At 49.7% G+C, this 1,111,044-nt stretch overlaps 48 protein-coding genes and 2 long non-coding RNA genes across 145 annotated transcripts in view; 30 read left to right on the forward strand and 20 right to left on the reverse strand.

Moving 5' to 3' along the window:
* Positions 1 to 2,336: 2,336 nt before the first annotated feature.
* On the reverse strand, positions 2,337 to 19,506 carry LOC146767063 (uncharacterized). Its single transcript, XR_014956150.1, has 3 exons — positions 18,497 to 19,506; positions 17,318 to 17,521; positions 2,337 to 17,168 (listed from the first exon to the last, which is right to left on the reverse strand). It is a non-coding gene; the product is annotated as an uncharacterized LOC146767063 (long non-coding RNA).
* An 11,350-nt stretch (positions 19,507 to 30,856) lies between these two features.
* LOC110473606 (gamma-aminobutyric acid receptor subunit pi) lies at positions 30,857 to 76,988 on the reverse strand. Of its 3 annotated transcripts, XM_021536258.4 has the most exons (10): positions 76,879 to 76,988; positions 68,766 to 68,854; positions 63,486 to 63,589; positions 54,368 to 54,435; positions 52,890 to 53,107; positions 52,188 to 52,270; positions 47,651 to 47,788; positions 38,085 to 38,237; positions 37,031 to 37,224; positions 30,857 to 31,508 (listed from the first exon to the last, which is right to left on the reverse strand). In XM_021536258.4, the coding sequence occupies exons 2-10, from the start codon at positions 68,825 to 68,827 to the stop codon at positions 31,194 to 31,196; spliced, it is 1,335 nt and encodes a 444-aa protein (XP_021391933.1). In that variant the 5' UTR covers positions 68,828 to 68,854; positions 76,879 to 76,988; the 3' UTR covers positions 30,857 to 31,193. The 3 variants fall into 3 exon arrangements, with proteins under 3 accessions (XP_021391933.1, XP_085438740.1, XP_085438741.1); XM_085582614.1 differs by lacking the exons at positions 68,766 to 68,854; positions 76,879 to 76,988 and adding an exon at positions 64,120 to 64,520; XM_085582615.1 differs by lacking the exons at positions 63,486 to 63,589; positions 68,766 to 68,854; positions 76,879 to 76,988 and adding an exon at positions 54,720 to 54,787.
* Positions 76,989 to 100,865: 23,877 nt separating this feature from the next.
* On the forward strand, positions 100,866 to 134,191 carry ENTPD1 (ectonucleoside triphosphate diphosphohydrolase 1). Of its 4 annotated transcripts, none has more exons than XM_021536445.3 (10): positions 100,866 to 101,024; positions 122,084 to 122,217; positions 122,606 to 122,723; positions 123,941 to 124,091; positions 124,922 to 125,081; positions 125,708 to 125,944; positions 126,469 to 126,729; positions 127,706 to 127,825; positions 128,007 to 128,144; positions 128,288 to 134,191. In XM_021536445.3, exons 1-10 carry the CDS (start codon positions 101,009 to 101,011, stop codon positions 128,492 to 128,494), a joined length of 1,542 nt encoding a protein of 513 aa, XP_021392120.3. In that variant the 5' UTR covers positions 100,866 to 101,008; the 3' UTR covers positions 128,495 to 134,191. The 4 variants fall into 4 exon arrangements, with proteins under 4 accessions (XP_021392120.3, XP_085438743.1, XP_085438744.1 ...); XM_085582616.1 differs by lacking the exon at positions 100,866 to 101,024 and adding an exon at positions 101,552 to 110,717; XM_085582617.1 differs by lacking the exon at positions 126,469 to 126,729.
* A 2,413-nt stretch (positions 134,192 to 136,604) lies between these two features.
* CPN1 (carboxypeptidase N subunit 1) lies at positions 136,605 to 147,740 on the forward strand. Its single transcript, XM_021536257.3, has 9 exons — positions 136,605 to 136,890; positions 139,688 to 139,884; positions 140,547 to 140,702; positions 141,144 to 141,326; positions 142,794 to 142,905; positions 143,582 to 143,721; positions 144,014 to 144,113; positions 145,509 to 145,627; positions 147,475 to 147,740. The coding sequence occupies exons 1-9, from the start codon at positions 136,668 to 136,670 to the stop codon at positions 147,604 to 147,606; spliced, it is 1,362 nt and encodes a 453-aa protein (XP_021391932.1). The 5' UTR covers positions 136,605 to 136,667; the 3' UTR covers positions 147,607 to 147,740.
* Positions 147,741 to 151,156: 3,416 nt separating this feature from the next.
* Positions 151,157 to 186,592, forward strand: DNMBP (dynamin binding protein). Of its 7 annotated transcripts, none has more exons than XM_085582607.1 (17): positions 151,157 to 151,294; positions 160,515 to 160,693; positions 162,929 to 163,051; positions 163,602 to 165,542; positions 177,358 to 177,545; positions 178,134 to 178,233; positions 178,739 to 178,886; positions 179,407 to 179,424; positions 180,091 to 180,290; positions 181,341 to 181,471; positions 181,704 to 181,808; positions 181,996 to 182,124; positions 182,561 to 182,893; positions 183,313 to 183,495; positions 183,571 to 183,769; positions 183,856 to 184,307; positions 184,597 to 186,592. In XM_085582607.1, exons 2-17 carry the CDS (start codon positions 160,549 to 160,551, stop codon positions 184,780 to 184,782), a joined length of 4,581 nt encoding a protein of 1,526 aa, XP_085438733.1. In that variant the 5' UTR covers positions 151,157 to 151,294; positions 160,515 to 160,548; the 3' UTR covers positions 184,783 to 186,592. The 7 variants fall into 7 exon arrangements, with proteins under 7 accessions (XP_085438733.1, XP_085438729.1, XP_085438734.1 ...); XM_085582603.1 differs by lacking the exon at positions 151,157 to 151,294 and adding an exon at positions 151,941 to 152,049; XM_085582604.1 differs by lacking the exon at positions 151,157 to 151,294 and adding an exon at positions 152,546 to 159,902.
* Positions 186,593 to 206,897, reverse strand: ABCC2 (ATP binding cassette subfamily C member 2). 6 transcript variants are annotated; one of them, XM_021536444.4, is made up of 33 exons: positions 206,076 to 206,897; positions 204,112 to 206,023; positions 203,413 to 203,586; positions 202,849 to 202,971; positions 201,682 to 201,816; positions 201,168 to 201,290; positions 200,784 to 200,839; positions 200,368 to 200,599; positions 199,576 to 199,763; positions 198,868 to 199,045; positions 198,131 to 198,385; positions 197,582 to 197,647; positions 196,983 to 197,120; positions 196,528 to 196,674; positions 196,178 to 196,266; positions 196,026 to 196,088; positions 195,696 to 195,822; positions 195,353 to 195,529; positions 195,080 to 195,247; positions 194,600 to 194,786; positions 193,609 to 193,741; positions 193,085 to 193,178; positions 192,622 to 192,841; positions 192,000 to 192,154; positions 190,620 to 190,775; positions 190,318 to 190,517; positions 189,556 to 189,682; positions 189,053 to 189,154; positions 188,811 to 188,954; positions 188,405 to 188,563; positions 188,000 to 188,166; positions 187,464 to 187,658; positions 186,593 to 187,070 (listed from the first exon to the last, which is right to left on the reverse strand). In XM_021536444.4, the coding sequence occupies exons 2-33, from the start codon at positions 204,151 to 204,153 to the stop codon at positions 186,941 to 186,943; spliced, it is 4,650 nt and encodes a 1,549-aa protein (XP_021392119.3). In that variant the 5' UTR covers positions 204,154 to 206,023; positions 206,076 to 206,897; the 3' UTR covers positions 186,593 to 186,940. The 6 variants fall into 6 exon arrangements, with proteins under 6 accessions (XP_021392119.3, XP_085438725.1, XP_085438726.1 ...); XM_085582599.1 differs by having other exon boundaries at positions 190,318 to 190,775; XM_085582600.1 differs by having other exon boundaries at positions 186,928 to 187,658.
* A 149-nt stretch (positions 206,898 to 207,046) lies between these two features.
* CUTC (cutC copper transporter) lies at positions 207,047 to 217,961 on the reverse strand. Of its 5 annotated transcripts, none has more exons than XM_085582621.1 (9): positions 217,892 to 217,961; positions 211,312 to 211,383; positions 211,182 to 211,241; positions 210,859 to 211,068; positions 209,671 to 209,706; positions 209,154 to 209,287; positions 208,529 to 208,556; positions 208,041 to 208,146; positions 207,047 to 207,476 (listed from the first exon to the last, which is right to left on the reverse strand). In XM_085582621.1, the coding sequence occupies exons 2-9, from the start codon at positions 211,379 to 211,381 to the stop codon at positions 207,365 to 207,367; spliced, it is 756 nt and encodes a 251-aa protein (XP_085438747.1). In that variant the 5' UTR covers positions 211,382 to 211,383; positions 217,892 to 217,961; the 3' UTR covers positions 207,047 to 207,364. The 5 variants fall into 5 exon arrangements, with proteins under 5 accessions (XP_085438747.1, XP_085438746.1, XP_021392117.1 ...); XM_085582620.1 differs by lacking the exon at positions 217,892 to 217,961 and adding an exon at positions 211,684 to 211,770 and having other exon boundaries at positions 210,859 to 211,057; XM_021536442.4 differs by lacking the exon at positions 217,892 to 217,961 and adding an exon at positions 211,684 to 211,766.
* Positions 211,803 to 216,327, forward strand: COX15 (cytochrome c oxidase assembly factor COX15). Of its 2 annotated transcripts, XM_021536438.3 has the most exons (8): positions 211,803 to 212,059; positions 212,532 to 212,654; positions 212,885 to 213,071; positions 213,492 to 213,659; positions 214,180 to 214,261; positions 214,579 to 214,733; positions 215,638 to 215,751; positions 216,011 to 216,327. In XM_021536438.3, exons 1-8 carry the CDS (start codon positions 211,818 to 211,820, stop codon positions 216,140 to 216,142), a joined length of 1,203 nt encoding a protein of 400 aa, XP_021392113.2. In that variant the 5' UTR covers positions 211,803 to 211,817; the 3' UTR covers positions 216,143 to 216,327. The 2 variants fall into 2 exon arrangements, with proteins under 2 accessions (XP_021392113.2, XP_085438745.1); XM_085582619.1 differs by lacking the exons at positions 215,638 to 215,751; positions 216,011 to 216,327 and adding an exon at positions 214,916 to 215,073.
* A 239-nt stretch (positions 217,962 to 218,200) lies between the features above and the next one.
* On the forward strand, positions 218,201 to 219,767 carry LOC110473689 (V-type proton ATPase subunit e 2). The gene is made up of 4 exons (XM_021536440.4): positions 218,201 to 218,323; positions 218,401 to 218,448; positions 218,643 to 218,786; positions 219,025 to 219,767. The coding sequence occupies exons 1-3, from the start codon at positions 218,220 to 218,222 to the stop codon at positions 218,734 to 218,736; spliced, it is 246 nt and encodes an 81-aa protein (XP_021392115.3). The 5' UTR covers positions 218,201 to 218,219; the 3' UTR covers positions 218,737 to 218,786; positions 219,025 to 219,767.
* Positions 219,768 to 220,414: 647 nt separating this feature from the next.
* ENTPD7 (ectonucleoside triphosphate diphosphohydrolase 7) lies at positions 220,415 to 225,397 on the reverse strand. 4 transcript variants are annotated; one of them, XM_077784653.2, is made up of 12 exons: positions 225,315 to 225,397; positions 225,077 to 225,244; positions 224,793 to 224,998; positions 224,560 to 224,710; positions 224,102 to 224,205; positions 223,976 to 224,032; positions 223,561 to 223,709; positions 223,318 to 223,484; positions 222,230 to 222,554; positions 222,049 to 222,134; positions 221,779 to 221,940; positions 220,415 to 221,627 (listed from the first exon to the last, which is right to left on the reverse strand). In XM_077784653.2, exons 1-12 carry the CDS (start codon positions 225,320 to 225,322, stop codon positions 221,399 to 221,401), a joined length of 1,812 nt encoding a protein of 603 aa, XP_077640779.2. In that variant the 5' UTR covers positions 225,323 to 225,397; the 3' UTR covers positions 220,415 to 221,398. The 4 variants fall into 4 exon arrangements, with proteins under 4 accessions (XP_077640779.2, XP_077640778.2, XP_085438739.1 ...); XM_077784652.2 differs by having other exon boundaries at positions 223,318 to 223,487; XM_085582613.1 differs by lacking the exon at positions 225,077 to 225,244.
* A 541-nt stretch (positions 225,398 to 225,938) lies between these two features.
* SLC25A28 (solute carrier family 25 member 28) lies at positions 225,939 to 229,998 on the forward strand. Its single transcript, XM_021536431.4, has 4 exons — positions 225,939 to 226,361; positions 226,457 to 226,685; positions 227,480 to 227,536; positions 228,906 to 229,998. The coding sequence occupies exons 1-4, from the start codon at positions 225,939 to 225,941 to the stop codon at positions 229,421 to 229,423; spliced, it is 1,227 nt and encodes a 408-aa protein (XP_021392106.2). The 3' UTR covers positions 229,424 to 229,998.
* Positions 229,999 to 238,613: 8,615 nt separating this feature from the next.
* NKX2-3 (NK2 homeobox 3) lies at positions 238,614 to 240,960 on the reverse strand. The gene is made up of 2 exons (XM_031505139.3): positions 240,196 to 240,960; positions 238,614 to 239,530 (listed from the first exon to the last, which is right to left on the reverse strand). Exons 1-2 carry the CDS (start codon positions 240,536 to 240,538, stop codon positions 238,890 to 238,892), a joined length of 984 nt encoding a protein of 327 aa, XP_031360999.1. The 5' UTR covers positions 240,539 to 240,960; the 3' UTR covers positions 238,614 to 238,889.
* Positions 240,961 to 241,964: 1,004 nt separating this feature from the next.
* LOC146767064 (uncharacterized) lies at positions 241,965 to 243,988 on the forward strand. Its single transcript, XM_085582624.1, has 2 exons — positions 241,965 to 243,187; positions 243,398 to 243,988. Exons 1-2 carry the CDS (start codon positions 243,002 to 243,004, stop codon positions 243,986 to 243,988), a joined length of 777 nt encoding a protein of 258 aa, XP_085438750.1. The 5' UTR covers positions 241,965 to 243,001.
* Positions 243,989 to 264,570: 20,582 nt separating this feature from the next.
* GOT1 (glutamic-oxaloacetic transaminase 1) lies at positions 264,571 to 268,757 on the forward strand. The gene is made up of 9 exons (XM_021536430.4): positions 264,571 to 264,769; positions 265,077 to 265,258; positions 265,810 to 265,933; positions 266,111 to 266,223; positions 266,414 to 266,518; positions 267,074 to 267,224; positions 267,360 to 267,525; positions 267,636 to 267,778; positions 268,059 to 268,757. The coding sequence occupies exons 1-9, from the start codon at positions 264,655 to 264,657 to the stop codon at positions 268,196 to 268,198; spliced, it is 1,239 nt and encodes a 412-aa protein (XP_021392105.2). The 5' UTR covers positions 264,571 to 264,654; the 3' UTR covers positions 268,199 to 268,757.
* An 867-nt stretch (positions 268,758 to 269,624) lies between these two features.
* Positions 269,625 to 289,845, reverse strand: CNNM1 (cyclin and CBS domain divalent metal cation transport mediator 1). 2 transcript variants are annotated; one of them, XM_077784506.2, is made up of 13 exons: positions 288,330 to 289,845; positions 278,601 to 278,744; positions 277,903 to 278,043; positions 277,460 to 277,629; positions 277,172 to 277,271; positions 276,957 to 277,004; positions 273,992 to 274,054; positions 272,884 to 273,041; positions 272,493 to 272,670; positions 272,080 to 272,193; positions 271,872 to 271,988; positions 271,491 to 271,618; positions 269,625 to 271,143 (listed from the first exon to the last, which is right to left on the reverse strand). In XM_077784506.2, the coding sequence occupies exons 1-12, from the start codon at positions 289,843 to 289,845 to the stop codon at positions 271,539 to 271,541; spliced, it is 2,829 nt and encodes a 942-aa protein (XP_077640632.2). In that variant the 3' UTR covers positions 269,625 to 271,143; positions 271,491 to 271,538. The 2 variants fall into 2 exon arrangements, with proteins under 2 accessions (XP_077640632.2, XP_085438751.1); XM_085582625.1 differs by lacking the exon at positions 269,625 to 271,143 and having other exon boundaries at positions 271,489 to 271,618; positions 271,872 to 271,984.
* A 10,808-nt stretch (positions 289,846 to 300,653) lies between these two features.
* HPSE2 (heparanase 2 (inactive)) lies at positions 300,654 to 406,301 on the forward strand. Of its 3 annotated transcripts, none has more exons than XM_021536427.4 (12): positions 300,654 to 301,108; positions 302,013 to 302,170; positions 313,394 to 313,555; positions 371,005 to 371,178; positions 371,752 to 371,923; positions 382,353 to 382,400; positions 390,149 to 390,242; positions 392,702 to 392,808; positions 393,656 to 393,770; positions 404,056 to 404,201; positions 405,172 to 405,318; positions 405,401 to 406,301. In XM_021536427.4, the coding sequence occupies exons 1-12, from the start codon at positions 300,849 to 300,851 to the stop codon at positions 405,564 to 405,566; spliced, it is 1,749 nt and encodes a 582-aa protein (XP_021392102.1). In that variant the 5' UTR covers positions 300,654 to 300,848; the 3' UTR covers positions 405,567 to 406,301. The 3 variants fall into 3 exon arrangements, with proteins under 3 accessions (XP_021392102.1, XP_085438752.1, XP_085438753.1); XM_085582626.1 differs by having other exon boundaries at positions 404,101 to 404,201; XM_085582627.1 differs by lacking the exon at positions 313,394 to 313,555.
* Positions 406,302 to 407,158: 857 nt separating this feature from the next.
* Positions 407,159 to 411,918, forward strand: HPS1 (HPS1 biogenesis of lysosomal organelles complex 3 subunit 1). 2 transcript variants are annotated; one of them, XM_085582631.1, is made up of 18 exons: positions 407,159 to 407,359; positions 407,435 to 407,572; positions 407,639 to 407,781; positions 408,020 to 408,128; positions 408,328 to 408,488; positions 408,565 to 408,667; positions 408,768 to 408,872; positions 408,965 to 409,034; positions 409,138 to 409,205; positions 409,737 to 409,904; positions 409,979 to 410,155; positions 410,225 to 410,292; positions 410,421 to 410,543; positions 410,645 to 410,710; positions 410,905 to 411,049; positions 411,135 to 411,248; positions 411,375 to 411,457; positions 411,700 to 411,918. In XM_085582631.1, the coding sequence occupies exons 1-18, from the start codon at positions 407,261 to 407,263 to the stop codon at positions 411,860 to 411,862; spliced, it is 2,103 nt and encodes a 700-aa protein (XP_085438757.1). In that variant the 5' UTR covers positions 407,159 to 407,260; the 3' UTR covers positions 411,863 to 411,918. The 2 variants fall into 2 exon arrangements, with proteins under 2 accessions (XP_085438757.1, XP_085438758.1); XM_085582632.1 differs by having other exon boundaries at positions 407,169 to 407,359; positions 408,795 to 408,872.
* A 1,070-nt stretch (positions 411,919 to 412,988) lies between these two features.
* Positions 412,989 to 417,633, forward strand: PYROXD2 (pyridine nucleotide-disulphide oxidoreductase domain 2). Its single transcript, XM_085582633.1, has 16 exons — positions 412,989 to 413,225; positions 413,644 to 413,663; positions 413,891 to 413,984; positions 414,064 to 414,137; positions 414,257 to 414,403; positions 414,547 to 414,700; positions 414,917 to 414,978; positions 415,089 to 415,186; positions 415,597 to 415,738; positions 415,831 to 415,965; positions 416,066 to 416,138; positions 416,249 to 416,405; positions 416,534 to 416,688; positions 416,805 to 416,911; positions 417,015 to 417,135; positions 417,239 to 417,633. Exons 1-16 carry the CDS (start codon positions 413,048 to 413,050, stop codon positions 417,307 to 417,309), a joined length of 1,788 nt encoding a protein of 595 aa, XP_085438759.1. The 5' UTR covers positions 412,989 to 413,047; the 3' UTR covers positions 417,310 to 417,633.
* Positions 417,634 to 419,829: 2,196 nt separating this feature from the next.
* On the forward strand, positions 419,830 to 426,311 carry LOXL4 (lysyl oxidase like 4). Its single transcript, XM_021536253.4, has 15 exons — positions 419,830 to 419,973; positions 420,484 to 420,778; positions 420,906 to 421,084; positions 421,234 to 421,445; positions 421,963 to 422,001; positions 422,123 to 422,333; positions 422,473 to 422,656; positions 422,922 to 423,076; positions 423,404 to 423,571; positions 423,781 to 423,943; positions 424,069 to 424,312; positions 424,583 to 424,698; positions 424,791 to 424,927; positions 425,110 to 425,221; positions 425,347 to 426,311. The coding sequence occupies exons 2-15, from the start codon at positions 420,502 to 420,504 to the stop codon at positions 425,415 to 425,417; spliced, it is 2,268 nt and encodes a 755-aa protein (XP_021391928.2). The 5' UTR covers positions 419,830 to 419,973; positions 420,484 to 420,501; the 3' UTR covers positions 425,418 to 426,311.
* A 1,039-nt stretch (positions 426,312 to 427,350) lies between these two features.
* Positions 427,351 to 439,570, reverse strand: R3HCC1L (R3H domain and coiled-coil containing 1 like). 6 transcript variants are annotated; one of them, XM_085582628.1, is made up of 7 exons: positions 439,420 to 439,570; positions 432,295 to 433,781; positions 428,610 to 428,785; positions 428,428 to 428,498; positions 428,219 to 428,314; positions 427,920 to 428,060; positions 427,351 to 427,773 (listed from the first exon to the last, which is right to left on the reverse strand). In XM_085582628.1, exons 1-7 carry the CDS (start codon positions 439,523 to 439,525, stop codon positions 427,718 to 427,720), a joined length of 2,133 nt encoding a protein of 710 aa, XP_085438754.1. In that variant the 5' UTR covers positions 439,526 to 439,570; the 3' UTR covers positions 427,351 to 427,717. The 6 variants fall into 6 exon arrangements, with proteins under 6 accessions (XP_085438754.1, XP_021392098.3, XP_021392099.3 ...); XM_021536423.3 differs by lacking the exon at positions 439,420 to 439,570 and adding an exon at positions 438,806 to 438,863; XM_021536424.3 differs by lacking the exon at positions 439,420 to 439,570 and adding an exon at positions 438,774 to 438,863.
* An 8,707-nt stretch (positions 439,571 to 448,277) lies between these two features.
* CRTAC1 (cartilage acidic protein 1) lies at positions 448,278 to 461,705 on the forward strand. 2 transcript variants are annotated; one of them, XM_021536415.3, is made up of 16 exons: positions 448,278 to 448,382; positions 452,106 to 452,302; positions 453,463 to 453,659; positions 454,581 to 454,711; positions 455,309 to 455,465; positions 456,040 to 456,174; positions 456,460 to 456,605; positions 456,785 to 456,921; positions 457,565 to 457,647; positions 458,137 to 458,237; positions 458,322 to 458,490; positions 458,991 to 459,136; positions 459,255 to 459,297; positions 459,733 to 459,876; positions 461,017 to 461,142; positions 461,448 to 461,705. In XM_021536415.3, exons 1-16 carry the CDS (start codon positions 448,338 to 448,340, stop codon positions 461,573 to 461,575), a joined length of 2,085 nt encoding a protein of 694 aa, XP_021392090.3. In that variant the 5' UTR covers positions 448,278 to 448,337; the 3' UTR covers positions 461,576 to 461,705. The 2 variants fall into 2 exon arrangements, with proteins under 2 accessions (XP_021392090.3, XP_021392091.3); XM_021536416.4 differs by lacking the exons at positions 461,017 to 461,142; positions 461,448 to 461,705 and adding an exon at positions 460,106 to 460,715.
* A 192-nt stretch (positions 461,706 to 461,897) lies between these two features.
* Positions 461,898 to 470,264, reverse strand: GOLGA7B (golgin A7 family member B). Of its 2 annotated transcripts, none has more exons than XM_021536418.4 (5): positions 470,145 to 470,264; positions 464,259 to 464,384; positions 463,729 to 463,881; positions 463,480 to 463,581; positions 461,898 to 463,367 (listed from the first exon to the last, which is right to left on the reverse strand). In XM_021536418.4, exons 1-5 carry the CDS (start codon positions 470,199 to 470,201, stop codon positions 463,263 to 463,265), a joined length of 543 nt encoding a protein of 180 aa, XP_021392093.2. In that variant the 5' UTR covers positions 470,202 to 470,264; the 3' UTR covers positions 461,898 to 463,262. The 2 variants fall into 2 exon arrangements, with proteins under 2 accessions (XP_021392093.2, XP_021392095.1); XM_021536420.4 differs by lacking the exon at positions 470,145 to 470,264 and adding an exon at positions 465,445 to 465,598.
* A 1,978-nt stretch (positions 470,265 to 472,242) lies between these two features.
* Positions 472,243 to 476,496, forward strand: SFRP5 (secreted frizzled related protein 5). The gene is made up of 3 exons (XM_021536417.3): positions 472,243 to 472,935; positions 473,606 to 473,683; positions 474,053 to 476,496. Exons 1-3 carry the CDS (start codon positions 472,404 to 472,406, stop codon positions 474,391 to 474,393), a joined length of 951 nt encoding a protein of 316 aa, XP_021392092.2. The 5' UTR covers positions 472,243 to 472,403; the 3' UTR covers positions 474,394 to 476,496.
* A 1,001-nt stretch (positions 476,497 to 477,497) lies between these two features.
* On the reverse strand, positions 477,498 to 482,406 carry ZFYVE27 (zinc finger FYVE-type containing 27). 2 transcript variants are annotated; one of them, XM_021536252.3, is made up of 12 exons: positions 482,154 to 482,406; positions 482,005 to 482,075; positions 481,750 to 481,936; positions 481,490 to 481,585; positions 481,207 to 481,319; positions 480,392 to 480,522; positions 479,958 to 480,029; positions 479,774 to 479,794; positions 479,440 to 479,584; positions 479,091 to 479,137; positions 478,532 to 478,613; positions 477,498 to 478,316 (listed from the first exon to the last, which is right to left on the reverse strand). In XM_021536252.3, the coding sequence occupies exons 1-12, from the start codon at positions 482,348 to 482,350 to the stop codon at positions 478,252 to 478,254; spliced, it is 1,227 nt and encodes a 408-aa protein (XP_021391927.1). In that variant the 5' UTR covers positions 482,351 to 482,406; the 3' UTR covers positions 477,498 to 478,251. The 2 variants fall into 2 exon arrangements, with proteins under 2 accessions (XP_021391927.1, XP_077640785.1); XM_077784659.2 differs by lacking the exon at positions 479,774 to 479,794 and having other exon boundaries at positions 482,154 to 482,405.
* A 1,346-nt stretch (positions 482,407 to 483,752) lies between these two features.
* MARVELD1 (MARVEL domain containing 1) lies at positions 483,753 to 486,326 on the reverse strand. Its single transcript, XM_085582644.1, has one exon. It carries the CDS (start codon positions 486,142 to 486,144, stop codon positions 485,617 to 485,619), a length of 528 nt encoding a protein of 175 aa, XP_085438770.1. The 5' UTR covers positions 486,145 to 486,326; the 3' UTR covers positions 483,753 to 485,616.
* A 238-nt stretch (positions 486,327 to 486,564) lies between these two features.
* On the forward strand, positions 486,565 to 487,603 carry AVPI1 (arginine vasopressin induced 1). Of its 2 annotated transcripts, none has more exons than XM_085582645.1 (3): positions 486,565 to 486,779; positions 487,074 to 487,372; positions 487,449 to 487,603. In XM_085582645.1, exons 1-2 carry the CDS (start codon positions 486,689 to 486,691, stop codon positions 487,370 to 487,372), a joined length of 390 nt encoding a protein of 129 aa, XP_085438771.1. In that variant the 5' UTR covers positions 486,565 to 486,688; the 3' UTR covers positions 487,449 to 487,603. The 2 variants fall into 2 exon arrangements, with proteins under 2 accessions (XP_085438771.1, XP_021392089.2); XM_021536414.3 differs by having other exon boundaries at positions 486,606 to 486,779; positions 487,074 to 487,368.
* Positions 487,604 to 488,481: 878 nt separating this feature from the next.
* PI4K2A (phosphatidylinositol 4-kinase type 2 alpha) lies at positions 488,482 to 496,027 on the reverse strand. Its single transcript, XM_021536411.4, has 9 exons — positions 495,446 to 496,027; positions 492,701 to 492,901; positions 492,322 to 492,453; positions 492,084 to 492,237; positions 491,436 to 491,497; positions 490,881 to 490,980; positions 490,490 to 490,623; positions 490,138 to 490,197; positions 488,482 to 490,001 (listed from the first exon to the last, which is right to left on the reverse strand). Exons 1-9 carry the CDS (start codon positions 496,010 to 496,012, stop codon positions 489,840 to 489,842), a joined length of 1,572 nt encoding a protein of 523 aa, XP_021392086.3. The 5' UTR covers positions 496,013 to 496,027; the 3' UTR covers positions 488,482 to 489,839.
* Positions 496,028 to 496,385: 358 nt separating this feature from the next.
* MORN4 (MORN repeat containing 4) lies at positions 496,386 to 499,963 on the forward strand. 8 transcript variants are annotated; one of them, XM_085582643.1, is made up of 5 exons: positions 496,386 to 497,597; positions 498,057 to 498,154; positions 498,282 to 498,396; positions 498,478 to 498,587; positions 498,721 to 499,963. In XM_085582643.1, exons 2-5 carry the CDS (start codon positions 498,088 to 498,090, stop codon positions 498,867 to 498,869), a joined length of 441 nt encoding a protein of 146 aa, XP_085438769.1. In that variant the 5' UTR covers positions 496,386 to 497,597; positions 498,057 to 498,087; the 3' UTR covers positions 498,870 to 499,963. The 8 variants fall into 8 exon arrangements, with proteins under 8 accessions (XP_085438769.1, XP_085438766.1, XP_085438764.1 ...); XM_085582640.1 differs by having other exon boundaries at positions 496,386 to 496,457; positions 497,945 to 498,154; XM_085582638.1 differs by having other exon boundaries at positions 496,386 to 496,457; positions 498,034 to 498,154.
* A 75-nt stretch (positions 499,964 to 500,038) lies between these two features.
* On the reverse strand, positions 500,039 to 503,067 carry HOGA1 (4-hydroxy-2-oxoglutarate aldolase 1). 4 transcript variants are annotated; one of them, XM_021536248.4, is made up of 8 exons: positions 502,691 to 503,067; positions 502,003 to 502,131; positions 501,788 to 501,915; positions 501,543 to 501,677; positions 501,274 to 501,370; positions 501,006 to 501,139; positions 500,264 to 500,448; positions 500,039 to 500,167 (listed from the first exon to the last, which is right to left on the reverse strand). In XM_021536248.4, the coding sequence occupies exons 1-7, from the start codon at positions 502,917 to 502,919 to the stop codon at positions 500,299 to 500,301; spliced, it is 1,002 nt and encodes a 333-aa protein (XP_021391923.2). In that variant the 5' UTR covers positions 502,920 to 503,067; the 3' UTR covers positions 500,039 to 500,167; positions 500,264 to 500,298. The 4 variants fall into 4 exon arrangements, with proteins under 4 accessions (XP_021391923.2, XP_085438761.1, XP_085438762.1 ...); XM_085582635.1 differs by having other exon boundaries at positions 501,788 to 502,131; XM_085582636.1 differs by lacking the exons at positions 500,039 to 500,167; positions 500,264 to 500,448 and having other exon boundaries at positions 500,676 to 501,139.
* A 655-nt stretch (positions 503,068 to 503,722) lies between these two features.
* Positions 503,723 to 506,442, reverse strand: ANKRD2 (ankyrin repeat domain 2). Its single transcript, XM_021536246.4, has 9 exons — positions 506,225 to 506,442; positions 505,723 to 505,836; positions 505,481 to 505,642; positions 505,188 to 505,295; positions 504,910 to 505,008; positions 504,600 to 504,698; positions 504,367 to 504,465; positions 504,009 to 504,107; positions 503,723 to 503,919 (listed from the first exon to the last, which is right to left on the reverse strand). The coding sequence occupies exons 1-9, from the start codon at positions 506,291 to 506,293 to the stop codon at positions 503,815 to 503,817; spliced, it is 954 nt and encodes a 317-aa protein (XP_021391921.2). The 5' UTR covers positions 506,294 to 506,442; the 3' UTR covers positions 503,723 to 503,814.
* A 1,173-nt stretch (positions 506,443 to 507,615) lies between these two features.
* Positions 507,616 to 512,771, reverse strand: UBTD1 (ubiquitin domain containing 1). The gene is made up of 3 exons (XM_021536244.3): positions 512,622 to 512,771; positions 508,671 to 508,898; positions 507,616 to 508,443 (listed from the first exon to the last, which is right to left on the reverse strand). The coding sequence occupies exons 1-3, from the start codon at positions 512,689 to 512,691 to the stop codon at positions 508,058 to 508,060; spliced, it is 684 nt and encodes a 227-aa protein (XP_021391919.1). The 5' UTR covers positions 512,692 to 512,771; the 3' UTR covers positions 507,616 to 508,057.
* A 74-nt stretch (positions 512,772 to 512,845) lies between these two features.
* On the forward strand, positions 512,846 to 528,000 carry MMS19 (MMS19 cytosolic iron-sulfur assembly component). 4 transcript variants are annotated; one of them, XM_085582657.1, is made up of 33 exons: positions 512,846 to 512,986; positions 514,353 to 514,444; positions 516,524 to 516,572; positions 517,307 to 517,407; positions 518,897 to 518,982; positions 519,400 to 519,474; positions 520,026 to 520,095; positions 520,306 to 520,434; positions 520,634 to 520,695; positions 520,983 to 521,069; positions 521,382 to 521,456; positions 521,711 to 521,788; positions 522,082 to 522,220; positions 522,304 to 522,348; positions 522,567 to 522,721; positions 522,886 to 522,964; positions 523,220 to 523,345; positions 523,656 to 523,737; positions 524,080 to 524,177; positions 524,542 to 524,679; positions 524,914 to 525,069; positions 525,318 to 525,417; positions 525,568 to 525,670; positions 525,779 to 525,853; positions 525,988 to 526,114; positions 526,197 to 526,297; positions 526,373 to 526,429; positions 526,541 to 526,727; positions 526,840 to 526,922; positions 527,022 to 527,186; positions 527,266 to 527,325; positions 527,443 to 527,543; positions 527,623 to 528,000. In XM_085582657.1, the coding sequence occupies exons 4-33, from the start codon at positions 517,335 to 517,337 to the stop codon at positions 527,648 to 527,650; spliced, it is 2,940 nt and encodes a 979-aa protein (XP_085438783.1). In that variant the 5' UTR covers positions 512,846 to 512,986; positions 514,353 to 514,444; positions 516,524 to 516,572; positions 517,307 to 517,334; the 3' UTR covers positions 527,651 to 528,000. The 4 variants fall into 4 exon arrangements, with proteins under 4 accessions (XP_085438783.1, XP_085438782.1, XP_021392075.2 ...); XM_085582656.1 differs by lacking the exon at positions 514,353 to 514,444; XM_077784661.2 differs by lacking the exons at positions 512,846 to 512,986; positions 514,353 to 514,444 and adding an exon at positions 515,480 to 515,497.
* Positions 528,001 to 528,167: 167 nt separating this feature from the next.
* On the reverse strand, positions 528,168 to 534,585 carry ZDHHC16 (zDHHC palmitoyltransferase 16). Of its 11 annotated transcripts, none has more exons than XM_021536407.4 (11): positions 534,347 to 534,585; positions 532,026 to 532,278; positions 531,327 to 531,521; positions 531,052 to 531,140; positions 530,818 to 530,846; positions 530,480 to 530,613; positions 530,211 to 530,258; positions 529,543 to 529,628; positions 529,144 to 529,267; positions 529,001 to 529,071; positions 528,168 to 528,673 (listed from the first exon to the last, which is right to left on the reverse strand). In XM_021536407.4, the coding sequence occupies exons 1-11, from the start codon at positions 534,568 to 534,570 to the stop codon at positions 528,559 to 528,561; spliced, it is 1,368 nt and encodes a 455-aa protein (XP_021392082.2). In that variant the 5' UTR covers positions 534,571 to 534,585; the 3' UTR covers positions 528,168 to 528,558. The 11 variants fall into 11 exon arrangements, with proteins under 11 accessions (XP_021392082.2, XP_085438788.1, XP_085438784.1 ...); XM_085582662.1 differs by having other exon boundaries at positions 532,026 to 532,571; positions 534,347 to 534,399; XM_085582658.1 differs by lacking the exon at positions 530,211 to 530,258.
* On the forward strand, positions 534,542 to 536,815 carry EXOSC1 (exosome component 1). 4 transcript variants are annotated; one of them, XM_031505264.3, is made up of 8 exons: positions 534,542 to 534,599; positions 534,803 to 534,918; positions 535,092 to 535,166; positions 535,745 to 535,833; positions 536,048 to 536,081; positions 536,207 to 536,257; positions 536,336 to 536,420; positions 536,524 to 536,815. In XM_031505264.3, the coding sequence occupies exons 1-8, from the start codon at positions 534,569 to 534,571 to the stop codon at positions 536,679 to 536,681; spliced, it is 639 nt and encodes a 212-aa protein (XP_031361124.1). In that variant the 5' UTR covers positions 534,542 to 534,568; the 3' UTR covers positions 536,682 to 536,815. The 4 variants fall into 4 exon arrangements, with proteins under 4 accessions (XP_031361124.1, XP_021391918.1, XP_085438793.1 ...); XM_021536243.3 differs by having other exon boundaries at positions 536,568 to 536,815; XM_085582667.1 differs by lacking the exon at positions 536,207 to 536,257 and having other exon boundaries at positions 536,275 to 536,420.
* A 564-nt stretch (positions 536,816 to 537,379) lies between these two features.
* PGAM1 (phosphoglycerate mutase 1) lies at positions 537,380 to 539,989 on the reverse strand. Its single transcript, XM_021536399.3, has 4 exons — positions 539,781 to 539,989; positions 539,143 to 539,417; positions 538,468 to 538,648; positions 537,380 to 538,379 (listed from the first exon to the last, which is right to left on the reverse strand). Exons 1-4 carry the CDS (start codon positions 539,920 to 539,922, stop codon positions 538,210 to 538,212), a joined length of 768 nt encoding a protein of 255 aa, XP_021392074.1. The 5' UTR covers positions 539,923 to 539,989; the 3' UTR covers positions 537,380 to 538,209.
* Positions 539,990 to 540,106: 117 nt separating this feature from the next.
* RRP12 (ribosomal RNA processing 12 homolog) lies at positions 540,107 to 552,087 on the forward strand. The gene is made up of 34 exons (XM_021536397.4): positions 540,107 to 540,562; positions 541,379 to 541,617; positions 541,718 to 541,801; positions 542,030 to 542,106; positions 542,275 to 542,380; positions 542,552 to 542,668; positions 542,771 to 542,909; positions 543,197 to 543,324; positions 543,611 to 543,709; positions 543,787 to 543,878; positions 543,956 to 544,067; positions 544,234 to 544,331; positions 544,474 to 544,588; positions 544,856 to 544,998; positions 545,185 to 545,306; positions 545,434 to 545,498; positions 545,608 to 545,770; positions 545,859 to 546,013; positions 546,391 to 546,458; positions 546,648 to 546,741; positions 546,944 to 547,102; positions 547,227 to 547,307; positions 547,388 to 547,493; positions 547,635 to 547,742; positions 547,837 to 547,994; positions 548,342 to 548,433; positions 548,525 to 548,683; positions 548,858 to 549,030; positions 549,167 to 549,280; positions 549,585 to 549,634; positions 549,913 to 549,991; positions 551,014 to 551,081; positions 551,475 to 551,557; positions 551,751 to 552,087. Exons 1-34 carry the CDS (start codon positions 540,358 to 540,360, stop codon positions 551,851 to 551,853), a joined length of 3,954 nt encoding a protein of 1,317 aa, XP_021392072.3. The 5' UTR covers positions 540,107 to 540,357; the 3' UTR covers positions 551,854 to 552,087.
* Positions 552,088 to 555,196: 3,109 nt separating this feature from the next.
* Positions 555,197 to 580,671, forward strand: ARHGAP19 (Rho GTPase activating protein 19). 3 transcript variants are annotated; one of them, XM_021536396.3, is made up of 12 exons: positions 555,197 to 555,248; positions 567,324 to 567,589; positions 571,550 to 571,630; positions 571,975 to 572,184; positions 572,741 to 572,967; positions 573,483 to 573,569; positions 574,509 to 574,574; positions 575,306 to 575,494; positions 576,173 to 576,271; positions 576,865 to 576,957; positions 577,426 to 577,494; positions 577,973 to 580,671. In XM_021536396.3, exons 1-12 carry the CDS (start codon positions 555,214 to 555,216, stop codon positions 578,027 to 578,029), a joined length of 1,479 nt encoding a protein of 492 aa, XP_021392071.3. In that variant the 5' UTR covers positions 555,197 to 555,213; the 3' UTR covers positions 578,030 to 580,671. The 3 variants fall into 3 exon arrangements, with proteins under 3 accessions (XP_021392071.3, XP_085438792.1, XP_077640788.1); XM_077784662.2 differs by lacking the exon at positions 555,197 to 555,248 and adding an exon at positions 564,363 to 564,520; XM_085582666.1 differs by lacking the exon at positions 576,173 to 576,271.
* An 8,045-nt stretch (positions 580,672 to 588,716) lies between these two features.
* SLIT1 (slit guidance ligand 1) lies at positions 588,717 to 646,760 on the forward strand. Of its 3 annotated transcripts, none has more exons than XM_085582653.1 (37): positions 588,717 to 588,964; positions 601,419 to 601,490; positions 601,774 to 601,845; positions 602,495 to 602,566; positions 631,665 to 631,736; positions 631,877 to 631,948; positions 632,357 to 632,428; positions 632,750 to 632,913; positions 633,309 to 633,456; positions 633,963 to 634,034; positions 634,280 to 634,351; positions 634,457 to 634,528; positions 634,651 to 634,794; positions 634,919 to 635,082; positions 635,198 to 635,221; positions 635,624 to 635,768; positions 635,907 to 635,981; positions 636,209 to 636,352; positions 636,611 to 636,754; positions 636,860 to 637,026; positions 638,097 to 638,229; positions 639,122 to 639,190; positions 639,495 to 639,566; positions 639,785 to 639,856; positions 640,144 to 640,215; positions 641,731 to 641,894; positions 642,222 to 642,346; positions 642,556 to 642,653; positions 643,310 to 643,449; positions 643,830 to 643,923; positions 644,102 to 644,239; positions 644,641 to 644,878; positions 644,966 to 645,096; positions 645,188 to 645,342; positions 645,414 to 645,702; positions 646,048 to 646,259; positions 646,345 to 646,760. In XM_085582653.1, the coding sequence occupies exons 1-37, from the start codon at positions 588,732 to 588,734 to the stop codon at positions 646,587 to 646,589; spliced, it is 4,647 nt and encodes a 1,548-aa protein (XP_085438779.1). In that variant the 5' UTR covers positions 588,717 to 588,731; the 3' UTR covers positions 646,590 to 646,760. The 3 variants fall into 3 exon arrangements, with proteins under 3 accessions (XP_085438779.1, XP_031361126.2, XP_085438780.1); XM_031505266.3 differs by lacking the exon at positions 588,717 to 588,964 and adding an exon at positions 589,056 to 589,417; XM_085582654.1 differs by lacking the exons at positions 588,717 to 588,964; positions 601,419 to 601,490; positions 601,774 to 601,845; positions 602,495 to 602,566 and adding an exon at positions 630,705 to 630,739.
* A 68-nt stretch (positions 646,761 to 646,828) lies between these two features.
* On the forward strand, positions 646,829 to 648,663 carry LOC146767065 (uncharacterized). Its single transcript, XR_014956156.1, has 2 exons — positions 646,829 to 646,967; positions 648,464 to 648,663. It is a non-coding gene; the product is annotated as an uncharacterized LOC146767065 (long non-coding RNA).
* A 7,007-nt stretch (positions 648,664 to 655,670) lies between these two features.
* LCOR (ligand dependent nuclear receptor corepressor) lies at positions 655,671 to 739,786 on the reverse strand. Of its 8 annotated transcripts, none has more exons than XM_085582648.1 (7): positions 739,674 to 739,786; positions 709,575 to 709,640; positions 709,079 to 709,158; positions 694,573 to 694,705; positions 689,716 to 690,003; positions 686,713 to 686,806; positions 655,671 to 660,181 (listed from the first exon to the last, which is right to left on the reverse strand). In XM_085582648.1, the coding sequence occupies exons 5-7, from the start codon at positions 689,951 to 689,953 to the stop codon at positions 655,699 to 655,701; spliced, it is 4,815 nt and encodes a 1,604-aa protein (XP_085438774.1). In that variant the 5' UTR covers positions 689,954 to 690,003; positions 694,573 to 694,705; positions 709,079 to 709,158; positions 709,575 to 709,640; positions 739,674 to 739,786; the 3' UTR covers positions 655,671 to 655,698. The 8 variants fall into 8 exon arrangements, with proteins under 8 accessions (XP_085438774.1, XP_085438772.1, XP_085438773.1 ...); XM_085582646.1 differs by having other exon boundaries at positions 739,670 to 739,786; XM_021536393.4 differs by lacking the exon at positions 655,671 to 660,181 and adding an exon at positions 681,939 to 683,950 and having other exon boundaries at positions 739,670 to 739,786.
* A 15,768-nt stretch (positions 739,787 to 755,554) lies between these two features.
* On the reverse strand, positions 755,555 to 769,663 carry PPRC1 (PPARG related coactivator 1). The gene is made up of 14 exons (XM_021536387.4): positions 769,490 to 769,663; positions 765,525 to 765,668; positions 765,235 to 765,390; positions 764,729 to 764,845; positions 761,664 to 764,355; positions 761,197 to 761,250; positions 760,759 to 760,819; positions 760,325 to 760,410; positions 759,367 to 760,159; positions 757,019 to 757,186; positions 756,791 to 756,854; positions 756,465 to 756,586; positions 756,181 to 756,332; positions 755,555 to 755,885 (listed from the first exon to the last, which is right to left on the reverse strand). Exons 1-14 carry the CDS (start codon positions 769,628 to 769,630, stop codon positions 755,782 to 755,784), a joined length of 4,854 nt encoding a protein of 1,617 aa, XP_021392062.2. The 5' UTR covers positions 769,631 to 769,663; the 3' UTR covers positions 755,555 to 755,781.
* Positions 769,664 to 773,174: 3,511 nt separating this feature from the next.
* LDB1 (LIM domain binding 1) lies at positions 773,175 to 797,913 on the forward strand. Of its 6 annotated transcripts, none has more exons than XM_021536384.3 (11): positions 773,175 to 773,333; positions 792,654 to 792,756; positions 793,337 to 793,381; positions 793,604 to 793,679; positions 793,896 to 793,998; positions 794,202 to 794,374; positions 794,615 to 794,737; positions 794,909 to 794,992; positions 795,294 to 795,417; positions 795,861 to 796,009; positions 796,366 to 797,913. In XM_021536384.3, exons 1-11 carry the CDS (start codon positions 773,309 to 773,311, stop codon positions 796,594 to 796,596), a joined length of 1,236 nt encoding a protein of 411 aa, XP_021392059.1. In that variant the 5' UTR covers positions 773,175 to 773,308; the 3' UTR covers positions 796,597 to 797,913. The 6 variants fall into 6 exon arrangements, with proteins under 6 accessions (XP_021392059.1, XP_021392060.1, XP_085438805.1 ...); XM_021536385.3 differs by having other exon boundaries at positions 795,861 to 796,003; XM_085582679.1 differs by lacking the exon at positions 773,175 to 773,333 and adding an exon at positions 775,160 to 775,289.
* A 2,083-nt stretch (positions 797,914 to 799,996) lies between these two features.
* Positions 799,997 to 811,517, forward strand: LOC110473617 (prominin-1-A). Of its 6 annotated transcripts, none has more exons than XM_085582673.1 (26): positions 800,714 to 800,822; positions 801,479 to 801,548; positions 801,700 to 801,964; positions 803,025 to 803,080; positions 803,310 to 803,515; positions 803,940 to 804,060; positions 804,207 to 804,270; positions 804,641 to 804,730; positions 804,982 to 805,172; positions 805,260 to 805,334; positions 805,623 to 805,686; positions 805,908 to 806,067; positions 806,327 to 806,479; positions 806,962 to 807,085; positions 807,238 to 807,329; positions 807,555 to 807,639; positions 807,747 to 807,890; positions 808,135 to 808,206; positions 808,395 to 808,484; positions 808,607 to 808,660; positions 808,996 to 809,076; positions 809,381 to 809,449; positions 809,538 to 809,627; positions 809,896 to 810,008; positions 810,917 to 810,934; positions 811,325 to 811,517. In XM_085582673.1, the coding sequence occupies exons 3-26, from the start codon at positions 801,835 to 801,837 to the stop codon at positions 811,374 to 811,376; spliced, it is 2,394 nt and encodes a 797-aa protein (XP_085438799.1). In that variant the 5' UTR covers positions 800,714 to 800,822; positions 801,479 to 801,548; positions 801,700 to 801,834; the 3' UTR covers positions 811,377 to 811,517. The 6 variants fall into 6 exon arrangements, with proteins under 6 accessions (XP_085438800.1, XP_085438799.1, XP_085438795.1 ...); XM_085582669.1 differs by having other exon boundaries at positions 800,719 to 800,822; positions 801,751 to 801,964; XM_085582674.1 differs by lacking the exons at positions 800,714 to 800,822; positions 801,479 to 801,548 and adding an exon at positions 799,997 to 800,182 and having other exon boundaries at positions 801,751 to 801,964.
* A 2,196-nt stretch (positions 811,518 to 813,713) lies between these two features.
* On the reverse strand, positions 813,714 to 817,685 carry HPS6 (HPS6 biogenesis of lysosomal organelles complex 2 subunit 3). Its single transcript, XM_021536241.3, has 2 exons — positions 817,547 to 817,685; positions 813,714 to 817,290 (listed from the first exon to the last, which is right to left on the reverse strand). Exon 2 carries the CDS (start codon positions 817,287 to 817,289, stop codon positions 814,842 to 814,844), a length of 2,448 nt encoding a protein of 815 aa, XP_021391916.2. The 5' UTR covers position 817,290; positions 817,547 to 817,685; the 3' UTR covers positions 813,714 to 814,841.
* Positions 817,686 to 817,887: 202 nt separating this feature from the next.
* ARMH3 (armadillo like helical domain containing 3) lies at positions 817,888 to 941,132 on the forward strand. Of its 2 annotated transcripts, none has more exons than XM_021536380.3 (26): positions 817,888 to 817,926; positions 824,754 to 824,865; positions 825,327 to 825,383; positions 825,508 to 825,654; positions 827,437 to 827,544; positions 828,384 to 828,476; positions 829,352 to 829,426; positions 830,075 to 830,161; positions 833,401 to 833,457; positions 834,471 to 834,514; positions 836,075 to 836,135; positions 837,076 to 837,122; positions 837,784 to 837,859; positions 840,425 to 840,518; positions 845,323 to 845,424; positions 849,850 to 849,908; positions 851,210 to 851,275; positions 852,360 to 852,429; positions 853,892 to 853,952; positions 856,537 to 856,625; positions 869,665 to 869,747; positions 870,253 to 870,379; positions 872,948 to 873,023; positions 907,276 to 907,354; positions 932,796 to 932,912; positions 938,753 to 941,132. In XM_021536380.3, the coding sequence occupies exons 2-26, from the start codon at positions 824,764 to 824,766 to the stop codon at positions 938,843 to 938,845; spliced, it is 2,070 nt and encodes a 689-aa protein (XP_021392055.1). In that variant the 5' UTR covers positions 817,888 to 817,926; positions 824,754 to 824,763; the 3' UTR covers positions 938,846 to 941,132. The 2 variants fall into 2 exon arrangements, with proteins under 2 accessions (XP_021392055.1, XP_021392056.1); XM_021536381.4 differs by lacking the exon at positions 817,888 to 817,926 and adding an exon at positions 818,405 to 818,543.
* An 8,011-nt stretch (positions 941,133 to 949,143) lies between these two features.
* On the forward strand, positions 949,144 to 992,191 carry KCNIP2 (potassium voltage-gated channel interacting protein 2). 8 transcript variants are annotated; one of them, XM_085582680.1, is made up of 9 exons: positions 949,150 to 949,316; positions 986,400 to 986,495; positions 987,600 to 987,724; positions 988,108 to 988,177; positions 988,274 to 988,344; positions 988,858 to 988,965; positions 989,329 to 989,433; positions 989,690 to 989,752; positions 990,082 to 992,191. In XM_085582680.1, exons 1-9 carry the CDS (start codon positions 949,244 to 949,246, stop codon positions 990,127 to 990,129), a joined length of 759 nt encoding a protein of 252 aa, XP_085438806.1. In that variant the 5' UTR covers positions 949,150 to 949,243; the 3' UTR covers positions 990,130 to 992,191. The 8 variants fall into 8 exon arrangements, with proteins under 8 accessions (XP_077640791.1, XP_085438806.1, XP_021392054.1 ...); XM_077784666.2 differs by having other exon boundaries at positions 949,152 to 949,316; positions 986,400 to 986,499; positions 987,604 to 987,724; XM_085582684.1 differs by lacking the exon at positions 949,150 to 949,316 and adding an exon at positions 975,454 to 976,711.
* A 2,722-nt stretch (positions 992,192 to 994,913) lies between these two features.
* OGA (O-GlcNAcase) lies at positions 994,914 to 1,016,571 on the forward strand. Its single transcript, XM_021536372.3, has 16 exons — positions 994,914 to 995,378; positions 998,873 to 998,924; positions 999,246 to 999,343; positions 1,000,536 to 1,000,666; positions 1,001,333 to 1,001,504; positions 1,002,355 to 1,002,453; positions 1,002,598 to 1,002,882; positions 1,003,263 to 1,003,421; positions 1,004,175 to 1,004,785; positions 1,005,163 to 1,005,337; positions 1,008,841 to 1,008,926; positions 1,009,784 to 1,009,888; positions 1,011,468 to 1,011,553; positions 1,012,480 to 1,012,672; positions 1,013,467 to 1,013,626; positions 1,014,297 to 1,016,571. Exons 1-16 carry the CDS (start codon positions 995,192 to 995,194, stop codon positions 1,014,431 to 1,014,433), a joined length of 2,736 nt encoding a protein of 911 aa, XP_021392047.1. The 5' UTR covers positions 994,914 to 995,191; the 3' UTR covers positions 1,014,434 to 1,016,571.
* Positions 1,016,572 to 1,017,974: 1,403 nt separating this feature from the next.
* NPM3 (nucleophosmin/nucleoplasmin 3) lies at positions 1,017,975 to 1,022,125 on the forward strand. Its single transcript, XM_077784507.2, has 6 exons — positions 1,017,975 to 1,018,113; positions 1,019,678 to 1,019,763; positions 1,020,446 to 1,020,565; positions 1,020,791 to 1,020,884; positions 1,021,302 to 1,021,425; positions 1,021,541 to 1,022,125. Exons 1-5 carry the CDS (start codon positions 1,018,071 to 1,018,073, stop codon positions 1,021,391 to 1,021,393), a joined length of 435 nt encoding a protein of 144 aa, XP_077640633.2. The 5' UTR covers positions 1,017,975 to 1,018,070; the 3' UTR covers positions 1,021,394 to 1,021,425; positions 1,021,541 to 1,022,125.
* A 10,786-nt stretch (positions 1,022,126 to 1,032,911) lies between these two features.
* Positions 1,032,912 to 1,043,167, forward strand: FGF8 (fibroblast growth factor 8). Of its 2 annotated transcripts, none has more exons than XM_021536239.3 (6): positions 1,032,912 to 1,033,051; positions 1,033,686 to 1,033,818; positions 1,033,903 to 1,033,939; positions 1,035,994 to 1,036,174; positions 1,040,375 to 1,040,481; positions 1,041,381 to 1,043,167. In XM_021536239.3, the coding sequence occupies exons 2-6, from the start codon at positions 1,033,787 to 1,033,789 to the stop codon at positions 1,041,666 to 1,041,668; spliced, it is 645 nt and encodes a 214-aa protein (XP_021391914.1). In that variant the 5' UTR covers positions 1,032,912 to 1,033,051; positions 1,033,686 to 1,033,786; the 3' UTR covers positions 1,041,669 to 1,043,167. The 2 variants fall into 2 exon arrangements, with proteins under 2 accessions (XP_021391914.1, XP_085438811.1); XM_085582685.1 differs by having other exon boundaries at positions 1,036,027 to 1,036,174.
* A 24,343-nt stretch (positions 1,043,168 to 1,067,510) lies between these two features.
* Positions 1,067,511 to 1,111,044, forward strand: part of FBXW4 (F-box and WD repeat domain containing 4) — a 60,244-nt gene continuing 16,710 nt past the window's right edge. For 2 of the 3 annotated variants that reach the window (XM_021536369.4, XM_085582689.1), the window contains exons 1-5: positions 1,067,882 to 1,068,226; positions 1,079,247 to 1,079,342; positions 1,082,037 to 1,082,222; positions 1,083,399 to 1,083,531; positions 1,086,009 to 1,086,103. In XM_021536369.4, coding sequence (XP_021392044.2) covers positions 1,067,976 to 1,068,226; positions 1,079,247 to 1,079,342; positions 1,082,037 to 1,082,222; positions 1,083,399 to 1,083,531; positions 1,086,009 to 1,086,103 — 761 coding nt within the window. In that variant the 5' untranslated portion in view covers positions 1,067,882 to 1,067,975. Of the gene's footprint in view, positions 1,067,659 to 1,067,881; positions 1,068,227 to 1,079,246; positions 1,079,343 to 1,082,036; positions 1,082,223 to 1,083,398; positions 1,083,532 to 1,086,008; positions 1,086,104 to 1,111,044 lie in introns of those variants that run through there. The other variant, XM_021536371.4, reaches the window with a different exon arrangement.

The raw sequence follows: 1,111,044 nt of genomic DNA on the forward strand, positions 1-1,111,044 counted from the left end.
AGATTGAAGTTTATTAAGTAAGACAGCAATTGCCTCAGATAGTAAATATTTACAACTAGACTGAGTGGCAACAAGCTGAAGGAGAAAGAATTCCAGCAGCCCTCTGTCCATTCCTTGCAGCAGAGATACACAGATAAGCAATCCTTTAGCACAAGTATTTTAGGGGTGTCACTGGGCATAAGAGTGACTGGACAAAGTCAAAGTCGTGGTTTTGTTTCACATCCACAGTGATCAGCAGAGTCAGGGCAGAGCTGAGGAGAAAAGTTTTTCTCCTCCTACAGCTTATTCCTGACTCTCTTGAAGGCACTATTAAGGCTTATTGCATGGACATTTCCTTCCTAAATGTTCATTGACTGGTCATTGTAAATTAAGACCACAGAATCCCTTTCAAAGAGTAGTATATCTGAGTTTCCACTAACAGATTTTAAATACCCATTTGGAAATAGTCTTCACTATTTATGTTAACTATTCCTGCTGAGAAGGAAAACACATATTATGGATGCAAAATACTTAAAATGCTATGGTTAGATCTATGTTTAAAACATCCTTTAAAGGATATGAAACTATACATTTTATATGGATGTATAAATAGAAATTTTCAAAAATCAAACGCAGTCCAAATTGCTATAGTTTTTATCTGCCTATACAACAAAACAATTTTTAATCATTAAAAAAAATTAATTTTTTTATTCTTGCAATCTTATCCATGAAGCAAAATCCAAACAACAACCAAAAAAATCTGAAATCTATGTGCTTCATTTCCCACTGGAGATCTGCTGCATGTCTTACTAAGTTTTAGTTATTTTGGAGTCAGAAGCAATCATTTAATCCTCCTCTTGTGATAACTGGCCAAGGGTCACCTCTGTAAGCCAAATTGATAACTTAAATCAGGACAATGGCAAAAAGGGCAAGGTGAACAGTGAAACTGCTACTGAAGCAAAAGGTAGATTTTCCATGCCAAGTGGTAATATGTAAGATTCTGTAGCAGATACAATGCCTTCAAAAATGGGCCACAAAAATGGGGTCACATTAACATCTTCTATGAGTGTTAAAAATAGGTCATGCATAAGTCATTGTATATGAAGTCTTGTTGCCAGATGTCAGAGGGGAGGAAGGTGGCAAAGCATCGTGTTTATGGGGGATTCAGCAACAAAGATCTTTCCAAAACACCTGCAAAGTCTCATACTTCCAAACAGCTCCTGAGGCGATATTTTTCTCTATTGCCTTTTAAAGTTGCTTGATGACATACGAATCTGAGCTTACCTTCTGATTAAGCATCAGAGGAGACTATGCACTAGGCAATTTGTGTAACTTATTTAATAATACAAACCCACTTAGAGTGCAAATGGAGAAGAAGATAAAACTACAGGATTCAAAAACTTCTGGCTAATATAAGATCTGAAAGCCAAATTTTAGGCATGCAGAATTTTAATAAATTGCTTTTCTGCCAGCCAGTGAAAACACAGTTTGCTCTTTTTTAATGCCCTGTAAATTGAATTTTCTAAACTACCGATAGTTATGTGAATTATACTGCCTAAGTGATTTAAGGACTTTTTGGTCTTAGCTAGTAGGATTAAAGGTGTTTAGTCTCTCTAACCTGCAAACACCAGAATGCAGCCCAGAAAATCTGACAATGAACGAGGACAAGTTCAGGAACTTGTATATTCACACAAGTGTCTTGATTTTACCAGGATTTTTTGTAAGCAGTAAACCTAGTGCACCTCATCTTCCTTAGGACTTTCTGTCCTTTAGTCTTACACTTCCTGACCTTTCCAATAATTCTAGCTTGCTTTCTCATTTCTGCTTCTGCATCACCCTCTCCAACACCCATCTCTCTGGGAGCACCCCAGCTCTCTGCACCTTCTTGACTCCTATCTCCCCAAGAAGCAATTTATGCTGCAGCTGTTTCTGAGACATCAGCCAGATTTTTGCTTTGCTGGTGTGTGCCAGAAAGAACAGAATGATGCTGAGCCTTGCACTATATGATTTTCCAATGTGGAGGTACTAACTCAAATGTCCTTTTAATGCAGGGACTATCTAGTTTTCACAAAACTCACTGAAACTTTATGTCTGAGCATTTTCTTTTTACTTTAGACATGTTTGAAATCAGACAACCCATTGCAAAGTTTTTTAGAAAAACAAACAGAAGGAATACATAAAATATCATCCCCTTCAGAAACAAAACTTAAAAAAAAATTAAAGAAAGGATATTGAGATTTCAATTCCTCCTCCCTGTAAAGGACTGTGGGGTGAGTTGCAAGTAGTCAAAACCAGGAATATTCTTTGGAAACTCATTGTCCCATACATCATTAGTGAATGAAGTTTCTGAACTTCATTCTGGACCTGAAGTAGAGAGGGAATTCTAAGCCAGGATTGTTTTCACCACCCACGAATATCTTCAAATTGAGAGCTCAACTCATTGGCACCAGGGTGATAAATAAGTATATATGGTTTGAGATGTTGTCAGTGAGATGGATAAGCAGTTCAATGAGACTAATAAACATTTCATATTGTCATTTAGAGTTAAGTGTGGCAGATGCAGATGGGACTAATACTAGTTTTCACTCTATGTTATGATTAATTAGATAGACAACCTATTGGTGTAGTGGTACTAATACATTCATAATCAATATTTGTTTTTCAAGGCTGTTCCTTAAGATTTTGGCTTAGAAAAACTACCAATAATTTCAGTAACAGTATAAAGGAAGAACTGAATAAAGTACAAAGAAGATGTAGGTTTCCTTTCTCCTACTCACTGTCTAAATCTGTAGGAAAGGGATACTCAAGAAATGAAATATGTTCTCCTGAATCTGTGAAAACCCTTCTCTGTGATGTCTGCATATTTTAAAAAAGAAGAGCAAGAGCCAGAAAGAAGCAGAAAGGTTTGCTGTAAATCCTGGGGAGGAAAAAAAGATGTTTAATAATGTATAAAGATCTGTTAGTTCCCATTGGTTTGGATCTCTGAATACAGGTTTCTCTGGAGGCTCCTTTTACAGTAGGTACCTCAGTCAGCTTTAACAATACAGTCCCATCCACCTTGATGCAAAATAAGGAGGGTGTAAGGAGCTGAAAAAAGGGCTTTCCTAAGTGAATTGGGAACCTTCATGTATCCCTGCTTTGTTTCTCATGTCTAGAGATAAAAGACTTTTTTGTCTCTCCATGTGTAAATTATTCTGATGTAGGAGAGATCAAAATTATTATTCTGTCGGTCACTATATTAACTAAGTTCAGAACTTTTTGTTAAGTTATAACTCAATTTAATAAAAGTTTTGAAAGTGCTTATTTCAGCAGAAGTATTGCGTATATTTTGATAGAATGGCAGCATTTAATGCCTCTACATGCTGAGCAGTAGTAAGTAGTCAGTGTTTAATCATGTACTAAGCCAGTAAATACTGTTAAATTCCCTTACATTTTGCTATTTTATATATGCTTGATTGAAATGTCCCATGTTCTAAAATAGAAATCATTAGTGAATCTGTTAGCTCCTCTGACCTTAATAGTGTGTAACCAGAATTAATTATCACATTGAAGTATTTGCTTTAACTTGCCATTAAGTGATTATTGCAGAGCAAGAATGCAGAATCTCAGTGAATTAATCAGTGACCTATATTTTCTGGTGCTTCTACTTAAATTTAGCCTTGGTCGGAATGACGGAAGATCTGTCCAATTGCATTCCTGTTAAATGTTCTCAACTGAACAAGTCTGGTTACTGCCACCCAGCAAATAAAGGAGTGCATTCTTCACAATGCTGTCACACATGGATTGTTATATTGATGGGAACTTTTAATTCATGTGGCTGTGTCCACACCAGAGCCTGCCCAAAGCCTGTGCAGGAAGCAGGACACTGCTCTGCAGCAATGAGAGGTTTGCCGCTGACTGTGCTGGAAGCAAGTTTGAAACATGAATTATTAATCCACTTTTACTTTAGAGCCCTCAGCAATGGGAAAGATGCTTTTCTTCAAACCCATTTGAATACTGTGATAGACACCAGGAATTCAGCAGTTTGGAATCAATGTGCTGCAGCAATTTATTTGTACCATGATGTATGCCCAGGAGGATGGAAAAAGTGATAACCTCGTGGCAAATGGCAGATTCTGACAATAAACAAAAGTATAATGGTTATTTTGAGAGAGAATTTATTCCTCACCCATATTTAAATATGCAACCTAAGTAATTTTAAAATAAAAAAAAGTGCACTAGTATGGCCTTAATTCTATATAAATATATTTCCCTCCAGCAAAAAATGAAAAAAATATCTTCAATAGCAAGATACATTTTGAATAGTGAAGTATAATGTTTAAGATTAAATAATCATTTATTTGGATCTGTGTTGTGTTTCAAAAGGAAAAAAGATGTGGAAAGAATTAAACAGGTTGTGAAAGTGTAGACTACATATCAAGGTGAGTAATTCTAAAACAAATATGTACTTGTTGTTTGACCAATATACTGCAGAGTTACTGATAAAGAGAGGACAAAAATATATATCTTTTTAATATAGATCATGGATGCAAAGAGCAGGAATAAAATGGACAGGCTGAGGCTGAAATTGAAAATTTGAAGGACAGGTTTAGAGGAGCAAGAAAAGTGATTTTTCTTCTTTTATTGCTGATCTTGAAACAAGAAAATATATTATTTGAGACCTGTCTGGCTAAGTGGGACAAGACCATTTTTTCAAGTAGGATTGCTAACCTAATGAGCAAGGATTTGAACTTTAGGGTTTGATTTCATTTTGAAATGCCAGTACACACATGCCCACAGTGTGGGAGACAAACAGGAGTCAGAATCTGTGTGGCTGCATAGCTCAGCCTTTCTGGGACTGGAGGGATACAGTACTGTGATGGAAAGACACAGGCCTTATATCTAAAACCTAAAGCACGATGAAATTAGGATTCAGTCAGGCATACAAGATCTCTCAGGAGGTACCTGAAGGACCATGGGCCCAGGAGATCTGACTGATCTTTAAGGATAACCTCTTAGAGCAGAACAGAGGATCCTGAAGGAAAGAAGCCAAGGTAAGGGAGATGAGGAGCCCTGAGTGGGTCCAGCACAGCAGGAACATACAGAGAGCAAACATGGAGACAGACTACCCAGAAGAAGCACAGAAATAATTACTGGGCATGCAGGGCCAGAACCAGCCGTGCCAAATATCCTCTGGGATCAAAACTGCTGAGGAATGTGGAGGGCAGCAAGGAACACTCATACAGAGCCACTGGAACAGGAGGAAGGCTAAGGAAAACCGGGCTGCTCTGTCCTAGTGACAGAGGGTACAGAAAAACCTGAAGTGCTCAGTGCCTTCTGTGTGTCAGCCTTCACTGCCAAGGTTTTCTCTTGGACCTTCCAGCCCTCACTGGCTTGCAGCAGAGCTCCTACAGAAAATAAAGTTTGAGCTGTGGATCACTTGAGCCAACTGAACAGAACACAAGCCTGTGAAGCTGGTAGGACACATCCAAGGTGCTGAGGGAGCTGGCTGCCATTGGCACAGAGTGGCTTTCTGTCATCTTTGGCAGCCTGTGGCAGTCAGGGAAATCCCTGGTGATGGCATAAAGGAAGAGCAAGAAGGGGAATCCTGGAAACTACAGATTTGCTGTTCTATACTTGTTCATTGCTACTGAGCAAAAAGTCAATTTAAAGTTTAATCAAACTATCTTTGTTTTTTAGGAGTTAAAATTAAATGAGTGTTCTCTTTCATAAACTACATGTGATAAAACCCTGTCACCAATTGAATTCTGTTTTCAAAGTCTCGGTTAGAAACATTTCAGTATTCTGAACATTAACACAAAATTAATTCCATCTCCTATATTCATATGCAACAGCCAAATATTTGTGCATTTGCATGGTGAAACGCATACTAATTTCACAAACCAGTCATCTTTTTCCTGCAGATACTGAAAAATGCCATTGAGTAAAGAGAGTGCAGAATGAAGAAAGAAGTTTGTCTCCTCAGAGCATACAGTTTACATACTATATATTTTTACCTTTCCCCCAGCAAGTCTGGTTTTATTTCACTACATACTTTTCTGGTTTGTTGGAACAGCTGTATCTTCCCAACACAGTATAAGTGAAGATCACAAATAATATTTGTATGGAAATTTTTAACTACTGTACAAAGAGAAATAATCTCCCACTTAATTGTCTTTTTCCTTCTATAGAGTACATTCTTTATTTTTAAAAGTGGTGATGACACTCTGAAAGCCCACCAGAGTGAAAATTTACATCTTCTATTATTAATTGCGTGAAGAGTGTTACTTGCAATGATTTTTCTTGCACTTGAAAGTATAAAAAGCTCTTCTTGCTTTATAACAAAGCACTTGGTACCATCATTTTTGCAAATCTGGGCATAACTTCCACTAACTGGAGTCCCTGGGACACAAGAGCAGCTGAGATGGGTCAAAACTCATAAGCACCGCCTAGGACTTGTCTTTAGTCGTGATTCACTACAGATACTTTGGAAATGGTATCACTTGAGAGTTATTATTCTTGCAATACATAATCCCAGTTTTCATGTGTTTATGGTTTAGAGACTTCCCGAGTTTGAGTTTGCATCACTATAATTGTGCTTTATAGCTTTGGTGTGTTTTCTTTCATCACTGCATTAATTACCTTATGAACCCATTAAGAAATTTACAATTACTAAGTGCAGTAACAATGAGTTCCAAATTTAAATTACGTGTTATGAGAAACAGAGTCTCTTTTGTCCATTTTGGGTCTTCTGACAGACAATTTTATCAGGCCTTCCTGAAGGTTAGTATTTATTACTACTCCTCTTGTCATTTTCTTTTCAAAGCAGTCCTATGGACACTGCAATCTGTTAGCTCCTCACACATAATACTCCTGTATTGAGAACTTCCTCAAGCTCCTTTTTAAATTAATAAGCACTGATGCAAAAAGATTAATTTAGCTCTTTTTCTCGCATATTTATTTATTTTCTGTCTACATGAGATGCCTGCTTTCATTAATCCTTGCCATCCTTCCTACATCTCCAGCAGATGTGCTGCCTTGTCACCATTCCCAGCTGGGTCATATAGTACTGTTATTATACTTTTTGTCTGTTGGTATGGAATTTCAGTCCACAGGGATTGTGCATAACTGATGGAGAAATTTTAAAGACATGCCACTTCTGTTACTTCATATAATATGTATGCACCACTGACACAATCCATTGCTATTATTGCAATAAGTCCGTGCATACAGTATTTCACACAGATGACAGAGGCCTACTAATCAAAATAACATCTATTCTAAGGACGAAAACCCACTGTAAATCTGCACATTTCCTGTTAACATCAGTAAATTATGCAAAGAAGTAATTATTTTATGGCCTTTGATATAAAAACAGACAGAATTGCTTTCTTAGAGTAATTTAAAGCTTCTCTCTACTACCAAAGTAATACAGGATCCCACTTGGTAGCGTGGGACAGTAGTTTGCTTTTTGCAGCCTCTGATGTAGAAGGAAACATTTTCTATGTGTTGAAAGGGACTGCACAAGTTAATGAAAGTGAAAACAGAGGAAAAAACTGTGAAGTCCACTGAGGATTACCAAACACATTGATCTGATGTCTGCTTCAGAAAGGCACTGAGCTGCAAGCAGCTAGACACCTTAAAGGGAAATATCCTGTATGCTTGCCTTGTCTGATACTGGGTTCTGGGCATCTGCCTTCCCTGGGCACTGTGAGACAGTGTGGAACTTGGATCTGACCTAATGCAGCTGCTCTCATGCCCATGGACTTAGTGACAACCTGAAAATAAGGCCAAGCAGTTTCTAAAACACATATAATTTTATAAAATATGACTTCAAAACCTACTAGCAGGTATAATCTAAAATGTGTTTTTGTGGGACTCTAAGTGGTGGTTTTAGTTAGTTCAAGTTTGCAAGTACATGAGATTTAGTTGCATATTTTTGCATCTCTCCATCCCAGGCTTGCTTCCACAGACTTCCATTGTCCTCTAACTTTTTCCAGGAACATGATGCTTTCACAGTTGTAAAAAAAGAATTTACTGTTGGGCTAATGCCAGATGGAGCTTGGAAAGTCCCAAGTCTTAAACATCTGCTCTTTTAAAGTAAAATTGGATATATTTTCAGCTTAATGAGCTGAAAGATAGATTTGTAGTATCTATCACAATATGGAAATCAAGAGTGTATCTGATGAGCAGGTGCTGGAAGTCAATCTTTTTTATTCCAAATCCCCATCAGAATAGAGGGAAAATATCTTAATAAGATGGAAAGATACCTGTGAGAGAGGATGAAGAAATGCAAACCTGTTACCTTACTCTAAATTTATAATTAAGACTATCGAAGGGTTACATAAATATAAATTTAATCTCACAAAAGCTAATGAACATGATTATAGCTGTTCTGCAGATGGGTGGAAGGATTGTGCTGTGAGTGGGATGTATGTTAAAAATCCCAGCTGTTGCTTCTGTATTTCACATGAGACTATAAAAGCTTATAAAAAACTAAATCTGTTTTAGCTTCAGTGTGAATGTGTATTTACTTTTCCTAACCCAGGGGTTATGTGACAGTTCAGTGCTCCTTTTGTGGAAACCTGTGACTGTAGCAGAAGGAAGAATTCAAAAATAAATTTCACAGAGGAAAGTAACTTATTACAGTTTAATTAATTTAGGTCCCCAGCTAATGGGTAAAGAAAAGGATTGGATTCAAGAAGGGATGTGTAATGTCTCTTAATGATATCAGATATGTCACTTGTGTATACGTCTGTTTATTTGTGTAAGCATTCATTCATTTGATTCAGAACTTCTTTAGACAAACATATGGCCCATCATATGTACTTACAGTTCTGTGCTTGACTTAATGAATTCACACAGATTTGATTCTCTCTTTGAGCAAATAACTTGTGATGTTTCTAAGGAATGGCACATCTGCACTGGAGTTCTGAAAATCACATAACAGGATACAATTTTGCACCAGGAGTGCAGCTGAGGGACTTGGTCCAAAACCTGACAAAAGTGCTAGCCATAGAAACACATCCTTATAAACTTTCTTTCATGGCTTCCTTTTTCCAAACTCATTTGACATTTTTGTTACCTGATGGAGAAAGGTACAGTCTTCCCCAAATACTTTAAGCAATGGCTGGGCAAACATAATATTCTTTGTAGCTGCTTGTCTGCAGCACACAGGTGCCAGCTACAAAATATGTTTAATTTAGCTGACAAGAATCCACTCCATACCACTATAACATATTAAAACAAAGCAGTTTTAAAACACAGAGGGAACAAAACATACCTCTGTTTAGTATCCCATACACACATTTTGAATTATTTTTATAGACGCTAAGAATTTTCTCAGTTGCGCTGGAAAATGTTACTTTAAATAAACACCAAAAAGCCCCAAACAGTGCTGCCCCAGAAATACTTCACTTGATATTTTAGACATGTATAAAAAAATTCGGAATTTCATGTGTTGCTGTACAAAATATTACTGTTCTGTTTGTGTTGTGCTGCCTGCTTTCAGAAGCTATAACCATACATAGTTCTCCAGTACCCATAGATGTCAGGGCATTAGGTGCTGCTCAACAGCAAAATGAAAAAGTGTCTGCACCTTAGCAATCTCCAGAAAGTGACATCAACTTTCTGCTAAATTGATGTTACATAATGTGTTAAAAAGGAGACAACTATAGATTCATTTAATAAATTATCTCTTTACAAAACTCTGAAGAGTTTTATCCTTTGTTTCAAAATGCATAATCCTGGTAACAGGCAGAAACTGAAGTGAAGCTCAATAAAAACTCAATGTGAGAAACTGCAGGAAAAAATGGTGCTGATTCTCAGGTGATTTACATTCTGAATTTTATTCACAATAAGTATATAAACTAAATTTCAAATAAAACATACCTTAGCAACGAAGAGACCTAACTTGAGCTACAGACAACATTGTTTGCTGATCTAAACAAATAAGGAGAAATTTTCCCTGAACATCTATACCATAGGCCCATTCCAATTATGCTCAGGAGCCAGGACGTCTATTTGAGTTTAGTTTGAGGAAGCTGATGAAAAATTTGCCTGTTTTTTTTTTGGTGAAGGAAAAATAAACGAGGATCCCTATAGGTGTGTGTAACCCGTCTGATCCCAGGGCATTTTCTTCCTCTGCATGTTGCTTTGTCTCTGCTGCAGTGCTGTGATGCTCCCACTGTGTGCTTTGCTCTCTGCATGTCCTGCTGGCCCTGTTTGCACTCCCTTGCTCTCCCAGGCAGGGATGTGAGTCCAGCCTTGAATTCTTCCAAGGGTGGAGCAACCACCTCTCTGGGCAACCTCTGCCAGTGTTTCACCACCCTTCTCATAAAAAAAATGTTTTCCTTTTATCTAGTCTGAATCTACTCACTTTTAGTTTAAAACCATTATCCTTGGTCCTATTTCAACAGGCCCTACTAAAAATTCTGTCCGTGTCTTTCTTACAAACCTCCTTTAGTTACTGGAAGGAATTATGTAGATATTATCTAGGAAGAAAGATTTAAGTAAAGCTTTACTCCTCTGTCTTTATGCAACTCAGTACATTGAAGCTCAGATTTTAGTCTTCTCCAAGGAGGACAGGCCAGAAAGGAGCTACTCTGGGCTGCAGGATAATTGCTCCCAGGAAGGAAGTAGAGAGCAGAGACAGGTTGGAACATTTCTTTTGCGTCTGCTTCTGTAGTACAAATAAACATAAACAGAAAAAATAACAACAAGAGGAAGTAAAACCAAAATGAAAACCTCTTAGAAACTTTTCTCCCCCTGGGGAGGCACTGAGTGTACAAACAACATAACACAGAAGTTGGCATGCTGGATTTTTCACACTCCCCACATTGTGGCTCAGAAAGGATCTTCTTAAGTTATGAGCCCAAGCATGGTATAGGAAACCATACAGAAAATAACAGAGGATAAACAGCTTCCTGCCTGTATAACTGCATTTCACTGCTAATTTTGGACTGGATAGTTATACACAGATGCTGCAAGAATTTGGCCCCAAAACCAGTTTTTTGCAACAACTGAAGAATTAGATCAACTTCTGTACTCTGCCATAAAATGAACAATGACAGTTGTAATGCTGTATCTTACAGATTCTTCCATGTGTTCATTATTTTTTGAGTGATGAATGTAAATATTAAAATGTTGTGATATTTTTAAACTTGGCTTTAGAATACTGGAGTGGCTCTGTGGGAAAATAATTTGTCCCTGGCTGTGTAACAATCACTTTCCACCAGTCAAAGCTCTGGCTACAATCTGTTTCTAATTAATCAGGAAGACAAGACAGGGCGAGTCTTGTACTGGGACAGTATCATACATAGTGGACTGACTGTAAAGCATGCCAGATGAAGATGTGTTCAGTGCACTAAAAGGAACAATCTAATTATCAGTTTAGTGCTTGAGTCTTAAATTCTTCTGAACTAGCAATGCACATTAAAACATTATCTGGATCCGGTTAAACCGTGTAATATAAAACAGCAATGCCTAGGCAAAACCTGAATATTTACAATTTTAACATAAAATTTCTAATTCTTCCAGAAGCCCTGCAGAGTATAGGAAATTCAAAAATGTTCACACCCTAGCACCTTGTTCAAAGCTAGATGTTTAACAATTCACTTTCAATAATTCTTAGAGCTGACAAGACTGAAAATATTTTTTACAATGTATGGAATATATAAGGTTCCAAAATATAATGAAAATAAAGAATTTTTTTAAAAAATAGCTTGTGAAAGCCACTTCTATTTTTTAGCCAGCAGTAGTTCTTAGTTGCTGAATAGAGCTCTCTCTTGCAAGCCTTACTGACACAGATGGTTCATCTAAAGTAAGGGAAAGCATTCATCAACCAGCTATGTGCAGGGGCAGATCATAAGAGAGAAAAATGGTTTACTTTAGAAAATGGGAGTAATGGAAAGTCTGTCCATGTTCACTTTCATTTTGCTCTTGTTCCTTTTATTTCTGATGTAAGGAGCATTGTAGTGAGTGCTGTGTGTCATTGCTCTTTGGGATGCTGGAAATAGAATAGGAATTGTTCCAGCAACAGAGCTTAGAAATTATAGTGAGTGTGTTTGTGAAAGAGGAGTTATGTCTGTTTATTATTCTGTCTTCTTTTGAAGAAGAACAGAACTATCCTATAATCTCTTAAAGTTAAACTATTTTCAAGCTCTTTCCAGAAACGTATTTCTGATTTTATTGTAAATATGAAGTCCAGGGTACTGTTTCTGTACTTAAAACAAAATAATGGTCTGTTATTTCTAGATGGAGAAAGCAGTGAAATAACCTGTAGGGTTGTTTAATTTCTGTCTGTGCTATAACTCAGCAGGGTCAGACAAAGCAATATTCTGAGTGCATGGGTTTTGCTGAATGGTTGATATTACATTGCAGATTAAAATCATAGATGACAGGAAGACTTATAGGTTGTTCTGTGTACCAGCAACAGTCAGAGACTTCAGCTGACTTTTACATATTAAGTAGTTCTTGTGAGTGGGTGGGCTTTGTGGTCAGAAACTCTCCCAGGGCTGAGATCTCACTTGATAATCTGGCTCCGGATATAAAAACGTTAGCCATTGAAAACTTAATCCAGCAAGGGACTTTTAATTTTCTTTCTAGCCTTCCATCTGTGAAGCACATACCCTTTTCCTCCCATCCCTCATGGTCTCACTTCTTATCAGCATAATTCACAAAACAGATTTGTTGCATATTTGTTTTGCAAGATTCCCATAATTGATGTGAGCACATGAACAATAAATATCTTAATTAGTCCACTCTGATCTGTTTAAGGTTTTAACTTCCCATTTTGCTGCACTCTGACCAGAAGTAGTCTATTTTCTTTTGGGAAAGGAATTTTTGTGGAAATCCTCATTGCATTGCAAGATAGTTTTATGCTGTGGGATTTTATTCCTTGTCCCTCAACCTCCAGTGCAAGGTGCCTCATTCACATTGGACCTATAAAAGTGTGAAGAACAGTAATAGTAATTCAGGGGGAAAAAGTACTTGTATCTGAACAAGGCAAATAAAACCATAATAAAGTCTGCTGAGCCTAAACTAAATAACATGAGTCATTTCTCAGCAGGGACTCTGTGATGTATGCTGAGCATGGGGATGCTCAGGCCAAGAAAGCTCGTTGAAAATACCTGGGCTCAGAACTGTTTCAGGACAAACCTTTACTGAATATACCATGAGTTTAAAAAATAGCAAGACAAAGCAGTATCATCAAGCAATGCAAACCAAGGAAGCAAAATTATGACTCATTAGGCATTCTCAGCTATGGTACCTGAAGTTCATGGAAATACTTTGGTCACCAGGGGCTGGATTTTTGGTTTTCATCTTCTAAACTCAATTAAAATAGAATAAAAATAGGAGGAAGTATGGCCCTGTTGTTCTGATTCTGGCAGCTGTAGCACAGCCAGCGAGGAGCAGACAGGTCACACCAGGCTGTGTCAGCCCTGTGCCATGGGGGGTGCAGGAGCTCTGGCTTTGGTCTGCAGCACTCTGGGACAGGGAGGGACATAGTTGAGTGTGTTTGCTACCTCTGAAGATCCTGTTTCAAAAATTAATGGTATCAAGTGTCAAGATCCAATCGCAAGACAAAATATTTCTGCCACTTACATTTTATACAAAATTCCTACAAATATTTTTATGGCTGTTGTAATTAAATTTAATAAATAGTTTCCTTGAATTTAGGAAAATTTTAGAATCAGAATTACATGTCCTTCTAATGTATGTGCAATAAAATTACTGTAAACTTGGTCTTGAAGATAAAGTTAAAAAAAAAAACAACTAGTGCAGGACAATTTATGTTTTTGTATTTGATAGTGCAGTAAAACAGGTGGCTATCTGAATAGTTAATGAGACCAATAACAAGGAAACAACAGCTCCACAGAATCCTGCCAAATAAAAATAACATGGAACTCTAATGCTGTGCAAGAAGTTTCACTGTGAAAAAAATTGCTGTGCTTTCTATAGGAATTGAACTGAGCATCTACAGCTTAAACTTTAGTTATGTGGACAACCAGTTCTCAAATAACACTAACAGTGCAGAAGGGGTGAGTGGTTTTTAGGTTGTCTTAGAGTGGGGCAATGACTTTTGATGGATTTATCACAAATATAACTTTGTCTTTTTTGTTAAGAGAAAAGAATTGAGGAAGAAAAACAACATATGAGGATAGACTGATCATGAAGAAATTTTGGGTTATTCTTATCTTTGTCATGCATTTTCTGTGGGCCTCAAGGCACAGAAACTTCAGCAGCTCTGCTCTTACTGCCCAGGTATATCCTTGCACTGTGACAAATACAAGGTGGTTTGGGATAGTGAGAAACCTTTTAAGGAGAGAAACTCTCAGAGATCTTCTTTCCACCCACATTAACCATACTCCTGTGTAAGCTAATTTGTGGAAAATTATAGTTACCAAGCGCTGGGTAAATTTCTCACCAGATTTATGTATTTAAAGTCACATCTCATCATTAAAACAAATTTATACAGGTCCTTGAAATTAACCTTATCTTTAAATTTTATCAGTGGTATACTTAAAATGGTTCTGTAAATTCATTAGGCTGTACTGGCATGAGTGCTCCTATGTATGATAATCTGTTGTTTATGTAAATAGAAAAGAGATTTCATGGCTTATTTTTACTCTGCCCTTTAAAGTAGAGATAAAAGTAATCATTTCAGGGATTCTGAATTTACTCATTGAAGCCCAAGGACATCCTGTGATGTGCTATCATTGCCTTTTTTGAAAGTGGTTAAACCTATAGAATATTCTGGTGTCTTCTCAATAAATTTTCTGACCAAACATGCTAGAGATTCACTAATGCAAAAAGAAAAGAACATGTCTGCAATTATTCTGTAATAAATTCATCATGGGCATTATAAACTAAAACCTCACTTTTCAACGTGAACCAATTGTACCTGCTCCTAAAGACCACACACACCCTGCAGGCTGATGCTTAAGCACACTGCAAATAGTACTTTTGGTCTATGTCTTGTTTCCATCTGAAATAGCCCAGCTAAAGGAGAAGTGACAGGATACCTCAAGTGCTTCTTACATGCACACAGCAGTGAATCACTTGAAGACTGAACTCTGAGCTAGATTCCTTCAAGCCTTTGTAAGCAGCGATCTCGTGTTGCTCACAGGGCACCCACTGTGGACTCCTTGGCAGGAAAGTTGAACAGTGATGCCATGTGAAAACCCCACAGACCTATGGGGTAATGTCCCATTAAACTTAATGACATTACAAACATGATTAATACCCACCCCACCTAAAGCCATAAAGATACTGGTCATTTAGGAAAACCAGAAGTCAGTCAATTCTGCTGAACTTTCAAGTTCTTATTTTTGATTATGGCAAGATACTAAAATATTTTGGGAGTGTCTGAATTATTTCATGAGGATCATATATCTATGAAACATGCTATAATTAGATGTTAATATCTAATTGCAGAAGAGAAAATGTGTTAAACCTATGAATGTGCAGACTCTGGAAGGGGTGCCTTAACTCCTATCTCTTCACCTTTTGATACAAGGCTACCTAATTCTAATCCATCAGCAAACATCACTGCATTGTTGCTCATCCTTTGCAAGCTCCAAGGGATAAATCCAAGGAATTAATGTGAAACTTTGCCTTAATGATATTTCTGCCAGCCTGAGCAGGTCCAAGAAATTGAAAGATTTGATGTGTTCCAAGCTCAAGCAGGCAGGAATATTCAGTTCCTCTAGATGCTCAGTTATAAAGCTTTTGCTTTATATTCAGTTATACATGCAGAGTTGCCCAAATGCTACTTCCTAGTATCTATCAAAGTTGAAAAAATGCCTCACAGGTTTGATTTCCTCAAATCAAGTTAATTAGCATTTGGAGACTAACAGACATTTAGCAGTGGAACACAGTGGATAAAAAACAGCTATTTCTTTTGGCACAGAGGTAAAGAATGACAGAACCTGAGTACATAAGAATGGTAAGTAGTATTGCAACCACTGCTAATAAAGTTGGGTGAAAGACAACAGAAGAGTTTCAGAACCAGTGGGTGTATAGCACTCACTCTCAATGTCAACAGATTCACATGACATAATTGAAAAGTGATAAACCAAGGTCTATGAAGCTTTCTTTTGAGAACATTTCACATTCAGTGGTGCATTTGGGAAATAAATTCAGAGCAAGCCATGCATGGAAGTCTTCAGGGCATGCAGAATGCTGTAGAGCTGTCCTCATGTCAGTCTCTGCACATGGACAAAAATGGTGCTAAGCCCATCTTCCTCAGTTGTCTTTAGATGCAATTAGTAAGTAATCCTCTCATGTCTAGTCTTGTTTTACAAACCTAGCTACTATGAAGATAGCTTTTAGCTCAGGAAAATGTTTTGCTACTCTCACTCCCAATTGCCATCATTTGTAACTCCATAAGCAAATTACATGTAGTGGAAAAGAATATCTCCTTCTATACTGAAGGATGTTCAAATTTATGTTCTCAAATCACTGTTGTCCATCTGGAAAACAATTAAAACCTGATCAGTCCATCAGACATACTCAGTAACATCTGTTTGTTGCAGACATTTCAGATCTTAAGAAGTTTAGGCAAGAGTTTGCTCATACACATTAACACACTTCTTTCCATTGGTTAATTTGCCTGGAGGCTTGAGAGTCTGACAAAACTTCAACTCAAGTCAAACAAAAATTTTTCATTACCTCTATTGGAAAATTAATCAGGTACTTGGTCTACAAATAACATGGATCTAGACACAATCAGTCATATTTTTCTTCAAATTGCTATTTACCATGTCCTGTGACTAACTTTCAAATCACTTGAGAAACAATATTTGAAAAGGTTGTGATATAATAAGGCAGACTATTGACATTTTTCTGGAATGTTATTGAGCTCATTGGTTTTCAATTAAGAGTATGAGCTACACCAGCTCAGTAAATACACTGAGTCACACACGTCAGGAGATTATTTAAGTAGCATGCAGTGAACTTAGAAAGGACCCTCTTAACACCAAAATGGAGAAGTATTTGCATGTAGGCAGAAAGTACATTTTAAACTTGCATTACTGTTCATCTTCAAATAAAGCATCTAAGCACAGGAAGGTGTGAAGCAGGACCTGAAACCTTCTAGCTAACTTCTGAGAAAAGGCATATGGAAAGATATTGCAGGGATACTTGTGGTCTGGGACTGAATTGCACACTCCATTTCTCTCCTTGAAGCTTTGCTGAGCTGGATAAAGCTAAGAAGCATGGGGATAACACAAAATGAAGATGATTAAGTATCGAGCCAAGATATATATATATATATATGTACATGAGTGTGGTTATATATAGGTATAGATATACACACACACATATGAGCAGTACTTTAGAAAGAAGAAAAACATACCTGAACTTTTAGGTGAAATTACTGTATTTTGTTTATTTGTATTGGAGCATTTTGTGTTACTTCTCTGGCAGACATCTCACAATTTAAGTCTTGGGGAAAGGCTGACAGAAAGATGATGCTGTGGAGATTTCAGTCTTACTGGTTTATAATTTTCGTTTTGCTGCTTGGTTAGTGGATCCTGTGCTATTTTTTCCAAATGACAAGCTGCAGAAGCAGGTGATATTTTTCTCAGAGTTTCAATATTGACATGGAATGCATGACAGTTTAATATTTTTTGTTGTTCATGATTTAATTAACAGTAATAAAACATAAATAAACCCCTACCAACAACAAAAAACTGTGGATTGCACGCAATTGATCCCATTTGGTAAGTTCCAGTTTGTAGATGGATGCACATCACACTGCAGCTAAATAATTGGCCAGGGAGAAGGCTGCACTAGACAACAAGCCCATCTTCCCATAAGCCTTTTCTCAGATGTTGGCTACAAGGTTTCAGGTCCTGCTTCACACCTAATTACAGAAATTATTTCACTTGATAAAAATAAAGTTGTGAAAAAATTATCCTTTACTCTAATGGTTCATTTTCCAAAGCATCCAGCTCACATGGAAGTTGTATATCAGGGTCAAAGAAAGGGAGAGGAAGGAACTGGAGATTGGTAACCAATACACAAATGTAAATGCCATTTGTGCAAAGATTAAATATAGCTCAATAATCTTGATTCTGTAGGGTCTCTAACAGTGATAACAGCTGAATGCCTTCTTTTCAAACTCTTTAAATTTTAACTCTGTACTTCCAGAGGCAATTTCAGTATTAGATACTGGTTTTACAAGCAAACTAAACCAGCAAAATAGCACTTTACTTCTTTCACCTGGCAGCAGATTCAGGCTAATTTCTCTCAGTGGCAGGATTTCAGGAGCAATATTTGCATGTGGGCAGAAAGTACATTTTAAACTCTCATTACTGCTCATCTTCAAATAAAACATCTAAGCACAGGAATCAGCCTTCAATCCTCCACTTAGAAAAAAATCCCCAAAGTGCATCATACAGAGTTTTTTAAGTCTTTGGAAAGTCAGTTTTAAAAACACACACCTTAAACAGATCTCGAATGTGAAAAAAGAAGGACATATGCATAGTTAAATACAGGACTGTTGGAAAGTTTTATAGACAAAATAACTTACTGATGAAGAGATCCCCAAAACAATCCCATGAATAGCTGAAATCTCTGCGTCAGTGTAGGGCAAGATTTTGCAAACCTTCATTCAGTCAATCATTTATTCCCTATCCTCCAGCTGTGATAATTCTGCAAAGGATTGAATTCACATGGTACTGAATAGTTCTCTGTCCTATAGAAATGTCTGTGGGTTATCTGAAGCAATACAATTACAGTCATTGCAATGAGGAAATAACTTTGTGGTTCTTTATACACAAAAGAACTTTAACTGTAAAACATTCATTGCATTTTTTGTTGTCATTGGAGAAAAGAAAATGAACTTTTACAAATGCTTGTTATAAATTGAGACCCAACTGCTGCAGGTTTTAGTTTGATTTTCCCTAATTTAAAAAACCTGAGATGAATCCCCACAGACTTCACCAACAAGGGGTAAAAGGTACATAATCAGTCATTTATCCTGTGCTTTAGTTTTATTGCAGAAATCCATCCTGATTTTTTTTTAACATATATGATAGTCTGAAATCTATTCAGGCCTTTCTTTATTTTTCTTGCTTATGTTTTCCTCAGAGGTCCAAAATTATCCTGGTAATCCCTGGTGCTGGCCATTCAAATAAGCAGGAGACATTCCAGCTGTTGTGTTGATACCCCACCTGCAGTTAAGTGGTAATCACTCAGAAGCAGGTGATTAAGAATTGGTCAAAAAGTAGAATTCAGGAAATAAATACACTAGTGATCCTTTTTTAAATGTCAAATCACTGAAAATCATTGCAGGCAAGTTGGCTTAGCAACAGATTTCAGAGACTGGCTCTTTATCAATAGTAAGAATATTTAGCAGTAAACAATAAAAGCTATTAAAAATTACAGGAGATTAAATAATTAGTTGAATTGCAATTGCCAACAAATAAAGATCTACATTCTACCTGTAATCAGGTCAGATTTTCAGGGACAGTCAAAATAAGAATACAAGTCAAAAAAAAAAAAAAAGAACATTCAAAAATATGTACATCCATAGCAATTGCTATGGATGCTTGTTGCTCCCTCAGATAGTGGAGCTAGAGGAGCAACTATTTACAGTTTGTTTGCTAGTGAATGTGCTGGTGAAGTTAAATACAAACCAAGACAAAAACACTGAATATAAATTTTTTGTTGTGACCCATAAAAACCAACCCATTGCTCTTTGATATTTTCAGTACTGGAATAATTCAGATCACCTTTTCTAGGCTGAGGCATCGAGCAGAGAAAATGGTATGATGACTTGTGAAAGGCAATCATCTCTTTCCACTGAAGTAGAAAAACTAGAGGGTTTTTTGGAACATTTTATTTCAATTTGCCTTAAAAACAAGGTAATTTTTCATTGCAAAATAGCTTTCATATAATTGTTTTATGTAGTCTATACTCATGTTTGTTACCCCTATGGATCCAAAAAACTGTGACTCAGTGCTCATAAGGATAAACTGTCTGCTTTTGATTAACACTGTTCTTTATAAATAAATATTTCAAATCCAGGCAGTTATCTTCACCATATGACTTATCACACGTCTTTGTGCCTGCCCTTGCCCTGACAATAAAGGTCATCATAGAGACAAAGAAATGAGGACAAGAACATATCCCAAAATTCAGTACTCCTCCTTTTTCTGTAATCCAGGGGAGTAGGATGCCTGAAGTCCTACTCAAAATCTGTTCTCTTAATTAAAGAGTAATATGTGAGTGCTGACAATAGTTGGTTTATTAGACAGAGCACTTGTATGTGAAATGTTAGCAAGAGAGGAGTTTCCAGCTGTAAAGGACACCAACAGAGCTGGGACAATCACTAAAGTCTCAGAAAATCTCAAGCCAGTGCCCTGTGATGCTACAGTGCCCTTATGCTGGTTTGTCAGTGGGAAGCAAAATCTACTGAAAATCAAACCTTCAGACTCCTCTTTTTGTTCAGCTTACACCTCAACAAATCCAAAGGCAATCAGACAAGGAAATTGTGGTGTTCTGGGATAGGATTGTCTATCCACTTTCTTACTGCAGTAGCCCCATTTTGAAAGTTTTCTTGAAAATAGGTGAAATAGATTGATACTTTTCAAAGTGTCACTTTATATGGCTCTCATTACATTTCTGCCAGTTTTCTTTCAGGCATTTTAGAAACTGAGAGATTGTTGCTAACATCATTTTTTTCCCTCACTAAACCTGACTGAATTTTCCAGGCAGCAAAGGAAGAAGCATGTAACCAGCTCTCAGGTCATGCTATACACACATTTGTATCTGTAATTCTTGCTAGATCTTAAGGACAAAACTCTGTTCTCCTGTCTGCAATGCAGCGTTTTAGCTGCAGTGCAGATCATTTATATCTATGCTCCCTGTCCAAGTCTCGGAGAGGTCAGCTGTGGTTTTGTGAACATCCCTCTGCAATGTCTTTCCACATTTTAGTGTCTCTTTCCCAATCAGTGTGATCAGAGGGGGTGTGTGGCCTTTCTGCCTGTGCTGGCTCCTTACTGACCCGGTGGCTCTGCTCCTGCTCTTTCCTGTGACTCCTTATGCAGAACCCACTGCTGCCCCTCCAGACACTCCCCCAGCCTAAGCAGCTGCAAGGGTGACCTGTGGTGTCTGACTTCACTTCTTCAGTATGTTGTGGATATCAAATAATTCATGTTTTATTCTCCAATATGCCTTTGGTTTCCACTTTATAACTAAACCACATGAGGCCAGAACTGAGCTTCTCTCCTGACGGCTGGGACAGTGCTGCCCAGGGTTCCTTCATCTTTTACCTGTCATGTAGAGGAGTGCAGGGACAGCAGGAGCCTGGATGGAAATCTTCAGAATAGCAGTGACACTTTACCTCCTTGTACTATGGTGCTTTCAGATAAACTTTACATGAGAAAATTGATCTTTTTTCTGCGTTTTCTAACTTTGATTTTATCCCTTCCTTCTGTAAGAAAATCAAAGTGTAAACCTATTTCTAAAATGGTAGAAGTCAGGTTTTCCTTAATCAGAGTCCTAGCAAACATCAGCTATTTTTCCCCAAATGTAAACAGACACGGTGAGGCAGGGATGCTGTTTTTTCCTCTGCTCACTTTCTTAACATTTTTCCAAAAGGCCACTCTGAGGAGGAGCCCCTCTCTGCACTGGACCTGCAGGAGCCCTGTTTATTACTTGGTTTGATGTTTGACCTGACCATTGATGCACATAATTGAAAAGCAGTCTCTAAAGTGCAGAAGGAATCCATTAATAAAATCGTGCCTTTTCAGGACACATTTGTACAACTCATATATAGACATATGTAAATATATGTACACAGGCACATTAGACATAGATAAATATATGTACACAGGCACAAAGAGTGAGAATCCTTTTGCAATCCATTCCAGTCACTGCTGTTCAATACAAGAAGCACAACTCTCCCCCTCCAGGCAGTTTTGGTATGTGCCTATAAAAGATGGCTACACAATACTTTATTTAAGTAATAGAAGAAGTGCAATAGTGGGGAATCAGAGTCAGAGAGATTTCTTCCATGAGCAGGCTGAACCAGAGCTAAATGCTGCATTGCACCAACTAAAAGGCAGTGCCTTCCTTCTACCTGAATTTGCCCTGTGCTTCACCACTCCAGACAAGGAAAGGGTCTGCAAGCACATAGGATTACAGCCATCACTTATTCCTGTGTTCCAGTGCTGCATGCACAGCACAGTTTCATCACCTTTAAAGACTGGTGATCTAAAAAATGGAGAAACCACTCCCATATATCAACTAACTTTTAAAAGACTTATTTTTATCCTTGACATCAGCATTGCTTTAATAAAACTTAACAAATGTCAGGTATTTTCTGATATATCATGCTCCCTGAAGTGAACTCAGAGATCAAATACTTTGCTAAAAATCTCATTGGCAGCACTAAGTTTTTAGTGAATTCTTCTCTAAAGATCAACTAATAAAATTTTTTGTGAATACTTAGATATGGGGGATTTTTCAATCATTGGAAATTGATCACTGAAGCTATATATTATTGTTTCTTTTCCATGCCTGGTTAAAAATGTAACTGCTATTGGAATGAATTGCTGTTCTTGCAAATTTTAAAGTTTTCTACAGCACTCAGTCATAGGTGCTAGGAAATCAGTTCCTGTAAATGCTAATTTCAGGGAGTATGACTGCATGAGAGCATATAAAATAGTGGGAGCCCAGACACAAACTTATTGTAAAATTACTTCAGCTTGTATTACAGAAAGCTGTCTACAACATAAAGAAAAATATAGAATCAAAAACTTGAGCCCATATTTTGCACATGGTGCAGTAAGAAGAGCAATTTATTTAGTGAAAAAATCACAGAAAATATATCACAAAGAAACCTTTTATTAGTGTCAACAAAGAGAAAAGAAAATTCTGCTGAATTCCACCAAAATGTTTAAAACAAAATCAAAAGAACATGAGCTGAGAGCACCCTCTTCTGATCATTATTTTGTTCTTCAAGTTCTAGGTAAAATAACTCTGAATATGTTGTAAAATTCCACTGACCTGCTCTTTATCAGAATCACGAGTACATCATCTGCTTGGGGGAGATGAACATAATGCATTTATTTCAGCTACCAACTGATATTTTTACTTTAGTTGTTTTTTGTTGTTGTTGTTGTTGTTTTTTGTTTGTTTGTTTTTTCTTTTTTGTGCAAATTGTAATCCAGTTCTTCCAGTAACTCTTCTCCCCTGTATGTCCCAGTTTGATTTCCATAAGGCCACCCAGAGCCAGAGGTGCAGGGACAGGTTGATCTTTGTCCAATTCATGCCACTGAGAGAGATTTAAATTCAGGTTAAAAAAATCTGATTCTAAAAGAGTGTGTTTACAAAAATTTATAAAGATGAAAAAAGGAGCAGAGGATGGGGGAAAGTAAGAACAAGAGGAATATTAGGAATATAAATATTTTTCTATAACTGTACCAGCATTGTTTTCATGGCATTCTCACAGGACCAAGCTGAAGAAGTAAATTCTAAATTCCACTGTAATTCAGAGGGAAAAAAAGGAAAGAGAGAAGTGCCTTTGACCTTGTACCTCACTTTCAGTCTCTGAGGACTGGAGGAGAGAAGTAACTCATGAATATTAGAGCTAATGAAGCTTGATTTTTCCCCAGGTTTTTGGTTGTGTTGATTGACTCTCATGTCTGGAAGATGTAAATTGTGACTGAAGCTTGTTCTGCATTTGAGACATCTCGATGTGCCCTCTTCAGTTTGCATTCTCTGGGATTTAAAAATACTCCAGCTCTTGCTGTAGTGTTTTTCCCAGTGTATACCTCTCAGATATCTCTCTGACCTGGACATCTATTTACAGAAATCTTGTGGGAATGACTTGTTTCTGAGATTTCTGTTCCTTCATCATATTTCATAAAAATAATACACTGGATTCAAAAAATTAGATAGCATGGACTAGCGGGCAGGTATATATTGAAACATCTACCTTCTAAGTAATTCTCTGAAGATTTTCACTAGAGAGCCCTTGGTAGGCAGAGGTGTGGAGAGTGGCTCCCCTTGGTGTAGGGAGTGATTCCAATCAGAAGTGAAGCCCAAAGAGGCAAAGGGAGAGATCAGCCATGGCAGGAGTTTCCTGCAGTGCAGACGAGGCATTTCAGGGTGATGAGTGATCCCATCTCAGCAGGAGAGGCTGGTGGACCAGCACACACTCCCAGCATCACACAGACTGGAAACCAATAGAAATTAAATTGGAAGATACAGGCACAATCCCATTATGTGATAAGGAAACCGGGGTGGATAGAGACAGCACAGAGATAAGAGGGTCATGCAAACTAACAGGGCAATTTGGATCTGAGAAAGTGGATGCACTATTAACCAGATGCACTCAGCCTCACTGCATTGCCAGATGAGGCTTGTCCTTGTCAAAATACAATAAATTGGCCTCTTCAGCTTCTCCACATTTAAGGTTCTGGCATGAACCACTTTAGACAAATATAGATTGATGGCTGAAGTATACACAGGAATGACACAGGACCAGGATGATGCTGAAATATCATTAAAATTGATGATTTTGGCTTGTTTGTCTGTCATCTTTAGTACAGCACGCCAGTGCATCTGGAGACCTGACATTATCACAGACAGTGTAGAGCCTCCAGGGAAGGGAAACACTAGAGCTGGAAGAAAGGCATGTGCAGACATGCAAAACATCCAGGAGCAGCTTTTGATCCTGCTGGTAAAGAGCTGTGCTGTAATTCCAGGTGTCTGACAGGAGCAAATTCTAGCTCAGGCTATTGTGTGCACCTGCTGACAGAAACAGCAACCTGCAGCTGGGCTGTGGAAACAAAGGGTCGGGCACTGTCCAAGTCTCCTTTCAAAGTAACATGTGGCAACCCAAGGCAAATGCAACTTTGAGTTATTGGCCCAGAACTGGTAATTTAGAAATTGGAAATTTAGGTTATTTGATTAGAATTAAAGGAACTGGCTCTTCTTCCTTTTGGCTTTTTACAGGCCTTAAAGATGACAGAAAATTCAGCTGGAGCTGCATAGCAGGAATGATCAACCAAAGAAAATACTGACCATTACCCAGCAGCTGGAATGTGCTGGTAAGGACAGTAACAGGATAAGGAATTTGCATTTTTGAGTCTGGCCATTTGTAACACGTGAAATAGGAACAGTAGCATATGTAAGAATATCTGGGTTTGAAATGGTGCAGGGTCAGCCATGTTGTTGGCATCTCTAAGGAGTCCTGTATGGAAATTATGGAAGTCTCCAGAGCTATCAGTTCTTATTATCAGGCTTCACAAAATGTGGACTAGCACTACATGAAAAGGTTGTTCAGTAGAATTAAAATTATCCTGGGGCATAGGAAGCCTCAGACTTCAAAGTTTCTAGTTATTTGCACATCATACTTTAGTTTTTTCTTTTTATGAAAAAAAATTACAAGGCTCTCAGAATCTTTCATTATGAAAGAACCTCAAAAAGTAATGGTAGTTGAGCCCAACACCTATACAAAGATGATAAAGGGGAAAGATAAAGCTATGCTCAATATCTTATCTTCCTGAAAAAGAAGCAGAGAGCAAGGTTTGATTTATATTTGCCTAGTTAAAAAAATTTCTTCAGACTTAATCTGCTATATTATTATTTTGAGGTCAACACTGTCAGTTCTGTTTTCCAAAATGCACTTAAAGGTTGTCAAGGTAAACAAGGATTGGATTGGATCCCTGCAGCCAACTCATATACTGAGCATAGGGTGGAAGCTTTTCCTATAGATATTTTCTTCAAAAGCATGGAAAATACCACCCAAAAAACCCAAAAAAAAAAAAAAAAACCAACAACAAAAAAACCTCCCACAAAAATGACAATTGTATTAATTAGATATCCAAAATATACTGCTGTGAATGGAAAGCACTTTGATTAGGACTGACTTAGCAAGATGCACAGCCTGCTCTGGTACATGAGTCTAATGGATCAGCATTCAAACACATGCAATGAACAGATGGCTCCTGTAGAGGAGATTAATACAGCATTTTTGGTCACCTTGTACTGGCACTCTTTCAAAGCAGGTGCTTGATAAACCAAGACTGGAAGTAGACCAAAATGAACTGGCTTCTAAAAAACCTGGGACATAGAAAAGGAGGAGACAATCCCTTCTTCTCTCTTTTCCAAGAGTATATGAGTGCATGCAATGCCAGTTTTGCCCATGGTGACCAATCCCACACCTTTGGTACCGTTTCTGAGATGCAACATCAATAACTTTAACATGAGGACCAGGGGCACTGACAAGCTGAGCATGTCAATATGTAATTCAGGTTTGAACTCCATTTTATATTCTTATGTTAACTGTTTTCTAATTTTGTCATCCTGTTCTGAGTCAAAAGTGGACAAGCCCCAACTAGAACCAGAACTGCTACTCTGAATCCATTCCTGATCTGATTTTAAAGCAGAAATATTAAATTTCTCAAGTTCAGGAGAAATCAAAAAAACCTGGCATCAAACCCTTTCACTATCTAGGTTCCAAAACTGCCTGCTACAGCAAGGAACACAACAGTAGTGGAGATATTTGTGTGTTTTTACAGATGAAGTTATCCAGTGGTTAAATCTGGATTAAACTTCAAAGCAGAATTTCAAAATTAATCAGGGTCATGGTTTATGCATACATGTGATGGTGCTAAAATCTTCTGGGGTTTCTTGTCTTCTGCACTTTTGTCTGTGTTTGATCTGGAATAGGAAAATAGGGTCCATTCCAATTTGGAAAGAAACCCAGGACCCAAATTATATGAGTAAACTCACATCATGAGACTGAAATGCCCCCGAATACCCCCTTATCCTTTCTGAGGATGGAAAGTTTGACAGTCAGATGGGACCAGGGAAGAAAGATTTCTCCAGATGGAAAATGATGAAAAGCTGAATTTGGCAATATTATTAAAGTAGACCCCTGGTTTTAATTATAAAGTTATAGAACAAGTGATGGCAAATCCATTACAGTGTTTGAAATTATGTCCAGCTTAGCTGCTTTAAGCACTGTCAAGCACCCACTACTCTACAAGAATTTACTTTGGTTTTCAGCTCTCAGGCTGAGATAGCTCATTCTTGCAGTGACTTATTAATCCACCCAGAAGACACTCACAGCTCATCTTCCCATCTTTGCAACCAGCCCTCTTTCAAGGGAAATTTTCTTGACTGAAACTGGCTTTTAAAATTATCTTGATTTTGTGAAACTGTTAGCAGTATGCCAGTGAACTACTTGAGAACACCTATTTAGGATTCAGAAATCTTTATAGGGAAACTGTTAATAGAGCCACTATCCTGCCTGCTTTGAAATATTGAAATGCTTTGATTTGAAACATTATAACCTGCAGGAGAAAACTGTCCCTGTGATATAAAAGCTTGACAGAAGGATAGAAAATTCAAGCTTTAAACACAAGGCATTGCAGTCATGAAGTTACTTTGTGGACTGGCAGAAAATGTTTGATTTCAGCGGCTTAAAATGATGGAAACAACAATCAGGTCTTGAGAAGCCTGAGCTTCATTGTGAGACAGTCCACCTGGCAGTGCTGTCCTGACTGACTTTAATTAATCTGTCACTACAAGCGTGACCTAGTTGCCACAGTACAAATGTCAGCTTGTAATGGTTTTCCCCAGAGCCCTCCTGAACGAGCATTTCCATTGCCGTTCGCACGGGGACCGAGCTCCATCTGCTGCTGCCGGAGCGAATTGTTCCGGCGGCTCCGCCTCCGCCGCGCCGAGCCGAGCGCCCCGAGCATCCACCTCCTTCTAGCTCCTGTTCTGTTCCTCTGCCATCAGCTTTACTGGACGTGGGTTCTCTTTAATCTATAGTCTGGTAAGAAGTTTCATTTTGAATTACAGGGTGACCACGTGGGGCACCTTTTTTTTTTCTTTTTTGTTCTTTGATGTATTTTCCCATGCGAAAAGGCATAACAATTTTCTTAAAATAATTAGTACAAAAAACCAAAGAGGCTTAAAAAGCAGGAAAATTTATTTAAGTTACTGCTGCAGTCTTAATAAACAAGGCCACTGTGCTGAAAATGTGTACTCAGATCAACTAATGGATGCCCTTCTCTTATGCTTCCCATATGTGTTGACTGCAGTATTCAGATGGGATATTTAGTTGTTCATGTCTTAAAAGAAATTTAATAGTGACTTAAAATGCCTTCTTTAGCTTATGAGAATGTTAATGAATACCTGTTCTAAAATATTACCTTCCTTAGTATTTCCCTCTTGATTTAGGTGAAATATTCCAAATACTCTCAAAGTATCACAATGGCACCACAGTAAGCAGGCTGCAGGAGATACTTGCCTAAAGCCTAGGTAAATCAGAAGAACACCAGAATTGATGAAGAGGAAATGTAGCAAGTATTAATACCTTCATATGTCTAAAATATATAAAAAAAAAAGAATAAATAGTATATCTGGATTTTATTTTCATAATAGGATAGGATTTTATTTTCATAATACTTTTCCATTTAGTAAGAAAACTATATCAAAGACCTTGCTAAGGTAACAGGTGGTTTTCTAGCCTGCACAATGCTTAAACAGCTATGTGATTGCTGCTGAATCAATTAAAAGATCAGGCTAGGAGACACTGCAGAAAGGAAGGAAAGTTCTTCCTCAGGCTGGCTGCTTTCAGGCCCAAGGAAAGCAGAGCACGTCCTGCTGGCAGCAAAGCAAACCCCGTGGGATGATCAGCAGCTCCCACTGTAACCCCCTTCACCTGCCTTGGCTCCCTCTGCACATCTGCCTCGAGTGGTCCCAAAATCCAACATTTCTGAATTACGAGTCTGATGGGAAAACATTAGAATCAAAGTAAGAAACTCAACTATCAACCAGAAAATGGTTACCAAAAGTCCAAGGTCTTTTCATCAGATATGGAACCAACATAATTTTCATTCCCTCAGCCTCAACTTTGGCCCCTGATCTTAGCACAGAAGGAGACTTCCCCTTCTCCAACTTTCCTCTGAGTTGTAGCATTTAGTGAATTGTTCATGAATGCTCCTTACTCAGGGGAGCCTTTATAACTAACTCCAAGGGATTTGGGAGTTTCTAGGGACAGAAACTATGTTTCAACAGGATAATTCAAATTATCTTCTTCATACACTCCACTGGAAATCCATTGGGAACATCTTTTACAATCTATTCACATTGAACCAGGTTTTATTTTTGAAATTAGCAGTTAATGCATAATTATGCAAAGCAAAATAATTAATTATCTGGCTGTGCAGTCAATTCTTTCATGAAAATATGGGGGACTTCATTGTATAACACTGCTTACAGTTAGTACATCAGTGGGAAAACAGACTCTGTTTTCAGCTAGTGCATTGTAAATAAAGATGCTCAAACTTTCAGATGCTTTTAAAAATAATATTTAAGGTGAATTGTCTCCAAATTAATTGGAAGCTAAAAAACTAAATGCTTACTTTATGCTTGCAGTAAATGTTAATCCCAAATTTAGTGTTAATGTGACAGGTAACTGCTTGAAAAGATTCAGAAACAATGTAAGCTGCAAATTTAAGAAAAATACAATGATTTAATATTTGTCCTCTGTGAATTTTTTGGGAGTAAGAATTGGAAAGAATCCAGTTTTGGAATTGGAAACTGAGAGTCCGATTTTACAGCTCCAAGAAAAAAAATATCATACAGCCTGTTCCTGAATAAAGGGTTTCAGGTTAAATATTCTGTAGCAGAATGTTAAATTAAATAATAGATTTTTTTTTTTTTTTTTTTTGGTTGCTCATTAACACAGGCAGCCTTAATTTTATTTCTTGAATGTATTTACTTTCATATGAAAGTCAGAATAGCCACAAGGTACCAAGACTATTCTTGAAAGGCCTTACTAATAACAGCAGAGAAACAAATTTTCAGTAGTCAACCCTTAGCAAATAAAAATACTGAGAGGATTTCAGTGACCTAATAGTTGTCTACCAGTGTGCAATGATTTTTATTCATTTAGATGGAAGCAAGGGCAAATCTGTCTCTCACACTGGTACTTTGCACTTCCTTCCTTCCTGTAATGATGTTCTTCACAGGCAGCACCCTGGTGATCAGCTGTGTCCAAGTCTGCTCATGCTAGGGGAGCTTTTTAATGTATTTGCATGTGTGCAGTGAGTCTGATGATCAAAAATACAGTGCATAAAACACATGCACACATTTATACCTACATATGCAACAGATACATACATAATTATGGTCAGTAAAAAGGTATAATAATGAGCACCTTTAAATTTCCATGCTTGCAGTGTAGGAGACAGGTTTGTAGTATCTGTCAGTGAAGCAACCACTTGGAAAGGCTGTTATGGTTTTTCATCACCTCTAACCATTCTCTCGTGTAGGTCATCATTTTATCTGTGTAAAACTTTCCCTATTTTATCAAAAGCTATCACACATACAGAGTTTTCTATTCAAGAAGTTTTCTGCTTTTATGTGAATTTTTTTTTAACTGCATGTAGTTCAAGAGGATTTACTAAGCTGAAAATCAAACATATCAGCTTTTTCCTCTACATAGTAGCTACCCAGGCAGTTGTGACTGGGCAGAGTACAGAGTATAAATGTCAGGATAAATTGCCATTTTCCATTAAGGATTGATGAACTAAATCCTCACTCAGGGAAATACATCTCTCTGGATTTAAACCTTTTGGCTCCAGTCCATTTCTGTAGTCTGCCCTGCACTTACTGAGAAAAGTCATTGATGACTATGGAAGTTCTGTCTAAAGATGTAGAGGGATCTTAAGACATATTTTTGACCTTACAAAGATGAATAGATTATTTGTTTCTGTTGGTAGCTCATGTCTTCAAAACTATTTCTTGCTACATAGCAAAACCACTTTGATCTGCAATTAAACATTTTCTTATATAATCTGGAAAATGTATGCATTATTGGCAAAACTAGAAGGAACTGAGTACAGAATGCAGAAAAGGAAAGTAACATTTCATTTTATTTTTACATTTATTCAATGGAGTTGAGAAACAAGTGTAACATAACACTTATTTTACAAACTTGAGCATTAAATATTAGAAAAAGGACTTACTGGCCTTTGATAAGTAGTTTGGGACATGCATGCTAATATGAAGCCAGTTTTGGATGACAGACAATTAAATGCAGAAAAGTGAGTTAACAAAATTTTCAGACACACTGGAAAAGGTGACATATCCTTTTATATCCCTTTATCCAAATGTAATTTCTCCATTTTTCCACAGCTTCCCATCCCATGTCCACTTTCTAAATTTTAAACTAATATTACAAAATAAAATATTTAGAAATACAAATAATACACCCAATAAAGTACATTAATTATGATGAATGATAAAGGGAAAGAGAATCTGGCATAGTTGTCTATGTGGTAAGGATTTTTAACATGGAAGCAGTCAAAGATACAGAAAAGTCTTTTCATTACTGACATTGCCGAACTACACACACTGTGTTGACTTCTCTCCCTTTTTCTGTCAGTGCTGGTTGTTTTGCTTTTGTTTGAGTCAGTCTTGTCCGTATTGTCAGGGGCACTGCAATTTTTTGTCACTGCTGCCAGGACTCCGTTCTTCTCTTCTTCATCATCATCATCATCAATAATCTGATAGGGAACAAAGCAGCAGGTACTTAAGTGCATGTTTCATCACCTGCTTACGTTAGAGCTGCAGCAAATGGGATTTTTCTTATAACTCCTCCTATGCCTCACTCCTTGCCTTCAAGGACAAGCACTTGCACACACCAGGCAGTTCCTTTCAGCTTCCAAAGCCTCCATTTATGGGAAAAACATTGACTTAAGCAACACCGTACAGCAAAAAGTTCTGAAACACAGTCAAGCAAATCTGGCTTTGTTCAAATATGGGCAAGGAACTTAAGATAGCAGCAAATCCCTGAAAGGCACAACAGTAAACTGTTTTCTGCTCAGGGCAAATAGCAGCAAAGGTTAGTGCCCAGATGTGAAGGCAAAGCCCCAGCTGGAGATGGAGGGAGTGGGGGAGCTGCCAGACCAGCCAAGTGAGCTGGCTGCACCCCAAATCAAGCACCCCAGGATACAAGACACTCTCCTTGTGTGCAACTGGCTACTTCATTCTGATGCTCTGTGATAAAAATCAAGTGACTTTAAAAATAAAGAGGGACAAGCTCCACCCACAGATGACTTAATACTAAATAGCTTGTGATACCTTCTGTCGAGCCCTGAAACACATGCTTTAAGTTCAAAGTTATGCTAGGGCTAAGAATACTTTTATGGGCTTGACTGCATGAAGACAGGTCTTTGGAGAATGTTGTGTAAGCCTTCTGGTGGGTTTTGTTTCACTGATTAGAAATGGCTCAGAGCCATATAGTCCATGTATGAAATTTTCACCCTTTGAAGTCACTGGGTTTTCTGTTACTGACTCAGAGGACACAGGATTAGACATCAGCTGCAGCTTCAGCTCTAAAATTTCCTTGGAATTTCTGGGCTATTCAGTTTGACTTGGGATATTGCAGAGACACCAGCAGAAACAAGCTACAAAGACTGGTTCCAATTTTGTATCTAAACTAAGCCTTATTACCTATACTTTGAGGAGGGGTCATTTTAACTCAGGTAGGCATACATATAATTTTTATTTTCTTCTGATAGCTTTATTACCTCCCAAATCAGTAGGTGGCATAAATGTAAGACAAGTCTAAAAATAATATTTGTGAAGTATAGAATGCAGAATCTCTTTCTTCTGATCAACTTGCTTTTTTCCATTTGCATCATGAGAACAGTTTACACAAGGACAAACTTTTGAAAGGTTAAGATGTACATCCCCATGTGCAGCCAGACAAAAAGCTCATTTAAATATATCCCAGCTATTAAAGTTAAAGAAAGCCAATTAAGCCACCTAAATGTCTCCATGCTGGTACAGAATTGCTCTTCTGCCCAGGGTGCATGTGTACAGCACAAGTCCTGTCTTCTTCATCTAAAATTACTGACACCCTTGAAAATTAAAGTGGAGTCTGGACAACGTCCTCAAATTGCTGTGAATCAGTGAAGCAGAACAAATGGCAGTAGAAAAGGGATTAATATAGCTTTCCACTTCCAGTTAAAAAAAGAAAAAACAATAAAACGGATATTTTATTTGAGAAAGAAACATAGCTCAACACAACGTATCATCCTAAAAATACACTGACAAAAAAGCCTTGGTCATCCTCCACCTGGCCGGAAGGTGGAGGATGCAAAAGACTGGGACAAAAATCTGCTTATAAAGCATTAAGAGGATCAATCCATAAAACTCCAGTCTAAACCTTAAATAATCCCCAGGGTAGTACTAAAATTCACACCACAAATTTTTACTTGAGGCCTGACTCTCTTATAAATATCTCTCTCTCCTGCTTCAAAAAGTTCAGGCAGCTGAGTCCCCTGAGTGCTGGCAATGGCAGAGGAGTCTTTGTCAGCAGTGCCTGGCACTTGAAATGAGGCATCGGAGCAACAGCCTAATGAATGTACTCAGCACTTCCAAAGTTAATAAAATAAAGGAACCTGACAGAAGAGTCCTGACTTTTTTCCCCTGCTTTCATTTTCCATTGTGACATCTGTACTTCAAAACCATCAGGATTTGGGGCATTGCTCAGTTTAAGAATCTATTTTTCTCTCAGGTAGGGCTGGCTATCAGTTGCTCAGAATCAGTTTTACTTCAGAGCATGAAAGGACATTGTGTACGTGCCACTTCTCCTTTCTCACAACTGTGTGTGAGCGATTCCCAGGAGGCTGATGTGTTATGAGGCTGTTCTTGACTCCTTTCAGCTCCCCAAGGGGCAGTTCTTACTTAAGCAGAAAATACCGTAAGCAGTGCATATGTACAGGATTCTATCTGCAGTGCAACAAGGCAGGGCTCTTATACAACAGAGGGGAGTTTACAGCAAAAGTGCTGTATCACATAGCCTGGAAAGGAGAGACCTAGTCTAGAAGAGAACCATACCTGCTAATTTATAAAAAACTGCAGTCTTATAGAGTGGGTTTATCTAGGGACTTTGTCCAGACTGTTATGAAGAACTGAGCATGATGAAAGACTGAGCCGGTTTACATTATATCAAAAAAAGAAATTGTGTTGTGAGTGTTCAGCTGTGGCTCCAGTTTTAAATGTCATACTAGGTTTTTTTCTGGATGCCAGCTGTCAATGAGGAAATGGCAGCTGGCACTAAGGAGGGTTCTGTTTAGATACCAAATCGGTACCATCCAGGAAATATGATGTACATCACCCAAAAAGCCTATGTCACCTGATACTGGGGCTGCTGTTTGCACTAAGTGGAGTGTTTGCTGACATTCAAGAGCCAACAGAATTGAGGAAAGTTGTCACTTTCACTAGATAAAGCTGCTCAAGTTTAAAAATATTTCAACCCAGTGTTACACACCTGGAGCTTATGTAGTGCTCATAAACACTGCATGAGGCTTCCACAGAAATACCACAGAGGCTGAACATCACATTTAAAAATAATTTTCAGTTTTCAAACTGTTCTCCATTCTGCCTTAACAGTGGAGGTTCAGGTAAAACACAGAGGAAACCCAAGGAATATTTCCGTGCTTTATAAGAGGGTACAATTAATCCCTTTGTACAAAAGAGAAGAAACTCAGGAGAGGCAACCTCTCCTTTGCAGCAGCCTGTTGCTCTGGAGCTGATGTGAATTCTGCCTGACCTCCCTTGCAGCAGGTGGTTCCTCTGCTTTTGCCATTAGCTTTGAAGGTGTCTCTGTGGGTCCTGGTTCACATCATGTGAAACATTGCAAGAGCATGGATATGATGAGCTCTTTTCACCAGTTGATGTTCTAAACTGGAGATCTCAGGGGCTTCAGAAGGGTTTGATATGCTGGTGCCCAACTTCTTCAAAGAGCAAAGTGGGAAGCAAGTGAGTACAACTAATTCCTATACAAGAGAGAAGGTGACATTTCCATTTCACCTCCTACATTTATTTACATAATTCTGAGTGCAAATTTTCCATCAGCTCGCATATGGGAATAACAAACTGGGACGTGAGATTTCCAATTAACCTGTGTCCACAAGAGAATACGATAATGAGGACAACACATTTACAGTGACGACACTCACACATAATTTGCTAAGTACCTGCTAGACACCGACAGAGATTTTAGCTGGTATTTTTGCCCTTGTGATGTTTTTGTTTTTACAACAAGAAATAAGAAATACAAGTCAGGTGTGCTCTCCATGACACCCTGATCAGTAAGCAGTGCGTGCCCTTGGCTACAGTAGGAAAAGGACATGACAAGCACGTCCCTTATTCTACAAAGCTGCAAGCTGATCTAGGACCAAACAACTGCTCCTTCTCTTATATCCCTATCTTTGTGTGAGCAAGAAGTGCATTTTGCTTGCTTGCTCACTCCTGATACCCAGCAGAAGGCAGGAAACAAGCCTGAACTGAAAGTCTATTTTTTATGGTCATTAAGTTCATCACAAAACTTTCCTTTCTGATTTTACAGCTGTACCTCCACGTACTTCCATGCACATTTTTTAAGTCTGCAAGTTCCCATGTCCACCCCATCTGCAAGCATGAGTACCTGCTCCAGATGAAAGGGAATGTGACAGAGGCAGCTGAAGGCAAGGGCAGTATAAGTGCCCTTCACAGAACCGAAGATGCTTAATCATCCAAGCACTGAAACACTTTACTTTCTTACCCAAACCTCCAAGCAGCTTTTTTTTTTTTTTCTGTACACTATGAGCAAAATGACAACCACTTACTTCACAAGATGGATATGCTCACAGGGAATTGTCACTGATGTTACCTTGCCAGTAAAAATTGCTTATAGGCTTTACACTCAAATCATCACTTGAAATGAGTGTTTGCCCATTTGCAGACAATCTCCTGATAGACATTATCTCATAAAGCCCACTGGGGTGGCTCAGCTTTGTGTCCATTTTGCAGTCTTTCTCCACACACCTAGACCCAACACCTTCTAAAATATTCTTGTGCATTTATAGGATCTTTCATCCAAACAGCCAAAATCTCATATTAATTGATGAACTATCTAGACATAACCACCCCCACTCACATATTGCCTGATCTTCAAAAGCTTTTGAAGCTCCTCCATTTGAGCTCAATATCCTGTTTCTTGAGTATATTGAGTAGCTTTGTTTAGGCATTTGTGATGCTCTGTTCTAATTTGGCTTAAACAGTTAACAATCTTTCTTCTTCTGGACATTTATCCCTGCAGCACTCAACCAAATTTCTTTCCACCATTTTTTTTTTCTTCCTGTTATTCCCATTTTCCATGTTTTACTTTTTTCTATTAATCCAAAATTTCATAAGCTGCTTAAAATTTTCTTTATCATGCATATTAGGTTCAGTTCCATAATTAAGAGCTGCAAGACAATCATCTTTCAGCTTCCTAGTGATTTATTTTTCTCTGCTTATGAAAGCACTGCTATACACTGAAGATGGAAGATGCGACAAAACCTCTTCATGAACCTGTCCTCATTATTTCAGCAACCATCAGACTCAAAAAATACCTATGTTGTTTTCATATATTTTTATTTTAAGTATATTTCACAGCATTTCAGAGTTGTGAGAAACTCTTTAGAGCCACAAAAGCACTGTTATAATAATGATTCAGAAGGGAAAATGGATCCCTGTCTGACTTCAGGTGCAGCTGCTGAAAAAGAAGGTGAGAGCAGAAAGCTACAGGGAGCTGATACACCCAGAACATGAAGACATCTGCCAGGAGATTGACTCAGGTTCCATGCATGTGCAGGTTTCATAAATGGAATGCTACAAACTCTTTTTTTTTTCCATATTGCTGAAGGATCAAGTCACCAAGCTCAGCCCAATGTTTGAACTGTGAGTAAATACTATTGCTGGGGAGACAAGAAGTGCCTGTGATTTTTGTGAGACATCCAAAACATTTTATAAATGGCCATAAAGCCCGTATCCAAAGAGAGAAGGAAGATTGCTTCAGTTTGTTTCATCTCTTCCAAAAAAGCTCCAGGTATACAAATATTTTTTTTTTCTTTTTCTCAAGATTATTATTTTTTCCCTGCCCTAATTCTAAAAGAGAAACTACCTTAAATACATTCACCATTAGTGCTAAGATAATTCATTCTTAGCAGATGCAATTTAAATCCAGTTTGTAGGACAACAGCAAATAATTTACCTTTGGAAGTTCCTTTGAGCTGAGTTGGTGCAGAGTGCAGAAATGAGTCACAGCATACTCTAACAGTGCTCCAAAGATGAAGCTGAAGCAGATACCAAGGTACACATCAATTGCCTTAATAAAGCAATTAGCATTTGGGAGTGAAGTCCTGGCTCCCATCATCAGTGTTGTCATTGTAAGGACTGTTGTGACACCTATGGAATGGAAAAATATATGTTCTAGTGTAACACAAATGGCACTGAGGGCCTCTACTGCAGGAGAGCTTTCCCTGGACCTGAAACTCCTAGGATGCCACAGCATTTAATGGGTCATGTTTTAGTAAGAAGACTTTAAAATTAACTTATGACTCCTAAGTTAAATGAGTAAAAACAGTAACAGAAAATGTTAGCAAAGCTAAGAAGACTAGAAATTAAAATGAGAGAGATTTTGGTGTCATAGAATGTATAATTATGATTAACACATTATTATTGCAAATCTATGCAAGAGGTCCCTTTAAAATATTCAGATATCATTTTGCTCAGGGTAGTTGCCCACTGGCCTCATTAAATGTGAAATCCTTCTTTATTCCCTGTTCTGTAGGAGTATTTTTTCCATCCCACCTGCAGACTGATCAAACCTGATTTGCATTCTTTCCCTTTCAGAATACCCTTTCTTTGAAATTAATTATATTTAATCTCTTATAATTCTCTTGTTATTCATGTGTTAATTATTATGTATCGTGAGACCTCACAAAAGCCTCACAATTGTCTGTGCATGCCATGTATTTGAATATGTTTAAATTACTTCCAAAATGACAGCTTTTTACTTTGCTTTCAGCAGCCTCCCCTGCCTATAAGTCTCCTTCCTGTATCTGCCAAAGGCATTTTTCTTAATTAAAGAACAGCGAGGCTTTAAGGGGAATCTACATGATGCACTGAGTATGGCAAACCCAGAAAGAAATTCCATAAAACTCAGAAGTGTTTGCAGCTTCAGGACATGGATGCCAAGTACATGTGATGGAGAAGGCATCTCAACCACCCAGCCCTTGGTGTGGGTTGGTTTATCAGCCTCTCACCTATGCAGATTCTGGCTGGAACTGACGACTGGCTTATCCAAAATGACACCCAGGAGAGCACAACCAGAAGGATTGATGGCACATATGTCTCTAATATGAAATACAAGATGTTTCTCTTGAGTTCAAAGTGAAACACGAGTTTTGGGTAACGTCCTGTGGAAGGAGCAGGGAAAAAAACATTGTGAAGGTGCAATTCATGAAAAGATCTGGGAAATACCAATCTGTATTACTTTGGTGCGCTATAATGTGGAAAAAGATTAACAAAAAAGCTTGTAAAAATTAAACGCAACACTGAAAAATTCACATTGAAGACTCTGAACTGAAGGAAACAATCAAATATGTAACATTCAGTCACCATATCCAATTTTATTAAAGACACCTTGAATTGGAAATTAAACCAGGATTAGTGAATGAAAAAAATAAATTCATCAATGCATGAAGATGATGTTTCATCATGTAACACAAGGCAAGGAAATTGGAAATCACATATGGATTTAGCTGCCACTATTCATAACGAGTGAGCTACTGTACAAACTAGAGGAGTAAGGATTATCATTTCATGAAGGTGCCATGAGTTCTTACCTTTAACTATCTCACATATCCAGTTTATTTTTCTTTTCATTTACTATTGCTCAGGATGCAGATTGAGTGTACCTGCTCTGAAATTGCTAACCTACCTCTTACACTCCACTTAAATCCAAGCAGTATCTTTGCATCCTTGTGATCTATTTGTCCTTTGTATTAGTGCATTAGAGTGTTTGTGTTGCCCTGAGCAGTGTCACTGATGTGGCTCAAATTATTTGCTTCTAAGTCAGTGATTTCCAGAAGATGAACTTTTGGGATCACAGAGTCAAATACAGAATTGTGTCTCATGAGAGGACAGCACACTCATAAGCAAAGCCTGAATTTCTTATCCAGCTCACTAACTGAGCAAAATTTGGCTATGTTGAAGCACACAGTCTGAAATTGTTATCAGTTCAGTGCATTACGGGAAAACAACAGCTTGCTTTTTAAATGGGCAGAAAAGATTTCTTGTTCTGAAGCTCCAGGTTACAAATTAAGTGTTATTAAGTTTTTACAAAATAATTTTAACACCATTTGCATGCCAGTGAAATATCAATGAGAGACTAATGCTCTGTAGCCCAACAGCTTTGGCTTCCACTATTTTAATATGAAACCTCTCCTCTGGCACCAATATCTGCTTCCAATGCTGCCTGCTGTGAGTCAGGACAGAGCTACAGAACACTGAATTCATTTCAGCAACAGCAATATAGGCACAGACAGGCTATTTTTGCATCCCTCAGGTGCACTGTGAGATACAAAAAAGAGCACTTTTTAAAGCCTGAAGTGCAAGCAGTGGATGCCAAGAAATGTCTTATTGCTCCCAGATGAGAAAATGGATGGCTAAATTTCAATTTTTAAAAGCACTGTATATATTGCAGCAAAAGAACAATAACAGGATTTTTAAAACAGAAGGAATTGCAAGATTATGTAGTCTGACTCTAATCACAAACCACCAAATTTCCTTAATCATCCCTTGCTTTGAACGAAATAATTTTGGTTGGAATAGAGCCCACCTTTCACACAGACATGAAGACTTAGTCTGAGGATATCTAGACCCACACCATTTCTCTTGGTAAATAATTCTGTTTGCTAAGAATCAGTGCCTAATTTCTAATATTAACTTGTTTTCAGTTTTCTGCCACACTGACCATCTCTTCCCTACTTAACTAAATAGTCCTCTGGTAATTCTTTCTCCTTCCAAAGGTAAAAAATACACTGTATTTAGGGTTTTTCTTTGTAAATTCAGTATATTGAAATCCTCAAGTGTCCAACTGAAAGAAAGGGCACAAACATTGCAGTTAAATTATCTCCATGAGGCAAGAGGTACAAACATGTTTTACACCATTATCACATTTTTATGTGAAAAGAGGGACATTACACCAGTGTACGTCTACCAAGGCTGTGACTTTTATCAATACAGTTGTTTCAATAGATGTCATTTTGCTCACCAAAACTGATTTTAAGTGTATGGAGACCAAAATAAAGCACTCAGAAGTCAGGGAGTGAAAAACTTCCAGCTGACTGTGCAGCCTTACTTTGTCTGCATCCAGCCACGCTCTGAAATGAGCACAGTGCAAAGGGAAAAGGGGAAAGCTCTGAGCCTGTACAACAAAAGGCTACAGCACAAAGCACTTGTAGGGAAAGAGAACTGGATACTCCACAGAAGCTGATTGTGTTGTGCTTCTGTGTGACCACAGGGAAGGACGTGCCCAGCAAAGGGGAGTGAAGAGACCTGACCTTCCTTCCTGCAGGAGCCACAGGCACCTGGGGATTTCCTGAGGTTCAGCCTTAGAAGAACTCGTTGTTAAGAAGGAAAACCCTGACACAGTCAGCACAGCCATACAATTACACCCTCTCCTTGTTACTGCCCTACAACTGTATCTCTGTTTACCTCAGCATAAAAGTTAAGTGTATACACGTAGAGTTAGTTCAAAATATCAAATTTAAAAGCCACAGTTTGCAATTTCCAAGTTTAGACAAGTCCTTTGAATATTCTGGTGTTATTATTTTTTCTGATGACAGAAATTTCTGAGGTTATATGAACAAAGAGAAATAGAGATGTAACCGATTATAGCTGAGTGGCTTTTTGGGGAATGAAAAAGAGACATTTCTCTAACCTTAAGGCTTTCTTCTTGCCAGAATCCAAAGACGTATCATGGACATGATAATAATAGTGTCAGCATTTCTCTAAAGGGTTCAGAAGAGCTTTTATAATGGAAATTTTGAAGCAACCTATATATAGAAATCATCAGAGCTCCTCCTGTAATAAACTGAAGGAATCAGTACTTGAGAAAAAGTATTCAGTGCACACTTATCATGCTAAAGAAATGAGCAATAGGCTAAAATGAAGATAGGGAAATATTGCAGTCCTTTTTTCATCTACACCACACATCTACCAAAAGTTATCATCTTTAAAAAGAACAGATTTGCTGCTCCTGTTGCGTGAGCTGCATATGAGAAAGTAATTGTGTATCTCATTGCCTTTGACTGGCACATCTGAGACCATGGTGCCATCAGCCAGAACAAAATGGAAACAGTTTCATGAAATCCTAGTCCTGACTTTACTAAAGTTAACTCAAGTACAGCTCAAATTAACTCCTCAAAACTGTCAAGTTTGCCACTTTCTTGACAACAAAATACTTGCATTAAAATGAAAATATGTTTTTGCTTTCTAGTGTCTGGCCCATGATGAATGACACCTCAGTGTGAGACTGCTCTAATTTAAATTTGTTAACATGATAGAAATAATTTCTGTGCAGATGCCTAACTGCAGCAAAGGCACAGCATTAGCACTTATCAAAGTATTGAATTACTCTGTGTAACAATTTCTCAGATGAACCGGAACTTAAATGACTGTCAGTATATACACTCTAAACACACCACAAGGTGAGGTATTCCACTCAGGTGACCCACAGTGGAAGAGCATTCAGCTGAGTAATGCAGGCTTTAGTGAATTTATGAGAGAGCAGGAGTACAGAAGTAGGCAGTAGCTCTAAACTGTAGATGAAGGACAAATCCAAACAGCAGATGACAGGCTCCATACCTACTCTCACCCTCTCTACTGCTGAGTACCCTAAAAAGGAGAAGGTCCAGCTGACCACTGTTGTTAAAGCATCATGAAATTTATACCTGCACAGGCTTTTCTCAGTAGCTGAGCAGGCCTAGGCCTACGTCTGAGTCAGATCTTTCTAAAGGCAATAAAAACTAGTTTATGTCATTTTATAACTTGCCATTGGAGTTTGGCTTTTGGCTTTTAACATTATAGTCTAATTTACAGTTCTGATTATCAGACACTTTGTATAGACTTGCCATTGATGATTCTGTCAGCTGCACTGCTTGAGAAACACATAAACCCTAAACAAGCCTCCTTTTCACCCTAGGTCATTCATTTTCTGATTATCCTATTTTTCTGTGGCATCTGTTCCCAGCTGATGGCAGAATGCTGCATCTTTGATCTTTCTGCACCATTTCTGACCAGTGAATGGTCCCAGCAGAGGTAACTAAGGAAGGATTGATTCTCCATAAATACTGTCAGCAGTTCTTAATTTCCCCTCTGGGTGTTTTGGGATGGGACCATCTTCCCCACAACCACTTCCTGTGGACTTTCTGCTGAACTCTACTCCAGTAAAAGACTGCTCCACATCACTCTTTATGTAAGAAGCACTTTGGTGTCCTGCACAGAGGTGTGCAGCCAGGCACAAAGAGCATCCTTTTCTCTCTCATGAATTATTTATACTAACCCCTTGGGTGTCTGCTAAAACGTGTGATGTACAACTCACACAAGTATGTCAGTGTAGTTCTACCGATGCATCATTTCCTTCTCATCTTGCATCTTTTAAGGGCAAAGGACAGGAGAGCTTAAAATAGATTTTACTGGTTTAAGTATACACTGAAAATGTAGTTTTCAGTATGCAATTTTGCTGTTGCTTGTTTACAATGAACATAGGTAATGAGTAATCAGAATGTCCCCACTTACAAGATAAATAAGTTGTGAAACTGAAATGAAATCCTCTGACTGCTGCAGAATGCTAAGGATGCCAATAATAAATTGCTAATATGCTATTACACCTCATTTGCCCCCCCCAAAGAAAAAACCTTCTTCTGTCCTTCACAGTTTAAATCTTACAAGCCACCCCTTTTCTTACTTGCTTTTCAGAGGTGAACTAAAGGAAATGAAAGTTCAGGCTGGGCTTCTCAACAAGTGTTTCAACTTCATGAAAATACTTTACAAAAAATAAGTTTGAAATTCAGATTTTCTAAGAATGAAACAAACCCTTTCATGTAGTGTATATGTATATTTATCCACTTAGCTTACCTTACAAAAAAAAAAATAAAAAACAAAAGCAGAAAAAAATTTATGCCACCAAAAGTTTTCCAAGTGTTGAGGTGTATTTATGTCTATGCCAAAAAGAAATGCAGAGGAGGTAAAAAAAAAAAAAAGCTTCCTAATATCCTTGATATTCTTTCAATTCATTGCATTTCTATGGGTTTATGTTACTGTAACTTTTTCAAAATTTCCAAAATTGTTTTCTTTCTAAACTGTTCTACATTACAGAAGTATCTCAGAAACAACTCATGATGGAAAACATCAACTCAAGTGGAAAAGCTTCTTTACAAAGAGGGATGCTATGAGCTCAGAGAAGTAAATTGAACATAACATGATAACAGATGTGCATAGGTAATTGTTTGAATCTTGGGTTGAGGCTGACTGAAGACTCACCAGGTAAGATTATTAGTGAAAAGCTCTGAGATTCTTTGTGAGCCCTGTATGGCAAAGAATATGTTCTCCAAAGTAACAAATGGAGAGAAATTACAGACAATAAAAGAACTGATAAAGGGAACAGGGGAAGTTATTCAGTGCCTCATACCGCAAAAGGAAAAGTACCGAAAAACCTAGAAAAACTTGATTATTAACTAAATAATCTTGGGAAATTGCAGATGAGCCTGTAGGACAAAGCAAGGGAGTGCTTCTATTTAGAAAGAGACTGTGACTGATGAACATACTCTCTTATACAAACTTTATATAAACTATATATAGTCTGTATACATTTTGATTTCAGATCACTAATTATAAATGAGAATAACTCCTCCCTGCCTTAGCTGTGACATCCCCCCAAGAGGCTGATAAGAGGCAGTGACCAGGGAACCACAGAGCTTTAGCAGTGCACAACCACACAAGGGCTGAGGGGCCTCTAGCCCAAGGAGGATAAAGCAGGATTTGAGACAAACATCAAAACCCTGGCAGCGACTGCAGGCAAGAACAGCAGCCAGCTCCTTTTGCAGCCTTTTTAACAGAGCAAATATCTTGTCTTTGTGCATCAAGGAGCAGAGATTTAATTTACGCTTCTGTCTCTTCTTTCCTTCTGTTCTGCCAAAATAATGCCATTTGAATATGCCAGTTTGTTGACTTGACATTTTCCAAGTGGGGATGTGCACCGAGCCCTGCCTGCCATGCCTCTCCTGCTTTCTGGGCTGGAGGCTCAGCATTAGACTGGACCTGAGCAAGCTGAGCCTCTTCCTTCCTGCTGCTGCCAAGGACTTGACAGGAGGGCTGAGCAGTGGGTGCAAGACTTGAGGAAAGATGCTGGGAAAAAGGCTATCAACAGCCAATTAGCATGAAGTCTTAAATTATGTTTTTGCTTCTTTCTCTGACTAAAAATGGAAATTGAGATTATTTATTTATCGCTTGCTGTGAAAATAGAAGCATTTATCAAGTGGGAATACATAGGGTATGTCCTGTGCCCAAAACTATTCCCTAACATGATGACATACCATGAGTGTGTTAGGAGTGGAGTTAGCACATTGGAGAATGGGACTGGAGTTCAAAACTATGTCACCAACTATTACAACCTAAGTAAAACAAGGGAATTCAACAACTATGAAGTCCTGCATTCAGATGGGAATCACCAGCTCCCAGAGATCAGAAATATGTGGTTACAGGGCAAAAAGGGAGTCAGAGAACTAAGAGGAATCACTAGCTGAACAAAATCAAAAATGCATGATAATTTTCAGCAAAAAAAGGCAAATATCAGCCTAGAATGCTTAAAGAGGAATAGATTTCATGAAGCACATGAAGTAAACCCTTCCATCCTCAGGGGATATCTAATGGGAACCCATTTTTGGGTGCTGCATACCAGCAAAGAGATGAAAATTCAATGGGTGAACAATAGCAAAAACAGTATATCTAGAAAATTTCTTACATGAATTAAAAAATAGGAAAATTGTTGGTCTGAGAAAAGATATATAAGTCTTGATACAGTGAAAAGGCTGCTGAAAAAAGAGCAGGACATTTGTCTTCAATATCCCATAATGGGTTTGAAATGCAGCAAGGGAGATCAAGATCAGACATGAGGAAAATATGCATGTAATAAACACCAGGAAAAAAATCATTGAGGGAGGCTGTGAAGCAGACACTTTGGAGGTTTGTCTGACTTACTCCTAGAAACATCTGTCAGGAAGTCGGCTGCAGATATAGATGACCTTGCCTTGTGACACAAGAATAGATTAAATTAATTTTTAAAATGTATTTCAGCCTTATTTCTATGATTATTTATACAAAAAGCTAGACTGTAACCATTCTTCATTGCTTTTATGTTTTTCCAATAAGAAAAGCAAGCTTTTCATATTAGTATTTATTACTTTGAGAATGCAGGTGGTGTTGGCTGGACAGCTAAAATAAAATCGTAGCACCCACTGATGTAGATAATATGGTTTGGGAGTCCAAGAGTTTATCAGTGTACAAAGAATGAGGACTATAGTTAAAGACATGTAGGAAATGGTCCTAGCAATTTAATTACCCATGTCCAAAATGAAATTGTTCTGTACCAAAACAAAATCAACACCAAATGCTAGCCAGAAATCTAGCTAACATCATTCAAAGTGACTTACTATTATGTGATTACAGTAATGTGATTACTATTATGTGATACATGCTGTTCTACAAACAAGATTAATCCTCAGTGTCCTTTTCTTAAATTTACTGAAGTTACTTATGCAGGAATTTTGCTGACTGCATTTTAAATTTGGCTCTGTGGCTGTACGTGAACTTGGGTTTTGCACTGCTGTACAATATTTCACTTGCACAGCAGCTGTACTGCCTGTTCAAGTTCACAGAGTATCAAACCCTGATTGCTTTTTTTGCTGTGCTAGGAAATACTGCACACAGCTCTTCCCTCATAACTTTAGCTATAGCCCTTTGAATTGTAGTGGTTATAAATAGCTGTTATTTATAATGTTATTGTTATTTATAAGCTACTCTCATATCTATTAATGGCCCTGAGGAAATGCAAAACATCATTTTTCATTTCAAAATTGATTACACAGCTCCATAATCTGGTTGCTTTTTTCTTTTAATATGGCCCGCAGTAAGCACTGCTTTCCAAAAAAACTGTAGAAAATAGCACCTAGTTAAGAATTACTCAATAGAAGATTAAGAGGATTTGGGGATTAAATTGTAAAAGCACTGCATAGCATTTGATAACATGGCTGTCTTGAACAGGAGATCTGGAACAAACAGGTGTGAGAAATTTTAACTGAATTAATTTGTGTGTCTTAAAATGTGTAATTAAAACAAAAAGTGCCTTTTGACCTATACATATGATTCCTGCCAACACAAAGGGAGGAAGACAGCATGATTCACCAGAAGAAGAGTACAGTTCATCTGATACCTCTTCAACTCTAATTGGAAATTTGTTTTAGTCAATTTAGTTAAACAACAAACAAAACCAAAAACCAACCAAAACAAACAAACAAAACAACCAAAGTTTTTGTCTTTAAACTACTGATTCTGTGATAGAATGTGATAGGAAATAAGCAGGTTTCCTCTTCCACTTTCGTGTATGGTGAACAGATCCTAATACCCTTCTGGGCAGAACAGTAGTTAAGGATTATTCTTTGACTAAACCTGATGCTGTTTACCCAGAAGCTGTAAAGAGGAAGACAAGCAGATGTCACTTACATAACTAGCAAGAAACTCTGTGATCCTCGAGCCTGCTGGTATGTATTTAATTTATACTTTTACATCCATTTAGAGAACTTCAATTTTTTAGCCTGAATTAATACCTGAAATTAGGTCACAACTTTCTCTGTGTAATTAAAGCAGAAATACCCAATAATGGACTAGAGAAACTATATTTCTCTGATTCAGAATTAGAAATGTCCTCTGGTGAAACTGCAGTTTTGAAGGATGTGTGTGTCTTGATTTAAAGATCACACCCTTGTGTGGGTGTGCTGACTTGCAGAAGAGAAACCAGGTACACAGTGAAGAGCAGCAATGAAGGACCTGAGAGTAACTTAAAGAACAAAAAGGTTTTACAGGTCTTGAACTCTCTGAAATCCCTTTCAAAATCTCTGGAAAGTAAACAAGAGCACACTGTTCCCTGAGGTTAATTCCTGCAGTTAGGGGAAACTTTCTACAGCAGTTTCCTAAGCTCAGCAGAGGAGCAGGTCTGTGGAAATACCCCTTGACCCTTCCTGGGCACAGGAACCTCAGGTCGAGCAATCTCCTTCCTGCTGCCACCAGCCTGGGCACTGAGCAACTCCTACAAGCAGTAGCCATGGAACTCAAATTCCTGCAGCTGTGAAAGCACACAGCATATTCTTGGAATTTCCACAGATGAATAGAGGCTTTTGACTTGCCTTGTAAAGCCAGAATGGCTGATCTGAGCTGGGTATCCCAAGCTCCCTGGTCTGTCTTTAATTTAAATGCCCAATTGCATGCTCCTCTTCCTTCACAAGAGCTCTCCCTGACATATGGAAGGAGCAGTAGATTCTTGTTTATAATTCTTTAGTTAATGTGTAGCCTCTAAGAAAATGCTCAGCCTTTATATTAGCTTGGTCCCTGCTTGTAACTTGAAAAGTATTTACAGCTTCAAGAATGTAATTATTAGAACATGAAAACCATAATCCTAACAGAAAGCAGTGTACTCAGGTCCTTAATGCTGCTCTCTTTCCAAAGCCATAGTTCAAACTGCACCCACAAAGTGTTTTTAGGGGTGTTTTACCTGTCTCATACACAGCTTCAGTTACAGAGGTAAAGTGGTCTTCTACTGTGTACTGGGCCAGCTGGAGAGTGTCCAAACCTCGAACTGAATCATTTCCTCTGGTCCAGTAAAACATGACATCATTGATGTTATAACCCCCTGTAGTGAGACACAGGCCAACAACAGTGTTTATTTTGCACAATAATTAATTTGTGTTGAGCACACTTATGGTTCAGCTGTTTCTTATTTCTGAGAGTGCAATTAGACATAAATAATGATGGGTTTTGGCAGCTTGTAATGCCTGTTCACAACAAAACTTCCAACACCATGCAAAGTCTCCCAAGTTAAAAGCTGAGGTTTTTGGAGGTGGTCTTTTTATATCTTCTATTTCAGGAAAAATGACAAACTAATAAAATAGATTAGTACCACCTGGTATTCGAAAGGCAAAGTCTACTAGGATCTAAGCAAATAGAGCTTTTATGAATTACTGCACTTGCCAGCATTTTGACTAGACATGAAACGTGCCATGTGTTGCATCCCACGATGCTGTTCCTCGGTGCAGTGCCCTGGTCCTCATTCCCATAGAGATGGAGGGATGAGGAGAGCAGCACAGCTGCTGCTCACTGGTGCTCTGCTCCAGCCTGAGCCTGAATCATCACTTGGGACAAGATTTTGGCTGAGGAGCTCAGATACTTGCCAAGGACACCAGCTTAGAAGCTGATGTTTCTGCAGGCTCAACAGCATGGCACGCTTCAGGGGCCCCAGGAGGCTCCCTCTTAACCTTCAAGCAGTAATTAGGAGCTGGATGAATTATCTATCAGAAGGCAACTGTGTTTTGCACACACTTGTCAATGTGCAGCACAATCATAGCTAAAATACCTCTGTAGCTTTTCACCATTATATAAAAGGCAGCCACATTACAGACTAGTGTATATGATTAATTCAAAATTATGTTAATGTAATTTACATGTTAACAGGGAGCATTTGAACATCTTTTTCCTTTAGCTTACTTAGATCAATCATTCTTGTATTTGACAGATTTATATTGTGCAAGTTAATAGCTCAGCTTAGGGAACAGAAATATGAGCTGATGATTATTTTTAGACTTCAGTCACCTGAAAATAAATTACAGTGAGACAATAATACAATACCTTGCACAAGGGTATATGCAGCAAAACTAACAAAGCTCTAGAGTCACAGAAAAAAAACAGATGCATTAAAACAAAAAAAAAAGTGCCTTTAAATATTTTTAAGCTATTGGGGATTTTTCTTGCAATGGCAAGACAGAACTGATTTCTCCAGCCATCTCATGCAGGAAAAAAAGGAGTTCATAAGTTTTATTGTAAGGAAACACTAGGCTAGTTTTCCATTAAATGACAATTTCACCTGAAAATGTGTTCTCTGTCATTCTTTAAATGAAATATTGTTTTCACTATCACTGGCAGTTATATGAAAAGGCATAATGGCCTGGAATCTCTGCTCCCATTATCACATTTATAGCAATCAAAGCCAAAACACTTTTGTGTCAAAAGACTAAGCCAAAAGCATATACATCCAAGCTAAGTTTTCAATTCCCTAAAACCACATTCTGGGAAATTTCCCAGATTTGTGAGATGTAAAATTGAAGTAACATTTTCTATAAACAAATGATTGCATTGTCCTTAGTCAAAACAAGGAGGCTCATATAACCAGTTTTTATGCATGATTCCGGCCATGGATTTGTTTCACTTCCTTTCAGTATAAATGAACTGCAGACATTTAAATAAAGCCCAAAGAACTAGAGAGTTCCACAGTAAATTCCTTTTTGTTTTTATAAGATATTCAGCCTTCCAAGAAGTTCTTGGTGCCCACATGAATGATTAGAAGCATATCTTGAAACAGAGGTTATTTGTCTTTTGTTCCAAAATATTCTCATTAGTGGAACAATTAGTAGGTTTGGGTGATCCTTCCTATGAAAATTCTTTTAGCATAATAATTCCAAAACTCTTAAGAAGAATTTTTACTGAGGGAGCCTTCCCAATAGTCAGTAAAGTTAAATAGTACAATGCTCCCTCTGTGCAAAGTTGCTCTTTATTCAAGGGATTAACATTTTACTAATTATAAAACATTTCAAAAGTTTATAGAGACAAAATCCTTAAACCCATGTTATTTGGCTTTTAGTGTCACATAAAGAGAATAGAGATTACTTCTGAGTTTCTATCCAGCTAATTCCTCAAGCCCAGAATGTCTCATTCCTGTCCATTGTTGATAGAGTATGAGCTGCTAACGTCAATATGGTTAACTACAGGAATAGTAAATTTGGGATTAAACATTCATAATGCCTAATACAAATTAGTTTCTTTACCTTTCTGTTGCTAATTTTAATTTTCACTGATTGTCAAGCACAAGTTAAGTGCCTTCACGTGGCTCTTCACTGAATAAATGGTAAAGGACAAGTTCAAAAGGAAGCAAAATTTCAGAGACGGGCCCAAGACATGAATATGTATTTGGACTGGGGGTCTATGTGAGGGAAATGTGAGGACAAACCCTACAGCCCAGCAAGGATGAATGGCAGTGTTCCCTGCCACATGGTAGAGAGCAGGAACCCCCTCTGGCAGCACCAACCAAGGTGGGAGCCCTCCACTTTCCCAAAGTCACAGCACCCACATCAACAGGGACTCAGAGTGCCAAGTCTTTGCTTTCCAACAAATGCTAGCATTACCTTCTAAAGTATTGCAATAAGGCTGGGAAAAACAATAACATGTTGGCCAAAATGTGTTTTGCTATGTAGAAAGTACAAGTCAATTAAAGTTACTAACTAGCAATAGCAGAAAAGTATGTTGGAAAGGTCACTGGGGATGCCTTATTCTGTAAAGCTATTACTTCATCATATCATGACATATTTATCTTTATATTAATAATCACTTAACAAAAGCCTAACTCTTGTTTCAGTTCAAATATTTGCTATAGATTTTACAGTTTATTTATAAGCATCAATATTTGTGCAGATGTGTGTGTATGTCTGCATTCGCAATTCTTAAACCCAGGTAATGGTCTTGGCAAACAGCATCCTAGCAGGATGATGACATTATTCATCTATATATTAGCATAGCTTATCACAGGGAAAACAAACCCCATTTCCAGCCTGCCCCAAAAAAAAATATATTGCAGTGCATTGATGAGAAAAGGCCACAGCCCAAGATACACTCTTTCCTTTTTGTATTTTTTACTTCTATCTGTTTTCCTCAAAACTAAACACCAAAGTAATGGGAGCATTTGTTGTGACATGACTGGGTTTTCCCCTTGGACAGGAGACACTTGTGTGCTGTTGAAAAAGCAGATGGAATCAATCTGAAAAAAGCCTGGGTTTAGTTATATGGGGAATTCTCCTTTTTATTTTTTTTTAATCCTGTCAAATAAATTGTAAATTCCTGTGGGACATATATTTCATTCTGGAACTAAAGAAAATACTAAATGACTCATTAGGCAGTGCTGTTGATTTAAATCTATATACATTGATTTACCAATATGCTCTTCCAAAAGAAAATAAAGACAAATCTCAATTCCAATTCAAATCACTCTTTGTTAAACAGATCTCATAAAACTGTTTATTCTAGAGGGATGCCTGTGTGAAGAAGGTTTTGGGTTCATTTCCTTTGTGTCTCTGTCTAAAATGAAAATTTGTGGCAATCTAATTGGTCATTAACAACAAGAAATGAACAACACACACTTCTGAAATGATACAGAATAAAACTTGACAACTACTGAAAAGCCTTCCAAAAGATTTTGAGCATATATTGACACATATTTTATATATATTTTTTTCATCTTACAGAACTGGTTATACTTCTATGTTATCCCATGCAAAAATTATTTTCTAGAGTCTTGTCATGTGAATAATAGCAAACATTTAACTAAAGAAGTGAGTATTTGTGTGTTTGCAAAGTAACCTTGCCTACAAAGTATTAGAGGACCTATTTCAAAAAAATATGAGGATATTGATGGATAAAATGAAAAAAAAATATATTTACACTTCTTCAATTGATCACATTTTTTACCAGGGCACTGATACAGAGACATAATGAAATAAGTCAGAGCGAGATCTGAAAACAGTAAATTATGAAATATGAACTATATGCCTCACAAATAAGCCTTATTCTGATTTCTTTCTTTCCTAAAGTAATTTTAATCTCAGCAGGAAAAAATTACATACTCTCTGAAGGGGAAGAAAAAAATCTCATCTGTGCTAGAAAATGCCTGCTCACAGAACTCCCTCTGAAGACCAAGACAGTAACTGCAGGATGAACTGCAAGACCAAACCTGTGAGAATCTCACAGGATTTTGCTCTCTCATTAACTAGGACTGCAGCAGTTCAGCACTGCCATGCTATTCCCAGTGATGCCATGTGCACATCTGTACACACATCTTTGCACACAGATACCACTGGAACTCAACAGGGAATGGCCACAGAACATCCCTTGCCCTCTATGGATATTCCAGCCACTCTGGCAATATCTAGCAGAAATAGATCACAGATATTTTTCTAATTGTATAAAACAATAAGAACTTCGTGTCTTACAGCTCTCCAGTTGCAAAGTACACGTCTGCTTATCCATTGGATATTTAGTCAGATCCATGCTGCATGAAACAGTTGTGGTGATCCTTGGAGGAAAAAAAGTTTTCTAAGTATTAATGCAACAAAATTGTTCATCAGTATAAATAAAAAAATGCCATGTATCCTTCTTGAAATAATACTTTCAGCCTAATATCTATTGTGAGGGAAAAAAAAAAAACAACTATTATTTACTGGTATCTAATGTACAAGAGTAATACAATCCCAAACAGAAACCATTGCAGAACAGCTGAATTCAGTGACAGTCAAAAAAGGCCACTCTTTGCTCCCTTCTTGCTTACAGTGCACATTTTCCTTTGTTATTTGCAATATATTCTAAGATTTTGTTATATTTATCAAAACCTTTTCCAAAGGGTAATTCGCAATAAATCACACAAGTCCATCAGCACAGCTTGTTTTCCCCTGGGATACAAACTGGAATGGCAACATGCAATTCCTGTGTTCAGCCTGCACAAAAGCAAAAAGGTCTACTTAGGGAAAATCTATTCCTAAATTTAAGGATTTATTTATATTAATCAAGAATATTGCATATTCTCAAAACTACAAGACCCTACTTTTACAAACAGACCCATTTTCTTAAGCAGAACCTGGGAAGTTTAAAACATACATAGACACAATCATAAAGGCTGATAGGTGGTATTTACATACCTTATAGCATACAAGACTGTTCCATTAGGGTATATCCTTATAAGACGATTCTCAACAGTGACATCATGAAGAAAAGACTTTTTTGAATCAACTATAAAGGTATCTGGTACCCAAAGCATTTCCACAAGTCGACCATCTAGGCTCAAACTCTTATTACCATCGAAGCAAAGCCTCTCATCAGTCCATCGCTGCCTTAGAAATATGGTGGCTGTGTAGTCCTGAAAGAGAAAATCAGAATTATCATAGAAAGGGAGCCTGTGCTGTATTCACTTTTACAGAAGTATGTGGAAAGAGCTGCTGGGCACAAACTGATTCTCCATGTCCCTGGCACTCCAAGAGCAGCTGTACTGAATTCTGCCAAATTTTCTAGCACTCCACGTGAGGTTGGTAGATTTTGTTCTAATGGTCATTTACAGTAAAAGCTGCTGGCCTTAGTCTGGGGCTATGAATCAGCTGAAGTCATCAGAGCTTTGTAAGCAGATAATCTGGCTCTGTAAAACTTGAGTTTCAGAATGATTTATGTAAGTGGTTCCAAATCTCATTTTATTCACATAAGATAATAAATAAAGCATCTTTAAAGAGCACATGGCAAAAAGTTGAATAAATTCATATAGACAAAAGAAGTTAGTGAAACAGGAAAGAAATCTTTTAGTACAATTTTTCCTTTTAGCATCACAAAGGAAACAGTGGTACCAAATTTTTCAAGACCTTGAACACAGCACTCAGTCCAATTCCCCTTCAATTTAAATATGCCTTGCAGTCCTACATTAAGACCACATTATTTCTTAACACTTTTAAAACAACTTTTTATTTTATGGCGTGTTTTTATTAATATTATAAATTCATCTGAAGTTCTGACCTTATTTTCCCTTTCTAAATAGTAACTAATAATTTCTAATTACTAATACACTCATATTTAGTATTTGAGTAATTATTTTTTATTTTTATTTTTGTGTACTAATGGAGGATCTTTAAGTAGAAAAGTACATTCCATTTCATAGTTTGTTCAAGAACAAATGATACAAATTAAATGAAACACAGCTGGAATAAATTAATGTGTGACAGCAACAATAGAAGAGAAAAACAGCCTGAGTTCAGCTGGATCTAATCATAGGGAGAGTGGCTTCAAAGGCACATGAATGCATCTTTATTTTTCTGAAATGCATAAAGATGGAGACATTTCAGCTGGAAAATAAAAATTGATCCACATGCTTCTCATTAAGATTAATACTCAGTAGCAGATTTCTGTTTGTATCTGTGAGAGGTGGGATTCACAGCTGCATTTCTATGCTTATTATAGTGTTATAAACACTGTGTGTTGTGGAAAAGAGAATTCAATCTCCTAACCCATACTGACTTCACAAGGAGGCAAAGTCTCTTCACAAGCCCAAAGTCACATTGCCAGCAGCTGTAAGCACAAGATATCAGCTTATCAACAAGCAAAAAAAAAAAAAAAAAGACTGCAAAAACTACTATACCATATTTATTTCTGATATTGTATCAATGCTTGCAATATCCAGACTCATTCCAACTGACACAGGACCATCTGCAAAAAAAAGAAAAAGTCAGAATGTAGCTTATAATTCTTTAATATTCAATATTCACAAGAACTGTCTACAAAATCTTTCCATTTTTTTCTAAATGCTTAGAAGCTATTTTAAATATTCCTTGAACACAGATTATGAAAGAATTTTCATAGTCTTAACCAAAATGTCATACTTCTGAGCTAAAACTATTTTAGTTTTCAGAAACAGGCTTTATTTCTTAAATACTTCCTGGTTTATATGATTTTTCCCCCCCAGGAAAAAAAAGTGCTGGATAAAATATTACACAATGAGGTGTGGAAGGCACAACCCCCACGGTACATCACACTCTTCTGCTGTGAGGAGCAGAGCAGTGGAAAGAATTCTTCCAGTTGCAACACCTGGTCCCTCAGATGTGGGTGAAATAAGAAGTTTCACCTGGCAATGTCACATGGTTAATATCCATGGCACAGCTGAGTGACTTTCTTGACTGCCCAATTAAGGATTTATGGTATATATTGTATCGCTGTGATTTAATATCTTGCCTTTGCCCACTAGCAGGAAATTTGTGATTTAAATACCTTTATTTATAAAGGAAAACTTGTCATAAGCTGAAGTACATTCAGTGTAGTTTAAGACCTTACTAAGTAGTTGTTGTTGTAATGTCAGTATGCTCTGATTCCCATTTCCTCCTGAATGTGCATTTCACACTGTTGGAAGGAAGATCACCAGCTGTGCATTTTAAAATGCAGATTTTTTTGCAGCGCTTTGATGGAAACAGGACATTATTACATTATTCTTGGTTGAATATGTGCAGAATAATTAACAGAGTTCTTGTACAAAGAAATTAATATTAAATCAGTGCATCTTTCCAAGAAATTGAGAAGAAAAGAACACAGCACTGAGAAATGCAGAAATACTTTAGGTAAAACCTCTGCAGCTGGAAGTGCCCCTATCTCACAGGCACATGGCTAAAAGCCCTTCTTGGCTCCTTGCAATACATTTTGTAGAAATCTCCTGTACGGCCCCAAATGGCATCCAGAGGAACATGGAATCCAACTCTACCCTCCTGAATAACACTAAAGAAAAAAATGTGTCATTCTAAGATGTGTAAGTTTCTTAGCATTTTTATTTTTTCCAAAGTATTTTCTATTCCTAATGCATGTGCTAAAATCATTACACATCTGCCACTCCTGAAAACAATCTTTAAATCCTTTGTTCTGGACTCAGTTGAACATTTAAATATAAAGCTCCAGCTTAAAATAGGACTGCAGGTTTGCAGCATGCCCTGATGCTAATATGCATGTTTATTATATACTATTAAATTATACGTTAGATTTAGAAACTATTGTTCATATACTGGAAAAATACTTTGGAGGTTAACTTTGAAACAAAATTGCCTGAAAAACTCTCAGATCATTGACAGGTTTTTCTTCTGTTTCTTTCCATTCTTTTCATGTTTTGATACTCCATGAATACATTTATTTGTTCTCCCTCCAGGATTAAAAGGTCAACTCCTAAGAAACTCTTCCCAGCTACCTGAGGTGCAAATATTAATACTTATACTATACTTATACGTACCATTGTACTATATCATAATTGCAGGTACAATATTGCCAGTCTCAAGAGATATCTCAGACCCTCAAAAACCATTGAATTTTAAAATAATGTGGTTTATCATGCATATTCTGGGGTTTTTTATGTCTTCCTAGAGATTCCCATGAGTGACAGTAACAGAGCATATTACTGTCAATTATCACACGATCATCTGGGGAGAACCCCATCCAGCAAGGCACACGCCTAATGATGGACCTCCCCAAGGAGAGGACAATGCACTGTTCAGACGATTATGCAGGAATCACGGCTGGGAATAATCAGACTCTTCCTATTATATCATAATTTATTAGTAGGAACAACACCTGATCCTTTCCCAGTAAGATGATACAAATTAGGGAAAATGTCCATTAGCAGCATTTCAATATCATCAGTGCTAGGTTGTTACACATATGAGAGGAAAAGCTGACTTTCCAGAAAGATTATTGAAATTAAGCAGGGGTTACTTTCTCTGGAATCAGACAGAGAAATCTACAGAACTGTGTAGATTCTTTTTTTCTTTCCTGCTGAAATATTTTTCAAAATATTTCTGAGTAACACAACAGCATTGCAGTGTTGGGTGAACTCTCAAACACCACAAGACGTCCAGCTCTGGTTAAGATGTACTTCAAGCTAACACGGACTGAACACAGACCTGCCTTGGGGTTCAAGTGCCAGGTGTGGCAGCACAGCCAGGAAAAACCACCCTGCTCCCCTCGCCCCAGCCTCCAGCTCTCACTGCCCAAGAGCACCCAGCCTGCCAGCCCAGCACCCACAAAAACTCAGCAGAAATTACATCCCCCTGGATACAGCGATGTGCTGGATGGGAGGAGCTGTGCAGGAAAACAAATTATGGAAAGGATCTTTAGTAACACAATACAAGATGCTGAGAACAGCTTTGCTCCAGCAGTTAATTAAATCAGAATAACATTAATAGTTAAATGCTGATTTCTTTTTCGCATGTAAGGATAAATGTTTATTTAGTAAGGTACCATAAATTGTAAAGTACTAATAACAGAATGAGACTCCTCATAATTATTCACCAGGGTTTCCTCTGAACTTCCTCTGAAAGGTCTCCTGTTGACAGTGTCAAGAACTGGACAGCAAACCAGATGAGGCAGTCAGTTCCTACATTTCCATATGTTTGGCAGAAGTTCTATGTATAATGACAACATCAGAAGAAATCTACCGATCTTCAGAAGAAAACTGAAGTCACTGTGTCCTGCATTATTGAAGGGAATCTTCAAAGCATGGCAGAGCATTGCCAAAGGGAGTGCCTTGTTACAGCCCTGGCTGTGCAGCCTAAGCAATGTGTTTTAATTTTACTGCAATTTATGTGAAGTGTTCCTCTATGCCCTTCATAGATATTCCTAGTGATCCCAAATGGGAAAGCAGACAGAAAAGTGGCAGATAGCATACCTAAAAATTAAGTTTGGATCACTCACTGCAATGACCCTGGTCTGTAGCAGCAAAATAAACCACCACGTGTGTACCTACTACTGCAATGGATCAGCATTATCAGTAAGTTCCAGTGCTGAGCCATTAGCGTGAGCTCTTTTTCATTTAGTTTAAGAAAACTCAAAACAATTCTGACATTCAGAAAGGCCTCAAAAGGCATTTTGAAAGAATGTCTCATCTTTTCAGCAATACTGGATAAAATACTGCCAGTAAACAAAGAATTAGAAAGAAAATTATCACTAGAATAATTCATTATAGCTTTCCAAAAACCTAATTTTGTCTCTCTGATTGCCAGCTTTGCTTTGCAGTACTACAGAATTCTTACAGAATGCTTAGATTTTTTTTTCAGGGCATTTAACTTCCCGCCACAAGACATCTTTCTTGACAAATAGTTACATGAAGAAAGTGGACAGGTTAAGACAGGCCTTCTGACAGATCTCAACTGTAATTCTTGATTTGAAGGAGCAGAAGACAGACCCATTTCTAGCATGAATCAGTTTCAATCCTATTTGTTTACATCAATAATTTTTAGACGTTGATGTTGCTTTGCTGGCACAGTTTGTGGACAAGACAAAAATTGCTGGGGACCATGTTAACAACAGCTTGTTAAATCATTTGTAAAACCCCATGTTTCCATACAGCCAAATGCAAGCAATTAATGTGGGGACAAATAAGACAGGCAGCACACACAGGATAAGAAACCATCTTGGCAAGCAGTGGCTTTGAGAAGGATTTAGAGGCTGTCACAGATAATCATTTCAACATGCTCTTTCCATCTTATGCTTTGGCAGCAGCATTATTGCAATGGGGAGTCATGTACAGAATTAAGTTATCTTGCAATCTATTCTGTATTGGCAAGACTGTTATGACTGTGACAAGATTTGTTTTCCACATTTAAATAAAATGTGCAAACAGCAGACACAGTTTGGTTGATAGAAAGAGATATATTCCAAAAGACAAAAATCTGGAAGCTTAATATCAAATCTTGTAACATAAAAACCAAGGAGCATTGTTTACTCAGCTCCTCAAAGAGAAGTCAGAAAGGTGACTTGTCCAGTGTCAGAAAATGCATGCAATAGTAAATTGTCTGGCAAAGCAAAGAGACAACAAGAAACTTCAAATAAATTTATCTTTTATGTTTTTGAACATAACCACCATTTAGAGTCTCTGATGGAGCCTTTGGAGGGGTTGGAGAGGCAGGGGAGAACCTAAAAACCAAAACCCAAAGTGTCCTGCTTGCAGGAAGCTGGGTTTGGTGGCAATCAGATGCTCTTAGCATGTCTTCTGGGAAAAGAAGGAAAATCTCCATTAACATGTGTATGCTTAAGTTTACATATTCTGGGCTTTTTGCTTTTCCCTAAAGGATTAGATATTGGCTAGATATTGGATGTGAAATAGTCTTTAGATGATGGTTATTTAGTATTTCTTTCTCATGTGCCCTGTGAGTTTGCCTCACTAAACCGAAGGGTGCTAGACACAGCTAACATTCTGATATCTCTTTCATACATTCCTGAAGACTAAAATGCCTTCCTCTAATTAAATTTATAGAACTTAATATAAATAACATTTGAGGGAAAAAAACCCATGGTGACAGGTCTTAGACAGAAGGCTAGACCCAAAAATTTTATTTGCTTTAATTTAAAACTTAAGTCTGTGAAATGTATTACTCATTATGAAGGAAAATAATCTTTTAAATGTGATTTAGAATAACTGATTTAAGCATGACACTTTTCTGTACCACTTGAAAGCAGCTTCCATATTCAAATATACTTAGCTGTGACCTTTTCCTAGTATCTCTCTTTTTAATTAGAACACTTAAATTATCACATTCAATCACAGAATAAAATCTATTTGTATAAAATTATTTACAAGATTTTATGCATCCCTTAACAACCATATGAACCTAATCCAAGGCTCCCTGAAGTCTGCAGGAATTTCTCATTAATTCAGGGAGTTTGGCACAGCACATAAAGTTATAAAATTGATCTACATGGTTCCAGCAGAAAACCTGAGCTGGAAATCAGCTTGTATTGCTGAGATAAAGTGTCAGGGTAATGTAGCACATTTAAGGGAAATAACAGTTGATTTTTAAATTCCTTATGCCAGATTTTCTGTAGAAGCATTCCATATATATCTGTAAGGGTAGGATAGATATAATTATATTGAGGAGTAATATCTACTAACATTAGTACAGGAGCATTTCATATTCCAGTCCAAAAAATGGCTACATTAATTCCAGATTAGGGGTTTGGGGTTTCTTTATTATTTATTGCACCTATCTGCTTAATCTGAAGACCTGCTTGATGAACCAGCTCAAAGAGGGACATTAAAGTGCTACAGATAAGGAAAGAGAATATTCTTAATAGCAACATTCAGATGAGGGCAGAGCTAAATAACCAGTCCAGCTGAGATTCTTCTGTGCTAACAGTGTCTGAAGTACCTTCACAATGTGGCAACCCACCATGGACAAACATAAAACACTCAGCCAGTTTTATTTGTCTGCAGGCCTCTGACACACTAAGGCTGGCTTCAACTAATCCAACTTTGGGCACCCCATTTAGGTGCTTGGAGGTGGGAAGGACAGTCTGTGTTACACAAAAATGGCAACGTTTGTGCAGCCAGGGTCTGGAGGGGTGACTATGAAGAAGAGGACCAAAATAAGGTGAGATAAATCCAGAATTAAAATCTAGATAAGCAGTAGATTCAATCCAGGCAAGGAAAGGAGAAATCAGGTTTTATGTTGTTATGCAGTCATTGGATTCAAATGAAAAAGATCTTCATAGTCCCCCTGTTAATGACACTACCCCAGTTGGGGTATGAGGTTGGGACATTTCCAGTCATCTGCCAGTCCTTGCACAATGACCAAAACAAATTAATAAGCAAATGGAGGGTTTGTTATACTAAAAATTTATGAGCTGCCATAAATTTTACTTAGCTAGTAAATATTTCTGGTTTTTCTGGCTTAAAGAGAAAGGAACTGTCATTTTATGAACATTTGTTTATACCTAACTTTCTTTTCAGGACTAAAACCCCATTTTGTCAAATATTAAGGAGCTCAGTGCCACTGATTTTGCAAGAGTATGATTCTATCTTGGCAGCAATCATCACTTCAAAAATTGCCCTTTCCAGCCTGAAGAAAATTTTCAAGGACAAGTAACTTTGAAATTATTTTAAATTAGGTTATTCTAAAATTTAAGCTCACCTCTGGCCCTCTCATACTTGATAAAAACCACATTTCAGAGTTTCATTATGACTCACTGACATTAAGCTTAAAGCACTGTAGATGCCCACAAATAATACCATCTAGCTGTATGACAAATTTCTTCATGTATGTTTATGAGTGTGTTTCTAACTGAGCTAATAAACAGAAATGCACATAATTTTGAAAGCAAAGGAATCTTGGCCAAACTAAAGGAAGCCAAGTGTCTTGAAAAGACTGGCTTTAGCAGCATATCAACATATACATACTAGGCTCCCATTTATAAAAATCCTTTCATTCAAGACAGCAAACATAGATTGTCAGGTGCATATCCATCCTTTTCTGTTCATATTTCTAGAAACACAAGTTTCTTTCTCAGAGTATATCATCACTGATAGGTTGTACAATCAAGATGGTGCAGGCTTTTACAGTAGCCAGTGATCTCTACCAGAATAGCCCAGTTTATGTTTTTAATGTGCATTTGTTCATTAGCCTACTCGAGTCTAATCTGCTGTTTGACCTTAAGATCCATCTCTAACTGCTCTCTCACAATTAACATAAAATCATCCCAAAGAAACTAAGAATTTGGGGGCAGTGTGACAGGGAAAAGTCACAGAAGAAGTATCAATGACAAATTGCTATTCTGACATCATCACCTCTTTGACAGCCATGCTGCAGATATTGATGTCATTCTTGAGTAAAGCCAGTTACCAGGAACAGACACAAGGTACACCAGCTGCAGGCAAAACCCCAACATATAAATCAGGAAAATATTATGTAGAACAAAGCTAGTATAGATGTGGTCACAGAGATAAATAAATTCCACTGGTTTGTTAAGCTGAGGATTTAGGTGGTTTGCTAGCTCTGCTTCTGAGAAGAGCAATCACTTCTTCTCAGTGTGACCCTCATGCAAATTGTAGCTGCCAGTAATAGAGAGGGGTCAGGACTAGGCTGATACCACTCCCCAGCCCAAGCACACCTTCCATTATGGCAGGGAAAGTGATCCCAAATGATCTCACAAAAAGCTACAGGTTCAAAAATCAGGAGAAGCATTGCCTGAGTCATCCTAACTCAAATTATTCCTACAAAGTAATTGCTCACAAAACCACCAACCCTGCATTTAGAAGTGGCATCAATAAAATGTATTTTTTTCAGAGTGTCATCTGTTCCTTCAGCACTCAAACTAATAAAGATCCATCAAAGTTTTCTGAGGCAGTTTGCATGCCTGAGCTGCAGGGAGCACATGCAGCGATGCTGTGAGCCTGGCTCTGTGTGTGACAGACCCGATCTGTGCCCCAGCTCCTCTGGGATTTCCACACCCAGAGAGGCCCTAGCACCCCTCTGAGCAAAACAGCCAGGTAAAAAAATAGCTATAGCATTGCTGTGACACAACAGCTGAGGAAAAAAGATAGAGAAAAGGGAGATTTGTAACTCAAATATGCTTTATGGTAGGTCTTAATTGCTATTACAGGATTTTGAAATGAGATTCTGTAGTCTATCCAAGCACACTCATCATGGCGGTGCCAACATATCTCTAGTACTAACATGGGGTAATGAATAAAATATATTAATAGCCACTGAACACAGTTATTTTACATTATGCATCATCTCCAATGAGGAAGGGTTAGTTTATTTATTAAAGTTACTTTTATTTTGCTGTCAGTCTCCTTAGAGCATTAAATATTTTATAGAAGTTTTATCATCAGCTAAGATAATTACAAAAAAAACAAGGAGATTAAATCATTTTCCCCTTTTTCTTCAACCCAAAAGGTTTATCTTAAAATTATTATAAATGGATTCAGAAACAGCACATGATGTGTAGCATCCAAACTGAACCAGGTAGTTGGATGGCAAGAGGTAACAGTATGGTCTTAGAAACCTACTAGTCAATCATTTGTTTAAGCAGGATATAAAGGGATATAAAATATTTCATTTGCATTCATACCTCTAACATTTCCAAACGTCTAGCTCAAGAACTATTGCCTAGCATTCATGCTGCAAGTTTGTTTTCTGACAGACACATGGGGCTGAGCTTCTTTTCAACATTCAGAGTATTTTCTTCTTCAGTGTTATGCACTTTCTCCAGGACAAGCTCTTCATGCCACTTTCTAACTCCTCAGTACTTCTGATACATCCAATAGCCTCATTCAAATAAGGAAGAAGATTTTCACTGAGATTTCAGGTGTCTGACTGCACTGCAGGGCAGTAAAATCAGCCTTGATACAGTAGACTGTGTGGCTCTTCCATTCTGGTAACCATTGGTTTCTGATGCAGGGAACTCACATTTTTGATTCATTTTCTCTTTTCAGTTCATTCCTCCCCCACAATTTTCAGTAAATCTGTTCAGTGACCTTTAAGACCCGAGGCAAGAATCATTTATTAAATAATTCTCTTGCAAACTTATAGCTGAGACACATAGTACTTTGCATAGTAACAAGATTTGTCTGTGCTGTTATGAACAGCTTGATAAATAAAGCTTTCAAATCTTTAATCAAAGCTTTTTATAGTTATTATTTAGGAAATTAGAGGAAATTACTCATTTAAATAGGTAAGATGTTACAGTTTATTTAATAAATTGATAGTCAAGTTTTCTAACAGTCTGGAAGTTTAGCTTGCAAATTCTTGGTATAGACAAGTTTCACCTTGGGCCACAAAAGCTATTGAACTCTATCTTATTATATCACAGAACATATATAATCAGATCAGTGGCTGTCAGATATCAGAGGAAAAAAAGTACAGAAAAAAACCATTTGCTCTCATGCTGAATTTTAGACACCACATTATGTTATGACTCAGTCTTACAGAAAGAGCTTTTCTACTTACTATCAAAAAATGGACGTAGATACTTGTTGTAGCCTTTTATTATTTTTTGTATTGTTGGAGGTAGAATGTCACCTTTTCCTTCAGCTTTAGGAATTTGCATTGACCTAAAAGGAATTGAAAATGAGGATGTTTTAAAGGACATAATAAAAAAACCCAATATTAAAAAAAAAATCAGATTTCATAATCTGTATTAGTCTTTTATTGGAAAAGAACTCTTTTATACCTTACAGTTTTTTATTTCTTTTTATACCTTAAATTCTATTTCTTTTTATACCTTAAAGTCTATTATTTCTTAACACTCCATCTGAGAAACAATCTTCTTTAATACTTTATCTGTAAACAGGGCATTACGGTTATAATCTAGGAATGTGGAAGGGATGCTAGTCGTTTATTAAGCTTCTTTTTACATAATGAAATACATTATATTTAGGTCTCAGAGACAGAAACCATCCTCAGACACTAATGCATAAAAACACTCTAAAAATCCTGCTTTCACAACACAATTTTTAAACAGGCTACAGAAATAATCCTGTTGACCAAAATCAGTGAAGCATAATGAGAATTCAAGTGCTTCCTCCGTTCAGAAACAGCTACAAACGCAATCCACAGAAGCTATATATAAATAATTACAAACCTTTCTGCCTAACCCCGGAGCTGAGCACCCCAAGGCCGTAAGCAGGGTGTGCTCTTCAGAAATTACAGCACCGATGGTAGCCATGACTCGTTCCCAAAGATTTGAGAAAGGGTGGGGGATGAATTCTGAAGGTGAGGAGCAAATAAAGAATTGCCTTAGTGAGCGCAGCAGCATTGTGTCTGCTGCTGGAGAGCAGGCATGGATAGGAACACCAGGAGAAGGAGAAGGGTGAGCAGCCCTCCTGCAGGAGGTGAGAGCTGCAGCTCTGCTGATTTGCTCCCAGAGAGGAGAATCCAAGCACAAACCATCCGGCAAGGGGCTACCAGTGTTTTGTGATCGTCCCTTACAGTGCTAAACCCTCCCTGAATTCCTTAGGCTCAGCTCTTTCTGGAGCTGCTCCTGAAAACTCTGCTTTCTCTTCTGCATTGTATTTCTGGGTCTCTTGTAGCTTTCCAAAGCTCGATGTTTTCATTTTAATTTTGCCGTTTCTGAGAAAGCTTGAGTTCTTTTGTCAGGACACTGAGACACTAGGAATAATCATGTATCTTAGACTGGAAAAGCTTAAATGCTGAGATGATCTCACTGCATGCACGTGGCCAAATCACACTGTGGTTTGAAATGTGGTGTCCCACTGTCTTGAAAAGCTGCTATTGCTGCATAATTTTTTATTCACCAGGCCCTATTGCCACAGAAGTAGCTGATTTTCATTATCTACCTTATAACACAAATATCTTAGCTATTTGAATGATCTTATTTCTCTCCTTTATTTTTTCCCTGTTTTTTGTTTCTGTATTGCCAAAGAATTATGTTGTTACTTAAGTGTACCCTTGAGTAATGCCAGCATCGAAATAAGGGAAGTTTCTCCTGTAAATTTTTCCCTAAAGAAACAAACAGTCACATTGAGTTGAGATGTGACTATAAATAAGAAGGCCAGTTTTATGTTGCATAGAAGTGTTAAAATTGGAAATGCATTTGAATGTAATTAATTTCTTAAGTACTGTACTTGGAATAGATATCTCTCCTTTCGTAATTTACATATAAATTTTAGCTAAGTCTTCAGTGACCTGCATGAGCTTAATTTCACAGTTTTACTGGATTGTTCTTGAGTAAGTTTTACACGTCGTGAAATGTTAAAAGAAGACTTGTTTCTTTTCTACTGCTAGGGAATATCATTATTCTGCCAATCAATATGCAACTGCAGAGTGGTCTGGTTCATTATCATCAACTCTATTTTCTAAGATATGTCTTTAAAATTTTTATGGAACTCCTTCCTTTAAACGACCTGTGGTAATTCATAATTTTCCTCATTAACACATGATGTATAGCCTCATATCGCTGGTCTTTTGAGATTTATGGTTAAGTAAGCCTGGGAAAGCTGTTAGGCTGTAATTAAGGCAGTGAGTTAATGAGGCACTGTCCCTCGTGTGCTGTTTGGCCACAAAACCTTAGAGAAGTCCCAGCACAGCAAGCCAACAAGTGGAAGGAGCCTGAGGCCTCCCAAATGTGGGTGTGGTGTGAGCAGAATGTCAGTGGTGAAAGATGAGAAACCTGCAGAGGTTCTGTGCCTTCAGCAGTTTGGGGGTTCTGTGTTTTAGGGGATGATGCCCTGGTACCTTTACAGCACTCTTTGATTCCCATGCTCCATTCCCAGCTCAGCCACAGGGAGCTCACAGCTGCAACATTCACAAAGGATAAAGCTGAAATTCATTCCACTCATGCATCTGCATCTTCTCTTCAATGCATCTAAGCTTCTCTTTTAACCAGTATTTGTGTTGTTACATTTGTGTTTCACAGTTAAGGGAAACTGTCTAAGTTTCTCCATTTTCCTAAGGTATGTGAAATACCCTGGCATGCATTTAAGTGTGGAATTTTCTTGCAACAGGTGTCCAAGCCACTGAGGAGGGAACAGGCTTTTACAGAAAAAAGCCCTGAGTATGTAATTATTTTTCAGCTGAGAATATCTATCTGTTCTGGGCTGTCAATGCTTAATAAATGCTCTAACTCATCGGGATCAGTGCCCTCTGGTTGCTTTTATAAAAGCTGAGTTATAATTATTTATTTTCCTAAGTCATTCTAACGCACAAAACCTGCAAATTTTGGCTGAACTTGAAAGGTTCAACAACTGTTTGTTATTTAAGGTACTTTCAAGTTTGTGTCTTAACAGAATGGAGTAACTGGAAGGAAAAAAGGAACATTTGCCCTAAACAGTAGTATATATAATTTATTTAGGCAAAAGTACAGTCTAGACACATGTATGAGAATATTTTTTCTGGCTATTTTTTGTCAGAAGATATGTATCATGAAAGCATGAAAGAAACAGAAACACCTTAGAACTGCAAGAAAATAAACAAAATGCCAGATACAGTTTGAACAAGCTTTTGAAACACTCCCCCCAGGAAAACAAGAATAAAAAAAGCTTTTTTTCAGGCAATTCACTGACAGGCGAAGGTCTTACAGATGCAAATAAAGTTGTTATTTCTGGTTTCGTACCTTTGCTCAATGATATGAGGGTGTATATGGTCTTTGCAGATAAACTGTAGCAAAATCTAAATCACTGATTAATTCTCTGCTTTGAGAGAATACTGTCACCATCTTTTTTATTATTAAATGGTGAGGTTGAAACTAACATCATGTTACCAGGCACAAGAACAAACAGTGAAATACCATAAATGCTCTTGAGCTCAGGCAAAAAAGAACATTTAATAGAATTCTGTTTCTGATTCCCTAAACCCAGGCTAGCATTCTTTATGTTAAAAACACCCTCCCTGAAACAAATGGGAACCCTTCTTCAGACCAAATAGCATGCATTTGTAAAACTGATTCCTCATAATGGATAAATTTGCCTCAATTTTTTCATTGCTACTTAAAAAAAATGCTGGGAAACAAATCATCCAGGCAACTCCCCAGATATAGATTTTAATAGTAAAAATGGGGCCATGTTATGATTGTAATGTAATTTAATGTTAAGTGAAGTGAAGAAGTGTCATTCAGGCAGGGAGAGATAGAAAGGAAAAAACAACACCATACCATTACTGACTGTAAATTATTCAGTAAAAGAAACTCTCTTCACATGTTAGGCAGAGATTTTCCAAGTGGAATACCTAAGAGACCACTTGGCAAAAAATCATGGTCCTTGCTTTGGGTGCACCTCAGCCCTTGGGTTTTAGTTAGAAATATTTCTCTGTTTCAGTGCCAAGCAGAAGAGTTTTTGTTTTAAACAGCACTTTCACAAACCCCTCCTGATTTGTGCACTGCAAAATGCATTTTTGTACCCAAGTATCATCTTGTCTGTGAGATAACCAAGGGCCAGAGCCCCTTCTCAGCCTGTGTCTGGATTTGGGTGTGACAGGCACATCAGCTCAGTGCCCTGCACTGTACCCAGGCACTCACAGGTGCTGGGTGTGCACTAAACCCCATGGATGACAGTCAGGAATGAACTCCTGTGCTGCTGGACACTCACAGCCAGATGAAGCTGTAAGAGGATTCACAAAGTCTGTCTGATATTCATGAGATGTGTACCACAGGCTCCTGGGGGAATTTTGCCTCCTTGTTCTTCAGGTGCTTCTGAAATTGTTGGTCTTTTAGCAGGGTTTTATTAAGCCATGAGTCACCCACTCATTGCAGCGGGGCAAGTCACAGCTGATGAGGAAAGGTGGAATTAGAGCAAGAGCATGCTCTGGACAAAGACCTCTCTATAGGAATGGAGAAGGTGGATACTTTAAATTTATTTTCAGGGGATTGTGCCGCCTGTTCCCACTACTCAGAGAAAGCTTTATCTAAATGAGTGTTTGCACACCCACTTGAGTTAAAGCTCAGATAGAATCTTATCTTGAGGAATCTACTGTGAGACGTAGTTTAAGCAATTCTAGATAAAGAATTGGCTCACAGACTTTAAATACTTCTGATGAAAGTAGTGATGAGAATGTTTAACCTGTCCGTTTTTGCATTTTCTTATGAGAATTACTTAAAGAATATTTTTGCCCATTTTTATAGAAGGAATATATTTTAAGTGCTCCATTTCTATATTTTTTTGTCATGGCAGCTGTACTGTTAGAAGGGTTATGTGCAGCCAGAGGGGATCATTTTCCCTTTCCAGCATAATGCATCTCAGATTTCCTAACAACTTCATTATTTCTTATCAGAGAATAAGAAAACAGTGTTTAAAATAGGTAATTCTTTTTAAGATACTCTCCTTTTAGTGCACAATGATGATTTTACTATCTCAAGCTTGTAGTAAATCTAGGTGCACTCTGTGTTTCTGTCCTAGGGCAAGGCACTATGCTCCGGGCAAGGACTGTGTGCCCATCTGAATTTGCTAAGCATCTGATACAATGCCTACTTTGTACTCAGTAATCCTTTATTTGAGGGTTCATATGCTTCACAAATTCCATTCTTTTTCACCCCCATCAATCTTTCCAATTAAAAAAAAATCTGTTTATCAAGGCAGCTGAGATTCATGAAGCTCAGTCCTGTATTTCTGTTAATACCCAGGTTCTTTAATTTTTGTAAGAGGCAAGATTCAAATGCCAAGATGATTTTACTTTGTTGCCCTGACAGATATGTCTTTAATTATAAGTAAGTTTATTATAAACCAATGGATATAATAACATATTAAAGAAATAATAATTTTAGCAAATACTTCTTACCTATAGAGCAGCAATAGAAAAAGGGCTTTGAGACTGCAGAACTTAAGACTGCACATTGTCATAAGTTCTTTCAGAAGTTCTTGTAGTTCCTAAAAAACCAAAAGTGCAGAGGTAATGTTTTACAGCACATATGCATTTCTCATACGTTAATTTCCAAAGGTTTTAAACACTAGAGATATTGTATCTTGAATAGCTTCTTCTAATGTATAAGTGTCTATATCCATTTTTTAAAATCTCAAAACCTGGATAAAAAAAAAAAAATGGTGGCATCAGAATAATTAATTTAACTAACCAACATTCCAGTATACTACAGTTCTTTCATTTTAGTCTCTGTCCTTTAAATATTAGGAAAAGTAATTGCTGTGAAAAATAATATCATCCTGTGCAGGAGAATTGCAAACACTGAGTTTTGTCTCTGCTATTCATATTTGTGAGTGCATCTCTGGCATATCAGTGTCCCTTCTAAAGGGACAATACATGGCCCCATGTTAGAGCACAGAGCTATTTAAGAGCAACCTCTGTGGTACATGCATAGCATCAATACCACTGGTACATAACTTTGGTAGTCTTTTTGTTAATGAGAAAAAATGAAATTTTAGGCTTCTATACCTAGCTATTAAAAAAAATCCTTTGTATATAAATCATATATAATCATCCATATTCATAATAATGGCTGAGGTAAGATGTCTTTTCTGAATGGGATTTCTTTGCTTTTGTCAGTATGATTCACATCCACAATGGTTATTTTAAGAAATCTGTCAGCTCTGTAATCCATTTCTGGATGAAAAGAGTATCAATCCAGAGTGTAATGCAGTCATGCAACAGATCTGAAATGCACAGACTGTGCACACTTTTCTGTATTTCAGCAGAGTACACAAACCTCATTTGTAAGACTTGCTTCAAAACACTGAAACAACCACACATATCAAGAATGCTACTTATGCAGAACCTGCAAGACAATTGTTAATTAATGCAACTGAAATATCTTTTTTAGGTTTCAGGAAGGGACAATCAAACCTCTTTTCAGTGCCCAGAGTGAGTTTTGCAGGAGTATCTTGCATTTTCATTTCCCAGAAAATTGCTAATAGTAAAGAACTTAAGTTTCACAGCCTAAAACTTTGTTTCACTGTTCTTTAGTGACCAATGTAAAAGGCCAGCAAATTTTTAAAAACCAAAGTGATTTTTCTTTCAGTCTACAGCTCTAGTAAGAGCAAAACTAGTGGTATTTACCTAAATTAATGCCATGTGAATGGGATATGGCTTTTATGTAACAGTGAAGTGACAAAATAACTTGTTCATGTCTCGAATGAAAAAGGAAAACTATTTCAATGGCTTTTTAAATGAGGAAACATTCTCAGCATCTTTGCTACTTTAAGCATACACCAGCCTGGTAAATATTAATGTCAAAATAAATCATAGACTCCTCCTGACTTCCACAGAAAATCATGCATGAGACATTAAGAGAGCTGGTAATAGGAAAAAACAGCACAAATGAGCAGATGGTGTTGTCAGAACACTGCTCTCTACATGCTGATTCTGTAACACCCCTGGTGCAGATCGTGGGATCTCTTTTGCATGTCTCATTTTGGGTTTGGATGCTTTCTACATTCATTATCTTTATCTCACAGGAAAATATGCTAAAAATAAAAAGCCTCTTACTGACTTTATAAGTACTTCATAAAGCTGCTTTTATATTTAGCTTTTGAATTGCTACTAGGAGCTCCTAATACGACTGAAGATCCTTTATGAACAGTTTAAGGAAACCTATTTCTGTGCTTGTTTGGGTTTCATTTTTACAGTACTGAAGATGAAAAGGAGTGGGCTTATTACTGATTTCTTTCTAAAGCAACTGGTTTACCTTCAGTTCTTAACCAACGTCAAAGGTAGCATTTTTAATGGAGGGTGGGGTGGAGAATTTTGGCCTTTTACACATCAAAGTCAAATCCATCTTATGGAACATGGATTATTTTTGTATGCTCAGGAAAAGAGAGCATGCAAGTAATAGAAGGGAGAAGATCCTCTTACTTCTGTGCAAGAAACAGGAATCAAGAGATCTGATTGCCACGTCAGCTGGCTTGCCCTCGCTGCAAAGGGACACTGCGTGCCAGCCAGGGAGCAGAACTGGGGAACTACTGGAGCCTTAAGTTGTTTCACAGATAATACCTAAGTTGGATATATAAACCTCTGCTGCATGTGTGGACATGCTTGCACGCACACACACGTTTTCCCTGCTGCCCCTTTCTTAGGGGCTTACTGAGCTGGTTTGTTCTGCTGAAAAGCCTGCTTTTGGCATGTTCGCACATCTGGATCTTTCCTGTCACACATTTCTTTATCAAATACTACACATTCACAGCAAGGCTCCTTTCTGCATGTGTGTATGAATGGAATTACTGGTATTTAAAACTAGTTTAGCAGAACCCATAATGTTTTCCTCCCACCCTAGAAAAATAAGCATAACCTGTTTTCTGCTTAGAATATTGAGCTATTTGGTTTAACTGGACAGACTGCATGCTGTCCAGATTATTGTGCAAATATTGACACATCTTGTTCTAAACATTTAATTGAGGTGAAGGTAACAAATCTTCCCCAGATTCTCATATGATAAGACATTTTCCTATTTTTATTCAGATCAGATTAAGACTGTAAAATGTCCTCCAATATTTTGACATTTCTCATGGGAATTCAGTTATTTATTATCTTCAGCATGACAGGAAAAGTGAATTATGCAAGTTTCACAAACCTTTGAGGCTGAAATGGGGTGAAGCAGACAGCTGGCAGAGGTAGTAGAAATATCGAAAGATTTTACTAGAAGTGAATTTTGTGTGAATGGATTAAAGGATACCTATTATGTTGAAATACCTTATGCACAAGTGGATGCATGAGAAAGACAAGAAATTATTAGATAATACACTTTGTCATATGGTAGTGGCCATATGCCTGATTTCCCATGGCTGCTACTGCAGGCATCTAAAACTGCATGTAGAATTATCTTAAAATAAAAAGCAGATGGTGGGTTTTAGAGTATAAATTGAATTGGCATTACAGTTGCATTTTACTTCCACATCCAAACTGTTGAATGACAGTGTCTTTAAGTGCTTGACTGAAAGGCAGAGAGAAATTCATGAGGGATTCACCCAGAGTGCCAGAGAAGTACAGCTGCCTCCCCTGCTCTGGATTCTCTGCTTGCATTGTCTGCTAGAACTGCAAAGTAACCTGTGAGCTTATCTGCTCTTGACTTCATCCTGTTTGTTAGATCAAAATGAACCAGTTGGAAGGGAAACAATGGAAAGCTGGAAACACTAAGGACTTTGTGGGAGAAAGGAAGAGGGTATATGGAAAGCAGTCACAAGATAAGATTTGGAAGTAGAGGGCATCTGCACCTTCAGTCAGTTGTCCCAGCTGTGTCCCCTCCCAGTTTCTTTTGCAACAAGCCTTCTCCCTGGTGGGCTGGTAGAAGCACGAAAGGCCTTGACCCTGTGCAAGCTCTGTTCAGCAGTAAAAACATCCCTGAAATACCAACACTTGTGTTCACAGCACAAATCCAAAACACAGCTCCATTCTAGCCACTGTGAAGGAAATTTACTCTACTTCAGCCAAAAGCACCACAGCTTGGAAAAGCCAACTGCATACGACAGACTGACAGTAGTCACTGACAAAGTACTTTGTGGAATAAAGTGCCATGATATGTCTTTGGGTTAATTTGGATGCCTGCCTATAATGGCTGTAGTTTCATGGTACTTCCTAATATTCCCTCAAAGAGAAAGGAATGCAAAATTTTCACACATTCAAATATTTATTTTCATATTAGGATTAATATTGCAGATACTGCAGCTTGAGTGAAAAGTATCAAGAAGGGGTTTTTTTTAATGTAGCAAATTAAAAAGAAGGGAAAAAACCCAGTGGCAGCAAAATTCCAGGTCTAACTGGGGAATTGACTGATGAAAGTGGACAAATGCATGTGTCTGCATCCTGTTATAAAGGGCACCCTCTTATGTGGCTGACAACTGGCTTTTGGCACACCAGCTAGCTTGTTTTTAAACCCTAGGCACATCTGATCCTGCCTACCATGGGCAAAACCATGCAAGTCTCCTTGGGCAAGTAATCAGAGTCAGATGTAGTTGGCCCATGGAAAGCAGCTGTCCTGTCGTGTTTGCTCTGCAGCCAGGCAGTTCAGGGGCCATCTGTATGGCAGGGTTATGTCAGCAACTGAAGGGCTCTTGGGCCTCTGCTGCTGCTCTATCTGCCAATAGTTCACAGTGAAACTCTGGGTTCCAGTTATGCTATGATCCTCTGATCAACAGTTGTCACGTGTGCCAGGCAAGAGAAGTGTCATTTTCTCAGTGAAAAATCTGAGAAGTTGCTCCAGTCTGAAAGCATCTTCTGAAGTTCTGTACCCTGAGATGTTTTTGTCAAAGATATTTTTCAGCAACAGAAGCTCACACTCTCAAATAAGTAGAATGAACTTAAGATGCACCAGAAATGAAAACTGTTTCTCTGGTATAGCAAAATGAGTTTTAATTGAAACTTTATAAATTGTTTATATAGGTATAGGCATTATATGAGAGTCTTTAAAATTATCCCAAACAAATCAGTATGACAAATTTATTTATTAGGAAAAGAAAAATACCATAGCATGATTTCAGACTATATAAGCAACAACTCAGTAATTTACTTCAATGTCCCAAATAATGTACAAGTTTATCTGTAAAATCACTGTCCTCAAAATACACTGGAAGGTCAGAATAGAAGTCAACCAAATCTATTGTTACAGCCTTACAATTTTTAGTGTCAGCACTTCTAGCCACCAAAGGAGTAGGGATTATCAATATGCTGCTAATACTTACATAATTAAGTGTATGAGAGACATTTGGTGCCCTGGATTGAGGTCTTTATTTCTCACCAAGTTCCCTGTATTATCAATTTCATGAACATCAAAGCCTTAGAGTAAGTTACATAACCTATGATAGGATTATTTTATATGTTTATCTGTTGTTGTTTTCACTCTCTGCATTTTAAATACACTACATATTGTGGATTAGCTGCAATATAACTGGTAAGGATGCTGTTAGCATTATAATGTTTTGCTGGAAATTTCATTTCAGATTTATAAAAAATGAGTGCTTGGGATGATAATACAATTCTAGGAGTTACCTTCATGGAGCAAGTGCCAGATGTCCTGTTCCCAACCAGCACAGCACTAAACTGAAAGGTTTCAGCAATGTACAGAAATGGATGTAGTAATAAACATTCACAAAATAGATTATAAGAAATGACCATGTTCATGTGACTGCTTAAATGTAATGCTCATTACAAGTTCTGCTTATATCTACTGAAAAATCTACAGAAAACGTCGCCCACAGGGTATTTTCTAGTTTTAAAAGGCAGAGAACTAAGTAGCTTCTCTCCACCTTGTTTCTAAACATGATTTTAGGTAACTGACACTCAAAAATCTGGCATATTAGTGGTGCTTGAGTCACGGCTGATGATTACTGCCATTTGTAATTACCCAAAGAAATCAGAGGTTTATGGGGTTATTAATGGTTGGGTTTATGTGCATACAGACTTCATAAAGTTTTTTGCTCTGTGCATCTCAGTTCTGCTATCTGGGCATCTGGACCTCTACATAAGTCTGCAAACGTTTGAGTCCTCCAGTACCAAAATCCAAATCTCAAGTCTGAGACCTTTACTGGCTTTTTAAGGTGTTTGTCAATACTCCAAGGTCCTCCCACCCCCAATCCCACAGACAAGCAGGATTACCTTCTGCCACACCAGTTTTACAGTCAGAACTCACAGCCCACCCATGTGGCTGCAATAGGCCCTCAGTTTCTGTGCAATTTAAAGAACGAATGTGTTTGAATTGGGTCAGAGAGGTAGGTAACCTTCAGAGGCTGCAACTGATGGATGAAACCTCAAAGGGACCTTCGGAAAGGTTTTGACTGTGCAGGAAGGTGCAAACGGCTGTAGGGTGGCAAACACTCATGCCTTGGGTGGTCTCCCATCGACCATCTGAGACCTGAGAGCTGCCTGGTCACCAGGCACTTTAGGTCACCAGGTTTTACAGGGCACCCACAAGTGTGGGCTGAAGGCAGACACAGCAGCACTGAAACCTTCACTGTTTACACAGACCAGGATAAATAACGTGGTTTTAGCAAATAATAATATAGCAAAATTGCAACAGTTTTGTTTGGGCACTATCAGCCTAGGTATGATTAAGATAAATAGTTGAAGACCCAAAATGTTGGACAGGATATGCTGGTTCAGATTAAGAAATAACTACTTGATTTGGAAAGACAAACTGAATCCTGTCTTTGCTGTGCCAGTTTAAATTACTGTTTCTTATGACAGTTAGCAGATCTAGAATCTTCTAGCCATTAACCTGGGGCCAAGCCTCCTCACACAGACCATGATGACTTGAGTTTTGCTCAACATTCTCACGTTGTAGAAACTACCCAGGATCCAGCTAATGTCCCTCAGCTTCCCTCCATGCAGCCTTGGGCTGGGAGGATGAGGGGCATCTCATCCTGTCCCTGAACACACTCTTGAGGCTGGGAGGGGGAAAGAAGGGCCCTGCAGGAGCAGATTAGGGTCAGTCACATCCATCTTCTCTCCTCAATGAATGTTGTGCAATGTGCCTTTGAATGTATGACAGAGAACAGCCCCTTGGTCTGCAATTCCTTTTGTTTTCAGTTGCAAATTCTTGTTAGTTCGGGAGCAAAGTGGAAGAAGGAAGGGAATATACCCCAGCTGAGCCTCTTCTTTTCCATCCAAGTTATGAATTTGAATCACAGACTTTTCTGGGTTTGATTATTGTTATGCATATCTGAAACCTTTCAAAGAAAACTTTATTTTTCTTAGCCACCAAATATCTACTTCTCAGTTTGGGTCCAAGGTCTTAGACTCAAATTCCTTAGTGAATTGTTAAATATCTGTAACCAGGTAATTTACAAACTAACCATTATGGGCAGTGATGAACAACTGGCTGGTATGACTGTCCCCATGCACAAACCTGCCCTGTCACCTCAAGAGCCAGCTCCTGGATGAAAGACTGGGAAGAAAAAAATCAGTTTTCAGAGCAGTTTCAGTTTGTTTGGTATTTTTTTTAATCTATTAAGCTTTTGTATTCAAAATTTACTGGTACAAATAAAATTAAAATGACTCAGTAGAATTACATATTTTTGTAAATAATAATCACAAGATTACAGCCATGCAAAAATGTGAATGTTGTCCAAGTTGAGTGTCCTGGGCTCAGCTGTAAGCTTTTGTACCTGCTAAGGTTGAGGTCAGAGGAGTTATTCCAACTGAGATGTGCAGCTGAGCTCAAAGTAGTGAGGAATTTGGTCTAAGAGGAAATCGCATGAGGGGCTTTGAAAGCAAGAGGCATTTTTCCAATAAAATATATATTTCCAAGTTTTTCCACAGCAACCACATGGGAAGATTAGTTAAATCTGTGAGTGCCTGTTGCAGGATCTTCCTTTTCCCTCAGCGCAAACTGCTTTAACTTTATTCTGTGACAGGTAATTAGAATTGCCTGGAGTGTTGAGGATGGAGCACAACCTTTAAGAGTCCTGTTTATAAAGTTTGAAATAAATATAGCCATTGAAACTGTGTATATAGGATTTTTTTTAATAACTAGAAAAAAGAGCCTTCTAGAGAACTAAAATGCTTTCATTAAATTCAAATATTCCCTTTCTTCATTACTCAGTCCTCAATAACAGGTTTAATCAATGTGATCTATTTTAAATTTTGTACACCTTTTTAAGTACTAGTGCATTGTTCACCTCTGTATTCATTTGAGGTGGGATGCAGATTTGATGAGGAATTGGGGTAGAAAATGGGAGCTGGCTCTTACATTATCTCTCTTGGAGAAGTTTCTCCACGTGCCACTCACTGTTTTTAAAAGCAAGGTTTTGCAGCCTTTTGGGGGACGCACATCTTCGATAAAACTTATTAATTGAAATTGGAATTATTCTGAGTTATTTTAATCCAGCAGCATAACGATACCTCAGAGAGGAGACACTAATATTTAAAAAAAACGGCAATTTAAAGGACAAGAGAGCGGAGGGGGAGGGATGAGGAGGGAGGCAGCCGCGGTCCTGGGGCGGGCGCGCCTTACCTGGAGCCGCGGCGGGCGGCGGCGGCAGCTCCGAGCAGCCGGGCGGCCGGCCGAGCTCTGCGCCGCCGCGCCGCGGGTTCGAGCCCGCCCCCGGCCGGGCGTGGGCGGCACACGGCAGGGATGCGCCCCCGCTGCTGCTCGCTCAAGCCCCCACAGGAGCCTCAAAGTGTTGCCCCTTCCCTGCTGCTCCTCCTCTGCTTGATCTCGCTTGCCCCGCTTTTCAGTTTCAAGTGTGTCAGGGCGAAAGGATGCTAGACGGAGAAGTGGCGAGGATCCCTGGCAGACAAAAGTCGGGGCAGCGCTTCCCATGGCTTCTTTTTCTGCCATACCTCCGTAACTGCTGATTGCCTGGGTTTTTCTTCTTGCGATTGACCCATCCCAGCTACCCCGGGTAGAAACTTCCACCCGTGTTCTCTATTTGATATTCTGGGTGCCTTTGAGCAGCATTGTTCAAGTCTTTCCAAAAGTGAAAGGTGTTCATTTTGCAGATGTTGCTTTCCTATCTGCCCTCTCACTGCACGACCTGTTGGCAGTTTTCAGAGAGATGAAGGTAGCACCTTCTCTGGGGAAACACTGTTCTACAAAATTTAGGATAAGGGGAGCCACTTAGGGAATGTGATTACCAACAAAGGTTGCGTTAACAATCACTTCAGACAGAATTTAACATCTGCCATCAGAAATCATTTCCTGTGGCTACAATATTGTGGATGAGAGGGATACACAGGAACACATCAAACCCTTCCTGATGCTGTTGCCAGTAGTAAAATATAGTGGTACTGGAGCAAGGTGTGAAGCAGGGGAGAGAAAATGATTTTGACTATTTCAGTTTCAAATCCTGATGCTATTTTTGGGGATTAAAGAGTTGATAACTTTTGAGGAAGGCAAAGGCTGAGAGGTCTCAGTCCTCTATCTCCTAGCAGTAAAAACCCTGTTTTTTCTTCCTAGAACATGCTAGTCTCAGTTCATGTCAGACGTAAGCATATGATTTTTACTTTTTCACAGAATTATAGAACTATTTTGGTTGGAAAAGACCTTAAAAGGTCATCAAGTCCACCCCCCTCCCCTGGACAAGGACATCATCTGCAGTATCAGGTTGCTTGGAGCTCCATCCAGCCTGACCTTGAACACCTCCAGGGATGGGGCATCCAAAGCTTCTCTGGGCAACCTGTGCCAATGTTTCACCAGTGCCATAAAAACGTCATTTTTATCTAGTCTGAAGCTACCTCCTTTTAGTATAAAACCTTTACCCCTTGTCCTTTTTCTTAACTCTGCCTTAAAGCTAGTTACAGACATGTTGCCCTAAGAGGCCATTTGATGTCACATATCTGCTGTGACTACACTGGAAGCTCCACTCAAGTTACAGAACACGGGAAGAACTGAGGCTCAGACTAGGAGAGGAGAACACATCTGTATGTGGCAAAAAATGGAGTAGATTTCTCTATTGTTGTTTTTCTTTCTATTGTTATTGCTAAAGTTCTTATTTGTTACTGCATCTGTAGGAGGGAGAAATCAAAGAAATGTAATAGCCATTCTTTCCTGCACATGTTGAATGTTGATCCAGTTATAAGTCAAGAATATGTGCTGAGTGTGCCTGCTCTGGGACAGTTCCCCCCACATCTCATTTGAACAGTCTGTCTGACTGCATAAAGTATGTAGTGTTTATCTTCCATTCATCGGTCAAGCAGAAAGAAGCTGGAAACCCAGTGGGAAAAAAAATCCCTGATTGTTTCTATTACAGAGCAGCTGTAAGTGGGAGAATAAGCAAGTTTGGTCTCATGTGGCCTATTGTAGCATTAGAACTGAGAAAACAGCTTTAAAGTCAATTCTGTAAGCAACTGGCACAGAAAGAGTGCTGATTGTTATTCCCAATAGGAATCCAAGCACAAGTTTAGTTAATGCACAATATCAGAAATGCTCAAATTTCTAGGGAGCTCTTCCTATTTACTTCTTAAAAGCCTTCTTCAAGTTCCCACTAATTGCAGGTCATAATTTAATCAGAATGCAAATATTCTGTTTGAATCATGCAAAGCATCAATGTGATGTTGCCTGTTTCAGTTCACAGTGCCCAGCTGGAGAACATGAAATTCCCACTTTAAGACCTTGGTTTTCAGCACTTGTCTGCATTTCATGGCTCTAAACCAGCTATGATACATTTGAAAGTCTGGGGCAGGGCATATTCTTCTCTTCTTACCAGAGCCCTTGAGTAGCAGTGGTCACTGGGATTTCAGATCACCTGAAGCAACACCTGGGCTGTGACTGCTGGAGACAAACAAGTAAATGACAACACTCAAAATCAATTGCTGTGGTCTATAATGTTAAGGCTGTCAGCAAAACCTGTTAACACAAAACTAAAATTCATGCTGGTTTATTGTAAAGCTTATACTTCAGAGTGCTCCTCTTATTAATTTTCTGCTGGGACTTTGTAGCTTCAGCACGGGGTGTGTTAGTTCAGGAACAACTGGCTGGTATGACTCTGTCCCCATGCACAAACCTGCCCTGTCACCTCCAGGATCAGCTCCTGGAAGGCCTTGACCTCTTTGTGCTCTCTGCAGCAGTGAGACCTCTGAGGCACCAAACCATGTCCTGCCCTTAAGCTACTCCCAGAAGGGAACAGCTCAGTTATTAACCCAAAGCTTGAGTCTTTCAATAGAGCCATTCATCAGCTGGGAAAATCAGCTGACTCCATCCTCAGGCTGGTAGAGAGTGATGAAATTGTTTTAGAGAACAGCTTGCAGAAAATACTCCTCGAACACAAAATCTGGATGCCCACAGTAAGAAATTGTTTAATTCCTCTGTGGACTTAGTCCTCTGCATCTGTATTGGAGCCCATGTTGGGTAAGTTGGGGTTTTTAGTAGATTTTCCTTACATTTTGTAACCTCAGAGGGTGGTTGCAACATTTGCAGCACTGATTAAACAACATTGTAATCTGTAATGACTTTCAGCATCTGTAATGCCAAGAGTAAAAAAAACCAACACATTAAGATTTTGGTATCCAGGGATTCCTGGAGGTATGCTAAATTCTGATCAGCAGTCTGGGTGTGAGATTTTTTTGATGCTTGAACTGCTTGTCCAATGACACGTGACCCTTACAAATAAGCCAATATTAGCATTACCACTTAAGTAATATATTGATATATGAAACTGGATGCAGCATGAATCAAAATGTCCCCACTTTTAACTTGATTACATTCACACTGACTGGATATTATTTTGGACATAGTAAAGTAATTGGAAATGCTTGGAATGCTAATCAAATGAGTACAGAATAAATACAGTATTGAGTGAGGACCTGAAAATTAGACCAAATAGCACAATACATATCTAAGCAAAAGGCAAAGAACGAGAAAACACCCACTAGTCTATTGTATTGATGTAATTATTCCCACTTTAATGAGGTAACAGGTGAGGCTAATGCTTAGGACTTTTAAAATCCACTACTAGTAAAGTATTGATTTGGAACTACTATAACAATTCTATGTCATTAATCTGTGTCCCAGAGGATTCATTTGAAAGAATGAAACTAACACCATAAAATGTGTCCCACCTTTAGAATTCTTCAGGAAATGAAGTTTTCTAATTATTATAAATTTTGTGAAGCAGGGGATGAATCAATTAGCATTCTAATACAAGGTCTACTTTCTAATAGAAATGTTTGTCCATGAAAGTCTACTTTCTTATACTGAATGAATAGTTGCATTTTAAATTATTGTAATAATTCTCAGTGACCTGGGGGCTACATACTCTGCAGCTCTTACAGATTATTTGAGTGGAAAATAATGAGCATATAAAACGGCTCAAATTCAAGGCTGCCTTTTCTTTTTGCTGCCTTTTCTTGTTGCCCAGTCACACACACACAAATAAAAAACAAACTTTAAACATTACCTGTTATCAAGAGTTACACATAAAACATAATCAATTTTTATTAAGTATTTCATGGTTTTACTTTGTTTTAGACCCATCCTGGACTGAAATCTTTTCACCTCTTGATAAATAAACCTTTATTTGTCAAGTGAACCTCCTTTCCTATTTCACTATTTGCTGCTTTTTTCACTGAAGCAACTGAAGATTAATGAATTATTTTAATGCTCATCTGATATCTGGTAGGATCACTCATGCCAAGAACAAAGCATATTCTTGTTGAAATTGGGGTCTCCTACCCTATGTCAGTCTGAGCACTCTGGCTCTGTTTCCTAGGGAATCACTGTTGCAGCAGCCAGGCTGCACCTTTAACCTGAACATCTTCAGCTCAGACTGCCCAAGGCTCTGCTCACCTTTACTCTTGCCATGGGGTGACAAAGCATTTCAGGATGAAAATGAAACCTCCCTGGGAGCGAGGCACCTTCACCTGAAGCCACCGTTCCTTTAGAGGTTGTTTTGAGAAGCACATATTTTTGGTTGTACCACTTGTCAGTTTATTTTTAACAGCACGGCTGCATTTGTCAGCGCTTTGTTAGCTCTTGCTACACTATTGAACGTGTCCAGGTGCTGCCTTTAATGAGGCACTTCTGTTCCCATTATGCCTGCAATAATGTCAATACTCGAGAATTAGATTAAATGGATGAGAGAGCTGAGAGGAAGACAGTGGATTTGATTATCTTGGGTAATTTATTTTCTTTGCATGATGCTGTCAGTGTCTGAAAGGCCAGGTGGATTAACTGTCAAGAACAGGCAGGCTTGTGCTAGTCCTGCACCATATACAAATTTGCAGTTTATTTTCAGTAGGACTGTGGAAATGTGAAAGCGTATGGCTGGGATGTCTCCTGGTGTTTAAAAAAAACTTGGTTTCATAGGATTTGGATTTGGGTTTTTTACTCACCTGTAATGTTTACTTTTCACCATGTTCAGCTATCAATAAAAAAAGCCTTCCAGAAGTGACCTACTGAGACACCAAGAAGAAGTTTGTACAATGTCCTTGCCACAGGGAGCTGTACAGACATTAATGATGAGTTGTGAGAGTATCACATCTGGGTATTACATGGAGTAAGAAAAATACATTGCGTAGAGTGGGCAAAATCCTATTTTAAGCAGGACCCAAAAAAGCTGTGAGACACCAAGCTCCCTCTAACTACCCAGCCAAAAAAATTTGAGTTGTTGTTGTGAAGTCCTAGAGATAAATCTGAAATGCTGGGAGAAGACTGACTTGTTTTCCTCAAAGAGAAGCTGGTGTGGTGGCTGCACCTTTCCCATATTTCCTCATGAAAGAGCAGTTCTTGGAAAAGTCCCATTTTCTCCTGTCCATGTTCAGGTTGCCTGAAGATGCCACCAGAGCTCATGAATATAACGGTTATCTTTTCATCATCAACTCTGTGACATATTAATTATTCTGCATACCAGAGTTTTGTTTCCTAAGCCCTACTTGGTGTGCGATCTGAGCAAGACTAAAATAATAAAATCTGCTTTGATTGAAAATATGATTTTTCCAGCCCAAACAGAGTCGTGTTGTGCTGGGAATGTGTACCACATGGCTACATCTGTTTATGGGTTAGTTTGTTCTGCTATTCTCTATATCAATATATTACATTACACTAGAGAGCTAAAGTTTAGAGATGTTGTAAAACAAATAAATCTATTTTGTTTGTAAAAGCAAATAATTTATTTTTCTTCTTCCTTGAATTTTAAACACTGCATTCTTTACACAAGAGGGTTTCTGCTATTAAGGTACTCTTAACCATTTTCAAATCTTGCTGAAGAAATTTTAAAAAAATCTTTCTCTGTAGCTGGCTATGTACTGCCCCACCATCTGATTCCTACTTGTACTGAATGTGGGCTTCACAGTAGCAGCAGTGATATTTGTTAAAGCTTACCAGCTAGTTATATTTTCTTTTTAAATGGCCAGTATTTATTTTACATTTTAAATTTAGATGCAAGCATGGAGAAAGTATTTCTAATAGGCACTTGCCAGACTTTCTGTAAAATTATACAAGGAGAATAATAGCAAGGGATAAGTCTCTTACATGCCACTTAAAGTAAGATGTCTTAAATTTAACCAATTAAAATGTAATATCCACTTCTGCCTTATAACTATACTGTGTATGAACATCATTATGTAGGAATATTAACCCATTAGTATTTACACCATAAACTGGTGTAGTTAAAATTTCTACAATCTTATCCTAAGTACATGATGATAACGTTAATTTCTGATTGAAAATACCTCTTTTAAACCTACCACATTTGGAGGAAACATTTACAGAAAAAAAGAATTTTTGCTCTGCATAACTATGCATTCACTGCAAGCTAAGCACATTTTTCTGGGAGTATTACAATGGGGAAATTGGAAGTGTCTGGGTGAAATTAGTGGTGTGCATTTTCTAACGGCTGTCTCAGTAGTTCTTTGGAGGACACAAGCAATCTACTCAGTATTAAATGCCTCCTATAGTTTGCAGAAAGCAGGAGGACAGGAGAAAGTCCAGGCACAGTTGGAGAAACACAGCAGTGGCAAAAATCTCAGATTCCCATAAAGAAATGGTATCCTGATGTTCTGGCCCTCCTCAGTTGACTTTTGTGTAATGGATGCAGGTCCTCTGTCTCAATGCCTGTGATTTTTGACTTTGGAATTGCAGATTACAGAGCTAACTGTCAAGAAAATAAAATAAATACTGAATCTTGAACTAGGTTTCCAGGCCTAAGCCTGAATAACCATGTCCTAAAAACTTCAAAAGAAGCCAAGAAAGAAATCATGTATTAACATATCTGCAATGTGGGCCATGAAAAAGATTTTTTCATGTTCCTATTGAAGTCAGAAGTAAAATCCTAATCTGTGAAAGAACAGACCTCAATTTACAGAAAAGCTGTTATCTACATTATTCCAGGAGCTAAAAAGTTTTAAATTGCAAAAAGACCATGTGATAAGTGTGTGGTAATGCTCAAATCATCTTTCATTTTCCTCAGGAGTGCATGGGGAGTTATTTTAATTTAAAAGATATAATACAATCTTTCTGATCTATTAAACTAGAAGAAAAAAAAAATCTGAGAAAGAGAATGCCATAGGCAGTTAAAGAAGTTATAGATACATATGACATGGAAATCTCCTAGCAAAAGTTAATGCAAGTCAACATCAACAGTGGTCTTAAACGCCACATTGATTCAAAATTACACAGTAATTAATGAAATGAGAATGAATTATCTTCAACGTCTCTTTTAATGAACTCAGCAAAGAGTTTTGTTCAAATGGTCCTTGGGATGTGAAGTTCTGAGGCTCAGAGCCTCATAAACCTACTGGTTTTTAAAATGTGTGTGTATGTTTAGAGTAGTCCAAATGTTAATTCTCCTTATTTTGTTTTTGCTGTTCATATTGTATTGATGCTGCCCTGCATTCTTCTCTTTTCTTCTCTTCTTCCAATGTATTACACTGAAGTCTTGATATTTAGGTTAGAAATTATCCTTTAATACTTGAAGTTATGCAATTATTGATCTGCTGGTCTGATTTGTGTTACTTTATGATCAAACAGAGTAGTAAAGATGTACACAGTGATTTTACAATTTAATTATCAGGCTAGAGGAATGCTATGACCCTGCATTGAAGGAAAAGCCTGGAAATCCAATGTAGTTGGGCAAAATGTTCTACCCTTGCCTCTGGTCTGACAGTAAACAGCTGGAAAATAAGAATTGTACTTAATATTTTACTTATGAGGAACAGGATTGTGAGAACACAGCTCCTTTATTTGGCCCATGGCTGTAACCTCTGGTGTCTAAAAAGATGTCTGGGTTGATGCTTTTTCCTGTGACTGAGGTATCATAAACTATCAACTATTTAAGGGCCAGAGAACGTTTGGGATTCTGCCTTTCTTCTGGAGCAAAGGGAGCTCATCTCATCTGGGCTTAAACATATGCTCTCTTTCTTTATGTTTGTTTATGTTTTATGTTTGTTCTTTATTCTCTCTAAGTTTGCTTAAAAATTTGATTCATTCAATATATTTGAGAATAATTTTCAAATCTGAGGCAAACTAAGGAATAGTCCTTGGCCAATTCCTTAAGAAAAAATAGGTGGGAGCTAATATATATCAGCAAATAGATAATTTTATTTCCTTAAGCAAGTAGATTGAAAACAAATTCAAAGCTGCAGAAATAGTAATTTCAATTTCAACAGTGAAATAGCAGTTAAGGTCAGCAGTCAGTTCTGTAATAGCAGTATGATTGCACTAGAATATCTAGAATTAAGTGTGGCAACTTTAATAGCAAAAGTGCTGACATTTTTGAAAAAAACATTAGGTTTATCTCTGAAGTAAAAAAACTTTCCAAGAATTTTAGTAAAAATGCAAAGAGAAAGTTATCACTTTTTGTGCAGCTAGAATTTAAGAGAAGGGTAACTTTTTGCATTTTAAGGGAACAGTTCTGCAATAGATGTTCTATAGTTTAGTTATTAAAATATATATCAACTTTAAAAAATGGGACAGCCGTGAGCCTAGAAAATTGAAATTTTAAGAAGTTGAATATAGAGCGCTGTCTACCTTCTGTAAATAAAAATGATTTAAACTGGTTCCTCTACTGCCATCACATAAAATAGCAAGCTTTAAGAAAAACGCCACTAAGAGTATATTAATATTTTAGGTTTGGAGTACAACACCGGCATGAAATTAGGGGGGGTTGGCCCAAGCGGCAACTCTAGTTCACTCTGCTCTGCCCGTTTTCTTTCTGGCTGGTTATTACTCACTAAAAGCAAATTAAGATTCCTGGGATCCTTCTCCTTTGGAAGAAGGGCGGTACTTGGTTCCTGCAGAGGGTGGCAGTGTGGTACCATCCTGGAGCTCCGGCAGCCTCCCGGCTTTTGGGGGCAAAGGAGCATCGTCCTGCCCGCCCCAGCACGGGCTCTCTGTCCTGACACACGCACGGGAACAGGCTGCTCCAGGTGAGCTGTATGCAGCAGTATCTGCAAATCACATAATAATAATAATAATAATAATAATAATAATAATAATAATAATAATAACAATAACAATAACAATAACAATAACAATAACATAATGATAATGATAATGATAATGATAATGATAATGATAATGATAATGATGATGATAATAATAATAATAATAATAATAATAATAACAATAACAATAACAATAACAATAACAATATCATAATAATAATGATAATAATAATAACATGATAACAATGATAACAATGATAACAATGATAACAATGATAACAATAATAACAATAATAACAATAATAACAATAATAACAATAACATAATAATAATAATAATTATTATTGTTATTATTATTATTATTATTATTATTATTATTATTATTATTATTATTATTATTATTATTATTATTATTATTATTATTATTATTATTGAACGATTGGCCAAGGCGGGTTCTGTGGGTATTTTCATTATCAGGGCGGTCATTGCAACCCCAGAAAACGATCAGCTGTGTTAGTTTCTAAAGAAAGTGCCTTTGCTGTGGAAGTGGTGGAAGGAAGGGTTTTCCAGCTCGGTAGCCCTCGGAGAGCAGCTGGAGGTCGGCGTGCTGGAACACGAAACCTGCCCAGGGATGTGACGGCTCCTGCAAACCAGCCCACCTCCGGTTAAAATGGTTCATTCACCTGCACGAGTGGCACAGGTGACAGGTTACTGAAGCAAAGTTGTTTAATACCTATGGACGGATGTTGAAAATATACAGAGCAAGGTAAAACTCGATTCTTTCCCCACAGTATTGGATGTTGAGGTGACAGTGTGATAGAAGTAATGGCTTGCTTCAGGCAGCAGCTTTATGTAACTACAACTATTTCCTTGTCTTTAGACATCTCTTATCTAATCAAATCTCTGCTTGTCTGAGTGTTCAGGTAGTTCAGAGTGAGATTTCTATCTTTCTAAACACTATAACACTGGCTTAGTTATGCTGTGCAAGTAGTTAACATGTTGCTAAAACAGGTTAATTTCATTTTTTTTTTCATTCCTTCTGTCTGTAATAATGAAAAGATTGCCTAAGCTACGTGGAAAATGAATACTATAATTTAGACTTTAGTATTCATGTGAAATGAAACTGCTCATTACAGAAACTCCACCACAAAATTGGCTTTATTTCAGAGTAAATTATTTCCATGCTAACATCTCTGTGATGTAATAAAATTTGGTTATTTTCTAATATATCCTTGTGAGACTTCATATGGAATGAAATAGTGCATTTGCACTGGTTTATTTTGAAAATAATTTGAGACAACTATTAATATTGGGAGCAGACAAATTAATATAATTAACATGAGAAGGGAAAATATGACAGTGAATATTCAGGGCTTTGTACAGGTCACTATCTTCAGTGATTTTCTAAGAGAAAATTCAAGGGATTTTATAAACCTCACATGGTTTAAACTAATGTAGTGGTGACATTTTTTTAACACAAATGTCACCTGGCTGGCAAGGTATAACCTACATCATGTGATGTACTTCAGAGCAGATTATTGGAGTGAGCTAGACTGAAGCAGCAGCAGACCCAGAGTGTTTCCAGAGCATCCACAGCACCAGCTTTAACTCAGAAAATGCATATTCAGGGCAAGAGACTCATGTCCTCCCTGATGTTGCTGTGCTGACCAGCATGGAGGAAAATCTGCAGCAAGAGCTCCTCAGAGAGTGTTTGCACATCAAAACACCTGGGGAACATTTACAAGGGGCAGCTGCGTTGGAAGCAGGCCATGGCACAAACTAAGCCAGGCGATGCCTGCACAGAGCTCTCCAAGGTTTCTGAGCCACAGCACAGCACGGCCCTTCCTCCTCCTCTGCCCCAGCTTCTCCCACAAGCCATTGAAATTCTAATGGGACATTGATTTCTGTCCAAGGAACTGCAAAAATGCTGCTCATATATCACAGTGTTCCACTGCACCAACAGACCAGGCCTTTTCTTGTATTTATTTCTCTTTTCTGCAGAGAAAATAAAAATGCAGCCCGAATTAGAGGACTAAAGAAATCAAAGAAACAGCTTAATCCTGGGTTGTTCGGGGCTTTTTGTTTTGGCTTTTTTTGTTGATTTGTTTTGGTTGGTTGGTTGGTTGGTTGGTTTTGGTGTTTTGTTTTGTTTTTTGGGGGGGTTTTATTTTGGGGTTTTTTGTTGTTGTTTTGTTGTTTTGTTTTTGTTTTTGTTTTTTACTACAGCTAAGGATCTTGACTACAGCAGGGATTTTTCATTTTGCTTTTATTTTATTTTATTTTCCACAAATGATGTCTTGATGAATCTCACACTTCTAAGTGCCCGTTTCAGCAGTGATCTGGGCACAGCTGCCTCGTCTCCCCAGTGGCCAAGTGGCAGCACAATTTTTTGGTGCATCAGTGACCTAACGTGGTGGCACTCTCAGAGGCGGCTGGGCTGCCATTTGTTTTGAGTTTCCTGCTCCAGCCTGAATGCCCAGCACTATTTTTTTTCTTATGCTAAACTTTGGCTGAAGTCCTAATGTGCCCTTGAAGTCAGTTATTTTTGAATTGCAGTCGAAGACACTAAGACCAGGACTCAGGGAGCAGTGCCTGAGGGATGACTTTGACCAGTTGGCTTCAGGATTTGGTGTTGCAGGACTTTTGTTCCTTACCTTGCCCTTGCCCTTTTTTTGTAGTCAGGTAACAGTTTCTCAGAGTGTAAGGTAGACCTATACATGTCCTAATTAAAAGAGTAATTGAGGGAAAGACTCAAGGAAATGGGTTTATTCCAGAGTAGCTTGGCTGATGGATTCATGAGGATGATGAAGGTACAGAAGATTACCTGGAAAGGGGTAATGAAATGAGATGAGATCAAGAAGGTAAAGGAAGAGTGAGCAGAACTGTGTGCACCTGTAGAGGTAATAATTACTGGTGAGGGTGCTTGTTCTTCCTCCTATAAATTAATGGTAAGGTTAAATTGCCTTTATTAAATCAAGCTTAAGGGATGGACTATAAGTATCCAAGTTCCACTAGAAATATGGAAACTACCTGGAAAAATCCTGGAGGAGTTATTATTTATTGGGAGACTTGTACAGATGTATGTTTAAATAAATAATTTCAATGTAACTACTGCATTCTTGTATTTTGCTATTCCTGTACCCCAGAGTGTAAGCTGGATATGGAATCAATCTTATCGAACTTTTGGATTCATACCTAGGAGTGGAAAAAAAAAAAAAAAAAAAAAAAAAGAGGAAAAAAATAGGGGGAAAATCAACAGCTTCAATTGTCTTCAAATAAAGAATTTATTAGCAATGATAATATAAACAATATTCTGTCGCTTAAATTAGTGCGGTTTTTTAAATGCTCCCAAATACTCTAAAAACTAAAGATTTTAAGTGTCATCTTTTTTGCATGTCACAAGTCAAAGTAACTACTATTTTTATTGTAAATCTTACTATATAAGAAATGCAGGCAAATAGCATTTTTATAAATGGGTGCATTATGCAGTAGATCTTCTACTTGTCATAGATGTCCATTTCTGTTACCATTATTATGTTCCAAAAATAAGTATATTAATATCTGCAGGATGTTTGTTAGGTCTCTTATTGACAGTCATTCAGCGCAGTGATGACAGACTACTACATAAATTCTGCAACCCTAGTACACAGTACATGCTGTCAAATTTAACATACTCTTAAAGACAACATCTGGAAATAATTTAAAGGAACGTTATTGCAGTTTTTTCTAAAGTAAAACAAGTCTTTGTGCTTTAAACTCAGTTTAGCAGCATTTCATTCAGAATTTATTAGGCATAAAAGCACACCAACAGTAAGAAATGGAAGAACGAAATCCTCTCCACAGAAAAGAAACAGATTAAAACCTAAGGTGAAAAAGCCTGATGTAAAAATATGAAAGAAGAAAAGGAGAAATGAGAGAAGAGAACACTTAAAAGAGAGAAATAAATAGATGGGATAAGGGTGCAAAGGAAAGTGAAATATTACAGAATCAAAGCAAAAATCTTGCTGAGGCAGAAGCTGAAAGATGGGAAAAAAATGTGCAAAAAATATGAACAGCCTGAGGTTGGCAGTGTTTGTGTTTGTGCGTGCTCCTGTAGCCCACCACCCAGTCCCCCACTCCCTCCTGAAATTTCAGGAGCTTGAATTTTAAGCAGAAGATTACTCTGGGAAAATGCATTTTCCTATTTCATACTGCTAGGCAGGCCTGTGTCACAGCAGTAGGTAATGCTTTTCCCTGAATTCTAGACTGTTATTTGAAACAGAATATATAAAAAATAGTAATAATGAATAGCACAACGAGCAACAGAGAAGCAGAATAGATCGAGGCTAATCTGCCAGCACTCAGAGAAAAAAAAAAATTCCCTACCACAAAGAACCCTATTGTTCCCATGTTGAGTATTTAATTTTGCCTGTATTTAAACCAAGCTGTCTTAAATTCTGTTTTCTTTCGATGGGAAAATATGTGCCAGTTACTGCAGCAGGCAGTGTTCAATGGCTCCAGGGAGGAATCGACCTCTGTGATTTCCAGGGCCATTCAATTTTTCTCAGCCTGCTTAAATTGATTTTTGGTAGAGGAAAGTGTGACCTGCCCTTTATGGCTGGGAAATCTCACCACCTGTTCAGCTTGTAAAAATTAGAGTTACATCAGGGAAGAAGCTTATGAGAAATCAGAGCACTTTGGGAAATATTGGATGCAATGACTGTTACCCACATATGTCCTTCTGGTAAATCTTATTCATGAATCTTCAGCACATACCCTTTCATATAGCCTTTGTCGCTATGTTGAAACTCAAATTTTCATTTGTTCTGAGCTAGAAGATTTTTGTGTGCATTCTTCACTTAACTAACAAAAGTCAAGCAAATATCACTATGCAGTGCACTTCCCTGGTAAGGTGTCAAGTCGGGGAGAATCTCTTTCAATATTAGAAGAAATTCCCCTTTTTTTAGCAGAAATGAATATGCTATTAATAAAAGCAAGCTGTTATTAACAGATATTTGAAAGTACTGTGTGAGTAACTATTCTATTTTCTCCTACAGTCACATTCACTCACACTTGTTACCCAGTGAGGGTATGGAGAGGGTTGGCATGCTGCTGTGTTTGTTCAAGCAATTTGCATGTTCCTAACAAATGGAGAGAGGAGCATGGGTGGGACTGTCACTACACAAACATTTTTAACAGGACTAAATAATGTGATTGTTGTTGCCATAGCACTCCTGCACAGCACTTTGGCCTGTGGCTGCAGCCTGAGCACTTTTCATTTATGAGTGGCATACAAAAAACCCACGGCACCCAGAGAAATGACTTCAGTTGTCTTCAAGTTTAGGTCACCACTTGAAACTTCTGCTCTCTATATTGCAAATTATTTAAAGCAGTGAATGTTGTCTTGAAAGCAAGTGAAAAACCCTGTTTTATTGAGCCAAGCTCAGTTTATAAGAACGGTGTGCTTAAAATTCTTGTACATCTTCATGTGTCTGTGTAATTTCTTTGGTCATATGGACTAAAAATTTGTGGGGAGAAAATTGATCCAGAGTAATATAGTTTAAATGTATTGTAGTTTAGACCATAAGAGGATAAAACATCTGAATTCTCCAAAGTGTACTGACCTCGTATATTTTTACACTGTGTTGCTTGGAGAAGTTCCTTGATGCTAAAAATAATAATTTCTAGCACTGTTTTCTATCTCCAAGGTTACTAAATCTTTTAAACCTGAATGTAATTAAGATTATACCTACAAAACATATTTTTAGCCTGTTAGATTTTTCTGTGATGTAATGTTCTAGTAGATGCAGCTGAGTTAGAGGAAGTCTGCTCAATAGGAGAGAGAACAGTAGAAGTGAAATCTGTAGTTTCTACAGACAGTTGTTCTTTCTGTGGCTTTTTGCATGGGGTACAAAAATTTTACTTAATGACTCACAGGTCTTCAAAGATCAGCAACAAATATAGAGAAATAAACTGCATGTACACCCTTAAGAAATTTGAAATACGTATAGGGTGTTTGAAATACGACATCTTCTAATGGATTTGAAACTAGAACTATTCACTGGGTTCACTTTTTTGGTGTTATTTTTTTGCTTTAGTATCTTCTAAGACTGAAGATGAAAAAGTTAATTGAACAGATGTGTCTGTTAGCTCAGATAATTTCAGAGGGCTAAAAACTTTTTTTTTTTCTCTTTTTTCTGCATGCTGTATTTTAATGTCTAAGTAAGTAATGGATTGGTGACATGAGCCCCTGCTGAAAGCCTGTGATCCACACAACAGAACCACTCTCCCAATATCCTGAGAGCCATCCTGCAGTACTATTTAAATTAATATCTGCTCACAAATGACAGCCTTTGATTATCCATTCCTCACGGGGCCTTCCTGGGCACAGCAGGGCTGGAGCTCCAAGGGCTGAGTCAGGAGCTCTGGCACAGAATCCTTTCCCAAGCCAGGCTGGTCCTGCTACAGCTCCACCATCCCTCCCCACCTGAATGTCACCCAAGGCTGCATATAATTTTTTGCTTCTCTAATGCATTTGCTGCCCTACAATGAAATCTCTGCTGGAAATATCACCAGGAGAATCTCAGCGGGTGGATACATCCTTATTCCAAGTGTGGTGAGCACACCTGGGAAAGGCTAGTACCTAATGAGTAGGGTTTTGTCTGCAAATGAGAATTATTTCAGAGCCGGCTAATTTGTAACTGAGATAGTTAAGGTATCTTATTTCTGATAGGAAAAATAAAAAAAAAAGAAAGCAAACCACTGTGCCAGAAAGTGTGTTGTGCAAAATGTTTGGAAATGTGACAGTTTCCTTGGAAAAGAAACTTCTGTGCAGGAATTCCTTAAAATGACAGTCAAGCATATTTGTCTAGTCTTTCCTAAATCTTTTCAGTTGGGAATATTTTTTCATACCTAAATCTTTCCTTTATAGGAAAAGTTATCATAGGTATTCCTGTGAATACCTATTCATATAATTTGGTTCCCTTTGTAACTTTCTTTTTGCCAAAGAATGCTTGGGAGAAATACTGACATAACTCTCACACATACGAAAATAATGATGAAAAATATTGAAATTTCCTACTGTAGGAAATAGCTTACTAAATGGAGATTTGAGTTAATAGAATTTATTTTATTGGTGCTGTCAGGTCAGAGGTTTGAAGAGTTAATGATTTAACGACAGAATGAGAGAAACAGGGATATTTAACTTAAAAAAAAATGTTTTCAACTTGAAAAGGCTCAACCATCTGATGTAGCTGAGAGATGTAGAAAGGCTATTTCTAGAACCAAGATTGTTGGACAAGAATATACTTACACATTTAAGTAGGTGAAGACACTGCTGAGTTTATATGGGGAAAATACTGACAATACAAATGACAGTTTAAACTGGATGCCAAGTTGGAGATGTGTTCAGGGAAAAGTGGATGAAGGATGCTTCCTGCATGCTGAATGATGAAAGCACACATTTTGGTACACAGAACAGCTCAAGGAGAAAATGTGCTTTGAAAGGATCTGCGTATATTTAGTAAGGAGGCAGATCTGTGAGTACGACACAGTGTTGTAGTTAATAACTTGTAGTCAGTGGTGAAAAAAGGGAAAACCACTAAGGGAAATAGAAGGATTGAAAAGCCATTTATATCATGTAGTCAGTAGGTATGAATTTATGGATCTCAAACCAATCCTCCTTTATAAATACATGCACAAACACTGCATTTCATAAATTTTCTCAATTTAGAATTGAGCATGAAGCATGAAGCTTGACACAACTGGAACTGACTGATCGTAACCATTTTCCCAAAATTTTTTAAACAATGTAAATTTTCCCAAAATTTTTAAATCAGAGCAAAGACTAAAAAATAAATATTTGCTTGCTTTAAACATATGGTTTCTTATTTTTTTCAGCTAGTTCAAAGAGAATTGAAATGGATTGAAGAAGACTATATATAAAGCAAAACTACTAAAACCTGTGGAAGTAATAAATATCAATCACCACTGTGCTGGATATATATTATTTCCTAAAATTTGGGACTTCTTTGAAGTCTCCTTTCTCAGTCTCTTGAAGTGCAAAATTAAAGAGCAGGAAACTTCTTGGAGACTAAATAAAGATGACCACACTGAAATGCATGTAAAAGAAGTCATGTAAAACGTACATAAACCCACAGGGAGAAAAATCTGGCAGCGAGAATCCAAAAGCAAGTGTGAAAATATCCAGGAGCTCTCATCTCTATAGATAGTTCTCCATGGTGCTCATGGACTTGCGTAAGCTCGGCACGGGCACATGGTGAAGTGAGGTGGGATGTAGAGAGGGCAGCAGGTTTTCACAGTTGTGGAGATTTTGATCAAGGGTGGTAAATAACCAATTTCATTATCTTCCAAAGCAAAGTTTGCATCTGAGTTTCTTAAGAGGGAGAACATTTTATGCTTCTAGAACACAGGAAAGCAGGTGGGTGATTTATCATGGGTTTATTTATGGCTGTGGTTAACAAATAAATGCAAACCAGAGATGGCTGGAGATTTAAAGATCTTTCCCTTTTTGCCGCTGTCTTCAGATTGTCCTTCTGGATGGACACAGCCAAATCTTCTTCTGCTATTAACTGAGTGACATCTGATGGACAATGCATCACCATGCTGCTGCTTGTTTCCTCTGTGGATGCTCACTTAATAAAGACCGAATCACTTAACAGAGGGTGAGTGGGTAGTCAAGCTGAATTCCGACATTTGAAAAGCATTTATTTTAAAGTTATTCTTTTTCATTTTACGTATGTTTTCCACGTGATGTCTACTTTTATTCTTCTGAAGAAACACTAAGATTGAGTGACAATCTGGTCTAAATATGTGCAGTTCATTTTTTAGGAAATATCTGCTTTGAGATGGTTTGTATATATATTTTTGCCTTAGCTACCAAGGTGCTGTGTGATAAATTCAGATTGGTCATAAAAACACTGAGGTAAGCTGGTAATAAAATGGTTTCCTTTCTTCAGTCTTAAGGCAGCAGTTATTCAAGGCCCATTTGCGTGCTACTACTTCACATTTTTTTATTTTCTGTCTTTAATTTACCAAGTTTGGGAGGTACCCTGCATGTTAAATGGGGCAACTGGCACTCACTATCTTCCCTTATCAATTCAGGATATAGTTATCACTTATTGTTCTGACACTCCCTAGTTTTTTTTCCTTGTTATATCCTCTTAGAGCTTTGAGGATATTTTTCTGTGTTTTCCTTCCCTTTTTCTTTCTTCTACTGGAGTACCTTTTCATAAAACTCAACTATTTCTTTTTATAGAGCTCCTTTGTCTTCTAGATATTGTGACCCCATAATACTGAACCTCACATTTAAGATGTTATTAGTTGCTCTGTGCTTCCTACCCTGGGAACACTGGAATGTTGGAAATTTTCACTCCAGTGAGCCATTATAGGGATTGTCTGCTGTTCCTGACAATATAAAATAGTTACAAGATACAAAGAGATGCAAATTATAAGAATAAAAGATAAAAAGTCTTGAAAATGCCACTAGCACTTGTGCATCTACTAAAAACCTATAATAATAGCTATTCCTAGCTCTGCCATTACTTGGAAGGAAAAGCAAGAGCTTTGTTGCCAGCAGGGAAGTACCATGTCCTGGATAAATACAATGACTAACAATCTGAGCAGCAGACTTGTGGGGCTGGGTGTTGCTTATGACTGGGACTGTGACAGTTTTGTTAAAATTATCAAACAAAATTAATACTCTGTAAATTTGGTTTATTGTATTTAGAGTGACATGGGTAAAGTACCAAGTATATGAAATAGCCTGAACAGAAAGAGCAACTGGTGTTTTGTTAACTAGCTTATGAGCAATAACACGTTCCTTTTCAGGACATACTTTTTTTTACACTAAGTCGTAGAGCATAAAAAGACTAATTGTTTTTACTTTTAGTATGTTAACGTGTGTTTGTAAGGTTAAATGCAGTTAGTAATATAATCTTTAATGATATTATGAGACTTGTATTGAAAGTATATTGAACCTATAGAATAAGGCACTGCAAGCATGTGAAAAAGTTTCACCTTAATTATTAGATAATTTGCTAATTAGAAATTAGATAGAAATTAGAAAATTTGCTAATGAATATGTAAACTAGGTGGGCAGTTTAAGGTGTTAGAGAGTGGGACTTTGGTACAGCTCCTTTCAAATCATGTGTCAGTGCCCATCATTCATACTGAGACTGACCATAGGAGTTGTCTACATGTTTTGATGACGTTTTGTGAATTTTTAACAATAAGAGTGTTAACGTATTTCATTTATTGTGTAAATATACACATTTTCTTCACTAGAAAAACAAACCTAGCGGAATAACTAGAGAATTGATTCACCTCTACAAAGGCACAGGAACCTTTTTTGCCAGTTTCAATGAACATCATTAATTCTGTGTTCTCAGTTTTGTAGAAATCATACAAACACAGTTGAACAGTTGCTCTGCAGATGTCATCTGAGCACTATTATCCCTGTATCACAAAAGTGATAAACAGAAAAAGACAAATCTCCATGCAGAGATCAAACCCACAACCTTGGTGATTTCAGTACTATGCTCTAACCAGCAGAGCCAATCTCAAGGTGATAAAGGTGATACACAGGTTTTGGGTGACAATACCTGTGAATAGTGGCATAAATACAGCATAGGGACCTTTTCTGAAAGGACAATTACAAATATTTAAACCAAGACAAGGAAGTAAGATGATGGAAAGAAACTTAAATGCTTTTAATAGACAGTGCATTTCATACATTTAAGGCTAAAGAGCAATACTTGTTTGTGGCAAGATGAAGCTGAACGTCATCTCATCTTTTTACCTAAATACCAAAAGTAGATTATTTTTCTTTTCCAAGAATTACATTCTTAAAAGGTAATGTTTAGTGCACACAGATACTGTATAGCTCATTGCTTGTTTGTCTGTTTCGTCAGGAGCCATCCAAGAAGTTTGCTTTACACAAAAGAAGTGTTTGGGGAATCTAAATTAAGCATTTGAACTTCAAGTATTTAGAGGAATCCGGAGATGTGGGGAGGACTTGGCCTACTGTGTTGTGAAAACTGTCAAGTCTGAGGTGATTGCAACGTGGGATGAGTGGGCCAAGGAGCTGGAAGCTGTAAAAAAAAAGAATCTGGCACTAGGGATGGTTTTGGCTTTGTGTCTTTTTTTAATGCCTGGCCCCTCTTCTCTGCCTTTCTTTCCAGAAGGAAGTTGTCCTAATCTCTTGGATTACTGTCCCTTTGCAGAGCATTCTGCTCCTTCTGGTCCCAGCAACTTAACATGTTCACTGCTTTTTTGGAGACCTTCATCTTTTATGGTGTTTCAGAGATGCTGGGGAAGGAGGCCTGTGTACCTTTGCTGTCTCTGCTCCCAAGGCTGATGGCTGCTCAGTGGTGACACGAGCCAGCACACTGGGACTGAATGCCTGGCAAAGCCCAAGGACTTGATAAATTGCAATCTAAACACATACCCTCGGACTCCTAAGCAAATACAGACTTCAATATTGTTGATCTTAGTGATGGGATGGCCTGTTTTCATTTAAAATATTTCAGATTCTTTCATACCAATTCTTTCTGTAGAAACAAGCTACTTGTGCATCTAATGTCTATAGGTTTGTTTTCATGCTCCCTAAATCTCTTTTCCTATGGATGTTTCTTTCACCCATCCCAAAGATAAGAAGTTCTGGCCCTGGATTCCAGCTTTATTATTTCAATTTCATCTCCTGTTTTCTGGAAATGCAGAAATGAAATGCAGAAATGAAGCTAGTCCTCAGTCACTCTTGCTCCCCTCCTTAGTCCCAAAATCAGCATAGCTCATCTGCAAAATAGCAAATTCTACAGATCTAGGAAGTTGCATAATTTTAGCCACAAACCAGCACACACACACAACTTGTGTAAACTTCGAGCAAAAATTATTGTAAATAAGTTCTTAGTATGGCTAGGAAGAATGTGGATATTTAAGATGTATTTTGTTCCTCCAGGTTCGTTCAGGATGCTCAGTTTTGCCCTGGGAGTAGAAAAGTGGCACTCTGGGTTTTTTGCTACTATTCTTACCCCCTGCTCAAGATGTGTGGAAACTACATCCTGAGTACTCTAGTTTCCTCTTTTTATTTGTGCTTCAAGCTTCCTCCTCAGCTGTCTGGAGCCTTATCTGAGTACAAATGCCGGCCTCTGGCCTCCCTCCGGGGCTGCTCTCTTTTTCCTCATTTTGTTTTCTTATGGAAATGACTTCGACAAAGAATCTGCTGTTGCCTTCTGCTGGTTCGTGTATTGCAGGCAGAGATTTGTCCGAAGGCAGGAGGATCAGCAGACAGAACCAAACTGCTCTAGCAAACGTGGATCTGACCCTCTGTGGAAGGGGAATTCTGCATCTCATGCCACGTGAGGCTAAAAAGTCCATTCTTCCCTTTGGGCTGTGACAGAGGATGGGGAAAGTGTTTCTTCACCGTCTCTTACACCTAAACTGAATGGCTGCAGAAGAGTGTCTAATGCCACTGCTCCCTGCTCTTGCAGCTGTGGAATAATACAAGTGCATCAGTCCATCAGTTAAAAGAGATCATCCTGCTACAGAACACAGAAATCTGTTCCCTGTGGCTCTGTGAATAACCGGGATATTTTTAGGTGTAGTAGACCTGTTCACGGCAATTCTTCCGCACGGGGCTTTGGTAACAGCTTCCTCTTGTGTGAAAACACTGCTGTGTGCTTCATGGTCACTGTCTGATCATCTATCATCCTTCCCCATAGAAGTTTCATGTGTCTCAGCTTGAAAGTGAACTTTCCTAAGGCAAAAAAATAAACAAAAATCTGTCACTGGCAGACCGCTATAAAAAAAGCTTATTGTGGTTTGTCAGGTGCATATAAAGGACTTGAAATACATGGCTCTGGGCATCCTAAGAGGTGTTCAACATGGTGTGAAATCATATCTATTTTGCTCTGAGGGGAGCTTGTACATATCTTCCACTTGTTAAACTTGGACTTTTCAGCTCATAGATGAGCTCAGCTGAGATTATTGAATTTCTGCCTGTAGAGAGAGTGAGTCTGACCCAGCATTTGAAAAATCAGTCCTGAATTCCAGCTATTTTTTAAAACTACTGTTCAGTTAAGTCAATTTATTCAATGTATGGCATTTTTGTATATATTTGGTTTATTTCCTGTGATGATATTCTGCCAGCAAGTATCCTTTGGGGAAGTCAGTGTGTAAGCTGGTATTACATAAGGATTCATACTTTTTCCAAGGTTTTGGGTTTTTTTAAAAAAAAACAAAAACATGTATTTCTTACTGATAAATCTGTGCAGTCGATACTTATTACAGTGAATAGTTTTAAATTTTCATTTATTAACTAAGCATTGCATCAACTACAATACTATTTTTTAAAAATACTGAAGTTCAAGGTGACCAACAAAATTACTTCTGCCATGCTAAACCATTTAATTATGTTGCTGTCTTATAACTTGAAGTAAGATCAGTTCTTTCTTGTACTTCCCAGGCCAATTTTTCTCATTAAGATGGCAAACACTCAGTGTCTACCTTCATCTCATGAAACACTCCTCTTTGAGCTTTTAAACCAACAGTAAAGTAATTCACAAAGAATCTAATCACTAAAACCTAAATTATCACAGAATCACTGTGTTGGAAGAGACCTTCAAGATCATTGAGTCCAACCCGTGCTCTAACACCTCAACTAAGCCATGGCAACGAGTGCCACATCCAGTCTTTTTAAAACACATCCAGGGATGGTGACTCCACCACCTCCCCAGGCAGGCCATTGCAGAACTTCATCACTCATCCTGTGAAAAGCTTTTCCCTAATATCCAATATATATTTCCCTTGATGCAGCTTAAGACTGTGTCCTCTGGTTCTGTCAGTTGCTGCCTGGTGAAAGAGACCAACCCCCACGTTACTACACCCACCTTTCAGGAGGTTGTAGAGAGTGATAAGGTCACGTATATTGTTTTCTTTCATTGATCCTCATTTTCTTATTTCCAGGAAGATTTTAAATGGGAGTGTTGCCTTACCAGCTGGAGTAATACAAGCCAGGTCAATATTTGTTTGTGAAGGAGAAGGAACCGATCATTGTTTGTGATGGCTAAAAGGGATTTGAAACCCCATGTCCAGAAGTCATTCTCCAGGTCCTAGCATAAGGATTCTGCTTTTCCTGTCTCTCCTAGGGGAAAGAACTCTGGAAACTGGTGGTAGGCACAGAGGTGGATGGTGCCTAGCCACACAGAGAAAGTAGAAGTGGCGGCTCTGAGAGGGGAGCAGGCTCTGGCACAGGCAGGGCAGCTGGCTGCACATTCTGGTGGCCTGTGCCCCAGGTGACTTCTCCCTGTGAGTGGCCAGTAGGGAAGATGCTGAGAAGCTGATGTCCACTTCTCTGAAAAGAAAGTGAAAGAGCCAGGTTGGTTCACAACTTCCTTTGCAGCGGGAGGCTGACAGCTCTGTAAGCAGTAGTGTGGAGACACTTCTGGTTCCTGGAACAGGACTGAATGTCATAAGCTATGGAGAAAATTTGCTGAGACCCCTCCAGCACTACCCTGTAGTTCTTATTTGTGGTGACTCAGGATTAAAAAGTGATGGAGGGTAGGATCCCTTCAGGCCTTTCAGGCAAGAAGTCTAAATTTGTGTCTTTCACGAAGTTTCCCAGGAGATACAGCCAGAGGTGTGAGTCCATTCTATGGGACAGGTAGGGGGCAGGAAATTATTTTTCAGCAGTTTTTGCCACTTTGTCTCCTTTCATGATTTGGTTGAGGTTTTTTCATGTGGGGGGGGCCTCAGATCCAGAAACAAGGAAGGTCACCTCTTCTCTGGACACTACCTTTTGTGTACCTCACTGGTGTGGAGGGTATCTTCTCAGTCTTGTGTGACTTCAGAAAAATCAAAAACCACAAAAAAAACCCTACTCTAACAAAGCACTTTCTCTCTCTAGCCACAATGCCCTTCTGCCCCCGAGCCGGGCATGCAGTCCTGCTCCAGCGCCCCGGTTCTCTCGGGTAGCCCCGGGCACGCACCGCTGCCCCCGGCCGTGCGGGACCCTCCGGCCCGGTGAAGAAGTCCGAGGCGCTGGTAACGTGGCAGCTCCGAGGCGATCCGTGCTCTGAGAAAAGCAGGAGGTCAGCCTGCAACTTATACGGATTGAGTCATGTAGACTTAACTAACCCCTCCCACCACTAAAGGACCACTAAAGCTCCCCCGTCTCGAGTACCTCTCACTAAGGCAGCTCGGAGCCGGCAGAGGCTGAGAGAGGAAGGAGGGGGGAGCGCGGGAGGAGGGAGCGAGCGCCGGCACTGATGGACGAGCCAAAGGGTAAGGACAGCAGCGAACGGCCGCTCTCCGAAGGCAGCCCTCATCCCCGGCCAGGGGCGCGGGGCTCGGCGGGGAGCCCCCAGGGTGGCGGCATCCCGCGGCCGGCGCTCGGGGGAGGCTGTGCATATTCATGAGGAGCTCCTTCGGGATGTGCCAGTCAGGCGAGAGCTGCGGCTGCGGCATCCCCGAGCGGCGCGTCCCTCCCTCCGCGCCCGCGGAGCGCTGCCGGCGGTGGGCGAGGGCTCCGCGGCGGGGGGCTCGCCGGGGTGGGCGCAGCCTTGCCGCAGTCCGCCCCCGGCTGACATCATCTTCCAGCCCCTGGACTCCTGGTCGCGCCTGGAGGGACAATGCCGAGTTGTGGCCGGGCAGCCCGGGCGGGGGGCCGCGGCCGCCCGGGGGGAGCCGGCGGTGGCCGGGCGGTCAGCGGCGGGAGCGGCGGCTCCGCGCCGGCGGCTGCGGGGTTCGCCCGCCGCGGTGCGGGGATCCCCCGGGCGGGCACAGCCCGCGGCCGGTCCCGGCTGTGCCCGCGCTCTGCCCGGGGCCGGCGCCGCGCTCCGAGGGCCAAGGGGACGGGGAGGGCAGAGCGAAAACTCGGTGGAAGTGTTGTTTCTTAGGAGACCTCGGTGGGAAACAATAGCTCTGGGGCTGGAAGCAATGCGGCGCTGGGTGCGAGGAGCTCTCGCTGCATAGGCTCGGAAGGGGAGGATTCCCCACCCGGCAGCCTGGCAGCCCTTTGCCCTTAACTGCGGTCCTGAGGAGCGGGGCAGGGACCCGGCAATAGCTGCGGATGCTTGTTCGACCGTGATTTTTCTACAAGATACATGTCTTGTACTTGGCTTTGCCTTTTAAAATCAGCTGAAACGGTGCACGTAGCAGCACTAGTCACAACGTTTGGCAGAAACATTTCCTAGTTTAGTATCAGCTTCTTTCTATCTGGGTGCTTTACCCTCTGTTTACAGCGCCTTCTGCGACACGGTCCGTCCTTCCGCGCTGCTGACAGCATTGCGCTGTGCGGGGCTTTCAAACACAAAGCAGGAACTCGGACAAATACGCAAGAGTCAGTAAACAGGGAAAATATTTGGGCAGATAGCTTCTTGTTCAGTACCAGGTGGAAGTCTCTCATTTATCATTGTTATGACAACGGGGAAACAAAATGTGATTTCTTTTTTCCCCCTAGAATAAACAAAATGGTAAACTGGACCTTTCCAACGTTTTATCTTCATAGAATGTAATAAATGACACTTGAGGAGAAGAAGCATTTTCTCAGTTTGACATACATCAAAATTTAAAGGAAAGACTGGCAGAAGGAGAAGGTTAGCTCATTAGTTTATGCAGTCATGAGTGAAGCTGGAAATATTTTGAGATAATTTGCCTTTGTTGAGGAGGAAGATAAGAATAGCTTTGAAATGAGCCTTTTAAAAGTTTCATTCCAAAAATGAAAAATAATGCTTGAGCAGAGATGTCTTTTCTAGTGGATGAGGAATCACAGGGAAGAAACTTGGATAATGAGAACTGATTTAGGAAAAACGACTACGTAAGCCTTCTTTTAGAAGGTGGAATTTTAAAGAGACAGAAGGAAACTAAAGGAAACTGACACTGCTCAAGCCAATTGCAGATGAGGCAATGATCGTTCTATAACAGGCTAACCCACGGAGTATGCAAGTCTTGCAAGACCCTATAGAAAATTAGTGCAATCAATAGCAAGGAATTGCCTTTCCATCTGTGTGGGAAAAGAAAACACCACACTGTTTCTGAGAATGCCTCTCGCAGTACCTTTCCCAGAGGCACATCAATGGGCTCACCACCTGGCAGTCTGGGACAGGTGGTATCCATCAGGTAGGAGGAAGGTTCCACCTTGAAATGAGACCCAAATGCACACCAAGGGTATGTCCTTTCATCAGAAAGGAATTACTAAGAAGTGTTTCAGTAAGACACCTGTTTCCTGTGAGCCATGTCCACAGGGACTGCAATAAGTGCCTTTGAGACACTACTCTTCAGTTTTAGGAAGCTTGTTTTTAAACACTGATACCATCAGCTCTGCTTTGAAATTGGCTACAATGGCCAAAAAATAAATTCTGTTTGGGATGTTACATAGCAACAGGTTATATCATTGATCACGGAATACTTTCTTGGCCAGAAATCATGACAACCTAAAAAATACATGTTACTGGAAGATGCATGGGTGTTCTTCAGTCTGGCAAGAATATGACACTGATCTCATGTAGACAGCAGTGAAAAGAAATAAACTTTTTGAAATTTTATCTATTTTAACATAAAAGGTACTCTGATTTGGAGGTCTCTATATCCACAGAGATTAATTAATCGCTGTCTGATGACTGCTCTCTATATATCATTTCAGCATGGAACAGTAATAAAGCAAAGTCTGACAGGGAAAAAAAAGTAAAGGAATGTGAATGGAAAAATCCACAAATTTAAAGAAGACATATTGAGCAGCATATCAAAACCAAGAATGAAGATGACTTTGATTTGTTCATTCAAGCAGTAAAGGCAGCAAATAGAAGTTAAAGCAAGTAAATGAAAAGGAAATGGAGAATGAGGAAGTGGAGAACACCTCATAGAAAATATAGACTCTGAATTGGGGAAGATTATTTAGAGAAAGTAAAGATGTCAGGGGAAAATCTAAATGTATCAGGGCCACGCACAATTCAAAGGAAGCATTTTAATATGCCTTAGGAACAAAATAATGCATATTATTATAAATTACAAGATCATTATTGGAAGTGGACAGGGCAAGATTTTAATGACAATGCAGGACAAAACCAGAAAAGTGTTGGCTAAATACTTTTCCAAAATTGGAGTTGGCGGGGAGGCAATGAATTCTTGTATGAAGGAATATTTCATGGATGTTCATGGAAGTAGTTTGTTTTGTCGATTAATGTTTTGGGATCAATAAAGTTTAACAACAATTTGAAATGAAACGTGGCTAATACTTACTGAGAAGATCTGTATGCAATGATGTTCATTTTCAGCAAGTTGGAGCACTATGGATGTCCCTGCCAATTGCAAGAACTCTATTGTTCACCCAATATCCCAGCAGTATGATGGTGGATATTCTGGAGAGCTACTACTAATACAGTTTGACATTAGTTTTATATAAATTATTGGATAGATCTCCACAGTAACCAAGTGTTAATGGCTAGTTTTATTACATTCTTTTGGTTTTGTAGAGAATAAAACTTATCAAAGTAACTTTCAGGATAATATTGTAGAAATGGGTGACATTGTCAAAATGGATAACAGAATGAATGCATCGAAAAGGAAATTACTCATCCCAGACAGAAGCAAACTTACGAATTCATGTGGCCCCCTCAAGTGAGCAGATTGGTCTGCATCCTAGGATGGAGATAGTCCCACTTACAAGAGTCTGCAGCAATAATTTCAAGGAATATATTTCTTTTGGTTTTGGAATCTGGCTGGAGAATGCACTTAAAAGAAGGAGTGGTGGGAAATATTTCAAGTACTGGTAGATCCTTTAATCTGTCTTTGCTTTCTTGAAGGCTCTTTTGTTTACACAGTAAGTCAGCTGACTTAAAAAAATAGATGTCACACAGCCTGGTGTGATTCTCATTTGGAAAAAAAAACAGGGTGCATTTTGTTTTCTGCATGTGAACACTCATTGAAGTTCTAGGAAAAAATAATTATTCTTAAAATCTGAGTGGCTGTTGAATAAATCTGGGCTGTAAGTTAAGGGACTTCCAAAGCCTGACTCTCCGGATAGTTATGAACCACTACAGAAAAGAGGAACTGGAAGAACTGAAATCCCTGGCTGGTATCTGACAGCTATGGTCTGGATTATAAGTGCAGGACTGGGAAGGAACTGGTCCTTTATTTTTCAACTAATTATTTGCACTTGTTTTATTTTCCAGAGGGGAAAAAAAATGTGGTTGAAAAGGGTAAATATGAATACCTTCCATGTTTAAACTTCTTTACTATAGATACACTTCCAATGTTGTTCTGATTGCAAAAGTCTCCCTATGACTCTCTTGCAAAGAATGAACTAATGGCTTAAGACCTGGGTAACAATAGACCTCAAAATAGTTATCAAAGGAAATAATCATGAAACAGCTGCATTTTCAGAGGTATTCTACAAGAGGCCTGATGGCATTAGACATTTCCAATAATGATCTAAAAAGAATAAAATCATTGCTGATTTGCAGATGGAGTTTGTCAATGCTGGGAGGACCAGTACAAATACCAATTAAGTCAGAGGAAAAAGTCTAAAGAAGCCAAGAATGGTTGGAAAGATGAGGAGCAAATAAAAGGCTTTAATCCAAGCTTGTAAAAGCACAGCTAATGTGACTTTGTGAGGAAAATTGGACATTCAAACACTGAATAGACCAGAAAGATTTCCAGACAATGTTGTTCAGAAAAACATATGTAGAGGTGTGTGCATGTATAAGTATGTCTATAAATATATGTATGTCTGGGACAGCCATAACTCTGAGGTTTTGAGTTCTTTACTACCAGGGAGGGAGAAGATTGTCCTCTAGTCAGCCTTATTGTGACCATTGCAATCTGTTTGCCCTTTGACTTGTAGTTACGAGAAACATATAGAATATCCTTGAGGAGTTTCTAAGGAGAAAGAATAAATTTAAGAGGCTGAACACCTGAAAAGCAAAGGGTTACAGAAGCTATAATAGTTTATAATCTTTTTGGTTTTACCTAAATGGCAAAACTGGCATAATGTGGTGCAAAAGTATCATGCTTAGTTACATTCCTTCTTTTCTTAAGACATCTTTCCACCTGTGGGTTTGAGAGCAGCTAGGAAATGAAACTTTTGGGTTAATACCCTCAGGGTAGGTATTTTATACCTTCTTACCAGCCCAATGCCCAATAACAGTGTTCCACAGAGCTGGATGTGGCTGGAAGTGTGTTGAGACAGGAGCTGAGTTCTCAGCTTAGAAATCATCTGTTCAAGGTGGTTAAGATTTGGTTAGAGATGGAAGTGTTTGGGCTGAATATGGGATGAAGCAGGTAATACTGAAATTATTTTGGAGATCCACCTCATAAGAGATTAGTATTGCTTGAGACTGATAAAATTTAAATTGTAAAATTTGAGATCATGTTCACAAGAGAAACACCTCAGTTGGTTTTCTGAAAGCCAAGTTAGATGGGGACTACTTATAAAACTCTGTTATTATTATTTTTTCATCTAGGTGTGATAACTGGCTTTAAGTTTCAAATCATTGGAAACCTCCCTTTCCTGAGCAAAGGTTTATGGCAGGCATTTCCATCAGAGTCTCTTAGTCACAGAGCTGTTGCCAGAATACTCACACAGAGAACAGCAAAGCCTAAGGGTGCACTTCCACTTTATATCATTTCATATAAGTCTTGCTGCTGAAAGAAAAGGCACCTGTCCTTATCTCTAACCTTGTTCTTTTCATTCTGTGATAACTTTCAGCTTGTCTAACTTGAAAGTCAACACTGGCCCAAGTGAGAGAACAGAAGGAGGGTAAGGGTAAAAGTCATTTTCATGAAAGTTATTGGGAGGTGCAGGAGGAAAATTTTCACTGCAACACAGAGAGAGACATGAAACAAGCCCTGTGCTCTGAAACACTGCATTAGCAGTACAAATTAAGGAATGAGTTAAGGGGGAAAGTGTGAGAGGCCAGATGGAAGAGAACAGAGTCAGATAAGTGCACACTGAACAAATTCATCTGCTCACACCATCTCGTGCATTTGCTGCCCATAAATGTGGAAAATGCTGCAAAAATCAGTTTCCCATCCTGCTTTTTGGGCTCCTTGTCCCTCTGTCCCCAGTGCTGCACTGGCTGTTCACACTCAAGGGTGATGCAGGCAGTGTAATGGTCAGTACTGGCACTCTCCTGTTGGTGCTTAGCAATGCCACAACTCTGCCTGTTGTGGTTCTTGCCTGAAACCTTTGAGGCCCATTTTTGTCCATTCCAGCTTGGGAAGAATTTTCAGTGAGAATCTGCAGAACAGCTTCACTGTCTTCCTTCACATTGCCTTTCAAATTTCCTTTGTGCTGTCAACACAGGGATTAAGTTTCTAGTATGAGGAGACATGCATCCTTCAGTCTGACTTATGCTGTTCTATGCTCTCTGGACCTTCACCCAGCTGAATACTACATCTCTTCTGAATAAAAAGTAACCTTTACAGGGTAACCGACTGATTTACAGGCTGGAACTTGCACCTTTAAGCAAAAGTTTTTATGTTGCTTAAGTTGAGGCTCTTAGCTTGATTTGTATTCTCCCCTTTGATTTGTATTCTCATCCTGAAGAATCTTGGCCCTGATCACTAATCATGGTGAATGCCAGAGCGTTCTTGATTGAGAGGATGCAAAAAAAAATGGACCTGTTTTTACAAAGGAATGAAATTCAGTTTGTTTTCTTATTAACTATATGCAACCTCTCCACCAAAGCTCAAACCATCCCTGGCCTTTGAGCTCTGTGTGCTGAGTGGAAAAGGTGAGTCAGCAGCTCAGACTCAGAAACCACTACAGCCTCTCAGCTGGTTCACAGCACTGCCACAATCTGCTTGTAGGGCTCGAGACACAGGAGAGACAGGAGAGGCTGGTCCAGCTGCTGTGGTTTCTAACCTTCTCCAGAAGTCCCTCTGCAGCTGGGGGCAGGGGAGGCAGCAGCATCTCCACCTTCCTCCCTGGGCTTAGCAAGAAGGGGCAGACTCCTCCAAAAGTGAGGGATGGAGGGAATCTGGAGTCCCTTCAGTAGAGCTGATGGATGGAAACATCCAGAGTGCATGGCAGAGCCCAGGGAGCAGGCATGCAGTGGGAGGAAAGGTGGAGCAGCTCTGTGGAGGGTGGGTTTGGTGGTGGGGACGGGTAATGGAATGGGATTTGTTCCTCTGCTGAAAACTGTCCCTCCCTGCTCTTTGCCAGAATGGGAGTGGGCAGCTCCTGCCAGGGAGAACATCTGCTCTTTGCCACAATCAGCCCTGGCTGCTGGCTCCAGATTCTTTTGGGAAATGCACTGGAAATCTGCAATTTTGTCTTGAATTGAATGTGGCAAATAAGTTGATCTAAAGCTTCTATATATTTAGTCTCACTTCACTGAAATAGTATAGGAAGCTTACTGTTTATCAGCTTTGCTTGAGACTGCAGTAAGCATGAACACAGTGGAAGCCAAAAAGAACTTTTTTTTCTGGTAAATCTAGTGGTCAGGCTCTTGTTTACAATACTTAGAAATACTGCTGTGACCAAAATCATGAAAGCCATACAGAAAAGAAGAAAAGAATGCTCCAGCACAGTTCTTTAGAATTTATTCTGTCATTAACTAAAAAGAATTAGGACCGTATTTGACAGGTGAAACTATGGCATAAGACAGAGATAGGATAGTCCTTTTTTGTGGCAGAGCAAACAGAGCTGTTAAGCAAACTGTGAAACTAAACCCCTGCACTTCATCCTAAAAATAGTGGTTTACAATAAAACCTGGCCCTGTGCTATGAACTCCTTGTTAAAGACAGTAATTTCACAGTTGCTTTTTAGGTTACAAAGCGTGTCGCAGCTACACAGACTAGTAATTTCTCTACCAATTTAAGAATCTTAAGTCTGTGGCCACTTGGCACCCAAGAGTGTTAACTGGATCCCATAGGCCTTGCTGGGAATAGATGTCCTTCTGTAAATAGAGATTTGGAGGACTTCTTTTGCCTCTCTGTTTCTCAGGAGGCTGTAACAATAAATTTACACATCTCAAGAATTTTTGGTGTGGTGTAGCAGTTAGTCTTTAGTTTGTTGGCATCTTTATAATGTAGCAATGAATTCTTTTAACTCTACTGGTTTCTCCTTCCTCCATCCCTGAAGTCTGCAGGAAGAATACATAGGGAATGCCATCATTCCTCCATGAGGCTCTGATGCCTTTGTTTCTCTGTTTCAGCCTGTTTCTTCTAAACTAAATGACATTTTAGATTTTTATTCCGTCTTTAAAGTTGTAGCAGAACTGCATAGAAATTGTAGCATGAGTCATGTGTGTACTTTACTGGACCATTAATCTCCAAATTGTTGTTAGTCTGGCAGAACATCTGAGAATATATCAAAATGATGGAAGATAAATTTAAGAGTAGCTGTAACCAAAGTGTGCTGCTCTTTCCCTGGACCTTGGTAATTCTGCCTCTCTGCAGGAGAGAATGTGCTGCAACCCCTGGTCCATGAGAACTACCCAGACAAGTGGATGAGGTGGTCCACAGGGCAGAGCATTGGGATGGCTGCTGCTCTCTTATGCTTTTTCATCAACCAGGGAAAAAAGGCTAATGGTGCTGACCTCTGTAAACTCCTTGGCAATGTAGGAGTGAAAAATACTGTGTCAAATTTAAGTATTATGAGTTGTTATGAGGGAAAGGCTGACAAAACTTGGATGGGGCCTCCAGAATTACCTGTTTAGTATTAGCTTCCCATATGATGTGGGCAGACAGCACTGCTGAGAGCTGGGGTCAGCTGTGAAAGCCACAGAGCCAAGGGGAGTCTGGCAAATTGGGAAAGTAGTGAGAGAGTCCTGGCCTTGCTTGGTGCCTATGTGCTGGGAGAAGGCTGGACTCATAAGAATGTGACATGAGAAAATGTGAGTGCAAAAAGCCTCCTTGTGGGTGCTGTGGTTCTGCTCTGGGATAACTGCAGCTGTCCTGTCTCACAGGAGCTTTATGGCAGAAGCTGAGGTTAATGCCAGCCTTGCCCTGCAAGCCTGGATATAAGAACAGTACAGGTCTCAGTGACAATGGTCTCACCCTGTAGTGTCACAGGCAGCTGCTTGGTGGTTGACAGGCTGAAAACAGCTCCAGCTCTAACATTGTTGGTGAGAGTTTAGTTGAAAACTGTTTTAAATCCTCTGTGGTGAGTCTGGTAGTGACACGCAGGGACAGGTTTCATTGTTGCTCTGCAGGATTTCAGCATCCTCTAACTTCCCAAAGACTGCCACTGCTGCTGTGCTCGTGCTGTGCTACAAGCTCTGAGCAGGAGACCTGGCTGCATCTGAGCAGCAGAACTGCATGGAAACCACAGCAGGCCTAAAACCTACTTCCTTTGCTGCTGTCGTAACCTAACCAAAGCAAGGAGACCCTTTCCCAGCTGCAGTGATGGCCTGTGAAAACACACCATGCATAAGGTAGGCATGCAGCTGGAGATGCAGGAACCCTACAGCTGGCCTGGCAGAAATGTGAATGGAAATATGTGTGTGGGAGAGAGGAGAAGCAACAGATCAAGGAGTAACAGAATGGTCTGTATTGATAACTGACTGCACTAAAATGTGTTTGCAACAAGCCTGGCTGCCTGTGCCCTGATAAGCCTCACATGGATGGCTTGTCAGGAAAAGGCCTGGGTGCTGATAAAGTGCAGACAAGTCCTTGGGCAGCAAAACTGCTCAAATAACAGAGGGATTACAGTAAACTCACAGCACATCCTCTGTGCAAGTTGTCCTTCTCCTTTCCCCACAAGCAGACAGACAGTGGGAGCTAAGATACCCAAAATGAGAGGGGAGAAAAGGGCACTGAGCAGCCTCCTCTTCTAGATAAAAGGGATTTCCAGGCAAAAGGATCACCCTGTGGTAACCATTAACTCCTGAAGAAGGCAAAAGACCTGCTCAAGAATTTGTAGCTTGTCACTGAAGAGGAATCCAAGAGGTGCAGTGAAGATTTGGCACTTGGCACTCTTAGGTCTCATCTCACAGAGGATCCTGCTGGAGCACCTTGGCGAGTTTCGTGCCTGTGAGTATAGGGGGAGTGAGAAAGAGTGGGTGAGAAAATGGGACCAAAACTATGTTTTTAAATGAACATTGTCTTCCTGTTTCATAAGGTCATGCGCTGTTGCTGCATTAATTTGCTGTATTATAGCTACATTAAACACTTCTCAATTCTTAAGCAAAACTTTCACATCTTTTTTCATTTATAACTACTAAGACCATCAGAGTTTAAGAAGCTTTTGTTTTGATGTGATCAGTGTAGCAAAAATATAATCAGGCCTAAGCTGAGTTGTAAGAGGCTCTAAGAGCTGAAAAATACTGGATAAAAATACCAGACAAAACAGGAGGGCAAGGAAAGTTCTCAGATGCTTTCAGGGATGGCAAGTGCAAAACTGAAACTACTCCCTAGCACTTTGACTTCACCATTCCCACCCAAAGTAAGTTGACTTCCCGCATGCCTGCATAAAGGATGAGCAGGTCACAGCCCAGGAAGAGACCGACTGCTGAGAGTCATCTGAGTAAGATGCTCTGGGAGCCCAGCCAGTTTATAAATGGATTTAAGGCTAGGGTTCCCACATCTTTTCTGAGGAGACAGCCCCAAAGAGCTACTGTACAGCTTCTATTTCTCCTTCAGCTGCTAGCCTTCATTTCTATATTTCATATCTCTCTAAGTGAGCCCCATCTCTTTGGGATCAGATCCTGCTTTCAGTTAGTGATGTTGGCTTTATGAGCATCTAAAGTTTGAGTTATTTTTCTCTTGTTTATCTTCTTCTGAGTTTAATTGTTTCTTGTAAAAGATGGTGGTTTCCATAGATACCTTGGACATCATTTATCTCTCCTTCCTGGACATACAGTTCCTCCCAATGAATTACACAACAATTTGCCATATCTGCTTGAGGCCTTGGTTTCTTTATCCACATCACTGCTATACTGAGCATTTTAACTGTTGTTTTAACATGTCATCTTGATAAGCTGCTTTCTTCTCTTTACAGAGCTTTCCATCCACATGATGGAACTCTTGTCCAGACAGTTTTAAATTCAAAAATGGTACATTGCATGTCTATTTTAGGATTTTGTACTGATAATTGTTGGAAACTTTAGCTCAGCTTTTCTCTGCTATGGGCAACTGTTAAACAGAACAGTGTTTTGTTATTTTTCTTCCCCTCCCTCCCGCCCCCTTGAGAAATGCTATCAAAGAACAAAGTCTGGCAAAGTATTCATGATTGGTATGCTCCTAAATGAGAGCTGAGATAGCAATGACGTTATTCTTTCAGACAGCTCTAGCGTGAGTTTTCTCCTCTTGTCCTGGCTCTACCTTGTCTGGGAGGAAAGCATTTGTCCTGGATTGCAGAGCTAGATGCTGATGTGAGTCACTGCTTGGTATTTAGTGGTGAGAAATTAGAGCACTATCAGTCTCCCCAAATCCTAACAGAAACAAATAAAAATCTGGACATGGTGTAAATTGTGCTTTCTTGGGTGTATTTTGCTCTTATCAGGCTATTCAATGCACAAGTGGGGCTGTACTGCTGATTCAGCATCACCAGAAATGATGCCAGGGCAGCTCCAGGCCACATTTAAGGAATTACAAAGGAGGCCATTAGAGTCACAAGTTTTCTCTTTAGCTGATTTATAAATGGATTTGTTTTCTTGCTTGCTCATTTGTCCCAGAGCTGTTAATAAATAACCTTTTCAATGTCCCTGCTCCTGCAGGAGATGTGAGGAAAATGTGTGCTCATGTGAAGCTGCTGCAAGCTCTGCAGCTGGGCTGGAGATCCTGTGGCTGGAAGGTCGGCTCTGGTTTGAGCTTGGTACCTCCCATCCCAAGCCAGAGGGAGAATGGTGCTGAAAGGGGCTGGGAAACAGAAGGCTGCAGGAAGCAGCAGACCTGTAGCTCCTTTTTGCACAGGCCCAGGGGATCTGGACAGAAGGGTGGGCTGCTCTGACTGTCCCCCCGTACCTATGCTGCATTATCCAAAATATTTCATGTTTGCATTTTGAAATATTTGAGGCAAGATTAGTGGGGAGAGGGAAGATTAATGGAGACACACAAACTGAAGGCCAAATTATGGCTTGATTATAAATGGGTTTCTTTCCCTGAGCCTAATTCTTCTTTCAGGAATCACTGCACATCCCAGTAATAAGTAATCTGAACTTTAGAGATTAATAGCATTCTCTGCCAGCCCATTCATCCAGCAAAACTCCTTTGCTGTTTTGTTACATGTCAGTATGAGGTTCCAGCCTTTTCAAAGTGCTCCTCTGACCATGAAAATTTAGATTCATATTTACCTTATTACCTTTGTAACTTCCAAGAAGTATTTCTTCTCTTATGCTCAGGAATTTTGTCAAGGCCTGTGCCCCACAATAGCCTTTGATCCCATGTTCCTTACCATTGGTTGTCACTGAAAATACCACAGGGTAATTTGTTTCCTGTTATTTGAAATGGAAATTGTAGGAGCATGAGGAACAGAGAATTATATTCATGCCAAATATCATGAGCTGAATTCTCCTCATGGTTTGTGGGAATCCTAATTACTAAAGCTGACCTCTGAGAAATCAGTATATTTTTCCACAAGGTCTAGAGAGTGGATGTGCTCCTCAGCAAGAAAAAGAAACTATTCCAGCTGTTTCTTGTCCTGTGTTCTGCAATGAGGAATGGAGATTGCAGTGCTGACAGCTGAAGGTAAAGGGGTGAGTTGGGAAGTGTTTAAGCAGAGTCCTGTCTTTCTTTATGCATGCAGCCCAGCCCTGCCTGCTGAAAGGAGGCAGCAGGCTGGGATTAGTTGCACAGGGAAGGTGCCTGCAGCGTTCTCTGCTGCAAATGGATGCTATGAATGTTAAGGGAGGAAAGACTTACTGGGTACCTTATAGGACTGAGAAATGCTCTTTTAAGACAGCAAATAGATATGCTGGAAATCACAATAGTAAGGGGTGGCACAAGCTGGGTACAGGCAAAATCCCAGGCACAGTGAGGAATTGCAGCTCATGCACTCGCATGTGGGACTGCTGTGGAATGGGCATCGCCCCAGGGCTTTGCCAGTGGCTCTGCTGATGCTGCACCAGCTTGGAACAGTGTTTGCGTGTTCGTGATCAGTCTCCAATGGTTTTTGCTCCTGAATGGGAAGTGAAACTTCAGGAGAAATGCTGGTTGCTTTTCTGCGCAGAAATCGCTGGGCAGCACGGGCAGCGGCTCGGCGGCGGACATGTGGCACTGCGGGCAGCTGTGCTGTTTCTGTGGGAAAGCAGGGAAGCCAGCCCCTGAGGGCAGTAGTGTTATTCAACACACAAGGTGATCCCAAGAGCCTACAGTTCAGAGAAAAACATCCTTGAGGCGTGGTGAGAGGCTTGGTGGCCTCAGCCCCTTCAGGGCAGGGACGGTTGCCTGTGGAGAGGGCACGCAGGAAAACTGGGGACTGCTGGGCTTGTGCTTTGCCACCACTTGCTGGGTGCAGAGCAAGCTGGGGATGGCAGGGTGTTTGGATCTCTTTCCTCTGCAGTCATTCCCCATCAGAACCTCCTGTGGGGCATTGCAGCATTTACAAACCTCAGGACTTTTTGTTCTCCAGGAAGTTCTGAAATTGCTGGCCCAATGTGGGTGTTGAAGGGGGGAGTGGTTGTTCTGGAGGCTGTTTCCTCTCTTTTTTTCATAATAACTTGTACATCCCCCTCATGTGTATATGGTTGATAGGACACAGGAAAGGGTGGGCCGTGCTGGGTTAGTGATGTGACTCACCCATCACCCATCTTCCAGGGTAAGCAGTGGTCCTGCTGTCTTCAGCAGCAACCACAATTGCATACAATAGCTGCCTGAGGCTGAACAGGGGGCAAGAGACCAAGGCAAGTGAAGATAGTGCCTGTCACCAACCAGGATGCTGGGGACAGAGACGGGAATGGCTTTCTATATAGGACAAGAAAAGCTGATATGATGGTGGATTTTAGTGAAAGACAAAGCAATTTCTCAGAACTGAAGGTGACCATCTCACAATTTGCAATGCATTACTTCTAGCTCAAGAGAAATGTATGTTGACCCCAGTCACAAGAGAAAAAGAGGAATGTCTCTGAGAGTTTCAAACTATTATAAAAGTAATGCACACTTATTCTGTGTCAACAATGTCTAGTAGCTCTTAAAAGAAGTAACATCACAAAGTAAAAAATACTTGAGCTGAATCAGCAGAGTATTTAAAATGTGAAAATAGGAATGCCGATAAGAAGCAACCCATTCTCTTTTTATTTCATTCCACAAAAGCCATAATCCAACTCTTGAAAGTTATGTTAATTTGAAAATAATAAAATCTCTTAAAGATGCATATTCGGAGGCAATAAAAGAAGATAAAACTAGTGCAAATTTAAAGTTGGAAAGTGAAAAAGATAGACAAAAGAATCATAAGGAAAAAATCATGGCCAGGGAGTTAAGAAAAGGAAAAGAATGTAAGGATCTTGAGCACAAGTGGAAGCCTGGCAGCACCGTTGGGCCATTGCAAGTCTGTGTATTCAGACTATCAATAATGACAAAGCTAAAATGTGTCAGTGCTTGATGCATCTTTTTTTTTCCAAAAAAGACAAACAAATGCCTCCACATCATGTGATAGTTAAGCATGTTCAAGCAATAATTTAGCTGGTAAGCTTGGGAGGAGGGGAAGCCCCCTTGAGCTCACTGGATATTTTCTGATGAAACTTCAAGCTTTGTGGATAATGGCAATAAATCTTCTGCAGTTAAAATATAGCTTTGATGGCTAGCAGGAAATTAATACCAGAGGTTTCCTTACAGGAAACTGATGCAACTGCTAACAGTTTTCTCTTCTGATTTGAAAAACCTCTTTGATGTGAGAATTGTAAAGAAATTAGTATAAGTATAAGGAGGATACCGGCTTAGAAGTCCAGTAACCATCATATAAATGTGAAAAAAAATGATCTAAAAGTTATTGTGTCAGCAGCATCCTGACACTTGCTGATTGTATTTAAAAATATTGAGTATCTGGGTCTGACTGCTGTGATGCAAGCCAGAAAAATATATTTTTGCTGAGGGGCAATTAATGAGCAGGCATTGGGAAGACTTATGGGGGCAGTATATAACACCAGGGAGATGGGCTGTGAGGCCAAGGTGGGAGGGGGTGTGAGCACCATCCCCAGCCCTGCTCCGTGGGAAGGTCTCTGACAGAGGGACCTGCTTTGTGCGTGGTGAATGGGGCACTTGTTGGTGTGGCAGTCTGGGCCACTGGGGCTCATGGCCAGAACCCCTGGACATCACCTCTCCAGCAGTTCCTGCACTGCAGGGCCACAGGGCTGCACAAAGCCCCTCTGTGCTGCGGGCAGCTGTGCTGGGAGAGAAATGTCTGCTGCCTGCTCCTTTGTACCCATATCTCTCTGCTCAGCTTTTGCTGCCTCCAGCACCCAGCAGCTCTCCAGGATTTCCACGTGCTTTTCTTTTTTCCAGGAAAAGAGGGCTCATTCAATGTGTCTTGTGCAATTTCCCAGGGCTGTATCCCAGCCACAACACTAAAAGCAGCAAAAGGATGAGGCACTCCCACACCAAGCAGGGCTGCACACATGGATAGCACCCAGCAGGGTGGCTGCCGTGGCTGAATTATGACTGAACAAAACCCAGAGCTTTGTTGGGCAAAGGAGGAGGACCTTTGTACAACTGCATCTGTATCCCACAGGGAGAGCATATGCACTCCATTGGCTTTGCTGACAGTGTAACTTATGAGTGCATTGTCCCCTTTTTGCTGACTCCCCTCCTTCTGAACCAAGGAAACGGAACTGGGAGAAAATCCAGGAGCCACCCTCATCCTGAGGCAGGACTGGCTACACCAGTGCTGGCAGACAGAAATGTCATTTGTCTGAAGACAACTAATGAGCCTTCTCTGCTCTTCTTTTTTGCAAACTTGACAATTCAATTCCTTCAATCTTTCCTCACAGGCCATGCTTTTAAGCTTGTGATCTTTCTTGTTGTCTTCTGTAGTTTCTCCAAGTGGTGTCCATCTTTCCTGAAAGGCAGTGTCCAAAACTGGTCACAGAACCTCACAGGAGGATTTACCAGCTTTAGATGGAGGGAAAGATTACTATAAACTGCTGTAGCTGCAATACCGTTTTCTCTGGAAAAGCCACTGAACAGATTGCTCACCACACTGTGTTTGGGTGATGGCTCTTATCTAAATGTCATATTTGCTTTTGTCCTTAAGTGAGTGAGATGTTCTCACCAGGCCCTCACCTATTTGTCAAATTCATTTTCAGTTCCAGCCCAATGTGTCAGTGCACTTTGCTCCCAGCCTGGTGTTATCCCAAAAACAGGCACGCTCTTTATCTTCCAGCTGACTAATGCACAGGTATGTGTGCACATGGGACAGTTCAAGCTGCCAAGCTGTCAGATAGCCCAAATTCATAGGACTCTGAGGGTTTTGAGGCATGTAGGGATGCATGATTTCAGTATCAAATGTCTCTTGAGAGACAGCATCCAAAAAACCCATTATACTGTTTGGATTATCAGTTTCACTGACACTTCAATGTTTGTACTTCAGCACTTAAAAGTATTTCATCTGGAAAAATATAACCCAGTAAATGTGTATTTATTATTCTACACATCACTACAAGGAAGGGCAGAGATCACACCAGTATTTAGGCCACAGTCTTTGCCATATGAATAATTAAAACTTGGAGCAGTCACCCACACTGTTCCATGTAACAGTTGTAAAAAGTGATGTAAAATCCTGATCTGGAGTTTGAATTCTAATTTCAGCATGCTGAATGTCTTGTTCTGATACTTTGAAATAAAGCCCCTTATACCAAAGCCATTGACTTTCTGCATATGTGCTTGTTTGTAAATTCTAAGACAAAGCTGAGCCTCTTGACAGCCTAAGAAAAGAATTTTCCAGTATGCTGGCCTGAAACAGGTGGTTTACATTACTTTGCAGCAAAGTCTTCCTAGGTAACTTGGATACAAGCATATTTACATGAAAAAGGCAGATGAAGAATGAGTAAGAAGTCAGCTAGGGACAGGGAAAATTTCATTAAAGGTTTGATAAATGAAACAGTGTGGCTTTTTTGAGTGTTTATGCACTCAGATTTTTGGTTGTGCTGAGTCTGAAGACAGGAGTGCCTTTTGGGTAATGTGCATCAAACCCTGAACCCTGCAAGTTCAGCAACCTCACAGAGTAATCAGTGAGGTAATTTAAGTCAATTCAGCCTGAAAAACTTCATGACTACTGAAATCTCGTTTTCATTCACCAGGAGGATGATGTGTGGGTCTCCTCTCCATGTTGAACAGCAGCACTGACTGCTCCCCTACCATCACTGCCAGCAGAACTCCACAGACACGAACTCCTGCAGTTAGAAAATGTGCCCAGACTGCATCACCAGAGCCCCTGTCTCCTGGGTGGGCTTGCTGAGTTTGCATGAGAGGTTCTGGGTTGACTTAGCACAGCCTGTGATGGTGGAGAACCATGTTGCTGAGGTGGTACAAGTCCCCACCTCCCTTCATTTAGGCTGGGACTGTATGATCTGTGTAATGGGTTCACTGCTGTGCCATGCCAGTCTCCTTGCAGCTCTGGTAAGAATGCTCAAGAAAAATATAAACATGTAATTCTATATGTAGAGAAGTGATGTTGGACTCTTTAGATAGACAGAAAAGACCAAGAAAAAAAAAAAAAAAGACAAAAAAAAGAAAGAAAAAAATCCAGAAAGGATAATTTCTTACAAATTGACTAAGAGAATAAATTCTCTCAGGAGTGGGCATTTCAGAAGTTGTGAGATAGAAGTGGAAGCCAGACAGAGAGAATAGACTGACAATAAATAAATTAGGGCTGAAAATGGGAATATTTGTGACCACAGAAAGAAGAGCTGAGAGGATAAAGGTGATGGTGGGAACTGTCTCTGTCAATGTGGCATTTATGCATGGAAGAGGGATTGCCTTGCAGTACAACCCCTTGTGATCCCTTCTGTAACAGACTGAGCATGAACATCCAAATGAAAGATCAAACATCAACTTTATCTGTTGTGCAAAGTCAGAGCTTACAAAAATATTTGTATTTATTAGACATGATGGGTTACAATTGTCTGAACCAAGCATGGCTTTGGTCTATGCACAGCATCTTTTCTCTTCTGCTTGACATTCCTAATATCATTCCTTAGACAAGCCTTAGTCTCTGCTTATTGCACATCTAAAAACAGCTGTTTGCCTGGCTCCTTTTAACTTTTGTTAGGAAGTCTTGTTTGGTGAGAAGGGAGTTGAGGGTGGGCAGTCTTGGCTGTGAGTGACATCTCCTGGCATCCAGAGGTGCTGTTGATTTAGTGTCGTTTGGCTGGAGGGGTCGTTTCCTACTCTGCGAGACACAGGAGTCAAATCTGCTTCCTTGCCTTCCCACAGAGCTGCCTCCCACGCTGGTGTGGTCCTGCCTGCTTATTCACTAATAGCAACAGGGTTTCCACAGCAAAATTGCTGCTGCCTGGAGTGACTGACAACATCCTCCCAGTTCTCTGTCTTGGAGACAGAAAGGATGTTAGATCTGTTCGTGTTTTGGGGCCATCACTGGATGGAACCAGTGGTAGCCCCCACAAAAAAGCAAGAGACCAAAATTGGAAACAGAGATGCAGCTGGGCTGTGCTCCAGCTTCTGGAGAGTGCTCAGTGCCTGTGCAGGCGGGCAGGGCTCCAGCATCAAGCAGCTCTGAGCTCTGAGAGGAGAAAAGCAGCATCATTTCTATGCCTACTTATGGCCCTACGGGATGTTTTAGTCACTGCACACAGTGGGCAGGGTGAGAGAAAGAGTAGAGATCTGTCTCTGCTTGGACTCTGACTGGGCACAGGGACAGAAGATCGTGTCTGCTTAATCTTTAGCTGAGGAAAACTGCTAGTGGAAGGAAAACCCTGGGGTCTGGAAATCAGTCAAGTACTGCTCCACTTGGTGGACACTGAGGAGTGTTTGCATGGCATTCAGCAGTGTGAATGTGAAACTCTAAGCAGCTGGAGGAAGCTGGAATTCTTTAGCCCCTGCAGAACCTGCAATTTCACCTAGAGCTGATGGAGATAACCAAGGGCACATAAAAGGGAACTTATTGAAATACCTCACCTTTCTGAACAAACAGCAAGTGAATTTTACCTGCATTGAATTCTTTAGATAGATTTGCAGTGTTGGTTTTTGTTTGAATTTTTAAAAAAATAAGTTTGTCTTTTTTAAACAAGTCTGTCAAGTATTCAAGTCTGTACACTTTGAGTGCTCTTTGGAAGGTTATTACTTTGTTACACTACCTTCTGGATTATGCTTATCACCTTGTACCTTTTCTTGTATGTAATATTTCAATACAAAACTTCTTGGTAGTATTAGAGTTCACAGAGATGGATGGTTTGGTATGGGATACAGAAATGAAGTCACCTATCTACAAACTTCAGAGTCCTGAAAAGTGCTCATGATATTGAACTAAAATTCAGGAAAAAGTCATATTCAGGGTTAAGAAAATAACGTGCCTTGGGAAAAAAAATTACTAATCTCAGGCTACAGGTAGGATGCAGACAATTATCATTATGCCTCTGCCTTCACACAAGAGATTTATACTTTATAATTGGGAAGGTCCATTATAGTGAGTACAATGTTCCTGCTATGCTGCCAATGCTGCCACTCTCAGAGTGTGGCTGCTGAAAAGATACAGCAGTCTGACAATACCCATCACAACAGGAAATCTGAGCATCTTAGAACTTGTGCAAAGTCACACATCCTTCATTCCTATGACTGCAAACACATAACAAATTTGTTCATGGTTGTGTCTAGGTAAGATCTCAGAGGAAGGGTGGCAATAATTATGTGGTTGTGCTGGGCAGCTGTCAGCAGCAGTTTCAATTTTCAGGCACGCTAACTTCATATCTATATTGTGCAGCTAATTTTACATTATAACATCTGCTTTAATTAATTTCTCTAGGGTTAAAATAATTTTGTTCAACAGACATGCTCAGTGCTATTATAACCTGAGCCAACCACTCTCTACAATGAGAGGGAAGGTCTCCTAGCTGCTATGCTCTGCTGTTTCTAATCACTTCAAGCCCTGAGTTCTGGGTGTTTTTGAATAGAGTTGGATAAAATACATTCTTACTTCCTACTGTCTGGTATGTGCACTAGGCTATTTTTTTAAAGCTGCATTCTTGGAGATATTGGCAAGCATGCTGACCCTCTAATAGGCACTCAAAAGTGCAAGCGTTACAAGCTTCCAGATTTCACAGTTAACCTCAGCAGATTTAACAGAGAGAACACAGATCTCCAGGTCAGTGTTACATCCCCAGTGGGCCTCTCTGTGGCATCTTCAAAGCGAGCTCTCCTGGCCCTTTTAGGTTCCATTTTCCCTAAGAAGGTAAGAAGATGTTATTTGCCTATAGTTAGAGATTTCCAGAGGTGTGTTGCTTCTTTTCACTTGGGTTAACTTCTAGACTAACTTGAGGATTTAGGGTCATTTGTAAGGTCAAGTAACACTGTATAGTTCTGGAACCTGGGACTGCTTCTCACATAAAACCAGAGCAATTAGAAACTGACCCTATTCAGAACATGAATGATTTTCATATTTGCCTACTTGATATGAAGTGCCAGGATGGATTTGGCACATTAATCTGAGTTTGGAGGTTGATGTGATTGTCTGCACTGAGGTATTGCCATCCTGAATGACTGTAATGTACTTCTAAACATCTCCTGGAGTATTTGTGTAAAAGGAAAAGAGAAACTATCTCCCATGCGAGTCAGATGATCAGTGCTTTTGAGCATGAAGCATCACTGTTGGTGGAAATGGATTTCATGTCATAGTGGGAGCACATATGTCCCCTGGAGCTATTGTTTCTTTTAAGTGTGGACTTTACATCAAATTTATAAATCTGGAAAATACACTGATACCCTTTCTAGAGCTTCATGTAGTAAGATGCTATTTTATTAAACAGTTGCATAACTGACCAAGTCTAAATTGTGAAATAAGGTTTTGGCTGTGGGATATATAAAGGATTATCCAAAACAGAAAAATGTGACAGACAGCATCATGCTAGCCACTAACAAGTGCAACTATATGTATATTGGCTCTGAAGGCTCAGATGACATATTGGCTGTGGATGATTTTCATCAGCTATAAGTGGCATTTTTTTACTGAATTCTATTGCTAAACATGTATATTAAACCACAAAAATCTTAATTTGTTAGATAGGTTATCCCAAATATGCCTGTAACATTTAAGGAATTAAAGTGGTACAAGTTCTGCAAAGTGTGTGATTTATCTACTGTGCCAATTCTGCAAACACAGGTCATTCATAACCTGGTGGGCAAAGGCAGATATTCACAGGGAAAAAGGACTACAGGAACATGCCAAAAGGCATGCCTTTGAAGTGTGAGAAAAGATGGACTACTGGGATAATAACATCCTTTTTCTGCTCTAGTCACAGGTACCAAACCAAAGATGTCCTCAACAAGAATGATTCTACTTATCCTGGGATTCCTCTCTACTTTGGCTGTAATTGCTTTAATTGCTGTAGCAGTGACCCAAAACCAGCCATTTCCGAAGAATATTAAGGTATTACGAGCTGGTACCCTTAGAGGAAAACAAGCTGGGGGGTTAGGTATCCATAGTGCTCACACACGTTGCTGCCCTTGCTGGCACTGGCTAACCTCTTTTTCTGGCTCCATGCACCTCAACACCTTGTTTTGCATCTTTGTGGTAAAACCAGTTACAGCTTCACGGGGAATCATCTCCTCAGTATCCAGTCCCAGCTTTGCGCTTTCTCTGCTCCCGTTTCCTTTGCCGGGAGCGTTGCACTGAAGCTCTGCTGAGAGGAGCAATGGCACACATTCCACAGCTGGCAGGCAGAGGGGCTGTGTGTGTCTGGTCCCCTGTGTGGAGCCAGCACACAGCACGTCTGGCTGGTACCTCAGGTGTGATATGGGCTCTGCTTTGCCCGCAGTATGGGATCGTGCTGGACGCGGGATCATCCCACACCAACCTCTACGTGTACGAGTGGCCAGCAGAGAAGGAGAACGACACCGGGGTGGTGAAGCAGGTGGAGGTGTGTAAAGTTGAAGGTAAGAAGAGAAGAAGGAGCTGGGGAAGGGGCGTGGGATGAAGAAGAGATAATGTAATAAAAGGGTGAGGGAGCAGAGATCTAAAGGAAGAAGCCAATAGTAGAAATAGTGTTCCACCTGTGAGATAATGCATCTCACTGGTTCCCATGGGGAGCTGTATATGCCTGACCTTCCTGGGGAGAAAAATGGGTCCATATTTTCCTCTGTTTTCAGGATGCTTGGAATTAATCACTTTTTGGAAAGAACTACACCAAAGAATGTACTTAAATAAATAAAATGTCGGCATGCACTCTTGCTGAAGTGCTGATGAAAGCAATGAGAAAGGACAGCATGGTTTGTTCTTTTTCAAGGCTTCTGTGCAAGCTATGCACAGGGATTGTGGCTTCAAGGTTGCTCAACTTATGCATATCATGGTGCTTTTTTAATTCTATTTAATTGCTGTGTAGATACAGGATGGTTTAGGAAGGCATAAATGAAGCCCAGGGGTGTGCACAACAAGGAACAGCAAAGACCATCATGGATCTCTGCATTCAGAGGTGTTGTCAGACCTGCCTGGGGTCTTTCCAGGCCTCTGCAGTGCAGGAGAGAGCCCTACTGTTATGAAGCTGCTGTGAGAGCTGCTCAGTGCTGCAGCACCCCATGTCACGAGCAGCACACTGAGCATGCAGCAAGCTGGAGCAAATGGGGCTTCACTGCTGCCATGCAGGCACTGGTCCTGGGCCAGTCCAGGGAACAAGTGGACACATGGCAGAAAAGGGACAATGATTTTTTCCTTGGGTTAGAACAAGACACAATAGCTGCAGAACACCCAGTGTTGTGGTGTTGAGTAGAAAGTGCACAAACAAATGACAGCATCTGCCCCCGGAGGAGGCAGCATGGAGGGTCAGGGATTTTCAGGCGCAGATCCAGGGTACACCCAGGGAGACTCAGAGGAGGGTCTGCAGATGTTCAGGGCATGTGAAAGCAATGGCTTGTCCCAGCCCTCATTGCTAGTGCATAGCCTGCTTTGTGGAGAAAGGGTGGCAGATGCTGGGCACTGTGACCACCCACTATGTGCATTGGGTTTAGCTGCTGCTGTAGGATTTCTAAAGCTCCTCAGAAATGGGGTGGTTGAATCCGATCCTGCTGCCTATGATATGGTTTAACACCCCCACTCATGACAGCATTCTGGGGTTTTGTTTGGAGTCTGAACTATAAAGTGTCTTTACTTCTTGCAGGCCCTGGGATCTCAGGTTACTCCCATGCCACAGAGAAGGCAGGTCCCTCTCTGGAACAGTGCCTACAACAAGCAAAAGAGGTGATTCCCTCAGCACAGCACAAAGAGACACCCGTCTACCTCGGAGCAACTGCTGGCATGCGGCTTCTCAGGTACTGCAGGGCTTGTCCCCCTCTCCTGTAGCACTGCACCTGGGATTGCCATGGATATGCAGTGGGGATTCCAGGCAACAGTCCTTGGACACACTACTGGCTCCCACTGTGCCCAGATATGCTCCTCTGCTGCTGACCCCTCAGAGCCCCAAGTCCCCTGGACTTTTCCATTGCTTCCCCATTCACCCCAACTCTCCATCATCTCCTGCATCCACATGCAGCACAGAGACACCAGGAGATAGCAGTGTCCCGACATCCCTATAATAAAAGGATGATCAAACATCCCCACAGTTTGGTATTAGGCCCAGATTTTTGAGCCCAAATATGTTGCAACTCCCCACAGAGGGGCATCAGAGGCTAAGGTGATTTTATAATCACATCCTTCTTTAATTACAATTTGTGATTTACATGAGGGTGACCCAGACTTCTCCTGGCTAGGGCAGGGAACTGATCTTTGTTACATATTGCCTGGGAAATCTTCCTGGAGATATCTTCTGGATTTCTTCTATAATGGCGACAGCAATGAGTGAGAGGAGTCTCCACAGTGCAACCAGCTCCTGTCAGAATACATGCTGCAGAACGAGAACTCTGGTCTGTGCTCCAAGTACCTACCATTCCCAGCTGCAGGGTCTGTAAGTGTCAGAGTTGGTGGCAGCTGTGCTGCCAAGGTGTGACAGAGAGCACCATGGCCAGCTAGAGCTGGATTATTCACACTAATGACTGACCTCTGATCACTGACTCTTGGTGGGGAGTTGCAGCCTTCATACTCAGATAAAGCACATAGCGAGCTGTCAGCCAGAGTTACTCCACCCTTTCTTCTGTTCATCCAGGTTGCAGAATGAAAGTGCAGCTGACAAAGTCTTGTCCTCAGTAGAAAACACACTACGCTCAGCTCCCTTCAACTTCCAGGGTGCCAGAATCATCACTGGTCAGGAAGAAGGAGCCTACGGATGGATCACCATTAACTACCTTCTGGGCAATTTCAAGCAGGTAGTATATCTATAGCAATTTGAATCACTGGCTTGCAGCACTTTGTAAATCCTGCCTTTCAAGAAGGTGTCACAGGCACTCTCTTCCCTTGTAAGCCATTTACCAGGGATCAGGAAGCTGCACATCTTGCCTCAGCAGTTGCTGTGAGTACATCCTGATACTAAGTGGTGTCGGGATGCACCACTATAATTAGGCTTCAAGCACTGAAATAAAACACCAGCATGTTAAATAATTTTGCTTGGGTACAGCATCCTTCTCACTTCCTGATCTAAAATATTTCTGTTTCTGAAAAGTTTGACTATGGTTCTTTCCTGTTGAGCTTATAAACCTTCTGAGAGCTGAAACAGTAAGTGGACTGCATTTGCTCATAACAATAGTATTAGATTTCATATTCTTTGCCCTCCTGCAAAGACTCAGATACGATCCATCTTCTGTATTTACAAGCTTGCATTTTTCTTATGTCTTGCTCCAGCTCTCATCTCATGCCCCCTCCAGGACTTCCCATGTTTCCCATGTTCTGTGCTTCTGCTTCTCTTCTCATAGCTCTTTCTCTTTTTTATTTATCCAAAATAAATCTTCTCCATGCCAAATATATCTGGTTTACTTTGATTTTTTTTTTCCCCAAGTCTGGCTGGAAAAAGCTTCTACACTCCCTGAAATCTTTAAGTGAGACATCAGGAGCTCTAGACCTTGGAGGAGCCTCCACACAGATTACCTTTGTATCAAAGGAGCTCACTTCTGAGTCCCCAGAGAACCAGCTCTACTTCCGTCTCTATGGCAAGGATTACCAAGTGTACACGCACAGCTTTCTCTGCTATGGGAAGGACCAGGCTCTGCAGCAGAAACTGGCCAGGGATCTACAGGCAAGTACATCTACACCTGTAATTGAACAATCCTGGGCTCTCCCAGCTTTGGGATACTGGTGCTGCAAAAGTTGCTGCGTCCCAGCTCACCTCTTAGTTTGGATTGAAAAAATGTCATTGTTCTCCATACAGACAGGGCATGAGGTGCCCAAAGAGGTGACAGTCAATACTTTCAAAAGTACTACCAATTTGAGATGCCTTAATTCTTGGGCATGGAATAGCAAGAGAACTGCATTTAACTGAAGTACTCAGGGGAGGTGACATTTTACCATCTCTGAGAAACCCAAATCAACAGCACAGCTTCACAAACTATGACTTAAAATAATTTGCCCAGGGTCCTACAGGGAGACTGGCAGTATCCACATCTTCCCCTGTACAGCCAGTGCCTTAAGCCATCCTTATCCTTTTGATCTGATGTGTGCATCTGGATGTGATGTACTGTGACAAGGGCCACCCTTCCTTGTGGTTCTTTCCCAGGTTGTTATTCTAGAGCAAAGTATAACAGCTTGGATTTTTATTTTCAGACTCTGGATAACAGCCTTCTCCCTGACCCATGCTTTCACAAGGGTTATGAGAGGACTATAAACATTAGTGACTTCTTCAAAAACCCTTGCACATCAGAAAAGAAAAAGCAATTACCTTTCAACCAGCTGTACATAAAGGGAGAGGGGGACTATCAAAAGTGCCGAGAAAATATCCAGAATCTCTTCGACAAAAGCAATTGTCCTTACTCCAGTTGCTCCTTCAATGGGATATACCTACCTCCATTACAAGGGGATTTTGGGGTGAGTCTTCACTCATTCTTCAACTGTCTGTGATCCAGAATGTCAGAAGAGCAGAAATTCAAAGTAATGCCAGAGCGCATTCTTATGACTGAGGCAGGAAATCATTTACAAGATGGCTTTCTGGACATGTAACTATGAAAGTAGTGCTGCACTCGCTGTGAAGACAGATGTGTTAAGAGCTACCCCAGTAAATACTGGCCCAGTAGTACTGCACTGCTCCCATTCTAACCCATCTCCTTGGGCTGCTGTGTTCACTCACTTTTTAAGCTGTCCAGCAGCAGAGGCAGGAGAGCCTGCTGCAGGAACACTGCTCCTGCAAACCTTGTTTCCTGAGGTCAGTGGTGGCACCAGACCTGAAGTTCACCCAGAAGTGTCTGAGTGCTACTGAAACCAGTCAGCTCACCTATCTGCTTGCCAGGCATGAGGAGACAGTGCACACTCTGAACACACATTATGTGTGACACCACGCTGACCATCAGTCCTAGAGCTGCAAGAGCTGCTCAGTGATTGTGAGGCTTTCCAGGGAACAGCTAATACAATCTTGCCCTGCTCCTAAGCTGCCTTCTACCTATCAGCTACTGGCCATGATCAGAGATGGAGTCTCTGGACCTCAGGGCTCTGTACAATCCATTCAGACCATCACCTCTGCTCTTTGTGGTGATATTGTTTGCATACTAATCTTACTCAGTTGCCAAAATGGGATCATGGTTGTGATGGCAATCAGTGTTCACTGTGTGGCACTGGCACAAGTAAAGGAGAGAGCTCCTTTAGAACAGAAGTTCTTCAGGATATCATAATTCCTACCTCCATCTCTCAGCAGCTCTGAGCCATATGTCTAAAAATAACATCACTCTTGAAAACATTCCTGCTCTTTTGTGTGTGCTGTTGCTTCTTATATTTCTTTATCTAGAAATAAACTCATTTTCTTCCGTGGGATTTGTGGCCTAGTCAGATTAAAAAAATCTTTCTCCTTTAGGCTTTTTCTGCTTTCTATTTTGTGATGAACTTTTTGAACCTGACCAGTGAACCAAAACCCCTTGCTCTGAACAAAGTGACCAGCACCATTGAGACCTTCTGTGCCCGGCCTTGGCAAGAGGTGAGCCATGCTTGTTGCAGTAGATTGGGGCTCCTGATATTTTTCTGTGGGATAAATGGCTGGGATTAATCTCCAGAGCAAGATGGGGAAGATCCCCCCAGCATCTGCAGCGGATGCTCAGGCACAAGCTGGAGCAGTGGGAAGGTGTGTTTAACAGTCTGGTGATTGCCTCCTTCCCTAGGTGAAGACAGCCTATCACAACATCAAAGAAAAGTACCTGAGTGAGTACTGCTTCTCTGGAGTCTACATCCTCTCTCTCCTGGAAAATGGCTATGAGTTCACTGAAAACAACTGGCAAATGGTCCACTTCCTTGGAAAGGTGTGTTTCGTGGAGGGGAGGGCTCTACCCCAGCAGTTCTCTGCAGCCTCTGCCACACAGCCTGGCCCTTTATCCCGAGGGTGCCACTGCTCAGGTAATGCCATAGGCAGCCTCTCAGCACTGATTCTGCTCTTCTGTTTCAGATTGACAGCAGTGATGCAGGTTGGACCCTGGGCTACATGCTGAACCTGACCAACATGATCCCTGCAGAGGAGCCAGCTGGGCCCCCCCTCTCCCACGGCAGCTACGTGGGGCTGATGGTGCTGTGCTCCCTTGTGCTGGTGTCTGTGCTCCTGTTTGCCTGGCTTCTCCTCCACAAGCCCAAGTGCCTGCAGAAGGGGATTGTTTAGGAAGAACCTGAAGGGGAGAGGAGCCGTGTCATCCTGGTTGCTCAGGGCTAGGAGACCCCAGCAGAGCAGGCTGTACTGCAGAGTCCCTCTCACTGAAGCCTCTGACTGTAAAACAAGGGCATTTATTTCTTCTGAATCACACTTGCACTGACAGACGTTGGGACATCAGGCTCGCCACCTTCTCTGCCAAGGACAAACAAGCTCCTGTCCCCTCCTTGAATGGGTCGTACTTTCATTCAAGGAAACTTTGCTGCTTGTTGGTTTCTGCCTTGTGCACAGCATTATAAAGAGAAAAGTGGCAGCAATCTTTGGGAGCCAGTGCTCCTGCAAGGGTTATCTCAGGGTCACACATCCCACTGAGCTCTTGGGAGCTATCACGTCCAGGGTGATCTGCTCCTTCTCTGCTGAAGCTGTTCCAAGAGCCCTTTCTGCACCAGCACACCCCTGCTCACCTCCCTGCGCCCTGAGCTCTAGCAGCCCTACAGCTGGGTACAGCTCCTGCACCTGGCTGGCCCTGAAGGTGGGTCAGGCTCTCAAATGCCACTCTGGGAAAAGAAGGGATGAGGAGGAAGAAGCTGAGTGTGCTTGTGGTCATCAGCCCTTAGCTGGGCTCTGTCGGCTGTCAGCTCCTTTTGCAGGTGGCAAAATGCCTTTTTCCCACGTCTTCCTGATGTTGTTGCTGGACCAAAGCTGGCTCACTGTTGCACTGAGCCATTCCCATGTCCCTAAGGTACATCAAGCCACAAGTTCCCAAATAGGAATTGCTGCTTTTTATAGGAAGAGCTTGTGTTGGCCCAGGTTCCTTGGCCAGTAGTGCTTGTCTATGCCTGCAGGGACTCTGGTGGGACCAGTGTGCCCTCAGGTATAACCCACTAAAGCAATCCAGGGTCACTGTGCTGGTAACACAGCAGCCTCCAGTCTAGGGAAAGTGTTTATTAGTTAATGTTGCTGTAGGCAGCTGGCAGCAGTTAAACAGCATGAGTATGCACAGATTGAACCACTCTTTCCACCAGCGAATTAGTGGAGATTTGCCTTTCCTTTCCTCCTAGCACAGACTTATCCTATGGCCACAAGACCCAGGGCTTGTGATGCACATACTGCAGCCCACACAAGTAGGACGATGCCACTGATTGAGTTTAAGATCACTTTCGTCCATGTTTCCATTTCTTTGTCCAAAAAAAGAGAGGTAAGTCAGAAATCCGTTTTTGTAAAAACACTCAGAAACCACTGGTGCCTGTCTACCTCCCACAAAATCTCAGAAATCTCTTCTCCTAATGACCTGTAAATGTGGAGGCAAAAAGAAAGCAGATATTGTAGAGGAGAAGGCACAGCAAAGACAGATCTCTTTCCCCAAGCAGAGGTGTAGGCAGTGTGGAAGGGGTCAGGATTTGCAACCCAAACAATGCTTTCTCCTTTAGGCAAGCACAGAAACAGAGCTCTCCCTGTCTGTCCCTCTGCATAGTCCAGGCTGGAAAATGTCACCCAGTTATTTCTACTTCATGCCTGAAAGTAGAAGCCCTAATATATTGAAGGACCTAAAAGTAAGGGGAAAATATACCCTGTCCTAAGATCTTTGGGCAGATCATTGTTCTTCCAAAAACCTGTGTCTTATTTTTGCTCTGAATTAGGTGGCTTCAGCTTCTGTTGGATCTTGTTCTGCCCATTTCCAAAAGACTGAGTAACTCTGCTATTAAAATCCCTTTTTCCTCAGTGGTGCTTGCAAGTTGTCATTATATCATATTAAAGAGATTGGTTTTCAATCTGTAAAGTGGTCTCTGCAGATATCACTAGCGGCTCTCAACTCCACTTCTTTTAAAAGTTTTACATCTTTCTGAAACCTGGACGCCAAAGTTTTCAGCAGGTAGTTGAGTCACTAATAGTGTATATATCTGGTTTTGATTTATGCTTTATGTAACCCATTCGTATATTTCTGGTCTAGGTCTGTTCACATAACAGAAAGTTTTTCAGCTTTTGAGTCTAGCAGGACTATTACAACTTTTTTCCCAGTCATGGCATTTCAGAACAGCCTCTGTCTCACATCCTACATCAGTCTCTCTCAATATGAGCTATTTTTCCTTCTGTGTGGCCCTACTGAAGCACATATTATTCAAAGAATATTGCCCCAAGCAGATTATCCAGTTCAATCTGCAAATGATGTTTCACCAGCTGTGAGTCTGCTGACCAGTTTTTGTTTATCTGCAAATACGCTGCAATGTCAGAATTCAGCTAGGGATGCAGCCTTCCTTCTGTTGTTTGCAGCAAAGACAGGTAGATGAGAGATGAGCAGCAGGCTTTGGCCATGGCTGGAAGGCATGCAGGAGAAACGTGTGATCAGAGCTGCTTGTGCTGCCCAGACACCTCATCTGCAGCACACCCCATCCATCACGTGCCACCTTCCTTGCATAGGAGCCTTTGTAGCAGAGCAGAGGCCCTGGAGAAGCTCCCAGGTGAGCTGGTGCATCCGTCCTTCCTATGAACAGCCTGGCAACCTGCAGAGTGGCAGCTCCTCTCCCGAGACCTCCTTGGGGATCTGGCAGCTGCTCAGTTGTGTCCATGATGAGAACTGGCAGATCCATTAAGACATGTCAGAAATTGATGTAAAAACTTCATGTGGAAGTTGGTGTAGAAAGGAAGCTTGTTTCAGTCTGCTCTTCTTGTCCCTGCTTAAGGATTTTTGTGAAAGGAAAATGTCAAATATCTGGGAGAAGAGCTTTTACAATATTTTGTATCTTCATTGCAAGTCCCATAGCATTAATACTGTTATCTCCTGATTTTGGAGCCAGGTGAGCAGCTGGCATCTTCACTTACTCCTCCTGTCTTAATTATCTCACTTTTTGGCTTGAGATTTGGGGGGGTTTAAGCTTTAAATATGATTTGAGTGCAACAAAAAGGCCTGAACTAAGATAGATGCAAAATATGTTACAATATTTTTAAACCTTATAACTTTTAGACCCTATTCATAAATCAATCTCTACAGGATAAGAACTTCTAAGGTGACAACATTCCAGTTGAGCAGCCTGAGGCTCCAGGAATTGGTTGACTGAAGGCATCCTGTCAGGGTCATGTCACTGCCTGGTAGTGAACATTCACAGAACGGCCTATGATTGTTTTCTCTACATTTCTCCTGATATTGCAGGACTTTATTCATGGAGGCTACTCAAAATCCTTGGTCAAAGAGCTCAAGTTTATGAACATTCATTTCTTTGCTTCTGTGTTGCATCTGATCCAGCTGTATTCAACTCAAATGTGTATTCCAGAGCCACCCAACATGTACATGAAGACCATTAATGATAGTGAAGAGAGTTTCCAAATATGCCAATAATAATGTATAATTTCTCTTGTTAATACAGTTGATCTGCCTCAGTGATAATTATCTATGCCTTATTTCTAATTTGATAGCTTCTGGCTTTCATTTCTAGACACTTCCTGCTTTACCAATTTGCTTTTCCTGGGTAAAAAGCATCTTTTGACATCACATGTTCCTGTATTACATATTTACTCACTATTCAGCTCTGCTGCACTGCCAAGACCCTAGACCTTGGTCTCTCCTGAAGAGAGAATTCTCCTGGGCTCCTAGGAAGCTCTCAGATGCGCTGCAGCAAGGTGGGACGAGCGTCTCTGCTTTGGGTTCAAATGTTGATTGGTCCCTTTTTGGGGAGATTCCTTGCAGAAGGAGTTGATAGCTTTTCAGGGTGCAAGAGCAGCCTGGTCTCGCTATGAGGGGACTGATAACCTCTGTGAGCTCTGCTATATTCAGCTGAGTGTCAAGTGCAGGGCAAAACGATTGGAACTTGTCAGAAGAGAGCCTGCAGCATCCTCACCTCTTGCAGGAAAACTGTTCCCCACCACAGGCTGTAAGTACCTTTCACTCTTCTCCCTGATAAAGCTGCCTCTCCTCTGTGCACAGGCTACAGCAGATTTCTCCAGCCCTACAGCAAAGCACAGTGGGGCCTCCACTTGGAAGAAAGCTCTCAGAAGTGAGGCCATCACCTCTGCACTGGAAGGTTGATTTGAAGTGTTGGCACTGGCCAGGGCTTCCCAGTTTCTCCCAGAGCAGTTCTGGGCCGGATGTGTGCCCCTTCCTTCTCCACCCCAATTCTTCCCATGCTCTGTGCCAGGCAGGATGTGCAGGCTCTGCAGGGCTGCCAGCTTTGTCACAGGCTCAACAGCCTGTTCAGGAGGGACTGGGGAGAGCACACTGAGGACAACAGCCCCTGCCACCCAGGCCATGTGTTTTCTTTCCGTGGCCCAACCCTGAAGAAATGGATCTTTCTTTTGATGCACACACAAGCCTCTGTATGCTTATCATAATAAAGACTTCTGAACTGATGCCAGAAAAGTTTTCATGCTCTATTCCAGAAGATGGGAGTTTGCCAGTAGTGGAATGGAGTTTCTGGCACTAAACATGGAAAAGTCCTGAGATGTGATTTCCTCTCTTGCCAGTTCCTTGATGCTCTCCTAGGTCAGCTCTGAAGTTGCCGGTGTATGGGTAGCATCCCCTCCTGGTAGAGAAATGCACTGTGGTTTTTCCCAGTCTCTGGGCACCTCACAAGGGTTGCCTCACTCCTGGGAAGGCTGCTAGTGCTGAAACCACATCTTTCTTTGCCTTAGCTTCATCTTGACCTGCTCAAAGCAGTTTGCTCTCCCAAGCTGTGAACTGGCCAGAAGCAGTCCTCTGTTCTCAGTTTCCCTCTCCCTCCCCCAGACAGCCCCATTGGCATGGTGCTGGCACTGCAGCCCACCTTCCCAGCCCTCCAGACAGGTGAAGGACAGTAGGCCTGTGCCCCTTGCTCACAGGGCTGCGTGTCTCCATGTGCAGCCACAGCCACAGTCTGCCAAAGCAAACAATGCTTGTCACAGTTGTTATTTTTCTTTCAGCATGAACTCCCCACAGTTCTCTCATTCTTATGGCTATTAGCTTGAACTTTCCTCAGATTTTCCAATCTTCCTCTGTTAACAATATGGCCAGAACTAAAGTGAGCCCATCAGATGCAGTATTTCCCTGGTCAGTTCCAGCAGAATCAGCTCCTTGCCGCCTGTGCCCATCAGCAATGCAAAGGTGGGGAGACAGGGCTTGTATTCACATTCCTCTCACTCTCACCACAGTGGCACAGAGCATTCCTTCTCCCCTTCTTTCTCCCACTGCCTCCAGGTCTCTCCATTTTTGAACATCTGGGTGGGGGGTGGGGGAGTGTATGATGCATCCCAGATGTATTTGCCATATTTTCCAAATGAAGTTTTTATTTACTTCCTTCACTGTTTCTAAGTCCTAATGTCTTCTATTGTTTGTTTCTGCTTTCATCAGTGTTTTCAAACATGTCCAAATTTATTATTGTCATTTTCCTAGAATGTATAAAGGCCATGCTAGGTCATATCAAGCAGACAGTTCATTGGCACTCATTTCCAGCTGAGGATTTAGAGGGACAGTTAGGGAAACAGCACAATCCTTTTCTTCTACCCATCAGGGGCTTAGGAAATTTGTGATCAAATTATTACTTCAAGATCTGATAACTGCAGGTGACCCTGTTCTCTATGAATTCATCTTATCCTCTTTTGCATTTAACTTTCAGGTTTGATGATGTAATTTCAGAGTGTCTTTTGTGCAAAACTATTCCCTTTTGTATGTTTTAAACCTGCTGCCTGATAAGAGGCTGCCTCCATCCCTGTGCTATGGATAACACTGACTAACTCTCCAGACCTAGTAGTGTGTGTGATGTGTTCTCCACTCACATGAGATTTTGCCCATGGCTCCTTTTTAGGTTCTAATGCTCTGGCATTTCTTTTTTTACTGTTGTTTCTCACATCCGTGTTGCTTGCCTCCATAGGAAAGTGAGAGCTTTCCTCATGTGTCCCTTGGCAGCACTGCAGTTCCAACTCTGCCACTACTGTCCCAGGCTACTGAAAGCAGCCTAGGAAGGGAAAGGGGAGGGTGAAACTGGCCAAACATGGGGTTTGCACTATTTTACTATAGCCCTGCCTAGCACTCTCTGGCTGCCAAGTAACACTGGGTAGTGCTGGAAACCTGCCAACAACTCTTTCACATGGCCTTCATTGCTGAAGCCTGGGGAAAGAGCAGCTCCACGGGAACCCAGCAGCCCTGGGAGCAGGGCTGTGAAGGAGGTGAAAGCATTTCCCACTGCTGTTGTGGGCTGCCAGTTTTGCAAAATACCACCAGACATGTCTTGCTGTAGAGACAAGAACTGTCCTACCATACCCATGCTCTCCTTGCCACGGCTTCAGCTACTTTGCCTTGGTTTCTGGCATGTGCTGGGAGAAGCTGTCCCCTCCAGCACTGACTCTTGTTAGCTAGCTACAGATGGGTGCAATGCCATTCCTGCTGCTGAACGTGTGCTGCTTTCACACTAGCTGGCAAGCAGGGATATGGGGGGATGACACTTACCTAGGAGAAGGTACCAATATGGTTACTACTATCTCTATGTATCATATTTTTCTTTTTATGTTCATGTCTTCAAAAGGATATTTTTGGGGTTAAGAGGAAACTGTGTAGGTGGGGCAGAAGACCAAGAAGGCAAAGGGTCAAGTAGAGAAATGACCACTATGATGGTGCTGGGAATATTGGATATGAGAAAGTCTGAATAAGCCAAGTCGTGAGCAGACAATCCATGTGCCTTGACCACCAGCCTGTACTGTTTGCATCAGAGGCTATCAACAGCAGCTAGAGGCTATAAACAGGGGAGTCCCTGGTTTTACCCCTGCTTTTCCTGGAAAATTGAGGTAGAAAGACAGCACCCCAAGAAGACATGAAAAACAGGTAGGAAAGCACTGGGAGAGAATGCTTTGCTGGGTGAAGCAACCCTTGACACAGAAATTAGAGCAATGCATCACAGATCCACCTCAAGGCTGGAGGGAAAGCAAATGTTTGGTATGGCACTGAGTATCCTGGGCAGCCCACTACTGATGGCCAGAGGAGCTTCTCTCTATCATGGCCCGGATAGAGCAGAATAGCATCTTCATGTTATCAAAGGGAGCCTTTTGCTTGGCCTGCCCCATGATGGTAAATTTTTCAGTCGTTGGTGTTCATGTTTGGTCTCTGTGTCAGGGTTGTCCTAGTAAATACCTCTGTCAGAGCCACTGGGCTGCTGGAGTTTAGCCTTGTGGGGCAAGGCTGCCTCTGGCAGTGGGCAGAGCGGAGACCATGAGGTGTCTGCTGCCCACTGGGATAAGCAGAGGCGTGGAGAGGAACCAGCTTCCTCTATATACACTAACATTTTTTGTTAGCAGACAGCGGGACATTTTAATTCGTCTTTGCGCAGTTATGCAATGTCCTCCTGCCCAGCGCCTGTCAGAACTCTTTCTCATGCCCCCTCCCAGAGCAGGGTGGAGTGATAGCAGATTTTCCCAGCGGAGCTCTCCGTGATGGTTGCTGCTCGGCAGACAACATCGCACGCTGCTCTGCCCTCTCCTGCACCGTCCCGGCTCGGCAGTTCGGGCAGCCAGCTGTGGCGAGGGCGATGCAGTGCCTGCCTCTGTTTGTCCCGGGAGCGATGGGATCGCCGGGCGCGCAGGGCCGGGCAGAGGGGCCGACTGGCCCGAGCAGCCCGCGGCGGTGCCTCCTCCGCTTCCCCAGGAGAGGGGGCAGGAGAGGAGGCGCGGTCCGGGACCGGGCTCCGGGCTCCGGGGAGGAGCGGCGGGAGCTGCCGCGCCGGGCAGGGCTGCGGGACGCGTGCGGGCAGCGAGGCCGCCCCGGCGCTGTCCCCATCCCCCCGGCTCCTGCCCCAGGAGGAGGCTCGGTGACGGGCAGCCCCCCGCCCGCCGGCCCCTCTCCTCTCCTCTCTTTTCCCCCGCCCGCCGCTCCCCGAGCGCTTGGCAGCCCCGACGCCCTCCGCAGCCAGTTTTCCAGCCCTGCGCTTCTTCTGCGGTGACAGCCAGTGGCTGCGGGGCCCTGTTTGCTGTCCAGTTAATAAGTGAGCTGGAGCGGGGGAAACTCCGCGGCCGGAGGAGCGCGGGCTCGCCGGGGGCCGGGCGGGCGGGCGGGGGGAGCATTCCTGCGCCGCGGGGCCCCGGCGCGCCCGCTCCCGCCGCCCCCCGCCCGCAGGTGCAGGGGGCTGGCACTCGGCAGCTGGAAAGAGCTGGTTGGAGTTTGCACTTTAAGCTCCCGGCGGGGAGGGAGCCGAGGCTGGGAGCTGGTCCGGGCGCCCAGCGCCGCGGGAGGATGGCGCGGTGGCTGCGGCCCCTGGTAGGAGCCCTGCTCCTGCTCGAGGGGGCGGCCGCTCTCAGCTTCCTCCACCATCGCTACGAGGAGCTGGTGCAGGCCCTGTTCCGCGTGCAGAGCCAGTGCCCCTACGTCACCCGCATCTACAGCATCGGCCGCAGCGTCGAGGGCCGGCACCTCTACGTGCTGGAGTTCAGCGACTACCCGGGCATCCACGAGCCCCGTGAGTACGGGGGACGGGGACAGCGGCTCGGAGCGGACGGGCTCCGCTGGCACACTGCCTGCCACGCGGCGTGCTGGGGCGCCGGGCGGGGGTGTCTGCCTTTCCCGGCAGGACTCCCGGCACTGCCCAGGGTCTCCGCCAGGGACCCCGCAGCCAGCCCAGGGACCCCGCAGCCAGCCCAGGGACGGCTCGCCCAGCCCGCACACATGCACCGTGCCATGCCCTGTGCTTGCGGGAGCTGCAGCGGGGCCCAGGCGCGTACTTTGGACGGAGCTCCGAGTTTTCAAATCAATCTAATGCGAGAACGCAGGCGAGGCCATCCCAGCACCCCTGCCCTACCACACTCCCTCCCAAAATAGTGTTGTTCAGGCGAGGAGAGCAGCAGCCACCCTATGCCCTGTGCTGCTGGGTGGTGACAGGACGGAAAGTGTTCGGCCCTTCCTCCTCCAGAAGGCAAAGCCAGGAGGACAGCAAGCGGGGACCCCGGCAGAGAGGGCGCTGGGCTTCTCCAGCCCCCCAGCCCCGTGGGCAGCGCAGCCCCATGACAGGCGGACTCGGGGATCTCCACCTGCTGCCACGTGGCCCTGCGGAACCTTGGCAGCAATGGCCCTTGAGCTGCTGCCTGTGCAGCTTGGAGATGCTGCCGAGCCAGACCTTGCTGGCAGCCAGGTGCCCTGGGCGGGCTGAGGAGAGCAGCTGCCTCTGCAGGCTGGGGGCTGCACACAGGGCTCCCTCGCATCCCTGCCTTGTGTCCCTGAGCTGCGGATAAGGACAGAGCTGTCTGCAGGATCTTTTCCCTTTCCAGGTCCGAGTTGATGTGGTTAAACGCAGGGGCTGGTAAGTGCAGGCAGCCTAGTCACACGGACAGCTGACTGCAAGGCTGCAGGGGTGTGCAGAACCTGTGCCCCCCTCAGTGGAGCAGCCCCCACAAATCCCACAGCACTCCATGTCTAGCAGCACTGCACTGAGGGCATACTGCTCCAGTCCTGTGGCTGTAGTATCATTTTCAGGAATGCCAGGAGGTGGAATGGGAGGCTTCCCACCTTGACTACCTCTGTGACAGCCCTGTTCAGTGCTGGGAAACCTGTGTGGCACTGAGGGCATCTGGGGTACCTCTACAGTACATCAAGGGCTGATTGAAAGCACGGAGTGAGCAAAGGGCACTGGCAATGCACCATTGGATTTTAGACTTGCAGAACCACATGAAAGCAAGGAAGGGCTGTAGGAGATGACTCAGATCTCCCCTGCCCCAGGCAGGCAGCATGGACCTGTGGCTCTGCTTGTAGCATGGGCCACTGTCAGGCTGGCACTTTCAGCTTGTAGCATGAGGAATTTAGGAAACTGTGGGTTTCCTTGAAGGACATGAAAAGTAACTCTGAAAAGCAAGATCAGAGTCAATGGGCTTACATGCAGTAATTAGAGTTTGTGTATCCATATGCATAAAGTTTAGGGGTGTGCATACTGAAAAAGGCTGACAAATCCTGTTGCAGACTCAAACAAAGCAGAGAATCCTTGCTGAAACCTTATTTTTTTAAAGGCTGCACATATGCCCGAGATTTTTCTGTATTTTTAATAACTGGATTATCTAACAAAGTCAGTTTTCATGTCCCTGAAATCTAGCAAGATCAAAATATGTTGCTCACCTCTGGTGTCTTGCACTGAAACACAGCAGTCAAAAAACATGGAAAAGCAAAATTTTTAGCTAATACAATAATTATTTTTTTTTTAAAGGCACTGGGGCTTTTGCAAGCAGCAGCTCACAATCTGGGGATGTGATGCCTTTTACCCCAGGGATCCTGATAGACTTTAAGGCTGCACATGGTGCCACTGCAAGTCTGATCCCTACTGGTGTCCAGAAAGCTCATGGTGCAAGGGGAGTCTCAAGATCTGGCAAGCCAGCATTTACAACAACACCCTTTTTTTTCCTGACTCTTTCATGTGACAGTCAGACTCCCTTTTTAACTTAATTCCCCTGTTGTCTTTCGTTCCACCAATGCTGGCTTCAGCCTGCAATGTGACATTTTATTTTCCCACAAGTAACTGCTTTAAAAGGCGTCTGGGAAAGCACAACCTGTCTCTCACATGTCCTGCCTCTCCTTCAGCAAAGCAGCAAGTCCTGTTCCAGGCACTGTCTGCCTGTGGTCTCCAAGTCTGTATTTTGAGACCTTATTTTAGAAAAGTCAGTGGCAAGAGACCTTTTTGGTCATACTGGAGCTGCCTGAAGGACAGTTTGATCCATATTCAGCTCAGCTGCTGAAGGTTTCTCCAAGGTCTTTTCCCTTGAGGGTGAGGAAGACCTTAACCTTGACCTTGGAGGCAAGTAAAGGGGAAGGAGACATGCAGACATGAGAATGAGCCATGCTGGTGAGAGGCACTGAGAGCAAATGTAGAAGAGCAGAGGTGGGAGAAATGGTCTGTCCCCTCCACTGCCACCTACCACAGAGCTGTGAGGCCCTGGCAGCCCAGTGCAATCCTGTCAGTGCTCCCTGCTCCTTTTGTGCTGCCTTTCACCAAACCAAGACCAAACCACCATCAAATACTCTTCCTGTGTGCTCCAAAGGCCCAAAGCAACCTGGAGGAGAGTCTGAGCTGCTCCCAAAGTGCTGTGGCAAAATGAAGCAGAGCCCATATGAGAAATGTGCCACTCTCCCTGAGGTTTGCATTTCCCAAGGGAAAGGTCATTTTAGACCAGTTCTTGAGTGTCCCTTGGGCTTCTCTGGGGCTCCCTGTGGTAGGCATTTGCTCTTCCCCCCTGTTCCAGCCCTGGCTGATGGCGTCACTCTCTTGCTCTCTCCAGTGGAGCCGGAGTTCAAGTATGTTGGGAACATGCATGGGAACGAGGTGCTGGGCCGTGAGCTGCTGCTGCAGCTCTCTGAGTTCCTGTGCGAGGAGTACCGCCGGGGCAACGAGCGGATCACGCGCCTCATCCACGACACGCGCATCCACATCATGCCCTCCATGAACCCCGACGGGTACGAAGTGGCTGCCAAACAGGTACCAGGCAGTGATCATCTCCTCCACATGGGTAGGGGCAGAAAGCCCTTCAAATCCCTTTGGGATCCTCTTCACTGCAGCTAGAAGGAGAGGGAATCCTTTCTTTTCATGCCCTGCCAAATTTGTCCCTGTCAACTGCTGTCACTGCTTCTCACCTCCCAACCAAGGGCTCATGCTGTGTGTCCTGTTACTGGTGTCCTTGACAGCTGATGGAGAAGACTTCCCATACCTGTCTTACCCTCCTTAGAACTTATTTGTCACAGAAGGGTCACTGCAAATGTACTGCCCTAGACTGGGAAAATGACAGCTGAATGCCACTGTCATAAGCAGGCAGAGACATGAGAGATGGGGGGTAGAAAGAAGCCCCTTATTCCTCCTGAAAAAAAATCACCCATTTCTTTGTGCTTCTAGACCTCAGGGAGGTTCCAGCTAAAGCAAATTGTTTATTTGTCTTGTGGCTTACTCTGTCTCCCTGAAAAATGAAGATATTGTTATTGATTTTCCCTGTCGGTACCAATACTCCGTATTGCCCTGCCAGCAATAACACGTGTTGTAACTCATAGGCACTGAAGTGCTTTTACAGTCTCTGCTTCTCTGATGCCCAACCTGACTGCACCCTGCCTGCACAGGACTCACCCTTGTGATGCACCTTTGCTCCACAGGGCCCAGACAGCAACGGGTACTTGACAGGGAGGAACAATGCCAATGGAGTGGACTTGAACCGCAACTTCCCTGACCTCAACACGCTCATGTACTACAGCAGGGAAATCAGCGGGCCAAATCACCACATCCCACTGCCTGACAACTGGAAAAGCCAGGTACCAGTCTGGGATACCATGAGGGCTAGAGCATGCTCTGAGAGTGTCTCAGCATGCAAGCAAATACTCTGTCCTTTGGCTTGCACTGTGCTTGTTTCCTTCTCTGAGACTTCTGCCTGCAGAGAAATGATGCAATCCTGGTCCCATATCACAGCTTTCCCCTCTGCCAGGAGAGGTTGACATCACAACCAGCTTGAGGGAGCAGGCTGCAGTGCACAGGGCAGAGGAGGTGACACATGCTGTGCCTCAGGTTTTGGGGTTGTTCTGGGGAGCTGCTTTGTGTATCAGGGCAGTTGGTGGAGAACAAAGGAAGCTGCAAGAGCTGCAGCAGACACATTGCAGGACAGAGTCTGACATGGTCAAACATACCACAGCCTGGCATGGAGCAGCAGCTGGCACAGAGGTCTCTTCTCCCTGTCTCCTTCTCTCTTCCCCTTACAGGTGGAGCCAGAGACATTGGCTGTGATCCAGTGGATCAGCAGCTACAACTTTGTGCTCTCGGCCAATCTGCACGGTGGAGCAGTGGTGGCAAATTACCCCTATGACAAGTCCCAGGATCAGCGGTTCAGGAGCCACCGGCGCACGGTCAACACGCCTACCCCCGATGACAAGTTGTTTCAGAAGGTGAGCACGGCCACGCTGGGCAAGGACATTCCCTGGCAGGGTGCAGAGTGAGAGCTGGATGGGAGCTCTGGTCACTGCATCATGCAGGAGTTGAGCCAAGAAACGTGTTGGAAATAATCATTAGCAGACTACAGCATTTCTGCCAGCCACTGGCTCAGGAGCCAGGTCAGGGCAGTCCCACCCTGTGAGCCAGTCCCACCACAGGGACAGGCCAGTCTTAACCCTCAGGGGCCCCCTCCTTGTCCATGCTGTGCTTGGTTTCCCCATAACCCAAAAACCATTGGTATGCTCAATAACAACCCGCTCTTCCAAATCTGGAAGCTGCACTCAGCTTTGCCATACTATCTTAGAATGCATAGGGATTTTTCCTAGAGAGGTAACTGGGGCCTGCTGATACCAGGATAAGGGAGGTGGGTGCCCAGCAGGGGCTTATAGATGGCGAAGAATAAAAACTACAAAAAATAGCAAGAGTTCCAGGAGTATAAGCAGACATCAGGGAATGCATCAGTCTGTGCTGTTGATCCTGTTAGTGCTAGCTGAAGCTCGTGGTATTTTCTTTATTATCCCAGAAAACAGTCATTCAGTTATTGCTTCCATTAGGAAATATCCAGCACAAGAAAGATGTAAGTCTGCCTCAGAACAGTTAATGAGAAAAATAAGTCCAAGCTGGAGTTCAGCCTTCTCTGGAAGCAGAATCTGCAGGGCCTTGTCAGGACCTCCTGGGATCACGGCTGTGCTTAGACCCAGATGTAAAGAGGCTGCAGTCTGGGGCGTAGGCTAATGATACCCACATGGCCTCAGGACTCAGAAATGTAGAGAAGTAACTGTTTTCCTGCTGACAGAATGACATTACACTGGAATCTGAACCATAATATAAGGGTATAGAGTTTGCCTTAGAAAAGGCAAATGCCAGTCTCTTAAACTGTGTCTTACGCAAAGGACTGGATTTGGATGCAGCAGCCCAGTTTTAGCCCTGCCTTCATGTCTAAAAATAAACAGTAATCTTAATAAGGGCAACAAAAAAGTCATTGCTAGAACCAGAAGTTGCCCAGACTCTTTCCTAATTGAAATTCCCCCAGTATGTATCTGGCATTTGCCAGGACTGATACTGGTTACTCTTCTTCAGATATCTTTTTCCTCTGTTAGTGCCATTTGCTGTGTGGGTCCAAGTGTCCCTGCGTAGGTCCAGCGCCCTCTGCTTGCCCTCTTCCCTTCTTTTCCATAGGAGCAGGGCAGAAGCCCTTTTGCTATCAACAAGCTTCCAGCTTGCTAGGTTACTGCTCTTCCTCCTTCACCTTTATCTGCATACATCTTGTAGAGGTCCTGGGCACCTCGTGTTGTATTTTGTGGCAGGAAAATGCAGGAACTCTGTCCTGTCTGACTTCCCTCCCGTGCTCCTCAGCATGTTTTGTCCAGAGCCAGTCAGGTTCTTCAGCCATGCGTGACCACTGGCTGCTCTCCCCCTAGCTGGCCAAGACCTACTCATATGCCCACAGCTGGATGCACCGGGGCTGGAACTGTGGGGACTACTTTGCTGATGGCATCACAAATGGGGCATCCTGGTACTCGCTCAGCAAAGGTAAGGGCTGGCCAGTGAGCACCCCCCACAGCAAAAAGAAGTGAAGGGATAGACAAGAAACCTCAGGACAGGATGGGTTGGGGAAGGACTGTGGCAATAGGATTGTGCCTATTACTAGACACCATTCTGGTGTTTGTATCTCAAATCAGGAAATGGCTTGGGAAGGAGCCACAGAAATAGCTAAGGTCTGCAGAGACCTTCATCCTATGTGCTTCTAGACAAAGGAAACATTAATCTGTTAGTGTATTTGAAAATCCTACAGTGTAATTCCATCAAAACCCAAAACTGTGACCAAAGGGAAGGCAGCTGCTAGTTCCTGAAAAATTTCATTTAAAAAGGCACAATGAGGAAACTAAAAAATTAACACAGAAGACTAGACAAAAGAATGAAGAGGAACTGGAATATATATATAGGCCCTCTGTGGTACCCAACTTCCCTGGGCTTCTGAAGGCAGGTTGATGAATGATCCAGCTGTCCAGCTGAGAGTTGGCAGCTACAAGGAGAGGGCTACATGGGTGGAGAAGGCTCTAGTTGCACTGTCATACAGGGAAGAGACTGCACCTGTGGTGCAGAGAAGGAGAGTGAGATGGTTCTGGTCAAAGAAAGACAGGTCAGAATGATGGGACATAAGAATAGGAAGGGAGCCATGCCCTGGCCATAGGCTATTCTTTTCCAGGCATGCAGGACTTCAATTACCTCTACACCAACTGCTTTGAAATCACCCTGGAGCTAAGCTGCAATAAGTTTCCCCCCGAGGAGGACCTGGAGAGGCAGTGGATGGCCAACCGGGAGGCCCTTGTGGCTTTCATTGAAGAGGTAAAGGGACAGTCCTGAGACCTACACCCTTCTGCAGATCCCCATGGGCCCTGGTGGTAGGTGCCTAGTAGGCACCAGGAGTGGAAGGGAGTTGGCTATGGAGATCATGGGGTGCTCTTGTTGGTGGCCTTTGGGGAAGCTGTTGTGTCCTAGACTGGCTCTGGTGGGGACAACCAGGATCACCAAGGGTACAGGAAAAGGAAGGGCTGTCCCCAAAGCTCTGCCCTGCTCGGCAATACCCTCTTGAGCAAAGGACGGGCCTTGACCCATCCGTCTGTCTCCCTCCCTGCAGGTTCACCAGGGCATCAAAGGAATGGTGTCAGATGAGAACAACAATGGCATTCCAGGAGCAGTGATTTCTGTCCAGGGAATCAGCCATGACATCACTTCTGGTGGGTTGTCGATCTGCTTACGCGTCTGAATATGTGAGTGAAGCTAGCAGGCAAGGCTATAATGTGGGAGGCCATCATGGTTTGCTTCCCAAAGACAGTAGAGAAATATGACATCACTTGAGAAATATGACATCCTTATCCTTGACTTGGGTGGGCTTAGGAAAGACAGAGGCGAGAAATGGAATGCAAACCTTCAGAAACTCAGCTCCTATTTTATCTGGGAGGGACAATTGACAATATACTCAAGCCTGTAAGTATCTGCAAAGAGTTGAAATAGATGATAGCAAAGAACAATGAAAAAGGAAAGAATTGAAAGACTGGAAGTTCATGCCAGACAAGTTTAGACTGAGAATTAAGTGCCACTTTCCCATTATCCAAGTTGTGGCTGTTTCTCCCCTGCTGGCCAATTTTAACCTTTCCATGAACACCCTCCTCGAAGCAGACCGAACGTTATGGACTGCCTGCAGAAAGTAGCTGACATTACAGCTCTTCAGAGGTCAGACTATGAAATCATTACAGCTCCTCCTGGCTATAGGTCTGTGAGTCAGTTACACTAATATTTGGCACTTATTATGCCAACCTGCATGGGAAAGGGGACTGTGGAAAAAATCACAGAATTGCAGAAGAGCTGGCTGTCAAGAGCCCTCTGAATTCATCTGTCCATCTTGGAGCAAGATTTTCCCCAGAATTGGCTCTCTCCAGCCAATTCTCACTGAGCCCAAGGATGGATATAACTGCTGCCCTGTGCCAGGGCTCTACCACATTCAGGTGAAGCTGTGCTCCTAGATCCACCCTGAAGAAATTTGCATTTCCCATCCAGTTACATAGATGGATTATACTCAGATTTCCAAACTAATCCATAATGTGGTGTTATTTCACTGTTGGTCATTCCCTGTCCCTAAGCACACCAGAGCACAGTCTGTCCAATTGCTTTTGGGGCTTTCTTATGCAGGGAATCGGGGAGCAGCTGAGCTTATGAGCAGCTAAAACCTGCTAACCCCAATGTGGCAAAATTGTGCATGGCAGGAATTAGATTGTGCTATGCATAAGGAGTCAGACTGGAGCTGTGATTGTCCTTAGGTCTGCTGTCATCTGACTGGTGAGTGCTCAGCTTTGCAGCCCCTCTACACAGGCACAGCCAATGCTGCTTTACAGTCCTCTTTCATTTGGCTTTTACTTGCAGACTGACCTCTCGTCCATGGCACTAATGAGGCACCACTTGCAGTGTACCAATGTGAATCCATCCTTGAGGTAGCCAGCAGATATGGGAAAAAAAATTCTAGGTTTTGAAGGCTGTACATCCTAGAGGAAGTAACTCGGCAAGAATTACTGGTATGACTTTTGCTTAGCTATGTGAGCATCCTGAATGCTTTCTTTTCCTACCTTGTGTTCCAGGTGATATGGGAGATTATTTCCGGCTGCTGCTGCCTGGCACTTACACTGTCACAGCCTCTGCAGAGGGCTACCAGCCCCTGACAGTCACAACAACAGTGGGCCCAGCTGCACCTTCATTGGTGAGTCAGGCTGCATAGTCACAAGGGTTTCTCAAAATATCTTCTCCCCAGGGAGAAAGAAATGTGGTGAGGGATGTCTAGTGAGCAGCAGAGAAAGGAGATAGGATGTAGAGCATTTCCCGTGGCTATAGGTTGTCTGTTTTGGCAGACAAGGTTCTAAACAACTCACAGCAGGAGCAGAGTGAAGACAATGCCATGTGCCTTTCAATTCCTTACTGAGGCCTTGCAGCTGCACTGGGCTCCCATACCAGCTCCTGTGTCCTTCTGCCTCTTGGCCATGGGAGAGCTCCTGGCTGGCTGGCATTGCTGCTCTTCAGCTCTCCCTCCATCCTCTTCACTTTCCAGGATGAGATGATGTGGAAACAGCATCTGTTCCCTGAGGTCCATTTATCCTCCTAACTTTGTGGGTTTCAGCATTCTGCTGTCATCTGCATTCTGCCTGGGACCAAACATGTTATCAAACTCACAGCAAGAGGCTGAAGTCTGCCTTTCTTTTTGCTGAGAGCACTGAAGACAAATGGGAACTGAGTGCCAACAAAGAACAGCCAAGCACCTTCAGGAAATGAAGTGTTCTTGACACTGGTGTGTCTCCTACAGTGCCTTTCTGAGGGCTGGCTGGACAACTAGAAATTGGTTGTAAAAAGAGTGGGTGGTGATCCCTGCCCCTGCTCTTGCCCTGTGAACATGGTGGAACCACATTTGCAGGCTCCTCAAAACACCAGCAGGACCTCTCGCCGCCCCCCCCCATGTCTGTGGGATCCTGACACATCATTTGCTTCACTGTACGTACACTGGTCAGGCTCTGCTGTAAATACACTGTGGTTGTTCTCCCACCTTCCATCGCTTCATCCCACTCTGCCCAGCCTCTGAAATTCCTCCAGAGCTGCCCTCTCCTCAGGATCAGAAACCTTCTAATTTTCATACTAAATTTATTTATGGTTAGTTTATGCCTATGTGTTCTTATGCCAATGTTGTGCTTTAAATAACTCCTTTCTTCCCTGGTATATTTATAGGGAGCTGTCAAGCCCAGTCTTTTGTTTTGCTAGGTTAAGCACCCAGCTCTTTGGGTTTCCTTTTTAAAACAGATTTTCTTTTTACGGTGTTACTGCGGAAGACTGATTTGTTCCATGATGGTCTGAGTTTTGCATATCTCCTCTCACAGCAGCCCTCCTGTTCCCATTTCTGCAACACCTCCCATACTCACTGTTCACCCCTTCCCTCCCCCAAGAAGCCCATGCAGCTCCATTCCAGTTTCACTTTTCTATATGGCCTCTCCATTCCCCATTTATCTAATGCTGTGCTTTGCACACTCCCTGTCCTCTTCTCCCACTTGTACCTGCTTGTGTGACTGTAGTGGATGGAGATTTCTTTCCCAGAATTGTTTTGCCTGGGTCCACTGGCAAAGGGCTGGTTGCTGAAAAACTGATGAAGCTGGCAAGATGCAATTGAAAAAGAACTGTCTGTCTTAAACCATCCTGCGGTATTAAATACTCACAGAGATGCAAAGCAATGCTGTGTCTCTACTCTCCGGTGAGAAAAGGAGAATAAAGAACAATAGCTCAGTCCCTTGCCATTTACAGCTCGTCTTCCAAACCATCCTAGGACATCACATTGCCACAGGAGTAACTCTGCATAAGAAATATAGTTCATTGTCAGTACATTTTCCACAGGAGGAAAAAATTTTACAGCTGCTTTAAGAACTGAGTTCCTTTAACAATGGCTGAGACCCCTTGTTGTTTGACTTGGTCCTAGAGTCAGCTTTGAAGGCAGAGGCAGCTCCTGCAGACCCCTGAGCCAGCAGGGCACACACACGGTGTTAAATGCAGTGATCTTTCTTCTTTCTCCAGGTGCATTTCCAGCTCAAACAAGAAGTAGTGAGGAAGCCTGTGGAGCGTAAAGCCTCAGGCACACGGATGAACAACAAAGCCCTTCAGAAGAAGGTGGTGCCAAGAGCCACCCGCCGGGGGACCCAAAGATGAGGACAGGTCATTTGGCTGAGAGCTGGGGAAGCCGTTTACATGAGGCCTGGCTGATGACTCCAGCCAGTGAACTTTCCAACAGTCCAGCATGAAACTCACCCAAATTATTAAATAAGGAAGTATTTAATCCCTGAGCAAATTGTGAAGTCATTCACAACAAAGTGTGCCTGGGCTACAGTTCCCTGGGCAATGTGTCTGTGTGTGCTGAGTTCTCCTGCACTTGCTCCATCTCAGAGAGCTCTGCTCCCTTTACTCCTGGACTGTTGCCACAGCCCATATTAAATGCCATTAGTGTATACCAGGGATAATGAATCCGAGCCTTGGTGTAAGCTGCACTCACAAACTGGGCACATGAACATTAGTCCTCTGGGTGCAAGTGTCATGCTTCTCCCTCAGATAAGGACACTTGCTGCCTGCAGATCCCAAAGCTAGGGGAAGGTCAGTTTTAGAGCAGGCAGTGATGTGAGCAGCTCTGAACACAGCTTGAACCATGTGCAGCACAGCTATTGCTGACTGGTAACTCTAGCAGGTGATGATTCAGTCATCTCTTGATCTTGATGTACAGATGAGACTTTCTAGTAGCTAGCTTGGATTATTTGTAGTCAGCTTGAAATTATACCTGCTGGCAAAAGCCAAGTATTATCCTGTCTCCTTGAGTCTTCAGACCCAAACAAGATGGCTTGCTGAGGGGTTTGCTCTATCCAACCCAAACTATTATTCTGTGCACAGGAGCAACTAGGTGAGATCTGACAACTGGTGATAAGTAGAAGTCCAACCCAGGTTATTTGGATGTTCCTTTGAGACAAATATACTGAACCTTGGTTCAATATGCACTTGGGGAAGTGTGGATACTTGATGCCAGCAGTGCGCTGTGCAGGTACAGCATAAGCTGTGCAAGTTTTAATTAGGGTAGGAGAGAAAGGATCCATAGTTCAGTGAGGCAGGCTCAAAATGCTGTTTAGGCTGTGTGGGCAGGTTTGAAATGGCAGCAAGAGTAGAAACAAAACTGGTTATTTCCATGGTAAAAATATCTTAAGCAAGCAAAACCTTTCTAGCATTCTTCATTGAAAACAAATAATTCCAGAGGGATAAACAGTATGCCCCAGTGATTTCTTTTTTCCTTGGGTGGTTATCCCAATAGACATCCCAATAGATCTCCACCATACAGCCATTGGTTACACCGTTTCTCTGTCTAAAGCCTGTAAAAAACGTCCCCCAAACATTTCTTTGCTTCCCCTCTTTTGTAAACATCATTTCTTGTGAGCAACCTGTACCACCCTACTGCAGAAGCAATGTTCTGCACTTCACCCCTCACAGTCACATCCTCCTCTGTCTCTGCTACAAGATGCTGGTGGCATTTCCAGCATTAGCAGGACACACACACTCTTGTAGCTCTGCCTGCTAACAGAAGCTCTTTCTCTGCCATGCCTTTTCTTGCAAAGGCAGAGGAAGCTGTCCCTTGCAGGTTAATTATACAGGCTGTTGCAAAAAAGTGCCCAGAATGGTAATGCTCTTAACAGTGCCTGTGAGTGATTTTTGGTCTGCAGAAACCAGTCAGAACTGGAGACACTGGCCAGTTCAGCAGTCACAGCCAAAGCTGAATTCCAATTCTTTTTTTTTTCCTTTTTTTTTTTTTCTTTTTTCTGAGGCAGAAAGAAATGAAAAAGCATGGCAAGGCTGAGATGCTCCAACTTCTGTGTGGTTTAACACCTCTTCCACTGGCCAAGCCCAGCAGCATCACTGCAGATGTTGGACCCTCCTGTTGGAAGCCACGCGTCAGTGCACATTCACCCAAGGGTTTTCATGGTGGACATGCAGGCAGGATGAGGGAGGGCACCCTGCATCCCACGGCCTGGCCACATGCAGCATTTAGAAGGGTCTGCTGTCACCAAGTGTCCAGCCCATGTGCAGGAAGATATTGCTGCCCACAACTACAGCACTCTGCTGGCTGAGCTGACTGCTGACTTCTGAGGATGTGTATGAAGCTGAGAGCAAGAAAAGAGCTCCCAGGGAGCAGCCTTCAGCTGGCTATTTCAGCTGGGTGGTCTCTGGACAGGGTGATGCTGAGACCTGCCCCTGCTACCTGCATCCCAGCAGTGTCACAGGTCCTCTTGCTGAGCCTGCTGGCTGCAGGGTGCTCTCATGTTGCCCTCTTGTGGTCCTAAAAAATGTGGGACCGTCTCAATTCCACTTTCCAGGGCAGAGTCAGAGGAGGGAAACTCCTTCCCTAGAACAGGACAAGCATTCCAGGAGGCCACATCACTCACTTTTGCAGGCTGCTGTGGGGTTGGCAGTGCAGCAGAAAAATTAAGAGTCTCAGTCACAAGTATTTTCCCCTACAAAAGTGTTCCTGCAAGATACAACCCTCTGGAGGTCTCTCTCTCTGTGCTGGGATTTGTCCAGCTAATTCTCCTCCCAGCCCTGAATATTTTTGTGTTGAACAATTTGGTGGAGTTCCACTTGGTCGTGACTGAGCTCCCCACGTGAAAACATGGTTACAAAATGTTTCTGAGGCAGCATTTTTAAGCACACCCCTCAAAGGCTTGCCATGAGCTTCACCCCCAGTGTTGCAAGAAGTGTGGGCTAAAAAGGGCACAACCTTTGGATGCAATATCTGCAGGACAGGGACTTTTTAGCTTTTGAGGCTTCAGTCAAGGCAAAAATAGTTGTAAGGTTTGTGTCTGAAGACACACCAAACAGTCAATCTTGCCCATCTTCTCTGGGCCACTCGTGATTTTGTAAACCTCTTCCCCACACTATGTCCCTCTTCCAAGCTGAAGAGGCCCAGCCTACAGTTTTTTACTGTACAGTCTGTTCCCATGTCTCTGAGCATCCTTACCACCTGCCTCCAAACCTTCTTCCATTCTCTATTACCCTGAGATGAAAGGACCAGAACTGTGTGCAGACACTGGAAAACATTTAAACAAAGTGAAGCCAGGCCCAGGAAAGTGAACCAAAATTCTTATAAGCAAAGCTGTGAGGATCTTGGGCGAACCAGGAGGGCAGACAGAACTTGGCATGCAATACCTTCTCACTTCTGTAATTGTCATAGAAAAGGCAGAAAAGGGGAAATACAAATAAGTGAACTCAAAGAAAAATTAAGCAGCTTGGATGGGGATGTCAGCAGAGGAGAGTTGGTCACGGTAGCGACCTGAAAGGCTGCAGGAGGGATTGGGATGATGAAAAAAGCTCAAAACTTTCTTTGGCAGGCAAGAACAATAGAAATTTTGGGCCAGAGGACATCTAGAGCCCTGTGGCAGGGGCTGGTGTTCATTCTTCAGCACCAGTAAAGGGTCTACAAGCATCCACACCTGTAGGGAATAGAGCACCTGTGCAGCTTCAGGCTCCCTGCCCACGGCCTCGTGCCAAGGCAGCAGTGTGGGTCCCCACCTCAGGAGAACAGACGGGAATCGGCACCCAGCCTGTGCACGCACTAACACGACTCAGAGCCAGCATGCGACGGGTTCCGCTCACCCGCTCCTGGCTGGTGGCAAGTCAAGCTGAGATCTGTGTGGTTGCTATGGAGAACTGTAGCTAAATGCACAAACAAGTGCCAAACACTGGTAACTGCTCAGGAGGACTTAGAGACTCCGGGCTTTACAACGTGTTGCTGAGGGATGGTATCCCTTGGGGCATGGAGGCTTTTTTTAGCCTGCCAGGAAATCCAGCGCGGGACCTACTATACTTGGTATGCCAGATCCTCTGTGATGCACAAACTGGCCCTCTCTGTCATGGATTTCTGCTGGGGAGCTATTTGTTTTTCTCCATCTTAATACTTTGGCATGATTTTACAATGTATCTAAGCAGCCAAGGAGGCTGCTAGCGGCAAAGCTGAGACTGCACCAGATGGACAGTGCAGACTCACGCGTTAGCTGCTGCCAAAGCCAAAGCCGAGAAGGCAGCGAGATTCCCACCGGCGGCAGCGGGGAAGGGGAGCCCCGGCAGTGTGTGCGAGGCGGCAGCGCGCTGTGGGGAAGCACGAGAGGGTTGGCACAGGCAGATCCCTGCCGTGCTCCGCGCCGGGCTCCGGGGTGCTCTGCCGGCAGCCTGGCCCGGCGCACGGCGCGCGAGTGCCGTGTCCAGCCCGGGGGTGGCTGCACCGCACGTCCCGGCTGGGCACCGGCTGGGCACCGTGTCCCGCGGCGGGCTGGCCCCGTGGGCCGCCGGGGAAACGCGCCGCAGCCGCGGCCGAGCGGTGCTGCACAGGGCGAAGTCCCCACGTCACCCGAGCCCCGGGCTCCCCGGGCTGCGGGCCAGCCCCGCGGAGCAGCTCCGCCTTCCCGGCGGCACCACGCCGGGCCGGGCCGGGCGGAGGCGGCCGGGCGGCGGGGCGGGCGCTGGGGGCCGGGCCGGCCGGGGCCCGGGCGGGGCTGGGCGGGCGGAGGCGGGAGCGGGACCCCCGGGGTCGGAGCGGCCGCAGCGCCCGGAGCGGGCCGGGAGAAGGTAGGGACCCGCCGGAGCGGCCGGGGGGAGCCGGGCGCTCCCCGCCCGCCGCTGCCCGGCTCGGCCGCTGCCCCGCCGGCCTCCCCCCGTGCCGCGGCCGCCCCCGGCCTGCGCCTCCGCCGGGCCCGGCCCGGCCCGCGCCCCGCCGGCGCCTCCCGCGCCCCGCTCCGGGCCCCGTGGCCGTGGGGGCTGCCTGTGCCCGGGGCTGCCTGTGCCCGGGGCTGCCCTATGCTGGGAGCTGCCTGTGCCCGGGGCTGCCCTGTGCCGGGGGCTGCCTGTGCCCGGGGCTGCCCTATGCTGGGAGCTGCCCTGTGCCCGGGGCTGCCCTGTGCTGGGAGCTGCCTGTGCCCGGGGCTGCCCTGTGCCGGGGGCTGTCCTGGGCCGCGCTGCCCGGCCGTGGGGTGCCCCGAGCTCGGGGGTGCGCTCCCCTCGGGCCAGCCGCGCCGCGGCAGCGTGTGGCCCTCCAGCCCTGCGTGCCCAGCTGGGCGCTCGCTGTGCCCGTCCCACAGCACACACGCTGCCCTGGCAGCACTTGGGGCACCTGGGCAGCGTGGAGCAGCTGTGCGGTACCGCGGGAGCCGCCCTTTTGCACTTTGGGATTGTGGTCTCCTAAGCCGTGTCTGTTGAGGCAGTGGTAACCCGGGTGGTCGTCACTATACCGGCAGGTAGGCAGCTGATGGTAGCTGGTGTTGCCTGGACAGCTTGTTGCAGGAGAGCACCTGGCCCTTTAGAAATTCTGTGACCGTCCCGTAGTGGTTTGGCACCGGGAGTCTGGAGTTGCACACCCGTGAGGGTGGCACAGGTGGTTTTACACAGAGAGCAGAAGCTCAAGGCTGCAGCATTGTGCCTTTCCCGAGTGCTTCTCTGAGGGCATTCACTCGGTTCATGCCTGAAAAGAGAAACTTAAAAGAATTCCCTGTTTGTTTTCACTCTTACAAACACAAAACCCTCTTGCAACACTGTCAGCCTGTCCCCATTGCCTTGTACTTATGAGAGGTGAACTGGGGGTGTCTTCTCCAGTGGCCCTGCCAGGGGATGTAGGCTTGGGTCACCCTCAGAATACTCTGAGAGACAACTGCTGCTCCTCTGCTGTCCTTTTGCTGACCTTAAGTGGTACCTCAGCCGATTCTATCCTTGATGTAATTTGGCCTTTGGGTTCAAACATCTCTGCTGCTGTTCCTGCTGTTTGAAATTGTCTCTCCACTTCTGGCCTTTCATATCTCATTCTCCTTGCCATAGTACCTAGGAAATCTCTAGTTGTGTCATAGGCATAAATGTCTGCTTTGACATTTGTCATGATTCCATAACTTTCAGTTTCTTCTGAAAAGGCTTTCTTTCCCCTTGCCTCTGCCATTCTCTCCTTTGCTTCCACTAAGATTTTATCGCTTCGTCTGAAAGAGTTCATAGATACAGAATTTGCAGTTTTGCAGATGCTTTGCCAAATACAGCCTCTGTACCACACTACAAGACGTCACCATCATCCCCCTCATCTTGACTCACTCTGGCTGTGAGTCGTGCTGGACAGTATCTAAATGCATCCTGCTTGTGTGTGAGGCCTCCACAGTGCTGAGAGTGCCCACGTTTCTGAGCTGGCCTCCACTTTCTGTGCGTGAGATCCTCTCTTCTATCAGGGCCAAAGGCTTCAGTTGTCTCTCCAGCTGCTCTGTTAGAATTTGCAGTTACATTAAAAACTAGCTTGAACATACAACAGTTTTAAAGCACTGTTGATAATGGGATGAGAGGAGCTGAGCAGTAGGGGCAAAGGAAAGGAGTGATTCTCAGAGCTTTACAGGGCACCACCTCTGCCAGCTGTCATGGGAACCATGGCTATGTGACCTCTTGGGGTTCTGGGTGCAGTTGAGGTGTCCCTGCAGTTGGTGACTTCAGATGGACTTTGTGACAGTGGTGATGTAAGATTAGGTGGGATAGCCTGACTTGTGCTTACCTTAGCACTTCATTGCCCTAACTGATAATTTCCCCTCTATCTCCAGCAAAAGTATATTTCTAATCACATTACTCAACCCCACTTCTGAGTGACACAGTCTTTACTTTGTCTTATTTTTAGACCCTTTCTGTGGGGGTTTAAAATTTATTGCTTCCTGCTCAGGAGCACCTAGGGACTCTGAAAGGAAGAGGTCCAGCTAGCAGCAGAGTCCCTGCTGAGGACTGAGGTTCTTTGGAGATACAGTACAGAATAGGAATGCTGGTGAGCAAAGAACAGAGTTTCCAAGTCAAACTCAGGTAATTTCCAGATTTCTGGACTCTCCACCCAGCAGCCAAAGCATTATAATGGGCTTCTGTCTAAAAGTTATCTTGAAGAATATTGCTCAGGGTGCAAAATCAAGTGCTACAGTGTTAAGGAATGTCCTTGTAGTCCCAGTTCAACTTGTTTTGGATATGTACTCAAGGTATAATGACTAATTTTGTAATTGTATGCTGCTTACCACCTGTAGCCCAGCCACAGGTACTGCACAGCAATGGTGATTCTGCTCTTGGGGTTTTGTCTGTTCCTTATTTTAAGTTGTATCATTTTAGCCTGTCTGCAAAACTGGGAAGAGACACAACCACATACCTTGGGGTGGCAGGAGACAGGACTTTTTAACAAAGTCTGTAAGTGCTGTGCTGCCACAGCATACAGAATTTGAGAACCTCTTCTCTTCCAAGCTGGTGTTCTGGCCTTTGCAAGCTTGGGACCCCATTGCCAGAGATTAAATATCCATCACAGTCATCTTGGTCACATGTTGTGGCAAGGTGTTCTGCTTTGCATTAAAAATTGACGCTGTGCTCTAGTTTCCAGATTACTTTTGTTTGCTTGCCATCTGGCTCAGCACGAGCTCCTCTTGCTTCCTTGCCACGCCACTCTTAACCCACACAAACACCACCAGCCTGCCCTCAGACACATCCTGCAACAGAGCAGGTGAGAACACTGTCAACCAGAGCCCAGCTGGAGAGAAGCAGTGGTTTGAATGACTCGTTTGGTACACTGCAGAGCTCCTGTGCCACACAGGTGTGGTGGGAGGCCAGAGCTTGCTTAAGCCGCCCTTTACTTGATAGTCCTGGTTCTTCAGGGGTTGATGATCCAACCAAAAATGTCTTCATATAAATGATTTTTGATCTATCAGGTCACAGATAAAGCAAAAGAAGCTATTTCTTTTTAGAATTAGAAGATTCCTCTTCCTCCTTAGGGCTGTGTGGCATTAGGAGGTGGAGTGCAGAACAGCTCTCATGTTTCCCACTATGTGAAGCTCAGCTGGAGGACTCTTTGGGATCTGCTGAGACAAACATCATGTCCTATCAAGAAGCTGCAGTGATCTGCATTCCCTGGTGGGAGAAGGCTCCTCTCTTCAGCACCATTAGTTGGGGGTTTGCCCTGCTTGCTGTGTTGTCCATTCTGTTTGGATTCACAGGATCAGCTCTGCATTTGCTGGCGCCACAGTCCCTGCATTGGCACCATCTCCAGCTGGGGCCCAGGCAGCCTGGCTCAACGGGGTATTGTTTATTCCACCCAGGAATGTGCAGGCAAGCAGGGACCTCGGGGTGCTTTACAGAGCAACATGTTCTGCTCTGAGCAGAGAGAGGGAGTGTGGGTGGCCACAGCTCTGAAGACTGATGGGAGCAGTCAGGGCATGCTGGTGTGCAGGTAATGTCCTATCCTAGAAGTATGAATGAGGACAGTGCAGGCTGTGCAGATGCATTGGGGTATGAAGGAGGAAAGGAGGGCTGTCTAGATTTGGAGAACACATGAAGGAACAGAGGAAAAAGGTAGAAATGTCTTAGTATGTAGTTAGTAAGCTTCTGTTCTTGACACAATGGTGTAAAAAGCCACGCATGACTGCTGGTTCCTCCCACTGTGTGCTGGGTACTAATCCTGCAGTCTAGAGCACATCAAGAGCTGCAGCAGCTCTCTTATCAAAGCCAATCTTTCAGCAGCTGAAGGGTACACTGAACTGAGGGGTATCTCTGTCACTGGGGGCGGATTCTGTTTTCAGTGGACACTGATCTATAATGAGTGGAAGGAGGCACAAAAAGACCTAGGTGAAATGCAGGGTGTTTTTCAATTTTTAAAAACATCACTGACAGCATTTGTTTAATAATTTTAATATTAATTTCTCTAATCATTTTGTGACAAGCTTGTCTTTGTACATTTCTGGGAATATGACCATTCCTGGTCTACTGCTCATGCAGATTCTAAAGTTATTATAGAGATTGAGACATCCACTGAACAAGAATCTACTTGTCCCTCTTGTACAAATCCTGCGTGCCTGTGGAAGCCTACATGGCATATTTTGGTCTGTTTGGTGAAATGTTAGTTCTTCAGTTACAGTGCAGTCATACTCTCCATGGTTCTAACAGTGCTGCTTCTTGAGTGACAAGATGGAATGTATTATTTAGTGGAGAGACGAGTGACAATAGCACCTGTTAAGTTTGGTTTCCTTGCTGCTTAATTTGTGGCATCTATCCATTACTGGTTTTTATCTCATGGTCTGAGCAGTGCTTTGGGATAGGAGTGAATTAGCTGCCCTCAAACCCTTTGGGTCTCCCTTTCTACTGGGGCTGTTAATACTTCTTGTAATCAGCCTAAATGGCCTCTTCACATTGCTGCCTTATCTCTTAAGTGCTTAAAATCCTTGCTTCAGCATCTTCAGTAGTCCTGCCTCCATCTAAGTGATTGTACTTCTAGCAAGTGCCTGACAATTACATTTGATGCTGGTGAGTCGGTTATTTTGGATTTCTTACCCTGCACAATTTCAGCTGCAAGAAGAGGAGGAATAGAAGAAGTTGCCAGACTCTATGTGCAAATGCCATTTCTTGGTGACCCAGTCTGTGCTGAAGATCTCAAAACAATATTGTAACAGAGTTAATAGCTATAATTTCATTCTGGTCCCTGCTTCTATCGGCCCGTGCTGGACCAGACACACTCCAGAGCTAATAGCAAAATTGGATAAGCAGTCTTCCATGAAGGTAATGTTAGTGTGTGCTGAGCATGCATGCACGCAGACTGAGGGAGTGATTAATGCCCTGGGAATCCACTCCCTGCCTTGCTGCACAATGCTGTTGTGTCAGGCCCAGAGCTTGGCACCAGGCAGGCTGTGGTCAGGCGCCAGGAACATGTTACCTGGTTTGTGCAGGATCAGGCAGTGAGACAGAGCCCGTGTGTTCTCAGCAGGGCGAGTTCCTGTGCCACAGCTTCATACTTGGACAGTGAGGCTCTCTTTGGATGCTGGGCGGGGGCAGGAGTCCTGCGATCCGCAGTCCTGACCTCCCCCAGCCTGAAGTCCCAGAGTTTGCTCAGCTGTGGCAGAGCTCTCCCTCCTTCCCTCTGGCAGGAAAGGATCACCCATCCTTGAGGTGAAAGGTGCTTGGCCAGCCGTCAGGAGCCGTGACTCACAGGGAATCACAGGCAGAGCCCTGCTCTCCCTGCAGTCTGCTTTTTCTTCTGGAGCCTCTGCGTGAGCTGTTGCTGAATGTTTGTTTTCACCAGATCTAGGGTGGATCTGGAAGAAGCTCAGGTCCACTATTAAGCCTGAAGGGTTGGACTCAGTAAGTTTCCAGTCTGGAATATGCTGGGAGGCTTCCTTCTCTAGGTGGGGGTTTGTAGAAAATGTTGGCAGGCAACACTGCAGGGAGTAAGACAAGGCCAAGGCCTTGGAAAACGTAATATTTTGTGCTTAATTCATGTAATTGAGCAAGCAAGCTCCACAAGACTGATTTACTACTTGCAAATACAAGGGTGTGCTGTCTATACTCCAATGGAGTCAGGGAGTGATCTTGCTCTTCTTGGTACTGCTGAGGGAACATGAGCCTGTTGCGATTCTTTTTTTGGCAGTTTCAGAAGTTGCTTCACGCTTTCTTACAAGTTGCCTCTCAGGGAATGCTTTGGACATGAATAGATTAGTGGTTTATTATAACTGTAATTAATATATAGATGCTGGAACTATCGCAGTCCTGCCTGTCCCTCTCTATCTCCATCTCATTGGAAAATCTTGCACATTTTAATGATGAGTCCCCAGAGTTGCAGGTGTGTTGAAGGAAGTGACACTCCTGTTTTCATGGGCAGGATCAGTGGCAGGGCTGTATTCTCAGGGCCAGTGACTGTAGCAAAGCCAGGACTGTGTCTGCAGCACACATATTGTAATCTTTGCATACCTCTGCCCATTCTTACATTACACCTTTGACAGAAGACATACAAGAAATCTCAGTGTACCATCATGTGCTCCTGGGGAAACTACCCTAAGGCAGCAATTGTGCCTGCAATGCTTTTCCCTCTTTGTCCAGTGCTGCTATGAAGTTTGAATATTCAGAGTATGAATATTCAGAGGATTCCTAGGAGCCTGAGCTCAGCTGGCAGCCTGTCTGGGGGTGGAGGGGAGCCTGGGTGTCTGCAAAGGGGTGCTGCTGCTGCGCCTGCTGCTGCTGCTCCTGTTCCCAAGAGAACATGCAGCGGCATACTCCAGGCACCCCACCTCTAACAGCAGAAGGATCCTTAATTGTCTGTAGTATTTTCAAGCTAATTGATGGCTCTTCTGTCTTTTTCCTCACTCCACATGGTCATGTTTTTAATACTGTTACTCCTTCTGCCTCAGTAGGTTTCTGCTATCCTGAACTGCAGCTCTTTGTGCTCCTGATTCACTCCAGTCCATTCATCTCTTTTTGGTGGCAGAGTGCTGTCTGCTGCTGGATATTGGGCTCTTTGTTTGTGCAGCCAGCACAAAGCTGGTGACAAAGGGACAGCCTGTGTCCCAGGAAGCCCACGTGCGGTGGGGAAGGCAGTGGAGAGCAATAGGAGTGACAGACAGACAGGATGGCAGAGGTGAGGGTGGCCAGAGGCACAGCATGCTGGCTGCAGCAGAGGAACGGCTGGGGGCGGGGAGAGACGTGATGAGGAAGCTGTTCCTGCAGAGTACAAACCCGCTTTGTTCCCAGGAGGTGAGTCGGACTGCATAAACAGAATGGTCCCGTCAGCAGAAAGCCTTTGCCTGCCTGGATCCCCCACTGGCATTCTCTCTGGAAGTTGCCTGCACCTCGTTAGCAGGGACATATCTCTCCTGCCTGTGTTAGCTTCCTCTCTTCCCGACTCTCCGGGGCGCAGGTGGGCTGTGTGGCTGTACGGGAAAGGCTGCCCTCGGGGTCCGTGTGTTCGCGCTCTGCTGTGCCGTCGCGGCGCCGTTCCTGCCCTGGGCTGGGCAGGGGTTGGAGCCGTGCCGACACGGGGCGGTGTCAGCGGCTGGGCGGCGCTCGGAGCGGCTCTGGGGCGGAGCGGAGCGGCCCCCGGCAGGGACGGTGTGTCCGAGCGGCCGGGACGGGGACTGCTCGTGATGTGGCACGAAAGCAGCCTGTGCCAAGGGGGCTGGTGGGGCGGACGCCGGTGTGCCAGCGGCGCAGAGCGCAGGGCTCTGAAAGCACCGGGAGAGGTGTTGGCAGTGCTGTCCTGTGCCTGTATTTGCAGTGGGTCAGGAAATGAAAGTAAACTCATTGGTCTGAGGTGAAGGTGAGGAGTAATCTTAAAGTTTCTGGTTGCTTTGGATGGATGAACCTTCCTGTTCCCATCCTGAGGAGTTTGGGGAGAGACAAAGGAGCAGCTTAAGCTGCAGGACTGCTGCTGCCTTGGTGCACTGTATTTCCTTGACGGTGAGGCTGAAAAGCAGAAATTATACAGAAGAGTATCCTCAACAGCCACTTCCAGAGTAAGGGGAAATCCAGGACACAACCCTTGACAAGGCCTGCTTTCAAGTCTCCTGCCAGGAGGAATTTCATCTTTGTCTCCCAGAGGCTTGGACAGGATCTGCGTCCTCATCTCAGTCTGACTTCTGCCAAGAACCATGGTGGGGCCACCCAGGGAATGTCTGAGCCAGGTACCTAGAAGGCAGAAAGGATCTCAGTCAGGATCTCAGAAAGGATTCTCAGGTCTGAGAATGAGGATGGTGGTATTGAGCTTGCCTGAGAGGACTTTGTGCCTCTTCTCTTGCTGGGCCAGAATTGTGGTGCTGGTTCAGCATGCAGTTCCTGTGGCCCTGGGTGGTGGCATGGAGAGGGGGATTCCTGTGCCCACCCTGCCAGAGAGTGTGTGGTGGGACATGTAGGTGGTTGGTGGTGGCTGCTCACCAGGCCCTGTCAGACTGAGCTGTGCCCCACATGTCAAGGAAATGCTGAGCTTCCTCCCCTCCTCTTGCTTCCTTCCTGATGGGAATTCACTTCCAAATTTTTTGCTGCTTGTCCCCCCTCTTGCAGCACAAACACATGATCCTACAGAGCTAGCCAGAGGAGTGGGACAAGGCAGGTTAGACCATGGAGGCTGCATTGCTGCAGCCCCTTGGCTCCTGCAGCATGTGGGAAGGGGTTGGCAGGGAGCTCAGGACAGGATCTCCCCACATCTGCCTCTGTGCTCAGGAAGGGTTTTACTTCTTGGGCTTATGTGTGATAATTTCAGGTGTTTCTGAGAGCTGACAAATTTCTTACTGTCTCAGCCTTAGGCACTGATTTGTCTTCAGACCCTGCACAATGGAGGCTGGCTCCGTGGTACGGGCAGTCTTTGATTTCTGCCCCAGCGTCTCTGAAGAGCTTCCCCTCTTCGTGGGAGATGTCATCGAGGTGCTGGCTGTGGTGGACGAGTTTTGGCTCCTTGGCAAGAAGGAAGGTGTCACAGGTAAGAGCTGGAAATGCCTGCACCTGGCTCCATACAAGTGCCAGCTAAGTTTGCACTCCATGAGCACATCTTCCCTTGGTGGGGAAGGACCTGATTTGATTTACTAAATCTTTCATGGGACTTTGGTTGGGACTAAGAGTGCACGTTGCCACTGGTCTTCTGCCAGCTTTGTGTCAACTATCCAGACAAGCTTTTGTGTTGTTTTTTGAGAGAGGTTAGTGGAGAGTCAATTCTTAAGGAGATAGGAGTTTCTGGTTGTTCCAGCCTCTGTGGAGAGACTGCCCATTTCCTGGCTAGTTTACGTACTGACCTGCTGTGGCAGTGGAAGGGGAGAAAGGAAACAGATGCACTGAGAGTGGAAATGCATCCACTCTGGAAACTAGTCCAAGTGACCTTGTCAGTGGAGATAGAACAACAGTGATCATGTGTCCCCCCCCCAAGCCCTCTGACTCAGCCCCACTTCCTCCTTTCTGCTTTAAAGCATCTTTGTGCACAAATTATCATCAATATCTAGGTGCCTGGAATGGTGTGCAAGTCTCTTAAACTTTTAGGAGGGTGTGGGAATCCTCTGAAGCAACAGAATGCTCTTAGTGAAACACTAAGAGTCTCATAGTCTCTGTTTAGGCAGCTCTTTCTCATCTTAATCCTGATGTTAAGAAGATGTGTGAGCTCTTGGGGAGATGAAAGCCAGGCCACTTCAAAGCAGAAGCCTGCCTCTGTCTTCAGCATGAGGGTGGGACTGATTTCATCCCTGGCTGTAGAGATGAGACTGCTATTGTAGCAGCAGTCTGGTCTCTCCTAACAGCCACAAGCTGTCTACTGTCTGAAACAAAGGTGCACGGGAGCACTTCCCTCCTGTGCTCCCTGTGACTGATAAGTGGCATTGAATGAGCCTGTGCCTGATCCTGTTGCTGCTGCTGAAGTCATTGGGCAAGGATTATGTGTGCAGTTTTCAACAGAGTTTTGTCTCCCAGCATAACTGGTGAGGTTGTTATATAGAAGATGAAGATATTAAGGAAGAACAAACAGATGTGTGTCATAGGTCATGTTCAGAAACATGCTGAAGTCAAACTGAATGTTTTTAGTGACCTTTAACTCAAAACCCAATTGCATTCCTGCTTTCCCTTAGAACAGCTGTTGTAGTTTTTTGCCCAGCTATCTAAATTATAGGGAATTGAAAAAGCACTTTAGAATAGAAGCTGTGGAGGTGTTGCAGCCTAGTTGCACTTATTACTCCGTGGAATAATTACTGTAACTCCATGTACAGTAATTTCTTTCTTACAGCATTATGTTGTTTCCATGTACAAAGCAGCAAACTAAGATAAGGAAAATGAGAGTTGGTTAAAACTGTGAAGGAAGCAGCAAGAGAATAGCAAGTGTCGAGTTGCCTAAACACTGTGTAAAGCTCTGGATGCCTAGGATATGGTGTTTCCACTTTTATTAGAAAATATTTGGTCACCCAGAGGCACTGCTGGGTGTGGTACTAGCCCATACTTCATCATATCCCCTTGACTCAAATTATATGAGAAAGACACTTTTAGTGGCCTTTGCAGTGGGCTCTGCCATGTCTCTCAGGACATGGCTCTCAGGACTGAAATTAGTATCTGATGGCCAACAAATGTGCCATGGTGAAACAGATACACAGAATGACAGTGAGGAAGGTCCTTGGAGTCCCAGCAGTGCTGAAGCTGTGACAGAGCCTGAGTCTCACAGGTGTGACCATCCCAAATGTGGTGTCTGAATTCTGTGCTGAGACTGCACAGGGGTCAAGCCCTATGGAGGAAGGAGCACCAAGTGAATATGCCCAGTCAGAAGACACTGCTCCCATGATCCAGCATTACTGGATCCCTTAGTCCTCACCATGGGTCTGAGTTGGGAAAGAAGCACTAAGGGGAAGGAAAACCCAGTATGTCTGTTCCTGGAAGCTCCATGCTGATGGAGTCCCAGATTACAGTCCCAGTAATGCACACAACCTGTTGTTACTTGGAGTGAGCCAAGGGCTCAAACTTTTTGTTCTCTTAAGTTCTTTTAACTCTTTTAGCTCTTAAGTACTTAAAACCCCAAGAATTTCTAGATCCCAAACTTGTTCTTCTTCCACCAGATTATTGAGGTACCCAGGGTAACTGGGTATTTTCCTTTAGCAAGAGGTGAATAGATCCCAAAATCTGGAAGGAGGGTGGAGATGGTGATAGATCACAGAAAAGACTCGTTGCTGACAACTCATTCTCCTTTTAGGGCAGTTTCCTAGCAGCTTTGTTGAACCTGTGGATATTCCCCCTTTGAAGCAGGGAGAAAAACTGTTTGTTTGTACCAATGACTTCACATCTCAAGAGCCAGGGAGCTTATCATTGCAGAGAGGTAATCTCCATTCCCTTCCTTTGCTTTGCACCTCAAAAGCCTCACCTGTCCTTCCAGATGGATGAACCTAGTCACAACATCCTGCCTAAAGTGTCAGAAGAAAGAGGTGAATCTCCTAATTCCTCATGACATGGGTCATGTCAAATCCACCATGGTCCTCTAGGCTTCTGCCACTTTGATACAAGTTTCTCATGATCTGTCATTACTCGTGAAACTTTAAAAATTGACATCACCTCATCATAGCAAATTTACAATTGCCTTTTAACTGACCTCTAATCTCCAAATCTTAGACTTGCTTTTGGGGGAGAATGAAAGCTTTGATGCGCCTGCACGGCTTTGCAGCCAAACTGTGTGTCTTAGATGTGCAAGAGGCTGCTGATACTTCCTGCCTTAATCCCATCCTGTGCTTGTGTGCATCCCCAGCACGCACTGTACTATAACAGAGTGCCAGTCCTCATCCACAGCCAGGAGGGAGCACAGGGAGGCAGGAATAGGAGGTGGGAAGCAATAATGGGAGCAGTTTTGAACTGTTGTGTCTTATTCTCTGCAGGAGACTTGGTGATCCTGGGGGGGTCCCTGGCCTCCAGCTGGCTCCAGGGCCGAAGCAGCTGGGGTTCCAAGGGCTTTTTCCCCTCATCATGTGTGAGGGAGCTGTGCCTTTCAGTTCGGAGACGTCAGCTGTCCCAGAGCCCTCTCCTGGAGATGCCTGCCTACTCCTTGGGCCAAGCCCAGGCCCTGATGGACCTGTCTGCTCAGCTGGAGGAGGAACTGGACTTCAGGGAAGGGGATGTGATCAACATTGTTGGTGTCCCAGAGCCTGGCTGGTTTGAGGGTGAGCTCAGAGGCTGCAGGGGCATCTTCCCAGAGGGTTTTGTGGAACTGCTTACTCCTCTGCGAGCACCAGGAGCCTCAGTGCATCCAGAGCCCACAGGGATTTGTGACACCAATGGGACAGTAGAGATACCCCACAAAGAAGACAATGAGCCAGGGAGTACTTATGGTGTTGCCCTCTACCAGTTCCAAGCCCTGGAGTCCAAGGAACTGGATTTTGATGTGGGTGACAGGATTCGGATTGTAGGCATTCTGGAGGATGGCTGGCTGGAGGGGGAGCTGAGAGGAAAACGTGGCATCTTTCCACACAGATTTGTGAGACTGGAAGCCTCTGAGGCTTGCATGGAAAAGATGAGTGCTGGGGATCTGCAAGGTGGAGGCAGTTGTGGATTGAGCATCCATCAAGATCCAGAAAGCACTTGCTCTGAAACTCCTCCTTTGCCAAAGAAGGATAGCAGGGAAAAGGAGGATGGCTTGGCCACATATCCTGAGCCTGCCACCATTTTGTCTCACAAGGCAGGGAGGTCAGAGGGTCCTCTTGGCACTGACTTGAGACAGCACCAGGCCTTTCCCAGCACAGGACACCAAGAGCCACATCCCGAAGGCACGGTGGGCTCGGTCCCCTCTCCCCACACAAAGTCAGTCAATGGCATTCTCCCCTCTGCTCAGCTGCCTCCCCCACAGGGCAGCAGGCCTGGTCAAGCAGGTGAGCCGGAGCCTGGGGGGACTATTTCAGCCGCCCCAGGAAACTCAGAAACTCACTCCCTCCCTAAGCATGATGGAGACAGCCCCACTGTGCCCTTGCAGGCTCCCCACTTCCCCCAGAATCCTTGCAGGAACCAAGTGATTTCATCTGCTAATAGCTGCGCAGCATCTGAGCCCCAGGAGAGCCAGAGCAGGACCCAGGACCTAGACAATTGGATGGACAGTAAACTGGAGAAGTCCAAGCCCTGTTCCAGCTTAGGAACTGCCCAGGTGAGCCTGGACACACGGGCTGGGAGCTGGGGGGAATGCTTCAATCTTGCAGTGCAGGGGGACAGCTGCATGGACCTGGACTCCAAACTGACAGAGCAGCTGGCCCAGTTTGAGAAGAGTCTGTCAAGTACTGGTGCGGAGCAGGACAAGGTCTCCCGTCACTTCTCCATCTTGGACTACAGCTCTGAGAAGGACATTGTCCGCGGGTCTCCTGAATCTGTGTCCCACTCCAGGCAGGCAGAGAGGAGAAGGGCGCTGAGGCCACCCCCTCCTCGGCCCAGCAGCCTCACGACAGCCGCTGTGCACGGGCAGGGCAGCCCAGTGCCCAAGGGCAGGTCCCTGTCCTTCTCCGTCAAACCCTCCCGGCCTGCGCCCCGGCCTCCATCCAGCAACCAGCGGAAAAATGTCAGCCCTGCGCAGCTTCAGCCCAGCACCCCAGAGCAGCAGGTGGAGGAGGGATGTGAGGACTTGACACAGGCAGGATCAGCCTCCTCCAGCTCCATCCTGCTGACTAGAATTGGAGAGGTGGAGAGAGATCTGGAGGCGTACAGCAAGACCCGTGCCGAACTAAGCCTGATGCTGGAGGAGCAGCAGGATGAGCTGGTGAGAGCAGAGACCATGGAAAACCTTGATTTCTGTGACTCCAACATTGAGAGCCTCAGCATGGAGCTGCAGGAGTTGAGAGGTGAGTCTATAACAGCGTGGGATGGGGAATGCTTCAGGAGCACAGGTGTCTCTGCTGTTCTACAGACACTGTTGAAGGCAGTCTTTTATACCCTTTAATTATTGATTTTGATCATTTTGTAAGTACTGTTGCAGTATATATCATCATGATTTTGCCTTGGAGAATCACAGTGTCTTTCTCTGGATATCTCTTTGCCCTGGTCTTCCCCACCCCCTTTTCTTTCCAACTCTCCCATCTCTTCCAGCCCCACCATACATCCAGAGCTTTCATCTCATCTACTCCCAGTATTTCCATGATGGAAAGGAAAAACACTGCTGCTGCAGTTCCAGCCTCCCTGCCTCATCCTCTCTTATCTCTAGGGGAGTGAGCAGCAACTTCAGGGTGGCTTTGCTGGTGGTCCTGCAGTTGAGATTTGAGTTGACTGCTGAGTTTGTGCTGTGACTGCTCTCAACCTGTCAGGGCACTGGGTTTCCTGTGGTTTCTGCTCTGTTGCTGATACAGACCTGTGAGGATTTGTTGTTCATATGAGAAGGGTACACCAAAAGGGACTGAACCTGACCTGGGAGTGGGATGGATTACTGGGCAAAAAGTAAAGTCTGTGCTCCTGCCATTCATGAAGTCCACAACAAGAAAACAGGACTATTCTGTTGGTAACAGCAGCAAAGAGCTTACAATTGTAGCATATCTATAGCTGAAAATGTGACTTTTGTTCTTGCACCCCGGAAAAAAATTACTCAGGAAAGAGGAATTTCCCATTATTATATCAGCACATTTGGTCTCTGAAACATGAAGATGCCATCTAAAGATCAGTGCTCTTGATGTTACAGTAGACGAATGGAAAGATGGAATCACATACATCCTCTCCCACAGTTCCTTCCCAGGCTTCTCCAAGGAGCTCTGACACTGCCGTGCTGGTACTGAAACCCATGACGTGCAGGAAATGTGGGCACTGCATGCGGGAGATGGAGTGAAATGCCAACTCCTGCCTGGGAGTTACTCACTCTGACTTCATTGCCTCCATCCTCCCACTGCTTAATCAGCACTGGGGAGCCCAGGCACCTTGCTGCACCATCATGTCAGAGGCAGAGCACATGGGAATGAAGGCTGATATGGGTGCACCAGGAAAACAGGGTGACAAACAGCTTTCACCACAGTGGTGTGCAAAAGGGATGCTTGGAAGGAGGCCTAGAGGATTTGAACCTAGATGAAATAACTTGAAGATAGGAAGAGGAAAGTCTAGGCTGAATCTCAAGGGAAATTTTCTGATGGGATGAGTCTTGTGGGAAAATGTCTCCTACTGCCCCAGTGCTTCCTGGCAGAGGACTGATCCTGTGGAACCTGTTGGTTCCTGGAATTAGAAGTTTTAGACAAGAACTAATGCACTATGCTGAGGAATCCTCGAGTTACTATCCTTTCAGTTGTCCTAGGGGATTTTTCTCACATTCAAGAGACCTCTTTAACCCTTTGATAAAGATGTGTCCTGCCCAAGCTCTGCCATGTCCCTTCTGACACATCTGAGTGTGGCCAGAGAGCATGTCTTGCTAGGCCAGCTCTAGTGCAGCAGGCAGAACAGTAATTTGGTGTTGCATCGGCTCAGGAAGACAGTATTTGTGCCATGCCTGAGGCATGACCTCTGCCTTACCACTGTTAGGAATGTGGAGACACTGGAGGCAGAAAAGCTGTCACTAAGCTTTGACCAGCAATGAAATTAGGGCATGCATAGTCTTATAGGGGGAATAGCTCACAGTGGGAAATCCAGCCCTTCAGTGTATCTTTTGGGAAGCCAGAGTAGAAGAGTAGAAAATATGTGGTTTTCTATAGTAAATGTTTAAAATCATCAGGTTGCTTTTTTGGTGTGTCTTATGAGCACCCTGGGGTTTCACTGATGACCAGACTGCAGCAGGTTTAACACTTGCCCTCCTGCAGTTGGAGTAGGAGAGTCCATTGGTTTATTTTTGTCTTCTACCAGCTGAGAGCGTGGTCTCTGCGTTCCTAACAAGTGTTGCAAGAACCTGAGACATGGATGACATCAACAGACTCTTGCACTCTTGGTCAAGGGCGTGCTGTGGTTGTCTCTTGGTTTCTTATAGGAGCTCTGTGTTTGGCATGGAAAATTGGGAATATGTTGTGCCCTGCAGTAAAAAACATTACTGGAGTCTGTATTTCTATAGCCTTCTGGAAACTTATTTTGTGTGTTGGCACCAGACTCCATAACCCAAGTAATCCCTTCAAGCCCGTTCCTGTCAGCGGGTGGACCAGCTGTTCCCCCTGGGGCAGGGAACCATGCAGCTGTGACTGCATGGCACTGTGGAGGCACCTGTCTGTCTTGCAGAGAGCAGCTCCTCTCCTGACCTTCATGTGACTGCGGGTGAGGGCTGGGAAGAGGATGGGTTCAGCATCAGGGTTGAGCCAGGGGCAGCCTGAAGGCCTCAGTTTGCCCCAGTGAAGTGTGCAGCAGAGCCCAGCCTCTTCTAGACCACGTTGTGTCCTCCATGCATCAGGGGTGGAAAGAAGAAGATCTAATAGAAGATCTGGTATCCCACCTCTGCTCTGTGGTTTCCTGTGGTCTCACACATGCTCTGTTTCCCTCCCCTGAGGACATTGGTCTCAGGGCAGGGCCTCTGCATGCTCCAGTGGCCTCCTCCTCCCTGCCTCAGCCTGCCTGGGGAGAGGTTTTGGCAAAGCGGCAGAGCCGGTTCGGGCGGTGCAGGCCAGCCCAGCCTGGCTCCCCTCCTCACTCCGGGCTGGTTACTGATTACTTTGGGCAGCAGGTGGAGGAGGCCGGGGCTGCCAGCGATTGGGCCCGTGCCTTTGCTGGCTGGTTTCAGGAAGCAGCACCTGCGTTTCACTCGGGACGGGAGTGCTGGAGCCGAGCGCAGGAGCGCCGTGCCTGGGGTTGGGCTCAGGGAGCAGAGGGTGAGGGGAGTCGGCCCCTGCGCCACACCCCACAGGACTATGTGCACCTGTCCTTAGAGGAAGCGCTGCATGGAGGATCCGAGACGGGAACCACGGCTCCTCAGCTGGGAATATGAGGACTGTTGTGCTCTGCAGAGACGGGACGTGGCTGGCTGCAGCGACAGACCCAGGGTGACAAGGAGGCCGTACCCGGGCAGCCCAGGAGCAGACAGTGGCTGGGACAGTTCCAGGAGACAGGAGGACATCTCCGTGGACCAACAGAGCAGGAATGGAGGTTTCTGGAAGGGACAGATGCAGTACATGGATTGCGGGAGAGCAGACAATGTTTGGGAAGGCAAAAGACAGGACACAGAGGACAGAAACTACAGGGTGTATGAGAGGGAGGGTGTTCAATACAGAAACTGCAGTTCTGAGATAAGAGGAGGGTGGAACAGAGAGGACGGAGTACCTGGGCCGTATAGGGAGAGGGGAAGGCAATATGGAGATGATAGAGGCTTTGCAGACTGTAGGGAGGGGGGAAGGTGGTATCAGGATGACAGAGATCCTAGGGCCTACAGTGAGCATGGAAGACATTATAGGAAAAAGGAACGGTGGCACAGGCAGGAGAGGGACTCTGGGGAGTATAGGGGGAGGCGAAGGCAGTATAGAGAGGATGGAGGTAATCAAATATATAGGGAAGGGGAAAAATGGTATAGAGATGATGGAAACCCTAGAGCATATAGAGAGCAGGAAAGGCCACGTGCAGGTACCAGGGACCAAGTAGATGAAGAAGACATTGAACAGCAGAGGAGGTCCGAAGGCCATGTCATGTACCACACCAGTCCAGACAGAGGTTGTGAAGTTCCTGCATTTGCGGTCAGGTCCTTGGGAGATGGTGGTGTGAACCTGGGGTCAGCTGCAGGCTGCACACGGTTGGAGACGTGTGTCGTTGACTCCGACGGCTGTGGGGAGCTGGAAGGAGAAGCCCCAGGGGCTGGGATGGCAGCCAAGAGCAGCAGTGGAGCAGAGCACTCAAGGGTACGCACAGGCCGGCCAGACTGGAGCCAGGTCTGGGAGCAGGAGGCCGAGGAAGCAAACAGAGTGGGCTCTGTGCTGCAGAGAAACAGCTTCTACAGACGGACGGCTCCCAGTGCCCTGCGGCACTCAGAGTTTGTGCAGACCAGGAAGAAAAACCCAGGTACACAGGGAAATTGTGGGCAATTCCCTTGGGTGTGCCTTCACCCTGCCCTAGCACTAGGGCAGCGCTGGTACACGTGGGTGGCCAGCACAGACAGCCTCTCACAGGAAGGCTGCTCCCTGGGACTGAGTGAAATAGCATCATGGTCGTCACTCCTTCGTGCAGCCTCTGCAAGGGGATTTTGCAGAGGCCCAGGTGGGAGGGAAGCACAGGTGGTGGCACAGACCCTGTTGCTCCTGCATGTTTTAGGTACACCCTAAAACTTAAGGCCCTGGTTTGTCTGCTCTCTCAGGGCTCTGAGGAGGTTCCTCATGAGGGAGAGGGTGAGATGCTGGGGTTATTCCCACTGCCTCTTTATAACCCATCATTAATAGATTCTGTATGTAGGAACCAATTCCTGACCCTGAGCATGAGTATGGCAGCTGTTCACAGGCAGCACAAAGCAGGAGATAGAGGAAGCTGTGGAAGTTCTCAGATATATGCAGAGAGCAAGTATTCAGAGTTCCATAATTCACCTGGGCAGGATAACCAGGCATCTGCGTGTTGGGAGCCTGTCACCAATGGGAATCTCTTGCACTGTCACCTCTCAGTACTGCAGTGGTCCCTTACCTGTGCTACAACAGTTGCATGCCCTGTGTCCTGGGACCCCAAGCCATCCCCAGGTCACCAGTCCCATCAAATAGCACCCTGGAGCTGCAGAATTACCAAAGCAGAAGGCGTGGGTGAAATCAGTCCATTGATGCTGTGGCTGCATCAGAGTCAGCTGCAGATTTGTGCAGCTTGGCTTCTGGTTGCAAGAATATTGGTGGGGGTTGAGGGGAAGTGGCAGCAGGGTGCTGGGGTCTGGGCAGAGGGACAGAAGGAGCCCTTCTTGATGGACAGGCCTCCATGTGTCTGAAAACTTGTTTGTTCCTGTGCCCTTTCTGCCAGCATGTGTTTCATGTAGCTGTGTGTGTGAATTCTCCGTGAAGTGGGATTGAAATGGAGAGGAAAACTGCAACAGCCAAAGTGATGGCAAAGCTGGAGGCAGTGCCTACCTTTGCCTTAGCAAGAAATCTGTCCTCTGGAGATACTTGATGAAGCAGGCTCCAATGGCTGCATTTCTGCACTCTCAGGCCACCCTGTAAGGGTGGGACTTTGCTCAGCTGTGTCCCCAGGCTGAGGAAAGGGAGAGGCTTTGCGGTGCCAAGATGTCCAAAGGGCAGCAGGGGAGCCAGGAGGAGGCAAGGAACATTGTGGGATGGGAAATGGTCCACAAAGCCTTAGGAGGGTGGAGCAGTGTTGGCTTCTCCAGCTTCTGCAAGAGTTGAAGGGACAGACTGTGATGCCAAGTGAAAGCCTATGCTATAAGGATTATAGGATTCTTCTCCACTGTGTCAGGCTCAGGGCCATGGGAATGGCTGTGAGAGGTGCAGGGCAGGATGCCCTCATCATCTGCACCAGTGTCTCAACAGAACAGGAGAGATGAAAGCTCCAGGTATTTCAAACACTGTCTGTCCATCCCATGGCATTTTTCTGGCTGCAATTGTCTGTAACTTTCCTCCTCTTGTCCTGCTGGGGCACAGTGTTGGATCAGCAACAGCCCTCCTTGGCATGTACTGCTTTGCTGCTGTAGCTGCCTCAGTGTAGGATCCCACCAGCACCTCCCCAAAAGAGCTCCCATTGTGCTTGGCAGCAGACACCTCCTGTGCGGCTGGCAGGGAAAAGTCAGCTCTGGTTCTCCCTCAGCGTGTGCTCCAGGCACATTTTCCAATGCTGTTTACTTCTCTTAACAGGTTCCTCCTCCATCCACTGAGTAACAGAATTGAGACTATAAAGCCCCAGTAAAGATCATAGAATTGTAGAATGGTTTGGGTTGGAAGAGAAATAGAGGGGCATCTAGTTCCTAGATCAGGTTGCCAAGGGCCCCATCTGGCCTGCCTTGAATACTTCCAAGCCAGTAGAGATCTTTTCTGTTTGCAGGGTTATCACACTTCGTACAGATTTCTGTAGGGTGTAACTGGGTGACAGCTGCTTGGTTAGAGCACCTCTTCTGGGAAAAGAATCAAATGTGACTGCCTGACACATCAACAGGAGAACCCACCTGTCATAGTTTTGCTGCTTAGTCACCATCATTCTTAAAGGTTTTGCATGTTAATGTGTTGCATTTCAGCTCTGAACCCCAACCTTTTTCTCCTCAAGTAGAGCTTTTTATTTGATGGCCATTCTTCTCAGGCAGGTACTATAATTAAGTATTTTTTCAGTCTTCAATTCTTTGTAGTGAATGGAGTCTTAAAATACCCACCTTTAAGTGTTTATTCTTCCTGATGCTCACTCATTTTTCAGTTCAGACTCTTTTAAAAAACAGTGGACTTCAGAGCTGGGTGAGGCATTCTGGGTGGGTGTCAGCACTAGTTTACCTTGCTATGCTCTTGTGCCCTTGTCCAAAACCCCAGTGGTCCTCTGCTACATTCAGGGAAGCCCTGTTGAATTTTGTCTGATCAAGCAAAAAAATTATTGCCCAGAATACAATGCTGCATGTGGCTGCATTTCTTGTTCCCATTAATACATTAATGCATTTGTCTGCATTAAACCTGCTTGGTTTGAATAATTCCATTTTATTCAGGGTACCCTGGATCACTCAGTGACTCATATGCCTCATCTTTTTTTGTGATCCTGTTGAATTGAAACTCACTTCTCTACATGACAGCAGTGATTTTCCATTTACTTTATTATGTGGGATTAACTAAATCCAGTCTCTGAAGAACCTGTTTAGAAATGCCTTCTTTTCTGGATAGTCTCCACTCCACTGGCAGTGGATTTTCAAGGTGTTTTTTTTGTTTGTTTGTTTGTTTTTTTCCTATTTTTGCTTATTATAAAGAAATAAGCAGAAAATTTATTATATAATTCTACCTTTTTGCCAGGTTTGCCAAAAATCATAATCTCTCTGCCTACTTGTGGGATTGTGTCACCTTAGGATTTCCTTTGTCCTAGATGGAAATAAAGGTCCACTATAAAGTAGCATTTTATTTCCTCATTTAAAATATGAAAACTTAATTCTACCATCCATGGATTTTTCTTGATGTCTTTCTTTTCTAATTTTTCTGTGGTGTATCTATTATCTGGCTTACTGTGTTCATTTATGTATTTATATTTGCTTTCTTTATTGAAAAAGAGATGCAGGACAGACTTTTCATCAGTACTGTTCTCTTCATGTTTTTTGGATTGTATATTTAAAACATCCTTTTAAAGAACTTTCAGCTTTCATTCTTTTGTTAATCAGTGGTTTTGCTCACACTTTTGTTGATGCCCTGCCTCAATTTTAGCAGCTTAGCTGTTTTACACCATCATATTACTTCACTTCTTTCTGTGTCAAGGGTTGGAATCATCCTCTGCCCACACTGAATCCACGGGGCTGTCTGGGCAACCAGAGGAGGTTTAGGACCATGGTTGTGGTCCTGTCTGGCATAGAGATATCCCAACCAAGCAGTCTCTGCCTTAGATGTGTTTGGGACACCAAGCTGCTCCAATGGCCCTGGAGAAGCATCCCTATTCTGCCCCAGTTCAGCTCACTGGTGTATTACCAACGTCTGGAGTAAGAGTTTGCACCCCAGCCAGATCCTGCTCCTGGCAGCGAGTTTAGCCTTTTGCTCAGATTAATTATTCCCTGCCCTAGTTTCATCGCCCCCCCTCTCACGGTCGGCAGTGGCTCCTCCCCTCCTGGCCTCCACATACTTCAAATATTTGCAGCTGGTTTGTTTTGTCCTGAGTCACTGCTGGACTGTGCTGAGCTGCGGGCCCGGGAGCGGCTCCGCCGGAGGTTCCCGGGCTTGTCCCTCCGCAGGTGGCGTCAGCGCCCGCCGCGCCGGCGGGATGCTGCCAGGTGAGCCCGGAGGAGCAGCGGGGGGCCATGCGCACCTTTGGGAGAGCCCTGCGGTGTGGTGGACATGCATCCCCTTGGATCTGGGATCTGTGGGTCGAGTCTGCTCGGAGTGGGGCAGGGAAAACCTCTAATTGCATGTGCGCTCCCACAAGGAGGTTGGGTAATGACTATTCAAAGTTTTCATTAATTGGAAGAAAGTCGATGGCAGTGGCATTTCTCAGACGAGCAGGATGAGCCGTGTGATTGCCATAGCAAAGCACAGCCTCCCCAGGAAGGGCAGAGGTGGGAGTGTGCTGTATCTTCACACCTCATCGCCAGGCCTGGGTTAGGAGCTGCTGCTGGGTCTCTCATGGGTCCAGCAGGGGTACTAGCAAAGCTCAAAGTAGGTGCTCCTGGGAGGCTGGCTCAGACAACCAAACCAAAGAGAAATGGGAGAACAGAATCTGAATCCCTGAAAACTGTGGTTGAGAACATTGTTTTTGGAAATGTATTTCTGAATGCCTATTTGGCAACTGTGTCATGGGTAAACATGAATTTGTCACTGGATTGGAATTTGCTGGCTTCATTAAAAGTACAAATCATATTCCTGCAGGCCAACATGGCTCATTCAAGCTGTGATGTGTCTTAGCATCTCCAAAGTTGATGAGCATGATGAATCAAATTGAAAGTAAGCATCTAAATAAAAAAATCTGTGGAGTAAAATGGAGATGTGTTTAAAAAATGTTTACTAGGTGACAAAAATCCACTGCTGTGAAATTGGTGGGTTAACTGCTTAATAAGCCTCATTTAGGGAAAGCTCTTATTAGACATACAAAAATGTGTGACAAACAAGAAAAATAAATTAATGACAATTAACAAAGTATGAAATATAAAAAGTGAGAGTTTTTAAAATATATCAGAAACAAACACTAAGTAATACATATTGGTCAGATATAAGACCTAAATATTACAAATAAATTCTGTATTTGAATATTTTGAGCTGTAAGTGTTTGGAAAGAAGTAGGACAACTTTTGAGTTCATTGCTGAAGGAGGATGCTGGAGTAGTGAGACTTGACTACAATGTAGCCTTGTTTCTGAAGGAGTCTAGAAATGTTGAGAAAAAGCAAGGAGGCCAGAGAAGAATTAATTTATATGAGTTCTCAAAATCATGCAAATACTGATGCAGTGGGGTAGAACTGATGCCCAGCATTGTGCGAAGTCATCCAGGCTGAGCTGATGACTACTGTGGGCTTAAAATCTGTGCAGGGAAGGTTTTAATTTCCCTTCCATAGGCAGGGACTTGAGGCTTGCCAAAGAAGGGTGTCACGGAGCTGGCAATCCCACAAGTGTGGGTTGAATCCTTGCCACAGGGTGCTTTCTGTAAGGGTCTGACCTAGATTTACTTGCCTGGGGTTTGCTTGGTGAAGCATGGGGAGCTGCTGCATTTGCCAGCAGCACTGGGCATCCCCGGCTCTGTTTTGGAGAGCTGGAGCCAAACACATGGTGTGAGTGCAGTTTAGCTATGGCTAAGGCTGGGAACACAGCAGGGTTGTTTCGTGGTGCAGTAAACTCTTGAGGTGTCCTGTACAAAGCTTAATGTGGTGGCATTTTGCCTGGGGCTAAATACAAAATTCTGTTATTTGACAAAAGCAATTGTAATCTTTTCCTTTTGTCTTCCCAAATGCTGCTACATGGGTAATTTCTGGCTGGGATTTTGGCTTGTCTTAATTCTCAAGATTCTTCCCAGCCCACCCCATGCAGTAGTATCATCTCACCACCCACCCCCTCTGGGTTTCACACACCTGTTTGCATTGCAAATTAACACCTTCCTGTTTCATCCAGGCTGCCTTCCCACTTGAGCTTGCTCTCCTTCAAAACAAATGCCATGCCTTCTTTAAAATAACTCATTTGTTGTTACTTCATTAACTCTCTGAGCCACAAGGAATGGCTGACCGTATTATCTTAGTGTTTAATTGTCCCTCCTGTATGTTTTTCTGCTCATATCCTGTTCAGGCTCCAAGTGCTGTGTCTAGGGATATCCCTGTGGGTGTTTGTGGAGGACTTTGCACAGCAGAGCCCAGTCTGCTCCTGAAACTTTGCAGATGCTGTGCAAATGCAAAGAGCAAAACCAGTTAAGCCCAGCATCTACTCTGAGGCCCTCCTTGTGGATTCCTGCTGCATTTGAGTTGATAAAATTCATCACTGGGGCCTGCTGGAAAGCCAAGACAGGGTCTGATGGGGTTAGGCTTAAGGATACTTGCCAGTAGGAATCAGTCACGCCTTTTCTTCCCAGTGATTGCCTACAAAATGTAGTGCTGGTTGTGTCACTGAAACCTCCTCCATGGAGGTGGTTGCTTTGCCTCTCCCCAGGCTAGATTTCAAGGCAGGCCAGCAGAGATGCCAGCTTAGAGAGATGGATATCTTCCCTCCTACATTGAGGGCATCTGTGTTTCAGCTGGGTTTCCCATTTGCCCGGCTGGCCACTGGGAATGATTTTGAAGTTGCTCTTTCTGCAGAGAGACACAGTGGTTTATCCTCAGCCTAGGTAGCTGTAAGAACTTGCTGTTTGGTGCTGATGCTCCTGGTTTCTGCCGAGGCTTCTCTCCAATGGGAAGGGCCAAAAAGGCTAGATGGTTTCTGAGTCAGTTTCTCAGCTTGGGTGTCTTCTTTCTCGAATTGTTTCGGTGTGAAGACCCCGGCCTGGGGGAGCAGTGGACAGGATGCTTAGGCTGAGGCAGCAATTTTCCCATCCCATGTTTCGTGCTGCAGTGCTGAGTACTGCCATCACCCCACGAGCACGGCTGGGGGCTGCTTGCAGCCTGCCCAGCACCTGGGCAGAAGCGGCTGGGAGCAAGAGGGTCTCTTAGGGCTGTGCACAGTCGGTCCTGTGGTACCAGGGTATGTCCTGAGCCCTTCTGGATGTCCCTGGGAGTAAGCAGGGCTGAGCCTCTGTTGTCTGACGCTGTCACTGGAAAGGTCAGGGACCTCTGAAAGTGCCTGTCCTGCAAAAACATTCCTAGAAACATCAGAGCTGGGGCATGTCTGCAACTCTAGAAAAAATTCTGCTGATGGAGGGCAGCCGGGGCTCCGTAGCAGACGGCGCATTTGTGGAATCAGCCACTGACATGAAATGGGGTACCCGAGGCAGGCTGGCGCTGCAAGGGGCTCCGTGCTGCCCTGAAATCGGGGAGACCCGGGTGTTGCCGGCCTCGGAGGGTGACCAGGGAGGGGTGGGGGAGGGCAGTGCGGCCGTGGTTTCGGTCGAGGGCGAAGCCTTGCAGAGCAGGCGGTGGGGCCGGGGAATCCGGGATGAGGTGTGTCAATGGAAGCGGAGGGGGCTGGGCCGGCCCGGCCGCAGGTGGCACCGAAAACCAGGAGGAGAGGCGGCCGCGGGGGGCCGGACGGGGCCGAGCAGGGCGGCCGCAGCCCCGGGCCCGCTGGCCGGGCTCCAGCTCCAGGCTTTGCCGGCGGCAGCGGGCTGCGGGGCCCTCCGCGGCCATTGAGATGGAAATGCCCCGGGCCCGGAGAACGGAGACCCCGTTCCAGCCTGAGGGAGGGGCGGCCGCCATTGCCTAGCGGGGCTGCCCCCGGCTCTGCAGCTCCCGGAGCCGCGGGGCGGGCGAGGAGCGCGGCCCCGGCCGCAGTCGGGGCGCAGCGCCTGGAGCGGGTGTGTTGCCGCCGCGCGGTGCCGGGGCTTTGCGGCGCCCCCGGTGCTGCGAGGGTGGGCTTGGGTCTCCCTGCAGCCCTGGGATGGCCCCTCTGGAAAGGCCCCTGGATTCCCAGCAGTGCTGTCCCTCCGTCTCATGGGTTACTTGTGCTGTTTGTCTCCTGTCCTTGTATCCTTGCTGGAGCACGCTGATCTCGATTATCTGTCTCGCAGAGATGACTCTCCTGTCCTCCCAGACACCGTCCCTGGAGCCGTCCTCGGCCGCCGCTGAGAGCGCAGAGCAGAGGATGCTGGAGAAGAGGGCCAAGGTTATTGAGGAGCTGCTCCAGACAGAGCGGGACTATGTCAGAGACCTGGAGATGTGTGTGGAGAGGATCATGGTGCCCCTGCAGCAGGCACAGGTAGGAGCTGGGAAAGGAGGGGGAACGGTGGTGCAGCACTGGTGGATTGGGGTGAGAATACTGAGTCCATTTAGCTCTCAGAGGTGACTATACAGGAACCCATGGAGAAAATTTAAGCTGTTCGGAGGGGAGGAGGGTGGTTCCCACAGTTCCCTGCACTTGTTGCAATAAGCCCATGTGCTTTGAGATTCCAGTGAGCCCTCATCCTTGCTGGGAATGAGAGACCTGCCAGTAACTATCACACGTTGATTTTTTTGGTGCAGGAAAAGTTTCTCTTTGGTTATAGGTTAAATTCATTGACAGGAGAAATAAGATATGAGGTCTTGCCATAGGGGCAGATTTAGTGGGAGGAAAAAGAGAAAACCAGGTGAGCAGAGGGAGGGGTGGAATTGCTGGGAAAGAAAAGGACACATAAGGAGTGAAAGTTTCAGTGCACTGGGGGACAAGGGAATGTGTGATGAGAGGAGGTCACACCAGGTGCCTGCTGTGAAGCTAAGGACCGATGGATTGCAGGAGGGCAATGGGGGGACTGTTGAGTCTAAATGGGACATGTTCCCCATCCAGGACATCTCTTTTCCCATTCACTAGATGCAGAACATAGACTTTGAGGGCCTTTTTGGAAACATCCACATGGTAATAAACTTCTCCAAGCAGCTGCTGTCCGCCTTGGAGGCTTCAGATGCCATCGGTATGAGTTCTGCTGTTACCTTTTCTCAGAAGGCTGGGATGGGCATTGCTAGTGCCAAAGCATAACAGTTTAAATGATGGGAGAGGATCACTGCGACTGGGCTTTCTCCCTGCTGGTCCCCATTGCCACTCATCAGTCCAAGTGAAACCAAGGAGATCTGTGTTGCCCCAGGGGTCACTGTGCTCAGACACTGTGTCCGTGCCAGTCCCTGGCCCTTTGCCCCAAAGTGCTGCCAGCTTGAGCCACTCACGCCTTGGGCTGCCTGCACCTTTGCTCTGTGGCCCTTGTGACCAGTGTCTCCACTACTCCCCCTGGGAGACCTGGATTGATTGAGCTCTCTGTGTTGGGTGATGAGGAAGGGTCCTGCATGCTGTAGTAGCACTGTTTTCTTGACCTGTGTGTGTGGAACAGGGACACTGGATGTCTTATCAAGAGACACACCAGTGTTTCTGGAGGCAGCTGGGGACCAGGAGACTCTGAAGTCCTGCTTTGCTGCTGTCTGCAGGACCAGTGTTCCTGACACATCGTGCAGAGCTGGAGAGCATCTACAGAGTGTATTGCCAGAATCATGATGAGGCCATCGCACTGCTGGAGACCTATGAGAAGGATGAGAAGTTGCAGAAACTACTTTTGGACCTGCTGGATAGCCTCAGGTTTGAGCCTTTGGCTGTGGCAGCCACCAGGCTGGGATAGGGGGATCAGTTACCAACATCCCTGGCTCTCTTCAGCAGTGTTTGGATAGTTCAGGTGGTGACTGGAGAGGGTCTGATGGTGGCACTGCATAGTTGTCTGGGCTCTGGGTTCAAATGGCCCCTGCCCCAATGCACAGGTGCTGGGAGACCTGTAGACCCCCTTAAAATCTGCATAGAAGCCACTAATGTGTAGAGAAGGTGGCATGTCCTGGACTGAGGGTTCCTGTTCCCCAAATCCCGAGCCACCACGGCTGCTGAGGAAGGAGCTGCTTTGCCTGGCTCAGTGGGTGCCAGGGCTCCAGCTTGTGGAGTTAACTGCCCCGGGAGCCAGCAGTGCAGATGGCAGCTCTGGGAGGACAGGGCTGCCCACTGCCTTGGCAGCCTCACTGTGCAGTCCATAGACACTGGCTGTGGGATTGCACACCTGCCACCCCATTAACCCTTGCTTTTCTTTGCTTTTTGGCACTCTGTGGGCCGGCAGGAGCCTGTACAGTGAATGGTGAGTACTTCCTCTTAGTCCCTGCTTGTCTGTCTGTGTTGGTCTGGCCATTTCCTTGTAGCTAACCTTCTGCCACAGGCTGGCTGCATGCTGGGGTGCCCTAACAGTGCCTTGTGGAGGCACGACGGGGAGGAGAGAGGTGTCTGTGGCATAATTGCAGCAGAGGCAGTGGGTGGGCTGCACAGGTCAGGTAGGCAGCACAAGTGATGAGGCATGGGGAAGTTAGGGCAGGAAACAGGATTTAGGAACCCTCAGCCTCAGGAGCCAGGAACGCCCTGCAATGACTGTGGTCCTGCAGTCAGTTTGTCCTGCACTGGGGGATAGATCTGGGCAGTTGGTTGGTGGAACAGCATCTGAAACAAGTGGCTTTGGCAAGTATGAGGCTGTGCCTATGTGGGATTTCATGGTGGGTCTGGTAATGAAGAGGATCCTGACTAGGAAGTATCACCTGCTGTGAGTGAGGAGCAGAAACCTGGGGTTGATCTGAGAGCACCAGGAGTTCAGAAGTGCAATGAATTTGGACACAAGGGTGGCTTGATGTAGGGAGTACAGTGGATGTAGAGGCACTGGAGTTCTGGGTCTGGTTGGCACTGGTTTGAGGGGGCAGAATGTGTGTAGCAGAGCCAGACTGGCACCTGATACATCTCCTTTGTCCTGACTTTCCAGGGGTTGCACAAACTACATTAACCTGGGCTCCTTCCTCATCAAGCCAGTGCAGAGGGTGATGCGGTACCCGCTGCTGCTGATGGAGCTGCTGAGTGCTACCCCTGAGGCTCACCCTGATAAGGCACCACTCACAGCTGCTGTCCTCGCAGTCAAAGAAATCAATGTCAACATCAACGAGTACAAGCGTCGGAAGGACCTGGGTGAGGAGCTGGGCAGTGCTGGGAACAGAGAGACAGGAGTGGGTGTGCTGAGGTCAGTGTCGGCCACTGGGCCTTAGCTGGCAACCATGGTCATGGAGGAGCTCTCACTGCTCAGGGGAGTTTGGCCCCATCACCTTTTTAACTGACCTTCAAGTAGCTGCTGGTTGTGAGCAGATCCCCCTCTGCTTCCTCACGTCCAGCCCACCTGGCTCTCCTCATGGATTACGAGGTGTGGTTCTCCCAGTCTTGGCCTTTGGGCACCAAAACTAGACACAGTACCCAAGTGTAGCCTCCCTGGGGCTGAACAGAGGGAGAAAATTACTCACTTTGATGCCTGTTGGCCACCCTCCCTGTTTTCCCTTGAAAGCCCCCAGTTTGTGCAAATCTTATGCTTTAGTCTTTCCTCATAGCCCCACTGAAGCTGAGGTGACAAAGGCTGCATGTAATGATTGCTTGTATTTGCTAAAGAAGCAATATAGACACTTTCTGTATGTCTGGGGACTATTGTACATCATCTCCTATGGCATCTTATGCTGGCACTGTGCATAATCCTGTGGAAGAGCTTGAATGGTTTGTCTACAAACTGTAGCGCATCTCAAGAACCTAACGGTGACACAGTGCTGGATTGGATGGGAGGTTATCATACAATATCTTACAAGGGCATGCAGTGATAGGGCTGGATAATTGTTTTAAACTGAGAGGATTTAGATTAGACATAAGGAAAAAGTCTTTACAGATAGAATGGTAAGGCGCTGGATCACGCTGCCTGCAGAAATTGCAGATGCCCCACCCTAGGCAGTGTTCAAGACCAGGCTGGATGGGGCTTTGAACAGCTTGGTCTAGTAGATGTCCCTGCCCATGGCAGAGGGCTTAGAACTAGATGATTTTTAGGTCACTTCAACCCAAGCCATTCTGTAATTATATGTGGAGTTATTTGGACTACAGAGGCTTGGGGAAGAGGAGAATTAACAAGGTGATTGTTGATGAGGCAGTGTAAGACATGCGTGTTTGTGCTTACAAGGGTTTTGATTTCTATATCAATCTCTTTAGTGCTAAAGTACAGAAAAGGGGATGAGGATAGCCTCATGGAGAAGATCTCCAAGCTCAACTTCCACTCTATCATCAAGAAATCCAACCGTGTGAGCAGCCACCTCAAGCATCTCACAGGCTTTGCACCCCAGGTACTGTGCATTGGGTGCACTTACACCCTGCAGTGCTTCTCCACAAGTATCTGCTGTCCTTCCACGCCCCTTCCCCCAATCCACCTCTGATCCAGGCCAGCGAGGCAGAGTGAGCTTAGGGTCTGAACCACCCATCTCTGCTGTCCAGCCTGTGGGCAGGAGGGCCCCACATCTTGTAGTCTGGGAGGTGCCGAGTCCTGCATCGCCTCCCTTGAAACACTTTCTCTCACAGCTAAAGGATGAAGCCTTTGAAGAGACAGAGAAAAACTTCCGGATGCAGGAGCGTCTGATCAAGTCCTTCATCCGGGACCTTTCCCTCTACCTGCAGCATGTCCGGGTGAGCCAGTCTGGGTATGATGCCAGGCCTGTGGGGCTCACCATGCACTGCCCCTCCTGTCTGCATGGTGTGTACCTGCCTCCGGCCACAGCTCCTGCCCCAGCTCTGTTGGGCCTGGGTGGTCTGGGCTGCCCTGGGAGCCCCTTCTGGGCAGCAAGAATGGCTCAGCTCTGTCTCCCTGGTGCAGGAGTCAGCGTGTATGAAGGCACTGGCAGCAGGGAGCATGTGGGATCTGTGCACAGAGAAGGGAAGTGGAGATTTGGACCAGTTCCAGAAAGTGAATCGTCTCATCAGCGACCAGCTCTTCTCCAGCTTTGTGAGTGAGGCTTGTGCCCCTTTGAGGCCCATCTGGGGGTCTGCTGCAGATGGGCAGGCCCTGGGAGGCTGCAGGGAGGGTAACCTGGGAGAGCTGTGAGCATTCCTGTTTAGCTCTGCCCTCCTGACAGCTTTGGTGCTTGGCAGCTTATGACTGTGCCTGTTAGATATTCATTTTTTCAGCCCTACCTGAAATGCTACAGCTCTTCATGCAAGTGGCTCAGGTACTTTGCATAGAGCTACCCATGCTGGCACAATTATGTAAGATTATAGGATAATTGCTGTTAGAAGGGACCTCTGGAGTTCCACTGGCTGCCACCAGGAGACAGTCACTGTATTGTCCTGGGGAGGTTGGGTGCTGGAAAGCGAGCTGTTGGCATTCACCTTGTGAGAGAGAGCACCTTGTCTCACCTTCTCTCTGCACCTCTGCCCACCAGAAAGAGCGGACGGAGCGGCTGGTGATGTCTCCCCTGGGCCAGCTGCTGAGCATGTTTGCAGGGCCTCACAAACTGGTGCAGAAACGCTTCGACAAACTACTTGACTTCCACAACTGCACCGAGCGAGCGGAGAAGCTGAAGGACAAGCGAACGCTGGAGGAGCTGCAGTCAGCCCGCAACAACTATGAGGCCCTCAATGCCCAGCTGCTGGATGAGCTGCCCAAGTTCCTGCGCTTCGCCAAAGAGCTCTTTGCCAGCTGTGTGCGGGGGTATGCCGAGGCACACTGCGACTTCGTGCGCCTGGCCCTGGAGGAGCTCAGACCCCTGCTCTCGGTGGGTTCCCACAGTGCAGTCAGTGCCCTGGGCTCAGAGCAGCACTAATCTGTGCAGGGTTTGTCCCTGAGCCTCACTGGGACCTGTCACATCCTGGGGGAAGCTGCTACTGCAGTTTCAGGCCACAGGTGACTTGTGGAGGGCTCCTGTGGGATGGTGTTGGGGCAGGGATTGCAGGGTTATGTTGCAGTTGTGTGTAGAAGGCTCTTGGAGCAGTGGCAGGAGAGCATTCACCTGGGAGAATCTTAAGTCACAAGTTTGAGGACCATTTAGAGCCGAGTCCAGACAGGACTGCAAACCTGGGCTTGATGCAAGTCACAGGCAGTACTCAGAGCCCTGCCATGGTCTGTGCTATAGCTCTTGGCCACTTCTCCCAGGACTTGTCACCTAACCGGATCCCAACTTTGCTCTGGTTCCAGTTGCTGAAGGTGTCTGGCAGGGAAGGGAACCTCATTGCCATCTTCCAGGATGAGCACAGTCGAGTCCTCCAGCAGCTCCAGGCCTTCACCTTCTTCCCAGAGTCCCAAGCAGCTCCCAAGAAGACTTTTGAAAGGAAAAGCATGGAACGGCAGTCTGCCCGACGGCAGCCCCTCGTTGGCTTGGTGAGTTCCCACTGCCCGGTGCCAGGGCTTGCAGAGCGCAGGACAGCCACTCACACCTGCCTTGTTCCTCTGCAGCCAGCCTACTTCCTGCAGTCGGATGACATCCGAGCTGCCCTCCTGGCCCGCTATCCCCCAGAGAGTCTCTTCCAGGCAGACCGCAATTTCAATGCTGCCCAGGACCTGGATGTCTCCCTGTTGGAAGGAGACATTGTGGGCGTCATCAAGAAGAAGGACCCCATGGGCAGCCAGAATCGCTGGCTCATAGACAATGGGGGTAGGTGGCTGTTCCCTGCCCTTGGTGCTTGCTCTCCTCTGGTGTCCCTGTGCCTGTCTGAGCTCACTTCCTCTCCCTCTCTGCAGTGACCAAAGGCTTTGTGTACAGCTCCTTTCTGAAGCCCTACAACCCCCGCCGCAGCCAGTCGGACGTCTCTGTGGGCAGCCACTCTTCCAACGAGTCTGAGCACAGCAGCTCCTCTCCCCAAAGCAACGCCACCCTGACCTTCAGCCCCAGTGGGGCGGCCGTCACCTTCACTCAGAAACCCCTGCAGGACTCTGTTTCCCCGGTGGATGTGTACCAGTCCCCACAGCCCCCACTGGAGGTGGACTCCCCCTCTGTGCCCCAGCTTGGCTCTGGTGACAGGACGGCCCCACTGGCTGGTACCGTGACATCTCAGCGCTGCTACAGCCGCCCCGAGCTGGGCTGCAGCCCCAGCTCTCGCAACGGGCACCCCACCAAAGCACGTCTCAGGCCCACGCCCTCGGTGGAGGACAGAGACTCAGGGCTGGAGAACAGCGAGTCAGAGGGCAACCAGGTGAGTCTTCAGCCACCCTCATGGGGCTGGGAGTGCCAAGGGCTAACTGTCTTGCTGGGGACTGAATCATCTTCCTCCCTTGGCAGTGACTAGGAATGTGTAGGAGGTGGGGTATGAGACCTTTTCTTCCAACAACAGAGAACCAGGCTTCAGATGAGGGTGGGCAGAGGCCAGGATGGGGCCATGGCTCTCACTGGGGTGAAGGACAAAAGCTCATACATCCTATGCAGTGTGAGATTAAGGCTGTGTGGTGTGACCATCTAACTGATGCTCTCCCCTTGTCTGGCAGGTCTACTACGCTCTCTACACCTTCAAAGGCCGGAACACCAATGAGCTGAGCGTGTCAGCTAACCAGAGACTCAGGATCCTGCAGTTTGAGGACATCACAGGCAATCAGGAGTGGTGGCTGGCCGAGGCCCACGGGAAGCAGGGCTATGTGCCCTCAAGTTACATCAGGAAGACAGAGTACACGTGAGGCAGCAGACAGAGCCTGCAGCCCATGCCTTGTTCCTGCTGGGACTGCTAGGGTCTGGGGGAGGCTGGCCAGCCCTGCAGCCCCCACTGCTCACCCTTAAGGCTATGCCTCTCACAGCTCCTGGGCCCCAAACACTGGCTGCCATCGCCCCTTTAGGGGAGAAAGAAGGGTGGGCTGGCCAGGTAGGCAGGAGCAGGCAGCTTGTGTGAGGGCAGGGGTGAGTTCACCTCTAAGGTGTGTTTGAGCCTCCTGTGTCCAGCCAGGAGCAGGGGAGCACAGCTTTGGGCTGTCACTTGCCCAGAAGGGTAGGGCTTGACTCAGACTGAGGAGCTGCTGTAGATTTAAATTGTGGAAGGCTAATGCTGAGTTTCTGGAGATTGTCTTTAGTCGAGTAGTATTAAAAGCACCCCAGACTCTGTGAATATGCTCCCTGTGCAGCAGGAGCCTGGTCTTGCCTGCCTCTGCAGGACTTGGGGTGGGACATTCACACACTGCCTAGGGAAGCAGCTCTGAGGTTTGCTGGGAGTAGTTGAGCTCCAGGCCTGGTATGGGTATGGCCTCTGAAACCCTGAAAAAAGCCCCGAGCAGGTGCCTTCTCCCTGTGCTTGATCTGCCAGGGGCTTGGCCTTTCCAAGGTCTGCTACCAGCAACCATCAGGTTCTCATCTTTCAGGTGAGCCAGAAGCCCAGAACACCATACCCTTGTCAGAGCAGTATTGGCTGTGCCCAGGACCCATCTTTGCACCTGGTTGCTCTGGGCTGGGGCAGGGGAGAAGCCAAAGCACAAGCTGTCCTCCAACCTGTTTTTTGGGGTCTGACCAGAATTGCCTCACCCATGCTTTCCTGCACGGCATTGGGGAGGGTGCTGACACTCTGGAGTGGCAGGACCATCATCCCTGGGAGGGCTGTGGTGCCTTTTTCTGGGTTGGTGTGTGATATGGCTGCTGCCGTGTCCTGAAGGGGAGAGGTTCCCTTCATGGGGCAGTGTTTGTATCCCCTGTACTGCTGCTCTGCAAATAAAGATTTGCCCTTGGGTATAGAAGGTGCCTTTGCAAGTATTGGGAGACCTGGGAGGAGTGGCTGGCAGGTGCTGCAGCCTTCATGCAGAGCCTACAGGGCCAGGAACAACATTTCCATTTTGATGGTCCAGCATTCTTGTGCCTTGGTGTTTGTGCCAGCTGAAACTCAGGCCTGAGGAAACACAGGAACCTTCTTTAAGATGAAGTGGTTGAACTGCACTCTTCCCCTAGCTGTGTGTTACGTGACTCTGAGGCTCCAGGGCAGTAGGGGCTGGTGGGGTGAATGATTGCCCTACTCTAAGTGGGCACCTGCTCCCTGCATGAGGAGATCTGGCCCAAGAACAAAGAGTCAAGGGTTTGTTAACAAGAATCATCATACTTTGTGTGTGCATGGCTGTACACAGATATGTGCCTGCTGTTCTCCAGCTTGTTGCTGCCACCATCAGGTTTGCAGTCTGGAACCACAGCCCAAAATCTGCTCCACAAGTGGTTGTGATAACCTCAGGGAGAGGGAGCAGTAGCCATAGGGAAGGCAGGCAGGCAGCCCTAGTTTTGCTACAGAGCAGTGTTCTTGCAGGAGTAGAGGTGCGGCCCCAAATTTAGACTGCCCAGCTCTGTGTAACCTCTGTTGGCAGCTCTCCCCACCCAAGCACTCACCAGGTTTAAAGCTAAACCAAGGCTTACTTATATGCCTTGACATCAGCTTTGTTGGTGGAAGACTACAAACTGTTACAAAAAGTAAATAAATTATAACATTCTTTCTTTGATTAAACTGTAAATTTCATTCCATAATGCTAAAACATCTCTAAGGTATATTCACCTTGCATGGTGAAGTACAAAAATTAAGATCACCCCCACTGGAGGTCATGATCTCCCTGCCTGGCAGCTAGCTTTTCCCTGCTGTCCTGGAATAAATGATGCAGCTCCACAGCCTTGTGTGCACAGCAGGCAGGATGTGGTAGTAAGGCTAACAGCTCGCTCAAGTCCAGATGCTCTGTCTCTGGGCAGCAAGAGAAGCCATGCTCTTGGCTGCAGAGAGGCCAATTGCCGGGCAGCCTGGCTGTGGGAGACAGCAGCGCCCGCTGGGTGAGTGGCAGCAGGAGGAGCTGTCCTACACGCCTGCCCCTGCAGCACTCCGCCTTACAGGGCGGTGCTTTCTGCAGCGGTGATGCCGGCGTCCTTTGCCATCGCGGAGAAGATTCCTTGCTTCATGAGCAGCTGCTCGGGGCTGTCGAATTCCACAATCTGCCCAGCATGCAGCACCATCACCCTGGCAGAAGGGAATGAGGCCTCAGCTCCCAGGATCTGACAGCCCACCAACCCTCACTCCTAAGCCACTTTGTGTTCTCCTCTCAGCAGTGGTGAGGGCACAGCCCTCCTCCCTGTGCTATGGGTCACATACATAAGGTGTCAACAGCAAATGTTTCTAGGGTGTGTTGCTGTAAAGAAGGATCCCAAAAAATGTTTCTCCAACAAAGGCAGCACTTCTGCATGGGCATTCCTACTATCCTTCTGTTCTCTTCACTGCATATTACTGCCCCAGGCTCTGCATCCACCCCTGCCCCTCTGGCCGCATTCTTGCTTCCACTGCTGTCCACCTCTCACCCCATGCCAGGAGTTCAGACCCCCATTCCATTTGCCCTGCAGTACTGTCCCATGGTACCTGTTGCTGTCCATGATTGTGTGGAGGCGATGGGCAATAGTGAGGACAGTGCAGTCAGCAAACGCACTCCGGATTGTTGTCTGGATTAAATGATCAGTTTCCAGATCTACGGCTGCTGTTGCTTCATCCAGGATGAGGATCTTGGCTTTGCGGAGAAGGGCCCGGGCCAGGCATACCAGCTGCCTCTGCCCAACACTGGGATGAAATGAAGAGCATGAGTTACTAGACCGACACTACTGGACCTTCTGCAAGCCTGCTGCCTCTCGCTGCTCTGACCCCAGCATTGTCCCTGGCCTTTCCCCGCTGACCATCTGCACCCTGAGCACCTCATCCCTCAGCATATAATGCTCTGGGCCACCACAGAAGGGTTGGCTCACGCTAGCTCCCTAAAAGCCCTGACTCCTCAGCCATTTTCTTCTGTCTTCACTTCCCAGAAGCTTCTGTGCATCATCCCTCCAGCCACTTTGCTGGAGGCTGCAATTCCAGGGATCTAGATAAGGGAGGGGAGCTGAGCCTGCATCTGCTCCTCTGCTCACCTCAAGTTCTCCCCTGCCTCGCTCACAAGGTGCAGCAGCCTCTCGGGAAGGCCTTGCACAAATGTCTTCAGGTGAGCCAGCTCCAAGGCCTTCCAGACCTCCTCATCTGAGTACTGATCAAAGGGGTCCAGGTTCATCCGCAAGGTTCCAGTGAAGAGCACAGGGTCCTGCCAGGGACAGCACCGTGTTCAGCCCCCCCACAGCCATGCAGCAGGGGAAATGGCTCCTGGCCTCCGAGTGCGGCCACATTCTGCTCACACCATTGCCTGCAGCTGGCAAGGGATGTGGTGACAGCCTGCTCACAGGCCTTTGGCACGTCCACAGCACCCAGGGACACACTGAGGCCATGCAGTGCCTGCAGGGGCCATGCAGCAGAGGGATGTGGAAAGGTGGGGATCAGCTCACCTGGGGGATGATGGTGAGGCTCTTGCGCAGGTCGTGGAGGCCAATTGTTGCTATGTCTACGTCATCGATGATGATCTTCCCTCCAGCCGCCTCCAGCACCCGGAACAGGCAGTTGGTGAGGGAGGATTTTCCAGCCCCAGTCCGGCCCACAACCCCAACCTGTGGAAGCGGCTTTTTAGACCAGACGACAGGGCTATAGAAAACAGGGCAGATGCTCTCCATCTTGGTCTGGTGGGCCTTCCTGCCCTGACCATCACCCAGACTGTCTGCTTTGTTTCCTTTTCTGCAGCTCAAGTCCCCAGGAGCCACATCCCATCACCTTCCCACCCCAGCACACGGACTGAAGCCAAGTAGAAGAACAACTTTAACAGAATCTCTGTAAAGAGCATAGTGAGGGCAGAGGCACCTTCTCAGTGCTCCCAATGTTACAGGTGATCCCCTGAAGAACCAGGTCCAGTTCAGGTCGGTAGCGAACTTTGTAGTCAACAAACTGGATCTCGCCTCTGCTGGGCCAGCCATGTGGTGGACGCTTTTTTGTCACCCATGGAGCCTGGGGGAGGACACAGGAGCATTAGTGGAGTTCACTCAGCAATGCTGACTAGCACCAAGCTGTGCAGCAGGTGTTTGCCCAGAGCCTGGATTCCTCACCTCGTTCTTCACTGTCATGTACTCATGAACCCGCTCCACAGCCACGATGTTGGTCTCCAGCTCCGAAGATGTCCGCACCAGCCAGTTCAATGTCTGGGTCACCTGCACAGCAGAATCAGAGGGTGCAGAGCTCAGTGGCACCCAGGAACAACCACCTCCCACCTCAGCCCAGGGAATCATCCTGAGCACAAGCATACCTGGCCTGGCCCCTAATGCTTCACTGCTGAGACACAGCCCACCTCCCCACAACCCTTCAAAAACTTTGCTGCAGTATCTCTGATCCACAGCAGGGCCATATTCCTCCCCACGGCAGCAAGTATCCCACTCACACTGGGATGAGTATGTGCTTCCCTCGTTCTATAACCACTCCCCAGGTGATGGGACACCCCAGATAATTCCATTTCCATGGATCAGAACTGGTGGCAGAGCAGCATCCTGCCACCAGCCCAGAGATCCCAGAGACAGCCCTGTCCCAGTATGAGAAAATGCTTCCAGTGACTCACATTGAGAGCAGAGGAGACAGAAAGACCCACGATGCCGCCCTCCAAAGTGCCCTTAGCAATCACTGCCAGAAGTGCAGAGAAGAAGACCACCAGGCTCCCAACGAACTCCAGGCGGATGGCCAGCCACCTGCACCAGGAGAGGACAGCTGAAGGGCAGTGAGAGAGGCAGGAAGGCATCTGCCTGTGCCCAGCACACAGCCCACCAGTTATAGCACAAACATCCCTCACACCTAGCCACGAGCCCAGTGCTGTGCACGTGGCACACATTGGTGCATGTACACAGCAGGTCATTTGTGGCCAATTCTGCAAGCAGGTTCATTTATGTCAGTCCATGTCTCACACATAACCTCCTGTGCCAGTAATGCCATGTATCAGAAGAGCCCCAGACATTTAACCCTCACACACCGAAATAATTTAGCAGTAAGATTCAAAACCAGAAAGTGCCCACATTGCCTCCTGCTGGGCCTGGAGGATCACCTGTTGGCAGAACTCACCAAAAGCATCTCAGCCCTTGACTGCACAGCTCACCCTGCCCATCCTCTGGACGCTTTGTAGGGGAGCATACTTTGGCTTTCAAAATCACCCTAAAGTGTCCCATTGCCACAGATGGTGCCCCTATCCTAAACTGCCCCAGTACCTATGCAGACCCTCAATGCTGAAATCAAGAGGGAGAAATGCAGGATCCAGGGACTTCCCTCAGGACCCAGCAGCCCTGGGCAGAAATGCTGCAAGCTATGCTGTGGTATAAGTGGTAAAACTCACCTATTTGATACTATCCAGGAATAAACACTTTTCTGATTTATGTCCATGGTGATCTCATTTTGCTTCAGGAACCGTTCTTGGTGTCCATATGCCCGGATCACAGAAAGGCCTGACACAGTCTCACCAAAGTGGGAGTAGATGGGAGACCTGGTGACAGAGTCCAGACGCCGTAGCTGGCGTGACGTGGAGACGTAGAAGCGCTGAAACAAGTGACACAGACTGGTTACCAACACAAAGCCCAGCAGCCACCAAGAGACTGCTCTCAGCAGGGCAAAAGCTTCACTCGGGGCCCAGTTACGCACCAGCACAAAATAGTAGAAGATGCTCAAGGGAATGATAACAACAGTGAAGAATGGAGTGGCCAGGCAGATCACAATCAGTGTGCTAATGATGGCCATAAAACAGGAGATCCAGCTGCGGAAGGACATGGGAATGGTCTCATCTACTGTGAAGATGTCCTGGAGCATATAAGAAAGTATAGAGAAGCAGTCAGTGGCCCCAGAGAGAAGGAGAAGCCCAAAGGCCTCATACATACAGGGTTCCTACACACTCCTGTGGTAACACAGTGCCAGACACTTGTAAAAATATCAGATCATCCTGAATTGGTGTTATGGTGAACAGCATTGAAGGTAATGAGACATGGAGTGCTGAAGTTCACTGACCAATCACAAAAGGGTAAAGAGGACACACAGGTGTAAAACATGTAAGATGAAGGGTATAAAAGGTTGGGCTAAAGAACAAGACCATCAGGTGCTTGCAGCCTTCTGAAGTGACATGATGTTACACTGTATGGGCAGACACCTGAAGCCTTCTGATATGGTATTACTCTGTTTGAGTGAATGCTTAAAGCTTTCTGAAATTGTATGGTGATGCTTTGTGTATTGTGGCCATCTCAACTGCGACGTATGCTGTGACAGAAACTTCCTATAATTATTCCCACTACACAGACCAGCTTTAAGAATTGCATTTTCATCAGGCCCTAGGATGCAGGACCAGTAATTGATGCAAAAAGAGGGACAGGGCAAACTCCAGTTCCATGCAGGTGCACCCATGTCTCCAGCTGGTCCTCATCCATCTCCTAGCTGGGCATCACATACTCCCTTAACTCAGAGTAAACCCAGGCCCATAGGCTTAATTTTAAGAAGAAATTTAATTTCAAAAAATCAAGAGATGGTACCAAAGGAAGAAGTGGAGAAGCATCACACTTGAGGTTACCTGTTTGTATTCTCCCTCCTTTCTCATTTTCTCTTTGTTCTTGACCTTCACTTAGATAGAAAAGATTGTAGATTTTACTAGAAGTCTATAACCAGAAGGACTTCTCATTGTGGGACATGAGCCCTAGGCTCTTACCTCTCTTAGTCATCTACTATGAACCCTCTTCTGTTTCTCCACATCCTTCTTACCCAGGTGACTCCCAACAGGACACAGTATCCAGGTGTAAGCTCCTCAGCACTGAGCAGAGGAGGTAACAACTTCCTGTGATTGCCACACTGTCTTTCTAATAGAGCCCAGGATGTGGTTTGGCTCACGGTCAGCCTTGCATCCATGTTCTCCTGGTCCCTTCCTGGCCCTTTCCTGGGCTCAGCTGTGCAGTGCTCAACAGAGCAGGGTTATGCCACTACCCAAAGCTCTGCAGACGTGGTGGATCAAACACCTTCTGCGTGTTGGGGCTGTTCTCGTACCTTGGCAAACCTATTGACGATGCGGCCGATGGGGGTGGTGTCGAAGAAGCTCATGGGCGCGCGCAGGATGTTGCTGAGCAGCTGCTGGTGCATGACACGGGAGGCTCGCACGGTGCCCTGGGCAGACAGCATGGTTGCAAAGAGCAGGAAGAGAGCTGCAAGGAGAGCACGGGGCTGTCACCAGCTCATGGGTGACACTGGCCCGAGGAACCCTTGGCTTGATGGACACACCAAGCAGCCCCAAGCCAGCAGCTCTGCAGCGAGACACTGGGATAATCCTGCATCCCACCTTCTTGGGAGGCCCCAGCAACTGCGCCCCAGCACAGGGGAGGAACACAAACCCTATTGGAAAGCCTTGGGCCCTAGCACTATGTCTAATCTGATTAAGGAAATTTATCTCAAACAGAGGGGGCAACACAGACATGGGACAATTTATGCTGCTTTCAGACTGGCGTGTGTCCACAATTCAGCCAGGAGCTGGAAGGAAGGCAGCAGCAGGCAAATTAACAAAATGCTGTGTCCCCTGCTCCTTAGCACACTGCTGGCTGCAGGCCTTGCAAGTCATATCCCTCCTGGACCACACAAATGAGGTGAGTGGGAACTGCTCTCCTCCCACACTCACCTTGTGACACCCCCAGTGCCCCAAAGACACCGATCCGCAGGTCCCGCTGCTGTGTGGGATAGGTCTGGTTCTGATAGCGCACCGAATCGTCAGTCCAGTCGCTGAGCCACAGGTTGCTCCCCACGTAGGCAGCGTATTGTCCAACGTAGCCCATGACAATCCAGAAGGTAAAGCACAAGCCAACAGCACGCAGGTACCGCAGGTACATGGAGAACTTCACCTGTGGACCAATTGAGCCCATCAGCCTGTGGGCAGTGACACCCAACACAGCTTTGGGACTCCACCTTGCAGCCCACAGTGCTCCCCTCCACCACCCCACCCACCAGTCCCAGGCAGCTCTGTCTCCTTCGTGTCTCTTGGCTGCGGAAGCCCACACCAGCTTCTCTGAGCCACAGTCAAGGTCTGGCAGCACTTAGCCAGGGCAGCACAGTGCTTCATCCCTCCACCCCTCCATCCTCCTCACCCTGCCGGTTTCCACAGCTTCTTTCTCGATCAGTTGCTGTCCTTTCAGCTTCTTTGGTGGCTCCTCCTGGAAACTGGTGCTCTTTTTACTAAGGCTGCAGGGAGGTGATGAGTACCATTAGTCACAGGCTGTTGGATTGGTCCTAATCTCCTGGGGGTCCATCCCCATGCTGCACTGGTGGTGGTGGATTCCTCTGGAAAATAATCTCCTAACTGGGGCAGCTTTGAGTGAGCCTTGTGGAAGCACTATGCATGTACAGCCATAAAATTAAAGTCTCATTCCCAAAAGCAGAACTAGCCATCAGCTCAAGTTTCAGGGAAGATTGCAGAGTAAGGCCGTGGCACACTAGTGTGAGTAAAGGCAAAATCAGATGTTCCTGACTCAGAGCAGCTCGTGGTAGGAGCAGGCAGGGAGGCTCCCAGCTGGAACTCCCTGGGAAGCCCCCCCCTCCCCCCAGATCCCTGTCTCTGAGGGAGCAGTGCATGTGGCAGAGGAAAGAGCTGGGAGCTCAGGTCATGGCCCACCTGCGACTCAATTTGCTCCGACGGATGCTGGCCTCTCGCTTCAGGGTCATAGTCACCACATCTTCAGTGTGCTCCTCCGTGCAAGGATCAACAGCTTCATCAGCCTCCTCTTCATCTCCAGCTAAAGCAACAGCTACAAGCACAGGGATGAGGGAAGGTAGGGTCAGGCACTGAGGAAGGAGCAGATCCCATACACCACACCTCTGCTGCACTCAGCTCTGTGCTGTACCCTAGGCCTAGGTTGTGTCCTACCACCACGTATTACACTCTCTCCAACCTTGCTGCAAGACCAGCACAGCAGGAGGAGGAAGAAATACATTGTGCTGGAGGGAGAACTGATAGGGGACATAGAGCTAAAGGCCTGCACGGAGGCAATCCCTCCTGCTGACTTATCCCAGCACCACTGGCCAGACTTAAAGCAGAGATTTGTGCTAGTTTAGTAGTGCAAGATCTGGTAGGTCATATCACTCCAGCTCAGAAGCATCTCCTTGAGCAGGTGGAGGTGGGCCCTGTGAAGACATACTGGGAATAGCCAGGCTGCAGCTGGACAACTGCGCTGAGCTCTGACAGGGTAAACACTCACCTGACCTGACACCACTCCTCCTCATAGCACTGCAGGACATGATAAAGATGAAATATAATCCAGTGGAATGTTTAGAACAAACCAAAGGATCTTTCTGACCCCAGCATCACAAAAACATGGAGCCTGTCGCCACATAAGATTTTGGGACCCATAATAAATAAACTAAAAAGGGAGTAAAAAAGTTAAACATATCCAGTGCTGAATGTTCAACATAATGCCTGAATGGAAATCTTACTCAGGAAGTTATTGTGCTGCTGATTGCCAGAAGCTGAGAAGGATTCACAGCAGCCACCACTGGATAGGGCTGGGCTGGATAGGGCCAGGTCAGGCTGACACATCAGGCCTTCATATCCCCAGGATATATGCACAGGCACTCTAACTGCCACAGCCCCACTGTGTTCCCAGTACCTGCAGTATTTTCCTCTGAAACATCCTCCTCCTGATTTCCATACAAGTTCAGGAACTGGGAAAAGGCCCCCTTGTTTGCAAGCAGGGTGCTGTAGGAGCCATGCTCAGACACTGCTCCTGCTGCCAGCACCACAATGTTATCGACCTGGGGCAGGAAACTGATACTGTGCGTCACCAAGATCCGTGTCTGCAACAAAGGGGTTGCAGGGTAGTGATCATCAGAGCACCCCTCATCCCCAGCCATGGGCCTGCAGGCTCTCCATCTCCCACTTGGGGACTTGTCTGCTTAGCAATGCCTGGCTATGAGGACACAGGGTACCCCTCTGGGGACTCTTGAGGCCTCTCCTGCGTGCTGCAGCCCCATGTGAAAGCTGCAGGATTCCTCCCTGTCCCAGGAGAGCATCCTTCCTTGGATGGTTAACACCATGCCAGTGCCACTCCTGCCTGGCTGGGTGGTGGGTGGAGGGTATGGGTGCTCACCTTCTTTTGCAGCAGCCCTTTTGGCCCCAGCACGTGCTCAAAGAGGTACTTGCCCACGTGGGCGTCCACGGCAGACAGCGGATCATCCAGGATGTAGATGTCTGCGTTGCTGTACACCGCCCGGGCCAGGCTGACCCGCTGCTTCTGGCCCCCGCTCAGGTTGATTCCCTGGAGGGAAGGGAAGGACCTCCCTGGACATGGGGCTGGCACAGGCAACAGCTCTGACCTCTGCTGCAGGTGCTATGGGAAACCCATAGTGCCCAGGGCTGATACCTTCTCTCCAATCTCTGTCTGGTCACCTGCAGGCAGCAATTCCAGGTCTGGAAGGAGAGCGCAGGCCTTGAGGACCTGCTGATACCTGGCTTCATCCAGTTCTGACCCAAAAATGATGTTGTCTTTCAGTGTGGCATTCTGGATCCAGGCCTGCTGGGGGACATAGGCCAGGGAGCCCTGGAAGGAGAGACAAGAACAGCTACCTGTCAGAGATCAGCCTGAGCACTGACACCTCCTGCAGCCTCCTGGTCCCTGAGCCACCACCCTGGGACAGTCCTGCTCTACTTCCCCGCTGAGCTCCCAGGCAGCCCCAAAGCCCTGTGCACCAGCTGGCTCCTCTCACCTGGATGTTGATGTGTCCCTTGATATTCTCCATCTCGCCGAGCATGGCTGACACCAACGAAGATTTGCCTGAGCCCACAGCCCCCACCACAGCCACCAGGCTCCCAGGCATGATGTCCAGGGTGACACTGCAAAGACATGAGGGCTGAGGAAGCAGCACTGCTTCCTCATCAGTCACCCATCAGTTCCTGTGTGGACAGGGCAGTGTCTCTGGGACACTCATGCCTGTGTAGCTGTGTAGCACTGTGGAGGTGATTGCCCTCCCCAGCTAATAACATAGAAAGCCTCCCCTTCCCCAGCCCTCTGCCCTGATGTGGAGCAGAGCACTCACTCTCTTATGGCAGCATTGCCGTCCTGCTCCCAGGCAAAGGTGGCCTCTGAGAAACGCACAGCACTGCCTGCCAGAGACACATGTCCCTCAGAGAGGGGAAAGCCCAGGGCTGGGCCAGCCTGAGGCCCACAGGGAGTAATCTGGAGGTTCACCTGCCTGCAATGGGGTTGTGGTGGATAGCTGAGGTATCCAGGTCTTCTCCACTCAGGTAGCGCTCCAGCCTTGCAGTCGACACATTGGCCTGCCATGGTAGAAAGAGGATGAGGATGGCACGGGGGCACAGCTGGGCAGGCTGGCAGGAGCCCCATAAACAGAGCATCACATCACAGTCTCCACCCAACCTCTGGGCCCCAAACCTGTGTTATGCATGTGAGTCCTGTCCTGCCCCACTGCCAGCAGAGTCCTGTGCACTGACCCCTGGGGATCCATCACACACCTGAGCCCCAGCTGCTGGTTTGGACAGAGGATGTCCCTACACCCCCTGCCCTGTGTGAGGCCTGACCTGCACCAGGAAGGAGATGACCATGGGCAGCGTGGCCATGGGGAAGCGCAGCACATTGAAAAGGGAGATGGCAGTAAAGGCCTTCTGTGCATCCAAGATGTTGTTCTCATCCACAAGCACGTAGACAGCAAAGCTTGCCAAGGAGACCTAGGACAGATGTAAGGGAAAGCCACCATCAGTGTGTTTGTGTGCAGCCCAGACCTCACACTGCCCCAGGGACCTGTTCCCTTCCTGCTTCTGTTCTCCTTTGGGATGCATTTCACCTCCCCCATGGGACCCCTTTCCACCACAGCTCTCCTGCCAGCAATCAGAGCCATAAACTATATCCGCCAGCCAGCCCCTTCCTGCTGCAGAAACACTCCAGCTGAGGTTCCAAAAATTTCCCATCCCCTTGGACACAGCCCAGCCCCAGCTCAGAGGAAGGTAGCCCCCTCCCCAGGGCTGTTGTCACTCACCAGGAAAGGAGCACATGTGAACACAAAGACAGAGACTGACTGCAGGTAACTGAAGTTCACCAAATTCTTGAGCTCATGTGCCCGGATCTCATTCACTCGCTTCTCAAAGGAGGGCTCCCAGGCAAAAAGCTTCAGGATCTGCAGGATGAGCAGGGTGAGCAGATGCTGGTCTCACAGGAATGCCCACCTCCACACTCAGCTCACCGGTGGCCAGCACCTCCATCACGTGTCTTGCTCAGAAGTCTTTTTGGCCACTGCATCTCCTCCTCTCCTGTCCTGCTTACAGCACTTCCCCACTGCACTTCCATTCCCTCAGTCTCAGCTTACAGGTCATTGCCAGCTCCTCTGCCACCATGCCACTACCACAGCCATCCAGAAAACCCTCTCTTGGCTCCCAAGTCTTAATCCAACTATCCAGAGCTCCTCCCCAGCCAAGTTTTCAAAAGATGAGGCAGCCAAGAGAATTGCTGAGGGCCAGACACAGGGCCCCCAAGCTAAACTAACACTGGTGCTGTAGGGTTATAGAGGTGTGCTGCCTCCAGGTACAGTGCACCAAGAAGAGGGGTGCAGCAGCTGCCTGGAGAGTCTCCACTGCCCACCTTGATTCCATTGAGGATTTCAGTCATTATTTTCATGCGCTCGTCCTTGTTCTTCATGTTCCTCTCCTACAAACAAAAGAGCCTGTCATCACCTGATACAGACAGCAGCTCACCCTTGGAAATGCATCTGGGCTGCCACAGGGAAGGGAAGGATGGGCTCCACAGCCCAGAGAAGTCATCCCACAAAGCTGAGCCTTCGCTCCCTGTGTCTCTGGACAAGTTGGGCAAAAACACCACCCTGCTGTCAGGTAGAAGCTAAAGCTTTATCTTACGGTTGGCAATATCTCATATTTAGCCCTCAAGGCTGTGCCCAGTCTGGTTCAAGTTCAGCTGTGATGGTAGAACAGATCTCACCTATCTCCTGCCCAGGGCAGCTGATCACCTCTGGCTCGGGCTAGAGGCACCCCCAGCCCAAGTGAGATCAACTTCCTAGGCTGGGAAAGATCCAGAGCATAAAAGCAAAGGGTAGGGAGTATGGAAGATGAGGGAGAGGAGCAACAGTGGGGTTGGATGTGGGAGACCAGGAAGGATATTGCACCCATCACTGACCTGAATGGTTTTGGCCTTGGCAACCAGGAACGCATTTATGGGGAGGAGCAGCACCAAGGTTGCAATGCCAGCCAAGACAGAGGGGCCCAGCTCTCCCCAGAGGAAGACAATGGACAGGATAATTTGCAGGGGGGATGACCACAGCTGGTGAATGAAGTTGGCCAAGTCCATGAACCTCTGGGCATCAGCTGACATTAGATTCACAGTCTCTCCCACCGTGGACTCCTTGCGGGTGGCTCCGGACATGGTGAGCGACTGGGAAGAGAAAGCACAGCCAGCACAAGCCAGTCAGGAGCAGCCCTGCTGCCAGCAGCATGGCTCGGAGCAGGGAATTAGCAGACCAGGCTGAAACCACTTCTGGGTTTGCTCCTGGTGCCTCTGTACTGGGCACCAGTGCTCTCCTCACTGCCTGCACACCTGGAGCCACTGGGTGCTGGGTGCAATGAAAAGCACCCCTGGGCAGGAAGCCTAGTGGTACCTGCCCTAGGTGTTGCACTGCTCTGAAGAGAAACCTCCTCAGCCCCTGGTAGCTGTCAAACACATGGCTGCAGCACCCAGATCCCAAGCAGAACTAGGGCTCACAGTGCCCTCAGTACTGGGTGGGTGTCCCCCAAGCTCTCCCTGTGCCTTCTGAGGAGCAAAGTGCACACACCTCAGGTTGATGGGGCAGGTGGATGATTTTCTCCACAGCCCAGCTTGGAGAAAGCCAACAGGGATGATGACAGGACCATACAGACCTTCTTGTAGATGGCAGCGATGAGACTGGCTCGCACATTTATGCCAAGCTGGAAGCACAAGCTGAAGTGCTGCTGCAGGCAGAGGGACTGGATCACTGCTGCCAGGAAGAGCAGGATGGCATACAAATAGCCTTGCCAGGCAAAGGAATCCTCATCTGACACAAAGGCAATCAGCAGCCTGGCAGGGAAACAAGCTCATGAGACACACACCCTACTGAGACAGACCCAAGCAGGATGCTCCAAGTGAATGCAGGGGGAGCCTCCTCACAAGAGCAGCAAGCAAAACCCTGCCCAGAGCTGGCTCGATGGCCAGCAAGCTGGGAACCCTGTTCTGCCACAGACACGGCAGAGGGTCACTAATGGAAGATCATCCACACCACAGAGACGTGCTGCTCTGCAAAACAGAGGCCCTGCTGGGCTGAGCTGCACTGACTCTTGGAGTGCCCCAAAGAAAAGCCAGGACTGTCTCCACAGAGGGAGCAGAGCTGCATAACAGGATGCAAGGGAGCTGGCAGCCAGCTCAGATCAGTGCTTTGTTAAACTGTACTCCAACACATTCTCCCATTTTTGGTGAGGGCACAAAAGGTCCCCAGGGTCTGTGGCTGGCAGAGACACACATGGAGATGGTGAGGCTGGATACAGTGCACACACTGGGAAGTGGTGGGGCTCGGTGCACAGTCAGGACAGAGACAGAGAGAAAGGACTCACTTCAGCAGCTGGGGGCTGACAAACACAAGGGCATCATGCACCACCTTGAATGCCACTGCTAACAGGAGATTCTGCTGGAAGGTCTTGACCAGGGTTTTCATCAACCAGCCCTTGGGGTAATCCTTGGGAGGGCCTGAGTCCTCATTGTCTCCCTTCTTCTTCTTCTTCTTCTTTGGCTGCCTCTCCTCCTAGAGGAAAGCCCACACAGAAGTGAGGGAGCTGGTTGTGCAGGCATCCAGCATCTGGAAGGATGCTTCAGGGCAGTTCCTCACTCATCCCAGATCAGGTATCCTGAACAAAGCCTTAGCTTCAGCTCCTGTCACATTCCCTTTCACTGATCTCTGCTTATGTCATACACACCCAGGACTACCACCTTCTCTTTTGTAAAGACAATTGTTAAAACCCAAACCAGCCCAAACCTCTCGGGCAAAAAATAAGGCAAAAATCGTGAAGAACCTGAGGCCAGGGGTGGTCACGGAATGATGCTCCCTCTGAACTCATTGCTGGAAAATACCCGAGCTGGATAGACATAAGGGAACTGCTTGTACTGGCAGATTTGCGGTGGTTCCTGTATTTATGTAAGGCAGAAATATGGAGACTTTCTTGGTCTCTCAAAATATGGGGATCTGCCAAGGACATGAAAGGAAGACCCATGACCCAGACCATGGTCCTGCAGGATCAAAGAAGGGAAAACCCAGAAGATGGCTGCAGGGAGGTGAGGTGACCCTACTCCCTGAGGCTGCACCTGGATGTCTCAGCCTCATACAAGGCCAAGAGTAGGAATGGATTTACCAGCACCAGGATGTCTTGGCTCTGGGCCTTGCTCATGCTGCTCCCATGGTCGGGGTCACCTTCCTGGCGTCTCTTCTTGCGTTTCCATTTCTCCAGTTCTGCTCTGGCCTTCTGCATCGCAGTCTTCATGTTCTTCTCAAAAGCAGTGTAAAGAGCCTTTGTCTTGTCTTCATCTTTCAATTCCCAGACATCCTCTATCTCCAAAGGCTTGCGATAGCCCTTGAAAACCATGCTGTGGGACAGAGAAATCCAAAGATACTTGTTGGAAACTCCTTGCTGCAAATGCAGAGCCTTCACACCATCCTGGCCCTGGGCTCAGGCTGCACCCAATGTGGTGCCTGTCCCAGCCTGTGCTGCAGTTCCCCTGAGGCACCCCTGCATTTTGCCAGCCCAACCTCCCTCAGAGCCCTGCTCACCTGCTGTACCACTGAAAGGTGACGGAGCTCAGGAAGGAGGCTGTCACCTCTGGGTTCTGTGGTACAAAGCAAAGGGGGTACTGAGACATTGTTTATGCTGGGGGATGGTTTTGACAAAAGCTGTTTTAGCACTCCCAGCCATTAAGGAGCCTCATAAGTTTCAAACCATGCCAGCTCCAGCACCAGAAACCTCAGCTCAGAGCCAGCAGCAGCCCCCCCGGACACACATGCAGATGCCCCATGCTGCAGGCTCCAGCTCTTGCTGAGCCCTGTGCTGAATCTTCAGATCTTCCTAAGGAGCCTGGAGCCTGCACAGAGCCTGCCCTGCCCCACACAATGCTCAGGATGTGGTGCCCCAAACCCAGTCCCACGTAGTTCTCACACCTTCTTCCCGATTTCCTTTGTTTCTGGGGCAATATCTGAGAAGCCTGAGACAAGGAAGAGCAGTAGCTGGAGCCCGTAGGAGATGAAGAAAAGGATAAACCGTGGCAGGTCAGAGATTGGTTCCTGCAGAAATGGAAAGCCCAGGGTTATTGCTGGGGATTGTGTCAAGGCCCCTGGTACTCAGAGACAAGATCCATCCCCTAGCTGAGCCCAATAGAGCAGTGTAAAACTCACTCTGAGTCATGGATCAGCTTCCCTTTGCCACCTCTCCCTGCTTCTCCCTGACCTCCTCCCATACGTATTTAGTCCCCAAGAAACAGGATGAATCCTAACAGCAGTTCCTTCTCAGGTCTTTTCTGGTTCCCTAAGGTCCCCAGGGCAGCTAGAACCCCAGGGATACCACAGATACACCCAGTGATACTCTTCTCTCTGGTCAAGAGAAGAGTATGAAGAAGCTTTCTTTGAGAACAGAGGAAGACCCTGGGGGAGTGCAGAGCTTCCTGTCAAACCCAACCTGCAGGGCTTTCCGGACGAGCGACTGGAAAGGCAGAATCCCACAGAGAAGGGTCAGTATCCAGAAGCAGAAGAGCACCCCCGAGTCTCTGCGCAAGCAGAAGCGCCGTGCATCCTGCACCAGCAGCACCATCATCTGGGGGAAGGAAAATCGGTCAGAGAGGCAGGCCTAGGTCTGGCTCTAAAAGTGCCCTTTGGAGCATGTGTCCTGGGATGCCAGCACACATGATCTGCTGGGATTCACTGCCTTAAATACCCTGAACACACCACCAACCCTTCATGAGCTTCAGAATTAATTATATAGGACAAAGGTTTATTTCAGGAGGACGTAAGATCAAGCTTGAATGTACTGTGACATTACAGCAGGGCACTACTACTCTTTCTAGCTGTTTTCACTCCAAATTCTCAGACATGTCAAGCCGTAAGGGGTCACACCCTGTCTCCAGCACCTTGCCTGCAGACCTGAAACTGAACCCAGATCACATTCCAGCAGTGCAGCCTCTCTGGGGACTCCGCTTGCCTTATCATTTCACATGGACTCTGCATGTGAAATTAAATGACATCGCAAAATAATAAGGAAAGCAAATGAAGGTCTTGTTTTGCTTATAACAAATTTAACAAATGCTCCTGAGCATTTGTTAGAATTTTAAAAGACTGTTAGAATACTCCATGTCTCACACAAGATGTCTGTAACACCCATGCACATATTCCACCAAGCTAATAGCCACTAGATCCTCTTTAGCCAGCTTTCTCCTCTGCCTAGGCACCCCATGGTACTTCCTGGCTCTCTGCCCAAAACTGAGCAGCAATGTAAAGGAAGCTGTGAGACATCAGAGCAGCAAGCCATGGTCTGGTGCTCACATTGCAAAATCAGTCCTGTGAAAAGCATACTTTTCCAAGTAAGGTTCTATCAGAGAGCTCAGCTACACTTGCAGGCATAGAATCATCCCAGTTTTAAGGAAAACAGCAGTGAGCACTGTACAGCCAGGTATCTGCCCTCAACATATCACCCTCGTGCACCACCCGCACGAGTTTGGGACTAGGCCTATCCAATTTCCAGGCTAGCCTTGCCCCTCTGACCTCTGTGCTAGGAAAGCCTCGTTGTGCTCGGTGCTGCAGTCTCACCCTGTCCCTGGTGACACACAGCACGCTCCTGGCTGAGCCTTACCCAGGTGGCGATGTACAGGCTGGGGTTTGTGTACTGCACAGCTGGCACAGCACCCTGCTCGGCGTCTACGAATGCCAGGGCCAGCTCCGCCACTGCCGTCAGCACCAGCAGAGCAGCCAGCACCTGTGGGGAGAGAGGGCCAGCCCATTGGGGACACTGGGAACCAAGAGAGACAACAGAGTTCAGCATAAAATACACCCTCTTCAAGCCAGACGTGGCCTGGGACAGCTTTCAACCCTGTGAATGTGCCACAGCTCCACAGGAGCACTGCCATTATTTTCAGTTTGGGAGACAGCAGGCCAGAAGATGAGAGGCCCCAATACACACTCTGCCCTCCCTCCCAGTGCATCCCTCCCTGTTATGCTCTCTGTCCCAGATATGCCTCCTGCTCGACTCCCCTTTACATTTCTGTCCCGGATAGTTCCCTATTCCATTGCTCCTTCCCTCCCGCATTTCTCATCTCTCCTTCCCACACCTGCCTGTTGCACAGAGTCTTTCCACTCATACTACCAACACCTCAGGCTGCTCCAGCCTGTCATCTGTGCCCCTTCAGCTCCACTCTACCTGTTTGATGATGTAGAGTTTGGTCACAGAGGATTTCTTGGCTCTGGATTTGCACATGGGCAGGAGCTGCCATGGGGCCAAAATCCAGAAGAAGCCAAGGGGGATCCAGACCAGCACAGTCTGCTGGAAGCACACAGGCAGGTCGGCATCCGGACGAGCGAGGTAGGAATCATTCTGGGGCAGCAAGGACAGAACACCAAGTCACTTGTGATGGCTTGACTGACTTGGCACACAGGACAGAAGCAAACACTCCTATAGGTTCTGCCCACCCAGCTCCACCACATTGCATCCACCCTTCAACACCCACCCTCCTGGCTGGGCATTTCAGCACTCAGCCAAGGTCCAAGCGATACTCCCATCCCCATCTCTCTGCCTGAATGTGAAATGACCAGCCCTTGGTGGAGCCAAGCCAGCAGAAGCAGCTGAAGCCAAATAATTCTCCAAAAGTCCATACAGGCTGTCCTGCGTTCCCAGGAAGGCTAAAACAGGACAGAGCTCAGTCAGAGAGGTGTCACTGGCTCACTGGTGAGCACTGTGCAGGCAGTGCACAGCACTCCTGGATAAACCCCAGAACCTCTGCCGACCACTGGCACTTGAGTCTCACTGGCAGGACAGGCTGTGAGCCCTGGAATCCGCTGCTCTCCCCACACAGGGGGTCCCACACTGAGAACAGGCAGTGGGGATGATGCAGTCACTCACCCAGAAGACGGAGCCGCAGAACTTCTCCAGGGCTGCTGACATCGCTCAGGGGAGAAGAAACGGCAGCACCTTCCTCTCGCTCTGCCCAACTGAGACACCTGGGCAGACGCTTGGGACAAAAGTCCCCCCACACCCTCAAGCGGTCTTGGGACAAAAAGCTCTGATGACCCACAGTTATTTATTAACTGTGTGCTATTGCACAACCCTACAAACCAAAGCAGTGATCAAAAGGGCTTGGGAAGCTGCACAGGCTCAGAAGGGAGGAGAGGAAGACCCAAGAAAGAGACCAAAGGAGAGATACAGGGAAGTCACAGTCACTGCAGGACACCACAGCCATTGCTCAGAAACCATAGCCTTGATCAGTGCACACCGACAGACACAAACTCGTCTGGACCTGCTAAAGACATTACTTGGATGCAACAGACCTCTCCGGTGAGAAGCCTGCTGAATTCCAACAAAACGTCCAGCAAAGGCTGGTCCCACAGTGGCTGGTGCTGCCTGGCAAGGGGGACTGTGACACCAGCAGTGCCCCAGGCTTGGGAATCTGCAGTGTCTGGCACCTGAACTGACCACATGCTGCACTGGTCTGAGTCCTCAGGATCCAGATTCCTTTTGCTGATTTCCAGCCTGCAGATCCCGAAGATTTTCCAAATTCATTCTTTTGCTTCTTTCTTTTTCACATTTCCATGTTGTATGTGTGTTACAGCAGTTGGCTGACCATAAAATCATAAAAGAGACTTTGGATCTTTATTCTAAGGTAACCCCAACATGTGAGACAGAAAGAGGATGATTCCCAAGGAGACTGATTGCCACTGAACCCTTGTTGCTTAGAAAGGCCTAGGTGTGACAGGGACATGTGGTGACAGTGCTACTAAGGCTGGAACTGAATTTGCTTTAACAGGTGTGCTCTTGAGGAACAGTAGGGTGACTGCAACAATTGTGTTGTCTCTTGTAACGGAGTTAGAAGATAACTCAGAAGTCAAGGGTGACACAATGAGTAATTCCTCAGGAATCATCAAAACCAAAGAAAGGCTCAATGTCCAACTCAGTGGTTAATTATTAGCAATTTGTCTGATTAAGTCCATATGGTTTTGTAAATAAAACTATCCCTAGTGCTACGTCCTCTGGGCCAGAACCAATACCCTGCTCATGAGAGCTGTAAACAGATGCAATGAGTAAGAAGTGAATGGAGCACTCACTCAGCCCTTCTCTATCTGGACTGCTGATGCGATTCTTCTTTCTGACAGTGGCATAGGTGTCCTCTGGCCTTGCTCAAAACCACTTGGAGCACTGCTCCTAAGGGGGCCACTTGTTTATGACACCTTCCTACATAATGCCCCATCCCATTGCTTGTCTCAGTTTTTAGTACAGGTCACAGCTCATCCTCACCCCTGGCTCTGGTCTCTCACTCAAACTTGAAGCGTTGCCCTCAGCACGGGATTCCACTCTTCGATGTTCAAAGCAATCATAACCCACCTTGTCTACCCTCACAGCTGGAGCATGCTGCTCCTAAAAACCACAAAGCTTTACTGTCCTTCAGCTCCTTCCATAACTCTTCCTCCCAGAATAATATACTAATATACCCAGAAAACATTCACTGGGACCACAGCAGGTCAAAGTAATCTATGTAGCACCTCTCTGGCCAGCAATGCCAGTTTCCCCGTGCTCCCCTGTCTTTATCCATCTGTTGTACAGCATGTTGCAGCTTTTCAAAACTAGGCACTGATTCAAGCCTGTCTCACACAGAGTCTGACCCAGAAGTCTCTGCCAGGCAATCAACCAAATTCCTCCAGCCTTCACTGCTCATATATTCTCTGAAGAGTTTCTCTGCCTTGTCATGTTCTTACCCCATGTTCGAAAACCTGAGGCAGCGGGGTCAGCAGAATATTCTCACCTTATCATGATTATGATACTGGTAGCCCCATGATAATTGAGCTACCAGTACCATAATCATGACCATGAACTTTTATGAACTCTCTATATTGACCATAATCATGAATTTAATCATTCTTTCCAAGTTTGGATTCTTCCTACAGCCTGCACATCTGTCAGTGCTGAAGCAGGCTCTGACACCAGCACTATGCAGTCACTCCCTTCCCAGCTCCTCTGTTAAGAACTTAAGTTCCCAAGGTGTTTTGGGAGACACCAACACCTCTGATGGATCCATGTGAAAAAGTGGATGTACCCTTTAAACTAAAAATACATCGTCTTGATGATAAGTTTTCAATAACATAACTCTATTTAATGTGACAAAGGTGCTGCCACCTTGTCAAGTATCACATTTTTTCCATACATCCTCACAAGCTGTAAGCTATTGCCAAGATGGGAAGTGAAATCTGTACCCTGCATTTGCCTCCTGAGATCCAACATCTTGTCTGTCAGAGGGATTCTCTTCAGCTTTGTGATCTTTTACAGAAGAGCAGGCAGCAAGGATGAAGGTGCTTTACTTCTAGGTCTCTACTCTTCTAATGCTCCCTCTGTCACCATTTAAATCTTTCACTGGGTATTTTACAGACTAACTGTATCTGAGGCTGACTAGGCAGCAATGACCCAAGAGTCTGGAAAACAAGCAGTTTATGCTTTATGGTGGGAAAAGGACCTGGAAACTCCTTTAGAAAAAGCAGACTGTCCTCCCAAGAAATCTCATATACCATCTCCACCTCAAGCACTGAGGACACAGAGCCCAGGATGGTTCACAGCTTCCTCATCTAATCAGTCAGGTGCTTCTCACTACTTACAGCTGCTGCAGTGCTAATCCCCACCTATGCTACTGGCTGACCACAGCAGGCCTTGTTTCCCAGCTGTGGCTATGGTGTTTCCCACCCTGGCATCTTGGATGTGATTGTATTCTCTGGCACAGCAGGGTCCTAATTCAGGCTATGCAACAGGGGTCATGGTCTTACCTGAAAACATAAACTCTGCAAAAGCACAGCAAGAGGGGGGCAGCTGCAGTGTTTATTTGACAATCACATGCAGTGCTATACAATTCAGTCCCCCTGCTTGCTCACCTCCCTTCCTCCCAGATGCTGCTCAACAGCTGCTGCTGCAACATCTGGAAATGAGTCCTTTTATTTAAAATGGCCAACGTAAGTTTCCAGGCCAGGGACTTCAGGGGAAGCCAAGGGAAAAGGTGTCAGGCTCCATCACCCAGTGCACATCCTCTGCAGCTCGAGGACGGAAGCAGTACCCATCTGTCCGTGTGCCAGGGCAGACCCTGCAGTCTCTGCGCTCTTGTCCCACACGGTGCCCACCACTACAGAATGTTCTTGGCAATCGCGTTCAGGGTCCTCACTTTGGCCACATCCGCCACCTTTATGGAGTACTCGGGCGCAGAGAAGGACGCTCCCATGGCAACGTTCGGATTTCTGTCAGGAAAACCAGTGATTAGTGGTGATCTGCTGCCGATACAGATGGGAAAGATCCACCAAGAAAAACACCCCCATATTTCCCCTAGCTTCAGCATTGGCCAAAGATGGTGCCACCCAAACCAAAGCTAGGACAGGAATAGAAAGAACAATAATCCTAAGCCTAAGAAGTGCAGACCTATGGACAAATATAGCCCATTCCTCACTCAATTTTCAGAAGCATATCCCACTGGCTTGCCAAATCCTACTTGCTTATGTTAAAATTCTAAGGCAACTACACCACAACCTGCCTTCCCAAGTGCCCTCAAAACTCCTAGGGCAGCAGTAGCAAGAGAAATGCCCCAAGGATCAGGTTCTGCATGGAACACATGTCCTCGTGAGGAGTACTGCTGGATTCATACACTGCAGAATACAGCAGCAGGCACCATGATCCCAAACATAAAAGCACAACTAGTACTCAGGAAGCTGTTTGAAATCTATGCCAGTTCTACAAACTAATGTTCACATTCATTAGCCTTTCCCTCACAGAGTTCTGCTAAAAAATAAGCATAAATAATCAGTTACCTGAACTTCATCCCTGAGTCCCGAGCTGAGCGAGCAGAGCAGTGAAACTCGGAAGCAGTGGAGCCTTCCAGAATCCTCTGCAGGTTGCGCTCCGTGATGCCACCTCCTGGTGGGAACAAGCCCGATGTCACACACAGATGTCACCATGCCAGACCTGACATCACCCCGGGACCTCACCACCAAGGGACAGGAGCCAAGTACACCAAAGGGAAAAAACAGCCCTTGGGACAACAGGCACGTCAAAAGAGACGGGAGAAGCCTTGGCTCATGTTCTCCCATAGATACAGAGCTGTCCCCAAATCCTGCAGGGAGCAATAGCCACAGGGCTCACCCTCCCCAACGGGCTGCATGGCCTTTAATCACACCAGGACAGGAGCTGCTCCTTCTGGCTCAGAAAGCCAGATCAGAAAGTGGATTCCAGGGCAAGGAGGCTAGCAAGGAAAGGCTAAGGATTGCAGGACCTGACACAGATGACAAAAAACCATTACCTGGCACCACCACAATTCTGCCCTTTGCCTGAAAGAAGAGTAACATACATGTCAGTGATATTAAATGACGACCATATCCACATGTGCATTTGTGAGGTAGCAAAGAAATCTCACATGCAGCACTTTCCATAAGGTCATGGATTTCACCGTGGTTTACAGTTTGTGTGCTATCACCCATCTCTTTTGTATTATTCACGTTTTAAAAAGGAAAAGTGGAAAAGAACTTGCAGTTACAGCTAAGGCAACCCTATTCCCTCCCACCTCTCCATCTCCCCCTTGCTACCTCTCAGGTACCATCCCACCTTGCTACCTCACCTCTTGCACTTTCCTAAAAGGAACTGTGAGACACTCAGCAGGACCTCACTCTACTGTTTGTGTGGGCTCATCACACCAGCTGTTTAAACCAACTCCCACCACCCTCCCCAAATCTGCAAGCAAGAACCCAACCAGTTTTTGTTGTGGAAGACTTCAGGACTTTGGGAAACAAAATTAAAGCCAAGCAAGAGAGGGAAGGCAAGCACTCCCTGACAGAAGTCCCTTGCAGAAATGAGGGATACCACAAAGCAGCTGCCTGCAGGTAGTGCCAGGGAGCAGCCACAGTAACCCATGAGAGCACAGCACTCACCTGTTCTGCAAGCCTCTTAATCAAGGACAATCCTTCCAGTGCCGAGCTGTCACAGCCGCTCGTCAGCACCCGCTCAAAGCCCAGGGAAATCAGGGTCTCCAGTGCCACCATCGGGTCATGCACCATGTCAAAGGCTGAGGGACCAGAACAACAGCTCAGAAATCGCTCAGTCCATTGTGCTCAAGCCCTGTCCCTCAGCCAGTTCCCCCAAAGGCAGCGACAGGAAGGGTCCTGCTCACACCCTGGATTCACAGCTCCTGACTGTAACACTCCCCTTGCAGCAGTGCCAGGGCCACCATACTCAGCTCCTCAGACACCTCCTCTCTCACAGGGCAATGAGACATCTCCCAAACCTGAGCCCCCTGGACCTTTTCTCTTGTGGGGAATAGCACAGCCTACAGAGCTTTCCCCCTCCAAAGAATGTCCCAAAAAGATGAAGCTCAGCTCCCCCAGCCCCACCTCCCCAGCAGTGGGACAGACTGGACCCTGCCAAGGGCCACTGTCCCTGGAAACTCACCGCGGTGAAATGTGACTGGCAAGGGACGGCACACGGCTGCAAAAAGAAGACATACGGTCAGTCAGAGCTGCTACAGAGTTCCTTGTGCTAGAACCAGAAACATACACAACATGGAAGAGGGCAAAGGCTTCTCAAGCCATTCCCGGGGAGCTCAGAGAATTCCCATTCTTGCTGGGAAGAATACTGTGCATCCAGGCTTTTTCGTGGGGAAGAGTTCTTCTGCCCTTTGAGAAAGCAACAAACCTTTGGTTTTATAGGTAACATCAAAATCCCCCATCCTCTCTGGAACATGCAGAACCCTCACTCCCACCACAGATGACTTTCTCAGCAGGAAGGAAGGAGGGAAGTTGTATCATCTACCTGGGGAAAGGCCAGGACCATTGCTCTTTCAGAGCAGGGGAGCTGATGTTTGTGATTTCTTTCACCACCTATAATATCTGATCTCAGACCACAGCAAACTTCACCAGAGGTCCTCTACTTACTGAGCAAAGCTTATTTATTTCTACAACAAGATACCCACCTGCTCCCTGCTAAATCCTAGCAAGACCCTTTTCTTTGCTCACTCCTTACAGCACATTCACCTTTGTATGAGACCCTCAGCACCACACCAGGGAAAAGTGCAGCCCTCTTTAGCTTTGGCTGTAGCACCAAATAAACATGCAGTGAGAAAGAGAATTTCCTTCTGCATGTTTGTGGTCTGGGCTAATAGTCTCCCACTGCAGTTTCAGCAGCTTTTCACACCTCTCTCTTGTAATCTTTTCTCCCTGTGTGTGTTAAGAGAGGAAAATGAAGATGAATTGCCAGCTACACTCAAGGTTAAAGTCCAGGAGATACATATCCTAGACACCTGTAGCAAGGTCATAAGGAAAAGAACAAAAGACAAAGAAAAAGAGAGAGAGAATTCAACAGGTCAAAGCAGCTCACCTAAGCCTTTTTACACTTTTGTGTATGTCCCAGGTGGCCTGAAACTGTGTGAATGGCTTGGGGCTGTGGCCTTCAGCCTGCAAAGTTTCTAAACTACTTAACGTCTTACAGGTATGGCAGGAAATGAATCCAAAAACGGTGGAAAGAGATGGCAAGACCACAGGAGAGGACGTGCAGACAGAAGCCCTCCGTACAGTTCTACGGCATGAGCCGGAGCAGCGCTACCGCCCCGGCAGCGCACCGAGCCGTGCCCGAGCCCCTCACCCAGCAGCGCCGTGCACAGCTCCGTGTCGATGCGCCCGTCCTCGGTGAGCGCCCCGAACACCAGCCCGTCAGCGCCGTGCAGCTTGGCCAGGCGGATGTCGGCCTTCATCACCTCCACCTCCCGGTCCGAGTAGAGGAAATCCCCGCCGCGGGGCCGGATCATGACGAACACCGGGACCCGCACGCACTGCTTCACCACCTGCAGCAGCCCTGCCGCGGGACAGCGGCGGCTCAGCGCCCGCCGGCACCGGCTGGCCCCGAGCGCACGGAGGCCAGCCGAGGGAGACCGACGGGAAGGCGGCCCGGCGGCGGGCGCGGCTCACCCATGCTCGGGGTGGTCCCTCCTTCCACGAGGCCCGCGCACAGCTCGATCCGCCCGGCACCTGCGGAGAGGCGCGTCAGGACCGGCGCCGCCGCGCCGCCGCCCCCTCCCGCCGGGCCGCCGGGCCTTACCTCCGCGCTCCGCGTTGACGGCGGACTCCACCGAGTCCACGCACACCTCCATGAGGAACCCATCGTCCATGCCTGCGGGACGGGAGCGCCGCGGTCACCCCGGCCCGCCCCATGCCGTCCGCCCGGGCCGCGCCGGCCCCGCCGCGGGCCCGCCCCGCTTCCGCCCGAGGCGCCGCCCCCGCCCGCGCTTCCGGGCCCGCCCCCCGCGGCCCGGGCCGCGCCGCCCGTCGGCGCGCGGGCGGGCGGAGGCGCGGGCCGCGGGCCGGGCGCGCCCACGCCGGCGCGCGCAAGCCCCGCCCCCCCGGGCGCCTCGGCCCCGCCCCCGCCGCCGCCGCGCGGGCCCCGCCCCCGCCCCGCGCGCGCCCTCAGCACCGGCGCTGGCGGCGCGCGGGGCTCGCTCTCCGCGCCGCCGGTCACGCGCCGCGCGATCGTCATGGCGACGCCCAGGCGGGCCCGGAAGTGCTCGTCCCGCGCTTCCGGCGGCGACACTTCCGGGGTGGCTCGGGATGCTGCGGGCGGCGCGCGGCGGGGCCCGGCGGCTGCTGCGGGGGGAGCTCGCACCGCCACCGGCACCGCCACCGGCACCGGCACCGGCGGCACACCGCCGCCTGCCCCCGCGCCTCTGCCTGCCGCGCCGCCTGCTGCACCAGGCGCCCCAGCCCGCCGCGCCGCCGCCCGCCGTGGGGCGATGGCTGCTGGCCTGCAGCGGTGCCGTGGCCGGTGCCGTGGTGCTGGGCGGCGTCACCAGGTGAGCGCGGCACCCCAGCCCCGCCGGGACGGGCGCACAGCGGCTCCATGGGGACAGCCGGCCGTGTGTGCCCTCCGGTCCGCCCCGCCGCTGACCCTCTGCGGCTGTCCTCACCCGAGAGAGCCTGAGAGCTCCGCCCGTGTCTTCCGCGCTTGGCTGCGAGGGGACGTGGGGCTGGGAGTACCGGGGGGTCTGTTCATAGGATGCCACCGCCGGGTAGCTCTTACACATTTATCGTCATTTTAGGTGTGGTCACTCACAGACTCTCTGATCTCCATCCTGTTCCTAGTTGTGAGCTTAAGGATTGTCCGAACAAGGGTTTTAAGACTTATCATAGAGTATCCTGACTCGGAAGGGTCCCACAAGGACCACCGAAGTCCCAGCTCCTGGGTTGTGCAGCCAGCAGCTCTTACTTCAGTAATTTGCTGCCTGCCAAGGAGTGAGTTGTGCCTGTTCGTGTCTCTGCTGCCAGGCTGACAGAATCAGGCCTTTCCATGGTCGACTGGCACCTGGTGAAGGAGATGAAACCCCCCCGAACGCAGCAGGAGTGGGAAGCCGAGTTCCAGAAGTACCAGCAGTTCCCCGAGTTTAAGATGTGAGTGTGCAAAACTGGAAGGAGGGTGGGCTGAGAGCATCCCTCCTGCGACTGAGCCACTCACAAAACTATTTTAAGAAGGAAAATGTTCTCAGAAGTCACTGGGAAGGCTCACAAAGCCTGCCTGGTGGTGGCTCCCGTGTTCCCTGCCGTTCTCTGAGGAAGGCGATCCCGTGTCGTGCAAAGTTCCATGGGGGCTGTGAAACAGTGGCTTTGTTGTCCTTTAACAGCCTGAACCACGACATGACGCTGCCGGAGTTCAAGTTCATCTGGTACATGGAGTACTCGCACCGCATGTGGGGCCGCGCCGTGGGCCTGGCCTACCTCCTGCCTGCCGCCTACTTCTGGCGCCGCGGCTGGCTCAGCCGGCCCCTCAAGGGCCGCGTGCTCGCGCTCTGCGGGCTGGTCTGCTTCCAGGTGAGAGCATCCCCGACAGCCTCTCGTGTCACAGAACGACCTGAAAAATCACTGGTTTTAACCCCTGAGCCAGAATGCCTTCCACTAGACCTCTTTGCTCAGAGCTCCATCCAACCTGACCACGGATGAGGCATCCACTGCTCCTCTGAGAAACCTGTCCACTGCCCACCACCCTCGCAGCACAGAATTTTTTCCCAGTATCTAATCTAAATCTGCCCTCTGTCAGTTTGATATCTTCTGATTCAGCAGAACTAAGACAGTGGGAGTCATGATAACTTGTGTCAGTGACGCCATGACAGTGTGTCAGTGCTGCTAGCTAGTTGAAAGTACAGGAAACAACTTGCTTTGCCCCTAATGTTTATCCCATTTTAGTAGTTGCCGCTGACCTGTCTGGCTCTGAGCCCTCTCCTGTTTTGTTAGGGGTTGCTGGGATGGTACATGGTGAAGAGTGGGCTGGAAGAGAAGCCAGACTCCTACGACATCCCTCGGGTCAGTCAGTACCGTCTGGCAGCACACCTGGGCTCTGCCCTGGTCCTGTACTCTGCCAGCCTGTGGACAGGGCTGTCTTTGCTGCTTCCACAACACAAGGTATGCAGTGGCGTGTCAGGGCAGTGTCAGGTCAGAGGGTTGGGGTGTGATGTGAAGGTAAGGAAAGATTGTGAAGGCTGATGGTGCTTCTCTTGTAGTCTCTGTTCCTGACTCTGATCTAATACTTACAGTGTTACAAAATACCCATTCTGTAAATTTCTTGGTTATGGGACACTTGCTTTAGCTCGTGCTGTTGTTATGGGACACTTGCTTTGGCTCGTGCTGATCAGGTCATAAGGGATGAGTCTCAGAATTTGTGGAAGTTCAGCCAGGGGTGTGCCTGGCTGGGCAAAATTATATGTGCCAGTAACTGTCCAGGGGCCACTTCAGTTTTTGCACAGAGCTGGACTTTATTAGCTGTGGTTTTGAGGGACCTCTGAAGTGTGGCTCTGTGTGGTGGTCTGTAAAATACAGGCCACCAAACCTTTGGCCTGTGTATGTTACAAAGGCTTTTCTTAGCTGCTGCCAACAGCTCTGCAAATGCCTTGATTATTTCTTTTCCTTTTTTGTTATTTTACAGTTGCCAGAAACAAAACAGCTCCTTCGCTTGAGACAATATGCTCATGGCACTACAGCTCTCATTTTTCTGACTGCTCTTTCAGGTAAAGCTCTTTCTGCTGCCCAGTTTGTGACTCATTCCTCTCTGCTGGTTGGGTTTATTTTCTTCTGTTCTGTGAGCAACTCCATCCATTCTCTGGGAAAACTGCTGCTGTCAGGGATCTTACAGTCCAGAACCTCCTCATTGGTCCTTCCCGGGCAGGTGGAATAAGCACCTTCCAGCCTTCCTGTGCTGTGTGATCTCTGTATATGTTGATAAAAGAAATTCAGGATCAGCCTGAGCTCTTGAGTGAGAGCTGTGCAACCTGGAGTGACACCTTTGTCTGCTCTGGTAGTCTCATTTTCTACTCTGGAATTGCAGGTGCCTTTGTGGCAGGGCTGGATGCTGGCCTTGTGTACAATTCCTTCCCCAAAATGGGGGAGCGCTGGATCCCAGATGATCTCCTTGCCTTCTCCCCCGTGCTGAGAAATATCTTTGAGAATCCTACAACTGTACAGTTTGATCACAGGATCTTGGTAAGTGCTGTCTTCCTGATATGTCTGGGCTGCTTCTTGCTTGCCTCCTGCAGCCAAGTTGTCTTCTTTGGGCTGTGGTTCTGTCAGCTTGAGTGATTTCTAGGGTGTCCAAAGGGCCTGAGAGCGTCTTACCAGTTTGCTTCTGCAGGAAGAGGAAGTTTAGCATTGCTTTTTATTTTCAGTGTGGCCTTCTTCCTTAAGGAGTTCTTCCTCCAGCGCAAGTAACACCCTTTGTTTCTCTGATTCTCCTTTTCCATAGCATGAGCTACAGTGTGGGAAGGGTCTCCTTGCTATTGAAATGTTTGGGAAAGCTGTGTGAAATAAAACTTGGAAATCCTGATATTGAATGCTTCCTCCAGCATTTCTGAACTTGTTTTGCACAGTAGTGCCCTGTGAATATATCACAGCTAGTTAGAGCAATCTGGATATTAAATACCACTGGCAGCACTGCTGTGAGCTAAGCTGTGGCTAAGACTAAAAAAAGAAAGATTAATCTGGATCACCTTGGGTGACCTGCACAGCAAGATTATGCTGGTGAACTATAGCTGAGTGGTGGAAATGAGATCAGTTTTCCAGATGACAGCTTCCACCTTCAAATGTCAAGGTAGCAGCTGGGGAGAGGGCAGACACAAATCTCTGATGACTTGAATCAATTAGAGGAAGCTGTTGAAAACTAAACATTCATTTGAAGCAAAATAAAATTCTCTGTAACTTCACTTAAATTTCAGGATTGTTAACCTGATGGTTAACTTCTAGGATTTTGTCGTGGCCATTAATACATTTCTTTAGTTAAATTTAGTTCTGACACAACTCTTTTACTGCATGGAAGGCACAGCCAAAGGCCACTGCACCCATTTCCCTTGAACTTTCATTGAAGGGTGGTTGTTTCCCTTCCCTTCTGTAGGGAATTGCCTCCATCACAGCTGTCACAGCACTGTACCTCTTCTCAAGGAAGATCCCACTCCCTCGAAGGACCAGGATGGCTGTGGCTTCCTTACTGGCCATAGCTTGCACGCAGGTACCGCCCTTATTTTTTTCCTACTCCTTTGTAGCACGTTCACAAGGCAGACTTGACCCCATTTGGATCTGTGTTGGCTCCAAGAGTGCAGAACTGAGAGGTGGAGCTGCCTAACCCCACACCTCACCATACTGCACGCACACTGAATTTGGAGTGGCTCATGGTGTGGCCGTGAGCCTTTCTAACAGCACGCTTTGTGCTGGGAATGGTGTCAGTGGCGCATCCACAACTGCTCTTACCTCTTCTCCCTTCTCGGCAGGTGGGCCTGGGCGTCAGCACCCTGCTGCTCTACGTCCCTACGCCTGTGGCAGCGACGCACCAGTCGGGCTCGCTGGCCCTGCTCAGCGCGGCGCTGTGGCTCGTGAGCGAGCTCCGCAGAGTTCCCAAGTGACGCAGAGACTGGGGCGGAGAGCCCCAGGGGAGCCGCGCAGCGGGCGGGGGCGGCCGAGCCCCGAGCCCCGGCTGCGCAGGGTGCTGTGTGACCGCCCGGGCTGGCGCGGGCGGCGGCGGGTGCGAGTGCGAGCGGTGTGCCATAAAGCCGTTGTGTGCCATAAAGCCGTTGTGTGCCGTAAAGCAGTTCTGTGCCATACAGCAAATGTGTGCCGTAAAGCAGGTGTGTGCCGTAAAGGAGGTGTGTGCCGTACAGCAGGTGTGTGCCGTAAAGCAGGTGTGTGCCGTACAGCAGGTGTGTGCCGTACAGCAGGTGTGTGCAGCGCCTGTGTCTGCCGCCGCTCCTTTGGCTGCCACATGCCGAGGGAGGCGGGGCCGGGCTGGGCCGAGCGGATCCGCCAATGGGAGGCGGCGGCGCCGCCGGCTCGGGCGCGGATTGGCGGGCGGGGCGGGGCGGCTCCAACCAGTACAGAACAGCTCAAACCGGTACAAACCAGCACAGAACGGTACAAACGGGTCCAAAGCGGTACAAACCGCTACAAACCCCTTCAATGCACTTCAAACCGGCTGAAACCGGTACAAACCAGTACCGGTTCAAACTGGCTCAAACCACCTGAAACTGGTTCAAACTGGTTCAAACCGGCTGAAATCGGCTCAAACCAACTAAAACCGGTTCCAACCGGTTCAAACCGGTTGCGACCGGTTCCGACCGGTTCAAACCGATTCAATCCGGTTCCGACCAGTTCCGACCGGTTCCGACCGGCTCCAACCGGTTCAAACCGGTTCCGACCGGTTCCGACCGGTTCAGACCGGTTCCGACCGGTTCCGACCGGTTAAATCCGGTTAAATCCGGTTCCGACCGGTTCAAACCGGTTCAATCCGGTTCCGACCGGTTCCATCCGGTTCCGACCGGTTCAAACCGGTTCCGACCGGTTCAATCCGGTTCCGACCGGTTGAAACCGGTTCCGACCGGTTCCGACCAGTTCCGACCGGTTCCGACCGGTTCAAACCGGTTCCGACCGGTTCCGACCGGTTCCGACCGGATCAAACCGGTTAAAACCGGTTCGGACCGGTTCAGACCGGTTCCGACCGGTTCAAACCAGTTCCGACCGGTTCAATCCGGTTCCGACCGGTTCCGACCGGTTCAAACCGGTTCCGACCGGATCAGACCAGTTCAATCCGGTTCAATCCGCCTCAAACCGGTTCCGACCGGTTGAAACCGGTTCCGACCAGTTCCGACCGGTTCAAACCGGTTCAATCCGGTTCAAACCGGTTCCGACCGGTTCCGACCGGTTCAATCCGGTTCAAACCGGTTCCGACCGGTTCAATCCGGTTCCGACCGGTTCAATCCGGTTCCGACCGGTTCAATCCGGTTCCGACCGGTTCAAACCGGTTCCGACCGGTTCGATCCGGTTCCGACCGGTTCCGACCGGTTCAAACCGGTTCCGACCGGTTCAAACCGGTTCAATCCGGTTCAAACCGGTTCAAACCGGTTCCGACCGGTTCAATCCGGTTCCGACCGGTTCAATCCGGTTCAAACCGGTTCCGACCGGTTCCGACCGGTTCCGACCGGTTCAAACCGGTTCCGACCGGTTCAATCCGGCTCAAACCGGTTCTGACCGGTTCCGACCGGTTCAGACCGGTTCCGACCGGTTCAATCCGGTTCCGACCGGTTCAAACCGGTTCAAAGTGGCTGAAAATGGGTCAAACCGGTTCAAACCGGTTCCAAGCTTTACAAACTGTTACAAACCGGTTGGGAGCGGCCTGGCGGGGGCCGCGGCGGGTGCGAGTGCGAGCGGTGTGCCATAAAGCACGTGTGTGCCGTAAAGCACGTGTGTGCCGTAAAGCAGTTGTGTGCTATACAGCAGGTGTGTGCCGTAAAGCAGGTGTGTGCCGTACAGCAGGTGTGTGCCGTAAAGCAGGTGTGTGCAGCGCCTGTGTCTGCCGCCGCTCCTTTGGCTGCCACGTGCCGAGGGAGGCGGGGCCGGGCCGGGCCGAGCGGATCCGCCAATGGGAGGCGGCGGCGCCGCCGGCTCGGGCGCGGATTGGCGGGCGGGGCGGGGCGGGGCGGGGCGGCCATGGCGGCGCACGGCTCGGCGCTGCCGCTCGTCCTCTTCTCCGCCTTCTGGGGCCTCGTGGGCATCGCCGCGCCCTGGCTGGTGCCCACGGGGCCGGACCGCGGGTGAGTGGGGGCTGGGGGGCGCCGGGCCGGGGCTCGTGCAGCCGGGCCTCCCCGTGCTGACGCCGCTGTCTCCGCAGGGTGATCATCACGATGCTGGTCACCACCGCCGTGTGCTGCTACCTCTTGTGAGTACGGCGGGCCGGGCCCGGTACCTTCCCCCCACCTCCGCTGGCTTCACCGAGACCGGTGGCAGCTGCCCGGCCTGCTCCACGGGTGGCCGGGACAGTCCCCGCGCCGCGGCCCGCCCCCTCCCGGGGCAGCGGCCGCTCCCGGCGCTGTTCCTGCCGCGGGGCTGACGGCGGGCTCCGTCCCTTTGCAGCTGGCTCATCGCCATCCTGGCCCAGGCCAACCCCCTGTTCGGGCCGCAGCTGAGGAACGAGACCATCTGGTACGTGCGCTTCCTCTGGGAGTGAGCGGTCCCTGGGAGCCGGCACCTCAGCAGAGAGCCCATCGAGCCATCCCCGTGAGTGGGCACACAGCCGGGCTGGCGGATGGCCCTGCTTGCCTGCCTGGACCTGGCTGGGGACGGAGCTGCAGCTCAGCCCTTGCTGGGCCGGGGGAAATGCTTTGCTGGTCCCAGTGTGGGGCTGCTGGCTCTGTGCTGGGCCTGAGCAAATCAAGCATTGTAATTCTTACATTTGTGGGAGCTGCCTCATGAATGCAGCTTAGTGCTAACTTCTCTTCCTTTCTCCCTCCCCCAGCTGTTGTAGCTGTTCCAGCCTCTACCCTCCTGTACCAAACAGCCCCCAGAGGTGCTGGGAGAGAGGGTAGACCCGCTCCCCAAGCACACCTGGAGCACTGCAGCCTGGACCAATGGATGGCTGGGCCCCCAAGCATGGCAGGCAAGATCCCTGGATGAGGGCCTACTCATCCAGCCCTAGGAGCAGCCACACTGCCAGGGAGAGATCCCTTCAGCTGGCCAGTGCTGCAGTGGCTGAGCACCATCCTGTGAGGAATCTGTGTGTGGTACAAGTGGGTCCTGTCCCAGCAGTGTTCTTCCTACCCTCTTGGTGTGTTCAGCCTTAGCCCCCATGTGAAACCCCTCCTCGTAGCTTAAGCTGCCCAACTAGTTGCCCTGTCCCTGATCATTGCATCCACTGACTACCATCTGCATGAGAACATAAGAGCCATTGCATCCTCTGTGGTCTGGCCAGTTCCCTGTGGTGGGAGAACCAGAGGGTTGATCCTAGAAAAGCATGCAAAGCCCCTTGGGTGTGATAAGGGAGGCGTTGGGGTCTGCTGGCAGGGATGAAAAGAGGGCTGTCTCCCACCTGAGCAGTAATGTTTAGGTATCTCCACCATAAGATGGGTCCAGGTTCTGAGGTGAGCCAAGTAGGGCATTGTGTTTCATGTTTCCCCTTATTTATCAGATAATTTATCTGTACTTATTTATTTGTCTGTGTCATTTAGCTTGTGTTGTGGAAATAAATCATTTTTCTAGTAAGTCATGCTGGACGCTGATTCACTTGCTGTTTTGAGGCTGAGCAGCAGTCTTGGCCTTATTCAGACACCTTTCCTTTCCCCAGCACTGTTCTTGCACCATGAGACCAAGGCTGGAATCCTCAGATGTGGAGGTCAGTAGCAGGCTGGTGTGTGGAAAGTTTCATCCTTGATGCCACCTGTGTGCTCATGCTGTGGGACCAGGGTCACAGGCAGGGAACTGTGTGTGCTAGAGAGAACTGGCTACTTGCCCAGCCTCTTGCAGCTGTGCAGGGACCATTTCCATGGTGGTAGAACAGCTCAGTGGCCTCTTTGCCAGGCAGCTAAGACTCAGGTGAGGAATAAAGGAAAAAAGCAGAGACCAAGATCTTGGAGGGGCTCTAAGTGGGCAGGCTTTTCCTCTTAGAAGAGGGCAGCAAAGAATTCTGTTTCCAAGAATTCCAGCAGTTTGGTTTGGATCAGAGCACCCCTTGCTGCTACCAGCTCAGTTAAGCTCAGTCCTGCTGGAATCAGAGAGTAATGCTGGCAGGAAAGGAGCTCCATCATCCCACTGTGGCAGCAGGAAGCAGCAGCAGAGCTGTGCAGACATGCAGCCACCCAGCCATGCCACCATCGCTGCTGGGAGCTGCTTGCTAGGAAATGAGACAGTGCTGGATGGCTCACGGGGTTTGTTTATTGCTACAGGAATGGGAACAGCTGAGTTCAGTAAAGTGACAAACTTCATTGGACCACTGGTGGGGCTGCAGCCCCAGGGAAGGTTTGTGCCTGTGTGCACAGCTCAGGCCTGGCCTGTCCTGGGGCCATGAGCTGGGCTGGACTGAGGTGGCTCTCCCAGGGGCAGGCCCAGCCCACCCCCTTGGAGGAAAGAACCACGGGTCCTGACACTGGTACCTGGGACAGCACAGGGCAGCTGTGCCCAGGAGGGAATGAATTAATGTGTGAAAGGAAAGACAGCCCACTTTGGTGGTGCCTCAAAAATCAATCGGTGAGCCCTCAGGGCTCAGTCTGGGATGTTGGGTAGGACTGTAGGATTGTCCTCAGAGGGAAGACATAGCAAAGAGCAGGACACCCCTTCAGGAATACTCCAAGAGGGGCCAGGCTGGGCAGAGCAGCCTGGTGGAGCTCATGGTTTACCTTGTTCTGCAGTAAATTAGCTGGTGCCTGCTACTCTCCCAGCCCCAGGCTTGTCAGGGCCTGCAGAAGGCCACCCCAGGTGATGAACCACAGTACCTCACCAGGTTGCTTTGCAAACTGGTGGCTGAGTCATGGGGTGGCTCAGTGCTTCAGGCCAGAGCCCTGGTTTGGCTGCCTCAGTGATAGTGTCCTGTTATCTGAGGGATCTGCCAGGGCTGCAGCCTTGAGCCTGCTGGTAGCAGAGGACTTTGCTCTCCACCATGTAGTGAGGCAAAGGCCAGAGGCCAAGGAATGCAAAGATTAGGACTGGGGCAAGGTGGAGAAAGAGAAGAAAGCTCCCATGTCCATAGCTGCCTCAGCACACGGACTCCGGTTCTGACGCACAGATGATGGAGCGCAGACTTTGAGATGCTCTTTAAGGAGGAGTCCAAGCTCTCAGAGCCCAGGCTGTCAGCCAGTCCTGGTTCTGCTGGTACAACTGGATGCTGGGTACCTCTGGCATCACGGCACGCTCCCCTGGCCCAGCGGCACCACCACCTTGTCCAGCCAGAGCAGGGTGTGCTGTGCCGAGCGCAGCTGCCGGCGGTGGATGCGGCGCAGCCGCAGGAGGTAGAGGACGATGGCCAGCGCCACGACCAGGATGCAGGCAAAAAAGAGATAGTGGTTGTAGACAAAAGAGAGGCGCAGCCAGGAGGCGTGTGCTTGCCGGATGCTCTCCTGACGGAGATCCCTACGGAGAGGAACATCAGGACTGGCCACGAGATGCAGCGGGGCACTGCCAGGGACCTGCCGTGCTCTGTGCAGAGCCCTCACCCGGTGCAGTTACTCCTGCCCCTCCCCAGCCACCCTTCTCTGTGACGCCACCCGCCAGCCGAGGGTACCTGAGTGGCAGAAACCGCGTCTTGTAGAGGATGGCCCCCAGCGTCCACTGCACCTCCCGGTCGTACACCAGCTGGGCTGTGCGCAGGCTGGGGTAGTCCAGTGGGAACTGGAAGCCCTCGTGAAGGACTTGGTACACCCAGGCCGATTTGAAGCACTGATACCTGCGGACACAGCACACAGGAGCATCAGCCAGACGCTAACAACTGCGCCGGTCCCTTTCCTGGCCCCCAGGAGCTCCAGCCATGGCACCTCCCAGCTCGTGCATTTACTTCAGCCGGTGCTGGTCAGCATGCGCCGAGTAGAGGCCGCCGCGGAAACGCTGAGTCAGCACCTCCCACCGCTGGCTGCAGTACTCCTGGGGGAAGGAGAAGTTGGGGTTCAGAACAGAGAAACCGCCCTCACTCCCAGCCCAGGAGCAGCCCAGCTCCCCCGGGCTGAGGCAGCACCCACCTGGGCAGCAGAGGTGAAGGTGGGGGCACTGTATTGGCCCCCCAGGCGCAGCACGTCCTCAGTGCAGTAGAAGAACTCCGAGAAGCCGTAAAACTCGCTGTTGCTGAAGTCGATGGGTGCTTTGTAGGTCTCCACCAGGGAGGCATGGCTGCCATTGGACCCTGCCAGGAGGGGCTGCAGCAGCTTTGTACAGGCCTGCCAGTCCCCTCGTCCCCTCATGTGCAGGGTTTGGCTACCCCTCACCACCGTGTCCTCCAGCCCCACAGGCAGGCAGGGGTCCAAGAAGGGCATCTTAGGGCTCAGCCCTGTCTGCTGGTTGTGCAGGCTGGAAAACAGTCCAGGAAAAATGGCAATTGCACAGGGAGTCCTATACCACATCCCAAAAGCCTAATCTAGCCCTGTTCCACATCCAGATGCCCTCTGCAGACCAGACTAGGCTGTGTCCTCTTGTGCCCTGCAGAGCCGGTGCCTTCCCTGCCACCTCCTGCTAAGGCTGAACTCCCCAGATCTGTCACGCTGGCCTGCAGCTACGTGCTCTGAGCACCTCTAGGGTGCAACAAGGCACAGCCCACCCCACCCAGGACATGGGGATCTGTGCCTCTGCACAGCCCCTGGGGATCTGGAGGCAGGGGCTGCTCCCGGCACAGGAGTACCTGGGCACCAAGCCTCCAACTGTGGCGACAGCTTCATGTAGTGCTCTTGGAAGGAAAGGAGAAACAGGAGACAGAAGAGCTCAAGGTGGGGATGCAATGGAAAGTTGTGTTGAGTGAATCGGTGCTGGAGGAGGGAAAGTCAGAGCAGGAAAAGCCAAAAGCCACTAGGAGGGGCCTCCCTGTAGCCTGTCACAAGGAGAGAAGGAGGAAGGCAGGGAGCTGTGGCACTGATAACGCCTGCCAGGCTTGGAGAACAGCAGCAGCCAAGCCCTCTGTGCCAGCCCAGGCACCAGCTGCTGCCAGCGTGGCTGTGGGAGCTGTTATCACCACAGGCAGCTCATGAGGCAAATCCAAGGGGGAGAGCACAGCATGAAGGAACCAGCACCCCATTTCACAATGCTCTAGTGGGGGCACCACTAGGTGAGGCAGCAATACCGGTTGTGCACATAGGTTTGGTTCAGCACATGTTCCTCATAGCGCTGCCGGGCAAAATTGCCCCCGAAGCCCAGGAAAGTGTTGACGTAGACACGGTACATGTGGCCAGTGTGCTGCACGTCACAGCCCAGGTTGAATTCTGCCAGCAAGCTCTTGGCAGCCTCGTCCTGCTGACACACATAGGTCCATGATCAGCAGCAATCCAGGGAAGGCAGGAGCTGCTCTCGGGGACCAGACACGCACCTGCTGTGGGGAGGAGATGGCTCCGGTGTCGGGCACTTCGTAGGCAATCTGCAGGGAGGCGCCTCCCATGTCAAGGATCCCAACTGTTCGTTTCCGAACCAGGGACTTCCCCTGATCCCCGAGTGCTACGGTGACCACTGCATCCTCCTCTGCAACCCACAGCAGCATGTCAGCAAGAGGCAAGGCCTGGGGCAGCATCTTCTCCCTTCCACCATCACCCCAGAGCTGCTTCATGGGGCCCCTCCCCCTCTGCTGGCAGACCCCAAGGGCCAGTTGCACCTGGTCACCTCCCAGGTCCAGGAAAGTTTCACACTTATAATGTGCTTCAGAGGTTGATCTTAGCTACAGCACTGGTACAAAGTCCATCATGCTCTGCTTAGACCCTCCCAGCTGTTCTACAAGCAGCCAGACTCACCATCCTCATGATCAAACCGTCCCAGGACAAAGTTGATGCCAATCCAGGCATAGACACCTGCACAGGAAGAGGTCATTACAACAATATACTAAAGAGGAACAAGCAGTGCTTTGTGGCAGCTCCTACCTTCCTGCTTCCCTGAGATTACTTCTGCGTGTGATTTGGAGAAGAGGAAATCAAACTCCAGGGGCACATTTGTCACCAAGTCTTCCAGGATTGCAGCTTGCTGCCTGCAATGGTGCAGGAGAGGGAAAGATGCTGGTGAAGAGACCAGGAATCACACCGCACTACAGCCCCTGTTCAACCCCACAAGTTTAGCTGCTGCAGCCAGCATGCTTTGGAGATGAAAAACGGATCTATTTGAGATCCTCAGTCAAAAGCATCTCCTCTCAGCTCCCTCCTAGCATGCTAAAACTGCATCCCTTACCACTCACCCCTACAACGCGCCCTTTCCTTTTTCATCCCCCCCCACAGGAATCTCGATTTTCCCGCAAGGTCCAAGAGCAGGCATCTGTATCGCCCCTCCTCGGGGCTGAGGGATCCCGGCGCACCCCAGGCTCGCCTGACAAGCGCGGCGGACTCACCGCTCGGGCAGCAGCCGCATGCCCGCCGTGCACAGGATGTACAGCGGCGTCTCCTTGTGCTTGCGCGGCGGGACGTGCGCGGCCGCGAAGCGCAGCAGCGGCCGCAGGTAGGGGGTGGCCTGCTCGGGGGCAGCCGCGGCCGCGGAGATGCCTGGCGAGAAGGGCGCCGTGAGCCAGCCCGCCCCGGCCGTGCGCGGGGGCTCGGGCTCGCACCGGAGAGGGGCAGCACGCACCGGGTTTAATTTTCTTCACGACGGGGCGGCTGCTCCGGTCCCTCATCTGCTTGATGTCCAGCAGGTCGTGGGGGTTGCCGTTGTGCGGGGGCCAGAAGTAGACGAAAACCCGGGACCCGCTGCTCCCGCAGTCCACCACCACCCCGTAATTAAGGGACGGGTCCTCGGTGTCCGTGGCCGTCAGCTCCTCCGCCCGCGCCAGGTACCTGCGGCACGGCGGCACGGCGGCTCAGCACCGGCGGCCGCCGGTGACCGCGCTCCCCGCCAGCCCAGTCTCCGCTCACCTCTCGTCCCGCCGGGAGGCGCGGGGCGGCGCGGCCCAGCGGCGGGGCACGGCGGCCGCCAGCAGCAGCAGCAGCCCCAAGAGGAGAGCGAGCCCCAGCACAGCCGGGCGCTGCCGCGGCCCCGGGCACGGTCCCACCGAGCGCCACGACGGGCAGAAAACGCCGACCCTGAGGGCACAGACCACCGCTGAGCACCGGCACCGCGCCGGCCTCGACCCCCCGGCCCGGCCCCGCTCACCTGGCCATGTGCGCCCGCTGCCGCCCGCCCGCGCATCGCCGCCGCCGGCACCGCCGCCGGCACCGGCGGACACGTCACCGCCCGCCGCCGCCGCCGCGCCCCGCCAGTGGAGCCCCGCCCCCGCGCCGCGGCGGCCAATCGGCGCCGCCCGCCCTGCTGGAGCCACGCCCATCCTGCCCCGCGACCAATCGTACCGGGCGGGGCGCGCCCCCTCGCGCGGACGGGGGCGGAGCCCGGCTTCGCCCTTGCTCCCGCGTCCGACCTTCGGCGGGAGGCGTCACGCGCAGCCTTCCGGCCAATCGCGGGCGCCCAAATACACAGCGCGCGCCCACGTCCGGAGTGGCGGGCTCGCCGGCCAATGGCGACTCTTCGGCCCCCCGGAGAGGCGGGGCGAGCGGGCCAAAGGTCGCGGGCGCGCCAGCCAATGCGCTGCGCGGTAGGGCGGGGCGCCAAGTTGAGACACCCAATGGGCTGCGAGGGCCGGCAGGGCGGGCAGTCCCGGCGGCCAACGGGCAGCGCGCCCGAACGCGCCGAGGAAGCGGCCGGCCAGTGGCGGCGCCCGAGCCGCGGCGCCGGCGGCCAATTAGCGCGGCGCGCGTGGGCGGCGCGCGGCCCGCCGAGCCAATGGGCGCGCCCCAGGGGCGGGCGCCGGCCCGCGGCGGCCAATGGGCGGCCGGGAGGGGCGGGGCGGCGCGGGGCGCGGCGGGCGCGGGCCGGGGCGGCGGCGGCGGCGGCGGCGCGATGGAGCTGGGGGCGGGAGCGGGGGCGGGCGCGGGCCCCGGCGCGCGGGGCGGCGCGGAGTCGGGCCGCGTGCTGCTGCTGCTGATGGGCGGCGGCGGCGGCGCGGGCCGGGCGCGGCGGGGCGGCGCGGAGACGGAGGTGGCGCCGGGTCCCGGTCCCGGCCCGGGGGGTCCCGAGCCGCGCTCCCCGCCCGCCCCCGACTACGAGGCGCTGCCCCAAGGCGCCGCCGTGTCCACGCACATGCTGGCGGGCGCCGTGGCCGGCGTCATGGAGCACTGCGTGATGTACCCCATCGACTGCGTCAAGGTGCGGCGGGCGCGGGGCGGGCGGGCCGGGGCGGCGGGCCGGAGCCCCGGGCTCGGTCTGACGGGCCGCGCGGCCGCGCCCGCCCCGTTTTGCAGACGCGGATGCAGAGCCTGCAGCCGGAGCCCGCCGCTCGCTACCGGAACGTGCTGGAGGCCCTGTGGCGCATCGCCCGCACCGAGGGCGTCTGGCGGCCCATGCGGGGCCTGAACATCACCGCCACCGGCGCCGGGCCGGCGCACGCCCTCTACTTCGCCTGCTACGAAAAGTTAAAAAAGACGCTGAGCGACGTTATCCACGCAGGGGGCAATAGCCATGTGGCCAACGGTACCGGCCCCGGCACGCAGGGTGGGAGCGGGGCGGGAGCGGCGGGCCTGGCGGTAGGGCGGTCCCGCCGCGGGTCGGGTGCCTGCATGTCCTAAAGCCCTGTGCTCTCTCCAGCCATGAGCCAGCCAAGCGGCGCCGGGCACGGGAAGCGGCGCCGGGCACGGGAAGCGCCGCTCCGCGCCTGCCAGAGCTGCTGCCAGGTATCTGGCCCGAAGCAGGTTAGTGGCCCTGGCTCGGGAGGATGCCGGTGGACAGCAGCTGCCTGCAGACAAGCTGGGACTGGCCGTGGCCCGTGCGTTGGCAGTGCCAGAGCTCGCCCCAGGAATGCCACATGGTTTCGGAGCCCGTCTCGCCATGGTGCCCGTTACTCGACTCAAGGACCCGCCACAGTAGGGGGAGCACGGGGCTGAGGGGAGAGCAGGGCGTGTTCCGCCCTTGGCAGGCACACAGAGGAGTGCCAGCAGGCTTCTCCGTGGGACGTGGGGACACCCGCCATCCTAAGGCCTCCCTGCCAGCTGGTGGCATTGGCCTGTCCCCCATGGAGCGGGCACAAATGAGTCCTCGTCACCCCGTGGGACATGGCAGCCTGTCACAATCTTCTCCCTCTCCATCTCACTCTGGGGGGGAACCCCTGAGGACCAGCCTGCCTTTTGGAAGGGAGATGGAGGCCACTTTCAGATCTCGCCTTTTTCAGGGGCCTCCTCCTGCGCCTTGGCCGGGGACCTGGGGCTGTGGTGGAGTCCCAGGGTCCCTCACCTTTCCCCCCCTCACATGTGGCAGTTCTTGTTTTGCAGGTGCAGCCGGGTGTGTAGCAACGTTGCTCCACGATGCAGCCATGAACCCTGCTGAAGGTAAAGATGGTCTTGGCCTGCCAGGAGGGGAGAATCAGGGTCTGCCCAAGCCTCTTGGGTCCCCTGTGTTCTTGTTCTTGCCTGACTGCAGGGGTTCTTTGGGGGCCCATGGCTCCTGGTAGCTGCCTGTTATGGATAGGGTGGGTAGAACAGATTAACTCAGGAGCACAGCAAACCACGGTTTAGGAGGAGCTGGGAGGGAAGGCATGGGCCTTTCATCCAGGAGTTTGGCTGGGGACTGTTACCTGGGACAGGAGAGAAGGCAACAGAGATGTGATTGGCACTGCCAAAATCATTCTAAGTGCATGGAAGCTGGGCACTGCTGTATTGAGATCTAGGGAAGAGGTGGTACGGTTGTGGGCCTGTGTTCAAGAGAAAATTAAAAGTGGGGGGGATTTAAAAACATGCTAGACAAGTTGGGAGAAGGGAGAGTTTGCAAAATGTCTGGAAGATGCTGGTTTCTATGAGCCTGGTACATATGAAAAAGACATAGGGAGTTAGTACTTTTACTAAGTCCATGGAAGTGGTGGAAGAAGGAGAAGCAATGAGGAAAAACCAGTCATTAAGGTATTTTTCTCTCTTAAAACTGGAGGGCTTGTGATAGTGCAGGCTCCAGCTGATCAGGGCACAGAGCCTGCCTCCCCACTGCACGACAGGGACCCCGAGGAGCAGGCAGCTGCCAGACCATTGTCATGGAGCTTCTCTTGTCATGAGTGTACTAGTTCAGCATGGCATCATTCTTAGCTCCTTATGGTGACATTGAGATAGGGGGAGGTGGAACAGTGGCAGGCTGTGCTCTGGACTCCCCATCCCACTCTTGGATGTGTTAGGGGGGTTTGGTGTCTGAACCTTGCCTGGAGTGGCTGCATTTTGGCAGTGGCTGCCAGCAGTTCCTGGTTAGTGGGCTCTGCAATGAGCTGTGGTTATTCTGGGCTGCAGTGGGAGTGGCAGGGGAGTCTTATCCACATCGAGAGCTGTCTGGGAAATAAGAGGCTGGATGCCAGGGGGTTCTTCTGCCCAAGTGATAGCTCTGCAGCAGTGGATGGGGAAACATCGGTTGCTTGGGAGCAAGGGTGGATCTGGACTGTAAGCAATGGGATATCAGGATATTCCCTGGGGCTGTGGCATGTGAGTGGCTTCGTAGTGGTGATGTCTGTGTGACAGTGATGCCTCAGCAGCTCTAAATAGCTGGTGTCCTGTCTGGAGACACATGAGCACTGGTGGTTTGAGTTGTATCTCTTCGGCTCTTAGGCCAGTGTGACCAAACTCCAAGCAGTTGGAGGAAGCCTGGCTTTGTGTTCACCCTTCTCTCTTCTCTCCTCCTCCGCCCCGTGCCTGGGTCCTGGCTGCTGCCACCGCCTGTGCCAAGTGGTGAAGCAGAGGATGCAGATGTACAACTCGCCTTACCAGCACGTGATGGACTGTGTGCGGGCCGTGTGGCGCAATGAAGGGGCCGGAGCGTTCTACCGCAGCTACACCACCCAGCTCACCATGAACATCCCCTTCCAAGCCATTCACTTCATGACCTACGAGTTCTTGCAGGAGCAGCTCAACCCCCACAGACAGTACAACCCAGGCTCCCACGTGGTCTCCGGAGCCTGCGCGGGGGCTGTGGCCGCTGCCGCCACTACGCCTTTGGACGTTTGCAAAACGCTGCTCAACACCCAGGAGTCGCTGGCCTTGAGCTCCAACATCAGCGGACACATCACAGGCATGGCGAATGCCTTCAGGACGGTGTACCAGGTGGGCGGTGTGACCGCCTACTTCAGAGGGGTCCAGGCCAGAGTCATTTTTCAGATGCCCTCGACAGCGATTGCCTGGTCCGTGTACGAGTTCTTCAAATACATCCTTACCAAGCGCCAGGAGGAGCGTCGGGCTGGCAAGTGATCCAGAGCCAAACGCCGTTCCAGACCTGTCTCACATCCCCTCCTGGTGTGTCTTCTGACCCCTCTCCCTTTTTGGTTTGGTTGTGTTGAAGAGAGGGGCAGTGAAGCCCTTTGGGGTTTAGCGATGCCATTTTTTGCCTGTGGCTGTTGCAGCGCTGCTCAGGCTGCACAGCTTGCTCTCTGCTGGGCTCCTCCGAGATGTCCTGCTGGCAGCTGCAGCCCAGGTCACACGCCCTGGCACTTTGGTGGAGCTGTGCTCCTGATTTCCTTAACCACAACATCTCACGCAAAACTCGGCCCTGCTCAGAGGGAAGGTGAATGTTCTGGCCTGCCCCAGCAGGGCCAAGCTGAGCTCGCAGTCACCAAGGAGGGGGTGACAGTGGGATGCTGGGGGCTTGGTCTGGCTTTTGGCTGAAGCAAAGTGCAAGTCTTGGCCGTTGTCTCGTAGCACGCACAGTGATGCTGACTGCCCTGGTGGTGGTGGTGGGCGAGGGGAGGATGGCACTTGAGGAGGGAGCCTGTAGGTTTGTTCTTGTTCCTGCTCTTGACACCTCCAATAAAAACAGTTCTGCTCAATCCTCATGTCCCATTCTTACTCCAGCATGGCCCAGCTCCCAGCACTGTGCCTTTGTGACTGTGCCTGTGCTGAGCTCTTTTGATGGATGCCAGAGCAGGGGGGGGAAGAGCAGCCTGGGAGTGGTGGTGGGAGAAGGGCGCCTGTCTGGCCCAGTCACCCTGGTGACATGCAGGGATGAGGGTGCCCCCATCCCCTCTGGGTCATGGTCCATCACCTGCTGCTGCTGTGAGTTGTGACCCTGGAGGAGAAGCTGAGGTTTATGTTCCTTGGCAAAGTGGTCCCACACCCTCCATCTGATTGGGGTCCTCAGGATGCTTCCAAATTGCTCCAAATGGAGATGTTGGCAGGAGGAGTTGTGTGTCAGGAACAGCGCAGGAATTCGGTGCTGAGTGAGGCTGGTTGGCTTTGTGCACCTCATACAGGAGATTTGGGGCTCGGCAGAGCCCTGTAAGTTTGAGTAATTAGACTAGTTTGATGCTTGATGAGCGTCTCAAGATTGCTCAAAGTGCTAATATTTTTTCCAATCTAGAGGTAATTAGTAGAATAACTTTTTTTTTAACTTGTTAATTGCCTCGATGCCAGTTTATTTCAGGGTCCCACCCAACTATGGAGCTGTGAGCTGAGCACTGAAGTATTGCCTCATTGTGCTGACCTGCCCAGAGCAGATCTCTGGGTTTCTTGAACGAGGTGCTTGTGGGTGATGCCTGACTCGCCCAGTGTTTTCAGGTGTGGCACGTGTCCCACAGAGTCATGCCCAAAATAATTCCCTGGAGGAAATGCATTCACAGCTGTGGTATGTGCTGCTGGTGGGTATCTGGGTCGGATTAGAGCTGCTCCAGAGGATCTGCTGGCCTGACCTGCCCAAAAGACTGCTGGAGTGGGCTGTGGTGAGGACAGAGGGGTTTTCCTGTGGCTGGCAAGGCTGCTGGGTAAGCAAGGGGGATGTGCTGCCCTCAGTGGCTTTGGGCTCCAGCATGGCAGGGGGGCAGGGACCCCTGCACTGCATGGCTGGGTGCTTAACACCCTGCCCAAACCCCAGCCCAGCCCTGCATTCACCTTTCCCTTACACATCTCTCTTGCCTGGTTCCTCAAGGTGGTGAGGGAAGCTGAATGACCACCTGTGGGATTTTTGATGGCTGCCTGGCAGGTCTGGATGTCCCTGGCACTGCTCTGCAGCCTGGGTCCTCCTGGTTGTGTGCTGCACCCATCCTCTGCTCCCTGGCATGGGCTGCAAGCTCCTGGTCCCTGCTTTATCTGCACAAGCAGAAGGGTGAGAAACTCCTTAAAGACACAAAAGCTGCAGGAGGTCAGGAAATTGAAGTTTTCCCACTATTTCAGGAGCTGTGACTTTAAGAAATAGTCTGAGTATTGCAAGATTTGGCAGCTCTGCAGCTCCTCCACCCAAGAGGGAGAAGCAGAGATGGCTGGGAGAGACCAGAGCAGGATTAGGTTGGAGGGCAGGGCATTAGACAGGAGTTTGCAGAAGATGGGTACATCTGGGCTTTGCCAGGACTGGTCTCTGCCCAGGAGCTGAAAGCTGTTGGCAGCAGAGCTGCAGCTTTGCCTTGAGCTCTCACCACACACTGGGGCAATGGCAAACCCCATGGAGGGAAAAGCATAAACAGACTTGGGCTGGGGCAAGATTCACACTATTAAGTCCATCAGCTGCTGGAAGAAGCTCTATAAATGTCAGTGGATGAAGGCATGATTGAAAGTGTCTCTAGGATGTTTTCCAGGAATAACAACCCACAGAAGTGCTGGGGGAGGGAGTGAGACCCCCAGGAACAGGGAGATGGTGAGTCAGCACAGCCCAGAAATGCTGCTATGTGAGCAATTGGCCTAAAGCACTCCCCTGGCAAGGGCACAGCCTTCCTGCTCTCCCGGCGCTTTGCCAGCCTCCCAGCAGCAGCTGGGGTTTCACAGTGCAGGAACAGCAGCCCTGTTCTGGGTTTGGCACTGCAGGGACAGTGGAGCTGCCATGGGGATTCCCAGATATCCCTTGGGACAGGCCACAATGGACAGGAAAAATGTCCTGCTGCCATCTCTTAGCTGAATGCCTGACACAAACTAAGGGCTGGTTGTGGCAGTTTGCTGCTGCTCCCCAGCTCTGCCAGGGTGGGGGTGTTCCCTTGCCAGACAGACTGGTTCCTCTGGCACCTTTGGCATCACGAGGTGCCTGGAGGCAACGGAGTTATTGGCTAGTTCAGCTCTGGCTGCTGCCTTTCCAAGGTCTGATAATGCCTCAGTGTGGCCACGCTGCTCTGGGTCTGTCCTATGGCCTCCTCGGTATTTGGCTGTGCTTCGAGTGAGATCTCTCCTCCTACAGCCTCTTCTGAGTGAAGAGACTATTTTTGGCTTTCCAGCAAGGAAGCAATGCTCAGCCCAGCAGAGTTTTGCAGACTATCCCTTCTCCCCTCACCTCCCTGCAGGATCCCCAGCCACATCCTGCACAGGCAGGGATTTGCTGCCTTGCCTTCCTGTGTCCAGCTGTCCTTGAGCCCCATCCCGGTGTGCTCTGGGTCGGGAGAGCCCTGCAGCCCCCGGCCAGGCAGAGCTGGGAGGCCCCACTGGCCTGGCCCTGCCCCAGTTGCAGGTCTGGGGCTGCACTGCTGTGCCGTGGCACAAGCCCAAACTATTGCAGGCAGCCCGAGGCTGCTGTGCCAGGAGCAGCTCAGAAGCCCCCAGCTCTGGCCTTCCTGGGGTAACTGGAGATGGCTGCACTCCTGCAGGATAAGGGCAGAGCTGGGGGCTGAGGGTTCGTCTTACTCAGAGAAAGAAGGGGGGGAGATCTCTCCAGTGTCTGTCCTGTACCTTCAGCTGGGGCCAGTGGGCTCCTGAGCTGCTCCTGCCTTCGTGACCCCACACAGGGCACTGGGGTCCCAGTGCTCAGAGGCTTTTGTCAGCCCAGCTTGGGGGCAGGCAGGGGGGCAAGAGCACTGCCCTGGAAAGCACATCCCTGGGCTGTGCCAGCACCCTGGGCTGTGCCAGCACCCTGGGCTGTGCCAGCACCCTGGGCTGCCCTGATTCCTGCTCCTCTGCAGAGGGTGCCTGACAGCCCTGCTGGGTGGCAGGAGGTGGCTGGAGCCCATGGGGAGCACAGAGATGGGCTCCCAGCCTCCCTCCAGCCCCAACCCACCCTGGCTCTGGGATTCCTCAGGGCTGTGTCAGGCTCCAATAAAGCTGTACAAGTTCTCATGACCTCCCGGCCTTCCAGCAGTGCTGAACACGAGCACTGGGGCTCCTGGACACAGAGCAGACATTGCCTCTGGTGGGCCTGGAAACCCCCTCCTCACCCACATCGCTGCCTGGCTTAGACTGAGAGGCAGCTCTGGGCTGGGCTGGTCCCAGCCTGCCTGGCTCTGTCCAAGCATGGCAGTGCAGGGAATAGCCTGAAAGGCTATTTCCCTTTCTAGGCAGGGAATATACCCTGAAAGGTAAAGCTGAGGCCAAAAACCTTCTTTCCTGTCTATAGAGAATCACTAGAAGAAGCAATCCCCTAGGCTGGGCTGGGACAGCTCTGGGCATGTTTGCTTTGATGGGGAGATGCTGGGTGAACACCCCTACTTAGTGCAGGCTCCTGTGTCAAATTCCCCCCAATAAGGAACTGCAAAGTGGCATCCTGACTGGAACTGGGGTTGCACTGGGGAGGTGACAGAGGTGGGGAAGGAGCTGCTCCTGGGCTGGATGGGAGTGGCAGAGGGGTGGCAGCAGGGGTCACTCTTGAAGTATCCTCACGTGGGTGAGGTCAGCTCGGGCATGCTGCGACACTAGAGCTTGGTCTGGGATCATCCTCAAAAGCAGATGAAGCAATGGCTGTTCCAGGGGACTGGTGGAGGCTTCAGCCCTAACCTGCCCGGCCCAGCATGTCTGCAGATACTGCACTGGCAGCCGGTGTCAGCCCCAAAGAAAGCCTGGAATGCTCCCCGGGGCAATACAGCTTTGGGACTGACATAGGAGACTGCTGGCAGGCACTGACCATGCCTGGCATGCCGAGGTGCCAGGAAATCCAAGCATCTTTAGCTGCCCGTTAGACCTGAGCAGTATGTCACCTGGAGCATTGCCAAAGGCTATAAAAAAGGTGGGGAACTGGGCCAAAACTGGGCTGTGCCTCAACTGGGACACAGCTCCCTCTGGTGAGGATGCAGCTGCGACGGGCACCAGGCGCTGCACACCAACAGCAATCCCATGTCCTTGGGAAAGACCCTGCAGGGAGGGATCGCCCTAGCTAGAAGCTGCAGGCAGCGTTAGGGCATCAGTTTTTACAGGAGCTCCTGGAATGAGGAGCGCTGCCTCCCGCGGGGGTCGGAGCCCGCAGGTGCCGTGGGGACATGGGGACACAGCCGCCTGCCCCGAGCCCACGAAACCAGCCCAGCCTTCCCCGTGTCCGGCCTGTCCCGCCGCCCCTCCCCGCGGGGACACCGCACCCTGCCCCGAGGCTCCGCAGCTCTCCAAGCCTGGGGGGATTCGGGCACCCCCGAAGCGCGGAACTCCGCGGGGTGGGGGGCAGGAGGGTGTCCGTCTGTCTGTCTGACACTCCCTGTCCCCGGGCGCCGGCCGATAGATGGCGGTGCCGTATCTCGCTTGGGGACAGCCCCGCGAGCAAGTGTCCCTGTCCCTGCTGGCAGCCCGGGGTACCCGAGCATCCCGGGCAGCACCCCGGGACCCCGCCGGCCCCGGCACCGCCCGCCTGCAGCAGCCCCGGGCGAGGAGGATCGTCCCCAGGGAAGTGTCTGTGGGTTTTATTTATTGCCTAGGTGGGAGACAGTGCCATGATGTCACCGGGAAGGGCTCTGGCAGGAGCAGGGGCAGCTTTGACCTTCAGCAGCACTGTGTTCTGGAGGGGATGAAGATTCAGTCTCCCTCTGTGGACAGGCCACCTGAATCCTTGGTTGAATCAGAGTGAATCCTTCGTGAGGCACCTGGATCCCTAGTGGCAGCCCTGTGCCTGATCTCACCACGGCAGGAAGAAGGAACAGCTCAAACATGCAGGTCCCGTCCCCCTGCTCAGTCAGGTGCAGTCTCTTGTGATGCAGTGACTCATCCACGCAAGGGAGGCAGGTCCCTGCGCCTTGTGCTGCAGGCAGGTAGTGGGAGAAAGCCTCGCTGGAGACTCCATAGCACAACCACCAATATTTTAATTACCTGATCCATGGCTGGAAAGAGTTTTCTTGGCACTGGAGAGTTCTTATGAGACAACTCCATATTGCCGTTGCCAGGAGGAGCTTCCAGATCTCCAACACCTGAGGGCTCCACAGGGTCCCAGTGGCCAAGCAGCCTTAGCAGCTCCCAGCTCAAGGGCTAGGGTAGCTGCAGTGGGAAGCTCTGCAGAGCATGAGCTGACACTCAAATAGAGGACCAAGAGCTGGGCTCCACACTAGCAAATAGCTGGGTCCCCAGGCTCCCAACCCAGGCAGCAGGAGTGGGTATGACCAGGTTGAAGTAGACGGGACCAGAACTCAGTGATGCCTTCCCAGATCCACAGGCAGCCTGACCAGCCTCACTGGGAGCAGGCATCTCCCTCTGCACCCAGTTGAGCTCCTTGCTGATCTCCTTGCCACAGGTGGAGACAGAAGGATGAAGGATAAGAGGGGGAAGGGATGACCTCAGCAGTAGAGAGGGAGAGAGAAAGGGAAAATAGATGTCAGGAAGGAGAGGAAACCAGAGCATATCTGTGGTGCTGCAGAAGGAATAGCACTGCTTCTGTGTGATCCTGGGCATGATGGGAAGGCTACAAAAAAACAGCAATAACTGGGCTTTGGATGGAGCCTCCCTAGGGGTCACTGGACCAGACAAGTTCTGCTCATGGGCTTCTCCTTGTACAGGGAACTTGAATTAAAAACACAGCTGGAGCCTGCACACAGAGTGGGTCTGAGGCCTGGGGGTTAAAACCTAGCTGCCCCAGAAGTCCCTCTTTTCTTTAAATCAGTACACATAGAGAATCTCAATCTCATTCTTGTTTGAAATCAATCAGCAGCTTTACAGCTTGATTCCCAAATAGCAGTAAATCCCTCAATTAACCAGGAAGAAACACACACCCTCCTCCCCTTGTCCATGGCCATCCTCGTCCCTCCCTCTGATGTCCCTCTGGCCATGGCACCACCACAGCAGCACCATGCCAAAGGAATTTCCACCGGAGATTTCCCTGTGCCTCTCACCCTGCTGGAGGCATCCTGCTCCAACCTGGGGTGTGGGGGACAGGGTGCATCATGGGCGGGTGCTGCCTCCAGCACAGCCACGCAGCAACTTCCCCCCATTGTGTCTCCCCTCCCTGGGCAGCTGGTCCAATCTGCAATCTCCCACCATCTCCCTCCCACTGGCCTCTGCCGGCTGTTCCTCCTCTTTGGAGCGCTCCACTTCCGCCACCCTGCTCTGGGCCCTCCAGTGCTGCCATCTCTTTGCGCTGTTTGTCCGCCCCATCAGCTCAGGAGCTTTGGGCGAGGCTCTGCAGATGGGTCCCTCCCACTAACCCCTTGCCCTTCCTCCAGTCTGAGCTGGTGGGACAGCTGGGATCTGTCCCAGCAATGGGGCTTGCTGTGGTGGACATCTAGAAACTTCCAGCGCCATGCGACATCAGCCTGCAGTCAGACCTCTTGGAATCCCCCGACTGGGCGCTGCTCCAGCTCCGTGGAGGGAGAGAGGGGTCAGGGCTGTGACCAGACGCAAGCAGAGAGTGCTCTGCTGGGGCTGGGTACTGCTGGTGCTGGATCGTGCTGGTACTGCCTGGCATCCCCTCCTGCAACACGGCTGTGAGGTCCCTGGGTGTCCTTTTGCTTTACAGAACTGCCTATGCTCCAGAGACCGTGACTACAGACCTGGGCAGCATGTCCCATGCCGGGGCTCTGGTCTGAGCCAGAGGCTCTGGGTGCTGCTGAGATGCAGTGGATTTCTCATCAACTGCCATGTACTTTGAGGGGATGTGTTAAGCTGAGAACTCCTCTCACACACCCTAATTTTGGAGGAGCTTCTATTGTGGTTACGGTTCCTGTGGCTTGCAGGCTGCAGTATTAACTCACATGAATCCCCTATTTTTGCAGACAAGTCTGGCAGAACATGGAGGAAAACGCAACTCCTTCCTATGGCAGAGACAAATCTCTCTAGCCTGACTGCTACTGTGAAGAAAGCGCATTACCTTTGTTCTTTGCTATCCTGTTTCTACCCACGAGACCACAGGGCCTTAACCGCTCATCTCTGAAAGCCAAGAGCAGGGCCTGGGCTTCCTCTCCTGCGACACCTTACTGCCATGCAGCAAACAATCAGCTGGGCGTGCCGCATCCTCTCCCAGCGCCGGCCCCGTGAAGCCCGCTGGTCTCTCGCGGGACAGCGGGGTGCCGTGCCGAGCCGGGCTGGGAGCCGGGGCCTGCGGGTTGCCCACTCTGTCCCCGCAGTGGGAAATTTCTCCGGCTCCTTTCAAACAGCAAACCCCGAAGGTGCACGTTCAGCTTGAGTGGTGGGAATGTGCAGCGTAAAACCCGGGGTTAGTAACGTCAGCGGTCGTTACCTGCTGCTTCTGCGAGGGCAGAGCCTGGTCCTCTGCTCGGGACACAAGGACTGCCACGCAACACACACGGGGAGGTCACGGTGGGCAGCTCTGGGCCAGGGGGGTGGCACAGCGAGCCCCCGGTCTGCGTCCGTCACGCAGGCTCCAAGACGACTGTGCTGCAAACACCTTCGGAGAGCCAGCGTCGCGGCCGGGCAGATGTGCGGGACGGCACGGGAGAGCTCCCGGCGCCTCTGGTCGCTCCCGGCGCCCGGGGTGCCCGGCCGGCCGCTGCTGCCGCGCCGCTCTGCGGGCGTCCGGCCCGCCCCGGCGCGGCCCCGGCCCCGGCCCCGGCGGCGCTGGGCAGGACCCGCACGGCAGAGGCACGGCCGCCACCGCCCCGAGAGCGCCTCGGTGGCGACAGCGGGACCGCGCGGCCGGGGACGGGGCAGGCGGCAAGCGACCCCGCGGCCGGTCCCGTGGGGCTCGGGGGCCTCGACCGCCCCCTCCCCCTGCAATCGAGCGAAATGGCTGAACATGTAGCAATAATGACCCGGCATTCAGGCTGCCCGGCCCGGCCGGCCCTAATCAGCGGCCCGCGGACCCCCCTCCTCTTCCCCTGCGCTCCCAGAATGGGGAACAAAACCCAGCACGTTTCTGCAGCCCCCGCGCATAAAGCGCCGGGCCTGGGCCTCAGTGGGGGGCAAAGCGGCCCGTCAATCTCGGCGCCGGGGCCCCTTTGTCCCTCGCCTCCCTGCCACACCTTTTGTTCCCGAATCCAATAAGCGCCTATTCCCGCTACCTTCCTCGGCGGCTCCTTTCAGCGCCGGCCCGTCGGCCACAATGGGCCCGGCTCTGAGCTACGCGGCCCCATTCAGCGCCCTTGGCACGCTCACAAGCCGGCCGGGCCGCCCTGCCCTGCGGGCACGACGCGGCGACCGCCCCGCCGCCGGGCACGGGCCGGTGGACGAAGGAGGACCGGGCGGCGAGTATTGCACCTGGTTTATTGACTGACTGGGCGAGCTGGCGCTGGCAGTGACCGATACAGAGTAGATAGAGGGGCCGCGGCACTTGCGGGCCCCGCAGTCGGCTTTTTACAAGCAAAGCTGCTCCGCTGGCGCGGCGCGATCGGCTCCGGCCCGCCCGGCCCGCCCGGCCGTCGCGGCGGCTCCGCGGGGCGGCGGCGCTTCGCTGCGGGATCGCGCGGCCGCGTCCTGCCGCGCTGCTCCGCTCCGTCCGTCGCCGGCCTCGCACCGATGCTCGCGGGAGCGCCGGGGTCCCGCCGCGCCGTCCCGCCGCCGCCTCCGGTCCAGGGCGCGTGGCGCGCAGCCGGGCTGCGGTGCGGGTGCTAACGGGGCCGCGGAGCCGCCGGGCCGTCCTGTCGGTCCGCTCCCGACCCTCAGTGCGTGCGGGCTACCAGGCCCGAATGCCCTGCAGTGCGCCCTGGCCACAGGAAGGCCCCGCCGCCGGCTGGTGCAGCGGCTGGCCGCCGCCGCTGAAACCCCCGAGGCCGCCCACGTTCACGAAGGGGCTGGCGGCCGCCGCCGGGCTGCAGGCGGCTTGCATGGACGCGCCGCCGGTGCCCGCCGGGTAGGTGCAGCCGTAGCCGGGGTTGTAGGAGGCAGCGTTGCCGTAGCCGTAGGCGGGGAAGCCATTGTAGGAGTAGGGCCCGTTGTACGCAGAGCTGTAGCCCTGCGACCCGCCGAGGCACGGCTTGCCGTCACGGACCAGCACGGGCACGGCCACCCTGCGCGGCGGCGGCGGGGCCGCGGGGCCGCCCAGCTCCAGCGACTTGTCCTGCCGCTGCCGCTTGCACTTGTAACGCCGGTTCTGGAACCAGATCTTCACCTGCGTGGAGGTGAGCTTGAGGCTGCTGGCCAGGTGCTCCCGCTCGGGCGCCGACAGGTAACGCTGCTGCTTGAACCGACGCTCCAGCTCGAAGACCTGCGCCTGGGAGAAGAGTACGCGCGGCTTCCTCCGGCTCCGCTGCTTCGGCCTCTCCGTCTCCTCCGCCTTCTCCGCTGCGTCCAGCGGCTTCTTCAAAACACAGCTCTCTGTACGGGGGAGCACAGGTCATGGGTGCGCCTGGCCGACGCCGGGCGCTCGCTGCTCCCGACGGGCCCCACCGGCGGACGAGAGCTCCGCGCCCGGCCGACCCCGCGCCGCTACGCGCCCGTCGGGGCATCGCGGTGCGGGCGGGAAGGCAGCGCTGGGACCGGCCGTCTCCGGCACTGCCGGTGTTTGCGAGGGCCCGATTCGGGCGGCGGGGCCGGGAACGTTCCCGAGCCTCCGGGCCGGCTGCGGCGTTACCGCTGCGGCACCGCGAGGAGAGCTCCGGGCCACGTCGCGCACAGCGCCGGGCACCTGCTCCGCCGCCGGGCCCCGCCGCAGCGCGTGCGGACTGGGCCTAACCCGACCCGTTTCTCCCCCACCGCTACCGAAACTGCAGAGCCCGGGCCTGATCCGGCACCTCCGGACTGGAGCCATGCGGAGGCATTCCCCAGGGAGGACGCGAGCGAGGCGCGGAGGAGGGCGGTGGCGGCCCCGCGACGTGCCTGTCCCGGCTCGACATGGCCAAGGGACGTGGAGCGGGCAAAGCGCCCGACCTGGGCTTCGCGGGGCGATGCCCGAGGGCTGGGAACGCACCACGGGAAGCCAGCGCGGGGCCCGTCCCGGCGGGGCGGTGCAGTGCGGGGAGCGCGGCGGAGCCGATACTCACTTGGATCTCGGACCGCCGGGTCCAGCTCTTCTCCCGGGCCGGGAGCCTCGCAGGAGCTACGCAGCACGGCATGAACGTAGCTGTCGGCGGAGATCCGCGCGTCCGCCTGGCTGCCGGGCGCTGCCATGGGGCTCAGGTAGGAGAGCTTTTCCTCCTCCTCTTCCTCCTCGCCGTCGGAGAAGCGGGCGCCGTCGGCGGCGGCCAGCAGGCAGGCAGCAGGGTGGAAGTGGTGCTCCAGGTGGTGCGGGAGCTGGGCCCCATAGTGCGGGTCCTGCTGTTGCTCCAGGTTGAGGATGTCTTTGACAGAGAAGGGTGTGGAGGTGACGGGACTCGGTAACATCATCGGGGCAGCGCAAGCGGCCAGCAGTCCCGCGGGCCCGGCGGCGCTCGGGCGGCTGCTCGGCGGGGAGCGCCGCGCCCGGTGCGGGGGGAGCAGGCAGCGCCGAGAGACGAGGGGCCGCGCCTGCTTCTGTCTAAGTTGCCTCCATTAGCTCGGCGCTGGGGGTCTGCGTTTTGTTACAGCTTCTGCAGGGACAGCCAAAGGCTCGGGAGCCTCCTCTGCCCCGGGCCGGCACGTCACGGCAAGGAGGGGCCGGGGGCGGCCTCGCCATTGGAGAGAGGGGGAGGCAGAGCCGGCCCCCTGCCCGGCTCCGGCCGCCCGGCCAGAAATAGCAATGTATTAAGGCTGCACTCGGGGAGGCTGCTTTCCCGCAGAGCGCCCGCCGGCCCGGCACCCGCCCGGCGGGCGCGGGAACGGTGCGCCGGGGTCGGGGTCCCCGCAGAGAGCCGCGGCAGCCGCCGCCGCGCCTCCCAGTGCTAAGCACGTGTAGGTAGGTAGGGACCCCCGCCCGGGCGCGCCCCGCTGGCCCCTGCCCGCACACGGCTCGGTCCGGCCCCGGTAGGGGCCGACATGTGCAGCCCCCCGGCCCGGCCTCCCCGCCCCAGCAGCACGGCCCCGCAAGTGCTTCCCGCGGCGGCCCAGGACGCGTAGCGGAGGGGAGGTCCGCCTCCGCCACCCCGCAGCCCTCTCGCCGCCGGAGGCCACCCCGCCGTCCCGGACGGGCCGTAGCCATGCGACGTACACGTAGGCAACCCACTCCGCATTCCCCTGCACCTCCGGTCCCTTCGCCGGTGCCCCCGCAAATACCCCCGCGATCAGCCAATCTGCAGGCCGGCCCAGCTCGCCGCAGCCGGTGCGACACTCGTTCGCACAGGGGAACGCACGCTTCGCCGCCGCCGGATCGGGCCCCGCAGCCTGCGACCGCCAGGCCCAGTCGGGGCGGACCGGGCCGGGCCGGGTGGGCAGCCTGAGACCGCAGTAACGCGAGGCTGGGTGGGGAGCGCGATACCGCGATTGTTGGTGTTTCCTTTCGTTGTTTTTCGTTTTCTTTCGTTTCGTTTCGTTTTCTTTCGTTTCTCCCGCCGGTGACGGGCGTCCAGCGGGTTTCGCGGAGCCACCTCGCCGCCGTGCCGGCGGGTGACGCACCGAATGAGCCTGCCGAGCTCTTCCGCACTGAGGGTCCCCCGGGCACAGAACTTCGCCGGGCAGCGGCCGAGCCCGGCGGTAATGCGGGGGGGCCGCGGCCCCTCGGCGCTCCCCGCGGCCCCTGGACTTTTGCAGGGGCTCCGGGCTGCCGCGGCGCGGGGAGCGGGCGCACCGAGGGAGGGGCAGGGGGTCTTTGGTGAGATTTTTCGTTGTGATTAAAATCCTGCTGCCCCGCAGGGCTTTCATCAGCGACGAGGGAAGGCCACCGGAGCCGGGCGCGTACGCCGGGCAGGTGAGTGTCCCGGCGCCGGGGCTTCGCGGGGCCTTCCCGGGAATTTCTCTCGTGTTGTTAACGTCCGGCGGCTCCACGGTTTAGCGGCTCTGTCGGTGCTCTCGTATCTTCGTTTTTTTGCACGCTCCAGAGACGTAATTACTGCGGGCGCAACCCGGGACAGGAGCCCGAGTCCCGCGCACTTCTCCGCAGCTCATGTGCTACCGGTCCCGCGGCGGGGCCGGTTCTCGTTCCTCCGGCGGACCCGACCGCTGCCAGCACGCAGCTTCAAACCCCTCGCCATGTAAATATGACGAGTCGGTCTCTTCTCGCCGTTCCCGTGGGAGACGCCTTCCTGCGGCCCGGACGGTGGACGGGGAAGGGCGCCCGCAGTAAGCAGGCCTGACCGGGCCCCGACTCTGCCCCGTGCTGCCGGTGCGCGAAGAAGCTCGGCGCTGCCTCGCTGCTGGGACCCCGAAAATAATTAGTAACAATTAGTTCCTTATCCGTGTTACACATCCGCCACCGTCCCGGGCCACTCCCGCCCGCCTCGGGGCCCCGGGCCCGGGAAGGTGCAGGCGCGGGGTCCGGCGGCAGTGCGGCGAGCGGCCGGGCTCTGCACAGCGCCGCGCTCCCCGGGAGCTCCAGTGCGGCCGAGCTTCCCGGCGGGGAGAACAGCGTCCAGGGCCGGCCGGTGCCCTTGGTGGTGGCGGCCATAAGAACTGCCGGGCCACTGCCGATGTCCGCCTGGGGCAGCAGCCGCCGTGCCGAGGGCCGGGGCCGCGCCCCGGTAGGGTCTGCTCGTTTGGCGCCGTGGCGCTCACAAGGATCCCGGACGGGCCGATCGCCGGGCGCGGCCTGCGGGCTCGGGGAACCTGGGTCGGGCATAAACGGTATATCGGGATGTCTCCCCCGGTGGTACGAGTGGTTCTCCCGCTGGGACACACTCATTTGTGCTGCTGCCGGCCACACGGACTGCTCGGGGAACCCATGCACGACGGAGGGAGCAAGCCGCGGCCAGCCCTCTTCTTGAGCGCCCTATTCTCCGCATGTCTCCCGGTGCGGTAACTGACCCGCGCTTTCCCCCGCGCCAGCATGCCCTCTGTAGTGGAGGCGGATCGGTGAGTTCAGGTTGGGAAGGCCGGAGAAGCGGGGAGATGGTCGGGCCCGACCGTGCCCGTACCGAGGCGGCTGGCGCCGAGGAGCACGACCGGACCGGGGCGAGCAGTGCGGAGGTACAGAGACCTGGGGGAGGAAGGAGCAGGGCAGCCCTGGTACCTGCCGGCGGGTCTCAGCCCGGGTTGCGGTTGCAGGGCTTTCCCAAGCCGGCTGGGCTGGGGTCACCGGGCTATTAATGGTTATTTTATTTATATCATTAGCGGCGTCCCCTGAGCTCTGTTTACAGCAGGGCCTTGTTGTCCCGGCCGCTCCTGCGCTCTGTTTAGACAGGGGATTATTGTAATGGATGGAGCTCGCCGTGCGGATGCTGCAGCGGAGCCAAGAGCGCCGAGAGCCTCCCCCCCGGCCCGGGGAGCGAGCAGCAGCCCCGCTGCGGCCGCGCACACCGCGGCGGGCGGGCGAGGGAGCGAGCAGCCCGCTCCCACCCGAGGGCGCCGGCCGCAGGCAGCCCGGTAGCAGCGGCCGCGGCCGGGGGTCTCGCTCGGGGCGATGCTATCAGCACCAGGGCTGCTAATTGCTCCATTAGTCCTGCGGGTGCGGAGGGCTGGAGCCGGCCCCGCGCTAATGGCCGTAAACAAACAAACACGCTAATCCGGCCCTGTCTCCAGCCGCCGTGCTCGGGGAGCCAACGGGGCACGGCGGCGGGAGGCGCTGGGCGGGCGGCACCCACCTGCCCGCCGCCCCGGGAGCCCGGCGGCCCGCGGGCTGGGGCCGCAGCCGGAGCGGACCGCGCCGCCGGGAGCTGCCCCCCGCGCCCGGCTCTATTTACACAGAGCCTGCCCTTGTGTAAACGCTGCGCGCCGTGGTTTATCTCAGGGCCCGTCTGGTTCTCGTTCTCTGTCAGCAGCGCCCGGTGAAGGATGGCCCTTTCCCAGGAGTTCGGTCCTGATTTATGTGAGAACCGCAGCGCGCCGGGGACGCCCCCGCACGGCGGGGCCGGCGACGCGACGCGGAGCGGCGGCGGGGCTCGGGACAGCGACCCGCCGCCGGGGCTCGGGACAGCGACCCGCCGCCGGGGCTCGGGACAGCGACCCGCCGCCGGGGCTCGGGCAGTCACCCGCCGCCGGGGCTCGGGACAGCCACCCGCCGCCGGGGCTCGGGACAGCCACCCGCCGCCGGGGCTGCCGCTGGGGCCGCGTCCCGTGCTGCCCGCAGCGGCTCCGCACGGCCCGGTCACCTGCCGGCAGCGGACCCCGCGGTCCTGTCGTGTCCAGGGGCACGGCAGGGCACGGCACGGCGCTCTGCCGTCTCCAGGGTGCGGCTCTCTCCGCACGCAGCCTCGGCGGCCCTCCCGGTGCCCGGCGGGCGCGCCCTGAGGGGCTCCGTGAGGAGGGCACACAGGGCGGCTCCGCCGCCGCTCCCAGCCCGGACTCACTCGCTGAGTGTGCCCACCCAGTCACGGCTCTCGGGGGAAACGATGGCGTTTATCCCTGCCCTGCCACTTGCACAGGAATGGCTCTTTTTTACAACTTTTTTACAACAATAAACATTATCTGTATTCCTCAGGAGAGAAGAGGGCAGGGGATGCAGCATGCTCACCCAGCAACAAGCTGGCTCCATCTCCCACTGCTGTGTCCCATCTGTGCCCAGGCAGTGCCTGCACCATCCTGTTCACTCGGGTCTACCACTTGACACCTGCCTGCATCTCTCCGAATTCTCAGAACAGCTGGCTTGGTTTGGCCGAGAACCACCCAACTAATGCCCATTTTCTTGAGAAATACAAATATCTTGAGAAAAGCAAATACCTGCTTTTCTTCAGTATTTTTTTGCTCCATTGACATTGGCTGATTTACTTTTGCTTCACAGTTCTTGTGGGGATGCATGACTTCGAAAGGCATCCCAAAACAAAGCCTCAGTGGAAAATAAATGTGTTTCTAATGGTCATAACCAGACTCTAGCATCCTACACATATATTTTTAAGGTGGGATGTTGGTTTGAGGGATACCAGTAGCTGTGTGAAACATTCAGTGTTCAGCATTTTGAGGGATAGGAACAGCAAATACAAGGGTGCTGCCCATTGCAGCAAGGGGAACTCGGAAGGCTTGGACACCAAAGGGGAGGTTGCCCTTGATTTCAGTGCCAGATGGGCTTCTGAAACAAAGGCTGACATGCTGACCTTGGTGAGAGCCATCTTGTAGGAGCAGGTAAAGGTCATCCTTCATCTAAAGCAATGCAGGATAGGAAATGCCAGTGCCAAGGACCCCCTCCTGCCTGCTTTTATTTGGCATCTCTTGTGCACAAAGGATGTCCAGGCTTCACAAAGCTACCCTGCAGCACAACGCAGCCCCATGACTGTGGACGTGCAGAGGGTAGCAAAACACCTCTTCCTCTGGATTAGAAGCTGTCATAAATCACAGTTACTGACCGTGCAATGAGAGGGTCCCCCGTGCAGCAGAAGGAGGACACTGCTGCAGGCACACGTACACCACTGTGTTGATGGAGCACATCCCACAGCCTTTCTGGGAGTACCTTTGCTCCATGTCTCAGAAGCCATTGCTGTGTGTTTGTGTCCGTGAGGTTGAGAAGCTGAGCCGAAATTCATCCTTCAGCAGAGGCCCAGCATGAGGCTTGCTCGCCGCTCGCATCCGCAGGCCTGCGCACCACTTGCATCCCATAGCGCTTAAGTGGAGCCTAAGTGGACCCTGGGCCTTGTGCTGGCGACCTGCCCAGTGCTGGATTTCAGCTCCGAGCCCAGGCCTGCCGCTCTGATTCATGCACGTAATCCCGCTGAGGTCAGCGGGTTTCATCCTGCTCCCACCACAGCCCGCGGGACAGTTCACACGAGAGTGGCAGGGTCAGGCTCTGTGTTTGCATGTGGCATAGAAAATGGAACGATTAAGATTAAACCAATTAAATTTTAACAGGTCTGGAAAGCGTTTTATTACATAATAAACTGGAGGGATTAACCGTGTCGGGCTTTGCTGTGTGTGTGCTGGCGGAGTGGTTCCTTGCTGTCCGCAGCACTCGGTGTTCCTCCGGGCTGGAGACGTCCCTGCGCTGCCGCTGGGGCCGGCTCTGGCAAACCCAGCGGGCTGGGAACGCAGCTGCACGCTGCCTCCTGCTCCTGCCCAGCACTGTCCCCCAAAGCATTGCGGCTGTACTGCTTTCCTTAGCCCAAGCAAAGCATTTTCTAGAAGAAAGTTTGCAAATTATATGGTGGCTATTTCTATGGCTTCCTTCTGGGAGAGGCAAGCCCCTCATGCTTCCGTACAGGCGTGCTGGTGAGGAGCAAGTGGCTGGACTGGCTCTGTGCAAGGTGGTGACAGATGTCTCATCTTGGGAACGGAGCTGATAAGTTACTCTTGTTTAGGGCATCTGCCTGGCAGCCAGTCCCCACTTCTCTCCCTGCTTAATCAAGATTCCTCCAACTGTTCCCATGCAGATGAAGCCATCCTGGCCATGGCTACCCCAGAGCTGGAAAAGCTGTGAAAGAAATGGTACACAGCTCTGGGTTTGCCAGAGTGGTTTCAGGGAAATTGAGCTGAAAAAGGATGCAGGAACCAGCTTTGGTAGAAGTTATTGTGCAACCTTGGCTGAGCGCGTACACAGGGAGGTGCGCAGGCCTCTGTGTGGTGGCATTCCTCAACTCTGCTGGCATTTGTCTAGGGGCTGACATTTCCTCCAAGAGGCATCCACGGCCAGTGGCTGTTGCACTTTCATCTTCCAAAATGTGATTTGAGGCTGACCAGCTCAGGAGGATTGGACACAAATATCCTCTGTCACGCAACAACCTGCACTTGGGGCTGGTGGGGGGAAGATGAGGCTGAGAAGCTCATAATTTCTGTATCTTCTGGGTAAATATGGGTCAAAAGCCTATCAGGCTCAGCCCAAAGACATTTTGCACTGTCCTTCCAGAGGCCACAGCAGCCCAGCTTCCAATGCTGTGGTGGGTTTTCTCTGGAAGTAGAATGGTTGCTGTGGCTGAAGACTGTGGCATGTTCATTGGCAGTGAAGACAAACTGCTCCCTGGCTGATTACCATGCCTGGAAAGGTTAATGGCAGAGCAAGTGATTGGTCTGCACACGTCTAATAAATACCCATTCTTTTGTTTTCCTTTGAAATACTTTTCATATTTAGCCTTGGCTGCTCATGTGGTTCCCTCCTGAACCCAGATCATCGCTGTATAAATAGGGCAGCCCCTGTGTCCTGCACATGGGAAGGCAGGTAGGAGATTTGAAAGCTTCTGTTAATAGTTTATCTCTGAGTCTGCCTAATGAATTATCCTGGCAATTACTGTGCAGAAATTGTTAGTGTATCCTGATGATTCAGAACTTTCTAACAACAACTCTGGACCAAACTATAAACTGTTTTTCTATCCTGGAGTGGAGACTTGAGAGAGGACTCCTAATTGTTCTCATCCCCTCCGGGGCCGTAGCTGGATTATCCCACACAGGCTTCTCTGCAAACTTGTTTTTAGTCTATCAGTAGGCCCTTTGCCAGACCCAAGAGATGGGGAACTGTTTTCCCTATTTAAATCCCTCCCATCTACCCTTCCACTCCACTTACACCTCTGAGGAAGAGCATGGATTAGAAAGGATTTGCCCTCATGGGGCTTTGGTTTGGGTTTGTGAAGATCTGTCCTTAAAAGCATTGCCTTTTTTGTTTTATCCCTATGTAAACCTGACTCCCAGCTTTACACAGGCAACAGGCAGAAGTGAAGTGCTGTGTTGTTCAGAGAGTTGTGATCTCCGATTTCTTCTGAAATACCTGCCTTTAAATGGCATTTCCTCTGGAGACAATGGCTTAACATGAAGGACAAACAGGTGGGGATGGACAAGGGTGGTGTTCCAGGAGCAGGACATGGCTGGACCTCTCCTGCTGTGGTTGCTGTGCTTCAGCCATGCATACAAGAGGCTGGATGGCTCAAAGATTCTGCCAAAATATGTCCCTGTGCCACTACTGACAGAGCAACCTGGATCTCTTGATATGGTGCCTTTCTTCTCCCTGTGCTATTGACGTCCCAGCACACTGGAGACCATGGGTATGCAAGCACATCTGGGATGCCCTTCCCAGGATCCATCCTGCACTGTGCAGCGATGCTGTGTCAGGCCAGCACTTTGCTGGCACTGGGGCCATAGCAAAGGTGGTGGGGAGTTCGCGTGGGGCCAAAGTAATTCTTCCCTTCCTCATCCCTCCCTCGCCAGGGTGGCAAGAGGCCACACCAGCGGCCATGCCCTGTCCCACTGGAAGCGCTGACGCCTGTCTGGCTGCCAGGACACCCCGCCAGCCCCGTCCCAGGCGCATTTCCTGCGCCCGCAGTGCCGAGTGGGCTCTGTGCCGCATCCCAGGGCCGCCCGGGCCCAGGCTCCCTTCTCCAAACATCCCTCCCACCGTGCACCCGTGGTACCCCCGCGGCTCACCCGCGTCCGCCCCGCGCACCCGCCCTTGCTGACGGTGGGGAAAGTAGGAGCCGTGTCCTTGCACTGACCTTCATCTGACCTTCCAGTAACGCTCGAGAAACCCTCGGAAAGGCTTTCTCATTGTGCAGCCCCAGGGTTTCCAGGGAATTAGTCAGCAGGCTGGAATTGTGCTCTGTGTATGTGACCCCCCCTTATCCCCCCCTCCTGCCTCTCCCATCCCTGGAGCCGGACCGGTCCAAGAGATATGTTGCCAGGGTGACAGCGAGGTGTGATGGATGGACAGAGAGTGGCTGTGGAGTGGCAGGGCCGCTGGTCAGTAACCCAGGGCTGTGTTTATAAGAAGGAAGAGGCTGTTTCCTGGAGCTAACATAATGCAGCTCTAAAAAAGGCAGGGGAAATACATCATGCGAGGGGAGCGCGGCCCAGGGAGGGGAGGGCCACGGGGAGCTCAGCACCACAGCGAGCCTCCAGGTCAAGGTGCCTTTGACAGGGGCTTTTTTATAGGCCATTTGCGTGAGAGTTCGCTGCTGTTTCTCTGCAGCCCTGACAGCGGCTCAAGGCCCAGCCGGGGTTTGGGGAGGGTCTAATCTAAACTCGCCGATTTCCAGCCCTTCTCCTGCAGGACTCGCTGATTTATTTGGAAAATAAATAATCGACACTGACTATTGTTTCATGGCTGTGGAGCGACAGTCCTCCGCCCTCGGTGTGGGGCTGTGCCCTACCCCACAGTGGACACCCGAGGAGCGGGGAGCTGTGGAAGGACCCTGTTGCTCAGAGAGAGGGGCTGAGTTCACGGCTTCCATCAGCCTCACCCTGCCGGGAAGGGCGACTCTTGGGGCCGTGGTCCCTGCGTGGGCAGGCACCTGGGGCATCACTCGCCGTGCACCGAGCCGGGGCAGCGGTGACCAACTGGAAAGGCAAGGGAATGTCCCACCCTCCTTCCCAAACGCCAGCTGTGGCAGTTTTGCCCCGTTTAGCCACACTGCAGGTGTGTGAGGCTCTTGTGCCCAGCACTGGCATCTCCCCCAGTGTGGAGCCAGGGTGTCTGCAGCCCCACACACCTGCTGCTGCCACAGCGGTGGGGTCATCCCCGTGGCTTGTGTCACCTCAGCCCTGCAACCACGGTCCCCCTAGCATCACCCCTTCTGCTGGACGGTCTGGTTGCAGGACAAGAGATTTCACTCCCAGGCGGCAGTGTGGGAGCTGAATCCCCAAGGCGGTTGGGACCCCAGAGCCGTAATTGTCATGACTAATCAGAAAGCAGCAGCTCAGAAAACAGACCCTGATTTTTCCCTACCAAACAGAAAAAAAAAAACAAAAAAAAACCCAAGAAAACCAAAAGCCAAACCAAACCAAAAAAACAAATTAAAAAATCCAAAACACAAATCCAAAAAACCCCAACTAAAGTATTTCATTAAAAAAATCTTCACACACAAAAAAAACCAAAACAAACAAACAAACAAACAAATATAATTTTGCTATAGGTCTCACCATTTTCTGAGTAGGCATAATTGTTTCTACTACAGCTGAAATATTATTTAAATGTTGACAATTTTTTTTTATTTCTTCTTTTACTTTTGTTGTTACAACTCTTCAGTGGCTGAGGAAGCAATATTGCATTTAGGGTTTGGTTTTTTTTTTCTTTTACAAGAATGCTAACATTTTGTAAAGCTTGGAGTAGGGAATAAAGGATCAGAAAAGAGGAGGAAATCCAGCATGAATGTCAGCCATCATAAAGCAGCTTCAGGGCAGCAGAGAAAAAAAGGACAAGGGAAACCTGGAAACACAATGCTTTCAAATTTCAAACAGCTTTCTGCTTTAGAAAACAGAAAGGAAAATTTGTTTCAAATTATCCCATTGAAAAGTTAAATGAAATTGGGCTCCATAGAATAGTTGTCAATCTAATTATTTTTGAACTAGAAAATCGTAAGCAATTATTTTACAGAATAAATGTAATTTTTAGAATTTATTTTCTACGTCATTAGTAATAATGCTGCCTCAACATGATAATAATAATAATCAATTTACATTTTTCAAGTGAATACATTGGTTTGGTCATGTCTTCACTAGTGTGAGAGTAATTTTTAAGTGGAGTCTTATTTTTGGCTGAGGTTTGTGCTTGTCCCTTTTCTCACTGGAGAAGTGTTCTGTCTTTGATGCTTTCATATTTCCCCTCCTCTAATTCCAGAAAATACTGCCACATGCCCAAATTCCTCAATTAGTTCTATATTTATCAGCAAATAATTTTTTTTTCAACCCAGCCTGTTCGCTGTCTAAAGCCACTCTCTAAATAAGTATTTGATGAGTATTTGTATATTTAGTGTTTGCATTGTTCTAAGTGACTTTCAACATCAGATTCTCTCACCCACTTCCCTTCAAATTAGCACATTCACAAGCACTTAGAGATGAATATGCATTCACCTCAGATTTTATAAGGCTGTGTTTGGACGATTTGCAAAAAACCACCCAATCCATATTTTGGAGCTTTTTGGTTTGGTCTGACATATCCATCACTGCCGGCAGTGCAGGAAAGGCAGTCCATACTTCTGGAATCCCTTCTGCTGTCTGTCCAGGGGCAGCTGGATCGCACTGGTCCCCGAGCAGCCCCATCCCCATCTCCCTAAGATCAGCCGTGAGCACGGGCTGGGTTTTTTTTTAAAACCACGCTTCACGATCCTTTTCATGCCCAGTTCTTGTTGGATTTGTGTCGGCCCTCTGTGGCACCCGGGACACACGCTGCCCAGGGGGGAAGCAGGGCTGGGGAGGGGCAGAGGGGGCTTGTATTTCCAGCACTGCCGATTAAGGCCGCCTGGCTCCTCTGCAAGCCTCCCCAGGTGGCCATGATATTTCTAAAGGACTTGTCCCTGTGCTGCAGTAAGCTCATTAGCTAATTCCCTTATTACGCAGCATCAACTGAAGCATGTGTGTTTAGGCTGCCAGGGAGCCCCTCTCACCTTTCACCCCAGCTCCTCTCCCTTCCTTCTTACGCCCTTCTCTTTGTTTTAGCTAGCAAGGTGGGCTTTTACGAGTGCCCTTGCCTGGTCATTTGGGCTGCAGGCTCCGTGTCAGGGCACCTGCAGGGACAGGGGTGGCCACGGGCAGGACCCGCTCGCCCAGCGGGTGAGTGCTCTCGCCTCTGCCCAAGCGGCTCTTTGGGCTCGTTCACATCCCCATGTCAACACCAGGCAAAGGCATTGAGGCATTGATTGAGGCAAAGCGAGGCACGGGCAGGTTCCTAGGGAGGTTGTGGCATGAAACAGCCGTGGTGGCACACTGCTCTTTGCATAGTCACACTGGGATTTGAGAGATCAGTGGGCTCTCGCCCCTTGCCACCTGACTCCAAACCTGTCCAATTCTCACCTGGGGGTGGGAGCCAGAGCTTGTGGGGCCAAGCCTTTTGGCCTCAAGTGTAGAGAGCCTGGGGACACTGTTCCCTCCCCGCCTGCCCCGGGAGAAGCCCGGTCACAACCCCTGCCTGGGGAAGAGGGATGGAGTGGCAGCCCACCCTCTTCCTTCTGGGGGGCCACGCACCGCAAAATCCACCTCGCGCCGGCGCTTTCCGGCCCTCTGTGAGAATGTACAGCTTGTGGCTCCTTCATTGACTTTGAAGAATGTCCCTTTATTCACAATGTTATTTCCTTTAATCACTGTGAGGTTGCAGGAAATCTTATTGGAAAATTGTCTCAGATTGGCTGGAATTACTTTGCTGTTGCAGAGATGGAAAAGTCACTTGAACTTGTTTTCATTTTACCCTAAAAAGTCACTGTCCCCAGAAGGTTCGGATGAATTTGGATAAACATGTGAGTTCTGAGGATGTAGTTGTTGAGTATTTCTTTTCCCTCCCTTTTTTTTTTTTTCTCCCCCAAATGAATCTTTGTGGCTTTCCAAGTTCCTGAGCTTTACTCAAGACCAGGGATGCAGAAGCAAAGAAAATGGGACCTTTGACATAAACAGATCATAAACAGACTGAAGACAGGCAAATACATCATTAAGTGACACAAGAGCAGGGATAATGAACCAGTAAGTGACAGCTTTGGCCATCAGCTAACAGCTGAGTCAACCAAATTTTCTACCTGAGGATTTTTCTGCTGGCTGACATATGAAAGACAAGATGTTCTAAATCTTGACTTTCACAGGAGTTTAGTCCCATTTCCACATGAAATTCTCAAATTCTTGTGAGTAATGGAGAAATGTGGTGTAGATGAGTGTGCATCTACATGAGGGCACAGCTGGCTGGGAAAAGGTATTGAAAGGGCAATTCCCATGCTCAGTTCTCAGCAGGGCCTGGTCTCGGTTTTAGGGGTAGTTGGTGCTTTCATCAGTGATTTTCACCTGCAGCACCAGTCTGCAAGAATGATTCTCTTGAGAACCTGAAGAAACCTGAAATAAACCTGCTGATAAGAACAAATATAAGGCTCTTCTGTGAGTTGGGAAAAATCAACATTGCAGGCACTGGCTGGGGAATGAGTAAGGTTGCTCTGTGGGAAAGTAGCTGGAGGTGAAAGTGGGTCCTGCAGGGAGCGTGAGACAGCAGCAGCCCAAGTGAGAAGAGCAAAATCAGACCAGGACATGTGAACAAGGTGTTTGTAAGACACCTGATGGGATCCTGCTGCATTTAAAGAGTGTCAGACTCAGCACTGAATCCCACTTGGGGCTCAGTGTTTCAAGTTGATGTTCTTGGAGAAAGCCCAGGGAAGAACAAGATCAGAAATTCAGAAAACATGACATACTGGAGAAGGCTGAAGGGTGGCTTAGTATCACAACACAAAGACTACAGGGAAATAAGATAAAAGTCTTTAAATGCATAAAGCCCTGCTACCAAGTATGAGATAATAGACTATTCCTTGTTTTCAGGTGGGTAGAAGAAGCTATAGACTCACCCTGCAATGATTGCGGTAAAAGGGATTAAAACTTGTTTTTCCTGGGAGCCGTCGTCACCACTAGAGGCTTCTTTTAGGAAGCGTTTAGACAAAAGCTCCACCAGGAAGGGTTTGATTTGTTTGGGGGCAGGCAGACAGGCTAGGTGACCTTTCAAGGGCCTTCCAGGCTTATTTTTTATAATTCTCCGAATACAGGTACTAAAAAGAGGGGAAAATCATTTTGCCTGTGGCCAGTCTATTCAGGACTGGTCCTTGCCAGGTGTGTTTGGCTTCAGCTGTGAAGGTTTCCATTAGGTTATTGTTGGTTTTTTGGGGTTTTTTTGGTTTGTTTGGTTTTTTTTTTTTTTTTTTTTGGTTTTGGTTTTGGTTTGGTTTGGTTTGGTTTGGGTTTTTTTTCTGTGGGTTTTTTTGGGGGGTTGGAGTTTTTGTTTGTTTGTTTGGGTTTTTGGGTTTTGGTTTTTTTGGTGTTTACTATCCAAATTTTCCCCTGTTTCTGTACATCACTCTGACCCTACTTTTCCTGGAATGGTGATATGCTTTGTGTGATCCCCCGAAGCTCTGTGCAGAGAGACCATTTCTTCCCACCCCAGTGTTCCACATGTCTGATGCACAGTGTCCAGGAGCATCCTGGGGCAGAGCCCATGTCTCTCATGAATTTGCCTGCTGACAGACTCCTGGTGTTCCAAGCTCGTGCCTCACTCCTGGCTCCAGTCCTGTCACAAGGCCCCTGCGGGTCGGCCGTGGGCTGGGTGTTTTTCTGTTTCTAAAACAGGAGCAACAACTGTTGTCCCCCTCCATCTGTGGGTTTGCAGATGTCAACTTGCAGTGTTTACACTGAGCTTGTGCAATGGGAATTTTTCTATGTGTATTAGTAACACGATGTATTTTTACTCACGATGTTTAAGATCAGAGTTAGTCATTAGATCACCTATGCTGATCTACCCGACTGCCTTGTCTTGTTACTCTTTCTGGATCCAAATAACCTGGGGTTTCACTAATGCACAAAAGCATCTGGTCTGGAGGAGCAAGGGAGTTCATGGTTTGGTCTTATTTAATCACTGACGGTTAATCCACCAGCTAATCAGCATTGCTCAGTAAATGTATGTCGTATTTTGTATGCAGGGTTGTCTGGCTTTTAATTTCCAACCATTGATTCTTGTTCTGCCTTTTTTGGCTAGAATAAAAAGACGTTAGCACATGGTATTTTCTTACTATGAGAGTACTTGTGCATAGCAGTCAAATTTCTTGAGCTTTTTTAAGAAGAAAACAGGTTGAGCTTGATTCTGTCACTGTGGGGTGCATTCTCCTGCAAGTGTGTCTTTTCTGTGCCTGTTTTCTGCACTCTCTCTCATTTCACAGAATAATTTTGGCCTCAGGAACTCTGGCAGTACAGCCCACTGGTTGGGCCTTGATCCATTGAATTTTGGAAATGTCTGAAGATGCAGATTCCATCACTTCACTCAGTTTTCAAGCCACCTTGTGTCTTTCCCCTTCCAGCCCATACCTCCCCACTCTGTCTGCAAGGATGCTATGGGAAATACGGAGGGGTGGGAATCACATTTACATCTCTCACTTCACCTGGATCTTTTTATAGTGGGGCACCAGGCTATTCACAGTATCTCAGGGTTAGTATCCCATCCTCTGCTGCTCAGAGCACTACCTCACAACTCCCATTTGCTGCACTCCAGATGCAGCTCTGATGCTCAGGACTGCATTTACCATGTGGTCCCAGCATTGAGCTCACATCCAGTTGCTCACCCTCAGGACCCCAAACAAGCAGAGTCTTCTGTTAGCTCCTCCACCCAGAGGGACAGCCCACTTTCTTTGCCAGCACACCCAGTTTGGCATTCAGCTCAGCCAAAACCCACAGCTAGGTACTCCATCTTTTCCATGACTTGTAGGGCTGCAGCCAAGGTTGGCAGCAGTGAACAGGCCACCTCTGAGCTGGCCTGTGCCTGCACTGGGTACCTGGATTCCAGTGCTGACACCTTTGCAGCAACATCTCCCTGTTGAGGACAACTTCTGGAGGCCAGTCAGGGTGGAGGTATTGGATGAGCAGTCAGTATTAATTAAGACAAGTACTTAACCAGAATATTGTTAAGCACCTCACAGATACCCAAGGGTCTGACACCTCACTGCTCCCTGTTTCTTTGAAGCCATTGCTTTTGGTCCTGTGGGCAGTTCAAGTCCCTGCTTGAGACATAGTCAAACCTCCTTGTTCCCTATTTTCAAGCAGGATTCTCTCAGAAGGTCCTAGGAAGAAGCCATGGACTAATAATACCTTCACCATATATGGTGCATTTCAGCTTGGCTTTGTGAGCATGCGTTGCCCTGCATGCGGCATGCAGCGCGCGCATTAAGCAGCCCGGCACCGCTGCTGCTGCAGAGACCCAAGGCTCCAGTACAAAATCAGGTACATTTTGGCCAGGCTTCTGTCTTTCCTTCTGTGCAATGTCTACACTGGACAAGTTTGTCCTGTGCAGTGCAGATGACTGGTGGTTGCTTACGTGTGCTTTTACAGTAGCATTTCAAAGGGCTGGTTGCAAGGAGGTGCATGCACATTTCCTGTATGTCTGGCCAAAAAGCTGGTACTTGAGAGAACCAGGGAACACTGCAGTCCTGCAGAACGTGCCATTTTGATGTTCACAAAAGACACAGTTTTGTCCAAAACTGGGGAACATCATGGAAGATGGCAGCATTATTTTCCTGCTCCTGGATTTGCTCAGTTTTGTTTCTCATTCTGCACTCCATAACTGTCCAGCTGGCTTATTCCTGCACTGCATGGGTCCCAGCCCTGTGACATGTGATGGTGAGATATGTCTCATTTGGGTTGGGGTCTCAGGTTTAGCTGTGCCCTCTCCTCTCATCTCTGAGGTGGCCAAAGTGTGAACAGCTGCTGGGGTAGTGCAGGTGTCCAGCTGCAGAGATCACGTATGTTCCCAGGTGCCAGCCATGCCATCAGGGGCACCTTTTGTACAGGTCAGCCTCCTTAAACCTGCCCAAACATGCCAGAGACTCTAATGGCCAGGCAGGAGGACAAGCCCTGTGCTCCCAGGTCTTCTCTCATGACATCCGCCAAGTCCCCTTCCCGCACTAATCTTGTCCTTCTATCCAAAACAATTATGGAGGGCTTGTTGTTTTTGGCACAGCCCTTTATTTACAAATCCCATCCTGCTTATAGCTCATGGTTTCATTATCCTCTAGATGTTTACAGAGCTCCTTTTCTTAATATTTGTGCCATTATTTTACTAGGGATCCGGGTGAGACTTTCCAGACAGTAATTGTCCAGCTCATTCTCTCCCCCACCAGCTCTTTCTGCAGAAGTGCACATCTCCCCGCTGTCCCTGCCAGCCCAGGGCACCCAGAGGGACAGGGATGGGCAGGACTGTGGGCAGTAGGAGAGGGTTGCCCTGTTCTGAGGTTGCAGGGAGGGATGTGCAGAGGGAACAGCTGCCCTGCTGCACCCCACTGGCACAGGCCCTTGCTGCTGCGCCTGGATCTCTGATGTCCTCTGGAAACTGTGCTACTAATGAGCACCTCGCAGCCCCTGCGCCCCCTGCACCCCTGCCCCTTTCTCAGGGCACAGGTGCACATCCCGGGCTGGGGCACTGTCCCCTCTGCAGGCGTGCAGCTGGCTGGGGACTGCGTCCTGGGAAGGCAGACAGTAGCAAACCTGTCGCTGAGATTTTGGGGTCATTAGCATGGTGCAGACGTGGGTCGGCTTGCATGGCTCTGATGCTGGTCCCTGCCCCTGGGCTGTCTGTCACAGGGGCTTGTTTAACCTTCTTTGCAACAATATCACAGTCTTTAATCTGTTTATCCTCATAACCCTGCTATGAGGTGAAGGATAGTTATCCTCATTTCAGAGGTAGGGAACCGAAGGGATTCTTTTCAAATGTAGATCAGTGTGTAATGATGCAGAGATAAAGATTTTAAAAACATGCCTGAGACAGCAGCCGTATGGTGTGTAACTGAGCTGTGTTCTGCAAATCCTATTAAGTGCCTCTGCCTTTTTCAGCTGGTGCTGTCTTGGGGCAGACCTGACATGGGGAAATGCCACGCAGGCTCCAGCCTCCCGGACCATGGGTGGGACCCAGGCAAGGCAGGGGGAGACAGAGCTGAGCTCCTGCCTGCTGTTCAGTACCCTGGGTGTGCTCTGGGTGTGTGGGGCTCCAGGCACTCACACCTGAATTGCATCAGTGAGTGCATAAGACCCTCGGCTGTGTTTGGGAATGAAACTGAAAGCCTGTTTGTACTGCAAAAGTGCGGATAGAAGTGTGAGGTTGGAAATACAAAGGGGTGCTTGTACAGCATCCGTCTGGCTGTGCAATGCAGCAGGGCCAAGATGCTGAATGAAGAGCAAGCAATGACAGCAAGCTCTTCGCTCTCACTGCTAAGAAAAATGGTTTGGACAGTAGATTTGGTTAAAAACCCCAAGCTGTGGTTTCTGTGCCGTGATCCTGACAAGAGGTGTTCCTGGCTGCTGCGGGGCCTTTCCCAGTGGCTGGCCAGTGGGGCTGGGTGCAGGTCTCAGGGCAGCTCCTGGGCAATTGTTGCTGTGCTTGTGGGAATGCAGCAGCTCCTGCAGTGAGGAGGTCAGTGCCTTTGTCTTGCTGCGGGGAGTTTATCTCTGCGGATCTTGCCTGCTTTCCTGGGTCAGGCTTTACCTCCGCTGTTATCAGCAAATGCAGGAACAGCCCGCTCCAGAGCTGGGCTGCATAGGAACCTCTCGACCCCCTTGCAGGGGGAGGCAGCACTTTCACATCTCTCCCACGCTAATGGACACCCAGGCGGCCGGCGATGGGATGAGATGTGCCATGCCCTGTGGTTGCTGCTCCTCCTTCACCACTTTGCCAGCGCCACTGCCGTGCACCCCTGCGCTGTGGGATGCAGGCAGCAGTGAAGGAGGAGGCAGCAGAGCTGGCAGGGCCCTCCCTGGTCTCACCTCCCGCTGGGCTCTTCACCACAAACACAGGGGACAAATCCCCAGGGGCAGCACTGATTCCCCCTTCTCTGCTGGCCTGCCCTGTCCCAGCGCACCCTCCCCTTCTCAGCAGCTCCGTCCGGACCCCTCCAGCTGTCTCCACAAACCCAAACCATTAGCATTTCCTGTTCAAACATTTCCAATAAATAAATGGAGACATCATGCCACAAGCCCGCAAGTGACCCAGAGGCGTGTCCAAGGCCGGGATGGACACGACCACCCAGCGCCCGACCCCCTGGCTGGGCGCCAGCCCTGCCTTTGTTTGAATTCCCGGGTGAGTAAGCGCTTGGCTGACGCCAGCTGAAACGCTGTAAGAAATTATTTTTGATATTAAATAAATTGTTTTCAGCAAATCTGCTCCTACACCAAGGTCCAGAAGCTACCCGCAGCGCTGGGCTCCCTGCAAGAGAGCTGGACTCCCTTTCCTTGGCCTTCTCCTGGCTGTGCCGGGGGACACACCCTGTCCCGAGGGGTCCAGCTGGGACCGGCTGTGCTGCAGTCTCCTCAGCCCCATGGGCACAGCTCCACAGCTGCCTGCCAGCCTGGGTACAGCATGGCAGAGCAGCTCTCTGCAACACCTCCAGTGTCTCCATCCCAACACTTGAGCCAGGCTCACTGCTGAGAGGGCAAAGGAGGTTTGCTGCCTTTGGGAATGGCAGCTATCTCTGCATGTCAGATGTCCCAAACCCATTTCCTTGGCTGTGCAGAAGTCCATGCCTTGACATAGAAGTGCCTGTCCTTTCCCCCACTGGTATTCCACACCCTTAGGAAACCACCTTCAATGCACCAGGTCACCAGGTGTCAGTGCCTGAGCAGGTTACAGGTCCCCTGACATCCATCAGCAGGTGCTGATGCTAAAGGAAAAATTAGGGGAAACTCCTGAGTGCCCATGGGAATGAGTAGACATAGAATAGGCAAGCATGGCCATGAGTGGTCCATAAGCCAAGCTAGGATTCCTGGGACCCCAAAACTAATGTGCAGAATGGTTTTAGAGAAATAGCAAACCTCTGGCTGTTCCCAAGAAGCTGCAGTGGCAGGAGAGGTTTGAGCCTGATTAGGTAGGTGGATATATTCCTTTTTGGGGTGCACAGACTTGCTGCCCTGGGTTGTCCTCTGGCTTTGAGCTGGAAGCAAATGTGGACTTGGAGCTAACCAAGTTCTCTCATGGTGGCAATTAGGAAAACTCACAAAATGACAGGAACATAGCTTTCACTATTTTTTTAAATGTATGTTTTGCTGAAGCCAAAACTTCCTGTAGGAATGTGATGTTTAAAGGAAAAATTTTACTGTTGAAATTGACTTACTCATTTTAAGGGATTGAAATATTCTTTGAAAGACAAGATGTAGATATTCTGCTCCAGAAGCATTCATTCAGTGGGGTGTTGTGCTCTGGCATTATAAAATTTCAGAAACTAAAGTGGAGTGAAGCCATATTTTAAATAAGTTGTTTTATGCAGAAATAATAAAATCTTTTCTGATTTTATTTTATTATAGAGCTTCTGCTTTGCTCAAGGGCATCTCCTGTTTCTCCTACCCACAGGTGAGAGAGGAGGTGGGATGATGGGGCAGGGGCTGCCACGGGACACGGTGCCCAAGCAGACGGGCTGTGAGCACCCAGGTGCTGATCTGCGGCTCAGCAGAGTGGGAGCCGATATTTTTTTTTTGTGCCGGCGTGTGCAAGCCCTGGCAGTGCTGTGCAGTATCTGTGTGTGCAGCCGGGCTGGCAGGGCAGGCAGACAGGAGGCCGGTGCTGCGAGGCAGCGTGGCCGGGGGCTCAGGGCACCTGCGGGGCTGTGCGAGGGCTCGTCCCGGGCGGCGCCGGGGCCGGGCTGCGGACACGGCTATGGCTGGGATGCTGGCCGGGCTGCTCTCCGGGCTGCTCTCCGGGATGCTGACATGGCTGCTGGCCGGGATGCTCTCCGGGATGCTCTCCGGGCTGCTCTCCGGGCTGCTCTCTGGAATGCTGGCCGGACTCTGGCCAGCCCTGGTGCAGCAGGAAGGCGGGGCAGGGCCCCCTCCAGCCCTGACGGTGCCCCTCGGCAGGACCTGCAGCCCCGGCTGCCACCAGGGCCGGTGCCATCAGCACTCTCAGGCGCTGACAGATGGACCCACGGACCCGGCAAGGGGCTGGCGGGGGCCGGAAACTCCTGATCCCTTTTTATCTGTTCCTCAGCCTGCTCTCTCATCTCCCTGTCATGCTCTGTGTCTCGCCTGGTATCTCACGTTCCTATTCCTGTGCCCTGCTGGCTGCTGGGGCTGCCCAGCCTCCCAGCACCCTGCAGCCAGGCACAAGCCCCAGGCTCCCACATGCCGGCACAGGCTGAGGCTCTGGACTACCCTCCCCTCGGACCTGCCGGGCTTGGTGCCTGCAAGCACCACCAGCTCTGAGCAAGGGAAGGCATCACAGATGGCTCCATCCCGTGTCTGCATGCTGAGCATCAGCCGCAGCAGGAGGCAGGTGCTTGGGACAGGGCTCCATGGCTGCTGTGCATTGCAGGTTGGAGTGGGAGGGAAGGATCAGGCCCAGCTCAGTATGCTGTGAGGTCAAGGAGCCTTGCTGCTGTCTTCTTCAAATGTACCCCCTGCTCCTGGGCGAGGATCCAGCTCAAAACTAATTGTGAGCATTTCACTTGGCTCTCGTGACATCCCCAATCCCCACTGCTCCATTGCAAACCCACTGTCCCAGCTGGGCAGGGTGGCAGTGGAGGGGTCAGAATCCCCAGTTAATGTAGCTGCCCCTAAATGCACTGCCAGAGATCAGCTAATCTGATAATTACAGCAACAAAAGCCATTTAGACAAACCATGACCTGACCTCTGGAGCTTGGAATGAAAACATTTTACCCTCCTCTGTCTGGATCCTGCACTGAGAAAACATCTGTATTTGGAGGATGCTGGGAAAACAGCCCCCGCACGGCACCCGCTGGGGACAGCCTCAGCTCTGCTCGGTGCCACACACTGCTTGCACCCAGCCTCGGACTGGCATGGGCAGGCTGCTAAACCCTTGCTGTGAGGCCAAGATCGACAGTGACCCAGTACTGGGCAGGGCACTCTGGAGAGGATGAGGCAGAGGCCAGAGGGGTGTAAAGGTGAATTTTGCAAGAAGGAGTGAATGGGATGGGGTCAGTGGAGCTCACCCTCAGAAAAAGGGCTTTTTTCCAAGACCACGTGAGGCTTGATGGTGTGGGGAGGCCATCGCCTGGTCCCCAGTGGTCCCTGTGTCCCTGCAGCAGGGTGAGCTCTGCAGGAGCCAGGCTGGCTGCTGAGCCCCCCTGCCTCTGGCTCCCAGGAGGAGCTGAGTGTGGGGGGCCCTGTCTGCATGCGGCACGGCCCTGCGTGCCCGGGGGCTTCTTCACTCTCTGTAAGGTGTGCAAGCTTTCCCACTGAGTGGCAGGTCATTGCTGGCTGTCAGTCCAAGGCAGGAGATGAAGGGAGGGATGCCTCAGGGCTGGCTCCCATGTTCCTCCTGCTTTTACATACATGTTGGTGGCACCCTTTGTGTAGGCTGAGGAGATGAAAGCTCAGGGCCAGAGGGATCTTGCTAACGCAAAGCCACCCAGCTCGGGGGCCCGACAGCCTGTTGCTTTGTCTCTTATTGTCTCATTCTTGCATCTCTTCCCAGCAGAGTTCCACTCCGTGCCGTCAAGGGCACGGGACACCGGCTGAGCCAGAGGCACCAAGCGCTCTGGCAGGTAACTCCTGCTGGGTCAGCGACCCCGGCCTCGCAGGCACAGGCAGCGGCACAGACGGTTTGCACCAGACTGGCAGCACTGAGCTCACACTGCCCAGGAGCTCCTGAGGAAGGGGAACAAAATGGTCCTGATTTGGGGAAACTGCATTTTTTCCTGCAATGAGCACTGCTCAGCCTGCTCTGGCAGTCCCACGCAGCAGCTTGGTGCAGCCAGCTTGGCAGGCAGCACCCCCGTGCCTTTGTGACTTCCCTGTTCTGCACTGGGAAAGCACTTGGCCATGTCCCCAAGTATCCCAGTGCTCTTTGGAAAGTGGTAGGATTAGAAACCAGTAAGTGCAGTGAGAGCCTGATAGTCTGGGGACTCCCTAGCACTTCTGTCTGCTCCAGAAATAGGATCTGTCTGTTTTTCCCATTGCAGCATTCCACTTGTGCAGTGCTTTACTCTTTGTGAGCAGAAAACATGATTCACCCTGCAGTGGGCTACCCCCAGATCCCTCTGATGCCCTTGTTTTCTTCAGCTGCCTCCTTGCCCAGCATATCTAATTTAGCAGAATCCACTGACCTTGAGAAACCCAAGAGTTCTTCATCCAGTTGAGATTAGAGTTAAGATTAGGGCTATAGTTAAGGGTATAGATTTAAGGGTAGGGCTAGGGTTTAGATGCCCTGACAGCAGCTTGGCCAGGTCAGGTGTTTACAGAGGTTCACAACTACTGCAGAGAGCAGACCTCAAGCCCTTTTGTGGTTTCCATGCAGCTTTTTTCTCAAGGTATAAATGAAATTTTGTCCTAGTTGGACTAAAAACATCACCAGGGCCAAAGCTTTGGTCTAGCACTCCTGTTTTTCTCCTCTGCCTTTCTCATTATTTTGTTTCCTCTGAAGGCAGAAGTGCTGGCACGCTACTGTGGCGACAGACAGCTCTGCCTCTTCCCCACTCTCATGCTAAGCAGAAAGTGCACTGCGCAGTTCTTCAGGTGCTGCCCAGAGCCGGGGGAGGCGAGGGCTGTGCCCCTGGGCTCCCTCCTGGGCAGCCGGGCTGTGGCGCCACCTTGGGCATGGAAGGGGCCAAGGATCCAAACTGGTTTTCAGAGGGATCTAGGCTGGGTTACCAAAGGGAGTGTATAGCACTGGTTGTCTGCAAAAGCATTTGGGAACAGCATGGCCTTTCCCGCCCCGTACCCCCGTGTTTTATGTCACAAAGTGAGGTGTTTGGGGTGTATGTCACGCTGACGGAGCTGTTATTCGAGACGTCCTTCCCGTCTCCCACAAATCCTTTCCTAGATATAACAGGGTTGCGGGAGGATTCTCACAAACTTTAAAAACTCCTCGAGATAGGTGGCAGGCACCGACCCCTACCCCCGGGAAGGTGTGGGGGCAGCCACGGGTGGGACGTTCGAGCAGCCCCAGGCCGGGCCGGAGCCGTGGGTGCCGCTCCCCGCGGGGGTTGCGGGATGGGCGGCGAGTCGGGCGCCGGGACGGGAGGCGGGATGGGCGGCGGGACGGGCGGCGGATTGCATCCCGGGATGGGCTCCGGGACGGGCGGCGGGATGCGCGGGCCGGCTCTGCCCCCTGCCGGCACCGCCCGGCACCGCCGCAGCCCCGACGGCGGCCGCGCCCAGGAGCCCCGGGGGTCCCCGCGGGGCTGGAGGGCGGCCCGCGGGAGCCGCGGAGCGCCGGGGGCATCGCGGGAAGCGCTGTGCCTGCGCGAAGGGCGTGCAGTTTGCAGAAGGGCGCTGCGAGGAAGACCCCATGGATCAGAGCCACATCCCGAGCTAAGCAGTGGCAGCGGAGACCCGCACAGGTGACCCTGGGATTTCCTCGGGGCTGGGCGGTTCTCGGGGGTAAGCCCACAGCCTATGGCCTGGCTGTGAATTAGCGAAGTGCCTTTGGAAACACCCACCGGCCTCACAGCGGTCCCCGTCCCGCACCCGCGTCACCGCAGCCCCGGGGTGCCCCGGGCGCTGCGCCCGGACCCGTCACAGCTGGGCACGGCGCCCCGACACCTTCCCGCACCCCCGAGCCTCGCAGCCGGCAGCATCCTGCACCCGGGGCACAGCACCCGGGGCTGCCTTCACCCCGGCTCTGCGCTCCAGGGTTGATCTGCGGCTCCGGGTGCCCAGAGGGGACTGTGCCGTGCCCCCGAGCACTGCGCCCCCGAGCGCTGCCGCAGCGCCGCCTTGGGCACGGCGTCCCCCGCAGCACCCCGTACTGCCCGAGGCATTGCCCTCCGGGACACCCCCATCTCTGCAGCTGCGGGAGCGCCCCGGCACCGGGCGCCGCACCGCCGGTGGCGGCTCTGCGCGGCCGCCCGCGGGCCCGGCCCCGCGCGGAGCGGAGCGGCGGGCAGGGGGCACGGCCGGCTGTGGGCGGGGCCTGCGTGCTCGCGTCCCCGCGTCACCGCCCGCGCTCCCCGCCGCCATTGGCCGCCCGCGCGGCGCCGGGGGCAAGGCGGGGCAGCCATTGGCCGGAGGCGGGGGCGGGGTCGATCGCGGCGCGGTGATTGGTCAGGGCCAGCGGCGGCCCCGCCCCGCCGGTGAAGGTGAGCGTCTCCTCCAGCGGCGCGCGCCGCCCGCGCGGAACCGGAGCGGACCGGTACGCAGTGCCCGCGCCGCCATGGCCGCCTCCATCTTCGCCGCCGTCCCCCTCTCCCCGCCTGTCGCCGTCTTCAAGCTCACGGCGGATTTCCGGGAAGACGGCGACTCGCGGAAGGTCAACCTCGGCGTGGGCGGTGAGTCCGTGGTTTCGTCCTGCTCGGCGGGGCCGTTCCGCGCGGCTCGGGCCGGTCGGTGCCCTTGCGGAGGTTTCCGCACCTGCCGCGGCGGCCGGGTGGCGGCGGCGGGCTCCGAGCCCCAAAGGTCACCGGGCCGCGGCGAGCGCCCGGCCGGGCGCGAGGCGGGGCGGGCGGCGAGGTCCAGCGGGCGTCAAGGTCGCGGGGCCGGCCGGGCCGCCGTGCTCGGTGTCCCGGGCAGGACCCGCGCGGAGCCGGGCGCGCAGCGGCCCCCGGTGCAGTAAGGACGGCTCTCCCTTTCCCGCAGCCTACCGCACGGACGAGGGGCAGCCATGGGTCCTGCCGGTGGTGAAGAAGGTGGAGCAGATGATCGCAAACAACAACAGCCTGAACCACGAGTATCTGCCCATCCTGGGCCTGCCCGAGTTCCGGGCAAACGCCTCCCGCATCGCCCTGGGTGATGACAGCCCTGCCATCAAGGAGAACCGGGTAAGTGGTGGACAGGGAGCACTGGGGTCCCTGCGGTGTCTCTACAGCAGACTGAGTAGAAGAGTGTAAATTTGTAAAGGTCCTGCATTTCTGCATTTTGGCAGGATTTGGGTGTTTCTCAGACGTGGACTTTCTTGATTGTAGCTTACTTGATGAACTCATGCGCTTGAAACTGTTTGTGCAAGTAGTTGTGGTTTTGGGGAAAAGCTGAATGTGGCCTATGATTGGAATCTGTGTTTTCCTTCATCTTTTAATAGCTTCCCCGCAGGAAACACAAGTCAGATAATACACCACCTTTCCTGAAATAAACTACTAGCTGAGAATCTGTTCTGTGCCAAAATGTAACAGGAATGGCTGGAGTCTATTTATAATGGTAGAAGTTGTCAGGATGGGCCTGAGCACTGAAGGAGGTTGAACACCACTGGAAGGGGATGGCATTCTGACTGAGCTGACCACAGGGGGATCCTCACTCTTGCAATCACCTCTGCTTTCCACGCACTGCTAGCAGTGCTCACCTGGGCGGGCAGTGCTGGCAGGTGTCTCTGTTGCAGGTGGGGAGTGTTCAGTCCCTGGGTGGGACGGGCGCTCTGCGGATCGGCGCAGAATTCCTGCGGCGCTGGTACAACGGCAACAACAACACGGCCACCCCTGTCTATGTCTCCGCTCCGTCCTGGGGTGAGTGCTGCTCTCAGGGAGCCCTGTGGGTCAGTGAGTGAGGGAGGCACAGCCCTGCCCCTTGCAGGGGCCTGGGCAGTGGGGGAGCAGCCTTCTCATGTGTGAGGTGCTGGGGCTGGAGAAGGCAGCTTGCTGGAGATAGGGTGTGTTTTTCTGAGAAATTACTTCTTTCCTCAGAGAACCACAATTCTGTGTTTATGGATGCTGGCTTCAAAGATATTAGAACCTACCACTACTGGGATGCTGCCAAGAGGGGTCTGGATCTCCAAGGGCTGCTGGGTGACATGGAGGTGAGTAAAACTGCCATGGGATGGGCTGAACTTGGTGCTGTACTGTCAGTATCTGCAGCTGGCTAGGCCTTGGTGTGCTGTGCTGGGAAGTGGATCACTGCAAAAGACGCTGTTGTTGCCCAGAGCAGCTCCAGGCCTCTCCTTAGTGTCATCTGTGTGTGTGTGTGACCAAGATGTGTTCTCTCCTCAGAATGCCCCAGAGTTCTCCATTTTCATCCTCCATGCCTGTGCGCACAACCCGACAGGCACAGACCCTACTCCCGAGCAGTGGAAGCAGATTGCTGCTGTCATGAAGGTATGGGCTGCTCCTGGGGCTAAAGCAATACTGAGGGGGGCAAATAGCTCTTGAGCTAGCCAGAACATTTGCATCTGAAATGGGCTTTGAGGGAATGGCATGAGATGTAGCAGAAGCTGAGAGTCCCACAATGCAGGTGTTGAAGGGAGAGGTGGACAACAGAATGTGGTTGTCTGTGCTCAGAGGAGAAATGCACTGCAGTTCTTGTTGTGCCTCCAAGTTCTTGTCTTCACACTCTAGGGAATGGGCTGTAGTGAGCTTTCTCCTGCTGGAAGAATTATGTGCAGGCAGGTGCTGGATAGTAGCATGTGAAGTGGTGCACTTTTTGTGTTCTTAAGTGCAGTTTTCTCCTGCATTGACTTTTATTGACCACTTTAGTCTTTCTATTCTTTCACCCCAGTAGAAAAAGTACTTAAGTCTGGTGTTGCTGGACCATGTTTGCTTTGAATTCACACAGGAACTCCATGGTCATTTTTCCCTCCTACGGGTACTGTGGGGGGTAAAAAGAGAGGTTGTGGGGAGGGTATTTCCCTCTAACACTGTTCCTCCTTGCAGCGCCGGAGCCTGTTTCCATTCTTCGACTCAGCGTACCAAGGGTTTGCCTCTGGCAGCCTGGAAAAGGATGCCTGGGCTGTGCGATACTTTGTCTCCGAGGGCTTTGAGCTCTTCTGTGCACAGTCGTTTTCCAAGAACTTTGGGCTCTACAGTGAGTGTCTGGCAGTAAGCTGGCCCAGTAGCATCATACCCAGACAGATGGGGCTGGCATGCTGAGGGGTGGGGAATTCTCTGCTTTGCCACGACGTGTGGAACCAGTGGCTTACATCTCTTGGCATGTCCACAGATGAACGGGTGGGGAACCTGACCGTGGTGGGGAAGGATGCAGACAACGTGCAGCGTGTGCTGTCCCAGATGGAGAAGATCGTGCGCACCACTTGGTCCAACCCTCCCTCCCAGGGAGCGCGCATCGTGGCAACCACACTTTCTTCCCCACAGCTCTTTGATGAGTGGTACGTGTTGCCAGGGCCAGTGGGAGAGAGGGAAGCTGCCTCCCTGAGGGTCCAATGGCTTCAAACCAAGTGGGTGCCCATCCTCATGCTCTGCTTCCTGCCTGCTGCAGGAAGGGCAATGTGAAGACAATGGCAGATCGGGTCCTGCTGATGCGGTCAGAGCTCCGGTCTCGGCTGGAGGCCCTTGGGACCCCAGGCACCTGGAACCACATCACAGAGCAGATCGGCATGTTCAGCTTCACAGGCCTGAACCGTAAGTATCAAAGGCCTGTTGAAGGGAGGTTTGGGTGGGGGCAGTTTTGCTGAAAACTGGGTGAACTGGGCTGAAGCAGTCCAAGCTGTTATCTCTCAGTCTCACTGGAGTTTTGGCATCACTGCGTCTGTGGCTGGGGAGGGATGAAGCATCACACAGTATTTTAGTGGCCAGTGCTTAAACTTTCCTGCTTGTTGTGAAAGATTCAAGCATTCCTGACTAGTTCTTTTTTCTGAGCTGTGGGTATCTGCTCTGACCTGATGTCCAATTTTTTCCCCAGCTAAGCAGGTGGAGTACATGGTCAAGGAAAAGCACATCTACCTGATGGCTAGTGGGCGCATCAACATGTGTGGTCTAACTACCAAGAACCTGGACTATGTGGCCAAGTCCATCCATGAAGCTGTCACAAAAATCCAATGAAGCACATGAACAACCAAACTTAAATGAAGTCACCAAAGCTATAGTGTGTAGTCCATGTCTTTCTCTGCTCATGGCTTGCCTTTTCCCACACCTCTTGGGGTTTAATAAAGATGGGAGGAGTAACTCAATCAGGCATAATGGTGTTCTAACATTTTTTAAGTAGTCCTTGCAGTATGGTAAGCCAGTGCCCCCAGGAGGTGGGGGTAGCATGAGCCACCTTGGCTCTTGTTTCACAACAGCAGCCTGGTCTCCAGGCCCTTAGAGCTGCCTCTTTAGCATGTCCTAATCAACTCCATGTAACTGATCATTTTGATCATGGCAAAGTCTGGTGCCAGTGCAATGCACTGTGTGATAACAGCACAGAAGTTGGGATCTCACATGACTTGTGAACTAATGTCACACAGTAGTATTTTAGGGAGAGGTAAAGCTGTTGCTAGCTTCTCTCCACCCATCCCACCCCTTCCCAATTTCTGAGCCTTATATGAGCAAATATTTGTAATTGTGATAATTGCTTCTTTGTGTTGCCGACATGAAATTAAACCTTTGTCTCTGAACACTACCCCCTGCCTTGTGTGACGTCGTGTGTTCAGACCATACTAACCTCTCCCCAGGCTCAGGTTAAAGCCTCAGCATCCTGGTTTGTCCACTTGGTTTGTTTCAAGGCTGTACCTTTCTCAGGGTGTGTTGCATCTCTGGTAATCACAGCTACTACTAAAAGGGGAGCCTGACTGGGAAAGTGTTGTTGAGAGGTCCCTGTGACTACATGAAGCCAACCAGTTCCTCCTGTATTTATCTTGTGTTCTTTCTGCCCCACTGCCCTGTGCTGCCCAGCTCATCCTGCCTGTCTGTCTGTGTTTGCTTTCTGGATGGTCAACTGTTTCCATTCCAGGAGCCCAGGGCTCCTGGCCTGCCCCTCAGGTCTGAAAAAGCTGATCTCTTCTATTCATCCTTTTCAGCAGGCTCCTGGTGAACCCCCATCTACTCCCAGATCCTTCAACGGGGCCTGCCAGCAACAGCCTGTGTTTCTGGCACTGAAAAAGAGCTGGGACCATCTGTTCCTGCTCTCTGCAGTCACTGCAGATCTATTTGTGAGCTGACAGAGCAGCCTCCTGACAGGATCTTGTGAAGAAAGGGGACAGCTCCTTTCCTTGTGTCAGGTAGCAGTAGTCACTTGTTACCCTGATGGATTTGCTTGTGCTGCAGCTTAGACAGAAAAGGCAAAAACGGTGCCTTATTGTCTCATGTTTGCACAGAGTGCATGGGGTCTCTTGTTTGTTCTTCTTCAGTTAGTATTCATATATATAAGAGAGTGAGACAGAGGTAGCCTTTACTCCTCTCTGCAGGTGAGGATCTTTTTTTCCTCTTGGTGTCTATTCACAACAGGGATGGTGAGGAAGTGGTTAAAAGATGACTTCTAGGGGTCATCTCAGGAGGAGTTAATTTTTTTATTTATGGTATTTGCTTACAATTCTGCCCTTTCAGACCTCCTGGTGTGAAGACTGGCCCACCCCATGTGATCTATACTGGTGTTTTGCTAGTCTTACCAACCTTGTTTTTCCTAGCAAGTGACCTAAATTTCTCCTTTTCTGTGGTGTAAGCTCATTACCAATTATCCCATTTACCATGGCAACAGAGAACAGATTATTCCTTTCCTCTGTATAACAGCTTTTTATGTATTTGAAAACTTCCTCTCACCCCTTTACATCCTTCACCAGTAAAGATTAAGTGGCTCTTTCCTTCAGCCTTTGCGGTAGATTGTTTTCCAGCCCTTGCCTTCCTCTGTCCCCTTTTCAATTGCTGTGTGTTTCCTTAGAAGGGCAGTGCCCAAACAGGGCTGCAGTTATTCCAGCTGAAGTTTTATCAGCATGGGTGGACTATGAGATTTCTGTCATTATCTGTCAGGCTGTACTCCAGCACGTGTATCCCACTATTGTGTTTGCAATGGCCTGATATTAACTCCTGGTTTTCCCCAGTCCTTGTCTGCACTGCTGAGGCTTACCTCCCTGCTTGCCAAGTGCTGTCCTGGCAGCAGGAGTGACAGAGAGCCCAGCTTCACGGCAGGAAATGAGGCAGCACTTGCTGACCCATTCTCAGTGATCTTAGTCCTGTTACTCCAGGCACCCCTGGCCCTGGGTAGCAGGGGTGAGGACAGCCTGGCCTGCTGGGAGGGTTAGCGTCTTTCCCTACACCCGTGGACACAGAGAGGGCATTGCTCAGGGAAAAATCACTTTTAATGTTGATATCCCTGTTGCGTTGAGCCTCTACAAAAACTACTGACTGGTCTGTTCCACCCCGAAGTCTCGGTGCGAGCCTCCCTCCCAGCGGCAGGAGGGGAGGATGGTCCAATGCAGCATGGAGAGGGGGCTGCACTCGGGGGCTCCTTGCCCTGTGCCTGGCAGGGCTCCGGGAGTGCTGGGCCGTGTCCATGGTCAGCGTGAGCGAGGCAAGCGGGTGTGTCACCAGGCACGGCACAAAGGTGTGCTGGGGCCCTGAGCTGCGCATGGCACCCCCCAAATAGCACATTCTCCTCGTGCTGGAGACCACATCTTGCAGCACCGGCACTGCGGGGCTCCGGGCCTCGCTGGGATGGGGATGGTAAATGATGTTAAAGGGCAGTTCTGGGTTGGGCTGCCCCTCCCTGCACTGCTTGCAGGGATGCCGTGACAGACACTTTTTCACCTTTCCTTTTTCCACCTCTTCCTTGAGACCAGATGCTACCAGGGAGCAGCTGGGTAAGGGCAAGGGCCCTCGATCTCCAGCTAGCTGGTCCAGGCTGCCTGGGTGGTTCAGCCCTGCCGGGGGTACATCCTTTCTCGCCTGGGGATGGGGCTCTGCACAAATCCTGCAGGGAGGGGCGGCACGAGCGGGCGGACAGGCAGCGGGCGAGTGCAGACCTCCTGCTGCTGGACGTGAGCCTCACGGCAGGAGACCCCCATGCTGCAGACCTGGAAGACACAAGCACAGCCTGGTGCAGGTGGCCAGAGCTTGCCCTCTCTGAGCTGCTGCTGCTCAAGCCTGCAGCACCCTTCCTAGCCAAGCTCAGGTGCACACTGGTGCAGACAGTGAAAACATGAGCCAAGGTTTCACTCGTCTCTGACATCCAGTCTGCTGTTGAGAGCAGATCCTGCTCCATATCTCTTGATCCTGCTCCAGCCCCACCAACATGCACACCTGCATGGGCTCCAAACCACCCCATTTGGCCTTGCTGCCTGAAACTTGTTTTGCCCTATTTAAAATGAGTGACCTCCCACCTTCTGGGGAAGGAATGTCTCACCAAGAGGCAGGTTCCTACCTCCAGTCTGCATGGGCCTCCAGCACTGTGCTCTGGCCACGCTGCTGCTCAGGTGATTAATGGGGTGAGATTGGAGCTTTCTTCAGGCGACTTCTCACCTTCTGATGATGTCCGCTGCTTGCGCCCACCTGCAGCAGCAAGGGTGCATGGGGCAGGGGTGCATGGGGCTGAGCCAGGACCTAGTGGCTGGCTCTGCCTGAGCTAGCCCTCGGTGCAGTTTTGCCTTCTGCTGAGGTACTGAGAGGAACTAGGTTGTCCCCCGTTCCAACCAGCCCCATGCAGGGTGTCCCCAGGACACGGCTGGGGAGCAGCTGGCATGGGCAGCGGGCTGCTGAGGCAGAGCTGTCCCCTGGGTGTGCCATCCCCGGGTCAGTCACTCACTGAGGGATCTCAGCAGCTTCTTGCCCAGCGCCTCCTCAGAGCTGCTCGGCGATGAGCCGGTGCCGGCCTCTCGACCTGTGGACTCTGCTTCCAGGACAGTCCCGCAGCACTCACTGTCTGCAAAAGCCCAGCATGGCTGCAGCACCTCAGGGCACCGTGGCCTCACCAGCCCCGGGGTGAGGTGTGTGTGCCCCCCGGCCAGACTCACTCTGCCGCTTGCTGTTCTCCTCGCTGTCGGCCAGCTCCTCCTGGATGAAGGGGATGGCCTCCATGCGCAGGAACACCGACTCGCTGGGACTGCGCGGCCCCTCAGAGCGGCTGCCTGCGGGGACACGGGGCAGGGAGGTGCTGTGCCCCGGGCCAGGACGTGGCAGGATGCCAGCCATGGCAGCAAGTCCAACTGCCAGGGGCGCCGGGGGACACGAGCACAAGGCAATGAGGAGCTACATGCCTGCACACTGTGCAGGCACTCACAGGTGTGTGTGTGTGCATGCAAACGCCTGCACTGCGTACGAGCCCCACTCCATGTGCAAATGCATGGCAGAGGTGTGTGCATCATGCCAGAGGGCCCCAGCACACACCCCTAGGGGACATGGGGAGGAATGCTGTTGGGTGACTCACACATGATGTTGTTCCTCTCATTCAGGAGGGTGGCAGGGTCCTCCTTGGGGGTCTGTGGGGTTCCCCGTGCAGTCGAGGCCTTGGTTGAATCCCTGTCGAAGGCCTCCATGTCAGGGGACTGAGGCGAGCTGTCCATGCGGCTGGCCACCAGCGCGTTGTGGTACTGCTGCCGGGTCACCTGGGCACACAGACGTGCACCCAGCTCAGCGGGCACCCAGCCCAGCGGTGCCCTCGGAGACTTGGTGGCTCCAAACTTCCAGGCAGCAGGAGTAAGTGCAAAACTCCTCAGCACCCGCTGGGCACCCACCAGGCTCCTGGGGCACAGTGGGGCAAGAGGGCACCTGGACAGGGGTGGCCAGGGTGGGACAGTCCCTGCCAGCCCTGCCCATACCTTGACGAACTGCACGTCGCAGAGGATGTGCACAGAGTAGTCGGGTGTGTAGATGTTGTTGCTGCTGCTGTGGAGCTGCGTGCTGCTGCCTCCATAGTCCTCCCGGTTGGGGGACTCGGAGCGGTTGAGGCCACTGCAGCGTGACGGTGACCTGTTCACTGCAGGGGGGGACAGCAGAGAGAGAGGCAAACACTCAACTCTCACTTGTGGTGTTGCTTGGGCTCCCAGTGCCAGTGCAGGGCCAATGTGGACCAGTCACCTCCAGTGGCTATTCCCCAGGACAAGGGGCTGGCCGGGGCCCTGAGGGGGTCCTGCAGCCTGTCCTCCTCAGTGCGGGCTGGTGTGGACGCTGTGCCATGCCAGCCCCACACAAAGCGAAGGGACTGGGCAGGACTCTGATGCCAGCAGCAGAGGTTAGGGCTGGCTGCCTGTCACTGACAGCACTCCTAATGCTGGCCTTCTGCACCACGTTTGGCACTTCTCCTGCTTGAGCCAGCAGCCTGTGAGTATTTGCTTAACCTGTCTCAAGGGCATGCTCCTGTTCACCCCAACTATGACAGATCAGGAGGAGAGGCTGCCATGGCAAGCTAGTCTGTCACTCACATTGACTGATGGCCTCTGACACACAGCGTGGCCTCTGACACACAGCATGATGGATTTTGTTTAGTCAGTGATTTATTAGTGAACAAAGGCAGCTTGTTCCTTGCATAGGTGACGTCATGCTGACTTTGCTCTGCTGCTAAAATGCCTTTTTATTACCCAGATCAGCAGAAAGCAAGGGGGGCAGGGCAGCAGGCATGCAGGGCTGCAGGTCACTGTCACCAAAAGCAGCAAGCCAAAACCCCAAGAGCTAAGTGCAGGAAATTACATGAAGTGCACACCAAAGAAAGCCCAAGCCCATGGCTTCCCCTTGTCCCCATCCCATTCTTCCAGGGATTTGCATCATACTGGGGAGGCTGTGGCAGGACTGCTGGCCCCAGTCTGCCACCAGTCTGCCAGTGAGGGGCTGCCCAGCATGCAGGGTGGAGGGGGTTGGGGCACCGTGGACAGGGTGCTGGAAAGAGCCTGTCACATGCAGAGGCCCCTGGCCAAAGCCATGCCCTGTTACCTGGAGAGCCAGCCAGGGAGTCCCCTCTGCTGAAGGCGAAAGTACGGGACACTGAGACAGGCACTGCAGAGAGAGGGAGGGAGAAGGAAGGAGGGGACCCGGGGAGAGGTGAGGGATGGAGGTGAGGGTGGGATACACACCAAGAGGAAGAATAAGAAAAAGAATCATGTGCCAGCAGTCCTGGGCTGAGCTCCAGCATCCCTTCCCACCCAGTTTATACTCTCCTGCTTGTGCTCTGGAGAGGTGCCTGCCAGTCCTGGGGACAGGGCCACAGGCAGGAACGGAGACTTGGAAGTTGTATATCAGCAGGTTGCTCTGTGACAGGGTTGGGGGAGGTGAGGCTGGCAAGGGGATCTGCTCCTGCCAGGCCTGTCTGCAGAGCCACACAACTTCCTGGAGCCCTCCATGGGTAGAAAGTATCTCTCCCCCATGAGTTAAGTGCTGGCATTTGGCTCTAACCCTTTACCAGCCATTGCCAGGATAGGAGACTTTGTGGTCAGCTTTTGCCACCAGTGAAATGGGTGGAAGCTGAATCACTGCACTTGGTATCTGGGATGCTTCTGTGTGTGCAGGCACATGGCAGAGAAGGAATATGTTCTGCAAAAGTCGCTGCCCCAGCCCCACAGCTGCAGGGAGGGGCTGACAGAAGCTCCTCATGGTGATGCAAAGCAAAGGGATTCATGTCAAGCTGCCTGCAGTTCCTCGCAAGGTCCAGGGTCTCAAAAGCCTTCGGGTGACTCTGAGAAGTGCAACCCACTGGGGGCTGATCCTTGCAGGAACTGCAAGAAGCCAGGACCCTGCATCTGGGCTGCCTGATTCATTGCCACAGAGAAGGTAAACCATAGACACTCACTTTCCATGTTTTATTGCCATGGGTTACAGCAGCAATGACAATTTCTAGGGCAGGCCATTCCCCCTCCTGGTGATTGCTGCCCTCAAAAGTGTTCCTGGGCCATGCCACAGGGGATGGGGGGCACAGAGAGACCAACACACAGGATGAGTGATGCGCTCCTTAACACTTGCCAGTCTCTGCTTTCACCCCTGCCATTGCCCACCTTGAAAGCAGTGGGAGATGTGAGCCTGCTGGCTGCCAGCCCCTTCTCCAGCCATTGCCATGATTCCCCCAGCTGCCAGCCCTCTTGCCCGAGGTGTCCTGCCCTACCTCCAGCCACTGTGTCCACAGCACAGCTGCAACACTCTAGGAACTATCTGCTGCCTATGTGATTAATGTTTTAAAATTGCTTCAAATGTAAAACCCCCAGGAAACTTGCCCTGCAGTCCCCTTTTCTAATCTCCCTGCTGCTCTCACAGGAATTCCTGTTACATATCCTCCCTTGAATCAAAATGATCTGCAAATAAAAAAAGACACCAGCATGAAGCACTGCTCGGAATGACCTTGTCCTGATGGGAGCAAAGGATAGTTGATAACTCATTGACTCCGTGCTCCCACTGCCTGACCCTCCCACAGCATTTGTCACCACACAGCACCAATGCCAAAGATCAGCTGGATATATTACAATTGCATAACAGTTAATTAATAACAACCTAAATGCTGTAGGTTGATGTCTGAATTCTCAGCTGTGATACTCTACTCACAGTCCCTTCTGCTGGACTTTTCTTCAAGGAGGAAAGAGGATGCCAGCCTCCACCACAAGGGTGATGCCCTGTCACTCCTGCCTCCTAGCCTGCTCCCTTGCTGGCCAGGGGTGTGACACAGGTCTGTCTCACTGGAGGCAGGAGTGGCTGCATGGCAGAAAACACCTCATAACAGTGTCACGTGTGAGCACTGGGAGCAAAGGAGCCCTGAGCAGCAGTGTCCCAGCAGGCGGCACTGCAGACATGCACGGCTGCTCTGACACAGCTCCCACTGCTTCTCTGCCCTGCCTGGCCCAAGGCCCGTGGGCAGCACTCACTGCCTGAGCCCCTGTGGGCCCATGAGGACGCTCACCTAGGATACAGGACCCTGGGCCACCCAGCAACACCCTGGCAGAAACTGGCCACTTCATTGATTTCCTCTCTCCAGACTGACTGCACTGTGGACACAGGGCAAAGCAGAAATGTGCACTGAGAGGTTAATCCATCAGTCCACGAGCCAGCCTTTTGCATGGAGGCAGAGCAAGCAGCAGGAAACTGGTGAACCCTAAAGCTGCAGAAAGACTAAGACCCACTGGAGTGAGCCACCTGCCCCAAAAGACTGCCCCTGTTCTCTTGATGACATTCCTCTTTACATTTCCCTAAAGATTGCATTTAGTAGGTCCCTGTTTTGATTAGGCAGGTAGAGCATCTCAGCTTACCATCAGCACTGCAGATGTGACTGCAGCATGTGGGGTTTGGATGATGATGGGCTGGGACTGGGCAGCACCTCAACCTGCTCCTGAGCCACACGGGACCAAACCTTTGTAGAGGTTATAGCAAAGAAGGGGGTACCTCTCTGTCTCCCCTAATCAGCACTCCCTCTTAACTCCTGCAAGCAGGGGATCTGCTTCTTAACCCATCAGCTCTGCAGGCAGGGATTTTATTGGCACTCAGCTAATTTCCCACCACATGCAAATAGGTCACAGGTAAATCAACCCATCTCTGCAATTCCCAAGCAGCGAATGTGGGGCCCATGCTCAGGTTGTGTCTGAGCCTCAGGAAGGCAAATAGTCCTAGAGGTGTTATGCTGAGACCCAGAATGAATTTAACACCCACCTGTGGGTACTGCCCCTTGCAGCACCAGCCATGCTGGGACCCACCAGCAGAGAGCCAGCATATGGTAGAAATTTCAAAAGGACATCAAAGGGAGCTCAAAGGGACCTCCAAGTTACTCTGTAGGCTCATTGCTGCATCAGCCCCTCAGCATGTTGTTTCTCTGTCTACCTCAGCACAGAGTCTGAGCTGTTTTACATGGGAGAAAAGCCATTGCTCCTCCAGCCAGCCAGTACTGGAGAGGTTTTAGGGCCTCAGCCTGTCCCAAAATACTTACGTAGGAAGGAGGATCCTGCCAGGCTTCCCATTTTTCGCACATCATTTTCTGAAACAACAATTGGAGGTGTGGGAATAGCAGAAGAAGGGCTCCTGCCCCATGCCCCAAAGCAGGGCCACCCTGCCCCATGGCCAGCCCCTTCTCCTGGCACCAGCTGGTTCAGCCTCCATGGATGCTGCCGAAGCAAAGGAAGAGGGAGCCCACAGAGGCCTCACCTGAGGAGACAACAGCCATGATGGCAGGGACCCCATAGTAGGTGAACGCCCCATTCTCAAACCGCAGTCCTTCCTTGCCGACCTCCACCTGCACTTTCCCCTGGAAGGAGGAGGAAAACCCTCTCAGAGAAGCACCCCATGCTCCTGACCCACCCCGGGCTGCAGGGACCCCTGCTGTCCCATACAAAAGGATGGGCATCTTTGCTGACAGAAACAGCTTAGAACAAGGTGGCAAGGAGTAAACAGGGCCACATCCTGCCACCCTCTGCTTGCTGCTTTCCCAGGCACCTGCAGGATGAGGACAAAGTAGTCGACAGGGCGGTTGCGCTGGTAGAGGTAATGCTCTGCTGCCTTCTTGTTCTTTCGGTCGTACTTGAGCTCCTGGATGACATTGGGGTGTTTCAAGAGCCGCAGCAGGATCTTCTCAGAGAGGTAGGGGGACTTGAAAGGCTCCACTTCTAGAAGGGAGGCAATGCACACATGCTGTGCTCAGCAGGCCAGGACTGCTGGGAACCCCTCATGCTCTGAGCTGCACAGCCCTGCTCCTGCAGCCTAAGCACCCACTGCCAGGAGGGGAGCCAAATGCAGACCCGCACTGGTAGGGCAGAGGAATGCCCAGGCTGTAGGTCCAGCAGGTGGAAATTGCTCAGTGGTGAGGAGGTCAACCCAGGAATGGCTTAGGGATGCCCTGTGGGGCTGGTGCTGCAGGGCTTGCACAAGGGCAAGTGTACCTGTTGCCATGAACCGATGGGTAGCCAGGAGGAGCTGCGGGGAGATCTTCACCTTCATCTCACTCTCTGAGAGCCTGAAGATGGAGAAATCCTGGGGCTTGCGTCCCCGGTGGGGAACTCGCTCCTTCTTCCGATTGTCAGCTGCAGGCAGAGCAGAGCGGTCACTCCCCTGCAGCAGCCACAGAGCTGCTGCAGCTGCAGGGCCCCACATCACATGCACACGTATGGACAGGCGTGTCTGGCTGCACCCTATGGCAGGGCTGCTGGGGAGCAGCAGATGGAGCAGTGGGGCACATACAACCTGCTGTGCATGCAGCCTTGGGAGCAGCTCCCAGGGCAGGGAGCAGGACTGTACACTTGTTCCTTAAAAACAAGCTGTGGGTTCTCCAGGCTGGATGCATCGCCCAGAGTTGTAAATGAGCTTGGGAACCACCCATTTCGTGCCCAGCATAGATGTTCCTAGGTCAGGCCCTGCCCAGCCACCCACTGCTGATGCTGGTACTTCTCTATCTTGAGCATCCAAGATAGGGACACTTGACCAGCATCTCTCCCTCATTCTTGTCTTTCCCATCACAACAGCAAATCACTCTGGGGAAGGACCACAATTTGCTCTGGCCTGTTTCCTACCCACATCTGTCTGTCTGTGCAGGCTCCCACCCTGGCTCCTGCAACTGCAGTAGCTGCTCTGGGACACTAACTGTACAGATCCGTCTCATCCAGAATCTCGGACTTGATGATCTCCTCAATGACATCTTCCAGGGTGACAATGCCCATCACCTCGTAGAACGGGTCTCCTTCCCCTTCATTGTTCACCCGCTGCACGATGGCCAGGTGGGACTTTCCTGCAGGGGAAAAGCAGAGTGCCAGTGAGACACCTGGCCCGGTGATCCTGAGAGCGGTTCCCAGCGTGGTGGGCAGGGTTTGGTGGGAGGCACTGTCATCCAAACCCACTCAAGTGTGCTAACCCAAGGAGAAGGGCTGGACATGCAGCCCAGCCTAACAGGGCAGCAGCTGTCCAGACTTGTACATGTAGGCTCTTTTTTGGGGCTACCTTCCCTCTTTATCGAGGCTATGAGTCACTCTGCTCAGCTCCTTGAAAGCCTCCTGTGCAGGAATAAAGTGTAAATTATACCATCTCCTTACCCTCAGCTTCACTGGCATGAAACAACTCTTAACAGAGCAATGAGACAATGTTCTCCAACACAGAAATGTGAATGTGTCCTTGGCTCTACTGATTTCCCATATCCTCCTGGTGTTTTCTTATCCTATTGCTAATTATCTTTCCTATTAAATTGCCAGGAACAGCTCCCCCTCATCTTTCTATCACTACATAGACCAGTACTAAGGTTTTTTGTAAAATACGGGCAAAATTTCCATCTCTTTGAAACAGCAGCTGGTTTTTATACAGAAATACAAATGTTTGTTTGCAGCTTTCAGCCTACCTCCTACAGAACTCTTGGGTGAACCAACTGGATGCAGACACTGAACACTTTTCAACCCATCAGCTTGCACCTGAAATTCTTCTCCAAGTCCTGCCCTTGACAGCATCTTCTCTATGTTACCTTAAACAAGCAGACTGAGTCCAGGACCTTCAGCTTCAATGATGTTGACTCCTGCTTGGAAGTTCCAGTGTTCCTGGATCACAGTTTCAGTTTCCTCACTTGTCCCTTGTAAGCTGGCAGTTCTGCTCACACATTCTCAAGTTTCTTGGTTTTGGCATACTTGAAACATTTCTATTTGTTTTTGCATGTCCAGCTCTCTGTAAGCTGTTTTGACTTCTTCAGCCTCTCCCTTCCTTTACTGGCTGCTCTGATTTATGGTCCTGCTCAGCATCTTGACCGGAACCCAGCTGCCAAACCACAAACAACTTCTGGGTTTCTAGCTCCAGCATGTCCTTGGACCTGCCACTCAACAGCACTGAGTCTGGCTCCCACACTGCCCAGCAGTGCACACAGATTCTGAACCTCTAGTTTTACTTACAAGCACCCTCACTGGCACCACAGCCAAAAACTTTGCCCCCTCTGCTTGCTCTGCATCCCTGGGGTCTCTTGTTGCAATGCCTGCATAAACCCAAAGTGCTGCAGCCACCTCTGGGAAGCTGCTAACACCTCATTTTCCCCATGGGCTCGGAGCTGAGCTCCTTGAGCAGCAATGGTCACCCAAAACAGGGGCAGGTCCTCTCTGCTGTGCAGCTGCCTCGCATCCACTCCTCCCATAAGCCCGTCCCAACAAGCTCTCCTGCTGCTCCCCACAAGGGATGTGAGCAGCATTCATGCATAAAGATGTGGCAGGGTGGGCTCCTGCCTGGTGCACAGCTCCTGCCTTACCCGCAGAGGCGCAGGGACAAGCACACCCAGAGCAGCCTGGCAGTGCCACAAACACGTCTTGCTGGGGATCAGGCGACCTTCAAATAACCCTGCCCTGGATCTGAGACGAGCAGATGACATTTCTCAGCTGAAGATCAGCACTATACATTTCTCATAGCACATCTTGGGCATTTTCCACAGTATAAATTCCCTCCTCCTCATACCAAGCTTTTATTGCAAGATTTCAGAGAGCAGCTCGCTGCCTCCCACGCCTACAGATTTAGAAATGAGAACATAATATTGCAGCAAGTAGCACTGAGATTTACTTTAAAAAAACCAAATCAATAGCCCTAGGGCACTGAAAATTCAGCATGTTCTTTAGACTGGGCTATTTCACTCCTCTCATGCATAGGTTTGTGCATCTTTTTTGTTCAGTGGGTAATAAAGCAACACAGCACTTAAGAAGAAAAAAGCAGAGGAGCTGGCTGCAAGACAGCAGCGACAGCTATGTTTCATCTTAGCAAAGTCCAGCTTTTGAAAAGGTCTCCTTTGCCAAACTCTGCTCCCAAACACTGGGGCCATCTGGTCTCCTACAAGTCCTTGTGTGAGCGAGGAGGGGGAAAAAGTTATTTCTTTTGGCCGAGAGCTTGTTGTTAATGACATTTACATGCAACCCAAAACCACCAAGCCCTTACAAAAAGCTTAGGTGCTACTTAAAGGCAGTCAGAGAGTGATGGAGGCAATTCTTTTTTTGGCCAAACACCTACCTCAACACTGCAATTTACACTAGAAATGTGATTCAAGCTCCATGTTCACATAGCTGCAAATGAGATTATTTAGAAATATCCCACCACCATTAGCCTGGAAGGAGACCCATGGTTTCACTGCACTGGGGGCAGAGCCAGTAGGGCTGTTAGAGCACTCCAGAGTTCTTTATTTTCACAGAAAATAAACACTTGTATTCACACTCCAAACCCCCAGGTTCGTGTTTCCAGGCTAATACCCACACTAAAGCAGGTATCAAACAACAGAAAATTGTTGCAGGTCAGTGTGGCTGCTGAGAGAGCTGATCCCAGCCCATGGCTGGCCAGCTGGTATCCATGTCACAAAAAGCCCTGAATGCCAGCCAGTCCCGGTCCTTTAAGTGCGTGCTGCTCGCAGCTGCTCCCCTCTGGGAGAGGGCTGACGTGCTCCTATTTCCCACCTGAGGGACATGAGATCATTCACAAGGTTGTGCCCCACCCCCCTGACCTGACTGGGTCCTGGATCTCCTCCCATCAGCTTTTTAACAGACCCCATACATTCTGGTGGAGGGTTTGCAGGTGCTTTGGCTGTGTGCTCATGGCTTGTTCCCTCCTGGGCAACGCTGCCAAGCTCAGCTAGGTCCCTCTGCCCAGCCCTGGGAGCTGCTGCACTTGCAGGGCAGGAAAAGCAGTGGCCTTTAGAGCATGTACAAGGGCAGAGGCTGGGCAATGAGATGGAATCAGTGTCTAAGGAGGGTGGCATAGGGACAGACTTGGGGACACGTGAGGGGTCACGTTTGCCTCTACAGCCATTATCCAGCAGGTCAGTCTCAGTGGGAGCACAACAAAGGGAGGTAAATCATTTAAACAAACCCCCAAACTTGATCTCAAACAGCTTTAAGATCTGTAAAACTGATTCCAAAACCCGTGCTATTGTAACCACTGCTTGATAGCTCAAATGAGATGAATTATAAGGGTGAGCTGCTTCCCCACTAGCAAGCTGTCACATGTAAACTTTACAGGGCTATTGCTGATCCAGGAAAGCACAGTGAAACACTTGAGAATCAAAGGCTTGGTTTGGCAAATGCTAGAACAAATGGGCAATTAACTTTCCTTGTGCGAGCAGCTCTGCCGGCCTCCACAGGACTGCTCTCACACAGGAAGTCTATAGGTGATTAAGTGTCTGCTCAGCATGGGATACAACTGCACTAAATTCTTTATGAGCTACATGAAATCTGCTCTTTTCAAACAACAGCTTCAGTGGAAAGTTAATGCCTCAAAATGCTAAATTACAGAGCTAATATAAACAGCTGAGAGCTTCCAGATGGAGCAAGCATCTGAACAGATATCCAAAGCTTTTATGCCCATTTTTAGGAGCTTTGTTTTTCATAGGCACCTAAATGACCTTGGGCTCATAGATCCACCTCAAAGCATCTTCCCCAACGAGGGAATGGGGTCTGAACATATGGAAATGCCTTGACTTCTGGGAAAGAAAGTGCTGTTGGGTTCAAATATAGCCCAGACTACTTCTTTATAATTTTTTTATACATGTACCCTGCCAGAGGAATGAGGAATGTCAAAGATGCTTTAGCCTCGTCTCTTGTTCCACAGGATGAACATTCTGAGCATGAAATTCATTTTCATAAATTTTTATGGTAAGATCTGAAGCTATTATTGGGAGATCAAAGGTACAGGCACAGACCTGTGTCTGAACCCTTTGCAGCTACAAAATGGAAGGGAAAAAAGAGAGTAATTTTAAAATAATGTTGATTTGTGAAACAACCATGATGTAACTGCAATCTATTTTATGTGTGCTTTTCTTCAGAGCTCTTCACAGGAGCTGTCAGCATCTCTGTGCCCTCTTGCTGACCTTCATCTGAAGAAAATGGGGACCCTGATTTGAACACCTTGAACTGGAAATGTGCGTGAGTGTGATCCTGTGTTACCACAGCTCTGCACCATGGGTGAAAGCACACATTGTGTCTAGAGGAAATGCCATCTAAGCAGGGGGGAAAAAAACAAGAGGGCTGCAGGGCCACGCAGCTCTACAGGAATAAGAGCTATGTAAAGGAAAAGCTGTAAATCCTAACCTAACTCAGACCTTTCTCAGAGACAGAAACTTCACCTGCTTACATCTGTTTGTAGCCCTTCCCATATTCTCTTTTTGTGCTTTTCCTAATCCTAAGGAAAACTGTAAAAAAGATGGAACATTTGGAATAGCTCACCTATTACCATTGGAGATCAGGAAGGTAAGGAGAAGATTAGAGTGGACACAGAACCTCATCTTCTATCTCTTGTGCAACAGGATCCTGACCTCCTGGGTACCCAACAGCTCAGGGAGAAGGTGCCTTTTACAGCTATGAAGAGGGAAGTGGATGGCAGGGTGCCCTCTCCCCCAAGGACTTGGCTCCCTTCTGGCTTTGCTGAATGCTTGCCCAGAGCAGGCCCAATCCTGGGATTATTGGGGTGGGGTAGAGCAGTCCAGGGTTTACACAGCAAGATTTACCACAGTTTAGTGGGGAAAGCACAGTAATGTTTCAGGCAGAACTGCAGCATGAGACATTGAGACCATTTTTTTGTCTATCAGCAGCTCACTTGATCTCAGCCTGGCAGTCACATTCCAGGGGACGTGTAGGTGATAGCTCCTGGGAAAAACTGGCTCCTTAACCCATACAACTGCCTTGGGAGGTCATTGCCTCAGCTCATCAAGATGCCCAACAGAGTGACTAAAAAACACTTGCAGAGATCTTTTGAAGGCTGAGTTAATTTTAAAGCAACACTGTGCTTACAATGCCTGTGGGATCAGAAAGATGGTACAAAAAGCATCTGAAATGGTACTGACCCCAATTCCTGGCAAATGTAAGCACCTTCTCCAGCTACATTCAATTTGCAGAAGTCTAATAGAGGCTGTGGAGCATTTTGAAATGTAAAGACAGACCCTAGGGCAGAGCTATCCTCCACAGGACAGGTTGTTTTCCCTGCAAAGCCTGAAATTTGGGGTTTGGAGAATTTATTTTTAGTAACTCTTAAAAGATGCCAAACCACAGAAGGCTAATTTGAGTTGCAGCTCAGGCTCTGCCCTGCTGCAGGAAAATGAACATTAAGAGAACATTTCTACTGTTCCTCTGACAAAGGAAAGTTACTTGCTGAAAGGTGCCAATGCTGTATACAGACCCTTCCAGGAAATCAGTCAACAAAACCCATAAACAACTTGAGGAAGGGACAAGACTGTGACTTCCAGAGGCACTACATAACAAGGAGGTGGACCTCACAGAGGTTTCCAGGAGGAGTTATATCACTGGTCTGGAGCTGCAACATGCATTGCTTGGTTATCTTTAAGAAAGGAGGAGAAACAGATTGTATCACCCACAACATTTCACGCTGAATAAATGCATAAAGACTTCCTCATAGCTCCACATTCCCTAGGTAAAGTTTATCCTACAGAAAGCTTATCTGCCTCCCGACATAGCTGTACCTTGCTATATATGGTGCAATTATTTTTTTGGCATATTAGGTACTTTCTCCTGGGAGCCCAGAATAAAGCCAGGTGCTCCAAGATGTACCGATACAAATTGCCAAGACATTGTCTCCAAATTTTTTCACTCCTTCAGTATTTTCATCTTCTTCCACCAGGCTGCAGGTGGTAAAATAACTGTACTGGTATATATTTTCTTACTTCTAGTGAAGATGGGACACATTTTGTGTAGGGTCCTTCACTTAGCACTTCTCAATTAATGCTGCACAACAATGTATGCCTTCTATAAAAGACTGTGTCTAGTTTCCCTGAAAAGATGGTAAATTGGGTGTCCAGCCCCCATTATTTCTGAGTTCTTTTTCCTGAGTTTTGCTGAGAAGATGAAGTCAAAACCATATTGTAACACAAGTATTTCCTTCCTTCAGCTGAACCCGTCTCACGCTGCTGTAATACTGTTTTTCTAGATGGTTTCTGCAGCTTCCCTCCTCATTTGGACTGTGGGTTGAAGTCTACACTATTCTCTTGCAGGCCAGACTGCCCCTCTGGTGTTTGGAGTCTTCTCTGGGTTTTTCCCAGTTCCCATCAGCCTGCCAGTTTAACCAGCTCTCTGCAGGAATCAGAACTGAAAGAGAAATCAAACAATGGCTGCAGCAGCAGGGCTGTGAAAAGGCAGGGGTGAAGAGCTTGACCAGTTCTGCTGAGATGGAGCAGGGGCCACTCTGGGCCAGTGGCTCCCTGCGTGCTACTGAGTGTGTGCTACTATTTAATACAATTTAAATGTTAAATTAAATGGAAAGCTGATGCTACAGGTCTGTGGAAGGTTATGCCTTCCACACAAGGTCCTGCTGGGGGAGAGGCAGTTTGTGACACATCTGTGGATTAAAATCAAGTTAAACACCAATGCATCTTAATGGAACTACACTCAAACGAAGTTACTGTGAGCACACCTAGAAACAAATGAAGGAAAGCTTCCCCTCAAACCCTGCTACAGAAGACCAAAGAGGAAAAAAGGCTGATTCTCTTCCTAGCTGGGACAGAACAGCAAGAGAAAAGAAATGCCTCAGGTAAACAAGGATAATAGCGAGATATTGGTGAGTAGGAGACAGAAAATGAAAGTGCTGTCAGAGGTGTGAGCAAGAGTCCCAAAGTGCTGTATTTAATAATCCCTTGACATTTTCAGTTAGAAAGAACAAATGTTTGTGTACTGTGGCAAGGAGCTCTGGCAGTGAAATTGTGTTACTTATACATTATGCAAAAAAATGACAGTATGGGTATAGTGGATGTGGCAGAACATTAATCATTAGTGAAACAGATCAGAAGTACACATTGCTATCCAAGAAAGAAGGATATAAAATGTTATAGGAATTTCGTATAAACATTGTAATAACAAAAAGAATCAAAAGATACAAAAATTGTTTGAGTTAATCATGAGAAAAGGAAAGAAAAGCTGGCTTTTCTAAAGGTTTGTGAGGGACAAAAGGACTTGGAGGTGGTTATTAATGCCCATCCTTCCCAGAGACTTTAATTTCCTAGAAAGAGGCTGGTCTTTATCAGTGGGAGTATTTGCTGTCCTGCAGGCACCTTGGAAGTGTGAAGTGATGAATTCCTTCATTAAACACTCACTGAGCCAACAAGCAATCAGCCTACTTTCTAATTAGTGAAGGTGTCTCAGAAGACCTGGCCATGGAAAGCAACCTTGATTGGATCAAACAAGATACTTCACCATAATTCAAATGGACACAGAAAAGGAGACAGTGATAAAGATTCTTAATTACAAACGGGAAATCTTTATTTTAAAAATTAAATAGTCAAGTGAACAGGGCTGAAGCAGCAGTGGATGGGGCTGAAGGCAGCTGGGAGCTAACATCTGCCACAGTGTGGGAGCCAGCATGAGAACGTGTATTTGGAACTGGAAAAATACAGTTTAGGTGGGCTCAGGGCTGGGCTGGGGGGCAACTGTTTGCAAATTCAGGGTGCTGGGGATGACCAAATGCTTTCAAACAGAGGAAAGATGAATCAGAATAAAACATCAATTCTTGGGAAGAAGAACATTTGGGGGAAGAGCTGGAATTGCCAAACCCTGTGCACAGTTAGATATAAAAGCCAAAAACAAGACTTTTCAGCAATGTAGTTTAGAAAAGACAAGGAGAAGTGAGGTGGGAGTAGATGAAGGGCTTAGGGAGAGCTCTAAATAGGGGCTATAGCAAAACACTCCAGAAGGCCACAATAGCAGACAGATAAAAAGGAGGAAGAACCTGAAGTGATGTCAAGAGTTTAACTGAGCAAAGTTAAAGAAGGATGGATAATCTTTATCTGAGATGAAGACCAGCTATGAAAGTGCAGGGTGGGTAGCAAGGTTTGTTACCATACCCATGAGCTCACAGAGCAGCACACACCAAACAACTCCGTTTAAGGAGGGCACAGAGGACAGCAAGCAAAGGGCAGGGAACTAAGCAACCACAAGTCAGTTTTTATAGGTCTATTGATCCATAGGGTACCATGCTGTAGAAGAAATTTGGAAGGGGAAGTGTATCAAAGTAAATCAGATAATTGCAGGGAAGCCTGACCAAGGGAGAGGGTGCCAAAATCATCTGACATCTCTAGGCAAGAGAGAGGTAGAAGAGACCTCAGGTGAACTTCAGTGCTATTGCAGGAAAACACAGGAAGGAACTGCGAAGCACATAAGGAATTAGGAACACAAGAGACAACTGGCATGGGAGGAAGGGGACAGGCATGGACTACTGCAGCTCACCAAGGCTGAACCCAGAGAACAATCTCAATGCTTTTGCTAACAGTCTTTTCTAAAACCCAGGAATTTTCTGTTTTTCTCGATTGGGAGTCTCTAGTCCTGCTGAGGGGCAGAGAGATGGCACACAGAACTCCTCTGCCTGTGATCCTGAGTGGTATGGGAACACAGCGGAACATCTCTGGAGAAGATGCTGACCTGCATGTATGTATCTGATGAGCACATTCCTGGCACACTGAGAAATGTCCTATCCTCTCCTCCCACCTCCAAAAACGAGCAGGAGATGACTCACAGAGTGGCTTTCTCTGTATCTGGAGTGGACCAGATTGGCCTTTCTCATATGATCAGCTCTGCCTGCGGCAGAGCGGCACCAGGCAGCCCGGGAGCCAAGTGCTGCCCTCATGCATTACATAATGCAGCATGTCACTGCTGCAGCCATTTCTTAGACTCACCACAGTATGACGTAGCGAGTAACACGCGGCAAAACACAGCTCCCAGTGGGAGAAAAAAACACATGCTGTGTGTATTCTCAAGGTATGGTTAATGAAATACAGCTCTCAGCATCTCCCGGGCTGCTGGCAGCTGCTGCATTATGAATGCTGTCACAGCTGCAAAAGAAGTACAGCTCTTTCTAAGGGCTTAATCTTCTCTTCTTTCTTTAAATCACTTGCATAGAAACACTTTGTAGACCTCCTTCTCACTGCTAGGCTGAAAATGTGAGAGCCAAGTCATGAGAAGTGATTTCCTGTCATAAACTCCTTTGCACGGAACAGAGCAGCAAATGCTGTATGGGCAATGGTGCAAGGCAGGTGCCATGCCCATGCTGCCAGGCCACTGCTGCCATCCTGGGGGACAGGCTCACCTGCTGAGCCAGCAACCTGTGAGGCCAAAGGCTCTTACGGTCTTCATAACATCACAGATACAAGGGCTGGACCTCAATCCACCCGGAGATGTTCCACCAGGTGACAACCAGGTGGAACATCAACACACCAGCACATGCAGGGACCGATTCCCCCCAGCATCCCTGGTACCTGCCACATCCTACCAAGAGGCCATGCAGGGCTGCCCGTGGAGGCTGCTGACCTGGAAATCGTTGGGGGTGCAGAGGGGTTCAGGGGAAGCCCGGGGGGGTGTGGAGGGTGGCCCGGCGACCTCACCCTTCTTGAACTCCTCAAGCAGCGTGTCGAGGCGCGTGTCATTGAAGACGCAGTGGAGCGGGCGGCGGTAGAAGCGGGTGACAGTCTGCAGGGGAGTGCAGTCATCAGGGTCGACAAAGGCCAGGTCTTTGACAAAGAGCAGGTCGACAATGTTGTCGCGTCGGTCACCCTCATAGACTGGAATGCGGGTGTAGCCAGATCGGAGGATCTCAGAGACGGTGGCGAAGTCCAGCACAGCATCGGCCCGGAGCATGAAGCAGTCGGCCAGCGGTGTCAGCACATCCTCCACCACCTTGGTGCGTAGCTCCAGCGCGCCCTGCACCATGGCCAGCTCCTCCCGGACCAGGTCGCCGTGGGGGCCAGCGGCGCGCAGCGTCTCCAGCAGCCGCTCCCGCGTAGAGAAGACGCTGAGCTCCTGCCGCAGCGCCCAGTCCAGCAACCGGCTGAGCGGGTAGCACAGGGGGAAGGCGGCCAGCATCAGCAGCCGGGTGAGGCAGAGCGTGCGGGAGGCGATGGCCAGCCCGTGCCGCGAGCACACCGAGTAGGGCAGCACCTCTCCGCCCAGGAAGACGGCGGCGGTGCACAGCAGCACCGGCAGCCAGGGCGCTCCCCGCGGCCCGCCGGCCGCCGCCGCCGGCCCGCCGCCGGGCAGCGAGGCGCAGAGCCAGCCGGCCAGCGCCGCGTTGGCCCCCGCCTGCCCCAGCAGAAGCGTGCACAGCAGGTAGGTGCCGCCGCCGCCGCGCACCGCCTGCACCCGCCGCGCCTGCTCCCGCTCGGCGGCCGAGCCGCTGTTGCGCAGGACGCGGAGCTCCAGCGGGTCCAGCGAGAGCAGCGAGAGGCGCAGCCCGCTGAACAGCGCCGACAGCCCCAGCAGCAGCAGGGCGCCCAGCGCCCGCAGCCAGCCCGCCTCGGGCAGCGGCAGCAGCCAGGTGCCCAGCGGCGGGGCGGCCGGCCGCACCCGCAGCAAGAAGCCGCCCGCCGCACCGTGGTGCGCCCAGGCCCGCCCGTCCCAAGCGCACAGCGAGAAGAGCCGCCCGCCCGGCGCCGCCGCCGCCTCGCCCTTGCGCGGCTCCCGCACCCGCACCTCGGCCAGCGCCGAGCCCGCCGCGCCGCCCGAGCGCAGCGGCCCCACCACCTCCACGTCCGAGGCCCAGGCGCTGCGCTCCCGGCACCGCTCCGCCGGGCCCCGCGTCGCCGTGCTCCCCGCCGCCGCCTCTTCGATAAAGACCAGCCGCGGCTCCCGCTCCCCCGCCGGCCCGCGGCTGCCGTTGCCCTCGGGCGGCGGCTGGAAGTAGAGGCGCAGGAGGAAGCGGCTGCCCTCCGCCGCCTGCACCGCGCCGCCCTCCAGAGACACCCGGCCCGGCGTCGTGTCCTCGGGCCGCAGCCCCAGCAGCCAGGCGGCCCCGGCCGGCGGCCGCGGCGACAGCGAGAAGAAGAGCAGCAGCACGGCGCCCCGGCTCCGGCCCCAGCCGCCGCCGCCGCCGCCGCCGCGCCCCGGGCCCGCCGCCGCCGCCATGCCGCTGTGCCGGCACCGCAGCGCCCGCCCGCCGCCCCGGGACTGCAGCGGGGAGCCGGCACGGCACGGCACCGCGCGGCACGGCACCGCGCGGCGGCACACGTGGGCCGGGGGGCGGGCGGCCGCCGCGCCACGTGCGACCGGGAGCCGGCCTGCGGCGCCCCGGCGGGAGGGGCCGGCGGAGCGGGGCCGCCAACCGGCACCGCCGGCCGGGACGGTACGCGGGGGACCGAGGAGTTCGCCCACCCGCCCCGTGCGGGAGCATCCCCGCGGCGGGCGGCACCGCGCGCTCTCCGCACCTGGTGAGATGCTGGCGGATCCACGCCGCAGCAGACTCGCGGTGATGCGGGGCAGCCCCCGCCCCTGGCAGCCAGAGAGGGCTGCGGGCCGAACAGCGAGCTCTGCCCGCAGAACAGCGAGCTCTGCCCGGCCAGCCGCGGCCGCGCTGGCTCCCGGTGTCATCCCAGGTACAGGTCTGTGGGGCGCGGGGCGGGGGCTGCGCCTCCCCTGCACTGTGGCTCGGGGTTTGCTGAGGGATTTCTGCCACCACTCTCTGGAGCTGGAATTTGCATTCAGCCTCCCTCTGTTATCTGTCGAGGCCCTACTCTTCAGCTTTGCAGTTAAAATTAATTTCCCTTCTTCCCGTGGGAGTGGTTTGATTTTTTTTGTTTGTTTGTTTGGGTTTTTTTTTTAATGGGGGGTGGCTAGTCATTAGATTTGCAGTCTTTCTAGGAAACAAATGTACCACACTGTAGCTACATTTATTCTCCTGTCTAGACCTGATGGGGAATGTTGCTAGGGTTTATCAGCTTCAGAAATATGTGTTCAAGAATGTACTTAGGGGACTCCTTAAACTTATGTGTCTTCCCTGGATCAACATTCACGACAAACTTGAAATGAGGCCGGAGAACTGGAAAGCAGTTGCTTACAACTGCAACAGGCTCAGCAGCGGCAAAGCAAGAATCTAGAAAATGTCATGGAGGCAAAGGAAGTGCCCGAAAAATTCTGATTATTCACTCATTATTGCTCCCATGAAAATAGGTCACTTTCTGTGTCGGTATGTCAGCAGGCAGACAGGCATGAAAGCTACCAGGGGGATCTGTGCTCCTTTTTGTGTTATGAGAGACTCCTCTCTCTCCCTCTGGGGGAGGCAGCTATTTTTTTTTTTTCCCAAATGAGATGAATTCACTGGGTGTTCACAGGGGCTGTGTGCTATTTTACAAGCCCTTCCTGATCATCCACTTTCTAACTACCCTTTAGTACCACTGGGGAGATATTACCTGGTGTTCTACGTGGGCATGATTGATGAAGGAGCCACCTGGTAAGCTACGTTTACAGACCCTGCCCCAAGTTGTGCTGCCTGAGGGACGGATCTCACAAGCTGCCCTAAGCAGTACCCAGAGTGACTCGGGACCAGCACAGCCTGCTCCTGCCTTCCTGTCTGCAAGGTGGGGGATGAGCACATGGCTGCTCCTTCTTTATTAGGACCTTGTGGGAACTGGGAACTACTGTTTGAGATCATCCCATATTTTAGCAGTGGCAGGCTGTCATCAGCCCTGAATTTCTTGCAGACTTCTTGGTGCTGAGAATATTGTAAAGACTGTCTGGTTTTGTGCCATTGCGTTTTGTATTGCTGTTTAGGAGCTGTGTACCCATGGCAGTAGTTACTAGTGTTTACTAACTTGCAGGTTAGATTCCTGAAAGGTTTTCTAGTGATAAGTTTCTCAGCATAGGAACTGAAGACTGAATTACAGACGTGCTTTTTTTTTTTTTTTTTTTAGTGAACTAAGTATTTGGAAGGTATTCTTGTCCATAGTACCCTTGTCACTAGAAATCCCTGGACCGCTAGCAGTTTGGAAACCACTGGTCTAGCCTGGAACATGTGGGAAAAAAAACATGGCACTGCAGGAGAAGAAACCACAAGGTGGCAATCTCTCGCTGCACTTTTACTGGCAAAATTAAGATCTGGCCAAAAAAAAAAAAAAAAAAAAAAAAAAAAAAAAAAAAGTATCACGGACACTAACTGTGTAAAGCTGCAGAAGCAGTTAGTCACATCTTGTGTCATCCAGAGTCACAGCCACCCGGTTTTGATGCTGGATTTTCTCTTCTGAAAGCTTTTCCCTTTAGCATGAAAATCTCAGTCTTGAGGAGCTGGATCTGTAGGCTACCCTTTGCTGGCTTTTCCATCCTTTGCCCCCAAATAGGCAGCAGATGTTGCTTGTTAGATTGCTAACTACCGGTGCTGCTTGTGTGCCTGCAGGCAGAGCTACTGTGCTTGGAGAGGAAATTTCCTCCTGCACTGGAGGCACTGTCTGGTTCAGGGCATTGCTAAGCTCATGTTATACTGAAGTACTATATAATGGTTGCATCAGCACCCTGCTTCATGCTCTGACATACCTCAATGGGAGCAAAATCACCTGGATGTTAGGACTAGGCAATGACCTGCAGGCTGAGAGTGTCTTTGTTCTTGAGGGGACTGCAAATCCATAGTGGCAGTGGCTCCACTCTGAAAAAGATGTGGCCAGAGGGTGCAAAAGCTCAGAAGAGAAATAATGCTCACTTTAAGGTAGAGCCTCTCTGGTCCTGCAGTATCAAACACCATCTGTTGCTATGAACTGCCTCTCCATCAGGACATAGCTGTGTTCTTGCCAGATGTTCACTTACATGTGCTACATGTAAAAGTAAACTGGTGTGAAAGCTGTGGTCAGATGTGCTTTCAGTAGGATTTGCCCTGCATAAGTGACGACATGCTAGCCAGCCTCTTGCTGAGAGGATGCACTCCAGAAGTTGCAGGTGTGTGGTTGGAGTGTGTTCAATAAGTCAAGATAGGAAATATCTTCCAAAGCTCCAAATAAGACAAAACAAACTCAGCTTTAGCACATGCTCAATTGATTGAGTCTTTGGCAAAGTATGACATGAATTTGCAATGTTCTCACTGAGGCCTGTCCTGGCTGTATCCTGCCTGGTGAGTCCTTCAGCAAGCACAGCATAGCTGTCCTTCTTCTCTTATGCTGAATCCTACTTCTTTTACCTGCTCTTCCCTAACTCTTAGGAATGACAGCCTGATTCCCACTCACCAGCACTGTTCAGGTTCTGCTTTACACTATGTCTGCCACCACTGAGATCCCTCTTGTGTCACAGCCTGCCAGTGGTGACTTCTCTAGTCACCTCTGTCCTCTTCCAGCTCTGGCTGTTCAGGTCCAGATGGGACCTGGAGGAGGTGGGAAGCATGGACATGGGGAGTTTCCTAATGTCTCTTTACATCACCTTAACTTTAAGGTCTGAAATCGGAGTCCAGGAGGCTGTGGGTTGCAATTCACTTCCTTCCTGGTTGATGGGAGCCCAGGGGCTCTGCTGTCCGCTGGTCCTCTAGAAAAGGGCCAGGAGCCACCAGGGACTCCTAGTGGGGATAGAAATGTTAGCAATCCAAATCATGATGGGAAACAGAAGGAGTAAAAAAAAAAACAAAAAAACAAAAAAAACACCTGATTTCTTTTTTCTCCCCAGAAAGCAGGAGGAAATCTAGCAAGGACAAGGCTGGCTTCTCCCGGAACATATGTGCAATCTGATTGTCACTAATTCTCTGTAGCCAGCTTAGAGAAGATACTTTCCTTAAGTAAGTGAAATAAGCACTGTGATGTGGGATATATGATAACTTCAGAAGCAGAAGGAATAAGACCCCAGGCAAGAGAGCTTCAAACAGTGTCTTTTTTTTCCTCTCCTTTTTCCATCTCTAAGTCTGTGGGTGTTCAATTAACCCTCTTTCTCTCTGCTGGCCATGATGGCTGCAGCTTTGCAAGGCTTTAGCCAGCCTTCTGGATGATGATGTGTTAAGCACTTGGTTTGTGATAACCAGTTTTCTCCTGAAATGATACCAAAAGTCTGCTGTTTTGATTTAAACTGTTTTCCAAGCATTTTGATTAGTAACAAAAGACAGTCCATTCCAAGAGAATCTAGCTTGAGGAAGCCATGAAATTTAATTCATTTTTGCAACTTAAATATATAATCAGTGACATATGGTAATAGTAAATACAGGGGGGAGTGTCATTGTTTCAGTCAAATTTCTGCATTCAGTCAAAACCTAATAGTTGTAACATCAAACTATATTTTCCATTGAACAGGAAATAAAGCATCATTTTTTCAAAGAAAATAGACATGCAATTGCATGCCTATTATATTGCTTATATAGCTTTATTTTTAGCTTTCTGAACTGTTTCTGTTCTAAAGGACCAACAGAAGGGAGACTGTGGAGGGAGAAGATATAAGGCAATACCCAGTTGCCCATGGTAGAAAGGACAAAGATGTTTGTGCTATGAATAAATGCACTTTCCCTACAGGGCAGTAAAGTTCTGTGCCTGGGTTAGGGACTCTGCACCTCACCCCTCACTTCTGCTGACATGCCAGCCCTTAAACAATGCTGAGGTGAGGATGAGTTCCTGTAAGGGCTCTGGAATTCATGCAGAAAGAACATTGCTTTTTCTGGGCAATGGAAGCAGAGTACTTGGTTTAAAGTCTATCTGGCATCATCAACCTGAGATTCCTCCCTCCAGGAGTTCAGGTCACTGATGTACTGCTGACCTTCCCCCTCATTCAGTGGTGCTCTCTTCTGAGCCTCCAAGTTTCGTGGTTCCTTATGGGCATTTAACTTTATTTCTGCTTCATCTATTTGTCTGGTTTTCAGGCATGTCCCATTGTTTTCTCCTCTTGCTCTCTAGCCTTGAGTTTCTTGTGTTGCTTCTGATTTCTCTAATGGACACCAACAGTTTGCAGTTTTGATGTAGCTGATTTGTCCTGTCTTGGTCTGTAGCAGGGCCATACTGTGATGTCTGGATAGAGCTGGTGACAGAGAGCTTATTTGCCCTATGCAAATAAATACAGCAGACAGGGGTTTACAATTTTATCTTTACCTGAAATATTCCTTTTCTTTTCTGTCTCTCTCACCCCAGCAGCCTCTCTGATTTGAGAGTATTTTGGCCGCTGTTTCTTCCCCTGAGCTCCATCTCCTCGTTGATTTCTGCACACAGTTCCTTCCTCTTTTTCATAATTGACTCGTTTGCTCCTCCAGTCTTGCACTTCATCCATCTTCTTACTTCCCCTCTCTGATCTAATTCTCATGTCCACTTCCTTCATTTTTGCTGCTGGAATGTAAAGCATCCCTCCAGAAAAATAGGTCTCTGTCAACTTTTACCATCCCCCTCATATTCCCTCTTCCTTCACCTCTATCATCTCCCCCAGATGGTGGGACAAATACTTGCTTGGATTCATTCTCAGGCTAGTAAAATTGGCATATTCACTTCTCTTTCTTTTTCATGTGATGATGTGAAACAGGAATAATTCTACACTCTCTGCTGCTCCAGGCTGGGCTCCATCTGAAGAAAAAGGTTTCCAAGGCTATTGTGGTCTTGAGGGCACTGCAGAGCTCCAGTCTCCAGTTGTGTTCTCACTCTGTATCTCTTTGACTGGGACAAATTGCTGCTGTATTTGCTGCTTCTCAAGATATGAAAGACCAAAGTGAAATCAGACCTGGGCATTGATGAGTACAGAGAAGTTAATGGAGCCAAAGAGCATTCTCTGTTCAAGGGCACTGTTATACACTGAAATGTTCTCAGTCATTATGTGGATTTTTTTCTGCTTGCTGAAGAGGCACTGGGCAAAGGGGATTTCTGTGTGCTGAAATGGCACCTAGTTTGAACCTCCAGAGCAATTCCTACAGCTTTATGGAAATGGTGCATCTCAGTCTTTCAAGGACTTCAGAAGTCCTCTTGGGACTTCAGCACTCTGGGATTTCACAAGTTCTCTCCATGGACAAATCTGCAGGACCAGGGCACCCTGGGCTTTTAAAAAAATTTTCAGACCATACATCAGAAGTCAGGTAAAGTAAAACAATAAGGCAGATAAGGGAAACAATAAATGCTGTTTATTCCAACAGAGTACATGGTATCTAACTTCTCACAGAACTAGAAATTAAACTACAAAAACTGAACAAAAAAAAAACCAAAAAAACCACATTGATTGGTAGCTGCCTAAAACTCTGTTTCATCCTCCCAGTTTCTGTGGTGTGCTACCCAGGGAGAGCCCACACTCACAACCTTTATGGCACCAGTGGGGTTTTTTTTTGCCCCTGTCCTCCCCACCTTTTTTTTTCAGGTTTCTTCATTTTGCAGCTAGTGAGTACAGAATGACTCTCAAAGAAACATTCTCTAGTTTCCTATGGCTAGATTTGGAAATACCAGTTTGTGCTCCTTTCACGCTGGCAAAAATGCAAAGACAACACTGCCAACTGTGATTTTCCTGACCAGGCCATTGGTTTTGATTGATGCCTTGCCTTTGGCATGTCTGGAGGGAGGAAGCTCTCTCAGTAGGTTTGCTTTCCTCCTGCTGTGGCTGAGTTCCCTAACCAGCCAGTCCTTCTAGCTCAGGCAGAGGTATTTGCTTTTTAGAGAACTTCCCAGATCACCTACATTAAAGAGCAATATGTGGATCCTGTATTAAATCAAGCAACTGTCCTCTGTCTGTTTGATCAGGTTAGGCATGATACATAAACATGCTAGAAAATGGTTTCAGCAGTGGAGTTCAGGCTGTGACACCCACCTTGAGGCACTGGCAGTTTTAGGAGGTTGCATTCCAGACGTTGAGGCTCTTGTGGTGAAAATGATGGACACTGCATTGTAGAAAGAGCAAAAAGCTCAGTAAAAAGAATCTGTCATGCGATTGCATGCTCTGATGATCACAGTTTGTCATACCACGCTACAGGGTAGAAGCTTAAGAGCTTGAAAAGAAAGTGTATTTTTGTGAAGTATGGATAACACTCTTAATTTTCACTTGCTGAATTTTCTCCTTGCTGGCTTCTTTTAGAACATCCATAACTCAGATTTACTTGACAGCACTACAGAAACAGACATGGTTGATATCTTGGGAATCAAAGACATGATGATTTTTTTTTTTTAAAGGGCTGTCTAGCCTGTTTTATCCTTCCCAGCCTAATGGAGGTTTGTTTGGTACAGGACATCCTCTGATGATAATAACTTTCATCATTTATGGGCAAAGTTTATTCTTTAGTGAACTAAAAATGTTCCTCCTAAGGAGATTTCCCCCATTTTCTTTTGGGCCAATTTGTATAGCCTGAGATCCGAGTTTAGATTTCCGTTGTGCTTTTTCTTCCCTCTTTTTTTTTTTTTTCTTTTTTTTCCATCTGAAGAGGTTTCCTCTGCTGCAAACCTTCAGCAACTGCTCAGACCATTTACAAGAAGCACTTTCACAGGCAGTAGCTCTACAAAAGAGAGGAAAAATCGAAGTGACTACCTATAATAATGAAGTTAAATGCAGTTTCAAGTGTTTGTGAACTGCAACTGACTGAAAGGGTGCCAAATATTTTACAAATATATACAAAAAGACAGGCCCCTGCTCTAATCAGCTTGTAAATTAAAAGAAAAGTACATTGGCAAGAGCAGAAGAGATGATATGGCATGCTTTAAATAGTTTATAGGGAGCTGGAGAATTGTTGTTTATTTGGTGATGTTGGGAAAATATTTAATGTGTTTTGGTTAAGCCCTTTATAGAAATGCTTCTCCTCCCCCAGTTTTCTTTTCCAATGACTGTTTCGGAGATTAAAACCAGCAAGTTTAGAGTAGATGGAAAACGGAGAAACCTATTTCGAAATTGACAAAACCGCGAGTAAATCTTTATAGATACTTTTTATGTGAGTCAGGCTCTCTAAAGTAATTATCGTAATATAAGAAAGGATCATCGCTTCGCCGGCCCTGCGGACGGCGAGCCAGGGTCGCAGCTGGTGTAAATTGAGATACCTCCTATCTGGCGTGCCTGGCTGGGGAGGAGGCGGCCGCGGCCGCTCTTGGCGGATTCCGGGGCCGTCCCGGAGCTGCGCCGGGCGGCAGCGGCGGCTCCCGGGACTCGCGGCTCTCGGGGCTCCCCGCGCCTCCGCTGCTGCCCCGGCGCTCGCGGAACCGAGTCATTCTTAGCGTTTAAATGTTTTCTACACCAAGCCTACAATTTATTGATAATTAGGCCAACAAACAAAAAAGCCCAAACCACTGTATTTTTAGATTTAACTTGCAGCTGCTGGGGTCAGATGCAAAGTGGGGTGCAACTGCATTTCCGAGGGCGCAGGACTGGGGCAAGCTCCCGGTGTTGCTTTGGAAAGCTCAGACAGGTAAATTAATATTTCCTTTAACGTCGTCTTCCCAGAATCTGGAAGGTGACGCTGGCATCTAGGAGGATTTTTGCCTATTTCCCTGCTGTTTCATGTTGTTGGTGATATCTCCGCAGATAAGTGACTTCAGTGCATCCGGAGTTTACGTTCAAAGCAGAGACTAATTGTGGGGAACTTTTCAGAATAAACACATTTCTCTTTCGAAGTAATGTGTTTGTAAGTAAAAAAATATATTAAAATGAGGTTAAAGTGGATAATTTGTTTAGTTTTGGTTTGTGGTTTTTTTTTTTTTTCCTTTTACTACAGAAAACTCTGGAATTTCGTTTGAAAATAAAACCATCCTTGGAGGGAGGCACGGTACAATATTTCGGCCTGCAATCATAACAAATATCCCCGAAGCCTTGCTCTTATCTTCTAAAAGCATAGAAAAAAAATATTGAAAAATAATGAGATAATTTTGAAACTCGTGTTCCTCATTTGGAGATGACCCAGAAAACCGCGTAGCTTCTGAAGCTGAGGCTTTAAAGTCCTGGGTCAGTTTTAAGGGCTACTGCAAACCTCGGCAGAAGTATTTGCAGCCGAACACAAATTTCCAGGCTTAAATTGCCTTCTTCCTGTCCCGGGATGCCAGGGCTTTGCACAGCTGAAATTGCACAGCGCTTTTCCCCGGATCCTCTTACTTATTCCAGCGCTCAGAGCTCGCTGCCCCGGGCACCCTTTTGCTGCTCTGGGTCAGCCTGCGCTGCGCTCGGCAGCCCCTTCCCAGGGGCGGCTTGAGCCCTGCTCCCGTCTCCGCTTTGGCGGGATGGTTTCACGGGAAATCCTAGTTCGTGGGTTCCCTGCTCACCCCGAGCAGAGCCAGAGGTACGTTTCATCCTTCCCCACGCGTTACCGCAGCGGCTCCGTACCGCTACAGCGGTGAGCCGGGACTGGCAGGGGTGGCTGCCCCTCTTGTCTTCAAGCGTTTCAAGGGCAGAGAGGCAGGGGGAGTGGAGAATTCCGCCTCAGCCAGCGCTGACCGCGGACTTCACCGGGGCCCAGGCCGAGTGCTTCCCCTCTGTGCGGGGCTCCGCCGAACACGAGCTCCGGGACTTGCCGCCGGGTCACCGGGGCCGCTCCCGCCGCCCCTCGGGCCCTGACTGGGGCGGTCGGGGAGTGCAAGTGGCTCCGCACGGACCCCGGGAGAAGCTGGAGAGGGTTCCCAAGGGCGGGCAGCTCTGCCGGCAGAGCGGGCTGCCCGTGCGCTCGGAGTGCCCCTGATCCGGCTGCCCGGGCCGCTCGTACCCGACCCGCCGGCATCCCCGAGGGCGGCCGGCGGGTCCCCGGCGCTCGGCCTCTCCTGCGGCGAGATTTATGCCTCGATCCCGAAGCCGCGCTGCTGCCCGCAGCCCCGGCACCTCCCGACCCCTCCCGATCCGGCGCCGAGGGTGTCCGCAGGTGGGTGCCGGCTCCCCCGCCGCGCCGGGCCCCTCACCAGCAGATGGTGCTGCGGCCGCCCCATCCCCGGGGCTGCGGGGCCCCGGCGGACCGCACCTGGCCCGGCTCAGCCCTCCCGCCGTCCTCCCTCCGTCGCCGGGCCGGCAACGGCACCGCGGCCCCGCGTCCCGCATGGCCTGGGCGACGCGGGACTAGTGCGGGCCACGGCGGCCGAGAGCCCAGGTTCGGGCGGTACGTGTCCCGGAGGGAGCGGACTGCTTGTGGGAGTTCGAGGCTCGCCCGGGAAGCGGCTGCTGACGGAGAGGATGTCCGATACGGATGGACATTCTTTGAGGCTCCCGGGATTGTCGGCTGCCGCCACCGATCCCCGGCCCGGTGCCACGACCTTGCCCAGAGCTGGCAACCGCAGCCGCCTGCACTTCTGCAGTGCGCCGAGCCCTGCAGTCCTGCCCGGTCCGTCCTGGAGGCAGCGACGGAGGGCTGGCCCCGGCACGGGGGTCCTCGTCGGGCCATCCAGCCGTGCTGTCCTTTCCCTCCCCGATGCGGACGTTTCCACACCAGGCACTGCCGCTACCGCCCTTCTTCTTTCCCTGCCGCTGGTGGGACACCGATGGGCCCGGAGGCAGGCGGGAAAAGGAGACCGGCGGCTCGATTCCCCCGTGCCCCGGTTCCCCGCGGTGCTGATGGCCGTCGTGCGAGGACCGGCCGAGCCCCAGCTTCGGGCAGGGCGCACCGAGCGCGCCGTGCCGGGGCTCCGGGGTGCCGGCGGCCCCCAGCCCCGCACGCCCGTCGGGTCCCGCGGAGCCTCCAGCGCTCAGCCCCGAGGGCCTCGCCCTGCGTCGCGGGTCCCGGCGCAGTTTGGGTTTTTTTCCGGGGTGATTACCACCCCCCACACCACCCCTCCCCAGCCAGAGCCGTCCTCGCTGTTTTACCGTCTCTGTCGTTCTGTACCGGCGACCATGTCGAACCGTGCTGGCCGGCCTCCGCGCGCCGGTCCCGTCCCGAGCTCTCCGGTGTCTCGGTGTCCCGACTCCGTCCCGGTTTTGCGTGCGGGAGCCGAAAACGTCCGCTGGAGCCGGCGCAAAGCGAAATCTCGGCGCTGGCGGGGCTGCGGCAGGGCGGCGGGCCCCGAGCCGAGGGGGTTAAACCAGGAGCCTCCCCTTACCTTCAAAAAGTTAAAAATGTCTGGAGCCTGCATCTCTTAAAGGGGCGGTGCTGGCTGCAAGGAGTCTTGGCACCGGCTGCGAGAAAGGCTGGTCAGGGGCGTGAGTTCCCCTCCACCAACACCAAAACATTGCAAAAAAAGGCAGAGCGCCCCACACTTTAGATAAGGACAATTAGCCACCAGCGAGCCCCTGCAGACACCGAGTTAATTAGGGGTTTCCTGCTCTCCGGCATGCCCTGTCCCAGCTCCTGCCCCCCAGGGCTCTTAGCCCTGATGGCACCTGGGCTGGCCCTCATGGCCACCTTCTCGCTGCCTTCCCAGGCTGGGGACAGGAGAGCACTGCCGGTGGAGAAACCTCCAGGTGTGAAGGGAAGAACTCTCATTCTCCTTGATGTCAACACCAAGAGCCCTGTCAGGATAATCAGTGAGAATTTCCTCTCCCTGCAGCTGGACCCCTCCATCATTCATGATGGCTGGCTCGATTTCTTAAGGTAAGGCAGGAGCTCCCCGGCGCCCTCCCCACGCCGCCCGCGGGGCGCCCCGGCGGCCCCGCCGCCCAGCCCTGCCGGGCTCCGCGCTGCTGGCGGCGCTTGTTGTGACGGAGGGAGCGAGGCCATGGTTTCCATTAAGATGCACATGTTTGCAATGGAGAAAACATTTCGGAGACTTATCAGTTATGACTGCAAAAATGTCGTGCTCCCCTCGCTCCAGCAACCGCTCCTCTGCAAAAAGCACAACACGGGGCCGAGGCAGCACGGGGCGGGGGGGGGGTGGGGGGGGGGAATCAAAATGGAACAAAAAACAGCAACAGGAACGGGGCCGCCTGCCGAGCCGAGCCTTCCCCGGGTCCCGACGGGCAGAGAGCGGGTGTCGGCCAGGTCTTCTGAGCCCTCCGCTCCCCGGACTTCCAGCCCTGCGCGGGGGGCAGAGCCGGGCTGCAGCTGCGCTGGGTCCCACCGGCGGTGCGGAGCGGCCGCGGCCTGGAGGCGCTGGGACGGCCAGAAAGCCTTCTCCCCGCTGGGTAAGTCGGCGGGGGAGAGCGGGTCTCCTCCGCACGCCCGCTCCGAGGGTCCTTTCGGCAGCCGGGGAAGGAGCAGGGCGAGGATGCGGGAAGGCGCGAGAGAAGCGGAGCCGGGACGGCTCCCGCTCCTCTCCCCTCCCGGCGGCTCGGCCCATGGCACGGTCCCGGGTGGGTTGAGCGCCTCTGCCTCCTGGACGCCGCTGCACTTGTCCGGAGGGCGCCGGCAGGACGGGGGGAGCGGGGCCCGCCGGCCTCCGGGCCGCCACCGGCGGGCGGGGCGGCTCCCCGAGCCCCGTGGTCCCCGGTCGCTGGCGGTCCTGGGGAAGCGAGGGCCCGGCCCGCGGCTTCCTCAGCCCTCTCTCTCCTCTCCCCAGCTCCCGGCGGCTGGTGACCCTGGCGCGGGGCCTGGCCCCCGCCTTCCTGCGCTTCGCGGGCAAGAGGACGGACTTTTTGCAGTTCCACAACGTGAAGAATCCGGCCAAGAGCCGCGGCGGGCCCGGCCCCGACTACTACCTCAAGAACTACGAGGACGGTGAGCCCCGGGGCCGGGGCGGGGGGCGGGCGCTGCAGCGGGGGCTGCGGGAGCCGGGCGGTCCCGCTCCGCCTGCCCCGCTCTCTGCCCGCGCCCGGCGGGGCCGTGTCGCGCCCGGGCACGGTGCCGCCGGGTACCGGGCAGGGGAGAATTCCCGTAGCCTTTCTTTCCCGAGAGAGGGGAGCCGAGGAGCTCGTTAGAGCTCGCTCCCCACATTGGCTGGTGCATTCGGCGGCTGCCGGCCCCCGGGAACAAAAGACCAGCACTGGGGAGCGGGACTTTTCGTATTCGCCCGCCCCACTGCGTCCTCCGTCTCCCTTTGCCCCCGAGCCCCGGGCGGGCAGCGCCGGCGGCCGAGGAGGCTTTGCCGCGGCTCCGGGCGGGGCCATGGGAGCCCCGGGATGCCGCGTCCCGCTTCTCCCGCGGCTCTCGGGAGCCCTGCCTTTCCTCACGGACCTCGCCTTGTGCGCGTTTCTGCGCCCGCCGCAGCCCTTTGGGCTCCCCGCTGTCCCTCCGGGCTTGGTGACCGTCGGTCCCGCGTGCCGGTGCCCGGCCGGGGCTGCTCGCCCTCCGAACCGCTCGGCCATCCGAGCTCTTTCCAGCCACCGCCTGGCCCCCGCCTTTCCGCTGTTCCCCTTTCGCCGTCTGCCCTTCTCCCCACCGGACCTCAGTACACAAAAGGCTTTCACCTTTCGCGGCCCATAATTCACACAAAGAAACTGAGTAGAAAATTTAGAGCCGTATCTCCGTCCTAAGGCATTTCTATTAAGAAGCAGAATACGATGTCCACATGCACGAATGTATTGATTTTTGTCTCTTGCTTAGTTTGTTTCTTTTTTTAAAGAAATGAGCTTATTTTTTTTTCCATACTCGACAACTTACAAAAATTAGCATAAGATTTTTCCATAAGTAATTTTGAAGGCCAATTAATGCCAGACAGATCCCACTGGGCAGGTCTGTGGAACAGAGGAAATTTTACAGAGATCTAGTCAGCAGCAGTCCAGAATGGAAAAAGCAGATGCATTTGCCAGTTTTTTAGTGGCTCTCACTCCTGCTGTTTCCCTACATAACCTCTCTGAGATGAATGTCTTTCTATTCCCACACGCAGGCAGGTGGGTAAGTTTTTGTGCTCTTTCACTTGCTCTCTTAGCTGGGGTAATCCCGATGTTATTCCTTGTTTTTCTTCTTGTAACAAATCTCAGTCGAAGGGTTTGTTGTAATCTTTGCCTGCTGAGATGCACTTCAGGAAAAAAATGCTGACAAAACTTGCCACATACACCTTGTACAGTGGAAATTAAGTGTGGGGCATAAAACTGTGGATGGGGCTCATACAAAACATTTGTAAGAATAAATTTCCCTACCTTTCATATTTCAACAACTTGCAGGAGAGAACTTACAGTTGCTTATTAAATGTCTTCACAACAGCTTTCATGTTAAGGAAGGACTGAAATATTTTGGCTTTTTTTTTCAGTTTTCCTCATGGCAATAAAATTGAAATGTAGCAGTCTTCAAAATGAAGCTTTTCATAGAAGTTGTAACCACAGGTCTTAACTTTTCATCACTTAAATATGGAACAGGACCATTGTGAATGTGGGTGAAGGAAGGGGAAGACACATGTGGTGTGTATCAAGCATTGGTGTAAATCAGAAAGGTGTGGTAAAAGGGATTTCCTGCCTGGAAGCAAAGCTCTCATATTTGTTCTTAAGATCTGTGTGCAAACTCCAGGGTCAGGGAGTTTCACCCTATTTGGATAAGGGCTGGAGTTGCTAGTAGCTCACATCCCTTTGTGCTGAGGCTGCACTAAGTACTTCACTAGAGGGATCCAGTTCTCCAAAATGAAATCCTGATGCCACCAAAGCTCTTTGCCCTGCTGTCCTGGGTATGAGCAGCCACCTTCTCCATTTGGAACCCTCGTTCCATTTTTGTTCCCTCATCTGTGGCTTGCCCAGGACCTGCTTGGAATCAGGATGGCAATCAGCACCTGAGTGTGGGGGAAGCCAACAAGCATCCTGCTAGGTACCCTTCCTTGTCCCCAAGCTATCTGGGGTGGTTGAAGTAATTTTCTATGTCCATGGGCTTTTATATGCCCAGTACCTATTTTCTGAGATTTCTTATAATGGCATGGGAGTGGGGAAGGTGTTGGGGGACCTGATAAGTTAAAATAGTCAGAAAACATTTAACAGAGAAATCAATGAATTTTAAAGTCTTATGCAGCACCCTAGTGATTTTTTAGTGACGTGACAAGTGACTGGTTGTTTTCTGCTTTGAGTGTTTGTTTTTTTCCCTTCTGCCTGTGGGTGCACACAGACTCAGATCTGTGCCCAAAGAGTCTGGGCTCTCTTTGCAGCATCCACAGGTGCCCCCATGCCTTGTGTTCTCCTGTAGCCTTGCACAGAGAGGGAGGAAAGGGCATTTCTTATGTTCCTCTAAGCTGCAGCAACTCACAGAGTGCAGGACTGAGAGGTGAAGGGCTCGTGTGCAAAATTGCTCAGAGAACTGCAGTTACAAGTGAGTGACTGTGAGTGGTGTTCACATCACAGGCAGCTGCACCCCACTGTGTGCTCACAGGCCACACCAGTGTGGCCCTCTCAGGCATTCAGATGGGAGGCAGCAACAGCAACAGGACTGCTTTGTGTCATCCTTCATGGGCCCTGTGACCATGCTTGCTAGAGTTGGGATGAATCTCTGTACAGGGATCTTCATCCTGTAAATCCCCCTCTGCCACCCTGCTGCTCTTCTGACCAAGTATTCCTCACTGTTCCCTTGGATGGATTTTTTTTTTTTTTTTTTTGTCCATGTGGTGCTCTGCCTTTCTGACTATCAGACCTCCTCAGAGATTAACCTCACTCTTCCCCTGCATTTAAAATTGTATTTTATTCCCTTTCAAATGGTCAAAACTATGCACACCTCCACCTTCTGGAAATTGCTTTTACCTAGGCCTGCCTTTGGGCTCACCAACCCGTTTTTTCTCCACTTCTTTCTTTCACTGAGAGTCTGGGTACTCTCTGAGGGTAGTAGTAGTTGTTTGCCACTTGTATCTAAAATGTACTTAGTTTTCCTGAAATAAGGTGACTTCTTTAGGTTTCAGGGTAACTCATTTCTTGTTCAGATTACTCCTGGGAACACAGACCTGGAAGTATTGTGTGTTACCAGGGGTGTATGATATCTTTCCTTTGTATGTGTGAACAGCCTCACCCCAGTCTAAACTGGCCATGTTTGGGCAGCAAAGGTAACAAAGTGCTGCTCTGTGGTTACTGCCTGGGATGCCCATGAAGCACATGTGGCACATGCAATTTCATCACTTGCTGGCAGATTTGTCAGCACCTGACAGGGCAACTCCTGAAAGTAGATGCCTGTGAGTCACAGGGTGTGCAGTCTCTGTTATGGTAGCATGGCTCTAGGTACTTCCTGGACTTTGCTAAATATGTGGTCATCCAATGTGTTATATTAGCACCCCACCTATGTTGCATGCCAGGTGGCTTCCATCCCAAGCAGCCCCGACTTTGGATGGTCAGTCCTGGAGCCCACCCTATTTGGATAAGGCATTGGCCAGCCTGAGGTGTGTTAGAAACCCAGTTTGATGTATGTCCTGTGGTACCAGGAGGTGGGGCTGTGCCAGAGACTTTTTGGCATTTTATGATCAAGAGGTGTAACATTTTTAGCCTGAGAAACTTTTCCCTCCCTTAAATGGCATTTCTCTGTATGTGCCCTGCTGAGTTCATTCTTCTTCCCCAGCTGTGCTCAGGGTTGTGTTTTGTTATCTGGAGATGTGTTTCTCTGTACATTTCTGATTCCAGGGCAGGTACCAAAATGTAAGGTTTCATGCTCAGTCTATGTAGTAGGCCTGCTTCTCCTTTTGCTGTTGGGTTTTTCCTAACAAGCAATCTGTTCAGCCTGTCCTTTCAACTGCCTCATATGTGCCGGGGACCAGTTGGGTCCGAGGAATGGGACAACAAGAAACACTGGTCTCCAGGAAAACAGGCTTGAGCAGCTCCTCTTTGGAGCAAAGGCTTGGGCTGTTGTTGGTACAAAACCTCTTTGGAAGCTGAGTTTGTTAAAACCTGACTTGCCTGCTGTCCAGGAGCCTGGTGTTGGAGTGTTACGTGTGTGTGGAGTCCTGGTCTTGTTTCAGCAAGAGATGCTGCAGGTGCTGTCTCAGTGCCTGAACCCAGAGCCCGTTTTGGAAGCTCCTTGCTGGTGCTCCAGCATGAGTTCAGTGAGCTAATGTGGAGCTCCTCATCTGCAGGGTGATCCTCAACTGCCTCATGTCCTAAAGCCACAGAGCCAGCTTTGGACAACCTGGGTGGCACAGACGTCGCTACAGCTCCCCCTGTGCAAATGTGCTGCCAAGGAAGAGTCCTTGCAAAATGAGGAGTTACAGCTGGAGTCCTCAAAGATGTGTTGGCCCAAGTGCACAGCTTCTCACTCCTGTTCCCAAGCTTTTGTAGACTTTTGTAGCCTTGCCATGGCTGAGAAGAGACCAAAGGACACTTCGTGTCTCCCTGTGTGGGCCATGGCAGAGAGCAGAGAGAGGGGAAGGGGACTACATTTGCACTATTTTATCACTTTTTTTTTTTTTTTTCTTAAGGGGATACCAGGCATCTGGAGAAATGTCCAATTACAACAAAGAAAATTACAAAGTCATGTTTCTTTGACCTTCCATACTAGTCAGGGGATTTTGCAGTATAGTGTGGGAAATTTCACATCATGCTGTGTAATGCTGGCATTCTGTGTGTTCTTTCAGTGTTGGATCCATTCCTTCAGGCATCCTCAGGTACCCAACACTGCATCTAAGCCTCAAAATATGTCTGGCAGTGGGAACACATTTTCACTCTTGCTCAGTCCATAGTGCACAAGTGTCTTCTAGGATGCCATGCTGTTAGAACATCCCTGAGTGGAAAGGAAGATAATAATGACCCGAGGATATGTTAAATGACCTGAGAATTAATTTATGTGGTTACACAGGGGCTGGAGCTGACCCCAGCTAGGGCTGCTGTTCTCACTCTTCAGCCCCTTCTGGCATATCCCTGCCCTCCTCCATGCCTGGAGCCCGAGTTTGCATGGTGAATTAGCTCAGGGATCTCAGCTGACCAAAACTTGATGGTGGAGATGTGACTGCACTTCAGCTTGCTCAGCTGCCAAGCTGACCAATGCTGTGTGACCAGGCAGAGGTGTAGAGGACAGTGCTGGCAAAGGAAAGCCTGCATTGAAGGCAGATGTGACTGCAGCAGTCTCAGTCTCGGTCAGATTAAATCCTTCAAATCTATGTCCTGAAGGCAGGAAGTATCACCTCGTGTTTCTTTCCCATCAGAAGGGTTGGTCCCTTGCTTTCTTTATGATCTGTGCACAGTTCTTCTGCTGCTTCCCTTGTGCTGGCTCTGGCACATTTCTGATCCTCTGCTGAGCAGCAGAAAATTATCTCAAGTTAAAAAAAAAAAAAAAAGTAATAGCTTTATTGTGAATTTAGTGAGCAGGATTATGAGGATGATCATGGGGTAGGAGGGTACCTGAGCCAGAGAAAGAGAATGCTGTTGCCACATGTCTGGGAGTGTCCCTTTGGCTATGCCAGCTCATAAAACTGCAGTAGATGTTTCTGAATGGAGAACCATCTTGTTGTCCTGGTAAAAACAAACGAATTTTCCTTTATTCAAGGAATCATCTTCTGTTTCTAGTCACCCAAGGCCCCTTTTCTGTCTGCTTTGTGTCTCTTGACAGCTTAGACATCTGTCCTTTCAGAGCTTGAAGAGGAAATAGTTGGTTTTTTTCACCCTCCAAGTGTTTCAAACACAGCCCTTAGAGAGGGCTGAAGCATTTCAGGCATAGCAAGAACTCTGTCCCCAGGATGGGAAGGTCCTCTGATGTCCTTTGGACTCCTGGGATTTGCCAGACCTGGGCTGCTCTGTGCCTCAGCAGAGCTCTGCCGAGTTCCCAGGCACCACAACTGTAGAGAAGGAGCTACAACCTGCTCTGCCTCTGTAAGGAGTCCCAGGGCTTAGTGGTTTCCTTAGAAATTATATACTTAAAAAAAAACCAAACAACCAGGTTGTAGAAATCCCTTACACAAGGTAAGGGAGATACAGCCTGAGCAGGAGATACTTCCAAAGATTTCCTGTTTATCTCCACTTTTCTTTTTAAAATAACAACTGTTCTGCTATAATCATGCATGAAAAGTGCTTTAATAACTGCAGGAAAAGGTGCAATTAAACAATTAATTTCTGATTTGTTAGCTATTTGTGTAGTGGTGAGATAAAAAGATTTCTGTGGTTATGCATTTAATTGTTTATAATAAGCATCCTAAATTATATTTTAAAATTGTGTATTTTTGTTAGCTTCACATTTCTTTCCATGCTACATCTTCTTTGTATGAATTAAAAGTGATTCATGCAAAATTACATGCACAGGGAAAGACGTGACTTTTTGTACACAACTATCCGTACTAAATTAGCAGTTGGCATTCAGGAAAAATGTCCTGAATTTATTATGGATTGGTCTCTGAATACATTTAGGTAAGTAAAAAGTGAATCTAATGATGGGTATATTAGAAAATAATTGGAAACAATCACTGAGAGCATTCTTATGCATTAAGTAGAATAGGTGCTGACACACTAATCAGTGTAAAGAATATATATTTAAGGAGTAGGATGATGGAAGTGATCAAAGTTCTATCTTTCAGTAATAGAGATTTTTCATCTTGGAAAAAGTGACAGAGATTATGACAAATGCTCAGTGTCACACAGAGAAGACAATTTGGGAATGATTATTTCCTTGTTTTCATGACACAAGAAATAGGGAGGATCCAGTGGAATTATTACATATAAAATGAACAAATATGACTTTTTAAAAATATGGTGGGAAATAACTTCTGGAACTCATTGTCAGGGAATTTTTCCCAGCTAAAAGAAAGGAATTCTACTAATGTGTCGAAAATCTGCCCTTTAAAGACAAATATGATGAGGACGCAGTTTGTGGATTGAGAAATCTTCTGTCTTTCTAAACAAAAGTTGTGTTCCCAATTTCACAATCACTGGGCATTTTATAACAATTCCAGCGTACAAGCCTGTTTTTAAAAGCATTTTAAATTTGTTGATTTAAAAAGTAGGTATTTTACAAGTTTGGCAATGTGAAAATCATAAGACTTTTGCCTGGTCACTCATTAAGCATCTATTTAATCTTGGTACTAACATAATTTTCTAATTAGAATATTTTGCTAACCAAAATTGTTAGCAAAAGTGTTCAAGTTTTGTTAGAATGAAATCGAGGAGTTTTCTCCCTTTGCAATTCAGTTTTCAAGACTGGAAATTTGAAGCAAATAGTCCCCTGAGGAGGATGGCTAACCTCAGCTTGTTCTGGTGCCATGGCAGTGGTGACTCTTGCTGGAGCAGCGATTGCTGTGGGCAGTGCTGGCTTGCACACACACAGACATACAAAGATGAGTTACTTCTCCTCTTGACCCTTCTGTCACACCTCCCTCTGGCAATAACCACATCCCTCTACCCTGACCTTCCTCCTCCCATCTTCCAGGTGCTCATCTGCTGTAGTCTGTGTCTGCTCCATGACTGCAGCAGCTCCTGGAATGGAATTGCCTATGGGCAGATGGTGGCATGAGCCATGGGAATGTCACCTGCACACAGGACACGCTGACCATGTGTAAACTCTCGGCTAGAGAAGCTCATTCTGGTCAAGGGAAGCCCGGCTCTGGCTGGGAGCTGTCTCTGCATGCTATGTACCATCCTCAAGGTCTCACGGCTTGGAACTTCTCTGCCCTGTGGGAAATGGTTACTGCAACCCCTTGGTGCGGGTGACTCACAGGAAGGCGCCGGCAGGGCTCAGCTAGTCCTGGGATGCCCGGGAGCGAGCATCGCTGCGATTGTGCCTCTCCTGAAGGGTGGTTTCTAACTTGCCCTTCAGCATTTCCTTGGTAGTTCGGTGGCCTCCGCGAAGTCCAGGAGATATCCCGAGGCGGGCCAGGGAGAGAGAGCAGCCCCCGCCAAGCAGCGTGCTCCGCCGCGGCCCCGCAGCCCGGCGGGGCAGCGCTGCTGCGGGCCGCGGCTCCTCCGCCGCTCCCGGCGGCTGCGGGCGGCGGGCCCGGGGCTGGCCCGGGGCCGGGACTGCCGGTCGGCGCGGCGGTGCCCGCGGCAGCCGCAGCTCACCTGGCCGCCACACGGGTGTGCTCCCGCCATGCCGCTGCCGCTGCCGGGCCCGCCCCGCGCCGCCCCGCGGCCCCGCGCCCGCCGCCCGGAGCGCCGCGCCCGCCGGTCCGGCGGGGCCGCCTGAGCTGGCCAGGGTACTGACCCGGCCGCCGGGGCACGGCTCCCGGCCGGCCCTTCGGAAAGCACTTGGCATCCTCTGGGGCTCTCACGTCTGGAGTTCTTCTCTCGCACTCCTGGCAGGAGCTGCTCGGTCCCGTGTTCTGCTGAGCAGTTTATCGCTTTTTCTTTTTTTTTAAACTCCAGGCTCAGGAAGGCAGTGAGTGCCCTTCTCCTGCCCACTCAGAGCAGCCCTGCCCGAAACCTCCTGGGTACCATCTTCCTTCTTGGCTTCCATGCATCTGTCTTTTTTCTGTCTCTTCCTTTTAAGATTTGAAAGCTGTGAACTCCTTGCTGTCTGTGTCCCTCGGGTTGCTCTTGCTGAGAATTCCCCATGGCCTTCACAAGCTGTGGTCTGCCACCCCTCTTCCCTCAGTGCTGTTGTGCACCAGAGTGGTGCAGAGGTGCCTTTGCCTCCTTCCCTGCAGTGAGCACAGCCCGGTGGAGTAGGAAGGAGCAGGCACCAAGTTCCTTGGTGAGCTCCATGTCCCAGACATCTGTCCAAAATTTAAGCTGGAGTTATAATGACTGTGGGGTCCACCTCTGTCTTTAGGTCTTGGACAAGTTTTTTGGGTCCCTCATCAATCTGAGAAGTCAGGACCTTGCATTCTTGCTTCTGCTTCCTGAGTGTTTGCAGGGGCAGCTGTCAGAGAGCCCCATGAAGATAATTGTCAGAGAGTGCTCTAACTTCTGTGCCCTGATTGCCTTCCCCACACTCTTCAAGAGATTTGTCTGCATGTGACTTGACATCCTGGTGGTAATCCCTGTCACAGCAGCTTTATCAAAACACTGCTCCTGCTCTTCATTCCAGGGCCTGCCCTCTGTCCCCAGGCCCTGCTGACAGTGCATGCAGAGCATCCTGTGCTCCCCAAAGATGGATGTCACATAGGACCCACTGCCATGGTCCCCTGCACCCTCCAAGGTGCTGGCCCCTGACCCTGGTCCTGGGCCCATGGTTCCTGTACATGGATCCACATTTGCCCTGGTTTAGGTTTTAGAAGTCATGAATTCCTTTTAGGAAACAAACTTGTTTTGATCCAGCCTGGACACCCTTACAGCAATTTAAAGAGAATTGCAGACAGCATATTGACCATCTAATTTCAAACCTGTCTGCCTCTCAGTGTTCTCCTCTTTCAGGGCCTCGTTGATGTGTTTGGCTTCACTTTTCCTTGGGGGTGGAGGGTGTTGCCTTCTGTTCTGTAGGAAGGGAAATCCATCACCCAGGAAGGTCATGGGCTCTAGGTGACTCCAGCAGCCCTTTCTTGTGTGGGACAGGTGTAGGGTTGTGTTTCTTAATCTTTAGTTTCCAAATATTTCCCACAACAGGGGTTCAGGATTTTATCATTCATTATTTGGGCAAAGGTTGGGTAGGCCCAAGTCTTACTCAGTGCCTATCCAAGAGAATGTGCACTAAAGCACACAGCTGAGGGGTCCATGCTCATTAGCTGCAGAGGAACATTAGTCCTTCCTCTTGCTCCATATCACTGATGTCCTTATGCTGGGTGTAGAAATATTGAACCATATTTTCATGGTATCTGGATGCTGCCCAGTATCCACTCCTGAGTATGCTAGCTGTGGGTAGAGGAGAAAGCTCTCATGGCTAACTACAGACCATGGGTACTTTAATGACATTGCTGTTCTGAGCAGACTGTTTAGACAGCCTTTAGAGAAGCTCTACTCATCCCAAACTACGCAGAAAAGAGGTAGAACACAGACTGGGCAAGAAAGTGTTGTGACTCTAGGATGTGGCTCAGAGACAGGAAGATAATGTGGCTTCCAGTCCTCCACCACATGTTTGGAGGCAGTTCTATGCTAGCCCAAGAAATAGCAGAGCTTTGAACCTCAGTTTGCTGAACCTGAGAAACAGGAGCATGAATTTCAGAAGCAACTTTGGTGTTTCTCAGTGTGCATAACAATAAAGGAGTTGGAGAGTGTGTGTGGAGCAAGGTGTGACTCTCTTCTGACAACAAGCTTCTTCAGCAGCTTCTAGCTAGATGAGAATTGAGCCAAGCAAAGATCAGCCTTGTGAGGCAAAATGTCCTTATGCAATGTGGTGGAAGAATTCCAACTTCAATCCTTGCTTATCAGAGCTGGCCGCCTGAAGTTTTGTAAGAAATAGACACAGCATCTGGTGCCTGTGGATCTGAACATGTTGCAGTTTATTAAACTCATAAGAGACCTAGCAAGGAGTAGTTTGCAACACTCACTTTCTAGTTAGACTGACAGATCTTACTTGATTTTTGTTTTGCCTTGCTACTCCATCATTCCCTTTCCTCAGCAGGTGAGTAGTTCTAGGGTAGGGAATATAATATTCTTGTCTCATAATATGGCTTAGAAAATGCTCATATGAAGAGAAAACAATTGTTAAATAATCCTTCTGCATCCTGAATGTCAGGCATTAGGATACAGACACTTGTTCAAAGAGTCATAAGCCATGATGACCTGTGATAGCTGCAGTGAGGATAAACAAGGTGAGAACAAGCCTTCTTCATCACCTCTTTGACAGGCAAGGTTAAGTGGAAGCCAGAGGTTACTGGAACGGGATTTAGTCTTTTCTCATTATTTAGTGTCAAATACACATGCAACAGGGTTGTAATATAAATGTTGGGAGACTTTTGCACTCTCCTGCAAGGGAGGGCTCAGCATTGTGAGAGAGCAACAGCTAGGCAGGTAGAGGATGGAAGGGTCTGTAGGTTCTGTGAGCACATAACTTGAGCTTTGTGTGGGAGAAAAAGAGACTTGGGCTGGGGAGGGTCATTTGATAGGTGGATCCAAGGGGTTTGGATCCTTTGGTTGGGTTGCTCTTGCCGAGTGATGCTTGTGTGACTGTCATATGGGCTGGAGCTGATCCAAGCACCTGGCGAAAATGAAAGCTGAGGTTTGGCCATCTCCCTCTTTTCTTTCCCTTTTGCTGTAGACATTGTTCGCAGCGACATTGCCCTGGATAAGCAGAAAGGCTGTAAGATCGCCCAGCATCCTGACATAATGTTGGAGCTACAGAGGGAAAAGGCAGCTCAGATGCACTTGGTTTTGTTAAAGGAGCAGTTTTCAAACACATACAGCAACCTCACACTAACAGGTAAGGCTGCAAGACCAGCTCTGGAGCCAGGAGCTGGGTCTAGTTCTTGCTAACTCACAGGTGTGTTAAAACCCTCGGGTTCCTCACCTCTGTATGAATCAGCATCTCTCTGGCTGCCTCTGTTTCCCACCAAGGTTACTGGGTATTGGGAGGGAAAGAACCAGCAGGAACTGGAGGTGTGGACTCATAAGGCCTCTGCAGTTGGCACCTATGCAAACACTCCAGATTTGGTGCCCCTGAACAGAACATTTTCTACAGTCTGACCTAAGCAGAATACCACGGCATGTGAAGTGCTGGAGAAATCTCCCTGCTAACTGTTCACGTAGATGGGGCTGCAGCAATTACTAAATTTGGAGTCCTTTAAGCTGCAGCTGATTTTTTTTCTTTCCAGAGCATGCACTTTGTGTGAACCCAGTAAATATTAAAGAGCAAATATAAAGGGATAATGGCCTAGACAGAGATGAGAGGATACTCTTTTTCTGGCAACTGTTTGTATTATCCTGGGAATAGAATCTCGATGGAGGAGACTGCCACATTTTGGATACACATTTAATGGTGCTTGTAAAGGACTGATGTCTTCAGGCAGTGAGTGGGCAGAAGGATGGTATCCCAGCAGCCAAGAGGGTCCTCTCATATCTCTTCTCATTATCACTACAGCTGGATGAGCCACAGACGATGGGAAGGAGGAAGAGACTAATAAATCAAACAAGACCCCCTTCTCCTCTTGACAGGTCCTTTTCCTGTGAAAGGCAGGCAGGCATCTTATTTTTACAGGAGAGAGGGCTCTGTGCTCTGTATGGCAGCCCTCCCCTGCTGCTGGCCTGGGAGAGGCAAACCAGTCCTGCACAACATCCCCCACTCTGCTGTCCCCCTGTTTCAGTGCCCAGCCCCTGCCTTGAAGCCAGCATGGGTCTGCATCCTCACCAGTGAGCTCTGCCTCTCCTGGGGACATCAGCTGTGTTGGAGCTCTCGGGGACCCCACAGAGGTCAGATGGTGACACCAGCACTGTGGAAAGGCTCAGCCCAGGGGGTCACTGGATATTGGGGCTCTGAGTGTAGCTGAATCACATCATTTCTGAAGGCCCAGCATTTAAATGGGATCCTCAGAGCCGTTTCTCATTCTCTGTAACGTAATCCACTTGGCTGTTTATTCCCAGTACAACTGCTGGAATCAACATTGTCAGCTTTTCCCCTGACAACTTGCTTACTTTCCACTAAACAAACTTCCCTCGAGAAGTGAAGCTGCTCTCCCCTATCCTCCTTCTCTTGCTGCTTCAAAAGCTCTCTGGCATTGCTCACATTTTTTACAGAACCTGCAGAGCAGAGGTGCTACCTGGTTATCAGACTAGCTCTTAGCCTTTCCAAGTGTGTTTGGAGGATAGTTCAGAAGGTTTTTGCTCTAACTCTCCAGGGTGGAGAGAGCAATTTCACCAGAATATTACCCAAAGAACTATTTTAATGTTCTTTAACTCCCTTTGAATGTGAGCAGAGCAACTTCATAATTGTTATGAAGTTTAATCTTTTATTTCATAGACATAGTCTGAGAACATGGTCTCTAGACAGCTAAGCATAATATTTAACTGGAACTCTACTAACTTGTGTAAATATTTCCCTTCTCTGTGATGGATCTGGTGTTTGGGGTGAGTAGAGGGGGTTGTACATCTGTTGCAGAAGGACATTTCTTACCTTCAAAATTCAATCAGACAGAGTTTGCTTGAGGACTTCTTTTTGTTCTGCACAGCGGGTTTGTACAGTTCTAAGGGAGTCCCCAGTCACGAGGCAAGGTGCAGGAGCAAGAATGTGGTTTAGGGAGTCCTTAGTGAAGGACTGAGTTTACAGGGGTGGAGTATCCATGGGATCCTTGAGAACAGGGTTTGCTCCTGGGGGTCTGTATCAGGAGTCACTTGGCCTCACGCAGTGCATGTACTGTGGATGACCTCCAGTGTCAACCCAGACTGGAGCAATGCTGAGCCCCACACCTCTGTGTGAGAGCTTCTACTACTGCTACTTCTTCAATTGTACCCAAAAAATGTAAATGGACTATCTTGCCCAAAGTCATATGAGAATAAAGGTGATGGAATCACTCCTCTAGGAGAGCTTGAGAGTAGAAATACTACAGTGTAGCATTTTTATTCCCTTATCACTACTACTACCAATGTAGTGATCTGGATAAAAAGCCCCATTCCCTTCTTCCTCCTCCTCCTCCTCCTCGCAGGTAATATAGTTACATGAACTATTTGAAAGTATTTCAGGACTCCCACTCTACTTGCAAGTGTGGGCAATGGATTCTGCCAGCAAACTTTCAAGTAGTACCCTCATGGGTTTAGGAATGAAAGGTCTTAGAGTGCAGGGTACGAATCTGCAGTCTCTGTGGCATCAGAGGGATTTGGAAAATCCAAATCTATTCACCAGTTGCACATAATTCCCAGTGTATTCCTTATTTCAGGCATCAGGCAGGGCTGTGTTATATTGGGATTTAAGCTGCTCACAGCAGCAGGTACTTCCAAGGTAAGAGGGTGTCTTAGAATGAAATGTGTGTTTTTGTGCTAAGACACAACTGAGACTGAGTGAAACCAGGCAGTCTTTCTGGCTCTCGCTCCTGCAGGAACACATGTGAGACTCTGGTTTAGACCACTTTGGTTTCTCTCGTCGAGCATTCCTCGGCTCCTGTCTGCAGGCTTTCTCTTGCATCTTGCCTCTGCTTTCTGCATGTGATCTTTCCAGGCTTACTGAGCCTGCCTCCCTGACATGAGCAATTGCCTTTGATCTGTGACCGTGCTATTTAAATGCTGTACAGTATTTTGAGGTTTATTAATCTTTGCTGTTTCCCCCGCGGTGCTCAGAGATGGGTATCTCGTTTCACAGAGCAGCATCTCTGTGCTCCCGGTCGGCCCCAGGCAGAGTGGGGCTGTGCACAGGGGGCTGCTCTCTCTGGGAACCAGCTCCCTGAGCTCAGCCCTGGGCCCTGCGACGAGGCAGGAGAGGGAATCTCCCCTTAGAAACACTTTGCTCCTCCAACCTTCACAGAGCAAGCAGGGATTCTTTTGATGTGTTGTACCAGCTGGGCATTAGAAGCTGCAATTGTCACAGCAGGCTCCCGTCCTTTGCAGCCCTCAGAAGAAATGTTCAGGAGACAGGAAGGGCGTTTTGGAGGCCTGGAACCGATGGAGGTGGGGGCCGGAAAGCACAACTTTGGGCTGGCAGAGGTGAGGTGTGAGGAACTGCCTCGGGCCGTGCAGACACGGCGGACGGGCGGATTGCAGAGCGGGCTTGTGGGGAGTGCGCAGCATCGGCCGTCGAGAGACTACATCCAAATTCTTCGGGATGGGACACTGTACTGCATTTGTGGTTTAAGAGACTGGACATCCACAGGCGTCTGCACCGTTCTCTAGTAAAGCCTGTCAAGCCTGTGGAAGAGGGATCAGGTCAATAGGCACATGGGAGAAACCGGCCCCTCCTGTATTTGCATTGTGTCAGGTGTAACTGAGGCTTCCCAAGAAACAAGTATGGACTATATTCCCTTTAGGATTCCCCATCCAGAGGAAACAAAGTAGTGCCCACTGCTCATTCTGAAACATGGAGGAACAACTTTCTGCTGTGCCTTCTGCCTGAAACTGTGGCACAGATTACTCCATTGCATGAAGAGACTAATGATGAGAGCTCCCTGGCCTGTCCTGCCACACCACATCTGCACTAGAAGCCAGCGAAGAGACTGGAAGGTGTGTGCTGGGAGCTCTCCATCCTGTAAGATCACAGAGCAAAGTGATTAAGGGGCAGACCCTCCTCACACAGCTTGTAAGGTTCCCAGGTGACCCTCTGTGGTCACACCCTGCTAAGGGTGTTGTCAATGTGTCTCCCCACTGCACTGAGAGAGACTTGAAGGGACTAAACTCAGATGGAGCTGATAGAAACAGAGCTGAGAGCTGCTGAAGAGTGCATTTCACTGTCTGTGTCCAGCACTGCAATCAGGTATTTTACACTGGCATCTCACTACCCCATCACTAATTAGATAGCTTAAACTCTGTCATAATAGCAGTTGTGATCTCTCTGTGAGTTTTTCCTTGAAAAAGTCTACTTTTGGAGATATTAGCAGCTATGCAGAGACCCTCTTTGCCCAAGGTAAGGGGTTTGGGGGTATGTGGTGGTGGTGATAGAGTGCACACCCACTTTTCACAAGGGGGTTGTGCAATGTGGCATGAGTGGAACAAAGCAGGGTAGGGCAGCAGAGTTTGTGTGGGGCTACTGCAGAACACACGTGTGGGAGGCACATGGGAGAGATGAGGGCAGTGTGTCTGTGTGAAGAGCTTGTAGTGAGATACTGTCCCACAGAAATAGGTTTTTTGCATCTCCCTGAAGACAGTGAGAACCCCAGTTGTACTTGTCCTTTGGCAGGGAATCACAGGGATCAGGTTGAGCACCTGTGACATGTGGGTTTCCTGCACTTGTGAACCTCCCCTGGTGGTTTTGTGGTTCCTGCTGAATGCTGTGGCTCTGGAGACAGTGGTCCTTGAGCAGGACATGTCTGTAGGGCCTGAGGCTCGTCCCATGGAGTGCTGGCTCTGAGAGAACCATGGCTCAGGGGCTGCCCTTGCAAGAGGGTGTGTGTAGGAAGCAGGGCATGGGGTTGGGTGGGCTTTTGGTGCCTGTGCTGCCAGGCAGTAAGGCCACTCTGGTTATTTTTGCTGGAATTTTCCTCAGATGGGTTTTATCCCCCAGCTACACTTAACTGCCTGGGACTGGAGGGTGGGCCACCTTGTGAGATGCTACCTGACAGTGTTGTTGCAAAGGTAAGCACAGATTCCTTGCCTTTTTGGCATATTTTTTTGGGATCAGAAACCTCAATATCCCATGGTCTGCACAGCAGTGATATGTATCATAGCTGTTTTACTGGGTGCTGCACGGGGTGGACTGCACTGCACTGGCTCTCCAGCATTTCTTCAAGGAGAGTGTGCCTGGGGCTGTGTGACAGGCCTGGAAGTGTCTTTTGGATCAAGGTCTCTGCCCTTCTGTCCATCACAGACCCTTACATCACACACATTATCCACAGCATTGTACAAAATAGATCTAGAAAGGACCTCAAGAGGGCATCTTCTAGCCTTTTCCATGGCAGATCTGTACCTGGTCTCTGCTTGGGGAGAGGTGTCTGGGAAGAGGCAATATCCTTTGTGTGACCAGCTGGTACACTTGGAAAGTCAGTCAAATTCTGGGAGGCTTGAACCCTTACAAGAAAAAAAAAAAAAAAAAAAAAAGCATTCAAAGCTAAAACCACAGTGAAAATAGTTACCCAGAAATTGTCACCTTGAATAGCACAGCTGGGAGTCCTGTCAGCAAAGGGAACACAATAATGCTGTCAAACCCCTGGGGGAAAGAGGGGGAGAGAGCTGCTGTGAAACACTGGGGGCTTTCCTGGGAGGAAGGAACCAGGAAAACTGTAATGTCATTAAATCACTATCTGCACTGAGCCCACAGCTGATGGCAGCAGAGGTGCCAGCCTTTTGAGGATAGTTTGCAGGTGTCTTCTGAGATCTTGGGATCAGATCCAATGGAATAGTGCTGGGAAAAATAAATCTTGGAAAACAGTCTCGGGTAACTGAGTGTTTTTGTGCCATTATCAGTTGTTTATATGAGCTCATTCTGAAACAAAGTGGCTGTTTGTTTTTACTACACAGCCTTCTGAGGGTGCTTGCTGTAGCTGAAATATATTGTGTTCCTGGGCATGTCCATGTAAAGCCTGCAGGCTGCTGGGGCTCAGCTGCCAGGCACCAGCATTGCCCAGGTTGTGGGGACATCACTGTTGACTGATTCAAATGATGTGGCTTTATCCTTGTTTTAAAACCTTCTGTGATGGCAGAGGTGCTCCCTCAGCAGTCAGCTCTTGAGTCTAATTAGCTATATCATCATGGAGTTGGTATTTTTAAAATCTCTTGCTTCAGTTTAAGCCCATGATGGCATGTCCTCTCCCTGTGGACATGCAGGACAGATTACAACACTACTTTTCTCTTTGCAGAAATCTTTTACATATTTGAGGCTTGTTATCATGTTTCCCTGAAGACTTTTGTTTTCTGCACTGAACAACTGCCTTTCATTTCTCATGTCCATTTTATTTTCAAGTTGAATGACATATGTGTAGCTGATTCTGCATCTTGAGATCCTTTTCAACCCTCTACAATTTCTTTGTGGCTCTGTGTTTTGTTGGGGTCCCTTGGGTTCTCTCCACTGGGTCTGGGATGTTTTTTAAGTGCATTGCCTTGAAATGAGACCAGTATTGTATCTGAGCCCTTTCTTGACTGAGAAAAGCAGCAGGGTTATTTCATGTACGTGGTGTGTGACACTTCTGTCTGTATAATCATGGATTTCTTTTATACAATATTGCTTGTTCATGCCTGCAATTTTGTGTACCATTTCCCAACCAGCTGTGCATTTCCCACATGGAATTTCATCTAGACTCTATTTTCCTAATTTTCTAATTAAAATGTTACACAAAACTGGAGGTAAAGCCTTGAGAAAGTAAAGGTACAGAACATCTGTTGCCTCTATCTCACTCACGAGACCTTGCTGCTCTGTCGAAGAGAAGTCAGGTTGCCTTCACATGGCAGGGCTATTAGTTCCAGCCCTTCCTTGCAGATGGATTGTTTGATGATTTCTTTCAGAATTTTTCCAGGAATTGAAGTTATGTTGGCTGGCCTGCGATTTCCTTGGTTTTTCAGCCTGTTGAACACAGCCACTATATTTGCCCTTTTCTGATCTTTTAGAACCTCATTCGTCTTCCAGGAATTCCTACAGATAGTTGCTGATGGACCTCCACCTATTTTAAAACATCAGACTTCTGTAGTTTTCATTCTGCTAAGGTGCTACTATACATTGCCCTTCTACTCTGATTCTCTTCATTGCATTAAATTTGTGTTCCTAATGTTATCCTTCTTTTCATGAAGTCTGAACGAAAAAAAGCATTAAGTATTCCTGCTTTAACTCTGTGAGTTGTTGACTATTGTGAAATTCTGTCCCAGTTTATACCTCTTTGCTTCCTGAGACAGCTGTGAGCCAAACCCCTGGGATCCCCTGCCTTCTCTTACCCTAATTAGTAGTTTCACAACTCGTTTTGTGCTGACAGCATGTGTGTGTGTGAGAGAGGTCATGAAGGTGAATCTCTTTTTCAGGTGACACCCTCTAGTCTGTTAAGCCACACTTTGGCTTTCTCATTATCTGATTTGGTTATTGTTTTTGTAACTGTGGGAAATATGGCATCTTGTGACATGTTCAGGATTTATTAAATTCAATTTACTGCCCAATTCAACTAGCTGCACAAGAGAAGATATTTTATAAATTGTGAATCTTAAAATTAGCAGTTGTACATACATTATAATATGTAATGCCATTACCAGAACCAGCCAGTTCTGGGTGCTGTGTGGAGAATAAAGAAAACACATAAACCTAACAGAAAACAGATTTTGGTGGAAGAGGGGGAGGGCTGACACGCACTAACAGCTTTGGAAGGGCTTGTGGCTTGTTCAGTGTCATAAAGCAATCTATTAACCTTTTCTCCCTCCTCAGGAGGTGCTGAACTCTTTGGTCTGTCTCTTCCCACCGATGTAGTTATCAAATGTCTCCTGGTTACCGCTGGCAGCCACTGCAGAGAGCAGTTTCTGTGGAGCACTCGGCTCTTTCGCTCTGTCCCTCTCTCCTGGTGCTGTTCCTTTGTGCTCATCCACATCAGCCTGATGGAGTTGCCATTGCTCCTCTGCAAGCCTCAAGCCACGGAGGAGTCTGTGAATTACCCTAATCGTACCCCTGTGTTAAGATAATTTACATCTGTTCCCTTATCTTGCTGTGTGTTTACAAAACACTGTCTTTCCCCAACTCTCTTTTCATTTGGAGCAAAATCTCACTTGCCAGCCCTGTCAGATTACTGAAGCCTCTGTCCTTACAATGCACTATTTTTATTCTGCCACTATTTCCCATTCTTTTTCAAACAAGTATGAACACTCATTTTGGGCTTCCCTGCCTGTGGTGTTTTCCACCTTCATGGCTTTCCCCAGTTTTTCTCTGTTGGTGAGAATCAAGCCTCAAGGAGACTCCTTCCTAATTTTGTTTCTGTCGCTTCTTTCTCAATTTTTTTTTGTCAGTGCATTCCAGGAAGTTGAAGCAAGGCAGGGTCTGATGTCTTCCTTTCCCAGCAAATATGTGGGCAGTTAAAGGTCCCTAATTACCAGCAGGTTCTGTGTTTCAGATGCTCCCAATAAGCCTATGCTTCCGATCTCCCTGATTTTGTAGCCTAAAGCAGACCCCCAGTGTGCCAGTGTCTGGGCTCCTTCCAGTCTTACGTTACACAGCGTCCTTTATACCTGACTTTTGTACTACTGCGTTTCACCCCCTGCTTTTATGCTGGGCCCCAAGATCATCCAGAGCTTCTGTGCAATATTTCTCATCCCCAGCTGGGTTAATGTTACTTTTTCTCTTTGCCAGCACCATGCTAAACTCTGACTTTCAACCCCTGGATCTTGCTTTGCCTCTAGCCACTGGGTTAGAAACCCCTTCTCCTCCCACACCAATGTAATGCCTACATGCAGCAGTCAAACCTTGTGGATTTTTCTTTCAAAAGCTGAGTAGATTTGGCTCCTCACGCTGTACTTTGCCGAAGTCCTGCCATATCTCCTCCTTGGTCCTGTGGCCATGCAGTCCACCCCAGAGGTACAAGCCCTGTATTGTTTTCCCGTACGTGTATTATCTTGTGCTTGGCTGAATTAAAGCACGCTTGATTGGATGGTGGCCATTTAGCCATACAAATTGGATCACAGGATAAATGAAGGCTGTTTTGCTCATTATTTACTAACCTTCATTTGTGCTATCTGCAAGCTGCCTCTAAGGATCTTGTATTTATCTGAATGATTGGTAAAAACTGCGTCCTGAGGCATGGGGAACAAACAATGGATATGTTTTTGTCTCGTTAGCCACTTCTGTCCATCTACTTATGCCAAATTACTTTTATTAATGTAAGTTCTTAAATCGAGCTGTAACACCAGTTAGACAGGATTTGATTCTGTACAACATATGCTGGCTGGTAATTAGCTGAGACATGAATATAATGAATTATTGGTAGATTCTCATATTATGTTTTAATTACTCTGTCAGGTTCTGCTGTCAGTCTGACTGGCTGTTGGTCCTTAGGTCAGCAAGTCCTGCCAAAGCACCAGCATGGGGTTCGGGCTCGCCTACCCTTCTAGAATTACTTAGCATTCCAAGATTTATTAAAAATTAGCATCAATGGGTCAGAGATCTCCTTAGTGCACTTGGAGGTGCAAATTATCCAGGGTGGGTGATTTAATAGTGTTTATCTAAAGCAGATGTTATCTAATTCATTTCTTGGTCATCACTAAATGGTGATATATATAATCCTCTTATGATTAATTCATCATCATATTTTTTTCATAAATACAGAGTGCCTTTATGTATATTTTTATAGTTACACTGATAATTTTACCATGTGCACAAAATAGCACAGCTATGTCTCTTCATTTCCTTTCTTTTCTCTGTATTTAAATTTTCACTCATAACTCAGCAAGGCATGAATTTTTTCATCATGCTTTTTAAATACTGTATTATTTTTCTATACTTTGTAATTTGCATTTGGTTGCTATTTCTTTGGCATTACAATCATGGGTTATATTATCTTCTGTTTTGCTATCTATACCACTGCATAAGGGTGGGTTTCCTGCCAAAATCCCCTTTCAGCATGGTGGTGGAATATGCTGACTTTAGCCATCACCTAAAAGCAAAACAAACAAACAAACAAACAAACAAAAAAAAACAACCAAATCCTCTTTAAATATTCCTTTGGTTTCTTTTGTCCAGTATTTTCTTCACATTAACTTAATTAGATTATTTTTCAGCCTGGAGATATTGAAGCACCTTGTGTATGTATTTTTGACTGGGATTATGCTCCCACTAGCTTTGCTCGAATACAGACTCGGAGAAGGTAGATGCCTGTGTGGACAGAGCAGGGGAATCTGTGCCTGGTGAGTTCTCAGCATTTTTAAAAACTTCTCTGGCAAACTGTGACATAGCAACTCATTTTGCTGCAGCTGTAGGAGTATGGTTCGTTTCAGCCCTCCAGCCACCACTCCTGTGTGTTTGCTCCCTGTGAAAATAAAATACCGGGTGGCGTTCGCATGCTGCTGCGAGCTCGCAGCGCGGGATGCGGGATGCGGGATGCGGGACCGCGGCGTGCAGACCCATCTGACAGCCAGGAGCTTTGTGGCTGGGATAGCTGCTGGAGAAAACGGAGGAGAGGGGAAGGCGCGGCTGGTGAGCCCGGCGGGATAATCCCTGCGGCTGGAGCCTGGCTCCTGCCCCACGCTGCTCGGAGCGGGCGCTGCCTGCTGCTGGGAACGCACTCTGCTTCCCGAGCTTCTTCTCCGGTTGCTCACTCTAACCCTTTTTCCATCTGTCCGTTCATTTATTATTTACCCCTTTCTCTTGCTCGTTTCTTCATTAGCTGGTTCCCAGTGCTCCTGGCTCTGGAGAGGGCTGTCTTATGGGGAACACAAGGACAGCAGCAAATATTGTTGCACTGCTTCTCTGCCAGCCCTCCTCGTTGCAAGGATGGGACTGTGTGGCATGCACAGTTAATTAAACTCTTCAACACTTTTTCCAAGTTAAGAAAGGGTCAAAATCCTCTAAGTAAGAGCCCCTTGAGTCCTGAAGTCCCCCGTGCAGTCCATGTTCTGCTTTTTCAGAGGCTCATGCTGGGGATGGATACACGGGGGTTGGAGAGTAACGTGAGAAGCTCTGGATGTGCATGCTTTGTGCAGCTAGAAGTGGTGGGGGAAAAGTGAGGTTACAAGGTGTTCAAAAGAAATTTTGGATCTCTCTTTACTTCATTAAGTTTTATATTGGATTGCTGTGCCAAGAGACACGATCATGGACTTTCTTAAAGAAATTAAAATCTCCATGAGTTTAAATTTTCTTTTTTTCCTCTGATGAAAAGGTGGCAAAAACAAGGGTTTTGTAGGAGAAACTGAAACCATTCAAATATAATTCTATTAACTAATTAGGGGAACTCTGGAAATGGGACTGAGACACACAGGCCTTTTTTTCTTCTCTTTGCTGGGGCACTCCAAGAATTGGATCACCTGGGGAAAGCATGTTTAAGAAATACCAGATGGTCTCTGCGATGCTCCAGCTGTGGACAATCACTCCCAGCCAGGCAATCTGCCTTGCTGTCGAAGCCCTCTAAAACTGTGCTGCCCATTTGTCATGCTTCTCCAATTGCAGCGCTCTGGATAGCTTCTTTTTTCCTTGTCTGGCTCTTCCTTTCCAGTTTTTATCACCCACCCCCTCCATGAGCTAATGTAGTAACATCCCTTCATTGGCTATAAATCCATTGAAGAGCCATATATAAAATATTACTTTGTTAGGGAAGATTGGGAAACATCTGTTTTTTACCCGTAAGAGTCAGTCTCTACTTGTCTCATATGACAATGTGACTATTTATATAATTTTAAAGAAAAAGAAATACAGAAAATGGGAATCCTAGGAAAAAACTTAGTGGAGCCTCTAAACAGAGGAAACTGATTCAGCTCTGGGATTTGTTTGGAGGCTTTTTGGGGAGGGGGGTGGGGCACAGGCCAAGAAATTGCTTAGATGTCTGACAAAGTAGCAGTCATACCAAATGCAGAGGGTCCTTATGGAAATATTTCGATGTTGTATAGCAGTTTCTATGTGCTTCCCAACACATACGTGCACAGGAAAACTGTGGGTCTAAACCATTATGTATTATCTACTACACTGAACAGGAACCTGGGAACAGTGACAGTCCTTGGATTAGTAGCAGACTGTAGCAGTAGGGTGTACACACAGAGCAGAAGAGTGTTTAGCTCTGGAGGCCTTGCATTTAGGTGCCTATGCCCCTGAGTGTATGCACCTAATTTAGGTGGGTATGCCACCAGGGCTTGCTGTCTGAGAGTGCATGTGTGGGGAGAACTGGCTCTGTCACCCCAAGGTGCCAGGGGTGCAAACGCAGGATGCTGGGGCTCTGTTGTGCCTGCCATGGGGCGTGACAGGAGAGTTTGGGTGGACATGGGGCCTCGTACTGGTGTGGAAAGGCTGTACAAGAAGCCAGGCAGGCTTGGGACACTCAGTCCTTGCTGCTGGGGTGAGCTGTGGAGTAAGATGCTGTCCTAGGGTAATGTTATGATGCTTGTATCCCCAGTCGTGTGACAGATGCTCTGCCAGCTGTGCTGAGGTGACAGGAACAAGGAGCAAGTGTGTAGGGAAGGCAATTGGGAGCATACAAGGGAGGACACTGCTTTGGGTGAGCTGGGTGGGAGGGAGGTTGCACCTCCAGAAGCTGCCTATGGTGCTGTGTACCTTGCCTACCTGGCAGGCACACTGCCAGTCTCTGAGCCCCTCAGCACATGAATATGGAAAAAGGAGGAGGAGACTTTGTTGTTTGCAGGTGGTGTCAGGATTTGCCACAGCTGCTTTCTGTGCCTTGCAAGGCTGGCATAATGGAATGAAGTTTTAGGATGGTTTGGGTTGGAAGGGGCCTTAGAGATGACCTAGTTCCAACCCCCTTGCCGTGGGCAGGGGCACCTTCCACTAGACCAGGTTACTCAAAGCCCTGTCACACAGGTCTCCCTCTTTCCTGGCTGGATTCGGTGCCTTCCCCTGCCCCTTTGCTGCTCAAATGTGAGACTCTCCTCTCCAGTCTCCTTTCCTCAGGGTCATGGATTGCTGTGTTAGTCTGGACCCAGCTCACCCATCTGAGGTGAGAAATGCCCCAGAAGGGACCTCTTTCCTCCCTCTGCCAGGCAGCCTTGCACATCCCACATAAGCTCCGCGGTGGATGGCTGCCGGCTTTTCTCAGGCTGGCCAAAACCAAACTCCATGTGTGTCTCCCCTGCTGATCCCTCTGATGCCTTTCTGCAGGGCTGTGGTTGACAGCTGTGTCTTCCCTGTGGCCTCATAACACGCTCAGGCTGCTCCTTCTCTCCCTCTCCCACACACTGGCTGCTGTGCTGCTGTCCCCTCCCGCCACGCTGGAGCTCAGCCTGTTCTGGTGGTTATCCACTCTCATGACAGCCTTGTGCCCTTCTGCTTGGCTCTTTCCTCTTCCAAAATCCTGCTCATTCTTCCTCCCATGGTGCTAACCTTGAACCCCCTTTTCTTCCCTCTGCTCAGTTCACCGACCAGCTGTTACTGAGCTGTGCTCCAGCCACCATGGGCACTGGTAAAAGCTCCCCAAAGCCCACACAAACCCACCTCCACCCAGTGCAGATCCCTTGTGACACTAGTGACAAGTAAAAGGTTATTTTTGAATGGTAAGATATTAAACAGACAAAGCTGCTCTCTCTAGCAGCTGCTGTATCTTTGCCCTCTCTGTGCCAAAGCCTTTGGTTTTCTCACATGCTGTGTCAGGGTCTCAAATCTGCCACTGCTCTAGTGACAGTGAGCTCTGTACAGCTCTGAGCTTGGGGCTGGCATCTGATTGTTTTACAGGTGAGATAAAGTTCTTGTGCTTTGATACTCGGTATAGATTTGGACTTCACAGGGCTAAAAAGAAAATGTTAAATTTGAGGTGGAAGCAGATGAAAAAGGAATTTGGGATGTTGCAAATAGCTTGAGCTTGGTTAGCATAAGCCACATGGGCAAAGCAGCAGCTGGGAGGACATGTGTACACAGAGCCCTCAAAGGGGCACTGGGATGCTTTGATATTGGAACTGGGATTGGGAAGCAGTGCTGGGCACCGTGTCTAATTTTCATGCTGATTTTAGCTAAAATGCTATATGTTTGGGAAAGATTCATAAAAGAGCAGTAAATGTGACCAAATACTGGAAATAGGGTGCTATAGATACGATTTCATTGATATTCATCTACTTAAGAAAAATTAAAAAGAAACTTAATCATAATGTGCAAGTACCAACAAGAGGAAGAAAAAGTTCAAAGGAAATACCTTGAAATATTAGAGAAGAAAGGCAAAAAGGGAAACTATGATTTAGAACCTAGTGCAGGATAACCTTGGAGAAATAATGTGCAGATTTATAATGCTAAGATTGGTCCTTTCTATCCTTATAACCTGTATGAATGTGCAACATGTGTGTTGTGCCTCCTAGAGAATAGGTGATGGCAGGGATTAAATAGTCCTGAAACCAAACTGAATTTGTTAGCCTTTGCTGATAATTTGGCCACCGGGACCTTTCACTCGGCTGTAAGCAAAACTGAGCTTGGACTATGGGCTCTGGTTCTCTTCCCATTAAAATGAGAGGTGAATTTAGCCACTGCCTATGCCAGAACCTGCCTGGCTTTGATGTGATGTGCTTTGGTATAAGAAGAAAGATCAAGGTTAGGTCAGGGTTTTTTGGACAGAGGTGACTGAATTTAGGAAACCTCAGCTACATCTCCTTGCTACAACCACCCCCAGGGAGGAGCTGATGTGCTGATCAGGGCAGCAGGGAATCTTTGCTCCCCACCACCAAATCCTTCCCTGAAACAAGATCCAGAGAGCAATTACCTGAAATGTGAGTGCTTCCCCAGGAGGAACCTGTGTTTGATACAGTAGTCTTCATTTTCCTGCTTTATTTTAAAGCTTGTTCATTCCACCTCCCAAAAATGATTTGGCTGGTATTTCATTGAATAACTTGACCTTGGGTGTCCAAAAGTTCATTTATGATCTTGCTGTATATAAATTTCCAGATAGAGGGTTTTGACACAGAAATAGTCTTCCTTTGATAGAATGTAACAAATTCAAGTTTCAGAAATTATCCTCTTGAGCCATCTCTGTGGTGTTTGGCATCATGACAAGTAATTAGTCAATCCTGAAATAGTCATCAAGCAGAGAAACAGCTTATTTTATATACTGTTTCTTAGAGAGTTAAATATTTCCACATATTCAGGCTCTGATTGGAGTCTTGGATCCTTTCCAAATGTTCAACCTGTAAAGATATTTGAGAACACCAGGACTTAGGCTCTTTCCAAAAAATGATAGATTTCACTTGAATTTTCACAAATGGAAAACCACAACTCCCCGTAGCTGCAAAGAAGCAGCTGTCATACCAGGTATGGAGTATGAGAAAACACTTTCTAAAAGCTTCAGGGACTTCCCATTATCTGGAAGTTTTTAGTGCTCTTAAAATGCACGAAGAAAACAGAGTTTCTTTTCCTGCACAGCGCTGCCTGAGATAATCGGCTGCACCTGTTTGGAAGCAGTGCTTCACGTTGTTCCCTTACACACACCCTTGCACGTGTTCCTGTTAATTTTTCCTAGAAACCCAAGTGTCAACAAATTGGAGGCCAGCATTGCAACTCTGTTCAAAATCCCAAATTGGTGTTTCTGAGCATTTTGCCATGCAAAGTGGTGTGATCTAAGTGACTGAATCAACTTTGAAGATTTGAAGTTGAAATCCTGGGGTGTTGGGATGCAGGCAAAAATCTGCTAAAGAAATCAAAAGCACCAAATCAACAGTTCCAAACCTAAAGTTCTGGGTTTTGTTGTTGTTTCTGCTCTATTCCTTTAAAAAAAGAGGCAATTTTCCAAATTCATAGTGGACTAATTTTGGGAAGGGTTAATTTTTGGTGTGATTCAGCACAGACATGCATAATGAGAATTTGGGAAATAAGGAGTTAAGTCACGATGATGTAAATCATTGTTTCGCATTTAAAATAATAGCACTTGGATAATTCTGAAGTTGTGGCTTCTGCTTTTATTGGCTGAGAGGTTGCCAAAACATGTGTGTGTTGCTCTGAATTGGTAAATGATTCCTATTTATAGGACAGGTGTCTTCTGATGTCCCGAGTCCACTGTGTTCTGTAATCCTAGATCCTGGTTTTGATCTATGTTTAATAATGTGTGACAGAAGCAGATAGGAACCTTGCAGACCAAATCAGGCTTGGAATGTTTTCAGTTTAGCTCTGCCCAGCTCTGTCCACTTGAAACACAGGGTATCTTTCCATCAGGATCCTGCCCATCTAAAATTAAGTTTTTGGACTTCTCTCTTCTTTGTGAAACATATTGTCTTCAGACTCATTTATATGCAACCTCTTGAGTGTGCCAGCCTCCTTCTTTTGTGTTGACTCAAGGAAAAAAATTGCTTTCTCACCTATTTTTAACACAGCTTTTCTAATGCAGAAACCACAGCGAGGCAGTGCTGCAGGGAGAGATGTAGTGGCAGGAACAGAGTCAAGGTGTTTGAGTCATGAAAATAAACCCTTATACTTGCACCAACATCTAATTTAAGCTGTGCTTCACAGCTGTTGGTTTGGGCTATGCAGTGTCACTGAAAAAGGGTTGGATTAGTTGCAATTAGTTATGTGACTGTCAAAACCACTCTTTTTCATGATCTTGCAAGCTGCTGGTTGAAATGAATCAAGAATCATGGAATCATGGAATGCTTTAGTTTGGAAGGGACCTTTTAAAGGTCATATTGTCCAATCCACCTGTCATGGGCAGAGACATCTTCCACTAAACCAGGTTGCTCAGAGTCCCATCCAGGCTAGCCATGATTACTTTCAGGAATGGGGCATCCAAAATTTCTCTGGGCAAACTGTGCCAGTGTCTCAGCACCTCATTGTAAATGCAGACAGATCTAGTTATTATATTGCTGATCCATCCATCTGCTCTGGTTATTATATTGCATTTAAAAAGAAATAAAATACTTTAAAATATTACCAAGCTCCTCTTCTACAGAGGAGTGCAGACCTTCCAGCTGGAGGTTCAAAAGAGACACAGGTTGCTGATAGAAGGGAGAGAAATGCAGGTTCATGGGCAAGGAATCTCTTGTGATGCCTAATTCGAGGGAAGAGGGGCAGCAGCAATGGCAGGGACCAGGATGAAGGGACAGATGGGGTTTCCTGCCATGTCCACCGGCCCCGGTCTGGCACCCCAGAGCCAGGGCCCGTTGCTCTGTCCAGGGTGGGAAAGGCGCGGAGGAGCCGCGCCCAGGAACACGCGGCAGGGTGGGTCGGCAGAGCGTTAGCGAGGAGCAGCTTGCTGTCAGCTGAGCACTGAGGAGACCATCATGCCAGAAAAGGAACTGGGTCTGGAGGGAGGTGGAGGGGGCCATGAGAACTGGATGGGAGGCTTGGCTCTCTTTCAAGCAGTTCTTGAAGCCAGATTAGTCCTCTTCGCCAGCTGGTGTGAGACGTTAGGTTTGTGTTATTTCTGGCAGCCCCACAGGGACTGGGAGTAGCTCCATGCCTTGTGTTTCTCTTTCTGAGGACAAGACAGTCCAGAAGCAGCACAAGTTTTGCATTCCTGTCCCCAAGAGATACAAGTGCCAGCTTGCCTTCAGGTAGAAGGGGTGAGGAAAAGAACCCAAGCTGCCATGCCTGTCTTTCACTTCTGATGCCACCAGCTTCCTCTGCTGGCTTCTCTGGGCTAGTCTGCTCTTCACATGACCAACTGTCCAGGTTTCCCCACATGTGTTCTCTTGTCTGTCACTATCTAGCCAGACTTGGGGGAATTCATGTGTCTCCTGGCCTTGCATGCTGCTGTGCGTGCACAGAAACTCCCTACTGCCCCATGTCTGGGAAGCCCAGATGTGTCCACAGATGCAGGAATCCTGAGGAGCTGCCAAATGTCTGGAAATGTAGGATATGCCCCCATGCATAGGAGCCATGAGTTGTTCCTTGCCTGGAAATCACTGATACTTTATGTGCAAGGGATTGGACACAGGGAATTTTGTATGGATAACTGTACAACTGCTGCAATTGCTTTTAGTGCACTTGAAGGAAATGCAGGATCTCAAGAAGGAGTTGGTGTGTGTGTCCTGGTATGTCCACAGAGGTTTAGGATTAGGTTTGTTGCACATGCACCGGCTGCTCTGTACAAGAATACATACTTTGGAAATCCCTGTCAGACTGTCCTAGTCCTTTACATTCCCTTCCTACATGGGACTATTTTCCATCAGGATCAGTAGGAAAGCCCTTTGTGTTGTGGTCTTGCTCTGAGGCAATTCCTTTTTTCTGCCTGATCTTTGTGCTTCCTTGCTGGGCTCCTCAATCCCCTTTCAGCACAGGTCTCCATGGGGATCTATACTTTCCCATCTCTCTTTGCCCAGAGAAGAGCAGAGGGTGGGACAGGGTCGTTTTGATGTTTGTCTGACATGCTGCTCATTTGCACTTGGGACATGGAAGGACTGTAACTGGTGTGGAAGCTGCTGTGTTGGCACTGTGGCATTTCTAGATCAGGATCCTAGATTTTTGTGACAAGCTGAAGAAGGAAAGGGAGGAAGGTTTAATAGTTTTCCCCAGGTAAAACACAAGCAAATTAACCAGATCTTACTCTGTGGCATTTTTATTGCTTCTCACTTACAGGGCCATGGTATTTGGTCCTGACTCTGGAAGTGAGTGAACCTGCTCTCCCAGAGCTGCTGCTGGGTGTGATGCAGGGTAGATGCCTCCCACCTTTCCTTCCCAGCTGCTGGGGACATGTCCTGGGTGTGGCTGGTGCAGAAGCTGCCCCATTCCCTGAGCCCATGTTCTGGGGTGACTGAACTCCCAATACAATCCCTTTTTCTTCTGGAAAACAGATTTATTCTGGCATTCACCCTTGACCACACACTCCCCCTAGTGAATTCCAGGGTTAAAAAATCACGTAGGCTTTTCGTAAGAGCTGCCTCACTTGTCGTTTAATGATTCCACCTCTGAACTGGGACCCTGCTGCTTCACTGGCTGCCTTGACAATATCTCATTTGTCTTTTCCTCTTTTATTTAGTTTTTCCTACATTTTTTGCACATTCTGTGGATTCTCCTGCATTCCAACTGTCTTATATTTTCATGCCTCCTTTTATCTCTCTATTCATCTATCCCAGTATAGACAACAGAAATGCTAAGTCCACATAATCTGTAGAAAGCATGAACTGGGTTGTTAGACATTTTCCAAACATTACACTTCATGGAAATATTTTTCTGTAAGAAGTAGAAATGAAACAGCTGTCTCCTGCTCTCTCCTGAGTTGTTCCTGTGCAGACTCTCCTGCCCTCTGAATTTACAGCACCATTGCTTGGATGAGTGTCCAACAGCAAGCTTCAAGCAGTTGTATTTATGATGTGCCAAGCAGTGGTGAAGATGATGGTGTTTATAAGCCACTCAGATCTATGTGGTGGGATTAATGTACCATGAGACCTGTGCTAAGGCTTCCAGAGTCAGGAGCGTTTCACCAGCAGAATTGTCACTAGGAAACCTGGCGCAAGTCATGACTGATGATTCACTGCAGGCTGTGGGACAAGCAGGGTTGTTCCTCACTCACACATCCTCCTGCTGCTCCTGTCCTTCTGGCTTTGTGCTTGGCCAAATGGTAAAATCCCTCCAGGCTCCTGCCAGGAGCTGAGAACTGGAGTGATGAGAGAAAGGCATAGGTGCCTCATGTAACCTTGCTTGCTGGATGACAGTGGGCACCTGGCTTTTTACCTTCACTCCCTGGCTCGTTGGGGGGCATCACGTCCCAGCTGACCTTCCATGACTGGTCAAAGCATAGAATGGAAGCCCAAAAACCATCCCAAAATCCTGCTGGGGTATGTTCTGGATGTGGGCATGGTTCTGCTCCTGCTCCCTAATGTGTTTATTCTGCAGGCCAGGTGTCTGACCTTAGCACACAGTTGAAGGTGTATTGGTTGCTAGAGGGTAACTGTTTCTTGAGTCCTTTGGAAATTGATGGGAAGCTTAATACATTAGTGGAGTTGTCTGAACTGGAAAGGTAAATCAGGAAAAACAGAAAAACACAGCAAAAAGTTTTGGGCTGAAACAATCAATCTTTCCTCCTCCACATGGAGATGTGAACACTAGGCTTTCTGGACAGAAGTGTGAACATCAGTGTTACTGTGAGCAAGCACGGAGTAGGCTCCTGAGCAGATGACGGAGGAGGAGAGAAATAGTGGAATTTGTATGTTACCATCTCCAAACTGAGCAACTGGAAAAAGAGTAGGAGAGACCAGAAATTATTTCAAGATTCACTTCCCTTCAGTGTTTTTCTGGAACTGAACAAGCAGATATTCACAGGCTGTATTCCAAACCGAGGTTATTTCTTCAGAGCATGTTCTGGCAAAGGATTTTTGGCCACATCCCATTCTCAACCTGAATGACTGGGTGATACGATGGGTAAGGAATCAGCTAACAGCAAACCATGGATCTCAGTTTCAGGCAGTCATTAACTGTGCATCCATTATGATATTCTATGCAATTCTCCATAGTGCAATGCACTGCTTTTAGCTTTGGCCTTGATAGGATAAAGCAGAACTACTCTTGCCCTTAGATTCTGCCCCATGAGAAATGTGGTGCCTTAGTGCATCAGCAGGAAGGATGCTCTGCTCCCTGCGAGGAGAGAATCACTCAATTGGTGCCTGAGAAATCCCTCAGCATGTGTCACCCAAGTGTGCCATGGGGATGTCACAGCTGGGGAGCCATCCTGGCATGTGAGCTTATGAGTCACAAGTGCAGCTGGGGAATACTAGAGAATTAACAGGAGCACATCTGGATACACACAGAGCACATCTGGTGGATCAGAGTTGCTGTACATTTGCAGCATCACTGTATCATGGAGTGCAATGAGCCACTTTCTACCCCTCCTGTACTCTCTGGGGAAACTTTCATCATATTTACATAAAATAACATTTGGAAAACACCTTCCCTTCTTTGCCTCCATGGCAAGGCTTCCCAGGTCCCTCCATGTGAGTAGCAGGGATTCTGCACAGAAGGATGAGCTGTGTCAGGACTCATTGTGAGCACTCCAAGCTTGAATAACTGTTTGTTATTCTGTGTGATGTCCAATGCTCAGGTGTCCAGTGGTGTCTCTGAGAAACAATTGTCAGTGTGTTTTGCTGGGTAGCCTAGAGGGCCTTTCATGTCTTTACCAAGAGCTGGTCTCTTGTATCATTTCTGCAGGCATGATACAGCACTTGGCACAGCAGCCCTCCAGGCTTTGCCCTTGTAAAGTCTCCAGTCATTCCCTGGGATGTGGTTGTCTCTAGAAGGGAGGTTTGAAGTTTGACTACTCTATCAATGTGTATCTACATAAAGCAATGGAAAAAAAATTAGGTTATGTACCAGCACCAAATTATTCAAAATGTGCTATCCATATGCACTTTGAGCATCTTCTATCCCTGTCTTCTAATTCCGAGTCTTTCAACTTCTTGGTAAGAAATGAGGGATGTGGGATACTCCCTTGTCATCTGGCAATCCAGGATGATGGCTATGGTTTCTTGTACACATGGTCACCTGTCTGGAACAGTTTGGGGGATTTATGCCATCCTGTGTGTACAGACTGACAGTACTCCTCAAAGTGCACTGGGTACGTGAGCATTCCCAGTTTAGATGGGAAGGGGACTTGTTTTTCCAGCAGTTGCCACTGGCAGCTGTGTTCTGCCCAGCCTGTGTTGCCCTGGGGGAGGCTGCAGTGGGAAGCAGCAGGGGGAGGCTGGACTGGGGGCTTGTGTCTGCCATCAGGCACCTGGATATACTCATCTCTAAGTCCCAAGTGCCTGAAACAAGATGGGGGGCACTTCCACTTGCACAATGTCTGAGCAAAGTGATCATGGATGTAAATATGCACAGTTTGGTTTCAAATAAATAGAGGGGAAGAAAAAATTCCAAGCTTACAGGTAGAGATAAGAAAACCCAGAAGAGTCAGGAGAGCTCTGAAAAGTCTCTGGAAGCAATGTCCTATGCCTTCAGCACAGCTTAGATACATGAATACCAGGGCTGGTTTGACTGGTGAGCCAACAAGTCCTTGCAGGGAAGTAACACAGATTTTTATATTGGGATTCAAATACATTACTGGGTTTGAACAAACCCACTCTCAAATGCTATTTAAGAAGATTTTCAAAACTTTCCTTGTCTTCTACTAACAATGTAAATGAAGTAAAAAAAAGTAAATGCAAGTATAGTACTAATTTAAAATAAATATTCCACCTTTACTGTTTCAGAGCATTTAGGAACAGTACTTTCAGTTGTTTCCTTCATAGATAACAAAAAAAAAAAAAAGCCTTTCTTTCTATAACTGTTTCATGATGGGAACGTTTGTAAGTCACCTTATCTCTGTAGGTATCAGAAACATCACACATGGCACTGCCTTAATGTCTTCTTTTCTTGTAATTTCCTGGCTTTCCTGCTATGTCTTTGTTGAAGCAAAGCATATTAAACCACTGGAGAAACTTGTAAAAGAGCCAAATTAATCTTTTCTCCTGAGCTTTACAAAATAGGTTAAACTAACACACAGTACTCATGGATGTTAAGTTCAGATATGCACATAAAATGTGAGGCTACTGAATTAAGAAATAACTGCTGTTCACTGTTTCTGCATCTTGCCACCATTATATTTTTATTTTGTCTGCTATTTTTTGCCAGGCAGAGATTATCAGAAAATTGAAAGTGAGTTTAATACTGAAATATCTGTGTTACTGTTTGTGCAAAGCTCAAAGTTCCTTCAACACTCAAATAATGCAAAATTCTCAAGCTGAACTTGAGAATACATAATGCAAAGCACATTAACTTACTGGAAACTTGGGCATGGGAGCTGTTCTTTGATATGCCCAGCCAACCCGTTTCCACAGCTCTCTGTGAACATTTCACAGAATCACAGAATATTCTGTTGGATGCTTCATCCGATATGACTAATGAATTTAGTCTTCTGAAAATGCTGGTTTAATTTCAATGCATGAAATGCTTGTGCCTTTAAAATTTGATACCAGTACTTTATCCCAGGTTTTTCACTTCCTTGCCACGCTCATGTGGGACTCCCACAAGTTGCCCTGTGTCACTGTCACAGTGGGTACATGAGCATTCCCAGTTTTGATGGGAAGGTGACTCTTGTTCTCAGCACACTGATGTACTGCCCTGTGTCTAGCTCCTGTTTCCCTGTGCTTCAGTTTATGACAAGGGCTGCTACCATGTCAGTTACTTTGTATGTAGGGGTATTCAGCCCATGTATCATAGAGTCAGAAAGGATGGGTGGGAAGGGACCTCAAAGATCATCTAGCTCCAGCTGCCCTGCCATGAAATCTTAGGGCACTCGTGTCCTGTGAAGAGTCAGCCAGATCTCTTCAGGTAAAGCCCTCATCTCTCCTGAGTCTCATCACTGTGGTCTGTAGCTGCAGGGCTGCTCTGGGAAGTGGCCTGTGACATGCAGTCTGAATGAAAAGCTCTTCTGTAAGAGTTGGATCAGAGGGGATTTGCATTTTTGCTTCAGCTCTCCCACTGCAGAGGAGTAGAGTTAAGTGGTCATGAGGATGAAAACTGTGGGGCAGGAGCCCAGGAGCAGATATCTGCACAAATACACCTCAGCCATCCTTCTAACCGGCTCCTTGCCCTTGGTCACACCAGGCAGTGCCTCACTGGTGCCTCTGGCTGAGTTGCTCTGATCTCAGGAAGGGGCCTCCAGGACTGGTGCAAGAAAAATCAGTCCCTCCTTTTCCTCCTGTCCCCTCAGAACTGCATGTATCCACGTGATTTATGTGGCTCTGGATTTTAGCTCATGTTTACCCTGCAGAGAGCCTTATGGCTTCTCTGTTTGCCTTGGTGCTTGCCTTAGCACATTGTTCTTGCTGCTGACAGTTGTGCTGGTGGAGGTTTTATCTGGAAAGAAGGGGGATGGCAGTGAGGAAGACAGCCCTGAGAAAAGCTGTCCTGCTGTGCGGAGCCAGTGCTGCCGGCCGGGCTTCCTGAGCCTGGGCAATCCCCACCGGCGCTGCGCTCCTCGATGGAAAATGCAGAGACACAGAAGTGTGTTAATGGGTCAGGAACCAAACAGGTTGAAAATGTTTGGAGCATTTCTGCAGGGGCTGGAGAGAGGTAAAAATCTGCCTCCCCCATCCCTAGCTGCTACCAGTGGTGAAAGGAAACTGATAATTCAAGTTGAAGAGAATGAAAGCTGCGGGAGGTGAAAGCAGCTCCTTGGATGATGTGGGATACAGTCACTGCTCTGCAAAAGCTTAACTGCTGTAGGTAACATGCAGAGTTCTGCAAATGGGAAAGAAAGAAGCACAGGGGTTTGCCAGAGGCCTGTTCCCATCAGTTTGGTTGCATTTTGTGGCACTTTAAGGAAAAATGGAGCAGGAAAAAGACAGATCTTCTGCAAGCCTGTGGAGACCAGCAACTTCCACCCAAGCTGGGAGGAATTCTCCAATTCCCAGTGGGCAGAAGAGATTTCTATGTTAGAGAGGCTCATGCAGGCTCTGCTGCTGGAAACACATCTTGAAGTAATATGTGACTCTTGATGACACCTCCTCAACACTTAGTAAATTTGACCTTTTCTTTCATGTGCCATTATACTGCCTCACATGGCTGCACAGGCAGCTAGCACATTGAATCCAAATTTTACATTTCCAGGCAAGGAACATGTGCTCTTTCAAATTGAACAGTGATGCTACCACTGGCTGGCTTGACTTCCTTTTGCCTGGGAGGTGGGAGGTCAGTTGACAGGAAATCTCATTCTTTGTCATCCAGAATTGCCATCTTTCACACGAAGGCAGATTTGGTTTGGTTTAAAGCCCTTGTGTGTGCTGAGCTGTGCAGGTGTTCAGTCCCTCCTAGAAGCATTTTAGCTGTAAGTGCGGTGTACTCATCCTTGGTGTTGTTAAATAGCTTTTATAAACACTGTCTGCAAGTGTTCTGATTATAGACGACCTTCCCCCTCTGCTTAGTGTCATCTCATTAATCTATCCATTAGGTGAATAATTCTGGTTTGGGGAACAGAGCAAATATAGAAGTTGCACAATGAAACACATTTAATATATTCAAACAACTTTTTCTTAATATAAAGGCAATCACTTGCTATTCATTTTTCATGTTGCATTGAGTATTTGCAGGCCAGAACTGGAAACAGGCTGGTAATTTGGTCCTTCCTAATTTTGGCACCTGTATCTATTTTAGAACTAGAGGCTGTTTTCTGTGGCTTTACTGCTCTGTAATTCAATACCCTTTTAGGACCTTAATGCTGCCATTACTAGTAAATTGGCCTCTATTCTGAATAAAACTCTTTATTACATTTGTTTGTTTAATTTTTATTAGAGAAGAGTTACCCAACAACCACAGGAAAGGAATTTCCTAGAAGGTACAGAGGCAGTCCCTGGAATCCCTTTCCCATTATTACTGGTGTGAGCAGGAAAGTCCAAGTCACTCTAGGGATCTGCAGGGTGCAGAGGGTTCACTCTGGGTATTCTGTAGCCAGGCTGATGGTGGTGGTAGCCCACCTTCCCACGAGTACCCCCTTTGGGTAATGAGCTTGGTTAACTAATCTGCACAACTGAGGGTTCAAAGCCCTGTATATACTTCTCTACTGACATGGGCTTCATTTTTCCTTTGAAATTTTTTTTTCTTGAAAAGATAATTATTGACACTTTAATTCCTTCCTCCATTTTTTGACCCTTTTCTTTACTCATGTATCTTGTCTATTTTCCTTTGTGTTCACCTTAGCAGGAGGAGGATGAGAGCTGGAACTGGGACTCCAAAGGGAGAAGGGGATGTCTGTGCCCCTTCCTTTGTCTTGGCAACTCAGGAAGATAGGATGAGATGGGAGCAAGTAAATCCAGAAAAGTGTTTCCCTCTGTCTCTGTGCAACATTTGCTCATGCTTTTGCTGGTCTCCAACACACAGAGAATTAGTTCTTGTTCAAGCAGCACGTGAGAATGAGCATGCAGTGCCTGCCAATGCCAGAGTGCTGCCGAATACTTCCAGCACAACAAAGAGCTGAGACTTTCTAATTTCCAGCATCCCTGGCTACTGGAAGGGAAAAAAGCACCTAAAGCCCATAGGTAGTGAAGTGCATGTTATGTAATTAATGCTCCAGCTGTCTGTTTTCAGAATTTGTTCTGTTTGCTAAAGACATGAAGGCCAACGTTGCTCCTCTAAGATTCTGAGTTATGGTTCTGCTGCAGACTTTTGCAAGTAGTCCTGTATGTTTGTATAATTTCATTTCTATTTCTCTTGTTACTATAATGAAAGCTAATCACAGACAACATATTCAAAACCTTCCCTGTAAAGCTGCAGAAATTAGTTGTACAAACGTTAGAAAATACCCAGGCCCGTGTACCCTTAATTCAGTTCCCTTGCATATATGCATTACAAGGGTATGTGATCATGTAATTAAAAACTATTGGCTTGGCAGGACCTTGGCTTACTCCTTGTGCAGAATAAGATATAGAACTGCAAAAGAGAGGGAATGTTTACTTGTAGTTAAGGCACTGGTGAGGGATGTGGGAGAACTGGATCCTAACCCTGGCGCTGTCACAGGATTCCTGTGTGATGCTGGGCAGAGCCAATCCCCCTGCAGCCACAGAGGGTGTTGAACTCCAGTATCAGCAGCTCGTCTACACTAGATTCTTGAACCTTCGACTTTCCAGCCTAAAAAAATCTGTTAGCACTGGTTATTTGTATAAGATACGAATCTGAATAAACAAACGTGCAGACAATTGTAGAGAAAGGATGAAAACCTCTTATCAGAGGTTTTATCCCAGATTATTTCCTTCTGTAGCCACTCCAGAGCCCATGACTGAGGCTGGCTGTTTTCATGTTAGAGCTCTCAAGCTTTAAGGGCTCTCTGTGTCCAATTAAACAGTAGCATATCTCTTGAATATTAACACATTAAAAGCAATATACATCCAGGAAAGAAATCTGATCTTAATTGGCCCTGGAATATTTTATTTCCCAAACTGAGCTGTGAGCTGTTAAGCTTCCTTTTTTAAGACTAAGCAAACATTACATTCTTAGGGGAAAGTCAGCCCAAGGAATGGGGGAAAATAGACTTTCAGACCATACCTGTCAATCTTCTATTTTCCAGTGTTTTGCCCAGAAACAGGCACAGAAACTAATTGACTTCTACCCCTTCTGTCTTTTTTTCCCCTTAACATAGTGACTCAAATTAAAACAAAGATAAAATTCCAGGGGAAGCTGGCATTAATCAGGATTTGGGTAAAATTAAATTAAGTGCTTTTTATTGAACTCAGCAGTATTAGTTATTAAAACCAGAAGGACTTTCCCAACTAGTGTAAAAAAGCAAACAATGACTCATACTGTGGCATAGATTTTATTGGGAAATTAAAATGCTCATTTTCTCTTGTTCTTTCCTTTTTCCTTCTTTTATTTTTTTTTTTTCCTAACTTCAGACAAACACATGTAAACAACTGCTGGTGAGCCCACACTTGCAGACCCTTAGCCTGAAGCCATGCTGTCATTGCTGGCACTGATCTGGCTCTGCTCTTGGTGGCATCTGATGGTGACAGTGAAATTGCTTATCCAGAAACTGCTTCCACAGGTCTCCTGTGCCCTTGATATCCAAGGGTCAGTTTTGAAGAGTGTGTAGATAATTAAGCCACCTTTAGCAGTCCACAGAGGACAGGTTGTGCCCTGGAAAAAGAGCACAACAAGCATAATCCTTCTTCTCTAAGATGGGAGACATGGGTGACTATAAACCAGTCATTTTCACTTTGATAATGAGGAAGATACTAGAACAAATTATGAACCAATTTAAAAACACTTCCAGGATGATAAGATGACAAGAAACATTGGTTTAACCTCGGCCAGTCAAGAACAAATTTGTTTTCCTTTTTTGACAGCCATTGATTTGGGAAGGTAATAATAGCTCTGATATATTTTGACTGTGAGGTAGTACTTGTCTCTAAAGCAAACCAAGGACATTGGTTTGGATGAAATAATTATAAAATAGGTGAAAAAATTATATTCAAAGAAATAAGTAAATCTATTACTCTGTCAAACTGGGAAGAGAAATCATGCAGAAAGCCTCAAGGGCCAAGTCCAGTGTTGTTCAATAGTTTCATTAACTTATTTCATTCCTTTCATTCCGATTTAATTTAGAAGGTTTGTAAACAAGCACATATCCATTTCTGATTCCCTCTGGCATGTAAGTGTTTGTTAATGAAGACAGCTGAGAAGAAGAGAAATCAGTGGGTGAGGATGTGCTGCCCTCCCCACCATTAGGGTGAGGGTGATCTGGTCTAGTCCAGGGTTTACTCCTCCTTTCTTGCCCAACACAGAAGCAAACTACTGAAAGGGCTTGGAAATGAAGAAAACAGCATAAGTTGATAGCTCGTCACCAGCCAGCTCTATTGCTTTACATATTCAAAGATAAAAAGCTTTGAATATAACACAGCTGGACTGAAGCACTGCAAAATTTAGCTGTAGATTGATTGGTTGAAAAAAAAGATGTATTTCTCTTGGATGCTGGGCAGTTCTATGTTACCAAAGCAGTGGCCGTGCATAGAGGTAGGTAAGGTGTTACAACATGGCTGGGGTAGAAGCACACCTGGGAGCATGAGAGTCCATTGGTTTCTATGAGAAATGCCTGATCTTTCCCTGTCCTTTTGGGCTGTTCATGGCAGTTCAAACAGCAGTACCTTTTAGCTGAGCAAGAACTAGGCAGAGTCTTTCTGCAGAGGAGCATGCCTGGCCAAAAGCCCCTTTGTGTATCTGCCTGCTTGGGGGTGATGCATACTCAGGTGTCCCAAGCGCGCACACGAAGAAGGAAAATATTTAAGAATCCACAAAGCCTAGGAACATGTGGCACCTTGCATCTGGATTTCGTTTAAAGGAATTAAGAGCTGATCCTAGCTGGAATATGAATCAGATCTGATTGTGTCTGTGTTGTCTAAAAGAGGTTGAGTGGTGTGCACAGGCTGGAGCTCAATCTAATGTGGAAAAGTTTGATCCGGAGCTCTGTTTAATTTAATATTTGACTATTCTACCTATTTTAGTTCTGACTCAAAGTTCAGTGTTCCTTCTTGTCAGTGGTTGTTTGTATTAGTGGAGGACATGTGTGGAGCAGAGAAGAAGGACCTTCATGCATCCAGACCTCAGCAAGTCCAGCAGAAATTCATTATTGTGCTCTAATATGTTGTCTCTGCTGCTAGAGGGACTGAAGGAGCTTTCCCTTCACCCTGCTGCTGTGATGGAGAGGGGGTGGAAATTAATATCCTGCAACATCCCATTAAATCCCCAAATGCATTCATAGCACTGGGTTAGTAATCCATAGTTTTACAAGGTTTTAAACTTCTAATATACTTCAGATATTTTACGTGCTTCAGTAAGTCTATTGTGCTATATTAAATATATGTTAACGGAAAGTCCCATGATTAGTTTTAGTACCTTTTGATATCTAAATAAACACTGACTGAATAAAAATATCTATGTCAAAGCAAAAATTCTCAGAGTGGTTCAAAGAAATACAATTTAATGCCCTTAATATAGTTTATTTTAATGGGAAACCTCTCTCATTACAATCCATCTTGACTGTTAAGGTCAGTGTGCACTAATACAATAATCTTGTCTGTTTTGCATAGTAACATTGGACAAAAAAAAACTTATTTAGAAATTTCTACTTTAAACTCACAGCTTCTGGTTGAACCAGAGCAGATTTTAATAAAATTTTCTATTCTTGCCTTAAAAAGATAACATTTGATGGAGAATCATCCACAATGCAGATAAATTGTTCCAATGATTAACTGCCTTCACTGTATGTATGTATAAAAGGGAGACTTATTTCTAGTGCATACATTTGTCTTGCTTCATTCTGTCTCTAAAAACTGCCCTGGCTTTGATAAATTAAAATGCAATGTATAATTTAAAAACAAAAGTATTTTTAATGTATTCTGGTGCTTAAGAGTTGATTGGAGTGCTATCTGCCACTAGAATAAATTGAATAGCTTGAAGTTCTTTGGTATCTCACTGCAGAGTCATTATGCCAGCATTTCTAGGAGCAAAGCCATCCTCCATTCATCTGCAAATTTCCTCTTGCTATAGCCAGATTGAAACCCAGCATTTCCTGTACCAAGGAAATCAAAGTGAATAAGAAAGTGAGACTTAATTATTTTTTCAAACTAAATATGTGAACATATACTCTGTAAGGTCTTTATTTTGGTGAAATGTTGAAATTTTCCAATACACTGTGTGTGGCAATTAGGCTCAAATATAGAAGATATCAACCTCCAGGTGTTTGACTTTCTGGGTTTTTGTCTAGAGTTTCCTTAGGTGCCAGGTGTCTTGCAGGTGTCAGGGGACCAGGGTGTCTCTGCAGATCCCTCTCATCCAGGAGGCTCCATATGACCTGGTAGGCTAAGTCCATTCTTGTAAGTTTGAGAAATGGATCAGGACTTGCCTCTGACCCATTGGGAAGGTACAATGGTGAAAAAATTGAGGCTGGAAAATGCAGCAGGGCAAGCAGGTGTGGAGAGGAAGGGGCTTGTGCTGTCTAGATATTAAAAAAAAAAAAAAAAAAAGTCTAGTTATAAAATTACACCTTTCCTTAGCCTATGCATTTCCACCTCTGACCCCCAGTTTTCCCACCACTCCATGAAAACAATATTAACCTCAATAATACAGCCCTGTCACAGCATTGCAGCAGGCTCTCCTGGGAGGCACCCTGTGGGACCAGGAACATGTTGCTCAGGATAAGCACCCTGGTCCTAATTTCATAATCTGGGGTACTGTGATTTGTCTTCACAGCCATGTGAGTGATGATGACAGAGTATGCTTGGTACCAAATCACATGAAATTTGGGCTGGAAGCAGCCAGGAACTTAAACTGATGTGTTGCCCAGCTGCTGCTGGTTCGGGTTTGAATATGACCAAGCATTTCCAGTGTGGCTGTAGGCACAGATCTTGACCTCTCTAGCAGCCACAAGCAAAATTTTTATGAACCCCCAAAAGACCAGCCTATTTTGCAGCACTGCTGTCTCTCTCCACTGCCATCCTTTACTTATAAGTTGCACTCTAAATCCTAATTACTGGGACATTTTCCCAAATAACAGCCTTAAAGCAGTAATGAGGACGATGGCAGGGTGTCCACTTTCAGGCTTCTCTTCTTCCAGGGACCACTTCTCTGTCCCTCAGACAGATGTCCTACATCTCTTGCCTTAAACGGAGAGCCTGAGCAGAATTGTGGAATTGCCAGAGTATCACCTAAAGCTGACGGTGCATTTCTTCCTACTCATTCATCTCAGAGTCCAGGGAACCCATCCAGCCTTCTACCATCCTCAGAACGCTTCTGGTAATGAGCTCTTCTGCCTAATTACAAATGGTGGGAGGGAAGCTGCCCTGTCTGCATGAGTTGATATTTCCACCTTGTGATTTCCTGGCACTGCTGTTCCCTTTGCTGAGAGGAGCAGTGACCAAAGCTCCCCTGTCACCCCTGCCTCTGCACCTCTGTGGCTGCTGCTGCTGCTGGAGACATTCCTCTGGCTCATCCCACACAAAGCAAGGCTCTGCTGTGGGAGCCTTCTCAGGCTGTTTCGTACACATGCCAAGAATTAATTTAACTTTTCTGCTGTCGTCTTATCTTTTTGCCTCAGCCATCTTCTGGCTCTACAGACTCTCTGGCAGTCTTCCTCCTTTTGATGTGTTTGAAAAAGCTTTTATTAGTTTTAAAGGCTTTAGTAAGTTGTTTCTTAAAATCTTTTTGATTTGCTTTATTATGGTCTTACATTTAATTTGCCAGAGTTTATGCTTTTTCTGGGGGTTACTTTTTGGGTCTTTCTCCCTGGCAATCTGTGGAGCTCAGAAGGAAAAAAGACTGTTCCTTACACTGCAATGAAATGGTTCCTGGGGACTTGTTTCCTGCATAAATGTCCCAACCTGCCCTTTCTTCCCTGTGATCAAAGTCTGCATCGGGAAATCTTTTCTGACAAGGGCTGTAGCATCTCTTCCACTCCCAGCCCAGGATCCCAAGGGGCCAGTGCAGTGCAGATAAACAAAAGGACCCCAGTGTCACCACATGGGGTGCAGAAATGCATCCTGACTGCAGTAACACACCCTGCCGTAGCCACATCCTTAGGCTGCTTTCTCCACACTGAGAACCGACCAGGAGGGTGATTTAGAGCAGCACCAGGATGAGAAGTTACTCCTCAAACAATCAGTCATTATTCCTGTTGAGCTGGGCAGATCAGTGCTGTGTTCCTCTGGTGGTGCTGGAGGCTCAGTAACCTTCCAGGAAAACTCTTCAGTAAAAGCCACGTGATGGGCATCGTGCACAGCAATCCATGTGGCCAGAAGCTGTGTGCTGGCTGTGTCTACAGATGCCTTGTCCCACAGCATCCTGCTGACCACAGCAGGACAGGGGCAGACAGGCTCCTGGCTGAGAGCAAGCAGCCACAGTCACAAGCAGCCACAAGCAAGACCCACCACAGTCACGGGGTGGCTGTGGCAGAAGATCAGCAGGAACTTCTTGTGAGCACAGCACAGCCAGCCTTCAGCAGCATCAGCTGTGTCTCCTCTCCACTCCTGGCCCCCAATCTCCTCCGTGATGTGGCTTTCTCTCCTCAGCCCAGGACTGTATAGCTGCAGAATTTACAGCCTGTGCTGTATCAATGCAGGAATGCCTCCATCACCAAGGTGGTGATGCCTGATTTAGGTCATATCCATCCCCTTTTGCATTTCTGACCTCTAATCTGGACACAGTTTATTTTAGTCCCAGCAGAAGCTTACCTCTGAGCTAGCTGTGCCCATCTCCCCAAGCACCAGCCCTTGTTTAATTTACTGATGTAAGGTTTCTTCATGTGTAAGTACTTCTTGCTAATTACTAATATTTAAGTTCATCTCCGCTTTTCTTCCAAAGATAATTATTTTGCCATATCCTCAGCCTTCTTTGAATGAACCACTAGTGGTTTCTTGATTCATGCATGACATTTGATTACCTTTTCATAGGCGTATTTTGCTTAACTCTAAGTGTTATTAGTGTCCATAAAATTACCCAGCCCTGAAATACAGTGAAAATACAATGAAAGCTTTAGCTTCAGTGAATTCTAAGAGTGTGAATCCCAGTGAGGGGCTGTGTGTCACACAGCCATATGTTCCCTAGGGGCAATCACATCCCAAACCCCAGAAATGGTCACAGCCACTGCTTTAAAAAGCTCATGTGTGAGTTACCTCATGCACTTGGGCTGCTCACATTGCCTTTGAAGCAGGAAAGTGCATGTGCTTTTCTCCTTGTTGAATTTGTTAGTGCCCTGAGCAGTTTACAGAAACAACCTAGATAGGTTTTGATGTTAGTGGTGGTCCTGCAGTCCCTCTGTCCTTGTTCAAGAGCACGGCGAGGCTGAGCTTCTGCTAAGTGAATTAGCCAGCTTCAAAGCCAGCTGTTTTGCAGCAGCAGAGCTGGTGGATGGTCTTTTTATTAGTGTTCGCATCACATTTAAGCTGCTTTAAAATGGCAGATTTAAGTTCCAGAAACATGAGGTTTAAGGAGTTTATGCTTTGCAGAAATGCTTACTGAGACCTTGGAGAGCAGATCCATGCTGGTGGCTTTTGTAGGCTTGGAGCAGCGCCACGTGCTTTGGCACACAGTGGCATTAGTGCTGCCTCCTGCCTGTCTGCGTGGCTGGGAAGCTTGGAGGTGCCTGGGGATGGGGGGCCCTCCATGGCACGTGTTTCCTGAGGTGACTTCTGAGGGAAGAGAGCCTCCAACACTGTAATTCAGTGCCAGCCACTCCAGAACCATTTGTTTTCAGGCTGTTTGGGTTATCGACTCCTGACATGGGAGCAGAGTTACCTGGCAGCCCCCTCCTCGGGCACTGAGGAGTCCTACTGCCCCAACACAACCTATGAACAGAGAGTTAAACTCAGCCTGTGCTAGGGCTGGGACTTGAGCTCCCACGGTTTCTGTCCTTGGGAGGGGTTTCTCTCCCTGAAGGAACAGGGTGGTGGAAGAGATGAGGAGGAGAATAGCACTAGGTGTTATGGCATGTCCTCACTTCAGCCTGCTGCAGGAAAAGACAAATGGACTGTGTGCGCCCTGGGGATTTAGCTGCCACAGTGCATCTCTCATCCCAGCAGATGTGCAGGCTTTGGCTTGCTCGGCGTCCAAGTGTCTCAGAGTGAAGCTAACTGGAGACAGACATGAAACTTCATATGCTCAGAAATAAGCTAGGCATCATATGCAAAAGAGTGTTCTTCCTGGAGCAGTTCAGGTGTGATGGTATTTGGGATAATAACGATAGGAAGAGAAGTCTTGGGGCTGGTGGTTGCAGTGATGGCTGGAGGCTGCTTGGGCACATGGAAGCTGCTCCAGATCCCCTGTATTATGATATACACATGGTGTGGGCATGGCTGGGTATCGTATTCTGAGGAGAAAAGGCAAGGTTTTACGTCAAGTAACTTAATGAGTGACAGACAGGTACAAGTCTTTGGCAGCATTATAGAGGGCAGAAAGATGACGGCTAGTTCAGCTATTCATACACCAGAAAGCCTGGGAGAAAATGAAGGGATATGGGAGGCTAGATGCAAATAGAAACCTCATGCTTAGGAAAAAGCTGTGCTTGCTCAGCTGGAGAAAGCTAATTCCTAGGTATCTGTTTGTGCACTGCGAGCATCACCCACCGTTCATCCCTGTCAGGATGCTGGTGCCTCCTGGTGTCTGAAGGAAGTTTCTGTTCAAACAGCGTGGAGGCAGACACCTTCCGTGCTTTGGCTGTATGTTTTCATTATAACATTAGTGCTTCCTTTAATTAAAAGTAATGATTGAAATTAAAATTGCTGTTCTTTCCCTGCTGACACTGATGCTTTTGAAATCACTTCTCTGTGTCCAAAGTGCCTCCCTATGCTGCTGAGGAAGAACTGTGCCAGGGACCCCAAGGTCTGCTCCATCCACGATCCTCACATCCACTCTGCATAAGAAATGCACATAAACCCAGTCCTGAATCTCTCTTTATTTCATGGTGCTTGCCCTCTGTTTCAAAATGAGGAAGACACCCAGCTCTGCTATTTTGTGACTTGCTGATTTCATGCCTGTTTCTTAAGTGGCCTCTTTAGGAGGTCCAAGAGAACCTGTAAAACCTTTTGTGATGGTAACGAGTGCCTGGTGACCCCTGAATCTTAAACACCCTCTCTGCTATCATGTTATTTATTAAGCAACTGAGGCTAGTCTTTTCCAGGAAAGATGTTTCTCATAATCTGCCAATTCATGTTACTTTCTAAATGACTTAGTCCTTGCAATTAAGTGGGGGGGGTTGGCCAGAGTTAAGTTGGAAAGGGCTGTCAGATAAAAGATGCACAGAAATGATAATTACACAGTTTTCACTGGGGTGTGCCCTTGGAGGGGACAGGCCCACCCAGTTTCTGTGCAGGATGGACAGAGCAGTGTGCTTGCAGCTCACCTGACATGACTTCTCTGGGATGTAGGGTGGGTGGGGTTTCTGGAGAAGAGCCTTGAGCTCAGATTTAGCACTAAGCAGGGCTTAAGGGACAAGTTATTTCACTGACCCGCCAAACCCTATGTGTTTACAATGGTAGGGTGATGGTATGAAATAACAAAATGCATCAACATTTTAAAAGCACATTTGCCCTGAAGTTTGCAGTACCTTGGGGATCTGAGCTTGACTTGTCAGTCACTGACACTCTCCCAGGACTGAAGTGCAGCATTGTGGCTTCTTCTGTTCTTCGAACTGCTACCCACAGCAGAAATATGGGACCTGGTCCTCTTCTACCTTCTTTGCCACATTTACCCAGCCCACATTCCCCTGGGTGGGCACTGGAATATCATGAGTGCCCTATCATATCATGGCTGTCTGTGTGGAAATCTGTCCATTTTTGTCTCCCCTTAGCTCTGGTTCCCTCATTAATGTTTCTGCTATACACCATCATGAGACAGGGATAATTGGGTGAGTCATAAATCACTGTCTGCTCTGGGAATTGTAAAGTGTGTAGTTAAATGCCCAAGAATCTCATCTCATAGTTGATATCTTTGTTCACATGTTGACAGCTCATGATAGTCCAGTTATTCCAGCTGCCCCATGTCTGAGGCTCCCAAAACCTTACATCATTGCTTTCACCCTATCCCAGGAAACATTTAATGCTTCACCGAGTGGACAGAAGAATATAAAAGTGGATAATTTGTTTTCCATTAAAAAAAATTAAAATCTGATTCTTTTTGTTATTGAGTAAATTCAAATTACTGAGTTCAGTGAAGGTGGCTCTAGGAGGTACATTTGGCTGTGTGGGACAACAGTCTCGATCATGTGATGACCTTTTCTGAGCTTTATATGGATTGAGGTTTTTTTCAAGGACCATTTTCTCTGCACTGATGTGTGACTCTCATGTGAACAGGAATGGCTCTCTGGGTGTGGCTGTAACTGGAAGTTTAGGCCCTCCACAGGACAGAATTTGGTGCAATCTCCAAGCTCCCCTGCTTTTCCCTTGTCACTGAGAGTTGTCTTTATTCTTTACTTCTTCTTCTTTGGGGTCTCCATGCACCATTTGAGACTGACATTGTGCTCATTCAATTTGCTGTTTCACCTGGATAAGTGAGGGTGGTGGAGTGGAGGGAGCTAGCTCCACTGGGTACCAAGAGGTATTGGGTCCTTTTTGTGAAGGAGCCTTTACCAACTTGGGCAGTTCAGTGTATCAAAAAAACAACTAAAGTGTGGATTGATTTGTGTGGTCTCACGAAAAAAAAACACATAATCTACTGCAAGGTCTCTTATCTAATGACTAGAGGTAAAACAAGAGTCATGGTCTGGAAGCCAAACCCAAAAATTCCAATTAGAACTGGGACACAAATATTTAGCCAGCTACATAAACTACCTAAGGGAAAAAAAAAAAAGTGGTTTCTCTTCATCATGTAATGCTTTATATTAAGTCTGGCTGCCTTTATATTAACTATGGTTCAGCCAAATCTGAGTTGTTTGGCTCAGCACATGTATGAGTAGGTGAAATACTATAGTGTGTGATGCACAGGAGGTCAGACAAGGTGATCTGATGGTTCCTTCTCCTTCAGAGCCTCTACAAAGTTTTAGTGTGGGCAGAAGGATGGGACTAGTTAAGGTGTGAAGCTGTGACTCCATCTATATTCTGGGATTAGCAGATAGTCTGTATGCGACCCTGCCTCCTGCTCCTCTGATCTTGGGGAGGATGCTCTGAAGAGAAGCTGAAGGTTTGCAAGCCATCTATAAAGCTGAATTCACATGTTTTTGTAATTTTTTTTTCAGCCAGCACTTAAGCCATGTATGTTCCAGCCCACATATGAGTTTGAGATGTTCCATCATGTTTTCATTATTTGTTTAAAATGGCAATTGTCAAGATCTCTTTTACTCTAATTACCTGATATTATAGGGCTTTAGAGCACCTCTTTACCTCTCCAGAATGAGCCCTTGGGATGTGACAAGTCTGAGTCATGCAGCAGATGCTTTCAGAAGAAAGTTGTTGGCATGAGTGGCTGAAAATAGAAGCTTGTTTACAAGGCTGGTTTTGCATTATCAGCTGTAGTGCTCCAATAATTAAGGCTGTGAACCTAATTAGCTCAACACTCCATAATTCTCTTCTGTCTCTCCAGGGGCTTGTCTGTCTACAGCTCTGTACTGCTTCAGTTTATGCCATGAACATCTTTATCCCAGGGCAGCTGCATTCACACAAGTACCACCTCAACTGTCATGGAGCCTATGCTCCTCTTTCAAGTGCACAAACCCTCCACAGGGCTTTCTAGAGAGCACATACTGGGATTGTTTGGCTGCTTTTATTAAAACCATGCAGGCAGAAGTACTGATCTCTCCTGAAGCATCCACAGAACTGAATGATGCCATTGTTACTACTGATTGAGAGGGTGCTTTTACACTGGCTTCAAACTTGTGTCTGTTCTTAAGTGGAAAATGTTTTTTAATGCTGAATAATGTAGTAACATTTCTGGCCAGCACAGCCTTTTTGACAATGAAACATTGCCACGCACTTGAGAACAGCTCATGGCTGCTGCTTTCACCTCTCCCATCTGGGTTAGGTGTCCTCTGAGCAGGTCTGAGCCTGTGCATGGGACGGTGTTCTCTCCACCCCTGACCCAAAGTGGCCCGTTCTGCAGTGACACCCCTGCAGCGTGCCCAAGCACGTCCCATGGCTGAGATCGCCCTGTCCCTGGCCATTGTCTTCTGTGTATTTCCTGATCCTCAGAGCCAACCCACGCACAACTGGGAGATGTTTTCCTTCTTAAGTGCGTGAGTTTCGGCTGTTCTGACTATCCCGTGTGTGCGTCCTTCCTGTTTGGACAGATACTTGATACATACACCTCAAATGGAAAGGGCTGGACATGATTAAAACACACCATCTAGCCACAGGCATCTTTTTTTCACTCTGTCTTCCCCATGAAGAAAACCTGAGGGGTTGTAGTGATATTTAGAGTTTATCGTGCAAAGTACTGAGTAATTCTTTAACTGTTTTAGATGCAGAGAGACAGATGTAAGGTGCTCCATGCTGACATGCTGTGCCTGCCTGGTTTACGGCTGAGACTTTCTATGCTTACACTGAGGTACTTTCTATTTCTGCAGAAATACCTTGGCATAAAACCATCAAACCTTCTTGATTTATTTGGAGTTAAAGTTGGTATGTTAACTGATGAGCTCTATCAAAATACTTATATTTTAAATTCGCTGAACTCCCAGGATAACTGATGTTCCAAGGATAACTGATGTTCCAAGTTATTAACATGCTACATTGACATCTCCCTTTAATTACAGGTCTGTGATGAAAGCCTGTCTCCCAGTGGGTGTGTAACTCTAGAACCTGCAATGGTTGCTGGGATGTGATTAACAGCTCTGAACCAAGGCAGGATTGCTCCCTTGGACATACTGGCTCTGCCTGGGGCAATGCCATTCCCACAATGTATTCCACCTCACTGGTGCTCAAATGCAAGTGCAAATCCATATTTGCTTCACTCTTAAAAACAGTGCCTGCATGGCACAAATGCCTTGAAAGTCAAGGTAAAAGCAGATGCTGATGTGCTGGGTTTCACGAGCCCTCTTGTTAAATGGTTACATGTGATGTGACTGGCAGAACATCAGCAGCCAAATCAAATGTGCTGCACTCCTTTCTTCCTTAACCTTGTCCATGCTCTGTGGGCTTCCTGCTGCATGCTGCCAGTTGACACAAGGCTGGGGAGAATGGCACTGTCCCCACCAGGACAGTGGGGAATGGGACTAACCTTTTATCTTCCATGTTGTCTTTTGTTCTGGTTCACAAATGCTCCATGAGTTTAATTGCTAGCAGAGGGAGAGGGTAGGGAAGAGCCATATGCAAAAGAGGAGAGGGATATTTTCATCTGGGACAGAGACAAGGACAGGAGCTGTGAAGAGAGGTAATACAGAGACTCTGGCCCGCAGAGGGGAATGCTTGTGATGGATCTGTGGAACTGCAGAGCTGGCTCGCCAAGCAGAGCCACAGGGCAGGTCCAGAGCTGTTATGCAGAGAGCATAAAGGCAAAATCTGCCTCACTTACAATGGATAATTTATGATGTAACCCGCACAGAAACAGAGCCCCTCCATTTTGTGAAACAGAATGTCCTCTAGAAAATATTTGCACTTAGCTATTACACGCAGATACAAGGAAATTCTTTCAGGAGGGTTTGAGTCTAATAAAATGGGAATGTGTGACCTGGCCTGCATCATTATTTGCCCAGTTTTATCCTTTTGTTATTATTTCCAAATGTGGAATTCTCATTCCTGACAATTCTGCAGGTGAAGCTAGGCCAACAAAAAACAACAATCTCCCACAGTTACAGGGAGCACCTATTAGGGCTGTGAGGAGCCTAGCAGTGCAGGCCAGCGTCCAGAATGGCACGTGTTCCCAGGAACAGAGCAAATGTCCCTGCCACCATCCAGGAACCCCATGCCCACGTGGGTGCAGAGGTTCTGACTGGCATGGTCTGACCCCAGAGGGCTGGGAAGGTTTTCTCTCAGCCCTTCTCTACTGGGGTGCCTGGGCCAAAAGGGTGCAGTGTCTGGCTCTGATGCTCTGGGATGCAGCAGCTTACACATGGCACCATCCCCTTCTCCTCCAGGACAGGAATCCCCTGGGATGGAGGCCGGGCTATCTCTACGTGCTTGTGTTGGAGTGTTGGTCCTTGCATGACGCAGAAGACGGAGCTATTGTAAGCACAACCACTGGCAAGATCCAGGAGTTTTTTTCTGCTCTAATGTTTATGATTTTACCTAGCAAAAGATCTCCTTTTATAAAATGTGAATGTTCCCACTTCTACGCCTGCCAGATATTACAACTGGGAGAGCTGGATCCTTCAAGTGTGTCCTTGTTTCTAGTTATAAAACCAAATTTGGACACCAGCATGCAATATTTGCGAAGGGGTTTCCGTTGGTTTTGTGGCACAGACGTGGCGGGCCCCTATGCCTGGAGTTAGCTGGTGGTCAGTGGGGTTGGGCTGCAGCAGAGCCACGGCTAGCACGGTGTGGGGACGCTGGGGCTGCAGGATGAGGAGCAATCAGGATGAATGCAATGACTATTTCCCAGAATGTAAACAGCCTTGCAGTTTAATGGCTCTATTTACGTTGATGGAGATCAGGAAACACACTTTGTTATTTTAGTCTGAATAAGCTCATGCAGATGGTAAGCAGAAGCAACGTGTTTGGAGTTCTGGTGTTCCCTGACAAGCCAGGTCGTACATGAGTGTGTTAACCTTGCCTTTGAAAAGCTCTTGATTTTTATCAGCTTGTTTACCAAACTGTCACAACAAGGCATAAAACCACAGAAGACTCACAAGCTGATATGAGAAATGTGCAAGTTCTTGGTAGTGGAAGAGGAATAGGAGCTTTCTGATCTTTGTTAAATGCAGCAACAAACCATTTTTCTTCTACAAACCATGGAGTGAGCTGTCGAGTGGAGAGACAGGACTATAGGAAGATGTTCCATGCGACAAATTGCTCCCTGCTCCCACCACCTCCAGCCCCCACAGATGTGTGGAGTGAGACCTCTCAAGTTGCTGAAAAAAAACCATTTTTATTCCATCATTTACAGGCACCAGTGAGTTCCCTCTTCCTCCTGGGCAGAGGCTTCTTGGGTCAGCTCCCCACGAGCTGGTGCTGCAACTGTGAGAGCCGAACGAGTTAAGCTGTGCTCGCCGTTCCAAGTGGGAGCAAAGAGCCATTGCAAAATGTTTTTTCCCCTGTTGGCTCTGCGTGTTGTTTTAAAATTAAATTGGTTCTGGTTAGCAAAAAAGAACAGGACAGCAAAATTAAATTTTCTGAGGAATGTTGTGAATCCTGTGTGAAAAATAAACCCCAAAATATTTTTCCCTCCCGCACTCTTTGGCTTGCCTTTGTCCCCTCTTTGCCTGCCATGCTTCCCTCTGCTCTCTCCACAGATTTGTTGGTGGGTGGCAAGGCTGGTGTCCTAATGCTGAGGTGCTGTGGAGAGCAGGACTGGGAGTTAATGGGAGATGGGATATCATGGCTTGGCCATGGAAAATTATTTCTTTTCCCCTTCTGCTTATTGTCCTACATCTTCCTTCCATGCTCTTGGTTCTCGCTGGACTCCCAAACCACTCTCTGCCTGAGGGACATTGTTGCTCCTTCTCTGGCAGATCAATGCTGTTCAGGTCTGGAGAGCACCTTGGATGTGTAGAGGACAGAGTATTCATTTCAGAGGCAGAGTTGGACCTATGAAGTGTAACTCAGCCCCACACAGATGACTACTGCTGGCCATCTGCAACGCTTCAGTCTCACTGGAGTTCAGTGCAGACTGCATTGGAGGAGCTACACCCACATAGGGCTCTGTGATGGACAACACAGATTTCTCCCTGTCTGCTTCCATCTTCCTTATTTATTTATTTGTGTGCAGATGGAAAATATTTGACACAAATTGGCACTCCTCATATTCTGTTCCTTTGGAAAGATTCTGCAGCTCTTAAAAGTTTCTCCTCCATTTGGTCAGCCCTGCAGGCATTTGCTGTGCACTTCATAAGTCATTTCTCTAGTCATTGCCTCAGTATTGTGTCAAGTCTTCTTGGATCTTTATTTATAATTTGGCATGAGTTTGTTCTGAGGATTCAGCAGACTCTCACTGTTTTATGTGAACTAGGACATCTTACTTTCAGACCTTTGGGTGGCACAGCAGGTTACTCTGAGTTGAACATCATCATATTCATGGTGCATGTGATGTCCCAGGCCTGTCATTGTATCCTGGCTCCTACTATTTCTTTTATTAGGGAAGTAAGGCTCCTAATTCCTTGTATCCTTGTTGCCCTGTGCCACTGATCCTTGGAGGCCAACCATGCTGTGGTTGCCCTTCCTTTGCTCTTCTCCAGGTATCTCCTTTTGGAATTCTCAGACAGTCCTCCAGTAAGACGTGGAGCAATCACACGAGCTCACCTGGCTGGCAAAGACACAGAATGTCAGACAATAGGTCTAAGAGAAGATTAAATGCCTCTTGGGAGGCAGCATGAGTGTGCTGAAACTTTGCTTCCAGGTAGCACATGAGGATGGGTGCCTTGTCCCTGTGAGCAGTGTTTTCTGGAGAAGGGCTGTGTGTTGGACCTCTTGCCTGGAACAGGGCTGGCCTGGGCAGCCAGGGAGCACTCCTCCCTCACCATCAGACCATTAGAATAAATAAAACAGCTCCTCTTATGCTGGATGAAATCAAGTCTTCTGGATCGCGGCCTAAACACGGTCAACAGCTCCTCTGGGCCCTTGAGCTGCCAATAGCTTGCACCTCCTAGTGAGTCTGTCCTTGGGAAGGAGCCATTAGAGGCTAAGGAAACTTTGCAGATCTCCATCCTTTGAGAAGTGGGAAATCATCACCAATAGGACTTGCAGCACCTCTTGTGTCAGGAAATGGAATACACAGCAAACCCAGTGGTTAAAACCCTGCTCTCATGCAATATCCCAGGCACTGCCTTCCTGGACCATGGTTATCAACACCACTTCCAAATCTCCTCCAGGGCACTGTGGAGGCTGGGTTGCCCTTCTGCTCTGTCTTTGTGGTGCTTAGCTTGTATTTGAGTAAAGAGCCGTCAGAAAGCTAATTAGGTTTTCCAGATTCTCTGATAGTTGTGGGCTCATGGTGTCTTTGCCATCCCAGGACTTGTCAGCACTGGAGTACCAGTAAAATTCACCTGAAAGAAATTATGACCAACTAGGGCCTGAAAGAGCAGCTCAATGAATTTCTCCCTGATGCTGCCACCTCTTCTAACACAAGTGTTACCTTTGTACCTTTCTTGATTGGATGGCCAAAAGTGCTCTAGAAAGACAGAGACTGTTTCTACACACATGTGCATAAAATATTTCACATTCCTGTCTTAATCACTAGAGATATCTGCTTCTTCATTGCCATCAGTCTTTGTGATCAAAGCTGTTGTGTTGTACAGCAGCACATCACCACCAGATCTGCTCAGTGCTGCTGGGAAGAGACTGAGGCTGCCTGAGTTTGCTGCTTTCATCCTGGGCACTCTGTTTTCTCTCCAGGAGGTGATTCTGGTGGCTGACTTGTCCTCCTGGTGTCCAGATGCTTGCCCTGTTTGTCCCCCCTGGTGCTGACATAGCACAAGATCATGTGGAACCCTTAGTCTGTGGTTTGAGTTTTTATAATTTTATCCTGTCACCTCTCTTTAAATAGGAATTCCTTATGCTAAAGTTTCAGACTGAGGTTTTGAAGAGATGACCTGATATCTGAGTGAGAATCTGTTGAGTCATTTCTGAGTGCTGTGAGCATATTTCTCAGTTCAGAATGCAGAGCATTTGTCAGCTGTACAATAATGCACAACAAGCCACATTTTGCAGGACGAGGCTTCCAACATCCACAGTCTCAGCAGTAAATGGAGCAAGGTCATTGCTAATCTGGAAAGTAAATGCTTTTGAAGCATTTCCTCTCAGGACAAGACTTAGTCTTTTCTTCCAGCTGCTAACACCTTCCTTCCTGCTCAGAGCAAGCATAACCTTCCTCAGACACAGAAAATTTCCTGTTCTCCACTGTTAGAAGCTTTCATCCCTCCTTTGGTGTCTCACTTTAATCTCCCCCAGAATGCCATGGTGTGTCCATCTGCCTTTCACTGGGCTCACCTTTTCTTGCACTTCCCTCTCCTAATGCTGCCCACATGGTTCCCATTTACCAAAGGTGGGAGCCAGTGGGCATATCCCATAAGTAATCTGAGTCGATGGGATTTTCAGGTAGAATTATTTAATTAGAGACTGCCAAGAAGTATGGGGGGGGGATTTATTTTAATAAGTTGATTTTAATATTTTCCACTAATTTATTTTCAGCAGAGATTATACCATATCCAGGAATAAAACCATTTACTTAACCAGTGAGATAGTCAGTTAAACCCTGAGAAATTATGCTTTTTTAGATTAACCTTTATCCCCAAGAATTGTCTCAGAAGGCTGTCTCCTCTGTCTGGGGCAGAATCCCTTTCAGAGGTTTAACGGTGGTTATTTGTTTAGCTGAGTAAGTTGAAAAGTCTGACAAGTATATTCAAAAATCCTCAGATCCCTCTCCCAGAAGGCAAGCCAATGAGACCATTAGCTTAAACCAGCACCTCATATACTCGATTTTAATATGACTCTTTAGCTCCAGAGTTTGATGTATTTTCAGTTGAAGGATTTGTGTTTCAGTAGTAAGAGGGGAGCAGGAGGGAGGGCAGTGCTGTAGGTCACTCAGTTGGGTACACATACGTATTAAAAGCCAGGCAGAGGATCTGCTCATGAAAAGAGCTGACATCTGACATCTAAATCCATTCCATGAGTGGAGCAACTCACAGCACAGCCTTTTGCTGTGTGTTTAGCTGAGTCCCACACACCACGAGTGAGTCGTGCTCTCCTCTGCCTTTTCTGCCTACGTGGCTCCTTCTGGTTTTGCCAGCCACTCTAGGCATGGTTCCATTAATGGGTGATATTTTGGAGCTGCTGTCCTGGCAGGTTGTGTAAGCATCCTCCCCATCACCACAGCGACCAAGGATGTGCCAACCAGTCAGAAGAGTTGTGTGGCAGCAGTGTCTGCAGGGGGATTGCTGTGAAATTTAACATCCATCCCATCCAAGTCCACACACCTGCAGTGTTAATCCACAGGACTGGGCTGGCTTTCGGTTATTTTCCAGGAATATAAAGAGGTATGGAGCTTAAAGGGAGTTCACCCAAGGCTCTTGGGATGCTTACATCACTGAGTCATACCTGTTCCTCCCAGCTCACCTTCAAAGAATGAACCTGCTCAGGTGATTCCTCCATTGCACAAGCTGAGAGTATTGGGGATGCATCTGTGCACAGGGGGGTAAAGCAATAAATATATTTCCAGTGTACCAGGGTTAAAACCACTTCAGTAAAATACAGAATTATTGTAAGAGGGCATGATGATACTGGCAAAATTCTGTGTGAAAAATGCAGAAAAGGTATTTATTGAATACATATGAATCTACTGTTTTTGGCAAAACAATTTGACACAGACTTCATAGCAATTATTAAGCACTTCTGTGGTTTAGGTTTCCTAAGTGGTCTTGCATTTGTTCTGTCCTTCTTCAGGTCTGCTACTCTCACAGTTCAGTTCAGATTAATATAACTAACAGCCATGTCATAGTTAATTCTCTTGATGAAAACTAAAGAAAAGAGCTGTTTCTATGTCAATATGTTGCTTACTCTTTTGCACTGAGTTACTAGTTGATATTTTCCTCTTTCTTCCTCTAATTTGTACATATTTGCAGGGTATTTTCCTGCTGTTCTTTCTGCTGCTCTCTCCCCTGACCCACAGCACAGCTGTTGCCTCTCCATGTCTCACTGGTTGGGAAATGATGTCTTAAACTCCCTTCCCCAGGGATCCTCTTGACCTGTGCCCTGAATTTGTTCAAATTTGCTTTTTTTTGAAATACATTATCTTTAATTCATTTGTCTTATTCCTTCACTGCCTTAAATTCCTGGGCTTTTTGGTTTTGTAACTACTTGCACTCAAATTTACTTCCATTTTTGGACTATTAATCAACTTTCTATATCAATAATATTCAAGTAATAAACATCCCCTCCCCTGTTACTTTCTCTTCTCCGGAGCAACTTTTCCTCATGCATTCCAACAGCTTGAAGTGTCTGGGACCTGCTCTGCTCTGCTCTGTCTTTAGCAGATAACATGGTAATTAAAATTACCAGTTCCTACCAACTCCAGTTATTTTAGCTGCTTTAGTCAGACGGTCAAATAGACGTCCTCTGTGTTCTGTTTGTTATTAATTAAGTTCTGCGGGACATTTTCTGTGCTCCTTTTATTTTTCTTGGTCCCTGGAGGCATGCACAGAGTGTGTTTCTCACCTCTCTTTGAACCCCAAAATATCCTTCATACAAAAATACCACAATCAACCCTCCTATTTCCTTCTTCTGTTTCCTAATCAGGTGACATCCATCCACATCAGCATTCCACTCCAACAATCTTTCCATGAAGCATGTGTGAGGCTAATTGCTGTAGTTGTTTAAATGTGTCTTGTTTGTTCTCCTAACACTTATGTGCAGACAAGGCAGCTGCTTTGGCCCTGCAGCTGGTGAGGAGAAGGAGTCTGAGCAGACCTGTCCTCTCAGAGCAAATCAATTGGTCCATGAGATCCTAAATGCCCCTCCACACATAGCAGTGGTTTGTTGACAGAGCTTGGTAAGGCTTGTAGGACAGCAAAGAGCCAAAGAATTGATGGCAGCTTGGAACATCTTGCATTATTGTGAATATGCTGAAGACCTGCAACAAATACAGCTTAATGAAAGTGTGCTTAGAGGAGGCTTGATCTTAATCTTGAGTCCACAAGAAATAGAAACAGGGCATGAGTATAGCAAGATCCAATCACTAGAAAGCCAATCCAGGTAAGTTTGGACTAAAAGCTAGGTGCCTATTTTGACAACAGATGCTAAATAACTGCAAAATCTCACACAGGGGTAGGCTGATTTCCATAACTGCAGCAGATCTGAAGCTCTCGGTAGGTACCTTTATAAAATAACTGATCTGTCGTGCTGAAGGACTGGGTTTGACTTGTGCACTCCACATGTGTGTCCCAGGCTGCCTGGTGCAGGACATCATGCTAACGATGCCGGTTTTTCCAGCCATTCATCTGTACCTTCAAAATCAGGTTCAGACTCCACCCTGTGTGCTTTGGTACAAGATTCCCCCAAAGATTAGCCGAGAGAGCTCCCGCCAAGCCGGGTCCCTCCAGCTGAGAGCCGGAGGAGCACGGAGCGCCAGGGCCAGTTCCATCAGATATTTTTCCGATTCAGGTGGGGGTCTGGGATCGGTGGGAATCAGCGGAGCTCTGACCCCGGCGGCTGCGGCGCTGCCGCGGCGCTCGCAGCCTGCCCCGGGAATTGCCGTGTGCCGCACCCGCCAGGCGCGGTCGGTCGCTGTTGTGTTCAAATGCAGCCACCCTCGGCACTGCGGACGAGCCCTCTGACATTATCCCAGTGCAGCTGGAGGCATCTATTTTGGCCTTGAAAATGCCTCTTTCTTGGCAGAGCTCTGTGTTTATTATAATGCTGTCTGTAATGTGCAAAAGTACATTTCTGTTTTAACTTCCTTCTTTATGTACTAAAGAGTGTGGTTTTAATTAAGGATTTCAGATTGAAACATTTCCGGTTTTATGTGTTGTTTTTTTGGTCGGGGTGTTTTTTTTTTTTTTTTTTTTAAGACAGTTTTCAGTTAAAATGTTTCAGAGTTTTGAAAAATACCAGATGCCCAGCTCACAAAGTGCGCGGAGAGCCGTAGTCACTCCCTCTTCCTCCAAGGAAAATCAGCTGCTGCCGAGTGGGAGCAGCCGGGGCCGGCCGATGGCGAGAATGGGGTCAGCAGGCAGAAAGGATGTGACCGTGCCTGCGGCTCCCTGCGCCACGGCAAACATCGACTCCTACCCGCAAAACACAGCACCTGGCTCCTGAGCATTCCGGGCTTGCTTCCCAACAGCCAGGGATGGTAAGAGATGGCCAGAGCCCGGCTCAGCAGCGCAGCGTTTCTGCTGCAGCGCCCGGCCCGGAGGACTTCAGGCGTGCCCCTGCCATCCCTGGCCACCAGCTGCGGTCCCGCCCATGGGAAACCAGTCAAAAAAACTGATTGTTCTGCGGCACATCAACTGCCTGAAAGGAATAATAAAAACAAGCCAGATTTTAACTCTCCTGGTAGTAGAAGAGCTCAAAAACATCTTATAAAGGCACCCCAAATTTTTGAAAACAACAGGCAATGAAAATTATGTTAAAACCAAGTTTTTGAGCCAGTTCCATGATTTTTGTGAGTTTGACTCATGATTTTTGAATGTTGGGGTTTGGCAACACTAAAGTGCTCAGTTTGAATTTGTTCCCGATGTGGTAGTTCAGCCCCCTCGCATGACTGATCAGTGTCACTCTGCTCTGGAGCAGCCAGAGATTCGGGGGTGGGAGGCGAAGGGCCTGGTACAAGGCTCTGCTCCTTCTGCGGCTCCAGGGATGCTGTGGGGTGGATCTGGCTTGCATGAGGCTCTTCTGAATCAAGCTGTGTGTCTGCCATATGACAGCAGTCTAGGCAGCAAAGAATGGAATATGGGAGCTGCTGAAGGGGATTGGTGAGCTAGATGCACAGCCTACCTGGGCTAAGCATTTTGCTGAGATTAAAGGAACATGTTAAGAGCATGCTTTGTACCTGTACATCTTTCATTCCTGTTTAGCCATGCAGCATCTTCACAAGGTGTTGCTCAGCCCGTGCTACCCAACTTGCTTTTTGCAGGGAAGGGCTGAAAACATCTACCCTCTTGCTGCAGTGTTGGTGCTTCAGGTGCTTCTAGAAAAAGTATTTCTAAAAAAAAACCCTTCCTTGCAACTGTGGCAGATTGAAAGAACAACACGGGTGCATTTTGTCTGAGCAGCAAGTGATGCATGGGGCTATGTGGGTTCCCATGCCATACAGCTGGCAGGAGGAGGTGAGTGTGGGGACAGGCATGGTACAGTACTTGCCTTCTCACTCTACCTTGTGTTACAACATCCAGCTGAACAGTGAGCCATGGCATTATCTTGCATGTACCTCTGTGGGTTTGGGCTGCACAGGGTTTCCCATGCCTGAGAGGTCAGACTCTGTCACAGGAGGTCCCCCTCAGTGTGGCTAAGGAGCAGCCCTGTGCAAGGACCAAGTCACCTCACCTGGCAGCACAGAAATGGCTCATGTTTGCACCTGAAGCCAGCTTTAAACTCAATAAATCACCATTCTCCCATCCGTGGGTAATGCTTTGCAGCTGCCCAGGTACCCCTGCCTCAACACTCCCCATCCCAAAGGGATTCACAGCCCTGTCCTCCCTGTGAGGTGGCCAGGGAAGGCTGTCCCTGTCCATCTCCAGCTGCCTGCCATTTGGGAGCTTGCTGAGAGCTTGAGGAGCTGACCACTTCTTACCTATTTGGGAATGCTTTTAAATTGTTCCAGAATCTGCAGTTTATTGATAAATGATGGCTATTGCAGGGAAGTGTTTTAACTAAACCGTGTAAAAGAAGGAATGAGCTGCAGCGCAGCACTGCCAGCTGTCATTGGGTTTAGAAACACACATCATAGATTTTGTTGCTTTTCAGACAGCTGCGCTTATAGCTGTTCTTATAGCCATATAAAACAGTCATTCTGTCAGCAAAGGTCTGGCAGTGGAGCTGGGTTATGTCTGCAGCTGTGTTCCTGAGCCTGGCAGGTTTGCTCCCTCCTCGTGCACAGGTAAAGCCCAGAGGGAGGCACCTCAGTGGCGATGGGGTAACCCGTCCCCAGAGTCACAGCTTTGCACGGGGCAAAGAGCAGAACACTGGGCTGTGCCCACCACCTCTGCAGGGGATGGTGCTGACAGGGCTTGTCTTCAGCACCCCTGGTCATTAGGAATGGGTAGTTCCCACACTGAGAAGGGGTTTTGGAGGGTTTTACCCCAAGTCTGCTGTTGCTGCTCATGAGTCTGGCTAACTGCAGGTCAGGTTCACAATCCAAAGCCTGTTCTGGCAGCATTCACAGAGCAGACCCTCTCTGCTGTGGTCCATCCTATTTGGACTTTGGAGCTAAAGCTGAGAGTCACAGAGACTGGAATTAGATTTTTAAAATTTCCTCAAGAGCAGAGAGATAGTGCTATCAAATTTGAAGCTTTTCACAGGATCAATATATAGCTTTTGATAAAACCTCATCTTCTGTTCCTTTTCCTATGTGAAAGACCAGCTTTAGATGCCTGGACAAAATAATATTTGAATACTTTCTGCTCATTTTATTTGCATTCCTTTATTCAAAATAGAATGACTCAAGCAAGCTGCTGACCTGACTCACTTCTGCACGCACTGTTTCCCACCAATCCCTTGTGCAAGCAGTGTCAGTGAGATGGAATTGCCACACAGGCTGTCACTCTCTTGACAGGACAAGCTGCCTCCCACAGAGGCCCCAAAGACACCCAGAAGTACACTGCTGAGCACTGAGGCTGAGGACCTGTACCCAGGTTTTCCCTGGAGCAATTTCCATGGCTCAAATCCACTGATCTGGAGTGGCCAAGAAGATGTGGAAGAGCAGGTGGTGCTCACAGTCTTATTTTTCCTTGCTCTGTTCTTGTGCTCTACTCAAACATGTAGCACTCTCCCTGCTCACCTCCATTTCCCTCTGAAACTTTAGAAGATGCTGGATTCATCCCAATCCAAAAGGGAAAATACCTTAAGTTATGCAGCAGGAGAAAACAGCTTTCTTAGCTGTAATATGATCCTGGTTTCTTCCCAGACACCAGACTGGAACAGAGGGTTTGGAAATTGCCCCTCTGGCCATTATCTGAGCTTTACAGCACTTGGAGATTGAACCCAGATCCCACATCTCTTCTGAAGCTCCATGTCAATTTACACTTGTTCCTAGAAACCATTACTGTCCTGTGAGCTCTTTACCATGCGAGGATTGAAAACAGAGCTATTCTGCTCATTTGAGCTTTCTTTTTTTGCACGAAGGCAGAGCTCAGGGCTCATTCCTTTTTCTCACCATCTGAGGATTAAGCTCAATCCTGACTGTTATCCAACCTCGATACCATTTACACACTGAACCCAATGCCTATGGCTTTTATCTGAGCCCTTAGAGCATTTGGAATCAGGCCATGCCCCTTGTCTGGTATCAAAAGAATTATATTAATTTGGGATTCATTCCACAAAATGAGGCTGTCAGCCAGACTCCTTAGCAATTGGATATTGAACCCAGACCTCGTGGTTGTCTTCCAAGTTATATGCCAGCTGGGAACTCAGCCCACAATCCATGGCTGCTGGCCAAGCTCCTTATTGGCGAGAGATTGACACCAAGCCCCCAGACTGCTATTTCTGTGCGGTGTGTTAAGGACTAAACCTTGCTCACGTGGTCAGCATAATCACCTCTGCGCTGGCAGTGAAATGAAAAATCTAGTTAAAGACTTGAATGAATATTGAGGGTCAGTGTTCAGCTGCCTTAAGACCAGGGATGATGACAATTCCCTTGGAAAAAGGCCCCCTTGATACTCCTAAGGGAATAGCCCCAGATCCCCCATCTGTCCTCCAGCTGGATATAAAATCCAGGTTCTCATTAACACAGTGCACAGCATTTCTTTGCTGGCTGGCAGTATTAAAGTCAGTTCCTCCAACTTTCAGGTATTCTTCAGATGGGATTAAACTAGATCCCTTTTCTATAGCACCATTAGGCTCCGCCAAAGCACTTCTTGTCATTCAGAACAGACCTCCAACATTGCGCCTTGCCTTGGAGCCATAGGAGAGCCTGGCAGGTCAAGGAGAGCAAGGGCCAGTTCTGAAAACCTCAGTCCTCTTTGGAGGGTGTCAGAAGCCTGACCAGGTAGAGAGATCATTTCAGGTGAAATGTGTATCTGAGGCAAGCAAATTTTTCCCTCCAGCCAGCAATTTTGCCCAGGAATTCTTCAGCATCTTTATACAGTGTGGTTTTACTGCACGGAAAAATGCTTCAGAAAATGGAATTAAAACCAAACAGCTTCCCAGCTGGGATGGTCATCATTAGAATGCATACTCCAGCAATTGTGTGGGCTTCTTGGTAGCCTTGAAATCTCTAAAATTCTCATTAAGCAACAACTTCAACAACTTTGAAGGAATGGCTTAGCATGCAGCTACAATAGGAAAATCTTCCCATGATCCAGGGGGATGTTACAGTGCATATGGACAGTGTGGGATGTTGCTTTGCCTCTGAACTTGCACTAATGGTGAAGGTTGATCTTTGGTGCTCTAACTGTGCAGATTGTGGATGTGAGGGTCTGGTTGCCTTGTCTGACACCCTGTTGTGACTGGGGATGCCATCCCTTGGAAGACTTCAAGCCAGTGTTGCAGACCTCTCCCATGTGTCTGGAGTTACTCTAATTGTTGTATATCTTCTGGTTCATATTTATTTGCTAAGAAAACATCGAGTCTTTGCCACACACAAGCGGTTTTATGAGGATTTTCAATACAAGATACAGAGACCATGGTGCAAATGTGTTTGTAAATAAATTTTCCATGTACCCACTTGTTTCTCTGTAAGTGGGAATATCTTTATTCTTCTGTTCATTGCTCTGACCAGCCATCTTACTCATCTCTAGTCTGAACAGCCTGCACTGGCCTTTCTGCCCCCTCCCTGTAAAGTTCTCTTCAGGCTTCTCTTTGCCAGGTTTTTCCCAATGCCATCGTCCTGCTGTCTCCTCTGGGGTGCTCAAGGAGCAGGGGATGCTGCTGGTTTCAGTGCTGGCACCAGGAGCTGTGTGCAGGGACACTCCAGGATTGCTCAGAATTTATGGAGAACACAGAGTTGAGCTATATGTGTGACTAGTTGAAATGGTTATTTCTAGAGCTACATTGCTTTGCTTTATCCACAGAAGAGTTCATCTGTTGTTCACTGGATTGGTCTCAGCTAACTTGTGGATTTGGGAATTGTGCTGTGTGCTGCCCAGCCCATGCTCAGCTCTTGTCTCACCCTCCTTGGTGCTTGCATACTCTGTACGTGCAAGAGGTGGATGTGATGAATGGTGGGGATGGAGGGGGAACAGACTCTTCTTTCCCATCCTTCTGGTTGCCTTCCCAGAGTTGCAAAAGCCCCTGGAACACCATGCCATGTTCGCCACCCCTCAGCCCACTGACTGACAGACCCCAGCTTCCATCTCAGTGTGCACATGAATTTCCACTCTTCATGCTAAACTCTGACAAAGCAAAATTCCTGAAGCAGAATAAAAAATGTAGAAGAGTTTCAAACCCAGAGATTCTTGATCTGTCCCTCTTACCAAACAGCAGTCAATACTATGCTCTTTATAAAGTCTCTAGAATAATGTTTAATTCAGTAACTACAACTGGAAAGTCTTTCCAATTATTTTAAACTGCCAGAGATATTTTAATGTGCCTCAGATTTTGTGTTGGTATGCTACAGAGTTAAGTGCCATCCATCTTTCAGAGAACATTAAAATTTAGCCTTGTATAAAAAGAAGAATAATGGGAAAGAATCCCAAATAACATACTTGTCCCTTGAACCCCACTGTCATTTGTGGTTCCACAGACACCTTCTGCATTTTGAAATTGTTTGTCTCTCTCTGTGCAGGGTATGAGATCAATAGAAGCAGCTAAAAGCTTTAATTTCTCTACAGAGCTTCATCTGAGGGCAGGACTGGGGACAGATCTTCACTGCTGGCCACCCAGACATGCATTGTTTGGCTGCATCCATTCCCTAGATGAGCTGAAGCCTCTGTAACCAATTATGTAAAAGTTTGAGAAATCACAAATATCTTCTGATTTAATTTTGGTGCCAGGGCTAAGTGGCCTCTGCCTCTGACTACAGGCTGCTGTTTGTCCCAAACCCACCAAGGCACCCACCCAGTGAGACCTCCCCACCAACACTGCTGCTGGGTGTGAGGGGATAGAGCTTGGGGCTGGCAGGAGCATTATAAAAGGAAGAAGCTGACTCTCAGCATCCTTGCACATTTCTTTTTCTTTTTTTTCACTATTCCTGAGCTGAAGTGGCACATGAGTGCTGAGCATGTGCATCTCTGCACTGGCAGAGGGGGGAAGGAGCAAGGAGAACATCTTATAAATCTAGTTCTGCTCTATTAAGATTCATTCTGGTACGACAATGGCTTTTTCTATTGAAGTGCTTTGTGAAAGCCTTGCCTAATGATCTGTTAGCTGGGGAAAGGTTAAATTCCTGTATGATTTTCTTTGTTTGATGAAGAAAAACAGTGCAATTATCCAGAATTCAGAGTGAGTTTTAGCCAGCTGTTAATAATACTGCAATTCCTCATGTTCTCATTACTCAAAAGTAATGTTGCCGTCCCTAGTCATGGCAGTAAAATATTTATAGCATTTTCTTATAGCCTTATTTGTACATATGGAGGACTGGGCATCACTCAAAGTCTTCTAAATAGGCTTCTTTTTGTGCTTTAGCCATCCATAGAATCATTTGGTTTGAAAAAGACCTCTAAGATCATCCAGTCCAACCATTATCCTAATAGTGCCAACTCCATCACTAAACTATGTCCCTAAGTGCCATACCTACACATTGTTTAAATATCCCCAGGGGTACTGATTCGGCCACTTCCCTGGACAGGCTGTTCCAATGCTTGAGAATACTTTCAGTGAAGAAATTTTTTCTTTTATCCAATCCAAATGTCCCCTGGCAAAACTTCAGGCTCTTTCCTCTTGTCCTATCCCTTGATGCTTGGAAGAAGAAACCAACTCCCACCTCACTACAGCCTCCTTTCATGTAGTTGGCAGAGAGTGAGAAGTCTCCCCTGAGCCTCCTTTTCTCCAGGCTGGATGCCCCCAGCTCCTTCATATGCTCCTTTCAAGACTTGTGCTCCAGATCTCTCACCAGCTTTTTTGTCTCTCTCTGGACTCACTCCAGCATCTCAACACCTTTATTATGGTGAGGGGCCCAAAACTGAACACAGCACTGAAGGTGAAGCATCACCAGTGCTGAGTACAGGGGGACAATCACTGCCCTTGTCCTGCTGGAACAAGCCAGGATGCCACTGGCCTCCTTGGCCACTTAAGCACACTGCTGCCATACACAGCATGACAGTATTCTTGCCATCTAACTGCAGCTGTCTGCAATGAAGATATCCACTTTGTAAGGCAATCATCTCAGAGGTGAGAGACATGCCCTTTAACCACTAATGCTTAGCTTTGTGCAAACTGATCATCAAGACTCTGCCAGGGCCACTGGGCTGGCGCTTCCAAGCTTGCACTATCCCAAGACAGTTGCCAAGAATGAAGGAGGAAAGTGGATTCAGTACTTGCTAGTCTTGGGATAGAGTGGCCATTTTAACAATCTGGTGTGTCGCAGAGATGGGTTTATTAGTACTTTTCTGCTCTTTGTAGCTTCAGTGCAGGCTGCAGGTTCATCTGTCCTGGGAGACCACTGGGAACGTGCAGGACCAAACCCCAGACATCTGTGTGTTTCTCCTAACTCACTCCCCTGATTGCTGACGTTTCCAGCTTGGAAAGTTGTGGCAGAACATGAAGTACACGTGGCATCTCTGCGTCCAGGCACACAGAAATAAAATAAGTGTCATGGGGAAAATATAATTTCACAGTGGCAGGCCCTGTGTTGGGATAAACAGGCATCTTGTTTCCTCTCATGGATGCATGGAAAATCAATTCCCAGTCTTCTGCAGTGGCTCCTAAACATGAACCAAATCCCCTTTTTAGTACAGTTGTTTTGTACCAGTGAAAAGGTTTCATTTCTAACAGGAGAACTGCAGGTAACACAATTTTTGCTATCCTGTTTTGTCATTTGGTGTCTATCGTCTCCTCTTTATAGGAGTCCCACTTCAAGTGCAGCTTTTTGCCTGGGGGTCTGAAGTAAATCAGTAATAAGTAACTGTATCTGTCTCTAATTCACTAAATGTCCAGGAAAACAGCTAATGTGCCTGAACCACTGGGATGAATACATTAGATTAATCTAATGCAGCTACTTCTCACTCAAACAACCAGTAGCATTTTGAAAAATGTTGTGGACGGAATGAGAATTTCTCTTCCACATTTTTACATTCTTCTTTCCTTAACTTTCCTGTGTTGCATTAAATGTTAGCTATTCAGTTAGCTTATTTCCTGGACCATTCTTAAAACTTTACTCTAAAAGGTAAGTTTATTTTTGTCAGACCTCAGACCTGGGTCTGTATTCACTGAGATTTTTAGTGACCAAGAAAGGCAACAGAATAAACACAGACATACAGTGAGCAGCTTATCCTACCTGGAGCGAGCAGCTCCCTCTTCCACTTGCACCTCAGGTGGGCAGCATGGCTACAGGAAATCTTGGAGCATCACTGCTGGGCTTAGAGCAATTCCCTGTGTGTGTGGTGGCCTTTCCTACATCACCTTCATCCTTCATCCCCCTTGGCAAAGGTGGTGCATGCTATCACCCTGGTGCCATGGCAAGTCTGATGTATCCTCTGCTCCTTTATGCCCCACTTGTTTTGGAAATGTGCAAATAGATCCAGAGCAGGCTGCCTAGACCCTTCACTGTGACAACAAATGACTGGAAGCTGACCTGGGTGTGAGTATTTCTCACTGCAGTTCAGTCTAGATTAGGCTTACCTCCATTTCTGGGGAGAACATCGTGTGCAATCCTTTGTGTACAAAGCCTCAGAGCCCATCAAGGTGTAAGAGCTAAATGGCTGCTTTGCTGCCTGCAAGTCCTGCTCTCCTGTCAGTAGATTGCTTCAGTGTGATTTGTTCTTGGCACTCTCCTGTGGCTGTTGATCATCTCCTTATATTTTGTAAGTGCTGACAAGCAACTTGGTTACTTGTCCAAGTGTTTTTCTGGGACCTGAAGCCAGTCTGCCTACTCTGTAATTTCCAAGCACCTCCTTCTCCTCTTCTGAAAGTGAAGCCTGCAGTCTGCCCTCCCTGGCCCCCTGGAACCTCCCTATCCCTGGTGGCTCTTCACAGTTAAGTGGTTGCATCTCCAAGGCTGCTTCAGGAAGCTTGCTGAGTGTCCTGGGATGCAGTTCAACAGGCAGGGATGATTGAAAACACCACAGTTATCTAATTGCTCTCTAACCAAATCTCCTCTTGCTGTCACATGAGTTTGTGTTGCTAACACTGGCATTAGTTTCATCAGCAATGTGATTGCTGTTGAGTTTTTAGGGAAATTTTCATTTAAAAATGGCATTAAGTGTTTTGTCTCTCTGCCCTGTGCTAATGTTGCACCTCCCTAAATAGTGGATCAGCTCTGTTTTTGGTCTCTTCTGTTGCTGCTGGCTGGTGCTGCCACTGGTCATCGAGGCCACAGTACAGGGAGATGCCATCCAGGCAGTTTTGGGGCCAGCAGATAGGACACAGATCCCACAAAGCCCCAGACCCTGGGCAGGCCTGTGGCAGCAGGCTTTGGCCAGGTCATAGGCAGGGAGCCTAGGGAGCAAAGACCAGGCTCCTCTGGGGTGCAGGAGAGGTGGCAGCTTTAGGGTGGTGACTTCCTTGTCCTCTCCCCAGACACTGCAGGGATCTGCTCTGAGAGAGATGCAGAATAAGCACAGGAAAGGACAAAGTTTCCCTGCCAAGATCAGATGAAAAGCGATGTTATAAAGTCACTTGTCTCTGGTAACAGGGCCCCATCTCTGACACAGAGGTGGAGGGCATCCAAGTTTCATGCTGGAAGGAGATGAACCCACACCTGGAATCCTATCTGGGTTTCAAAGGTCAGGTGCCTTTCTGTGGTTACAGATGTCGTGGGGATGGCATTTGACCCTGGCTCATCCTACACAGAAGGCAAGGTATGATGGACACCAGGATCATTTGAACCCCCCTGGAACTATCTTTCCTTTGAATTACAAACTGTTTTTTGTTTCTTCCCAGCCAGGTCTCTAGACAAACTCTATAACTTTGCTGACTGCTCTGGCCTTCACCTGATCTTTGCACTGAATGCTTTGCGCCGAAATCCCAACAACTCCTGGAACAGCTCCAATGCCCTCAGCCTGCTGAAGTACAGTGCCAGCAAGAAGTACAACATCTCCTGGGAGCTGGGCAATGGTGAGTGTGGGAACACCAGAGCCATGGGAATGGAGCTTGCTGTAGCAGAAAGCTACTCAGTTTGCTGTAGCAGAAAGATTCCTCAGGAAGAGGATACTCGTAGCTCCCAGGGTGCTTTACCAGTGTGTTTTCAGAGGGATTTAAAGGTCCCTGCTGTAAGGCAGTGCCACCTCTAAGACTTGGTGCGAGTGAGTCTCTTAGCTGGATATTTCTCTCAGTTGGTATTAAGTACATGAAATGTTTCTGCCCTGTCTGCTGGGCCCAGCTGGTCCTGGGGGACCAGGCCATCTGCTGTAAGGACTTGTATGGTGGCTACAGTGCCAGGGGAAGTGCCCAACCCTATGGGGACAGGAGCATGGCACCAGCTCCTTCACCCAGCACACAGCAAAAGGGGCACAGGAGAGCAGGCAGTGGCTGTCGTCCACTCTTCAAGGCTCCTTCTGTTGCTCTGCAGAGCTGCCTGCATCCTCTGCAGAGCTCAAGCTGTGTGACAGGGTGAGCTGTGTCTCTCTGGAAGCACAGAGGAGGAAGCAGAGCTGACAAAGTTTTGCTTGTCAATTTTTATATTCTCAGAGCCCAATAACTATCGGACACTGATCGGCCGCTCAGTGAATGGCAGCCAGCTGGGAAAGGACTACACTCAGCTGAGAAGCCTGCTACAGCTTATCCGCACTTATTCCAGAGCACACCTCTATGGGCCAAACATTGGAAGGCCCAGAAAGAATGTCGTTGCTTTCCTGGAAGGGTAAGTGGTGTTGGGTTGATCAAAAAGCTCAGAAAGCCCTCCTGAGACCAATGTCCTTGGCAGCAGGAAGCTTGCTCCTTGGCTTCCCAATGTCCAACAGCTTCCAGGATAGTGAGGCTTTATGTGGCTGAGCCACCACAGTACCAGAGGCTTTGGAACATGGTCAGGTGTACAGCTAAAGTTCTGCAGAAGTCCCTGGTGGGATTTTGGGATGGACTGATTCCCACTCTCCCAAGCATTTCCAGTGTTTCCCAGTTATAGGCAGACTGAGGTGTCCACCTTGTTGGGATGTTAAGACAATGCAGTGGTGTGGATCCAAGAGCTGCAGGGTGAGGATGTGGGTCCTGGCACCACTTACCAATGTGCACATTATTATTCCTGAGTCCTCCTGGACAAATTGCTTTGCTCTTCCCATTTGGTGATTTCTTCTCCCTGTGCTTTCTCCATCTGTGCAGAGGAAGAACCTGTAGCAACTTTCTTCACTGGCCAAGCTCTCTTCTCCCTCCTAGGGGGATTAGCATGTCTCTAGTTTGGGAAGGCCAGAGGTGGAGAGGGAATGGTGACAGAGAGGGACACAGACACCTGGAGGTGACATTGGACAGCTACAGGAATCTGGGAGGTGTGGGAGCCTGCTGGCAGCAGGAGTTGGGTCTGTGTGGCTCGAAGACCATGCAGCAGAAGGGAAATTCCCTGCAGGACTGTAAACAGAAACTCCAGTGCAGAAGGCTGGGCAGGGGGAGGTGTGGAAGGGACTCTGCTGGGAGCAAAGCTGGGTCTAGCATTCATTAACATCTGCAGGAATGATCTGGCAGAAACAATAAACAGCACACTGATGCAGTCCCCAGCGAGGCGGGGAGGGAGCCAGGGCCAGATTCTCAGCTCTGCTGCAGCAGCACAAAGAGACCATAAAGCTGGTTGGACCAGCTGCGACCCCAGCGTCCCTCCCACTGACAAAAGTGGGGGCACAGCCCCTGTGCCACACCACGGCTGCCACCGAGGCCACGTGCGCCCATCGCCCGGCGGAGCCCGCGCGTGGTGCCGCGCGTGGGAGCGGCGCAGGGGGAGTCACAGAATGCCGGAGTAGCCTTGATCAGCAGGAAATCTATTAGCGCCGGGAGGAGCAGGCTGAGTAAGGAAAACAGTGGGGATGAGAGCCAAGAAGCTATTAGAGAAAGGGAAGTCCTACTGCTGTGTTTGCCCTTCGTGCGCCGCAGCCGGGTCCCAGGGAAAAGGGGTCGGAAGAGCCAAGTCGCACGGCCAGGGTGGTCCAGCAGCTCAGTGTTGCTGGGCTGTATTTTGACTGACAGCAACCCTGGGAGCGAGGCTGGAGTGTGCAGTCTGGTGGAGATAGTGGCAGACACCCCATCTCAAATGAAAGGGAAGGTATGTAAGAGCTGCAGCCCTGGTAACGGGATAGTGGGGCTCTTCATAAACCCCTCAGCTGGTGTGGAAGAGCTCTGATGAGCATGCCTGCTCTCCAAGCTATGTGTTCTTTTCTCTGCTGCCATTCCTGCCTTCCAGGATAACTCTGTTCCATGGGTGCTCAAACAGTTTTGTCTCTCCCATGGAAAAACCTTGTGTCCTGCACTCCAGATCTGGGTGTCTGCAGCTCACAGCAAGCAGCACACGCCTGCATGGTGTTATAGCCTCTGGGGCCCTGTGGAAAAAGAGCTGCTGGTCTTTCCACATAAAGACCCCATTATTACCAGGCAGGGCGTAAAGAGGAGGGACATGTCTGATTACACAAAGGGCTAAAGGCTCATTTGCAGTATTTGGACATGGAGTTGCAAAAGGTTAAACATATAAACCCTAGTGCCTAAGCTCATTGACAGCGTGAGCTTTATTCCCAGTGGCTCCCCGAGGTCTCTTCAATATGCGGGTTGGTGCTACCGAGAGCTCTGTCTTCTGCAGCAGCATCCAGAGCTGGTCCACTGGATGTGGCTCAGCATGTGCCTGGTGCTGTCACAGCCAGGGCAGGCCTCTCAGGGTCCTGAACAAGCCAAACACAGTCAGCAAGCAAGAGCGAGGAGAGGGAATTTAGGAAAGTTCTCTCAAAGCCAAATCTTCCACCTGCCTTGCTAGACCACCATGAGTGATCTGTGTGGTGCTCACAGTAGGTTGAAGGCTCCTGACTGAAGTGTGTGCAGCTCATACTCCTGATGATGTGAAATTTGTAGTTTTTCTCTTCTTTTAAAAAACTTGTGATGAACAGCAGAAGTCAGCCATGTAGGAGATGATATGTCAGGTGGAAGATTATGCATCAAGAGTTAACCAAGGCTGGGGGGTTGAGATGACACCCGCAATGTGAAGATGGGATGGCTGGATTAGTCTGCCAGGCAAGCATTGTTGTGTTACATAAAGTGAGGAGGTGAATTTTGGTAGGAGAAATAATGGAAATTAGCTGAAATGGAACAGGAGACCGCAGACAAGCCCAGGGAATGTTCTCCAGCATTGGAAGCTGGCATTAGATGTTCTCCAGGGAAAGCCTCTGGAGATACCTGAGGTCCTGAAACACTCAGAAAAAAGTGTCACTGTGACGTATTAACTAGAATAACATTTTCCTGTTCCATGCTCTGTGTTCCAAAGGTTTTAGTCTATTTTTAGCTGTTATCTCAAGCAACCAAACTAAACTTATTTTTGTGCTTAAATTTTGTCTGGAAATAATGTCAGTGTCAACATGACTTGGGCATTTGCATCTGCTGAACACCTCCAGGGCTCTTCTGACTAAATCCTTATGCCTGTCCTCCAGAACAGGGTGGGACTGAACCCCTCCTGAGGTGCCACCTTTCTCTGGGGTCTGCTACAGTAATGGACAGTTCAGGCACCCAAAAGTTTGCAGCATACAGGAGGATGTGTATGCTGTCCACTGCAGAGGCTGTCCTTAGGCAGGTGACACTGAGCTGTGCTGGGTGGCAGCTATGCACTCCCCAGTGGTGTAAGGACAGACTCTGCCATGGGGAGCTGTTCCTACTATGCAGGAGGCTAGAAATGGTGTCTTGTGGATGCACAGGTGCAAGAGGGAATTTCTCCAGACACAACCAACAGTTGAGTTTGATGAGGTGTTAATTAGACCATTCATGCAGCCTGAGCTGTTGCAGAGCAGACCATGTTAGCTACCTACTGTGTCTGCGGGTACAGGAATCCCAGAACTGCTCAGAATTTGCTTGGGGAAAAAATTATGGGATTCTAAGGAATTAACATAGATTTTAACAGCAGATCAGGAATCAGACACAAAGGTTAATGCATGGCTGGATAGCCCATTTGGTGCTGGAAAAGAAGAAACATGAGGAAAAGCTATAAGGAAGGAGAGATGCTAAAGGAGAGTTGTTAAAGCGTGGAACATGTACAAAACTTAGGCTGGCATGTCTGGGTGGATTTGATTCTGGGCTGTCATGACCCAGTGCTCTTCAGCTGGTGTAGCCCAGTTTTTGCCACTGGTAACTCACAAGTTTCAATGTGTAACTCCACCATGGCAGGAGCTGCAGGAATGCCAGCAGGGTAAGGTCTGGCAGGCACTTTTTCCCATGCTAGACTGGCTGTTGATGCTCTGTGGCCATTTTAGGTCCTGAAACTGCTGAGTCACCAGAGAAGTCAAAATCCTTCTTGTCTGGAGCTGTACTCTTTCCCTATTCCTCATCTCACAGATCTCACAGTCGCCAGATCTTGTGGCTTCTTGGCTTTTCTCTGCCCTCTTTCCAGCCTCCTTGGCCCCTTTTTGCTACTGCAGTCACCACTGTGCATTTACCCTCTGGTCACAGGGACACAGCACCTCCAGCCCGGTGGCAGAAGTAGGTGACAAGGCTCTCAATTGTCAGTCTTCCCCTTGCAAGGCACAATAATATCTCATCTTTTGTGATTTTACTGCCTCCTAGCCCTGGTTTATATTGCCTGTGAAGACTTAACCACCCATCTGGTTCCCTGTGTCTCCTGGTGATTTCCTTCTGAAAGGAGCCCATAAAGCTGAAGCAGCACTTTTGTCCCTGGTGGTTAAGAAGAAGCCCTTCCTCCTTGCCATCTGTGGATATGCCAGGACTGGGAGAGGGCAAGTCTTAGTTATTTGTGGGCAGCCAAGCAGGGATCAAGTTAATACATGACTCAGTCCTCAGCCCTGCTCCTTTCACCCACAAATCAACCCCAAGCCAAGGTTTCTAACACTTACCTGGTAGAGAGAATTGTTAGCTTACAGTTCATGAAATGGCACAATGGGGTTCCACCAAAGCAAAAGCAAAAGCAAAGTGCTTAAAATGGGAGACTTTGGTAGTGTTTTGATGATACCTGCCCTTGCCTTATGTCTCTGCCATCATGAGGATGAAGAGGTCTGTGCCTGTCTGTGCAGGTCACCATGCCTCAGTTCAGGCATTAGTTTTTATCCAAATAGCAGCCACTGACAGTATGGACAGAGCTTGTTTGTTTAAATTCAAGTAAGAACGAGAAATAAGTAACTGGAGTAGGTGCTATCTGGCAAAGGAATCAATGGATGAATTTTAGGAATGAAAGTAGGCATTTTTCCCATCCTCTTGCTGAGAAGGACTTCTGCCATATTCAACACAAGGGACTTGTAAACACTGGATTTTTAGAAGTTGTTTCGGCTGTTTGCCTTTCTTTAAAAAAAGTATATCCTTGCTGTATTGTATTACAAAAGCTACCACAAGGCTGGTGGCACAGACTGTACCAAGACACTCAACGGATCCAGAGCAAGAATTTTGTGTAAAAATGTAATCCACAAGACAAGGAACTTTAAATTAATGCTACAAAGGGAGGAGGAGGTCACTGCAGCATGAACTCAAGCTCTGGTAGCATTGAACTTATGAGTGACTCAATTCATAAATACATTGAAATGAGGTGTGAAGGATGTGATGACTCATTTTGCACTTGGTTAATATAGCAGGGTCAAGGAGCTGAGATATAAGCAAAAGATTTAGCTACTGCTCTCGTAGGAGGAAAGAGTTAATATAGTTGTTGCTTCTGAAACTTAATTTGATTTCTGGAATGCCAGAATCACAGTCACCTGTATAGGAAAAACAAAATAGATAAGAAAACACATAGATGAGATTACAGCATTGTGTAAGTACACATTGTACCTTCATTCTGATTACTATCTGCAATCTTAGTCATTTCATCTCAGAAAAGATGTAAAAGAACCAGGAGGTTATAGAGAGAAGCTGAGGATGTGCATGGTGTGTGATTTCTTCACGTGGGAAGAGATTAAACAGGCCATGCCTCTACAGCTCAGAAGAGAGAACGCTCAGAGGGAGCGTTACCGAGGCCGAGAGCCTGTGAAGGGCTGGTTTGTTCACGGTGCAGAAAGTAGTTTGGAAGGAAGCTTTGTGAAGGAGGAGGAAGGTTATTCACACGGTACACAGTGGCACTGTGTAAGTAATGGTCACAGGGTGTGGTGGAGGCTAGAGGTAGGTGAGTCCCTAACTCCTTGAGCTCCCCCCAGGACAAAAAGCCCTCCTTGCTGGAAGGCTTGTGCAGCCCTACCACAGACCAGGTTGGCTGAAGAAAGGTGATACTGAGCAGACAGAGAATACAACATATCAGCAGATTTATGCCTAGTTCACACCAGCCTCTGCTCCCCAGAATGAAATTCATGATTACCCACTACAGGATAAAGGCTTTGCAGCATGTAGCATTAGGGGGGTCTAGTATCTCTTGCTGCTGCTGCAGGTATTCAGCTGTGCTGCTGGAACCTGAAGAAGTCAGTAAGTGCAGCCTGGGCCCTAGTGACCCTCACCAGCCTGCTGAGACACAAGATGAAGTTTTTTTTCTACCCATCACTGTTGGCTCAAAGGGCAGAGGTCTGCCACCATGCTCTAGGGATCCACCCAGCCACCACCACAACCACAGGCAGGCCAGTCTTGTTCCTACATTTAATGGGGCTTGTGCAGGGTAGGGACTCTGTTTTGTAGTTCTTCAGTGAGTAGCAGATGAAATAACCCATGTTTGTGAAGTCCAGCACTCGGGGTCATTCAGATGCTAAAACACTTGGGTGCCTCTGCAATAACAAATTTCTCCTTGTGCAGCTGCATTCTTTGTTACAGCATTGCTTTTAATTTTTTTTTAAATAATTTAAAGGATGAAGATCTGCAATTACCTGCATGGGAAAGAGATTTCCAAATGTGTATGTCTCTTTAATGTAGCAGGAACAAGCCTAGGAAGTTCCAGAGGCTGTCAGCTGACACATTCACATGAGAAATAATGTACTTGGAGGCTAATTAACCATGGGAGCAATTTACTTGAGGTTGCAGTAGGTGCTCCATGACTGACAAGCATTGAATCAGGACAGGAGACATGTTTCAGGTATCTGCCAACACAGAAATGAATGTTGTGGTCCTGGGAGATGTGGTTATAGGAGATGCTCTGGAAGAGGTCAGATTTGACCCATGGTGTCAAAATACAGAGTTTGGGTATCAGTAGCATCTTGAGATGTTGCAGCCCTCCTGCTCCTTGCCCCCACAGCTCATACATGCTCTGTGAGGTGAGCCCCACCTTATGCTAGTACTACCATTTGTGGGACAGAGCTGTGAACTGTTTGAGCCACTGAGCAATGCTGAATTACATTTTTCTCAGCTCTAGCTCAATGCAGGGCCCCACAGGTAGCAAGGGTGGCATGGGATGCTGGTACAGAGCCAGCTGCAAGGGTAAGAAAATGAACATATCACAGAGTAATGGGGTGGGTTGAATTGAAAAGGAAGTTAGAGATCATCTAGTTCCAACCCCCCTGTCATGGGCAGGGACACCTTTCAGTAGACCAGGTTGCCCAGGACCCCATCCAAACTGGCCTTGAACACTTCCAGTGATGGGACACCCACAGCTTCTTTGGTCAGCCTGCTCCTGTGCCTTATCACCCTCACAGTGAAGAGTTTCTTGCTAATCCCTGATCTAAACCTACCCCCTGTCACCTAGGTGTCCATATCAAGCTCAGTGACTTTGTCTCATCCTCAAATCAGAAACTCTCTACCCAAGATTCCTATTCCTCTACACATCTCTGATGTGTTCTGCTTTCCCAGCTAGAAAAGCTGTCCCAGAAGATTTCAAAGACTGCTTGAGGATTTTAACATGGGCCCAGGTTTCTGATACGTGGAAACCCAGCCAGGGGAATTACATGGGCAGGCACTGGGGCTGCCACCCTTCTGAATTACGGGGCAATGCTACAGCATTTACCCCTATAGCCTGCACAGCAAGGGCTGAGTTTGTCCCACTGCTCCTGGGAGGGATTCAGTGCACATGTGCTGCAGGGTCAGTTGGTGCTCACAGAGGGACCCCGGTGTGCAGGAAAATGGCAGATTTACTGTGCCAGCCCAGCCCATCTGTGCAGCACATGTGCAGGATCTGAGCTCTGCCGGAAGCATCTGCTTCACTGAGCCTGCGCCGTGCACATGGAAACCACACAGCCCAGGAAATCCCAAGTGAAATGTGCCACCACTGGTCATTCTGACCCTATGGATCTTCACTGGCCTCAAAACTTGTGGATGGAGCAGCACAGGTGCTATAGGAATAAAGGGATTAGTTAAATCCCTATTCCTAAAACAAGGCTATTTGGATACCTGTGCATTACTGCCTCTCCACCTCCCCTAGGCTTTCATCTCCTGTTCCTGCAGTAACCCTTGCTGGCTGCAGGCTGCTCTAGGTTCCCTCTGAAGAGTAAAGACCGCTGCCCAGAACATCTGGGGTGCTCCAGGAACAACTCCAGCTCTAAAGGCAGGACTTGAACAACTACCAGGAGCTTCATCTTGCAAAAATCTCAACAAAAGGAAAAAGGAAGAAAACAAAAAGAAAGGAAAACAAGACATGCAAAAGAAAATTTGAGCTAGATATGTATGTTTTATCATAAGATTTTGATATTAACAGATCTAACTGATTTATCTTGCTATTATAGAGGGAGAAGAGGAACACTAAGCAAACCAGGGCTGTTCTGTCCTGTTTTTGGTTTGCACTGTGCTGCCTGTGCTCCATAACAGTTTCTCAGGAACTTTTTATCAAGAGGCCGAGTAGCTTCCTAGAGATGTGGGTAATGAGGCATATGGCTGTCCTGCTTCTGCTGTTCCAGGAGGTCGTAATGAGGGTTTGCTTTGCTTTTCAGTCCCTGTTCAATGACCACTGTAGATGGTGTGTCTTCAACAGGGCTATAGGCCCTATGAAAATGGCAAGGAAAATCAGAGAGCTTCTTCCTTTAAGTGTGGTCTCCTCCTGGTTTTGGTCTGTGAGAGGAGAGCGCCAAGCTGAGCCTGAAGAGGTGATTCAATAAAGTCCAGGATGGTTTCCTTTCAGCCAGAATGTAAAGCATTTGAGGTTAGAAAACAAGTTGGGGTAATTTTAAAATCCAATTGCAACATATTGATCTTCAAATCCAATACAGATTGTGTTCATAATTTCAGTTTAGAGTTCATTAGTTTACTCTTATAGACTTTGTGTATTACATTTTATGCAGCAGCCCCTGTACAGGGAATTTAAAACCTGGCAGGTGGGTTTTTTTACTCTTTTGGTATATTTCTGCACACTTAGTTGTATACAACAGCAACACCTCCTCAGCAATATTTGCATAATTTTCTGTTTTCCAGGTGACCAGTGTGAGTTGTGGGGAGCTCACATCTCTCCCTGTGGCTGCACTAAGGCTGCCCAGCTGGTATCCTCCCCCTGCTCAGCTAGGGAGGAGCTGTCCCCAGCCATCACATTGCCACCAGTCTTCCAGGCCTGACCCTCAAGAGAGATGTAAAAGCATTTCAGAAAGGCTTTTGCATATTTTACAGAGCCTGGGAGCTGAGCTCTCAGCACTGCTGGGCAGCAGAATTGGGGATACATCAGTGCTACAGGAGTTTACAGCATGTTATTGTTTTTCCATTTCTAATTGTATCTCTTCCCTCTCTGTCTGCAGGGATTTATTATTGCTGCCTTTGCCAGCATCCTCTTATGCTCCACAGGGTCCAGCTGCCCCTTTGTCCCAGTCTATAATTGACCGTGGTCATTAATTTAAAGTCAGAATGATCATTTCCGAGCTATATTTAGCCTGAAGCTCGCTGCTCTTGTTTCAGACCTGATTAGAGGCTCATGTGCCAGAAAGCTGCTGCTCGTCCCTGCCATGACAAATAGTCTGATGGTCTCTCCTCACAAACCTTCCCCTTCCCTACCCTCGGTCGTGGGGCTCTCCCTGGGGCCACAGGACCCAGCACCACTCAGCCCTGCGTGGAGCTGGGGCAGCTGTGACATTGCTGCTGCGTTCCTGGAATCCTTGTGCATCAAAAGCAGCCCAAGAAAACACAGCACCGTTTCCTTTCTCAGCATATTCATGAGCTCAGGCAAATGTTTCCTGTCATGTGTGTGCACTGCCACTTCCAAAATGCATCAGCCAGGCAGTGCACGTGGCACTCCTGCACAGACAACGTGCCTGTCCCCCCAGAGTGTGCCTTTATGTGTTTCCATAGCCATGCCCTAAACATGAGAACGTAAGAGCTGCTTGGGCTTCCTGGTGGGAGCTGCAGTTTTCCAAGGTGCTGGTTGGATTGCTGGACTGGGGAACCAGGGAGAGACCCCTGCAGTTCCCAGCTCTTCCTGTGGTGGTTGCACATGGTGCCCAGGGTTAGGGATTGCTTTGGTTTTGGGACAGGCGGTGTGAGCAGGTGCACCTGTGTAGCCTCAAGTCTGACTCAAACAGGAGTCTGTCTGGAACAGGTATATTCTTAGTCAGGTCAGAAGCCACCAGGAGAATAATACCCATATATCACTGACTTTAACCTTGTCCATGGAAGTGCTGTGGTTAGGCACAGGAATGGAATAAACCAGAAGAGGTTTGACCCAGGTCAGAATCCCTCAGTTTGCTAATAGCCAATGCCAAAGAAAGTCAAAAAAAGGAAAGCACTTAGCAGGATTAGTCCAGCTTTTCCTCCCTTCCTCAGGAGCTTCCTGAGCAGGAGGTGGCATTTTTGTACCTAATAGCTTTGCTGGTTTTGTTTTTTTTTTTTCCATTTTCTTCCATTTTCTAGTCCTTGCTTGAATTCAGGCAAAGAGTTTCTTAGATTAAATACATATTGGGGGCTAAGAAGTGTCTCCTTTTAAGATGGACATTTAAAACATGTTCTTTAATTGCTACTGAGAGTTGTTAAAGCCACAGAATTGAATATATACCTAAAGACCTTGTTCCTGAAATGTTGTTGTGTTTCCAAAGCTCTTTCTACCTTCTCTAAAATTATTCCCAGAGCTCTTCTGCCAGTTGGGTTTCACTTCATTGTTCTCAGCTGTGCTTTCTATGAGCATTTGGATTAAGTATAAGTTATTCCTTCTATTTAAGGACACGGAGGCTTCATTAGAAAGTATTTGTGGGTACAGTGGCCACCTTTGTTATCTCAGAACGTAGGATGAGCATTGGTTGTTTAGGATTTCCCCTGTGACAACACTGGGCTTATCTGGTTTCTTCCTCTGTTTCCCATAGGTTCATGAAAGTGGCCGGCGGCACGGTGGATGCTGTTACCTGGCAACAGTAGGTATTCACCATTCCTTCTATTTTCCAACACTCAGTGCAGTGACCACAGATGCTGGGAACAGAGCTGATGTGCTCTCTGGGTGTCAAAGGGGCAGATGTGCTACAGCCACCTCCTCTGTCCTGCTGAATTTAAACAGGTGATGGAAGCTCTGCCCTCCTTTCTCAAGCCTCTCAAACAATTACAGGAGTGGATGTAATAACCTTTACCTCTGCAGCTGAGGCACAGGACAAAAATGCCACTGCCTGCATGCCTGGCCTGACAGACTGCTGGAAACAGAGCCCTGAGCGGGACTGCTGAGTGTCCAGAGGCAGCTGGGAGGACAGGCAGCTCTGGGGGTAGCCTGGTAGGGACAACAAGGAGGCAAAAGCCACAGATGTGGCACATGTATGGGACTATCTGAAAGCCCTTTCCCTTTCACTTCAATCACTGCCTCCTCATGCCCATTGGCCTGAATCCAAACTGGTTCATCCAGACAAGGGAGAGGCATCTTAGTCCAATGGTAAACACATAATGCCCCAGCTCCCACTCTGCTTTGTAAGGATGTCCACAGACACACTGCTGTGTCCTACATGCAGGTGGAGCCCCAGGAACAGATATCAGTTAAAAGGGGATGAACATCCAAAATCCTGGCCCAGCTGAGGCTGAGAGAGATGCTGTTACCTGTTTTTTCCCCTGGTCCTAAAAATGCTGCATTTCAGAAGAGAAAAGGAAGCTCTGAGCTGTAGCACTGAGTGTTACAAGCACCCTGTGGAGAGAGAGGTTTTCTTATTTGAGGGAAAATCCAAAAACATCTTTTCCTTCCTCCTACTTCCACCTGCCCCCTTTTGCATGCTGTGGCCACAGGTAGGCTCCCCAGCAGGCTGTGGCTCTCTGCACTGGGAGTACAAACACCAGTGCAAAGGTGAGGCATTGTATAAGCACAGCAGCAACCACCAAAATTGAGAGCAAGAGGGTTGGTGGGGCAGGCAGGACTCTCTCCTGCCACAGAAAGGACACATTCCAGAGACAAGTATTCACTGGAGGAAAAAAAACTATGGTGAGACCATTCTGTTCTCAGAAAAAGTGGATTTGCTGTCATGTCTGGTTGTACTTCCCATACAGGACATTGGCCTGAGCATGGGAGCCAGGGTCTCAGGTCCAAGGTGTGCCACAGGTCTTATTCCCAAGCTGATTCTTCACCATGACCCTTCATGAGGTGCTTGGGCTGCTTTGCTGCAGCGCAGCAGTGGGGCTTAAATCCATCACTTGTAAAGGCCCTTTGGACACCTGCTCTTAAGCAGAGCTCAGTGGGGTTTAACATACAAAGCTTTCCTGCAAGCACAGCCATGGTCTCTGTTAACTTTGGAGGCTTCTGCAGAAGCAGCTGTTGGCATCTTGGAGGGGTTTATAGCACCAGACATGACCAGCAACCCGGAAGTCCCATTCCTGGAGCTTGGCTGGTCTCAGTGTGCTTGCCTGGGTGTTTAGCTCCTTGGGTTTTCCTGCCAGGCAGCAGCAGCTTGCTGCAAGGGGGACAGTGGGGTAGCAGAGCAATTGGAGCAGGATTTGTGTTGCTTACAGGCTCATGCTGTGCAATGATGATCTATGTCTCATCTGGGAATTTGCTTTTCATGATTACACGATGTGCTGATCGCATTTATTTAGTCCAGGAATTTGCTTTCTGTAACAGGGCTTGATGGCTGGGCCAAGCCCTTGGATGAGTTGAAGGAACAATCTTCCAGGCTTCAGATGTGGAGTTTCATCTGGTGTGCAGGGAATCTGCCTGCATGTCTGCTTTGAAACCGTTTCTTATTCAGGGTCAGTCTGAAGTGTTTGTCAGGTCTGGTGCTGAAGCAGCAGCTTGTGGCTGGGAGGGCTCCCCAGAAGGGTCAGCAGAGCTGAGCTGCTGCCTGCTGACCCATTTTCACTGCCATGTTCCTGCTTCTCCCCCAGCCAGGGTTTGCAGCTCTGGAGATAGCACTCCTATGTGATTGTGAGGACTGGCAATGGCCACAGCTTTGAGCTGGGCTTCTGTACTGTTTATGAATAAATGTCAAAACAGTGTCTCATCCCTCTGCTCCAAACAGCAAAACAAAACAAAACAAGTTCCTTTGTATCCAAGAAGAAAATTATTAGCAGGAAACTAAACTGCTGTCTAATTTCAAGTATGAGTATTTTGGTTCCAAACCCTAACGTTCTCCTGGGATTTTGGTTATAAATTTGTCAAATCTGTTACTCCTTTGAAAAGTCTGTGCTCAATCCAGAAGGGGAATTGAGAAGGGAATATATCTCTGTGTGAAAACAGAATATATCTGAAATATAATTGATAGAAAAGTGACACTGGGTAGAAATAAACAGCTCACAAGTGAGCTTCACTTACTCAACTGAGTATGGTTTCACTAACATGCACAACATCACTCAGCATGTGTGTTCCTGGAGTGGGATGAATGGCTTCAAAGTGCTCAGGGAATTCCCTCTAAAGGAGGATATGACAAGTGGCTCCAAGAGATTTGGCATTTCCCTGGTGATTTTTATTATGTTTGGTTATGAGTGAACACAGACCCCATCAGCCTTTGGATGTGGGTTCCCACTGCTCAGAATCCTCCCCACAGCCATCTCTTTGCTCTGCACTGGTGTCCTCACATATGGGGAAGATTCATTGTCAGCTTAAACCTGCAGCTGTGCCCGGTTCCATCCCCCAGCACACTCTCAGTCTGCACAACTGCTTTTCCATTCGAAGTCTTTCACACTTCAGCTCAAAGTTTGTCATGTTTAATGGGCAAATCCTCATCCAATGCTGCCTCTGAAACACAAACCCCTATTACTTATGGAGAAAGTAAACGTTTACATCTTCAAAACCAGACAACATCTGTCCCTGTGGCTTCTTGGAGAATGCCACCTTCTCTTCCAAGGTACAAAGTCACTTGTCCGTGGCAAATCAGAGGTGCCAGACACACAGGCATGTGAGAGATGTTGCTTAAAATGCTTTTGCCTGGCTTGGTTTGGGTGACATCTCTTCTGGCCTAGTCATGTTGAGCATGCAGGGGGCAATGCTCACAGGCAGTGGCACAGGGCAGATTTTCCAAAGGTGCCAGGACAGAGTTGCCCAGCATAGGCACACCCACCAGTGTACATACCCATGGTGTATATTTGGGCTCACAACAGCTTCAGAGTGCTCAGAGTGCTGTGTCTTCATAGGCTGTGCCTGGAGGAAGGGGCTTGCAGTTCTCTTCACTGTCTGATGGAAGGAACAGCTCCTGGCACCACCATGGCCCTGGCCACCAGCACATTTCCAGGCAATGCCAGGGCAAGGCTGGGGACATGGCACAGGCCAGGGATGGCTCCCAGTGGTGAGATGGACAAATGCATCTTGTCTGGGGGTAGGGAAAGGCGTGGGTGTGAGCTGTGCCTTTGGGGCCAGAGAACAGCCCCCAGTCACTCTTCATCAAAGCATTTCTTAGTTGACTGGGGGTGGCAGCACCTCTTATCTGTGCCTGCAGGAGTTTGGAAGCAGCAGGTCGCACCCTGCCTCTCTTCTCCATGAGAAGCAGTGGGGCTGCCCCCCGTCCTGTGCTGCAGATCCCTCTCCTCGGGAAGATGCTCAGGGCTCAGGGCCACCTCTCAGCAGGGGTGACTCAGTTTCTCAGCTGCAGTGGCAGCAGGGTGTCATGCTGACCGTGAGGATCTGTCCTGCTCGCTGTCCCTGGCAGGCGGGTGCCCTAATTCCAAGCAGTCTCTCCCTGTAGCAGCAGGCAGCAAAGTAGATCCGGAAATTCCTGAGCTTTGGGAAGTGGGCTTTAATGTAATTAACTGCAACAGAAGAAGAGGTCAGATAATAGGGGCAAAGGTTTCTCTTTAAAATGAAGGAGGATGTAAGTGAAACCAGCTGCCCAGGAGTCAGTGCACTGCCTTCATTAAACATGGCACAATGCTTATGGTGCCATGCAGCAAATCATGGATCTTGCCAGAAAACAATTTTAAATGCAACACAAGACCTGGAGGTGAGAGGACAGAGATATGTGGCCAGCCCCTGAGTGCCCAAGTGCTCCGGTGCCTGGCACTGTCCCTCTCTGGGAGGCAGTGGGGAGCTGTGTGCAGCCTGGCCTTGCAGCCTGCTCGAGAACAAGGGCATTTCTGACTGGCAGCTGTGCTCAGCCCTGCCTCACTACTGTTCTCAGCTCATCTTTGTCCCATGCTACAGATCTATCAAAGGACGGAAGCCAGGAATTGGGGTGGTTCATTTCCTAGCACTGCCATAAATCCTTGCCCAGCCCTTGGCTGAGTCCTTCCCCTTCACCACACTCTGGTTTGGCCATCTCCAGAGCAGCCCAGCCACACCTCCCTTTGCAAAGTGTGCTGATCTCATCCTGGCTTTCTGTGGCACAGACACATGGTGGTTTTAGAAAAGGGGTAATGTAAGCAGAGGGGGGAAGAATTTGTCTCAGCTTTGTATAGTAGGCATTCAAATATAATAGGACACCCAAAAGTAGATGTACATGGCCTTTCCTTCGAGATGTATGTCTCATCTGGGGCGATCCCTCTTTTTCTTGGCTGATTCTTCTCACATTCTTGGAGACTGGCTGTTCATAGAGATAGTGGCATCAAATAGGAGGACACAATGGCCTAGCTCTGTATGTAATTGGCCATATCTATTTCCTGAATTATCAAAAACAGCCTGGTCAGTGTTCATGGTGTTCATGCTGATATCTCCTGGGCTTCAGGGCCACTGCTGTTGCTGTGCCATACTCAGAGCCCACTGAAAGAACTCTCAGCCTGTGTTGGAGACAAACAGCTTGTCCAGGAGCTAAGTGTGCTCTGCATCTGCAGAGTGGGGCTGACAGAGACCCCTGCCCAGCTGGGGAGGGTCTGTCCATTCAGACAGACCTTGCCAGACTTAGGAGAGCAGGATGTGAGTGCCACAGACCCTGGGGCTGGCCTGGAGAGGCATTTGTCAGTGCTGGATACCTCGGCAGCTGCTGCTGGCTTTTTTGGAGGTTGAAGAGTTGTGGCTGTTTTAGGTTGTTGGTTTTTTTTTAAGTCAAGTGCACTGAGTCATTGTAAATATCAGCAAAGCTGCAGCCTTTACTCCAAGGAATAATCCATGCCTAATGAGCTCTTCTCTTGCTTTAAAGGCCTGACAGTTGTTTGCATTTTGTGGATTTCTATACTGCCTATACTGGCAATTAAAGTTACCAAAAGGAAGTGCTCATAACTCAATGAGATAGAACTGGAAACCCATTTTTGAGTAGCCAGGTATCAGCACAGACCTCAGTTCCTCTCTTCCTCACCAGCCTTGTACAACTTGGTGCCATTTTCCCTTTTCCCTAGTCTGAGGAGGATGAAACTGCCTGTTGGCAACTTTGGACTTCCCAGGTAGATTTGCAAGAGATCCTTGCCCATTTTACTGGAGCCTGTAATTGTCTTCATGCTCTGTTTACACACCCAGAGTTCAAGTGTTCCCCTCTTCAACTGATACTTTATTTCTGCCCTTCATGACTCTTCCCTCTACCTGTCTCTATTTCTTTGGGTTGTTAATGAAGGCATCAAAAAATAAATGTTACCATGGCAGGTATTCCAGAGTATTTCTCTTCCCTGTCGGGTCTGGGCTGTGCTGAGCACAGCAGCACCTCCCCGGGTGATTTCTGGGGGGCAGACCCTCCTCTGGGTCTGCTGCTGGTCCTCTCCCCTTGGCAGTGGAACTACATGTCAGAGCACACCTTGTGCTTGAATGAGGTGATGAGGAGATGCAAGCTTGTCTTTGCTCTCCGAGGGGTTTATCCTAGGCTCTGGGACCATATTGGCCAAGGAGCTAAACCCTCCAGAAAACCTGATGCATTGGAGAGGTCATACATAGACTGAGGTCTGTCTAACTCCATCTTTTCCATGTGAATACAACCCTTTTTTATGTCTTTCAGCCAGTTTTCGGCCCAGGTGATGGGGTTTTTAGTCCACAGCAGTCTGAAAAAGTCATTTCTGCTCAGTTTTTAAGTGCAGTGCTAAACTCCAAACATCTGCCATCCCCAGAGAACACTGCTTTGTAATTTTGTCTTAAAAAGTAATCTGTGTAAGCCCCACCACTGCCTGCTGCTCCCAGATCTGCTCTCCTCCCAGCAGCCAGTGGTTCGATAGTGTGTAAGTGATCGGACTGATTTTGAACACTTCCTAAATTCTCCCTGGAGATTATCTCTGCCCTTAGCATCTTCCAGTCACTATGGACATACAGAAATGCCTCGTGCCTCCTTACCCAGTCACACAATGTCGGGGTGTGCCTGGCACGTTCCCATGCTTTGCTGGGGACACAGCTGGGACTGCACGCCTCCAGGAGGGTTCTTCTCCTTGAATGCATTTGCAAGTGGAGCCTGTAATAGAATTCTGCTCTGGGACAGTTAGGGACTTGGAGCGGTGAGACACAAAAATCCTCTCCAAGCACTCATGCATGTTGCACGTGTGCCAGGTGCTCTGTCTGAGGCTGAGTTAGCCCACGGTGTCCTTTGGGGATGCTCCTGCATTCCAGCACCCAAGTGAAACAGCCACTACAACTGCTACAGCTGCTCACTGCTGCAGATGAGATGCATGTCATGGAGAAAGCAGCCCTGGAAAGGTGAATCCACCTTTCTCAGAGCCCAGGTCTTTAGCTTGTTATGCATCCCAGCACCCACAGCTGCACCAAGGTCTGCAGGGAGAGAGAAGGGTCTGTGTAACTCTGGTGAAATCCAAGTGGATGTAGATCCACTGAGGGATGGGAGGTAATGACTGAGCTCCACCAGCTCCAGCCAGAGCTGCTGCTTTTCCTGGGAACCACCATCTCCCCAACATGGCTCTCACAACTCTGGGGCTTGCTGGGGTGAGTCGTTGATACACAATGCAGATTTGGGAGGAAAAGGTTCATAAAGTTTCTCTTGCAAAAGCTATTTATCAGAAAGAGAGTTGGCCCAGGGGTATGCCAGTGCATGCTGCAGCAAGCATCCTGTTCCCTGCAAGGCTGGCAGGAGCCTCTGGGAGATGTGCAAGGCCTGCCATTTCTGTTTGCAAGGAGGAGACATGACAGCCCAACATTCTTCCTCAGGAGGAGCAAGTTGGGATTACCTCTTGACACAGAGTATGTGCAGTCAGGACAGAATGCTTCACCTTATGTCCCAGAGCCAGGAGACAGCAGTGAGACATTTCAGAGCCTTCCTCTCACACTTAGAGACAGATGATTCACATCGTTATGGACAGCACTGTAGCTGTACTTCATAAAATCAAGCACATGGAGAGCAGGAATCAGCCTCCTGTATGGGAAACACTCCCTGGCATTTGTAGGCCAGAAGGTATTTCTGTGAGAGCAGGACTTCCTCTGCTGCTAACAGCCACAACATCTCTTGACAGGGGGATTCAGCTGTGGATTTTTCTGGAAGGGCAAGCAAGGAAGGTATAGGTTGTGCAAGAGTGCAGCAAAGCCTTTGCAGGTGGCATTTTGCTCCCAGCCTTTAAAATACTACCCCCAGAGTTTCACCAGCAAAAGTTAAGAAATTGCAAAACTTCCCATGGTTCCTGAAGTGCAGGATGCTCAGTGTTTAGTGTGTCCACCTTACATCCTGTTTTGGAGACTGAAGTATCTGCCAGACAGGTATGGCCAGAGGGCCAGGACAGGACAGGGTGCAAGCAGGGACACCCCCAGAGCAAAGAAAGCATCTTGGTATGGGAGAGCAGCAGAGAAGGAGGATGTGGTTTGGGGCAGAGATACTTCCAGCTGCCTGACCTTGTCTTCTTATTTTCCTTCCAGTTACTACATTGATGGTCGAGTGGCCAAAGTGACAGACTTCCTGAAAACACGCCTGTTAGACACACTGTCAGACCAGATCAGGAAAATCCAGAAGGTGAGCAAGAGCAAAGGGACACCATGGCAGCAGAGCCTGGCTGTGGCACAGCCGGTGGCCGGGGCTCAGCACCGGCAGCTCCGGGGAGCTGCTGTGGGGCAGGAGGGACAGGGCGGGCCCTGTGCTCCCCGTGCAGGTGCAGGCAGCCCTCATTCGGGGCAGGGGTGGAACACCAGGCAGCACGAAGCCTGGCCCCAGCGCGGGGTGTGTGCTGGCTTTTGAGGGACGTGGCCACAGGCCGCAGCACGGCATGGGCTGTGCAGTGTGCTGGGACACAGGGCAGGAGAAAACACCGTGCAAGGCCCTGCTGAGGCAGCTGGCTGCCTTGAGGCTCCCATCTGTCTGTTCTTGAAGGGAGCAGCATGTAGTGAGGGTGAAACTGAACTTGCACCCCAGAACGAGCAGGCAGGTGGTCCCGAACCTTCCTGAGCACAGCCAGTGCCATGGCTGCTCAGGAGGGGGCTCCTGCTGCCACACCTTGCCCCACTTGCTCACAGTGTGCTTGCTAATGTTGCTTGCAAAGTAGTGACAGTGGCGTTCCCAGAGTGATTCTCACAGGTGGAGAGTTGTGACCACTCTGAACTTTCCTTTCTCCCTGATTATCATGTTTTGACTGTGTCAGAAAACCCAGCTGTTGTTGGCCTGTGGTGTCAGAGTCCACGGCCTGGCTGGTGAGTGCTCCTTTCCTCAGTGTCCAGGGACCCAGCTCGCATCTCTAACAATGGGATACATGGCAGGGGCTTGCAGGGTCCCCCTGCTTTGGCTGAGAGAGGGGCCAGGGCTGAGACTGACACACTCAGCTGTCAGTCCTGGAAGAAATAAGGAACACCTAGTGAGTAAAAAAGGCCTTAGGGACTAGAGGAGATGTCCACTCATCTGTCTTGTCTAGGTTTTCAAATCTTACCACTTACCACAATGTCTCACTTGTAATTCCTGCAGGGAGAAACCATAGAATGAGTAAACAACTCAAAGAGGCCCTGGGAAAGGGGATGAGAGGGTCAGTACAGCAAAGCTGGGAGAGAGAAGCTCCTTGCTGAGCTCTCTGGCACAAGCTGGGAGTCATCCATGTGTGTGGATGATACTCCTGTGGGGGAGGCATGGCACAGTGGCCAGTGCAATCACTATGGGGCAAGCAAGAGACACCAGCTGGCCCAGCCCCCATGGCTGTAATGCCCTGCCAAAAGTGGTGATGTATCCCACCTCTGCTGTGGGTTGGAACCTGCTGGGAATGGAGTGGGACTCCATCCATTCCCAGACCAGAAGCAGCCAGGAGCTGCCCTTGGTGCAGTTTAGGGGAACCCTCACACCCATGGGCCAGAATTTGGTCTGCACAGGGGAGGGCTGGGGAAGGCTCTCCTGGGAATGCCAGTGTGGCTGAGCAAAAGCACAGCACTGGGTGCTAATAGCCTCCAGCTTGGCTCTGAGTCCGTGCATCCTGCCGGGGCTGATTAGAGCAGCTGGACTTGTCCACTTCCCTGTTTTATTGCTTCCTCTCCGACCGGGGAAGGTGGCGGGCTTAGATAATTACAGGCAGGATGCCAGCACCTCTGGGGCTTCAGTCAGGGTTGTCGACTCTCACAGCCTGTGAGTGGGAGGCAGCCCAGAGCTGGCGTATTTAACATCTTTGAGGGATCCCAGTCCATCCAGCACATTCCAGCGCTCCTCACTAATGGGGCAGGATCCATCAGGCTGCTCAGAGCATTCCTGGGGCCGCTGGGTTTGCAGACATCTGGTCCTGGGAGCTTGTCACCCAGCCTGGAGAAGTGGGATTGCAGGACAGAGAAGAGGGTGTGGTGCCAAAGGTTGCCGGGGCTGGGACAGGGCAGCTCAGGCCAGCTGAGCATCTCACAGGTGTCTGCACTGCTGGCTGAAGCCTGGTAAGGGGTGGGCTGGCATGCTCAGACCTGCACGTCCCACATGTGCCATGGACCCCTCAGGTGGCAAAGCAACCCCTGCTCAGCAGTGGGACTGACTGTCTGTGGCTGGAGGAATCCCACTGCTTTCTCCTTGAGTGCCTGCTCACCTTTAATCCATGTGGCCCAGTACTGCCACACTGCAGAGCCACTGGGGCTTGGGGGCTACCCATGGCTGGCAGCCACCGTGAAAGGGGGTATGGCAAGCTAAGGTGGCATGAGGGACAGTCTGTGGGACAGAGTGCATGGGGAGACCACAGCGGAAGAGCAGGATCTGGGACTGGGAACATGAGAGTACATTTGGGAGCAGCTCCAGAAGGTGCAAGTGGACATGCTGGCAGTGGAAGGAAAGAGTGAGGAATAGCGTGCCACCACCCAGCCAAGGTAAAGACACAGAGTGACATGCCATGGCCAGGCAGGCACTGACTGTCCAGCAGCACCATCACCAAAGCTCTCCACAAAGACTTGTGAGACAGGAGATGTATGCTTTGGCTTTAAATCACAGGTTCACCAGAGTAATTTTGGTTGCTTGTGTCTCTCACGCAGGTAGTGAACACGTACACACCAGGGAAGAAGATCTGGCTGGAAGGTGTTGGCATGACCTCAGCTGGAGGCATGAACAACCTCTCCGATTCGTACGCAGCCGGGTTCCTGTGAGTGACACTGGCTGGCCAGCCCAGGGCACTGCCACCCCCATGGGCTCTGCAGGCTGAGGTGCTGCAAAGGCACTGCAGCTGGAAGAGGGCAAGCTCCAGGCCCAGAGACCCCCTCAGTACACCCTGGCAGCCTGAGTATTGTTAATTTCTCCATTTCATACCTATTACCACTCAGCTCTGTTTTCCATTTTCTCTCCATTGAAGTTACAACCATTCCTGGCTCCTGGAGCTTGTCCACTGGCATAGCCCCATTGCCTGGACATCCGCTGCAAAGCCCCATTTTTAGATCTTCAGAGCTGGCTGTGATCATGAACGATGGAGGAAGATTAGCTAAGCTTTGCAGGGAAGCACAGGGACATGCCTGGGCTATCAGGGCTGTGGCAGGCTGTGAGGATTGAAGATCTTGCCCAGAGAGTGTGAGAAGACAGGCCAGTGCAAAGGTCTGGTCTGCCCTGCTCAGACAGTGGGTGCAGAGTGCTGGCAGGCTGGGGGAGCACCCCAGGCTCTGGGCAGACGCCTGAGATATTGGGGTGCCCTCACACCTCAATACACAGAGGCTCAATACACACACAGGGGCTCAGGCACAGGTTTGGGATGTGCAAGCTGGGCACAGCTGGGGCAGGGGAAGAGACGTGCAGACTTGCTGGGGCAGGGATAGTGGGAGCCAGTTAGTAACCAGCTCATAAAACCATCAGGAGGCTTCAGCTCAGGTGCTGGAGCAGGAATCAGGTCGTGTGCATGAGAGCAGCTGTGCCGCTGGCACCAGGCAGTCCCTCCATAGTGTTCCCCCCATGGTGCCTCCCTGCCTGTCCATGTGCCCTGGCTCTGTTCCCTCTGTCCCCAGGTGGCTGAACACGCTGGGCTTGCTGGCCAGCCAGGGCATCGACGTGGTGGTGCGCCATTCCTTCCTCGACCACGGCCACAACCACTTGGTGGACCAGAACTTCAACCCCTTGCCGGTAGGTCTGCCCAGGGATGTCATGCTGGTGCTGGCTTCTCCCTGCATGTCTTGGGGGATTCTCTCCTTGTGGCCTGTCTGAACTCTGCCGGAAAATGAACTTTCCAAATCTGTTCCTGACAGTGTTAATAGGAGATGTTGGTTTATGTCAAGTGAGACATGAAGGAGGCAGATGGGAGAGTGATATCTCTGTGGCTGAAATTTCAAATGATGCCCCAGGGCTGCAGCACAGGAGGGAGTCTGGTACCACTGAGGGGCACCAGGGCAGGCTGGCGAGTTGGAGGGATGAATGGAGCGGGCATCTGGATCACTCATGTTGAGCTGGCCCAAGGGAAGCCAGGCTGGAGCTTCAGCACCTGATTTCAGACTTCTAGAAACCAAGGTGAAAGCTTCACAGTGAGCAGTGGATCTCAGCAGTGCCCCGCAACATCCCTCATCTTCAGAAACACCTGAGCAGAGGGGGAACTCCCAGAACACATGGTGCTGATAAGGAAACCACATGAAAAATCCTGTTAAAAGTAGCAGGTTTCCTTTTCCTCTGGGGGTTAGTAAATGTACTGTCTTGCAGGCAGAGATCCTGGCGGAGAAGCTGGATGCTCTGCATTTCTTCTAGAAGGGATTTATTGGTCCATGACCCAGCAGACGCTGCCAGCAGGCTGGAGATCCCTCTTGGACATGTGCACAGCCCTGACACTGTGTGCTGGGATCTCAGGGGTGGCTGCAGGGGAGCAAAATCTGAGGGAACTGCAGCTCAGTCAGCTCTCCCTACTCGGGCAATGAAAACAGCATCCCTGAGCACCAGGCTGGCTTCAGAGAGTGAACCTATGAGCAGGAGAGCATGGTCTACTGCTTGTGCTGCTCTGGGTATCTCCTGGGGCACCTTGGTCTCTTCCCAGCCTTCCAGCAAGCATACCTGCCAGCTCTGGGGGCCTAGCCTGGGGGCTTTGAACTTTGTTTGAGAGGAACCTGAGCTCGCAGCTCGATGGATTTCTCCTGAAGAGCCAATTTCCCTGACTAAGCCACATCACCCCTTTCCCAGGGCTTCGGGGCCCCAGATTGCTCCTGGCTGGATGGGTGCAGGCCAGCTCCTGCCTGCTGGGTGCACAGGGGTAGCAGCTGGCTGTGGCCAGCTCTCCTGGCACAGCAGCTCAGAGGGTGGCCCATGGCCAGCTCTGCTGGCACAGCGGGGCAGCAGCCCCAGAGCGACTGGAGAAGGAGTGCAGTTCAGAACAGGATTAAAGCCAGGGAAGGAGTTAGGAGAATAAACCCCAGGCTGTTAAACACAATGGAAGTCTTTAACTTGGATTTTGCTGTTGTTTTAAAGATAAGCCTCCCAATAAGTGAGGTGCCAATTGCCGTCATGGTTGTTTCCTCACTCTCCCATGTTCTTCAGCACCGATCCCACATCCCATCACTGTGCTCCTGCACAAACTCTTCGCAGGTACTTCCACAACCCCTTTCCCTCCACTCCTGTGCTATAAAAGAGCCACAGACAGGTGAAAACCGACGAAGGGTTTAAAAAAGCTGCAAACACCGTGAAGCCCAGCAAGGCCGGGGGTGACCTGCTCCGCGGGGCGGCGGCTGCTCTTTTCCCGTGGGAGCTGTCAGAAGACAAAAGCCGCCGGCGGTACCTGCGCGGGGCCGCGGCGCTGTGAAACACAACCTGCTCATTAGCTGCCATGACAAAGAGGTCTCCGCACGCCTCTGGGCGTGAGGCAGCTCTCGGCTGCCTGCTGAGAGCAGGGCTGCACCGCCGCGGCATCGCTCACAGCTCCGGCTGGCAGCTCTCAGGGGGCCGGGAGCCAGCCCGGGGCTCCCCGCAGCAGTCTTTGCACCTCTTCTCCTCCCTGCCCCTGCTGATGCCTGCTTGTCCGATAAGAGGATGGTCTCGGGTGGCAGCAGTGTGACCAACAGGAACTGAAGCTTCGCAGTGAAATTAGGAAGGTGCTCACATCTCTGTTGGGCTTCCCATACACAGCTGGCTCATGAGTTAAGTGGCATCTTGTGACTTTTGGAACATCTTGCCGCAGACATGGTCCTTGTGTGCCCCTCCAGGTCCTTCACCCATGGAAGGGCAGCTTGAGTGCCCATCCTGGTTGCCAGAATTGCCTGTCCATTCTCCCTTTGAGCTCAAGTGTTTTACTGCCTTGTTATTTTTGAGATAACATTTTCATGTATGGTTGGAGTGCTTTTTCTTCCTGAGTGATTGGAGCAGTCAGCTGTATAATAGTCAGAGAAGCCCTTCAAATAAAGCCTTTTGCAGGTACATCAGTCTGCCTGCCTGCACTTAAACCTGTACATGTGTGGGAGTAAGGCATGGAGGGAAGGAGGGCAGGAGCAGCGCTAATATTTGCTCGTCACGGGGCAGTGCCTTTGAAATGCTGATCCAGCATATAGTACCTCTAGGATCATTTCAGGCATACTCTATCTCTCTTTCCTTAATATCTCTCTGAAACAATCCAGAGGGAAGCAATACATTTATTTCACCCCAGGCAGACGTGAGATTTCTCTTCAGATTCTTACAGAATGTTAAAGATGTTTTTCAGTGCTCTTCCACGTGGTAGTCATCTCTCTTTTATCCATACTTGGTATTGATTTCTGCTCCTTTAATGTGCAATGCCGTAAGGTTATATCTATGAAGAGAAAAAACTTGGGCATATTTCTAGGCAGGGCTTGAGGAGCACAAACCCCATGGAAAAGCCGAAGCTGAAAACCAGACTTCCATTTCCTGTGGCTCCTCATGTACCTTCCTCTAAGGACTATGGGCGGTGAGATACTCAGTTTAGTAGACACTTAAAGTTCATTTCTGCATATAAAATTCATATGCAGGGCAAGAAAGTCCCAGAGGGATCAAGGGTGAATCGACAGCAGGGGCTGCCTGCTCAGCTGTGGTGGTAGAAGACAATGTGATATTGCCTGTGAATTGATGGCGTCCTTGAGAAAGCATCACAGCAGTGCGAAGGTCTGTGCCCAGTGGTGCTGTGATCAGATGCTTGGATGCTGGGGGTGCTTTTTCACCTCCTTGGCTTTGCCCAAAGCCACCGGGGAGAACTCAATGGGAAAGAACATCACTGTCTGTCCTGGAGGAGGGAGGACGCCGGGCTCATATAAGGGCTGTGTGTCCCGAGCGGCATTAGGGAATGGGTCCAAGGGGGCAAGGGCCACTCCGGTGAGGTGCCAGCAGCTGAACGTCTCCGACCCTGCACCCGAGGGGATCCTCCCCTGGCCAGGGCAGCGGGGCTGGCTCCTCACCCCCCTGTGCCCATGCCCACGCTGGGGCCAGCGGAACTCGGCCCCACTGCTGCAGCCGCCCGTCGGCAATGCCGCTGCCACCGCGCTGGGCGCCAGCCGGCCCAGCACCGCGGCGGCTGCGGCTCCCCCCGGGAGTGACAAAGGCTGGGGAGAGGGAGCAGGTTCAATGGAGCATGCACACACATGGAAGCTGTTCCTGATGACCATAAATCTCCCGTGCGGGCGTCTGGCACCCCAGTCTGCCCTGCACGCTAGAGCACTGACTCTGGTGGGAGTGATGCCTGCAGACAGGGAAGGGCTGGGAGAGGCACGGATTGGCAGGAGCTGTTGTTAGAGGACGTTTGCTCTGGCCACAGATGGGAGGGATGAAATCCCAGGCAGTTCAGGTGTGCATGGGGGAAAAGCTTTCCCATGAGATGTCCAGCTAAAGCATGGTCTGCTGAAGGGCAGAGTGGAAATGGTGCCCTATGGAAGTCTTCCAGCGAGCCTTGGCACGACTGCCTGGAGCAGGTTTGAGCAGAGCATCTACTCCACCACCTTGTCCTTTCTATTATGTCTCAAGGACTGAAGCATTGTCTGCTTCCTGCACCCTCCCTCCTTCCAGGAGTTCCAGGTTTGCTCTGAGGATTGTTGTATCCATGAATGAGGAGACAGATTTAAAGCAGCTAAACTCTACTTGCTGTCAGTGGGTTAAAGGGCCTTTCCCTCTTGGCGCACGGGGAAAATGGTCTCTGAAGTGCATATGCACTTAAATGGATCAAAGCCAGGCTAGCAGCTCTGGCACCCACCCACTGGAGCTGCAAGACATGTGCAGAGCTGGAGCTGGACTGTTCCTCCTGCAGCAGAGTCTGGGGCAGAAACAAAAGCCATCTGGGACCGGCAGCAGCAGCTTGGTCTTGGAAGGATGGACACAGCCATGGCTCACATCTCCCAGAGGCACCATGCTAGTGCTAAACCTGCCTAGCTTGGTCACAGAGCCAACCCAGGGCTGTGAATGAGGTGGGACAGAAAGACCATTCCCAGAGTGGATTGGTGTTCTGGAAGAACAGGAAACAGAAAAATTGCATTTGGTTTCCAAGCCCTCTGATCTGGCAACTCTGCTCCCTTCCTGTAGCCTGCATCGCCTGGACCCTGTTAGGGAGAGGTGATGACAAAAGAGAGATTTGGCTGTTTCTCCATGTGCTCAGATCCCAAGAAGGTGGGGAGGCCACTGGCTGGAGGCAGGCTGTGATGGGCAGTAGGCAGGGGTCACATCCTACTCAGCACTTTCCTGTTTCCTGGGCAGGCTGTCCCCTCAGTGCCACTGATGCCTGGGAGCAATTCCTGTGGCTGCCACTCTCACAGTAGGAATTGTGCTGAAGACAGTTGCTTGAGGAGAAAGCTGCAGGAAGATGTAAAGGCATAAGGCAAGGCAGGAAAGAGCAGTGTGAGATGAAGCATTTGCAGCCGTTGGAGCAGGAAGGAAGAGGATCAGCACAGCAAAAGCAACAGATGCCCAGGCAGAGATGTCAGCAGCTTCAGAGGGCTGTGGTGGGGCACCTGCAGGGATGTGGCCTCAGCAAAAAAGGGATTGGTCAGCATCAGCCGTTCCTTTCATGGGCGGAGGTGTCTGGATCAAACCAAAGGTCTGTCCTGCCCAGCAGGGAAGAGGCAAGGGGCCCCTTCCTGCTGCATCTCTGCCTGCTGCCTCCTCCCTGCTGGTGCCTCTGGCAGGCCAGTCCACTTGAAGCCCCCTTGTTTGGGGCTAGAAGGAGCCTTGTTCCCCAGTCATAGACTGTCTCTGGAGTGTCCCCTGTGGTGCTCACTCACAGACTCCCCAATGCAGCAGCAAATGTTGTAGGAGATTGCTCAGTTCTCCACAACCTCCATATAAGAGGGGACACACACAAAACAGCAAACAGATCATGTCCCTGACGGTGGGGACATGAGAGCTCATGAAGGCAACATTAGTGTCTGAAGCTGATGATTTTGACTTCAGAAAATGTTGTTCCCTGCAGGATGAGGCTCTGCCCCACTCTACTTGTCACAGAACCTTGCAAAGGGCTTGGCTGAGAAAACCTTAAACTCCCACTTAAGAAGCACATAAAACTCAGGGATAATGTTAAAAGCAGCATTATCCAGCCTTGCTGGAGGAACAAGCAGCTATGGCTTGAACAGGATGTAAGGACCTCCACAGGGAGAAAGCTTTGGATGCTGAGAATCTCTTTAATCTAGTGGAAAAAGAAAGAACAAGAAGCAGTGGTTGGAAGCTGAAGCCAGACAAATTCAAGACAAAAATAAGGAGTGGAATTAACAGTGTGGATATGTAACTGCTGGAACAAGCTCTCTGGAAAGTGGCAGCTTCTCCATCCCTCCAAGACTTCACAACACAATCATTATTTTCCATAGGATGCTTTTGTCAAAAACAAGCCATCAGGCTCAACAAAGGGATGAAAGAGCAGAACTCTCTGTCCTGTGATATTCAGACCAGCCAGCCCTTATCTCCACACAGGTTGCTTGGACTGTGGAATAATGTAGATGAAAGTGCAGGACTGGAGCTCTCTGTAACTCTATTGAAACTCGAGTGTGCATAAGACACAGGGGAAGAACTTGGACAGCTTCAGAAGTAGGAAGAAGCAATAAAAAGTGGAATATGGTGAGTAGCAGCCCAGCTGATGCTGCTGGTGACTTGGGAACATAACGCCATGCCCTGGCAGCCCCAGCAAGAGGAGGCTGTGCACCACGGGCTCACAGCCTACTCATTTGAAATTCAGCTGCCTTTGCTGGTTACAGTTCCCAGGAGACTGAAGGGCTATGGCTCTTTTACTCTGGTTTTCTGATTACGGAAACATCTTCTGAAACATGGAGAGCACAGAGCTGAACAAATTCAGGTGGCAGCAGGGCTGCTTTGTTGTCTCTAGGAGAGAGCACGGGGATAACTCCTGCACTTTTCCTGATGGCTCTGCAGACAAGAGGGTCTGGCTAACAGGTTCTACCTCAGGTCTGCCTAATCAACCTTGTTTCCAAAAGCTGAAGTCTCTAAAACTTCTGCAATGAAGTAAATTGTGCAAAGAGATCAGGTAGGACCCTCTGGGCTTTCCCTCTCTAATGGAAAACTTGTACATCTTCACTGGCCCCACGGGGCTCAGAAGATGAGGGTCCCTGAGTTCTGCACATCAGCTCACTTAACACAAGCTCCCCTCCTGCCCACAAATCAGGGGTCCCAGACTTCAGAAGACCTCCTGAGGCACAGGAAGGCTCTGCCTTCAGGTGCTCCTCACCTGCAGTACTGCTTGATGGGTCTGCAGAGTAATCAAACCAAGAAAGATCCCTTGATTCCCTTGGGACTAATAACAAACCAGATTCTTCTCTGCTATCCCTCCTCTACTGCTACAGCCGTATTGCTGGCCCAGCCCTCACAACAGGAGTTTTCTGTGACTCCAAAAGACAAATCCTTTCTGCAGTTGCACTGGTTGGAGCACCCTGTCTCCCTGGACATTGCTGAGGCTGTCCCTGACAGGATGTCCAGCACCACACTGCACATCTTTACAAGGGGTATGTGGGCACTGCCAGCCTGAGGAACTTGCTTGCACAGAATGTGCCACATGGGAGCGGGTGCCAGCTGCTGCCAGGACTCAGGAAGAGGTCATTGGTCAGTGGAAAAGCCACCCTGGTTGCAGCTGGGTTTCCAGAGCATCTATTTCCCAAGCTGGTCCCCTTTGATCAGGAGCTGGTAGCTCTAGGAAGCCCAGCAGCCCTGGTGTGATTCTAGCTGGGGTTCACTCATGCCAGTGGATGGAGCAGCCCTGGAGCACCAGCCCAGCTAGGGAAAGTGTCTGCCCTCAGCAGGTTGGTTTCAGTCATGCTAGGTGTGTGTGTGTTTAATTCATCATCCAAGGGCTTGGTGTCACCAGGTCCTGGTAATTTATTGCAAATAACATGATTTTGGCCCCTCACACAAGTGGATTTGCGATGATGTGAAAAGCTGCAGCTGTCTTCAGTGCTTCCCTGCAGGGAGCTGAAGGGCTCAAGTGCCTTGAGGCCAGTGCTGATGACTCCTTTTTCAACCCCAGGTCAATTTTTTGGCCCTCCTTTGAACTCTCTTTGCTATTTTCACATCCTTCTTGAAACTGAGACTTTGGAGCTAGCTTTGCCAGCAAGGCGAGGTAAAAGCATTGTTCTCCCCTCACCTCCTGCAGATGTTGGAGGGACACAGTGGTCTCTGCACTGCCCTGGAGGCACTGACTGTGCTGAAACACTGCACACTCAGCTGTGATCACCTCATACTCTGCAGAGCAGCTCACCCTAAATCACTGCTGACTGTCCTACCCATCCCATGGCACCTGCATGGCTTTTCTCAGAAAAGCTGTGTACCCTTAGCTGGGCCAGAAGCTCACAAAACATAGTCAACACATAGGAGAGACATTCATCTGTCCTGTGCCCAGCTTAGGAGATGCTGAATGGCACAGCTCTGCCCATGAACCATCATGGCAGGAGCTTGGGGCTCAATGCCCCCAGCTCTGCAGGGCTGTTCAGAGAATCCTTGGGAAGAGCAAGTGCTGAGATATAAAATTTAGCAGCAGCTGGGGCAGCTCATGGGGCTGGTCAGTCTCTCAGGACCCCCACATTACAAACCTTGCTGCTGCCTTGAGAGTGGAGGGACACTGATGTCAAAGCAGCAAATCCCTGGGGAACACCCAGCCCAGAGGGGTGGGTGCTCAGCTGGAGGCTGGAGGTGCTGGTCCCAGCTCACCATGGAGGCAAGACCATTGACAGCCTCCTGCAGAGCAGCTCGTGAGATCCTCATGGAAATTCTGTGTCTGAGGGCAGACACTGAGGGTCTGGCCTCTATTACTCCTGTAACCTGTGGGTGAAAGCAGCATCTCATCAGTGAAAATACAGAGAGGAGATGAGAAATCCCCGAAGGGCTTCTAGAGACCTAAAAGCCTGAGCTGACAGGTAGCTCAGGACACAAAACTTAGTTTTAATGTGTGACAATGGGGCTAAACACTGAAGTCTGTGCTTTTCTTTGTCTTCACTGCAAACTCAAGAAGTTACTCATCTAATGACTGCTAATCAGGGTGGCTTGCCAGAGAGGCAGCAGTACCGTTTCTCCTGCCTCCTGTGAGCCTGAGCAGCACAGGCTGGCACTGCTTCCCACAGAAGCTTGGTGCAGGCAGGGACATCCCAAGCAGGGCAGCCCAAGCAGCCAGCAGGGTCAGGGACAGAGGCATGGCCTCACTGATAGCACACACCAGCTGCATTGAGCAACTGCAGCTCGTTCTCCTTGGGAACTTTGGCCTTGTGGCTGAGCTGCCTCAGGCTACACGAGCCTCTCCTTTCACACTCACATCTCCTTTGGGGCCCAGAGTTTCCAGAGGAAGCAGTTACCAGGCTGGTGTGGCGCAAAGCCCCGTGGTTTTGGCTGGGAGTATCAAGAGGAGAACAGAAGGTGGCTTTTCCTCCAGCATTATGCCAAAACCTTGCCCAGAAAGTGAGAAGTGTGTCTGGATCTATCTTTGCCAGACCAGCTAAGTGCTGATTAAACAGATCAGATTCTGCTGAGCTGGAAAGAGCATGGGGCTGGCAGTCCAGTCTGGCTGGTGGGTTTTCACCTTGTGCTGGTCACTGGTGCCCCACTGCTCGGCTTTATATGCTGACCTCTTTACCCAAAATGCATGTTAATCAGGGGCTGTGGGAGGGCTCCCCACGCACAGGATGGATTACTCAGTCTGTATATGATATCTGTACTTCCACCTGCCCATTCTGCTCTGCATCCTGGGGGCCTGGAGACCCCATTCCCAACCACATGCCCTTCTGGGATGCAGGACCCCTTCATCACACTATGCTGACCATGCAGGGCTTTCCTTGCCCTTCCCAGGCACTGTGCAGAGCCACGAGGTGCTTGTTCAGTACCCATTTCCTCCTCACTATACAGGTCAGCCCTGACAGGCAGAGCAGCCCCTGGTGCTAGTGTGACCATCACTGCTAAAGGTTAGACATTGCCATTGGGGAGGGGGGATCATCCCAATTGACCTGGGGCACATGGCCCTTCTAGGATATCCACTCTGGGCTGTTCAGAGAGTGTTTATGCAGAGTGCTCATGTGTGTGAAGGTGCCTCAGCACCCACAGGCAGCACTCAGAGAAGCAGGGTGAGAGGCTCCATCTCCCCAGCATCACCTGGTGTTCCTGGAGGAGCAGTGGGGCCAGAGCCTCATCCTGCAGAACAGCAGGCGAGGGCCTGAGCCTGCCCTTTCCCTTCCCACAACCCTGCTTCATTTACCACACACCTCCCAGCTCCTGCAGCGGATGAGGGGGGGCCCTGCCGGCCTCCGTCACCGCACAGCCTCACCTCCCTCCCCGGAGCTTGGGGCCCATCCTGCGTGCTGTGCGAGGCCCTGCCCTGCAGGAAAAAGTAGTGTGTGGTGACGTAATTAAGGCTGCATCACTTTTGCATGTGTGTAGGGTCTAAGCATTTCCTCTTTCTTGAGCTTGGCTTCCCCATGCTCCTCAGGAGGCTTTAAAACCAGAGAAATGGCTCTGGGAAGCTGAGCACCCTCAGCAGTCCCAAAAGCCAGTGTGCCATGAGTAGAGACAAAGAGCAGGTGAGAGTTCTGATGTGCTCCAGCTCTGTGTAGAGAGTGGGGCTAGAGCCTGCTCCAGAGACATCCCCACCCTGTGTGCATCAGCTGGAGCTGCTGTGCAGATCCACAGCATGGCTTAGTGTTGGTCCATGGGTGTGTGCAATGGTGCTCGTGCTGTTCCCCATGCTCCGCAACCCAGCCAAGATCTGAGCTCCTTTAGAGGGTACCCATGTCTCTCAGCATGGGCAATGTATTCCTCCCTGAATCCCTTTCCTGGAAACATCCATGCCATTATGGCTTGGACTGCACAAAAAAAACCTCATCCCCAAAGCAGACATCTGGCACACAACATTTTCTCCCCAACAGCCATAATTTTGCTGGGCTGCAAGCAGGGGGGCCAGCCTTTCCTGCCCACGCCCTCTGTGCGTAGGGGGGCTGTTGTGCTGCTGACTGTCCCCTCTGCCCCCCAGGACTACTGGCTGTCCCTGCTTTACAAGCGCCTCATTGGTCCCAAGGTGCTGGCGATCCACGTGGCCGGTCTCCAGAGGAAACCCCGGCCCGGCAGGGTCATTCGCGACAAGCTCCGGATTTATGCCCACTGCACCAGCTACCACAAGTAAGCGGAGCAAGGATGAGGGTTACAGGGTGGGGTAAGAGGTACCCCCAGGGGATGGGGGCCAACAAGGACGCGCTGGGGCGCGTTGGCTTCCCAGGATATCCACTCGGGTCCTGCTCTGGCCGCTGTCACAGTGAAGGGAGAGTGCAGGAACGGCGATGCCCCCGATGAAAGTCGCGGCCAGCCCGTGCCTGGGAACGGGACGGGCTGGGAGCGGCGCAGTGGCCGCCGGGCAGCCTGGGCAGCAGAGATCAAGGGAGTGGATTTCACACGAGGGGCCCCGCTCGGTCGGGTTACCCGCCGGGCCGCGCTGCCGTGGAGCCTGGCCTGGTTATTGTTTCGCTGATAAGGTCTTTGAAAGCACCTCAGCGAGCCGGGGGGGCCGCCACCTCCTCCGCGGACACAAGTTGCTATTGTGGAGGAGGAGAGACTGTTTCTTTACACAGTCCAGATGCTTTCAACATGCCTCCAGCTCGGTAGGAAACCTTGTCTAGTAACTGACAGGTGCAAAGTGCTTTATAGCCTTTGTTTGGGGCTGCCTGATTAGGCAGGGACAGAGGATCAGTGTCTGGACCTGTCTGTCAGGTGCCCGGGGTGGCAGGGGCAGACGCCACTCATGCACAGAGCTCCCCTCCGTTCTCAGCCTCCTCCTTGCAGGGCTGTGGGAGGGGGGGACGGGGGCCGTCGTGGGACTGACGCTCTGTCCTTGGCCACCTCCACACTGGACACCGTGGCAACGTCCTCTTGTGCCGTGTCCCTGCCGGCTGAAGAGGGTGGCTTGAAAGGTGTCACCTCAGAACCAGGCTCCATGATGGGAAGGTGGCATGTCCCTGTGGAGGGGCAGCAGGATAGTGAATCGGGATACCTGCACCAGGCCAGTTCTTACAGAGACTCCCAAGCCCCTTCTTGGAGGCAATGCTCCCTGAGGACATGGCAGTGCAGCCCTCATCTCCCACTCTCCCCTCTGTAGTCACAACTATGTCCGGGGATCCATCACCCTTTACATCATCAACCTGCATCGCTCCCGGAAGAAAATCAAGCTGGCAGGGACGCTGCGGGATAAGATTGTCCACCAGTACCTGCTGCAGCCCTATGGCAAGGACGGGCTCCACTCCAAGTAAGTTTCATGCTGGTGGCTGGGACTGCCACCACTGTCCCATGCTCAGTGCCACGGCGCTGACCCTCTCCTGGTCCCACAGGTCGGTCCAGCTCAACGGGCAGCCGCTGGCCATGGTGGATGATGGGACTCTCCCCGAGCTGAAGCCGCGCCCGCTGCGGGCCGGCCGCACCCTCGTCATCCCCCCGCTGACTATGAGCTTCTACGTGGTGAAGAATGTGAACGCGCTGGCCTGTCGGTACCGATAGCCTGTGGCCCACAATGGACTGGCCAGCCCCGCTCCTGCCCCTGTGCACTGCCCAGGTCACGCTGCCTCCTTGGCAGCCCACGCAGCCTCGCCGTGGGGCCGTGTTGGGCAGCTCCACGCCATGCCCTCATCCTCACCCCCAGGATGTCCTCCACCTTGGGACCACCCTGCCCTGTGACCGCAGAGCTCCACATGCCCTGGCCACCATCCCGCCAGAGCAGTGCCACAGCCAATTTGCAGGGCCTGCCATCCTCCGTCCTGTGAGCTGCGAGAAGGACCCAGGCCCTGGTGCCCACTGGCTGCAGGGAGGTTTGCGATGCTGAGCCCCAGGGAGCACCCTCCCCGACCCCCTGGTCCCGCTGCCGCTCGGGATGACCCCTGCAGGGGCCGGACCCCCTCCCCGGAGGCGGGCAGTGCTCCGGTGCAGCAAGCGCATGGAAGCAGCTCCCTCTACTGCCGCCGGGATGCCGCCAGCCGGCCGGGGCCGCCGGGGATGCACCGGGCGGGGCGGGGCAGGGGAGGGGAGGGCGCGCCGGGCCCGCCCCGGGCGGGCGAGCTCGGGCTCCGCGGCGGGAAGTGTTGATAATTAAATTATACATCCCGGGGCGGAGAGGGGCGGAGCGGCGGGCCGGGACCGTGTCCTGCCCGGGAGAGTGGCGGTGTCGCGGGCAGGAAGGAGCAGCTGCGACGCGCCCAGGCGCTACCGGAGGTGTAATAAAGTTGGGCTCTCAACCAAGCCGGCGTCTTCTGTCCGCCGCGGGCCGGGCCGGGCGGGCGGGCGCGGTGCGGTGCGGCTGTCACACGGTGCGGTGCCGCTGTCACACTTTGCGGTGTCGCTGTCACACGATGCGGTGCGGCTGTCACACGGTGCGGTGTCTCTGTCACACTTTGTGGTGCCGCTGCCACACGGTGCGGTGTCTCTGTCACACGGTGCGGTGCCGCTGTCACACGGTGCGGTGTCGCTGTCGCACTTTGCGGTGTCGCTGTCACTCGGTGCGGTGCCGCTGTCACACGGTGCGGGGTCTCTGTCACACGGTGCGGTGCGGCTGTCACACGTTGCGGTGCCGCGGTCACTCGGTGCGGTGTCGCTGTCACACGGTGCGGTGCGGCTGTCACACGGTGCGGTGCCGCTGTCACACTGTGCGGTGTCGCTGTCACACGGTGCGGTGCCGCTGTCACACGGTGCGGTGTCGCTGTCGCACTTCGCGGTGTCGCTGTCACTCGGTGCGGTGCCGCTGTCACACGGTGCGGGGTCTCTGTCACACGGTGTGGTGAGGCTGTCACACGGTGCGGTACGGCTGTCACACGGTGCGGTGCGGCTGTCACACGGTGCGGTGCCGCTGTCACACTTTGCGGTGTCGCTGTCACACGATGCGGTGTCGCTGTCACACGTTGCGGTGTCGCTGTCACACGGTGCGGTGCCGCTGTCACTCGGTGCGGAGCCGCGGTCACTCGGTGCGGTGCCGCTGTCACTCGGTGCGGTGTCTCTGTCACTCGGTGCGGTGTCTCTGTCACTCGGTGCGGAGCCGCGGTCACTCGGTGCGGAGCCGCGCCGGGCCGCCGGGGGCGCTGCGCGCGTGGGCGCGGCGGTCACGCGCGGCGGAGCAGGAAGCGGCGCGGGGCGGGTGGAGCCGCCCGGTCCCGGAGCCGCCCGGTCCCGGTGCCCCGGTCCCGGGGTCTCCCCGGCCGCGGGCCATGCGCTGCGTCCTGATCGCCAGCACTGCGGCCGAGCTGCTCTTCTACTGGGCCGATGCCGCCTTCCTCCGCCGGCTGCGGTCGTCCCACGCCGGGCAGGTGGGGCGGGACGGGCGGCGGGGGTACGGGGAAGGGAGCATGGGGTGCGCGGCTGACCGGGGGAATGTGGCGCAGGGCCCGGCGCTGGAGGACAGCCTCAACACCCTCTTCGCTCCCCTCATCATTTCCTGCGCCGCGCTGCTGGAGAAGCTCTCCGACACCTATACCTGCTTCGCCACCGAGGGCGGGCGGCACCTCCACGTCCTGCACATGGTAGGACCGGCACCGGGGACCAGGGACCCCTGGGCGGCCCCCGCTTGACCCCGCTGCCGGTTGCAGTTCGGGGACTGCCTGTACATCGCAGTGAACGGCGACGGGACGCAGAGCGAGGATGACCTGCGCCGGACGCTATTCGTGCTGCGGCGCTTGGTGGAGGCTCACTGTGGCCTCGTCACGCTCGACTCGCACCTCGTCCGCAAGGAGTGAGCAGGCACAGCCACCGGCACGGGGTGGCATGTCGGGTTGCTGGGGTGGCTGCTCTGAGCTGCCTTCATGCAGCACCGGGGGGTTGGAGTGGGTGTTTCTAGCTGGAACCCTCCCTTTGCTGGGCTGCAGCTGGGTTTTGGTGTCCGTCCCACGCGGGGAGCTGGGTTTTGGTGTGTCCGTCCCACGCGGGGAGGTGACAGCCACCTATGAGTTACACTCTTGTGATGGCTGCAGGCTGCGGCCGGCTGATTCAGAGCAGCGGGAGCGTGTGTGGAGCCTGCTGCGGGGCCTGCTGGAGACCTACAGCCACCTGCGGGAGGAGGACCAGAGCTTTGCAGTGGAGGTACCAACGCTCTGGGCTGTCCCTCACTTTTGGAGTGTTCCAGGAGTGGGAGGCTGCATGGAGTCCCAGGATGTGGGAAAAGGCAGTAGGTTGGGGACTTTCGGGCAGCTTCCTGGAGCAATGGAAGCTCAGACCCACCCCTGGGACTGTAAGGCTGTGCTGAGGGAGCTCAGCAGCCTGCCCTCCTCCTGCACCACAGGCCGTGGAGCGGCTGATCCATCCTCAGCTGTGTGAGCAGTGCATCGAGTTCCTGGAGCGTCAAGTGGTACAGTACATCAACACCAGCCCTGAGCGTGGCGGGGATGAAGTGGGCCATGCCTTCATCCTGGTACACACCAAGCTGCTGGCCTTCTACTCCAGGTGCGCCCAGCCCCACCATCCTCCCCAGGGCAGCCATTTGTCCTCCCAGCTGACCTGTCCCTCCTCTGGCCTGCAGCCGCAACGCCAGCTCCATCCGCCCTGCCGACCTGCTTGTCCTCATCCTCCTGGTTCAGGACCTGTACCCCAGTCAGAGTGCTGAGGAGGAGCTTGGCCCACAGGTGCTCCAGAGCAGGACTGGGGGTGCAGCAAGTCAGGGTGCTCCAATGGGGCGATGCCTTGACAGCTGGGGCTGAGGGGTTTTTTCTCTATTTTTGAAAGGCCACAGCAGGGAATGTTCTTCCTCAGGGACCCAAGAGAAGTGAGAGCATTCCTGTGAGTGGCCCTGGCTCCCATGGAGCTGCAGAGAAGGACTCGGATGACCAAGTGAGTCCTTGATATCAGAAGTTGTAGGGTGGGATTGCTGGGAGGGCTGCCTGTATTGCTGCTATCGCTGACCCATTTGTTTTTGCTGGCAGGACACAGATGATCTCTCTGTGCCTGAGGTGTACTACACACCTGAGCCCTCGCCAGGCCGGCACAGTACAGGTGAGTGCCCAGCTGGGCAGCAGTTGTGCCCACACCCCCAGGCCTGCCGAGGCCCCAGGGCTCTGAGGGGGGCTGGAAGGGTGCCCTGCCCTGTTCTCTGCAGGCAGTGAGAGCTGGTCAGAGGGTGCTGAGATGCTGAGCATCGGGGAGGTGGATGCTGCAGATGTCCAGGTGAGCACAGAGCCCTGCAACACCTCCCAGCTCCACACCTCACCAGCCTGCCCTTTGCAGATTCCAGTCCTCGTCACTCGTCTCTTGCTGTGCTACAGCTGTGGGTGTCCTGTGTCCCGCATGTTGTGCATAATTGTGACAGCTGTAATCTCCTTCTCGGAGGCATTGCTTACAACGAGCTGTCAGCAGGGAGGGAGCAGGGCTGCCTCAGAGCAGTGTCTCCCTCTGCTGCCATTGGGCTTTCTGCTTCCCTGATGGATGCTGCAACACCTCACACACTGCAGCAAACACTGGCCTCCATTTAAGGCATTTGCAAACTTTGTCTTTGCAACAGTCTTCTTCTCTGCTGCTCCTTTGGGGTCCCTGGGCACTTTCCTCACTGCTGATCTTTTCCTACCTGGCCCCTCCAGCTCTTTTGGTTCTGTCTTGCCTGGTTGCAGCTTTCAAGGCAATGCTACATCCCTACAGAGCATTCTTGGTGTGAGCTGTCTCATCCCTACAGGGGACTGAGTATCTCCCCTGTTTTCCCAGATGGCAGAGGACTTGCTCCAGACCTTGGGGCCTCTGGTCCCTGAAGCTTCAAACCCCAGAAGGATCTTTCTGGATGCCAGCCTGCGGGAAGGTTACTGCCCCTTGCTGCCACACACCATGCACTGCCTCCCACTCTGGCCAGGCATCTCCCTTGTGCTCCTGACCAAGGTGAGCTGCCTCTGAGGTGAGGGACGTTATATGGGACTGGGTCCTTCCTGACACACCTGTCCCTTCCTTGGCAGGGCCCCATGACCCAGGTGGCCATCACCTTGTACCAACTGCTGGATGGTTTCTTGGTGCTGGAGAAGAAGCTGGAAGAGGGACCAGAGGTGGGAGTCACACGCTCCTACCCATTCCTCGCTGAGCTGCGGCAGCGCATGGACAAATTTGTAAAGAAGTTGAGTGGACAGGACATCCAGGTAGGAGTGGGAACATGAGGACCCTGTCCTGTTTTCTCCACAGCCTGACACAGTCCTGTCTCGTTCTAGTTGCAGAACACCTGGTTGGACTTTAAGAACAAGATCTTTTCACGGAGTGAGCCTGGGAGCTCCCTAGAGTGAGTAGGGGGAAGCCAGGGAAAGTCTCTGGGACAGGCAGGGACCTTTCCCAGCCTGGGGACCAGCACAGCTGTCTCTGCAGTTCTGGGGACACAGTGTCCAAACTGGTCTGTGTCCCCTGGCTCAGGCTGCTGCAGTCAGTGGCCAATGTGAAGCGGCAGCTCTGCTCCGTGTACCGCCAGCTCTTCCTGACCTCTGCTGGCCACAGCCTGTCCCAAGGGCTGCGGGACCGTGCTCAGAAATTGATGAGGTGAGTGCATGGGGATGGTCAGCATTGCCAGGGGGCTGCCCCACACCCAGCTGTGCTGGGGCTGGTGGGTCCTGGCCTCTCACCGTGCCTCTTCTCGGCAGGGAGAAGCTGCTGGACTGGCGGGACTTCCTGCTGGTGAAGAGCAGGCGCAATATCACCATGGTGTCATACCCATCTCTGCAGTGGGGACCCAGCCTGGCAACGGGGTGGCCCTAAGGGGGTAGCAGATGTGGGAGTGGGACCCTGTCCCCTGGTACCGACATCAAGGGGAGGAGTGTAATGGGCAAAGGTGGTTTCCCTGAGGCTCAGGAGCTGTCCTGGAAGGGCACCAAATTTGTTGGACACCCTTAACCCATCCCACATACCTGGAGGACTTCCCTGGTCTCGTGCACTTCATCTATGTGGACCGCACAGCTGGACAAATGATGGCACCATCACTCAGTGTGACAGAGAAGTCCAGTTCAGAGCTGGGCAAGGGTCCCCTGGCTACCTTCATCAAGAAAAAGGTACTGCTCATGGGATGGGAACCGCAGAAGAGGGTGGAAATTGGAGGGGTTTCTGCTCAGGCTTCAGGTGCCCCTTGTCCCCCAGGTCTGGTCCCTGATCACACTGGCCCGGCGATACCTACAGAAGGGCTATACAACACTGGTGCTGCAGGATGGTGACTACTGCTGCTCCTATTTCCTCTGGTTTGAGAATGAGATGGTATGTGGGGCCAGGAAGGGGCTGAGCCCTCTTTCCCTGGGGCAGGGAGCAGGCTGTAGGCCTAGCCAGCTCTGACTGCTCGGTGGTCCCACCCCAGCTCCTGCCTCTGCTGTCATTTCTCCCCAGGGCTACAAGCTGGAGGTGGTGGAGGTACCAGTCCTTTCTGATGATTCTGCTCCCATTGGGATGCTTGCAGGGGACTACTACAGGTGAGCAGTTGCCAGCCCTATGGTTTGCCACCAGGGCTCAAAGCTGTGATGGCACACAGGTCCCTGTGAGTGATGCCGGGATGCCAGTGTTGTGGTGTCAGTGGAGTTACACCAGCCCATCTCCCAGCCTGGTGCCAATGGTTTTGCTGTGTCCTTGCAAAGTGCTTTATAGAGGGAAGGTCGTTAGAAAGGGGCTGCCTACGTGCACTGTACCTGACAAGCCCCTGTCTTCTCCTCCCCAGGAAGTTGCTGCGTTATTACAGCAAGAACCACCAGGCAGAGGTAGTGAAGTGCTATGAGCTGCTGACCGTGCACCTGGGCATCATCCCCTCCGAGCTCGTGGTCCAGCAGGCCTACGACTTGGCCCGGCGCCTCTGGGAGCCATCCCGCATCCCTCTGCTCTGAGCCGCCTCCAGCCACCTTGGGGCCGGGATTAAAGTGGGTGTGTGGGTGTTCCTAGAGCCTGGGTTGCTTTCTCAGTGTCTGTGTGCCATGCTATGGATTGTGCCTGTGGGCAGAGATAGGCAACCTTCCCATCCTTCAGCCTGGCCAGGGCTGGCACTCTCCCTTTTCCCATTCCCCATGGTTTTCACTGCCACCCAGCAGCCTCAGGGGACAGATGGAGAAGGAGGCCAAGAGGTTGTTGGCAAATCACTGTCTTGCTGAAAAGTGCATTTCCAGAGCAGGATTTATAATGTTAGCTTGGCATTGCTGCGAGGCTTTGGCCAGAGATCAAGATAGCCTAGCCAAACCTGACTGGAGCAATGGTCTAGGGTGCATCCCCCTTCCCCCTCACCCCCAAATGTGGGGTGCATGGCCCTCAGAGGTTTGCCAGGCTCTGGGGAGATGCAGCCCATCCTGCACCCCCTTCTCCACACCCAGGCATCTGTTAGCCACAGCTCTGAGTTTAGCTGGGAACAGTGAGTAAATCCTGAGGCAGCTTATGTGTTTCCCAAGCACGTCTGGGCTCAGTGCACTCCAAACCTCAAGTACAGCTGGGAATGGGGCCAGCCCCGAGGGACTCAGGTAGCCGCTGCCCCTTGTTGCTCCCATGCCACTCGCTGGAGCTGGGGACGGCAATTCAGAGAGCACTGGACCATGACAGGGCCTTTGCCCCATCCTGCTGAGCTGGAATTTGCCCTGCTGAGCAGTAGTTCTGGACTCAAAGCCGAGCACAGTCCCGAACTGCCCCTTTTCCTGCTGCTTTCAGGGCTGCGCTTGGGGTCCAAATTCCGTCTGTCCTGCCCAGCCACGTGCCTCTGGCTCATCCCCGGAGCACAACGGGAGCTGGGCGAGGGGGCTCTCGGGCCCCCGCCAGCCTGCTCAGCCCCTTCCTGGAGTGCAGCCTGGGGAGCTGCTGCTGAGCCCCAGGCAGGCTCTGACCCCTCCTCAGCGCTGCGGCTCCGCTCCGGCCCCGGCTGAGCTGCGCCAGGGTCCGGCAGCGCTCGGCGCCCGCCCCGCTCCGGACCGGCCTCTCCGCCTCCCCAGGGCGGTCCCTGCCCTGGCCCCCCGTCCCCTCCCCGTGCCCGGAAGCCCTGGGAAAAGTTCCGCCGGGACAGCAAAGTCGCGGCTGCCGGACGCGGGGCGGCCATGGCCGGAGGCTGCGGGGCGGTGGCAGCCGGGCTGCGGGGCAGGCTGAGTCGGCTCTGCTCGTCCCGCCGGCCGCAGCGCCGCCGTCTGTCCCTGGGGCCGCCAGCAGCGCGTCTGGCCCGTGCCGGGGCTGCAGCCCAGCTACAGCTCGAATACGACGCGGTGGTGATCGGCGCAGGTAACGGAGCCAGGGAGCAAGAGTCGAGCTGCGGGCAGCCGGTGGGGACCCACATCTGCCCTCCCCGCAGGGCAGGTAGCACAGGAGCAGCTGGGTGGGGACCACAGTAGTGCTGGACGCATTGCAAACCTCCAGACTGCTCATGCCTGGGACGACGCAGGGGTCTGGCGCAAATTGCAACCCCCCAGCATACCGAGTACTGTTGGAGCATCTGCCTTGAGCACTTTTGTCCTCCTCTGTTGCACCATTAGGACTAGGGCTGTAGGGCTGGGGGAGGATTCTCCTTGTCACCTGTATCTCTGTGTCTGGAGCCTGTTATTGGGGTGGCTGTGAGAGCCCCGTGCCCCAGGCACGGCAGGGTGCCCTATGCTGTGGGCCCATCACTAACACTGGGCTCTGCTCATCTCTCTTCTTGCAGGGCACAACGGGCTGGTGGCAGTGAGTACCTAGAGTGGCGTGCTGCCTGTCCTCCACCCACAGGGCACAGCAAGTGACTGGGAAGGGGCTGTGCTGTGAGCAAGGGAGGGCTTTGGTGGCAGTGTCCATGGGACTGGGGCTCCCACAGGCCCTCCCTAGTGAGGGGGGCACCATGTGCAAGAGGGTGCTCACACTGGCAGTGACATCCCGGCTGGAGGGATGGGCAGTGTGTGCCGTGCTCCCCACAGGCTGCCTACCTGCAGCAGGCAGGGCTGCGCACAGCTGTGCTGGAGAAGCGCCACGTGCTGGGCGGCGCGGCCGTCACCGAGGAGATTGTGCCAGGTACCCCGGCATGCCCCTTGTCCCCCTGGCCGTGGCCAGCCCTGGTGGTGGACATTCCCCACCACCCCACACGTTCCAGGGTTCAAGTTCTCCCGGGCATCATATCTGCTCAGCCTGCTGCGACCACAAATCTATGCTGATCTGGAGCTGCAGGTACTGGCACCCACCCTTTGCTGGGCTGCTGGCAATTCACAGCATGCAAGCAGGGGGACCCTGCTGCCAGGCTGTCCCTGCAGAGTGGGTCCTGCAGTGGGGACATCCCTGTCTTGCAGCGGCATGGTCTGAGGGTGTTCCCACGGGACCCCTACTCCTTCACTCCAATGCTGGAGGACAGGAGCCCCCCTCGCTCCCTTCTACTGGGACATGACATGGCCCAGACTCAGCAGCAGATTGCTCAGTTCTCCCAGAAGGATGCCCAGGTACCACCAGGGACATGCACCTGGCACAACAAAACCCACGAGGGGCTGCCCTACCCCTGGAGTGGCAGGGAGGCTCCTGGGTGGAATATCCATTGCACTCACCATGGTGCAGTCCTTGTTGTCCACCGTCTGTCTCCTTCCAGGTCTACCCTGAGTATGAGGCGTTCATGGGGCACATGGTGTTGGCCCTCGACCCACTGCTGGATGCCCCTCCAGTGGATACATATGCCCTGGGAAAGGGTTCCCTGCTCCAGCAGCTCAGGAACCTGCGAACCCTGAAGCCCTTGCTGCAGGCAGGTACATCTGGGATGCCAGGGAACTCCAACAGCAAAGGGGTGTTTGCCGGCACCTGGGATGGGCAATGCAGAGCCTCCTCAGGAGCCCAGTCTGGACTGGCAGGCTCTGGTGGGCTTGCTCACCTTGGTACCACTGACTGACCTCCAAACTGAGCTGGGAACCAGTAGCCAGCCCTGGCACAGCCACACAGGTCTCACACCACCTCTCCACCCCCAGGGCTGGCACTGGGGCGGCAGCTGCCCCACTATTACGAGGTGCTCACAGCTCCCATCTCCAAGGTGCGTGCTGGCAGTGCTGGTGTGCAAATACCCACTGCCTCTCCTGACTGCCAGGATGCTGTGGCAGCTCCCCACCCCAAGCCTGGCATGCTCTCTTTTTCCTGGGCTAGATCCTGGATCACTGGTTTGAGTCAGAACCCCTGAAGGCAACTCTGGCTACTGATGCTGTGATTGGAGCCATGACCAGCCCACATACCCCCGGCAGTGGGTGAGGGACCCTTCCCCCGGGGCACATGCCTGCACTGTCCCCTCCTGCCATAGTCTGTGCTTGGCTCTGCTGCACAACTGTACCCCATGCCCTGCCCCCCTGCCTCTCCCTCCCACTGCCTGCACAGGGAGGGTTCCTCAGGGGTTGGTGCTGGGCAAGGGGCTGCCCCCAGCCCTGCCATATGGCTCTGCTCAGCGGCCCCCACTTATTCCTTCACTGTCTGGGCACTTCTGGCCCCGGGCTGGGCTGAGTCCTGGCTGGTGTGTGCTCCCTGTAACTGAGTTGACATCCCATGAGGTGGCATGGTCCCATGGGGAGGATGTGGGGGCTGTGGCACCACCCTCACTACCCATGCAGGGGACAGATCCATCCCCTCAGCCAGCAGCTAATTCGAGGTCCTGCTACCGCAGGTATGTGCTGTTGCACCACGTCATGGGTGAGCTGGAGGGACGGCGGGGGGCCTGGGGCTACGTGGCAGGTGGCATGGGAGCCCTGTCCCAGGCCATCGCCCAGGCAGCCACTGCCCAGGGAGCCCACATCTTTGCTGAGAAGGTACGGGGTGTCTGGGACAGGGAAGCTGCTTGGCCATCCCCGCAGGCAGCAGGGATGCTCTCGGTAAAGTCTTGTCCCCTGTACGTGCCCAGGCAGTGTGCCACGTGCTGCTGGGCAGTGACGGGGAGGCGCAGGGTGTCGCGCTGCAGGATGGGACAGAGGTGAGGAGCAAACTGGTGCTGTCCAATGCCTCTCCGCAAATCACCTTTCTGGAACTTATTCCTCAGGTATGGAGTGCATGGGCCTGGTGGGGGCTTGGCATGTTGGAATAGCCCCATTCTCACTGCCTCTCACAGCCAGCCTCTGCACTGGTATATCCCACCCTAGGAGAAGCTGCCGAAGGATTTTGTCCAGCGGATCAGGCAGCTTGACACACGCTCACCTGTCACCAAGATCAACGGTAGGTACCAGCAAGGACACTTCCACTGCCATCCCTGCTGGAGGAACATTGGTGCCAGGCTCAGCAAGAGGCTGCACTCCACTTCCTCCATCTCCACATTCCATGCCCAGTGGCGGTGGATCGGCTGCCCAGCTTCCTGGCTGCCCCCAATGCCCGCGACGGCCGGCCCCTGCCCCACCACCAGTGCTCCATACACCTCAACTGCGAGGGCACCCAGCTCCTGCATCAGGCATTCACTGAGGCTGCCCACGGGCACCCCTCCAGCAGGTAGGAGCCTGTACTGGCACACCTTGGTGCGCTGGGGAAGGGACACGACACTCATAGCATGCTGGGGAAGGAGGTGTGCAATGGCTGGGTCCCCCTCTGCCTGCCCAGTTGGTGTACTGCTCCCCCAGGCCCATGATCGAGCTCTGCATTCCCTCAGCGCTGGACCCAGGGCTGGCCCCGCCAGGCTGCCACGTCGTGTCCCTCTTCACGCAGTACACCCCGTTCATGCTGGCAGGCGGTCGGTCCTGGGACGAGCAGGCCAGAAACACATATGCAGACAGGGGTACGAAATGCACACATAGACCCCAGGAGCACCCATGGGCAGAGCTGCCCTGGAGCTGCACAGGGGTTTGCTACCATGTCCCCCGGGCTGCCCACCACTAGTCTATCTTTCTCCAGTGTTTGACTGCATCGAAGACTATGCCCCAGGCTTCAAGGCATCCGTCATTGGCAGGGACATCCTGACGCCACCAGACCTGGAGAGGATCTTTGGGCTGCCTGGTGGAGTGGGTACCATGGGTGTCAAGTCTGAGCATCACTCTGGTGCCAGTGCTAGTGCGCACACGGGCCTGGGCCAGGCACAGCTAGCTCACAAAGCTCTCTTGGCAGAACATCTTCCATGGAGGGATGTCTCTGGACCAGCTGTACTTTGCCCGGCCAGCCCCATCCTACTCTAGCTACCGGTCCCCAATTCCTGGCCTGTACCTGTGTGGAAGTGGAGCCCACCCTGGTGAGTAGAGCTGGGAGCTAGGACCCTCATGGAGGCCTGCAGAAGGAAGAAAGGGGCATGTGGAAGAGGTACACCAGCATTCCCCATTTCTCCTTTCTTGCAGGAGGAGGAGTGATGGGAGCAGCAGGACGCAATGCTGCCCAGGTGGCTATCAAGGATTTCAGGCATCTCTGATGAGATTGGTGAAACTGACTTCTCCAACGCAGGGTTGCAACAGCAGCATGCCCTACTGATGCCATGCAGAGCCCTGCCCATCCCCAACTTGATTTTCCAGTACCTCAGGGCAGCAGCAGCATCTGAGAGCTGGGTGTAGGCTGGCAGGGTCCCTTGTGCTCACAGCTGCTACCATCACCTTGAACAGATGGCTGCTCCCAGCCTGCCACAACCCAGCCTTGCCCCAGTGGCTCCTGGACCCTGCATGACCACGGCAAGCCTCACTCAGCTCCTGCCTGTGCCCATGGAAATAAACCCTGGCCTGGGCTCTGTCATGAGCACTCATACTTTGTTTTTTTGAGCAACTCATGCAGCTCCTACTGTGTTATCCACACTTGCTGGTAAAGCAGCCTTGGGGGAGTTGCCAGAGAGCACAGGCACATTTCAGAGTAGTGAACAGGGACAAACAGCCCCTCATCCTCTCCTCTGCTCATTGATGCAGAGTCAGGTGCATGCAGGGCTGTTTGTATTGAGCTTCACAGCTTCGGGCAGGTCCAGACCATCCTGAGAACAAGCAGGGACCTGCCTGGGTACTGCTTTGGTACCTGAAGAACCCAGCTGTCCTCAGTCCCCGGCTCTTGGTGGCTGTGTGTACAGCAGACACGTGCCCAGCAGCTCAGAAACCACAGGAGCCAGGAGCAGCAGCCGTCCCCTCGTGCCTCACACACGCTCCTATTCCCGACGGAAGCTGCCTGCACGTGTTCTGGGCCCGTCCCCCGGGCAGATGTTCCGTGCTGGCCACTCCTCAGCCGCAGCAGGCTCGGGGTGTGCCCCTCGCCCGGGCTGCTGCCGGGAGCCGCTGGCTGCAGATTACAGAGCTCACATCCTCTCCCTGCCCTCTTCCTCCGCCAGACAATGCTCCCGATTCAGCCGCCCGCCTCGCCTCCTGCCGGGCCCTAAATACGGTGCTGACAGGGCGAGCTGCTGCACCTGAGCTGGCTGAATCAATATTGACCGGCCAGGAATAGTCCCGCAGCCCTCTGAGAATAGCCCCGCACGCCGCCCGCCGCCCACAGCTTCCCGCGCAGGGGTGCCCTGCTGCCGGCCGCGTATTTTTAGCTGCTGCCGACGCTGGCTGCCCGGGATTGCAGGTGCTGGCACCCAGTGAGCCCCGAGGGAGATGAGGGGCTCATTGGCTGTCACCTCAGGGCAAAAGGGGACACCTCCAGCCCGCCACGATCACATGAGCGACAGGACACAGTGCCCGTACTGCTGCGAGAAGAGGCTGGCAGGTCCCAGGGGCAGGAGAGCCCAGCAGCCCCCTCACTTCTCTCTTCTTGCTGTCCCCAGGAGCAGAGGCAGAGCTGGGAGCGGGACCCAGCACCCGCCTGCCCTGCGCCCCTGCCAGCATCTGCCGGGGGAGGAGTTCGGGGGAGGCTCCTGGCTTCACACTTAAGCAATTGATCTCCAAAACGTCGAGACGAATGAGTCACGGGCTCCGCTGCTGGCCCCAACCCTGCCCTTCCCCAGGGCTTTCCGTGGCCTCCGTTCTGGGGCTGGCCAATGACTCATCTCGCAGCAGAGGCTTCAGGACATTGCCCTGATCCCGGCCAAGGCAGAGGGCTGGGATGAGAGTCCCCTGCGAGGGGGACCCAGGGTTGTGCATCCCTGCACACCCAGAGGTGCTGTAGGTCCTTGCGAGACGTGGCGATGAGCTCACGGGCTATTCCCGGCCGTGTTGATCCTGGCTCCTCCCGGCAGGATCCGGCTGCTTTGACTCCAAACAAACAGTCCGGTGGCCACCGGCACATTCCTGGCCGGTCCCTGGGCACGGCCGGGGCACAGGGTTTCCTGTTTATCCCCATCCCCGGCGGGCACGGCGGGCGTGTGGGCAGCAGGGTGCCCCGGAGACTGGCGGCACCCCAAGCCGGAGGTTGCTCCCGGGGCAAGTCGGGGCGGGGGGGGGGGGGGGCTCGCATCACCAGTCTCCACGTCCCACGGAGCGGGGCTGAGCCTGAGGACCCCCACAGCCAGCCTGGTTTATGGATGGCATAGGTGATGCCCCAAGCCCTGGGAGAATTGTGCTCCGGGCTCATGGTACCGTCCCATACCCTGCCGTGGTCCTTGTGCCCCCGAATCCTGGCCCCACTGCAGCACCTCCAAGCATCCTATGCCTGTGCACCCTTGGACCACTGCGTGAGTGGGAAGCTGCAAGGAGTGTCCCCGGCATAGCAGTTCGTCATCTCCAGAAAGTCCATGCTGTGCCTGGCTGCGGGACAGCCCAGGGAGAGGAGCATCCCTGACCGAGGGGTTTGGACTCGGGGGAGGTCCAGCCTCGCAGCAGGTAGGGACTGTGCGGGACAGCTCAGATCCTCCCGGCTCGGGAAAGGATATGGTTTGGGACAGGAACGGGTTTGCCCCAGTGTGCGGTGAGGCAGAGTAGGGCCGGGGGTGGGCAGGGAGCAGGGCTGGGCTCCAGACCAGAGGCGGGGAGGCGGGGGGCCCCCTCGGGTCGGCCCATCCCGCCGCACCATAAAAGCGGCTGCAGGCGGTGCCCAGCGGGAGGCAGGAGCTGCGGGATCCACTGCCGCCAGCGCTGCCGCTGCGTCCACTCGCCACCACCGTGTCCCTCTCCACCGCCTGTCCCGCACCGCTGCCGGTCCGGCACCACCATCCCTTGCCTGGGTGAGTGCCAGAGGTGGCCCTGGGAGGGGGTTCTGGGTACCTGGAGGGGGGTCAGCAATCCCACCGATGCTCTGAATGAGGATGCAGGGGAAGAGGTGAGGTGACGGGGACCGGGCTGTGTACAAGATGGGGAGGAATCCTGGTTTTCAGTAGAGAATCCAGGTGAACGATGAAAGGGGGCTCTGTGGGGCTGTCACCTATGTCCCAAAACATGGGGCAGACAGGAAGCAACAAGAGGGCAATGTTCATGAGGCTGCCCATGGCTGTGAGTGCCCAGGAGGGCTGTGTCAGAGCTGGGTGACCTGGTGAAGGGTGTAGGGCTGTGGTGTGCTGTGAGTATGGCAGGGACCAGCCCATGCATCCCCCACAGCACAGGGACAGGGATGACACCGCCATGCAAGAGGGCACAAGATCCCTCCACCATTGCCCAGCTCCCGCAGCAGAGGGGGGCTGCAGCTGCACCCCCATTCTTCCTTGATCCCCAAGGACTCATTGTTGGTCTGTCCCCAGGTATCCACTCATAGAACCATGATGGTGATGCCAACTGGCACAAATCACATCTTGCTGGTGCTGGTGCTGTGCTGGGTGGCCTGCAGCAGGCAGGAGCTGGCCCCGGTGCAGCTGCGGCTGGGGGGACCGCGGGGCCCAGCTGGAGAAGGCCGACTGGAGGTGTTGTACCAGGGGCGCTGGGGCACCGTGTGCGATGACGGCTTCGACTTCCACGCGGCCACGGTCGCCTGCCGACAGCTGGGCTACACCGCAGCCATCACCTGGACCCACAGTGCCACCTACGGCCAAGGGGAAGGTAGGGGGCAGGTGGGGAATGGGGGCAGGGGGTCCTGATGAGGGCAGTGAGCTTCCCGCTGGCTGTGGGAGCCTCCCCGCAGGGCTGTCTGCACCACTGCATGGGGCCTATGCCGCTGTGTCCCCAGGCCCCATCTGGCTGGACAACGTGCGATGCGGGGGCAGCGAAGGCTCCCTGGCAGAGTGTGTCCACAATGGCTGGGGCATCAGTGACTGCCACCACGGCGAGGATGCTGGTGTGGTGTGCTCAGGACAGCGCCTGCCTGGCAACTCCCCCCAGGCTACCACCTCTGGTCACCTGGGAGAGGTGAGTGGGGACCCATGGCATTCGCCTGTGGCAGCAGGGTACACTGGGGTGCCTGGAGCAGGTCCCACTAATCCTTCCCCTGGCCCCTTTTCTGAACACTCTGCCCTCGATGCTGGAACCCCACACCCACCCCATGCCCGCTGTGGCAGGTGTTGGGACTAACCCTGGAGGAGGTGCGGCTCAAGCCCATCCTGGCACGGGCCAAGCTGAGCATGCCAGTGATGGAGGGTGCTGTGGAGGTGAAGCACAACGGGCGCTGGAGGCAGGTGTGTGATGCCAGCTGGACCAGGAACAACAGCCGCGTGGTCTGCGGGATGCTGGGCTTCCCCCGGGAGAAGCACATCAACACCAGCTTCTACCGGTAGGGACGCGGGAGACACGCGCTGCACCTGGGCATGAGGGGCAGGGGCCTGGCTGGACACACGGGGACGAGAGACTGGAGGAGTGGTCAGAGAAGGGCTGCACATATGGGTGGGTGTGCGAGGTGCTGGTATGGCCTGGCCGTGCCTGGATCCCCTTCTCGGGCCTTTGACAAGGGTCAGGGTTGGATTCAGCAGCATCCAGAGGTCTTTGGGGATGGTCACCATCATGACTGGCAAAGTGTGGGAGAAAGGAGAGGAAAGATGAGTGTTCCTTGGTTCCTCCCATCCCGTCTCAGCCTGGAACTATAAATACAGCCCATAATGAGCCCCTACCGGTGCCAGGAGTCACACAGTCCCGCTGGGACACATGGTATAGACGGGCTTGGCACAGTAATTGCCACTGGGGAGAGAGTATGACGTATCTCCCAACGAGGAGGGCAGAAATGATGGGGCAGGGGCTTCAGAGTTGGGTAGTGTCAGCATGCTCCCTTACCTCCTGGCTCTGTACACCCACAGAAAGCTCTGGAACAGGAAGCTGAAGGACCCCAACTCCAGGTAGGACTCAGCACTGTGCATGGGGGGCAGGGCACCTTGAATGGGCACACATCATGAGCACTGGGTGGGGGAGAGTCCCTGGCACCGAGCTGACCCTGGCCCTGCTCCTCTGCCTTGGCAGCCTGAAGACCCTCATCCAGAAGAACAGCTTCTGGGTGCACAAGGTGCGGTGTCAGGGCTCAGAGCCCCACCTGGCCCGCTGCCCTGTGCAGATGGCCCCACCAGCCCCCCGCCAGCACGCCTGTCCCCACGGCATGCACGCCATCGTCAGCTGTCTCCCTGGCCCTGCTGTCCAGAAGGGCAAGGGCAAGAACAAGACAGCCCCAGGAAAGGTGAGCCCTTGCAGAGTTCTACACCCTCTCCCACCAACAGAGAGTCCCAGGGCTGAGCAGCACTCAGCCACCCCACTTGCACTTGAGGAGGGGGCTGGCTGTGTCCTGGGGTTGCTGACTGGCTGCTCTCTGTACCCAGGTGCTCCCAGTGCGGCTGCGAGCGGGCACCCACGCTGGTGAGGGCCGGGTGGAGGTGCTACTCCACGGGCAGTGGGGCACCGTGTGTGACAAGCAGTGGGACCTGGCTGCAGCCAGTGTGGTGTGCCGGCAGCTGGGCTATGGGACAGCGAAGCAGGCCCTGGTGGGAGCCCGGATGGGACAAGGTGAGGCAGGCGTTACAGCATGGACTTGGGAAACGTCTGGGCTTGGAGGGGCATGATGGGGAAATCAACTGGTTTAATGTGTCCTGCTGGAGAATCCTCGGATGCTCACGCAGCTCCAGTCTGCTCTGGGATGAGGCTAACATGATTGCTCCTGCCATGGGTAGCCCCATTCTCATAGAGAATGCCCAGATCAGGGGAAGGAGGATGAGGGTCCTGCTCCAGGATGGTCATGGAGCAGGAAGCACTGACCTTTCCTGTGCTTTAGGTCTGGGGCCCATCCATATGAGCAACGTACAGTGCACTGGCCATGAGCGCTCCCTGGGCGAGTGTCGCTTCCAGGATGCTGAGCAGAGCGGGTGTCGGCACGAGGCCGACGCTGCCGTCCGCTGCCACATGCCCTACATGGACTTCAAGAGCCAGGTGAGCCCCTGCCTCCTCCCCAGGGTGTGGTGGCCTGTTGAACCCCAGCCCCATTGCACAGTCCCTGCTCCCCAAGCTCTATGCCCAGTGTGGATGATCAGAGCAGCCCTGGGGTGACCCAGGGGAGGGGGGGACACAGAGCAGCACCCTGATGGGGTTCTGCAGGATGATCTGGTGGCAAATTGGTCTTGCAGGGAGGAAAGGAGGAAGAGGAAAATGAGGGAGATGTTTCAGCTGGATGTGTGGGGCTGCTTGTCCCATTGCAGCATGGGGTGGGAGAGCTGACAGTCTGTGCCACATTCCAGTTCAGCGCCTCTCTGCCAACAGGTGCGGCTGGCTGGGGGCCGCAACCCCGAGGAAGGCGTGGTGGAGGTGCTGGTGCCAGTGCAGGGGCGGCTGCAGTGGGGTGCAGTGTGTGGTGCACAGTGGGGCCTGAACGAGGCCATGGTGGTCTGCAGGCAGCTGGGGCTGGGCTTTGCCAGCCATGCCCTCCAGGTGAGTGGGGTACCAGCCTGGGGCCAGAACTGCAGGGGTCCTGCAGGATGGGTAGCGTGGGCATGCTGTGGCCAGGGGCTCTGGGATGGGATGGTGGGGGGACAAATCCTGGTGGCAGTGTTCAGGCAGGAGAAGAGGGAGGGGAGGCAGGTGGGAGCTGGCAAGGGCTGCAAGGACTTGTCCAAGCACTGTGCTCCTCCTCTATTCAGGAGACGTGGTACTGGGCGGGCAGCCCCGATGCCACCCAGGTTGTGATGAGTGGGGTGCGCTGTGCCGGCACCGAGCTGGCCCTCCAGCAGTGCCAGCGCCATGGCCCTGTCCACTGCCCCAGCGGCGGGGGACGCTTCTCAGCAGGGGTCACCTGCACTGCCCGTGAGTAGCAGGAGCCCATGGGGTACTGCTGGGAGGGGGCACCCCCCTTCTCCTGTAGGAGAGTAGGGGGTGCTATGCAGGGTAGGGATCACCTTCTCAATCCCTGCTGATCCTCTCCGTGCCAGACGCCCCAGACCTGGTGATGAATGCCCAGCTGGTGCAGGAGACAGCCTACCTGGAGGACCGACCCCTGGGGCTGCTGTACTGTGCCCATGAGGAGCGCTGCCTCTCCCGCTCTGCTGACACGATGCAGTGGCCCTATGGCCACCGCCGCCTTCTTCGCTTCTCCTCCCAGATCCACAACCTGGGAAGAGCCGATTTCCGACCGAGGATGGGGCGTCATGCCTGGACTTGGCACCAGTGCCACCGGTGAGTGGCCCATAGGCAGGGGCTGGCAGGGAGCTGCCCTCTCCCTGGGCCAGGCAGGGCATGGTGGCACCCATCCCCAAGAGGCTGTCCCACCCGGGGTAATTAACAGCGTCTGAGCCAGCACTGTCATTACGGCTTTATTTGGCTTCAGAGTTGTAATTTACTGAGCCCCTGGGTGCTGCTCTGCCGGAAGCTCTGCCGGGGTTGCCTGGGCCAGCCACATGCTCCCTGGCCAGGCACTGGTCCTGTGCTCAGCCCCTGTCCCCACAGACACTTCCACAGCATCGAGGTCTTTACCCACTATGATCTGCTGACGCTCAATGGCTCCAAGGTGGCCGAGGGGCACAAGGCCAGCTTTTGCCTGGAAGACACCAATTGCCCTGAAGGTAGGTGCTAGCTGCAGAGCTGACAGTGGGCCCCATTCTGCTCCCCAGAGGGGCTCTGTCTGTGCCTCCCTCACCTCCCCTCCTTGCTGCAGGTCTTCAGCGACGCTTTGCCTGTGCCAACTTTGGTGAGCAGGGGGTGAGTGTGGGGTGCTGGGACACCTACCGCCATGACATCGACTGCCAGTGGATTGACATCACCGATGTGCCACCGGGCAGCTACACCTTCCAGGTACGGGGATTGAGGGCTGGGGGACACCAAGCTACCAGATCTCAGGGCTGGGGAGTCCCCTCCATGAGCATCCCTCACCCTGCACATCAGGGTGCTGCTCTGTACCCTGATGTGCATGCCACAGCCGTGCCTGGCCAGGGCATAGCAGAGGTGCTCCCAGCCCTGCCCCTTGCCCTCCCCAGGTGGTCGTGAACCCCAAGCATGAGGTGGCTGAGTCGGACTTCTCCAACAACGTGATGAGGTGCCAGTGCAAGTATGATGGGCAGCGTGTCTGGATGCACGGCTGCCACACAAGTAAGGAGGGATGGGAGCATAGGGGCTGTGGCAGGCAGGGTGAGGGAAGTGATGAGTCTGAGGGTGCCACAGGTTTCTTGTGCCCCCCACACGTGCACCTACCCCCACATCATCGCTCTCCCCAGGTGATGCCTACGGTGCTGACGTGGTGAGCGATCTGGAGAGACGAGAGCGCCTGGCCAACAACCTCGTGTGAACCTTTGGCATCAGCGTGGTCCCAGCAGCACCACGGCAGAGTCCAACTCCCACACCCCAGCCCCTGTGCCCCGGCAGCACCGGACTGAGCTCAGGGACTTGCAGACTTTTGTATTTATTGATGCTGCTGCAGAGGATGGAGATGAGCGCCAGGGCTGGCAGGGAGTGCCTGGGGGTGCCCAGTCCCGCGCTGCCAGCGGGATTTGAAAGAGTGGCCCAAGTACTGCAGCAGGCCTCACCTCCACAGCTCCAGGGCCCCCCAGGACAACTACCTCAGCCTGCCCAGTCCCCCATGCTCCAGCAGACTCAGGACAGTCCCCAGCCATCCATGCACCAGTCCTGTCTTCAATAAAGGTTCTGGGAGCTGGGAGCAGGGTGCTGCGCTGTGGAAGAGGGGCTACTCCTTTATCAATCCCACCATCACCTCCTCCTTTCCCTGCACTCTTTCCTATTAAGATCATGAAGCCAGTCCCCAGCTGGGAACAAAAGTCTAGGGAATGTGTCCCCACCCAGGGCCACCAACTCCCTTGCTGTCTACACGTGGCTGTCATCAAGCAGCTCTGGATTGCCATCAGTGGTCCCCATGGGCCAGGACACCCTGGCCCTGAACTGGCTAACCCTGTGCATGCAAAAAGACCCAGCCAGCTCTGTGGCAGCATGGGTTGGCAGCCAGCCCAGCAGCCACAGTGTATGCAGCTGACATGCTGGGCTTTCCCAGGCTGTCCTGGCAGCTTCCCAGACATGGGAGCTGTGGTAGGGCCACTCTGTCCCTCAAAGCCCTTGCTCCTGGGCAGAGTGGGGACACAGGGAACATGGTGCCCTTGCTCTCTGTTTCTTACCTCCCGTGGTTTCTATCTTTTTTCTTACAACAGGAAATAAAAGGGAATGTCACCAACACACTCTGTACTGTCTGTTCCCCAGATCACCAGCCACGGGGCAGTGCCACCCCTCTCCTGGCACACCTCTGTCCATTCCTGCCTCACTGGCAGGCACCAGCCCAGGGTGGGGGGCTGTCAGCACCCACCTCAGCCCAGGACAAGTCAGGCTGCACCCACACGTGATGGTCCCTGCACGTGGAGTTGCTGCTGACAATGGTGGTGATGCACTGGAGGGGCCCGAGGCCAGAGACCATGGCAAGGCACGTGCTGGTGGAGGCTCACTCGGCCAGGCTCGGGCTTTGAGGGATGCCGGATGGCGGGGAAGATGTTTTCCACATGAGAGCAGTTTTGCTCCCTGAAATTTCCACCAGCCAAGCCACGAGCATCCGGGAGCAGCAGCCGAGATGGCTCCCAGCTGGCAGGGACGGTGCAGGGGCAGGCAGCCACCACCACGGGGTCATGACCAGCTCCACTGCCGCCAAGCTGGGGGACAGCCAGGGGACACAGGGCAGCCACATGAGCTCTTCAGCGACCAAAAGCATGCAAACTGCTGGTAGTGGTGGCAGAAAAGCATCATCCCCATCCTCACCTCCTGTGAAAGGCCCCAAAAGCTCAGTCTGCAGAGCTATAGGGTGGGAGTGCTGGGGCACACAGGGCTGTTTGTCAGGTGCTGAGAGATGATGCAAAGCAGAGCCAAAGGCAGGTCCCAGGTACCAGCCTCCACCCCGGGGCAGGGCAGGAAGCCCCCAGCCTGCCATGGCTGGCAGCATGGCCACATCAGAGCCCCATGTGAGGCCGGGAACATGGCCCTGCCCATGCTCTGACAAGGGCCCCGCTGTTCAGGGCTGCAGCTGCTCCGCGGAAGTAAACAGGGTTCCTGCCAGCACATTCCTGCCTGCCGTCCTGCCCGATCCCTCCTGCCTGCACATCCCCCACACCCTCTGGGGACACCCAGCACCTGGGAGGGGTGGACATCCCCACAGCGGCTCTGGATCATGCGCAGCTGCCCCAGGCATGCACACCCTCCCCCGGTATGAAGGGAACGAGGAGCCACCACCCAGGCAAACAAAATAAATGGCATTTATTAGCAAAATAAAGGACAGAAACTCTCACTCACAAGGCCCTTCCAGGTGGCCAGGGCCACCCCACACAGCCCCCCATGCTCTCTGCTGAGCTCCCTGCATCCTGCTGTTGCTCCTGCTGTGACTGGCAGCCCTGGGGGTTCTGCCCTGGGCAGGGTGGGCAGTGCTGCCTGACAGCAACAGCATCCTCACAGCACCAACCAGCCCACGTGCTGCTCAGCCCTTTCGGTGAAGCAGCCCAGTGCTTCCGGATGCAGTGCAGAATCTGTCCCAGTTCTGAGACACAGAGTGCTCTGCCTGCCTGCAGAGAGGGACATGGGCTGAAAGTGCAGCCTCCCGGCTCAGTCCCGGCCCTCCCAGGCATCCTCCCGCTGCTTGTTCTCCAGGCGCTTCCTCTCTGCAGAGACAAGAGGGTCAATGCCACACCTACCACCCCACCTCCCTGTGGAAGTGGCTGGAGTCCACCCTGCTGCAGGCCCCTCTCACCCAGCACCCTGTGAGACAGCATGCATGAGGAAGGCCCTCCAGGCACCCAAAACTCACCTTGAGCTTCTTGCAGCTTCCTCCGCTCGGCATCTCGCTGGGCTGGTGTCTGCCTGCTCCGCACCCCCAGGGCACCGATCACCAGCCGCCTGGCCAGGACAGCTGACGTTTCAGGGCGCTCCTTGGCTGGCTGCAGGTACTCTGAGAAGAGGGGGGACATAAGTGGGGCACTCTGGGAGGGACAGGGTGACCGGCACAGCTGTGGTGCCATGCTGGCTGCCCCATCCCTCCCCAGTAATCAGGATGATGCTGCAGCACAAGCACGATGGCACAAGCTGGCACAGGGCAGCAGCACTCACCAGCATATGCCCTGGCTTTGGCTTTAGAGGCGCGGGTGCCCTGGGACAGAGGGCGTGTCTTCACCATCAGGTGCTTGGTGCTGAGGGCATCGCGTGCTGCAGGGAGAGAGCAGCACGTCCACGTGCAGGGTCAGCCCCGTGCCCAGGATCTGGCTGTGGGAGGGTGATGCCTCCTCTCTGCCCATCCCCAGCTGAACCAGGAGCAGTACCTGTTATGGGGCTGGAGAAGATGCCCAGGGCGTGCGTATCATCCACCCATTTAATATCAAAGCCTTTTTTCCTGCCAAAGAGAGGGAAGGTCAGCGAGGCAGGGATACCTGATGGGCAGCCATCTGGAACAGAGCCCAGGCAGGGAACCCCAGCACCAGGGCCAGCGTGCTGGCAGACTCACTGATAGCTGCAGAAGACACGCATCAGATCCTCGGTGCGGAAATCCGAGGGGAAGTCGTAGATCTCGATGACGTGGGGCAGCTCATCATCGCTGATGTCTGGAGCAGCAGGTTCAGCCCCATAGTAGTTGAAGCGGGGTGACTGCTGGATCTCCTGGTGCTTCTCACCCCCTGAGAGCTGCAGTAGTAGGAGAGGCACAGAAGTGAGCAACCCACGCCCACCAGCCTCACAGCAGTTCCCAAACCATCAAGTGCTCACCAGAAAGTTGTCCAGGCCCCTGCACCCCAGCACTGCAGATGGATTAATGGCATTGAGAATTAGGAGTTATCAACCACGGTTTTCACACTATGCACTTGTTTTTCCCATTACCAGCATCCCTTCAGTTGCCACACTCTGTGGCCAGGTCAGGGACATGGCAGGAATGGCAAGAGTGAAACAGCACATGCATCTCCAAGCAAACCCCTCCTTCCACAGTGATGTGATGACCTGAAATACCTTAGGGGAAGAACAAGGAGCAGGATAGTAATGCCAGAAGGAAAGATTGATGTCTCTCTGCCACATGGAAGCACCAGGCTCAGCACACCATGGATGCAGCACATGCACCAGAGCAGCCTATCAGCACCCCAGAGGCCAAAATGAAAAAGACACTGCTCCACTGAGGAGCAAGTTCTGCTGGTTAATCACCTGTGCACCTAGAAATGTATGGTTTATTTCTTATTTGAATTTGCCTGATTTCACTTTCCAGCCAGCAGTTCTTGTTCTGCCTCTCCGCTGTATTAAAGAACCTCCAATCCCATGTCTCCTCCCCATCACAGCACTTACTAATGTTAATCAAGACCCTTCTCAACCTTCTTATTGATAAAATGGATTGTGCACCTTTAATACCTCACAGCGGAGCACTTTCTCCAGCCCTAAAAGATGATGGCTGTAGAGCTTTTCTACCTTGAGCATTTTTCAGCCTTTATTTCAAAACACAAGGCAGCAGCCTCCTGCTGCCACAACACAAGGGTGCAGCCAGCCCCTATTTCCCTCTGTCCCACGGCATTGCCAGTGCCAGCTGGTCACCCTGCACCATGCTCTGCCCAGGGCTGCCCTGCATCGCTTGCTGAATCCGTGCTTTGCAAACCACGCCGTGCCAGTGGCCAAGGGGATTCACTGTCCTGCTTCAGCTGAGACACCAGGCCAGGTGCAGTCCAAAGCCACTGACAGCTCCCTGTTCCCCCTGGAGGGTGAGGCTGGCCTGATGACAAGAAATGGGTACATAACTCAGGCAGGTTCCCACCCCGATCCCCTAAGCGATCATAGCAGAGCACACCACCACTACAAGGTTAGAGTCCATAAATCCCAGCCAGCTCAGTCGATAAAAAGTGCTCATTCCGACAATTTTACGGGGAAGATGAATTCATGGCAGGTGAGGGGGTGCTGCCATAGAGGTTGGATGCTGGTGGAGGGTAGAGCTGAGTTATGGAGCTCACGGGACAAGCCAGCACTGCCAGCAGAGCCTCCTGCCCTGCCATCACCCCTGCACAGGGCAGCACGCTCATCAGGCACCAAGCACCTGCTCGGGGGAAGCCAGGGAGCCATTCCCAGGCAGGATTAAGCCCTGTAGTGCTGCTTGAGGGAGCAGAGCACTCAGGTAGTGCCAGGCACTGGGAAGATGATTAGAGAGCAGGAGCACAGAGTGCCAGAGCAGCCCTTGACCTTCACAAATCACCAAGTGTGGCGGGGCAGGAAGGACAGGAGCCGTCTGGCGGCAGGCACGGCTCAACAGGTCCTGCAGCCCTGCCAGCCCAGCACACAGCGAGCCACAGCTCCAGCCATGGGGCAGGGCAGGGAGTGCGAGCCGTGGTGAGGTCCCCAGCCACGGCAGGCACCCTGGGGAGGGTTCGCTGATCGATGGACAGGCAGATGACAGGGAAAATGACGCCTGTCCATCACATCTCGCTGCTCTCTGAAGACACACGCCTGTCAGAGGGATCTGTGGCTGCTGGCTTACACCACAGCCCTGGGCACGCACACACGCATCACAGCCCCTGCCATGCCATACTGCCTGATGGAGAGCCCACAGAGCCTGCACAGAAATGGTCACAGTGCTTAATTACTCTGTGTTCAAACTGATTTCTACTCTGAATTTGTCTGGTTTCAGCTTCCAGCCAATGGTGCTCACTACGGTGTTTTTTTCCTGCTAGATTAAAGAGCCATCCGCTATCAGAAATCTCTCCTCCACACAGAACATCATAAATCTTGCTCTCTGCCAGCTATCTGCATTGCATAAGGATTCGGTTTTGAGGAAAACATTACTAATTTTCCCGTTCTTTATGTTAATTAACAACAGCTCCATCTTCACAAGAGCCTGCGCCCTCCCCAGGCAGCTACATCCACCTGCTGGGAGTTCAGAGGGCTCAGGAGGGGCCATGAAGGAATCTGCAAGGGAAAAAAGATGGCAACTTTTGATAAATCCCTATTTCAGGTTCTTTTTCACCCATTTTGGGAAGCTCCCTGGAAAGCTCAAACTTGTCTCAGAGCTCGTGCGTAGGGGAGCCAATACAGGTACTCCTTGGAGTGAGAACCTGTACTGCACAACACAACCCTGCCCACAGCATCCTATGGCCACACCGTAACAGGGATCCTCCCTGACCGTCCTCCCCCAAGGGCGAGCCATGCCCATGGCATCAGCCCACAGAAAGCCAATGCCACCTGCACCAGCTGCCTCAGAGCAGCAGTGCTGTCCTCCTCACACCAGCACTCACCACAATCTCCAGTCTGGAGGGTGAGGGACAGTGGCTCAGGGGAGCACAGCCACGCAAGGATGGGAATACCCAACGCCCTTCTACATCTCCCCAAATGTGAGCCCTTTGTGTCCCACCATCTCAGCACCATGCCAGGCTCCAAGAGGACTCATCAGCCCAAGTAAAGCCTTGCAGACAAGGTGGGATCTGTGCCCCTCAGTAAGAGTACTCTTGAGTTAATCTGATCCCTTCACAGATGCTGTTATCAAGGTACCACCCATCACTTCACACCCTGCTTCCAAGCCAGGGGTAGGCAGACTCTGGATGTAACAATATTAACATTGTTTGTTTCCTCAGGTACATTAACGTCATTTAGAAAATTACCAGTTTGATGCTACTGATTTAAAATGCAATAAGGGATATCCAGCCTTGCTGCAGGAGCCAAGCTTTCCTCGTGGATGGCAGCAAAACCGTGTGGGTCCTGGCACTAAGCAGCCAACTGTAGTAAATTCAGCAGCATGTGTGCAGGAGGGAATGGCAATGAGCCACAGCTGATTAAGAAGCCATAGTTTCAAGGAAACATCCGTTGCTGTTTCAGCGGGATCCCATACACCTCAGCCCATTTCTTTATCACCTGCCCTGGTTTCATGAGGGTGCAGCTGCAGTTTAAATCACCTCAGCAGGTTTTACTGGGCACACTTTATGTGCTACAGAGGGATGATCACCCTAGTGTTCCACAGCAACGCAGGATGGGGTGGGACAGATGGGGAAGATGGAGATCCCAGATGTTTCAGCAGCACAGGGGAAGGCTGGCTCTAAGTGCAGACAGCACAGCCAGCTAGGCTGACCATGCCCTGGGTGCAGCCCACCCACCCCATGTACCCACCTCAGAGAACACAGGAACAGACATCCCCCACATCCCTGCCAATGCCCACAAACACTGGCTTGCAGAAGTACCTCCTCCAGCAGGCGTGGGTCCAGGCAGTCCCCATCATCATTGAACAGCACATCCCAGCTCTCCTCAGCACCTGGGCTGGTCTGGCTCAGGGTTTCAGCACCGGCACTGGTCTGTCCTTCCTTAGGGGAGCTGCTGTGGAGACCTCCCTCTTCTTTCTCAGCCTCCAGCTGCCTCTGCAGTGAGCCCACATCCTCATCTGGCCTTGCCAGCTCCTTGGCCCAGGACGCAGGTGAGATCCCCTCCATGCCGTGGCACAGCTGCTCTAGGGGCACCAGGGGCTCACAGCTTTCCAGAGGTGCTCCCTCCCACGGGCTGCTCTCAGCTCCAGCACTGCTATCTGTGCAGGCAGAAGTGCTGCCTGCTTCCACTACAGCAGGCACCAGGTCACCCTCCCCACTGGGATCCCCAGCACCAGCAGCGCTCTCCTCCATGACAGGCGGGAGCTGGGACGGGCTGCCCATGCCCTGCTGTGGAGTGCTGTCCCCTGGGAGCACTGGAACATCGCCCGTGCTGCCCCTCAGGAACACAGGTTCACAGCTGGCTCCTGTTGCACACAAGGTGCTCTCCCCAGGAAGCTCAGCTCTGCCTTCACACGTCTCCTCTTCCTCTGGCACCCCAGTGGCACAAGCCTTGCTCTGTTCTGCCAGGAGAGACCTCTCCTCCTCTCTCTCCTCCTCCCAGGCTTTCGTACCCATTGTCTCCCCCTCCAACTGGGGCACCCTTCCATGGTTGCCCACCCCTGCAGACTGCAGGACGGCCTCTCCCAGGCTTTGGGAGAGGCACCCAGCTGGATCTAGAGTGCTGTCTTCCAAATGCTCCAATATGCCACTCAGGCCTGTCTGACAAACCATTGTTGGGCTAGCAGCGGGTGTTGGGCTAGTGGGGTCACCCTCAGGCTCGGGGGTAGCCTTCACATCTCCAGCCTGGGCATTCTGTGGGGATGGAGGGTCAGGCTCAGTCCTTATCCTGTGGTCATGGCTGAGCTCTTCAGGTTCTTCATGAGATGCTTTGTCCTGCCTGTCCCAGGGCTGAGCAACAGCTAGATCTGGGCACGGCTCACACATGCTGGGTGATGCCTCCAGGCTTTCCAGTGCGCTAGGGCAGCTGCCTCTCGTCCTATGGCTCTGCCTGGCAGAGGCTGTCCGCAGCACCTTTGGGCCGGCATCCACCTTGTTCTCCCTCCTTGCCACTCTGCCTGCCTGTGTTCTGACACGGGGGCTTCTCCTCTGCCCCTCGCCACTGGCCCAGCCAGAGTCCTGCCCCAGGCGGTGGTTCTCAGGCTCCCGGCGGTGGTTCTCGGGGTCCCGGCGGTGGTTCTCAGGCTCCTGGCAGTGGTTCTCGGGCTCCCGGCGGTGCCCAGCCCGTGTGTCTCCTGCCGCCTGTGCCTCTCTCTCCCGCCGCGCTTTGGGCACGTAGAGCGCCATGTCGGGCTTCCTGCGGCGCGCCCGGCTGCCCTCCACCTCCTGCTGCATGGTGCCACCAGTGCCTGCCAAGGAGAGAACAGCGTCACTGTCCCGCCCGCAGCCCCACAGCCCCACAGCTGAGCGCACAGCGGGGCTCAATTCCCAGGTCCCTGAGTCGGGTCCCAGCACCCAGCCCTGCTCCCTCAGCAACTGGCGCACAGTGATGGATTGTGGAGCCCCAGCACGGCCCCACAGCAGCGTATCTGCAAACAGGGTTTGGGGCCCAGAGCACCCCACAGCCCTTGTGGGGCACATCCAGCTTGGGGGAAGCAGGGAAATCCTGACAGAATCACTGGGGCACCTGCTCCGCTCCGGCAGCTGCTACCTGGGACCCGCAGGCCAAAGGGACTAGCAGATGCTGCAGCTGAAGCAGAACTCTGAGACCATGCACTACGCAGCCATCAAAAACCACAGAGAAGCCTGAGGCAGCCACAGAACAACAGAAAGCAAACCCCAGCGCAGGGATACCCTGGCGCGGGACCATGGCATGATGCAGCCCTGCTCACCTGCTGGCCTGTCCCAACAGAGATTTATTTTTCATCATCTTTGGCAGAAGCAGGCACACCACAAGCGGCCAGGCCCCCTGCCCCTATAAATATGCATCAGACAGGGTTATGGAGACGGATGGTGTGGGGGGCTGCACTGTGGTTGAGGGGAAGGCAGAGTGGGGCTGGGCTGGGGCTCCATGATTAATCACTGCCCACTCCGTTTAGGGGGATTCATCACAGGCCGCTGTCAGGTAAATCACTGGAAAAACACCTCTTCAGTAATTAATGTGAAGTGACGGATGGACAGCCCCTGGGCCCATTAATCTGGACCATCAGCGCCGACCGAGATTATGAATGTCAGGATGCATAAACTGCCGGCAGATCAATAGGGCCAGGAACCCATCCAAGGCTCTCATTTCCGAGGCACCTCCGGTACATTAGCTCCCCTCCATGCCGCCCCTGCCCGAGGCGCGAACGCTCTCCGTGGCCCCTCACCAACAGCCAGCAGTGGTGCCGGGAAGGCGAGGGGAGGCCAACCACTGGCTGGAAAGTGGCTGGGGCTGCCCATGCCACACGGCATCATCCCCTCTTCCTGATGGATGGACAGACCGTTGCCTCGGCATGATGGACGAGTCTCTCATGGCTCACTGGAAACCACTGGAAGAGCCCAGCAGGGCAGTACCCCTAGCATGACCGCGGTGCCTGTGCCTGCCCCTCATGCTGCAAAGGTGGGCAGGAACATGAGGGGCAGGCACGGGTGCCGTGGTGATGCTGAGCACCATCCCAGGGCTGCCCCAACCATTTTTCTGTCTCTGTAGCTCTTGTCATTTCCCCCCCCCATCTTTGATACACTAATTTTGCCAGCAGAACGATCCCCTTTATCTTTATCGACCGCAAGAAAGGAACATATCCTACAAACCTTCCAAGGACTGGAGTAGTCATTTTTCAACACTGAGGCATTATACATTTTCTCACCGAGTGGCAGCTGGGTGCCAGAGGGGAGGGGGCACTGGAAGCCCCCCGGCACCACCACTTCCAACCACAGACAGCTCCCAACTGCACCAAAGCATGTTCTGCTGAAGGGCTTTTCCCAGCCAAGCCCAGGAGTCCTCGGCCATGGCTCATTGCTGAATGTCTTGTGGGGGTCAGTGATCTCCCCAGGCTCTCCTTCCTGACAGTTCCCAGCATGGGGAGCAACCAGAAGCAGCATTGCTCCATGCAGGTCCCATGTCACCTCCAAGAGCCTTTGCACATAGGATTTATGGGCTCCTCAAAAACTTGCCATTCACCTTGCCTCACCCTCCAAAGCAGATGGTGCAGCATTAACCAGACGGCTGGTGCTGGGAGCATCCTCTCCCTGCACAGCTTTGCCTCTGCCTGCCACACACTGCTGGGGAAGAGCTGATTCCTGCATCCTGGGAAGAAGCACGGCAAGGTGGCAGATGACCCACACTGGCAGGGATGCCACAGCGCTTTGTTTTTTCCCCACAGGGCAGCACAGCTCCTGCCCCCAGCCTATCAAACACTTCATCAATGCTACAGCCACGGGTCAGCACCGACTAATTTCATGCTCTGGGAGGCAGAGCAACAGCCCTGGCTTTGGGTCTCATTCACACTACGCTAGGCAGGACAACCCTACCACTTCCAGAGTTTGGGACCAAGCCTTCCCCACAAACACAGGCAGCAACAAGCAGTGCATCCCCAAAAAGGCCTATGCTGCCCCAGATGTTTTATGGACCTGCCTAGCAAAACAACTCAGCACTCTGGCACCAAGCAGGAAAAGGCCATGGCACCATGGTAAAGTGGTGATGGGAGTGCTGCCCAGCTGTCTGCCACATAAAGCCCACCAGCCCAGCACAGCACAGCCCAGCATGGCCAGGAGGCTGCTGGATCATCAGCCACGAGGCAGCCAGAGCTCCCTGAAGGCACAGGCTCCTCTCACATTGTTCCCAGGAATACCCTGCTCATGGGGAGCTTGTGCTCATGGTGTTGGTGAGGTCTCAGCAAGCTGCCCAGTCAGGTGCCAGCCTGTCCTCTAGTGAACATCTGCAGCACACATGGGCAGTGTTTTCTCCCCGATTTCTCCCCGTCCTGTCAAGGAAAGTACCCCACAAACAAGAGCAAGCCAGCCACAGTCCTGCTCAGGGAATCTGGGAACAGGCACGGATGCTGGGCTGTGGTGCTCATGTGGAACATGCCAGTTCCTGGAGAAGTCTCAGTGCCACACAGCACCCTCTCAGCAGGCTGCTGCATTTCCTGGCAGGGAGCTGTATTTTTAGACTTCGAGGTTTCTAATTCCACTCAATCCATATTCCCATCAATAGAGTAGATAACCTTAAAGCCTTGACAGTGAATAGGGATGGCAATACTGGGGGACCAGGAGCCTTGGGGGACCTCACGCAGCCTTGGCATGCAGCTTGCACACCACAATGTCACTTTTTACAGCCTGCAGCAGATTGAGCTCTTTGAAGGGGAAAAAAAAACCTACAATAACAAGATTATAAAAATGCAGGTACAAGGAGATTCTAAACCGCTCCACTGGGGAACCTGCCACTTGCAGGACTCATCCCATGCCAGGCACGTGCCATGGCACACTTACCAACTGCATAACACCAGCCCCTGGCAGCCCAGACAAGGACTGTCAAAGGTCTTGGCTACCTTGCAGCTCTCCTGCTCTCAGCAGAGCTCCAGCCTAGGCCACCTGGCTCAACAGTGGCCAAAGGGGGCAGGAAAGGACCCAGATTCCTGGTGGAGACAGAGCAAAGGCATGAACACAGCCACTGGTACAAGGCAACGCAAAGCATTCAAGGAGCAAAGAGCTGCATTCCATCCAACTCCTGCCTGCAGCCCCCGCAGGCTTTAAGACCTCCTGTCCCCTGCTGCCAGGAGAAAGAGCTCTCCAGCAGCCACAGCAAACACTGGCTGTGTGAGGAGGTGGCAAAAGCATCAAAGGCACTGAGAGAGATTTCAATCGTGCCTTTCACTTGCAATACTCTTAGGAGACACCTGGAACAGATGCTCTTAGGAGATACCTGGAACAAGAGAAGGGGAACATTCCAGACAGAAAGAGGATTTGAAAGTCAATAGTGTCCCCTCACAGCTGCAGGGGGGCACCGGAGAGGAAAGGGACAACAAACCAGCAGAAGGAGTTAACAGCCAGAATGCAAAGGGGAATACAAAGGACTTTACAAATATAACCAGGCAGCATCAGCACAAAAGTGAAAAGATCTATTAATAAACAAGGAGGGAGAGAAAATTAATGATGTCTCAAAAATAAAGATGACTCAAAAGGGAAAAAAATCACTGTTTTTAAACAGAAAAACGCCAATGAGGCAGAGGCCTTGCAAAAACAGCTGCAGCAAAAGCAAAAACAGCATGTCCACACAGACACAGTCACCTGGCCAGCCTGGCCAGTGTGGAGATGAACCTATTAACCTGCTGACACACACTGCCAAGGAGAAACCAGGGCCCTGCTGATGGGTAGAACAAACAAGACACAATTTTCTCTGCAAGAAAGGACAACACAACCAGAGCTGAGAACAGGATAAACCCTGTTCCTATCCCCAGTGCAGAACAAAACTGGCAGTTAAAGGAGCCTGCATACCTGTACAATGAATGATGGACACTGGCTTGCCCAGAGAAGTTATTTCAGAAGAATCACTGGGCAAAGTTTTTTGATACTTAGCTGAACTTCAGGGTCTCGTTTTACAGCATCTCTCAAACTTCTACTTGAATAATGAATTGTCATTAGATGATACTGAGCAGTGAGCTGTTGCAAACACCATGCAGAAAGACACGGTTGAAAGGATCCAAGAAATGTAAGCAGGAAACAAAGCAAGACCCAGCCTGGGAAAATGAAGTTAAAATAACCCAAAGTAGCTACTCAGGGAGCAAGAGCAGCCTGAAAGGCAAGGCCCAGAACCTTACAATACACATACACCAGAAAGCAAATGACTGGAATGACCACCCCAAAATGTGCAAGAGGCGTATCTGGCCACCAGCATGGTGCCATGGGCCACTCTAGGGCTGTGCCAGCCGCAGAGCAGGCAGCACACAGAACCTCTCAGGTGGTGGGAAGGATACACGAGGATGCCAGGGGCCTGCAAGCAGCCATGAAAAGCAGTGTCCAGCACGTGTGAGCACCAGACACGTTTTACAAGGCCCGGCAGACTGGCATAGCGAGCACCCAGGAATCCGTGTAGCTCCCCCGCACTCGAGGGCTGACACATCGCCCTGTGACTGTGGTGGGGAGAGCTGTGGGGTCTGCAGTGTGCCCCTGCCCGCGTATCCTGCCAGCGGACTGGGGAGCTCGGACTTCAGCTGGGGACCAGGGCTTGGACAGGGCGAGGGGAGCAGGGCAGGGGGACAGGGCTGGGACAGGGATAACGACCAGGGCTGGGACGGGGAGTAAGGACCAAGGCTGGGACACCAGGGTGAGGGAGAGCGGGGCAGCGCCGGGACCGGGCAGGGTGCGCACCCCGGGCCGCTGTGCCCCGGTACCGAGCGCCGCGCCGTGCCGGGCCGTGCCGGGCCGTGCCGGGCCGGGCCGCCGCCGTTACCAGTGCCCGCGCCGGGTCCCCCGTCGCTCCACGCCGCCGCTTCCGCCGCGCCGAGCCCGCCCCGCCGTGGGGAGCGCCGGGACCTGTAGTGCGGGACCTGTAGCGCGGCCCCGCCCCGCCCCGGGCCCCGGCCGCCGCTCCTCCCCGCCGCGGAGCGCGGTGCCCGGCCGCCGCTCCTCCCCCGCCCCGGGCCCCGGCCGCCGCTCCTCCCCGCCCCGGGCCCCGGCCGCCGCTCCTCCCCGCCGCGGAGCACCGTGCCCGGCCGCCGCTCCTCCCCGCCCCGGGCCCCGGCCGCCGCTCCTCCCCGCCGCCGCCGCGCACCGCGCTCCGCGGCGCCGCGGCGGGCCGTCCTTCCCCGGCAGCCGCAGGAAGGGGGCTCCGTGGCTGGGATGCTGGCGGACACAGCGTGGCCCCCCTGAGGCTGCCGTAGGTCTCCCGTGTCCGTTCGGTGTCGCACACCGGGCGGGAGCCGTGGTGCTCGCTGTGACCGGGCGGACAGACACGGGGACACCGCCCTACGAAGGCTTTGGGCAAGCCGGTGCGGCCGCCCTGGTTAGTTCGGCTGACGGGCAGCGGGTCTCTGCCCACTCCCTGCTCCAGGACCTCCTTCCTACCGAGCCGAAGCTCTCCGGTGCGATTTCCAACCGGCTGTTCCCCGGCCGGCTGCATGGTGTGGGTACGGGGAAGAGGCGACCCGGGGAGAGGAGTGTCGTGTCCCATGGCGTGCACGCTGCCTGCCGTGCCGGGACGGGCAGCGGGAGCCAGGGCGGCTTCTGCAGCTCCCCCTAGACTGTGAAGCTGCCGAGGGACAGGGGACCGGCACGGGCCACCCTGGCGAGGTGCCACTGAGGCATCGCACCGCATCCGTGAGCGGGGCTGTGCCAAGCACCTTATCCCTCCTTAAGTGCAGTTACAAGGCTGGGACCGCTGATGGCTGAGGTACTCTGAAGTACTTGGACTTTCCTGGCTGCCCGGTGTGGGTGCCGGTACAGCCCCAGGGGCTCAGACGCAGGTAGGTACCGTCATCCCACCTTAGACAGGTGCCCCTGCGCAGGACGAGGAAAGCTCACATCAGGCAGGGCCACGCAGCATCCCCTAGGGAGCGGCTCCTATCCCAGCCTCATGTGGCACACAGGGGACCGTGTTCCCTCTCACAGGTAATCGATGGCAGCAGATCCTGATCGCTTTCATTATTATTATTTTCTTATGCATGTGCGCACAGGAGATTTATCGCCAGCTATGGAGGCAAAATCAATTATTCATGTTATAAATTAGAAAATGATTTATGGTTGTGGGAGGCCAAGCAGCATGGAGCCCCTGGCCACGTGGGAGCTGGGTTTGTCTGGGAATGGCACCAGACAGCCCTTGCCAGCACTTACCTGGTTTCTCTCCCGTCTGTTCCTTTGGTGCCCTGGTGACTGGCAGGCAGCATCCAGCCTCTCCCACTCTGGTGTGAGAGCACGAGGAAGTCTGGGAACTGCCATGGCCTGGTCACCCCGGCCAGTACAACAGAATGATGCTCCACAGCAGTTTCCATGGCAGCAGTAAAACAGTCCAAACACTGCAAGGTGTGGGCTGCAGAAGGACCCCCTTCTTTTTGTCCACTGGAAAAATTACCTTGTGTCCTCTGCTGCCTCAGCCACTGTGTCTGTGCTCCTGCTTCCCTCAAAGGACAGCCTCCAGATTGCCACCCATGGGGACAGAGACCCATTGCACTGCTAGCACCCCAATGCTCCCCAGGAAAGGGCAGATGGTTCTGGGCATCCCACCTGAACTGGTTCCTGAGCTACCCCAGAATAGTACTGTAGGATTTGGCTTGACCATGGCTCAGCTTCTCCTGGGCTAGAGTGGTCTGAGGTGTCCTGGGAGTCTTCCCAGGCATGGAGATACCATACCCTAAAGGCTGACTCTAGTTCTGCATAGAGCAGGGTGGCACTGGGCTCCCACTGCTCCCAGTTCTGGGACAGGGGGTCACCTGTTGCTGCCTGCTCTGCCCCCAGCCCGGCCACACCCCAGGAACACAGCCCAGTGCTGGTGGGAGCTGCAGTATCCCATGGCTCTGCATCAGTGGTCCCAGTACCTCAGCCCAAAAACCCACTGCCCATGTCATGTACCCAGCAGAGTGAATGCAGGAAACCAGCCAGCGGCTCTCTGCTGATAGCTGGGATTGTTCTTGCTTCTGAAGAGTCTTGATCTAAAGCTGCCATGTCTGTGCCTCCCAGGGGACAGCAGAGCAAGCCGGGAGTTGCTGCCTGGCTCTCCTTGTCTGTTTATCTGCAGCTGCATCAGCTGGGGCCATGGGGAGGCACAGGCTGAAAGGAGCAGTGCGGGAGAGAAAGGAGCTGTTGGCAGCCCCAGATCTGGGACTGATCTCAAGTGAGCTGTGCATACAGCTCCTGCTTGCACAGCATCGACCAGCTTCAGCCCTGGCCCTTGGAATGGGAGGGACAGCATGGGGCAACCTCAGCTCTCCCTGACCAGCCTTTTCCCTGTGAGCCCTGGAGCCTCTTCCCAAATCCTACAGAGCCTGTCAATTCCTGCGACCCCTTGGGCTCCCAGGGGAGCTGAGAACTTGCTGGCTCAACATGCTGATGGGGGTGTCAGAGGGGGCAGGGATTTTGGCTGCTCCTCCCTGGCTCCTTGCCAGGGTTAGAGCAGGAGGAACGTGGACAACCAGGTATGGTCCAGGGACAGGGAACCACCTTGTCCAAGACCAAGACAGTTGCATCCATGTCAGATCCCTGCCAGTCCTGGGGACCCTCTGGGACCACGCATGGGTGCAGAGGGGTCCCCTGGTTGCTCTGCTCTACTCCTAAAGGATCCAGACAACCCAAGGGGTTCAGAGAACTGCCACCTGGAACCCCACCAAGCTGAAGGCAGACAGGAAATGAATGAACCACATTCTGGGGCTGAGCATTGCCTCAAGCACCTTGCTGCACCCTGGTCCCAGGGAGCACAGGGCTGGCCCGTGCTTGTGTGAGCATCTCTCTGATTTATTGCTGCAGAGCAAATGCTTACAGAGTGCTTTTGGCAGAGAAAAGCTCTGGGGAACAGCAAGGGGTGTGCAGGAACAACAGGGGAATCGCCTGCCAGATCCCGGGGCAGGCAGAGCACCCACAGTCCTGGGTCTCTCTCCAATGCCTGGCCAGGGAACACACTCAGCCTGTGGGGAGGGGACTGCAGAGAGCTTGGGGCTGGGGTGGATTAGATCTGCTTTGCATTATTGCACAAAACACCTGGGGACTCAGCAGCTCGTGACAGTGCTGTATAATGCAGGGAAGCAGGCGGTGGTGCGGGCAGACACCGGTGCTGCCGGCGGCTGGCGGGCAGGGAAGTGGTACGGCCCCGAGGAGTGTGGGCTGGCTGTGGAGGGGGGAGCAGGTTCTCTTGCTCCTTGTTCTGCTGCACATCGACAATGAATAGGCACAGGAGGCAGTGCTTGTGCTGCAGGAATCAATACCGCTCCGGGAGCGGCCCGGGTGCTCCTCCCTGCGCTCCCGCGGGAGCCATCCCCGGCTCTCTCCCGCAGCCATCGCTGTAGTCTCCCTCCCGCTGCTGCCTCGCTCTCCAGCGCTGGGCAGGGCTGTGCAGCAGCGGGGCTGGGGAGCTTGCCAGCCTGGATAGCCTGGCTCCCTTTGGAGGTGCGGGAACACGAAGGAGGGATTTCGTGAGGGATCCAGGTTTTATGTTGACTCGAGTTGGCTCCCATCGGCGCTGTCACAGCCCAGTCTGCCACAGTCCCTAGAAGGTACCGGGGCGCCGTGGCTGGCTCTAGTAGGCACGGACGCTGCCAGGAGGTGATTTCTGCCCAGCAGTGCTCAGGGATGTTGCAACCTGAAGCAGCTCCCAGTCTCACCCAGCACTGGCTGTGGCAGAGCGGCTGCATCCACTGCCAGCCCTGCCCCATGAGAAGGAACTCCACAGCTTTTGATAAGCTTTAATTGATTCATCAATGGGATCCACTTGGAGCTGATAAATCTTTCAGGAGCCCTGGCAGAGGAGGCTGAGCTGTGCAGGCTGGGCATTCCCCTGCCTCCTTGCAGCTGCACGGCTTCTCTGAAGCAGCTGGCTGCCCCAAGTGTGTCCTGCCAGCCCCAGCTGGTTGCAAACAGCATCCGAGGTTCCCCCTCATCCTGTTTGCTCTTTCCCAGCCAGGGATGTTGCCTAGGAGGGCTGCAGCACAGTCTGATGCCTCCACTCTGCTGATATCCCTTGGCCAGGGAGTCTCATCCCGGTGCTTCTGAGGAGGAATACCATTGTCCTTGGCTGAGAGGAGCTAATGGTTCCTCACTCCATCACAGTGCCAGCCAGGTCCTTCCTCTGTCTTCCTGTCCCCTCTCCTGGCATGGGACAGTGTGCTCCCCAGGTTGGGCACTGCTACTGGTTCATCTCCGTACCAGACACGGCTCTGGGATCCCAGGGGGACAAGGCCAGCTCGTCCCATAGGGCCACGTCCTGCCCGGGGTGGTGGGAGGCTCTCGCTCCCCCACCCTGTGTCCCAGCAGGCAGGAGGGAAAGCGGGGACGGGGACTGCGAGGCGGGAGGCAAGCACAGGCGGATCCGGTTACAGGCAGCACGGGGCAGAGAGGTAGGCAGAGAACAGCAATGCAGCAAAAAGGGCTTTTAGTGATAATAAATAATTAACATTTCTAATGATGTCCCGGCGACAGGAAGAGTCCAAGCAGGGACCCGGGGGCACTGCGCGCCGTGACAGGAGAGGTTGGGGGCCGTGCGAGGTCCAGGGAGGCTGTGCAAAGACAGGGGCTAGGCTGTGAGAGAGCTGCAGGGCTGGGGGTCCCAGGGCAGGGGCTGGGCACCCCGGAGACCCCCCGGGTGAGCAGTGCCTGGGATCCAGCACTCACACCCTGCTGCTGCCAAGGACGCAGGAAACCTGCGAGGAAGAGGACTGGAAGACTAGATTAAACAAGCTTGGGGGTTAGCCAGAATTCTGCTATGATAATGCCTTCCCAGGGCTTGCCATGCCCAGTGAGCACCTGAGAGGGACTCCTGCTGGCAGAGGGGACTGGGGAAGGGTGCTGGGAGGCAAAAGCTCACAGGGAGCTGCTGGGATGAGTGACAGTCGTCAGATCATTGCCAGCCGCGCCACAAGGAGACCCCCACGCTGAGAGGTGTCCAGGGGACACGGGAGCAGTGTGATGGTCTGGGGTGCAGGACCAGAGAGACAGGAGGTCTGTGGGCAAGACAGGAGATCACACACTGCAGGACAATGACAGGGAGGAGGCAGCAGGGAGAGGAGGGATCGAGCAAGCAGCCATCTGAGCATGGGAGTCCACCACTGTGAGCCACCACGCAATGGACATGCAGATGTGGAAGAGGCAAAAGCAATCCTAGCAGGAACGAGGAAGGCATTTCTGGCAGGACTGGGCTCTTGCCTTCATGCCTGCCTGAGTCCCAAGGGTCCTGCCTGTGCTGGAATCAGCCTGGAAGAGGATCAGAGGTATCATAGGGCTGCCAAGGAGGCAGAGCCCAGGAGACCAGTGGAGGGAGGACAGTGACTCGTGCCCAGCACAGTGCAGGCTGTGGGGAAACGGAGTGCTCACTATAAATACATCAGCAGGGTAAACACCAGGGAGGAGGAGAGCTATTTCAGCTAAAAGACAACATTAGCACAGGAACAACTGGGGATAAATTATCCATGAATACATTTACAGTGGAAATTAAACCCTTGGAGCAGGGATGTCCCAGCACAGCCCCTCCAGAGAAAAAAGGAGTGCCAGGCAAGAGCCAGGATCGGCTTGGCAGCTGAGGGATCCACAGCATGTTGTTGTGGCAGCATGTGCCCTCTCCTTGTGTCAGAAAGCAGCAGGGGTATCTGAGGGGATGTTTGCACATCGCTGCATGCACGTGTGTGTGCATGGTCTGCACGCACATTTGGGTGGCAACTGAGTGCTCACACAAGCAGATGGGTGGCTGCACACAGGCTGTCGTGTGTGTGCATGTAGGTGCTTGCGAGTGTGCTGGCAGTGTGTGAGGGTGTGCTGTGCACCCACCAGGCTGTGTGCAGGTGTGTGTCCCTCATAATGCTCTAGAAAAGGGAATGATGGCTCCAGTGAAGTATTCTGAAGGTTAGTGCCCTCAGTCAGCATTCCTGTGCTCACCTGCACCCTGTTTGTATTGCACCATCTGAAAATTGCTGGAGGACATTTGCTGGATGAGTTCCCTATGAATCCAACTGATCCTGGGTGGATTCCTGTCCCTGATCCTGGGTGGATTCTCATCCTGCTCCTAGAACAGTATTATCCCTGCAAGAGCCACAAGGGTCATCTGGCACAGCCACCACACAGGCTTACTCTGCTTGGCAGAGTAACAGCCCTGTGCCAGCCCTCTGCCCATTGCAATGCAAGCAAGGGGCAGACTGCTCCCTGCCTTCCTGCTGCCTTGTCCCCAGGGAGAGCCTGGGGTGGCAGGTGAGCCACCAGGCAGAGGGTCACCAAGCGTCAGGGCTGCTAGCTTTAAGAGGGTTCCCATTCCCTGGGAGCTGGGTCGGAATGCAAGGGCCAGGGGAAACTGCGACATATTAGTCCTGGGGATGGGAAAGGGAGGACCCAGATGTGCAAAGAGGTGGCTCTACTCATGCTGGCCCCAGCTCAGCAGAAGAGCCTTCCCCCGCCTTCATGCAGCCCTCAGTGGAGCGCAGCATCTCCCTTCCCCCCGCAGCGTGTCTGGCTGCTGCTCGCTCTAATTTCCTGTGCATTGTCCCCATCACCGTGCCACAATTCCCTGCACATCCCACCCCCCTCCGTGCACCACACTGCCAGGCTCCCTATGCCCCAATGCCTGCGCCCTACCTCACTGCTCTGCTAATGTCCCTGTGAATGTTCTCATGCATCCCAGCTCATTTCACTGGTGCTCTGTGCTTCCCTCTGCAGCCCCTTGCAGAGAGCTGTGTCACAGCCCAAGGTGTCTGTCCCGTTATGTCCCCAGGGTGGATGCATCCGGAGGGCTGGGATGGAGACATCTAAGCCAGCACAGGGCCCAGAGACTGGTGCAAGGCTGTTTCTTATGGCCATGGCTGTTGTTGTGCCAAGGTGTCTGCTGGCTGCTCTTCTCCCCCAAAGAAATACCCTGGCAAGTTGGCACATCCATGGGAAGGGCACTGAGGAGCTCCAAAAGCAGGTATTGGGGAACACTCTGCAGCCCTATGAGTGGAGACCCACCCCACTGGCTGGCAGTGGCGGTGGCTGGGGGCTGCAGCGTGCAAGGCCCCCTCGGCACGTGTGTCCTGCTGGCACACAGCACGTATGTGCTCACGGGGTGCCGTGGGGTGAACACAGCCCTGGGGACATGCCGTGAGCACCTGTGGAGCCACGCGTGCTGTGTGCCCAGCTGTGCCCACTGTGTGCCCAGCCATGCCCGCTGTGTGCCCAGCTGTGCCCACTGTGTGCCCAGCCATGCCCGCTGTGTGCCCAGCCGTGCCCGTCATGCACGCCCCATGCACGCGTGGCTGTACAGCTGCACATGTGCGCTGCGCTGGCACCCCAGCAGCCCTGCCTGCGTGTGCGTGTGCTCATGGCCACGGCCAAGCCCCGCTGTGCTGGCATGCTGGGTTTAGAGCCCCAGGGAGCCAGCGTGCCCAGTGCCATTCACAGCCTTGGCAGGCTTGAGCTGGCTTCCTGCCAGCATGTGTGTATTCTGTACCTGCCAGTCACGGGGGGGCATTGGGAGCCAGCTTGCAGTTTGTACAAATAATTATCCGGGTGGTTACCAAACCTGGGATGAGCGAGCACCTCAGCAGCAGGGGTGCTCACCCTGAGCACGCACGCACTCATGCAAGGCTGCAGCCAGGCACTGGGGCTGTGGACACTGGCAGGCAGAGCACACCCACAGTGCTGGGGTGCACGGGAGCACACGAGCACAGCATTGCACATGTGTGGTGGTCACACTGACATCCCAGTCTGGTGGGTTTGTTTGGCATCGTGGCTTACCATGGCAAATGCAGAGAGCAGGTGTGGTTCCTGCCCCATGGCAGTGCCCTAGAGCAGGTTCCCTGTGTCTGGATACCAACATTCTGGCTGTGAGGATCCTGCAGCAGGCAGCCACGCAGCAAGCCTGGTGCTCAGCCAGGCGCCCTGCAAGAGGGAGTCATCAGAAATGAAATAAAGGGGTATTTGATGGCTGTATGGAAGCACCTTTGTGGGAAACAATCACTGTGACTGGAGGGCTCTCGAATCTAGCAGGGAGAGAAGAACCAGGAGCAACAGGCAGAAGCTGTAGCCAGACATGTTCAATGAGAAATAAGGGCTTTATCAGAGGAGGTGATTAGCCACTTGAAGCAGCCCAAGTGGCATGAGTTCCTGCTGGCTTCCAGCATGTCTCCCTGCTGTCTCTCACAGTGGCTGCAGCCCCAGACTCTGTGCTGGGGCACCTGTGAACATGCTACACTGGGGTGACCTGGTAGCCTTGTGCCCTGTTTGTGCTGTCCCAGTCCCTGCCACAGCCACTGCGTGCTTCCAGAGACACAAAGAGAGCTCTGTGCCCAGCCCCTCAGGAAAAGAGCTTGGGAAAGGCAAGCTTTTGTAGATGCCATCCTGCCTTAGGCATCCACTGGCTACAAGATTTTGGGCAAGTCGGTGCCTTGCATGACCTAAGATGGGGCCTTTCTTGGAGTTCAGACTGGCTGCCATGGCACAGCCACTCCTGGGGCCCCTGCAGAGAGAGATGGTGACATACAGGGTGATGACACAGGCAGGTGCTGACCCCTTGGTGTGTGGCTGAGTGTTGGATTCATAGAACAACAGAATGGTTTGGGATGGAAGGGACCTTAAAGACCATCTAGTTCCAACCCCCCTGCCATGGACAGGGATGCTGCCTACTAGATCAGGTCACCCAGGGCTCTATCCAGCCCGGCCTAGAACACTTCGAGGGATGGGGCACCTACAACTTCTCTGGGCAACCCGTTCCCGTGTCTTACTGTTGTCACTGTGAATAATTTCCTTCTAACATCGAATCTAGATCTCCCCTCTTTTAGCTTAAAACTGTTCTTCCTTGCCCTTCCAAGAAAACAGTCTTGCGCCAGGGAGGTGCCCAGCTCCGCTCTCTTTCCTCCTCCTGTGCCCGACCTCCGCCGGCCCCAGGCCGGGTCAGGCCCCGGCTCTGCTCGGTTCATCACGCCAGCTGCCCTTGCAGGAGCTGGGGAGCCGTGTCCAGGCACGGCCCGGCTGCTCGCCATCCAGCACCCCTGGAGCGGCCGCAGCGAGCCGGGACGCACTGCCCGCCGTGGCCACGCAGCTCCCTCGGCCGTGGCTCCGGCATCCCGGGACGCCCTCCCCTCCTCCCGTAGCCGGTGCCCGGGGCGATGCTCGCCGGTGCCCCCCCGCAGCACGGCGGGGCCGGACCTGGCGGCGGGCGGCCCCACCCCGCGCTCCCCATTGGCAGCGGCGCCCCCGCCCCGCTCGCCGCCGCCGCCGCCGCCCGTTCTTAAGGCGCCGGCGGGCGGAGCGGGCCCGGCGGGAGCCGGCGGCGGAGCGGCCGGAGGCGGGCGGCGCGGCGGGCGGCGAGGCGGCGGTGCGGGATGCGCTCCCGCCGCCGTGGGGGCGCCGGGCGGCCCCCCTGGCCCGTGAGTAGCGGTGTGGTTTTGCTGCTCCGCGAAGTTTCCCGGGGACTCCGGGGCGGGGAGGGGCGTCTCTCAACTCCGGCACGGTCACCGGCCCGGGGAGAAGTTGGTGGAGGGCGGAGCGGGACCGCGGGCACGTAGCCTGTCCCCGTGGCGTGGAGGGGATGCGGGGTAGTGAGCCGGGAGGGAGCGGGAAGAAGGATGGGATGGGGATGGAAGGATGCTGGGCTGGCGAGGACCGTGCTCAGGAGGCTGTCCGGTGGTGGGGGGTTTGTGCTGGGACTGGGAAGCGCTGGCAGGGGCAGCAGGACTGTGAGCAGCGAGGGACAGCCCCTCTTTATAGCGGCACTCGTGCTTGGTCGTGGCTGAGCCCGTGGAGGAGCGGGGGGCAGTGGACGGAGAGGTCCGGCCATGTGCCTGCCTGCGTGGGAAGGGGCTGGCTGTGTGCTGGTGGGCCTGAGCCCTCCACGGACCTGGTGTCCCTCTGGGGTGAGCTCGGAGGCTAAGGTGACTGCTCATCTCCACACTGCATTGGCTGCTGCTGGCTGAGCCCCAGCCTGCCAGGTCCAGCACTGAGGAGTCCTGCATAGGAGGGACAGGCTCGCAGCAGCGAGCAGACGTCGCAGCAGGACCCAGGCTCGTGGGCTTTGGCTGGAGCAGAGGCACTGCAGGGTCTGGGCTGCTTGGGATTGAGGAGCTGTGGAGGGGCACTGCTGGTACTCTGGATAGCCCAGCTGCTGTGGAAGAGGGGTCTGCTGGGTCTGTGGGACGTCTCCTGCTTGTCCTCTGCCCTGGCAGAGGGCTGTGGCAGTCTGGGAATGCTAGGAATAAGAATATGATGTTACTGGGGCGCGTGCAGCAGGGTGACATGAGGTACTGTGTTGTCACTGCTTTGGGGTGCATATGGGGTGCAGTGATGCCCTTGCTGCATGATGTCAAGAAATGTCATAGAGGTGCTGGAGGTGACTGCGGCCCAAAACGGGATGTTGCTGCAGTGGTGGAGCATGACATCACTGGGGTGCGTGGTGTGGCGGGCAGCAATGTCACGGTGACATGTGGGGTGGGGTGGCCGCACAGGGACCTCACACCCACCTTTCCCCATGATGTAGACCAGGGCTTGTCCATGTGTGTACAATGAGGAGATCTGGGGACAGCATCTCCCCGCTTGTGGTGAGAGGTCTGGGGCCCAATCGCCTGCCTGTCCCATGGTCCCTTTCCAGTCCCATCCCACCCTCCCCACTGGGCACTTTGAGTCACAGCAATGCATGGGCTCAGATGAATCCTGCGTGCTGCATCTCTGCCATGGGGCCAGCACGCTCCTCCTGAGCTGCCTGGCTGCACCCTGCGTGGGTGCCTGTGGCATCCTCCCAGTGGCTCTGCTCCTGCTTGGCACCCTGGCTTTGTGTCACTAAGCACCTGTGTCAGAAGCACCCTGGGGTGACCTTGCCACCAGATGCCTCAACAGAAGCCAGGACGTGACTCTGCTGGAACAAAATAGACTGAGGTCTGCCCTGCATACAGGCAGGACCCCATAGCCTCAAACCACAGGTGAAGCTTCATGCTGGGACTGTGGTTCTATCAAAAGCATGCTGGGAATGATGAGGCCCTTCTGCATCTGACATGCAGAGCCTGAGTCTCCCTCCCTTCCCCTTCCCAAAGTGGCCTGGCTCTGGGCTGGACATCCCTTCCCCATGGCATAAAGCACCGGATCCACTGGGAAAAGCCTTTTGTCTCCAATCAGGAGCATTGTTTCCTACTGGAAAAGCTCCATCCAGCTTGGAGGGATTTCAGCTGCAGCTGGATGAGCTGGGGGGGGCACCTGGGTAACAGTCCAGGCTCTGGGGAGAGGGAGCTGGAGTGGGTAAAGACAGGGAGCCCTGCCAATGGCCTGGGGACAGCCACCCATCATTTGTCTGTGGCTGGGAATGAGGCAGCACTGCTCTGCAGGGCCAAGGGCTTATGTGGCAGCCCTGCACCCATATGACCACGATGTCAGTGGCTCTCCCCTTTGCTCGTTTTGCTAAGCCTGGAGTGGGGCTGTGGCAAAGGCTCCCCCTCCTTCACTGTTTGGCACTGCAGAGTGACACCCAGGAACTTTCCCATCCCTGAACAACCCAATGAACCCTGTCCCCATCACATGTGTCTTGAATGGGACCCCTGCACTAGGGAAGGATCCAGGCTCCTGCCCCTCAAGAACTGCTCTAGACAGTATGGCAGGGTAATGGGCCATTCCAGGAGGAGAATCAGAGCAGCACACACACATCAACCCTGGAAGCTGTGCCAGGCTGCAAATGGGGTTGGAAAGGAAAGGGGAGCAGGCTGGTGCAATAGAATACAGGACTCTGGATGTTGTGGGCAGTAGGGCTAAGGTTTCTTCTGCAGCTGGAGAACAGCCCCTTCCTGTGGGTCTGGAAGCTAGTTATGGCCCAGGAACCTAGTTAGGGCATGAGAATCCTGGACCCCAAGAGAGCCTTGAGACCATTCCCATCCCCATAGGAGGCAGCAGCAGGCTGCTCTCCACAACCCACTGGGTCTGCTGGGGTCTAAATCTTGGGCACCTTCTCCTCTCCAAGCTGGGCATGGGTGGTACCACACAGCTGCCACAGCTTCCTTGGCTTGGTGTCTGAGTCCAGCAGCATGGGGACCAGCAGGCAGGGAGATCATTCACTCCTGTACAGGGGGACTATTCCTGGCTGGAAAGGGCAGTTCTGACCAGGGAGGTCCTGCCCAGGCACAGTCACATGAAGCATTGTCCCCTTGCAGGCCATGTGCCCCAACCACCCCTCCAGTTTGCAAGAGCATACCAGGCTGCTTTTTCTCCCAACTGGAGTACAGGCATGTGGGATCATGCCCATAGCCTGGGGACACACCACTCATTTCTGGGCTCTTCCCCTCTGGAGATGACTGCCAGGCCTGGGATGAGGGGTTGCCCTCCTAAGCGCCACCCTGCTCATCACCTGTGCTACAGCCAGGTCAGAGCCAGCTCCAAAGTCTCTGAAGCCTTGCCAGCAGTGCTGGCAGAAGCTGTCCTCCGCAGTCCAGGTTAAATAAGCCTCTCCTCCCAGTGCCCTGTTCCTCCTAGCATTTTCTCATGGCTGCATCCCTGTGCAGAAGGCTCCCCTGGCCAGGCTGGACGGAGCTCATCCTGCAGAGACCCTGGGAGGAACATTTCCAGCAGGATGGGGAAACTGAGGCACATGGGAGTAACCTGATAAAGTATCCCTGTGTTCTCCCTGTGAACTTCCCCAGCTTTGGAAGACCAATGGGACAGAAGACAAACTCCTCAGGCCAGCGAATGTCTTCTTCCTCTGATCCTGCCAAGGGAGCAGTGATTGACATTTTGACTTACCAGGACCTTGGAAGCCAGTGGCACCTTAGGGCAGAGTGAACTGGGCTTGAGCTCAACTTTGTCAGCACCCCACAGCCCTCCTGCTGCCTCTCCAGTCCCTCTAATAGGATGGGCTGCCAAGGCTGGGCTGCTGCTCAGCCCCAGCTCACTGGAGTATGATCTCGTCCCAAGGGTGAACAGTGCCAGGGCAGTCCATGCATGGGGATGCTGGAGTGACAGTGCCCAAGGGTCAAGGGACAGGTGGCGTGGTGCACCTGGGGTGGGGTGCTGTGGCAAGGGGTGAAAAGAGAACGTCTCCCATGCAAGGACAGTGGGGCTGCTTGGGCATCGTGGAGCAGAGTCTCCTCCCGAGCTGATGGGCTGCAGGTCTCTCCCAGGTGTCCAGGATGCTGGCGTTGGGCCTGCTGTCCCTGGCCTGGCTCAGCGAGGGCTCCCAGCGCAGCGAGCCCATGTTTGCAGCCGTCACCCAGCGCCTTCTCCCACCTGACTACGACAGCAATCCCACACAGCTCAACTACGGCGTGGCTGTCACCGACCTGGATGCCGATGGTGACTTCGAGATTGTGGTGGCAGGGTAAGTGGTGCACCTAATGCCTCAGTGGCAGCAGGACTCGTGGTGCTGCAGGGACAGGAATTCCTCCCTCCTCCGTGGTCTTGTGGCTGGCTGGGGGGTGTGCACAAAGGTGGGGGGTTGAGGTCTGTATGCACCCCCAGTGCATGTGTGCACCCACACAGGGTGTTGATACCAGCTGAGTGCCTGTGTAGGGCCACGTGAGTGCCCCCATTGGTCCCTTCTCTGTGGGGCAGTGGCAGCTGCCCAGCAGCCAGGGTCCACCCTGCAGTGCACAGCCAGTGTGTCCCCAGGCTGTCTCAGCTCCGCTGACAGGACTCGGCTCTCTCCAGAGATTCAGCTAATTGGCTGGAGGTTTTTTATTGTCCTTTATTGGAGTGATGGCTGGGAAGGTCTGGCAGGAGCTGGGGAAGCAGGGAGCCATGTGCTGTGCTGCCAGTGCCCAGGCGGGGCTGGACACAGAGCAGCTGCTGCCAGCAAGTCCAACCCTGGTCAGGAAGAGCAGGGACCGTGGTGTAGGCTCTGTGCGTGTGCTGGCACTGCTGCGAGCTGCACACCACCATCCTCACTCCCTAAACAGGCTTGCACACACAGGTGTACCCACCTGGGGAGTGTGCCCACCTTTAACCTCACAGATCCCATCCAGCTGGATGGAGGCATTATGGTGGCAGGCTGCCTGTCTGGCCCTGCTGCTGCTCTGAACATCAGGAGAGGCAGGAGAACATGGACAGCACTGGGAACCCTGGAGGGGTCTGGGCCACCACTCCCAGCTGTGCTGAGTCAAGAAGGCAGCTGGAGTTTTGTAAGCAGTTGTGGTGCTCGTTGTATAACTTGTTTACTGGTGCGTTGGGCAGGAGCAGGCGAGGAGCCAGTGGGATGCACCGTGCTGAGAGGATTTGCCTTGAGTGCCGGTTTCCTTGCCCTGGGAAAGCTCTGCAAGCAGGGACCTGCACCCCACCCTGTACTGCTATGACCCCCACTGCTTCCCTGGTGTTGCCAGGCATGGAATGCCTGAGGTCCTTGGCCTCCATGGACCATGCAGGTCTCTGCACTGCCCATCATCGGGAAAATCCCATCACACCCAGTGTCCCCCAGGGGTGAGACAGGGGCTTTTATTCTGTCCCCAATCCTCGGGAAGCCAATGCCCCTGCTTACACTCACAGGTACAATGGCCCCAACCTGGTGCTCAAGTATGACAAGGCACAGGGGCGGCTGGTGAACATGGCAGAGGATGAGCGGGGCTCCCCGTACTACGCCCTGCGGGACCGGCAGGGCAACGCCATCGGTGTGACAGCCTGTGACATTGACGGCGATGGCCGTGAGGAGATCTACTTCCTCAACACCAACAATGCCTTTTCTGGTGAGCCTTGCCAGCAGCCGGGCCCCAGCACGGGGGGAGCCCCCGGCATGGCTGCCCGCGACCTTCGGCATGTGAGGGATGTGTGCGGGCTGGAGTTAATTTCTCAGCTGAGTGGCTCCACTGATTGATGGCAGCATGGGTGGGACACTGAGCCCAGCCAGCCACCGAGTCAGCACTTCCAGCTGCCCATCGCCCTTTTTGTGGCACCCCAAGTGAGACAGAAGAGTCCCTTCTGCCCCCTTGACTGTCCCACCACAGGGACCCTGCGCTGTAAATCCCAGCTGTGCCCTGCAGCAGTTGTGCCCCTTGGTCTCATGGCTCTCCTGTGCCTGCTGCATCAGGTTAAGTCTAGTGCTGTCCTGCTCCTGGCATGCCTGTCATGGGAACAGGACTAATGTGCTCCAAGGTGGCACAGGGAATCCCCAGGGCTCCCTGGTTTGGTGCTCCAGCCCACCTCTGCCCTGTGTCCCTGACCTCCAGGCAGCACATCTGTCTTCCCAGTGCTCCTAATTACCCGGGCTGGCAGTGGCTGCTGGCACACCTGTCCCTAAATCAGGATCTGCCATTGGCGCTGTCACAAGCAGTGTAGCTCGCTGACTGTGCCTGCTACTGAATCGATTTCTTTTTTATTTTTTTTTTTTTTTTACCTTCCTGGGGCTGATCTACAGGGCTGTGCCTCATTGGGACATATTTTAGCTTAATGAGTTGATTCTTCTGTGTGTCTGCCCGTGGCCCTTAAGGGTCATGGGGCTCTTGCAGCAGCAGCCCAGCCCTATGGCACTGTAGGGGGCTGCGGGGACAGCAGATATTTGGGGTGCTCTGGAAAAATGGTACCTTATCCAAAACCTCCCTTGCTACAAAGCACCCTCCTCAGGAGGAGGAGGTGTTCTGGAGCCCACTGACCTGTGCCCCCTTCCCCAGGCATGGCCACCTATACAGACAAGCTCTTCAAGCTCCGCAATGGGCGCTGGGAGGACATCCTGAGTGACGAGGTGAACCGGGACGTGGCCAGCCGCTTTGCCGGCCGCTCTGTTGCCTGTGTGGACCGGACGGTGAGCAAGCAGGGTTCTGTGGGGCATCTCTGCCCCCTTCCCACTCCCAGAGCCCTTCAGTGGAGTCCTGGGGGCCTGCTCCCCTTGCCCATGCCACCTCGAGCTTGGCCCCAGCTGCCCCTTGACTGTCAGGACTAGCAGTGGCCCCAGCTGTAGAGACTGTGGATGCCTGTCCACATGGTTGCCACCAGCTGATAAACGTGCCTGTCGAGGTGATTTATGTTCCTGTCACCTGCTCTTTCTTTGTCCTCCTCCTCCAGCGGTTTGTTTCCAAATGATTATCGCTAAATCAGGGTGCAGCTACTGCACGGGACAAAGGGGGTGGTGGAAACTGGGAGGACCTGGCACACCGGGGATGCTGGGAGGGGGATAATGTGCCCCATGCCAGCACTGTGACCAGAGAGTTCCTAGAGGCAATGGGGCACATCCTTACTCCTGGGATGCTTTTTGCTGTGGGTTTTACAGAGCTCTTGCTCAGCACACAGTAGCAGTGCCTGCTCCCACGGAGCAAGAAGAGCATTCGCAGCAGGCATCCTGGGGTCCCCGTGGAGATGAGCGGTGGGTGGGTGGGTGCTGAGGCGGTGCTGCCGGCTGCAGGGCTCCGGCAGGTACTCCATCTACATCGCCAACTATGCCAGCGGCAACGTGGGCCCCCATGCCCTGATTGAGATGGATGTGGCTGCCAGTGACCCTGCCCGTGGTGTCGTGGTGCTGGTGGATGTGGCCGCTCAGGCTGGCGTCAGCAAGTACACAGGTACCCCGGGCTGCCGCGGCCCTGCGGGGGGACGGGGCGCTGCAGGGCACGGCGAACGCGGGACCTCGCCGTGGCAGGGCAGCGCAGCCCGAGGTCCGTGCCACGCGTTGGGCTGCCTGATTGCCCCATCTAGTGGCAGCCCCACGGCCCGTGGATGCGCGCCTGGCAAGACCCCTGTGCCCACCGTCACCGGGGCTAGTCCCTCCCGAGGTCACAGCATCCATAGGGCGGGCAGCGAGGTTTGGGAATGTAGGCGTCGGGAGGAGCAAGCCCGCCTGCGCCCCGTGCTGCCCCACCACCGTGGGGACTGCTGCGGCCAGCGGTAATTTACCCCAGCGGTAAATTGTCACTAATTAGGAGTGTTGTCACCATGGCGATGGCAGTGATTAGGGTTGGGAGTGACACAAGCGGCTGCCAGGCCCAATTAGCTCTTAATGAAAGGGATTGAAGGTGGGCAACAATGGGACACAGGCGAGAGGGTGCTCGGGTCCAGCGCGTGGGCAACACATGAGGGAACATGAGAAACACAAACTCCCGTGTGGGCTGTCCCCTCATCCCGGGCTACTGTCCCCAGGTGGCCGTGGGGTGGCCGTGGGCCCCATCCTGAGTGACAGTGCCTCTGACATATTCTGCGGTAATGAGAACAGCCCAAATTTCCTCTTCCACAACCGGGGGGACGGGACGTACAGGGACGTGGCAGCTGCTGTGGGTGAGTAGGGGAAGCTGGGGGGAATATACAGACGCTGGGGAATTCAGGGCAGGGGTGGCTCTGCCTGTCCCTGCCTGCACTGGATGGATGAGTGCAGGAGGGAACAGCCCTAGCGAGCCAGAGCCCCACTGACCGCCGTGCAGTGGCTGAGATGCGCACAGCAGGGATGTAACTCTGCCATGAAGGACCTGTCTGGGCATGATGCAGCACATCCCAGGAGGTGTGCTGGGGACAAGGGGGCAGGGAGGGGTTCCCGTCTCCCCCTGTCCCCTTGGGGTTCCCCAGGGCTGGATGACCCCTACCAGCACGGACGCGGTGTGGCGCTGGCTGACTTCAACCGCGACGGCCGAGTGGACATCGTCTATGGCAACTGGAACGGGCCGCACCGCCTCTACCTGCAGAGCGGAGCTCCCGGGCGCGTCCGATTCCGGGTGAGCGCCGGGAGCCCCGGCACTGATGGCTCTGCCGCTGAGCCACCTCGGCCAGGGGGGCTGGCTTCACTCTGAATTGTCTTTGAGCCCCACTTGCCAGCGAGGAGAGGAGCTGAGGCATCAAGGCAGGACCCAGGTGTCCCGCTTCCTGTGCCTATTGTCAGGCTGTGTCCATGCAGGACATCGCCACCCCCAAGTTCTCCATGCCGTCCCCCGTCCGCACCGTCATCGCAGCCGACTTCGACAATGACCAGGAGCTGGAGGTTTTCTTCAACAACATCGCTTACCGCGGCTCCTCCGCCAACCGCCTCTTCAGGTTAGGAGCCGGGAGCCGGGAGCCTGCACCCTGCTCTGGGGGTCGAGCAGCCCTCGCAGCACAGCCAGGCTCACAGGGCTCCTCCCCAGCAGTGCCACGGCTCGGGCTCAGCTCATAGAAGGCGTCGTGACTGAGCCCTTCCTGGCATCATTACCAGTCACTGTGATCGTGCCTGCAGCAGCCCCTGGGGTCCCCAGCACCGCTGATTAGCAGCAGTGTGGAAGCTTGTTCATGGCTCCTGTTAATTGTGGGGGTCAATTCTTATTACTTCTGTGTAGCACCTTCTTGTCTGGTGTGTAGGGCGGTGGGAACTAGTTGTCTACCCAATGCTTGCACCCATGGGTGGGTAGAGGGCAAGGGTTTTGCAAGCAGCCCTTTGGGGACATCTCCAGGTTCCAGGGGGATGCAAGAGATGGTGTTGCTACTCTGCAGTTCAGACCCAGAAGTTATCATGAAATTCCTGTTCCCCTGCATGGAATGGGGTTGTGCCAACAGGAAGGAGACAGTCACATCCTCCATCCACACCCTATAGCCACCAAGGCTGTCACTCCTACCATGATTCTTCAGAAAGGAACAGACATGCCCTGGAAGATTCTGAGGACTGCAGGAGCTGGCATTAATACCCTGTGTGTGTCCTTGGCAGGCTCATCCGCAGAGAACACTCAGACCCCATCGTGGAAGAGCTGAATCCAGGGGATGCACTGGAGCCGGATGGACGGGGCACGGGTGGGTCCACCCTGCTCTGGCACAGCACTGCCTGGCACTTGCTTTGCCTGAGAATGCCACACTGAGTTATCTACCTGCTCCCCACCAGCAGGCTGGAGCTCCCATCACCCAGGAATGACCCCATGCTTTTTCCCTCCACCCATACCCAGCCAACAGTGCCATCTCCAGTACCCCAGAGCCACTCTTGAAGGGCCCCCTTTTGGGTGTCCACTGCTCAAAGCCAACCTCTGCATTTGGGAAGAGGTCAGGCAGCTCCCTGTGACCCACAGCCCTCCAGGCACTGCCTGTTCCCTCCACTGCCCAGGGTGCCAGTGCACCTGATTACCGGATGGCAACCACACTCCTGCACTGAAATCACCCCATCTTCCCTTTTGTGCCTGCACGGCCAGGAGTACTGCCATTTCCAGTGAAAGGCCACAGCAGCAGCAAGGTCTTGTGCTAGGGAACATGGGGCCAGGCCTCAGGCACAACATGATTCTGTTCTTGCAGGAGGTGCAGTGACAGATTTTGATGGCGATGGGATGCTGGACCTCATCCTATCCCATGGCGAGTCCATGGCACAGCCAATCTCCATCTTCAAGGGCACCCAGGCGAGTCAAGCAGGGACTCCTCGTGTTGTACCCATCCCTTTGGTCCCTCCCAGCTCAATCTCTCTGCTCCCTCCTCCCTTGCAGGGCACCAGCAACAACTGGCTGCGTGTCATCCCCCGTACCCGCTTCGGGGCCTTTGCACGGGGGGCCAAAGTGGTGCTGTTCACACGGCGCAGCGGGGCCCACCTGCGCATCATCGACGGTGGCTCCGGCTACCTCTGCGAGATGGAGCCTGTGGCACACTTCGGACTGGGTGAGCTAGGGGGCCAGGGGGCTGCCTCCACCCCCAGCCTTCCCTGGCACGCCCCAAGGCAGGGCCAAGTCTGTGCCCCGGTGTCCTGCTGCACAGTGATCATCCATGCCCGTCACCCTAGGTGTGCTGGGCCCCGTGCAAGGCTGGGGGCAGGTTGTCCAGGCACTGTGCTGCAAGGGGCAGCTGGCCCCTTCCCCATCCCCTGCCTGCTGCTTTGCCCAGGCAGTAGGGCTTTCCTTTCCCATTAACTCTCCCCTGGTGCAGCATGTCTGGCAGCCGAGCATGCAGGGGTGTCTGTGCCTACTGCAAGGTCATCCCATTGTCCCCATGTACGCCCCTCAGAGTACATCCATGTGCATGGGCTGTCAGCATGAGCACCTGGAGCTGGGCTCAGGGAGCAAGGGAAGACTTTGCCCCTCCCATCCCTACCACCCCGCTGGCCTCCTTTCAGCCCCCGCCCACCCTGGAGACCCTCCCTTTGATGGGCTGCCCGCCTGCAGGGCATGACGAAGCCAGCAGCCTGGAGGTGACTTGGCCAGATGGCCGTGTGGTGTCACGAGCTGTGGCGAGCAGTGAGACCAACTCTGTCCTGGAGATCCCCTACCCTCTGGATGTGGAGGAGCCACTCATGCCTGCCCCACTGGAGGTGAGGGCCAGGTGTGGGTGTAGGGGACAGAAACAAGGGGCTGGGCTCTGCTGGCTCAGTGGCTGCCCAGGGGTGATTCCTCCCCATCCCAGTGGTCTCTGCTTCTTTCCAAATGCAGTGCGGGCAGGGATTCTCCCAGCACGAGAATGGACGTTGTGTAGGTGAGTGGCTGCTGGAAGCAGAGGTGTGCCTGTACCCAGGATGCTGTAGCATAGCCCCATGGGGGATGCTGAGACTGGGAGGTGGCTGCCTGCCACATGGCTCAGGGCCAGGTACAGCTGCCTGCCTGGCACGTGGCCTGGGAATGGGACACCTGTAGAGCTCCAGAGGAGCACCGTGGTGTCACAGGGAACAGCAAGAGCAATGTGCTAGGGCAGGAGGCATGGCTGGCATGTGGCAGGCTGTGTGCTGCAGCCACGAGTGATGGAGGGGCAGCAGAGATGCAGCAGGGTGGCTGTGCTGTGAGCCTCCTGGGCAGAGCTATGGCTTATGCATGGCTACCACTGGGGTGACCATCCAGTGTACTGGGGGAACTGGAGGGGCTGGCAGCCCCAGGCTCTGTGCCCAGACATCTGACGCTGAGGACCCTCTTGCAGACACAAATGAGTGCACTGAGTTCCCCTTCATCTGTCCCCGGGACAAGCCTCTCTGCATCAACACCTACGGCGGGTACCGCTGTCGCAGCAGCAAGCGCTGCAGCCGGGGCTTTGAGCCAAACGAGGATGGCACAGCTTGTGTGGGTGAGTGATAGCTGGGACACCCTGAGCCCGTGCCAGCTGGCATCAGCCCCAAAGCACCACCTTGGGATGCTGTTGCACCCCTGACAAAGGCCAGGCCACAGCCTGCAACCTGTCACATGGCAGCCCAGCCACTTCCACCCTGGTTCTCTGTCTGTTTGTCCATGCATCCCATTGAGCTGCCACTGATTCCCCTTTCTCTTTTTCTCTCTTGTGTTCCTTCTCTGTGCAGCTCAAGTGGCCTTTTTTGGGGGATATCCCTCTGCTGGGAGCTGGCCTGGGCTCCCCCACTGTGCCCTCCTTCTAGTCCTCGGACTCTGCCTTTGTCTCTATGCACTTTAACCCCTGCTCATAAAATGCCAGAGCAGCCTTGGTGGAAGGATGGGCTGGCCTCTGCCTGTCTCTCTTTTTCTGTCCCCATCAAACCACCCTGGAAGTGCCGGCTGGGATGTACTGGGGTGACCTGCAGTGGGACGGGCACAGACCTGGCTGTCCTGTGCTCCATCTCTGGGAAAGCAGCCCTGGGGCAGCCTGGCAGTGCCCCCTTCCCCTCACACCCCACTGCCCCAGTGCTATTCCTGCCATGCTGGTGCCTGCCCGGTGGTCGCTTGCTCCGTCGCCTTGATACCGTACCGTGTGCCTGCTGGTTTGGCCTGAGACGTGTGTGCTTTGCCTGCCCCCTCCTCGGTGATGGGAACCACCTCCCCAGCCCTGCAGGGGCAGGGTTCTCCTGGTCTGTTTTTTAACATATTGACCCTACTGTTAGGAGTTGGACCCTGCTTAGTCCCGACAGTCTTCCAGCCCCTCTCCCAGAGAGTCCCCAATAAACTATATCCCATCTATTAACCTGGTCTGCTGAGCTCTGCAGGGCAGGGCTGTGCTTGTGCTTCTGCTCACCCTGCCCTGGGGCTGCACGGGGAGGGAGCCCAGGAGGGGGAGCACCCCCAGCCTACCCCAGGGCTGGGAGCTGGCTGGAGGGTGATGGTGCTCCTGGCCCAGCTCTGCACTGGGACTACAGCAAAATGTGCAGCTCTGAAGGGCCTGAGGTGCAGCAAACAGCCCTGCCTGCACCTCAACAACAGGGCTGGGTGCTTTTCCCCCCTACATGCTGTAACACCACACTGCTCTCTTTACCTCCACCAGACATCGACGAGTGTGCTCAGGGCTTACACAACTGCAGCCAGCTCTGCATCAACACCCCTGGGGCACACAGCTGCCTCTGCCACTCAGGCTTCCGTCCCCTTGATCCGGCTGCCAGACGGTGCCTGGGTGAGTACCCGCAGTGCCCAGGCTACCCTGGCAGCAGAGATAATCGAGGTGCCCAGCTGTGTGCACAGCCCTAGTGCTGCATGGCAGAATGGACAGACTGTGGCTGTGCAGGAGTTGGTAGAGTAAGGAAATCTGCCACCCAGCAGCCTTGGAACCAAGCAGTGGCAGGATCAACTGCCTTTGTGTCCCAGGTTCACCCAACCCTGGAGCTGCCCCCCTCATGCCCCTTCCATCCCTTGCTCTGCCCATGCCAGACACTCCCTGAACCCTTGGGACAGCTCTAACCTTTTCCCCTTCTTTCCCAGACATAGATGAGTGCCAGGCACAGCCTGGTCCCTGCGAGCATATATGCCACAACAGCTATGGCTCCTTCCACTGCCACTGTCACCACGGCTTCTCCCTGGGTGCTGGTGGACGCTGCCGGCACAATTAGCCTGCTCTGGCACAGCCAGAGCTGCCCCCCAGCTCTGTGCCCTGCTGCCCCCAGCTCTGTGCCCTGCTGCCCCCCAGCACTGTGCTGGTTGCACCTGGTACCGACTGAATAAACCCTTTCCTGCACTGTATTCCTTGTGCGTCCCTGTCCCAGGGGCACACGACTGCTACCTGCCCCCCTCCTCCCCATCCCCTCCCTTCCCCATGCTCACCCTTGTGGGGCCCTGTGCAACCCAGTGTGAAAAGAGATAGCCAGCCTGGTTCTGTGCCCCCACAGTGTTCTCCTGCTCACCTCCCCAACACAAGAAGATGCAGGTAGGCAGTGGGGGAAGAAGCGTGGGGTTTATTGAGGAAGGTCTCCATGCAGGGGTGGGGGAGGCTCCAGCAGGAACATTGAGGCCAGGGCCACCCCACACACACATCATGACTGAGCCAAAAGAAGTCCCACAGGGCAGGGTCCTCCCTCCAGATTCCTGGGAGACAAATGCCAGCTCAGTTCAGCCCTGCACCCAGATAGGAATTCTCCTTGGGGTGCTGGATGTCACAGGGACCCTCCTCTTTCCCGCTGTCTGACCTTAGACCATGAACCTCCACACCTTGCCACCAGGCCCAGGTGCCCCTTGAGGTCCCCTCTTCCAGGCCAGGCTGAGAACTGGGGCACTGGTGGCAGATGCATGCAGGACACGTGGGCAGAGGAGGACTCAGCCGTGTGAGAGGAAGGGTCCTTATGGAGCTGCTCCACTGGGTACCCTCCCTGCATTAGGGCAGGTCATGGGGCAGAGAAGGCAGGGGGCTGCTGGCAGCTAGGTTCAAGGAAACTCTGGCAGGACTGGGCAGGGAGCCTGCCTCACCCGTGCTGCAGCTCAGCCTCGACAGTGCCAGGCCATGAACGAGTGCAGGGCAAGTGGCACAGGGGGCAGCATCATGCCCAGCACTGCAGCTCCCTGGCCTGGACACTGGGCTGGAGAAATACGTGGGGTCAGCAGGTCATGCAGGGAGCAGAAGCAAGTGCCCAGTGTCCTGGCAGGGAAGGATGCTGCTGGAAAGGATGTAGTGCCAGATGGGGGAAGGGAGCAGGAGAGCAGCAATGGGGCAGCGGTGGCGCAGAGCTGGGGCGAATGCATGGCCCATCATGCAGAAGAAGCGGCACCAGTGCTCTGCCAGGCCCCCTGAATGGTGGACAAGCAGCAGCTGAGCCACACCACAGCACCAAGAGCAGGGTGCCCCAGGAGGGGGTGCAGCAAGAGCTGTCAGTGTCTGTGAGTGTGGGGTTGTGCATCCCCTGCTTAGCGCTGCCTGAAGCTTAGCCAGTCCCAGCGCTCCCGTGCATGGCAACAGGGACACTGCCCGCTGGGACTGCCTGTAGCAGGGCAAGCTCCCTTTGCTTGCAGCAGGGGCAGGAGCACCAAGCACATGGAGGGCTGTAGGAGCCCCTGGCAAGAGTTTGGCTCAGTGGGAAGCACCTGGGATGCCCCAGTACTAGTCCCTGCCCACAGTGGATCCGAGCAGGGGCAGACCCACTGTGGGGGACAAAGGGCAGATCGGGGTGGGCAGCCCCACGGGGTAGCCCCGGCCTCCCCGTCCTGCACTCCCTGGGCTCAGAAGCGGGTGCTCTGGTAGTGCAGCCTGCGGAGCTCGGAGAGGCCACTGTCCCGGCAGTACGAGTCCCTGCAGGGACTCCCTGCCAGTCACCGGCCCCCCGCCCCGACCCCGCCGCCGCCGCTGCTGCTGCTGGAGCTGCCGCTGCTGGAGCTGCCGCTGCTGCACCGGTCCTCGTAGATGGAGATCTCGATCTGGACCCTGCTAAGGATCATCGGTGAGATGTGCCACCCCAATCGCCCAGAACCCACGCCCAGTCTCCCTTCACCCTTGCCATCATCAAGCATCCCACTGCCCAAAGGATACGACCCTCATGCCACGCTCCAGGGGGTCAGTGAGCAGCAGCCCCCGTGGTGCATAGATCTTCTCATTCTGGTCCTGGATGTACTTGGAGATCTTCTTCAGGACCTGTCAGCACAGGGAGCGACACTCGGGACCTGCCAGCATTGCGTCTGCTCTGGCCTCCAGTCCCATGTTCGCTGTGACACCCCTGAGACATCCCTGTGCCCACTGCCAGCTGTGCCCATCCCTGAACCCCACCCTGCACCCCAGCACCTTCTCATAATGTGTCTCCATGCAGAGAAAGATGAAATAGGCAGTGGCACAGGCCAGGCACCCCTCGAGGTATGAGCTGCCCCCAATCTTCTCCGCCTCGGCGTAGAAGCCATTTAGGGTTTTCACAGTTTCCTCAAAAAGTTGCCGCTCAATCTAGGACAGAAGCCAGGGTGAAGAGGAGTCTGGCCAGGAACTGACTCCCTGCACCGCCTTGTCCCCTTTCCTGGGGGAACTTGGAGAGCACTCAACCCTCTCCTCCCTGCCCAGCTGATGTCTCAGCTCACAGACCCCTGCCCACCTCCCAGCCATAGCAAGACCTGCTGCACCCGCAGCCTTCACCAGAGCCTCCCAGTCCCCAGGAGCACCAAAGCCCTTACACACCAGCCAAGCCAGCTGTGATTTCACAGCCCCAGCAGCACTGGCTGGCCCAGGGCCATGCAACACCACATAGGTCCCCATATCTTTAGACCCTTCTTCCCTCTGAGTCCCCATAGAGCACCCCCCAACCCTGACCCTCTCAGCCTCCCTACCCGGCTCTCCAGCTCAGGGGGAAACTTTGTCTGGAACTGGCACGTGGTCCCGTCACTGTAATCCCGCTGCACAAAGACCTTGGTGGCCAGGGACGCGCTGCGCCGCAGCTCCTGCAGGCTGTGCACCTGAGGGCAGAGGGTGAGATGGGGGAGGCAGCCAAGCGTGCTGGGCTTCCCTGCTGGAGGGCTGGGGCCTGGGGAGCAGCACCGTTCCCCCAGTGCCAGGGGCTGCAGGCTCACACGCCGCGGGGCAGGGAGCCCCTAGCACAGGCTGTGTCACACCAGGAGCACAGCTTGGCGCTGGAGGTGCGAGCCGGGAGCGAGGGGAGGATGGCGGCAAGGGAAGGATGCTGTGGCAGCCCCCTGCTCGGAATGAGGGTGAGTGCGTGTGCTTTAGCCCCGGGCTGGCGTCTGATCTCACCCCCAGTGGCTCCTGCATGCAAGAGCGTGCGTCACCAGCGGGCCGTGGCCCGGAGAGGGGACAGCCCCCCTGTCCCCAGCAGTGCCCCAGAACACAGCTGACCCGACAGCTCGCAGGCAGGAGGATGGGAGTGAGCCGAGCAGGAGCAGGGACTGGGCAGCGGGGCTGCAGCAGCGGCACAGCGGGTGGGCAGGCTGCAGTGGGGCGTCTTCATGAAAAGGAGCGGCAGCCCCGGCAGCAGGTGCCAAGCCCTGACTCCCCACAGGGTGTGAGAGCCCGTGCCAGCAGCCCCCGAGCTCCAGGCTGTGGGGCAGCTTTGGTGGCTGGAGAAGGGGATGGAGGCGCCAGTTTGTGCCAAGGGCGGGCATCAGACCCCTCCCCGCGCTTCCCCGGGTGACATGGGGCGACTGCCTGCTCTGTGCCCCACTGACCGTCTGTCGCTGTCCCGCGTCCGACCCACGGCATGTGGGAGAAGAACCCCCAGTCCCACAGCCCAACCCAGACACGCTCCAGCCTTCACCAAAGGCACCCTGCGGCCACCCTGCACCCCCACACCCCTTCAGGCACCTCACCGGCCTTTCCGCGCCCATGGAGCCCGGGCAGCCCCCAGCCCCGCTCTGCTCTCCCGCGGCCCGCAGCGCCGCTCCCGGCGCGGGCGGGCGCCGTCCGTGCCGCGCCCCGGCCGCGGCTGGCGGAGCAGCGCGGGCGGCGGAGCTCCGCCGCAGCCCGGCCCGGGGCGCCCCCGCCGCGCCGCCGCGCACCCACCTCCGTGGCCATGGGCGCCGGGCCGGGCTGCGCCGCGCCGGGGGGACCGGACCGGACCGGCGGGGCCGGGCGGAGCCGCGCGGGGCCGGGCGCTGTCCGCGGTGCTGCCGAGCCGAGAGGCGGAGGCGGGCCCGGCCGCCCCGTGTGCGCAGCCGCCCGGTCCGCCGCGGCCCGCCCCGAGGCACCGGGGATGGGCGCCTGCCGCCGCCGGCACCGAGCCCCTGCAGGACGCGGCCCCCGGTGCTGCGGACGGCGGTACCGGCCGCCCCGGGGCTGGCTCCGGAGAGGGGCTGCGAGGGAGGGCGGCTGCTCTGCGTCCCGGGGTCTGGCACGGCGGGTGCCGGAGCCCGGGTATCTTCGGGGTGCCGCGGTAGGTCCCTGGGGGGAAAACCTGGCTGCCGAGGGGCGCTGCCGGAGGTAACAGAGGGCGTGAGCGGCCGTGAGGCTGGCCCGGCAGGGATTTTGGGAGTCGACCGTGGGACTGGCAGACCGCCGTGCCAAGGGACCTCGTCTGAAGCTGTTTGTTTGCGAAGGAGTTGCAGCTGGTGCTGCGATCAGAGCGCGGGCAGACATCAAAGAGCAGAGCTAACGAATTCCCTGTTATCTCTGCCCATTGGCAGCTCAATTAGAGCCGGAGAAATGCCAAAAGGGGGAACAGAGGCTCTTCCGAGAGGCGAAGAAGGGGGGCTCCCAGCTGGGGCTGTAGTGGGGCTAGGGATGCAGTAGCTGGGCACAGGGCCCCTCAGCAGGCAGGAGAGTAGCCAGCCTTCCCTCAGCACCTGGGCCGTGCTGGAGGCAGCACCGGGCCCCACTGGAACATCTGCTCTGGCAGCAAACGTGGCTAACACAGGTAACACACAGCTAACACAGAGCTAACACAGCTAACACACAGCTAACATAGGTAACACACAGCTATCACACAGCTAACACACAGCTAACACAGCTAACACACAGCTAACACAGCTAACACAGTTAAACACAGGTAACACACAGCTAACACACAGCTAACACAGGTATCACACATCTAACACAGGTATCACACAGCTAACACAGCTAGCACACAGCTAACACAGCTAGCACACAGCTAACACAGCTAACACAGCTAGCACACAGCTAACACAGCTAACACACAGCTAGCACACAGCTAACACAGCTAACACACAGCTAACACAGCTAACACAACAAACATGGCATAGCAGCTGCCTGCAGCACAGGGGTAGCTCTGTCTGACTCCTGCTCCCTGCTCTGAGCAGCAGCCCAGGCTTTGGGCAGAGCGAACAGAGGCAGGGCCTTGGGGTGGTGGGTAGGCAGCTCCTTTCTCTGGATCATGGCAGGGTTTGTGACCAAGGGACCAAAGGACCCATGCAGTCAGGGACCCCAGCTGGAAGGCTCATTTTCCCCACAGGCACAAAGCTATGGATCCCACAGCTTTTGGGGAAACCCGCTGCTCCCAAGGTTCAGAGCAAGCCTGCCAACCCACGCTGCAGAGCAGTCAGGTACACCCTGCCTCGACGGTGCCACAAAACCAAAGGACGCCCCTTGAGAGGGCGGCATGTGAAGTCTCCCATGCACCCAAACATGTGCATGCACATTGCCACAGGCACTCGTGCATGTACTCAAATGCCCATGTACATCTGCCTGCACACCCCGTGCACCCCAGGCACACGCCCAGGTGCACATGCAATATGCTCACATACCTAAGCCTGTCCTCAGATGTCCCCAGACCCAGACCCTGGATTCCCATCTCCTTCCTGTGCTCTGTCGCTGCCACATCAGTGCTGCCTGCCCGCCTGGCAGGTCCTGCCGGTTGTCATGGCAATACTGTGCCTGCCAGGAGATGAAGTTTGCTCCTAATCTGCAGTGAGGGGCCAAGAGCAGCCAGGGGGATGAGGTCTCCCTGCCATCCCAGGCTCTGCCCATCATCCCACATCCTGTAGTGTTGCCCCAGTGTTGTCTCCTCTGGTTACACCAGCCCAGCCCAAGCCAAGAGCTTTCAGTTCTGGGCTCCATGTGCCTCACAGGCCATGGACCTGCTGTCTGAATGTGTTAAGGAGTATCCTTTGGTGGGACATCACCCCACCACAGGGAGCTGCCTTCTGCCAGCCATACTGCCCGGGACCAAGCCTTGTCCAGTGGCAGGCAGGACACAGACCTGTCCCAATGCGCTCCCATCACCACACAGACCCCAGCCCTGCCTGTAGTGCCTGTGGACCCTGGCATCTCCAGAGCCCACTGGGGGCTGACAGCTCCCCCGTGCAGGGTGTGGTGTCATGGGCTTTCCAGTCTTAGCCAGGGCAGGGACAGATCTTGCTGGTTTCCATGCAGAAGGAACGGGCTGGTGCTATGCCATGCCATGCCATGCCATGCCATGCCATGCCATGCCATGCTATGGCTTCCAGCAAGGCAGGGCAGAGGAGGGGAGCTGGCATAGCCAGTGGAATCCCAGGCAGTAGAAGCAGGGACAGCAGGGGCTCGGAGTAGCCTCAGTGTGCTGCATGGCCCTGCTGCCCTCTCCAGACCACTGCACTGTGAGGGCAGTACCCAGGGCTCTGACCCTTCTGCTGCCTCTGCTCGGCCCAAAGGGGTGATTTTTCAGGCTGCCCAGCAGCATGGGGTAGGGGATAGGCATGGCTGGTGCCAGAGCTGCCTTTACTGCCCTGCCTGGCTCTTCCCATGCACCTGTGGGGAGGCAGCTCTGACCTGTCTTGCAGACAGACCCTGCAGATCTTTCCTTGCCCCCAGCCCTGGCTCACCTCCCAGAGGCCCAGCCTTTGGCCCCATGGGGCAGACATGGGGCACACTTGGTATCCCTATGGCCAGCCCTCAACAGACAATGTGCCCATGCCCATCACACCTCAGCAGGCATGGCCAGCAGTGCCCCTGCTCCAAGCCCTGCACCTGGCTCTCAGACCAGGACCAGGGGGTGTCCCTCGCGTGTCTCTGGGTGCATGGTGCTGCACCTCACCCCAGCATCTCAACCCTGCAGTACAAGGATGGCCGAGGCCTGTGGAGGACAGCTGGAGCCCTGCAACCAGTCTGGGATCAGCCCCTGTGGCTCCATCCTGCACCCACTGCCTGCTGAACCCCTCTCCAGACTGTCAGAGCTGTCAGCAGCTCCAGCTCTGCTTCAAAGGGGCCACAGAAGGGCATGGCAGCTGTTTCTCCTTGCACTGGAAGTGCTTTCAGTAATGGTGGGGAGCATGAGCTCACTGTTCCAGCGAGGACAACGGTGACATTTGGGAGGCACAAACACAGCGTGATTAGCTGATAACCTTTCCCAGGTGCACACACCTGGGATGGAGAAGGGAGGGGGACGAGGCCCCCACACTGTGAGCCTCTGGAAAACAGCTTCAAGTGCCCCAGCCTGCCCCTTCACACAGGACAAGGAAAGTGCCCCAAACTGGGGCCAACTGGCCAAGTGACCCCACAGACTGGGCACCCTGAGTGTGGACACCCCTCTGTGGCACCTGCAGTCCAGCTCTGTCCATCTGAAGGGGTGGTTCTAGGACCCCCAAAGTACTGGGAGCCCCTGCAGGTGATGGGGGCAGCCCCCCAGCACATCCCACAGGAGTCTACAGGCACTGGGAGACACAGCATCCTCCTGCACACGGCAAGCAGAGGAGGATGTGGTTTCAGAGCATGGTGCCAAGGTCTGCCATTAGCAAAGGTGCTAGCTGGGAGCAGGGACTGTGCGAGGATTGCTCCCACACCGTGCGTGGGGCTGTGGTGGGAGCAGACGTGGTGGGGCAGGGAGGGACAAACAGCACTGCAGAGAAGGTCCCCACGCATGGTGCCACGCTGTGAGGGAAAGGGACTCCTCCTCAGAGGGTCCGCACATGCGACATGCCCCCTCCCTGCCCTGCTGAGCCGGACCAAATGCCGGGGGCCGGGATCGGGGTGTCCGGCAGCGAACAGGGAGGGTCTGTGTGCAAGCTGGCAGGAACTGGGCAGGGCCAGGAGGTGCTGGCTGGGGGCTGGGGCAGTCTGGGCTCCGCAGCTGGGCCGGGAGCGCTGCCAGCACATTCCTGGGGCTGCCGGGCAGCGGGAGCGTGTGTGGGCACAGGGCAAGTGCGGGGCCATTGCTGACTCCCCCGCTGCCCTTCCCGATGGTCCCGCATTACCCCCGGGCAGCCGCGACCCCACGGTGTTCCAGTCGTGCCCCAGCCTCCCGCGGCCGCTCCGAGGCAGGACCACTCCGTGCTGCCAGCCCAGCCCTGCCCCCCGGCCGGGCTGCTCTCTCCTGGGAGCTGCTGGCCGCCACGGCACCCGTGTCCCCGCTCGGACAGTCCCAGCGTGCCGTCCCGTCCTGGGGCTCCGCACGGACAGCCCCGGCCCGTCCTCTCCCAGAGGCCCTGCTGCACACGGGGTGCAGCCCAGGAACCAGTGCGGGACTGGGACAGGAAGGGTGAGAGGTGGGGAAAGAGGAGATGGGAGGGAGACCCGCTCAGCCCACCCAGCCAGGCCCGGGGGATGAATCTCTGCGGACAGAAACAGGGTCGGTAGCACCCAAAGCTGCGGCAGGAGAGTGGGTGGGGACACAAGGACGGAGGGAGACTGCCGGGACCCTGCTCAGCTGCTCCTTTCCTGGGAGTCTCCTGCTTCCCTGCTACAGGATCTGCTCTGTGCTACCACCAGGCACGGGTCCTCCACAGGGAGGGTGCGGAGTGTCGAGGGAGCACCCCCAGGTGATAAGCTCTTACTGTGCCACACTGGCCCGCCGTCCCCGAGGTCCCCACCGCAGAGGGGGCAGCCTTCATAGCCGCGCTTCCCGTCTCGCTGCTGTGACAAGTGGCACAGGCAGTGACACAAGCGGTGGCACAGCCAGCTTTCTGGAGTGACAGGAGCAAGTGTCTATCTCACAGACAGCTGCACGGGTGCAGAACGGGGATGTGGGCACCAGAGCAGCCTGTGCAGACAAGACTCAAGGAAGGGTGCCAGATAGAGCTGTCTTGGTCCATTCCCTTCTCCGGGATACAGCCCACATCAGCCTGGGACACCCTGGCTGGGAAAGGGTTAAGGAGGCAGCATAAGTGCAGCAGGGGCTCCCCAGAGCAGAGGCACGGACTTAGCTCGGAGGTAAGGCTGCCAGGACACCCCACGGGGGTGAGCAGGAGGCAGCCCTGCTCCCTGCAGCATGGCCAGGAGGTGACTCAGGGCTCTAATGAAGGCGTCATGACAGATGAAGGGACTGGGGCAGCTGGCAGGGAGACCCTTGCTCAGCCCCAGCCTCGCCAGCCCCCTCACCTTCATCTGCTGCGGTGCCAGCTGGGACAGAGTGCTCAGCACCTCCAGCAGCTTCCTGGGAGGAACTGGGAATGTAGAGGCCAGACTGGGCTGTGGGATGGGGCAGGCTGAGAGCCAGGAGCTGGTCCATGGTCAAGAGCAGGACAGTGCTGGCAGTGCCACGGGAACAGCCCAGGGACATGGCACACTGTGCTCAGCATCCACACGCTGGCAGCTCCACGCTGCACCCCCAGCCTCCCTCTGCCTCCGCTCCCAGGCCTCACCAGCCCTCTCCCAGCCCAGCTCCCATGGCAATTACACCCTGCCCAAGCCCATCCATCACGGATTAGCTATTTTCTATCAGCATTTATCTCCAGACAATCTTACTCCTGCCGTGACAGCCCGATGCCTCGATCACCCTCCCTCCTGCTACCAGGCAGCCCTGATAACAGGCTGCTGTATCTTATCGGGCTCCCGGCAGTTACACATTAACGGTGCCATCTCCGGGGCTTGGCTGCGGTGGGATGAGCCCAGCCCGCCCTCGGGCTGGAAGCAAGCATTACTGGGAGATGCAGCGGTGGGTGCTGAGCATAGAGGGCATGGGCAGGGTGGGCAGGCTACAGGGAAGTTTGTGCAGCTGAGGTTCCCAGCATTGCCCCAAAGCAGATGTACCCCACCGGGGCTGGGGGGACAGTCCCTGCCCCCAGCCCAGGGCAAAGAGCAGCTGCTATCACTGCCTGCACTGGACTGTTTGCTCTATTGCCCATTAACAGAGCTGCCTTATCCGGTGGGCAGGGGCCAGCAGCAGCCCAAAGCCCGTTGGCCAGGCTGGGGCATCGATCATGGGAAAGGGAGGGGTGCCCCAGATAACCCCTGCAGACAAATGGGTTTCTAATGGGGTCTTAAGCCTTGCACCCCCCATCTCCAAGGGAATAGGGGAATGTCATCCGGGCAGGACCCTCACGTCACTTGGGCTCTAGTTTTGCTCACAGCCTGAGCACTGGCAGAGCCTGGGTGCAAGCCCTTTGCTGGAAGGTGTAATCCCAGCTCTGCCTGTGCCAGCAGACCATGGACTGCCCAAGGTGCATGCTGGCAGAACCATCCACGAGGAATAAGGATCCCATGCCCATGGCATCGCCTCGTTGATGGCACACCTGGCACCTGGCTACAGGTGCCCTCCCAGGGCTGCAGCGTGAAGCTTCTGGGCTGTTCTCTTCCTTAAACCCCAGCCCCCCAAGCATATTGTCTTGGGAGAAAAGAGTGGGAAGTGGGGTGGCACAGGGTAGGAAGCAGGGTGCCCTGCCCCATGGCAGAGCATGTCTCTGGGGTGCTAGATGGGATGGGGGCAGTGGGACTGGCGAATAACTTGTGGCCACAACACATTGCCATGGGAGAGGCGAACCAGCCCTTCTAGAAACATCACCCTAGGGGCACACAGAGCCAGGGTGGATTGAGGAGGTGCCTGCAGGGGGTCTCCCTGGGAGGGCGAGAGGCATTGGAGCACCATGTACCGGGGAGGGAAGGAGGGAGGTGGCAGCGGCGCGGGCAGACTAGGGGGAGCCGGGGGCCAGCCCCGGGGGGCCCGGCAGGAAGAGCAGATTGGCTGCCGGCGAGGTCTCCAACCTCCTTAGAAAGGGCAGCGAGCGTGGGAGGCGCCAAGGGAGCCGGCAGGGTGCCGAGCCACGCTCCCGTCCCGCTCGGCAGCCGCGGCCGGCAGCGGCGGGCGCGCAGCGGCGATGCCGCGGGCGGGCACCCACCCGAGCTGCCGGGGCTCGGCGCTGCTGGCCCTGTCGCTGCTGCTGGCAGGGTCCCTGGGCGGTGGGCAGCACTACGACTACTACGGCTGGCAGCCCGAGAGCCTGCCCCACGGGCGCTTCTACGGGCGGGAGCCGCAGTGCCTCGACATCCCGCCCGACATGCAGCTCTGCCGCGACGTGGGCTACAAGCGCATGCGGCTGCCCAACCTGCTGGAGCACGAGAGCATGGCCGAAGCCAAGCAGCAGGCTGGCAGCTGGGTGCCCCTGCTCGCCAAGCAGTGCCACACCGACACCCAGCTCTTCCTCTGCTCCCTCTTCGCCCCCGTCTGCCTCGACCGGCCCGTCTACCCCTGCCGCTCCCTCTGCGAGGTGGTACGCGACTCCTGTGCCCCTGTCATGGAGTCCTACGGCTTCCCCTGGCCTGAGATGCTGCACTGTGCCAAGTTCCCCTCTGACCATGAGCTCTGCATCGCCGTCCAGTTTGGGAACAGCAAAGCCACGCCACCACCAGGTAAGTGGGAAGGGTACTGTAACGGCATGGGAATGCATGTGGAGCCCCTGCAGAGCCGACCCTTCACCCCTCAAAGCACAGCCCGGGACACCGGCGCTGGCCAAGGACTCTGTCCGTAACAGGCCAGGAGTGGGCACAGGATCAGCTTTGCCTGGGCGCTCACTGCCCAGGAGCACTGTGCTCCCAGCTGCCTGCACAGCGCTGTCGTGGGAGGAGGAAGAACACGGGATGAGGCGGGAGCCGCTGGCAGAACCAGCACAGCGCTGTCCCTCTGCTCCCAGTGGGTCCCATGTCCGCAGCAGGAGAACATGCTGCACCTGCGGGTGTCAGCCCGACACTGCTACTGCAGGGCGGCTGTCCCCTCAGGCAGGAGAGGGGACATCACCCAAAGGCAACCTAGGGTCAGGGTCAGGGCTGCGACAGCCTTTAGCCTGGGATCACCCTTGCTGTTGCTGCGCTTCAAAGTGCCAGCATCTTACGGGAGGGTGTCCCTGTATCTCTTCCCCTCCTGGGGATGACTCTGGCCAGCAAGGTGCTCTGTGTCTCTCTGCATCACCCAGCACAGCTATCTAGGGAGCAGGGGCTCTCCCAGGCGTGTCCCCGAGGAGCTGGCCCAGGTGACAAGTAGCAGCAGCATGAAGCTGTGATAGTAACTGGTCTCTCACCACAGTGTCCAAGATCTGCACCCAGTGTGAGATGGAGCACAAGGCGGATGGCATGATGGAGCAGATGTGCTCCAGTGACTTTGGTGAGTGCTGGGGTCTCCTTCCCAGTTCCCCTGGACGAGGGTTGGCCTCCCCTGTGTCTGACAGCTGGGGTGGGAGGAGGCCAGAGGGTGGGGTTGTATGAGGACAGCCCCATGGGAGACCCCAGAGCCATTCCCTCGGACCCTTCGTGCATGGGATGGGTGTGCCACAGGAGAAGACATTTCGGAGGGTCACTTGGGGCCTCTGCTGGACACCCCCCAACAACCCCTTTCCCCAGTAACGTCCCCAGAGACCCAACCCAGGGATAGGCTGCACCCTGTCCTGCACAGGTGCCTGGCCAGACCCTCCCCTCCCCAGCCCCCCAGCAGTGCTCCCTTCCCCCAACCGTGCCCCACGGCTACCCCTCGCAGTGGTGAAAATGCGCATCAAGGAGATCACAGAGGAGAACGGGGAGCGGCGGCTGGTGGCTGCCCAGAAGAAGAAGGTGCTGAAATTGGGCCCGCTGAAGCGCAAAGACACCAAGAAGATGGTGCTGCACATGAGGAACGCGGGTGCCTGCCCCTGCCCCCAGCTTGACAGCCTCAGTGGCAGCTTCCTGGTCATGGGCCGCAAGGTGGGCGGCCGCCTGCTCCTCCTGGCCATCTACCCCTGGCAGAAGCACAACAAGGAGATGAAGTTTGCAGTCAAGTTCATGTTCTCCTACCCTTGCCCACTCTACCACCCCCTGCTCTATGGGGCTGGGCAGCACTAGGGCTTTTTGCCCACCCTGCCTTCTCCCAGAACTCCTGCACTGGCCCAGCAACCCACCCCTGGCTTCCCTGGCTGAACCCCAGGACCTGAGCTCTGCTCACCTCAGCCCCTTGGTTTGTGCCCCAGAACCCAGCTCTGCACATGCAGGATTCCCTGCTGTGTTTGTGGGGAGCCCTGATCCACAGCCAGGACACCTGTTTGTTCCTGAGAGCCCTGCTCTGCACCCCTGGGACCCTGTTCTGCTCCAAGGACCCCCACTCCTGTCCAGGAGCTTAGTCTGGACCCAGGACCCTTGTTCTGCATGCTTGTGAGCCCTGGTCTCTACTGGATACCCTTGTCCATGGCCAGGTTCCCCACTGAGAAGCCCAGAGACCCTTGCTTTCATTTAGGATCCCGGCTTGGCCCTTTTGGCTACTTCTGGGACCCTGACCCTGCAGCCATGTCCTTTTCCCAGCTCCCTCATGATACGCTGCAGACCCTCAGCCCCCCCAGTCCCTATTCTAGCCCACCAACACATCCCATGCCCTCACCTGGAGCTCACATCCAGCCCTGGATTATCTCGCCTTCACAGAGATCCAGCCCAGCCCAGACAGGTCCCTCTTGCCCCTCTGTTCCCACAGACTGACTCCCTCCAGACCAAGTGCCCAGAGCTGCACAAACCCTTCCTGGGTTCCCCACTCCCCACACGGCTCAGTGTGTGAGAGGGGTCCACCTCCAAGTGCCCCAGACCAGCCCTGCTGCGCCCCTTGCACACACCCTGCAGTGACCCAGCCCATGCACCCCTTGCCCATCAACACCACAGTAAATTATTCCAGCTCAGAGAAGTCTTTGTGCCACTCACTGCAGTTCATGGGTAAGAGTACCTTGGGGCTCTCTCAGGGACCACAGAAAAATGGGAGGGGGGTCCCAGGCCTGTCCACTGAGTGAGGCAGCCTGAGGGAGCGAGGTCACTCAGGATCTGGCTCTTGCCCCACTCCAGGTGCCGTGCCCAGAGCCTGAACTTGGGCAGTCCAGCCAAGCCAAGGGATGTGGTTCCTGGTGGTCACAGGCATTCCTGGAGACTCAGGCACTCCTGCCACTCCAGGGAGCCTGGGAGGGCATTGAGATGAGTAGGATGGGGAGATAGGGCCATCACTGCTGCTGTAGCCCCACAGCTGGGTTTGTCAGTGGTTTGCCAGGGAAGTTTCTTCCTTTGTCACCCCAGAGGATAAATCCATGGTCTGGGAGCTCACAGCACTTGTGAGAAGCCTGGCACTGAGCATCACAGGGGGCAGATACTGGACCAGGCAGCCTCCAACCCTGTCCTCCCCACACTGAAAGTCCTCTCTGCAGCGCCCTGCCAGCCCTGCTTGGCTGCCAGACCTCACATGCCACAAGCTCCAGCCTCCTCCAACATGATTCCTAGGGCCACCCACCTGCACTAGCCAGGACCCTCCCAAAAGCCCAAGGACCAGGGCAGCCCTCAGCTGGCACCAGGGGCTGTCCCTTAGCTCAGCTGGACTCCCCAGCTGCCCCCCCAGCCCCAGCTGGCAGGGGGGCAGCTTGAGCAGCCCCGTGGTGTTCTGCAGCCCGTACTTGTATCCACCTGTCCCAAAGGGCGAGGGAGAACGAGGGCGGCTGCCAGGACATTTACCCAGTGCCTGGCTGCCTGGCACTGTCTTCTCTTTGGAGCTGGCCCAGCCTCAGGGGGCCTGGGACAAGAAGGAAACTGAGGCTGCAGGATGTCTGCACCCACCCTCTTCTGGCTGACAAGAGCACTGTGCATCTGCCCTGCTCTGGGTGGCCTCTTCTCCCTCTGCCCTCCTTGGGCATGGCCTTGGCCCCACTGGTCAGCCTCCAGAGCCCCAAATCTCCCACTCTGGCCAGGGAGAGGTGCCTATGCCCCTGCCCCACAGCCAGCCAGGAACATGGGCCAGCCAGCCCCTGCCCCAGCCTCGCACCAGAAATGGGCACTCCTCCCTGGCCACTAGGAAAAAATTCAAATATTATTAGAAGGTTTGTTCAGAGCTTGACTGCTGAGTGCACTTCCATAGGAATAAACTCTGTCAATTATGATATTTTACTGCAAAACTTTAAAAGCATAAATAAAACTCCATCTCCCACAGCCTAAGTTTATCTGTAGCCATCTGTATTCTGCGTCATTAGCATCTTCCCAGAGAGTGCTCAGACATACATGGCCATCGTGCTCATTGCTCCAAGTGTTTTCTCTAGAAATATAAGTGGCTTCTCTGCCTCCCACTGCCAGCTGCCTGAGCAAGCTGACCCCATTGCATATCCCATTGCAGACACCCTCACAAACACACCCACAGCTCTTGCAGTGCTACACAGCACCCTCCCCAGTGTTACAGCTGCTCCACTGCCCCCCTAACTGCTCAGCCCTCTGCACACCAGTCCCCTGCACACCCAGCACAAGCCAGACACCCTCATCATCAGATGCCAAGTCCAGCTTTTCTCCAAATTTTTATGTGAAGTTTATGAGCCCACAGCTAAGTTGTTGAGGCTGGCCTGCCACACAGGAGCTCTCACACTGGTGGGATGTAGAGCTTGCAGCAAGGTCTGGGCTCCAGCAACTTCTCAGACTAGTGGGTGTCACAGCCTGGTGGGCACTGATCCCCCCCCACAGATTCCCTGGCCTGGGGGAAGCTGCAGCTGGCTGGCAGGGACGAAGGCCATGGCTGCTTCCAGCTGCACAGCAGCCAGGGTCACATTCCTGGGATAGCTGGGAGCTTTGCTGTTCACACAAGGAAAGGTCATCCTTGTGCACACAGGCAGCTGGTGGGACCACCACCCGGGGAGGGCAGGGCAAGGAGCAGCCGCGGGAGGCAGAGGAAGCTCAGCAGCTCCTGTCAGAGCTGAGGTGCTCCCTGGCTCCAGCCCAGCAGGATCCAGCCTGGCACAGCTGACAGGCAGCTGCACACAGCTCTGAGCAGGGGGCAAACAAGGCAACAGCAGGACAGATGAGAATTCCAATAAAGCATGGAGAGCTGGTGGCACAGGAACACCATTTCTCCAGGAGCACCTGTGGGACAGCAGGGCCAAAGCCACAGAGGTGTCAGAATAACCTGGGACAGGGACAGCTTTTACTGGGATGACACAAGAGGCAGCTGAGGACAAGAGATTTATTGGTCATTCTCGATACGCATTTTTATATTAATCTGTAGTAGAAAGCAGCAGTCACTAAGTGCACAGAGCAGCACCAACTCCTGCCTTGTGTCACTCTGGAGACCCAGCCACACAGCCCAGTGCAAACTCATTCTCTTTCCTCCTCCGGGTTGCAGCCAAATTCGGGGGTAAAAGACTAAACCTGCAGGCAGTGAGGCTGAGGAGCACAGGAGTGACTAGCAGAGTCTCAGCTGAGCCAGGATGAAAGACCTAGCTAGTCTAGACCCCAAGGGATGCAGGAGGAGCTCTGAACTGATCCCAAAAATACAGTCACTTATAGCACAGTGCTGGGAAAGAGAGGGACAGAGCCCTGAGGTTGTTCTGCCCCACCCAGAAGGTGAAGGCAGGACCACGAGTAGGAAGGATGGCTCTTCCATCACTGAGCCAGGCCAAAGGGCCTGGGCAAGCACATGGCAGGACACAGCAAGTGCCAAAGAGTACCCAGGGCTTGGAGCAGCTGCAGGGATGGGGCACAGCCGTGGGCAGTGCTCCAGCACAGCGACCCAGCTGGTGCATGGCAAGGAAGGCTGGTCCATCCAGCCTGGTGCTGGCAGGAGGAGCACAAGTGTAAGCATCCTCTGGCAGGGGAATGCCATGCTGGGATCCAAACACTCCAGGCTCCCAGTGGCAAGGGTGCCTGCCCGCTGCCCCAGGTCTCAGGCAGCGCAGGACACAGGAGCTGGCTGGGCCCGTTTCATCACTTGATGAGCGCCTGGTTGCAGAGTGCACACACGAACACTGTCTCCTTCTGAGCCTCTGGGGCTGGAAAGGAAAGCAAATGTCAGAGCTGATCCCCCTTTCCCACCATGGCTAGGGACCCCAGCCACAAGGCTGCTTCGAGAGCTGCAAATTCATCACTGCTCTGTCCCAAACCAGGCTGTGCTGGGCACATCCTGTCTACCCTCCCCACCAGGGCTGGGGCAAATGCTTGGGCAGACAGAACAGGTGGAAGCTCTTCCCTCCACCTTTCAGCTCACCTGTGGCTCCCATCACAGCCTTGGGGACTTTGAAGGAACAACACCTGGAGCAGAAGCTGTTCCCACAGTTACTGCAGCTCCGCTGTGGAGAAAGATGGAGGTGAGACACAGATGTATAACAGACTAAGCCAGGAGTAAGTGAAGGGGGTCAAAAGTCTATACTGCCTTTTGAGAGCTGCCCACAGACTGTGTGCCAAGCATTACACACAGGGCTCAGATAAGGTAACAGGTCATTCCCACTAGCAGACCCATGCTCTACTTCACCTCAAAGGCCACAGGAAATGCACTAAACCAGGGCACAGAGCAGGTACCTTCTACAATAACACGTCGGTTTGGCCTGAGGCAGCTTCCAAAGGAGTAAATGGACAAATGCTCCACAACACAAGTGATCCCTGGTGCCATTAGGCATGTGACAACACCCAGCATTTAGCTGAAGTCATTTGGGCTGTGACCGAGGCCAGACACCTGAGCTGCTGGAGAAAGCTGGGGCAAGCCAAACATGACCAACACCTCTGCCCCAGGTGGAAACAGCAAGCTGGGGCAGAAACCAAATACTCACCCTCTTCTTGAGCACAGAGAAGGTGGCACCACAGCCCGTGCAGTTCCCTGAAAGAAAGAGCAGAGGTCAGGCAGGGCTCTACTGCCTGGGGCTGCAAGTGGCACAAGAACATCTATAGCTGTTGTAAAGGCTCAGCTCAGAGATGACATTGCTGCACCTTCCCATCCTTGCCCTTCCTAGGAGTGCTGGGAGTATTCTCCCTACACAGTGGAAAAGGTCATTGGAGGTGTCAGCACAGCCAAGCAAGTAGCACACCACCCTCTTCACTCCCAGTCTTTGGCCACCACTGGATGCACCACAGAGCCCAAGCTGCTGAGCTCCCCCAGGAAGCAACTGCTCCCAAACTCACCAAAGTTGTTGCTGGGGTAGCGCTTGCGCAGGCGCTCGGTCAGGCGGGACACCTTGCTGCGGATCACCTCATTTTTGCTCATAAAACCATTGTCTGGGAGGCTGAGGTCAAAATCTGCTGAGCACTGAGAGCTTTCATCATCCTCCTGCAGAGAGCAGAGCCAGCTGAGCACAGCAGGGTGGCCGGGGGCACACTGAGGGCTGCAGGGCAGCCCACACCAGAGGTCATCACCCAACAAGCTGGGTGCTCCACCTGGCATTTCTACAAACCACTGGCAAACCAGGCAAAGCTCCAGCTGGGAGGAGATACCACACCCTGGCATAGCAGTACTTACCATGACCAGCAGCTGGTTCTCCTTCTCCCGCAGCATGGGACAGAGAGGAGAGTGAGTACACACAGAGTCCGAGGCACCCAGCCCCAGTCACCCTCTCTGAGCACCCAGTTTGCCCAACAAGGTCTTGGTCCCTCTCCCACCTCAGCTACCCTGCAGGCACAGCCCACCCCAACCAGCCTCAAACCTCAATTGCATCTTTGAACTCTTCATCAGGTTCTGCCTCTTCTGCTTCCTCCACACTGCCAGGAGTAAGGTCCTACAAGAGAGTCACAAAGCCAGTCCTGCTGTTCCCTTGCCTCCGTTCAAAGGTGGCCCCACATTTCTGGGCAAGTTCCAGGACAATGGATCTGGCCCCAGGCAGCCTCACAGATGACACAAGTATCAGAAGGTGAACCCCTGCCTCTTCAGACCACATCCGTACATGTACATGTGGCAAAGGACTGAGCAAAGCCCTCAGGGCAGAGAGCAGCATCCCACTAACTCAGGAGTGGCTCTCAGGCTTCCAGCAAAGCTGGCAGCTGGAAGACATTTGTGTGTAGAGGGACACAGGCGAGGTCAGACCCAAGGGCTGACTCTGCAGCTCCCACCCCACAACTGCCAGCCCTGCCCCTATCTCACCTCTGCACTGGTGGGGGTGGGGGTCCGATCTGGGGCAGCAGCTGGTGGCAGGGGTTCAGCAGGCTCTGGAGTGCTCTCGAGGGGTTTGGAGCCCACACACTGCTCGATGGAGGCCTTCAGCTCCATTATCACTGGTTAAGAGGGGAATACAGCTGGAGTAGAAAGGCATTTCCCTACTCCCATCCACATCACACAAAAGCCAACTGCAAGACCTGATATCCAGGGCTCAAGGTGGGGCATTGACACATATCATTCACTCATCAGATGTCCTGAGCACTCCTCTGTTCACATATCAAAGTTAGGGCAAAAAGAAATTCCCTCCACCACCACCTACCCCAGCTCAGGACAGGGAATGGCAGGGGCCAACATCACAGCTCAGACACATCCAACACTCCTTCAGCATGAGCCACAGAAAAGAGCTCCTCTCCCTTCCAAGGGCATGCTTTCAAGCCTATGTCATATACTGCCACAGGCACTGAATGTGTTTGAAGCCCTGAAGAGCAGGGCCAGGAATCAAGAGGGATGGAGAGGCTCACACACAGCCTGCATTGACAGACCCTGATTTGCCACACCACAGAAGGAAATGGCACCTGGGCTGGGACACACATCAGGGGAGTTCTCACCTCCAACAGCTGAGCCCTGGGACTATACCACCCACCCTGGGCTGCTGAGCACCACCCCTAGGACATCATTGCCTTCACAGGGGCTCAGGGTCTATGGCAGAGCCTGACATGGGGCAGTGGACAGGATCCCTGGCTTCAGAGGGCCTTTCCCCAGCCCATCTCACACAGGGCACTTCCAGCCAGGTCTCATACCTTGGTAGAACTGGGTGTTGCCCAGGAAGAGGGTGCTATTGAGGATGGCCAGGACCCAGCAGAGGGGCAGCAGGTAGAGGACACAGACAGTGCCCAGTAGCACTCCATAAAACCTGTGGAAAACAGCAGGATACTGTGGTCAACTCACACAATAGCATAAAACTCCTTCCTTCATCTGATGTTCCATCTGTTCTCTCCAAATACCAAACAAATCAAACACAGCACCGCAGACCTGGCTGAGCCCCTCTCCCCACCACAGGGTGCCTGACCCAGTACTACTCACTGGGAAGAGACAGTGGGGTTCTCCCAGTACAGCACACGGTACACTGCCTCACAGCTGCAGCACATCCCGTTCAGAAACCCCTCCAGCTGGATCAGGCTGCAATGAGACAGTCAGAAAACCCCACAAACACACACCCTCGTTCCCCATATTGACGCGGGCTACAGCAGCCAAACTGGCACAAGCCCCCACAGCCTCCGAGAAGCCTTCCTGGCTGCAGAGGCCCGCCCAGTGCCAGCGCTGGGGAGGCCCCAGGGACTCACAAGCTCTTGACCTGGGCGATGGCCTCCTGCCGCGAGAGCTGCACCTTGCGCAGATCCTCCCTGCGGACGCTGTGGTACCTCCTGCGCACCAGCTCGGCCTCCGACGGCCGGGCCCGGCTCGTCTCCTGCAGGTAACCCAGCAGGGCCGGCACCGCGACCAGCAGGGCGAGCACCGAGAACCAGGCAGCTGCAAGAGGCGGGACGGCGTCAGCCCGGAGCTCCGGGAGCGGGAGCAGCCCCGAGCCCCACACGCACCTTGCCCGAGGGTGAGCAGGAGGAAGTTGAGGCCGAGGCAGACCAGGAGAGAGCACACAGGCCGCTGCCACCTGCCGAGAGGGGGAAGGCCAGGGACGTGAGACCCCGGGGACGGTCCCGGTCTCGGTCCCGGCCCAGCCCGCACCTACCGGAGGAGGGAGCGGACACCCTCGGCGGCGTCCCGCAGCGGCTCCAGGTACAGCTCCAGCCGCCGGTAGCTCCGCACCAGCTCCAGCAGGTCGAAAGCAGCGGCGGCCTTGGGCGGCGACGGCTCCGGCGGGGCCTCAGCCGCTCCCGCCGCCCCTTCGGGGCCGCCTGCCGGCCCGTCCCGCTCCGCCGGCTGCATGACGGCACCGGCAGCGGCAGCGGCAGCGGCAGCGGGCGGCCCCGCCGCGCTCGGCCCCGCAGCGCCGCGCGCCCCCGTGACGCGCCGGGCGCGCCGCGAGCCCCCGCGCGGCCAATGGCGGCGCCGGCCGGGCGCGCCGCGGAGCCCCGCCCCGGCGGGACGGGCCCGCCCGCTCCGGCGTGAGGTCCGGGCGGTGTCTCGGTGGGCCCGGTCCAGATACGGGGGCCGGCCCTGCACGGGGCTGCTCGGCGTCCCGCCCGGTCCCGATTCGGTGTACGGCTCAGTCACAGCCTGGATCCGGTCCCAGTCCAGGGCTGGGCGCTGATCCGGGTCTAATCCTGGATGAGGGCTCAGTCCCAGTCTGGGTCTTGGCGTGGCCTGCACCCAGTGTGTTGGTCACGGTGGGTTTGTCGCCATGAGCCACCCCTGGGTGGGTGTGTTTGTCGCTGGGCCACCTCTCCCCAAGGAGAGACCAGAGAGCAGCTCCACACCTGGAGTCCCGGAAGGGAGCAGCAGGTTCCCCACAGGCCCGTGGAGCTCATTCACTGCCCAGCCGTTCCCCCAGAGCAGCCCAGCCCTGGGTGCACTGGCACTGCCCTGCCCAGCAGCCTGCAGCCCTGCTCGCACTGCTCGGGGCACCATGGGCTGTCCTAAAAGGTGCTTGCAGTAGAGCAGGGATGCTGGCTCCCAGGGATGCTCTGGGGATCCTGGACGTCGTCTGGTGCCCAAGTTGTAACCTTGTTATAACCCTCTGCTGGCTCTTGGACAATAAGGGTACAGTGCTGCAGCCTCTGATGAACAGGGCATGTGTCCTATGAGCAGAAGGCTGGTGACCCTGTGACACCCCAGCTGTGGGTCCAGGTCCAAGACTCAACTCTGCCCCAATCGTGTGTCTCAGAGCTGCAACCAGTCTGGGGAGATGCAGGCAGCCCTCCATTGGCCCCTGACCTACCAAGGGCCAGTCAGTGTGTACATGACTGCCCAGCGGTGCCCTGACCCTGGGACAGAGGGCCCTTTCAGCGTGGAGTGATGAAGCCCTTAGGAATGCAACTACGTCCTGTCCTCAGTACATCCCATAGCCAGAGCCCTGGAGACTTGGCCTTCCTCTGCTCTGTCTGGAGTCTCAAGTGAGCATCAGGCTGTACCCAGTCTTTGGAAAGGTAGCAGGGCCAGGGACAACCCCTTTCCCCAAGGGCAGAGGCTTAAGCCTCTCTAGTAGGAGCAGTGGCTCAACATGAGGGAGCCTGCCTGTGACCCCACAGCACCCCAGGACTCCATGACCATGGCCAGGTACTCCAAGCAGAGAGGCCCCAGGGTGCAAGGCTCCAGAGCTGGGTGTAATCTCAGCTCAGACCACATACCCAGCAGGTCCCAGCCCCAGCACAAAGCCCCAGACACCCAGTGTGTGCCAACATTGCTTTATTTGCAAGGTGAATCCATTGGCACCTGAAAGGCTGTAGGGGGATAGAGCCGGTGTGACAGACAGGGTTGCAGAAAGCCAGGGGAAGGCACTTGTGGTGGCAGAAGCACCGAGGGCATTTTGGACAGCCTGGGCCAAGGGCTGCACCAGAGTAAGGCAGAGGCAGGTGGTGTCAGGGACCAGCCTTGACACAGGGCACAGACAGCATGTCCTACCCAAGGAAGGGGTACATGGCCTGGGGCTTGGCAGGCCCCTGAGCGTGATGGGGTATGCACTGGGACAGCACATTGTGATGGAAGTGGTCACCCAGTACCAATCCCAGACCCCTTCAAGCCCCCAGGGGAATCATGGCCACTGCTCTCTACCTCAAAAAAGGCACCAGGGAACCCCAGGCAACAGGCAGCTTTGGCCAGCTGCTGGGGACACCCATCTCACTGATCTAAGTCTACACAGAGACGAGTAGACCCTCCTTCGAACTGGGAGCAATAGAGAGGACCTGCCTCCAGGCAGGGTGAGGAGGGCTTGTGGCAGGGCAGCCCTAGTGTGGCGCTGCTCCAAAAAATCTGTCTCTGGCTGCCCATTTCTCTGGTCATCCCTACACGGCCTCGTCAGGGCTTGGCACCTGGTGGATTCTGGAGGCTGATCCAGGGCAGGGCTGGCTCCAGTGCCAGTGTCCTCTTCTGTTCTCCAAGATAGGTTGTACTCCCACAACGTCAGGCCCCAGCTCCCCCATGGCCAGAGTGCCAGCACAGCCTAGCACTGCCATGCTGCAATGCTCAACCCTTCCCCTCCACCTCACCACAGTCTCCCGGCACTGCCCAGTCCCAGAGAGTCCAGAGATAAGATTTTCCAGGATGATAAACCAAGTGCAGCAGAGACAGGTAGGGCTGCAGGCTGGTTTCCAGATCCATCAGCAAGGCTGTTTGTGTCCCTTTTGGACTAGCCTGGCCCCAGGGTTGGTTCAGTGGCTCTGGGTGGCTTGGAGCCACAAAGCTCTCTGCAGGGACAGCAGGAGGAGAGAACAACCCCATGACTGGCTCCCCTCAACCCCTGGGACACCTGGCCCCATCCCAGGACTGCACAAACTCCACAGCTGGAGGAATTTATCCCCTGCCCAGGGTCACAGAACAGGTTACGGCTCCACTTGTCCTTCTCCTCCTTCCACAGCAATGGAGGCCTTGCTGCCCTGCTCAATCTCCAAACTGGACTGGGGTGATGCTGGACTGGCTGTGCAATACCTGGGTGTCTCCATACCCCTCAGGTGCAGGACAGGGAGGCACTGAGCCCTTTGGGGCTCCAATGAGATAAAGGATGTTTTCAGGCCAGACAGAAAGAGGGGCCCAAGCTGGGGAAGCCAAGTTCAGAGCCTCCCTTAGGGAATTATGGAGGCGCCATGCAGCTGGAATGGCAAGATGGGGCTGCCATCCAACTCCACTAGGCACTGCTGCTCCCAGCGCAGCACCCCCAGGCTAGTCCTCCCTTTACCCCAGGGAATAGTCAGCACCCACCTGAGCATGCAGCATCTGCAAGACCAGGGGCAGGGGAATTTGTCATGAGTCCTAGGGGGGCTCCCAAAGATTGGTATCCTTCTTAGGGGCTCTCCATTTGGGTCCTTCCACTTGCAGTAGCCTACGTCTGTCCAGGGCTGGGGGAAGGGCCTGTGCAGTGGCTGGGTGTCCACGCTGTCTCGGTGCGCTGCAGGGGAAGCCGTGCTCGGCGAAGGCCTCTGTCTGTCCATCCGTCTGTGCAGGAGTCTCTGGAGGAATTGCAGTGCAGTCAGCCAGGAGGGGATGGGGCGGCAGTGTTCTGGCTGTGGCTGAGAAGGGGAGCCAAGTGGCACGGGATCTCAGATGATGTCTCGCTGGTCCTGGCAACGCCGTGACAGGCAATAGAGCCCAGAGAAGAGGTACAGGCAGGCAGTGATGCCCCCGCAGATGGAGGCGCTCAGGTAGGCACTGTACAGACAGTGCTGGCTGTAGCCCGGTAGGTTGCAAAAGCTTCTCTGCTTGGCCTTGTGACCCATGATGCCAGTGGCAGCTGTGTAGAGCCCCACACCCAGTGCCAGGTCGTGCACCAGGTTGGTGAGGAGCCAGCGGGAGCCCAGCCAGGGCACCAGCTCCCAGCGCCCCAGCAGGCTCAGCCCGAAGAGGGCCAGGGTGAGCAGCCAGATGAGGACGGCGGCAAACAGAGCGAAGTGGGCCGCCCCCTCGTACTTATGAGCCGCTACCGTCACCCAGAAGGCAGCGCCCAGAGCCAGCTGCCCCAGGCGCAGCAGGCCCAGCGGGCTCCGCAGGTAGGCGCGATGGAGGCTGAGAGAGCCGCGGGCCGGCGGCCCCGGCGGCGGCGGCACAGTCGGGGGAGCCGTGCGGGCCATGGCGCGGCCCTGCCTACTCCGGCGCGGCTCGGGCGGGACTCAGAGCCCCGGCAGCGACTTCCTCCCTCACTACTGCCAAACATCTGGCACTTCGCGCTCCTCCCCGCGCGGGGCCTCTCTCCTCTCCTTCCCGCCCCGCCTCCGCGCCCCGCCGCACTTCCCGCCAGCCCATCGGACACCCGAGGGCCGCCGCGGATGCGCCGTCGGGCGGGGATCGCCGCGCCCCTCCCGTCCTGCTGCCGCGGGGTGGGTCACCAGGCAGGGCGCGAGGGGCGGCGGGAGGACGTGGCGACCGATGCCGGCGGCGGGGCCCGGGGACAGCGCACCGGGAGCCCGTGCGGCGGGGGGCGCGCACCGGGGCTCCCGTTACGTCATCCGGGATTCCCTTCGGAGCGCCCTGGCCCCGCCCAGGGGCGAGGCCTCGCACCCCGCCCGTGACGCCATCCGCGCCACGCGGCCTCCCGCGCGAAGCGGGGCAGCCGCGCCCCTCGGCGCCGATTGGCCGTGGCGGCGGGAGGCGGCGCCGGCACGCCGCGGGGAATGAATGGGGCGCGCGGCCGCGGCGGCACCCCGGCGCGGGGGCACGAAGCGGGTCCGGGAACGCAGCGGGCACCGGGCAGAGCCAACACCGCCAGGTCTGTGCGAGGGGCCGGTGGGTGCGGGGCAGCATCGGAGCGAAAGTGGGTCACGGCGGGGCCCAGCGCCCCGGGCAGGGCGGGACCGGACTTGCGTGCCCCGGCCCGAGCCGGGGCGTCTCCCGCGTTCCCGGGCGGCCCCGCCTGCGCGGCTGGCCCCCTGCCCGGCGTCCCGGACCGCCCTTCCCCCGCCGCCCCCCCTTCCTCACTGGGCATCCGCACCGGATCCCGGGGGAGGCGGACCGGACCGGGCGGCGAGACCGGAGCCTGACGCCGACTGTTCGGTGCCCGCAGCGGCCAGGGCCATGGGCACTCCGGCCTCGGTGGTGAGCGACTCTCCGGGACGGGCGGCGCCCGCAGCCCGCGCCCGTAAGCGGGCCTCGGCCAACATCTTCCAGGGCGTGGGGCTGCGGGAGCTGCGGAGCCTGTTCCGGAGCGGCGGGGCCGAGCGGCCCGAGGAGCGCGCCCGCCTCGTCTGGCGGTACGCGGGCCAGCGGCGCATGGCGCGGGCCCTGCGGCGGCTTCGGCGACGGCCAACAGCCCAGCCTGGCGGTGGGATGGCAGCGCTACGGCGCTTCGAACTCCTTCGGTAGGTACGGCTCGCGGAGGCGGGGCAACCGGGGGAAGTGGGGCCGGGTCACGCCGCTGACACAAACCTCTTGCTCGTAGGATCGCGGAGAAGCAGCTGGAGGCTGACTGCGGGGCCGAGACGGGCTCAGGGTCCATGTAGCACGCTAAGCGGCTGGGCCGCGGAGAGCAGCTCTCCAAGGACCCTAAGTGTACTGGGCAGGGTGCAATGAATGGTTAATAAAGGGTGGACAGTGGTGGCTGGGTGAGGCTCTGGTTGTGTCCTGCCCATCCCTAAATGTCAGAACCATGGTCCAGGCTGTTGTAGAGCACCTAGTGCAAGGGGAACAGCCCCACATCACAGGCCAGGTTGGAACAGACCTGTAGGTCATCTATTCCAGCCTCCCTGCTTAAGCAGGGTCATCCTAGACCAGATGTGACAGATCACATCCAGATGGTTCCTGAATATCTCTTGTGAGGGAGACTGCACAGTCTCTCTGGGCAATCTATTCCAGTGCACAGTCACATAGTAACTGCCCTGTCACAGTCACAGGGACAACTGAAGAACAAGCCACATGCTGGCTTTCATGAGAAGGAATGCTTGGAAGAGGTAATAGAGATTCTCTAAGGAAAGATTTCTCTGCTGGAAGACCAGCTGGCCAAGCTGGAAGAGTGTAGCACGCAGGAGAACAGAGAAGTCATGGCAGACATTCTGAAGCTGGAGAAGCTGAAGCAGGAGGTATGCAGCCTCGCTGCCAAAAGAACAAAACTCCAAGCCATGGTCCTGTGGCTGAAGGATAAGCAGCTGCAGGAAGCACCCTTACAGTCTGATTGTGGCCACTTCGAGGAGGGGAAGCAGCAGCTGGGCAGCCTCATCTCCAGCCTCTAGAGCTCCCCCTCCAAGAGCCACTGGGCCCAGGAGAGACTGGAGCAGGACCTGCAGACACAGGATGCCAAGGGACAGCCTGGGCAGCTGGTTGTCCTCAATGTCCAGCATGAGCAGACAGGAAAGGAACTCTGTCCTGCAGCATCTCCAGCAGTTGCAGGTGGCCAGTGCATTCCTGTGCAGGTACAATGGATACCAGCCATGGGATGAGGAGCCCCGACCTGCTCTAGGGTGCTGCAGAGTCACAGATGTAGCCAGCTGAATGGCAGCGCTGTTATTCAGACCGTTGCATGGTTTAAATACATTACATACATTTCTACAGTGCATTAGAACAATACATTTTGGGTCAGTCAAATGCAGCTGGGCCTGGCCAGGGAGTTGGGATCTCCACTGCTGCCTCCTCTGTGCTTACACAGCCAGTGCTGAACCCCCTCCCCATTGCAGGAGACAAAGCAGCTGCTCTGCCTTCATCTCTCGCACTCCCCAAAGATGGGCTAACAGAACAGCAAGACCCAACACTGACTTTCCTCAGCAGCCTGAGGAGTCACAGCTCAAGGCAAGCGGGTGCAGGCAGCAGCCCTGGTGCTGTTTTATACAACACAAGCTCAGCAGCTGCTGGTGAGAGAGGGGCTTCCTGCCTCCCCACCCACAGCAGATTGTCAGCTCCAGGGCAGCCAGAAGTCCATGCTGATCCCCCAGTGCTCCCACCCATGTGGCAGAAGAACCCCTCCAGCCCTTTCCTGGCAACTCCTGCCCCTCGGAGTGTCCCTAGGCACAGACAAGGCTGGCACCATGCTGGCTGCACAGCAGCCAGGAAGCTTGCTGGGAGAGGAAAGAAAGTCAAGCGAGAGCGGCTATGGAGACCAGGCAGGAGAAATGGACTGGGGCAAAAGGAGAGAGCTCCCATGGGAGAGCTCTGCAAAGCCGCTTGCTCTTCACAGGGACAAGCCAGAACCTTTTTTGCCTTAGTGTCTAACTGCACCCAAGCCAGCTCCATGTGTTGTCCCTCTTATGTCCCCCTCCTCGAGCCTCTAGCCAGAGAACAGCCGTTCATTGTGGTCCCCGCTACGCCAGTGGGCAGCAGGAACTCCCCCTGAGGAAAGCAGCGTGCACGGGGTTGGGGCACCAGAGGGACAGTGGAGGAGTACAGCACACCCTCAGGGAAATGGAGGGGCTATCACCTGCTAAAGGCCTTCCCAGCCTGACAGCTGGCATGGTGGGGAGGAAAAGGGCCAGTGGCTGCTGTAAAGGGCTGGACGGATCCTGGCTCAAGTAGCCTGTTCATCCCAGCCCCAAGCAGGGATGCTCAGAACCACATGCAGGCCAAGGAAGAGAGGCAGGAGCAGGGTCTCAGCCACACCACAGTTCCTGGTAGATTCCCATACCTACCCCTGGCCTCTGCCCCAGGCAGGGCACCAAGCTCCAATGGAGCTGGGGAGGGACCATGCCCAATCTGCCTGGCTCCTCCACTTCAGCTGCAGGTTCCTCCAGTCGCATCTGCTCGCTCTACCCTGAAGGTCAAGTCCCAGCCACAGGAGCCAGCAGTGGCCCAGCTCCTCTCGCAGTGCTAGTCCAAGGTGGCCAAGCCCTGCCCGTGGCTCCCACAGCTACCACCATGAGAAGAAAGGCTTCCGGCTCTGGAAGCTCTGCGTGTAGGACTCACTGGCGGAGCGCTGGTGGGAACGCGCTGTTTCCACAATCACAGGTGGCATCTGAACCAGGTGCAGTGGACTCTTCCCATCTTTCAACGCCTGAGTCAGGTTCAGGATCTGTATGGCACAACAGAGCAATGCCTGAGCTCCCCTGAGAGAGCAACAGAGAACACCAACTCCAGCACCCTTTCTGTCACAAAGGCAGGACAAGGATTCCTACCTCACCCATCTGTCTTCCCTATGCACAGCTTACCTGGCCTCTCATGACAGCAATCTGCTTGTGAAACTGTCCCCTGTCAAAGCCAGGGTCTTTCTGCAAGAGGGAGAGCAAAGAACACAATGAGATCCACCCACTGCTTCATGCAATGAACAAGGTGCCTATTCCCCAAGTAAGCCACACCCCCTGTCCTGTCCCATGGGTTTCCTGCTTCTCCCACATTGAATCTTCAGTTCCTGGCAGAAGGATAACCCTGCTGTGTCTCAGCCCAGAGACATGGTCAGGAGCGTGACCACCTATCTGTCCCTGCAACCTTGACAGGGAGTTCCCCAACACCACTCCCGCTTTTCCTCCTCCTACATCATTTTCACCCACTCCTCCAGTTCACCTTGAAGAGCTCATACAGATCTTCCTCCAGGTCCTTGACAAAGTTGGGGTCTGAGATCTTGGGAAGAATCAGGTCCTTGATCTCCTGTGAAAACGGGATTTTGGCCTGGGGCAGCCATGCCCAGTAGAATGGATCTGTGGAAGAAAGCAGGAGACATTAGAACTGGAGAAAGCAACGCACAGTGCCACATGCCCCTGGGTGCTAGATTCCCTGCATCTGGGACATGGGGTCCAGCATCTGCCTTCTAGAGTCTCTGCTGAGGAGCTGCCCATGAACCCAGAAGTAGCAGAGGCACAGCCCTAGCCCTCTCCTCTACAATCCTTGAAAAGGATGCCCAAGCATGGAGTTGTATGGCTTGCCATGGTGCCTTGGCATAGCCTGAGGGACTCACATGCTCTCCAGGAGTCCGGGTGTTTCAAGGGAAAGGCCAAACCATTGTCTATAGCAGCCAGCTTGATGATGGGCTCCTTCACCACCACCCAGTCGCTGTCCTGGAAGGAAGTGAAGCATGTCACAAGGAGGTCCTCCCAGCAGGAACAGTCCCCCTCCTACTCCCTGCAGCCCCACTGTCAGGATCTCTGCCCTGGCTACCACAGAGGCACAGCAGCCTCTTGCCTGTAGCATGGCACCTTAACCACAGGGAAGCACAGTCTGCTTTGGGTGGGAAGGGGGACAAAGCTGTTTCCCCCCCAGGCCTCGCTCCAAGGTCCAGCAACACCAGTTTTCCCCAGCAACACCAGTTTCCCTCACAGAGTTCAGCTGCACCCTCACAAAGTCCCACTAGGCCACAAGTCACATATGCAAATGGTAACAAAAGGCCCAGGAGACAAGATCAGGCCTCAACACATTTGGAAACCCAAACGAGATAGGAAATTCCTTTCCTGCTGCCTGGCAGCTTCCAGAAGCAGAGTCCCCATGTTGCCCCTGCCCAGGAGCAGCCACTCACCCGCACGCCCGCGCTGTCCAGGGGACAGTCATACTTAATGAGCCAGTTGTCATTGCCCCGATCTGCAGGGAGATAAAACCAGCTGTGTCAGTGCCAGAGCCTCCCTGCACCAGGCTGGGCACAAGATTATTCCTTCTCTGACCCAGAACTGAGACAGACACATTTTAGGCACAAACTCTCAGAGCCCTTAAACTTGCTGAAGGCACATCAAGCCCCTCACAGACAGCCCTAGAGGTCCACATATCTCCAGCTCCCAAGATAAAAGTCAGCCTGCAAGCCCCAGAGTGCAGCCTCAGTGCCTTCCAGCCTAGCAGAAACTCAGGGACATGGTGTGAAATGGGATATACAGCGGCACAGTTAAGTTCTGGATTTCTGGATGTCCCTGGATCCTCACAGCTGGCAAACTTTCACCTGAGCACTATGGTAGATCCAGATCTGCCAGTAATCTGGCCAGCAGCCAGAGCCTCAGGTGGTGAGCAGCCCAGCAGCTGCACTCTGCCTAGAGGCAGATGTCACCTGGCAGCAACCAAGGGGAATGGAGTTTCAGGTGCAGGGAAAAGCCACCAAGACCCTATCTTCCTCTCCTTTCTCCAGCATGGTAGGACATGAAGGAGCAGGCAGCATCCAGTGGCAGGCAGCTGGCCCTACCTGTGTTCCTGATGATGTAATCCAGCACCACCAGCCGCTCAAACTGCAGCAGCAGCTGCCGATTAGTGTTCTCTGGGAGCGGCTCGGCTTCAAACCGCCGCAGCCAGTAGTCTGCGTCCTTGTAGCCTTCCACAAAGAGCTGGAAGGAGCCCACCTGAAGCAAGGACAGGCTGCATTACAGAAGGCCACAGAGGCTGGGGAGGTGCTAACAGGCAGGCATGGAGACTGGCAGCCCTACCTTGGGTGGCAGACCAATGCGGTTGAAGCGCTGGCCAACTTTCGGCACCTTCTCCAGGGCCAGCCTCTTTCCCCGGGACTTCACCCTGTCAATGGCACTGTAGTTAAAGGTCTCACTGGCCAGATACACCACCTGGAGGGACATGAGCACAGTCAGCAGGGGCCTCTGGGAAATCACAGGACTGCCCAAAAAAACCAAGACACAGCATTTCCCAGAGCTCTGCCCAGCACAAGGATCCCCACGGTTTGAATGGGAACAGCCCTAGTCTAGAGCATTCAATCTCCTAGGTCAGCAGTGACACAAGATAAGGTGCAAGCAGAGCTGTGTGGAGGCACACAACAGCCTCCCCAGAAGAAGCTCCCAGCAGCTGTCCCCTCACCTTTGTGCGGGGAACAATGTTGAGTTCCAGTTTCTGGTCTACCAGGCTGGCACCTGCCTCTGACAGGTAGCCCTGGTTCAGGACAAGGCAGTCTCTCCCAAAGCAGCACGGGCAGCACAACTTCTGTAGCCACTTGGTCCACTTGGGGTTCAGCTGCCCATATGGCTCCTCATTCTTGGGCTTGAAGACACCAATGATTTTCTGTGAGTGGGAAAGAAGAGGGCTGAGTCCAGGAAGGTGGCAGAGCTGGGACACCTTCCTCAGCCCACAGCGAGGATACTAAGGAACAGGTCCAGAACTGCCCCTCAGCAGGATAATAACCAGTGTCCTGGGACCAGGTCCTGGGAGGGAGGTAGGCAGAGCTGGGAAGAAGCCCTCTGCAGCCAGTATCCCATCCCAAAAGAGCAGGGTGCTGCCCAGAGACCTTTATACCCAACATGAGTCCCAAAAAACACCAGTGACGATACAGTCTCCTGGTAAACACATCAGTCTCATTCCAGTGACCTTTGGATGGCTGGGGAGAGCTACTGCTCATTGTTGGTCATTATGTCCACACAGGAAAGGGACAGGGATAGCAACCCCTGCCCTGGCTCAAAAATCCACTGAACAGAGCTGATCCCAAACTGACCAGAGGAAAAGGAACATAAGAGCCGAGCACCTGCAGGACTCCTGAGGAGCCAGGGCTCTGTGCTGGGGAGTCCAGCAGCAGGGCTGACTCTCTGGCTACACTGTGGATGAGAGGGCACAGACAGCTCCAAACTGGCCACCAGCTGGTACCAGCAGCACTCCCAGCCCCTCAATCCAGCCCCACACACACACCAACCCAACAGTGGGGACAGCAGCATAGGTATCCCCCTGCTGCGAGGGCACAGAAGCCTTGTGTGGGGCACTGCACCACCACTGAGACACTGCTGCCACAGCACACAGATGAGAGAAGGGCTGGGACAGGAGCAAGGCCACCTGTCCCCACAGGTCAGGCGTCCCTGGGGGAATGGCAGTCCCTGCTCTGGAGTGACTCAGCAGCACACGCAACCAGGCCTTTTCCCCACGGCTACTGCTAGCCCTGGCCTGAGTAGGCATCACTTCCCCAAGCTGAGCTCCTGCCAGAATGTGAAAACAGAACATAGACCCAGTGCTTCAGCAGGGAAGCTCAATGCAATCTCAGTCTGTCAGGGGCCAAAAGCCAGGCCAGAGCAAGCAGAACCAAGGCTTTGTCAACCAGGAAGACAGAAAGGAAGGGTTTGAGGGAACAGGATCACTTGAGCCATGTCCAGATCACATGGCAGAGCCACTTTCTCTAGGCAGGCAGGAAGGCATTCCCCCGCAGCAGCCCCACACGGCTGTCACATGACTGTCAATATATCCAATATATCCATCCTTGGATATAAGCCCGCAAAGAAGCCCGTCAGGAGCTCTGGCAGCATGAAGCCCTGTGCTCCACGGAACCAGTCCAGCAGAACAAGGCCCAGCCAGTCAGGGACAGCATGGAAACAGAAACCAGAGGCCTGGCAGCAGAGCATCCCCTTCCAGACAGACCTGTGCGAGAGCAGCACTGACAGGGAAAACAGGTCTGCCTGGTGCCAGCAGCAAGGCAGAGGGAGCCTGGCCAGCATGGAGCAGCTGGCAGTGGGGTGATCATAACCACTGGGGCTGGGCAGCACAGCCCTGGAACAGCTCAAGCCCCAGTAGCCTCAAGGGAAATAATCAAAGATGAAAGTTTTTCCCCTCAATATCTTCCCCCTGCTGCCCACAATATCTACATGCCACACTCTCTCCCATGCCAACAGTGAGATGGTTTTGGTAACTCTGAGCAGCAATCACAGCAACTAGTCACACACATTTGCTGGCAGCAGGATAATCTGAGGGACCTGCCAGCAGTACACAGACTTTGGCTCCTCACACTCCTGCTCCAGCAGCCATCCTTGAGTTTGGGTCTCCTAGAGCTAAGCAGCCTCCAACCTGCAATCCCCAGGCAGCTCATCTGACTGGCCAGTCTAGGTCTCATATTGAGCAATAGGAGGGAGCCAGGCTGCAGCACAAATGTGTATTTCCCCACACGCCATCAGCTGAGCTGGGAACTGCCTGCAACAGTTTCCAGGAGCCAGCTTTCACCCAGAGAGGGAAAACTAGGTCACATCAGAGACCACAGAAGTCACTCCTGATTGCCTGGAAGCATCCCAGCACACACGTGGCAAGGGAGTCACAGGAAACAGCAGCAGCTCATTTGGGCAGGGAGCAGCAGGTCACAAGACAAGCCAGCCTGTGCTGCACACTCATCCGGTCAGTGGCACAGAGACGGCTGTCACACAGCTGACCAACTCCATAGGGGACCAGCTACATGATAAGGACTTTGTCTTCACTATACCAACCACACAGCCACAGAGAAGACATGTCACTCAGTTAAAAAAAAAAAAAAAAAAAAACCAGGCCGAAAACAGCTCAGCCCACAGAGTCCCAGCCCTGGGGCTGGAGTCACTGTGTTCAGATGCTGATGCACGGGCTGCGGGAGGGGGTGACCCTTCCTCTTTGGGCACAAAGCCACAGAAGAGGTTGAATCAGCACTTGGACACTGCTGCCCCGCACTCTCGCTGCTGTACTTCGCCACTGTACTTCTCCCTGGGGCGGCTCGGACCCGCTCCGGTCACTCCCGCCAGCGTCCCGCTCCCGGCCAGTACCGCTCAGCCCTCGGGCGCTCCACGGGAGGCACCACCCGTGGGTCGGCCACGCGGGGCTAGCCCAGCTCACCCCCTGCGGGTCCTTCACGAAGTAGCTGCCGCTGGAGCCCTGCGAGATGCGCTCGGGGAAGATGCCGCGCTCGCTGGCCAGCTCCGCCCGCCGCACCACGTCGGCAAACTCGGGATCCTCGGGAAAGTCATTGCGCTCCCGCTGCGCGGCCGCCGCCGCCGCCGCCGCTGCCGCCGCCGCCGCCTGGGCCTGCGCCTGGGCCTGCGCCGCGGCCGGGCCCCGCGCCCCGCGCTCCAGCAGCGGCTGCCGCTCGCGGTCGCGGCCCCCGGGGGAGCCGGGAGGGGAGGGCGGCGGGGGCGCAGCGGGCGGGAGGGCGCGCACGGCCCCCCCCGGCAGCCCGTAGTCGGGGCCCTGCGCCCTCTCCGGCGACACCAGCGGGCTCGTCTCATCCATCGCGCCGCCCGCCCGGCCCCGCCGCGCCGCTGCTGCCGCTTCCGGTTCCGTCCCCGTCACGGCGGCCCGGGGGCGGCTCCGCCTCCCGCCGCACCCCATTGGCTGCTCCGCCCCACATGGCGACACGCCCAGCCCGGCCGCTGCGGCCGGAGCCGCGGGGGCGGCTGCGGACATGATGCCGCTGGGACTAGTTCGGAAACTCTCGCGCCTCGAGCCGTCCGTTGGGGAGGCCACGGTGTCTCCGCCTCCCGTACACCCCCGCCGCGGCGGCTGGCGCCAGTGCCCTACACAAAGATGGACGCTCTGGAGTGGCCGTGCCCATTGCTGCCCTTCACAAACATGGCGGCAGGGCGAGGGCGCTGCCCCTCCGCAGCCTCGCCCGCGGTGGCGAGCTCCTTGCCCCACACAAAGATGGCGGCCGGCGAGGGCGTGCTGCGCAGCTGGCCAATGAACAGTCGCGTTGCTAGCGGTTGCCATGGAAACAGCCAACAGCGAGTGGGGATGGACGCTGGCGGCGTGGCACCGCCCGGCGGGGCGGGGTGCTGGCAGGGGCGGTGGCGGCCACCGCCCCTCGGCGGGCCGCGGTGGGGAGCGGTGTAGGCGGACAGCGCGGAGCCAGGTGAGCGCGGGCCGCGAGTCCCTGCGCCGCCCGCCCCGCTCCTGGGCACGCACCGGGCCCGTGAGCAGCGCCACGCGTGTCCCAGTGGTGAGGCGTGCGTGTATCAGCCGTGGGTGCATGAACACACCGGGGTGCGGGTGCATCAGCCGTGGGTACACGGACACGGCGGGGTGCGGATGATCACTCACGGGAACAGAGACACGACGGGATGCTGGCACATCGGGGTGTGGGTGCATCACCCGTGGGCGCGGTCACGGCCCCGGACACGCTCCCCAGGTGGGATGTGCGCGCATCCCCGGTGGGTGCGTGGCACGGGCGGGATGTCCGTGCCTTTGCCCGGGGATGTGCGGTGCAACGAGGCGTGCGCCCCTCGGCCGCTGCGCGGTTCTGGCCGTGCTGGGCGCTGCCTGTCCCTGCGCGCTGCGGGCAGGCTCGGGGCGCGGGGAGCCCAGCGCGGGCGTGCCCGGCTTCTGAGCAGGCTGGGGTGCTCGGGGGGTGCTGTCCTCCGGGTCAAGTGTCACAGGCCGTGCTGGCCGAGTTCACAGCCCGCGGCAGCACCCTCTCCTCCACCTGGCATGGCTGGGCAGGCTGCGGGGTGGGAGCCGGCGGTGCGCTCCCGGTCCCTCCCATCAGCAGAGAGCACTGTTCCGCCGCTGTTCGCCTTGGCTGGGGCCATTTCTCTGGACACAAAGCCCTTGCAAGCTCCTGTTTTGCTCCCGAGTGCCGCGTCCTTGCTGGTTCGTGTGGTTCCGTGGCCACCCCTTGGGTGCTGCGCAGCCGGCTGTGAGCGGACAGACCCCGCTTAGATGCTGGGAGCCGCTTCCCATCGCTGGCACCGCCTGAGCGGCACCGGCAGCTGCTGGAGAGGCAGCGCCCAGCCCACCTGCGGGGCTGTCTCTGTTCTGGTGCCTTCCCGTGTGCTGGGGAGATCTGTGCTGCGTGGCAGGGCTCTGTGGGGTGTGCTTGCTGTTGGCAGGTTTGCAAACCCTGGGTAGCTGAGCAAAGCCCTGAAGCCCCAGGATCCTATCCGTGCTGTCCCTCTTGGGAGGAGTGTCCTCTCATCCCTGGGGGTGAACCGGGTCTGCCCATTCTTGAGGCTGAATCTGGAAACCTCACAAGCTCTCTGTTCCCTCTCCTGAGGTACTGCCACTAAACACAGTCTAGCAAATCTATCTCCTCTCCAAAATGCTTGGTTTTGCCTGGAACTGCCACAGCAAAGCTGAGAGTGGCCCCCGGTCTGAGCCTGCACAGTGCAGGACCTCTGGGGTTCTACTGGACTGCCATGACAGAGGCAGCCAGTTCCTGCCACACTCCTCTTCCTGCCACTCACTCACATTTCACAGGGCTGTGACCCCCGTGGGCTCACATCTCCCTGAGCCCTGCAGTGGGGCGGGCAGCAACCCGAACCTAGCGGCTGGGGTTTCAGAGCCTGGGCAGGGCAGCTGTGCTCCTGGGCTCACCTCCTCATCTGTGCTGTGCCCTCGCAGAGCTGTCCCCAGGGCAGACAGGCGCCTCTCTGCGAGCTGAGAGGATGCAAGGGCTCTGGGCAAGCCGAGCTGCTCTCCCTGCCCAGCAGCTCTCTGTGCCTATCCCTGCCAGCTCTTGTCCTGCTGTGCCGGAGGCTGTTGCCATGACCCTCACCAAAGGCTCCTTCACCTACTCCAACGGGGAGGAGTACCGCGGCGAGTGGAAAGAAGGTGAGATGTGGCAGGAGGGAACAGTGCCACCTGTGCTGGGGGACGAGCAAACCCCACATCTCTGCCCAGTTCCACACTGGGGCAGGTCCCGCCTCTGCCCAGTGCTGCCCATTTCTGCTCTCGCTAGGTCGCAGGCACGGCATCGGACAGCTGACGTTTGCTGATGGCACTGCTTACGTGGGGCACTTTGAGAACGGGCTCTTCCACGGCTGCGGCGTGCTCACCTTCCCCGATGGCTCCAGGTGGGCACAGCATACTGCATGCTCCCTGGGCATTCCCACTTGCTGTGGGGAGCTGCCACCTCAGGAGATCCTTCCACACAGGTACGAGGGGGAGTTTGTGCAGGGCAAGTTCAATGGCGTTGGGGTCTTCACCCGCTGTGACAACATGACCTTTGAGGGCGAGTTCAAAGGCGGGCGTGTGTATGGCTTCGGTGAGTGCTGGCAGCACGGTGCAGGCGTCTGCAGGGCCCCTGCTCAGCACAGCCCCTTCCAGCTTCATCCCTCCTTCACTGCCCCATCCCCGGTGGGTACGGCTCACTCCCAGCCCTTCCCTCTGCTCTCCAGGTCTCCTGACCTTCCCTGATGGCTCGCACGGTGTGCCCCGCAATGAGGGCTTCTTTGAGAACAACAAGCTGCTGCGGCGGGAGAAGTGCACGGCCATCATCCAGAGGGCCCAGGGCGCCTCCAAGTCTGCCCACAGCCTGACAGCGTGATGGTGCCCGCATCCCCTCCCACCAGAGCAGGGACCCCCCTACCTGGGCACTGGCTGGCCCTGGAGAAGGGATGTGGCACTGCTGGGTGCCTCCCTGCCCTTCGCCCCTCCAAGCATCCTGCCAAACCCCTGCCGCTGGAGGGGATGGGACCCTCTGCTCTCCACCCAAGTGCCCTGGGGCAGCCGTGGTGCCTTCTCTTTCTGGCTGTAGCCCTGGCACCTGCTGGAGCAGCAGAAGGACAGGGTGACAGGGGCTTGGGCCCTCTTCCCCCCAGGAAGACTGTGGACCACTACAGCTGCTAGCCAGCTACAGAGGATGGAGCAGGGGGTAGAGGCTGGTCTCTGACCCCACTGCCAGGGTGCCTTGGCTGGAAGCTGCTGACTGAACCATGTGCCCCCAGAGTGGCAGCTCCTGGCTCACTTTGTTGCCCTGGTCCTGGTGGCAGGGTGGGCACCCCAGGCATGCTGTGGCCTACACCCTCAGCTCTGGGTGACTGGCCATCCCTCTGCATGCCCAGGGCATGGTGACATTGTGTCCCTGAAGAACCCAGCCTGCTCTCAGGGGCAGCCAGTGGGCTGTGTTCCCCTCATCCCTGTGCCAATCCACCCATCCACCCACTGCCTTGGAGACATCAGCAGTAGCACCACCACCAAGAGTGACTGGGGAATGCCCAGCCTGGCACATGTCTGCTGCACGCTGGTGGAGGATGCTAGCAATGGTGAGCAAGGAGAAGGGTCAGCTGGAGCCTGGAATGTGGGACATGAGCAGGGCTGCATGGGGTGCCAGGGCTGGAGCAGGAGGCCTGGGCAGAGCGGGGATAGAGGTATGGCGAAGGGGCAGGCAGGGGGCACAAAGTTCCCCATTTTGCCCCCCACAGGCATCCTTCATCTCCCCACTGCATGCTCACCTTCACCCTGGTGTGATCTGGCTGGCTGTGGCACAGGGATCCTGGCAGCCCTCACTGCCCAGTGTGGGGCTGCAGGGGCCGTGCCCTCCCTGCCAGTCTCTGCCCGCACCGGGTCCCGTGCCTTGCTGTGCCCCTGGCTTGTGCTGCCACCTGCACGGGCCTCAGCTGAGTAAACCATGTTGCCAAACACCCGTGCCATGTCTTTTTTGCTGGGAGCAGGGATGGCGTGAGGGCCTGGCATAGACAGGACTGCAGACACAAAGAGGAGACTGCAGGTTTATTCATGGCACAAGGATCCACTCCTTCCAGGTAAAGACAGGTCCTTGGGGGCTAGCAGGGATGCAGGCTGGTCTGGGATCGCCCTCCTCTACCCAGTCTGCCCAGTGTAGCCCTGTCCAACAGGAAAGAGGAACATGGCTGGCCTCTCCTGGCCACCTCCCAGCATCCCCAGAATGCCCCCAGTTCCCAGGTTCCCTGACTCCTGTACCTTCCCAGTGTGGGAAGGGGCAGATGGAAAACACCTCACAACCAGCCATTGGCACTGAAGGTGCTCCTCAATTCTTCAACCTGGGCAGGGCTCAGAGGGGCCAGGGGTGCACGGCAGGGACCTCCATAGTAGCCAAACCACTCCATGGCCTTCTTCAGCCCCGGGATCCCAAACCGGCGGGTGACCTGTGGGAGGGAGGGCATGGAGGCTTTCTGGCTCCCATGGGCCAGCATGTTCTCTGGGCTCTGCTGTGCAGCCCCTGCTCCTTTGCTTGCCATCACTCCTCTCCTCCCCTTGTGGGGCTGCAAGGCTGACGGTGTGAGGTGGCTGCAGCGCCCCATGAAGTGCCCACTGTGGGGTGGGGGTGCAGAGCACACCCGCAGAGAGCTCCACACAGATGGGCTCTGCAGCAGAGACAGGCCACTCCATAGTGGGATGAGGGGCCCAGGAAGGACCAGCTCCTCCTCCACACACACTGCTGCCTATAAATAGCCAGCAAGGCTCTCACAGAGGGTCATGCAGTGTCCGGTGCCAGTGGACAAGCTGTTCCTTAACATGACAAGGCTGGCACTTCCCACCTTCTCACCTCCAGCCTGTCTTGGCTTGCAGGCTGAGGTGCTGTGCCATCCTGTCCCCTTGAACCACCCCTCCACTCCCTACAGCCCAAAGGACTTCCATTCTTTGCCTCTGTCATGGCCTGGCACCTCCTCCCCTCAGCATGCCAGGGGTTCTGCCTGCTCACCGCGGTGTTGGGCTCAATGAGGCGGTGCTGCAGGTCACAGGCCTCCTGCCACTGGCCCGTGCGGCACAGGCGGTCCAGCTGACACAGTGGGTCACCCAGAACATTGGCGAGAGCACACACACCTCCAGAGGCACCTAGAGACACCAGGACACACTGGCAGCCAGCTCAGCATGCTGTGCCTATCCAGCACCTCCCGGTCTCTCACCTGCTTCCCCCTGCCAGTGTCCCCAGGCAGTGCCCCCAGCCAAGGACGGGCAGCTGCACTTACCCACAGCATAGCTCGCCAGCAGGAAGCCAGCTGATCCTGCCAGCACCTGGAAATCCTCCTGCCTCGTCTTGTGCACCATCAGCCCGATGCGGGTGATCTGGAGAGAGACATGCCATGCCCTGGGGCAGGCATCACCCAGTCCCCCTTGCTGCAGGGTGCCTGCTGGCAGCCCTGGGGTCCAGGGAAAGGCTGCAAGTCCCAGTTCCCCCTTCCCAGCTTAGGTCCAGGTTTGGTGGTAAACAGCCCTGGGAAAGTCCTGCCCCACTCACATCCCCACCACTGTCCTTGATCCCAATGATGTTGGGGTGCTGAGCCAAGGTGATGACAGCCTCCATGGGCAGGTCCAGGCCGGTGTTGGCAGGGACACTGTACAGCACCACAGGGATGGGGGATGCATCGCCAACCTGCAGGCAGCCAGGCAGATTTCAGCAGCTGAGGCGGGTTGGGAACACATTGAATATGGGAAACGTGTTCCCCCAGCTGGGGTTGCTGGCCAGCACTGGACACGGCTCACCTCTGTGTAATGATGGATCAGAGCAGCAGTGGTCATGGCCCCCCGGTAATAGCAGGGTGTCACAACCAGTGCCACATCAGCCCCCGCCTCTGCCATGCTGACTGTCAGCTTGATGGTGGCCTGGGTGGCTGGGGAGGAGGCAAAGGGATGAGGTGTGCTCCAGGGGGGACACATGGCCCCTGCACTGCCCCCACACTGCCCACACAGGCACTCACATTCGCAGCCCGAGCCAGCCAGCAGCAAGCGGTCCCTGGGCAGAGCCCGGCGCACGCAGCTCACCACCTCCACCTTCTCACAGGAGGCCAGGTATGGATACTCCCCGTTGGAGCCCAGCACCACCAGCCCTGGAACACAAATGTGGGGAGGGCAGGGCTCAGGTACAGGAGAAGGGTGCCAGGACTGTCAGGTATCCATATTACCCTCACTCCCCTCTTTGCTGCTGGCACCCAGGCTCCAGAGCCCAGAGTGTGCTCTCTCCTACCTATGTCCTCTGGGGATCATCCTTGTGAGGCTGCAGCCTCTTCTGCAGCTCCTCTCCAATCTATCCATCCTTGGCAATCGACAGATACGTATCCCAGGAATTTCAGAGAGTGTGCATGGGAGTGCATGGTATATGTTCAAGCCTGCAGCTATGTGTGGAACAGGTGTGCAAGCCTGCAGATGTGTGGAGTGTGTGTGCAAACATGTGCTGGCCTGTGGTGGGGGTGTGCAAGGACACACTGGTGTGCCTGCAAAGGCCCCAGGTGGGTGACCCGAGGTGTTGCCAGCCACAGAGCAAAGTCCAGCTAGAGGCTGAGCACCCTTGGGAAGCTGGCAGGCAGCCTGAACGCTGCCGCACAGCCCCTCTGGCAGGCAGGGATCTGGCAGGAACGTGCAGGGAGAAGCACAGTGGGCAGCGCTTACCTCGGAAAGGAATGCTGGCATAGTGGCGCAGGTTCCCCTCCAGCTGGGCATAGTCCACCTCCTGTGTGGCTGAGAAAGGGGTGGTGAGGGGGGGGAAGATGCCCCCAAGATTGAGTGAGGGCTCTGATCCCTGTGGGGTGCTGAGCCCCCGGCACTGCCTGGGGGCTGCCCGGTGCAGAGGTGCCAGGGTGGAGCGGAGGGACGAGGCGAGGCGGGTGCTGAAGGCCATGGCGGCTGGCGCTGCCGCTGGCTGCGCTGCTGCCTCGCCGAGGGGCTGTTAATGTTTGACGGGGCACGTGAGGGACCCACAGCCCTGCTGGGCAGATGGCATGGGGGGTGGTACCAGATGAGCTCAGGATGTTCTTCCCCCCTCAGGAGCTGGCTGCAAGGAGCTCAGCACCCCTCCAGGTGACCACGGCCATGACTTTCCCTTCGGCTTGCCAGCCCTGGCAGCCATCCCTCTGTCTCGTCCAGGGCTGGGCTGCAAGGCCAGGGAGGGACCAGGCATTGCAAGCAGTCCCAGGGCTTTGGTCAGGGATCACCTGATCCAGCTGTCAGTGTAAGGTCTCCTGTAAAGGGGTGAGTGTGAGCAGTTCCATATAGGGAGCAGTGAGCACTGCACTCAGTATGTGTGCAAAGGGACCACGTGGGGATGGCTGCAGCAGGAAAGGCAGAAGGACAAGAAGCCATCCAGCCCCACAGAATGGCTGTCCAGCACGGATACAGCTGCTGCTCTCTGGCACAGCCCCAGCCTCCAGCACAACATGGACTCAGGTTGAGCTATCCTCCATGTATTTTTCCTCCCTGACCTTGCCCAGGTGGGACTTTGTAGGACTGTGAGCAATCAGGATGTCCTGCAGCAAGGAGTCCTGCCCTTGAACCACTTGGCGTCACCAGTACTTGAGTCCTAGTGATAGGAAGCAGGGCTCACCATGCTGCCAGATAACCCTGCTCCCAGGAAAACCCAACTTCCCCAGACTCATCAACGCTGGTGCAGGCTGCCCAACCTCAAAGCCACCTGAAGCCAAACGCTGCTCTTTGCTGACTTTTATTGACACAGACAAGCCTTGTCTGGATCCTGCTCCTTGGAGCTGAGCCCAGCCCCTGGTCCCTGCCTGCTGCCATCATGCAGGGACCTCCATCTCCCCCTGTGGCTGCTCCTTGGTCTCCAGCGCCTGGCGTGTGTCCACCTGCCACTGCTGCACCAGGTCTGTCGGGGTCTTGCCAGCCTGCAAGAGTGGGCAGAGAGAGGCTGAGCACAGGCTGGTACAACATGGTGGAGCAGCAAATGGCCTCAGTGCTGGCCCCACACACTGACCTCATTCTTGGCCATCATGTCAGCCCCATAGAGGATCAGCGTTTTGATGATCTTGTAGCGACTGAGCCGTGTGGCATCATGCAGCGCTGTGTCACCTTCCTGTGAGAGACACAGCTTCACTGGAGACTGTGGTCCAGGGACAAGTGCCTGTCCCCAGCACTGCTCCTCAGTCCTCAGCACACCGATCTCCACACCAGGGGGACTGTTCTGTCCCTGGCTGTGGCTACAACCACCCTGGGGTAGGGATGTGTGTGTCCAGATACGCCCTACCGTGGGTGCTGGAAGCCCTTGGAGTGGTCAACAAAGGGAGAGGGATCAGTGTTGCCCCCACTGATGCCTGCATGGCTGAAGCACTCACCCTGTCTGGGGCATTGATATCCACCCCGCAGTGGATGAGATGCTCCACAATGTCAAGGTGTCCGGTTCGGGTGGCCACGTGAAGAGGTGTGCTGAGCAGCTTGAGGGGGGGTGAGATGAACATCAGGGGGGATCAGCACCCACACCTGCTAACCCAACAGAGGGTCAGCTCTGGTACTCCAGGGGATGCCCCTGCCCCTGGCACAACCCTGTGACCCGCTCTGCCCTGCTCACCTTGTCCTTCACATTGAGGTCTGCCCCGCGGTCCTGCAGCAGTTTGACAGCATCCAGGTGCCCACCCCGGCAGGCCCAGTGCACAGCAGTGCAGTCCAGCTGGACATACAGCGCTGTGTCATGGTGGGGGACACCCCTGCCCTGTCCAGGTCCCCATGCTGGAGCTGAACTGGCAAAGCCCTGCCTGCAGCCACCTCCATTATGGGGACAGCACTGGGGACTGCAGGGTCCCCAGTCCTGCCGTAGTTCTGGCTGCAACACACCCAGATGCCCAGACCAGCATGCAGCTGGAAGCAGAATCCAGCCTCACCCGGTCCCTGAAGTCAACAGTGGCCCCACTGTCCAGGAGCTTCTGCAGGATTTCCATGTGTCCCTCCAGCGAGGAGCGGTGCAGGGCTGTGCGGTGGAACTGGCGGACAGGGTGGCACATTGGAGGATGGATGCATCCTTCCTTGCCCAGTCTGGTTGTACCCTCCAGCCCTGTCCCAAGGGTCCCAGACCTCGCCCACAGGCATGATGGGGCATGGCTGCAGGACTTGGTGGCATGCAATAGGCAGGGGGGCAAACAGTGGCTGTCAGGGATGCTACCTCATCAGATGTGTCAGGAGAGCCACCGTCTGCGAGAAACTTCTCGATGACATGCATCTTGCCCTGGACAGCAGCTCGCAGGAAGGTCTCTGGCTCCACAGGACCCTCCTGGCAATGGCACAGGCTCAGGGCTGGGGCAGCACAGGGGTGCAGGAGAGGAGACAACATGGGGGCCTCCTGCCCTGCTTCCCCAGGGAGGTCTCTGAGTGGCAGGGTGACCCGGGGGCTGGCCTGGGGGTGGTCCAGCTCCTATCCCAGCAGCCCCCTCCCACATCTTGGGACCCCTGACGTACAATCTCCAGGGGCTCAGGTGGTGGAGTGGGCTCGGGGGTGGCTGCCCGCTCTGCCCGGCGCTGCCGGCGCTGCTTGCGGAGCTCGATGAGTCGCTGGATGCTCCCCACGTCGATGATCTCCCGCCTCAGATCCACTGAGCTCCTCCGCACCTTCTCCTGGCCCTGGTGAGCACACACAGTGCCCGGTTTGACTTCTCTGTGACCAGCCAGCCCTGGCCACCCTGCACCCCAACCCAACTCACCTTGATGGCCTCCAGGCCCCAGTTCCTGGGGCCACAGCGCTTCTCTTCCTCCAGCTCAGGTGTGTTCATCCGCTCCACGGCCGGTGGCTCCCGTGCACCATCCCTTTTGAGTTTCTGCACAGGCACAGCGGGTGCTGCACGATCTTGTCTGGGCACAGAGCAGCCCCACTGCCTCCATCCTCAGCCTGCCGGGGAAGGTGGCTCTGGGCATGGCTCCACTCGCCGCTGAGGTCTGTGGGGTGCTGGCAGCCCTTGGGCCTGCGCTTGCCTGCCCACCCTGCTTGATAAGCTGGGCACCTGCCAGCTGCTCAGTTCTGCCCCATGGGCCAGAGCTGCCGGGTGGGGAACTTGGTCTCCCTGAGAGCCCTTGGACACCTTCATCTATCCCCCAGGATGGCAAGCTCAGTGCCAGCCTCCTCACGTCTCAGCCCCTAAGGATGGACAGAGTACAATGGTGGCTCCTACTACTGCCCAGGAAGGTTCCCCTGCCCTATGGACTCACCTCCTCCTTCTCCTCCTCTGCCAGCTTCTGCTCAATGAGCTCCTTGGCCCGTTCCACATCCAGCTCCATGTCTGCCTGCAGTGCAGTCCTGTGCAGGATGTGTCCTTCTTGCTACCACAGGCAGGGAGTTCCCAGTCCTGGCTCCCGGTGCTGCCGATAGCTTCGCTGGCCGTGGGGCTTTATGCTGCTGCCCCTCTGTCCCACAGTCCAAGGGCACCAACAGCTGTGGCTGCTCCACATGACTGGGGCAACTTTTCCATGAGCTCACCCTCCTGCTTTCTGGTGGCCCTGACTCACCTCTCCAGCCCCACACCCTCTTAAAGAGACCCCCCCCACACACACACCCTGGGCTGGCCAGGACATCTGTGCTTGTTATGGGGAGCTGTGGTGTGCAGAACCTGTGACAGCCAGTCAAGATAGGCTCAGCAGAACAGGGACATGATCCAGGGTCATCCCATAGGCATGGCACCTATGCCTGAGCCACCCACCCTGGGGCAAGCAAGGTGCCCTCATGGCTCCCATGAACCCATCTCTGTCCAGTCAGATGCTGCCAGCTGTGCCCTGGCACCCTGGGCAGGGTGGGGGTCTGGGGGGGCCTGCCCACCCCAAAGGGAGCAATGGGTCCTCTCGAGTCTCTCAGCCAGCAGCAGGCAGCATGGGATGCCAGGAGTCATGGCCCCTCTGTGCTGCTTTAGAGGATGACCTCAGGTGTGGAACACTCTGAGCAGCCCTGCCAGGATCCCCGAGGCTGCCTGGCCTCCCCCACAGCACATGGCAGCCTGGCAGCAGGAGCCTGGCCTCACGTGGGGCCAACAGGCAGAGCCGGCAGCTATTCCCGGCAGCAGGAACATTGTTCAACCCTCCTGAGAACTCCCCCCTTATAAGATGAGGCCAACACTGCCTTGTGCTGGGACAGTTAATGCTCTGGGCACCATCCACCAGCACAAAATCTGGGGGAGGGACGGACAGCTACACGTCACTGTTACCCTCCTGGGCACTTCCCAGGGCCATCCTTGGGTGCCTTGGCCCACGGGTGTGACAGCCTCCCACAGCAGAAAGACACTGTTTTCACCAGGGCAGGCCATGGTGGCCATGAAGGTACTCTTGGGACTGTTCCCCTCCATGGACAGTCCCAGCTAGCACAAGGGCAGACACAAGCATATAGCTCCAGAGGGGAGGCACCATGAAACAGAGGTGGTGACCCCACACTAAGAAGCAGCTGGGATGACAATGGGACAATGCAGGGGAAGGATCCTGGCAAGCAAACAGCTCTGGCAGGACAGGGTCAGGGTAGCACTAGGGAGCAGAGACAGGGTGTCCAGGGTATCCTTGACCACCCTGTGCCCATTCTGACATGGGAGCAGATACAGAACAGGCACAGGGACCTCCTGTGGCTGTGGGCCAGCCCCCTCCAGCCTGTCTCCAAGGCCAGAGGAAGGATGAAAAGGCTTTATTGATAAATATAGACTATGTACAGAGGGGAGACATCTCCACCCAGCCCAGCACCCCACGAGTCTCCTGGCCAGGGGGAAGCCAGAGCCCAGTGGGTCACAGCCTCTCGCTGCCGGCACTGCCTGGCAGAGGAGCCCCAGCCCCAGAGACATTTGGTCTCAAACCTCCTTCAGCAAACACGGCGCCTGCCCGTGTCCCCAGCCAAGGGGAGCCACCACGGTGGCACAGCCCCATGCAGACTTTCCTGGGGGGTCACCTGTGTGGCAGCCTCAGGGGGGAGAAGGTGCAGCTCCAGATGGGCCAGAACACAACACAGGGAATCCCCAGAGGTGCCACTGTCCTCAGCCCCCTGCCCTCTCCCCTCAACCAGTAGGGGGTGGCTCAGTTCCTGGGTGGAAGGGGCTGGTTGACAATCACTTGCACAACAAAATCCTTCTGGATCTTGGTCTCCTGCAGTCGCGTGCGGTCAGTGAGCAGCTTGCCTGAGAAGAACCATCGCTGCCAGGCCAGGTCAATGCCCTCCTGCGCCTGCAGCTGCTTCTTCAGCTGCCCGATGGTGTCACTCATGCTGGCGCTGAGCCGCAGGTCCTTGCCGGTGGAGAGGCGCACCTTGAGGGTGAACTCCCGCCGGGCATTGGGCAGAGGCTCCGCCGGCTCCACCGCCTCCTCCTCGCTCCGCTCCAGGATCAGGTTGACGGGGGGTGCAAGGCAGTAGACGGGCAGCTGGTACCGGTTGCCCAGCTCATCATAGCACTCCGTCAGGGACCCTGGGGACAGCAGGATAAGATGCTAAGGGTGGGCATCCCCATGGACCACTCAAATGGGGACAGGGCCACCTCAAGCAGTATGGCACAGCCTGCCTTACTCCCCCTGGCTGGACTGAGCTCTGGATAGCAGGTGGGAGCCCCTTTCTACTCCAGCCTGAGACCCCCATGTGCCCAGATACGGGGCACTCAGCACACATCCCATGCAAACCCCCAGTGCTGACCCTCACCATGGGGCAGGGTGATGCTGGCTCCATCGAGGATGGCCTGGGCCAGGCTGTGGTCATTGGCTTCTACAGCATAGGCAGCTGCCTTCAGGGCATCCCAGATCTCCTTGCGGCCTTCAAAGGCTGGTGCCGTGTCCCAGAACTCGTCCCGCTTGCTGCGCAGCTGCCCGTCTGTCATGGGGTAGTCACTCTTCCACTTGGGACACTCCTTCTTCAGGGGCTCATTGCGCCCTGCAGAGGGGGGATATTCAGCCAAAGGACAGGGTTTTCCCTCAGGTCCTGAACCTCCCACCTCCCCATAACCACAGGTTCTTCCTGGGAATCTCCCGCACCCCAGCAAGGGTCTGAGGGATCACCCTGTCCAGTGAACAACAGCCCCCAGTGTAGCCAGGGGTAACGGGGCTAAAGCAAGCCTGGCCCAAGATCCCACTGGCCCCACAGCAGTTGTTCCCCCAAGTGACACCCTTTGCCCCCAGAGGGGACAAGGGCTCTTGCTTCCTTATTTGTGGGACCAGCCACTGCCCCCTAGGGTGGCCACAGGGCCTCAGGGCCCTTTGAGGCAGAGCAGTATTTATAGCTTGGGGAATTAGCCAGGAAATAAGCTGGTGAGTCGGAGCGAGAAGGGGATTACAAAGGCTGAGCTGCAGCAAAGGGGGGTCAGGACTTCACTGTCCCCTCTGCCCACCCTGGGATGACAGGGACCAGCTGCAGGCAAGACAGCATCCCAGGCATCAGGGGAACAGAGGGCATCACTGACAGACTGCAGGTGCCCCAGCAACGAGCTGAACTGAACTGGCTCTCCATGAAACAGCTCCTAGCCACATCCCCACAGACCTTCAGCAGCCAGCATTGCCCAGGGGCTTGAGGCACCCCAGTGCCAGTCCCAGAGCATCATGCCCTCACTACGCTGGGCTGTGGCCCTGTGGGAACAGCCCCATCTCATCAGTCCCACAGCCAGGCCGGACACGTGGGGCAGGAAGGAGTTGTCACTCCCAGCTGAGCTGGGGACAATGAATGATAACAGCTCCTTCCTGTCACCCCCCTCCCTGAGCTGGCCCGGCAGCACCCCTCCTGTGGGGACAGGATGAGGGGAAAGTGAGGCTCCAGCTGGGCACAAAGATGCCTGTGCCCACACAGCGACCTGCCAGACAAGGTGATGCCACACACCCCAGGCACCGGAGACAGCCACCACTGCCAGCTGTGGGCTGAGCCAAGGTGCCCAGGCAGCTGCTCCTGAGCAAGTGTGCGGTGACACAGAGCGCTACGTGACCTTTTTGATTGTACCGACCCTGCCTCACCCGACCCAGGACCACTAGAGCCAGCACAGCATCTGCTTCCCAGCAAGCACCCACCTCAGGGTGTGCCCAAGGGGCACAGGTGCTCAGCTACCCCAGGGCTGGGCACCAAGAATCCCTGGCAGGCAGCATCCATCCTGCCCACACCCTGGAGGAGCAAGGGCAGCCGACTGCAGCCAGTGCTGCCGATTCAGCAGTCACGGTGCTGGGCCAGAGGGATTTGCAGCACCACAGGACATGGCAAGGTCAGAGGCAACACCTGCCCCAGGAGGGCAGCGGAGAAGTGTCCACAGCCAGCCTGAAGGACATGTCTGGGATCATGTCCCTACACTGCTATGGCCACCAGGCTGGGGCACACGTTCCCACAGCCAGGACTCCTGGCCAGCACTGCCAGTCAGCACCATTCCCCCAGCTCTGCTTGCAACAAAGGCTGGCCCAGGAAAGGAGCTGTGGGGGTCGGCTGTGGCAGGGACCGGCTGTGGCTGCCTCGTGTGTACAGACATAACCAGCAGCCTTGCCCAGGTAGGCAGGGGCTTAAGCCTAGTCTATTTATTGCTACCGCCCAGCTGGGCCTGCACCTTCTAATCACCTCCTGCTGCTCTATTCCTAGCCCCTTGTGCAACTCTCCACAGCAGCACCACCAGACAGGTCCATCCGCTCTCTGTGCCCGGACTCGAGCCAACAGGATCTGGCTGGCAGCCTGCTGCCTCCTGCCCTGTGCCTGCAGCTCCCTGCCCGTGGCTCAGCACCCTGCAGTGCCCTCGTGAGGGACCCCCGGGCAGAAGGATGTGACCCAAAGGCTTCCCTGCCCTGGGCCTGCTCCCTGCCTGCAGGAGCCTTAGGCAGCCTCAGATGACAGGTCCTGGAGGCCCCAGAGAAGATGTCAGCCAGAAGGCACACACCACTGCTTCCAGCAGTGCTGGCTGGTCCACTCCCGAGTCAGGCAGGGTTGGGATGCTGCGTGCCACGGGCATGCCCAGCTCCTGCTGTGGTAAGCTGGCCACCCTGGGGACAATGCTGTCACCTGCTTCTGGGAGTCATCAAAGGACCCCTCCACAGGGGGTCACAACAAGCCCCAGCCAGAGCAGGAGCTGGCCAGGGAGGTGGGATGCTTAGCAGAGTCCTTGAGGCAGCAGAGGTGGGCAGGCAGAGCCCCCATCCCTGCTGATGGTAGGTCCTTGTGTACTGGGACCTGCTGGCCCAGGGCACTGTCCCCATACTGCTGGTAAGAGCAGCTGTAGCCTTGCTTCACCCCCACCACTTGCTGAGCAGCTCCCATGGGCTGGTGGAACCATGCAAACAAAGGTAGGAAGCAGCCAGGGCACCTGGCACAAGGGACAGCCTTGCTCTGCCAGGAAGGGACATACTGGAAGAAAGCAGCAGCAGTGACTGACAGCGGTATATCAGGGAGGGACCACGACCCATCCCAGGAGAGCAAGTGGGGATGGAGTCACAGGCTCTGCAGCCAGCTGTTGCCTGGCACGAGAGGGGATCACACAGATCCAGATGTTGGGATCTCACCCCATCCCCCATCACATCCTGATGCTACAAGGCAATGGCCCCACATTCCACCAAGCTGAGGGAACAGCCAGCCAGGAGCCCCAGGCCTCACCCATACCCGCAAGAAGGCACTGCTGGGGGACAAAGCGTGTCGGGGTGGGGGGGGCCATCACCCCAGTACATCCCAGCAGGGCATCCCCGGGGCAGGCTGGCACACCTGGAGCCCCACGCGGCGGGGGCGGCTGCCCACGGCACGGGCACAGCCCGGCCCAGCAGCCTCGGCACCCTGCACGTGCTGCCGGAGTGGCGGGCAGCGTCCCACGGAAAACGCCCTTCCCTCCCGCATGCCAGCTGCAGGCGAGGGCCGGGGCGTCCCGTCCCGGGCACACGCTTCCTGCCCCTCCTCTCCGCCGCCCACTACCGCTCTGCCATAAACACGGTAATTACCGGCTGCGACGGCACCGGCCGGGGAGGCGGCAAAGGAAAGGCGTGATTCATCCTACCAGCCCACGGCTTCTCCGCCGAAAGTCCACCGTACCCATCCCCGCGGCCTCCGGGACCCTCCGGCACGGCATCACGGGGAAGCGCCTCACGGCACCCGGGTGTTCGGTAACTCCGGGGGCCGCGAGGCTGCACCGGCCCCGCCGGCGCTCCCAGACCGGCGCGGCCGCTCCCCGCCCCACCCGCGGCTCCCGAAGCCCCCGCCGGCAGCAGCCGGGAGAACGGGACAGCACGGACCGCGGGCAGGCAGGACCCGCCGCGCCGCGCGGGGGACGCTGCCGAGCCCAGACCGGGGCAGCCGCCACCCTGCCGTCCTCCCAGGACGGCACTTCCCGGGAGGAGCCGGGAACAGGCAGGGCTCGGCTGGACCCGCTGCGCACCCCAGCCCTGACCCCGCAAAGCCTCCGGGGCGCCGGGACGGGAGCCGCGGTTCCCGTCCGCTCCCGAGGCCCCGCACCGAACCGGGATCCCCGGGGTCCGAAACCCCGAGGGCACAGAGCGGCTCCCGGGGTTGTGCGAGGGAGAAGTTGTCCCGTGGCGAGCTGCACCTCTCCGGTGCCCACGTTCCCCCGGCACCACCCCCAGGGGGACACCGGACCCCCCTCCGCCCCAGTGCCCGCGATCGCGGGGGCGCCCAGCCCGCAGGACCCCCGCTCACCTGCTCGCTTGCGGGTGTTGCCGCCGGCGGCGGGCCGCTCCCGGCGCTGCCGCCCCACGCAGCCGCCCATGGCGGGGCCGACCGGCGGCGCTCGGCATCGGGGCCGCGCCGGCTCCGCGCTGCGCCCGCCCGTGCGCGCGGGGCCCGCTGTGCGCGCGGGGCCGCCCCGCCCCCGGGCGCACGTGACCGCCGGCACCGCCCCCGCGCACGCGCAGGCGGGGGGCGGGGCGCGGCCCTGCGCGCGGGTGTCATGGCGGCGGCCGGGCCCGGGCCCGGGGCCGGGGCGGAGGCTCAGGCTCTCGCCGCCTCCGTCCGGGACTTCGTGTCCGGGCAGCAGGACGGCCGTGCCGCGGAGGTGGCGGCAGGTACCGCGCGGGGGCGGGGCGGGACTGGGCGTGGGCACGGCAGCGGAGCCGGGCAGGGCCTGGGGCGGGCGTGGGCACGGGCGGGTCGTGGCGGTGTGGGGAGGGGTTTGTGAGGGAGCGTGGGGCTGGGCTGGCCGGGCAGGGTGTGGGGACGCGGGACGGAGCGTGTCTGCGGGTTGTGAGGCTGCCGTGCGGGGCAGGGCACGTGGGATTGGGTAGGGCAGGGCCTGCAGCTCGGAGCTGCCAAGGAGGTGTGCGGTGGGTGAGGGGCTCCAGGAGCGAGGCAGGTGTGGCTGGCAGAGAAATGACTGTGGGACGATAGCTCATGGCCTTGCTGAGGGACCGTAGGAGGTGGCAGTTGCAGACTACCCTCACTGTGGTTTCTCCCCCTTTCCTAGCAGGACTTGAGGCGTTTGCTTTGGTCGGATAATTTATCCTCCTCCTTCGAACAGCAGTTGGGTGACTTTGTTGCATTAGGGAAGTTACAGCTTCAGGACTGTGACTTTCTAAGGATAAGGTGATATTTTTGTGTGTGTAGGCAGTGGCTTCAGCATGTTTTGGGAAGGAGCTCTGAGAGCCGAGAAGGGCTGTCTGTGTATGTTACATTACACACACGGGTGGCTTCTAGGTCTTTCCCAAGGCATGGTGGTTTGTGAACTGCTATGTGGTGTCTTGGTGATGAGATGAGCTGGCAAAACAGAAAGGTAACCCAGTGGCCCATGTAACACAGAGTGAAGAAATTGCCAAGGAAATTTGTAGAAATTCATTAAACTACATGATATTCAACATGTTGCAGAAGAGTTACACAGTCTCCAACATATTTGGGATATACGTGGGGAAGGATAACCTTACAACTGTTGTTATCACCTGATGTCATGTTACAGAAGTGCCTGGAGAAAGCTTTGTCTCTTGGAAGACATACAAAGAGAATTCCTCCCCACTTGCTTCTCCCAGCTTTTTTCAGCCATGTGGCTCTTTTGACAAAGCCACCTTCACAAACAGTGGGGCTGGCAAGTGTCCTTGAGCCCTTCTGACCTTGTACAGAACCACACATCAGAAAGGATTAAATTGCTTTGTGTATCCTTGAGCAAAAGGATAGGGAGGTCTTTCCTAAGCTCATGGCCATTGTGCAATTGCTGTAACAAACACATTGAGCTTCACCGGTTTGTTGCTAAGGACTAAAATGAGCGTAACTTGGCAAGTGGCAGAAAAGCCTTGGTGCTGTCACATGCAGGTTGGGCTGCATGGGTCACTGGCTGGCAGGAAGAGGCTGATTTCATCTTTCTTAAAAAATGGGGAGAGAAGGATACTGCTGCTACAGAATCCATTACACATTCCCTGTGAATGTTGTGCTTACATTTTGAAGGTATGGGAGAAACAAGAATGGAAGTCCTCCAGAAGCAACTAATACCTAGAAGGACACTGAAAGGGGGAGAGACCTTTCAGGAGAGAGAGCAGGTTGGTTCAGAGTAGCAATCCAGCACAGGGTGAATGGCTTGTTTCTGTTAAGTCTCTGGGAGCTACAGGAATGCCAGAATAGCAAGTCAGCCCCTCTTGGTAAAGGGATTCAGGGTGCCTAATTAACCTTGGGGCATATGTGCTGCTGCCAGATGTGGAGGTAGCAGTTTCAGGGGCTCACCACTGTGCCTGCCGTGCTGATGAGGCAGGTCCAATTAGCTGTGCTCACGCTGTGGCCTGTGCACGAGCACAGCACACTCACAGGCTGTGTCAGGGAGGGGTGGCCACACCATGTGAGGCAAAGCTGGTCACACCTGGTCCCTGAGAACAGAGGGAGCTCCCTTGCTGAGCAAAGGAGCTGCTGACCTCGGGGTGTATCAGTACCTGACTGTGGTTTGGCCATCACACGGTAGCTCTTTCTGTTGAGTAGGGAGCCAGAAGCTTTGTGTAGAGCTGCTTTCAGTCTCTGCAGACACAGAGAGGCAGAGCACCTGGCCACAGAGATGGCATTTGTGTCAGATTTTTTCTCTGATGGTGCAGAGGCACAAGGGCTCTTCATGAGCTTGCAGAGCAAGATGTTGGGATGCTGGATGTGGAGGAGCCATCTAAGCTCTCTCTGCAGCCCACTCTGCTTTGGCTTGTGCAAAGCATTTCCTTGCTGTTTCACTGTTGTTTTTCTGCAGGAAATTTTGCCAGCATGTCATGGCTGTCTCTGAGGGTGCCCCCTTTTCAGTCTGTGCCCGTCAATTCTGAGACCTGCTGGGTTCTTTATCCACACAGCTCCCCTTATCTGTTCTGTTTCTCAGCTCAGGCTCCTTTTCCCTGCTGCTCCAGGCAGAATTGAAAGCTCTGTCTCTGGAGTCAAGACTGCCTGCTGTCAGAACACACTGTCAGAAAACGCTGTCATCTTGTCCCTAGAGACAGCCCTATGATGAACAGTGTGTCTTAATGGTGGAATTAACTGCTTAGGAAGAGACAGTAAAGGCTTGCAACAGCAGGAGACACTAGCAGGAACAAGGCCTGGGAAAGCCCATAATGAAACCTTCTGAGAGGGTAAGTTCCCTGTCAGTTGTGCAGGTTCAGCAGGGCAGAGAGGTGAGCAGGTCCCTCCAGAGTGCCCAAAAGTATCCCTGGGCAAAGACAGTGAGTCTTAGTGACTGCCAGGTGATTTGGGTTTTTTTCTGGAGGAATGCTGTTTTGTCCAGGCAGAAAGTGAGGGGTGCTGCTTGTTTTCCAGCAATGTCACTTGACACCTGAGCTGCAGGTTAGGGGTCTGAAAGTAAGGCAGTTCCTTGCCTGCCACCCTATGTCTGAGCAGAGGATGTACACAGAGCTTTCCTTCTGGGGAGGTGCCACAGTGGCAATGGGTGGCAGGAGTGGAGAACCTGCCGTTCTGCCAAGGTTCTTGTACAGTGCAGCAAGTCCTTAGCAAAGCCTCCTGAGGAGTGACTCTTCCCCCAGTTGAGTTGCAAGAATATGGAGGTAGTAGGTGAATGAGGCAACCTGGCAAGGAATCTGAGTCAGAGTTGGAAATAGACACCAGGAATCCCAGCATTTTATCTTCCTCTGACCACAAAACTGCCTTTCTCCCTGCCCATCTTGGAAGAGGTTAGCGCAGTTTTGCACAGTGTGGAGGTGCTGGAGCCAAGGTGGGAAGCTGAGTGATCACTAGTGTCTGGGCTGCTTGTTCAGCCAGTTCTCCCTCAGGAAGCACCTGGAGAGCTGCCCTCTGTCTCCTCTCAGCATGCTTACATTAGAGAAGGGGGTTTTAGTATCTCAGAGAGGTGGAACTCAGCAAGACTTCTCTTAGGAGCCACACATACAGCCATGCTTCAGGGAGAGGGTGAGGCAAAGTGCAGGCCGTTTCTCCCCTGGCCATCTCCTCTCAGCTCTCAGTCTCAGAGGTGTTTGCAGGCAGGGCTGGAGGCAGCTCCAGCAGTTAAGTGCACATGGCTGCTTTGGCACTTTAGTGAGGAGTCAGCACTGACTGACCATTCTCAGTGCAGTGCAGGGATATGTCCCAGCATCCATCTCCAGTAACATGATCTCTGGTTCACTCTCTTTACCTCCTTTCTCCAGGGGTGAAAGATGGAAGGTGGACAGTGCTGCAGCTTGTGGAAGCCCTGGGGTAAGAAAAGCCTTATGCAAGTTATACATTGGGTAAGGGCCTTGCAGGGGACATTCCCACAAGGAGGCATAGTGAGAAGGACAAGTGTGCTCATCCAGGATGAGCTTCAGCACTGGATGACACGTTGCAGCAGGCAGGATGTTGTCTGCTCACAGCGTGGGGCTTAAGCAGTGCTTTGCCCTCCCTAGATGTGGGAGCTCTCTGGGAAAGAGCAAGGCTGGAGCAGCTCTTGATGCTCTCCCAGGACAGAGGAGAGATGCTGTGGCAGGCAGCATGCTGCAGGGCACTTTTCAGTTGGGGCTGTCCCCAGCAGGAGCTGCCTGAGCACACAGGTGCACAACACCATGTCACAAGTTGGCTGGCACTCAGCTTCTGCCTTTGTCTCCAAACTGTCATGGCCTAGGCTCATTTCTCCCAAGCTGGGGGCTGGGTTTGCCTCACTGTAAGAAGCTTTATCCTTTTTGACCCTTGTGATCTTGGGAGCATGGTGCAAGAGCAATTTCTTTGATCTGACTTGAGAACTTGGATTTCTTTCTGCATGGTTCTGGGGCTGAGTGCACACATGCAGCATAGACAGGGAGAGGAGTCTTTCCACTCTGCCAGCAAGTCAGACATGATTGGGCGCACAGAGTGGCACCTCTTTGGTTTTGTAATGTGCCTGCTCAGGATGTGCTTCCTGCTTGGATGTACCTGCTCACAACAGGCTTCTTGGGCTTTCTCCCCTCTTGGCCTAGGTTTTGCCTGGAGAACACAGATCCTCGGATGCGAGGGCGAGGCATCCAGCTGTTGTCACAAGTCCTGCTCCAGTGTTACTCCCTGCTCCAGGAGAAGGAAGGTAAGACTCTTCTGGCCCTTGAGTGTCTGGCTGGGGACAAAACCTGTGCCATTAAAATGTCTGTCCTGCAATTGGCAAAGGGATTGATCTAACACTGTGACAACCTTGTACATGTCTCTAAGAGTCAAAGTCCAAGGAGGGCAGGAAGCTTTGTGCTGCAGCCTTTTTGCCAAACTCACCACACAGTTCAGATCACTGTCTGATTACACCAAATCACTGGACAGCTGGGGCCTCTGACAGTGTGTGGGTGTTGCACACCAAGGTGTGCTCAGTGCCACGTGGGACACACTGGGGATACATCTGTATGTCAGAATCCTTGGGTGGTGACTCAGAGCAGGAAGACTGTCCTTCACACACCAAGTCACACTGCAGCACTGCAGCCTGATCAGTTTAATTCAGGAGGAGCTCTGAGGCCTGGGGCGGAGGGGAGATCAGTGTAAGGATGAGAATGGAGTGGAGGACTGGGGTGTTGGGGGGAAGATGCTCTGTTCATGGAGACAAGGAGAAGGTCTGCCTCTGTTAAATGCCCCATAGCAGCTGGCTGGCAGCAGGGAAAGCCAGTAAGTGCTAACAAGCTTTGGCTTGGGCCTGGGGGCCATGCAGATACTTACGCCAGCAGGCTGGCTTGACAGGGGGCCTGGCCAGTAAGTAAGGTGGAGGAAGGGGAGGATGGAAGTAAAAGATTCTCAGTCCTTGGAATTTGGCTCTCTTTGGCTAGAGAGGCAAGGCTGAGAGCAGCTGTACATAGAACTTTACCTGCTGCAGTAGCTGGAGACAGGTGTGATGACTGATGGGAACTGGGGTGCTCCGGAGGGACAGCCAGAAATGGCGAGGTTCAGTGGGGATACTTGAAGGAGAAAAGAGACTCAGGGCAATTGAGCAAGGGGAGTGAGCTGTGTTAGAGCCTCGTGTCCCTGCTCACGCAGTTAATTTCTCAAGCTCTGCGTCAGGCTGCCTCCTGGGGGGCTGAGTTTCTGCAGCAGCTGTGGGCACAGGATGCTGCTAGCCGGCTCTTCCAGTCTGCTTCCTGCTACCACTCCCCAGGGCTGGGGTGTGCAGGCGCCCGTGGCCGTGACTCAGGGGCCAGGAACGTGTTGTGGAGCCAAGTTCGAGGAAGCCAGAACTCCTGCCCCAGCTCTGTACCCCACCCCATTACATCCTCCAGCCTCCGCTGAGCAGACTGCCACTCTACTGCTGGTGTCTGCATCCACATGTCCGGACAGGCCAGGGCAAATGCCTCTTGGGTAGCTCCAGCACTTCTGCAGCAGCTAGAGGTGGCTGCTGCCTTGCTGCAGTGAGATGTGGGCTGCGTACAAGAGGAGGGCAAAGGTGTTGGAGCCAGGTGGGTGCATCCAACAGCAGCAGTTTGTCCCATTCACCAGTGCAAGATGTGCTCACTCTTAATCCATCAGCTTGTGGTTGAGCTGGGGCCAGCACCCAGCAGCTGCATTTCCTTGGGCTAACACACATTGGTGTCTGTTTCTGACAGTGCTGCATCTGGTCATGTTCTATGAGAGCCGGCTGCAAGATAATCACCTGGTTATCCCCTCGGTGCTCCAGGGACTCCGGGCACTGGTGAGCTCACACCCCCAGCCCACAGTGCTGGGATGCATTCCCCAGCAGTGTCAGGGAGGTGCAACACCTGAGTATGGGTTGGAGTGCTGTGTCAAGCAGGGCCTGGCTGGGCTGTCAGCCCATATGGCAGCATTTCCCTGTCTCCTCTCTTCTGCTGTGCCTCTTGTGGAGGAGCTGGAGACAGGAGACTGCTTTGATTTCCTGCCCTGTGTTGAGTACTGGGGCAAGGATTCCCTGGCCACCCTGGAGAGCAGCACAGATGATGGGCATATTATCCTGTTCTGTCTGGGGAGGGTATGGTGAGATCTCCCTGTTGTGGAAGAGGATCCTGCAGGCAGCTGCTGCATGGAGGCAGGAGCTTCATTATGTGCCTGCCATCATGGTATTCCGTTCTTGCTTTTCTCTTCCTGTCCCCAGAGCATGTGTGAGGTGCTGTCCCCAGGGCTAGCAGTGTCTGTGCTCAAAGCCATCTTCCAGGAGGTACATGTGCAGGTGAGCAATGTGATTTCCTATCCTCCTGTCCTTGATGTCTGCTCTCTGTGTGTCTGGGGATTGCCTACCTGCCCTGAGGACTGGCCACATTCAACACAGTGCAGTGCTCCTGCAGAACTTAGAGACAGCTTGGCTCACTGCAAGAGAGACTGTGAGAGACAGCAGCCAAGAATCCTGCTGGGCCCTTGTCCTCTGTTTTCTCAGCCCTAAGGGAATTATTTCCTTTTTCTTCATTCTCTGTGTTTAAGCGCCCCCATTCCAATTCTCCTCACATGTAAGATTGTTTTTGCTGGCAGTGCCTTGGGCAGCATGCGTGGCCCTGGTGTGACTGATAGTGCATTCACAGTGATGAGACAGAGTCATGTTCATGTGCCATTGCATAGGCATGTGCACACTTTGCATGTGATACATGGGATCTCTGTGCTAGGAAGCAGCAGCTGAGCTGCTGGGGGTCCTGCTCTCTCTCAAAGGCATGTGTTGCCTGTGGGGTAGTGGGTAGCTGTGCTGCCATGTGTAGAGGATGGTTTTGATTGGTCTGCTCCTCCCTTCAGTCCTTGCTGCAACTGGACCGCCACACAGTCTACAGCATCATCACCAACTTCATGAGCACCAGGGAGGAAGGTGAGGGGGCAGATGGCAGATGGCAGATGCCAGAGCCACTCTGGGATTGTTCAGGCTGGGAAAGTGACTCCCTTTCACCTTCTCCAAGGGCTCTGTGCCTCTGCCTGGGAGACCTGGAAAAGGACTGTGGGGCTGGGGCAATTTGGCCAATTTAATGCTGTATTGTAAGGTCTGATGTCCTGCACCTGCTCATGCTCTTTCTTTCTGCAGAGCTGAAAGGCCTGGGTGCCAACTTCACCTTTGGCTTCATCCAGGTCATGGATGGGGAGAAGGATCCCCGCAATCTGCTTGTGGCCTTCCAGATTGTGCGTGATCTCATTGCCAAGGACTATGACCTGGGTGAGCCTAAACCTGCCATGCAGAGCTGACTGGGAGACATATCCCTTTTCTTTATGGCTCTTGGGTCTGACCAGGCATGGGGCAGTGCCTAACATGCTTTAAAAGCTGCAGAGCTGGCCTATCGTGGGTGCTGAACAGAGCTGCTGTGCCTTTTTTGCCCAATATCTTTGGTCACCCCCTCTCTCTCCTCTGTCTGTAGGTCCCTTTGTGGAGGAGCTCTTTGAAGTTACATCCTGCTACTTCCCTGTTGATTTTACTCCAGTGAGTGAGTCTGCCATGTGCCACAGCCTATTCTTTATTTCTTTCTGGTGTTTTCTTAGGGGGTTATGTCCCCTCCAGGGAATGGGATGAGAGGGTGGCCAAGGGTCTTGGCAGGGCAGTGTTCAGCTGTCAGCTGTGGTACCCAGGCTGACAGGCTGGTGTCAAGCTAGCTGCAGCGACTGGTGCTGCTGCTGCCTTGCTGGAGATGAAGTGATGCAACCTCAGCTGATGGCTGGGTTGGGATGTTTCCTGACTGGTGAGTGACCTGCTCTCTGCTCCCTTTGCAGCCCCCCAATGATCCTCATGGCATCCAGAGAGAAGATTTGATCCTGAGCCTCCGGGCTGTACTGGCTTCCACAACCCAGTTTGCTGAGGTATGAAGCTCCTTGGGGATTCTTGAGCGCCTCACTGTTCCCTTAGCACAGGATGCCTTTCATTGTGCTGCAGCTCCTACTGTGACTCTATGGGATGGGAAAAACTGGGACCAGGAGTTTGCACTTGGGCAGCCCTGTCTCCTGCTGGGGCTGGTCATGGGGAGGGTGCTGACTGACACCCTGGGAAGGGGCTGCATATTGCAGTTACCCCTTCACCTTTGCTCTCCTGGCAGAGGCTGAACTTGAAGCCTTGTGGGGCCATGGACAAGGTGGTACCAGGGATGGGCTGAATTAAAGTATTTCTCTCTGCAGTTCCTTCTCCCTCTGCTTATTGAGAAGTTGGACTCAGAACTGCAAAGTGCCAAGCTTGACTCGCTGCAGACTCTGGTAAGGAGAGATCCCCTACTCCCTTCAGCCTACAGCTGATCTGTGGCAGTAGCAGCTGCCAGCCACTTCTGAACCCTTCTCCCTTACAGACCCACAATTTCCAGAGTCCTAGTTTGGCCTGCATCACTCTTTCCTGTTTTTCTTGAGTGATTTGTGCAGCTCAGCCTGAGCCTGCCAAGATGGGTAGTGTCCCAGCACTGTGTCCTCCTGGTACAGGCTTCTCTGTGATGCTTTCTCCTGGCTCCCTCTTGCAGACTGCCTGCTGTGCCATCTATGGGCAGAAGGAGCTGCAGGAATTCCTTCCCAGCCTCTGGTCATACCTGCGCAGAGAGGTGAGTACTGCAGGGCTCCACCATGGCTGCGCTGAGCAGGAGCTCTCAACCAGACTGTGTGGGTCCCGTATCTCCCAGCAGTCACACCTGTGACCTTGGGCTGCCCCAGCTGAAAAGTGGAGGGGACAGGCCAGCCCTATCAGCATGTCCATGTGCTTGAATGTGCCATGCTGCATGTTCAAATCACATGGGAAATGAGGCAGGAGCTTGAGCCCTTCAGCCTCCATTGGGAGCCTGAAGCCTGCGGTTGCTGTCGGCATGGAGTTCAGCTCATGCTATGGCCTTTCCTGCAGGTGTTCCAGACAGCGAGCGAGAAGATTGAGACGGAGTGCCTGGCTGCACTGCGTGCGCTCTCTGCCTGCCTCTCCCGCTCCGTGCTCAGCTCTGATTCTGAGGATCTGCTGGATTCCTTCCTCAGCAGCATCCTGCAAGGTAGCTAACAGAGACCTGCCCCATGCAGCCAGGCCTGAAAGCATCCTCCTTAGTAGAGATCTACCTTCGTCTTCTCTTTCAAGCCTCTTTTCTTTCTAGTCCTCACAGCAACTTTTGGCTTCTCCAAGGTAATTGGCTGCAGGAGGGAGGACGAGGAGATTGAGGTGTTTCCATCTCTGTTGCACTCTGTGTGCTTGGAGCTGTGGGAAGCTGCTCAGTTGGGGAGGCTGTGCTGCAGCTTAGAGCTGCACCCTGGCAGCACATACCAACCCTGCTATCAGCTGTGTCCCTGCACATGAGGCAGAGGAGCTCTGCGCCGGTGCAGCTGACGCCCAGCCTATCTCAGATTGCAGGCACCATCTGTGTGAGCCCGACATGAAGCTGGTGTGGCCCAGTGCCAAACTCCTGCAGGCAGCAGCGGGTGCCTCCCTCCGCACCTACCACTGCATCACCCACAGCGTCCTGCCCCTGCTGCTGGAGCAGTACACCAAGCACATGCAGGTGAGGGGCACCCACTGGCTCCACAGGGCCTCCGGGCAGCAGGGTGTCCTTCCCTGGCTGGGGGTGGAGACCCCATGGGCACCCTGTGGCCTGGCAGTGCTGGGCTGAGGTGCAGCTCTGTCCGAGCAGTGACCGTGATCTGGGTTACACCTCTGTCCCTGCAGAGCAGCCAGAGGAGGACAATCCTGGAAATGCTGTTAGGCTTCCTGGAGTTGCAGCAGAAGTGGGGAAATGTGGAAGAAGGTGAGGGTGACTGGTCCCTCTGAAGGTACCTGTGTCCCAAGGGCTGCTGGCTCTGACCTCACTTTCCTGTATGCTGACATACAGGCAAAACTCACTGGCCAGTGTGGCTGCATGTGTAAGCCCCTGCCATGTTCCAGGGACCCTGCATGATTTGGTATCAAATGCAGACCCCCAAAAAGGGTCTGTCAAGTGCTGTGATGGTGGCTGTGTGGTGACAGCCAGACACTGGCAGTGATTCCATGTCTCTCTCTCCAGATGAGAGTGCTCTGCTGTTGCTCCAAGCCCAGATTTGCTCTATGGTGTTCTCAGCGCTGCTGGATCCCAGTGTGCAGCTGCAGCTGGTTGGGATCAAAGCACTGACTGTCCTGGGCTCCCTGCAAGGTTGGTGCCTTTTTTGCCTTGAGACAGAGGGAGGTGTCACAGTTTTCTGAGAGACACTGTGGCTGCTGGGATGTCCTTGCCTGCTGCCTGTAAGTGCACAGGAGTAACAGCAGCATGTTCTATCCAGGTCATGAGCTCCAGGGACATTTGGTCTCTCTCTTGCCTGTTTGTGCTGGGCACCTTTTATCTCTGGAATTTGGTGTGCTGCTGCATTGCTGCTGGCCTAGATGAGGGGGAGGGATCCTGTCCAGCACACCCTGCATCTTTGCCTTTGGCCAAAGATAGGATTCTTCTATGGCTCTTTTTACAGGCTTCCTGTCTTCCTCTAATCTGGAGCTGGTTGTGGATCACCTAATCCGTCTTGCTCTGCATGAGGAGGATTCCCAAAGCAGGTGAGGGGTGGGCTGGCATCATGGTAGTCATCCATATTCTGGGAGGAGGAACAAAGCCTGGCTTTGCTGCAGAGAGGGGCTGTAGTCTGAGGGAAAACACAGGAACTCTCTGAACAAGAAGACAACATGAAATAAACCAGATTATTCATGGGCTGAAAATAAGAAAGCCTGTGCCTGTCAAATCAGGGATTTTGCTCTGCCTACCTGAGGGTTGAAAAAGGCAAGTTGCTGAGAAATGGGGTTCTGGAGACACCTTCTGGCCAGGTCTGTGCAGCTGGTGTACAGGCAGCCCCAGATTTGCAGTCCTTGCATCACTTTTTCCATTCGCTTTCCCCCTGGCAGTGAAGCAGCAATGGAGGCAGCTGGGTCCCTGGCCCCCACCTTCCCAAAGGTTTTTTCTGGACACATGGTACCCAGGCTTAAAGAGGAGCTGCAGTCAGGTAGGGCTGGGAAAGGAGTGGTGACTGGTTTTGGGGTAAAGCTTTTCCCCCTTGGGCTCCTGCCAGGCAGTGGGGCTGTGTTAGGTGGTGTAGGTCAGTGGCTGTCCTTGGGGGATTCCCAGTGCAGGCACTGTGTGCTGGCACAGGGAAGGCTGTGGTTGGTCTGGTAGCCAGCTGGTGTGTGGCCAGGATCACCCTTGTGGGAAGGAGCTGCCTGGCTGTGGAGCAGGCAGAGTGCCTTGAGCCTGGCATGGGCTGGGTCTGCTGTGCTGCTTCACCCCATCCGCCCTGGCAGGGTCTGGGCCCTGACTGTCCTTGGGTGGGGTGGCCCCAGGTCCCTCTCTGAGGTGTGTTTACTTTTCAGAGCGGGAGGAGAGCTACCACAACCACCACTCCTTGCAGCAGCGCTGCCTGCAGGCCCTGGCAGCTGTGTCCACCCACACCAGCATTGTGAGGGAGACTGTCCCCATCCTGCTACAGCATCTCCAGACGGTGCAGAAAGGTAATGGAGCTCCTGCAGGCAGCTCCACAGAGCATGTCTGGGCAGGAGCTTCCTCTGTTACTGGTGATGCCTGCAGGAGAGCTGGAATGGCAGTGGTACAGGGAATCCACACCTGGGCTGTGAGTCCCACTGGTGGAGTGGGAGTCAGAAGAGCAGCATTGTCCCAGGATCCTGGTGCAGATCAGGGAGCCGGGTGCTGAGGCTGTTTGACTCGGTGGTGACTGTGCCCTGCAGGGACTGAGGCCAGGAACACCCAAGACATGATCTCCGTGTGCCAGAGCCTGCACCGTGTGGCCCTGCAGTGCCAGCAGGATGCTGAGGGCTGCTGGTACTTCCACCAGACGGTGGTGCCGTGCCTGCTGGCCATGGCTGTGCAGGCAGCCATGCCAGGTAAGTGCAAGGGCTGGAGTGGGAGAGGGGAGAACAGGCAACTCCCGGGCTCTCAGCAGTCCCTGATCCTGCAGTCAGTACTGCTGCTGGTGCCTTTTGGCACCCATGGCCCTCAAGAGTGGGCTTCACTGCTCCCTGCCCTTGTCCCAGAGCCCTGCCCCACTCTGGTGTGCATTCAGGGGGCTGTGCCTGCCTCCTCCTTCTAAAAAGCAGGCTCCAGCAAGTTCCATTCCTCCCACTACTTGCAGAGAGCACTCATACGCTGCCAGGCAAGGCACTGCTGGAGGAAGAGGTGCTGGCTGCCATGATCCCAGTCATCAGTGCTGCCACCACTCACCTGCGCCCTGAGTGAGTGAAGCTGGGGCCGGCAGCTGGGTGCTCCCCTTGTGGGGAGGGAGTAGGCTGCATGTCCCCTGCTGCTATCTGTACAGGGTGACCCTGTGCCTCCTGGGAGGTCTCTGGTCTTCCAGAGTGGCACGTAACAATGTCTTTTCCTAGGCTGGCTGCCCAGAGTGTGTCTCATGTGGTGCCCCTCTTTCTGGATGGAGATGTCTCCTTCCTACCCCAGAACAGTTTTCCCTGCTCCTTCCAGCCTTTTGGGGTATGTTTGGGAATTGGGGCTGAGGCACCAGAATGGGCCAGGAACGAGGATGTTTGCATGGGCTGCCAGCAAGGACTGTTATGACATGGACACTGTTCTCCCTTGCAGGATGGGGAGTTCTTGGAGGCACAGAGACGCCTGGTTGCCCTCCTCATGGCCTTCATCTGCTCCTTGCCCCGCGATGTACGTTGATGGGGAGCAGGATGGAGAGGGGCCCTGCCCAAGCACCCTCCAGCCTCTCTCCACACCAAGCTCCACAGACAGACAGAGGGAGCAGCTGCAGCCCTGGGCCATAACATATTATGTGTCTTTTCCAGGTGGCAATCCCTCAGCAGGAATGGCTGCTCCGGGAGCTGCTGGCATTGAGCTGTTCCTGCAACTGTCCCTTCACGGCCACCACAGCTGCCAAGTGCTTTGCAGGGCTGGTGAACAAGCACCCAGCAGGTAAGGGGGCTGGGGCAGATGCCAGGTGTCCCTGCCAACTGCTGACAGGAGGAATGCCTCAGCTTGTCCCTTCCATCCCCAGGGCAGCAGCTGGATGAAATCCTGCAGCTTGCAGTGAACAGGATGGAGCCCAGCCTTGCAGAGGGGCCCCGCCGAACACAGACACTCACCCTGCTGCTCTGGGTAAGGCTTGTCCTGGATGAGTGAGGCAGGGGGACTGGGGGACCCAGCCTGGCACTGACTGTTCTGCCTGCACAGGTGACCAAAGCCCTGGTGCTGCGCTACCACCCCCTAAGCTCTTACCTGACAGACAAGGTAGGTGGTAGTGGGGCTGGGTGACGTCTAAGAAACCTGCCTTGCTCCCCCATGGCTGGCTGGAGACCCCCAGGAGCAGGGCACTCTGTCTCAGGGTTCTCTCTGTCGCAGCTGCTGGGCCTGCTGGGTGACACGGAGCTGGGCCCTGCCACAGCTGATGGCTTCTCCTTGCTCATGGCCGAGTCCCCGGACGTGCTGCACAAGGGCTGCCACGCTGACGTGCGCATCATGTTCCGCCAGCGCTTCTTCACTGATAATGTCCCCAAGCTGGTGCAAGGCTTCCATGGGGCTGGCCCCGGTGAGTGGCCATCCCCAGCCCAGCATCACCACTCCTGACCCTTTAACAAGGGGACCTGAGCCAGCATCTTCTCCTTCTGCAGGCTGCTTGTAACCATCTCTGCTCTCCACAGATGTGAAGGCAAATTACCTGAAGGGCCTGTCCCATGTGCTCAACCACCTCCCCAAACCTGTGCTGGTGACAGAGCTGCCCACGGTAAGAGCCAGCCTGGCTGGCAAGCAGGGTGGGTTGTGACATTGTGGAGTGCATCATCCGGGGTTATTCATGACTCCTATGTTCTCCCTCTCTCTGCAGCTTCTTTCCCTCCTGCTTGAGGCCTTGTCCTGCTCAGATCGTGTAGTACAGCTCTCCACACTGAGCTGCCTCCACCCACTGCTGCTCGAAGCTCCGCAGATCATGAGCCTGCATGTCGACACACTGGTCACCAAGTTCTTCAACCTAACCTCCAGCCCCACCATGGTGTGTGCATCCCCTCCTTCCTCCCTGCTATGCCCCTCTCTCCTGCCCCTTGTGCTGCCCTCATCCCTGTCTGTTCCAGGCTGTCCGCATCGCCGCCCTGCGCTGTGCCCATGCCCTTACCAGGCTGCCCACAACAGTGGTAAGTGCAGCAGCACCCTGCTGCCTGCTCCTGCATGTAGAGGGGAAGGGGACTCCCAACCTCCTGGGGGGCAGCCAGCATCCATTTCTCTCATAAAGAGCCCCTTCTGTCCTACAGCTGCTCCCATACAAGGGCCGAGTTATCCGGGCACTGGCCAAGCCTTTGGATGACAAAAAGAGGCTGGTGCGGAAAGAAGCAGTGGCAGCACGTGGAGAATGGTGAGTGTGTGGAAGTAGCTGCTGAGGGGGTGCCAGCATGTAGGGGACGTGGCTGATGGCACCATCTCTGTCCCTGCAGGTTCTTGCTTGGGAGCCCAGGCAGGTGAGCACCCTGTGTCCTCTCCCTGTGCTGACCAACAGTCTGACCAGCGCCTCGCTAAGCCAATAAGTCATCCAACCAAATGCCACGGACCCTCTGGATCCTCGGAGCCCAGGACTGCCCCGAGTACTAGGGCTGGAGTATGCAGGCCAGCAGACAGCACCCCCCACTGCAGACCCTTCCCAGCACCCACAGCAGGGAAGGAGCTATGCTGCTTGTGGCTTTCCCACCCTCTGCTGCAGCCAGGGACAGTGATGGACAGCCCCTGCCACATGTGAGTGGAGAGGACAGGTCTGTGCACACGTATGGTGTGTGACAACCCATGTACCAGAAGAATAAATATATCTGTTTTGATAATGGTCTGAGGGTCTCCATGCAGCTCAAGCTGGGTCCACAGTGCTCTTCTGTGTGTTAAGCAACTTAAGATACTGCTGGTTATAGACCCTTCCTCCTCTTCTGACATTGTTGTCCCTCTTCTCCCATCCCCAGAAGTCCTTGTCCCCCACAAGATAACAAAACCAGACTCCCTTAAAAAAAAAACAATATTTACTAGATGGTCTTAAAAAGACTCCCTGGAGAGCACTTGGGGGTGCCATCCTCTGTGCCCAACCCTTCAGAGAGCTGAGCTGGGCCAATGCTGGCCCATACCTGTGCTAATGAGAGCAGCACCATCCAGCTGGAGCTGGGAGCAGCAGCTCTGCCACCTCGCCCCTGGGCTGCCTGCAGCCACCAAGAGCCAAGAGGGCAGGTGTCCAGGCACCAACACTGTCCATAGAGTTTCCCATGGCTCCGGCTCCAGTCAGCGGTATGTGCCAGCCTTCTGCCAGGCACTTTGGCCAAAGGAAGCTGCAGTGGTGGAGTGGGTCCCCCACACGCTCCCCTGCCTGTGGGAAGGGATGTCCAGAGCACAGGGCCTCAGATTGCCAGGAGTGGTGCGCGTTGCTCTGTCACACAGGGAGGCAAGTCCCAGCTCAGGCCTGTCCCGTGGGGCAGGTGAGGAGAGGGCAGCAGGACACGGGTGAGCCAGTGCCTGTGAGGAAAGTGAGGCCACAGCCACAGGGTCAAGTCTTGGTGCTTCTCAGCTCTGAGGAACCATATCCTGAGCTGCCACAATGGCTGAGCTCCTCAGCTCAGATTCTCTTGGCAAAGGTGTGCTGGGCAAGCCACCTTGTCACCAGACAGGGCCAATGATGACCATGTCTTCCACACCTTACAAAGCCCAGTGCAGTGCAGTGTGGTGGGATCAGTGTTCACTGTCCTCTCTCCCAGCAGCCCAAAGACAGCCCCTGTTGTCCATACAACCCCAAGAGCTGCTGAGCCACCACCTTCTCAGGCAGGGGCTTCCCCAGGATTTTACCTTGGCACAGCCACACCCAGGAACACCTTCCAGTTATCCCAGCTGCCGTAACTGTAGGGGTTCCTGAAGACCTGCAGTACAGGGAGAGGCACATCACGTCTGGCTCTGCCCCAGCCAGCCCCCGTGCCATGGGCTATGCTCACCTTGCCTTTCTTCTGCAGTCTCTGCCTCTCCTTTCTGTTGATGTGGCGTTCGATGCTCGTTTCCCCACGAGTAATGAGGGCAGCGTGCCACAGCGTGAGGGCACCCAGGGCCAGTGCAACCGAGCTGGGGATGACAAGGGACAGCAGGTGGAACACAGGCCTTCCTTCCCTGGTCCTGCAGCTGGTGGGGGGCTGAGGCTGCCTCCCTGCACCCACAGCCATGTAATTGGGTCAGCTCATCTAATCTCCTGTGACAGACAAAATCTCTCCTTCTCTGTGGCCCAAAGGCTGGCAGGGCAGCAGCATCTGTGCTAGAGGGAACAAGCCCAGCTACAGGCAGGTAGATGGCGAGCAATGTCACAGGCTTCACTGTTTTCCCCAGCCCCTGGGCCCCCTCACCTGCACAGGACCCAGAGGTAGACCACGCTCTTGTGGAAAGCTCTCTGGCGGAAGGAGAAGGTGGGTGGTGGGGTCTGGTAGTATGTCTGAAAAAAGACCAGATGGGGAGGATTACCCAAACTTCTTTACAACTTGAAGCCAGACAAGGATTTCTGCGCCACTCTGTGCTGCAGAGCTTGGACAGCAAGAAAGGATTGCAGCTGGAACTAATGCAACAACCACAGTGAGGGGGAGGCAACCTGGGACAGCCATGAGACACAGACAGACAATCAGAGCTGGCATAGGTGTGAGGAACAGGGGGCTGGAGGTAAGGGGGCAGGGAGCAGCCATGGGCCTGGTCAGGACACTGCAGCTGGGGGTCATGGAGAGATGTGTATGCAGTGCTGCAGATTCACCAGGAGACCATGGCCTGAGCAGCACATGCCAAGAAGCTGTCACCAACCCAAGCCCCTGGAAGCTGGGTGCAGAGAGGCAGACCCCAAGCTGCTGGAGGCATTGTCCATAGCAGAGCTGCCTGACCAGCCCCAGCTCTCTGACATGTGAGATGAACACAGGGGCTGGTTCCGATGTAGGGTGCTCCTTGAGAACAGAGCCCCAAGCAGGACCCAGCCTGCACGGCAGCTCTGCTCCACACTGCCTGGAGAAGCTGGGGGGCAGGGATGTCCCACCTGGTTGGCAGCCACCTGCAGTCTCTCCTTCTCAAGCAGTTTCATTCTCTAGGGGGATGGAAAACAGGGCACCAGTTATGTGTCTCAGAGGAGTGGGACAGGGGCCCTTCCCCTCGCACCCCCCTAGGACCATAGCAGCTGGGGGCCTTGCAGGAGGAGGAAGAGGGAAAGCAAAGTCACTATATGGCTGGGCCTGGCCCAGCCTTGCTCTGCAAGTTCAGCCTGGGGAAGCCAGGCAGTCTTGGCGCATGGCAGGAGAGGCTGCTCACCTCAATGGCTGCGTAGGCATCCCGGAACATCTCCCAGCCGCTGATGCTGCAGTAAATGCAGCCCATGGTCATGAAAAAGCAGAAGGAGAAGAAGTAGCGGTGGTTGTAGTGTCCCACACAGTTGTTTAGCCAGGCTGCCTCTGGGGTTAAAGGTACATAACTGTGACAGACCATGGGTCCAAACCCAACCCAGGGACCAGGGCAGTTCTTCTGCGCCCTGCTCCCAACACCCATTCCTATGCTGGCTGTCTCCTCAACAGAAGGGACTGGGAGAGAAGGGAGAAGCAATGCTGGCTCCCCCCAGGAGTGTGCCACTGGTTAGTACTGCAGAAGGATACGGCAGTGGTGGTCCATCTTCAGCACACACCTGGGAGAGAAGAGACCAGTGCCAGTGTCAGAGCCAGTGCAAGTGGTGTGTTTGGGAGGGGACAGGCACCCCCCAGCCCTGCAGGCTACAAGCGACAGGGCAAGGAGGTGGCAGCGCAGAGGAGAAGGGCCCCTGTCTCACACTGGGGCAGGGGGTGAGGAACAGGGTTCCAAAGGCTGCCCTGGGCAGAGGGAAGGTGCCCTACCTGTTGCAGATGCTGCAGTGATGGGTGCGAGCTGGCTTAGGGGCAATGCATTTTCTGCAGATGGACACGCCAGTGAGGTCGTTCTTGGCCTGTGCACAGGTCAGAAGAGATTTGCACATCTTAAACCCTGCATCTCAAACTCCTGCTCTCCTCTGTGCCACCCCGCTGCCTCCCCACTCTGCACTGCCCAGCCTAGCTTCCCAGATTAGAGGCATCCTGCAACAACATTATCAGGCTGTTCCCAGTGACCATCCATAGCTCACTTGGTGCCTCACCTGTGGTGGGTGCCCAGGTGAAGTGGTGATAGCCATGTAGTAGTGGAAGACAATCATGATGAGGTTCCAGTGTCCATAGGCGAGGTGCCAGCATATCCAGGCAGGTGTGTAGGTCTGCAGGATGAGGGGCAGCAGACAGATGTACACGATGGCCACAATAGAGCTCGTCAGCCCAATCACCAGTGCCACAAACACCTACAGAAAAGGGACCTGGGTCACTGTGTGGGTCTCAGATTCAGTCAAAGAAAGAAACTGAGAGTTTCTGGCCAGGCAAAAAGCCTGGGAAAGAATGTAAATAATCCTTTATCTCTCTTGTTTTTCACACTGTTTATAGTTCTATCACTGTGCATCAAGCACTTTGCACCAATGCTGTAGGTTGTTTTCACTTCAGAACCAATGGATTTGATCATTGCGAAGCTCTGTATAAAAGAGCAGCGTATTTTGAATAAATCGGAGTTTTACTCTCAGCAGCCTTCTGAGTCAAGTCTATTCATTCCCATCCTGCCTCGACAGAGATATCACTGGAGTGGGCAGAGCCTGCCCCTTGCTGCCTGGGAAGAGGCACGGGCAGGACAGAGCCAGAGGAAACCAATCTGAACCGCACACTAAGGCTGCAGCTCACTTCCTGCCCGAAGGACAGGCAGCCCTGAGCCCGCTGCCCCAGCACCACGTGTACCCTGCCCCATGAGGGGAACTCACCACACCAAACCATCGGGTGACGTGGTCCACCAGCCAGTAGACCGGCTCGAAGAGGGAGTCAAGCACCACGTCGCCATTGGTGAAGGAGTTGTAGAGCAGGGAGCGGAGGCAGAGGTGCCCGTAGTGCCACAGCTGCTCCACCTGCCGCACCAGCTTGAACCGCCGCCGCCGCCCCAGCCGCAGGCACTTGAGGAGCAGGCGCATCACCGCGGCGAACATCCGCTGCCGGCTCCTCATCCCCGCCACACCACGCCTGGGGGGACAGGAGCTCGGCGTGGGCAGGGCACCCTGCTGCCTGGCTGTGCCTCGGGAAGGGCTTCCCCTCCCGGCCGTGCTGATGCCGGTAGTGCAGCTCCCTGAACCGACAAGGATGCCGAGCTGGAGAAGCTGAGCCCAGGCTCCTGCAGGCTGCGGGGCCGCTGTCGCCGGGATGTCTCTTTGCACGGAGCAGGGGGCACAGGCCCCTCAGCATCTGGGCTCAGGTGCTCTCTGGTCCCATCTCGTCTTTCCCAGCGGGGAGGGGGCCGGGGGAGCGACACGGAGAGTCTGACTCAGAGGAAACCAGAGAAGGCATGAACATCCAGGATGCTGGGCCATTTCCAGAGATGATTTCAGCCCTTCCCAACATGTTCATGAACAGGGGAATCCACACAAGGAAAATGTGGAGGAGACAGTACAGGATTACCCCTCCTCCCCTAGCCCCTCCTTAAAGTGAAGGATGCTACTTCCCTTCACCTCAACTTCTGGACCAAGCTGGTAGAGGCCACCTTCCCAACCTCACAGCCTCACTCCAAGAGTCCCAACATTTCCTCTTTCTCCTTGCCTGAATCATTGAACAGTACCACACACTAGCAAATGAGAGGCCCAGGGACAGCCCCGGGCCAGTGCTCCCCTGCCCGCTGAGCCCCTTGTCCTGCCTGAGAGCTTTGCTGGGAGTGACGAGGAACCTGATCTGGCCCAGCACATGGGAAAACGATCTGCAGGGCTGGGGCCCCCAGGCCTCTGTGCAGGCAATACCCATCAATATTAAGCAGCGAGGCTGCCCCGGGGTCCTGCCAAGGCACGTTCTGAGCTTGGGCCAAGCACTTGCCTTGGTCTGGTGCCAGGCACCGGTGCCAGAGCTCAGGGTGCCTCCAGCAGGGATCGTCCCACTGCGCTGAGGTGCCCACCAACACAGCCCCTGGGGAGCAGCAGGGAGGGTGAGGGCAGAAACTGCACCATCCACATGGGCTGCCCAAAGAAGCCAGGGCTCTCCTCCACCCTGGGCCTGAGGAGTGTGGGGTTGACCCCAAAGTTGGGATCTACTGGACATGAGGACCCCACACCCAGCAGCCCATTCCAGGTCACAGACATGGCTCCTGCCCTGGTATGGCAGAGGTGGGATATGCAAACATCTGCATCACCCTCTTCTCCACATTTCCCCTTTTGTATGCCAAGAGCTTTTCCTTGAAGCTCAGCAGGTGCAAAATAGAGCAACAACTTCCTGCCGTTCAGCCTTTGGATGGCACACGTCCCCGTTTTGTCAGTGTGGTAAAAGACAAATCACAGCAGCCAGAAGCAGCTGTTGAGGTCAACCCTTTCCTCCAAAGACACAGCACTTTCCTGTCCCACAGAGAAACTTCCTCACCTACAGCAGCGGCAGCTGCTGGGCAGGGAACCCACAGGGGAGGCAGGAGCCCGCTCCAGAGCAAGACCCGCTGTCCCCAGGCACCTGCCTGAAGACAGCAGCGTAAGCACAGACACGAGGCTCCAGCAGAGCCACGCAACTTTCTCCTGCCCAGCCGGGCCCTGGGATCCACCCCTCGCCCTGCTCACGGCGCGGCACCGAGCCCATGGGAACGGGACAGCAACCAGCACAGACAGGAGCACTGGCAACATCACACCGAGGGGTGGGGATCCTCGGATTTGGCCCCACCCCGGGCAAAGGCGAGGCCTTCCCCCGCCAGGTCCAGGCCCCCCGGCGCAGCCCTGTGGCACCCTCCGGTGGCTGCACAGCGCCCGCTCCCCCGCTTCAGCAGCATCCAGCCCCACTTCTCTGTCCAGAGCCAGGACATCCCGGTGTTTAGCCCCATCCTCAAAGGCTGCCCACGCCGGCAGCCGCACCGCCTCCAGCCCCGTCACAGCCCGCAGCATCCCCCCGCTGCCCCCAGCCACAGACCGCACCGCTTCCCGGCTCCGGCCGCACAGCACACGCAGCATCCCCATCGCCTCCCGGCCCCCGCGCTCCTCGCCCCGCAGCCCCTCTGTATCGCCGCCCAGCCCCGCGGCAGCCGCAGCCCCGACAAGCCCGCAGCCCCTCGCAAGGCCCCGGCGCCGCCGACCTGGGCCCGCGCCCGCCGCCGCCATGCCCGGGCCCCGCCGGCCCACGGGCAGCGCCCGCGCGCGGCACGCCGGGAGCTCCGTCTGCCGCCGCCGGACTACAGCCCCCAGCATGCCTCAGGTCGGCTAGGCGAGAACCAATAGCCGCGACGCTTACAGCGCAGAATTGACGTCCAGAACCAATAGGATGAGGGCTTGCTGGTGAAGCGTTGTCGGCCGCGGGCATGGCGCCGCCCGCGCGGTACTGCGTCCCCGGTGAGTGCGGCCCGGCGCTGTCCGGGCTCCCGGGACTGGGGATGCTACCGCCCGGAAAGGGAGCGCAGTGGGCTAGGAGAGGAGTAGGGACGAGGCAGTGCGGAGGGGCTTGTCCCGGGGATGCGCCGCACTCGGCCGGCTGGGAGCGGGAGCTGTGCCGGAGCGGGCCGGTCCCCGGCAGCCCCTGAGCCGCTGTGTCGCAGGTGAGCGGCTGTGCAGCACGGAGGAGGCCACGGCTGGCAGCGGGACCTACACTCGCCATGGCTTCATCTTCTCTTCGCTGGCTGGCTGCCTGGAGAGGAAGAACGAGGACAACGAGGTGAGCGCGGCCGCGGCACGGCTGCTCCTCCCCGGGGCTGCGTGCTGTGCACCCAGGCTGCACGGCCTCTCTGGAGACTGGGCTGCGGCAGGGAGTTGGACTCCGATGGGGTTCGGCCGGTGGTTCTGTGCACAAGCTGTGCCCTGTGCTGACGCTCGTGTCTTGCCCTGCAGCTGCCCGTGGTGTCGGTGGTGAGAGACAGCAAGTCCCAGCTCCTGCCCAACGTGGGGGCTGTGGTGACATGCAAGGTGGGGCGCTGGAGCACTGCGTTGACAAACTGCATGGGCCTCGACTCTGTCTCATACTGAGCTTTGTTCCTGCACACGGATAGGGTGGAGTGAGGAGTCCCTGGGCTTCTTAGTGCCTTCTGTACAACTCCCACCAGGGCAGGGGCAGCCCAGGGGCTCCCTTGAGTTTCTCACTCACCAAGTGGGTATTGGCATGAGGGACACCTGCCCTGAGACTGAGGTGGGCTTGAGGGGAGGATTTTCTTTGCTCTCCTTCCATAACTCCTTCCTGGGACAGGGAGTATGCAGGTCAGTGCCTCAAGCAGCTTGTAGAAAGGATGACATGGACCAGGGATTAGTTTCCTTACATTCCTAGTGGAGGGAGAGGGACTGAGATCACTGCAGGTCTCAGCCTTATTCTGGTGCCTCGAATTGCACAAATATAATCATCCTCACCTGGCTTGCTGCCAGGTGTCCCACCGTTGCTTGGTCACAGCGGGGAGGAGGAGGCCAAGTGAGACCTGAGCTCCCCATGCAGCCCTGCCTGCTCCCTGCCCTTTCCCTGCCTGGACCACTGATTCCCCTTTTCCTACATGCAGGTCTGCAGTATTAACTCTCGCTTTGCCAAGGTCCACATCCTGTATGTTGGCTCCACGCCGCTGAAATCCACCTTCCGGGGCACCATACGGTAGGGAAAAGGTTAGGATTCCCCACCCTTCAGGGGGAGGAAGGCTGTTGTGGGCAGTGCAGCTGGCTGCCCTGAGCTGGAACTCTGCCCTGAGCACTGGGCTGGTGTCCAGCGCGTCCTGGTGAGCACCCAGGAAGGCTGAGGCAGCTTCTGCCACAGGCGGTTGAGTTGTCTTTGCTCATTGGCACTCAGATCCCTCCATCTCCTTTTTCAGGAGAGAAGATATCCGAGCCACAGAGAAGGATAAGGTCAGTGAGCCACTGCCAGTTGCTGTTGTACACCCATTGCCCTCCAGTTCCTGCTTGTGGGGGCCCTGTCCCCCCACTGACAGCACCCTGGCGCTGTGTGGCATTGCCTGCTCTCTCCTGTGCAGGTAGAAGTGTACAAGAGCTTCCGCCCCAGTGACATCGTCCTGGCCAAAGTTGTATCCTTCCTCCTCAGGGACACCGTGTTGGCTCAAGCTCCCTTGTGGAAGTGTGTCCCTTAACCCCTGTCCAACCAGATCTCCCTGGGGGATGCACAGTCCAACTACCTGCTGAGCACAGCAGAGAACGAGCTGGGTGTGGTGGTGGCACGCAGCGAGGCAGGTAAGGGCAGGACAGGGACAGAGACAGGGACTGGGCTGAAACAGTTCTGCCTCATTCCTGCCTTGGGGGCAGCTGATGCAGCTGCCTCCCTCTCCATATGGAGGAATGCAACTTTGGGAAAGAGCAAGTCTGACATTACGTGCCCAGGGGTGCAGATGGTGCCCATCAGCTGGTGTGAGATGCAGTGCCCACGGACACACACCAAGGAGTTCCGTAAGGTGGCCCGGGTGCAGCCCCAGTTCCTGCAGACGTAACAGCTGAGGGGGGCAGGGGGCTGCAGCACTGTGGCTGTGGAGCCAGAGCAGCCCCTGGGCTCCCACCTCCTTCACAGGTTCAGCCAGGCCTCCACTGGCAGGATGGGTTTGCTACTTGTGGATAATAAATTTTTTTTGAGAGCTTCCTGCTTCGTTCTTTACAGTAAGTGGGGGAGCCAGGGCTATCCATGCACTCTGGTCTGGCTCCCACAGCACAGCAGGTGAGGGAACAGCTTCCACAGCAGCAGGGGCAGAAGGAAGCACATTTTCACTGCTGGTGAAGGGGAGTGATGGAGTGACTTTGCTGCAGTGACGCCAACAGCACAGAGCCCCAGGCTGCAGCTGTGTTGGGCACTCCTCACCAGGTTGGTTTCCCCACACAGGAGTCAAGCCTGGTGCAGAGCCTGTCTCAGCTCACCACTAACCAGTGTGGGCCGTGGCTGAGAATAGCCTGGGGACGTATCTCATCTCCTCAGGCCACACATGCTTGCCCTGCCCTATGGAACAAGGGTGTGGTACACACAGACCAAAAACCAGAGCATGGCAGGGTGTCACCCTCTTGGGCAGAGATTGCAGAGCTGAGCTTTGCTCCTTGAGCCTGGCACAGCTTCTGCACCCTCCTGTCTGTGCCCAGCAGGGATTGCTGCCTTGTGCACGTGCTGGCAGCAGGGAGCCCACATGGCCCAGAGACACAAGGACACTTCCTTATTGCGCATTACTCCTTTATTGAACTGGAACAAGACGGCTGCTATGGTTGGACAGTTACACTGACCCTGTGCAAGCCCAGGCTCACGACACCGGCAGGGGGGAGGCCACAGTGACAGGCCACGTACACATGTGAGGGATGGGACACAACAGCACCTGCTTCACCAGCAGGACGAGGATGGGCAGCAGCTGGGGGAAGCATGTTGCAGACACAGACCTCCAGGCAACAGGCTCCCTCCCTCACCCTTGTCTGAAGGCAGTATAGTTAAAGCAGGGGCTGGCAGAGCTGGGCCCAGAGTCATGAGTACTACCCTGGGGTGCTGCACCACGTGCACCAAAACACAACCCTTCCAGCGGCATCCCAGTCACTGTGCCACACACCCACAAGGGGAGGGGGTACCCACATTGGTCACTGCTGGCACTGCACTTGCCACACTGCTCCCAGGAGGACTAAATCAAGTGACAAAACTACAGTAAACAGGTGACGAGAGCTGCCAGGGATGCAAAGCAAAGGAAGAGCCTGGCATGGTAAGGGATTGCTTGGCCTGTCCCTCTGCAGACAGGGTCTGAGGGTTGGGATCACAGCATGGACAGGTGTGGGGTCGCTGCCTGGTAGAGACAGGGCTCCCTTTCACACCAGACCTCCATGTCCAGCCCTCACCCCGGAGCCCCCAGGCTATCTGCAGAGGGGAGCCTAGTCTGAGGGAACGGGCCTAACCGAGGGGAGTGCCTCCAGCTTCACAGCTCCGAGTTCCTACAACTGTGGGGGTGTGAACAGAGGGGTGGGGGATGGCAGGGGGCTCTACTACGTGCTGGTCTGCTGCCTGCCCTCACTTCTTGGCCTTGCCCTGAGCAGCAACGGCCTCCATGGCCTTGCGCACGGTCTCCTCATCCCCCAGGAACTGCATGGGCTTGACAGGTTTCAGGTTCTTGTCCAGTTCGTAGACAATGGGGATGCCAGTGGGCAGGTTCAGCTCCATGATGGCCTCTTCTGACATGCCTGCAAACACAGCAGTGCTGTCACTCTCAGACCTTCCCACAGTGCCAGATGGGGAAGGAGGGGTCCCTGGGATGCAGGGGTGACCTACCTTCCAGGTGCTTGACAATCCCACGCAGGCTATTGCCATGAGCAGCAATAAGGACTCGTTTGCCCTCTTTGATCTGTGGGACGATTTCCTCATTCCAAAAAGGCAGAGCCCGGGCAATGGTGTCCTTCAAGCTCTCGCATGTTGGCAGCTGGTCCTCTGTCAGGTCGGCGTAGCGGCGATCCTGGGAGAACGACCATGCTCACACAGCAGCCCAGTGCCCCCCATCCAGTGTGGGAAGATGGTAGCAAGATTTTGTCTCTCCCCCAGATTCTCTACCTGAGGCCCCACTACACATAAGCAAAGCCAGGCTTGGAAGCAAAGAAGTGTCTTTGCAGTCTGGGGCTGCAATGGGCCACAGTCAGGGCCATGAGCCCACCTGGGAAAAGTCATACATTGCCTCTCTGGGCAAAGAAACCAGATCACACATCCATGAATGGCACTAATGATTAACAGAGATACTGTGCCCTCCACTTTGACTCTGCTGTGTGATGCCCAGGGGTTCAACTCCACACGGAAGAAGCAAGATAAACTCAGCCTAAAGTCTACCAGCACCATGCACAACAGCCTCAGATAACGCAACAGAGACACAGAAGACCTTATACAGGAAGCCAGGCTTTAGTGCAAGTGACTTTTAAGAGACTCTTAACAAGGCAATCAAAGAGCAATAGGTCTTACCTTTGCAATAGTGCTGTAGAAGGGGTGGTCAGACTGCATGGGAGGTGGAGGGATGTCATAGGAGCGCCTCCAGATCTTGACCTGCGCCTCACCATGCTTCGCTGCTGTCTCAGCCTTGTTCAAACCCGTGAGAGCTCCATAGTGCCTCTCATTTAAACGCCAGGTCCGGATAACGGGTAGCCACATCTGATCAATGGCATCCAGGACGGTCCAGAGAGTACGGATCGCCCGTTTTTGTACCGAGGTGAAGCAGATGTCGAACTCATAGCCGGCATCTAGGATATACGAGGAGAGGGGGAGGCGGGGGAAGCCCGGGAAGGTGAGTGCCTGGCCTTATGCAACCGGTGAAAGGGCAAGGGCGGCGGCCTCACCGCACCGGTACCGGTCGCGTCCTCATCTTTACAGAAAACGGTAGCGGCCAGGACGCGACCGGTACCGAAAAACCAACATACTGCGGTACCTACGGCTCTCCCAGCGGCACCGAACCCCCGACCCGGCACTGGAGGCCCTCGCCCGGCACTGGAGAGCCCCGAACCAGCCCCCGTTAGGCTCGACGGGGCCGCACTAGGCCGCGTCCTTTCCCCCCGTCCCCCGCGACCCCGCTCTTGGCCGGCATCCCCTCCCTCGTCCACCGGTACCTCGGAGGGCCTCGCCACCGCGCCGTGCCTCCTGCTGCCCGGCGGGGCTGAGGTCGGCGTCGTACCACCCGCTGAAGCGGTTCTCGAGGTTCCAGGCGCTCTCGCCGTGGCGGACGAGGACGAGCCGGTAGGCGGCGGCCATGGCGGGCGGCGGGACCGGGCGCGCGGCGGGACCGGGGCTGCTGCTCGCGCCGCTGCCGCGCGCGACTGACGCCCCCGCTCGGCCCCGCCCCGCCCCGCGCGCCGCCGCCGGGGCAAGCGCATGCGCCGAGCGCACGCCAGGCGGAGGCGCACGTACCACATGGCGCGGCCGCGAAGGGCGGTGCGACCTTCAGGGCGTGGCGTCACCGTGACGTCACGGTGCGCAGTAATACGTAAGACGTGACTCCTCGCCCCGGGCTGCGGGCTTGGTCTGAAGAGTTTCACAGGGCCGCGGCTTGGGCATGGGGATGTCTGGTGGCTGCCCCGGGGCCCTTCGGGTCTCCCATCTCTGCCCCGATTGGGCACGACCCCGCTAAGCTTCCCCGACACCGCTTCTCGCCCCCTCGGCCTTCCCTGACGGCTGCCCTCACTGAAGATGGCGGCCGGCGCCGGAAGCGGAAAGGGGGCGCTGGGCGCGGCCGCACGTGGAGCCGGGCCCAGCATGGCGCGGAGCGGGAGGCTCCGCTCGGGAGCCGCGGCCAAGCTGAAGCGTTGGCGGAAGGGCCACAGCAGCGACTCCAACCCCGAGACCCGCCAGCATCGTCTGGCTGCCCGCAGCCGCTTCTGCAGCCGGCCGGCGGGTAAGGGCAGGGGCGGGCGGGGCGGTAGGGCGCCAGGGCGAGCAGCTCCTGTCCTGTGCCCAGCGCTTCCCGGAGGGGCGCAGAGGCGCCGAGGGCTGTGGGGCGAGAGCCTCCGAGAGCTGCGGCTGGGGCAGCGGTGAGAGCGGAGCCGCTGACCGAGGCCACGGCGTAAGGAGTTAACCTCGTAGTGATACCAGGCCTCAGAAGCGGAATGAGCCGCTGCATGCTGCAGTTCCTGTCGCCCTGCGAGTCCCCCAAAACCCATGGCCATACTTCTGAGTGCTGCTGTGGTGTCTGGTGTGGTGAGGAGCGTGACAAACTAACATTTAGCCGGCCTTATGATGGGAGAGGGAAACCAAAGTGTGCCAGGCACTGTGAGAACACCGGCTGCTCTTGGCCAAGGAAATCTTTCTCATGCAGATGTTGGCTGCAGGCTGATGTCTGGGACTCAGAGGAATATACAGCATCTGTCCTGGCTGTCTGGTTGCTAGGGCTTCAGGTGGAAGGAGATAAATAGGGCTGAGTACAAGAAGCACCTCAGTGTTAAAGCCTTGGCACACCGGCAGACATTTGTGTGAGCATGGTGCTGTCTTCCATCAGAGATGACTGGACTGTGCTCTGTTTTTTTGTACAGGAATGAGGAGGTCTTTACAGTTATTAATGTGCTTTTGCCCTTTGGGGCAAAGCAGCACCTGTATTCCACATGCTGGATATGAGCTCCGGCCACGCCAGTCTGGCAGGGAGGGGAATATGGCAATTTCGGGGTGAATGGTGGAGCAATGTGACTTCACAGTTCTGACACATCTCTCACCCCAGGAGAGAAAAGTAACTTGACGGTGGATGCAGTGAAGCTGCACAATGAGCTGCAGTCGGGGTCCTTGCGTCCGGAGCGGGCGAGTGACAGTGCTCAGCTCCGTATGGAGGAGGACAGTGCTGAAGAGGCTGCCACAGAGAAGTCCTCTGGCACCTTTCTGAGTGGGCTGAGCGACTGCACTAACATCACCTTCAGCAAGGTGCAGCGCTTCTGGGAATCCAACTCTGCTGCTCACAAAGAGGTACGGACAGGAGCAGGGCTGGGGAAGGGGGGGATCTGGTGGGGATGGCCCCTGGCTGCGAGGCTAAAAGATGCTGAGCTGTTTTGCTGGCTGTTCACAGATCTGTGCCGTGCTGGCAGCTGTGACAGAGGTGATCCGCTCCCGAGGGGGCAAGGAGAGTGAGACAGAATACTTTGCTGCGCTGGTGAGTGCTGGTTATGTGGAAGAGGCGTGGGGGGAGCTGCTGCTGGCAGCATGGGTGGGCTCTGAGGAGGGATAGAGAAAGGTGCTGTGCTTGTAGCCCAAGTGGCTTTGTTCAGCAGAGATGCTGTTGGGCTGCTCCTGGTTTCTTTTCCCCCTCCCCAGGGGTTGGGGAAGGGCTGGTGTGGTGTGACCCCCTCCACCCCATTGCTTAGCCACCTTCTGTTCTCAGATGACCACGCTGGAGGCAGTGGAGTCCCCTGAATCACTGTCTGCTGTTGCCTACCTGCTTAACCTTGTCCTGAAGCGGTGAGTACTTTGCAGAGAAGCAGAGAGAGCATGGAAAAGGGATTGGTGCTGTCCTACCTTCCCATGCTGGGAAAGAAATCCAGCTGGGGTGAGCTGGTGATGCAGTCCCCTTTGTGACGGCTACTAGCTGTCTGCTCCTCATCCTACTGATATGTCCCCTTCTGGCAGGGTCCCGAGCCCAGTTCTTATTAAGAAGTTCTCAGATGCCTCAAAAGCCTTCATGAGTATTGTGTCCTCACAAGCCTGCAGCAGCTCCACGTCTGCCCTGCGATGGGTGAGTAGCCAAGAGGCAGCCAGCCATGTCAGCTCTGCTTGGGGTCTGCTGAGTGCTGGGGTCAAGGCTGCTGCTGTAGGGTGGTGCTGGGTGCTTGGCCTGCGGCCCTTGCAGGAAAGGAAGATGTCTCTGTGGGGTGATGCTAATGCCCCTGCTGCTCCCCTGTCATAGGTCCTCTCTTGCCTGGCCACACTGCTACGGAAGCAAGATTTGGCAGCCTGGAGCTACCCTGTCACCCTGCAGGTCTATCATGGCTTGTTGAGCTTTTGTGTTCATACCAAGCCCAAGGTGAGAGCCCAGTGCTTCTGGCAGGAGATGGTACTGCTTTGGGGGTTTGTTTCTGTACGCCTGGGTCTGTAGTTTCTACTCAGCTGGGTTCTTTTCCCCCAGGTGCGGAAAGCAGCGCAGTATGGCGTGTGCTCTGTCCTGAGGGGCAGCGAGTTCATGTTTGGTGATGCAGCCCCTGAGCATCACCCTGCAGCACCCTCCACCGCCAAGTTCTGTGTGCAGGAGATTGAAAAAGCTGGAGGTGTGGGGCACTGGAGCATGGGGTCTGTAGCTGCATGTGGGGAATTCTGCCACTGTGGGAGAGTAAGGACTTAGAGGGAAGAGGGGAGATTGCAGCACACTGGATTGCTGGGGAGGGAATGAGATATCTTTGGGGCACTTCTGGTGTTTTGAAGCCTCCTCAGCCCTTCTGGTGCTTTCCCAGAAGTTAGGGGAGTGTTCACCCTAGTTCTGTGGGTCAGCCCCACTGCTGTCACGGGGGCTTTGCTGTAGTGTCCCACAGGCTCAGAGGTTGCTCTGCTCTTGTAGGTGCCAAGGAGGCCACCACCACCCTGCATGTCCTTGCCCTGTTGCGGGATGTGCTGCCCTGCTTCCCTGCAGCTGTGGTGAAGACCTGCTGTGAGACCTTGCTCCGAGTCATGACCCTCAGCCATGTGGTGAGTGTTCTTGCTCCAGGGAGGACAAGGGCAGACCCTTTCCCATGGGCTACGCTCTTAAAGGGATCAAATTATCTCAGCTGTCAATTGGGAGCCTGGAAATGCAGGATGCAAATGGAAAAGAGCCCAGGACAGCTTTCTGGCCTGACTGTTGTGGAAGAGGGAGGCTATGCAGACACAGCATAGTTGCAATAGTGATGGGTTTTCCAGGGCAGAGCCTGCTTTGGAATAGGGGGACAGTGGGTTCAAAGCAGAGCCCCCTCTCCTGACACCATGTCCTTTGCAGCTGGTGACAGCGTGTGCCATGCAAGCTTTCCACAGCCTCTTCAGCGCCCAGGCCAGCGTGGCCTGCCTGCCAGCTGAGCTCAATGCCCAGATCATCACTGTGAGTGTGGGCTACCAGTGTGGGGAGGGACAGAGCTGGCAGTTGCTCAGCAGGTACCCAGCTTTCTGCTTCTGCAGGCTCTCTACGACTACGTGCCCAGCACAAGTGACCTGCAACCACTGCTGACCTGGCTGTCCACCATGGAGCGGGCACACGTCAACCTGGGCAGGTGCAGACAGGGGCCGTGGCTGGGGGAGGGGAGAGGTGGCTGCTTGGTCTCTAATCTAGCCTTTCTTTCCTCTCTAGGCTGCAGAAGGACCTGTGCTGGGCTCACCTACCCCGGCTCTTCTCTGCTGCCATGAACTGCTTCCTCTCCCCACACTCCCAGGTGGTGTCAGCAGCAGCACAGACCCTGGAGGTACCACACTCAGACACCTCTCCCTGCTTGGGTACCCTGGGCCTTGTGGGGGGCTCTGCCATGGGGCTTGGGGCTTGACAGTGAGTGGTATGCCCCTCTGTGCCTGTGAGGCTGGAGGTTCTGTGATCCAACAGCTGTCCCATTTCTTCCCTGTTTGCCCTTGCAGACTCTCCTGAGTGAGTGTGTTGCTCCCCACATGGATGATATGGGCACTGTGTCTGCATCTGCCCCAGCCCCTGCTGCCTACCTGTGCAAGATGTTCCGGTGAGGAGCAGTGATGTGAGAGGGGCTGCCCATGGGTCTGGCTGAGCTTTGACCAGCCTCTGCCCAGTCCTCAGTGGGGTCTAGGAGGCCTCTTGGGCACCCTCAATACTCCCAGTGTGACCACCTTCATTCTTCTCCTCAGATCAGTGGAGGAAGGGCTGACATACCGTTTCCATGCAGCATGGGATGAAGTTCTGCGAGTGTTGGAGGTTTTCTTTGAGACATGTGGAAAGCAGTGCCATCCCATCATGAGGAAGGTGAGCACAGGATGAAGGAGCACAGATTCATCCATAGAGGCTGGTGGGGTGGCTGCACTGCTGTCTGGTCTGTGTTGCCCCCTCCATCTGAAGCAGGGCCATGCTGTTTGCCCTGCTCTGTTGTCTGTGTGTGGCCAGAGCATGCACAGCTCTGGGACACTCAGCACAGGGATGTGCAGAGCAGCTGGCATCCCTGGGCAGGCAGAGTGATATGTGCCAGACCTGTGCACACGGCTGTTCTGTGACTGTCCTGCCCTGTTCCTGCAGTGTCTCCAGTCCTTGTGTGACCTGCGTCTCTCCCCACACTTTCCCTACACTGCTGAAGTGGACCAGGCAGTGGGGGCTGCTGTGAGCACCATGGGTCCCGAGGTGTTACTGGAAGCTGTGCCCCTGGAGATCAATGGCAAGGAGTGAGTACATTCATGGGGTAGCAGCTTTGCAGCTGTTATGTTCCGGTTCAGTCCCCATGCAGTGCTGCAGGTGTGGCTGATAAGCCTACCTGTGCCCAGCTTTGGGGCTAGGTGAAAGTGCCCTGTGCCCAGGGGCTGATGCTGGCAGTGCCCCACACCCTCCTGACCTATGCCTTGTCTCCCCAGGGAGACGCTGGATTTCCCCCGCAGCTGGCTCCTGCCAGTGCTGCGGGACAACGTGCAGGGAGCACGGCTTGGCTTCTTCACCAGTTACTTCTTGCCTTTGGCAGCTGCCCTGAAAACCAGAGGTGAGGAGAGCAGCATGTTAGAGGTCTCAGCAATCCAGGGTGTTCTGTGGGACCTCCCTTCTCTGCCTTGGGGTGGAGCAAGGTTTTGCAGTGTTTTCTGTCCCGCTCATCTCTTTCTCTTCTGCAGCCCAGGAGTTTACCCAGGCTGGGAAGAGTGTGGAAGCCAAGATCTATGACACACTGCAGTGGCAGGTAACAACCAGTGCCTGGGAGCTTTGCCATAGGGTTCCCGTGGTACCAGGCTAGGGAGCAGTGACTTGAGCAAAGACTGTGGCCTCCCATTGTTTCCTTTGCCTTCCAGGTCTGGACTCTGCTTCCTGGCTTCTGCACCCGTCCCACAGATGTGCTGGGGGCCTTCAAGGGGCTGGCCCGCACCCTGGGCATGGCCATCAGTGAGCGCCCAGATCTCCGCCCCACTGTGTGCCAGGCCTTGCGCACCCTCATCCACAAAGGCTGCGAGACAGGTTAGGGGGAACCAGGTCCTTGTGGTGGGTTCCTCCAGCTACAGGAGGGCAAATGCTGATCTTTAGCCCCCTGTCATCCTTTCCCTAGATGAAGAGCGGGCAGAAGTGGGTCGCTTTGCCAAAAATTTCCTGCCCATCCTGTTCAACGTGTACAGCCAACCTGAGGAGGGTGGGGGCACAAGTGCTCAGCGCCGCTCTGTGCTGGACACTGTCCGTGCTTACCTGACCATCACGGATCCTCAGGTGAGGGGCCTATGGGACACTGGGGCAAGCTGTCCTGGCTCAGGCCAGCATCTCCCAGCCAGACTCAGTTTGATGGGGCTTTGGTGCAGGCCTATCGAAGAGGTCAGGAAGGAAGGTTTGACCAGAGAGCAGCCCTTCCTGCCCTCATAGGCAGGGAGACTTCTCTAGCCCATCGTCTGGGATTTCCCAGTCTTGCAGTCACATCTCGCCCATCATGCACAAGCTCTTTGTGAATTTGTCCAGGTCTTTTTGGACTCACTGGTGCTTCTGGTCTCCACAAAGTCCTTTAGCAAGTTGTTTGCCAGGTGGATTGCAAACTCTTATAAAAGCACTTGCTTCAATCAGTTCTGATCCTGCTCTCTGTGCCTGCCTTGCAGATGGTGTGTGGATTCCTGGAGAAAGCCAGTGCAAAGCTGACCAGTCCTGAGAGCTCTGAGTTTGCCAGGTAACACCTGGGAGCTGATGCTAATGGGTAAAGCTCCTGGCGTGCTCCTGGTGAGCAGCCCTAGGGCATTGTCCTGTGTGGACTTTGCCACCATTGTGTACTTGATATGACTCGCAGCTGGCGTCCCAGCTTGGTTGAGCTGTGATGCCACAGTTAACAGCTGCAGCTGTGTGTCCTTCTCTGCTGCAGACTCTCCATCCTGGATCTGGTAGTGGCAATGGCACCCTATGCTGATGAGCAGTCCCTGGATTCCTTGTACCGTACCATCCAGCCTTCCCTCCAGGTGAGTTGATCCCCAGCCCTAGAGGTGCTGGGGCTGCAGTGGGGCTTCTTCTGCTTGCTGCCAGCTTGGACCCACACTCTAGGGACTGAGCAGCTGCTATGGGGGCTAGGTCTCTGCTGGGTGGTGTGGGGTGCTGTTGTCCCTTCAGACACCATGGTGAGGGGCTGCTTTGACAGTGGGAACATGTTGGCTGTCCCTGCAGAGCAAAGAGCGCAGCATGCAGAAGAAGGCGTATCGTGTGCTGGAGGAGGTGTGTGCTGCTCCCCACGCTCCCTGCCAGGCCTTCGTCCATTCCCACCTCCAGGACCTGCAGGCAGCGCTGCTGGACTCACTCAAGAGCGCAGCATCCCCGGCCAAGAGGGTGAGAGCAAGGGCTGTGGTGGTGGTGATCAGCCATTGCTGGAAGGGAAGGGATGGGGTGGGCAGCAGGGTTAACCAGGTCTGTGTCCCTGGGTGTACCAGTGCTGGTCCGTTTCTTTCCCCAGCCACGGCTGAAATGCCTATTCCACATTGTGAAGCAGCTGTCTGCAGAGCACGAGCCTTTTGTCACTGCCCTGGTCCCAGAGGTGAGCATGGTCCCTAGGAGGAACTGGCTGGCTCTGGCTGTCATAGTAGCAGCAGTGATGACATGCCTGTGTTCCTCCAGGTCATTCTATGCACCAAGGAGGTGTCAGTGGGGGCCCGCAAGAATGCGTTCATGCTGCTCGTGGAGATGGGCCATGCTTTTATCCGCTTTGGACCCACCCCTGAAGGTGAGCTTCCATTCTACTTGCTCAGCCCCATGGCCATTCTGGCCCCAGGGGGGTCAGCCCCATGCCGAGCATTCTGCTGGAATGGTCCAGGGATGCTGCTTGACAGAGTGAGTCGGGCCCTGAGTCCTCCCCCTCTTGTAGAGGCTTTGCAGCGGTTCCTGCTCCTGATCTACGTGGGGCTCACTGGCTCAGTCACCATGATCAGCTGCACCGTGCTGGCACTGACCCGCCTGTTCTTTGAGTTCAAAGGTGAGCAGGGGGGCTGGGGGTCAAGGCAGAGCCCTGTGGTGAAGGTGGGTGCTAGGAGGAAGCCATCTGTGGCTGAGTCCCACCATGGTTGCAGATCACCTGGAGTTCAGTGTGGTGGAGCAGCTCCTGCAGAACATCTGCCTGTTGCTGGCCTCCCGCACACGGGATGTGGTCAAGGCAGCCCTGGGATTCCTGAAGGTCACACTGCTGCTGGTGGACACCAAGCTCCTGGCCAAGCATGTCCAGACGATGGTGAGATCATGCATGGGGTGCCTTGAGGAGGGTGGTGGGGCAGAGTTGTGTTTGCTTTGGGTAGACAGGAGCATCTCCAGCTGCACTCTGCCTGGAAGCCAAGGAAATGACCTTGGTGTCAGACTGAGACAGCAGTGAGGAGGCTCCTTTCCTGAATCCTGGTATAGATGTGCCTGAAAAGCCCTGTGAGCTAGCACTGCCAGGAATGGACACCTCCCCATGGCCTTACCTGGGGCAGGTGTGGAGAGATAGTACCAGGGTGAACAAGGTGGCCATGCAGATAAAGGTTGGGAGGCTGGGCACCCAAGGCAGGTGTGCTTTGGTCTTGAGGGTCTCTGTCCTTTCAGCTGGAGGCTGTGGGGAACCTTTCAGATGACATGAGACGCCACTTCCGTATGAAACTGCGGAACCTCTTCATCAAGTTTATCCGCAAGTTTGGGTAAGTCAGGGTCTCCTGGAGTGGTGAGGGAGCTCTCTGGGAAGCAGTGCAGAGAAGGTGGGTGCTGACTGCTCCCTGTGTGTTTCCTCAGCTTTGAGCTGGTGAAGGGGCTGCTGCCAGCCGAGTACCATAAGGTGCTGGTGAACATCCGCAAGGCAGAATCCCGGAGCCGCAAGCAGCGTGCCCTGAAGAAGGCAGCTGCGGATATGGATGAGGAGGAGGCACCACCACCACAGCCCAGAGGAGACAGGTGAAGTCAGGCTCAGGGTGAAGGAGCAGCCCCCACAGGGGGCTTGGCACTGTATCTGCTCAGCTGGTGCTTCTAGAGATGTTAGAGACATCTCCAGGACTGCTCTTCATTGTGGGGCAGGGTGCACCCCCGGCCTTAATCCATTTTCCATCATCCTCTCCACCTTTTGACCAGTATGGAGGAGATCCTGGCTGACTCAGAGGATGAGGAGGAGGAAGAGGAGGAACGGCATCGTAGCAAGGAGTGGAGGAAGCAAGCACGGCAGAAGGGCCAGGCATGGCTGAAGGAAGGGGAAGATGATGAGCCCCTCAACTTCCTGGACCCTAATGTGTCCCAGCGGGTGCTGGGTAAGGAGTGGAGCTTCAGATGGGGCTATGGTGGGGTGGATGGGGCAAGGGCTGCTGCAATGCACAGGGGCCCTGGGGGTTGCTGCCCCCAGAATTGGATCCTTCTCCAGGCCCTGACCCATTTCTCTGTGAGCAGCCACCAAGCCAGGCCCCAAGCGGTCCAGAGGAGTGAGCCATGATTTCCAGATGTCTGAGGATGGACGCCTGATCATCCATGAAGAGGAAGAGGAGCTGGATGATGAAACCAAAGGTACTACCTGGGCTAACAAGGGCCACTCTAGACTTGCTCTAGGTCTCTGAATGGTTTTCATCATGACACCTGCATGTGGGGTCTTGGGAGGATGTGGGTGGAAGTGGCAGGAATTGGTGTGGCCTTGTGTCATACCGACTGGCTCTCTTCTGGGCCACTGCCCAGGGGAAGCAGTCACCTACATCAGGAGGGTGCTGATTCAGCCAGAGGCACCCTGCTACTGCCACACCCTCCAGGGGCTAGCACAGTACCAGGGCTTTCCCATGCCCTCATCACACACTGATCTTCTTATCCTGTACCACAGGAGCAGATGAGGAGATGGCAGATGTGCTGCAAGATGTGGGGCTCCGCAGTGTGAGTATGGGGCTCGTGGTCCTGAGGAGTTGCTGGGGGAACTCATCCTTGCCAAACCACTGCCTGTGCCATGGCAGCTGCAGCTCTGCCCCAGAGTCTGGTGGGGACACCAGGCAATTGCCAGCTGCTTGGAGGGGTGCAGGAAGTTGTCTGGGATAGGGATGTGCTGTCTGGAAAATTTTTCAGTGCCCATGGGAGGAAGCAGGAGGTTGGGGGTCAATGGGAGGCAGAACTGTAAGGACAAGCCAGCTGCAGGTTCCTGCTGTCTTTTTCTGCAGAAGAAAAGTCAGAAGCGTCGGTTCAGAGAGGAGCCAGACGATGAGGAAGTTGAGGCTGGAACCTGTTCTCAGTATAGAGGTAAGTCCTCTGCCTGTGCCCAGTCTGGGGCTCCCCAGAGGACCAGAACCATGTGCCTATCTTGTACAAGGGATGGGTGCTGCTGCAGCACAGCTGAAGCAAAAATCACAGGATCACAGACTGGGTAAGACTGGAGGGGATCAGTGTATCATCTGGTCCAACCTCCCTGCTCAAACAGTGTCATCCCAGAGCACATGGCACATGATTGCATGCAGATGGTTCCTGAATATCTCCATTGTAGAAGGCTCCAGAATGCCTCTCTAGGCAGTCTGTTCCACTACACAGTCACCCACACAGCAAAGAAGTTCTTCTCATGTTCAGGTGGAACTTCCTGTGCATCAGTTTCTGCCATTGCCTCTTGTCCTATTGCCCAACAGCAGCGAGCAGAGCCTGGTGCTATCCTCTTGACACCCTCCCTTCAGATACTTACAGACATTGATGATGTCCCCTTTTAGGTGCCTCTTTTCTGGTCTGAACAGTCCCAGCTCTCAGCCTTTCCTCATAAGAGAGATGCTCCAGTCCCTTAATCCTTCACTGGAACAGCTCCATGAGCTCCATGTGTCTCTTGCACTATGAGCCCAGAACTGGACACAATATTCCAGCTGCATCCTCACTTGGGCTGAGTTAGAGGGGCAGGATCCCTTTCCTTGACCTGCTGGCAGTGCTCTTCCTAATGCACCCCAGGACACCATTGGCTTTCTTGGCCACAAGGACACTGCTGACTCATGAACAACTTGTTTTCTACAGGATCCCCAGGTCCTTCCCTGCACAGCTGATTTCCAGCAGGTTGGCTCCCAGTTTGAACTGGTGCTTGGGGTTATTTCTCCTCAGGTGCATTTGCCTTCATTAATTTCAAACAGTTCTCTACACATTTCTCCAGAGATTTTACTTGTAGGAAATAGCCACCTTTTTGCTGTCCTGACACTAAGAGCTGGAGACAAAAAACAGGAACAGCTTCCACAGCCTAGAAGTGGGCAGGTGGAGGCCCAAGACCCCCTTCCAACACATATTCTCTTTTCCAGCTGGAGGCTCTGGGATCCATCGGCCACTGAACAAGGAGCCAGCCTTCGGTGCAGAGTATAGATCCAAGGTGAGGGACCCATGGGGTTGCAGGGTTTTTCTGTGGGGATGCTTGGACTTTGCTGGGGCAGGAAGCACCATTTTTGTTGGGAATCTGGTCCTGTAGCACCAAGGTTGGAGGGGATCTCTGCTCCAAGAGGAGTTGCCAAACAGTATTTGTGAACACTGCCAGCCCATTTCCAAGTTCCTGTTCTGTCCTTGCTGTGGACAGTTCCTGCTCACTGCTCAAAGCAGGTGTCTGTAGCATCATGTTGGTGGGAAATCAGCTCCCAGGGCAGTGTGCTCAGTTGGCATCTCACTGCAACACAGTGTTTGGGATAGCCGGGTGGCAGGGTTGCACTGGAAGGGGACACATGCATCTTCCCTAGTGCTGCATCTTCTCTCATCTTACTATCTCCCACAGAAAGGTAAAGGTGATGTGAAGAAGAAGGGCCAGCTCGACCCCTATGCCTACATCCCCCTGAACCGAGCTAAACTCAACAGAAGGTGAGGCTAACCAGGAAGGGCACAGGGGTGGGAACGGGTTTGATCCTGCATTTTGTTAGGGTTTTCTTGGTGGGTTTGGGAGCGCCCTGTCATCTGCTGTGCCACTCCTTGCGGAGTCTGGAGCAGCACCCCCGTGCATTAAGTGTGCCCAGTGCCTGCACCAAAACAGCTTCCTGCTCCTTGCTCCCTCCAGGAAGCGGGCGAAAATGCAGGGCCAGTTCAAGGGCCTGATGAAGGGAGCCCAGCGCGGGGCCAAGGCCGGCCGCAGGAACCGACTGAAGTCCCAGCGCTCCTGAGGACACTCAGCTGTTCGACCTGCCCTACCCAAAGACACAGCATCGTCTTAGTGGAACAGCCGGGGGTCCTCTTGAAGGTGACCTCCATTTGTTTGAGACTCCCTGGGAAGCTGCTTTGATGTATTATGGACTAATGACCCTTCTGTGCCTGGTACAGGCATGGGTGTGCGTGTGTGAGAGCAAGTAATATGTAAAGAATTCTCTGTATTGATAAATATCCTCTGTTCTTACTCAGCCCAGATTCCTCCTCTCCTTCCCTTCAGATCTTGTATAACTGTGCTGTGCGTTCTGTCCACGTGCAGCGGGTCCTCCTGCCGCTGCAGGGCTGCATCCCACAGGACTCACACCAGCATCAGCCTGGACTTGGGGCCAGAGCTCTCTCTCCCACATTGGGCTTGCCTGGAGGCTGCTAGAAGCAGCACTGTGGCACAGAGCAGCAGGGCTTATGTGCAGTGGGGCTGAGATGTGGAGCTGGCCATAGAACAAAGCCAGAAAGGCTGAAGTTCTTATAACCAGCTTTCTTTACCAAATTCCTTGGCAGGTTCTTCTGCCCAAAACTGTGGCCAGGGAATCTGTGCCGTGTGGAAAGTGACTGCCATTTGACCACTGGACACTTTTCCCATATCAGCCATGCCTGATGGCAAGGCAAGAGCACTTGGCTGCAAATTTCTTCAAACTGGCTGGAAACTGCTACAGCAAACCTCTGTGCCTTGCCATTTCTCTTGCCTTTGAGAGCTGAAAGAAGCCCTTTTCTCTGGCTACTTCCTGCCAGCTAGACCTGAGCAGCACAAGTAATCTGAAACTTTTTAGCTGCTCAGCCTTGTCACATTGGCCTGAGCATCAGGTTTTGCTCAGCTACTTCTACGCTGAGTGCAAAAAATGGTGCTTGGCTGGGAGTAGTGGATACAGGTCCCATTGCTTGCACTGCAAAGAACATGTGTTCTTTGTTAGCCAGGTTAGCTGGCTTTCCCTTCCTCTTTCATATTAAAAAGGCTTCAGCCTTTGTAATTTCCTATTGTGCCAGCTTACATGCTGGAATTGCAATGCTTCTCAATTCTGTAATAAGCTAAAGGGATTGTGGTTGTTCAGCCTCTTACTGCAGGCTTCTTTCTGGAGGCTGCAAATCCAGTTTTGTGGCTTTCTTATGCTTGTTGGTTTTGGTTTTTTTTTTTCCTGAGATTGTTTTAAAAGCCTGGGATAGAGGAGGAGCTCTTGTACTGATACTGGTCCTGCCTTTTCAGGAATGCTGTTCCTTTGTGCTTTCCCACCCAGGGCTCTCAGAGGGACTCTTGAGGCCCCAGGACCATGTTGAGGTGCTGCTGCTCATCCTGCCAGAAGGCAGCTCACAGCCTGGCCTACAGGACAGCCTTCTGCAGCAGCACCTTGTGAGCTACACCATCTTTCTCTGCTACCTGCAGCATGGGCCTGATGCCTTCCCCTCCCCTGAGAGCAGGACAGGGGGAGACAGGCAGTAGTCACCTTCTGAGACACCAACCCCTGTAACCTGAGGCTCTAGACCCAGCAGAGCTATCTGTCTTTCTGCTTTCCTTTCTCTCCTTGGAGACGAGACCTAGAGAAGGCTGTAGCTAATTTATTTGGGAGCTCTAGCTTACTCACTCTATTGTTCTTCATTTGCATGTTGTTGCTTAAATGAGTACATGCCTGCACAGAACAGAAGAGTTTTATTAGCACAGAGGATGGTGTTCACCTGAGCTGGAATCCAGAGAACAGATTCTGCTGCAACAACATCTTGTTAATCAGCTAATTAATCATGTAATGCAATGGAAACCCTTGGTGAGAAGATGTTATCCTGCCTGAGAAGGCTGACTGTGCATCAAGCCTGCTCCACACCAGCAGCTGCCCCTGGCAGGGAGCAGAGCTGTGTCTTGGGGGCCCACAGGAGCCTGAGCATGCAGCTCTGACATGGGGCAGGTGAGGGGTAGTGTGGGTTGTGCCTCCTGCAGTTGCTTTTCACAACTATTTTGCAACTATTTTACCCCTGGAGAGGCACAAACTGGGGACCTGGAGACATGCTTGGATTTTGCTTCAAGCTGGGATGTGGCTTGAAGGCTATTTCTTCACTCAGCAGGCTCTTAAACTATGAAGTACCAGTACTGAGCTACACTTGTGCATGACATTGTCACAAAGGCTTCTTGACCCTTGCAGATACCAGCTTGAGGAGAGCCAGGCAGGACTAACACGCTGCCCCCAGTGCTGGCTAAATGCCCACCCTGGTTCTTAAAGGTTAAAATCAGACTTGCCCCATGGGGCTGTGCCTACCCACCGTCCAGATGGACCACCCCATCCTTGAAAGACGCTACAGGCCCTTTCGGGGTTCCCCTGTTCAGAGTTGGGATTCCTCACAGAAGTAGTGCAGGGATGGGAAAACCCTCCTGGGGCAGCAGGAGCTTTGGTGTTTAACCTGAAATGATTGGCAGAGAGATAATGAAGTGTGGAGTTTTAAAATGCCAAGGGACCACTCCACCTGAAATCTAGTAAATTAAAATAATATTAATTCCTAGTCCCTCAGCACTCCACTCTAGACTTAAAATTGTTTCTGAGTTGTGTTTCTGTAGTTGCTACCTGAGTACTGCAGGTGCAGCAAGTGTGGAGGGGCACAGGGCCCCTGGCTGTGAACACTGCAGGTGCTTTCACCCACAAAGGGGAAAAAAGGGAAAAAAGGGAATAAAACTGCTCATCAGTGTCTGTGTTCTCTGTTTGTCCTTGATGGAGAGCGCTGATAACAAACACTCAAGCCGAGATGGGAATTGCAGTTTCTGGTGTAACTCGTGCTTGGAGCATTTGGTGCGGCCCCCGCAGGATGGGCTCCGCCAGGCACGGTGTGAGTACCCTGCAGTCGTGGGTACGGTGTGAGTGCCCTGCAGTGGCGGGTACGGTGTGAGTGCCCTGCAGTGGCGGGTACGGTGTGCATTTCCTGCAGTGGCGGGTACGGTGTGAGTGCCCTGCAGTGGCGGGTACGGTGTGCATTTCCTGCAGTGGCGGGTACGGTGTGAGTGTCCTGCAGTGGCGGGGTACGGTGTGACTGCCCTGCAGTGGCGGGTACGGTGTGCATTTCCTGCAGTGGCGGGTACGGTGTGAGTGCCCTGCAGTGGCGGGGTTGCGGCACCCGCTCTGCGGCCGAGGCTCTGCTGCCTACAACTCCCAGCAGGCCGCGCGCCGCACGGGCGGCCGTTCCCCCACACCCGCCCCCGCGTGCGCGCGGATCGGCCGTTGCCCGTTCGAACCGGCCAATAGCGACGGGGCGGTGCCGGCCGCGGCCAATGGCGTGGCGCAGCGCGCGGGGCGGGGCCGAGGGGGAGGTGCGGCGGGCCAATGGGCAGGCGGAGCGGCAGGTATGAGATGGCGGCGGGAGCACCGGCATCCGGCGGCGGCAGGTAGGAGCGGGATCCCAGGCGCCCCCTCGCCCCGTCCCGGCGGCGCGCTCCCCTCCCCTCGGCCTCTCGCCGCCGTTCTACGAGCCGGGCACCCCGCACCAGCCGGTGGCAGCCGCCGGTCTGTGCGCCCCTGCCCGCCCATTGCGGCGCTGCCCGTGCGAGCCGCGCTGTCCGTCCCAGCTGCCGCGCCGCCCGCCGGTGTCCCGGCGCCTTAACGGAGCCGTCGGACTCGGTGCTCGGCCGAGCCGCCGCGCAGTCCCGCGGGGGCCGCGGCAGGAGCCGTGTGCCCGCGGTGCCCGCGGGCTGTGCGGCGGAGCGCTGCCCGCAGCATCCCGGTGCTGCATTGCGGGGAAGCGCCGCCCGCTCCTCTGCGGGCCAGGTCCCGCCCCGGGCAGGGGCCGTTCCCGGGCGGCGACACGGCGCCGTGCCCGCCCGCGGCTCTGCTGCGGGCCCGGTCCCGCCGCGCTGCGGCCGGGCCGGCGCAGAGCCGGCGCTCGGCAGTTGCGGGGTTTGGTAGGGTGATGGCACTATGTCGACTTGCTTCGCGTTCAGCCCTCCTTCTCCTTTGCTTTGTCTGCTCTACCCGCGTTATTCCGGCTTTCCAAACACACAAGCGATGTCAGCTTCACGTAATTCACCTTGAGCTCATATTTCTGTACGCATCGCCATTCTGTTCCTGCAGTAATAGAATAGCAAGGGCTGCAGGAGCACCTCGCTAGAACAGTGCTATGTCGGATTTGTGTTAAAAGGCTGCAGTATCTTTTTTTTTTTTTTCCTCTCTGTTTTTTTTCTCGCCCTGTATGTGTGGTGTGTTGCTGCAAATTGAGTATCCTTCGAATGGTAATTCTTGTGGATAAATAAATACGGTTGAGGTCTGATGCCTCTTACTCAGCCTGATTCACAGTGGTGCCATCCTGCTCACTGCTGAGTGGGGCCCAAGGTGGCACTTGCTTATCTGGGGGCACTGCTGTGGTGCCTGGGCTGGGGCAGAGCATTGCCCTGGAAGGAGGGATGAAGAGATGGCGCTCACTGCAGTGTATTTGGCAGGGAGAGCCTAAAATGCTGGACCTGGTAAAGGGATGCATATGCTTAGTACAGCTGATACTTAAAATGCCCTTTTGCATAAAGAATTTTTAACATGGCCTGGATCAGCCTGAATGACTGGATTTATTTTTTTCCTATGTTGGCAGTTGTCCTTGATGAATTCTCCTGCTCTTTATCCCCCACCCTCCAAAAGCGATTATGTTAATGCGAAGCCTGAGGTACAAGTTTTCCTCCAGCACTGCCTGTCACCCACAGGTAGCGCTAGAAAATCAATCTCTTGCTTTGCTGGTCTATCACCACACAGGCCACAAAGCTTGCTTTTTTTTTTGTGCTTTTGCCCCCATTTCCTCTCGTCTGGAGAGAAGTACAAGTTAGCTAGTAAAGCTTACATGCTGTGCTTGTGGCATTATAGCATGCTGACTTAAAGACTGAAATTAAAAGCTGGTAGTCCTAAACTCTTTACCAAATGTTTCCTGAACATGACAAAAGATTATTTGTGTGGGTCTCTCTTCTGTTTGTAGTCTCTCTAACCTCTGCTTGGTTCTTCATAACTCACAATGATGATTGCACTGTGCCAGAGTGCTCAATTGCGAAAGAGAAACATCTGCCTGTTTAATGAATGCGTTTAATGTCCGACTCAAGCAGTGCCTAAATGTTTTTCCAGGCACTCATGTCGGCCATTTGATATGGCAGGGGTGGGATGAGTGGAAGAGAAAAAGGAATGGGTCTGGAAGAAGCTGGAAAAAGCAATAAAGCATCTTGCTAAAATGGATTGATAGAGTGGTACTGCACAACTGGACATCAAGAGCTCACATTGTAAACAGGTTATGAAAGGAGACACGGTTGCCATCTGTGTTTTACTGGAAATAGGAAAATGTTCACCATAAACATGACTTGATGGCAAAAAATCAAAGTGACTTGCTGAGGGTCAGGCAGAAAAAATGGTTGATTTCAGAGTTAAAGCCAAGTCTGAACACATGGCTACTTTTCTCTGAAGATAGCCTGGGAGCTGAGGACAATCTTATTCACACATTCCCTTTTCCACAGCTCTCATGAGAATCTTTCAGACCTAGATTTGTGTTTGACCCCATACTCAGTCCAAGTCTTGTGAGGTATTCATCTGAACCAAACTCAAGGCCATGTTGTATTTGTAGTATTTTTATATGTTTGCATGTAACACCCTGTCCTGTTCCCATCCAGGGTGGGATGGGCTTTGACAACAGGATCCTTGTTCTGCTACACTTCAGTTTATTGTCTGTTTGCGTGAAGGGGGAGCATTACTTCCCACATAGCCCAAAGCAGCGTCTGGGTCTCCTTGCCAGCCTGGTCACTGCCTTGTTGCTGTGTGCACATTTACATGCCTATGAAAATGTCACAGAGCTTCGTTACCACTCCTTTAAAGGTGCCTGGGCATTTAGTTCAGTCTGAAACTGAAGCACTGAGTACTAGACACTGCTGGGAAATCAAATGCCTCGTCCTAAAGGTCAAAAGTCCTCAGTGTGTGTTGATTTAATAAGTGACATCAACAGATGGGAAGGAGATGGGACAGCATGGAAATGCTGGCTAGTGTCAAATGGTTGCACTGAAGTCCATCTTGGAAATACTGTCCCTCTGAGTGTTGGGTTGGGCCTCTCGTCACAGCTGAGGCCTTATATGTGCCAGTTGTTTTGGACCTAGCTCGTTCTGTGGGGTCTCATTTTCACTTGCCCTCCAGCTGGAAGCAGGAGCAGGGAGCCGAGGCCCTTTCCCTGCCCTACGCTCTGCAGGGTTCAGCACGGCCCTGCTGTGCTGCTGCTCTGCAGGCTGGTCCCAAACCTGCACTGTGAGCCTAGGGACTGACACATGGCGTTCCTGTGTTCCCAAGTCACAGGGGGCTTGGAGTCAGCATGGGCAGAGAAGTGAGAGGAAACGTGGCTGCTTGCTGGGATAAATAGGCTGAAGTTTTTCAAAGCTTCGCAGGTCTTATGTGTCCCTGGCCTCTCATCCTGGTAATTCATTACACTTACCGTGTAAGAGCATTGGGCCCTTTTCTCCAAAGTGCAAAACCCTCATTCCTTGACTCCTGGCCTTTCTCACCTCTACACTAGGTAATTGCAATTAAGCCATCTAGAATTTCCTCATAAATTTTATTTTCAGAAACTATAGATAGCAGGGAATGTGATAAGCTGCTTAATAATTGCCTGCCAGCTGGCTTACAGGAACTTTTAATGTGTTTGCTTTTGGCCTATAAAGCTCTAATAATTTGGACTCCAGCCAAAACATCCTTTCTTCTTGAACAGTACTGTGGCAGCTCTGATTTTCAGAGGCAGGAATTTCTCAGGGGAAATGGCATTAGTTTTCCTTTTTGTTTTTCTGGAGCTCATACTCAAGGTTGAAACATAGCTTTATGGTTTGGGACTTCCTTATGGGCATTCCTACAGCCCTGCTTGCAAGCTGTCTTATAGCAGGAGACAAGCATGCTGTGGCTCTCTGTGCCTTGGAGAGCAGGAAGCCTTTTAGGGAACATCCTCACAAGCTCTTGGGGGTTCCTGGAGCTCTCCTCACGCACATGCCACTCTGCATTCTCTTGAGTGGCCCCTGGAGCATATATAAATATATCACAGTTCCCTGGGCTCTGCAGTGAAACAGAGTTGAGCCAGAACTGTCAGACGGGATGTGCAGAGAAGCTGTATCTCACCAGAGTTGCATAAAGTGACACTACAGGTTATTGTCATATGAATTCTGGTATCTGTGTACACTATTCCAGTTTTTGATATCCTGGTCTACCCAGATCCCCTTCAAAAGCCCTAGGCCCCCATACTGCTCAGTTTGGTGAGTTAATTGGGCTGCTTTGTGTATCTCTGCCTCTCTGGTGCTGCATGCTGTGCTGCTCTGTGGCGGGCCCAGCCTGTTTATCGGTGTGCCTCGGCAGCCCTGACCAGATGTCACCAGCTTATTTAAATGCTGGCGTGGATCCAGGTGTTCCTCATCACAATTCCAGCTCGTAGAAGTTTACACATCTGGAACAAGGGATGTGGCCTCTGACATACTCAGTGGTGTCTGCAGAGGATTGCTGATGAGGAGGGATTTGATGTGCTATCATCCTTTGCAAACACCACTGTGATACAAAACACAGATGCAAGGATGCAGCTTGTTCACTGCACCTCTGGAGTGTTGTGGAATTACAGAAGAGTAGTGAACAAAAGCAAGAGCTGTGTGTCCTGGATACCTTCGTCCTCACCAACAGTACTGTGAGGAACTGGCTGTGGGTCCTCAGGTCTCCATGTCCTCTCAGTCCAGAAAAAGCAACTGCAGTCAAGCAAACCTCTGAGTGCTGCAGCACACTGTACTCAAATTGTGGTGCTTTTCTCAAGTCTGCCAATTGATGGTGGCATGGGATTCCCAAATGTGTTCTGGGCATCAGCTGGTGCTACCAATTTTGGGTATCATCCTGTGGGAGGACTGGAGGAAAACATCTGTCTTGATATGCTGGGTTGCTCTCAGTTCCCAGAGTGGTAGCTACAATAGCTTGTTAACTTTGCTATGTTGTTTTGGCGTAATTGCCTGATTTTTTGTGTCAGAAGTAAACGTGATTGTTTAGTGGTTGCTGTTTATAGATGGTAGCTCTTCTGTGACCGGGACACTAGCTTGGAGCTACTGGACTGAGAAACATCTAGATGGTGTGTCTTTGCTGGCCTCTGCACTCCATCCTGCCTCTGAAGGATGCCCTAAGACTCTCACCTTCAAGAGTAAGGGTGACAATCAGAGGTGCATGCAGCAGTTTTGGATTGCTAGAGACCAAGGAGGTATAGGTAGGCCTGGGCCATGCCTGTTACTGGCTGCCATCCAGTACACTCAACATGGGGAAATAAAGAGGACAAAGACAGTTTAAAATGAGAAGAGCAAAGGAATGCTATCATTGGCAACTGGAAAGTACCCGCCAGCACACTGGGGATACAGCAGACATGTTTGGTGGGAAATGGCTGCGGGGCTTCCTCAGGCTGTGTCCCACCCTGCAGTGAGGGTCTGGATGTGCCACACAGTGCCCTGTGGCACTGCCAAGCTTCTCCAGCTCCCTGGCACTGCTGGCTTGTCTCTGCCTCCCTAGCAACTCCCAACCATGGAGCTCAGCTCTTGCCTCCTCAGCCCCATGTCCCTGCCTGATAGCTTTCAAACCACCTCCTTTATGCTCAGTCCCATGTCACCCCTTGTGCAAAAGCTGGATTTCTTCTAAACGTCTGCAGTGTGACCTGATTATTTTTCCTGTCCTTCCTCGCCCTCCTTTTTAATAGTGTCTGCAGAAAAGCTGGCAGAGTTCAGTTCTATCAGTCATGCTGACTGATAGTGCTGCCTCTTCTCTTGGGATTCCTTCTCTTTTCTGTCCCTCCAGCATTCATTTCAGATTTAGCTCTCAGCCCTCTAAAGACAGGGTATTGCCTTTGTTCTGTTTGTACAGCACGGAGCACAGCGGAGTCCCCAGCTGTGACCGAGGTTCCCAATGCCACAGTGATAAAAGTGAGCAGATCAGTAACAAGAAGAGGCAGCTGCTGCCATCTAAAAAGATTCAGTTTTGGTGCTGGTTTCAGTGAAATCAGGATTGGATCTAAGGCTCTTCTTCTATTGCTGCTCCCAGTAGGAGTTTATATTAAAATAGACACAAATGCATTGGCAGTCATAAGAATCAGAGCAGCATTCCTATTTAACACTGTTTGACTGTGTTAATCTGATCTTAAGGCAGACATATGAGCTTGCAGATCTTTAATGTAAAATTACTGGATTTCTGGTGGTAGCTGCCTTTCTGCATTTTTTACAGGGTCTTGGGTAGCCAGCTGAGCCATCACAGAGTGTGGGAGCACCTGGACCTGGGGTGGTGGCACTGGGAAGGAGATTGATGAGGAGCAATGCAGGGAACGTGCACTTCTCTCTAAGGCACCCCTTGGTTCTTTCCCTCTAGCACTAGAAGGCATCTGGATGCTCTGATGTTGTGATGGCTGATTGAAGTACTGCTTGATTGACTTTAAAATATTCCAGTGGCTATTATTAAAAATATCACAAAGAATCACTCAGGTCAAACCTGAGAAATTTCATGCTGAAATGCAAATTTCTTGATGTTTCACATATATCAAGCTGTCTTGCTACTGCTGTTTTCTTTGACGCTGGTAATATATTGCATTTTCATTTTCTTCCAAAGCACAGACCCCCAACCCTCCCAACCCTTTTATCTTTTCAGATAGGTCCATCTCCTCCAGGTTCATGTCACAGATGTGTAGCCAGTGTTGGCAAGATCTACTCTGAGTCCTTTACTGACACAGAACTTGAATTCATAGATGATAGCAGTGACACAGATAACCAATATACATGGTTTCCAAAAGGTGGCCAGGAGTTGCATTAGCTCCAGGTTATTGAGCACAGGCCACCATCACAAAACAGCTTTCTTAGCCAGCTCCTTGCTGTTTAAATTGTATATTATTATCTGGTTCTCATACCCAAAAGGCTGAATCACTCTGTGTAAGCTGTTTAAATGTGAAGAAAGCAAAGCAAAAATTAAAAAGGCAGTGATATCTCATAAGGCTTACTTATGTCAAGGCTAGAGACAGTAGGCAAGAATTGGCACCCACTGTGCTATGCACTGTCTACTCATCACAAAAGGACTCTGGCCCTGAAGACCTTATGAGTATAACCCTGGGCAATTACTGTGTGTTTTTTCTTGACATTTTTCAGAGGCTTATCAGTCATCCTATGAAGAGTTAGGGTGCCAAGTGTGAAGCCTGAATGTGATCTTTGTTACACCATCTTACAAGAATGTCAGTCTGAAGTACAGCCCTTAAAGCAACTTTAACTGTGAAATCTCTTCTAATGTCTCTGCAGTCCATTCCCATTAGACCACTTTTTTTTAAATTCTTTTTTAATCTAGAAAATAATTTGTCTTCTAGTCCTTTTGTTCTCAAAATGATTCCACATAACTCCACTATGGTTCTTTCATCTCTTTGCAAAATCTGGGATGGCTCCTATCTGGCTCTGGAAATACTGTCTTCAGACATCCTCATTAATTGATTCCTTACTCTGGCACAACGCAGGAGACAATGCTACTTCTTCCTCCCTGGGGAAATCCGAGTCTGTGCACATCTGTCCCATGTCCCTTTGTGCTTAGCCAGGCAGAGAATTGTTCGTGTTTTGTGTTCTTCAGCACTGCCTGCTTATCACCCTGCTCTTAGTGTTTGGCACCAGCATGGCTCGTTCCTATAATCTAAAGATTTTGTTATTATACAGGGAGATTTTCTCCTATTATCTGTCTTATTTTCACAAGCACTTTAATCCTTTTACTCCTATGTGGTAAAACTTGTCTACTGTGGTGTGTCTGAAGCACAGGGCCTTGGTGATGACATATGAAGTGTGCAAAATGGCACTGGAGGTGGATTTTTGCCCACTGAATTAGACCCATAAGGCTCCTCTGAAATCTTTAGCTTTCAGGGTATCCACTTTCCCAGCTAGACAAACACAGCTGATGCCTTGCCCCAAAAGTACCTCTTCATTTTCTTTCTTTCTTGCCTTCCGTTCTCCTTATGCTCTATTTCATGTTTCTTGAACTTTCTTCTGTCACATGTGAGGACTTAGAACAATATTAAACCTATGACAGCCACTATACCAGCTCCATCTCACCTATCCGAATGCAAGCTGGCTGCCACGTGAAGTAATCTGCCTCTTGCACTGCAGGTTTGATCACCAGGTTTGGGCAGTTAAAGTCTCATTTTTGTCCTAGTTTCCAAGGCATTTCCCTGGCCCGGATCTAGTTACCTTAGGGATTAATTGATCCATCATGATTTTGACCTCCTGCACCATCCACTCCCCATGAAATGATGGGGCTGTCATGCCTGAAGCAAAAACGTTGTGTGTGACAGACAGCTTTCTTTGTGGCTTGGCTGGGATCACAGGCTTTGCCTCTGAAGGATACTAGAATGGCAAGAATCTCAGCACAATATAGGACCAGTTTTTTTTAATCTGCTGTCTTAATCACAACCCTATTAGAACAAGGTTTTATTATTCATTGGGATTTGATTATATTCATGAGACTGGAGAGGAAGCTATTTATTCCTTTATTGTCTTTTGACGTGTCGTAAAAGATCACAGCATACAGAAAATATAACTCTGTAATTGCAAGCAAGGCAAAAAAAAAGCAATAAACTCCATGAATACATGTTTGTCTCCCCTTTGCTGCTGTTACATAAACTGTGAGTGTAGGTAGAGTACATCCATCTCTCTTTTTTAACATGAAAACAGCAGATGGGGCACATGGCTCTTTCTGAAGGTTATGGTGTGTGCAGCAGTGAGGATTGGCAGGGTTATTGTGTGTAAAGCCAGTGGGGGCTTTATCTTTGCTCAGAAATAGGGGCTTGCTTCACATTTCCATTTTGATTAGCAATAATGATACAAAAGCAAATTTTCTGTGTAAGGAAGAGCTGCTAATAAAGTGACCTTTCAAAATTAAGTAGCTCATTGAAGTGCCATATCACAATAAGCGCATACAAGGCTGGTCCCAGCTGCAGCAGGCAGGGAAACTGGACGGGAATCCAGAGAAACGTGGAACAGGAATCCTGAAGTGGATGAACGGCACAAGGTGGCACAGTAATGGCAGCAAGGAGCAATGGCCAGGTGCTGTTTCCAGCTCTGAGGGGCTGATCTACGTGCTTTGTCTTTGAAAGGATCTGAAAGTATGAAAGGCAGGAGCAGAGAGTGTTTCTAGCAAGGTTTCTGGGCACAGGACTGTGCAGTTAAGGGACTTGGCTGTTGTCCTGCCAGTGCTGTAACATCAGTTGTGCTTGGATGCTGTTGGGAATGTGTTTGCATGGCTTTACTCATGGTAAACACAGGGTAGACTTGGAACTATTTTGTGGATTCCTCTTGGATACAGGTAGAAAGCACTTAATACCACGCTGGTCCTAATTCAAAACCCTGGTTTCTATGTAGGAATTATTTGCAGTTAAACTCCAGCTACGCAGCCTTTGGCAAGAGACATGAATCAATTTGTCCAGCTTTTCTTTTCTGTTTTGTCCCTGTGTGAAGGCTGATGCCCAGTGTGTGCCAAGGGGGCCTTTCAGACCCAATAATGCGCCCTTGTGTCTCGTAGCATGCGTGGAATTTGCATAGGCTGTGCTGGGACAGGCAGGTTTCTTTTGTTGCTGGAAACAAGGAGCAAGTTCTTTTCCCTGTCTCTGCTTCCTAATGCCTCTTCAAAAGCTCTCAGCACTCATGTAAGAAATTTACTTTTTTCTGTTTATTTTTGCATTAAATGTTGTTGGACTTTGTAAGACTTCTAACACAGGCAGTGCAGAGAAGTCATATAAATCAGTGCTAGTTGACAAAATTGTTTAATTTTCTTTCTGTGAATCTAGATATCGAATTGTCAGAGGGAAGAGATAATCTGTGATGCTTGATGTAACTGCTTCAAAGTATTTGCATATCTTCTCTGTGGGGAAACAAAACTGCTAGTGAGTGAATAACAGTGCACGGATCATTGCAGGCAGGGTCACTGGGCCTATACACTTGCTATTAACCCTTCTCAGGATCTGTATTGCCAGAGAATGAGTTGTCATGGGTTTCAAGCAAAGGGCTTGCTCCACATTATGGGCAGAGCTGGCACTTGTTTGTGCATTGTAGCCCTATGCAATGAAATGTGCATATTATCAGATCAATTGGCAATTGCTTTTTGGCAGCTGATACCAAGTTGTTGCATTTTGGTCTTGATTTATTGCAGATAACAAACTGCTGAAAAACAGGCTGGGAGGTGCTCAGCAAAATATGGCCCCCATTTGGAGTCAGCAGTGTGCTTGCTAGGCCACTGAGCCAGGCAGCTGGGAGCCTTTAAGAGCTTTCTAAAATTTTCGATGACCTGGCAGATTGCCTTGCAGTCTGCCTTGCAGACCTTCTTCCTCTCCATCCTCTTGAAGGGTGTCTTTGGCATCCATGGAGAGCAGTGTAAAGGGAAGGGGGTTTGGTATGGATTCTCACGATGCAAGAGTTGCTGAGAGCCTCATTTCCTCTTGTTTCAGCAAGCATCTTTCTTCTTGTGGAGCCTGAGTCCCAGATTCTGTTCTGTTATTCTGATCAGGCATCCTGGAAATCCTGGAGATAGTATTTCAGGTCAAAAATGTACAGTAGCTCAGATAACTCTTGGGTTCACAGATAATGTGTGGAGGTGGGCTGGAGTTCAGGTGACTTGCCAGTGTGTGCTCTGATGTCCTCCTGGTGAGCTACTGTCAGTTTGCATCAGAACAGGAAGCTGCTGGGGTCTCTGAACTGGTAGTGAAGTGGTTCTGTTTTGTGAGCCAGTGGATGTGAGTTCAGTGGGATGCAGATGCTTTTGGTGGCAGCTGTGTTGAGCACTTAGGGATGCCCAGCATGGTCTGAACACAGTGGCATGGCCTCCACCCTTCAGCAGTGAGGAGAGGAAGATCAAGGTGCTCCAGTCTTCTCTAGCAAAGCCTGTTTTGAAAGGAAAGCCTTTATGGGCTTGGAGGTGTTCAGCAGAGCACTTGGTGCCCTGCATCTGCATCTCAGGGACTGACGTGATCCCTGGTATATAAGCACAGCATCCCTATTAACTTGGCAGCTTGGCAGCTGCCCTTGGAAAATGGTGTCCAGTAAGAGCTCACAACTGAGGATGGATGTAGAAAGAGTGGAAAGTATTATTTAAGAGCTAAAGAATGATTAAAGGATTGGGGAATGTCACAGGCTGAACATACACAATATGTGCAAGCTGAGTGGGTAGGCATCCTCCTCCCAGAGCCCTGGAAGAACTGGCACACCCATTCCCAGAGCCAGGCTGTCACTTAATAGCTGAGTATGAAATCAGGACAGTAGCTCATGACTGGAGAATAATTACACTAATCCTCACCTTTAAGTAAAAGAGTGGTGGGAGAAGCAAGCTGGGCTACTCTAGTCTGTGGACTTAAGAAACATGAAAATGTTTGGAACAGTGATGGGAAGATGGTAATGGAAGACCTAGAGGTAGATGGAAATTTGGATTAAAGTCAAGTATGAGCATTAAGAGTGCTGATTAACATGAGGTATCTCTTTGATAATTCTTTGATTTGATTTTCAATATAATAAATATACTTATCCTCTGGTAGGGTTATGTACCTGCTAGCGGAGCAGTGTCTCTGGTGCATCCCTTTTCCCACGCCACATGAGAAGCTGTGAAATGAAGAAAGTAGGTGTCAGTAGAGAATAGGGAGGTCAGATAAGGGGCATGAAGGGATGACAAAGAGGTAAGAACTAGGTGAGCTGAAAATGGATGATCTAGGTGAAAAATTAGTAGGGATCCTACTAAGGTTAGTAGTCCTCAAGGACTGACCTTGCATGGCTCATGACAGTAAGTTCTCACTTGCTTCAGACTCAGAGTGCAGAGCTGGCAGACAGCAGTAACCAAAGGGTTGACAGCATGTCGCCTGGAAGCATTTGACTACACCCACAGCAAAACTGAGGGTTCAGTGTTATTGCACATTTATGACCTTACAAGCAAAGTCCCAGGACATGAGAACTACCTATTTGTTGATAGAAAGGTAGGTTTGATAGAATGGCAATAGGAACTGATGAGTGTAAGCTGTCCATGAAAAAATTTAGATTGTTTTTCAGACTTTTGGGCTGCTGGGAGCAAATTTCTTGGGAGGAAGGGAGATAAAACTAAACTTAGTTATGACTTAAAGTAATAAGTTAATGTAAAATATTGGGTGTGATCTCTGCCAAAGCTAGTGTGATGTAGATGCAGTGAAACAAGTAGTAGAGATGTAGATGTAGTTTTCATTGGGTGTTGCCTATGTCATCATCACGCTGTGGAGTGCTAGTCTTAGGCTGTGTTCTACAAAGTCCAGAAATTATTTTTCTCCATAGAGAAGTGTAACTGTGCTGTGCTGCTCACCAAAGTCAGACAGTGCTGTTGGTGTAGACTGGTAGCTCCTGTATCAGCAGATGTCTCCTTCAGGGCAGACCAGCTGGCTGTAAAAACCAAAGTGATGAAGAGTTACTTTATTTTTTTTCCTCTTTCCCTTTTTTCAGTGATGCCATCTGCAGTTTTGTCATCTGCAATGACTCCTCCCTCCGCAGCCAGCCGATCATCTTCAATCCCGATTTCTTTGTGGAAAAGCTGCGCCATGAAAAACCAGAGGTGTTCACAGAGCTGGTTGTCAGCAACATTACCAGGCTCATTGATTTGCCTGGGACAGAGCTGGCCCAGCTAATGGGAGAGGAGGACCCAAAGCTGCCTGGGGCAAACAGCACAGCCTCTGGATTCTTTCGTTCTCTGATGTCTCTGAAGCGCAAGGGTGAGTATGGATGAAGTCTGGTGCTCACCTTTAGAGTGATGCGGTCATCATTTGTTACACTTAGTTTACAAAACTTTCAGCCTGTTGTTTTGAACCTGTGGAATGCTTAATACTATGTTTTCATAATCTTTGGGGATGCTACTTCCAGAAAGCAATAAAACAGGCCAGGAAATTGATCCTGGAAATTCCCTGCACTTTGAGAATACCCTTGTTCTGGGATTATTGCTGTGGTGTATGTCAGGCTGGCTTCAGTGGTCAGCTGCCCACTGTGCAGCTCAGAAATCTGTAAGTAACTTCCATCCAAGTGCTATTGCTGCTCTGATCCACATCCCAATCCAGTGAGTCACTGAGAAATCTCTGCAGATTGACTGATGAAGCCCAGTTTCAACTCAGGAAGGTGACATATCTCTCTTTCTGTCTTAGACAAGCATTCCACCAGAATTTTCTTCTGCTAAACTGACTATTCTTATCTTCTCTCCAGTTCAGCTGTCTTGGTTGTGAAACATTAGCCCCAGGCCCTTCACAGAAGGGTGAGCGTGGTTCCTCTTTTGAGCGTGGTTGTGTTCAGATCCTTTCCTCTTCAATGGCTGGTATTTACCACTCTGTTTTGTTGAAACTAAAAGGGTGTTCTAGGTGTGTGTGTGTCTTCTCCCACCTTTGCCCACACTCAAGGGAAGTCTGGTTCTCCTGATAAGTTCAGTTAAGCCTTCTCACTCATCTAGACAGAAGCAGCCTCCATCTGGGCCCCTCACATTCCTCCTCAGCTCTGGTTTCCCAGCTTAGACTGGCTGGCTGCTGGCAGAGAAGCTGTGAGCTGCCTTCAGATGTTGGCAGCCTGAGGTTGAACACTTCTGATTAGTCTTCCCCTTCCTTTGAGCAGTTCTGCTATTGTGAGTATCTCAGAGAAGGGAGCTATTGCTATGGCATTGTTTGACTACAGCTTTTTTCTATCTTCAACCATTTCATAATTTCTCTTAAGTGTTTCTGATCCTACCAAGCCTATTCCTGCACTATGTTTCATAAGGACAAGCTTTGCAGCCCCACTGATCAGGCAGAATTTTCTGGTGGCAGTTTCAGCTCTCCACTTCTGTCTGACCCATCAAGAATCCTGGTACATACACTCACCCTAGGAAAATAAAAGACATCAAGTCCTTTAGCATCCTTAGATGAGAATTACTTAATACTGCCATGACTTACTTTGCTGCTCCATAATGACAGGTCTTTCTGCTAAAAAAAACCTTCCCTAAACTGCAGTTAGACTGTGCTCATACCTATTATTGCTTCTCCCTCATCCCAGAGAGTAGCAGGACACCTTAAATTCAAGCACTTGCCACTTGACAAACAGAAGTGAGTGAGTAACCAAATTGAAAGTGTTTTGTTAGTGTGTATGGAAACCCCCATGTTCTTGTCAAAACCTTCCAGCAGGGGCTGGTGAGCTTTTCACTTTTTCACTTTTTTTATTAAATTATCTGTATTCTGTTGGAGCACTGCTCTTATCAGACCTGATGTCTCCTGCTAACTCTCTTCCCCAAGAGCTCTGCTTTCCCCCACTCAGATGTCTCCATGGCCGTGTCACTACAGCTAGCAGATGTTTCCAAGTCTGCTGGCTGCACTCCCAGGCTGCAACGGCAGTGTCTCCCAGCACTGACAGGCACTGTCTGTGAACTCCTTGGCCAAACTCTGAGAAAAAGAAGTTTGTGCCTACAGAGAAAATCAGTTTCATGTACTGTGTGTTTAATCTTGGAGCCATCATTTGTTTTTCTTCATGTTATAGACCAGCTAGAATAAACAAGTTTTATTTCTTCAAAGCCAGAGGCCAAGGACCATGGAGCTCAGAGCTGATCAAACTGCAAATACTTACAACTTCTTCAAGCATCAGGAAACTCGATCTCATGCTGCTGCTTAGTTTCAGAAGCAATGGTACAATAACATCTAATCCTTTGTAATGCAGCATCCATTCTCCAGACACGTCTTTCAAGTTTCTTTGAGAATCAAATTCTCATTCAGGTACCAGCTTCTGACTTCAAAACTAAATCGAATTTGTCAGGCCCTGCATGTCTCAAGAAGATGTATTTTCCTCTTCTGTTCCTGGCCACTGTTGATTCTATCTGTTGAATGTCTAATGAATTTAGTTTTCTTCAAGGACAAAAATCTTTTGCCGATCATTCTCTCCCTTTGCACTCAAACCTTTCAGATCTTTCATGTGGATCAAGAGCTCTCATTGCCCTCCTTTCTCTTACAAGACTGAAGCATGCGCTTTATCAGAGTGAGGTCAGAAAGTTCTTGATTTAACAGGAGGCTGGAATTCCTGGTGGCTTACCATGTATTTCAGAAGTCCTGGAAGAAAGCAGAACATTTTTCAGGAGGAATAAATTTAGTTACACGGGATGGCTGCTAGAGAAGTGCACAGGGTTAACCAGGTCTCTCTCACATGCTGTGAGCATCAACACCACAGAGCAGTAAGATCTGTAGTACAAGAGACCAAAAGCAAGTAAAATCAAAATGAGATTTTAGAGTGGAAGAAAAAAAGCAAGAGAAAGCTTGTGGGGGAGATAACTTTTATCAAACCAGCCAATGCATTGCTTGGATTGCTGGGCTATCAGCTATAGCAGTAAGGAGAGAAACCTTCAGGGCAAATGGTGCAGATGTCCAGCCTGCCCTCAGAAGTGACCCATGGTCCTGGCAGTCTGGTCATGGAGAAGGGAGGAATATTCTTATATCTGTTGTCTCTTTAAGCCTAAGTACAAGGGCAGGGCAAACCAGCTCTGTACCTGTTCCAGGTCTCAGTCCCTGTCAGCATGTTGTGGTACAGTCTATCCAGTATCTTGTTTCCAGTCCAAACTTATACACATCTGAGGGAAGAAGTGTGGTGCCCAGAGTTCTGGTTGCTGCCACTGAAGTCTCTGGGAGTTGTCTCCACTTTCTGAGGGATAGATCATACTGGTTGTGCGTGTTTGGCAGAAAAATCCATTCAGTAGCAAGGTTGCATTTATTAGAAAACACTGTCCTTCTGGATAATCACTGTCTCACCTGGGAAGTTCCTTTGTGGACAAGAAGAGTATTCTACATTGGTTCAACAAATGCCCTTCAGTTAAATAGATCTCTCATCTAATGTTTCCTTCCCTGCAGGGATCTCCTTCCTTTCAGCTAGTTGCTTCCATCTTCTGGAACTATAACCTGTGTTATTTACTGGAGTTTGGGAGCTGCAGCTCATGGCCAATCTCAATCCCATGAAATGGGAACAGACTCCAAGAGAGGAGCCCGGCTTATTGCTTTGTTAGTCTCTTTCTGCCTTGTTCAGCTTTCATACTTTACTCAGACTGGGGCAACTGACATGGAAGAGAGATTCACTGGGTTGAGGAAATTCCATGTTTTACCCATGCCTGAAAAGGAAGCTAGTGTGAGCCAGTCAGATTATGTCTGCTCTCCCCAGTAGTGCTTATTTGCCTCTCTCATAAACTCATAGCTGCAACTTTACTTTCTGCTCCACTTCATGTCAAGCCACAGTGAGGATTAATATGAACATTTCTTTCATGGTGTAGAGTGTGCCAGTGTGGCAGGCACCAGGGCTGTCCAGGCTCTTACATCTGCCTTTCCCACTTTGCTCTTTTCATAAGGTCTGGGCTTGCAGATTATATGCCATTTTAAACTGAAGCATCTGTTCTGGTGTTGTTTTTTCTTTAAGGGCTAAAGAATATTTGCTTTAGCTGATAACAACTGTAATTAAAATGAGGTAAGAAGCAAGGATGATGAAGCCCATGTGAGTACAGCATGGTGAGATGAAGTGACTTATTTTGGAGTGTCTGTAATATCTCACATCTGTGAGGGTCCTTGTGATCTTCACCCTTAGCATTTTGGGACACTGCTCTTTGCATGTGGAAATCCTGTTCTTTGGGGAGCATTAATTTCAGTGGCTGCTGGGTTCTGAGCTGCCTAAACACATTATCTTCTGTTCTGCAGAGAAGGGGGTGGTGTTTGGCTCACCGCTGACAGAAGAAGGCATTGCACAGGTTTCCCAGCTAATCGAGTACCTGCACAAAAGTAAGTGGCTCTGTTTGCTGTCTTCCCATCCCAATGGGTACCTCTCTGGCCCACCTCAGGTCTCTAGTGCAAACAGAGTGACAAGCTCTGAGCTCTCCAGCAGCAGGAGTTTGGGACTGCACTGGGCAACTGTTCCTCAGAATTGCCTAGCAGATATGTTGGTCTATTTCCCTCTGTACAAGGACTTTCTGTACTGATGGGAGACAGTTGAAGTCATGTCTCTGAATGCAGTTCACTGTGGTTTGCTGTCAAGCTCTGGAAAGTAGAGGGAACTACTTTAGTAAGAAGGTGGGAAATCAGCCTCTGATTATTCAGTGCCCTTTTTTCTCCCCTCTGCTGAGCAGATCTGAGAGCAGAAGGCTTGTTTCGAGTGCCAGGCAACAGCATCAGGCAACAGATCCTAAAGGATGCTCTGAACAGTGGTACTGATATTGACCTGGACTCTGGGGAGTTTCATTCCAATGATGTGGCCACTCTACTTAAGGTGTTCCTGGGTGAACTACCAGAGCCGCTGCTGACACACAAGCACTTCCATGCCCACCTCAAAATTGCAGGTGAGTGGGCAGCAAGAGGCAGTGATGGGCAGAAGAACTGGAATTGGTCTCCTAGAAAGCACATTAGGCAGTGAAGTGTATTCCTCAAAGGCAGTGTTAAAAGGAGTCTTCCTGCCACCTCAGCCTGGTGATGGAAAGACTGGAGCTGATTAACAAATCAGACCAAGTCTGTCTAGACCATTATCCTCTCAGATACCACACTGGTAAATCCCAGTGATAACCTGGGTCTTCATCTGTTTTGTGTCCGGGGTTCTGAGCAAGTTGTGGTTTCTATGTATTTAATAACTGTTATTGAACTACCTTATGTGAACTTCCTCCATCTTACCTTCAAGCAATCACAGCTCTTAGCAGCTCTGTTGTTCTGTGGGAGGAGTAGCATAGATTAACACATCAAGTGAGGAGCTTGGGAGCTGAGGGGAAGAGAGATGGAAGGCCAAGAACTGTGCAGGGGTTTGTAGGAGATCTGTGTATGAAGAGGAAAGGATAAGCACTTGCAACAGACTGCTCTGAGGGAAGGTAATGTATGTCCTTCATGTTCTGCCTTGTGATTTGGCAGATTTGACACTGTTTGATGAGAAGGGGAATAAGACTAGCACTCCAGACAAAGAGCGCCAGATTGAAGCCCTCCAGCTGCTGTTTTTGATCCTTCCCGCTCCCAACCGCAGTCTGCTCAAACTGCTGCTGGACTTGCTCTACCAGACCGCCAAGAAGCAGGATAAGAACAAGATGTCTGCCCACAACCTTGCCCTCATGTTTGCACCCCACATCCTATGGCCCAGAAATGTGAGCAATGCCTCAGTGTCTGTGGGTGGGATATTGCAAGGTAAAAAGCAAAGGCTTGGCAGGGGAAAAACAAAGGTTTGAGAAGGTTAAATACTGACACAATGATGTGAGGGTTGGAGGCTGTGATGGAGAGGTGGGAGCCTCCTGGCAGGACTCAGCCCCAGTGTTCAGCCCAGACCTGCCACGGGTCTCATTTGCAAATTATGCATCTTCTTTTTCAGTAAAATTGAAAACATAGCATTGTCATGCTTTTTCTTAGAATGTCAGCTCCAGAAAAACCTTGCAGATCTCTCTTCAAGGTTTCTTATGCTGCTGGTGAACTGTTTCACCACAGAGTTATCTGATTCTCCTCTCAGAGCAGCTTTGGCTCAGTGAGCTCTGCTCTTGGTGTGCTATAAGCCCTGCCTGCCCGTCATCTCAAAAGTAGATCTCCTGCTGTGGCACTGTGTGTGTCTGTGTCCCAGAAGTGACCCCTCCTCCTCCCCTTCTAATGGATGGCTGTGTCCCCTTGCCAGGTGACAGCAAATGACCTTCAGGAAAATATCACAAAGCTAAACAATGGAGTGACCTTCATGATCAAACATTCTCAGAAACTCTTCAAGGTGAGTGTGCTTGGCATCTTGCTCTCCTGCCTCCATCACCAGGAGACTGAATGCCCCTTGTCCAGACACATCCCACAGGTTGAGTATCTATTCTGTAGGCTCTCTTCTGTGGTAGGAGAAGGAGACTTTCTACAAGAAACCATTCCTGTAGTGACTAGAGAGGAGGTCTTTGCTGGGCAGGCAGCCCTGGAGATGGTTTTGCCAGGGCAGGTCAGCAGCACGGTGCAGTGTAACACTTCCCTCTGCTGGACACCAGCACCTGCTGCCCGGCAGGAAACCTGGCTCCCGAGGGCAGGTACACACTGGGCTGCACTTGGGTTCTGGCAGGAGAAGGAAATGGAAGGGATTTGTCCAGCCTGAGTGCTGCCAAGAGCAGAATACCTGATGCAGTGGGTTGTTTTGCTGGGAATTTCTCTGCAAATGGTCATCAGCCCATTCCTGTTAAAGGCACTGTCCAGCTCTGAGGAGGGTGCTGGGTAGGACGCTCAGAAGTGTGGGGCTTTCAACTGTTCCTCCAAGGAAATGTTTCTACAACAAGCAGTCTCTTGACTTCTCAGGGCCTTCCTGGTCACTGGAGGCATCTGCTCACTGCAGAGTCCTCCTGTGGAGAGTTCTCTTTCTACCTTCTTTGTCTGGGCCCTGTTTGGCTAGCTCAGAACTGGGGCAATTACTTAGAGCAGGGTTCCACAGGAACTTTTCCCTACTCTGAGTTCCACTTATGCTGAATGTCTGCATGTAAAGGATACTGTGAACAGAAGTGGGGTGGGGGGTGGGGGAAACAACATCAAATTCCATGGCTTTGTTTGCCCAGAATGGCTGAGTTTTGATACCAGTGGCTTGTGTTATATGGTTGAAAAGCAACTCTTGCTGGAGTCAGTGTTTCCCCAAGACCAAAGATGTTAAACAAACATTTGGCCTGTTCTCTGCTCATTGTCACAGGCTCCAGTGTACATCCGGGAGTGTGCCAGGCTACACTATCTGGGGTCCAGAGCCCACACATCAAAGGTAAGGCCAGCAAACGCAGCATCTGCCCACCATGAAAGGGCAGAGGTTGTGATGCTGTGAAGGGATCTTTGTGACTGATACAAGCTGAAAACCAACCAAGTCATGAAAGAGGATCCGTCAGAGGGCAGGAGCAAGGGAAGCATATGGTGTGGTAGTGCAGGCGGCTGCATTAGGGAAATTGGACAGAGTTGAAGCATCTGTTAATCAAAAGCACAGGGAAAGCAAACTACGAGCCCCTGTTTAGCAGCAAACCTGCTCCCTGTGCCCAGTACATGCAGCACCTGCTTTTTCACAGAGCTGCTCCTTCCAAACAGACGGACATGCCTGCTGCCATGGCCAGGATGCTTGGCAGAAGTGCTGAGATAAAGGCTACTTGCTGCCATTGGGACAACATTTGTGTCTTGCCAAAAAATGCTTCCCTGCCTCATATAGATGCAGAAGAAGGAAGATACATGGCAAGGAGCTGCACTGACCCTTCTCAAGCCTGGAATGGCTTCTGCAGCTCGCATCTGGGAGGGGAGGGAAGAAGCAATGGGGTCACCTTTGTATTGCTGTCACCTCTTCCTGGCACAGGGCCTGCTGATGCAGTGCTGCTGCAGAGGGGTAGGGAAAACACAGTCCTGTGCTTTCACTGGGGTTGAGGCAGCTCATGAGACTGTCCTAGCCTGGCTCAGATGGGTGGCTCGTTGGGATTAAAGCATGGCAAGCGACTCCTGTCTCCGCTTTCCCAGGACGACCTGGATTTGCTGACATCTTCTGGCTCCAAGGAGCTGCAGCCCCTCAAGTCTCAGAAGCGAAGCCGGCTGGACTCTTGCCATCAGGAGGAGACCCAGCAGCGCACGGAGGAGGCACTGAAGGAGCTCTTCCTCCACGTCCACAATATGCCTGACTCTGCAAAGAAGAAGAAGCTTATCCAGCAGGTAATGTGGGGAAGAAAGATATCTTGGGGTGTGCTTGTCAGCACAATCCTGGGCACAGGGCTAAAGACAGGGCCCTCCTGAGAGCTGCTCCTAATCCTGGGCAGGCTGGGGAAAGTGGCTTCTAGGCTGTGTAAGGGGCAAAGCTGTAAGAAGACAGGAGGAAATGTCCTGGATGTTGCTGTACCAAGCAGCACTTTTAAGCTCTGTTTTTCAAGCTAAGAACTTGCTAGCCGGCAGTTTCCCAGTCCTGATCATGGCCTTGTTGATCTTCCTCCCTCAGGAAGGGAAAAGTTTCTTCCCCTGTTGCCTGCAGAGAGTGGACAAACTGGTCTCTTGGTCTCAGATAACTTGCTGCACCAGACAGACTGGTCAATATGGTCAGCACCAGTCGTGGCTGCCAGCCTCCAGCTGCTGCCCAGTCTTCTTTCTGCTCCCAACATCTGCCACTTTTGGTTAATCTGGTAGCCAGCACAAAGCACCTTTGCACCCAAACTCCCTGTAATCCTGGGTGGAATGTGTGGCCTTCCTCTGCTTTCTTCCTTCTGCAGTTCTGAGCTGCTCCTCCATTTTAGGGGGTGAAGGGGAGAAACTGGATTCTGGGACAGCAGGTAGAGCTGCATGCAGCAGTAAGGGACAGGTATATCTGTGCTAACATACTGCCCTCATGTTTCCTCTTAGTTTAATAAGCATCCAACTGCTCTGACTCCTGGCTCTGATGTGCCCATGTCCCCAGCACCACGACGCACCCGCTCGCGCTCCTTCAGTGGCCTCATTAAGGTGAAAGCAGCCTCTGACCCTTGCTCTCTGCTGTGAATTTCTGATGTTGCTTTTTGCTTCTGCCTTGCCCTGCCTTGAATGACACCCTCAAACGGTAGGGACTCCTCAAAGTATTGCCTGCCAAACAACACAGATCCACTGGGGCAGAAAAGGCAGCAGAGTGACAATAAGCCTTGTTAGTGTAAAGTGTAATTAACTTGAAACACATGACTGTAGGATCTATGCAACTTTCTGGAGAATTGATTGCTTCCTGAGATGAGATGGGGATTGACAGGGAGCTAGTAATGAAGTCTAGCATGTTAGTACAGGTTTTAGCACATTATGGGCTGCCCTACAGCAGCATGTACCTGCTTTTGACAGGCTGGGCTCCTGGCCAGGCCTCAGGTCAGCTCCCAAACTCTTTACAATCAGGCAGGCTTAGCCTAGTGGTGTAATATTTCAAGTGGTTCTGCTTTGCAATCTTTGTCCCAGCTTGGCTTCCTTTTTTTCTTTCCCAGCATTCAACTGCTTACGAGCAACGCATCCTGCTCCTTCCATTTCTTTTTTACTTTTCACTCTAAGCACTAGCCAACAGCCCTTTCTTCTTACAACAGCGGAAAGTTTTGGGAACTCCAGTTATCCTGGAGAGGAAGAGCAGGGATTCCACACCAGAGCCTGTGCGGGTCAGCAAAGAGAACGTCCAACTGGTAAGAGCTGCTCCCAGCACTGAAGCTGCTGGTGGGGAAGTGTGAGGGGAGTTTGAGTGCAACTTCAGCAATCCCTGGGGAGCTGTTCTCTGCCCAAGAGAAGGGTTCCAAGTTTCTTCTGTATGATAAAATAAGGTCCTGAGAAGCTGCTCTGAGGAGAGCAGAACAGATGGCAAGGGCAGCATCAGAGCAGCAATGACAGTGCTGAGCCTCTACTCCAGTCTTGTCTCTCTGGCTGTGTCCTGCCCTGGGGCATTGTATTATGCCCCCTTCCCTCTCTCTCATCCTCCTCCACAGATTGTAAAAAGCCTGATGCCTGTGTGCAGTAGGGTTGTCCCTTGGCCCAGACAAACCAAGAGTGGATTTGGGTGATAGATGCTCTTTGGTGGTACAGGCTGCTCCAAGGGAAGGCTGTGGATGCCAGTTCATTCACCAAGCTCTCTACTCCTGTTGCCCTCTCTTGTCCAGTTGCAGAAGTGTGGCTCTCCCGCTCATATGTCCCAGGCAAAGCTGAAGTCTTTGGAAGGCCAGAAAGAGGTGAGACACTCTCCCTTACCCCCCATTCCTCTTCCTGCAGGGAACTTGGTGTGCTGAAACCTGCTGAGGTGACAGCACACACTCAAGGCTCTGTGACAGCTGTGGTGCCCCAGCTCGTAGCAGTCTGCTCCATGCCGAGCTGCAGGCAGGTGACATGCTGGAAGCCACACCCTGAAGGGTCTTACAGCCCTTCTGCCTGTGAGTTGGCAGGCTGGATGTTGCAGGAAACAGAGGGAAGCTGGCAGCACAGGGTAGTGCTAACAAACAGCCTGTCAGGGTGGCAGTGGGACAAGAGGTTGGTGCAGCCCAAGACCAGTGGCTGCGTTTGTTCCTCCCTGCTCACTGCCTCACCTAGAGCTTTAACAAAAGGTGTGGGAGGCTGACACCAGGGAAGGGTCTTCAAGGGGGAGAATGTCAGCCTTTTTCTGCATGGTGTTGTGTGTCTCAAGCATTCAACTGCACTCATTCTCTGCTCCAGGGATCCTGCAGACGCATGCGAGCCCGCCTGCTTTCCAAGGACTCATCCTCCCTCTGAATCGCCTCGCGCCAACGCATGGGTGGGGATTGCCCAGCCTCGCAAGCTGTGAATAGAAAATGTGCTGCACTGAGAGGGAGTGCTGCAGCTCACAGCAACCCTCAGCAACACAGCAGCGCTCCTGAAACTGGACCTTTGCAAGGATTGCAGGGATTTGTTTCTTTCTGTATATAAATTATATTTCATTCTACTATGGGGCAAACCACTACCTAACCAAAACTTGTGCAGCATGTCTGACCTGCTGACTCTGGGAAGAGCTGGAGTGCTTGCTTACAAGGAGAGCCCTGTTCATTGCAGGGCCCTGTGTGCACTCCCAGCTTTCTTGTAATGTTGCTAGGCTGTATTTTTTTGCTTTTCTGCTCTGAGTTTTTAACATGTTGGCTTGTTTTTGCTTCCTTCCCCGTTAGCAGTGAGAATGATGGGCTGTAACCCTTACCCACATCCTGACATCCAAGCTTCCAGTCCTCCTCTGGAGGCACGCCCTTCTCTGCTTCTTCTTGGCTCCATTTTGCTCTGCTGTTTCCAAAGGGCTGAAGTGCACAAATGGTACAGAGCATGGGATGGGCTTGTAAGGAGAGACTCTGAATGCCATCTTTTCTAGTAGGGCCAGGGGAAAGCAGCTTCCCCAGTAAACTCATCCCTCTATTTTAGCTTGAGCTGGAGGCAGCCCTTGCTCACTGCCTTCATGTTTCAGTGGCACAGTTCTGAACAAGGAGTGTCTTGGCTTTGTGTTCACCCAGGAAGGCTTAAGCTGAGGAGAGCAGGAGGCTGGCAAAGGCTGTCTGGGGCAGAACAGCCTAGTCTTTGGAAGTTAAGGTGCCTGGGGCAGGCAGAGTCTTGTGGCTGTGTGTGAAAGAGAAAAACGGTGTGAGAGGTGAGAGAGGGCTCCATCCATTTGTGATCTGCTGCAAATGGTGCCAAAGGCTTTGTCTCAAGATATCTGAATGGCTGGTAAGGCAACTGGCTGATTAATCACTAAACTGGGGGAAAGGGCTGAAGCTGGGTTCAGCTCTTTGGTTGGAGCTGCAGAAATGAGATGAAACCTTCTAGGTACAGGATAAACCCCAATCACAGCTGGCCAATGTCAGCAGTCTCGTTAAGTCTTACTGGAGCACTAAGCCAGTCTTGCCAAGAACCTGTCTGCAAGCACTCTGAGGTAGGATACATGCAGGGTTGCTATTGTGAAATGAAAATTTAATCAGCTGGGCGACCATCTAAACACTTCTTAGCAAAGTAAATAATCTCTGGAATCCAATTATATTTGTCTTCTAATCTTTAAGACCAGCAGCCAGCAGGAGTTAGAGCTCTGCTCTTGACAGCTTTCTGAAACAACTGGTGGCAGGAGGTGTGAATATTGGGATATGAACAGGGAGTTCAGTCTGATAGGCTGGAGCTGTCAGAACAGGGCATTGGAGCCCTGTGCAATTTAGCTGGAATTTGCCACTTTTTTAAATTGTGATTTTTTTTTTTCCAAGATACAAGTCCTTGTGCTGCTCGGTACAAAGGGTGGTTTTTGGTACTTTATCAGGGATGCTTGTCCCCAGTCTGACCCCAAGTTGGAGCCTTGAAAATATAGGGGGTAAGGGACTGTAGATGTGTGAGTTGGGAGTTGCTGGTGTTAGGAGCCTCTGTCACAGCAAAGAAAGGCTGTGGTTCTTGAGGGACCAGACTGATGATGATGCTGTGAGGAAGGGCAGAGGCTGTTTGCTGTGGTAGTAGTATGTGCATTTTGGATGTGTCTGTAATCATTCCCTCCAGAGGCTGAAGCTGTCTGTGTGCTTTTCTCCAAAGGGCACCATGTTTTTCTGACTGCACTTCTGCCCTGTTCCTGCAGCCTACTGTTAGCAGAGACTTGGGAATCTCAGCTTTGCCTTTGAGCAGAGATGAGGCACAGACAAAGGTCAAGTGGCAGCACAGGGAGAGCCGGGTCTGCTCCTGCTATCTCTGCTCTTAATTGCATTGGGGCAATTGCTGGGTGAAGCATTTGTTCACTCCTCCTCTCCCCATTGTCCCTACTTGGCATATCTCATACCTCTCTGCATGGGTGACTGCTTGGCAAGGCAGTCTTGTGGCTAAAACTAAGTACACTGCTCCCATATAGATGAGACAAATGGAACTCTCCACTGTCCCCCCTCAGTGATGGCTCTAGCTCAGGGGCTCTGTCTGGCTTCTGGCACAGCTGAGATTTGTTCAGCTCTAAGGAAAGTTACCTACGGGGCATTGGCCAGGCCTTCTGCATGTGTCAGATGCCTTACCTGCCAAGGGGGTGGGTGCTGTCTCCAGTCCTGGGAGGGATTTAGTGCTCTGGGCTTGAGTCTGTGGTGCTGGGCTCGCCGTGCTGTGGATGGTGGTGGCTGACAGATTCTGCCCCTCGGAGCTCGGCTGTGGCTGTCCCAATGCATTTCTGCTGTCTCCCAGGCACGGGAGAATTTTAGTCATGCTTGGATGTGTCTTGTTTGCCCTGTGCAGTGACTCATAAGGATGCCTCTTCCCAGAGCAGCCGCTAACTGTTCCCAGAGTCTATCATTTCCAAAGTATTTTTAATCTTTGTCCTTATTTATATATGCTATGTCAGTACTGTTGCAGACTGTTGCCTTTCTGTGTGTTATGTGAAAACACCACATTAAATGCTTTTATTTTTAGTGGTTTTGCTTGGTGACTTAAGCAATTTCACTGGGACAACAAGGACTCCCATCCACCTTCAAAAAGAAGGAAATGTCTGCTTAGAAGCCCAGGGCTACTACTCTTAAGTGTGGGGGTCCTTGGTGAGGTGCTGCCCACCTGCAGGGATGGCACTGGCCTCCCATGGCAAGAGGGCTTGAAAGCCTCTGGGATACTTGGATGATACAGGGTGTGCCCAGACAGGCTGTCTTTCCTTGGAAGTATGAAGTTGGACCTCTTCTTTTCCTGTCTTCCCCCTGCTGTCATCCAGGGTGATGGGAAATCAGGTTTACAAAGAACACTTTATATAAATAATGGATCAAATGAATAAATTTTTCTCTGTAGGGCCATTCTTCTCTTGCCACTCTTGGCTGCTGAGAGAGGATGCTTTCTGCTTGCATTTTCTTTTCCTCCTTCTTAATAATGGTGTCTCAGATTTTATGCAGATTATTTCTCTGTGAAGTTCTTCCACGTTTGAAATGCCCTGGGCTTGCCTGCCATAGCTCAGACACTCATTAACATCCTCGCCATGCAATTGAAAACAAGCAGGAGAAGGAGCGTGTTTGAAAGCGGCGCTGCCTTCCTGCGGGCTGAGCCCCAGGAGAGCCCCCTTCTCCTCCGTGCCTGCAGCTGGGTGTCACAGGAATGGGGAGCCCCATCTCCCTGGGGCTCTGGGAGCAGGAGGCGACGGCCTCTGTGCACTTCAAAGCGGGCATGAGAGTCTAGAGAGACATTTCTCTTCTTGAACATGTTGAACAAAGGAATGCAAAAACTCACAACAGCTATCTTCAATACTGAAAATCCAAATATCGCCCCCCTGGTAAGCTGTGATTCAAAGTAACAGCTTTATCTGGCTTACATAATTTAAAAAAATGAGTAGGTTTTGGCTTCTGAAGCCACAATCCAAGCACTTATGCTTGACTGCGAGTGAAAAGGCAGTAGCCACTGGGACCCAACACTAGGTGAAGGTATATATTTAAAGGGGGATCACTCATCTCTCAGTGTGTTTGCTTTGGCCTGTTGGTATGTATGCACAGCAGTGGTGTTACAAAGCAAATAAGCAGCGCTTACCTTCATTTAATGAAACAGTTTTTATCTCAAATTGCACAGCACAGACTTGCAAATAAGTTCTTCAGGGTGTCACTGCTATCTAAATCAATTTTTGCAAGTTGTCTTGATTTTTTTTTTTAACTGCTCTGCCCTGGTTTGGAGTTGAAATAAGATATTTTCTCTCTTAAATTATCATGTGTGGCTGGGAGCTGTCATGTTGCTGCTGCATCTCACTGCCTAGGGCAACAGTGTAGACAAAAAACATGACTGTTGCTAGCGATAGATATTGGCATCAGCCAGACCAGTTATCAGGCTTTACAATCTCATTGGCTTGGATTAACTAATATTTTTTCACTGAGTGAATAAATTACCATGTTTAGTTCTGTTTGCTCATCTCCCCAGTGAGGGTTTTGTGTTGAAGCTCATAAACTGTTCAGGCACGTAGATGCCAAGATTTCCCACAGTGCTGGGTCCCACACTGACCTTACACTTGTGCTGTGGCCTGGAGTGGGATCTCACCTGGCACCACCTCTCTGGTCCCATCCTGTTACAGCCCAGCTTTGTTCCTGGGGAGTGCCCACACATGAGGAATGTGATCGGGTTGTTTTGGAGCTCCTGTGCAAGGAGCTGCTGTCCCCAGTCATGCATCACAGCACCAGCCTTCAATTTTAGTCTGGAGGGAGACAAGCTTTCCTTTCTCTGCTGAGTCTCAGCTGGAGTGGTCATTTCTGTGGTCCCCTTCCCAGTTCCTCCTCTGCCAAGTGAAACCAGTCGCCCCTGCCTTGCTGCTGGGGAAGATTTACAAATCCACAACCCAGCTCTCCCATGCAGTGCCTTACATGATATTGAGATCGTCTCCTTTTCCACTGGAGAGAATTGTGTCCCACTTGATGCTCTGCTTTTGGCTGAAGCTCCTGTGCCACTGGGAATTGTGATGAATAGAGGTGCCAACCTGCCTTGGCCATCATGGCTGCATGTACCTTGATGTGTGCACAGGTCTATGATATGAGGCTATCTGTCTTGACCTGTGGTTTTAGAGTTTGTTTCTTCCAACCTTTTTGCTTACAAAACTTGAGCCTTGCTTCCCTGTGGAGCAGGATCTCGTCAGCGTCTCGCACAAAAGCCTCTGGCTCCATTGTGCCTCTCCCAGGCCGTTCTGCAGCGGCAGCACAAGAGGGGGCTGGCAGCACACACTGCAGGACGGGACCCCCTGCCCACCCCGCAGCCCCGCGGCCCCGCGCCAGATGTGCTGGGGGCAGCCTTGGAGACGCCTGCTTCTTCCTCCCTGGCTGCATCTGGCAGATGGAGGAAGAGGGAAGCTGGGACTATAAATTAAGTGAACAAAAACATAAAGAGTACTGAGAAGGCTGGGGAAGGATGTCCTCAAAATCAAAAATCAGCTCTGCAGACAGCCTCTAGCATGGTCCTCCAGCTCTAAGGAGAGTCCCTGTCTGCATACAGGGCCAAGCAGAGCTGTCAGAAGGCAAGCTGAACCCTTTCCCTCTCTTTTTCAAGTTATTTTCTGCTACTGGCATCCTCTTGCCATTCTTTAGAGGCAGACCCTGGTAGCCAATCTTTCAGGCTCACGCCTATGGGGCTAGTGCTCCTTCCTGCAGAACCTGCAGCCTGAAAGTTTGTCTGTGGAAATTTGGGTGATGGGAGATGGAAGGAGTTCCCTTGTCCCAGATTGAGCAGAATCTGACTTTCTTTCATTCTCTAGCAGCTTGTGACTCTGTAAGGGCTGGGGAAGGAGGAGCAAGGACGCAAAGACACATGCTCAGAACTTTGGGACTGGCAGGGCACAGAAAGGCCATCTGCAACTGTGGAAGCACAATGAGCCCAGGCGCCCATGGAGCTTATTGATCACACCCCAGCATGGGACTGGCTGCCAGCTAGCCATAAATATGGAACAGAGGCATGCTTGTCTGCACCCAGGGCATCTTCATCAACAAAACCAGGACAGAGCCTCTGCCTCTCGCATCCATCAGGCTGGGGTGCTGAGGCACTCCTTATTTCTCAGGTTAGATGTTTTCCCAGTCCAGGGATGTCAGTGCAATGGGGGTGAAAGGGCTCGGTGGGAACAAGCCCTGTTCCTCTAACAACAGAACACTGTCTCTGCTTACCCCGTGGCCAAGGTCATCAGCTGAATCCTGAAAACCCACCTGCTCTTTCTGGGAGGCAGGGTTTTATGGCATAGGAGCTGCAGTTTATGGCACCGTGGAGAAATATGTTGGATGCGCTTGGCAACAGCAAATGGAAAGTTAGTCTATTAAACAGTAAATTATCCCTCCAATGCATCTTCATTGAGGAGGGTTAATGAGTGGCTGCAGGCAGAGTGAGTGGGAAAGAGTGTGTGTGTATGCACAGCGCGGATGTGGAACAATTGCTACATCTGGGGGCCCTGGAGCCCCTGATCCAACAATAGCATTTCCATGTGCAAGGCGCTTCACAGACACCTCCTCGCGTGTGGTTTATTCAAACCAGCTTGCGCTGCGCCGCGGAGCTCCCAGGCGGTCGGTGTGTCCAGCCGTGCTGGGAACAGCATCTCTTCATCTGCAGCTGGGCTGCTTGGTGCAAATGTTCTCCTTCTGGGCTAGAGCTGATTTTGGGAAGCCAGGCTGCAGGGCTCAGCCCCTCTGCTCAGCCACGCCACAAAGCAGGGATGCAGAGCCTTGTGGACCATCCTCCTGCTGTTCCGCAATTGTTCAAGGCAGTGAGACAGACTGGGTTCCCCCTACCTGAATGGTCCCTGTTGTGTTAGGCTGGGGCCAAATCCACCTGCTTGGGAGTCTTGGCATTTCCTGCACCATCTCAAAGCAGTCAATGGATGCTGTTCCTTTCACTTGGTCCCAATGGTGGAGGTTGCCAAGCAGGGGAGCTGCCCTGCTCCTGCAGTCAGTGGGGCCACCTTCACAGAGCAATGCTGGCCGTGTTTGGAGGGTGATATTGGTGGTGTTCACAGGGCAACACTGGCAGATCTAGCAGGTGATGCTGGCTATGCTCACAGGGCAGTGCTGGAAGTTGGCAAGGTAATGCTGGCCACATTCACAGGGAGGTCTTGTCCCTAGGAGGACAGAGGAAAGAGCACATCCCAGCCCTGCCTGCTGCTGCTGCTAACCAGGCAAGATTTACTATGATCCCAGTGCCCCAGCTGCCCCCACCACTCTATAATAGACCCATCAAGGGCATTGTTGTGCTACAGGAGCCCAATAGGTACCCTAATGGGGCTGACACGCCAGCCTGCTCCCACACAATGCCTCGCTCTCCCAAGCCCAGTGTATCTGCCAGGACAAAGGCAGCCTGGCCTCCCAGCATGAGCCAAGCTGGCCAGGCATGACAGATGTGTCCCAGGACAGCCCGGCAGCCCACCCTGCCTAAAATCTCTGGGGGATGCTTAGAAGCCGAAGGTTAGGGCCACTCTGCTCCCAACACATCTCCAGCTGGGTCTTATGGCCACTGCTCCCCAGACAGGTGCTGCTGGTGGAAGGAAGGGTTCAAAGCACAGCCCCAGTGCGAGGGATGACAGATCCTGCAGCTGGCAATGCTCCTCAGCAGGGAGGTTGGAGCAGGCGCCATGCACACGTGCTTGTGTTGTGTTTGTGTGGCAAGGCTTTGGCTGCAGGGGGACTTCTGTGAGAAGCTGCTAGAAGCTTCCTCCATGTCCGATGGAGCCAGTGCCAGTCACCTTCATGACGGATCGACCAGTGGCTGAGGCTGAGCCCATCAGCGATGGTGGTAGCTCTGGGATAATGTATGTAAGAAAGTGAAAAGTTTCTGCAGAGCACCAGCAGCAGCTGTAGAGAAGAAATAATATGTGAGAGGAACAACTCTGCAGACACGAAGGTCAGTGTGTCTGCACTGACCTTTGAAAGAAGAGGGGGAGGGGGTGTTCCAGGCACCAGAGCAGAGATTCCCCTGCAGCCCATGGTGAAGCCCAGGGTGAGGCAGGATGTACCCCTGCAGCCCATGGAGGTCCACAGTGAAGTAGAGATTCACCTGCAGCCTGTGAAGGACCCCACACTAGAGCCAGTGGATGCCCAAGGGAGGAATGTGAGAAGTCCCTGTCCTGAGTAGGAAGAAACAGCAGAGATGAAGTGTGATGAACTGACCACAGCTCTCATTCCCCATCCTCTCATGTCACTGGTAGGGAGGAGGTAGAGAAAACTGGGAGTGCAGCTGAGCTCAGGAAGATGAGAGGGGTGGGGAAACGTGTTTTTAAGATTAGATTTTATTTCTTATTATCCTAGTCTGATCTGATGAGTAATAAATTCAACCAATTTCCCCAAGTGTGCTCCTGTTGGTAACTGGTTATCTCTCCCTGGTCTTACCTTGGCCTATAAGCTTCTGATTATATTTTCTCTCCCCTGGCCACCTGAGGAGGGGAGGGACAGAGTGGCTTTGGGGGGCACCTGGTGTCCAGCAACAATTAACCCACTAGAACCCTACTGCATGTGTTTTAAACACTTTTGCTCTGCAGCAGTGCCTAATTCCACCCTGAGAGAGGCTGAGCACTGCTGTGGACCGGTGATAGCCACAGCACTTCTTCAAAGCATGGTACAAATGAACCAGGGTGTGCTGCCTCCCCTCCACATGCCCAAATCCAGGGTACAGCACACTGCCTTGAAGCCCCGACATGCTGCTATCATGGGACCCAGTGCCAGCCCAGCCCACGTGAGAGCTAACAGGGGCGACCTGTGACCTGTCCTGGGTGGGAGGAAATGCCAGGACTCTGCCCTGGGGGGCTTGGCTTAAAATTGGCAGCAATTTTTTATTTGAAGCTTTGTAGCTGCTTCGCATCTCTTTGCACGACAGGTCTGGCGCGTACCCTGGAACCCTTCCCCGGATCTTCCCATGGAAACTCCTACAAAAAAAAGCTTCTGCTTCATTTTAACCAAACCCAGAGCCCATCAGACAATCCAGATGGTCTCTCTCTCTATCAAGCAGTTTGGCCCAAATCCCGGTGGCAGACGGCAGGACCAGGCCTCCCCTGATAAAGAAGTTTGGGGTTTATTTTCCTCCCTGCTCCTCATCTATATTCAGAGGAACCCAGGGATTTTCCCAGGCAGCTGTTGCTCTATGAGGCCCACTCCATCAGGGTGCCTGAGTGACTTGGGATCACCCAAATGCACCAGGGGCTGAGGTCTTGGTACACAGCCTGTCCCCCCACATGCTGTCCTGGCTCAGCCAGCCCTTGCTGTGTTGGCAGCCCTGGAAGGGTGTTGCTTTTACAGCTGGAGCAGACACTGAGGGGTCAGCCACGGCTGGCAGCCCAGCTCAGTGGGATGCACCGTGGTGCTGGGACATGGGGCACTGGCTGCGTGGCAGGCAGAGGCAAAAAGCTCACAGAGAACAGCAGGAGATGAGGTACCTACAGGAGAAAATGTGGATGTCAGCCTGAAATGGAGTTTTCAGCTTCCCAGTCCTGTATTCCCACTGGAACTGGGGCAGGTGATGGTGGGCTCCAGGCAAGCCCTGCCAGCTACTCCCTCTGCCAAGACCACAGCCCGTGGAAGTGACTGCGTGTTGCTGCAGCTGGACACAGAGATGGACAGAACTTGCTTTTTCTGCAGATCACAAGTATTTGCCTGCGGCAAGTACTGCAAAAATGGAGGAAACAAGATCCCTGACTCCCTCCTGCCTTCCTGCCAGCACCAGAGGTAAAGGGCAGGTTAGGAAGACCTGGTTCTGCTCTGCAAGCCAAGGGGTGAAGGGGAGTTTGTGAGGGAGGGCTGTCACAAGCATCGCACTGATAGCAGCCTTTGGGGGCCACCAAGCCACTCTGAAACAACCTTCAGCCCTCCAAAATTCAGCCAAGGTCTACAGTTCAGACCCCTTCAGGTTCCACTGCCACCAGGGTCTCCCTGGGAGCCCCAGGACAGGCTGCAGGGACACCTCTGCAGAAGCTATGCCAGCAAGGGGTCGGCTCCCAGAGTCCTGGGAAGCAGCTCATCTTCCTTGCTGTCAGGGCTGCTGGGTAGCAACGAGGAACAAACCCCTTTCATCCATCTCAGGCGCAGCTTCCTCCTGGGACTGGGGCCAGAGGAAGGAGATGTCACAAAAATGCAGACAGATGATGGGAGCCGGCATTCGGGATGGAAAAGAGCTGCTGATCTGGGCCAAGCTGGTGCAACCCTGTGTGTGTGTGAGGTGGCCCTTGCTGGAGCAGGACCCCAGGCAGACACCTCTCTCTTACCCTGATTAAAGAGCTTGTGGAGCTCCATGTGCAGAGGGCATTGATTTAAGAGGCACTCTGGCCCCTGGGACCTGCCACCATCCCTGCAAATATCCACCATTCCCTGTTGCACTGGGGTGTCCATGCTCACACACCACACTCCCACTGTGCTCCTACACTGCAAGAGGCTCCCATGTCCTCTCCTCCTATGGATTTCCTCTCTGAGGAGGACATTTGTAGCAGTTGCTGCCAGAAGCCAGAATTGTGTTAGGCACAGCAAAGTACCTGTTGTTTTTTTAGGACCCAGCACTTGGAGCCATGGGGTTACAAGTGTGTCAGGTGTCATTACTTAAACAGGTGACAAGCCCTCCTGGTTACACCCTCCTGCCTTTGCAGATCTCAGGGGGAAAAATGGAAGGCAATAAAATGAATGCAATGTTTGCGTTTCCGAGATGTCAGCTGTTTAGGGCCAAACTTTCAAGATTTCTTGGCTTCACTTCCTTTTGCATTGAAATAGGTGTATTTTGCCTTGTTCTTCCCTGTAGGTTAGCCGAAAAGACATTTTGGTTACTTTATTTTTAAAGATGTTCCTCTGGAACGGAAAAGAACACAGCTAATGCCACAGCCAGGACTTCAAGATTTGCTGTTTGTGCGTGGGGAAAATAGCAAAGCAGAGTCCCTCCTGCAGGCTGGAGTGCTGAGCCGCGGGATTCCCACTCACGGGCCGGGCACCATCCCGGCTGACGAGCGCCAGCCTGTCCCGTGGTCCCCGTGCGCTGCCAGGCCCTGGTGCCTCACCTGGGCTCTGCGGATGGCGGGATGGGTTTTCAGGGAGCCGGGTGCGGCCGCCCGCCTCGCAGGCTGTTTCTCCCCGGAGCGCCGCTGCCCGCAGCCTCTCCCGGAGAACTCGGGCGCTCCGCGAACGCAGCCCGCTGCCCCAGGTGGGGGGAGCGATCCGAAGCCCACCTTCCTGCACGGAGGAGCGGTGCAGAGCCCCGACGGCTCCGGCGGCCGGAGTGCCGTGCCCGGCGCGGCCAGGACCGCCGCCGCGGGTACCGGGGGCGCGGGGAGGGGCGCGGGCGGCGGCGGGGGGGCCCGTCGGGGCGGGCAGGGCGGGGAGGAGGAGCCAGCGCGGGGGCTGAGCCTGGGCTGCGGGATGGGGCGGCAGTGAGGGTGGGCGGGTGTGCGCCGACGGGGCTCTCGCCCCGCAGCCGAGCCGCGCCGCGTCGAGCCGAGCCCCGCTCCGCTCCTCTCCCCGGTGATGCGCAGCGGCCGCACCGCCTGACCCCGCTGCCCGCTGCCATGGCGGCCCCGACCCCCGGCGGGCCGGCGGGGGTCCCGGCGGGGCTGCGGGCCGCCGCCTGGCTGCTGGCGTGCGCCGCGCTGTGCCGCGGCCGCGCCGCCGCCTGCCCGCCGCTGTGCGCCTGCAGCGGCACCACGGTGGACTGCCACGGCTCGGCCCTGCGCGCCGTGCCCCGCAGCATCCCCCGCGGCACCGAGCGCCTGTGAGTACCGCCGCGCTTTGTCCGCCGCCGCTGGGCGTGCGGCGGCCGGCGGGCGGGAGCCCGGCGGGGCGCCGGGGCCGCGGGCTTGTCCGAGGGCGGGTGTCCCAAAGCGCGTGGGGAGCGGGTGTCCCGCGGGGGCAGAGCCCCGCGGGGGTGCGGGACGCGCTCGGGAGCGTGTCAGAGCGTGTGCGGGAGCCCGTCCGGGGATGGTGTGCAAGGGGCTGTCCGCGGCGGGGTGTGCAGCAGCCTGTCCGGGGGGTGTGCAAGTGCCCACCGTGTCTGCTAAGGGCAGAACGTGTGCAAATGCCCGTGGGGCCACGGCCGGCCGCCCAAAAGGTGCGTGTGCAAGAACCTGGTGGGGTGGGTGATGTGCGGTGTCCCGCTACGCACGGGGGTTGTGTGTCTGTAAATTCCCGTCCAGAGGATACATGTGCGAGGGCCTCTTAGGTGAGTTTATGTGCATCGTGCCCTTCCTGAGGGAGGTGTCGAGGTGGAGAGCAGGGTGTGTGTGAGAGCCTGCTGGGGCACGGTGTGTGTGTAACCCTTTCTCTGTGTGAGGGTCGTGCAAGGGGTCCGGCATGTGCAAGAACCCGCGTGTGCCGGTCTTTGTGGAAGTATGTGCAGCGGGGTTGGGATTAGAGCAGTGCCCGAGGGAGTGGGTTGTTCTGGGGGACATTTGGGCTGGGGCAGCCCAGAATGGACTGCGTGTCCACGAGCCCCATGGCACCACCCAGCAGGTGTGTGGCCACCCCTCCAGTGACTTGTCACGGGGTAGCTACAGGGGTTCTCTGAGGGCTTCTGTCACCCCAAGCCCCTACCTGTGCTGGGCACCCTTTTGTCCCCAGGAAGCTCTCCCGGGAGAGCTCCACATCGTGTTAGGATCAGGTCCCATTGCCTCAGCTCCTCTTGAGGGTCCCCCACGGTGTGACCAACCTTCAGCTGTGCAGATCACCCATCGTGAGCCAGACAGCTCATCCATCCTCTCCGGTCCCCTGTGGCTGCACCTCACTGCTCATCAGATCCCTTGCCACGTTCTCAGGGGTGCTGGGAGGCTCTCTTAGCCGGTCTCCCATGAGGAAGGCTTGGCTCTCACAGTCAAGGTCCAGCTGGCTGTGTGGGTCCCGTGTTGCCTGCTGAGCTCCCCTAGCAGGAGGGGGCCCTCTGCTGCTGTGCCTGGCTGGGCAGGTCTGCCTGCCTGGGGTTCTGTGGCCAAGCAGGGAGAGCAGCATGAGCTGAACGTGTCCAACCTGCTGCTGGCAGCAGGTTTCTGGCACACACTTCCAGTCTCAGCAGGAGAGCAGGGCTGTCCCCAGCCTATCTCCTCTACTCAGTAGCAGCAGTTGCCCTATCACAGTAGCTGCAATAGAGCACAGTGGCATAGTAGCTGCCTTGTCTAGCCCTCGGGGCCAGGCTACTCCCACATCCCCTTTGCAGTGCAGGGAAATGTTGAGCTGCTGCCTCCTTGGGCAGCAGAGCTGCAGGAGATGTTCTAGGACAGCCACACGGTGCTCCTGTCCCTGTGCCGTGCTGTTTGCAGCTCCTGGAGTTTGACTGTGCCCTTTGCCTGCAGATGGGCAAAGACCCTGCAGGCGAGGACTGCAGAGAGCCTGGCAGCTGCCAGGGCTGCACCCAGCATGCAGCATCAAGAGCTCTGCAGGAGACCACTTTAGAGGAGTTTTCTTTTCTCCCACCATAATTATCCTCATACAAATGATTATTACCCAGCACGGCAGCCAGGCTGCTGTGAGTTGCCATCCCATAGACCAAATTTATGGAGGTCTGAGACAGGATCCCCCTTTCTGCTGTGCCCAGGCCAGAGGGAAAGTTTATGCATAGCCTGCAGTAGCCCTTTCTGCCTCTTGGTGAGGTTAATGGGGTCCGTGGCATCAGCTCTGGGTGCAGGGTCCTGCGGAAGGGTTGGCATCGAGTCCCCCACCTCTGCCCGCTGGGCAGGTGCTCAGCACTGCTCAAATGAAGCAGTGCTGGAGTGAGCTAATGGAGGATGCCCTTGCTGGGTGTCTCTCTCCTGCTGTGGCAGGACATCTCTCCCACTCTGGAGGTGGGTCCTGCTTGCTGTCTCCTGTTCTGCCTCCACTGACCTGGTCCTCCATGCCTGTTGCCAGCCAGCAGCATTGGGTTTTCTGGGTTTTAATGCAGCTGGAGATGCTGGATCTTCTGTCTGGACTGAGCTAGACATGCTTGCTCTCTCGTGGGTGTTGTCTGCTGGATAACTACTTCCTGCTGTTTTGCACACGCATGCAGGTGCTGGAGGGCGTCTGTGCAGAGCAGGTCTATCTCCTAGCAGTGAAATCCTGCTGTAACAGCTCGTAAGTGAGTTTCAATTCCCTGTAAGCAGGCTGCAACCTTGCAGTCTCCAACTTCTCAGTGTTCAATGCAGCAAGGTCAGCAGGCAGCCACAGGGGAGTCTGCAGCAGGGGCTGTGCTCAGGACTTGCTCTCTCCAGGTGTCAGCTCTCTGTGGGAAGTCATCAACTTCTTACCAGTGCCCTCCACTGCATGCCTCTTTTCCCAAGCCCTGAGATGCACAGCATGAGCAATGCCAACCTCACCGTGCATCCCACAGTGGCAGTGAGCAGTGATGTCCCTGCTGCTGAATTCCTTGCCTGTTGCATGCCAGTGTGGTGTTTAGAGTCTCCAGGCTTCCTCCAGCCTCCCACCTGGCTGAGCCCCATGTGGCATGGGTCAAGCCCCTGGACAGGGCAGTACTGCTGCTGCAGCCAGGCTGCTGGCACTGTCACTGTGAGGACTCGGTCAGCAGCATGCTGTGACAAGGTCTGTGCTCCATTGCTTTTGCAACACACCCTTATCCTTTGAAGACTAGGGCATTACTTACCTTGCAGAGTCACTGCAACTTTGGAGAATCATGGGCTGGGGAAAAATTGTCTTGTCTTCTGTTTCAGTTTGCCCTGTGATATCTTCCTGGTGGGTGCTATGCTGTTGGTAGAGAGTAAGGGCTGCAGAAGTGTCTAGGATGGACCAGGAGTGATGGTTGCATGGCGGGACAAAGGACCCCTCTTCCCTTGTACCAGGGCAGAGGACATTGCTCCCTAAGGGCCTTTTAGTCTGCAACCCAACATAAATGGGGGTTATGTACCTGTCCTCTGACTGGATTGGGGCTGAGCAAGGTGGGAAGCAGCAAAGTCTCTGGGCACTTTTCACAGATGCCTGTGCTCCTGCCTACACTTCTGGCAAGCACAAGAGAGGCCTGAAGGCTTTGTAGGCAGGATGAGGGGTGATAATCCTCCAGCACTACAGTGTTATCTGCTTCCAGGAGTCCCTCAGGCTTCAGCCACCAGAGAGGAGTTGTGAGAGAAGGTCACGATTTCCTTCCCCATTTGCTTTCTTTTCTTTCTTCTTTTCCTTGGAAGTGTCTCTGAAGAGCAGGCTGCCTTGTTGAGGAGGTGGATAGGTCTCCCCACGCCAGCAGGATCGGTGCAAATTTGCCACTGTCAAATGGCAGCTTCCAGCCCAGCTCTTTGCTTGTAGGGATGAATTCACTGTGATGGTGTGTCGCTCTTTCCTGCTATTGAATTTTTTGGCTGACAGCTGAAAATTGCCCCACTTGCCCCTTTTGACTCCTCTCCGAAGAGCTGAACTTCCCCATCTCACTATGGGCTGTGCTGTGTCCCTCCCACCATGTGGAAGGCAGCAGAGCTGGGTTTGGGGGTCCCCATCACTGCACCCCCTTGGCTCTGGCTTTTCCTTTCCAGGGTCCCTGCCTCAGCGTTTAATGGGGCTTCTGTTTGCCTTGTTCCCAAACTTTGGGTATTTACCTGTGCTGAAATGGGCCCCACACAGTCTGTAGCCAGCCTGCCATCCCTCTGTCTGCATTGCTGGAGGGAAGGGGTGCTCAGCTACAGCCTTTGGGTGTGGGAGCACCATGCCAGGGAGGCTGCACCTGAAGCACTCCTGCCTACTGCCCAACCATCCCCTGCCAAAATTCCAGCAGCAAGCTCTTGTTCAGAGCATGTTTAATCCATTCACCTGCATCTACCTCTCACCAGTTAATCAAAATGCCTTGCAGCAGCCAGGCTGGTGTATCACAGCAGCACTCCTGCATTCCACTCCAGTTGTTGGGCTGCTTCTCCTTTCAGGAGCTTCAGGTAAAGCTTGTTCTTAGGAAGCACCTTGAGGAAGTCAACCTCTCCCTTCCCTGAAGTGCCCAGGCAATTTCTCAGTGAGCAGTCTGGTTGCAGAGGGTCTGTGCAGGCTCTGCAGAGCTCTGGAGCAGATGCAGGACCTTTGTCCAGCCAGGGCAGTGCTTGGCTGGCCCTGCAGCCCTCAGCTCTCGGGAGCGATAGTGCTGGGCACTGAGAGCATGCAGGCTGCCTTGGGAAGGTAGCCCACCCAGCTTACTGCAGTGGCTTCCTTGGGAGCCTTCCTGGACAGAGGAAATTTGCAATTCTATTCCAATTTCTCCCTTCAGCTACGTCCAAGGCAGATGCTGTCTATATATTGCCATGGTAACGCTGCGTTCTCACTCTCTATGGAATTGCATGCTGGAAAAATATTAGTTTAAAAAACTATGTCGTGTTTGTATTGACTGAAGTGGAGGCTGATAGTGGAGGATCTATTGTCCCCTGGTTGGGAAAAGTCACCAGTAACAGGCAATAAAGCCAGGCAGATTGGCCTCTGGTGACCACTTCTCACCCCACACAGCAATTGCTTCCCTATAAACCCTTCCCTGGCTCTGTTTTATTGCATCCTTTAAAACAGTTATTTTTGCCTTAAATGTGCTGCCACTTTGGTCCTCCAGAGTGATGCATTGTGGTAACAGCAATTTCTCGCTGCTGAGGCAGGAGCAAGGAAGGGAAATTGTTTCCAGCTTTAATTGTGGGTCTCTCACGTGCACCTTCAAATGCTGTGGCTGCTGTGCCCAGGGTCCCAGGGTGGGCTGGGCATGGTGGACACGCTGCCAGTGCAGGGCAGCACACACAGAAACAGTCCAGTTACAGAAACAGACCCCTAACAGGACGTGCATTTGCTGTGAGTTTCATTCTCCCCTATTTCATTGTTTCCTATCAAAACTCTGGCTGGCAGAGAGTGAGGCAGCTATAAAAGGCAAAGCACGCATGAGGGACCCCCACGGGCAGCAGAACCTGCAGCCTGGGGGAACAGAAGGGATTTGGGGTACCACCAGGATGGTGTGGACAGGGAAAGGGTCTCCTGTCCAGGGAAAGGTGTACAAGCCCATGGCCCCCCAATGGAGAGGGGCTTTTCCTGTATCCTTGCTCTGATTTGCTCTCTGGCAGACTGGTGGAGAACAGTACTGGAGCAGGATGTGCCTGTGGGCAACCAAGGGAGCCTGTCTTTGCCTTGCTTTGGCATCCTTCATGGTTCCCTGCCCACTCCAGAGGTACTTGGTGCTGCAGATGCATCCTCTTGGTCTTTATTGCTACTGAAATAACCTTTTATAAAACCTGAGAGGCAAGGAGATGTTTCTGTGCGTGTTTTGCTGAAAAGCAGTAAAAACCACAGTTGTGCATTAGCAAATGGCCTCATCCCAGGGGATGTTGAACCCAGATCACTGCTCCCTGGCAGGCTTCCAGTGCCAGTAGCTCCAAAGCCAGCTCCAGCAGCTGGCCCCTGTCCCCACTCGAGGGACAGCCAGGGATGGCAGTGGTAGGAGTGGGGAGAGGAGCAGAGGTTTTCCTGCACCAGGATGTCAATTAGCAATGTGAGGATAGTAAGGATAGCCGGGTCCTTGGGGCACTGCTGGAAGTGAGAAGGAAATGAAGTGGGATGAGGGGACTTCTCCATGGTGTTGGTGTGGGGTTGGCCCTGCTGCATTCAGGCTCTGAGGCTGTGCTGACTGCCTGCTTCCCCAGCATGCATTTTGGATGCACTTGCTGCTCAAAATAGCAGAGGCAAGTGTCCTATGGGGGAGAGAGGCTGCTAGAGGAGGAAGATCAGAAAAAGGAAAGATTAATTTTTAAAGCGATGCAGCCAAGGAGCAGCCTTGGGCACCAAGAGTGAGAGAGATGCAAGCTTCTGGCCCTGGATATTTTTTGGTTGGAGGAAACCCTTCATCCCAAATGGGATGCTCCAGGAGACCCATCTGGTCTGGGATTGAGCAGGCATCTATAACTGAGCAGTTCAGGTGTGCTTGTCCTCTCATCCCTGCTGTGAGCAGCTCCAGGAGGGATAAGCCAAAGAGGTTTTGCTGGGGGAGATGCGAAGTGGAACTCAATCCATTGAGTGGCAGGATGAAGCCTGAGGGCTGGGCAACCTCTCCTGCCCTGGGAAGCAGAGGGGCTACAGAGCAGCCCCTCACCAGGCTACTCAGCACAGCGTAAAAAGCCAAATTTCGTGGGTATCCCAGAAAATCTGTTCTCTTGGCTGAGTGTCACTTTCCACGTTTGTGATACAGAATTGCCCTGCTGCATTTTCTCTCTCCCGCTGGGGTTCAGGGAGGTTATTTATTAATTTTTAACCTGAAGGTGGTACACCACAATGCTGCATGAGTGTAAAGCATTCCCTGACTGCAACCAGCTAATGGCTGTGGCATGAAAACCCCAGAGAGAAGTTAGGAGAACAGAAAGCCTTCTGGATCCTCACTGTTACTTGCATGATCGATGCTGTTTGTAATGCTTAAAGACCTGTCGTGATGCTAACCTGCTGTAGTGCCTCATAAAAGCCTACAGAGCCTTCTGTGCTGTGGGGCCATCGCTGTGCTTGGGCTGGGCTGCCCTTTGGCTAAGGGCAGTGATTCTCAACGAGCCCAAAGAGCACTGAGCTCCTCTTGGCTCTGCTTGCTGGGCACCTGCAGGCAGCTGGGAGGGATGGTGCTGGCAAGGCGTTCCCCTGGTGAGTGACACCCTAAAGGGACTTCCATGGATCCCTTGGGAATCTTTGCTCTTCTTGAGGGGTCTGGTCAGAACAGGGATGGGATGGATAAGGAGAAGAAGCTGTGTCAGCCCAGGATGTGTGTGACCAGAGTCCTCTCCCTGAGCAGTGGGCAGCAGCACGCTGTGATTCCCTGGTGCCTTGGAGGGGATGGAGGTAGCACCCAGGCATGGCCAGATGGGCTCCAGAGAGCTGGGGAATGTAGTGCTGGTGCTGGAGGGGACCAGCTCTCACAGGACTGCGAAGGGCCTCTGCCCCACATTTCCGTGTTTGAGCAGCTCAGTGAGCCTGTGCTAGGGCTAAGTTACATTCAAGCAGCCGGGTGAAATCTTGAGAAGACTTGAAAAATGCAGTAAAAGTGTAGGATGAAAGGTTGCAGCTGCTCTGTCCCACAGTGCTAAGCACAGGGGTCAGTCTGGAGTCTAAGCCTCATCCATGTTTCCATTAGCAGTCTGTGTGATGGGACATGAGCTGCTTCTGGCAGTTGCAGATACCACCAGGCTGGGAGAGATGCAAGAGGGCTGGAGAATGGGCTGAGGTTTCAGAGTGGGCTTGGTGAACGGGAGGAATGAGCTGACAGAAAGGAAGTTGTTGCCTGGGGATCGAGGAAAGTGTTCATGGGAGGCAATCCCAAAAGCACAGATGTGGAATGAGAGCACAGACAGAGCAGGTCCTGCCCCTGCAAGGGGCCCTGAGGGAGAGCTCTGCCCTTGGGGCTGGGGGATTGCTGCAGGGAAGTGGGCTGGGAAAGGGGCCAGCGCAGGCAAGGGAGCAGCCAGATCCCTGCACCTTGGTGGCCTGGGCAGGCAGAGATGGGGTTCATCTGCTGTGGGAGGGGTTCAGGTCACAGTTCTGGTAATGGTCCTGGAGGCAGGAGCAGTGATGTGCTGGAATAAGGCACAGGGTAGTGTCAGTCCTTGTCCTTGAGGGAGCAGTGCGTGCATCCGCCTGGATTGATGGAGGGTGGCAGAGGTACTGCTGTGGGGTGTGTGACCTTCCAGCCTTCATTTCTCTGTTTCCCTGATTATTATCTGGCACTGCCGGCTCCAGCTGGGGTCAGGGCTCTGGGATGAGGGCTGGGAGGTGCTGGGAGGGGAGCCATGCCCTTGGGGGCCAGCACTATAGGCAAGGGCAGCAAAAGCAGAGTAGTGAAGACGGTCGAGGGAGGACAGATCTCATGGACAGTACATGCACCAACCCCACCAGGCACCAGGGCAGGGCAGCGCTTGCAGCAGGCACCACAGGAGCATGGATCCTTCTCCACCAGCCCCTGCGGCCACTGCCCAGAGCTGTGGGCACCTCCTGGGCCAGGGCACAGTTTGGTTCTGGTGGGTGCAAAGGCAGGAATTAATCTCACAGACTTTCCCTCTGCATTCTTAAAAGTGGGATTCCGGGGAGCAGAGCAGTTAGGATTTCTGCCTCAGCGGGACAGCAGAGCTGAGCTGAGCCACAAGGACAGGAATCACATGTGTGCTGAATAGCTGATGCTTTGCAACCGAGTAGGGATCCTGGGATTGCACTGTCTGCTCCTTCCCGCTCCTGATAAATCAGTGCCCAGGGAAATATCATTCATGTTGGCTGTATTTAATAAATTAACTCTCAGCATTTGTGCTCTCTGAGGTTGTTACTGAGTTAGTGTAGCTCCAAACCCTGCAAAGGGAAAAGACACATCGGACCCCCTGGGAATGGATAAAGCCATCCAAAGCTAGAAACCAAATATAAACCCAGACTATGCAAATCCAGTCTAACGAACCCTGCTGCAGCACAGACATCCCATCTGGGAGTGGGATGATCCACAAGCAATGTAGCAAAGGAACTGATTGTTTTAATGACTTTCCTCTTCCCAGAGAGAAATGGGAGGGGGGGTTTTGAAACTTGAGGGTTGCAAATGAAAATTCCCTGCCTCTCCATCAGCAATGTGAGATTTGTGGTGCTGGGGGGGGCAGAGGAAGGCACCCTGAATGAACTTGAGGATGCTTTCTGGCATTAAATCCTTTGAATTAGTGAGCAAAGAGCATGCCCTGTGTTTCTGCTTTCAAGTCACAGTCCAGAAATACCAATCTGCTGGGCAGCTCCCCAGACACATCAGTCCTTATTGAAGCTCTGCTGTGTGGAGCAGGGCTGAGTGCTTTGCTTCACTAGGAAAGGGCATGGAGGCAGTGGGTGAGCAGCTGAGCAGCAGGGATCCGGCTTTCTGGGCACTGCAGACTGTAATTTATCTCCATGTGGAACTGAAGGGGCTTCAGAGGGGAAAAAATGTCATGAAGTTAAATGGCAGTGTTGCCTCGGCATCCTTACAAATAAGCTTTACCTGCTGTTCATTCCCATCTTGGTTGCAAAGGCCATCATTTTCCTTAACAAAGGCATGGAAGGATGCTGGGAGCAGTTGTCAGGGAGCACACAGTCCCTGAGGGAGGAGGACTGTCAAGGGGCCCTGAGACACAGCCCCACTTGGGGATTGCCACCAGCCCCACTGCTGAAGTTCCCCGAGGATGCTCAGCAAGCGTGCAGAGAGCAGAGGCTGGGGTGGGCTGTGTGGGCAGCAGACCCCAGGGTAGCTGGTCCTGCTGGTGCTACAGTCTTTGGGCTGCATTGTCCCAGCAGATGCCTTGGAGAGAAGGCAGAGCCTGATTTTGGCATGTGCAGGGACTGGCCATGTTTAGTCCATGGCTTCCATAGCTCTTTGGTGTTTCTTCATGTTTCCATGCTTTGCCTGTGCTCTGCCTCTGGCTAAGGCTCTGGAATGCTGGTGCTCTGAGGACAGCACCACCTTGGGCTTTGCAGGCTGAGGTCTAAGTCCTGGCTTTCAGGTTGGGCAGTTCTAAATCAAGCCTGTCTGCTCTGTCCCTCTGCAGTACTGGAGATGTCTCAACTTCCAGTTATGCATCATACTGGAATTGTTGGGTATGTTTAAAGGAAGGTGACATGGGCGTCCAGCTGGGAACCCTCCCTCACAGCGGCTCGAATGGGTGCCATTACCTCCAGCCCGGCCCTGAGGACCTTCCAGGCAATCTTCTTTGCCAAGGAACCTTTAGGACATTTGGTGAAAACCACTCCTGAAGCTGTGATTTCTCCCTGCCCTTAGCTGACTCCAGGGCTGTGATCCATCAGGAGCTGGGCACACAAACTGTACATACCAAACGACCCCCATTGTGGTGACAAATGTCCCTAAAACGTGTGACACACCCCAGAGCTTCGTACCTGGGATTTACAGCCTGGCTGACCACGGCTTTTGCTCCCACTGAGAGGGTCAGCTCCTGATTTGGAGGCAGTCCCCGGCAGCTTGCTGTGCTCTCTGCGCGCTGCTCGCCCTGGAAGCCGCGGCAGTCGTGGGGCTGCAGAGCCCGCTTGTGGGTTTCAGTTTAATCACTGGGGCTGAGGAACCTCTATTCATTCCGGCTCGCATTCATCTGTGTCCTAGTAACGCTGCTCTCCCAGCCTCCTTCCCAGCGCAGGCACACACGGCTGGATAATGGCAGGAGCCCGGCAATCGCGGAGCTGAATAGCGCTGTAATTGCGGGGCTGTAATGGCGAGCTGGAGCTCATTAGCCATTATCAGCCGTTTCAGCAGGACAATGCAGCACCCCGGGGTGCGCGGCTGCGCTGCTGCACCCGGTGGCCCTACACGCTGCTCGGCGGCCCCGGGGCCAGCCCGCCGCTGACCCCTCGCACGGCTGCAGAGCCCGCTGGAGGGAAGCTTTGGCTCTGGATGGGAATGATGGACTGTGTATTCAGCCAGTGACACGAGGCATTCCTGCCCCCCGGTTCCACTGTCAGCGTTCGGGAAGTTACAGACCCACCGTGGCGCTGCCCAAGCACCCCAAGCTGCTCCATGGTGGCACTTTGTCATTTTCCTTCTCTGGCTCCAGCAGCTCATCCTTCACTTGACTGACTTCTCCTCCTGTAGTTTATTTGTTTTCCTCTTGATTTCTGTGTTTGTGTTCAGTGCAGGCAGTGGGTCTCCAGCATAGGAGTGCTCTCTGGGCTCTGCTTTCACGTAGGCATCCTCCATGCCCAGGGCATGCCTTGGGCAGGTTGGCTTATGGCAAGAAGCAAACGCTGCCATGCTTTGTGATGCCAGTGGGGGAGATTGTCTCCTGCAATAGGGGGCTGCACAGACATCCCCAGCTCTGCAGACTCTGGGTCCCAGGTTGATAGTCCTGCTTTTCCCACAGTAATCACATCCTGTAATGCAGAAAGGCACTGCAAAGCTGACTGCGAGGTGCAAATCTCTGCAGCTTCTGGCCTGATGTATTTTAAAGCAGGATAATCTTAGCAGGAGCATGCTGGAGAGCATGGCTGGGGAGAGTGGGGAAGGTGTAACCAGGCTGGGAGCAGAGGCCCTGCCACGAGTGTGTCCAGCAGTGGGACACATGTTGTCCTGGTGCTCAGCAGAGCCTGGGCAGGACCGAGGCCATGTGTGGGTGTAGGTACCCCTCATCTCCACCAGCAGAATGAGCAAGGAGGAGCAGCATCTTATTTCTGGCTGCATTGCCTGTCCCTGTGCTCACTGAGGGCTTTTGAATGAGAGAGTGATGCCACAAAGCAGGTTGTCCAAGCTTCTCTTGGCAGGTGAAACCTGAGTGTGGCTTATTCTCCAGGTAGAAGGTTTGAAGTTGTGCTGCATGGATAGTGGATAATGGCAGGAGCCATTATCATGTAAGTGTCACTTACACTTGTAAGTGTCTTGCAGCTGGGTATTTGCAGGGATCCTGTGTTCTGGGGACTTTTGTTTGTTTTTTGTAACCCTTGGCTTCTCTAAACAAGTCTGTGTGTTTGGGATGACCCTACCAGGTGTTAGCTATATTTGCAGAAAGGAGTGACATGCATCCCAGGGGGGACGTCTGGAATGGGAACAGGGAGGAGCCAGAGAGCCCCTTCCTCTTGTTGCCTTATGGTCCATGAAAGATGCCAGCTTACACAGCCACAGCCAGAATTCTGTGTGCCCAGCACTGCTGGTCATTGAGGATGAGGGTCCTCTCTGGAGTCAGGGGCCATTCCTGGTGAGGAGCACAGAATTGCACCAGCCCCTACTGTCCTTTGGGCCCTGCATTTTTGGGGAGGTACTGGGGAGGCCCAGTGTTTGGCTACCTCTTGAGTGCTTACCTGCTCATTTCTTCCTCTTCTCTCTGCAGGGAGCTCAATGGCAACAACATAACACGCATCAACAAGAATGACTTTGCCGGACTGAAGCAGCTCCGTGTCCTGTGAGTTCCTGATGAGGGGTCAGATGTCCCCATCTTGATGGATATTGGGCTTGATTTGTGGCCCCCCTTAGGGCTGCTGGAGTTAGCCTCTTTCCGTGGGTGTCAGCTAGCAGGGCTGGAGGGTATTGTGTTGGGCTGGGCATGCTGGATTTCCAGCTGGGAGAGAGTGGGAAGAGTCTGGGTTGTGTTGAAGGAATAATGGGAGTGAGGTGCCCTGGGTCAAAAGAAGCAATGGGGGCACTGGGGACCACTTTTGCCGAAGGCTGACCCCTTCTCTCTGCAGGCAGCTGATGGAAAACCAGATCAGCATGGTGGAGCGTGGGGCATTTGATGACATGAAGGAGCTTGAGCGGCTGTGAGTATCTGGTCATGGAGGGAGGTTGGTGAGGGACTGCTGGATTTAGTTGCAGAGAGCATCCTTTCCTTTTTTCCTTAAATCCTAATGTATCAGTGCTGCCTAATTTCAAACAGCTTCTCTTCTGTGTGGCAGTGGTATTTTACAGTTTGGGAAGCACACCTATTTCTGTTTCTATAGATCTTAGAGTCCTTTCTGATGCTTTTGAAGTGAGGAGCAGGTTAAACACAAATGACTTTTGCTGTATCAGCTGTGTCCTGTGTGTTAGCAAGGGAGCTGTAAGTTCTGGTCCAGCACTCAGTAAAATAGCTCAGCAGTTTAAAAATCCCAAGCTGCTGGAGCAAATATGAGGAGCTGAGCGAGCAGCAGGTTAAGAGCGCAGTTAAGCAGCAGTCAGCAGTTAACAGCTTGGAGTTCTCTCTGCATGTAATTACAACATTGTGAGTAGGTCCATTAGTGCCCCGTTGGCTGTCCCTGCCTGGGATTGTGGTGAGCAGGATGGGGTGTCCTTGCCAGGTGGGCTGTTCTGCTCTATTGGCCTCTCTGAGCGACCCAAAGTACCCAGCTCTGTGTGATGCATCCAGCTGGGCTGCAAATGGGGTCATTGCTTTGTACTCCAAACCCTGACCCTTTTCTCATTCCCCTGCAGACGGCTGAACCGCAACCAGCTGCACACCCTGCCCGAGCTTCTCTTCCAGAACAACCAGGCGCTGTCGCGGCTGTAAGTACTTCAGTGCCCGCAGGCTCCCCTGCCAGCAGTGCTGTGGGCTCACCTGGGGGCCTGCCGTGGCGTTTGGAGGGGTGCTGGAGCCTCAGCAGGGTGCTGCTCCTGGGGAGCTGTGCTGGTGGTTCTGGGGGTGTTGTCCCAGTGAGGGCTCGGCATGTGGCTGGGGAATGTCACCCCTGTTTCTGTGTGAGCCGAGCATGCAGCAAGGTGGGGAATGGGCTGTGACTTGCAGGAAACCTGAGACTGGCAGTGTTAAGGATGTCCTCGTAACACGTGGGGATATGGGATGATGTGCTGGCAGTCTGAGCTGGGTCTGGCATCACAGAGTTGAGCTGTGCCTGCACAGTGTCAGGTGGAGACGTGCTGAGAACTCCTCAGCCTCCTCCCTGAGTGTGGATCACGGGCTTTGGAGCAGGGTTCCCTTACACACCAGCCCAGGTTCTCATGAAAGGAGGGTAAAAGAGAGTGTCCCTAAGGGGGTCACATTCTGCCCAGAGAGCTCCATGGGGCACAGAGAGCCCCACAACCCTGCTCAAGACCTGCCTTTCTGTAGGTATCTGGAGAAGGAAGGGCTGCCCAGGGCAGATCCAGCCCTTCATGCCTGCTGCCCCCTCCTTGCGTTGCTCTGTCCCCATCCCTGCCTGTGCCTCTGCACCTGCAGAAACAAATGCAGAGACTGTCTCTTGCTGTGCAAGCCACAGCTCCACAGATCTCTCTGCTCCTCCTCCCTCTGTGCAGCAGCAGGCTGCTTGGGGAGGGCTGCTGGGGTTTTGATAAATATTCTGTGTTCCATATTGGGTTTCCCTTGCCTGGGGCTGTTTTGCTCAGGCAATGGTGCTTTCAGAAGTGCCAGCATTGTTCAAACAAAGTGTTTACAGGATCTCAGCTATGTCAGGCACCACTTACATTGGGAAGGGTGCTGTGAGGAGCAGAGGGTGCGTGCCAGACTGGGGCTGGGTGCTCTCCATCACTCAGAGAAGCAGCTTATACCCTGTGGATTAGGATGGTAGTTGCCAGGACACAAGCTTTCTGCTTGTAGCATCTTGTATCTCCATTGATCAGCTGTGACATGAAGATGCCAGGTCCCTGCTGAGGCAAAGCAGGAATGGATGAAATAACTAAATGTGCCGAGACATTCCCAGGACAGGCATGGCCACGTTGGGGCCAGGCAGCCCTGTCTGTGCAGTCAGACTGTGGCTGAGCCTTTTTCTTCCAACAGTACCAGGGAGTCAGTCCCAGAGTCCAGCCCAAGGCGTGTAATGAAGGGTTAAAACGCTGTGTGGGTTGCCAGTATGGGATGTGTGAAGTGGTGGACAGGTGCAAAAGATGGGCCTAGGTAATGGCAGCTGATAGCACAGGCGTTCAGTTAATTATCAAATGGCATTTGTTGAGCTCAGCTGTGCCATAGCATGGCGCCAGCAAGGGCCCATCCTCCTCCAGCCCCCATTGCATAACAGAAACACGGGCAAGAGAATAATTTTACAAATATTGCTCTTTCCTTTTTCATCGTCTCTAGATTTTAATAGCAGGCTCTTTCAACAAGCAAACCCTAACAATTCATTGTGGAGATGCAGAAGAGCAGCACGTGTGTCTCCTACCCATACAGTGTGCCCCTACACAGCCGCCAGGCTCGCGTGGAGCCGGGACTGTGCCACCGTGTGCACGGGGCTGTTCACACCACCCAGGGCTTAACAGGGCCATGCAAGATGCATTTCAGCCTTGTCCTGTTGTTTTACTGTTTACTGCAATGTGAGCCTTATTGCAAACCTTTTCCCTCCCACCCTATCTTGAAGTTGTTTTCTGGCCATTTCTGCCATGGCAAACTGCTTGGATTCCAGCACCTGGAGCTTTTCTTGTTCAATATAGGGCTGTGTGCATGGGCTCAGATTTTGGAGTTCCTCAACTATAGCTGGTGCCATGTCTTGGGGAGCTTTGGTGTGTGCTTGGAGCACAGGGTCCCTGTGATGAGCAATGGGACTGGGACAGGAAACACTGAGCCACCCTTCAGCCTCCTCTGCAGCAGGTTCCCCCACACACATTAATGAGGGTAGGGGTGACCAGAGAGCACATCAGGAGCCAGTGTCCTGGCAGATCCTCGAGTTCTGCATTTGTGCAACACACCCAATGTGCCAGAGGACCTGCTGCTCCCTCTCCTTGAGGCTGCCTGTTGCTGAGGTGCTCAGGGCTGTTTCGGGGGAATGGCAGGGAAGGGGTGCTCTGTGTGGTTTCTCTAAACACACATGCTGGCTTAGCAGGAGGTGGGATCTGGACCAGTGCTAGTCCAGCCAGTGCAGGAGGTCATAAGGACACTCTTAAATTGCTGCAAACCCAGGTCAGGCTACAGGGATATGAGTCAGTGGGGAACAGGTTTAAGCTAAATTGAAATCAGCTCTCCTTGAACGAAATTGGAGCCTCCTCACTGGGCTTTGCACTTGTTTAACTGCTGAAAGGGATCTGGGGTGGCCTCACTGCTCAAGACCCCCTCTCTGCCTAGAAACAGGCCGGGACCTGTGCAGGTCTAGGAAAAGAAGGCTCTCACCAGCACCATTTTCTTGCAAAGCCTGATCTCCACTTCCCCTTGACCTGTCCACTGCAGCCACCCATGGCATGCTTCTCAAGTTCTGGAGTCCTTGCTAGGTCCTCATGTCCTCACACCATTGTACTGGGAGGTCTTGAATTAGCAAAAACAGACTGAATGAATCAGGCTGAGATCTGTTTAGTTGGGAAATGAGGCTGTCTGCTGGCAGCTGAAGCAGAAAGCAAGGGGTGTATTGCAGGATCTGCTGGGGGTTGCTGGCCTGGATGTTCCAGCCTTTTCTAGACATAGTTGCAGAGAGTCTTGATGGACCTTTTTCAGCACATCAGTAACACAGAAGGTGAAGACAAGTCTGTTGAATTAGGGCTGTGTGATACCCATAGAGCAGTGTCCCACTGTACCTTTCCTGCTGAACCTGATGAAAATTTTTCAGGAGCACAAGAGGAGTCCCTCAGGTTCAGGTTAGGATGGAGAGGTCTTTATCCACCTTCTGAGTATCAGAGCCTAATCCACACCGTGGTACTTTGTGGTCTCCCAGCCCGGCTCGAGGTACAATTAGTTACATGGAACTTGGCTGTAAAGAGCATTTGTGCATCGGGATAATGGAAAGGGTTGGAGTTAAACCTGATCCGTCAGGGCTTAAATAAACTGGGGAATGGCAGGAAAGGGCCAACGGGAAGCAAACCTCAAATGAGGGCATGGGGGAGGTGAGACGCCTGGAGAGGAATGTTTTCCCCTTGGAATTTGGAAATATTGAGCTGACGCCTGCCCAGAGCCCATTTCAGTCTGAGATAGTGGGGGTGGTCCTTGGCAGTGGGGCCAGGAGGCAGAGGGACTCCCTGCATGGCCTCCTTTATTTATGTCCCCCACAAGGAGCGGATAGCTCATTAAGCAGTCCTGGTGGCTGGAAATGGTGCTGAGCTGAGGTTTCGCTGGAGAGCGCCTGACCTCAGTGACCCATTCTCAAACCGGGCTTAATTAAACTGTCAGCACTGGACGGAAGAACAAAGCTTTGTGGGCTCAGGGGGGAAAGCCAGGGTCCCCCAGCAGCTCACTGGGGAAGAACACATCTCCTGCGAAGTGGAGGGCTGATAAAAAGATGGATCTTTCCTTCCAGTGAGGATTACCCAGGCAAGAAGGTGACCTCTTCTATTGCAGTGCCTGGTGTTGGTCCCCAGTGTGTCACAGCTGTACACATCTTGGCTCAGCAATGGTGCTCCAGTACAGCCCTGATGCACACCAGGTGCCATGGGGATGCTGGTAAATCTTCTTTCACCGTCTCTCCCAAGCTGGCAGGAGTTGGGGTTTTTTTCCCAACAGCCCCCAACAGAAAGAGCAAGCAGAGTTTCTCTCTGCTTCCTTGTGGGGGGAAGGATGAAATAAGAGTTTTGTAGCACTCTCTCCCCTCTCTGCTCAGCTCCCCTTAAAACCTCCTCCTGAAGCTGTTTCTAAGTCCCTTTGGGGGTTCTGGATGGGGGATGTGAGGAGGAGAGAGGAGTCTGGAATGGCTGTAGCAGCAGCGTGAGGACAGAAATGCTGCTGGGCGTATCATCAGGGAGGCAAAGACGTGGGCTGTTGAAATGTGCTAAAGGCAGCCAGGATGGCTATAAATAAATAGTTTTCTCCAAGGGAAGCCGAGCTGATGCGAGGGAGGAGAGGAGCAGTGGGTGCTTGGCTGTGAGGAGCTCTGGGGAGTAGCTCCTGCAGGGGAGTCACAATCCCAGATGGATGCATCCCCATGGGAGTGGCTGCCCAGTGGTTTCCCTCAACAAAAGCTGCAGTAGCTGCTCCTTGCTCAGGAAGAGTGGGAGCTGAGGGAGAGTGAGCAGAGAGTAGGGGGAAAAAAGTCTTGTCTCCAGAATGAGAGAGATTTAGGACACGGGCCACAGACTGTTGGTTTCTATCGGACCCATGCCAGCAAAAATGGTCAAGGAGATGGTGCCACATCTTAGCTGGCAGCCAAGCCCGGGGGAAGGGCTGCCATGCTGCTCTCAGTCTGTAAGGGCAGGGGCTCCCTAGAAACAGCATTAACATCACAATCAGGGCTGGTGACTTTCTGAGCCGGGGACATGTGAAATGTTGTAGGAGCTGGGGGGATTGTCACACTCCCGTGAGACTCTTCTCCTGCGGCCAGAGCCTGCAAAGGAATAGTGATGCTCCATGTGCGGGAGCTGACAGAGGGACCAGGGGCTGGTCCAGACCCACTGTGGACCCAGGAGTATTTAAAGGGAGTTTTGAGCTGAGTGGCAGGGAGCACCACAGCTGGGTGTGCTGCCTGGTTAGGAGAGATGATATTATGGCAAGCCCTGGGGCAGGTTCCCTGCACCACCCCTGCATTTGGCTAAACCCAGCCCTAATTGCCTTTAGAAAAGCAGGCAGAGAAAAATGGAGGGCTGCTAAATAACTTGAGAAAATGCAAATGACATCCTTCAAGAAGGAGAGGATCACAACCACGCCAGAGGAAGCTGTGAGCTGAGTAGTAGCAAAACAGGGTGACAAGTGAAAAAGGAGCTGTCAGAGAAAGGAATAACAAAACAGGCCCTGCTCGGATGGGGCTGGCTGCGCGTGGGAGGTGTTGCTTGTGAGACTGTACCAGTGACCGTTCCTCTTGGGGCTGCACCAGGAAAGCCCCCAGATAAGGGAAGGCAGAGATGGAGGAAAAAAAGCCTGCTTGGTGATGGCTGGATAAAGGAGCTGTTCCATGGCCCCACAGCAGGCAGTCGTGCTGGTGCCAGGTGGGAGGTGTGGGTGCCAGGTGGGGATGCTCTCTGGGGAATGCATGTGCCACAGCTTTGCTCCCTCCCAGTGGGAGAGACGTGCCTGAGCCCCATTTTCAATGTAGTGGGGGATATTTTGTGCCTGCCTGCTGGTTGGCTCCCTGGAAATGCTGTCACTGTGGTGGGCTGGCTCTGGCTGTGCCCTGGCTCTCCTGTGCCAGACACCCACCCCTGTGTCCCACAGTCACTCCTGTTGGGGCTTTGGTTGAGGTTCAGTCCCTCCAGCAAGGTTTTTTGCTGTTTCTGGAGCTCGGCAAGTGCCCAGGAGCCTGCAGCCGCTGTGTGGGAAGGGGCCTGTGGACACAGCCTTGTGTTTTCATCTTCCATGCTGGAGCAGGGCTGCTTTGGCTCCCTGGGCATGTGCCCCTTTGCTCTTTGCACAGATGTGTATGTGCTGATGTTCTGTGCAGAGGTCTGTGGTTCCAGAGCAAAGTGCCAAGGTCAGAGCAGAGAGCAGCTATCCTGAAGCAAACATCCCTGCTTCCCCTTCCCCGGCATCCCTCATTTTGTCCCGACTCCCCCTCTAGCAGCATTCCCCACCCCTTGCCGGGTGAGGGCCAAGTGTCCCCGCTGTCACCATGCCCACGTTTCGGACTCCGGGTGCTGTACCCCATCGCACTCCCCAACAAAGCTCCTTCTGTTGGGGACAGAGCAGGGCTGGGGGGGCCAGGCTGGGATGTGTCCCCCCGAATACCAATGAGGAGGGCCAGCGTGTTTACCCCTGCAGCTGGGGGGAGAGGGGAGCTGTGGGGTCTGTGTGCTGCAAGACCCCCCCCCACAGCAGCTGGGGGGAAGGGGAAGGGAGGCCTCTCTGCGGCCCCCGGGAACAAAGAGTCAGTGTGGCTCGTGACAGCTCTAAGGAAACGCAGGGAAACAAATGTGCCACTAATAGGTGGGGAGGTTACCTAGGGAAGGATGCTGCCAGGCGGGCGGGCGGCCAGCCCCCTCCCCGGCGGGCTGCCAGGCACTGAGGGACTGCTCCTGGCAGCCCAGCCTCGGCGGGGCTCGGGGGCTACACAAGGGCCAAGCTGAGGCAGGCTGGTACGTCCTTGTGCTTCTGGCCCATGGGGACAGCATCCTTACACATACCTCCGGGGCTTTGTGCTGGGTATCCCTGCTGGAACGGAGCACTCTTGCGCAGGGAGCTGCTCACTGCCTGCTTCTCTTCTTCTTCCTCCATCATTAACGTGCCACAGATTCAGCTTTTTTTTGGGAGGAGGCTGTAAGTCTTACTGGGGGATCCTGACTGCAGACAACCTCAAAGCCTCACAAATTAAACACATTCTTAAGATCTCTTTATATTTGAGCATTCCCATAAGCATTTTGGGACTTGAGCCGCAGTCTCCAGAGGCACAGGAGGGCTGGGGTGAGGGTAGCAACCATGCCCCAAGCTGCAGAGGAGCAGCCTCCCTCTTTGCTTCCCAGCAGCCCGGGCCCCGTCCCACCGGGGTGGTGGTGCAGCCCCTGCACAGGGACGCCCCGGCTCTGCTCTGTGCCATTCTCCTGCCAGCGAGCCGGGCTGCCAGGAGTGGGCATTGCCAGACGGCTGCCTGGAGATAATCTGCGCCGTTCCCTCCGTGCACCCCGTTGTGCTCCTGACTCACGGCCGGCTCCAGTTTTCTGGCTGTTGAGACGCTTCCAAGGTTTCCCTGGCAATGCACAGGGTCAAGCCCTACTCCCAGGGCTCTCTCCTTGAGCCACTGGTTCTGCTGGGCTCACCCTCTGTCTTGCTTTGGGCGCAGGCTTGGATTTGGGTTTTGTAATGTTACTAAAGCGAAAGGGGCTGAGTCTGTGGTGAGGTGCAGCTTGCAGCCCCCTGCCCCTTTCAGCAAAGTCCTCGCCTCCACATGGCATCATGCAGAGCATCCCTGTCCAGCTTCTCAGTGGTGCACTAGCAAATGGGAATTTGCAACCCATGGGAAAAAGCAATGAAAAATTAAGTCTTCCTAACACTGAGCAGCAGTGCTAATTACACAGCTATTAAAACACAGGAATTATTTATTCCCTGCCTGCCTCACAGCTCATTGTCTGCATTGTCCCACATTCAGCCTTTGGCCACCTTTGGTCCCCTGAAAGAGTTAAAAGAGCACTTGGAGGAGCTGATGTCTTTGTCCATCCATTTTGAGCACAGCATAAAGGCATTTCCTTCCTCCTGTTTTCACAGCTCAAATAGGAGAAGAGTTCAAAGTGATATTAAAGAATCGTGAGCAGAATTAGCCTCTGGTAATTTGAGTTCCAGAATGTGGAAGAAAAAAGTCTTATGCAGTGATTAGGGGCTAAGTTATAACTTGGTACCACTGCACGTGCATCCCACAGACATGTGAATGTGCAGAGCCAGGTAATTAACCTGCATTTGCTAGCTGATCTTCCCGCGGGTGGGTGCTGGAACCCCTCATCTCTGCTGGGACTGCAATGAAAACAAGCTATCAGCAGTTCCCAGCACTGCTTCCAGCAGGGTGCCTGTGCTGTGCTCTTTCTCTTCTGCTCCCAAGGGACCTGTGGTGCTTTTGGCATTGCTGCTGGACCACACAGCCTGCAACCCTGACACCAGCAGCTGGGCTTGGTGGGCTCCAACTTCTTGCCCAAGGGGGCTGCCTGGAGCACTGGGATGCTTTATCCGGTGCTGTAGGTGGGTAAAGTTCCCCATGCTAAAGTGCTGTAAGGGCCAAAGAGATGAGTGTAAGTGGGAAAGATGCTCCTTTGCACACCTGGGGGCTTTCCCAGTGCAGCAGGGCTCCTGGGCATTGCCGAGGGGAAGCTGTGCCCCGCCTGCAGGGATGGGCTGGGGTGTCCTGCTCTGGTGAACCCATTTCCCCGTGTGCTGACTGACATCCCCCTGCAAGGGAACCCTGCTGGCAGTGTCGGGGATGGGTCTGGGGAGGTGGGGATTCACTTTCCAGATTCTCACCTGTGTGAAATTAATTATCATCTCAGGCTTATCCTCACTTAACCAGCAAGACTCAGACTTCTGTGGCTGGGACTCCTACTGCCCTGCCAGAGCTAAGCAGAGTATGGATTAGGGAGTCTTACCAGCTGCCTTCCACAGCCCTTCCATGGTTGTTGCACCCCCCTTTGCCTTCAGAAGTTTTTGTCCTCATTTGTATCTGTATTTCCCTTCAGGATAGGAAAAGCTGGATTAATTTTTACTGCTCCCAAGGGAGCTGTTGGTAACTGAAGACATCCCGCTTCTTTTTTTCTCTAAACTGGGAGGCAGGAAATGGCAGGGATGGTTTAGAATGGGTTCCTCACCCCTCCCTCTCTCTGTCTGGTCCTCACTGCCTCTCCAGTGAGGGATGGCATTTGAAGCAGAGCTGCTTGAAGAGAAATAAAGTGGCACAGACTTTCTGCAGGCCCTGGGGCTGGAGGAGAGATGTTTCCCTGGGAGGTGCAGCCAGAAAGAGCTTGACCATCCACTTGAGTATTTGGGAAATGGTAATTTTGGGATTCTAAGGAGAAAGGAGGGAGAGGCGTTGGCTATGTTGCATGGACAGAGTACTAAATGTGGAAAGCATAGTAACAGCTCTCCAAAAGTGTCTCCCATCCCAGAGCTGGGAAATTCTCCACCCCCAGACCCCTTCCGTGGCAGAACTGGGAAAGGGACCTGAGAATTCTGACCCTGTGTCTCCCCACACCTTTCCATCCCTGATATGACACTCAAAGGGATTTTGTCTACCTAGGAGCCCCATAGATGGGTGGGTGCTTCATTCCCTGCACTCCACCCCATCTAGAATGATTTTTCCCAGGCCAGTCACTATATGACAGAAACTTGCAGTGGCAACAGGGGCCTGGAGATGAGGGTTGAAGCTGACCTCACCATGGCACCCTTTTAGGATATTTACCTGTGGTCTGGTGATTCTTCTTGCCATGGACCAGCACATACCCGGCAAAACATGCAGCAGTGTGCTGGTCTGAGGCAAGAGTAGTGGAAATGCAAAATGGGTGTGGGATGGGGGGTAGGTATTCAACCCCAGGGATAGTCCATGGCAGCTCCTCTCTATTGCACAGCCAGCCTCTCACTGCCCAGCAATTAACGCTGGTGCTATTAATTACCAATCATAGGGATAAAGTTGGGGCCACATACAAGAGTGGGGATCTGTGCCTATGGGGTAAACAGGAGCAAGGAAGTGAGGAGCAAGCGAGGGGGCTGGCTGCATTCCCAGGACTCGGCGGTGTTTCCAGCTCTCGCTGTCTGACCGGAGGCATTTCCACCTCCCGGTGTTGTCGTCCTGCTCCAGCTCACTTGTTCTCCTCCCCACGGGCTCAGCATGTTGCTCATTCCTGCATCCTACGATTTCACAGCATCCCCGCAGCCGGGTGCTAATGAGATTAGACCCAAGCTTTAAGATGTCTCTCTCTATCCTTTGCCATCCAATTACACAGCCCGCATGGTATCTGATTTGCTGTGAGAGGGGAGGACTGGGGCTGGCTGGATGGGAGGATGCAGCTGGTCTTTCTGGGTATCAGCTCTGCCGTGCTGAGTGGTTTTCTTTTGGTTTTCTTTCTTTCTCTTTTTTTTTTTTTTTCTCATTCTCCCCTTGCCTTTGAGCTGCTTCGTTTGGCTTTTTCATCGCTTCTCGATGTGGCGGCTGGGCAGAATTTGTTTAAATTAACTGCTTGAATGGCAGCGTTTGTGTGTGTTGGTGGGGGGGAGCTCAGACAGCACCAGAATGGATGAGGGGGATTAAAGGTGCCTAATGGGTTCCAGATGGGCATCCTGGACTGGGAAACACCCCCACAACCCCAACCCCAGCCAGGGGCCGCTGGTAAGGAGCTTGGGGCTGGGAGCCAGGATGCTACAGCAGGCAGCTGCCTGGTTCTCCTGTGGCTGCTCTGAGCATGTGCCAGTGGTACTGGGGTGCCCTGAGGCTCCCCAGGTGCTGTGCCTGCCCAGCCCTGTGGGAGTGAGCAGGCAGATGCACCACAAGAAGTACCTTCCCTGGCTGGCCCAGAGCATGGGTGCAGCAGTCTTTACTCCCTGCTGCAAGGCTCTGGCAATGTGGGGCTGGGGACAACTGCTTTGTGTGTGATCCCAGCTTTCAGAGGTGCCTCAGCTCAATCATTAGCTGACATTGCAAATACAGCCCACTGGGGCAGCACCACTGGTGCATCATTTTCTGCTCTGCAGTCTTATTTGCAATGAGGAATGATAATATTTAGTCTTTGTTGCCCTCCCCCTGGGCTCTAGAGTAGCTTGGGTTGGGGCGCTCGCTCAGTTCAACATCCCCACCACTGCAGATGTCAGCGTATTTTTTCGTATTTACAGATGGAAAACTGAGTCACAGAGACAGGAATTGCTTGTGTAGCCCTGCCAGCTGCATTTCCCGTATCTGTAGGGGTTAGAGACGTGGTGACAGCCCTGCCTGTCTTTCCAAGGGCTGTGCCTCCCACCAATGGCCAGATTTTCTCCTCCAGACCTGCTATGGTGCCAGGGCTGTGTGTTTGCAGCCTGTCTGGTGGCAGAGCCTTGATTGGAAACATGTCAGTCCCAAATGAGATGAGGAGTGTGGAAGTGAAGGGCTGCTGGGGTTTGGTGTCACTGGCAGGGACCTCAAGGTCATTGCTTTTGAGTTTTATTAATGGCTGAGAGCGGGACGAGGATATAAGCTGTGAGACAGATCTCTGCTGGGAATATCACCTGTGCTGTAGGTCATCACATCATTTTGTGGGAGATTTTAACTTTTTAGGGGGGAGCAGGGCTACAGAAGTGGGCAGGTTTAATGGAAGTGAGCATCACACAGAACCTTTTGCTATTGAAAGCTGGCAAAGCCCTGGCCCTGGTGGGAATGAGCCCACTCACCCTGAAATAGTTTTTTTGTGAAGGCAGTGGTTTGCTCTGGTGTGTCCAGCTGCATCCAAGGAGATGGCTGAGCCAGGGAAATAAGGCAAGGCTCAGGAGGGAGACCCACAGCCACACTCCCCATCCAGGAGGGAGGTGACAGAGGAGGGCCCTGGCTGGGTGTCACAGGGACACATAGGGTAGTTGGGAAGTGCTGGCTGACCTCCATCACCTGCTGACCCTCCACCAACGCTCTTGCTGGCCAGCTCTCCCAGCTCCTCCTTGGCCCTGCATTCCCCCACCCGGCTCTTGTTTCCTTCCACAAATATTGAGAAAATAAACAGCAGAGCCAAAAGGGGACATCCCTGCATCCCTCCACACACAGCTGCCTCCCCAGGGAGCCACACAGGTGGTGACCCTGCATTCCTCAGTCTGAGGGGTAACTGAGAGAAAGCAAATATTGGCTTCTCCTGGGGCTGCTCCAGCCTGTGCCTGCTCCAGCCTGTGCCTGTGGCTAGGGCTGCCTCTTGCCCAGGGAAAGGGACCCTCGTGCAGGCAGGTCCCCACCTCTGGCAGGGTGGTTGCACAAACATGACTCTTCACCCAGGTAGCTCGAATTCCTCATTATGGCCTTGAGCCTGCTCCTTAGGACAGGATCTTCCTATCCTCCATCCTCCTTGACTCTCTTCATCCTGGTCTTGTCTCTTAGCAACTCTCTGCCCAGGACCTGGGCTGTGTGGGGAGGGATGTGACACTTTCTGTGCATCAGTCACTTTGTCACCTCCAGAGTGAGTGTGAGGTCGTTAACCCGGAGCACAGTGAGTGAGGATAGAGCATTCCTGCCATGCCTCCCCGCGGTGGCAGCCGCTGCTCTGCCTCCAGCCTGACACCAATCCCCGCTACAGTAACGATACGGGTGGCAATCAGGGAGGAATTAAAGGATAATTAATGCCAATCCACATGGAAAATTGCTCTCGTCAAACAAACCTGATATCATTTTTTTGATGAGCTGACAAATTGGGTTGATAAGTAGCGACTGTGCTGACATGATATACCGAGACTCCTGCAAGTCATTTTGCTCTTGCCTGCAGGATATTGCCATGAAAACATTAATATTCTGCAAAAGTCTGTGTAGCATTTCTGACAGCATTCTTCACTGGTAGAAATCCCTGGAGGAATTGCAGTGGTCACCTCTCTGGCAGGGTGCAGTGGGGGTCTGATGGTCCTGAATCAATGTTCACCATCTCTGCAAAGCTGCGGTGGTCTTGGAATCTCTGGTGGCACTGCTGACTTTTGCCAATCTGCTCCAAATATCCTGGTCTCTTGTTGCCTCCTCCTTCTGCCTGCACCAGCTGAGGGTGAGCTGAGTGGTGTGTGTGATGCAGCTTGGGAAGAAACCACCTGCACAGTGAGAGAACTCAGTCTGGGAGGAAACGTGAGCCAGCAGGTGAAAGGAGCAGGGCTGGTGCTGCCGGCAGGATGCCAGCCTAGCGGGGATGCTCCGCCTGAAGCACCTGCACTGGGAAACATCCTCATGCAAGGTCACCCAGCTGGGGAAAAAAAATGTAGGTCACAGCTCCAAGACAGGGAGCAGTGTCTGGGGATGTGGTTACACTGAAAAGGACTTAGCAGCCATCGCTAAGCCTGCTCTGGATGTGGGCTTCCAGCTTGGGCAGCGATGGATGTGCGGAGTAGCTCTGGGTACTGGGGAGTTGCCAGTTTGGGGGGCAGGAGGGAGGCCTCTGCTGAGCATATTTTATGCTTCAGGGCCCATAGTTTAGAGAGATGTTGGGAAATTAGAAAGCGCTCAGAGAGGAAGTGCAGGATAATTGGAGGTCTGGAAAATCTGCCTTCCAGTGAAAAGAATTTAAAAGCTCGGTCTATTTAGTGTATGCAAGAGGAGAGAAATTTATCTCCATCTCTACATACCTGCATGGAGAAAAGCTTGATTATAGGGATGCCATTAATTAAAAAAAAAAAGAAGAAAAGAAAGAAAGAAAAAGAACAGAGAAAAAGCATAAAATTGTTCAATAGCTGGGGGCTGAAACCAGACAAATTCAGACTAGAATTAAATTTGTCTTTTTCACAACAGAGAGCAATTAACCATTGAACAGTCAGCTGGGGAGAGGCGAATTGAATGTCCTTTGAAGTTGCAAAGGAGACTGTACTTCTATTCACAATGGTGAAACCTGGAAGTGTCAGTTGGAGCAGAAATCCCTGGGAGGGCTCTGGGTCTGGGCTGAGTGCTCAGAGGTGTCCCAGTGATAAAGTGTCCCCTTCTGGGTGATGGATGACACCCCATCCGCTCTCCCTCTCTGGGTACTGGGGACATAAGTCCAGTGTCTCCAACACAGGCCAGATCCTTAATTGCTCTCAAAGCCCCCAAGCATCCCCACTCTGGCAGAGCAAAGCCGGCTGCAGAGGCTCTCCTCTGTCTGGGATGATGTGAGTTGATATCTGAACAGGCACGTCTGCAGGTAGGTTTGGGGCTGCCACAGCCGGGGGACTGCTGGAGGGAGTTCCAGGCTACCCCTGCTGCTCTCAGCCAGGCTGGGGAGATCCACTGGCGCCGGTCTTCCCACGCTCTCCCCAGGGAATGCTCAGCCGTGGCCTTCCCGACCTCTGCGCTGCAGTCCTGTCTGAGCATCTAAGACGGAAATATATTTTACTAGCACTGTAAAGGGAAAGACAGCTTTGCTTTAATTTTATGAGCTCTTAAACCTTGCCTGGTTAGGTGCTGGCTGAACTTTCCAGGGGCTATGGCTTGGAGTTCACAGGGCAAATGCCAATGGTGGCTGAAGATGTTCTCTCTTCCTTACGCTCCTCCCTTGTCCATCACAGCTATTCCTCCTTTGCCCTCACCTCCACAGAGCCAGACAAGATCTGTTCCTTTCCTGTTCCTATCCATTTGCAGAGAGATGCCAGGAGTGACTGTGACAGCAAGGCCAAAACAGAGTGCTCCTGGATTATCCCAGAGTGGGGTTTTCCTGTCTGTCAGTGCCCAAAGTTGTGCCTGGAACAATAAGAATGTGAAACTGGGATGTAGATGAGGACATGGCTTTGGGGAAGTTACACTGTGACTGCATATTTGGGAACACTTATACATTGGGGAAATGTTGTGGGGAGCTGTTGGTGCCCCTGTGAGCAGGGCACTTACAGCCTGCCACCCTCTGATCCCCCCGTTGTAGGACTGTTTCTACGTCCTCTGGGAATCCTTGTGCTCCTGTCCTTGCCGCCTGCCACTGCAGGGCCTGGGTTTTGTGCTTTTGCTTCTTTTTCTTCCCTTTATTTTTCAGCCTCTTTCACAAAGACACCTATTCTCCCCTCACCGTGCCCTGGGGATTTACGCAGAAAGCTCACCCTCAACATGGCAAAAGAAAGGCCCGGGCGGCCCGGGAGAGGAAGCTCACACAAAATGTGGTGTGTGGCTCTTTGTGTCCCCTTTGTAATTCCTCTGCACAATGAACTGCCCCGGCCACCCACCAGCCCCGGGCTACCCCAGGTGCCTCATTGCTCATGCCTCTCGATGTGGCAGCGGGCAGAGATGGGGATGCTTCTCGACAAGCAGCCGCGAGCACAGCCTTTGTGCTCAGAAAAGGGGAAATTTGGGCGGGATGGAGATCGCCATGTTCCTGCAGCAGCAAAAAGCACCTTGCATCCCCGCTAGCCCCCAGGCAGAGCGCTGGGGGTCCCTCCGGCGGAGCCCTTCCATCAGCCCCGCTCTGACGGCTTTTAACATGCTAATGACCCTCTCAAGGGCAGGGGCAGCTCTGTGTAAAACCCATGTTCAGCCCTCGGTCATGGACATTTGCTCGGAGACACAGTGTTAAATATTTATCCTCCCCGCCTTCCCCCCAGCTCCGCAGGCATTAACAATAGCGATTGCAAGCGGCCCCTTCCCCCTCGCCGGGAACATGTGGCTCCCGGACCATGACAGCGAGCGTTATCGTTTGTACCTGTGAATTATTGATAAGGTATAAGATAGTTCTTGCGCTGAGAAAACAATGAGAGGCAGAGGCTGCAGCCTGGCAGGGCAGGCGCTGCTTCAGACCCTCTTCTCCAGGGGCAAAGCGGGAGGTGGGACGCGCTGCTGCCGGGCCCGTCCGCCAGCTGACCGCGCGGCCCTCCGCAGCGAGCGGCGGGGCCGGGCGCTCCCCGGGCACGGCTGGCGGCGCCTGGCCCCCGGCCGCCCGCCCCTTCCCCGGGGAGGCGGCAGCTGCCCTGGTGCCGGCCCCAGAGCCCCAGAGCCCGGGCCGGCCGCTCGGGCAGCTGCCTGCGGGCCGCGGGGGCGAGCGGGGCTGGCCCCGGTGCCGCGGAGGGAAGGGCAGGTACTGCCCGGCCCTGCTGGCGCTCTGGCTCCAAGGAGCAGCTGGGAGAGCCTTTCAGCTGGCCCGGCTCAGGGGCTCCGGAGGTCTCCAGGGGCTGAAGGACAGAGAGTGGTCCTTGGCGTGTGGCTTTATGGCCACCGACAGCCCGAGGATGCTGTGCCTGTGCCCTAATCTGTCCCTGGAAAATCAGGGATGATGCTGCTGAGTCCTTGGAAAGCAGGTGGCAGTCCTGAAAAGGGGTCAGGTCCCGGGTTTAGGGCTCTCATTTGGTTGGAAGCTGAATGCACAGTGTCCATCCCCTTAGCTGTGTCCCAGAGAGTCCCTGTGTCTGCCAGCTGGGACAACTCTGCACTCCAGCTCTGCTTGCAAACCTCGGGGATGCCATGAGGGACGGTGCAGATGGCTCGGGGGGATCTTGTCATGGTGGCGTGGGCAGTGTGATTAAAATGGTTCAAAGCCCAGCTTTGCTATACTTACACCCTCAACGCTGCTGCTGTGTTTTGCAGGGACAGCATGAGCAGGAGAGTCCAGGCATTAGCGTGAAGATCTGGGCCAATGTGGGGCTACACATCTGCGTCCCTGGGCCTGGTGGTGGAGAACCAGGGTCTTCCTCTCTGCCTAACCTCCCCAGAGTGCTCTTTAGGTTGTGTGCATAAGGAATCATTGCTGGGAGAGGAGCATTGAATGGTCTTTCCACCAGCCTCTGAAGATGGGCTGGAATCCTGGAGGGGCCGTGTCCCCCCTCTGCTGCTCCCCAGGTGTGCTGCTTTTCCAGGTGTGCTGACATAGGAGTGGGCAGAAAATAGCAAAGGCTCTAAAGTGAGAATTAAGGAGTAATTAAGAGAGCATGTGTGTGCAGTGTGTCTGCATGCTGGAGGGAGTGTGCACATGGTGCAGTGGGCCATGGGTTGCAGCGTGTGCCGCAGGGTACGGACACAGCAGGCAGTGCAGCAGAGTGTGTGGAGACCCCCCAGCCCGAGGATGCTCCAGCATCAGGCAGCGTTACCCTGGGTACGACCTGCAGCATGGGAGGGGGTGAGTACAGCTCTCATCTCACTGCACCAGAGCATCCCTGAGCAGGTGATTGATCCCAGCATGAAAGGGTCTGGGAATGTGAGCCCTTGTCTCCCCGCTCACCCTTCTGCTCCCTGACTTGTCTCCAGCTGTGCAGCAAATATCCAGCCAGTCCACTCAGATAGCAACTTTGAAGTATGAATTTCAAACACACTCTCTGTCCTCATCCCCTCTCCCATGTCTGATGTGATGCACAGGGAGCAGCAGGAATACCAGGCACATGAAACAGCCCTGTTCAAAGCCTGGCACTGCACCTTCCACCTGCAAGTTAAGTTTGCAGGCAATTACTAGGTGGTGTTCCCTGCCTTAGCTCCCGGCCTTTTCCCTTGCAAACTGCCTGCTCTCTGCTCTGCTTTTTGGGGAAGAGCATGGCACCAGAGCACACAGAAACACTACAGCCCACAGACACTTTGTTGGGCTGGGCTCCTGCCTGCAGGTTGAGGTGGGGGATGCTACAGCCCTCCTGTGCCCCATCCTGTGGTCCTCATGGCTCCAGCTCAGCATTGAATTGTCTCACATCAAGCCAGAGTTGAAGACTGAGGAAGAGAAGTTTTCCGTGTAGGGGGCAAAGCAAGACAGCAGCACTTTGGCTCCTTACTCATGCAGAGGAGACTAAACCCAAGCCCTTTTTTTCTCCAGCTGCATTTTGGCTAGAAGGGTGCAGTGGGGATGGCTCATCCCATGCTGGATCCCAAGGTGCTGCGGGATGCTCAGTGCTCAGCCAGAGCTGTGGCTGTGTGTGCAGGGGGAGGATTCAGCCCCTTCCCTCTGTGAGGCAGAGGTGAGACAGCGCATGTAAACTTGACTTCACAAGACATCAAATGCACTGTGGTCAGAAGGAAATTGGCTCTTGGAGCTCCTTTCTTATGGCACAGAGCAGCTCCTGGCTCCTGCTCCCCCCTCAGTGAGTGGTTGGGCTGATCATATAAGGAAGCGCCTGCTCCCCTTCAAGCCCTGTGCCTGGGACCTCATCTCCAGGCTCACTGACAATTTGCATTAATGTTTGCCTAACTAACCAGGGGCCCTCTTACATCCTAATCACCTTTGCTGGGGGGCTCACATGGCTCATGGGGCAGCAGGACTGGCAGAGGTGTTTCTGGGCTCTCTCCTTTGTGCTTCAGCAATCTCCAACCCTCAGAAAAAACAAAAATCCTTTGCCAGAAGAGTGGGCCCTTTTATTTGAAATTATGTCCCAGATTTCTGTTCAGCCAGGTCCCCGCATTGTTCCTGAGCAGGATTTCAGTGTGGGAGCCAGCTAATTTGCAGTATTTTACATATGTAATATGTTGTCAGAAATGCTTTTAAATGCCTATAATATTTAATTAGGAGGCAGATTTCAGCATATTAGGCAGGAATGGGGCTGTGTAATTAGCTATTGATGATTTCATATCCATGAAGTCAATTAAGTAAAAGCTGGAGGCAAGCTCCCATGTATGAAACCACCCCATTTTGGGGCTGTTCTGGGATGCAGCAGGGTTGTGCTGGTTGTCTGGCTCTGACACCTTCCAGGGCCTGTGACATGCTTGTCTCTCAAATCTGATATTTCTGGTCTCAAAACTGATCTGGAACCTGACAAAATATGAATCATCCAAGAGATGTAAGAGCAGGCAGAGTCCTGGGCAGACTAGAGTGTATTTTTAGACAGCACGTGTTGGAATTTGACTGTTTCATAGTGAAAAAAAAGGAGGTTTACAGATCTGAGTGTTCTGGCCATGCTGGGAGACCCACTACAGGCTCTGCATTGCATTGCTGGCCTTCCCACAGCAGCACAAGGAGGAGGGTAAGGTCAGGCTGTGCTGCACAGCCCCTGCTTGGCTCTCCTATCACAGAGGACCACACTGAGAGTCCAAACCCTGCGTGTCTTCGTGAGTCCCTTTACCAACCGCTGGGAGCTCATGGCCTGGGCATGCAAACAGGATTGGCACCTCACCCTTCTGCTGGCCCCAGACAGTAGCCATGGCTCCTGCTGCACCTGGAGCCAGTCACTGGGGCACTTCCAGGGGCGTGGGTGTCTCTGGGGACACCAGGACCCGAAGTTGCATCTGTAGCCCAGCCATGCTGCCCATGTCCTTACACTCATGCCAGTGATGATGACTCATATTCCTTCCTCCACAGGCTGCCCTGAGATGGCTCCTGCTGCACCTGGTGGCAGGATGCCAGTCTGTAATGCCCCCACTGAGAGACAGGCACCCACCTCCCTCCAAGGGGGCTGGTATCTGCCCAGCTGCACTAGTCTGGGTCTTTCCCCCTCTGTGGGGTTTGCAGCCAGGACACCACTGTTTGGGAGATTTCATTCTCTTTTTTATCCTGGCGGTTGGAAGCCGGGGAGCCGATAATGATGAAGGAGTGTAAATGTCAGCAGGAAAGCAGCTTCAATCAGAAGTGTTAAAAATAAACCTGCCAGGCCTGCTCTGGCAGGGGTAATCAGCCTCAGCAGCTCCTCTCCCCAGGTCCTAGAGCGCAAGCTGCAGCTGTGCCAGCAGTGCCAGGCCACCTGAGCAGCAGTGCTGGAGGCTGGCTGCAGCCTTGGCAGCTCCAGCCCAGGCCAGCACCTCTCCTGGAGCTGTGAGGAGAAACCCCCCAAGACAACCAGGGTGAAGAGTCCCATCCCCTCTTCCCAGCAACATCTTCACACTCCCCTCTGTGGAGTTCCCCTCTGCAATCCTGGCTGCTCTTGAGCTCAGTCAGACTGTGGCAGGAGATGTGGACATGCAGGTAACACAGTTCCCTTAAGGCACATCCACAGGACAGAGTCAGCCGTGGGCTCTTGGAGTCACAGAGCCGCTGTCCCCACTGTGAGTCAGATGCACTTGGAACAAAGACAGGAGCTGCACTGTTAACCCCAAAGATAATTAACCTCAGGACAGTTTTGAAAAGGGGTGTGGGGCAGCTCCATCATTGAACTTTAATACAGAAATTGAAGATCTGTCTGAGACCCCTAGGTGCCCAAAGACTCAGGGCCAGGACTTTTCAGTCTGTGCCTTGTGGTTGGGTGCTGCTGTTGGGCTTGATACTTCTCCAAGGCTCCAAGCATGCATGGATCAGGGAAAGGGAGAAGCACCCAGATGTGGCTCCAGCAACTCATTTCTGTCTCTCCAAAACAAAGAGGGGCTGCTGCTCCACAGCACAGGCAGGTCCATGGGTGGGAGCTGCAGCTGTGCTCACAACCTGCAGGCAGAGGCTCCCCGAGACCTGTGGTGTGGTTTTGTGCCAGGGGCTCTTCAAAATGCAGCTCTGTGGAGGGAAGCCTTGTGGGCTGGGATGCAGCTCCCAGTCCTCTGTGGCATGGCCATGACTGGGTGCTGCTCTCCCAAACCCCCTCTCAAGAGTAGTTGTTACTGGGCAAGGGCAGCCCCAGCTCGGGCCAGCCTTGTGGCAGGGCTTTGCTGCCTGCTTTCCAGCAGTTCTTATCTTGGCTTTGATGTGTGTCACATGAGATGGAGTCTCTTTATCGTCCTCTTGGGTTCTCCCTGTGTGTCCCTGTGCTTGATTCCCATGCTCGGGTGCTCTTGCAGCCCCACGCTCACTCTGCTGTTTTCCATCTGCCTTTCCTTCTCCTATCCTGGCTGTTTCCTCCTAGCCCTGTGTGAAATCACATCTCTTTTACCAGCTGTTGGGCATGATTTGAGATGTCCCACTGGCTCCATCCTGGCTGCCTTTCATCCTGCAATGCATCGCCCACTTCTCATCCCACTGCCAGCCTCTCCCAAGAGCTTTCAGGAAGCCCCAGGCTCTGAGACATAAGAGTTTTACCTGTCTGACTGCTAGAGCCAAACACGAGTGTGAAGGACACTTAGTCATGTCAGGGCATCTTGCCAGCTTCTCCATCTGTCTTGCAAGGTTCAGCCTTGGTTTCAAAACATCCTCCAGGCCACAGGGAGTTTTCTTTAGCTCTTCTTAAAGCTGAGGCCAGTTGCTGTCCCAGGACCCGTGAAACTGAGGAGCAGCATCACAGATCCACAGCATCACTTCTTGGCTCACCAGGATCTGGGACAGATCTGGGACAGCCGGAACACAATTCTCAGCTTGGCTCAGCCTCATTCACACCTCGGAGGAATCCAGGAGGGCTGGCACGGCTGGCTTCACACTTATTAGCAATTAAAAGCCTCAGAGCCTGGGAGTCAATTAGCTCTGGGCTCTGCAGTGCCACAAACCCAGGGGATGAGCCTGCTAACCAGAGCTGCAGCCAACTCCCCACAGGGCTCAGGGCTGGCTCGCCAGAAGAGCTATTTGCTTTTTCATTTACACCTTGGATGAGTGTTGCAGCATGGAGTTTGGGGTATCTTCTCAGGTGTGAGCTGCCAGGCAGGGAGCACATGCTGCATGCTGGAGGATGTAAGGTTTTGTGGCAGGCAGGGCTGGAGCCTGGCACTTCTCAGGGCATGCATGGGGTCGTGATGGGGTGAGGGGGACTGACCTTGTCCTGTCACAGAACTACATGGGAGGGTCTTGCTGTGGCACACTGCTGTCTGCTGGAGGTAGAGCCACACATGGTCTAGCAAATCTCTGCCACCACCCCCAGTGCCCTCTCTCCCACGCTCTGGAGCTGTTGGGCTACTCTGATTTGCTGGACATCCTGGAACATGTGGGTTTGTGAGTGCTGAGGCACTACGCTCTGGGCAGTAGTTTCCCTCTGCAGGGTTGGCATGCAGCCCTGGGGAAAGGGACATCTCTGCCTTTTATGTGCAGTGTGTGGGGAACATGCTTGAAATGAGCCGAGGTATGCAGATGTGAAGCAGGTAGGTCACAGGCTGGAGGGTAGTGTGGTAGATGGAAACACACGCCTTGGTGGAAGGTTCATGTAGGGATTTCCCACTACTAGAGGGTAAGGCAGAAGAAAAAAACATGAAAAGAGGGAGGAGAAAAGATGTGCCGAACATCAGGGCTAAGGGGACTTGGAAGTGATGAGAAGCAGGGATGCAGAGAAGCAGGAGGCTGTGCAGCAATGGGGCCAGTGGCTGGGTGCTTTGGTTCCCAGGGGCAGTGGGACACAGAGGCTGTGAGCCAGGCAAGTGCAGTTTTAACACTCAGTGTCCAGCCAGACACTTGCTGGAGGGACCAAAACCTCAGCCAGCAGACAGTGAGAACTGGGGTAGATGTGTCAGCCACAGAGCAGGTCCTTTTGCAGAAACTCACAGGCTGGATGATCCTACAGGTGGGTTGCAGGACACCCTGAGCCCTCACCCCGGGCTCTGCCAGACCACAGGGCACTGGACAGGACACAGAAGAAGCTGTGGCTATCTGAAGACACTTTGGGACGAGGGGGAGCTGATGGCGACGCCTTAGCCTCGTGTTAGCTCCCCTTCCTGCCGATAACGAGGTTGTAGGAACAAAGGGACACTGTGGGGAGGGGGCGGTGACAGGCACGCAGGGTTTGCAGCTTGTTATTTCACTTGTGTTTCCATTAAAGCTGCTGCTTTTAACTTGTTTCAATCTCTGAAGAGGCTCCAGGGTGTGTAGCAGATGCTTTATTCCCCCTCCCTCCCACCCTCCCTCTTTTCCTTGGCCAGCTCCCCTTGTTCCCATAGCATCCCCCTTCCCACAGAGGCCGGGTCCCGCAGCTCTGGCATTGCAGCGCAGCCCACGCAGGAGCCGATCCCGCTGGAGCTGGACTGGAGCCACGGCACAGGCACGCCCTGGCAGAGAGCTGCTCAGCAGAGCCCGGCCCTCAAGTGCCCTCCAGCACAGATCACCCCACAGCTGGGGACATTCCATTGTCCCAAATGCAATGCCCAAACGCCTGCAGTGCATGGACCCCCGTGCCTCAGCATCCCCGGGATGCTGTCAGCACACACGGACACCGTGGGGCACCCTTGGGTGATACCAGCCAGAGTCAATTGCTGGTGCTCTGGTAAAGACAGCCGGTCACGGCATGGGCCAGCAGTGTCCCTTTGAAGCCACTGAGATTTGTGCATGCCCTGAAATGTTTTGCTAAATCAACACCACCATGCTGGGGCTGGGACTCCTCTCACTAACTGTTGCCATGAGCATATGTTGGCTTTTACACATGCTCTGCTTATCTGTCCAAGCAACAAACTTCTCCAGCTTTAATGTTTTTGGAAGCATCTGCACCTCCTGGGAGGGAAAGAACCAGGGCCAGAGCCTGGGGTCAGCAAGGCACTTTGGGAAGCCTGGGAAGGCAGGGTAGTATGCACAAAGCATTGCTCCCTGCTCTGTTCCCTTTTACACTTTACTGTGTGGACACAGTGGACAGGCAGAAGTTTTTGGTAGGGCTTGTGTCACTGAGGTCTGTGCTCTGAGACACTCAGCACATCGTGCTGTCAAGGTGTGTTTTGCCTGCTGCAGCAAAGGATTGTTTTGTCCTTAAGGCTTGGCAAGGAGCTCTGATTCACTACTTTCACTAGTGCTGAGAAAATAAGAAGAAAAGAAACATTATGAGAAACCTCAGGTGGGATTGGGGTCAGCTCTCCTAAAAGAAGTGATTATTTACATTCACTTGAACCACAGTGGATATGACCTGGTGCCAAGAGATGCTGAGGATGCTGGTCCCTTTGGGAGGACAGTCCCATGGCCTGGAATCGCATCAGCCACCATGGTGATGATGTGGGTACATAGCCCTTGCACAGGGAAAGGGACACTCGGGGCCCACAGCCTGTGTGATTCAGAACACAGGGACCCTGTATCCAGCAGGAATGGGTAGAGATATGCATGTAAGGGCATATAGAGGCCAAACTCCCCATCTCACTGAGGAGCAATGAGAACACAGAGCAGGAGAGGTCAGTGGTGGCTTTCAGGCTGGTATGGGGACTAGAAGGATGGCTGGTTGTCTTAATCTCTAGGACCCCTATAGGGACACCAGCCTGCCTTTGCACAGTGCTTTGCCATGCCACGGAGATGTCTCGTGTGCTGGATTTGGTTGCTGCCAGCATCCTTGCTCCGTCTGTGCTGTCCCTTCTCCATGCACCCTTTTCCCAGTACCCATCAAGGCTGTGTGTCGGGAGGCAGTTTCTGTGGCTGCAAGGTTGCAGTCTCCCCGAGCTCGCTGCAGGCTGTGGCAACCAGAGCTAGGAGGATAATGAGATCTTAATAGTCCAATTATATCCCATCGATTTACTCAGCACGTAATTGTTGGCGGCTGGGGCTGCTTGATGAACCGCTCCGCTCCGGCTGCCAGCGGGGAGGGCTGTGCCACCCCGCCCAGCCTGGGATGCTCTTCACAGCAACCAGCTGTTCCCCCTTGGACCCCTGTAGGAGCAGCGCCTCCCTCCCCCACTTCCAACTCACTGTCCCTCCTCTTTCAGGAGGGGGCAGTGACAAGAGTGACAGGCAGAGATCAGAGCCGGGATCCCTGCCTTGGCTGGGCATTCCAGCATCGCCCTGACCCCGGGCTGATGTCCCCCGTACTGCCCTGGGGAGCAGAGGGGTTGTGCATCTCTGCCTGCCACTAAAACAGGCTGACAGGAGTGACTCCTGGTGGGTGACAGTCCCGGCCAGCAGAGCAGTGGTGGAGCCATTGTCCACGCAGCCTGCATGGGCAGGGTGGTGCTGCCAGAGATGTGCCTAGCTGGTCTCCTGGCAGCAGGAGTCAGCTCCCGAGCACCCACCTGCAGGTGTTCTTGCCACAGCAAGGCTTGGCAGGTGCATTTCTGCACTTTGCTTCTATTAATTTTCCTTTTGAGCTGGCTGTGGCTGAGAGATGCATGGACTTCTAATTTGGAGGATTCACTCTTAGCTGTGATTTTAAGCTTGCCTTCATGATTGTGTCAGTCATAACTTGTTCTAGCATTGTAAAAAGAGTAAATAATGTTCCTTTTCCCCACACCATGCTGCTTTGTACCCTGTCCCATTCCCTCCCATTTCCCCTTCTGGCTGCTGCCAAAGTACCTTTTCCAGAAACCCCACCATGTTTCTCCTGAGTGGCAGGGGCTCACACTGAGCTCACCATGCTATACTTCAGCTTGTTTGTAACCATGCATCAGCATCTGCCATCTCCCCTTGTCCAGTGCAAATGCCCTCAGCCCCAGGGCTGGGGCTGCAGTGGGTGGCAGGCAGCAACAGGCAGTAGCAGGTAGCACACAGGCTGTGACCTTGGGGACAGTGGAGTGGGATGGGCTGGGAGCAGTGGGAGGTCTCATCTCCCTTGGCCAGGATGGAGTGGTGCCAGCAGCTGGGCCAGTGGAACACATTAAAAATCAAACAGTGTGACATAATGCTGGGGGCACGCCACAGGAGCCTGAACCTGAGACCTGTGGGGTCGTGCTCAAACTGGGGACTGGGGCAGGTGACACAGTGGACAAAATTCTGCCTTGTTGCCCTGGCATCTTGTCATGCAGCAGAGGGGTGGCTGCTCCCCACCTCCATCAAGCAGCTCCCTTAGGGACACCCCTCGTGGGCACTAGGTCTTTGGAGCACTGGGGACTTGTGTGCATCACCTTGAGAGGACTGTGTAGCCACATGTGGGATTGTGGACATGTGGGTGACATTTCTCCCAGCTCAGGGCTGCAGATGCTGATGCTGGCACAAGCAGTGGATGCAGCAGCTCCTGCCCTGGAGTGGAGAGTGCAGAATCCCTGGGAGACTCTGGGCAGTTGCTACTAATGCAAGTGCTGATTGATTTTTATAAGTCTATTGATTTTTTGTAATGCAGGAGTCTTACCGTGCCTTCAGCTCATCCCTTTGTCACCTGTCAGGCAGTGAAGGTGGCGGTGTGAACAGCTGTCAGCCCTGTCTCTGCTCATCCGTCTGCCCTGGACAGGCTGTGCTGGGACAGACAGCATGTGCAGGGTGGTCTGAGACACCGGGTTGTTTAATAGCTGCTGGTGCCACAGTCCTTGCTGGGGAAACGCCGTTTCTGCTCTAGCATAGCTGCCTCTGGCACGGCACCACTGAGGTGAGGCTGGGATCTGGGGAGCTCTTGTGCCAGCATGAAACTGATTCTCTACAGGGCTGGTGGCTTTGAGTGCCTTGTCTGCTCAAGGCCTGGTGGATGGTTGCTGCGGCTGAGCTGGTGCCTGCAGTGACTGGTGTCAGCACTGGTGTGTGAGCCAGGGGCAGGCAGCGTCATGCATTTTCACTGGGGGAGCTGTGGGCTGGCAGAGGCTGAAGCCCTCATAATGAGCTTCCAGCATGGATGCTGGGGAGGAAACAAGGTAAAGAGAGGAGCAACCCCGGGCACTCGGCACTGGTCCCGGGCATGCGGGCGCTGCCAGGGTGGCACGGCACTCACCTGGCACAGTGTGGTCCCGCAGCCCTGCCCGGCGCGCCCGGGACGCGACCCGGGCTGCAGCTGTGCCCTGCACGGGGTGCCCGCGCGGCTGCTGCCACCGGGCGAGCTGGACCCCGGCACGGAGCCGGAGCCAGCCCAGCGGCCGCTGCCAAGCCGGGCTCCCGGCGAGGGCAGCGCCCGCCGGGGGCTGCCAGGCCGCCCAGCGCTCTTGGCAGCGGGGGCTCGGGGACGCGGGGCCAGCGCCGCCGGGAAGCAATTACCTCCCCGCTGCGTCCGGCCCTAATCCCCTCACACGGCGAGCAAGGAGCCGGCTCGCCAAACAAGGCTCAATCAGGTTAAAGTGTGAAGTCAGGATTAGCCAAAAGAATGAGAGCGTGGTAATAGCTCCGGCCTCCTTGCCCGGCCGCCGCAGCCCCGCTGAGCCCCTCCCGCTCGCCCGCCCTCCGGCCCCGCGGGCTCTCGCCGGGGGGATTAAGGCTGCCGGGTTTGTTTGCCTGAGTGGGCTCCCCACTGGGAAGCCGTGTCGAACAGCTTTGCTCGGGCGCCCCGCTAAGCGCCGGGCCGGGCGCCGCGCTGGGGGGTTGGCTCCCGCCGCCGGGCCCTGCCAGCCCCGGGAGCCGCGTCCCGCGCCTGGCTCCTCGCCCAGGCTCCCCGGGAGCGGCGGCAGCGGATGGGGCTGCGGCTGCCAGGAGAGGCAGCGCCGCGGCACCTCCCGACTCGCCGCGGTACCGCGCCGACAGCCGTCACACGCACAACGGGGCAGAGCGGCCGGGTGTCAGATGCGAGCTGGGAAGCTCCTGAAATCGCGATCCCTGGACACTGCCATCCCTCTCACTGCCCGGCCGGGGAGGACTCGTGTGGATATAGTCTGGCCATGAGGCTTTTGGGGGACTTGGAAGAAAAGCGTGTGCCTGCCTTCTTGCCATCACACAGCTGTGGGTTGGAGCTGGCTGCTGCTGCTGCTGTTTTACAGGCATCTGCTGGGTCAGAAATCCACGTGGGAGGTGAGCGTGGTGACAGAGGTGTCCTGCATCACCTCCTCACCCCCTGTTATACTTCCCCTTTTGCACCTCTGGGACTACCAGAGCCCTCTATACCTTGTGGCATGCAAGGACAAACTCCAGCTGCATGGTTCTCTGAGACCATGGCACAGGGATGGGAGGACGGTGGCACTGTGACTGGGCTGGCTGTTTGGTGAACGCCTGGATTCAACAGCCAGGAACTCTTAAACTTGGAGCTTTAGGACAATACCTGGAAGTGAAACCAGAAGAGGCAGTGAGGGTGACTGTGACAACTCCCCCTCCTCTGCCTGTGTCCGTCAGCTGGTCCCCAGCGGGGCTATCAGACCTGCCAGTGCCCGTGGTCACTGCTGTCAGCTGGCACTCCACATGCGATGGCAGTGACACTCTTGTATTCGGCGGGGCGTGAGGTGGCACCGATGCAGCCGCCGTGGTGCTGCGAGCGGCACGGCGGAGCAAGGAGAAGCCGTGCCATCTGCTGTTTCTTCTGCACCAAAGTGTAAAGCAAACATAGCTGGGAGCTACGAAACACCAGGAGGGAAGGGGCCGTGCCTTGTTCCAACGCCGGGCCGAGGATTCCACAGGCAAAGCATGTGTTTGTCCCGGTGTCGTCAGCTGTGTAACCGTGCAATGTAATCTCAGCCCGGTGCCGGGGCCTTGCTGAAAGCCTCGCATCCAGCGTCTGTCCCTCTTGGCTTCGGTACCCCCAACGGCAGCACTTCATCGGTGACTGTCACAAAAAGCTGTGAAGGGGAGAAGCCTCGCAAAGTCAGTTGCAACCTTCTAGCGGCATTTCCCTCGCAAGCTGTAAATGAGCAGCTTGGAGACAGACGCTTGGGTTTACTCTCTGGGCACACTGGGACTCCCATGTGCTCCAAGCAGAGAAATGGAAGCAAGCTTTCCATGGGGGAACCAAGCAAATTGCAGACAGGACCTGCCTGGGCAGGCAGTGCCAGAGCTGGGAGAGGGGTGCAGAGCACTGAAGTGTGGTGCTGACCTCTGTGATGGGTTTAATGCTGGAGGACAGGCAGCTGCCAAGAAGGAATGTGGTGCATTGAGTGCTTTGCTAGAAAGAATGATGAACTGCACCTGGAGGGTTCATAGAATCATAGTATGGTTTGGGTTGGAGGAGAACTTGAAGATCATCTAGTTCAAACCCTTAGCCATGGGCAGGGATGGCACCCTCTGCATAATATGTGCCCCATCCAGCCTAGCCTTGAACACTTCCAGGGATGAGGTATCCACAAGGTCTTTGGACAGCCTGTTCCAGTGGCTCGCTATCCTCACTGTGAAGAATTCCCTCCTTACATTTAATTTAAAACTCTGCACTTTTAGTTTAAAACTGTTCACCCCATCACTGTCTGCCCATGTAAGAAAGTTGCTATCTTTTCCTAAGAGTTTTCTAAGGGATTCCTGATGCGAGCTAAAAGAGAAAAGAGGAATTGGTACAATGCTGTCATTTTCTGAAAGGTCAGTGCAATTCCTGGGGATCCCTAGGCTCATCGCATCCCCAACATAGTATGAAGAGAAAATGTTTTTATTTGAAGGAGTGCTGGGCAATTGGAGGCTGCTGCAGGTATCTGGTCCTTTGCCTTTGGAGAGGGTGAGGGACCCTGATCCCTCGTGGGCAGGTCGGGCCGGAGTTGTGGGAACAGTCGGCACGGTCAGGGCAGGCAGTGCAGGCAGCACAAGCAGCAGGGCAGCCTGGCAGTGCCGCCACGTGGGTTCCTGCAAAACTGCGGCTGCTGCTCGCAGGGGAGCTGGGCTGGTCCTTCTGCACAGCTGAGCCAGTCTACCCCGACCCTATTTGCAGTGAGATTTGTGGTCTTCATGGTCTTTAAAAGCCAGCCCAGGCATGATGGGGGATCTGACCTGCTGCCAGCCCTGCAACCCAGAGCCCTTGCTGGCTTGGCATGCCCTGGCATTACAGAGCGGGTGATTACACAGACAGTACCCTGCAGTGATGATGTAAATAATGACCCGATTATTTGTGCCCTGTGAAGTGCAAGTCAGGCTCCATGGGCATGCCTCCTGGAGCCACTAAGTGTAATTACCAGTTAATCAGCAGGGACCTGTAATTATAGCAGTCAGAGAGTATTTAAGTATGGAGGGTTTTCCCAGAGTTGTGCCAGTCAGCTCTGCTTGTCAGAGCCAGGGACTGCAGTGCCCAGGGAGCCCCAGTCACTTTGAGCCACCATAGATGGAGCCAGACTTGCCTCAGGACAGCCAGCAGAACAGTGGTCAGCCAAGGACCTGAAACCAAATTAGCTTGTCAAGAGTCTCTGAGGGATCACTGAGTGCCGAGGTGTGCCCCTGCCTGTGGATGCCCTGCTCCCATGGGACATCACGCTTTGCAGGCACTGCCCATTTGCCTTCCTCCCTCTTTCTTCTGCAGGGACCTGAGTGAGAACTTCATCCAGGCCATCCCCAGGAAAGCGTTCCGTGGGGCCACCGACCTCAAGAACCTGTGAGTCCTGGCAGTGTTGGGCATGAGGGGGTTTGGGGTCAGGTCCAGTGGCAGCAGGCAGTGGAAGTGATCAGGAGCACTGATTGCTCTCTGCCTGGGCTGTCCCAACAATTTTCCCATTTTTTCCCTTTCTCCTGCAGACAACTGGACAAGAACCAGATCAGCTGCATCGAAGATGGGGCTTTCCGTGCCTTGCGGGGGCTGGAGGTCCTGTAAGTGACTGGAGAAAAGGCTGGAGCCTCCAGTCTACGACCCCATGCAGGATGAGGGTGTCCTTGAGTGTCCCCCATCACTGAAGTACTGCAGGGACATCCCCAGCATGCCATTTCTCCCTGGGCATGAGCAGGGGCTGACCAGGGTTCTGGTACAACTGCTGCAGAGCTGTGCTCCAGGGCTTGATCCTGTCCCTGAGGGCCACCTGGGTGCTGCTGGCTGTGGAGAGGAGAAGCCTGGAAAGGACAGCAAGTCCTGCTGGGGGTTCAGCCTGTAGTTCTCCATCCATTCACCTTGTGCTAGGTTGCTCCCAGGGGTTAGTGCCACCTAGACCATCTCATGTTCCTGTTTATAGCCTGTCTGCCCTGACCTTCTTTGCCTGTTTGCCCTTCTTTGTCTTCCTGCAGGACCCTGAACAACAACAATATCACTACAATTCCTGTGTCCAGCTTCAACCACATGCCCAAGTTGCGGACGTTGTGAGTGCCAGGGCTGTGGTGGTGGTGGTGGTAGGGGTGGCCTCCTAGGCTACAGTGGGATGTCCCCGGCTCTGCTGCTGGTGCTGGTGGCTCAATAGTGCTGGGACAGCACCACAGCAAGGCAATGGAGGGGACAGCCCAGCAGAGCATCCCCAAGTACTGCCAAGCAAGGTGGCCTTGGCAACTGTCACAGATGCTCTTCGGCCCCTCTGTATCTCCCTTTGAATCCCCCCAGCCTTTGGGATGAGCCAGGCTGGGGCATTCAGGCTGGAGCGGGCAGGAGCTGTGCTGTGGCTGCTGACTGCTCCATCCATCCTGCAGCCGCCTGCATTCCAACCATCTCTTCTGTGACTGCCACCTGGCCTGGCTCTCTCAGTGGCTGCGCCAGCGTCCCACCATCGGGCTCTTCACCCAGTGCGCCGCTCCCGCCCAGCTTCGCGGCCTCAACGTGGCTGAGATCCAAAAGAACGAGTTCAGCTGCTCTGGTGAGGAGACAGAGGAGGTGGTGGGTGCCAGGGCAGGGACATGGGCCAGGGAAACAAGGCTTGTGCCACCAATGCAGCCCGTCTCCACTCCCTGCCATGTGCCCCAGCTCAGAGCCTCAAAACCCATGGTGTGGGTTCATCTCAGGTCAGCACAGTCCTTGGTGTGGGGACAATATGGGGACAGTGCCACCCTATCAGTGTGACAGTACATCAGTCTGTGCCTTTGGAGCTTTTGCAGGGAGTTGGGGTGTGTCAAGATCTTATACACCCACTCAAGGGTGCCATGAACTGTCCCTGCATGCTGAGCTGTCACCAGAGTCCCTTCTTTGGGCTGCTGCCACATACTGGCCTGGTTCAGCTCTTTGCAATTCCAATGCTGGCTGCTTCCCTGGCAGGACAAACGGACTCAGCACATGCCCAGCTCTGCAGCTTGTCCTCCGGCTCCTGCCCGGCCATGTGCACCTGCAGCAATGGCATTGTGGATTGTCGGGGCAAGGGGCTGACGGCCATCCCCGCCAACCTGCCCGAGACCATGACAGAGATGTGAGTATGGCCCCACACCGTCACCACTGGGCTCTGGGTGGCTCAAGGCACCGGGAACGCAGGAGCAAGCCCTGCAGCTCAGCCACTCCACAGGGCAGCAGGCCTTCCTTGCCCTTCTCTCACTCTGCCCAGATTTAGCCCTGGATTTAGCTGCATTAAAAATGTAAATAGAGAAATAATCTCCTTAGAGGAATCCAGTTATGGTGCAGAGCCCCTGCTGGGACAGTGCACAAAACACGTGGGAGGCAGCAAGCACCCCCAAACCCAAGGTGCTGGGGAGGAGAGGTGCTTCCTCCACCCCAGCCACCATGGTTACCCCACCCATGGCACCTCTCCCTGATGGAGACAGCCCAGCCCCAGGATGCAAATTGTCTCTGAGCAGAATATTTCCACTCCCATGGGGTAACTTACTGCAACCTTAGGGGTCCTGCAGGCCCAGCTCTGTCAGTGGGGTTCTGGGGTTTGGCAAGCCCTAGAGCCCTCATCTCCCCCTATCCTCTTTGCAGACGCCTGGAACTCAACGGCATCAAGTCCATCCCCCCAGGAGCCTTCTCACCCTACAAGAAGCTGCGGAGAATGTAAGTGTGCAGCCTGTACCAGCTCACCCTGAACCCCAACACCCTTCACGCTGCTGGCCACTGCTAAGAGACGTGGGGCACCTGCTATGACACGGGTGCCCCATATGGCAGCACTGGGAGGGAGTCTTGGATAACTCCAGCTCTGTATATTGGGTCTTGGGGGTGGTCCCCTGGAACTAGCAGAAGGATGAGGACATAGGACAAGAGAAGAGGGGACCAGGCCACCTTCTTCCTTTGGGTTTCAGAGACCTGAGCAACAACCAGATCTCGGAGATTGCCCCTGACGCCTTCCAGGGGCTGCGCTCACTGAACTCCCTGTAAGTGCCTGCACTGGTGTGGGTGGGATGGGGTGGATGCTGTACCCCTTAACCGTGGCCCACACCACTCCCCCCACCTCTCTCACACCAGCCTTTCTTTCCCAGGGTGCTGTATGGCAACAAGATCACGGACCTCCCTAAGGGTGTCTTCGGAGGACTTTTTTCCCTGCAGCTGCTGTAAGGCACAAGTGGCTGTGTGGGATGCTTTTCGGGGACATAGGGAAGCAGGACTGAGGTCCCTGCCACCTATGGTGCAGTGAAGGACTGTCCCCAGACTCACATCCCTCCCTCCCTGCCAGGCTTCTCAATGCCAACAAGATCAACTGTGTACGGGCAGATGCCTTCCAGGATCTGCAGAACCTCTCACTGCTCTCACTCTATGACAACAAGATCCAGAGCCTGGCCAAAGGCACATTCACCTCCCTGCGGGCCATCCAGACTCTGTGAGTGTCCACTCCAGCTCCCATGGCTGGGCAGGAGAGGCTCTGGGGGAAAAGCATCTCCAGGGCTGGAGCTGCTGATCACCCCCTGCTCCTGGCCGTGTGTCACCCACTGTCCCTGGCACAGGCACCTGGCCCAGAATCCTTTCATCTGTGACTGCAACCTGAAGTGGCTGGCAGATTTCCTGCGTGCCAACCCCGTGGAGACCAGTGGAGCCCGCTGTGCCAGCCCCCGGCGCTTGGCCAACAAGCGCATCGGCCAGATCAAGAGCAAGAAGTTCCGCTGCTCGGGTGAGAGCTGTCCCCAGCCCTGTCACAGGCGTCCTGTGGCACCGCTGTCCTTGGCCCTGTCCCAGCCTGGTGTCTGTGTGCTCAGAGGGCTGATGTGCTTTTTTTTTTTCCGCAGCCAAAGAGCAGTATTTCATCCCAGGTGAGCAGAGGAGCCACACACGTGTATGTGGGGGTGTGCATGATGCCCTTCTGGCCAGGCTGCCTGCAGGGATGGTTGTGCTGGAGCCCCGTGGTCTGGCCCAGCAGAACCATGCTTCATTTCCCACATGCTGGGTACCAGGATGTGTAGTGGCATCACCTGGATGGGCATAGAGGCGTCCCCAGGGTCCAGTTTTGTTTGCAGGAGGGTGGTGGGCAGGGCGCTGCCCTGTGTACCCAGGAAAAATATCTCTGTAGATAAGCTGCTTTACATGTGCACAAAGGCTGGAATGAGGGGAGCTAGGGAAGAAAATGAGACTAGGTGGGAATGTGGGAGGATCAGAGGAAGAGCGGGGAGGTGCCTCTGCCTGTGGGAACCCACAATGCCTTCACCATCACACAGGGACAGAGGATTACCAGCTGAACAGTGAATGCAACAGTGATGTGATCTGCCCCCCAAAATGCCGCTGTGAATCTGGTGTGGTCGAGTGCTCCAACCTGAAACTCACCAAGATCCCAGATCGCATCCCACAGTCCACAGCTGAGCTGTAAGAGTCTCCTCTCTCACTCTGCCTTCCCTCCTGCAGCAGGCACCTTGCTGGCACTGGGGTTTGGCTCAGGGTTTGGGGCTGTACCAGGTACTTTGCAGGCATCTCCTGAGTTCTTTTCCCTGCTGCCCACTCCAGGCGCCTGAACAACAATGAGATCTCCATCCTGGAGGCCACTGGCATTTTCAAGAAACTCCCACATCTGAAGAAAATGTGAGTATTGGGCAGGCACAGCCATGTCAGGAGTGCCAAGGGCTGGGCAGGCACATGGAAGTCCTGATGCCAGGGCAGACTGGGGCATGAGATGGAGGGTCTGTCCCAGCCTGAGGGTCCTCTGAAGGACTGGCATCACAGGGTGCTTAGTGGGATCTGGGGGAGGCAGGGTTCAGGATGCGGTCAAGGCAGACCCTTCATCCCAGCCTGCTTTTCCCTCTTCACAGCAACCTCAGCAACAACAAGGTGTCAGAGATTGAGGATGGGGCATTTGAGGGGGCATCCTCTGTCAATGAGCTGCACCTCACTGTCAACCAGCTGGAGTCCGTGCGGAGTGGCATGTTCAGGGGTCTGGACGGGCTGAGGACACTGTGAGTCCCTTCTCCTCCATGAGCACCCAGATGGGGACATCCTTACTCCTTGCCTCCTTGCAGGGCCAGCTCAGGATGCCTTGCCCACCAACTGGCCGCATCCAGTGCTGGGGGGGCAGGTTTTTGCTGCTCAGGGACTTGCTCAGGCTCATTCTGCTGCCCAGCACTGAGGTGGGCACAGCCTGAGCACTGCTAAGGTGGGTTTCCCCCGTGGTGCCTGCCTGTGTTGTAGGTGCCCTTGTTCTCTTCCCTCTGCAGGATGCTGAGGAACAACCGCATCAGCTGCATCCACAATGACAGCTTCACAGGGCTGCGCAACGTCCGCCTGCTCTCCCTGTATGACAACCAGATCAGCACAATTGCACCGGGTGCCTTTGACACGCTGCAATCCCTCTCCACACTGTATGTCCTGGGCCCCGGGGGCTGCCCCCAGCCTGTGCACATTGCTGCAGGTCCCCTTGCCTGTGGTTGTTCAGGTGCTGCCCGTGTGCTCTCTCCCATGTGCAGGAACCTGCTCGCCAACCCCTTCAACTGCAACTGCCAGCTGGCCTGGCTGGGGGACTGGCTGCGCAGGAGGAAGATCGTGACAGGGAACCCTCGGTGCCAAAACCCTGACTTCCTCCGGCAGATCCCGCTCCAGGATGTGGCTTTCCCTGACTTCAGGTGTGAGGAAGGTAACTCATGGGCCCTGCAGCGCCAGGGGTGAGGGGAGACCAGGCTGCTCCTCCCAGGATTGACAGTGTGCTCCTTGTCCCAGCAACATCCTTGCTGCCAGGATGTGCCCATGGCACGGCGATAGTTCAGGGGGCCCCGTGAATGCCCTCCCCTAATGATAAAAAAGTTTTCCTTCCTGGTACTTGGCCCTTGGGCACTCAAATGTGCACTCTGAAGCCAGAAGAGGCGTTTGCACCCACTGCACCTTGGGGCTCTTGTATGTAGGTGGGTCTGTGCTGGCAGACACTGTGCCCTGGGTGCTGACAGGAGCAGATGTGTAGGCAAAGCCCACTGGGATTCATCCTGCTCCTTCCCGCCTTCCCTTCTCAGCCTTGCACATGCACCGGAGCTGGCGGTGGGCAGATGGAGCAGACGGGGAGTGTGCGTGGGGAGAAAAACCTCTTTTTATTTTTTTTTTTTTTAATTCAGAGCAGCTTTTTAGCCCTCTGGAAAATATTTACAAACAAACCATGCTTTCTTCTGCTTTCCCTCCTCCACCACGTCAGTGACTGAAGGGTTGCATCCTGCATCTTTCCCAACAGTGTGAGATAGCATACGGTTGTCCCAGGAATGCCTTTCCCGCAGGATTCCAGCATCATGGCAGGGAAGGGGAGCAATGCCAGCTGCTCTGGCTGCTCAGCACAGGCTCTGCTCCATCTAACCTGTGTCTGGGAGATGGGTGAAGGAGGTTGTTTCAGGAGGATTTGCAGGGCTGAGCCCCTTCTTCTGTGCCCTTATCTATGTTGTTCCTGTGATTGCATTTTTGCATGAAAATGGTGAAATAAGAGCAGCCTTGAGCTAGCTGGTTGTATCCACACCAGTGGGGCAGGCAATTTCTGGGTGCAGGAGCAATTCCTGCACTGCTAAATCCTGCCTGATATTGCCTGCAACACCCTGCTTTGGGGGCGGGGGAGGATGCTTGGCATGGGAGGGGAGCCATCCTAGGCTGGCACAAGGCTTTGAATCTGGCCTCACACAATACCCCAGGGCTGGATCCTGGTGACTTGGTGGCTTTCCATGCCTGGCGCAGGTAAGGAGGAGACCACCTGCATCCCCCGGCCACAGTGCCCGCAGGAATGCACCTGCCTCGACACGGTTGTCCGCTGCAGCAACAAGCACCTCAAGGCCCTGCCCAAGGGGATCCCCAAGAATGTCACAGAGCTGTGAGTAGTGGGCAAATACCCAAGCTCTCCCTCTAACCCTCCATCAACTGTACAGCTCTGGGTGAGGGGCCTCTGCTCTGGGGTGGCAGGGCAGAGACCCCTGGGTTTCTCCCCACACCCCCATCCTGGCCTGGCAGTGGGAGGAGGACCTCACCCGTCCAAGGTATCCTGTCCAACCCCAAGCCAGCAAGTGGCTCAGCAAGGACTTGGGGCTATCAAGGGTATTGTGCAAGAGGTGGTGTTATCCAGCAGCTGAGACCCTTGTCTTTGGCCCTTGGGAGGGGACAGTGAGGGACAACCACCCCATGCAGCTGTGATCCTCACGCAGCCGCGAAGCTCAGATGTGCATGCCAGAGCTGGATGTGCAGGCTCCATGATGCCCATCACTGCGAAAGGGGCTCCGAACCCATGTGGAGTGAGGGATGGCAGCAAGTCCTGTGTGCAGGGGGTGTAGGCACCAGTTGGGCACATATATATATGCATACCACCCCCACAGCCCCCTCCACTGTCTTGCACACTCCTCCTCTCTCTACATGCTGCGCCATCTCTCACATTCTCACACATGCCTTGGGAGCAGTTACAGCCTCCCACGCTCCCATCGGATGTGTAAACCCAGCACGTTGCTGGCTGCGCTTGCACACGTAGGCTGCTGGGAGAGCATCCCCAGGGACATGCCTGCAAACCCAGGTGCACTCCTGCACTCACACACTAGCTCCTCTGCCAGCCCAGCAGTCCCCTGAGAGGCCCCTGGGCTCTGGGTGCAGGAGGAAGGTGATGCTGGAAATGCTTCTTGCAGCCTAAAGTCCGTGGTGGTGCACAGGAGAAAGAGGGAAAAGAGGGAGGGATCTCCTGCTTCTCAGTCACCCCAAGGTGCTTTTGTTCTCCCTTGCAGCTACTTGGATGGAAACCAGTTCACTCAGGTCCCAGGACAGCTCTCCACCTTCAAGTATCTGCAGCTGGTGTAAGTAGCCAGGAGCAGGAGCCCAGGCAGCTGGAGGCATTGCTGACACTTGTGTGTGAGGGCAGAGGCTGTCTCCATGGTGTGTGATCCTGAGGAGGGGCTGGCTGCTCACCACCTGGTGCTGGGCATGGAACAGAGGGGGGACAAGTGGCTTTGCTGCCATCACCCCGTGTGACAGCCCTGCTGCTCCCCTGGAGGCTGTGCTGTGCTGCTCTTTGCACCCCGTTGCAGCTGAGCAGGCTGGGGAGCAGTAAGAGAGGGCAGGGCCCAGCTGGATCCAAGCCCTGGGGTTTCTGTTTTCCAGCGATCTGAGCAACAACAAGATCAGCTCCCTGAGCAACTCCTCCTTCACCAACATGAGCCAGCTCACCACCCTGTAAGTGAGGTCCCTGCAGTGCCACACTGGGCTGCAGCCCAGCTGTGCGGGCTGTTCTAGGGAGCCCTAAAGACTGGGGGGTGCTGGGGACATCAGGGTCTCCACCCTCTGCCTGGGTGAAGCTGTGCTTTGAGCTGGAGCTCACGCAGGGCAGCGTGAGCCCAGGGTGGGTTTCTTGCAGCACACACACGGCTGTGCTGGCTGCTTGCCTTCCGCAGGATCCTCAGCTACAACTCCCTGCAGTGCATCCCTCCGCTGGCCTTCGAGGGCCTCCGTTCCCTGCGGCTGCTGTAAGTACTGCCCTAAGCCTGCTCACAGCCCTGCTCAGCCCTTCTCTGCTGCTGCCCATGTCCCTGTCCCCCTGTGCCCACTTGGAGCTGGGTGCATGCAAGTGGGCAGGGTGGAGGCTGCAGGAGCAGCACAGGAAAGTTCATCTGCTCTCAGAGCAGATGGTGCATTTGCAACAGTGACAGTGTGGTGTGGTTCTGCACCCACAGCTGGACCTGTGGGGTGGGGCCACAGTCCTTGCTGCCTACCTTGGAGCCCTGGGCATTGCAGGACCTTCTGCTCTCTGCAGGTCTCTCCATGGCAATGACATTTCCAGCCTCCCTGAGGGCATCTTCGCAGATGTCACCTCCCTGTCCCACCTGTGAGTATCTCCTCAATTCCTCAGGGCTCAGGGCTGGATGCAGGCTCCACAGACCTTTAAAAACTACTGGGCTGAGCTTGGCTTCCCTGGAGGGTGAGCTGCCTTCTCCCCTCTTCTCTGGACTGGTACCTGCGACATGATTTGTTGGACAGTGCTGTGACCTGCTGCCCATGCTCAGATCCAGGTGTGCAGCTGAGTCTCCTGGTGCTGCTGGGATGTCCCTATGGTCTTAGGTGGGTGTGGTGTGGAGTCCTTTCCCAACCCACTGGATCTCTGGGGTCCCCCAAGATGGAGGTCAAGCCATGCAAAGTAGTGTCACAGCTGTGGGTTGGCAGGGGCTGCTCTGACACACAGGTGTGTTGTTAGCCTTCTGCCAGTGCACTCCCTGCAACAGCCCCCCGGTCTGTCATCAGGTATCCTCCTGCCAGTGGTGGTGTTTCAGTCCCTCTTTGAGTGAGCCTGCACCCCAGGAGCACTGCCCTACACCCACCACCTGGGGTGAGGGTTTAACTTTGCTCATAGTGTCTTTTTGGTCCCCTCCCTGCCTCTTAACTAAGCTGTTCCTAGCTGCCTGCTCCTGGCATCCTGGACATCTCAGGCTGTTCCTTTAGTCACCAAAAAGCAGTTTGATACCCAGTTGTAGCTTCCTTGTTTTTTGGGGAGCAACTCTGCTTTCTCTGCTCCAATTTCCCTTGGCTGTGTTGCCTTCACTGCAGACAGCTGGCACTTCCAGTTCCCACAGGCTGAGCTGTGTCACAGCCGGTGCTGGGGGTGCTGCAGGACCAGGTTAGTCAGCCCCAGCAGATCTGCTGTCCCTACTGCCTCACCTCTGGGCTGCCATCTCCTTCTTTTGTCACATGCTGGTCACACTGGCCCTCCGTCACTGCTGACCTTTGCAGTCAAGGAGGATTCAAAGAGACATCGAGGCTCTCCATTTGCCACATCATCCACTTCTTCCTGTACCCTTCTCTGCTGTGGAGCAGAGCAACCCTCCATCCCCTTTCTCCTTTCCCAGAGCAATTCCTTGCTTTCCCCCAGTGCTGCCTGCACAAGCTCTGGCCATGACCCACTGCTCATTCCCACCAGCCCATCCCGTGTCTCTGTCCTGCAGGCTTGTGCAACAGAGCCTGGGCTGGCCCTGCCACTCCCATGCAGGTTCTGTTGTTTCTGCATGGCCTCAAGGTACTTTGCCCAGTTTGCTGGCCCCAGGCAGCTTTGCCTGTGTACTGGAGAGGGACTGCCAAGAATTTCTGTGTGGGCAATGGAGGAGAGCCCCAGGGCAAAGCAAGGAGCACTGCATGGGCTGTGGTTCTGGCAGCAGGGTGGTGTAAATGGACAGCACTGCGGGGCTGTTGTGTGTCCCAGTCCTAACCCATTGTGGGCAGCACTTCTGGTGGGTCCAGAAATGGAGGAGCACTGGTTTGCCAATCATGTGGCATCCCGGTCAAGTGACAGAGTTGTGCCCAGTTCCCTCCGTGTGGCAGCAGGTGCAATTTTGCCCCTCTCCTCGTGCAGAGCCATCGGGGCCAACCCCCTGTACTGCAGCTGCAACCTGCGCTGGCTCTCCAGCTGGGTGAAGACGGGGTACAAGGAGCCAGGCATCGCCCGCTGCGCCGGGCCCCCCGACATGGAAGGAAAGCTGCTGCTCACCACCCCTGCCAAGAAATTTGAGTGCCAAGGTGAGAGGTGCCCGTGCTGTCTACCCATACCCTCCCATGGGTACCCAGCAGAGCAATGCTTTGTGAGTCTGGGTGGCTCCAGGATTTCGTCTGTTGAGCTGCCTTGTGGAGGAGGGGGACCAGGTTACTTCCATCCTCTTACCTGACTGGTGGCACTTCCCTGGTGACTGAGCAAACCTGTGCTGTCCCATTGCCTGGTGCAAAGCCCCTTGGACAGGCTCTGCTCCCAGCAACACCAGAGGCTCTGCCCCACATCGGTGCCCACAAAAGGACACGTCCTGATCGCTCCTCACCCTGATGGTCATCTCCGTGCCTCCCATCCTACAGGCCCACCTGCCCTGAGCGTCCAGGCCAAGTGCAACCCCTGCCTCTCCAGCCCCTGCCAGAACCAGGGCACCTGCCACAATGACCCCCTCGGCTCCTACCGCTGCGCCTGTCCCAGTGGCTACAAGGTACCCTGGTCCCAGGGGTCCCCAGTGCATGGGGACATGTCCCTGCAGAGGGCAAGGGAGCGGAGCAGGGCCTCTGCCATGCCCGGAGCTTGCTGCCTGTGGGACCAACTACCCTCCCTGTGTGCCACAGCACCCTGCTGAGCGGGATGGGGAGAGCTGGGCAGGTGCTGTGGCACCCTCCTCGCTCCCACCTTCCCATCCTTCCCCAGGGCCGGGAATGCGAGGTGGCACTCAGTGGCTGCTCCTCCAACCCCTGTGCCAACGGGGGGACCTGCCAGCCTCAGGAGGGGGAAGGAGCTGGGTTCAGGTGAGTGCTGGACAGGAACCCATGAAAGGTGGGTGTTTGGGCAGTGGCATGGGACCCTGGCCTCCCATGGAGAGTTCTGATACTTCCTTCGCCTCCTGCATACTCCCTTGGGCATATAGCTGGGATATTGCATTTGCATGGGAGCTCCTGCTCGTCTTGTCTGACTCCACTTTCCTATGCCTCCCAGCCCAAAAGGCTCCTAGGCAGAGGTCAGTGGGGGAGAGGAGGGTGCCATCACCTCAGCGGGTGATGGCAGGGGGACATAGAGGGGTTTGGGAGTGGGATTGGTTGCTGGGATTGATTGTGGTCCTGGAATCACTGCTGCTCCCTGTGGGGCTGCTTTACCTTCACACAGCCCTCACTGCAATGAATGCTTTAGGCCATTCTGGGAATCAGGCTGCAATTAGGAGCTGAAAATAGTTGGCAGGCTGGGAGTGAGGAGCCCCTCCCGGTGCTGAGAGGCCTCTCAGCCTGTTGTCGTGGTAACACAGCATTCTCGGGCAGGCTGTGCTGCCACCCACCCCTGTGCCCAGTGTTTGACAGGAGGACACCAATCCCAGCTCTTCGCCAAGGTCCTGTGCTGGTCATTTTGGGGGAGCCACCCCAAAATGTTCCATTTCATTTTCCTCCTTGACACTGCCCCGGCCCCATGGCAGGTGCCTGTGCCCAGTGGGCTTCGAGGGCCAGAGCTGCCACACCACCAGCGACCCCTGCAAGGAGCACAGCTGCGAGAATGGGGGCTCCTGTGTGCCCAGTGCCACCAACTACACCTGCCTTTGTCCTGCCTACTACACAGGTACCTGGAATGGGGGCTAGCCATCCCCAAATGGCACAGCCCTGGCATGGGAATGTGCCCAGTGCTTCTACCCACCTATGAGGGCTAAATAGCTCCTCTGCCTGCTGTCTCAATGCCCATTGCCATGGGCTCTGGCTGGGCTCAGCTGTCTTGAGTTTGGGTACACCCAGCTGAACCCCCACACCCTGGGATGCCCTCAGTGCCTGGCTCAGGCAGGAGCTGCCTCCAGGGGAGGAGAACCCTGTGCCCGTGGGGTGAAAGCTGTGGGCTTGGCAGCTCCCTCTTGAGCTGAGTCCCTCAGGAGTCCCCTCTGTCCCATGGGGACTGGGGCTGCTCCTCTGGTCCTGGAGCTGCTGGGCACCCCCTCTTCTACCTTGCAGGGGAATTCTGTGAGCAGCCACCCAATTTCTGCTCAGACGAGCTCAACCCCTGCCAGCATGACTCCACCTGCATCTCCACCAGCCAGGGACCCAGGTGAGGCCCCTCTTCTCCAAACCATTATTTGCTGGCTGTCTCGGGGAGGGTAGATTTGCTTTTTCGGGACTACAGTGAGGAGGCATGGAGGGGGGGGGGGGGTTACAGGGGGAGGAGCAGGCACCCACTGGTGCAAGGGGGAAGGAAGGGGCAGCCTCGAGCCCCCCACCTGCCCCAGGTGTGAGTGTGCACCCGGCTATGTGGGGAGCAACTGCAGCGAGGACTTCGACGACTGCCAGGACCACCGGTGCCAGAACAACGCCCGCTGCCTGGATGAGGTGAATGGCTACTCCTGCCTCTGCACCGAGGGCTACAGGTACCACCAGGAAGACATGGGACACTTGGGGTAGTGGGGATGGTCATGTGTCACTGTGCAGAAGGGACAAGTCTTGGCTACCAAGTCCATCCATCCATCTATCCATCCATCCATCCATCCATCCATCCATCCATCCATCCATCCATCCATCCATCCATCATGTGACAGGAAGGAGTGAGGTGGGGAGTGTGTCTCTGGGGTGGAGGCTGGGGGGAGCCAGCATCATTGAGGAGGGTCCCCAGGGCACAGCTCAGCATCCAGGCATCCTTCCGATGCCAGTGTCTGGGAGAGCCTCCCCGGGGACCCCAAATCAGGGGTGTCTGTCAGCGCCCTATGGGGCATTGGCCAGGGTGCAGGGCTCTTTCCCAGCCCCCAGCCCAGCAGCACCCTTGGCCCCACAGTGGCCAGCTCTGCGAGATGCCGCCCCACACCGCTGGCCAGCCTGGCCCCTGTGAGCGAGCTGAATGCCAGAACGGGGCCCCGTGTGTGGAGCGGGGTGCCCGCGCCCTGTGCCAGTGCCTGCCTGGCTTCGGTGGCCCCAAATGTGAGAAGCTGCTGAGTGTCAATTTTGTGGACCGTGACACGTACCTGCAGTTCACTGACCTGCAAGACTGGCCCCGGGCCAATATCACCCTTCAGGTGAGGGCTAGGGGGGCGTGGGGGCATTGAGGGATGGCATTGGGGGTCTGCCCCAGGGATGTGGGCTCCCACCTCTCTCTCTGGCAGGTCTCCACGGCTGAAGGCAATGGTATCCTGCTGTACAATGGTGACAGCGACCACATGGCTGTGGAGCTGTACCAGGGCCATGTGAGGGTCAGCTATGACCCTGGCACCCACCCCAGCTCGGCCATCTACAGGTACCTGGCACCCCTTCTCCACTCACTGGGGGCCTCCACCCCCATTGCTTCGGCCTGGGGGCATCCTCAGTGACCCAGCCATCCCTGCCAGTGCTGAGACCATCAACGACGGGCAGTTCCACACCGTGGAGCTGGTGACTTTTGACCAGATGGTGAACCTGTCCATTGATGGTGGCAGCCCCATGACCATGGACAACTCGGGCAAGCACTACACGCTGAACAGTGAGGCTCCCCTCTACGTAGGAGGTAGGACAGGGACTGGAGTGATGGAGGGCATGGGGGGCATCCGGGTGTGCTGATGGTCCTGCTCTCCCCAGGAATGCCTGTGGATGTCAACTCGGCTGCCTTCCGCCTCTGGCAGCTCCTCAATGGCACCAGCTTCCACGGATGCATCCGCAACCTCTACATCAATAACGAGCTGCAGGACTTCACCAAGACACGGATGACGCCGGGGGTGGTGCCGGGCTGCGAGCCCTGCCGCAAGCTCTACTGCCTGCACGGCATCTGCCAGCCCTCGGGCGCCCAGGGCCCCGTCTGCCACTGCGAGCCTGGCTGGGACGGGCCCCACTGCGACCAGCCCCGCGGCGGTCCCTGCCAGGGGCACAAGTGAGTGCCCTTAGCCCACTGTGTGCCCCACCCGCCCCTCCCCTGGCTGCCCGCACTGCCCTGTGGCTGGTTCCTGGGGCTGTCGTGTCAGTCCCGTGCCATCACGGTGGTGCCGTGTCATGACGCTGCCCTGCCATGCTCCTAGCACTGGGTTGTGCCAGGCTGTTCTGTGCTGATGCCGTGCCAGAGCCACGCCTGTGCTGTGCCACGACGGCTGTGCTGTACCAGGTGGTGCCGTGCCAGTCGCAGTACAGCGCTGGTGCTGAGCTGTGCCATGCTCAGCGCTGGTGGGCTGTGCATGCTGGTGCCACGCCGGCAGGTCCTGACAGCACCCTATGCCCACAGGTGCGTGCATGGGCTGTGCCTGCCCCTTGATGCCCTCTCCTACAGCTGCCAGTGCCAAGAGGGCTACCAGGGCGCGCTCTGCAACCAGCCTGCTGAACCGCCCGACCCCTGCCGCCACCAGCCCTGTGTCCATGGCCACTGCCACCTCGCCCCAGGTGGCCAGCCCACCTGCGAGTGCCACGATGGCTATACCGGAGCCCTCTGTGACCAAGGTGGGTGCTGAGGAGGTGGGTGTGCAGGAAAGGCAGCCCCCCGCCACCACAGCAGGCTGACCACTGCTGTCCCACTGTCCCACAGAGCCAGAGTGCCGCGGGGAGCCGGTGCGGGACTACCACCAGGTGCAGCGGGGCTATGCCATCTGCCAGACGACGCGGCCGGTGGCCTGGGTGGAATGCCGGGGCACCTGCGGTGGCCCTGACGCCAGTTGCTGCACCGGGCTGCGGCTGCGGCGCAGGAAATACGCCTTTGAATGCAGCAACGGTGCGACCTTTGTGGAGGAGGTGGAGAAGCCCAGCAAGTGTGGCTGCAGCCAGTGCCTGTGAGCAGCCACCGGCCCTGCAGAGCCGGGGGGCTGGCGGGGAGACCCCCCCGAGCCAAGGACCTCACTTCACACTGCGGGCATGGTGCTGCTCTCTGGGTGTTCCAAACTGCAGCTGCACCTGAGGAGCCCGGCAGAGGGTAGAGCTGGTGCATCTAGAAGATTGGGAAGGAAACAGAAAAAAAAAATAGAAAAAAAAAAAGAAAAAAACCCCACAAACAAAGCAAATGTGTAGATAGAGAAGTTTTTTAAGAACTGCAGCTACACAGATACGTGGATATGGAGTGGGCACCTTGCCCAGCTGCCCTGTCCTCTCCCTGTGGCACTCTGCCTCCCTGCCAGTGAAGCCCCACAGCCATGGAGGGCAGTGCTTGCGTCCTGGGTGAGTCCCCTCCCTGGCAGCCCTGTCCCTTGCATCAGCCCAGTGATCTGATGGTTTCTCCAACATGCCCGATGGGAGGAGGGAGGCCTGCCATGGCAGAGCCTTGGGATCTATGGCAAGCCATGGCTTGCAGTGGGCTGTGTGGTGTAGCCAGTGTCCTGCAGTCCTGCTGAGCCCAGATCTGGTTTCTCATTCTTTCCTCCAGCAGCCCTGGTCTCTCTCCCTGCAGGGTGCTGTAGCCCTAAGTACCCCAGATAATGTCCCCAGCTCTGTGACTCCAGCGTGACCCTCTGGTGACACCCCCAGTCTGTGCATGCTGGCTGGGCTGTGCAGTGCATGGGCACGCTTGGGTCCAGCCCACTGTGGTCACATCAGGGCCACATCAGGGCCACACAGGTGGAACAGGACCGGGGCAGTGCCAGGCACACTGAATGGGGGACAGGCAGCAGGGCACAGATGTCCCTGAGGGTTCCAGTGCCAACCTGCCCTGTGCCATGGGGCCAGTACTGTGCCATTCATGTGGAGAGGGCCCCAGATACCCCTGGCTCAGCCAGGTGGCTCTGCTCAGAAATGGGAGCTGTGTGAGGGCAGCACAGGAATCCCCTTTTGGCAGGCTCTGTCCTAGGGGAGCAGGCGTGCAGCAGGGTGAAGGTGCCCCCATGTCCTGCAGACCCAGCCAGCAGGAGCAAGAGGCTGCTGGGACAGCTGGGATGCGGGTTTGCCATGCCCATCACCGGGGCCTCAGTCCTGTGCATGCTGAGTTGAAGAGGCTGAAGATGTCCAACCCTGCAAGCCTGGAGCCAACACCACTGCCAGGGCAGGACCCATCAGCTCTTGGACTCAGGTGCCCATACCCAGCATCTCTCCAAAGCCCACAGTGCCAGGGCATGTGCTGGGCTGGTGTGGGAGCGGGGGCACACAGGGACCTCCTGCCAGGGTGCTGCATGCACCCAGCATCCACAGCAGCATCACCTCTAGGACTGCGGGGGCAAGGACAGCAGGGGCCCAACCTGGGACACTGCACATGGCTGGACAGTGAAACACCACATCACCCTGGTGGCCAGACTCATCCCAGAGCTGCAGTCCTGGATCTCTCCATCACACCACTCCAGCACTTTGGTTTCAGGTCTGCACTGCCAGCTATGGCCGGACTCCAGGCACCTCCACTGGGTACACCCAGCTCTGCAGGCGCTGTCCCCATCCCTGCTCACCACTGGCATCCAGGGCATCTCCAGAATCACGGGGATGTGTTTCTGCCACAAATGCCCTCTCCATGGGAGCTCCTCTGCCACACAGAGGAGCTGGGATGCGTCTCATTTGCCTGTGGCCCACCCGGGGCTTGGTTGTGTTGTGTTTCTGTTCTTGCTGTACGCTAACCGCTAAAGTATCTCTTTATACAGAATACTTACAGATTCTAATATATATTTGTATTTCATTTTGTTATAGTATTTTTATATGTTTGGGGTCAACAAATGATGTTTTCTTTTTGTTTACAGATGCTACTGGGCAGAAAAATGACAGTGGCTTTGTTTGGCCCGTGGGGTTTGTGTGTGTCACTATTGAAGACGCTGGTTTGTACTAGGCTGGCGAGGGAGGCGCTGGGCATCCTTCCGCTGGCAGAGGCTGTATTGTTTTAGGAGATGTTTGGTATTGTCTATGTTGTCTTCCATGTGAACATGACATTTATTCATTCAGAGGCTTGACCTCTTCTTTCCTAGTGGGGAGATGGGAGAAGGCGATGCTTGGGAGCTGCTGAGTGTGTGAGGAGGTGGCACAGGATGGAAAGAGTTGGTTGTGCCTTGGGGGATGATTTCCTACTCCTGGAGCAGCCCCAGCTAGCACTTCTGGCCAACGCATTGCCCCCACGGTGCAGGGACAAGCAGACGGGGTTATCCAGCAATGCCTTGCAAAAGCAGCCATCACTGCCAGGGTCTTGCACGTGGGAAGCTGAAGGGCCAGTGCCTGCTGTGGGGATGGAATGGCTCCAGGGGAAACTGGGCACTCGTAGCTCTCTGGGGAAGGGTAAGGGGGGCCTGGGCAGCAGTCCCCAGGACCACCAAGAGGTTGCAGTGTTGGTGCCACAAACACAAGTCTGCCACAGCTCGGGCACTGGTATGGGAGCACAGAAACCCCACACAGACATTTATATCCTCTCTCCGCAGGGAGGAGGTGGCAGTTGGAAGGTGCCAGCCTGCTGTGCCCTACCTCATGCACTCACTCACCTTCAGTCTTCCCCACTTATCACACCAAACCAACATTGATATCAAAGAAACGTTTAATAAGCTGCAATAAAATATGGACCTTTAGAAAGCTCATAGGGTGAATACTGACAGTGAGGAAGAAAAGAAAACAAGGTGGTGGGAATCCTTGAGGAGTTCAGATCTGAGTCAGGGACCTTTTATCTGGAACAAGAACACAACTTTTTCCATAGGCTAGGATGAAATAAAAGACAGGAGCACAGAGTTCACAAAATGTCAACATTTAGAGAATCGATACATATTCAAAGTTCAAATGACCCAGCTCTTATAGCTATACATATTGATTTAAAGCAACTTAATATAATTTTATTTTCTTTCTTTTTTTTATATATACACTTTCAAAGGTTTGTCAGGTGAGGTATGTAAACATTATCTAATGGAAACTCCTCTCCACATTTCCAACCGAGAATTCACAGCAGACAATTCATTTTCCCAGCTTGTGGCGCAGTACTTCCCACTCCCTACACCAACTGGGAACGCCGTCCCAAGCCACGGCTCTCCCAGGTGCAGTCACCAGCTCCCCCTTCCCACTGCTGGTCTGTACAGTTCACATTGCTTGGGCTCAAACATACAGTACCGGACAGGAGGAATTTCAGCTCAGTGTCTAAAATTTATATAGAAACAAACAGAGAAACAAAACTCTCCCAGGGAAGCAGACACAGATGAAGGAAAAACATTTACCATCAGGGTGGAGAGAATATTCAAATGTTTTACATCCTAAGGAAAAAAATTACTGTGCTGTTTCCTTTTTTCCTTTTTTTTTTTTTTTTTCTTTTTTTACACACCTGTTCCAAGGGTGAAGGAAGCATGGGACTGGTGAAGGGTCCTGCAGGGCTGGAACCCAGCAGCACCCCTCACTCCATCCTCCAAAGTCAGAGACCCATCATAAAACCAGATCCTGCTGACAGTGCCCCACACAGACAGCTGGACTGGAAGGTCAGAGCCAGCCACACTTCCAGGCAAAAAGGGGTTAACAAAGAAAAATAAAAACCTAAACCCACTTAAGCAAAAATTACCAAATGACCTCAAACCTCCTAGAAGGAGAATTAAAATTGCAGAATGATTAGCAAATGAGCAAATGACCTTCTGGAGCCGGCCCTAGGACTAGCAGCGACAGCAGTGTGCTCTCATGGGTCACCCGTACCCACAAAGGCAGTAATTCACTAAGTGGGAGTTTGCTACCAGCAACTACCTACCCTACCCCAGTGGTCTGGGGGGGGTTCCATGGGGTAACAGCATCTCCCCCTTTCTGCATCCCTGGGGACACTCCTTTGAGTACCTCCAGGTCAAGAGACCCACCCCAAAGCCATGCTGGACTGAGGCCCTGCTGGGAGCAGGGTTTTTCCCACCTGGCCCTGAGCCCCGAGAGCCCCTGCCATCAAAGCAGACATTATTACTACAAATCTTATTGCTTGCAGTGCCCCCTGTCCTGGGGAACAGCCATCCTGGCCAGCCATGGGAGCTCACAGCCTCCCTGGGGACCGTGGCCAACGACCAGGTCTGACATCATCAAAACGAGATGAAGAGTTAATGCTTCAGCTCTGACGTGATACAAACCCAAACTGAACACCACCACCAGCACCCCCACCCCGCCCCATCCCCCCACGCCATCGCCAGCCCTTTGGTTGTGGCAGGCTGGGCAACACAGCCCCACCCACCGACACACCAGTCAGAACGAGAACCTGTGGAAAGCCCATGAAATAAATATTTAAAAAACCTATTTACAATATTAGATCTGTGAGCATGAAGTGAGAGAAAAATGCTTTTTCCTGCTCCCAAAAAGCTTAAAAAGTAGGTTAGCATCCTGCTGCCTAGCACAACACTATCTTACATGGCACCTACACATAATATATATTCACATTTCATTTTAAAATTAGGTACTCTTACAAATAGACTTAGAAAACATTGGCTAGCAATACAGCCCGCGGGACCGCCTGGCCTCCAGACCCATGTCACAAATGCTGGCCAGCTGCATCCCAGCTCCTTCGGCTGCCCCAAAGCTGCCAACGTGCCCTGAATCAAAACCGCCAGCTGCCCTCTGCTGCCCTTTGGGGAGAAGGTGGAAGTGCTCGTGAGAGGGCTTGTCTGCGGGGAGGGGAGCAGGGAGGATGGGGACTGTGATTTCTGCTACGCCTAAGGGTGAGCTTAATACAAACAAGAACTCCTGAGAACATCTTAGAACAGATGGATTCATTTCACAACCACCAAGCTGAAGGATGGGCCAAATGGATGCTACGACACACGGGGGGACACACGTGACATGGGGACATCACAGCCTTGTGGTTTGCTCAAAAAACCTACTGCTACAAGAAAATCTCCAGTGGCATTCCCTGTCAAGGAGGAGCCTATCCCCATCTTGCTCCTGGGTTGTCCAGGTATACAGCCCAAGGATGCAGATCCAAGTACACCTTGGCTGGGGCTCAGCTCTCTTCCCCAGGCATGACTGCTGATGGTGGAAAGGTGAGAGCTCAACCTGGATGACCACCCACAACTCCATGCTGCCCCAGGCACCCATGGAAGGCTGGGGATCACAGCTTTCTCAGTCACCTTCAACTGGGAATGCAGCTATCAGGCTGGAGGTTTATGAGCTGGAGTGAAAAAGTGTCCATCAGCAAATCTCAAAAACAGGGCACCAGTATATCTGATTGCATGTCCATTTCCTGGGAGGTTACTAAGAGCTGGCAGAACTTTTGGAAACATCAGCATTTCCAGAGGTGCCACAAGACCAGCTGGGACACAGGCTGGGCTGCAGCTTTGCTCATCTGCACACCACCAAAAAATAGTGGTGTGGGCAAGCAGCCAGTCTGCTCGGTCCAGCCCTGCCTGACACCCCCAGCACTGAAGGGACAGGGGTGCAGAGAGCAGCGGGAACAATTTCATCCTGCTCTCACAGCTCGTGGACCTTGACCAGCAATGCAGCAGAAAGTCTGTCAGAAGCATCAGCGCCAACTGGTCAGCTTTTCAGAGAGGTCTGCTGCAAATCTGTCTCCCTGACTTGCTGGCAGGTGACTACAGAAACCCCACTGCACAGAGTGAACACCAGCAAATAGGACCTTGCCAGGGATGAGTAAGTGATGGATATAAACACGTGCATGCCTTGGGTATATATCACACACCCTGCCAGAAGGGAAACCCATTCCAGGGCTGGCCTTGCTTAACAAGATACTAACAGCTACAGGTAGGAGGAGTCATCCTGGGCTCAAACTGCTCTTGCTACAGCACCAGCATAAGTCCTGACTCTCAGCTTGGCAAATGCAGCTCCTCCCAGTGGTTGAGATGGACAGATTCTGAACATGTGAACTGTGAAGACATAGAGCTGCTGATGACAAGAAGAGAGAGAAAAAGGTAACCATGCAAATGAGAGAGGGGGGCTGGCAGCAGAGGGACAGTGAGGACATCTGTGGAGGTGCACAGCTAAGAGGATGCTGCTCCTAGTTCATGGATCAGGGTGCATGATGGAGACTAGTTTCAATAGGATGAGAATGTAGCCAGCAAGAACAGCTGAAGCCACAGAAAGGGACCTCCTTTGTGGGTTGTAGCACTTGAAATCCAGAGCTGAAGAAGTAGAGCAGGGAGCTGTGGGGTGGCCCAGGGGAAGAGGAGCGCAATGAGACTGTGGATCTGATGATGGCACTGTGGTAGTGCCAGTGGGCAACTCTGTGCCTGTAGCACATGGAAGCACACTCCATGTCCATGTGGAATAAGGTACTAAATAATGTTTCTTATTTTCTTCCATTCATTAAGATCATCTGCAGCTCCCTGTGCATCCCTTGCATGATGTAAGAGCCACATTTATTGGTAACAGACGGCTCTAAGGCAGGGGCTGTGCCTCAGCAGCACACGTCACCACTGCCTGTCAGGAACACTGCTGGGAAGCTCAGTGTTCTGATCCCACCACTGCCTAAGCCAAGCAGTGCACACTGAACTGGGACAGATGCCCAGAAGCTGCTCCACTCCAGCACCAAGGACACACGCTGCCCCCCAATCTTGCCATGCTTGAGCTAATCAGTGCTGGTGAAGCCCCAGGGTGCAGGAAGGCATCCAGGACACTGGAGCAGCAGCATCCCATCTAGAAAGGTTCTTTCCACTTGCTTTGTATAGGGTTTTATCCTAAAGGAATTCCTGCTCCCAGAAGCACAGAAGACAAGGAGCAGGACAGCCTGCATTTAGCATTTACCAGCAGCTAAAAAATGAGAGAGGAGAGAGGGAAAGCCTCAAGGAGTGTGCAGTGCATGGTGATGGTGCAGGCGCTTCAGGAGCAGGGAAGGATGGGGAGAGGGGATTTGCTGCAGGGGATGGCGTGAGCAGCAAAGGTAAGAGGCGTGCTCACACGTACACCTGGCCCAGAGGAGGGAGAGGAAATCTGGGCCCATGTGGCTGGGCCCAGAGGCTAGAGAAGGACCATAACTCCATCCTAAGGATGGAGAAGCAAGAGGGAAAGACACCCTGCAAAAGAGGTACAGATCAGTCACTTAACTGCCATCAGTGCCCTCCTGCCTTACACCTTTCTTGAAATGCTTTTAAATCTTTCCTGATGGAATGTTTGACATATTTAATGCATGCAGTAAAAATTAAAGTAATAGATAACTTCATATTAATCTGTACAGGGACTGACAGGCTAGATTTAATCACTTCCTATCTGTTCAGAGAGTTAACTTACTCTAGCACAATTGAAAGGAAAGGCAAAGGATTTTTTTTTTTTTTAAATCAGCCATTTCACAGTAAGAGAAAAATGTGCCACAGCATTGTGAGCGTCAATGCTTGGGAAAGGGAGTACCTCCAAGAGAACCAGAAGTGCTCTGTGAAGGGAGTGCAAATCAAACACCTGGTTTCATCCTCTGTACTAAAGGGGTACAATGAAAGATTTTAACACAATTATCTGCCTTTCACCTCCCGCACCCAGGCTTTGAGATCTGGGCTTCAATGCCAACCATGAAAAGCAATTCCCTTTGCAGCCAATCCCTTTCCACCTCTGCTCTGAGGGCCAGTATCTCTTGAATTCATGGGCTACACCAGAGCCTTGCTCTCATCAGGAACAAGCAGCTGAACAAGGACCAGCAAGGCAGCTGGTAAAGGTCTGGCAGCCTCAGGGTCCACACAGTGCCCTGACAGGCACTGCTGCTTTATGTGTGGAAGAAGAATGGCATTGGGATTCCTGCAAATGGACTCTGCAGCAACATGGAAATGAAGCCGTGGGGATGCAATGGCTGAGCAGGGCTCTTTCTCTAGCACAGACCACAGCCCTCCCCAGCTGCTGGTCATCTCTGCCCAGCAGAACCAGCACAGCCACACATGCACTTCTATGCACTTCTAACAGGTTTTTCTAAGAAAAGACAGGCACTATGACCCTGTTCTGTGACAGAAGCAAGGACAGACCTCCCACACCTTGCTGGTAAAAGGGTGAAATGCAAATTATGGTAAAAAATTAACACAAGCCAGTCCCTTATCCCAACCTTATTTCAACTGCAAATCCTGGCTTTGGAGAGCACTAGGCAAAATGTGCACAAAAGCACAAGGTGAGGGCCAGAATTCCCTTCCTGCAGAGCACCAACATCAGGAACCCAAGCCCTTAAAAAGGGAGAGATTCAATCTTCAGTGAAGCACTGCAGAAAAGCTTTGCCATAAGAGACCACAGAAATCACCACAAGGACAGGGAAACAGAAGAAGGAAGTCTGTCCAAAAGCAGAGCATGGCAAGACTGGTTCATCCCTGAAGCCAGCAAGAAAAAAGACAGCTACAGCCCAGCATGCCCAGCCGGCAGCAGTGGGTGTGACAGCCTGGTACCTGGAGCCCCCAGGGCATCTCCTCAGCCTGAGCGGGCCCTCCCCAACCACGGGGTGTGCAGTGAGGAGCAGGCAGCCATCAGCAGTACACACACCAGTAGCTACTTCACAGGTAACAGGCTGGGACACCAGCAATGCTACCAGCAAACCACAACGGACAGACTCGCCCTTCTCTCCCTTCGTGATGCGAAATGGTTTTGGTTTTGCTTTAAATGCCACTAAGAAGACAGACAGAAGAAGGACTCTGAAAGAAAGGGAAATGTTTGTGTGCACCCAAAGGCTGACAAAAGCTACTTCATGTGCACGAAGGTGGTTTTCTTTCTGCTACAGTACAAGTGCTTGTGCCTCAAGTATAAAACGCAAGCCTCCAAATCACACAGACGAGCTTCTTATTTTTATTTTTAAAGTGATAAATAAGGCACTGTACTTTTAACAAAAACTGCCTGGTTCTAAGTTTAAAAGAACCCAAGGAACGTTCAAACTGCAGAAACTTCCTTCTGAACAGCAGAGCCAGACAGACCAACCTCTTCTCTGTCCAAGACACATCTGCTGATGCCTAAAATCATGGGCGTTTATCCTGTAACTGCGGATTTTAAAAGGCTTGCTACAGCTTATAAAAGCAGCTTTAGTTAATGCATGGTAAAGGGTTACTACTATACATCAGTTTTGTACATGGCTACCGGCTCTTTGCTATTTCGGGTCCAGTCGTGAGCGTTTGCTGTGCGAACAGTCCACTTTTGCCCTTAGCTTCCTCTTGCCCTGAGACACACTGTTCTCCTGCATCTTCTTCATGGACCTTGTCAACGTCTTCCCACTGCTGTGCTTCTTGTTGGCCATCTTCTGTGACCGTGTGGAGGACTCCCCCAGGGGCTTCTGTTTTGGAGACTTGGACAGCTCCTCGTGACTGGGAGGCAGCACGGCCCGTCTGCTCGTGTTCTCCTTGCCCTTCCGCACGGGGAGCCGCATCTTCTCCAGCTGCTTTTTCGGGACTCTCTTCTCTTTCAAAGACATTTTTCTGGCCAGTTTATTGCTCCTCTCCATGGCAGTCTGCTTTCGGGTTGCAGGAGATTTCACGCTGACCTCTGAATGCTTTATTTTACTTGCCTTCTTTGCAGGCAGCTTGTCCTTGGTGGAAGAGCTGGATCGCTCCTGGGTGCTCCCGCTCTCCTTCAGCATCTTCTTCTTCTTGCTGAGCTGGAGGTCGACTTTGGGCAAGGGGTCCTCTTGGGACCTGCTTTTCCCCTTCCTCCCCTTCGCCGTTCCATCCACTGAAGGAGATTTAGCAGGAAAGGCAGCTGCTTTGATCTGCAAGGCCAACTTTGGCGACATCAGGGGGTTGATGCACACACTTTTCCGGCTCTGCTTGCTCTCCAGGGACAGGTGGTCCCCTGGGCCATCACTCCGCTTCTCTGCCTTCACCACGCGCTGCTGGGCTCGCAGCTTGCCCCGAAGATTGGAGTACTTGCGCAGGATCCTGGTGCTGGCCTGTGTGGGCAAGCTGAGGGCAGGCTGGATGGTTTTGTCCTCACTCAGCTCCTTGGTGCTGGCATCAGTGGGAGACGTCTGGCCAGGAGTGGTGGCTTCTTCAACCTCTGCTTTATCAGCATTCTCACGAATTTTGGCCCAAAGCTTTTGGTTCTTCAGGTTATTCCGAGCTGGGGTAGTGGCAGCAAACTTCTTGAGATGTTTTTTCAAACGTTCAGCTTGTAGTGAGCTGGGGTAGAGACTAGAGGAAGAATATTTCTGCATGGGGACTTTCATGGGGGGAATCTCCCCTGGGAGACGGGTGTTGAGTTTCTTCACAATCACTAGAGACCTGGTTTCAGTTGTCTCCAGAAACCACTGGCATATGTCAGACAGCTTAAAGGCCTTCATAAACAACATCTGCACAGGAGAAAGCTTCTGCACTTCCAGTGAGCCTCTGCTTTTCCGTGTTCTTTTTTTGCTTTTCCAAATCTCTTTCAGTTTGTCAGCTTTGTTCTTTACCTTGGGGGTTGGCTGGACCTCCTTCTCCAACTGAATCCAGCCCTTCTGGATTTTCATGTACTGAGTGTTGAACTCAGCAATGAGCTCCTGGTTCTCCTCTTCAGCACACCACTCCATGAACTTTGGTTTGCTATCAGCCATGTCTATGTCCTCCAGTGTTGGGCAGTCATCATTCCCTGAACTGTGTTCATCCCTCAGCTTGGGGATTGCTTGCATAGACTCCTTCCCTGGTGTGTTCTTTTTTGCACTGTCTACAGGTGCAGGTGCATGTCGTAAGTTATAAAACTGCAGAGCAGCCTTTTTATGCTTTGCAGTTTTTGCTGGAAGATGCTTGCTTCCACCTCTGTTGCTGGGACATGGAGACAAATTGGTCACCAGCTCATAGTTCACTGGCTTGCCCAGATCCCTGACACTGTCAGAGCTCTCCTTGTCCCTTGCACGGGTATTGACTGGTTTCACATCTACTTGCTCCACATCATTAGCAGGAACACTGTTCTCTAGAGAGAGGGTAATGTTTTTCTTCTCAGAATCATCCTGAATGCTGATTTCCAGCATCTCACCCGGTTGACTTTGGCTGCTGTTAGCAGAGGAGTCATCTTTAGAGGAATTTTCTCCCTCTGCAGCAGTCTCTTTTGCTAAGATGCTTTTATAGGTTTGTCTGGTAGTGACACCATTCTCCTCTCTTGGCTGCTGCTCAGTGATGCTCTCTGGAACCTGGCCAATGCCTGGCTCTTTGCTCGTTTTGAGCAGCACATTGGGGAAGCAGTCACTGGGGAAGGGCATGGATGCTGCCTCATCCAGCTGCACTTCTCTCTTGAACCGCTTAGCACCAGAGCTCTGGGAGAGTTTGATCTGAAGGCAAGGAATCTGTACAGAGCTGGAAGAACCAGAGTCCTCAGCACTGCCCTCAGCAGGTGACGGTGACTGTTGGCTTCGGAGACACCGGTCTGATGCCACTAGCGCTCTCCTGCCTTTCTTTCGCTTTTTGTCTAGACTGTCTTTGGGAGAGACAGAGTCTGAGCTGTTTGGGTTGGGTGGCATTTCCCCTTCAGTGGGCTCTTTTTCACCTGCTGTGCTGTTATTCTGCACTGCCTCCACTTCCAAGATTTTGGGGAGGGGTGTGCTGACGAGCAGAGCATCCTCTTGCTCAAGAGGGCTGTCATCCACCATGACCGATGATTCGGCTTCTGGTTTAGCATCTATGCTTTTGTTCACATCCCCGCACTGCAGAGTGGCAGGGGGCTCCAGGAGGCTCTTCCCATCCATGGTGGCAGGGGGCTCATCATGAGCCTGCGAGCCTGGAGAGCATGTGGAGGGCTCTGCCAGACACTGCCCACAGAGCTCAGCATCCCCTGAACCTGGAAGATGGGCAGGATCCGTGGTACCATCACAGGGGAGAGGTGTTGTGTCTGTAGCAGCAGAGGCCTGTGAGGAGGACTTTGGCTCTGGACTGGCAGGGAGGTCTGGAATAGTTTGTATGTCAGAGCCTGAACAACCTTCCTCCTCACCGTGTGCTTTTGAAATGGAAAAGGCAGCAATATCAGCAGCCTGCCTGCTGCTGCTGCCATCCCCAGAGGAGCCCAGGCTACTGCCAGCCTCCCAGGTGACAGTGTCTCCTATTGTCATCCCCCCTCCTTCAGCAGGAGGGGAGCCAGGTGGCAGTGAGCTGGCCAAGCTATCCTCTTTCTGGGGGCTGGGTGGAGCAGAAAGGGAGAAGAACGGCATGGCCAGGCCAGCTTCCCTTGATCGCAGTGCTCGGGTATCCCGGAGCTGCATGGAGCCCAGCTCAGCTCTCTCTTTTGTTTCTTGGCTGGCTGGTGCCACTTTAGCCAGGAGCCTCAGGGAAACCCTTTTCTCACCCTCCCGTCCTACCCCTGCAGACCCCTCCACCGAGAGCAGCAGGGGTGGCTTGGCACTTACGGGGGTGTCTGTTCGCAGTGCCGGGCCGCTCGCCCTCTCCTCCGCCCGGGAGCCCTTCACCAGCGTGCGGACAGTGGGGAGCTCGCAGCACTCCCCGTTGAAGTAATACCCCCGCGTGCTCTTCCTCGCCGTCCTGCGGGACGACACCAGCCGCTGCGCCTCGAAGTGGCACTCGGTGATGGGCTGGCTGATGTACACCACATCGCACTGGTTGTCATAGTCATTGATCCTCAGCCCCGATGCCTTCTTGCTCTTCCGAGATGACCTGAGGGAGGCTGCCTTGGCGCGGGGGTGCCCACCGGGGGGCCGGTGGGCGGCTGGCATCGTGCCAGTGGGCAGCCAGCCCTCTTTGGACTTGTCGAGCATGCCCTTGTCGGCTGGGTGCAGCTGGCAGCCTGCCTTGCTCTTGGCATGCAGGTGGTTTTCTTGCTTTGGTCTCGCATCTTGTTCTTTTGCGTCTAAGTCCTGGTGCAAAGATGCTTTTGAGCTGCATTGCAAAGTGTTCTCTTTGTCGGCTCTGCGGGGAGGGGTCACTGCAAAGCCAGGATCCCAGGAGTCCTCTGGGAGAGCCCTGAAAGAGCTCTTTTGGGACCCCAGACAGCTATCTAAGCTGTCCTCGCTGCCATTCACATTTGCCACTTTGACTGAGATATAACCTTCCATGAGAGTCTTACCTGCTAGCTGCTCTTTATTATCCTCACACTTCCTGATACCGGCTTCTTGTTCATGTCCAGCAGCTTGCTGCCCTTCCAGGCTCTTTGCGGCATGATGGAAATTCAAAGAGGAAGAGTTCAACGTGCTGAGGTATCCTTGGGTGGGGCTATCCTTTGGACTAGCAGAGCGAAGCCTGGTGATGGGGAGCTCGCAGAAGTCCCTTCTCAAAGCAGGACTGGAGTTCTCTGCTCTGTCCAGAGACTTCATTTCCACTGGCTGCTTTGGGGCTTGTCCCGTAACATGCAGGGGGCCATCGGCCCCTGACTGCCCTGGGTCCAATGTAGAAGGGAGCTTTGATTCAGTACAAGTAGCACCCTTATCCTGATTTTCAGTGCTTCGCTGGCTACAACCAGAGCCACAAGTAGAGGCCTCCATGCTCTCAGATTCAGATAACTGCTGGCCGTCAGAGTCTGGTTGTACTTCAGTGTATATGTCGTTTAGCACACGAATGAACTGCTTCTGGTGATGTGTACACAGTCTGACCATAAATTTTTCCAGTGGAGACTTCGGCTGATTGTTAGAGTCTATTGCTATTGTCTCTGCTGGATCCTCACTAGAGAGACAAAGAGAAAAGCAGTCAGTAATATGTCCTAGAGAATATTAGTTTATGCTGCAAAACCAGAATAACCCTTTTCCTCCCAGTTAGGCACATCACTTGCCTGACCTCCGGGTGAGATCAAGCATCCTGTTTTCCCAGGGCTGGCAGGTGTTCCTCCAGTCCCAGCATGCACACTTACATGTGCACACTGCTGGCAGGACACGGACTGCACTTTTGTTTCTCTGCCACTGCCAGAGCTCTCATAATTGCACTTTTGCCTAGGACATCCCAGCGTGTAGGCACCATGTCACATGTTCAAAGCAAACCTAAAAAGAATCAGACTTAGTATCTGCACAGCACCTGGTGTGGAAGGCCCAGCATTTCTAGGATGGCTGCATACCTCCGCTCCCTCACTCTGCACTGCCAGGCTGGGTGGGAGCAGAGCAGCATCCCAGCTGGGCATCCAGATGCCAGGAATCTTCAGCTACTTTAAGTCTTAAAATTCTGCTTACACCTCAGTAGCAAAAGATGGGTCTGGGGCCAAACTGAGCAGATCTGAGCCTCTTCTGTAGTCAGCACAGAAATTCTGGTGAGCTCCCAGCCTGCAGGACATGCAGGCAGCAATGTACCCTGTGCGGTGTCGTGCCATTGGCACTGACCTTTGATTAGCTGCCATTTAATAAAGTGTTTCTGCAGCTGATGGGCTGTCAGCACACAGTGGTTGTGCAGAAAGATGGGTTTCTACAGCACAGGGTCACTGCCACTAGCTAGCGCTCAAACCCAGGCCATTATCAGTTACCTGCTTGGCAGAGGCAATTAATTAGGATTTACTGGTAGAGAGGTTAAGGGATAATTACCCAGTGTTTGCATGAAAGCATCATGAATGCCATGCCAGGTGCTGTTATTGAGACCCTATCTGTTCCCAACGGCAGCACAGGCAACTCCCACACAATCCTGACCACGCCGAGAGAGCCCCACATCTTGGCACCCACACTGCCTGACTCGGGATCTTTACAAGTAAAGTAGGGTTGCTTTGCAGCAACACTTGTACTTTGCACCTCCTGGCCTTGTACTGGAGGAGTGAAAGTCCTTTCTCCCCCTATAGCCTTTCTCTGCCTGCCCCCCTCACCAGCATCAGACACTGACCTCACTCACTCAGCTGGGTCAAGGGGGTCAAAGCTTATCAAAGAGTTCAGGGCCAGGGTGGAGAAAAGCAGCTTCATTTGGAGTGAGTTTTCCCTCTCCATGCTACCAGGCACAGGGCTCAACAGGTGGATGAGGAGGAAGAGCTCCAGCTTGAAGGAGCCATCAGCAGAGAAATGGAGAAGGGACAGCCAGTGGCTGGAGCCAGCCGCTCTCAGTGGCATCAGGCACACCAGAGCCTGCCCTGGGCAGCCCTTACCTGCTCCTTACCTACTGCTTGCTGGCTGCTTCCTTTGAACTGACATGCACCAGGTTGCATGATTCCCTGTGTGCCCTGATTCCCTGGGCTGGTGGGCAGGGAGAAATACCTGGGGCCACTTCATGCTGAGGGCTGACCAGGTCTCCTCTTTGCCCAGAAATGCCAGGCTGCAACCGAGCCTGCCCTGAGCAGCTGCTACCCAGCCCTTTGCTTTCCAGTTTGCCCAGGCATAACATGTTTTACATGTAATGAGGCTTTGCCTCTCAAGCCCAGCCTCTCAGTTTCCTTAAAGGCTTCTTAGGCAGGGTTTTCCTAAAACCACCTGGAAAGGCTGAGCCAGCTCAGCTTGCCGAATGTGTCCCAACACCTCCAGAACATACTCCCGGGGTTAGCAATAAATAACGTACCTGGAGATTGCTTTAATACACCCAGGTGAGAAAAATGCACTCCAACAACCGTCTGAACTGGTCCTACCTGGCGCTGCGATGGCTTTCAATTTGGAATGCCTGGGATTAGTTTAAATAAAAATACTCAGGTACAACCTGGCCTCTCTCCAGAGCCCTGCATGGGAAGGGTTATGTCAGCCAGGATCTCTTACACCGCCCAGCTCCTCCCCTCGCTCTGCTGAATAACAAAAGGGGATAAAAAAAACCTTTCAACCCCCCTGGGCTTGGAGCAGGGGGCTTTTTGAAAAGGCAGAGCTCAGCGTAATCTTTTTTCCACCTTTGCAAAGAGGGCGGTGACTTCTCTTACCTACTCACAGGCCCAGCTCTGAAGAGAAGCAGCCATCTTCCCCGGGGAAGACTGAATTTATAAGGACAGCAGCAGAGGTGGGGCCCTGCCCTGGCCCCTCCACTGCCGTGCTGCCTGGGCAGCTGTGGGCAGGGGTTACGGTGGCAAAAGAGCCATCTCACTCCTTGGGGCACCTTTGGGTGCTGCACTCCATGGCCGTGAAGGCAGAATCCTTGGCATAGGCAAAGCGATTGCCCGGGTGGGTGGCAAGAAAGGAAAGGAAAGGCTGGGTGATGCCTGGTGAGGAGGAGGAGGAGGCTGCAAACCTGTGTGCAGGGGCCCTGGCCTAGGGGAAGGGACCAAAGTGGCTGGGCACTGTCCTTTCCTGCCTTGCAGCTGTGATGCTGAGCACAGCCAGCTGCAGGTCACGCCAGCTTTGCAGAGGTGTGTGGGACAGAAAAGGCTCATGTCCTGCTTGTATGGCAGAGAGGACCTTGGCTCCCTGATCCTGAAGGTTCCAGTAGTATTTCTCCCTTGCCTTTCACCTAGTTTCTTCCTCTGAAGTGTGACTGAGGCCTTCATGCTCATTGTCACCTTATTTGCCCTACTGTACTCCAAGGAGACAATCAGAGATACACAGAGCTTGTCAAGCTATAAATTTAAAAAAAAACAGAGATAAATATATTTCCTGCTTGATAAAGGAAATAAATCCATTCTGTTTTGATGCCCTTTCTACTTAGAAGACCCATCTCACACTCAGTGACACAGTTCACCTGGCACATTGTGTTCAGGGTCCTCTGGTGTCATGCCACTTCAGCTCAAAGACAGGCTGCAACTTCTCACCTTGAGCTCATCTGCTCCTTCTCCAGTCCATCCCTGTTTGGGTACTGCAGGCAGCATCACCTTATTCTGGGTGTCTAAGGATAAACTTGGAGCAGAGCTTTCACTGCCACCTGAGGTGAAAAGGCTCTGAGGGTGGCTATGTCTCACCTCTGTCCTTTCTTTCCCTGTGCCCCCAAGGGTGCTGAGCTGCAGCCTGTGTCTCTCCATCTCCAGATCTCCCAAACACACTGAGTTCTGTGCTCCCTGGGGCCTGCTAATCTGTGTGCCTTGGTACCTATCCAGCATTTCCCACTATTCCTGTCTGTTCTGGCTATCACTAATAAGTAAAACATGCCCATGGGCATTCTCTTTTGAGGCAGCTGATGGATGCAGGATTGCCCACTTGCTCCCTACTTAAGGCAGTTTTGGAGAAAAGCTTGTTTCTGGCTCACATGTAAGAGTCGAGTTACATCAAGTGCCCCACATTTTCAAGCAGAGTACAGTACAAACTGTTGCAGATAAACTATTTTTTAACGTGGCTTATCAGAATAGGGGAGAGGTGAGCTGACTGCAGAGCTGAAGTGTCTTTCCAGGGAAAGGTGCTGGGTGTAAACATGTTCCTCAGCCTGGAAAAAGCACAACGGGAGCTGAAGACTCAGTGGTAAACACAGAGGATGGAATTGGGAACATGGTTTTGAACAGGAGGAAAAATTGCTCTCAGGAGGCAGCCAATCCTGCCTCTAAAGAGGCAGGCAGGCATAGTCCTGCCTTTTGGGAGATACAGGCCAGCCCCACAGAAACTGCTGGACTGGAAAGACCAGCGAGGGAGCCTAGGGCTGCCCATCCCACCTGCAGTCTTCTCCTTGGTGCCTGTACTCACCCCTTCCCACAGGGCTTGGCCCAGGGTTCTCCTAGTTTCATGTGTGCATGAAGAATGAGCCATCTCTCTCAAGGGCTGGAAAAGCCACAAGCCAAAAGGAGGTTCACAGCCAGTGAGAGACAATCTGGGGACCCTCTATGCCTCTAGCTAAGCTGTAAGTGCAGTCATAAATCTGTATGGGGTCCCCAGAAGGATTGACTGCAATGGGAGAGAAGCTCACCTGTCAGTGAGCTTTCCTGCAGAGCCTGGGACATGGCAGGTCTGCCCCTTCTGCCCACCAGCCTCAAATGCTGCCTTCACAAGGCTGCAGTGCTGGATCTGTTCCTGTACCCCCGTGCCTCTCCTGTGCCCTCCTTCCAGCCCCACTGCACGCGCTACCCTGGGACAGCAGAAGACAACCTCAGTGTCCCAAGTGAATTTTTACACCAGAGCCCCTCACTACCTCCCAGCCCCTCTCGATTTCCCAGGGCAGCCCTGCTCTCTTCCCCTTCCCTGCTGCCACAGAAGGTGTCAGAGGCATCAAGGGGCAGGAGCTGTCAGAGGCACAAGCGGAGCTGTTGCTACGCAACCCCGGCGGTGCAGCAATTAATGCTGGGGAAAACGTGCTGTGCTCTGAAGCTATTTGCATAGCTGCGTGCTGCAATACATTTGTTTGCATTGTGCCTCCACTGTTTAGTGGAGTTTAAAGTCAACCCTCCCCCAGCTCTTGCTGGAGGGGACCTGGGGCTTCCAACAAAGGCCACGCGGTTGGGGCTGAAGGGGCCGGGGGAAGGCAGAGGTTTGGCAGCCCGTAACACCTACAGACTGCACAGATAGAGGATTTACAGTATGGAGAGGAGGGCCAAGTTATCTGTGTTTCTCCCTACACAGCCTGAGGAGCTTTTCCCAGCTCCTGCAGTGCCCCCAAACCACTGGTGGGGTTGTCATAGCTCTTCCTTCATGTTGTACAAGGGTGACACTGTGCTTGCCCTGCTTCTGAATGCCATAAAAAAAAGTTTTAGTGGCAGCCTAGTCTGCCTCCAGTTCTATAGTGTATTTGGGCAGGAAGCAAGAGGGGAAGAAAGAAAGGGAGAAAGAAATCAGCTGGTTCATACCAACCTACCTGGGAAGCCAGTCTCCGAAAACCTGTCAATTGCCAACTGCAATCTTCTGGCTTGCCCACCCCAAGTTTTTCACTATTGAACATGAAGCCTGTACCCTTTTTGGGTTTCCTTTTTTAGCCCTTGAACATCAGTTTGATTGATTATAAGTTTACAGGTATGTTTTGTACCTCAGAGGCACAAGAAGCAGCAGCAGAACAAAAGTTCAAGGCTAAGTGTTTCTGTTCCTTTCAGACCACTCTAAGCACCAGGATTATAGTTCTGTAAAAGAAACAAAACATAGCTATAAACTTATAAAATCCAATTCAGTATTTTTACAGGGATGACCTTTCCCCTCCCTCTCCTGCTGCCCACAGCTGACTGTGCCAGTTGGCAGAGAGGTGCCTTACACCACCCAAAAACAGAGGTACCATTTGAGTACCCTACCAAGCTGAAGGGTGTCTTGGAAACCTGACTAAAAGCAGAGATTTGAGAAACATGGGTGACTAAGAAGAAAGACTAATTGGTGAGCAATGCTCTCCATCAGCTGAACTCAAAGCACTGACCATGCCCACTGTGAGCCCAAGGTCTGGGGCAGGGTCTCACTGCCCTTGCGTGGCACCTCCAGCTCGCTGGTTTCAACCACTTAATTTATTTTTCAGGGTGAGTGGAAATGCCTTTTTGAGGGGTTGCAAAGGAAGAACAGCCTCTTAAAGGGGACCTGCTCACTGCTGGCAGTCAGGTGAGCTGACCCCAGCCCCAGGGGTGCAGTGAATCCTGCATGCTAAGCATGCACTTGAAAGAGGCTGTGCTGTGGGTTCCCAAGGACAGGTCTCCTTTGCCTGTGCTGGAGGGCTGCATGCAGAGCTCTTACCCAGCAGAAGGGGGAAATGGGTTCTCTGCCAGTACCAGTTCAGCTTGTTGGAATGGCCATGCAAAAGCAAACATGCTGGGAAAGGCGTGGGACCATCTGACTGTGCTCAAACCCATCTCCACTCATAGCTGCAGCACAGACCTCGTGCCTTGAGAGGCGCAGGATGTGCTTCCTTCTGCTGGCAGAATGGATGTCCCCTTGAAGGGGATGGGCAAATCAGCCATGGGCACAAATAGTGGAAGTCACTGAAGCAAGATTTTCTGGAGCTCATCTTTCAAAGCCCCAATTAAAAGGCTGACACTGGATGCACCAGTTTAAATGCCTGTATTTCAATCCTCAGAAATATGCCTGGCACCTCACACTCCCCACACAGATGAATGAGTCCCTTCACACCTCTGTGGGTGCTACAGTAATTCTCTCTCACTGCACTGAAAAAAAAAAAAAAAAAAAAAAAAAAGCAGCATGCAAAGAGCTGCGGCTCCACATAACAGCTAGGAAGGAGAAAAAGCACTCTCCTTCTCTAAATTAAAAGCTGAAGTTGTTCCAAGCACAGCCAAAATAACTATGGAAATATTACTACCAGGTTCTCAAGGCCCCTGAATTTACTCTGTCCTTGGTGACACACATGGGGATGGACTGAGCTTGTATTTCAACTGAAAAGCAGGAAGAAACAAGTTATAGGTGGGTTTTGTTTGGCTGGGTTTTTTTTGTCAACTGCATGTATTCATCAACATAACCAGGTTGTACAATCAGCCAACTGGCTGGACAAATAAGAGACATCCATTATAGATTCAGACTTTTAACCCTTCAGAGTAGTGTCTTTTATTTGCTTATTTATTTTTTAAACTAGTTAAACATTAAAAATTACTTCTCCCCACCTGTAACCAAACAGAAATCAAATAAAGCAAAGTTGATTTTACATTAAAAAAACCCAATATCAGCCTCAAGTAAGTTTTGCTTTTTTATATTCATGTCACAACTTCCTCGACTCCCACCTTCCCCAAAACCCAACTGTATTCTATAGTAGTTTATCATCACTGTGATACTTCTAATATAATATGTAATGACTAATTAAAAATTTTACCACTGAGCTATTGCTTTAAAACCAAGGGAAATTTATCACGTTGGAAATACTATTCTACATCCTAAGTTTCAAACCCTTTCCAGTATTGTCCTTGCTAATTTTTCTAATTATCAAGATCATTTGGGATCTTCTCTTTAAGGAAAAAAAATTACCATGACTGTTCCTTTCTGAGGCAGTACCCAGAATCTTTGCTGAGCTAGGTGCTCCAAAAGGATAAATAGCACTAGAAGACCAGAATAGATAGAGAAACAGACAGCACCAGAAGACAGATAACAAAAGCATGCAGGGGAAAAAAAAAAAAAAGTTCTTACAATGATTTTCACAGCTTTGCACGTTTTATAAAAAGCAGCATCCATTTAAGAGAAGGGAGAACAAACTACAGGGACTGTGGAGTAGGGAGGGATGCCCTGAGTATCTTTAACAGTCCCAGGAAGCTATACTGGCTCTGGGCTTGAGGTGACACAGGTGTGTGGCCTCTCCCCTGCTCTGTGTCCATCGCTGTCAGTTCCAGTCTGTGCTGCAGCACACTGGGGACAAAGCTCTCTCCCCAAACTTCAGACATGCACACATAGGTCAGCTGGAGTCACTGCAACTGCAGAGGTTCAACAGCTAGCCAACTCCCACTGAAGGTGCACTCAACTGCAGTAAATGAGGGCTTGTGACAAGGATAGGGTGTGCTGTGAGAAATTCCACCTTCCCCTCCTAAGTTGAACATACACTGAAAGGTGGAAGAAAACTCAAATGCACTGGACACCTTCCCCTAAGACTTTCCTGCTCCCAGCTCCAACACACACATTGCGATGCACAGCTACTGCCTACTTTTAGAAGTCTTAAAGGATTTCAAATTCTGCAATTATCCAGGTTGGGTTTTTTTCCCCAACATGAACACGGAAAACCAAATGCAGGAGCTTGGTAGAGCAGTCACTAGAGTTAACCACACTCAGCAAAGCCCGGTTCCAAAGCTTGGGAGGGGCCAGTGGAGACACCTGGAGAGCAGAGAGTATCCTGGGTGTAATTAACAGATGCTGGGGGATATGACCCCATTTCAGATAACCTGGAGATTCAGATAATTGGGCCTCAGATAATCAAGGCCACATTGTTAATAGAAACAGTATCAGAGCCCCTAACGGCGGCACTCCCCACGTGCCAACGCCACCCCTCCTTGCGCAGGAATGCCTGCTGCAATGTGAATTAGCGGTTTGATACATGTCCGTGCTCTGTCAGCGGCTGGGCTGAGCAGCAGAGCCTGTTTCTGATGCACCACTTTGGCTGGCTGCTTGGGAAATAGGTTAAGGCAGAGATGTGGATTGCAGCCTGGATGCCTGGGGACAAGGCTGTCTCAGAGCTGACGGGCTAGGTAAGCTCTATTTTGAAAGTGGGTTAATTTAGCTGCCATTCAACTACCATTAAATGATGTAGGTTAATTTTATAGTCAGATAACTATTAAGAAACCAAAACATAAGGCAGGAAATGTCTTTGTGCATACCAGTGAGGAGAGATTTCCTCTGCACTAATGCATACCCCTCCCCTTCAGCTCAAACCTCTCATCCTTCCATTTCTGCACATCCCTCACATCTTTTTTTTTTTTTAACCCTTGTCATTACACAGTCTTGTCCTTCCTCTCTCTCTTAAGACAGTCTATTCTTCCTCTCAAAAATTCACCTTGATATCCTGGCCCACAATTATTTTTCTCCTTTGTTTATATTGTCACACATTGCAGTGCTAGAGGAAGACTAACAAATCCAAACCACATCTGACCCTGGCAGATGTCCACTAAGGTTCCATCTTCCCACACACAACCAGTATTTGTGCAGCTATGTGGTAAATTCGGGTAGGGAACTACACCTTACTTAGTATGCAACATTCCATCACTGCTAATACTCTCAGGTTACTTTAGGAGTATTTACCATATTTAAAGCCTCTTCAATTGGCATTTTACCCTTTGTAAATGGATGCTGCAGATGAAATGTACTTTATCTCTGCGATTTTCCTTCCCACAGCATAATGATCGGTATTGTTTGTTTCTTTATACTGGTGACAAAACCCATCAATTGCTGGTTTGTCATAAAAGGAAAAATAAAATGAAAAAAATAATCAACAACAGCTTATGCCAGCAAAGGAACAGATCCTTTGGAAAAAGCAGAGGTGACTCATCACTCCTCACACGCAGCAAGGAAGAAGCAAGCATCACAGCCCTGCAGATCCCCCCGAGATGCCTCCACAGATTGCCCCCCTCTGACTTCTGTGCTTTCCTCCAGCAGGAAAGTGAGTCCCTAACTTTTGCAGAGAAAGCCAAAGTGATGAAGACCCTTTAGCACATGCTGCCCATCAAGCAATTGCAGATCTCCTCTACTGCAGACATTTTCAATCATATTAACAGTAAGTGCACTGTGCAAACCCTGAGAGCTCACAGAAATAACTCACGCTCAGCCATGCAGTTGTAATGAGACAATGCTAACGGGACGTTGGCATTTGCACTGTGCTTTCTATGACCAGAGAAATACAGAACGGGACCATACCCAGAAATTGCAGCTAAACCACGTCTGAAAAATCCTCCTCTCAGCAACTCAGACATTCAGATAGTGACACCAGAGCCCAAACAATGCACATTGTGGGAATTCTGACCCACAAAAAGCTGACTGCCAAATTCCCTGTCGTCCTGCTGAGCCCTTGCTACTCTGATAAATCTTGCAATGAAAGTCCATTTTTCTGCTCATGAAACGTAAATGCCAGCACTAAGGCACTACATTTGTCACTTTGATTTTAAGCTTTAAAATTATTATTCTATTACAATATTATATTATGTAACTATTATTCCAGATTCAATAATATAATTGAGTGCAGAGCACGTTTCTTTTAAATTCTGAATTATGTTATTTTTCCTTTTATCAATTAGAAATTCAGTCTAAACAAAAGTAAAGACACCAATATAAGGACAGGTATGTGCAAGGTTGCTAGAACTAAAGAGCAGATGAGTGGTCACCTTTACTATACACACTCATGTTTGTTAGAGAAAAGCCAATACAGGGACTGAAACAGGAGCAAAAATCTACTTGCATTGGAGCATGAGCAACAAAGCTCAGTGAATTACAGCTAGACAGACCACTAGTGAGCAGTAAGGTCAGGCAGCTCCCACCATGGTTGAGCCAGAACTTAGTTATTAACAACCACACCTCAGGTACCAAGTAAGCTTGAGTAGATGTTTGATGGATAGAAACAAGGAAGAAATTTGTACTTCTGTATAAACAGTGTATCTGCTAAGATAGCTTCTTATGCAAAACCAGGATCCTCCTGGGTCTTTTTTTACTGTCTCCTTTCAAAATCAAATAGCTTGTTTTAAACCTCATATGCAGCTAGTTGCTTTAAAGGCCTGAAAGGAATCTGAGGAAGACACCATGTGTGACCACAGTGCACCTGAAAGCATGAGAAAACTAAAATACCATCTTCACCTGGAAGGGGAATGTGGTGAAAACTAGTGGATCCTCCAAGCAACCACCTCAGGCTTAGATTATAGCAAGGGACCCAGCACAAATATTGGCTGTGTATATGAAAAACCCCTTCACACATGCAGGGAAGCTGTTCAGCTTCTCCGAGTTCAGCTTCACCTGAAGCTGTGTTGGATGCTCCCTGCAGTCCCAGAGTAACTCAGCAATTAGTGTCAGGGCCTTCCTCTAAAGCTCAGTGAGAAGAAAGGCTTGGCTTTAAGAAAGGAAACCATAAAAACCCCTTTTCAAAGTTAGGAATGTCATTCCAAATGAGTTAAGGAAGCCCTACACTTTAATAGCTGGGCAGGAGGGATCTGGGACATGAGACAATACGATCTTGGTGCACATCAGCAAAAAAATTCCAAACCTGAGCAGGTGTAACCTATTTAGCACTGTAATTTTTACTGGCAGTTTGCTGATAATCCTGTACAAACAAACCACTCCTCCTGTCAGCACATGGTTGGCTGATCTGCACCTGGAGCAGGAGACCAACAAAGGTAGGCAAGCAAGCAGTGACCAAGCCAGCCCTGGAAACCACAGCCAGGGAGACAAGGCAGGAGCCACACACAACAGATCCACTGCAGGCTTGGGTACAGGCAGCAGCTGAAGCCTCTGCCCCACCTCTCATGGTGTTAAGGTGAGGGCTGGGTGGGTTATGGTCCAGGACACCGGTCAGCTCCTTAGGGGCATGGAGCTGTATTTTCACACAGGCAGCTTTTGTATGTTCAGGCAGCAGTGCTTGTATTTCTGTGCTCTGAGGTATGCCTTAAGCACTTCTAATTTTAGTTGAGCTTTTAAACAATTCCTGGAAATCTGAGCTGTAGCCATCTCATATGAAAATCTGCCTTTTAGTTAAGTGTGTTCGGAACAGACTCCTGCCGAGCTGTGAGACACCTGCAGAGAAGGAGGCAGCAAGAGGAGATTTTTAGAAGTTCTATTTCAAATGTGATCCACAATTTTGATACATTCAAAGTGACCTGTAAAAACAAGATGCAATTGTTTTGTGTTCCCTCTTCATGATACCAAAAGGGAGCTTTTAAAGATTGTGTTGTCTGCGGTTTTCAAGTAGGCGGGTAAGAAGGAACTTAATTAATTCATAGGTGTGAAGTCATTCACATTTCTTTTGATTTTCATACTAGACAGTTGAGAACACCTTGGATTTCAAGTTACAGAGTCTGCATCAAATGTACCAGATCAGAGGAAACAGCACTCTCACAAAGTGGGATACTTCCAGCACTGTAACATCTACTAAAGTGTTTCAAGAATAATTACATTAAAAAGATCAACTTTCTCTTTATTCTCTTTGCCATCTTCATTGTATCAAAATCCATAATCCTAGATTTACCCTAACACTTCAAGCTCAGTTTTTTGAAATTGCTTTTCATCTGGAACTCTGTTCCTCTGTACATGAATCATATTCCTAAAGAGGTCCAAGAACCTGCTACTCACTTCCAGTTAAAACCTCCATTCAGCCAGTACCCTTGTTTGGACATCTGCCAGGGCAGAGTTGGCAGACTAAGAAAATAGTGATTTGCTGAAGTATCTTCCTGAATCAGGATTTAAATCCTGCCCCTCCCCCAGACCCACTTTTGTCATGCCTCTAGGAAATCAGAGAGCTCAGCATGCTCTGGCAGGAAAGCCACTGGTGATCCATCACTGCAGACACCAGAGCAAGCTCTGCACTGGTGGTGTTTGAGGAGCCACAACACAAGGGCTCAGCTTTGGTTACATGGGAAGGTGAAACTGCGATGCTCAGGAATTCCCTTAATTAAACCAGCTTCACTCACAAAAATTAAGCTTTTTTCCAGCTTTCAGATCCTTCATGCTGAACTCAGGAAGTTGCCTCCTTACAGGTTTAGTTTAAATGCCAAAACTTTCAGGTGCATTTGTAGCTGAAGCTTCTTGCTCTTCCCCTCCCAGCAGCTCTTACTTCCACAGAGAAGCAATGGGCAGAGCCTCTCATTTCACATCTGAGCGAGGATCTGCATTGTAGCAAGTGACCCAGGTGTATGTGGGGGTACAGTCCACAGCTATTCCACAAAGGATCTGTCACTTCAGAAGGTGACCACATATGCTCCTGCAGGTACAAAAGAGGCAGCTCCTTCTTTCAATAACAGATTAGCAGCTCAAAATCCACTCTGAGTCCAAACAAGCTGAAGGAAATTAGCAGGTGACTTTTAAACCTGCCTAAACAGGGCTAGTTGTGTTTCTTTTCTACTTTTATAATAGACAACAGCATGGAAGCTTCTTTCTGGGTCTGGATGCAACCTCTTGCAAAATCTTGTCATGATACAAGAAACAGCTTTTAAAAGAAGAAATGAAGACTGTGTTCATTTAAGTTTGAACAATTTAATTTTAGTAGTGCGAGACCATCAGCAAGTCCTTCAGGAAAAGCAGAAAAATGTGGTATTTCTGATAATCGCAGGACTAAAAGTGTCAATTAAAAATGTTCTGGGACAAGCCTGCACAGTGTAATACATCCTAAAGAATGGCAGATGGGAATATGGTTCATCACTTTCAAAGGCTATTTTCATAGATTTGACAGATGTATTCAGACAAAGAGAAAAAAAATATGATAAATGATAGTTTACTGCACAAGGCTTTCAAGCTATGTACACATAAAAACTCACTATTCCTGAATAAGTGTAAGATGTAGTCTCCAGTTAAACCGAGTTTTTTACTTAAGAGAGATTTGCCTGGTAAAACTAAACCAATGACAGCATCCAATTACCACTTTTTGTTTTTAATATCGGTATTAGTATATAAGAAATACAATAATTAGTTTGTAATGTAACAGTTATTTAATGATTTAAAAAACAAAAAAGGAACTGAAAAATGCAAACCCTAAATTACTTACTTTTCAATAGCACATGCTAAGAAAGACGGTTTCTCAGGAGAAAAGAAGCCTGGGCTAGATACTGTGCAGCATTATGAATTTTCCTAAAGCTAGGAAATCCCTATGCATCACTCTCAAAATCATCCTAGAACTGAACATAAAGGTTAGCAGAAATGCCTAAACTCACATGGGTTCCATTATACACCACTTAGTGTAACCTACTTTTTAGTATTCAGCATTTCAGTATCAATAATGCATAACCTCAAAAGTCGTTCAACCCAAAGTACAGTCACGAGAAAGTAAACGTGGATCTTGGAGAAGGGCTGGCTGCAGTGTGGTGTCACTGCTGGATTTGCCTTGTGCCCTTGTGCAGAGGGACAGCAAGATGGGAGATGCTGGAGCCTTCCCTGTGCTAATGGGGAGCTGGGGACCTGCCCCCTCTGCAGAAGAAGAGCAGAGAAAATAAAGCTGCAGAGAAAATAAAAGCAACACCAGTGCCTTGGTGAGCAGCTAAGAAACGTGCCTGTGCCTGGTGACATTGCACCAGTACAAAGCTCTACTGCCCTGCCTGCTGCCACCCCACAGCCCAAAACCAACCCACAGGGGGCTCTGGCCACACTTTCACTTCCTCCGTGCCTACCTTGGCTCATTACTAAGTGCTCAGTGAACATCACTACACCACCTTTTATTTTCCCTCCTGAGAGGTTGTTTGTTCTTCACTGGATAAATTATTTACCATTAAGGAAATTAAGGTGGCCAGTAGGGAAGCGCAAATTAAGAGTACGGGAGTTCATGAGATTGGGCTGCTATGAGACAGCGTTTCAGCTTTCACATGTATTCCCTACCCAGCTGCTAAAGCAGCTTTACCATCAATCCTATTTAGGACAAGAACCCAACAGAGTATGGAGATTCCAAAGCTCAGTCCTTCAGCCAGAAACTGCTTTACCTTCTATTTTCACTTCCTCCCCTGCTTTTCCCCCCTTGTGATAGTTTGCATCTCATATCCTTGGGCTACTAGTAACAAGCATTTAGAAAGCACATTAGAAACAACAGAATTGGAACCCCTTGAAGTTTTTCACAACAAAATTTATTAGAAGAATAGTGGTTTTGAAAAGTCTAGCATCCAGTGAAAACTACCATACACAACGTTACAGCTGGGAATGTGTTTCCAAAATGACATGGTCAAATAATACAATGGAGCCATTAAATCTTACACATGCACAACAAGAGAATTAGCGCTTTGACATACAATGCAAAAAATAAATGGACCACATGAAATAAAAATTTAAAAGTACTTATCACATACATTAAGACACAGCTTATTTAGTCCAGTCAAAAAATCAGAACTGCATTAAAAAAATTAATGTAGTGCAATCAAACCAAAAACCTTAATTTGTGATCATAAGTGCTCTACTACATAAAACATTGATCATAGCAAGGAACAAAAAATTCAAATCACACAGTACAAAAAAAATCTGTAAATAAATATAAACTACAGTACAAGAGAAATATTAAATTATACAATTCCGTCAAACTGTAAACAGTATATTGAAATGAGGTCCATAAGAGTAAAGGGGGGGGTTCCTGTTTTTTTTCCCATGACACTTGAACTTCTAGAGGTCAGAGAGAAATGCCATTTTCCATACTCTTCAAAGACTATGGGTTACATAAATAGAAAGAGAAGACTTTTTAGATGTAAAGTGTCAAATAATAAAGCAGAGGTGTTGCTGACTTGTGACTGCCAACAGATCACCATGAAGGCGGAACGGCAGGCTTTAGTTTCAGGCTTGGCCTCCAGGTGAGCACAGCACAGAGGCCTGGCACTGCAGGTGTTTGGTGAACAGCGCTCAGCCTTAGAAAGGAGCCACCTCATGAGCTCTGGTCCTACCCAAGAGGTGGAAATAATTATGAACAACCTGGACCTCTGCTGATTATCTGACAGGTTTACATGCTTGTCATACAAACACCAACTTTGGCAGAACAATTACTAATAAACTCAAAGCACTCCCGGCCCATTGGTTTCCATCACAGTGGCCAGTGCACAGAATTCTCTAAGGACATTGCATAACTAGAGTGTAGAGGTCAGACAGCCAAGGACCCGTGCTTGAGGTTAGAAGTAGTTATGGTGAGAGAGAAGCAAGAGCCACGTTAAGAAGCTGCCTCTGTTTTCACAGAAGCAGCTGGGAATGTATTTCTTTTTTAGCTGCGCTGGCTAGTAGTGGCATTTTAAAATATATAAGTTTAAGATAACATATATACTATATATGTATATAATATAATACATATTATATAATATACATAGGAATTTCTTACAATACATACCAGGAACCCCCACGCGATCTGCTCAGTAGTAATAACTGAATATACAGAATGCCACTATAAGTGTCTGAGGCACTGTGTGCTGGAGAGTAAATATGCAGCTTTAAAATCCGTTTGGCTGAGTTATACCTGGATACCTGAACTGAGTTTTAAGTTGACATTCATCAAGGATGTGCTATCAGCACGTCAAAAGAAAAGCAAAACAAAATACAAGTCACTGCTAGGTTTAAGAAGAGAGTACAAGTACCTGAATTGAGTGAGGATAGTGTGTAAACTGTCCCTGAGGGTTTTTAAACAGTGTGTGTACAAGTTGGATTCCTAAGAACATTAGTTTAAACTTACACTGCGGACTGATAAAATACCAACGTCTGACAATTTAACAAGTGGAGGTTAAAAAGAGTTATGAGCAAACACTCAAAACATTTTATACATTTTAAAGCAGCAGTAAGCTGCTGTAAGCATACATCCCATCAGTACAAGCAACACGTGGGACTTAGATAAAGGTTTCTATTTGCAAAAAGCCCATCATATATTGATAAGAATATTCACCTGCTAAATTAGAATGCACCTAGTTACAGACTAGCAATTCAAGATTAATTTTTTAATCAAATACTTTGCTATACTTTGCTATTACATACTAAAATTCCTTAAGCTCACTAATGCTGGTATTCTAATCTATTTTTTTAAATGTTCCCCCTTCATTTAAGAAATATACCATTCCACAACTTAAACATTAAGATCCATTTTCAGTCCTCAGATGTAAAAAGCATGTCAATGAGTTTATATTAAAAATTTACACGGTAAAAAGGCTTGAATTTCAGCCAGAGATTCTAAATACTACTCATTCCCTGAAGGCATAAGGGAGAAAGAATCCCTACCCATTTTTCTTGTGATATAGTTTTCAAACTGAACATTAAACAATGGTCCAAAATGTTGTGGGGTTTTTTTTTTTTTTTTTTTCAGTTTGGGAAACTTCCCTTCCCTACCCATCATCCCAGATTCCCAATGTTAAGCCCTGAAATGGCCTACTGAAATGATCAGTTAAAAATACCAGGCATGTATATATACATCCCCTGCCTGAACTGCAGAATATTTTGTTGTACTAGTCTTTAAAAGACAGATTAATATCCCAAGAAACCTTGTGATCTGACCTGACAAGCTGTTCATGATCCTAGATTGTATATTTGAAGTATTTTATAACCTGAAGACCAGATTTAATTAAGACTCTGGCATTGTAACAGAGAAAGTGCTGCAGTTATTTATCCCTTTTCTGGTACTTTAGAATAGGTCAGACAAGTGCTTTTTATAGTGACAGTAAAATTTTACATGTTTTCACGCAGGCATAAAAAGTATTATCTGCAAAACTATTTGAGAAATGTAGCACCAAGTAATTGAAAAACTGTTTAAGTAGCTCTAGTAGTATCCTCATTATTTCCAAGTAGGAAAAAAATATTAAGATAAACTGTGCTAGGTGATGATGACAGAAATTGCTTCTGATGTTAACTTTTCCTGCTCCAGTCAAAATGAAGCCTTTGTCCTAATCCCTGCTCTGTAAAGTAATTATAATCTTGAGTCCTCCTGAATTATACTTACCAGTTCAGTAGAGACAAGCACAGGGGCACTGGTGGGGATGCTTGTTTTTAAGAAGATAAATTAAATGCCCTGTACAGACTGAAAAAATTCCTCCTCTCTAGTACCTCACCCAGGAAAACTGATTTTGCAACTGGGCTGAGAGATTTTTGTGAGGATTAAATAAAGCTCTCTCAACATGAAGGTTTTCATGACAATACCTGAATACAGGCATAATTCAGTAGGACATGAGGTCCAAAACTGCTACTGTAATACTGGTTTAGAGACTTGGCCCCAGTCAAAGGACAGGAAAGAAAGAGAGAGATGGACACTGGAATGCTCTAAGTACTTAACAGCTTTTTGTGGTATACGTGAAGTGGATCTACAGATCATTTTGAGTTTGTAGTATCTCTCTGCTTAGTGGTCATCATAGTGCACTGTGTTTATACACTGGATAATCTGAAGTGAGTTACTATAGTGGCTACTTTATCTGCTACATTCATCAGAACTGCATACAACTAGCAGTGCAGACTTTCAGGTTTCTGAAGGCTCCAATTACTGAATTTTCAATATAATTCAATATCAAGTAGAAACCTTTATAGTACCAAAACAAGTCTCAAAATTATTTTCTTTAAGCTTTCTAAAACAATATTAGCCAACATTATGTACTGATGCCAAGAAAAAGCAACATTGACCTAGACTGAAATTACATTTAATTTCTGAAACATTTGTGGGGAATATCTAGAGATTTCTGATCCTCATGAAAATGAGGGAAACAACCCTTCCCATCCTACTTTTAACATTTGGCAGAGAATTTAAGCTATTTAAAATATTGTGACCAATCTTTCTGTCAGGTTAATAATTTTGCCTTCATAAGATTTTGGACTGCAATAAGAGTATGCATTCTTATACTGAAGAGTTCAAATTTTGTCTTCACTGAAGGAAGAGGTCTTTACATTACAGATGCAGCCACACTGTTTTTGAGAAAAAAAGGGAACAGTAAAGTGCTCCCTTCACTCCTTGGACACTGTGTTCTTCTCCTAAGACTCAAGGACATCTTAAGAGCATTACATGAAAGTAAACTGGAAAGAAACACATGGCAATTCCAGTTTTGCCTGTACAACAATCGTTGCAGATGATACAAAAAGCAATTCAATCAGAACTAAAAAGCTGTTTCACAAAGCTTACTCAACCCTAAAGCCCCTAAATCACTTTGCCAGCTCCCATGAATTTCCAGGGAAAGGCAATGTACTCTGGAGTAGTCATGAAAGAAATATTTAGATGCAAATGTTGGCCTGCCACAAGACAAAGCACAGACTATTCCTTGTCTGGTCTTACCCAGTCTAAACACAAATGCAGTTACCTCCCGTTTAGGAACATCCTCCAACAGTGGAAAGTTCTGCAAAAAAGGTCATGCAGGAATTGCGAGAACACAGAAGCTGAACGTGTTCCCTTACTAGAGGCATTATCCTATCTGTACCCCTGCATTGTTATTTTTTTTTTCTCCAGCTGCCAAAAAAGTTCAGAGTTTGAATTCAGGTCTAGCAGTAGGGTTGGTAATGCAAGAATCAAGTTATGAGTTCTGCAACAAAAAAGAAAGTAAAGGTATACCTGTATTGCTTATGCAGCAACTTCTCCTGTGCAACAGGGAAAAATGAGAAATTCTAAAGGAAACTGTCTTGAACCTTTAGAAAAAAATCAGGGAATGACTGGAAAATAAATAACCTTTAGACAGAAATAAAAATGAGTCCAGAAACGTGTCCCTACAATATCTAACTGGAAACGTTCAACTCTATAGCTGTACTCAAGCATTACAGCCACAATAATGCCTACAACACTGTGGAATGAGGATCCAGCTGGCTGAAAGTGAGGTAATAGTTTGTAATAGGTCAGAGTTCTAAAAAAGCACTTTTACATCTTACAGATCCAAATGAAAAAAAAAAAAAAAAAAAGGACACATTTCATACATGTTGGGCTTTCCCACCAGAACTGTACGATAATTAACTCCACACCAGGACCCCTACCACACTAAGCCTTACTCATCTTCAATTATATGCTGCAGCAAAGATTTACCAAGCGACACCTAAACTTCAGTACAATATGAAACTTCGATTCTTAAAACTTTATACACACAAAATATAAAATTACTTTTCTAGGATGGGGTAGGGGAGGGGGATTCTCCTTCATGGTACTTGGACTGAAAAACTAGTTTTCAGAGACTGCCACAAATATAATTCACAGTTTCTTGCTGTCAGGCTTTTTCAGCTACATCAACGTAGTACACAACAATACTGTTAAGTCCAATAACTACATTGGATGGACATTCTCGGGAATAAGAGAAAACTAGTGACAAAAAATACCCGAAAGGTCTCCTCCTAACAACGTCTTGATTTTTACAGGGTTGCAGTTTGTCTATGTTACACGTTAATGCGATCTCACAAGAGCAGCAGGAGAAGGCTTTAAATCTTTCTCCTCTCCAAGTGATCCAAGTAACATAAGCATCCACTTACCAGAAATAAGATGAGAAACAAGGCTTTTGTTACAAAGACCGCAGTGAACCACACCTTCCCACACCAAAATATGGTCAACCAGGGATTTTGGCCATGCAAACTGCTGGTCAGCAGAAAATTAAGCATGCTAATGGACAAACATTAATTCCAATCATATATTTAAAATGATCCCAAATACTACTAGTTAGCTACACTGAAAGCGCCTGCAAAATATATGTAGTGAAAAATGAAACAAAATATTAGTGATCACTGCAGCACTTAGAGTGATACTAGTCTTAAGTGATGAATCACCTCAGAGAAAATATGTTAGATGGGACTTTGAAACAAAAAAGTAACATTAAAAGGTGCACCTGAATATTACAGACTAAATTTACAAAACCTACAATAAGGTAAAATATATATCTTTTGAATATTCAGCAGCTTTTTTTTAAATTTGTTTTTATTTTTTTGAGAGGCTCATGAAATTTTAAAAAGGGACCACTAACTAATCTCAACCATGCTTCACAAAACAATAATGGCTATTTCATATTGCAGTTACCAATGTAATGCAATTAGTGCTTAGAAAATAATCTACACTTTTTCATTTTTTTCCTTTTTAAACAGAGACCTTTGGAGGAAATATGGTTGTTCAAAAGCTTCTCGAAAAAGAAAGATTACCTGAATATTAAGTTATCACAGATCAAGTGTTGTGTTTAAAAGCTTTGCAGTTATGAGTATTACAATCTTCAGGTCTCAGGACATTTAAACTGAGAAAGTTACGTGTTTGGTTTGTTGTTGTTTTTTTTTTTTTAAATCCACTTCCTAACCAAAGCAAATAAAGAGTACTCAACTTCTCACTATCTATTTACAATTCTTAGCCTACAGTCTGAAATGACAAGACAAATTCTCTTTTAAAACTGCAGCATTAAAGGGTAGGCACACCATTCTTCTGCTGCACGATTGTCACCCACTTAAACATACACATACAAAATATTTAGGTTAGTAAAATGAGCACTCCACGTACACTACAGTGACAAGTTTTATAAAACTCAACTCATGTTTCTTAAATAAGGACAACTGCAAAAGGTTAAACCTCTCTCAAGAGTAAAACCGTGTTACTTTTTTTTTTAACTTGCAACAAACTTTCTACCATAACTCCAACAGCAGATGAAACCACACCTTAAACTGCGCCTTTATTGCAATCACCAGCTAAACTGGAACGTATTGCAGAGTTTATATACTGCTACTGAGCTTAAACTGCTTTAAATGCCAAGATGACAACTAGAAAGCTACAAGGAACCAGGATTTTGAGGACTAAAATATATTAAGTAAACAAAAATAAAGTATACTTGGGGCCAAATGCCCAGTCCATTTCAAGAATGAGCAGTGCATATTTAAAACAACAGCAATGGTGTGCCTAACCTTTGAAAATATGAAGTTGCTGGGGAGGGGGAGAGGCTAACAGAATCAATTGTTCCAGAAGTCATTCAGCATCCCTAGGGCTACCTAGGCCACCCTCCCATGAACTTTGAGAAACCACTTTCACTGACATCACTTAATGCTCTCACACAAAAGACTCCAATGCTTCTTTTGGTTGTGAAAATGGGGGAAAAAATTGTAATTCTATCTACCTTTTGCACAGATTAAGACCAAATTGCTTCTACCTGAAGAACCAGCAATTACGATTTGGTCATGTTGTGGTTAAGTCCAGTAAATTCCACTCAGTTACTGACCACTCCCGCAGAAAGTATCAAAGATAAAAGTTCAGTACAAAACTTATCCTGGATCTCCATAGAAGCATAAGGATATCACCATACTGAAAAAACTCCAGATTTGTGGTTTACGGAGTGCTTTTTTAATGGTGTTTAAATGCTTATTCTAGCATGTGCTAAACCACTATCAAAATAGATTAAATAAAAACAACAACAAAAAAGCAGGACTTAAATAAATTCCTGCTACTGGCAACTGTAATATTTAAAAAGGAAACACCCATTCATTGAGTGTTCAACCCTGACAGTATTACAGATAGATATGATGCAGAGCCTGAGTTAGATCAGGCTACCAGTGTTATACTTCTTCCCTGAACATTAACAAGCTCCTTCACTAATGTGGATATTTGGGCAGACTACTGAGGTTGTAACGTTTGAGATCACCATTTTGTGGGCTATTTTTTTTTCTTTTTTTTTTCTTTTTTTTTTTTTCCAGTATCACAGTAGTTTGTTACACAAATCCCCCATCCCTGGATTAGAGTAATTTAAACTAGCTGTTGGGACCACATAGTTCAGTAAACTCAGAACCAAGTCTGTAAAAAGTGTAAAGGTCACAAAGAACCATAGTTCTGGTATAATGAGGCATACCCTAATATATCATTTAGTGTACCCTGACTGCTCCTGACTGTGAGAAGCTTGTCTTCCATGAGATAAGGCTACATCCTCAAGCAGGTGAGTCTAAATATCACCCTTCAAAAACACCAAGTAAAATTACAGCAAAGGTAGTGTTATAAATAATTAACTGAAATTTTCTGAAGGTAGTGTATGTAAGTTTTCCCTCCCCTCCCCTCCGGGTGAGCACTAAGCAGACAGCAAATGGTAAGTACAGTTAATTTAGAAAGAAAACAGTGTAGAGCCTAATTAGACCCAATTGATTATCTATCTAGTTGACAAATCTGAGTTCAAGAGAGGTACCATTCCTAAATAATTTGATTTAGCTCAAACCTTTCAATCAACTGGATCAACAAAAATAAAAAAAAGGGGAAAAAAGATTTCTGAAACATTTTTGAAGAATGACAGTCTGCTTTTCTTTTGAAAATTGCCCAGTTTTAGGAGAGTGTCAGTTTAACAAAGTGGACTTATTTCTATAAAGGCAGATACGAAAAATCCAACATCAGAAGTTCAGGCAGGCTCTACAGGCAAGATGTCCACTTCTACAGATCTGCATTCTTTGTGAGGTAACTCAATTCTCTATTACAGAGAAACATGCAAAAGGCAAAAGAAAAAAAAAAGGAACAAAGAAAGAAAGAGGACAGTGGGAAGGTGAAGGAGGGAAACTGTGCCATACTAGGCCAGAAAAATTTACAAATGTGACATTCAGAGCACATCTTTCACCTGTGTTCACATAAGTCTATGCTAAACTGCAAAGGAAAGAGCATTGCAGTAAACAGGAGACTCAGGTGCGCTCAGTGATGGTTGAACTATGCAGTAGTGCTCACCCAGTTTGCAAAGTAATTGGCACTCTACAACATCCCTATTCATCCTTCAATTCATTCGCACTTTGTGCTGCTTCTCCCTGGGGATCTAATTCAATCTTTACTGAAACATCCTGCCCCTCCGACCTCATTAATTTCATTTTTTTCTTTGGAGGGTTTTTCAAAGTGCCCAGCCTCTCTTTAACTTTGTACTCCAGTGTACTGTGGGGGATCCCATAAATACTCTGAGCTTTGGAAACACTCATTTTCCCGCTCATAACCACAGAGATTGCTTCCTCCAGTATCTCGCTGTTGTACTGTCTGTATCTCCCTCTTTTCTTCCTAGGTTGCTTGGAGCCAGGATCTCCCTCTTGATCTGAGGTGGGATATGGCTGTCCAGAGGTAGACTGCTCAGCATCTGAGCCCCAGGAATCTGGTCCAGCATCCAGCAAACTTCTCCTATTTTGTTTTGGAAGGATAGCCCTTAACTTTTTGCTAAGTGCGCTCTCCGTTTGTGAACCCATTACCAAAGAGCTATAGCTGTACTGGTCACCAGTGCGGGACTCCCATGAAAGGTCCATGCCTCGAACTTGTGGTATCTTTAAATCCACAGGAGATGAATGGCTCACGTCCTTTTTCCCATCCTGTTTAGTGTGAAGTGCCATTTTTTGAAAGGCAGAGTTTTCTGTAAGAAAAGGAAGGTCACTGATGTTGCTGAGTGCACCATTTCCCCTGAATTTCATGCGGCTGAAATTAAATTCGTAGTGTGGTTTTGCCCAAGAAGCCTCCCTGGATAATATTAAGTGCTGTCCATGATTCTGTAGTCCAGATGGCCCATGGCTGGCAGCCGTAGAAAACTGGTTTCTGCTCAGCAGTTCTTCACTAATCTGGAGTGATCGAGCCAGCGGTACTTTAAGAGATGTGGAGTGGCCATAACCTTCCCTGGTTCCATCCTGCAAGCTTCTTGGAGGTACCCCATCACCACTCTGTAGTCCCTCCGGATGGTGCTGGCTGGGTCTCCCAGGTCGCCTAATTGGATGGAAGGAAACTGATGTGAGCAGGACTTGCACAGGTAGGGAGGGATGGGTGAGGGGGCCACTCCTTTATTAGAAGGCCTTGCTTGGGTAACATCACTTTTTGTGTTATTTATTTTTCTCTAAATTTTTTTTTATTACTTTAATTTTTTTTTTTAAGTCTCAGCATCAGTCAGTTTTAAAACTTGTTCACAAAAAAAAGAGAAGCTTTTTGGGCAAAGAAAAATGAAACCTGTTGGCTGGTCTCTGGTTGGGTTCACAAATTCTCGGAGTAGAAAAGACTTCGCGCAAGCGTCTGAAAATAGCACCTTAATTCCAAAGTAGTAATCAATCGCCATAGATCTACACACAACTGTGTTACTGGTGTGACGTTACCACTAAACAAGCACAGTAATAAAAGAGTAAGCCAAAGTGCAACATATTCAGCATGTAAATATGACTGCCACCTGCAGTATCTGCACACAGGTGGAAACCCTGGATAGTGTTTGCTTACATCATATTGAAGAATTGCTGCCCAGGAGAAAAGAAAAAGCTTAGCAGGCCTCAGAGGTATTTGCCTGACTTTCATTAAGCACCAAATATGAAAGCTGGGATACTGCAGATCACAAAGAAAAACACTTACACTAGACTTACCAACTGCTTTCTTAACAACTAATTGCATATATACAGAGCCCTGAATCTCATTTGATATAAGCATGCCTAGGAAAAGAAAAGATCTAAGCGCCAACTGTCATCCAGATTAAGGGTTAAAAAAAAAAGCAGTATGTATTTTTAACATTTCCCTTTCATCACATGTGTTCTTTCTATGAAATTAAGTACTACTGCTGCAGAGAATCACATCTATTTTAATGCTTTGATTGCTTAGCCCCCTGTAGTTATTAAGTCACATTGGTTTCAAAATCCACCTCCAAATTTCTCTATGTTCAGCATACAAATTAACAAAGAGAATCTATTTTAATGCTCTGGGACACTATACTGGCATCAAGTCCTCTGGCTAAGTCAGCATTACTTAAGGATAGGATACATAGTACTGAAAAGCTACATTATTATTTTTAACATCACACTAGGATTAAAAAGAGTCTTTAGAGAAAAGACATCCACTGCAAGAACCTGGCATGTAACATACACAGTGCTTGATACACATGCTGTTCACTTCTCTCCAGGATGCAACAAATCATAGGATGTGCACAACAAAGTCAACAAGGATTCAGAACAAAATCCAGAGAAATGGATAACAGATTGCAGTTCCAGAGAACCCTCTCAGACAATGTGCATTCTCCACCCCTTCTACAGCATGTATCAGCATCACAGTGTGCACCAGTGAGTCTACACCTAAATAAAGGTCATACTGGCACTTAACAGTGGGTTACACCCAACTTAGTGATGCTAAACAAACTGCAGCCAGCCTCATATGCCACACACCTGGACAAGTAACCACAGGTGCCAGTATGCCACATCCTCTCTGGACCCACAGGACTGAGCAGGACAGTGCCAGATGCTGGCCCTGCCACCCCTGAGTGTTGGACTTTGGCCCTCACTTGATTCACAAACAAGGGAATAAACAGTACAGAGCCTCAGTGGCTTCTGCTGCCTTCCTAGGAAAATAAAGATAGAAATAACCTGTTCAGAATTAGAGGGGAAGTACTGCTGGGGAAGATTTATGCTAAAGAATTGTAAATGTATTAAGACTAAGTTTTAAAGAAGAATTGAAGTATTTTATAAATAGAAATATTAAACAGAAAAGCAACCTTGAAAGGAGAAATCTGAGACAGTATATTTTTCCAAAGAGATATGCAAAAATTCAATCAGCTGTTATCAGTACATGGGAATGGTGGTGGAAGAGGGTTGCTAGTTGAGATTTACAAGTTTTTCAAAGGCTATCATAAAGCTAAATCCAGCAATTAAATAGCACTTTAAACCATATACTATTTCTATACTTCAATAAAAATATTTGTTCACAGTAGCTTCAAGATAATCAACAACCAAAATCCCTCTTATTCCCAGTCAGCCTCTCCAGTACAACCCTAACTAAGAGTAAAGGGTTTCTAATTATGCAAATGGCGACCATTAGAAATATGAAACCTAAAGATTTTGTTATTATTTAAGAGTATTTCACACCTTGAACTGATTAGGCAAGAGTAGTACACCATATACTTTGTGATTATGTTTTAAAAAAACTTGATCAGTACTACAGAACAATTGCAAATCCAAAGTTGCATCTGAAGTTTTCTGAACTACCAGACTCCTTGCCCCATGTCCTCTTCTAAGTTGCAGTTTATGCTAGGAAATATTAACAAATAGCATGCAGCAATTTAAATCTAATTCAGCATGGTTTATCACCCAAATCACTGTTATCTCTAAAATAATCTTTCCTGTTAGCTAGCTTTGCTCTAAGTGAAATGAAGTCTAAATACACTGCAAAGCCTCTAGGACTCTTCATGCATTTATTTGAACTTGTATCTTCATGGAAATCACCTATCACTAAACCAAATAAAGAGGTAATGGAAGGACCTCTGGATAAGCACCACATTGGCAAAAATAACAGATATTAGAGTCTTTAACTGCAAGTTAAGCCTGTCTCAGTTGGCAACAACTCTTATTTGGCAGGTGGGGTGAAGGCATTTGCCAAAAGTACAAGTTGAAATCACATTACTCCAAAGGGTTAACACCAAAAGAAAATTAAAATTAACAGGAGCTAAGCACGCATTTTTAGTAGAAAACTGTTTTAAAAGGTCATAGTAAGTTGCTTTCTCTTACCCATTTCCCGAAGTACTAGAGCACCCTGGAGAGTGACTCAGAGAGGTGCTGCCAGCACAAGGACTCTTCTTAGTGGATAAATCAAGCACACCGTCTGCAGAGACAAAAGAATGACTTCAGTGTTTGAAGAAGCAGGATCAGCTATGCTGATCTTGTCTTCAGCTGAAAAGACAAAGAAAGTCTTCTGAGCTGAAGTCATTTATAGCACACAACATTTTTTGGTTTATTGTATTTTTAAACAAAATAAGGCTTGGAATTTTTTCTGCAATATGGTTTACATGTGACCTCAATATAGTCTTTGGAAATCACAATGAAAATTAACTAAATTAAAAGTGCATCTGTTACAAGTGCCATAGCATAAAAAATTACCTATAAGTGACAGATCTGGATACAACAGAGCCTATCACATAACTACCTTTCAGTGGTCCAGAACTGAGACAATCTTCAAGACTTGTCAACCTGAGATATTCCCCTCCTTAAATGGAGGCTGCAAGCCAGCATTCGGATTTTTTTTTCTTTTTTTTATCCAAATCTCTTGTAGGAAAATTCATTGAGCATTTCATACTGAAATTAAATTAACACACATATAGATATGAGATTCCTTCTCACGTGGCAGCCAGCTTCATCTTTTTTCATATCTCCAGTGGGTCCCTACTGGAAAAGCTGCTGCTTTCCTCCTCTATTGTGTCATTTTATTCACTCTCTTCCACATGCCAAATTGGTTTTCCTGTTAAGACTGCTTCCTCCATTCTCACTAATGGCACATCCTCAAGCTAGCCCCATGCTCCCCTGCAAACCCTTATGTAAACTCTGCATTTATAGGCACCAAAAAAGGGTGCATGTTTCATCAGAAAAGCCTTGCTCCTGCTTCACTGAAGCAGCTTGAAATTCTGGTCATCCTAATAAGGGCAACATTGTCATTGAAGCAGCCCAGACATCTGAAGTTCCTGAAAACTTTTGAACAAGGAATTTGTGAGGAAGAAATAAATTAAACCTGTTGGCAAGGTGAACTTGAAACCTGAGAGCTCCTCACTCATTCCATCTAATCAAGTGAATACCACCCAACACAAGAACAATGTAAGGCAGCTTTCAGATTGCTTAAAGTTCTCATTTGACATATGGAGAAAAAACATGATAAACAGTGAACTAGAATTAACTTACGAAAAGCTGTTCCACCCACTGCATTTGGGAACACACCATAACCCAAACTTAAGCAAGCAGAAAATTAAATTTTCTTTTTGAACAACACTTATGCAGGCACAAGAGACACAGACTGGATCAAGTCTTTCCTTCTTTTCAAGAGGCTGGACAGCACAGGCAGCTGCTGGAGGCACTTGCATCCATGCTTCCTCCCTCAGAAGAGTCAGTATGACCTAGAAGCCCCTGAGGAGAAGCAGGGCCAACCTAATACCATACCAGGGAGAAGCTTACAACTAGCTGGGTTCCCTTCAACCCACTAGAATAAACTATAGCACAAAGCACCACTAGCAATCTTTCATGACAGCCTCTGAAATCTCTCATTAACAAGTTTGGCAAAATCTCTTTCCAATTACATTAAATGTAAATTGGGAAAAAACTTATATCAGCAAACAGATTACTGTATAATTCAATACGCACATGTTCTACTCTCCTAACAAGCCTTATGAACACTATACATTATCTTACAGCTTTTTCCATCACATGGTAACTGAAGAACAGTTCATGTATATGGCTCACATGGTAGCTAAAGAACAGTTCATGAGTTCATGTACATGCTTTCTTCTACACCATACCATCCTCTAATTAAAAAGCAACAAAGCAAAACTGACTCTCTCCCTCTTTCTTTCAGCAAAAAGTTTAACAATGAGAACAGTTTAACATTTATAAACATAGATGCAAAACACACTCACAAAATGCATTTATAATAAAAACAGCTAGAAACAAATGCCTATCAGCTAACTCAAGAGAAATACTATTCAACCTCTCACTGCAGTTTATAATTGAAGTGCAACAACAGCTTTCAGTAAGTGCTCTAAGTGCAGTGTGTGTCCAGATGTCCAAGCAGCTTATTACCGGACACATAAAATCACCTGTTTACAAAAAGCTTCATAAACCAAATTTAAAAGAATAAAGGTATACCTACTTTACCGCTGTAGCTAGAAACTTTTTTTTTTTTTTTTTTTTTTTTTTTTTTTTTTTTTTGCAGGCACCTTTTCCATTTGCAGATGGACAGCCTACTGTGACAGAATGACTTCAAGCACTAACATTTTTCTGAAGAAGGATAAAGGGTCTAATTTTAATCAGTATGATACATTTAGGATTCAACAGTTTCAGAAAAGTTCATATAATATACCACTCACAGAATTTGCTTCTTTAAAAAAAAAGCATTTTTGATGGAAAGCAAGGTTTTTGAATTAAAATAAGCTCTGAAACACTGTTAAAAGTTATTCAATCTGTGCTCTGCAGAACGAGTCTATTTTTAAGGTAGAAAAGAGACATTTCTTCCAAACACACAAACCTGGAAGTTTAGTGCAGTTCATGGGTATCATTTTCATAGCCTTCACAAAGCAATTTCTCACAGACTTTTAGCTCTTCTTACACCAGGACCAGAAAGAAAATAATTTAGCCTTTCAGTCAGACTGTGCACTCATCTTCAGAGAAGAGACAACATTATGATTTTCATGACTACATGAACTTCTCATATCAGCAAGTGTGTAGTCTATTTTGGGAGACTGTTTCTTGCAGCTCCCAGTAGGAACAGCACATTTATCCTCAGAGTCTAAAGCATGTCCATCCCCTTTGCCCTTCTTCAGAACAATCTCTCGTATCTATGGGTCTACATTCCTTCAAAAAGTCTTTTCTCTTTCAGCCACACTGAACTAGTCATTATTTTATTGTAAAAACATCTACTGCTTTTCTACTATACATTTTATGCAAAAGTGCAACCTTCTAATTGTCTGCTTCTGCAACAAGAATGCCATTAATGGATTGCCATGGGATGCAAGACACTGGTAAGAGTCCTACCTTGTTCACTAGGTTCTGACTGAGACTTTCTGACAGTAAGGTCCAGAGGTGAGTCTTGGTCAGCCATGAGCAGTTTGCTGAGCACAGGGTTCTGAGCAGTTGCAGCCGTGGGAGAGGAGGCGACCAGAGATGCTTTCAGCAGGCTTTGGTTCTTTGTGCTATTGGGCTGGCTGGAGTCCTGAGTAGAGCTATTTTTTGAGGTATATTCAGCAGCAAACTGTCGGATCATTCGCTGCATGATCTCACGGGCCACTAGGGGAATATTGGGGTCGGAGACCCTAGGACTGTCTGCAAATATTAGAGATTTCTTTTAAGGAAGCACTTTAAGTAAAACAGCTTTTATATTAAGTCATTGTTTATTTACCAAAAAAAAAATCCAGAGGGGGAAAAAAAAACCCAAAAACCAAGAAAAAATAGTTTCTGTAGAAAATGTACTTCAGTCTTAGAATACCTGAATAATAACCACTGCTAATTCTGCTACAGCCTTCCCAAAATAACACTTCACTAAAAGAAACACGCAATCTCCTATTTTGTTTTAAAATATAGATACATTTGACCAGACCTTTAAGAGGTGTGGAAATGGAAAGGAGAGCAAAAGCATCAAGTAATGGAGCTCATCAAAACATACTGAACAGGATATTCAGTGAAATAGTTGCATAACTTACCTGCAGCTACAGAGGGTAAAATGAAGAATAAAGTTGCAGCAGTCCCCTATAATTTTACTGAGCAATAAAAGCCCTGTAGTTCTGATAATTTACATGAAGATGATATGTTCAAGTGTCTTCCATCTCATTCTATGTCTTCTTTTTGATATTTCTAACATTGCAATCAATGCAGGGTCAGGAATCACCCAAAGAACTTGCATATACACAAAACCCCAAGATGTGTCACATGACAAGTAATTATATTTCTAAAAGCACTACTAAATCTATTAGTAATGGATGTGAAATAGAACAAGTAGGCATTGCAATTTATTTATATGAAATAGTGTATAAATAAAAAGGTATCTGGGCATGCAGACAACACAAAAATTTATTGACAAAAATCACTATTTTAGACAAGTAGTAATTTGTGATGTGAAAGTAAATCTGTAACTACTAAATCACCAAAGCTATGTCCTGCCACTTCACTTGAAAAACTGTGTTCTCTGGCCAAATCAGTTTTGTGTTTTCAAACAAATGAACAATCCCCAAAAACCAAAACAACAGCAAACACCAACCACCCACTTTTTTTGAATACTCAATTCTCCAAAAAATCCCAAAGCACAGACAACCACACCACTATTCCAGAAATGGCTCAAAGGATTTGATTTTCTACTACCAAAGAAACATTCAGAAAAAAAAAACCTGTACAGCAGAAGACCAAATAAATCTTTAAAAGCAGCTCTCAAGAGGGAACAATAGAGAAGTGTTTAGTACCTCTTTTTTAAAAATTGCCCAGGTTGAAAGGTAATCTATTGAGATTGAGCTATTAAAAGCATTAGCAAAATCTTCTGTGGGACCTTTCAGTGTTAGATTTGCCTTTTGTCCACCATTTTTGTCAAAAGTACATCAATCCAACAAATCAGGTTTATGGTATGTGTAAAAGACGACTGACATGAAGGTTTGTGCAGAGTTGCCTACAAATCAAAGAGCAGCAGTAGCAACCTGTTTCTTGATGAAACACCATAGTGAGCTTTAAATACATATCAAGCCCAAATTCATTTTTGTTAAGCACAGCTTTCTACACCTAAGATCTTATAAAGTCACCACGTACATTCTTACAGTAAATTTATGTAAATCGTATAAATTTCCAGGATGGTTATGTAAATATGTAACCATTTTCTTTAAAATATCATGTGGATTTTACTTGTTTTTAAGTATCAAATACTTTTGAGAAGACACCAAAAAAATGAGTCAAAATTAAATTTTGGTGCATTTATAATCTCACTTGTTTTCCAAAAGGTCCACAAGGACATCAGCCTGGGAAAGTGTGGAGGTTTTCTTCTGCTGTGGTGGCATTTCTTCTACTTTTCTAATCTCTTCACTAGAACCTCCTGAAGGACATAGAAAGGCTCTAAGGAAGCCCAGAGGGACACAATTTGATGGCATGACCAGACAGATACCAACTGTTTGACATGTGCTTGCAGCATGTACAAGTGGGGCTGGCAGGAATGCAGAGCTTTATGGCACTTGTGTTTTCTGAATGAAGAATCCAGCCTTTACCATGCACCATGTTCTTATGTTCATTTCAAAAATGCTTACATCTGAACATATTTACACATTCAGAAATAAAATATTACATATGCCTACAGCCATGCATCCTTGTAATCTGCAACTTCAAACAATCAGCCCAGAACAACAGCTTTCTAGTGCTGTTAAGATAAATGCATTAATTTGGGTCACAAAATTCTCTTTTCAAGCAGAAGGGTAGGTACCTAGTACATTAAGGCTTCTTGCTTAATATAAAGCCTGTATGCTGAGGATTAAAGCTGTTCAAAAGTGAGTGGAAAATATGTGCTGGTGCCCATCCAGCATCACTTGAAATCAACCACATATTTATCTTGACTCCACCTGTCCAGGCTTTTTTAAGAAAATAAAACTAAAATTAACTAACACATAGAAATTTTCTGAGAAGAAAAAATACAGAAAAAAATTATCACCTATACATAGTCTGAAGCAATACCTCTGAGATTTAAAGCCTTAACAGCTTTTCTGTATTTTTATACCAAAATCTTAAAAGGGCAGTATCAAACAAATAAAGGAATTATTTCATTAAACCAGAAGAAGGTCCTGTCCTGCCACAAAGTAAAGGTAACAGACAACTAAGTATTACCACTCTGCTTTGACTGGAAAAATATGAATATTTGAAGGAAGCACTACTGGGTTAAGAGTGCCAGGGACACAAATTTCAGAGAAAGGACTAAGATTAATGGACAGCAAACCTGTTCAGAAAGTTTTTTTATCTTGTTAATTCTCTTCATGTCAGTACATTAATGTGTGGCCAGTGTTCAAAGAGCAGCTGCATGTTCTCTGATCTACCCAGGCTACAAAATACCCATCTCAAATGTTACTGGCAGTGAGGATGGAAAGAAGAAAAAACTAATTGCTGGCAGGAAGCCAGGAGAGCTCAGCATCTCTGAGCAATGCAGGAACGTTTAGAGTTCTGCCATTCTTTGTGTCCTCTTTGGTATGACAGTGCCTTGGGATCTTATGGCCGTAGCATGAGTTAAATTTCAAGCAATCTAACTAGAGGCAAGCTTGAAAATCATGCATTAAAGAACTCAGAACTGACTTAGTGCCAGGCTTTTCTACCCCTTGCCTGTTACTCTTGCACCAAGCACAGCTTTGTCCAAGAAAAACAAGGGTATGTTTTTAAAAAATTCTCAAAGATTCTTAGACATATGACATGTTTCATTATCTTTATTCTGGGTGTTCAGCCACAGACCGAGTATTATACCCTTTGTTAACACACTGCAATATCTGCTGCTGGCTCCTCAGTGAATTTTAAAAAGCATACTTTCCTAAAAGACACACACACACACACGTCATGCATAAAGATTTAAGTTTAGTGGTAAAGGAATGAGATCTTTAATAAACAATTTGGAAATGATGGAAAGGCTTTTTTTTTTGACACCAGAAAAAGCAATATGGAAAAAACCTCTATTTTCTCTAGACTTTAGTTTTCTTAAATTCCTTCTGGATTTGAAGATAAATGGGATAAATTCAAAGGCAAAAGGAAACATTAAGCTTACACGAAAAAAGAAAACTTGAAAAGGAAGCCTTGGAATAAAGGCATTATCTGAACTATCAGTAGTAATGCAGTAACTATCCTCCCTACCATCCTGCATGTATTGCAAGAAGTATAGAAGCATCATAATGTATAGCTTGTATTTATTCATTTGAGTCATAAAAGAAAGGCTAGGATACTGTTATCTACTTAAAACACCTTTAAATATTTTGGTCACTGGAAGGAGGGGCTGAGGACTGGCTAGAGCAATTTCTAATTTGTTAAACTGAAGCCATGCATTGTCCCCCAGCAGATAGGTTGGAATTACTGATTTGGCAGATTTTCTCACACATGGGTTAGACTGATAAGTACGATGCACTTTCATTCAGGATGCATTTGGAAGCAACCTCTGGATTAATGTTTCTGAGATTTGTAGAAAACAGTGAAATGAGCTCTGTGCCTTCCTTAAGAGCAGTTTAAGCAACAACTCTCCAGAAGATATTTAGGTGGTTTTCTAGCATTAAGCACATTCTCAGCATATTCTACAGCAATTCTTTTGCTGACCATATTTTGAATTCTTCATATATCCCCCTCAGCACTATTCCAATAATATTTTATACTCTAGGTTGTTAGGAATAAGGTAGGTAATCATTACCAATAGTGAAAAGAATGATGACCTTTAAGAAAAACTGCATTAGTACATATTCCATCAAAATAAAATAAATTTTAAAAAAAACCCAAAAAAACAAACCACATTTCCCACTTACAACCACCACTGCCATCTGAACTTTCTTCCAAACAGCCCACCCACCTAAACACTGGTTATGGGGAACAGTTCTGTGGTGTAAGAACTGAGTCATCTCTCCAAAAGTATAAACACCAGTGTTCTCAAGGAGAGATCTGGTTTAGGGTTAAACAGTTTTATGCTCCCTAGGTATCAATACTCTCTTTCCATATCCCAAGCCCACACTGTTATATCATTACATTACTTGAGAGTCAATTTTTATCCTTGATAAATATATATAAAGAAGATGACTGAAAAATACTGAACATTCAACTTGACCATCAGATCTTTGATACCTACATTACATGCAAAAAGACCACAAGAGAGACTATTTCCCGCATCCTCCTCCCCCCATTAAAACCAACCTTTTCTGTAAAAGACTGCATTGAGGAACTCTTCCGCTTGCCTTTCAAAACGAATGATTTTTGCTTGCTCTTGTCTAAGTAGAGCTTCTTGTCCAGCTTCCGAGGCTGGCTCATCCAGACTGACTAAGTGTTCCTGAAAAGATATTTAATATTTGTAAGATATTCCAGACTCCAAAATTAATGAAGTTCCCTAGGCACTCAATATTTTACTAAATTCAAAATGTTTTAAGGTACTCAGCACAGAATTGTATTTATTTAAATCAAAACTTGTTTTTTTGACTGCATCAGAACATTGTACTTTGTCCTGTTTTCTTGTTGCAAATTGGGCTGGTTTGAAGGTCAACCAGAGGGAGGAATTAACCCCACACAAATACCTTGCAAGTGATTTCCAGATGCAGCTACAATTTAATAGGAAAGTTACAATAAAGGCAACAGTACGGAAACACTGGCTTAAACTGACAAAGAGTTTTGGCACCCTGTTGGTCAGGGTGGTGGTGGCAGTCTGATTAAATGGTGGTTGCAGTCCCATTGAAATGATGGATGTGGAATTGTCAAAGCAGTGGTCCTGTGGAAAGGTCTGGTCCTTCCCTGGAGGTCCAGTGGTGCTTCCCGCAAATGCCCAAACCTCAAGATCAGACACCCTCAAATCCAGGCAGGAACATTCAGTACCTCCCCCAGGGCAGGGAATTTTACAATGGAATTATGCAATCTTATGAGACATAGGATATTTTGGGGAGTCATTGATGGTGCATTAGCAGAGATGACCACCCTTAGGCTGGGTGTAACAAACAGAACACTACACCCCACTCATAGGTGGGGTATGCAGCTGTTACAAAGGACCCACCACTAACAGTTCATCCAAGGGTGATGGAGGTGGTGGTAGAATACAGGTGGCACCTTGCATTGTAACCATTGTAAGACATTATCCACCCCTTACCCTACACCATCTACATCATATCCAAATTAATATCCTTCCTTAACTCTACTTTATATACATATACACACACATAATGAAACATTACACACAGTTCTCATTTAAAATTAGGTGTGTTCAGGTACACAACATGCTTCCCCATCTTTCTGCATTACCCTCCAAGTACAGCCAGGTCCTCGAGCAATAACAATCACATGGATGGATTTGCCTTTGCCTGAGGTAGGATTAATCCAAACTATCTTTCCTAACATACCTCTCATGTGTACCACAGGGATTTTATCTCCATCTACAGTGTGCAAGGGTTCTGACTGGGTAGGACCAGCTCAATTGATGGGGCTTTGGCTGTTCACCAACCAGACAGCCTTTGCTAAAAGCAGCTCCCAATCATTGAAGGTCCACCTGCCCAATGCCTTCAGGGTGGTTTTTAGCAGTCCATTGCACCATTCAGTTTTCCCAGCAGCTGGCTCCTTATAAGGAATAAGGTACACCAATTCAATGACATGTTCCCTAGCCCAGGGCTTTATAAGGTTGTTCTGAAACAAGTCCCATTGTCATACTCAATTTGCTCAGGAGTGCCATGTCTCCACAGAACTTGCTTTTCCAGGCCCAAGATGGTGTTCCAGGCAGTCGTGTGAGGCACAGGGTAGGTCTCCAGCCATCCAGTGGTTGCTCCCACCATGGTCAGTATATAGCACTTACATTGGCAGGTTTGGGGAAGAGCGATGCAGTCAATTTGCCCTGCTTCCCTGTATCTATATTTTGACTACTGTCCACCATACCATAAGAAGCTTCATCTGCTTGGCTTGCTTGATTGCAGCACACGTCTCACAGTCATCCATGAGAGATAGTGTCCATGTTTAAGTCCACCCCCTGGTCACAGGCCCATCTGTATGTCCCATCTCTTCCCTGATGATTGGAGGCACTGAGGTCCTAACAAGCTAGAAGTAATTCTCTGTGCTACCAGTCCAGATCTACCTGAGATACTTTAATCTTGGCAGCTCAATCCACCTGCATGTTGTTAACTTGATCAGCCTGACTTTTCGGTACACGTACATAGATGTGACAGACCTTCACAGTCAGCTTCTCTACTTGGGTAGCATTGTCTTGCCAGATCTCAGCAGCCCAGATGGGTTTCCCTCTGTGCTGTCATTTGGCCTTTCTCCACCAATCCAGCCATCCCCACAGAGCATTAACTACCATCCACAAGTCAGTGTAGTGTCTCAGCCACTTCTCTCAGCCAGCAGTATTCGAAGCCAGCTGGATGGCTTTAACCTCTGCAAGTTGACTTGATCCACCTCATCCCACAGTAGCTTCTGCAGCAACCTTTGGTGAAGAGGGTGTTACCACTTTTCACTCTCTGGTAGTTGGTTATTTGGTGGCGCCTCCTCAGCATGTGTCATCTGCTCCTCTTCTTCTTCAGAAGATAGTCCAAAACACTCATCCTCAAGCCATCTTGTTATGATTTCCAGAATCTCAGTGAGATTAAGATTTCCTGTCTAGGTTCCCTGTGTGATCAGCACAATCCAGTTGCTCCACATGGCATCAGTGGCATGATGAATAGAAGGAACATTCCCTTTGAACACTCACCCCAGCACTGGTGGTTGGGTTAATAGAAGCAGCTGCTCTTCAGTGCCAATTACTTCTGAGGTGGCTTGAACCCCACTGTAGGCTGCAAGAATCTCTTTGTCAACTGGGGTACAGCTGGCCTCAGACCCTTTGTATCCCCTACTCCAGAATCCTAGCGGTCATTCTCGGGTTTCCTCAGGTCTCTGTCAGAGGCTCCAGGAAGGACCATTCTCCCTAGCTGCAGTGTAGAGCACGTTTTTTACATCCTGCCCTGTCCTGACTGGCCAAAGGGCTACTGCATGGGAAATCTCCTGTTTAATTTGTTCAAAACCTTGATGTTCAGGGCCCAATCAGAAATAATTTTTCTTTTGTGTCATGAGATTGAAGGGGCTTACAATTGTACTGTATTCTGGGATACACATCCTCCAAAAGCCCACAGCACATAGGAGGGCCTATGTTTCTTTCTTGTTGAATGGTGAAGACATAGCTGTTATTTTGTAAATCACTTCCGTTGAAATCTGGCATTGTCCATCTTGCCACTTTATTCCTAGAAATTTAATTTCTTGAGCAGGTCCCTGAACCTTACTTTGTTTAATGGCAGCTCTCAGGACAATCTCTCAAAGACTTCCCTGGCTGTGTTTCCCCCTATGATGGTGTCATCCATGTACTGCAGATGTTCTGGAGCCGTACCCGTTTCCAGTGCTATCTGGATTAGTCCATGGCAGACGGTGGAACTCTGCTTCCACCCCTGTGGCAGTCAATTCCAAGTATATTGCACACCCCTACAGGTGAAAACAAACTGTGGCTTGCATTCTGCTGCCAAAGGAACAGAGAAAAATCATTGGCAATGTCAATGGCCACATGCCACTTTACTGTCTTGGACTCCAGCTCATATTGAAGCTCCAGCAAGGCTGGCACAGAAGCACTCAATGGTGGTGTGATTTAATTCAGGCCAAGGTAATCCACCGTCAGACTCCATTCTCCACTGGACTTGTGCACAAGCCGTAGAGGGGTGTTAGGATGAATGAGTCTTGCTGACCGCACCTTGGCTCTCCATGAATCATCTTATGGATGGAAATCATAAGTCTCAGTCGCTGCGGTACTGCCGATGGTGCACTGTTGCTGTGGCAATTGGTATCTGCTGTTGCAGCAGAGGGCTGTCTGAGAGACCAGGTGAGGTATTCAGTTTTGCTCTGAATTACTCAGATTTGCTCTGTCTCTAGAGCAGCTATCCTAAAACCCAGCAATGTAATTTTGGGTCTCGAGATAGTCTATGTCAAGGATACATGGAACCTCTGGACCAGTCATGATGGGGTGTTTCTGCCACTCCTTTGCAGTCAAGCTCACTTCAATCCAGTACAGTCAGCTGCTGGGATCCCCCCGTCACCTCAGAAATAGAAATGCATCCCACTCCCATATACCTTGATGACATCAGTTTACACTGAGTGCCGGTGTCAACCAAAGCCATTAACCTTTGTGGGTCAGACATGCCAAGCCACTGGTTCCACACAGTCCAATAGATCCAACTGTCCCTTTCCCCTTCCTGGCTAAAGGCAGGGCCCCTCTAATCCCAGTCACAGTACACGCTGCTCTCCTCCGGTAAATATGACCTTGAGGTCCCTTCAAGAGGGTCAATCATATCATCATTTCTTTACCACCTGGAGTCTTGTCTATGAGAGACCAGAGCAACATTGACGTTAGATGAGCATCTTGTGGTTGTTCCTCCTTTCAGTTCATGTACCTGGGTGGCTAGGGAAGACGTGGGTTTTTCACCCCACTTCTTCATGTCTTCTCCATGCTCCTGAAGGAAAAACCAGTGGTTACCTCATGGAGTGTATCCTCTCTACTTGACTGGGGGACACCTGGTCCTAATGACAGAGACTCTTCTGGTTCTGGCAAAATGTGGTAAATTCCTTCCTTAGGCTCCTTCCTCAGTTTCTGGTGGTCCTCTTCAATTTTCTCTTCCAAGCTCCAGATGTGCCCAGCCAGCTTTGTTTCCACAGATAAGATGTGGGTGTATAACAGTGCAGTGACAGCGTCCTTGTAAAGTCTTAGTTTGTTGACCAATGCACCCACCTTGTCCTCTCCTTCCTTCCATTGCAATGTTGCTAAGTAGTGGGAATATATTTCTGGTCCAACATGCGAATTTCAACCACTTTTGTGACGTACACTGGACACTGTCTGGGCTCTTAGGGAATCTCTCATCTTCCAAAAAAATTATCTCCAGCACGCCAATTCCCCTAGGCATTGGATATGTTGTTCCATTGTGCTCCATATTCCTTCTTGCACATGGACATCCCCTTTACAAAGGTATCTAGCCCTTTTACTTGCTAGTAGCCACTGCCAGAGGCTGAGAGTTTCCTGGGTTTCCCTGATCCCCTGATCAAAGGCCACATCCTGGGCAATGACAGCAATCCTAGTTACCCAGCCTCACATCCTTTCAGAATGGTGTCATTAGCTGTGACATCCCAGATGCAGAGCAGCCAGTTCAGAACAGACTCGTTTACCTGGCAGGTGAACTCCCTCCGCAGCTCACACAACTCACCCAGGGATAGAGACTGAGTGATGATCTCCAGCTCCATCTCTTCCACTGGGTTCAAAGGTCTGCTGCCTCCTCATCAGTCGCTCTGCTGACTGATTTGCTCTTCAATTTCATTTTCTGAACAGGAGCAACTGCTACTGACTTAGGCTGTCCTGGCTCAGCAGCGGTTTGTGTGGACACAGTGCCTGCTGATTTGCTCCTTTTTTCCTCCTCCTCCTGCATATGCTGAACAACAACAACCTTGGTCCTGACTTCAAGCATGGTGTACATAGCGCAGGCCATATAGAGAAGACAGAGCAACACTAACAACAAGATTATGCTGTCCTTGACATCCAGACAGAGCTCAGTATTTTCAAAAACTGCTGTGTTGGGCCTGAAAGGCTAGAAGAAACCTTTCTCTGCTCTTCCTGTCATTGGCTAGGTGCGATTTTTAACAAGGCCCTGGAATCAGCAGCCCAGATGAGGACAGGAGAACAAAACTGAATATACATTCTGATTGAGGCCACTGATATTATCATGCAATAGACAAAGAACTAACAAAGCAATTTTCATACTACTCCCTGGTCTCAAAAGAAGCATCACAACTGGCAAATGGTTCCCCATGTACGGAAAAATACAGAGAAAAAGGGTGCAACATCCATGCAAACATGTCAAGCATCATGGTGAATAGGCAGTTTCTGTAATACAATGAAAAATGGCAATTCCGACTTCTCTCAGGATGTCACACTTTAGGTGCTAAAACACATGCTGGTTTGAAGGTCAACCAGAGGGAGGAATTAGCCCCACACAAATACCTTGCAAGTGATTTCCAGATGCAGCTACAATTTAATAGGAAAGTTACAATAAAGGCAACAGTACAGAAACACTGGCTTAAACTGACAAAGAGGTTTTGGCACCCTGTTGGTCAGGGTGGTGGTGGCAGTCTGATTAAATGGTGGTTGCAGTCCCATTGAAATGATGGATGTGGAATTGTCAAAGCAGTGGTCCTGTGGAAAGGTCTGGTCCTTCCCTGGAGGTCCAGTGGTGCTTCCCGCAAATGCCCAAACCTCAAGATCAGACACCCTCAAATCCAGGCAGGAACATTCAGTACCTCCCCCAGGGCAGGGAATTTCACAATGGAATTATGCAATCCTATGAGACATAGGATATTTTGGGGAGTCATTGATGGTGCATTAGCAGAGATGACCACCCTTAGGCTGGGTGTAACAAACAGAACACTACACCCCACTCATAGGTGGGGTATGCAGCTGTTACAAAGGACCCACCACTAACAGTTCATCCAAGGGTGATGGAGGTGGTGACAGAATACATACTTTGGTCACACCTTACACTATAACCCAAGACATAAATGCAACAGAAACCTGTAAGATCTGATAACAACACAGAACATTATAAAGAAGAAAACTTAGATATCTTACACAATTTGGCTGCAAATCTCATATCTAGGACTTGTTCTTTGGCTATTATTTTTAGATCCAAGAAATAACTGTTGAAGGCAAAACAGACTCAGTTCTCCTTACTCCATATATCCTTCATGCAAACTAAGCAAAAAATGACCAAGCATTATCAACAAACAGGACCTTTTGTGAAGAAGCTCAGTAATAGCTACTTTTAAGTGAAATAAATTTAACTTAGCTGTTCCAACACCTACAATGAAATAAAATACATTCTCAGAATCGGAAGCAGCTGAGTAATCTTAAGAATATACTCAAACTAGGGTAATTAAGCATGTGAGACTCCAGAAGACATTAATTTTAAATAGACTTGAGAAACTAGAAGACAAGGTTACAAAAATACAAAATCTAAATGCTTAGGTTCTTCCCCCAGATGCACACACCTTTTCTCCTTTCTTTCAGTTTAATGCCTTGCTCCTGCTCAGAAGAAAAATCTCTTTAGTGGCCCTCTCCTTCCACTTTCATTTTAAGCTATATTAAAGATTCCTGTATTTACCTACTGCAGGAATGTATACACAGCCACTCTTTGGCTTCAGGGAGTGTTTTGTTTTGTTAACCTTTATAAAGTATCAGTTACCTAACATCTAGGCTGCATCTGGTTTTTTGGCCTCTACTGTATAAGTTGATTTCAGAGTCATATCCACATGGGACTCGAACGGAAGAACGGAAATTCATTTCTAAATCACAATAAGTGAGAAATAAGCCATTCTTAAGTTTGTGCTGTCTCAACTTCACAAGGTTTAAGAAGCAAGGTTATATGACAAGCCCACAGTAAATTAATGAACACAGCACTCACATGAACTGCACGCTAAGGGTAATAATACCAAATGCTGTAGACTCTGGCCTGAACCACATGGACAGGCTTTCACATCATATTTGTGATTCAACAGCTCCCAAAAAGCTCTCTATCAAAAGCAAAGGGAGATACTATCTCAGGGTACAGAGACAAAGCAATATTTTATGACAAACAGAAATATAAGGAACATGTGATGACAGAGGTAACAGGAGAGTAAAAATATCTTTGATTCTGTGAAGGTAAGAGCCTGCAGAAGTGAAGGCCTCAAAAAATAACTGATGCTTTCTTCCATACCAGAGGTGAAAACCTGCTTGCCCATAGGAGAAGCCACAGTTGAGACAGATCTTAATTCTTTCATATAAATTTGAATGAATGGTCAGCTATAATAGAAGTGTCCACCTCTGTGCCAGGCATCCCTGTACCAGTAACCAGTAGCAGTTCACTGGCATTTTATGAACACACTGAAAATGCAGTTGAACTTCTATGATACTAAAATACATTAAATATCTGTACATGATTTCACAACAGAGTTATTTCTGGATAGCAAGACAAATATCTTCTGAGAGATATTACTCTTCAGGTGGAAATTCACAGAACACACTTGTATCCTCTTCTTGTGTTGCTGCATCTGACAAAGCCTTTGCAGGATCTATCCTAGTTATTGACAGAGAGTCTGAGATCAGCTCCATTATCTTTTAGACATTACCAGGATAACAGTAAACTCATCAGTTTGCATAAAAAGCAAATGTGCAAAATAACTAATAATATAAGTAATCTAGGCACACAGAAATATTGGAATAATCATTGAGATTTCTAAGCCTCTACAGAAGCTTGCTTTAAAAGGAAACTCTGCAAACTAATGCAGAGATTTGTCTAAATAAGATCCTTATCATTAGCTTTAATTGGCATCCTCTATCTAAACTCCCATGAACCATTGCAAAAAACTTTTCAATTCAAGAGACAAATAGAGTTCAGACTTCAAGGAAACATTACCCTTCCAACCTGATCTGACACCTTGCCCTTTAACAGACTTACAGCTCTGGAAGAAGCCTAAAATAAAAACAACCCTTGGCCAACACAATGCGTTTCAAATCTTCCTAGCACTTTCTGCATCTATAACAAGACACTGTAAATACTAGCCTGACAACTCAGGGGAAAAATAGTCCAGTAGCACCCTGCCTCACCATAAACAAATGTATTTTATATTACTCATATAAAGGCAACATAAGAGTACCATTTAATCTACTGAAGCTAATCAAAGCTGTACACTTGCTACATAGAGAAGGAATGCAGAAAAAGGGATCAGCCAGAAGAAAAAAATTCTAAGTGGCTTATGCTGTTGAACAGCTTAGTAAAGGATCTCTTGATCAGTATTCAGGAGACAAGAGGAATAATAGCAAGAAAATGGCAATGCTTGATTTTTATCCCCCAAATTAAGGAGCATCTCCTTACATGCATGGTTTTTATTAGTGTTTATGCTAAGACATCAAAACAAAGAAATACAGCTATGTAAAAGAGTCAGATTTAACTTTGCACTTTGAATTAAAAAAAGTCTTTGGGCATCCTCAGTACAGCATTGACTATTTGAGACAAAATAGTTCTGCTTATTGCAGTTTTTAATTGTTTTCTTATCCACTGTACCATAATTATTCCAGGAATCCATAGGTGTTTTCACCCTAGAAGGAAGATTCAAGCTTTCACACTAAGTATTTGATTGTGATTGCTATTCTACTTCTACAAGTGAGGTGTTTTTGTTTGATTTGGGAGTGTCTGGTTGGTTGGCTTTTTTTTTTTTTTTTTTTTTTGTTAGGGTGGGGGGTTGTTGATTTCTAGGGTGGGGTTTTTTTTTTTTTTTACATTTTCTAGTATTTCTTCCCAATAGTCATTATTTAGAACCATTACTTTCAGGTTTACCCACACTACAGTCCTAAATCACACCAAAGTTTTCAGTAACAATATGCAGGTAGTAGGAAGAAGAAAAACCCAATAATATCTAGATAGCATTTTCATTGGGTGTTTTTTTTTCAGGGTATTTATAACCAATCAGTTGCTTTTAGGTATTATTATTTATAACACAGGATTCTTTCTATTCTCTTTGTGCTTCTTTTCAGTTGGGAAGCATGCCCCAGAGCATTCCTGAAATCCACCAGTGAACATGCAGTATCACTCTATTGAATAATACACCTTCGCTCTTTTTGTATTAAAATAAACAGCATAACTATGTAATTAAGTCAGAGCTCAGGTTTTCAAAACTCAAGGTCAATGCATGACCCTGTGAGACCACCTAGTCCTGGGCAGCCTGGCCTCGTCAGCACTAGTGCTGGATGCTCACTGAGAGCCTCCTCGTAGGAAATGTTGATACAGCAATTCCAAATGCTAAACTGCTGACATGAAGAGAACTGTATGATGCAGGCTGTTGTTGTGTAGATGTGCAAACAGCAGTTTCATGTTTAAGCCACAGCACACACACAGATGGAATCGCAAGAGCCCACAATCTAGAATAGGATGAGATAATTCCTATCCATCTTCAGGGAGAAAAAGGAGGGAGGCTGCCCAGAGACCACCTGTGGCTGACTGGTCAACCCATGGACCCTAGGGATAAAATCCAGCCTCCCACCATACCGCAAACAAAATCAGGAACACTGAGTAAGAAGGGAATGTTAAAGCATCCCTAGGTTGTCTTCTCCAATGATTTTTTTCCTTAAGATTGTATAGTTTTTTTAATTCATAGCCAACATAAAGAAGAACAATTTACTGCAAACAAGCTTTAAGGGTACCAGACATTTCTTTCCCTCTACCTGCAAGAAAGTATCATTCTTATTGCTTTCATTCCAATTCTATTCAGTTTGCTTACATCTCTCAAAATACTCTGTTCATTTGAGGCTTCACCAGCATTCAGGTTTTCCTCTCCTGGTATTAACACAAATTCTTCTCTTGAAAGAGTCCATAAAGTCATTTACTACTTTTACAACCCTGTCACTTTTAAGATATCTGTAACTTGTGGCTTGACAAAACAGGTCTGTCTTTAATTTATCAAGATAATTTTTAATTCTGAGCATGTCCTTTAAAGCATCTACAACTGCTCCCAGCTTAGTATTAATAAAAATTCAGATGGTTTTATCAGTTTTAAGACTTCCCTCACTTACCGAATATATATATTTTTACAGTAAGAAGACTGACATAATATTTATCAAATTCAAAACAAACAACTGATCCATAGCTATTGACTATCATTTATTAGCTATAGTAGGGGGAAAAGAAATATATCAGTGGAATATAAATGTAAGCGTATTGTGGCGTGGAACCACAATATGCTTACATTAACACTGAAGCACAAGAACAGCTGCAACCCTGCATTACTACTAAACACTATTATCACAAACAATCTTTTCAAGTTTTAGCCTCCATATCAAATTATTTTAAAATGACACAATACAAAACTGACAGTCTAAATGCTTGAGTTTTTTAAGTGATGAAATCCATTTAAAATGTTTTAGAGCATGCTCCAGCACACTTAGAGAACTCTGTACACAGCTTAATGGCTTAAACACATTCTAAAGCCATCAAAAATTGTAAGAGTTCTGCAACTTCAACTCATTTTCAGACATTTCTTTTGCCATCTTCAATTATTCTACAAGTTAATGCTTTAGATGAGTGATAAATTCTCTTCAGAATTATTCAGACATTTACCACAGTTCATATCTTACTGGTTATCTTCCTCCATAGTCAAAGGTCATCAGATTGGTGTAAAAAATTACAAGCTTTGAAAAATACCCAAATTATAACAGAATAATTTTGAATTTTAAAATAACTTCTTCAAATCCTGTACCTTAACACACTTCTTCACAAATTAAAGAATTGTGGGAGGTCCTTTCAATAAAGCCCAAGTATTTTAGAGAATTTTGCAGACCAGAATAAATCTTCTGGCATCAAACAGCCTACAATCCAGAATATGCTCCTAGAAGTCATTGTCTCTCTTGCTATTTTTGTAGCTTAAATATATCTATAAAATAGTTAATGTGTTTAGGAGTATTATCCTTCTTGTTCTGCTCTCACCAACTAATGAGATTAGTTGTGTGTCCATGTGTGTGTGTTCATTTTTTCTCTTAACACACATGAATTGCTTTATGTCACTGTAGACAATAGTGTTTTCTTTTCCACATGAACATGCTCAACTGAATACTCTTAAAGAACTCATTTTCCAGTTTCTCCTTTCTTCTGGCCTTTCTTAAGCTAAGTTTCATCTCCATCTATGAGGAAATGACACTAGAGACTACCTCATTTGATACAAACATTCTACATGGAGCCAAAGATCTCTCCTGTAACCACAGCTTAGTCAGATTATTTAACAAACTACACAGAAAAATTAGGAATCATAATTAAAAAGAGATAAGGCAAGTACACTTCAAGCTATCAAAAGTGATGTGTCTTTGCTGTACCACAACCTTTTAGAAGGAAAAGTGATAAAGACGACAAGCAATAGCGAATTACCACAAATTACCAAAATGTGACTTTATCAGATTTGGTCCCATAGAACCCAATCTTTCTCTCACCTCATGGAGGAAGACAGAGCTGCTAAATTTTTTTTTTTTTTTTTTGTCTTTCAAGGTACCTGTCCATTTCTGCACACAGGCACCCATGTTAATAACCTGGTAGCAGAACTATGGGTGGCCAGCTATTCTCCTATCACACCATACAGAAACAATTGTGTATTCCACACAATTTTTCTGAAAAGGAAAAAATCCAGTTTCTAGAAGTTCTACATTACTAGACATAACCCTTTGGATTTGGGAAAAATATATCTGGGAAGATGCTGGCTCCCTACTTTGTCTGTATTTTATGATCTCTTTCAAAGAAGACACTTAAGTCCATTTTTCTATCAAAACCTGTCTTGTATTTTGACTGCCAAAAAATGCAGGTATTTGCTCAGTATTTACAATTAGAACTGCTGCTACAAATAAATTAATCTTTTTAGAATACTTCAGCAGATGGTTTTCCATCCTTTGAAGAAGTTATGTAATTGAACTTGACTGCCTGCAAGAGCAGTAACAACTATCACTGAAAGAGTGGGACAGCTAATGTAGATTCTTACCCTGTAAGCAGCTCTGCCAATAAACTAATACTGGCCTCCAATTCTCATCCTAAAGTCCAGAACTAATTTTTACTTATGCACAACTACTGGTCTCCTAAGTTACAGGCAATTCTTATGGGCAAATGAAATCCATAAAAAAAACCCTGAAGATATTTATTGGTTTTGAACTTCTTACACTATGTTCCTACATGTCACTTACAGGTGAAAATCAAGTACATTGATTATTCAACAAATCCAAAAGAAGGTATTGGTAATTATGTACTCAAAAAAACCCCAAAAAACAGGCCAGCCACAGCCACATGCTAGCATAATACATGGTTTGAGGTTATCTCACTCCCAGCTACAGCATCAATTACAGACCTTTTCATTCTGTAACTCAGCACTTATGCAAGCACCAATCCAAACCATGCCACCCTGCCCAGTTCTTTTCCAAACAAGGTGTGAGGATGAACATGAACATCCTGCAACTCCCTAAAGAATTAAAGATCAGTTCAGATGTTCAGTGGAAGAGATGTCAAATAAACTAGTACCATCCCAAATTTAGTTGAACTAAATTAGCTGAAAACTATTATTTAGCTAAATAACAAATTAAGTTACAACCTTTTTTTCGAACAATTTGGTCTCTGATATTATAATTCAAATTAAGATGTTGTCAAATTCACACTATTTGAAGGCTCTTATAAAAGAACCATATTTAACTCTGTATTGCAAGCTAATGATATCAGTGCTAGCAGGGCAGCAATCTGCTGCATGCACAGGGGAAAGGAAGCACTCCCATCCTACCGTCTCTCAGATGACACACAAAAAACCCCTAGACCTGAAAGGACACACATTATTCCTTCAAAAACAAAACAAACAAAAAGACAAGCCAAAAAACCAAACTACCCAAACCCAACAGAATGGACTGAGTGGCTGGAGGGCAGTAAGACTGCCTTTTTGAATACCTACCCATACACTGTCCAATTGGCCCACACTATGACCAGTCTCTCACCAACCACAAAATTAATTTCTGAATCAATTCAATGGCTTAACTAGAGCTGTGCTTAACACCGGATTTTATTCTTTTATGAGATGAGGTAAGAAAAAAGACAGAATTTTTTACACAACAAGCATACATACATGTTACCTGCTGTCAGTCTCAATGAAATAACTATGACTTACATCTGTTCTAAATGCAAGCATTCCTAAAACTCCTCTTTTGCCTTAATAAAAGCTGTAATACAGAAACACACATGAACTGGCAGCATGGCAAGTATCAATGCCACAAGGTACTTCCTCTATGGACAAGCCATGCAGCTACATGTTAGCTGCTGCAGAGGAAAGAGTACTTTTGTTTTGTTCCTAAGTTGATAGAGATCCATTCTGGTGTTGTTTTACATTGCACAGGAAGAACCAGTAGTTACAAATTCCAATAAATGAAGTTTTGCCAAGACAGATGATCCTTCCTATGTTACAGAACAATCACAATTTCAATATGTGGGCTGAACAATAATCAGTATAGCACCATAGCTTTGGTTTTATATACAACTATAATTGCCTTTAGAAAATAAACTGCAAGTTTATTGTGTTGGCAAACCTGACTTGTCTGTGTTTAGGTTTTGACTTCATTATGAACAAGCACAGTACAAAAACCACCATGCAGAAGAGCACTTTAATAAAAGGATATGGCCCACGGGGAAGAAGATTCCAAGATACAGAACAAGATTTTAGATTGTTAAAATGGACCACACTTCCATACAGAAGGTAAGTCCATCATCTGACTGTAGTAAACATGCACAAGCCACAGTCTGGCTCCCTTGCGAAAGGTTTATGATTCCCAACAAGATCCCTTACAAAGAACTCAAGAAAACCCAAAACAAATAAAAAACACCAAACAGAAAGAGGTAATGCACAGGGAAAAAAAAGAAACCCACCATCTGCATTACATACTACAAAGAAAAAGTTGCAGAGAAAAGACAAGTTTGTTCATTAAGTTGCATATTTTAATTTAGAAAACCTTTCTCCAAAGGAGAAGAAAGGGTAGGAGGTTGCAGATTTTCCATATTCAGTTAACTAGGAGCAGCAAACTCCCTCCCTTTGTCCCTCCCCTAAAACTACTAGCTTCACACATCTGCATTGTTACCTTCACTTTTTCTCTTCTCAGGCAGCAGAAAAGACAATTTTCATCAAAAGACCAATCAGAAACACCTTCAGGCTCACAGTCTGTAAATCAGAAGAATAGCAAATTACTTCATATTCATAAACCACGATACAACTGGAGCCAAAAGAGAAATGCTGAATTAAATACCTGTTTCACAACATTCTTGCCTGCTTTCTGAGGATTCAGGCTTCATTTCGGCCATTTTTCTAAATCCCCAGATTACCAAACTATATACATTTTATCTATGCACAACAAATCTGTTTTTCTGAGCACTGCAAAATACACTCCCAGCTACATAAAGATGAACGCACACTCATTAGTAATTTTAGCCAATATGAAACTAACTGTGAGCACTGCCTGGGGGAGGGGGAAAAAAAAGCACAAATCACCACGGTAACACACATTTTCTAGAGGCAGAGCTGAGGCTGCTTCTGTCATTAGAAATGCAGAACAAGATACAAACATAGAGATTGAATACCTTTAAACAAACTGAGATCTTTTAATAATCCAGGTCCAAACAGGCCTTCTAGAATACTTTCAAACCCTAAAAGCAAATAAAACAATTGTTAGCTTTCTAGATTAGTACATCACTACAATATTCACAATAGCAGTTCTATATTTATCTGTTCCAAGAACAGAGCTCAACACGTTTTCTCCAAGTATTACAAGATACACAGGTCAATTGTGATGACTGAACTACTGATAAATCACAGCACAATCTAGAGTCCACTGACTGTGGTAGTTTTCTAAGTAGCTAGGTTAAAAACAAAGAACATTACAACATCGAAATAAACCATTTTGAAAAGAACATAGGAAGCTGCAGGTTCTACAACATGACCGAGTAATTTCTACACAAATAAGAATACTCTCATTTAAGCCCCCAAACTGACAGAAGGTACATTTTCCCAACTTAAAAAATACATTCTTCCATCTCAGTGACATTCCGTTACTTTTCTGAATTTCAGTAAACATTAGAATCAGTGTTTCCTCAAGAATGGCAGTTTTGAGGAGAGAAAATTAAAGAAGGATTCAGAGTTGCCATATCACTAAGGAATGAAATTTCCATCACAGATCCACAACCGAGACACAGACAGTCCAGTTTACTTCTATGCCATGATTTATACCTTAATTAAAATAAATCTAATCAATTTGAGTTTGTTCCAGAAGAGGGAAAACGTGCACCAAAATTACTGCCATTATTTGGAAAAGTTCAATCAGTGTTACACTAACCCCCTGCTGGTGGTAAAAAGTCTTCAGAGTTATTAACTACCCAGTACTGTGAGAAGACGGGTTAGCAGAGTAAGTATAAAAAGTAAAAAGATTACTTTAAGGGTGGTAGACAAATTCCACCTTATAAAAATGTATAAAAATTGAATGATCAGACAAATTCAAGACTATAACTTACTATATTGCCTGCCCTTCCCTCCCCTTCCAATACCTTTGGCTTTGTAGCTTTAAGAATGATTTGCAAGCAGCCAGAGGCTTCTAGCTTCTCCTACTTATTTGAGTCTTTGAGTGGCAAAAGAAGAAATAAAAAAAACAAATTAAGAAACAAAAAAATGGTCTTAAATTTAGAAAAACTCGCATGGGTGAATCAGGGACAGATAAATTACCCAAAATGGCAATCTTTAAGACATCAGTCAAAATCTAAATGATCGTGTACTATGAAGGAAATAGTTTATTACACTTCAAAAGAGAAGTAGTTCTAAAATAATTCTGAATTTATCTGGATCTAAGTTATGTTTTGGAGAGCAGCCTTCAAAAGGAAATGACAAATAGCATTTCACCCCTCTGGGTGTCAGCAAGAGTGTCAGTGCACCAACATCTTCAGCGATCAGATACAGGATGTTACAGAATTTGCAGGGTGCAACATGACTTAGATGGCAAAAGCATTGCTGAGGTACAACACTAAAAATATAATCTCAGAAAGGACCAAGAACCAAAAAAAAAAAAAAAAAAAAAAAAAAAAAAAAAAAAGTGAAATAACAGTCAAAGAGTAAAGAGAAATAGGGAGAAATCAGGGAACAAGGTGGAAAAGGAGAAACTGGAAACACATCCCATTGAACAGCACCTTGTCAGGCAGAGAAGTAGCACTGCCTCCAAAAAAAGCCAATTCAGGCTTCAGGAAATGGCAGGAACAGTGGGAAAGGGCCGACCAACCTGACCTAGAAGAAAAATAGGAGAATCAGGGTATTGACCCATAGGTTTATAATTCTGAATAGTTTATAACGTTTTTAACATATGGGTAGAGACCCTTAGAATTTGACTCTGAAATGAAACCTTAAGGAAAATAGCTAACCAACCTTGTTCTTGATCTTTTTGTTTAAAACTTACATTTTATATATATATATATGTATAAAACTCAAAAGACTTCAGAAATTTTACTCAAACTCATCAATCTTTTAATAGTAACTGCCAGTGACTCATGCCCCACAGTTTGCCATGCATGCAATTGCACACTGAAGTCCCTGCCAAGTTTTACAGCTTGGATATTGTACGATGGTAGTTTGCTAGCCCACTCTTCTGAGTGATGCTAATGCCACTTGGGTTTTATTAATATTAAATATTGGATTTAGCAGTTGCATAGCAACAGCAGAACATCTTATGTGCAATGTTTGACATTAAAAAAGGCAAATAAGGGAAGTATGAATGTATTCAAAAATTATACTAAGAGACTGGTAAAACTGCCATAAAGCTGAGCCCTATTCCCCCCAAATGCAAAGTGCAATGCAGCAAAGGCAGTTTAAGCCCTGTGATGTTGTGTTCAGTCATTCAGGGCTCCAAAAGAGCAACTGTGTACAGTTAATCATGCAGAATACATTGAAAACAAAATCTTGAAAAAGGAGCTGCCTACTTTTTATAGTATTTTTTCTCTCCATTGTCACTGCTCTTAGAAGCTTGAAAAGAACATTTCTTTTCCCACCGATTGTCCTTTTCCATTTGGCAGATGATATTTTCCTGCATTTCAAATGGAACAGAAATTAACATGGCTCCCTCTGCTAAATTCCAGTTTCTATATTTTCATCATCTGTATTTCAGCATCTGATAGTTCATAGCAGCTGAAGAGCAGAGCCAGTGGAAAAGTTGCAGGAATAACAGAATTAGAAGAAAGAAAAAGAAAAATCCACTATTTTAGAGATCAGTATTATTTATATATCAGATTAGATTTTCAATATCAGTTGTATTTAGATCTCTGATATGCTCTTCACAATCAAAGAAACCACATATTTAACTCTCACAAATGTTACTGGTGACCTTTCCAATGAAAAACATTTTTTGGATGTCAGTATAAAAATTTATTTTAAAATATTTTAATTTTAAAAAAATCCCTGAATTTATAAAGTGTAAAACATCTCTCTTTTCCAGAAGGCTCTCTAGGAAGTGAAGAATTAGAAAAAATAAAACCCAGAACAAAGAAAGAAAACCCTTAGTACTGAAGCAAGGGTGGAATATCTTTTTAAATGCAGAGGTTGTTACACACTTATTCCTATTTAACAACAGTTAGCTTTACAAGTAAAGCATCCCCTAAAACATCCTCTGATAAAAATCAGAATATATATTGTGCCATTTTTCTGCTAACAGTAGCAAGGAAAGAAATTAAAGAGGAGAGGGGGAAAAAAAAGCTTGATCAGAATTATCAATTTTCACTAGTTTTGTCTCTGCACCTAAACAAGTTTTATTTTCATATTTTCTTTGCATTTTTACCCATCTGTAACCAAATATTTTGTCATAAATTTAAATTGTAATTGTAGTTTGATGGCTAATGGTGTAAGATAACAATTTAACACAATAGTTTAATTTAACCTTTGCAAAAAAAAAAAAAAACAACCAAATCCAGTTAGGCCCTCATGTCATCTTCTCCCTTAAAACTGAGAGCCCTTGCAATCATTAAGTAGGCACCAGGCTCCTTGGGATAACAGTATCAGAGAAGTCACTGGGCATCTCTAGTAATGCAGATTAGCCAAAGACACATTCTCTACTACAAAAACAGGAATGCAAGATCTTCAGAAAAGGATAGGGATGCACTTCTGGAGTGCCATTGACACAGAGCCTAGCATGTCAAACAATGCTTTTTTTCCCCCCTCAAGACAGCACAGCTCAAATATACCTTTGAATAGTCACTACAAAATTCAGCCTTAGATATATATCTAGTCAAAGCAGTAAAGCTTGACTTTAACTTACAGGTACAAATCCTTTTGGGGTAGTAAAAAAAACACAGACTACAAGTCCTCTGAATGTATGATTACATAAATTGTTAATAACTAAAAAAAAAAAAAAAAAAATTAACATAGCAAGGCCATAAAATTAAAATCAACATACATAGTTGTCAACTCCTCAGCACTTATCTGTGCATATTAATTTAATTGGTGAATATAAATTTATAAACTAAACCTCAATAGACTTAATGAGTACCACCCAGGCCAGCAGTTAAGTACAGCAGGTCACAGAACAAGAGAATCAGAATATCCACAGCTGGAAGTGATCCACAAGGATCAAATCCAACTGCAATGGACCAACTGCAGTCACAACAGAAATTAAGAGAAGTGATTCATCAGCATTTATTTATAATAAACAGCCAAATATATAGCAATTTGCACATTAAAAGGACAACTTCAAAAAGCTAGAAATTTAGTCAAGTCACTTAAGACATTAGCTGCCTATATATTTTGTTTAAATTTCTTAACTATCTAAGAACATATTAGAAACCATCAAAACCATGGGGGAAAAAACCTGACCTGCTAAATGGGGGAAAAAGATTTAAAAACCAACAAAACCCAAACCCAAGTGACTAGGAGTAAAAGCACAAAGAGACAAGTGGTTGGATGATGGACAGGAAGATTCAGAGCAGAAAATGTTGCAAAAGTCAGAGAGAAGATTAAAAGTAAGCAAAGATAAAATCAAAACCAAGACACAGAGATTGGATTTTTAGCTAATATATGTAAGAGTATGGCATACTACAAAACATTCAATAGAATGGCATATAAGCATTCAACAAAATCTATCAAGGTGGTGTTATTAACATTTGTAAGTTAATAATATTAATATTATTAATGGATATGTGCTGATTTTCTTTCTGTGAGTTACTCAGAGTATTTGCAGCAGTGTTTAATTCCAGAAAGTCCTGAAATATTGTAAAAGCCCCAATGGGCTCAGAAAAAGGGAAAAAAAAAAACCAACACTTTGAAATGTCACATTAAACAAGCTAGTACCAGGGTATCAAATTGGTAAAGGTTTTCAAAACCAATTAACAGTTCTCAGGAATTGATAGCAAAAATTGTGTCAATCAACATAGGCTTACAAAAATTCTCATTAGTCTTACAAAACTAGAATTTTAATTAACCACTGATTTGATATAATATTTTAGATTTTTGGGTTGGCATGATACATCTTGACTAAAACCAGATATTAAAAAAAAAAACAAAAAAAAAAAACCCCTAAGCCAAACCAAAGAAAAAAAGAATCAGTCAAATAAATACAAGACATCAGAAATCAATTAAGTAACAGCTCTTGAAACATTGGTGGCAGTGAGAAACTACTGGCAGTGAGGTCCATCAGGTAGTGGTTCCTGGCCCTGTGCCATTTGCCATTTCAGCCCTAGTCAATGACTTGTAAGAAAGCAGTCACTAAATTTGCAGGAGCTACAAAGACAGGAAGAGCAGCAATTAACAAAAGGCCCAGGTCACAGAGGCTGCTTACGAAAGCAAATGCAATTAAACACTACTTGGAAAGGGGGGTAGGGAGAAAGCCACAAATCACACATCTAGGAATAGGAAAAACAGCTTCTCAAAGACATACCCATATCCAGCAGCTGAAAGTGGAAGCTGATCAAACTCAGCCAGACATAAGACACTCTTTAATTTTATAAGGGTCCAATTGAAGACACAAGACATGCACCCTAGGAGTGGATCATAGTTTTCCCTACTCTAGGACTCTGAAGGTGTTATTTAGGAGAGCATAGGCTGGTTGCTGAGATCTATTTCACTTTCATTCTCCCCCAGCACTTGGATTCATCATGTTAGGAGTCTCATTAACTAGTTTGAAGCAAGAGCCACCACCATCACATCAGGTTTTTACTGGATTTCTCATGCCTACATTTTCTGGTCAAGATTGGTTATATTTATCCACAGCTATGGGATTTGGAGCAGGAATTAATTCAGAAAAATCCTACACTCTATGTGTAACACGGGAATTCTGTCTCTTTCAGGACAAAAATCTATTAAACTGGAATGTTTCAGTCATAGGCATCTTAATAGAAAAGCAAGACCAAGCAACAAGGGAGGTGGAAAAAAGTCACAGAACAGTTATTAATATACACTAAGTCTCATGACATGCATATAATTATAAGTTGTGAATATTCTTTTATTCATGCAACAAAATAAAAGAAACTCCCATCCACCTATGATGAGAGATCTCGTTATCTGCATGGAGACCAATTATGGACTCCAAATACAAGTTAAATCAACTTTGCTTTGTTTCTTGGGAAACAAAGTAAAAGCTGCGCATCTCAACCAATTTTTCAAATTTCATGCTTCCCCATTTTTCTTAATGAAACTGCACTGTTCAGGGATTCACTGCAGACACTCCTGCTCCAGAGGGTTATGAGGACCTTAAATATCAACCTTGTTCTTTAAGAGCAATATAGACACATGCACACAAAAGAAAAGAACTAAGGATGTTAAGACAGGTACTGTTTAAAAGAACAGATATATCCAAATTCTGTATAGCAACACAGCTCTTCTGTAGCTTTTTGCACCAAAACACTTTCTGTTCTCAAGACAGAATAGGGAATATAATGTGCTGAGGCCCCTAAACAGGCCCTTGGAGCTCAAGACAAAAAGAATTCTTTGGCCTTAGAATAATGTTTTATTCACTGTAGAAGAGCATCTCCAGTAGAGAAGCTTCATTTGAAGCAATCAAGAAGCAAACAAGGTGCATGTTCTGCCTAACAGCCACTACATCACTGTTGCAGTAACTTACCACAGCAGTAAGCTGAGAAATCAAAAAAGCAGAAAAAAACTACAAGAACTATTGATAGAAGTGCTTCTGACTGACCATCAACCCTGGAGAACTTTATAAAAATTACAAACTAGCATTGGAATTTTAATTAAAAAGCTGCAGCAGACCATCCTCACTCTGGTCTCCAAACATCCCTCTCAACCAAGCTATTCCTTTTCCTCTGAGAACCAAGTCTAAGAACATTTTCTCTGATGCAATCCCAAACTCACAGCAAGGCATTTAAAATTTAATGAGCTAAATATGACAGCATAACAGCTACATATCAGAACTACAGAGCTGCAATGCACTTGCCTTCACAGTGGAAAAGTGCCCTGCCAAATACCCTAGAACAGGGGAGATCTCTCTGCTCTACAAGGAAGAGCAGAGAAGCAAAGCAAACTATCAGCTTGTGTCACAGTACAAGAAATGGAGACAGGAGACTCTCCATCCAATGTCAGCACTCTAACTGGCAGGTTGTCTCACTGATTACAACTGAAAATTCAACCCCAAAAAACCAGAAGTGACAAGTTATAAAGCTTGTTGCCAGAGTGCAGAGGAGATGATCCATAGCAAAATATGGATCATCTCCTGCTTCCCTCCCACGAGGAATATTTTTGTGTGTGTGATCTGATATCAAGAAGAAAATTACACAAAGGCATGCAAACTTCTTATCTCCAATCAAAAGTCTCAGAAGAATTCAAGAAAAGCTAAGGACATTTCAATATCTGTCTCAAGATCCCCTCAGGATACATCAATAGTTCTGGAAGGCAGAGTTATAATCTTCATATGGATTTGCAGGAGAGAAAGGATGTTCCAATTTGTAGATACTGCACCACTAATCTGGCTAGTTGTTCAACTCAGGGACTGTGGGTTTCTGGTTTACATTTTAACTCACAAGCTGGAGACTCAGGAGACTGGTTTCCTTCACAGCTAGTCACCACTAATGCAGGACTTAACTGGAATCCTCTCATGCAAATACTTGCATTTTACTACCTTAGAAAATAAAGCAGAAAATACTGACAGCACAAAATGACAAAGAATAACAACATTCTATACATCCTTTAAAAATACAGGTTTTACTTAATGGTAGAATAGGATCTTCAATTTTTTTAAAAGAACTTTTTATTTGTTCAACCTCCAGGTATGGAGTTCCACCAGGCAACCAGGTACAACTTTCACTGGTAAGAAACTGTAAGAACTAGCTAGGAAGTTAACAAACAGATTAGAAGAGTCAAATAGCTCAAGAATGAGAATGCACACTAGCACGAATCAGCATGGACCAAATTAAGGAGACCCAAACATTTCTCAAACTTGAGGCTATTTTTTTTATTATTTTTAACCGTGTTGCATTACTTATTGCAGCAAAATAAAAACCTTGAAACTTTTTTCCCATTGGAGACAATCTGTTAATGCTTCACTCCCAAGCAAAGGTAAGGTGCCATTCATTAACTACCACTGTTTATCCCCATGTCCCATGTTCCTAAGGCACAAACTTAAGCCTTGCAGTAGATGAAATTGATCTGCCTGGAAAATGCCTTCCATGGAAAGATAAGATTTGCAACAGCATCAATTCTCTGCTCCACTTTATTTCATGGCCACAGTAATACTCGTATCACAGATCAGGTCACATATGCTATCAGGAACCTGCCACAAGCAGGTACAGCAGAGGTCCAAGTCAGTCTAAACCACAGAAGAACCCTCCCTCTCCCACAGAAGCTATGTGGAAGCACAGGACAGCAGTGGCTTTCATCCCAACCTCGAGAGATATTGGCATAGTGCAGAAGCACTAGAGGATGAACTGAACTAGCTGAGATATGAGCTATATTTCATATGAGCTATATTTCCACAACTGTCCTGTTTGAAGAGGTTACCTTTCCTCAGCAATTCAGTTTTGCCTGACATTGTTCTGTCTGCAACACAGTCACCTACTGAAACCACATTAATTGAAATAATTCAAAGCTAAAAATCAGCCCAGAAACAGTAGGTACAAGCTGCAGAATCCACTTAAACAAAGACTGCCAGCAGATAAAGCATCTACCAAACCACAGCTGTGATCTAGAAAACTCCTGCAGTGTGACTCAGTTTCAACTTTGTTACCACAAGAGGCCATTTATACCACGATTCATTACTGAATTAACTGAATACATTATTCTTTTCTTTCAGCTCTCAAGTTATAGATATCCTTTTCACCATCTCTACAGAGATTTTTTTAGATCTATTTAGTAATCAGTAAATGGGAATGAAAACGTGATTCTGTTTAGGAAACGAAACATAATTATATCACCAATCATTGAAAATCTGATGACCTTCAATGAATAGACCCATGAAAACAGTTGAACATTTCTGAGTTGAAAGGTGAATATACTGAGCTTACCTGTAAGGTAAAAATTGCCAAGAGCATTTTTACTCTGCTATTTGTGATTGTAAGTATGTCTGGTGTAAAATAAACCTCCACACAATAAACCATTACATAATTGCCTCAATGAACAGTACACATTGACTCCAGCTAGCTCACAGCATCCTGAAAAATCTTATGGTATGAAATGATACAACACTACTAAGTCAAGTGATTACTTCATTACACCAATGAGTATATCTAAATTCTGATTAAGAAACTAACAAAAGTAAAGAAAGATCTAGATTATGGAAAGAAAGCTGAATCATGACTATAGTGAATATGAAGCACATGTGATGTTTTGAGAAGGCTTTGCAGATGTGCTAGAAAAGTATCCTTAGCCTTTTCAGATGGACAGCTCAGTTCTGCCTCAAAAGGAAGGATGATCTAGGCAAAATCAGAAGGTGATACAGGCAGCTACACAAAAATGAAAGAGTAAATGAAAACAGGGCAGAGAGTCACAAGTTATATACCTTGCACAAAAACCCTGGAAACAAATCCACTCACACAGCGGAGTATCTTAACACTGAAAGTCACAGAATTCATACCAGCTACAGGGCAGGTTATAATGACTAATTGTCATCACTGAAGTCACATTTGCAAGTATACATCAAGGGAGGCATCATTCCATGAGTCTACAACACAACGTGCAAACCCAAAGGAAGCAAAACTAAGCCTAAAAATCCTCTCCAGCTTTATAGTTGTTTGCACAGCAGTACTATTAAGAACACAAAGATACAAAGTAAGCACATGACTACTCTTGCATACAGCAAGGAAGATACAGCTGTATTACTGTTGTTATTCTTGTGTCAACAGAACCAAATACTAACAGAAATATTATTAAGCTGTCCTTCAGTCATACCTTGGGTTATGCCTATGCTCTAAAGAAACTGCAAGCCCTAATATTCCTCTGGAAACAGAAAAGAATCAGCACAGCTGCTGACAACTTTGTAACAAAATATTACAGCAGAAAAACAATTTGGTGCTGAAATTAACTGCGGGAACTGAAATTGCCAGATGTGATGGAACATTACTCAGTGTAGATGAGGAACAGTAAACCTTTTCTAAAAAAATAACTACACTCAGATGCCAGAAATCCACAGTAAATAGCTGTAAAAAAGCTTGACCTTTGGGGTTTAGTGAAATTTTCCCAAAGAGCAAGTGACTGATAAATCTCTCTCTCACTTTTGATGTCACATCATGTCTACCATCATTTCATGTTGCAACCCTTGGAGTCTTACTAACCGTTTAGCCTCAGACACATATCACCAATTCTGTAAGCTGAGCTCAGACTGCTTAACCATCAGCATTTCTAATCACACTTTTGACTGTAAATATAAATTACTACATAAGAACATACAGAAGATTTTAAAAAATAATCATTTTTGCTTGCCTTTTTCTAGATTGGAACAATTTCCTGGCCTCATCCAGTTACATCAGCAGGAACAAGTGGCAGGACCAGGGAGGGACATCTTAAACAACACTGCAGAAATCAAGATCTGTCCAACTTAGTTGTTCACTCTCTCAGACTGCCTTTCCCTTGTTCAGATTAAAGACAGATATCTGAAATAATTATTGGATCAGAATAGAAGATCATAGCCGGAAAAGATCCCTTGGGATTTGGTTGATGCAAAAGTAACATGATAGAGAACACAGATTTCATGATGTCCAGTCAGGATTTCAAAGTTATTCCCAAGTATCTGTTCTGGATAGCTACAGTGAAATTGGTGTCTAATGGTATATTTAGCAGCTTATACTACACGTAAATGAGTAATACACATAGTAATTGCAGTTCCTATCATCATTTTTAAGTCTTCATCTAACCAAGAAGTTATGTACAGCTTTTTGACACTGCTGTCTTCTCCATCTCATTTATTCTAGACCTTCTGGAATTCCTGAAATAGAGCATATATAATTGGCCTTCTTTAGTCAAATGTTTAATCCACTGTACTTTGGTTAAGGCCACACTATACTCACACTCATTTGTTTTCAATCTAGCTGAAGTTCTTTTCTTCAAATCATCCTTTGTGATCTGAGAGAAGACAGCAGTCCCATACTTCCTGGACACTAAGTTTCTCAATGTCATTGTGTTGCAGCAGAATCTCATGATATGCTAACAGTTAATTCTAGTCAAGAACATCAAACTGTTACAAAATCAACACATCCTAAGATAAGACTTCTACAACAGCCAGTCTTGCTCTAATTTTACAGTTAGTATCTCAATAAAAAGGTCTTAGTAAATCTGCTACACCTCCCTCAGATCTTTCAAAGAATGAAGTCACTATCATCACTAGGATGATCAGAAGATCTGAAACCTATTCTTTGATGCCAAGTGAAGAAACTGGGAGAGCATTCAGCCTTACAAATCAGAAGTTAGTCCTTTGTTCCAAATCAGAATTAAATTTTCCAGGTAACCTATACAGAAACCTTTTCAAGCTTGCCCACTCTGTTGTATTGCTAAATTCACCAGAAACTGAAGTATCTGGTACAACCTTTATAAGAAGAAACAACAGAAACGCTTCCCAATTTTGAGTGCTGCCATGCTAGAAGTTTTAGCTTTTAAGATCAGTATCACTGTCCATTTATAATCAAAACAGCTCTTTTTGTAACTTCTTTACTGTTCTTCCAGAGCAAAATCTCAGAAATGGATTTCCCAATCCACAGCTAGGAACTGCCAGGAGTACAGCTATATAAACAGCAAAGGAATTTGATGCAAACTGAGCAGGCTACACCCTAATCATCATCTGATTGTAAGGGATTAAAAGTCGACAGTAGCACTAACAAAGTTTGTTGATGTCTATGACACTTTGTAAATATTTTCCCTTAAGGTCATTTTTTCCCCTACAGAACTCTTCATACATAAGCTTTTCTAAAAGAAAAACACTATCATGCACACGTAATGAGCAAAGTATGGCATAAAGAGGGAACAGTAAATTACTGATGACTGTGTGTGCAAGACATTAATTAATAACTACTTCATGTGAGTGCCCTGCTCTCCACTACTGTCAATTCATATCTTAAGTAATCTGAAAATTATTTCAAATATAGCCAGCTTTTCAAAAAAGTTATCTTTGACGCCAGAAATACTTCCAAGTTCAAGGAATATTAGACTTCTAGAACACATTGTAGCAACTACAACACACTTTTCTATAAAACCACAGCAATAATACCAGAGGCATGAGTGAAGGAAATCAGACACTAAAACAAAATGCAGTGAGATACTAGAACAAGTGTTGCAGAACAACTCGCACTAGTTCTTCTTTTGCCAATGAAGCCAAGCTAAAGAAGAATTGCAATTTTATCTGGATTTACTACCCACGTACAGAGCTGAACAGTACCAATTAAAATCCAAGCAGAGAAACTATATCTAATCACTGTAAAATCACAGCCAAGAAGGTCAGCAGCAGTTTTAACAAAAGAAATTCAAACCTCATGAAGGCTTCCTTTCATTTACAGGGGAAAAATAACAGAAGCACACGGAAAACTAAGGCTGGAAAGGAACCTGCAAAATCCACAGCTCCACAATGAACACTGTATTCAGCATCCTAGTGACTTCAGTATTTTAAATATTTGCTTATATTAGTGTTCAATAAGCAATTCAATTAAATACAGTAGTAGTTGAACACATGGAACACTCCCAAGAGTAGTCAAGTCAAAGACCCAACATTTTTCAAAACAGCACATAGTTTAATGCTGACTTTGTCTTTGAATTGCTTATTATTTCCATACAATTACTTAAGTAACAGAAAACATGCAATATCTCATTTTGTAGTAGTGATACAATCACAAGACACATTTTTAAGAAAGCTGCATTATCAAATCTGCAAAAATAGTTCAGCATAAGGCTTACTCTTCCAGACAACTGGCTCCTTATGAGTCCCAGAATAATTATACGACCTGTGATGCAGGGAATCAAAGAAGACTTCAGTGTGCAATTTTGGGTTTTATTGACACTTATTTGATGCAAGTATTTCTATAAATATTTGACTATTTCAAGTACTTAAAAATCTCTCTTCATGCACTCAGAAGTCTGGAATGGTCTTTCATAACTATCTTGAACATAGTCTAAAGATTTTATATGTTCATGGATTAACCTACAGTTAATCTTATTATACAAAGAGCCAACACTTTCAAGAATGAGTGGTAAAGCCGTAACACTAAATAAGCTCATTTAAAAAGCAACCCTGAAATTCTTTTTACTCCTGCACCCTTTTTAAACTCACCAATAAGCACTAGTCAGACTGCAGAATGTTTTTAGCAGCAAGCTTCTGAATAAGCATAATGCCAATAAAGTTAATTACATTTAAGAAATAATAGTCTATGTGCAATTAAGATACTGGCAACATTTTAATGCAAAAAAAAATGTTTAAATATACTAACATCCTAGTCTTGGGATATCCAGTCAAGCTACGCAAAGAGATGTGTTTGTCCCTTGCATACTCCCAAATGTGGAAGTAGGATCAGAAACTGGATCTGGAAGAAAGGGTAAACAGCACGTTAGTTAAATTCACAGAGTAAATTCACTATGTTTGGAGATGTTGCAAACATTAGTGAAGACAAATACATAAATGACCCAGAGAAAAAAGAAAATTACTTTGGAAACAAAAACACCTCATGAAAAATACTCCAAACCCTCAATGTAGAAGAACCACAAGGATAGTGGAATAAAATGTAAAATGAAAGGAACCTAGAAGAGGCAACAGTGGACAGTCAGCTAAATATTTGCACTGAAAGACAGTCTGGAGTTGCAGAGGCACCAAACAGAGCAGGGAAATTAAAGTTCTTTCTACAGTCTTTGAGCCAATAACAATAGCCATCTCTCTGCACAATTGCCAGGGACTGAAAAATTCTCCTTCATGCCCAGCAAGTGGAAAGCTCTTCTCAATGGCAAATCAAGTTCTGCAGGAGGTAGGGTTTAATTTTTTTTAAGCAAAGTTAACATACGGTTAGCATAAGCCTACGCAGCAGGCTCTTCCAGTACTTCTGCTGCTTGTGGCTTTGTGCAGAACAGGAGGAAGCTAAGAAAATGAATCCATTTTTACAGGTGCAACTCAACCTTGCATTGTTCAGATTTATTCCTGTGGTCCTTGAGAAAATAAACCAAAACAGCTAGTTCAACTACTAAAAAGAAAGAAGAATTTAAAAAAAATCCTTCACCATTTATTTTTGCCTTAAATTTACTTTTCTCAAGAATGACATCCACTCACCTATCAAGGCAGATGTCAGCACTATCAAGGTTTAATAGCCAAGATAACAGGAGGAAAGCATGGACTCTGCCTTTAGAAAGGCTACAAGAGACTCCCCACCCACAGCAGACAAATGTAAATGTAAAAGTTACAGTAACCAGCATACATCTTCAAGGATTGTCAAAACTTTGTTTCTAAGAAATATTTCTAGACACAAACTAAGAACCATTTATTCTGATTCATTCCCAAATTAACAAAATAGGCTAATTTTACAGAATTTGTTTCCCTTGGTAACAAGGGTTCCATGAGGCAATGTAGATCATTTATACTCATGGCAGTCCACAGAGAAAAAACAGCAAAACCAAAACAACACAAAAAACCAACATCCCAAACCAAAAGGTTCAACATTTTACCACATTTTACCTGCCTATCATGTTGCTGAATATTAGGAGAAGCTCCAGCATGGAAACTTATGCTCCAGTTTGTGCATCCCATCATCACAAGCAAACAGGAGACTGAAGGTTTTCCCTCCTTTTGACAACTGCTAAGCTATGTGATTTCTGAAATAAGTCATCCTATGCACATCTTCAGCTGCTGCTTGTGGTGTGATGGCAAGAACAAAACAGCTCCTACCAGTTTGTCTCATCTGTGACAGAAACTGGTTAGCCCTGCATATTTCAATGGAGATTTAAACAACAAGTTGCCAGGTATCCCTCAAGTCAAAGGTACATGAAACATAGGTTGGGTTTTAAATTAGTTCAAACTATAAAGACAGTACAGAACCAAGAATCATATAATCTCATTGAAGAACTCAGTGTATTTCAGGAAGATGCAAGGCTTCAGACGCAACAAAAATTAATCTCTGATTTTGCACCAGAAGACACTAGCAAAGTATCTCTGTAATCTTTTGCCCCTTTTAAAACACCAGTGCTAGCATGAAGCAAGCTTCATAGAGGCAAAGTTTAATCACCTTACAGATTCAAAGCACAGTCTCTGGAGCAGTAGCAACAGCAGGTTTTGCAGCCCTTTCCTTCTCTACTTCATCACTCATTCCTACTCCTACACTGCATCAGTTACACTGCTAGAAGTTCATGAGACTGCAGAAAGGATAAGTGGTTTTGCACAGACAGCCCTCACATCTCTCTTTTTTTTAAGCAGTAACTTACAAAAGTTCACCTTGCATGAGAATGGGGGTTCAGGATTAAGACAAAGGTTTAACTAGCGTGGAATCCCAATTCCAATAAGGGCAAAAGTGTAAGTGGCAATACAAGGAGATGACTTAATGCCATCATGAAAAGCATAGCCAGCAAAGCACAGATAACTTCTTTTCGGAAGTAGAAGCGTAACTGCTGCTTAAAAGTGTGTTAAAAAATAGCATGCAATTACTCCAGTTTGTCAGATGTGTAACTACACTGGATTCCTTGCAAATGAAAACCATGAGACATGCATGTTACAGTAAAGATGCTGGAAAATGAAGGTCTATTAAAACAGAAAGGAGATGGAGTCAACAATATTCCACGGTCCATAGGTTTTGGCACAGTGTGCTGCAGAGAACAGGTGAGATACACAGGAGCAGGACAGACCCATGCTCCTGCAGGAGAGGCCAGCACACAGATCACACAGCTCTTATGGAAGGCAATGGGACCCACTGCCGAATGAGCAGACAGGTGTTAGCGGGGAGTGGATCTTGCTCCAGTTCCCTCTCCTGGACACAGGGCTGGTCTGACAGCCCTGTCATATTTCTTGGTCAGCCATCAGGAGCTGCTGGCTGATGAATCTCAGATAAATTTGGCACAAGTGCTAACTGCCCTTAGCTCTATCTGCTTTTCCTCCCTAAGGACTCCCATTTGAAAGCAAGCCCTATGACAGTTGTAAACCTTGTCTTAACACAAAATCCCTAAACCAGCAGTCATGCTGAATATGCATCCTGACTGGCTGACCACATAAAAAGCCCAGTCCAAACCTATGCATCCCTCTGTGGTAGGGACTGTTTTCACTGAAAATGGAAGATACTGCACTAGACCAAGAACGCTCTGAAGTCTGGTATAATGAGGGGTTGAGCTCCAGGAGGTTCTAGAGGCTAGAAACCCACTGCCCCTGCTTTTTGGGAGAACACTGACCCCAAAAAAGCTGTTTCAGCACTGGCCCATCTCCCTAATTGGCATCATAAACCTAAGGTGCAAGGTACCCTAGCAGAGATTGTTGTAATTTTGTTAAAGCCCAAATACACAGATTACCCAAAGAGGTAAAGAGAATCCCTTCCTTTAGGCCAACATTCAAAAATGTGTTGACTCTAGTTCAAAAGGAGAATTTAGACTACCATTATGTCAAAGAAACCAGAGCAAGGAAATACCTATGAGAATGAATACTAGGGGATGTAAAGATAGATTCAGCTGTTTTCATCCCTGAAAAACACTTTTTGCTAACTAGTGATGACCTTAATGCCCCTATTACAGCATCAGTTTCTCTATAACTTCCTGTTAATTTTTATGAAAAACAAACATGTTGGATAAAGATCTTTATCTGCTCAAGACTTACTGTAACTTAAGGCACATTGACTAATAAGGCAGCATCAGGAGTAAAATGAGGCTTGCCTGACTCAAGTGCATTAAAGGAGGGTGATAAAAATTAAACAGCAGTAAAATGCATGTAGCAGTAAAATTCATGCAAAATGTGTGACTGTAAAATATACTGTACAAAAATTGTTAACAATGAGAAGCAGAGTAAGAAAATACAAAATTCCACAATTCACTTATCCCAAGTCACTAGAAGACAGACTACTGCAAACTGAAGGTTACTGTAACAGGGAAGTTCATTCTGCAGCAAGTCTCCAATGTTTTGAAGCTATGATTACTGATCACCTGGCACTTTAATCCGTGATAAATCCACCTCTCCACTGAAAGAGCTGATCCCACTCATCCTCCCCACCCCCCCAGATGCTCACTCATCTCACATTTGCACAGTAACACAACAAGATGGTTCAGGGATCAGTTTCCTGATCCAACCCAGCACACACTTACACAAAGTGAGGTCAGTGGCACAAAGGGAATGGTACGATCACTCTTCTCCTGCAGCATTTTAAATCTATATAACAGTAAAAACTGCTGTGCAACCACGAACTATGTTTTTATAAAGAAATTCATTTTTACTGCTATGCATCCTTTGGACACATATTCTATTTACCTGCGGTGGAACCAAAATGTTTCCTGAATAATCTTATATACTGGTCAGCATTAAACAACTATAATCTCCCATACTGCTCATTTAGGTTAAAAGACATACAATTGTGATTTCTCAGAAATTATGGTAGGAGTCATTGCCCAAACCTGTATCTACTCTAAATGTAACACTAAATTGCAGTTTGGCAAGGACCGAAACTTGGACTTGCAGTTTCTTCAATATCAGGGAGAAATGCTTTATTACAGTTGCTCTAGCATAATCTCTCCTTTATTTTAAAAAGGAAAAAGGACTATTTAATGTTTCCTATAGCATATTCTACAAACACAGAACATCCCTTCTAGGGTATATAAACTTAATCAATACATTTCAATATTTTTCACCAAAAGAGTGATACTGCAAAGAGAGTAATTTCATGTCTTTTCAGAAATCTGACCCTCTAGAAACTTGCTTAATGTCATGCAATACAGTTTAAAAAATAGCACAATGTTTAACTTAATTCTGGACAAAAAATAACTCATGGTTCAAAAGCCAACAGTAATTTTGTCAGATATTCTTGATGATCATTTTGTGTTAATTTCCTTTAAAAAAAAAATCAGAGAACATATCTAGGCATATCCTTTTGCTGTCCTAACCTTTAACTCTTTAACTGAAAACAGTATGTTTTTAGTATAGGTTTTTGATGGTGACTTCCATTTGACTTTTTAAGCTTAAAACAACAAAACCAAAACCAAAACAAAACAAAATAAAAACCCCCAACCAAACAAAAAACCAAACCAAATGCACCAGAACCTGCTACTTTATCCCACCAGTGCATCCCCAAACACTGCCCCCTCAAGTTTCACATTAGAACTTGAATAAGCAAAGGCTTCAAAAGAATACATTTTTCTCTTTGATGGGAAGATCAGTAGTTAGTTACCTGAACTGTTTTTCTCTATAGTGGGAAATATTTTGACCATTCCCCAAGAATGCTTTAAGATGTATTTTTGAAGAGTTTAGTCTTTACACAGCTATTAAAGCTCATCATCTCCTTTTCTAAAAGCATTCTTGGTGAAGCATCCTCATTTATGCTAAACCTGGATTTTTAATAGACCTAGTTTTGAAGATATATTAATTTTCCTTCACTGGTTCCAAGAAGAAAAACTCTTGGGATATTTCAATGCATGATGTCCTGTTAGCTCATTTTCATCTCTACCTCCCCTCAAAAAAAAAAAAAAAACTAGCAGAGAGAAGCCACCTGAGTTAAACAATGCCATACCAAGGTGTTTGAAAGCATATAGACAAGTATTTTACATGTCACTTTGAAAACAAGAGTAAGCTTATTGACCTTCTGTGAGGTCATCTGAAGCAAGAGATCAATTTCCTAAGACCACCTGACTCAAGCTGCTTTAGACCCCAGTCCTACAGGAGTGTGGACTGACAGCAGAGAGTGAGGCAGTTACTGCACCACAGCCAAAGCACATCTACACACTGGCTGCCACACTGACAGAAAGCAGGAATTAATCCTCAGGAGAGCCTCACTCCTCACTTGTCACACATAACCACAAGGTGCTCCTGCAGGCACTGGTGTCCTTTCACTGCCACTGAGAACAGACTGTTTCTAGCTCATAGGCAAGGATATCCCTGATCCAGGGATTCCTCCACACACCCACATCTATGGCTCTCATTCTGGCCCACTCACAGCTAAGGTCCCATAGCCTCTGTTCACACTAACCTGCAACTTCTCATTTGAGTCAAGGCTTATTAAACCTTGTATTCACAACCTGGCTTAAAAACAGACCAAATAGAGCTACATAAGCAAAACTACATGGCAGCAAAACAGTGTTCAGAGCATTATTTATTTATTTATTAAAGAAATTTTTTACACCAACAGAATCTCAAAACTGCACAATAAATTCAGCACTTTTAACGCTTCAAGTCAGCTAGTAAAAACCAACTCAGAAATTAGCTCTGTTTGCTGCTTACCAGCAGAATCATGAAGACTCCCCTAGGCAGCACCATGGCATGCTGAGAGCAAAGATCCGTCTGCCTTAAAGATGAGATCAAAGGATTGCTTATCTCTTTCCCCTAACTGAATAGGAAATAACTATTCTTCCCTTACAGCTAATATGGAAAGCCCTCCAACTTTCAGACACTAGTAGGACAAGAAGGAACATCAAGAGGGATACAAGCTTGGGATGCTGAAATGCCCACAAACATGATAAGCAGAAGGTGTCAACTTCTTGGGGAAAAAGTGCTTTTGCATAGACTTTTTTTTAAGTAGGTTTAGTAGTTTTAGTCCTGAGGGGAAAAAAGTTTCCAAAAATAACTGCTTACTTTCTGAAGTTTGTGAGGTGTCATCACAAGCGCATTTAGCTGCTAAAGTTCATCACCATGCCAGTAAGTATAGACCAAAGCAGCTGTGAGCGACTTCTTGCCTTCCTCTCAGGCGCCTCCCATTATATACCAAGCTGTGTAAGGCATTTCCTACCCTACGGCCAGGAGCAGTCCTTGGGCTACAAGGAGTTGAGAAAATATAAAGTCCTGTTTGCTGTTCTTATTTGGAGCACAGAATCCACTTCAAAGTACAAGCAGCAGAAAGATACAAATTCAAGATTAGTCATAGGCAAACAGATGATTTAAGAACAAGAACCAATCTGTCATAGGAAAGGAGTGCAGCCTCCATGGCAAAGTGAACTACAGTTCTGCAACATCTTTAACTTACAAAGTCAAATTTTAATCTATTTTTAAATTGAGTAACTTGTTGATCAGAGTAACCGCTGAACTCTACTCAATTTTGTACTGTTAGCATGCTCAAACTGTGACCTCAGCTATGGTTCTAGCAAAAAAAGTGGTGGACAGTGGCCAGGGTGAAGACTATTTGGGTTTTGATACCCAGAACAGCAGTGCACTAAGGGATTACCAAACAGCTTAGCATCCATCCTATACTTCAAATGCCTTCTAGTCATTAAAACAAATAAATCCATGTCCTCTTGAGACCCGAAAGGTGGTTTACCTGTTGTTTTGGGGCATCTGCCAATGCACTGCATGGAGACTACATCAGTTTACGCTCAAGCCTGCATATTTAAAGCTCCTTTCACAACCGTGTAAGGGAGGAATATAATGAAATCTTTAGATCTAACACAAACTAGCAGGAGTTTGGCCTTCATAGCAAGATTCTTGGGAGGGAAAATACAGAAGCACTACATTCATAGAGTGCAGCTCTGTAAACTTAACACCACTCTAACCTTTTTTCAGGAGTCAGCTTTCAAACTGAAGTTTCCAGACTTAGTATCCTCCATTATATCCATTTTTGGATAAAATATACTTTTAAATAGCTAAGTATGAGAAGAAGGAAAGATAAAAATCAATACTAATCTACTGGATCACTAAGTGTCAGCTCATACTCCTTAACACCTACAGCTACTTTGGAAAGGAAAAATAGCCCTCATTTCCAAATCATTTAGAGCAGTAATTTTCAAGTTGTGGAATCCTGAAAAGCATAAAAATGCCACACAATTTAAACTATTGGCAATAGCCTTGTTTTTCCACAGTTGCTTCTTGCCAGCTTCAGATTGAAAAACACTGTTTTAAGAGAGCTTTGGCAAAACACAGCTCTCTCAGTAGTTTAGGGCTGTTCAAGAAATAAATGCAGCATCCCTGCTGAATTCAAAAGATCATATGCAAAATGGACCTCTGCATGGCCTATGTCAACTGAGCACTAAAGCCATTAATTCCCAAATGACTGTACATCACTCAAGGAAAAATGCAGAGGCCAGACCAAGGCATTAGATTTTGTGAGTTAACAAAAATACTCCTGTAAGATACAAGAACTAGGTTCTCATAGCATCTTACCGTACAGTTACAGAAGATTACGTTTTTCTTATTTTGTATGAATGCACAGTATTGACAAGGATGACAGAAAAGTATAAAAAAGCCAAGAGAAATGTGTGGGCAGAAGTTAGGCATTTAAACAGGAATACCAAATTTAGTGTTACACTTGATATAATTTTGCCCACCAAGTATAAGTTAGAAGAAACTAAACATTCATGGCAAATATTTTTGGGAAAAAACTACTTTTTCCCCCTTCAAGAGACTTTGACACTTCGTTTTGACAAAGACTCAGTGCACTTGTCTTACACAACACATTCTGCAATATGTTCCCTCACATGTCTTCATCCTTTTCTTAATCTTGTAATATTTTGAAAGATAGTAAGGTACAGCATGCAGATAAAGAATAACCACTAAGGTAACTGAAACTTTCAACTTCCAGTTGAATAAGAGCACAATTTTTCCAAAGGACATTTAAAACCAGCAAGGAACACTCCTCTTACTTAAAAAAGAGGACAATTAGATCAAGAAAAGATCGCTGGAACAAAAGTGCAGTAGTTTTTTAAAAGAAAAGTTTTTTCAATTTGGAAGTGAACACTGCCAGATGTTTTTTTTCTTCATAAGACAAAAGTAAGACCCTTGAGAGAAACCCCAGAAGAGAGATTCTGGTATCATATAAACTTAAGTTTCACTAATGACTTTAAAACAGGAGAGAAAGCTAGATAAAAGGTAGCAATGCTCCTCCTATTCTGGAGGATGCAAATGGAATCACTGCTTTAAGAAGATTGCTTTTAAGTTTGTTTAGATCAGAAAAGGAAATTACCCCCATGCTTTCCTATTCTCTTGATTTTGCAGAGTGAAATGGAAGCATCCACTTCTGCAAAAATTTTCTTTATGCATGGTCTCAGAAATACATCTAAAGTCCATGATAAAGCATCACTTAACAGCAGCTCTCATCATTTTTGTCACAATGACAGACCTTAACCCAGGAGATGACCAAACCTGAGACTTGCTCACAATGAAGACCAAATAACTCCCAAAGAAGGCAAGAAGTCAGTCAGGTTGCTCTTTAAACCAAAGTAAATCCATTTTCTCCAATCAAATATAAAAAAATATTTCTCTATAAGCCCAATACTACAGGACACAAGGCACAGGCTGAGAGGACTCTTCTGATCACAAGACTCTCCATCTGAAGTGCACAAGCACAGAACTCCATCACTCCATCACTCTGACTAATCTGCGACAGTTTCAATACTGACCTGCAAGTTAGTCAGCACATTAAGCACGAGCAGACCACCAAAGAGCTTTATGTATATCAGTCTCCGTGGAGAGTTTAACAGCTGCAGGACTAGCCTGTCCTTGCAAGGCTACAGGCTGAACTCAGAAGTTTATTACACAGGTAACATAGCAAGCTGCCTCCTGTCACACAAACACAGCAGCAAAGGCAACCAAACAGCACATTGCTACAGACTCATTACAGATACCACAACAAGCACAGGAGCCTCAGCACTAAGAACCAGCCTTGAAGTATTAAGAGCAGGGAACTACAGGCTGTGGGCTGAAGCTTTCACATCCTTTTGTTAGGGCAACCAACAAAAAAGAAATAAAGAAATTAAGAACTCTGATTCTTGACTACCTGTTCCTCTTCTTATTCTGACAGTTAAACCATTTTCAAAACGACCACCACCCCTGCAGCAGCAGAGGGCAAAGGACATCAGATGGACTCACCTCTCCAGTTACACACTGAAACACCTGTACTATAGGTGTATGCAAAAAGTAATCAAAGACAACCAGGAAAGTTTGCATTAGTAAACTCAGCTCAAGAGTTAAGATTGTCTGGTGGCCTCTGATGTCTTTCCACGCTGCTGGATTCAGCTTCTGAAAGCTTCCTTTGTTAATGAATACTAGGCTCTTGTCCAGTCGTCTTTTCTCCCCCTCTACTCCCTCCCATAAAATATCATGGTCCTCAGGGCATAAGGAACATCCTTTGTCTTCCTGCAAGTCTTCCCTGTGCAGGCACTTTGCCACCCCTCCTAGAAAATGCAAGAGGATTACCATCCTTTCTCTTCTCTGTAGGAACAGAGATGAAGACATCATCTAGTAGCAATTTTACCATAGAGGAACTGGTGTCCTGCAGAAACATTGCAAAACCATAACCTCTACTTCATCTTTCACATGTCAGCAGCATTGATGTGTAACTCAAATCTCCTACTTAGCTTTGAGAGTTCCATTTTTTTGTCAACTCACCATAAAGAGCATGTGATACTACACACAACATACAAATCTGAGGAAAAAGGTAAATGACTTAACAGTAAGGCATTCTTCAAGAGAAAAAGAAAGAAGCTGAAGCTCTCATTTCCCAAAATGGCCATATAGATTTATCAGAGAGAAATTAGAAACCCCAGAGGCCTGCAGAGATACGAGGAGAGGAGGTATAAAGCTGCAACTTTATTAAAGAGAAACTGGTGAGGAAAGCAAAACCCACAGTTCTTTATCAGGGAGAGACCATGAAGAGGGAGATTACTTCAGTCTTCCTACTTCTGCAATGAACATGAAGCACACAAAAACTAACACCTACTCAGTGAAAGATGTATTTTTGCATGTGTGACAATACCAGTTGAATAGTCTCAACTCTTTACTCTCTGTGCCTCTTCTTCCTCTACAGATGTTATAGCCAAAAAGAAAAAAAAATAAGATTGTTGTCCAGTCAGGTCTAGTCAGGGAACTGATTCACCCAGCTGCCACACATAGTTGTGCTTGAACAGAGAAGACTATTTAAGCCAGTTTAGACAGCACTACTGTCAAACATAACCACAGACTGTAGCATGGTTACAAGAAACAAGATACAAACTAGAAGACTCTGTACCTTTGGAATAGACTATTCTACCCACTTCCCCCCACAGATGTGATCCCATGGAGTGTTTCAGATGAGCTCTCCTGATCATCTCATTCCCAACTAGGATGACTCAGGTTACTGCACATCACCAGAAGATTAGTTGGTTTTGCAGACTTCTGTCAGTTTAGTAAATAAGCACTAAGCCAGAGGCAGACCATAAATTGTCTCAGCCCATCCCATCCCATCCAATCCCGCCCTCAGAAAATCCTAAAAGCTTTGTATTTCTCAAAGAGTTATAAATATCTATGCCAGCCACCTTTGAGAACCAAAGCCTCATCCTCTTAAGAGTGAAAACATGTATACACAGAAGGGTGAAGAAGAGGATTGGAAAGTCACCTGTAAAATACTGCAGTACTCTTTGCTCTGCCCCAACCAGTAAGATGGGGCTAATTTTCTTTAACCCTATTAAATGCCTGTTTTTCCTCAAACCTTGCCTAAACTGATTTCTAGGAAGTATTCTCGATGTGATTTTACAATAGCAATGAAAGAACATAAGTTCTCAGACAAAAACAAAGCAAACAAAAACAAGCTAACCCCCAAAACCCCATTACGGACACATGACAGTACTTGCCTGGATGTACAATAGCCTAAGATGGCAGACTGTTGAGTCACAAAAGTACCACATAATAAGGATTTAGACAATTGAGCATAGAAATTGGGATTTTTTTATCACCCATTATTAATTAAAGTGCAGTTACTGGACTTAAATACATGATAGCATTTGGACTATCATCAACATATGGCACAAACTGTCAAGACATGGCTTAAAATTTTGCAAGAGTCCTTCAAGTACTATTTTAAAATGGTACTGTATCACAAAGCTGTAAATCTCTAATATATACATCCCAGCATAAATGCTGCAAAGATTTTATCTAGATGGATTTTCTACATGCATGGAATGGATTACTGTGATTAATTTTGAAGTTCTATTAGAGTGGATGAATTCTGAATGTCATTATTTCTTAGTTAACAAGTCCAAATGCTTATACTTCCTGTAGGACAAACATATCCCAAGACGGAAACATCCCACCTTGCAATGATTGTTGATACCTAACACAAATTAAAATACGTTTTTGTTGAAATATGAAAAAACCCAAATTATGAGGCCTAATCTGAAATTTCATGTCACAGGCTTCAGAAGAATACCTCAACATGGCATAACTCGAAGTGATTATCAATCATTTTTTGAGTATGCTTTTGATTGGTTGACATCGTTCCTGAAAGAATAGAAGTTATTCTTCATGTCCAAGCAGGGAAACAAGGACAAATCCAGAGTGGTTTGTAGTGAATTCAAAAAACTTGAAAAACTTGATCTAGATTCCAGATTCATCCCCTGCAGTTCAGTTTCTGCTGTTCTTCAGATACATACCATCCTTCTATGCACGTTTAAAGTAAAACTAAAAATCACACTGTAAATTTTACTCCTTACAACGAAGGATTCTTATTTCTAAATGATAGTTGCCTCAATCTTTTCCTGCATAACTTTGTAATAAAAGGGTAATTATCCTTCCCTCTATTCATACTGCCAACAAGCAGAAACGTTGGAGCCTAGAAGAGATCTTCTTGAACGAGCCTTCAGCTACTATACTGTAAAATTGCCGTACAATGGATTTATATTAATACAGAAACCACAAGCTGCAGCTATGTTGTCAGCAGGTTGAGATAAGGCAAACAGTACCACTCACGTTTGCTGGGGACAAAGCTGGGGGTGTATATAAAGCAAACATCAGTATAGAACAGCCCTACATTTAAACTTTAACTCACTTCTTATTATTATTTTTCATCAACATCACAACTATAATAAGCTTTCTCATTTTGGAACAAAGAAATACAATCTGACCTTTGAACTAGAACCACGTTAAACACTTGAAGACTTGAGCCTACTTCCAAAACAAGGTAACACAGCTAACTGTTTGGAAGCAGCAGCTAATTCATATCACACACAGGCTGGAGCTATACAGGAGCCATAATCAAGATAAGAAAAGTAATAAAGATTTCAGAATTATTCAACTGCTATACACCTTCTCTTGATTATTATTATATTCTAACACTTCCTGATGTATCATATTTCTTTCTCAGAATCCACAGTATCCAAGGTCACAGAAGACCACCACCATACAATGAACTAAAGAAAGAGATCAGGTACTTAGGTTGCAGTATTTAATCAGCAACGATAACATAAAAAAGGAAAAAAAAAAAGGGATTACTTCAGTTTATTTTGACAGCATAACACCTAAGCAACATTTCAATGAAACACTGGCAGAGCTCAAGATGATTGGAAATCTTATGAGAATGGTGAAGTTTTCCCTTGAAAACCTCATTTTGCTCCCAAAACTAGGATCACTTCTGAAGAGTAGCGAACCATTCCCTCCCTGCCCCCACACCCCCAACACAGACCATAATTCAGTCAGGGAGTCTCCAAGAGTACAGCTAATATTTAACAAAGGGCTAAGCATCACCAGCTAGAAGAAATGCATGTGATCACCTCACACTACTCCAGTGATCACGCAGCACTGCCATGCTGTTAACTGCCTGTATAAAAGGTGTCAGGAGGGTTTCAGGGATCTGTGGGTTATTTCCTTCCTCGAACTCCCCATTTTTATCAGATCCAATCTCATCAACCATTTCAAATTCAGCAAGTGCCTGAACACAGAATGATTAGAGTCTGGGAGAAGGAAAAAAAAATCACCACATGCCTTTGTGTCTAGGTATCTGCTTTTGACCACTGAAAAAGATGTTAACACTCAAGACTGGCACAGAGAACACAAATGTCAGCATCAAAATAGTTGTGATCTGGCGCATTGTGTCTCTACAAAGTCCTACCAGGGCATCAAGATCCATGCACCAGTCCCAGCTACCCCTGCTCTGTGGTTCCACAGTCCCATTACAAGTCACTGCTAAGAGAGCTTAGACAACCCTTCTCCACACTTCCTTCCACCTCCAGGCCATGAAGGTGCTCCCTTAATTTCATCACTGATCAATGAACTGCTCACAGACCTATACTCCCACCAGTCTCAGCATCTCCCTCCTCACAGAAAGGGGATGAAATGCATGACAATGAAGGAAGGTTTCAGCCAGATCAGTTCCCTGAGCTATCTCCCACAAAAGGCCACACTGGGACAACCAAAGATGCAACTCCAAGACAGTTCAAGTTTATCTGTATCTCTGCTGCTTTGTTTTCACTCTTTTCCATCAGCTTTGCGTTCTCACACTCTTCCTGGTGCTAGTGCTGACATTTGCTTGACCTGCCAGCCAGTTCAGAGAGCTAGACCAGCAGAAAATTATTCTACTCCCTCCAAAAGATGTTTTCTGCTAGGACAGCTCCCTTGAATTGGCTCCTTGTGGGCAAGTGGTCTGTCAGTCCCTCCATGGTTTTGCTCCCTTAAGAGCACAAGCTTAGTTTGATAAATTGCCATGAACCCACAGTCCAAAGGAGCAGACAACTGTAGAAGCTAGAAACAAGAGGGGAAAATAAATTACTTAAGCCGTATTTATTGCCAAATGCACTAGTTCAAACCACAGGTATATTTTTTCTGAATGCCACATGGTGTGGTATTACAATGACTTTTCAGGGAATGATGTTAACACAGAAAATCCCGCACACCTCATTTACTTTCAAAACTAAATATGAATGAGTATGTCTGATTACTACAAGAAAGATTTTCACATACTGATGCATAAATACTGGAAAATAAAGTGTTTATTACAGGAAAAAATTCTCAAAGACTTCTACAAACACCCAAGGTGAAACAGAACACTGCATCACTCAATCTATTTCCAAATCTCACGGAATATTGTCAAAATTCATTTTAAAAGACGACATGGGTATATTTAGAGCAAGGGGGTTAAGACTGCAACATAATTTCAGCTGGAGATCCTGGACAAGTGCAGTAAATCCTTTATAATTTTATAAAAATATGAAAACAAAAAAGGTAACAATTAACACATTTACATGACCCAACGATTTATGCAAGATTCATACTAGGAACGAGGCAGGTCCTGAAACCTCATAAAACTGATCAATTTGAAGCTGAAACTATTTACAACATACTGCCATGAAGATAAAAGTCACAGAGCACTGTTACACTTTGGACTTTTTTTCTAAAATGGTTTTGTACTTTACCTCCAAAAAACCCCATTCAATTCCATGCTTAAAAGCATTCTCAGTATCCTTTGTTAAACACACACAGAGGGACTTTCAGAGAGGGAAATCTTTTGGAAGGAGAAAACGTATCAAATTTAGGTATGAGGAAGAGATATGCAAGAGACAAGGGGAGGAAGCAACTTCACCAGAAGCTGGCAATTTAAATTACTTTAGGGAAATGGAACAGGGTGTGTATTAATGGGGGTGGAGGTGGGGTGTTTGTTTTAAGTTTTAGCACTTAGGGTTGCTAAGAACATCAATAACGTAGTGTTTTCCTTGAGTCTGTAGACATGAACTTCTCTAGCTACCCAGGATTTTCCCAAAGAGCAGCACAATGAATAGAGACAATTCTTGCATTTCACCCCAACACAATATCTTCAACAGCAGCTTTGAAACTGTCCTTTTTGGCTTTTTTCTTCCCCCCAAATTTACTCCTCACAGCTATGTTAAACTCTGTGCAGTAGGACAGCTCCACTGGAGCATTCAAGTACCAATTCTAGAGCAGCAGGGACTGAGAGGAAGACAAGATGACATGCTGCAAATAGAGAGTTTAGAAAGGACTAGAACAGCTGAACCCCAGCAGCCTGAGGTAAGAGGAATTGAGAAAAAGAGACAGAAGTAAAATAAATCTGGTTCAAGGAGAGGTGTAATAAAATGTAGCAGAGATAGAATCAAAATAAAATCCAACAAACTGAATTTAGAAATATCAATTAATCGTTGGAAAGAAAACCCAACACTTTTATGTAGTGGGAGTTTCTCAGTAACATATTGCTCTTCAGTTGCTTCATATATAAAACAAATTAATTGCTTGAATTAATCTGAAGTTAACAAGCATCTAGAGCACACTTTAATATTACAGAAATTTAAACATCTAGGTGACGCCAAAAATATACACAGCAGTTCCACGTCCCGGTGTAACCAAAAATGGTGTTTCAAATCCCTGATAATGAACTGGGATGCTGAGCTAACTGACAATAAGAGGTTTAAGTCTGCACACAAGGAACTAAAGTGAATCTGTGACTGTTATTACAGATTACCTATGCTGAGCAGTCACTGCCAGATTATGGCCATATCTGCATATTTAAAAATAAAACGAGGATTTGTGCTCAATTAAAAAAGCAAGGCCAAACAAGATGAAACATACCCATGCTCTAAACAGGGATTTTTACGATTACTCTGCAAGTTCACAGTCTACTGTTCTCAAAACCTTTTTCTTTGGAGACACTGAATTACTGGCCTAGAGCTGACATTTATGTGAATGTTGGGACCCACAGAAAAGGTTTCAATTTCTTAGTGGGGAAAAAGAAAAGGGCAAAATATGTATTTTGAATGGAAAAAGTTGCTTGAGACGAAAGTGACTTCTTTTTCAAAACCCCAAACATTCGATCGCAAGGAGCTTACCCAACAAGAAACGAGCAAAGGAGAGGAGGTGGGGGGGAAAGGAGGTGGAGGGAGAACAGAAAAGCAATCACACATCCTTTTAACCCCGCGGCCCCGCTCCGGATTCACGGCGTCAATCCGGCACCGCGATCCACAACTTTCCGCCTCCCCCGCCGCTCCTCCCGCCGGGTCCGCGGCCTCGCTGCCTCCCGCCGGGCCGGGCCGGGGGCAGCGGGCCGGCCCCGGCTCGCCCTGGGCAGTGACAGGCGGGCCGCTCCCCGCCGCCGGGCGCGGCCCCGCCGTAAACAAGTTTGAAGGGGCCGCGGCCGGGCCGGGCCGTGCCGAGCGGGGAGGAGCGGGCGCGGCGCTGACAGGGGCCGCACAAAAGGGCAGGGCAGGACCCCCTCCCGGCTCCCCCCCTTCGGCGCAGGGCGGGGCCCGGCCCGGCGCCTCACGGCGGCAGACGGGGAGGGGGAGCGGGGCGGGCCCGCAGGCCGCGGCGCCGCTCGCCTCACGGCCCCCGCTCCGGCGGAGCCTCCCGCCGCCGCGGGGCCCGGCCCGGCCTCCCCGCCGCGCCGCCGTCCCTCACCTACACAGTGAATGAGCTTGTGTCGCCACGAATCGAGCTGGTGGCGGACGCCGCGCCTCTGGATGGAGCACTGCTGCCGCCCGCACGGGCTCGCCATCTTCTGGGCGGGGGCGGGGCGGGGGCGGCGGCGGCCGGCGGGGCGGGGGGGAGGGAGGGAGGCAGGGCCGCGCGCGCCGCGCTCCGGGCACGCCCACTCGCGCTCGGCGCCCGCCCCGCCCCGCGCATGCGCCGCCCGTCCCCCAGCGGCGCGCACGTGCGGCGGCGGCGCACCCGTCCGCCAGGGGGCGCTGAGCAAGCCCGGAGCCTCCCGTGAGGGAGCGGGAGCGCCGTGAGCGGTCGCCGCGCTCTGCGAGGCCCTTGTGTGCCGAGCCTTCACTGTGCCCACAGCTGCAATCTGCAATCCCTCCTTGAGGGGCCATTTCAGCCCTGGCGGGATCACATGGTTTTCCATCAGGAAGAGATGAAATCTCCTCATCTGCTCCACCGTGCAGTTGTAAAACCACCAGGTGTGTTGGTGGCCATGATGCAGAGGGAAGGCGCGTGTGCCTGCAGTGGCCGGGAGGTCCTGCAGTGACAGCTCCATGACTCGGCCGCCTCCTTGCACCGCAAGCACGAGGCCCTCCTCCAGGTGAGTTCAGATGTTGGCAGGGTGCTGGTAGTTATAACAGCAAGCAGGGAATACATTGATAGTCTAGGGAAGGCATGACACTGCCTTGTGGCTGTGCAGGAGAACAGGAACACCAGTACCAGCTTCTTTCAAGCTTAGGGGATAGGATTGCAAAGTGAAATCTCTTACTCAAGCCTTGCCCTAAGGCCAGAGATGAAGGTGTATGAGCCTTTATTTCCCCACCATAATCACTGGAGCCATTACCCTCATCTTGCTTAGCCATACATGATTTTAGAGAGTTAAAAAGGCATAGAGATCAAAGTTGGCTGTGCAAAGCTGGCTGGTCAAAGGCAGCTGCTGTATTAGGATGTCCCAGATGAATTATTTCCTGGAGAGAAAAAACTGAGCTACTGTTCAGGTGCTGTTGTAGCTGCAGAAACCCACCTGTCCTGTTCAAGGGGAACTCCAAGAGGCACTTGGTGTTGGCAGGTAGGAGAGCAATGAACCTGTCCTACAAAAGGAGATCAGGACAGCTCAGTTTGGCTAGTTCAGCAAGAGGAATGCAAACCCAAGGTGTACTTGCTCTGCCAATCTACCAGGGAAGCTGCAGTGACAAAACGATGGACAGAGATATCTGAAGGCCAATGGTAGTACAAGGAAAGATTATTGGTTGCCTCTTAACATTGTCCTGAAGGAAGTCAGAGAATGATTTCTTACGGTAGGAGGTGGAACTTCCAGAGCAGACAGCAACCAGAGTAGCAAGAGGTACAAGCCCATTTCAAGATGTAGCTTCCATGGCTTCCATGCAAGGAGGGCAAGGTTAGAAGCTTGTTTTCATGAGCAGAGCAGACAGGTTTAGGGAATCCCAGTCCTGGTTTGAAAGCCATTACAGTGAAAACAAGGAAAGGATGAACTATAGAGAATTTCTATACCACAAAGAGTAGGAAAGCTCTTTGGGCACCCCTGCTTCAGGCGTGATCCCCTTAGCTGCATCTCATTCCAATTGATGATATCCTGGTCTTTATTCCACCCTTTTTTCAATGTGAGCCATTGGGGTCTACATGTCTTCATACCCAGAAGAGAGCATTCTCCATTCAACTCAAAGTCTGGGCATGTCTTTCACTAGAGCCTGAGTTCCGAAGTCTGTTAGGCACTATACTAATCACAGAAGTATGTATTTCCTGAGAGGTAGATAATCTAAACCAAGGGGTTGCAACATGAATGGCCTAAACTCCAGCAACTTATATCTGCAGTCTGCATGGCAGCTAGAACAGTGGGTGGACTCCCAGCACTAATTATTAGAGAGTTCTAGTTTTGGGGGTTTTTGCAAACCTCTGTCCTTAGACTGATGTTTAAATAGCAAACTCTTTGAGACAGCCCCGTGGTTCTACCCTGGCACTGAACCTACCATAAAGCGTCTAATTCCTGACTAGGACCCATATCAAAATTAATTAATTTTCTATAATGTGCTGCCCTCCCCAGGGCTAATCACAGATTGGTAGCATGATAAATATCAACAATTTGGATTTCTTATCCAACAAAGCAGGGAGGAAGAGGATGAGGAAAGCATGAACCAGAAGATCCAGTACATAAAGCAGGAGAAGCTGTTTAAGAGCTAGAGAAAGGCAGCAGTCCTGTAGTCTAAAAAATGGTTTAATACCACAGGCCTCCTGTGGGAAGGAGCAAACAAAGGGCCAAGTTCCACTTTATAAAAGAGCAGCAGCATCTAGAATCACCAGCTAAAACTCTTGTGTTCAGGGAGATGGAGAAAAAGGTTATAAAGAACAGTGGGACTGGCCTCAAGGGTCTCATCAAGAGTGACAGCCAAGTGAGTAATCATGAAACTACAAAGGCAACGGGCAGATCTGCCTTGATGCTAGACTTAGGCTGGACCATGTTTGATAAACCAGAGCTTGCACCATGCTGCCACCAACACAGTCAAGCAGCTTTGTTAAACCAAAGTGGATCCACAATTTTTCTGGCCAGGACCATCGGCAGGCCCCAGCAGCCACTCCTTTACTTGCTCCTGTAAACGTCTCAGCACAAGCTCTCTAGCTGGGACACAGCTTTGGCCTCCCCCCATTTCCCGTGAGCCATGAGACTTGCTACCCCTGTTTCACAGTGGCTCCCCTTTGATGTTGATTGTTTGCAGGCAAAGCTTAGTGGAGAGAGTAGCTGCTCTCTGGTCTGTTTGCTGGTTACTACTGAGCCGCCCAGCCCAGTAGAGAAAATGCTTTGATGTTAATGAGCTGCAGACAAGTTCACTTAACACCGAGCAGGGCCTGGCATCTCAGAGGTAAGACTTTCAAGGCAGATCCTACAGCAAGTCTCTCCAACATCCGTTTTGCCATAGCAGAAAATACTCAGACGTTTGAGCAGAAACCTGTCTTCTCACAGTCTTGCACCACACCCAGTATGGTTACAGACTCAGAGATGCCAGAGGTGGGGAAATAGTGAGAGTTAAAAATGGCCCTATAGCATCACATGACCTTTATGGGACTCAGTAGGAACATGATTTACCCTATTGTCCCATTAATTGCCTACTTCTGTGGTCCTGCAGAAGGAATACACTGGAATGGGAGAAGAGGATAAACCCTAAATTGCTGATTTGCCTGATTCCTGTGTGGCTGGAGTTCAAGGCAACGCCATTCAGAACATGGCACTCTTTCCATCAGCACAGTAGATGTCTGAATGAAAGGGACCAGCTGCAGTAAAGTGAGACTTGCACAAACAGCCTTGGACTACCCTCTTTCTTGAGTGGGTATTTCAGCAAAATCTTTCCTGTCAATCTGCTCCAGGCAGCAGCATATTGCCAAGTGAATGCAAGCCTACAGGTCAGTGATTGACCTCTCAGAGACAGGGTACAAAAGAGTCTTGTGGACCTGTGGTAGCTTCCTTGGCTTCAGTCAGCCCTTGTTGTGGGCCTCAGACCAGGAGGCTGGGATTTCTCCCGAGGGTAACACCTCATGTACTGGAGAGGGCCCAGATTAGGCAGAGTTCCTGCTGTGGAGTGATAGTGTGGGAAGCACACAACGGTGAAAAAGATACCTGTCCAGTGGAAATGTGAGGTACCACAGTCTCAGGAAGGAAGCACTGAACCACAAGAATGAACAAAGACAGGTGAAAAAAAGGCATAAATTCAATTTTGTAACCCTCTGCCCATTATCAGCAAAGCATATTTATCATATCACACAAACTGTGCTTCTGTCCAGACTCTGCAAGCTTTTGAAGGGAATGACCCAGTCTTCTGAGAAGCCCCAGCCAAGCAGAAGCAAACACATACTCTGTAGAGCAACAAATGAGACCTCACTGGAAGTTAGGGAGAAACATGCCTTCTTCTGAGGAATGTGGCATAATTCCAGTATATTGCCTTTGTTAAATGATTTATCGCAATGAGAGAGAGAGATACTAACTCTTTAGTTTTCTTGCCAGAACAGGATTATTCCCTGAAGCAAACTGGATTACACAGTTAAAATAATGCAAGCCAAGTCCAAATGCTTGTGCCATACTCACGCAGGGAGGAGCTCACACAAAAGTGTGTGAGCCTATATTGAAATAAAACTTAACGAGGTAGAAAGTGCCATCATAGACAAGGCCATGACTGATCACAGGCCAAGGAGACTGTCCAGCAAAAGGAACACTGCACTTTGGAAAGTCTACCCAAGTCAGTGGGAAGAGACACAAAATTAACCTTTGACAACATATTTAGCATTTGTTGACCACCAAAAGTCACTCCATCCAAGCAAAGTTTGCAGGCCAGGTTTTGACACAATGAGTAAAACTATACATCTTGCAAGAGATGAGACTGGCAGGCGAGGGCATTGACAACAGCATGGGGCAACATATACAATGATTCACAGCAGTAAGGGAAACACTGATTTACACTGCTGGGAAGGAGCCTGAGAAGCACTATGGAGTGTGTGCAGGATGGATGAAGAGGGAAGCTATTTGATCCCTTTTTCAAAGGGATTTATTGTCACATGCAATAGCAGCTTCACTAGAGATGGGCAGACTATCAGTCTGAAAGCAGAGAGATATTCATTAAGTATAGGATGGATTTTGGGGCACAAGACAATGTGTTGTCAGAAATTATAATATTAATATAAATAGTAAGCAATAAATTTGTAAAGTAGATGGGAATAATCTGGGGTTTGCAGCAGGGAGTTAATCCCCATTGAAGGAACAGGAAAGCTAGACAGTTGAATAAAATGGACTATAAAAGATCATCTTTGTAATAAAAGGAAGGGTGATGCACCCTGAAGCAAGGTCAGCATGTAACTGTTTCTAGGGGTTGAGGAAACATTCAGCTGAATGTAGAGCTGGAACTGGAACAGCCAAGCTGTCCACAACATGTTTGACTTAAGACTGCAGCATGACTTGAGTCAGTTCTCATGGTCTGAATGCCTGGAGAAAAGGAGACTCAGGGGTGACCTTATCACTCTCTACAACCTCCTGAAAGGTGGGTGTAGTAACATGGGGGTTGGTCTCTTTCACCAGGCAGCAGCTGACAGAACCAGAGGACACAGTCTTAAGCTGCATCAAGGGAAATATATGTTGGATATTAGGGAAAAGCTTTTCACAGGATGAGTGATGAAGTTCTGCAATGGCCTGCCTGGGGAGGTGGTGGAGTCACCATCCCTGGATGTGTTTAAAAAAAGACTGGATGTGGCACTTGGTGCCATGGCTTGGTTAAGGTGTTAGGGCACGGGTTGGGCTCAATGATCTTGAAGGTCTCTTCCACCCAGGTCATTCTGTGAATCTGAATGCTTTGCTCCAGTGCTGCTGTCCATTTTGTGTGACACACACAAAGCCTATATTCTCTGTATGACACATTCATGTGAGGCAGCACTGTTGGTCATACGTGTGTGTGCCTGATGCTTCAGCCATTTTGCTGCCAAAGGAATAGAAAACTGCTGCATTCTCCTTTTCCCCCACTTAAAGGAACAGGATCAGCTATTTTTTGTCTATGCCACTGCTGACTGTCAGGAAACTCATAGGAACTTACCTACTTTGGTCTGATTCTATGAGATTTACAAGAATGGTGGCAAATTGCAGTTAGTTCCAAAGCTCTTAGCAGAGTTATTAGCAGACAACAGCATCTTTGTGTGTGTCAGCTCATTAAGGAGCTTGGCCAAAACTATAAATGTTGTAGAAACAGGAAACAACAAAACATTAATTCAACCAAACATGCAGGTAGCTCCAAGGAAGGATTGGTGCATCCTAAGAGACAGGTAAATGGAACAAGCAGTTGCACCTTACAAGTTTTCTATACCAGCAACTTGACAGGTGCAGTGTCCCCAAAATAAAGGGTGCAGAGTTTGAAAATTTAAAGCTGCTTATCATAAAACCTCTCTATATATATATACACTACAAGAATGAAGGCAGCCCTCAAAATGGCTTCAGATGTTCATGTTCTGCACTCAACAGACACTCAAAACTCTGCTCAATGTTAAACAGGTTTGTGGTCGCCATGAAAGCATGAGGGAGGTGCTGGAGACTCAGTGACAAGTGACTAATCAAGAACTTCAAAGCCTTTCAGATGTGAAACCACTGACTTACATGCTGCAGTGTACTATGTTCTGCTTAAGCTGGCTTTCATAATCAAGACGTGAAAAATGGCAAATGCTCTGCAGTTTCTGAATGGATATTGAGGAAATTAGGGAATGGTCACCATACCCATCACCCTGGAAAGAACAGTATGGGTATAAAAAAGCTGAGTGTCTTCATACATAGTAAGCTAATTTTTATGAGCAATGACCATAGAATACTTGCATTACAGAAGAGATGGGGGACTGCATGCAGATAGAAAATATCTCCACCCTTCTCCAAGGTGATAAAAGTTTTCTTTCAAGTTACAAATGTGCAATCAGCAAACTGAAGAAAACAGCTGGTGAAAGAAGATACTTTCATGGAGCAAAGTCCAGAGCTAAAAATCAAACATGAATTTTATTTTTAAAAAGCAGCAACAACAAAAGAAACAAAACAAAAACCCACTCAGGCCAATGTAAGGTTTTGTCTCATTTCAGTAGGATTGAGCTGCCAGAGTAGCAGCTCAATATATGAAGCCACAGAAAATGAAAAGAAAAGAAAAGAAAAGAAAAGAAAAGAAAAGAAAAGAAAAGAAAAGAAAAGAAAAGAAAAGAAAAGAAAAGAAAAGAAAAGAAAAGAAAAGAAAAGAAAAGAAAAGAAAAGAGAAAAGAAAAGAAAAGAAAAGAAAAGAAAAGAAAAGAAAAGAAAAGAAAAGAAAAGAAAAGAAAAGAAAAGAAAAGAAAGAGAAAAGAAAGAGAAAAAAAAAAGAGGGACAAAAAAGCTCACCTCGTATGTTGTTTAAACTACTAGAGAACATTTATGCATTGACATGTGCCTAAGTGATACCGGGCATAAACTACTGACCACCTGATTAGAATAGTGGAATGAAAAGCATCTGAAGGACTTGAGAGGTTTTCAGGGCAGAAAACATAATGATAATGGGAGACATTAATTTCCCCCATACAGACTGGGTAGACACTATGTCAAAGAATGATGCAAAGACTGCATTTTTAATCCGCATAAATGGATATTTCTTAGAATGACCACTCAGAGGAACCAAGCAGAGGATGAACTCTTGATTTAGTCACGAGTAGTACATAGGAGGGAGTTTGGAATGTAATAATGAACAGTCACCTTGTCTTTATGAACACAGTGTACTCAAATCCAGTATTATGGCTGGAGAGGAAAAAGCAACAGAAAAATACACTGTAGTGCAATGTAATTTAAAAGGGAGATGAGCATATTCTCCTTCCAAAGGGAATATGTGTAAAAGTCAGCAGAGTAATTAACAATTTTTAGGTAGCTGATGTGTTGTCATAGTGCAACATTGATGAAAGGGCAAATGCTTGAAATGACATTGAGACCCTTCATTTAAAGCTTTAAATATAGCATCACTCAAGGTATCCTAACAACAAGCTAAAATAATAAATAACCCCAAGTCTGGCACAGTTAATCAGTAGAACAAAGATGACATTTAGAAGAAAAGACAACAAAACAAAAATCACAAAAACACAAAAATAATAGTATGGCCAAAGAAGACATGCAGAAAATCCCAAAGTCTGCCAAGTTAAATAAATAAATAAATAAATAAATAAATAATGATACCCCACAACCCAACATATTTAAGCCAGCCAAATTAATTTTCAAAGAGCAGCTTTCTGAAAAAAAGAAGATTACTAATAAAGACATGTTTACACAGTAGGGGGAAGCCTACAGGGACTCAGGGGCCCAACAGAGAGCTTTAAGGGAAGAACAGTGCAGAAAAATTACCTGTACTAGAAGCTACTATCACCAAGCAGTTGTGGACATCCAAACAGTTTTTAGCTGTAGTTTAAAAGCAATGGGTATATGTAAAATTTCTACTGAAGTTTGGGTCCAGCCTTGTAATTGCCTCACTCCAACATGTGGCTTCCAGCATGCTGAGGGAAATATAGTTGAAATAATAAGATGGTGGCTGAGGGTCCCAGACCAGGTTTTAGTCCCTGTTAACTTACATTCAATTAATAGATAACTCTGAAGTGAATAGTCAAATGGGAAGCACTGAGGTCTGAGGAATTAGCCACTAGTCAAAGCACCAGGAGAGAGAGAATACAAAGACAAAACTGAGCCCAGCTTGTGGATCTGGGAGGGGTTAAGGATTCACCAACCTTGCTATCACATGGAAATGTTTAGAGATGTTGATAGAGATGGGGATTAAGAGAACACCTGTCCATAGCAGTAAGTGGTGTTGGCTGCTGTCCCCTCTTTCCCTGGTTGCTATTGGCACTCCAGAGATACTGTCCTGCTCTGACCTATTCCTTTTATGTGGGCCATTAATAGCATTGCCTTCTCTGAAGTCTGCCTCCACCAGCTTCCGGAGGAGTCTGATTTATTCATTTTCCTCCAGTGGCAGCTACAATTAATGAGCAGATACATCCTGCAGGTCTCTTCACTCACATGAGATTGTAGGTAGAACTCATTCTTGTCCACTGGTGAAAAAGGACCACACTGAGGTCTACCTGTCCCAACTTCAAAGTCTATAAAAGCCCAAATTTGGCCTGAAGTAGTTCCTCATCAGGTGTTTCCCCAGACATTATGATCATCTCTTATTCACTTAATGTGCATTTTTGTAACAAATTGAGTGCTTTGCCTACAGGCTAAGTGCAACCCCAGGTCTTGGAAGTTCCGATAAACAGACATTGCCTGATCTCCACATCTTCATTGCACCACACCATCAATGCTCTTTGTGCACTTCACAAGTCCTTTGATGGGCAATAGACATCCTGCTCCAGGCCGTCTGAACGACACTGCCAGGGATGTCTGCTCTGGGTCACATGGCTAGAGCTGGTAAAGTCCTGATTCCTGAGTTTATGCAGCTTTGCTCTAGAGAATGAGTGGGATTCAGGAATCACTTTACCCCCAGGTACTTGAAGGAGAGCTGCTTTACTTAGGGACAAGCTCCAGCTGTCTCTTGGTAACTGAAAAAGTGTATTTTCTGCTACTTCTCTACATACTTCCTGCCTCTAAAATATGCTATTTGAAGATGCAGTTTCTATTACCAGTTCACCTGGGAACAGTGCTTGTATGCTATATTGATATTGTACACAATTTTACAACCTTGTAACTCACCCATTGACTAAGCCTTCCAGTCACACTCATGTAACTTGTTTAGCATTTTCACACGGACTTGTGGTTCTCCCTTGGATTAAGCTGAGAGGTGTTAAAGCCATTTGTCCTACCAGCATTATCTCCTAAGGCTCTGTCATCCCCTAACCAAAATCTGTTGAGGTTAAACTGGAAACAGCATGTCCTTTATCTCTGTCATCCATTCCTCATACAAGCTTTTTCTGTTCTCAGATTTTGTCACAGCCTCTGCTACTGATTTTGTAGACTTCTCCCCAAGTTTTGCCATTTGCTGTGGCCACATTAGGCAAGTCAGAGTGTTGGCATACTAGAAAGGTATTGAGCCAGAGGATAGTGTATCCCTGCATGTACTGGAATGCTTGGCGCACGCAGAGTGTGCACCTGGAACAAAGCTGCAGAGATAAGCAGGAGTAGAAGCTGGCTGGCAGCACCTGGTCGGTAGGAGGAGAGCAGGAAGTTGTGAAGCACTGCTAGTAAATCAGGTCCTTGTAATCACATAAAAGGGAATGATATGGATTAGATATGTCCTGAGGAGGTGTGTGAAAGGGTGGTAGAAAGGACCCTGCACAGTTATTCTCAGAGACTGGCTACGTATACACCAGACATAGCCTGGAGAATAAACTGTGCTGTCTTTGAGGCTACAAGATAGATAAAGAGTAGGAACTGTGCAATTAGAGAAGTCTTTAATTTCATAGTGAATGCCAGGCAGTAAACCGTGCCACAATAGCAGTGCTCAGATATCCTCTGACAAGACAGAAAGCAAACTTCCATATTGATTAAGTATAATGTAAAACACAACATCATTTCAGACACAGCTTCACTGAATGGTAAGCTTGCTCTATCAGTCAGGAAACAGATCTGCAGGGAGGAGCAGACACCAAATGAACCCCTGCAGGGAGACAGGTGATGGTAGAGGAGAGGAGACACGAACCAGCTGCAATCAAACCTCAAGAGTGGGTTTAATTCTGTTTCAGTAAAGGTGATGGGGAGTGAAGAGATACCTAGCAAAACAGGAACAGCACAAAATAAATAATCCCTTAGAGGGGGCTGCCAGTTTCTTAGACTGAGACACTCCATTCAGAGTAAAGGATGGTGCACTACAAACCAGAAGAAACTGCTGCTAAAGGTGAAGATCAGTCCCAAGGTTGGTGAAGAGATACAGGAGAAACTGGCCAGGCTGTATCAGACACAAGCATGACCAGGCTGCAGGACAGGTGTTAACCACAGATTCTGAGAATAAATTCAGGCTAGTAAATTCGTTGGTAATTTCAGAATAGCCATATGCAAGCTCCCAAAATGCAGAGGGAGCAGACAGTTGGGAGGTATTTCAAGTGCTGAGTGTAATAGTTCCTCATAGGGGAAGAAGGGAACCTTGACCTTGTCAAGGGATGAGGGAAGCAGGGTGAAATTTAATGGCAGAAAGGGCAGATTAAACACTTGGGGACCAGCAGCAAGGACATTTGCTACAAACTGATGAAATGAAAGCTTGGAAGTAATAAAAAGACCTTACTGCACTGAAGGATGAATATGAAGCAGCAGCGTGATGCTTCTGTGAAAAAGGAATGGCAATATGCTAGGATGCATGAGACAAGTTATTTTTAGCAGAGACAGAAACATTATTGCCATTGCGCAAGGCATTGTGAGACTTCCTCCAGTATATCCTTGCAGCTCCACATCCAGGAAGGATACTTTTCCAGTGCAAAGAGAAAAACTATTTGCATGCTGAGACAAACAAACACCAGCTGATTAAAAATCTACTAAAAGAGTTTGGTTTCTTCTGGCCAGATGGCTGAGAGGGGACAGATGCATTTCTGAAGAACCACTGAAAGGAAATTATAAATAAAATTGTTATGAAAACATGTAAGATGTACAATAATGGCAAAAAGTATTTAATAAGTTTAGATGGTGAATTAGAGAGCTTATACCCCTGCCAGGATTGATGTTCTGGACCAGCCTTCCGAGAAGGGTAATGAGGCAGAAAAACCTCCATCATTTTAACACACACTTTGACAGAATTCCCTCCATTAATTTGTAAGTGAAGGAGCCCCGGAAATGGGTGGCTCAGATCCAGGTTAGTCAAGGAGTCAGCAATACTAAGGGTGTTTGGAGGAGGTGTTGCTTTACCCCAGGCTTCTGGATTTCTGCTGGTCATTGTGATGATGAAGAATATATTTTCCCTCTAAATTTGCTCCCAAAGGTACTGAGGTTTTCCTTCCTTTGGGAAACTAAAGGCAAGCTCTTGGTCTCATGCATTGGTACTTCTAGCATTACAGTCTCAGAGGTCTGCTCACACATCAGGCTTAATGCTATTGCCAGATTAGGGTCAGGAGGGAATTTTCCTAGATTGACAGAAAAATTGTAGTTGCATTTTTTTGTGTGGTTTTGATTGGGGCCATTTTGTTTTGCTTTGGGCTTTTACTTCTCCAAGTTCACATCTATTTTCTAGATCTTATGTATTTTTTTTCATTAATTCTCTGCTATTGCCAAGCTGCAGACCAATGGTCCCTTAATCTTCCTGCCTGCTTCCTGTAGCATGTTACATACAGCTGCAGTCTTTTTCTGAGAGGAGTCAGAAAGCACTTGCAGCACCTGGCTTGTGAGGTGAATGGAGCAGGTGTCCAGACTAGAAGCACCAACAGGATATTCACTGCATGTTTACTCCCAGCTGCAGACACTGGACTACAGGGTGACCCTGGAGGACTGCCCAATGCAGTCACAGTACAACAAGCACACACAGAACTGCAGCAGTGGCTGTAAGAGGGAACAGGGGCATTAACCCAGGCTCTCAGCTGTACAAGCACAGATTTAAAGGACGCACAACCACTGGCTGACCTCCAGGGCTTATGTGCAGGCAGGCAGGCAGGGATTTGGGATGAGGAATGTGTAAGACAGCAGAGAAAGTGTGGTGAGAGTGAGGGAGCTCCAAACCTGCAGGTGTTGCATGCCAAAGTGGAGTGAGCACCTCTCCCAGTTCTCTGGGGCTCCTCTGAGCCCACCTGCATCAATCCCAGCAGCAGGCTGCCATGGCCACTCTCAGCAGACACCCTGAAGCTGGGTACCCCTGTGAGGCTCCTGGTGGAGGGAACCCAGGTTGGAGAGGCACAAATATGCCACAGCAGCAACCTCTGCTTTGGGTCAGGAGCTCTGAGCCCTTGGGTGTATTAAGTCTGAATCTCAAGGACTGGTGGTCCCAGGGACTGGAATGGGTGTCAACAGTAAGGACCATAGCCAGGTTCCTGCCTAGCACCTCTGCCCACAGGGGTCCCAGTCAGCTTTCAGGATGACTATGCTGAACTTCTTAAGTGTGAATATTTTAAGTGTGGGAAAGCACACCCACCTCACAGAAATGTGGGTACTCCGCACCTGGCAGCACCCAGCTCCACGGTCCCAGAATAACCTTTCCTGAGGATATGGGACTGTGCTGTTGCTGAGGAAATGTTGAGCTCTGCAAAGCAATGAAGACAAGGGCTGTGCAGTCTTCAGCCCAGGGCAGAGATGTGCAAGGAGTGCTGCTGTCAGCCTCTCCTGCTGCCCCACTACCTTCTGCACATGGGCTTCAAAACAGCTTATGCATGGAGCACACGTCCCTCATCTTGTGGGTTTTACCCACTTTGAAAGACCAATTTGGATGCCCTTCTAGCTGCTTTCTAGCTTGGGGATCATGTTCAGAACATACTAATGCAAGAGAGAATGAAAATGGAAAGGGAGAAGCATCAATCTGTTAGAGATTTGTTCCAGAAGAAGACTGTAGATAAACAGGACCTGGTGCAGGAAGTGACAACTGCTGGAGATTGGAGTCTGTAGCAGGAACAGAAAGAGAAAGGCTGAGAGGGCTTTGAAGAGAAACAGAGGGAAACTCCCAGCTCTGCTTAGTGACCTCTCAGAAGAACACCCTCTGTGTGGTTCCCAGCCATGGGCTGCTGTACCTTGGGCTAGAGCCACTCAAACAGGCAGCAAAGGGTGCTGCTGCTTGTGGAAGGAAGGTTGGCTGTACTATAGCAAAGCAGATTTGTTTCCAAGAGAACTGGGGTTTATACAAAGCCTCACCTTTGCTCCTCACCTCTGGCTTGCCTGCTAGGGAAAAGCATATGCTCCAAGTGCTGCTCCTTGCCACTGTCCCCAGTTCTTTCCAGACAGCTTCCACCAGCACCCATGCTTCCAGAGAGCTGGCTGTGCACTGCTTTCCACGCTCCTGCCTCCTCTTTTCAACAGTGCCTTTGCCACTGGCTGGACAGCAGGAAAACACCTTTCTGCAACTCTCACACCCTCCAACAAACCTTAAATCAGTAACCAAGAACACAGGGACAAGTTATTGCTAACGGAAACCATTAACCCTGTAACACAGGGGAATAAAGCCAACCTCTAACACTCAGAAGATTTATAGGGCACAACAGCAGGGTGTTAATTCTTTTGGCAACACAAACACTTTCATACCCCTTGCCTTTCCTCACCCACAGAAGCAGTGGGAAGAGAGGGGACCATGTGCAGCCCAGCTGTAGGAACACAAGGACACAGCCTTGTTCACGCAACAGTTAGCAGCACACATATTTGGGGTGATGCCGTGCTCACAAAATACCCAAATGCACACTCTCTATGGAATAGGAAATGCCCAGGGGTTTCTGGGGCTGCTGACAGCAGACATCCCCCATGCCCAGCTCCTCTTTGCCTATAACACTACCTGCTCCTGCCTGCCTCTTCAGCTCCACCGCAGTTTTGAGTAAAGAAACTTTTAGATCACCTAAAGTATTTGTAGAAACAAGCCCAGCTCCAAGGCATACAAGTCCTTCCTTAGGCCTTAATCACCCAACAACTGGAAGTGTTTTCACAGCTGGTTTAACAGATGCTCTCCCCGTAACTCTTGGATACACATCTGCCACTGGTGTGGCAGCTCTGAGACCAGGGAGATGCTGGTCAGCACCATCATTGGCCCAGCAGCTCTGGCCAGGAGAGGGGCTGCAGGTGTGCTGCAGCCACAGGGCTTTGCACGAATTCACAGAAAGGGACACACAGCCTCCCCACAAGACCCCACTGGGCCCTGGCTGTCACTCCCTCCTTTGATATCCCAGGAAGAGCTGCATTACTGATTAACAGCCCCCTGCCTGCTTCCCTCTATCCCACTCACACCCTTGCCTGCAGCTGCCTCCTTGGACCCTCCCTTGTGTAAAGTCCAGGGCCAGGCAGGAGAGGACAGGGTGGAAGCTCACTCAGGGCCCACCTGCAGGCAGCCTTACTGTACCCCACATCCCAGGGTACTGCAGAGGTGCCCCAGGGCTGAGCAGTGCAGCAGTACAAGTCACCACTGTGCAGGCAGGAACAGGAGACCTCACTCCATCTACAGGGGCAGCGAGGGAAGAGGTGGGCTCCAGCCACAGTGCGAGATCGTAACACCCAGGCACAGCCACAAAGAGCTCAGAGCCTTGAACACGATCCAAGTGGCAACATCAGCATCAACTTGACTAAACCCCCCACCCTGGGTTTATTGCCTCTATTCCCATCCATTCTTTCACACTATTGGATTGGATGCTGCCTCCACCAAGTGAGGGATCTCAAGGGACTTTGACCAGCCCCCTCCCACCCCAAACACCATGAAAAATCCTGGGAATGGCATGGGGGTCAATCCCCTGCCCATCACTTCTCTCCACACTCTCCCGGCTCTGCACTGCCCAGTTGGGCAGCTGAAGGCTTCCCTAACCCAGGCTGTGCTAAGAGAGAGCTCAAATAGGTGCCACTGGACCCCACCCCAAGTCTGTCCCAGTCTTGAAGCCTGGGTAGTTGATGCCATCTCAGAGTTTTCCAGTCAGCACTGCCACCTGCAAAGGACCAGCCCCACCTGCAAAGGACCCCCAGGCTTTTGCCAGCCCAGGAGCAATGGAAGGCAGGGCTTTTCTCTGACTGCCAGCACAAGAGCAGGGAGCAGGAAACATGCTTGGCAGCAGGCCCAAGCATGCTCCCTTGGGGGCTGTCTGTGAACGCTCCTCTCCTCCATGAGCTGCAATGCACTGAGAGGGCCTAGACAGGCATCGTCTATCCCTCCCTGCCACTGGCCATCCTCTCCTGCCAAGCACACCACTGCAGACAGCTGTAATCTCTCTGCAGTCACAAAAACACCTCTCCCTCGGGGAAAACCCAGAGATGAGATGTCCCCCCTCTCTTTCTGGCGAGCCGGAGCAATACCAAGGAGCAGGCTCGAAAGGGACAGGCACACAGGGCAGTGGGCTCGGAGCGAGCAGAGCCCTGCCCGAGCTCGTTCCCAGCCCACTGCCGGGAGCGGCGCTGGGGGATCTTGCACTGCCCCCCCGTGGCCATTGCAGGTGCTGCAGGCGGCCCCAAAATGGCTGGGAGCCTCGGGGCGCCAAGTCCTGCAGAGCCCAAGAGACTGTCAGAGCCTCAGAGAGCCATTCACCCCGTGCCAGGCCCCACTGCAGGCTGCCACAGTGACAGTCACACACTTGGTGACTTCAGTCCTGCCCCACTCTCCCCAGACATCCCACTCCTGTGCCCTGTCCATGACCTGTGCAACATTTCACGAGGCCGTACCACAGGCAGAGTCCCTGGGGTCTTGAGGGGGACACAGGCTGAGCACACACCTGGGAATAGCCCACACAAAGGAGAAAACAAGGCAGTGCTGCTGTTTGAGCATCCGTATTTATTATATGTTTGGGGCAAGCCCAGGCTGCCACTTGCCTGGACTGCTCCAATTGAAGGCCAATGACCCATCCTCCTTAAATATTGGTTATAAAACAAATTTTTTTCCTTTTTCATTTTATTAAAAATCTCATCTCTCTCTCCATACTTTTTTTGCCTTTTGTATTTGAGTATAAAAGTGGGGGCGGGTGCTCCGCCTTGCCTGCCGCTACCTCCGCAGGCTGCGCTGTGCCTGCCGCAGCAGAGTGTCAAAGTCCAGGGAGTCAAACTTGCTCTTGACAGGAGCTGGGTCAAAATCCTCACGGTTTGAATCTGGAAGAGATGGGAAGAGCCTGTCTTGAGCCCAAGGAAACACTGGCATAGTTCTGGCCATTGCCACAGCACACTTGTTTCACCTGCCAGTCTCTAGACCCAGAGTTGGGCCAGCCTCCAACAACAGTGCTGGACAGACAGGGAGCCCCCATTCAATCCTTCAGGGCAGGACAGTTCCTGGATACGGCTCTGCTGCCAACCCTGACTGACCCCAAGGATGGGGACTTCTGCGCCTCTGGAAAGAAGAGAAGGACCCGGGAAGGCCAACCCCCAACTTGGAAGTTGTGCAACTCACCCAAGTCAGCATAGTTCCTCCTGCAGAACTGCCGGCGGCCACCAAAGCACAGGTCGAAGGGCTGCTCATCTGGGCGCCGCAGCTTGTGCCCACTCTCGATGGCGGCAAAGGCCTCCTCAGCATACCGGTAGGTGACGAAGCCATAGTTATCCCTGACATTGGAGGAGATCAGCAGAAAGTTATGTTTGTCCCCCTTGGTCTGCAACATCTCCTTGAATAATGGGAAAAGGGCCAAGAGGAGTCATCCCTGAGAAGGGACTGACCCATCTTCCCACAGCTCTTACCCCTCGGAGCGGAAATGCAGGGTACACTCCTCAATGTCCCCAAACACAGAGAAGCGGTGCCGCAGCTCTGACCGTGTCATCCTGCTGGGGATCTTGCCAATAAACACAACTCGCCGCTCCTCCTACGGGCAGGGATGCCCCATCCATGAGCAGGACCATTCACACAGAACACCCTTCCCTGCATGGCCTCCCACCACACTGTGCCCTGGCCAGGGCCTCCCAGCAATGCTGCTGGCAAGGCTGAACCGCTGTAGCTTTTTGAAGTGACAGAGGGGCTATGGACCCCCAAATTTCCAGTCCCAGACTCCCAGCCCTACATCACTCACTATTGCACGTTCCTTCTGGAGGATCCTCTGCCTTTGGTAGTGGTCCTGTGATTCATAACTGTATCTGTCAGGGCAGAAACCAGACACATGAGCTATGGAATCATGGGGATGTCAGAAGAGTGATCCCAAACACAAGGGAGATCTTGAAGGAGTGGGTCCATCCCTCCTCCACAGGAGGCTGGGAGATGGGTTGGAGAGCTCACACTCCTGCAAGATGGCCATGCTCACCTTCTCCACCTGTTACTCCTCCTGCGGGGTGAGGGGGAACGGGACTGGCTGCGGGATGTTGACCTGGATGAGTAGGAGGATGTTGATGATGAAGACCTGTCTCGGGACCTGCCACATGACCCACAGCTGGAGCGAGAGGAGGACCTGTGGGAACATCTTGAGCGGTACCTGGGGGAAGGAGAGATACAGCTGAGCCCTTCCTCTGTCCAGCATCATGAGGCTCCAAAGTAGAAAAAGGTATCCATCATCCCCATAGTATCCAGTATCCCACTCAGACAGGACCTATCCCCAGGATAGGGAAGCCTCTGCCCAAAATTGCCAGGGCAGAAACAACACTACAGAAATGTTGCTCCATTTGGCTCCCAATGCCACAGAGAAAAGGGAGCAAGCTCACAGGAGGCACAACTTCTGAAGAGCAAGAAATAATCATGGAGGAACTGTGAAGCACAGGGCTTTGCCTGGGAGGGCCCAGAAATGGCTGGGATTTCTGTGCTGAGCCCCACACAATGCACAGGACAACACTATATCCATGTCGTGCTCAACTGCAAGGGCTTCTACAGCAGGACCAGGGAAAGCTTGAAGACAGCAGGATTGAAACACGTCTGGGATTAAGATGTGCTGCCTCCAGCCAGGAGCACACTCCCTCTCCAAACATGCTGGCCCATAGGTGGTGCCTGCCATGGGCAAACCCAGGCCTGGCAGGGCATGCTGCCTGGCTCTGCCACATATTCTCCTGGAGGACAGCAAATCAGGGTGGCACAGTACATGGGGACATTTTCCAGCACAAGGCCAGCTGATTTGCTGGAAAGCCAAGCAAGACATGTTGCTTGACAATCCCCAAGCTACACATCCATGGAACATGGCACTTTTATACCTCCCCTTTCAAACTCCAGCCTCTGCATTTACTGGCCATCAATGAAAGGGTCTTGGTTGGACAGGCCCCTCATGCCCAGGGACATCTCCAGAACCGGCTGAACACTGGGAGAACAGCAGAAAGAGAAATCCTTCACCAGCTCCAGTGCCTCCCAGCCCAGCTGGGACAGGCTGCACATCATTCAGATGCACAAGGACTCCAAAAGAAATGCATCCCACAGAGTCCAAGGTGTCCCACTTTCCTACACAGTAACTGTATAAGGAGAACATGGAGCCCCCAAGGCAGCCAAGCCAGACAGGTTTTTCCCTGTTTGCCTCTAGCAGCTCCCTGGAGAGCTCCACTGTGGCTCCTCTCATTTCTGTACCAAGGGCTGCAGCAGCTCCACAGCACAAATATGAACACCTGCCATAATACTCCAGAAAAAGCATCCAAAAGCAAATATGCAGCCAAGGACTTGTAACATGGTCTGGGTGTTCCAGAAGGAATAAGAAAGTCTGGCTCAGCAGTGGTTTTGTAGGCATATGGGCCAGATATGGGCTTCAGCAAGAAATGGGATGGGTAGGGTGTTGCTGCAGCTCCCCCATCCTCTGTGAGACAAACATCTCTTCAGAAGGAACACAAGGCCAAAAGCATCAAATCCAGCCGTCTAGTAGGACCATAAAGATGTGTCTAGGCTCTTGCAGAAGACCGGCCACTGGACAACTGCCTGTCTTAGGTTGCAATGAAAGACGTTACCAGAAGTATGTATTCTATCACCACCTGTTGAAACCAGGTAGAGCAGTGTTCTTTATCTCTTCCATGACCCTGCTTTCATAATTCTGGGGGTGGGGGGAGTGGGGGGGTATGGGGCATATCCTCTGTTAAAACTAAGTGGGGCAGTTTTCTTTATCTCTTCCATGACTCATCCCTCCATCCAGGGAAATAGCTTCAGCTAATGGGCCATTGACTCTCACTGCCTAAAATTACGTCATCCCATTGTGAGATGCTCCACCCAGGGGGAGGGGCCAAGCATTCCAACCTAAAGAAAAATCTGGTATTTGGAAACCCAGGGGAGCCCTTTTCCACTGGATTCCCAGAGGAAGACCAGGCCCATCTACACCATCACTGGCCCTTCAGAGGAAAAATACACCCTTCTACACGATCACTGCTTCAACAGAACCACACCTGTCACTCCAGGAGGGCTGCAGCCACTGTTTAATTTGATTGCTCCCAACATCCTGACCAACACGGTGTCAGGTTACATTCGGGCTCTGTCAGTCTTTTACTGCATTTTTGTTTTAATTTTCCTAGGAAAGAACTGTTATTCCTATTCCCGTATCTTTGCCTGAGAGCCCCTTAATTTCAAACTTATAATAATTTGGAGGGAGGGGGTTTACATTTTCCATTTCAAAAGAGGCTCCTGCTTTCCTTAGCAGACACCCATCTTTTCAAACCAAGACACTGCCCCAAGAGCAAGCAACAATTCACTGCTTACCTTCGCCACCGCTTGGGAGGTGGGGAGAGAGACCGTGACCGGGATCGGGAGGACGAGGATGAAGATGAGGACTCACTAGCTCCATCCGAGCTGGAGCTGAAAGAACGGCTGGCACGGCTCCGGCCAGCCCTCCAGCTGTCAGCTGAGGGGCTGGGCGAGTCCTGGGGTCTCCGGTAGCAGCGTAGGGACCTCTTGGCAGCAGCATGGCTGGGCTGGGCACTGGGAGTCTGCACCTCCTGGTCCCGGCAGGGGGATGCAGCTGGAGACAGGAGCACTGAGGTGGGGGGACTGCTACACTCAGTGGTGGCCTTGTTGGGGATGGTAGTCCGATAATCCAGGGGAGCTAGGCAGGCCATCCCCAGGGGCTCTGGGCTGTGCTTCGTGGTGGTGTTAGGGGCTGGTGGGGTGGGCTCAGGTTGGTCCAGCGTCCGTTTGGTTAAGGAGGTGATGGGTTTGATAGTGATGTCCCGGTGGTGTTTGACATTCCAGCGGGAGCCACCTTCGGCAGGGGGCTGCGTGGCAGGGATATTGCTGCTCTCAGGCCGTGGTGCACCCAGGATGCAGTAGTCATGGTCTCCCGAGCAGACGTGGCTGGGGGCTGTGTTGGCAGGGGCTGGCACCATGCTCTTCACCTGGATCTTGTTTGGGGGCAGTGGCTTGGCTTTCATCAGCTTGGCTGTCTTCTGGGGCCCTTCCTGGGGCATGGACCCGGGTGACTTGGTCTTGGCCAGCAGTGAGACAACAGGCAAAGGCTTCCAGAGCTGGTGAGGAGGTGTTGCTGGGGGCGTGAGGCCTGAAGAGCACCAGAACACTTACAAGAGCAGCCCTTCACTGCAACCCAGGCAGCTGGGGCTCCCTCATATCCCAGCCCCCCTCACTCCCAAGGTGTCCCCCCAGACACACAACAGCCCTGCCATGACATGGCAGACTACCCTCCGTCGCCCCAATTATTTGTTACCTGCCACATTGGCCAGCTCAGAGGCCTGCAGGCCATCTGGGGGCTTCCTGTCCTGTTGGGTTGGTGCATCCTGCTGAGTCTCAGGCCTGAGAATGGGAAAAGAGCTTTGTTAAACACAGCAGGAAAAGCCCAGCCCCATTCCCCACTCGTGAGGCACCCACTCAGTCTGCCCCACTGGCCAGTTCATGAAGATTGAGGATGCCAGAGAGCTGCAAGCATAAAACTTGCACAGCCTGGTCATGCCCATCACTGCTTGTCTCAAGTTTTCTCCCTAAGTGCCAGCTCTGTCCCAGTCCAGTGACAAGCCCAGCCCCTCCTGGGGCAATGGACACAGCCCCAGCAACTTCAAATCCTGCCAGGACTGAAAGCTGCCCTGTGCCTTTGCTCTGCTAGGCTCCAGGCTGGGCACCAACTGCCAAAGTTTTGATACTCACCCAGAGCTCCCTGTCAGCTGCCTTTCCTCAGGGGGCTGTACAGGAGTTTCCTCCTTCTTGGCTGAAAAGACAACAGGTAGGTGAGAGTGGCAACAAGTGGGGCTGAAGAACAGGGTCAACAAAGAACCCCAGGAACAGCTCAGAAGAGCACAGCACCTGAAACCCAGCTCCCTGAAGAAAAGAGCTGCACATCCTTTTTCCTTTACAGATCTTCACCACCCTTTTGGTTGCCATAGGGACCCCAGGTGTTTCCACAGGCCAAGGATATGGAGGCAGAAAACAGCCACAGGACAAAAGACCCGGGCAGGGTAACATGAGCCCACAGGCAGTAGCATCACAAGCCTCCCACTACCACCCTGACACAAGGAGCATGGACAGCTCAGGGAGGCCAGCATGGCATGGAGGGAGCCCTGTGGGGACTGCATGCCAGATCCGCACCTTCAGACTTCTCAAACTGCTCCAGCAGGCTGGACAGGTCGGTGGCTTCAATCCCTGAGCCAGAGAGAAAGCACAGCAAGTCAGATCAGCTAGAATTCCCCCAGCACTGCAGTGATGCACCCCAAACCCATTCTCCCCCTGCATCAACCTCCCTGGATGGTAAGGCAAGCACTGGGGAGGAAAAGCAGTAGCAAAGCCTGCAGCAGATATGCATCTCCCACAAAGATAGGAGCAACCAGCTCTGCAGTCCCAGATGGGAGTAGTTTCAGGACAGTCAGGCCAGACCATCCATTGTAGGCAACATCCTAGCAGAGTACTGGAAAGAGACTGCAAGCCTGTGGGCATGGCTTTGCCACCCTCACCCCCAGAAGTGCCAGGAACCAGTCTTGCTACTCAGGTTGCCGGCAGCACCGCAGCCTTGCTGGCTGCTGACACTCAACCCAGCATCCTGCAGCCCTCCCACTCACCGATCTCGCTGATGAAGGCTTGCACAATGTCCTTGCTGCTGTCTCTGGGCTGGGCCGGGCTTAGGAGTGGCTGGTGCCTCCATGGTCGCACAGTGGGTGCCTTGGTGGGAAGGCTGCTTTCTCGACCTGCTTTCCGTGGTGGTGCCACAGCCTGGGAGGTGGCTTTTTGGCCAGGCAACTCCTGCCCAGCAGCTGCCTTGGGCTCCAACAGGGCTTTGTCTTCTGCCTCCTTCCCTGGCTCAACAGTCTTCTCCATGGGGTGGGTGCCAGGTGACTCCCCAACAGGGGCAGGAAATACCTCTGCTGGGCAGCAGATGGCAGCTGGGGGAGCCTTTGGGAGCTGGTTGGGAGTTGCAGCTTGGGACTCCTCCAGAGGCTGGGTGGGGACAGCCTGGGGGACTGGCACTGCAGGAGGGACCCTGCTGGGCTGGGGAGTGGCAGCTGAGGGGGCTGGCAGGGGCTGGGCTGGGGCCAGAGGGGTCTTGGGGAGGGAGCTCTCTCCTGCCATCCGTGCCTGCCTCCTGGGATCTGACACCCTGCCAGCCGCCGGCCTGGCCGGGCCACCTGCAGGCCCCATCTCGCTGGTCGGGGCAGCAGGTGACTGCGCAGGGAAGGCTGGTGGCTCCGCACAGCTGAGCATAGGGGCAGCAGGAGACTGCCCATGCAGAGGGGCTGTGCCAGGGTGGCTGCCAGCTGGGAAGGCAGTGGCAGCCTGCACTGCTGCTCCGGGGTCCCTGTATGCAAGGGAAGGCACCGGAGGCGGCATGGGGATTCCAGGCCAGTAGGATGGTGGTGCCCACCCAACTGGGCCATAGGGGCCGAATGGAGGCGGGGGTGGCAAAGGTGGAGGGGGCCAGGCCATGGCTGGAGGTGGGAGGCCAGGCATCACGTGAAAAGTACTGGAGGAGCTGGTGCTGGGTGGTGGGGGCAAACCCATGGTCTGTGGACTGAAGCAGGGCCAGGAAGGCACTGGTGGGTAAAGGGCATAAGCACCGGCAGAGGCTGGCAGCATCCCAGTGGGGGCCACCCCAGCAGCTGAGGGCACATTTGGTGTGACGAAAGGCATTGGTGTTGATGGGGGTGGTGGAGGGGTGGCAGGTGCTGGGGCTGAAGTCAGAGCAGCGGAAGCTTTGCTGGCATGAGAAGGGACAGCAGCAGGGCTGGTGGGTTTGTCTGGTCCCTTCTGAGCATCGTCTGCCTCAGTGGTGGAGCGCATGGGTGACACCAGGCAGGGGATCTCTGCCAGCTCTGTTGGAGGCTCAGGGACACTGGGCCACTTGCTGGCCACTTGCTTCTTGCCTTCCTGGCTGCCACTCGTGCTGGGCTGACGGTGCAGCATGCGGATGCGGTACTCACGCAGGCTCAAGGCCTTGGGTTTGGCTTCCTTAGGCAGGCCCTCACTTGGCTCTGCTGCTGGCAGGCTCTGGGCAGGCTTCAGCCCAACACCTTGCTCTGGGAGCTGAGAGGCAGCCTCCAAGACCCCACTGCTCTGTCCGGCAAATGGCTGCGCATCTCCCTCACCCTCAGCATGGTCTGTCAGGCTGGGATGTGCAGCTGCTGGCTGCCCCTTCACACTTGGTGCGGTCTTCTCCAGGGCCACATTCACGGTTTCTGGTGCTGGCTCCTTCTGCAGCTCCTGCTTTACCTTCTTGGGCAGGAAGGCCCCTGCTGTGCTCTGAGGCCTGCCCCGGGGCTGTGGTGCCCGCTCAGCATGCAGCTCCATCTGCCCCTCCTTCCGGGCTCGTTCCAGTTGCTGTGCCAGGAAGTCTGACACCTGAACAGAGGGACACTCTGCCCGTTGCCGGCTGACGGCTGGCTGGACATGGGGCTGTCCAGAGCCAGCAGAACGGAGACGGTGGGCTACAGAGTCCCTGCCAGGCCTGGTCTGCTTGCTCTGGTCCTCCTCTGCTTTCTTTTTCCGACTCTTCCTTGCTCTCTCACGGCCCCGACCCTTCTCAGAGCATTCACGTTTTCCACCTGCTGGGGCTTCTGTGCTGTGCCAGGAGCTGCTGTTGGGACCTGAGGCTCCAGGTGCCACTGACTCCAGTGGGGAGGTGGCCTCTGGAGTAGTGCATGAAGGCTCCTTCCCAGGCAATTTTTCCTCTTTCTCCTCTTCCACCCCATTTTCCTGCGTTGGAGCTCCTGACAGCTCCCCTCGATCTTCTGGGATTGACTCCTTGGTAGCCTCCTCTACTCCCAGGACCTGGGACTCCAGGTCAGGGGAGCTGGGAGTCAAGCGCTGCAGAACCACAGGGATCTCCACACTCTCTCCCTCTCCAGGCACAATTTCCAGCAAGACAGGACTGCTCAGAAGTTCCTTGGCCACAGGCTCCGTGTCAGGGTCCAGGCACACAGTGAAGGTGGGCAGGCAGTAGGGGTGCATGGACTTCACCAGCTCACTCAGGGATACGTCACCTGTGTTGATGATGCAGGGGTCTTCATGCTCCTCCAGCGCCGCTCCTGCCTTGCTCACATGGAAATCCACAGCTTCCCTGCTGCTGTCTAGCTCCAGGCCCAAGGCAGGCTCTTCCTCTTCTTCCTCCCCATCACTGCGCTGTGGCAGGGGCTGCTCTCGGGCTCGGTGCCAGCCCACCTTCTTCTCCACTCTCGGGGTACTGCAGACTTGCTTCTTTGGCAGCACTGGGTCCTCAAGGCCATGAGTAGCACGCTCCCAGGCCACATCTGTGTCAGTCTGGGAAGGGGGACCATAGCAAACATCAGTTCCTGGGCTTGTAGCAGCACTCCCCCAGGACAGCCAACTGGGTCTGCTGCAACACTACAGCATAGCCCCACGGCTGACAAAAAGCTGGGACACGTTTGACCTGCCCAGTAAAACACAACAGAGCTGGAAATCTGACACTCCTATGGGAGCATCCCCAGTCCCTGGCACCCACCATGTGAGGCAGACCCTGCTCCCACTGCCACTGGTGCCTTGCAAAAGCATCGTCTCAGGGAAAGGATGCCTGTGCCAAGAGGGAAGGCTGGGGCTGGGGGCTGCAGCAGAGGCAGTTATCCCAGCACTACCCCAACACTGCTGCTTCAGCTTCCCCTGCTCAGCTGCTCACCTTCCCAACCACAGAGACACTGCTGCTGCTGCTGAGAGGCCTGAGAGCCTTAGGCTGTTCCAGGGTAGAGCTTTCGCACTCCAGCAACGGGCGGGATAAAGTGAGAAACTTCTGAAACTGGAAAGATGGACAGAAGATAAGACAGTGGCAGGTATGCGCTGCTGGAGGGGACAGGCCACCCCTGGCCCCACAGTGCCCACGCACTTCACCCCACAAAGCCCAAGAGCAACCAGCCCTGTTTCACCCACACCGCACGCAGCTCCCATTGGGGACGTGCTGCTCCCCAAAGCCTCTGGCACATCTCTGGCTCTATATAAAGACTCAAGCGGGAGGCATGGCCTCTAGAGCACTACTCTCACATTGGAACTGTCATGAGAGTATTTCTCAGGGTACTGGAGACCAGGCTCCACTGCTTCAGGGCACCCTCATGCGAGGATCTAGCAGAGCCCTGCTTGAGCATCCTCCCATGGGCTCTGGGGTCAGGCTGCATCTGCCCCCCAACTTACCGAGGGATTCTCCCGCTCACGAGGTGAGGTCAACAGCTCTGCATCCATGATGGTATCAAAGGGGGACAAGGTCTCATCATCCGTGCTGTCCAGGATCTCTGTGATGGCAGTCAGCAGGGACAGCTCGTTCTGTGCATCCAGGCAGGTCTTGCCTTGCTGCAAGGGTAGGGATGGTCTCAGAGGGTACAGCCCTAAGACCTGGACATTGAGGACACTGCCATCACCCCCACCCATGCCACAGCCAAGGCCAGCCCGACCTCCACACCCCACATCTGTGTGTGAGCTCCCACCTCGCTCAGAGAAAGATCCTCAATGATGGAGATCACAGAAGAGTCAAGATAGTTCTGCATTGTTCCCAGGATCTCTTCAGCTTCTAAGATGGTTTCTGCATCCAACGATGTTAAGCTCAGGTCATCAGCCTCAAGGGAAAAGCACTGTTGAGGAGCATGGGGAGCCAGTAAACACTTTGCACAGCCCCACTTACCAGCACAGATTTCCTCACAGTACACATGGGCACCCGACAGCCTCTGCTGCAAACTGTGGCTGGGCACCCCCAGCACCCTGAACACTCAGGGGAAGCAGGTGGGACGCAGCTGCAGATCAGAAGGTGGCATAGGGGACCTTCTCCCTTGCTTTTAGGAGAGTCAACTGCACAAAGGCCTGTGCTGCTTTCAGCCCGAGACTCTTCCAATTACTCAGGATGCCTCCACACCGAAAATTTCTGCCTGATTCACTCTGCATCTGCATGACTGGGAAAGATGAATGGATGAAACACCAGGCTCTACCCAATACCACACAGTGGTCGTGCAGGACAGGGAGGGGACAGGCTAGCTCTAGCCATCTCATGGACTGTCACGCGCTCCTCCAATTCTGGCTGTTGGCGCTTCAGATGAGCCCAAAACCATTACGAAACTCATAACAAAAGTGCAGGAGTCAGCAAGAGGGGTGCAGCCAGCTGCCACTGCTGGAGCCCTACCCCAATATCTCTGCTGCAGGCTACAAGAGGATATGGTCTGTGCTTGCAATCCACGACCAAACCAGCTTTGTTACTCTTCCTCCTTCAAAATCCCAGCACCACATCCTTTCCAATCCCCCATAAACCTTCAAGGATGCTTGGGTAACTTCAAAAAAGTATTTGCACTGCACCCCAGGGTGTCACACAGCCATGCTGCAGGACGGCTAGGAAAAGCCAGGTGCTGGGCAAGGGCAGGGGCTGCAGCCCCCAGCTGAGCGGAGCCACAGGATGTACAGAGCAGAGCAGCAGCGCAGGCATGCCACCGGCACGAGACAGGATGGGAATTCCTGTTTGTAGATGGGCTTAGGCAGAGAGATAATGGAGGCTGGGAAGATAAGGGCACCAAGGACAGAGCCCTGGGAGAGTACACCTCCCTCCCAAAGCTAGCTGGGAGCAGGCTGTAACCCATCTTCCTGCCCTTGGAGCAGCACCAGTACTGTAAGAATACAGCCGAGCCTTCGGGGATGCACATTTAATGCAGTTCACCTCTGTATCATGTAGGTACCCCACCTTGCATGAGCCTGTGCCCATGCAGAAAAATTGTACCTTGCCCCTAAGAGAAACTGCTAATACTTTGAAATCCTCTTCTAGCAAGCAGTAAACTGCACCAGAGACAGCAGGCATTTCACAAAATAGATGTTTCTAAAATACAACAGTACCAAAGCCACATACCCAAACCCCTGGTCCCTGGGGTTCTTCAAAGACCCTCTCTGATAGGACGAAGCAGGCACTGCTGGCCACAGCACAGCCAGGAGCCCTGTGCAACCCCAGAGCACAGGCACCCCAAGACCAGGCTGGGAATCAAAGCCAGGACATCCACAGCAATGCTTTGAAGCTACCCATCCCAAATTCTCCCAGTCTGTGACATGACAGCCCGAAGGACCAGGGGTTTGGGGCTCAGCAGACAGCTTGCCAGCCCAGAGCAGCCTCTCCCAGGACCCTCTGCCTGGAAGTGGAGCCCACCAGTGATACCAGGACAGCACTCCACTCCACCCCACCATGCAGATCAGGCTATGGAGCAGTTTTAGAGCAGTTTTCCTGCTCAGCATCTCCAGCCCCCTCCCTCGCCGGCGCTGGCTGCTGGTCAGCGCGCAGCGCAGAGCCTGCTGGCAGCTCTCTAGGCGCAGCCTGGCTGCGATTCCCGACCAAGCCTCACACAGATACTGGGAGGACATCCAGGCTCACACGCCCAGCCCCAGAGTGCAACCCTGAGTCAGCGGTGACCGGCAGGCAGAGGTACCCGGGCCACCAAAGAAGCCAACACGATGGAGCACCAGCAGCTCAGGGACGGATGCATATGACCCCTGCCTGTAGATGGCAAAGAGATCCGAAGGGACACCCCGGGGCTGCACAGCCCTGCCCACCTGGCCACAGGGCGATTCTCCCCAAAGAAAACATGTAATAAAAGGTTTCCAGCTGTGAGCAGCGCTGGACATTAGGAGGGCGGGAAGTAAAACCCTCCCACTCAAATGGCCTCTTCCTGTGGCTCCTGCCCGCAGCCCGGGAGGGAGGGAGGGCAATCTCCCATGCCTTCCTCGACTCCCTTGACTCAGCGCCTTGCAACAAGGAGTCTCACAGCCGTGAGTCACCGGCCTGGGCTGTATTCCCCCAGGATTCCCTTTGATCCACCTGGGGACGGGCACCTCCTGCAGCCCTCATCACTTGAGCATCGCTTGTGCGTCGGGGCGGGGGTTCGAACCAGCCCAGCCTGCTCCAGCGTCCCTGCCCGCTCTCCTCCCTGCCAAAGACCCCTGTCACTCCTAGCCCGGAGGGGCGGGGGAATCCGCCTGCCTTCCTTCACAGCTCCCTGCGTTTGCTTTAGGCAGCGCTGCAGGGAAGAGGGTCACGGGATTGTTCAAGGACAGGCTTCGGCTCTGGCCACGCTGTGCCCAAGCAACCAGCACTGCCGGGGAGAAGGGAGGATGCCCACAGCCCCAGAGTGGCCTTTGGGCACCAGGGTTCTGGGACTGGAGCTAACTGCTCGCAATGGACGCAGTCTAAGCGAGGCCAGCAGCTCTGCCGGCACCCACCCGGCACAGGGTACGCTGCGCTCGCTGCTCTGGTCCCCGGAAGGGACAACAGAGGCCCCCGCAGGCCGCTGCTGACACGTGTGCCCGGCGTGCTGCGGCTACGCCCCGAGCACAGGGCGGCCATGGTCCCCGGCTGGCTGCCAAGGCTGCTCTTACAGCGCCGGAGCTGCCGGCAAGGGCGCGGGGTAAGCCCGGGAAGCCGGGGGGCTCCGCCCGGCGAGCGCGGCACAGCCAGAGGATGCTCCGTGGATTCCTCTGGTGCTTTCGGAAAACATCAGGCGGGAACACACCTCTCTTCCTCCATACGCAGCCCACTCTGCTCGCGTCGGGGAGGGGCGAGACGGGGTTGGCGTCCTCCAGCTCGGGGTCGGGGGCATGGGGGGGGATCTCCCCCACAGCCCCTCAGCCACGCAGGAGGCGGAAGCCTTTTTTTCCCGGAAAAAAATCCCGACAAACGCACAACACAGGTGCCCCCGCGTCCCCTCCTGGGGTGCTGCATCCCCGTGATCCCCAGAGTCCAGTGATCCCCGTGAGTCCAGACAGCAGCACACTCGCACCCAGCCCAGCCCAGCCCCGCCAGGGGCCCACCGGGGCCGGTGACAGCGGCAGCACCGCGCCCCACACCTGCCCCGGCGCGGGAACCTCTTGCTACGAGATAAAGCCCCGCTTCCCGTGGATAATTTCTCTGTACGGCTGGGGGAACCTCCCCCGGCCCGGACCACGTTCTGCAACCAGAGCTCCTGCCACCGAAACCGGCGGATGTCGGTGTCCCAAACCGCACCAGCCCCAGCTCACTGCGGCCGCAGGTGGCAGAGAGCGGCGCCGGGATGGAGGGACCGCGGGGGAATGACCCGAGCGGCATCCCCTGTCCCCCCCCACCCAAGGCCGGGGTGTCATCTCCCGCAGGGGACACCAAGCCACCCGTCTCGCCGGGTCCCGTGGCCGCGGTGCGGCCCCCCTAGCTCCATAATCTCCCGGCGCCAACATCCCACGCCGGCGAGAGAGCTTCGGGCATCCCACTCCCCCACCCAAAGAAAGGGCACCCCACTCCGGGGGCCAGCGGAAGCGTCGCCAGCCCATGTTGAGACCCCCGCCCGCCGCCGGTGCGGCGGGGCCCGCTCCGGCACACGTGGTGCAGCCGCCGCAGGAGCCGCCCCGGCCTCCACGTGTCACGGCACGGCGCGGCCCGCAGCGCCCCGCCGCCCCTTACCTGCAGAGGGCTGCCGGCGCGGAAAGGCGGCTCGCGCAGGGCTCCGCCGCTCGCCAGGCCCCGCGGAGCGGCCGCGGCGGCGGCACCACCGGCCCCGGCCCCGCTGGCGGCGGGCACCGCTCCGCCCCGCCACGCCGCCATCTTGGCGCCTCTGCTCCCAGCGCGGCCACTGCCGAGAGCGCCACGTGACCGCCGCCCGCCCCGCACTACAGCTCCCGGCGACCCCCGCGCCGCCCCGCCCGCGCGCGGCACGCCGGGAGCGCACCCTTTTGCCGCTGGCCGCGCGCCGAGAGGCGGGCACCAGCCGGAGGGAGAGCCCGGCCTCGGCAGCGCGGGCGGCCATCTTGAGGGCGGGCAGAGCCCCGGGCTTCGCCGCCATCGCTGCGGCGGGCGGGGCCAGGAGGGCCGGCCCAGCCCCGCGGGGCGCGGTGGGAGGGGCGGCGCGGGCGGGACTGGCGGGAAGCGCCCCCTGGGGGCGGGGCAGGCGCGCGTTTTCCCGCGGCGGCGCGGCCCGCCCCGCCGGCTCCGGCGCGCACGTGTGCGCGGCCGGCCCGCCGGTCCAGGGCTGCTGCGGGCTCTGAGCGGCCCCTCCGCCTGAGGTGCGGCACTGCCGTGGTGCTCCATTGAGCCGAACCTCGTGTGGGGCTGGTGTGACACGCGCATGTGGTGGGCACAGGGGGGATGAGAAAAACTATCGGGTATGAAAGAAGGGATGGGCACCTGAGCTGCCGTGCAGCCTCCTGGCACGGCAACGAGGCGGGGCACCCGTGCCCAAGTCACTGCTTGTGCCTAGCCTTGCGCTGTTCTCCAAAGCTGGCACACAGAAAATCACCTGGAAAATGTGAAGGAGCCAAACTGGCCTTGCTGGACAGATTTGCTGTCCAGCCTGGCTCCCCAGGAATGCAAGGGATGCCGGTCTGCACAGGTGCTTTGCCTGGCCCTGTTTGGTACTCTCTGTTCAGGAAGCCCAGGGTCCCTTTGGGTACTGTCACTTCCCGTGGCTCTTCTGGCTTACAGACAGACAGTAGGATCATCTCATGGAGTTCAGGGATGTGCTTACAGCAGCACAGGTGCAGTGTGGACATGGCACGGGAACTCTGAAGTACACAGTTTGCCTGGCAGGAGGTAATTGTCCCAGCCTCTACCTCAGTCCCTGGAGCACAGGCCTGCCCAGGGCAGATTCCCTTGGAGATCCAGAGGAGAGAACTGCTTTTCTTGGCCCTGTGTGCCTGGCCATTGGGGTGAACTATGCCTGACACATGGAGCCTCATCCTGCTCTCCTTCCTTCCACCCCTGCCACAAAGGACTTTAAAACGTGATCACTCACCACACATCACTTCCTGCCTCACAGGGGCTGCTCTTCCCTAGCCACAAACACGCTCTCTGTCCAGGGGAGCTGCTCCCCTCCACCTCCTTATCCAAGGAGCCCATAGCACATCCCACCAGCACTTGTGTCTGGCCAAAATGCTGTCTGAGGAGCAGGCAGGCTGCTGTGTCCTTCTCCAGGGCTATGGATCCATGTGTGAGTGCTGCAGAGCACACCTGTTGCAATGGGCAAATGTGAGCACACTGCTGGGCTGTGGGGGATTTTGCTGGATGTAACTGGCTCCTCAGGCCAGCACCTGCTTCTAGCACAGCAGAGGAAGCTGGGGAGACTGGGCAAGTGCTCCAGGTTCTCTGCAGCCCAGGTACGGTTAAGGAACAAGTCACTTTTGAAAAGTCAGTGTTTTCATCCATTGGCCTGACGAGAAGCTGTCCATAACCTAGCACCCAGAGACCTGCTGACAGTGATGTGGAGCAATGTTCTCCTTGGAGCCCTGCAGCTTTCCTTATCCTGCTCCACACCCTCCTTTCCTGTCATGTCCTCTCCCCTGGGCACATCCAGGGCATGCAGTGACCTGCCTAATCCCTCTGACCCTGTGTTTAGCAGGACTCTGTGGCACAACAAGGCTGATCTCTGACAGAGCAAGTCTAGCCTGGTGTGCATCCTGTAAAGTGGAACCATATTCCTTGCACATAGGGTCCCTGGAGTGTCACCATAGGGAATCCCACCTGCAGGTATCTCCCTCCCCCAGTACAATCCCCAGCAGGGATGCACTCCTGGCACAGGGCCACACCAGGCATTCCTGCTGGTTTACAAGAAAAACAAACAACAGCCAGAAAGGAAAATGCGCATTCTACATCCCTGGCTCCCCTCCCTTCCCTCTCTGTGTTGTGACCATTCCCTGGCCAGGCACAGCCAGATGCTGCTCAGGGCCATCCAGTTTCAGCCTGGGCAGCACCCAGGGTGGGCAACTTGCTCAGGGCTAATAGGCACAGCGTGAAAAGGAGAGCTCAAAAACCCGTCTGATGCTTAACGGACATCTCCACTCAGTAAAGAGGAATGTGAGTCCCAACCAGGCAGGAGCAAATGGGCTGGAGTTGGCCCTTCAGAGAAAAGAGGGCTTTGGCTCCCTGGGGCAGTTTGCTCAGCCCAGGACACTGCTGCTCCCACCATGGGGCTGCATCTTGGCAAGGCACTACAGGGACAGTGCTTGCCTTTGCAGACTGGGCTCTGGCCCTACAGCTGGTGTGCAGGAGCAGAGCTGCGTGGGGCTGGGCCAGCATCCCTGATGAGATCCTCTAGGGTGGGTGTCCCCCAGAGAGACCCTGTCCATATGGCACTCTGCTCCTTCTGCCCTGGCATCTCTCTGGCCCCCAGCCTCACCGGGATGCTGCCACATCTCTGCAGAACGCGTGCAGCACAGACCAGAGCAGCTCCCAGCCTCCTGTCTAGCAGCCTCTGCCATCGCGCTCAAGGCACGGCAATCGCCGGTCACACTCTCCCTGGTTGTGCAAAGCGCTGCTGCGAACCCTCTTCCTTTCTGCCCTCTGGCCCTCTCTGGCCCCTTTCCTCCCACCTAAAACCTCCACAGTGCCGTGTGTTCCCCGTGCCCCGGGGCTGGGAGACTGGCCAGGTCCCAAAAGGCACCAGCCTTCAGCAGGTTCCTCCATGCGGAACGGCCGCGGCCGCTCTGCTCGTCCCCACGGCCTCCCGGGGGAGCCCCCACAGCTGCCCTAGACACCCGGGGCTCAGCGGCCGACCGGGCGTGGGTCCCTGAGCACTCGTCCCTCCAGCTGAGTCTCTCTCAGGCCCGGGGAAGAGCAGCCCCGGCCGCGGGGGAGGACGGAAGCGTCAGCCCCCGGGAACCCCCGCGGCCCTGAGAACCCTCACCCACCACGGGGGTCTGGGGAGAGCGCTGCCCCTGCAGCTGCTGCGCTGCAAAGCCCAGGGGGAAGGGCCGAGAGTCTCCTCAGAGCGGAGGGGGGACGCTTGGTCCTTCCCGTCACGCCGTCCCTCGCGGACTGCCCCGTCTCACACCGGGATCCCCGCGCCCCTCACGGCCAGCGGGAACCGAGGGGAGGGGGGGGCGCGCGCGTGCGAGCGCGGCGGCGGCAGCTGCGGCGAGCCGGGGGGAGCGCGCACGCACGCAGCACGCACGCGCTCGCGGCGGGGGGGGAGAACGGGACGCCCCGCGCACGCGCAGAGGCGCCCCCACCCGCCCGCCGCCGGCGCAGCCGCCCCCGCCCCCGCTCCCGCTCCACCGCCGCGGCCCCCGCCCCGAGCGCCCCGAGCGCCCCCGCCGCCGCCGCCGCCGCCGCCGCTGCTGCTGCTGCTGCTGCCGCCGCTCCGCCGATTCGCGGCGCGCCCGCCCGCCCGCCGCTGCCCGCGGCGCTACCCGCCGTCCGCCGCGCCGGAGCCCCCGGCGCGCCGCCCATGCGAGACCCCCGTGGCCCGGGCAGCGCGCAGCGACCCCCGGCCGGGCCAGGCATGTGAAGATGTCAGTGGGCTGTGCATGCCCTGGTGAGTGGTGCGGGGCGGGGGCTGCCCCTTGGGCTGGGGTCCCCGCGGCATCGGGGCTGGGTGGGGAGCTGGGGGCCACCTACGGGGTGGGGGCCCCACTGGTGTCGGGGTCCGGCTGTGGGGCTGGAGTCCTCATTGCATTGATGTTGCTGTCCTGCTTTGGGGCTGAGATCTCCAGCTACGGGACTGGGGTCTCCATGGCCTTGGTGTCTCCGTGGCATTAATGATGGGGTCTCTTAAGGCATTGGTGGTGGAGTCCAGCTATGGGGATCGGTTCTCCAGGGTACTGGTCTCTGGGACTGCATGGCATTGGTGCTGGGATCTGGCTATGGGGCTGAAGTCTTCACGGTGTTGGTGCTGGGGTCTCCATGGCATTGATGCTGGCATCTGGCATTGGTGCCGGAGTCTCGGTGGTATTGGTGCTGGGGTTTGGTTATGGGGCTGAGTTCCTGGGGCATGGCTGCTGGGAGCTGAATACAACACAGGTGGCTTTCAGTGTAGCTGCTGAGGTTTGGGCATGGTGCTGGTGCTGGGGATAAGCTATGGGTGTCAGCAAGGTGTGGGAACTGGAGTCCTAGTCACTGTGGTGTGGCTATTGGGTCCAACCATGAGTGTGAGGTCTCCATGGTATGGACTGTTGGAATCTAGCTGAAGGGCTGGAGTCCCTAGAGCATGGACGCTTGTGTCTGACTGGGTGCTGGGATGTGGTTGTGAGGCTAGGACTCCACGGCATGGGTGCTGGAATTCCTATGGCGTGGATGCTGAGATGTGTTGGACAAAGAGATGAGGGACTCAAGAGCACATGGGTGCTGGTACCAGCCTGGAACTGGGACCCCCACAGGCAGAGTGCTGCAGGGGCATTGGGTAGGCATGCAGGTGGCACTGTGAAGAGTGACTCCGAAGTGCCTCTGTGGCCAGAGCAATAGGTCTGTGGGGTGCTACAGCTCCCTGTGTGGGTGTGAGGCACAGTGTCCCTGCAGAGGCTTGGCAATGGATGCTGTATGGCCCCCCGCCATGGCCATTGTGGGGTGTCTGCTGGAGAGCTTGTTCCTAATTCTGGATCCTGCGGGCTAGCAAGGTGGCAGGACTACATAGGAGGTGTGATGAGTTGGTGAGGTCTCAGCACCTGGGAGGGTGCTGCCGCAGGGATACTTGTCTGCACGCCTGGGCTTGGGGGCAGGTTTGGGGCAGCTGGTCTGGCTGCACTGCTTGCGGCCGCGCAGAATGTTGCCGTGCCAGAAGCAAGGCAGGGCAGGGGTCTCAGAGGGTTGCTGGAACCCTGTCCAGCACCAGCTCCCCGTGGTGCTGGCCAGCAGATGGGAGCCAAGTTTGGGGGGCCCTGGGGAGAGGGTTTTGCCATTTCCCTGGGCATCTGTCACATGGGGTCCCTGTGGGGGGACAGCAGGGACGCTCCTCAGCCCAGTTCCCGTGGCAGCATCGCTGTGGTCCCGAGAGAGCCTCCTGCCAGGCCAGAACCCCATGCTGGGGGGCTGCTGGAGGCAGCGAGGCACTGTGACAGCACACGGTCCCTGTGCCTCCCCCGGAGCCGCCTCTGCCGAGGGGTTTGCATCTGTATAACCGGGGTGGGGAAGGGGTGCCCCTGCAAGGCGGCCCCCGGCCCCTGCGCTGCCTGCGCCTCGCCGCCGTGTTTCTATGAAGGCAGGCGGCCCCTTCCCCCATCCTCCTCCTCCTCCTCCTCCTCCTCCATCTCCCACTGGAAGCTGCCAGAGCGCTGCTTCCTCAAGCAGAAAGTCACGTGAACCTCCCTGCGAGCCAGGCCGAGCAGCCACAGCACCCGCCCCGCAGGCACCCGCACCGGGGGCACCGCGCCCCCCGGCACCCCAGCCTTGGCGGGGTCCCGCCTCGCTGGGGCGAGGCCGTGTGACCCAGCGCTGGGGCCCCATCCTATTCCCCGGGAGCTGGCCGCACGCCACTGGGAATGTCATCGGCATGTTGGTGGGTGCCAAGAGGGGGGTCGTCCCTCGGTGCGGGGATGGGGAGCTGTGGGGTCACCCCTCACCTGGGAGTATCCCTGTGGATGGCTTCATGTGTTGTGTCCCCCCCACGCCGCCCCTGCCCGTCGCCCCAGGGCAGGGAGGACACGAAGCTGCTGTGCAGTGTTGCCGTGCAATGTGCGTGTGCCCCCCGCATCTTCCCCCGCTCCCCCGCTGGGGCTGGGTGGCACATCGAGAGCCTGCGCCCCCTCCCCCTTCCCCTCCCCTCCCCGGACTGTTTATCGGAATATAGAAAAAACAAGCTCTGCCGCTGGCCTCCCGCCAGCCAGAAACATTTAATGAGCCGCTCTGCCCAGGCTGCTCTTCAGGGCTGCATTAACTTGGAGGAGTTTCCTGCTTGGGAGCTGCTGCCGAGGGGGTTTTGGCTGCTCCCCTTCCAAGTTGTGCCCTCCCAGAGGAAAGATGTACTCCTTGCCATCCCTGGGGATGCATCCTGTCCCACTGCAGCTCTTCTTGCACCTCTCCAGAGATGTTTCCCTGCTCCTTTCTTCTGAGAGCTTTGGAACAGGGAGGCTGCCCAGCTGGGAGCCTGATGCACAGCTGGGAGCCTGATGCACTCTTGTGCCCGAGGATGGTGAGGAGCTGCTGGGGCTAGTGGAGGCCTGAGGGAGGTTTTACTCCCCACCTCAGATATGGAGAGGTGAGAAGTAAGAGTGTAATGGGCTCAGAGGAGGTGGCAGTGGCTGGGGCAGCAGTTGTCTGGTGCTGGTGCTAGTGGTGCTGTGCCCAGGGCTGCTTGGAGCAGGGCCGGCAGACAGGTCTTGGCATCCAGACCCCAGCAGGGCCCTGACCCCTGGGGGCAGCTCTCACTCTCCCAGCATGCTCTGCACTTTCTTCCTTAATTATTTTTATTATTATCATTGTTTTTCCCCCTGTAGTGATGGTGTCAGTGCAGAGGGGGAGGAGGGGAGCAAAGCAGAGTGGAGCTGTTCTCCCTCCCTGCGGGTCTGGCTCCAGCTTCATGGCAGGGAAGCAACTTTCCCAAGGTCAGCACCTTCCCTGGGACACCTTGCAGAGAACTAGCTTGTGCACCCCTCTGGCAGGAGGGAGAGCTTCCCAAGCCACATGCTTTGGGTCCCGGGATGGACATGTCCAGCCAGGGCACGGCCCATTGCCGTATCCCTCCCTTCTGCCGAGCTGGCGCCGTGCATCCCCCACTGTCACGAGGCCGAGCTGTGCCACATGCCTTCTGTGACAGATGCGCTGGGAAAGGGATGGCAGCGAGCGGGCTGAGTGCCGCGGCGGGGGGGGCACGCAGCCCTGACCTGTGTGGGCTCTGGCTCCCAAACACCCCCAGGGGTGCCTGGCACCTTGGGGTGCCCCTGGGCCTGTTGGGGAAGAGGGGAGCAGTAGGGGCCCCAAGGCCTCATTGTGCGTATTGGTGTGCTCTAGTCCAGGCTTTCTTCATGTGACCAGTGATGTTTGGATGAAACATGTTAATTGCCCTGTGCCCCTCAGCAGCGAAGTGCCTGACACTAGGATACCCTGTGTGCTGCGTTGCCTGCCCACTTCTGGCATGCTGTGGCAAAGTCGTGATGGGTTGTGGCTGTGTGGTGCTCAGTGAGGGGATTCCTCAGGGGTCTTGTTGGTATGATGCACCATCACAGAGCTCCTTGGAGCCAGTGTGAGCTCACCCAGGATTTGCCTGGAGAATCCTGCATGGGCTAGTGCCACATCAATGCCACCGGGTTCAGCACTGTGTATTTGCACTGGGCCCCAAGTTTATTCCAGGAATGTTGTTACCTGCTCAACACAAACTGCTGTGAAAGCTGTTCCCTGGGGAGTGAGGGCATGCCCCTGGGGGATGGGACCTCCAGGGCAGGGAGGTACCCTTGTGGCCAGGAATGCACTGTGTGCCCCCAGGCAGGGCAGGAGCTGAAGCAGCTCAATTATCCCCTGCCCATCCCTTTGTGTCAGATCACTCGATTTCATGCCACCCTCTCCTCCCCCACTCTGCTCTGAGATTCTCCCGCCATATCTGTGTTGCTAGAACATGCGAGGCGTGGAACTGCAGGCGTGGAACTGCGTGGTGTGCCAGGAGCATGCTGGGACACTCGGGAGCATGGTGCCCATGCACAACAACTGTTGGTGTGTCCTGGTGCCCCAGCTGCACTGTCAGCAAGAGCCCGCAGCTCTGTGCAGGGGACACTGAGCCCTGGGGCTGCCGTTGTGCACGGTGTGGGTGCACCCCACGGCCTGGGCAGCAGTGGGCGTGGGGACGGCTCCCGGGTGGTGGGGTGCAGGCAGGATGGGGCTGGGTGACCGTTATCAGCTGCCCGCAGGCTGCGGCTGTGGTTTCCTGCTGGTGCCGGGGGGAGGGTGCTGGGGAGCAGGCAAGGCTGCCAGGGGGCTGCTGGGCCCCACCTGGAGCAGCGATGGTGGCAGTAGTCTGTCCGTCTCCCAGGGTCTTTGCTGGGCAGAGCTGGGGTGGCTGCAGCAGGGGTGATGCTTGGCAGGTTTTGGGAGGTTCACTGCTGCGTGCTCATGGGAGTGTGGGAAAGGCTGTGCACCGTTGTTGGATGTCCCTTTTGAGCACGGGTGCTGGTGGAACTCAGGAGTCTCCAAAGCTGTCAGACGAGCCTCCCAGTGCAGCTCACCCCCTTCTCTCCTGGGCAGGTCATGGATGGGAATGAACGTTAAACCCGAGACATAATCTCCGCTGTGGCAGGCGCTGGCCTCTGTCCAGCCCTGACCCGCCCTGCCCACAGGGCCACTGATAACACTCTGCCTGCACCCCTCTATTGCCACTTCCTTTGGGGGGCCCTGTGGGATGTAGCTCCAGCCCCCCTTTGCAGGGTGTCTCTCTGCCCCGGCTTTGTGGAATTCACAGTCAGGTAGCAGAGGTTACCCTGCACCAAGGTAACAGTGCCTGTGCCCCACAATGCCCCCATGGTTGAGAGGGTGGCACACAGTGGGTGGGAGGGCCCCTGCTTTCTGCAGCCTCAGGCCCTCTACTGCACACCAAGGGACAGGTGTTGTGTATGCAGCCAGGTTTCTGCAGTACAGCCCAGGTGGCTGTACATAGTTCTTGCAGCCCAAGCCAGGCTGGGACATTGGTGGTGTTGGCTGGACCATTCTACAGCAGCCAATTGCACCAACCTCTGCTCTGCTATGTGCATTCTCCTCCAACCACGGTCTTGTACACCCTGGGGGTCTCCCTTACAGGACAGAGCCCCTGCCTGCTGTGAGGATGGTGGGTGCCAGCTTTTGCCTACACCAGTTCCTGCCTCCATACTAGGAGCCCATGGCAACTCGTGGCATTGCAGGCATGCAACTCTGCTGGGCATGGGGCAGGTCCAGGCACCCCGACCTGCCTGCTTCAACTGGCCCGGGGTGAGCCCAGGGCAGCTGCGGGCAGGGGCAGGCAGGAGCATGGCAGCAGGAGCTCTCTCCCTGCTGGGGATGGCAACGTGGAGCTGCTGGAGGAACCTGATGTGGTGCGGCGTTGCATGGAGTTGGGAATGGGGGTGCTGCCTGGGTATGGAGAGTGCCAGGCTGCCAAAAGTCCTTGTGGAGGGGCATTTCCCTGCTGAGGCTGGGGAGATGTCGTTATGCTCCTCCCAGCTTGGTGCCCCTGCCAAATCCTTTGGGCAGCCACGGCATGCCGAGTGGCCCTGCCTGCTGCCAGCGCGTGCGCAGCAGGAGGCTCGGACGGTGCCAGGGTTCCCCCCCAGAACCCCAGGCTGCCCTCGAGTGGCATAGATGGGCCTCTGTGTCAATCCCTATAGGAACTGGACCTGGAGCCGTGGGAGCTGCCATCACCATCCCACCGTGGCTGTGTCCCTGCTTGGCCTAGCTGGTGGGGAGGAGGCAGCTGCTAACAGGAAGGACACGCATGTTAGCAACAAAAACACGGCAGTGAGAGGAAGCAGAAGCAATGCATTATTGATGGAGCTATTTGATGCTGCTATATTCGGAGAGCTGCTCCAGAGTGTTCAGCAACACTGTGTGGGGGGGTGGCAGAGGGTGGGCTCAGCTGGTGGAGTTACCTGCTTCAAGTCAACCATGTACAGCCATGGCCCTGTAAGATGTCCCTTACCTTCTCCCAGGGGAGCTTCTAGTGTGGGAGGGCACAGTGACATGTGGGTACCAGGAGAGATGGCAGCCTTAGTAGGTGGGGATTTGGTGGGTGGCAGCTCCTGGTTATGTACATCTCTTATGGATGCCAAGGATCCTCCGTGGCTTGAGAGACAAGAGTGGAGGGAATGCAGGGGAAACAGTGGGCCAGGCACCAGGGTGCTCTCTGACCAGGGCTGAGTTCCTGTAGTTACAGGGCTGGGTGTTGAGGATTCTGCTTTGATTGTCTTTGAAGCAGCAGTGCCTGTCCCTTGGAAGGTAGATGGTCTTCCTGGGGGACAGACGTCAGGCACAGGATGCTGGGGCTGTGCAGCCATGCTGCACATCACCCCCTCCCTGCTGTGGGTTCCCAGGCCTGAGAGGGGCTGTAAAACGAACCATTCTTGTAACATGAGAGAATCCACCTGGAGGCTTTGGAAGAGCCTTAAAACCCTGCAGCTCTGGCAGGCTGGCCCTAGGGCTTCTGCAGGGGAACTGGAGCTCACTGCTGTGGGTGGTCATCCTGGGGCTGAGGTCTTGCAGGACATGCATTGCGACATCTCAGGGACAACACAGGAACACTGTGGGGCATTTCTCTGGTGCTGGTGCCATGGGGAAACCCCATTCTAGCAGGATGTGTTAAAGCTTGCTTGTGGACTGCACCTTCCCCTTGGAGCCTGTGGGCAGCCCAGCGGTGATGAGATTGACCTACGACACCAGAACAAGGCGTGATGTGAGGGTGGACACCCCATATGAACCTCATGCACTCTGGGGTTCTGCACCCTGCTGTTACCTTTCTCCCCATCCTATTGCTTTGGAGAGGATAGGCACCAATGCATGCACTTGGTTGCTGCTTGTCCACTGCTCACATATTCAGATTGATTCCTCTGTCCTATGCAGGATGCTCAAGATGTGGCCCTGTAACTTCTCATCCTGCTCTGGCAGCTTTTCCCCAGCCCCTTGGCTTTATTTCTGCCTGTGGGTGTCTGGAAGTGGTTCTGGTTTTGAAGGGTTAATCCCAGGAGCCCCCAGGATCTGCTGCCTGCCTGGCATGACTCACCGTGTAGTTTCCAGCCTCCCCCAAACCTCCTCTGGAGAGATGGATCTGTGGCTTCCCTAGCCAAAAATGGGGGCCCCTCCTGCTCCAGAACTCCCTTTTTATCTGGTCATGCATAGCTTTAGGGAGGAGAGAAGCCCCTCCTTGAGAAACTGGGAAACAAAGCATATTTCTGTTTGAAGGATGGTAGGATTTGAGGGATTGGCTCTTGTGTTCTGGAAAGGGGGGGCTCCAGTATGCATGCTGTGCTGCAGGCTGCATCTGCATACGTGCAACGGTGCCCAGGTCTGGCTGCTGTTTGGACAAGTCCATGAGGTTTGGAAGTGCCAGACCAGTCCATCTTCCAGTGCAGGCTGTGCTGTTTGCAGAGCTAGCAGATTTTTATTATTATTTTTTATGTAAGCGCGTGTCCGCGTCCTTGCACTACGCCTGCGCTTGCCAGGGCCCCGGCCGGGTGTCAGTGTGAGCATGCCCTGCCTCCTGGCCTGCTCGCCTGGGATCCCTCAGACACACTCTGCAGGCACACCAAGCCATAGCCACAGGGATCAGAGAGACCTGGACATCCCTTGGCTACGCTGGTCCCCATCAGGTTCTTCCCATCCGTTTGCCTGGGATGTATCCTGTGCTCGTTCCTGCTCCTGAGCTGCTGCCAGCTCCTGGGCTCAGACCTGTACCGGGTGTTGGATCAGGGCTGGACTTTGGGGAGACCAGGCGGGCATGGGGCCCTTGCTAGGGGGAGAGTGGAGGCTGTGATCTGGGGGATGTAGTGCCCTACCACAAAAACTGGGTAGCCCTCTGCTCCCCTCACAGTGTGGGCACGAGCACTTTGTGAGGAAGGGGCTCTCCCACACCGTTGCTGCCACACACGCTTCCCAGCTGCATCCCAACCCTTCTGCTCTCCATCCAGCATCTATTTAATTATTAACTCAGCTATAACCATAAACAGCTGGGGCTGCTGCAGCCACGTGGACCAGTCCAGCGCTGTCGTCAGAGCTGAGCAGGGACACGTGAGCAGTCCCGGAGGGCTGCTGAGCCCCGGGATAAATTGCTCCAGGCATGTTTGCTGTGGATGCACTGGGCCGGGCCACGGGGGCCTGGGGATGAATGGGGGCTGCTTTCTTATCCCCTGGCCATGGCACTGGTGCCAAGAGTCTCTAATATGGGGACAAAATGCCCCTTTTTTCACAGTTTTGCAGTAGCAGTGTGGTTGTGCCATGTGTGTCTTTGTGCCTTGGAGTGGGAATGGGGTCCAGGTAGACTGTATTTAATGGCAGTCTTGGCCAGGAGGGCTGTGCCACCCTGTAGCTGTCACCAGCATTGCAGCCAGTACTTTTTTTGGCCTAATGATGGTGGGGGTCAGCATACTGCAGCTCCATTTCACCCAGTGCCACAAGATTTGGGCTGGCAGGAGGACAAGGCAGTAAAGGGCCAGCATGCTGGGGCACTCACAGCATCCCTGTGCCCAGTTATCAAGTCATGGCTACCTCCAGCTTCATGTGCCTTTCACAGAGGAGGATGTCACAGAGGTCTTTAGGTTTACAGTGAGTTTTTATCTCTGTAAATCTAGGGTTTACAAAGAATTTTGGTATATTTAGCTATGTGGCTGTGGAAAATGATACTTCAGGGTGGTCTGCAAGAGGAAGGGGGAATTATGATGGTGCGATGTGGAGCAGGACAGGGTTGGAGCCTTGCTCAGCTGATGAGGGACAGGAGTAAGAGGATGCTGCCTCTTACTCTTCAGTACTGGTCTGAGACAGCAACATGCCTGGGGATCAGGGGGCTGCCCCCAGTCTTCAAGTGCAAGGGCTTTGGGGGTACACAAGCACAGAGCGGAGGAAACCCCCAAGAACTCGTGGATGAGGTTTTAAACCCACCATGTCTGCTCTGTTGGGTGGAGGGGGGGTGCGGGAAAGCAAGTGTGCTTGGCAGGATCCAACTGGTTGTTCCTGCATTACCCCAAGGCTCGGGGAGGGGATGAGGTGCGCGCCTGGCCCTGCAAGCAGGGGGATGTGGGAGGGTGTGCGTGCCCCAGGCATGGGTGCACACCCAGCCGGGGCTGTGCCGGGAGGCCTTTGGGAAGGCATGCAAGTGCACGCCAGCCCATCGCAGCGTGAACACCAGCCCTTGTGTGTAGGGTGAGCTGTAGCAGCACACGTGTGTGTGTGTGTGTGTGTGTGTGTGTGTGTGTGTGTGCGTGTGTGTGTGCTGAGGCCATGGGCTTGCCGGCTGGGCTGGCAGCAGAAGTCTGTGCCAGGCTGACTTGCCAGGGCAGGAGCTGCAAGAGGCAGATATGGGGCAGAAGGGGAATGGGAAACATGGAAATTTTTTTTATAATGGAAATTTTCATAATGGAGTTTTTTGTAAAATCTTCTAACTGGAAGAGGTTGCAGTTTTATCAGGGAAAGGAGACCCTGGGAGTATGATGACAATTGCAAATGGGAACATTTTGTTTCTCATCTCCCCCTCCCAAACAAACTGCTTGTATTTTTCTTTTCTCGTCTGAAACTGGGGGAAAGGGAAACAAGTTTCAAAAAGAAAAACAAAAAATCCTGAAAAAACTTCAGACACCCCGAAACCAAGCTAGGGAAAAGGTCTATTTTTATTCAAACTTTCGCGGTAGGGAAGGAACCCTTGCCCTTGCCGGTGCCGAGCTCCTCGGCGGGACACGGCTCCCTCATCCCCATCCCGGGGAGTGCCTGTACCGGCGCGGGGCCGGGGGGCCAGCTCTCCGGGGACCCCCTTTCGGGCGTGAGCCCGGGCCCGTGGGCCCCCGGGCGGCGCGGGGCGGCGGAGCCGGTGCGGGGGGAGCGGGCCCCGCCGCCGCCGCCGCCGCCGCAGCCATTGTGGTCCCGGCCGCGGCGCAGACAAAGGAAGCGCCCCCGCCCCGCCCCGCGCCCCGCCCGCCCCGCCCCGCGGCGGCCCCGCGCCGCCCGCCCGCCGCCGCCGCGCCGCCGCCGGACCCCCGCCCGCCGCCGCGCCGTGAGTCACCCCGCCCCCCCGCGCCCCCTTCCCCCCCGCGCAAGTTTCCCGGTCCCCCCCGCCCCGGTGGCGGCCCCGCTCGGGCGGCGGAGGTGAGGGCCGGGGTCCCGCCTGCGCCGCCCCCGCGTCTGCGAAGTTGTGCGCGGCCGCACCGCGCCGCCGCTCCCCACCGGGGCCCCGTACGGCCCGGGGTCCCCGCGGCAGCCCCCTAGCCGCTCTCTGTTCCCCCGGCACGGCTCTCCCTGTCCCCAGCTCCCCTCTCCCTCCTCGGCTTCCCTCTCCATCCTTACCCAGTTCTCCTGTCCCTCATCCCTCCCCAGCTGCTCAGTGCATCCTTGGCCCCTCAGCTCGTTCCCTCCCCTCCAGCTCTCTTGTCTGTCCTCTCCCTCCCTGCCTATGGTGTTCCTCCCTTCCCCTGGCTCCCCTTTCTTTCCACCATCTATTGGCTTTTGGAGAGTCACCCCCAGCCTGGTGGGGTGCTGCCAGCAGCCCCCATGCCCTGCTGTGCCCTGCTCCATCCCAGTCCGTAGCTCCCTTTGTTCTTCTTCGGGTTCTTTTCCCTGCCGAAGCCCCTTGACAGCTGCCCCACACCCTCCTGGTCCCCCTGCCTGTGCTGTCACCGGGTTTATGGGGACATTGCCCGGCTCTTGGGGCTGCTCACCTGCTGCACCTCACTGCTTGCTGCAACTTCATCCTTGCTCACAGCTCAGAGGGTCCCACCAGCCTCCCACGGGTGCAAAGGGAAAAAAAGATCAAAGGGGTGCAAACACATGAGGGCTGCACATCTTTCAAAAGCTGCCTTGCTGGGTGACCAAACACAGGGGGCCATGGGCACAGGGAGCTCATTCTCCGTGGCAGACAAAGCACTGGCTTGACCTGGGACAGCCAGAAGTGGGGACCAAGCTGAGGGTGAGCACAGCATCCTCAGGAGTGGGGAAGACCCAGCAGCTCCAGTTTAGGAGTCAGCATGAATGCCAGAGCTGAGGAGGGGTGTCTTAGCTTGGTGGGTGTTTTCCTGGAGCCCCTTTGGCAGAGCCTGCTGTAGTAGGCTGCCCTAATCTCGGGTGTCTGGCCTACTAGTCCCTGCCAGCCCGCCTGCTCGGGATGCGTGATAAGCACTAGTGGGGCTCCCTTGGTTTGGGTAGCCCCCAATCCCATCCCTGCAGCCTCAGCTGGCAGGAACCTGCTGAGCCACTGCCATCCCTAGCCAAAGCCAGTGCCGCAGCAGGAGCCAAAACCAGAGGTGTCAGCCACTCTCAGGGTGAGGTGTGAGCAAAGGGTTCCAAGGCTGTGGGGTCTAACAGGGAGTCACCTTCTGGGGGCACACAGTGTGCACTTACCCCACACTGCAAACCGTCACCTGCTTTCTTCTCACCAGGAGGGTCTGAGCCTGCTCGAGGCTGGGCCAGGCAGGTGTGAGAACAAGCACCCTGTCCCAGGGTCTTCCCAGTTGTTCTCCACGTGCTTTCCATAGCACCTTGTCTGAGCAGCTTTGCAGCGACTCCTCCAGTGCTGATCAGGTATCTATCGGTTCTTACTGCTACTGTTGCAAGTGTGGGTAAATATCAGTGTCCTTGTTCCTTTAAAGCCTTAGGTTCTGGAGTGTTCTCATTGTGGGGGAATTAAGGTTTTCACTGAAATAGAACTGAATATGGTTTTTCCACTCCTGATGCTGTAGAAATATCAGCGATCTGAGCACCACTTAAAGACTGAGTAGTGCTGAGCAGGATGATATAAAGTTGTGTTGCCTCAAAGTGGAAAACTTGTGATCCAAGGGAAATACGCTGGTGCTGGAAGGTTTGGTGACACGAAGGTTTTGATACTGTTTGGTGACTTTTCCCCTCACCAGGAGCAGGTCACAATCCATGTAAAATAGGAAAAGGACAGTGAAAAGCCACAGAAGTTCAGTTGAAGCAAAGGTACCCTAGGCTGGGGACCTGGAGCCACTTTCAGCTTTTCAGAGAGCAGCAATAGCTGGAGGGCCTGAGCTTGCCCAGCTCCTCAGGATGTGGGAGCAGAGGATGATATGGACCGGTCCAGCCCCAGGACTCCATTCCTGTTTCATGGTTGGCAGGGTGGCAGTAGTGCTTGGCCCAGAGTGGTCTCTCTCAGTGTGCCCTCTTTCATGTGCTTGCAGCTCTGCACTGGCATGATTTGACATCTGCATTAACAATACGAACCTGAGGTCCTATGTGGTGGTGGCAGAACAGGATAGCACTTCTCCTGGCCCTCTCCCTTGGAAACCTCTCATTCTCTGAGTGATCTGGAGGACAGAGTGCTCCTGCTGTTGTTTGCTCTGTGTGTGTGTTTGTGGGTTGTCACGCTTGCCGCATGAGGTTTGCTGCCCCGTGGGTTGCTGTTGTCGGGTTGAGTTGTAACCAGGGATGCTGGGGTAAGAGGGTTTCCCTGGGGCTGGGTTCCTCATGCCTTCAGGAGCACTAGGCAGGTGTGCTTGACCATACCATGTCCTTTTGCTTCCTGTAGTTTTGGCCCCATCATGCACTGGTTGTCCAAAGAGCTGGCACCAGTGGCAGCATGTGCTGCCTGTGCAGAGGTGCGAGTCCAACAACCACTGCATTTGCTCTGTCCCCAGTGCTGCCGGCAGCCTGCGTGTCCCTCGTTCAGCCACTTCCATATTGCCTTTTAACCAAGTACTGAGAAGAGAGAAGTTCTGCTTGAGCAGGAGGGCAGAGCCTTGCCCTGGCAGCTCGAAGAAGCAATGGAGGTGCTTTGTAAGCTGCACTGAGTAGGTTCCCGCCATGCTCGCACTGTCCCTCCTCTCCACGGGCATCTGTGAGCGGTCCGGTCCCTGTGGCAGGCGCTGCACTCCAGCCTCATGGTTTCCCCCCGGGCGCACGCTGCCCCAGCGAGGCCAGCTGGATCCTCGCCGCGGGAGTTATCCAGCTTTTATCCCCCCTCCGGAGCGGGCGTCTGGCCGGCTGCCAGGGCTGCGGGGCTCCACCTAGGAGGCAACATGGAGCAAGGCGGCCGGCGGCGGCGGGGCCGCCTCTCTGGAGACTACGCGTCCCAGCGTGCAGCTCTCGGCGCCGGGGAGCGGCGGGGAGCGAGGGGAGCGTTGCATCCCGGGATGGCAAATCTCCATGCGCCACGTGGGGCTGACAGCCTCCTGCGCCCCGAGGCAGGGCGCTGGGCTCCGCTGTGCCTCCCCTCCTCTCAGTCTAAGGACAGACCTCAGCCTCTTGCTGTCGCTGCCCTGCGCTGTGGCTCTCGGCTCCGACTCTCCCGGGCAGGTCTTGTCCCTGTGGAGGGCTGCCCTGAGCAACAAGCCCACAATACCATGCAGAGCTGTGTAGTTTTGTTTCACCATGTGCGTGGCAGGCAAGCATCTGTGAGCAGGGATGTTGGCTTCATGTTCTGCAGGGCCATTGGTATGGTTAGCTGTAACTGAATTTTCTCTGTGTTGCCACAGAGCCTAGAAAACCTTTGATGATGAAAATCCCAGTTTGTCAGGAGGCTTTTATGCTAGGTAAGCTGACAGGGTTTTTTTCCCAGCCCCACGGTTCCCACACGACATTGTTCGTTTGTTTGCCAGTGCTGCACGGATGCGTGCTGCAGGAGGGATGTGAGCCTGGTTGCTGCAGGGTGGCAGGGCCCCAGAGTGAATGGGTTTGGGAGAGAGGGAAAGTGTCTGAAAATTTGAAAGGTGCATTTCCGAGGCTGAAAGCAACAGCGTTTGATTACGGATCATCTTTGAGACAGTGAACTGAAAGGAGTAATTAGGGACAGTGGGATATTTCCCTGAGAGTTGCAGGAAATGACTGCCTCATGGTAAGTTGATAGTAGTGGAGCTGAAACTGGGTTATCTATGGGATTGCATCTGGGGCTTGCAGCCGCGGACGTGATTCAATTTTCTGGCTGTTTTGCAATTGGCAGGGTGTGCTTTTCTCCCTTTTTTCCTCCTGAAGAATTCCCCATCTACATGTCTGAATCATCTAAGGAAGAAAATGGGAAAGGGGAGACTCCTGCTGTCCCTAGGTACTGGAGGGCAGTGCAATTCCTTGGGGCCCCAGCTGAATGTCCAGCTCCAGAGGATGCCTTCCTGGGAAACTCTGGACCCTGGCAGAGCTGGGCCTGTGGGCATTACGCTGAGCCCTGACCTGCAAATCCACATCCCAGCCAGGTTCTCCTCACCTGATGCTTTCAGATGGCACTGCTTTGCATCCTACATCAAGATTGTCACTTTGTAATAATTAGCTGCAGGTAATTATCCTGTCTCTGGCTGTCCCCCTAAACTTGTGACCCAATCTGCAGAGAAGAGCACCCTTGGGTTCAGATGCTTTGTGTGCTGCTGTGGAGGACTTTTGCACTAATATTACAGGATGTGACCTGGGGCTGGGACACCATGCATGTGGTGTGGTGTGGGCAGGGAGGCAGCTTGTGGTCCACATAAGCTCTGTGCAGCTTGGGAAAAGTGAGAGAGTAATCCCTGCATGCAGCTGGATTGCATGCAGTGGTGATGCAGGTTTTGCCTTCTGACAGGTCAGGACCAGGCAGTGTCCTGGTTGGGGTCAGCCTCTGGATGTCACTGAGTCCGTGGCACATGGTCTCCTCCAAAAGTTGTACCTCGTCTTCCCTGGAGAGCCCAGTCTCATGGGAGCTTCTGCTTCACCAGTTGTGCATCTTTAAAGCAAACGGGCTTTCTGCAAATTGATATTGCCACTGATAATGTCTCAGGCCGTGTCTTGGTGGGTTCCACCTGGGCTCCTGTGGGCCTAACAACAGCATCAGGGTTTGCAACTGGCCTCTCCGAATCCCCTCTATTCCAAAGAAAAGGAGAAAGAAGAGGTGAAGGCAGACTTGTGGGGGCAGACCATGGTCTGCTCCATGTGCCTCTGCCTGTCCCAGTCACTCTGAATACTCTGTGTTTGCCTCCCAGCCCTGCCAACTTCCTGGACACCAGGCACTGTCACTGGGCAAAACCACGTGAATTATTTGAGACGCTGCCCTGCACCCAGTCCCAGATAGCACCCTCATGCCAGTGGTACTGGCCTGGGAAGATGTATTTCTTTGTGCTATCAGTGCACCTACACCCCATCGAGGCAGCCCTACGAAACAATGCCACTATTTACACTTTAAAGCCTCATTAGGCAGCCAGGAAACAGGCATGGAGCATTCCGGGAAGCTCCGGCTGCCTTTAGCGAAGGCTGGCCTCTTTTCTTCCCGGGCTGCTGGGAGGAGCAGGACACTCTCCGGCTGAGCTGTAACCCTGCGGCCCCTTTCAAGCCCCACTTCTTCATTTTTTTTCATAATTTATGTTTTTAGCCTCTGCCTTGTTGGTGAGCTTTGCTGGTTACACAGAGAGCACACTGGCTGCCCAGACAGGGATGGCTCCTGTCTGGTAGCGGGGCACCAATTCCTGCCAGCAGCCACAGGTATAGGAGGAACAAGAGGATGCTGCTTTGCCTTTGTCCATCAAAGAGCAGTACTTTGCTATTTGATGATGAACTGAAGTTATGGGAGTTCAGGCAGGGCTTTTCTCCCTGCTTTCCATGTCCCCTGCCCAGGCAGGCCACTCCATGGTGCTGGTCTTGGCTCACAGTACCCTGCTATCTCCTGGCTGTGTTGGCTCTGTGAGGTGTCCACGTTTCTTTTGGTGCCTTGGGAAATTTGATGTTCCTCAGCTCTGTGAACTTGGCTGGGATGTGAATAATTCCTGTTCCAGCAAACCCACCAGAGAGCGCACCAGAAGAGCTTTCCTCATAGGGCTGATAGTTCACAAGCAGGAACAGCAAAGGAGAAGGCACGTGGAGGGTTGGGCAGTGCTGGGCTGTACATGAGTCACGGGCAGAGCACCTGCTTTCTGTTCCCTGGGCAGTCACCCACCTGGGCCTGTTTACTTGCCCACGCTTTTGCGGCAGGTCTGTGGACCTGGCCTCGGCTGAGGATGCTGAGCTGTGAGATCCCTTCCTGGGGTTCCCTTCTCCCACGCCTCCACGCTGAAGAGGAGCCATGGAGCCACCCACCTGGCCACAAGCACTGCGCTGTTTGCCCAGACCTGCCTGGGCTGGTAGATCAGCAGCTGCAGCGTCAGCCTGGTTTTTTCTCTTGCTGAATGTTTTTGTGTCTCTGAGCCAGCACCTTTGAGCGGTCACAGGAAGCATCTCATGTTGCCTTGTGTTCCACAGGGGCATTGCATGCTCAGCCACCAAGCAGCATCCCTGTTTGCACGAAGCCTGCCTACATCACCTGTCCTGTGCTCAAAGCAGGAGGCAGAGCAGGAGTGTGCAGAGAGAGTAGCTAGGGCCAGGCACTTGGGATGGGCCACATCCTGCGTGTCAGTGTCACTGCACCTGGCTGGACAGGGCTTGCAGGCAGCTGGGGCAGTATGAAGAAAAGAGGTGGTGATGGAGGGATGTCACAGACCAGGCATCATGACCTATGTGTGAGTAAAAGTTATTGTTTCTGCTGCTGTAAAGTAATTGTGTTACTTCATGTAATGTGTGCAGTGTGTCTACAGTGAATGCAGTATTTGGACAGCTTGTATCAAATCCTGAGGCTATAGTTAGTGTTACTTCAAACCACTGCATCCAGTGACATATTTTACGCTGCATTAAAAATAATACTTAGGGTGCCAGTCTTGCTGGCATAACAGGCTTCTCTCCACTCCTCTAGATCCTGACACAGGTCACTCAGAGCTCCAAAAGCAGGGCGTCTCCATATAAACCTGCTGGGAAAGCCCCAGGATGGAAGTGGAGCCTTGGGTAGAAGTGATGGCCTGGCTCATCTGCTGTCCCACCTCCAGCAGCAAGGAGCTAGGGAAGAGCATGAGAAGCACAAAGGATGGAGAGTGATATGTCTCCCTGGTCTCACCACCCCAGGAGATCTCCCTACATCCTGAAAAACAAGATGGGGACTGAGGACAGCGAGAAGCCTTGGGAATTTAGTCTTCCTATGTCTCATCAGTGAATAAAAACAGAATTGAAGGATGAGACCTGCTGGGTCTGCTTTTTTTCTGCCCCTCAGGACATGATGACCAGCAGTGCTTCAGCCACTGCTGTCTCTGCCTAATGAAATAGTTTGTTTTCAACAGAAGTTTGGGAGTTTTGAGAAGTTTCCTATGTGCTGAACATGCTTCAGTGTCATGTTGTATAACAACAGAATGGAGGAAATAGAAATGCTGTGTTTCTAGTACAGTTTGGGCTGAATTGTCTGTTAGGCACAAGTTGATGTGGATAAAGCAGAAAGCAAAAACCCCTCTGCAGCAGCAACTGACTAGCACCAAACTCCCTATTAAAACTTGTTTTATCTATGAAAACATTCAGTAAGAGCAAGGGGCTGACACTGTTAGTAGCCATATGAGAAATTGTGCCATGTCCCACTTATCCTCACCGCAGGCGGGCAGGAGTGGGAACGGTGAGCCACAGCTGAGTGGCTGGGCTGGCTTCAGCCCCACAGGACTGGAGATCCTGCTGAATGCTGGAGAGGAGCTGGGTTCAGCTGCTGTGGGGAAATGTGATGAAAAGGCTCCAAGAAAATCAAGAAGTAAAACACTTACTTCCCCCGTTGCAAGTTGGATTTAATGCTTGGGAGGTGACCCCTTCTATTTTTGACCAGCCCTTGCTCAGCAGTGTGTGCAATCCCTGTGACTGCTGACTTAGGGTCCCAGATGGCTTGGCAGTGGTGAAGGTGATGCTTTGGTTATTCACCTCTGTTGGCTAATGAGCTCTTTTTTGCAACATGCTGGACATCTTGGGTCCCTGAGCTGATGGCACTGCTTTTCATTACTCATGTTTCTTACTCCTGTCTTGTATCCATCGTGGTCAAGCTGCTGCTCCAATCCTGCCCCTGCACCCTTCTGCACAGCGTCGCCGTGGAGTGGAACCTAGAGGGGCAGTGGCACGTCTGGCGCCTGCTGGGTTTGCTTTCTGCAGTACCGGGTGGCAATCCTGGCGGTTGGTGGGCGTTGGGAAGTGCCCGTCCCGGGGCTGTGTGCGGGCGGGCAGCCGACGGGGATCCCGCCTTGGCCCCGGCTGCAGCGGCAGCCCGGCACGGCCGGCTCCGGGGGAGACGTGTCTGTGCGCGGCGGGGCCGGCTGAGCCGGTGCAGCCGGAGCTGCCTGGCAGCTCGCCCGCTGCTGCGCCCCATCCAGGTCAGCCCGTCTGCCCGCCTGCCTGCCGGCAGGGAGGGAGCCGCGTGCCTCAGCAGCATCCTGGCGCAGCGTGCCGGGTCCTGCCGGCCGCGGGGTGCGGGAGCGCTGCTGGCAGCCGCTGCTCCCGGGAACCTGCCCTTGTGGTGGGAGCGGGCTGGTGAGCGTGGGAGCCCCTTGCTGCTCCTAAGGAACCTGGATGGGGCTGGCTCTGCCTGGCAAACCTAATGGCTTCTATTCTGGGGCCCCAGGTTGTTTTCAGGACGTGTGCTGGTTTCACACAGTATGTGCTCCATTGCAGACCCCATCACACCCCATACCCATCTATGGGCTCTTTGTCCTTTGCCCTGGTGCTGTGGTGGGCAGTGAGGCTTTGGGGTGGTTTGATCACAGCTGGGGGCTGGTGTGTGGGATCTCTCTGTCCGTCTGGATCCGGGTGGCCACTGGCCTGCCTGAGCAGCAGATGGTGGCTGCCTGGGGACCCGCTATCCATCCCTCTGGGCAATTATTCACCCGTCACCATGACGATAGAAAGGTCAGCAAAAAGATCCTGTGTGATTCCAGGGTCGGTCAGTGGGATTAGGAGCAGTGTGGGAGGGAGGGCTAGGGCCCAGCCAGCTCCTCTTCAGGCTCACCAGCTGGACTGTCCCCCTCGGGCACATCCTCAGAGCCCAGCTAGCTGAGAACTGACAAACTTTGGGTACCAATGAGAAACCCTTGGGATGCGGTTGGGCCCCTCTGGCTGCTGATCCTGAGAGTTCAGCCTTGACCCTGTGAGTTCCATCCTGCACAGAGGAGGCCTGGACCTGTATGTGGGATGAAACAAGTAGTCTGACATCAGAGGGGAAGAAGAGGAGGGATGGGGCTGTGCTGATGGAGGTTTGACTGGTGCATCCTTATGCCTCCTCCTCCTCCTCCTCCTCCTCCTCCTCCTCCTCCTCCTCCTCCTCCTCCTCCTCCTCCTCCTCCTCCTCCTCCTCCTCCTCCTCCTCCTCCTCCTCCTCCTCCTCCTCCTCCTCTTCCTCCTCCTCCTTGCAGCAGCAGCAGCAGCATATCTCTCCTCACAGGGTGCCCGTGACTGACCCATGTCCCCTCTCTCTCTCCAGGCTGTTCCTCTAAGTCGTTCAAGCTGTACTCGCCAAAGGAGCCCCCGAACGGCAACGCCTTCCCTCCCTTCCACCCAGGCACCATGCTGGATCGAGATGTGGGGTGAGCTGGGGTCCAGGGAGGGCTCTGCAATGTCAAGGACACTCTGCAGTTTGCACCCCAGGGTCTCTGTGTTATGCTTCCCAGAAGCAAATAGAGGCTGCAGTGCATGGAGTTCAGTTAGCACAAGAGCAAAGAGGGAATTGGAGCAGGCACAGTGTTAGTGGGTAGAGAATAAGTGATATTTGGAGTGAAGGAAGCCTCCAGGTCCTGACCTCTGTCAGGCCTTTGCTTGACCAAGCCCCTGGGATGACAAGGAGACCTCCCAGCTCCTGCCAAAACAGCCCCTTCTTCAGTGCCTGGCACCAGTCACTGCTGCAGAGGAGCTGGATATGTCCCCAAGGAGCACTTGGCTAGGTCTCAGGAGTGGAGGAGCCAATGATGTGGGATCAGAGCCCAGTTTTGGGCTACAGCTCGCCCCATGAGGCTATCAAATATTGGCAGCCAGAGTATAGTCTGCACTGTGGGGAGTCACTCAGCTCCAGTGAGCCTGACTGCCTGCTGTAGCCAGGGAAGTAGGAGCTGTGTTGAGCAGGGAGAACCCTGCTAGCACTGATGTGCCTTCATTTCTTTTCACTGCTAGACCTACTCCTATGTACCCACCGACGTACCTGGAGCCTGGAATCGGGTAAGCATGGGGGGCTGGTGTGAACCCTGCCTGGGGGGAGCTGGTGCCTCTGGTGGGGGCGCCACATCAGGGCCAGCATGCTGGCTGGCTGGGGCTTTTGGGAGGATTGCTCAGACTCTGCCAGCCCTGGAGTGGCTGTATGTGTTCCCCCTGTGGGCTCAGGACCCCTCCACACCCTGTGGCTGCCTTCCCCTCTGATGGCTTGCTGTGCTCTCTGGGCAGGAGGCACACGCCGTACGGGAACCAGACCGACTACAGGATATTTGAACTCAACAAGCGGCTGCAGAACTGGACAGAGGTAGGCACTTGGGAGGGTGAGGGTTGGCCAGGGCCATATTTTGGTAGTGGGGGCCCTCACCACCTTCTCCCACATGTGGCTGTGGGACAGGGCTTATCACCCCCATCTCCGAGCGCAGTCTTCTGTGGGTTGAGCACATGGCTGCTGTGCCTGGCAGCCAGTGTCTGTCTGTCTCTCTCTCCTCCCCATAACGTAGCATCTTTCTGCCATTCCCAGGAATGTGACAATCTGTGGTGGGATGCCTTCACCACAGAGTTTTTTGAGGATGATGCCATGTTAACAATCACTTTCTGCTTGGAGGATGGACCAAAGAGATACAGTGAGTACCAGCTTGAGCCCTCCTTCCTAAGGGCGTTGCCCTTCAGCAGGAGTCAGTTGTGTGCTATGGGGGATGTGGGTAGGGTGTCAGAGCTCAGCTGTTTCCATCCAGAAGGTACGGGGGGACCGTCATCATGTACATTCCACGGAACATCTGGATTAGCTGGGTTTACTGACCTTATTTTCCTCTTTCTCCTGCTGCAGCGATTGGCCGGACTCTGATTCCCCGTTACTTCCGCAGCATCTTTGAAGGGGGAGCCACAGAGCTGTACTACGTGCTCAAGCACCCCAAGGAATCCTTCCACAACAACTTTGTCTCGCTGGACTGTGACCAGTGCACCATGGTCACCCAGCACGGCAAGCCCATGTTCACCCAGGTACTGCCTGCACCCGCAGCTTCTGCTGCCCCTCCTGCCTTGGTTTTTTGTGCCCTCTTGCTGGCTACAGTCCCACGGGGCTGTGCATTTTGGGCTTGTGGTTATGGCTTCTGCTGAGACTTGTGAGAGGCAGAGGCAAGCCACTATGAGTGTGTTCCAGTGTGCAGCAGTGGGTTCCCAGGGGATCTGGGCTGGGGAAAGCTGGGGCAGCCTGTGCCTGACTCTGCCCTTCCTGCCCAGGTGTGTGTGGAGGGGCGGCTCTACCTGGAGTTCATGTTTGATGACATGATGAGGATAAAAACGTGGCATTTCAGCATCCGCCAGCATCGAGAACTTATTCCCCGCAGCATCCTTGCCATGCATGTGAGTACAGCTCCAGGAGCTCCCCTGGACATGAACAACACAGGGCTGCTGAGCTCCTCAGGGTGCTGTGCAGGTGGGGGACCTCAACCCAGTCATGCATCACAGGCCAGGGCATGGGAGGGCTGTTCCCAGCCTGGATGCAGCTGAGCCTTCTGTCCCTCTCACTCCTAGGCACAGGATCCCCAGATGCTGGACCAGTTATCCAAGAACATCACGCGCTGTGGGCTCTCAAACTCCACACTCAACTACCTCCGAGTAAGTGTAGAGTGAGAAGAGGAGGGTTGCAGCTCTGCCATGTCTTGTGCTCTCAGCTGCCTGATGCCTGTTTGGCCGGGGGTTTGGGTAGGCTGCAAGGCTGGCTTTGTGAAAGGGATCTTGTAGTAGGGGTGAGGTGTAGAGAGCTATGGGGCAGTGGATCTGCCAAATCCCACAAATTCACAGCATGGCTTGGGTAGTTGCAGCACAGACGCCTGCCTGTAGAGGTGTTAGGGTTATGGGGTCTCCATTTTGCTGGGTCTCAGAGCATTGCAGTCTAACCCAGAGTTTGTTCTTGCAGCTCTGTGTAATCCTAGAACCAATGCAGGAGCTCATGTCACGGCACAAGACCTACAGCCTCAGTCCCCGAGACTGCCTCAAGACTTGCCTCTTCCAGAAGTGGCAGCGGATGGTCGCTCCACCCGGTGAGTCTCACACTGCCTGCTTTGCTGCCTGGGGTCTCTGGGACTGCCTGCTCAGGCCCTGCCCTCGGTGCAGGCTTCTCCCAGCCCCAGAGCTGTTCTTAGCTTTGTTTTATAAGGCTGGGGGTGGTGAACCAGGCATTTGGCTTCTTTCTATGCTGGTCTGCCTTCCCAGTGGAGCACAGCAGGGCTGCAGGCAGCCAGTGCTCCCTGCCTCGAGGCTGCCAGCTGCTTGCAGAAAGCAAAGCAGGGATGGAAATGTTCCTGCCCCCTCACCTGTCCTCTGGTCTGGGAGACAGCAAAGCTGTGGAGGTGAGGAGGGTGATGATACAGCCTGAAGGGGGGGAATGTGTTCCTTGAAGAAGTAGGGTTTGCATAAAAGGGCCTGTAGGGGCACCGGCTTCCTCTTATGGTGACTGACCATGTATGTCTCTATCCTTCACCAGCCGAGCCAGCACGGCAGCAGCCCAGCAAGCGCCGGAAAAGGAAGATGTCCGGGGGCAGCACCATGAGCTCTGGTGGGGGAAACACCAACAACAGCAACAGCAAGAAGAAGAGCCCAGCCAGCACCTTTGCCCTGTCCAGTCAGGTACCTGTAAGCATCCCGTTTCCATTCTCTCTTCCTGCCCTGGGATGGAGGGGAGGATTCTCTGCCCCTGGGAGCTGCTAGGGGGAGACCCCCAGAGACTACCTATCTGAGCCACACCAGTTCTGCCCATGTGATGGGGAAAAGAAGGAGGGCGTGTCCCAGCTGGCTTCCCTGAGTCTCTTTGCTCTCCTTCAAGGGAGTGAGGATGTGTTTGCCCCACTCAGTGCCCAGTCTCAGGTTCTGCAGTGGAGATGAGGAAGTGGCCCTACAGCTGGGGAAAGGGGCTGTGCTGATGAGAGGGGGATCTAGTGGCCCAGGCTCCCCCCACCTCGATTATGTTTCGGGACCGTCTCCCCTTTCAGGATGTGATGGTGGTAGGCGAGCCCACGCTGATGGGGGGGGAGTTTGGGGACGAGGACGAGCGCCTCATCACCCGGCTGGAGAACACGCAGTTTGACGCCGCCAACGGCATCGACGATGAGGACAGCTTCAACAACTCGCCGGCGCTGGGGGCCAACAGCCCCTGGAACAGCAAACCGCCCTCCAGCCAGGAGAGCAAGTCAGAGAACCCCACGTCGCAGGCGTCGCAGTAACGGCCCCCCGCCGCCCCGTGGACTCAGTCCCAACCAATCTACCTGTACATTTGCAACGGAGAGTGACTGGGAAGCGGCGAGGTACCGGGGGCGGATCAGCGCCACGTGAATGATGGGGTGCACGGCCCGGGGTGCGTTCCAGGCAGGCAGCCCCCAGCCGTCACCCCCGCCGCCTCCCCGCACCCCCACGCCTGCCTCCCTGACGGACCCCAGGGCAGGGGTGGGTTTCCGGGGCTGTAGCTTCATTATTCCCCCTTCGCTCTTCTTTTTTGCTTCTTGCCCAGAGAGCTTCTCATCCCTGTCCCAACATGCCCAACCCCTCCCTGCCGAGCGAGGGGGAATTAGTGGGGAGGTGTTGGCAGCAGCTGGCGTTACCAGATGCCATGTGTTGGGGTCTGGCACAGTGCAGAGACCCTCCTCCTCCCTGGGCCCTATGGCTGGTGTTTGCTGAGCAGCCACTTGCAGTGGGGTTGCACATCCCCAGTCCAACGAGTCCAACGTGGGGCTGGTTGGGAGGGGCAGTGATGGAAAGCCTTCCCTGTACCTCGGGCTCTGCCACGGAGTTTCCTCCTGCCAGGGTCAGATTCTTCAGTGCTGGGATGGTGTTGAGGATAGGGCCCCGTCGCATTTTCCCACTCTCCTGCACCTTCCCCTTCCCCTCGCTCCCCAGAGCGAGAGCGCAGCACAGCCATGGGGGGACTCTTGTATATAGGAAGTGCGTGGTGGGGGCTGGGGGGGCACGGAGGACCCGCAGCTCTGCTGGAGCAGCCGGTGCCCTTGTTCCCTGCCTGCAGCCCCTGTGTTTCCCTCCACTCTGCGTGAGTCTGCCTGGGGCCCCTTTGCAACCCCTGGCTCCTGGTACCTCCTACTTTTGTCTTTTTTTAAGAAAAAAAAAATAATATTATTAAATTGTAAGTTTAAAAAAGAGAAAGAAAAAAAAAATGGGAAAATATCCCTCAGCTCCCTTACCCATTCCCCCCTCCTGTCCTGAACCCTTTCACCCTGTCCTGACTTTTGTACAGGCTTCTTCTCTTGGAAGTCTCATTTTATATCCAGTTCGGAGAGCTTCAGACCAAGGAGAGACTTTGCAGACTTCCTTTCTAATCCCTCCAGAGGCTGGGGGTGGGCCAGCCCCCCGCCTTTCTTCTCAATGTAAATCTTGTGTGCTGTTGTCCCCGCTCCCCCCTCGGGTTCGTGTACCTCGTGCTTGTACATTTCCGCGCTGTAGACAGTGTGTACGATACTGTTCTTTCAATGTGTTATCACTAGAGCAGGTGCCTCCATTGATGTTAGGGGAAATTATGAGAAAAATAATAATTTTTGGGTTTTTTTTTTTGGTTTAAAAAAAAAAAAAAAAAAAGAGAAAAAAAATAATCCCTTCCAAGGCTTTTTCCAAGAAGATGGGAGGTGCTGGGGGAGGGTGTTTGTGCTAACTAACCAGTTCACCCCAGCAGCCTTGGAGTGGGGTTTTGGGGGAAGATGGGAGTCTGGGCTGCCTGTGGGAACCCCCTGGCATGCCCCACGGTGGGGTTGCAGCAAGTGCTGCTGTGGGAGGGGACTGCCCTAGTGGGGGTATAAGTGTGTGTAAGAGTGTGTGTGAGAGGTTTGTGTGTCTGTCTGCGTGCGTAAGGGAGCCTGGGGCAGGCAGAGCAGCCCTGAAGTTTGGGGGAGTGAGGGGTGCACTCCATTCTCTCCATCAGACACCCCCCAGTTCCCTGCTGGGGATCCCACAGTCTCTGTCCAACTGCCCCAGCGTGGGGCTGGCAGGTGTCACTGAGGGCCTGCCTGTGCCCAGGGACTCTGGCTGCTGCAGGAGTGCTACTGGCACCCCATGCTTTGCCCACTCCTGGGTGAGACTGCAGGAGATTGCTGAGATGGAGTGAGGGACACCCTGTGTGTCCTCTCCTTCTGCTGTGCCTGTGGTTGTGAGTCAGGCCTGGTCTGATCTCAAGCTGAATACCCCTGGAGAGATGCCTGTGTTGGCTCCGGGGCTGCTCCATGGGCAGGCCGGAGCTGCAGGGCTTGGCCCCTCAGACCCCCAGGCACGGGGGTCCCCACAGCCCTTTTGCAGGCAGAGGTGGGATCCCAGTGTGGCGGGGAGGGGGGCTCTGTGTCACAATTAAGGTACGATTCTCCATGCCATGCTGCACGGCTGCTGTGTGGAGGGTGCAGAGCCCTCGCTGCCATGGGCACACTGTAATGCCTTTTTGTTTCTTTTTTTTCTTTTTTTTTCTTTTTTTTTTTCCTTCCTTCCTTCCTCCCCTCCATAGTTTGTGCCATTTATGAGTCATGTATGGTACCAATAAAATGACTTTTCGGTTTGAAGCTGTCCTGATCACTTATATCTGAGCGTGGGACCAGGCTGACGTAGGCAAGGCAGAGGGGGGTGCCCTCGTGTCCCTGGTACCCTGGAAGGGAGTGTGGGCACAGGGCTCACTGTGTTCCCTGGATGATGCTGGCCTGCCTCTGCCTGCTGCTTCCCAGGCATGCCACAGCTGGCTCCCTGCCATGCCATGGAAGGCAGAAATCCCAGCAAGGGTAAATGGCCCAGTTCCCAAGGCACAGCAAACAAGCAGCTCGAGGCCTGCTGGACACCAGGGTGATGGGCACATTCCCTGGGGAGCAGTGGGGGCCATGTAATCCTGCCTGGGAAGGGCAGGAGCAGCTGAGCAGCATGGAGGTGTCCTGGGGGGAGCAAAGGAGGGACAGGGGATTATGCCAATCTCCTTCTAAAAGCTGGGGTGCCCTGTGCCAGCTGTATTAGGGATAGGAGAGAAACCATGCTCATAAAGCAGGGCTGATGTAGCAGAGGGTGAGAGCAGGATGGGCCTGCATCTTCAATGTAGGAGCAGGGGTTGGGTTGACATCTGCAGTGAGGGACATCAGCAGGCTGTGACAGGGCCGAGGTCAGGGGGGCTGCAGGATACAGGTGCTGTGGTAGGAGCTCATGGCTGGGCAGGTGAGGACAGGGTGACCCCGGTGAGCCCATGGTGTGGCACCCAGACCTGAGGCATCAATAAATACCCTTGTTTCTGACATGCCCCAAGCTCTGGCAGGCTCAGTGGGATGTCTTGGATGGGAAGGGGGAGCAGTGCCCTGCAGGAGCAGGTCCTGCCATCTGTGATGGATCCTGCATAAGCCTGGCTGCATCCTGCACATGCACCCGAGAGCTGCAGGAGGACCCCAAGCCAACTCTTCAGGGTTGAGGTCTGACCTGGAAAGCCCAAGGATACCTGTGAAGCTCCCAAACCTCCTTCCTCCACATCAGCTCTAGTGCTGTGAGAAACTCGCTAGTTGTTGCTTTTTCTTCCCTCCTTTTTTGTTGGGATGAATCTGAGCCCTCTGCTGCCCTGCCCCAGTGCCAGTGCCGTGCCAGAGGGTCCCACATGACACTGACATCCAGCATGGGCCAGACCAGGAAGAAAACCTGAAGCAAGGCTGCCCTCCTCCCTGGGCCACCTTCACCTAAGGTCAGAGTGCCGTGGTGCCTGCTTGTGCCAAGGAAACTTAAGCAGTAACGGGGGTGGCGATGAGAAGCCCTGGGTGCTGCAGGGCCCAGGGAGCCCCCCATGCTAAGGTAATTCAGGTACAGCTCACCCAGAGTCCCTGCTGGTCCCTGTCCAAAAGCCCGCGGTGTCCCATGCAGGGACACAGGGCAGGGGCCAAGGACCATGCTGGGGGCTCCAGCTACTTCAGGGCAGGAGGTGCGGGGTGCAGGGCACAGCTGAGGGCTGGCATAGGGGAAAGGCAGACAGCAGGGCAGGCTCTCGCTAAGGGTGCTACAGCAGGGTGGGCTGCTGGAGGGACCACCAGGGCTCTGGCAGTGTGGGCTGAGTGCTGGTTCTCTTAGACAAGGAGGGAGCATCCCCAGGCAGAGGGCCTGTGGGCGGCCGGCTCTCCCATGCGGGACAGGGCAGGGGCCGGGGTCTCTGTGGGAAGTGGAGGATGCCAGGGTTGGCTGGGGCCAGGAGCAGGGTGGAGAAGGAGCGCCAAGGTGCAGCGGGGACGGGTGGGGCAGAGGGCTCCCCCTCGGCAGAAGAGGGGGCCGGCGCGGCCGCACGCCCCGGACAGACCCCGGCGGGCCGGGCGGAAGGGGCGGCTCTGTCCGGCCCTTCCCGCACCGCCCGGGGCCACCCGCGCCGCGGGCTCGGTGCGGAGCCGTGCCGAGCTGGGGAGCTCCGCCTGCCGAGACGTGACCCCCGGGACACCTGCCCCGCGTCCACCGGGTGCGTCCTCGGCACAACCGGGAGCGACCCCCGGCCCCTCCCCGCTCCTGCCGCTGTTGCGGCTCCCGGAGCTCCGGCGGCAGGGCGGGGATGGAGCCAGGCGGCGTGGGAAAGCTCCGCGGGGAGTGGGGATGGAGCCGAGCGGGCGCCCAGCCTTTGGGAAAAAATGTTGTCTGGGGACCCCTGAGGCTGTTCCCCGCTTGGGAGGACCGGGACGCGTGTGAAAAATGCCGGGTTTGCCGCAGTGCCCCATTTCGGAAGGTTTTTAGATGCAAAACTTGCTTCTATGGCTACAGCTGGTTTGTGTTGAAACTCTGGACGGCTCAACGCACCCCATCCCGAAAGGATGCAGATAGTGTGGGGCGGAGCGGGCGGGACGGCTGCCCTCGGGATCACCCCGGGCCACCCAGCTCCTGGGCTGGGGCAGGAGGAAACCAGCACGGGCAGGGGAGCTTAGCGGAGAGGGAGGAGAGGGACTCTCCCCGATGCCTGCGCTGGGACAGGTCGGTGGTGACCCTGACCTCGGTATAGAGAGGCGGCCCGAGGCGGCCGGGTGCCAAGAGCCGTAAGGGGCAGGGTGGGGCGGTCCCGGCATCGCCGGTTGCCTCGGCAAACATCTTGTCAGCAGTCATCGCTGAAACTTAAACAAACCACAGACCTGGGCGCTGGCACGCTGCGGCCGGACCCTGCCGCAGCTGTGGGTGCAGAGAGGTGTCAGAGGACAGGGTGAGTGCTCGGAATCTGCTTCATCCCCCACAGCCCCCCGGTCCCTCTTGGGTACCTCCTGCCTGGCTTCCCACCCCGCTGCTCATAGGGGTGGGGATGGGTGCACCCATCCTTGCTCGGTGCTCTCCCGCAGCTCTTTCCTTCCGGGCAGGAGCGGGCAGGTGCCTGATTTTTTCTCTCCGCATTTCCTGGTCGGAGGCAGGAGGCAGGGCAGGCTGGGTGGTCCCGAGCCCCGACGACATCGGCAGCTCCTCTCGGTGCCGAGGTGTCCACAGGAGCTGCTGCGATGGAGCTGGGGAACATCTCGAAGCCCACGTACGGCCCTGGCCCCGAGGCGCCGGCGAGCAGCACGCCGGGGGTGGTGACAATGGCACACGGCTTCCTGCGGCTGGTGCAGCCCAACCCCCTGCCCATAGGTGGGTGCATGGCGGTGAGGGGCTGGTAGTGCTGTAGTGGCTGGGGTAATCTGGAGTGGGATCCCAAGGATTGCCAGCTGTGTTCTGCTCATGTCCCATAACAGCTGTGGGGCTATCTTAGCTGGGCCCCAGGACAGGCGTTAGTGGTAATGCCACCTTGCAGAGTTCTGCCCCATCCTCCCTCCAGGTATCTTAATCCTAGGCCCCCAAAAATGTGCAGAGCAAAGCCCACTCTGCAGGGTCTTTGCCTGTCTTGCAGCCCTCTGTGCTTGCTGGCCACCAAGAGCAGTGTGTCCCGGTGCCAGTGGCAGCACTGTGAGCTCTTCCTGTGCACTGCCCTGCTTGCCAGCACTTGCCCTTGTTCCTGTCGCTGTCACAGCTCTGTCTCAAAGTCGCTGCAGGTTTGCACAGGTGATACCAGGACCCTGCAGCTGCCCCATATTAATGGGGCAAGTGCTGCCCACCTGGAGGGAAATACTACTCTGGGTACTGCCACTTGTGCTTCCTCTTTCACTGGCTTCAACCCTTGCTTACCATTAACATGCTGGCAAAGGTGTGGCTGGCACCACAGGTCCTGCTTTGTGGACCTGTGTCACATAGACACCAGAGTACAATCAATGTCCTCGTGTGCCATCAGGGCTTGTAATGAGGGCATGTGGCACAGGCAGGGAGAGCCCTGGGAATTAAAGAGGCAGTGTGGCAGGGGCCTTTGCCCCAGTACTCATTCCTCACTGGCAGTGCCCTTGGGCCTCTGTGTAGGGCTGGGCTGCAGGAGGGCTGCCCTAGGGCACTCTCCCTGATGCCCATGGTGGTAAGGAACTCCCTTGTTCTGTGAACCTGAGAGCTTTGGAGGTGGCAGCACTTTTCTGGGGTGCAAAAATGCTGCATGATGTGGTGGCTGGGGATGGCAGCTGCAAGGGAGAAAAATGCCATACTTGGAGCCGGTCTGAGCTGCAGGTGATGCCTCGGGCTGGGAGCGATGAGCGGGTCTGGGGCCCTCTTGGAGAGCCCCACAGGGCCCAGCACCTGCTCACAGCCCTCTGTGCTTCTTGTCTCCCAGAGCTGATTAATTTTGGGCAGTCTCAGAGCGAGTCCAGACAGGAGGACATCCCCAAGGTGAGCAGACATCTGGGGTGGGGAGCTGGCAGCCCCAGACCACCGTGGACTGGGGGATGCTGGCGGATGCTGCTCTGAGGCTGAGCCCTGGATGCTGAGCAGCAGCAGGGGGACATGTTCTGCCCCCTGGGGGGACCCATTTTGTCTGTTTGGATCTGGACAGGGTGTGCAGAGCTGAGGAGCCTTTGTGGCGCCAGTGTTATGCTGCTTCTCATTCTTCCTATCCCAGCTGCTGCTCTACGAACTGGGTTTCCTGGTTTGCGTGGCCATTGGAGTCCTCCTCATCCTCCTCGTGCCGCTGGTGGGATGCTGCTTCTGCTGCTGCCGCTGCTGCGGGAACTGCGGGGGCCGCATGTACCAGAAGCAGGGCCGGCGGATGGGCTGCCGGCGCCGGGCGCTCTGGGCCTCTGTGCTGCTGCTCTCCGCTTTCCTCCTGTGAGTGCGCCGGCCGGGAGGCTCCGGATGGAACCCAGGGGTGGCTGGAAATGCCGGCGCTTGGCGGCCGTGCCAGGAAGCTGCCATTGTTCACGAATAGATCCCGGCACGGCGGGACAAAGGAGAGGAAGCAGCGGCGGTGGGGAGCTGGCCCCGGGGGGCTGCGCGCTGGCACCGTGCTGACCTTTCCCGACAGCTTCCCCATGGCGTACCGGGCTCTCCCGTGCCTCAGTTTCCTGCGTCCCTCCTCTCTGGTCCCTCAGGGCAGGGCATGTGCTGGGATGCACTGGAAGCAGGAGTCACTGGTGTGCTCCAGACCCTTCAGGCTGTGCAGGGGGTCTGCGTGGGTGGGTTTGAAGGGTACTCGGGGGGAGCACTGGGACTGAGCTCCCCACATGCTGACTTTGCCATCCTTCCCTTGTAGGGCTGGTAGTGTCTGTGCCCTCATCAGCAACACCCGCTTCTCCCAGGCTGTGAAGAGCACCTTCCCCAATGTGAACAACACTCTGGACAACATCCACACCTACCTGGCCTCCATCCCCCAGGCACGCATGGTCCTCCTGCCATATCTTGGGGGCAAGGGGCCAGGCAGGAGGAGCAGCCCAAAGAGCCCCCTGAGGAAGGGCAGCCGAGGGGCTGGCAGCAGAGAAGGGTCCCCACCCTCACTGACACCACTTCTCTGTTCCTACAGCAAGTCGATTTTATCATCAACAAGAGCAATGTCCCGCTGGACTATGCCAACCACAGCCTCCAGGGTGAGGGTGTGCGGTGGGAGGGGCTGGAGCACCCCCATGGCCCTGTGGCCGGGTTGGGGGTTCTTGGGCAGTGGGGGTGTTGCTTGGGTTTACTTTTCTGCCCTGTTCTTATGGGGATGTCTAAAGGGACTGGGTCTGGAGGCTCTTCCAAGCTCCAGCTCTGCTCCAGTTTCTGCTTTTCTTTATTCAGGCTCCTCTCTGGGAAGGGTGATACAGGTAGTGGGAAAGTGGGGATATCCCCACTGCCCCCCACCTGGGGGTGGGTGAGGGAGGGGTGCTGGTGGTGTCAGTGGTTTCACCAGCTTTCCTGCAAGCCCCAGGACCTTGCAGGGATCCTGCTATTCACATCACACCTCTCCCATCTCTGCAGACATTGGGCCCAAACTGGGCAGTATGATCACCTCACGCATCAGGAGCAGCACGGATGGGGCTCTGGGATCTCTCCAGAGCCTCTTGCAAGGTACTGGCCCTATCCCTGGGAGACTAGCAAGGGACTCAGGGGGATCAAAAGATGGGGTGGTGCATGTTTGGGTGAGGCTCCCATGGAGGTGGATCCTTTTGGCCTCCCAACCACACCCTGGGGCAAGTGCCGTGACTTTGGGGTGCCCTTCGGTTGCATTTTTTTCATGGGTTTCCAAGGTTCAGTTGGATGAGAATGAGTCCCTGCCACAGTGGCAGGATGAGGCCCTGAGCTCCCCGCTATCTCCCCAGGGATGGAGACGCTGAACGCCACCTTTGCCAACATTGCCATCAGCTGCTCAGACCTCGAGGAGCTGCAGAGCAACTACAGCCAGCGGCTGGTCAGCCTGCGGGGCGAGCTCAACCACACCCTGCAGAAATGCGGCTCCTCCTGCGGCCGAGTGTCCCTGGACGGGCTCGCCTTCACCGCCAACTTCAGCACGGTGAGGAGGGGCAAGGTGTGGGTGAGGGGCCCCAGCAGCCCCTGCCCCAGCCCCCACAGCTCCCTCACCCCAGGCTCTTCCCCACAGATCCCAGGTGTGGAGCAGCAGCTGGAGGCACTGCGTGAGGTCTCTGAGTTAAACATGGAGACTGATTTAGAGGAGGTAAGGGGTGCTCCCTTCACCCAGGCACAAAGCTGGGTGCTCCTGCAACTGTGCTGACAGGGTGTGGGCTGGGAAGAGCTCTGTCAGGAGCTCAGTGTGTGATGTGGAGGAAAGGTCCAGAGGTCTGTTCGCTGTCCCAGCTATCCCTGCACACTGGTAGGGTGGACTGGGTGCTGTGGGGAGCCTGGCTGTCATGTGTTACTGGGATCTGGGGACAAGGGGATGTGCTGCTCAGCCCTGGATTGCAGGCAGGGATGTGAGTTCCATGCAGTGCTCTCCTGGATGCAGGTTAACAGAACGCTGAGCATGACCCCTGACAAGGTGCAAAAGCAGTCCCAGGAAGTGGTGGCAAGTAAGTAGGGCTTCGTGTGCTGACTTCTTCTAGGGTTCCCTCCTCCCTTCTCAAGCCATTCTTTCCTGGAGGTCTTCCCTGCAGCCCTGGCTGTCCCCAGATGCCATCATGCCAATGTCATCCTTGGCCATGATCCCCCTTTCCTATTCTTTCTGAGTCCCTGCTGCCCTGCAGGACCTGGGCAGCAGCTCACAATGTCAGCGTGTCCCCATTCCTTCCAGAGAGCCAGGACCAGCTGGGTCTCATCAGGCAGGAGATCAGAAGCTTGCAGGAAGGGTTGCCACTCCTGGATGTGGAGGAGAAAGTTGGGGCCTTTGTGAACAATGCCACATCGATGCTGGAGGAGTACAGGGAGCCGGTCATCGCCTGGGATGGGCTCAGGTGGGTGAGGGGCTGCTGCCCCAGCTCCATTGTCTGGAGAGTTTTAAGGTTCCTGCTCCTTCCATTGCTAGAGGTGGGAGCTTGCTGGGTGGTGGGGTTGTGGGTGCAGGGTAGTCAGAGCTGTGCCTTGCATCATGCCCCTTCCCTGCTGTGGTGTCTGGGACCTTTTTCCTTCCCATGAAGGCAGCCAGTGGACTGCAGGGTGCTGCTCAGGATCCCAGGTTCTGCTGCCTGACTCCCACCTTTTGTCTTGGCCCAGGTTGACTGTGTGTGCCCTCCTGTGCTGCACGGTGCTGCTGGTGGTCCTCTGCAATGTTTTTGGGCTGCTGCTGGGGCCCCTGGGGCTGAAGGAAGGTGTGCTGCCCACACAGCGCAGCAGCCTCTCCCATGCTGGCGGGAACTTCTTCATGGCGTGAGGCTCAATTGTCTGCCAAGGACGTGTGTGGGAGCGCTGGGATGGGTGGGCAGGGCTGGCTGGGAATGCTCGAGCTCTTAAATCATCATTTTACTGCAGCTTAATGGCCTGCCCCGTGGTGACTCCCCGTGCAGGTGGTAAATTGAAGGTCAAAGGTGCTGGGAGAGGCATTTGAGGGGAGCCCGTTTGCCCCGTGATGGCGAGGGCTGGCAGTGTGTGCCTGGGTCCTGCAGCTCTGTGGGGGAGTGCTGCCTTGCAAAGCTGTGGGAAGCTATTCTGGAATCCAAGCTCCAGGGCAGAGCCTGGTCATGCTCTGGGGTCTGAAGGCAGAACAGAGACAAGCTTGTGGGAAGGGTGGTGTTCCCACAACTGTGGGGGTGAGGGGTGTGCAGCCCCTGGGCTCTGTGAGCTGAGGGCAATGCCAGCATCAGTGCTGGGCCACTGGGCTGCTGGTGCTGATGGCATTTCTGTCCCGGCAGAGGGGTTGGCTTCAGTTTCATCTTCTACTGGCTGCTCATGCTGCTGGTGATGATCCTCTTCATGCTGGGGGGGAACATTTACATGCTCTTGTGTGAGTCCTGGCACAACCAGCAGCTCTTCCAGGTAAGCTTGTTGTGGGGAAACTGCCTGGAGATACTGCTTCCTAAAGGAGGGCTGCTGGTGAAGCAGAGGCAGCACTAGCCATTTAGGATGCTCTTCCAAGGTGTCCTGCCCTGCACTATGTCTAGTTTCTCCATCTCTTTCCTTGCTCTTAGCTCCTAGACAATCCTGGCAAGATCCCTAACTTCAATTTCTCAGAGCTGCTGGGCCTGAAGAGTGACATGACAAACTTCTCAGAGATATACAGGTGGGTCCCAGCCCTGACACTGTGTCTTTGGTGGGGGTAGATCTGCTCAATGCCCTCAGATGCTCTCCAGGAGCAGGGCAGCATGCCCTACCTTCCTAGGCTGTGGGGAGGCATTGATTGCAGGGAAGGAGCAAGGTGCAACCTACCTGCACAGGTGAGGACATGCTCCTGGGAGGGGGTGGCCCACACCTGCCCCGTTTTAAACCCCATGCTTCCATCCTGCAGGCAGTGCCAGCAAGATGCTTCCCTGTGGCAAACTCTGCACTTGAACCAGAGCATTTCTCTGGATGAGCTCTTGAATATCAGCCAGGTCAGCATGGGGGTGCCAGGGTCTTGAGGGCAGAAATCCAGTCCAAGGGCTGAGGGGACAGTGAGGAGTCAGCACATGTCCCATCATGGCCCCCTTTGCTCTGGCAGTACGCAGGAAACATCTCCACAGCTTTTGGGAAGATGAACATCACCCTAAGCCCCATCTCCCTGCTCAAGCAGAGCCAGAAAGACCGGCTGCTGAACGCCAGTCGGGCCGCACAGCCCCCCAACTTCACCCTCACCCTGGAGCAGGTGTGCTGCTTGTAGCCTGGTCTTGGGATTGGGGTGGGGGGGTTGGATGTGGGTTGAGAAGGTCTGTTGCACTCTCCTTTTTGCTGCTGTGAGAGTCCTCTGCCATTTGTGTAACCCGTTAGGGTTATAAGGCACAGCCTCTGCCCTGAAGGCCCTGGTTCCACTCTGTCCCACAAAGAAGGGGTATAGCTCCCCTTGTGAACCCCATTCCTCATTCCCATGGCTCTGTCTCTGCCTTTTCCAGCTGGATAAGAATATGACCCAGGGAAGCCTCCTGGATCTGGCTGCAAAGTTGGAGCAGCTGGCAGAAGAAGTGGTGAGAGACCGTAACAGCCCAGGGCCATAGCCACCCTGTCCCCAAAACCACTGGTTGCTGGGCTTCTCTGTGCCTGCCTGGGTGTTGAGGGGAGGCTTTACTCTTGCCCAGCTCTTTTCTCCAGCCTGGCCCATCAGCTGGCTGTGGTGAGGCACAGAGCTGGGCACTGCTGACTGCAGCTCTTCCAGGGCACAGACGTGAAGAAGGACCTGGAAGATAATGCTCATAAACTGAGGGAGCTGGAAAAGGAGATGGAGGCGAGCTTCTCTGGGCCACTGGTGAGCTGGTGGATGTCCTGGGAATGCTGGGTTTGGCTTCCCTACAGCTCAGAGCCTGCTGGCAGGGTCTTGTCTGAGCTGTGGGGTCTTGCACGTCTGATCCCCTTTCTCCCCAACCCCAGCAAAATCTGAAGGAGAACATCCACTCCGTGCAGAGTGGGGCTGCCCAGCTAGAGGTAAGCTGCACAAGGGGAGTGTATGCCAGTCCCAGGCACCTGCAAAGCACCCTCGAGGTCCTGCAATGGAGGTGGTGGGGCTAACCCACAGTCTGGGGCCTGCTGTGGCACTTTTCATGTGCTGCAGGGGCTGTTCATGGGGTAGAGGGAGGGAGGCCATGGACTCTGCCAGGCGCAGGCTCCCTCCAGCTGAGGTACTTGGCACTACCAAGTGTGTAACTGCTGGGAACACCACAGCTCTGAGAGGCTGTGCCCCAGGGAGTGCTGCTGTGCAGGGCTGGTGAAGTGCAGAGACCCCACTTAGAACACAGTGCTGAGAGCACCTTTCACCTCAGGGACAAACAACAGCTGCGCTGGACAAAGCCAGCAAAACCCAGGAGTTCCTGGAGAGGGAGACACCAAACATCATCAAGAACGTGAGCTTGCCTTGCCCTGCTGACAGGTCACATGGACCAGACCCCCTCACCAAGACCTCCCTCTATACAGGGAAGCCAAACCTTGTCTGGCTGCTCATCCTGCTTGCCTTCCCTGTCTCCTGCACCCCTGGGTGTCCCCTTCCCTTATGGCATCCCTGGCAAGGGACTGGGGTGGGGTGAAGCATTCAGCCCTGTTGCTGCTGGGCTGAGGTGGTCTGAGAGCCCTGATCCTGACATGGAGGGGACATGGAGCATGGAGGGGGCTGCTGGTGGCAACATTTCCACTCTGTGCTTGCCCCTCCAGGAGACATTAGCTTTCCTGGAAGGGCTGTTGGATTTATTTGACACCTACATTTCATGGGCCAAGAGCAGGGTAAGCTGAGCCTTCCTCAGTGAGGTTGGGAGAATGAGCTGCAGGGCTTGGTGGATACTGACACATGCTGTCCCCACCATGTCCCCAGGTGACAGAAGATGTGGCACGTTGCAAGCCCATAGCTCAGTCCTTGGATAATATGGAGGTCATTGGCTGTGACTATATCATGGACTCTGTGGTGAGTGGGGCAGCTGTGTGTAAAGTGACACACACGTGTGGGATGGCAGTGAGGTCCTCTTGACCTCCTCATGCACTGGATGAGGGATTCAGGGAAGGATGAGGGATGCACAGGAAGCAGTGCCCAGCTTCTGCCCAGCAAACTGCTGTGGCTAAGAGGAAAGGCCAGGCTCGGAGAAGGAGTGGGTGGTCATTGGGGAGTGCTGGCAGGAAAAGAGATGCTCCCAGTCACTCTCTGGACCTAATGGCTCTTCCTCCACCCTATGCAGAATGCCTTCTGGTTCAGCCTGGGCTGGTGCACCTTGTTCCTGCTGCCCAGCATCATCCTGGCTGTCAGACTTGCCAAGTTTTACCGCCGCATGGATACTGCTGATGTGTACAGGTGAGGAGCAGCACCACCCCCCGTGACGACACTGGGTCTGGGGTCCCCCTGCCACCTTCATGTCCTGTGGTAGCCTGTGGGGCTCATGCTAAAATAATGTGGGCTGGGGAGAACCTGAGAGGTGGCTTGGGGCCCTCAGCCTCTGAGGATGGGGATGTTTGAGCTTTTCTCTGCCTGCTCTGAACCTCCCGTTTGGGCAGACAAAGGTGCATTCCTTTTTGAGGAAGGTGCCTGGAAGGGCTGCAGCCACAGCCTGGCTCGAGTCCACCACCTGACTCGCTCTGTTTTGCACCATTTTTGTGCTGGAGCCCTGGCATGAGAGCTGGATGCTGTGACAGAATGCAGTGTGCTGCGTGGCTGTGGCATTGCCACGAGGGTGCAGTGCTTGCTCACATGCCTGTGGGCACTGATGTCCTGGGGCTGCCCTCAGCCCTCTGGGACACTCTGCCTGGCAGCTCCACCACCAGCACAGGCACTTACCCCTGAGGATAGTGAGCAGTTTCTAGCTGGATTTCCAGCTCCTGAGGGCTACGTCGTGGCCCTGTGGTGCAGCTGCTGTGCTGGGGGTTCCCCAGTTCCTGCCACCCCTCTGAGCTGGCTGGAGACATGGGCTCAGCTGCCCAGGAACCTCAGGGAGCTCAAGTTGAGGCATAGGGAGCTGGGTGCTGCTGAGTGTGGGGCCCTGCTCTGCCTGCCTGGGAAAGGAGCACTGATGCTCTGGGGGCCTCTAAGAGCCCATGCTCTCTGTTCAGATCAGGCAGCCAGGGTGGAGGGGATCACAGCATCCTGAAGCCCATGTGCTCTCTTTTTGTGACCCATGGGAGACCTTATCCCAACAGCAGATGTCCTGTCCCACAAGGCATCTTCTTGCCCCACTAACACTGTCTCCTCTTTTTTCTCCCCTCTAGCAATGAAGACTTTGAGATGTAAGCTACTTACACTACCAGGTCCCTTTGTGGGGTGTGGGGGGGCAGCCCCTCTAATAGAGGGGGTCAGGGGACAAAGGGAGGCAGCTGGGGACCAGGATGAGTGCAGACTAAGGAGTGTGCTGGTACCAGGGGATGGCTGTGAAGGTGGGACTTTTGTAGTGCATGCAGTTGTGGTGTCCCCTGTCATCTTCCCACACTCCTAAGTCTGGAGGTGTTGCTGGTCCCAGTCTCCCATGCTGGTGGGTTTGGGGAAGCTGTCTCTGTACCCTATTTATTGTGGGGCTGAGTGATAGGAGTGGGATGGTATTTGACTATCCCAGTGCATCCTGAGCTGTCCCTTACTGCTCTCTGTGGCTGGGGGTGACATATGTGACCTTGGTTTTGCAGGCCACCAACATTCAACTCCTACAAAATCCCCAGGCCTTCCACAAGGCATTAGCTCCCATCACTCGCAGATGGAGGAGGAAAGGGACAGGCCACCTCACTTTAAAAATGTGACTATTTATTTTTGCAGGGAATCTGCCTCTTTCCAAGGCTGTAATTTTTGGTATCAAACAATAAATGGTTTGTGTGCACTGTGGGATGTGACTGTGCTCCTCAGGTCTAGCAGTGATGCAAGTACACAGGGCTAGGGGTTGGAGGGTTCCCTACTGCTGGCACAAGCTGAGGCTGTGCCTGGGACTAGAGGGCTCTTTCTGGTGTTCCCAAGGGTGCTCTGCCCACAGCCAGCCTATGGGTCGATACAGGATCACTGCTCAGTGTCACTGAGACTGGGTGATGTTCCCCTCACTGGGCAGCCCTTTGCTCCTCTGACTGGGTGAGTGCCAGGTCCCTCCATGGGACAAGCCACGCAAAGAGCCTCCTGTCCATTTAGTGCCACCCCAAGCTGTCCCCAGCACATGAGCACTTCCATAGCATGTATCATCTGTGGATTTCCAGTGAGTTTATGGGGTGCCTGCAACCCACACCTCCTTCTCTCTGCAAGATATGGTGCCCACTCCTGCATGCCCCATGCTCTGCACAGAAAAAGCTGCATGCACAGATAAATCAAGGGTGACTTGGTCTAGAACCTTGGGGCAAGCTCAGGTATTGCTTTGTGCTGCTCCTTGGTGCAAGCACAGGACCACCCCAAAAGCTGTGTCAGGCACAGGGGATATACATGAGCAGCTTGCCTCATTTCCTTTGTTGCAAAGTCCAAGTTTCTCTGGAGCAGAGTGAGAGGGCCAGACTGGCCAGCTCACCCTCCAGTACGTGCATTTCTTACTGCTTTTTCCACTTGCCTTCAGATCTAATTGCTAGTTTTTCCTTTGGGCTTTATCTGAGGCTGCACTGGTCTTACCTCCTGCTGTCTCCGCCCAGCAGAGTCTGACTTCAAAGAGAGCCCTGTGCTTGCCTATCAATCAGCTGAATCTGTCCTTCAGATTGCTTTGGCCCCTGCTTCCCTCAAGGATGCTCACCCTTCCTGGTTCTTGGTGTGAGATATCCAGCAACCCTTTGGAAACCATTCAGCTCGGTTTTCTGCCCTGGACCCTCAGCCTCCAGAATTCTGACTCCTTCCTGTTTGTCTGGGGCTCATACATGGAGGCTTTTGCCCCCAGGCCTCAGGCTGTCCCTCCTGCGTCACGTTCCCCGCTTCCTCTTCCCTTGCTGTGCTCGGGGATGTCAGCTCACACAGGACTGCTGCTAGCTTCAGTTTCCACTTGCTGGCTTTGTGCACATTGCTTCTTTCCTGCTCTCCTGTTTCTGCAGAGACAGTGCTGGAAGGCAGGGAGCTTCACCCTCATTCACTGTGTCACTGTGGCCACCTGCACCCAAACCCAGCCCTGGCAATGAAGATATGCCCCCCAAATGACTGCACAGCCTTTGCCAAGGTGTGGGGCTTGCTCTCAGCAGCTCCCCATTCAGTGCAGCTCCAGGGCAGTGTTCCAGTCTCTGGAGCCATGGCTGGGGTCCATCCATCATCCTCCTCCCGAACAGATCTGGGAGGTGGGTGAGACCAGAGTCACCAAGGCCACCAGCTGCCTGGAGAGGAGGAGGCAAGGACAGCTCATTAGAGAATGCCCACAGTGAATGCCACCAGCTCTCCTTTCAGGCCCCGCTCCCTCTGCTCACGTGTGGCAGCTGCCAGAGTGAGAGGGAAACTCACAGTGTGTGGCCCCATGGCCACAGCACAAGGATGCCCCTAAGGAAGGTCTCAACAATAACCACCCAGTCTCGAGGGAACCATTGCAGCAGTTCCTCTTCCTCTTTGCCAGGCCTTTTTCCACCACAGGGACTTTCCGCAGCCAAGCCTTTCTCTGGGGTAGACCCTGCCACATCTTTACAGTGGTTTCACAAACAATAATCTCTCCAACGGCAGCTCTGACACTGTGCCTGGCAGCAGGATTTTGCTGGGCCAGCCAGGTGCTCTCTGTTGCTACCTTTCCAAAAAAATAGACAATTTGCAGCTCTTGAGAAAAAAATCCTCCTTTCCTCAACTCTCTGTTGGGCCCAGCCACAGCCATGTGTAGATGGCCTTGATGACCCTTCCCTGTGGCACATAGCTCCAGCCTGCCTGTGCAGACTCCTGCCTCCACAGCTTCATAGTGGTAAGCAGCTGAGTACCACAGAGGAAATGAGCTATCTGGGCATGCTGTCTCAGCCCAGCTGTACCAGCTGTGAGCCATGTTGGGCAGCACCAGAGAGATGAGCCTGACCACTTTTCCCCAGAGGCAAAACAAAATTGCCCTCCTCCTGAGGGTGTGTACCCTCATAACACCCACTACCACCTCAGCAGTGCTTTAGGAACCTTTATTGTTAAAAGGAGTCTGTCTTCCACACTTAAGACCACTTTCAAGAGGATTAAGGCAGGTGTATCTCCCACAGCCCAACAAGGCAACAGACAGCTCCTTTACACCAGAGCCCAGAATGCAGGGGCAAAGCCACAGTGAGGGTCTCCCTCCTGGTGGAGGGGGCCAGGCACTGGGAACCTGAGAGAGGCTGGAACCTGGATCTTCCTGCACATACTGCTCTCCAGTGACATTGATTTTGCAAACAGAGGCACAATATGAGCCAGACAACCCTGACAAAGCCCCTTTGTATGCAAAGGGCAAAGGTAGAGGAGATGGGAACAGAGGGCTTGGGTGTCCTGCAGCATAATCTAAGCTTCCACAAAGGAAAGGGAAAGACAGGGCCAGCCCCAAGCTCTAATAGCCTGCTGCAAGCTTCTCAGCTCAGCAGAGAGTTTGGGTACTGTCTGGGATAGAGAGATAAGGGAATTAGGCTGCTCTTTTCAGCTAAGTAGCTGCAATCAGTCACAGCTACAGGACTGATCCCAGAGGAATTGTGGCGAGACAACGTGTGCAGTGCTGCAACTGCCAGTGTGTGTGCTGGGACCCCCAGTGCCATGGAGCCGTGCCACATGGGCATTTAGCATCTGACTGAGCACAAAGCAGCAGGGCTCAGTGACCCAGCTGCAGGAAACATGCCCTGTTCTTCACAGGCAGAGCTTGGAGGTACCACCCAGCTCACTGAGCAGAGAATGCGGAGGGAAGACTGTGTACTGCCTACCACTCCACCACCAGAGGATCAGGGAAGTAGAAGTGGAGCTAGAAAGGAGCCAAACAAACTGAAAACAAAGTGCTTTGGGCAGGGAGCAGTTCTGTAGTCCTGTAGTGCAGCCAGTGTTTTCATCTGCAAATGCATCTGGCATTTGCTCCTCCACTGGCACACACACAATTGCACTTGCTAGGAATAACAGAAAGCCTGCCCTGGCTCAGAGATCCCCCAACCTCAGCCACCCAACAGGCTCTTCGAGATGCTGCAGGGATGCTTCAGAAAGGAGCAGGCTTCTGTACTGCCAACACAGGTAAAATTTCCCTTCCTTGTGCACCCAAGGCTTGGGGTGACATTGTCCTTCCCCCCTTCACACACTGTCATCCTGTAGCAGTGCTGAAGGTGAGGAAGTCCTTGCCATAGAAGGCTGAGGAACATCATCAGCCACTACTTTTGAGGGGATTTTGTGCTCTCGGGGTGGGGTGGGAGGGGGAAAGGTGGTGCTCTGCAGGGCATCCGAGTACATCTCGTCCTGGACACTGGGACGCTGCAAAACCCTTTGCAGCAGTGGCTTAAGCAAGCCCACAGTCAGCTGGTTCCCCTCGCTGGAGAAGGGCACTGGGTCCTCCTGGGAATGAGGAAGGTGCTGCAAAACCATGGTGAGGATGTCTGAGGCGGTGAGCTCAGCAGGGCACAGAGGCCACAGCCTGTCCAGGTAAGGGTCCAGCTCCCGGTGCTGGGCAAACTCAGCCAGCAGTGTGACGAATATCTCCTTGTTAAGCAAGGGACTGAGTTTGGAGAACTTCTCTGCCACCTCTACCACCCGCTGCCACTGCTTCAGATGGATGAGAAGGTGCAGAGCTTGCAGCACGGCCTTAGGCCTCTTGCTGCAGAGGAGCAGTTCCAGCTCCATCTCGTTATCTTCCTCACCGTGTTTGCTCTTTCGGGCCAGCACTCCCAGTGCTCTCTTGTACAGTGGCACCCGGCCCTCTGGACCCTCCTTGCTGCTGTACGACCAGGAGCTGCTAACGTACTGCTGGGTCAGCTCCACAAAGCTGGGCAACCACTTGGGTTTGAACCTCAGGAAAGAGGCGCAAATGAGCTCAAAGAGTGGGACCATCCCATTCTGACCCACCTCCTCCAGCTGTGGCTGACACAGGACCTTCTTCCATACCTCTGGGGTGGCCCTGGCTACCAAGAGACCATCCCCATTCTGCTGCAGCTGCAGGCAGCTCCTTGTGGCCTTCCAGGCAGCCTTGGGGAAGGAGGCAAAGACAGAGTTCAGATAGGCCAAGTTGTCTTTGTCCATGTCAGACTGGAGGATGCGACTGACCTCCTGCTCCACCAGCTCCTTGCAGTAGCTTTCCACCTCACTCTCTGAGGCACACACCACGCAAGTCTTGAGGAGCTCCAGGCTCATGTAGCTCTGCAGCTCCAGGCTCACTGTGCTCACCAGCTTGGCATATGTGTCTTGTAGGCTTCGGGCTGGCTTCTGCTTCTGGTGGAGGCTGTGCTGCAGGATGGCAGCGAGGACCACAGGAGCCTGGAATGTACCACCTTTCTTCAACTTCTCCACCGTCAGCTTGGAGCTGCTGAGGCTTCTCCTCTGATAATATCTGCAGGCCTCCTCAAACACCATCTCCACCAGACATGGCTCAGATCTGCTGCTGTCTTCAGGTTTGGAAAAGCTAAAGCTGTAGATGCCACTTTGACTGAGGAGCTGGATACTGTCCTCCTCATCCTGAGACTCCAGGAAATGCACTTCTTTCATGCTCAGGACTTCCTTTTCTACAAGCCTTCCACTGTTCTGGTCAACAAGGTACAGTACTCCAGCCAGCACACAGGCCAGGATGCTGCCGAAAGTCTTCAGCTGGACAGGACTCCCTTGGGCCAGGTGGTCGCCCTCCAGGTCAAAGATATGCCTCTGTGTCCCATCTGGCTCCACGATACTCACAGAACCCTTTGTGCTCACCAGCAGCAGGCCCCCGCTGTTGGACACAGTGGACGTGTGAATGTCCAGAGGTGCAAAACCTGAGAGAAGGCCCACAGAACCCAGCAGGAGCTTCTTGAAGTCTGACTCGCTGCTGGAGTGCAGCACCTTGCTGTGGATGAAGCCTGCAGAGGGGGCTGTGATGGTGAACTCTGCCTTCTCTGGGTGCCAGATGAGGAGGAATTTGGAAGTGGTGGCAAAGCTGGCAGCAGCAGGCACTAGGAAGACATGTTGGGGGGAGGCCAGGACCCGGTACTCGGGGCTGTTGTGCAGGACTATCCTCGCAGTGCCCAGCCGCACGCCCTGCTCCCCCACCTCCAGAGCACGGGCACAGACACAGAACCTGAAGGCACACTTGCTCGTGTCCGAGTGAGCACCCAGCGGCGGCCTCTCCTCACACCACACCAGGCTGGCTCCCTGGCTGCACACGGAGACCACTCGTGCCCGGGCACCCTGGCAGAGCTCCAGTGTCTGCAGCAGCTGCCAGCCCACGGCCACCACAAAGTGCCAGACCTCGGTCCGGCCGTGTTCCCACACCACGGCCAGTACCCAGGAGTCCGGCACCACAGGGCTCTGCAGGAAGAGCAGTCCCACAAGGGCTGGCTGGGGCGGCTGCCAGCTCCTCTCCAGGTCGGCTCCAGCGATGCTGTGGCGCTGGAAGGCCACCACCCGCGGCAGGGTGGGCGGCCGGCTCTTCTGCAGGAGCAGGAGATGCTGCCCGTCGGGGCTGGACTGGACGTGGCTGGGCCCTTCTCCGCGGCACAGCAACTCCCGCAGCCAGTGGCCTCGGCTGAAGTCACTCAAGTCGGAGACCTGCCGCAGCTTCATCCTGTCAGCGACAGCGTGCAGCAGGGCGAGCTGGGGCACGGAGCCACAGCCGCTCTCAGCGCCCTCCCGGAGCCCCACCCCGCTCCCCGGCTCCCTGCTCCGCCGGCTCCGCAGGAGGCCCCAGCGGACACCTCGGGCAGCTTCCCCCCGCGGCCAGCCGGTTCCGCGGCAGCAGCTCCCGGGGACGGGCCGGGCCGGAGCTGCCCGCACACCCAGCGCCGCCCGAGAGAACTCTGCGCTGCCCGGCCGGGACCCACCTGCCGCGGCGGCGCCTGACGACCGGGGCCGGGCCCGGGCAGCTCCGCTCGGCGCTGCGCAGTCACGGGGCCGCGGGTTTCCGGGCGGAGCCGCTCCGCGCCGCCGCGGGCCGCCCCGCTCCTACTTCCGCCGCCGCCGCGCGGTGGGCTGCGGGGCCGCGTCCCGAGGGCGACCCCAGTGTTCCCGCAGACGGCGGGGCCATTTGTTCCCGGGGTGCGCGTGTACGTGCGTGTGTCAGACCCGCGGGGCGCGCCGAGCTCCGGCCGGCCCGGGGAGGAGCCTTCCCCGCCCGCCCCGCCTGCGGGAGCCGCGGCCGCGCGGGGAGCGGGCGGGCGCACGCGCGGCGCCTGCGCGGTGTGCGGGGAGCGGCTGCCCGCAGGTGAGTGCGGGAGCGGCGGGGGGGACGCGGGACCCCGCCCGCGGGGCCGGGCGCGCCCCCGCTGCCCCTCCGGCGCCGGGGGCTCCGCCGCACCGGCGGCTCCGCGGGGCGGGCGCGCTCCCCGCCGCGAGGGGCCTCGCCGGACACCGGCACCCCGTTCCAGGGCCGCTGGCTGCCCAGCCCGGCTAGCGGCGGGAGCGGCCGCGCGCAGCCCGTGCAGCGGGAGGTGCTCCTCCTCGCCCGCCGGTAACGCCGCGGTGCAGCGGAGCGTGCCCCGGGTGCCGGTCCCGAGGCCTCCTCGGGGCCTGCCGCAGCCCAGCCCTTCGGCTGCTCGTGGGCCGCGCCGTGCCCGGCTGCCGGTGGGTTGCGCTCGGGATAACTCCCAGGAGAAGAAGGAGCGTTCGCTGGTCATTGCGGCTGTCTGGTTCACCCCACCCTGCTCCGAACACTTGCACGGGCACAGCAAGGGAACAGCAGCAGCGGGAGCTCGCGGCGTTTATTATGCCGAAGGCAGAGGCACTTGCTGCATGAGCAAGCTGCGGCCTCGGTCGAGCCCTGTTGCGTATGTCGCTGTAACAAAGTTTGTTCATCAGCGCAGACTGTAACCCGAATGTATGGTGAGAGCCAATTAGGGTGAGCGGGTGGGTGGAATATGCAAAGCGAGGAGATAATTTGAATCATTGCGTTAGATGGTGACTGCAGTTCGCCAGCTGTTTGAGCTCTAGTAGCACATGTGACAAAAGTGTAGAAGAGGAATTTCGAGGGGAGGAAAGGACAACAGTTCGGCTTTCCAGTAATAATAGGTTGATCCACTGTGTCGTTTATGGCACTTTCGCTGTGTGCAGAGATACTGTGGGCACAATACATACAGTGCAAAAAAGTTAAACAGTTATTGGCTAGCATGCAGAAAAGGAACAGCGAGGCTTTAATGGGCTGCTGGGCTAAGCGTTCATCTGCACCCTCCCCCAGCTAAGACACCAGGCAGCCATGCAGACATCCCTTAGGAGGGGAAGGGTCAGCTTCTGCTGCTCAGAGTTGCTGAGTTGCTATATTCTGACTCCCTATTTTTGATTTGTTTGTTTTTTGAACTTACACCTTTTCATGTTTGCGTTTTAATTCCTGAGTACTTGTGCTGCTGTTGGTCTGTATCTCCAAAATATTACCCCCTCTGCAGCTCCACCTTTTTTATCATGGCGTGAGTTTACTGTGCAGCTTCTTAGAACATAGCAGCTACCTCAGAAGTCAGAGCTGAGGTCATGCAGCTGCACTGTATTCAGCATGGGCCTTGAGTCCACACCACCAGCTGAAGCCATGGGAAGAGGGCAGGGGAACATTACAGGGAGAGTGTTTAGTGTTTTTCTTCAGAAGGAAGGTATTTTAAAAGTCTGCAGGTGACACGAGCTTTTAGGTGGGAGTGTAAAGGCAGTACTGAATATTTCACAATAAACTATGTGGAATGGATTCTAAAGGGCTTGAAAAGTGAAAACCCAAAGTCATTTTCTGACATGAGAGAACTGGTTGTGGTAGCGAGGAATACAGAGAGAAAATGTGGTGAAATGAAGAAAATTACCTTGTATGAAAACGGTGTGAATAGGTGCTGGTGGAAACATGCAGCATTTGTCTGGATGACTTGACAGGAAGAAGTGTAGCTAGTTGGTAGTGTGATGGATTGGGTGTTATTTTAACTGGACATATAGAAATTAAATGCAGTTATGCATGAAGTTTTAAAATTGTAGCTCAACTGTTACTCTTTTATGTCATTGCTAAAGCAGGTGCAATGTGAGAGGTAGCATGTGGCTGTATTTGCATTAGGAAGCTACTTTTCTCATTTTTTGAGGGGTAAAAAATAGGTCAGAAGTGGTGTAACTTTAGATTGTACTGTGTAGAAGCAGATAGACTGCTCTGAGTGGGATGGAAGGTATTTCTAGTTAAAATATATATACTGTGGCTGTGCTGGGGGTTGTTGCTTTGTCCTCCAGAAAAAGTAGGATCTTAATGGGTTTTTTGTCATCAGCACGCCTTCAGAATATGTTTCTCATTACATACTGCCTGAAGGCACCTGGAAATTCTGCAGCATGGATCCAAAGCTTGCATGCTGTGTTACTGTTTCCCTTGGGTTGAGCACCTTACAGTTGTAGAGCAAAGCACAGCTTGAGCAATTTTATTCCAATGAAGAATATACAAATGAAGTTGTAAACAATGGATGGAATATAAAAGCAGTGTGGATGTACTTGCACAATCTGTAACTGTCAATGCAAGAGTTTGTGGAGGATAAGCTATAAAAAGGCTTATGGCAGAAATTTGGCCATGATGGTTTCTAAAGCTTTGACAAAAGCCCTGTGTGTTCTTGCTCTCTTTGTTTTCAGTAGTGGTCTGCTGGGCTGCTGATGGGTGTTCCTGGGGATTTTGACAGAGGAGCTGGAACTGGTTCCAGGGACTCTCTGTGCACTGGGATTCATAAATTCTTGTGCTGAGTGCAGGTTGTCTTCCAGTGGTGGACGGGTGTTGGGACCTGTGTGGTAACTGCCTGTTGTTCATGTCCAGTATTTACTCTGCAGATTCGTCACATGGATTAAGTGCAAGTTTTTCCTAGTACTTCACTGAAGAATTTAATGTGTGCTTATCTTGTAGCACATTGCTTTAGAAGCTGTGAGTTAACTTTTAGACTTTAGGGGGTTTATCTCCCTCTCTTGCATGATGGAGGCAGTTTTTGAACAAATTTCCTTTACCCCTGAGTGGTGTACCTGCAGAACACCTTGAAAGGCAAAGCATAATCACACTGAGTCCCAGGTGCATACACTCAGGGAGGGAGGAGGCTTTGAAATGTTTGAACAGGTGAGTCCAATCTTAGTAGCTCTGGCAAGTCAAGGGACATTGGATTCTAAAAGCAAAAATATCTTAGTACTTATTCAGAGTCTTTATAAAATTGATTAGGGTTCAAGGCTTTGACATTAACAAACTAATACAGATCACATCATTTGCACAGAATTTTCTAGATAGTGAATACATGGTTTGCCAAGTCAGTCGCATGTGGAAATACAAGTTTGCATCTGTATTCATTTGTCTAGCCAAGAAGTGTTGCAGCGTGTTTTGTGAGGGGTCCACACTGGAAAAAATACACTTATTCATGTTTGGTTGCATGTGGGGGTTGTGTATGTGCATTTATAATCTCGAAAACTTTCAGGTTTGTTAGACAATGCAATTGAATGCAAAGTGCTGTGCTTGATGGGCTGCATGCAAGATTACACAAGTTGCAAGTTTTGGATCCTGATGTCATTATGGTGTAGATGTGCATTAGTGTTATCCTCTTGACAGTATTTTTGCTGTTAAAAGATGTTCTATGGAATACTAACAAGTCTGTACAGGAGCTGAGTGACAATGTGGAGCATTGTGTAGCAGTTCTCAGTATGCACCAGTCTGAGTAAATCTCAAACTCAAAATACCAGGTTCATTTTCCCTGTGGCTACTCTAACAAAAAGCTAACAGAGCTATGTTCATTGAAATGTCATATGTCTGGTTGAAGTCTCTGCTATGAGTTCTGGAATGAAACAGAAAGGAGGTGCATGGTTGGATGTGCTCATCTCTTCCTGACTGGATCATCTGATTCTGGGGTTGATGAGAGATAAAGCAAGAGTCTGCCTGAACTCGTGTCTGCCATGGCTTTTGTCTTCCTGCCTTTGAGCTGCTAAGACTTGTGCTCTTTCAAGTTGTCTTTTAGTTCCACATGAAGCATCTTGGATCTTCTGCTGCACAGCAAAGAATTTGTTGTTCTAAAAATCCCCATGTGTGTGCTTCTCGTGTCCCTGAGGGGCAGTTCTCCTGTGCAGTCCGTGAATACAGCAGGATTCACTTAGCAGCATGTGTTAATGGGAATGACCTATTGACAGAAAATTATCCATTTGAACCTAAAATGTGGAAAATGCACCCATGCCTTTTAAATGTGGTGTTTAAAGGGAAATTGTTAATTATCATCAGGGTTGTTATTTTCATAAGCTGTCAGGGCATCATGATAATTTGACACCTCTGAAACTTATTTATAAAGGTTTTGTACATTTAACTGTCGTTTTCTGCAGCTGTGTAGAAGGTATCCATTAGCAAAATGCAGTTTTCTGTTTGTCGTTATGACATCTAGAAAATGTAATTGCATAAAGTGAAAAGAAAAAACCATTTGCATGACCTGATCATCATAGGTCATGAAACAAACACAGCCTGATAAAGCGTTGGCATGAGAGGCATGGTTGACGTTTCTCTCTTTGCTCCTTCATATGCTCATTTGTAGAATAGCAAATTACAAACAAGAACATTATTTAATCCTTGCCTCTAGCAGTTGTCTTTGTATATGCTCTGTGCAGCTTTGGTTGAGAGAATGTGAATCCTAAGACCCATTTCGACACAGACTAGAATTTTCACATGATCATGTGATCCTTCTTGTGCTCACCCTTTGTATCTTGATGTATTTATATTTTTCTGTCTTTCTGGAAATGTAGGAGAAGGGTTAAAATACAGCTCTGAAAATTCAGGGACTAAGCAGAGTTTATTGATCCCCTCCCATTCACATACACATTTGATGTGAGAACGCTGACCTAGAAGCACTGGGAGTTAGTTTATTAGTTTTGACATTGGGATTCTTTAATTCAATTAGAAGCACACTGATGGATGTGTTTGTATGCTGGGGCTGGCAGCTGTTTTAGGTCCAGAAACTTACAATTCTAGTAGGAAAATAGTTTTGTGCAGTCTAACCCAAGATTTGTATTCCTAGGCTAAAAGTGACATCATTCTTGGTTTGGTTTTTAATAGATTTCTCAGTGTTTCCAGTTGTTTCTAATTAGAATAATGTCTTATTTCCCTTGACAGTTTAAAAATAATGCGAAGTCTGTAAAAGAGAAGCTATCAAGATGATTGGAATAATGTTTTCTTTTTTTTTTTGTTAGTTGGAAACCTTCTTCCATCTTAGTTTGATACAGAGACCTACCAGGCTACGGGAATAATTTTGGTCTTTACAGAAGGTTATGGTGCAGTTGTTGCTAACCTTTCTTCTGTCAGGGTGTCTCAGAGCTCTTTCCATTCTCACCCCAGCCCATAACCAGCCAGCTGGTTCCCTTTCTAGTGGGAAGACAACACCTCTCTGCCTATGTAAATGTTAGCTTTTCAGGTGTGAGATCTACTGCTCTCTGTCCTACCCTTTCCCATCCCGGCAAAGATCCTTCCCTTTGCACCTGGGGCAGGGTCTTTTGCAGCAGAATTGTTTTTCCAGGCCTGAAAATGTTTTTCTGCCACTTAGAACCAAGATTTATGGCTAAAGGAATGGATGTTTGAATAACTGACTCTGGAAGCCTGAGAATCCTAGTTGAGAACATAGTTGTAAGTCAGCTAAAAATTGTCTGCAATGGAAAGAATGTAAGGGAGATCTGGAACTGGTATTCAGTAGTTGATGGATCTTGCTCTTTGAGGGAAAGACAGAATCAAACCTGTGGGAGGGGGTTCAGGCAGTCTGGAATTGAGGCTACATCCAAAGCTATCTCCACGGCTGCCAGCTCAGAAAGCTCTGGGGTCCTGGATTTGCATGGTGAACTGACCTCTCTGCATAATTTATCATGGCGAGTGCAGCTACCACAAGAGCCTGCCCATGCTTTTAGGGAACATGACTTAAGTCAAGCCTCTGTGTGTGGGATGCTGTTGCCATGTGTGTAATTACCTTTGGAGATATGGGAGAAAGTCTAGGAGCTCAGGGGTATGAGGAGGTATGGCATTCCCTTTCTGCTAAGTACTTCTGACATGCTGCAGTGAGGGAGGAGGTTAGAACAGTGCTAAAGCTGTGATGCTTGCCAGGAAAATCTGTGATTGCAGATAAATGTGTATTTGCGAGGTCAGAGTAGTGCTGCACTTGGTAGCATCATACATGAGGTTGAGAATATGTGGCAGGTTGTGTGTTCTGACTCAGCCCCTGGAGTGGGTTGTCTCTCACAGAAGGCTCAGGACCACATTACTTTGTGTAATGGCTCATTTTGTAATAAGGATACTCCTTTTTTTTTTAGTAGTATAATCAGTAAGACACCTATTAATGATAATAAAATTTATTTGTGTTTTTAGAAAACGCTTTGCTGTAAAATGGATCATGAAATTAATTTGGTTTAAAAAAAAAATCTCTGTAGAGCTTGTCCTCTCTCTTGCATCGTCCTCCCAAAACTGAACCACATGGGATGCTTTTGAGGCTGAGGTTACTCTCTGGCTTGATTTGCAGAGCAGCTGGCCCAGATAGGAGTGCCAAGGGTGGCAGAAGTGTTTTATGGAGGCTTTCCTTGTTTTGGATCCACCTCAAAGTACAAAAAGCAGAATTTGAAGTGCTTTGGTAGGCAGCAAATTAAACAGATACGAGAATACTTCCAAATAGTTTCAAGAGCTTCTTGTCACCAGATGCCTTTGAGGCTTGACCAGCATCAAAAAAGACTGGGTACCTATTTGATATCAAGTATCACAATTCCTTCAGTGAGATTAAAAAATACATACTTTTCTAGATGTAAACTCCATTGGTCTGGATAATGAATGAATTTCTAATAGAGAAGAATTAAAATTTATCCATAAGGAGCTTATTCTGCTTATGACTGTGTGTGGACTTCTGCATGTCTTTGAAATGTGGTGTAGAACTAGATGGGTCCTTTGATCTGATTTATTATCTGGTGTAGTTATAAATGCCCCTACTTACAGCCTGTGAGAAACTGTTAGTGTTTCAGTGCACTGAAAAAAATCTTTCATGGTTAAGGCAGGCCAGATATGCCTTGAAGAAAAGTTCAGATTTTCTGAGCTTTTTTGTCTGTTCTTATCTTCAGGGTATACAGCATGGCCCAAACAGAGAAAAAAGGTGGGCTGCTCCGGAAATCTTCAGCCTCCAAGAAGCCATTAAAAGAGAAAGTGGTGTTGATGTATGATGAAATTTTCACGGTAAGGAGTTGAGCATCTCTTTTTTCTAAAATGTTGTGTTTAATGTTCTTGGTTTAGTTTATGCTGAGGGCTTTTTTCCAGTGGATTTATTTCCTCAAGGTAAGACCTGCACAGTGTAGGCACATGCTCCAGGCTCTCCTACTATTGTGCAGAAGTCTGTATTCTGCTCTCTTCCAAAATGTCTCTTGTCTCCTGTTGCCTACCAGAACCATACCATCTATGGGAAGTCATGCTTTCCCAGTATTTCTCAAATAACAATTCAGAAAATAAACAGAGGCATCCCAGTTGAGAGCGGTGTCTCTTGGTCCTTCTTTTTTTTGGAAATCTCTGTATCCAGAATTCTGCACCTTGAGACCTCTTGGTCATCTGGCAGGTGGTGCTGACTCTGAGCTACCCATGATTAAATTTAAATTCTGCCTGAATGATTTCTTTGCCCTCATGCCTGTTTCTTTTCCTTACAGACAGAGGACCCCAGTAAATGCAACCCTAGGTTTTGGGAGGAACTATTTCTCATGAAGGTAACAGAATTTGAAGTCCTGTTGCTGTTCTGCCTACAAAGTGGCAGACAGTCAGTGCAAGGACTTCTGTTTCTAAGATGCTGGTGATGGTATAATGTGCATGAACTGCTTCTTAACCTGACAGGTCAACCTGGAGTATCTAGAAGGCAAGCTGGAGGCTCTGGATGGGGAAGAATTAATGAAGATAAAAGATAACATCAACTGCTTGTTTCAGCACTGCATCCAGGCCCTGGGTGAGGAGCACCCAATCAGAGTGGTGAATGCATTACAGGTACCACGCTGGGAGACAGGGAATGCTGTCCTCCTGATGGGGCCATGTGTTTGTTACCGGTATGGAACACCTTGTGCTCGTTTCTTTGTCACTTAGAAGTGATGTCTGCAGAGCAGTTGCTACTTGTTGTCTGTAGCAGTTCCAAACATTCATAGTCTCTTTACTCTTGGCACAGCAATAGGTGGTTTCAGAATTCAAGAGGATCTGATGGACGATGAAGTGGATGGCAGTGAGGAAACAAAGGGGCTTGTTCACATTGCAGGCTGTCAGTTTGGGGGTCTCAAAAGTCCTTAGGCTGTGTAGCTTTGTGTTTTACTTTCACCTCTTCTCCCTTATTTCAGCTGCCTTTTTCAATTTCCATATAGGTCAAAAAAGAAAGCAAGCTCTGGAGAAGTTAGTGTGAAATTTACACAGGAAATTGCCTCAGCTGGACACTTCCTAATTGGAAGCTGTGAAGAATTATCACTCAGACTTCATAGCCATTTTTATGCAGGTTGTTCCTTACCAAAGCTCTGCTGTTCCATATCTTGTGTGGGAGACTCCCCTCAGTCCTGATATTTGATGTTACTAGTTCACAAGCTGATTCCCACAGTTTGGTGAATGCATTTGTTTTAGGAGTATGAAGAATGCATTTCAGATTTAGGAGTACAGGATATGAAATTCAGGTTTGAAGAAGTCATCTGTTGGAGACTTTGGACCAGCAGTGAGCCGGGAAAAGTTGATTTAAAACAGAATATTTCCATCTCTGATGCACAATCTTGCATTGTTTTATTGGTATTTTTAGAATTAGTTTGAAAAGGTGCTAATAAAATTGTAATTATAGCTACATAGGCAGCTTACACCATCCCTGGATTCTTAAACTTGTATCCAGACTCTTGGAAGAATTTAGGGCAGGTCACAGGAATTCTGCTGTGTGCATGTAAATAGGAACCACGTAACACATCCTGAGCTCGAATTGGGAGAGTGTTCCCTTAATCAGACTATGTTAATGTGGAAAGTGATCCTGAAGCCAAAACTTACTTAAGCAATCCTTTTTTTGAGAATCAGCATGGTGACCAAACGTTTTTTTTTAGCCCAGTATCTGTTTCTGACAGTGACCAAAAAAAGGATGTCTACCGTACCATTTTGCTTTTCTGTGGTTCTAGAGGTCTGTTAATTCCATCAGGTCTGTTTTGTCTCCAGTTTTACCTGTGAAACTAATTACCTCTCACTGATGAATTTAAGCTGGTATCTAAAACTGCAGTGGTTGTATTCCTGTTCTTTTCCCTTCTTCACAGGCCTGAGAGGTGCCTGATGACAAAAGTCACCCCAGACATTTCTGTCTCTTAGGACAAATGAGTAATTTGCTGCCCATAAATTTTCTAGAGAGTCTGCTGGAAGCATAGTGTGCTGATACCTGTGTGTCTTAAAGAACTTGGAATGAAGCAGTAATTAAACTGTCTGATAGACTTGGAGACTTTTTTTTTGTGGGTTCTTCTTGTTGACAAAGACAGTTTATTGGTCCAAGTTGGTATAGCAATGTGGTAACCAAACAGAAATTTGTGCTCAAACAAGAAGAATTTGGACAAATATATTCTTCTCCAATTTGTATGCATTTTCAGCATCCAAGATCCCTTTTAGAAATGACAGAGCTGGAGGAGAGGTCAGACAAAATGTATGGCTTCCAGGCTGGTGGTATTAATTTCAGTATCTGCCAGTGCTAGGAGGGGATCATGCAGTGGGTTTTGCTATTGAGTTGGAGGTGTTGCTTTACATCTCACCTTCTGTTTTTTCCCTTTGCAGACTTTGTGTGCATTAATTCGGGGTGTCCATCAGAAGAACAAATCCACTTCTGGGTTTGACATCATCAACATGCTTGTGGGTTTTGACAAGGCAGAGCTATGTATGAAGGTGAGGCCCTGGCAATGTAGAGAAGCAGTTTGCTCAGCAGCTGTGTTGCAAGGGCAGTGAGTGTAAATGGCTGTGTCTACCAGGCAGCAGCTTTTGGGGGAGATATTTGAGCCACTTGCTAAAAATAGTTGTCCTGAAGTTCTGTACCTGGCAGTAGCACAGATATTTGGGGTCCCTGGGTTGGTTCGTAATATAGCAGCACATTCTTTTTCTTTAGTTCCACACTGTGTAGTCACTGTTGTTGAGAAACCTTAAAGCCAGAAAAGGCTGTCACAGGCGACCACCATTTAGTATTGAACCTCACATCTTTTTCTTTGTATTCTTTATGTGTTCTCACACTCAGCACATGTACTGTTTTAAACTTACTTGATGCTCTTCACTGTAAAGATGTTGAGTTTGGGAAATGACAAAGTAACCAGTGATAAAGTGGAATTCTTGTTGTATCTTTCATCTCTCTACAAGAGTAGCAATTTTTCTTCTCTCTACAAACTGTAGTATATTTGGGGAAGACAGTAAGTGGTTTGCCTATGAGATTTTTAATTATAACTTAGATATGTATTGTTAATTGGAGGTATGCTACTGCATCTAGAGAAAACTCATGGAAAATTATAATGATGTCCTACCAGTTGTCATTAAGCTATAGTTAACACAAATAGTGTGGAGAAGCAATAGTATGAATATGGCCTGTGTAGCAGTAGTAATGGCTCAATTATTGATTCTGGAATAACATGGTTTTATATTCATGCTCTGCTACTTGAATCTTCCAGAAAGCTTTGTATAAAAAAGATTTCAATTAATTTAAAATACTACTTTTAAATAATGTGACTGTTGTTCTTTAGAATCTGATGGAGAGCTTGGACTCCCTCCTCTGTGCAGAAGGTTCTGAAAGCCTCAAAAGCTTGTGTCTGAAGCTACTTCTCTGCTTGGTGACAGTAAGTAATTAACAGCTGTGCAAGAACTTAAGGGCTTACATGAGCCACATCTGAGGGATGGAACTGTTTCAAAACTTGAGCAGAATGCTGCAGTGGGAAGCTTAAGAAGGAGAAAGAAATGGTGAATGAGAGCAAGCGTCAGTCCAGAATATGCATGGTCATCTAACCATGATGCCAACGCAGACTAGCAGACACTTCTCATCCTGTTAGATAGGTGCCAGCTAAAGGGGCTAAAGGGGAGAGGCAGGAGGAATTATCAGTTAGAGTCACAGGTACAGGTTTTTTTAAGGAAAAAGATACTTAAGAAGTCTCAGAGAGATGGAAAGGAAGGGAGAAGGGTTGAGGAAAGACAGAAAGTGTGGAGTAGACCAGAGTGGTGAGGATGTGAAGAATGAGGAAGTTGTAATAAATTGACTCTTATCAGCTTTTGGAGATATCAACTGTGAATTATTTTGACTATGATAAGAGATAATTGAGAGTGGTGGAGCTCTTCACTGCCCTTTTCATGATGGGAAGGTTCTCAGTGGAGCATATGTGCCCTGTTTTTCATTCTCTGCCTCCTGTGTAGAGCTTGCAGCAGCTGATGGCTGTTGTCATTCATGCAGCTGTGTAAAATACTGTGTGGAGGAATGGGGGAGTGCTTAGTCCGTGGGTAGTGCTTCTTGGCAGAGAGAGGGCTGGGAGGCAGGACAGATTTCTTTTACTTCATGTCTAGCTCTATTGCTAGTCACACCTTGACTTGCTAAGTGTGAGATTCTGAATAAATGTGTCCATCTGGAAGCAAAACTCTCCTGTTCCCAATGTGTGCCAGAGGCTACAGCTACAGTGTTGGTGGAGGTTTCGAATGAGATTTTAAAATTTGTGTTTGTACTCAGGTGACAGATAACATTAGCCAGAACACCATCCTGGAGTATGTGATGATTAACAGCATATTTGAAGCTATTTTACAGGTAAGGGTTCTTGCTTCTACTGTGGGGGCTCTTCCATAGTGAGAACTTTCAGTAATGTGTTTGCTTTTTCAGCTTTTTCAGTGCAATGTAGTTCACTGGCACTGGCTTCCATTCATAGCTAAGTTGTACATATATTTTGTAATATTCTATCCCCTTTACTCTAGTCTGCTGTTTTTAGTCACTACTGACTATTTAAAGTATTTTCACTTAAGATATTTCTGCACAGTTAGAATCTGAACAGATTTCTGGGCTAATTTCACACAGAATTTCTTTACGGGAGAAATTTTTTTCAAAAGGTAGTGTGGATATGTTTTTTTCTGCTCTTGGATAAATTATACTTTTTTCAGTGGAACTGAGCCTTGGAGAAACCCAGAAACGCTTGCACAGTTTATGATGAGATACTATACAATGCTGTTGTGAAATATATTTGCCCTTTATGCCCTGAAAGCCTCTGTGCATCCTTTCTGTGATAAATGAGCTTCTCTGTGTGCAGAACTTCCTTGAGGCATTGACACCCCCTTCACCCTAAATATCCTCTTTCAGATAGAACATATTTTGCTCTTACACATAGATTTCATGGCTATGCTCTGAGTCACTGCAAGCTTCCTGAAGCAGGCCTGAACAGAGCAGTGTGATTGTTTATTCCAGATCCTGTCCAGCCCTCTTAGTCGCAGGGAACATGGATATGATGCTGTTGTCCTTCTGGCCTTGCTGGTCAACTACAGAAAGTATGAGGTAGGTGTAGAAACATCACTTCTCTCTGTTAATTTAGAGTGGCCTGTGGATTATGAAGGCAGCACACAGTACAGTTTCTATCAGTGCATGCTGTAGCATCAGGGTGTCAACACGGAGCAGGAGAAGCTTTGCAAGGCAGCCTTGTTATGCTCCCTGTGTCTGTCTCTGATGTATGTGTATAATCAAATGTGTATGATTCCTACAGCTCGTTCTGTGCCAGTATGAAAGAAACTACCTAGGGAATTTGCATTTCCTTTGTGGAAATAGTCTGAGGAAGGTCCTTTTGGAAGAGTTGCTGTTAAGACATGTCTACCTCGGTGTGTGAGTGTGTGTGTGGTATACACAATCTCCAAAGTAAAATGAGCTGTCAGTCATCCTGGGTTTCAGACTGAATTTGTGATTCAGGACCTGACTAGCTGAGTGAAAGAGCACAGATCCCCAGAAGAGATGATGAAGCTGTGACCAAAGAATGAACTGAAAGATCACAGCTAGTAGTTCCAAGAGAAGTCTATCTCTGTGTCTGTCTCTTTGATGGATTCCTCTTTGAGGAACTTTATTCATCATCCTTTTTATGTTTATGGTATATTCCCTTTTTTTTTTTTTTCTGTTACTCATCAGCTTGAAAAAAACCCAAAGCATTTTAGATGTCAGAACAACACCTAATGTTGGCTTTTCTTTGTATGAGGCATGCTGCTTTAATGATCAGGGTTTTTTTCTTCATAGAGAGGAATATCTTAATATACTTCATTAGGCAGCAAATAAGAGAGTTCTGGAATAACTCGCCCTTCAACAGAATTACTAGGAGGGAGCAGGCTTCAAAACCTACCTAGTTTTATAATAGATCTTGTTCTGAATTATGAATAGACCTAGAGAATATGCAAGGACAGGAACTACACTTGGTGTCAAAGTAATGCCTGTCAATTTCTTATTCCTGTCAATGATGTCAGAATCATGAATTGCAGATTCTCTTCAGCATTCTGTGCTGTGCATGGAACAGGAACATGGAGTTTGATTTCAGTACATGGCTATGAGGGAAAACTGTTGGGAATTATCTGTAAGTGGGGTTACTTATGGGGGCGGACGGGGAGGACCAGAGGTCTCATTGCAACATTCAGACAAATAGTGGAGAGCTGTGTAATCCCATTCCTGAGGCACGGATCCCTGTAGACTGCAGTTTCTGTCCTTTGTAAGGTAGAGTGCTGTGAGTGCAGGAGACTTGTCCTTGGCTTTCTGGGGAGTATTGAGTTGGGGTTGGGTGCTTTGGAGAGCTCTCTCGGAAAGGTCTTGAAACTGGGCACACTTAAGGAAGTTGTGCTGATGTTTGAAAAGTGCAATCCATACAGTCCAACTGAAGCAGATGTGTAGCAAAGGGAACTTCAGCTCAAGCAGCTCCTCTGGCAAGGCTGAAAGCAACTCCCAGAAGGGTTTTATGTGACAACTGCCCAACACTGCCCTCTGTAGCAGTGCTACGAGCCAAGCCTCCAGTAATGCAGCCATAATCTCTGCCCTTGAGTAGCTGCTTTCATTTGCTGTTCTTTGTCCCTTAGGGTCAATATGGTGGTTGTCTGGTTGTCAGTGAATTGTAGCACACTTTGATGCCTCAGGTGCTCTGGAGTTCTCTTTTTAGTTAACTGTGGTGCAGCTGAAAGGTGCTCTTTTGGTCTGAACTCCATTGGTTATGTTTCCAGCTGTTTAAGAAAATCTAATAAGGCTCAAAATTCATTAGCTGACTATAATTTTGTGTCTGTTTTAGTGTAAATACGGTGTGTTTTACACTAGGATGTCCTTTTGTATTTTTGGGATGTGAATTTTGTAATCTCTCAAATTCCTTGGAGAGTATCTTTCCATGTTGTCATTACTCAGGTTGATGAGATCTTGGCTTGATTATTAATTTCTGTTCTAGGGATTTACATGTCTTTACTTGGAACCTTTAAAGGGATGCCCCTGATTGAAATCCTAATAATTTTCAGAAGTTGTTCCAACTATATACTTATCCAAGCCTTCAGCTATATTTTCTTTTTTTTTTTTTATACTAGTCCTGATTTCAGAGAAAATACTTTTTCATTGATACTGTGAGAAAGAAAATGCTGCGAGAAAAAGTATTTATTTGATCATTTTCCCAGTGTTTTAAGGGATGGGTGATAGTATAGCAAGTTAAAACGTAAAATCAAGTAATCATACTTTTGAATACATACTCACTGATAACATCTAGGCAGAAGTTTGTTTTCATCATGTTCAACCTGCTAGAATTGCATTGTATCTTTTGTTAGAGCTGAAATAAATTAGTTAAAGTGTAGGGTTTTCCCTTTGTGTGCTTGTCTGGCAATGTATAGTGTATGCAACAACCCTTCGTGTCCAGTTTTGTGCACTTACCTCTCCTTGGTATAGACAACTACAGGTGCTGACAGACACATCTTTGGAGAATCGGAAAGTTCATGTGTTTTTCTTTTTTTTTTTTTCCCAAAGATCTTGCATAACTCAAATTATTAAAAAAAAATAGAAAACAACTCTTTAACAAAACAGTAATTATTCAAGCTCCAATTCCCTGCAAAATGACCTGCCTGCAGATGAGACTTTTCTTGCATCTTGATTCAAAATCAACTTTTTTAGTTTTGCACTGACACATATAAATGGGGAAAAATGTGCATTGCTAATCTGAAATGCTTCTGAAATTATTAGCATTTATAGATGAAGCCTCTGTGCTTTCTTCAGCTAAATTCAAGGCATTTATATTCTCCAGAGACTTCCAGCTCTTGGTGGTGTAAACAAAGTCTGCTCTCTAACCCCACAACAGATGAGTCTAGAATGTTGTCGGGTGCTGCTTTAAGCAATCTTTGCAGGGTGTTGCAGAAGAGAGATAGCAGAGCACTAATATTGCATTCAGCTTCACTGCCCATTCCTGCTGCAAAACTCTGTGTGTGTCACAGATAACAGGCTTGCAGCATGGCTGCTCCAGAGTAACAGATGAGCTGGTGGAGGGACAGAAACTCCCTCCTCTTCTCAGTAAAATTAGGAGACTGCCTGACTGAGCCAATAAGGGGAACATGTCCCTGGCCTAGTGGTCTTTGCATGTGCTGTGACTCTGCTTATTTGTGTGTATTCTGTTTTATGGGACTGTATGACAAAGATTCTTTCCAGGTGGTTGTGTAAACTTGGAAACATAATAGTGGTTTTTATTTTCTCTGAGGGCTGAACTTAAAACCATTTTTCTTTCTTCTTTTTCGCCCCACCTTGAGCAGTCAGTGAATCCCTACATTGTGAAGCTGTCCATTGTGGATGATGAGGCTACACTCAATGTGAGTACTTGGTTTGATTCCTCTGTGCTGCTAGAGATAGTCTTTCACATGAAGTGTAGGGTAATGGATGGCAGCATGGTGTGTGGTAGCAGTCAGGTCTCAGAACAGTGCAGCTCTAAGGAGCACCAGTGCAGTGGTTGCTCAGCCCTAGCTGTGCTCTTGCAGTAGGTTAGGCAGCTCATGATTTGGACAGTTTGATCACCAGTTAAATAGTGGGGGTGGTTAAAAAGCTGGCAAGGAACATGCTAAAGTTGATCTATTATTCATTCATGAACTATCTGTACACTGTTTGCTGTCATGTGCCAAAGAGGCACAGGATGATTCATGCCAAAGGGAATCTCATTTCCGGTGCTGTGTCACTTGATTTCACCAGTCCACATGTCAATTCTTGTAACTCAGTAGAAGCTCGTAACTGAGTCAAGAGTCCTGAAATATATTTTGGGTTGTAGCTACAGTCTGAGTTTTTTATCCAGGCCTGGATTAAAATTGACAGCGGATTGAGTTATGTGAGTTCTGGTCTTGGAAGCTGCTCTTTAGGCATGAAGTAAAAAGCAAGCTCCATGCTAAATTAAAGGGTGAGAACTGTTAGTAGTTCTGTAATGGTGGAGGCTGTGTGCAAGAAGTCAAAGGTTATTAGTGTCTATGACTCTGTTTTAAATTTTTGGATATCCTTCCTCTGACACCAACTTCTTTCTAAATTTCTTGACGCTTTACTGGGACTTCTTGAGGGAGAGGTCTATCTGGAGGTCCAAGGAGAGTAAACATTCTGTTTAACTTAGTAATTAGATAAATAAATTTCAATTTTGTTGTCTGGGTTTTTGTGTTATAATGTTGTTGTATCATAGCACATCTTAATAGTTCAAGCATCTTCAAGGGAAATTCTGCATAGCATGCTAGGTTATTGTCATGGTTTGACAGTTATCTTGAGGGGACAGCATTGCTATGTGTGTTCAGTGTGTGATTTTCTCCCTTGAGATTTTAATGTGAAGTTTTTTTAAAATGCTTTTTTTCAGGGAATGGGACTTGTAATTGCCCAGGCTTTATCGGAATATAACAGGTAAAACCAAATTGTGTCTTGTTTTTCAATATGTGGTAGTTACTGTACATTTTCACAAACTTTTTTTTTTGTGTGTTAAAGCGCTTGTTTATCACCTGACAGCCTTGATGCACCTGTAGAGGCAGGGAATAGTCTTGTTCTTTGAGGTACTTTGCTTCAGTTGATGCAGTCATTGCAAGTCTCAGTGCATCTGTACCAGCTGGGCTGACGTGCTTCAGGACAGATCTTGCTGTAGGGGGAAGATATCCATTGTATGTTTTTACTGTCATGGATTTTACCTCTGTATGAGCTTTGCATAAAATCTTAGTCACAAGTGAAGAGATAATTTGCTGACAACTTCTCTGTTGAAAAATTGATTTAGCTGTATGTAACAGCTAAACAAACAAATGTAACAACAAACAAACAAATTGACAACAAACAAATGTATCCAGGGCTGTCCACATGGCAGATCAGAGACGGTTAGGAGGTGTAAACTCTTCCAAATGGTGGAAAGGAGTAACTACTGCTGAAGAAAGAGCCAGAAAGTCAGCAGAAAGGGTAGCATATTCTTAGCCTCTGCTTCATAAGCAGCAGCATAAAACATGTTAGCTTTCCTAAGAGTAAAATGCCTTAGAAAAAATTGGAAGCTTACAGCAATTTCACCTAAGAAACTCAAGAAATTTTTTTTTTGTGCAGTAGGATTCTCAAAATATCCAGAAAAATGTTTTAATTCTTTTGAAAGCCTGCTGTGATAGTTATGCAGTGGACTTGCAAAATCAGCAAATCACTTAAATGAATATAACAGAGTAAATTATTAAAGCAGAAAAAAAACCTTCACCCACCCAATTTCCTTCATTCTGACAGAAGCTGTCTCAGATCATGGCCTGTTTTGCTTAGCTCAGTCCTTCCCCCTTTCCCAAGAATTTAGAGTTGGTTTCTTGGCATGTTACATTGTGTGTGATCAGATTGCTGTGTGAGCTTTGCTAGTCCCTTTGAGTGCCAGATGAAGCAGTGTAGCTTAAATCTGAGGTACCCGACTTGATTGTTGACTTCACTTGCTCTAGTTCCAGTCTTTTCAATTGCTCCAGGAAAGTGGGATCAGGCCATGAATCATAAAGGTCCACGTGGTTTCTGCTGGCCATTTCTGGTGGTTTCTTTCTGCACCCAGTTGGATGACCAACTCTGATTTTTTCTGTAGTGGATGATGAAATGAAACTGTTCTGTGGTTATTGACTCTTTGTTCTCTTGTGGCTTATTACTGTTTGTCCAGTGCAGGACAAAATTTCTGAAGTCAGTTGACCCCTTTCCTTCCGAGTTAGCCCAGATTGTGTCCTCTGTAACAGCACAAGCATTGTTCAAGTTTCATATCTTTCAGCAGCCTCACTTCAACTCTACACAATTTAGAAATATTTTAATACCCTTTATCTCTTCTTTTGGGAGTTCTTGAAAAAACTTCTTGAATGTTGAAGTTTCCTCCATCCTATATTCTTGTCAAATAAGACTAACACACAGGGATTTAGGTGAAGTAACCCTGGTTCAATTTCTAACCCTGAAACTTCATCCTTATTCCTTTTTGTTCAGGCAATACAAAGATAAAGAAGAGGAGCATCAGACTGGTTTCTTCTCAGCCCTAACTAACATGGTAAGGAAGGAAATGGTGTTTTTCCATTCTTAAAAAGGTGCATTCATGCAAGTTCAGCAGGAGAGTGTTTCTAAAAAGTGTGAGTTCTGGAGGTGGAGATGGATTGAACAAATCAAAACTAAATATAAGTAAAATGGTTGTATTCTGAGGAGTGTGTTGTCTGGCTGGGAAAGCTCTTTCAAAGGAGGAGACCTCTAATCTTGTGTTGATAGCTGAAATTCTGTTCCTATATCTTCTTCACTCTAGGTGACTATTTTAAAAATCACCTTACTTTAAACTTTTAATCATTTTTTTAACTCCTTAATCCTTTGAAAAAGCTATGTGTTTTTAAAAGCTAGTTACTACTCTGGTGATGTAGTCTAAAACATAGGGGCACATAGTCTGGTCTGTCACTAGTCTTTGAGGTTCTCTTTACTCTTTTGTTTCTTTAGCATGGATGCACTTTACAATGGAGTAAAGCTTGGATTCTGCAGTGGGCACTGTCTGCATTTTTGAAGGGGTACCCTTCAGAAGCAGTTGTGAATTTCTTCCTTGTAAAGAATATCCACTGTTCCCCTTGTTAAGTTTGGCTTTGCTTTAGTCAGAGATTTCATTGTATTCTGAGATCTAACTGACAGAAAAATTTCCTGTAGGTAAGGGTAGCTCAGTGTAGACAGCTCTCTGTCAGGAGTGACTTGGGTAAAACTGCACTCACCCCAGGGAAAGCTGGTAGGAGACAATCTCTGTTGTCCTCTTACAAAATGGCAAACTAATCCAGTCAGGGATTCAGGCTCCAGTCCTTTTTTTTTTTTTTTTTTTTAATCCTTTTTTATGATTCAACAGATGAAGCATTGGTCAGTGACAATACAGCAAAATAAAATGTGCTTTTATCCATGTGTTGTCTCTTGCTGTCTAATAGCTTTCCCAAATTCCTGCTGTGCAATGCTCTCTCTTTCCATAGGTGGGCAGCATGTTCATAGCAGATGCTGATGAGAAGATCTCTGTCCAGTAAGTGCACAGATGTTATTTACACAGTGGAGTGGTCGGTGCCATCCGTTCCATCACAAAGCTATTTAATGTCACAAAGCAAACTAGAGGAGCAGGTTCTCCTGTCACTAAAATGGTACCACACCCTGCAAACTGTGGATTTGCCCTTCCATGAGGAGGGTAAGCAGGAGGAGACACAGCTGGATTGCTTGTAATGAAGTCTATAAAAAAAACTCTGGTGGTTTTTATGAGGGATTTATGACATATAATAGGTGTGTCAGAGGTGGCACATGAGAAGCAAAGGTTTATGCACTCTGAACCTCACCAAAGTACTTTCTAAACCAAGGGGGCAAGTGATAAATATGAGGAACTTTAGTGATTTTAGGACTCTCTGCTCTTAAAAGAGAGGGCTTTAAATGAAAAACACTGAGCAACTAGGGACACCTTCAGCAGGAAGGTAACAAAGCTTGTGGATGTGCTCTAAAAATAGCTATTTTTATGGATTGCTACTACTAGTACTGTTATTAGTACTACTAATAGTTGGAAGAACAACTAGATTGCAGAGGCAGAGTTTTCCATATTTGAAAAAAAAAAAGACTTTTCAGATAGGCTATGCTTCTGAAAAACTTGGCTTCTGGTATTCTGATCACTAACTGTGCCTTTGTCTGTATCCTTCCCACAGAACAAATGAAGCAATCCTTCTGGCCCTTTATGAAGCTGTTCACTTAAACAGGAATTTCATCACAGTTCTGGCACAAGTGAGTTTCAGTGGAATGTTTCCCCATTTCTTTGTAGTGGATGTCTTTGAAATCAGAGAGCCAGAAATGGAATTGGTGAAAAGATACTTTCTTTTTTTTCCCCCTTATGTACTTGTCATAGGATCAGCATGAAAGAGCAGAGCAGGCCAGGGCTGGGAAAGAATTTTTATTATATACTTCCTGCCTTGACAGTAAATGAGTAGAGTTTTGAGGTCACAGTTCATGTTGGAATGATTAATTTTTGCCACTAAATGGGAAGGGCTGCATGGAGTGCCTTCTGTGCCCTACTGATAGTCCAGTTAGGGGGAGAATGGAGTGAGCAAAGCAGTTGGTGTAGCTCTCAGAACAAATCACAGTTTTGTTAAGTTAATGTTGAGAGAAAGAGGCTGATCCAATTCCCAAATTGGATGGATTGTCCTGTATGTGTGTGCATGGACTGTGTGTTGTTGTCTGTTTGGGTATTCTTCACTTAGGGACCAATTGACATGTGACAGTTGTTTCAAATACTATTTTGTGTTCAGACTTCCTTGAACAGCCTAGCCCCTTTGGCATGGGAACCAGTCATTGGAGCACAGCACTTGTCCTTGGGCTTTTTATGGTGGAGAAACAGCCTCCTGAGGGGCTGCTCTGATCACAAGCCTCTGGATGCTTTTCTAACCACTGCGAGTTTGGAGAGGTGGTTGCTGCTGGGAGGCAGATAATGAGCCTGTCTGATCCAGTGATTGTGCTGAACAGGTAGCCCAGTGTGTTTAGGAACCTTCAGGTTCAGGCCTTTAATTTTGGTCTGTAGGTATTGCTTGTAATCCGTGAGAAAAACAACAGAACAGTTGACACCCTTCCCCAGTTTGTTCATGTCCTCATAGTGCAGCCATAGATCGCAGGCTAGACACTTGGCATGATAGAGGAGATCTTTGGGGACTCCTGACAGTAGTGGTGATGGAAGAAGTCTGGTAAGCAGATCTCTGTTTCATGGATGGTTAATTTGTTGAAGTTCCCTCCTCAGCTTTTCCCCAGTTATTCATTCCTACCACTTCTCAGAGATTTCTGCTCTTTCAGTTTTCTGTAATACTAACTCAGGCCTTTCTGTGGTCAAGATATTCCTGAGGGAAGAGAGGCATTTGGCAGGGAAAAGAGCAGAGCAGAAAAAGATCAGCTAGAGTAAAAGCTCTTAAAAATAAAAGGATAGACTAGTTACTTGCAAAAGAAGTTGAAGCAGCCACTGATCAGTGGGTTGAATTGGAGAACTGATACTCTTGGGTGGATTGTCTGTAATCCTTCATTTAAGAGAGGGCAAGGTAGGTCATGTCATGTTGAAAAAGCCTCATAAAAGCTGATGAATGCTCTTGCCTAAAGCTGGTGTCCATTGCTTGGTGCTGCATGAATGGCTTCCTGCTGCTGTGTGGCACATGGGAAGAGCAGGGATTCAGTTGTGTGGGTATCTGGAGTGTTAAGTGTGTGCTCACCAGCTGTGGGTGCTTGGGTTTGCTGCTGGGTGGCACTCTTGTGTCTCAACTGCCAGTCACTGTTCTGGAGAAAGAAGGTAAGTCCCCAAAACCTGTCTAAGGAAATCTGGCTTATGTAAGACTTCCAGTGAAAAACTGTGTTTTAAGTGTAAGTTGATAGCTATAGGGATGTAAATAATTTTTGAGTTGTAGTATGTATATCTGTGCTTCCCATAAAATATACACATTTATAGTTGTTAATAAAATGAAATATTCAAAGGCAGTGTGGAGGATATCCACTTGTGAAAAATCCTATGGAACTAACTATCATCAAATCAGCAGTTCTGTATCTTCCTTTTATTTTGAAATTGTGATGATATATTAAGGCAGATGATACATTTATGTAAAACTTGCCCTATGAAATGGACATTTTGCTTGGCAGCCAGACTCAAAAATAGCATGGCAGATTGCCTACGCTCTCACCAGTGTGGATAGGTCCGGAAGCTTGCAAAGAGTGAAGTCAAAGCAGTAATTAGGCAGGCAACTATTAGCAAAGATGAAATGGGGAGAGTGACTGGCTGATGGAAGCTGAGAGGATCAATAATGATAGTATTATTTATGTTATGCACTGTTTTCCTGCAGTGTCTTTCCTGCAGTGCTTTACAGTGAGACAGGAAAGTAATAAATTGCCATTATCTTTGAATATGAATAGATGGGGGGCAGGTGCAAGGAGAATTTTCTCTTAGAAATAGAAGTAATAGGATCGTGGGGGAAGACTTCAAATGCACATCCTTGGTTTGTTTTAGGGGGAGTTAGAAGCTATTAGGCTTTTGCAAATCTTGTCCCATTCTACATTAGGGAAGGGGATTTTTTCTGTCTGCTGGGGAGAGCCACCACTCTGATGTATTTTCATGTTTTGTGGAGTAGAGAAATTGATGTACAGTTTAATCGTTAAACATCCAAGGTCAGGAGCCATGGTCTGGTTCTTTGGAGAAGAGGTTGAAGTTTCTTGAGACTTCTTTAGTCATGTCTAGTGTGCAAGAGCATGGAACAATACAAGTAGTGGTCTGTGTTTCTAGTGCCTGGGGAAGCAGTTGACCTGTGCATTTGTGTTTTCTCTTAGAGCCATCCTGAAATGGGTTTGATGACATCACCAACGAGCCCAGTTCCAACAACACCTGTCACACCACTTGGAACCACCCCACCTTCTTCAGATGGTAAAAATGCAATGATCTCCTGAGGAAAAATAATTTAAAACTGTTAAATAACTAGCAAACTATTTTCTAGAGTTTTCAACTAATGAGGTCTGTCTGGAGCAGATGTAACTTGGTGGTCTCTTCCTGGAGTAATATATGCCTTGCTAAACATGAGCAAGATTCTTTGATCAAATTTATTTTTATTTTGCCTTGTGTATTGCTCAGTGAAATTATGCTGATATTCCTTCTGAAAATAGTAGTGCCCCAATATTTGCATGAAAGTACACCCAGCCTATTAGTTATTCTGTGTAGGCTTTTACTTATGAATATTTCTAGTGTCAGGTCCTTTGCCTGGGATTATTTGTTATTGGAACAGATTTACAGAGAATCACTGTGGATTCCTGCTTGTCGTTAATGCACTTGTCCTCAGCTTTGAATTAATTGGGATTTGAATTCAGTCTGGGTGTGGAAGTATTCCTCACTCTTATTATTGCCTTTTCTTTGATAGGCTTTGTAAAGGACTGCTTAACCTGAGATCTCTCTTCTAAATGAGATGTTATGTGTCCACATAAATATGCTTTGAAATCATCTAAAATAAAACCCTTTCATTTTAAGGTATGGATAGATATTACCTAGTTGAAGAGAAGAAATGAAATGGCTGTTTTCATGTACTTTAATGGCATCTGAGCTGAAGAGTGTTTAATGAAGGAACAGAGTCAATTTGAATAGAACACAGTTCAGAAATATTTCTGGGGAAAAGCAGCCTGGGTTACTCAGTTATATATTCAGGTCATTTGATACCCTAGTTAAGGATGATCCTCCTCATGGATGAATTCTGTCTGGTTGCCATGGATAACAAAAGCTTCAGATAAAGAGTCCCCTATGTCTCTGTGTGCATATAACATAAAATGTGGAGGGATGGGCATTTTGTGGGCTTCTGTTCAACGTGTTCATTACAAATGTATCCACCCCCACACCATATTACATGACTGACAGAATTTGTGCTTACCTACATCTACAGCTTGCTTGCATTTTTTTTCTGTATTTTTTCATTTACCACAAGACAAAACAAAATAAAAACAAAACCTCCATCCTGCTTTTAGCAGAGGCAGTGATCTTGAGAAGTTTGAGGCTTCTTGTGGCTTGTATGGTTACTAAATTTAAGAAAAGGATTTGATCTTTATGTGCAGCAATTGCATTGGGAAGCTTGCTTTATTTTTATCTGCTGTCACCTTGTTGATCTGTACAACGTGATTTTTTTTTTTTTTGTGGCCCTTGGCTTGGTTTAGTTCGGTGGTGCTTGAGTACTGCTGTTTTAAAGATTTGTCAGAATTTTCCTCGTTTACTAAAATCTTGCAACTGAGCTGTAAAATTTGCCTATGGCTGCCAGTTAGCAAGAGGCTTTTTGACTTTGGAATGATAAGATTGCTTTCTCTTTACTGCACTAAAAAAAGTGTAGTTGAACTGTTTTGAAGTGACGTTAAGGTGTAGAAATCCATCTGTGAATTTCAGGTGCTTTTCTTTTATGCTATTGGAATAAATAAGGGTTTATATTCTACTTTGAAATTTCTCTGACTTTTAACCTATAGTGTAAATTAAGACCTGTAAAGTTTCAAAATGTGTGTTAAAAAAGGTCTGTATCATGAACCAGGATAAGTAGCGATGTGTGCTTCAGAGTGATTTCTTCCTTTTTTTTTGAGAAATGAGGCTTTTGCTAGAAACTGTTTATCCATAATATGTAAATCAAGTGTGCCTGTCACCATAGTTATCTAAATGTCAGTTTGCTTACTGTTGTTAAATATTCATTCACTACGTTCATTGTAACAGCTCAAGAAGGATCCACTGGGGATATAAATACATTTTTCAGACTTTGAGCTAAATCTTTGAGCTATTCATAATATTGGGAGTGAGAAAGCTTCCAGTCTCATTGCACAGACTTTGCCAACAGACATGGCACATTAGTAATGTGTCAGGAGCCCCAGGTCTTCAAGACTGAATGGACTAAACCAGCACATGCGTGGGCATGTGCAACCTTTATAACCTAACAGCCCCATTATGTTTTTTTATGTGATTCAAACAGTGAAGTTATATTGATCTATTTGACCTGCTGTTTCCAAGGGCTACAGTTTTGTATTGAAGGTGATTGTGTAATTCTGAGTTCCATGAGAGCCTCTGCTGTACTCTGGGCCTCTCATTGCACAGTTTAAAGAATCCTGGATTATTCTGGTGGCTTGTCTCCTTCATCCTTCTGTGCCTGCCTTTGCCCCAGTTGAAGCCTTACTTGCCTCATTACATGGTTATGAATACAAGCCTGGAATTTTGCAAGGTGTTTTATATTGAAGCAGACTTTTCTCTGAACCAAAATACCGTTGTGTACAGGATGAAATTATTTCCCCTCAGAGCCCCCAAGCTAGTCATCCAACAATCACATGTAATTCCTCACTTCTTACAAGATCCAGTCTCATGATAAATAACTTTTTCTTTCCTAAAAGGTGAGAAAAGCCGTGAGCATTCCTGAGCATAGGCAGAAAAGAGATGAGATAATACTTAAGATGTTTGTATCAGTGGTCTGCAGATCTGTTTCTGGTGCAAAAGGAGCCCTGTCTTAGGCTGTCTTTATAGCATGAGAAGAGAGGGACTTTGGTCAATCATAATGCAAACCATCTATGATGTTCTGAATGTGAGAACCTGTGAGTTTCACCCCCTCGGCAGCCAGAACAGTCATGTTATTGTCATGTCAGGACAGTTGCATAGAGCTGGAAAAAGTCTCCTTAACTCTGGAGCCTGGTGCCCTGTGCTTGCAGGCGTATCGTCATACAATCCCTTGAATTTATCAAACTCTGGCTGAATCTGTTAAATTTGTTCCCAATAATTTCTGGTTGGGGGCAGTTTCAGCATCTTGTTCCTTGGTTAGAAATATTCAACTTTACAACCTGGGTTTCTTGTCAATTCATACCTATTTGTCATGGTGTTAAGCCTCCCTTGAAATGGAGGTCGCTGTTCCTCTTGTGTTGATTTACTCACCTGTGTGTTTTGCTGTCTCACAAGAAAGGTACTCTGTTCTTCTGATCAGCATACTAGCCTGTCTTTAAACTTGTCAAAGTTTAAGTTTTTTTGTCTTTGAACACAGCTTCTGCATATTTATTCACAGTGGTTGAGACAAGGCCTCACCAGCACCTTGTGCAGGGCGTTGCAGTGTTTGTGTTTCTGCTGGAAGTGCATTTCTGTATATATGTTGTAGAACTGCACTCCTGAGCCCTTCATGTTGGTAGCTTGTCACCTCGTGATCTGATCATGGTGTTTTGTTTGTAGCTGATGAGCTCTCAGCTTGCCATGGAAATAAATCCCTGAATTCCTGACCCTATGGCTTTCATTATTTAATTTCATCTTGTGTTTATTAATTGTTCTTGTTTGTATCCCATTCTTTGTGTGCAGTCTGATACTCCTTTGTGTTTACATATCCCAACTTTCTGCCAGGTTAATTATCAGGTTCATTATCAAGCAACTGTTTCTTATGTCCAGGTCACACAGAAAAAAACCCCAAAAATTATTCTCTGAACTGATGTCTACAGAATTCAAGCAGTAATTTTTTCCCAGACCAGTAATTTCTCTGATTGTATTTTGTGTGCCAGGTCTTTGATGTGAAATAGGAAAGAAATTTAATTTAATTTAAATTTCTTTCTGGGTTCCCACCTATCTCCTTCACTTTTAATTTTTTTTATACATAAATGTATTAAGTGCTTTACTGAAGTATTCCTAGGTTAGCTCCATCAGTTTGGGGATTTTTTTTGTCTGAGCTACTTTATCTTAAATGGTATCAGACTTATCTGTCAGGATCTGCAGGTAAATGCATGATGAATGATTCCTGCTGATTTTTCTCCTCCCTTTCAATATTTCTCGTAAAGCTTTCCAAATGGAAAGGCAGAGAATGGCCCTTTAGGACAGCTCAGGCTCAGTCATCAGTAAAAATGTGGCTCAGTCACATGATAGAGGCTTGACAGCTCATAAACTCAGTGCTTCAGATGGTGCATGGGGAATGGGGGAACGAGTGAGGAGGCACATTGTGCAATTAGCTGAGGAAATGAAATAGCTTATTGTAAAGTCTAAGGCAGATGATGTCCACTGTTAAGGTGGCAAAAGTACAGCTGGTGTCCTAGAGAAACGCCAATGAACCACTGCCGGTATGGAAAGTATGTTTCTGCTTCCTTCTGGGTTAAGATGTATCTAACACAAACTGGGACTGCTTTTGCTTCTTGGTTTTTATAAATCTTCTGTTTCGGCCTCGGTTTTCTGTCTCTTTGGCTCTGCAATACTTGTTACATTATGTCTTGTGTGTTGCTTCTGCAAGAGAGACTGTTGTTGAGAGGGAAGAATGGAATTGACACAGACCTTCTGGAACTCGCATTTAAAATCTGCTGAAACAGAGAAGGGCCTTTCCTGGGCACGTCTCTTTGTAAAATGAGAATTGTGTGACTGTTATCTGTGTTGCTTGAAAGAATTAATTTGGTGTCAGTACAAATATCCAGATTTCCCTAGGCTGGACATGTTGATAAGTGCTAAAACAGTGGGGTCATCTCCCTGGGAGGAGGAGCAGGGGCAGGACAGGGAAGGATATCACTTTACTTAGAGCAGATGAAGTGGTCTCTGAGGGCATGGTACCAGTCTTCATAACAAAATCTTTCCTGGGTTGTCATGGAGGAGGAGGTGAGGTGGCCCTGCAAGTAGGCTGATGATACCCCAGACCTGTGAGTCTGTGTCTTAGTTATCTGTATAGTTATTTATTGTATTTGTATAGGATAAATGTGTCTTATCTGCTTTGTTCCAGTTATAAGCTCTGCAGAGCTGCCTTTGGATGCAGATGTGCAAACTAGCAACCTGCTGATAACCTTCTTGAAGTACAGCTCCATTGTGATGCAAGACACAAAGGGTGAGTGAATTCTGTGGATGCAGCCAACAGTGCAGGAGGGCATGAGAACATGCCTAGTGCCTCCAGAAATAGAAGTGGAGTCTCTTTATAGAAAGATAGAAGATTTCACCTTTTGAAAAAACTAAGTGATTTCTTATTGTGAGATAAGACTTAGGAAAGTAGGAGAGATGTCAGGTATGGAAAGAACGTAATAATAAATGATAATACCTAAAAGCCAAGCCTGTCTATGTGCTGAAGGTGCAAGTATATCTGATTCACAACTATCTGTCAGAAAGAGGAAAGTCTGAGACCAGAGAACTGTATTTTTAAGAACACTTAAAAACTGACTCAGAGGGCAAAGCTCATCATTAGAAGGAAGTACTTCCTTTGTCCTTTGGTTAAACAGGTAGCTCTGTAATTATAAATAGGGCAGCAGCAACTTAGACTGCACTGGCAGTAATTTGCTTGAGAAAATATCTTTCTGTGTTGTGCTTTTTGTTTCCTCCTGTACTTCTGTGGGGTTAATTTCAGCTCGCTGGAATTGAAGTATTGCTTAATCTCCTGCTCAGGGTACCCAAGGGTGCTGTTTTGCCCAGTGGTTATAAGGGCAGGACCACAGTGTGAACATAACAAGTGATCTTTGCACCGTATTTCAAGCTGTTACCGACTTTTGCTGTTAAGTTAGATATAACATCAGAAATATGAAGATCTTTGCAGAGCTATGTTACATCAATTATTGAATTTCATGAATGCTTAGCATTGAATAAGAGAGCAGGCAGTTTCCTTTTATCTACTAGCTTGCAGTGAAATTGGTTTTGGCTGTCCTGCACTTGTTCAGTAAGCAAGCTAGTTGAAGAAAAAGTAATAATTGAAATTAGGACCGGAAGGAACTTCATGCACCCCTATCTGGCTTTGGCTGGGACATAGTTAATTTTCTTCTTAGTATCTGGTACAGTGCTGTGGTTTTGGATTCAGTATGAGAATGATATTGATAACACACTGATATTTTGGCTCTGGTTAAGTAGTGCTAACCCTGTGTCAGGACTTTTCAGTGTCTGATACTCTTCCAGTGAGGAGGAGCACAAAAAACAGGGAGGGAGCAGGGCCAGGATAGGTGATCTGAACTGGCCAAAGGGATTTTCCACACCATAGAATGTCATACCCAGTATATAAACTGCAGGAGTTACCCAGAAGGGGACAGTTGTTGTTTGGGGATGGGATGGGCAGCAGACAGTGAGCAACTGTATGATGGACTGTATTGTGCATCACTTGTTTCTCTTTGGTTCCATTACCCTCTCTCACTCCGCTGATGATTTATCATTATTATGTCAGTTATTAAATTGTTCTTATCTCAGCCCAAATGATTTACCTTTTACTTCCAAGTCTTCTTCCCACTGTGGGGAGAGGAGAAGCATTGTGAGTGATTGAGCAGCTGCATGGTACTTAATTGCTGTCTGGGGTTAAACCACAACTCCTTGGAACCAAGGCTGAATCAGGTTTACCTGTATCTTTTCTCAGACAGGTTGGATGAATATACTGTGATAATGGAGCACCATTTTCAGATTATCCATTCCAACATTTAACTATACTTACTGTGAGAAAACTTTGTGTGCTTCCTAAATTCTTTGCTGTGATTTAAATTAATTACTAGTTACCTTCTTCAAGATAGATATTGAGAACGGATTATTTCCTTTTTCTATGTGTCAGCCCTTGCATATTTGAAGTCTGCTTTCATGTTTCCTCTTGCTTTTGTCTTTTGAACTAAACCACATCAGTCTTGGCTCAGTCATTTTAATATATTGCACACGTGAGGAGGGCTTACCAGCTCTCTCATTTGCTTTTCTCAGGGTCTGTCTTGCTGATCCAAGACTCCGATGGAACAATTTTATATTTTTCAATTTAACTTCTGCCCTTATTAGTCACTGTAATGTGGAAAGTCTGCACAGGGTCTTGGAAACTGCCACACAGGATTAGTTTCAGATTGAACGAAATCTGATAGAAGGGATTCGTTACTAAACAAGCCAGTGAGAGATAACTTTATTGTGTTATGAGACAGGAGTTGATGTTTCTTTCTTTCTTTCTTTCTTTCTTTCTTTCTTTCTTTACTTTGGTTCTAAGTTGTATAAGGTCTGAAATTCGTGCAGCTGACAGATCTCCTTCCCACCACAGCACTTCATGCAGTGAGCTCCACTGATCATTTAAAAAGTGTACCTTCCAAACCAATACTTATTAATTCTAATGGGTGTATTCCTGACCTTATATGTGGAGCACTGCCTTATTTTTTTTCTTGTATAAGATCAAGCATGGAACAGACTGCCCAGGCAAGTCCTTGAGTCACAATGCCTGAAGGTATTTAAAAGACATGTAGATGTGGCAGTTAGGGATATGGTTTACTGGGAGATTTGCAGTGCTGGATGAACGTTTGGACTCCATGATCTTAAAGGTCTATTCTAACCTAAAGTATTCTATGCTTCTATGTGATACCAATATAACAAGAGGAATAAATAATTCTAATTTACTCCTTCTGTCTTGAGACAGGTGAGAACACTTAGAGGGGAAACTGGTTTGTCCCACATCCAGGACTAGACAGATGTTTTGGTCCTGTCCCAGAGAGCATAATTTAATAGATGGTTTGCTAGATCCTTCTCTTGTTATCCTCCCTTGTGTCACTCAGAGGCAGCTGCCTTGGGAGAAACAAAACCTCTGTGTCATTTTCTCCCATCTGTGAAACAGGTCTCATACTGCTATACCTCCCTGTAGAAAGTGGTCTGCTTTGTTGCTTTAATTAAGGTTTCTGTGAAAGTGTGAAGTGTGTGTGCAAGTAACTGCTAGCATAGCTGCCCCATAGCTCCTGAAAATGGTCTGATGTTCATAATACAGTGGCAGAGGGCAGAGTCCCTGGTGTGAAACAGGAGCCTTTACAGCATGATCCCCAGAGACAGAAGTGGTAGCAGCACCTACAGGAATAAACAGGGTGGCCTTACAATACAAAAATAACAAGACTCTTGTGTATCAGTTTTATTCTAGGTCATTTCTCCTTCTTGCTGAAGTACAAAACTTCATACTTAAGCATTTTAGCTGAAGTAAGGAGATGGAAGAGGCTTTTAACTCTCCCATTCCAAAATTCCTCTTCACCTTACTTAGTGCTGCAAGATGAAATCATCACACTTTGGGGCACATCTTGTTAGTAAATATCTGTCCCTGAGCAGCATATAAAAGAAAACAAAACGGGTGTCAAGCTAGAGAGAACAGCCTAGCTAAGCCCATTCTGTCTGTTTTTATAATTAACGTATACACACCAGCTATCAAAGTGTTTGTCAAAGTCATCTGCAAAGAAGGAATTTGGCTGATGTTGTTTCCTGCTTTATATGAAAGTGTGTCTGACTGTTTCAGATATCCCTCTTCTTTGAGCTTGACTCTAAGGCAGATGTCTGGGATGGTGTGTTTAGTACTCCTGTGCTTTAGAGCAGCTTTTGGAAATCTTGGGAATGTGCAACATTAAACCTTCTCAGAATTTAGTTATCAGTGTGTTGTTTTTTGTTGGTTTGTTTTTGTGGGTTTTGTGGGGTGTGTGGTCCAAGCACATTGTTTTTTAGAATTAAGATTTTTAAATGTGCTTGACTGGACAGTACCTTCTAGAACATGATCTTACCTGGCCCTGCTTTGAGCGAGGATTGAACCAGAGATTTCTTCTATCCTGTGTTACTCCATGACTATATGTTGGGGTTTTTTTTGTATTCAAGGTTAAAATTGAGAGGAGTTTTAAATAATCCAAATAAAAGTTGTGTTATTCTGCCTTAGTCCATCTGTTTTGCTCCAGCTATCATTCAAGGCAAAAGCTGTTTGAAGTTGTGAGATGAATAAGAAGTTGTGAAACATCATCAGGGTGAAACTGTTGGCTTAAAATGCTAAGTCTTTGCAAATTCCCTTCTTTCATGGTTTTGCAAAGAGCAAAGTAGAGAGAGAGTCATGTCTCTCAATACTGGGGTTAAAACCTGGAACTTAGAGCATAATGTCAGCAATTCTTTTGCTATGCAGTGCTGTGCCTCTCCGAAAGCTTTGCTGCTTGTTTCATAACCTACAGCAAAGGTGATGTTTTGCTTTCCACCTTGTCTGAGGGAACAGTGTGTCTCTGCTGTGACAGAAGGACAGTATTTAGAGTATCTGTGGAAGTAAAACTGAATGAGACAGAAGCCCAGGGGGTAGTTATAATGCTGTTTGAAGTTCAAATCTGAACCTTTGTTGTTGGTGCAGACTGGTGACAAGTGGGTGGGCTTTAGTGGCCAGGCTGGAGGGTGAGTGCTTAAGACTATTAGCTATCATGGAGGAAGTAGAACTGTGAAGAATCTCCAGGCTGGGCTTTTCTTTTGCTGCAACAGCTGACTTGCTCTTCAGCCTTTCTAGGCTTGTGTGGCTTATGGAGGACTTGTTTTGTCTCCTTTGCAGATGAGCACCGGCTGCACAGTGGCAAGCTGTGCCTCATTATCCTGACATGCATTGCAGAGGTAGGTTTCTCCTGTGAAGCTGCTCAGCTGATGGTGTGTTACAGGGCTCTATCCCCCTGCCTCCTGTGGCACTGAGTGGTGAGGTCCTCTTGTACCATGTTTGCTAATGTAGTTGATGCAGTACTGTTAAAGTTGACTTGAAACTTGAAAGTTGGATCATCTTATTTGAGTTAGCCAGCTTCTGGGGATGCAGAGAAAAAAGAGTGAACCTAAGCCTTTTCTCTCTTAGCTTTTGAGTGACCCTGTGGTGTGGCTTTTAGATGAGTAATGTGCTAATGGCTTTCAGCTCTGTGCTGTTCATGGTAAACGTGGGCTGTGCCCTATCCCTTCTGCCAAAGAAGGATGCAAGTCTGAAAGTAAGTCGTGTGTTTGTAGGTCCCTACAAGCAAGACAAGTAGCTAATGTGGCAGTAGGGTGAGAAAGCAGCATCACAGCATTATGTCATCAGTCCTGGCTGAATGTGGCCCTGTCTCATGGGGACTATGTCCTAATGGCTGACTGATGTCCTGAATGGTGGTTGTGCTTATGTGGCATTTACATTTTGCTTGCTTGCAAATAAAGACCTTTTATCCTTAAAGGATAAAAAGCAGTAAGGTTGATAGACTGTGTAAGGATTCTGTAATAATGTTTCTTCAGCGTGCAGCCTGAAAAGGAATAATCTACATTTAAAATTTTTTTAATTAAATGGTTTTGGCACTTGCTCTTTAGGTGACTGCATATAACACAAGAAATTCTGTTCCTGCATAACAAGGGCATTCTTTGGTTCTGATATTAAAGAGAGGGTATATTTATTACCTATTCTGGTTGTGCATTATCTGGAGAAGACTTTAATTTAGAGGTGGTCTTGGGCTGAGATTTGCTTGATGGGTGGAACAGCTCATAAACCTATCTGCTAGTACTGCAGTAGCTTCTGGAATCAAAATGCCAGAAGAAACCTTTATCCACACAGTCACAGAACTGGTGCTGGAGAACCACCTCTTATACACCTGGAACACTTGTTAAACTTGTGACACCATGGTATGTACAGTCAGAGTTTAAATGAGCAAAGGGGGAGAAAGTTAGACTGAACTACTGCTTGTTTTCTTAGCAATTTATTTTTCTGAAGTGGAATGGGGATCAGGAGAGGTTTACTTGTGTATGATTGGAAACATAGGTGGCACAAGAAGAAATGGACAGGTGGCTTTATAGCTTGATGGCTGTATCTTGGGAGTTTGACACTGAGACACATGGGATTTGAAAGTCAACTTTCAAAGGGTGTTCAGCTTTTCATATCTCCTCCCTTTTCTTGCCCTTTTCAATAGGATCAATATGCCAATGCTTTTCTTCATGATGACAACATGAATTTTCGTGTAAACCTACACAGAATGGTGAGTCTTTTCCTCCAGATTGTTTTCTCTTTAGGATGCAAACACAGAGGGTTTGAGTATGTATGGAAAGTATATGTTGGAAATTGTATCACAGACATCTAACCTACATTGCTAAGGCATGTGGAAATACTGTCAGAAATGCAGTAGTTGTGGAATGATTTTGAAATTGCTCTCAGAATGTCTCCATTCTTCAAAGAACAAAGAGCTCTTTGCCCTGTCAGTGAATTCAGAGGCCTGCCTAGCTGGTGAGGAGCTGTGTATTAGGAGGTCTCTGAGGAAATCAGTGGTAGAAAGAATGTTCTGCCTTAATCTCCAGTAAGCATTAGCCCTCATGTGATACATAATAGCCAGCTGGAGTTAACACTGAGTGCTTTTATTTGGCTTTAGCTTCATTCTGGGTGGAGTAATTCACCTTCAGGGAGGAAAGTATTTTTTCCAGAGATTTTTCCTGTGGTGAAAGTGTCCTTACCTGGCTCATGAAACTCTGCAGTTACAAGTAACTTGAATGGTTATCGTAACTTGATGCATTGTGTCTTTGTGGTACTGGCACAAAGTTCCACCTCATCTGACAGTGAAGCAGCACTTGAAAGTCACTGTTAAAGAAAGAAACAAACATTTTACTTTATGGAGACCATACTGCAGGAATGCTAGTCATTACCCCTTGGCAACGGATTTGCTATCTAGTTTGTCTTTCTGGTCTGTTCAATGAACACCAAAGCTATTGACTACTGTACACACTGTTAAGAATGCCAATTAGACTTCTGTGTCAGAAACAAATCACTATGTTAACCAAAGGGGAGGAATGTCTGTGTGATTTGTTTTTGTCTTGGGGTCCCTCCCCTCAGTAGGACAGTGCCTTCCAGCCACACAGCTAGAGAAACAAGACCCCAGTATCAGCATGCTGAAACGCAGGCACAGTTTTGCTCCAGCCATGGCCTTTAGGGTTAGTATGTGTAAGATGGCAGCTGGAGAAAATGGCAAAAGGAAGCCTGTGCTGATTGTACAGTTAGCTTGAAAAATACAGCAATACACAGACTGTCACTTCAGGCTTCTGCTGACTTCTTTCATCTTTGTGTGTTTGAAGCCGATGAGGCATCGGAAGAAAGCAGCGGACAAGAACCTGCCCTGCCGCCCGCTGGTTTGTGCAGTGCTCGGTGAGTGTTGTCAGGGCACCGTGTGCTTGTGGCTCCTGAAGCATCTCTCGTTGGGCATTAGAAATGTGAGATTTGAGGATTAAATGGAGCAATGGATAGACTTAAAAGAAAGACAGTTACATACTAAAGATGTTTCCAGCAATCCATGCCCATCTTTGTGCTTGGCTATCTCGCATAGAAATCCAAGATTGCAGCTCTGGAGCAATAAATCGTATATACATTTACAGAAAGTTTTACAGACACTGCTTGGCCCATTTGAACTGAGTTTTTAACAAGAGGGAGGGCAGTTGATTAATAAATTTAGCGTTTAGGTGAGTGTGGTAGCAATGACAAGTACTTTGTAGATGATATGATGATGTCAGACTTACGGTTCACAAAAACATAATTGTAAATGTGTTGGCATTGAGCCTTTTCTGAGCCAAAAAAACAAGAGGAATGTCAGTAGCTAGGATTGGTTTTGCCTGTGGATATGGAGGCGTAGTTGAAAGCTTTTCATGCAGCACATGATTAAGTTGTGACTCTCGTTAGTGTGGAGGCCAAAAGCACATGTGGGTTCAGAAATGGATGGAGCCTGGATCCCTGAATAGCTGTTCAGCCTGATGGTACAGAAGCAGTCTTAGACTTCAACATTTTCAAATGTGATTATTGAAGCCAAGACACAGCTGCATGAAGAATCTTTCTAGAGCTATCAGATCCCATACACTCTTCACCTGCACTGTTTTTTGTCACTGTTGAGTCACACTGCTGGGCTGTTACTGCCCTAGGAGGTTACAGCTCATGATTGTTACCAGTGGCTTGGTATAAGCATTTCATGCTGAAGTTGGGTTGAACACACCCCCACACACATTCAGTTATCTTTGATTAGGTTCTCTCAATTGTATTTCTATACTCTTTGCCTCTTATCTTCATACTGGAAGCACTTAAATGTTAGACACATTCTCCTTTTTTCCCCGAATTAGTCTTAAGCAGAAGCTTAGCCTATATTGAGATCAAACTAGCTTTACTTGCTTCAGAATTTGTTTTAGGAATAATAGATGTTATTTACAATGTCTCTTTAAGTAGCATCTAGGTTGTGCATTGTTTCTGAATAATTTTCTAAAATGCGCTTCTTAACGGAATTTTCCATTAGTGACAGGGCTTGAAATATTGCTTGAGCAATTGTAAATATCAGAATTCATGGTGTAGTCTTTATTTGACTAATAGTGGGGGAAACCATATGGGGAAGCAGTGCCTCAAAGCAAATTACAGTATATATCCTCAGTTTCCAGGAGGTTCTTTTCTAGTTCTAGCAAATGTCTAATATTCTTTAGAACAAACAAACAAAAAAGTGAAGTCCCTTTCATCTAAGTAAGACTATTGTCTGGTAGAGATAGGTAGGTGGGGCAGTTTGACTTCCTTGTAGTCTACTAAAAGCTAACAGTAGCCAGCTCAATACTTACTTTATCATTTTCTTTTCTGTCAGATTTGATGGTGGAATTCATTGTAACACACATGATGAAAGAATTTCCTATGGATCTCTATGTGTAAGTGTCTGTGGGGTAACTCACTGTGATTTCATTTGAAGTTTGAATTTACGTAGAATCCTGCTCATAGAGCAATCTTCTGGCTGAAATAACCCTTTGTGGCTGGTGGGGAGCAGGATGGCTTTTCAGAACTCTTACAGTAACTTTTTCTACTTCAAAAATTCTCTGTGTGCCAGAAAATTGAAAGCAATTGAATTTCAGACTGTTTTCCTAATCTACTTGATCTAACACAAAGAGCTTTTCAGTCTAAAAGAAGTTTCATAACACAGAGTCATTGCTGCAATCCCCACTTCCCAGAAGATGAATCTTGGTCTAGAAACAGAAAAGACAGTTTTGAAAAAGTGAGGATGACTGGCATGAGGCCTGGAAGGCAGTGGGGAGAGGGAGGGAGGTATAAGCCTGAAATGGCCTGCTAAACAGAAAGGGCTAAAACAGCAATGGACAAAAGGAGACAAGAGGACAGAGCTACTCATGAGCACTCCATGTGTCCCACAGGGGCCTCTCCAGTGCTTTGTACTGCTTTAGCCTGGAGGGCAGAAGTAGAATTTAGGCAGTTTGTTGGCTTTACTCTGACTGTTTGTACAGTGCTCGATTTCCCCAAGGTGTGAACAGCACTATATTCTGTAGGGAAGATAGAGACACATAGGATGTTTTCCCATCAGGTAACTTTTCAGCATATTCTGATTTTGCCCAAAAAACTTTGCAATTACACTTCCTTTTCAAGGGTTGTAGAGTTCAATTGAGTTTGTGAGAATTTTATTTTTTTTATTACAATTGCATAACTAATTGTAGATAGGTGTAATGCTCTGGAGTTTCACAAGAAAGGTGTGAAATGCTTGGACTCAAAAGCAACATCACATCTAGAAACCCCATAGCACTAGAAATAATGAGCAGTAGCAACCATCAGTGTACATTTGTATCCATTTACTTTGGCATGTTTGTGCAGTCCTTTCACTGTACTCCTGTCTGAAACCATCCCATTGCAGACAAAGTTGGTGTTCTGAATGCACAAGTAGTGTCATGCTTCTCTGCAGTACATTTAAGAGGTGACAATATGAAGCTGCACAAGGCTGGGCATATTAATATTTAAGAGAGAAATCCAGGTTCCTTACATTAAGTACTTTTTGTCCATTATTTCTATTATGAATCCTCAGCACAAAACTTTTACAAACCAGAGACCCCACACCAGGATGGATAACTTCATAACTTGACTTACAGCCAAGCAGATGCAGAGGTGAAAAGGTGCTGGGCATTGACCAGTACCACTAATACCAGAAATAGGAAGTTTCTCCCCATAGGGGTTGCTGTTCCTGATCTGAAGACAGCTATCTATCCTAGCTGTGTTGCTTCCTATTCTTGGTTGAATTTGTGAGAATCCAATTTGAAATGCAGCACTTAATGTCAAGCTCAGTGATTATAAATAGTTTAACCTTTATTCAAAGTTAGTTTCAGTTCTTGCCTTACTGTGGTATTTTTGGGATTATCTACAGGTCTGAAAAGAATAATGCATGCCTTATGCTTATTTTTTTGCTACAACCTTGTTTTAAAGCCTCATCTTGAACTTTTCACCTAATTTTGAATAAATTCCATGCAGATTTTTAGAATTTAATTTCTCCGTGTTTATCTGATGTGCAGTGTCTGTCATTGGTCTTCAGAAAGATGTGGGTTTTAATGAGATAATGTGTTTTTGAGAAATAGGGATTTGGGAGGAAAGGGATTTTTCCTTTTTTTAGTCTTCCTTCTGTTTTTTCTATATGTTAATATCTAAAAATCGCTTGGCCTGACAAATTCAAATTTTTATATATTTTTTGTCTTGTCCGTAACGATAGTGTTAGAGAATTTACTCACTGTACTGTATTTTTAATTTGGATGTTATTTGTGAAGAATGTTTATGCACCTAATAGTCTGTATGAACACTAAGTGCTATAGAGACCTACAGGATCTGGAGTCTTGAAATGTTCACTACTTGTATTTTGGGAGATTCCAAAGCTTGCAGTGTACTGCATGAACTTTCCAAAGCTCATACTTAATTTTTTTTAAAGAAGACTGGAAAATTTGATAGAAATATATTTATTTTATTTTTTAACGTAATTAAACTGTACACCTCAAACTAAGAATTTTGTAGTTTTTCTGACACCCTCATTTCCTTTAGCCTCATCACTGGGACCAGAGAAATGGAGAAGCTCCATTGTGGCCAAATTTTACAATAGCTTGTAGTATCTCAGATATATGGAGACTGCAAGTTGATGCAGTGTTGTAACTAATTTTGTAGAGTTTATGAGGCCCTTAGGTTACTGTAGCAGAGAGTGAAAAGTATTTCTTGAACAGCAAACATGCATTTGTGGTCAGTCCTATCCTCTTGAGTGTAAACTGGCATACAGGCCCCTTTTTCCATTTTGTCAGAATCTTTATTTGTGAGTGTTGATTCCTCTTAGGAGGCCAAAGTCACAACTCCCATCCTCCTCTGATAGTCTTTGAATTTGTCTTTGAATTTCCCTGCTGCTGATTTCAGCAATTTTTCCAGGCTTGCTGTAGAATTGTGGGAAGATGCAATGTCATTAATCCTTTGCCCTCTCTTTTCCAGACGGTGCATTCAGATTGTTCACAAGCTGCTGTGCTACCAGAAGAAATGCAGAGTGAGGCTTCATTACACTTGGAGGGAGCTCTGGTCAGGTACTTGGCCTCTGCAGAGAGTCAAATAGGAAAAACCCAAAGTGCTGGTGGTGGTTTTGTGGCCGTGACTGATTGTTCCATTGCTGCAGGGTTGAAAAGGAAACAGCAGTTCTGTTAAAGGATTTTTATGTTGCTTCTTAGTTGCTACATGCAAATTGCCTCCTTTGGAAAGCCAGTTCATTATCATAATGGTAGCTAATTTACTTTCTTGTCTTCCATGCTCACTATGGTATCCAAATGTCTTTGTTTTTCTTTTCCATTACCTGAATCTCTCTTTACTTGATTGGAGAAATTGGAGTAATGTTTTATGGAGTAGTGTTTCTCTCTCAGATCTTTGTGAATAGAAAGGAGGTAGGCTCTTGGGTAAAGGGAGATGGACCTTGCTTTTCCTTTTACTGCAAGAGATGCTCACACATAGAATAGTGTATGCAACTCCTGGAGAGAGCAGCCTTGAAATGTCAGTGTGAGGGAAGAAAGGCTTTTAACTCTGACCTTTGAGTTGATGGTAGATAGTCTGGTTCATGCCACTTGCATCCCAAGATAGATAAATAAGTATTGTGGAGTCTGACATAATCTAGTGGACAGCTTTGTAGGACTCTTATGATGCAGTCATTGCATGGGAGGTCTGGGGAAGGGAGTAGGAGAATGGATGATGAGACCTAACAGGCGTCTTTGGTGGATATGGTCTGTGCTTCAGTTCTTATCCAGCAAGCAGTGAAGTAGCTCAGCCAGGAAAGTACAGTTAATCCCCTTGCTGTTGTGGCTTAAACAAGAGCTTTATGAAAATTCAAGGGAACACGGACCTAATTGTGTACTCCTGGAGCTGTGCTTGAGACCTAGGATCAGGGACTTGTCTGGTGTAATGCAACTCCCATCACAAATTGGAGAGGATGGCTTTTGAAGGAGGCAGTGATCAGTGTTTTGTGAAGCTGTTCTCAATTGACACTGAGTACTTCCTTCAGTAGCCTTGCCCAGCTGAGATGTAGGTGCTGAGAAGTGAACTAACAACCTGAGTCATTTTCAGTTACTGAATTTTCACCTTATGTGACATGAGGCCCATTCAGACTTCCGAAATTATTCCTGCAGAAGGTGAAGTGGGTGCCACTAATTAAGGGATTAGTGGTTCCTTTTCAGTTGTTTTCCTCACAACAGAGCCCCTTGGCTGTAGTGTAGTTCCAGTTCAGGAGATGAGTGTGTGTCACACTACGACACAAAAAAACTCACACATTTACCCTAGATGTAAAAGAGGGAAAAGAGGAAGTTTTATTTTTGACTTTATAATATATAGAATTTTAAAAGTGATAGTGGATTGGAGGATGAAGTTGTTACCTGTCCAACCACACTGGTTAAACTAACTGTCTATTCTCTCTTCTCACAAAGGAGAATGCCAAAGAATAATTATTTACATGACAAGTGTGTGAGGAACTTTAGTAGAAATATGTAAACATTAGAAGGCATAGAAAACTTTTAAAAGAACTTTAAAACTTTTGAAAGAACAGGGTGACAAGTGTGTACCATGTGGATGTCTGTTGTAAATGGAAATTGTATCTGACAATGTGTGTGATATCTTAGCATTTACAGTGAACCAGAGCCATTTCTATTTGGCTAGGCTGGCCTGGGTCTTTTCTATGCATTGGCAGAATGGAAGTTTGAAATATAGCACCTTTTGCTTGAAAGTATTGTTCCACAGTTTAGGGAGCACACTCATAGGCATCTTTGCATCCTTAACTTTCCCTATTTTAGGGAAGGAGAAAAAAATTAACATACTCACTACACACTGAGATTCAGCATCTTGGGATATTCTTGTTAGCTGTGTCTAATTAGCTGGTGTTTACATAGACCTTTTGGAAATATAAAGTGCCTCAGAAGTATTAAGTACTGCACATGCTTTGAAAGCAAAGCAGTAATACAAAAATACTTGGGTTGGTCAGGTTTCTGTGCAGGAACTGAAACATTGGCACACCTGATGCAGCTGAAGAGCTCCATACTTAGGATAGATTTTTGTGTATTTTGGGTGATCCTCTTCTGGGAGTAAACTACTACAGAATGTTTCAAAATTATTATTTTTTTAAAATAGGATGTTTAGGTGAACAGAGATATTCTTCTGTAGCTGCTTAAGTGGTTTATGCAGGCTGGAAGACCCTGGGTGAAATGATACATACAGCTATAAAAGGACAGGTCCTGGCTGCTCCAGGTGTGCTTCTAGAATGCTATATAAGTTGCAGAATAAATGCTAATTGCCAGCCCTGTCTGGAGATCTGTTTCATACTTAACTCTTACCCTGTCAAGGTTGCATTTTGATTACCCAGAATGCTGCTGCCTTTGATGTGAAAGAATGTCTCTTTCTGTGGTCTTGATCTGTGTGACGCACAATTCCAAACCAGAGCACAAGACTTCTGAAGTATTTTCTGTCCCTTGTATGACCATCAGGCTTTTATTTTGGATTGAAGAATTGCTATCACTGCTGCATGAACAGCTAAAAGGGAGCAGCTGTTCACTGTAAGGTCTGAGATACCAGGTTGCCCCATCAGGTGTGCTTTACAGAAGGTCTTCAAGCCCACACTTGTCTTCTGGAATGACAAAGTGTGTGATGACTTAAGCAATGTCCCTGTGGTGCAGTGTGGATAATAGCAGTAGAGGCTCCCCAACAGAGCTGAGTGGAACAAAGAAGCTGGAGGGAATTTGTGTAAGGAAGTATTGAAAGAAACGGAGAGAGTTCTACCTGGCACATAAAAGGAGGAGAGTTTTTTCAGGCAGAAAATTGAGTGGGAGAAGACAAAGAGAATACTGGGGGTAGGTGGCCAGTGTCGGGTGCGGAGGAGCGGAGGTAAAGGCTGTAGCTGGAAGCAGTAGCTGTGTGTGGAGCCTTCTGCTCACTTGCCAATTCTAATGTTAGCTAATCTCTAATTAAGGAAAGCCACTTGGGAGTCATCTGATGGATTGATGCTCTTCCTTTGTGGATGCTTTGTCTTCAGTATGGAAGGCCAGCAGCACTTTGACAGTTTCTGCGTTTATTCTGTTTGATTTTAATTTTCAGTGATGGCAGAGAAAAGCAATGGAGCCAGGTGCTTTGGCATCTCTCAGGACACATATCATACTGTTTATACAGTCTGTGATACTTTATACTTTTTTGGATATGCTACTATTTGGCACATTGTTTCCATATGATCTTATTTCTGTTGAACTTTCTGCTGCAACATCTGAGCTTAAAGAAGAACAATATTGTTACAATCTGTGGATGTGATCCAGCCTGAGCTTCTCTATTAGAAAATTTTTTTCATATTAAGTTTAGGGACCAGGGCAATGGCACTCAAAGCAGTATAAATCTCTGGCTGTGCTGACCAGATGACCAAGAATGTTTAGGTGACAGAGAAAGATGCAAGGATTTGAGAGCTGGAAGCAGGATTGACAGAAAGGAAAATCTGTGGGTGGCAACAGTAGTGTGTAGAAGCTGGTTCTAGCTAAAATCAGTGTGAAAATAAATATCAGATCACTAGTGGAGTTAAATTCTGGAACATCTTAAAAAGAGAGCTGGAGAGTGAAAAGCAACTGTAATCTGATTAACCTATGAAAGTGATTGGCTAAGGTAGACCAGACATTCAGATCAAGAAATATCTCTTGATCTTAGTTCCTATTTAGTTGCCCTTTTCAGCAGTCTGTTCACTTCTGTTCCACCAGTGATTAGTGTGCAGCTCTTCCCTTTGAATGATATGGAAAATCTTCAGGTTTTTCACCACTGACAATGTACCATTCTGGTACTAGCTGGTACTAGCCTGGAAATTTGGCCAAGGTCAGAAATGCTGAGTGGACCCTGTTGACCTGTTTGCTTGCAGACATTTTGGCCAAGTGGAAGTCTCCTGGACTGTTATGCCAGGTATCTTATTATATTTAAACATTGATTAATTGAATGTCAAGTGTAAGGTCTTTCCTAGAGCCTATTAGGAAACTTGGGAACAGCCAGTTCACTAGTCTCAGAAACAGCCTGTTATGCCCAATGTTCTTGGGCTGGTTTGTACAGCACTTGAGTGATGGACAGTGCTATATGTGTTTCTGTTGCTGTCAAGCATGTATGAGCTATGCCAGAAGAGTTTTCATGAGTCATTTAAGCTTTTTATATAAAAAGACCTCATTTCTTCAACTCCTCCCACTTCAAAATTAGCAATGCTTGAGCAATTCACACTGAGCTTAGGGGGTGCAGGTAACTTCTTTGCAGTTGCTATGGTTTGCTTTAAGCAAAAGCTGTGTTTAAAGAAACAGAAAAGCAATGCTAATAAAGACTTCTAATAGCAAGAGTAGAGCCTAAAAAATCTGAATTATAATAATGGTGATATAGCTATTTATTGGGGTAGTTGAATGCAAAGTAAGATTAACAGTGAGTATTGCCATTAGTAAATGTTGAGGATTAGTTTTCAAATTGTTTTAAGATTACACTGTAGTTCCTTATCTGGTAGTTTAGTTAATTTGGTAGATGCAGAATGCACTGTTAAAATAAGGGTGCTTCAAATACGTAGCACCATCAAGAAGTTAATTTTTCTCCTTTTTCATGTTAGGGTTATCAAAGCAGACTTCTACAATGCTACTAGACAAAATACACTTTTTTTTTTTTCCCTTTTTGTACTCTTCAGATCTTTTTGCCAGGTTCTGTATTTATAACAAGGATAGTATTGCATTCAAAAAAATTTTGGGTGCATACTAAAAATATGAGAAGTTCCTCTGTGGAAGATGTTAAAATAAAGAAGCAATTCTTTATGAAGGAGAATCTCCCCCTGGACTTTCAGTATATATAATATTACCCTTATGCAGTGCATATTTAAAATTGTATGGCTCAATCACTTTGCTTTATTATTTTTGCAACTGAAATGTTGATTACTGAGGGTGTGTTAGCTGTGTCAGTTGTGGTTTTACAACTGTTGATCAGGTCTGCCTCAACCCTCTGATTTATGTTGCTGAGCAGACTGGAAGTCAGGTGATGTTGTATCTTCACTCCATCTCTAATCTGGCTGTCACTGTCACTTTCTGCAGCAGCTATCTGGCAAGGGAAGCTTTTCATCTTGCAGCTCTTGTAGAGACAGGATTCACACACTGGTGTACCAGACAGTTGAGTTCAGTGGCAAAGTTCCTGGTCACTAGATGCCATGAGATTTTGGAAGACCATAGAGCAGCTTGGCCAGTTAGCAAATGATTTAGTTTCTCACCCAAACTAAAGGCTACTAAAGGCTGTAACTGTTTTGTGCCATGGAATACGTACCAGGAGTTTGCAGCCCTTAGGGGGTCCTGTTTTCTTTATTATGGGAGTGCTGATGCTTGTGGTATGTGGTACTGTGTTGGCCTAAGCTGGGTTCAGGAATGCTGTTGTTAATCCTGTTATCCATTTCACAGTATGATATATCTATCATACTGAAGGAATTCAGGAAATTATAGAAATTGAAAGATGGTTTTATAAAATAATTTTTGTTTATAGTTGTGGTGTGTGTTGTGGGTTGCTAGTCATTGATTTATTTAATTTGTACTCCTGGCAGAACTCCATGTTATCCCAAAGAAAACCCGAGTCCCATCTTACAAAGCTCACTCACAGGCAGCAAGATGGGAAGGTCAGAAGGAAGACTGCAAATGTCTACTTGTAGTATTCTGCTGTCATTGTCAGCTGGTGGGACAATGTCATGCTCACCTTTCCACATTACCTCCTTCAACCAAAGCTGGAATATTTTCATGGGAACACTCCAGCCATTTAGTGAAATGCCCTGGTATTAAACTCTTAAAGAAGAAAGTGTGAGAAATGCAGAAACTCAGTGGCTTTCTTGTAAAGGAGGATGTTCTAAATTCTCTGCATGGGTCATTTTTAGGAAGTATCTGCTTTTACTTAATTCTAGTTTACCTTTACTTTATATTAACATATTTTAATACTGATGATAAAGAGTTTAACCCTGATAGCTAGTGAACAGAAAAAGAATATTTATGGCTGTTACTGATCACCTGGTGAGATGAGGGTGGAAATTTCTCAAGGTAGCCTTGCTCAGATAAGTACAAATGGAGTTTAGGCATTTGCATGGATAAAAGTCTGACAACCTTTTGGTCATCCTGCCTCAGCCTGGCAGGTCTTATCCAGATATGTTGCTTTGTCATGTTTTAAATAAAGCTAGCAAATACTGGAGAACTTGATTGTGGATCACTAACAGTTTGCAGATCATAGTGACCTAGTGGAGACAGTGTGATAATTTCTCCTGGGAAATGGTCTCATTGATGATAGACGTGTTACAGTCAGCTGTTCAAAGCGGTTTCTTTATCTGCAGGAAGGGACTGCAGCATGCAGAATGCAGTCATTTATCCTGTGCCCCTTTTTGTGTTCAAGCAGCATCACTCCTGGGTTCCTTACCTTGCAGTCTTTCCATGTTCTCACACAATATTTCTTCTCTTTCTCCAGATTCTCCACCTTTTCTGTTTTAAAACCTGGGGCAAAAATGTGCAATGTTAACTCCCAAGACTACTGTTTAACAGTGTGAACCTATACTGTCAGATAAAACAGAATTGAGCTCAGTGCTAACCTTTCCTCTAAAAAGGGATGAAGCTTGTGGGTGTGTGCTTTTAAAAAAAATTATTTATTTATTTGTAAGAAAAAAGCATATTGTTCATCTGAGCTTTAGCTGAAGTTGGAAAATTTGTGTTATTTCTTATTGCTTACTGGATTGCCATCTAGCAGCATTGCTCTGGCATCAGCAATCAGCATTTCCATTAAGCTTGCAATTTCACACTGTTGGCTCCATTTAGGTGGGAACAGTGAGTACCAGGGATGGGGGCTATATAAAGAGAGTGGAGGGTTGGAAGTGAAGTAGCCTGCTCGACTGATCCGGGGAGCGATGGCTTGTGCCAGCATGTGCTCCAGCCCTCTGACAAGCTGTTGATTCTCATTAAGAAAACAGCCTGCTTTCATGGATGTACCCTTGAGAGCGAGTCATGGGGAAAAGAGAGGACAGCTGTGGAGTGCTGGTGATGGGGAGCCTGCCAGTTGCCAGCTGCTTTTTTCCACAGAGCTGCGGTGGCTGGGAGGAGGAAGTCGGCAGTGCTTGTGGCAGCAAGAGGGAGGCTAGAGGAGTGTCCAGGCAGGTGATTGTTACAGCAGGGAGCAGGAGCTGTAGCGCGTTGACTCGTGGTGTTGACAGAGCTTTTATTGCTTCCTCTGCTCCCCTGAGAGGAGACTGCAGCATTGGTGCAAGAGTCTTTTGTTTTCGTGCTGTGGGTGATTGACAGGAAGCTGCAAGTGCTGTCCTTGAGTAATTGGTTCACTTGTCCAATGGTGCTGGGATAGTTTGTGCCTCAGGGAGTTCTGGTGTGTTAGTTAGTAATAGCAATGTAACTATTTCTCTGACAGGATTCCTATTCCTACAACTCTATCTAGAAAATACCTCTGTTGGTTCTTTCCTGTCAAACCCAATCTGTAGATTCTCATCTCCTGCTGAGTTTGTTTTGATCACTGTTCTTCTGAGTGCCTGCCAAAGCTGAATGTGGTCAGATCTGCCCCCTCTTAACACTTAGGTCATCTCAGAATGTCATATTTGAGCCTTTTGCTTCCCTAAATCTGAATTACCTTTCAGGTATAGCATTTTTCTAGAGGTGATTACTCTGTTCTGGGGTCTCAGAGCTGCACAGTGGGCTGTATGGTTATGCTAGCTTAGCCCTTGTGACTTCCAGTCAGGAACCAGGGAGTGGACTGGTCTGTGGTCATGGTATTGTCATGTTGTGGGAATATGCTTTTTTCACATTCTGTGCTGTAATTTCCCTTGTGTAAGGGAATCATGCTGAATTTTGGAATCATGAAGAACATATTATAAAGCATTGTTTGGCCTATTGGTTTTCAACAAGTGTTTGATGTTGACCATTTAGAGACAGAACATTAAGTGTAGGTGGATCTTTGATCTGGCCGGGTACAGCCAGGGCTCATGGTGTTGCTCTATTTATTCTTCCAGTGCTGTTGCAGATAGAATGCTCCTGTTTTCTCTTGTATGTTGGAAGAACTGAAGCTTAGAAAGGCCAGTGCTGCTTCCTGAAGAATATAATCCACTCTATTCTTAGTTGCAGCCTTAGTTGCACCAGGCCTTGACCAGATCTGGGCTCACCTTGTGCTACAGTGAGTAGTGTGGACCTTGTATTGGCAGTGTCTACATGTGAACAGGGTGGCTGTAGGAGGTGCAGGGTGGTTACTGTGCTGCTGTGAAGCACTTGTAGGCAGATGACTTCTCTGAAGCATGGAAGTGTTGCCCAGATGTCATAATCAGCTGTCTTCTAGTTATAGATGGGTGGGGATCCTTCTGAGGGGGTTGTGATTTGAGACACTGGAAGCAGCACATTGAATACACTGTTGGTTCAATGGTAACTTCTAGAGGGAAGAGGAAAGCCACTGTTCTTCCCTGTGTGCCTGTGTTGAAGGGTAGAAAATTGGAGATGTTTAGTAGAGCACTGGATCCTATTAATGGATGTTATACTGCAGCTGAGGAGCCCTCACATCTCTCTCCCCCTTGCTCCTTTCTTGAGGGCCATTATGTGCACCATTAGAAGATTCTTGACCTGTAAGCGCAGCAGATACAGCGACAGAGGCCTCCGTGCTGTGCTCAACCCATCTGAGCTCTCATTGATGAGTGTTTCAGGGCTTTTCTCTTCTGCTCCATTGTGCAATTACACATCAGAGCCTTCTGATGCTCCTGGCAGAGTCTGTGCTACATTCTGACTTGCCCAGGGAATAATACTGCTATTTCCTCCCTTTTCTCTTGGCCTACCTGCATGGTCCTGTTGTATTACACATGATCCAAACAGAGACCACTGAAACACAAAATAAAAAAAACAAACAACTTTATGTGAATCCAAATTCACCTGGGGCTGAATATACTTCTGTTTGAAACAAGGCTTACAGGGTGAGAAGGTAAGTCTGTTATGTGGACAGAAATAGGGGAAGGAGAGAGTGAAGGGCAACTGTAACAAGAATTACCTCCTTCTTGGTAGAAGAAAAGGAGAGATGGTGGCTGCCCACAGTCTGCTCACAGAGGACTGGCTTGAGGGAGGGCAGCAAGTAACTGAGCAGGCATTACTGCTGCTCCTTAGCAGACAGAGTGGCTACAGGAGCTGAATAGGGAAAGTGTCTTCAAAAGCAGCTGTGCAACAAAAGAGCTAAGAGGTTCTTTCACTGTAGTCAGTTTAAAAAGTAGGGAGGATATGTATGATGTCACTTTTCATCCTTTCTTTATAATAATCCTTCTGAGAGAAAATTGTCCAAGAGCCAACCTGCTATATACCACTTTTCACATACAGCCTGTCACATGGTTCTGTGTCTCCTAAGCATGCTTATCTACTTGGGTTTGAGGCTCTAAACATAGGTGTCCAAAGCTGTGTTCTCTTCTTGTTGATTTAAGAAGCATAGCCCATGTACTCAGCTCAAGTCACTTACATGAACATACTGGTGGCTGCTTGTTTAGTTACAGCCTTCTCCCTTTATTACTAAAGAAGTCCTGCTGATACTATTGTATTGTGAAATTATGGATGTTTCAAGACTCATCACAGTGGGTGTTTCAGGTCCTGCTAATGAATGCCAGGAAAGATTTCTTTAGGGAGGAAAAAAAAGGCTCTAGAGGGTACTGGGGAAATGGTGCTGTTTTCCATTTAATGTTGAAATAGATCTCATATCCAAACCATCCATTGCTGTTAAATCTTGGAGCATAATTTGGGATAAGGTGGCTGAGTCCAAGAAAGGAACACATTTGTGTCTGCCTTTGCAGCTGGGAGACTGAATTGCTCCTCTGATGGGGGGAAAAAAAAAAAGGATAATTTCCTGACTAGTGTGAGAGGGCAGCCTGCAGGTGGGGTGTGAGAGGCGAACAGTTGATTGCAGCAGGGAAAATGTGACACATCTGGTTTGGCTTCAGATTGTTTAGGAATAGAGCCATCAGTGCTCTGTTGGAGCTCAAGGGCAGAGGGATGTTCAGTCAGTTGGACTTCCCTCTAAAGGTTTATTTTGTGTGTGTAATTCTTGCTGAAGGGCGCTAGGCATATGAAGCCAGATCTGAAAGTTGCTTGTTCTGAAAACTTCAGGGCATAACTGTCCTAATTTTCAGTGCAGGGTCTGCCTTACAGACAAACTACAGAGACATGACAAAGGGGTTTCAAGGTTTCACAGTGTTTGTGGTCCTTAGAGACACTTGAGTAGAGGCTGCTGCAGAATGTGCTGGTGTGGAAATAGATTGGTTGATCCTTTAGCATCGATGTAGTGTATATCCCAGTTAGGAACACTGCAACTCTTTTGGAATGTGTGTTTCCTAACAGTTGATAAAATTTTCAGCGCAGGACACACAGTGACTGTAAACCTTTGATGGGTTAGTTCTTCTGACCAGGCTCTGAGCCCAGCACTCAGTTTCTACTTCATGTGAAGCATGTCCCTCACCTTCCTAGTTCTTAGGGAAGGAACAGCACAGATAGTTTTGAGTAGGCTATGATTCAGTGCAATTCAGGTATAAATACTGATTTCAAGCAGAGGTAATCTCTTGTCTTCTTTCTAACTGACACAAGAAAATTAAACATAGATTCATCACGATGGCTGAAACAAGTTTAGGGATAGAACAGAGAAAGTTCTCCAAGTGTTGTCGCCAGTATAGAGCAGTACAAGTGCTTCAGGGTGGTCTATGGAAGTACTGCAGTGGGCAGTTGTAGAGTGCTTGTTCTTGTAATTTGGTAGGTGCTTGTGCTCTGGACAAATACACTTGTTCTTTTAAAAATAGTTTCTCCTCATCACGGACAGCTTTCATGTTCACTGTTTTTGGATGTTCAGTGGTGGCTACTTGCCACGTTATGCCATGACTTGCTGACAAAGGCCATTCAGCAGGGCTCTTGTGGGAGAGTAAAAGGCAAAGAAATGAAGATGAGGCTTCTCATAACTTGTCATAGGAAATCCAGAGCTCTGCTACTTTGCTTCCACAGACCCAAGCTGCTGGTAATTGAACAGCAGCGCCTGGTCATGAGCTGTGGCCTGTGGACTTTGTGGCTGGGAAGGAGGTGAAACCAAGGTTGTAACTGAGATGGAGAAATGGCCAATGAGCTGCTGTGACAGAGATGCAGGGCAGCTGTCTGCAGTCCAAGGCAGTGACTGCGGGAGACTTTTTTGCTGTGGAGGTTTGGTTACCTTGGCAACCTGTTTTTAGCTGGATCTTTGCTCTGGTGGAGAGCCCATCTGTACCTGCTACTTTGTTTTGAAATGTTTATTTTGCAGGAAAATAACTGACAGGGCTATTTTCAGAGCTGTGTTATTGTGGAATCCAGGCTCTGGTTTTGGTCCCAGGAGTTTGTCTGATGATGGGGTGATGATGGTATGGAGAGTTATGTGGCTGGATTGAAAAGGTGTTAATGTATCTTCTTCATGAGGTGAGCTGCTGACATGGAAGGGAGAAATGCTATTGCTGATGGTTAATCCTGGAGTGGCTCTGAAAGATACATCACTTGCTTGTCTGGAGTTTGCAGAGAATTTTGTTCATTCCTGGTTTTCAGTTCAGCATCAGCCACCTGCTGGAAGGAAGATTAGATGGAAGTCGCTTCTGCCTGTGATGAGTAAATATCCACCTTGAGGCTGCAGGTTTCCCTTTTGGTGTGCATATACAAACTTGTGATACTCATGGTGAACTTGCAGTATTATAAAGTAGAGATTGCAGGACTGCAATTAGGAATTGGGCAGTTTTGTTCAATTCAAGATCTGACTGGTGTGTTCACATGGTTTTGCTGTAGGTTTTTTGATTTTGTCTATTGTGAATACTTTGTAATCTTGAAGAGGATGAGTATCTAAATTCTGCCCCTACCTCATTCCTGTTCCCTGTGCTTTATCTCTTCCTCTTTCATAGGCTGTACCTTAGGCTGAATGGTATTTTCTGCATTCACTGTGGAGTTCTCCCAAACCACAGTTTGTTTTCTCACCAGTTACTGGATAGTGTATGACATTTGTGTAATGGTGGGGGGGAAAATGGATTAACAAGTTCTACTTGTGCCTGTAAGAAATAGGAGTAATGCCTGGTATTGTTCTGTTGAATGAAGTTACTCATTAGTACATAATTAAGAACCTTTTTAAAAAGATGTGTACAGTATTCCAGCATTGACTTTTCAGGACTTCTTAATTCAGATGTTTTAAGTCTTGAAATGTGTTGACTTCAAAGCAGAGAGTACATTAAGAACCTCTTCTAGTCAGGCATCAGCTTGCATTCCTGAGCAGCTAGAATGCAGAAGAAACTAGTTTTCTGAAAATTTCAACAACTAGAAAAAAAAAAAAAAGATAAGAAACTTTACATTTTATTCAAGTGCATGGAATGCAGTTGTTTATTGTAAAGTCTGTTTGATTAAAGCACTTTTAGCCAACCTTTTTGTTAATTACCACTGCTACTAACTGATACTGGGTTGTTACAGCAGGAGCTTTTGTTGTTTTATTATCTAAGACAAGTGTGAACCAGATCTGTAATCTTTACGGCACAGCCCCAGATAACGGACACAATAAAGTACTACATCCTTCTTTTTACCAGTGCAGCAGCATTGGCACAGAGCTACAGAAAAGCTGTGCTGTGGGGGTTTTCTTACCTTTTTTATTTTTTATAAGTGTGTGTATCAACAAGAGTGACAGTTTGGGGCTGACTATGCATACATCATGTTGGTGATATATGGAGCAGAAATGAGACAGTTGGATTCTCCAACCCCAGAGCTCGCTCCAGGATCTAGCAGATAGAAAAATCTTTCGCTGACTGAGTTAAGAAGAGACATACCTTGAGCCTGAGTAGATTTGATTGAGAAGTCAGTGAAGGAGAATAAATTCAGGAAGGCAAAATGTCTGTCACTTACCTGTTTGGCAGGGTATTCTAGCAACAAAAAGCACCGCCAAACCCTACATATAAATTGATATATTTCTGAGATTAATAGCTGGCATTCAGTTCAATTTACACTAGATAATGTAAATGCATCTGTATATAAACAACTTGTTGAGAATGGCTTTGATTTCTGTAGTATTTAAAAAATACTTATTTTCTCCTAGCTTTGATCAACTTGTTGAAGTTCCTCATGTCTAATGAGACTGTGTTGCTGGCCAAGCACAACATCTTCACCCTTGCTCTTATGGTGAGCATCTTTACCCTTGCACAAATTCTCTTAATTTTAACAACTTAATTGTGAATTAATATTAGGAAGGATTTGTAATGCTGAAGGGATTCCAGAAAGGATTTCTGGCCTGTTAAGGAGATGTGAAAACAATGCCATGAAGCAGAGGAATATCATTGTGGTTGATTTCACTAGGTGTTTGGAAAGGACAGTGCTTGGACTCACTATAGGGTTGGCTTATTGAAATAAAGAAGTCCATGTGAAGAAAGGCTTTTTTTAAGTTTAATTTTCCATATTTATTAATTTTTTTTTGTTCTGGGGTCTTTTGTATAAAAAATAGAAATGTGTTTCTGGCCCTAGACAAAACAGTATTTAAGCTTCTTGTCTGTCTCCTTGATACTGTAAGGAAAATCTGCTGCAACTGCAAGCTATTCCTTTGAAGGCTTTGGACACAATGTGTATTGCTTCTGTTGCAGAATAGATTTGGGATAAATGTTCCTTTTGTGACTTTTTTTCACTTGTATAGGTTGTGAACCTGTTCAACATGTTCATCACTTATGGAGACACATTTCTGCCCACTCCCAGCAGCTATGATGAGCTGTATTATGAAATCATTCGCATGCACCAGAATTTTGACAACCTTTATTCTATGGGTGAGTACCTCCTGACTCGTCAGGACTGCTGCTGCCTGGGAGTGAGGCTGATGGAAGGGGGATGTTTGTGTCAAGTGTTTCCTGTCTACCTGCTGCTGATGTGTGCTGTGCTGGGTGAAGATGTTTTGTGTACTAGGGCATGTTGGTAAATTAAGAATTGAGAGAGGGATGAACTTATTAAAAGGATACATTTTTTTTAATGTTACAAAAAAAAATACAAACAGGATCTGTGCCCCTCCCTCTGTCACTTAATACTGGAAATATAAATTTAATGTCACAATGGAGTATGTGGTATTTCATGCATTTTGTGTAGTTTTCCTCTATTACATTTGACAATTTCAAGTCAAAAAGCAGGTACATGCTGCAGAACCACCCAGCATAGAGAAACACTGTTTGCAAATAAGAATTTGGAAAAGAATTTGAGAAACTTGCAGCAAGAAGCTTGCTGTGCTAGACAAATCACATCTACTTCACTCATTGCCAAAGCAACCAAGAAAGGAGCCCTCACAAACCTGCTTTCAGTGACAAGTGAAATGCTGGACTGAAGAATGTGCCCCCTGGCAAAGCAGGGAGAAGCTGCCATCCTTCAAGAGAGAGGGAAGGGAGCCAAGTGACACCCAGCAGGGTAGAGGAGCAAAGAAAAGCAAGGAATGCATGGAGGCATAATCAGTCAGTGTTATACACTGGCATCTGCACCAGGGTAGCTGCAGCAGCACTGGTATGCTGCATACTTGAAGCTGTGAAAAAAAGAATATAGCTGTGTTCTTTATTTGCTTCATTCCAAAAGGACCTTTCTTTCCTTCACCCTCTGCTCCCTTCTCAATGTGATCACCCAACAAACCCAGGACTTAATATAAGTGTATAAGGAGAGTAAAGGTCAGATAGTTGGCCACAGCCCTCTTCTGACATGGGAGAGAGACATCCTGACCTAAATGAAAGTAGCCAACTACCCCCTGTAACTGCATGCAGAAACAAACTGCCCTTTGTTATAAATTTCCCACAGTTTTCAACTGTTACATAAAGGATGGCTTGGCCATTTTTGTGCCCTCTGAGTGCATAAGGTTTTTTGCTAACCCATTTTCTACTCCCAAGAATTGCAGCTAGTAAGATAAGGTGCTTTTACTAGGTAATATTTTTTCCAAACCCATCCCCTGTAGAAGCTGAAGGTAAGTGGAGTAGAAGAATATTGCACTAAAATACTTCCTCTGTTGGTTTGCAAAAGGCACAACTGAGCTGTTTAAACAATTTATCATATGAATGTTTGCCATCCTATGTAGAGTAAACCCTGTTGAATTGCTCTTGCAGATGCTGAATTGAATATATTACTTCCAATATTCTAGTACAGTACCTACTGTTTGACAAAACAATGTTACTCCGAGATGATACCTTTTTTCTGTAGATGACATGTAATGGTAGAATAGAAAGTGAGAAGGTAGCACTGTCTGAAGCTGATTACAGTGACCCTTCTGTCCCCTAGTCTTGGGGTATTAGCACAGATGAGAAAGCTACTCGGTCCTTTAGTTTTTCTGTTAATGTGTTTGAAACTTCCCATGTTGGGAATGGAGATGCAATCTAATTGACTTGGTTTTTTTTCTCTTTTTCTAAAACTGAACTTTATCCAGATCTGCAGGACTGAAAGCTTCTGTCCTTCAATTATAGGCATAAGTATGTAGCCACTGTGCTTAAGCATTCACTTGTAGAATCCATGTTGCTGGATGATCCTAATTTGGATGGTGAGCTGTTCCTTCACTTCTAAATTGAGGGTGAACCATTCTTGTGGAGTCTAACCTCCAGAAAACCCTGTATGTACAAATTAATAGAAAATTCCTTTTGTTCAGGCAAGATGGATATTAATCAAAACATCTGCTACAGGATCTGTTATTGTTTTGATGCTTACCAAGAGTTGTTCAAGTAACTGCCACCATAAAAACACTACATATTTTGACCTAAATAAATATTTTTGGTACTCTGGCAAAAAAGAATTGGATTCCCTAGAAGTTCTTCCTGTTGCAGAATGTTTTCAGATCTGCTCTTAAGTCTGTCAGAGACCATCTGTGCAAGAGAACACCACCCTTCTTCCTACAGGCAGCATTTTTTCTTTACGCTAGTGTGTAATTCCTCTCTGCAGCTCTAGATTAGGCATGTAAAGAAGTCCTCACTGCTGGAGAGGGTTTTAACTGCAGTTATGTAGTCCAGTTCAGATGGAACCTTGCATTAGCAGGAGCTGGAGAACAGCTGTGTGTGGAATAAGGGCTGTTCTAGGCTTGGGATGTTTCTCTGTTTCTGGGGAAAATGAACTATGTGGTAGTGAAAGCAGTTTGGAGGACCCAGGTTCTTCCATCGCCTCTGGTTCAAGTCATTATTCTGTTCTGCTCACCCCTTCTATTTATGTTTCTTAGATGGGCTTTGAAGGGAGCTTCTACCTGGATCACAGATTCTCAAAGATGACCTTTGTTTTGATGTGGTTCCTGGACTGCCATCTTGCCAAAGCAGATTTTTTTTTCCCCTATTTTGAATGATGGAATTTCCAATTCTGTGTCAGCACTGTTAACTGTCTTCTCCTTTCAGTTCTAAGGCTGTCTACCAATGCTGGTCAATGGAAAGAGCCTGCAAGCAAGGTGACCCATGCATTAGTCAATATTAGGTAAGGGGTAGAAGTTAATTACTCTTTTAAAGTTTCTCATTTCCTGTGTGACTACATTTTTATTATGACAGTTACACATTTGTTTCAATGAATGTCATTTTGAATTTGTTCTACTTGTTGGGCTAAGTTGTTGCTCTAAGGCATAAAGGAATGATCACCAGGGTTTGATTGTCTGCTAATAATTCTCTCAGCTCTTCTGTAGACTGAGTGCTTTCAAAGCATAGCACAAACTGTAATGAATTAATCCTCATATAATTCTTGGGAGAAGTTAGACAGTAGAGAACAATGCTGTGCTGGCAGAGCAGTTGTGAACCTTTTGGATTTCTGTTGTGTGATTCTATAGGAATTCCACAAAGCTATGAAGGGGACTGTAAGCCTGCTGTAATAAGCAGATTTGAGGCCTCCTAACATTGGAAGATTTTTGTGTGTTTAAAACTGATTATTTAAGGACATTTCAATGTTCTCTTAAACCTCCACTTCCTGTTCAAGGGCAGATGGGGAGAAGTTATGCTTTATTTGTAAGGCTAAGGAGTGTAAATCTAGGTATGTATTCTTTCACAATGGCAGTAATTAATTTTTCTGGCACCTGAAGCAGTACTACTGATTAAGTTGGGTACTGGGCAAGAGGACCATGGATATGATTGACTGGAAAAAGGAGGAATGTTGAGAGAGAAAATTTACTTCTTAGCTTTGGCTTGTAAACAAACCACAAAAGATAAAAGTACTTATACTGAAAAAATACCTGTATATCTCTTCCCTAGTCACCCCAGACACTTGATGTCTGTGCAACACCAAGTAGCTCAGTAATCTTGCATTATTAGTACTTGCTGTTTTCCTTACTACAAAAGACACTGTGTAAGACAAACTCTTACACAGTTGAGGGCATTTTTCAAGTCAATATACATCTTACATGTCTGTAAAACACCTTAAACGTTCCTTTACAAAGTGTGTAAGCTTGATAACATCATATATAATCCTAGACTTATCTTGCTGCTATCCTTATTTTTGGGTTTTTTAAAACAGATGTAAGTGAACATGTGTGGGTAGATAGTGCACTTGGAGTGAAGCAGCAGAACAGGTGGCTGTTGACTAATGTCACTTAATGTGACACAAAGTGCCTGCTCTGGGAATGCTCTGTATAACCAGCACGAGAAGTCTGCCCTTGGAAGAGAAAAAGCAGGTGATCACAGAGAGTTTGTGCTCACCCCTGGTTTGTGGAACCAAGATTTTGCATGGGCTTGTTTCCTGTTGGCTTTGCAACTGCTTTTTGTGAAAATCAGCATGCAGTTGAGACAAGATGCAACCAAAAAGCCAGCAAAAAATACCACTTTGTGTGTCCTATTATGATATGAACATGATCTGCCTTCAAGGACAACCTGTATCAGACGTGTTCAGAAGGTAGTGATGTCTTCTGGACTTCTGGTAGCTTTCCTCTGCTCCACCCAACTTCTCATCTATGTGGAAATTTCATGAATGACTACTTTTCATCCAGTGAAATCAGTAAAGGTCTAAATTACAGATGATTCAAGGCCTTGAGAGGGGTTAGAGTTCTGAGAAGTTAGTCTGTTTGATTTATCCCATTTCCTTGCTCTCAAAAAAGGAAGGGAGAGTTTTGTCTTCTGGTGGTAAAAACACTGTGTTTGAAGGGTTCTTTAGCTGAATAGATTGCAGAGCAGCCAGAGGAGCCCAAAGGTAATGTGCTTTTGTGGAGGCGTTTGACAGTGTGATGGTTCAAAGTGGTGACTGGGACTGAAACCTGCCTCAGCCCCCCATAATCTGGGTTTCCTGTTTGTTTGTGCCCCTTTGGTTTTTCCTTCGAGTGGTCCTAGCGTACAGTGTCTTACTGGATGCTTTTGCCATGAAGGAAATGAATTTAGAGAAATCCACACTGGATTTTTTTCCTCACCGTGCTTCATCATTCTGTGAAGTTTTTATGAGCAGTGATTACCTGCTTTTTGCTGTAACTTTGCAGTGCAAAGTCATACTTTGGTTTATATCTTGGTCTCATTACACAACCTATTTAAAAATAAATAAACATTGCAATTTCCTTATCCTAGGGCTTTTAGTGGGTTTTAGAAACGTAAAAGCATCTGCCTGTGCATGCATACAGTGGGCTTTAACAAGTGTCTTAAATCCTAGTGTACAATTTTATGTGGATTTCTGCCGGGAGAGGAGTGGTGAGTTGTTTACGATGTTTCAAGGCTGCAATGCATTTGTGTTACAGGAGTTGCTGTTGAGGAGACACTGAAACAGTCCTGCTTGTACCCCACAGTGCTGGACTGATGAGCTCTACTGATTAATTGCTTAAATAGACAGATGAGTAATGCCTAGAGACTCTTAGACATGTTCTTTTTAAACTCAGCCACAGAGAGATCCCGCTTTGTGTGTCCTACTATGGTATGAACAGTACCTTTTAGTTGGACTAAAAATTCTCCAGTAGACAGTCTGAGTTTTGTTGTTGCTGATTATTTGAATTTTGTTGTCCTTACTCCAGTCAAAAAAGCAGTCATGAATTTTCTTTTTGAATGTTAAGAGATAGGGAAGCTATTCCTGCCTTCTCTCCTTTCTACAGATAATTCATAATTTCTGTCCAACCCAAAGAAAATGAAAAATTGAAGAAGAAAGAATAATAATATCCTTATCTGTCTGAAAATCTTACATACCAAACCGGAATGAGTGATTCTGATTGCTGTCCTATCTCATAATAGTCATTATAATTTCTGTCTGTGGATTTGTCTCTGTGGTTTTCATAAATAATTGAGATATGATAGGCTGCAAGATATAGCTGCAGCACTGATGAGGTTGAAATAGGAAGGTGCAGCAGTTGGTGGTTTGAAAACTCACCTTCTCACCTATGAGGAAATAAACACATTTTGAGACAAGTTGTTTTTTTTAAACTAATGAGCCTCTTCAAGATAACATTGTGCAGATTTGCATTTAATGAGAATTTTATTAATGCAGAGTTCAAAGGGGCATTTTCTGATTGACTATTCAGTGAGAAAGGTGGCACCTGAATCCCTGAATTCTTTTAATAGACTTTCTCCTGATCAAGGTTTTTCCAAGGTGAATAAATAGATTAACTCAATGATTAATAGCAGAGTTTCTCCCTTGTCTGAAATTCAGCCCCATCATAATTTTTAAAGTAATTTTATTTTTCTAACCAAAACACTTTTAAAAAACAGAGAGTAAGTTTGTAACATGGAACTGGGTGATGGGGTTATTTTTTGGAAGTGTTTTCTGTGCTGTTGTAGCATATGCTGCAATCCTTGCTTGGGTGCTTTCATTCACTCTTCCATTTTGCAGCTACTTTTGTTCCTCTTGAGCCACCCTGTGTGATGCTTTTTGCTTGAATGGAAGGTGCTTCTTCTCCCAGGGCTGCTTTTGGGATTGTAAAGGAGAGACTGGGTATTTGGGAGGAGCACTCAGAGCATTGCATGGATGTGTATAAAATGATTATGCTTGACACCAGTCTACGTAGGAGTGAGTAAAGGAATATTTGCAATTTTAGCTAGGCCAAATTGGACTGTGCTTGTTTGTTGTAGGAACTTGTCATCCTGACCCTGAAGCTATAGCTCCTGATAAATTACCAGCACTCACAGAACTGCAAATGAAAACCTTGACAGATGAGAAGGCTCCATTCAGATATTTGTTAGAAAGTGGGTGACTGCAAACAGTCCACCTAGTACCTCCAGGATTGTTCCACCACACTGCAAGGAATTTAGCATTTGTTTAAGGAGAGGGAAGACCAAAATGCTGCTGACCTATTCATGTTGCAAGGCTTTTATGAAGGATATGTGAAAGTGGACCTGCTGATAGAGAAATGCATCTGTATTTGTGATGTAGGTGGTGACCTATGGATTACAGTCAGCTGAGACTGTGTGCAAAATATGTGTTTATATCTGTACACACACACTCTCTTCCTTCCCCCTCTGTACAGACTAATAGACATACAAACACATTTATTGCCAATATGAATCAGAGTGAAAATGGGAGAACAAGCTTAAAGCCTGTTTATGAAAAGAAATAGTCAAGAAAATCTATGTGCATATGTATTAAAATCCAGATGTCTGTATGAACATTCTAGGTATATGCTGTCATATAAATGTGAATATCCATATATGGATGTCTGTGTATATATAAATACATATATAGATATACACACATACGTACACTTAAATTATATATATTTATTCACATATAGAAGACACACAGACATGTTTCTTTTGGCAATGGGTTTATTAAAACCTTAATCTCTGAGCTGAAAATACCAAGCACCTTCTTGTTTCCAGCTTCTCCCAGATGAACCACAAAGGTTGGCTTTAGATTTTCAGGTGTTACTTCTTCCAGCAGTATGGTTGCAGTGGATGAGTCCCCTGGGACTGTGGGATCATATGGAGCTGCTCAAGGCCAGCCAGTGCACAGCAGCAGAGGGTGCTCAGGCATGCAGGTTACAGCCCACAGTGGTCTGGAGTTCATTCCCTGCAATTCTTAAAACCACCTGTGAGGACTACACTGATGGAATAACAACTCCATTGAATTGTTCACTGAGGTGTGTTTAATGGTAATGACCTCTGACATGCTGTCACTGCTAATCAGCCTGACTGAGCTCAGATCACAAGGATAGTGCAAGACGGTCACCAATTTTTTTTTTTTTAATAAGAAAAAGCAACAAGGCCCAAAGAGAAACTCATAAATGTATTTTATCAGTACTTTTAAATTGTAACACAAATTTAACAAGATTATGGGTCAAAATCTTATTAAAATGATGTAAGAAAACTTCTGAAGTGTATGTATCCAAGCTATTTGAAGAATTAGTTCATTGCAATTTTCAGGTGGTAGCATGGTAGCCTGAAAAAATTCTACTGCTGAAAATCTGAAAGCAGATTTTAGATGAGGATTCTGGCTTTGTTCTAGTTCTTTTTTAGTGATCTGTGGTCACACCTCATAGAAGTAGCAAAATTAGCAGTCCCTTCTTGTAATTTCATGTGTTTCTTGTTACATGCTTTTCTGGGCTGCATAGAGACTTTGGCACAGCAGAGCAGCTCCTGAAATGCCACAGTAGTTATAGCAGAGTTATAGTGGTTACTCAGAGTTCACCTGCTACCACTGCTTGTTTTTCACTAGACCTTGCAGTATTGTGGTAGGAAAAGTTCCTTTGCTAGGGGCAGCAGATCTGGATGTGAACAGGTTCTGGCATTATCTGGCACCTGAGCAGAGGAAGCAGGCAGATGGAAAAGGAAAAACCTTTGACCAGCAACATATTAACAGAAGAATCTAAAAAGAAGGAAAGAAACATTCCTATCTTGGGTTGCAATGTTTCATCTTTTCACAGCACTCTAACCCATGTTTCTGTTATTTTTATTAGTATTTAAGGCTTTCATCTAGTTGTGTAAGTTCATTTCTTGTACATTATCTGATTTCTTCTTGTGGCAGGAATGTTAGTTTTCAGTTATTGCTCTTTATTTACTAGCTGATTCATCTTGGTATGTTTTATAGAGCCATAGCCAATTTCATTCTGCTATAATTTTCTTTCATTCTTTCTCATTTGTGGAGTGGCTTAATTAAATCTTGTCTCTGCCACTGGCCCAAATCCAGAGAGCAAATCTGTTGGTTGAGTGGCATTGTATGACCAGTTCCACAAACACAGCAGCACAATTTGGCAAGTCAGGTACATCCCAGGTCACCTTCCTTCTTTCTGCCAGTTACTTCTGTTTCAGTCATGAAGGGACTCTGCCAACATCAAGCCTGTTTTCTCTTTAATGAACTTCTGTTTTCAGTAGGTTTTCAAAAGGATTCATTTCTTTGTTGCTTACTTCTTTCTGTGATGACTTACAGTTTCTGGAGCTGATACTAATTATAAGCAAAAATGTCTGTATGGCAAAGAATGCCTCTGTCTGAGATACTGTAGCCATGGCTTGCTTTCTTAGTGCATTTGGATGCCATTCTGCAGAGATCACTTTTGCTCTAAAATTTCATCCTGAAAGTGAACAATGCTTTTTGGATTGGGGTGGGGAGGATCTTGAAGTGATTTATTCCTAGGACAGTAGCCTCGCTTAACTGGTTTTCATAGCTTTTTCCCAAGGTCTGCAGTTGTGTCAGCAGCTTTCATCTCCTTTCCTTGTGTCTCAAAGGTAAGAGGCTGGCCTTCAAGAGGGGCCTGGGAGCAGGATCCACTTCTGTACCTCAGCTGCTCTGTAGGGTTTGCTGTGGAGGTGAGCCCTGTGTACAGAGGAGGATTGTTTGCTGGGTGGAAAGGAAACTCCTCTGCAGAGCAGCTGCTGCTTGGCAGCCTCTTCTGAAGCTCAGCAGGTATCTTAGTTCATGAGATCCTTGTAAGGTAAACATCTCGATGCAGTTTGCCCACTTGTGAGCTTTTGTCCTCCTGGACATTTTATTGGAAACATTTCTCCCTTGAAATGTGAAAGATTTGCAAAGTTAGGCAGGATCTGTAGGCTACTTACCAGTTTGGTGAGAAATGTTGCCTCCATTGCAAATGCATTAGAACCCAGATTTCATTTGTTCTTTATCAAATGCAACTGCTCTGTGAATAGGGAATTGCTGTCTGCAGATCTCTGCTGGACTCGTGAGTGCAGATTTTAGGCTTACAAGGTGGAGTTAGTTAACCTGCTAGCAATTTTTATTTTTCTGAAAGCTGTGTATACAGCCTTGGAAATCTGATGTTGGCACATAATTTCAGCTTTTGTGCTGATGAATTTGAGGTGTGAAGCTTTGGGAAAACAGTAGAGGAGAGAAGTCAGAGACTTCTCAGTGCAGTTGTGGTCTCTGGTTTGATTTATGGGAGTGACTGTGCACAGCCTGGTCTGAAGAAATGTGGCACCAGGCAAGAAATTGTTTTTTGTTTTGCTTGCCAAATACCTTTCTCTGTAGGCACATCAAAGTAGTGGAGAGTATATGTCAGCATGGGGAGTACTTCTAGTTTATTTCAGAAGGGGGTATAGTATTTATTGGTCAGAAGTTATTTTTCTATGTCATTTGCAGATATTTTGGTCTTGAATCCAGTGCTGGGCTACAGGCAAGCCTGAGCTCAGTAATGCATTAAAGCAGGTACTGCAAACCTAGGATGTAGACCTGTAAACATCTTGGGTTTTTTGTTGAAGCTCAAAATCCTGGGAGCTCTGCTGGTTCTCTCTCTGAATTGTTGCATTGTTTCCTCCTGTTGATGAGAATAATCTTCATTATTTCTCTGGTACTGTGGCTGGCGTGAGTTCAGTTCCTAATTGATAGATTTCAACCTTACAGTCAATGTCTTTGTTGGTAGCTCTATTGCAGCCAGGAAGCAACCAGATTCTTTTGGCCCCAAGAACTGGCTCTACTGGAACATGATTGAAGCACAGTTTGAAACAGCTGTTTATAGCTTGTCGAAACTTCATCCATGCTGGTTTTATTCTTTGGGTAAATATAAGGGCCTCTGATCTCTGCTGGTCTCAAATCTGGCTTTCAAGATTTGCTTCAGCGGAGAAAGAACATTAAGCAACTTTCTTCATAACCCAAACAATGTAAAAATCATTGTGAGTTTAAATAACACCTTTTTCCCTTGAAAAGTGATGTAGTATAATGCTGTTTTGCTCTTTCTTTTTAAAAGAAATCTGTTGCTCACAGCAGCAGCCAGAATTATTATTCCCCCTGAAAGTCTGGGCTGTGGGATGTGTACTTAGAGAAAAGCTTTTCAAAAGCCACTAACATGTATTTCTTATTATCTTATACTAGTGGGGGGCCTAAAATTTGGGTTTGCTCTAGGAATGTAAATGCCCTGTTCTTCTAATCTTCCTTTAGGACTAAACTGACAAAGTACCCACTCATTAAGTACATCTGCTCATTAAGGTAATGAAGTACCTACCTTATCTTGAACTGATACCCAGGATAATACATTGTTAGCATGACTGCAGCACTGCAGTCTGTTTTGGTGGGTTTTTCTCCTGGTGCACTCCAGATTGCACCAGAATCTGGAGCTCAGTTCCAAGGGAACTGTGAGAGGAAGACATCTTGTTTCTAAGACTTTGTTCTTTAAAATAAATACTCATTCCAGCTTTTAAAGTTAAAGTGTTGGGGTTTTTTAGGAGCTCTAGCCATGAAGGTAGAAAAGGTAGTCTTACCCTACGAATAGGTTGTCAAACCTGTTTGTCAAGCAAAATAAAAAACAATTTCTTGCCTGGTGTCACACTTTTTCAGATGAGGCAGTGCACAATCACTCACATAAATCAAGGCTGCAAAGGGGCTGACTTTGCAACTCCCAGGAATCTAAGGCGCTGCTTGGAGAGGTGGGGAAAAATAGAACTTGAGTGAGTGTGATTTCCACATACCAAACCCCCCCCCCACTTCCTCTGCCCTGCCTTCCTAATGTGGAATCTATGTGCTATAATATCTCTGAGTCCAGACAGAATCTCTAAGAAACCTCAGAATTTCTGGTGGCCTGTATGAAGTTGACTGCTTGGGAATCACAGAATGCAACCTTTTATTCTACTCTGTGTAGTCTCTAAATTTTTTTTGTAACCCTCGCAGCTAGAAGAAAACTCAGAAAATTATGGCATAGTGCTTGAGCAGTAGCAATTTGTTTCTTAGCTCTGAGGTCAGACTTCTGTTGCCTGTTTCAAGGGATGCTGACTGAAAGTTCAGCAATCAGAAATGCCCATGTGCTTGGCTGCTTCTCAGCACTCAAGGCCAACCAGATTAAAATAACAGCAATCTCCTGAAGAATTCATCTGGTACCCATCTGTGTTGGGTACCAGATTCTGATATCTCATCCTGGTAAGGGTTTAATTCAAGGCTATTCCTCTGGCAAAACTGCCCCAAGTGTGCTTCCTCAGCCTGTGCTGTGCTTACTTGGAGGCAGTATAAACTGACAGGGTTCCTGCCTTCTCTTCTGTGGGACCAGCCTGCATCATTCAACATGGAAAGGAGGAGACAGGGGACCTGACTCAGGATAAGACTCTGTAGGCAGGACAAAAAAGGACAAAACAATGTGTTTTTATGTGGCTCTGTTCTCAAGCCTTCATTGGATATACATCTGTGACTGGTTGTGTCAGCCTGTGGAGGATGGAGGCACAAATGGCTCTGTGCTAGGGTCAACAGGACAGTCTCTCTTAACAGCACTGACCTGTTAAACTAGTTCTTAGCTGAAATGCTATAAGTGTTCTTTATGGTTTATGTCCAGAGTCATCGGTGATCATAGATGTGATGCTTTGCAGGGTCTAAACACATGTTCTCTTGCTTGTGCTGGTATAGTGCAGGGTGGTTTTTGCAAGCTGTTCTTGCTGTTAATATCAACATAATCATTGCCTTAAGCACTAGGATTGAGACAATAGTACTGTGGGCCCAAAAAGTGGGAACTTGGGTGTTACTGGCTCGGGAGTCCAAAGCAGGAGGTCACTGACTCATTGCAGGCATCCCACTGCAGTGTAGTCCTGTTTGACAGGATATAAAAGCATGGTCTCAAAAGCATCTTTCAGGGTGACCAGAACTGGAATGACCTTAAAAGCTTCCTGGCAATCCTTTTGCCTGACTTTGCTAAAAAACTTAGAAAGCCTAAAGCTTTTTCATGTTGCTGCTTTAGTGATTAATTAGGTCATCACTTTGTGTGTTAATTACAGTGACATTTTTCTTCTCATTAGTTGGATTATGGAAAGTTTTTGAGTCTGTGTAGGATGGGAAATAATGCAACCTTTGTGGCCAAGGGAAGGATGATTTTAAACTTTAGAATGCTGAATTTCAGTGGTGGCTTTGGGTAATGTAAAAAAAATACTGCAATCCACTATACAAAATGTGTCTGGTAAGTGCTTTGAGGGCAGGATAAATGCCTTTTATTCTAAACAAACATGATGTTGCACACACTTTGGATGAGGAATTTTAAACTGGATTCTTCTTATGGAAGACTGTGTAGTTGTGTATTAATGTAAAGCTCTTGCTGCTGACAGAGGGGTGTGAATATGATATACTACATATAATGTCCTTTATGGTATATTGCAGACTTTACAGAGAAGTTGTTAAACAAAGCAGTGTACATGAACAAAGGCCAGTTGCTTTTGCTTACAATTTTTCTAATTATTTATTGTCCTCCTTGTAATTTTGCAACACTGTTTGCTTTGAAATCTGAGCTTTACATTAATTTTTTATGATGTGTGAGATGAGCTTGTCTGGAGCAGACGTTTCCTTGTAAACTTAGAAAGCAATAGGTCTGCCATACGTTGTATCTTGATTCCTTGGTTTGAAAGCTGTGGTTACTTTGAGGTTAAGCCTATGTGTGATATGTTGAGCCTTGCTGAGGGAGCAGACTGTGCAATTCTTGTTGGGTAGCACTATTTTTCTTCCTTGTTTGGTGACTTTTACTCCTAGCATGAGCTTATGTCAGAAATGAAGACTCCCAAAACAAGAGTGTCCAGGATCTGAAGTTTGACTGGGAAATAAAGTTAGTCAGATTGCAATAAAGGAGGCTCTTCTCAGAATGAGTGATCCCCAACTGGACCAGGTAGATCAGTGTGGTCTCCATCCTTGGGACTTGTTCATACCTTGCCTGAACATAGCTGTGAGTTAACTGGCCCAGTGCTGGGTACAAAGTTGGATTATGGAACCTGGCAAGATCCTTTTTAACCTAACCTATTTGATTTTAGAAAGCAGTCTCTTCACTGCATGATCAAATGGTAAAAGAAGCAAGAAAAGCAAGAAAACTTGTTTTCATGAAGTGCCTTGTGCTGTGTGTTAACTCTGGACTGTCTGCTAGATGTGCAGAGTAGGGTACTTAGTTAAATCAGTAGGTGCTTGGCATCTATTTTCTTTTCCTGAAAGATCTTTAAAGGCTAAGAACTAGAGACCTTGCTGTATGTGTTGTTGCAGATGCCCAGTAAACTGGATCCTGCTGATGAGATCCAGCTACACAACTCAGTCATTTGTGAGGAGAAACTGTTCTCAGTGAGATTAATGCTGTGGTTGATGACAGGCATGGAAAGCACTGCTTTGAATAATGCCCATAATGGCACATTCCCCTGTGTATGTGCATTTAAGGAAGAGGCTATGCTTATATGGAATTGAGGGCATTTGAGAGGCAGCTAATGACAAGTGAAAATGATAGTTAGGGTGGATTAATTGTTAAATGAATTGTGCCTGCCCTTGCTGTCGTTTTAATGTGGTATTGGTCTTAGTATAATGTTATATAGCAGGAAGGCATCAGGGAGCAATTCCATGCACTTGGGTTCAGGTCAGAGGAGTTTAAAGGCTTAGCCATCAGGAGTTTTTCTCTACTTTAGATATCTTTTTGCAGTGCAGGGTTTTCTTCTTCCCCTCTGGGAGTACAAAAATATTTGTTTTGATTAATTTTGGTTTAATAAGTTTTTTCCCCATGCTTTTTTGACAGTGGAGTAAAGTGGTGTTTTCTCATAATCAGTTTAATCTAAGCTTTGCATTAACTGTTTCTGGAATGAGGTGATACTAACTGAACTTGGTCTAGAGCATAGCTTAGGGACTTTTTCTTCTTTTTTTAAATTGTACTTTATCTGCAGGACTACGTATTTAACTGTGATTTGTCATGGGGATGCTTTATATTCATGCCTTCAGTCTGAGTGCAGCATAAGAAAAATTAGGTTGGAAGAGGACTGAAAGCAGCCAGCCATAGGTCTCATCCTGTCATTACTGTGAAGAAATTTGTCCTTTGAATCGATTTGGAGTGACAGTGGGGCAGGAAGGCATTGGCAGAAGTTTTATGTCTCGTGCAACCTTTTGTTTGTATGTGGCCAGTAGCCTCATTTGAGTGAATTCTGTGTGCTTTCTAGATGAAATGTTATCACATATGTTTCAGTAAAGTTTAGCAGTCCCTGATAAGACTTAACTGTACTGAGTGTTCTTACAGCCCTTTTCTCTGCTCATACTTTTTTATTTTTAAAGTATTTGCTGTGTTTGGAGATGAATCAGTTTGGGCCAAGGGCACTTAGAGGATGTGAGCTTTGATTGCTTTCAGCCTCCTAATCTTCATGATCACTCAGGCAGAAGAAAAATAATGCCGTCTACACAGAAAGATAGGCTTTCTGTTAAGTGTTTTCCTTTCCTAGGAAGAGAGGAGGCCTTCAAATTCATCTTATAGAAAGATAAACTTGGAAGGGGACAGGAATCATTATTTCCTTCCAAAGGATTCTTGGCTTAAGCTTTGCCCAATCCAGCAAAGAGAAAACTAGTGGATACTGCTAATGTAGGGGAAAACAAAAGTGATGTAGAACAGCTTCTGAAGCTGAAGGGTAGTTTGTAATGGGAACAAATGGATAGGGAGGGAGTATCATGAATAAATAAAAGTTGGAAATGAAAGGTGCTCTAAAATTAAAAGCACTGAAAGTCTGGGGCACTCCTGTAACCAGTTAGAATGATGCAATCTAAACAAGGAAGGATTATTTTGAAACTGAGACTATGAGAGGATGGGGAGAGTCAGAACCCTACATTTACACCAGGAGGAACCAGGTGAAAGATGTCTGCAGAGGTTCTCAGTGAGCAAGGAAGGTGGGGATTTTTTTGTGGGTTTGATTTTTTTTTTTTAATTCCCCCTCCCCCATCAGTTATGTTACCAGCTCCAGGGTGGTAGAGATGGGGCAGATCGTGTTGGTCCATGGCTTAAGATGTGATTCATACAGCGTGATAGATACCATTGCAGGGTTTTCTACAGTGTAAGGCCTATAAAAACTCATACCTGCTCTTACATTGTATGTAGGTTATTTGCTTCCTGCATCAGTGAGTGAGAACCTGTTAGTGTTAACAGGGTAGCCACTTCAGAAGGACTGATGCCACTCCTTCCTGTCAATCAGGGATCACTTTTCCACTGAAGGAAGACAGTAAATGTCTTCAGTAAAATTCAGGGGCTGGCTAACAAATTGCAGTTTAGAATACATTACAGATGATGAATGTGATCTCCTTAAAGGGAAATCTGTTCATTTGACTTAGTGCTCTTAGGATTAATTGCTTGCCAGATTAAATTGCTCCATAAAATGCATGCTACTTTATTCGATCTCTTCATGATGAGATTAGCTAGGCTATGCTGGTTCTTTGTATGTTAATTACAGTGGTATTTTCTTCCTCAACTTAATTATTAAATTATTTAGCACAGCATGCTTTCTGCTAGCCTCAGGAAAGCTGTCTGTATTTTTTTTTTTTTTTGACCACCATTCTATAATCACACTACCCTTTTTCCAGAAATATTCTGCATTCCTTTATAGCAGTATCGCACACTGTAGATGATACATCCTGAGATTTTTCTGTTTTCTTTTGTGTTCTGCTGAAACACAGAAATGGTTCTAATCTTGCACAGGTTCATTATGTGGCAGTCTAGGATGAAGAATGAGGAAAGTTTGAGTTGAAGCTGTTGAGGCAAATTGCCAGGGTTGCTACACAAACAGGAATTTATCCAGATAAACTAAGCTTTCTGCTTTTGTTGAGAAGTGTAAAGCTCACTGAGTGGTCATGATGTTTGCTTTTTGTCTCAGCTGGAAAATCAATACTATGGCAGTTCAGTATTCTGTGCTGTTGATGTTTCAGAGCAAATTGGGAGGGAAGGACCATATATGCTTTCCTTGTCCTGGAGGACTTCTCTGTACTCAGTGAACATAACCAAGACACATTTTTTTCTGAAAACCTGGGAAATGGAAGCACAAGAAGCTGAACAGCACTAGAATTGTGGTGGCAGCCTACAACTACTGAAGCAGGCCAGCAGTAAAAAATTTATGGAAAATTGAAGAAAAAATGAATTTAAGTTTTCATTACTGGACTTTTCCCAGCCTTTAGGATATTAGTTCACACTCCCTTCCTCAGTCAGGGACCTGAGTACATGTGCAACTACCCCCCACCTGCACACACAAAATAACCCCCTATTCTTTTGCAGTGCCAAGATTGGGATTTGCACATAACTGAATGTTCCCACAGTAGCATTGCAGAGGCTCTCTTGAAAAATTGTTGGTTTTTTTTATTTTTAAACTTTTAAAATGTTTGTTCTGCTATACCACTCTAGATAAAATATGTAATATGTATCAATTAAACTGTTGTGGTGTTTAAAAGCATTCAGATATCTTAGTCTAAAATGGAGCTCCTCTCTTACCCAGCTGTAATAACATTTTTTTTTAAAAATTGCTTCTCAGTTTAACCCCTCTCCCTCAGAAAATACTGTGTTATCTTCTATTAGAATTGATTCCCAAAGGCAAGGCCAATTTTTATATTTATGAGCCTAGTCTTTCATCCCATCTATCCAGAGCTTAGAAAATTCAAAAGGGTATAGAAGGACTAGGAAAGTTTCAGAAAGGGGCATCAAGAATGACTGAAGGCATAGAACCAGATGTGTAATGAAGAACATTTATATACCTGACAAGTCTTCAGACTGGAAGAGATGGCAGAAAATATATACAAGAGTTAGTAAAAATTACCAAATGTCAGAGAGAAGGTGAAGGGGAGCTGCTAGAAGAGTGTGCATCAGAAGATCAGATAAGCTTGAACCAAAGAGATACTGCTTCATGCTATGCTTAGTTAAGCTGTGAAATGTCTAAAACTTATGTGAATTGAAATCAATGATTATACAAATTAATGGAACAGAATTTAATCATGGGTTGCTGGATCATACAGATGTCACCTCTGCTTCACATATTATGTTGAAGTGTACTTGGTTGGAAGTAAGGGCTCTTTTTGGGGCATGTCCTGTCTCAAACCAAGACAGGGCAGTATCATTTTGGTTTTGTCTGCTTTTATACTGTTACTGAGCTCCAAATTCTAGACTGTTTTGAAGTAGGGACACAGAGGCCTTTGCTACCTCAGCATGGCAATTTTAAATGTTTACATAAATTTTATCTGTCAGCATTTTCTCAGGAATAAGTTACTTGCTTCAAAGTCTTTAGCCAAGGATAAATCAACATGTCAGCATCCCCCTCCCACTGCTCTCAGGATGGAGGCGTTGGGGTTTACTTTCAGTCACACATCTGGTTATATACATGGTTCATTCTGTCACTGCTTTCAAGCTGAGCAGGCTGAATTCCCGTGCTGGGGGTCTGTTAGGGGTCATTGTTAGGTGAAGGAGTCTCATACCTGCACTTTAACCCACACTGTCATTGTGGGCAGAGAGGAGCCCTCCAAGCCTTTCTGTGGCTTGCTGCTGTTACCTGTGCGTGCACAGGAAATGCTGTCTGGTAGTTTAGAGGAGGGAAATCTAAGGAAGAATGTGAACTGATCTCCTGTTTGGCAGCCTTTTGGTCTTTTCTGGGAGTGACAGAGAAATGCATGATTTTCTGGAGCACGGGTGAAGGCAAGAGTAGAATGAATAACCATGGAAGATTTTTCTTCCCTCATGATTTTACTTCAGGATTTCAGTCATCGTCAGTATTCCTTTTTTCTCCAGAACGAACTCATGGAGAGCTGTCCAGATCACGTACTTATGAATTTCATGATAGTAAAACCCGAGCCAGCTGAGCAAGACATGATTTTAATTAAGACTAACAGGATTTTGTCTTCTTTTCTTCCTTTCTAGCCCTAACCCAAATATGAAAGTCTTCTAATTTCAGTAGCCTCTTGTTTGTCACCTAAAAAAAGCTGTGTTGATGGAGCCTTTTGAGACTTCTTTGACTAAAATATTAAAAGTTAAAGGCCCTGTGTTTTTTTAAATTTGCTTAAGGGGACAGATCCTTTTACTGCATCTGTAGAGCAAGAGATTGAGCAGGAATTTAATCAGTTTTTTTTCTGTTGCAGGTTACTGTTCTAAAGGAAGTTCATGTTGGATAATTTATCATTCATTCCTTTTTCCTTCTGGCTACTGTAGGTCCCAATGCACTGCTCTATAAATAGATGTATAAAAGGTTCTTTTGCTGACATCTCTGAAGACAACTTTCGATTTCACTTAATCCAAAAGAAAAAAAAAAACTAGAGTGAATTCTCAGTGCACAAGTTAGAGGAGTTAGGAAAAGAAAGGGATCAGGGTAATCTGATCTCTGCTGTAAGTGCCTCAAATAATGATCTGTGCTTTGTGATGAGTGTTTATCTATGAAAACCAGCCAAGGTGAATTAAAGGAGCATTATCTGAAAGCAGGTGAAGCCACATATCCTAATGTTGTCCCCAGACTAGCAGTGTGTGGAGGTGGGGAGGATTTTTCCCTTGCTGAGGAGCAAAGACCTCGTGGCTCCAGCTGCTTCTCCTGCCCAGTGCTGGTCTCACAGGGCAGTTCCTGTCCCTGCCTGTGCTCCCTGCAACCAGCCCCAGCACAGTGGAGGCTGAGGAGGCTCTCACTGGAGCACACTGCTGGCCTGACTGAGTGCCAGGCTGAATTTGCTTCCCATCCATTTCTCCACAGTCCATGGTACCTCTTACAGGGAAAGCCATCTGTGTTACAGCATTTTTATCTTAGCTTGGGGAAGCAAGTGAAACAGGGCTATTGTGATGCTTGTGGACTGATGTTATGAAGCAGTTCAAGTTGCTTACTGCATGCAAACCTAGTTGTGACTGTTTAGGCTCTAAATGATGCAGGTACAGTTCTCCTGGAAAGGCTGGGTGCTGAGGGTGTCTCTAATTCCTGACTTCCTAAACAAACCTTTCCTTCTGTGTTACCAGTTATTCAGTTGAAAGAGTTTGCTTGATGTGGAACAGTGCTGCTGTGGAACCCTACTAAGGCCCCATCTGCTAAGAGCTTGTATTGATTTGTGTCTTAGTTTATAAAAGCCTTCAATTCACCTTGTGTAACTGCCATAAATAATGCAGATGTACTAGATGAAATGTGCTGTGGGAACATCCCAGAAATAATTTTGGTCTGGGTTGAATAGAGCTAATCTAATCATGGTTAGGAGTTCTCAATAGCTGTGAAGCAAAAAGTGTATTGTCTTATTCTAGCTTAATGTATTAGTCAATACACAGGGGGCAGGAAGATAGGTATTTGAAAGTGGTAATCAACTATAATGAAAACAAGAATTTTTAATGTTAAAATTTTATAAAACTTCAGCTGAAACTATTTATAGATTATATATGTACACACACATGTACATATATAGTGGAAGTATAGTCAAGTCCAGTCCTGTGCCTGTGATTTATCTGCATAATCCTAACATTTGTATGCCTCTTTGTCACCAGGAGTGCAGTGCTTCAGAGGCTATATGTGTATATACTAAATAAATCATTTTGCCCACTCATAGCAAACAGTCTCTTTGTGCCAACAGCACTGCAGAATGCATTTTAGTACATAGGGGACATTGATGAATATTTTGTCCTTTTGAAATTCCATGGGCTTTAGGGCACCAAAATATATTTCAGGCTGGACTAGGTCCAGATGTGTATGAGAACTCCTTGGCAGTCTTGTAGGAAGCATAGGGGAGTTTTAAAGGTGACCTCTTTTTTGAAATTTAATTGTATTTTTCTTCTAGTCAATTATGTGTAAAGAAAGTAAAAAAGTAAGGGGATGTGGTATTTCTTAGGTTGTTCAGCTAGGAATATCCATCATATCAAGGCTGATTTTTCTTCAGGGTGGTCTGTGGGCATGGCATCTTGAGTTCTCTGCATTGGAGAGATCAGCTGGTGTACATTGGTTCCTGTAGAGGAAAGAGAATGTATGCTCATAAATTGATTCTAATAACTGTTTCCCTGGCAATTACCACAATTTCAGGATGAAGAATGTGTCTAGGTACTATTAGCATTGTTAATTGAGAGGAAATATGGATGCAGCCCATTGTCAGAGCTGAGATTTGTCTTCCTGTCACTTTTCTGCACTTGATGGCCCCAAAACTGCTGATGTGATCAAACAGAACATTGCAGACAACAGCAATAGGACAAGTCCAGAACTCACTAATTCTGCCTCAGATTGTTTATCAGCAAGCACTTGGTCTGGGCTAAAGCAGACAAACCATACAAAGAGATGTCCATTGGCAAAGAGATTTTAGGAATTTGGGGTCATATGTCAGCATTCATTGCTGAGGGAGCTCCAGGTGCCTAGAGGAACTTGGAGAGCTCTCGAGTGTCAGTGCAGGGCAAGATTTCAGAACTCCTTGAGATTGCTGCTGGTGCGACTTGGCTTGATGTTGGTGGCCCAAGTATTATTTGTTGACAATTGTAGCTCCCCTGCTCAACTGGAAAGCTCACGACAGTAGAGAGAGGTAGTCTTTAAGAACTTTTGGGTGTCAGTTTTCTAGCAGAGATTACTGAGGTTCTAGGGACACGTGGAACTCAGAGTGTTTCTTTTGGAGCTAGTAGTGGGCATCAGTGACAATGCTGGAGCTGTCAAATGTGACAAAGCACTTGTGGAGCATCTCTAGAAGACAAGGAGGGTGCCTTTCTTAGGTGATAAGCATGAAAACAGTGCTATGTAAATTTTTCAGTGATCAGAAGGGATGTAAGAATTTCTTACGAATGTTGCAAGTTACTGGAAGACTGGCAGAAGGTTAAATCATGAAGTAGATGAAGCGTGTGATCTGAATTGCCTTTTAACCTATCAGGCAGTTATTGAAATGCAGTTCTTGAAAAAATAAGTGCCAGTTTGCAAAAAGGGACTCTATCATGAAAAGCAGTGTTTCAAGAAGTGTTGACTGGCAGCTTTACTCTAGGTCTTTTGTGAAATATTCAGCTAAAGAGGTTTATTTAACCCTAGAAATATTAACAAGAGACAGAAAGTGATTTTATGATTGTATGTTATTTTGCAATTTTTTATGGTGTCTGTTTCAAAAAAAGATACTGAATAATTGGAGAAAGGACAGAGAAGCCCCAGTTTTGAGAAACTAGTGAGAATGCTTTCAGGATTTCAGTATTGTAATCTCTTTAAAACAAAACCTATGGGATGCTCTTTAAAGTGTTCAAGCATCTTTGATGAGATAAAATACCAAAACAGAAAAGGAATGTAAGACTAAACGCTGAAACCAAATTGCAGCTGCCGATTACATAATTATTTCTTAATAGGTAATTAATCACTGTAGTAAATGACTGAAAGGTTTTCTCCTCCAGTTCCTATCTGAATAGAATACCTTGGTGAAAAGTGCTCTAGCTAGCCTCTGACATGAGAGTAATGGTGTAAGGGTAATGTTGAAAAATGTGGTATACAGAAGTTCAGATAAGCTGATCTACTGACTTGTAGTGTCATGAATCAGGTAGATTGGATCAAAGGTATCATTCTGCATTTAAAACTTAACAAATTCACTCTGGATTCTTGTGCTTTTGGCTTTTGTCTTTGCAATGAGAGATTTCTCCTCCAGTACATCAGTCATAGGCATACTGAAATTTATCCTTGGAGTAATTAAACAGAAGGGCAGCCCTGAGAATTATTTTGAGACATTTTTGCTTTTAAGACTACAAGACAGAGGTAAGATTTAAGGAGATGTCAGTAGGCCACAGCTTTTCATTTTTCTGCAGTTTGCAGTCAACCATGGTGGCAGTGCTGAGAGAGTAGGGCCCAGGATGAAGTACTTGTGCTGCAAGGAAGTGTGGAGAAATTGTTCACTAGCTTAACCTCCAAGCAAAATTATTGCATCTGTAATTTACATTTTCAGTAGAACATGTTTCAGTTTTTTTAGGAGAGAATGGATTTTTCTCATTGTGTTTCAGAATGGAAATAGTTTTGTACTCAGTTATAATAGCAAAAGAAAGCTAGAGTGCTTCAGAGAGCCCTTAAAAAAATATGATTTTACTGAATGAATTTTGCTCAGTTTTCCATGTTAAGTCTTGAAATTAATGGACAGGAGCAGTAAATTATGCTAGGAATTGTCCTCAAACCCAAGGAAGGGTTAAGTATGCTGATTATTTCAGCAAAGTCTTTTTTTTTTTAATGCTACATATAGAGTAAGCTTAACTATTGGTGTTCTTGAGCATTGTGATCTTGAGGATGCCAAGACACCCTTTGGCACAAGAGGACATTTATCAACTTCAGGGTCTGAAGCCTGGCACCTGGAAAGGGGCTCCCTGTATCCATGTATTTAGATACTCTGCAATTGGAACACGACTGGCAGCTCCATAGCAGTTCTGTGTGTGTTAAAAGTAGGGCGGGAGCTGAATCTTAATGATGCCCACCACCAGGAGAAAGGAAACTGCTGAACTGTGCCACAGTGAATTGTGAATCCCAGCTCCTGCCAGAGCTGGAAGAGAGCTTGACCTTCAGCAGCTGTCTGACTGCAGTTTTCCTGGAATGGTTAAAAATACTTAAAAGTGATGGTGTGATTGATGATATGTTAAAAACCATTAAAGGAGACAGGAAGAGCAGTCAATACTTGATGCAGATCTATTGCTGGGTCATGAAGAGCTGCTCTGAGGGAGGGTGTAAAAAAGCCCAGGACAATCTGTTTTGGAGCTTTTAGTAGCTGCCCCAGCATGTAACTGCAAAGAATCTGCAAGGGCTGCAAGTCTGTCTTCGCTCTTTTCATGCCACCCTCTAATTCTGTCTGCTGTATAATGGCAGAGATGTTTTGTGGCACCAAATCAAACTCTCAGGTTTGCCATTGCTATTCAAGAGGTCAAGCACTCTGTTTACTCCTGCTCTCCTGCGCCACTTGCGCTGAGGCAAGAGGTTCTTTGTTTTTCTGCTGGCACTCCCTGTTCATCACTATGCAGAATGAAACTGTTCATCACTATGCAGAATGAAACTTAGAAGTTGCCTGAATTTTAATTTTTCAGACTTTCTGAGAACTGTGGAAAGTAAAGGTCAGGGAAAATATATTGGTTTCTATTAAGGTAGAATGATATACATGCTGAGCAATGAACAGGCATGGCAGCCTGTAATACACCCAAACTTGGGCCTGCTACCAGCACCTCTGGCCTCCTGCCAGGAGCCTGGCAACAACTTGTACAGAGCAGTTGCACATCTCTGAATGCAGGGATGTTGTGTCTGAAGATCCATATATCTTGAGATGAGAGTCCTGCTGTGTGGCAAGAGGACTCCTGCTAGAAAGGGAGGTGAATTAGTCCTTGGTAAGTCTGTTTTGTGTATATGTGCAGTGTGCAAGGAAATACTCTGTGCTGGAGTGGGTTTATTTTAGAGATTGCTTGGAAAGAACTTGGATGTAACCATTTTCTGCTGTACAGCTGAAATCAAAACACTTTTCAATATTTGCCAATTCTTATTTTGAAATATCACCTCATTTTTTAAAATAGCTGGATGCTTTCAACATGCAGGTTTGTCACTTTTACCCAAAACCTTGTATTTAAAAATGGAACTGAAATCTTGAATTTTGTCAAAAGTTTTGAATCAACTCAATTTATGGACAAATATTGAAGGGGGAAAAAAAAGCCCTTCTAAATTTTGTTCACCTTTTTTGTTGAATTATTATGCAGCTTGACTGTGAATCCAAGTACAGTTCTGCCCTTTAAGATAGCATTAATGGTTTTGTTTTATTTGTTTGGGTTTATATCCTTTTTTGCTTTCCATATCTATTTTTTTCCCAGGAAGAGGTTTATACAGTTTTAGGTTTCTTGAATAATGAGCATGCTGCCAAGCCTTGGCTCTTGCAGACTGCTAAGTGCTGTTGCTCATTAGCATCAAATGCCACAGCCCATATCACTTTGCTCCGTTACTCAGGGAGTGCATGCTGGCTGTTGTATTGGGTTTGTGTGGCACGGGTTTGGTGGGGGGCACTTCAGGGGTGGCTTCTCTGAGAAGCTGCCAGAAGCTTCCCCTGTGTCCCATGGAGCCAGTGCCAGCCAGCTCCAAGGTGGATCCACTCCTGGCCAAGGCTGAGGCCATCAGTGACGGTGGTAGCACTTCTGAGATAAATTAATTAAGAAGGCAAAAAGGGACCCCATGGGAAGCCCTCTCTGGAACAGACTCCAGGAATGACCTGTAGTGCCAAGGAGAGAGAAGCCCCTGCTGGAGCAGACTTGTTGGCAGGATCCTGCAGAAGGGACCCATGCTGGAACTGCCTGTTCCTGAAGGACTGCACTCTGTGAAGGGACCCACATCAGTGCAGTTCATGAAGAACTGCAGCCTGGGGGAAGGACTCACGTTGGAGGAGTTCCTGGAGAACTGTCTCCCATTGGATGGACTCACACTGGAGCAGGGGAAGAGTATGAGGCTTCTCATTACCCTTCCCTGATTTTGTTGGCAATGAATTAAACTAACTTCCCCAAGCTGAGTCTGTTTTGGCAATGTTGATAACTGGTGAGTAATCTCTCCCTGTCCTTATATCAGGCACAACCTTGCCATTATATATTCTCTCACCTGTTCAGCTGAGAATGAAACAGAGTGTCTTTGGTGGGCATCTGACATCTAGCCAGGGCTAACCCACCATGGCAGTTAAAGCAGCAGTGATTGCTTTGATACTGAATGGGTTCTGTAATCATCTGACCTGTTATTTAAAATAATAATCAAAGTTCTCTAATGACTTGCATGATTTAATTCTTTCAGGAATCTTGCAACAGATGAGAAAATTTTGCCATGCAAGCTAACTTATATTAGCTGGAGAGCTGCTGGCAAAGAATGCTTTTTAAATACAGTCAGGAGAAAGATGTCTTAAGCAAGAACAGTGTGTGGCTGAAGGGAAACAGAGTTTGGTAGGTGAACAGTGAGCAAGCCTGATTGCTTTCTGTTGCTCTAACACATTTTTTGCTGCAAATTGGACTAGAGTTTTTGGAGGAAGATTTTTACAGGATTTTACCTGGCAGTAAATGCTGTATCAGTCAGGCTGGAGCAGTGTTGGATCTGGGTTAAGTTGTCAGAAATTTCTAAGTGTGTGCCTATCAATAGTAAGTAATTATGCATATGCTCAGAAGGAATGCTAGCCAAGGGAAAGAAGACATGCAAATTTTTTTCGTCTCTAAATGTGGTGGAATCTGCAGTATCACAAAAGCATGCAGTAATCACTGACAGTTTAAAACTTTGTAATAGTGACCTGTATATGTGCTGAATGCCTTTTTTAAAAGATATGCCTGTTCCTCCATGTTTTCTAAAATGTTTAAATTGGGCAGCTTTCCCTTCACATGGCATATGCCAGCATTCCTACCTCAGATTCTAGTGCTGGGCTGATTTTGCTAATGCTGGTTCACAACACCAGAGAAAAGATTCTGGCCCCTTGCCTGCAGACAGAAGAGTAGCTAGATGGGAACAGGAGTAGGAATCAGCCTGCTGTAGTGGTTGGACCACTAGAGGAGTGTTGCCTTCAGTCTTTGAATGGAAGAGCTAAAAAGGAATTGAGGAAAAATCAAATAGCTGACAAGTAGTTAACACTGTGTTTTTGACATCGCGAAACAAGTCAGGATTTCAACAGTCTTTTAATGCTTAGATTTTGTTGTTCACTACAACAATTCTGAATCACATAGAGCTCAGAGAAATGAATGCAACCAAGTGTAGTGATTTCTTTTTTGGTAGTAATTATTTTTCGAAAAACTGCAACACATGTGGCTTTTTTCATTAAGTTTGGGGTTTTTTCCTTGCATTTTCACATGATTGTAGATAACACTTATTTGTGTGGCCCCAGTTGTAGTTGCTGAATTGGGAAGTTGTATGGTCTTCCTCAACTGCTGAGTGTCTGCTAACCTTTTCAGCACCAACTGAATACATGGATGCTTCATGCTTCAAAAAGAAAAAAGAAAGGAGGGGATAAAACACAGACTGCATTGCACAACTCAGAGGTTGACTCAAAGCCTGGAATATTGAATTAGAACTGTTGGTGTAAGAATTGTGCAGCTTAAGCTTCACAAAGAAACTGGCTTGAGCTATCCAAAACTATTGCCCTGGTTAGAACTAATGTATCTCCATGGTGTGTAGTTGTGTATTAGCAATTACAAGAAAAAGCAGAGGCAAACTTTTAGCTTTCCTTCTATAAAGAAAATCCAGGGCTCCTTCCTTAGGTCTTTCAGATCCTCTGTCACCTGTATTATGTCACATGTAACTGGTTAAAAATCATGTGGCCTTTTTTTGCATTATGTTTTCAAGAGCCTTGAAAAACACTTAAATTCTAAAGCAGGAAAGATATATCAGTAGCAGAACACTGTAGGAGTTGGGCTTTTTGTTTGACTTGATGGATGGGAAAACATCAGCAGTTAACTTGAAAATGTTTGGTGTGCTGCTGTTTCTAAGACTGGAGAACCATACTTCACTTTTGAAATAGAAAATGCACTTCACTGGCCTTGCTTTTGCTAACACCTATACAAAGAACAGAGCAGAAAAAAACGTATGTCTAAATTACAAACCCAAAGCTGTGATGGAGAGGTGAGCATGTATAGATATGTCAGGGATGATAGTGGTGATTTGAAAAGAAACAGAATTTCTCTACTTCAGTGACACGGGAAAGTCTCTTCTCAAAGATTTACACTTCAATGGCCGATACAGCTGAATGGGTTTTGTCAACATCTGCCTGAAATCCACTGCAGGGTAAGGATGGATAAAGTAAAAGCAAAACCCAGAAAACTCCAACACTCTTGAAGTGATTCTGGAAACCCTTGGTGAGGCAGATGATTGAAAAAAAGTTGCCCCTTGTCCTCTGGGCTGTGATGAGTTGACTCCCAATCCTCCTGTGGTCCTGAATGGGGAGTCTGTGGACATGGGTGAGTTTATCTATGGCATTCTGCTCTGCAGGTACAATGGATTTACAGCCTGCTTGTTGCCAGTAACTCAGTTGATAACTTAATCAACATCAATAAATCACTTGCTTCTCATCATCAGCTCTTAGTGAGAGTAGAGATCTCAGTAATGTAGATATTTCTGAGATGTGTGGATGTTGGGATGGGGTGGGCTAGGCTTTCAGGGAGATGGTCAGATTAAAGCAAATAAATGGGGAAGAACATGAGTATACATGAAATACAGCAAAGGAGATAAGAAGCTCTCCACTGGTCCATTAACCAGGTGTCCTATCTCAGGAAAACAGAATCTTAACTACAGGTCCTCCAGTCATTCAGACATGAAATAAATATCCTAAAAAGAGTACCATTCATTCAGCTGTGATGTTGTTTGATTCTAGCTTTCATTTGCATTGAAAACCAACCTCACCTTGTCCCAGGTGATGTGTAGTGATGTCTTTATTGAGGATGTTGTATTCACTTGGGATGTGTGTGGAGGTGTCAACAGAATCCATGCTCCAGTCTTGCTCCTGGATTTTGGAAGAATCTGAATTCCACTAGGCATTTTTCAACAAATGTGATTCTCATTTGCACCTGTCAGACAAGAAAAACATTGTGAGGTTTGCAGCATCTTGTATTTTCAGAGGATTGGATTGTAACTAATGGGTTTTGGTTGGCATGGTAGTTGGTAGTGTTTCAAAGGCTGATATTGTGAACCCTGATTTACATGGCTGTGCAGGTACAGCCATAGCGACACTTGGTGTAATTAAATTAATTAAATGCCATTGTGGGACTCATCTTAATTTCCTTTGCAAAGTAGGTTTGACTGTAGCTGTTTCTTGCTTAGACAGTGTTTCTTCCCCTCCTCTCTCTGTAATTTAATATCCAACTACTTCACGACTCAGTTGCATTATTCTAACCCTTTACTCACTCAATACAGACAAATGCTGATGCTTCAGGGACTTCCTTTCCCTCTGGGACTTCTGTTGCAGGCGCAGGTTTTACTCCGAGTCAGTAAAATAAGGTTGTGCTCCATGACCTAAAGAGAGAGATTTGTCTTGCTGCCACAGCCTGCAAACAGTGTTCAGGACCTTATGGAATACCTGTGGCTCACACCTGACAAAATGAGGTAATAAGAGTCGTTTCCAGTGCGCTCTAGATAATACAGCGTTGATGGCAAGTTTTCACTAAGTTAATTAAACTAGCAGCCTACTCAGAGCCTTTCTCAGAGAGCTTTAAAAGGTCCCAGTGGGGTGGCTTATAAACTTTCTAAGTCTCACTCTTAGCTTGATGTGTTTGGAAGCTGGTGTGTGCATCCATACGGTATTCTGTGCTAGATGTGGCATCCAGTAATCCAAGCTTTCCTCAAAGTTAAACATCCTGTGATTAAATACTGATGAAGATACTAAAAGGAATTTTAAAAACTTCTGGTTTAGATTCTGTTTGAGATTTTGCAATGTGTCTTGTGTCTCAGGAGGCTTGGATGGCATCCTGTAGCCTGAATTATGAAGAAGTGGCTAGATACTGACCCTCTTAAAGCACTTGCAGAGAATAAATATTTGCCATAATGCTTTACTTCAGGTCCTAACCAGAGAAGGTGGCCATGCAAACATGTATGGTAAACTACTGCCAAGTGTGCTTTGTTTTCCCCTTGTTTTGTTTTGGGTTTTTTTGGTTTCTTTTCTTTCTCACTTTCTGGATGAATCGGTCCTTCATACCTTACTGTTTGTTTTATACAGCAGGTTGCCTTGTACATGGGAGTTAAAAGCTGGTGTAGCTGAAGGGCTGTATTTGATGTTAAAACAGTGTTCTGTAACCCATTTCACTGCTCTACACCAACCAGCTGTAAGAGACTATCACCATTTGCATCACAGAATGCTTGGATACTAAAAGACCACAGCCTGTTTGGCCTGTGGATTCTACTTGTTTAATGCAGCTGAAGAACTTTGGACAAAGGAATGTATAGAAGATTAAAAAACTGGGAAATAAGTGCTGCAGAAAAGATTGTTAAGGCTCTGAAAAATTTACTTCCATATTAATATTGCTTGTTTTGGCTCTATGCAGATATTAAGCCAGAACCACAGCCTGGCAGGAAGCAGTAGGTACTTTTTAAAGGTATGTATTAAGGAACTTTCAAAGAAGAACTTCATATTTTAAAAGTCAGATGAATCTTCAAAATTGGTAACACAAATGTGTAAGAAGCACAGACATTGTGCCTGAAATCCAGTATGCTGACATAAATCATGGCTGACTCTCACACCTGGGACTTGCTAGACTGAGATGCAGGTTTTAGTGCTAGTGGCCTGAGCAGTTTCTCTATCCATCACACAGCTCCAGCTTTGTTTGTAGTCAGAGGTGAGCAAGTATAATTAACTGCTGCTCTCTGGAATTGAGGTGTAATGAAGGGTTGGCTTTTTAATGTCTTTACTTTGGTAAACATAAACTCTTGCCACGTTCTCACCATTACTAGCCAGCTGTTTTGTAGTAGTGAAATGTGCTATAAAATATGTCATTTGATCTCTCATAAATTACATGTTTGAGATGAGAAATGTCGCTTTGTTGTAGAACAGTCAATTACAGATTGGGAGATGAGCAGGAATGCAGATCAGTCTGGTGCCCTGTGGTTCAATAGATATTTTCACTCCCTGTACCTAGGTAATATTTTTTGTCATTCATACCACTTAAACTATCAGTGCCACTGGTTATGTATACCTAAGAATTCTGATGCTTACTTATTGAGAAAAGGGAAAAGAAATGCTTCTTAGATTAGTTTCCAGTGATGCACTAGCTGCATGAAAACTGATGAGTGGACTACAATTCCTGAAATTGTAGTCTCAAGCAAGGTTGTGCAACTGTTCCAAAAGATGAGATAACTGGTCACCCATGAGGATTTCCTTAGTTAAGAAGACAAATGGAAGTTAAGTGAGGTATTTCATTTGCTTGACCTAAATTTATAGACATGGATGGTAAAAAGAGAAAATCAGCATATCCTGTAGCTGTGCTGATACCAGGTCAGTATCCAGCATACAGCAAAGTGTCAAGCTGCACTGTGTAGGTGCCTTATGGATCAGAAAGCGCATCTGCTTCTGCCCTTGCAGAATGGAGCTTGGTGGAACCATGCTGAGAAATGTGAGAAGCTCAGGTGCTGTGTCTGCACTCTTTTGTCCCCTCCTTATTACATAAATAGACCATGTCTCTCCCTCTGCCATGGAATCTGTCATTGTGATCAATATTTTTCAGGGTAGCAGAATTGAACAGGTGTAGCAGTTGCTTCTCCTCTGAAATTGCTGCAGTGCTGACTTGGATATTTTCAGTGAGCTGTAAAGCAAATGCTTTTGACTAAAATATCCTTTTGTCTTGTATTCTTCCCTGCAGTTTATTATTGTGTCTGGAAGATGCCTCCCACTGTGAGTTGTGGACTTTCAGCTTATTGTCAGTACTCATTAAATTGTAGGAGCAAAAGAAATTTAACTGGAGTTAAACTACAACGGAAGGAAGAATTTGGTGCACAGTTCCAGGGAGGTTGCTTGCTTTTAATTGCTGTAGACAGCTTAGGTATGTAGGTATGTATACTTCATAGCACTGCTTCATGGACGTGTGTTAAAATAATCTAAACCCTCTCACCTCCTGCCAAGTAGGGTACATATGGAGTGACTCAATCTAATTGTTGCAGGCATGGAACAGATGGGGTTTTATTGTCTGGAGTTCTGGGAGTGCCTATGAAAGCAATGTCAGCAAGATCCTTGCCCCAAACAGCACTTGCTGAGACACAGCTTGCTGCAGGAAGATTGGCTTGGAAGCTTTTCATAAGTCTTCAGCAGCCGTGGTTGTGATGGCATGTATGGGAGAAAAGGAGAGAGGCTTTGTGTTCGTTTTGGTCTCTGTGTTGTGTGTAATTTATTTGCTGCCTTGTACTTGTGCAGTTTCCAGCATACCACATTAGTAGAACACTGAGTCTTACCACCTCGGTTAAAACACTTGGTGGAAGTGATTGCTCTGATTTCCATTTCATAAAGGAGAAACTGAGATGTATGGGAGGCAGAGGGAACTGCTGTGGCAAATCACAGAGAAACTGGTTACATTATGATTCCTGTTCCTGAACAACAACTACTTTATCTCAGGCTTCCTTTTTGTAGTAAAGCAGTTTTGTGGAGTATGATGAAAGACAACTATGCCCTTTTCTGCTTGCCTATTCCTAGCCCTCATAATGGATGCAGCTTAGTGTGTGCTGGAGTGTTTGTCCATCTCAGATTGTGCCAGCTGTCATTGCAGTGGGTGAGTGAGCTGGCTGCCTTTGCTGTGCATTCAATTTTACTCAGTGAAGACTGAGATGCATTCCCTGCTGCCCAGTGCTCTGTTCTGGCATGAGCAGATGAGAAGGTGAATGTCTGCAGTGAGTATAAAGTCACCCTTGATTTCCTGTGAAGAGGTGAATACCAGCCAAGAGCTGCTGCTTTTCGCTTCCACTCTAGCGCAATGTAGGAAGAAGTGAACTTGTGGTGTTGCTTTTAGTGTACAAGAAATGTTTGGGAATCCACAAGAACACTTTGTCAGGCACTGTGTGCTGGACCTGTGAAGTAGGTGCAAAGGCCAGGTTCATGCAGCAAATGATGGCTCAGCATTCCCATCTCTATAATAAGCCTTTCTGTTCTTCCCTTAGCCTACTTTCAGCACCTCCACAGTGCTTTACTTTGTTGCTCAGGATAAGAGGACAGTGTTGTCTTATGGGACTCTGGCAATGTAGCTGCTGTCAGGCAAGAGTGGGTATTAGACAGCTCATCTGCAATAAGTTGATGGGGAGAGTCTGGAGGTCAGAGAAAACGTGCTGAAGAAATGCTGCCTGCCTGAGCACAGTGATTTTGCTTTCCCTGCACATTGGACCCAGACCAGCTCATTGTGAGGTTAAGGAGGGTGAGGTATCTTCCTTACCATGGCAGGTCACCTGGGCTGGAAAATGCTGTTAATTGTGGGCCCAGTACCTTTGTGTTGCTGGCGTGTTTCACTTCTCACACCTGATGTTACAACTAGTGGCAAATTAAATTCAGGAATTAATTAAACCTTTTCTTTCCACACATGCCATATTAAGTTTTTGTAGGAGCTCTTTCCAGTCAGCAGACTTTGTGTCTTCAGAAGTTCTCTTACTCTAGGCATCTCTGCAGGGCAGCACTGGTTGTTTCTCTTTATCAAGGAGTAACTCTAGGCAGTTTTTTTTAAACACTATAAACCTAAGTTTTTAAATGTTACTGTCTGGAGAGCTACTGCAGCCACTGCAGATGCAAGTCCTGTTGCAGTGAACACATTGAGGGTAGGGGAATACAGCTTCTCTCACCAGAGCTCTATGTGAGAGCCACAGTTTCATGCCCCTATTTGAAGAACAAAAAAACAGTAAGGCCCACATGGAGATTCTTCTGCTTCTCAGCTTCCAGCATATGTGTTTCTGAGGGAGAAAGGGCAAGTAACAGTCACTTCAGGACCGGCCAATTTCTGCAGCCTCAAGAATAGCCAAAGTAGAAACTTTCCATCAGTTGGAGCTTTCCAGTTTGCAGAGGACAGACTGCCCTGGGATGATTTGCTGTTTTTCTGGTCCTCTCTGTTCTGCAGTTTTTCACCTCTGTGTATCTTGATCCTATCTGCCCTTCTATCTCCTTTTTCCTATCTCTACTTCTTCCTTCAGTATTCTTTCTGCGTTTTTTCTATCCATGGTTTATCTCAAACTGAATTGTTTTGTGATGCTCAGTCAGGAGCAGCACTGTTACATATTCTGTTGCCAATGAGCTTTTCAGTGCTTTCCCTGTTCTCAGAGGTTTTCCACCACTCTGGATTGTTACAATACCTGTTACTGTGGGACCTGCTTTTACTGTCTAATAACATGATTGATATAGCTAGTACAAATAAATTATTCATCTGTACTTTGAGGTTTCTAAATCAGGGTGATTTTTCCTGCAATTATTCTCTTCTTTGTGAAGAATTAAAAGAATGCAATAAATATACAATAAATGCAAACATACATAAATTCCAGTGTCCTAGGTTGTTCATGCTGAGAAATATGCAGGTTCATTCATATGTGTCTCTACATGTTTCTGGCACATGGTGTGTAGTTAGCTTGAAGAGCTGCATGAAAAAGTGATGTGAGATGTGTATTTTTTGGAGACTATTGGTATGCCTTGTGTATTTACTGGGAGATCAACATTTCTTCCCCAGGAGATTGAGGAATAAAGAATGTGGAGATGGCTTGTGATCTGCCTTAGAGCACTAAGCATTAACCTCAAGACAAGACTCTGGGAACCAGTTATTTAATTCCTGAGCCTTCTGCTTATTCAGTATCTTTCCTTTGTCCAGTGACAGTCTCCAGTCGCCAGTTCAGTGCTGAACTGTGGATCTGTCAGAGGAAGCAGTGTCACTGAAGTGACATCTCAGTCCCTGGAGAGTTGTGCCCACAGGTGCTGTGAAATTTGTATGACACATGGCAGCCAGCCCCACCACAGAACTTGGCAGTGTGGAAACATGGAAGTGCACGTGCTGTGGAAGGTTGTGTGGGAGCTGCAGCATTTTGTCTTTCAGTTGACACTTCACCATTTCCTTGCTTTACAAATGTGTTGAAGATGTTCATGCTTCATGAATACCAAACAAAAGGGTTTTCTTTTTTTCCCCTCCATGATCAATATGAAGATCTCAGTAGAACACATAATCACAAATCTTTTTTAAGTGCTTTAACTGCTCCCTTCCCCCTCCTCAAAGCTATTGCTGGTATGGCAGTAATTGAGGCAAGGACAGTGTAAAAATAAATCACTGCCAAGGATCAGCTGTTATTTGCTGGTGTGGGAACTAATGGTGGCAGAACCACTGGTTCTTTTGTCAATAACGCTGTGTTTCAAAGTTCTGGTCTCCCATTTTCTCCAGGATCAAATTGAAGAGGCATCTTTGCAAAGTGAATTCCAGCTGTTAATCAGTGAATATCCCAGGAGTCCAGTTGCTAAAAACATGCCACAGGGAAAAGATATATTTTGAGATATGGAAGAATAGCAGAGGTGTATGAGAGTAGCTGATGCAGAAAGGTGCTTTTTGGCCTGGATAGCAATGAAATCTCATAGCAGATGAGTGAGAAGGAGCTGCTGCACTATGTGCAAAGCCTGGCCCTGGTGGGTACCTTGGGCAGTACAAATCTGGCTACAGAGAGCCAGGATTGAATCCAAGCTCTTCATGCTTCTCTGCCTCAGGCTGCCTATGGGTTCAGGAAAACCTGCAGTTGGTCAGGTTGGGGAAGAATTCTGCACAGTTAAAACCAATTAAACACCTGAACTTCATCTAATCACTGAGGAGTTGTCTGTTCACCTTTTGGGAAATGAGGAAGGAAACCTGAATTCTTTTCCTTCCTTAATGTCTGTTGATTCTCACTGCAGTGGCAGCTGGTTGCTGGTTTTGCTTTCACTGGGTGAATCCCAGCTGTGATTGCAGGTGCCGCTCCACTAGCTCGGAGCCAAGCAGGGACTTGTGAGCAGGCAGCCCATGTTGAAGTGCTTCACAGCAGTGGGTACAAATGAATGCTAAATCTGTTCCCTTGTAAATGTTGGAACCATGTGAGTCCACTGAACCCCTCTGAGCTGCCAAACCTTCTGTCAAGCCAGAAGTTAAGTTGTTGTAAGTCTGTGTTCCATTTTCTTTCAATAATTTGCAGTGTGTCCTGTAGGAGTATAATATGACTCCAGCCAGGCATGAAGCGTGCAGCTTGAAACCAGAGTGTTGGAGAGGCTGGGTAATGGACAGTGTGATTGTGACTCTGGTCACACTGAAATGGGAAGAGTCTGGGCATGTCTCCACCTGTGTGTTTGTCCTTCTCCAGAGGGAAGGGGTTTATGGAAAGCCTAGTAGAGGCATTGCTGAATTTGTTTTCTGGGTGCAAGTGTCAAGGTTGGTGAGCAGGCAGAAGTCCCCCTGAGCCAAGTGTGTATGGGTGCTGTAGGAGCCCACAGGACTGACTGACCCCGTGTGCTGCCTGGGGTGTTGATGAGATGTGCCTGGGAATGTTGCAGTGAAGGTAGCACAGCCAGGAGGGTGAGTGAGGTGATTCTGTCCTGCTGCTCTGCTCTCTGAGACCAACCTAGGATGCAGTGTCCAGCTCTAGTGTCCTCAGCACAGGAAGGATGTGGACATGTGGAGCCAGTGCAGGGGAGGCCATGAAAGTGTTCAGAGGGATGAACCCTTCCATGAAGACATGCTGAGAGGACTGGAGAAGGATGTAGGTAGACCTTATTGTGGCCTTTCAGTACTTCAAGGGGACTTACAAAAAAGCTGAGGAAAATGTTTTAGCAGAGCTTGTTGCAACAGGATGAGGGACAATGGTTTTAACTAGGAGAATTGATACATATTATACATAAGAAATAAGTTTTAAACAATGAGAGTGGTGAGGCATTGGAACTGGGTGGATGACCCATCCCTGGAGACATTCAAGGTCAGGTTGGATGGAGCTCTGAGCAACATGATCTTATTGAAAATATGTCTGCTCATTTCAGGGGAGTTGTGCTAGATGAGATGTAAAGGTCCCCCTACAACTGAAACAATTCTTTGAGTCCATGAATTGCAGATTCTGCTTGGGTTGGAGGTTTTTTTGGGTTGTGTTTTTTCCCCACTCCCTCTCTCCACACTCTATGTATTTAAAGAAGTAAGGATGCTTCTAGGTAGCTTTTTATCTACCTGCTCTGACTGTCACCACTGAGTGTCACATATTCCTAGACTAGGGCACAAGCTCTTAGTGTGATGATGTCTGGAGAAAGCAGCTGAAAGTCCTTCTGCAGAGGAAGGAGTGGGGAGGAGGGAACCCATTAGAGTACAACAGAGAGAGCTGGAGTGAATTTTCATGCTGATGAATATGAGAGTGGAAACCCTGACTGCTGCTGCAGTGTAATCTGGTTGAGCAGGTGCTCTCCAGTCACAGTCAGAACTCATCTGTGCCAAGCACTGACATGGCCTATTCCCATGATGAATATTTACCTCAGCAGTGGGGCTCATGACTAATATCCCAACTAGAGCAGTTGCAAACTCTCTTCCAGGGAGTCTTTTCTGTCCTGCCATTTATCTTTGCAGCAGCACCTGACAAGCAGAAGGAAGGCTGAGGAAATGCTCCAGCTGCAGTTTGGGGTTTTTTTCCCCAGTTGTTATTTTACTTTCAATTTTAGATTTCTCACATCTGCTTCTAGATCCACCTTGAAGGGAAAGGGAGTAGTGCAGATTGGTGCAGCCTAATGGGAGAAATGAGCCAGAAGAGCAGGAGTGACCAGTATTTGCTGCTGAGTTTGTGACAGTGACATAAGTTATCTCTAATGATCTAAACTGGGGATGAGCACTGTAGTCATTGTGGTAAGAATTAAAAATGTAGTGGTTGTAGTGATGGATGACTACAAGTCAGCCAGCTACAACATTTTAAACAGAGTGAAAATCCAAAGCAATAAACCATCAGGTTTGTTATATCAGGTGACAAAGTTTCACAGACTGTCAGGTGACACTGAGGGGCTGCAGATCCTGAGCAGGCTGGGGCAGTGATGGCCAGGTTTGCACCCATGTGTAGGACAGTGCCTGTGCTTGCAGTTTCCAGGGAGCTTGTGTCAGGATCTGCATTGGCCTCAGGAGGGAGTGTGCCTTCAGCACAGCAAGCACTACCTCGTAGTGAGGGAGGAATTTCTTGCAGGACTGGCTCCATGTGCACCTACTCAGACTGGCAGGGAATTTCTGCTGCATCTCTAAGCTGTTCCTGAGGCCTCTGAAAATTTCCCTCCTTTGTTTCAGAGCCATCATCAATCACTTCAACCCGAAGATAGAGTCTTACGCTGCAGTGAATCACATATCACAGCTCTCCGAGGATCAGGTAAGCCAAGCATGCCGTGGCCTTTGCTCATGTTGACCTCTGGGATATCCATGTTCAGGAGGACCTTGTGCTCCCTGGGAATGATGATGTGGCAGCAGTAGGAGATGCAAGTGGGACTCTGGTGTTCCTTGTTCATTTGTGGGTGAGAATAAAAAAAGCAAGAATTGCTTCAGCCAATTTTACCTCCACATGCAGAGATTTTGGTCCCGCAGATGTAGAAGGATGGGTACAAACAAAAAAACTATTCAGCATTGTCAGCGAGTGTATTTGGACACTTTGAGGATGCTGGTATTTAGAATTGGACAGGAAGTTTTTGGCAGCAAACTTAGTTATCAGAGAGCTGTTGAGTGTAGTTTGATGTTTCTCTTTTGGTGATATTGGGGACCTAGAGCTCTGACAGCAACTGCTAAAATTTTTCTAGGGTAATTGAATTCCGTTGGGTTAGATTTTAAAAAACATAGGTTTTTAATAAAGAGGGTGACTGTGTTAGGTTTCCCTTCCTTAATTTGGCCTGGTTTGCTATCTTTGTGTTCTGCTTGTATTGCATAAATTTGTAAACGTGGTTTTTTGAAAATAGGCTACTGTGAGTGGTCTCAAGAATGGAAGAGATGGCCTATTTCCAAAAATAAAATATCAGAATTATACATTAATCACTCTTAGAGAGATAAATGACTTTGCAGGAGCATGTAGTGGACAAAATGCAGAGCTGCCAATGAGAGCTTGGGGAATCATCCCAGATACAGCTGCATCAACAACTCTGGACCTTCTGGAGAAGAAATTGTTTATGCAGTCCAGGACAGACTTCTTTTAAGTCACCTTGGGTTGCCCCTCCCACTGCATGAGATCCCATACTTGAGCATGCTAGAAGATCCTGACTGTATCCTGCTCTGCAATTCATTTATCTTGCCATCCATGATATTTTTACTATTTCTTGATTCTACCTTCCATGTTTCCCAGTAACCTTTTCATTTATTAACCTACTTCATCTGTAATATGTAACACCTAAAAGACTTAGGATGAATGCTGTACTGATGTAGTGGGGGAAAAAAAGGTGGCCCCTACTGGTTTTTATTCTCTTCTTGGTATAGTTGGATAGAAGAACATTGGTTTTAATTTACTCAGTTTTCTTTATTGTTCTGCCTCTGAGAGTCACTGTATCCATAGCTATGCTTTGTGATGGTTTGTGTTATCAATCCTCATTCATTGATGATACACTGATTGCATCAACCCAGGTCTCTAAAAAAGAAAAGCCTTTGATAGCCCAATTTAAACCTGGAGGCTTGGATAGAGGGGAATTTTGCATAGTCTTTGAGTTAGTCTGAGAAAGGAAATGAGCTTTTCACTGTCAGCCCTGTGTAGTATTCATCCCTCAGCAGTTCAGGGAGGTCAGGTTAAATCCTTTCTTCCTTGTGTGTTATTCTTTAAATAAAATCCCTAGCAGCAGGCAGATAATGAAATCAGTGCTGATGCATGAAGCATTTTGAGGAAGATGATTAGGAAGTTGAAAGGCAGACAGATTCTCTTTTTTCTTTTCTCCCTTCATGCTTTCTCTCAACATAGGGAGAATATCAAACAAAATAAAGCAATAATAGCCTGAGATGAACTGCAGAGAAATAAGGGGGATGTCACTGTGGTGAGGGAGTGTGTGGTCCCAGGGTGTTTGTTCAGCACTCTGCAATTTACTGACAGGGAGGAGAGGGATGGAGACTTGTTGCCTCCACTTTCAGTTGTGCCAGTGAGCTCAGGTCTGTGTGTTTGGGCTGTGGTTTCCCCTCTGTCAGTAGCTGTAAGTACTTGAGACATACTGGTAGCTGGCCCAGATCAAGCCCAGGGTCTGGCTCTTGTGGGCTAGCAGAATTTGCTGTTTTCATTGTGTGAGCTGTTCAGCGTGTGTGTGGGAAGGGGAGGGATCAAGCTTGCCTTCTGGCTGCTGCAGTCTCTTTCCTTTTTTGTTTTTTCTTCCAGCTGTACCTTTGTTTTAACTTGTGTGTTCACTTAATTACCCATTTTGCTGCTCTCCTTAAATATTTTCTATACATTTTCCACCATCCTTTATAGCCCTGTCTTTTGAAGTGTACCACACTGAAATATTTAATGCTGACATTTAGTTTGTGTGTCCACACACAGATACTACATTTGGGATTGGTTATTTTCTCCTTTGAGTTATTCCAGTAGTTTCAGAAGACTGGTGTTTCTTTACTGGGAGCATTTGTTTTTAGAATTTTAAGGGTCACTTTCCTTTTGTTGAAGATTTCGTTCTCAGACACCAGTCTTTCTCTAGATTCTCATATGGCTGCTTACACTCCTCTGTGGTAATCTTGTGCTTCTCAGGCAGGTGTGTCTTTGACATAGCTTTGTCTGAAGGGGTATTTCATGCTGCTCTGCTTTGTTTCAATTTCACCTGAAGCTAAGTTCTGACACCCTGTTCATGTGTTAGATTATTTATTTAGTTAGTTAGTTTTATATTTTAAATATCCTTAAATGTAGCTAAGTAATTAGCTGAAAGAGATTTTGCTCTATCTTCTTCTTTTCGTAATCCTATTGAAGCCTTTATTACCTTGTTAATTACTGATGTCCATTTATTACTATCATAAGTCTGTCATTTCAAGGCTTTCTCCTTTTTTATTTACAAGCATTAATTTTAACAATATTACATGCTGGGGGGGATTTGTAGGCACTTGAAAATGATGAATGTGGGATTGTTTTAAGAATAGGCTGTTAATGCCACTATATGTTCTCAGCCCTAGAGACTTCCAGGAACCATAGTCTGAATATACAGGTTTCTGGTCTAGGCAAGTATATTTGTAAGACTTCATGGAACTGCTTTGCTGACTGTTGTGGGGTTTGTCCAATGTTAAGGGCTTAATCCAATGTTCTGATCAGAAATACTGGGAAAAGACCTTTTCCATCCCATATTCTCTCCAACAAAGAGTGGGAGATTCCCAGGGGCAAGCAAAAGATGAGCCACTTCAGTCTGCAAACACTAGGGGATCCTCAGTGCCTTCTGCAAGGCATTTCCTTGCCAAGGCAAGCTCAGAATCCTTCCGAGTCATTAGCTGTTTTGACCTTGCTGTAGTTCCTCACCATGAAACAGGGAATGTCTTAGCTAGTTATTGGCATCTTTCCTCACTTGCTAATTTGTTAAACCTGACTTCAATATTAATTTGTTGTTTTGTGGTATCCTCTCTCTCAACACATTTAGTTCCTCCCTGCACATCCTTTAAGGGACTGAAATATGCTGCACAGTCAAAAAGATGGGGTTGGCCATTAACTGCCAATGTAATTTTAGCTCTTCCATGCAAGTGATTATTCCCATGTCTTCAAAGAGGTTTTGGTACATTCTTGAGTCAAATGGCAAAATAGCCTTTTATGAAATGAATTCATAGGCTTATCTGTACTTTCCAGATGATTGGACTGCCTTGTATTTAATATGTTGGAGGCAGTAGATTTTCTCGGTGCCGTATCTGATCTGAGAAGGTCCCAGAATATTTTCTAGCATAAGCAGTTGTAGAGAACAGGGTCAAGGCAGTGAGGAAACAGCAACATAAGAATTGTTCCAGAAGAGCAAATGCAGACAAACAGAAAGGATCAGAACACAGCATGAATGGTCCAGGTGGAGTCTCACATCTGCCCTTTTCTGGATGTGAAAGAGCAGCTGTTTGTAAGAAGGCAGCTCTCTACCTGGTAGCAGTGTAACACAGCTTTCAAGAAAGGCTAAAGTGAGGGGAACCCATTAGTTTGGGTTGAGTCTTCTCTGAGCAGGAATGTGTTATGGTGCCTTGCATGCCAATCAAGTCTTGTGCCAGTTAGAAAATTGCTCACTGAGGTCTTGTTTTTTCTTTGGCATTTTTCCTCTCCACAATTTCCTCTCTAAGGGTCTTAAAATCGAGATGTCAGACACACAGGACTGATAAAGCTCATTAGTCAGGAATATTTCTGTGGGTTTTGTAGTAGAAGCCCCTCTTTTTCCCATCCACAGTGGGGACATTGTCATCTCCAAAATGGAGGTAAAGTTCAGTGTGAGAGACTGCTGTGAACACCTGTTTTATGTCTGGTAATTGCAGATGGAAAGTGCTGGGAGCCAGAACAGATTGTGATGGAAAAACAGGACAACTGTATCACTTTTGAAATTGTGACAAATGAGTGTAATACTTGGGTTGTTTCACACTGTAGTACCTTTGTATCTCAAGTAGAATCATAGAATTGTTTCAGGTTGGAAAATAACTTAAAGATCATCTAGTCCAACTACTAACCCAGCATTCCCAGTAGCTGCAATCCAGTTTAGTCAGGCCATCTCACAAACCATTTCCCTTTCACCGAGGTCATATCTCAGTTGCTGAATGCTTCTCCTTGCCACCCCAATCCAAATGGCCTTCTGTTACCTGCACTGCTGCTCAAGGAGGTTCCACAAGTGACTTGCATAGAAAGACACAAAAGGGTGTAGTTGGTTTTAGTTGCCCTAAAATGTTTTAATTCCAAGCCATTGATGTCAGGGTTTATTCAGTTTGTTCTGGTTTCCATAACTAGTAGCAAAACCACTGGCAGATACCAAATGCTTTGTCTTTTTTTAGCACTGCTGGCCGTGGTGTTAAAAACCTCTTGTCAATGTCTGCCTGCGTTTGATATTTTTAAATGTAGAGTACTGTCAGTGCTAGGTACTACCAGAGTAAATCCCACTAATCTCTTACATTAATAGAAAGTGTCCTGAGGACTTGAGAAATACTTTATAATGGTCTTGGCATAATGGTGCTTCACTTCTGAAATGCAGTGAGCTTTGGGGCACAAGGTCTCAAGGCTGCTAGTGTTTGCACACAGTGGTGGGAACGTGAAACTCCAGCTAAGGAGGGCTCACCAAGGCAAGACCGTAATTTAAAGTCATCATGTCTTTGCAAATGAGGCAGGGATGTTGGCTTTCATGGTCTCATTACAGACACCTACTCATGACTAATGACTTGAAATAGATTTTATCATTTAAATAGAGCAGAGCTGCACCAGGTGAAATTGGAAAGAATCTATATAAAAAAATCTTCTGGAATTGGCAAATTGCTGTTTTGCTTAGCTGATGGGAGTTTCTCTGGTTTAGCTATTGTCCTTTTGTTTGTTATTGCTGCTTTTGTTGTTTTTTGTTTTATCAGAGAAATGTCCCTGCTATTTACTAACATCTCAGACTGCTTTATGCAGTGTGCCAGACTGAATGGGTCTGAACGGGCTCCAAGGTCTGATCAGCTTTGGAGCAAGGAGATTTGGAGCTGGAGGTGAGCTTTGGAGCAGTGACTTTGTACTGTGTAGTGCCTTTTATTAACATGCAGAATGCAGTAAACTGTGCGTCAGTGGAGGAGGGGAGACAACTGTGCTAGGCCATTAGAAAGACAAAAGAAGGACTTTGATTTTTAAAAACAAAAAAATTGAGAGCTGCTACTGGAGAGATGCAGCTCTATTCCACTAAGAAATGGGAGAAACCCTTCCATTCCCTTCCTTCAGGCTCAACAAACGGTGCCCCAGCATCCTGCCTCTTACTCTTGGTGGGACTTCTAGCCACTCTGGGCGTCAGAGGCAGTGACCCCAAAAAACCTTGGCTGCTCCTGGAGCAGAGAAGTCCTTCCACCCTTTGTGCACTGCAGATGCTGAGGCATGTCTTGCTTCCACCACTTCTGTGAGCTACCCTCTTGGGCAGATAAGGGGGCTGCCCTGAGGTACAAACTGGTAACAAAATAAGTCCATTAAACTTCAAAGCAAGGCTTGCCTTCAGTTCTTACGGCTGTTTTCACATCCTCACCTGGCTTTGCACTACAGCAGGGACTGATAAGGGCCTGAAGACTGCAGTAGTACAGGTGACCACTGAATGCTGGGGACTTAGCTTGGAAGAGCTGCCTTGGGGAGGTGCTACTCTCTGCTGGCTGCCACTGAATGCAGTCTCCTGGAGCGAGATAAGTTTCTGTGCTGGGGCTACAGAAGCTACACTCAGTGGTGTGAGTTATGAGGCCAACCTGATTCACAGCTGAGCACAAACCATAGGTTCAGCTTTGTAATTAGCTCCCAGTCCACATTACGGAGATAGGCTGATGTTGCTCTAGTTGCAGTGCTTGTCCTCTTTACCAGTGAGCTTGTTTCACAAAATATATCTCAGATTTGCTTTATATGTGCTTCTTTTGTACATACTTCCTTTTGGTTGCTTCTAAACCTAGAAAAGGGGCTGTGGGTTGCTAGAGGAAGGGGCTGCAGGGTGGGGTCTGAACTTCTTCCTGCTGTCACTATGCTGCTTTGAGCAAACCTTGAGCCCTGTGTCCTCCTGAATGAGGGAAGCCAGTAGGGAGCCCTTGGGGAGCCAGGCAGCATTCGAAGTACCATGAGATCTGCCAGAGAAGGCTGCTGAGGAAGTGTGGAGCAGTGTTAGGGATTCCCATCACTGTTAAGTGCCTGTATAGGGCAGGGAAAGCTCCACAGAGGATTGCAACAGAATGATCAAAACAGTCTGCATTTATAAAGATTAAATTACAACTCTGCACATCTGTGATTAAAGCAGAAGCTGTCAGCGTCTGGCTTGTGTGAATGCACAATTCAATTTGCATTTTGTAAAACTTCAGATTGAGAAGGTTCTTTAATCCCTTGTGAAACAGGAACAATAGGTGTTGGCTTTTGCCATAATGCCTATAGATACCGTGCAAACTTCTTTGATCATCCTCTGTAAAGCTGGATTTATAGCACTATGATTTGTTGCTCTAGTCCTGAGCTCCACCCTAAGCTTCCTTACACTCAGTAGCCCCTCTGCTTGGGAGTCCTGAAAGCAGGCAGACTACAGCCTGCTGTGCCAGCTACAGACAGCAGTGAGGCTGTGAGCAACCACTCCTGGAGTCACATTTTCCTCTCACAAAAGGGGACTGACTGCAGTGACTGCCAGCCCTGCTCATTCTGGAGCTTCTTTAAGGTAAAACTCCTGCCTTTAGAGACTGGTACTCTTCCTTCCCTCTAGTAGTATCCTACTGTTACAGATGATGTTTTTCTGCCTTCCTTTTCTGGATCCTCTAGCTGGAGTGGCAGCTGTTTCCCAAAAGTGACAAATTGGGTCATTGCTCTGATTTCAAAGTGGGAAACAAATGGAGCTTTGTGGTCTCCACCCCTTCCAGAGCAGGAGAGTAAATGCTGCTGAGCCAAATGGCGCTACATCTGAACAGAGATCCACTCAGCTGTAAGATTAGGTTTTTTGGCTCTCTGACACTTGACATTTGGATGTTAAGACAGTACATAGAAATCTATTATCCACAGTAGGGTCCTCAAACCTTTTAATAGTGGAGAGGATGGCACCCCTGATGAGTGTCACTCTTCCTGTCTTCATAGAGATCTGAGACAGGCAGTGGGATTGCTCAGGGAACCAAGATGTGCCACTCAAAAGGCAGCAAGCTGGGGGAATGGGTGTCTGGAGGGATGGAAGCTGGGGAATGTGGTTCATCAGCCAAATGCCAGAGGCTATAAATCAACACCACTGCCTTAGTCAGAGGGCCCCAGGATTCCCCCATGGCTCAGTTAAGGCACAGATAAGCTCCTGGGGAGCTAAATATTGCTGGCAGCACATGCTGTTTGAGCAGCAGCATCTGCCTCTTAGCTGGCAGGGGTGTAGGCCTGCAGAAGGATTAATTCAAAGCCCTGTGTTTGCTTTCACCTGAGCACCTGTTTGGAGGAGTTCCTCTTTCACATTTTCCAATCTGTGGATTTATGTTCTCCACCAGTAACTGCTTCACAGCAAGAATTTCTAAGAAAAATGTATTCTGGTCTCCCAGACAAGGAACTGGTAAATTGTTGTAGAACATTGTCTGACAGTACATACTATTTTAGAATAAGCTGGTGCGACCCAGCAAGCATCACTAGTATCAATGTTAACTGGAGTGTCACAGTTGTATCAATGTTAAACTAGTGAGTTTTTCTCTTCCGTGAAAACAGGTCTTAGTTAGGATGGCCTCTGGCAGTAAGATGGATAAGTATGGAAAATCTACTGTTACAAATCTCCTGTTACAATCTCAACAATTGGAGAAGGTGTAATGTGCAGCCTGTTACATAATAACGTTGTTTCCAGTGACTCCTGACATATGCCTTAGTCTCATAGCTGGAAACTTTGCCACTAAGTGTCACTGTTTGTAGAATCCTGCTAATGAACTGTCCTGCTGAAGGCTTATTTGTGCACAAACCCTATCGTGGTTTCCCAAGTGTATTTTCCTCAGCAGCTGTAATTTGGCAGACTGCATTTGTTTTTTGAGTTGGATGTAAAAACACACAGAGAATGCTGTTGAAGTCTGTGGCTTCCTGACTGCTCAGAAAATGCTGGTTTTGTGTCCTATGTGAAAGCTGTAGAAGCTCTTTTGAGTGCTTCTCCCACTTGTGATGGCATGAATGAACCTCTGTCTCCAAGACAGTGGCAGTTGCTTGCAGGGACAGACAAGGCATCATTACAACAATGAGATTTAGTGTCAGGGAGCTGATATGAGGTTGCTAGCTAACTCTTCTTGGAGTGCTTTGGCTTTAGGAAGGTCTGCAATACTTTTTTTGAGAGCAAACGGAGCTGCTGTGAAGCCCCATGAGCATGTTTAACACAATGGAAAGCTGGAAGTAACACAATTGTGGGAACGCTGTGAGAATCTGGGCCCTGCTGTCAACTCCCTTCTGGTTATATTTCTTCAGCATATTGTAAACCAAACTATTGCTCTTCCTGCAAGTAAGGCACCACTCTTTTCACTTAAATAGTGTGTTGTGCTTTGCAGCGTTCTCCTAGTTCAGTGGCAAATAATGCTCCAAACCCAGAACGAATCGATCCATATGTGACTCTGAAAGTCACGCAGAGCCCTGAGATGTCTCATTCCACCAGCAGTTCTCTTTCCAAGAGTTTAAAGAAAGAGTGTGCTTAGCTAGCTGCTTAATGACTGAGTCTCCTTTACCAGTTCTCTTCTGCACTAGAAATACATGTACCCCTCCCCAAACCTAGGTACCAGCCTCTGCTCAGCTGTGTTATGGTGGTGGTTTGCTAGAGTCAGGCATGTGTCCAGCTTGCAGGAAACATTGGCTATCTCTGTCACCACAAAGCTCTGTCATTTTATAAACAGATTACAACACAGAACGTGGTTCTAGATGAAGCTTTATGTGACTGTGTCTGCAGGTGGATTCATCCCTTTCATTCCTTAAGAAAGGTAGCTGTGAACTGCAGTGTAGAGTTCTTAAGGCTGTGTTCTGCAATGACTGCTCTTTCTGTTGAACATCTTGAAACACTAGAACAAGAACAATCTTTCCACTGATGAAAACAGAAATGTGGATTTATGAGAGAGCTGAGGTAGGCATGCTGGCACTTAGACTTTGATTGTCTGCTTTAATTTTTTGCATCTGGGCGGCTTTGCTGGGAATTTTCTACCCTGTCATTTATGCTCCTGAAAACTAGTGCCTTGATGGAAGCATCTCACTACAGAGTCTTAGTTCTCACCTCAGCTGTAAAGATGTGCTTTTCTATTTTAAGAGATGGACCTATTTAATTACAGTACCACCTACAAGTCACTTTATAGGCATAGAAAGAAAACTCAGGTCTGTTGCTGGGCTAAACTCCCCTTCTCAGAAGAATAAAAAGAAATCTGCTGTAATACTTCATCTCAGCCTCTTTGCAGATACCTGAGCGTGACACACTTTTTGCAGGGTAGAATATTAACATGATCTGAACCTTAATTTCTCTGGTTGATGACAGTTTTCCGCATCATGCAGATTTTGCTGAGCTTTCCACCCTCAGAAGTGCCCAGAGGGATAATATTCCTGGACTGCTTGGGTCCTGAAGTGCTATTTAGTGTGTTGATGCATCAGAATTCGGAATAAGTGGTACTGGGGCTGGGCAGTTAGTGTCATACCAAATGTTTTAGCATAAAGAAATTGGACTGTGACCACTCCTGTCCTAATTGCTCAGGAAGTTAGTTAATGTGTGGTCTTGTTAGCTTAAGGCATAGCCTGGTTCCTCATTTTCGCCCAGAAACCCTTCAGTTGAGTGAGGCATGATTTGAAGATGCAGGTAACTGTTGTGAGATAAGGATTGAAGCTGCCATGTTTTTCATACATGAGATCGTAACTCAGAGTGACTTCAGCTTAGGTGTCATGGAGACCTTTATCTGTGATGAGTTTGGAAAAGGTCACGTTCAGATGCTTGAAGGAAAAAAAACAGTTGGTTTGATCCTGATCTTCGTTTTAGAAAATAATTATGCAAAAATCTGTGAAGTTAAATCTGGGGAGTAAGTGGTTTTTATTTTTATGGTGTTCATCTGTAGAAACCTGGGGAACGGAGGGTGAAAATCACCTGCCTACACTCTCCCAAGCCCCTTTCCAGTTCTTAACAGTGTTATTATTGAAAAGATTAATCCAGACTCTGGGCTGTTAACCCTCTGCAGTCACCTTACACAGTTGTACCTGGGTGTTTGCAGACTGCTGCACATTCTTCTGCCCTGCCACTTGTAACTGAGTCAAGAACAGATGCTGGAGAAATAGCCACAAAATATTTAAGACAACTGTCCCCGTCACTTTCTCTTGGAAAAGGCGATCGGATTGTCCGGATGCTCGGTGTCCCTGCCTGGCAGAGGCTCTGATAAGCCTGCTGGGATAAGGGCAAGTAGCATTTCACATCTCAGGCTTCTTGTGTTCTCTATAACTCCTACTATATGTTCCCTTCTCTCTGGGTACCAAACTATTGTTCTGGCACAGTATTTGACTGGAGGTTTTTTCCTGCTCTTGTTTTTTCTGTGGGTAGCTGAGTGCTGTTGCACTGCTGACAGTGCACACATTTGAGAGGATTCCTTTACATGTGCCTTTCTGGCATTTTATGATTTGGTCTCTTTCAACATGTGATAACAGAATATAAAGTAGGTCACTTTATTTCTTTTTTGCTTTTCGCAGTTCTGCAGTTCTTGTGGTGTTTGAATTCTTTCTGGCATCAGATTTAGAGACTTTTGACTGGGAGAGTTCAGATGGTTCCTAAAGCCTTGGTAGTCATCTTAGAATTGGGCCTTAAGAGGACACTAGGGATATCTTTTTGTGTAGCCTTTGTGTGCCTTGGGTAGCCTGTTAATTAGTGCCTTTTGCATGTTTTAGAGAGTTGAGAAGGAAAAATGATGGCACCTTTCCTAATGCACAGCCATCATTTGCTGTTACGCTGCATCCTGTGGCTGCTGCCAGCCCTGCCTTGCTGTCCTCTGAGTTGATTGTTGATGGCAGTTGTTGTCTAGAAGCAGTAAACAAAGTGAACAGCTCTACTTATTGCAGTTTGTGAAAATACACCAAATAAAAGCTCTAGGCACAGTCACAAGTTGGGCCTTAGAAAGGCATATGGAAGAAATTTAGTCTTTGCTGCATCAGGCCTATTCAGGCTCCAAGAAAGCCCAGACCTTTAAAGTACCTGAATTCTTCAAACTGCAGATTTGCTTCTGTGTTTTATTCATACATTCTAAGATGATAGAAGTGTTGGGGTTAAATTATAGCACTATTTCACTGAAACTCCCTTTAGCAAATGATACTTAGAACTGTAAGATCAGAGTCTCTACAGGGTAATTAAAAATTTGACCCCCTTCAGCTTCTGCCACTGGCTTTCATAGCAAGATAAGTGTGGTACCAATTTATTCTGTGTTAGCTGAGGGTGAGAATGGATTCCTCTGCTTTATCCTTAGAAGTGTGTTACTATGTGATCAAATGCAGGCAAACATTTTGTAGAGCTTCTTTGAAATGTGAGACTGAGTTGAAGACACAGAGAGACCTGGTCCAAAGCTTCCACCCAGGCCTTCTAGCAGTGTTGAATTCCTGAGGGGACTGCTCATTGTTGTTATGTCTGGTTATTCAGGAAAAGCCAAGAAGAACCTGAACTTGTGTATTAGCATAAGGTGCAGTTTCTTAAGAAATTTGCTAAGCAAGCATGAAATCCTCTTTACGTATAGTCAAAAATTTGGATGTGAGAATAATATCAAGAAGGCAATGCAGCAGCATTTTAGGAAGAGCAGGGTTTGGTTCCCATTTAAACAAAAATAGTTGTGCAAGTAAAACTACCAGCTGATGCAGTACAAATTAAAGGTTTTAAAATCTGGAGAAAAAGCTGCTGAGTTATTAATCCCTGAACTGAAGCCCTCAAGTCCTTTTAGTGAGTGACTTCAGCTTGTCTTCTAATCCCTTTGACTCACAGAAAATAGACCCAGAGTTGTTCTCTGTGGTGTAGGAAGAGGAAATTAAACCACTGAACTAAATAAATGAACTGATTAATTGGCAAGAATAAGGAGTTGTGTATGCACTGTATCTAATTGCTTTCTTTATATTGTCTTCTTCAAACTTCTGGAAATATGGGTTTATGGGTTGCTCATGCAAAAATATGCTAAAAATCCCCACCTCACCAAGGCTTTGAACCTTCAGCTTCAAAGATCATATCTTACGTTGCTTTGGACAGTGTCTAATAGGGACATTGCTCAGCCAAGCTGAATTTATGCAGTGGAAATTCAGGCTGAAATTGAATACACCTCAGGATCACAGAGTAAATCAAATCTCATTTCCTTGCTTACAGGCAATGTGGGCTGTGTGGACTTTGTTTCTCCTTCTCCTCCTCTTCTTCCTTCTCGATAATTTTGATTCTACCAGGTCAGAGCTACCTTTTTCTCATAAGAAATACTGAGGAAGTGGCTTCCCTGAGCCTTATTCAAAAACCCATCTGAGCTAATAGTTTTCAAAATGTTTAATGTCCAAGAGGCACTTGGGAGCATTAAATCCTCACACAGGGATTTTTAGGCTGTAGAACAATGGTGTCCTCCAAGCACTGCAGAAATTACAGTGGAGATGATATTTCCATCACAGTTCCTGCAGGTGTACTGATCCATGGAATATGGCAAAAGAGAAATATATAGAGAAAGCAGAAACATTGGTGATCAGCTTCATATCCCCAGGACAGTGGCATTGTCTTTACTTAAGTCTTCAGTATATGCCATCTCTATAGCCAGCAGGTTCTGTTTAGAGCTGTGACTGCAAAGGGTTCGTGCTCTTGATTCAGAGGGCAGGCATTGTGGACAAGTACTTCTCCAGCTTGCTGCTCAACTTGCTGATCAGCTCAACTTGAGGAGTCAACAGCTAAAGGTGCTTTGGAAAGGAGGCATAGGTTGTGTTCTTTTGTTCTCCTCATCCTTTGGAGAGAACAGGTGCCAGCACAAGTCACCTTTTCTGTGATTGTCAGTGGTGGGTATACAGCCAACACTGTAATCTTACCTGGCCTGTCAGCAATAAACCTCACCTTTGTGTCACGTCCTTCCTGTCCTTCCAGCATCTGAATGTCTGTGGAGATAAAAGATTGCTGTCATAGAGGTAAGATGCCTCTTTTCAGTCTTTCTCAGCTACTCATTCTGAAGAGAGTTGTCTCCTTTAGTGTTTGGGGTTGTTGCTGGGAGCATATGAATTGTGAGAGTGCTGGTGCTGAAGGGATGGTAGGTCTGATATTTTAAGGACATAAGTGGAAGAAATGTTTATGGGATAAACACTGTGTTCCAAGGCATACAGGGCCTTTTTGTTCTCCAAGTATGTTTTGAGTGCAAGATGCCATTGAACCATGTCAGGACTTGTTCAGAGGCATAGCTATTATCTTGGGCTCTGATAGTTTCTGTCATGTGTAAGGAGAAAGGACTGGAAAAAAATTAGTGTCAGCAGCCTTTGGTGCCTCTGTGTTTAATCCAGAGATTGCACATGGATGTCTTTCCCTGAGAAGGACAGTAATAAGCAGCAGACAGTTTAATTTCTCAGAAACATCTGAGCTGGTTTTTGTGTGTGGTCCACGCCCAAGTCTCTGCTCCCACTTAGCTTCACCTTGCTGACTGTCTGCTGGCCAGCTTTCCAGCACATCTCCATTTCAGTCAAAAAGTGTCTCAGCCTACATCGTTCAGCATCCTGTCAGGCCTGCCCTTGCTAGTGATTATCTTGGATAGTAGCCTCTGCATTTCCATTTGTCCCAATAGCTGTTTAAATGTTCCTTTTAAATTAACTTAGCAGTCAAGTTTAAGCAATTCTGGTTTTGCAGGCAGAAAATGTTTTCTGTGTTGGCTATGGATGCTTCCAAGCATTAATGGTATCGTTCTGTTTCAGTTCTGGTCATTGCCCAGATGGAGTTTCAGAAGAATGACACATTCCAACAGCACAAAAGGGAATAATTCAACAAATTAAAATGCTAACAAGCTTCACTCCTTCAGCATATCAGTAATTATTTGGTTTCCTTATTTTTGCCCTCATCACACACTGTCCATTCCTTTTGCTCCACTATGCAATGCAGATTAGGCTGAGATCCCAGAGTGTGCCTGGGGTTTGTGAGGAGTCACTTAGTTGGGACAGATTTGATTCGATCCCGTTGTCTTGATAGGAATTTCGTAACTGCTGTAATTCTTAATCTGATTTGCACAGCTGCATTCTCAGTATTTTAGTAATCTTTACTCCCCCTTTACCTTCTCAGTCCCTCCTGATGTCAGTACTGCCTGGTCCCCAACATCCTTTGTACTTGTATTTAGAACAGAGAGATTTCTGACTTGCACAGTAGAATGTCTTATTTCTGCAGTGAATGCCTTTGAAGGAAGAACTGCAGACTCTGGATTGCAGGCTAGGTGACCTGCACTTAGATTGACTCAAACCACTTTTGGTACTGCTGCCTTACAGCAGACATTTTGCGGCTGAAGTTTTCCTTTCACTACAGGATTTTCTGTAGGGTAAGTATCATCCAGCAGCTTATAGCTGTCTGTTCCAACTGCAGATTTGCAAAAGCCTTAAGAGCTAGAACTTTTATATGGGTTGAGTCACACAAATTTCCAAGCACTGCCCACCTTTCCTTATTAGCTTGCTACCTTAGCATACTGCTACTACAGTCTTTCTAGCTATTTGTAGCTAACCAGTTAGCTACAGATCTATTTATTTTGGGCTCTATCTTTAGAAGTCATTTTTGCAGACTGAATTTGTAAGTCTCTCAGAATCATTAAACTGTAGTTTTAAGTCTGCTAGATATTGTTATGCAGGAAAGGACTCCTGGAATCACTGTGATAAGCCTGGGAATGTTGCTCAAGACTCAACAGTAGTCATAAAGACAAATAGAGAATTAGAAATTACTAGAGAGAACACAAAAATAAAGGAGAAAAGCTGCGTTGTTGTCAATGTGTAAATCTGATAACCCATGTTTTAAATCTTGTGTATTGATTCCAGTGCCCTTAGTTCATAAAACATACTGAAGAACTGTAAAATAGTGCAAATAATCAAACAGCTGTTTGCTCAATGGGTCTCTTGGCTATCCAGACTTCTTTCTCGTATTCAAAATTTTTTATTTTCCCTGAGAAGAGACTTGAGTTAATTTTCCACATGTAGTTGGTTAGGCAGGTGAACATAGTGTTTCCTCTTTCTTGGTTTCATTGCATCTCCTCAGACCACTGAATGAATGCCTTTTATCACTTCCACTAATTGCTGAAATGAGTAGGAACTAGGGAACTGATCTTCCTAATGTCTGCCCCTGCAAACATATACCTTCTTTCTCCAGTCCTAGCTGCTTTTCTCTAGCATGTCCTGTATTGATTTGACTTACTTTAAATACAAGCATCCACTTGGTTTGTGGCCAGTTTTTTGGCATATTGGTATTTAGTTTTGCTACTTCCTTTAATTAAATTTATTCATGCTGTGCAAACCAAGTTTAAAAAGATTTCTGATCATTAAAAAAAAGAAAAAAGCCACAAGCTAGATTAGCATCCACTTTTTCTCAGCAAGCATCAGACCTAGGACTATACATTCATAAAGGCCATTGGCTTGCTAGTTGCTGTAAAAGATCAAAAAGAAAATGAAAATGCATGCCAAGCTCCAGAGCTTTTTGGAGTATCTGTGTTTTCCTTTTACTTGTCTTGATCATCAAGTCAGAGTCCTGGTGAGTTTTGATTTGGTTTTATTTCTATGTTAGTCTGCAATCATTATATCCCAAAGAAGTCCATGGTGGCTGTGTGAGAGGGCACAAGTTCTCTTGGATCCTCTACTGATTTCTATGAACCTGCCCAGGTGATGTAGTTCCAGAAGCCTCATGTGACTGCAGGTGTTTGATTAGACCATAACCAGAATAAGCCTCACCATTGTTTTTTCCTTGGGCACAATTAGGTTTTGGTTTCTTTGAACTGGAGCAATGCGCTTACTTCTGTCTGGGTTTGATTGAACAGAAAGGGGTTTGTTGGCCTGCCTTAATCTATTCTCTAGATAGCCTTATTCCTGAGCTAACTGTCTTCTGGGCAGATTTGAATTTCTTTGCTGGGAATGAGTTTCCTCTGGTGTACATCAGGTATCCTGTTGTCATTTCATCAAGGCAATCTCAGCTGAAAGCTGTGTATTTGAATTCCAGCATTTGCCAGGATGCTTTCTGACTACTGGTCCTAGAAAGATTTTATTTCAAACTTTTTCTTAAAATTTTCAGCTACCAGTTTTAAGGTTCTTCTGTCTGTCTTTGATTTCTGTAATAACTTTATACATCTTGGCTTCTCAGTTCAGCTGGAGCAACAGTTCACAACTTAAAAGCCTTTTATCTTGTTTTGGGGACCAAGGTTACTGGTCTTGCTGTGGTCAGTTAAATGGTGCTGAAGAGCTGCTGCTGACTATTTTTTTCCTCATTGTTCAGGAGGACAAGGTCTTTGTAAATAGGGAATTGCACCAAAGGTTGCACACAAATCACAGCATTCATTTGTTGAATGCTGGTTAGCCACTTAGGCTGAACAGGCAACATGAATGATAACAGTGAGCATAAGGATGCTCTTGTCCTCTTGTGTGATGTTTTGGTGACAGCAGTTGATTTACTGCACTGTGAGAATGCAGCTGGTAGATAAAAAGCTTCTCCTGGAATAGCCCATCACATTTCAGCACTTAAGTTAATTGTAAGCACAAAGGGGAAATAAAAAAATTAACGGTCCAGTCCATTGCTATCTGCAGTTCATTTCAAGCCTTGGCAGAATTGCAAGTGCTCTTACATACCTAGCAGTGAGAAATGTTTTCATAAATGCCACCAGCTGGAGATAAGGGTTCACAACTCCAAAATGGGCTGTAACTCCAAAATAGCAAATCTATCTATCTCAGGGTTTTATGCTCCTGCCATCATCCTGGCCTTTCTTAATGCTGCCTGCCTTTCTCAACAAAATTTCTAAAAACAGGCAAGCTTAGGGGGCCTCATTCGATTTCTGGTGTATCTCCCCTTCCAGATCTAAATGTCTGCTCTGGAGATTGCTTATTTTATTAAATGATAATTTTTAAGATAATTTGCTTCAGGATCTTTGACTTCTTTTTATCTGCCTGGGTTTTGAAAGTGCCAGCATTACACAGTGTATGGATATTTGTTCCCTTGGCAGAAGCCCACTGAACCTGTTTTCCTTCCTTGAACAGCACAGAGTTGCCTCCTTTATTTTCCCTGGAGAGCCTGTCCCTGCAGTCTGAGAAAGAGCACCCTGTGTCCCACAAAGAATACCAGGTTCTTTGTGCCAAGTGGGATATGCAGATTAGTATAAACCCACTGATTGGGCTTGAGAAAAAGAATATGAGGCCACATGCATTTTTGCTCCATGTGCTCCAAACCTGAATGGATTGAGCAAAGTGCATTTAACACATGTGGGAGTTGTCATGTCTGTGTATAGATGTGAGTTCTGGAAATTACTCTGCAGCAGAAGCATTCCTGGGCTTTCTGGTAAGGTGGACAGGCTATCAGCTACCTGGCAGCTGGAGCTCAGAAGGTATTTGTTGTAGCACAGCACTGCCTAGTCCTAGTGATTGCTGCAGGAATGTCCAGGGTTATCACCACATTAATCTGTTCTGCTTGTCTATACCTCTTACAAATCAAGTGCCCTGGAAGCTGTGCACATGGACACCATATATATGTCTCCTTGTTACTTGCCTTTGTTCTTGTTTGCAGCTGTACTTCTTCTTAAAGTAGCTGTTGATTATTGGGAATGCCTGTCCCGTGGGAGCTTGGAATGGGCACTGTTTTATACATTTACAGTTGCTTCTTGGTGGAGCTGGATCACAGCTTTGGCTTTGAGATATTTCTGAAAGCTGAGTGATCTCCAGATTGGCTGGATCAGTGTCGTTTTTACCACCATTAAATAAAGTTGAACATCTAAGGCTTCTAATGGATTGGGGGTTTAAAACATTTCTGAAACAGATAACTCTTGTCCTAAAATAGGATGCCATTTCTGCTAACAGAGTTCAGAGAACAACAGTAATTTTCTGAGTGAGCTTATAAATTATTTATCTTTAGAAGAGGCACCTGTGGGCAGAAGAGAACCAAACCCTCACACTCCATGGATAGAAAGTGTTGCCTTTGTAGGCTTGTTCCTTTAAAGATCACAGATCCCTGTGAGATCATTGAACAAACATCTGAGCTACTATATATCATCTGAGCCTGACAGACTGGCTCTATGCTGAGGTGAGAAAAGGGGGTGTGAAATGTCCCTCCTTGATGTTGCTAAGTAAAATAATGATAATCTTTTAAGTACAGTCAAAACCTTTTCCTTGTGTAGAGAAGTGATGAGGCCTGGATTTTGATACCACTCAAGTGCAGATGTATAAAAGCAGTCCTCAGGAAGGATTTAGGACACAGAAAGTTGGACTTATGTTTGGCTGGGCACAGAGCAGTTCACTGAAAACAGCAGGACTGCTAGAAGTGACTGCAGGGACAAAGGACCAACTAATGGGCAGAGACAGTTCACTTCCAAACTCCAGGGAGCAGTGTCCTGGCTAATGCTCAGTGAGCTGAGCAGAGGGAGATTGACACTTTTTAGTCCATGTTTGCCAGAGTAAACCTGATGGGAACTGTGTGCAGGGGTCCCTGCATCAACCCTAGCAGTGGAGAGCAGGGTGAGGCACCTGCTCTCCCTATTTCCTGGCTCCCTCATCTTTGCCAAATGCTGCTCAGCTTTGGATTCTCCACAGCAGGACTGGAGCATGTACTCATGTCTCGTTGTTACCCTGGTGCTCAAGGACAGCTGCACCCACCTCTGCAAGTTGTTCTTCTCCCCAGTGATCTCTTACAGCCTTACTGCTCAGCAGTGTTGGTGCATCCCACCTCAGTGGCATCCTGTTTCATACCTCAGAGGAGAAATTTGTACTTGCTTGCTTTCACTTAACCTTTTGGTCTGGCTGAACTTTTTACTATTGGAAAAATACCCTTCTTCAAGCAAATTTTCCTGTACTCAGGGCAGAAAAGATTATGCCTTCTACTCTGGGAATGGCAGATGTGTCAGCTGGTGGGGGCTGACTTACAGGCTCATGCTCTTAGCCCACAGCATGAGAGGGCCATGGGTCCTTCACTGCATGCAGTACAAGCTGCAGCTTCTGGATGCAGGAGATCTGGGACACCAGAGCAGGACTGGCAATGTACTGTGAGTCTTACACATATGTGGCATGGCTACCCTTGAATCTGCAGCCCACATCTTTGTCTTTCCCATCTGACCCACTCCACGTCCTCTGGATCCATAGATATGTGCTGTACACCCAGCATGTCTTGGGAATCTGAGTTGTGAAACTATCATAGCAACATCCTCCTCCTCTTCATCTTAGCATTCATGAGCATGGAAATAATAGTCATGGCTTGATCAGCGTGGGGGTGAGGAATCAGCACTGCACTTAGCTCCAGGATAGCTGGTAAGGTAAGGTAGTGTTGGGTCAGACAAAGGCTCTGTGCTGCTCCTAGTCCTAGATGGATGCTTTCCTGGAAGCCAGTGTGAATGGCAGCTGCTTCCAGCATGTGTGTGGAACACTGGCAGCCTTAGCAGAGCTCCCTCTGAACTTGGCTCCCGCAGACAGAGAAAGAGGAAAGCGAGAAGGAGATGAGTGCAGCTGGGGTTTGGGCAGACTCTGTTGGGAAATGTGGCAGCTGTGTGTGTGTTTTTATTTAACTTCTAATTATTTAGTTATGTTCTTTCTCTGTGGTGCTTCTGGGGATTAATTTCAACAAAGACTCCAGCCTGCATCAGCAACTTTAAAGTTGCTCTGTGAGAAGTGTGATGGCACTTGGAAAAAATTGTTTTCTATATTAATTAGAAGTTACTACTGTAAAATTGATGTCAATTATCCAGCACTTTATTATGGAGAGGCAATAGCCTCTTTGTAGTCCAGGTGTCAGCAGACTTTTCATTACAATGAGAAATGTTGCAATTCGGTTGAATTCATGAAGAGAAACACACAGGGACTTTGAGTTGTTGTAGAGATTAAGGAGGGAGAAAAAGGGGAAGATTTGTACTAAACCTGGAATAAACAAGCCAGTTTGAGGACTGCAATGTAAAATGCACATTTATACTGGAACAGGAAAACCCTAGCATCTCTTCCTACAGCCTCCACCCTCTGAGTTGAAGGGACAGACTCCTGAGTTTGCTTGTGGTGTTTTGCACTTTGACTAGGTTTGGGAGGTGGGACTGCCAGAATTCCCTCTGGGTGTGGTACAGAGGCAGTGACTCTGCCACCTCTGCAGCGTGGACAGAGGGCATGTGTGGCTCCCCTTGGTCCTTCTGCCCTGTTGTGCAGTAGTGCTGATGAGGGGTTGGCATTACATGCCCCATAGACTGGCTCCTCCATCCTCTGGCATGGAACAGATGGGAAAGAGCCTCTGGCTTTTCTGTCCTGTGGGGGCTTGCTAGTCCTGACCTAGGGACCCTCCCCCATCCCAGCCATGTGAGCAGCAGGGAGTTGATGAGGCGGAAAATGCATTTTAACCTGGGCATTGCTGGGGGTTGTTTTGCCTTTTGCTTGATGTGAGATCACTCAATCAGTGCTGTTCCAACTCCTGTGTCATGGTAGTTAATGGGTGTCTTATGGGCATGGAGAGGCTTTAGTGAGGCACTGGTGGTGCTGACTGATGCTGACTGATTGTATTCTTGTGCTTTCCTATGCTAATTAAAAAGGCAGTGTAGAGACCTTGATTTGTTCTTGCTTCTGCTTTTCCTTTTATTTTTCTGTCATTACCTGTGCATGCTTGCTGGAACCTATCCACCACCAGGTCCTTTGCTGGGTGCTGGGAATTGCTGGTGCTCTCTAATTTTATGTTCCAGTAAGGCAGAGACTGCAGATGCAGATGATGAAAGATTCTGCAGGTTAAAAAGTTACTAAGCAATGAAGCAAATGGTGTCTGCTAGATAGATGGGCCTTAGAGCTGCATGTTGCCCATTAGGTTTTACTGCTGGTGCAGCTCCCTCTGTGGCATTGCTGCTAACAGTAGCAGTGTTCTCCTGGGCACAATGGGGATAGGAGACTGCTGCATGTAATCCCTGTGTTTCCCCAGGACAGGATGTCCCAGTAGGACTGGTCTCTCCTGGGGGACAGCAGTGTGTTGGCTCTTGTTGAGGGTCAGTCAGAGGGAACAGCTCTGGTGCAGTAAGGAAAAAGTTGGTGTGTAGTGACTAGTACAGCAAAATTATTGTTTTGAGTGCTGAAAATTTCAGGGCAGGGGCAACTGCTTCTGGGGAAAATGGTTTCAGAGCTCGTGTGTGAGGAGGCCACTGACCCAACCAACCAAGACTGTCCATCCAGTTTGCAAGGCAGTGGTGAACTGGTGGATGGAGCAAAGTAAGGAGCCACAAACTGCAAAATAATCTTGTTCCTCTGGGTGCAGACCTGGCGTGGCATGGGTGGGATGCTGCAGAGAGCTCAGCCCCACATGAGTCCCTCCTTTGGAAGTCAGCCCTCCTGCCATGTTCCTAAGGGGATGCCTCTACTCACAAGTTGTTGGTGTGACTGGGGAAGGAGAGTTTTTGGGGCATGGGCAGTTGTAGCTGCAGGAGGAAGCTGAAATCTGAATGTCAGAGAAAGCACTTGCTGTTCAGAGCAGCTCCTGGAAAGTTGGTTGGGGACACACATGCAGGGACCTGAATCGCCAGCATTTCTCTGGAACTTCTGGAAAGCAGTCAGTGAGTGGTGACATGGGGTTAATTTGATAGCAAATTATCTTTAAATTACAGTGGTGCAGCTCCACTGAGTTTTGGTTTGTTACAGTGGAAAAAATGAGCTAATGTAGCCTCTGGGACTGATACAGGTAACTGCAGGAAGGGAATTCAGCAGCCTTCCCTCCTCTTGTATTGACCGTGTCTGAGTTGCTTGCTTCTGTCATACTGCTTTTTTAAGACTCTGATCCCCCTAAGGTAATCTACAAAAAGACTTTTAGATTGTGACTCCATTAGGGTTTGTTTGTTGGGTTTTTTTTTTCCACTGTAAAGATCCAGTAAACCATTTTTAAAAAAGAAGCTTCCCCTGCATGTTTAGGGGTGTCACATCATGCTCCTTGAAGATCATCTACAGTCCAATTTCATCTGTCCTTGTCTGACACTAAAACTGATGTTTTTCCAGCTTCTCATGAGATTGTAGAGCTCTGAATGACTATTTAAAATCTGTTTGGAAGAGCAGCTAAAAGTCCCTTCCTTAAGTCCCTTCTCATACTTGACCATCTTGGAATTCATGTTTTCAAGACACGAGACTTCCAAGAAGAATGGGTTGAACAAGACTTGGAAGGAGAAATGCCTTTATCTCAAAATTAAATTGCTCCAGTTCCTTTGTATCTGACAGAAAGGTGCAGATAAAGATCTTGTGTGTTTAAGGAAAAAGGCTGTTCTTCCTGCAGTAGTTTTCCTGAGCAAAAGTCAAAGCAATGTGTAAGAAGGGCAAAGGATGCTTGCATCCAGTCTTCTATTACACAAAGGGTGTGATGTTTTTTGTCATCTGTGTAGGAAGTTGATGCCTTTTAAACTTTCCTGTTAGGTATTCTTAATACCTTCTGCTGCTCTTTGACCTGTCCTCTGTCTAGCAGCTGTATCTTAAAGAGAAGATGAAATCATCTCAAGGATGGCAGGTCCTAATCTCAGTAATAGTTTCTATCCATTACGAGGTATGAAGTTGAAATGATCTGTGAGTGGGTTTATCTCAGATCCCACGTAGCATTTTTTCTCAGTAGCATCAAGAAAGGGAAATTATCAGGCAGTGGGGAGAAGCTGTTTATTTTTAACTTACCCTTTCTTTTTAAGTTCTATTTCATAATTAAAGGAGATAAGGAGTGGAAGCCAATGAAATACATAGCTGAAGGGATGAGCTGATCTCACTGCAGAGATTTCAATAAGTAATACAGTAGAGACTTTGGGGGCCTCTTTTTCATCCCTGTCCTCATCCTAAAGTTTCTAGCTGAGTTCTTAGATGCCTTTCAAAGGTGATGCAAGCTGACAGATTTAAAGGATTCCTGTTACAGAGCTCACTACTGCCCTCAGAGTTTACTTCTCTTCACCATGGTTTGAGGATACCTCTGTTGAGTATCTGAAGAGATCTCTACTCAGAGCTAGCAAGGAGGAATCCTGATTGTTCCAAAGAAACATGTGCATCCATTGAGTGATCACAGCTGTGTGGCACTGTGCACACCTATGTGTATGGGAATACAGGGAGACTGAAGGGAAGGTTCCTGGGGAGTCAGGTAACCCTGAATAAAATGCCTTTGTTCTTGAATTACTGCTGGAGAAGCCTGTTCAACTCCTCACCTTTCAAATCAGGTTCTTTCTCTGCAGTTTACTAATCTTGGTCAATTTGGCTTCCTCTGATTGATGGGAGCAAGCTGCCAGACCCTTTATTGCTCAGAAGAAGGTGCATTATGCTATTACACTGTGTCCCTAGTGGATAGTTATTCCTGTGCCCAGGTGGCTTTCTTTCATCATTGCTCTTGGCTCTGCAATACTTCTTGTAGTTTCTGCACACAGGAATAAGAAGGGCAGGCTGAATTTGGAGATGGATGTCATTGCAGGGGATTCTTTCTGCCACTGGAGCTGACAAACAAAACAGCTTTAGGAAATGAGTACTGGAGAGGAGGCTGTGAGCCTTTGCAACACTGGCAAGCTGTTCTTAAATAACATTGCAGAATCAGAATCAATGCAGTTGGAAGAGAGCTCTGAGACCTTCAAGTCCAGATCTTTATTCTTATCCCTAGCTTGCATCTGCAGTACTGGAGGACAGTTGAGCTGCAGAGACTGCTGCATGACCATCTCACCTGGCAACCACTTCTGGAACCCCTTTATTGCCCCCAGTCCTCATTTGGATGATTCCCTGTAGCTTCTGCCCTCTCCGACTCTAGCATGAATGTCTCTGTGCACCACTGCTACATGCAGAGTTTGGGGGAAACAAGCTTTTGGAGGAACCCTAAGCAACTTTAGATTTCTTAGAATAAAAGATGAAGGACAAGATTCAGTCCTGTAAAGGGCAGGAGCTGCCAGCTGCCTAAAGGGGCGGTTGAGAGTAGTGCTTACATTGTTGGGAGTACAAGAGGAAAAGTGCAAGGGCTCCTTGTTGTTCTGGTCACTGTTGTCATCAATCCTCTGCAATGTTCTTCTAAGGATCTTTTCTGAATTGTGATGCCTTGGAGCAGGGTCCTCTTCCCTTACACCTTTTACCATGTATCTTCCTGACTGAAGCTTGTCATGAGCTGGGGTTACTGTAGTGCAAACCTCAGATGTTCATATTCTGTTTAGCAAATGGCAAAAGCCTAAGAATGAAGTTCGTGTGTTTAGGAGAATCATTTCAGGCATACGTTTGCCCAGGAATGTTGGCCTCTATGGTTCCTTGTTGTCACTAACCATCTCACAAGTGCTTTGAGGAATATGTTAGTCCATGCAATGCTATAAAGCTAAAAATCATTGTGGGAGCCCCTCTTGGTGTTCCCTAGTTAGGAAAATGAATAGCTCAATAGAACAGAGATGTGTAACTATGAGTCTGCAAGTACAGCTCAACACTGGGAGCAGAGTAGGGCAGTAATAAAAGCTGGAACTGCTTTGGTTGCAGTGAAGGCTGATAGTAAAGTATCTCCTGGGCAGAAAGATCTGGATTCATATCTTCATGTCTTTCTAAAAGCAGAGTCTGTACCAAGGCTGGTCTTCTCTTAGTGCTTGTCAGAAGCTTGTTCCTGTCAGGAGAGACATGCAGTGCAGTGTGTGGAAGCTGACCTGAGCAGCTCTAGAAGATGGTGATTTAGCAGGCTGTGAATGGTGATTCATGAGCCAGGAGGGAAGTGTGGTAACAAAACTAACCTTGGAAGGACCGTGGGGCTGGGCAAGTCTGTGTTTGTATTGTGCTTCTGTGTTGCATCTGGCTGTACATGTGATAACTAGCTGCTTGATTTATTAATATGTCTAATTCTGATCACAGAAAGCTGCTGCTGTCATGGAAATAGGTTTCATCTACCATTCTCATGAATGGAGAAATTCTGTACATTTCAGGACTGTTCCTTGGCATTAGGAAGCCTTTAGTGCCCACCTCCGTGTTGTTAATCATGAGCCAAATATTGGCTGTTAAAGCCATCTCTGTTGTGAAAAGAGGTGCCAAAGCTGTGCTCTATCTCAGCCTTGCTCCTCCTGTGCTGAGGAGTCTGTGGATTCTGATTCCTATGCTGTTTTTTGGATGCTTCTGGCAGGTTTTGGAGGTGGTACGGTCCAACTATGACACGCTGACCCTGAAGCTGCAGGACGGACTGGACCAGTACGAGCGCTACTCGGAGCAGCACAAGGAGGCTGCCTTCTTCAAAGAGCTGGTAAGCTGCCTTGACTCTGAGCTATCAACAGCCCTCTTCAGAGCCTTTGCTTATGGCCTGGGCAGTTGTATTTGGGGTGTAGCTGAGCAGTCCTGTTGTTCCATTGGACTTCCTGCAAAGACAGGGCAGGAGCAGGATCTGGACAGACACTGCATGTCTTAACAGATCTGAGAGCTTCCTGGAGCTCCCTGTGGGGCTGAAGAGGAACTTCCAGGCTGTTTAGGCAGGCACTGGTCAGATAGTTTCTGTCCCTTCTGCCATGAGGATTTGCTTTGCTTTGTAGTGGTAAATTTTTATGGGGAAAAGCTGACTGGGCTGACTGCTCCCACCTGGGGTTAATCTCGCAGAGCAACTTTGCTTTTTTGCTGTTGTTAAGGGGACCATGAAGTTTGGGACTGGTGAAGCACCTTCCTGCTCATTGCTTTCCTCCATCACTCACAAAAAAAGGGTTCCCAAGCAAAGAAAGTGAAGGCATTCCCTAGAAATGTCTCCATCTGCAAGAGGAGAAGACTGATGGTAGGAAGACCTACAAAAATTATAGAGCAAAGACAAAAATGAATCTAAATAATTCAGTTTGGTAGTTGCAATTCTTCAGCAAGCCTGCTTGCTTACCCTTCTCCAGAGAGCCCTGATGGAACTTTTCTTGTCCAGCAGCCACATGAGCATGGAGGCAGTGTTTTTGTAGTGACTGATGTTACAGCTTCACCAAAAGGGAGAGATCTCTAACTTTGGCAGTCTTCTCCACCAGTCTGAGAACTGATTCTTTCTCCCAGCTCTGTCCCTGCTGATTGATGAGTAATTGATGCCTACCTACTCTGTCACGAGTCTCCATGAGTTTGGGCATGTTGTTATGCATCCTTCTCTCAGCTCTGCTCCGGAACAGGCACCTGAAATGGTTTTGTGTCCTTTTACAGAATGCTTTTAACTCCCTTGGGGTCATTCCAGCCCTGACATTGGGTAGTATATGGGCAAAACCACTTCAAATTGCTTCTATGCTATTTTTCTGTGTTCTTTTGTGCCTGTTATTGTCTCTCTGGCCTGCTGTTTGACACAGCTTTCCTGGAATACAGCAAAGAAATTTAGTCATAGTTTTGCTGTGACATGGGCTTCTCCTATTACTGTACCCTAGAAATAAGACACATTCCTGTGTCTGCTGTCATCTGTTCTGTCCCAAGGGCTCCCACTCTCAGCCAGCATCTCCTTCCCCTTAGCCACAGACTGCTCTGCTTCCTGCATGTCCCACTTCCACTTGGCCTGGCAGAAGCTCAGGCCGATCATGCCAATTGATTAAAATTACATTCTCAGTCCTATGATCATTACAGCCACAAAACTCTTCAGCTAAAATTATTTTCTTCCTAGACCAATTTCCTATTTTTTTTCAAAATCCCAATTTTGTATCATTTAAGAATCTGTTTATCATAACCAGCCCGTCAATTCCCTTCTGAAAATTGCCCATCCAGGTACCCCTGGGACCCTCTCCTCAAGAGCATATAAAAGCCTGAATAATTACTGTATAAATGTGCTGATTTGACCCAGTTGTGAATCAGTTTAATCCACATCTCTAGATGCCCTGAGAATTGGGACCCTATTAAATGTTCTTTACTCACAGCTACAGAAAATCCCCTGCATTCCATTAAGCTGTTCCCTCAACCCAGCAGGAAATGAACCTGATATGTTATGATTTGTCTTCAGCAAATCCAGTTGGCCTCCCGGCCTCCTTGTGCTGTTTTTCTCTAGGTGCACAGTAACTGATGGCTTTATTAATTGTTCAAACAACTCATCAAAAAGGCCTTAATCTGCCCTGTCCTTCCCATAGCCCCTTCAAACCAGGTACTTGCTTTCTTTGTGTGAAGCTTTTGAGTCTTTACTTCAGCTTCTGTTGCTGGTCTGAAGCTGGATATTACCCCCCTACCCAGTGCTTTGTGTTTAACCTCTGAGTTTGCAGGATTTCATGGAAGGGGCAGAGGGAAGTTGGTATAAATCTCTTTGTGGGCTGTACCAAAGGATCATGGATGGTGGTGAACTACAAGTTTCTGAATTCACATTGATCCCATCAGGTCTTCCTGGACAGAATCTGTTTGCAAATAATTCTTTCCAGATTCTGCCAGGTTTTCTTATCACTATCTGCAAATGTTTGCATCAAAGCAAACCCTTCTTGGGTGGGGAATGACACAGAGGAGACATTTTCCTTTTCAGCTTCCTTTTTATCTCTCTTTGCTCCCATTAAGTATGTGAGCAGAAGCTTCCCCAAGCCATTCTGGGGGCTCCTTTATGCTTAGAAATCTCGTTCTCACTCCTTTGACCTGCTTTTCTAATTCACTGCTTCACTTCTTTTGCTTTGCCTCAGTGCTGCTCTTTCTTGCTAATCCCAAAGAAAAATCTGCTTTCTTCTCCCATTCCCTTTACAAAGAAGTTTTCAAAGGCTGCAGTACTGCGGCCACATTGTGGTGGAAGGTGATGTGCAGATTGTTTTATCAGCTGGGTTTTTTGGCATGTTGTGCTGCCTTTGAGGGGCTAAAGGAATGAAGTTAGGAAGTTTTCTGACACTTTTTATTCCTTTTCCTTTGAAGCCTCAGGGATGTCATTTGAGGTCTGTGCTGTTTTGATAGAATGAATGGTTTGGATGTGAGCTTTTGGACCCTCACATTGCAGCTGGAGGAATGTGTGGAAAGAGATTTCAGCATCTTTCCAAAACATTCACTGTCTTTGCAGTTAGATAGGTTGCATCAGTCTCAACATATTCTGATTAGGGATTGATTTCTACTGGGGAAATTATCTTAATTTGACTTTTAATTAAGTGTAGTAGTCAGTGTAAATGTTCTTCCCATTGTACAAATAATTTAAGGGCTGCTTGTTGATTAGGAATAGGTTTAGTTGATGAGACTTGCTGTGAAATAGGAGTGCCAGTACAACCTTGTGCACTTTCAGCTCTAATGACACAAAACTAAAATTTAATCATGTTTCCCCCCCATGGTTAATGCCCTTGCTTCATCCATTCTTTCGTTTACTCGTTCTTCCACAGGTGATGTCAGTATTTCATGCATTTTCCATTTTTCAGTGTTTGTGGACTAATAGTAAGAAAACAATTTTAAAGCTCTTCTGTCCCTAATTATCCAGGATACTCCATACAGAAGCAAGAGAGGACATGTGCTCTGCTTGTACTTCCTAGCAGAATTAATGTTAAAGCTCTGACCTTAATTTCTGCAGTTTTGAGGCCTCTGTGTAAGTCTGGAGGGCTCTGGTAAATTCCAGACTGGCAGCCAGGCCTCAGTTTCCCACATCACTAAAAGCTAGAAGGCATCCTGAGGTGTATCCTTATGGAGCAGCTTAGGTAGACTACAGGAAAGTTCTGAAATGTATCCTTGTTACAGACTGACACCCCCCTGTGTAACAGTCTAGTCTTCCAACTCCAAAAGGGAGATGAGCTCTGGCTCCCTGTGCTGAGCCCTGGTGCTGGAGATAACTTGATTTAACTTTAATTTCAGCTATTCTTACCTTTTAAGCGGGTTGGGTCAAGCTGCCTGATTTCTCCCAGAAGAAGAAATGCTGGGCAGAGATTTGTGTAAAAGTCACTCTTGTGTGTTATCATGACCACTCTTCTCCCCAGTTTGTGTTAAGGCAGATCTATGTTCATCTAGAATGCTCTTGGCCAAAGTTTGTGTCTAAAGCTTCTCTTGAAGCCTAAAGCTGTCTTTAAATGAACCTAGCTCCACAGTAGCTTCAGGTGAGCTCCTCCACTGCTTCACAGCCCATAGGTTTTAAAAGTATTTCCTCTTTTCCTGTGTAAATCTTCTTTGTCTAAATTAGGCTGTGTATTTCTTGCCCCATCCCTGGGGAGTCACATAAATATTACTCACTGTTCTCTTTCTGACCTCATTTTACATAATGGAGTGTGTTTGCTCTATTCCTCCTTCTCTTTGCAAACTAATCAGGCTAATTAATTTCTTGTTCTCTACCCCATAGCTACAATTTCTGCTAAGCTCTGTGTTCTCATTGTGCCACTCCAGCCTCACTTTCTGGGTTTGCAGAGACTCCTTCTTGGAGACCTTGATGTGCATACAAGCTGGAATCTTCTATTGCTGGTGCCTGAGTCCTGGCAGCAGTTCCTGAGGTCAGGAGCTCATTACTGCTTGTACTTTGTGTTGCTGGGACCCACAGAAATGCTTTTAGTCAGAATAAGGATACTGGCTTACACTGCTTGTAGCATCTGCCCCTTTTCTTCAGGCAGTCATATTCCCCAGAGCAGAGAGCTCCCCACAGCTCATTACTCATGTTCTTTCCTTCTTGTAAGAACTGACTGGATCACTGGCATTAGAGCACTTGCTAAGACTGGGACCAAATCCTGTCAGTGGGACTCTGTCTCCTGGCAGCAGGACAGACCTGTGCCAACCAGTGTTCTGGAGACTACTCACAGTGGTGTTTAACACAGGGTACAGCCGTGGTTGTCTTGCAAGATGTGGTCCCAAACTATTTGAGGATGGAGTAAGTAAAAAGACACCTAGAGACTCTCAACCTAGCGAGTTGAAGGGGTGCTCAAGGGAACAAAGATGCTTGGGTTCTCTGCCAAGCATGCTGATGAAGGAGAGTTTGTGTTTCTTGCAGATGACATAAAACTTAAGTACTTTGTCTTTTAGGGTGGACATCTCTGCTGGCATGCTTGGGTTGTTAGGGTATATGCAATGGGATTCATTGGGGTTCATTTCACAGCTTTCCTTGCTAACCTTCCAAGTTCTGCTTTCTTTCCTTTTCTTACACATTCTGCCTTTTGGGCAGCTTTCTGCCCTTTCAGTGTGTTTTTCTCACCAGGGTAGCAAGTGAGACTCTCAGCAGTATGTATATATATGCTCTTCCAGCCCCTGCTATTGGATTCCTCATTATGCATCTATATAATTCTTCCTCCAATGCTTTTATAAAGTACAAAACACTAACCAGGTCAGCAACAACCGCATTATCACAGGCTCTGAGTCCCTGGGAACTGTAATCCTGTTGTTTGGATGAGCTTGTGTCAGTTTTGCTTTCTGTCACTGCTGCACAGTCGCTGACACAGATGATGTTTGACTTTGTTTTCTCGTTGCCAAGTGCAGCTGAGACTGAGCCCAGTCTGGGGCCTGTGTATTTGGCCCATGAGTCTGCAGGCATGAGGGGGGAAGGGAAGCTGCTGTCAACAGGGCTGCCCAGCTCTTCTTTGTGCTCTGTGGGTGACCAGAAGTCTGGGTGTCATTGAGGCATAAAGGTGTCAGTTCTTCAGAGACAGTCAGTGAGCCAGCTGCACGTGTACAGCACTCGGAATACACACAGCTGGCTCTGAACCCAGGGGTTTCTGCCAGCCTGGGTGATAATTTGTGTTTACAGCACAGTGGCATGGCCTCTGTCCTCTCTTTCAGTCTGTATCTTTGGCTCCATGGGTTCTGGAGCAGGACAGAGGCCGTGGCACTGCATTAATCTGTGAAATGCTCACTGGCACTCTGGTGGGCATTGATAAAATATGATCTTTAAGCTGCAGCCTGCGAGTGCTCACTTTCCCCATCTCTTTGCCCCAGAACAGGAAACATATGCACCCACCCAGAGCATCTTCTCCCATCCCCATCTCACTGGGAATTTATTCTCCTTGCTGGGATGTTGCTGTAGACATTCCTGTTTTTCCAAGAAACAGCTGAAACCCTCAGCATTTCCTTGCTAGGCTGGAGTCTCAGTGAGAGCTTGCTGCAGCAATTGCTGTGGAGCTGTAAATGCAAAACAGCTTCATGCTGAGCGTGGAGGTCAGCAGTGTCAAAACTACCAAGCTCATGAGGAGCCAGGAGGAGTCCCGTGGCTAAAACATCTCGTTTTGTTTCTGTCAGGTTCGCTCCATCAGCATCAATGTGAGGAAGAACCTTGCTTTCAACACGCTGAGCCAGGAGCTGCTGCTGAAGGAGTTCTCCACGATCTCTTGAAGCGGGGACGCTGCCGCTGCGCCGGCTGGGCAGAGTCAGGCCCGTGTGCAGGGACACTCCAGCTCTGCGGCCGGTCGCCTCCCGCCTGCCGGAGGGACTGTGTTTCTTTTAGGGAAAGGCCTTGCTGCTGTGTGATTGATCCCAAAGGAATGTGTTCAAACAGAACTTGGGCTGAGGAGAGGTGATTGGCATGTTGAGGAGGAAGCAATTTTTTATGGTGCCATGGGAGTGGGCAGCCATTCCTGTGACATTGCAATGGGAGATTCCCTCCACAGCCTCAGGGAAAATGCACTGGAAACCTTTGTAGCAGAGCTGGGGAGAGCTCACAACTGAAATAATAAAACCAGCCCAGCTGTGTGAAACTGTTCTGGGTAGAGATTGCTCACCTGCTCTATGGGGAAGGCTCTCTGGTCCCAGCTGAGGGCTGTTCTTTTCCATCAGCCTGGGTCAACATGTCCTCCTGTCATGTAAGTCAAATCCACTGCCACCCCATTGGGAATGACTTTGGATTATAAAACAATTTCCCCAAGGAGCAGGCCTTGCTCACTGCTGTCTCTTGATGTCAAAAGGTGTCACTGCAACCAAGCCATCTACTGGAAAAGGGGAAACTTTGCCTCCAAGGCTGTTGGCTCGCAGGGTCCAGTGTGAGCCAGTATCTGAGAATATGGGTCATCAAACAGAGCACTTTGTTACTGGAGACCAGCTCTGCCTGGGGTCACTGTTGCTTCCAGTAGCCCCAGCTCATCTGCTGTTTCTAAGGTAGAGGAACATTTTTAGCTATTTGGTTTTCATGGGGCAGAGGACAGGCTGATTCCTTCTTCCCACTTACCTTATTGCCCATCAGAGACCGCTTTGCGACAACCCTCCTCTTCCTCACAGGAACATCTGCCTTGCATATGTTTGCAGGTGCCTGGTGACCTTCTTAAATGAAGAAGTCTCCAGTTTTTCCTTTGTGTGTAGCACACAGTTAAAATGCATCATCTGGAGAAGTAGTGACTTCACTTTCTTGCCCTCCTGTCTTCACCAAGCGACTTACAGCCGTGGTCTACTGAGGGCTTCCTATGGCAGAGCTCTGGGATGATGCTGTGGGGCACAGGCAGACCTTTCTGCTCCCAGAGCCAGTGCTTCAGAGGTGCCCAGGTCTGGCAGAGCCTGTTTAGAGAGCTGTGTCAGGCTCCCAGCTCAGGAATACACAGCATAAACACCCGTTCCACACCTGTTCCCTGCTCATGCATTTTCAGCTCCCAGCAGTGATGTTATGATATTAGAATCTGGCTTGACTTGGTGGACTGAAGTAGAGAAGTTATTTACATCCTAGATCCACAGTTTTTTTTCCTCCCTCCTAGAAAACAGGTGTTTTTTTTTTAAAAAAGTGCCTAGTCCTGCTCTTAGCCTTGTAGGTTAGTGTGAGTAATGTGGATGTCATGCTCATTTACTACCATTTTTAGGCAAGGCTTTTTTCATGCTAATGTGCGTTAATTGTGTTAATGTTTCATCTTACCTGCTATGAGCATGGGAAACTGAACGCTGTGTCCTTGGCCACCCACTGGGCACAACACTGATGGTATCCCTATGTTTTCCTTGGGAGCACTGGCTTCTCTCAGCAGAGCATACTATTCCTCAGCAGGGAATTGTCTGGCTTTTAACAGCTAAGCCAGACATTTATTTGCTTTCTGCCATGCAAGTGTATGGGAATTTGTATGTGTCAAAGGGACAGTCCTTAGGGGAGAGCAAGCAGGCTTCATAAAATCACTGCTTGAGAACAGACCAGGGCATGTAGAGGAGGCAGCTTCTCCAGTGGAAAATGAGAAACAGTTGTTTGCAGTATGTGGTGCCTGTCTGGGGGGGATAGAGGGGGATCTCACCTCTGAGGGGGGAGTTCCTTCTCAAAGGGACTTGAGGCGCAGCCCCAGCATTGTGACTGTTGGAGCAGAGTCATCCAGCTGTCCTCATGCCTCTTGTTCTCTGAGCCCATTTAGGCTGAGCCTAGACACATACATGAGAGAGTTTGGGATGAATCTGCTTCTGACTCGGCAGCCTCTGGAATTTTCAGCTTCTCACTCTGGGCTCAGCTATCCTGTCTCCCTGAGGATGCTCCCTGGCTGGGATGATCATAGAAGCCCAGGCATGTGTGAGATCAGTTCCTGAGCCCAGCCCTCATCCAAGTCTGAGCTGGGGAGGACTGTGATACGTGTCCTGTTGTCACACTGTCACTGAACCAAGCACTGTAAGTGGATGTACATACAAACCTAGAGCTCAATAAATAGCAGAGCCCTGCCTGTCCAGAGTGTGCAGTGTTTGTCCTTCACTGGAGGGAGAGTGGGGTGGCTGTGGGAGTGGTCCTGTCACTATTTGGTGGCACACTGGCTGCAGCAGGGCTATCACCTGCCCTTGGGCTCTTCCTGCCTGTGCAGAGAGAGGCTCTGGCGCTGCACAGTGATGCCTTGTCCTTGTTCCAGTGTGCAGGTACCATCCAGTAGTCAGCATCCCTCTTCCTCTTACGTGTCCCTGTGGCTGGTACTAAGGAAGCCATGAGCAAGGGATGCAGGGACCTGCCGTGCCTGGTGTGCTGCTCTGTTGCTGGTGTCAGCAAACTCCTGCTCACAGATTCTGCTGCACATTTGCCTGCTTTGTTAAACACCCTGCTCCTATTTGTGTTTTGAGGCCAGCTTGAACTGAGCAAAAGTCATTTAAATCTTAATGTTCAGCTTCAGGATGTGTGTGACAGCCTCAAACTGTCCTGCATCTGATCTAAGCAGGTGAGTGTATTTTGTTATGTCTAATTCATGATTCTGTCTGTTATTGGAAGAGCTGTTTCTGAGGCTTGGGGAGTGTGGGGAGAAGTCAGATTGCTACCTTTAAATTATGCAGCAGCTGCGGGGAGACAAATATTTTACAAAATAAGGACCTGGAAGAGAATTGGGTTTGAGCTAAACTTCGGAGGGAGTTACCAAGAGTTGTTCTGTAAGTGCCACTGTGATTTTTGATCTCTTTTTCCTGAGCTCTTACAGGTCCCACTTTTCATGCAGACTCGAGAGAGAGGCAGCTCCTCAGGAGCTGAGTCTTCCCTGTATGGGCTGGCAGCTTCAAATGGTGTTTTGTGTGTTCTTTGGAGCTGCCAGGAGCAGGGAGTAGCAAACCCCTGATCATGTACAGCAGCCAGAGAGTAGGGTGCACCTTTGCCCACCTGCTGGTTGCTTTGCAAACCTCTTTGTCCTCTTCCTGGTCATGGCTGTTGACTGCTCTGATCCCCTATCCACGGCACAGGGGCCATTCCTCTGCAGGATCAAGCTGCCTTCCATGTGACTGTGTCCTGCTGTCTGTTGGGGGATGCTTTCCTCTTCCCACCTGAGGAATTGGACACTCCCTGCTCCTGCACACTGTTGCGGGGTGGGTATCAGCAGAAGTCCCAGAAGGAGATGTTTCCTAGACAGCACTTGCACAAGGGACCAACTCCAGTGTGCTCCACCTGCTTCCCCACACTTCCTTCTCCGCGTGGAGCTGCTCCTTCCTAGCTCCCATTCCAGTACAGGGCAGGCAGAGGGAGCAGCTGTTCCCCCTGACAGGTCACAGCTGCTGCTGTGTGTACTGGGACAGTGCATGGCCAGCAGTCAATGGTAAGATATACAGCTGGCTCTTGGCACTCAAAAGCAGCTCTTGATCAGCACCGAGGCCTTTTGGGTATTTATTCTCATCTTCTGTGGGCTCTGTTTTCCTGTTTGGTGCTTGTTGGTATGAGCAGGGTCATATGCTGGACACAGAAGTATGACAGGATTTTTTGTCAGATGAGGCATTGCAATAAACTGAAAGAGGTAAAGCCCAGCTGTGGAAAGTGTAGAAATTCAAAGGGGCCAGCATAAGATGTGCTTTTTCCCATGGTGGCAATTTATGAATGCCTTTGCTGATGCTTTCGGGGGAGGGCAGGCAGAAAAAGAGGTGATTAATGGAAGTCTGGACCAGCAGTCTGGAGAAGGGCTGGTGCAAGGCTGGTGGGGCCTGGAGGCCCCTGGGGCTGCTGAGAGTCCTTTGTGCTGGTCAGAGCCCTGGTTCTCCCCACCTACAGCACAGTGTGGTTGTGCCCAGGGGGAGACTGATCAAGCAGAGGAGTGATCCCAAATACATATGATAGGCAGCCCCCTCAGGGGAGCATTGCTGAATGCTGGTGTCTTTCTAAAGCTTCTTTGGGCCACCCTGGCAGGTGCTCAGGGATGCAGACCTCAGGTCTGACCCAGTGTAGCTGTCACCCCTCAGGGTTGTGGCTGACTGCAAAGAGAGGTGCTCAGGATGGGGCTCCCCGAGCTGTGCTCTACAGCTGCCCACACATCACTCAGGACCAGCAGCTTGTGCCCAGAGGAGCCCCTGCTCTCTGGGTCAGAATGGGGCTCCCCTGGAGTCCCTGACAGCACATCCCAGAGGGCCAGAACAAGCACTGGGTCCTGTGCTGCCCTCTCCCAGCTTGGCAGCTGCCAGAGCACAGACTGGACCATGCTCTGCAGCTTCTGCTTTTTGTGCTGTCCCCCCAGGGCTAATTGAATCATGTGGCTGGAAATTGAATCCAATTGAATAGATTAAATGAGCCGGGCTTGCCTCTCACTGCAGCACAGCTCAGAGCCTTGCCAAGCTGCTGCCAGAGGCTGGGAGCTCCCAGGAGTCCCGTGGGGGCAGGAAGGGGCTGGGGAGGCTGCCAGGAGATGGACACCCACTGTGCTGGGCTGCTTCTCCAGCTCTGCTGTGACACATGGACCCTCAGCCATTTCTCAGTGATGTGCAGTCTGGCTGTGTCCCAGGGCCCACAGGTCAATGCTACAGGCACACAGAGGTTGGGTTGGCTCGCTTCCCTTCTGAAGCAATTAATGACTAATTAGCTGGAGCTCCCCTGTTCCAGGGTTCAGCCAGGGCCCTCCCGACAGTGTACAGGGGCCGAGATGCTCTAATGACCTGTGACTGCTCAGGAGTTCCAATCCTGTTGTTTCCCCAGCCTACAAGTGGAGCAAGTGGTGCTCCAGCAGCAGCCCAGCCCATGCCCTGCCTTCAGCCCCTCAGCTGCAACCATTGCCAGGCCACTGGGATGGGATAGGATGGGAGAAGAGTGCTGAGAGCACAGTCACAGCAGAGACATCCCTTCCCATGGAGGTGAGCTCGGGCACAGGGCCCTGCACTGGCAGAGCTGGAGGACACGTGTCCACAGTGTGGACTCACTCGTGACAGAGATGCACATCTGTTCTCATAGCAAACCTGAGCTGCTGAAAGAGTCCCTGGTGTGGCATCCAATGTGGCATAAATGAACATTGGAAATAGTATCTAGTTCCTCTTTAATTAAAACCTGAGCCCACAGGCACTGAGCACACAAATATGAGATGCTTTGTAATGCTGGGAGGGCTTGTGGGACTCGGGGTATGTCCTGAGCCCAGGAGTACTCCAGTCTCCACTTCCCAGACTAAGTCTTTTCTTCACACAGATTTTGTATCTGTTGTGAAGAAGTGGCAAAGAAACATTCTGGGTGGACACAAAAGCCTCTGTCAGCCCACCCAGCAGCGAGGCCATGCTGGGGAATCCCTTCTTGCTGGAGGTATAGGCAGAGGCAGGTGACTGGCTTTCGAGGATATTGAGTCTGATGCAAAGTCCTTTCTCCCTCCTGCACACCCAGATTTCTCACACCTGCTGGTTTGCATTTGGCAGAAGAATTTCCCTTCCTCCTGCAGCATTCCTGCTTGCAAGGCTCCCCCAGCAGCTTGCAGCATCATCTGTTCCTCCTCCAGCTTTGCAAGATTTTTCAGCAGCTGAAATTCCCCCCAGGTCTGAATCCACACTGGATCCCACCTGCCCATGTGTCTCTTCAGGGTGGATTAGTGGAGAGGAGATGAGGGCAGCCCTCCCCTCTGTGTGTCCTGGCTGATGTCCCCTAGGGCATCACCTCCCCGGGACCTGCTGGTCTGCTGTAGCTGTTCCAAGATCCCAGAGACCCATCTCTCTGCAGACCGAGGGGCTCGTCCAGGTCTTGTGTCACCCAGATCCACTTCCTCTGCAGATGTAGTAAATATTGTGGTTTATTCCTGAGCGAGGCCATTTGCCCTGCCTGGAGCCCTCCCCAGACACTTGTATGGCCATGAACATCCCTGTCCCCGGGGGCCTGTCGGGTCCTGGGTGGGGAAGAGCTGCTGGTGCAGAGCTGCTCATCTCCATCTGCTGGCATGTTTGCCAGGGGTGAAGCTGGTTTAAGGAGCTCCTCTTGTTTGCCCTCTGCCTCTGGAACCAGTCCCTGGGTGCTGCACCCTTTGTCCCAGCCCGGGAGCTGCCTGGGAGGCCTCTCTGCTGTGGAAGCTGTGCCTTGTCGCCAAGTGTAAATCTGAGCCCAGAGACACCAGGTGACCACAGCCAAAATAGGATTAATGGCATCTGCTGGGAGCTCATCCTGAGGGCTGCTATTGATGATCATAGCTTTAAAATACTGTTAACAGTGGATAAAGCACTGTGATTTCAAGCACTTGACAATTACATCTCTGTTTGAAATTTCCTAAAGATAGGATCAGGCTCCTGAGTCCTGCTCTCTGCTTTTTCGATAGAACTAATAAGAATGGAGATATGCAATTAGAGAATGTGCAGGATGGTAGGGCAGATCAATGCCTTGTAGTTACCTAATGAAATGTTAAATTATGTCTTTCCCTCTCCCTGTCCTCTAATCACACCCACCTCAGGCTGCTTGCAGAGAGCAGAGGGCCTGGGGGAGATCTCCCTGCATCCCTCTACCCCTGAGGTGCAGACCCAAGCACTCCTGACTCCTCTCCAGGGTTGTCTTCTGTGGTTTGGGACTGTCTTGGGTTTTGTGTGGAGCCTAGGGTTTTCAGCAGGGGAGCACAGGGACTTGTGGCCCCAGAGCTGGGGTGTCCCAGCAGGGAGCAGGAGGCAAAGATGGGCCAAAGGGATCGATCCAGGATTGCAGGGTGAGTGTTCTGGAGGAGGAGTAGGGATGGTTGTGGGTGGGCTCAGCTCGGTCTGGCATGGGTGAGGATGAGGCTGGTGGCAGCCTAGCACAGTTCTGTCTCCAGCCAGACTCTTAATCTGGTGAATTTCCAAACTCATTTTCTTCCCCAGTTATGACAAGGCTGCGGTGGCTACATGATGAGCTGGGGACAAAGAAGGCTCCTGGACAGCGTGACCCTGCTCATCCTTTCCAACCCTTCTCACCCTAAGAGTCATTCCTGGCTGCAGCTTCAGTGCCTGGGGAGCAGCAGTAATCCTGTGCAGATGTCCCTTATCAAAGCTTTGCTGTCTCTGACAGGGTGACAGATAGGCTACTTAGGGAGCATGCCTTTTGCCAGGGCCAATGTGAATGGGTGATTTCCATCGTGAGGAGGGTGTCTGAGTGCTCCCAGGGACAGCTGGCACACGGCCTGGGGGCCATCTCATGGGGCAGCACCATTTGGACCCTCAGCCTGTCTCGCTCTGTTTCCTACTCATCCCACCTCTCTGCTGGCTGTGCCAAGCCCTGGGGCTGCTTTACATGGCCCTGTTTTTCTCATGGCTCTCTGCTGCTGTTGCAGAGATGAGTTTTGAGACCTGGGTGCATCCACAAGACCCCTGCCTGCCCCAGCAGGCTTGATCCATCTACCTGCTGCCTGCCCTTCACATTTCCCTGGCTCTGGGCTTTGCAGAATGGGCTTCGTGGTTAGCTGTGCCTGTGGAGCCTGTGCCATGTGCTGGCCACCTAGAGCATGGCCCTTCCTCCCAGGTACCCTGTGTCACTGGGATCTGGATTCTCAGGAGCTGACAGAGCTCTTTCTATCCTCTGGAGATAGTTAATCCAGTGCCATCTTCCGCAGTGCGGACCACCAGCCCTGCCTGCAGCTGGCTCCTGCCCATCCTGAACCTGCTGATTGCTTTGTGGTGGATGTGGCCAGCAGCAGCCAGGCTGCACAAGGCATGCTTTGATTAAAGCCTCAGTCACTGCTTAGGTGATTTTCCTCAGCCTGGCCCGCTCTTTTTGCATCTGCTGCACGTCCCGGTGAGGTTGAGACGTGTTGCAAGGGATGCTCAGCATTCTGGGGTGACTTTGCTGCTGTGCCTGTCCCCGTCCAGACGTACTCACTGAGGCATCTCTGCACCCAGTGCACCCACAGCAGGGCACCTGTCTGTGTCTGGACAAGAGGGCAGAGTCCAGACCCATTCCTGCTTCTCCTACCCTGGCAACCTGCAGACTTTCACCTCCCAGAGAGGAAGGGTGCCCAGAGGAACATTTAGGGAAGGATGTTGTATTTTTCCCAAGCAGAGAAAGGCTCAGAGGCTGTGAATCCTGGCAGAATGCCCAGCCCTCATGTCTGCTACGGAAAGGAGCTGTAACCAGTGATCAAGTGAGTTGCACCCCCGTTTTTCTACACTGTTGGGGGTGGGATATGTTAGCCTGGGCCTCGGGCTGTCCCAGCCTACCCTGTATTACTCCCAAACTGCCCAGTTTCCCCCTCTCCCCAGCCTGGCAAAGCACCTCTTGCTTGCCTGCTGGAACAGGAGCACTTAGCTAGGATAAAAATAACCATGTTTGCCTCCCAGTGGACCAGGGATGGCAGAAGGTGAAAACTTCCCTGTGCAACTCTGCTGGGCTTGCCACATGCGTAGCAGGATGGACCCTGAGGAAGATGAAGTTGGTGGGTGAGCTTGGGCATGGATCACCGAGTGCTCCCAATCTATTTCCCTGGGACACTGCTGATTCCCAAGGGCAGCCAAGAAAATGTGAGCAAGCACGTGGTGGAGAGGTTGGAGGAGGGAGGTTGAGGAGGCCAGGGAGGCTGGATGGACAAGCTCACAAGTGCAGGGGATCTGTGGGCTGGCCAGGCTCCAGCTTTGCTTGTCAGGCTAAGCAAAGGGGGCACTGCCAGAGCTGTCCCGAGAGTTTCCCTCCAGGCAGTCAGTGCATGCAGGCTCTGTGCATTGGCCGGGCCACAGGGAGGGCTGGGGGGATGTGTTTAGTTCTCCAAGCATTTCTCCACTGCGTTTTCCTTGCTAAATGGCTCTTATTTTTAGATCCAGGCAGTTGCTAAGCATCACTGCCTCACTAAGGCGGCTTCTTTCATGGCTTGACACCAAAGCACGCTGACAACATGCTGCCTCGTGAGCATGGCCCTCCCTCCTCGCTGATCTGGATTCCCTTCTGCCCTGCGGCTCTGTGTGCCGGGCTGGCACAGGGATCAGGAGGGATGCTTTGCCTCCTCCCGCAGCCCCTGCTCTCCTCTGTCTCACTGCATGGGTGAGAATGAAGGGAGGAGCACTGAGAAGCGACGGGAGCTGGACAGCCGCTGAGATGTGCCCAGGACTCCTGTCATGGTGCAAACAGTCAGTTCTCAGGCAGTGCCGTGACAAAAACCACTGGCTTTGTCCGTGGAGGGGATTCTTCAGCACAGTCGGCATCCCCCGGGGATGGCATCGTGCACAGATGGCAACAAATAACCAGGGGCAGCAGCGGGACATCAAGTTCCCAGTGCCAGATGTACCGGTGGGCTGTGAGCTCCTCTCTTGGCAGCACCGTGCCTCTGGAAGCCTCCCCAAATATGCTGCTGCTTCACCCTTTCCCTGGGGCTGCAGGAGATGGGGTAAAATCCTGCTAAACACTCCAATTCTGCATTGGAAAGCTGTGCTCAGGATGGGGATGGCACTGGGATTCACTTCTGGGCTTGGCTGCAGGCAGGGGGACCTGGCCGCCCTCCCCACGCCTCTCTTGCATCTCTTGACCCCTGCCCAACCCCTCTGTCTCGGACCGATTTCTCATCCAGCTTCTCCCCCCAGGCGGAGGTACAACAGCCCCGCGGGACCGGGCAGGGCTGGGTTTCCCTTGCTGGGGCTCCCACGGCGCAGCCTCCATGGGCACTGACACGCAGGGCTCGGGGGACCATCGCTCCCCCGCAGTGGGCTGTGGGGGTCTGCACCCCTCCCGCCCGACGCCGTCTCCATCTCCGTCCCCTTCTCCGTCCCTGCGCGGTGCCTGACGCCCGGGGCTCTCCCGGACCGCCGGAGACCGCACCTCGGTGCAGTCCGGACCAGCTCTCTCCCTGCCTCTTCCCGGGAGCGCCCCCGCTCTCCGCCCCTCGCCCGTGCCTCAGTTTCCCCGCGGCGGCGGGGCCGGGCTGGCGGTTCTCGGGAAGAGGCGGGGAAGGAGGAGAGGGAGGGGGCGGCCGTGCCCAGCCCCGGCGGCGGCGGCGGCGGGGACCGGGGCGGCTGCGCGCTCCTGCTGCCGAGCCGAGCCGAGCCGAGCCGAGCCGAGCTCCCGGCACCGGCGGCCCCTTGGCGCTGCCGCGCTGAGCGGCGCGGGCGGCGGGGCGGGGGCAGGCGGCGGCCGCGGGCAGCCCCTGCCCGCCGGCGCAGCCCGTGCGCCCCGTCGCCGGTCCCCTCGCCGCTCGGCGGGGCGGGAAGATGCGGAGCAAGGGCAGGAAGGAGAGCCTGTCCGACTCCCGCGACCTGGACGGCTCCTACGACCAGCTGACGGGTGAGTGCCGCCGCCGGGGAAGGTGCAGCAGCCACTCGGACCACGGCGCGGGGCGGTCCCGGGCACCCGCTTCCAGCCCCGCTGAGCCCCGTCCCTGCCCGCTCCGCTTCGCCGCACGCCTTGCTCGGGGAGAGGGGGAACGGCCGCGACCCCGGCGCTGGAGCAGGGGAACAGTCCCGGCCCCCGCGGGGAGGGTGCTCCGGGGGCGATAGGGCTGGTCCCAGCGTGCAGAGGTTGTCCCGAGGCAAGGAAAAGGCCCCGGGCGGGGAGTGGATCGCTTGGATCGCTTTTGGCCGTCAGCCACGTTCGCACTCCCTCACTGTTACGCCCAAGCCCCTCGGGACACCAGGGTCTGGCGCTGGGCTCTCTCTGCCATGCCTTGTGTCCCCGCTGCACCCTGGGGTGGCACAGCAGCATCCCGGCAGCAGGTTCCCCAGGGAAGACAGGCTCACTCCGCTCAGAAAACCCAGCAGCACCACGGTGTTTGGTGTCTTCACCCATCACCCGGTGTCCCCTAGAGCACCCCTTGAGACGTCCTGCCCCTGGGTGGGATAGCTCTGGGACAGAGAGGATTAAGACGATCAATTTGTGACCCTATTGTATTCCCCTTCATCCTCTGCCCCATCAGGGAACTGCCGAGCATCCCACATTCCATAACATCTGTCCATCCGTCACACCTCATCTTCCACTGTCCGATAGGGAAGCAGCTGGGCTGGAGCTGGCAACACCGCTCCTTCCCCATGTGCTCTCCGCAGATCTGGAATCCTGTCCTCTTTCAGGGCCTCTGTTGCAGCTGTGAAATGGGGCAGCAGATCCCACCTGCCTTCTGGGGCCCCAGTGGAGCTGAACCTTTCCTTAGCCACTGGGGTTCGGTGTCCTGGTGCCTGTCTGTGGGCACAGGCAGCTTCCCTGAGATCCGGTGATGCTTTTCCTGCTGAAGTCTGGGGTGGATTTCAGGATTTGCTCTAGAATTTCAAATAGGTGGTGGCAGCAGAGCAGGACCTCTGCTCTTCTTTCCTCAACAGCCCCACACATGGGAAACGCTGCTAACTGTCTGCCCAAACGTGCTGCAGAGAAGATATTTTTGAGCTGTGTAGGAACTTGGAACCCACACACAACTTTTGGTTTCTCCGGTAACTTTAAAATGTCCATATGGATTTAAATCAAATCAAAGTTAAAAATAAATTCCAGTGTCTCTAACACTGAGACCTTTTAAGCCTGGGCTTACCTCTGAGCCAGCTGTGCAGCAAGAATGTGGATGGAGTGGAGCTGCACCACCATGCAAGTCTCTGCCCGCAGGGATGGAGCTTTGGGGAAGTCTTTGGGGAATAAGGGTGCAAATATCATTTCCCAGAGTGGGAAACAGGCCCTGTAGGGCATGTCACTCATTTCCTATCTCTGTCAAGTCAGTGACCTGCCAGGGCAGAGCCTGCAGTAGCATCATAGAGGAGAGGGATCTGGTCCCAGTGGCACTGATTTCCCCTGCACTGGCTGAATGCACTGAAGCAGACCGCCCCTGTAGAGGGAAAGCTTTCTCCCAGAAAGTGTGGAAGTGATGCAGGCAGGAGAGGGGATGCAACCTTAACTCTAGGGAGGGTTTACTAGCTTGACCCCATGCCTTCTAACCTGGTCTTGGCTCTCCTGATGTCCTGGAGATGTTGTGAGGAGCTGGGTCCTCCACAGGGCTGTAGCAATGCCCCGGGGTGAAGCTGGCAGTGCCTGTGTGGGCTCTATCTGCAGACAGGAGGGTTGCCTCTGGTACCTGCTGTTTGGTAGCTCAGCTCTGCTTGGGGTCAAGCACGAGCAGTTTTGGGTGTTCCTGCAGCTTTGGAGACCCCCATCCATCAGGATGTGTCAGAGTTTAGATGGCATCTGCCATGCAAGAACTGTTAACCAAGAGATGATCTGGTGTCAGGCAGGGCAACAGCCCCACAGCAGCTCCAGTGTGTACAGGAACAGCAGTCAGCCCTGCTGCCTCCCATCACTGCCCAAAATCATGGGTGAGAGCAATGTGATTCCCACCTGTGCAGGCCCAGAGAAAGGTTAGCAACACCCATTTCCAGAAGGAGAGGGGCTAAACAAGAGAGCAGGACCATGCTCAGGGTAAAAACACTCCACGATGTCCACTCATTCTTAAATTTAAAAAGCTGTTGTAAATGAGGGTGCAGTGACAGTCCCCACTCCTTGTGGCGTCTCTAGAGATGCCCAGCTGCCCTGGCTAATGTGGGCACGTGGATGTGTGTGTGAGAGGCCAGAGTGAATGAGAACTGCCTGCATGTGAGCAGTGGGGACAGCAGCAGCACTCCCTGTGCTGGGGAAACACAGGCAGGCTGTGCTGGGGCGAGCCAGGATGGACCCTGCCTGTGCTGACCCTGGTGTGGTGGCATGGGCAAGGGCAGGAAGCAGCCATGCCTGCCTGGCTGCTGAGTCTGAGGCTGGGCACCCACCTGGCTGCTAAGGAGAGAAGAGTTTAGGTTACACCACCAGGAAATTAAACTGGTCCATTTCTGGGATATTTAGATGACGCTAGCAAGAAATAAAAGCTATCCATAAATTTCATTATTCCTCCTGCCTCTAATGGCATGAGCAATTAGTGCGCGAGCAGTGCCCAGAGCCAGTGTCTCAGGACTGCTCTGGCCATGGTTCTCCATGCAGAAGAAATGGGAATGCAGAGCCACTTTGTCCCGAGAAGTGCAGGTGCCACATCCCTGACCCTGAATGCTGGCAGTGTGAGAGGTGAGTGAGCTTGGAGGAGGATTTCCCTCCCGCCTGAATGTCCACAGGGATATGTGGGCATCACGGGTGCCCTAGCTCCAGATCTGGAGCAAGGGTGGGTGGCCTGGAACTTGTCCTGCCTCATGGACAAACCTCTCCCAGCCATGCTGTATCCCATGAGCAGGACAGCATGTGCCAGCACAGGGCCAATATCTAGGCTGTCTGGGGTGGGGCAAAGCCCCTAACTGCATTTTGGAAAAATGAGGGTTTTATCTCAAGGGCTTTTGCGTCCCCAAGAAAGGGTTGGGAGGCTCACTTTTCACCCCTGCTTTTTTCCTCCAATTGTCGTGATCTGGGACTCGAGCAACCGCTTTGCTCCACCCCAAAGGCAGCCGCAGCGTTTGCAGGGTTGAGCGATTGCTGTAGAGATCATCTGCAGAGCTTTGGGATCCTTCTGTCTTCAGAGGCACAGCTGATGGATGGGGACTCCCCAACTCCTAGCACTTCTAGCAGCCCACCCTGTGAGATGAAAGCCTTAGGCAGCAGCGTAGCAGCAGCACAGCATCTGGCTGAGCTCTCCTCCCTACCTCGAGGGAGGGTGTTTCAGAGGTATTTCTCCCCATGGCGGTATGAAAGGAGAGGTAGGGCCAAGCTGTCCCCCACAGACACATCAGAGGGAGAACAGGCCAGTCAGTGGGAGGACAGTGGAAGAAGGGTTCCAGCCCTTGCCATGGGATAAAGCTGAGGAGCTGTATCTTGGCAATGCTGCAGGAGGGTCCCAGGTGATGGGCAGATCTGGGGCTGTGCCAGGGGCTTGTTCTTCATCGTGTCTGCTCACAGCCCGTGATCAGCCAGGTGGGGGGAACATCTCCACCAGCTTGTCATGGCGTAGGGCTTCCATCTGCATGGGTAATAATTTATTTCCCAGAGTGTGGGGGAGGTATCAGTGGTAGCCTGTCCCAAATAATAGTGTGTGTAGGGGGAAGCAGTGGGATCTGCAGCTGGAAGATGGAGTGACAGGATCATTAGGTGGGAGCAAGGGCATGAACAGGCAGGGGCTGGCCAGGAGCCCAGCTGCAAGTGTGAATGGCAGGTTGTGTGCTGTGCCTGTGTGCTGGATGGATCCCAAGGATGAGGACTGGAGTGGAGACTGTCCCCAAGACCAGCCCACCCACATCCAGAATAAAGGTCCTTCTCTTGTCCAGTTGCTTTCCAAGAACAGCCCTGCACAGCCCTGTCCTCATGGGTCTGGCAAGGCCAGCTACCTGCATCCCTCTGGTCACTGTCAAGCATGGGTTGTCCCCTCCTCCTAGCAGCAGCCCCCAGGAGGGGTGACACACACCAGTGTCCTTCCCCTGGATGTCTGACCCGTGGGAACTGTGTATTGCCCATCTGCCTGCTCTCCTGCTAACCTGCCTCCCCTCCTGCTGCTGCCCCATGCAACCTCCCTCTGCTTGCCACTTCTGCTCCTGCAGCCTGGCAGTGAGGCTGGGCTGGAAGCCACGCTGACCCTCAAGCCAGGTGCCCGAGCTCCCAGGAGGTCCTCTGTCAGGGTGGGGTACTGTAGAAAAGGGTCTCCCCCTCGTGTGCCAGGGTTTGGGGCTCCCATGGGTCATCTCTGTGCCAAAGCGCCTTGCCCTCAATGGCTGCTGCACCTTCCCGGGGTGATGGGATTGTTGCCTGACTCTGCCTCATCTCTGTCTGCCGTCTCCCTCCTTCTGGCATCTGTACCCTCTTCCTCTTCCCTCTTTGCTGTCCTGGCTTGTCTGCAGTCCTCTGATGCTGATGACTTCTCCCTCATGGGGTGTTGTGGCATTGCTGAGATCCTGAGGGTCCCTGATGGAAGGGATGCTGCTCCTAGCCAAACACAGGGCAAGGAGCATGTGAGTGGTGCTGCCGGGTACCGCTGCTCACGGGCAGGTTGGATTTCGCAGGTGGAAAGGCTGGAGCTGAGGTTTTGGGAACCGCTGCTGCATCCCTGCAAGCAAAGGCAGGTTGGAGTCCATGGGGAATTGGTGGCACAGGATTAATTGACAGGAAGTTTGTGGATTTGGTTGGGCCGGTTAAACAGCTGATCTCTACAGATGCTGATGCATAATTCATGGATTGTCTCAACTTCAGCCAAGGAATGCAGCTCCTGCTGCACAGGGCTGGCCATGCACGGGCTCTTTCACCAGGTCTGTGTCTGGGCATCGAATTTTTCCTCACTGTTGGCCATGTTACAGCTGGAAAATGTCTCAGTGGTGCTGTTCTCATACTGTGTGTTGTGCTGGAACCAGTTGCCCTCAGAGGTTTGGGAGCCAGCATATGAGGAGGTTTGGTCACTGGAGCAAACTCTGGTTTCTTCCAGCTGTATTGGGTCCATATGTCCCAGCTGGGCCTGAGCTTCATGCATTAACAGCTTGGATGTCAGTGGGTCACCCCCAGCCCTGAAGGACAGGAGAGACCCCATTCATGGAGCTGCCTCTGCCTCACTCCTCATTAGTGATGTTTTCATTAGGGGAAGTGGTTTGGTTTTGTTTAAGCCAAATTGCTGTGCTTGGGAGATGATAAATCCATCTGCTGGCAAATCGCTCTCCTGCCGCCGGATCCCAGCCCTGCTCTCTAATCACGCTGCAGATAAATGAGCCTTTAGTGAAACCAATCTCCCTGTCGTCCCTCGCAGGGGGGGGCTGAGCTGGGTGGTCTGATGGCATGGTGAGGGGCTCTGGCTTGAGATGGGGAATCACAACCCTTCACTAACACTGTAGAACTCTGAGGGTGGTTATTGCTGAGCAAGCGAACTGCTGAGGTTGTTGCAAGCGGCTTCTGTGGGAGCAAAGGGGCAGAGGAGCCCCTTTCCACAGGGGAGCCCTGCACAGCCCTGCACAGCCACAGACTGCAGATGGGTGCAGGGGTCATGTTCAACCCGCTGTCCATGCCAGAGTGCTCTGCTGGCAGCTGGGGCTGGGTGCGTGCCATGCCATGGGGGTGAGTGGCAGGATATGAGGGACGAGTGACCCTGGTCCCAGTGCTACTCTCCCTTGAGGGCTTTGCAAATGTTCTGTGGCAGCCGGGCTGTACTGGGTGGGAGGATCCTACTGGGTTCTCCTGTCCCCGAGCTGCTGTGGCTCTGGCTGCTTCAGGCTTTTAAGTAAATTTGTCTTCCTCTTCAGATGAAAAGGGGTGGTGCAGCCCCTGGGGAGCAGTGAGAGTAATTAGCTTGTTTGGAGACAGCCCTGCAGGAAGGAGCTGGGGGCAGGATACTGCTGCCTTCAACAGGAATTGACAGAGATGGGGGACGTGGAGGGCTGCCACCTTCACTGCCTCTTAACTTGGGCTTCCTTGAATGTTTCCTCTGTGGTCCAGACAGGGCAAGTCACCTATGGACACTGCTGGGCAGGGAAGGCACTCACTGCCATTGACGTGCACTTCTGCGTCCATGCCTTGCGTGCCTCTCCAGCCCCAAAGGCTTGACTCCATCAGGTTTCAGATGACTCCAGCCCCATTTTGGCAGGAAGCACTCTGCTTTTGAACCTGTTGGGTTGGAGATCCCTTCTGTTTAGGGAGCTGGCACATCTCCAAACCCCAGGCTTGTGTTGTCATTGCTGCTGGGGACTCTGGGCAGAAAGGTCAATGTACCATCCATGCTGCTCCTGCTCACTCCACCTGGGGACATGGGGGACCTTGAGACCCTGAGGTCTGCAGGACGTACAAGCAGGAGCCCCATGCACTCTGAGCATGCGTGATCATCCAATTCCAGTGAGTGTTTTAGGGGTTGTGCCCTGTGCAAGCAGGGACACTGCACACCCCTGCAGACAAACCTGCTCCGCTTAGAGAGCCCTGGGCTGTACCTGGAACAGGCAGATGGCTTTGTCCTGATGGGAGGGAGGTGTGGGGTCTGACTGCTCACAGGGAGGTCTGTCAGGGACCATGCTGCAGCAGCAGCAGTGCCTGTAGGTAGGCAGGGAATACTCAGAGCCCCAAGGGGCTGGCAGTGGAGACTGACAGCTTCACCTGCGGTCCCTCTCTAGGGAGCAGGTCAGGGACAATGGTGGAGTGACGAGCTCAGCAGGTCGGGTGGTGGCACAAATCTACTGCCTTAGCTCTGCCCCACAGAGGCTTGAGAACTGGATGGGACTGGCCACCCTGGTCTGTCCTGTTGTCCCCGTGAGACACATCCCATGGCAGTGGCATTCCTTCAGGGAAGGGGCTCGACACTCTGAAGCAGAGGCAGGCTTCTTGGCAAGGTGCTACCATGAGAGACTGGCATGACCCAGCACTGAGCTTGTGGGGCAGAAAGTGGGACCCTGCTCCTGGCTTCAGTCACTGACCCCAGCAGCAGAGCAGAGATGCACCAAATCCCTTACCTGTCCTCTTCCCATTACCAGCCACGCACCTGGACATCAAAAAAGTGCTTTTTAGGGATGGAGTATCATTGGTGATGGCCTGGCCAGGATGAGAGTCTCAGGGAAGAGGGGTTTCCTTGACCCAGTTGGGGAGGGTGTCACTCTGTGGGATACAGGGAGACACCAGAAAACTCTCACACCCATCAGGAGCCTGGTCAGGAGCCAGGAAAGAGCTCCCTGTCTGCTTTCACCAGTTACTGCAGCCCATGCAGCTGTGGTGGGGTGAGATGGGAACTGGCCTGCTCACTAATGAGATTAGACAGGCGAGCCATTGCTCCTGGCCCCTTTGGTTAATCGCTTCTTCCTAGATTGAAGTTTTTAAAATTGCATTGCTTACAGAAAGCCCCTGGATGGGTTTAAAGGCAATAATCCACCTGTCCCTCTGTCACTGCAAGGGCCCCCCCTTGGGCTACTGGGCAGTGGGTTGTTGAAGTCGCTGGTGTGTCTCCACATGTCTCAGTGTCCCTAGGAGGTGGGTGGCAGCACTGGCCCTTGACAGCTTCTGATTAATTCCAAGAGGGAATATGCATTAATTGTTAATGGTGTGATTTAGTGAAGTCTCCAGAGGTGAGGGAGAAGGGACTAGGTCAGATGCCAGGCTCTGTACTGCAGCCCATGTGACAGGTCCCTTTTGCCATCCCCTCCATGTCCTGCTGCCTCAAGGGCCATGGTAGGCAGCTGCCTATCCTACTAGACTCCTAGGGGCATGCTGGATGTGGGTGGTTCAGTGATGTGGTACAGCACCCCCTGCCCTGGTTGCACTTGGTTGAGGTCTTGTCTGACCCTGGAGCAGGGAGGGACAGCAGCTGGTGCCAGGTTCTGGGGTCGCAGCACAGGTGGAAAAGGGCTGTGGGGCCTGGGCAGCACAATAACAGATGTTATATTATGCTGTGGTTATGACTGATCCCAGCATCTCTTGAAGACATCTCAGCCCTCTCCTGAGTGGTGGGATCTGCCCCTAAGTACTTCTTTCTTTCCCCTTCACTCTGCTTCTAGGAGTTGATCTTCTGAGCCCATCCCCAGCCTTCTGCTGATCATGCTGACCCAAACAAATTTCCCCTGGAGCCCGCCCTCCCTGCTTGCTTCCCCGCCATCGTGCTAAGTGAGTCACTCCCAGGCACCAGGAATCATTCATGTCATTTCCCCCTTTGCCGCAAAGTCATTAATGCGAGTGGAATAATTTGTTGCATAACGGAGAGGATCGGCGGGAGCGCTGCTCTGGCAAGTGATTCCTGGCCCTGGCCACCACTGCCCGGGGAGAGGGCAGCTTGATGGGATCCTGCTGGTCCCACAGCTGCACCATGCTGGCAGCAATGGGGTCGGATCCCTGAGGCATTTTTCCAAAAGCCATCAAGTCTTGCCTGAATCGCAGCCGGGGGGATGGACCTGTTTGTCATGGCCTTGGTGTCTGCTCACCCTCACACAGATCCTCCAAAAGGGACGTGTTCCACCTCCCCGACAGTGACACAGGCAAGAAGTGTCCCCTGCATTGATCAGAGTGTGTGTTGTGGCACCCTTTATTCTGGCCACATCCCTGCCTCCTACCCACTCCAGCTCCTCTGAGCTTCCCACGCTGTGGGTGTCACAAGTGCTTCCTACCAGCATCCAAATCCCTCCTGACTTCTTGTTCCAGAACTGGGGACCCCAGAATGTCCCAGCAAGGGTGCAGCAGCTCTGGAACTGCTCCCAGTGAGTTGCCAGCTGGCTGTTTTTGGTGTAAACTCAAGCACAGTTGGCGGTCTCTCCTGGGAAACTTGCAGCCTCCCAGGTAGAGGGCTGCCCAGAGGGAGCACTTGCCACCCCACCAGCAAAGGGGTGTGGGGGCTGAGAGCCTGTGCTCGAGTGGTGCTCGCTGTGATTGTGGTAGATCCAGTGTCCCCCCTGCATATCGAGTGGGAGAAGGTCAGGGAGCAGTGCTTTAGGTGATAAGAGGCACTGTGGAGACTGCTCCCTCTCCCCAGGGTTAATTTCCTTCTATCCCACACTTGGCCAGGCATTAATTTAAAGATGCTGTAATGGAGAGGGAGAGTGTAAGAGGATTGGGCTGAGGACGGGAGGATTTAACAAAGGGAAGGGATGTGGTTGGGGGATACACAGGGTCTGATGGTGCAGGGTGGGCAGGAAATGCTGTGCACTCCTCAAGACTGAGCCACCCTGATGTGTCCCAGCTGCCACTGTGATGGCATCCATGGTACCCCCCAACTTTGCTGTTGCATGGGAATGAAGCTTTTCCTCTCCTCAGGGAGAGCTACTGGTGGCTGGGTGGGGACAGGGCTGTGAGCTGCTTGCTTGAAGTGTGGCCATGCTGTGTGTTCCACCCGTCTGTGCTTTGTGTGAGACACCAGGCACAAGCTCAAACCCAAGCCTGGAGTGACCAGCAGGAGGGCATCGTGCCTGGATGGGGGACAGTAGGTGGGAAGGGGCAGGCAGAGTCCCTTTGGGATGCCATATCCCAGCTGGGACTTAGTGCCCTTGGCTCAGCGGGGCAGCAAGCCCCTCGGAGGAGGTGGCTGCCCTGGAGCAGAAAGGGGAAGAAGGAGATGGTGTTTAATATTTCCAAGTGGCTCACTAAAAACTTGCTGTTCCTTGGGACTGGCCATCCCCCAGCATCCCCCAGGAGGGGCTGGGATCCGGGCTCCCCAGAGCAGTGTAAGCTGGAGGGAGAGGCTCTTTTGGGACCACACCCATGGAGGTAAAGGAGGTTTTCTCCTCTTCCAACCCTCACAGACTCAAGGGTCCCACCTCTGCCCTGGACCGAAGTGCCAGGAAAGGGACATGGGTCCCAAGGGATGGTGGTGTCCCCCCAGCCCTGCACCATCCTTTGTCTCCCTCAGCCCTGTTTGTTTTCTCAGTCTGCCCTGTTGTAATTACAACCCACTGTCACTCTCTGGATACTATAACTCCTCTTTTATCACTGCTTAATTAAATGACAGTGGGGAGGTGAGGGGCTGGTAACCCCGTGTTTGCTAGGCTCGACAGCCCAGTGGCACTGAGGAGGTCTCCTGGGGCTGGCAGAGGAGCTGGGTGGGGATGGCTGCGCTCTGGCCTGGGCAATCTGGCTGAACGTGGGGTACCTGCATGCCCTTGGGAGGGATGAGGTGCTGACTTTGTTGTTCATGGGTACAGGATCTCTGGTACAGATGTTTCCAGGCCAGCCCTGAGGAAGTGCCCTGGATGTGACCACTGACACCCCACCTATAATTCTCCCCTCAGTTTGGAGCCTTGCCTGCTACCAGGCCAGGAAGAGTGTGTGAGCAAGGTGCCTGCTGCCAGGCCAGCACCTCTGCCTGCAATTAGTTGGTGCTAATGAGTGTCCCTGGAAGCTGCTGCCAGGTCAGTGATCTCTGGCAGAGTACCTGCCAGGCTATCCCCCTGTGAGACCAGACACATGGGTCCCACCCCCTGCTCAGCAGAGCATCCTCGGTTGGCTCCCTCTGCCCAGGCTCCCTCCCTTCCTCGTCCCTCTGCTGTCTCTCTGCCTTTGCACTTTCCCCTGGAGGCTGGTTCCAGTTCGGGCACTGTCAGTAATGCACCTCCAGGTACTGCCCCTGTGTCTTTCTGCTCAGGGTGCTCCTTTCTCCCCATCACAGCCACCCCACAAGTTGTTGCAACAGTGGAAATGGAGTCTGTTATGACATCCTCAGGAGCAGGATATGGCCCTATTTAAAAACACATGGGCTGGGGTGGTAGGAGTACTCCCCTGGGCACTGCTCATTCTGCTGTGATGGACTGGGGAGGAGATGTACAACATGTCTGACTGGGGTAGACTGGGAAATGCCCCCCAGTATGTACAGCCCTGGCTCTCGGGACCCTGGCTGAGAAATGATCAGTCTGGGTGGAGATGGAGCAGTTTTAGAGGCACTGTAGGTCTTTGTGGCAGGATGTTGTGGGGACAAATTCCGTGATGATGTAGGGGTTGTGTACAGATGTGGAAGCATGGGATGACCTGCAGGCTCAGGGTAGCTCTCCTGGTGTGCTGCCCATCCTCACAGCCTGTCCTCCTGCCTGCCCTGGATTTGCAGCTCCCAACTCGATTTGCACAGATCAAAGCCCGGGGCCATCTCTCATCTTGGCTTACCTGTCCCCAGCCTGGAATGCAGGGGAGGTTTGGAGGTAATCCTTGCACACGGGATGCTGCTGGCTAATTATAACAGAACCTCTCACTTCGTGGGAACCACGGCAAATTGTCCCTTGAGCCCTGGCAGCAATGGTACAAATCTTCCACTAATTAGACTTGAAAGTCCTCCCGTGAGCTCAGACACAGGATGGATATTTGATTATTAACATATTTATTTCTGAATCTCTCAGCAGGTCTTGCACTGGAAGATTGTGCTCCCCCTCCATAATTGCCAGGCACATTTATTCCTATCAAGAGTGCCTGGGGGCTCCAGGGAGTGGCAGGGGGAGGCTGGGGGGGGGGGGGGGCTGTTCTGTCTGTGTGCTAATTTTTGAGATTGTCTCATTAAGGTGTGTAGAAGAAAACCTGCTGATGCTGAGAAGGTCTTAGGTAGGAGCAAGGCCCCTGGGCTCTGCCCTGTGCCTCTCACCAGCCCCTCTCCCAGATAGGATGCTCCTGATCCTCCTGCCCAAATGGGCAGAGGAGGGATGAGGATGACCCAGTGGTGCAGATCTGGTGCTGGGCTCCACAGCCCAATGCAAAGCTGCCGGCCATGGCACCTCCAGGGAGAGCATCCCTTCCTCCAGTGGAGGCAGACAAACTGCAATGGAAACACTGTCTCTGAAACAACTGAAAATAGCTTTCCTGTCCCCAAAATGTCAGTCTCAAAAGGCAGTCTCTAGGGCCCCTCTGGGGTGGCAGTCAGCTGAGCGGGTGCCCTGGAGATGCTGAGTGGGAGGCCCTGCTGCCCCGTGGGGCAGAGAGCAGAGGGTGGAAGGCTGAGCCATCGCTCAGAGTACAAGTGGAGAGAGGGTCAGTGCTGGCATGGGGGGCCATTAGCCCAGCCATGAGGATGCACTGTGCCTTGGCTTGAGGCTAGAGAAGGGCGCTGCTGGGCTGTGGGCTGTTGGAAGGGCAGCACTGACCTTGTGTGTGGTCATTGCCCTGCGCCCCCCAGGTCCAGCCAGCCACCTATCCAGGGGCTTCAGGCCAGTGCCGGGGTGTTGTTGGCATGGGGGCTCCATGGCTTGGTGAGGAGCCATGGGTCAGGACCTCAGCCCCATCTCCAGCACCACTTTGCTCTCCCTCCCTGCCTTGTTGCTGTGACTCCCTGAGCCGAGGGCACACGCCTGGTTACAGCTCTGGAGTTATTAATAGCAGCAAACCCTCTTGATGCCTTCAAGCCAAGTCCATTTTGGGGGAGATTCCTGCCATTTGAAGCATGTTTCCCCTCTGGGCGTCTTATCTCCCTCTCCCAGCTGTGCAGGCAGCGCGTGCAGGAGCCCCTGGGTGAGCGGTGCTGCCAGCAGCCCGTGTCACTCAGCGCAGCAGCATCGCCTGGGTGACAGAGGGTGTCCCGCTCCCCGGCCCCAGGCAGCCCAGAGCCACGGCACACGTGGGAGCCGAGGTCGTGTCCCAGCCTGTTCCCACTGTGCTTCCTCCTGTCACCCTGCCGAGACAGATCTGTTGGTGGCCAAGTGAGCGCTGATTGCAAGGAAATGAGCCTGGTGCCACCTCCAATTTACTGGGGCCCAACCCACGTCTGATTGCACAGAGCTCATTAATTTGCCACCATCACTGTGGATTGGTCTGGGGTGGTGAGAGTGGCAAGGCTGGAGAGATGGAGGCCATGTCCTCTCCTGGAGCAGACTTGGGAGCAGGGCTGGCATCACTTGTGACCAGGATGAGATTTTTTCCCAGCTTCTCAATTCAGGAGACCCTGGTGATGATTGGAATGGGTGCTAGAACAGGGCTGGGGATGGAAATCCCTGCTAATTTTCATGGGGTGCCATGGGCATGGAGCAAGGTGGGCATCTGCGGGGGTAGAAAGATGCTGGTTTGGGATAGGGAGATGCTGTGTCTGTGCTGTGCTCCAGTGTGAGCTGTGCACCCCCGTCCAGCAAAGCGCACATTTGTGAAGGCCACGCTCTTTGGAGCTCCTGGGTGCTGTGCTGCCTCACTGCCTGATATACCCTGGGTGCCCCCAACACTGCTGTGCTTTTCAGACACAACAAGCTCTGAAATGCCCCCAGATGGTCCAGGCAGGTTATGGTTCTACTTGCTTACAGCTGTTGTCTCGATGTGTCAGCCCTATAACCAGGGCTGGGTTCAGCTCCTGGCTCTTCTTCCTTCCCTGTGGTTCTGTTTCCCTGCAGCTGTTGGTGCAGCTCTCTGCCCTCCTGTTGCAGGACATGGAGACGCTCGGGGTGCACCCCAGGAGCCAGGGCAGGGTTTGATGAAGCCATTCCCCCAACTTTGTCCTCTCCTACTGCCGCTTCTATCCTGTTCATGGGGTCAGTGAATTATTCATACCCTGGCAGGCGGGGTTGTGTCTGTGGCCGCCTGTGTGATGCTAAAGGGGCCAACATGCCGTCAAGCACAGAGAGCTTTTCTGTGTAAATACCTAAAATATTTAGCAGAACTGACGAAAAAAGATTCAGCTTGGGAGGATTCAGTGTCAGCGTAATCTGGATGTTTGAGGGCCATCACGAGGGTTTTGGGGGTGATGGACATACCAGGGTGGATCCTGGTGGGGCTCTGACTTTCATCTTGGCCTGACACGCACAACCCAAGTTGGTGATGGAGTTTGTGTCTGTTTGTTGGTCTAACAACCCATCTGTTGGGTCTTTCTTTTTGTCTCTGCCATCAGAGAGTGGGGGTGCCTCATCCTTTCCCTGCATTGCAGGGATGCTTTGGCATGTGCTTATCCCTAGCATGGTGCCACAGAGCCAGGCTGCTGCCCCATTGCCTGCTGCCTGCCAGCTGCTGGCAGGTGGGTGCTGCAGGACCAGGGCACAGCGTTGGGCTGGGTTCTTTTCCTGGCAGCACCTTCCCAAGCAGATAGATCACGTCACACGCATTTTTTAGTAAGATCCACCAGCTGAGAACAAGCTGAGCTGTCATTGCACGTTTGTGATCAAAGCCAGACGTGCCCTGGCAGCCCTGGGGAGAGTGGCCTGTGTGCCATTCCTCTCTGTCACAGCAGGTTGGGGATCCAGCCTTGTCACAGGTTGAAGGTACGTGCCCCTGCATTCCTGAATGTACCAGGATGACCAATGCCCTCTTGCCTGCTGCAGTTCAATGATTCCTGACCCAAACAGCTGAGGGTGGGTGCAGTTATGATGCAGAGCTGTTGATGGTGTTATGCTTCATGCACAGTCCTACATGCCAAAAATTGCACCTTCTGCTGGCAGTCAGAATGAGGTAGGTTTGCTGGCAGCAAAGATTGGGGTAGAAAAGGAATTGTGCTTGTCCTGGGGTGTGTTTTAGGCCAGGTTCACAAGGGAGCAATCAGATGTAAGGGGTGCAGGGAGCTGTGGCCAGCTCTGGATAGGAAAGCACATGGAGCCAGCTGGCTGTGACAATGTAGAGCTGCCCTGCGAGAAAGCCTGGGCTGCTGGCAGCTTTTCCTTGGCTTTTTCAAGCTCGTCCTTTCATGGATGCTCTCTGAGCCTTGGCAAGGTAGGAGCTGTATGCTGGCCCCCGATCTGTACATCCCAGGGCCAAGCCGCGGGATGTGCGGCCAAAGGCAGGAGGGGCTCAGAGTTAGAGCACACAGCTCCTCCCAGGCTTTGTGCCCTGCTCCGAGCCTTCCTCCACCTCTTTGCTGGATTTTCGGCTGCCCCTTCGCCTCCCCGGCGGTGTGGTGGCGCTGCCGGCGGTGCGTGCCTGCGGTGTGCCCGTGCAGCGCGGCTCTGTTGTGTTTCCCTCTGCAAGTGCAGCAGAGCCCTCGGGCTGCACTTCACTGTGACAGCACATCCCCTGTCAGACCCGCTGCAAATCCTGACTGCTAATAGCTATGCAAATTGCCTCATTAGCTGCTTTATTTATTTTCTCTGGCATCACGTTTTCAGCACTTCCCCCAGACCCGGAGGCTGCGGTTTCCCCGGGCTGGGAGGAGGCAGGAGCGGAGCAGCAGCACGCAGGGCTGGCTGGGCTGAGCCTTCCTCTCCTGGTGGCAGAGGTGTTGGGATCACACGGAGCCACGCACCCCGATGTGGTGTATCTGGGACCAGAAACTCATGGCTCCTGAAGTGATCCTGCTGCTGGGATGTCCACCTCCTTCTCCCTCATCGTGTCCTGGCTCTGGTCTGAGTCTTGCTGAGCTCTCCCTCCAGCCAGGACCTGCTCTGCTCTGCTCTGTCCCTGCCAAGAAACTGTGGGTCTGGCATTGCTGGAATGTGTATGCCCTCCACCCGAAAAAAAAAAAAAAGGTGAGTTTGAATTATTTAGAGAGAGAACAAAGCATTTGCTCAGCCGCTGTGGACCTGAGTGGTGGGCTGAGGCTTGGCACAGGGTCGAAGGATGTCCTGCATCCTTCTCACTCTGATTATCCTTCCTTGGTAATGGAAATTTTCCTCCTTCCCGCCCTGATTGCCCTTCCTCATTACTGGAAATATGCCTCCCATCCTGACAGCCCTTCCTCCCTGAGAGAAATGTTGGCATCTGCTTTCTGCCAGCCACAGGATGACTCCAGAGAGCTCACAGATGCCCTGGCCAAGGTGGCCCTGGGCTGGGGCTGGGGCTGGGGCCCTTCTCTGGTGTTGTCCCTGAGGAGTGTAGCCCAAGTTGAAATACTTTGAAGCCCAGGCACCATCCAGGGCATCCCTGTGACATGCTGGATGGTAGGCACATTCCTACTCATGCTGGATGTGCCTGCAAGCACTGCTCTTTCCTGGCTGCATTTTCTAGGGGTGTTTATGTGCCCACGACATCCATTACAGTGAATCAGGCTTTGCATGGACACCAGGGGACCCATATACTAGTATGATGAATGGTATAAAGACCTTGATTCAGCCACTCCATGGGCTTGTCAGTGCCATGCTGAGCTGCCTGTAAGCATTATGTTTTCTACCCCATCCCCTTCTGTTTATCTTTTATTTCCTTCCTTCTCTTGGCGGTTGTGCTAATGAATATTTCATGGCCAGGAACCAGCGTGAATTCCCCCGGCAGCTCCCTGCACTCCCTCGCCAGGTACCAGCCCAATAGCCGGTGGCTTAGGAAGGATGCATCTGCCAGGAAGCCATCTCGGGAGGAGGGGGCCCAGGTAGGAAAGGAAGCAATGGCTCTGGTGTGGGCAGATGTGTCGTGTCCCCCTCCTCGGCAGTGTTGTCACTGTCTCTTCAGCCTCCAAGGGACTGCCAGCGACCGCGCTGGCCGCATGTCCGTGGTGGCCGCACGGCCTTTACGGTTCCCGTGCATCCCCTCACACGCGTGCAGGGCCACGCTCCGACACAACAACACGTGTCCTCTCCTGTCCCCCGTGTGCCATCAGCTGCCACAGCCGTCTGAACGAGCCGTGTCCCCGGCTCACCTCCCGCCGCTCTGCTGCGCTGTACCGGGGCTCCTCTCAGCGTCAGGCAGCGGCACCGCGACCGCACGGAGCGAGGGACACGGAGCGAGGGACACGGAGCGAGGGCAGGGAGCGAGGGACACGGAGCGAGGGACACGGAGCGAGGGACACGGAGCGAGGGCAGGGAGCGAGGGGCACGGAGCGAGGGCAGGGAGCGAGGGACACGGAGCGAGGGGCACGGAGCGAGGGGCACGGAGCGAGGGCAGGGAGCGTGGGCAGGGAGCGAGGGACACGGAGCGAGGGCAGGGAGCGAGGGACACGGAGCGAGGGCAGGGAGCGAGGGCAGGGAGCGTGGGCAGTCCGTGTCCCCACCCTTGATATCACAGATGCATCGCATGGCCTGCACTGCCTGTCCCGGCTCCTGTGCTTCCAAGCTGGAGGTGTCTCAGCACAGCCAGCGGGCAGGCATGGGACCGGAGCAGGGAAGTGCAGGACAGTGCTGGTCTTCAGTCCCCCTGAATTTGCCCTTTATCCCCCAAGCTAGACTGGGCCACGGTGCAGGCTTGGCATTACAAGGTGTGGGCAGTATCTCTCTTTGCCAGGGTCAAAACACATGGGGGAAGCATGTGCTGCAGCAGGAGCCAGGGCCTGGAGCCACAGCCTTCCTCTTTCCCATTGCTGCAGCTCCAGCAGCGGCATGTCCCCTTTGGGGGCCCAGCAGATGCTCTAGGGACACAGGCTGACTCTAAGTATCTTTTTGGGAGATGATTTCCTTCGTCCCCCCGTGAGGCTCTGTGGGGAATGGAGCTCACCTGGGGCTGCAGCTGGGGCAGGGGCTGGGGAAACACTGGCCTTCTTAAGCAGGGAGCAGGTCTGGGAGAACCACAGGCTGGGTTGTGGGGCAGGAGGCTGGAGGATGCACCCTGCAGTGGCACCCGTGGGTGGATGTGACCCAGGTGGGGTCTTTAGCAAGAAAAGTTGTGTAAGGGTGGGCTCAACAGCCCTGCCCTGTGGCTTGCTTTTAATTTGTGCTGAATTCCTACTTGGCTTTCCAGGGAGGAGCAGGGTCAGTGACCAGGGTGGCCAACATCTGCTGATCTGGAAGGGACAGGAGATGTCCCACATGGCCATCATGACCAGGGTGAACAGGATGGCACGTGCATGTCTCACCCACTCGGGACATGCTGGGATGGGGCAACTTTCCCTGTCAGATGGAAACTGGCTGCCAAGGAGCTGGATGGAAGGGCTTGGGATGGATCTGCGAACTTTGCATGCTGTCACGTACTGTGGGCTCTGGCACCCTCCTGCGGCTGTTCTGTCGCCTGTCCTGTGTCCCGCGGGCCTTTGGGATGCTGCAGCTGCCTTGGTCTGGTTTGTGCTGGCTGGTCCCCGTAGCACTGGGGACAGTGTGCATTTGCAGGATCTGGCCTTGTATCACCCAGCTCATGGGACCTGATCACTGCAAGAAACTGTCCCAATGTGTTTGTGTTGTGGGGTTGAGCCAGGAGCAGAGCTCCTGGGTACTGTAGACATGGATGAGGGTCCTAAACCCCACACCTGTTCCTGGAAGGTGTCAGGAGTGAACTGGGCACTGCTGGCTACCCAGTCTCTGAACTTTCAGCTGCGGGCAAGTGGTTCGCAGGGGTAGATTCAGTCAAGGTGTTGCAATCACATATTGTATCTACATCTATGTCTCTGTCTGCTGAGCTGCTCAGTCTGCCTCAGCTGGTCTGGACTGGCCCCTTCCTCTTGTGAGGTTGATCTCCCTTGCAGCCCTTCCCTGGCCTGGGGCTTTGTGGATGTATTATTAAAGGGCTGCAAGTCCCTGCTGTGCTGTGTGTTGTGCCTTGTTTAGGATCTCTCCAAACCTGTCTCAGCTATGCTACCAGTGCAGCATCCCCTGCTGCAGGTCCCCCTCCCCCTAGGACACTGTCATGCTGTGGTGTGGAGACACTGTTGGGCAGCTGACCCCCTTTTGCATGGCCATAGCCTGTGTAAGACAGGGGGCAGACAGAGGGGGTCTTGGTTTGGAGGGGATGGCCTTTCTTTTGGGGAGCAGGAGGTGAGGTTCCCCTATGCCAGCCCCAGTACAGGGTTGGTGGGAAGTGCTGGTGCTCTTGCCCCTTCCCTTTGGACTCCTTCTTGAGGTATTGGTAGGGACTGGACAGTCTGGCTGTTCCTGGCTGTATCATGGCTCCACCCTCTTTTCCATCCCTGAGGGAACAGAAGCTGTCATTTCCATCAGGTCCCTTTTTGTTCGCTTCCTTCCCTATTAATAAGAGATGAAATTTATGAGATTATAGAGTCTGGATGGATTCAGAACTGATAGAATCCTGCTGCTGTGGGGTGTGAATGCACTATAGAGATGTAATACAGCTGGGAAAATGGTATTAAGGGAAGGGATGTTGTCTTGAGTCTGCACAGACTATCTCAGGCTGGCTCTGGGAGCAGCAAAATCCCACTGCTACCAGACAGGACTTTGTTTTCTGGCTCTGACGTACTGTGCAATTAGCAACTTGCTGCCAAGCTGAGCTTTGGAGTGAGCAGCTCTCAGCCTGGGTGGTCTCAGAGTCTGACTCCTCTTCCTCCTATCCTTGCATCCATCCTTGTCTCCTCCCCTGTGTGGAGCCAGCAGAAGTGGATGTTTGGAGATGCAGGACACTTGCAGTGATGAAGGATTGATGCCCAGGGATGCAGGATGTTCACAACACTTGATTATGGGAGTGGATGGCTCATGCTCAAGGATGCAGGATGCTCTCGGTGCCGGCTTCCCTCCGGAAGGAGCATCTTGCCTGCTCTTGGAGAGAGGCGGCCCTGGGATGCAGCGGTGCCTCATTGGTCAGCGGGACCTGTGGAGTCTGCGGGTTGCCATACCAACCTGCCTCTGGTTCCCGGCCAGCCGGGGCGTGAAGTGCCGGGTCGAGCTGGTGCCAAGGGGCGGATCAGGAGCCGGGGGCAACCCGAGGCTGTGCCAGCCAGGGAGGCGTCCCTCCGCTTCTGCCGGAGGGTTGGCTGGCACCGCTGGGCTCCCCGGCACCCCGCATCGCCCTGACGCTACTCCCCGCCGCTCCCCGCAACTTTGCGGCACGGAGGGGGACGGCGGGAGGGCACGGCCCGGGGGGGCGAGCCCGGACATCCCTCTCCCTCTCAGCGGCCGGCTTTCGTGAGCTCGAGTCCCGGGAGGGGCACCGCCGCCGAGCTCTTGTGTCCCGCTGCCCACCTGCACCGGAGCATCCCCGCGCAAAACTTCCCGCTGCCCGCCGCCGGGGAGCGGGGCCGGCGGCTGCCGCGCTGCCGGGCGCTGCCGCTGCCCGCTCCGCCGGCCTGCAGCGGACGCCGATGCCCGCAGGCTCGCTCCGGGCACAAAGGCTCAGTCCTCCCCCGGGCATCGCCCGCTGCTCCGAGGAGCTGGGGGCTGTTTGGCGGCCGGGAGGGGGTGCGGCTGGCTCCGTCCCCAGCGCTGGGAGCTGGAGCCATGAGCCACTGCCAGCAGCGCTGCAAGAGGCAGCTGGGCCGGGTGATCCGCTTCTTCTACCAGTTTGTCACCGGGACTCTCTCCCAAGGTAAGTAGCGTCATGGGGGACACGGGGGCTCTGTTCTGTGCCAGGGGATGTCTGTCTGGTGAGCTCTGTGGGATTATTTGGGGAGGGGAGAAATGCTGTTTAGAAATGCTGGTGGAGAGGTTGCACTGAGCTCTGTGTGGAGCAAAGCTGAAGATGCTTCCAGGAGGCAACAAAAGCTCCTGAAGGCCCCTTGTGGACCTGGCATGAAGGGAATGTTTTATTTGGGGAGGGGACTGATGCAAAGTTGAGCACGAAAGAACTGCTGTACAGATAAATTGCAGCTGGTCTGATGGTTCCTGACATGTCAAGGAATTTGGCTTCTCTGGGGCTGGAGCCATGCCCTCCATCTAGCTGGACAAAGAAGCCCTGGATGTGCCCTATGAGCCAGGGCAGGGACACACCCTGGTGCCTGCATCTACTGGTGCTTTTGTCCTGGGATGCTTGGTCCTGGGACAGAACTTCCTACTCTGTGCTCCTGGTTTGCAGTCACTGCCATGGCAGGACCCTCACGCCTGTGCCAGCCCCTGCACTACCCTGCCAGCTCCCCAGAACCCCTGAATATGAAGCCAGAATTTCCTAAACCCAGTGGGCATATCTTAGGGAGGTTATCATGGGCCTGTGTGTGCTGGGAATCTGGGTGCCCTACTCCTACCCCTGTCCCTGCATCCCTGTGCAGGGATAAATTTGGCATCCCCATGGCCTTGCCCTGCTGGGAACCACTGGGCTGCCCCTCTGGGTCCCAGCAGTGCTGGGAAGGGATGTGCTGTACCGTGAGAGCAGGGAAAGCCTTGTTGGGCCAATGTGGCAGCACCACGCCTCAGAGCAGGGCTGGGACTTGCACTGCTTTTGCCAGGACTGCCTGGAAAACCCCTCCCAGGTTTTGTCCCCTCCTTGCTTGGGGAAACCCCTGGGTCTCCACAGCCTGTGCCTGTCCTTGGGGCCAGAGAACTGCAGGAATAGGCATGGAGCACTTGGCACAGCCCGGGAGGCTGGGATGTGGGAGCAATATTTGACCTGTGAGCCATGCCCGGCCGGCATGCTACCTTCCTGCCCACAGGGACCCAAGCCCTGGGGTGGAGGCTCCCGGTCAAAGCAGGGGACAGTCCCCCAAGCCCGGCAGCGTGCCAGTCTGGAGGCTGGGTGTGCCGCAGGCCCATCCCCGCTAGTTGGCTCCATTGGGCACCAGCCAGCTTGCCTGGAGCGGAGGGGGCAGAGGATGAGTCAGCTGAGTCCAGCCCAGGGCATGAGGGGCAGAGCTGCAGGTGATGGAGCAAAGAGGGAATGGGACCTCGGGATGCTCCCAAACCCCATCACCTGCAAAGATATCCTGAGATCCTTCTCCCAGTGTCCTGGGCTTTACAGCTGGGTACTGTGGCATCGGGACGGTCGCAGATGTCCCATGGGACTGGGTTTCTGGAGTGACCATGTGTGGTGCTGAGCAGGACCAAGGGCTTTCCCTACAGCCCTGCTGGGTGTGCATGGGATTGGGATGGGCACAGAGGGCATGGCTGGCTGTGGGGCACTGACTACCCTCACTGTCTTATTGGTGTCCTCCCAAGCTCTGAGACAAGCCAAAGAGGGGTGAAACCCAAAGCCGAGCAGGTCTGAGTTGGGTGTGGGATGTGGGGCTTGCACAGCCTTCTCTCTCTGCAGCTCCCCTCCTGCCCAGCTGCTTCTCTGATCCTTGGGTCACCAAGATGCTGACCCTCTCTGGCTGTTACCCTACCACATCATTCCCTTCTGAGGGGCAGTGACCAGGGACCCCCTGTCCTTCCTGCATAGGTGAAGGAGGTCTCCTGGAGCTCACTGCAGAAGGCACTGGGTGCTTGACCAGGTGGCCTGGGACAAGAGGCCCCCTGGCTGGGTGCTCTGAGGAGCTGGCCAAGGACGGGATGCCAGAGAGGGCAAAGAGAAATGACTCAATCAATTAAACAGATTAAAACTGTGACTTCACCTCCCAAAAATAGCATTTCACCAATATTTTAATGTGCTTATTAATAATCTGCTCGCGCTCTGATTAGCAGCAAGGTAATAAGGGATCAGCTTTAACCTAAATTTAACTCTCCCTAATGGATGATGGCCCCGAGAACCAAAAAAAAAGGAGAAATTCCTATCCATCAGGCTGGCCCCCTGGCAGGTCAGGAGCACCCAAGGGAGCTGGGCAGCAGCTGTCCAGCTGTGCCCTGGGACCATCACCTCATTGTGACCCAGCAGGTCCTGTGGCATGTTTTGTGGAAGTAATGTCCTAAACATCCTGCTGCACTGAGTGAAGAACACTTTAGGGGTAGCCACAGGGGTGGCTCTCAAAGAGGGCAGATCCTGGCCACAGTCAAGGTGCAAGGTCCCCTCCTGAAGAGACAGGTCCCTTGTTAGTGGATGATTGCCCTGCTCCATCCCCATCTGCTCCATCCCACAGTGGGGGACAGTTCCACACCCCAGCTGCTGGTAGTGCTGGGAGGATGGAGACAGGGCCCAGCCACCTGGCTACCTGATGGCTCCGGGTGTGCTTGTGGCATGCTGTGTGCATGGTGCTGCTTTTTGGGCAAGAAACCCCACTCCAGGGGTTATTTATACACCACCCAGCAGGTGGCTGGTGGGGTGTTTAAATTTATCAGTGTGGCAGGGCTGTGCTGCCGGCAACACTGGAGAGGCAGGGCAGGCGTGGCTGGGTGGGGGATGCTTTATGGCTGCCAATGTCACAGCCCAAAGTGGGACAAGCGGCGTGGACTTAGTGCCAGCCTGGGCTGCCTGGTCCTGGGGCAGTGTTACAGGCTCTGCTGCTCTCCCTAGTGCTGAGCCATGGGCATGTGCCAGGGCCACTTTGCCATCCTGTCCTGTGTCACCTGTGGATCCTCAGAGCCGTTGACCTCGGGGGAGAGAGAAGGGAGGGAGGGAGGGAGGGAGGGAGGGATGGATCTGCATGCTTAGATTCTGCTCCCTGAAAGGGGCACAGCTGGGACAATGTTATACTCCTCACACACTTGGGTGGCCACAACCCCTGGCTGTGGGGGTAGAACATCTTGTATGCAAAGAGGGTTTGGGATGAAACATTTGGGTTCGGTGTCTTCCTCAGCCATATGCCCCATGGGACAGCAGATGGGGCCAAGCGCTGTGCAGGGGCCAGAAGTGTCTCAGGCATGGGTGCAGCTAATCCAGCATGGTTTGGGATTTGTGAGTGTGTGTGCCCAAACCCACAGTGGCACTAAATGTACCTGGCATCACAGAGCAGGAACCAGGCTGGTTGGCTGACTCCAGGCTGAGAGAAACAGATGCTGGTCGCAGACATCCCTGGGGAGGTGCTGTTGTGGGACACAGGAAACAAGATGCCAGACCCAGCTCTTCAGCTTGATAGAACTGCAGAGACACCTTCCTTCAAGCCCTCATGTCTGGAGCAAGGACGGACACAGGCATCAGCAGAGATCCTGGCAGCATCATTCCCTAGGTAGCCCCTTTTCCAGGACTCCCAGCTTCACCTGTGGTGTGGCAAGCAAGGAGCTGAGCCCTGAGGATCCCAAGATCATCAGGGAACTCAGAGCAGCTCTTGGGCTGTGGTGACACCTTTCTGGCCCCATGGCACTGAGACACAGCCACATGTGTAATGAGCCCTGTCTGTTCTCTGCCCCCTGCCTCCTTCTGGCTGATGGTGCCACTCTCCCCCCGGGCCAGGAGGGTTATTTTTAACTGTTTGCCATGTGCTTTCTGAGCACAATTAAGGTAATTGGTTTGGGAGCCTGGCTCTCACACAACGCTCCCAATTACCTGCCTGCCTGCCCGTGCGGCCCCCCGCCTCCCTGCCCGCGGTGGCCGGCTCCTCTGGCAGGGGGACTGCCGGGACAGGGCTGCCCCAGATCGCACGGCGGGGCTGGCTGGGGGCGCGAGCGGCCACGGGGGATGGAGCCATGGAGAGGACATCCCTGCACAACGACAGCCTGCTCTATGCCTCCCTGATTGCCATCCTCCTCCTCATCTCCTATTGGTTCACCACCCGCTGCTTCAAAATCATCAGCGGCATTGAAGGTACGGGGCTGGGGACATGGGGGACAGGGTGGCACGGCCCGGCCGCTTCCACCAACCAAGCGGTGAGGCGAGCCAGATGCTTGGTGTGGGAGAGGTGGATTGGGGACTCCCTCTCTGCCTCCTCAGGCACTTCATCAGTTCCTCTGGCTGTGGTCCTGCTCCACTGTATGTGAGAGCAGCCGGTGGCAGCCCCAGAGCTGAGCACTATTCTGGGGTCCACCATCCTGCCCGTGTCTAGGTACTGCTGCCCCTCGCTGTGAGACAGGGATGCAGATGGGCTCTCTGCAGCCTCCCACTCTTGTAGGGTGCCCAGAGCTCATGCTTGGGCCTCAATCTGTGCTTTGGGGCTCTGGGTCCCTTTGGGCATGACCCACATCTGGTGTGTTCCAGAGCTCTGGGATGTGATGGGAGTCCCAGTTTCCCCAGTGAAGGGTTTCTCCAAGCCCCCTTGCAGTGGGATATGAGTGCCAGGGGTTTGCAGGGTGAGACCTCAAGGCAAGGAGCAGGGCAGGAGGGGTGAAACTGGCATCATGTGTCTGGGGACGTGCAGAGCCTCTCCTGCCCGGGGCGTGAATCGCTCCATCCATCTGTGAGACTTCTCTCTGCACAGTTCAGCCAGAGCCTTAAGGCACTTCCAACAGCATGGCCAAATGCTGGCTGGAGGCAAGGAGAACCCCTGGGAGTGATGCCCCTCAGGGGGATGGGCTACAAAGCCCTGTCCCACACTTCTGGTGGGGTACGCATGCTCTCGAGCAATCCTTGCAGGCAGCTGTGGGTCTGGCTCCATTGGTGACATCCCACATGTGGTCCCACGTGTCTCCTCCATCCTGGGGGCAGCTCCAGATGGGGTAACATCCATGGGGACCTTGGTGAGGTGAAGGGGTGGTCCTTTGTCCCACCTAGCCCATCTGGAGCTGCCCTTGGTCGAAAGGAATATGCTCTGGGCAAGAAAACCTGGGGAATCTGGGAGTGCTGGGAGCTGGGCACAGTGTGTGGCACTGGGACATGGCACCAGTGCCAGTGCCTGTGCTGGTCCTGATGGGATTCTGTGTCATGCTGGTAGCAAACAATGGAGTGTTTTTTTAATGGCTCCAGCAGGGAAATATTTAATTCTGACATGGCAGGCAGTGGGAGAATTATCACTGCTCCACTTGGGAGGATGGCTGGCACGGGGGAGGCACAAGGGCAGGTGGGGAAGCTGTCACTCAGGGACTGACCTACCACTGCTTCAGCCCCAACATCCCACAATGCTGCCAGAGACATATGAAGGGCCGATGACAGTCTGTTCATATGGGTTCAGCAGGTTCCCTTTGCAGAGAAGCTGCCTTACACCCTCTGGATCAGTCTGGAAGGACTCCTCTCCCTCTACATCTGGCCAAAATTAGATTGCAGAAATAGACTCATGGCCTACAGGATAGGCATCTGTGCTGGAAGCAGCTGGAGGCTTGAGGATAGGATGGGTTGTAACTGGGGCTCAGCAAGAAAAGTGGCTTTAAAAACACAGTTGACATCAGTGGGAAACCCCCTGCAAGAGTGCAACAGGTCTGTGCCACCCCAGCCCAGAGGGATTGACTCACAGGCAAAACTGGGAGGCAGACGCATGAAATCCAGGCTCAGTGCCTGGAAACTCAGCTCTTTCCAAGAAAAGGAAATGCGAGGTCTGAAAACTTCCAGCCTGGGGAATGTTTCCCCAGGGAAAGCTTTCAGCTCTTTCCTCAAGATGCCTCTGATGCATCTCTGGCATCTTCTGCTGGTGTTAGAACAACCTTGGGAGCGTGCCCCAGGTGGGCAGGAGATGCCAAGCCCAGTGGCATGGAGCCACTAGACAGCCAGGCTATGCCATGACCTGGGACTGAGACACCAGCCTTCCCCATCCCCTGCCAGGGGACAAACCTGCAGCCTGCTGGACTGGAGATGGGGGTTCCTGGGAGACTGGTGTGAGGCAGCTCAGCTGGGGGATCTTGCTGGGGTCTGCTCCACAGCCTGGATATGGCAACCCCAGCTGTAGCTGTGGCAGGTGGCCTTGCTCCTGGGATGAACTGGGGGGGCTGGGAGGTGGTAGTGGCATGGGGGCAGCCCTTACTCCCTGCTTACCACACTAGTGCTGGAGTTAGTTCTGGTCTTGCATCATACACCATATGGGAATTGTCTGCCTGGAGATGGGCAGTGCTGGTGGCATCCCTGGGGGAAGACCCCAAGGGGTGCTGAGCCTTGGTGATAGGCAGTGACCACAGGTACCTGGATCCCCAGTGATTTCTGTGACTCCTGATCAAACAGCCAGGCAGAGGCTGGAATGCTGTTAGAAAAGAGCAGGGGAGCTAAATCTAGCCCTGCTGGCTGTGTGTGGATGTGTGCTCGAGACACACAGATGCACGAGTTCACCCTCTGTTTCCAGCTTCTGTGTGACCTTGGCTGGGTCCCTAGCCCCTGCTTCTCCTCCTCTCCTGCTATTGCTGCAAAATTTGGGGGTCTGGCAATGTCTTGGGAATCCTGCATCATGGCCTCTGCTCCCAGCCTGTTCTCACAAACCTGCTTCCTATCTTCCCTTGGTGTTCCCAGCAAAAATGGTGGACCCATCTGCCTGCTCAGAAATGAGGCAGATGGAATTATTGCCCCAGACACTCCTCAGGAGGGAGACGTTGAGGTGTTTAGCCAAGCTGGTCCCCATGGGGCAGACACATGTCTGGGGCACAGAGGACAAATCTGAGTCATCCCCATCCTGGATGTTTTGCCAGTGCCCAGCGTCCTGCCCCTCCCCGTGTCCCCCCCGGGAACTGAGTGCCTTTTAATATCTGTGGCCCGTTTCCTTAGCAACTGCATTAAGCAAATCGATGGAGGTGGTGTCATTGGAATGGGAGGGCATGCCTTCTTTCCCCCTCAGACCCCCCCATCCTGCCACCCCCCACGCCTCCCTCCACTTGGCCTCTCTCCACTCTTACTCACAGGCACGGCCCTGCTCTGCCTGGGCTCTCAGCCGTGGCTCGCTGAGCCTCCCACCACAGCCCTGCGCTGACCCCTCGCTCGCCCATGGCTGATGGCAGGTGCCCCTGAGTAGGGGGTGACAGCCGAACCCCCAGGAGGGACACAGGCGGGTGTCACTGGGGATGAGCGGTCTGGCGGCTGAGGTGCTGGGGTGAGGGGGCTCGAGGACTGTGACAGAGAGGGGTGGAGGGGTGAGGGGCCATGAGACACCATCACCATGAACCTGGAAGGCCTTGAGATGATTGCAGTGCTGGTGGTCTTGGTCCTCTTCGTCAAGGTGCTGGAGCAATTTGGCCTCTTCGAGCCTGTGTCCTTGGAAGGTAACGGGTGTGGGTGGTGCTGTCACCTCCGGGACGTGAGGGGCAGGTGGTGGGTGTCCAGAGCTGTTCCCAAGGATGCTCCAAGGCTGCTGCATCCATGAGAGAGTCCTGGTGTCCGTTGGCTGCTTGTAGGGGTGTAGGATGAAAGGAGCAGAGTATCCTGCCTGTCCCAGTGGCTGGGGATGCAGGGAGGGGTCTGGGCTGGCAAGGTGTCTGCTGTATGGTGGTGACTTTGATGTGTGCTGGGATGCTGGGGGCTGGGACTCTGTGTGACCATATATGTGGACACCAGGGTGTTTTCCAGCACCTCCATAGGAGCAAGGTGTTACCAGAGTCCATGGTCACCTCGCCCTGCACGTGAGGTGTTGGACTCAGCACAGGTCTGCACAGCAGCCAGGCTCAGGCAGGAGGGTGCACACTGGGCCCCCTGCTCCTGGCTCTCCCCAAGGCTCCCTGTGGCCCTTGGGCAGGGTGGGGGACACAGAGGGAACTGTCCAGCTATGGATGGGCTGTGCGAGGTGCTGAGTGGTGTGCACAGGGCACACTTGGCAGAGTCTGGATCTGCTCGGGGGATTCTGCTTTGTTCATGGTGGGAGCGAGGTCAGGACTGCTTGGCTGGGTGCTCCCTGGACTCCCGGGGTGATGGTTTTGTGAAGGGTCCCCCCAGCCCTGCCTGGCCCCTGGCACTGGGGCATGCACACGGTGAGGAGACAGACAGTTTCCCTGGTGCCCTGAGACACTGCTGTGCTTCTCCAGCACTGGCTCCCACACGGGCTGGGCGTGGTGGTGAATGCTCACCTCTACAAGCAGTGAAGCAGGCAGCACCCGAGCCTGCACCTACAGGCTGGCTGTGCCTGGAGATAGAGAGGGGACAGATTGAGGGGATCTCTCCCTCTAATCCTGTGAACCTGATCACAGGACATGAAAGATGGGTGGAAGTTTTCATTACTGTTTAACTGCTTGCTAAGTCCCTGTGTGCCAGCAGCAGTACTCCTAGGTGGATTGCACCAGGAGGGAAACTGAGGCAGGAGCTGACCTGTCAGACATCCTGCCTTGTGAGTGCTGGGGCAGGGCATGCTGACTGTGCCCAGGGTGGATTCTCCCTCCCCAGTTCTGCTGGTGATTTGGGGGTGCCTCCCTCAGACTCTTCTTTCCTACTTCCCAGTGATTTTGCTTTCCTGTGTAGCTGCTTGAAGCTTTGGACCAACATCAGTGGCATCGATTGCAGCTGTTCTGCAGCTCCTAGATGCAGTGGAAGAAGAGACTACAGAGAGCCCCCAGCCCTGCAGCAACACTGCAGAGGGGCTCAGGACAAGGCAGGGGCCACTCCTTGCCTTGTGTGTCTCCTCTGTTTCCTGGGGTACATTCCTCATCCATCTGCAACAGATTTTTCCCTAGCATGGGCCAGAGCAGAATGCTGGAGATGGAGTGTCCTGTGTCCAGCCTTGTCCTGGTCATCTGTCACCCCTCCAGAAGGAACAGGGGCATGCCTGTCTCACTCCACCCACCCTCGCATGCTGAGAAGCTGCAGTTCCCTCTGGCTCGACTGGAGATGCGCCCCAGCTGTGAGGGTGGGAATGGGATCCAGGTGCCCTGGATTGCCAGCAATTGCTCCCATTGCCTGAAGGTACCCAGAAGAGAAGGAAACGTGTTGCTTAAGGGGCAGAAATTGGCTGAGGTTAAGCTGAGCCCTGGGCACTGTACAAGGAGTCCTGTGTGTGAATGGCAGTGGTTTGGGATGGAGGTGAGGTGCTGTTGCATAGGTTGCTGCCCCTTTTGACTTGAGAGGCAGCAGGTAGGATTTTGCTCTCCAGGGAAGGTCCCAGGCAGTGTCTGGGGCTGGTAAATACTGTGTCCCCTCCAGGGGTTGTTTACAAGCCATGGCTTGGTCAACAGTGACAGCCCTGAGACCGTGAAGAGCCTGAAACCAAGCACTAATGGCTTGGGTCTGCTAATGGACACGGGGCTCTGCCACCTGCTCCAGAGCCATCGATGCTGGCGGTGCTTCCTCTGCTCTGGCTGCTGGCCCATGCTCTCCCTGCCCCATCCCTGATGGTCCCCTGCCTGCAGCTGTTTCTCTGCCCAGGTAGTGCTGTGCACCACAGTGATGGGCTGGGAATGGAGCAGCTCCAGAAGGGACCAAGCCAACCCCTCTAACCTGGGGGAAGGGTTCAGTGGGAGCATCTTGCAATGAGATCCTGGGGGAATTCCAGGCTTGTTGGTTCCCAGACTCAGCTGGATGAGGTCCCAAGGACCTCATCCTTCATTTGGAGCTGGCACTTCTCTTAAAAAGGGCTTGGACAGAAGTGCTGACTGTTTGCAACCCCTTGTCCTGTCTGCTTGGCACTGTACCCCCTTGGACCTCGCCACAGCTACTGCCTGGCAGCAGCAGTGGAGCATCCCTGTGATTGCACTGTGCTCCAGGATCTTCAAGGTGATCAATACTGGAACTGATGTTGTTTACCAGCTGGATAATCAATGATGGATTGTGTCATCCCACCTCTGCCCTGTGCCATCATGCCTGTCCCCAGCCCTGAAGATCTCTTGGCAGACCCATGCAGGAGGCTCTCAGACCTCTGCTGAGATCACGCTCTGGCCAAGCACTCAGGATGGAGCAGGTGGAGAGAAATGCTATCAATTTTGCCTCTTGAAGTGCAGCATCAATAATTCAGCGCCGAGCAATCGGTCCCGGCTGGGAGGAGGGAAAAGGCGGGAGAGCCACCCGCGTAGCCCAGCCACAGATTAATATTAAATGAAGTGGCAGATTGCTGTCGGCAGGATAATTGGTGCCCGCCCAGGGCTGTTCCTGCCTTGGCTGTTCAGGGTACGTGCTGGGGGGCAGGCAGGATTGGGGATGTCTTGGAGAGCCCCCAGCATAGGGTGTGCTGGCCCTTGCCTTCCCTGGGGGCTGCTGCTGCTGTAGAGCTCAGGATATGGAAAGAGAAGCAGGGCTGGGAGAGTGCTAAACCCTTCTGGAATTTGGGGAGAAACAGGAGGGAGCAGCAGCATGCCTGGGTGCCAGCAGCACCCCAAAAGGTGCCAGGCAGGAGGGTGGTGGCAGTGAGCAGCATGGACTCCCCATGGCTAGCTCAGGATGAGGGTCCCTCTGGAGAGGGGAGAAAGCGAGCATCCCCAAGTGCTGGCAAGAGCAAAGTCCTGTGCCAAGCCCTGATTTCTCCTGCTTTCCAGGAACCTTTTTGGTGGGAGTGCTGTGTCTTGGCTGCAGCAGGAGGGACTGGCCCTTTGGGGTGTGATGCTTTGGGCCCTGGGCTCAGGGTGTCATCCAGCCTCCTGGATTGGACAGACCCCAGAGGTCAAGGTGAGCTTGCTGCAGGCCAGTAGATCTTGGAGCGTTGAAATCTAGCCTAGGATAGCTGCAGGCACTCCAGGTTGAAGTCTGGGATTCCCTGGGCTGGGCTGCACCAGACATTCCCCCATCTGCAGTGGCTTTAACCCTTGCCTTTCCATGGGCTAGCAGGTTTGTCAGCTGGCTCTAGGGCTGGGCAGGGTTGGTTCTCCCAGCAGCCCTGAGCTCCCCAAGGTCCACAGTACCTGTAGTGCACCCTGTGCCTCTGCTGCTGCATGGTGACATGTCCTTTACAGCCCAGCCAGACCTAATTAGCTTGTTGAATCTCTTCTCCCTCCGGCCTTGTGTTAATCACTTTTCACATTGCTTCCTTCCCAATTCCCTCTGGCCTGATTTGCTCTTACTGTTGCTGATGTGCCTGGAGAGGGGAGCAAGGAGCTCCAGCTGGACATGGTAAAGGGCCCCCACTGTCCCCACTGGCTCTGAGCCAGCAGATAGAGGGACAGGAGATCACTCAGCCACAGGGAGGTGAGAAAAGCACAGACTGGAGGAAAACCAAGAAATGTAGAGAGCAAAGGAGCCTATTAGGACTGCCCTTCTTTATAGTCCGGCTCTGTTGGTGGAGGGTGAAACCTTCAAGTCCAGTGGGAGAGGCTGTGGCTCTCTAGCACAAGGTTGTGTTGGGCTTAGGGTGCTGAGAGTGAGCTCAATAGGATCTCCTTTACCTCTCCCATGTGAGAGGCAGGATTAGACCCCAGGACTGGGCACAGATGGGAATAGAAGTGCCCCAGTAGCATGTGATGAACTCAAGGTCCTTTCAGACCACTCAGCTCCAGTGCCACCATGAGCTGCTGTTGGGGTAGAAGTCAGTGTGGCTGAGCCTCCTCCACCTCCATCACCCACTGGTGCCCATTGTGCACCCCTCTGCAGGTTCCTGTGCCTGGCTGTGTAGTGCAGGGGTGCCCTGCAGGAGAGCTGACCCTTAAGTCCCTTGGGCAGTTTTGTGGGCTCTCCTTCCTTGCAGCCTGGGTGCCCCGAGGGACTCTAGAGGGTGCCAGGGCAGGAAGAGGGAGGGCCAAGGCAGGTCTCTCCTCCCCTGCCCTCCCCTCTCCTGCGTTGCTGGGTCTGTTGCTGCCAGAGCAGCTGCTGGCTGGGCTGTGTGTCTGGGGGATGGCGGTTGCTGAGGCACCCTGGGACCTGCAGGGGCTGCAAACGGTGGGCATCATCCTGCTGCTCTGCTCCAGCCTCAAGATACTCCATGCTCTGGGCATCATCGACCTGACCAGGGGAGGTGGGATGGGGACAGGGATGGGGATGGGGTTGCAATGAGATGGGGATGTGGTGGTGGAATTGCTCCTCCTATCCCAAGGGCTGCAGGGTGCTTAGGGGAGTTTCTAAAGGATTTGTGTGGTTTAAGGTGGGTTTTATTTTTTTTTTTAGGGGGGGAGGCAGCATTAGGATGTAGGGAACTGGGGAATAGAGAGTGTCTGGGGGTGTTTCAGACTGTTAGGATATTGGGTGGGAATATTTGTGGACATTGGAATATGTGGGGTTGGGTGCAGGATGCTAGAAATATAAGGTGTCTGGGAGCTTTAGGGTGGGGGATATCTGGTCTTGAGGCACTGGGATGAGGTGACATGTGGGGTGCTGGGGGATGGAGACTGTCTGGGCTGTTGGGAGTCTCAGGGCAATGGGATGCAGAAGGCTGGGTTTTGTCAGAGGGGAAAAACATTGCAGGTAACTGAGTCTTAGGAGATAAATGTGAGCTGGGAGAAAAGAACCATGAATGTGGGGTGCAGCACCATGCAGGTCAAAGCTTTCTCACTGCTACAGGAATTGGTGGCTATGGGGAAAACATGGGAAAAGAGGTGAAAGCCCCTTTGCTCTCCCTCTGGGGCTGTGCCAGGGTTGGGGAAAGACGAGGATGCTCTTGATATTGAGCTTCCAGGATTGGCAAGTGGGTACTGAGGATAGGGCTGGATGTGGCCAAAAAAGAGGACCCAAAATATGTCAGAGCAATGGATACACGACCTGTTGGTTGTGCCCGGTGAGGGTGGGAGTGCAGGGAGCTGCATGGTGCTGATGCCTGGTTTCCTTTGGCTCGATGGTGCCACAGACTGTCCCAGCTCACACAACAGCTGCCACTAGACTTTGCACGAATGTGTTTTGGGGTTGGTTTGCCTCCATCCCCTCTGCCTCCTTGCTGGCACTGGGGATGCTGTGAAATGAAGGGATTGCAGATCACATCCCCTTGGGCAGCCAGATTTTGGAATGGGAGGTGTGCGGCCAGGAGTGATCAGAGAAGCAACTAGTAGTAGAGCAGAGAGAGGGGAGAAGATGAGGGTGTTGTGCCCAGGAGATGCTTTCAACCTCCTTTTGATGGAGGATGTCCCTGAGCTGGCTGGGGTGTGGATGAAGCACATCCACTTTTTGTGGCACCTTGGATGTGCTGATGGAGGCAGGATGTATCCCTTTGTGTGGGTTTTGCAGCAGGGTGATGCATATGGCTGTCCCAGCCCTGCAGCTTTTTCTGCTCCATTTGGGGAGCCTCTGAGCTCCACTGTCTCTTGGGGTGTGTATCCTGTCCCATTTGCTGCTCTCAACATTCTGTACATGGTGTGGTCTGTAGAAGTTATTTTTCTGCAACATCTCCTTTGGGCACAGGCAGGCTATCTGGGAGCGCTGTCACAGGCTGGGGATGGGAACGGGGACAGCAGTGCTGCGAGCCCCACTGGGGACTGCTCAGCACAAGGGTTGGTGCTGTGTTTCTCCCTCTGGCACCAGGGAATATCCTGGTCCTGAGCTTTTGCTGTCCCACAAACTGCAGCTCACTTGGCAGCTTTGCTGCTCCCAGCTCTGTCCCACCCCCAGGACAGGGACTCTTTGGCCCTGGGCGATGCCAGCTGTGATTTCATTCCTCTGATGGATGACTGTCTGGCACCTTTGCTACACTTGGCTCTGCATTGCTGACTGATGAGGGTCATTTGCAGAGCTGCTGTTGGTGGGACATATCCTGACCTCTCCCCAGGGAAGACTCACTCTTCCTCCTGCTGAGCATCACTGCAGACCCCAGAGAGCTGTGGCTAATGGCACTGCCCGAGGCTGGGTACGTGGCTGAGCCCTGCACAGGGATGATTGTCAGCCACAGGTTTTAGGGGCAGCTGAGTTCAGATCAGCCTTGGGATACCAGCTCCTCCTGACTTGCCAACTGACCCAGTGTTGCCCCGCGGGGCCAAGCAGGGGCTGTGAGTGCTGCTGGTGGGCTGCTGTGCTCTGCTCCCCTCCTGGAACAGTGCTGTGCCTGGGGCTGGGGACATTGCAGGGGGTCTTGTTGTGGGATGCACATTTTCCACCCATCACCATCCTGCATTTATTGACAGGTTACTGAGGGAGATGGGGGAGTTTTGGCACTGCCTGTTGGTTTGTTATTGAGGTTGTATTCTAGCAGGAGGGTGCCATGGAAGGGGTGGGTTGGTCTCCCCATCCAGCTGCCACTGGAAGGGGACTGGTGACTGCAGCTCTATGGGAGGACAAGGACATTTTTAAGCACCTGTCTCCTGTTTTTCCTCTGGGGAGACCATGGAGCAGCCCAGGCTTGGGTCCTCTATGGGAAGTGGGTGTCAGCCCAGCACTGGGTAACCCTCAGCATGGTAGCAATGGCTGGATCCAGCTTCCAAGGACACATCAGCTGCTGGTGGCTCGATACAAAGTGGCCCGTGGCCATCCTGATGGAAGTCATTGCTGGGGGCAGGGAAGGTTCCTTCGGAGCCAGCTTTCAGGCTTTATTTCAACAGCGTGTGGAGGTGGGAAATTCCTACCCCTTCTGGTGTCACTGAAGGATGGAGTCTCAGCTTGTGTGTGTTTGTGTGCTTTGAAGCTGCCGAGCTGCAGAGTGATGCATGGGAAGCGACAAGGCACTTAACCCGGCAGCCCTCCCGCCGCAGGTAAAACACTGCCAGCCCTTTCTGTTCCGTGCCGGCCGCTGGATGGCCCTTACAGAAGGGTGGAGAGCAGAGCGGATTCTGGAAAAGGAGCTGTTGCTGGCAGGGACAGGGCTTCGTGCTGCAATGTCCCTTGTGTCCAGAGTGGCAGCACATGGTTGGGCACTGCTCCTCATCTTTGGGTAGAGCTGTTTTCCAGCAAGGAGGGGCAGCTCCCAGACTTGCTTATGGTTTGGATGCTGAAAAGAGAAAGAGGGTGGTGTGTCCTGCTCAGCAGAGCCCTTGTGTTCACTAAAGCCAGGACAGCAAAACCCTAGTCCTGGTCACCCCTCTCCTGTTGTTAAACTGCATGTGCTGAATGTGCTCCCTCCCCTGCCCTGGGGACCCTGGAATCGGGCCCCCCTCAGTTTCCTCCTTGAGAAAACGCCCATGTTCTTTTTTTTTTCTTTTTCCTTTATAACAAACTAAAGTGTAACTTGCACCCGACCTGACCTACTGCACGTGCCTATACCTGCTGCCCCTGTGAGTCCAACCACAGTTTACTCTCTGTTGCATCTCTCTCGCTGTGTGGTTTCCCTCCTGCCCTGCTCCCTCTGGGATCCATCACCCTGGCTTTGGGTGTTGCTCTGACCGCCCTGTCCCTTCTCTCTCAGCAAAGGGGATACTTCTGCCTGTCAGGTCTGTTCCCACAGCTCAGCTCTGCTGGAGGGACCTGGCCCCAGAGCATCCTTGGAAGGCTGAAAGGTGCAATTTCCCTTTCCCTCTGCAAATTAAAGCCCTTGAAGGGTAGCCTTGACAAAATCGTGGTTTATGTACAACTGGTGCCCACTTCTAGGAAAGAAAAGTCCTCTTTCCTCACCTGCCTGCAAACCCTGGAGCAGACAGGAGCTAGGTTGTGCTGTTCTGCCAGTGCCAAGATCCTGGTCTTCATCCTTGCCCCTGTCATCCCCTGACAAATGCCAGGGGATGTATTTGTTCATCCCTATAGGTTTGCAGCTCACTGTCACCCTGTTGGGGATGCCACATCCTTGGGGAGAATTTGCCTTCTTTGAGTGGCTTTTTGTGATGTCCTGCTGGATCCATGACCTCCTGGAGCTATTCTTCATCCCCCACAATGATGGAGTTGCCTTGGTGTGAGCTCAGAGGGTCCCATGTTCTGCTTGTGGGCACTTTGTGGCCAACCTGTCTAGAAGTGGCTGCTGGATGCAGACCCATGTCCCTGTCCTGGAGCTGGGTACCATGCAACACAATTTTCCTGGCATTTGGGGCTCAGCTTAGCCCCACAAGGCTGTGAAAGGGCTTCTCTGGCAGCTATTTGCTAGAAACCTAGAGAAACAACCCCAAAACCAGGGCTCAGGATGCATAAGCATTGTGACCTGCTTCTTGCAGATGTATAGGATACTTGGAGCAAACACAGTGACAAACCAGAGCTCCAAAGGGACTTTGCACCTTTTGTCCCATTTGTCCCCATGCTGGTGTTTGCCTCCCCTCAGAGGCTGGAGCCCAGCATGGCCTTCATCCCCTTCTCTTCCTCTTTTCCCTACCTGCAGCATCAGTCCTGCGCTGAGTTTGCTGGCTTGAGGCACTGTGGGAAGGGAGGGAGGGGGTCTGCAGCCATGGGGCAACACCAGCTGGGACAGATGGGGCTGAGTGAAAACATTGGGGTCCAAATGGGGGAACAGGGGGTGGCATTGGGGTCAGTACAGTGAGGGGACCTACTATTAACACAGGGCAACTTGGATGCAGTGGCCATGGGCCAGGCTGGTGTGGGGAGTCCTTCACCCAGCGCTGTAGCCTGGCCAAGGCAAAGCCCCGTTCCCCTTCTGGCTGTCTCAAAGCAGGTCCCTGGGCTCAGGTCCCGTATTGCACTGGGGTGGGGGTGCATGCTGCAGTCTGGGCTGCATGGGGGGTCTGGTGCATGTTTTGCCTTCAGCCCGTGGGTACCAGCAGGATCAAACCCAGCCTGAGCTTAGGGAGGATGCAATGTCCTGGCTCTGCTACAGGTTGTTTCTTGGGCTTTATTCTATCTTGCCTCCCTGCAGAGCCCCTCGGAGAGGGTCCCCAGGGAGCAGGTAATTGCCCTCAAGGCTAAGGGACAGAATCTGGCCCTGCCATTTCCTGACTCTCTGGGCACCTGGGAGTCTCCCAGACACTCTGGTATGATGGGGGTGTACAGAGATGCTGGGTGTGGGTAACTTAGCAGGGTTGTCCTCATCCTTCCCAAGGACAGATACTCCAGTGCTGGGTTTGTCCTGGGATTGAGCAGGAAGGTCGACCAGATCCTGGGCTGGGTTTTGCCTTCCTGCTCCTCCAGCCTCACGCTGCATGTGCTGCCTCCGCTCAGATCACCCCGCGCCGGGTGCCCAACCCTGCCGCCCGTCGGGACCGGGGGCTGACGCTGTGTTAATTCTTCTGCTTGGTGACTCCTTCTTTCTTCCAGGCAACCCGCCAGTCCAAACTAAAAAAGCGCTGAAGCAGCGATTCCTCAAACTGCTGCCCTGCTGCCGGCCCAAATCCATCCCCTCGCTCAGTGAAAGCAAGTGCTTCTTCTTGCCTTTGTGTGTGTTTGTCCCCGGCGGTGCTGCTGCCTGCTCTCCGCCCTGGCCCTGCCTGCGGGAAGGGGACGCCTCCACCTCTCCCCTGCCCTGGCTGTCAGGATCAGCCCTGCCCTGGAGGGGTCCGATCTCATGGGCTCTGCACCCACCTCTGTCGTTACCTGCTCACAGGCTGGTTTTCTCCCTCTTCGTCTCCCTGCAGCAGCTCCCATGGGAGCAAGAACCGCTTGGGAGCTGGCTCAGGGCAGCAGGGCCCTCCTGGCACTGGTCTAAGGGGTGGGGAGTTGTTTCTCTAAGCTGAGGGTTGGTTTGGAGATGGAGGTGTGATGGGACGATGAAAGAGGCTGAGCAGGGAGTGAGTGCAGAGTCCTTTAGCCCCCTGTACTGGGTGAGCTTGGTTCCTTGGTGAGTCCAAGCCCCTGGCCAGGATCTCTCCCAGCTCCATGGTGCAAGCCAAACCCCCCTGGCAGAAGGTGAGTATGGAGGGGCAGGGTCTGAACCACCCCACAAAGAGGGAGTACCTGCTGTGTGCCCCTCTTGTTTGAGTGGGGTCTAGGGGTGCTGGTTGCTGCAGGCAGGGGCTGTGCAGCTTGGCAGATGGTGGAGAGAAGCCATCAAGGAAGGTGGGAGCACAGTGGGTAGAAAAGAATCTGGAAAGGCGGGGGGGGGGCAGCATTTGGGGCTGGGGTTTCTGAGGGGCAATTCTCCTGCTGGATGTGAGCCCTGGTGCTGCAGAACATCAAGGGTCTGAACTCCACAGGGCAGATGCCTGTGCTGGTGGGAGGAGAAGGGCAGGCATGGAGGGTTTCAGCACTGGGGGGTTTTCACACTTCTGTGCCCAGCCTGGGCTGTACTGGAGTGGGGTTGTTGCCCAGTCCTGGTCTGTAACTGAGGTGTCTATGAGTGTCCTCTTCTGGCATAGACCTAGCTCTGGCTGAGCAGAGTACCCCAAAAATGTGTCAACCTGGGCAGGTGTGAGAGGACAGCGTGTGCTGTGCAAGGTGTCTCTCTGCCCCCTGGCATGACAAGATAGGGCAGGACAGTGTTGGCCTCAGCCACCCTTTCTTCCCCTGGGTTCCTTGCAGACAGTGTTGAGGATGAGTTTGAGCTCTCCACCGTCTGCCACCGCCCCGAGGGGCTGGAGCAGCTCCAGGAGCAGACCAAGTTCACCCGCAAAGAGCTGCAGGTCCTGTACCGAGGCTTCAAGAATGTGAGTACTCCTTGACCAGCTTTGATAGCCCTCACCTCTGCTGCCATGTCCACCTTGGGTTACTGCTTTGTTTGTGAAAGTTTTTGGGGTTGAAGTTTACATAGGCTACAGCCTGATTTTACTTCCAGGGAGCTCAGTGGGGAGACCTGATCCTGTGCTCTGTTTGCTTGGGTGCAGAGAGCCCCCTTCCCAGGTGCCTGGGATTCAGAGCCCCTCCAGTGAGGGGTGCAGTCCAAAAAATTAGAGGGATGCTCTAAGCAGCCTTTCTAGCCACCCCACTAGGTGCACAGGGCTGGAGGGCAAGGCAAGGCACCACAGGTTTTTAGGGGGTGCTCAGCCCTTTTTTGCAATGTGGAATTGACACTGTGACCTTGCTCTGGCAGGAGTGCCCAAGTGGCATTGTCAACGAAGAAAACTTCAAACAGATCTATTCACAGTTCTTCCCTCAAGGAGGTGAGTGCCCATCCCCATCCTGTCCCCATACACATGGGTGCCTCTGTGGGGCAGAGGGTCACACAGCCCCTCCTCATGCTGTCTGCCTCCCTGCAGACTCCAGCACCTACGCCACCTTCCTCTTCAACGCCTTCGACACTGACCACGATGGCTCCGTCAGCTTTGAGGTGAGCTATGTCCAAAGAAGGTGAATGGGTGCAGTGGGGCAAGGAGAGCACAGCTCTCCAGGGACCATGGACTGGGGTCAGCAGTGGTGTTGTTGCAGATGCATGAAGAGTTGGCAGGCCTAGTGGAGTTTATTAAGTTTCCAGAGGCAACAGAAAACCAATTAAAAGAAAAAAAAAAAAAGGAGGCTTTCTGTATTTTCTGGGTAGGGTTGTGTAGAGACCCAGACTGGCAGACACAGCCGTGGCTGGGTCTTGTTCAGGCTTTGGCTGAACACATTGTCCTCTTGGTTGCTGTGACCCAAGGGAGTAATGTGGGAAATGTAGAGTTAAGCAATTTTTTCTCCCCCAACTCTTTTTGATACCCAACATTTCGGCTTGTCAGCCCAGCCCCAGGACTTAACAGCTTTGGGGCTGAATTCCTCTCTGCAGGAGAATCAAGCAGGGCTGTACTCTGTGTCTCTGAGGCCCTTTGTGGCTGTAACTCCCATTTGCCTGCCTTGTTCATCCTTGCAGGACTTTGTGTCTGGACTGTCCACCATCCTGCGGGGCACCATTGATGATCGCCTGAACTGGGCCTTCAACCTCTATGACCTGAACAAAGATGGCTGCATCACCAAAGAGGTGGGATGGGGGTCCAGACTGGTCCCCAAGGTCAGTGCAAATCTGCACCTAGCAAGGACAAGGGCAGAACTCAGCTGAGCTCTGGAGGAGAGCCCAGGGGATCAATATTTAACTGAGCTCATCTTTGCAAATATCCCTCCTGGTCCCCTGGCACTGGTGTGACTCTGGGATGGAGGGTGGATGAGTGGTGTGCAGCTTTGGGGCTCCATCCACACATGGCCCCACACTGTGCACAGAGCCAGCAGAAACATATCTGAGCACCCCAAAGGTCCTTCAGGAGCATCAAGAAAAAGGTGTGGGTTGGAGACCAGGTGGAGGCAGAGCCCCATGTTGACACTGCAACCCTGCTTCCCTTCCCATCAGGAAATGCTGGACATCATGAAGTCCATCTATGACATGATGGGCAAATACACCTACCCGGCCATGCGGGAGGAAGCACCCCGGGAGCATGTGGAGAACTTCTTCCAGGTGAGCTGAGTATATCCTCACAAAGCATGAGCACATGGGGAAGCAGAGCTCCAGCACAGAGCTGCAGTGGGTGCAGTAGAAAACACCCCACTCTGGGGATGAAGCAGGGCTGTGCTGGTCCTAGTTGGTGCTTGGGCATGCCTGGAGCCAGGGGTGCACTGTGGCCAGCCCCTGTGGGAGCTAGGCAAGGGCTACCAGGTTCTCCCTAGGGCTGGGGCTGTCCCTGCTATGCTCCCTGTGCTGTGCTTGTCTGCAGAAAATGGACCGGAATAAGGATGGCGTGGTGACAATCGAGGAGTTCCTGGAGTCCTGCCAGAAGGTAAAGTCACCAGCACTCTTCTCTGAGCTAGGTCACCACCCTTTTCCTTGGGGACCTTTGTCCCTCTTGCTTCTTTCCTGCATAGAGGGAGTGAAGCCAGGGCTCCCAGGGGCAAGGCTGGAGCTCTGCTTTGGGAACTGTACCCAAGCCAGCATCCTTGTACAGACGAGGAGAGCCATGGATCCCAGTAGGGCTTGGAAACTGCCTGTAATCCCTGGGGGTCTTGTCCCATGTGCCAGAGTTGCCATGAGGGTAAAGCCAGATTTGGGGGAGCTTCCCAGATTGCTGTTCTGTCCTCAACTTGCACACTTCCCACCTGCTCCTGACAGGATGAGAACATCATGCGATCCATGCAGCTCTTCGACAGCGTGATTTAGCTCCCGGACCTGCCTCCAGATGAGCTGTCCTGACACTGGGCCCAGAACCTTCTTCTCTCTCTTGACTTTTCCTTTGAGACTCCCCTCCTCTGGCTGCACAGACACCTCCATGGAAAGGGGCCTTCCTTCCATGAGATGCAGTCAGTGCCGAGATCTTTCCTTTCCCCTGGCCCAGCTCTGCTTTCCTTGGGGAATCCCAAGCAGGTGCTCCCAGATGTTGGAGCATGGGCATGGCTGGCACGGGATGAGAATACTACCTGGATGGACCTCCCTGCACCCAATCCTGGTGGAAAAGATGCATCCTTGGGCTGCACTAGAGGTTTTCCCTGTGCACACCACCCTGTGCAGCCAGAGCTCGCCTACCCTGATCCTCTCCAGCCCCAGGAGCCCCCATCCCAGCTCCAGCCCAAATTCTCCAGCAACGCAGTCTAGAAACCAATCAAGTCTTGCAATGGGCACAGTCAGTCCCTCGGCTTCCTCTCCTGCCCTGGCTGTGCCCTGCTGTGGGAAGCATGTGTGGTGTATCCACTGTGAGCCACCAGCCACCCTCCCTGTCCTGGGCCAGTGGGTGGGCAGAGGGGCTGTGCCTGGAGAAGGCAGCCACGTGAGCCCTTGGGGTTCATTGCTGCATGAGCTGTGGGGAGCATCCCCTGATCCCGGGATCCTACGAAGCTCTATCTGACAGGAGCAGAGGGGAGGCTAAAGGGACTTCGAGGTGACTTGTGGCACTTGTCCCCAAGGATAGACGATGCAGGGCTGGGAGAGCTGCAACCTCAGCCCCTGTCCCTCAGGTTTGGGGTGCTGGCACAGGGGGACCCCAGGGATCCACTTTGAGGCTCTAGTGGAGAGACACTCTTTCCAACCCTTCCTGAGAATGTGACAGCCACGGTATGGGGACATGTGGAAGAGGGAGACGGGCTTGTCTCTGGTGGCCATTCTGGTCCCATAGGGCTCACAGCCATGCTCCTAGCATCATTAGCTGCTGATCTTGCCCTGCTCCTGTGCCCTGGCCCATCCCAGCCCACCTGCTGCCCTGGGGATGGGGGAATGAGCAATGATGCAGAGAGGTGTCCTCACAGGATAGCCCTGTGCTGGTGACATGGCTGAGCTGGCAGCTCCTGGAGGAGAAAGTCAAGGCTGGGGTTAGACAGGAGTCACTGCCATGCTGCTGGCAGGCTGGAGGGTCACCTTGGGGCAGGGGACTCTTCTCCTTTTCCCAGCATGGACATGTGAGAGCCTGCGTGGGGACCTTGGGGATGGAGAGTCTGGGTTTGTGTCCCCACCAGCTCCTTGGAGATGGGTGTGTGCAGATAGGCCTATCCTGCCCACATACCACTTCAAGTCATAGCTGGGAGAGTGATGCCCATGGGCTAATGATCCCATGCCAACTCCAGAAGCCCCTCACAGGCACTGGGAATGTACCCAGCCCTGACAACCCCGTCTGTGGCTCCATTCTCTGTATCCCTGGCCAGGGGTGGTTTGGGCTGGCCTGAGCTTTGATGTCTGGGATCAGCACCCATGCTGGGTCAGACCCAGGCTGAAGCCCTGGGGCTCGAGACATTAGAATTTAACCCCTGGGGCTCTGAGCCAAAGCTAAGGGGCTGCTTCCTGGGGGATGATCCCTGTCCCAGCCCTTGCAGACATCACATGTTTTTTAGGCTCATTTGACACATTATTTATCTTGCAGACATGATGTGTTTTTTTAGGTTCATTCAACACACTGTTCATCTCACAGACCTGCTCCCATGTTTGCTGTGGGACTGAGCTCCCACTTGCATTCTCCTAAGGGTGGGAGGGCCTTACCCCTCCATCTCTTCGGCCCTGTTCTCCCTCCTCCCAGCTCTCTGGGGTACCCATTGTTCGCTGCCATGTGGAGCACCTGCCGCCTCCCCCCTCACGCTGTAGGTCGCATGGTGTGACCCCCTGCCCCGGGGCATGGTGACCCACAACCTGCTTGGCATCTCCAGTCTGTATATTTTGTATTATAACAATTATATGAGTTTAAAAAACAAAACAAAAAACCAACAAAAAACCAATAAAATCTAACCACAATCGCTATGCACACTACTGTTCTGTCTTTGCATCTGTCAGCTGCCTGGGATGGGAAGGCAGGAAAAAAGAGGGGTCTCTGCAGAGGGTTGGTATCTTTTTTGGGGTGGTGTGGTTGCAGGGTGCTCTGCATGGGTGCTCTGGGAGGTTTCATGAGGGACAGGGTGCACACTGAGCTTAGCCATGCTGTTGGTGGTCCTGTAAATACAGATTTTCTGCTGCTAAGAGGCTAGAGGTGTTAAGGTTAAAAAGCTCTTGAATCAAGTGTGTCATATTTCAGGAGTCAGGCTGCCAGGTGTGTTTTCAGCTTGCCACAGATGCTGCTGGGGGAACCCAAGCTTGGGACCAGGTGGCCCTTGTTAGGATGTGGCATTTAAAGCTGAGTTAACAGGAACATGGTCACCTGCCACCTTGAGGAGGTAGGTATGGGGAGGGGTTTATCTTGTGGCAATTATTGATTGTTGGAAAAGTCCAGCATTGAAAACTGGGAAAAATTAAGTAAACAGTCAATGTAAGTAAGTAGCAGAACCAGAGAACAATGGACCTGATGTGGGACAGCAAAATGGTCCAGCATTCTACAGCCTGTAGTCCAGGAACTGAAAGCTCAATGCAAAGAGCTGCCTGGAACCAAACAGAGCCTTAAAAGGATGGGCTCTGGCAGTGGGGGGAATTACCATTGTGGGACTGGGTAAGCAGCAAGTCTGATCTTTCCAAAGACTCTGACTCTCCAGGGACCTTTTTGGGCTGCTGGCCCAAAAAGGCTGTGTATGGCAGTGTATGGCAGTATGAATGGGCCTGAGCACGTTTTCCCCTCTAACCCACTTTCCCCGGTATATCCTATCCCCTGAGCTCTGTTTGGCTGGTTGCTATTTCGGGCAATGACATCCAAGGGCTTGATGTGCCCTCTTGTGGCACAGGGATACTGTGAGCCGCTGATGGGATCCCTTGGGTCCTTGTCCACAGGGGAAGGGCAGGAAAGAGGCTGAGGTGATAATTGGAAAAACAGCACTGTGGGCCCCAGCCTTCAAATGCTGCCATAGCCTTTTCACACCAGATGGGAAAAGGTTTGTGCAGGGAGTGTAGCTTTTGGAGTGGGGGGTGGGAAAACATCTCTGGGAGTCAAAAATAATCTGTTTAGCTCTCCTCCAAACAGGCCCTCAGGAAGAGCCTGAGGGCAGGGAGGCCTGGATCCTTTAGTTGTGCCTTCAGCTTCCCATAAGAAGCTGGCTGTGTGAGCCAGGGCTTGGATGACCCTTAGTAGGAGGTGGCATTTAAGGGTGGACAGCCAAGTCATTTGGTCTATGATGAGAACAGAGAGAAGAACTGATGGATCCTTGGAGAAGGGCAGCTTGTCTTGTTTCTAGACAAGTTTTTCCCAGCTTTCTGAGGTAAAATTAATAGTAGCAAGTGGTAAAACTGCTGGGCAACTGAATGAGGCAGCTGATACAGCCTGGGGCAGTGATTCACTCCAGCATCCTGAATGCTGCCTAGAAACACAACCATTTTGTAAAGGGATGAGATTCCGGCACTAGGAGAACTGTAGGATTATTTTGCCATGATCAGAGACATGAGCACCCCTTCAGGGTGTTTTGTGATGCTGTGTTAAAGTCCTGTGTGTTCTCCACCCAGATTTGGTGCATTTCTCCTCTCTAACCCTTCTGAAAAGTTTGTTCACGTATCGATACAATTTAACTGGTTTCTATTTAGGGCATCTGTACCATTTCTATTTTTGCTCTTTGAAAGCTTTGGCCTGATGATGATGGTAACTAGAGATGCCCCTTGGCCAGGGGCTCTGCTGCAGCTTCCCGAGCACAGGTATTGATGGTGCCGAAAATGCAGCCGTCTGCGGTTTCTTGTTATCAGTGGGAATAAGGGGCAACGTGGCTGGAACGCGATGTGTCTGCCCTGACGTCTGCAGGCCTTCTCCAGATCTTCCTCTCGAGGTGGGGCTTTCGGCAGCTCTTTGCTAACTTGTTTCTTGTTGGCCGCTACCCGCTGCAGCCTCGCCAGTGCCGGGAAGGCCGGCAGCATCACCCTGCCGGCCTCTCTCCAAGGGCACGGGAGAGGTCACCTCAGCCCTGGGGTCCCTCGTGCTCCTCTGCGGCTGCAGCGGAAGAGATGCTGTGTGACCTCAGAGCCCTCCTCTGATCTAGAGGTACCATCGCACCCTTGAGCACTGTCGCGGCCTCTCCCAGGCACGGAAACCCCTCCAGGCATGCCACGGGCCGTGCCGTGCCGTGCCACGCCAGGAGGCGGGAGCTGTCCCCCCTCAGCAGCTCGGCCCGGCGTCCCCGGCGGGCCCCGCTGCGCTTGCGCGGCAGCGCCAGAAGTAGGGCACGTCTCTCGGGAGCCGCGCGCCCGCCCTCCCGCGCAGGCGCGCTCCCGCCGGGGCGCCGCGCCGCGAGGCGCACGCGCGGTGCCGAGGTAAACACTGCGTCCCCCACCCTGCTTCCCCCTCGGCGCCGCTTCCCGACACAAACCCCACGGCGCACGCGCGCTGCCCCTCTGCCGCTTCCCCCTCGGTCCCCGCGGCCCCTCGCGCGTGCGCCGCGGGCGCGCTCTGCCTCCCCGCGCAAGCGCCCTGGGGCCGCCGCGGCCTCGCCCCTCCCGCTGCCGGCCCCGCCGAGCACGCGCGGTGCGCGCCCTCCCGCGCCCCGCGCCTGCGCAGAGCGCGCGCGCCGCCCGCCCGCCTCATTCCCCGAGGAGCCTCCCGAGCCCCAGCGCGTTGTTCCCGCTCCACCGGCGCGGTCCCGGCCGCCCGCGCCCCTCGCTCTCTTCCCGCCGAGGCAGACGCTTCCCCTGCCCCCGCGGCGCTCCCGCGGGGCGCGGCGGCTGCGGGCGGAGCGGCGCGGACCGGTTGGGGCCGGTTCCCCGCGCAGGCGCAGCGCCCCGTAAACAGGAAGCGGCGGCGGCGGCCCCGGAGCGGCGGAGACAAAGGGGCTGCGGAGCGGGGACGGCAGGGACCCGGCTCGCCTCGGCCCGGCTCGCGGCGGCGCTGGCGGCGGGCGGCAGGATGGTGCAGAAGGAGGGGCAGGCGGCGCTGGAGGAGCCCCAGGGCAGTCCCAACCCGGCCGGGGTGCCCGGCGCCCCCTTAGAGCCGCCGGGCGCTGCGGCAGGGCCGGTCCCGGGGGGCGAGGAGACCGACACCGAGACGGAGACTGCGCTGGGCTCCCGCCGCTTCCTCTGCGGAGTCGTCGAAGGTGAGAGCTTTCGGAGGGGGTCTCCCCTGGGAGACGGGGGTGGGCTGGTCCCAGCTGGCTTTGCTTTGCCGTCTCCTCCCCCGCCCCGAGGAGCCCGCTCGGCGGGGAGGCGGCGTGCGGTTCTTGGCCGGGACTCCGCCGGCGTGGGGAGGAGCCGCGGCTCCCGGGCGGGGCTTCTGCCCCCGGGGCTTGCGCTGGAGCGGGGAGCGCCCTTCGCTGGCAGCTGTGCGGCGGGGCGCGGGCAGGGCTGGCACCCAGCGCGCCGCTGAGGCTCCGAGAGGCTGAGGCAGTGCTGGGGCTCGCCTGCTCGTACGTGTCGAAAGGGGGAAGAGGGAGAGAGCAGCGCTACCGCGCGATTATCCAGCTGTGCGTGCTCTTCCTGCGCTCCGGAGGCTCACGCTCTGTCCTGAGGAGGGAATAGGTGATTCCGTGGACTTTCTCTCAGTAATTAATATTAAATGTACCTTGTTCTCTAAAATGATTTCGCGTATCATTTTAATTGTAGAACAATCCTTTGTCTTTTAGCACGGTTGCACCATTAAAAGGTTTGAATTGTTCTTGAAGCTGCAGAATAAATGGACTTTTTGCAGTTCTCAGGAATGCATTTCTGAAAGGTCAGCTAAGGTAGATGGTTGAAAGTCAGCAGGAAAAATGGTTTATTCCCAGCTCAACAGTTGGTTTTAAATGGTTTATTTCCCGTGGTCACATATTATTTCTGTACCATTAATGATTTTCCAGTAGGAAAACAAAATTATTAGCAGATGGAATAGAGAGGAGAACAGGCAGTTCATCAAATCAGTATTTGCATTGCTTTGCAGGCTATTTTCAGTTCGTATCTTAAAAAAATCCCCATTTGTCTTCTGCAAATATGACTGTGAGATGTGAATTCGTAGGGCTTAAATACACTCAGTGTGGAGAAAAATGCCTTTCTTTTGCTAATAGACTTAATTTTGTGAAGGTAGATAGCCAATTGAGGCCTTTGGAGACACATAACAGTGAAGAAAAACACAGATTGTAACAGCATGTTTTGTCATGTTCCTGCTGATACACCTGGAACATCAGTTGTTCATCCAGGTCTCTATCAGAACCACTGAGAATGCCGTAATAAATATTCTTGTCATGTTAGTTACATCATTGTTTGCCTCAGCATATATTTTGTTGCAGGTGTTCCTAAGCGTACTGTGCACAAAACAAAGCAAGAAAATGGCCTCTGCCCAAAGAAGCCATCAAACACTGGTTAGGAGTTACCAGTCTAAAAATAATAAGTGTACAGGGAAAAAAAGGAATAGGGGAGTGTTTAAAAAAAGAAAAAAGGAAACAAAAAACCACCACCAACAGAAAAACAAACTTGTGGTGAAGGAGGTAAAGCGTAGTGAGTGAAAACATCTGTCTCATAGTGGCTCAAGGGGATTATAGAGCTAAGAGAAAAACAGAAGTTAACTTCAGAAGTGTACCTAAATACTTAAATATCAAGTAGTGGTTAATACAGACTACGGTGCGGTGAGGTTGCAGTGCTGAGGTGGAGAGTTTGGCTCTTTAGTAGAAAAGGCAGAGGGCAATTGGCCAAATACTGGGTGTGCACTCTAAGACTTGTGAAAAGTGTATGCCACTTACCAGATTTGCTGTTTTGCAGAGTAATAAGGTCTAAGAGATTGTTAAATGCAAAGCTTTGGTGCACTTCCTCTAGGATGTTGTGACTTGTAGTGATGGAGAGCATGGTAATGGGATGAGGTATTTTGGCATAATCTGTTGACTTTGCATTAACCTGACACCCAGTTCTGAGGGAGTAATGCAAATCTAGGTCGATTTTTTTTTTTTTTGTTAGAAAGATCCAAGAATTGTAATTGGCTGGTGACAGTAATAACCTAAGAAATGTGGTGACAGATGGAAAAGTATTGCTGCAGATTAGCCAGTTCTGTTTAGCCTTATTTAATTAGTTTTTGATAACTGATATTATTTTTTTTTCAATAGTAGGCTGTGTTCTGCTTTGGGCTTGTAGGTCTGAAACAGTAGTTAACTAAAGCAAAAATGTCATGAACAAGTTATGAGGTATAAGAGATATTCTTTAAATTTCACAGGATTTCACTCTTGTGAGTTCCTGAGCATCCTCAGGGCAGCATCAATCAGAGTTAGGAAACTGTAGTGAAAATAAGGAATTCCTTTTGAGTGAAGTAAACTGGGAGGTTTTCAGGCCTCAGCTCTCTCTTGTTGTTCCCTGTTGCACTGGGCAGTTGTGAGGAGTTGCTCATTTTTGCCACATTGTGGTGCCAAGCAGTTTGAGATCACTCTTAGAATAATTCTTAAAATTTGAGCCTCTTGCTTTAAGCTTCTTAAAAGAGCATTGTGCACTTAACATGTAACTGATATACAATATATTAAAAATGTTTTCAGTTGCATCAGTTTGGAGTTTTGGAAGGTAGAAGGGTGATTGTGACCTCAATGAGACTGAGTACAGATTTACAGGAGTGAATAGCTTTGGAAATGAAGATACTGTTTATCTTTTGAACTAGTGTTCTATGGGGACTTGTGAGCTTTCTGTATTAGTAGTATCATTCATCACTGAGTGGCCATGCTGTTTGAAAATAAGAGCTTATCAAATTTCATGTTATTTTAGTCTCTGGTCTTTGCATGGACTGCAAGCTGAAGCTTTGTTTTGAAGTGCCCACTTGGGGTTGAACTGTTAGCATATAGGTCTAAGTGAGCTGGCTTGACTAAGAGGGCATTGAGAGTGCTTTTTTAAAGTATTGTTTCTAGAATGGAAAGATTAGATTTAAAGCCAGAAGCAGTTGCAATTTCTGTGGAATTGTATGACTTTCAAGACACTCTGAAATCACTTGGGTAGATGCTTTTATATATGATTATTCACAGACAGTGTTAGCTTGTAAAATGTGGAAATGGCAAAGTAGGATATCAGTTTGCAACTTAATTTTGACAAAGATCCTATTAAACAGAATAAAACAAATTAAATCCTAAGCATTTTGTTGACACAGTTGCACTTTTTTTTAAATTACCCATCATCTTCTGCAGTATGTATTTATATATTCTGCCTATATAAATCTTAGTTACCACCAGTTAAGCATTTTTTTTAGCTGGTAAATATTTTCAAGTGTTTTCAGTGTTCACCTTAAAATCAAATCTATCTTGTAGATATCTGGACTGGTAGTTTAATTAGGTCTGCTGCTATAAAAATGCTGACTTTACTTGTCAAGGGCATATGCTCAGGAACACAATTCATCTTCTGAAAATTATTTGCTTCAGTGGATGAAATTATAAGACCTTAGATCATAATAAATAAAACAAGTTATAATTACATTTTAAATTTAGATCACTTTAGGTTATTACACTTTCCTCATGCTAATTTTTTTCTTTCCCTTTCTGCTTTGGGAAGCTTTTTGACAAATGTAGCAAATGAGGAAGAAAATGGTGGGTTGTAATACAAAGTTCCATGAAGCAGGCATAATCTAACTGGATAATTCTAATCTTGTTGCCCATAGGATTTTATGGAAGACCATGGGTGATGGAGCAGAGGAAAGAACTTTTTAGAAGGCAAGTCATGTTTCCTTTTACTGCAGCACATTCCATCAGAATGTAATCATAAACTTCCACTTAAGTCTGGAAAGAATTATTGTTCTAACCTAGAGCAACTTTCTGCTTAATATTTGTATTGTTGGGATTTGTATTCACCTTTTTATCTTGTATATACCAAATTTATCCAATATAATTTGTGCATAAAGTTATTGTGACTTAATAGTATAACACAATGTTCAGTGAAGAAAAAAATACTAGATTGAGTATAAGAATAACATGAAGTAAAAGAGAATTCCTGAATTTGTAGGCTATTTGAAGGCTTTTTTCCTGTGTTTTTAGGCTTCAGAAGTGGGGACTGAATACATACCTGTATGCTCCAAAGGATGACTACAAGCACAGGATGTTTTGGCGAGAAATGTACTCTGTGGAGGAAGCGGGTAATTGCTTTTATTTCTCCTCTGTGTTTTCTATAAGTAGATTTTTGAATGAATTGATTATTGCTATGTATACTTGTGTGTGTTTAATCACAGTAGCCATTCCCAAAGGTGGGTGACTGAAAACCTCTTTTTAATACCCTGCAGGTGTGTTTATGGAAGCTTTGGAACAAGCACGGATTTACTTATGTTAACTATAACTGCAGATGATTTCTGAAACTGATTTTAAGGCTTTGTCTTATAAGATTTTTTTTTTTTTGTCATGGGAAAGGTTGCTTAGACTTACTCCTCTGGCTCTTGAACGTCTTTTGAATGTTTTTTGAAGTAGAAATTATTTGCTTGAGAAAAGGATAAAAAGATTGAAGGGCCAATAAGTGTGTCCTTTTATGTGATTCATTAAGTCCTTGTCTCAATGAAAAGAGTACCTGTTAGAAAAACAGCTCTTGACCAATTAGTCAGAACATAAAAGATCTGTTCATGCTACTGTGAGTTGTTTCATCCACCTCTGGCATTTATTAGACTGAAGGGATTATAGTTTTTCTTGGGTGAGGGGAAAAATTATACTCTTGAATTTAAATAATCATTCTTGGAGGCCTCTTTGAATCAATGGAGAAAAACGAAAGATACTGCAAGGTAATATCTAATAACAGCAGAGATTGTTAAATATGCTAAAAATAAATCTCTTTATTCATTCTATGAAAGATTCAATTGCAAGTTTGTTTCTTAAAGCAGCTACTTCTGCACGGTGATGTTACACCCCCATTTTCATGTGCCGAAGCTTCAGTCATATGAGTAGTGTGTAAACCTCTGTCACATGGGGTGATATTAATGCAATAAATTGTTAGTATGTGTGGGAAAAGTGAGTAATAATTCTAGAACTGTTGATGTATGTACTGTGGAAACAAACTATATTCATATTTGTCTCACAGTGCTGAGATAAAGAAAATTTTAAAAATATTTATAAAAATTTTAACATGGAAAATGAGAATACAAGGACAGTTGTTGTATACCTTTTGGCATAATTGCTGAAAAATCTTCCAAATCATTTGGTATTCTTTGCTATGTTAGTTTCAAGAAATTCCAGCAATTCTTTTTTCTAATTATGATAGAAGAGGTATCTGCACTTCATAATATACTTTACATGATGCCTGAGAAAATTTTTAATCGAGTCCTTCTGAAATATTTTAATTTCCAGAGCAGTTAATGACTCTAATAGCAGCTGCACGAGAACATGAAATAGAATTCATCTATGCAATCTCACCTGGACTTGACATCACTTTTTCCAATCCTAAAGAGGTATCCACATTGAAACGTAAGCTGGACCAGGTAAGGATGACACAAACTTAGCACAGTTCCAGTGCTGCTTAATTTGGAAGCTCCAGTTCCTTGCTCACTCTTGCAGCTTTTCACCAGCTTCTTGAACCTTTTCAGCACTGGTGTTAGTTTGGGTGTCTCTGAACAATTCTGATGGATGTGTTCAAATGGCATTGCTGAAGTAGCCAGTGATAACTTTGATTAAAAAAAAATCCTCACCTTATATTGGATGTTGAAGGCTATTTTTGTCTTCGGAGTATTTTGGAATCTTGAAGCCAAGATGCACTGCTAAAGCAAGAATTATAGCCCACAATAAATGCCTTCGCAGACCTGACATGCACGTCTTTTTTCTTCTCCTGACTGACTCCTCTCCTTTGTCCAAGAGCTGTTACAGATTTAGCTTTTTTCCCAGCTGTCCATCCTGTGAGATCAGCTTTGGATGGTTAAAACTGGAACAGATTGCAGGTCTTTAAAGGTCTAATCTTTGAGAGAAGCAGAGCTATGGATCAGAGACAGGCATTCATTGTGAATAGAAACCAAAGTCTGTCTTGCCTCCACTATATCCCTGTTCCTATAGCTGTTTCTAAGGTAGATTAGATCTAAAAATCCTACTGTTTGATTAAAAGAATCAATAATAATTTAACAAATTAAACATTTTACTCTTGTCTCTTGTATTAGGTTTCCCAGTTTGGCTGCAGATCTTTTGCACTGCTGTTTGATGATATCGATCACAACATGTGTGCAGCAGATAAAGAAGTTTTCAGTTCTTTTGCTCATGCTCAAGTCTCAATCACAAATGAAATTTATCAATATCTAGGAGAACCAGACACATTCCTTTTCTGTCCTACAGGTAAAACAAGCAGAATAGTTTCATTCAGCCTTAAAGGAGGGGGACTGTTACCGTACTGTTTGATAACCTGGTTTAACATTTAATAACTGCCTTAAGGAGTATTTCGGGGTTGATCAAAGAAATTGATTTACAAAGAAAAGTTTGATTATTTAGATGTATGCAAAGGTTTTTCCAAATGTATACATCTCTGAAAGGCTTAATGCCAAGCAAATATGGCAGCTTGATAGAACAGTTCAAGAAGTTTGAACTGGCAATTAGGCTAATGGAAAACATATTTTTTCCTAACTTGAACTGGAGTCTTTGCTTCTTGAATTAGCAGGTTGTTTGTTTCTAAGAATTTTTTAAAGTAGAGGTAGTCTGTGCTTATGACTGTCACTGGTTCCTATTTTTAATAAGATTGCTCACTTCACTAGTCACTGAGTTGGTTTATCATCTTACACTGTATTATTGTGGTTATGTTGCAGACCTTAACTTTAGAGACATATGTTCCAGTGTTACAATTTCTAGGTATTTGCACTTTGTAATGAGTAATGAGTCTTTTCTCATTCTCCTGAATACTATCTGCTGTAACAGGCCTTGTACTTATGGACTTTATTAATTTTTTTCCTAATTTTGACATTTAGGCAATTTAAAACAATTCTCTACCATTTGTTTCTGATATTTATGCTGAATGTCATTCATAATGTTCTTTTTATTTATACTTTAGACTTTTGGGCCTTACTTGATTAATTTTAGAAATGTTTTTCATTTACAAGGGTGGTATTCTCTCAATGTGTTTGTGGGACAGTTTGGTATGTTGTCACATGTGTGCATCCTTCTAATAACAGTGACATTCTCTTTTCCTGTGCAGAGTACTGTGGAACTTTCTGTTACCCAAACGTTGCCCAGTCACCGTATTTACGGACTGTAGGAGAAAAACTGCTCCCTGGAATTGAAGTGTTATGGACAGGTAAAGATTGATGGCTTACTTCTTTTATTTTGTTGCTGTTAAGTATTTTCTTGTAAGTATTTATTAAAATAAACTGTCCAACTACTTGGGTGTTGAATCTTCAAGTATATGCAAAGCCCTCTGATCATCCTATTTCCTGCTTAGGTCCGAAAGTTGTATCCAAAGACATTCCGGTAGAATCCATTGAAGAAGTTTCTAAGATCATCAGGAGAGCCCCAGTTATCTGGGATAACATTCATGCTAATGACTATGATCAAAAGAGGCTTTTTCTTGGGCCTTACAAGGGTCGGTCAACTGAACTTATCCCTCGACTAAAGGGTGTTCTGACCAATCCAAACTGTGAATTTGAAGCCAATTATGTTGCCATTCACACGCTTGCGACCTGGTACAAGTCTAACATGAATGGAGTGAGAAAAGATGTGGTGATGAGTAAGTATGCTTAACTGGCTTCCTGGGGCATATCTATAGCACATGGTATCAAAGAATTTCTTAGTCTGGAGAGGTTTCTGGAGTGGTTATATAATGAACACTTTTGGAAATCAAGTTTAATGCTCAAGTTTGAAATGTGTCCATGGATATAATTTCAATGGAATAGAAGCAGTTCAGATCAGAAGACACCCTGAATGACAGGGTGTCTGGTTTCTGTGTTGACATTGGTGACCATGTTTTTCATTTTTTTTCTAATTAGAATCTAGTAACTTGTCCTTTTTGTCAAGTAAGCCCCTGGGTTACTGCATACCTTGTCCGACATCTATTTTTGCTATTTTAAATTAAACTGACATGATAACTTTTAAAATTTGTCTCTGTAGCTGATACTGAAGACAGCACAGTTTCGATCCAAATCAAATTGGAAAATGAGGGGAGTGATGAAGATATTGAAACAGATGTTCTCTACAGCCCACAAATGGCCCTGAAGTTGGCCTTAACAGAATGGTTGCAGGAATTTGGAGTACCTCAGCAATACAGCAGTGAGTATGATCTGGTTTCATTCTGGGGCTGGTTAAAGAATGGTGTTAGATGTTCAGTATTTGTGTTTAGATTAAAGGTATTTTACAGATCCTGCCAATTCATACACTTTGGCTGGAAATATTTTTTGCCTTAGTAATTGGGGAACCTTAATTGAAAAGTAAGAATGTGTGATGTTCTGCAATGTGCTTGTAATGCTCTGACTGATAACTGAAGCAATCTTGATGTATTATCTTTTGGCATTTCTGATAGAAGGCAGGAAAGGGTCTGGATCTTGAGTCTAACGACTTTGGTCAGGGAGGGTGAGTTTAGAGCATGTTGTCCAAGATTGTATCTGCTAAGGTTTTGAATGTCTCAATTTTCCCCAGATTAAAGACAGTTTTGAATTTGAAATATTTAAGCATCAGCTTATCATATTAAGCTTTTATTATACTTTATCAAGTCAGTTGATACAGAGGGAATAATAGTTATTTGGGGAGCTTTTTATTCTGATGACATAGTTAAAAATAAATGTTAAATTTCCTAACTTTTTTTTTCATCCTATCTTTGCTTACCAGTTATGTGAAAAGGAAACTTGCAAAACTCAAAGTCAGTAGTTAGAATTACGTTGACAGAAGTGAACAGGCAAAGTACCAAAAGGAAGCTGTGCTGATGGGATGCTATGGTAACAAAGTCATCCATCATTTGCAGGAGTTGCTGATTTGAATGTTAGCTGGCAGATACTGAAAACTAAACTTGTTTCTTCTTATTCTCAGGTAGGCAAGTGGCCCACAGTGGTGCTAAAACCTCTGTAGGGGATGTAGGGCCACTGGTGGCACCATCCTCTTTAAATGCAGCAACAGTGGTTACCACGGTGTACCAGGAGCCCATCATGAGCCAGGCTGCGGCGCTCAGCAGTGACTCACCGGCCTTAGCCAAGGAGGAGGAGAAGAAGCAATCTGATGAGGAACCAATGGACATGGTGGTGGAAAAACAAGATGATGCAGACAAGAATGCAAACCAGATACTGACAGATATTGCTGAAGCCAAGATGGCAGAGGAGCTGAAGCCAATGGATACAGATAAGGAGAGTATAGTTGAGTCAAAGTCTCCAGAGATGTCTATGCAGGAAGACTCTGGTAGTGACATTGCACCTATGCAGACTGATGAGCAAATTAACAAAGAACATTTTGTGCCTGGGCCAAACGAAAAGCCTCTTTACACAGTAGAACCAGTGACTTTAGAGGACTTACAGCTTCTTGCTGACTTGTTTTACCTTCCTTATGAACATGGACCCAAAGGTGCACAGATGCTGAGGGAATTCCAGTGGCTTAGAGCAAATAGTAGTGTTGTCAGCGTAAATTGCAAAGGAAAGGATGCTGAAAAAGTGAGTGCAAATCTTGTTTCTCTCCTTTTATGTCAATATCCCAAGCAATTTCATCTGTATTCTGTAATAGAGACTGGTGTTCTACTTAGTATAACTTGAAGGGTAGTGTATAATGAACCACAGGGCACAGTAATTTTTATTCCTACTCTTAATCTGTAGTGCCGCATAGCTATGAAGGCAGTCTAATATCTGCATTTGACCAGTGTTCCATGTACTCATCTCACTTGTAACAGCCATAAGAGACTATCTGTGAGTCATGCATGGTGTGGTAGTCCATCCTGATAAAATGAAGCAGTGAATTGTGTAGTCTTTCTCCATCTTTAGAGTACCTCTCCTCTCGAGGAGCCTGTGTTTGATCTTGTGGATCTTTTCCATAGATAGAAGAATGGCGTAGCCGAGCAGCCAAGTTTGAAGAGATGTGCAGCTTGGTGATGGGCATGTTCACTCGCCTCTCCAATTGTGCCAACAGGACAATCCTTTATGACATGTACTCCTACGTCTGGGATATCAAGAGTATTATGTCAATGGTGAAATCTTTTGTGCAGTGGTTAGGTAGGTGCATTGGGAGCCATTATAATCCCAGATAGCTTATTTTTTATGTGTGTTTTTAATTAGCCCACGGGGAAAACTGAAGAATTAGGTGATGTTTCTTGGACAGGGGGTCTGGTTTGACCCTGTTTTAAAGGTTTTCCTGTCTTGCTATTTGAAGCAATGCTTGCAGTGAGTTTGCTTTGCTATTAAAAGTGAAGTCTGCTGGATGCTTAAGATTGGAGACCTTGATTTTCTTCTTGGGCTAATGAAACTTGAATCTCATCTGACACGTAAGTTTTGACTTTAACTTACTCTTGACTGAATGCACACTGGACTATGCCATGTAACTCCTTGGATGCCCCACTGTATGATTGGAAATGACACTACGAAATGTGATCACATCAGCCATCTGCTGTTTGCTCTGTCTTGATAACATTATTGCTGTGTTCAACAGACCTTTCAATGGGCCTGGTCATGAGGAAGGTGATCCTCCCAGCCCCTGTGCGCATGCGAGCTTTAGCATAAGGCTATTCTGGTGCAAAATAATTTCCTTTAAACACTTTCCAAATTGCTGATTTTTTTAAAAATTTTTTTAATCTATATTTTTTGTAATGGGTGGAAATTGTGGAGCTCTCTGGACAGATTTAGTCTGAGACTTAAAATGATCTTGAAACAGTCTTTTTTTCTTTTATGTGTGGCATTTTCTTTGGTTTTTTTTGTTTGTTTGTTTTTTGTTTTGGTTTTTTTTTTTATTTTTGGAAGATTTTTGGGAGATCCTAAGTTGGCAGATAGCACCAGCATGGCCTGGGTAATTCTAGTCACCACATTTCACTTTCAGGTTTCAATCCAACTAAGGAATATGCTGTGGAGTTGCTTGACATACACAGCAGACAGCAAAGCTGATGGTCTCAAGTCACACTTTCTGTAGCTGTCACAAACCTCACAGTGGCTAACCATTACACAACCTTGGTCTAATCCTAGTGTTTGGATTGTCTTTAAATTATAGTCGTAAATACTGACAGATTTAAGCAGGGACAGAGAAGACCTGTTAAATCATCAACTTGGCCTGTACCAAACAAATTCCTGTGTTTTGTGCTTATTAAATATCTGATCCCTAAACTCATAGTTGATGAAGAAGAGAGCTTTTAAGACTGCCTTCTGAAAAGCACAGAAGAAAACCTAGCAGGGGAGAAAAACTCAGCAGCATTGTAGTATTTTAACATTTCTCTAACAACTTCGTGCTGTTTTAAAAGCTGTAGTTTGTGCATTTTTAAGTGTAACACATCTCCAGATTTCTATCCTTGCTGTATGTTGACCTTTAGCTAGACAGAATGCTCTCTTCTTGATAACTTAATCTACTTAGAGCTCTAGGCCAAAGCTCTATAAAGGGAACAGTGGTTCTTGTAGTCTTTGAAAACATCAAGGGCCCAATGCAGACTGCATTTCAGAATTACCAGACTATGTACTGTACTGTACTGTATTCAGCTGAAATTGTTTTCAGTGTCCCTGTAAAGTTGGGTTTGAGTCTCTTAAGTGCATCAAATATTTGGAGTAGTTCATAGTAGAAGCCAACTCAGTAAACACCAACTCTGTTAATTTTGGCACTGTTCTGTTCCAGTACTCACACTAGTATCAGTTGAAAAATTAAGGGGTTTTCACAGTTTAATATTCTTATGCTAACAGTGCTTCTGTGAAAGGGGCTGATTTTGTCTTCAGCTTGTGTTTTATCACTAGTGTATATACAGAGTGAAGTTCTTTTATAAAATACCTCATTATTTAAAGTCAACTACATTACAAATCCAAACAAGTTAGTTTTCACAGTGGTGTGCTCAATGGTCCACTGGATGTTCACTTTCTTAACCTCTCCTCCCAAGTCCAGCTAGCATTCAGTCCCTTAAATTAGTGTGGCTGTACAGTACTATGGATTACTAATGACTTCTATTGTCTTCTTCCCCATTGTGTACAGATGGGAGAATCCTCAGCACAAGTTTCTACTGCTATTGGATGGACAGCGCCAGATGTTCACAGCGCGTCGTCATTAATTAATTAAAATGGAAAGGTTTTGTCTGTGAGGCAGCTCAGATAGATTAGATGTACAACAGGCATGAACTGAAGTCACATTTGCGCAGCGACTAAGGCATTAACTATGTTTTTCATTTATACAGCTCTTCATTCACACAGCTTTTTACTGTAATAATTGGAAGTGCTAGTTAAGTTGTAGTCTCAAAGGACAGACAGATACTGTCTTCCAAGTTATTGACTAAATCTCATTGGGAAGGATATCTTCTTATGTGAAAATTCTAAAATATGAGAGTAAACAAAATTTGAGTTCTGGCGTTCGGATTGTTTCTGAAATTTACCATACTTAGGGTAGTTTGTATTTAACCTATATTCCTAAACTCGCATAAATGTCAAACTTGGCACACTTTGGGACTCTCTGACTAGCACAACATACTTGTCTGTACTGATCTCAGGCTGTTACTTGAACAGGAGGTAGATTGCTGTCTACAAAAGGAAGAGTATTTGCGCTGCTCCTCTTGTCAGAAAACTAGGCCGGTATTGAAATTTCCACTCCAGATACCACTTGGCATTTTTTTCTCTCCAGAGCTGTCATTTATGTTACTTGGTGAAGGCTGCGGTGCCTTGCTGGCAGAACAGTGTTAAAAATCAAACAGCCAATGGAAGCTTCTTTTCCAAAGCAAGTGCAGGCTAAAGCTAAGCACTGCAATGGACCTGCTGCTGCTGGTTGAGCAGCAGGGTCTCTGGTGCATCCAGTATGCTTATGGAAATAAAAATCAAGATACAAAAAGCAAAGCTAGTAGTGGCCACCAAGGTGTATTAGTTAAATTGTGAGTTAATTCCAGTTAGCACTAAGCTTTTTAATGTGCCAACAGTATTGTGAAGGTGTGGCCTGGATTATATAAATCCATGTAGTCTCTTGCAAGAATGCTGTTTCATACGGCTGTCCTGGCTGCCTGATCTGTTCCAGACTCTTTACATAAATTGCTAGTCCTAGTTTTCTGACAAGATTAGAAACAATCAGTACTAAAATGTGACTTCAGATAGGTCCATTTTTTTTTCAGGGGCTGTGATAATGGCATTTGTTTGATCTAAAATTTATGGTAGTAGCTATTGAGCCACGTAGCTTCCAAGATGTCAGATTTTCATAGATTAAATGAATGTTTCTGACACAAATACCCAAAAAAAAAAAAGTGTAGAAAATGTGTGGGAAGTCTACATAGTTCTGCATGGCACCATTCTTGTGCCTTCTGGTCTAGAATGATGTATGTAGCTGAATTGTCTCACCTGTCTATTACAGGTAATCAAAAATTTGAAATGCCGCAGTTAGTGCACAAGCGCAAAAGCTTTATAAATGATACATTATTACAGCCCCTCCCCAAGCCCTGGATTCTAGCTCAGTTAGAGAGCTTTTTCCACAAGTGTATGTTAGCTTTTTGGACATGTAAGACACCCAGGAAATCCCCCTTCTCGTAACATTCTCCGCTTGGATCTGATCTCAACAGGGTGTCGTAGTCAATCTTCAGCACAGTTCTTAAGTGGAGACCAAGAACCATGGGCCTTTAGAGGTGGTCTAGCAGGAGAGTTCCAGGTATCAATATGACTTCACAACTGAATGACATTTTCTTTGTTTTATGAGAAACCTTTTGTTGCACATCAGAGGTCTGGAAGGATTGGTCTGCCGAAGGCTTTCTGGTCCAAAGCCCATTAGCCTTACAGCTTGGTTTAAAATAATTTTCCTCCCCTTTCTACAGTAATTTCTCAAGGAGATGCTGCCTGTCCCACGCGCATGCGAAGCGCAGCGGCTTTAGTTGTACATTTCACATTGTTTCTTTGCAGGTCGCACAGCATTTTTACCTGCGCCCGCAATTGCACAATGCGCGCATGCTTGTCTGCCAATGGGAATTCCATGAGCAAAAGGAATCGTCGTCTAAATTTTGTTCCTCTCAAAAGAATGCTGTAATGTGCTTTATTGCGAGGGATTCAATTGGCAAGCGTTCCTACATCACTGTTTGTACCATGTGCAGATTTGTTCATGGATTTTTCAGGCGCTATACTTTTCCCCCTTCACAGGTGCTCTGCGCGCAGCAAATTGAATCAGCGCATTGCTTTTGGGATAAAGTGTCTCCTCTGGCCAGTTAACCCTCTTCAGACCAAACCTTTCCTCCTGACATTCTGTGTTCCTAGACAGTGTAGATATGATTGGTAAAAAGTTTTTAAAGCAGTTAAGATTAACAGAACTCTTAATGTGCTGTTTCAATTGCATATTTTAGAACACCAATTGGATATTTTCTATTCAATTAAGGTCTTTGCATTTGTAAAGCATACCAACCCCACCTTCTTTTGGGGTAGCAAGTAGCAAATGTTATTTTGGGAGTCTGCAGTGCACACCCAAGAGTGATGGGTTTTGTTGTTCATACAGTTATATTAAATATTTTGTTTTCACAGCGTTTGCTGCCTATTGATGGGGCAAATGACCTCTTTTTTCAACCACCTCCATTAACACCTACTTCCAAAGTGTACACCATACGACCCTACTTCCCTAAAGATGAGGTAATTGCTTTTGACACTTGTCACTTTTGCTGTTTGTGATGCACTTTCTTTCTTGGCAGCAATGATTACTGCTGAGTCCCCTCTTCCCTAATGAATCAGGTATCCTGATACCTTGCACAAGGCACAAATGCCAGCTCACAGGAGAACTGAGCTTAAGTGATATGTCTCTGGTTCAGCAGCATGCTGTGCAACAGTACGTGTACACCCACAGCTTCATTCCCAGCCTCCCACACCCTTACCCTTTTAAATCTGTGAGTGCCTTCCTTATTTATGAAAGACAAGTTAAGTTTGTTCAGCTGGTAGAAGAATTCTTGCAGCAGGGAGACATCCAGTGAATTAACCTTAGAGGGTGGGTGTGTATGCCTGTTTCAGTCAGTGGTTATTGTGGTACCTGCTGGTATTTGCAGAGCTGTATAGCAGAGCATTGATACTGCATCTCAAAATAGAGCTGAAAAATGTGATCATGGTTCAGCCGTTCATATCATTTTAGTTAAAGTTGGAAACTTTTTGGTCTGATTTTGAAAGAATCTGCTTTGGAGTGTTTGATACTTTAAAATCAGGAAAATTTCATTAGTCATTTTTCATTAGTGCTTTTTCCTTTTCTGTTTTCTGAATGGATCTGTGGTTTAGTTTCCTTCCTATTAGCTTGGCATGGAGAATACTTGAAGTATCAGCCAATAGTTAATTAACTCTTTAGGGATGCAGTTTAAACAATGCAGGGATTAATGCATCTTGAAATCATGTTTTAGTAGGTACACTGAGATGAAACAGGAGTTTCTAGGTTGGATTTGCAGTGTTTCAAACGAGTCAACTTCGAAGCCAGTCAGACATACAAGGCTGACACATGAAGACTCTTTTTCTTGCCAGTTCTAGGCCAGCTCTATCCTGTGCTGTTCTCATGAGCAGTAAAGCAGCCTTTTCCAAACCTTTATGCAGGACTTGATCTAAGTTGACTTGTTCTTTTGTAGAAATTAGAATTTTATTTCTGAACCACCTTAGCAATTAGAGGTGCTGCTAAGCATGCAGTCATAAACAGAATTTCTTCTGAGGAGATACACTTTAATTAAAGGAAGAAAGTGTCAAATGCCAAATGCAAAGCATTTTTGTTAAAAAAAAAAAAAAGTTGAATTTTCTTATTTAAGAGGTGGCTAATACAAATTTGCTTTTTTAAATAAATCTTGGTGAAAGCCTTTTTAAGTGCAGGATATAGCTATCATTTGCAGAATTGCTGTACTCAAACATCAGAGGTTTTGTAAAGGGACTTTGTAGCAATGGTGGTGGTCTTCACTGAGTGTTTAGTATCTAACCCTCAGAATTAATCTCGTGCTCTTACAAGAGCAGGAGATTGACCTCCAGCCTTTCATTCCCAGTCCTTCAACTTAACTGCAATGTTTCTGAAGGCGACTTTAAGTTATTTTCAGGGAAGAGGTGGAGGGAGTGCCATCCTTTTGCATAGATGGATACTTTTGATCTCTGGTGACTCAGTGCCTGTCAGTACTAGGTTCCAGTGCAGTTACTAATGACATACTCTCTTTTGAATGTGACTGCTAAGTTGAAATAATCTCTTTTCTCCTCTTAGGCATCTGTATATAAGATCTGCAGAGAAATGTATGCTGATGGAGCTGATCAACCCTTCCACAGTTTACCAGATTTAATTGGAGACAAGTATGTATTGGGAACAAGTGTCCTGCAGAGGTGGTTCTGAAGGATGAAGTCCTGATAGTGTATTTAATTTAAATTTTTAGAATTGTGTGTGGGAAGAATACAAAGAACATTTGAAGTAGATAAAATAATTTACTCTCAGGAAATTGAAATTAGGGTTTTGGGTTCTTAAAGAGGCTGTTGACAGTTACGTCTCAGTTCATGTGCTGGTTGCCTATTGTGAGCTGTTAGAAAATAAATGTAGCTGAAACCTCTGTGTTAAGGAAGGTGTGCATCACAGTATCTTAAATATTTAAGATTTTGTGAAAGTATATCACGAGAGTGTCCATAGTCTGTAGTATTTTTGGTATTTTTTCTGACATTCTCTAGTTCTTGGAATAGAATTGACAGGTTTTTGAGGTGCAGTCTCCCAGCCAAGTGCCTCAAGTTTTTTCTGAAGTACATGTATAAACTTTTAAAAAGGATAAGCAATGATAGATTAAGTTTTTTTTAAAATGGGGCATTAAAAATGAGCTGTAAAATGAGCTACTTTGAGTGGATTTTTTTTTTTGTCTCTGGTGTTTAATTTAGATAGAATTTTATAGAGTTTGCTCTGAGTGACAGGAAGGCAGTTAAGAAAGGATGTGTAACTGGTATCAAATTGTCCAAAAGCAATTATGAAAGCGGGGAAATAATGGCAGCAGAACAACTAAGAGCAAAAGCTGAAGAGCAGTGTGTATGGAATTAAACAGTGGAATCTTGAGGTGCAGGTATTGCTTATAGCCAAGTTTTGACAACTGATCTATGAGTTAATGATTTGTTGGAACTAATTTCCATGACTGGAGGACTCGCTTCTTTGGTTGACTCTGGAGTCTCCTCTGTGGAACCTGAAGGGCATACTTGGTCAAACAGACCTTCTTTTGACTGAATTTGCACTTTTTTTTCTGCAGGTTAGTTGGAGGTCTGCTCACCCTCAGTTTGGATTATTGCTTCGTCTTAGAAGATGAGGATGGCATATGTGGCTATGCTTTGGGAACAGTTGATGTAACTCCCTTCATAAAGAAATGCAAAATGTCTTGGATCCCTTTCATGCAAGAAAAATATACTAAACCAAATAGTGACAAGGAGCTGTCTGAGGCAGAGGTTGGTATAACCTGTGAGATGAGAACTGTATGCTGGAGTCTTTCCAAAGTGGGTCTTTGTTTTTTTGAGCTCACATGAAGTTTTTTCACCTTTCTGAAGACTTTGAGCATGTATTAAAACATCTCACGTATCAGAAGGAGACAGCAAAATTATTCCTTGCCAATCAGATACAACTATGTGCTGTAATACACCCATGAAGTGTACTTCAGTAGTAATCAATGCAGTAAATGTAAAGCACCTTCATCTAGAGAAAATTACGTTTTGAAAATAAAGTATTGCTCCTGCTCTGTTCTACTGCAGAATGCAGTATTAGTTTCCCCATGCTGCAGGTAGAGCACTGAAAAGTTGTACCAGTTTAAGTATGGAAGAGAAATAGAAGAGTACTTGGTTTTGATGTGAAAATCTATGAGATATTTGTGGAGTGTGACAGCTGTAAATGGTGCAAGGCAGCCTAACACTGCCCATTAAAAGGGCAAAGAAAAAAGAATAGTATCTGTGTGCAAACTGTTGGTTATGTGTTGGCTTATGTTTTCTTTCACTTGAAGTATGGGTCACTGAGAAGGAGCTTTGCATGCCTCCTTCGATGGTCTGAGAAGCTTTTCTAGCCAGTCTTTTTGTCTAGAGCAGAGACAGCAGTTCAGCAGATGAGGAACTAAGTGGCCATCAGAGGTTTAGCTGAAAAGCCTGCTGGTTTGGAGGTACACTCCATGTGCAAAGGAGTCTCCCCTGATAAAGATGAATGAAAATTAAAAGCTGGATAATTATTCAATACCTGTTTCTAATACTCTTTTCAGAAAATAATGCTAAGCTTCCATGAAGAACAAGAAGTATTGCCAGAATCATTCCTTGCTAACTTCCCATCTTTGATAAAGATTGATATCCACAAAAAAGTGACAGATCCAAGTGTGGCCAAAAGTATGATGGCCTGCCTGCTCTCTTCTCTAAAGGCTAATGGTAAGTTTCTTGCACTTAGGAGTTCCTTGTTTCCTAACTACATGTCATATCTAGGGTGCAAGGCAAACTTGGGAAGATTTGGGTAAAAAATTACAAAAGCTTTTGAACAGCTAACTTCTGCTACTGCCTTAAAAATGGGAGCTTTTCATTTTAGCCATTTATCCTGTAAATTAGCCAGAACTGAGGGAGCAATTTGGCACTGAGAGCACACATCTTTACATCCTGAACACTGCACAAAAGTCTATATTTTTCCTGCAGGCATTGCTAATGATGCTGTTTTTTAAGTTTGGCTGTGTGCACTGGTGGGCAATTACCAAACCTTCAGTATGGGAAGTGCTTGGCTGCCTGCCCTGACTGTGCACCTCACACTCACACTTCCTTTGTGCCTCTTGTAATGCTGTTTTTGGAGCCAACATCAGATATTTTTGTGTGCAGTGGAAGGTGTGCAGAGGGTTTGTTCAGACTGATGGATGCCTGCAGTGTGCAGTTCCGTTAAAGGATGGTCAGCTGTGCTGCCATAAATCTGGGCCCTTAGGCACTATGCTCCATGTGGAATTGGATCACTGACTTACCTTGTGAAATTGGTGGGAACTCTAGTAATATTTGATGTCTGTGCTTTTTATGGTAACTCTACTCCTACAGTATTTTGCTTCTTTTCTTTCTTCTTCAGGCTCCCGTGGGGCTTTTTGTGAAGTGAGACCAGATGATAAAAGAATCTTGGAATTTTACAGCAAGCTGGGTTGTTTTGAAATTGCTAAAATGGAAGGATTTCCAAAGGATGTTGTTATCCTTGGAAGAAGCCTTTGAAGTGCTTGACAGTGAACTGTTCCAGTACTCTAGACCCTTAACAGCTGGGCAGGTAGTGGTGGGGATCTTCATATGGTCTAACTGCACAAAGCCAGCAATAAGCCAGCTTGGTAAAAGGGGCTATGCGAAAATCACCCATCACACATTCAGACTGTAATTTGTTGGAAGGGGATAATGCTGCTGAAAACATTGTTAAGCAAAGAGAAACCCTGTCCTCTCCTGGTCCTGTGTGAAGTGCCAAGGAATCTTGCATGGGCTATAGCTTCTCAGAGGAATCCCTCTCAGTTGGTGCTGTGGTTGACAGTTCTCTGCGTTCAAGTGTCAAGAGAAAATTAGTCTCTGGCAGAATGCCTATAAAGATGCAGGTTTTTTTTCTCTGTCATAGAGCAGGATGTGCAATTAGAAGTTGCAGAAATGGGAGGGGTTGCTTGCGTCAATCAGCATTTTTAAAGATAAGTAGTTACAGTTCTATTTTTTACTACCTTTATGCTTGTTGATAAAGCAATGACCCATTGTTACTTCTAATGACCATTGGTTCAAACTTTGTGTTTTGTTAGGGACAAATGTGCAGTAGTCTGTGGCAGGAGTCACTCAATGACAAACTTGTAAATCTCACTGTATATAAATTTAGCTGTATGCTGACTAACTTTTTGTTTACTGGTTTTTGTAACTTTTTCTTTTGAAAAGTGAAATGGTATAGGTCCAAGATGGCACTTTGAAAACACTGAAACCACAATCGAGAACAAGTCTGTCCTCAGCACTGACCTTTCTTACTGTGCCTCATATCCAGGGCTAGGTACTGACCATCTTGGGAAAGGGGAGCAGATCCCAACTGACCCTTCCTTCAGATAGCAGTTTGTCACTGCTTGAAGGTATCATTCTTCTGAGACTGAAACAGCAATTCACAGGATGCTTTGCTGAACCCGTTAATTTTGGTAATGTTCACATTGGATTATGGATGAAAAATGGTGAGAGGGAGAGAGAGCTGGCCCACAGCTGGGATTTGTCCTTGGAAGAGTCACCATGTTTCAAAGCCTGTTCGTACTAGTTTGATTAAATCAGGGTCTTCAAGTCCTGCGCATTTGTATCAAATAACTTTTCTATAAGAAATGCCACAATAAGCACATTTTTACACATTATTTAAATGGTTATCTACTTTTAAATGTTCCAAGAGTTTAATGTTTTTACCCAGGATGGACATGCTTGGTGATGGGATGGAACTGGCATCATATGGGACCTGGTAGTCAGGTAGTTGAATCATTTAATGAAACTGATATTTTACAGTAGTCCCAGTGTCCCAGACAGGTGATTCTACAATGGTATGCACTTTGCAGTACTTTGTTTCTTCCACCTGCTGCCATAAGCTGTCTGTATCTTATGTTTAAATTTTCCTGGGTTTTTTTCAGTGGTGCACAAAGGAAGCTTGGTTGCTCTCACAAGCCTCCAGCTGCACAGAAGTTGATTTGCAACCTGTAATAAATGGCATTAAGATTGCAGTAATGCTCTCTGCAACCTGTAAGGAGATGCTGTGTTTGGCCTTCTGGTGCAGTCATGTGCAAGATGTTTCTTTTTTTTTTTTTTTTCTGCAGAATGTGAATGATTTTTAATGCGGTAGTGAAGTATTTGAGTTTAAACAAGTTCATTTCATTTTTAGAGAGAGGTATGGGGTTGTGCTGTGGGATTTCATTAAGTCCAAGCTGAATGCCACTAGTTTTTATACAGCTTTGAGTGCATGTTGAGTAGCTGATACCTTGATTTACCAGATGGGAGAGTTTTGTTTCTTCATGGATACCAGACTCGACTTACTTCATCTGGATGCATAACATTACAGCATAGGATGCTTGTGGCCTTATTTCTTGGCTTTTAAGGAGTTGCCACATTTTCTCTTCCTATGAATTTGTTATTATAGAAGTTAATTGTCTAAGCCTATGGAATGTCAGGCCAATACCATCATTCTAGGATTGTAAAGTGATATGTTGACATATCTTTCATGGTTATGAATTTTCATTAAGGTTGGAATGCCACTTTCATTAATCTGTTTTAGATCAACAGTATCTGTAGCAGACAAAGACCTGTAAAACTGTATTTGAAGACCATGCGAGAAATAGAATAAAAATTGAGAAGTGAATATAAATAAATGTGTATTTTGTGTATGAGCTGGTCCAGAACCAGAAGTGGTTCAGCAATGTATATTACATCACACTGTGTTTGATGCCCTTGGGATCAATTGTCAGAGACTTGTGTCTGGTTTTGGTGTTGGCAGCTGTACATCCACAAAATTTAACTTGGGAAGATAAATATTGAGATATGTAAAGCAAGTAGTTTCCTGTTTAGAGTGACAGCTAATAAGCAAAGGGATGGGCCAGGGGTATGAAAAGGAGCTTTTTCCTAAGGTCACTTCACAAGAGTTTGTCCACCTGCTGCACAAGTGCACTCACTGGTGGTGTGGTTCAGAAACTGTGTTGTTTGGAGAACAGGATAACACACAAACCAAGCAGGGAAATTACAAGGTGAAAATTTCTGGCCCAGTAAATGTTCTCTGTTAAAATGAATAATGTGTTGCACATAGGTGACTCTTTTCTTAAAGCCTATTTCATGAGGTTATGACAGACTTGTCTCTGTACAACACATCTTGGCCTGGGAGAAGGGAATGAGCTCTGATGTTGCACCAGACTCTCTTCCTTTAAGGGAGCATAATGCAGCAATGCATGCACAATGCACAATGCATGCTCCTGCCTCCATCGCTCCAGGGTGGTGGCTGCAGACAGGTCAGGTGGGGTCAGGTGGCTGCGCAGAGCAGCTGCTGAGAAGCACATGGGTGTGCTTGTGTAACCATTGCTGCACGAGCAGTTGCTTCTTTCTGGGACCTGGTTCAGCTTTTCAAACCCCTTCAGTCAGGTTTTCCTTGAACCTACTCCAGCTCAAGCAAAGCGAGTTGCTGGCTAGCAGAGGTCTCTGCGGTAGGAACAGAGCCAAGTTTGTCCCCAGAAGGCAGTGTGAACTCGTTAGTGGGGTTTAATTTGGCTGCTCCTCTGCAGCAGAAGCAGATTACTTCCCTTTCTGCTTTGAAAGGCCGGTCCGGCCCTCTCCTTACCGTAGATTTTGAAGTAGGGTGTTGCCTTCTGTGCTCAAGCACTCTTATGCCGCAGTCCCCCGTGTCAAATCACGCTGCTCTTGCTCATGCTTAGCGGGGATAGAGATGAACAGGTCCTGCCGATGTGGTCCGCCCTCCATCCTTGTCAATCTCCTCTTCCCCCCTCGGTAGCCCTCTTTATGCCCTCAGCCTCCCGGCTCCGTGCCCTGAGGCTCCTCCCCAGGGCTGGGGCGGCTGCTGCCGTGGGCCGGGATGGTGCCCGGGGAGAAGGGCGCTATGTGAGCAGCCGGTAGTAAGGGCCGTTTGTCCGGTGTGTCGTTTCCACGGTTGCGGTGGGGTCAGTGACTGCTGAAGGCCCAGGACAGCCCGGAAATGCCCGAATTAAGGCAGCCGGCGGGGCGCTGCCGCAGAACCCTTTGGTGGTGTCCCCGGGGGCGGGCGCGGGGCGGGGCGGCTCGGCTCGGCACGGCGCTGCACGGCCCGCCCCGCTCCCGGACCCGCTCCCGGACCCGCTCCCGGACCCGCTCCCAGCGCCGCCGCCTCATGGAGCCGCACGGGCCCGCCTGCCCCGGCAGCGTCCTCTTCGGTGAGGGGGACACGGGCCAGGGGGACAGAGACACACCTGGGGGGTCTTGGATGAACTGCGGAGGTGACACACGGGGCGGGGGTGTGGGGACGAGAGACGTAGGGAAGGCAAGAGAGAGCTGGGGGCAGGGGAGACACGTTTGGGCAAATTAATAGGGGACAGGAGAGAGACGGGCAGAAAGAGACTTTGGTGGGTAATGGGGACGGCGTGGAGGCTGGAAAGATACGTGGGGGTGAGGGGGGGACACGTGTGGGGGCAATAAGACCGGGGGGGTGGCGGTGAGAGACCTGGGGCCAGCAGAGACATTGTGGGGGGAAGGAGGCAAGAGAGACACGCGGGTGTGGAGAGACACGTGGAGGGCACTAACGTGCCGTGGGGGAAGGAGAGTGTGGAGAAACACGTGTATGACCGGGCTTGGGAGGCAGCAGGCACATGCCGGGGGTCCAGGGGGGTTTTGGGAGGAGCCGCGTGGGCTCTTGGTGTTCCGGCGGCTTTAGAGGACTGGGATTAACGGGGCGGGGGGTTGGAGCCGGCCTTTCCCGCTCCTCTGGTTAATCCCCCGCGCTCCCACGTCAGCGTTCCGTGGCGCCTGTGGCAGGGCGCTGGGGCCGTGCCCCTCCTCTCTGGGCGGGGTTTCGGCCGCGCCGCCCGGGCCCTGCGCCGCTCTCCCGCGGGCAGGGCAGGGCAGCGCGGCTCGGCGCACGCTGCGCTGCGGGAGGCGCAGTTACAGCTCCACAGGCCTTTTATGCGCCTGGGCTTTGGTCCTCCCCGCCGTTGAGTCCGATATATAAGCATGGGAAGAAAGCGGTCCTGCCCCGGGCTGCGCTCGTGGAGGCTGATTCCCCTCCCTTGGAAATGCCGGCACTGGTATGCAGCGCTCAGCTCTGTGTTTTTCCGGTTAGCCTCACACTGGTGAATCATCCTGCAATAAGTTAACGTACCCAGGGCAGTTTAGTCCCTCCCTTTGGTCGGCTGAATCCTCATCCTAAGAGCTAAGCACGTAGTTTATGTATCTCCCTTGTTTTTGTAACTGTCTGAAGAAGTGTGTAATAAAATATATTTCAAAACTTCTCTTGAGGGACTCCAGCTCCCGGCAGCTTGGCCTGGTATCCTCCCCTTGGTATCCTCATCATTCAGGTCTGGCACTTTGTGTCTGTCTGCTTCCAGACTCCCATCCAAGAAAAAGTTGTACTGGCAATGGCATGAGCAGAGTCACTCTTTCGTCTGTGCCCTCCTGTTTCCCACAGTGGTGTGCCGTGACTGTTCTGCTCTCTGGAGCGGAAGAACCTTGCCCTGCCAGTACTTGGGAACCTTGGGTGCCCATGGGCATTGCTTATTGGCAGCCTGCTTTGGGGACACCAGGTTTTGTCCACGCATGGTGCAGAGGCGGATGTGTAGTTTTCCGAGACCCTGGAGCCCAGGGTGCCCTGGTCTGATGCTGCTTCTCACATGAGAAAATAAAGAGTTTTAGGGATTCTATATCCATGCCTGGTCAGGGTTCCCCCTCACCTTTAGTGACTGTTGTGTAATACTTGCTACTGCTTTTTTAATCTCCTCCTTCTAGGCTGTGAGCTGACTGCCAGTACCAAATCCTACACATTTCAGGTGGATGAAGAAGATGATTCTGACCACATTTTAGCACTCTCTGTGGTAAGAGAAATGTGAATTAACTGTGCTTGTTCTCTCCTGTAGTTGCCCACGTCCTTATACCCCTTTTCCAGGCTCATCCTCCTTCCTTGGCTGGGCTGGATCAGGGGACTCCCTTGGCTGAGGTCCCAGGACTGGCTGCTCTCAGGGCATGACACAGAGTGGTCACATTTATCCATCATACGGAGGTGCTTGTGCAAAGCCAGTGGTGGCAGGAGACTGCTGAGTAGGGGAATGCTCCAGGCAGGTAGTGAAGAAAAAAATTTTCCCTTATATTTGACCTTGCTGGAGCTTCACATCGATCCACACCAGCTGGTCTCTGGCTTGTTATTCCCCAAGCCCAGATAGGTACAGGGCTTTATTCCTGGCTCTTCCTGGAGATGTTTTCTATCCCAGGAGCACAGAACCTGTCAGCGTGGATCAGATCAGCAGAAAATGCAGCCCAGGTGCCATCCCTTCAGGTGACTGCAGTAACAGCTGTTGCAGCTGGGAAAGGCACAGAGCCCTCTCTGGGGCAGTCAGGGGACAATTGCTATGGGGTTTTTCAGTGCTCTCCCTGTTTTGTGGAGCAGCATCCCCACTCCTTGCGTGACACCTGGACTGACAGCATTGCTGTGAGTTACTTGTCCTGTCCCAGATGTGTCCCTTGGGAGAGCATTTGTTCACAATGTCCACTCCCACCCAGGTCTGCCTCACTGATGGTGCCAAGGACGAGTGCAACGTGGTGGAAGTCATTGGGCGAAACCATGAGAACCAAGAGATCACTGTGCCTTTGGCAAATCTGAAGTTGTCATGCCAGCCCTTGGTAAGAGGCTGATTTGAAGACTCGGGGGTGCATAGCTTCAGGGAACAGGACAGCTCTGGATATTTGTGGATCCCAGTCTAGGATCTGCAGCTCACAGGCAAATGCCTTGGGTACCCTCGGCCTAGCTGTAGGTGCCCTCAGATGGACATGTCCTGTACTGAGAACTACGGGATATTCTGCTTTTTGCCTCTGCCCCTAACTCAGCTCCATCTCTGCTCTTTGCAGCTGAGTCTGGACAACTTCAAGCTGCAGCCTCCAGTGACCTTTCGCCTGGCAGCAGGCTCTGGCCCGGTGCACCTTGCCGGCTGGCACAAGATCAGTAAGGACTGAAGGGTGGGGAAAAGCTTGGGAGGAGTCAGGGGTATGAAGGGGCTCCAGTGTCAAAAACGGCCAGGGAGCTGCTGGGAGATGCACTGGGTGCTACCTGGCAGGCATGCTGTCCCTCCTTTGTGCTGGTTCCCAGGGGCCATCCCAGTGCAGGGATTCCAGCCCTACCATGAGGCCTTGCATGGGAAAAGGGATCTGGACATCTCAATCTCTCCCCTTTTCTCATGTCTGCCTGTTACCATTCTCCTCTGAGACCTCCCTCCAGCTGGGATGCTGCTTATTTCCCACTGTTAGCTGCTGTGAAAGCTGCTTTAAGCTCCTTGAGCTGCTCTGCTCTTGGGGTGTCTCATGGGCTGGTTGCATTTGCACAGACATACATTGGTGAGTAACAGTTACTTGTGTGTCCCAGTGCACAGGGAAGATGCTTCCTTTGAGGAGGATGATGACTTGTCTGAGGAGGATGAGGAGGACCTTCCTCCTATTAAGCCAGCCAAGAAGTAGGAGGAGAAAGGAGTAACTTGTCTCCAGGCAAGGTGAGGGGCCAGCCCGCCCTGGGGGAAGGATCTGGGTGGCTGTGGTACTGCTGTGGCAAGTGTGGGTGGAATGTGCTGCTGAAGTCTGCTGATCTCAACCTGGTTCTTCTCCTAGGTACTCACTGGGACTTCTCTCCCTGGATGGTTTTTATCTTGGACGCCTGTTGCCAGGACCTCAACATTTGCTGTTTTTTGTTTTTTTTTTTTAATGCTGTTTTAACTCTTTGGGGAGCAGGGGCTGCTCCCAGCACTGAGGTGTCTCCTTTCACACAGCCCTGTGAGGGTGATCCCAAAACTGGACGGATGCTGCTGGTATATCCCCTCTCTCTGATTCCTGTTCTGGGAGTTGGGGATGAAGAGGGTGATCCTTACCCTGTGCCTTTTTGCTGTCCTGGACCTCTGCTCTGTGTACCCCCTTTCCCTGGCTGTGAAATACTCAGTCCTGGCCCCTTCTCCAGCAGATGGATGTAAAGCCAGTGTGGGACAGGCACTTTCACTGATTCTAATCTGTTTGCTTTTGCTTACTCACAGTTTGGTGTTTTTTATACACTTGGAAGTGTGAAAGTGGGGCCTATGCTCTGTTCTAAACTGCAGTTATGGTGGGGTGGGAGCTCACAGCCTCTCTGATTTGGGGGAGTTCTGGGTCAATTTGCATTGTAAAGAACTGTTCTTACACTCAATAAAGATCTCTCAGGCATCAGGTCTGAAGAAAGGTCAGGTCCCTGCTGGCTGGCAGGTTCTTCCCATGCACGCTTCAGTGGGGCAAGTTTGAGCTGTGACCTTTGCTGAGGAGTTGTTACCCCATGCCTGGGTAGAGAGGGCTTGATCCTTTCTGCACTTCAGCCAGGTGGCATTTCTCACCCATGGTGGCTGGTTCTGCCCTTAAATGTTTCTCTGGCACTTTCTCTGCAGTCAGTCTTGCATTCTTGGCCCATGTGTCAATGTGTGTCCCAGTCCTCCTGTCTGAGACACTGGATGTTGTTCCTGAGAAGCACCATGGACTGTTTTGTCATGCTGGCTCTGTTGATACCCTGGGACAGTGAGTTTCTCAGTAGCCTGGATTCATGTGGGAAATCCAGGATGGATCCTCGCTCAGGCAATTTTCTAGATTATGTTTCTCTCTGGAACCTGTGCAGGTCCTTTGCACCTACCCACTGTTTCCTTCTGGCCCCAAACAGACTTTGCTTAGCTCTCAGAATGAGGCTTCAAAGCCCCTAGCAGCAAAGGGAAAAGGACTGAAGAAGAGCTGGCTCTGGGAAGATCTTTCTGTGGCATTTCAGTGCTTGAAGGGGGCTTGCGAGAAATATGGGGACAGATGGTTTAGCAGGGCCTGTTGAGGTGGGACAAGGGATAATAAATTTAAACTAAAAGGGTTTATTTAAATCAAATATAAGGAAGAAGGGTTTTTTTACCACCCTTGAGGTTGGTTAAACGGGGATGGAGAGGCGGCGGGGGCCGGTGCGGCACCGCCAGGGGGCAGGCGGACCGCAGAGCCCGGGCTTGGGATGGAACCGTGGCTGGGACAGCGCCATCCCAGCCCCGGCCAGGGCTGGCATCCCCATCACCAGATTTCCCTGGCGATGTGCACCTGGAAGGGGTCAGGGATAATCAATCTGCCAGACCTCGACTGTGCTCGTGCTCCGTGGAAATGCAGGGGAACGGGAGCCGGCAGATCATTTTTAACAAGGCACTCTTGGAAGGAAGGGTTGGGGGAGGCAGCTGCTTCCAAGCCTGATGGGGAGTGATGAGCGGAGGGAATGGGCACTGCTCCATCCTGGGAGGGTGATGCTGATGATTCACAGAGTGGAAGAAGCCCTGTTGGCTTATGAGAAGGCGCGTTTGGCCTCTTCAACAGTAAAAGGAGATTATTTCAGGCTGCTGGTGTGTGTACTTCAAGGTATCCAGGTAGCTGGAACAGAGACTGTCCTGGCAGGGGGCAAAGGTGGCACCATGGGGGACGTGAGGGTGGTGGCAGGAGGCTTGAGGAAACAAAGCTTGTGCACCCCAGTGTAGGAACAGCTGAGCTCGAGATCTTGCCACGAGTGCTGGCTGGTCCCCAGCGCTGCTGTAGGGCAGTGCTGTGGGAAGTGGATGCCCCCAACACAGAGGGAGCAATAGAGGGGCTGGGGTGTGTTGGCACTGCCAAGCCCCTTTCTAAATGACTTTGGGAGGTTTGCTTCCTGCTCCCCAGCAATGTCACAGCCTTGATGTGCTCAGCTTGGGGAGAGGGAGATAAATGCTGAAATGTCAGGAGGCTGGGAGGGGGGATGCGCTCACACAGCACTTAATGGGGAAGGATGGGATTACAGGGGTCACGCTAGGTGAGCAGCTTCCTTCGTGGAGCTGATGGTATCAAAGCAGGTGCCCCCGGCTGCAAATACCTTGGGCAAACAAACAGGGCTGTCTAAGAGCAGGTGGGCTTGGGCACGGCTGGGCTGGGGGGATATTCAGTGCTGGTGGGGGGCAGGAGGCTTTCTGTGCACAGGGAGTGAAGCATGGGGCTCCTGGTGTGAGGGGGCTGCCTTGTCTTCCATAGGGTGAGGGGGTAATCGAGTTGTTGTGTTTCTATGTACATACGTGAGCTCCCCGTGCTGGAGACACACCTAAGGGTGTGGAGCCCATCACTCTCCCAACAGGGGGTGGATGTGCCAGTACCAGGGGAGCCAAAATCTGCCCCAGTCCAGGTGGCTCTAGGATTGCTCTGGGTGTTGATTTGATCTGAGCACCCACCCGCTCTGCTGCTTCAGGGCTGTGCATGCTGATACAGTTGGTGATGGATCCCTCCCTGCTCTGGCAGCAGTGAGTAACCCTGCTCCATGAAGCAGAGAAATGGAGCTTAATATGAATGGAGCTCATCATGCATTGAGGGTGGCTGTGCACCCATGGTGCCACACACTCCACAGCCCTCCCAAACCAGCCTGCTGCTCCTGGTGAGAGGCTCAGGCTGCTTGCTGCAGGGCCTGGCTCAGGTGCAGCCTTGCTAAGCTGGGGCTTGGCTGCCTCCTCCCGCTGGGTGGCTGGGCCAGGCCAGCAGCTCCCAGAGGATGGTCTGATTTCAGAGGTCAGGTTTGAGTTGCTATTTCAGGGATGGAGGAGCAGGATGGGGAGCTGCTCTGCTGAATGTGGTCAGGAAGTGGCTTTCCTTTTGATGCCCCAGCGGGTCCTGCCCCATCAGAGTTCTGGCTGGGTTTCAACTCATTGTGGCTTAGACCACGGCCCCAGGGCGGCTGAGAAGCACAGCTGTAACTGTGCTGTAGGTGGGGCTGGTCCCCTGCTCCATGAACTCCCTGTTGCTGGTTCCCACGCCGATCCGGGGTAAAACTTTTTCTCTGGGTTTTAGCTGCCTGGGCTTTGAAGGAAGCAAGGGGGACACCCCAGGAGATGCAGCATTCCACTATCCTGGGGTGCAGCAGCTCTGCGAAGTGGGCACACAGCCATGTGGCACCCTGGTGGCAGCAGGAGCCAGAAGGGACAGCAGAGCCCCCTTTAGCTGGGACAAGCCTGATGGTGGATGTGATGAGTGTGCTGTTCTCTGAAGTGTTAGCTGACTCTGCCATCCCTGTTCCACCCTGCTGGCAGTGGGCACGGGTACCTCTGCTATTGCCTCAGGGAACCAGGGCAGGCCCCATTAGAGGACAGATTGCAAACAAGGGAGGCAGCAACAGGATCTGGAAGGGCCAGGCTGCCAGTAATTCCCATCCTCTTCCCATCAATATGCCTTGCAATGGGAAATGGTGCTGATGCACTGCGTGGGAATGGCCTTCTCTGCTGGAAAAACTGAAGCTTAGGTCTGGTGCTATCTCCTGCATGCTGCTGCTCAGACACGTGCTGGGTCCTCCCCAGACTGCTTCAAGTTTGTTGGGAGCTTGGATGTGTGGTTGTTCACCCACTGAGTGTTCTGTGGGAGGAGAAGAGGTTCCTCCTGCTCCCAGTTCCACAGCAGACATCTGGATTCACATCCTGGCCCAGGAGTTAGCTCATACTCGGGGTGGTGGCAGGCTGTCATAATGTGGCTGCTTGTGATGTGGACTTGTGTCCCCAGTCCCACAGTGCTGCCCAGAAGGCAAGAGGGGGCTGTTTCCATGAAGGTGGTGTTGTGGCTTTTTGTTGTGCAGGAAGAGCACAGCTGGAGAAGCATGGGATAATGTTGGAGCAGGGGTTGTGTGGGTTTAAATTCACAGACACTCACAGACACATAAAGCAGGTGCTAAAGGTGAATGTGTTTGGGCTGTGGCAGAGAGTTCCATGCAGGGCAGCCTGAGTTGAGGCTCCCTGCAGCTGTCACACACTGTCCCCTCCTGAGCCCCTGCACAGCCACCTCACATCAGGGCAGTGTTGGCAGCTCTGTGCTCAGCACCCGCAGCCGAGATGCCCGGAGGTCACAGGTGTCCTGCCCTCTGACCCCTAGAGGTGCAATCTAATCACCCTGGGCTGTCCCTGACACTGGCAGAACTGTCACTACTGGCCACACGTCCCTGCCAGGCTGGTGGCATCCAGGGGAACAGGGCCTGCATGGAGCATCTGGGCTGTGTCCCAAGGGGATTTGGGATCTCTCAGAGTTTCTCTCTCAGGGATGTCAGTGGCAGAGCCCTAGGCTGCAGGATTTATCTCTGTGGTGTCCTTGCTGGTGAAGTCTCTGCACAGGGCCTGTGGGATGCCTCACACTACTCCATACCTCCATTCCCTGCTCCCCTGACAGGTTCTTAGGCAGGCAAAGACCCCTGAGCTGCAGTGCATGAGATTTTTGGGGCTGGATAGGAAGGGTGGTTGCTGATGGGCAGAGTAGAGGATGAGAAGAGCAGAGGGGACAGGGACCTTGTTTGTGGCAGGTCTGTCCTGCTAGACCTCCTAATGCTCAGCTCACAGGGGAAGGCAGCATAGTCTAGCAGTGGGGCTTGGCCATTGGGAAGTAGGATTTTGGCTCCTGGGGAATAAAATGAAAGTAGAATGTTTGGAGAGCTCTCAGACTCTATATGAACTCCCTGGGCATTTACACCTGTGCCTAGGCTGACCCCTGCAACCCTGACCCACCCCTGCACATCCTGGAGATGGTGTCTGCACCATGATGGCAGCTTGGGTTGTGTATGCCATGGCCACACTCCAGGGTAGCATGAAGTCCCCTACCACAGCTGCTACTGGGGAGAAACCAATTACAGGCTGTGTCCAGGCTCTGGCTGTTGTTTTGTCTGTGACCATGTTCCCCATCTTCCTAAAACACAGAGGTCTGCAGGGCAGTATAGAGATCAGGCACAGCCTGGGCATGGAAGGGGCACAGTTCCTGTGCCAGTCCTCATCCCAGCATGGAGTGGGGGCTGTAGGGTTGACAGAAGATGAAGGGCTGTGCATGGATAAGGACTAGCAGGGGATTTGGGGCAGGTACGTGGCGTGGTGGTCCATGGAGCCTCCTGCAAAGGTGGGGGGCTGCAGCCAAGCCTGGACAGCAGCAAGTACCGTGTGTGTCCACCTCAACACTCCTTTGGGGCTCACTCCCACTGGCCCCACTGCCTCCCCATAGCCCCAGCTCTTTCAGGGCCATGTGGGGTGCCCTGGGGCCTGGCTCCTTGGAGCCAGGGTCAGGATGAGCTGTGGCTCTGATGGGCTGGGATGTCAAAGGGGCCATAACCCTGGTGTTTTGCAAACTCCTGGGGTCAGCAGTTCAGCTGCCACTGACACAGAGGCCCAGAGACACACACGGGCATTTTGGGTGGATGCTGTAAGCAAACAAACGAAGGTAGAGTTACAGCCACCACATACAGCCCCCTCTGGGCCTTGCTGTTGGTTTTAGGCTTAACCCCACCACGGGCTGGGCACAGAAGTTCTCTTCCTAAGAGGACCCAAACCTAGCCAAATTGCCTGATGGGGCTGGCTGGAAAATGAGACAAGAAAGGAGCAGCATTTTGCATCTGTGTCTCAGCTACTCATGATCCTGAAGGAGCCACAGACCCCATCCCACCAACAGGACAGTGACACCTGGCATTGAGTGATGGCTCCCACCTTCCTGGGTGGCCAGTGGAGCCCCTGCCTACCCAGCCTAGCTTTGACCCACCCTTTCCCAGTCCTGCTGATGATATGTGGCTGGAGACCCCAGCTTGGGCTGGGACTGTGATGCTGGGGAAGTTGTGCCAGCCAGGAATGTCTTGGGAGCAGGTTCTGGAGGTGCTGTTTGGTCTGTACAGGGTGGTCAGGAATGGAGTGGAGCTACCTAAGTGCCATGAGCACACATGTCCTCACCCACATGTCCATGGGTATGACCCTTCCCTTTGCACGTGTCATGGCCATTCCTGGGCAGGCTGCTTGTTTGCTGACCCCTGTTCAACACAGAGCAGAATTGCACAAAAATACTCAGCCTCGGCTTCAAATCATGCAGGGTTGGAGATGTCACCTTCTCCCTGAGCTGATGCCATGCAAACTGCCCTCACTGGGACCCTTTGGTCTTTGTTTCTGGCTTGCCTAGCTCAAGTTCTCTGTATGGACCCCTTCCTGAGCTGGGTAGTCACAGAATCATCCTAGTTCTCTCTCCTTGCAGATGGATGGGACCTGAGCATGTGCCTCCTCCTCAGTGCCCTCCACAAGGCTCTTGGTCTTGCTTAACTCTGCCAGATCATTATCCATGTGCCTGGCTGACCCCATGTGCTGGGTGGGGATGCCAGAGATGAGAATAGCACCGGCCTCAACAGACTGGAATGCAGGGGATGCTTAACACCATTGGAAAATCCGTGTGTGCATCCATGGACTGTCCTGGATGACAGGGTGATCCCCTGCTCTGCCTGGGAGCCAGGAGTGAAGCTGCCACATGCTGAGCCCCCCAGGCAGCCCCTGCTATGCTGCCAGCCCTGCTGTAGTGAGTGGTGAGCTCTCCTCCATATGGCCCAGCCTGGATGGATGGATGGAAAGCAGAACCCAGCTTTGTCTTCTCTGATCTGCAGGAGCATCGCTGCTGGGAGCCAGCACGTGGCCACTGAAGGGTGGTGAAGCCAATATTGACACCTGCAATTCTAGGAGCACAAACTGAAATTATGGAAGCAAAGGCTGTGTTTCTAGAAAGCTGCTAGATAGGAGGGACAGGAGGTGGTGAGGGGCAGAGGAGTCAGCCTGGTTCTCTGAAATGAAGCCATGAGAACAGGCTGCTGAAGAGCGACCAGAGAGGCCACGTCATTCAGTCTGGTCCTGCACAGGGGGCCCAGGGGGCTGTGACTAGAACACAGGGGCAGTCTCCTGGCCTGGTGCTCCCACCACCCAGAAAACATGCCTCAGTCTTGCTGCTAGTAATTGAATAGAGAGAAGAATTAATTGTGAGTGGGCTGTGTCTCCCCTCCCCGCTCCTCATTTGCCCTGGGGCTGCCTTGGTGCTGTGGGTAGTGAAGACAAGGTCATTCCCATGTAACACATCCCAATGGGGTTTCGCCAAGTTCCTTCCCTTTGGGGGGTGGGGGCAGGTTAATGGTGAGCAGTGGGATTGCCCCGGGCTGCTCTGTGCTGCTCAGCCATGGAGGAGCTGCTGTTGCCTCTGAAACGCCCCATTAAAGCCACAGTGAAGGATCAGCAGGCAGGGCTGGGGGCACTGGGCCACGGGGCTGGGAAGGGTGAGGGTGGAGTGGGCTAGTATCCCTCTTGATTTGCTGGGAAACCTCCATGTCTTTATTTTGGGGTGGAAAAAGTTGTTTTATAGCCAAACATCCTCCAGGCATGGCTGTAAAACATTACAGGATGCTGGGGTTTGTGCATTTTTGCTCTTCTTCATAATGGTATTGGAGCAGAGAGAGATGCTCAGGTGTTGGGCAGTGCTTTCTGCACTTGTGTCCTCACCTTTGTGTGCCCAGCCTTTGGCTAACCCTCAACCCTACTGCCTACACTGTCTGCCAGGCAACTGCTCTGCAGACTGTCTGAGCCCTCTGCACCTGCAGAGAGGAGCTCTCCCCGGCCTCTGGCCGGCTCAGTGCTGCTGTGTGCTGCTGCTGCAGGTACTGCTCTCCTCCATCAGCCGGGATTAGCGCTGTGGCCCTGTCTGTGTCCCTGCCTGGCAGGAGCAGGGAACTCTGCCTGTTGGCCTCTCTCTGTGAGTGGCAGCAACGTCCTGGTTGCTTCTCCACCTGATGGTTTCTCCTGAAACTATCCAGTGGTAGTTCCCCCTGAAAGAGGTATTCAAGGCAAAACTCTTGTGGGTGTTTTGCAGGCCTCCCCTCACTCCAAATTCTCCTAGACTCCTCTTCTAATATGAGCTCCCAGTTTGCTAGAAGCCCTTGTCTCCATTCAGCCCAGTTTGGACTGCTTGCCCCTAAAGCTGTGGTTGGTGTTGTTTTCCTTGTCTCTGCCTTTCTGAAAGAAGGGATGCTAGTGGAGAGGTTTCAGGCTGATGCTCTTTGCTGGCTTTGATCTCTTGTGGGGAGCAGGAGTTGGCACCACTGTTTGTCATGCTGCACAAGGAAAGTGGTGTATGTGGACTATTTCTGGCTAAAACTGGGCTAGACAGGGATGATAAAGAAGCAGGCAGGAAGTTGGAATCTGGCTCTGTCCTGCAGATGTGCTAAGGGAGATCCTGAAAGAGAGAAGGGATTGTGCTGGGGTGGCCCTGGGTTTTGGGGGTGTCGTGCTGAGCATCACGAGGGGAATGGGAAGAGCTTCCTTTAGCATCTGCTGCACCCTCCCCAGTCTCTGCTGTACAGAGAGGCACAGACCCCTCCCAGAGTTTCACAGTCCCTCACCTGCTGCTCCTTCCAACTCGAATCCTCTCCTGATCTGCTTCCTGTCTTATCTCAATCTAGGCTGCTCCAGGAGCTGCCTCCACACTCCCCAGTTGCCAGGAGGTTCTGTGTGGGGTGAAGGAGGTGGGCAAAGTTTGAGACCAAGCCCGGACCCCAGCCAGGCTGGGACTGATGCCTCTATGTCCTGGTTCCTCTCTCAGCTCCTGCTTCTTGGTATTGTAGCCCTGTAGCTGCACCTTGGTACCCTCAGCTTTGTGGGAGAGGGGATGGGAAGGCTGCAGCTCACATCTCTGCTGCTAATGATTCATCTGCAGTGTTTAATGTCCCTGATGAACATGAACATGAGCTCTTCTCTGAAGGAAAACCCTTCTGTATCTGACCAGTCTAAATATGGTCCCAGTTCTGCAGACTGGGGCAACAGAGCAGTGGGACAGCAGGACAAGATCTGATGGGACCATGCTGGTAAGCTTCTTCCAGGGGTCACAGCCCAATGGCTGCTTGGTGTGCTGGGGGCACAGCAGGTCCCCAGGTCTTTTTGCCACACTGGGCTTTCTTCCACCATCTCCACAGCAGTTTGGCTTGAGGCCCAGCTGGTCTCAGGAGCACAGGGCTGGAGTTTCTTTTCTCCCCAGGAGAGCCAGACAAGCCATTTAGCCTCAGTGCCAGGGGATGGAAGGGACCCTCACCCTTTGGACCAGGGGGCTTATCTCAGATGGCCTGTGAAGGAGCTGACAGGCAGGCAAATTTCCCTTGTTCTGCCTGGCATGGGCGAGAGCCTAGCCAAAAATGTTTTTTACTTAAAAACAAAAGTGGATGGGGGTGTCACTCTTGTTGCAAACACAGGTGGGCTGGGAAGCACCAAGGGAAGAAGGCAAATGCCTCTGTGCAGGCCCCCATCTTCCCTGCAAGGAGCAGATGATCCAAGGCATGCAGCAGAGGTGGGGTGAACCCAGCAGCTGTGATGCTGCCTGTCCCTGGCTGCTGTCACGGACCTGCTCATTCCATTTCCCTTCCCAAAGGTGGGGTAGGATGGGGGCTGTGGAGGCTTTGGCTGTAGGCCTGAGGATGGCTGACAGGAGCATCGTCTGTCATCCCCTGTCAGGCAAAGTGTGGCCACCCCTGCGTGATCCCACACTGGCTTGATTTTACAGCCATGACTGGCACTTGAGCCTGTTTGCTGAGGGCAGGGGGCACACGGGACTGTCAGCTTGCAGCTGCCTCTGACCCCATACAGGACACCGTAAATCTCCCAATTTAAGGCAGTCTGGGCTGTTCTGGAAATGGTGCTATTGAGTAGACTGCAGTGTACACGGTGACATGTGCCTGCCTGACCCCGTGCCCAGCAGGGATAAAGTAAAGGTGGCCACTGGTGAAGGAGAGCAGCATCTGGGAAATAGACTGAATTCCTTGATTTTTTTATATGTAAAAAAGTATGGATTGCCTGAATTTAGAGCATCAGGAGTGTCTAGTGTTTCCTGCTCTGATTTTGCCTGGTTTTCCTTAGGCAGTACAGAGAGATGAATAGGAGGAACCACCTTACCTGTGCTGGGGTATATCAACTGTTCACACAGCTCAACCTGGAGGGTTTTTCTCCTGACCATGTGCTGTACTGATGAACTGAGTGTGTGAGTGTGGCGTGCCCTAGGAAACCAGCTCCTGCTTCTGCCAAGCATCTTCAGTGCTTATCCTGCCTGTTCCTATGGTCCCCCTAAATCCTTCCAGTTAAATGCAGGCTTGGCCCAAGACTTCTTCCTACACATTGGAAACCCCCTTAGAAACATCTTTTTGTACCAGGAAAAAAAAAAAAAAAGGGAAGGAAAATGAACAATTAACTGAATTTTGGGATAATTTTGGCCAGCACAAGGCAGTTGCTCATCCTGTTCTGGGTTTGTTAATACTGATGCAGGGACTGTTTTCGCCTTGGGCCCTGTGGGGTCAGTGTGACGGGGCAGTGCCCAGGCTCCCCTTCCTGCCTGCAGCACCCCTCAGCAGTGAAAGATGCTGAGCAAGATCAGGTGACAGAAGTGACAGTAGGCAGAGTTTTGGGGTGAGACATTGTGTGGTGGGGAAAGGTGTTGGTGCACTTGTGTCCAGGGCTGTTGGGTGCCTGAGCAAGGAGGGAAGTGCACAGGCTGGGTGTCAGTGTGCATGTGAGAGAGAGACCTGTCCTGCAGCTGCAGCTGGTGTGATTGTGTGTGAGGCAGAGGGTTGTGTTTTGCGGGTAGGGGTAAGCAAAGCAAAGTGTGAAAAGCTGTGCTGGAGTGTGCAGAGTGTGTGAGGGGTGCAAGTGAGAAGGAGGGGACCTGATGGGAAATGCTGCACGGATGTGCCAGCTGTGTGTGTGAGAAAGGGACTGTGTGCAGCCTGCGTGTGTGAGGGATGCCTGCATGGATGTGCGTGTGCAGGAGGGCTGCACAGGCGTGTGCGGGGCTGTGTGTGTGTGCGGGCGGGCCGTGCACGCGTGTGTGAGTGTGGCTGTGCTTGTGCGGCGGGGCAGCCGCCGCGCTGTCACTCAGGGGCGGCTGACAGGAGCTGCCTCTCCAGCGGCGGCAGATAGCGCTGATTGCTGATTCGAGGAAGCAAAATAGCAATTGTAATTATGGGCTCTGATAAGATAAAGGAGGGCGCGGGGAGCGCGGGGACCGGCAGCGGGGCACGGCCGGCAAATTAGCAGCTGTCACTCAGCGCCGAGCAGGCGGCGCCGGCCCCGGCCAGGTACCGGCCCCGGGGGCCGCCCGCCGCAGCCCCGCCGCAGCCCCCGCCCCGGTGCGCAACAGGTGGCGGGGCCGGGAGGGCCGGGGCTCGCCGGAACAATGCAGCCCTCGGCGGCCCTGCCCGGGCTGCGGGGCTGAGCCCCGTCCCGCCGCCGCCCGGCCCCATGGCCCCGCAGCGCCGGCCCTGAGGGCGCCCGCCCGCTCTACAAGGTAAGCCCCGGCGGGGATGCTCGCGAAGAAATCGGGGGTGTCCCGCTCCCCACCACGGTTGCGGAATTTGCTCAGCCTCACTCCTTCTCGAAACTCCGGCCCCCTCCATCCCCCTCCTCCGGTAATCCTTTTAATGTCTGGCACGTCCCGGGAGGGCTCGCCCGCCCGCTCCCAATCCACAACGCGCCCGCGGAGCGGCGAACCCCCAGCGGGGGGAACCGCGTCCCCGACCCACCCTCCGAGCCCTTAAACCCTGTTTTACGGATGGGGAAACTGAGGCACGAGGTGAGGAGGGAGTCCCGCCGACCGCTGGCCGCGGAGCCCGGCCCTTAGCGGCAGCCCCAAGCCCCGGCGACACCTGGCCCGCTGCTCGCTTCGCTTCGGCAGGTACCGCCGGGACCGGGAGGGGAGCCGGGGTCCCGCCGGGCTTCCCCCGTGGCGGCTGCCGCCCCCCGGCCGCGCCCGCCCCCGCCGTCGGGGTTGCGGGTCGGCTTCGCCCTCTGCGGAGGCAGCGGGGCGGGGGGCTCCCCGCGGCAGGGGCCGCCGGCCGAGCGCCCCGGGGGCTGGTCGGGCGGTGGAGCCGCCGGGCCTTTCCCCTCTGTAGCCGCTTGTGCCCTCCTTTCTTTGGGGCGAGGACGTGCCGGCAGGGCGAGAGGAACCGAGGAGCTGAGACAGCGCCGCGCCCCCGGGCGCTCCGCACCGCCGTCGGGCCCCCGGCCCCGCACCGGCGCCGCGATGGACCCCTGCTCTTCGCTCTTCAGCTACGTGTGAGTACCGGCAGCCACAGCCCTCCCGCCCCGCGCCCGCAGCCCCCCCGGCTCACACCTCTCTCCCGCTTTTCCCCCTCCCAGGTTAATGCACTTGTTCGTCCTCTGCCTGCAAGCCCAGGTAAGTGCCCGCTGGGCTGCCCGGCTTTGTTCGCCCCGCGGGGACGGGGGGTGCCCCGCCGCCGCCGAGCGGCTCGGCTGGAAGGGAGACGGGGAAGAGGAGCAGTTTAAAACCCAGGAGACAAAAGTTGCCTGGGTGTAAAAAGCCGGAGCCGAGGACGGGACGCAAAATAAGGCGCGGGGGACTACGGCTGTGAGGCAGAGTACCGGGATTTCAAGGAAATACGCAGGGTTATCTTAAAGCAGCTTTAATTCCCGTTCCCGGGACCCCTAATTACGCTGTGGATACCCTCATCCCTCTGCTCCGTTTTTTTTCCCCCCTACATTGCTTCATCCAAAAAAGTAAATCAGAATTTTAAAAAGGAAAAGAAACCCTGCAAAAACCTTAGTAAAAAGTGCAGGTTTTGATTCATCTTAGAAGTGTCAGACTTCAGCATCGCTGGTTTGTATCGGCAGAGACAGAAGTGACATGAATAGATTAAACATCCCGGGCAGAGCTTGTGCAACACCCGCATACCAGCAGGCACGCGTCGCTGGGAGCGGTGAGCCTCCAAACCGGGGTGAAGCCCCCCTTCCCCCTGAGATTACAGGTGCAGAAGCTTTGTTTAAAATGCCCTTTAAGCTACTTTTAAAAATTGTTATTTTCCTGGAAGCTTGCAGGGGGAGGAAAAAAAATGGAGTTTCCAGCTGAAAACTGAACGGAACGGAGCACTGGGATTGTGCAGTTGTATAAAAACATAGCTGTAATATTTTGGAGTATGAGATGGAGACCAAATAGCAGCATGGCTAATGACCTCTTCTCCACATGGTACCCTCATCAGAGCTGGGGAGAGAATCCTGCTGCATTATCCAAAACCCTTCTATAGGAAACACACATGCACAGGCAGAAGCAGAGGGAGAGAGATGACATTGTCAAGGGGAGATATCTCTATAAAGCTGGCTTTGGGAGAGCAGCGGCTTTTGCTTTTATTGTGGTTTTCTGTTGTTGTTTAAGACAGGAGGAAATCTTCCCATTTGACGTGGGGGTGGTGGGGGGTAGCCCCAGCCTTCTGATGTTGAAAGGAGCGATCTCCTAACATTTGCTCAGAATACATCTTTATAAATGTCAGGGAGCAGCGAAACTTTCCAGACTTAAAAGAGGGATTTGAGACGAGGGGGGAAAAAGACTTCTGTGCCAGCTTGTGAGCCTGGGCTGAGGGGGGAGCAGGTTTGGCCGCTCATGAAAATCATTTAAAGCCCAGGAGCAGCAGTGTCGGGTCTGAAGAGGATGGGCTCAGCTGCAGCTCCGGGACTAAAGGGCTTGGTGTGCTGGGGCTGGGGACGACGCCGTGCTGGCAGCAAACAGCTGACTGGGGATGAGAGCTATGTTTGCATGGGGAGCGTGTTGGTATCCTTGGGTGGTTATACCACTAAATACCTGCACTAGGGCATGGTTTTCTTGTAATTCTTATGCCTCATAATTCTACCATCTCTGTGAACTTTGTGTTTGAAGAGCTTAGTAAGTGGGGTACTTATTATAATAATAGAGAGCCTGAGACCCAGAGTAGGACAGGCAGCTGTTGAAACTGTTGGGGGTGTGTGCCTGAGGCAGCTGGAGCAGTAGTATGCTCCTGCAGAGGTTAGAGAGGTGTGGGATGAAAGCATCAGCCCCTTGAGAGGGTAACGAAGTGCCATCCTGTATGTCCCACCTTGATCCCCTCCAGCTTCCAGCCTTGATGCCCGTCTCAAGGTACCCCAGTCCCAGTCAGGACCCACTGAGTCCTGGAAGGGCCTCTGGGGTTACCAAGCCCTGTTCTACTCCTGAGCTACCAGCACCTCTGTTCAGAGCGGGTGTGGAGAGGGCACAGCTCTGTATAGGGCTCTGGTCACTGTGTCCCCGAGCTTAATGCTCCTTCTCCTGGAGAGGCTTTGATGGCACAGGAGGCACCGCCGCGGTCCTGGCTCCCGGCCTCCCGTAAAGCCCAGCTGGAGGCCAGCGATCTCAGCTCAGCCCGCTTGCCCCGCTGAGGAGTAGAGATTATAATGGTGTGTTGTATATTTTTTAATTTCCTAAAGGTAACTGTTCAGTCCCCACCTAATTTTACACAGCATGTGAGGGAGCAGAGCCTGGTGACAGATCAGCTCAGCCGGCGGCTTGTCCGTACCTACCAGCTGTACAGCCGGACCAGCGGGAAACATGTGCAGATCTTGGACAACAAGAAAATCAATGCGATGGCAGAGGATGGGGATGTGCACGGTAAGGACACACGATGTGGGCAGGCGAGGGGGGAGCTGGGGAGGTGTTCGCAGCCCAGCGTGGCGATTGATGATTTCCGTCCTGTTTGTTAGCCAGAAATCGTTAAAATCGTTCGGCTTGTGGGGGCTTGTAAAAGGAGAACATAGGGGTCAGTAATCAGCAGCTGTGTGATTCAAGGTAAGGGCAGGTTCCCTGTGCCAAGGGAGGGGACCAGTTCTTGAAGGATAGGCTCTGCTTCTTTCCTTTTAATTCTTGGTTTGCACCTGACTCAGAGGGCTGGGTGTGCAGCATCCTGAGCATCATCAGACATTTCATTCCGGGTCTTTGCAGGGATGGGAATCCCTGAGACTTTCTTTTGAAGCAGAAATGGAAAATAAATTTGAAAAAGAAGAGGTGGGGAGGAGAAAGGGAATGACTGCTTTGGAAGCCTTCCCTGATCTAGGACTGTCTAAAGTGGCATTTTCCTATCCCATCCCTTCCTTCTCAAAAAAAAAATCATGAGCAAAGGGTCAGTGAGGCAGTCGGCCGCAGGCAAAGATGCTGCGGTGTCTCCAGAGACAAAGCAGAGACTCTGCAAGCGTGAAAGCCTGCGCTCTGCCGTGGCCTCTCTGCATCACCCTGGCACCCATTCCTTAAAACCTCCACTTTCTCTGGGGCAAGGGGACCGGTCCAGTCCCTCTGCTGGGGACTCTCGAGGCCCAAATACTTTGCTCGTGTGAGCTACTGACATGCTGGGATGGTCAAATGCAGCGCAGGGGTCAGTGGGGCCAGCGAGCCCCGGCACGGCCGCGGGGCCGGCTGTGGGAGGCCTGGTCCTGCACCCAGGGAAGTGCCTGTGTTCCTGTGTGTTGCACATAGGTATCACAACTGTTTTTCTTTGGCATTATCTGCAATTTCCCTTTCTTCCTTGGGTAGATTAGTATAAACAATTTTTTTTTCATTACCTTTCTGGTTTTTGAGAGCTATTTCTTCATTTTGCTTTGGCTGAAAATTCCACGCTGGATATTATCAGTACAAGCACAGTGCAGGTTACATGTGATGTTTCATACATCTAGAATTAATCTTGCAAATTAATTATTCCCATCCTGGAGCAGCTCTAACTTGAAAGGGCAGTAGCTAATTTCTGAAGCAAAAAAAAGAAAATCCCATCTTGTTTTAGACCTCTAACGCCTGGATTTTAAAAAACTGTTAGTGCATATTTAAATAACAACCAGGTTTAAATACGGCCAGAAGGAGGGGACTGGTGGTGGCTTGAAAAACTCTATTAAAATGTAATAAAAAAAGGTTAAGCATTTGAAGAGCTAAGGAGGAAAATGAAGACTGATCTAAACCAGAAAGAGAACAAGCAGTTTTTCAGATGTAAAGTTTTAAAAGAGTTGCAAGTCTGTAAATGTTAAAATAGAGGTTCAGGATTGTTCTGTATGAATCTCTAGGGAGGCCCCCATGTCTGGAAGAACTATTAAAACGCTTCTTACTTTCACCTTTTTTAACATTTCCTGAATACTTTCTCCTCTTCGCAGTCCAGTTGGGGGATCAAGTGTGTCTCGCTGCATTTTTTCAGCATTTACGTAGCCACTTTCCCTTCAAAGTTTGAGCATGAAACATAATTTTACTGGGATAAATCTGTCACTTAAATGAAAGAATAGAGTTGAAAACGTTAAGCCTCCCCCACTCCCCAAAAGAGGAAGGGGAAAAAAAAAGGAATCCCCCCAAATGTTATTTAGAAATCCACTTTTGTAGCAAAGATCCCCCCTCCCCAAGCCCTTCTTTCTGCTTTTTTTTTTTTTTTGTCTCATTTTTGGGGGTGGGCGTGTAAAAGGGGTTGATTTATTTTTGCAGATGACCCCTTTCCCCACGCTGACATTTTTACAGCCGACTTAACATCGAGTCTGGTGTTTTCAGTTATTTGTCTTAATTGTCAATATTTGATTGACTTTTTTTAATTCTAAGGGAAGGCGGGTGGCTGGTGCAGCTCAGCTTGTCCCTCCCAGGCTGTGCCTGCCACCAAGAAAACCACTGCCAGCTGCAGCTTGGACTCGACCCCACGAGTGGTTGGAGACACCAGCACAGCCCTCTGCCCTCTTGCTGGTTTTTGTCTGTGGGTTGGGGCTGGAGTTTAGAAGGTTCGTGAGCTGCCTGCAAGGGTCTAGGGGTGCAAGTCCCTGGGGCCAGGTTGTCTTCATCCTCTGTGGATAAGAGATCTGGAGTGACACATGGGCTGGACTCGTGCAGGGCAGCAAACCCGTCTGGTAGCTGTAAATCACAGCTGCCCTTTGGGAAAAAAAAAAAAAGAAGAGAAAAGTCCAAAAGAGAAGCAATGTGCATCTTTAAAGCAGGGTTTTGTGCTCACTGGGGCCAAGGCCTCCCCACTCCCTCCCTCTTTCCCTCTTCATGCCTCCCTTCCTCCCTCCCTCCCAGCTCTTTCTATCTCTCAGAGAGAAAAATCAATTCTCCTCAAACCTTTTACTGCCTCCAAGATCAATTCCACCCCTTTCCCCAATATAGATAAATAGGGGGTCACTGTCTCAGTGCTTTGTTTGCAGAGTGCCATCGCTCCCGTGGGTGATTTTTGGGGATGCTAGGTGCTTGTCAGGCTCTGGGCATTGATCAGCACAGCCTGGAGTTCGCTCTTCCCAAGTTTCTTGTCTCCGAGTTCAATCTGTGCCTGCCTAGGAGTAGGGGGATGTGAGTGCAGGGTAGCCTGGGGACAAGAGATGCTGCAGGGTGATTTTGACAGGAGGGGGGTGCCTGCATGCCCATCAAGCTTGGCCTGTCTAACAGCACCAAATCAGTTGTCCCCAGAAAATTTGGGGATGACTTTTCCATTGGTCAGCTCAGCAGCTGCCAGTTCTGTCTGCTTGCTGTCCCCACCCTTGGTGCCATTGACCTCAGTAGCATCCGTCATAAAAAGGGATGCGAGGCACTGCAGAGATGGAAAGGCCATTTGCCCCTAGCCCAGAGTGTAATTTAGGCTCAGTTTAACTTGTGTGTGCACCTACCTTCTGCTGTTCATCCTTCTGCAGAGCCTCTCACTCCAGAGCCACATCGCTGCCCTCGCTGGGGCTCGCTGGAGGCTGAGCATCCTGGGGTAGAGATGTGCGAGCTGCATGCAGTCAGCTGCAGTCCTGAGAAACTGAATATCCCTTGTGCAGGAATCGGAGAGGATAAATAAGGCATCAATGAACTTAAGCCCATAATAAGAGTGTAGGCTTGGAACCTTTGTGGCCTGTCCTCTAAATGCCTGGTTGGATAGCACTTACAGTACTATGGGCTGATGCTGGACAAGAGCTGATGGGACAGTCACAGCTGGCTTTTTAGCATTGTGGGGAATTCTTTGGTGCTTGGCATAGCACAGACCTTTTGAGGTGCAAACAGGTAGCCACCATTCCCATCGGGGCTGCTCTGGGGGACAGCAGCTGCAGGAGCGGGAAGAAGGACGTCCTGTCCCCATCCTCCCCCTTTCCTGGGAATGGATGGGCTTTGGGGCTTGGGTTCCCAGGGTGAAGGCAGGGAGGGAAGGTGACAGGTCTATTTATAGGCGGCCCATCGACCCAGCAATTTGCATAGCTCCTTCGGAAGTCGATCGATGCCTCCATTAAAAAACTGAGACCAAATCAATATGCCCTCTCGACTCGTGCAAAGGTGAAAGGCATTAAAAGGGTGGCTGTACCCTTCACGCCTCCCCTGCCAGCTGCAAAGTCACTGCTCCTCCTGCAGCCCTGGCCTGGCAGAGGGACACGGAGCAGTGTCCCCTGGGCTGGGGACAGCTGGCAGCACACTGTGCTTCCAGAAGGTGCCCACAGGCACACCCAGTTTGCAGGGCAGGACCCTTCTTATCTGCCAACCAGCGTGTGCCCTGCTCACTGCCCTGCCTCTGTCTGGGACACCCCTGTGACACCTGAACCACTGAGCCCTGTGGAGCTGGGTAAAACAGAGCTACTCCCTGTCCAGCACAGCTTAAGGTGGCAAAGGGACGTGTCCAAGGTCATGCAGAGACATAGGGGCAAGTTAAGGGGGAGGGGGACAGGCTGTATCTTAACCTCGTGTGCTGATTTTAGGGCTCTCTGGCCCAGTTACCAGAGATCATGTGCCTGCAGTGCCCAGCATCAGGGTGCATTGCTGGGGTCTCCATACCTGTGCCAGCCCTGTCCCACATCCCCTCTGACCTCCCTCCCTCTCTCCCCCTGCTGCTCTCCCCAGCCAAGCTCATCGTGGAGACAGACACCTTTGGGAGCCGCGTGCGTATCAAGGGGGCAGCCACAGGTTTCTACATCTGCATGAACAAGAAGGGGAAGCTGATTGGCAAGGTAGGGTGCAAGGGTATGGCAGGGCAGGGAACTGCCGGGGACTCGAGTGGGGACTGCCAGGAGAGGAGCTCTGCCTTTTAGGGGCAGGGGGACAAGCCATCCTGCAGCCTGAGGGGGAGCAAGAGAGGTGGGCGGGTGCCGTGTGTGGCACATTCCTTCTATCTCTCCGAACAAATAGGCGGATTGCTGGTCTATTCTCCACGATTACATGGTACAAGTGCCAGGAATGTTAAGATGCTCCATGGGGCTGGCCCCAAGGCCAGACCCCACCACCCGCTGGTTTGTCATGCAGCTTCTGTGCCTTGATGCCCCTTCTCATGGTGGGGGGGGGGGGGGGGGTGCTGGACATGCAAAATCCCTCCAGAACAGCGATTATCTGCAAGGATTTTCCACTGCAGCTGCTTCCTGGGGGCTGCACGATGTGGGTCCCTCTCTAGTCCTGCTACTGCCCATAATGGGGGGAGCTCAGTTCCTGGCTACTCCACGCTCCCCCCACCACTGTCCTCATGTCACTTCTCCTGCCAATCAATGCTCCTTGATACCCCTCCTATATTAAAGACCCCGGGGGACAGGATGGGTGGGTGAATTGGTACGGAGAGTTTGCTTATGGTTACATCCAGGCACAGATGGAGGCACAAGTTCCCCTGTGGATGTGGTGGAAGTTAAGGCTGGGTACATAAGCAGCAATGAGCAGTATTGTGTCACACTGCCTTCTCCCTGCAGCTTGTTAAGGAAAAGCACATTTCGGGCAATTCTGACTTGTGGCAGAAATGAGCCTTTGGTTGCCCACAAGCTCTGCAACCCTGCTGCGCCGGCAGTCAGTGCAGGGTGGGGCAGTGAGAAGCAGCCCTCTGAGAAAGTGCCTTTTACTTAAATCCCTGCTCCTGTCCCCTTCTCAGAGCAACGGCAAAGGCAAGGACTGCGTCTTCACGGAGATCGTGCTGGAGAACAACTACACGGCGCTGCAGAACGCCAAGTACGAGGGCTGGTACATGGCCTTCACCCGCAAGGGCCGCCCCCGCAAGGGCTCCAAGACCCGGCAGCACCAGCGGGAGGTGCATTTCATGAAGAGGCTTCCCAAGGGCCACCAGACCACCGAGCCCCACAGACGCTTTGAGTTCCTCAACTACCCCTTCAACCGGAGAAGTAAAAGGACTAGAAACTCCAGCTCCAGAGCGGGCCCTTGATGTGCCTGCCCCTGCCTCCTCTGCCTGCATCTCTCCTGGAGGATGCTCCTCTGAGCTTGGTGGACTATATGTAGAGACTTTCCCACATGGGTATTAAAGAAAACAAAAAAAAAAAAGGGAGGGGGGGAGGATAAAAAAAAATTACCTGCTCTAGTTGTTGGTACTTTTGGGGGGGTGTTTGGTTTTTACAAAAAGAAAAAAAATAGGAAAAAAATGAGAGAGGCTCTATTTTTGTACTCCAGCTTTAAAAGTAATGAAACATTCAAAGACTGGTGAAGGGAGAAGAGCCCTTCACTTAGAAATGTTCTAGTCTATTTGGGGTTGTGCTTTATTTTGTATTTTTTTTTTTTTTGTAGCTCTAGGGGGAAAGGAGTTTAAAAATCATGTTTCAAACAAACAAAAAATCATAGAAATCCAAATCTGGAAGCAATGTCCTACTTAAATGAACTGAACTAATGCAATGCTTGCTGGAGAAGATGGAGAAGCTGGAAAACAGCTAAGAGGAGAGGATTTATTTTGGAGGTGGTTGGAGGCCTCCTAGGTGGTTTTTGCAGCCTGGGTCATGTGGGGACACTGCCAATGGGGGCTGACTGTGACACCTGGGGTGAGGACCACTGGATGCTTTCTTTCTTGGATGTGCCTACTTCTTTGGCTGAGCAAGGGGTTGCTGGAAGTTGCATCTTTCTGAGAATGCTGCTGGCTTCACAACTCTCAACTTACTTTTTTTCTCAGGAGGGGACAGGGGTGATGGATTCCCCAGAGAAAGTCCTGAACTGACTTGGTACCTCTTACCCATGGGAGCATCCTTGGCATTTGGTTTGTTTTAAAGTACTAAGGTACAGCTGCTGTGGAGCGGGCTGATAACTGGTATTATTTTTTCCCCATGTGGAAAATGTGAACTTCTCACCAAAACCTGATATTTTTTTCTGTCTATATTTTTTTATGAGATGCAAGTTTTAATCCATAAAATTAAACAAAGTTTACAAATTATTGTGGAGCCATTTCAGGCTGTTTTGTTGTGATATTCAGTATCTTGTCATAATAGTTGGTGCTTCCATTGCCAACCATCTCTTACAGGTTTCTTCTTTGACCAGAAATACTGCCACCCTTGCTCCTCCCGAGGAAGGGAGGGGGTTTCTTTCAAAATTTCTGTATTGACAGAAGCCCAATTTTATATTTAGAAGGAAAAAAAAAAAAACACCAAAGGAAACATTTAATCTCTTTAGTGAACATCCTCAGCCAGCTCTGCTCTGCACATGCTGCCCTGGGACTGTGACTCTCTCCAAAGGGTTAAACCAATTATTCTTCACAGGGAGGGCAAACAAAGACACTGGATAGGAGCCAGAACCAGGGGTGACTTTTCATCCAATCTTTTTTGATTGTTTGAGGTTTTCCTGTTACCTTGAGGATTTTTGTTTTGTTTCAGTTGTGTACAAATTGAATATGAAATGATTGAAATATTTATTTAATATGTGCATTAAAAGTTTGTATTAGTCTAACTGAGCCTGATGCTTTCCAGGGAGGGGCTGGGGCTGGACAGACATACTGGAGAGGGATGAAAGAGGATGGCAGTGAGGTGCAGGATGGGGCTGAGGCTGCTGCTTGGTGCAACTTCTTTCCCAGGGGAACAGCTATGGAAAGTGGGAGACTGCCCCAAGTCTTATGGAAATCATGGTTTTCCTTGCAGCAAATTCCAGATTTAATGTGCAGATGCCACCTTCTTGACATGCAGGAGCAAAGCCCACTGCAGCTTGAACGGGGACACTGTGCAATGGAGCCTTGGCCACTGCTTTCAAGGACAGGATGAAACTTTCCAAGAGAAAGCTGGTATTTGCTCCTCTGTTTCCCAGAAGAGCTTGTGGGCTGTGCAAAATGGGCTGTTGCATCCCTTCCTTCAGAGAATACTCAACCCTGCTGCAGTGCTGGGTCTTGCTTACAGGAGCTGACATGGGGTTCAGATATGGAATGGTTCTAAGGTGTGGAAGCGTGCCAGAATAAAACTGTGAAATAAGTTAAACTGCACAAGTGCAGCAGCCCTGCAAGGTGCATCTCACCATCACTGGTGCCAGCCCTGGGTGTGCTGCAACGCTGGTGGGGTGCCTGTGGCATCACTTCGTGCTCATTCTGAGACTGATCTGTGGGTGAGGCCGAGCCTGGGCTGAGCTGGCAGTATTTGTCAATAATTTCAAGGAGGGAAAAGAAGGGCTGAGCACTTGGCCTTGCTCTGCACCTGAGCATTGCTGCTGCATCATGGAGGTAGATCAGGGATGTTGCTTAAGCCACAGGACTGCATGGATTGCTTTTGTCTGTCTGCTCCAGGAGGGACCCAAGGGCTGCTGAAGCTTGAGGATGACAGTGGGGGCAGACTTTGTTGTGGTTTACAGACAACAGGAATTAAAAGTGAATTGCTCCTGGTCTTTCCCCAGGCAGAGATGGTGTTTGATAGTCCTTAATGGTTGCTTTTCTTCCTTTAATTTGTCTAACTGCTTTTCCTAATGGCTTTGTGAACAGGAGTGAATTGGTGCCAGGTGCCTGCTCCCAGGTACAGGTAGCAGAGGCACAGGACTGGCTCCATGTCTCCTGTCTTGTTACAAATGCCTCAGCTATGGCAGAGAAGGGCATGCTGTGGGTGCTCAGCCTCCATAAAGGCTGTTCCCCCATCCCTGCCATCGGGGGATGCAGCCAAGAGCTGGAGCAGTGAGCAGGCAGCACCCTGGAGTTTGAGGTGGGTATGGACACTCCTGTAGCCCTGCGCAGCTCTGTACCACACGAGCCCCCAAATCCTGCTGTCTTTTCTACCACGGTGAAAGGCAGCCAAGCCTGGCCTCTGGGAAGGCATCCCCAGCTCACTTGGTCTGTGGTTTGTCAGCCACTTTTCATTGAAGGGCTTTTGGGTGGCCATGGAGCACTACAGCTTGAGACCTTGTTTATTGTTTGAGTTTGTCTGACTTTAGCTCCTAGTCAACAAAGGTTGTTTCACCGTTGCTTGGAAGATTAAAGACCCCAATTCTAGTAAGTTAATGAGTAAGTGAATTAATTAATTAATTAATGGTTCCTCATATCCTGTCTCTGCACTGATACCACTTAGTCCTTGATAAGTCTGGAGGAGCTCATGCTCTTCCTGGCCCCTGCAGGTGATGTCTACATGGTCCCCAGGGCTGGTGGCTCCCACTACCCATGTAGGGAGGTGGGGACAGTCCCTGGTGTTCCTCCACAGTTACAGGAACTCTGGCTGCTATTTGAATGCATAGGGTCAATCATCAACCCAGGAATCTGGGACTTGTCCTTTTTCCTTCTTCATCAGCAGGTGTGTGAACTGAGCTTGAGAATCACAGCCATCCAAGGGCCCTGGGGACTGCAGGGTGCTGAGATGGGGCTGGATGCAGGAGAGGGCTGAGGATGAGGGGCTTTGGGGATGGGTGTTTACCTTGTTAACTCGTGCTGTTAGAGGGGGTGTTTTGGGCAGAAGCCCCTGCTTTGAGCTAGCAAAGTCATCGTGGTGGGCATATGCCGTGGCTAATGCCACCATTCCCAGTGTCACCCTGCAGCCCCTCACTGCCACCAGCTGGCTGGAGCGAGGTGGCAGATGAAGCAGGAGAGGAGCCTTGCTGCTCTGGCTGTTGGAGCAGGGATGATGGCCCATCCTGAGCTCCAAGCAGTGGTGTGTGCCCGTCCCTGCCTGGACAGGGCTTCACCACCCGGTGCCACCCAGGCACAGTGACAGGGCTGGAGCTGGGCAATGTTTGGGAGACTCTGCCTTGCCAGATCATGGGGAGGCACATCTGGTCCAGCCAGCTAACACAGGGTAAGAAGTAAATGTGGGATGGACATGCCAGGGCAGCACCAGGCAGGAGAATGAGCTGTTTTCAGATGAAATGCTGCTGTGGTTGTGCAGAGAAGCTGTGGGTGCTCCATCCCTGGCAGTGATCAAGGCTGGGTTCGATGGGGCTGTGAGCAATTGGATCTAGTGCAAAGCATCCTGGTCCATGGCAGGGCACTTGGAACTAGAAGACCTTTAAAGTCCCTTCCAATCCAAACCATTCTGTGATTCTATGGCAGAGAAACAGAGCAGGCAGCAACAAATTGAAGTGGCAAGAAAAGGGGCATGTGCTGTCTGAGCAGGGGCTGCACCCCTGCTTTTTCAACCAAACCCCAAACATTTTGGCACATGCTGTCTCTGCTCCCACCCCTCCTCTCAGTTTACAACTTTTCCACGAGGTCTGCTTAGATATGGGTGCCCGCTGAGCTGGGTGGGCTGCAGGATGCTGTAGCAGGGCTGGGGCTTGCCCAGGCTCCCTTAAGCAGGCTCTAGCTGGGGAAGGACGACTGGGCTGTTTGTTTATTGCATCAGGCTCAGCTTTCAAACATTTCCCTGCCATCCCCCTCCCCCTCCTTTAATTAATTCTGGGTAAGAAATTCTGGCTTTATTGTGCCACCGAACTGAGGGCTCCCTGTGGGAAAAGTCACACCTTCTGAACAGCTTCTGATACCATGCAAATGAAGGACAAGTCCAGGAAACGCTTTCATCTCAGACCTGTCCAGCCCCCTGCCCATTAATTACACACATTTCATTTGTGTGAGAGCAATTCCTCTCGGGGAGGGGGTGGGGGGGTGGCTGCAGCTTGTGGATCATTTCAGCCCCTCACTCTGAAGACTCCTCCTTGGAAGGGATTTATAGCCAGGAACAGGGATGCTCAGGGACTCAGTGGGGGATCTCATATTTTGGCTACTCCAAACCAAAGTGGCTTGTTGGTGGGCTGTATCCTGCCAGCGGGGAAGGCTCAGCACTGCCCCATGCCCTGCTCCATAGCAGCAAACCCTGGCTGGGGAACCAAGTGGAGCATCCTAGAGAGACACAAGGTGAAGCAGAAATCAGCTCAGTGCTGTCACAAGGGAATGGCCCTCAAGGGACCAGGAGCTCATGAGATAGATTACTTTGGGCAGGGTGGCCACAAAACGAGTCTCACATATGGAAACATCCTTCTGTGCTGCAACAGCACTCAGCATGTGTTGAGGGACAGCACCAGACTCTGACAGGACATAAAATCTTCTTGGCCACAGGTGGACCAGACCTGATGCTCCATTTGAGTCTTGGTCCCTCTCTGCTCCTCTCCTGTCTGATCACAGGGTGCAGACAAAGGCACTTCCAGGCTGGTTCCTCTTTTCCTGAGTTCGATGGGGAGTCTGGGGTGCAGACCCTGGAGAAGGTACAGAGAAAGAGGATGTGGAGTACAGTTGGTTTTCACAGCCAGTTTCCTGGCCATAGTAATAACACTTAGCACTTCTGTAGCACCTGGGATGCTCCAAGCACCTACACATATGCTCCTGATTACCACTCTGCTTCCCATTTGCAGCGTTTCTACCCCCTCCCCCCACATGCCTACAGCACTATCAGTTCTCCCTTAGAAATGGAGCTGCCCTCCAGTTCCCGAGGCTTGGCTGCAGAAGACCTTTGATGGCTAAGTTGGCTGTTTCCTTTCCTCCTGGACAAGGATGTGCTGTGGCTTCTGGTGTTGACAAGCCATGGGCCCAAGGAGACATGGCCCCTGTGGCTTGGTACACCAGAGGAGCTCTTGGGAGATGTTGGAGGGATGTTTGGGACTGGGTTAATGGGAACCTGGAGCCTTTGCAGGGTCAAAGTCAGCATGAAATTGGTACCAGGCTCCAGCAAAGCTTCTTGTGGTGCAGTGGCCCTGCAGCACATCAGCTGCAGCCAAGAGAGGGCTCAAGTGTGGATCAGTTGCAGGTTATGGCTGCTACTCCAGGTTGTCTAATGGCCCAGGTACTGTGCAATGAAATGCACTTCAGATTTGCTGCCCTGGGAGCAGAGGGGATGTTCTTGGACTTCATCTGACAGCATCTCTCCTATGTCCATAGTAGCTGTAACACTGGAATGTCCTTCCAGGCTGTGTGGTGTCCAAGATAAAATTATGGTCCTAGATCAGAGCCTGGAGGAGGCTTGGCTGTGTTGGGAAGAAGCACTCCAGTCATGTTCAGGTATTCACTTTGCTAAAGTTGTGCTGTTGGTTGTTGTGGACTGGAACTGGGATGCTGAGGGCTGTCAGAGCCTCCCCAGGTTGGTGAATGCTGATCCCATCCAAGCCCTCTGTTCAGTCATGGAGTAGCCCCTTCTAATCATGACCATGGCACTGTGAAAGGTCCTTGCTTCCTGGGCTAGCTTCTCCTGCCAATATGGCCAGTAGTGTTTTCTAATTGTTTTCCTCTCAGATTTATAGCAGGAGGAGAAGGAAAAAAATCTCAGCCTTGCTCTTTCTGTGATAATTTTGAAAACTCTTTCTGCTGTAGTTGTACATCTTGGTGGCTAGAACCTCCTCTAGCAGCCTTTGGCCCAAAGACATCATGTTTCCTACGGTCCACTGTAGCAGGTGACATAGCTGACAAGACAGACATAAGCACGGGTCTAGTTGCTACCACAGCAAAGAGAGTCCTGAGAAGGGATTTGAAAGAGAGTTGGAAGGTGTCCCTGTGGAATTTCACAGCAAACTTCAGGAAAACTCCAATAACAACATTAAAAAAAAACCAAACAAAACAAAAAAACCCCAAAAAACAACAAACCCATAAGAGGTTCCTGAAGTGCAGGATGAGACCTAGGCTGTACACCCATAGAATTTTGACTATCAGGATTGAAATGGGACCTTGAGTACTGGCTGTGCCTCCTCAGGCCCTGGGCTGTGGCTGTGCTCTCTATCTCCCCATGAGAAGCAGAAGCCCAGCTGGGAGCCAGCCCTTTGGTAATGGCCTGCGAATTTCCCTGGGCTCTGTTAATTGCTGCCTGGCTGCTAGTTACAACTCCAAGTCAATTGCTGGGAGTGTTGGGCCCTGCAAAACAACCCCTTGAAATCAGTTGTTAGCCCAATTAACAACCAGTTTGGCTTCGGTTCAGGCTGTTAACCATCAAACAGCTAACTGCTGGTAATGATTGATTTCTCAGCAGTTGGGGCTGCAGTGGAGGAGCCAACCTGTGTCACAAAATGCCATTAAAACCAAAATTTTGTGACTGCATCTGGCTCAGGCAAACGCTTGAGTTGTCCCACACCAGTAGAACAGGCAAGGGAATGACCAGAATTTTTATCAATTTTGATTAAAGTAGGGGTCGTTGGTGTGTGTTGGGATGAACTGGCTGCCACCACACAGTGCTCTGGGAAGGCAGGCACCACTCTTTGGAGGGCAGCCATTGATACTCATGGGGCATCATGGCATTCAAGGCCCCCATGGATGGGAACTGCTCATTGTCCAGCTCTCTTCCACAGTTACTGTTCCAGCCAGCAAACCCGAACAGATGAATGTATCTAGTTTGGATGTTCACGTGTTTCCACAAACCAGCATTTCTATCTGCAGCACCAGCCAGGAGCTTGTACAGGGACAGCAGCTCCTGTCAGCATATGCAGGTTTGGGATGTCTCCATAGCACTGGGACACTGTGCTTGCTGGAAGGCAATGTAAACTCCTCTGCAGGTGTGAGTATCTCTACAAGAACCATAAAGTACTCTTTGGGTCCCATGGTTCTGGCAGGGTTTGTTTAAGACTGCTGGTCAGGTCTTCATCCTTTTCCCTCCACAGTTGCAGGCCCTGGTTCTCCACTGTGCCTTGACAGGCTGGTTCAAACACATTGCTGGTTTTACATCAAAAGATTTTTTTCCCAGGGATATTTTCCCCCTGATCAAAGTGTCTGATTCAAGCTGTAGCATATTTGGGGAGGAGGAAGAAGACAGCCACCTGCTAAGGAAAGACTTTGAAAATGCAGAGGATGCGGTGCAGAGGTTGACTTTGTGAAATGTCGGCTCCAACGGTGCAGGGTGAGGAGAGAGCACCTTGATGAACAGAACTATGGTGGCTGTGCTTTTGTGGGTACTCAGGGGCCTGTGGTCCTGCCAGGGCCTCAGCTCTGAAGCCTGAGCTCAGTTTCTGAAGCTGTGACCTGGGGCCTTTCAGCAGGACACGTGCTCCTGAGACCCATGCAGGTGTTTCAAAGATCTTCCTGCAGGGTTCCTCTAAGTGCAGATCTGGCTCTCCCTGGAGCCATGCTTTTCTGTCCTTTTACTGCAAGTTTGGTCATCCCAGACTCCCACCAGTACGTACCCTTGCATGGTGCATGTTTTCTGTAATTAATCATATTAGATCCTTGGGCAAACAGGACAAAGTTGCTTATTTCATCTGATACATACTAAAAGAAGCTGTGTTCTCTCCCACACTGGGATTTCCTTGCCACCCATACTGGGGAGGCTGGGTTGCAGCTGAAACTCCTCCCATGCCAGGCAGTGCATGTGCAGTGAGCCTCTGCATCTGGGAGATCACTCAGGGTTTCACCTCCAGTGCCTACAGGAAGGAACCAGTTCTTAAAAAAGTAAAAATGAGGAGTTTGGGGTAAGTAGACAACCCAGTTTTCTCACTAATTGTGTCTGAGCAAATGTTTTACTTGCAGCTTATGCTTTTGACTGGGCTGAATTACAGCAGTCCCAGTCTGTGCATCTTCTGGGTGTCCCATTCCCCCAGAGCTGCTGTTGAACTCATCCTTCCAGGTGGTGCTGATGGGTGCCTCTTGCCTGATGGACTTGGATGAGCTCTGCCTGCTCAGACTTTTTGTATATCGGAGAAGGTCAGCTATAAACAGAAGTTTTTGGTTTTGTTGGGGGCTCTTTTTAGACATCAAAAACGCTCCATCATCACCAGGCTGGCTTAGCTTTCAGCAGCCAACACAAACAGAGCCAAACCCTTGGCAGAGAATTTAGCAAGAGAAGAGCACAGACTTTCCAGAGGTATTCTGCCAAAGTATCACATCCTCATTCCTCCTTATACTTTGTGCCACAGCCATTGATGCTGTTCTGGGTTCTGCACAGGGTGTCTGTTCAGGGTGAACACACAGGAGGTCCCAGCCAGAGCTGAAAGCAAGTGACATAGCCCCTCTTCAGAGAAGGTGTGGGGAAAATCAGTAACCATAAAAACTAAGATCTGATAGAAATTCTGGCAGAGCTGCAAATCAGCTGAATCAATCTGTAAGAGGCCAAGAAAAGGCATGGCAGTGGTCCAGTGGGAGAAGCAATGCATATATGCAATAATCTGAGTTATAAATGAGGTATAAAACCACAAACATGATTTTTTTTTTCTAAACCTCATGTCCAATTCCTCAGATTTGACTGAAGATTGGACTTTATCCTGAATGCTGACTGGATTTGTTACATCAGCAGATTTCAAGGTCATGGGGAATATTCCAAATGTTCATCCCAGTCTTCTGCCATACTTGGATGAGAGAAACATGCTTAGTGCTTTCTGAGTGAAAGTCATAGCTCTTACTTAAGGAACAGGGAAAAAGGATATTCTGCAGGGCCCCCATATTTCAATATTCTTTGTCATTTTTGGCCTAAAATACCTAACATCAACTCACAGCACTTGATCCTGCCCTCTTCCAGCCTACAGTGTCATCCCACCTGACCAAATTTCTCTAGGCAGAGCAAGCAGGTTTTCCAGGTCTCTCTGAGCTCCTGTAGGGATTTTTAAAGCTGATTCCCATCTGCCAATATCTCTCGTGAAGTGCAGCCAAATCTTGGCCTCAGCATCTGGTGATACAGTCTGGTGTTGGCTTGGTTGTGTCCAAGACCTTGAGAGGAGAAAAGATGCAGTGACCACCCACTGGAGTGATGTCTCTGCTCAGAGCTGGTGTTTTCCAATAGGTTCCTGCAGGACTTGCAGAGCAATTGACACCAGCCATGGAGCTGTAATCCACATTCAGATGGGACCACTATAACTCCAGGCTGTTTTGAAGAAGAGAGTCATGGATGGTGCTCACAGGAGGTGCAGGTAAGATAGTTACAGTCTCCTGACACTTACATCCAGCTGCAATGGCCACAGCACATCTCTAGGGCAAAGGCAGCATTTATTTTATAAGGAAATTTGAAATGCTGGATATTGTGCCTTCCCAGGAGGACTCCATCTCCTGTCATTTATATATTGACATCTGATCTATTTTTGGTCTCAGTTGTGATGGGTAAAGCCGCAGTCTTTCCTCCAGTTTCACTAGAACCACTGTAGATAAGTTCACATGTGAGCAGAAGGTGGTTTGACCTAATTATCCTCCATGCCCATGTCTGCAATTCTCTCACACTAGGCTGGTGCAGCAACAGCAGTGAGAGCACATGTTTTCATATACCCAAGGGTTTTGGCAGAATCTGTGTTTCAGGAGCTGGTCACTGACCCCAGATGCTGTCCCACGGCACTTTTGAGGAGTGACTGAGATGTAGAGGGGCACAATAGGGCAGGAAGTGTGGTGGAAGCTGCAAATTCCCAAGGCTATGGCTGTGGCTTGTGGCATTATGTGCAGCAACTGCTGGTCTGACCCAAATCCCACCACTATCACAAGCTGGATAATTATAAGAAAAGCTATTTCTTACTAATTGCTGCTGGCTGGTAAAGGGACATCCGCAGCCCCTAAAGGACTGGTGGGATCAAGAGCGGAGAGCAGTGCTTGCTGACATGTGCTGAGCCCTTGCAGCCTCCATTGTGGAGCCTGAAGGTGTCTGCACTTCACTCCCTCTCAGAGCGATCACTGCAAGGAGCTGAGAGTTTCACCACCTCCCCCTGCAGAGCCGTGGGTTTGCCATGCACTTGACAGCGGTGCAGAGGGATGAGTTGTGCTTGATGACTGCCCCCACCACAGCAGCCGCCTGTCCTTCCACAGCGCTCCCCTCCAACCTCCTTGTAAGGGTTGTGGCATCCCCAGAATGAAGATGAACTCTAGGGTGGTGTGGTGTGATGTGGAGGTGGCACCCCCAGGGGCCATGTTGCCAGCTGGTGAATGTGACAGCCTTCAGGCCACTATGGTCCCAGACACTCCAGGCACCAGCTGGGGATTCCCAAATCAAATCTGTGGCTCCCTGGGGGAGCCAGTTTGCCTTCGGCTTCAGTGAGGATAAGAAACTTCCCTACAGGTAAGAGAAAATTACAGCTGAGATTTCTGTCCTGATGGTGATATTCTGTGAGCTGGGATTTCAGACAAATCCTCAGCGCTGTGACATGGGATCACATTACATGTGGTGCAGATGGGGCATTCCTTTTGTGTATTTTCTACCTTTGGTGTGGAAGGCTGGACTGCTTATTTGAGCAAAGGGATGAACAGCAAAGGGGACACAGCAGGCAGGAGTGTGGACAAGTACATGGAAAAGCAGAAGCAGCTGGACCAGCCAGTGGAAGGGTGAGGAGGGACTTTGGGTCCCATCCTATGCTCCATAAAGTACATTTCCTGGGAATGAATATCTGTTGGAAGGAGAAGGAAGCTGGAGCCGGTTAGTGAAGCACATAGGCTTTCAGTCCTCTTGTCACTCAAGAGATGACAAATGTGGAGTCTGCTATTGAGACCAAGTGAACCCCTAATGGGCTGCTTCAAGGGACTGTCACGCAGAGAAATGGCAGTGTGACACAGACAGCTATTTCATGGATACTTTACTAGGCAGCACCCACTGCTCACTGTTGCTCTGCTGCCTGCTCCACCCCAGAGCCAGGTTCACTCTTTGGCATGGCAAGCTGGGATGACCTGGATGAATGGTGCAGAGGAGTTGCTCTGACTTCCTGGGGGAGATGTTGGGGGCTGAGATCAGACTCTGCTCTGGGTCTGGGCAGCATCACAAGCACTGTGCTCTGGTGGGTACTTACAGATCTGGCCTTCCCCATTGGTGCCAGTGCAGGAAAGCTCTGAGTGTGCCAGCTTGCAGGATTTTATGCATAGGATGGATATGCTGCCACTGCTGCTGTCTGGAAAAGGTTCAGAGCTGTTACTTGAAGCTGGCTGCGTGGGAAGCAGTCATAATACAAAAGGTCATAAGAATAAAAGTAGAGTGGGTGCCAGTGGGGCATGAAGAGCTCAGGATGGGGAGGAGGAGAATCATCAACATAGCACAGAATCCTCATCCCCAGAAACCTTCCTGTGTTGCTTCATGTTCTGCTTTAAACCTATAGAGAAGCTATGGGGGTAGGAACTCTGAAGAAGTTTGTATATTATTTAAGGAGCATACATTGTGGGGAAGCAAATCTTTCCCTACCAAAGCAGTGAATCCATACCTCTGCTAACAGCCTACACAGAGAAGGCTCAGCCCTAGATAAGACCCGAGGCAGCAGGTGAATGTCAGGATGCTGTGGGATCATAACATGGACATAGCTGCGAGCTGGGTGCACCATTTACTGGTGGGAGCTGTCATGGAAGGTAACAGGTCTCTGGAGTTATTTGCCTGTATTGCTGCTAGGAAATGTCTGACCTTCCTTGAAACCAGAGTATGCAGAGCAGCCTGCTTACCCTCAGCAGTGATCTCTGGGCAGGAAGCTCAGATGTGAGCGATGAAGGCAGCACCTTTGCTGAGGAAATGCATTTCATTTGATCTACACTGCAGTTTTTGTTGGAAAAAATGTTGATGCAGTAACATTCTGCACAGTAACTAGGGGTGCATTAAAGGTCACAGAGATAATGTAGCATGCTGAATTCACAGGTGGCAGATGGGAAGAGTCCAAGACACACTGGGAAAGTCTCCCTGAAGTGCCTTCTCTGCAGTTTTATCTGTTCTACTCAGGAACTGGGTTTGCTTCTCCTTCCTAGCAGGTTTCATTATTGCCTGGACACTTCTGCATACTGGGAATAGCTTAGCTAGTAAGACTGCACCTGAATCTTTCCCTCATGCTTTAAATCATGGGATGACCATTTAGCACGGTGCAGGTGAAGCAGAGAAGTGTCTACTGATGGGGATGCAGAGATGGCTGGGCAAACACAGCTTCCAAGAAGCAGTTTGCTGTGCCCGCAGACGGGTCTCGCTGCAGAACCTGCTCTTGGGAGAGGGCAGGAGCAGGTTTCCCCAGTCTGCTGCAACTTTTGCAGTTATCTGAGGGGATGAGAAGACAGCAGGTGGAAGACATCTGTGGAAGACAGCAGGTCTGTGACAGAAGCCTTTTAAAGGTCTGTTCCCAGATGTGTAAAATTCAGCACTGTGCACTGGGAGTACATGTGTCTCCATGGACAGTGGAGACGTTCCAGCTCACAACATGGAACTAGTGGCCTGAGCTCCTCCTGCCCCCTGCAAGAAACAGAGCTGGTGCTAAATGACTCCCCAGGTCACTGGAAGTTTAATGCAGGTTTCCCAGAGGTTTTGGAGCATGCAGTGAAGGATGCTGCAATGTAAAGCATTGCTGTTTATTCCACCGTTATCGCCCAGTGGAGAAAAATGCAGAGTTCATTGTGACATCCACTGAAATGTCATGGGGAAAAAAAGCCAACTGCCCAGCAGTGAAATCACCCTGTTCTGCAGGACAGACAGACAGACAGACAGACAGCCCCCTCCTCGTCCCCCCAGCCCCTCCCGTATTTTGTGCTCCGTCCCAGCAGAGGGAGCCCGAGTTTATTAACAAATCCCGATCCCGGAGATGGCTGCTATCAAGGTGGTACCAAACCCTGGGCAGGATTCCGGCTGCTGGAGGAAGGCAGCAGAAGGATTACGGCTCTAGCAATAGTGTTGAAAGCAGGGCTGTGTTTTCAACGAGGGAAGCAAGCGAATGGTAAGCCAAGATGCCCTGCAAGGACCTCTGCTCCTGGGACACTGCAACCACGTCAAGAAATGGATGGCCCGCAGCAGCCAGCAGACGTGCTCATTGCATGGGGACATTTTGCATCAACAGATGCAGCAGATCCACACTACGATGGATGAACTGAGTTTACTTCAGGGGCTACTTCAGGGCAGTCAGCAACCTCTGTACCTGCACTTGTACAGGGCTGGCCAGTTTTAATCCTGTCATCTGGACAGTTCTCCCAAGAATGTTCAAAGCCATTAATCGCTGTGGTGCCAAATCCACAGCTGTTCAGCACTTTGTGCCTGAGTATGAAGCCATTCAGGCTGCATGGGTAATGCTGTATGACTTTCCAAGTACAGGGCAGTGGCCCTGAACCACCTAGCATGAGCTTTTGCACTGGTTTCCCTTGTATTTAGAGGCTCTATGTTAGTGCACAGAGTTTAGATGAAGGAAGCAGGAGCAGTTTTAGTGAAGTGCCTTCTCAACGCTCGTGGAGATGCCCTGAGTTTTCTTTGCTGGTAACTTGAGATGAAATTGTTCCCAGGGAGACAGAAGATTCCTGGCTCTGTGTTCTTTTTCACAGCCAGCAGTTGCACTGATACCGTGATGCATACATGGGTACAAGATTATCTAGGACAGAAGAGGTTGTGGTCACAGATAATTTTAGGCCAAATCCAAAAACCATTAATATCAATGCAAAGCCCCTCATTAGCATGAGCAAGCACAGAGATTCCTGTTTTAGAAGCTGAGTAACAAACTGTGACATTTTAGGACACAGGGATGGGAAGGCAAATGACTCAGGCTGCACTTTACAGAAAGCAGCAGGCAGATATTTTCCGAGGCAACTTTTAAAAGGAAGGTTAAATTTCTCCAAGATAAGGAGAGCTCCAGCTCGCTGGAATGCATTGCGACCCCCCCTCCCCACCTCATCCTATGATAACAGCTGTTGTGTTGGAAACCTAATGCTGATGAAAGAGTTAAAGGCTGGTTGATGGGCAATATCGGTGACACACCTCTGAATTGAGCATACTCCTGGAGTGAGACTGCGGACTGGTGTTACTCAATGAATAGAGGCCACTCCAAGGGAGTTTTTCCTTGAATAGAATGGGGTCAGGGAGCCGCTTTGGGGAACAATGGTTGCCACCGGCTAGCTGAATTTCTTACAATCACACACCATACCCCCTGATCAAATAGCTCCTTTGTCAGTCTGATATAAAAACATGTCATACAATGATGATCTGGAAGAATGACAAGAGCTGGCCTTTCAAAGAGATCAGAAGGGCTTGTTTTGCACAAAAAGAGCCCCCATCAGAGTCAAGACAGAAAAAAATGGAGAATAAAAGGGGGTGAATGGAAACAAACAGCAATAACAACAACAACAGAAAAGAGGGCAAGTTGGAAACCTAGGTCTGGCTTGTTTCACAGCATCCCATAGCCACAGCAGTGCAGCACGGTCGAGTTGAATCTCTTTCAGGATGGACGTGGATGTCAGATTGCGCTGCCATTGGGTTCCCATTGTCATTCTGCACTGGGACAGAAGAAATTGCTGGATGGGAAAAGGTCACTTGGCCCAACTAATCATCTCCCTGCCCCCCTGAAAATGTCTCAACACCATCTCTCTCCTTTCTCACTGTATCTCATTCCTCTGCCTTTTTAATACAATGTTAATCTGCTGTCTTTGTGCTCCTGTACAAAGTTCAGATTGCTTTGAAGGCTGTTCTTGTCCATCTGTTCATGTAAGCTGGAAAATGTCTTTATTCTCTCCTACTACCTTGTTAACTTTAATATTTTTTTTCTTGATGTATGTACCCTGTTTTCAACCCTCTTCTCAAGATTTTCAGGGACATAATTGAAATTCTGGATGGAGAGAAGGAGTTTTCCCCCAAAGAATGTTTTTAGATGGGCAGGGAAGTGGATCTCTGTCTGCTACTTGCAAGGGAGCTGCATTCCTACGGTATCTGTCACAGGAGTCCCAAGAAATGGCCTTTACATACAATCATTACAATTATTTGCAAGCCAGAAAAGCTCAGCAGATCTGAAAGTGGGCAACTAAACCTGACAGGCAATTTCACCATCTAAAAGTGTTTGAAAAAATTGTATTTAGATTTTAATCTGGTATTATATAAAATAAGAAGTCTGAGCAGTCAGAAGAAATCATGGCATGTAAGAGATTGAGCTCTTGGGAAACTGCTCCTGAAAATATACTCAAAATAACAAGACACCAAAGCTTTGCCCCATGTTTAAGTTCTCTTTATTTATTTTTTTAACCACAGCTTCTTCTCCAAACAAAAACAAACCCAAAAAACATTGCTAATGCTTCGAGGAGTTTGTATGATTAAGCACATAAACTGGGGACTACCTTGCAGAAAGGATAACTTTATACACTTCTTTTTATCTTCAAGACAAATATCTATTATCATCTAGGATTTCTTCATCGTACAGTGTTACTTGCCCCTTTCTGCAATTTTGTACAGAATCAGTTGTACTCCTACGCATCTTGCTCAGCATACGTTCATTTTTAAGAAAAATACTAGGTAAACTCTATTTACAGAATATATTGTTTATTAAATACAGAGAATATTTATAAATACACACATAACACTGACATGTATAAACCAAATAGAATTGATTCTGACCTGAATAGCTAAGATCTTCAATTTCTTTAGCTAAAAGTCTGTATAGCATAAAATTAGAGTCATAATTAATCACCTCTTCTCCTGAATAAAGGTCTGAAAAGCTGGCTGAAAATAATTAGGCCACATTCTGGGTGCAGGCAAAATTAGGATACAGGTTACAAATTCTGGGTAGGTTATGTTTTAAGACTGTTACTACCAGTGTATTTGAGGTGGTAAGGAAATAGAGGACACATTGTGCAGTGCTGTTTGGGAATTAATTTGGAATTGTAGTATTAAAATTTGCAGAACAGCAAAACAGTGCGGAAGGTAGATGAGACACAGCACATGTAGTGTTAAGAGTCAGAAACTAGACACTGAAAAAAGTATTATAGTGAATGGTTAGCCAAGATGCTAAAAAACATTATTATGGATAAATAAATAAATAAATAAATAAATAAATAAAATGTTTTCAGTGGCCTTGAGCACCCAACAGTGCTCTGCATGATTTTCAGAGCTAGTGCCAAACGGCTTTTGAGTTTGTCAGTCTGAAAGGCAGGTTGTAGTGCTTGTATTTATGATTGCTCCAGCCTCCAGCTGGAAACCACAGGTAGCAAAGAAGGTGATAATTCAGTCCTCAAATGGGATGTACCTGCCTGGGACCGGCTGTTGAACTGAACTGAACACCTGGTAAGTGGTGATCAGGTTTCTGCAATACTGGTTTTGATCTAGCTGCCATTAAAGCATACCAAGACCTCACAATTTTGTGATCAAGGGGAGCTACATGAGAAGAAGCCCTTGGCATGCCATTACCTCCTAGCTGGACTTTACAAGCCCAGTTTGCCTGGGAGAGTGTTATGCATGTCCTACAGGACTGGAGCTCTGGTCCACTGGGTGTGATACCCACTTGGTGATAACCTGCAACTTCACAGCACCTTCATTTTTCTCACTCAAACTGTTTTGAAATTGTGTTGTCTGGCTTTCTATGGATTTTTTTTTTTTTTTTTTTTTTGGTGGTTAGTCTTGGTTGCTGGGTTTTCTTCATTATGGAAGTTTTGGATAGGTAGATAATTTTTGTGAATTTTTGTGTTTTCTTTAGGTGACACCCAGTTTCAATATAAAGGAGCATAATTCTGTTAAACTTAGTGAAAACTCTCCTTTACAGCACCCTCACATCTGGTCCTGAGACCCTGGACAACTCTGGGAAAATAAAAAATAACGGAACACTCCCTGTGGAATTAACTGTTCCAAAGACTGGAAGGCATAAGAGCCAGCTTGCACACACATCTTAATTTTGTCCTTTTGTCAACAGGTTGTACAATCAAAATTTAAGTGACACTTCTGTCTTCTTTGGGCTTCTGGCTCTGCTGTGCTGAATCTCACCTGTTCAAGTTTCCAGTGAACCTTCTTGCATTCTCCTCTGGTTCTTACCCTGCATTTATAACCTCAGTATTGGGAGCAAGCCTGGAAAATTTCAGAATGAAAACTGAAACCTTCCAAAAGGTAGGAGCAAATAAAAAACAGAGGATATTAATATAGCAACAGCTGGACTTCAGCTTTAATAACGTATATTTTTTTAGAGCACGTAGCAATTCAGATCAGACAGAGGTATTTGTGTGCTCCTGTTAAATCAGGCCTCTTGCCAGTAACACAGTGAGAGGCTGGTGCACTCTATTAAAATATTAATTACCAAGCCCCTTTCTTTTGATGGGTCTACTAAAGATACTTCAAATGGATATGTGAGAATTGATCAAAGATTCTGCAGGTTGTTGCCACTGCTCACTGGGCATTTCAAACCAAAGGAGAACCTGACTCCCATGAAAAAGATACTGTGTTTTTACAAGCAATAAAAAAACACTGGTCACTTGATTGCTATGGGGATGGATATAACTAAACCGGGCTTTCTTAAGGCAGAGAGCACGATCTAAGAGAAACAAAAAAAGACATGGGAGAGGGAGGGAAAGAGCGAGCAAGAGAGAGCTGAATTGATTTCAGTCTGTTCAGGTCTAGCTGGAAAACACAATGCAGCGAAACGGTCCCTTAGTCGGCAAGCTTCTTTTCCTAGGTTTTTCCCATGGTTTGAAGTGGAGAGGGAGGGATGGTATTAGAAAAAGTGTGTGGTGAGAGAGAGAGAGAAGGCTGTAGGAAAGGCAGAGAGATGAGAGACATCATGTAAAATAGTCCTTTCCTTCTGCAGAGTGGAAAACTTTGATGTCCACATCTCTGTTTTTAAAGTGGCAGTGTCAGGTTCAGGCTGAAAGGTCCTGATATTTGAATCTGTGCTTGCACTCAGGACTTTGCCTGTGCACACACCTGCACATCCAAACACCTGCCAGGGCATCCACACAGCAAATGGGCCCCACACTTCAGAGGGGCAACAGAAAATAAGCAAGGAGATGGCTTCACTGGTTCGGTTCCTTGTACAGCTATTCATGCTGGAGAAAAAAAAGGCACATTTCTATGTGTGTGTGTGGAAAACGACATAACCAAAAGGGAAAAAGTGCTGTGGACTTTACCTGCCTTATAAAGCTGTTTTCTTCCTGGCATTACTAATGCAGTTATTAGGCTCAGAGTGTGTTAAAGGCCCACCATGGCTAAACAGATGAAGCACAATTACAGGTATATAGTACCTGTATATAATCTGTGAGAAACATTGTGATTTGTCAGGCTTCACCATACCAATAAATTCAGTTTCAAGAGTCACAACCTATGTCTGTTAATTAGAAGCTTTTTCTCCTCTGCAGGGGCATTGACATCTTACCCAGTCTGGATGTTTTATCCTTGAAATGTATTTCAATTGATTGTTACTAACACTTCAGGCATATTAACAATGGTAAATCCACTGGAAACTGGAGGAAAAGAAAAAGGATTGGACAGAATTTATCACTCATGGCAGTCAAGTGAATTCTAAGAGTTGATCCAATGTTCAAGATCTCTTTCTCCTTTTCTCCCTTCCAAGAGCAGGAAGGTTTGTACTCATGGTGGAGCTGAGAGGGCTCATGCTCTGCTGGGTAGCAAGCTAATCTCACTGGAATCTGCACCCAAAAACTGCACCACATACTAAAACCAGAAAGGTATTTGAGAATTGTGCAGTTTCAGATCAAGCCCGTGACAGATGTAAATGTTACTGTGATGGCCTGGGACTGTGAGGTCTGTTTCAAGCTAGAATAGAAGCATATGTGCATGGGGTGACTTGTGGGCCCTGATGGGAGACAGACAATGGATCAACCTATGTTCAATTGACAGACCTCCTTTACTGGAGGGGGAGATTTTGACTTGAATCCCTGGAATGTCGGCATTTTTCTTCCGAATACTCAATTTTCAGTTTAAATAGATAGAGTGAAAAGCCTATTTTCATGGCAGGTGGGCTAGAGAAGGGAGGTTTTAATGACTCTTTATTCTTGGATTTATAATCTGACACGCTGTATGCACATGTGTTTGTCACAAGACTGTGTGAGGTGCCCACCACCCAACCATGCATTGTCCAACAGATGTTAAAGCCATCAAGTGTGTTTGCTTCCAGTTCCAAAGGAAAACATTCTCTATTTTGGGACCTGGGATTTTTTTTTTTTTAACTGATCTAAACAAACAAATAAAAATAGTCTTGGAGAGTGGGGCCTTACGTGATCATAAGAAACTGTGTAAATGAGGATCTAAGGCCTGTTCCCTGACCCATAAACTGGGTTAGTAATCAGTGGTTCCTGCAGTTTGTTATTGTCGTCACAAAACCTGAGGTTAGGCTGCAGACTATTTAAAAATCACGTGTGCTACCAATGTGGGGTATCTAAACATACACTTAGTGCAGTGACAAAGCATTAATTGCTCCTTCTAACAATACCTGAGAGGCTCAGTCACAGCAGAGGTCATGTCGTGTGAGGTACTGTAGGGGCACAAAAAGGACAGTGCTTTCCCCAAGGTGGGTACAGCTGAAGACCCCAAATGTATCATGAATCTGTGTGGTAGGATTGTGCACAAGTGTGGTGCTCTGCTGCAGGACTAGACCTACTGTGTGTGGACAGCGGGATACTGTCCTGATCTTTTTATATATATATGTGCTTCATTTTTAAGAGGAGAGAGGGTAGAACCTGCCTTATGGGTTGGCATAAGCTGAACTGAATAGAAAGGAAGGCTGTTTCTAGCAGCAGCCAGATTCCTGTTGCACTGTAAGTCCCTTAACGTCAAATTAATGAATTTTGTGTTTCAGTAGTAAGAAATAGAATTAACCAGCAAGAAATAAAAAATGTCAGCTTCCAGACTGAGAAATCCTACTGTGAAAGAAAGGGCAAATAGTGAAATGTTTCTTCTGACTGTAGAAAAAGAGAGAAATGAGCCTAGATAATAATAAGCCTAATAATTTTGCTTATTTGTAGTTGTTGCAAGTAATTAGGCTCTGTCTTGGTTGCCTGGTCAAGGCTGACCCAAAACTATTCGTAGGATTAGGTTTGCTCACCTTTCTTAAACAAATTATTACCTTGTAAGTGATATGACAGCAGTGAATCCTCCAAGATCAATGGACCCCTCTGTACCCATACAGGATACTTACAGGATAAGTCAGGGCACTGTCAGACTTGCTCAAGGCAGGTGAGGAACTGCACAATGTAGCCGTGTAGGTGGAAGGAAAATGCAGGATAAAACAGTATCACAGTCACTGCTACACCAAAGATATTTATATTGCTTTATAAATACTCCAAAAACCTGTGGAATTAATACAAACTAAGCTGAGAATCCCTAGAAACAACTTTGTATGACTTGATCTCACTCCCAAAAATGCCAGTGGTATTTGAATGTTAAGTTCCTCAGGTTTTAAGTACGAAAGGAAAAAGCCCCTAAAATATCTTCATAGGTAGCCCCTATAAAAGAACAAGATTCAAAAGCATTCCTTCAGGAGATCAAGGACGGTCCAGCCTTTGAAGCCTGGAGGATTGGGAAATTTAAAGATCTTTGTGGCAATCATATTGTGCCATTAGAAATCTACCATTTGGAATTGTAAAGCGTTTAAAAGGAATGATTCCAAATTCCACAGCTGTCTGGTGAATGACAACTTGATGTGGCCTGGGGGGGAGGAAGAAGGTCATTGTTGGGAAAACAGTTAAAATGAACATTTTCTGAACCGATGCTTTAGATAATACTTTGATAAATGAGGTTTAAAACAAATAAAATATTCCGGGTGACTTGCTGAGAAGAACAGATTAGTAAAACAAACAAACAAAACTCAAAATGCAAAGACAAGAAATAGGTATATGGCTTGTACTTAGCAAATAATAGAGGACTGTTCAAAATAAAATGCACAATAAAGAGTCTGAACCAGCAAGATAAGACACCTCTGCAGGCTATGGGAGGTGATATATTTTTTTTTTTATTGCACTGCAGTTTTGCCAAGCAAGATTCTGGAAGGCTCTGTTTATTTTGATACACTAAAATATTTGAGAATCCCTTTTTATTGCCTTTTTTTCCCAAACCATTCAAGCAGCTCAGCTGCTTGATCAAAATACAAAAGCATTGCATGTGCCTAGCATGTGGATAAGGAAAGTGATCCTCTCAGTTTAGTATCTTTGTCAGCAGAGTGTAGTGAGAAAAGTAAACAAACAGCATCACTGATGACAAACTGATTTATGGAATTGTCATCATAATTTTCAGCATAATCATGACTAAAGGTCCCAATCCTGTGGCTGTTAAGGACATTGTAGGGATGGCAGCTAGCTGTGTGCTCATAGTTCTCATCAAAGGCTTCTTGTGGATGAGTTTTGGAATAGGGTCTGTTGAGAATATTTTTAAGGAAAGATGATTTTTCATTTCCCTTTAACAGAACCCATATGAAACAGTTTCTAATCCTGGTTTCTTCTGGAAAATATTTTATAGGTAAAACCAAATCAATATGTCTAATTTGGGACAAAATTTAAAAGCAGAAAATTTGCCCCCAAATTCAGCATAACCTTTTAATTTTATCCTCTTTAATCCTTTGATAATTTTTGTGCTTCTCCTACAGAAAAGCAATTTTGCTAATCACCTTTGTGCCAATCCCTGCATTCCTGACAATAGCGTGAACAGCTTCCATCAAAGTCTTTGATGTGGGAAAGACACACACACACACATATAATCTGAAAACAATTCAGCTCCTTGGTTCTCAATGGTGAGCACTCTGCTTTAATAGAGTGCAAGTTCTGTGGAGGTTTCTAATCCTTTCTGCCAAACAGAAGAAACACAGTCAGGTAGCACACCTTATTCAGAAGCTAAAATAACATGTTACTTGCTCTTAGAGAAAATCAAAACAACTCAAGATCAAAAACAGTTTCCGCCAACCCTAACGGGATAGACTTTCTACTCAGATAACTCTTGATCTAAGTGTGTAACAAGTAACCTGCTTTAATCCCTCAAAGCGATGGTGTTACAGATAAGTACTGTAGTAGCAGAGGAGGTGTCTTAAGTTTCAGAAATACACAAAAGCATTGGTTGGAAGGAAAAACAAAACAAAGAGCTGTCCACATGAATGTGTCTTTAGGTGGAAAGGTGTATTTGAGGGCACTGCAAATAATAAAACCCCTTGAAGACAGAAAAAAAAAATTGACAGGCAGGTATTCAAATAGTGTTTCTTCAAGCTGGATTTCACTGACTTACGCTGTTCAGGCTTTGCAGATATAAGCCCCCTGATTTTTAGTTTACAAGCTGTGATACTGGAATGGTCTGATACTTCAGCACAGAACCCTAGCCCCTCTTCTAGGGCTTCAGACTGGTCATGAGCCATGAAAAAGATCTTTGTAAGATTTGGGAAAGATACATTATTATACTTACACTGCACTGAGCACCTGCTTCGAGTCCTTTATTAGAGCGTGAACAACGCAGTGCAAAATAATCATGCTACACATAGTTTTAGGAATGGTTCGGAACCTTCCTTAGTTCTTGCTCCTGCAGACCCCTACATAAGCACTTACTTTGGCATAATTTCAAAGAGTAAGGCTATGGGTTTCTTAGTCTGCAATGCACAGCTTTGTGACAGCTCTGCAACAGGCAGTATCCAAAACCATGCCTGAGAAAGTGGGTGCAGGGGTATGCAGTTGCTGGTGTATTTCTCTTAAAGAAGAACCCAGAGAAAGTAATGGGTGACATCTACATTTCGGGTAACTGTTGTTACTATGTTGTAAGACCATTGTCCATACTTGAAAACCATGCCATTCTTAAGAGGAATGTATTGGGGTTTTTTCCTTCAAATTGCTCTGTGTCCCCCTGCTTGGAGCATAGTTGACCTTCACTGAGATTACTGGGTGTAAACACCTTTCATCTTAACCAAATATTTCACAGTTACCTTGGGTTACAAATTGGGAGGCACTAAGGCCTCCCCCCTTCTTCACATGCATTTGTCCATACCCTGGACCCTGAGGTATCCCGGAGAGTCATACTGCACATGTACTTTGCACCCAGGTTCCTTCCTGTCTGCACCAAGTTTTCCTTGGTAAAACAGCACATCCAGAGGCTGGAGACTGTCCACTGGAATTTGGGTGCCACACGGTGCAGGGAGACATACACTATGCACATGCTGCCTTTGTAAAGGAAGAGTCTAAGACTAGAAGAGATCCCTTGGACTGTCTTGGTCTGATATCCTGAGTTTAGGACTCTCCAGGTCAGTTCCTGGTTAAGTTTTAGCAGTTGTGGTCAAGCTTCTCTCTCTCTCAATAAGGAAAAAAAGCTGAAACCAAACCCAACTGGTTGTTTTTTATAAACCCAGTAATGGTGAATCTACCATAAATCTTGGTAAGCTGTTTCAACTGTTGATTTTATTCACTACAAAAGCACACTTCATTGATGAATTTGTTTCCCATCACCTTCTGTCAAGAGATCTTATCTCTTTGTCTGTTAAATGGAAGATCCAGATTTTTCTTCCTGTTTCAGTGCTCATAAGGTATGATCACCTCACACCTTAACCTTCTCTTTAGAAAGCTAAAATAGATTGAGTCTTTGGGTCTTACTACAAAACATGTTTGACAGCCCCGTAATCGTTCTTTACTACTCTTCTTTGAAACCCCTCTAGTTTTTAAACAGCCTTCTTGAAGTGTTGTCTGGACAAACTATTTCCAAAACAGTCGCAACAGCATCAAAACCAGAGGTAAAAGAACTCCGAGCTCTTGTTTTTTTCCCAGGACAGCAGTAGCCCTTCGGTCACAGCACAGCAGAAGGAGCTCACATTCAGCTGATTATTCATCTTAATGAAGTCTTTACGGAATTGCAGCTTTGCAGGATAGAGTTACATCCTTTCAGTGTGACCTACATTCTTTGTTCCTAGATGTGAGACTTTACATTTGGCTTGATTGAAATACATATGATGTGATTATGCCTACACTTAACTTAGGGCTATGCAGCCATAAGCATCCTTTGCCTCTTGCCCCATGCTTTGTGCTTCCTACAAGGATTTCAGATCCTTCCTAAGAAGGATTTCAGATTTTTTTCAGATTGTTAGTAAATATATTAAATAGTGTAAGGTGCATAAGCAGTCTCTGTGGGATTCTACCAACTTGGTAATAAGTATGTCTTTACAATAACAATTTCAGACAGAGAAGTCACTCCGCTTTTAATAATTTTAATGTTTCAGACAACATTGTAGTCTGTTACAAAAAGAACAGAATTTCATATCATCAGAAAGACATAAAATTGACATAAAACTGCATTCACACTCAGTTTCCATAATCTTAAGCAAAATTTGTTGTATTACCTCCCTTTCAGCTGGCTACTTAAGTCCTGTACTAGATGTGCTGTTATTTCACCTGAGCTCAAACTCAGGTTGAGCAATCTTTAAATACTTCAGACATCACTCCTTAAAAATGCTGATAAAAAATCCGCTGCCTTCTGAAACTTCCCTGACTTCCAGGGTATATAAAACTCAGTGTAAATGGACCAGAGAGCTCCTTATCCAGCAGTTTTGAACATCTAAAATATGAGGCTTCCAGACCTGGTGATTTATTCATATGAGTATTTGGGAGCTTCAGATTAGACAGACAAGATGACTTTCTGGAATAGGATGCAAGTACTGTCAAGTGGCCTGTATACTATGGTAACCTCATTATATGCTGAAATTTATTATCCGACTCCACCCTGCAAAATGAGATGTTGATTGTGGTGGCTAAGTGATACCTGTTCAAAGCATTCTAGGCAGATGATGAACTTCTTATAATTTATCTATTTTTTTTATTCTGAGGGAGAAATTTCCCCAGCATTTCAGGCTTCTGTAGAGTGGAAAGTACTGTAAGAAAGAATAACACAACACTAGACTCATATTTTCCTGCTCCACTGTCTGTGGAGAGCTACTCTGCCACTTTGGACCAGAATCCTGCGTTGTCAGTACTCCAGGCTCCTGTGGATGGCAACAATGACTCAGTTATTATGAACTGTTCTTTCAAAGGGGTGTGCTTGTGTATGTGTACACACACGTGTGAACTGTGAGCACTTTTCAGATCTCACTCTGTGGAGCTCTGGAGGGCAGAATGGACTGCAAGGAAGGGTGCTGGTGAAAAGCCAGCCCTAAATCCGTTGTAGCAAGGCCTGCTCTTATGTGGGGAAGACACTTTATTTTATGTGTCACAGGAATCTGTGCGTGTTGAAAACTGCTGTGCAGCACCAGATGACCCCTGCTGTCACTTCGTGGGTGACAGGTGCTCCTGACCCTGGTCAGGGATAATTAATGAGCATTAAATCACCTTGCTGTTCACCTTCCTTTGCAGGAGTGCAGTACCTAGCTGGTGTTGCTCCAGGCGCCGAGGCAGATGTTCTGGTTACCTGGGATCACCGTTCCCACCATTAATTGTTCACGTTATTAATGAATACTCGGATCAGGTGACGTCGCTGAGCCCAGATCGGAACACACAGACCCGTGAGCCGGTCGTGGCGTGGCGAGGGGGTGTGGGGGAGGGCAAGTGGCACAGAGGGAGTCCCAGCGGCTCCCGTTAATGAATTAATCTGCTAACGAGGGTGGGCTCGGCGGCCCGTGCCCCCTCCGGTCCCGGCAGCCGCCTCCTCCCCCGGAGGGGGCAGTGACAGGCAGCGGCTTCTGCCCCATGTGACTGGGGAGCGGCTGCCCCGTCCATGGCTTGGCCTCCCCCGGGCAGCAGCAGCTCCGGCTCCCGGGGAGGAGGGGCGGGAGCTGCTGCTCCATGGGGAGGAAGGGCAGCCCCCGATCCCCCCAGGCGGAGGGGGGATCCCGGGCCGCCTCCCCCCCCTCCCCGCTCTGGGCCTTACCCGAGGAGCTGCTGCTCCTCATCTGCTCCTACCTGGACGCGCAGGCCTTGGGCCGCCTGGCCCAGGTCTGCCGCCGCCTGCGCTTCCTCAGCAGCCGCGATGTCCTCTGGAGGCGCATAGCCCGCGGCTGCCTCAACTCCGGCTTCACCCAGCTCGGCACCGACCTGTAAGCGCGGCCTTCCCGGCGGAAGGGCGGGGAGCGGCGGCGGCCCGGCAGGCCGGGGATGCCGCGGCCCAGCCGGTTGCCAGGGCCGCGAGGGGCGGGGGACGCGGGGCCGGGCCCGAGCGCGGCTGCGCCGCCCTTTCCCCTGGCCAAGAGGGGCGGCCAGGCACGGGAAGGGCCTCCCTGGCAGGGAGCGGCCGGTGGCGCACACCGGGGTGCGGGGCCCAGCCCCGGCGCTGCCGGAGGGGTGGGGGGAGGCGCCTCTTGTCCCCTGGAGGGAGCGGGGATGGCGGCGCTTTCTTGGGATGGGTCGCTGTCAGGCCCAGCGGGAGTGCTGGAGCGTGAGGCCCTCTCCACGTCTGAAGAACTGGGTCCGGTTCTGGCCTTCTCAATACAAGAAAACAGGGAGCTATGGGTGAGGGTCCAGTAGAGGCCACGAAGAATGATAAGGGGTCTGGAACCTCTTCCCTGTGGGGAGAGACTGTTGGAGCCAGGCCTCTTCAGTCTAGAGATGACTGAGAAGGATCTCATCAATGCATATTAGTATCTCAAAGGCAGGTGCCAGCAACAGGATGAGTAGCAACGTCCATAAACTAAAACAAACAAAGTTTCACCTCTGCGTGAGGAAGAACATTACGCTGAGGGTGGCCAAGCACTGGAATGGGCTGCCGAGGCAGGGCATGGAGTCTCCCTCTGGAGACATTCAAAACCTACCTGGACTCATGGCTGTGTAACCTGCTCTAGGTCACCCTGCCTTGGCAGGGAGGCTGGACTAGATTATATTCAGAGGTTTTTGCCAACCCTAAAAGCTCTGTGATTTTTGTGATCTTCTCAGTCCGCAGACCCCTCCAAACACTGAGGCCTGGGGGCTTCAGGCTAGGGGAGGTTGGAGCACAAGGAGATGGATGGAGCTGCTGTGTGCAGCACACACCCTGATGTATGCCCACACACCCTCCCCACTTCTGGGCAGTGATCCTTGCCATGGTCTTGAAAACACCTCAGAGAAGAAGCTGCAAGGGAGCAAGGATGGCATCCTGGGAAAAGGCTGGAGAGCGGGCTTAGTTCATTCTTAGGTGAAAGAGCTTTTGAGAGCCCCCACAAACACATGTGTCTTAAATTCTCACAGAGCAGCTTGCTGGTATAAATGGTGATAGCTGGCACAGAGCAAGTGACTCCTGGACTTTTCATGGCTTCTGGGTTTTAAAGTTTTGTGAGTAGGAATTATTTGAGTTTTTTTTTCCCCCAGTTCAACAGCATAACACAGGTTAGGAATACGGTCAAGCCCTCTAGGCTTTGCAGTATGTATGACACCAGCATCTTCTTAGATGAAGTACCTTTGGGGCTTGGGCCTTGGCAATGGTTGGTGGCAATCCAGAGTTTGCCTTTCCTCTCTCAAATTTGGCTGTGTACCAAATGCCACTTGGAGGCAACCTCACAAAGTGGGCCTTCCTTCCTCATTTAAGGATCCCAAGAGAAGTTTGTGTTCTTAGGATCTACAAATCCCTTCCTATGGCTTCTGTTTAGCTGCCAGCATGGATCTTGTTTGTCATTCAGTGACTCAGTATTGTTTCCATAAACACTGTGAAGACATGACTCAAAAGAAGGGATGGCAAGTTTTGACCTCTGTTTTGCTGTCTGATGTTGCTGTCTCATCAATGCATAGACTTTAGAGAAACGATTATGACTTCTGCTGGCAGGAACAGAAATCTGCTGGTGCTGAAAATCCTTGGGTTTTCAGGTCAGCACTTCAACCCACTCAGTGTTCACAGGTTGGAAGTTAAGCACAGTTCCCTTGGAAGTCAGCAGGAATAAGCACTGTGGAATGGCTGTGCTTTGGACTCTTTTCTACTGTGATATATGATTTTGTCTCCTGAGGAAATGAAGTCTGTATTTTTCATTAAGAATAAGGTGATACTCTGCTCCTTCAGTTGCAGGAGGGATCAGGTGTACAGCAGAGCAGGTGCAGTGTGTGTAAGGACCACCACTTCTCCCTGCAGAGGAATGCAGGTCTATAAACAGCTTCAGAAGAGATTTGCTAGGTCAGAGGGTTTCAGAGAAGGGAAGGCTGCTTGAGTATAATGAACTCACAGGGATTCCGGTGCTGTTAGATTTGCTATGAACAGGGTTTTTTTTTTAGTAATTCTAGGATGTACTTTTGTGCTGTGTCCTATTTTCAAGTTTTCCCTCAAACAACTCCATTACGGAGAGCTGCTTTTACCATTGGTCAGCACTTCCTTGGTCCTGGGGAGTTCAGTCATAGATAACACACTAAGTTACATAACAAGTGTTTATGAAGAAACCTTGAGATATATCTGGAGGATGATTCCTTTAATTACTTTTAACTTCATAGAAGGCTCAAGACAGTCTCCAGTTCCTTGAAATAGTGTATTATATCCTATGGAGAATACCTGAAAAACAAACACTTGCTTTTCCTGGGTGGAGATCCAGCATCTGGGGGCAGTTGCAGGAGTTTTACTCCAGTAGGGTAGACAGTTTGGCAACAGATACAAGGCAAGGGTATATTTCAGAACCAGGAGGTCTGGATATCTGAACATCTGCAGAAGAACCAGTATGGCTGCATGTGTTGAGCTGTACAGCTGTACAATTTGTACTTAGCTGAAGAAGAGTTTAATAGTCTCTGTGGCAGTGCAAGGGTTTTAGCTAGCCATGTCGCTTCTGTAGCACTTGCTCCTCATGCATGTCTCCAAGATCCAGAGCAATCTCCCAGATTGCTGCTCCTGCAATTAATTTGCAGAGAGATACTGTATTTTATGTGAATAATCAGTACAAGGTGGGGAGGGAGTTTAGGCAAGCTTCTGGGCACACTGTCCTTCTTAATAGCAATTTTAACTTGGAACTCGGTAGATTGCTTGTTGAAGGTTAAATTTGAGCTGAGTAGGTATTTAAGCTAAAACACTACTGTGAAAATAGAATGGTGATGAAGATGTTGGATAGCTGGACCTTCTTGATAACTGTGCTTTCTTAGCAATATGGAATAACTCTTGAGTTTGTCAAACTTGGCTTTGACTCAGGAGCTGAAGCTTCTATTGCATGTTTTGGCTAATGTTGCACAAGGTGAACACTAGTTTTTACTTTTTGAGAGGTTTTTGTGCAATACTGTGTGCAGTTGAGAAAGCAAAGGCTGGAACCGTTTACGGTTAATATACTTAATGAAATAACATGCATGGTTCTCGCATTAGATCTTAAACTGATGGTCCCTGGGAGGCTGGCATAAGTTAAAAACTAGTCTAGGGAGTATTTACAGTTTAAGACAAAAATCCTTCTCAGAACAGTTTGATCATTTCTGCTGTTAAGTGGCTTTTGATAAGCCATCTGTTAATGCTTTGTAAATAGCAATAAATTTGAGCCTAAAGGAGATAGCTGTGAAACGTAACTCCTGCCTCCACTTTCCCATTTTTAAAAAGGTGATTAACTTGAAAATGACACTATTTCTTTAAAATCCTTTTTCTGTTGGGTATATCTTCAGATAATTGTAACAAAAAGGATCAGAAGGAACAAACTTTATCTTGTATGTGAAAAAAATGTTTTCACAGTCACCTTGCTTATAAAACTTCTTTCTGCCAAAATAGGGAAGAGGTAAGATTGATAAGAAACTGGTTGCAAACCCCTAGCTGTTATCAGCATAGAGAAGAAAAATAGTAGTATATGAAAAGAAAAAATTATCTAATTTTTAAAATTGTCATCCTGGCTACATACTTCTAAAAATTGCCAGCTGTGGTTATCTCTGGACTCAGGCTTGCACTTAAACAATATTAAATTAATTTGCTAATGATGTCAAAGGAAGATGTGAACTTAAGCCCATACACTAGCTGTTATGCTGAAAGGCATATTCACAACATTGACAATCTCTAATGTGTTCCCTTTCTGGTAGACTCAGCCAAATGGGAGCCACAGATGTAAGCCAAGTTAAGTGTTTAAGGCATGGATTCAATTGTGCACTTGTAGAAGAAGAAAGAAGTTTCCTTTGAGGGATGTATCTGTACACTTCATTCCTTTGGCAGAGGGGAGTCACTAGGTTCATAGCCACCTGAGTCACTGGATGTTAGGGATGGTAGGGGCTGACCTGGACGAGTTCTTAAAGCACATTCTCAGTGTTAAAAATGTGCCATTTCTTCATTGATTCAGCAGTAACTAAATGTTTAATAGAATACTGTGTCACTATTATGGACATACAGAGTGGCTTTGCACAGATATGCTTCTCGGTATCTGAACTGTGAGTCTCTCCAAATCAGGTTGTCACTTTTTCTGTATAAACAAATTTTTTATGTATAGACCTTTACTGCTACAAGACCTTGTTGTGAGCATGGTAAAAAGAGACTCCTTATGTTCAGATTTTTGCTTTACTCAGTTACAGGAGCAGCTGAAGTAACAGTTGAGCCATGTATTCACAATGTAAGGTGAACGGAGAATTTTTTGTTTCAAAAATGTGTGGCAGCATATCACAGAAAAGTTAAGGCTTAACAACACTTTCTGCATCTGAACTGTAGCTGAGTAATAACACAAAGCCTTTGTGGGTTTTGGTGATATAGTGATATTACAGTTGTGTCCTGTAGCCTGTGTCTGTTTTGCCAGCTGTTGTACAGGCCCAGCAAGAGCAGTCTCTGCCCTGATGATCTTGCTGCCTAAATAGCCAGGGTAAACAGGGGCTGGAGGGGAAAGAGAGGCAGGGAGATGTCAACCAAGCTGCCCTCTGTGCAGCAGGTCAGTGTCAGAGCCAGGAATAGCAAAGGGTGCTTTAAGCCTTTATCCAGGGCCTGCTTGCAGGACCACCTTGGACTGGAGAAATCGGAGAGGCAAAGAGCTCATTGTAAGGTGATTCTTTATTTAAGGCATGGAAGAAAGGAATAAAGTTGCAGCTGGGCTAAACTTATTTCCTCTTTGTTACAAAGGAATTTTAGAGGGCAGGTTGAAAGTTGGAACCTAAATAACTTGACAATTTGCTCTGTAATATATTAATAGACATCAAAATATAGACGTATTCCACTGCATGTTTTCTCTTTCCCTGTCTCCTGTTCTGCCTTGCCCACTAGGATCGTGGTGTATTCTCCAGTTCAGAGAAGTAGATTCATTAATGGACAGATTTATCATTTATGAGTATTTAAGAGCTTGTGTAAGCATTTTGGTGAGTTAATAAAAGCTGTGTTTTCTCCAGATCTTGGAAAAATGTGTACACCTACAGGAGCAGGAAATGGCCAATCTGTGCAAGTCAAAGCCAAATGCAAACAGCAGCAATCATAGGAGACCTCAGCCTTCACCACTGGAGGGGGGAGGGGGTGTGAATGCTTGTAAAGCTGCTTCAGTTTCCTTAATCTTTTAAAACTTGAAGTTTAAAGTCTTAAAGTTTCATTTCTTTAAGACAGAAATGAAGAAGGCAATGAACTGGTGCAGATGATGCAGAGGGTAATACTCTGGGGAGGATGTTGCAGTAACAGAAAAAAGCTTGGATGAGGAAATGCAGCTCTTGCTTTGTGCTGGAAAAGATGGTGGTTTTTATAAGCTGCTGTTATATTTATTCTTACTCTGTCTTAAAGTGCTAGTGCTGAGCAGGACAGATCTGCCAGGACAGCTCCACAATATTGAAACTGCTGCTTTTTCTGGGAATGTGAAGTTGTTTGTAAGAGTTCTTTGAGGGCTGCCGACCCTTCCCTTAAGATCTTCACTAGTTCAAAGAGGCAGAAGAATTTTATGTAGTTCAGGGCTTAAAATACATATGCTTTGTTTGTTGCTGTTACTACCCCTGTTGGACTAGGTATGGGTTATTTCATTCTATCCAAGTGCTACCCTACTTTTTCTAATGAGAATGCACTTCACACTTCTTCAGCAGCTTCAGGTTTTCTCATAATCTTTCCAGGGCAGTGTATTTTTTGAAGAAGCCCAGATTTCATCACCAAAAAGCCTACAAAACACCCTGAGAGAGTCCAAATCCTGACTGGAGTTCCTAGCCAGTGTCCCATTGCAGTCACTTGTAAGGGAAGGGAGCATCTGGTGGCAGAGTGGCCTGGCTCAGTCTTGATGGTGGTGGCTTTTTGGGAAGCCTTTGTGAAAGACTGCGTCCTTGCTGTGTGCACAGAAATTTGTTTGCACCTCTGGGTATTATGACAGCCTCTGCCTTCTTCTTGAGGTGACTTGTTCACCAGAGCTGTTTGGTGGAGCAGTTGACAGCCTGGTAACATCTGAGATGGCATAGACACACCAGAGGAAGCAAGGAACAGTGAGGATCAGTAAGCAGAGCTCTTTTCCATCTTGGAGTTATTTGAACCCATGTCCCTTAGGGAGAGGGGAGCACAGAGGACAGGCTGAACATGACAGTAAGCTAAATAAGGGTCATGTGCTGAAGGAATTCAGTTGGAATTTTTGTCCTGGAAGAGACATTTAGAAAACCAGCCGACTTGTTGAGGACAGTAACAGGGGCTCCTGACATAAATAGCTTTTCCCTCTTGGCTGGCTGTTGGTGGCCCATGACTTGTAGCTGCACTCAGACCCTGCCACTCAACAGGTGTATCCCGACTCCACAAATAAGTGCAGTTGGTCATTGTGTTAGCCAGCCTTGCCACAGGGCCAAGGTTGATAGTGGGGCTTAGCCACTGTGACCTGTTTGTTCTCTCTATGACCCTTCCAGTCAGGCCTCAGGCAGGCTGGTGACAGCTTTTATGCAGACAGCAGATTTTGTCCACAGAAGAAATTCAGTCTCAGCAGGTCTCTGCACACTTGCATTTCCAGATGAGCTCTTCAGTACTTAAAATGTAGCAAAACATGAAGGACTTTGGTGGGTTAGGGTGCCCCATGCAGCTGGGAAAATACAGGGCATGACATGTTGGTGTTATCTTCTGTAACATGGCCTATGTTGTTGCAGGCACCACTGTTTTGGCACATGCTGAAATTGTAGACCTCCAACAGAAATCTCCCTGGGATGCAGTACAGAACAGAAGCTCTTGCTGTTGCAGAAATACCATTTCTGGTGCAAAAGGACTTTAGATGGGGAGGGGATCATTGAAGGCAAGATCTGTTGGAGGTGAAGCTTTAGAAGGTGATGTGCCCTGGCTGAGTGAGTCTTTTGTTGCTTTTTTTGGGGCCCAGGCCAGCAACCTGAGGCCCAGGCCTTGGTACCTGAGGTCACCTGGGTCAGTGGTGCTGTGTAGGGACAGTTCCAGTCTCTTACTTCAGCAGCTGGGAAGTGGGCTCCAGAAGGAATATTACATTTCTTTTGGTAACTCTGCCAAGAAAGAGAGGAAATTCATAATTTGAGCAAAATACTTTTTTTTTTTTTTTTTTTTTTTTTTTTTTTTTTGTAGAGTGGGGAGAGGTAGAAAGGGGGAAATGAAAAATCCTTTATAATGGGTTGCTTGGGATGATTTTTCTCTTGGAGCTCCCTCTCAGGCTGTATGAAATGTTCACCTTCTCTTCCTTAGTGTAACAAAATATATTTTTAAAATACAAAATAAGACTCCTTTGAAAAGGGAGCCTCCATCAGGAGTGTATGCAATTGGAAGCATGCATTGGCTCAGGTTATGTATTGTACTATGATTTGGGATCCTGTTAGAGTGCTTTTTGGTGGTAATTAGATAATAACAAAGACAGCCTTGTATGTTGTGAGTAATGTAACTTTATCAAATATTGATAATTGTGATGCCCTAGCAGAGGTGTAAGATGATGCACTCTATAAAGGGCTTTAAGAATATTTTACTTGAGTTTCATTGTGTTTTCACTCATTCCTTCATCCTGTGTTTCCTGTCATCCTTCTAGGATGCTGGACTGTACCTTAGTTGCTTTCTGATAAAGGCCTGTGTAGGTCCTGCTAAAAATAGCAGTCCTTCTCCAGTGAGTCAGCCTCAGTAGTCTTGAAGTTCACTGTTGGGTGGCTTCTCTGGGAACACAAGTGCCAAGATCTTGATTTCACAGAGTAGTTAAGCATGTCCTGAATTTTAAGCATGTAGCTTAGTATTTTTCTGGATTGTATACTAAGAAAGATCAAGGTATTCAATGTTCTTTCCATGGCATTTTATATAGCATTTGGCTTCATAGGGTAGTTTAGTCTCCTGAATCTTTGGATGTTCAACACAGTTGCTGAAGTAAGAGGTACCTAGTTAAGTCAACCTCTCAGTGCAGATGTCTGATGTCTGTTGATTGCCTCGGTCGTCATGGAAAAATTCTTAAAAGGTTGCAAGTGTAGAAGGTGTGTTGATCATGACTAAAACAAAATAGGCTCTTGTAGGGGACAAAATTAGTTTTTTATCAAATTGTTAAGTTTATAGGGTGATGCCATTTTTAACTTTCTAAGATTTGAGAGTCGTTCTCAGGCATTGCAGTGATACTCATCACATTTTTTGATGCATTCTGGGAATTGCTCTGGAGGGATGCTGCTGTGGGAGCAAATCAAGTGATCAGATTGTATCTCAGCACTTGATTCCAATGCTGGCCTTGGTTTAACTTCAGGCATGAGGGATCGAATATCTCTAACACTGCACTGCAGCATTTGCTGCCCCATAATTGGCAAAGGGGAGGGAGGGATGTATCAGTCCAATTTCTACATAATCTTTCTCCATATGGTCTGTCCCTTTTCTTGCATCTACTTTGAATCAATTAAATGTATGGGATATAAAAGGAGGATACTTTTAGGACATGTTTAAATTAGGTGGATTCAGAGTTGTTATATGGAGGAGGAAGGCTGGATGAATAAATAATATATAAATTAAGATAAAACAAAAAAAAGACAAAACACCATAACCACCCCCCTTCCAAATCACATCAGACCTCCCCACCCAGCCCTCATCCCCTCCTTGTAGGAACAGTTGATGTGTGGGAAAGAACGAGGTGTCTGTTTCAGGAGTAAGTTCAACAGTGAACTGGGGTTCTGGGCCGAGCCAATGTGTGACTCTTCAGAACTTTCATTTTCAGCAGTAGGAGGGTCAAGGCCTGCTAGAAAAGGGACCAGCAGTGCAAGATGAAGGCTGCTTTTTTGACCTTGGAGTCACCTTTTTCAGAGCCTTGGAAATTGCATCTAGTCTTAGAAGGGTTTATGCATTGAGCTCAGAATGTCTGGTTGGGCCAGCATGTGTTGGGAGGGGGATGTAGCATGAGTGTGTTTTCCATCACTGTGCAAGCTGGTGACTTAAAATCTGTATGTGGGGAGAACTTAACTGAGGGTTGAGTGTAGGGAGGAGAGGTGTTTTGGAGTACTGAATGGAATTGCATGTAGGCGGAGAGCCTGAACTCTGTCTGGGAGAGTAATAAGCAATGATGAGAGTGGATCTGACCTGACTTTTCGGTACTGTGCATTCCTCATCTCAGACACTATCTGGCCTCATGAGCTCTTGCAAGTGCTCCCTTTAAAAAAGGAATTCCTCTTCTTGCAGCCTAGTCTAACTCTGTTTTGGTTTTGTTTGTTTGTTTTTAAATGGCTATGAAAAATAAAGAGCCTGTAGCTTTCTAAATTCAATTTTAATTGGTGTGGCTCTACTGATCATAAATGTAAAGTTGCAAAGCTTTCTAGAGGATGAAAAGCTTTTCTGTGTGTGGTTTCTGTTTTTGTTTAAAATGGGTCACATGCCCAGGAATGCAGTCAAATTATAATGGTGACTAAGTGCCGGAAAGCATAGAAAAGAGGAGGGAAGGGTGAACAGAAAAAGAGGAGCCTGAGGCTATGGAAGGAAGGCTGGGAAAATAAGAATCTGGCCAGACCCCAGGGCCAGGTTAGAGATTCATACACCCATTAACACAGGAGATGTTTATTTACAGGGAGCCAATCTTTGTTTTAAAAATGACAGAGTACCCAAAAATGCTACTTTTAGGAAGTGGATTGGAGAGACTGTAGGGGTGGGAGGAAGAAACTGATTCTCATGAGGCACCAGTTCCCATCTCTCGAGGATCTTCTCCCTATGAATCTGGGTGTGTTGGCTGTTGAGAAATGCATGAATGTGGGATAAACTCTTGTAGTCTAGTAAGTGTAAGTTACAAAGGACTAGAGTTTCTTCTTGGTTGTAGTTTTCTGATATTTTCTATCTAAGCAGCTCCAGAAGGATATTGAATAATTAAATTTATGATATGAGAAAGATGGGAGCTAAGGCTGCCTTTCCCCATGTCTTTAATCAACTCTGGTCATGAAAACAAAACAGGTGTTGAACAGCTGCTTGAACTGAGTAGATTCATGTAGACTCTAAGGAGTCCTTGTCCCAGGTCTCCGTGGTACCTACTTTTTGTCACATCTTGAAGAGTATTGATCTTGGTTTGTCTCAGTTCATTCCAATAACTTTGATTTGTAGCCCAGCAACAGCTATATGAGCTATAGTCTCTCTCTTAGTAGCTTTGTCTGTAAAGAGAGAATTTTCCAGCGATATGCTGGAATTCTCTGTCCTTTGGTGAGCTGCTGCAAAAGATAATTTTTTTTGGGGTGTGTGTGAATTGGATTGTTTATACACATTAATGTATTTTATCTTTAGTTTAAACACATCTTGATTTCTGATTGTTGTATCTGGTTATGGGATTGTCAGGCAGGTGATACTCTGGAACAGTTTCTTTCCTAGTGCTTCTGGATAGACACTCTGTGGCTTCTCGCTTCAGTGTTCTCCTGACTAGTGTTGCCTCCATCTGTTCTTGTGTGGTGTTGTCCTTATCTTAAATAGCTCTTGTCAGTCTCTATTAAAAGGGTGATGTCCTATATCTCTGGTTCTTCTGGTGGTTTCTTTCTGTGTCATCTTGTTTGGATTACATTTTGTCTGAACCTGTGCTGCATTCAGTATACTTGGTGAAGTCTTGATCATATTTAAGGTTTGTGATCATCAGAGGTGGCTTTCTTTGCTGGTAATTCCCCATTTTTGTCAGTGTTTGTTTCTTGTCAGCTCTCACAAATGTCCTCACTGTAGTGTGGCACTGGTACCATCAGTGTGTGTCAGTTCATCATTGTGCAACCAGGGTGAGAGCTTACCTATGGCTATCTTGAATGCATTTGTTGTCCAGAAGGCATCAGTCCTGTTTGCTAATGTCATCTCTCCTTCTCTGTCTGCAGAGCTCCTGGCATTCCAGTGAAGGAAAGGGTGAAGGTGTCTCAGAACTGGAGGCATGGACGCTGCCGGAGGGAGACAGTCCTGAAATGGAAATGCAAGCAAGTGGCTTCTTCCTCTTTTTCTTTGTTATGTGACAGCTGCTGTGGGGCCTTGGGTTTGTGCCTGTCCCCTGAAATGAGATGTTTCCAGCTCTTTGTGCTCCATGAGGTCTTACAAGTGATTGTTGCTGGCTTAATTTGGCTGTTCCTGGGTAACTGGAGTTGTTGCCTTGCCCTAGGTATTAATGATGAGTGTCAGGAATTTCTTTCTTAGTAATTTGAATTTGTTCTGATCTATAGTTCTAGTCTCATTTAGCAACCTTTACTACAAACTGTTGCATTCATGTTTACTGCTGTGTACCACAAGCAATCTTTTGTCCTGTTCTCACAACAAGCCCATCTTGATCCCAGATATGGACTTATATGTCCCCTCAAAATGCTTCATTTGTCTCCTGTGGTTTATCCTGGATCCTGATTTGGATGTACAAATCTAAAATGCTAATTGCCATTCATCTGCTTTTTGCTCCTTCATACTCATGCTTCTCTCCTTCACTTAAAAAAAAGTATATTTGACATTAATGATGGGAGCTTGTTCAATTCTTGTTTGCAAAGGTGTACTTGGCTTTCAAAGCAAAGCATATGATAGGTCTCTTGTCTGAGCTGCACATCGAAATTTTCAGCCTTCACATCATCAGACTGAAGGAAAAATAAAAAAGACTGTGGTTTGTTAGCTGCTGAAGAACAGGGACCTTCTACTGAGCTTTCATACCTTTTTGTGCTGTGTAGATTGAAGTGGTGGATAATGTGCTACTTCTTGCCTAGAGTCCTGGGAACAGCTGTAATGAGCAGAGTGGGTTTTGGTGCAGGCTGTATACCTGCCTTTGAAGTGCTTGCAACCATCTGTGAAGACAGGCTCTGTGGATATTAGAGATCATTACTAAACCAGCTTCCCAAGTGAAAAGGCAAGGACTGATTTAATGAGGCCACCATCCAAATGGCATCTCCTAATTTTCATTTATTCTGCTTCAGATTTGTTACTTCTCCTTATGAAAAAGCCATAGAAAAATGTAAAAAGCTAAACTCCTGCAAAAGGAGAGCTGCAGAAACTGGCTGTAGTCTAGGTAAGCTGGATATTCACTTGCTTTTAGAGGACTGCGTAGGAGTGGAGGAAGGAAGGGGAAATCAAAGCCTGCCTAAACCCAAAGCTCCTGCTTTAAAGATACCTCTTACTTTTTCCATGTATATGATCAAGTCCCAGATGAATATTATAAACTCAACTGCTTTGTCCATGTGATTTAAAGGCCTGTTACTGGAGATGAATACAGGCAAGCAGGAACCTTCTGTCTAATGAGCAGTCTTCTTCTCTTGCTTGTTTCTAGTTGTTCATTATGATGTTACAAGGTATGGCTGTGTGTAATGACTCTGATGACACTGAAAATCATGACCTCTGAGGATAAATGTTCTAAAAAAAAGAGTGAGACAGGTTTTTATGAGAAGCCCCACTGCTTTCAAAGCTGTTTGTTCCTGAATAGTTTGAAAACTGAAAGGCTGCTCTGTAGAAAGGCTCTGGATTTGCTTGGTGTTTCCATGGACATTGGTGCACTTGGCAATGACTGCAGGGCAGAGACAATTTCACACATCCATGCCCCATAGGACATGAGTCCCATGTGTCTTTGAATCTGGCTTCACTGTATCCAGAAAACTTATTTGCTGATTCTCTGTTTGCTACAGAGAACAAAATCTTGAGAAAAGCTCTCACTGCCTAAGTGTGTATTGTAGCCTATTTTCTTCTGTATTTGGTTTTGTTTCAAGAATAAATAAACTCCTTGAGATGGCAGACTTGATTCAGATATTGCTTGAGTATCTTGTCCTCTTCTTTATCTCCCAGAAAGTAAAGCATATTTTCTGTATGTAACATCAGTCTTCAAAATACTTTGGAATTGTTTTTTTTGGCTCCACTGCTCATGGCCTGAAACCTGTCCGTACAAATGTGCCACTGTCCCACAGAAGGCAGTGGGCAGAAAGGGCGTATGGGCTCTTCTAAAAGATGGGCAAGAGAAATCAAGAGCTTGTTCTACAGCTTATGACTCAGCAGGGGAAGAGGTGTGAATGTAGAAAAATACATCCTCTGTATGATGAGCATAAAGTTCTTGGGTAGCCTCAGAGTGCCGGAGGCAGGTGACTTTCTGTCTGTAGGAAGATCTGTGGTATTTTGGTGACATGCTCCCCTGCTTAGAGGTGTGTGCAACAGTGGCAGCTTTGTGGTCTCTGCTGGGCACCAGGAAATAGTGTTCAGGATCAGGAGTGACTGTTTGCACCAACAGCCTCACATTGAATGCTCTCTTAGAAATGCTCAGCATAGCTCACCAACACCAGGGTCTAGTTTCTTATAAAGTACAGAGCTCATGTGCAGGTTCGGAGGCTCTTAAGTATTTCCTATCTATGTTCACTAGACTTGGCTATCTTCTCTTTTGGAGATTCCATGCTTCCTTTTCTTCAGCTCTGGGTTAGAAAAATGCCAGCAATGTAATCTACTTTTTATGTTGCTGGAGAAGCTTCATTTGTAGCTGTGCTGTTATATTAAGCCCTGCTTTTGCATGTGACCTACTGCTCTAACTTCATTTTTCTTGAGCAGGCATTTGTTTTTGTCTATATGCTTGCATATGGAATTTTTTTCTATTTCTATGTGAGGTTGATTTGTTTTGTTTTCTTCTCCTCACTCCTGCATGCTCCCAACCTACTGTCTGTTTGCAGTTTGATGCCCTGGATGGAGCTGGATGGCGAATATCTCTACCTGTCTCAAGCAGAGAACATCCAGGCCTACCACCTCTGTGCAGGGCGGTCAGGTTTGGAGTGTCACCCTCAAGCCATCTTCTCTGGCCACCAGGAGGATGTGTGTCGCTTTGTTCTTGTCAACTCCCACATTGTCAGTGGAGGGGGGTAAGTTGGGTGAATGAAGGAACCAAGGGTTTTGCCACTGAAGTTGGAAAGATTCTGTGTGACTCCAGCCCAGAGCAGAGGAGCCAGTTTTGCTACACAGCATCCTCATACTTGGCTGTGGTCAGCTGCTGCCGCTTCCTCTCTTATAATTTTGGTTCTGACCTGATAAAGCTTCTCCTGCAGTATTGAAGGAGCTGAGTCTCATACTGTTGACCTTAAAAAGTGTCCTTAACTCTTGTAAACTTTTGTTGATGTCCACAGGATTGTGGAATTGGGAATGACTGATCAGGCAAACCTGACTGGTGTGCAAATTTCATTTCTTTCCCTTTTAGAGCCAGTGTACCTAGACACTTCTAATAATCAGTACTACTGGTTAGCTGGGACTGCAGTAGTGCAGAAAGTTTTCTGGAGATAAGTGTGTGTTTATTAGATGCACTGATATAATTGTGGAGAGGGGAAAATCTGCCAAGTATTCCAGCACACACACACTTCTCCAATTAATTTTGCATTTGCCTGAACTTTTACAGCTACAGCAAGTGACAGGACTTTCATTAATAGCTAGAACAATAAAAATATACACAACAGTTAAGCACAGAATTGGAATTGGGAGAGACAAGCATGGCTATCTGCCCTGGGTATTGTGGGACTTTCCCTGTTAACTGTAGACCAAAATTCAGGTGAAAATGAAGGCTTGTATTTAAAATTCCAGTAACTGTGTTGGTTGAAAAAGGTCTAAATGTCTGGGTAGTTAATTCAAAGCACAGCACCCTGCATGGCTGCTCTGAAATGAATGAAAAGCTGAGGCTTGGACATGGGTGAGAATGTCCTCTCACTTGTTCCCTGACTCCAGCCATTCAGCACACAGACAGGATTCTGGCAAGCACAAAGCAGTAGGAGGTGGAATGGCTTCTTTGCTATAGCTTCTGCAGCTTAACACAAAGTGAAGGGTGGAAAGATAGCCAGGAAAACTTTCATGTGCATCAGATCAGGCTTTAACTGGCCAGATGTGGAATTGCAAGAGAACAGGTGATGTGTGAAGAGTGGAGGGTTAATAATTCTGCATGAATTTCAGCCCCTGTCAGAGACTAGTCCTGGTCTTTTTGTAGCACTTCAAAGCGTAAGTGGAAGGTGCATGTGCAAGAGGTACAAATTCTCTGCCTGTGGATTTGTTTTCAGAGATGGAAGTGTTGTCCTTCACAAGATCCATGGCTCCTACAGTGTCAAGTTCTCTGCGCATGAACAGGAGGTGAACTGTGTGGACTTCCAAGGTGGCCTCATTGTCAGCGGCTCCCGGGACCGAACAGCGAAGGTGAGCAGGGGATGTTTCAGCAGCTGCAGGTGTTGCTGTAGAGGTGACTTCAGAGTTCTTGTGCCATGAATAATTTAAGTGTCAGCAAAACTGTTTTGAGCCCTGTACTCCTTGCAGGAGGAATGCTGACTGTCTTGGCTCATGTCTCTGAAAAGATGCTTGCTCTGCCAGGCTTGTTAGAAAGAGATTTGGCAGTAATTTACAACATCAGCTGCTGGCTTAAACTTGGAAGTGCAGAAGGCAGCAGCTGATGTTTTACTTCTTTCCCTGTACATCCATCTACATTGTAGTGGAGATGCATGCCAGTTAATGTGAAATTTGCTGTAGGGATCTCAAACACATCATTGTTTTGTGATTTAACATTGCAATCTAGTCTAACATACTCTCTGTTATATATGCAATCTCTGTAAAGGATAGGATGATGTCTTTTCCAAATCTGTAGTTATTTGCTAATTCTGTGGTTTATTTTTTTGTGTGTAGGTTTTCTTTGTTTTTTTTTTTTTTTAATGGTTCTTGGTTTGCAAACAGGAATGAAGTTAGACTATGAGTATTATTAGCTCCCATTTTTCTCTTCCAGCTGGCATCACTGTGTCCTGTCACGTAATTTTTGACTATTTCTTTTTGGGTCAGGACCTTGTTGATTTTTGTCCTTCTGGATCTGGTAGGCAATGGTTTGTTCATGTGTGGACCTGGAGAGTTGTTCATCGGAGCTGTAATCAGCTCTGTTTGATCAGTTTAGGAATCTCTACACAGATGTTCACCCTTACCCTGCTAGCATGATGCAGTACCTGTAGTATCTTCACAACCACTTGTTTCATTGTTGGAAGTGGTTGCTGTGTGTTGAATATGTTGGTTTTTGCTCCGGGTAGCCTGATAGACACTCTTGGTCCCTGGTTTATATCATAGAGCATTCACGGAGGTAAGCTAATTCCTGTTTTTCAAGAGAGGAAGTTGAAGCAAGGAAAGACTTAAATGTCTCTTTCAGGGTTTTATAGGAAGTGTGTGAAGAAGCATGACCCAATTTATTTTTGTTGGTATCTCTGTACAGATGTACTCCTGAGTAAAATCACTTGCAAGTAAAGCAAACAATGTTCTAATATAAAAGGCAATTTTGGGATTGTTGTTTGCCTCCTGGGAGCAAGACCTTGATGCTGCTTTGTCTCACACTTCACCAGTGTTGCTCCTCTCTGGTCTGTGGATCTTCTTTTCTGGGAGAGTACCTTCTTGCTACTTCTCTGACAGCTGGAGGACAGACATCCCCGACCTTGAGAACAAATTCCTGGAGCCTAGAGGGGAATTTCAAGCTGTTTTTCTCAGAGCTAGTGTGAGATCTTGCCCACACAGTGCTCCCCACAGCATATACTCTTGGGATGTTCACCTCTTATTTTTTATCATCTCTTTTGTAGGCTGTCTTGTTTGCATGAGTGAGACTCTTGGAGGGTGGAAGGGAATCCCTACCAACCTTTTAAAGGGGCTCTAAGTGTCTAAGCTATTGAGGGCTCTGCTGAGTGTTGATTAGGACTAAGCCCTGAAGAGCTGTTAATGTACATTCCTGTGTGATAGGCAGCAGATAGTGTGCTCTGAGCAATATTTTTAACCTGTAGGAGATAGGGATGCCTTAAAGGAGTTAAGCTTTTCTGCTGCTTTTGCTGACACTAGGTGCTAAATTCCCCGCTGACAAGAATAGCCTGCAATCCTGGGCATTATCAACAAACAAACAAATAGGGCACTCCGCGCTTTGAAGTCTTGAAGCAAAACATTGGGGGTTGGTTACAGACAACTGGGGGGGCTTGAGTCCTGTAGGCCAAGAATAATGGCAAGGTGGAGAAAATGAGGGCCACTAGCAGAGGGCCTAGCAAGAATTTTGGACTCTTTATTAGGGCCCAGAAACAAAGGGGTGAACTGGTGGAAGGAGATGTGCATGTTTGCACTGTTGGGAGAGGGAAGGAATTCTCTCATACTGTCAGTGAGCAAAGGCAGCCAGTTTGAAAGCAGCCTGGGGTACACTTGAAAAACTTGGTCTAAAGGGGGGTCTCATAAAAGAAGATTATTTTACAGGCTGGTGAATGATTAACTTTATAGTTAATGGAAAATTTTCAGGGATGCTACAAAGTCTTCCCACACTGTTCAAGAGAACAGATTTGAACAAATCCTAGTTGTCATTTATTTAACTGTAGAAGATGAGGAGTTTGTGTTGAATGCTGCCATTAGAGAGCAGGTAGTGATGGGGGTGCTGTCTCTGTTAACAATGGGGTGGAAGGTCATCCTTATAAACTGAATCTTTGTGTGACTTCAAGTGCTTGTTTCTGCCAGCAATTGAAGGTTCTGGTCCCCCAGAATAAGTAATTGGAATTCAGGGAGAGGGTCTGCGGGAAGGTAAGCATGGCAGTGTGGACAGCTCTTCCAGCACATCAGCAGCATGTATCCTACCTTCTGCTATTTTGGTGATGTGGCATAACATGTGTCTCTCTCTTTAGGTTTGGTCCCTGTCCGCGGGCAGAGTTGGTCAGTGTCTACATACAGTGCAGACAGAGGATCGAGTGTGGTCCATTGCTATCAGCCCATTATTAAGGTAACAGATCTCTTTATTCCCAATTTTTAGCAGAGAGAAGTAAAGGAGTTGGATAGACTGTGTGTCCACAAATCTTTGAGGCACCAATGTTACAGTTCAGGGAGTTGATTTGTGTGGAGGAGGCTGATGAGGTGCTTGTGCCTGCAGCAGGAGCTCAGGGAAGAGCATGTGGTCTTTATTTCCTAAACCAGCAGAGTGATCCCCTTATAAAGAGGCCATGAAGGTGGCCCTGGGTTCCTCTTAGTGCTGCAGGTGGGACCTGTTCATTCTTTCTTGAAGAAGGAACACTGACTTGCTAATTGGAAACAGTGAGCTGGATCCTCTTGAGATTTTCTCTGCTGAAAAGATGCCAACCTGTATTCTCAATCACTGGCAGAAGAGATGCTGAACAAAAAGGTCCCTGCTTGAGAGTTGCGTGCAGTTTTTTTGAACATGTTGAACTGGCAAAGATGAAGTAGAGTTCAGGGATGTGGTTTTCCAGCCTCTGTTGCCTGTAGCTCTGTACTTCTAATGCAGGCATAATGCTACAAGTATAGCCTCAGCATGGGAGGCAAGGGCAGTACATACACCAATGTCTTCCAGGGTGTTCTTTGAAGTGCTCCTGTTATTGAAGAAGTGAAAATCTGAGAAACTCTCACTGTTAAAATCTTACACCAAACAGCAATGATCTGTCTCTTTGGTTCACTGTTAAACTGGTCTGCGTGCAAGAGACGTTCTTCCTCAGCATACCTTAGGGAAGAGGAGAAGAACTGTTGTTGCTGCTCATGTGATGTCTGCAACTGCTGAATTTTAGGCTTGTGCAAAACCAAAATACTGTCCACAACTGCTGTCCTTGTTAGCTTTCCAAGCTTGTTTTGCAGGCAGCAGAAACTTAGTGGTATGGAGGTAATGGCTTTATCAGGGAAATTGCACTCCAGGCTTGCTATGATTTTGCTGTTGCCTTGTTCCTTTGCTCTGAGTGTTTGAGTTTTTGAAGAAGTGCCACGTGCATTAGTGCTGCTGAAAAATGTGAGATAGAAGCACTTTTCTGTCTTCTGTGCTGCAAGGATCCCTTTTCTGGCAGACGAGCTCTAGCTCAGGCACCGTGTCTGGTTAGAGGCCAGTGGCATTCTGCTTCCTACTCCTAAGTGATGACCTACTGCTGTGGCCTCTTGTCAGGATGGTGTTCCTCTCCGTGGTGTGCATGCTTGTGCACACTCTCTGTCACAATATTTACCCTCAGTCTCCCCACCCCCCCTTTCCTCCCTGCAGGGTGATAAATTGGAGGTGGTGGAACAGCTAACCCATGAACAAGTGGGCTTAAATTGTGCACTCTCATTTTTTATGAGACCGTGGACTGTACCAGCCTCTCCCACTAGCTCACCCTACTGCACCCTCCCCTTACCCCTCCATTTTTTAGGGAGGGGGGTGTGGAGAATTAGAGCCAATTAGCCACGTCATTAATTCTTCAATTTGACGGCTGATATAGCAGGGCCTGAAACACGCTGCTGACCTCGTATAATGGGAACCCTGCTCCTTAACATATTGACGATGGGAGAAGTTAATTAAAATTCCACAGAGAGAAGGTGTCGGCTAACCTATAAACCTGTCGCTTCTCAGAACAAATCGCAGCCATCCTAGAAGAGAGAGAGGATCAGAGCAGGAGGGCATGTGGTGGGGGTTGGCCAGGGCAAGGGGCAGGGGAGATGAATTTTTCACTAATAGGTTTTATTACTTGCTGTCTAATGAAGGTGAGTATCAAAAAGATAATATCTGGTTTCTAGGAAAATCTGCTTTGGGGATCTCTGTGGTTTCTGCTTTATTGCAAGAGCCCATATTTCACCCATATGCATTCCCTATGCACTTAGGTCTAAAGCTCTTCCTCCTTTGCAGTCCCCATCCTTCTAGCCAGAGCTTGGATACATTTGTTCCCCAGTGAGGCTGAACATGGCCTAAAACCTCCACTTCCTGCTAAACATTTAACGTGACCTTCTCAATTGATTCTCCCTTCTCAATTGTATTGATGTAAACTGAGATCTCCTCCATAAGGACAAGTAGTTCTACTGGAGAATCAGGCTCCAGCCACTTAAGTATTTTGGCCCATTGCTGCTAAGAAACGGCAGCTGTCTCTACTATGGACACAGAGAGCTAAAAGCAGTTGTGTGCAGTGGGGTAGGAGCAAGAAGGGCTTCTCCAACTCTAGCCATTCAAAATTGCTTTGGAGAGGCTGTAGTTTCCTTACCTGGAAGTTTGCCAGGATTTAGGCTCTCTGAAGAAGTCAGGGTGGTATTCTTGCTGAACTTCAGCTGTTAGTGGGCTGAAACATTTTGTCTTTTCAGTGATACCTTCCTCTGTGTGAAGCTTCTTACAAGTATCCCATATGCTCCTGACCCACAGCTGGGTTTTCTGCTGTGCCTGCTGTAGTCCTGCACTGCTGGACTGCTATTCTAGAGGACAGTGCCTGTAAACTCAGGCTAAATGTTAGAGACTTGTGCTCTTAGAGCACAGCTCCTCTGGTTTCGGGCATTTTTTCCTTAGGTGTTCTGCTTTGATTTGTCCATAGTTTCCTTGTGTCACTGCAGAGATCAACCTGTAGATGTGCAGAACCAGAGGAGGCGGCTTCCTTGTTCTTAGTGTACTGGTGCTATTCTGGATGTTTCTGGGTCTGTGAACAGAATGATTCCTATAAGGGACATTAAGTAGAGGAAAAGGTATTAAAAGTGTACAAAGAATATGGGATCATCTCTTCATACTGTGCAGGGGAAAACTATGCTTAGTCCTTTGCATAACTTTTTCAGCCATGGAAGTGTCTTGACAGCCATGTGTGTTGATGGAGCTTCATTGCTTTGGGGATCCCTAACATTGCACTGCAGGGTAACGGGGATGGGAGGGCATAGTGTTTCTTCTGGGTTTTTAGTGAGTCTGCAAAGATATGCTGGTTGGTATGCTTTGGATAGCAGGTCACACACTGCACGTGTCACATAAGTGACTAGAGAAGACTCTGAGAGAGTTCTTAAAGTAGGATACTTAAAATAAGGGTATGTCAGCTTCATTCTGCCACTGGTTTAATTGATCTCCAAAGCTGTCCTTCTCCATGGGTTAGTAAAATGCTGTACTTACTCTGCTGCATACCCTAAACTACATTTTGTAGCTACTCATAATCTTCTTCCCCCCACAAGTTCATTTGCCTTTTGAACTCTGCATCACACAGATGTTAAACTTTCATTTACTGGTGCTTACTGCAGTGACTTATATGTGCTCAGGGACCAGGGCAAGCCTAAGTGCACTGGACTAGTTCAAATGTGCAAAGTGAGGCAAACTTGGGAGTTTCTGGTAGAGCAGTGGAACCTTCATGCTTTGTGGCTCCTTGAAGTGGCAGTAGCCAGGGAAGAGAAGGGAGAAGTGTACAAGGTAAACTGGAGGGGAAAGAAAAAAGTGGACCTTCATGTTAAGTTCATTATTAATCTTGGATCCAGATTTTTTTTGGTGTTGAATTTAAAAAAGTACTCAGATCTAAGCTGACTTCTTTTGCCAGGTCTGGCCACTGGTATTTGCTACTTTCATTTTTAAATATTTAAATATTATCATGAGATGCTGTACTCGAAGTGCGTCAGATTTTAAAGGAAGCAAAGAGAAGACAGAGGCACACAAATGGTTTCCAATGTGCAACTGTAGATGAGCAGAAGGATGCCAGGTTTCAGCTGTAGATAGAGAGCTAGGAAATCCTTGGTACACTTTGGGGCAATCATAAAGTGCCCTCCTGTGACAGAAACATGCTTTGGGTGTGTAAGCCCAAGAGACAGTTTCTTTTTTTCTGACTCTGTCATTAGTCTGCTGCAATAGATAGTCTGCTCTCCTTGTGGTTGTTGTCTTGGTGAAGTGCAGGTTAACTGCAGAGAGAAGGAAAGTTTGTACTGAAGGCTAGCTGTCTGCATTGGATGCTTAATTTAAAGGAAAGTAAGTACTTGCACAAACAGCTAAATTTAAAAAGGCAGGCTGGCTGTCCTGTTTATGCAGTGTTGTAGTTGAGACCCAACTCCTCTATTAGAATAAGCTGATTTTAGCCTAATTGCCTCTTGCATGGATTATTATGAGGAAGTAATATCTGAGGAGATCTCTGCTTCTGTGGACAACCTCAGGCAAATTGTAAAACATGCCCCAAACTCGCTGGAGAAAGGAAGGAAGAGAAAGGTTACTGACAGGCGACATTATTGAATGGGCCTCTCTGCCTTTGGGGATGATCAAAATGATTAATTTTGAGGGTTTCCTTTTAATGGTTATCTAGAAACTTGTGAAAGTGTAACAATCTGGTCTTGCAGGTTGCCTTAGAGCAAAACAACCCACTTGAATCAGAGCAACTTTGCAGTGGTATTAACTGTGCAATTGAAGTCCTAATGTGTAGAAGTTAAATTGTTGGATAATGTTCCCCTGCCCTCATTTCTTACTCTGATTTTATCAGCAGGTTTCCCCTACTGCATATCAAGATGAGCTGTTGGCCGTAGTGTGCTCTGCTTTGACCTAGCTTTGTGCAGTTAGCCTCTCTGAGTCTGCAAGGACTTGGGAGAAGTAACTGAGTTTTGTTCGGGTTTGTGCATTGCCAGCAAAACAGCCAGCAGCAATAGCTCTGCTGTCCTTGGGGATCTTCATAGAGCCTGGTTGGCTTGAATAATTGAGAGGGGACTCTGACCTGCAGCTGTTTCTTAAGCAGGGCAGGAAGAACCTGCTCAACTGTGAGATCCCAGAGTGGACGTGCAACGTTAGTGGTGGCATTAACTGCCATCTTTTACTGACCTCAGAGGGCAATCTGGATGTGGGTTTCTAGGTATATGCAATAGTCATAACTGACTTGGTGCTCTTTCACCCTAAAGCTGAAGAGCAGGAAATGAGTATCAGTTTCTCCCCTCTGGAGCTAAAATGACACCTGTGTCTTATCCATTTGCCCTGACTGTTCCCTTGATGTTGGGAGGAAGAAGACTTTGTTTTACTCTCTTTAATTGTGTGATAATGGCTCTATTTGGTCTTTTTCATGTGGTGAACACATGAACACACATGCCTGTTTTTCCTCTCCTGTAGAAACAAACAAATACGCAAACATTTCTATAGATTGAGACACTGCAGCTTACCTTTCTTCATTTCAGTTTCTTTCTTTTGCCCTCTAAAGCTCACGTGATTGATGACTTCCTCCCTTTTTGTCACTTTTGGCCAATACTCTAATGTATATATTTTCTGTGACTGTGTGAATTGGCTCACTAGTGGTTGCGGGCAGGTGAGCAGGTTTTGGGAGGCAGTAGCTGACTGAGTTGGAACGCAGACATCTGTTTCTAATTGTGTTGAGCTGTGCTGCATATTGAATTTTTTTTCCTCCCCCCACAGTCTTTTTATCATTTTTCCCCTTGCTTGAGGGGAAAGTCTGTCTCAGAAAGCTTGGAGGAAGCATCTTTCTTGTGCTGCATGGTTTGCACAGGAGAATCCATGACGGTTTAATCGATGTGACAGAAGAAACTTAGTTGAGGGGGCTGGCAACCTTATGGTTTGAGGTTTCCATTTCCAGTTTGTGATTGTTTTCTCTTTGCTTTTTAAGTTTGCAGGGGGAGAAGGTAACTTCACCAGACCTTGGCTGCTGTTTACCTTTGCTCGGTTGTGCAGTGTGCCTTTGTTTTTCCACCTTTGATCAGTGTCCTGCCAACAGATAATTTAGCAATTGCATCCTAGAGTGGAAGTGTGGAGTTAATGTTAAAATTAGGGTTTTTTTCCTTTCCTTACTTCTGTGGCTGATGGAGCAGAGAAGAAGAGAGGGGAGGTGAAGGGGGCCATAAATTCTAGACCTGGTGATTCTGTTCCTTGTAGAGAAATGAAAGTCTCTGATGTCTCTTCAGCACTTTCATTAACATTTAAATTAAGGGTTTGTTTTTCAGGTGGCTTCAGTTGAAGCCCTTTCATAGTCTGACACATGGAGGCTGCTCTCTCTCTCCTTTTCTCTCTCTCTTTCTCCAGCTTGCATATCAGTGTACAATAGTAATCACTGTTTTATTTTTTTTTTCTGATCTCTCAGGAGGGCAGTGACCTGACAAGCTGTACCAGAGGTTCAAAGAGAAACAGAAATGGAGTGCAGAGGTAGATGAGCAGGAGGATGCTAGGTTTCACTCCTACAATTAGAGTGGTGTCTGTTCCCTCCCCGCCTTTCAAATGACTGCTTTTGGGGGCGGGAAGGGACGCAGAGGGATGGACCTTTCTTGCCTGGTGAGAGTCCCAGGTGCAGATGTCTCTAAGCAGGCTCCGCTTCCACTGTTACTCCTCCCAGATGAGGCCGAACCTGTCACTCAGAGGATGCAAGCTCCTGACCTGAGGTGGGAAGTGAAGCTGTAGTGTCCTAAGATAGCAGCCTGCCCCTTCTAAAGGAGTGTTGATTCACTCTGAGGACAGCAGGAGACTGGCCCTCAGCCTGCGATTGGCATTTGAAAGGAGGTTGATGGTGGAGGATATTGCCCTGAAGTAAAGGCAATATCTGTCTTTTGTGCTGCGGGGCTTAAGTAATGTCTGCTCTGAGTACTGCAGCTTACAGTGTCTGAGATGTTAGTTTAGATCTTGGCTTACAAGGACCTAAACCAGACCATGCTTTGCCATGGCTAAGCAGTTTTTGGTATAAGAGCAATTGGTTCAACATCAAGAAAAAAGAGCTGTTTTCCTCCTGCTTCAACAGTTGTGTAAAAGCCAAGGAACAAAGGAATGGTTTTAGGTATGTCAGTGACTTGCTGTGGAGAAGCAATGTAGTAGGATTTGTGTAAAGACATGAATCTTTGTCTCAGAGCTCTTTTGAAATCTTCCACTTCTCATCTCTTACCCAGCTGGTCACCACTGGTAGGCTGTTACCTTCTGCAGGCTCTCTAACAGGAATTGGGGGGCTCCAGTAGCACTGCACTGGTATCTTTTAGCTAAAAGACAGAGGAAAATGAGCTAACACATGAGCAGTGTTTAGCGTAAAGAAACTTTCAGCTTGGGTGCTGTGACTGTTCCACTTTCTATGACTTCACTATACTACCACCCCAAATTTGTTTTCTTTTCACTAAGGCCTTCATCCATGTGGGCTTTGAAGAATGCCAACAGGATGAGAGCAGCAAGCTGGCATGGGATCAGGAAGGCTATTCCATAAATGACAGTAGATATGGTGCATAAAGAAGAGTGCCAAAAATTTCTGTTTCTTCCAGACTGATCATAAGTGTGCCAGTGGTGCCTATGACTTATGCCATGTGGCTCTTCTGGAGGACCTATTTCAAAGTCATGCACTTGCAGAAGCATGCTATATATGCTGAATAATGTTCCTGTTACAGAGTTTGGATTTTTTCCTTTCCTTTTCATGTGAACTATCAGAGACTGTAGTCTGTCATTTCTTGTGTCACTTGTCAGGTTGAAGTATTATGTCTGACTGTTCTGAGTGTATGGTGATGACTCAGTGAGTAATGCAGAACAACTTTTCAGAGGGAGTTGATCTTCTCCATGTTCCAAGTGCTCTGGAGCTGTCTGGTGGGATGTGCTTCTCTGATCCCATCTGACCCTTGCTCTAATTGTTTTGTCTCCATCTCATTGTTCTGGCAGTGCACATGGCTCCTGCCTCCTCTCTGTAAGATATTTCTGTGTAGTGCTAAAAACCACCACCATCAGCACCATCTTGGTATCTTCATCCTGTATCATGCAAGGGGAGAATCAGAATGTCTGCTCTGCACTACTGGCATCTATTCACTCTTGCAGGTGCTTCAGCTTTTGGAGACTCAGAGATTGACACCTATTGAGTTTTTCTTCAGGACTCTCTGTGGATGGTGCTGACCACGTTTGGTGAAACCCACAGCCCACGCAAACCAAAGATAGGAAAAAGGATGTTTAGTGTTTGTCTCACAGTGTCCTCGATTGTGGCTTCTGAGCCACCTCTAGTGTTGCTCACTCTGTAACTTTTCAGTGAGGAATGCTTTTAATTTAAGCTCTCCTGAGGCTGCATGCCAGCACAGAGCTCTGCTTGGCTGCCCTAGTGGTACTTGGGACAAGTGTGCTGCAGCACTAGCTGGGGCAATTGCTACTAATTCGCTGTAGAAGCTCCACTGTATTTATGGGTGGTGAGGACAGGGGGAAGCTTGCTCTCCCGCCTTCCCCCATGTTGTCTCAAAAGTCCTTGGTGCATCTTTGATTAGGTGTAGGTCAGAAGAATTTCCACATCGTGACCTTAATAACTGGGGTTGATTGGCAGGCAGTCTGCGGAGAGGGAGCAGCCTGTCCCTTTCATCTCCCTTGGTGCCGTGCTGGGACAATGGGCCAGCATATTTTCCTTGTTGTTCCTCATTTGAAAAGGGTCTGGTATCTCTACTAGGTACCTGTGACATGGGGGTCTTGATTGGGGTCTCATAAAGGGCCCTGTCACTGTGTCCAAAGGCCAGGAATACAAAGGCGGTCAGTGGGTGGGGGTCTCAGCTGACCACTGAAGAAGGGAGGGGAGGGTCCTGGAAGCAGTGGAGGGAGAAGCAACCCCTGATGGGAGACTTTAAAGGGGGGAGGGGGGAGGAGGCGGCCCATTTTTGTCCCGAACTCATCAAGCACATCTGCAGAATTGTCCCAGCCTCTGCCTCCCAGTTTCAAAAGAAAATGATCGTTTGATAAACCGTCCTGATTCACCACTTTCTCACAAGGGAGGGAGACCCACCTTTGACCTCTATGATTTCACATTGGGCCCAGCTCCCCCCCATCCAATTGCTGGAGAAACTTTGAAATGCATCCCTTGTGCTCCCTTTCCTTCTCCCTCTTTCCCTTTACTCTCTCTTCCCCTTGCTATTTTTTTTTCTCTTTAGTCCCCCTCCTCCTCTTCCCACCACCCCCAACTTCCCCACTCTCCCGCTTTGTAAAAAAGCAGGCGTACTGCTTTGGAGTTTAGGCAAGTAATTAGTAAAATCTTTTCTGCAGCACAATAAAACCACAGCCCTTGGCCTGCATATTCCCACAATTTACATACTTGCGGGCATTCGAGAAAACAAGTGGTATTCCCAGTGCATCGTTGCCTATGAAAATCATTTGGAAGGCAGGGAGGGGAGGGTGCTGAGACCCACTCGCTCCTGCGAGCTATAGGAATGTGCATGAATATATTAAAATGTTTCCACACAATGCTTGTATTTTCCAACGGGAAGGGGCATCTTGTGGATGAAAGGCGGCTGGCCCAGACACAGGCCTCTTCCAAACGCTCTTTCCCACTCAGGGTTTGTTTGCATGGACCAGATAGAGAGGGGGCCTGGAAGGGGAGGAAGGGGCAAGGCTGCTATCCATGAAGAGTAAATCTTTGTGTGCTTCTTACCCGCTCCCCATTTGTGGTCCCAGAAAGTCAAATTATGAGGGAATTGTGTCTGCAGAGGGAGGCAGGAAGGGAGATCATCAGGACTTTCTGCAAAAGCTTTTGGAGGCATTGGAAATGTAGAGAGGAAATAGCTTGTAATGGACCATATAGTGCTGTGACCAATGGGATTCAGTGGCTGCAGCAGGAAATGACTGAGAGGGAGCTGATTATCTTGAGCAGTATTAGCAAAGTGCCTATTAATAACAGAAAACACTCTTGCAGTACTTTTCCATCTTTATCTTACTGTCAAAAACAGGCTAGATAATGCTCAGTGTGGGCAGCATGTCCAGCTGTTGTTCTACTTTTTCCAAGAGGGTGGTTGTTCCAGGGTATGCCACCACTGGAACCCAGCAGTTTCCGCTCCTTTTCAGTCAGGGCCCACCTTAGCTGCCTTTCCTCCAAAGAGGTTCTTTGGGCACTTTCAACTTGCAGGATGTTGACAACAGGTGTGTGGTGAAACTTGTATCTAGAGTGTGTTGATCTATGATTTCCTTTCTAACAGACAAGAACTGATGTAGAAAATGGAAGTGAAGGGAGGGAGAGGCTGAACACAAGTAATGAATAACTTGGCTTAGGAGCAGGGTTTGTATTTAGGGAAGACTGTGGGTTCAGCTCCAGGAATACTGTTTTATTTGAGAATACTGGGGCAGGCTTCAAAGAGGCTTTGCTTGGAGGTAGGATGGTGGCTGCATTTTTTATTATTTTTGTTCAGTAATAGTCTTTTGGTGACTTAGAAAGCCCTTTGAAATTTTTGTGGGAAGTGGTGTGGCACCAGCAAGGTCATCTGTATATATTTTCCCTATGTGGTGCTCGCTCTTCTGGGTGGATGACCTGTCCAAATGGGTTCTGCCCTGAGGATTTACATATCTGTTCAGCCACAACCATGGCAGCACAAGTTTATGGATGCCATGAAGAGCTATTCCAAGACCCATCTGAAGTCTCTGCTCTCCTGAAGGAATTTTCAGAACACAGACTCCCAGAACAAGGCATAAGCCCTTTAGAGAGGAGTGGGAAAGCTTTATTGAGAATTTCTCCTCAGCTGAGCCAGCTCTTCATGTCCTTTCTGACAGACTCCCTGTGACAGATGAGAGAAAGTGTATTCCCCAAGACCTACAAGGAGCTAATCAATTTAGCATCTCAAAACCTTTTGCAAAAGAGTATTCTGCATGGCAGCTGTTCCTAAAATGGATCTGCAGAAGTAGCAAAGCTCTGTAATGCTATTGCTCCTGGCTGGCCTCCACTGGTCATACCAGTGTTGGTCATGGTGCAAAGGTCTCTAACCTTTTGTTGGAAACAACCAACAACCTAACTTGCAAGAGGGCTTACTTCTTATTTTTAATTATTGTCTTCCCAATTCCCTGCTCCTCCCCTTCATCTTTCTGCATTTCTTAAAGAGGCAGTGGAGGGAAAAAAGCTTTGGTTTTTGTTTGGGAAGGGGGTTAGCAAGGGCGACATGGCCCCTGCAACCTCTCATAGGGGTGTCTTGTCAGGGCGCGGCATGGAGGGCACAAACAGATCATAACCTTTAAATGAAAATGTGATGGAGGGGAGAGATGAAAGCAGTGAAACAAATTAGATACATCTAGAGGGGGTGCTCAACTGGAGAAAATTAGCATTTCTTCCTAATTGGAGTGCAGGGCATTCCATTACAGGGTTTCATTACAAGGAGGAAAGCACTGGGCCTCTTTGGAGGATTCCCCCCTGCCCTTGGTTTTTCTAGAAGAAAAAAAATGTATTTGGGAGAGAACTGCAAAGTACTGAATTTATCAGAGTGAAGGTTTCAGGCTACTGCAGGGGGAAGAATTATAGTAAAGCACCAGTTCTTTATTTATTAAGACAAGAAAGTGATGATTGTGTTCACATGAAGGGACTTGCTAGTCCTAGTTTTCCTGAAGGAAACTAAAAAGTATACAGGAGGCTGCAGGTGATGATAACTTTCTGATTCAAGTACTTGCTGAATCAAATTCCTAAACTATCCAAAATGTACTAGTTTGTTTGAAGCAAAGAGATATGCTTTTGATTATGATCAATGGAGTAAATTCAAGCCTGTTTTATACTGCATATCAAGTCCATGCTGCACAAAACACTTGTTCAATGTGTGTTTGACTGATTCTACCTCTAACTAGAGCTGTTGTATCCAACAGAAATTTGCATATATTCCTTGGAAGACAGCAGCCAACTTCCAGCACAGAATGTCTGTGGCTGCTTTGGGGCTTGTGCACAGCTTTGTGGTCCAAATAGCTTGTGTCAACTTGAGGAATAGGCAGACATAGATGTGCTTTATATGTACATCTGAATGTGTGAATGGGGGCAAGGAGTAACTCAGAGAGAATTGAAGGGACAAGGTTACAAGGTTTTGCATTGCATTTCCTGGTTAGAAATAGAGGGGGACAGTTTCTTTTTTCCAAGCATGGACTGGATTATTTCTGGATTATTTATCAGTCAGTGCTCTCAGGAGAGGCTGGGGGGAAGAGAAGAAGGGGGAGGAAGAAGAAGAAGAAGAAGAAGAAGAAGAAGAAGAAGAAGAAGAAGAAGAAGAAGAGAAAAGCATACTTTGTTCAGATGTGTGGTATGCAATGTATGTTGCTCTTCCAATCTACAGTTGCAAACTTTTCTCTTGCAGCTCAGGAGAGGGAATACATGAGTGTATCAATATGGATTTTAGGAAACTGCTGAAGGAAGGGTTCTGACTACAGAGAAGGTGTTTCCTGGCCGAGGGGGAGATATTTGCAGCAGCACTACCTTCATTCTGGGCAGGTTCTGTCATCCATGTGCTTGGGATGAGGTTGCAGATGGTATGAATTTAAAAAAGTCATAAATGTAAATCTCTGATTTACCACTTACTGCTGAATTTTGAGCAGAGTGTAGCACTGCGCACAGGAATATCTTCAGGCTTCAAGAAAATACTGATAAAAATGAAAACTTGGCTCAGAGATGGGCTTCTCCTATACTAGGTCTGGCACACATCAGGATGATGATGTCTCCTGTCGCAACATTCTCCTTGTCACTTCAGTCCTCACAGAAGATGCTTGGCAGACTGTTTAAAATAAGGCAAGAGTGGGACAGGATCAGAGAGGCTGAAATTTGGAGAGGAGCAAATGAGAAACACAAGACAGTCATCCTTGAAGGGAAACCAGTTACTCTGAAGAATGGGAATTTCTCCTCAATATGTGATCTGGCTTGAATGCTAATACACTTTCAAATGGAGCATGCCAGAGTGCCTCTTGCCTGTAGCTAAGCTTCAGTTTCCTGGGGTTGCTGGCATTGTGAATCTCTGCTGTGAGTTGAATTGGACACTGGAAACGTGGATGGAATTGTGTGGCTCTGACTCCCTTCTTGGCTCCATTGCCTCTGGTTTCTTTTCAGAGCAGTGTGGGACTATTACAGACTGGAAGGCAGAGTGGAAAGTCTGTTATTTCTGTGCAGTGTTTCCTATATTGTGTTCTGTGGTTCATTATCTAGGATTTGTCAGGTCTTCTCTACCTTCCTTCCCAGCTGCATGGAACCCAACTGCTGCAACCACTTTCTTGCTCTTAAGAGGTGTTGTGGGTTCATGATGCTCCATTCACCATCCCTACATGTGGGATGTACTCTTACTGCTTTGTAGGCGTCCTGACACTTAGCAGGTGCAGGGCTAATTTGGGACCAGGTATTAAAGCCAGCTTTTAATGTGCATTGCCCTGTCTAATTTGTAAATTCTTGTTCTTTCTCCTCTGAGATTGAAGCACATATTCCTTTAAGTCTCACCGTCCATCAAAGAGGACTTGAATGAGGCCCTGCTATGGTTGGTAGACACAGGCAGCTAATGACAAGAGAGAGCCCATTTCCTTTGTGAAGAGAGACCTGTACCAAGGTGATTTATAGTCCCAAAGATTTATTAGCATGGGGGCTGAAGAGTCTTGCAGGCTGGAACCCAACAGCTTAGGTTTTTTTCAGGGGAAAAAGAGATCTGTGTTCCTCTTCCCCACTCCTGAAAGAGGTGAACTCATCAGAAGCAGCAATTGCAGACTGAGCTGGGCCAAGCAGCAGCTGCTACTATTGCTGTGCTTGATCTCTTCCTCCTGGTGCAGCTGTGTTGAGCTTTACACCTGTGCTTTGTTCAGTGACCTGCTCTGCCTGTTCAGGCTGATTTAATGAGGGATGGGGATGGAGCAGGACTGTCTGATTGAAGAGTTTCTCTCTTGCATCCGATTTTCTGTCTTGGCTTAGAGCATGTTTTAATTTTCTGTATACTTCCCCTGGATTTTCTCCTCTTTGACAGTGGAGAAGCAAGGGAGCCTGCTCCAGATATTAGAGAAGCAGTAATGTTTCTCTAACATCTGTTCTCTGATGGTCTCAGAGCAGAAGGTTGTGGAGGTGAAGGATGCCAGCAGTTTCGAAAGAGATTTTGTAATTCATGGATAGCAAGTTCATAATGAGGAACTAGGTGGGGATACACTCTTTAAAATCCTTAATACAGAAACTATGGATGCAAAGTGAATGACCACAGAAGGCTGTCATGCTTACATGTTCTTCCTGAACAGCATCTGCCAGTACCACTGGAGATGAAAAAGGTGAGCTTGATGGACCATAGCTTGACAAAAGTGGGCATTTCTCCTCTTCTTCTGGTCATGGTGGGTCAGTCCAGCATACTTCTACCCCAGCATTTGGTGTTCACCAGTGATCAGTAGTAAATGTCTATGGAGAACGTAAGAAACAAGAACAGAAGATCCTTTCCTGCCTATTCATTCCCAGCTTCCAATGAGCAGAGGTTAGGGTTTCCCTGGCTAGAGTTTTCATCTGGACCAATGTTTCTTTCATATTTGCAGAAGATCGCTCTGTGAGCAGGTCATCTCTTCTTTCTGAACCTGTTAATGTTCTGGGCTTCATAGGCTCTTTTCAAATTCAGTGTTGTGTCCTGGGGAATAAGCATGTTCCTTCATTTTTAAACCTTTTGCCTGATTGTTTTATGTGGTTATACAGTGAATGATTTCTCTCTTTGGATACCCTTCCCTCTGTTTAAAGTTTTAATATTTTTCCCAAGCTACCCTAACTCTAGTACCGATGGCCTTGTGTGAAGCAGTAGCAAGGCAAAGCTTGCAGGTACTTGCTGGCCAGTTGTTTGGAGTGGAGTTCATATGGAGTGGAGTTCAGGCATCTCTTTGTATGATGAAGTAAGCTCATCACTTCCTCCCAGTGCAGTCTCTGACTGAAGTCCATAGAGATGCAGCCCAACATGAATTGATGGCCATGTAATTGATTCTTGTGTATTCACATGATAAAAGATGAGTGACAGTTTCGACTGGGACACTTGTAACTGGCTACAGAATCAAATGATGTTTGAGTCATGTGCTCATTTCAGTGTAGAACGTGTGAGTGAGCTTGGTTTTGGCATTTCTTTGTGCGTTTGACTTAACAAGTAGAAATTGTTCTTTTAATAGCTGTTTTTGGATGTGGCTTCCTAAATTCTCTGAGCACATGGAAATAGCGCAAGCAATGGAAAGGAAAGGAGGAAACTGTGGTTTCACACTCCTACCCACAAAGCTGCCTATGCATTTAAAGCTTCCAGACTTCTGTTCCTTGAAGTGTAGGAGGACTGACTGCCAGTAGGTTGTCCTGCTTCACCTAGACAGCAGCTTACTGAGTGACAGGAGGCAGTGTGGTACTTAATGTCCCTTTATCAGATATGTTTTGTCATGAAAGGACAATGTATATTAGGGAGTCCTCTGTTCCATTGCAGACTTGAGATGTGTGCCTGAAGAGTCTTTCTCAGTCCTTTCCATATCCAATCCTTTCCCTCTTATACCATTTTATGTGTAATTTTTCCCCAATATACTGACATAAAGTGTCATAATAAATTACTGCTCGACTTCCTGTCTTGTCCTTTCCCTATCTCTGTGCCATCTATTTTGCCTGGTTACTTTCCTATCTTCATCTGGCTTATCTCAGTTGTCAGTGAAATTTAATAATTCTTAGCCTGCCTTGCAGCTCAGCCTGATTACAGATACTGAAGGTGAAAATCTGTGCTGTGAAACTATACCTTATTGATGTCAGTGTGGTTTGATCTCTGGCTTCTGCAAAACTTTTCCAGCGAGTTTTTGGGTGGTTTGGGATCTGTATGGGAGGTGGCCACTAAATGTCTTTATACCTTAGATGTGTATTATCTGTTAATGAAACCTTGTATGCCTTTCTCTGCATGCAGGGCTGGGGCTTTTTGGCCTGACTGCCAGGTTTGCTTTCTCACTCTGATGCTTGCTCACAACCAAGCATGCTTTGAACCTGCAGATGGGGAGGAGGAGTTTTATTCAGGCTCTTGGTTGCTTAGGGCTGAAGAGTTGACATACTCCAAACACATAGAATGAAAACCCTGAAGCAAATCATATTGCGTAGAGTGGAGAACTGGGGAGGTGGAAGCTGCCCAGAGCTTTAAGGGCAAGTGGATTAAGGTTGTTGCAAGCGTGTCCGTGTCAGGACTGGAATGATCAGAACAGGAAAGCTCTAGGAGTCATTTCATGGCTGAGTTAAACGCAGATGAGGCTTTGCTTCCCTCCTCCACAGAGCACCTGTGTCTCCATGCCTCAGTGTGCTGGCCCTCTCTGTGTGTAGCATGTGCTCCACATACATGCCTTTCCCCTTTCACCTTTTCTGGTCTTTGACTTCTTAAAACCCTCTGAGCATTATTTCCCTCTCCCCTTATGAAGAACTCATTTAGACTTAATTTGTAAATTGTTTGAATATCACAGGGGAGAGGAGGAAGATCAAGCACTCTGTTTTTGTGATTTGGGTTCTTTCCCCTAAAAGCATGAACAAATACATCTCCTGCCTCTGCATGGTATCAAGAAAGAATTTCTGCCCTGTGTGCTAAGATAAGGAAAGTATATGTTTGACTCCTCTTCTTCCTCACCATCCTGATCACTTTTTTCAAAATTCTCCTAAATATTCGAGTTTGAATTTATTATATGTGTGTCTGTATGGCAAAAGGAAAAAGACAAAAATAATCTGTGGCTTGTGGCACCAGTAAAAGAGATTCCTTCCACCTCTACTTTTAAACTGAAACATTCTTGATTTTTAGTTGTTCTGGCAGACCTGAAAGGATTCTCCCTTCCCCCGACCTCACTGGCATGCATGGATTGCTGCTTATTGAAAAGTAATTTTCTGTCATAGATTCTAATGGAAAAGTTTATATAAAATGTCATTTTATATAGATACATGCATTTTTAAAACAATATTTGTTAACTGAAAACTTTGCCAGTCACATCTGAAAATATACTGAGATTGGTCTTGGCAGTCCCGAGTCTTAAAATATAGAAAGGCGGTATTTTATAAATAGAAGAGATTTTCTTCTTTTGCATCATGATTCTTTAAGCATTTTCTATACATGATCAAATATTTAGACTTTTGTCCAAAGCAGTGACAGCTGGAATATTTACTTAAATCAATTCCACATGTCCTCTTGTAGGGTGTGAGGTTACTAGAAGAAAAAGCCCTGGACCACATAAGGTTTGTCATAAAGTGTGAATAGAGATGATATTACATATCTTTTCCCACTGATGCAGGGAATGTTCACTCTGTTTCTCTGCACAGGCTTGAAATTGGCCTGGTCAACATGGACCTGCTTTTGTTCATTCTTGGTGTCTGCATTTGAGATGCTGGCATGGATTTCACAGCAAGCATACTTTGTCCAGAGGTGTCAAAAGTTGCTTCTAAGGAAAGGTCTTGAGAATTGATGGGTCACAGGCACACAGTATATGGCTAAACTCATCTATCTGTGACAAGTACTTAAGGCATCTTGGGTGAGGCTGAAATAAATGGGATTGAGATTGAAAAATGATCCTTTCTGCAAGAGTCTTTCACAAAATGTGATAGAAATAGATATGGCCTGAAAAGAAACCAGAGTTGTGGGGTTGAATCAAGCAATTTGCTTCTCTAGTTTGCAACCTGCTGCAGCACTGTGTCACCGTTGTATTTTAGGCAGCTCAGAAATTAAAAGTCTGTGCCCTGGGGGTTTGCTGCCTGCCTGCTCCCTTCCTACAACTGGAGTCCCTGAGGATCTCTTTTCCTTGTTGTCAGGATTGTTGTAATTGCATCATCTCCTAGGGTTTGTGCAGCACTCTGGTGTACCTGTCCTTTGATAATAGTGGCATCTTTCAACTTCCCTGCTGGATCTTCACCTAGTCTTCATTGCAGAATCAGAACCAAGCTTTTAGATTATGACAATTCTTGCTTTCTAGTAGGATACTGCAATCATAAGAGACACAAGGTAAGTTTTTTAGGACTTTAAAAACAAACAAAAAATCCCCCAGACCCCATTGCACTGAATCTGTGATCATTAATCCAGCTGAGCAGCAACTTTAACTTGTCTACAAGACCTGACAAGTCAGGACAAGGATTTATATCCTAAAGGCAATGGTGATAATTCAAAAAAAGCACAGATGCTAACAAGTCCTGAGAATCAGGAGAGGCAGCATGCCACACACAGGATGCCAGTTTCTGGTTTGTGGGACATCTGACATCAGTCTGATTTAATACAGGAGTGATATACTGGTGGCAAAGTTTTTTGAACCCACATGCATCAGGTTTCCTGGTAGTTTTGCAAAACCAAAGTCTTGTAGCAGAAAGGAAGATCAAACAAGTGCGGTCACACTATGAAAAACAGTTTTGGTTTGCTAATGGGAGATGCCTCAGCAAAAAGAGAACCTGGAGCCTTTTTTACTGTCCTCCTGGTTATGGTTGTTGCCTGACTTTTGGAGCAGATGCTGGAGGAGTTGACTTAATTTTTGATGATTTTTCTCAGCAATAAGAGTTCTCACTCTGCCCTTCTCACAGTTCTTGCTATCCTGTTTGGGATCTGCACCATCCAGCTTATTCTCCCTGAGTCTATTGCCTTTCTAAATCTCAGTGTGAAGGTACTAGACTAGAAATCCTGTCCTGGGAGCATATGCTACACCAGACCTTCAAGAATCTGTCATGCATCGCACCCCTTCACATGCTTCTGTCGTGCATCACTAGATCTCTTTTCTCCTTCACCTCTTTCTTGGCATCCTGCACTGCCCTGTTCCACAGGCTGGGGGAAGGATGCCATGGGCTGACTTCCTCAGTGTGTGTCCCACTGCTGACCATGCCCCAGCTATGCCAGGCAAACTGTCTTGCTCCCACCCCTCCTCTTGCTCGCCCCAGATTGGAGCCCCCGAGAGGTCTTTGTCCGCCTGTTGAGAGCAGCCCCCGTTCCTCCATTCCCACATGGCGCACCCTCCCCAGCAGCCCTCTCCCCATTCAGCAGTTTGGGCTGAAAGAACCTTGGCTAATTACGTGGGGCTGAAAATTACCACTTTGCCGTGTTTTCCTGCTGCTGGGCCCATTTGTGTGGGGCCTGTAGTTAGAGGGAACAAAGTCCCCCCTGTGGAGCCAGGCAGGCCCCAAGTGTGAAGCTACAGGTACAAGCAAGAGGGGAATGAAGGGAATAATTACCAGCTTCTCCAGGTGAAAGCCCTGTTAAAACTTCAATAAGCCAATTAGGGGCCAGGGTGTGTGTGTGGGGAGAATCTCCCCCACCTATAACTGATTCCCACCAGGCAATTAACAGAAATCATTTCACGGAGGGGAGGATAAGAAATGGCTCTTAGAAATTGTCTTAAGTTGGGGGGGTCTGAAACAGCATGACTGCTGCAATGGTCCTCATATACTCCAACCTCCCTGCTCACTGTGTGGCCTGAAAATGTTGGTGGGGCTAGGAGGAGAGGGAGGAGGGAGGGAAAATGGCAAAGAAAAAGGAATCGCTGGAGCTTTACACCTGGGCAGGCTTTGAGGAAGCGAGGGCTGGAGTTCAGAGCTTCTTGTAAGGCTGTGTGTGGGCCCAGAGCACCAAGCTCAAGGGGGCTGCTGGCTCTGGGGATGTGGACAAAGGTTGAGCTCAGGTTGTCTTCTCCATGGGGGCGAGGGGGAAGGATAACGGGTAACAGTACTGACCAGAGTAGGGAGGGGAAACATGATGGGTGTGAAGGCTTGAAGTGGGTGTGCAGGTTGGTGAGAACTGAGTGCCAGGCCCTCAGAGACATGCCCAAGATGCATGATAGTCTGTAGGTACAAATGGTGTCCAGTGTCTAATACTGGATCCATGTATTTCATCCAGGGATCATGTTTTTCTGCTGCGCAGTCAGCAGCTCCACCTGTTCCTTCCTTTCAATTAATTCAAAAACCCTGGGTAGAGATTTTATGAAGTTATCTTGCAACTCCTGTGTACTGTATTGCAGATGGCATGTGCAGCAGTTGGAGGTAGAGCATGCTGTCTGCTGGGTACTTCTCAGGAGTATTGCCCATTGGTGTTTGAAAGGCTGCTCTGGGGAGTAGAGCAAGAGTAGAGCATAGCAAGTTGCTACAGATGGCTGAGATTTCTGTAGTGATGTTGGAAGGGAGAATGCTTTGTGTGAGTAAGGAAATTGAGACTCCAGCTGTGGTTATTTCACCTGCACTTGAAAAAGAAACAAAATAAACCAGATAAACCTTTAACTCCTCAAAACACAAATGGAACCTTAGTAGCCACTTTCTTTGAATTTATAATGTTATAGCTTCTGAGCATTAAAAATGTTCTTTGAGATTTTGTTCTGTTTACTGATAAGCTGATATAACTGTGCTGTAGTAGTGTTTAACCACCTAGTCTCAAACTGACCTTTAAGTCCCTAGATTTCATTCTTTTTCTTCTTTTTTTTCCTCCCCTTCTCTTTCTTCATAGAAAGCTCTCTATGGTAGGAATAGAGAGCTGTATCTCTTGCACAGCCCAGATTTTAGACTCCGAAGTGATTTCTCAGTTGAGTCATGTTTCTTTATTATTCAGCTTCTAAGATGTAACCCCAGTGATTGCCTGCAGAGAGCTCTGCTCACAGAAAGGCCTGGTAGGCATGCACAGACAAATCAGTTTTGGCACAGACTTTGATTTTTGGTACAAGTTATTCAGATCAGTGCCTGAATTATGTTTTGAATTAAATTTCTGTTATGGTTAAGGAGTCTATTTTTTCCTGTAATAACAGTAATAACTTCAGCATCATTTGGGTTTTAAATTTGGTCTCGAGAGAGATAAGGAGTACAAAGATCTCTGCATGAACAACTACTCCATGCCTGGGAAGACGTTTGGGGAGTAAGGAAAAATGAAGACTGTTGGACATAGTATGTAAATATGTATTTTACATTATTAAAAATAGGTTTTCAAGACTTTTCCTTCAATTTTTGTATAGCTACAAAAGCAATTCTGTTTGAAGTTCTGAAAAATGACAGCAGCACTGTGAAAAGCACTGTTCCAATATTTCTCTTGTAAAGGAACACTCAGGATCCTCAATCAACTTTTATAGGGCTAATGTGAATGTGGTCCTCTTTTGAAAATTTGCTTCTTCCTGAAAGCATGTGTCATGTGAAGTACGGGGGAAAGCAGTGGTACTTAGATGTGAACAGGCCTAGAAACATCAGGACTGTTTTGTGGATTGAATCACTAGTTTGCAATCAAGGGTATTTTCCCATTCATTGCTGTAGTGTGGAAGAGTGTGCATGTGTTTGTCCTGTCTGGAATCTTTGTCTTGATGTCATTGAGCTCAGTTTTTCCTCCAGAAATGAGGATTGTACTCTGTATCTGGTGGCTTGTTTTCACAGAACTTACCTGCTGCAGGGCTGCTGAAGGGACGGTGATCAAGGTTGCAGGTAACTTGGACACAGAATATGGGCTGAAGCTGCAAGGAAGTGAAGGCAGGATGGAGGTGTCTAGGTTGGACACCTACTAAGCAGCTTGCTAGAGTAGGGGTGATCTGTCTACCACACCAGGAATTGGGCTTTTAGGGATATGAAAAGCTTTTTCTGCTCTTCAGCCTGAGTGTCTCTGAAGTCTGGAGGAAGTCGTGAAGTTAGAGGCCAAGGAGGAAGGCTGGAGAGGTGAAGCTTGATTTCCCTCTACCATGAGGCATGAAGTGTATGACTTGGGAGGCAGCGACATGAGCATTTCTTCTATCTCATGAGCTGGAGTTCTGTCTCAGATGGGACTTCATGTTTCAATCCAGCATCTCTATAGTGCCCTTCAGTATAAAATGTAAATGCTGTCTTTCTGGGGACCACTTTTTAGTGGTCCACTTGAGGTGGCATATGAATGAGTTATTAGTCCATCTGTTCATGCATGTGTCACTGGTGCTCCTTGCAAGAGCACAGGATTTCCTCTTGGAGAAGTAGTGGTTGTTAACGTTGCAGGGTTCATGGCCTTCTCTATGCATTTTGCTTTCTCTCTGTGCTGAGTCCATGGTGGGGTGTGGCAGAGCTGTTCTGTACCTTCTCTGTGTGACATTTATGAGGTATATCAGGAGCACAGTTTAACTCTTGAGTCGACTGTTCCTTGGAGGATTCTGTAGCATGCACATGAGCTCAAAGAAGTAGCAGCAAACCTTCCAGAGCTTTCCAGTCTGTTTCTGGAACAAGCCAGGTTATTTGCCTTCAGCTGCTGGGACTTTTTGGCATTTATTCAACAAAGGTGAGGCTGTGCTGCAGTGAGATTCTTCTGTTTGCTTAGGTGAGCTTTAGGTGCACTGTCTTACCTGCTGATTTTTGTTGAATTTGTGGTTACAGAATGTTAACATATAACCCAGCTGTCTTGACTTCTGAAATACTGAAGATGCTTGGTTCAGTTCTCTGGTCATCCTGCTAGAAGTGCAAATTGTAGTACAGCTAAAGAAACTGGTCTAGGACAGTGAAGGGGCAGCATCAGTCCAGCATGACCACTCAGTCCTGGGTTTGTCCAGCCTTGTCTGCATCTAAGGCAGGTGGGATTTCTTGCATATTTGTCCTGCCTACTTGCTCATAAATAAGAGGATGCTAAACTGATGCTGTGCTGGTTTTCTTTTTTTCTTCTTGCAAATTAAATGCCCCTGGGGAAGGAGCACTTGCCCCCCTGCACTCTCTGTCTCTCTCCCTTTGTGTGTATCTGGTCTGTTGGAGGAGTCTCATGCTGGAGGTGGCAAAACTCCCTGTGCTGGGTTTCTGACCCCCTCCTTTCCCCTTCACAATGTTGTTACTGTTGCATCTGCTCTTCAGCAGGGGCTCCATCAAGTTTATGTGACCTTAGCACTGTATTCATGCTGGAGGAGTTACCTTCCATAATGATGTCAACTGAAGAGGCTGGCGGGATGGTGGCGGCCGCGATAAGACATGACATGTTCTAATGATTCGCCCTAGCGAGCTGCGTGTGTGTGTTGGGGGGGCACAGAGGGGCTTGGAGAAGGGAGCTGGGGGCCCCACAGGTGCCGACAAAGACTTTGACCTTTGCTGCTATAATATCAGTGTTTCACAGGCAGGGCGGTTCGGTAACCCACTTTCAGCCCATCAAAAATTGATTTAATTGCAATTTTTTCCCCCAATTAGGAGCACTGGAGCTTAACTAATTGGAGTAATAGAGAGTAATAAGGCTCTGATAAAAAGCCTTCCTCTGCCTCCTTTGTATCTTGTGTCATCGCCTGTCAGAGGTCAGAGAGCTTGCATATTCTATTAGGCAGAGTTGCCTTCATTTGTACAAATTAGTTTACCCAACAGTAATTAAAATGCCAGTGCGGGTCGGGGAGAGCTGAATACAATTGATGGGCACGTTGGTGAAGGATTTGACAGCTCCGGTGGCCTCCCTTGCCAAAGCGTGTCAGTGCTGAATCAAAGGCTACACAAACCCACAGACCCGTGCGTTTAACCCGCGGCACCGTCGGCACCAACTGCTCTCTCTCTTCTCCTAGCTCCCTTCTGGCCTTGCTTTCCCTTCTCCTTCTTTTCTCATCTCACTTGAGACTTTTTAAAATAGATGTTTCCCATCTTTGAGCTGTCCTTTCTGTTGATCGCTTTCATAACACTGCTACCAACCCCCCCATCCTGTCTCCCCTGGTTCTCCCGCTTTTCTCCCCCCACCTTCCACATTCCCAGCTGCAGGGCTGTGTCAAGTAATAACTTCTTTGTTTCCCAGTCCAATGAGTCTCCATATATAATAGTTTCCAAAATGGAACAATGATGTCCAATTCCAGGGGGCGGGGGAGAGTGCCAGGAGGATGGAACGGACTCTTGCACGTGTCAAGCAGATTCTGGATTTGAAATCCCCGAAGAGCAGAATAGAACTAGAGAAGCAATCTGTTTACAGTGCAGGGAAAGGCACAAGCCTGGGGCACAGGGGATATGTATTGAGAAGAGGTGGGAAAGGACCTGTTTTATCCAGGCTCCTTCAATGACTTTTCATTGCAGGATTCCCAGCTCAGGCAGCACCCACTCTAGAGGCTGGGTTGATAGTGGGAAAAGTATATGTTGTTCAATATGACTTGTATTTCTGGAGCTGAGACTGTTTCCAAACCTCAGAATAAACAGCATCTTTCCAAAATTACTGATGGACATCTACCTCAGTCCCTCGGATTTGTTCACATCTGGCAATGGTCTGTCCAGGATGGGGTAAAGAGGGATGCTACATGAGTCAAACTGTAGTTGGCACCTTGGGAGCAGCCATGGGATTATTGCAGCTGGAGTGTAGCCAGGGCACTACTGCTGTTGCCAGGAATGCCGTGGGATCTTCAACAACCACAAGTCAGTCAGATGGAGAGTTCTTGTGTTTCTTCCAACAGCACTGCCAGAATGTGTGTTCTCTTTCATTTCCTGGCCCAGCTTGTATTGTTGGGGGGGATGATGTCTAATGAAATGTCTCTTCTGCAACATAGAGAAGGTCTGGCTTCTGGAGAAGCAGGCTCTTGGTTGTTCTGTTGAGTTTTTATTTTTCCCTCTTGTTTATTCCTCTCCTCTCCTCTCTGTCAGTAGGGAGTTTCAAATAAGAAAGAGGACATCAAAGTATCAGATGAGTTGGAAGATTCTTTGTGTTGGACAACAAAAATACACTGTTTATGAAGTATGTATGTTAATGCTGTGCAAAATTCTTGCCTTCCTGGTTTGGTTTTTGGCTTGGTTTTAGTTCCTAGGGGATCCCTGTGAAGACAACATGCCCTGTTATGGAAGCCCTACAATGATGCATATTTTCCCCTTAGAAGGGCCTGTTAGAGGGAGCTTGTAGTCATGGTAGCCAGCAGCTTTCAAAGGACAGGAGGAAGCTTAGTAGGGAAAGGTCTTTACGTCTCCAAGGCCATGTGGAGACTGGCCATAGCAGTTTTTATGGTGGATGTAGATGCATCTGATCAGAGTCAGTGTACATCAGTGTGTTGTATATACTTCAGGTAGATGAGTCATGCCTGCATTAATATATTTAAGGTATCCTGTACTTCCCTCTTCCCAATCTAGTCTCTCTCCAGTCTGTGGGCAAAATGAATGACACTTCCTAAGCTAGTGTCATCTTGAATTGTTTTTCTTGCGCAGCTGGCAACAACACTTGTGAAAAAGCTGTACTTCTCTAAACTGGAGGGTTGTCTTATGTGTGCTCTGTGCTCTCTAAGACAAAAAAGCCTTGTTGAAGATAGACTGAAAGAAGCAAACCTGATAGAAGGCTTCAGCCTGATCTTCCACACTAAACGAAGTTTCAGAAGTTTTGGAACCAAGCTTTGCATGCTTTCCTCCAATCTGCATGTTGTTTTAGACATATGAAAGCTGATTTGTGTTGCTTTTTTGCCTGAAGTAAAATTGT

Source organism: Lonchura striata, chromosome 6 (assembly GCF_050655825.1).
Source record: "Lonchura striata isolate lonStrDom1 chromosome 6, ASM5065582v1, whole genome shotgun sequence".
Taxonomy (NCBI): Eukaryota; Metazoa; Chordata; class Aves; order Passeriformes; family Estrildidae; genus Lonchura; species Lonchura striata.

Bases quoted from the DNA above. Each gene is read 5' to 3' on its own strand.
- PGAM1 (XM_021536399.3), bottom strand. From the start codon at position 539,922: ATGGCCGCCGCCTACCGGCTCGTCCTCGTCCGCCACGGCGAGAGCGCC. The intron at 539,418-539,780 runs GTACCGGTGGAC...CGTATATCCTAG, and splicing joins CGGTGGCGAGGCCCTCCGAG to ATGCCGGCTATGAGTTCGAC. The intron at 538,380-538,467 runs GTAGGTCACCCC...CTGTGTTTGCAG, and splicing joins GATTGTCAAGCACCTGGAAG to GCATGTCAGAAGAGGCCATC.
- HPS6 (XM_021536241.3), bottom strand. From the start codon at position 817,289: ATGAAGCTGCGGCAGGTCTCCGACTTGAGTGACTTCAGCCGAGGCCAC.
- LOXL4 (XM_021536253.4), top strand. From the start codon at position 420,502: ATGATGGTGATGCCAACTGGCACAAATCACATCTTGCTGGTGCTGGTG. The intron at 420,779-420,905 runs GTAGGGGGCAGG...CTGTGTCCCCAG, and splicing joins CACCTACGGCCAAGGGGAAG to GCCCCATCTGGCTGGACAAC. The intron at 424,313-424,582 runs GTGAGTGGCCCA...CTGTCCCCACAG, and splicing joins ACTTGGCACCAGTGCCACCG to ACACTTCCACAGCATCGAGG.
- GOLGA7B (XM_021536418.4), bottom strand. From the start codon at position 470,201: ATGAAGGCTGCCCCCTCTGCGGTGGGGACCTCGGGGACGGCGGGCCAG. The intron at 464,385-470,144 runs GTAAGAGCTTAT...CTCTGCCCTCAG, and splicing joins CGGCGGGCCAGTGTGGCACA to GTGCACAGCCTGCAGGAGCT. The intron at 463,582-463,728 runs GTGCTGGGGTGC...CTGTGCTGACAG, and splicing joins TGGAGACACATTATGAGAAG to GTCCTGAAGAAGATCTCCAA.
- PPRC1 (XM_021536387.4), bottom strand. From the start codon at position 769,630: ATGGCGGCGTGGCGGGGCGGAGCGGTGCCCGCCGCCAGCGGGGCCGGG. The intron at 761,251-761,663 runs GTGAGTGGGAGG...TCTCTGGCTCAG, and splicing joins AGCCTTCATCAGCGAGATCG to GGATTGAAGCCACCGACCTG. The intron at 760,160-760,324 runs GTAACAAATAAT...GGTGCTCTTCAG, and splicing joins TGAGCTGGCCAATGTGGCAG to GCCTCACGCCCCCAGCAACA.
- SFRP5 (XM_021536417.3), top strand. From the start codon at position 472,404: ATGCCGCGGGCGGGCACCCACCCGAGCTGCCGGGGCTCGGCGCTGCTG. The intron at 472,936-473,605 runs GTAAGTGGGAAG...CTCTCACCACAG, and splicing joins CAAAGCCACGCCACCACCAG to TGTCCAAGATCTGCACCCAG. The intron at 473,684-474,052 runs GTGAGTGCTGGG...TACCCCTCGCAG, and splicing joins GATGTGCTCCAGTGACTTTG to TGGTGAAAATGCGCATCAAG.
- ENTPD1 (XM_021536445.3), top strand. The intron at 125,945-126,468 runs GCAAGTACATCT...TTTTATTTTCAG, and splicing joins AACTGGCCAGGGATCTACAG to ACTCTGGATAACAGCCTTCT. The intron at 128,145-128,287 runs GTGTGTTTCGTG...CTTCTGTTTCAG, and splicing joins TGGTCCACTTCCTTGGAAAG to ATTGACAGCAGTGATGCAGG.
- GOT1 (XM_021536430.4), top strand. From the start codon at position 264,655: ATGGCCGCCTCCATCTTCGCCGCCGTCCCCCTCTCCCCGCCTGTCGCC. The intron at 266,224-266,413 runs GTGAGTAAAACT...TTCTCTCCTCAG, and splicing joins GGCTGCTGGGTGACATGGAG to AATGCCCCAGAGTTCTCCAT. The intron at 267,779-268,058 runs GTAAGTATCAAA...TTTTTTCCCCAG, and splicing joins CAGCTTCACAGGCCTGAACC to CTAAGCAGGTGGAGTACATG.
- CRTAC1 (XM_021536415.3), top strand. From the start codon at position 448,338: ATGCGCTCCCGCCGCCGTGGGGGCGCCGGGCGGCCCCCCTGGCCC. The intron at 455,466-456,039 runs GTACCCCGGGCT...TACTGTCCCCAG, and splicing joins TGGCGTCAGCAAGTACACAG to GTGGCCGTGGGGTGGCCGTG. The intron at 459,877-461,016 runs GTGAGTGATAGC...TACCTCCACCAG, and splicing joins GGATGGCACAGCTTGTGTGG to ACATCGACGAGTGTGCTCAG.
- ARMH3 (XM_021536380.3), top strand. From the start codon at position 824,764: ATGGCCCAAACAGAGAAAAAAGGTGGGCTGCTCCGGAAATCTTCAGCC. The intron at 828,477-829,351 runs GTAAGTAATTAA...GTTTGTACTCAG, and splicing joins TACTTCTCTGCTTGGTGACA to GTGACAGATAACATTAGCCA. The intron at 840,519-845,322 runs GTAAAAATGCAA...GCTTTGTTCCAG, and splicing joins CACCCCACCTTCTTCAGATG to TTATAAGCTCTGCAGAGCTG.
- LOC110473606 (XM_021536258.4), bottom strand. From the start codon at position 68,827: ATGACAATGTGCAGTCTTAAGTTCTGCAGTCTCAAAGCCCTTTTTCTA. The intron at 52,271-52,889 runs GTATGTAAATAC...TTTTCCTCCAAG, and splicing joins ACAGTCTTGTATGCTATAAG to GATCACCACAACTGTTTCAT. The intron at 47,789-52,187 runs GTAAGACACGAA...GTCTCACTACAG, and splicing joins TACTTTGCAACTGGAGAGCT to GGGGTTATAACATCAATGAT.
- UBTD1 (XM_021536244.3), bottom strand. From the start codon at position 512,691: ATGGGCGGCTGCGTGGGGCGGCAGCGCCGGGAGCGGCCCGCCGCCGGC. The intron at 508,899-512,621 runs GTGAGCGGGGGT...CCCCCTCTGCAG, and splicing joins CAACACCCGCAAGCGAGCAG to GGCGCAATGAGCCCCTGAAG. The intron at 508,444-508,670 runs GTGAGGGTCAGC...TGCTGTCCCCAG, and splicing joins CAGCATCACCCTGCCCCATG to GGTCCCTGACGGAGTGCTAT.
- R3HCC1L (XM_085582629.1), bottom strand. From the start codon at position 434,013: ATGTGCCCCACAAGGGCTGTGGGGTGCTCTGGGCCCCAAACCCTGTTT. The intron at 428,786-432,294 runs GTACTTCTGCAA...CTACTACTGCAG, and splicing joins ACCCACGCCTGCTGGAGGAG to CTCTCAGGGGGTGAGAAGCA. The intron at 428,499-428,609 runs GTGAGTCTGCCA...TCTCTTTGGCAG, and splicing joins CGTGTCTTCTGCAGCTATCA to GAAAAAAGGCTTTGATATTA.
- ABCC2 (XM_085582598.1), bottom strand. From the start codon at position 204,153: ATGTCAGCAGCCCTGGAGAAGTTCTGCGGCTCCGTCTTCTGG. The intron at 195,248-195,352 runs GTATCAGCCCTG...CCTTCCCTCCAG, and splicing joins AGACAGAGATTGGAGAGAAG to GGAATCAACCTGAGCGGGGG. The intron at 192,155-192,621 runs GTGAGTGTGGGA...CTCTCCTTGCAG, and splicing joins GGCACTGGGGGTGTCACAAG to CTCTCTTCCTGCTCTTTGCA.
- AVPI1 (XM_021536414.3), top strand. From the start codon at position 486,689: ATGGGGCGCGCGGCCGCGGCGGCACCCCGGCGCGGGGGCACGAAGCGG. The intron at 486,780-487,073 runs GTCTGTGCGAGG...CGGTGCCCGCAG, and splicing joins GGCAGAGCCAACACCGCCAG to CGGCCAGGGCCATGGGCACT. The intron at 487,369-487,448 runs GTAGGTACGGCT...TCTTGCTCGTAG, and splicing joins CGGCGCTTCGAACTCCTTCG to GATCGCGGAGAAGCAGCTGG.
- CPN1 (XM_021536257.3), top strand. From the start codon at position 136,668: ATGGCGCGGTGGCTGCGGCCCCTGGTAGGAGCCCTGCTCCTGCTCGAG. The intron at 136,891-139,687 runs GTGAGTACGGGG...TGCTCTCTCCAG, and splicing joins CCCGGGCATCCACGAGCCCC to TGGAGCCGGAGTTCAAGTAT. The intron at 144,114-145,508 runs GTGGGTTGTCGA...CTTGTGTTCCAG, and splicing joins CAGCCATGACATCACTTCTG to GTGATATGGGAGATTATTTC.
- NKX2-3 (XM_031505139.3), bottom strand. From the start codon at position 240,538: ATGATGTTACCGAGTCCCGTCACCTCCACACCCTTCTCTGTCAAAGAC. The intron at 239,531-240,195 runs GTGAGTATCGGC...TCCCCCGTACAG, and splicing joins CCCGGCGGTCCGAGATCCAA to AGAGCTGTGTTTTGAAGAAG.
- CUTC (XM_085582620.1), bottom strand. From the start codon at position 211,746: ATGACGATCGCGCGGCGCGTGACCGGCGGCGCGGAGAGCGAGCCCCGC. The intron at 211,384-211,683 runs GTGCTGAGGGCG...CCCGTCCCGCAG, and splicing joins CCCGCGCGCCGCCAGCGCCG to GCATGGACGATGGGTTCCTC. The intron at 207,477-208,040 runs GTAACTGATTAT...TTTTCCTGACAG, and splicing joins GACTCAGGGATGAAGTTCAG to AAATCCGAACGTTGCCATGG.
- LOC110473617 (XM_085582674.1), top strand. From the start codon at position 800,126: ATGAGAAGCCCTGGGTGCTGCAGGGCCCAGGGAGCCCCCCATGCTAAG. The intron at 808,207-808,394 runs GTGAGAGACCGT...CAGCTCTTCCAG, and splicing joins AGCAGCTGGCAGAAGAAGTG to GGCACAGACGTGAAGAAGGA. The intron at 809,077-809,380 runs GTGAGCTTGCCT...TTGCCCCTCCAG, and splicing joins CACCAAACATCATCAAGAAC to GAGACATTAGCTTTCCTGGA.
- KCNIP2 (XM_077784665.2), top strand. From the start codon at position 949,244: ATGCGGAGCAAGGGCAGGAAGGAGAGCCTGTCCGACTCCCGCGACCTG. The intron at 986,500-987,603 runs GTGCTTCTTCTT...CCTTGCAGACAG, and splicing joins CCCTCGCTCAGTGAAAGCAA to TGTTGAGGATGAGTTTGAGC. The intron at 987,725-988,107 runs GTGAGTACTCCT...TTGCTCTGGCAG, and splicing joins TGTACCGAGGCTTCAAGAAT to GAGTGCCCAAGTGGCATTGT.
- HPS1 (XM_085582631.1), top strand. From the start codon at position 407,261: ATGCGCTGCGTCCTGATCGCCAGCACTGCGGCCGAGCTGCTCTTCTAC. The intron at 407,782-408,019 runs GTGAGCAGGCAC...TGATGGCTGCAG, and splicing joins TCGCACCTCGTCCGCAAGGA to GCTGCGGCCGGCTGATTCAG. The intron at 411,458-411,699 runs GTGAGCAGTTGC...TCTCCTCCCCAG, and splicing joins CTTGCAGGGGACTACTACAG to GAAGTTGCTGCGTTATTACA.
- ENTPD7 (XM_077784652.2), bottom strand. The intron at 224,999-225,076 runs GTGAGCGGAGAC...GCCGTGCCGCAG, and splicing joins GCCTCCCGGCGGGACGAGAG to GTACCTGGCGCGGGCGGAGG. The intron at 222,135-222,229 runs GTGGGTGCTGCC...TCCTTCCCCCAG, and splicing joins CCTTCACCTCTGCTGCCCAG to GAGTACTGCAGCCAGCGGTG.
- PYROXD2 (XM_085582633.1), top strand. From the start codon at position 413,048: ATGGCCGGAGGCTGCGGGGCGGTGGCAGCCGGGCTGCGGGGCAGGCTG. The intron at 416,406-416,533 runs GTAGGAGCCTGT...CTGCTCCCCCAG, and splicing joins CACGGGCACCCCTCCAGCAG to GCCCATGATCGAGCTCTGCA. The intron at 417,136-417,238 runs GTGAGTAGAGCT...CCTTTCTTGCAG, and splicing joins TGGAAGTGGAGCCCACCCTG to GAGGAGGAGTGATGGGAGCA.
- ANKRD2 (XM_021536246.4), bottom strand. From the start codon at position 506,293: ATGGAGCTGGATGTGGAACGGGCCAAGGAGCTCATTGAGCAGAAGCTG. The intron at 505,009-505,187 runs GTAGCATCCCTG...CCTGTCCGCCAG, and splicing joins CTCCTGACACATCTGATGAG to TTCCACCGCACAGCCCTGCA. The intron at 504,108-504,366 runs GTGAGTGCTTCA...TGTCTCTCACAG, and splicing joins ATATCAATGCCCCAGACAGG to GAAGGTGACACAGCGCTGCA.
- SLC25A28 (XM_021536431.4), top strand. From the start codon at position 225,939: ATGGGCGCGCCCCAGGGGCGGGCGCCGGCCCGCGGCGGCCAATGGGCG. The intron at 226,686-227,479 runs GTACCGGCCCCG...CTTGTTTTGCAG, and splicing joins CAATAGCCATGTGGCCAACG to GTGCAGCCGGGTGTGTAGCA. The intron at 227,537-228,905 runs GTAAAGATGGTC...GCCTGTGCCAAG, and splicing joins AGCCATGAACCCTGCTGAAG to TGGTGAAGCAGAGGATGCAG.
- MARVELD1 (XM_085582644.1), bottom strand. From the start codon at position 486,144: ATGGCCCGCACGGCTCCCCCGACTGTGCCGCCGCCGCCGGGGCCGCCG.
- FGF8 (XM_021536239.3), top strand. From the start codon at position 1,033,787: ATGGACCCCTGCTCTTCGCTCTTCAGCTACGT. The intron at 1,033,940-1,035,993 runs GTAAGTGCCCGC...AATTTCCTAAAG, and splicing joins TCCTCTGCCTGCAAGCCCAG to GTAACTGTTCAGTCCCCACC. The intron at 1,036,175-1,040,374 runs GTAAGGACACAC...TGCTCTCCCCAG, and splicing joins AGAGGATGGGGATGTGCACG to CCAAGCTCATCGTGGAGACA.
- LDB1 (XM_021536384.3), top strand. From the start codon at position 773,309: ATGTCAGTGGGCTGTGCATGCCCTG. The intron at 773,334-792,653 runs GTGAGTGGTGCG...CTCTCTCTCCAG, and splicing joins AGTGGGCTGTGCATGCCCTG to GCTGTTCCTCTAAGTCGTTC. The intron at 796,010-796,365 runs GTAAGCATCCCG...CTCCCCTTTCAG, and splicing joins CCCTGTCCAGTCAGGTACCT to GATGTGATGGTGGTAGGCGA.
- ZDHHC16 (XM_021536404.3), bottom strand. From the start codon at position 534,570: ATGCCCGCGGCCGACAACGCTTCACCAGCAAGCCCTCATCCTATTGGT. The intron at 530,614-530,817 runs GTATCCTTCTGC...CCCCAGAGGCAG, and splicing joins GAAGATGGACCACCACTGCC to CCTGGCTAAACAACTGTGTG. The intron at 529,629-530,210 runs GTGGGACATCCC...GTCTTTTTTCAG, and splicing joins TGCAGGTGGCTGCCAACCAG to ACATACTACCAGACCCCACC.
- LCOR (XM_085582646.1), bottom strand. From the start codon at position 739,766: ATGGCGAGCCCGTGCGGGCGGCAGCAGTGCTCCATCCAGAGGCGCGGC. The intron at 694,706-709,078 runs GTAACAATGCAG...ATATCTTTTCAG, and splicing joins TGAGAAGAGAAAAAGTGAAG to GAACACTTAGTCAGTCTGGA. The intron at 660,182-686,712 runs GTAAGAGAAAGC...TTGTCTCTCTAG, and splicing joins TCTAGTACTTCGGGAAATGG to TGAGGATCCAGCAGAGACAA.
- MMS19 (XM_085582656.1), top strand. From the start codon at position 512,872: ATGGCGGCGGCCGGGCCCGGGCCCGGGGCCGGGGCGGAGGCTCAGGCT. The intron at 517,408-518,896 runs GTAAGACTCTTC...TGTTTCTGACAG, and splicing joins CCTGCTCCAGGAGAAGGAAG to TGCTGCATCTGGTCATGTTC. The intron at 526,430-526,540 runs GTAGGTGGTAGT...TCTCTGTCGCAG, and splicing joins GCTCTTACCTGACAGACAAG to CTGCTGGGCCTGCTGGGTGA.
- PI4K2A (XM_021536411.4), bottom strand. From the start codon at position 496,012: ATGTCCGCAGCCGCCCCCGCGGCTCCGGCCGCAGCGGCCGGGCTGGGC. The intron at 492,454-492,700 runs GTGAGGGGACAG...ATGTCCCTCCAG, and splicing joins ACATTGTTCCCCGCACAAAG to GTGGTGTATCTGGCCAGTGA. The intron at 490,624-490,880 runs GTGAGTCCCTCA...TTTCTTCCACAG, and splicing joins CCCGGACTCCTGGAGAGCAT to ATCCATTCTACTGGGCATGG.
- DNMBP (XM_085582607.1), top strand. From the start codon at position 160,549: ATGGAGGCTGGCTCCGTGGTACGGGCAGTCTTTGATTTCTGCCCCAGC. The intron at 181,472-181,703 runs GTACTGTGCATT...TTTCTCTCACAG, and splicing joins TCACAGGCTTTGCACCCCAG to CTAAAGGATGAAGCCTTTGA. The intron at 182,894-183,312 runs GTGGGTTCCCAC...CTCTGGTTCCAG, and splicing joins AGCTCAGACCCCTGCTCTCG to TTGCTGAAGGTGTCTGGCAG.
- LOC146767064 (XM_085582624.1), top strand. From the start codon at position 243,002: ATGTCTCCCGGTGCGGTAACTGACCCGCGCTTTCCCCCGCGCCAGCAT. The intron at 243,188-243,397 runs GTACAGAGACCT...CGCTCTGTTTAG, and splicing joins CCGGGGCGAGCAGTGCGGAG to ACAGGGGATTATTGTAATGG.
- HOGA1 (XM_085582634.1), bottom strand. From the start codon at position 502,919: ATGGCCTTCAGCACCCGCCTCGCCTCGTCCCTCCGCTCCACCCTGGCA. The intron at 501,678-501,787 runs GTGAGCCGTGTC...GGCTGCCTGCAG, and splicing joins TGATCCATCATTACACAGAG to GTTGGCGATGCATCCCCCAT. The intron at 501,140-501,273 runs GTAAGTGCAGCT...TGGTGTCTCTAG, and splicing joins GCTGGCGAGCTATGCTGTGG to GTGCCTCTGGAGGTGTGTGT.
- LOC110473689 (XM_021536440.4), top strand. From the start codon at position 218,220: ATGGCGGCGCACGGCTCGGCGCTGCCGCTCGTCCTCTTCTCCGCCTTC. The intron at 218,324-218,400 runs GTGAGTGGGGGC...CTGTCTCCGCAG, and splicing joins CCCACGGGGCCGGACCGCGG to GGTGATCATCACGATGCTGG. The intron at 218,449-218,642 runs GTGAGTACGGCG...GTCCCTTTGCAG, and splicing joins GCCGTGTGCTGCTACCTCTT to CTGGCTCATCGCCATCCTGG.
- NPM3 (XM_077784507.2), top strand. From the start codon at position 1,018,071: ATGGAGCCGCACGGGCCCGCCTGCCCCGGCAGCGTCCTCTTCG. The intron at 1,018,114-1,019,677 runs GTGAGGGGGACA...TCCTCCTTCTAG, and splicing joins CCCCGGCAGCGTCCTCTTCG to GCTGTGAGCTGACTGCCAGT. The intron at 1,020,566-1,020,790 runs GTAAGAGGCTGA...TGCTCTTTGCAG, and splicing joins AGTTGTCATGCCAGCCCTTG to CTGAGTCTGGACAACTTCAA.
- RRP12 (XM_021536397.4), top strand. From the start codon at position 540,358: ATGGCGGCCGGCGCCGGAAGCGGAAAGGGGGCGCTGGGCGCGGCCGCA. The intron at 544,068-544,233 runs GTACCACACTCA...TTGCCCTTGCAG, and splicing joins CAGCAGCACAGACCCTGGAG to ACTCTCCTGAGTGAGTGTGT. The intron at 546,014-546,390 runs GTGAGGGGCCTA...CCTGCCTTGCAG, and splicing joins TGACCATCACGGATCCTCAG to ATGGTGTGTGGATTCCTGGA.
- EXOSC1 (XM_085582667.1), top strand. From the start codon at position 534,569: ATGGCGCCGCCCGCGCGGTACTGCGTCCCCG. The intron at 535,167-535,744 runs GTGGGGCGCTGG...TCCTACATGCAG, and splicing joins GGGCTGTGGTGACATGCAAG to GTCTGCAGTATTAACTCTCG. The intron at 536,421-536,523 runs GTAAGGGCAGGA...CTCCATATGGAG, and splicing joins GGTGGCACGCAGCGAGGCAG to GAATGCAACTTTGGGAAAGA.
- MORN4 (XM_085582639.1), top strand. From the start codon at position 497,989: ATGCAAGGGCTCTGGGCAAGCCGAGCTGCTCTCCCTGCCCAGCAGCTC. The intron at 498,155-498,281 runs GTGAGATGTGGC...TGCTCTCGCTAG, and splicing joins CCGCGGCGAGTGGAAAGAAG to GTCGCAGGCACGGCATCGGA. The intron at 498,588-498,720 runs GTGAGTGCTGGC...TCTGCTCTCCAG, and splicing joins CGGGCGTGTGTATGGCTTCG to GTCTCCTGACCTTCCCTGAT.
- ARHGAP19 (XM_021536396.3), top strand. From the start codon at position 555,214: ATGGCGGCGGGAGCACCGGCATCCGGCGGCGGCAG. The intron at 572,185-572,740 runs GTGAGTGGGCAG...GTGATTTGGCAG, and splicing joins TGCCCACCTCAAAATTGCAG to ATTTGACACTGTTTGATGAG. The intron at 576,958-577,425 runs GTAAGAGCTGCT...TCTCTTGTCCAG, and splicing joins GCAAAGAGAACGTCCAACTG to TTGCAGAAGTGTGGCTCTCC.
- OGA (XM_021536372.3), top strand. From the start codon at position 995,192: ATGGTGCAGAAGGAGGGGCAGGCGGCGCTGGAGGAGCCCCAGGGCAGT. The intron at 1,005,338-1,008,840 runs GTAGGTGCATTG...TGATCTCAACAG, and splicing joins ATCTTTTGTGCAGTGGTTAG to GGTGTCGTAGTCAATCTTCA. The intron at 1,009,889-1,011,467 runs GTAATTGCTTTT...TTCTCCTCTTAG, and splicing joins CCTACTTCCCTAAAGATGAG to GCATCTGTATATAAGATCTG.
- ZFYVE27 (XM_021536252.3), bottom strand. From the start codon at position 482,350: ATGCAGCCGGCGGAGCGGGACGGGCCGGCAGGCGGCCCCGAAGGGGCG. The intron at 480,523-481,206 runs GTATGAGACCTG...CCTCTTAACCAG, and splicing joins CAACACCCAGTTCTACCAAG to TGATAATGGAGCTGAAGGCC. The intron at 480,030-480,391 runs GTGAGATAGGGG...ACTCTCTTGTAG, and splicing joins CCACCCCCACCAGTGCAGAG to GACCTTACTCCTGGCAGTGT.
- HPSE2 (XM_021536427.4), top strand. From the start codon at position 300,849: ATGCCCTGTCCCAGCTCCTGCCCCCCAGGGCTCTTAGCCCTGATGGCA. The intron at 392,809-393,655 runs GTGAGTGACACT...CTCTGTCCCCAG, and splicing joins TCGTACGCAGCCGGGTTCCT to GTGGCTGAACACGCTGGGCT. The intron at 405,319-405,400 runs GTAAGTTTCATG...CTGGTCCCACAG, and splicing joins AAGGACGGGCTCCACTCCAA to GTCGGTCCAGCTCAACGGGC.
- CNNM1 (XM_077784506.2), bottom strand. From the start codon at position 289,845: ATGGCGGCGGCGGCGGGCCCGGGGCGCGGCGGCGGCGGCGGCGGCGGC. The intron at 277,005-277,171 runs GTGAGGCCTCTG...TTGTTGTTTCAG, and splicing joins CATGGCTGTTGTCTCCTCAG to AAAATGATGTGCGAAAAATG. The intron at 273,042-273,991 runs GTAACAGGGCAT...CCCCCCCTGCAG, and splicing joins CTCCCTGGCTGGCTCTCCAG to TGAACAGGTCACCGTCACGC.
- SLIT1 (XM_085582653.1), top strand. From the start codon at position 588,732: ATGGGTTTTCAGGGAGCCGGGTGCGGCCGCCCGCCTCGCAGGCTGTTT. The intron at 634,795-634,918 runs GTGAGTGTCCAC...TCCCTGGCACAG, and splicing joins CTGCGGGCCATCCAGACTCT to GCACCTGGCCCAGAATCCTT. The intron at 646,260-646,344 runs GTGGGTGCTGAG...ACTGTCCCACAG, and splicing joins CGGAGCCCTCTGTGACCAAG to AGCCAGAGTGCCGCGGGGAG.
- COX15 (XM_021536438.3), top strand. From the start codon at position 211,818: ATGCTGCGGGCGGCGCGCGGCGGGGCCCGGCGGCTGCTGCGGGGGGAG. The intron at 213,072-213,491 runs GTGAGAGCATCC...CTGTTTTGTTAG, and splicing joins GCGGGCTGGTCTGCTTCCAG to GGGTTGCTGGGATGGTACAT. The intron at 213,660-214,179 runs GTATGCAGTGGC...GTTATTTTACAG, and splicing joins TGCTGCTTCCACAACACAAG to TTGCCAGAAACAAAACAGCT.